Raw genomic sequence first — 1,153,433 nt, forward strand, 5'->3', positions numbered from 1 at the left:
GCCCTAGCTTAATTTACTGTGTCTAGTAACTTTGAGTAGAGCAACAACTACTGGCTAACAAATATTTTAGGCTGCTTTCCATTTCTGTGTAACCTGTTCCGCCTTTGAATTGTCATTATATAAGAGATACATATTACACTAATCTGAGTCAATAAAATGGGAAAAACCTGTAATAAAAATGTGATGAGGCCAGGTGCAGTGGCTCATGCCTGTAATCCCAACACTTTGGGAGGCTGAGCCGAGTGGATCACTTGAGGTCAGGAGTTCAAGACCAGGCTGACCAACATAGTAAAACCCCATCTCTACTAAAAATACAAAAATTAGCTGGGCATGGTGGTGCATACCTGTACTCCCAGCTACTTGGGAGGCTGAGTCAGGACAATCGGTTGAACCTGGGAGGTGGAGGTTACAGTGAGCCGAGATCATGCCACTGCATTCCAGACTGGGCGACAGAATGAGACTCCGTCTCAAAAAAAAAGAGAGAAAGAAAAGAAAAGAATGTGATGAGTTTGCAAAGTTTGTGCTATTTGGAAAGTTCTTTCATCCAGTGTTTTATAAAGCTGTTTAGTTTATTATTCTAATGTATTTTAAGTATAAATAATAGCTTACATTATTGAGTACCTGTGTTTGAATCATTGCTGTATCACTTACCAGCTGTATTTGAACTTGGGCAAATTTCTTAACATCTCTATGTCTTAATTCCAGGATCTGTAAAAGAGATAATTAGACCAATATTTTCACAGGTTTTGTGAAGATAATATGAATTCATGCATGTAAAAATATTTTAAACAATCATTGGCAGGTAATTAGCACTTCACATTTATTTGCTTTTGTTATTTTACATTGCAGTTAAATAACTAGGTTCCTCTATCTTGTAGGCGTTAGCACAGACACTTGAATCTGACTCTAAATTCATGTACATGTGTGTATTAGTCTGTTCTTACACTGCTGTTAAAAAATACCTGAGACTGGGTAATTTATAAAGAAAAGAGGTTTAATTGGCTTACAGTTCTGTGGACTGTACAGGAGGCATGACTGGTGAGGTCTCATGAAACTTACAATCATGAGGGAAGGTGAAGGGGGAGCGGCACATCTTATATGGCCAAAGCATGAAGAAGGGGTGGGGGAGGTGCTGCACACTTAAGAAAAAAAAACAACAGATCTCCTGAAAACTGTATCATGAGAGCAGCACTAGGGGAATGGTGCTAAACCATTAGAAATCACCCCATGAGCCAGTCACCTCCCACCAGGCCCCACTTCCAGCATTGGGGATTACAGTTCAACAAGAGATTTGGGTGGGGACACAGACCCAAACCATATCAGTGTGATAGATTTTTCTCCAACCTGTAATATTATCATCTTTTCCCTTTGCTTCACTAGTTTTGTATAGCCTACTGAACCTACAAGGATTAGCTCAATCTTTTGTCTTCTGCTAAAGTTTTGTCTGAACACATCAGCCCACAAAGCTGCTTCTTTGTTAATATCTTTTTGACAAATCTTTTTTACTAGATTATATTAAAATCAGAGACTTTTAGGTTACCCAGTCCCTTGCAAGGTATGTGCTTGGTTAATAATTCTCTCTCTCTCTCTTCATCATCATTCTATGAATGATAAATTAGATTACCTGGATAACAGAACCGTTGAGTGAATTATTATGCAACTTATCTAACTCATTCTATGGTGTCAACTTTGTCAGCCATAACTCACCCATCCTTCACTTGGCATATTCAGTCACTATTTTTATTCAGGTTTTTGTTGTTGTTTAGAATCTTTAGGTGCCTGTGCCTCTAAGGTTATATTGAAAGAGTTACTGAAATAACATAATTTCTTAAAGTGCTACAAATGATATGCACTGGCCTTTTCCTAAATCATCTACTTGTTCTAGAAAAATTCAAATTTGATTGGCACGATTTTCTTCTCTAGGAAAAAAGCAGCTTTTAACTATGGAAAGCAAAAGCTTCATTTACTGGGTATCATTACAGAACTATGGCCTAGAACAGAAGCTTCCTAAAATTCCAAGAAAGCTTAATTGGTTGTTATAACCTATAATGATTTATTTCATGATCAGATGAGATGAGAGAATTGGATCTTTTCTGATATTCAATCAAAGTTGTTTACTTTCTGTTTTTCTTTAATTTAGCCTTTTGATAAGGAAAGATTTATATATCCAGAGATCAAAATATTCAAACAAAATCCAACGTTTTAATATATTAGTGAAATTTTAGTAGAGGTTTAGTGTTTCAAAGAAACAATCTTGCTGAGTATAATCAGATGATTCTTTTATTTTCCATTTATGAGGTATAAAAAGTCAGATTACTTAGGAGAAATGAAAGAAAAGAATGAACTTTGTCTTTCACACAAACATGTAGAATCTACTTACTTCTATGAATAGTTTCTGACCTTCCAGACAGTGAATTATCAAAAGAACACAGACAGTTTGGAATGCTCTTTCCTCATAGAATGTACTAGCGGTCATGTGGAGGGAGGTCATCTGTCTTTGGTAAAAGAAACTCCATTGTCAACTTCATCATGGTAGGATTCACTCAGAAGGCCGGGATTCATAAAGGAGAAAGCAAGAATTCAAGAGTTTTGGTGTGTTTTATCTACTCTAATTAGAAGGGATTTTTTTTTACACAACTATGATGCATAAGAAAAAAAATCGATTATCTCCTGCTCCATCTTGTCTTATCTTTGTGCCCCTCATGGCAATTTCCCACTCTCTGTCTCAATTTCACACCTTTTCCTAAAAGCAGAGTGCCTTTTTATGATCGTTACTTATGTACTCATCTATCTTCCTAACTAGATTATGAGTTCCTGGAGGGCAGGACCAACATCTTACCACACTTTATATATATCACAGCTTTAGGCTCAGAGAACTGCACATAGGTTGTTAATGGATGTTTGCTGAATTGAAAACAAAATAAACCCAGAATTTTTTTCCTATACAGAAAGAGCTAAATAATTTTATTTTCTAGCATGTTTTTAAAAGTTCTTCCCACCACCTCTTCTTTAATCATTCTTCTAGATGTGTGTGTATAGAAGGCCCAAAAAGGTGTGTGTGGGTGGGGAAAATTTGGGGGCAGAAGTATTTCTGGTTCAACAGGCCTGTTTCAGATTTTCTCATTACCTCCGTGTTAAGTATCACTGAAATATTTTCCTGAGGATCAGGGTGTTTATGTTCTTTATGTAACCTAAATTCTGACTTGGAGTTTACAAATGAACTACCCATGGAAAAGTATTTTGATTTAATCAGGCTTCCATTTCCTAATCTATAAATTAGGCTGCTGGATGAGTTAACACCAGGCACTTTCAAGCTCCAAGATTCTATGAATCTATCATAGTTGATCAATTATTCAGCATTGTCTCTTTCTTTTTTCCCTTTCTCTCTTCTCTCCTTCCTTTTGATGCCAGAAACTTCTTGGAAGAAAACATACAACATCTCTGTCTTTTTAGAGCTTACATTATATTGATGGTACGTGGAGGCAAAATAAGCATAAGGTTACTTAATGGCAGGTGAGTAGGGTCAGTGCAATATGAACAGGGTGGAACATGGTCTGTTTCGATCAATAATTATGTGTTCAAAAGGAATAAAATGGACTGTTATTAAGCTCCTACTTGATTTGCAGAAAAAACTGCTAACAAATTTTTGATATGACTAAGAGGCCTGAGACACAGCCAGAGACTCCTATTTTTTTACCAATTTTCTGAACTGAGCAGCTCTCCTTTTTGAAAAAGGAAGCTTAAGAAAATGCAGTTATAATAACAGTAAAAGTATGTGTAGTACTGTGAAACTTGTTCCAGTCTGTCTTCAATAAGTTAATTTATTACATATCTAGGGAAACAAATATAAAAACTTTGGGAAGACTATTGAATCCTGACTCTATACTTGCACTAATTCCTGGTATCACAGAAGATCACTGAATTCTACCAGTAAGAAGGAGAGATTTTTGTAGGCAGGAGTGACATGAAAGTGAACTAAGTAAGCCTAAGGATAGAATCAACAGGACATGGAACTCCAGTTTCTAGAGTTCCTGATTAATACAACTACATAGGTGTGCAGGAGCCAGCTTATATCTACTCATGGAGCCGATTGCGGGCATCTTTTTCCAACTCCATGGTTTAGTGACTTTACGTTGGTAGTTTGAACTTGGACATATTGAAGTGCTTATAGAAATCAGCAAATGCTACAAATCATGACCTTCCGTTCCCAGAACGCTGTTATTAAATTTGCCAGCACAACACTGTGAATGAATATCATTGGCAAATAGCAAATCGCTACACTGTCTCCCTTTATTTTTTTAATATGAGCTATTATATTGGGAAGGTGAAGTGGATATTATTTGAATATTTCCAAAGGGCAAATAATTATGGTTAGTTGGGGGATATAAACTAGAAATTGTGTGTGCTTATGGAGAGGAAGAGTATGAGCCAAGGGATAATTAGATCTTATTAAGTAGTGGCATTTTTTAAGTAGAATAAGTTAATTAAGGAAATGCCATCATAATCACACTGAGAGTATATATAGTAACTGTGAAAATTGTTCCAGTCTGTCTTCAGTGCGCTGTGTGTATGTGTATGTGTGTGTTTGTGCACACATACGTGTATGTAAGTGTACATGTGTTGAGAAGCCAAGTAAAAAATAATATGAAATTGGCTCTTCTAGAATGGAAGGAAAAATAATATAATAGACAAAGTCGGGTGACCCTTCATGTTCAAAGTGATGCCTCAGTGGCTATGATATAGCTCTTGCTTCTTGCCATAGCTGATTAATTCTAGGGTACACACCAGAGCCATGTATGAATAATCAGATTTGCTGTCACTGGGATTTGAATTTGAACAGAGTCATCTGGAAGATGGAGGTCATAAGATCTGTGTAATGTTTCTGGAGGCTAATAGTCAATACAATCTTAGCCACACTGAATTTACTCCATCCCTAGCAAAAAGATGGATCACATTTTTAGCCTAGGCTTACTCATCTGAATCATCAGCCTAGAGATGCATCTTTCAAAGAAACTAGGACTTACATCATGTCTGCTCCTAACTGAAAAGTAGAGTGAAGAATTGTCTGAACCCTGGTAATAAAAATCGGGAGGAAATGGATGGATGAAAAGTATGGAATAAATCCAGTCTAGTATTATTTTCTCCTATAGTTTTCAAATTCTTTCTTTTATATCAGATTAATGACTTTCTGATTTTTTAATATTATATGTCTTGGGTCACCTTTTGATCTAGTTTTGCTTCAACTAACCCAACAAATTGCTACACTCATCATGGTTAGCTGTCTAAAAGCTGTTGAATTCCAAATCTCCGTGTATTCACCTGTAGCAAAGAATTAAGCCTGATCTCAAATCATACTCTGCTCTTTATGACTGGGTACTCTTAAAATACCCATCTAAAATTTTCAGTTTTAGAGATAAGAAAATTTAAATCCATGAAACTTCTTCAGAGCCTAGCACTTACTCTCTACTCTGATTTTGCATTTCACCAATTGGGGAAATTTTGGGGATATAAGTGGCAGGATTGGGCAAATTATTAGATTTGTACAGCAAGAAAGGCATAATGGGAACATTTCAGAGCAGTTTGAAGGGTTGGGATTCTCTAAATCATATGAATGCTCCTAAATATCTTTATTTCAATTACCAGAATTTTCCTAATTTCCTATTGGTATCATATCTTTCATATAAAATAATTAGTGAGTTGTGAATTTAATTGATATTGTAGTTAAGCCACTGATGGAATCAATATCGGCATTTGACTTTTAGCAGCTTTAGCTCTATGGCTAAAAGCGATAGGAGATTTGTTTGTTTGTTTCTAGCATGGTTAACATGCAGTACCCAAGTATCAATCTGAGCCTTGAGGTAAGATTTTTAAGACTTGCTTTTAGCATGCTTTCACTTTAAATTACTTGATGCCATTGGATGTAGCAAAGATACTACTGTGGCTGAGAAATTTTTCATCCCCTGTTTTTTCTCTTGTAACCACAGTTAATAAATTGATTGGCTAATTTGCTGCATTGTAGCATGGGCTGGTAGTTTCCCATCCTGGAAAAATGAGAGAGTATCTCAATGCTTTTTGCTTTACACCAACCTAAGAAAAATTTAAGGAAGTTAACTTTCTCTGAGGATCTGTGGCCCCTGCCCTGCTCCTAGTATCTACTTCTGTACGTGTTTAGGTGTTATGGTTGCAAACGATAGACACACTGTGGTAGTGCCTTCTGATCCTAAGTTCCTACAGATTGACCATCATTACATGGTTATGTTGCATATAATGTGGACCCAATAATATGTATTTTCATTCCTTTACAACCTGTTGACAATATAGCAACATGGCATTGGAGGCATAATGCAAAATTATACATAGAGCTTAGGCATTAGATCCAGGTGAAGTGGCTTGCTAAATAATTTTAGCATCATAATAGGTCATTTTTATGTAATTTCAGGGCCATAAATTGATGGTGTTAGAAGCCTGTAAGTTGCTTCTTGTGGCTTCCTGTGACCTTTCAGAATCTGAGGCCTAAGTAGAATATCTTCTCCACTATCCTGAGAATATTATCCTTGACAAACTGGAGAGTCTTGAAAAGTACCACTCATCCCAAATCTTCTACCTTTGTATCTCCTAGTATTCCCTCTTGATAATACATCTTCTGTATTTTTTATGATGAATTGTAACTTCGATAAGAATGCTATGCCAGAATTGTTTTTCTCCCAATCTCTATCTCGCCAACTCTTCTAAAGGACTAATTCAGAAACTTTGATTCACATGATTTAAAAAACAGAGTGTTTTTTGGAAGGAAAATGGTATAGTTTACAATCAAATAGCTGGACAACCAGGTCTCAGGAAGAGCAGAAAATACAACTTAGACAATGAGAAAATTTATTGGTTAATGTGGCTGCTATAGGAGCACATTAGCATTGGTTTTATCCAGCACTTCAAAACTTTCCCCTAGAAATTTGCTTCCTTCTATATCTCCTTCGTGTATCATGTCTCATTCTAAAGTTGACTTCCTTTGTTGTGTCATAGGATAACATTCATAAGCTCCTAAGGCTACATTCTTCCTTATTCGGAGAGAGAGAGAGAGAGAGAAAGAGAAATTTCTGCCTTAATCATTGAATAAAAGTCCTGAGATTTACTGTAACTGAACTAATTTAGCACTTGTTCATTCATAGAATGTCAAATACTAACTAGCTGACATAGGCATTAGTATGCTGGTAAGTGTTTAAAATAATACCTTAAAAAAGTAAACATGTATATATACACAAGTTTACTATAAATTTTACTGATGTATATAATCAATAGTAATGTATTTTATATTTTAACATTGCTAAAAGAGTAGATTTTAACCACATTTTTCACCACAAATAAATGGTAAGTATGTGAAGTAATATATACGTTAATTAAACTTGATTTAGTCATTCTAAAGTGTACACATACTGCAAAACATCATGTTATATACCATAAATATATACAATATTTGTCAATTAAAACAAATAATAAAAACAAAGTCTTCCAAAAGTACAAAAAATTTTTATTGATGTAAAATATATTTAGCTCTCAATTTACAAAATAATAGAATATACTATACTTTCACTGTAAATTCCATATGACCAATTAATTCCCACAGAATACATTTGCTAAACTCTTTTTTTTTTTCTTTTTTGAGATGGAGTCTTGCTCTGTTGCCCAGGCTGGAGTGCCATGGTGTGATCTCAGCTTGCTGCATTCTCCACCTCCACATTCAAGAGATTCTCCTGCCTCAGCCTCCTGAATAGCTGAGACTACAGGCACAGACCACCACACCCAGCTAATTTTTTATATTTTTTAGTAGAGACAGGGTTTCACCATGTTGGCATGCTGTTCTCAAAATCCTGGCCTCAGGTGATCCGCCCACCTTGGCCTCTCAAAGGTGGTTGTAATTAAACTATGATTTGAAAATATCCTAATTGTTTGGAAATCCCATTGATTCTTTCATTGGTAATGTGAGGGAATTATTTGCTCATTTGGACAATAATATTTAAATAACAGAAAGATATATTTTGTTTGCATACCAATACAATGTCACTTGTTAGGAAAAGATGTGCAGTAGCATACCTTTATACAGTATTTTCTTCTGTTTTCACTGTTAAAGTAAATATAAATAATTTCAAGATCATAAGTACTATAAAATTTAGTAAAATATTTTAAAGGTATGAATTATTATATTTTTGCTTTAATATATTTTAGTTATAAGTTCGTATAATTTTTAAAATAATGGCTGTGTTGAGTAACTGACTTGCAAATTTTCAAGAAATTTAGCAATTGGCTCTCATGAGCTGGTATGAGCTAGCTCTAGTACACTGTAGGCTGAGGTACAGGTTATGTCCTCACCCCAGACTCAGAAACTGTGGCGTGGGGGTGGATTATGCTGTTGACTTTAGCAAATTAAGACAAATCTTGAACTAGTGGTCAGATAATATCATCCAAACCACATGAATGGAACACTGAGATACTGCTAAGAAGGGGAAAACTGATGCTGGGGAGGCAAGCAAAAAAAGGGAACATCACACACCAGGGCCTGTTGTGGGGTGGGGAGAGCGGGGAGGGATAGCATTAGGAGATATACCTAATGTAAATGACCAGTTAATGGGTGCAGCACACCAACATGGCACATGTATACATATGTAACAAACCTGCACGTTGTGCACATGTACCCTAGAACTTAAAGTATAATATATATATATATATGAAACACACACACACACACACACACACAAAATGTTTGCCACCAACAGGAGCCCAGGCATCCCCAGGGACTGTTGCAGCAGGAACTTGGGAGCCTTTGCTAAAGTGCTGCATTGGCATAACTCAGCGTGTGTGTGTGTGTGTGTGTGTGTGTGTGTGTGTGTGTGTGTTTGTGTGTGTGTGTGCAGAGAGAGAGAGACAGAGATAGAGAAAGAGAGAAAGGGAGAGAGAGAGAGATTTATTCTAAGGAGTTGTCTCACGTTATTACAGAGACTGAGAAGTCCAGACTCATGAGAGTCAATGGTACTGTTCCAAATGAAGTCTGAGTCTGAAGGCAAGAGGAGACCAATGTCTCAGTTTGACGACAGTCAGGCAGCAGGAGATTATTTCTTACTCAGTCTTTTATTCTATTCTATTTAGGTCTTCAAAACATGGGATGAGGCCCACTACATTGGGGAGGGCGATCTGCTTTACTGTCTACCCATTTAAATGTTAATTTCATCCAGACATACCTAAAAATGATGTTTAAAAAATATTTTGGGCATCATGTGACCCAGTCAAGTTGACACATAAAATTAACTGTCACACGAAGGTTGTGTGACTCTGCTCAACTTTATAGTTCCTGGGAGAAAAATATGATTGACAACATCAGAGTTAATGGGCAAAAGCTGGAAGTATTCCCCTCAAGAACTGGAATAAGACAGGATGCCTTCTCTCACCACTTCTATTCAACATAGTACTAGAAGTCCTTGCCAGAGCAATCAGGCAAGAGGAAGAAATATAAAGCATCCAATAGGAAAGAAGAAGGCAAACTATCTCTCTTCACTGACAATATGATTCAATACCTAGAAAACCCTAAAGACTCCATCAAAAGGCTCCTGGAACTATAAACAAGTTCAGTAAAGTTTCAGGATACAAAATTAGTGTAAAACTATCAGTAGCATTTCTATACACCAATAACATTCAAGCTGAGAGCCAAATCAAGAATGCAATCCCATTTACAATAGCTACAGAAAAAATAAAATACCTAGGAGTACCTCTAACCAAGGAGATGAAAGATCTCTACAAGGAGAACTACAAATCACAGTTTAAAGAGATCATAGATGACACAAACAAATGGAAAAGCATTCCATGCTCATGGGTTGAAAGAATTAATATCATTAAAATGGCCATACTGCTCAAAGCAATCTACACACTCAATGCTATTCCTATCAAGCCCAGCAATGTTATCTTTCACAGAAATAGAAAAACTATTCTAAATTCATATGGAACCAAAAAAGAGCCTGAACAGCTAGAGCTTTCCTAACAAAAGGAACAAAGATGGGGGCATCACATTATCTGACTTCAAACTATGCTATAACACATAATCAAAACAGCATGGTACTGGTACAAAAACAAAGACACATAGACAAATGGAACAGAATAGAGAACCCAGAAATAAAGCCACACAGCTACAGTCATCTGATCTTTAACAAACTTGACAAAAACAAGCAATGGAGAAAGGACTACCTATTGAATAAATGATGTTAGGATAGCTGGCTAGCCATATGCAGAAGCATTAAACTGAACCACTATCTCTCACTGTATACAAAATTCAACTGAAGATGGATTAAATACTTAAATGTAAGATCTCAAATTATAAGAATCCTAGAAGAAAAGCTATGAAATACTATTCTGGACATCAGTCTTGGGAAAGAATTTATGATTAAGCCCTCAAAAGCAATTGCAACAAAAACAAAAAACTTGGCAAGTGGGACCTCATAAACTCAATAGCCTCTGCACAACAAAACAATCAACAGAGGAAAGAGACAACCTATATAATGGGAGAAAATATTTGCAAACTAGGCATGTGACAAAGGTCTACTATAGAGAATCTAAAAGGAACTTAATTCAAGAAGCAAAAAGCAAATAACTGCATTAAAAATTAGGCAAAAGACATGAACAGATACTTCTCAAAAGACAGACAAGTGGCCAAGAAGCATATGAAAAAATGTTCAGCATCACTAATCATTGGAGAAATGCAAGTCAAAACCACAGTGAGATACAGTCTAATACAAGTCAGAATGGCTATTACTAAAAAGTCAAAAAATAACAGATGCTCATGAGGCTGCAGAGAAAAGGGAACATGATACACTGTTGGTGGGAATGTTAATTAGTGCAGCCACTGTGGAAAACTGTTTGGAGATTATTCCAAGAATCTACAGCAGAACTATCATTTCACCCAGCAATCACATTACTGGGCACATACCCAATGGAAAATAAATTCTTCTACCAAAAAGACACATGTACTAAAATATTCATCACAGTACTATTCACAATAGTAAAGATGTAGAATCAACCTAGGCGCCCATCAGTGGCAAACTGAATAAAGAAAATGTGGTACATATATACCGTGGGATACCACACAGCCATAAAAAAGAATGAAATCATATCCTTTGCAGCAACATGGAGGCAGCTGGAAGCCATTATTCCAAGCAAATTAGTACAGGAAGAGAAAACCAAATACCTCGTGTTCTCACTTATTATAAGTGGGAGCTAAACATTGGATACTCGTGGACATAAAAATGGCAACAACAGACACTGGGGACTATCAGAGGTGGTAGAAAGGAAGTAAGGCAAGAGTTGAAAAACTATAACGGTTAGGTACTATGCTCATTACCTGGGTGATGAGAGCAATCATATCCCAAACCTTAGCAGCACTCAATATGCCCAGGTAACAAACCTGCAAATATATACCCTGAATCTAAAATAAAAGTTGAAATTACATTAACAACAAAATAATATGGTCGGTCCAGCTTAGAACACTAGGAGTCAACATTCTCTTAAAATTGCTAGATGAAACTGAAGTAGGCCAAAATAGTTCTAATCCATATTTGGTGTAATATAATTATCTCATTTTAATTCAAATAATTGATAATATATTTCCAAATTTAAACAAAATCTAAAAGAATTATATTTTTAGAAGTCAAATAATAACTGCATCATGGGTAGGAATTTAAGGGACTATTTATCACTTTTGCTCTTAGATTTACAAAGTTGTCCAAAAAAGAAAGAGGAAAAAAGTGGATAAAGCAATCTGATTTCTTGTGCATGTGTATTAATTGGATTAGGTTTGACTACAACTAACAAAACACCCATACAACAATGGTTTTAATAAGAATGATGTCTATTTTTTTAAAATTTAAATTTTTTTATTATTATACTTTAAGTTCTGAGATACATGTGCAGAACATGCAGGTTTGTTACATAGGTATACACATGCCATGGTGGTTTGCTGCACCCATCAACCTGTCATTTACATTAGGTATTTCTCCTAATGCTATCCCCCAACAGGCTCCAGTGTGTGATGTTCCCCTCCCTGTGTCCACGTGTTCTCATTGTTCAGCTGCCGCTTATGAATGAGAACATGCAGTGTTTGGTTTTCTGTTTTTGTGTTAGTGTGCTGAGAATGATAAATGGTGTTGGAAAAACTGGCTAGCCATATGCAGAAAACTGAAACTGGACCCCTTCCTTATACCTTATACAAAAATTAACTCAAGATGGATTAAAGACTTAAATGTAAGACCTAAAACCGTAAAAACCCTAGAAGAAAACCTAGGCAATACCATTCAGAACATAGACATGGGCAAAGACTTCATGACAATATTTTTATCAAGAGTATGGAATAAGTTAGTTGAAGGATGTTATGATGCTACACAGTGTCGGAAAACCACATTACTTTTCTCTTTTCCCTCTATAAAGACCAGGATTCCCAATATGAACACATGGCAGGAAATGAATGCTTCAGTTCTAACATTGTACCCTCATTCCAGCCAGTTGAAAGGGCATGTTCTAGAAATTTTATACTTTTTTTCTGTTTACACTCCATTGCCAGGACTCATAGGTCTACTTCCATATTGCTACAAGGTAGGCTGAGAACTGTGGCTTCTGTTCTGGGACACCATGGTCCAACTACATATTAGAGGGAAATCTATGAATTCGGAATAAGGGCAAATATTAAGAGAAAAGTATCCATTTCTGAAACGCCACAGAATTCCACTGGCTTCTTTTTAAAGAAAATCGATTTGCCTAGTATTACAAATAGTCTTACTGGCCGGGCACGGAGGCTCACGCCTGTAATCCCAGCACTTTGAAAGGCCGAGGCGGGCGGATCACTTGAGGTCAGGAGTCATCAGCCTGGCCAACATGGTGAAACTCCATCTCTACTAAAAATACAAAAATCCAAAAATTAGCCTGGCGTGGTGGCGCACGCCTGTATTACCAGCTACTTAGGCGGCTGAGGCATGAGAATCGCTTGAGCCTGGAAGGCAAGGTTGCAGCTAGCCGAGATTGGGCCACTCACTGCTCTCCAGCCTGGGTGACAGAGAGAGACTCCATCACAAATATTATATATATATACATATACATATATATACACACACACACACACACATATACATGCACACATACACATATATATGTATATATAATATATGTATAGTCTTACTGTCAAGAGTCTGTAAGAGTCTGGCTGCTGAAAATATTTGTTGATATAATGGTTCTTCACTTAAAAAAATGTTTAAGGTTCAAACTACTAGCAGTTTTAAAAAATACCTGGGGTTTAAAATGTTTAAGTAAGTGTACTTATTTTAAAAGAAAATTGTATTTTACACTAATGAATGGAAAACCCATAATCACTTCCCATAATAGAGAGTAATCACACACATGAATAAAATGTAAGCAATCCTGGGTTTCTGGCTTGTTCAGATGCCAATTTTATTCTATAGAGTTTGGAAAATTCCTTTTTTTGCTTTGTGTGGCTTTAATTCAATTCTTCTCTTATTTTTCTTTCTCATCATCTTTCTTTTCTTCACTTTTTCAGTGTTACTCAATTGTTTTCAATTTATCTATTAAATATTTAACATTGTGAGTAATAATACTCTTTTTTTGTGTGTATTAAAAATAGAAAATATTAAGCCATCTCTGAACCCATCACACAACTAAGAACTCAGTGTTACCAATAACTTTATTCTTGTCCTGTGTCCCTCACATCCCATTGCTCTGCCACTCCCCCAGAGCAATCTCTATACTGAATTTTCCGTTTATCCTCCCTTGAATGTTTCCCATACGTAAGTCCTCACTTAACTTTGTTGGGGTAGGTTCTTTGAAACTACAACTTTAAACAAAATGATGTATAATGAAACCAATTTTATCTGGGCTAATTTACCTAAACAAGTCAAGTTCCGTGACATATTTCTGGTCACAAAAACATCACCAAACTTCTTAATAAAGACCCCAAACACGTCTAATATTAAACATTGAAATAAATGAATGTGAGCTCTACATACATTTAAGAAAGATTAATAAGAAGTAAGAGAATCATTTATCCAATTTTTGGTGGATGAGTGAGTGATGATGGTCATAGTGATGGTGGGTTAAATCAAGAAATAAATGTTTGCAAAGAATGATTTTAAAGAGTACCTCCTACAACCGTGTAGTTCAAACAGATACAATAATGAATATCGGAGGCTCGCTGAGCACTTTTGTACCACATCATTTATTGTCATGCATTTGTATTTTTATTGTATATCTTGCAGATTTTTATTTTACAATAACTTGTATTAATTTATTCATTCATTTCCCAACCAGCTTATTTTAGTTCAGGGTCAAGGATGGCCAGAGCCTATCCCATAAGCTCAGGGCATAGGATGGAAATCAACCCTGGATGGGGACGCCAATCCATTGCAGGGTGCACAGGTACACAGACATACCCCTACTCATTTATATTGGGACAATGTGGACATGCCAAGTCACCTAACCGTGCACATCTTTAGGATGTGGGAAAAGACTGGTGTACACAAGAAAACCTACACAGACGTGGAAAAATTTGCAGACGTGGAAAAATTGAGGACATGGTGGCCCTGCCAGGAGTGGAATTTTTTTCTCATCAAGTTTAAAGGTAATCGACATTGAACAAAACAATGTTATTTGAGGAACTGCTACAATTTCATTACATACTCAAGTATCCCTAAACAATATATTATTTAATTTTTTTGTTTTTAGTTTTCTTATTATCTAGTGTAATATATTTACACCCAACTTAGTGTTTGTATTTCCTGGCCAACCGATTAAGTTTCCTCTGAAAACTTGAAAAAAATATCTAGTAATATGCTAGCACAATTGTATCATGGAAAAAAACATATAGGGACTATAGTCAAAAGAAGCACAATATTTTAAAGCTGAGATTCTACAGCAATTCTCAAGTTCTTAAAGATTCTTCAAAGATGTCTGATAATGTTATATATAAATATTTCAACATAAGCTGTCAATGTGAGCTAGATTTAGTGATTTTAATTCACTATTTATTCAATCATAAAATAAAGTAAATAAGCATTATGTCTTGTTTCACTATTATCTATTTTTATATAATTTAACAATTTGAAACCATATTTTAATCTAACATTATCTTCATATAATTTTGTAAACAAAATGGACATTATTAAAGATACTGAATACTGGAACACACTGGGGGAAAATCCACTAGTGAAAGAATCTGTAGTATATGTTAGATGGAAAGGAAACCTTTCTTTGAGAGTAGATACATGTTCATTCATTCATTTGTTAATTATGTAATTGTTATTTTGAATCAATGATATGCTAGACATTCTAATCTGTGTGTGGGGGGTGACCAAATACACACATGGATTTCTAGAATTTTAATAATAGACTCTAAATAGTTTAGCCACCAAAGACGTATTTGCTTATAAACTGTGATCAGGGCTGGGAAGAAAATGAGCAGATAGCCATATCAGGTGGAAAATGACCAGAAAAATGGAAGATAGAAATAAATTTCCGTAAGAGGCAAAAGGAAAAATTTATAGAGAAGATTTTAATAGGCTGATAGAATTTGTAAAGATTTTGGCTAAAGATAAGCTTAGAAAGGAAATTTAAGTGTAGGAGAAACATAAGAAAAATCACAGGCATCCAAAAATGTGGGACTTGTTCAGAGAGTATCATGCAATTCTGTTTGTTGAACACTTAAACAGTATTGACTCTGCACCAAATACTGGCCTAAATATTTATCTTAGCTCATTTACTCTTTACAGTCATTATTTCAGGGAGATTCTGTTATTTTTCCCATATTCAGATGAGGAAATTGAGGCATGGAGAGGACAAGAAACTTGCTTAAATTTACAGAACCCAAAGAGGATCACTATGAACCCTGACTGGATAGATAGTGAATAAAGCACTGAGGAAGTAATCTGAGATTCTAGTTTCCTCATCTACAGTGTATATTTAGGGTAAAATGAAATAGAAGGCCAAGTTTGCAATTCTTTGCATAAGAGTATGAGTATTAATTATTGATCCTTTCTGCAGTGGGAGATGGGCTCCAAAGGGAGTAATAAACATTAGTGTTTGGCAATGTTTGTTAATGTTTGTTAGACATATATTTTGGGACTGGCATAGACTTTGGTTCACATTGTTTTTAATCCTCACAATACAATGATATGAAACAGGGTTTCTTTGAATTCTATTCATTCTGAGAACAGTATGACTAATTGTGAGGATTCCATAATAAGCAAAATAGAGAACTGAAATGTAGAGTTCATTCTTCTCTTTCCTTTAACAATCTGCAGCCGTGGGGGCAGTGCCCAGCTCAGAAGGAAAGTTCACAGCCTTAAAATGGTTGATCACATACTTGTGTTGAGAAATGTTTTGAAATAAATATTTCTTTGAAATTCAATCTTCTCTAAGATTGCCTTGATCCGAATTCTAAAGTACAACAGATTGAAGCATAATTAGACAAATCTTCATTTATTTCTAGTTTGCTCACATGATTAACTTACATGTACAAGTTTCAGTAACTTTATTGCCGAGGAAAAGGAAGCTCAGTGTTTCCAGAGATTCCCAAGCTTTTCGTTTCACTGGGCCTTAGTCATGTTTTCACAATGTTATAAGACTGAAAGGAATACTTTAGAGTTTCATTTATTAAGCAATAAAGTCTAAACTTTATAAATGCTTGTGTCCTAGCAATGTCTTAGATGTTTAGGGAAAATAATACACATAAGTTACAAAAATAATATGACATTTAATTTTTAGATAAGCACAATTACTTACTAATTATATGTATGTATCTAGTGAATACTGCACAACTTCTCAGATATTAGATCCAGACTAGACACAGCCGGGACCCCCATTTTATCAGTTCTACATTGTGTTTTTTTACTGCTTACTTGCTTATCATTGTAGTAATCACTGAAAACAAAACTTTGCAAAGATATGCCATGGAAAGGAATGTAGTATAAACTACTGTTAAAACTGAACTACTTCAACCTACTAGTTTGCAGTATCTGACAGATGTTAAGTATCATTGTGTTTCCCTTAAAACTTTAAAATATTCCACGGTTCTGGGTGAATTTTGTGGTTTTAACCCAGGACACAATTGCACAGGTAGTGAAACATCAGTATACATGATTCAGCACATTTTAAGAATTTGACCTGAGCACATTTCAATTTGCATCCAAACATACTGGATTCAAAACACATATTCCAACCGTAATGTTTTTATTTCAGATAGATTATCCCATAGATGCATTATGTTGTTTGGGGGACTAAAAGTATGGATTCAAATCAAGTTTGAAATCCTTGTTTCACTATTCATTAGCTAGAAGTTTGTCTCTGAGCAAGTTATCTAAGACCTTTAAGCCTAGTTCCTTCATATATACTGTGGAAATAATAATAATAAGCACATCTCATAGTAGTTGTCAGAATTATAGTAAATATTATACTTCGAGTACCCAGTACAGTATTTGGCACCTTTGGGGCTACAGTGAATGTTATTTTCCTTCTTATTTTCTCTACAAAGAGAGATTTTCTCATGAAGTTAACCAAGTTTCTATTTCGAATAACACCATATTTAAAATGAGAAATCTTTCTATAAATACCATGAGGGCAATGATTCGTAAATTAGCAAAATGGAGACTAACACATAGGAGATCAGATGTTTAATTTTGGAGGATTTATGCCATTGCAACCATTAACAATGTCTTTCCTGATGGTAGTTTGTATTTCTGTGGGATCAGTGGTGATATCCCCTTTATCATTTTTTTATTGCATCTATTTGATTCTTCTCTCTTTTCTTCTTTATGAGTCTTGCTAGCAAGTCTACTAATTTGGTTGATCTTTTCAAAAAACTAGCTCCTGGATTCATTATTTTTTGACAGGTTTTTTGTGTCTCTATTTCCTTCAGTTCTGCTCTGATCTTAGTTATTTCTTGCCTTCTGCTAGCTTTTGAATGTGTTTGCTCTTGCTTCTCTAGTTATTTTAATTGTGATGTTAGGGTGTCAATTTTAGATCTTTCCTGCTTTCTCTTGTGGGCATTTAGGGCTATAAATTTCCCTCTACACACTGCTTTAAATGTGTCCCAGATATTCTGGTATTTTGTGTCTGTGTTCTCATCGGTTTCAAAGAACATCTTTAACACCTGTACGCAAATAAACTAGAAAATCTAGAATAAATGGATAAATTCCTGGACACATACACCCTCCTAAGACTAAACCAGGAAGAAGTTGAATCCCTGAATAGACCAATAACAGGCTCTGAAATTGAGGCAATAATAAATAGACTACCAACCAAAAATTCCAGGACCAGGCAGATTCACAGCCGAATTCTACCAGAGGTACAAGGAGGAGCTGGTACCATTCCTTCTGAAACTATTCCAATCAATAGAAGAAGAGGGAATCCTCCCTAACTCATTTTATGAGGCCAGCATCATCCTGATACCAAAGCCTGGCAGAGACACAACAAAAAAAGAGAATATTAGACCAATATCCCTGATGAACATTGATGCAAAAATCCTCAATAAAATACTGGCAAACCAAATCCAGCAGCACATCAAAAAGCTTATCCACCATGAACAAGTGGGCTTCATCCCTGGGATGCAAGGCTGGTTCAACATACACAAATCAATAAATGTAATCCATCATATAAACAGAACCAAAGACAAAAACCACATGATTATCTCAATAGATGCAGAAAAGGCCTTTGACAAAATTCAACAGCCCTTCATGCTAAAAATTCTCTATAAATTAGGTATTGATGGGATGTATCTTAAAATAAAAAGAGCTATTTATGACAAACCAACAGCCAATATCATACTGAATGGGCAAAAACTGGAAGCATTCCCTTTGAAAACTGGCAGAAGACAGGGATGCCCTCTGTCACCACTCCTATTCAACATACTGTTGGAAGTTTTGGCCAGGGCACTCAGGCAGGAGAAAGAAATAAAGGGCATTCAATTAGGAAAAGAGGAAGTCAAATTGTCCCTGTTTGCAGATGACATGATTGTATATCTAGAAAACCCCATTGTCTCAGCCCAAAATCTCCTTAAGCTGATAAGCAACTTCAGCAAAGTCTCAGCATACAAAGTCAATGTGCAAAAATCACAAGCATTCCTATACACCAATAACAGACAAACAGAGAGCCAAATCATGAGTGAACTCCCATTCACAATTGCTTCAAAGGGAATAAAATACCTAGGAATCCAACTTACAAGGGATGTGAAGGACCTCTTCAAGGAGAACTACAAACCACTGCTCAATGAAATAAAAGAGGACACAAACAAATGGAAGAACATTCCATGCTCATGGATAGGAAGAATCAATATCCTGAAAATGACCATACTGCCCCAGGTAATTTATAGATTCAATGCCATCCCCATCAAACTACCAATGACTTTCTTCACAGAATTGGAAAAACTACTTTAAAATTCATGTGGAACCAAAAAAGAGCCCTGATTGCCAAGACAATTCTAAACCAAAAGAACATCACGCTACCTGACTTCAAACTGTACCATAGGCTACAGTAATCAAAACAGCATGGTACTGGTACCAAAACAGATATATAGACCAATGGAACTGAACAGAGCCCTCAGAAATATTACCACACATCTACAACCATCTGACCTTTGACAAACCTGACAAAAATAAGAAATGGGGAAAGGATTACCTATTTAGTAAATGGTGCTGGGAAAACTGGCTAGCCATATGTAGAAAGCTGAAACTGAATCCTTCCTTACACCTTATACAAAAATTAATTCAAGATGGATTAAAGACTTAAATGTTAGACCTAAAACCATAAAAACCCTAGAAGAAAACCTAGGCAATACCATTCAGGACATAGGCATGGTCAAGGACTTCATGACTAAAACACCAAAAGCAATGGCAACAAAAGCCAAAATTGACAAATGCTATCTAATTAAACTAAAGAGCTTTTACACACAAAAGAAACTACCATCAGAGTGAAGAGGCAACCTACAGAATAGGAGAAAATTTTTGCAATCTACTCATCTGACAAAGGGCTAATATCCAGAATCTACAAAGAACTTAAACAAATTTACAAGAAAAAAACAAACAACCCCATCAAAAAGTGGGCAAAGGATATGAACAGACACTTCTCAAAAGAAGACATTTATGCAGCCAACAGACTCATGAAAAAATGCTTATCATCACTGGCCGTCAGAGAAATGCAAATCAAAACCACAGTGAGATACCATCTCACACCAGTTAGAATGGTGATCATTAAAAAGTCAGGAAACAACAGGTGCTGGAGAGGATGTGGAGAAATAGGAACACTTTTACGCTGTTGGTGGGACTGTAAACTAGTTCAACCATTGTGGAAGACAGTGTGGCGATTCCTCAGGGATCTAGAACTAGAAATACCATTTGACCCAGCCATCCCATTACTAGGTATATACCCAAAGGATTATAAATCATGCTGCTATAAAGACACATGCACATGTATGTTTATTGTGGCACTATTCACAATAGCAAAGACTTGGAACCAACCCAAATGTCCAACAATGATAGACTGGATTAAGAAAATGTGGCACATATACACCATGGAATACTATGCAGCCATAAAAAATGATGAGTTCATGTCCTTTGTAGGAACATGGATGAAGCTGGAAACCATCCTTCTCAGCAAACTATCGCAAGGACAAAAAACCAAACACCGCATGTTCTCACTCATAGGTGGGAACTGAACAATGAGAACACATGGACACAGGAAGGGGAACATCACACACCAGGGCCTGTTGTGGGGTGGGGGGAGTGGGGAGGGGGATAGCATTAGGAGATATACCTAATGCTAAATGACGAGTTAATGGGTGCAGCACACCAACGTGGCACATGTATACATACGTAACAAACCTGCATGTTAAGCACATGTACCCTAGAACTTAAAGTATAATAATAATAATTTTTTAAAAAATCTCTTCCCTAATAACAGGTATGTCAGTGGCAAGTAAGAAGCGAAAGGCTGAGAAGCAAGAAGTCAAGCAAAAGGCAGCTAGATTTAGAAAGTAGGAACAGACATACTCTATATCAAAAGATGTTCCATATGTTCCCCTCAAAAAAAAGTTATAGGAAAAATTATTTTTTAGTTTTTTTTCCAATTTTTGAGAGTACCATTGCTCAGAATTGTCATTAAGATCAAGAATTCCTAATGCATTTTTTTTAATGTGTATGTTATGTGTGATTGTGTGGCTGACGAAATCATTGAACCAGTGGATTTCACTACCCATTCTACTCATCTTTCCGCAGATCTGACATAGGTAGTTGGGAAAATTATTTCTGGAGAAGAATCTCATTCATTCAAAATTCCTTAGAGCTATATGAGATCATTAATAAAGATTTTCTCAATTAACTACTAAATCAGCAATTAAGGCAAAGAGATCTACCACAAATAAAAGGATTAAAAATTCAGTCACATCTAGTAATGATGGATATTCGTCACACACAGTCTTTAACTGTAAACTATGACTCTCCCTACCAATTAAACATAACAAAAAGAGGAAAAGTTAGATGGTTTTCAAGTGGTCAAACTGCCAAGCCAGTAATGAGATTGTATTGTATAGCATAACACTTTAAAAAAAAAGTATACATGTTTTAAAACACAATTTTAAAATAGCTTGAAATATATTTCAGCTAAGTTAAAACTGATCAGGCACATTTATTTGCAGGACCACATAAAATTACAGTAATGGAAAGGCAGCATGATATACTAATAGTTATAGCTACACCCTACACTTGCATAGAGCAGCATATATGCCAGACCATGTTTTAGTTATTAAATATAATGTAAAAATGCTAAAAGTAGAGTACAATAACCTAGAGAATTCCTTTATATTTGAATTTATTAAGATAAAAACATAGAATTTTAAAAACCTGGATATGTTCATTTTAGTTTAACAGGATATGTAAAGTCTCACAAAAATTGAAAAAGCCTATAACCCAACACCTTCCCCTCTTTTACTAGATGGCAACATTTTCTTTAACATTTTTTAATGTTGGCCAAAGCTGCTGTTATTAGCCCTGTGATGAGTGAGTTTTGGCAGTCTAGAGAAGATAGTACTAGTTCTACAGGGCAGTGTTACAATTTTTCTTAAATTTTTTCCTTGCCCATGACTAATTACGTGTAGACCTTTTGTAAATTAAGAATTTCAAGTTTCATGCTAATTTATATGACTGCTAGCAGCCTTTACTCAAAGAGTAGCTTCTGTTTATATCTTTATCAAATGCTGCTCTATCTAGTCGGCTTTTTCATGATTGCAAATCTGAAGGAGTATTTTTTTCTGTCTTAGAAAGCATGACTGCAAATCTGAAGTATTTTGTGTGTGTGTCAATGCAAAAATTGCACTGGACAAAGTTAAATAAGTAAGGAAGACTTTATTCAAGGCCGTTACAATAGGGGAGCAAGACCATAATACAATCTGAACTCACCTTTGCTGAAACAAGGGGTGAGAAAGTTTAAAGTGCTGGAGTAAGAGGGAAAACATAGGCCATTTGTATTGGCTCATTGGCTTTACCCAAAGGACAAGTAAACTTTCTTTTATCTTTGTGACATGAGGTAATTTTACAATTTGGAGCAAGCCACCCACTCAGGAAGTTAAGCTCCAATGTTCTTACAGAGACCTGGAGGTAACACTTTATCTTCCTTGATAATTACATATCAAAGGGATGGTTCCTGGATCCTTGAGAAAGACAATCCTGAGTTGTGAAACTGGTAAGAGGCTTTTAGAAAGATTTACATCTCAAAGGGGCAGATAAAGGATTTACAATTAAAGTTTTCTGAAGTAAATGCTCTAGGAAAAGGGAGGTCAAGGGGCCTAGCTAGATTCAAGAAAGAGCCTGTCTAAAGCTTAATCAAGCTGGAAAGAACTTTAAGCCCATCTTGATCGCAAGTATTAACAGAGATTCAGTTGTGAAAACTGATGAGAACCCTGTAATAATGGCAAATGGTTGGGATGCAGAAGCTATCCCAGTGTTTAATCTTACCAGAGTTTATTATGATTATGATAATGTACTCATTAGGTGCATTTAAGAAATCACCATGAACCCCATTCATAAGGTGAAAGTGTATTGTGTCCATGTACATGTGAGTCAGACCTCTCATTAATTCTCACCCCTCCCACAGAAATGTGTGAGAAAAACATGGAACATTTTTAAATTGCACATGTTTTCATAATCTTTGTTAATCTGACACAAAATGGACCATATTTATACTTCGAATCCTTGTAGCCCATCATTTTCATGGTGGACTGTTATGATGTACAATGGGCCTCTATAACCTCCAATATCAGGCTTTCAGTTAATTCTGTAAATTATCACTGGAGTATAATAGAATTAACCTAGAATTTAAGGTGGGAAAAATAAGGTGAAATTGTGGGTAGTTTTATACCTTTGTCAAAAAGACTTTTCTAATTTAGAATGTTCCAAAGGTAGAATTGATTGGGTTGGGAGGTAGAGAACTCTCTGTTAATCAGAGTATTCGAACTGAAACTTCATATAAGACATAATCAAAAGAATCTATAAATTGGTTGGAAAAAAAGTATTATTGACCTCTAAGGCCCTCTTTTTAACTTCACAGTATTTAGATTTGCCACCTGTCCAGCCAAAGTTATTACCACTTTCTTATTCAATTATTATTGCTTGAATGCTAGTTATAATTCTTTGAATTCCCATGTTTTTGTTTCATAGATTTAGTTAGAATATTAAATGAAGTATTATGCCTTGAATGTATTTGTTCTAAACATATGCAAAACAGAAACAAAAGTCTTCTAGCTCTCTATTTGCCCAAATTAACATGCAGTTGAAAAGTCATAATTAGTAGGTAATGTAAAGCAATAGAAACTTTGAAGGCCTTTAGCTTCCTGAAGAAAATTTTCATAACTGAAATTATCACTGGTTTGTATATGCAAAGTTTCTCCCAATAATTTGGCAGTAGTTAGTATTTTAAAATCCTATCTAAGGGGTTTGCGTTGAATTTTTAATACATTCTTTTTTATTGATAATTTGGCTGAATATAAATTATAGTAAAATATTCTGAAAAAGTTAAAAAATTCAGTCAGTTGTCTGGTACATTGTCTTTCTAATGAAAAGGACCCTGGGGTTTCCAAACATTCATTTTCCCATACAATTTTATTGCATAAAGACTCCTTCCAAAGATTGTAAACAAATGGGTCTTTTTTGTTCTTTTCATTTTTTCAAGAGTAGAATTTCCACTTCTTTACCATTTCCATTTTTGGCAGATAATAATCATTTGGCATATTTTTATGATGCTTTGTACCACTTACTCTAGACATAAACATTTCCCCTTGAGAAGCTTTCTAAAGAGAGCATTTGACAACTATTTAAAAAATGATTGGATGATATTCTCAGCATTTATCCATTACCCATTTTATATTTTGCTTAACAAAGAAATGCATTGAAGATAGACTTACAGTTCAAAAGAAACTCCAGGAGAAACAATTACTTTAGCACAAAAACTATATTTCACTTCTTGAATTAGTTGATTTGGGAATCAGCAAACTGGAACTATAATTTTAAGTCCTAAGACATAATGCACATGCATTACACAGAGAATCTTGCCCTGAAGCTTGTAGTTAATGAAATAAACTATTGAAAAAAATGTAGCTTTGGACAATGTTTTAAATGTAGTATTGTGCTCCAATTCTTTTTCGATAAACTTTTTAATCTGTCAGGTTGAGGAAAATGTGATTGATTTCAAAAGTGTCACTCTGATAGAATAAAGCCACCTCAGAAAAGAAGAGATTGTTAAGGGCAAACGGGTACCAAAGCACTAGCTGATTCTACATGCACAGTATTTGTATCATATATGAAGTTGTAAAGAATTCCCACATAACCTAACTAAATATATTTTGTGATTTGTAGTACTGAACAAATATTTGTTCCTGCTGCTTGTTTTTATTAAATATTGTAAACTCGTGAGCCATAGGCTGCATTTAATAAGTTTTGTTCAGTCTGCATATTTTTGTTTTTCTTTGTTCTTTTTCTGAATTTTAAAATGTGTTAACATTTAAAAATTATATTTATTTAAATATCCTGGTATTTCTTGAAAAATTGAAACTCCAACTGTGTCGGGCCCCCGCCCCACATGGCATTCATATACCCATTTATTTATGTATCCATCTTTTTAATTAGTGAATAAATGTTTATTGAAAATTAATTATATGCCAACACTGATGTAGGAATTGGAAATATAGAAGGTCCCTGCTCTCATGAAGCTCCTATATTAGATAGAGAGGGAATGCACTTTTCCAGTTCATTACAAATAGCATTTCTCTTTATGTGTTTTAAATTATTTATTTAAATAATAATAATAAATAATAATAATTTAAAATTTTTAAATTATTTAAATTTATTTATGTGTTTTAAATTAATTTTAAAAAAATTAAATTAAAATTTTAATTCCTAGTCTATATACTTGGAATGAAAGATGACATAAAGTTAACTCTAAAGCAATTTTTTAAATTAATGTTTTTATTTTGCCTTGAGGACTTTTTTAAAATTAAAATCTGATACCTTAAAATGTATGAGTAAAATTATAATTTAGAAACTGGCAAAGATTGTAAATACTTATCATGTTTAACTAAAATTTCGGTTAACTATAGTCAGCTCTGATTTTTTTCTCATTTTCTGTTTATCAAACATTTATAGAGCATTAATTATGCACTATAAAATATTTTAGGTATGAAATTACATACATGATAAGACATGACTCCTCCTCTTAATGTGAAATAAATTTAACACAATGTGATAGACTGTAATAGAGTTTACATACAAAGTGTAATTCAGAATATTTTAAAAAGAAAGCCAAATTTTCTTGGGAATTCAAGGAGGGTCTCACAGAAGAAGGGACATTTGGTTCTTTCTGAAAGAAGATGACAAAAATGAAAAGTAGTCATTTTCTAGGAATATAAGACCCAAGAAACAGAATGTACAAACCATGAAAACATAAGGTGTCATAATATAGAAAACTGATAGTCCTAAAATTTATTTAGTGAATGGTTCTGACTTACTTTTCAACAAATCTTTCTCTGAATCTGTTAATACTGTGTTACTGAATGGTTGGGCTGTCAATCTCCTCTGCCGACATCGGCTTAGCTTAAGTTTACTTGTCAAACAGAAAGGCTTTTCGTTTCATCTGAGACCTACTGAAACAGAGCGCATTTGCATTTTTTGAAAGAGTCCTCTTTGATATTTACAACAATAGGCTGGTATAATATATTTTCCCGTAGAATTAACAAGGAAACAAAAAGTGTTCTATAAAAATAGTAGAGCTTTTTTTCCCCCAGTGGGTTTGCCACCAGAAAACAAGTATTGTGAAAACTACCCCAAGAGCCAAAATGGGAAAGGAACACACTCATATCAGCATTGTTGTCATTGGACACGTAGATGGGGCAAGTCCACCACTACTGGCCATCTGATCCACAAATGAGGAAGCGTCGACAAAAGAACCATTGAAAAATTTGAGAAGGAGGCTGCTGAGATGGGAACAGGCTCGTTCAAGTATGCCTGGGTCTTGGATAAACTGAAAGCTGAATGTGAACATGGTATGACTATTGATATCTCCCTGCCAAAATTTGAGACCAGCAAGTACTACATGACTATCATTGATTCCCCAGGACACAGACACTTTATCAAAAACATGATTACAGGGACATCTCAGGCTGACCATGCTGTCCTGATTGTTGCTGCTGGTGCTGGTGAATCTGAAGCTGGTATCTCTAAGAATGGGCAGACCCATGAGCATGCCCTTCTGGCTTACACACTGGGTGGGAAACAACTAATTGTTGATGTTAACAAAATGGATCCCACTGAGACACCCTACAGCCAGAAAAAATACAAATCCTTAAAGAAGTCAGCAGTTTCATTAAGAAAATTAACTACAGCCCCTGACACAGTAGCATTTGTGCCAGTTTCTGGTTGGAATGGTGACACCATGCTGGAGCCAAGTGCTAACATGCCTTGGTTCAAGGGATGGAAAGTCACTCGTAAAGATGTCAATGCCAGTGGAACCAAGTTGCTTGAGGCACTGGACTGCATCCTAACACCAGCTTGTCCAACCGACAGGCCCTCGCCCCTGCCTCTCCAGGATGTCTACAAAATTGGTGGTGTTGCTACTTTGCCTATTGGCGGAGTGGAGACTGGTGTTCTCAAACCTGGTAGGGTGATCACCTTTGCTCCAGTCAGTGTTACACCTGAAGTAAAGTCTGTTGAAATGCACCATGAAGCTTTGAGTGACTCTCTTCCTCAGAACAATGTGGCCTTCAATGTCAAGAATGTGTCTGTCAAAAATGTTCATTGTGGCAATGTTGCTGGTGAAAACAAAAATGATCCACCAACGGAAACAACTGGCTTCGCTGCTCAGGTGATTATCCTGAAGCATCCAGTCCAAATCAGTGCTGGCTATTCCCCTCTACTGGATTGCCACACAGCTCACATTGCATGCAAATTTGCTGAGCTGAAGGAAAAGATTGATTGCCATTCTGGTAAGAAGCTGAAAGACGGCCCTAAATTCTTGAAGTCTGGTGATGTTGCCACCAAATTCTTGAACTCTGGTGATGTTGATATGGTTCTTGGCAAGCCCATGTGTGTTGAGGTCTTCTCAGACTATCCTCCTTTGGGTTGCTTTGCTGTTCATGATATGAGATGGAGAATTGCCATGGATGTCATCAAAGCAGTGGACAAGAAGGCTGCTGGAGCTGGAAAGATCACCAAGTCTGCCCAGAAAGTTCAGAAGGCTAAATGAGTATCATCCCTAATACCTGCCACCCCAGTCTTACTCAGTGGTAGAAGAATGGTCTCAGAACGGTTTGTTTCAATTGGCCATTTAAGTTTAATAGTAAAAGACTGGTTAACAAAACAATGCCTCATAAAACCTTCAGAGGGAAAGAAGGACCACTTTTTTTTTTTTTTTTTTTTTTGGCAAGTGGCAGTTTTGTTATTAGTTTTTAAAATCTGTACTACTTTTTTTTTTTTTTTGAGACAGAATCTCACTCTGTTGCCCAGGTTGGAGTGCAGTGGCGTGACCTCGGCTCACTCCAACCTCCGCCTCCTGGGTTCAAGTGAATCTCCTGCCTCAGCCTCCCTAGTAGCTGGTACTACAGGCGCTTGCCACCGTGCCCGGCTAATTTTTTTTTTTTTTGGTATTTTTAGTATAGTCGGGGTTTTCCCATGTTGGCCAGGCTGGTCTCCAAATCCTGACCTCAGGTGATCTACCAGCCTCAGCCTCCCAAAGTACTGGGATTACAGGTATGAGCTGCCTCGTCCAGCCTAAAATCAGTACTTTTTTTTTTTTTTTTTTTTTGAGATGGAGTCTCGCTCTGTCGCCCAGACTGGAGTGCAGTGGTGCGATCTTCGCTCACTGCAAGCTCGCCTTCTGGGTTCATGCCATTCTCCTGCCTCAGCCCCCCGAGTAGCTGGGACTACAGGCGCCCACCATCATGCCCGGCTAATTTTTTTGTATTTTTAGTAAAGACGGGGTTTCACTAAAATCAGTACTTTTTAATGGAAACAACTTGACCAAAAATCTGTCACAGGATTTTTAGACCCATTAAAACAAAGTTTAGTGAGAAAAAAATAGTAGAAACCTCAACTTATAAGTAATTGCTTATTGTAAACCATACACAATTGATTCCTAATTTATCAAAAAGTGTGTGGCCAGTTTTTTAAGTCAACTGTTTGGAACTCAGAATTTCCCACAGAAATTGCTTTATACATAGTGATCAATTCATAACCCATTAGAGAAATATCCATATCCTTCAATTAGGTACCAAAAGAATCCATTTGCCACACTCCTTTAAGGGCAGTGATTTAGAATTTTGACTTGGTCTTGCAAAAGGACCCTGAAGCAGGATCTTAGCTTGCCATTCTATTCTGCATTTCAGTAAAAACACAAAGTAAATGGGATAGGAAGGTGTCTGAAGATACATTGGAAAGAAATGAAAGAAATGGAATCAAAGGGGATAAGAAATGGCAGAAAAGGAAAATGTTTTTGGAGGAGTTAGATGAGCTGAATAAGGACACTTCAGGTTATAGCAGCCTCTGTCTTATCTATTGTTTTTGGTTTTTGATGGTTCAGAATTTTTGGGACAGGAGAGATGGTGCTCTAAAGCTGTGCTGTCCAATTTGGTAGCCACCAGACACATGTGGTTATTTAAATTTGAATTAATTAAAATTAAATACAACTAAAATTTATTTCCTCAGTTGCACTAGTCACATTTCAACTACTCAATGCTACGTTTGTTTTGTGACTACCATATTGGACAGCGGAGATACAGAACATTTTCATCACTATAGAAGATGTATTAGGTAAAGAAGCCAACAGTAAGTATTTTAGGCTTAGTGGGCCATGATCTGTGTCTCATATTCCCCTTTTTTCCACAACCTTTACAAATATTAGAAACATTATTAGCTCATGAATTGTACAATAAAAAATTAGAGGCTGGTCACCGTTGGTTAAACCCTGCTCTGGAACATCTCATCCTTTTCCTCTAATGAAGAGCAGTTTAGGAGGTCAGAGGTACGTTCATGATTACAGAGGTTTTCTTGATCCTAAAATGGGTACTTATGCCTCACGTTGAAATTTCAGCAAGAATAGGGGCATGATCCTTTCTACCTCTGCTAAGAACTGTGATTGGTCTATAGATTTCCTCTACCATGCCCTGGTGAGCAGGGCCGTATTTTTAATCTCAGTGCTCATGGATGGTGTTACCTGAGAAAATGTATTACAATGTGATTGCTTTGGAAGCATCAGTCTTTTTGTCCATGGCATTTTCAGATGAATAAATTACTAAAAATACATATTGATGAAAGATTCACATGCTCTGTTATCATTATAATTAATCTAAAAAGACATTCTCTATTTAATGTAATGAAGTGGAACATCTTATAGGGTATTTATGCTCATTTAAAAAAGATATTTTATATTTATAGTGAGAGTTTAAATTTACGTGTATATTTTGCATCATAAAAATGTGATCATTTGCTACTATTCTTCTATTACTAAAGTTCTAAATATTTTCTATTTCTCCTTTAGCTATCACCACTGGTAATAGTAAATATGAAGTTTCTAATCTTAATTTTGCTTTAAAAACAGAAAAGAAAAATTTAGAAAAATTATCTAAAATATTTATGCATTCAGTTCAACAAGATTTGTTAAATATTAGCTATGTGGCAAACACTATGCTAATAAGTAGTATAGTATTATATGTATATTAGTTTGGAGCATAAAATAATTCAACTGTGATTTGACTTATCTCAATAACACATGATGTGTTTGTAAAGTGTTTAAGCACTGTTGGGTGTTTGTCATTCACTACATAGTTTATTCCTCACAAAAATCTCATGTAGAAGACACTATTATTACACCCATTTTAGAAATGAGGCACATTTGCTTACTTCTGCCAGGATCATCTTTTCTACTACTATATGATCCAGAAAAATGCAATAATATATGTGAAAACATCAAGCAGTACCTAGTTCATGATAAAAACTCAAGTATTAAAACTCAAAGCAGTGTGACAGTAGAATATAGTAGTTAGGACTGTAGGCTTCGGAATCAGACTGTGGTTTCAAATGCACTCCAGTGCCAAAACCAGACAATGACATTATAAAAGAGGAAAACTACAGACCAGTATCCCATGAATACAGTGCAACTATCCTCAGCAAAATATTAGCGGATAAAATAAAAGTAATTATACACTATGACCAAGTGGGAATTATCCTAGGTATGCAAGACTGGTTCGACATTTGAAAATTAATTAATGTAATTCGTCACATTAACAGGTTAAAGTAGAAAAATCACATAATCATAACAATAGATGTAGAAAAAGTATTTGAAAAAATTGAACACTCATTTATGGTAAAAACTCTACAAGCTAGAAATATTGGTGGACTTCCTCAATTTGCTAAAGAACATTTACAAAAAAACCCATGGCTAGTATCACACTTAACAGTGACAAACTAGAAGCTTTCTCTCTAAGATTAGGAGTAAAGCAAGAACATATCCTCTCACTACTCATATTCCATATTGTACTGGAAGTTCCAGCTAATGCAATAAAACAACAAAAAGAAAGCAAAGAAAAAAGGAAGTAAAAAGCACACAAATTGGGAAGGAAAAAATAAAATTATCTCTATTCACAGATATCATTATTTATATAGAAAATCCCAAAGAATCAACAAACAAGCCTTGGAACTTATAAGTGATTATAGCAGATTTGCAGGATACAAGGTGATATGGTTTAGCTGTGTCCCACCAAATCTCAACTTGAATTGTATCTCCCAGAATGCCCATGTGTTGTGGGAGGGACCCAGGGGGAGGTAATTGAATCATGGGAGCCAGTCTTTCCCATGTTATTCCTGTGATAGTGAATAAGTCTCACAAGATCTCATGGGTTTATCAGGGGTTTCTGCTTTTGCTTATCTCTCATTTTCTCTTGCTGCCACCATGTAAGAAGTGCCTTTCACCTCTTGCCATGATTCTGAGGCCTCCCCAGCAAGGTGGAACTGTAAGTCCAATTAAATCTCCTTTTGTTAACATACAAAAGTCAGTTGCTTTCCTATATACAAGCAGTGAACGACTGCATTTGAAATACAAAACACAAAGTCATTTATATGAAAATTAAAAACCACACAAAATATGTTTTCCAAAAATGAAATAGGTATGAATTTATCAAAAACATAGAAAACTGTCTGAGAAAAATTATAAAACTCTGATAAAAAATCAGACAATTTAAATAAATGAAAATATTCCCTGTTAATGTGTAGAAAGATTCAATATTCTTAAGATGTCACTTCTTCCTACCTTAGTCTACAGAGTCAATGCATCCCAATCAAAATCTTAGAAAATTATTTTGTGGATATTGACAAACTGATTTGAAAGTTGAAACAGAAATGCAAAAGACAAGGAATAACCAAAACAATATCAAACAGAAATAGTTGGAGGATTGATTCTACCTGACTTCAAGACTTAATATAATGGTATAGTAAGTAATAGAGATAATGTGATATTGGCAAAATAGACAAATAGGTGAATAGCACAGAATAGAGAAACTAGATATAGACCCAGTTAATACAAATGAGGACAACTGATCTTTGACAAAGGAGCAAACACAATTTCTTGCAAAAATCATAGTCTTTAAAAAAAGGTAGTCTATTTCACACACACAAACTGAACATAGACTCAAACCTTATGTTTTTAGCAAAAATTAACTAAAAACAGATCATAGATCTAAGTGTAAAACGAACTATAAAGCTGCTAGAAGATAATATGGAAGAAAATCTAGGTGATCTTGTGTTTAGTGATGACTTTTTAGATACAAACCAAAAACATAATAAAAAAAATACAGAAATAATAAGTTGGGCTTCATTAAAATTAAAGGCTTCTGATCTGCAAAATGTACTATTAAGAAAATTAAAAGATACAAACTTGGAGAAAAACCTTTGCAAAACAAATATCTGCTAAAGGACTCATATCCAAAATAGACAAAGAATGCTTAAAACTCAACAATAAGAAAACAAGCTGTCCGATTAAAAAAAACAGGCAAATTATGAGAACAGACAACTCAACAAAGAAGATATACAGATGGCAAATAGGGTGACATGATGCTCAATATCATACTTAAGGGAATTGCGAATGAAAACAGCAATAAGATACTTCTACACACCTACTAGAATAACTACAATCCAGTACCCTGACAACACCAAATGCTGATGAGCATGTGGGGCAACAGGAACTCTCATTGTTTGTGGGAATTTAATTTGGTATAGCCACTTTGAAAGACAATCTGGCAAATTTTTTCCCCCCAAAATTCAGCTAAGCATTGTCTTACCACATGGTCTAGCTATTGCATGTGTTGCGGGTTAATTTGTGTCTCCCCAGAAAGGTATGTTGAAGTCCTAAGTACCTTAGAATATGACCTTGTTTAGAAATAAGATCTTTACTGAGGTTACCAAGTTAAAATGAGGTCATTTGGGTCAGCCCTAATTCAACATAACTAATGTCCTTATAAAAATGGAAAGTTTGTACACAGACACAGACATGCACAAGGGAAAGACTATGTGATGACACGGGGGAGAACTCCATGTAAAATGAAGGCAGAGATCAGCATCTGCAAGCCAAGGAACACTAAAGATTGCTGCTAATTCTCTAGACACTATTAGATAAGCATGATTATGGCCATAAGAAAAAACCTGTGCTGCTGACATCTTGATTTCAGACTCCTACCCTCCACAACTGTGACACAATACATTTCTATTGCTTTAAGCCTCTCAGTTTGTAATATTTTGTTAGGGCAGCCACAGAAAACTAATACAGAACTCCTGGATACATATCTTAGCAGCTTTATTCATAATTGCCACAACTTGAAAACAAGCAAAATGCCCTTCCATTGGTAATAGAACAATGCAATGGAATATCATTCAATGATTTTTAAAAATGGATATCCAGCCATGAAAAGACATGGAAGCACCTTAAATGCATATTACTTAGTGAGAGAAGCCAGTCTGAAAAGACTAAATATTGTATGATTCCAACTATATTATATTCTGAAAAAAGCAAAACTATAGAGACAGTAAAATGATCACTGGTTTCTAGGGATTTGGCAGGAGGGACGAACATGTGAAGCACAGGTAATTTTTAAGACAGTGAAACTATTCTGTGTAATACATTAATAGCAGATACATGATATTATGCATGCATTAAATCCCAGGCAACTGTACAACTCAAAAGTAAACCCTAATGTAAACTAAGTGTTTTAGTTAATAGTTATGTATCATCAACTGTAACAAATGTACCATACTATTGTAAGATTTTAATAACAGGCAAAGCTACGTGCAGGGGAGAAAGGAGATGTAACAAGAGGGTATAATGTCACTTTCTGTACTTTCTGTTCAATTTACTGTAAACCTTAAACCGCTCTAAAAACTGAAGTATTTTAGTTTTAAATTTTTATTTTGTTTTAAATTGATGCATAGTTGTACATATTTACGGGGTACAGTGTGAAGTTTCAATCATGTATGCATGGCGTAGTAATCAAATCAGGGTAGGTAAAAAAACTGAAGTCTACTAATTAAAGTAAAATGTAATCCAACATTTACTAGCTGTGTGTCCTTGAATGATTTGTCTTTCTGGTAACTTGGTTTTCTCCTCTGTAAAAAGGGACTAATAACAGAACAACAACCTTATAGAGTTGTGAGAATCAAATGCAATAATACAGGTAAAACACTTAGCACAATGCCTTGTACTTATAAGTACTCAAGCGTGTTTTAAAGAGAAAGAAGAATTTTATAGGTCACATACTAGCATCTATTTTTAAAGTGGAAGTTTTTGAAATAGCTAGACACTGGCCAATTAGTACTTTAATATATAGTATGAAGTGTAATTTCATTACATTTCACACTGGGCTTGTTTGTGACTGGTACATAGTGTTGAAACAGTCATCGAAAATTAGAGAATTTACTCTTGGTAATGTGCATTTTCTTAAACAAGGTTTAAATGATCTTATACAGCTTTTAACATTATGCAGCAGGTGTGAACAATGTACCAAGTGGAGTTACTATGAATGCAACTTAAATGCCTTATCTTCAGTGCTCTATTAAAATAATCCTGTTTGGACAAACAGAAGTTTAGAATCATATTAGGGTACATATAAGATCTTTAGGGACATTTAATAATGACTTACATATTCTTATTTTATTAGAAATCTTGTCTTTACTAGCAGGTGAGGTTGAAAATCAGCATTCTGTTGTCTAATTCAATTTTCAAAGCTGGCAACATAGAGCTCATAGGCTGGTAGTGGTATTTGTAAATTAAGGAACCCTTTAATCTTCACTGACAGAGATTTATGAAACATTGCTTTAAATTTGTGCTTCATGTGGTAAAGCAAATTGAGTCTGTTTTATAGACAAAAGCAAATTGAGGAAACCCATAGATGACTTTGGCCACAGAAGGGTATAAATGATCTTTAACTAAATTTTGTCAGTACTATGTGTTGAGCTATTTAGATAAAACATGTTTTTGACATTTATTGCAAAATAATACTTTTTTCTAGACTCCTGCATTCAGTGAAGTTGAGTATAAAATGAATCATTAAGGGAATTAGTAATCCTTCTCTTGACATGAATTGCATTATCTGAGGATGTGAAAATCTGAATGTTTTTTTCTAAGTAAATTATTGTGAAAAGGTATCCAAAACTATTATGATGAATTTAAGGTACGCCAAAACATTACACGACCCACATGCATAATTGCTAGGCAAATTTACTGCCATTATTTAGGATTTTTATGTATATTCATTCCCATGGGTGTAATCCCATGTAGATTCAAGGTAAGTAAATCATTCTGATGGTGGTGCCTGCTTATAGAAATAGAACAGGTCTCACAGAGCATGAGGCTTTCTGGTGGACACCCTGCCACCAGCACTGGCATTGTTATTATTATTCTCCTGTAGAAAAACAAGAAGGCCATCCATTATGAACAAAGCTCTGCAGTAGGAAGAAAAATATAGTGTTGTTAGACTCCAAGGAACATAACATTTAATGAGCAAAAGAGGCTAATGTGTATATGTGTATAAACATGAAAACACAGACAATCAGCCACAGGATTAAGTAGCAGGAGGTATGAAAGACGAAGCATGGGTAAAATATTTTTCTTTAAAACAAACAACACTGTAACTGTATCCAGAAAAATTATCTGATAATATTAGCAATACAATCAGTGTGACACTCACATTTTTATATATATGTATATATGTGTGTGTGTGTATATACATATATATAGCAAATGCCATTTATACAATTTCAATTGAATAATTTAAATATGAATTATTTTGGCTACTGCTAACTGGGGAGGGGATAATAGACCTTTGATATCAGTTCTTTCATTTCTGAAAAATGTTACTCTAGATAAACCTAAACTAAAACACTGTAATATGTATTTATGTTATTTACATTGAACTATAGTGACCCTGACATGCATCGTAGATAGCCTTCCCTCCTAGCTACATAATTTAAGTGACATGCCATGTCTCTATGTCAAGATACCACCAGCAGAGATGTTAGGAAAAAAAAGATGTAATTAATTCAATGACTAATTATTTTTTCTACTCTGATGAAATTTATCCTTCCATGGCTCATCTTAGTTCACTTATATTATCTTTATTACTTGTACGTGTGTACTTACTATTTCCTCCATTTTTTTCCTTTTTTTTTTTTTTTTTTTTTTGAGACAGAGTCTCGCTCAGTCACCCAGGCTGCAATGCAGTGGCTCTATCTCTGCTCACTGCAAGCTCTGCCTCCTGGGTTCATGCCATTCTCCTGCCTCAGCCTCCCGAGTAGCTGGGACTACAGGCGCCTGCCACCACGCCCAGCTAATTTTTTTGTATTTTTTTGGTAGAGACGGGGTTTCACCGTGTTAGCCAGGATGGTCGTGATCTCCTGACCTCGTGATCCACCCGCCTCAGCCTCCCAAAGTGCTGGGATTACAGACTTGAAACACCACGCCTGGCCTTTCCTTATTTTTTATGTTCTTTCTTAACATGCTTTGAACTTCTTTTCTAACTCGTGGTAGATTAGTGATCATTTCCTAATCTAACTTATAATTTCCTGCCCTGGTTTGATGAAATGGACTGAATTTTTTAGTAGTTACCTTTGCATTCCTTTAATCCTCAGTTTAAAAAATACATGGAGTGGACGAATGAATTAGGAAACAAAACCCAGTGATCTACTGCCTACAAGAAACATACTTCGGCCGGGCGCGATGGCTCACGCCTGTAATCCCAGCACTTTGGGAGGCCGAGGCGGGCGGATCACGAGGTCAGGAGATCGAGACCATCCTGGCTAACACGGTGAAACCCCGTCTCTACTAAAAATACAAAAAATTAGCCGGGCGTGGTAGCGGGCGCCTGTAGTCCCAGCTACTCGGGAGGCTGAGGCAGGAGAATGGCGTGAACCCGGGAGGCGGAGCTTGCAGTGAGCCGAGATCGCGCCACTGCACTCCAGCCTGGGCGACAGAGCGAGACTCCGTCTCAAAAAAAAAAAAAAAAAAAAAGAAACATACTTCACCTATAAAGACACACATAGACTGAAAATAAAGGCATGAGAAAAGATATTCCATGCAAACAAAACCCAAAAAACAGCAGGAGTAGTTACATTTTTATCAGAGAAAACACATTTCAGGAAAGAAACTATAAGAAGCAACAGAGAAGGTCATTATATAATGATAAAAGGGTCAACTCAGCAGCAGATATAATAATTTTAAATATATACATCTAACACTTGAGCACCTAGATATATAAAGCAAATATTATTAGAGCTAAAGAGAGAGAGAGATTCCAATACAAAAATAGCTGGTAACTTCAACATCCCACTTTCAGCATTTGACAGCTCTTCCAGGCAGAAAATCAAAAAAAGAAACATCAGACTTAATCTGCACTATAGAACAAGTGGACTTAGTAGATATTTATAGAGTGTTTCACCCAATGGCTGCAGAATACTCATTCTTTTCCTCAGTACATGGGTCATTACCAAGGATAGACCATATGTTTGGTCACAAAACAAATCTTAAAAAATTCAAAAAAGTTGAAATAATATCAAGCATCTTCTCTGACCATGATGGAAAAAAACTAGAAGCCAGTAACAAGAGGAATTTTGGAAATTATACAAACAAATGGAAATTAAACAATATGCTGCTGAATGACCAATGGGTCAATGAAGAAATTTAGAAGGAAATTTAAAAATTTCTTCAAGCAAATGATAATGAAAACACAATATAGTAAACCCTATGGGATATAGGAAAAGCAGTACTAAGTGGAAAGTTTATAGCTGTAAGTGCCTACATCAAAAAACAAGAACAACTTTAGATAAACAACATAATGACACATATTAAAGAACTAAAAAAGCAAGAGGGAACCAAACCCAAAATTAGTAGAAGAGAAATAATAATGATTAAAGCAGAAATAAATAAATTTGAAGTGAATAAAACAGTACAAAATATCAATGAAACAAAAAGTTGTTTTTTTTTTTTGGAAAGAGTAACAAAATTGATGAAACCTTAGGCAGACTAAGAGAAAAAGGGAAAAAACTCAAATAAATAAAATCAGAGATAAAAACTGAGACATTACAACCATTACCACAGAAATTTAGAGGATCCTTAGTGGCTACTATATGCCAATAAATTGAAAAATCTAGAAAAAAATGGATAATTTCTTGACACATACAATCTACCAAGATTGAATCATGAAGAAATCCAAAATCTGAACAGACCAATAACAAGTAATGCGATTGAAACTATAATATAAAAAGTCTCCCAGAGCAAGAGCAAGAAAAACCCAGCATCTGATGGCTTCACTGCTGAGTTCTACCAAACTTTAAAAGAGGAACTAGTATCAATCCTACTCAAACTCTTAAAAATAAATGAGCAGGGAATACTTCCAAACTAATTCTTCAAGGCCAGCATTATCCTGATACTAAAACCAGAGAAAGGTACATTTAAAAAATGAAAAACTACAGGCCAATATCACTGATGAATATTGATGTAAAAATCCTCAACAAAATATTAGCAAACCAAACTCAACAACACATTAAATAGATCAGTCATTACGACCAAGTGGAATTTATTATAGGGATGCAAAGATCATTCAACATATGCAAATCAAATCAAACAGTGTGATGCGTTATATCAACAGAATGAAGGAAAAAATCATATGATCATTTCAATTGATGCCAAAAAGCATTTCATAAAATTTAATATCCCTTCATAATAAAAAAACTCTTATAAAACTGTCTATAGAAGGAACATACCTCAACATAATAAAATCCATATACAACAGAGCCACAACTAGTATCATACTGAATGGGGAAAAACCGAAAGCCTTTCCTCTAAGATCAGGAACATGACATAGATGTACAATTTCAAACTGTTATTCAACATAGTACTGGAAGTCCTAGCTAGAGCAATCAGACAAGAGAAAAAAGGCATCCAAATTGGAAAGAAAGAAGTCAAATTGTCCTTGTTTGCAAATGTTATGGTCTTATATTTGAAAAAACTTAAAGACTCCACCAAAGAAACTATTTGAACTGATAAATAAATTCAGTAAATCAATAAATTTTCAGGATACAAAATCAGCTTACAAAAATCAGTAGCATTTCTATCACCAACAGTAAACAATCTGAAAAAGAAATCAAGAAAGTAATTCCATTTACAACAGCTACACATAAAAGAAAATATCTAGAATTAAATTTAACCAAAGAAGTGAAAGATCTCTACAATAAAAACTATAAAACATTGATTAAAGAAATGGAAATATATTTCAAGTTCATGGGTGGGAAGAATCAATATTGTTAAAGCGTCCATACTACCTAAATCAATCTACAGATTTAATACAATCCCCATCAAAATACCAATGACATTCTTCACAGAAATAGAAAAAAGAAGTCCTAAAATTTATATGGAACCACCAAAGACCCAGAATACCCAAAGCTATCCTGATCAAAAGGAACAAAACTGGAGGAATCACATTTCTGACTTTAAATTATACCACAGAGCTATAGTAACCAAAACAGCATGGTATTGGCATAAAAACAGATACAGATCTGTGGAGCAGAATGGAGAACACAGAGGTAAATCCATACATCTTCAGTGAACTCATTTTTGAGAAAGGTGCCAAGAACATACTTTGAGAGAAAGAACAGTCTCTTTAATAAATGGTGCTGTAAAACCTGGATATTCATATGGAAAAGAATGAATCTCTACAATATATCTCTTGCAATATACAAAAATCAAATCAAAATTGATTTAAGTCTTAAATCTAACACCTCAAACATTAAAGCTACTACAAGAAAACATTGGGGAAACTCTTCAGGACATTGGTCTGGGCAAAGATTTTTTGGTTAATACCCCATAAGCACAGGCAACCAAAGGAAAAATGGACAACTGGGGCCACATCAAGTTAAAGAGTTTCTGTATAGCAAGGAAACAAACAACAAAGTGAAGAGACAACCCAAAGAATGGGAGAAAATATTTGCAAATGACTTGTCTTACAAGGAATTAATAACCAGAATATATAAGTAGCTCAAAAAACTCTATAGGAGAAAATCTAATCATCCAGTTAAAGCATGAGCAAAATATCCGAATAGATATTTCTCAAAAGATGACATACAAATGGCAAACAGTCATAAGAAAAGGTGCTCAACATCACTGATCATCAGAGAAATACAAATCAAAACTACAATGAGATGTCATCTCACCCTAGTTAAAATGGCTTTCATCCAAATGTCAGGCAACAACAAATGCTGGTGAGGATGTCGAGGAAAGGGAACTCTTGTACACTGTTGATGAGAATGTAAATTAATACAACTATTATGGAGAACAGTTTGGAGGATCCTCCAAAAAACTAATAATAGAGCTACTATAGGATCCAGCAATCCCACTCCTAGATATGTGCCCAAAATAAAGGAAATCAGTATATCAAAGAGATGTATGCACTTTCATGTTTATTGCAGCATTATCCACCATAGCCATGCTTTGGAAGAAACCTGAGTGTTCATCAACAGATGAATAGATCAATAAAATTGTACATATTCATAATGGAGTACTAATATTCAGCGATTAAAAAGGAATGAGATCCAGTCATTTCAACAACATGAATGGAAGTGGAGATCACTGTGTTAATTGAAATAAGCCAGGCGAAGAAAGACAAAATTTGCATATTCTCACTTATTTGTGAGAGCGAAAAATTAAAACGATTGAACTCATGACGTTAGAGAGTAGAACAATGGTTACCAGTAGTGGGGGAGTCAGAGGCAAGTGGGGATGGTTAATGGGTGGCAAGTGGAGATGGTAAATGGTTACTAACAAATAGAAAGAATGAATAAGAACCAATATTTCTAGCACAACAGGGTGACTATAGTAAAAAATAATTGAATTGTACATTATAACAACAGCAAAAGGGTATAATTGAATTGTTTGTAACAGAAAATATAAATTCTTGAGGTGATGAATACCCCATTTACCCTGATGTGATTATTATGCATTCCATGCCTATATCAAAATATCTCAAGTAATCCATAAATATATATGCCTATGATGTACCCACAAAAATTAAAAATGAAATTAAAAAAATAAAAATAATATTTTCTCTCTAAGTCTACATAAGGTTTGTCTACAATATCATTATTCATCTCCCCAGAAAGATGAGAATTTAGGTATACTTAAACTTTTCACCAAGCCTTTCCATTTTCCTTATCATTTGTTTTAAAATATTAGTTCTAACTTTCCTTAGCATAACATAATCAGATGTTAATTAAATATTCCAACAAATAATATATTTATCTTTTTTGCATTTCATTCTTGGCTTCTAGGACCTCTTTTCTTCTGACTTAAGTTTTTCCTTTTATATCTCTTTGAGCAAACCTCTATAATTCCTGAACTCTTCTTAACATTTGAGCATCTAGAAATGTCTTCGTTTCACCATTTCTCTTTAAAGTAGCTTAGTTAGATATGGAACTCTAGGTTGACATCCTTTTCTCTCAGCACTTTGAAAATAACTCATTGTGTTCTCACATCTATTTTAGCTCATGTCATTCTAGTGATTGCTCCTTTGTAGTTAATCTGGCCCATCTTTTAGGTTATTTTAAAGGTATTTTTTTTGTCCCTGATATACTGAAATTTTAGCATGGCATATTTCTGTGTGTATTTATTATTGTTCATCCTTTTTAACACTCTGTTTTCACTTTCAGTCTGAGGAATCATTACTTCGTTAGTCCTGGAAATTTTCAGTCATCAACTTTTCAAATTTTGCTGCACCATCATTTTTCTTATTCTTTTCTTCTAAAACTTTTATTAGATGATCTTTCTATCCTTTAAGTTTTTAATAAACTGGTTCATATTTTTCATCATTTTATCTCCCTGACCTGAATTCAGGCTGAATTTAACAGTATTATTATTTAAGTATTTAATGGTTGATTTAATGGTTGATGACCATTAAACCAAATCCTTTTAACCAGCTATGGCCTCCATCCCCCACTTTCTGAATGCTTTACTGCTAACTGCTTCCTGAGTTATTTTCAGAGCCTGGATCAGGCTGAGTCTAGAATTTCATATAAAATGTTTCATTTGTTTAGCTTTCTTCGCTTGAGGATTCCGATAGACCGAACTTTTGGTTCAGGGTCTTCAGGGTGAACTCTAATTAAGGCAAGTACTATTTTCTGATTAATTCTCTTTATTATTATATCCACTTTAGATTATATTTCATCTTTTGGGTTGTTATTTTATGAACTCACACACACATACAGACACACATGCACACACACATGCATTTCAGAATTTCCAATTGGTTCTTCTTTCTTTGGCAATTAGCAGAATTTATCTAATAAATAAGAAGTCCCAGACTCCAAGTGGCTCCAGGATAGACTAATTCATTCACTTACAAATACAAAAGCATCAGTGATGTAAAGCAGAAATGTGAGCCAATTTCTAAAAATGGCATCAGTAGGGGAAAGGTATACTGGAAATTCACTTGTCCAGGAGACTACACTAGGCCAGATCATGGACTCTCTGGTTTCATTTTTAGAAATATTTTTTGTAAATTTTATTTTTAAAAATTATACTGTAAAATTTACCTTTTTGGTGTGAAGTTCTCTGAATTTTAACACATACATAGATTTCTGTAATGAACACTGCAACCAGGATTTAAAACCTTACCACCATGTCTTTTTACCCTCCTCCCTATATGTTAGAGTTGGCAAGCATTACATCTCCTTATGTTGAAAAGCCCAGTGGACAATGGTATAATTTTTGCACCCAATCATCAAATATACCATACAGGACCAATGGGAGAAGAATCTATTTATTTACTCAGATGGAAACCAACCTGTGAAAATGCTGAGATGGTGGTGGTAGATAGGGGCTGGAAGGCAGTGATTTGCTATGTCGTAGTGCTACAACTGTAAAACCTAGATCCCAGATATTGATCACATAAGGGAAATGGCTTTGTGTCCCTAACTATGAATGTTGAGATGGCAGAGCAGAGTTGGAGGCTCAGTTTGTAATACACAATATATTTGTGATTGCGCTGCTGATCATGTGGCAGGTGAGATTAGCGGTTCCCCATTTTACAGTTTATAAGCTACGCAACTTAGGGACTTGTTCCCTGTCTCTGAGGGCTCTGCTGGGTCTCTCTTCACTATCCCAGAAGGCAGTGGGCAATGCCAGCACTATGTAACTCCTATTGTCCCCATCTCTGTAAGCTTTATCAGTTACATGTTTCAGGTCAGGTGTATATACTTTTGTTTTTAAACCATCTTTTGTTTAGTATTACCTATTGATACTTACTGATATCCCTATACTCATCAAGCTGTTACAGAAATCTTTTTTCTTCAATAATATTTCCTCCTGTCATGTTATCAAAGCTTATATTAATAGTTGTTTTGAAAGGCTCATTTGAAAATTTTCTTTACCTTTTTTCATTTGTAAATATAGTTGAGAATTACCATAGAAACTGGTAAGACAAACAATTTTCACATATGTGAGAAATTGTGACTTTAGTTATTGTACTTTTTTTTTTCACTTTGTCCCCTCCATCCATTGTCTGATCTTCTCTGTGTCCTGGGAAACTGATCCCCAGAAACTCTTTGCCTTCTGCTTGATTTCAACCAGTCATAGGCACAGAAAGGACAATAGAAAGAGAGAGAGAGAGAGACAGAGACTATGGTATTCATCCCCTCTGCTCTTTCCTGCCTTGTGCAGTTCTGGAAGTGGCTACACAGCATGTATTGCGAAGCTTCCCTTCAATCTCCAGCTCTTGACAGGCTCCGTAATAATCTTCACACCTCCGCCTTGTCTTGCCCCATTGATTTTAAGGGTAGGCTGAGGAAACAGGTGCAGAAAATGGGATTCCTTCATTTAATGAAGGCAACTGGATTCCTCTTCACCATGGGAGATGGGAGACAGGTAGTCTGTGGCATGCCATGACACTCATTTTCATGGGTTGGAGAGTGAGATGACGGTGTGCTGATAGATTGCAGGCTGTTTCTTGTGTCCTGGGAATGCTACTTCTGATTTTCCTAGACAGCATACACAAAGAAAAACATAACGTAAAATCTTTCAACTCCCAACTCAAAACATTATAGATAATCATAACGTCTTTTGAGAGGCCTTAAAGGAATTCTCTAGACTCATGTAGCAACAGGGAAGATATGGTTAAGAATCGAGTGCAAAGCCTGATTGTCTGGGTTGATAAGTTGCAAAAACTGTTAAATATACAAACTCTCCAAGTCTATTGTACTAATAAAAAGGCAACACTGGGCAAAAAGAGGGATGAAAATATGAAGCTGATCATTTTGAACACCAAATCTCTGTGAACTTTCCTTGCTAGTAAAAGCAGCCTCTTTTAGATATGATGATAGTGGAAGATGCTACTGTGGATTGAGTTCCCTGATGTTAGGGAATAATGGGCTTAATACTTATAAGATACAGAGATGGTGATTTCTAAAACATGCATGTTTAGCTCTCCTGTTTGATTGGTAAAAAAGCCAGATAGGCCCTGTAGAATGCCTGTGTATTATTAATCCAGTGGTGAATACAATTATAACTGTAGTCTGTTACGGTATCTTTCTTGTATCAAATCAACTCAGCTTCTAACAGCTTTATGGAACTATTGTCCTAGCAAAAATTTCCTGTTATATACCAGTCAGCAGAGACAATCAGAGGTACTTTGCCTTTGACTAATAGGATTAAATTTATGCTTTCATTTTTTCGACTCCAGGATAAGAAAGCTCTTGATCTTGGCCATAATATAAACATAACATTCTATGGGAACTGTGACCATCCTATAGAACCTCACTATGGTCCATTGCATGTATAACATTATGCTAATTAGAGTTGGTGACCAGTAATGATCAAGTATCTAAATGTCTCATCAAGGAACATCTAAGCCAGAGGATGGAGGATACAATTTTAGAGACAGCTGCATGATGATATTTCCAAGGATTGAGTGGTCTCAGAAATGTCAGGGTAACTTCTCTTATGTGAGAAAGAGGTTGCTGTACTTTGTACTGCTCCACATAAAACAATTGCAATAATTAGTGGACTTCTTTGAGTACTAAAGTCAACATATTTCAAATTTAGAAATGCTATTTCAACCTATTTACTGACCAAACTGCAGATTTTAAAGGGGAATCAGAAGAGAAGGATCTGCAATAGGTCAAGATTTCAGGACAAACTTTCTTGACCCAGTAGATTGAATCGTACTTAAAGTATAGAAAGAGATGCTACATAGAATCTCTGCTTCTTGACAAAGAGAGAACAAGAATACAGACTCCTAGTATTTTGGAGGAAGTTTTTCCTGTGCATTGCATTCTGTGGCTAATGAGAAACATAACAATAGATCTCACACCAGAGCTAAAACACTATATTTCCTGGTCAAAAATAATGTCTTCTTGTTTGTTTGGATGATCTCTAGATATTCCAATGTTTGACAGAATAATATCTCCGATGCTTAAACTGTGTTGGGCTGTATCTACAGTTGGATAGGTAACTTTTCTGTGTATCAGAGGCTCTTGGCTAGAGACCCCTCAAGGGCTACCCTGTTGGATAAATCAATTTATGATCTAAATCTCACAAGGAGAAGCTACAGTTTTGACATCCTTTTTATCTCCTTTTCTGGAAAGTTCTGAGCTGGCTCCTTATATGCTCTGTATCATATGTATTAAGCAGTCTTTTGTCAATTGCAAGAAATCCCCATTCCCACCTCCCAGTATTAAAAAAATACCTTTTAACAGAAAATAAAGATGGAAACATCATCAATGTCATAATATTTGGCTTTTTGATCTAAAAGTCATAATTATACAGCCTTATAAGAGGGAGATTTCTTTAAAACTCTATCTAGAAACTTTGTCAAATTACTTTGTACCCTTAGGGGTTAAATTATTTTTAGGGGGTACGGTTGTCACACAGTCCATGAGATTTAGGTCTTTTCTCTTTTCCAAATACAGTTCTATTTACATGAGGCGTGTAGCACCCTAGCAACACTATCCTGCCTTGCACTAGCCTGCACAGTTTCAGAAGGTGGTTAAGGGTGGAATAAAAAAGGCATAATGTCTCCCATTAGGATTATTAAAGTATAACTCTAATCCCTCCAATGGAGTCTGTTCACTCCCAGTAAACTCCCTCCAAGACTATTAATAATAATAAAAGAATGTTATATTTGGTCTTTGGTTCATGGTAGAGTCATCACAAGAGGTATATATCAAATTAGTAAACTGTAATTTAAATGCTTAACATTGATTGACTACACTGCCCCCAGAAGATGACTTTTTAAACTCCCCTGGATATGCTATTGCTCTAGTGCCTTGGTTCTTTTCCTGAAGCTTAGGGTGGGTTTTGAGACCATATGTCTAGCTTTCTGTACCAAATTGCAAAATAAATGAGAAAAAATGAGCAAATAACATAGGCCAGGCACAGTGGCCCATGTCTGTAACCCCAGCATCTTGGGAGGCCTAGTTGGGAGGATTGCCTGAGGCCAGGAGTTCGGACTGGTTAACATAGTGAGACCCTGCCTCTAAAAACAAACAAACAAAAATAGCCGGGCATAGAGGCCTGTGCCTGTATTCCTAGCTATTCTGGAGGCAGAAGTGGTGGAAGGATTACTTGAGCTCAGGAATTTAAGGTTACCATGAGCTATGATTGGGTCACTGTACTCCTTCACTCCAGCCTGGGTGATAGAGTGAGACCCTGTCTCTACACAAAAGAAACAACCTCCCCCGCCGCAAATAAAAGCAAAAACCTAGCAGCACATACAGCAAACCTGTTGTATAAACACAGCAAATGTTTATAATGAGAAACTTACTGAAATAAGAGGACTAGTATATTTGTGGCACTCTGGAAAAGCCCACAGGAATCTAACAAGGCTAGATGTCATTTTCTGAGAGAGGGTCTCTGGCTGAAAAAGCACTATGGCATGACTTGAATTGAATTGTAGACCAAATAATGTAGTCATAGCTGTATAATGTAACATAACTTAGGCCAACAGTACTGATCTGTTTATTTTTTGGCTAGGAGAGCACAAGTCCCTCTTCTGTGATGAAGAATTGGGGCCCACGCCTTGCCCTTATAGACGTGTGACAAAAAAAGCCACTGCCTTCCAACCCTGATCCACCACTAGCACAGCATCCTCATAGAATTAAATATCTTTAGTATTTGGCTGTATCTATCTCTTTTCCGTGGAGCAATTTGAGTTTTCAGTTGGTTCTGCCCTGTAAGCAGTCCACGCCTTCTCAGAAAGACCACTTGCAGGGGATCAGCTATAGAAACAATTAACTCTTGTTATCTCTCATGCAGAATTGCTGAAGAGGCCAGGCACGGTGGCTTATGCCCATAATCCGAGCTATTTGGAAGGCTGAGGTGGGCGGATTGCTTGAGCCCAGGAGTTTGAGACCAGCCTGAGCAACATAGTGAGACCTCATCTCTTTTTAAAACATAAAATTAAAAAAAAGAAACTATAGAATTGCTGAAGAGATATAATGAGAAACGATTCTGTGATTTGAAAGAAACAATAAAACAACTTTTGGAGATGACATGTTTACATGGTAGATGATCCCTTTGTAAAAAAAAAAAGACAGTATTGAGAATGCATAAGTTTGTATATTGATGGTTCAGCAGCAATGATAGGAAGGTGTAAAAGCTTTACACAATAAGTTCAATTTGAAAACTCTAAAATTGAAGTAGTACATTTTTCTATTCACAGACACTCTTTTATATGTAAAGGTTTGCCTGGAGTTCTGGAATCCATAATAAAAATGTTGTCAAAATGATACATCTATTAAAATTCAAGCCTCTACACTCCAATTCTATTTTTAGTTTTATTTAAAGCAATGGGAGCAGAACACAACATTCCACTGTTTTATACTGAAGTATGCTGATTGTAAAAAGAAATTTATCAAGAGTTTGTAAATTAAAAGTATTATGTAAGGAAGTCGCTATATGCAGTCCATGCTTAAGAATTAGGGGGTTATGGTTGACCTCCATAAAGGCAGAGTATATACATAAATTATTTAAATTTATCTACATGGACTATTCTCTTTAATTATTCAATCATTTTCTTATTAGTATGGATTCAGGTTACTTACTTTACACTTTGAGTAAGTATCCATAATACTTTATGGGTAGCTCAAATGGGTCCATCTTGGCTATGGAGAGCTCTTTTACTTGGCTCTTATGTGTCATTGACATACTCTCACTATTGTATTTTCTCCTTTCTTCTCTCTCTCCTTACATCCCTTCCTCTTTCCTCCCCTCATTCATGCACCTTCTTACTTTCTGGCATTACAGTGTCTTCTAGGCTTATGTTTTATACTTCCTGCCCCAATTCTAGAATCAGCTTTGTTCTAAGAAGCCCTGGTTCATTTTATTGGAGAATGGCATTAGAAACCTAGGTCTGAGCACTAGGTGTGCTCACTGCTACTGGAATGTCCTTGTTTCTAAGACCTGTCAATTGACAGAGCAAATAAATATATATGCGTATACTAACCCATGTATTTATATATAACTATTTCTATCTGTACCTATATTAAGCAGAATACGAGTTTATCCTGAGGTCTCTAGCTCTGTTATATTACTCCGTGGATGATTTTAGTCTTCTCCCCTTGCTTCCATTCCAACGTTAAGAAACCTGGCTTCCCACCATCTGCCAGCCATGGACTTTACTGTTCAAGTGCAGTACAGATTTATAATGGTTGTAGAATGTTAAACTGTGCCCCTGTGGAGGGAAACAATGTTATCATCTGTAGTATAGTGTTTATGTACTGTCCCTTTTGATTTTAGTCTTACAATTTCTGCTCACTTCCAAAATTACTTAGGTGAGCCTCATTTTCACCAAGCTTCTTCTGAGATTACTTCATATACTTGTGATACAGTTATGTTATTTTGTCCCCATCTGTATTTTGGCTTAGGATCCTTCAACCTCCTAAATGATTTACTTTTATTTTTAATTTTTATTTTTTTAGAGACAAGGTTTGCTCTGTTGCCCAGGGTAGAGTGCAGTGGCACAATCATAGCCCATGTTATGTAGCCTTGAACTCCTGGGCTCCAGCAATTCTGCACCTCAGCCTCCCAAGTAGCTAGAACTACAGGCACATGTCACCACATCCAGATAATTTAATTTAATTTAATTTAATTTTTTTTTTTAAAGAAGAGGTCTTACTATATACCCAGGCTAGTGTCAAACCCTGGCATCTAGTGATCTTCCTGCCTTGGTCTCTCAAAGTGCTGGAAGTACAGGCACAAGCCATCATGTCCAGCCCCCTAAAAGATTTTTAAAATTTGCGTCTATTAGGGTCCACTCTGTGTGCTGTGAAGTTCTATGATTTTGACAAATATATAATGTCACGTATCTACTATTACAGCACCGCACAGAAGAGTTTCACCACCCTATAAAATTCCTTGATTTAGCCCTCCCCCTCCCTCCAAACTCTTGCAACCACTGATCTGTTTACTATCTCTATTGTTTTGCCTTTTTTTAAGGATATCATGTAAATATAATTATAGCGTATCTAGCCTTTTCAAACTGACTTCTTTCACTAGAAGTATAAATTTAAGATTCAGCTTTGTTATTCACATGGCTTGATAGATTATTTTTAATTATTAAATAATATTCCATTATATAGATATACTGTACTTTGTTTATCCATTCGCCTATTAAATAACATTTTGGCCGCTCATCATTTTTGGCAACTGTGAATGAAAGCTGCTATTAACCTGGAGTACAGATTTTTAAGTGGAAGTGTTTTCAGATCAGTTGGGTAAGTAATGAGGAACACGACTGCTGGATTGTATGGTGAATATGTTTGGTATTGTAAGAAACTACTAAATGGTCTTCCAATGTGGTCATATCATTTGCATTTCCACCAACAATGGCTGAGAGTTCTTGTTCTATATCTCCTCCAGCAATTGCTATTGTCAATTTTTAGACCGTAGTTATTCTGCTACTTGTGTAGTGATATCTCATTGTTTTATTTTACATTTCTCTAATAACAAATAAGGTTGAATATCATCCCATTTGCATATTTGCCATTTGTAGATTTTCTTTGATGAGGTGTCTATTTAAACTCTTGCCTACTTTTTGTTTTTTCTTATTGTTGAGTTTTAAATATTTATATATTTTGTATAAAAGTCCTTTATCAGATATATTTGGCAAATATTTTTGTGTAAAGTCTGTGTCTAAGGTTTTTTTTTCTTTTTCACATATGAATATCTAAAGGTTCTGTAGCAGGATGAGCCACAGACAAAACCTCTCAGACACCGAGATAGTGAAGGGAGTGGCTTTAATCAGCTGGGAGCATCGGCAGGCTAGCGTCTTAAAATCCGAGCTCGTCAGGTGCGTAATAGATGTAGTCTATCTAATCTACAGTTCCAACACCATTTCTTGAAAAGACTATCCTTTTCCCATTGAATTGCCTTCGCACCTTTGTCAAAATCAGTTTATATATGTATATGGTTTTATTTCTAGACCTTCTCTTCTGTCCCACTGATTTATGTGTCTGCTCTTTCTCCAGTAACATGCTGTCTTGATTACTGTAGCTTTGTAATAAGTATTGAAATTAGGTAGTATAAGTTTTTCAACTTTGTTCTTCAGTATTGTGTTGGCCATTTTAGATCCTTTGCTTTTTTGTATAAATTTTAAATAAGTTTGTCAATATCTACAGAATAGCCTACCAGAATTTTGATTAGGATTGAAGTCAAGTTAGGAAAAACTGGTATCTTAATAATTTTGAGTCTTCTAACCCATAAGCACAGAATATATGGTCTTTATACCAAAGTGCTTCAATTTTGGGATGCTATTGTAAATGATATTGCTTTTTAAATTTCAAATGCCAATTGTCCAATGCCGGTGTAAAGTAAAGCAATTGACTTCTGTATGTTGACCTTGTATCATGTGAATTTGATATTTCTTGCTTATTACTTAAAGGAGGCTGTTGTAGATTCTTTGGGAATTGTTACATTGAAAATCATGCCATCTTTAAATAAAGATGGTTTATGTTACTTCATTTCCAAACTGTGTAACTTTTACTTCATTTTGTTGCCATATTCCACAAACTAGGATTAGTCGCTTCCAGCAATTCCTCAAAATTATCAGTATATGGCTCCAGGGGCTTTGGTTCCAGGTAAGCAGGTCTATCCTGTGTGTCTTTAGGTACACATGTCTTTTCATATTTTGGGGTTTTGGTTTGTCTAGTGATGTATAGTTCTGTGATGAGTCCAAAAACAGTCACTGATTTTCAGTTTGTCCAGCTTTTTCTTGTTAAGGTTGGGGGTGATGACTCCTAATCTCTTTACATGTCAGAGCTGAAACTGGAAGTCTCTTAAAATATTTAATCTGAAAAACTTCTAAAGGAATATAAATACATTTGAATTATCACACAATTTTATAATATTTTATATGTCAGTGAAAGACAAGGAAGAACTATTAATATTGAAGAATAATCAAACTCTAAAGTACAATGATAAGAGATGGAACTAACCAAAATCATGTTAGTGCAGAAAAAGAAGTGTTCATTCACAGCTAAATAAAACAAAAAATATTCTGCAATTTTCTATCATGTGTGGAAAAAAGTTTCTTATCATGGTAACTACCAAGAATTTGAAGATGTGTTATTAAGATATCTTGATCAGAAATTGTGCGTAGACATTACAAATGTTAAAAAAATTATCATCATGAAAACAAACTCAAGTTTCTCATTAAATTTGTTTTAAGATTTCCTTTGGAAGTTTTATAAGTTATTTATAAGTTATATAACTTATAAAAGTTATTTATAAGTTATATAACTTATAAAAGTTATTTATAAGTTATATAACTTATAAAAGTTATTTATAAGTTATATAACTTATAAAAGTTATTTATAAGTTATATAACTTATAAAAGTTATTTATAAGTTATATAACTTATAAAAGTTATTTATAAGTTATATAACTTATAAAAGTTATTTATAAGTTATATAACTTATAAAAGTTATTTATAAGTTATATAACTTATAAAAGTTATTTATAAGTTATATAACTTATAAAAGTTATTTATAAGTTATATAACTTATAAAAGTTATTTATAAGTTATATAACTTATAAAAGTTATTTATAAGTTATATAACTTATAAAAGTTATTTATAAGTTATATAACTTATAAAAGTTATTTATAAGTTATATAACTTATAAAAGTTATTTATAAGTTATATAACTTATAAAAGTTATTTATAAGTTATATAACTTATAAAAGTTATTTATAAGTTATATAACTTATAAAAGTTATTTATAAGTTATATAACTTATAAAAGTTATTTATAAGTTATATAACTTATAAAAGTTATTTATAAGTTATATAACTTATAAAAGTTATTTATAAGTTATATAACTTATAAAAGTTATTTATAAGTTATATAACTTATAAAAGTTATTTATAAGTTATATAACTTATAAAAGTTATTTATAAGTTATATAACTTATAAAAGTTATTTATAAGTTATATAACTTATAAAAGTTATTTATAAGTTATATAACTTATAAAAGTTATTTATAAGTTATATAACTTATAAAAGTTATTTATAAGTTATATAACTTATAAAAGTTATTTATAAGTTATATAACTTATAAAAGTTATTTATAAGTTATATAACTTATAAAAGTTATTTATAAGTTATATAAATACACAAGTAAATGTGCCCATTATTAATAATTTGTTTTTGTTAGAACATGTAATTAATTTTTACACCATTTCCCTCTGACTATTTCAAAACTCATCCCAATTTGTCCATTATGTAGTATAGGTATCATGATTTTCTCAGTGTGCCATGAAGAAAAACTTTCTGTGAAAGACTGCTGTAGTATGAAGTATCAGGGGAAGAAAACAGTGGTCATTATTTATTATAGAATGTTGGACAGACACAAAAGTTCATAACCTCTTGGCATTCTGAAAAATGTCTTTCTGCCAGAGAGACCAACATCAAGAAATACCTTTTTTCAGGGGTCAGTGAAACAGCTCAAAAGTGTTAAAACAGAGAAGTCAGAGTATGGTGTGTTTTTTTAAAATTATTTATTAAATCTGGGGTAGGAAAAATATGGGTTTGTGTTCCTGAGGAAATACTCATCTTTAGTCTCAGAGCTCATATGTCTCCCTTCCCACATTTTAATTTTGGTGGATTGATAGTGAGGACTAGGAAGGAAAGCAAAGCTTCTGGCTGAAGTCAGCAGTGTTGACATCACAAGATACTGAGTAACACTGAAGCTATTTCCTGGAGCAGGAGATCCTTTGTAATGTAGAAAGCTGGGTGTCACCCTTTCACTCCTTAGCTAGCTCATGAACTTGTCAAATGGCATAGGACTGCATTCCCTCCACCAGCAGGTCAAGCTCTGCAGCAAAAGCACTTCTATTCATGGAGTAGCAATGAAGGACCAGAGAATCCTTGTGTTGTGGTCTTGCATTGCTAGTCAACCTTATGAGAGCTAACCCTGTGCACTGTTCATAGTGTGTGGCACTGTGTATCCTGTCCCTTTTCTTAACCACAGCTGCACTGATGAGGTTAACTGAGAAGGTTCTATTGGAAGGTCTGATTTCCTATTTCCCTCTTTCCACCTGGATTCCTGATGTAGTAAAGAACTCTGTGGATGATGCTTCCCACATTAAAAAAAAAAAGTTACTCTGATGATTAGCCTCTCATTGAAATAAGCAACCATATTTAGAATCCTAGAAAGCTTTGATGATACATTGGAAAATGTAAGAGATGACAAGGTACTCTGATGAGAGGTATTTAAATGTGGAATATTCCTTGGTCTGAGATAATTTAGTAGAAGGAGCCTTGATGACCAATTCTTTATAGGTTTGACATGATTAATAATTTAACTACATTTCTCCTGGGAAAATAAAATACTTGATTAATTTAGCCTTTGGAAATGTCTCTCTCATAAAGGCCTTATTTGAAGTTCACTCAAAGCCTTCACTATATTCTCATCCTGTATCTGGTGGACTGTACCCTGAAAGAGCATAGGTTCGGGAGTCTCGAAAATTACAACTTTGAAAGACTTAAATCTTTTTCTTCTAGCCATTAATGGATACATCTACCTATGGTCTAGTTTTCTGTTATAGCTTACTCTGGACTGTTTGAATATAATGTATACGTAAAGTCTCTGCATTTTGTAAGGAGCTTTGAGTAACTATCTCTCTTCAAGTTGACCTTTGAAACTGTGTATTCCTGATTTACAAGTTGTATATTAGCATGAGTTTACGCAGTATGTATTTACCTTCTAAAACAGGTTCTCCAGTTTCTTCCCTAATTAGAGTCTATTCTTGTTATCAGGTAATATTATGTTGAATTACACAAATGAACAAAGAGTAAGTAAGTTTTTAACTAAATAAGTCCATTATTGCTACAAAGTTCTTTGGAAAATCTACCACAGATATTTGCAGAAAAACAAGTAAAACCTGAAAAACAAGTAAAACCTGAAAAAGAACCAATAATGTCTACTGACATGCATAAATCTACTGAAAACACAGAACCTTTCACTACAAAATGAAAGCCAGAATTTTGTGGTTTAGGATTGGCTCTTACATGCCGTGAAAACTCATGTAGGAGGTTGGCTTATCTTACTACAGCAGCTTTGAGTAGGAAGAATTAGCCAAAAGTGAATCAAAAAGGGCGATGTGATGTGGATGAAAGGGCCCTTAACTTTTTTTGCTAAGTTCACCAAGGGCTCTATGATGTTCCAAAAGCAATCTTTGCCTCAGCCCTGGCGTTTCTCTTCTTGGCTGCCCAGAAGGAGGTTGTGCTTCTCCCTAGTGGAGGAACCTCTAACATACCTGCAGTCATCCAGTCCCAAAGCTCTAGGCAGCAATGGACCACCATTCCATGTAAGTATGTATGTATGTATGTGTTTATTTATCCATCTATATTTAATAACTGAAAGACTTGAAACAAGATTTCCATGCTCATTTTGAGCTGAGTTAAAGACATGGTACTTGAAATTTATTTAGTTTAAAAATGTCAAGTTCATTAAAATATGAGGGCCACTGGTGAGCAGCAGGTCTACATAACTATTGAAAACCTCTATCCTTTTCAGTGTTAATGAGAGTATGGGCTTTTAAAACAACAGCAGGTAAACTAGCTTAAATGGCTAGAAACAAAGATTAGAGTCTCACAAATGCTTTGTTTGACACTGTGATATTTCTAATTGTTCTATTTATTGTGCTATACATTAGCCAGATTATTTGAGTGGGCTTGTTAGTAACAGTCTCATGCACAAGCACACTGAGTGTATGAAGCTGTTAGCATTGCACAGATCATCCACATGCAGCAAACACTGCAGGAGGTACTCACACATTGCTTTCCAGCTTTAATTGGAATTTTATATTAAGAGTTCCCTGTACAGGGAATATTTAGTCTCAATTGGACAGACAACAGAAAACTACAGTAATGCAATTTTTATCCTTACTGTCAATTCAGCTCAAATGTATCTATTTATTTGTTTATTCCACAATATTGCTATAAAATTAAAAATAATCTTTAAGATATAGAATTTAATTTTATATGATGTATGTATTCATACATAAATATGTGTGTGTATATATACACATATCATAAATTAAAACTTAATGTAAGAGAAGTAATGTAAAAGTGGAAATGGATGAATTTTTAAATACATGATATTGAGAATATTGGTTCCAGGAAAATTCAAAGTAAAATCTCACATCATACCACATACTCGAATAATTTCCAGATAAAGAGCTAACTCTAAAATTTTAAATCATAACACGCTGGAAAATATTTAGAAGCAGAAAGTAATGGAAAAATTTTAGTCCTAAATTGATAGGTTTTACAATGTAAATTTAAGAATTTCTGTACAATACAAAAGTAATAAGTAGTATTAATTATGTAATAAGTTAGAGAAATAGTTTTAATAAATATGTAAACAGTTAATCTTAATATATTAATAGTATTCATAAATGAATAAGAAATAAGCAAAGGACTTAAGCAGACTAATTGCAAAAGAAGAAATTGAAATGATCAAGAAATGGAAAATTATTTAATTTCATTTATAATAAAATAAATAATTGAATATTATCACTTTTTTACTCATATTGGTAAATATTTGAAATGTTCTTACAAGATATTGAATTTTACTTTCTTCATGTTAACATCTAACATTTATATGTGCTCAATATTTGCTAGGAACTATTCTAAGCACTTTGTATATATTCAATTTAATTCTCTTAATAAACCTATGAGACTGGTATCATTATTATTACCTTTTTACAGATAGAAAAAGTGAGGCACTAAGAGATTAAATATTTTCCAGGATCACAAAGGTAACAAGTGGTGAAGCTGGTACCAGAACTTGGACAGTTTCTCTTTTGTTTTTGAGCTCTCAACCTCTCTACTACCTGCTCCTCAACTCTTAGCAAGAGTGAAGTGAGAGAGATATCACATGTGCTCATCAGAGCATATTTGGACACACCATGTCTGAAAAACAATTTATATACAAACACAGACATGCATACATCACAGTCCCATAGAACGTTAACTACATAACACAACGAAAGCCTAAATATTAAGTATTGAAAATCAGAGCACACAGTTTTACATACAATATGATATCTATATAAAGTAAGTCATGGATAACAGGGTAAAAATTTTTAAGTGATTTTTTAAAGCACACTTTTCTGTTTTAGAATTTTCCTAGCATGACTAACGTAACCTTTTTTGCTCAAAATCTCTGTGAAATCCTATTTAAATGTTAAAATACAAAGTAGTAATACATGGGCTTCTTAAACATTTAGAGGGATTACAGGCAAACAATTTACTGGGTGTAAAGGGGGGGCTATCTCTTTAATAGTTATCTTTTGCTTAAATGCCCATTTAGATAGGATGAAAATAACAAAAGCCTTAAGCTCATGTCAGTTACATTTGACCCACTAATTCAACAAATAGTGACTGTGGACATTCCATATGGACCAAACATTCTTCTAAGAATACTGCAGAGGACAAAAATATACTGAGTTTCTCTTCTTGTGGCATTTTTATTCCAGTATGGAGAGACAAACAATAAACAAATATAAGATAAATAAAGAAGAATAAAACAGGTGACTCGAAATTGATGGGTGATGCTATTTTCTGTAGGTTAGTTGGAAAAAGACATTCACATTAAGTGATGTCTATGCAGACAGAAAAAAGTAAGAGAAGAAATCTAGGGAAAAGCATTCCTCACGGAGGGAAGAGTAAGAATGGATCCCTGGGGTGAGCATATGCTTGATTTGCTGGGAAACAGCAAGGTGGCCATATGGCACAAGCAAAGTTACAAGGGGAATGGAAAGGAGATTGGAGACAAATGCAGTCTATGCAGGGCTCTATAGGTCATTATGAGTACTTTGCATTGCTCTCTAAAGGAGTGTAGGCTTTGACAAGAGAAGTGATGTGATCTGACTTAATTACAAAAATTCATTCTGGATGTTGGATGGAGAAGAGATTCTGGAAGGCAAGGATGGAAGCAAGGCAACCAGTGAGGAGACTATTGCAGTGATTTCACATGTGAGGTAATTGGAATTTGACCTAGGTTCACAGCAAGGGAGCGTGTGATTCGGGATAGATTGTGCAGGTAGACCTAGCAAAATTTGCTGATGGATTGAATATTGGATATGAGAGAAAAAAAGAAGTCAAAAATGACTCTAAGAGGAAAAAAGCAAAGTTAACATCACTTAAGTGATACAATACCTGTTCTTGCTCTCCCACATCAGAGTCCTATTCCTCTCCATGGTGTCTGAGGCAGCACCTCTGTGATTCCCTGATGTCCTGAGTGATTCTTTTGACCAATCTGTAAGTCTCTTTTTTTTTTTTTTTTTTTTTGAGACAGAGTCTCGCTCTGTCGCCCAGGCTGGAGAGCAGTGGCGGGATCTCGGCTCACTGCAAGCTCCACCTCCCAGGTTCCTGCCATTCTCCTGCCTCAGCCTCCCGAGTAGCTGGGACTACAGGCGCCTGCCACCACGCCTGGCTAATTTTTTGTATTTTTAGTAGAGACGAGGTTTCACCATGTTAGCAAGGATGGTCTCAATCTCCTGACCTTGTGATCCGCCCGCCTCAGCCTCCCAAAGTGCTGGGATTACAGGCGTGAGCCACTGCACCCAGCCTGTAAGTCTCTTAAGGAATGATATTGTCCTACTATTATTTCCACCTCTAGCAGCTGGTACAGTTCCTTACATGTAGTAGGTACTCAACATAATATTTTTTGAATGAATATGTTATTTACTTACCTGATTAATTAAATGAGTAGTTTTTGGGTTTTGTATATAATTCGTTACGACAGTTTACTCTCTTTTCCAGCGTAGACTCAAATTACCTAAATTAAATGTATTACTGTGATTAATAAGGTTTATTTCATTCTATATTGTTTAGTTTTTCAATTTATTTTCTTAAATTACATAGACTAACCAACATATACTTATTAAATTGGTCTCTAGATCTTTTGGCAAAAGTCCCAGAATCACAAGCTCAGTCAAAATCAAAATAATAAATCAATTCGGAGAGGCATGGAACCTGTTCAATGGTGATGACTAAGTGTTATATATTCTGAGTGCTGGGGACTTCATAAATATTTCCGGTGACTTTATTTTGAAACCTGAGGTATCTTTTTAACTTAAAAATACATCCAGGGGAACTTCCAAATCTTTCTTTTTAAATAAGTAGATCCCCCTATTCTCTATTCTTCCGTTCTTATATCCAGGTCATCCGAACCTCAAACACAGATTTCTGTGACTTTCTTCTGGTTGATATCTCATCAGCTGCCAGGCTCCTTTTCCTTCTTCCTAACACCTTACTTACTGATTAGTCTTCCTAACCCTCAGGATTCATTGTCATTCCTCCTAGAAAGAATATAAGATAGCTCCATTTAGCCAAAGGACACTGCTCGGTTTCTTCATCCTGTTTGTTGGGTGCCTTCCATTCTGACCAGTATTTATGGAATGTATCCCTGGGTAAGACATTTCGCTACATCACCTTGCCTCTCTTCTGTGACTACATTGCTCATACTCCTCTGCTCTAGCTAGAGAAGCTTCTTGCTGTTTCCCTTCCTCTCTGTTATTGCAATTATCTGCATGATTCTAATTTCTTATCTACTGATATCTTCACTTGATGAGCAAATTAGAAATTCCTTTTTGCCAATCTGAGAGCTGCATAGCCTTTCACACTGTATTAGAGAATCACCTGCTGCAAACCACCAGCTATCTCAAGCTATCCCCTATGAAGATCTCTCCTTTGAAGTAATGCTGTATTACATTCATTTCAAACCTTTTAAAAATAAATTGTAAAGTTCTTAGAATTTTCATATGTGTTTTATATTTCCAAATAAACAGTAAGTCCTGGGGAAAAATAAGACACATATCTTGTTTTCTTTTTATCCCTAATTTTTCACAGTTACTATGCATAGTTTAGTATGCCGAGACTTGTTAATAAGCACATATTAATTTGATTAGATTTAAGAAGTATCACAGAGGATGTTAAACATTTTATATCAAATTCCATGTTATGCCTGGGAGCAGGCTTGTGACTTACAAGATTGAGTTTTGGCAGCCACTACATATGCATTCATCCTTATGACCTCAGTGTCTTTTTTTATTGAACTTCCTGACACTGATTTAATCTTAGCCTGCAACCTAAATAATTAAGAACCAAACTTTATAAACTATATAAAAGTGAATTTATGATATACATTGTCCATTCATGACATCCACTGCAATATTTTGCAGAGTCAGTGTAGCATGGTAATGAGAAAACAGAGACTTTGGAGTCAGTTGAACTGGAAGTAAAATACCAGACTCATATTCTAGGAACAGGCAACATCATTCCTCTACTTCTCTCTTTTTTTTCTACACAATAGTACAAATAATTATTTTGACTATTTTATAGGGTTGTTATAACCCATGCATATAAGGCATGTAAAACAGTGCTTGACACTCAGTGGGTTCTCAATAAGTTTTAGAAATTACTATTGCTACCATTATCTTTATTTTTGTTATTAAGGTACATTAATTCAAATATTATATTTTAATAATATCAATAATGGTGAAAATAGTTCTCAATCCATAAGTAAGAGAGAAAAAATTGAGGGCTATGGGCCTCCAAAGAAATAGCTATCAAAAAGCTTTCATATTTTCTTACTTTCTAAAATAGAGCCACCTTAGTCTTCAAAATTATTTGTGAAATAAAGTAGAATAGAAGCCACTAATTCATCTGTCAACAATGAGATATAGAAGTTTATTAAAAATAAACCAAAGAATTATAGAATACAAGTATTAAATTTTAGAAAAGATAGAAATTGAGGGTTATTTAGAGATAACTAGCCTCACATTTTAAAAAATAAAATCTTGAGGATATCATCTACTGTACCAAAATACTATAATTAATAAATCAAATGACAAAAATGATAAAGTTATTTTACGATAAACACTGTCTAAGAAAATAAACAGAAGAGAATAAATGTTTCTGCCAAATAACAGAAGAATATTTTATTAACTTGGAAAACATACAATATATCCAGTGAAAACTTTGACATTGAGCACACAAATTTATATCACATCCTGCTGAAATACCACTAAAATGATAGAAATGGGATTTTTAAAAAAGGTGTAAGGCGCATGGACTAAGAATTGGGAGCAGAGAAGGGGGATGTAAAAGAATCCTGTTAGCTGGAAAACAGATGGACAAGTGCTTCAGCAGACTGAAGAAAGCTGGATTTTAAAGCAGCTCTTGAGAAGACACCTGACTTGCAAAAAAATTTTTCCCAAAGGCTCACCAGAGGTTTTGGTGGCACTTGTTACCTCTGATAATAGAGATGAAGGAGGGGCTAAAACCAAAATGATTGGTTGAAACACTCTTTAAGAAACAATTACATACCCAAGCTCCCTTCTCCCATTCCGCCTAACTTGGTCACTACTCTTCTCTCATACCAGCAAAAAAGAGTGATTTATTTTCTTAAATGGTAAAACAGAGGTACTGACAATTTCTGCATAATTCAAATGAGATCTCTAGTTTTTACTCCAGTCTCTAGCACTGGCAGCCAGGCTTATACCTCCCAGGCAGAGATGGCTGACTATTCTATGCAGACGTAACAGTCAGAGGGAAGGTGCCCCTGCAAACTGACCAAAATGGGTTACCATACAGAAAATTCCATGGTCAATAAAAAAAAGGCCCCAATCAGCTTTCTAGTGCTTCAAAGTTAAATCAACAATAACAACAGCTCTAAGGAAGTAAATTTATGGATGTAAAAAAATCTCTCCCCCAATTACTATTATGTGCATAATCGATGAATTATATGTAATTGTACATTATCTAGAAAGTCTGTGAAGAACGCCCTGATGTTTAAAAGAAGAATTATTCAAAGATCAGAAAGAGCTCTTGGAAATTTAAAATATGCAATAAAAAACTAAAAACCTCAATAAAAGAATTGCAAGATAAAAATGGAAGAAATCTCCCAGACAGTAAAACAGTTTCTAAAACAGAGAAGAGAAATAGAAGAGAAAATATAAAGAAATTAGAAGGCTATTCCAGGAAGTCCACCATCTAAAAAATAAGAGTTCTAGAAAGAAAGAAAAGTAAATGGTGGAAAAGAAATCACTAAAAAAATTGATTTGAGTAAATTTTCTAGAACAGGGATATGAGATTCCAGAATTTTCTATCAATTCCCTGAGTGGATGAAAATAACTGATCAAGCACATCACTGATATATTTCATAACATCAAAGAAAATGAGAAGATTCTGAAACAAAAATCAGTGTGATACAAAGTATCTCATATTAGAATGGCATGGTATGTCTTAGAAACATTGTTAGAAGCTAGAAATACTGGAGAATGGCCTCAAAATTCTAAGGAAAATAGTGACTCAGGACACTCCTGAGGGATGTGCTCCACAAAAAAAGAGAGTAAAACCAAGAAAGAGAAAGACAAGTGATTCATAAACCTGGGACTCAACCCAAGGGAAAAGGCAAGAAAATTTCCTGGTTGATGGTGGAGGGAAATCTCAGATTAGTTTCCCCCAAAGCAGAGCCTGCAACAAGGACTTGGGTATGGTTTATGTGGGAGATAATCCCAGCAGACAGGAATGAAGTAAAGGGTGAGTGAGAAAAAGAAAGAGGAAAAGTCAATATAAGAATACCTTTACTGGGGGAAGACGTTATTGAAAATGGCAGATAGGAGACAGCGCTAACTTGTAGTTCTCACTTGGAGCGACACAGCAGTGTGTGGAGACCCAGATTGTGAACTTATTCTCCAAGAACTACTGCAGGAACATACCAGGACAGCTGAGAGAATCCACAGACCCTTTGAAGGAGGTGGGTTGCTGCTGCAGGCTCCATGGGACAGCCAAGGAACTGTGAGTCTGTCTGCTTTCTCACCTGGGGGGCTTGTAGCCTGGGGTGAGTTTTCAGCTCTGCTCACCGGCTGCCTGGAAATAAACTCAGTGCTGTTGCAGGGACACAGTGAGAGTGAGACTGGCCTTTTGGACTGCAGGCTGCCTGGGAGCTGGCTGAGGCCTGTGGCTGCCACTTTCCCCCACTTCCCTGGCAATCTGTGTGACGCAGCAGGGATGGCCATAATCCTTCTGGGAATATAACTCCATTGGCCTGGGAACCACATGCTGGACCCCCACAGCAGCCACAGCCAGCCTCACCCAAGGAGAGTCTGAGCTGAGAAACAACTAACACTGCCTCCATCCGATGGTCTTTCTCTACCCACCCTGGTAGCTGAAGACAAAGGTCATAGTCTCTTAGTAGCACTATGGCCCTGCCCACCACCTGAGAAACCTGAATACTTATCCAAAGGCAATGTTGGGCAAGTTTGTATCCTCCCTGTACAATCACAGATGATGTGCTCTTGAAAGTGCCACCTCCTAGATGGAGGCCAACCAACACAAAACCAGAGCACTTAACAAAAACACAACCAAGGATCTTCACAGAGTCCACTTCACTCCCTTGCTGCCTCTACCAGAGCAGGTGCTGGTATCCATGGCTGAGAGACCTGAAGATGGATCACATCACAGAACTCTTTGTGGACACTCCCCAGTACCAGCCTGGAGCCTGGTAACTCCGCTGGGTGGCTAGATCCAGAAGAGAAATAACAATCACTGCAGTCTGGCTCTCAGGAAGCCCCATTCCTAGGGGAAAGGGAAGAGCATCATATCAAGGGAGAACCCCTGTGGGACAAAAGTATCTGGGCAGCAGCCTTGAGTCTCAGATCTTCCCTTTGACATAGTCTACCCAAATGAGAAGAAACCAGAAAAACAATTCTGGTAATATGACAAAACGAGGCTCTTTAACGCCCCCAGAGGATCACAATAGCCCACCAACAATGAATCCAACCAAGAAGAAATTTCTGAATTTCCAGAAAAAGAATTCAGAAGGTTGATTATTAACCAATTAAGGAGGCACCAGAGAGAGGTGAAGTCCAACTTAAAGAAATCAAAAACATGATACAGGATATGAATGGAAAAATCTCTAGTGAAATAGATAGCATCGATTAAAAAATAATAATTTCAGGAAATCAAGGACACACTTAGAGAAATTAAAAACGCCCTGGAAAGTCTCAGCAATAGAATCAAACAAGTAGAAGAAATCACTTCAGAGCTTGAAGATAAGGCTTTTGAATTAACCCAATCCATCAAAGACAAAGAGAAAATAATTTTAAAAACATGAACAAAGACTCCAAGAAGTTTGTGATTATGTTAAATGATCAAACCTAAGAATAATTGGTATTCCTGAGGAAGAAGAGAAATCTAAAAGTTTGGAAAATATACTTGAGGGAATAATCGAGGAAACTTCCTTGGCCTTGCTAGAGATCTAGACATTCAAATACAAGAAGCTCAAAGAACACCTAGGAAATACATCGCAAAAAGACAATTGCCTAGGCACATAGTCATCAGGTTATCTAAAGTCAAGAGGAAGGAAATAATCTTAAGAGCTGTGAGGCAAAAGCATCAGGCAAGCTATAAAGGAAAACCTATCTGATTAACAGCAGATTTATCAGCAGAAACCCTACAGGCTAGAAGGGATTGGGGTCTGATCTTCAGCCTCCTTAAAACAATTATCAGCCAAGAATTTTTATCCAGTGAAACTAAGCTTCATAAATGATGGAAAGATACAGTCTTTTTATGACAAACAAATGCTGATAGAATTTGCCACTACCAAGCCAGCACTACAAAAACTGCTAAAGGGAGCTCTAAATCTTGAAACAAATCCTCACAATACACCAAAATAGAATCTCTTTAAAGCATATATTTTATATGACCTATAAAATAAAAATACAATGAAAAAAAGGTATTCAGGCAACAAATAGCACAATGAATAGAATAGTACCTCACATATCAATACTGACATTGAATGTAAATGGACTAAATGCTCTACTTAAAAGATACAGAATGGCAGAATGATTCAGAACTGATCAACCAAGTATCTGCTGTCTTCAAAAGAGTCACCTGACACATAAGGACTCACATAAACTTAAGGTAAAGGGGTGAAAAAAGGTATCCCATGCAAATGGACAGTCAAAGTGAGCAGGAGTAGCTATTCTTATATCAGAACAAACAAACTTTAAAGCAACAGCAGTTAAAAAAGTCAAAGAGGGACATTATATAATGATAAAGGGACTAGTCCAACAGGAAAATGTCTTCATCCTAATTATATATGCATCTAACACTGGAGCTCCCAAATTTATACAACAATTACTACTAGACCTAAGAAATAAGATAGATGGCAACACAATAATAGTGGGGGACTTCAATACTCTATAGACAGCACTAGACAGTCATCAAGACAGAAAGTCAACAAAGAAACAAGACAGAAAGTCAACAAAGAAACAAACTATACCCTAGACTAAATGGACTTAACAGATATTTACAGAACATTCTACTCAACAACTGCAGAATATACATTTTATTCATCAGCATATGTAACATTCTCCAAGATAGACCATATGATAGACCACAAAACAAGTCTCAACAAATTTAAGAATATCGAAATTATATCAAGTACTCTCTCAGACCAGAGTGGAATAAAGTTGGAAATCAACTCCAAAAGGAACCCTCAAAATCATATAAATACATGGAAATTAAATAATCTGCTTCTGATTGATTGTTAGGTAAACAATGAAATCAAGATGGAAATTAAAAACTTCTTTGAACTGAAAAATAATAGTGACACAACCTATAAAAACCTCTGGGATACAGCAAAAGCGGTGCTAAGAAGAAATTTCATAGTCTTAAATACATCAAAAAGTCTGAAAGAGCACAAACAGACAATCTCAAGTCACACCTGAAGGAACTAGAGAAATAAGAACAAACCAAATCCAAACCCAGCAGAAGAGAAGAAATAACCAAGATCAGAGCAGACCTAAATGAAGTTGAAACAAAAAAAATTCAAAAGATAAATGAAACGATAAACCTGTTCTTTGAAAAGATAAAATTGTTAGACCATTAGCAAGATGGACCAAGAAGGCAGAAGATCCAAATAAGCTCCATTACAAATGAAATGGGAGATATTACAACCCATAACACAGAATTACAAAAGATAATTCAAGGCTACTATGAACACCTTTATGCACATAACCTAGAAAACCAAGAGGGGGTGGATAAATTTCTGGAAATATACAACCTTCCTAGATTGAGCCAGCAGGAAACAGAAACTCCAAACAGACCAATAACAAGCAGCAAGATTGAAATGGTAATTAGAAAGTTACCAAAAAAAAAAAGTTCAGGACCAGCAGGATTCACAGCTGACATCTATCAGACATTCAAAAAGAATTGGTACCAATGCTATTGATACTATTCCAAAAGATAGAGAAAGAGGGAATTCTCCCTAAATCATTCTGTGAAGCCAGTATCACCCTAATAGCAAAACCAGGAAAGGACGTAACAACAACAACAAAAAAACCACCACCAACAACAACAACGAAAAACAACTATACACCAATATCCCTGATGAACATAGATGCAAAAATCTTCAATAAAATACTAGCTGACTGAATCCGACAGCATGTCAAAAAGATAATCCACCATGATCAAGTGGGTTTCATACCAGGGATGCAGGGATGGTTTAACATCAGCAAGTCAATAAATGTGATACACCATATAAACAGCATTAAAAACAAAAATCACATGATCACCTCAATAGACACAGAAAAAAGCATTTGACAAAATCCAGCGTCCCTTTGTGATTAAAACCCTCAGCAAAATTGGCATAGAAGGGACATAACTTAAGGCAATAAAGACCATCTATGACAATCCCACAGCCAACATTATACTGAATGGGGAAAAATTGAAAGCATTTCCCCTGAAAACTGGAACAAGACAAGTATGCCCACTTTCACCACTTCTATTCAACATAGTATCGGAAGTCCTAGCCAGAGCAATCAGACAAGAGAAAGAAATAAAGGGCATTTGAATTGGTAATGAGGAAGTCAAAGTGTTGCCATTTGCTGATGACATGACTGTATATCTAGAAAACCCTAAAGACTCATCCAAAAAGCTCCTAGAGCTGGTAAATGAATTCAGCAAAGTTTCAGGATACAAAATTAATGTACACAAATCAGTAGCTCTGCTATAAGCCAACAGCGACCAAGCTGAGACTCAAATCAATAACTCAACCCTTTTTACAATAGCTGCAAAAAGTGAAAATAAAAATCAAATACTTAGAAATAAACTTAACCAAGGAGGTGAAAGGCATCTACAAGAAAAAACACAAAACACTGCTGAAAGAAATCATAGATGATACAAACAAATGGAAACACATCCTATGCTCATGGATGGGTAGAATCAATATTGTGAAAATGATCATACTGCCAAAAGCAATCTACAAATTCAATGCAATTCCCATCAAAATACCACTATCATTCTTCACAGAACTAGAAAAAACGATCCTAAAATTCACATGGAACCAAAAAAGAGCCTACGTTGCCAAAGCAAGACTAAGCAAAATTTAAAAAAAAAAAAAGCAAACAACAACAACAAATATGGAGGCATTACATCACCTGACTTCAAACTATACTATAAAGCATAGTCACCAAAACAGCATGATACTGGTATAAAAATAGGCATATAGACCAATGGAACAGAATAGAGAATCCAGAAATAAAGCCAAATACAGTTAACTGATCTTTGACAAAGCAAATAAACACATAAACTTGGGAGAAGACACCCTATTCAACAAATGGTTCTGGGATAATTGGCAAGTCACATGTAGAAGAATGAAACTGGATCTTCATCTTTCACCCTATACGAAAACCAACTTAAGGTGGATCAAAGACTTAAGTCTAAGTCCTGAAACCATAAAAATTCTAGAAGATAACATTGGAAAAACCCTTTTAGGCATTAGCTTAGGCAAAGACTTTATGATCAAGAACCCAAAAGCAAATGCAACAAATACCTAAAGATAAATAGGTGGGACTTAATTAAACTGAAATGCTTCTGCACAGCAAAATAAATAATTAGCAGAGTAAACAGACATTCCTCAGAGTGGGAGAAAATCTTCACAATCTATACATCCAACAAAGGACTAATACTCAGAATCTACAAGGAACTCAAACAAATCAAGAAGAAAAAAACAAACAATCTCATCAAAAAGTGGGCCGAGGACAAGACTACACCATCCTCAAAAAAAGATATACAAGTGGCCAACAAACATATGAAAAAATGCTCAACATCACTAATTATCAGGGAAATGCAAATCAAAACCACAATGCAATACCACCTTATTCCTGTGAGAATGGCCATAATTTAAAAATAAAAAAAAAAATAGATGTTGGCATGGATGTGATGAAAAGGGAACACTTTTTTTTTTCTTTGAGACAGAGTCTCGCTCTGTTACCAGGCTAGAGTGCAGTGGCACAATCTCAGCTCACTGCAACCTCTGCCTCCCTGGTTCAAGCAATTCTCCTGCCTCAGCCTCCTGAGTAGCTGGGATTACAGGCATGTGTCACCACACTCAGCTAATTTTTGTATTATTTGTAGAGACGGGGTTTCACCATGTTGGCCAGGATGGTCTCGATGCCCTGATCTCGTGATCCACCGGCCTTGGCCTCCCAAAGTGTTGGGATTACGGGTGTGAAAAGGGAACACTTTTACACTAATGGTGGGAATATAAACAATCACCATAGAAAACAGTGTGGAGATTCTTTAAAGAGCTAAAGACCATTTGATCCAGCAATCCCACTCCTGGGTATCTACCCAGAGGAAAAGAAATCATTATACGAAAAAACACTTGCTTATGCATGTTTATAGCAACACAATTTGCAATTGCAAAAATATGGAACCAGCCCAAATGTCCATCAATCAACAAGTGGATAAAGAAAATGTGGTGTATATATTTACCATGGAATACTGCTCAGCCATAAAAAGGAACAAAATAATGTCATTCACATCAACCTGGATGGAATTGGAGACCATTACTCCAAGTGAAGTAACTCAGGAATGGAAAACCAAATATTGTATGCTCTCACTCATAAGTGAGAACTATGCTATGAGGACACAAAAGCATAAGAATGATACAATGGACTTATAGGGACTCGGGGGAAAGGGTGGGAAGGGGTTGTGGGTTAAAAGACTACACATTGGGCACAGTGTTTACTGCTCAGGTGATGGGTGCACCAAAATCTCAGAAATCGCCACTAAATAACTTATTCAGGTAACCAAACACCACCTGTTCCCCAAAAACCTATTGAAATAAATAAAAAAATTTTAAAAAGAATACCTTTATTGGTCTCACATTGTAAGTAAACATGGTTCAATTACAGAGCACCTCTGTGAGAAGCATCTGTAATGACCCCAAGAATTGTTCCCTTGTAAGAGAGGAGGCTGAAATATTAATCCAGTGGCCACCTTCCCCATTGTTCAATATTAACACTGAATTGTTAACTCTTCCTTACTTCTGGGCCTCATTCTGGAGTAGGTGAGGCAGAGAGTAGAAAGCCCTACCAAGAAAACTTGAGGTGGGATGATGGCATTAGTCTGAGATCTCAGGGCACATTCTACCCCAGCAACAGCTGAAATCAGAGATGGAGAGAGTATGAGGTGAGACAGCAAGGGTGGCTGCTATAGGCCCATAGGTTCAGGCCCACCAAGCTGCCATCTGTGACAGAAGCAAGTCATAATTCTTCAAAATAGTACTTCAAATTGAAATGGTTGGACTATCTTGACTTTTTAACATAATAAGTGAAGTCACACACAACTGAGGGGAGAGTGTGGGCATGAGTTAGTGATTAGTAAATAGAATACTAAGTAACAAGGAAAAAAGAAAATTATTAACTCTGAGGAAAAAATTTATTAAGCAATAATGAGAAATTGTCATAGTTTCTTACATGCCTCATTAGTGAATATCACTTACAAGGCAATAATGATATACATTTTGAATACTGAGCTAAAAAATTATGATACATTGAGTATGCAATTAGGGGTGGAGGGTGAAAGAACGAGGTGTCAATAGACAATGACTAAAAATTTTAAAGTTAAGAAGTAACAACATAAATATATCATTTAGAAATGTTGAATACATCAGGAATATTTTCATGTTTCTGCATGGTCAAGGCTTTCTGAACAATGGAAATTGACGTGTGATAAAGATAATGTCTTTTTTTCCCCTGCCCTCTCCATTTGCTCTTTACACCCTAACTACTTGTCTGCTTCACTGTGAAGCCATCTGCTGCCACTCAAAGGGTAACAGGGTAACAAAACCTTTCTTGTCTCCCCCAGAGCCTAATGCTTATATTTGAGAGTAGAGATCTTTTCCTGCACCTGCCAAAAAGGCATGCTCTTGTGCTCTCTCTCTCTTTCTGGAGAAGAGGAGGAATGAACATGACAGCTCCTATATAATATCCCATTTTTATAATTTCAGGGGTCCTCTACTGTAACACAGATCTCCCGGATGTGCAAGTGACATTCTCCATCTTCTTTTCACCTAGTGTGTGAATAATGGGGTGTGAAGAAAGAAAGCAAAATATTCTGTAAGTAAATAATAGGTTTGCCTCTGATGCAGAAAACTAATATTTACTGTTATAATAAAATAAGTACATATAGATATATAAAAGGTTATCAGAATTATATATTGAAGTATCACCTAAAATGATTGAATTTTGTTGTTTCAAGATTGGGAAACAGAGATGAAGTAATTCAGAAAATGGTTTCTTATGATAAGCCTTACATATCTATTTGACTCTGGAGACTATGTACCTGTGTAACTTTGATAAAAATAAACACTAATTTAAATGTTTAAATGACTACCAATAAACTCCATTATCACAAAAGAAAAGTAGCTCTTTAGCATTATCTAGCTGACCTTGCAATTTGCAGTAGTGTAATATTTCTGTATTACAGTTTGATTTTACTTTTACTGCATTGTTTGCTATACTCTTACTAAAAAAGTGTTAGCCTACATTATGCACTTGTTGCTTCACAAATGAATTCAAGAGCTATATGGTTAAAGGAGCTGGGCTCACATTGTAATTATTTAAGTTTGGCCACAAATGGCCTTCAAAGAATGCCTTGGGATTTTTTCATTTTCTCTGGGTCAATACCTTTCCTCTCCAGGACCTTTTGCTATAAGTGTAATTGCAGTTTATCAAGGCAGTTAGTCATACACAAAAGTTTTCTGAGATGCCAGTTTGAGAAGGTCTGCACAGTAGTTTTCCAGCTGCTATCAGCCATATAACTTGGTGACACAAAGGTTTTATCCTTGTCCCACATTTTTTCTCCTTAACCTTGAACAGTATTTCTTTGTGTATTACAGTTATCTCAATAGCTTTTGTGGAAAAATAGATGAAAATGGTCTACGAAGCTGTTAATATATTTTGATATTCACATGAAATTTGCCATTTCAAAGATGGAGAATGCTAAACAATAATGAGTAATGTAAATTTCCAAAATTTGTTGCATTAGATCCGAACTTATTACCCATACAAAATCTATTGTTTCTTGCATAAATGCTATTTTTTTCTGTAATAAAGATATTTGATAGACTATCTTGGAGATTTTGAAGGCTAAAGTTTTGGAAAGTTCCCTTTAGTGATAGATTATTATCTTCCCATAATTTAATAATATTTTATTTTATTTTTCAACAAATTTAGTTGACTTTTATTTGAAATTCATGAATTGATGCAGGCTCCATTCTACAAAGTAGAATGAGAGTTCCCACTGGGCAATGGCAGAACAGTGGGTTCAGTAAGGTGGGAACAGGGAAGAACAACAGAAAGAAAAAGCTGTCCTGGTGCAGTGGCTCACGCCTGTAATCCTAGCACTTTGGGAGGCCGAAGCGGGTGGATTTCCTGAGTTCAGGAGTGAGACCAGCCCGGGCAACACGGTGAAACCCCGTCTCTATGAAAATACAAAAAATTAGCCGGATGTGGCGGCATGTGCCTGTAGTCCCAGCTACGTGGGAGGCTGAGGCAGAGAATTGCTTGAATCTGGGAGGCGGAGGTTGCAGTGAGCCCAGATGGTGCCACTGCACTCCAGCCTGGGCAACAGAGCAAGACGCCTTCTCCACAAAAAAAAAAATAAATAAATAAATACATTTTTAAAAACTGACTTGTTAACATCAAGTCAGGTTACTTCAGGTTAGTTTTTTGTAAGAACTAAAGCAGAGGAATCTTCCATATTATGCTGACTCATGTCGACCGGAATATCCTGTTTTCAAAGAAAAATTGGTATCTTGGGGGTCTATCTGCTTTTCCAGTTTGATTATTTGGCAATAAGCCTGAGTGACTCCATATCAGTTTAGTTTGGTCTGCTGCGGTCCAGTTCAGGAGCTCAGACTAAAACAATTGCTTCTCAGGATTTTTGTTTAACAATCATTATGTGAACTTACTAATTTATCTGCCATTGTAAATGTTCTAATTTTTTTTTTCCAGCTTGTCATTTGCCTTTCTAGTTCTGTTTTTCCTATCTTCCCTACATTAACAGCAGAGTTGGCTCTTTTCTATAGTTTTTATTTTTATGTTTTTCTCTTTTTATGTATTTCTTTATTTTATTGCTCCCTGACTGGCCTGGGCACTCATAGGCCACCTTGTAGTTAAGAAACCAGGATCCATGAGAGAAGAAAGGTTGCCCAGGTCCCTACCTCAAGAAAGTGTGGGAGCCAGAATGGAAACCCAGTCCCATGTAGGGAAGAGCCTGCAAGGGTCTTTCTCAGGTCAGGTGCCTAGGCCAGAGACAGTCCAGAAGAGGCCTGAGAAGTGAAGAGGAGGGTTCAAGGGGCTGTTAAAACTCACAAGGGCCATGGAAGAGCAAGCCAACAGAGGACTACTGCCCACTCCCGCTGCCGGGCAGCTCTGTTCTCATACCTTCTTCTGGCATTGGCAATGGGATGTCCAGAACCTCCCCTCACTCAATAGATCCCTCACAGTGACCACGGTACACTGTACTGTGGGACTTTGCCTTCCAGGAGCTCACAGGTTGTTGGAAAATCCTATAGCCCTCTTCAGTTTAGACTGTCATTTTAGGAAGGTAAGTGGCAATGGGTGTGCAGGAACTGCAGTTGTAGGCCCCAAAGAATTCTACTGATGAACGCTGGAGGCTTTTGGCATCAGAGCCTGAAGCACTGATGTAGTCTGGTGTTGGACTTCAGGCTGTGTGGCCAGGGCATGAGAACCAGGAGCCCATCTCCACCCCCACCCCACTACCAATCCTTGCATCAGACAAATGGGGAGAACAGATAGACTACATGCTCATTTCCATGTCAGTTACATGCTCAACAGTCACATGCTCAATTTCTAAATGTGTCGGCTCTTTCCTAACTTCCCAGATTGATAAGGTGATGCAGAGGATGAAACATGTGACAAACTATATTAGTCAGGGTTCTCTTAGAGGAACAGAACTATATATATATATATGTACAGGAGTTTGGCCGGGCATGGTGGTCACACCTATAATCCCAGCATTTTGGGAAGCCAAGGCGGGCAGATCACCTGATGTCAAGTGATCTGACCTCATGGAGAAACCCCGTCTCTACTAAAAATACAAAATTATCCAGGTGTGGTGGCTCATGCCTGTAATCCCAGCTACTCGGGAGGCTGAGACTCGCTTGAACCCAGGAGGCAGAGGTTGTGGTGAGCTGAGATCATGCCACTGCACTCCAGCCTGGGCAACAAGAGTGAAACTCAGTCTAAAAAACAAAACAAAACAAAACAAACAAACAAACGAACAAAGGCTGGGCGCAGTAATCCCAGCACTTTGGGAGGCTGAGGTGGGTAGATCACGAGGTCAGGAGTTCGAAACCAGCCTGGCAAACATGGTGAAACCCCGACTCTACTAAAGAAAAAAATACAAAAATTAGCTGGGCGTGATGGAGCGCACCTGTAATCCCAGCTACTTGGGAGGCTGAGGCAGGTGAATCACTTGAATCTGGGAGGCGGAGGTTGCAGTGAACTAACATTGCACCACTGCACTCCAGCCTGGGCGACAGAGCGAGACTCCCCCTCAAAAAAAAAAAAATGGTGGGGAGTTTATTAAGTATTAATTTGCACAATCACAAGGTCCCACAATAGGCTCTCTGCAACCTGAGGAGCAAAGAGAGCCAGTCCAAGTCCCCAAACTGAAAACTTGGAGTCCGATGTTTGAAGGCAGGAAGCATCCAGCACAGGAGAAAGATGTAGGCTGGATAGCTAGGCCCATCTCTCCTTTTCACATTTTCTGCCTGCTTTATATTTGCTGGCAGCTGATTAGATTGAGCCCACCAGATTAAGGGTGGATCTGCCTTCCCCAGCCCACTGACTCAAGTGTTAATCTCTTTTGGCAACACCCTCACAGACACACCTAGCATCAATTCTTTGTGTCCTTCAGTCGTTGTTGACACTCAGTATTAACCACCAGGCAAGCACTTCTGTGGACAAGCAGCACTGCACTTGGCTTCTGGTTTTAGACTGTGCTGAGCCATTTGTCTCCCTAATTTCATCTCTAACTTACACCACATACTTATTCAGTAACCCCAAAGGTGTAGTATCCCCCCAAAATGAGAGGGGTGTTTATTTCTGGGACCATGAGGGATCACTGTCCGCCTTTCCTCCTTGAGTGAATCACCTCTGTGCTGGCGTGCCCCCTTCCTCCGTCCTCCTTCTTTCTTTCTTTTAGCATGGCTGGGCAAATGTTGGAGTGGGGAGAAACACTATGTGCTAGACCCTGTGAACTCTTAGACAGAAGACATGAATTTCTTTCTTTCGAAGGCAGGAAGCATCCAGCATGGGAGAAAGATGTAGGCTGGGTAGGAATTTTACTCTGGAGTTTGCTGCTAGGCCCATACAAGGTGAGTTTCAAGGAGGGGATTGTTTCAGGAAAATGCCTAGGGACAGGTGCAGGTTCAGCTTCCATAAAGAACCCCATTTGGCTGGACACAGGGAAAAGAAGGCTGGATAAAGCTGGAGATGCAAGGTCGGATCAGGGAGCAGCACAAAAGCCAGGCTGGGGGAAGTCATCACTATGCGCAGAAAAGAGAAGAATCCGTTATGGGGACACAGAAATGGCTAGAATAGAACTGATTGTGGTTTACTGATTACAAAATAATACATTTCTACGAAACAGTCCTCATCCTGCCAAGCCCCTCTCTCTAGCAGCCTTTGTACATTGTAAACGCGCCATGTTTATTTGGTTAATAAACAGAAGGACACCCGAATCCTTTTTTCTCCCATCTAAGAAAAACCCCAAAGTCCTGTGCACCCTGAGGCCCTTCCATTCTGACAACTTCATTTCCCTGGAAAGTGTGTCTGGAGGCCCTTCCACTATAAAGTATACAAATCTTGATATTCCTCTTCAATTTTCATAATGTGAACACTACAGATGAGCGCAGGACACAGACTTAGGTGATTTCCACGGGTTTGCCTTGCAGCTCCCCCAGAGGTGCAGATCCTGCAGCAGGTGCTCCGGGGCCTCCCGAGCCGGTTGGGTTAGAGAGGAAGAGAAGGAAAATGCTCCTAGCGCTTAGCAGGGCCCTGCACAACGGCTGCTCAGCGGCCAGGAAAGCGGCCGAGAGGCGGGATGCGGCCAAAGCTGCTGGGGCGGTGGCGGAGAGGGCTGCTTTCAGGTCCCCGCGCACCCTACCCGGGCGCCTTCCCTGGCTGCCAGACCCACAATGGCTGCAGCTCTGCAGTGACAGGCCGCGGCCTAGGTCCCCACAGGGGCCTGCCCCATGCTGGGAGCAGGCCAGGTGCCCTGGGAGGAACTTGAGGCCCAGCACTGACAGCTTCTAGCTGTGGGGAGGGCTGGTGGCAAGTGGGACCTGGAAGCAGCGCTGAGCCGAAGGGCGGAAAGAGACGTTTGCGTAAGGCTGGCCTGGCACACTGGCTACCATCTCCAGGTCAAGGTGGTGGTGGCCGGGGCATTTGGGCCCGGGACACCAGCGTGCCCTCAGAGGAGAGCTTGGCCCCAAGCCTCCTCTGATTCCCAGGAGAAGTTGCCCACATTGCTCTGAATCCCTGGGAATCTGTGCTGGCAGGAGTAGTCAGGGGCCAGCAACCTAGGCTGACCGGGGAGTGGGATCGGGGCCTGCGCCCAGGCTGCCTCCACACTGGGGCTTCCCTGGCTTCTCTTTGGTATCCGAGCTCTCTGGTTCTGAAACCAAACCTGGATTCATGGCTTGGGAATGTTTTCTGGCCAGTTCTTCTGTGACAGTAATATCAGGATAAGCGTCCCTTTGGAAGGCCTCAATTAGAATGTGTTTAGATATTTGTCAAATTCAGTCCTCCTGCTCCTCTGGCCTTGCTCAGGTGTGTCAAGCCATGATCTGAGCTCACTGTCCACTGGAAGCCTCAGTGGAAATCAATATTTTAAATATTTGCCTGGCATGGTGGCTCACGCCTGTAATCCCAGCACTTTGGGAGGCCAAGGCAGGTGGATCACCTGAGGTCATGAGTTCGAGACCAGCCTGGTCGAACATGGTGAAACCCCATCTCTACTAAAAATACAAAAATTAGCTTGGCGTGGTGGTGGGCGGCTGTAATCCTAGCTACTGGGGAGGCTGAAGCAGGAGAATAGTTTGAACCTGGGAGGTGGAGGTTGCAGTGAGTCCAGATAGCACCACTGCACTCCAGCCTGAGCAACACGGTGAACCCATGTATATAACCAACCACTTTTAGAGGGGAGGCACTTCATAACTAACCATTCCACACTTATGTCACTTTTGAGATAGGAGAATGTAAGGTGAATAATTAGCATCCTGACTTTTTACTTACATAAGAAACAGTGGCCTGGATAAATGTATATTACAGAGTACCAAGACAGAACAGACCTTTACATGATACAACTTCACTCTTCCTTGACATGAAAATGCAATTTGGACATTTCTATGTACATTTTTCACCCATTATTTGGTGAAAACCCAGCTAATCCTATTGATTCTCAGGTCCCCTTTCCAGATACTTATAGGCAATGTAGAATATAATAAAAATTTCTCAATAATATTGATTTATAGTATGTATTATTTAACTAGTATTCATTCAAATAACAATTTATCAAAAGTTAATATTAATTCAATTTAATTCCATGTACTATGGTTTATTTGATATTTATGTTAAAGTAATATTTATATTACAATTAAACATTAGTTATATGTACTTAATACTTATTTTTAATTCAGGATGCCTGGTTGGGTGTTATGTATGTCTTTGATGAGAATATATTCTAGGTAAAGCTAAACCTTAAACCTTATCTCCGTATTTCCAAAATCATGAGTGCAAATCAACATATTATTATAAGGTTTATGAATCAAGTTGATCCCTTAATTTTAGAATTTAAATATTTTCAAACTAAAAAATAACAGAGTGTACTCCCAAGTTTAATTTCTCATTAATAAAGAACTAAAACTGCTGATGGATGTAAAAACAAATTTACATCCATCAGTTAGCAATCATCCTGCAAGTAATATATTTGGTAAAACTTCAACAAAACTGTTCTAAATGTGAAATGGAAATAGTTTTGTTATAGGTTCATGTATTTCAGCTCTAATCCCAATATCTCAGAATCTAAACTTATTTGGAAATAGGGTTTTTGAAGATGTAATTAGTTAAGTTTGGATGAGGGTATACTAGTAAGATGTGGTCCTAATTCAATACGACCACTATTCTTACAAAAAACAGGACGATTTGGATACAGAAAAGCACATAGGGAAAGTGCCATATGAAGATAGACAGAGATTGGGGATGCTAAAGATTGCCAGCCTACCACCAGAAGCCCTCAGAAGGAGCCAAGCCTTCTGACTTCTTGATCTCACATTTCTAGTCTTCAGAACTGTAAAATAATGCATATCTGTTGTGTAAACCACTCAGTTTGTAGTATTTGTGATACAATAGCTCTAGCAAATACATATAGCCTTTTATAAAATTGTATTTTAGAAGGCATATGGTTTTCCTCAGTTAAATGTAGAAAAACTTTATTTTCATACATAAAATTAGGTTTGAGGTTATCAGTGAAATAAATACATCTCTAATTTCCACAGTCTTTTTTAGTGATACCAAAAACTAAAACTGCCAAGCAAAATTCTTTGTAGTTCAGCTTTTCTGAGGGTCCTCCCTGTCTTCCTACTCATTACTCTTTTGTAACCTGTTCTGATCTTTATTTCGCTATCTTAATTTCAGGTGCCCAGTACTACATTGTATCCTTAATTTAAAAAGAAATCACAACATAAACCCTCAATTTGTCAACAAATTTTACAAGAGCATATATTAGAATGGGTGTTCAATTGTGTTTCCTCTCTTAAAATTTAGGACTTAAAAATTATTTTTACCTCTTTGTGGAAAGGAAAACTTTGTTCCCACTTAATGTAGATTCAGTTGTGCTAGAGAAGTTAATAAAAAAAAGAAAACTTGATATCAGGATATTGTAAGACCCTGAAATCACACCTACACTATCTGCAACTCTGAAATACGAGGTTAGAGATAATGATATAAGTATTGTTTTTCTAGCATGTTATAAATCATTCTACAAAGAGTAGTCATGTGGTAATAAAATGAATACTTTCTAGTGAAAATTTTATATTTTTTTGTTCTCAATATATGATTTAGTTCTTTTTAAATCTCTTTTGCATACATGCCCTTCTAGAATATCCAAAATCATTTCTTGTTATCAGAGTGTTTTAGTATAAGGTACAATCTGTTATTAGCTTGTATCTTTGAGCAGAGACAAATTAAAAAATATCCTAAACTCTAAAGGGATACTTCATTCTTAATATTGTTAAGTAAAATGCTACCATAGCTATGAAAATCTTCATATTATTTTTAAATTAAAGTAACCAATTTTATTCTCAGAGACTTAATATACTTACTAGAAATTAAGTTATTTCAAATACTTACATGTATTTTAGGGTAAATATTATGTAGAAACTTATCTGCAAAGAGTACTTTGTAATTTTTCACAATGCTTGATTTACAACAGCTGAAACAGCTGAAAAGCAAAGATAAAGCAGAATCACTAAAGGCAGCTAGGGAAAAAGAAACACTACACAGGAAGAATGAAAGATAAGAATTGTAGAAGAGTTATTGTCAAAAACTGCACAATTCAGAAAAGCAATGAAGTGACATCTTTAAAGTATCAAAAAAAGTAATCCTAGAAATTTATTCACAATGAAAATATCTTTCAAGAGTAAAGTCTAAATGAAGATTTGTTTTTCAGAAAAAAACCAACAGGTACGTGCATTTATTGCCAATGGACCAATGCTACAAGGTATGATCAAGGAAGTTTTCCAGGCAAAAGGATTATGAGACCAGATACAAACTTGAATTTACCACAAAAATAAAGAGCTCTAGAAATGGTAAAAATGAATATAAACATTTTCCCTAATTTTCAGTGTCTCTAAACTATAAATAAATATTTAAAACAAAAATAATAGTGTATTGTGATATTTATAGGCAAAATAAAATGCATAATAGTAGTACAATGAATTTGAGGCAAGAATTGAAAGGATACAGTTGTAAAGCTCTAACATTATTCATATTAAAAGATAGATTGTGATAAAACCAAGATATAAATTGTAAACCTTAATGCAACTGTTTTAACAATGAAGTATTATTAATAAGACAGTAGTAAAAATAAAATGGCATCATAACAAACATTCAATTAATACAAAAGCAGGCAGTAAAAAGAAAAAAGTGAATAAAGAATATACAATACAAGTATAGAAGAACAAACAATATAATAGATTTTAACCCTGCCATATTAATAATTATATTAAATGTAAATGATCAATAAAATATAAAAATCAATAAAAATATAGAGATTGTCATAATGTGTTAAAAAAGCAAGACCTAACTATAGTCTGTCTATAAAAACCACATTTTATTTTATTTTATTTTTTGTTTTTGAGATGAAGTCTCTCTCTGTCACCCAGGCTGGAGTGCAGTGATGCGATCTCAGTTCACTGCAACTTCTGCCTCCTGGTTCAAGTGATTCTCCTGCCTCAGCCTCTTGAATAGCTGGGATTACAGGCACCCACCACCATGCCCAGCTAATTTTTGTATTTTTAGTAGAGATGGGGTTTCACCATGTTGGCCAGGCTGGTCTAGAACTCCTGACCTCAAGTGATCTGCTGGCCTCGGCTTCCCAGAGTGCTGAGATTACAGGTGAGTGCCACTGCATGTGGCCTAAAAGCCACGTTTTAAATATAAATATATTGCTAAGTTAAAAATCATAAGTATGCACAAAGACAATGGTAGCTTTCCCCTATATTCTTGTCTTTCAGTATTTCATTCCAACATTTTCTATATATTAATAAGATAGAAAATAAGAGGAACAAATTAAGTTATGGAAAAAAACTACTTCTAAACCTAATTAGCATACAGAGAATGCCTACATTCTTAATAGCTGTAAGATGTTTTAGTGTGTGGTCTCTTACACAGTTGTCCCACTCCAACCCCACCGCAAGACATTTCTGGAAAGAAAACACAGACCTAGAAAACCTACAGAAAAGAGATAAAGAAATAAACAATGAGGCATAAGGTCTAAAATCTCTGCCAGAAAATCTAAGTCCACTCTTTTCTAAAAATACTAAAATAATGTCCAGGTAAGACAGAGCATGAGCCACAGAAACTCTTCTTTAAGAGTTTCACAACTTAAAGAAGCAGAATTTAAAACACATAGCTTCTTTGGAGGAGAAAGAAACCATAAAGAAGGCACCTCTGGCCAATGGGATAGTGAATTAAATGAAAGAGGACATTTTTGAATCCCACAAGACAAAAGGGGAACACAAAACTAGATAATTCACAATCCCATTGCCTATCATAAAAGCAAACAAACAAGACCATTGAAGTTTTCGAGTTTTGAAATACTGTGAGACAGGAGTATCATTAAATTAAAAATCTTGTAAAACACTGTAATACCACACATAAAAAAATAGACAAGAGAAGATTAACAGATTCAAAATGAGCTTTTGAAAGAAATCTGAAAACAAAATTCAACACATATTAACTGAGGAAATTTTCCCTCAGACTAATAACCATGAAGCAGAAGAAAACTCCAAGTCAAAACTATAAATGGAATGAGATAGTCTCACAAGTAAATGAAGATTTGAAAAAATAATCTAAATCAGAAATTCAAAATCTGAGGCTAGACATGGAAAAAACCAGTAAAAATTAAAAGAAAGTTGATTGAATTCAAAAATGAAATGGAATTAAAAGACAAAATTAACATAGAAATGAAGAATGGATTTTAAGACGCCCATGAGAGAATTGATTTTAAAAAATTAAATAAGGAGCATTGAAGAAAAACAGAAAAATAATTAAGAGAATAAAAATGAGTGAAAAAGTGAATATGATACAAAGATAGAAAGAGAAGGAATAATATGTGTATTATTGCAATCCCTGAACAAAACAAAGAGTGAAAAGCAAAACTTTAGGACATTAGACATTAGAAAATAACTATTAACAAAAACATTGGAAAATAATATTTGAAATTATAATCACAGAAAACTTCCCAGACATTTAATAAAAAGTTTGAACCTAAAAATGGGAAGACCCCACTGGGTACTTGGGAAAATACAGTTTATGAGAAAATTTAGTTTATCATTAACCCAGACTGATAAACTTTAAGACATATTCTAATAACCATTAGGTTTCAGAGTTAAAAGAAAAATTCTCATGACCTCATGGCCTAAATAAACAAACATATAACTTGCAATGACAGATATATTGGACTGACATTGGTCTTTTGATAACCCAATTTTAAAGCAGTACTTTAAAAAAATGCTCAATGAGAAAAAATAGTGTAAATTAAATATTTGATATTCAGCCAAACTGTCCCTCCAGAACCAAGCAAGACTACAGGAAAATAGATAATAACAAACAAGAACTTAGGTAAATTTGTATGCAGTAACCTTCTTGGGTAATCTATTAGAATATGAACTTTATATTTTTAATAACATCATTTAAAAGAAGCCTGGGACCATTTTTGGAAAATTCTTTTTAATTCAAACATTCCAAGCATATTGAACTAATGGAAAATTTAATTTCCTGAGAAATGTATGCACCAATATTGGTGGATGTACTTGAGAAAAATAATTAACACTATATTCCCAATAGGGTTTTTTCTTTATTTGGGAAACATTAATAAATTAATAAATTTATTCTGGGGATTAAAGAGACTTGAAACCTTCAAAGGGAAATTCACCAAGAATCTTGAAAATTATTCAAGTGTAAATGAGTATGGAGGGGAAAATTATGAGGTATAAAACACCTGTCCTCAACAGGTAAAACTAATCAGATAAGAAGTTTAAAAATTTACTATTTGGAAAACAATAACTTGGCATCAAATCAGTGTGGCTAAAGGATTAACCAAGGAGATCTCTATAAAACAAACAAAAACTCTTAAACAGAAACAGTACTTCTTGAAAAACAAAACTACAATATTCAGACCAAATTTGATTTGTACCTCCTCCAAGCTTGAAGGTTTGTAAAGAAAGCTGGTGCCTTATGTCATCCCAGATTTGCAACCAGGTAGCACCATGAAAACATGCTGACTTAGTAGTTAAAACTTCTTCTCCATCAAATGATGGCAGTAATCCCACACCCTGAAAATACAAAGACACAAGGAGTATTATCTTTATTAATTTGCAGATATTAATCTGCAAACCATTTGATTGTGAATCAGACTTCCCTGAGTTTCCAGAACGCTTTCAGGTTCAATTCTGTGTTCAACTAGGGGCATTTTTCACTTTTTAGTATCTGGTCAAGTTCTAATCTTTGTTCTTTCCCCCTGGGAAAAAAATGCAGTTTATTGAAAATTAGAGCCAATTATGTTATTGCATTTTTCAAAAATATATCTAAGAGACCTTGGAATTATTATAAATTTTTTTGTCCCTTAACCTGGAAACATTTTTGATTAGCCTATGAGGTGGTGATACTTTTCCTATAACTGAATACATTTCTGTTTGTTTACATATTTTAAAAATTCAATTATATCCCTGTCTATCACCACTTGTATATTTAGCATTGGTATTACTTCATTGAGGAGGAACAATTTATGTGTTCCCTGACTTGGTAGCTTGCCATACCTTAGGGAATCCTCTCAATATTTTTTTCCTATGTCTGTGTCTGAAGTTGAAAATCCCAAGCAATTTTATGTCCTTACATACTGCTAACTATCCACCTCTGCCCAATACAATGACATCTATATTGTCCCACATCTCTGGTTTTACTTCAAAGACACTTCTATAACCAGAGTATATGGGACAAGTGGCTTGAATAGGGCAGAGAACAATATTGAGTATCTAAGAGTCAGATGTTGTGATGGACATTTTAAACCTGCCATCTAATTTCATCTTATTATTTCACAGAAGAAAACATTGTGTCTCAAAGAGGTTAGGTAAGCTTTCCAAGACAAATTCAAGCTTATCTTAATCCAAAGCCAAGTAGTGCAAGAACATGATATGAGAAAAAGCAAGAAAATTCTGAATGCTCTTTTAAATGATTTTTAAATCTGGTTAACCCAGCCTTTCCTATTCTTGTGATCTTTGACGTTAGAGACTTTGAGAGAGTGTTGAGGGTGGTGGGTAACTAGGTATAGAATTATCAGTTCCATTTGGAAGATTGCAAAATAACAAAATTACTAATTACGAAGTGAGAAAGGAAAAGAGTCTTTGTGAACATTCATCTTTCCTTCAGAAATATAGTATCCTAACCACATTGAATTTTTTCTTCCTAACCATCTCTAAAAACTATTATCTGAACTAAAAATCTCAGCACTAATCTAGTTAAAATATGTATTTGTCTTGTTTTACCAGAAAAGTTCTTTGAAGGCAGCAGTCTTGATATATACAGTCAGGCACCATATAGCAACGTTTTAATCAATGACAAACTGCGTATCTGACAGTGGTCCCATAAGATTATATTATATTTTTACTATACATTCTCCATGTTTAGATATGTTTAGACACACAGATACTTACCATTGTGTTTTAATTGCCTACAGTATTCACTAGAATATGCTGTACAGTTTTGTAGCCTAGGGGCAATAGGCTATAGCATATATCCAAGGCGTGTAGTAGGCTATACCATCTAGGTTTTGGGAAGTACACTCTATGATACCTGTGTAATAATGAAATTGCCTAAGGATACATTTCTCAGAACCTATACATGTTGTTAAGTGACACATGACTGTATATTTCTTTAGTATGCTCCAATTCCCAAATGGAGGTTAATCTCATAGAATTGAGTTTTGTTGAACCAACCTGTCCCAGGTTTCAACCCTTGTTGTGATTTTCCTAACCTTCTACTTTCTCTGTTGTGAGCTGCAGCAACATTTTATAGAGTTGTTATTTTACTGAGCTGTTTCTCTGGAAGCAGTTGTAATGTCTGTGGGGATAATGTACCACTTTCCTTTTTAGAGGAGCACTGAGAAATCCAGAGAAGCTTTTGGAAGGTATTGACACCGCTCAAAAGGAAACATTTTAAAATGAAAACTAGACACTTGACAATTAAAATTTTTCATGATATGACTCTGTTTTGTCATGAACCTTGAGGTTTCTGAGATGTTACCCATCTCATTCATGTATGTCTGTACCTACTTATATGTCTATCTGAATACTGCAGAAACACAAGGCATTTGGGTAGAGAAAAGCATTCTATATTGATGCTCACAACCACATCAACAGTAACATTGTTGCATTGGTCCCTCACACCTAGACCTATAGGCAACATGATGAGTTCTAATGAAAACTTTCCAGGCAAGTGGTTAAGTTTCACTGGTAGAGGAGAGATGATAACAGAAACAGCAATGGATTTATCAGCTTTCACTCTTCCCTTCTGAAAGATGGGATAGATAGGATCCTGGATTGCACTCACTGTTTTTAATATGTAAATACACCTTTCCAAGGAACAAGTAAGCCCTAGTGTCTATGGCTTTTATGACCTAAACATATCCCCAGGGTTTGGGCTTCATCATTTTGAAATGTAAATTCCTAGGAAGACAGTCTTCTTGACATCTTGATTGCTTAACCTAAGGGCCTAATCTAGGCTGCAACCAATTGTTCCTGTAGGAGAGAGAAGAGAAGTTTTATCATACTCTTGGATCAGCATAATTAACTCAACAAATGACTGCAGATCTAATCCTCATAATATGTGGATAGTTAAATGTTTCTAGGGGAAGGGAAAGCAAACATTATTTTTATGTTGTATACATTTATGTGTCTCAGGTGGCTCAAAATTTTTACAGGAGAAATCTAGGGAAGTTTTATTTCCCCACATGATCTCACCATCCTCTCAATATTATCACTCAGGGCTGCCCTTCATATACAGCATGTTTGACCAATGGGACTATTCTCTGGACATTTTATATGTTTCAGGAATTTTCACTCCAACTTTGCTTATGATATTTCCTCTATCCAGAATATCCTTCTCAGTTCCATGGGTCCTAATCCTACCAGATACTTCAATACACAACTCAAATACTTTCTCTTCAATGGATTATGCCAGATTATTCAGCTGGATACCTTCTCTTCCTTCTTTGAAACATCATCTCATAGTCTGGTCCTCTTTTATGGTATTTAATTATATTCTATTTTGGATTATTACTATTTAGATATTAGGTACTTTCCCTGATAGATTTTATACTGACTTGAAGCCAGGTTTATGATTCTGATTTAAGGTAGTATTGAATATTATATATATGTTTTCCAGATGAAGATGTCTCATTTATTTATTCATTTTTTCCCATGGCCTAGCATGTCTGTCCTTAACATCATAGGAACCTGATCTTTCTACTGGAAGGTAAGTTGTTTCATTTGGGAAGACATGTTAATTTAGGTAACAAATTCTTACTTTATCACAGGCTAAGAGCTACACTTCATAGAAGTAAGTACACAGCATCTGCATTCATAGAATGGTGGCTATGACCACCATCATGCATGTACTTCTAATAATATTTCTTATGTCAAAATCTCCTTGAAGCCATTTTAGAAACTTATTTATGTCCCATACTTAATACAATGCAAGTATATTAATTGATATGATATTAATATACTTAATAAAATTACTGACATACTGAATTATATAGTTCCATGAATATTGCATGAATAAATAAAGTTTGGCTTATTGCTATTATTACCTTATGAATCACTTGTAACAACATTATCAATCATTTTTAGGGGAACTAAACATTTGGTGAATTCCAATTAAGTGTTAGGATTATAACAAGAGTAAGGGTCTGAAAATAATTATTTGTATTATTTTGATTCTTAGCTGTTAATTTTGAATATTGCTAAAGTTAGTAGGCTGATATTAATATCCAATATTCAATTTTATCATAGAATATAGGCTGAATTTCAACTTCAAACTTTCGTATCCTTAATAGAAACTTTTAATTTGGTGTGACTTTTGAGGGAGAATTAGTACTGTCTTGTTGGTATCTGCATTTGGCACTCCCCTCTAATTCTGTTCTAACCTTATTGCAATTACACTCTTCAAGTGCTGGATTATAGACTATCCAGAAAATACGAGACTGGATTTCTAATCATGAGGCAATGAAAGAGCAATACTTTTTAGCAAAACCATGAGGAGAATGAAAAAGTGAATGCAAGGCCTGATCATTTTGGGGTTGTGAACATCATTGCTTTATACCATCCAACTAAATGTGTGGCATTAGGCAAACTGTTTTCCTTTTACAACTTCCATAAAGAAAATTTCTAAGTTCAACTCCATGATTGTTTTGGAGATTTTTGTAAAAGACTTTGATCCCCTTTTAATTATAGGGCTAAACATGTGTTAATGAGATCAATAAGAGTTCAAAAATTTGAGCTAAGTTTAATTATACCATAAAACATGATTATATTTCTTTTGAAATAAATGAATTTGAAAATTATAGAACAATGCCTACAAAATTGTTTTATGATATGCCAAAACCATCAAATGTTTTAAAAAATAAATGGCTGCAATTACTTCATGAGTTCTAAAAGATCCAATTATATTAATGATAATACTTATTTTTAATAGAAATAAAAATTATTCCTACTGCAGATTATCCATGGTTATAAAGTTTAAGGAAAAGTTACACATATTTCTGACTAATTTGAAAAATTCAACACCTCTATGTACTTATGAGAGACATATTTTATTTATATAAATAAATCTTAGGACTTTATTTCATTTCTTTTTATTCCTTTGTTGGTTCATGCATCAGCAATTGCGATGGTAGAGCAACAGTACTAAGCACTACATGTGCACCTGTTGGAAGATAAGGTCTTTTGTGATTTCCTGCTTTGAATAGGCTGAATTATATTGTTATTTTGTATTATATTCAAGAGGAAAAGAGTGTTTGAAAGTGTTCTGTTGTGTGTAGAGCTCAAGATACTGCAATAATCTTAGATGAAACTTTTTTATATTGAGACTTTCAAATACTTGCATACATATCCTATCTTTTACTTTTAGAAATCCTCTTGGAGACAATGTGTCTCTTCATTGTCTAATAAATATTTACTTTAGATTATGAGTAAGCTATCTTCTTTTGTGCTTACAAAAAATAAATACAACAATAGCAGAAACTTTTCTTTTTACTCCTCCTCATCTTCCTCCTCCTCTTTCCTCTTTTGGTGTATTACAGTCTACCCAGATTCCTTGAAATGGAAAGCCTTGATGGATTCCCTTAAAGTATTTCCCTCCAGACTATGTTTTGTAGAAAGTCTGAAGAGACCAAAGCTAGCTATTTCTAGGGAGGAGTATTCACAGCTGACAGATGGTAATACTAGTTTGTGCACAGTCTTCCTATCCTATGACTTTTGTGTTGACATGCTTTTAGAATTTTCTCTCTCCTCTCCATTTCAACTTCATTTATTCTAGGTTGTTTCTCATTTCCTCTAACGGGATTACCACAAGCCATTCTTAATTTATTTCTCTGAACCTATGATTCTTTTCATTTACCCCATCCTTTATAATTTACCATTCTTAAATAGTTGATCCATTTACATATTTATTTGTTCATTGTTTATTCATTTGCCTAATCATTCACTATCTTTTCATACATCAAACTTTTGTCAAATACCTTCTATATGCCATAAATTCTGGTAGAGAGCCGAAATTATAACTCGGTTGCCATTTTCGTGAGGTTTGGTAATTCATTTTTCTACTCATATCTTAACTAGCTCCCATTTCTCCTAATTCCTCAAGTCAATTTGACTGCTTGTATTTCAATAAAGGCTGTCCACATTACAGCCCTTGGGTCTACCAACTCATTCAGTTATTATAGTTATTAGGTATGTGCTTATTAAACACTGATGACATTTAAAGTATTGCTTTCTGATATTCTCTTTCAATATCATTCAAAATGTGTTTTTTACAGTTGCCAAATAAAATACAGAATGCCCAGTTAGTTTGAATTTCAAGATAAACAACAAATAAATTTTTAGTATAAGAGTGTTTATAAAATGTTTGGGACATATTTATATTCAAAAATTGTTTGTTAATAAAATTTAACTCGGAAGTCTGTATTTTCACTTTTTAAATCTGGCAAGGAACATTTTGGAACTTTGCTTCTTTGTATGAAATTGTGTGATTCACTCAGAATTTCTTAGTAATAATACAATATTCTTAGCACTTTATATATCTTAACTCAAGTAATCCTCAAATATATCCAATGCTGTAAGAATAGTATTATCTCACTTTAAACATAAGTGTGTTGAGATGCAGATATCAAGGAACTTGCCCACTCACCAAGCTAATAAGTGTCAGTACTGGGTACGAGCCAATGACTTCGTATCCAGTGTTTTAACCATTACATATAATAGCTTCTGTGGAGCAACATACCTTTTACAGATGCCTAAGATTGCTCCAGAAAATAGTACTTGATAGTCACACTTCATATGGCACTTCCATAAATATGAACTCCTAGGAATGTAAGCACATTTTAAAAGTATTGACATATTCATTTTGCCCGGGTATTCATAGACCCTGAGTGCATGGACACCAGAAATATTATTAGGCCTCCTTTTCTCTGTTCCCTGACTGCTCTGGAAAGAAATCAGTATTCCACAAAGCTGGCCTGTAAGCTGCAGACTGGCTTGTTCCAATGACCACTCTCTAGACTTCGAGATATTAAAGCATGTACTCATTCTGTGTCCTGCAGTTACACCTTCTGAGACCTACTGAAAGGAATTCCATCCTTCTTTCCCATGTAAAATCAAACTAAGTCCGCAGATCAGTCCACCCCTCTGTATTTTTGACATGTGCCAGGTTATTCTGCAATGATCAGAGATTGTTCCCTTATCTCTCTCATTTGGCTAAGGATCCTTTCTCTTCTTTTCCACCGGAGTCCTTGAACTAAGCATTACTAAAGCTTATTGTACTTAACCAATCTCTGCGCATCTGTGTCTCCAGAAAAGGTGTTATTGGCTGACTTATGTCCCCACCAAATGTATATTGAAGTCCTTACCCCTAGAAATATAGAATATAGTCATATTTGGATATAAAGTCTTTTAGGAGGTGTTTAAGGTTAAAATGGGGTCTAGGGTGGATGGTCATTTAATATGATAGAGGTGCCCTTATCAGAAGAGAAAATTTGTACGTGCAGAGAAATAGCAGACATGCACTCACAGAGAGATGACCAAGTGAATACTTAGTGAGAAGGGAGTCATCTGCAAGGCAATGAGAGGGGCCTGAGAAGAAATCAAACCTGCTGAACGCTTGATCTCAAATTTTTAACCTCCAGAACTGTGAGAAAATAAATGTCTGTTGTTTGAACCACCCAGTCTGTGGTATTTTGTTTTGGCAACCCTAGCAAACTAATACATGAGGCTCATTTGTTTAGGAGAAAAAAAATCTGATTCTGACTCTACCTCTGAAAATAGACATGAAACTAATGCAAACTAATATTCCTATGAACATGCCGTTCTCCTTTGAACCCACAAAGTTCAAAGTATTCAAATTTTAGCTGTCCTCCACTACCACAGATATTGCTCTTACTGGCTGTTACCCATGCCACTAGTTTACCATTTTTTGAGCCCCTGTTATGCGCTAAGTGATGAGCTAGTGATTTTCATATGATATCTCAACTAATCCTCATGACAACTCAGGGAGTTAGATATTATGACAGATGATACTTGCAGTCAAGACACAAAAGCATAAGAACCATTATTTATTGTTGTTTCATAGGTAGAACATTGCCATTCAATTCCATTTCAGGTTACTTAGGTCAGGCTTAGTATCTTAATTTACCCACAACCTGAGAACATGATTGGTCCTTCATACATGCTGCTGAGTGATTACTTGATTGAATTGGGAGAGGAAGCTAGAAGGGGTAGAAATCCACTATCTTCTTGACAATGCATCTGCCCACATCATACTTCCTGTGGACTCTGTGCTATCTTGATAGAGAGGTTGATACCATCCATGCACTCAAATATATGATATCAGAATAATCATTTAGCTCATTTAAACTTGACTCAGGAGAGAACTTTTTTCCTCCATTTGTATAAATTTAAGGGCACAAGTGTAGTTTTGTTATGCTGATGTATTGCGTAGTGATGAAGTTTAGACTTTTAGTATAACCATCACCCAATAATATATATTGTACCCATTAAGTTATTTCTCATCCTTCACCCACCTCCCAACCCCTCACCATTCCAAGTCTTCAAAGTCTATTATTCCAAATCCTATGTCCATGTATACATATCATTTCGCTCCTACTTATAAATTATCACTTATAAGTGAGAACGTGTGATATTTGCCTTTCTGTTTCTGAGTTTTCACTTAAGATAATGGCCTCTAATTCCATCCATGTTTCTGCAAAATATATGATTTCATTTCATTCTTTTCCATGGCTGAATGGTATTCCATTGTGTATGTGTGTGTATTTATATATATACATATATATATATATACACACACCTGATATATATATATATACACCTATATATATACCTGATATATATATATATATATGCCTGATCATCTGTTGATCCAGTTAGGATACTAAGATCTGGAACAAGACAAGGATGCCCATGTGGATCTGGGTATTTACCCAAAGGAAAAGAAATCATTATATTAAAAACATAACTGCACTCACAGGAAAAAGGTTTTTGAAGTTTTGATCTAAAATTCCATATCCATAGGTGAGAAGTTTGGGTAGTAGAAAGAACATTTGGCAAGAGGCCATATAATCTGGTTTATAGTACTGTTCCTATTCTGTAATAAAAGGAGCAATGTAGTGTTTTCAATCGGAATATTCAGAGTTATAATAAGGGCAATCATTGGAAGCTTTACTTGCTTCATAGGACTGCTGAAAGAATCAGTAAAGCAATAGGGATCTGTTTTGAAACATTTGCTTCCTGAAACCTAGAACAATGTAGGCTCTCTTCCTTTGCTCCTTTCCAAATTTTACTATTTTTCCCATTCCTTCCACAACCTTGGAGTGACTGCTGGATTAGGTGGCAGACTAGACCGATTGACAATTCTCTGTTTTATTGCATATACTAGACAATATTTTATTTTTTATTATGGTAAGAACACAACATGAGATAAACAATCTTAACAAATTTCTAAGTGTACAATACCTTACTGTTGACTATAGGTACAATGTTGTACAACAGTTCTATAGAGTTATTAATCTTTTAAAAAATTTATAATGAATGAAATTGATTGGCTCCCAGTTCTGAAGGCTGGGAAGTCCCAGTACAAAGGTACCAGCATCTGGCAAAGGCCTTCTTCTGCATCATTCCAGGGCAGAAAACAACAGGACAATAGAGATAGCAAGAGGGTACTGAACTTGCCCTTTTATAATGCACAAATCCCACTCATAAAGGTGGAGTTCTTATGGCCTAATCACCTCCTAAAAGTCCTACCTCTTAATACTTTTACAAAGGAAATTAAATTTCAACATGAGTTTTGGAGGGGACAAATATGCAAACCATAGCAATGTATAATCAGCATGGAAATAAATTTCCAGTAAATTATAAGAAGCAGTCCATTGAGACCTGAAAATAATTCCTTCCTAGGAATAAAGGAAGACCAAGGAAAAAACATATTCCACATCTACTACATATAGAATAAACAGAAAATTACCCAAGATATCACTTTGGGGTAGGGGGGAATCTGTCCCCTCAATTATTTATCCTTTGAATTATGAACAATCCAATTACACTCTTTAAGTCGCTTTTAAATATACAATTAAGTTATTATTGACTATAGTCACCCTGCTGATAGGTGAGAGGATATCTCATTGTAGTTTTGATTTGCATTTTGCCAATGATCAATGATCTTGAGCACGTTTTCTTATCCCTGTTTGCCATTTTATGTCTTCTTTTGAGAAATGTCTATTATCCATTAAAAAATTGGATTATTAGCTTTTTCATGTAGAGTTGTTCCAGCTCTTTATATATTCTGGTTATTAATCCCTTGTCAGATTGGTGGTTTGCAAATATTTTCTTCTATTCTGTAGGTTGTCTCTTCACTTTGTTGTTTCCTTTGCTTTTCAAATTGATGTCATCCCATTTTCCCATTTGTCCTTTTTTTTTTTTTTTTTTTTTTTTTTTGAGACAGAGCCTCACTCTGTGGGCCAGGCTGGAGTGCAATGGCACCATCGCAGCTCACTGCAACCTCCGTCTCCCAGGTTCAAGTGATTCTCCTGTTTCAGCCTCCTAAGTAGCTGGGATTACAGGCACAGGCCACCACGTCCAGTCCAGCTAATTTTTTGTATTTTTAGTAGAGACTAGGTTTTGCCATGTTGGCCAGGCTGGTCTTGAACTTTTGACCTCAGGTAATACCCCCACCTCGGCCTCCCAAAGTGCTGGGATTACAGGCATGAGCCATCCCACCTGGCCGTATTTGTCCATTTTTGCTTTGGTTGTCTATGATGGTAGAATATTACTCAAGAAATTTTTGCTCAGATCAATGTCCTGGAGATTTTCCCCCATGTTTTCTTTTAGTAGTTACGTAGCTTGAGTCCTTAGATTTACTTCTTTAATTCATTTTGATTTGATTTTTGTGTATGGCAAGAGATAGGGGTCTAGATTTATTATTCTGCATATGAATATCCAATTTTCCCAGCCCCATTTATTGAAGAGATTGTCTTTTCCCCAGTGTATGTTCTTGGCACTTTTGTCAAAAATTAATTCAGTGTATGTGTGTGGATTTGTTTCTGGGTTCTCCATTCTGTTCCATTGGTTTGTGTGTCTCTTTTTATCCCTGTACCATGCTATAGAATAATTTGAAATCAGTTAATCTGATTCCTCCAGTTTTGATCTTTTTGCTTAGGATAGCTTTGTTTATTCTGGGACTTTTGTGGATACATATAAATTTTAGATTTTTTTTTTTCTATTTCTGTGAAGAATGTCATTGGTATTTTGATGGGAATTGCATTGAATCTGTAGATTTCTTTGTGTAGTATGGATGTTTTAACAATATTGATTCTTCTAATACATAAACATGGAATATCCATTTTTTGGTGTCATCTTCAATTTCCTGCATAAATATTTTATAGTTTTCATTGTAGAGATCTTTTACTTCTTTGTTTAATTTCTAAGTATTTAATTTTATATGTGAATATCTTAATGGGATTACTTTTTAAATTTGTTTTTCACATAGTTCACTGTTGGTATATAGAAATGCTATTGATTTTTGTATGTTGATTTTTTTTTATTATACTTTAAGTTTTAGGGTACATGTGCACATTGTGCAGGTTAGTTACATATGTATACATGTGCCATGCTGGTGCGCTGCACCCGCTAACTCGTCATCTAGCATTAGGTATATCTCCCGATGCTATCCCTCCCCCCTCCCCCTGTATGTTGATTTTGTATCCTGCAACTTTACAGAATTTATCAGTTCTAATAGTTTTTTGTTGGAGTCTTTAATTTTTTCCAAATATAAAATCATATCATCTGCAAACAAGAATAATTTGACATCTTCCTTTGCAATTTTGATGTCCTTTATATCTTTCTCTTGTCTGGTTGCTCTAGCTAGAGCTTCCAGTACCATGTTTAATAACAGTGGTGACAGTGGGCATTCTCATCTTGTTCCATGTCATAGAGGAATGGCTTTCAGTCCACCACCACTACGACTGCACTGGGTCAGACCTGAAGCCAGCATAGCACTGGGTCTCATGCAAGGCCTGCTGTAACCACTCCTGGCTACTGCCTATGTTCACTCAAGGTCCTTGGGCTCTACCATCAGCAGGTGGCAAAGCCAGCCAGGTCTGTGTGCTTCCTTTCAGGATGGTAAGGTGCCCCAGGCTCCAGCTGGGTCCAGAGGTGCCATCTAGGAATCAAGGACTAGAGTCAAGAATGTCAGAAGTCTACCTGGTGTTCTGTTGTATTGGGCTGAGCTGGCACTTAAACCACAAGATTCAGTCCTCACTCTTGCCTTCCATTTCTAAAGGCAGAGAGCCTCATCCTGTAGCTACCACCACCCCAGGCCATGAAGAATACTGCCAAACTACCAGTCAATGTTTCCTTAAGGCCCGTGGGCTCTTAAGTTAGCTTGTGGTTAATTCTTTCTGGCCTGGGACTCACCTTTTAGGGCAGTGGGCTCCCCTCTGGCCCAGGGCAGGTACAGAAATGCCATCCAAAAATCAAGTCCTAGAGTTGAGGACCCAAAGAGCCTGCTTGGTTCTCTGCCTCACTGTGGTCGTGCTGTTACCTATGGAACAAGACAAACTCTCCTTTACTTTTTCCTCTCCTTATCTCAAGCACAAGGAGTTTTGCCCCATAACCACCAGAGCTGGTAATGTGCTGAGTCTCACCTGAAGCCAGCAAGTCTCAGAGGCTCACCCCAGGCCCTTGATATAGCACCTGGGTATCAATGCTGATATTCAGGGCCCAATGGCACTTTAGTTAGCAGGTGATGAATGCTCTCAGGACTGGGTCCTTTCCTTCAAGACGGTGGGTTCCCTTCTGGCCAGGGTGTGTCTAGAAATGTCGAGCTAGGGCCTGGAATGGAGGCCTCACGACTCTAACCCTATGCTGCTGTGACTGAGCTGGTATCCAACATGCAAGGCCAAGTCCTCCCAACTCTTCCCTCTCCTCTCTTCATGCAGAAGGAAGGGATCTCTTTTGGAGCTGTGGGCTGTGCTGCCTGAGGTTAGAGGAGGGGTGATGCCAGCACTTCCTTGGCTGCTCAAGCTTGTGTCTCAGTATGTTGTCTTCCCGCTCTGTCTAATGTCATTGGGCCTAGTTCAACACCAGGACTTGCCTAAGAGTTGCAGTCCTTATGGCCTAGATTACCTTTCCAATTTACTTGGAGATTCAGAGTACTGTAGCCCATGGTGGCGAGGTTTGCAAGCACTCAAGTTTTGACCACTGGGGATCCTTGATTCCCCTCTGGCTAGGGCTGTCTTTTGCTCCCTCTGTGAGTGGACATTAGCTAATTTGGTTTGGTTTTTCTTTCTGCTTTAACAGGACAGCACTGAGTTCAATGCCTTACAATTGCTGTGCTGTCCCTCCCCGAGCACCCAGAGATGCCCTCTGCACCAAGCCACCACTGCCAGGGTAGGGGTGGGGTGGCAATGACTATTCAGGATTGTTTTTTCTATCTATCCCAGTGCCTCTTTCAGTGAATATAAAGTTAAAACCAGGCACTATGAATGCTCACCTGATTTTTGTTTCTTATGAAGGTGTTTTTTTCTATGTAGATATTTTCTGAGGGAATGATTGGTAGAGTCTTCTATTCTGCCATCTTGCTTCACTTCTTATTTATCTTTCTTGACTGAAATTTTATGCCCATTGATGAGTAACTCCTCATTTTCCCCTCCTTCCAGCCCCTAGTAACCAACATTCCACTCTAATTCTAAAGAGTAGAATTAGTCTTTCTGATTCTAAAGAGTGGAATTAGTCTTTCTAATTCTAAAGAGTGGAATACTTAAATTCTAACAACTTAAGTATTTTAGATACCTCATATAAGTGGGATCATGCAGTATTTGTCTTCCTGTGACTGGCTTACTAAACTTAGCATAATGTCCTTAAGGAAATAAACTAAATGTTTATTGATAGAAAAATATATAAAGAAAACATAATTTATACATACAATAGTATATTACTTAACCTTTAAAAAAGAAGGAAATTCTGCAATATGCATCAACATGGATGATATTTTATTTTTAATAGAACCTTTAAGTTTTCTATTAAAAATAGTGAATAAAAGGGCTTTTTTGATATTCTAAAGTCACTCTATTTTGGTGGCAGCTGTTATATCTTGGAATTTGTTGTCAGGATTTAACTGTTTTTCTAACAGCAAGGCATAGTGATGCTGGAATAATAGCTAACGATTATTGAACAAGTATGTACCAGGCACTAAGCTGAGACTTTTACATACATTTTAATTGCTTAATTCTGACATCAGTGGTATGAGGTAGATACCATTCTAAATATGTGAAAATGGAAAATTCACAGGCTAAGAAACTTGCCAAAAGTTATTTAACTACTAACTCTCGAGCCAGGATTTGAACACTAGCAGTCTGACTCTGTGCCCTTATGCATGGCTTTATTTTGGAGAAATAGAAGTTTGCCAGAAAATAAAAGTAATAAAGCATCCCAGGCAGAAAAGAGAATGTGAAAAACAATAAAATGCATTTAAAGCATCTCTTCTCCCATTTCATGTACATTATTATACCCTCAGCATCTGGCATGCTGCTTGGCACAAAGTAGGTATTTAATAAATACTTATGAATTTAATAAATGAAAAGTGGAAACTTCAATTATTAAATGCCCAGGAGGCCATAAGGAAACTGAAATATACAGAACTTAGAACATGACTGGAAAAATATAAAGAAGTCAGTATACAATATTAAATGAATAAAGATTTCTAGATAAAATATTATATAAAGCAAGCTCATTCATTCATTTATTCATACATTCTTTAAAAATTTATTGAACATTTGCCTTATACAAAATATTTAAGAATCATAGATATATAAATAATGGAGCTACACTCTGCATTAGAGGCATAGACTTTAAATATTTTAAGCAAGTCCTTTGAAGAATAAAGTCACAGAAATTATTGCATTTACTGACAGCATTTACAAAAATAAAAGCCATTAAGCTGTTACTTAGACAATAAAATAAAGCAATTATCTCTGTTGACATACATCAGCATTAAAAATTAAGGGAATTTTAGCATTTTTTACACCAATAAAATTACCATAATTTATTATGATATTTGCATGTCAGAAATCATTATCTTTTTAATAACATAGGTGAATAGAATTCAGTATCATTTGGTGAGAAAGTGACATACATGCATAGAAATCAATAGAAAAGTTGTTTTTTGGCTGGTCAGTGACACTTCCTTGCCATGATATGAGCATGGATGAGATTGAAGTGTATGTACATTAGAAAGGAAACACAGCAATAAACAAATAGCAATATTTTGTGTATGTGCAAAAGCAACATAAAATTTTATGTTAAGGGCTAGATATTGAGTAGAAAGCTATCCATCCTCGGCAAAAATACAAATTTAAGAAAGCAACAAAGTGGAATAAAATAAAGAGGAACTTATATTAATAAAAAGTGAAAGTGAATTTTATTGCCACATGAATTCTTTGTTTTACTAATTATTCCTGTGTTCTGCATAACATTGAATAAATCATTACTGGCACTTTTCTAGCATTTAAACTTATATTAATCAATGTAATACTTGCAAGCAGTATTTATTGTTAGTGAGAAAATTGTGGGATTACTGAGAAATTGTGGAATTAACAATTTAATGAGTGAGAAATTGTGGGATCAACCCTTTGAAAAGGAATAGAAGAAAGCAGAAATGGAGAAGAAGAAGTCAGGCTATGACACAGGTCCAATGACAGTGTCTGCTGACCCCAAGGAGTGCTCAGGATTTAGAATGGCCCTTAAGAGTCATCTGTTCCAAGTTTGGTTGAGATGGCCAAGCCCATCTTCAACATCAGTTATTCATTAAATGTGAGCTGCCTGGAAAGCTGCTTTACTTTGGGAGAAATGGCTTTCTGCATCTGAAACAATTCCTGAAGAGGCTGACAGCCAAAGGCAGTCTGACAAGAGCACTTCCAGCAGTGAGGGCAAGAAGTTTGTCACTGAAGGGGCCACACATCCATTCCTACCATAGTCACCTATCAAATAACATAAAGAACACTTCAGAAAAAGGAGTAGTCTCCTTCTCTACCTTTCTGTCTTACCAGTGCTGCTACCCATAGCTAATCGTATTCTATGGTTTCTGTTTTGATATTTTCTAGTGGTTAGTCCTTAAGCACAGGATTACATAGCTTTACCTATATTTCTTCAGTATTTCTTCAGTCATAATCAGGTTCCATGCTTGTAAACATGGGTTTATATTGGAGGAATGAAAGTTTACCAGAAAATCAAAATCATAAAACATTCTAGGAAAAAGAGAGAGGGTGAATGATAGAGTTTGGTTCTATGTCCCCACCCAAATCTCATCTTGTAGCTCCCATAATTCCAACGTATTGTGGGAGGGACCCGGTGGGAGATGAGTGAATCATGAGGGTCTTTCCCATGTTGGTCTCGTGATCTGATGGCTTTATAAGGCAGAGTGTCCCTGCACAAGCTCTCTCTTTGCCTGCCATCATCCATGTAAGATGTGACTTGCTCCTCCTTGCCTTCCACTATGATGTGAGGCTTCCCCAGCCATGTGGAACTGTGAGTTCTCCATTAAACCTGTTTCCTTTGTAAATTGCCCAGTTTCAGGTATGTCTTTATCAGCAGTGTGAAAATGGGCTAATACAGTAAACAACAATGAGATGCATTTTAAGCATCAGTTTTCCCCTTCTTTTATGTGCATTATTGCATCCTCAGTGCTTGAATACTGCCTGGCGCAGAGATGGTATTTAATAAACATTTATTGACTTCTTCTGTGAAAGATGAGGACTTGGCTTACTTTTCTTACCCCTGCTCTCAAATATTTATAGCTTAATTATTATGTTTAATTTGTCTATTGATCTCTTCTCTAATTCAAATGCTATGTTTACACCATTTTTAAAAAATTGTATGTGCCCTCAATTGCTAACAGCATCACTCACTTCCTGACTCATACAATAAGGACTCTCATGACTTTCCTTTACCTTTTCCTGCTTTCTGCTTCCCGGCATCTATCTTCTATAGCTTTACTTTTATATTGTTAAATTTATTGACATTTATATTCTGTTTCTGAAACCACAACCTTGCTTTTCCTCCCTTGCATCTCAGGATCAAATTTGATAATGGCTACAAACTGTTCAAATAAATGAAACTTTTGAAAACACTGGTTTAAGACTACCATCTCAGAGGTTCTAGTGGCTAAATATCATCTGCTGAGTTGTCAGCTGAGGATTGTGGCCTGGACTTACCCTGTAGTTTTGTTTTATTTGGCATAGGTAATATTTTATACATTTGAGTCAGTATTTAAAAGCTAGATGATTTTAGGTTTACTCTTAAAGAGCAAGTGAACAGTATTTATCCTGTTTCTTCATTGTCAAATAATGTGCTAGGATTAGATTTCTTTTCTATAGGAACAATGTCACCATACTTGGGTTGCTCCTAGGAAGAACGTTTCTAGCATCTTTGTACCCTTTGCGTCATAATGCTAGCATGTAAAGTTTCCCTTGTCCTAGAATTTTCTCCCCCTGGAGGTCTTCTATTTCCTGCTCCAGTCTGGATTAGGTACTCTCCAGGTCTGCTGCATTTGAGGATGCTCCTTTTTTATCTGGAACTCCTGCTATTCCAAGTCTGTATCTCCTGGAATGTTCTTTTATCTGCTTCTTTTCATTCACATTTTCTGTCCACACTTTTTTTCCTACACTTTAAAATATATTATTGCTTTTTCATTCTGGTAATATTATTATAAATCCCTAAGAATGCTTTGACATTCCCTAGCTGATACTTTTGTCAAGAATCCTAGCTTTATTTGATCTCTCTGATCATATCAGAGGTTTCTCTTCTGCTTCCTGAGTGATCTGTTTTTCTCTGATGTTAAATTTTCTATTTTCTTGTTTTGGTCATTATTCTCTTTCATGATTTGATGCTTCTTTTATACCCAATGATCCTTGGTTGTCCTTAAAGATGATTAGGTGATGGGGTGAGTAGGTGCTTTGGGGTGTTCTTTGCTATTATGTAAATAAGTGTGTTTTCTTTCAGGTCTCTGCCTTAATTGGTATTTTGACTAGGAACTCTCTATGGAATGATGCATGGGAGTGCCAGTGCATGATTTTTATTCCTTAGTGGGAGAGTTTGGTGGATGTAGTCTAATTGCTGTCAGCATCAGGATTCACATCTTTCTAGTAAGTCTTATTTATTTATTTATTTATTTATGTACTGGCTGAAAATCTAACGACTACGTATTCCCTAGACTCCACAGCAGACATGATTTTGGGAGTAAAGTAGGTTCTGTGCATTAGATACAATTGTATCAGATTTGTAAAGTAGGAGAGAGAAAAAACCATCTTCCTACTGTCTTATGGCTCTTTTCTGCTGGCAATAAAGGTGTTAGAGATGTATCTCTGCAGGAATGTTCCAATCTCCAATCTCCAGCTTTCTGTTTGTCAGAGTGTAGGTAGGCACTCTTTACTGAGTCCTGTCTTTTGACCTGTGAGTTCATGAGCTCAATAGTTTTCATAGTTCTGCTTGTTACGGAAGTAGCAATTGCTCTTGTGGATCAGTTCTGCACTGCTCTGGAAATCATTTCTGAAAGCCAATTGTAGATCCTGCTGCTCCATCACTTCCATTCATTTTACAATCACCTAATTCCCTTTACTTAATCTTGAGTTGCTTTTAAAAAAAAACCAGAGTTGTTTTTGTTTCAGTACTGACATCAGACAGACAGAATGAGCAGGTAGGGAACTGGAAATCAGGCTACAGATTCTTAAATGTCAGAATGGGGAGAATAAAGAAATTATCAGGAAAACATCTGCGGTAGTTTTCCTTATAATTTCTTTAGAGAGGAGCCATTTACAATTGGTATAAGGCTTGGATAAATGCCTGATGCCTATGTCTGAGTTGTGATGGGGGAAGAATAGAGGGACATCTGCTCCAGTTGTTCTGTACACGTCTTCGGTTGATTTTGCTGTTTTCAAACCTATATCTCACTCCTATCCTCCATTACACCTGCTGCTTTTAGGTGTCCATAAACAGATTGGGCAACTTTGGCCTTATAGTTCTTATACGGTGTATTCTCTCTCTCCTGTTTTTATTGAGAAATGCTCCAATTATCCTTCTGTCTTCCAAAAATTTGTTTAACTTCTTGACATACTAGTGACACTCCGCAAATATATCCTGATGGTTATATCTATTCTTTCATTTCATTAGAATGTACGGAGACAGATGCTTTTTTTCCAGTCTAGATCTTTAGCCAGGGTCTTACTTGAATTGCTTGGTCTTCAGAAGCAGAAGCTGAAGAAGAAACGCTGTCTGTCATAAAAGTGATATATCTGGCCATTTAATATGTTAAAGGCTTATCTAAATTTTAATAATTGTGAAGTTTTTAAAATAAATCTTTTTAAAGCTTATACCTTTTTTCTCCTTAGAGGAAAAGTATTTTAAACTCTTGAATGTTTTATTCCTGGCAGACAAGCAAACATCATCATTTTCTATTTAAACCTACACATCAAAATTGGAAAAATGTAAGGGTTTTTTAGTTAGAAGAAAACTTGTATGCAAATTTTGATGTTGCCACTTATAACTTTGGAAGGTGAAGCAAATTATTCCCTCTGAGCTTCAGTTTTTAAAACATTTTTAAATGTGGGTATGAATATTTACTATGCAATAGTCAAGTAAGAATTACATATTATGAGGTAGACACATGAAGATGACTACTGTAGTGCCTACTATACAGTACTTGTTCATTTTTTTTTTTTAAACACTCTCCTTTGGATAACTAGAAAATTTTCTAAAAGTGACTTCCTTAATGTTGCTTCATGCACATAAAGATGTCTGTGAAGCATAGGAAAATCAAATACCAAGAAAAATCTGCTAAAAACATGGAGAGCGAAGTTTACTGTTTTGCCCTAAGAAGGCATCATGGTAATATATACAGAAGATAAAATGGTTTAATATCTTCAAATTGTGATAGATAATAGAGACAATGGATTAAAAGTTCTAAGATGCATTGTAAACCTCATCTGAAATTTTTAAAAAGAAAATTGTAATCAAGCTAATAAAGTATACTGAATCTCAAAGAGATCTCTAGCTTATCTTCTAATTCATTATCCTGAGCATTGATTGAATTCTTATAGCTTCTGAAAGCTGTATAAAATCCATAATTTTGGAGATATAATTGAGGAAAGGATGGTATAAACAAATATCTAACATAAAAGATCTATGTGGCCTTCTTTTATAATATTACTCTGAGTTTTCTTTAAAAAGTATTTTAAAAATATTTCTCTTTGGGAAAAGTGGCACTGAAAGTCATCATCAGCATATGGTGATTATAATGACTAAAAGATAAGTTTTTATTCTTCACCATGACCTAGCCATCTAAATAAAATATTAGTTTCCCGTATTATTAAGCTTAATGTCTTTAGGCATAATGAAATGTTCAGCCACAAACAAATAGACCTCTACTCTCTGATTGAATCTTAAATGAGCCAATGAAAATGAAGTCCCTACTCCCAATGTAACAACCTAGTAAGAGGTGGGCCAAGAAAGAATATGACCTGGTTTTAATGGTTAGGAGAACTGGTACAAACACTTATTAGATCTCTGATCAGGAAATACTGCTTCTGAGATCACTGCTTTTCTTAAAATGTGATATTTAAGGTATGAATGAACTCCTTTGACTTCTCCCTTAAGTACACAAATAATGTGAGCAGGGCAATATGGGTAGATCATGAGCTAGAGACCACTGATAAAAGATAAGGCCAAAGCAGGAATACCTGAGCCCTAAGGAGATTGTACAAGTTTCCAGAGAGACAGAGAGAAAAAATTTCCCTTAAAAGATCAAGAATTTGCATAGACTTTTTAGCAGTACTGAAAGCTAGAAGGCTGTTCTGAAAATGCACAGTGAAAATGATTTCCAATCTAGAATTCTATACTATCAATCAAATGTAAACATAAAAATAAACATTTTCAGACACACAAGATGTGGAAAAAAAACTCACATGCATCCTTTTCTAGGAAACTACTGTAGCATATGCTCCCCCAACACAGAGTAAACCAATAAAAGAGAATACATGGGATCCAGGAAATGGAAGATCTAGTACAAGGGAAAGGTAAAGAGAATTCCTAGGATGACGGCAAAGCAGAATATGAGGAAGATAACTAGAGTGCAACTTGACCAGGCTTTGCAAGTAAGAGGTGTCTAGAAGAGATGTCTCTGTGAAGATGGAATTGTTAGGATTCCTGACATGTTGGGATATATTGAATAAAGATTTATATAACTGAGATTTTTTTAGGGATGAAGAATAATAATTACATAAAAATTAAGCCAATAAAATATTTTTTGTAGGAAAGGAAAAGTATATATAGTATACTACATGGATCAGTCATAAATATCATTTACTTAATTATAATAAATAAATATCTGCCCAAAGATCAACCTGTCATATTCTGATTTCTTAGTACATCAAAATTTTTACTACTAATGGTTTGTAAATGTTGAGCATATTTCTGTCAGCTATTTATAATATAATATGTGCATAAGTAATTACTCATCAATTATTATTATTTTTAAAGAAAGGATCTCACTCTGTTGCCCAAGTTGAAGTGCGGTGGCACAATTATAGCTCTTGAAACTCCTGGGCTCAAGGGATCTCCCCACCTCAGCTTCCTGAGTGGCTAGAACTATGGGCTTGCACTACCACACCCAGTTAATTTAAGATTTGTTTTTAGAGACTGGATCTCACTGTCTTGTCCAAGTTGGTCTAGAACTGCTGGCCTCCAGTGATTATCTCACCTTGGCCTCCTCAAATGCTGGCATTACCGGCCTGAGCCATTATAGCTGGCCAATTATTTCTTATTTTCTAAGCATTATTTTAGAGAGATCAAGTCAATGACCAAACTTTTGAGGATCTATGTTACATATTTAAGATGGAAATCATAAATATCTATATATAATGAATAATTGATGGTAATTAAAAATATGTTTTAAGTGGATACTCATAAATACAACAATGCATGTTTTTATTATATACTTTGATGAAAATGATTTTTCTTTGAAAAGAGTCAGTGCACTTCCATTTTGCCTGTCAATAAGATATTGTCATTCACTATAACAGAGAGGATAAAAAATTGCAAATAATTTTCATGAAGATACTAATTAAAAGAGAAAATGACATAATGGGATGCTGTATCAAATACTGCATTAAAGGATAGCAATCATAAATATTTGTGGTTTGTGGATGGAGGTAATGGGGATATACTCCTAAAGTAATACAATGCTGCTACTATCATATAACAAAGTTATTTTTCCTTTTTGTTTTGAAACGTAGTCTTGCTCTGTTGCCCAAGCTGGAGTGCCGTGGTGCAGTTGGCTCACTGCAACCTCCGCCTCCTGGGTTCAAGCAATTCTCCTCTCAGCCCCCTGAGTAGCTGGGACTACAGGTGCATGCCACCATGCCCAGCTAATTTTTTTTTGTATTTTTAGGAGAGATGGGGTTTCACCATGTTGGCCAGGCTGGTCTCGAACTCTTGACCTCTGCCTGCCTTGGCCTCCCAAAGTGCTGGGATTACAGGTGTGAGCCACTGCGCCCGGCCTTTTCCTTATGTTTTCCAATCAGATCTCTTTTGGTTACCTTATTTTAAAAATGTGGTGAATTAAAGCAACATTTAAAAAAAAAAGGTGAACTTAGAGGGTCAGAATGGTATAATCCAGTTATAAATCTGAGTGGTTTGACCATTTTCATTATAGGCGGAAGACTATTGGTTAACTTTCTAAAAACAAAACCATTTCTTTCATTTTTGAAATATAAAATGCTATATTAAGCCTATTCTCAAGCAACTATTAAGAGAGCACTTACTGGCGAATGTACAAAAACTCTATTTTTGAGTAATTATATACCTAATGCCACTTGAACTAAAGCATATAAGAAAAATGTGTGCATTTTTCTTCATTTAAGGACTCGTCTATGGTAAAAATGTATGACTTTTTTTCAAAACAAAAGCAGTGGGAACATGGGAGAAACATGCCTTCTTTATTGCTGAAATATATATTTTCAGTGGTTATAATCTTAAGGAAATCCTAAAGCTGTAATGCATTTGGTGTTTTTTTTTTTCCTGTAACACAATAAGAATAAAATGGCAGCTCAGCATGAGACAACTATTATACACAACATCAGATATATTTCAGGTATTTGAAAGCTGGAAATTTTCTCTACCATGGGTTATGGTTTTAGCTTTATAACTGCCTTGCTGTGTGAAATTGGACAAGTGATTTTACCCTTCTTAATTTTCTTCCACCAAATCGTAAATGGCAATTATTAAACTCCATACTATTTTATCTATGCATATACTTTGCTATTCTATACAGAAATATCCCTACTAATGGTACTTCCTGCAGGTCTGTCTAAAATGCTCAGTGAGTGACCTATAATCCAGCTCTCCACTTAGTGAATGTTACTCTTACCTGTGGAGTCCCTTATTAACAACACACTGACTCTGCCCTTCAAGCTACCTGATATTTACACTCAAACACAACTACCCTGTCTATGCTTTCCTCTTGTCAGTGTGGTCTGTAGGTGCCACATATAGGACACTTTTAGCAACTATGTCAATCAGATCAAGTGATTCTTTTGTGGACTTTTAACCTCAAGCAGAAATATAAGTTTTCTCACATTTACCACATTTAGGACAATCCTCTTTGATTTACCACTCGGCAGGTGAGTGGCAACACATTATGGTCCTTTTGCCTTCCATTAATATTTGTAAGACTTTTTTGTATTTTTTTAAGTTCCATATATAGGGGGTACATGTGTAGGTTTGTTACATGGGTGTATTGTGTGATGCTGAAGTTTGATGTATGGATTCTGTCACCCAGGTATTAAGCATAGTACCCAATAGGGAGATTTTCAATGCCTTCCCCACAACAAGCCCCCCTGCATAGTCTGCAGTGTCTATTGTTTCCATGTTATGTCCATGAGTGCTCAATGTTTAGCTCATACGTTAAGTGAGAACATGAGATATTTGGGTTTCTGTTTCTGAATTAATTCACTTAGGACAATAGCCTCCAGCTTCATCCATTTTGCTGCAAAGAATATGATATCCTTTTTTATGGCTGTGTAATATTCTATGATGTATATGTACAATCATGATGGCCTATATGTATATTAAGAATTAAATAGTAATATATATGCATAGTAAAATTATTTATGGTAGAATCATAATTTTCTAAATGAATAAGTAACTCTAATTCATGAAAAAGTTGTCATGGCTTGATTTCCTGCAAAGTCATAGGTAGATCCTGAGTTGTTACTGAAGCTAATATTATTTTACACTTATATAGCAGGTTGTAATATGCTCACCATTTTGCAAAACATTGGGAATGAAATTTGACCTATCAAGAAATCAAAGTATGACAGTTTGATACGTGTGTTTCTTTCTTGAGGTCTTTCAGAGGTTGTATGTATGTCAGGTAATTATCTTTTATATAGCAAAGTAAAGATAGCTTTATAAAAGCTTTTAAGTTTCTGGAAACATAAGGAAATTTTGGTTTATGTGTAAGCCTCAGTGTCTTGTCCTTAATGCTAAATTTTCATAATTTTACTCAAGTAGGAAATATCAGACATGGCTCTGGAATAGGAACATACAGACTTGTGTTAGCAATATCCATTTTAGAAAATGCAGTTGGCGTATGTAGCACCCCCAGAAAGAAAGAAACGTGAAGATGCTCTATTCTGTTCCTGACCACTCTGAGTATCAGACTGCTATCTACTGTTTTAAGGATTTAGATTTTTGCCAGAGCCAAATATCCAGATATAGCTATAGTAAGCTGGATTTTCTATCTTGGGGATTTAATAGCAGAATAAAAATAGTAATTGGGGGCCGGGTGCGATGGCTCACGCCTGTAATCCCAGGACTTTGGGAGGTTGAGGCAGGCGGATCACGAGGTCAGGAGATCTAGACCATCCTAGCTAACACAGTGAAACCCTGTCTCTACTAAAAATACAAAAAATTAACCCGGCATGGTGGCGGGCGCCTGTAGTCCCAGCTACTTGGGAGGCTGAGGCAGAAGAATGGTGTGAACCTGGGAGGCGGAGCTTGCACTGAGCCGAGATCGTGCCACTGCACTCCAGCCTGGGCGACAGAGTGAGACTCCATCTCAAAAAAAAAAAAAAAAAAGTAATTGGGAATGAGCATGTATTTAGGAATAAAACTATAAATTTTTTAGTATTCATTGATACATGTGTAAACATATATAAAATCTATGAATATAATGGAATAATTTCTGACATCAATACCTAATTATCTTCTTATCTTTCAAATATGGTACTTCCAGGGCAGTAAACTCACTTTGTATTTAGATGGCACATCTTGCATTATTCTGTTCTCTTCATTCCACTTATATGTATCCCATGTCATTTTTTGTACTACATTTTGATACTTGGATAGTCATTATTTGTATTATTAGTTGCCCCAAATTTTCAATCTTTACATCAACAAGTACTCAAAGTTGAGTCTAATACTGTAGCTTAGGTAAGTTCTGCAGTGATTTTGCTTCTTGCTAATATGCTCTACAAAATGCTGGCTCCCTGGTTTGTCTATTAATCCCAGCACTGACTTCTGTCTGTCAGGCTCTGCAACTTTCATTTGATCTTGAATGTATGTTCTTGTGTTGGCTTTTGATATATAGATGTGACCAGGAAGACCCTTTTCTTGGGAAGAATCCCTTTTGAGTTGGAATTTTAGCTGAGGAATAGATGCAAAGGGCCATATTGCTTCCTAAATAAGAATATTAAAAATGACCAATATTTTCTGCTTATCATACTACTTACTGTTTATCAAGTGTTCATTTCTCACCTGGGTTTAGGCACTGGTAAGAACAGTAAAAATTCTGGTCCAAAAAATGTAATAAACATTTCTTAAATTCCATTTGGCTACTAAACACTATTCTGGGTCTTCCAACTTTTATTATCTTCCAGTCCTCAAAACAAACCTGGCTGATAGATAGTACTGTTATCTGTAAGATTAATAAACTACTTCTCAGACAGACAATGTGAACTTCCCAAGTCATTCAGCTGGTAAATGGCTGCATTCAGGTGTCTTGACTGCCACTTCAATGATTCATAATCGATATGATTTGGCTGTGTCCCCACCCAAATCTCATCTTGAATTGTAGCTCCGGTAATTCTCAAATGTTGTGGGAGGGACCCAGTGGGAGGTAATTCAGTCATGGGGGTGGGTCTTTCCCATGCTGTTCTTGTGGTGGTGAATAAGTCTCACGAGATCTGACGGTTTTATAAAGGGAAGTTCCCTTGTACATGGTCTCTTGCCCGCTGCCATGTAAGATGTGACTCTGCTCCTCTTTTGCCTTCCACCACGATTGTGAGGCCTCCCCAGCAATGTGAACATGTGAGTCAGTTAAACCTCTTTCCTTTACAAATTATGCGGTCTTGGGTATGCCTTTATTAGCAGTGTCAGAACAGACAAATACAATCATTTTGCAAAATTTGAGACCTTTTAAAATGGCACAGAATAGGGCTCATCTCAGTGAATATTCTACGTGCACTTAAAAAGAATGTAAACTTTGCAGGGTAAGTTAGGTGTTGTAACCTATACATAAAAATTATGCTAAAGTGGTTGATAGTGTTTTTCAGACTATGAATTTAATTTTATTATAATATCAGTTGCTGAGAGAGGGGTGGTAAAATTACTATGATTGTGGAATTATATATTTCTCCCTTGAGTTTTGTCTCTTCTTTTGACTTCATGTATTTTGAAGCTCTGTTATTAGGCACATACGTATTTATGATCATTATGTCTTCCTGATGAATTGACCTGACCAGTGTTATGAAATGTGCCACTTTACTGCTGGTAATACTGTAGCTTGTAGTCTATTTTTTTCTGATATTTGTATAACCACACAAGCTTTCTTACCCTTCCTATTTGCTTATTTACCTTCAGCCTAGTTGTATTTTTATACTAAAATGTGTCTCTTCTAGCTAATATATACTTGGGTTTTGCTCTCTTTTTTAACCCATTTTTGATAATATCTGTCTTAAAGTTGGCATGTTTAGTTTGTTAACAATTAATTATTGCTGAAAGGATTGACTCTGGGCTTCCGTACCAGTTTTTTATTTGGTTCTGTTTGTCCCATCTGTTTTTGTTCCTTTGTTTTTTTCCTGCCATCTCTTGGATTACTCTAGTAATTTTTGCATATGATTTTAATGTAACTATTGACTTTTTAGCTATATCTCTTGCACTCTTTTTTTGTGCTTTTTCTACAAATTACCATAAGCACCTACTTAGAAACAGCATTTGTCACTTAATGTAATGGGCAATAAACTTGCAACTATATAGATCTGATTCTTCTTCCTGTAATCCTCTGTGCTAGGCTGTCATATTTATTACATTTACATACATTTTACAACCTCACAGGATGATGCTATAATATTTTCTTTAAAATGTCCTATGGATTTTAATGAAATTAAAAGGAAATGTAGCATTTTATATTTGGCTCCCCACTTTTTATAAAAACATTTTTAAGGCTTTTTATTTCTTCCTAAAGATCCAGGTTTTTATATGGTATATCTTAAGCCTGTGGAACCCCCTTTATCATTTATTTTTATTTTTGCCCACTCATATATTCTGTTTCTTATTTTTATTGTTTCTGGGCCATTGGCTTTAAGTGTATAGTTTTTCTGTAAACAACAGACATCTGCATTTACTTTTTAATCTAATTTGAGACTTTAAAAAATAATTTCAGCTTTTATTTTAGATTCAGGTGGTACATGTACAGGTTTGTTACATGGGTATAGTATGTGATTCTGAGATTTGGGATATGAATGATCCCTTCACCCAAGTAGTGAGCATAATATCCAATAGGTAGATTTCCAGCCCTTCCCCTCCTCTGGTAGTCTTCAGTGTCTATTGTTCTCATCTTTATGTTCACGTGTACCCAATGGCTAGCTACCACTTATAAGTGAGAACATGCAATATTTGTTTTTTTTTGTTTGTTTGTTTCTCCACCTAGCATAATAACCTCCAGCTGCATCCATGTTGCTGCAAAGGACATGATTTTATTCCTTGTTATGGGTGTATAGTATTGCTTAGTGTTCTATGTACCACATATTTAAAATCCAGTGGCCTGTTGATGCGCACCTAGGTTGCTTCCATGTCTTTGCTATTGCAAATGATGCTGCAATAAACATATGAGTACCTATTGTCTTTTGGTAGAATGATTTACTTTTTATATACCCAGTAATGGGATTGCTGGGTCAATTGGTAGTTCTGTTTTAAGTTCTTTGAGAAATTTCCAAACTGCTTTCCACATCATTTGTTATAGCAGTGAATTTCTGTTGACAATGAATTCTCTTAGTTTTACTTTTAGAATAAAATATTTTTACTTTTATTCTTAAAGAATATTTTCACCAAGTATAGAATTTTTGATTTTTTTTTTTTTAGTTTCAGTACTTCAAATAATACTTTTCCACTACTTTTTGGACTTAGCCATTTCTGATGAAGAGTTATTGGCCATTCAAGTTGTTGTTCCCTTATCATTTTTCTCTGACTGCTTTCATGATTTTATCACTCAGAAATCTGACTGTGATGTGTTTAGGAATTGTTCTTTTCATATTTACTCTGCTTGGGGTTCACTGAGCTTCTTGAATATGCACATTTATTTTTTGCCAAATATGGGAAAGTTTTAGTCACTATTTGTTCAAATATTTTTGTGCTTTAAAAAATTACTTCTTCTGGAACTGCAATTATGTACATCAGCACTTTTGCTTTTGTCCAAAAGTTTTCTGAGTTACTATTCACCTTTTATCTATCTTTTGTTGTTCTGTCTTCATATTAGGTAACTTGTATTGATCCATTTTAAGGCTCATTTATTTTTCTGTCATTTCCATTCTGTTTTTAAGTAAATTCAATTTAAGAAATCTCAGATATTGTCCTTTTCAGTTCTAAAATTTGCATTTAGGGTTTAAAAATCACTTTTTAATTCTTCTCCAAGATTTTTTTAAACAATTTCTCATTGTGATACTATTTTCATTGAGAATAATTATAATAATTCTTTTAAAATCCTTTTGTGATAATTTTACTACTTGGTTTTTCTTGTGATATGTCTCAGTTGATTGTATTTTCTCTTGATCTGGGCTAGACATTTCTGATTCTTCATGTGTCAAGTAATTTAGAATTGTGTCTGGGGCATTATGAATGTTATAGAGACTGAATTTGGCTGTATTTCTCTGAAGTATGTTGATAAAATTAATTGGTTGGAGTCAAATGGTAAACTCTGCCTCTTAACTGGCAGCTCAGATCTCGGTTCAGTTTTTTCATCTTTAACCTATACTGCTCTGAGTTTGCCTAGTGCATTTGTAGTTTTAGGGGTCAAATACATGGACAGGGTTTCGGAGGATAATTTGGGGCTCAAATCTGTGCCTTTTCATTTCCCTGATTCCTCCCCTATTTATGAATATCTATAATTTACCTGAACTTTTCTCTGATTTTCTAGGATAGAAAGACTGTGGATTTTTCTGTTGTAATTTTAGCAAATTTTATGTTTCCAACTTCAGTTTGCCCATAGGGGAAAAGCCATGAAAACTGAAAATGCACTCCATTCTAGTCCCTTTTTGCCCTGTAGAATCTTAGCCTTACTGGAAGCCTTATTTTGCATTATTGTCTAAATTGTTGTGGGCTTTAAAAAATATTTTAATATCATAACTTAGAGTTTCACAATATCATAATTTCATTTTATATTCAAATACAAACTATTTCATGATAATTAAGTCTTTCCAAAGATTCCTTTAGACACTTTCCCAAATTGAATTTTTGTAAATTATACTCAAATACTGATAGAGTGATTTCACAAGTACCAAAATAAAATATTTTTTCATTTTGGGCATTTAAATTAACTAAATGTATTATCAAACTCTATTAGAATGCTAAACATTATGAAGCAAGCTTAAAGTTTATAAAGCAGCTTTTTCAGTATTCAAAAGCTTCAATGGGAATTTTGTTTCTGTGAAGACCAAAGATTTGTGATCTATGTTGGTGGCGATCATAGAAGAAAAATCAAGGGAATAAATTGTTGTGTCAAAATTACCTGTATAGGCAGTGTTTTTGATGTCATAGAGCAATCTTGGCTTCCCTTTCTTATTATAATGGTATCAGATTCTCATTGTTAAAGAATTCCTCATCCCCAGCTACTCTATTACTTTGGAATTTGTAGAAAGGTCAGTGATTCTCAGGAGTTGTGATTACTTTTTCTAGCTGACATTTATTGATCTCATTACCTTCATGCTCATATTTCAAAAAAATTTTTTTCATTCTGTTACCATTTCAAAGATGACAGAAATGCTGCAGTGCTCACTGTATTAGAACTGTATGTAATTAAAATTTGTACTGTGTTTCATCACAATCTCACTGTCAGAACCATAGCATGTGTTGTTTATAAATTAGATTGTTATAATTAGAACACACAATGTGCATAAAAGAAGGCTGAATTTATATGCTAACATATATTTTATATCTTTTCATGAAAATGAATGTTGTAGAATCTTTGGGAATAAAACATTTTACTAGTACTGAGTGGCTCACTTGACTCTCGCCATTGCCAGTGCTTTGTCTTAAATGATTGCTTTTGCAAAATCATTTCTAAAAAGATTCTAGAGACAAGGAATATTAAAGAGATGTGTATAAAGATGATTAAGTAAACTATACATAACCATGTTTTAATTTTTCCTAAGACTGAGCCATAATTAGATAGGTTTATTATAAATATATAGATTTATAATATATATAATACTTTCAAATATTTAAACTCACAGTTCTAGCCCAATTTTACTTGTCTACATTTAAAAGAAAAACTTTAAAAGGATGGTGAAATAGTTTTTAAAAAGGTTTATTTGCATGAGGTAGATTTAGGAACAGTTTCTCTTTTGTCTGTTTAAGCCACAATTGTACATACTGAATTCCTTCTTCCTATTTGCCAAGAGACCATCCAACCAGAAAGATTTAAACATTCTCTCTATGAAAGTCAAGAATAGGCACAGGACATTCAGCTGTCATGATGAATCAGAAAACTAATCTATGAACCATTTGCTGGAAGTTATTTTAGATGGATTAATTTACAGAGCACCCTATTTTGCAGAGGCTAATAAATTATAGTTGATAGTTATGATCAAAAGCATTATTAGATAGGTATGCCATTGTTTATCTATACATCTTAGTCCTTTGGGCCATAGATTTGGCCCCTATTAATTCACTTCTGAGGATTATTAATTTCTTTATTCTCATTTCTAATTTGAGAGATAAAATTCAGAGAAGCATGGTTTGCCTCTCACTGGTGGTTCACCGGTTTTAAGGACCTACTGATACTCTGTAACCTAAAGTTTGTTCATATTTCTGACAAATTTTCAATCTCTCTCTTTACTTGTATTTATTTAAAGATTACTGACACATGACATTCATCAGTCTCAGGCAAACGCTAACCTCACTGCCAAACACAAAGACATAATCATTTTTGACTTCCGCATTAGGCTCAAAAAAATTCTGGATTGAAATATTCACTAACCATAATAGAATATACTAATTCCAAGAAATAAGTGTATTCATGTGCCATTTTATAAGGTCAGCCTAATATTCCTGAAGAAAACATCCCCATGTTCTTTCTTATAAAATGACTTCTTATTATTTTTAATGACAAGCATGTTTTATGATATGTGGATAATACATGTGAAGTTCAGAGATTCTCTGTGTAATTAATGAATTAATCTAGGTGGGAGATAAACTAGTTTTAAAAAGAAAATGAGTCTATTTTAATAACACGCATGTCTTCAGATATTGGTCAGAGACCAGAACTGTCTTGTCAACCCAAGACATGTTTTTTCAATAGGCATTATTATGGATAAAGCGGATTATTTGAAATCAAATCAACAAATTTACTGACTAGTACCATATGTTAGGTGCCATGCTGGCTGTAGTAGAAAATATGAAGATACTGGCACCAAGTACTGGGCTAGTCAGTTATAGATATTATTTTATTTATTCCCAACAATGTTGAACGGGGTATTAGTTCCATTTTTATAGCTGATGATATAGGCTGATGGTTAAGAAATAGTAGAGAAATTATTAGATACCAGCAATGCCAAAATGCAAAGCACTTTTGTTTATTGTAGCATCTTCACATATCTTTGCTCATATGTATACTCTGAATGAATTATGAAAACTATGCTCCCTCTCATGCATGTTTAAGTTGAAACCCAAATTTTTTTCATCACAAATAAGTTATTATAAATAATGTGCTTTTGACATATTGCAAATATTGGCATTTAAAAATTTATCTCCAGATCACTCACTTAAAAATGTCCAATTGCATCTAAATATCACAATGATTTGATGCTCTTCATCATTTATTTTTTAGAAAGTACACACACATATTGTTTATGTCATAGAAGTGAATGGCTGTTAAAATTTGTGTCAGTTGGGGTTCTCCAGAAAAACAGCACCAACGGGATATACAGAGAGATATATAAGAGCAGATTTATTACCGGGGTTGGCTCATATGGTTATAGAAGTCCCACAATCTTCTGTTTGCAAGCTGCAGAACCAGGAAAGCAGAGAAAGCAGAGGGAGTAATTTGGTCTGAGGAGAATGTGATTGAGGTTGGTGATGGTGTTAGAGCTGGTCTGAGTCCAAAACTCTGAGAACCAGGAGCACTGAAGTCCAAGGGCAAGAGAAAAATAGATGTCTCAGATCAGGCAGAGTGATCAAATTCGCACTCTTTTTGCCTTTTTGTTTGTATACAGGCCCTTAATAAACTGAACGATGCCTGCTCACATGGGCTAGTGTGATCTTCTTTACTCATCCTACTAGTTCAAATACTGATCCCCTGTGGGAACATCCTCACAGACACACCCAGAAATAATGTTTACCCAGAGCTATATGGGAATTCCTTACCCCAGTCAAGTTGACCCATGAAGTTAACCATCACATAGTTACATGGTCAATAGAAATAACCTTTGGTTATAACCCTTTGGTCAATAGAAACAATCCTTGCCTCTGCAATTTTTCTGTCCACTCAGTTAATATTAATACTTCTACCATTTATGCTGGTTTTTATTTGGCAAACTTTTATATATTCTTATATTTTTAACATTTGTGCAGAATTTTGTTTTACATATATCTCTTCTAGGCAGAATATATTTTTAAATTTCTTAAATTTTTAATTTTTGTTGGTATATAGTAGAGATATATATTTATGAGTGTATATATTTACAGAATACATGAGATATTTGATACAGGCATTCAATGTGCAATAATCATATCAGGGTAAATGGGGTATCCATCACCTCAGGCATTTAACCTTTCTTTATGTTACAAACAATCCAATTATACTCTTTTAGTTATTTGAAAATGTATGATAAATTATTGTTGACTGTAGCCACCCTGTTATGTTATCAAATACCAAATCTTATTCATTCTATCTAGCTATATTTTTGTGCCCATTAACCATCCCCATTTCCCTCTCCACCATTACCCTTCACAGCCTTAGGTAACTTCATTCTGTTCTCTGTTACCATGAATTCAATTGTTTTAATTTTTAGCTTCCACAAATAAGTGATAACATTCTATGTTTGTCTTTCTGTGCCTGGCTTATTACACTTAATATAATGACCTCCAATTCCATCCATGTTTTTGCAAATGATAGAATCTCATTCTTTTTTATGGCTTCATTGTAAATATGTACCACATTTTCTTTATTCATTCATCTGTTGATGGACGCTTAGGTTACTTTGAAATCTTCACTATTATGAATAATATTGCAGTAAACATGAGAGTGAAGATGTCTCTTCGATATACTGATTTCCTTTCTTTGGGGATATACCTAGCAGTGAGTTGTCTGGATTATATGGTAGCTCTATTTTAATTTTTTTGAGGATCCTCCAAACCGTTCTCCATAGTGGTTGTACTAATTTACATTACAACATTTGAACCAACAGTGTACAAGGGTTCACTTTTCTCCACATGCTCTCCAGCATTTTGTATTGCTTGCTTTTTGGATATAAGGCATTTTAATTGGGGTGAGATGGTATCTTATTGTAGTTTTAATTTGCATTTTTCTAGTGATCAGTGATGCAGAGCACATTTTCCTATGGCTGTTTGGCATTTTTATATCATTTTTAAAGAAATATCTATTCAAATATTTTGTCCCTTTTTAATCAGGTTTGCAGATCCTTTTCCTGTAAGGTTGTTTGTACTCATGTATTCTGGTTATTAATCTGTTGTCAGATGGATAGTTTGCAAATATTTTCTCCCACTCTGTGGGTTGTCACATCACTTTGCTGACTGTTTCCTTTGCAGTGCAGAAGCTTTTTAAATTGATGTGATCCTATTTGTCAATTTTTGCTTCGGTTGCCTGTACCCATGGGGTATTACTCAACAAATCTTTGCCCAGTCCCATATAATGGAGAGGTTCCTTAACGTTTTCTTTTAGTAGTTTCATAGCTTGAGGTCTTATATTTAGGTCTTTAATCCACTTTGATTTGATTTTTGTATATGTTGAGAGACAGGGGTCTAGTTTCATTCTTCTGCATATGGATATCCAGTTTTCCCAGCACCATTTATTGAAGAAACTGTCATTTCCGCAGTGTATGTTCTTGGCACCTTTGTCAAAAATGAGTTAACTGTAGATGATGGATTTGTTTCTGAGTTCTCTTTTCTGTTCTCTTTTCTGGAACAGAAAACTACTTCTAGATGAATATTGGCGGAAAAATCCTCAACAAAGTATTTGCAAACCAAATTCAAAAATAAAATAAAAGATCAGCGGAAGAGAAAAGGAAACCCAAAAACAAATCCATACATCTACAGTGAACATTAACCATTCTGTTGGATAATACCATGCTGTTTTCATGTTAATACCATGCTGTTTTTGTTACTATAGCTATATAGAATAATTTGAGGTCAGGTAATTTGATTCCTCCAGTTTGTTTTGTTTTGTTTTGTTTTGCTTTGCTTTTGTTCAAGATAGCTTTGACTATTCTGGGTCTTTTGTGGTTCCATGTAAATTTTAGGATTGTTTTTTGTATTTTGTGAAGAATGTAATTGGTATTTTAATAGGGATTGCATTGAATTTGTAGATTGCTTTGGATAGTATGGGCATTTTAACAATATTGATTATTTTAATCCGTGAACATGGTGTCCTGTTCAATTTCTTTTTTCAATGTTTTGTAGTTTTCATTGTAGAGATTTTTCACTTCTTTAGTTAATTCCCAGTTATTTTATTTTATTTGTAGCTACTGTAAACGGGATTACTTTCTTGATTTCTTTTTCAGATTGTTTGTTGTTGGCTACAGACATGCTACTGATTTGTGTATGTTGATTGTGTATCCTGCAACTTTACTGAATTAGTTTATTCTCATAGATTTTTGGTGGAGACTTTAGGTTTTTCCAAATATAAGACTATATCATCTGCAAACAAGGATAATTTTATGTCTTCCTTTTCATTTTGGATACCCTTTATTTCTTTCTCTTGTCTGATTGCTTTAGCTAGGACTTCGAGAAATATGTTGAATACCAGTGGTGAAAGTGGGCATCCTTGTCATGTTCCAGATCTTAGAGGAGAGGCTTTCAGTTTTTCCCTATTTAGTATGATACTAGCCGTGGGTCTGTTGTATATGGATTTTATTGTGTTAGGGTATGTTTCTTCTATAGCCAATTTTTTAAGAGTTTTTATTCTGAAGTGATGTTGGATTTTATCAAATGATTTTTCAGCATCAATTGAAATGATCATATGGTTTTTGTCCTTCTTTCTGTTGATATGATGTATCACATTGATTGATTTACATATGTTGAACCATCTTTGCATCCTACTATAAATCCCACTTGGTTATGGTGAATGATTTTTTTTTTTTTTTTTTTTTGAGACAGAGTCTTGCTCTGTCACCCAGGCTGGAGTGCAGTGGCACGATCTTGGCTCACTACAAGCTCCGCCTCCCAGGTTCACACCATCCTCCTGCTTCAGCCTCCTGAGTAGCGGGGAATACAGGAGCATGCCGCCACGCCCAGTTAATTTTTTGTATTTTTAGTAGAGACGGGTTTTCACCGTGTTAGCCAGGATGGTCTCCATCTCCTGACTTGGTGATCCACCTGCCTCAGCCTCCCAAAGTGCTGGGATTACAGGCGTGAGCCACTGCGCCTGGCCGCATGATCTTTTTAATGTATTTTTGAATTTGGTTTGCAAATATTTTGTTGAGGATTTTTGTGCCAATATTCATCTAGAAGTAGTTGTTTTGTTCAATGTTCTTCCTTTGGTTTTGATATCAGGGTAATACTGGACTCATTAAGTGAGTTTTGAAGTATTCCCTCCTCCTTTCTTTTATAAATGCTTGGTAAAATTTGTCAGTGAAGCCATCAGGTCCTGGGCTTTTCTTTCCTGTGAGACTTTTTATTGTGGGTTTGATCTTGTTATTGGTCCATTCAGTTTTTGGATTTCTTCGTGGTTCAATCTTTGTACGTTGTTTATGTCTAGGAAATTATCTGTTTCTTCTAGGTTTTCCAATTTATTGCAATATAGTTGCTCATAGAAGCCTCTAGTGATGCTTTGAATTTCTGCAGTATCAGTTGTATTATAATATCTCCTTTTTCATCTCTGATTTTATTTATTATAATCTTCTTTTTTTTAGTCTGCCTAAAAGTTTGTCAATTTTGTTTATTTTTTCAAAAAAACTTTGTTTCATCAATCTTTTGTATTGTTTTCTTCATTTCAAATTCATTTATTTCTACTCTGATTTTTATTATTTCTTCTACTAATTTTTGGTTTGGATTGCTTTTGTTTTTCTAGTTCTTTAAGGTGCATGGTTAGGTTATTAATTTGAAGTTATTTTTCTTTTCTCATGTAGGTATTTGTAGCTATAAACTTTCCTCTTACTACTGCTTTTACTGTATCTCATAGGTTTTAGTATGTTGTGTTTCCAATATCATTGGTTTTAAGAAAATTTACAATTTTTTTCTTAATTTCTTCATTGACCCACAGGTCATTCAGGAGCATATTGTTTAACTTCCATTTGTTTTTATAATTTCCAAAATCCTTTTGTTACTGTTTTCAGGTTTTATTCCATTGCAGTCAGCAAAGATATTGGATGTAATTTCATTTTTTTTTTTTTTGAATTTTTTAAGACTTACTTTGTGGCCTGACGTATGGTCTGCCCTTGAGAATGATCCATGTACTGAGGAAAGCATGTGTGCTCTGCACGCATTGATGAAATGTTCTGTAAATATCTATTAGGTCCATTTGGCCTATAGTGCAGACTAAGTCTGATGTTTCCTTGTTGATTCTCTGTCTGGATGATCTGCCTAATGCTGAAAATCAAGTGTTGAAGTTTCCAGCTATTATTGTATCAGGATCTATGTCCCTCTTTAGCTCTAACAATATTTGCTTTATATATCTGGGTGTTCTAGTGTTGGGTGCATATATATATTTACAATTGCTATATCCTCTTGCTGAATTGATTCCTTTATCATTGTATAATGACTTTGTCTCTTCTTAATAGTGTTTTTAATCTATTTTGTCTGATATAAGTACAGCTACTGCTGCTCTTTTTTTTTTTTTTTTGGTTTCCCTTGGCATGGAATATCTTTTTCCAGTCCATTATTTTCAGTCTGCGTGTGTCTTTATAGGTGAAGTGTATTTCTTTCAGGTAACGAATTGTTGGGTCTTGTGTTTGTGTCCATTCATTCATTCTATGACTTTTGATTGGAGTCCATTTACATTGAATATTGTTATTGATATGTAAGGACTTACTCTTGCCATTTTGTTATTTGTTTTTTGGTTGCTTTGTGGTCTGCTTTTCCTTCTTTCATTCCTTCCTGTCTTTCTTTCAGTAAAGGTGATCTTCTCTGGTTGTATGTTTTAATTTTTTCCTTTTTACTTTTTTTTTTTGCGTCTCTTGTTTGATTTTTTATTTGAAGTTACCATGAGGTTTGCAAATAATATAAGCCATTATTTTATACTGATGACAATGAATTATTGCATGAACAAATAAACAAACTAAAAAACAAGCAAAGATATAACTAATAAAAACTCTACACTTTAACTTGGTCCCGCTGCTTTTTTAAAAAACTCTTTATTGTTTGTATTTATATTTTACTGTACTGACTATGTGTTGAAGAATTGCTGTAGTTATTTTTTTGATAGGTTCATATTTCGGTATTTTTACTCAAGATATAAGTAGTTTGCACACTACAATTACTGTGTTATAATATTCTGTGTTTTACTGTGTACTTACTATTACCGGTGAGTTTTACGTGTTCAGATGGTTCCTTATTGTTCATTAACATCCTTTTCTTTCAGATTGAAGAACTCCCTTTTGCATTTCTTGTAGGACAGGTCTGGTGTTGATAATGGCCCTCAGCTTTTGTTTGGAAAAGACCTTATTTTTCTTTTACATTTCAAGGATATTTTTCCTGGATGTGCTATTCTAGGATAACAATTTTTATTCTTCAGTACTTTAAATATGTCATGCCTCTCTCCCTTCTGGCCTGTAAGGTTTCTACTGAAAAGTCTGCTGCCAGCCATATTAGAGCTCCATTGTATGTTATTTGTTTCTTTTTTCTTGCTGCTTTTAGAATCCTTTCTTTATCCTTGGGAGTTTGATTGTTAAGTGTCTTGACGTAGTCTTCTTTAGTTTAAATCTGCTTGTTGTTCTATAATCTTCTTGTACTTGAATGTTATATCTTTCTCTGGGTTTGGGAAGTGGTTTTTGTTGTCCCTTTGAATAAAATTTCTCTCTCTCTCTTTCTTTCTCTCTCTGTCTGCTCTTTAAGACTAATAACTCGCTGGGCACGGTGGCTCACGCCTGTAATCCCAGCACTTTGGGAGGCCGAGGTGGGCAGATCACGAGGTCAGGAGATCAAGGCCATCGTGGCTAACACAGTGAAACACCATCTCTACTAAAAATACAAAAAAAAATTAGCCGGGCGTGGCGGCATGCGTCTGTATTCCCAGCTATTCGGGAGATTGAGGCAGGAGGATGGCGTGAACCTGGGAGGCGGAGCTTGCAGTGAGCCGAGATCGCGCCACTGCACTCCAGCCTGGGCAACAGAGCGAGACTCTGTCTCAAAAAAAAAAAAAAAAAAAGAACAAAAACAAAAACGAATAACTCTTGTATTTACGCTTCATTCTTTTTATCCTTTTTTCTTTTGTGTCTTCTGGCTGTATATTTTCAAATAACCTGTCTTCAAGCTCACTGATTCTTTATTCTGCTTTATTAATTCTGCTGTTAAGAGATTCTGGTGCATTCCTCAATATGTAAATTGCACTTTTCAACTTCAGAATTTCTGCTTGATTCTTCTAAATTATTTCAATCTTGTCCTTCAATTTATCTAATACCAGTCTGAATTCCTTCTCTGTGTTGTCTTGAATTTCTTTGAGTTTCCTTAAAACAGCTATTTTGAATTCTCTGTCTGAAAAGTCACAAATCTCTGTTTCTCCAGGAGGTTACTGGTGCCTTATTTAGTTCATTTGGTAAGGCCATATTTTTCTTTTGGGTATTCATTAGTGTCTGGGCATCGAAGAGTTAAGCATTTATTGTAGTCTTTGCAGTCTGGGCTTGTTTGTAACTGTTCTTCGTGTCAAGACTTTACAGGTATTTCAAGAAACCTGGGTGTTTTGACCTAAGTTTTTTGTCATTGTAGCTATATTTGCATGAGGGAGCACCCTAAGCCCAGTAACGCTGTGGTTCTTATAGACTCATAGAGGTACCACCTTGGTTGTCTTGGATAAGATGTGGAAGAATTCTCTGGATCACCAGGCAGAGAGTATTGCTTTCTTTTCTTACTTTCTCCCAAACAAATGGAGTCTCTCTCTGTGCTGAGCTGCCGGAGCTGTGGGAGGGGTGACACAAGCACACCTGTGGCCACCACCACTGGGAGTGTGCTGGATCAGATCTGAAGCCAACACAGGACTGGGTCTTATCCAAGGCCTGTGGTAATCACTGCCTGGTGACCACTTACGTTCACTCAAGGTACTGGGTCTCTACAATCAACAGGTGGCTAAGCCCAGCCAGCCTTGTGTCCTTCCTTTCAGGGCAGAGAGTTCCCCCAGCCCTGGACAGGTCTAGCGGTGCCATCTTGGAGCTAGTGCCTGGGGTTGGAAACCTTAGGGATCCATCTGATGCTCTAATCTACTGTGGCTCAGCTGGCGTAAAAACCTCAAGATAAAGTTCTTATGACTCTTCCCTCCCATTTCCACAAGCAGAGGCATCTCTCCTCTTGGCCACCATCACCCAAGACCTGTGACAAGAACTGCCCAGCTATCACTGATGTTCACTCTTCAGTCAGCTTTTAGTGAATGATTCTCTTCCTGGGACTCTCCCTTCAGGGAAGTGGGCTCCCCTCTGACCCAGGGAAGGTCCAAAAATACCATGCAAGAGCCAAGACCTGGAAATGGGGACTCCAAGAACCTGTTTGATGCCTTACACCACTGTGGCTGCACTGGGTACCTAAGCTGCAAGGCAAAGTCCCCTTTACTCTTCCCCCTGTTTTTCTCAAGCAGAAGGAGTCTCTCCACATATCCACCACAGCTGGGATTGTGCTGGGTCATATCTGAAGCTAGCACACCTCTAAGTCTCATCCAAGGCCCACGGTGAATATTGCCCGACTACCACTGCTGATTATTTAAAGTCGAAGGGCTCTTCAGTCATCAGGTGATTAATCCTGCCAGGACTGGATCCTTCCCTTCAAGGCAGAGGGTTCCCTTCTGACCCAGGGTATGTCTAGAAATGTTTTCCAGGAGCAAGGGCCTGGAATGGGAGCCTCAGAACTCTGCCTGGCACCCTCTTCTACTGTGGCTGAGCTGGTGTCCAAGTTGCAAGACAAAGTCCACTTTACTGTCCCCCCCCCTTTCCTCAAGCAGAGGGAAGGAGTCTCTCTCAGAGCTGTGAGCTACTTCCCTGGGGTTAGGGGAAGGGTGATGCAAGCACTTTTTTGGCCACCCCAGTTGGTGTTTCACAGGGTCATGTACCCCCAAGTCCACTGGCTCCAAGTCCAGCACAGTACCAGGACTTTTCCAGGAATTGCAGTCTTTGTGGCCTAGACTACCTCTCCAGTTTATTTGGGACTCAAGAGCATTTTCCCTGTGGTGGCAAGGCTTGCTAGAAGTGAGGTTCCTATTGTTGAGATGGGTGATTCCCCTCTGGCTAGGCTGTTCTAAATGCTCCCTCTGTGGACAACAGCTGAGTTCTGTCTGGTGTTGCTTTCCACCCTGACAGGGCAGCACTAACTTCCAAGACAAAGTCCCACAATCACTACAGTCTTCCTCCCCTAAGTGCACAGATTCTGATTCTCTCTCTACACCACATGGCTGCTGCCAGGGGGTGGGGAAGGGGTAGCATCGGCAATTCAAGACGGTCTTTGCTATCTTCTTCAGTGCTTCTTTCAGTGATACGAAGCTAAAACCAGGTACTGTGATTAATCACCTGATTTTTGATTCTCATAAAGGTGCTTTTTTCTGTAGGTAGTTGTTCAATTTGGTGTTTCTGTGGGGAGAATGATTGGTGGAATCTTCAATCTAGACATCTTGCTCCCCTCCTCCTCCTATTCCTTTAATCTTTAAACCAAATCAGACAAATCAATTTTTAAATAAATTTAAATGAATCATATACATTGATATAACAGATTCCTGTTGTACTAGTTTTCAATCACTGAGTAACAAATTACTGCACACATAATGGCTTAAAACAATACCAATTTATGATCTCACTATTATGTAGTTATAAGGTCAGGAATGGAGTGACTGAATTCTCTGTTGAGCTGGTTATGTTTTCATTTGAAGATCAGGGTACTCCTCCAAACTCATTCACATTGTTGGCAGAGTTCAGTTCCTTAATGGGTATCTGCTAAGGTGTCACTTTCGTCTCTTTAAGGGTCCTCTAGGTCCCTTGCCACATGACCCTCTTCCTTTTCAAAGACAGCAATGGGGAACTTCCTGCATATCAAATACCCATTCTCAAATTTGAAACTCTTCTTTAAGAACAGAGCTCAACTACCTGGGTTAAGCCCACTGAGGATAATCTGCCCTTATTAAGGTCAGCTGTGCCAGTTATCATAACCCAATCATGGAAGAGACTATTCCATCACATTCACGAAGCCTGTCCACCATCAATGGAGGGGTTTATACAGAGGTGCACACTGAAAGGCGGGTATAATGGGAACATCTTAGAATTATGCCTAGCACAGTTGTCTTTACTTTTGTAATCTTACTTTACAATGTATTTGGGCCTCTTAATTTTTTTCTAAAGAAATTTTCCTTTATTAAAAACCTTTATACTATAAAGATAGTTTGAACAGTGGTCAAGAGTATGATGATCAAGGGCATAATTTTAGAGCCATTATTTAGACTTAAATCATAGCTCTTACTATTTATGTGAAATGGGGCAAGTTATTTAACCACTCTTGCCTCAGTGTCTCATCTATAAATGAGAATAGTATTACCTGCTCCATAGGGCTGTTTTGACAACTAAGTGAATTAATATGCACAAGACACACACAATACAGTCCAAAAGAATAACAGTTATTAAGTGTTAGCTATTAGTATTTATCTTTCACAGTTACCTGGAAGATATTAATTCTGTTTTGTAATCTACTAGATTTCAGTTATACACTGAAGCTATGTTTATCTAGCTACCCATACATGCATTTGCTATTATGGATGTCCTAGTCTTTATTAATATTCTATTGCATTAATATTAACATTTTTATTAATAGAATTAATATCAATGTTGATATTCTATTTTATATCATGGCTCTATGACAGAAAAATTGAAGAAAGTGGAGGTGCCTGCAAAGTTGTCTATGCAGAAAGGAGAAGCAAAGGGAATACAAACTCCTGAGATGAGAGATGGCTAGATGTGTCCTGAGCAATAGGAAATTTGTCCAGATTGTGGCTGAAAGTGAACAAGGAGGGAGTGGTAAGAGATGAGATCAGAGAGAGATCTTATTTGTCTAGATCATGTAGGGTCTTGTACTTTGGTTTTCACTCACAGGAAGCTAGAAAGCCATTGAAGGTTTTAAAGCAAACATGACATAATCTGTATTTTGTTTTAAAAAGAAAATGATCATTACTGTATCACATTACATTGAAACAAAGGTAAGAGAAGCAGCCCAGATAGTTGAAGTGGATCATGACAGTAGCTTAGACTAGAGTAGTAGATATGGGGGTAGTTAGAATTAGATTATCTTGAACTATTAGATTCTGGATATTTGAAGAAAAAGTTGAGAGTATTTATAGTTAGTTGTATATAGTTATGAGGAAAAGCAAGAATTAAGTTATACCTATAAATGTTTTGATCTCAGAAATCAGAAAAAAATAGAATTGCCATTTACTGACATATAGGACTATGAGAGGAAAAGTTATGGAAGAGATCAAGAGTCAGTTTTAAACATGTTGCCTCTTAGTTGCCTAGCTGAAGATGTTAAGAAAACAATTTGAACATATTCATTTAGAGTTCACAAGTCAGGTTTGGCTTGGGGATGCAAGTTAGCAATTTTTCAGGAGATTGACAGTATTTGTGGTTATGAATTTACATGAGATCTCTTAGGGAGTGAACGTAGATAAAGAGGACATGAGTACAGGAAAAGAGTCCTAAGGAGTATCAATGTTGCAGATAATGAAGGAAGAGAGAAAGAAAGGGGACAAATGCGGGAGTTATGCCTCTGAGTAGACAATAAGTGGATGGTATCGGTGAATAGTGCATGATATCCAGTAAACTCAGGAACATCTGAGTTTAGATAGGAGAATTAACAGTTCATTATACTGCTGGACAAAATTCCTACCCACTGGGGTAGGTTGTTCCCATAACACTTGGGAATAGAGTGGGGAAGAGAGAGAGAGAGAGAGATGAGATTGGAACAGAGGGTGGGAGAGAGAGATTGGGAGAGGAGGGAAAGGGAGGAGGGAGAGAGAATATGAACAAGTAGTAAATTAGGGATGGCCCCATGTGTTTCAAATGTGAAATTGTAATAGAAAATATTGTTATATTTTGAATTTTTATGTGTTATGATACAGGATTTGGCCAACAGTAACCCATGGTCCCATTCTAGACAGCTGCTTGTTTTTGTAAATAGTTTTATTAAAATGCAGTGGCACTCATTCTTTTATGCATTGTCTAGGGCTGCTTTCATCCTGCAGCAGAATTCAGTAGTTGCAATAAAGACCATATGCAAAGGAACAAAACTGGACCCTTGCTTTCACCACATACAAACGTTAACTTAAGAGGGGTTAAAGATGTAAATGTAAGACCTCAAACTACAAGAATCCTAGAAGAACACCTAGTGAACATCATTCTGGACATCGGCCTTGGGAAATAATTTATGACTAAGTCCTCAAAAGCAATTGTAATAAAAATTAAAACTGAAAAATGAAACCTAATTAAACTCAAGAGCTTCAGCACAGCAAAAGAAACTATTAAGAGAGTAAAAATATACCCTACAGACTGAGAGAAAATATTCACAAACTGTGCATCCAACAAAGGACCAATATCCAGAGTCTGTAAAGAATTTAAGCAATTGAACAAGCAAAAAAAAAATAATAATCCCATTAAAAATTGGGCAATAGACATGAACAAACACTCCTCAAAAGAAGACTGGCAAGTGGTCAATAAACATATAAAACATGCCCAACATCACTAATCATCAGAGAAATGTATTTCAAAATCACAGTGAGATACCATCTCACACCAGTCAGAATGACTTTATCAAAAAGTCAAAAAACAACAGGTGCTGGCCAGGCTAAGGAGAAAAGGGAATGCTTATACACTGTTGGTGGGAATGTAAATTAGTTCCACTACTGTGGAAAGCAGTTTGGAGACTTCTCAAAGAACTTACAACAGAATTACTCTCTGACCCAGCAATCCCGTTACTGGGTATATATACAAAAGAAAATAAATTATTCTACTAAAATGACACGTGCACTCATACATTCATCACGGCACTTTCACAATAGTAAAGACATGGAATCAACCTAGGTGCCCATTGTTGGTGGATTGAATGAAGAAAATCTGGTACATATACACCATGAATTACTAAGTAGCCATAAAAAAAGAATAAATTACGTCCTTTGCAGTAACATGGATGTAGCTGGAGGTCGTTATCCTAAGGAAATTAACACAGGAACAGAAAACCAAATACTGTGCCTTTTCACTTATAAGTGGGAGTTAAACATTGAGTACTTATATACATAAATATGGCAACAACAGACACTTCGGGCTTCTAGAATTGGGAGGGAGGGAGGGGTTGAGTACTATGCTCACTACCTGAGTGATGGATCATTTGTACCCCAACCCTCAGCATCACACAATATACCTACATAACAAGCCTGCACATGTATCCCTGAATCTAAAACAGAAGTTGAGAATACAATTATCCATTCATCTGTTTATGGACATTGGGGTTGTTTCTATATCTTGGCTGTTGTGAATATTGGTGCGGCTTCAGATGTCTCTTTAAGATCATGATTTCAATTCTTTTGGATGGATATTCAGAAGTGTGATGCTAGATCATATGGTAGTGGTAATTCTACTAATTTTTTTGAGAAAACTCCATATATTGTGTTTTCTTCTATTTTCACACTGAAATGTTTGTTGACTACTGTGATAGAAAACCAAGGCTGTCAGAGTATAAGGTAATAGAAGATTGTTGTTTGGTAGCATATTCTCAGAGAAGAGCAAGTCCCCATAATTTTGCCAAATGTGCTCTGGGGTTAGGCCTGTCCAATCCTGATGTGCTTCACCCATTGAACAATTCATTTCGTTATTCAATCATGTAAATGGAACATTAAAAAAACTGGTCACTTTTTTTCCTTTTAAAATTATTGTCCTCCTCTGATTCATTTATTTTACAATTAACTATTGAACACTTAGCATGCATGAGGACCGTTTTTCTAACCACAGAGGAATAGTAAACTAGACAAAAATCTTCATCCCCAGAGGAGCTTATGTTCTACACCTGTAGTGCTCATGTCTTGAAATTTTACAACTACTAACTTAAAACTTTTGCTAGGGGACTCTGAAGAGAATGACAGCCTGAGTGTTTATCAACTCTTCAACTCCCAATCATTTGTCTGTCTAAAGAGATAGCATGTATTCTCTGCCACTCTTAGAGGTGATTAGCCTTTGTGTACTTGTGATTTCCCTGCTGGAGAAAAGTCATGCTAACCTGCTTGTGCAGAGTCCTGGGAAGGTCGACTATGTCTTGCTAGACCTTGAGAACTTGCAGGAAAGTTGAAAGCTGAAAGACTACTGCCTCATAAGCTTGGTAAGTCCTAGGCAGATCCTCAGTAGTTGATTCCTGGTCAGCAGTTTTGTTTTATAAAAATTTTGAATATTGTTTCAAAACATGTACACCAGTAAAAGACGTATATAGAAACATGAGACAAGAATAGTAACATCAGAGATAAATTAGATGGTTTTTCTAATGCAGCAAGTACATATATGTAAAATATCACCTCAAAGAGCACGTGTAAAGAAAGAAACTGGAAGGCCCAGGCAGGAGGATCGCTTGAGGCCGCGAGTTTGAGACCAGCCTGAGAAACATAGCAAGACCTCCCCTTCACAAAAATTTTAAAAGTTAGCTGAGTCTGTTGGTGCACACCCATAGTCCCAGATACTCAGAAAGCTGGGTTGGGAGGATTGCTTGAGCCCAGGAGTTTGAGGCTGCAGTGAGCTAAGATCACGCCACTGTATGCCAGCGTGGGAGACAAAACAAGACTCTGTCCCCACCGCCCCCTCCAAAAAAAAAGAAAGAAAAGAAAAAGAAATCAACTAACAGATTCAAGGTGTCATTGAGAGGAACTATGTGTGGAGTAGTCAGGCATATTTATGACTTGAGAAGGTATATTGGAAAAGTAGTTAAATTTGAATGAGATTTAGGGAGAGCAGTTTAATAAAGAATTGTGTTTAGCTGAATAGAACCTTAAAATGAGAACAATTTAATAGAGTTAAATTAAATTTCAAGATAAAAGTTTACATATTTTATGCAAGTACCTCAAACCTGGACAAAGTTGTAATGTGAGGAATTAGCCACAAACATTTCTTCTTTGATTGAAATTTAAGGTACTTTCAACACACTTGCTTCACTCTTAATATTTGATTCAAATTATGTTTTTCATAATTTTATATAATGCCAAATCAACTAAAGCAGATTTTACTCTTACAAATCATGTACACATATGTATAATAATGAGACTGCATGGAGTCCAAATAAAAATTACATTTTCTTATGCGCTCACAAAATAAGGAGGTTTGATCCCTGTTTTGGAAATGTCCACCAAATAATACAATTTTCTCTGGGGACTTTAGAAATAGGCCAGTCTAATGAAAAAGAAAAGACACATTGAAATGCAGAACATGTTCTTCTTGAAATGATTGATGTATTAAATATTTATGCAAACATATTAAATTGGCAAGTGTATGAAAACATTATTACATATTCATCACCTTCACATTTCATCTTTTTGAGAACTTCTTTCCTATAAAACTAAAATGGAAGACTATAAGTTTTCCAAAGCCACATTTTTTGAATTAATAACATTAGATAGTTTTTCTTCAGAGTTTATATTAATTCACATAAATAACAAAATTAATGTTGGAACTGGAAAGGCTAATAATTTATTCAAAATAGAAGCACTAAAGTGCTGTTTCATCATTAGCCTTTCTTCCTAAAACCTGAACTGGAGCTTCCTTTTATGAAAGATGCTCCCTTAGAGTGAATATTCACTTTGAAAAATAAATGAGCTCTTTTAGGTCATGGAGTTATTTACCAAACAACTGGCTTTGTAACTACTCCAAATGTCATAAGAGAATTAATGCATTTCCAAATTTCTAACTTCTCCCAAAGTGTAATAAATCTTTGTTGACTCTAAAATTTTATGATCTTTGGAAAGTGTCATTTAAATTAAAATTTAAATTGATTATACTATCCTCTCATTAAAGTCAGAAAGTTGAAATGATTTTATATATGCTTTAAAAGCACTCATGTTTAATATAATCTGATTTGTTATGGTGATATTGTGTTCTGCATTCAAAGCTTTTTCTACTTCCCTTTCCTGCTAAATTCTTTCCCCATTTCTTTCATCTTCTTCTTACCTCATTATTTATTTGCTTGAAACATACTCATCACTATTTTATTCTTTTATCTTCCTATCTTTTCACCCCTCTGACCATTTTTCACCGGCTTGTCTTCCTTTCTCGCTTGCACCACTCTCCTTTTGTTCACCCTTGTTGATATTTTTTAATTTTATAATACTTTAGTTTTAATTTTTGTGGTTACATAGTACGTGTACATATTTATGAGGTACATGAGATGTTTTGATACAGGCATGCAATGAGTAATAATCACATCAGGGTAAATGGGGTATTCATCTCCTAAAGCATTTATCCTTTGTGTTAAAAACAATATAATTAGACTCTTTTATTTATTTTAAAATGCACAATTAAATTATTATCGACTGTAGTCATCCTGTTATGCTATCAAATACTAGGCCTTATTCATTCATTCTATTTTTTTATACCCATTAACCATCCCCACTTCCCCCTCAGCTCTCCACTACCCTTTCCTGCCTCTGATAACTATCCTTAAGTCATTTACAACAACATGGATGAAACTGGAGGTCATTATGTTAAGTGAAATTAGCCAGGCACAAAAAGACAAACCTCTCTGATGTTTTAAAGATTGTTGTGTTAATTGTTTTTTCTCACTTTGAGTCCTCATGATCTCTGTTTTAATAGTTTGTTCACATTAACAACCCTGGGGTGGGGTAGCAAGTTCTTGGTGTTTACTCTACTTAATTTAACCTGGCTATTCCTATCTTACAGCCTGGTAAGAAAAATCCACATCGTGACACGGAAGAGATGGAGGAAGAAGAGAAAACAAAAGGTCAGAGATATAGCCCTACATAGCTGATTTTAAAAGGAACTTAACATTTTACTTTGGCTAAAATTGACCTCTCCTGTAATTTAATCCAAACCTCTATTGCTTGTGTGTGGCCAAGTTCAGTAGTCTTTGGAGTCTCACTTCTCTAATTATCCAAATGCATTTGTTGAAGCCCCATCCCCTGCCTCCTCCAAATCCTTTAACAGGTTTGATTCTGCTCACTGCTCATTGCTATTTTCATGGTGCCGCTGAATTCCGCTCTCCTTCTCTGTTTCTAGCCTTTTCAACATTGCTTTCTCCTCTCATCCCTGGCATGAAACACAGATGCTGGTTATTCAATCTCTAAAGCACTATTCTTTTAAGAATAAACTTTTACTGAAGAATGGGGGATAAAAGATGGAGCGTAAGCTCAGAACAGCACAGGGAGAAAATGTACAAGTAAAACTAAGTTATTTAGTTTAGAGCTTCTTGGTCAGACCCTCCTTAGTCCTGCTTGCCAATTTGTGCTAGGTTATTTTTTTCCTGGTGACTGTTTCCCACACCTCTCCTCCCCATTCAGGGACCCCAAAGCATGTTCTTCAGTGACCAGGAAAATATTTTATATTCTTAATACTTCATTATGGAGAATAATTTATTTCATTTTGTATAACCATTGTGTGTTAGTTTCCCATGGCTTCCTTAACAACTTACTACAAACTGGGTGGCTTAAAGCAACAGAAATTTATTTTTCTCAGTTTTGGAGGCCAGAAATCTGAAATCAAGGTGTCAGGAAGACCATGCTCTTTTCAGAGGCTCTAGAGAAGATTCATTTTTCTGCCTCCCTCCAGCTTCTTGTGGCTCCAGGCGTTCTTTGATTCTCCCTGGCTTGTGGCTGCATCACTGATTTCCGCTTCCGTGTTCATGTGGCTCTTCTTCCACATGTCTTCTCCTTTCTCTTACAAGGACACTTCGTTGCATTCAGGGCCCACTCAGGTAATTCAGGATGATCTCATGCCAAGACCCCTAATCTAATTACATCTACAAAGATCCCTTATCCAAGTAAGGTCACCTTCACGGGTTCTGGGAATTAGGATTTAGGCATATCTTTTGGGGAGCCATCATTCAATGCACGACATAGTCTAAACAGACTCCAGTTTTCTCAGCTTTAACAGAGACAATCAATCAAATAATTTTTTGATTTAATTTAAAAATAAAAACAGTATGTCTGTCTCTCAGAATAATTCTGCAGCCCAGTTCTTAGAGCAAATTACAGTTAGATTTAAAAGAATGCTTTTCTTCTCATTTTAAAGATTTCTCTTTAAAAATTGTTAAAATGACCTAACATTTTAAAAGACGGAACAGTAATTGTAATATCAAAAACTTAACACAACTACATATTTATACAAATGCCTTTATAATCTTTGTGTATATGTGTGTATATATGCATGTGAATGTATAAATACATACTTGTAATCATGATGTACTTAACAACTGCAGATTGTGTTTAATCTTAGCATATTAAATAAGTTTTTTCAATGTTTTGATGTATGTTTTAATTTACCACTTTTTAATTTTTTAATCTTAATGATTTAAGAAAGTATTAGTCATTGTAGAAAATACAAATAAACTAAAAGAAAAATGAATCACCTGAAATTCTTTTAAAAAAGAAAACCAATCTGGAGACACATACATCTGTTTTTTTTGTTTTGTTTTGTTTTTTGAGACGGAGTCTCGCTCTGTGGCCAGCCTGGAGTGCAGTGGAGCGATCTCAGCTCACTGAAGGCTCCCTCTCCTGGGTTCAAGTGATTCTCTTGCTTCAGCCTCTTGAGTAGCTGGTATTACAGGCATGCGCCCCCACACCCAGCTAATTTTTGTATTTTTAGTAGAGACGGGGTTTCACCATGTTGGCCAGGATGGTCTCAATCTCCTGACCTTGTGATCCACCTGCCTTGGCCTCCCAAAGTACTGGGATTACAGGCGTGAGCCACTGTACCCAGCCTCTGTATTTTTGAATTTAATTATATCTTCATGTTTGTATGAATCTGTATCTGTAGCTGTATCTACATTTATTTAGTTTTGGCTATAACCCCATTTCAGGAACTAGTTGACTAAAAAATAAACTTCTATTGTTTTTGAATTATTACATATTTTGTGGTCTTTTAAAAAGTACTGCAACCTCTTCTATGAATGAATACACTTGTTTTTATAAGTTTTGAAACATATTGTTAAATGACATTTCTCAAAGCCTAAGCACAGATGATAATCCCTACTGCTTCTTAACCAAGATTATGATGACAGTCTTAGAATCAAATGTTATCAATTTTAATATTTATTAGAGAATGTCTGACAACACTTTCTAGAGATTCTCTTATTTTATCATGTTGCCAATTTTCCTAAAAAGTGTTAAGTGAGATTGTTAAGGCTACAATGGATGCAAATAATGTTAATGCTATAATGGATGCAAAATTATTAATTTAAGCATTCTTCCATCATTAAACCTTGTATATATTTCTAATTTTTTTATTGTTATGTTTATACATATTGATTTCTCTGCAGCTAAATTATTCGGTTACATAAATTTCCCAGAAATGTGGGTATTCAGAGAAATTGTGGAAATAAATCTAGTCTTCATACAGATTGCAGTTTGCCTTTTATAAGGGTTATATGAAGACAGTTTCATCAGAGTATAAGAGTAAACCGGTTTTACCCCAAGTTCATTATCATTGTTGTATTTTGATATTAACATCAGTATTTTTAATATAAAAGTAATAGAATTCCACCATAAGATTAGTTTAATTGCATTGCTTCTGTCTCAGAATTGAAGTTTATATAAGTTCCTACATAGCTTTAAACTCATTTAATGTAATTTATTTTTGTCTACTTATTTTTGGGAGGCTTAATTTGAATAAATTGTGTTTTTATTGCAGATAGATCATCCCTCTAGTGATCTTTATCTATTTGAATTTCCTATGATTTGTTTTTACTCAATTTAGTAGTCTATAAGGAATTTAGATTGATATAAGGTCAATTTCCACAGATTGCTAATTAATAATCTTTATTTATTAGTAGTTCTTCTCTGTTACTTTATGTTGCCTATGTCTAAAAAATTTTCTATAGTTTTGTTCAGGCATTTTCACTATGTTCTATTTATCATCCCACTTATTTTTGTTCTAATGCTGTTTTGATTATCACTGTTTTAAAATGTGACTTGATATCTGGCAGAGTTGGCAGCCCCACCTCACAGTTATGATATTAAACATTTAAAAAATAATATTTCTTTTTTTTTGCATTTTAAAAAGTTTTGTGAATTGGCAAGAAAATAATTAAGGACTATTTTAATGGGTAGTGTGCCAACCCCACAGAGCAACTTATGTGAGAGTACCTTTAAAATATATTAGTCAATAGTCAATATTTGCATTATAGAAGAATCAGAAAATATCCAAGGAGTATTTTCATACTAAAACAGGTGTTTTCAAATGGGAACTAAGAAATATGTGATTATTTATTGGTTAATATAAAATGAAAATTAATATTACTGTACTATATTAGGGGCTTTTTTTGTTTTTAAATTCGAATATACAGGTATTTTGTAGGAATTTTGGCTTACTTGAAATATTACCGGATGTCAGGCTATCATCCCTGAAAATTGTATGGGTTTTATATTCTGCCATTCTTTTAACATGGGAGTCTAGCAACCTACAACAATAGATAAAATATCTTACAAAGCTCAGGAGTTAAAGGGAAATGTTCTATATTGCAAGAAGTCAGGAAATACAGCTTTGTTTTGGAGGAATGGAACTACATTTATATCTGGAAGTTAATTAGATATTGTGACTTATAACCAATATGATCTAATTCATAATGAAAGAATTTTGCAAAAAAAAAAAGATTTAAATTTTCATGGGATATTTTTTGTGTTGGCGATTTGCCTGTGTAGTTGATTTGCATGAAGCATGATTAATGATAACTAAGGAAATAGTTTTACCAGGTAGAAGGAGATGAAAAATTATCCTCATAAAATAACACTTCACAGGGTAAGCATTTCAACATTAAAAAATGATTCAATGCGATTTTGTGACATTAAACAACTATGTGAACTCGTAATAAGATAAACTTATTAGCCAGTGTTTGTTAGTTTGATTTGTTTACCCCAGTCTTGAGTTTTCTAGGACAAAGGCTTAACGTTCCACTTCTTTCTAGAAACTGCACAAGGTCATGGGGCAAATTACCAGTTCAAGACAATTTGACAAGACAAATGCAAACATTACAAATCAGTTCATCTATGAGTAATTGAAGATGTAAAACTAAACGTAGTAAAAATTCATGTTATGTTGTTATTAAATTGCTAGATTACAATCTCAGTTTCTTTACTTTGAAAGGGTGAATGCTTTTGAGAAAATCAAATCCATTTTACAACTCACACATAAAGTTTTATGTGGCTGACAGCATAAATGTTTTTATAAGTCTCCCGTATAGTAAAAAATATAAAAGCCTTGGGTCATGTGATATGAATAGTTAATATATGAGTTTATATTTAGAATACAAAAGATAGTATAATAAATGCTATTAACTCAAAATAATATTGCTAAAATTATAGAACTTATATATTGAATGAATGTATTATAAAGCTCATTTATTTCAACTTTGGTTCTTGACACATGTACAGTGGTTTAATACAGCCTTTATTTTGGCTGAGTGGCTATGGATTTTTTATAATTATAAGAAGAGAACTGTGGCATATTCAGTATTTTTACTTGTAATAAGGGTGGGCTTTATGGGCATGCCACCAATGTGGTTGCCCAGGAATCCACACTCTGAAGGGACCCACACTTTAATGTTCTGCTATTACTTTCTTGAAATTCTTAATAATATTTTAATTAAAAAAACCTCCTTTTCATTTTGCATTGGGCTCCTAAAATTATATAGCTCATCCTGTCTGTAACCAAATACTATTTCCGAGACCCTCTTGTGTTACAATTCCCTTTAAGCAAAAGACTGCAGTCCTCTGATATTTGGGGGGTTTTCTTCTTGTTTTTTTTTTTATGTATACTTTCTTTTCCTTAAAGTTCAGAAAGAGAACTCATTTAGGGGCATACTGGCATGTGTGAATTGTTTTATTTTTCTGATCACATGACTTTTGGTTTTAGGCTACAACTCTTGCACTTTTCTTCCTCTTAGAAAATGTATTAATAAGATAATGTTGTAAATGCTGTTGCAACTGCAAGCTGCATTACGTGGCCTCATGTTTTCTTCCACTGACAAAAAAGTATGTATAACATAGTAAGTACTTTTATCCCCTTCACCTGGATTCAGTGATTATTAACATTTACACCATTTGCTTTGTCTCTCTCTCACACACATAGACACATTTTTCTTCGGATTCTTTTGAAAGTAAATTACAAGTATTTTGACATTTCACTCCAAAATATTTCAGCTTGCATCTCCTAAGAAAATTCTCCTGCATGACCTCAGTGCCATCCAAAATATTTAAAATTGATAAAATATACCTAATATTATTTCAATTCAAATTTCTCCAATTGTCCCCAAATATTTTTTATTGATTTAAAAAACCTCTAGGATCCAACCCAGAATTATGCATTACCTTTGGTTCACATGTCTCTAATTTAATAAAAAATATCTATACTTGTGATTTTTCCTGAAGAGGATGTTAAGCTTGATGAAGGTAGGTATATTTTCTTTTTCTCCAATGTGGTGTGTGGAATTGAGGGAAAGACAAAAAAGAAAATTTTCTGTCTGCTCGTCTTAAGAACCTATAAGCCTTGTATTATCTTCAAGGTAATAAGAACAGATTGTATAATAGCCCCAGTGTACTGAAATTTATTTTAAATGTGAGAAGTATATTCAATTAGGTTGTGTTTTAAAATAAGTGTGGCATCTGGAAATCAGAAATTGTAAATTTGGAATATACACTTTGTCTTTAAATGAATGGTTCCTTCCCTTGAGTATGACATGGGAAGGGTCCAGGAAAAGTAGAAGAGGGTCCAAGCCGCAGTGAATGATACCGCCATCCTTCCAGACTTCACTGGGATTCTCTGAGCCAGCAGACACGGTGGTGATCACATTGCTTGGCATTTGCTGGGAGCTGGGCCCTATTCTCTCTCCATGGTTTTGTCAAGCTGGCACCATAACTTTGCAAACGGTGAAATGAGAACACATAAGTGCTGTGTAAACAGCAGGGACTCCTGTTTTTCCTTCTTTATCATTCTGTCATCTGAAGTCTTTCTCTACCTCCTGTGCTTATGGAATTCTTCTTTGAGGAGAGGGAGGCATGTGGAATGGGATTGGGTGCTCTACTATTGGAGATTTATAGATAGGTCTTATTTGCTTGGTTGTGAATCCATGAATTATTTTGGAAAGGCAGTGTCTTTCTCTTGATGACTCAGAGAAACATCAGTCAGGATCAATGGCTTCTCGATGATGTAGGCTTAATGAATCCAAATCATTGAACTGAAACTTTTCTTTTTAAATTTCAAGGCATATAAACTCATGAAATCAGTTTTGTTTCTTATCATTTGCCATGTGTTCTCAGCTATCACTGTACAACTTTACTGTCTGACTTAACTGATATGCTTTTGCAAAATAAGTAATTGAAACTAAGTCTGAGAAAACCTCATCCTAAATTCTTTTCTTGACTTTGATTAAATCATCATCCCTGTCTTTGTTACTTGATTTGCTAGGGGGCAGTACTAAAAATATTGCATAGGGACCTCAGGACTCTACAGGTCCCTCTTTTGCTTAGGGACCTCAGGACTCTACAGGCACTCTCACTCCACTTTTTAATCCTGTTGGGTTCATTTCAGGAGTACACATCATTATCTTAAGGATTTTCAAATTGCTGCTAAAAATGCCTTCTCTTTTTCTCGGTCCCTCCCTCTCTCCCTTCTTTCTTTCTCTCCTTCCTTCCTTTCTTAGTTCTATTTGGAACCTAAACTGAGTTAGACATTAGGCAATTGCAAAACATTGTTTTTTCTTATTTCAAAGTTTTAAACCTCTGTTCAGTTAAATATTAGGGTAAAACAGAACAGATCTATCAAAAATGAAAAATGGTCGCTATGAAGAAAGAGTGCAATCAGTAAGCTAATAAGGCAGCCTAGAGTGAAAGAATTTAGAACTGTCAGGGAAAAACAAAAACTAGATTAAAATATGTAGTTTCTGAAGACTTTCTCAAAAAAGTATTTTGTTCAATTAAGTTATTTTAAAATTTTCATAGCTTTTCATATTGTAGTCTCTTTTATAGATACATCTGACAAAACTTTTAAAACACTGAACTATTTTGGTTTCCAGTGCTGTGTAGTCCAGGTCAAGAATGGCAGTGGCTGGGTCCTGAATTTCTGGCTTGCTGGCTTGGTCCCAGCTACAGCTGAGGAGATCTATGTCCAGTAGTACCCCGGGGAAGAGGGCTCAGCTTACATGTGGAAGGGCCTCACCTATTTGTTGCACTTTCCTAGGGGAAAGTGAGCATGCTTAATACTTTCCTGAAGCAGCCCTGTGAAGAACACTGAGATCCAGGAACATTACCTACCCTATCTCTGCATCAGATCTAGGCTCTTTCCCTGGTGAAACTGTAACCAAATTCTATTCCATAACCCTTATATGAATCTGCTTCTGATTGGCTGTAAAGGGGATAGCATTGATTTGGACCACGACTTTCTATATGGGCTAGAAAAGTGTATGGGACCTTGTGCCCATTTTCTTTACTTGTATCAAGTGGTGACCAGTATACAGATGGTCCCCCAGTTAGGATGGTTTGACTTAAAATCTTTTTACTTTCAAATGTATAATATTATGAAAGTGATACCATTAAGTAGAAACTGTGCTTTGAACATTCATACACTTATTCTGGTCTTTGTTTTCAGAACAGTATTCAATAAATTACATGATATAGCCAATACTTTATTATAAAATAGGCATCATATTAGATGATTTTGCTCAACTCTAGGCTAATGAAAGTGTTCCGAGCACATGTAAGGTAGGCCAGACTAGGCTATAATGTCTGGTAAGTCAGGTGTGTTGCATGCATTTTTGACTTACAATATTTTCAATTTAGGATGAGTTTCTCAGGCCATAACCCCATTGTAAGTTAAGTAGTATCTGTACTGATCTTCCATCTCTTTGCTTGTGGCAAGAGATGGCATAAATAAATACATAAACTTAGATTGGTCATGAGGAAATAAAACAAAACAAACACCAGAGAATCAGGTAGTGGGACATGAACTCTATTCTCAGCTTGAATGACTCTAAGCATATTGTTACTTCTTTGTGCCTTGTTTCTTTTGTTCAACTTGATGTCCATGAAATTCATTCATTTTCTTTTGTGTAGCAGTTACTTGCTTTTATTGTTATCTGATATTTTACTATATGAATATACCACAGTTTCTATCCATGCTATGGTTGAGGAACATTTGGATTGTTTCCATTTTGAGGTTTCTATGAATACTTCTTCAATAAACATTCTTATATGTGTATTTTGGTGATCACCTGCATGCACACATGGCATGGAATTGCTGGGTCATAGGGTATGTGAGTATTCAGCTCTAGGAGATGTTGTCAACAGTTTTCTGGAATACTTGCACTAATCTCAGTACATGCTATATGAAAGTTTAAATTATTTTTCATCCTTGCCAACACTTAGTACTCTTAGTCTCTTTAATTGTAGCCATTCTGTTGGATGGGTCTTGCTATCTCATTGACTCTTCAGTGTACCTCTCAAAGAGTTTTTATACAGACACACACACACACACCCAAGATAAACATACAGAGCGTTGACAGCATTCAAGAACACTCTCTTGTATCTTCCTAGTCAGTATAACCCTATCTCTTCCTAGTCAATATACCTCACCCAAGAAATAACAGCTATCCCAACATCCATCAACATAAATTATTTTTGTCTGTTCTTGAATTGTATGTAAATGAAATGACAGTTTGTAGCCATTTGTGTCTCAATTCTTTTGCTTATTTTTATGTCTATGATATTAATATGTGTTAAGATATGAACATTGCAAGCAAGTTTTATTTTATATTGCTGTGTAATATTCCCTTGATTGATATATTACATTTTATTTTTCCCCTCTTTTGATCATGGACACTTGCATTGTTCCAAATTTTGGCTATTGGGAATAAAGCAGCTATAAATATTCCTATGTGTGCCTTTAGTGGGTATAAACACTCATTTATGTTTACTGTTTTTCTAGGAAAAGGATTGCTGGTCATGGAATAGATAATATAAGTTTAGCTTTACTAGATATTGCCAAGCAGTTTCTCAAATGAGTTTTTCCAACTTAAGTATTTTTTCTATAACAGCAATTAATTTATTGAGAAAAGAGGACCAGGAAGATTTCAGTTTATTTTTAACATTTCATTCTTAATTTTATTTTATTTAAATTGACAAAATTGTATATACTTGTTGTGTACAACATAATATTTTCAAATAGAAATACATTATGGAATGCTAAAAGGAGCTAATTAATATATGCATTACCTCAGTTATCAGTTTTGTGGTAAGAATATTTAAAACCCATTCTCAGCATTTGTCAATACTAAAATTTGAAATTAGATCCTTATGTCATATTATATAGAAAAAATCAGATTAGTAAATGTAAGACCCAAAACTATAATATAAAACTACCAGAAGAAAACATAAGGGAAAAGCTCTGTGGCACTGATATGGGGAATGATTTTTGTGGCTATAACCCCCAAAGCACAGGCAACAAGTAAATGGGCAAATGAGATTACATTAAACTAAAATGCTTCTGAACAGCAAAGGAAATAATTAAAAAGTAAAGAGACAACCTATGGAATGAGAAAAATATTTGCAAACCGTATGTCTGATAAAAACTTAATATCCAAAATATATAAGGAATTCAACTTAATAGGAAAAAAACCCGAATAACTTGATTAAAAATTGGCAAAGTACTTGAATAGACATTTCTCAAAAGAAGACTTACAAATAATCAACAGGTAGATTAAAAAAAGGCTTTACCTTACTAATGATCAGGGAAATGCAAATTAAAACCACCGTGAGATATCACCTACACCTATTAGAATGACTATTAACAAAAAAGGCATAAGATAACAAATGTTGGGGAGGATGTGAAGAAAAGGTACACTGTTGGCGAGAATGGAAATTAGTACAGTCACTATAGAAAACAGCATGGAGATTCCTCAAAGAATTAAAAATAGAGCTACCATATGATGCAGCAATCCCAGTCCTGGGTATATACATCCAAAGGCAATAAAATCAGTATGTTAAAGAGATAACTGCACTCACATGTTTATTGCATTATTCACAATAACCAAGAAATTGAATCAACTTAAGTGTCTGTCAGTGGATGAATGGATAAAGAAAATGTGTTATACATACACAGTGGAATATTATTCAGCCATAATAAAGAAGGAAATTCTGTCATTTGTGACAACATGGATAAATCTGGAAGACATTATGTTAAGGGAAATAAACTAGGCACAGGACAAATAGCACGTGATGTCACTTACATGTGGAATCTAAAAATGTTGATCTCATAAAAGTAGAGAGTAGAATAGTGGTGACCAGAGGCTGGAGTGGTAGTGGTTGTGGGCAGTTGGTGAGATGTTGGTCAAAGGATACAGAGTTTTAGATAGGAGGACTAACTTCAAGAGATCTATCATACAGCATGTTTTTCCAATTTAAACTCCCACCAGAAATGTGAGATAATTCCAGATCCTGGTCATCATTTTGTAGTTTGGTCTTTTTAGTTTTAATCATTCTGAAGGGTGGGTTGAGATTTGTCATTGCTTTTTAAATTTGCATTTCTCTGATGAAAAAATATATTGAGCATCTTTTCTTATGCTTCATATTAAGAGTTTCAATATCCTCTTTTGTGAAGTGCCTTTGAAGTTCTTCTTTTCTTTTTTAATGTTTTTCTTTGTTATTGATTTGTAGGAGTTCTTTATATTCAAGATATAAGTTCTTTATATTCAAGGCATAAATTCTTTATTGTATCTCTATATTGTCTGTATGTTTTCCCAGTGCAGTTTGCTTTTTCATTTGTGATCAAAAGAAAAACCACAGTATAAAAAAAAAGATACTCTGTTAGTTACCAGTATTTAAATATTAGGAGGATTTATAGAAAAATCTGGATTTTTAATTTCTTTTAAAGTAGTAGGAGGATCCTGCAACATTTTGCTTGAGATCTCATATACCTTAGGCTGCATGGTAGCTACTCCCATGAGATGCCTACTATGGTCCCTGTTGCTTCCTACACCAACCTACTTCACAGGTTCATAATACCAGCCCAGTCCTGTTGGTGCCTAGTGTGAGAGCCTGATCTAAGGTCTCCCTTTTTTTAATTTATGAGCTGTACCTACCAGAGTTTTTTGCCTGACAGATTCAATAATTTAAGGGACAAAAAAGGTCCCTTTTGGATGATACATACTTAAGAATGCCAAATCTCTGACTTCCAAGTAATAAAAACTTTAATGTAATTGAATGCATAGTTTTTACAATAATTCATTTTTCAAGTGGCAGGATATAAAGTATCATATCTGGGAGGAGAAGTTGAGACTTTAAATAGAGAAAGTGAGAATTTAATAATAGTGGAATTAGCTTAAATAGAGTTTAAATAGTAGAATCAGTGGAATTTGATTAGATGTTTCATAGGATGCAGATGTAAAAAGACAAAAATATCATAACCTAAATTTCAGAATTTGTCCTATATATGTGTGTTCATATATATACATATATGTATATATACACACATATATATCCCCATATTGCTTTAGGTGTTGGAACCATAGAAGTGGACATAATAGAGAAATTCTCTGCTTTCATAGACTTGTAATTCAAAAATAATAAATCAATACATAAATGTACAAGCAAATATTAAAATATACAGTAGTTTAAGCTGCTAAACAAGTTTTTATAGTAATCAAGACAGTATGATATTTGTGAAAGAATAGACAAATAGATCAATTGAATTGAATACAGCCCAGAAATAGCTCACACAAATGCAGTCAATTGATCTTGGACAAAAGAGGAAAGGCAGTTTAATGGAGAAAGTATAGTCTTTTCAGCAAATGGTACTGGATCAACATGAAAAAAATTGAAAAAGAATCTAGACACAGACTTTCCATATTTATAAAATTTAACTCAAAAAGGGTAATAGACTTTGCCCTTTACTTTTAAGGGCAAAACCATAAGACCCTAGAAGAAAATACAGAGAAAAATCTAGTTGGCCTTGGGTCTGGTAATGACTTTTTAAATAGAGCACTGAAAACATGATTCAGGAAAGAGAAAATTGGTAAGTTGAACTCAAATTAAAAATATCTGCTCTGCAAAAGACACAGTTGAAAGAATGAAAACATCAACCATGGACGTGGAGAAAATAATTGCAAAACATATCTGATAAAGGATTCGTATCTAAAATATAAGAACTCTTAAAAGTTAACAACAGTGAAACAAACAACTTAATTAAAAATGGGCAAATGACATGAACAGATAATTCAGCAAAAAAGATACATAGATGGCAAATAAGCATATTGAGATGTTCAGCATCATAAGTCATTAGGAAATTGTGAATTAAAACAACAGTGCAATGCTATTACATATCCATTTAAATTGTCAAAATCCAAAACGTTGACAACAATAAATGTTGATGAGCACATGGAACAAAAGGAACTCTCATCCACTATTGGTGGGATTGAAATATGGCACAGTCACATTGGGAGACAATTTGGCAATATTTTACAAAACTAAACCTAAGATTCAGCAATTGTATTTCTTAGCATTTAGCCAAATAAGTTGAAAACTTATGTCCACACAAAAACTAGCATATGAATGTTTTATAGCAGCTCTATTTATAATTGCCATAACTTCAAAGTGACCAAAATATTAATCAGTAGGTCAATAGATAAACTGTGGTGCATTAGTTTCTTAGGGATGCGGTAACAAAGTATCACAAATTGGGTGCCTTAAACAACAGAAATTAATTGTAACACAATTCTGGAGGCTAGAAGTCTGAAATCAAGGTATTGGCAGGGTTGGTTCTTCTGAAGGATAATTTGTTCTTTGTCTCTTTCCTAACATCTGATGGTTTGCTAGCAATCTTCTGGCATTCTTTGGTTCATGGCATTGGCTCATGGCATAAGGACTACAATCTTCGCATGACATTCTCCTTGTGCCTCTGTCTCTGCATTCAAATCCTTCCCAAACCTTTTTTTTTTTTTTTTTTTTTTGGATAATGACAAGAGTCATTTTGGATTAGGGTCCATCCCAATGACATCACTTCAACTTGATCATCTGCAAAAACCATATTTCCAAATAAGGTAGCATTCACAGGTGATAAGGACTTTGCCATTTTAGGTGGGGGGTGCAGAATTCAACCCCTAACATAGTGGAATATTATTCATTAACAAAAATTAAGGAGATAATCAAGCCACTAAAAAGATACGGAAGAAACTTAAATGTCTGTTGCTGAATCAAAGAGGCCAGTGTGACAGAGCTAACTATTGTATGATTCCACCTACACAACATTCTTGAACAGGTAAAATTAAGGAAAGAGTAAAAAGATCAGTGGTTGCCAAGGATTCAGAGGGAGACAGGGAAGGATGAACAGATGGAGCACAGGGAATATTAGTGCTGTGAAACTATTCTGTATGATACTGTAATGGTTAATACATGTTGTTATACATTTGTCAAAACCTGTAGACAAAGAGTGAACTCTAATGTAAACCATGAACTTTTGTTCATAATATTATATCAACATTGGGTCTTCAATTGTAACAATGTACTACATAAATGCAAGATGTTAATAATAGAAAAACCTGTCTGCTGGGGCAGTAAGGGGATATAGGATCTCTCTGTACTTTCCGTTCAATTTTTCTGCAAACCTAAAACGGCTCTAAAAAGTAAAGTCTATTCATTTATTTAACAACAACAACAAAAAGTTCCAGGTTCTAAGTAACTCCATTAGCTTCATTGGTCAGAAGGAAGGGCCTCTCTGAAGAGACAACCTTTATATCTGACCTGAAGGACAAGAAGATGTTTCCCTTGTGACGTGCAGATAGGAGGATTTCTAGTAAAAAGAAGAGCTGGAAAAGAGACTCTGCAGTGAAAAGCTGCATGTGCCTGAGGAACACTGTGAGGAGCACAGGGATTTCCCAGGGGAAGGCAGAAGAAGGAGGCAGACAGGCACTTGATCAAACAGGACTTTTAAAACAGAGTATAGTTTGGATTTTATTCTGAGTGTGATATGAAATCATTGGATGGCTAAATAGCAATGTACTAGGATATAATATATTAAAATAAATATCACTATGGCCTTTGGATATAAAGAATAATTGTGTATGGGGGCAACACTGAAGGCAGGAAGACTGGTTAGGCAGATATTACAATGGCCCAAGCAGAAGATAATACTGGTTTGGACTAAGGTGGAGGCAGGGGATATAGAGGTGTGGGGTGTATTTAAGATATGTTGATAAAGGTAATAGAAGAGAGGACTTCTCACTGTGTCAGTCATCTATGACACAGCTATGAATCTGGAAATACATGGAAATATCAACTTCGTTACAGGCTGAAGTCCATGCACTTTGCCATTCACATCCTCTTCCATGGAATGAGGACTCAACAGATAAAATATTGTTTTAAATAAATGGACCTTGTGAAATTGCACATGATATTTGCTTTTCATAATGTTTGCTGTAATAGAATTTTACTCATATCTAAAACTCATTTAGCATAGACATATTTCCAATTTTCTTTCACTTTTCACTGAAAATTTTTAATTACTGGAGTTGGAAAGAAAGTATCTCTTTTAGTAGAGAGAAAAGTTAATACAACTGAGCAACTTGATATCTTTAGCAACTATGTAAATAAATATACACATCTTTCTTTTATTTACATTTGGTGAGCCACATTTAAAATATATGCTAGCAAAAATGGGGAGTTGTGAAATATGATGACACCACACTGATAGATATCAGTCACAATCTGGCAAGGAAAAGAAGGGAGTTGCCTTCATTTTCTGTTTGTTTTTAGAATTATTCTTAAAACTAGATAAATGTGACAATTGTGCCAATTTTTTGCCTCAATATTTTAAGATGAATGGCAAAAATTAGAAAAGGACAACCTAATGCTTAAAATATGGCAAATGAACAAATTCTGTATTATCCATTTCTAAAGGAAAAATATTTCAAAATTTAAAAATTTTTAAGAAATTCAGCAAAATTACAGTAGTCTTTGAAACATTACTATAAAAAGTAGATTATTTTGTTTCCTCTGGGAAAAACTCAAATAGACACAGAATAATGGTCTAATGAACAAGAATGTCAGGATAGCTAACAAGTACTTTGAATAAGGTATAAAACAGAATAGTGTGTTTGAATTTTATATTTTGATTACTCTTATCCATCCTTCCATTTTATAAAAATATGGCTGATTCATAAAAATAATTAAGCGGTATTAGGAAGTATATTTGCTCAATGAAGAAGACATAGTACCCTTGGGCTGTTATTTACAGAAATGACGTCATTCATCTTTCTAATCCATTCTAAGTTGCTTATGCCTTGGTCCTCAATGCTGTTTGCTACCTACATTTATTTATCCAGAGTAAAATAGTAGCTATCAACTGAGCCACACTATCTTCTTCAAAAATTCCACTTTATTCATTTTTTGGTCAATATTTCACCTATTTTTGAAGTTTTACTATTTGCAAATACATTGTTTTCCTTGTATAAAATATATCTAATGTCTATACATGAATTAATATTACTTGTTCTCAGCTTCAGGAAACACTTTACAGCTGTAAGTTGAACAAACACTACGTTGTTAAACATGCCATTGATGTGGTGTTAAATACATCAATAGAAAGGAGAAGATGGATCTGTTGCATCTGCTGCCACTGCTCTATAAATTTATTTTTATTTCAAAAGTTCTTACCAACAATTTATTTAAAATAAACAATTCCTAAGATTTACATTGCACTATCCCAGTTTCAGTAATTTTTATTCTGAAGATTTGCAAGGAATTGGCATTTTTACCTTATATACTCAGAAGCTTTGCAAACACTTTAAAAGACTATATAAAACCTTTAAAATGAGAAGTACATCTATGTATTTTTTAAATAAAATATTAAGGATATTAAGCCATTGTAATGATGTAAACAAAAAGTCAAGCTTTTATTGGGTAGTTACAAAAGTTATAATTAGATTCTTTTTTGTTCCTTTTTTGCTTAAGAATTTTATGAGTTGCCTGAATAGGAAAAATTAAATTAACAGTTTTTTTTTTTTTTCCTTTTAACCTGTTTCTGCTTTTGTGTCAATGTCAACCGGGATGCGAATGGGGCATTGTGGGAGACAGGAGAGGACAACACTGGGGAGAATTCTCAGCACATTGGCGGTAGCCTTTCAATTCCAGCGCTGAAGCAACAGACTGAGAGGAAGTGAACCTTTACCTTCTCCCAGGCACAGACAAGGCGAGGTGAGGCAGAGATGGATTGCAGAACCGCATTAAGCAACCGCGGGGTGGAGGAGAGTGCAGGGTGTCTCCAAACCCTGGGAGGGCTATCTTCTCCTTTCAGAGCACATTTCTGCCCAGGTCTTTTTATTCTCAGTGCAGCTCGCTCCCTGGTGGCTTAAATTACGGTAAACGAAATAACGTCCGTTAAAAACCACTTCTGAGAGGGGTGATTATTGGGGGTTTTGAAAGCACAGAGGTCTTATAGAGACCAAAAATATGTGCCTCGCTAAGATACAGAAAGGCTTGTAAGTGAATCTTCATAACTCTGGGTACGTGCATGTATATGCACATATACGTATGCATGTCTCGTTTCTATACCTTATATAAGTTTTCTGCCCAAAACTTTCCTCGTCCGTGCGTTCCCTACCACGGCGCATCTAATCTGTCTGCCCTGTTTGTGGCTGCACAGCTCATTCTTGCAACCGGCTGGGGAGCTGTTGCTTCTGCCAACGCCGCCGTCAGCCAGAGCGCTGAAGAAAAGCTGAAGGCCAGCAGGCAACGAAAGAGTAAAGAAAACGCTCTCCTCCTGCCCATCTCCTCCACCACGGCCTCCCCAGTCCTCCCAGGTGACTCCCAAACAGTGGAAAGTTGGCTCAGAGATAGGGCAGAAGAACCGGGGGGCTGGGCGGCTGAGGCCGGGAGGTGGGAGAGGCGGGTCCCGCAGCCCCGAGAGCCCCCCCGCGGCTGCCGCGGCAGCTGTCACCTCCTGGCCTCGCCCCACAGCACACCTGAGCCTCCTGGGCAGCCCCGAGACCACAGCTCCCAGCAGCGGCGCTAACTGCCCTCCTCAAGCACAGGTCGCCGCGTCCCCAACTCCCTGTCCTCACCCCGGCCCGCCCGTCTCCTCCTCCGCCCTCTCCCGACTGCAGCGGGGGCAGCGCTTTGGCGCTCCCAAGGACTCCCCGCCACTCTCCCCACAAAGGCAGCGGCGGCGGCGGCGGCTGCTGCTGGATCTTCACACTGCAGCCAGCAGCCCAGGACGCCCCCGGCCGGACGATGGGTACCCGCGCCTGAGCATCCCCCGGGCAGGCGCCAGGCGCGAAGGCACGGGGCGGGAGGAAAGGGGCGGGGGAATTCCTGATTCCCTGGTGGACCCTGGAAGTTGTCCTTAAATAAATATATCGCTGGCCCGCGGTTGAGCAGCCACCTCGTCAGAGCAGCATGTGGACTGGCTCGCCGGGTCCCCTCCGTGCTCTGTGCTGTCGCCGCCGCCGCCTCTGTCAGAGCAGCAGCTGTCGGCAGCAGGAGCCCCGCACGGGGCGCGGAGCAGGGACGCGCTGCCACCGCCTCCCCCTGCGTCCTGCTGGCCGCGTCTTCTCGGGAGGTGGTAGTCGCTGTTGCCGCTGAGAAACCCGCCCGCTTTCCACGGCTGGTCGCCTGGTGAGGAGTTGAGACTCTGCGCCTCCGCCCGGACCCACATGGCTTGTTACCTGGTCATCAGTTCGAGACATCTCAGCAATGGGCACTACCGGGGCATTAAAGGAGTCTTCAGGGGACCCCTCTGCAAGAACGGATCTCCCTCTCCGGTAATGTGCGCGCGCACACACATACATACACAAACGTTCCAACTCAACACAAACAAAAAGATATTGAGAGATAGTATCCTGATACAATGAGTAGGTGGTGGACATCTAAAACGTATACCTTATCCATAGGTATGGAGATACATCGTGTCCGTTTATACAATTTATTGACAGACTGTGACACAGAGAGGGGTGTGTATTTACATGTGTATTTTCAATTCAGTCAGTAGGATCTATAGTGCTACGGATGTAAATACTTACTGAATGCAGTTAACTGCAGGGCTCGGAAGGTAGCTCCTCTGTGCTATGTCAACTTATGAATCTGCTGATTTGAGCAGTGTAGAAAGTTTGAGTGGCACGTTATAATGTGCTTTTGTAAAGTCATCAGTTGAGATTAGTTTAATAATGCTACTGTTACTTTGTGAGAAAAACTCAAAGATTTTCCCTCAAATCATTGGCAAAAGGAAAGTTATAGGTAGTGAAAACTTGATTATATCTAATGCTCAACTATGCACATTCTTTAAGGGGAAGTAAAAGAATTCTTTATGGAAATCTGAATTGGATAATTTATTGTATAATATACAAATATATTAACATGCAATTAACGTGATTGCTTTTTAACTTAGTAAACTATGCAATTTAGTTACTATTCAATTTATTCACATTCTTTTTATAAAATAATTTCATCCAGATTATATGAGTTAAATACATTATTAATTCATTTATTGGTACATGCTATTATGTTTTAAGGCTCCAAATATGTTTCAAGAAAATGTGTGTGAATGTGTATGTGTGTGTAATTTATATATATATAATAAATATATATATAATTAAAAATATATATATATATATATTAGTTTTGGACTACTAGTGACTAAGTATCCAAACTTAAAGACCAACTTTTGAGGTTTCATATAAAAAACAGTATTTAAGTCTGTATGATATCAAGAGGGAAAACTGAAATTGCCCAACTTTAATTTTTTTATGTTTGATATTTTCCATCATGGTTTAATGCTTCTTTAGCATGAATTATTCAAAACTGCAACATATTATAAAAGCCTTTGATTATTAATAAATGCTATATGTAATTTACATGAGAAATCTAAGATCAGAAAGTACAGGTGCCCAGAGATATCACTAGGATTCCTCATGACAAACTATTCCTTCACATGCTTTTATGTACTATAAAAAGTGGGTTGTTGCAACTGCTCCCCCCAACAACTGTATACAGTACTGAGTCAGAACTGCTAGGTGGAAAATACTGTTTGTATAAGTACTTAACAATTAAACTCACAGGGTTAGCAGGCACTTGCAGAGTTCTAGTTTAATAAAGCCCACATTCAGTCCCTCTAAGTAGCAGGTCTGAATCTTTCCCATTTGTAAAGATTCTCAGAATTGGAGTTCCTGCAGTCTCAGCAAACCACTTTAATGTTTAACAACTCACAGTGCCAGGAGAATCTTTCTTACAGCCAACTTAAATCCTTTAAATTCTTCTTTAAGTCTATTTCATCTAGAAAACATACAATGTTCTGCCTTTTCTCATAGGTATTATTTTTCAGCGCTTTGGTAATCTCCGTGCCTGTCTCCCTTGCCCTCCTTTTGGTTATGGAAAACTAAATTGGGTAGTGCATTGTACTGTTTGTGCCTTAAGACTTCTCAGTATAAAGGGAGAATTGCTTCATAATCTTACACAGTTTAGTTCTATTCAAGTTGGTTAGACTATGGTGTTCATCTTCCCAAATCTGTAGGGCTTGCAGAAGAATTTCTGTTACATGGTCAAAAAGTGTCCTTTCTCTCCCACTTTGGTCAGTCATCTCCCAAGAGCCTGACTGACACTATAGAGACTGGATGTGTGAATGCGGATGGGAGAAGACAGCCCATTGACCACATGGCTGTGCTGGTTGACCAGGGTTCACCAGGTACTCCCCACCCTCAGGGCACTATTTTTATTCACTGCTGGGCTGGTTTTTACTAAAGTACAAATTAATTTACTTTGTTATCTAGGATCTACACTTTGACTCACTGGAAGTTTCTCTCCAATATTTATTTACACATTTGGATGTACTTAAATTACATATGCATCATTTAAAAAATCTAAATTAAATGATATATGTACTTTCTCAACACTATTTCATTTACTTGGTCTTCTTTTACATTTTATTATGGAATTTGCATGGCTTTTTCAATATTTGAATAGTTTCTTATGTGAGCTGGGCACTGTGTGAAAATTTGTGTTTATTCATTCTCTATCATTGGCAGGTGGTTGAGATGAGTCTTCCAAGGAGTTGAGGTCCTCTTCCCATTACATAACACTTAGCCTTTCTCCCTAAGGTGAAGTGGATCACTACCTTCCGTGCCTTAGACCCTTACACACTTGAAAACTTTCCTAATCTAGATAAATGTGTGTTTGCCTTCCTTATTAATTAATTGCAAAATATGAAACTGTAAACTGTGGTTATAGATCTTTTTTTAATTCAGCAATACACATTCCCCAGTTATTTTCAGGTTGACATAACTTTATTGATTTTTTTCCTTTAGTATAAATGTTAAACTCAGAGATCCATAAAATACATTCATCTATTTCTTTAAAAAAACATAGCTACTCTGACATTTTTTTTTTTTCAAATTTAGTGCCAGGAATGACCTAAAATTGACCTTTACATCAATGACTTTAATTATTTCCACTCACTGAAACTCAGTTTATTTAGTATAGAGATATTCTTAGTTGACTTAACTAACTTTCACTAAGATTTCCAATACTTCAACTTTGGTCTTTGCCCTTTTTATCCAAGTGTCTCTCCTATTACTTTTGCTCCACATTTTTCTGTTTTATTAGAACTGTTTGCATGTAGAACATGGTCTTAATATTCAATAAAACAATTATTGGTTAAGACTACTTTCTACCTCTGCTACAGAAAGGAGAAAGCTACAATCCCTTTTTGATATAATAAGGATTTCTTCTTTTGTAGTTCTGATATTATGGATATCTGATATCTGGATATTATGGATAAAACATTTCACTTTCCTATAGACATAATTCTTCAATTATATAGGTAAAGTAGTTGTGTACATTTATGTTCAAATCACATGTCTGTAAAATCCAAACATGCAATATTAAGCTAAAAGTAAAAAAGAATGATTATATTTATTTCAGAGGATTTAATTTAGAAAACATGTTGAATCATTATATGGAATTGTTGTAATAAATTCTTAATGAGTTATTTGAGAAATAAAGCATTTTACCCCCAAACAGTTTTTGCAGATCAGTAAACTGAAAATCCCAGAGCGAAGTTCAGCTTCTATCTTCAAAGTGAAAACATGGTAATGTCTTTTATCTATTGCATCTCTCTTCTTTTTAGAGACTGTGTGTGAAAAAATAGCATACTGCTTTTTAAACCTAATTAAAATGGGAATAATTGAGTGGAGATAGTTTATACTACTTTAAATCCAGGGATATATTAAAGAAAGTAAAAAAAAAAAAAGAAAAATGAGAGAGGATTTTATGGTGCTTAATGATAAAAGTCTCTATTTTTAGAAATTGTGCATTTTCTAAATTCTACCACAATTTATACCTATCCCTGACTCTATCTAAACTCTAAAATAATATGACTACATGATGACTTTAAAAATCATTATGAGATACACATATATACATTATAGATAGAAAAATAGATAGATACACATTGCTATCTGTGCTCAAGCCAAAGAAGTTTTTTATATATTATGTTATATAGTCTTCTACCATCAAATATATTAATGGTAAAACTTTGTTTTAATAATTGGGAGCACTTAGGGGACCCAGCAAACCAGTCCACATGGGCTGCTCTGAAAAAGTGGCTGCTCAATTTAATAATTAAATTTAATAACTTAATCAATAATTAAGCTATTCATTGAGAACATAGTCTATAGATTAATTCAGTGTTCATGAACTTCTAAGTTCTATCACCATGTTTGAATTCAATAAAACAAATATCTTCTATGTAATAAGAAAAATATATTTGACTTGACTTTTAGTTATGTAATCTAAAATAGCATCTCAAGTTTATATTCGAATGTAGTGCCGTTAATAGTGAGACTATCATTCGGGATACCTATTGATTTCATGTTAATAATAATGGTAGATATATATTTTATCTGTGGTACATATTTAGCTTATTATTACTCTTTTGAAGTTTAGATAAGGTTATATTTCTTAAGAAGTGCTTATTCCTGGGAGCACCATAGTTAGACATCCTTGAATATCTTTTTCTGGGAATGCCTATTGTCTTAATGCATTGGGTATAAAGGAAATTTTGGGGATTGTCATCAAAGTGAAAAATCAGGGTCGCTGAATATTTTATGTTATTTTTTCTTAAGTTATATAGCTGATTAAATTGGCTAATAGGAGGATGTGGAATATAAATAAACAAGCATTTTAAATGGACCAACAATCTTCTACAGAATTCCCCTGATAAATTACAAATGTATATCTATAAATGAAAGAAGTTCTAGAAGAGATGAACTACCTTGAAGATACATCCATCCATCCAGAGAACTTCCTAAATGAGGAAATGAGTGCAGTTAAACCCTTGTCCTTTTTTTCTAATGCCTATAATATCTGACTGTGTATATTTTCATTATGCCTAATAAATACACATTAAAGACATTCAAAATTGCTCTTAAAGTGATGCACTTTTCAAGTGCCAAATATAATTATGAAGACATGCCCTCCTGTAGAGAAGTCACCTGCATCCTCTTCTTGAATTCATGAATGCATAATACTGCCTTTCATGTTGGAATTTTCAGATGTTTTCAATAAAGACGACTTAGTTACAATTCTTATAATACATGTTCTCTTTTTTATGTCAAGTATCATATAAAGCAAGCTCCTTTCTTGTAATTGCCTTTACAGCCATTTCTTCTTTCCCCTAACTGATTTCAATAACTTTTTAGTTAGCACCTATGCTAGTTGGTACCTTCCAGAACCTAAACAAATTTGTGTTTATTTGACTTCAGAAAGTTTCCATAGTAAGAAGACTTAAATAGGTATTTGAGCGCTATAATTTTGGCTTTTATTAGATTACACTACATTTATTTCATAATTGAAATTAGAGGGCTCATATACCTTGATTAGTTTCTTTTAGATATATGACTAAAATGAACTCTCTGTTTTAGGTTTCTGCTCCATAATTTGGAACTAAAATAAAAATGAAACATTTTGGTATCATGGGTAGGCTAAATGTGCATGGCATTTAACATAGAACTTAACTATTTGTGACTTAAAAGAAAACATAATGTTAGTTGTAACTGTGAAATTTTTGCTGTATAAAGCGTATGCACTAAAATACATATTTTTATGTGTTAAGTAATAACAGAGCTTGAAATGCCAGTTGGTTTTAGGCTGTGTTGGAAGCAGACAGCAAGAACAATAATATATATCTCAAATAACTATCAAGTGCCTTTCAGTGTGAAGTTGATTTTTTCAAAATACACATTGTCATAATTCTTTGGTATATATGAACATATTTTGTATAAAATAATTTGAATAAAAATTGAAATAAAAATGCTACTTTGCTTGAAAATGCCTTTGGGTTATAACAAATGTAGTTTTTCATAAAAATTCAAGTAGCCCTTATAAAATGACAGCAGAAAAAGCCTTTTGTAGATTGATTTTACAAATCAGGTTTACTTAGAGAATAAGATCTGGAGAGAGAAATTAAATATTTGATATGTTTTCAAGAAAAAGTGTAGTTATAGTGATAATAGCGATATACCAATTCCCAAGTTACATAGTCTCTCTTGTTTTGGAAGTGCTTACTAAACTTGGAAGGAAATTCTGGAAAAATAAATTACTTTCTACCTTAGACAGCATTTTCAGTTGTAGCTAAGACACTCTAAACTTAATTGAAGATAAAAAATACGAAAGAGTATTATGGTGTTTAAATTGGAGAAGGACCTGTAATCCCAGCACTTTGGGAGGCTGAGATATGAGGATCCCTTGAAGCCAGAGCTTGAAGCCAGGTATTCTAGACCAGGTTGGGCAACAAAGCAAGACCCCATTTCTATAAAAGAAAAAAATCAGCTGGGCTCAGTGGCTCATGCCTATAGTCGTAGCCACTTAGAAGGCTGAGGAAGGAGGATAGCTTGAGCCCAGGAGCTGGAGGCTGCAGTGAACCATAATAAGGCCACTTCACTGCAGCCCCCAGGCAACAAAGGGAAACCTTGTCTCAAAAATAAATAAATAAAACAGAAAAGGGGGTTTTGATTTGCTTTTTAAAATATTCACTAATGATATTAATTTTCCTGAGATGACACTCAGATAACATGTATTCAACTAATCTCTTATTTCGTTCAAATTTGATATCTAAATTCTAAACATATACTTCTGAAGAACTGATAATATATTTTTCTCTTCACAGAAAAAGATAACCATATAGTTGAATCATTTTCTTTTCTTCTTTGGCTGGGAGGAAGAGACAAATCTGTGGGTTAGCAAAGGGATAGGAATTGATGTTGGCCTTAAAAGCAACATGATATACCCGTCTCTGCTCATCTCCTGTTCCTAGTCCAGCTCTGATTCTATTTCCAATGACTTTCATTATTTTTACATTTATATTTTGCTGTTTTAATGTACAAAGTTTCTTTCAGATGACTTAGATCTGTTGTGAAAACAAGTTGGGTTGTAAATCAATAATAAAATATTGAATGTCCAAATTAAGAATGCTACTCAGGATTTTGTACTGGACAGCAATGAGAATGATTCATAGAGATTATTCAGTTTGTTCATTTCTAGCAAGTATAATTAGGACTGCCAGTTTTCTTTTTTTCTTTGACAATTGGCAATTTCCTTTTGGCAAATTTTATTTCACTTTTGTGTGGGTGTAAGAGGCAGAATATAGCTTATTTTGAAATGGATATTGCCAGTTTTTTCTTTTCTTAAACAATCTTCTTCCTCTCTATTCTTCTTGCCATCAGTCCTTATTCATTTCATTCACATAATTATCAAGTTTTTCAATATCTTTTTTTGGTTCACACATAAATGTTGGCATATACTTCTAACTCCAGAGATACTAGCCCTCGCAAATGGTAAGAACTACTCTATTCTGTATGCTCTTTCACCCAACCTTACAAGTTTCTCCCCTGTTCACCATCCACACATAACTTTCATCTTTAGTTCAGAATTTACAGCTTTCCCCATATCTCCATTCAGAACCCACCTACCAGTGTTCTTCCCCTGCCCTTCTTCCCACAGCTATTACTCAGCACTTCACTTGTCCTGTGTACTTCTCAGCACCAGACAAATACAGTCAGCTTCCCCTCTTTCCACTCACATATGTCCCTTCCAGTTCTTTATTTTGCTGTGAATAATTATGTTCTCTAACGTCTTCCTTGGCAAGCAAAGGCTATATGCATTTTCTTTTTGTGAATGAAATAAATGCCATATTCTAAACAAAAATGGCCATGGGGCCTCTTTTTTTAAATGACAGGGAGGATAGAGGCATGCCTTAAATTAGACTTGTCCTATTCATTTGCTTCATCTGATATGAAAGGAAGAGGCATGGAGGTGGCCATATTAGTTGCATTCACATTCTCTAAAAACGTTCAAAATCCTTGAATAATATTTTACGTGTAGGTGCATGATCCAGCCTTCACCTACATTTTCAGCTTTCACTGTGTATCCGTCCACATGATTCTAATATTGTCCACTTATACTGAAGAGTTCTTGACTATAACATGTTCGCAGATCTTTCTGCCATTGCAGATGCTGTTCCCTCTGCCCAAAAAATTTTTTACCCTTCATTTGTTGGGCCATATCTTGTATATTCTTACAGACTTAACTAAGGAGTTCAGTCCTGCATTTCCTTTCACAGGTCAAGTGCATCTCTTATAGCCTGCCGTTACATCCATCAATTGCCATCACATCCATTGAAATCCTTGGGGTAAGTCTGCTGTCATCCTTATGTCTGCAAATATTCTGCTTTATTTTACTCAATAAATATCTGTAGAATGAATGAACAGATGTGTGAATAAAAATGAATGATGAACAATATATTATTAGATTCTTCATCATTCAGGACATTCCCACTGATACATTTGACAATAGTGTAGCTGGTATGAGGAATATTGGAAATTTCCACCTAGTCATTGACTTTAATGTTTATCTTATGATTTAAAAACCACTTAAACTTAATGAATTACTGTGAATACCTCTTATGCAATTTCACTGCAAGAAGCCTCCAGAAAATTGGGGCTAGCTCTACAGTTTAGCTATATATTTATATTGAAATTAGTGAAATTTAAGGAAATCTTAAGTATATATTTAGGCATTAAGAACATTAACTCACAAATATTTGGCTAGGCACAGTGGCTCACGCCTTTAATCCTAGCACTTTGCGAGGCCCAGGTGGGCAGATTGCCTGGGCTCAGGAGTTTGAGATCAACCTGGGCAAGATGGCGAAACCCATCTCTACTAAAAATACAAAAAGTTAGCTGGGCATGGTGGCACGAGCCTGTAATTCCAGCTACTCAGGAGGCTGAGGCCGGAGAATCGCTTGAAACTGGGAGGCAGAAGTTGCAGTGAGCCGAGATAGCACCACTGCACTCCAGCCTGGGTGGCAGAGTGAGACTCTGTCTCAGAAAACAAACAAACAAAACTTACAAATATCGATTTTTATGTGTTCAGTTTCTATGATATATTATACCTAAATATATTTCTCTCTCTGGGTATTACTTCTGGCCACTGATAGAGGGACAATATTACATGAGGATCAAAAATGAAGGCCCTGGAGTTAAACCGCCTATTTTCGAATTCTAGTTTTGCCATTGACTAGTAATTTTATAACTTCTCTTAACTTCAGTTTTAACTTCTTCACAGTGGGAAACAATGGTTCCTAATATGGTGTTTTGAGCCTAGTGCTTGACGTTCATTGAGTGTTCAGTAAACATTAACAGTGATTATTACTCAGATTGTGTGTGTTGATATGTGTGCATGCATATATACACCTGATGTTGTAGTGGGGGAAAACTTCCAACAAGTTTTATCAAACTCCAATTGGGATAATTATCCTTGTCTTAGTTAATTTAATGATTTCAATAGAAAATAAATAGATTTCAATGGAAATTTAATTAGTATAAATATGTTCCCTTTTGTCCTGGTGGTAGGTCCACAAAGAAGATTTTTCCATAGAGAATTTTTTCCCCAGTTAGAATTTTTTAGAATGCAGACTATTCTACTGATGGATTAAGTGGTCACTGTTTTCATGGCAATGTTTATCACTTTAAGATCTACCAAGATCATTTGGTCAATTGCTTTAGGTATAATTTAGTGTCTCCTATCAATCCAAATTGCAGAGTGCTTTATTCTATGCAGCATTTCAGAACATCTTTTGCTGAAGGCCACAAGAAACTGAAGACTGGTATATATAAATTGGTGTAATTCGTACATGAGTTAGTTAAGCCATATTTTTTCATTGGTGGCATATTTAACAGCTTCTGATAAATGAATTACAAGTTAGGAACTTGATCATTTCTTTCCTATTTAGGAGTTTATAGGAGGTACATAAGAAGAAGGAAAAATAGTGTTTTCTAATCTTTTCCTTTTTTTTGAAAGAGATACAATAATTCCCTGACCAACGACCACTGCAGCCTTTGAGATAGCAACATCCTGGAAAAGCCACAGGGTGGTTGTTTCATAATTGTTAAGAATCTCCAATTGCCTGAGTTTATCAGTCACATACTTTTCAGCAAGCTTTTGTTAGCAATTGTCCCTTCTCAGGCCCGTTAGGATGGGACCACAGTATGTAAGAGAAGCTTGGTCTTCTTCTAAATAATAAATTTTATCTAAAATATTTAGTCATCTAGGGTAGACATACAGAAAGAAAGTAATACTCTTAGGAGTGAAGAGAATCTGTTTATTTTTATGGTCAGTTTCTTAATCCAAATAAACTTTTTATCAGTTGTTAATAGATAGTTAAATTCTTTGCCTTATTTATAGAATATAAACATTGGAAAGACCCTTAGCAATCTAGGTTCATTTACCAATCTATATTTTAACTATATCGCTATGGTAGGCAGATTAATGATATCCCCAAAGATGTTTATATTTGAGTCCCCAAACCTACAAATCCAATATCTTACATGACAAAAGGGACTTTCAGGTTATGATTGAATTAAAGAGGATGAGATGATTATCCTGGATCACACAGTGGGGTCCAACTTAATCACAAGGGTCATAAGAGGGAGGCATGAATGTCAGAGAGAAAGCTTTGAGGATGCTATGCTTCTAGGTCTGAAGTTAGAGGAAGAAGTCACAAGCCAGGGAATGCAAGTGACTTCTTGAATCTGGAAAGGGCAAGTAAATGGATTCTCCCATAGAGGCTCAAGAAAAATCACAGCCTTACTAACATGTTGATTTGTGCCCAGTGGAGCTTCTGACCTAGAGGACTATAAGATAATAAATTGATGTTGCATTAAGCCAGTAAGACTGTTAATTCAACCTCACTCAACCTTAACATGGATGAATATTTCCAATGGTGTGGGAGCTCTCTGCTTATCAAGATGATTTCTTCTCCTGTGAGATGAGTGAATTAATGCCAGTCTCCTGTCTCTGCCCAAATGTCCCTTCCTCCTTCTTTCTTTTACTCACTGGACTTCAGTGTGCCTTTTTGAAGCAAGAGTGTAGGGAAACAAGAAGAGCTCTCTGTTCAACATAATATTCCTTTAAATATTCAGAGACAGCTGGTAAATTTCATTGTTAAGACACAAAAGGGACTGAAACATTTGTGAGAACAAAGAACATCCTATGCAATGTATATCACTTGCATTATTTCCTTATAAGTTGAAATTTATGCAATTCAAAATGCTTTACTACACATTTTAATGTAGTGCAGGTTTGAAATATAACATACTGATGGTTCTTATATTCTTGATAAGGTGGTAAACTCAGTACAACACTATCATATATTAAAAATACTGTTCACATTTTTAAATATTGCCTACTTTACCCAGATGTTCCCTGTCGTACCATCTACATCCTGTATCCAGAGGGTAAACAGAAAAATCATATCATTTTAAAGGGATATTTTAAGGCTTTCTCTTTTGGTTTTTTACTCTTCTGCTTACAGATTTGTGAATTCGTAGGGAAAAAAGTATTAGTTTTAAATAAAATGTGATGTATGAATTGAAGTAATAGCTATAATTTCATAAAATAAAAAAATTCTATTCTAGACATAGTGGCATATAAATGGAAACTTACTTTTAACTTTTGTATTAAAGAATAAAATAGTATATAAATTATCACTAATCATATGTGTACAGCTTTTTGATACCACGAATGTGAACAGAGAACAGTACAGGCCCTGGAAGTTTTATTTTAAAAATTAATATTAAAAGGAATTTTAGTAAAGAACACACCGATTTGCAGCTCAATTGACAGCAAACTATTGAAATAAAGCCCTCATTTCTGGGTGCAGATAGGTAACTGGACAACGTCTCTGTTGCTTCACTTTTCTGTTTCACTTTGACTGGCCAAAGCAAACTTACTAACCACTTGAAACAATTAAATAAGAGAATACTGATTAGGCACAAATGAATGGATTTATGCTAATAAAACATATATATTATATGAATAGTGACATCTGTGAAGGATTTCATTATCTTTTCCTCAATATTACATGCCAATTTTCAAAGATCTGATCATCATGTAGATTTAGAACTGTTTTGCAAGTGGTTAGGAATGGCCCTCTGTTGAGTTTTCATTACTTGAGAGGAGATGTGAATTATGTATTTAATGGCAAGACAGCAATAAATGATTAAAGGAAAGAAACCTGTAGCTTGGACTTCTCACAAAAATGAAATTTATGTGCAAATAATATGTAAACTTTATTACAAAAGTTGTTATACTTCCACAAGCATGCATGAAGATAAAATACAAATCTTTGTCACTATGGAAACAGGGTTATTGCCAAGAAGATTGTAGATAAAGCCCAAACAATGCTGATTTAAATGAATTTAAATAGATTTAAAGAATTGATCATGTATTTTAAACCACGTTTAATGTTCTTCTTTCAATATTCATGTGCTACATACTATATGTTTAGGAAGTGTGTATAATATCCCTGGAAGAATCCTTGGTGACCACCACTGATGATTTGCTTTCCTGTCATCATTGAAAGAAGATTCGTGAAATTGTGTTACAAAAAAACCATAAATCTTCTTTATGTGTTTCTTCCAATAGTAGGTCACTTTACTGTGGATTTGTTGTTGTTTTTGTATATCACACTCTGTTTAAATCTCTATGATCATCAGGTTGCATTCCACCCCTGAAGTGACAGGGCAAACCAGTCCTCCACAGGGAATAGAGAAGGTGAGAAAGCACAGTTAAAGAGAAATGATAATTGGCCTAAAATATTCATAAGGAGTGGACTTGGGTGGATTTATATAGTACATAAGCATCCCTAAGTCTGAAGGTCTTAGAAGTAGACCAAATCCATAGTAACTGGAATACAACATGTGATCTGATTGTATGACAAATTTGGGTACATGAAGTTCTAATTCTTCATTAAGTCATGAATATTAAGCTAGCCCTAGGATTTAATTTCTGATCTTGATGAGTGCTGTTTCATGAGGCAAGGAAAGAACTGCAAACTCAAAATTTCTTACTCCCGTGTTTGGAAACAACTCAGTAGTACTTGACCAGTGTATTTCAGGTGGTGGTTGCTTTATTTTTAAAGCTATGATATCCTTTGTTCAAAGGAAATTCTAGGAGCCAGGCAAAATAGTCATAAGCAGAACTACTTTATTTAAAGGTGGGGGGAAGGTCTTGAATGGTGAAAGCTTCTTCCTTTTCCTCTGTATCTGCGCAGGAAATGTGCTTTTGGCATAAGCCCAGAATACTTTGATCTGAATAACACTTAGATGGACCATGAAGGGGAAGCAGCTGCTGTTTCTAAAACATGGTTAAAATTCATACATCTTACCTGGAGTAATTAAATTAGCTATCTGATACACTGCCAATTGATTCCATCTCTAAGTGTTGATTATATATTAGTTTCATTCTGTTTGCAGTTTTTATGAAAAATGTTAAAGTGACTTTGGGAGCTCAGCCCTCAGGAACTCCTGAGTGGGTAAATTCAAGAAAGCACAAGAAATTTTCCCCTGAGCTAAGTGCTCAAGTAGGAGGGGAGGCCCACTTTAAAGAGTAAAGCAGGAATTAGCAGTATGTGTAGCAGAAACCTGGATATAGAACTAACATCTGGAAGAAGCCAAAGAGTTCTAGAATTAAAAACAAAAATATTTCAACTGGGGAGTCCAAGTCATTCATTCATTCATTCATTCATTCATTCTGTCAGTCAGTCAATCAATCATATATTCAACAAGTATTTTTAAGAGTATTTTGTCTGTCAGACACTTGCTGGCCATGTAGCAAAACTGAAAGATAAATCACATTGTGGGAAGAGCAGATATGTTTTCCATAAACCAAATAATCCTGGGAAGTAACACTACTTGGATAAATGACTGTATTAGGTCATTCTTGTATTGCTATAAAGAAATACCTGAGAATGGGTTATGTATAAAGAAAACAGATTTAATTGGCTCACGGTTCTGCAGGCTTTACAGGTAGCATGGTGCTGGCATCTGCTTTACTTCTGGGGAGGTTTTAGGAAGCTTACAATCATGGTGGAAGGTAAAGTGGGAGCCTGCATGTCATATGGCCAGAACAGGGGCAAGAAAGGGGGGTTAGGGAGATGCCACTCTCTTTTAAATGACCGGATCACCTGTGAACTCATATCATGAAGACAGCACAAAGCCATGAGGGATCCGCCCCCGTGATCTGAACATCTCTCACCAGGCCCCGCTTCCAGTACTGGAAATTACAATTCAACATGAGATTTGGGTGGGGACAAATATCCAAACTGTATCAGTGACCAAACTCCTTTGGATAAAACAGAAAAAAGAAAAAAGTGAGGTAAGGGGCATCTGAAATGGATGGACTGAGATAGTTATCTCTGTTGTCATGGGTCAGTTGACTCATGCACAAAGCACTTAGGTCAGAGTTTAAAATTAATTTAGATCTATACAATTCTAAATTTTTATCTAGAGACTTTTCAATTTTGCTCTTTTTTTTTTAAGTTTTTTTTTTTTTAATTTTGAAACTTTAGCCACCTCCAAGTGACCAAGGGGATTACAGCAATTGAAAGGCTCCTGTTAATCCTCTTAGTTTGGTTGTGGGGTGCAGCCTATGGGCCAGTACCAAAAGTGTGATCAGCTAGAGGCTGAGGGGATGTTCTAGATGTAAGACTGACAGGAAAGAAAGCATTAGAACACTAGATTGGACCTGGTCTAGTGTGAGGTCCAGAGTACCTCTTTTTCATTGGGTATCTGTGTGTAAGAGAAGCACAGTTGGCCCCTGTCCATAGTGAAGGTTCTGTTTCTACTCTATGGAGAATTCTCTGTTCCTAGTGGTCAATGCCAGACATTTCAATTTAGATGCTGCTAAATGAAAATATACATTAGAGGTATCTATTCATCCTACTAAGTATTTATTCTTCAATGTGAATAAAGGATCTGGAAACAATTCTGTTAATCTAATACCTCAGGTGTTGGATCTCTGAAAGAAAATGTGGGAAACCACTGAAGAGAATAATGAGAGCTGAAGATGAGTGTTATTGTAAGGTTCTGCTTTGATGGGGTAGGTTTAGGGGCCTCTAAATTGTAGAGACCACAAAAAGGAAGCTCCTAATAGAAAAATGAGGACTTAAAGGAAAGGGCACTGGATGGAAGAGCTCTGTGCTGTTCTTTGTGGAAGACCCTGTCACCAAAGTTCCCAGTGAAAAGCTCTCAGGGGGATTATGGCTATGCCTTGAGGCTGGGTGGAATTCAGATAGTAAGTTTTCACAAACATTTTGGGGTCCTTACTACATACTGGGTACTGTTACAGGTACTGGTGATAGTGAAGTCAACACAAGACATGCTGTCTGTGTTAGTGGAGACTAAGGAAGATAGGCAACAAACAGATTTTTATTTCTTAATACCTTATATAAAAATGTATAAGAATTTAAAATTCTTGTGAAGATAAGTAACTGATGCTAAAGAAGGATAAACAGGGTGACCCTACCTAGTCCTAGAATTGGGTAAGACTTCCCAGAGTAAATGATGCCTAATCTGAGATGTGAAGAATGAGGAGGAGCTATTTTGGCATAGAGCTCTGAGTCAGGACCCAAGGAACGGTTCTTTGGAGGTCGGCTCAGAGGCCGAGGGGCAACAAGAAAGCAAAGGCTGATAGGTGAGGAACAACCATGCAGGACCCTATAGGCCCTGTAACAAGGAAATAAGAAAATCATCTCAAGTAGATAGATATATGGCCTTTAATCCAACTACAGAACTAAACGTGATCATTCCATAGTCCCAACAGAAGCTTTTCTACTTCTCCTCAGTCATGCCAAATGAGACAGGTAACCATGACTTTTTTGTTGTTGTTTTTATTATTTGGAACAAAAATCAGAAATAATTTATAAACAAGAAAATAGGAGTTCCAAAGTTGAATCATCACTAATTTAATTACATGTGCAGTAAATTCAGGATCCATTCCTGTGTATAGCTCTATAAAGTTAATTTTCAGTTCTTCTCTTCTTATAAGAGTCAACAGACGAGGCAACTCTCCTCATTCCTGAAAAGCATGTATGACCACTGAAATATGAGCCCTTTCCAGTGTTGCTGGGTGACAAAGCTTGTCTCTTTCTATATTTATTTAAAATTTGAAAATAAAATTGTGATATGTGTAGGGCTTTGTGGTATAGTTTATATATGTAAGTTGCCTTGATTCATGCATTTCTGCATGTTGTCCCTCCAATTTTAAGGTGGGAACATGGAAATTTTCCCTTCTTGTACTAAGTACAGAGAGGTGCTTACAGGTATCGATTTTAGAGTTGGACTGAGCTGGTTTGACCTTCTATTCCAGCTCTGACCAGCTGTGTGACTACTTCACCATTATCAGGCTCAGGTTGTTCACTTGTGGTGTTACTTGTTTAATAGGGCCTTTGCAGGCAGTGAATGAGCTAATTAATGTTAAGGGCTTAACACAGGGTCTTGCACAATAGTAAGTGTACAATGAAAGGAGCTGATGATTACTTTGATCACAGTTGGCTTATTCTGTTAAAAACAGGTTTTCATGACTCCTTAAAATGTTCTCAGTAGTGACGGGGAACTTAAAATTGTTGTATCAAATTGTTGAAATTGTTGCTCTTCTGGATGGCCCTATCAGATCATATTATACTGTAGTTGGTTTTTATTGGGAAGAGAAGTTCAGGCATGAGGGCCAGTTAGCATTATGTTGAGCACAACTATTGCAAATAGCAGCCCTGTGTTTTCACAACTCTCATAATAAAAAAATGTTCAGTGTGTGCCCTACTTTCCTGGTACAGCTTTAATTCAAGATAATGATACATTTGTAGTGGCTTTTCTATTTCTCGTGGTGTTTTTTGTTTGTTTTTTTTTTCAGGGCAAATTGAGTTAAGTAGACCAGTTGTTTTCATGAACTTGCTGCCACGTGGAAGGATTTTTTTTTCTCTTTTCTATAAGGCTAGATATTTAATCTAAAACTACTGTCTCTGTGCTGGGAAGCATCCAACCTCATTACTGTTTAAATGTCTTACTGTCTTTGGAAATTCTGATGAACCCCAATTAGTAACCCATAAACCCCCACCCCCACCCTGTTCACTTCGTTATTTAAAATAAGGAAATATTAGTGCAAAAACATTTGTATCAGTGTCTAGTCAGGATAACAGAAATTATTCTCAGCTTTTCAAACAGAGGTAATCCAATACCAAGTAATTGTTTACCGATGTGTTAAAAAGCCTGAGGGAGAGAAAAGAGTTAGTTGCTATTACCCAGAATTAGTAATTGCAGGAAGTCACTATTGCCCCTAGAGCTGGAAGGGCAAAGGGGAAAGTGGCATAAGCAGTATTATGTGGACCTTACAAGCATGTACCTGGGAGTGCTGCAGCTGCTGCTGAAACCACCTGACCTTTGCTTTGCAGGCATCCATGAGCCCACAGTCCTGCTGGTGCTACTGGACTCACTGACAAGGTGAGTGACTGGTGCCTACAACCACTGGCTGCTGCCATAATGATGCTGGTATTGCAGAGAGGCAACCACTGGCCTGGTGCTGATTCTGCCACCGCCAAAACTCATGAGCGCTAAGATGCTAAGGCAGTTGGACATAGAAGCAGAAGAAAATTAATCATGGCTTCTTTTCTTCTCCTAACTTCCACTCTCCCACCAGTCCTTTCCTTTGGAAGACCCAACCAGAGACCAGCTAGCAAGGGGATCTGGAATAGGTACTTTACTGGCTTCAAGCCAGCAGTTTACAGGCATGCAGTCCCAGAGTAAAGTTGAAGGAGTGAGAATAGAGCTGAATGCTATCAGACAAATACCCAGCACTGTATTTAGACCATTTAATATAAGATTGCAGAAACTGGCCGGGCGCAGTGGCTCACACCTGTAATACCAGCACTTTGGGAGGCCAAGGTGGGTGGATCACTTAAGGTCAGGAATTCGAGATCAGCCTGGCCTGGCCAACATGGTGAAACCCCATCTCTACTAAAAATATAAAAATTAGCCAGGCGTGGTGGCATGTGTCTGTAATCCCAGCTACTCTGGAGGCTGAGGGACGAGAATAATTTGAGACCCAGAGGCAGAGGTTGCAGTGAGCCGAGATCACACCACTGCACTCCAGCATGGGTGACAGAGTGAGACTCCATCTAAAAAAAAAAAAAAAATTGCAGAAACTGAGAGGAAGTGGCATTAACTAATGAAGGAAATTATTTTCTGAATATATATGTATGTATCTGTTATACAGAAATCTAAAGAATGGGTACAAATATTTATATTCAACTCACACCTCATGTATTAGTTTCCCACTGCTACTGTAATGAACTACCACACATTTAGTGAAAAAAATAACATAAATTTATTATTTTGCCATTCTGTGGGTCAGTGTCACTAGGCTATAATCAAGTTATAGGTAAAGCTGCCCTGCTTTCTACAGGTATTCTCTCAAAAGAGAATTCATTTTAATGTTTTTTTTCCAGCTTCTAGATAGAAGTTCCCTACATTCTTAGGCTCATTGCAACCTATCTCCATTTTCAAGCTAGAAACTTCCTCTCATGCTGCCATCTTTATGATTCTCTGCATTGGGAAAAACTCTTTGCTTTAAATAACTCATGGTTAGATTGGGCCCACTTGGATAAGCCAGGATACTCTTCCCATTTCAAGGTCTTTAGTTTTAATCACATCTATAAAGTCTCTTTTGACATGCAAGACAGCACTCACAGGTCCTGATCGTGGACATCTATGAAGATCATTATTCTGCTTACTATATCTCAGAATTTTAGACTCCTATACATCTGTAGTTATTCACTGGCTATTGTTTTCCTTAGAAATCTCAAACATGTAATCTTTAAAACAAAATTACTCTTCCAACAAATATTCTTCCCCCTTGGTTGGGGACATCGTCTTCATCTAGCAGCCTAGGCTTGAAGCTTGAGAATATTTTTCTGTAGTCCCTCATTAGATTGGGAAATCTGCTAATTTTCATTCCTAAATATATCTCCAATCTACCCCTACCCTGCACTTCTCTTACCACTCCTATATCCTGCCAAGGAAGGCAGGCATTACCCTGAAAGTACTTCTTGATTAATGGTGCCTAGCATTGTACTAGCTGGTGGAGCCGCCGATGTGCATAAGGTATCCATGTTGTCTGCTCCAATGGAATGTGCAGTCTAGCATGGAAAGTGCACATTAAACAAATAAATCTGTGGTAAATGTCCATTTCTGATCTTTCTGCTCATGGCTTCCCAGTTCCATTTTCAAAAATTGGGGTTTTAAAATTTCTGAATATTCTAGAGAGAGGACAATTTGTGTTATTTAAAAGTAATCAAAGTAAGTACTTTTTGTGCATGTGTGTCACTTTTCCCTGATTCTGAGATATAAAGATGGCAAAAAAGACTACTAAATGACATGTCAAGTATGGCAATTTAATTTTAATAAAATCAAGCTAGAATGGCTTTAGGGCTCATCGCCATCAATTGTTGTTTAAATGGGATTAAGTTGAATATTTTAGGCCCCCACACTAGACTTAATGAATCAGAATGTCCGGAGTAGGGCCTGGGCTATGCATTTTAAACAAGTATTCCATGAATTTTTTGTGCCCATTGACATTATGGAATTATTGAACCAATGTCAACTCATGAATAATCCCTGGATTTATAACACTGAGGCCAGAGGATGAGGAAGGTTTTATGGCTGGCTCACTGTCTGTTCTCTCCTTTTTCCGCTAGTAACTCCTGTGAATATTGTCTGTGAAGCTTCCATGGTGACTAAATATCTCCCTAGTGCCCAGTTCACAATCAGAGTAAAATGCAGGAAGCACTCACTATATGCCAGACGTACGGTGCTAAAGTCAGCCTTTCACGTGTTGTCATATTTAATCCTTAACACAACCTTAAGCTGGAGACACTGTTATCTTTCATTTGCAGATTAGATAAAAGATCGAACTTTAACTTCACATTTTACCACATTGCATGGAAGAGTGCTGGGGCTTCATTCCAGGGCTTTCAAATTACAAAGCTCAAATGTGAAACTACTTCTCTGAGAATTGACTATTATTCCCTCTCTGTGCCACCATGAAAATTTTCACATTCTTTTATTACAGAATAATGGCATTTAAATTGTTGATTCACATATCTGTTCTCCTTTCTTCGATTCCCCCAGCAATAGGATCAGTGTCTTCTTTATCCAAGTAAATGATAGCCCTAAGGTGCTACAGGGTCTATGGGTTAGAAGATACTCAATAAACTGTCCAACTGGTCATTCATTCATTCAATCTCAGTTGATTTAGAGTGGGTCAAAATGTAAATATTAAGTAAAAGTAAAATTTGGGTATATACATAATCGACAAAATTAAAAGATAAAACTTATATGAAAAGGTGTGCAACATCATTGATCATCAGAGAAATGCAAATCAAAACTACAATAAGATGTCATCTCACTCCAATTAAAATGGCTTATATCCAAAAGACAGGGAATACAAAATACTGGTGAGGATGTGGAGAAAAGAGAACCCTTGTACACTGCTGGTGGGAATGTAAATTAGTACATTCACTAAAAAGAATAGTTTGGAGGTTCCTCAAAAAACTAAAAATTAGAGACATACTCATATCTTCAGCCGTTAATATGTATGTATAATTAACTGATATTCAGACTTTTTAAAATAAGAAATTAATGGTAAATACTTTTTTTCTTTTTTTTCTTTTTTTTTTTTTTTTTGAGAGAGGATCTCACTCTGTCACTCAGGAGGGAGTGCAGTGGCATGATCATGGCTCATTGCAGCCTTGACCTCCCAGGACTCAGGTGATCCTCCCACCTGAGCCTCCTGAGTAGCTGGGACTACAGGTGCACCACTATGCCTGGCTAATTTTTGACTTTTGTAGAGAAAGGGTTTCACCATATTGCCCAGACTGGTCTCAAACACCTGGGCTCAAACGATCCGCCCATTTCAGCCTCCCAAAATGCTAGGATTACAGGCATAAGCCACTGCATGTGGCCTAATGGTAAAGAATCTAATTGACAATTACAAAAAACTATAAAGACGCTTTCTGAGAACCCAAAGACATCAAAAGTGTGTAACAATTCAAAAGTGAAGCAAATACTTTTCAACAATTTTATCTCACGTAAACTGCAAATTATATAATTTGAAATCTCTTATCTTTCTTCACAGGAAGAAATAAAAATGTGTATTTTGCTTCCCTTATCATTATGCACTTTTACTTATTTTATAATGTACTAATTCTGTTCATAGGTGTGAATATTAAAATCTAATTTATACATCAGGCAACAAGGCACAGTAGTATTATCTCATTCTTTTAGGCACATGTAGTTAAGTAACACATTTCTTGTTAGAAACACATAATGGAAACAAAACCCCATAAACTGACACAAGTCTATTTTAATCTTAGAATTTGAGTTCTTTAAAAAACAATAAAAATTCCTTCATATGTATATTAAGCCATTTAATTGAAAGAGTGAAGTAATTTTCTGATATTCACATTATTATTGAAGAATATAAGTAGGGTTTCCATAATGCATACTAATAGAAGTTAATTAAATGATCAGGGTCTGGTTGTCTGAATTGGCATTCAAGCGTTCATTGAATTGTAGCTCATGTTCTTCCTGAGGATATTAAGAGCAGCAGCAGAAGCATGCTTAAGGACTTTCCCTGGGCTTTGACTTGCTAAGACATATTCTAGAGTATCTTCAGCCTACTGACTCCTTGTTGTAGAGACATTATATATCAGCAGCTTGACTAATTGGTCTAACATTCTTGAGGTCACCCAGGGCTACTGGTCAGAATTCAAAACTTTTTATGTCCTTGTCACAAAGTCGATCATCATAACTGCATTATGGAAAGTGTGGGCCAACAGACTATAAGCCAAACACAGCTTAATTCAATAAACATTTATGGAGTTGCTGATAATTTTCTTATATCATTTATTTTATTTAATATTTCTGTGCTCATTCAATTTACAAAATGCTGAGACCCAGAGGCTAAACAAACTACTCAAAGTCACAGTTAGTGAGTGGAAAATCTGAGATTCGAACACAGATCCTCAAATGTGAAACCTGGGATTCTTTCTGCTATGTGAGAGTAGGTTCCTTTGAAAATATCCTCAGGTTACTCAGGCTCTTATTAGCTTCAAGAGACAAAAAACCCCGCAACACTTTACCTGACTTAAGCATAGAAGAATTAATTGATTGAGAGGACTCAGGGGTAGAAAATGTCTCCAGGCCTTGGCCAAGATGGGAAAGGAAATTGGGAGCTGAGGTGACTCATTGTTTATAGTCTATTTCCAAATATCTCATCTCTGCTTCTTACTTTAGTTTCATAATTTGCTGCCTTACAAAAGGGCTTTCTACACCAATTTGTAAGTAGTGACTATTCCAGCTTTTGTGTGCGTGCATGTCTGTGTGTGTGTGTGTGTGTGTGTGTGTGTTGTGTAATAGGGCAAGAGAGGAGAGAAAAAGAGATTGGGTTGAGGGGAGAGGGTGACAGGGTCACACATCTGTATCTCACTCAGGGAACTATGGAAAGATACACTTTGAGAAAAGTCCATGGGCAGCTCTATCAGAAGGAGATCAGAGGAGGGACAGGGAGGACATAATTAATAGAAATAATCTGCATTATTTATGCAAAGCCTTTCTTGTACAGCACTGTTAAACACTGATAGTTAACCCCCTGGTTCTTCCACTTGATTAGGAGCCATTTTATGAATCTTAATTGGTTTCTTTATTTCAATATAGTTATATATATACATATATGTATATACGTGCACATGTATTTATATACACTAATATCTCCACCTCTATATAATTATATTTCAAATATGCAAATGTATGTAATTTTATTTACACAGGCATTTTATTTCCATTAATTAACTAGGAGTCTCCTTCATCAAAGAGATATTTTGATGCTTCTCGTAGAAACACACAGTGGGAAAACATTGCCTTATTGTCATTTGTAAAGTAATTACTTATGTTTATGCAACCATCACTTGGTTAATATTAGCAGGGAGAACAAGGTAGTGTGAGAAATAAGAAATGGTGCTTCTGTGAGTAGAACTTGCTTAGCTATGGTTTTCCAGCTCCTCTGATATGGTACAGTATTCTGTGTAAATATCTTTAGCAGCAAGCATGGGTGAGTGGTCTTCCGAAGAATCATCGCACAAATAAGCATTTGTGTGCAAGAGGACTCTTGGGGGAAGCATCATACTTATTTCAACTTAATATTATGTGAGATCTCTAAACATTTCTTCAGTTACAGAATCACGGCACTTTTGGAAAAAGGCCAAACGTGCAAATGTCAAACTGATAATTACCTTCCCTTTATGTGGTAAAAGGAATATAGAAACTGTGGAAGTCATATCATTAAAAGGTAATATTGAGTACCTTCATAAAAATCATCCTGGTTAAAAATAATTCAAAACTTTGTCTCTTACAGTTTATTATTCAGCTCCCTCACCCCAATAAGTCAACCCACTAGGCACGTGGCTAAAGTGCCAGACTTATAAATACTTGAAGTTTTTGCATGTCGTTTGTGCTTTGTGAGATTGTAGAAAGTAACAGTAATATGTGGATTTTGGGAAAAATTCTATACCCAAAATAAGGCAGTAGAAGTGTAGTCCTGATTTCAAGGGGAGAATGAGAAAGATGGGGACTACATCTAGCTTCCGCACTCCTATTGATTAGTGCTGTGACTTTGGGCGCATCTCTACATGCTTCATTTTCCTCACTGAGACACTGGGCTGGAATAGACAGTATTAGAAGTTCCCTTAGTGTGACGTCTTCATACATAATATCTTAGAAGTATGATAGTCATATTTCTTAAAAAATAGTACATTTTGAAAAGAGATGCTGATCATTGTCGAAGGTGAGTGATGGGTAAATAGGTTTGTTATACTACTGTCTTCACTTTTGTGAATAAAAATGTTCAGAGAAACAGGGAAAGAGAAACATAGCTGCAGAGAATCGTTACAATAATACGGGAATGGTAAAAGAGTAGATTGAACTTCCTTGCATCTTCCATCCTAAAAAACATGATATGTTAGTTTATTCTAAGAAGTTACTGCAACATAAAATGTGATATAAACAGTAGAACATAGTAGGAAATGGGAACAGAGAAGTCGGAAAAATTTCCAAGGCCCCTTGGGTCATTTTGGTTGAAATGCTTTATCATTTTGTTATGAATGTCATATAAGACATATTCATAGTCAAGTTTAATGAATATACATTTAATGAATATACATTACAAGTTTCATGAATATAATTAATGAATATACATTACAGAGATAAATGTTTCATGAATTCACCATCATTTTGGATCATGCATTATTGCTCTTTAAAGTCATTCGTTTGGAAAAGTGAGATTTGATTATAATTTGTGACTTGCTAGCATGCCCTAACTGGGCAAAAAAAGAAGTGACCTGGATAAGGGCCAAATTTCAGAGCAAAATTTATAAATACAATGTGGCTGATCCATAAAGTATATAGAACACAGGAGACAATCTGCAATTAACTGTAAAAGTTTGTCCATGGAAATGGCAGTGTATTAACCCAAGGCTTGAGCTGTAACATTAGAGCTTGCACATATTCTAAACTCACTTTCTGCACAGCTTGGTTTCTTCTAGAGATTAGTGCAATTATTTATCTAAACAAATGTTTATTAAGAAGACAACATGCTGTTCCTGAGCTGTGCACATAGTCACTCGGGGACCTTTAAAGTCCAGGATTATTATACACTGCCATTCAAAACTGGATAGAGCCCTTTTACCCTGGGGCCACAATTGGACATTGAATCTCACGTGAAAGGACAGAACCAACCTCACTGGAAACCAGAATAAAGAGGTGATCTTCCTTTTACCAAAAACTTTAGAATCCTAAAATGACCTTTATATTTTTAAATATACTCCGCACATTCACTGCCAACGGCCAAGCTTTTGGAAATACTGTCTATACTTGTTTCCTCACCAGACTCTCGCTCCTCAACCCACCAAATCCTGCTTCTGCCTCTGCCACTTTGCATAGGTCACCCTCTCCAAGTCACCAGTGACCTTCTTGTTATTAAACTTACTTTTACATTTCTTTGTTACTTGACTTTGAGGCAGAAATTGATGTTGTTGAGTATTCTCCTCTTTAGGGAATGTTCTTTTCTTTCTCTGCTTTTCTTTTTCTGCTTCTTGGCAATTTAAATTATGTTATCTTAGATTTCTTTGTAGATGGCTCTTTATAGTTTCCATAGGCATTTCTCAAGATTTAGAATGAAGCTTTCTTCTCTGCTTATTCTATATATTTGTGTGGGTAATAGATAGCACCATTCCTGAAGTCTCAGTCATTATCCAGAAATTGATTTACAAATCTTCATGTTCTTGTCAGATCTACCTATGAGCTTTGAGGAAATACATCAAACTCTGTATTGGATAGTATAACGTTGGTGATTCTCAGACATCTCAAATTCGGCATGTTCAAAACGACAAACCTCATCTCACTCCCTGTGAAACCCAAACTGTTGCTCCTCCAGTATTCTTGATCTTAGGGAATGGCATCTTCACCTGCCTGGTACTTCATCCTAGACTCTTTCCTCTTCTTAACATTCTATTTTCAGACAAATACCAAGATATTGGACACATCTCTTGATTCTTTCCACCTCTTTCTATTCAGTAAAGGACACTATAGGAGTCTGTTTTTGTACAGACTTCTATTATCTCTTTCCTAGATTGTTGTAATAGCCTCTTCTCTTAAGTTGTATCTATACAGTCTCGTTACCTAGTTCTCATCCGATCTGGTTCCCACAATTCAGAGTGGTCCTTCTATAATGCATAACTAACCATAGTATTTCTCTCATAAAAATAAAACTGCTTTCCATTTCTATTAAGATAAGGTCATGATACTTCTTTATTCTGCTTTAAATGTTTGCATAATGTGGCCCCATACCTTGCTATCCAGCCTCATCTCTTATGACTCCCCTTTGTACTTGAGGCCCTGCCTTGTAGAAATTCTTTCAGTTCTCCCAACACAGTATGCATCTTCTTGCCTTCAGATTTTAGAATATCCCTCTGCTAGAATACATACATATATAGATAAGTACATAAAATCTCCTCTGCCAGGAACATTCCCCTCCTACTCCTTGACTTTTAATTGGCTTACTTCTATTTAACTTTCAGAAATCCCTGTGTCTTTGTTCTCTTAGAGGCATTCCCGATCCTCTAAATTAGGTGAAGTTAGGAAACCATTGTAACTTGTATATCCAGGATGACAACACTTACTATAATTGTTTAATTTCCTTTTATATGTCTGGGGTGAAGGGAGAAAGATCCTGCATGCTCTCTAAGGTAGAAATTATGCTTATTTTGCTTATGATTGTACCCCTGCTGATGCTTGGCAAAGTGCCTGACACTGTTTTTCAGCTCATCCTTGCTGAGTAACTAAATGCAGAGAGAAAATAAAATGTAATATTTGTCATATACTCCCAGTACCATTTGAGAGAAATAGTGGGCAAGCTATTTCAATATAGTACCAAAGGACACCTTGGCACCTAAATTTTAATTGCAAATAGAGTAGATGCTATACCAGTGAATTTGGGGAGAGCTATAGACAGCCCTTTATGTGTTTGTGTCTTCCATAGTCCCTAGGATATGACTCTGCATATAATGGGCAATCAATAAATAATTCTTGGATTAATGTTTGAATGACTTTTATTTGACTAAAGGAAGAAATTAAGCTCAATAAGCACTGCTGATTTTTTTTCTCTTTACTGAATGCAGATATAAGATTAAGGGGAGATATAGGAGATTTCAGGCTAAGAATAATCTTTGGGCTAATTCCTCTTTTAGCTTAATTTATTTTAATTTATCAAACTGCTTTTATTCTGTTTTTCTTTCCTAGGAGTTCCTCACTTATATCAGAAAATACCGTTAGTACCTAGCTATTTCAACAAAGAATAAGATTTAATATAATTTATATGACCTACACCTCATCTAAAGATAGCAATACTGGAGATATCCAACCAGGAAGGAGCAATTTTTGCTTGATAGTTCCAACAAAAATTGTTTGATTTCCATTTCAATAATGAAAATATTGATAATGGCCTGTTTATGAGATTGCATAACACTTTTGATAAAAGTAAAATTAACCTTATGGAATAATTCTTACAGATATTTTAAATGATTCCTTTTTGTGATAAGACACTAAATATACAAATGAAAAAAGGCCATGGCAATTGTTTACAAGTTGCTGGCAGGAAGATGAGTGTGCACACAAACATGGCAGCAGAATTTCTAGAATGTGGTTGAGTACCATGTACAGTGAGGACAGAAAAAAGTTCCTTGAGTTTGCCAGTCTTCACAGAGGACATAATTTGATTGCTAAGCAGAATTTTGCTAAGAGAAGTGAGGAAGGGTGATAGAAGCAAAGAGCATGGAAAAATTAGGGAACTGTCAGAGAACAAAGTGTGAGAAAAGACTATGAGAAAGGAGAAAGAGACAAGAGAAAACCATAAGGTGAATCTGGGTAGCAAAGTAAGCACAGATCAGAGAATCAAGGCTTTGCAGATTATTTCTTATAGAATTTTGCTTTTTATCCTGAAGGTGAAATGGAATCCATTGAATAATTTTGATCAGGGGAATAATATTTATTGAGTGCTGACTATACTCAAATTACTGTGAATTTACCTGTTAACCAAATAGTGAACTCTGTGAGTAAGTGTTTATGCACACTTCTTTAAAGACGTTCCTTCTCATTGAGTTTAAAGGCCTTATTACTAGGAGTTTACATATATATGTGACAGATGAATCTGAGAATATTACTTAAAAGATGAGGTTTGCACAGTTTTGTTGCAGTGAATTTAACTGTTTCAAACTGTGAATTCTGTAATGAAGTGTTTAAACGTTCTTCAAAGATGTCACCATATGATGGGATCTTTACACCATTGTTTTATGGGTTAACACCAATAACTAATCGTAAAATACAGATCCTGTTATCACTCTCATTGTGCAGATGAGGAAACTGAGGTACAGAAAGGTAAAGAAACAAATTACACTTCTAAAAAGTTGTAGAACCCGGTTTCAGTTCAGTAATTTGACACCAGAGTGGCTCTCTTGATTAAACCTTCTGCTATACTGTCTTTATGTTTGATAGAAACATGACATAACTGAGAAGAGAGAGTAGGAAGAAGAAATTGGAGTGAGGAAAATGCCTAAGCAGGGCACAGAAACAAGATCAGACAATGGGAACACTGTGGAAAACAGATGAGGATTGGATTGATTGGCTGTCAATCATAAAAAGAAAGAAAGGAATCTAGGATAATTTTTGAATTTCTGACTTAGCAGCCATTTGGAGAGTGGTTCATTTTATAGCAACAAAGAGGGCATAGGGAGGGGTAGGTTGAAGGAATAGTGGCGGCAGGGAATGATGCATTCATCTAGTGCATGTGGAGGTGCAGATGCCTGTGGGGTTCCAGTGGGACTTCTTGAGAAGGCCCTGCATGAGGACTGGAGGCCAGGTGGAATTTGGTGTAGTAGTGAAGAAAACGTGTAGAATTAAATCCAGAACCCCTAATCATGGCAACAAGGCCCTACATAGTGTAACCCTGGCCACTCTCACCAACCTCACTCCCCTCTTGCTTCCAGTACTCTGGTCTCTCTGGTATTCCTTCTGCCCTTCAACACACCAAGCTTGCTCCTCCCCCAGAGCCTTTACACTTGTTGTTCTGTCACATAGAATGTTCTGACCGTTACCACCCTACCTCTTTTCATTCAGATCTCAGTTTGAGAAGGCTTCACTGACCACCGAATGTAAACCAGACCCCTTAGTTACTGTCAACATTATGACTTTTTTCATAGCACATGAAACCATCTTAAGTCATTTTCTCTATTTGTTTATTTGTTTTTTGTTTCCTCTTCCAGAGTATATGCTCACTGGAAACACTGGCCTTGTCTTTTTGACCATTGTATCTTCAGGGTGTAGGCAGGAATGCAAACAACATAGTTGTATAACACATATTTGTTAAATGAATTAATGAAGATACAAATATGTATTTGAAGTCATTATCTCTTAGATGGGAGTTGAGGTCATGGCATTAATTAGAATGAATTAGAGAAGTGTGCAACTAGAGTGATCAGGGAAAGAGAAGAATGCCTTGACAACACTATTATTCTCTTCATATCCTCTTTAAGAATAAATGGTAATCTTTTCAACTGAAATTACAGGTGAACTAATTCTATAAATATTCACATTCAGTTAAAAATGGTTTCTTTTTCATTTGAAATTTATATCTACTTATGCTTAAAGAAAATATATTTGGTCTAAATTGTATGGAAAATCTCTTTTACGTTTCTGCCTATATAGAAACATACTAGCAAAAGTATTTTAATAAATCCGAAGTCCAACCATTGTTAGAAATTAACAACTAAACAAATAACCAAAATAAAATGTATCAAACTTGGTCTTTCAAAAATATAAGAAAACACAGAAATGATAATAAGAACTAGTTTTTTTATACAGCAACTCAACATGAGGCCTGCTAATATAAAATTTTTCTCAGATATTATAAACTGTCCATACCAATAAAAAGTTCTAAACTAATGAGAGAAAGTGAGTAGACAGGCATAATTTGCTTAAAGTTACTTGCTTGTAGAGGAATAAAGGTCTGCATAATTAATGTGGTGAAGTTAATAATCACAAGACCCTAAATGGGAGAATACTGTTATCTTGCTTTTATTGTTACTGTTGTTACACTGTTATACCAGTATACTGTTACATTTCCTTTTACCATTGGCAAAACACCTTAATGTCTTTAGGTCTCAGAATCTTTATCTGTGGAATAAGAGGAGTCAAACAGATATTTGAAAGGTACTTTTTGGGTTCTCTCTGTATGCTCTTAAAATCTATGCACTGTTTTTACTACATACATCCTGTCCACAGGTAATCAGGAAATTTAAGTAACTGACCACAAGGGGGAGAACTTTAATTCTGCATTAAATTATTTAATACAATATGAAATGATTTGAAAGTACTTGGCTATGTGAGGTTGGTGATAGGCTGCTTCATTTCCACTTCCTTGTGGAAGTTGGGGCTTTCTACTGATAGCGATAGGTTTAACTTAATTGAAATGTGGTTTTGTGTTTGTAGAGTTATGATACAGTCACTGGATGTCAAATTCTATTTGTATTAAGCAATAATGCTCCATGAAGGGATCCAGATGCCTTTTTTATTAAATTTATGATAGTAGAATGTTAGAATTCACCCTGGAAGAGTTTTTCCTTTCAAGTAATATTATTTAAGTTATTCTGCAAGAAATCTATTACCTTCTTGAATGTCAACTCTGAAACAAGCATAGGATTATCAATGGGGCAGTCTGTACTCAAGTATTCATATAAAAAGAAAAGAATTAGAATGGTGCTGGCTACATCATTTGAATGTTATGTGATCATTGGCTTTATATATATGTTTGCTGTTATATGAATATTAAATATTATATGTTCACACTGTTAAATATTCATTTTTCTGTGGGTTAAGTTATGTAATCTTATTTAAAATTTTATTTTAAGGCAACTATAGCTTTCTTTATTTTTAAAATATTTTATTTGAAGTTCCGGGTACATGTGCAGGACGTGCAGATTTTTTACGTAGGTAAATGTATGCCATGGTGGTTTGCTGCACCTGTCTTCCCATCCCTTAGGTATCAAGCCCCACGTGCATTAGCTATTTACCCTGATGCTCTCCCTCCCCTTGCACCCCTGACAGGCCCCAGTGGGTGTTGTTTCCCTCCTTGTGACTATGTGTTCTCAATGTTCAGCTCCCATTTATAAGTGAGAACATGAGGTATTTGGTTTTCTGTTCCTGCATTAGTCTGCTAAGGATAATGCCCTCCCTTCTCCATCCATGTCCCTGCAAAGGACATGATCTTGTTCCTTTTTCTGTATAGTATATATTCATAGTATTCCATATCACATATCACATATACATATATCACATTTTCTTTATCCAGTCTATCACTGATGGGCATTTGAGTTGATTCCATGTCTTTGCTATTGTGAATAGGGCTGCAATGAACATATGCGTCCATGTATCTTCATTCTATTATAACTTTCATTGAGTTAAGAATTACCTTATCAGTCATACTAAGGCTTAAAAGTTCACATTTTTGGATTTCATTAAGCTAAATTTGTAAGGTATAAATGTAAGATTTCTGGATTTTATCAAATGTACCCAAACATACATAGCTAAATGAGTCCAATTTAAAGACATTATATCAGTGACCTATATAAGTATCTCAATAACTCATTTGTTACTGAAAACAATTTGTACTTCCCCTTAGAAGCATTGTCACGCTCTTTTTAATATGTTCAGTGACAGCAGATCTGTCTTTGAGAGTGAGTATAAATTAAAACAAATTCTATCAATGGAGATCAAATCTTAAAGTTACTAATTAAGTTGGAGTATAACAATAATTTGGAGATCAAAAATTAGATATAATTAAAATATTTAAGCTCCCTTTGATTTATAAACCTCCTTTATTCAACTGCCAAAGGGTCCCAAAATGTTTTCAGCAATGGTGTTGCTACCTGGACAAATATAAATCTTCCTGAAGTGACTCCTATACGGGGTAAATTTATTTGAATACATTCATTCTGATGTGTTCACAAAAATGAACAAATAACTAAATAACTGAAATTGTTTCTAGTCACACTGTGTTTATTTTCCAGTTATTTTCATAGTGAGCCTTCATGAATTCTTTAAAATTACGATATACTAAGTAAATCAGCAATTTCATCATTGAGAGATATTCTATAACTTCTTCCAAAAATGATTAAGATTGTTAACAATTCTCTTTTTGGCTTAGTGAATTAGGTTTCTATTGGTATTCTCACACCAAAAAGTATTATAGACCCATAAAAAATCTATGCCAGGCAGTGTGTTGAATATACCTCTTATTGCTACTTGTACATCCAGTGACTAGCACGGTGATTGGCCTACTAGTACATTTTTACCAGTAGCTATCCCATAAATTTTGGTACATAAATTAATGAATAATAAGTGATACAAAGAGCTTATATACATATATATCATTTTTCCCATTACATATGTATTATTTTTCCACAGTGCTGCATAATCATTCACCCAAACCTTAGTGGTTAAATAAACAATAATCACTAATGTTCACAGAACTCCGATTTGGGCAGGACTCAGTGGAAACAGCTCATTTCTTCTCCACACAATGTCAACTGAGCTGGCTTCCCAGGTTTACTGGAAGCCTGGGGTCTGGGGTCACCTGAAGTCTCACTCACTCACATGTCTAGTGGATGATAGGGGCTGTTGGCTGCGACCTTAGCTGGGGATGTTGTCTGAAATTGCTGGATTGCTCACAGCATAGTGTTTGAATTCCAGGAGCTAGCATTCAAGTGAGCAAGGCAAAGTGCACATTTTTATGACCTAGCCTTCGAGATCACACGGAATAACTTCTTTTGTATTTTATCGGTTAAGGCAGTCACAGAAGAGGTCTGCCTGCATTCAAGGGGAGAGAGTTAGAAGCCACTACACAATAGGAGGAATATCAAGCTCATGTTGTAAGAAAGGCATGTGGGATTGGATATATTGCAGTAACCATTTCTGGAAAATACAATATGCCATATTTTCTGATTTATAAATATATAATTTTTATCCAAAACTCAAACTTCTATTCACTAGATAACTTTAGAAAATAATATTCCCAAACAAAATTCACCCTGCTAAAGGAATTCTATCTGATCCAATAAACATTTATTATCCATTATTCTCTTACATATGCTCGTCTTCTCTCCCAAACCACTTTCACATTCATGCTAATTCTGGACCAAGGATTGTATCTTTGTTGAACGTTTTCTCTATTCCTTTTTTGCTGGGAAAATATTTACTTACGTTTCCAGTCAGTTTATCACTAATCATTTACTATTGACGTGCCCCTGAGTCTTTTTCACAGTTCAAAGAATAGACAGCATAATGCTGTTTAATATTAGGTGTTTTTTTCTAAATCGATATAAATTTTGAAAGTTATATACTCTTTCTTAGCTAGAAGAATTCTCATTTCATCTTAAACATTTTTTTCTGTTACTAACTTGAAAGAAACTTCAGTTAAAACTGAAAAATACCATTCTAATTAATGAAGTATTACAAAATTTGGAAAATAGAATAGTCTTTCCTAAAATCTGATTCTGTTATGTAACAATGATGCATATCATTTTTGTTTATTATATACATTTTGTTTGTTACATACAATTTGGTCAGTATTTTCATATGCAGAACAAAATTTTCCTCAAATGAAAAATTGAGGTGCATGCTGAGATTGGTTTGTCCTCAAAGAAGCTAAAAATGAAAAAAAAAAAAAAAAACTATAATGATAAGTATTTTCTCCATTAACTCCAAAGTTGGTTTCGTAAGATATTTTGGTGATTTGGGACAAATATCACTGCAGTTTTCAAAATATTGATGTCAATTAATTGTTTAAACAAGCTAAAAACTTTTAAACAATGCAAAAAATATTCATCTGGATAAAAGAGGGGATCAACTTGAAATTGGTCACATAGAAATTATATATAATTAGTTGCTTTCTAGAAAGTGAATTGAGAAAATAACCAGATTGTTTATTTTACATAAAATCATTTAGAAGTAAGTTTTAATAGTGGGCAGATAATGTTTTCTGTGTACCCTGCCATATTCCTCAGTGCCTGGCAAATGTTTGTAACATAGAGGGATGTTCAATAAATGAAGTTGCATGGAGTAGCACAATGCCACCTGATAATGTATTTTCATTTCATTCCAAATAGCTATTGTTTTCTGTAGCTTTATAATGGTCTCAATATTCTTGATTATATAGGCCAGAATATGTGGGCTTTGGAAATATTTTCAATAATTAGATTTTGTTTTCTGAATGCAGGAATTATACAGTGATTATTCCTTTACTTGTGCTCTCAAAGCCCTTCCTATATACTGCTACTATAATGATATATTATATTACATTATATGTCATATCATAACTACTTCTACATGTACTTGCCTCTAACCTGAGGTTGCAAGCAACTCAAGGGTGGGATTTTTCTTCTCGATTTTGTACCCTCAGAACACTGTACTTCTGCTATGTAGTAGTGACTGTTTATTAACTCTTGAGGGATTGGATGATAATCTGAATTCCGTTTGTCTTTTTTCAGCCATACTTTTTTTTGAAAAGTGTCAATTCATGAAAATGATGTTAATATTTGAGAGCTTATGATAAACTTATTAAACCCATCTACCTAGTAAAATAATGTATTGAACTTAATACCACAACGAATAGATACATTTTAAAGTTTAGCTCTACATACTCTGTAAAGATTAATATATTACCTCTGTGTATATTGCAATGTTCTGTTTCTTTTAAAAGAGACCAGTAACTTTAAAAATGTTTTCTTTTTTATTTAAGTAGCACAAACTCCTTAAGAGACATGGGCACATTATCCCTCTCAATCCTAGAAACGTGAAGGAGCAGGCCATACCACCTCAGAATCCAGAGTGATGTGTATGGGTCTATCATACATGTTTATAAATGTTGCCGGGTCCATGAATTCTTCAGATTTGCACAAGTACTTTATGATTTGTTCTGGGAGGAGTAGGTCAGGTGCAACTTGGTGTAAGTTATCGCCTGGTCCTTTAGTGCCTACTTTCATAGTCTTGCAAAGGTAGAGTGACAGTTTATGAGTTTGTGTGAGAAAATCTGTGATGACCTCTTTTAGGGACTGTGACTGTGTCACATCGTCGAGATACATAACTGGAACTTTTATCACTGAAACATGCCATTGCATAAAAAGCCTCATTGGAATGTTATGAGAAATGACTATAATTTTCATTTGTTGAATAAAAAATACTGTTTCATCTTTGTCATGGCCAATATAATCTAAAAGAACTTGGTAGAGAGTGTCGCTGGAGGACTCGAGGATATGCAGAATGGAAGTGGGATAGATGAGCAGCAATCCTGTCACTGCTTCTCCTAGGTGATGTTTCAAAACTGACTGAAACATTTGTTCATAGTAGTCAGCAACATCTTTTCTTTCTACATTTGCTTGTATCTTGGCCACTAGAAACATCCTATGAAGAAGGAATTTCTTTAGGTGTAGTCGTTGTTTCTCTTCTTGAAAGTGCAGGTAATTGCTACGTGGGACTTGGAGAAAAAGAAGAGGTTCCAGTGGCAAAGGCCTTTTGCTGCCCTTCTGGTTATGGACCGAAAAGGACATGAGGAGTCTTATTTATTTTTCCAGATGATTCCAGTTTTTAGCTTATCATAATATTTATGCTGCCAGGGTACCTCTTTACTGATGAACTCGTGTTTTTATTTCTTCTGACAAAAAAAAAGAGTAAATCACAGTTTGTCAAATGTTACTAAATAGTAAAATCCCAATCTTTTGCCAGTTTTATCAGGAAACAATGTATTTGAAATGAAAGACAATGTTAAAACAATACTCAAACTATAGACTTTTTAAAAAGTTTACAACGAAAGAGTTAAATCATATCCTAGGAAAAAACTTTGTAAATGTCGTGTAATGGTGATTACAGATTGTCCTTTATAAGCCAAATTTTTTAAAAATGGTATTTTATGGTAATTCTTCCAGTTTCTTTTACAAATCTAACTGATCTATAACTTTTAAAAAAAATCCAAGGCTTTTAAAGTCCTAATTAGCTTATGTAACCTTTAGTCATGTCACTAATAGTCAATAATGTTCCTTGAATAATAACAGTAAACATTTCAAGGGAAAAGTTTTGGTTCTTTGTTTTTTCTCCTATCGACGAATCTCAGAAATGATTCATTTCTCCCCCCTTTATTTGTTTTCTTGTTGTTTTTGTTGTTGTAAGGGCTACATGAAAGTATTCTGCTACTTTAACTTACTCTGCTTACAAATCTCCTCAATTTTTTTTTCCAGGTCAACTTACCATTTTTCTTTTTTTTCCTGTGCTTCTGTCACGTACCTGTCCTCGAGGCCCTACTTGTCCTCCATCAGGCTCCCAACTGCCAGTCCTCTGGTGTTCTCAGCTGTCCTGTGTTCTGCCTTCCCTCGGGCATACGTGAGTCAGAATGTCAGCACCATTAAAGGACCAGAGCGCCAAGTTTCTTAATACGGGTATCTCGACAAACACTTCAAAGTCACTGCAGAGGAAGTGTGAATGGCTTATTCCTGAATGGTTTATTTTTAGTCAGGTGCATTTGTAAGTCAGACAGATGGTGAGAATCTGGACATCTTTTTCCTTTCTTTTTTTCCTTTTGATAAATAAAAAGTATGGTTGTAGAACTCCTCTGTTCTACTTAGACACTAACTAAAGACTTCAGGAACACATATCTGAATCTATGTAATGGTGAATATATGATGAGAAAGTTCTATAGTAAGATTTGGCTTACTTAACTTAATGTGATTTTAAGAGATGCACCTCTTAAAATTGTGTCTTAAGAGATGCATCTCTTAAAATTGCATCCACATGAGTTCTAAACAGTAATTTTAAAACAAGTTTAAAAAACGTTTATTCAATTTTTAACAATTAAACCTAAGAATAATTTTTTCCCTGAGTTCTGTATTATCCAAACTAATGATCTAATTTTAATGATAATACAATGATAAATTATCCAAGTAAATGAAGGCAGAGAGGTGACTTAATAATTAATTAATTGTGTAATACATAAAAATGGACTATTCTTCCTCATTGTGATTCACTTTATCACTCCCTGAAGCAATACAATCTTTCCGAAGATGTAAACCATGGTGCCAAACCATGTCATTGCCCAGTCTAGTTATTATCTCACTCTCATTCTTCTTACAGCTTTGTTGGAAGAAAGTGTCCATGTTGACCAGAGCCTTCATTATGGCCTTCTCTCCTCTCCTGGTTTCTATGATACTGCACTTTCTTGGATTTCTTTCTAAATCTCTGTATGAGGCCTTGCCCGGCAATACCTTCTCACATCCAACTCTGGAAAATACTGAGGCTCTGCGCTCATGATGTGGTTGGCTCTGTCGCTCTACTTCTTTGCCCAGTTAGCTCAGCACCATCTATATGTCTCTTTTGTGAGGGCAGGTAAGTGGTCCTTAAAGCCACTTTTGCCACTAGATTGCACGTTTGAAATTGGAAATTGATCATGGGGCTTTCCTTCTGAGCTTACCTGTGGACTAAAAATATTTTTCAATCTGAGGCTCAAGGTAGACACAACTAGTTAATTGGGGTTGAGAAAGAAGAAAAAACTGAGCTCCCATTCTAGATTATTTTTGCACAGAAAATTCTCAAATTATTATCTCCAGTCACTTATTCACAACTCTTCTCTCCTTGGATGTAACTCTGTCTTTTCAAATTTAAAATGAAAACATTTAAACAATTATTTTCCTTATTAAACATGTTTCCCTTTACAAATACCCCACTTGTGTCTAAATTAACATGTTTTTTCCTCTCAGTTCCCAGGCCAAAATCCTTGGTATTATTTGTTCATGTTTCATCCAAGTTATATACTCCAACTCTATTCTTTTTACTAAGTCTTTTTACTCACTTTAATATGCCTTAAGGGTTCTTGATTTACACTACCTCTTTCATAGTCCTACTTCTTTATTTGGATTATAATAAGGGTCTCTACCCACAGTATTTCTAGATTTCTCCACCCCACAAATTCAGCTAAGAGTGTGAAACCATAAGCCCTTAGATACATCTACTTTATAAAGTTAAAAAGATTCTCATTTTACAAAGTCCTCCCTGCTTTCTTCCCCTCCATAGAATGCTGGGAGGCAAAGCCTCTGCCTTCACCACATCCAGAGTGACTTCTGGTATTTATTTCCAATTTCCAGTCATGGATTAAACCAGAGAGAACATGGGGACATGCAGTGGTGTGATTTCTTACCTAACACAGCTACTGATCAAAGTCAGCAGGAGAATTTATGCGGTACTGCTACCCAGGAGCCCCTTTTCAGTGCACAAACTCAAACTAGTCTTTTATACACAGGTGAGATTCTTCCTCTTCGTGAAACTGTTACTTACTGACAGCCCAATTTCTTCCCTAACATGGCCGAGAACTATCCCTCAAGATAAGGCTAACCCCAGGATGTACTGTTCCACCTCAACTTTCTGTTGACTTCATTTACATATTTTTATTATAATTATGTTCTCAAAATATAAAGAATTGCCACAGCAAATGAGAGTGATGTACTATCAAGTTTTGAACAAGATTGTTGTCAGATTCCCACTATCTTCTTGGATTCCCTGAATCTCAGAATAAATAATAAAAACGATTTCATAGTTCTGCTTGTTTTATCTTCTGGCTTTGCTCATTCTCCTCCAGGTCTAGTTTTTGTGCACTGCTTTTTCCAAATCTCTTTTTTAAGATTTCTATTTCCATGGGTATCAGAACCTTGATGGCTTCCCGCTTCTTCTAAATCATAGCTCCCCACTCTGATCAATACTTCCAACACAATATCTCTCTGATAATCACATGTGTCTTTCTACCTTTTACTCCTATCAAAAGAAGCTTAGTGGTCATCTTTTCTCACCATGTGTGCTTTTTGTTTTCCTTTTATTTCATATATCTAGATTCCTCCAATATAAACCTAATAGAAGAATGATATTTCATCATGATAAACATATAAACTCTTTAGAAAATCAACTAAGCTCTCCTTTCTTCAAAAGAGTGATAATATCTTAACAAAGCCTAATTGTTGTTATCTTGAAAAACATATGAACTATCATTTCTGTAAGTCAAAAAAGGCAAGTAGAGACAATGTTGCATGGTTCAAACTAATACATTCAGAAGCAATAGTTTTTAATCTCCATGGATGGTTTGACATCTTTATTCCATTTTCCCAATGTAATTTTTCCATTTTCAAATTATTTTTTTGCTATTGGGTTGCTTCCTAAAAATTTTAGCTTCATTGTCACATGGCTATCTGAAAGGTTTAAAGGCAACTTGTTTTCTTATCATTCATCAATCACACTCTGAACTGTCAAGAGTAAGTTCTGACTAGATAGAAATAGAAGCAACATGCAATTCAGACAGTTTTTGATTCATTGTCATGTGTAATTAGAATTGTACACTCTCTGCTCAATGGACATTCAGCTTTAAGTGCCCAGGTGCCACAATCCTTATGTGCCATCTATTAAGGGCAAGTTATTTACCTTCAGATGGTGACTCAAGATAACTCTTCTATCTGTCTGTCTATGTATCTGGATAAAGAAGCATTTGTGTTATTCTACCCAGAGTGATCTGTTTAGAATAGCTATCCAAGTTCAAGTTCAAACAACTGATAAGTCACAGAACCTTAATAGAAGCTTAGGATGCCAAGTCTTCTTTCTTTCTTTCTTTCTTTTTTTTTTTTTTTGAGATGGAGTCTTGCTCTTTCGCCCAGGCTGGAGTGCAGTGGCCCGATCTCAGCTCACTGCAAGCTCCGCCTCCTGGGTTCACGCCATTCTCCTGCCTCAACCTCCCGAGTAGCTGGGACTACAGGCGCCCACCACCACGCCCGGCTAATTTTTTCTATTTTTAGTAGAGACGGGGTTTCACCGTGTTAGCTAGGATGGTCTCGATCTCCTGACCTCGTGATCCGCCCGCCTCGGCCTCCCAAAGTGCTGGGATTACAGGTGTGAGCCACCGCGCCCGGCCAAGTCTTCTTTCAATTATTCTACTTATCTACCTTTTTAATTCAACTTATCTGATGTTAATACATAGCATATACTTGTAACTCGTGTCAAACAGTACACCTTACTATTACTGATATACTTATGCCCTGGTTTCCTTTTTCAGAACCAAATGCTCCTGAATAACAAATTTATCATGTCCTTTTTGTTTTTGTAAGCCAGACAGAAAGGATTAAAACAATTAAATACCATTTATTATTTACCATGTGCCATGCACTAGACACTTTTACATACAGTAACTAAGCTACTTTTAACAGTAACCCTATATGATAGATAGAATCTTTTCTACAGTTTATATGGGAGGAAACCAAAATTTAGAGTAGTTAAGTATTTTGCACACAATTAAAATCTTCTCTCAGCAGCCTCCATATTCTGTCTACCTGGGTAAAGAGGAGGTAAATTATCTCCTATTTCTATCCGTGACCACAGTGTCATTCTTCCCCCTGTCTGTGAGATGATTCCTCTGGAAGTGAAGGATAGCTTATGGTTTGGATAAAGTAAATTTAAAGAAAAACTTCTACATTATACCTAGGTTTCAGCAACATTTATCTACTGTTATTATCTACTCACTTGTCTCAGATTTATTGATGCCTTTGGTGTGCCAGGTGATATCATTAGGCACTATAAGAAATGTAAGTCTGAAAAATACCTACTCCCTAATTTCAGGAGCTTAGAGTCAGGTACAGGTGACGAAATGTACATGAATCTGAGATGTTCTTGAGACAGAGCAGGGAAAAACAATAAATATCATGCAAATGATGTTTAGTGCTTTAGAAACACCAATTTAGAAAGGGTAACTCTGGAGTTTTCTTAGAAACGTTAGTGAAAGAGTTCTCATTTGAGCATGGCCTTCAGAGAAACAGGATTGAAGGACAGCCTCATGAATTGGTCTCACATTCATTCCTTTAAAATGTGAGGTTGTGCACTTACTAAACTTGATTTCCATCTGGAATACCAGGCTTTAAACTCTCACCTGTGCTCAGGTCCTAGAGAAACAAAACACTCTAAATCATTTCCTTTCACTTTATGTCTTTTATCAAAATGATCAGCCAAAGAGAACTAATCATCTAAATAAATGGCTTACAACTTGGGTACAGCCTTTCACTAAGAGCACATATAATAAGCTATTGAGTAGACAAAAAATATATTTGATTTAGCATAGCAAATCTGAGTGAGCTTAGTTATCAAATCACTAGGTATTTGAACATTTATTGAAAAAGATACTCCCCCTCCAAGAAAAAAAAAAAAACAAACTAGATTACTTTCTCTCACATTGACTCTCTTCACCAGTAGTATTACGGAACAGGGTTTGGTAATTACTTATCAAGGAGAGCGCAGGCTAGGAACATTTAGTTAATTGATTACAACATTTCACATAGTTTTCATCTATCTACTATTTGTAGAAAAATGTGCCAGGCTCTATGGAAATATTCTTGTGAATCAGATATTTTATCTGCACATGAAAAATTTAATTCTGTTAGTGGATCTTAAGATCCCCATGACTATGTTTAGTACAGGGCTGGATGGGCGTATACAAGAGTGCAAAGATATAAACAATGAACAATGAAAGCACAAAATTTGGAAACATTTAAATTTGGCTGGAAGAATGAGCATTTAAGCTGGGAATTAAAAAATAGATATGATTTGTGTGTGTGTGTGTGTGTGTGTGTGTGCTTAAAGCATAAACAGCAGAGGGCATATGTTAAAGATAGGAAGTGTGGCACACCATTAAGAAAATGGAAACAATCTGTTCTGGCTAAAGCACTAGTCCTCAAACCACAGAATCTGCAAATTTGTTAAACTGAAGATTCCTGGTCTCTAGGCCAAAAATGTCTAAGTTAGTAGGCTTAAAGTGAGACCCAAGAATTTGCATTTTTGACAAGTAATCTCCCAGTCTCTCTACATACCTCACTTTAAGAAAGAAGAGGCTAACTCACAGTGATTCAAACCCTGACTGTCTATTAGAATAATCTAGTGGAGAATTTTTTATTTTATTTTATTTTATTTTATTTCCATAGGTTTTTGGGGAACAGGTGGTATTTGGTTACATGAGTAAGTTCTTTAGTGGTGATTTGCAAGATTCTGGTGCGCCCACCCAGCACCCCAAAAGCCAGTTCCCAGTCTTACTTAATTAGTCTGGAATGGAACCCTGGTGTGTAGTTTGTTAAAACCTCTCCAGGTGATTTTAAATGTAGCCTGGAGCAGAACTGCTAGAGGGTGAGTGGTGGGAGGAGAGGGAAAAAAAAAAAAAAAAGTAACTTGGAAGCAGTTTGTGGAGGACTTCTATGCCACGCTCAGAAGTTTGAATTTTACTCCGTGGATAATAGAGAATCATGAGAATTTCCTGAGTGCCTGTAATTATAACTGTTCAGGAAGTTGCCCTGAAGTGCAGAGGAATTGGAGATGGGAAATACTAGAGGCACCCAGAGCCCTTTTAAGAACTCTGCAGTTGGCAAGTGATCCCTCTTATCTTCTGCCAGCTTAACAGTAAATTGTTTCAACTTTGCTGAAAACCAATTTGCAAATGTAAATCATAAGCTTAAAAATCTACTCTTTGACTAAGTAATGCCTCTTCTAGATCCCATGGTAAGTAAATAAAATTTTGAGTTTCAAGTTGAAGCTAAGTGAAGAAAAAATTTTAAAAAAGAAAATTACTGACAAACATTTGAAATATAAAGACAGTTTTTATAGAAAAAAAGAACTTTGAAAAAATGAATATATGTATTAATGAACAACTACTATGATGCCCTTGAAATTAATTTTGAAGAATATTTCAAGGGAGGAAAAACAGTCATTCACTGAAACGAATAGCATAATATGAAAAATTATAGATATTTAAAAATAAAATTTGGATCTGATATAGTTTGGCTGTGTGGCCCCACCCAAATCTCATTTCGAATTGTAATCTCCATGTGTTGAGGGAGGGATCTGGTGGGAGGTGATTGGATCTTGGGGCAGTTTCCCTCATGCTGCTCTGGTGATAGCGAGGGAATTCTCAGGAAATCTGATGGCTTTAAAAATGGCGGTATCTCCTGTGCTCGCTCCCTCCCGCCTCAAGTGAAGAAGCTCCTTGTTCCGCTTCACCTACTGCCATGACTGCAAGTTTCCTGAGACCTCCTCAATCATGCGAAACTGTGAGTCAATTAAACCTCTTTTGTTTATAAATTGCCCAGTCTCAGGTAGTATCTTTGTAACAGTGCGAAAGTGAACTAGTAATATCTTTCTTCAGGCACAACTTTTTTCTGTTTTGTTTTTAAATCAGTAAAAGAAACTGGGTCCTAGAAGCTACAGTGGTCTAAGCAGCAGCAAGTTTATGCATTCATTTTTGTTTTTGTTAAAATACGTTAAAATTGTCACACTGCTGGCACACCTCATTTGCATGAAATTCTGTACCACACTTACTAATTGTAGTAAAGTTTCCCCCTATCTCAGGGAAAAGAAAAAAAACTACTCTGGAATGTAATTTTCTCTGAGATCTAACCAAACTTTGTTAAGTGGATTGGGACAAGATTATAAATGATATGAAAAATAACATTTTGACATTTGTCCATCAAATTTAAGAAAATAATTTGCCTATATAATTTTTCGTAATTTTTTTAAAGATAATATATTCTACCCTCATGTGGTTCTCAGATTTAAACCATAATGAACAGGGAAAAAAAAAAAAAAGGGAAAGAATGCAACTGAGTGCTAAGGCAGAACATTGTGGCAGAAGAAATTAATGAAGGTGGAGTATATACTGAATATCAAGTGCAGAATTTCATAGGGCAAACAAGATAACTGTCTATATTTTTCACATATGCAGGCAAAGTGGATTTTGCAATTGCCAGTTACGTTAAATGCACTAAATAAAACTCCTAACATTGATACTATAAGGCACCCCCTTAAGTTTTCCAGTCTGCAACTGTGCATAATTTTAAAATGGTTTTTTGAAAAACATTTTAAGTTTAAATTGGATTCCCAACCTTATTTTTTAAAAGTCACAGAAACAAGAATAGAGAGAAATCTAGCCATGTTTTAATTGGTAGAATTTCGGACGGATATTTGTTTTGTATTTTTCAAGTGTGTCTATGTTATTATGTTCAGAAAAAAATAACATTAAAAAATAAGGCTATTGCAGTGGTTTGGTGAATGATGATACATGTGTTGCTTTGTTTGTAAGTCTAGGATAGTCTAGCCTGAGAGCCTGCTATTGAGTAGAACTTGTAGAATGATGGATCATGAACCAAATTGAACAAAGAGAAGCTTCACTCTGGGAAATCTGTACCTACCAACTAAGAGTCAAGATAGGAAAATATAAGGGTATAAGATAGGGAAATTACTAAGAAACAGTCCAGGAATTTTAGTCCAGACACCTTGCATACTACTGAGTAAAAGGTGAGTCTTTAAAGAATTTGCGCCAGTTGGATACAGTCTGAACTAAAGCAGTTGCTAAGACTGAAAATGTGCAAGCCATCACCAAGGTAGACAAGACCTGATTCACTGGATATGGGAGGTTAGGAATGCAAGGATTTAGAGATGACACTGAAGGTTTGAATATCAGTCACTGGGAGGACTAACATTTTTTCTTTAAATAAATATGGAAGATACAGGAGGATGCCCAGATTTGGGAAGAAAAATAGTTTGTGTAGATTATCTTGAAGTGGAGTGGCCATGGAAATATCCAGGTATGTATGTAACTATGAATCTGAAGATCTGAGGAAGTCTGGACTTACGATGAAAATTGGATAGTTGTCTGCATTGAGGATAGAACTGAAACCATGGGAAACAATGAAGTCATGAGATAGTGAAAGGAAAGAAGAAGGTGGAGGAGCACATTATGGAACATCCAGTTTTAGGGAGTAGGCAAATAAGAGGCAGTGAAAGAGGCAACAACAAATCAGAAATAGGTAGAGAATTAAGAAAACACAGGCTTGTGAAGGTCACTGCAGGAGAAACGTTTAAAAGTTGGTGGTTGAGGTAAAATTCTAAACAAAAATAAAAAAGCCTAAGGACTGGGGTGACCATTTAATATTGGCAATTACGTTTCCTAGGGATTTAAAGAAAAATAGATCTGGTAAAATAGTTGAGCAAAGCCAGGTTGCAAGCATTGAGTGGATCAAAGGAGAATAAGTGGTCAGAGGGTCGACCACTCCTCCACATTTGTCAGTAAGAAGAATGAAAGCACTCTGATAGTAAACTATAGAGGAGGAAGATAGTAGATTAATAGTCGTATAGTAATCCTAGGTTTTTACCTATTAAAAACTAGCATGCTGGGTTTCTTTTTGTCTTTTCTATCATTGTGTCCAGCCAGGAAGGTGGAATCTGAAAATGGAATGCTGTATGGTATGCTTCGAAAATACCTTAAGATTGTCAGCTTCTATACAGAGATTTGGAGACTACATATAACACTAAACTCTCAGTTATGTTTCTTTTATCTTCTTTTAATCAGTTTTTTTTCAGCTTCTTTGCAGGACAGAACACTAAAGCTTTATGACTTAACTAACACACAGTGCACATTATGATGAGGTGACATAAACACAAATTTGAATTTATTTTTTTATGACTTAAAATCTTTGTGTAATAGCAAAGTTGCTTTACACATACAAATTTTATTATGATTGGAGTAATATCTTCACAATTTCATTACTCAGGCCCATATAACCTATTATGCTAAAATGTGTTATCGATAAGCTAATATCTATTTTAGTGCTTCCTTTTGGTTCAGCTTTGAACAATTGTCACATGGAATGGAGAAAATTTGACTAGTAGAAGTTTAGAGCTGGAGGGGAACTTGGTACCCCTGACATAACATACTCCGTTTGCAATTAAGAAAACCATGGCAAAAAGAGATAGATATTACTGATTTCAAGTTGCTTACTTGTAAAGTTGCCGAAAAATGTGTACTCATGAAATACTAAAACAGGGAGATAATATTTCACACTAGAGTATTTTTTAATATATTATAAAAGTTTCAGTGGATAAAGTGGTGTTAGAGCTATTCTGAAAGAAGTTGTAGGAATCTGAATTTTATGACACTTAATATTGAGAACCATTAAATGTTTTAAGCAGTAAAGTTATATGATGAGTTACACATTTAATGGTGACTAGTTTTGGGAAGACAGAAATTTTATAGTCAGGTATGCCCTACTAAAACATTATTGTATTCCAAATATGCAATGAGGGTCTAGGCTAGAATTTAGAACTTTAAAATGTATTTCTTTTTAAAGTAACAGTAATATTAATCCAAGTCTAAATAACATATTGTTTTTATTCCATGTAACTAGAGTAGCAGTATAGTAAAAACAACATAATAAAATATTTTTAAATATTAGCTATGTGCTAGATGCCTAAGCAGATTGCCTTTAATTTATCCAACAAGCCTTTATTATCCTGAAACCTTCCCAGCATCTATTAAATTTAAAGCCCTTTGTCCATTTTAACTCAAGATACCTCCACATTTCTTTGGAAACTGTACCTACTAACACTAGCAGTTGTGGACAATTAAGAGACTTATGTATCACTGTTTTAATATATGTGAACATAAGGTACGATCACTTTTTTTGTGAAGACTATTTTGTGAAAATATAAAAGGGTGATGAAGTAGAGCACAGTGTTGATGTTGCCTGCTTCATTAAGGACAGCACATTCCTGGGGGTCTAGAGTAAGAATGCAGTGGTATGGGAAGTATAGGCACCTGTCCTCCATCATCATCATGAATGCCTCTCTGGTCCATGTCTCACCTGTCATTATAGTTCTTTGTCTCAATGACAAGTACCTCTTAACTACATATGTGCCACTGTTGGCCTCATGGAAACCATTTCAATAGTGGTACGTGTTCCAAGAGTTCCCAGGCAAAGCTGTTCTGGGCTCTGTGTGCCTTGCGTGCTGAAATATAGATAATAGCTTTGTGCTTTTTTTTTTTTCCTAACTCAGGAAGTTTTAAGTGCCACATTTTGTAAGATAGTGGCTGATCTAACTATGAGGACCTTATTTCTAACCCATTGATTTAGCTAGTAGGAATCATTATTTCTATGTATTTTCTATTTAAATTTTTAAATTTTAAATTGGCTATATCCCTTCCACTGTTCAGTTGTGGTATACTCAGAAAAATCTAAACATTAATCATACAAGGTGAATAAAAGCATAACTATAAAGGCAAAGTTCTCAAAATCATATAATTAGTTTCAGAGTCAAATATTAAAATTATTTGGATTACCCAGTCCTTAAAATTGTCAACTCTTTTAGCTATACAACTTGAGTATAGATTGCAGTTGCTGTGATTATATTTGCTCCTAATTATAATTTTTATTAAGGATAGTTTGGATTTAAGAGAGGCCACACTTTTTTGGTTTGGTTTTCTGGGAAGAGTAACTTTGTTTTAATCATTAACAGAATTGCAAGTGTAAGTTAACTTTCGTATCTGGCATTTACTCTACCTTAATATAAGGTAGAGAAATAGCCTGGCCTAGTCATTGTTATATGGGTTAAATCTCTCATCTGCTTCTCAAAATAATGCATCTATCTACCATGGACCTACATTTAATGCCTATCTCATTTGAGGTGTGTGTGTGTGTGTGTGTGTGTGTGTGTGTGTGTGTGTGTATGTGTGTGTGTTGTTAGAAAAGTTCTTAAAACTTTTCAGTAATAAGCCATTATCATAGTAGAAAGAAAGCATACTTTTAAGCTTTGCCTCTTGAGCAAACTGAAGGCCCATTTTAGATCTCAGGCTCACAGGGTCCAGGGAGGTGATATTTAATAAGTTTCTAGAGGTTAAGGCCAATGGTGTGACCTGTGTTCAGTGACTCATTGTTGTTAGAAATTTGCCTCCAGTGATCTATTTGAGAACCAGGCTAGTTTTACATTTTTTATAAGGTCATTCTCCAAGACCTATGCCTCTTAAAAAGAGGAAAATTCTTCACGGTCATATTATTATATTGGAATTCAAGTGCAGGTCTCTGGCCTAGTGTATATCTTCTCTGCCTTCAAAAAACTGTTTTCTTTGTGACTTAAAAAATGAAAAATCCATATCTTTTTTGACTAAAGATAACTTTATACTTTTAACCTATATTTCAGAAAGCCAATCTTTAGAGAAAATGAAATATTTTAAGGGAAAATTAAAGCATAGCCATGCTCTGCAAACTTTTAAAACATTAGTTTCAGGCTGTGATTGCTGTTTTCTATTTGAGTTTCAAGTTAGTTTTAATTGGCATAATTTTACTATTTAATAGTTAAGCATTTTTTTATAATAAGATATAAAGGTGAACAATAAAAAGAACAAAAATAAGTTTATGTTATAAAAAATAAAATTAAAGAGGAAGAATTTTGTATGGGTAGGGTGATGGCAAATTCAAATAAAATTCAACCACACCATACAGAAGAGCTAGATTAAATCTTGAATGCTTTGTGTTATGTGAGTAGAAAAGAATGATCGCTCTGAATACTTTATAACCTCTAAGAGGAGAGAATGTTGCTGCAGCAATATCTGGGAAATACAATCAGTGTGTCTGAAGCCAGCATCTATTTATCTTAAATTAATCATTTTTTTTTCTGAGTAAGTGGATGATAATCCTGGTGCTGGGTGCCAGTGTCTTTTTATTCATGCCATAGATAAAACTAGAGCACTCCTATGTTGGTGAGAGCTATCCAATACAAAAGGTCTCAAGCTGTAACTCTTCTGTAAGATTATAGACAGCTTTATAGATTTGCAACATGATTTTGGGATTGAGAATCAGTAAATAATTGTATCTAAAGTAAAATCTTGTGCATAATCAAGTCTATTTTACCTTTCTGCCCTCAGGAAAGTATAAACAAGGTATTCTAAATATAAGGCAGTAATTTTTCTTCTTCATTATTAAATTCTCTGGTCAAAGAAGTTCCTACAACTGAAGTGGAAAAGCCTTCACTAAATTGTAAACTGTCTGGTTGCTGTTAGTGTGAGCCATAGGGTGAAGAGCAGCATGGTGCCTCTGATGCAGTGAACCTCAAATGACACCACATTGAAGGCCCAGCAATCAGGCTTACATTCAAATATGTACTCGCTTTATCTCTTCTGAAAAGAAAACCAGGCCAGGCACGGTGGCTCATGCCTGTAATCCCAGCACTTTAGGAAGCTGAGGCGGGCGGATCACCTGAGGTCAGGAGTTCGAGACCCGTCCGGCCAACATGGTGAAAACCCATGTCTACTAAAAATTAGCCAGGCATGGTGGCATGCGCCTGTAATCCCAGCTACTCAGGAGGCTGAGGCAGGAGAATCACTTGAACCCGGGAGACGGAGGTTGCAGTGAGCCGAGATTGCACCATTGCACTCCAGCCTGGGGGACAAGAGTGAGACATCATCTCAAAAAAAAAAAAAAAAAAAAAAAGTAAACCAGGAAAGTAGTCTGGATTTTTTTTTAAGTAGGTCTTCTTTCCTAGGCATTGTCAGTAAGTATTATATTATCATCTTGTCTAGGGTAGAGGGTAGAGTAGCAAGAAGGAAGTGAGATCTCCTCACCTCTAAATTGAAGAGTGTACTGGGATTTAACCATCTTCTAACTCTCGCATTATGTCTCAAGAATATATGTGGATATACAAATATTAGTCAGTAGACATTAGACATTGTGATTAAAAGCTGTGAAAAATATGTAAAATACAATGAAATTTTGGTCCTCCTGGAAAAGCATCTAAAAAGAATTCAGAAAGGAATGGAGCAATGACTCAACATATCAGATTTAGTTAAGTGGTACTGATAGCAGGATGAAAGTTAACCTAACTTAAAAATTCGGTAAGACTATGTGGCTTATAAGAGTTAAGAACTCAACCATTGGTAAGTTATGAAATCCCTTTTATAGACTATGCATAGGGCTCAAGGTGACCCTTAGTCGCACTGACAAAATAGTCAGCAACTGGGTTGAAATCCCAGATCAATATAGATCTTCAATTGGCTAAGAAGGTAACCTCAAAACTGTTTGTAGTGATACCATTTCCTTCTTAGATAAAATTCTTTTAACTCTGGAGGATTTATAATTTATAGTAGAAATATCTAAAATAACTAAATTTGGCAGCATATTTTTGTATTAAGAGGAGGTGTACACACTTGGTATTTTAAGGATTTCTAATGTGAAAGAATCTGCCTTACTAAGTAACAGGTTAGCTTTTTAATTCCATCTTAAAATGCATAACTGAGTAATTGATTTAGATCTGTTATTTTAAATAGAAATCTTACCAAGTTTTATATAACATTGAAACATTTAAGATTTTATGTATGTATACAGAATCTATTATTGCTTGTCATCTATCATCTATCTATCTATCTATCTATCTATCTATCTATCTATCTATCTATCTACCTACCTACTTACTTACCAATCTACCAACCTACCTACCTATCTACCAACCTACCTACCTATCTACCTTCCTTCTGAGCTATTTGATTTGTCAGCCAGGCAATTTTAAAGGAATTGTCTTTAAAGGAAGGATTTTAAAAAATTGGGCCAATGATCAATTGAAATCCTCTTATACTATTAAAATATGCTAGACTAATAATTTGTAAATTGATTTTAAAAACTTGAGGGTAAGTCAGGTTTTGAATTTGCTAATTTGACAAATTTATATTAAGCTTTAAAACCAAAGTAAACCGATGAATTTTTTTATGCATAAAAGCTTCTCTCAAGGACACAGAAACACTTTTTATTGACAGTATTGATTTGTCTTCTCCCTTATGAGAATGTGAGGAGATAGAAGTCAACACACATAGTTAGTTAAGAGTGAGTGCTTCCTGCCCCAAATGTTCCCAGTCTTTCAGCACAGTTGCTTCTCTTAGCAGTGGAAGGTGGCCATCTTCAATATCAGTAACCATCCTGACCTTTCTGAGACCAAAGGCCAAGTAGCTATGGACCAACCTGAGAAATTGCTCTCATGTATTCATGCCGAGTTTCCACTCCTTTATTGTTTTATATGACACAGGTAATATACATTTCTTATAGAACATTTAGAAAACAAACATAGCCAACAAGAAGATGATATTCACTTGTATCTCGTAACCCAGATAAATTAACCACTACCAATGTTCCCTGATGCTCCTCTGTAATTGCAATTGCGTACAGATGTGTTTAGTTTGAAATATAATGAGTTTTAGTTAACAGGTATCCCTGATAATGTTGCACACTCTCACTCACACAGTCATGCTTTTTTTTTTCTGCCTTGTATTATAATTATGGTTTTCTACCTTGCTTTTACCACTTAGTAACATGTTATGAATTCCTGTTATTAGTAAAATAAAAATAAGAACTAAAAGTACTTTAAAATATATTTAAAGACAATGTAAAAGTGTATAAAAATCATAAAAAAGAGCTGAGCCCAGGGCCTCATGCCTGTAATCCAGCACTTAAGGAGGCCAAGGCAGGTGGATTGCCTGAGCCCAGGAGTTCGAGACCAGCCTGGGCAATATGGCAAAACCTCATCTCTACAAAAGTCCAAAAAAAAAAAAAATTATCAAGGTGCGGTGCTGCACACCTGTAGTCCCAGCTACTCGAGAGGCTGAGGTGGAAGGATCACCTGAGTCCAGGGAGATTAAAGTTTCAGTAAGCTGTGATTGCTTCACTGCACTCTAGCCTGGGCAGTAGGGCGAGACCCTGTCTCACATTAAAAAAAAAAAAAGCATAAAAATGTATTAAAGTGTAAACAATAAAGCAATAGCTTTATGTTTAATGGTTGCATAAATTCCAATGTACAAACGCACTTTGTTAAATAACCTTCCAATCTTCAGCATTTTAAATTTCCTACTTTTTTGTTAAAATAAGCAACAGTCTATGAACATCTTTGAATCTTAGCTAATTCATTTTACAATTTAAGTAATTTCAGATGTAAAATATGTGGCAAAATGATTATGTATTTTGTAAGGGTTTGACAAATATTTTCAAGTTATCCTACAGAAAGATGAACCAGTTTATGCCCAGGAGTTGCTTCTTAGTTAAACCCTTGATAGGATAAACTGAGAAACCCACCAAAATTAGAATGCCCATCTCAGAATTAAAAAAAAAAACATTAAAAAACAGACTAAATAGATACTAGTTTTGTTATCAGAAACAGTTGAGTTTAAGGTGTGAGGTGCTCTTATGTTAATTCTGACCAAATCTAGCAAAGATCCTGCCATTACATCAAAGTGTTGCACTGGGGTTGTCAGAAATACCAACTGTATGGCTGTTGGTTTGCAGCCAACAAACATGCAAAAAAGCTCAACATCACTGATCTTTAGAGAAAATTAAAACCACAATGAGATACAATTTCACACCAGTCAGAATGACAATTATTAAAAAGTCAAGGAACAACAGATGGTGCGGAGAGATACGAACACTTTTACACTGTTGGCGGGCATGTAAATTAGTTCAACTATTGTGGAAGGCCAAGAACCATAAATACCATTTGACCTAGCAATCCCATTACTGTGTATATACCCAAAGGACTATAAACCATTCTATTATAAAGGTACATGCACATATATGTTTACTGCAGCACTATTTACAATATCAAAGATATGGAATCAACCCAGATGCCCATCAGTGATAGATTGGATAAAAAAAAGGTGGTACATATACACCTGGAGTACTATGCAGCTATAAAAAAGAATGAAATCATGTCATTTGCAGGGGCATAAATGGAATTGGAAGCCATTATCCTCAGCAAACTAACACAGGAACAGAAAACCAAATGCCGTATGCTCTCATTCATAAGTAGGAGCTGAACATATAGACATAGGAAGGGGAATAACACACACTGGGGCCTGTGAGACAGGGGAGGGAGAGCATCAGAAGAAAATAGCTAATATATGCTGGGCTTAATACTTAGGTGATGAGTTGATAGGTGCAGCAAACCACCATGGTACACATTTATCTCTGTAACAAACCTGTACACCCTGCACATGTACCCCAGAACTTTAAAAAAAATTGAGAACTTTTTGATGATCATATACCATGTAATATCTTTTGTCGATAAATTCTCATGTACACTGGAAATCTCCGCTTCTTGTTACAGTAGCCTCTACCAGAGTAATTAAAATCATGTAGGAGTGGTACAACCTTTCTTAACACAGCCAATATAGATTTCATGGTATAATAGTTGAGTACTTAGGCACCAGCCAATAATCCATCCCTATGAATCCAAGGAAGATTGTCCTTCATCCATTCCAAAGAAATTGACCTTTATCCAGTCCAAAAGGCATGTAATTTTGTCTTTAATATTTCTGGTAATATAGTGTCCATTACCCATGTAAAAAATTAGTGTGCACTTAACATCCATTACGATGGCTACTATCAAAAAAACAGAAAATAACAACTGTTGACAAGAATGTGGAAACATTGGAATGCTTGTACACTGTTGATGGGATTGTAAAATGGTGCAACCACCATGGAAAACTGTATGGAGGTTCCTCAAAGCACAAAAATAGATTTACCAGATGAGTCAACAATCCCACTTCTAGGTATGTAGCCAAAAGAATCAAAAGTAGGGTCTCCAAGAGATATTTGCCCACCCATGTTTATACCAGCACTATTCACAATAGCTAAGAAGTGGAAGCAACACAACTGGACATTGATGAATGAATTGATTTAAAAATGTGGTGTGTGTATGTATATATAGGTACATGTGTATGTATGTATATATACATATACACAATATTATTCAGCCTTAAAAAGGAAGGAAATCCTGTCACACACTACAACACGAATGAATCTGGAAGACATGCCAAGTGAAATAAGCCAGTCACACACACACACAACCAAATACTGTTTGAGTCCACATATATGAGGTATCTAAATTAGTCAAATTCCTAGAAACAGAAAGTAGAATGGTGGTTACTAGGGACCAAGGAGAGGGGAAAATGGGGAGTTGTTTAATGGATATAACATTTCTATTTTGCAAAAAAAAAAAAGTTCTGGAGATGTGAATATACCTCACACTATTGAACTGTAAACTTAAAAATAATTAAAATGGTAAATTTTATGTTAGGTGGTTTTTACCACAATTAAAAAATGGTGAATTACATGTAATGTCAATTATATTTTAATTTTAAAATTAAAAAATAGTTTCCCATAAATCTTATATAGAGTTTTAAAAACATGTTTAATTCTCTCACGCCTATAATACCAGCACTTTGGGATGCTGAGGCGGGTGGATCATGAGGTCATGAGATCGAGACCATCCTGGTTAACACGGTGAAACCCCGTCTCTACTAAAAATACAAAAAATTAGCCAGGCGTGGTGGCGGGCACAGGTAGTCCCAGCTACTCCGGAGGCTGAGGCAGGAGAATGGCGAACCTGGGAGGCGGAGCTTGCAGTGAGCCGAGATCACGCCACAGCACTCCAGCCTGGGCCAAAGAGCGAGAGTCCATCAAAAAAAAAAAAAAAAAAAGAAAAAAAGAAAAAAATGTTTAATTCTCTGTGTGCGGTTTGCTAAATATTTTTAAGTGTTATTATATTTTCTTATGTAGACTAAGGTTTCTTACTGTAGTTGTTTTTACATGGCATCAATTTCTTCATGTTTTTGATATAAACTCTTTTCTCGCTACTAATATATGAGATCTATATTATTCTGTTGAAATTCAACATAACAAAATGTATCTTGGATAAAGTCTAGACATAGGAAAGAAGTTTATTGTGTTAGATACTAGAAACTTAGGACAATTTTTCAAGTCATACCCGTCCTTTTTGAAATGTAATTTGGAAATATTCTTAAGATCCACATAAACTTATATATTTTCTTATCTACAGGGTATTTTATCTATTAAAGATGCTACATTAGTTCTATAGTTGTTATACACTTAACTACTCTAAGACCCTTAGCAACAGTCCATGCATAATTGCTTGGAGTTTTAAATGCTAAAGAAAAATGGTGAATTTGCACTCACTAGGTTTTGTAGTGAATTCTTGACATGCATAGCCAATGCACCATCAGGCTAAATAGTACTCATGAAGAAACAGAGATAAGACATTTCTGGAAGTGTGAAAATTCTGATTTGAGAGAAATGTATGCAGAATTGATATTTATAGTACTTATTTTCTGGCTCTAATATGTTATATATTCTGCTCTTGGATATTGGCTAATTATCATGTCAGTAAATGCTGTATCTGGAAAACATTTTGTCAAGTGAATAAGACTTTTCATATTTCTGGTAAAAGAACAGTATATATACTTTTATACATGTTTCCAAAGATCAAACAGCTTTAAAAAGGTGTACATCTGGCTATTATTTAACCAGACTGAATAATGCATGAAAGAATGTAGACTCTTTGGAATAATGTGTTATTTTAATTCTTACATGACTCTGTTGCAGAGCAAGTTTATTTCCATTCTGAGGTTTGATGTATAATCTTTCTAGTCATAGAACCATATGAACCAATCACTGTCTCTTACCTCCCTTCACACACACACACACACACAGAAAGTTTAATGATAATAGCACTTTTTCTACTCATATACTCATAGATTATGATGAGACTCAGTTGAGGCAACTTAGTTCATTGAAAAGACCATGGATTTCATGTAAAGACAATTTGGGGTTTAAATTTGGCCTCTATATTTTATTATAATTGGAACATTAAGCTATGAATGAAATCTGTTAGACAATTTTCTAATTTAAAAAATGGGAATAGATGTCAATGCCTACCTAAAGTTGTTGTGTAGAGCAAAATTTGATAATATTAAGTGTCTAATGTAAACTCTGACATCCAATAAAAGTTTCTTCCTTCTCCTTCATTTCCTACAGAAAGATTTGAATTTTTTACTTTTGTTTCCCCTTACTTTTCTTTCATCTTGAAAAAACACAAACAAACATGTCAAGTTTATAACTGAAGACAGATAAGAAAAATTTTGAATAGTACCCTGTTTATAATCCTGAGCTTTTAGTGGAATTATTTCTGAGGATTAATCTTGTCCTGCAAATTTCTTGGTTTAAAAATAATATATATATTCTTATATATACATATATGTGTGTTTGTGTGTATATATTCTTACATATAGGTATATATGTGTTCATACATATATGTATTATGTATATTCTCACATATATGTATGTATGGCCTAGATAAATTACAATAAAAGAATATTCTAAATGTTATATATAATAAAATATATAAAATATGTATTTTTATATATTCTCTATATATAACATTTAAAGAGTTATTTTATTATTTAATTGTAATCTCTTATCTATGCTATCCATATGATTCTGTAGAAACTCAGTATAACAAAATATAACTGGGACAAAAGCTAGGCATAGAATACAATTTATTGTGTTTAATACCAGAAACCCAGTACAGTTTTTCAAGTCAAGTTTTTTCCATATTAGAATACCAGTTAAAATTAGTGTGAGGCTATGTTATTATTAGGATATGTATATAACTATATGTTAGCTATGTTATTAGAATATATTATATATATTGTTATTATGATATATAATGTCCCTTGTATGTAACCAATCTCACATTGTTGCTGTTCCTTCCCCCTTGTGGGCACCTTTCCCCACTTGGTCATGCTCTGATATCCCATGCAAGGTAGCTCCTCCTTGCCAATGTCCTCCTTCACCTTCTCAGGCTCTGACACCTTTCTGACACTTTCACTGTGTAGTTCCACCCACTGGATAACACTTTCTCAGCCTGCTTATGTTCCCACACACCGCACTCGGCTTTCCTCTTTTGCATATGTGTACCTCCCTGCTCTTTTGGGGCTCTGTCTTCCCATGCCAAGCTGCCTTCCTCTCCCACTGCATGGTCACCATTTTTAACCTGCTCATGCTCTGTCAGCACACTCTAGGACACCCATTCACATAGCCCTCTTTACCTTTGTCAAGCTCCAGAATCCCATTTTGGTCATTCTTTCTCAAAATGTGGACACTTTCCACCCTTCTTGGTTTCTGTCACCCCGTACCAGGCCTCTTGCTGTTGAATGCTCTTGCTATCCTACTCCAACTCTAAATATTTCACACCAGGCAATTCCTCCCTCTTTTGGCAGGATATCCTCCGCAACCAACTTCAAATTTAACACCCCTCATTGAGCTTTCCTCTTGCATGAATGTCCTCATCACCCTGCTCAGACTCTGTTACCCCATGCCAAGCTGGACTCACATGCAGATTCCCTTCCTATTACACTGGGTTCCAAATCCCCTTTGCTGCGCCTTCTTCCTGTGTGGATGCTTCATTCACCTTGCTTAGACCTAAAACCATAAAAGCCGCAGAAGAAAACCTAGGCAATACCATTCAGGACATAGGCATGGGCAGGGACTTCGTGTCTAAAACACCAAAAGCAATGGCAACAAAAGTCAAAATTGACAAATGGTATCTAATTAAACTAAAGAGCTTCTGCACAGCAAAAGAAACTACCATCAGAGTGAACAGGCAACCTACAGAATGGGAGAACATTTTTGCAATCTACTCATCTGACAAAAGGCTAATATCCAGAATCTACGATGAACTCAAACAAATTTACAAGAAAAAAACAAACAACCCCATCAACAAGTGGGCAAAGGATATGAACAGACACTTCTCAAAAGAAGACATTTATGCAGCCAACAGACACATGAAAAAATGCTCATCATCACTGGCCATCAGAGAAATGCAAATCAAAACCACAATGAGATACCATCTCACACCAGTTAGAATGGTGATCATTAAAAAGTCAGGAAACAACAGGTGCTGGAGAGGATGTGGAGAAATAGGAACACTTTTACACTGTTGGTGGGACTGTAAACTAGTTCAACCATTGTGGAAGTCAGTGTGGTGATTTCTCAGGGATCTAGAACTAGGAATACCATTTGACCCAGCAATCCCATTACTGGGTATATACCCAAAGGATTATAAATCATGCTGCTATAAGACACATGCACAGGTATGTTTATTGTGGCACTATTCACAATAGCGAAGACTTGGAACCAACCCAAGTGCCCATCAGTGATAGACTGGATTAAGAAAATGTGGCACATATACACCATGGAATACTATGCAGCCATAAAAAATGATGAGTTCATCTCCTTTGTAGGGACATGGATGAAGCTAGAAACCATCATTCTCAGCAAACTATCACAAGGACAGAAAACCAAATACCGCATGTTCTCATTCATAGTGAGAACTGAACAATGAGAACACATGGACACAAGAAGGGGAACATCACACAGTGGGGCCTGTTGTGGGATGGGGAGATGGGGGAGGGATAGCATTGGGAGATATACTTAATGTAAATAATGAGTTAATGGGTGCAGCACACCAACATGGCACATGTATACATATGTAACAAACCTGCACCTTGTGCACATGTACGCTAGAACTTAAAGTATAATAAAAAAATTTAAAAAAAAATTCCACCATCCCTTAAAAGGCTGCTCTCTCCATAGGCAGTTAGCGCTACCCAACCTAATGGCTCTGTGGTAGAATTGTCCATGAAGGGAAAGGAAAGAAAGGGAGAGGATACAGAAAAGATTATTAGTGACTTGCTCTCTATTTTAAATATTTAATTGCATTTATAAAAATAAATATTTTATTCTAGAATAGCTTCAGGTTTGCAGAAGGCTTGCAAAGGTTGTTCAGGGAGTTCTGGTATACCCTGCACCCAGTATACGTAAGATCTTCCATTGGTGTGATATATTCATCACAACTAATAAACCAATATTATGGTACATTTTGTATCAACATTCATAATTGACTATGATTTCCAGTAACATTTTTAAAGAGGAGAAAAGGATTTCATCTGTTTTTTTGCATTTATCCTGTATCTTACAATTTCCCCCCCTGAACTGAACTGTTATTCCAATAGAGGAACACTGAAATTACTGGTGTGATAGGAATTCCCTAGGATATTGTCCTCCTCTTTATAGATTTTTGTGGGGAGTTGCTATTGTAACCTATAATCTGCAGCCCAGCATTCCTTTTTTACTGGACAGATAATTCTGTGAGATGAGGTCTGTAAAGTGCTTGGCATTGTGCCACTTTATTTCTCAGGCACTGGAGCAGAGTGCTAGGGGACTATAGGTTTTTCAGTGACTGTAAAAGAAAAAGTTTGAGATGAGGAAAAGAAATTGTCCCTGGAACCTATTTTTAAAATGGCAAAATCTGTAATAAATGAATAAATGTTTTATTAAATGTCCATGAAGCATAACAGTATATCAACTTCATGAGCTATTAAACTTATTAGTCACAAAAATGTCATTATACTTGAAAAAATATCTGTAGGTTAGATTTTCTTCACCAAAAATCTCGAGTTGGCATAAAATCATTGCTGATAAATTAGGGATTATCCTAATTAAATAAATAACATATAGCCAAAAATTTTAGAAGCAAAGGGGATAATAATTATGTCCATTTTTTTCTTAGAAAAATATATATATTAATGAAAGAGTCAATTTTAATATACCGTTATGATACATATGAAAGTAATAAAAATGTCCCGCCTACAATGTAGTGAGTGATCAGCAAATTTTACTTCTCTTTCTTTCTTCTATAAACAAATATTTTGTATCATGGGGAATTATAAGATAATAATGTAGAAAATGCATGCATTGGCAAATTCCAACAGGAGATTTGATTATTTGAGTTCATTTTGAGGGGATTCCATAGCATAGGATATAGGAAAAATAAACTTAGACTTGTAGTCAGAAGCCCTGGGTGACTTTCTCCTCTGCCACTTAGTTACTCATTAATGTTAGAAGGCTGTGTGTTGCCTCAGAGCTTTGATATCATTATCTGTATAGTGGGAATGCTAATCATATCTGTGTATCAACACTAAAGTACTGCTCATGAAATCACTCAATGAACTGTCAGGTCTATCACAATGTTAGATGAAATTGCTGGTCATTATTCTTGTTGTTGTACTACTATGTCCTTTCTTTAGAAGTATGTCAGAACCAGTGAGGTTGATATAATTAGAACATTTTAGGCTCCTCATACAGCTTTCAATGTCAATTTTCAGAAAAATACAGATTATTTAAATAAACAGCAGCAGGAGATAGTAGCGTGATTGACTGTATTTTCTTCACTGCCCATTGTGATACCCTGTGAAAGTATATCCACATTTTCTTTTTTTTGTTTTGTTTTGTTTTTTGAGACAAAGTCTCTTTCCGTCACCCAGGCTGGAATGCAGTGGCGCGATCGTGGCTCACTGTAACCTCCACCTCCCAGGTTCAAGCAATTCTCCTGCCTCAGCCTCTTGAGTAGCTAGGACCACTGATGCATGCCTCCACACCCGGCTATTATTTTTTTTTCTTGTATTTTTAGTAGAGACGAGGTTTCACCATGTTGGTGAGGCTGGCCTTGAACTCCTGACTTCAAGTGATCAGCCTGCCTCAGCCTCCCAAAGTGCTGGAATTACAGGTGTGAGCCACCGTGCCTGGCCAGTATGTCCACATTTTCTATGTCTCCTTGATTTATTGATGGTTCCAATGAAGAGGGGGTTACCTGAGGCATTTTGGGGCAGACACCTCATGATAGATCCCACCAACTTCTTTCTGCCTGCTCTCTTGGAAGATATATACCCATCTTGAACGTTTCCTGCTTACTGACTTGTCCTAGGGACACAAAAGTGCTAAGTCTATACACTTTTATCATAAGTTTCAAAAATCCACAAATAAAATTAAAAAACTATTAAAAAATTTCCCCTTCAATAATTATATGAAGAACATGAATTGCTAGGTAGAAAGTCATTATAAAAATACATATACGTTTAACAGTTTCATTGTTTTCCAAAAAATTTAGTGAAATTATTCTGAAAATTAAAAGAAATTATGATTCCACTGCTTGAAACCCTGGCATTTATTGAAGATTCCTCAAAAGAACTGACCCATATGTATTGGCAGGGTCATAAAACTGCTCAGAGTTTTGCTCAGGAAGCATAGTTTGTCCTGTGAAGCTTCTTAAGGGTAACTTTTGAACACATTATAAATATTTTAAATCAATTGGTTGAACTTAATGTCATTTAAGTTGTAATGAAAGCTCTACTCAAATGCTGTGCCCTGAAAGGACAAGATAATAAATAAAGATATATATTTTTGCCACTTATTTTTTAGCAAGTCCTGCTGAAATGGGAGAATGTTTTAAATTACAAAGCAATTTAAGAATTCTAAGGAGGGCATATAGATTCATAACTTGTTGCATCTTTTGTAGGATACAGCCAGCCTGTACTTCATGATACAAAACATTCTACAAAAATATGTTTGAGAAGTCAAATGTCTAAAAAAATACAATAGACTTTTTTATGGTATGGGTATAATATTTCACTTTTGGGAAGCTATCAATGAGTACCATTTCTTAAGCATCATCCCTGCTGGCAGTGCCTTTGCCTCCTAGGGTTCAGGTGTTCCAGTGAGTGGGTTCAGACCTTCACAGGCAGCAGGAGAAGCAATTGCCTGCCCATTATCTCCTGGGAAAAAGAGAAGTCAAGCCATGAGCCTCCCTTTCTCATAGGAACGTTGTCTCTGTCTGATCCTTTCCATGGGGACTTGATCTGAATTCTGGGTGGCTTGCAGTTGTTAAGTCACTTGAAGTAGATGCCTGTAATATTCTGGAGCATGGTGAAGGGAAAAGTGAGTGGGATATGCCAGGCTTATGTATGTGGCTGCCTGTGGGAAACTCTCTAGCTGTCTTCTAAAGCAGCACTGCAAGTTGCCTTTTCTTATTGCTGTTCTCACTGCCTGCAATTGAATGAGGACTAAGGAGGAGGGAAGGATTTGGAAAGAAAGAGAATAAGTTGGATAAGGGGGTGCTGGCAGTGACGGTGACAATGTGTGAACTGATAGGTGTCTGAGAGTCCTAGGAATCTGTTGGGACCCCTCAGCATTGAAGAGAGAAGGGAGGGGAGAAAAGACTGAATATGCTGTGGTGAGAATTGTCAGAAAGCAGTTTGTTTTTTGGCTTGGCTGGTGCTGCTACAATTAATAGCCTAAAAGTGTCACAGCTACCTCATGAGGGCTGACTTTTCTTCCCTTGCTCAAACCTCCATGGGTATCTCTAAATCATTGTCAGTCAATTCTGGCATAAAATTGTGAATTTGGCCTACAGAAGGTGGTTTAGGGCATGACTTACAATATACAAACATATCTATTATGTAAATGTCAAGAATCACCTTTTCCATGTGAGTGTATTGAAAAAACTGTTATACACCATAATTCCCTGGTCACAATAGCTCCTGAACAAGTCAAATCTATATCAAGTCCAAGTCTAGCGAGCATTGCTAAGTGCTCACATTAATTCCAAAGTACAGTTTATATTTACTTAAATCCTACTTTAAGTAAAAGAATTAAATGACCAGATAGATATGATGAATCTATATGTGACTTTACTCGATATTTTCAGTTGTTTTTCTGTGTGTTGCCAATAATTACAAATGGTGTTCATAAAATCCCAATATTTCCAATACGGATATACTTTAATTTTAAAATGTATTTCTTGTATATGCAGCACCATGGAAAGGAGGAGAATATAATATTGAATATAGTATATTTAAACAATATCCTTTGGCCACATGCAAGGTTATTGTAAACTTGCGGAAATTATAGAATTAAAACCTTATAACCATCTCTCACAGGTACTTCTGAAGGAGAAATACCAAAGTCAAACATTCTTTTAGAAAAATATTGGCTTCTTTTCTTTCAAAATACCATTTCTAACTAATTATAAAATCAAAGGAAACCACTATAGTTTTAAAAGTATCTGTTTTGGCTAGTTGAGGAAAGTCAGTTATTATTCAGCTCACGTAACATAGTTCATCTTATATATGTAGCATTTTTATTACTGTTCTAGTACTGATTTTAGTTCATTGCAATTTATGCTATTTGCGCTCTATTTGAAACACTTTTTTTACTTCATATAGAAGCAAAAAGTATGAGGAATGCTGGAGCACCATTGGCTTTTGGAACCATTCTATTCTGTTATTGTAATGAAATTATTAATTTAAGGTGGAAATCCAAAATGTTCTGTATGGTATGGTGCTAGTATAAACGGTCATTGACTCCTGTACAAATTAAGCTGCAACACTGTTTAGAAAGATTGTGGGACTGTAAGACCAACTAATTATATTTATCCATTTTCTTTTTATCACAGTGATTTTCTTATCAGAGTTCTTAAGGCAATGCAACTATATAGAAAAGATCTTTTACTAGTGCTAGTTGAAACTTCTGAAATAGCCTTGGTTGTATGAAGAATTTTTTTAAGTGAGAACCAAAGCCAGATTTATTTCTATGGGAACTAAAAACATGGATACTCAACCTCGATTAACCTCATGATAGTTTAAATACAACTAATCTTGGTTTCTTGTTTATCGAGTCATTTTCTCTACTTAAAGTTTATTAACATTATTGTCATTACTGTTTATAGTTATCGCTAAATACAGCCCACAGGCCAGTTGGTGCTGAAAGGGAAGACCTTTTATCCTATAATGTTTAATTACTTCTTTCAGCCTGGGAAAGTATGGGCAGAAAGATAGTGAACTTTAGCATAAGAACAATTGAACAAAGTTCTATTTAGTCTGATGGTTTTCCTCAATTGTAAAATTGATTCTCTTGATCAATAGTGTAGAGAGAAAAAAAGGTAATGCTGCAGAGAAGTGAGGTGGAAAATGGTACCATTCAATAGGACTTGACAGCAGCACCACAATCTTGTAGTGGCATAGATTCCAAGAATAGCTCTGTTCATGGCCACTAATAAATACAAATAAAATAATCAAACACAATTTAAATTATTTTCCACTTTGATTTAGTCACATCATTTGTTTTGTCCATTATTTTGAGTAATCAAGAGTCCTCTAATGAAGCATTTACTTGGTACAAAGAATTGTGTAAGGGATGGCAGATATATTGTTAGAATTTTCTATGTAAGTCTAGTTATAAAAATGCAATAAATAGGCCGGACACAGTTGCTCATGCCTGTAATGTTAGCACTTTGGGAGGCTGAGGCGGGTGTATCACAAGGTAAGGAGTTCAAGACCAGCCTGGCCAATATGGTGAAACCCTGTCTCTACAAAAAAATTCAAAAATTAGCCTGGCGTAGTGGCAGATGCCTGTAATCCCAGCTACTTGAGAGGCTGAGGCAGGAGAATTGCTTAAACCTGGGAGGCAGAGGTTGCAATGAGCCAAGATCGCATCACTGCACAGCCTAGGCGACAGGGTGAGTCTCTGTCTAAAAAACAAAACAAAACAAAACAAAAAACCAATACATATATAAATATACAAATACATTCAATGAAGTCATAGTGCATATATACAGTAGTGAGTGAAATAGTCAAAACACAAAATACTCAGTGATCTCCATGATGCCTCTTGCACAGGTGTAAACAGCCTGGACAGTAATTTTTCCTGAGAATGCAAGAATATGAACTTAGATGTACTTGAGATTCAGATGTATTATACTGACAAAGGTGTTTGACAAATTATCTCCTGACTGATGCCACAATTCAAGATGGGATAAAGGATTTTCTAATAGATAAAGGTCACCAGGAGAATTTTAGGGGTCTGACAGGGGGTGCCAGGCTCAGAATCAGGGCATAGATGGTGGGAAGGAAGGCGGCAGGTACGAAATTTCAGTGGGGAATGGCAGTGGTTTCCAGTGCAGTGAGCTGAGTACAATTGGGTACCACCCTTCTCAGTCCCCAGGTACCATGAGCATGTGGCAAATTGTAAATCACTAGTTGGACAAGGACAGCTTCTGCTATTGGGGTCTATGGATGTGCTCACTGATGGCTGGACACTAGAAAAGGAAGGTGTTTGCTTACTGGCTTGAGAGAACAATGAGAAGAAAAGGAAGAAAATGTCAGTAAAAAAGAAAAGCACTGATGGAAGCATAAGACCTGAAGAGGCTACAGAATGCAGGAGGTCCTATGGTGGCCACCCCAGAAAGAATGAGCAGCAGCCTGAATGCTCAGAGAGAAAGGAAAATGGGACAGCTGCAGATGGCAACTCACAGATTGCAGCCTAGATGCTCGCTGGCCTGCTACTCTATCCCTGACTTCACATGTACAATAGCCTGTGTCCTCTGGTCTCCATGGTGCAGAGAGGTCAAAGTACACTGGTCTGGTTTAGCCTTCTCTACAATCCCAATTTTTCTGAGAGCATTAGAAAAGACAAAAGAAATGGGAGTGCTAAGCATTTGGTATATGAGGGTGATATGGTTTGCCTTTGTTTCCCCACCCATATTTCATCTTGAATTGTAATCCCATAATCCCACATGTTGTGGGAGGGACCCAGAGGGAAGTAATTGCATCATGGGGGCGGTTAGCCTCATGCTGTTCTTGTGATATTTGATGGTTACATCAGAGGCATTTCCCCCACTTCCTCCACATTTCTCCTTGCTGCCTCCATGTGAGGAAGGACATGCTTCCTGTTCCTTCCACCATGATTGTAAGTTTCCTGAGACCTCCCCAGCCATGCAGAACTTTAAGTCAATTAAACCTCTTTCTTTTGTAAATTACCCAGTCTCAGGTATTTCTTCATAGCACTGTGAGAACAGACTGATACATGGGGCTACTAAATCAACATATGTACAAACTTTACCTTATCTAGCACCTTCAAATCAATGTTGTTTAAACACTACTTCTTGACCTGTTCCTGGCCCTTTCATCTATTTCTTCACAATCTCCCATAAACTTGATGGTGAATAAAGCTCATTTTGTGTTATCATTGACTTTCTGGCTCTGTCCTTGATTTCAACATTGCATCTGATGCATTCCAGATCGTGGAACCCTATCCCAGAATTAAAGTTAAGTTTGTCTTAGCCTTTAGAAGTGTGGAGTAGGCAGACAAAATAATACGATCAAAGACTTACAATCAGTAGTAATGATCAAACAGGTCTGTGAAGGAAGTTTAGAATAAATAGCTAATGGGTTATAAAAGTTCTGAATGGAGAAGGCAATCTTAATCATGTGTAGCTATATCACTGAGGGGAAATCCAAATGATCCTGGCTTTGAAAACGGCCTTAGAAACTTCTAAGCCTAAACAAAGTCAATGACATATTAGAGATTTTCTGGTACATTTATGTCCTCATCTGGTTCTGTATTCAAAGGCAGCACCATTTCAAAAAATTGGATGGAAGCGTGGATTGGGGAGTGCAGAAGGAGCTGAGTGGGATCCTGTGAGAGATGATAATAGTGCGTAAGTGCATATCTCATTTTCCAGAATCACATTGCTCAAAATATCAGCTACTTTATCAGCAAAGCTAGAGGTCCTGGCAGTGGTGGTGGTAACTCCACAGCTTATGTGCTATGGACTCTCTCTCAATAATCTCCAAAAATCGACTAACAATGAGAATTTTACTAGAAAAAGAAATGACTTTAATTTACAGAGTCCAAAGACCATAGGTCACTAGTCTCTGAGCATCTAGTATATGGAGAACCAGACATACCAATCAGACACTCTGAGACCCCAGCAGCACTCTCAGATTGCAGCCTGCATGCTCCCCGGCCTGCTACTCTGTCCCTGACTTCACATGTACAGTTTCCCACAGATACCTGTGTCCTCTGGTCTCCACAGTAGAGAGACGTCAAAGTAATCTAACAGAATCCAGAAGGCCTGGCCTTCAGCATCACTGTGTCCCTGGCTAATACAAAGGCCATGTCACTTTTCCTTGCTGGTCCTCATTTTTCTCACTTTTTATAAGAGATTGAGTCTGGATGACTCCTCACATCTTTCCCAACACTTTGAATTTTTAAATTCATAAATCATTTGAGAAAATTTTGCTCAGTTCCATCTGTACCTGTATGATGCTGCTGCTCACTTAAACTCTTCCTCTGTCTCATCCAATATCCACCAAGTGCCGTGTGACTCAGTTTCCTCTTTGTATCAGCGCTGGCTTGGGTGATTCCTGCCTCCTCTAAGATGGTGAAATATAGAACAAATAGTTCCTATTTTATTTGTACATTTCCTTTTTGTGAAGTCAGTTTTGACTGCAAAACCAGCAAATCTTCTGTGAATAACTCCTTTTGCTTTATAATAAAATAGGAAGATTTCTGATAACACAGATGATTCAAGATTACTGAAAGGTTTAATGATATATGCACTTGAAGTGATAAACGAATTATGTTGAAAAAGAAAATACTTAGAAGTGAATGATACAGAATTGTCTGAAAAACATTGTAATCTCAGCCATCATGAATAAATTCAATAATTTTACTACTTCTAAAAAATGTTCTACAACTGATGTTATGTATTTGATTAGAGAAAATATTCCACATTTCAAAAACCTTTTAACTCACATAATATATCCTACTCTTAACAAATTTTAGTTTTGAAAACTGCTTCTAAACAAGTCACTTAACCTCCCTGCAACTCCTTTTCCTCATCTGTAAACTGCAGAGTTTGAAATAGCTAATCTCTAAAGTGCCTTCCGGTTTGAAAATGTTATGATTCGGTTTTGCTTCTCATTTATTGTATACAGTGAGAACAAGTATTTTAGTGGCTAGGCACAATCGAAAACCTAATGATAATGACTTCAGCAGGGGTCTAATTGGAGCTTTTAGATATAAATTCAATTTATGCTAAGGTCTTTCTCATGGGCCTTAGTTGGATGGCGGCTTTACAGAATATTATTGGGGTTGGGTGAATTCCAAAGCATCTTTATTTTATAGCAGTATTTTTACTTTTCAATAGAGTCATACTAATTTATAAGTTCATAGTGTAGAAAGACTTTGGCAATGGGAATTATTTTTAAATGAAAAATGATGAATATATTTTGCATAGGTTACATAATTTCAGAGCCAGAAGTGATCCTGGAAAATTTACGCAGTATTACCAGGATAAGAACAATGCTAAAATAAGGAAATACATGTACCTGATTCATTAATCAGAAGATTTATATGGATAATTTTCTAACAGAAAGGAATATTTTGGGATTAAATAATAAAAGTGAATATGTTTCCAAGATAAAACAGTTGTCCCCATTATTCCTACCAGATGTCATGTGGAGAAATAAGCAGCAAAACAGAAAATAATTTTGAAAATTGTGTAGGTAAATATTTTTCAGATTATATTTTGTGACCATTATGTCTGCAAAAACCTATTGCTCAAAAATGGGCACTGTATTCAAATAAATTTGGGAAACACTATTTTAAACAAAGTTAAATCATATTTTAATTATAGAACTTTTAGAAGCCCTAATATTTTAGTGTGATATTTACTGTTAATTTCCAAGAGAATACAGTATACACAGTTTTAAAAATAAACTCATTAACTAGGGAACTTTAAAAATTTTTGATACAGATTAAAATATATATAATAATTATAAAGAAAGAGTACTATAAAATTTTAAATTCTGATCTATTATGCTATCTTGGAAAACATTCAGATTAAAATATTTGTAGTTGCAGTTGTGCAACTATATATGTGTCTTTGTATTTACATATATGTGTGTGTGTTTTTTTTTAACTAAAAGACAACTTGGGAACATATTCAGAAAAACTTTTATGTTAATGTTTGTTTTTATGCTGCTATTTATGGTGTTCCAGTCTGGGTTCCGGGGTTATGTCTTTAGTTTTTGCCACTCATTTGGGCTCTAGGTGCACTTTTAACAGTTTACTTTTATCTGTACTTTACTATCTTACTTCACTCTCATAACCTCAAACTGAATTTGGCTCAACCTAATTTATTTATCTATTGCCCACCTTCGTTTTCCCTCCACTCTGAAAACCACATAAAGGCGTTCTCTGTGCAGCATGCCGTATTTCCATCAGCAGTGCTGCAACACACCCTGCCAGAAGCGTAGGACCATTCTGAACTCCTTTCTTTCTCCACTGATTACTGCCAAAGAGTTAATAAGTCTTGTTGATTTCACCTGCTAATAGATAACTACCTGAAAAAGAATGAAACTGGAGCCTTTTCTTGTATCAGATACAAAAATCTTCTTTTTTTCTATCTCTGCTGCATGATTGTAATTGCCTCCTAATTATTCATCACATATACTTTTCCAAGCTCTTTTTTCTTTTTGTCACAATGAATATTTAAAACACAAATGTGATCATACCTTTTCTTCCCTTCATAGCCTCTCATAGCTTCTTCCTTTGTGGAAAATGCCAAAGTCCTTACTATGGCCTACAAGGGCGTCAGTGACATTTGCACTCTAATGCTTTCTGATGCCATATCCCCTTTCTATTTTTTAAAAATCAACTTTATAGAGGTGTAATTAATATGCAATAAATGCAACCATTTTAAGTGCACATTTTGCAATTTTGGCAAATTTATAACTTTATATATTTAGGGTATAGGACATTTCTATCACACCAGAAAGGTCCCTTGGGCTCCTTCTCAGTCAACTTCAAACTCTACCCCAGGCCTTTCTGGTTTCTATGATTCAGTGTATTTTTTTTTCCTTCAGTTTAAGTGGAAGAGTCCTTGACATGTTCATGCAATGCAGGGTCTTCCCTAGTGTTGTTTCCTCTTCCTGGGATCCTCCTCTCTGCCTCTAATGCCAAACACATACCCAATTGCCCACCAACTCTTATCCATCCATTTTCAATTTAAACATCATTTCCTGAGTCATTTGGAAGAGTGCCTGGCCACATATAAAGCACTCAAGAAATGTTAGTTATTATAATGAATTATAAATTGGTAGCTTGAAACCTATTGGGTTTTCCTGCAATAAAATTATAGAAAAATAGATAACAGTTTAAAATAAAAATACTAATTTGCATCTATTGAGATGATCATATGATTTACAAAGTGAGACAGTTTTGATGCGGGTATATTGTTCATTCTGACATTTGCTTTGAAACCAGAAGAGCTCTCTGTGTTTTTCTTTAGTCTGTTATTGGTCAATACATTTTCTTAGATGCCATCAAAGGTAGAATTTAGAGAAAAAACCAATTAGATCACCTTACAGATAATATCTTCTGTAGTTGTAGGGTGCCTTAACTCTGTGTTCTTAATGCACAAAAAAAACTCTATGTTTACCCAGCTACTGAACTGTTATGTGGAAGAGAAAGAGAAAGAAAAGGAAGTAATTACTTTGTTGGGGCTTATCCCATCCATTATCCTTTGTCTATTATTACATATCTATTGTTTTGATACTTTTTGCTATTTTTAAGACAAGATCTCTCTCTGTCACCCAGACTGGGGTGCACTGGTGCCATCATAGCTCACTGTAGCCTTGAACTCCTGTGCTCAAACTCCTGGGCTCCTCCCAAGTAGCTGGGACTACAGGTGTGTGTCCCTGCACCTGAACATTTTTAATTTTTTTAAATGATCTATTATGTCACTGTGAAGGCTACATTGACCAGGCCATAGTTCTGGATTAATTCTCCCAAAGCCACATAGATGTGAGCTTGCTCTCTAATTAAATATCAAGAATTATTTTAGGAAATCTTCTTGGTGGGATATCCCTTCTGGTGATTAATAAATCATAAAGCTCAAAGAAGACAGTTGAAGGAGCAGCTATTAAACCAATGTGATCCTATTAAAGGGAAACTGAGAAAAATCGTTTTAGCCAGAATTTGACATTAAACTTTGTAAATAAATTAAAAATTGTAAAATAATTTTTTTCTAAGGAAATTGAAGAAAGTCTCATATAATAAAGCTGGATACTCTTCCACAATTTAAGATAAAAAATTGAAGAGAAGAAGTTGGAAGTGTGTTACGTTAGTGACTGATGTGATTTGTATTTATGTGCTCTCCAAAGACCTTGTGTAGCCTGGAAACATTCATTTGTTAAAATGCTAAAAAGTAAAATATTTATTGTTTCATATAAAATCCTCTATGAGATGAAAATAAAGGAAGATTATTTGCTTTAATCATAAATTGTGCTATAATATTTTACTCTGAATATTTGTGATTGTACTGTTTGTAATAGTATCATCAGTTATGTTGATTATAGTCCTCTTTATTTACCTTGAATCAAAATTTTTCACATCTCAAATACATTTCTAAACCATTTATTTCAGTTGTTTGAAGAAAGCTAGTTAAGCTGCTATTTTATCCCTTGGTTTATGATTTTACAATTTCTTGTGTTTCTACTGACGTTTTGCCATGGTGTGGCCCTGGCAGGATTTGTTTAGGGAGTGTGCTCAAATGAGAATAAGAGGGAAAGAGAAAATACTGCAAATGCTGCTGAAGGCTTTCATACAAACCAAATCATACTCGATTACAAAAAAGAATTAGACTGGGGCTTGTGTTGCCAAAAGGCATTTAAGAACTCAAATTATGTAATTAAAATGTTTATGTTGATCAAATTAGCCAGAGTACAAAGCAATCCATAACAAAAATGAAGTTATTCAAGTTAATTCAAAAGTTATTAACATGTACAAGTTAGAAATTTAGCAAAAAAAAGAAATATCCACCTGCTACACATATATACACAAATACAAATCACTTTAAAACTCACCACATAAAGATAATTTTTCATTCTATTTCTTTTGAAACCCGTGTTTTTCAACATATTGGGCTCCTATATTCATGCATTTTTATAACCTTCTTTTTATACTCAAAATGTTAACACACCCTTACATCTTTTTTTAAACTTTTATTTTGAAATAATTTTAGACTCATATAAAATTTGTAAAAATAGTATGCTTTCAGTGTACCCAGCTTCTTCCAATGATAACATTTTACATAACCAGAATACAGTGATCAGAAATAGGAAACTGACATTGGTGAAACATTATTGGTCTACACTATAGCCCTTATTTAGATTTCACCAGTTTTTATGTATGCCCCTTTTGTGTGGGTGCATATGTGTGTGTATTTCTTTGAAATTTTATCTTCAATGTAGCTTTAATTTGCATTTCTTTTATGGTGAATGAGTTAAATATCTTTTCATAAGTTTAATTACAATTTTTATATCTTTTATGTGAATTATTTGTTCATGTATTTGCCCACTTTTGTATCTGGTTTTCATATTCTTTTTCTTAAATTTTAACAATTCTTTAAGCATTAGGAATATCAGCTCTTTATTTGTGATACATGTTGCAAATATTTTAGTTTGTCAGTTGTATTTAGATTAAAAAATTTTTTTGAAAAGAAAACAGTTGTGTTAAAATATAGTTCATATACCATATATTTCACACATCTAAAACAGACATTTGAATGTTTTCCAGTATATTCAGAGTTGTGCAACCATCACCACAATTAGTTTTAGAATATTATTGTCACTTCTTTCCTGGAAACAAACAAACCTTACAGTCATTAGCAGTCACTATTTCCTTCCCAAATTTTCCAACTTTAGGTAAAGACCAACCTACTTTCTATTGCTAAGGATTTGCCTATTCTTGAAATTTCTCCTTATATCCTAAGACTTAATAGGTCTAACAGACATGATATTTTGAAGAGCTATAATGTATTCTATGGTAAAATGTTGCCATATTTATTTAAGCCATCATGATTATTAAATATTTTGGTTGTTTCCAAATTTAACCTTATAAACAATGCATTTGATTAAGTTATGACTACTTTTCTGTTCATTTCCTAAAGATAAATTTTGAGAAATCAAATTGTTTGGTCAAGGACTGGGCACATTTTTAAAGCTTTTGTCACGTTTTGCCAAAAACAAACAAACAAACAAAAATTGAAAGATGTTTTCAATTTGAACTCCCTTTGAAAATGGATAATTCTTGAACCTTTACCAAAAACTATAATTAGAGATTATTTAAAAAATTATCTTATTTGAAAGATGCTTCTAACTCTCTGATTAACAGGAATTCAGATTTTTTATAATCACATTTATTAGATATTCTTATGACAGACTGACCATGCTCTTTGACCATTTATAATTGAAATGATAGTTTCTTACTGATTCCTAAGAGCTTATATATGAAATATATTCACAAGTTTTGTCAAATATATTGCCAATTTGTCTCCATGTTGCCTTTTAAAATTTTGTTTCTGCTCTTTTTGTTCTATAGATGTGAAAACATTTTTATAAATATATTAATCTCTTGTGTTTTAATCTTGAAAATTACACATATTATGTATACACCTGAAGGAAAGCCTTTTTCTAATTCCTTTATTTTTATTTTATCCATTAGTATATGTGGAACTTTTTGACTTGTATAAATATTAGGGGGAGCTCTGTGTTTCCCTAATTAAACAATTGTGGCATATGCATTCTGTAGAAGCCAATGGTGATGCATTTCCACAGGAACTATTCCTGCTCAAAAAGAAATCAGTGAAATTTGTCTAACGTACTCTTACGCCATAAATACAAACAATTATCATAATCATTTGCCTGTGCTTAAAGTTATTTCAGTCAGCACATTACTAATAATTTGCTAACTTAGAATATCAAACATTAATCATTATATTTTGTATACCTTAAAACACATACTGAATGTTTTTAAAAAAGCAGACGACCAGCACACCTTCCCACCCAAGCTAATTTCAGTGTAATTTAAAATTGATTTGAATCTGTATATGGAAGATGCGCATGGCTTGTTCTTAAGTTTTGTGGAGAAATCAGAGAATTTTAGACCTGCACAACACAGTCTCCTTCTGTACCTGAGATAAAAGCGGGAGCTATTTTTTGTTTGTTTGTTTTTCCTTTCTGCTCTGGGTTTATAATTAGAATACAAATAGTCTTGGTCCTGCAAAAAAAAAAAAAATATAGGGAAGAATTATTGCTATAAAATAGATTTGATTTTTTTATGGCATTTCCTGAATCAGAATCAAATTGTTTGGCCGAAGATGTGTTTGGTTCCATCTTAACTGTTGCTGACTTCAGTCATTGCTGTTTGAAACTTCCCTTAGGCCGAACCTAGTCTATAGCTCACTGCTTGCACTATCATCCTGTGGGGAAGCAAAACAAAACAATACTGGCACAGAAATCAACCTTCTCCCATAATAACGTCCTTAGGAACAGGCCTGATAGCCAAATTGAAAAAAGCATAGTTGCACCATATCTGATCTAGCCATTTCTTGCACTATGAACTCTGAGGAATTTAGGCTGGACCATCGATTTGAAAATACATCAGTGTCAGTGCAGTGAGGCCAGGGCAGTTTGAATGGTCGTCTTCGTGCTAAAATCTGATTGTTTTTATTGAATGCTTTTATTTTTTAACCTGTTGTAAATTTATATTTGCATAATAGAAATTTGCAATTTAATATTTTATATCCTCTTTCAATGTTTCCTTTCTGCTTTTTTTTTTGCTATCTATCTTCCGCTTAAAAAAAAAAGTAAGTATTGTTGACATTAATCAGTTTCAAGGATTATAGGAAAAAGAGGTTTGTTTTTTTAACTAGTTATCTCCCCTTTCTAACTTCAGAATATTTGAGGATGCAATCTCACCTCTGTTATTTACTGTGAGAATTTGAGGAAATTACTTAACTTTTCTGATTCTATTTTTCTAATCCATAAAATGGGTTGAAAACTGCTGTCTTGTAAGGCAGTAGAGAGGGTTAACAGGTTCTTCAGCTATTACAAAAAAGTCAAGTGATTACATGTATCTGGCATGTTGCTAGGGAGTTACAATATTAAGATGAATAAGGTAGAAAGTCAGGGACTTGGCCCTCAATAAATTTTAGGACCAGTAAAAGATAGGAAAATTTAGAGTCTGCGAGTTTGAAAGAGACTGGTTCTAGAAGAGCAATTCATTATTTCTGCTAATAATATAATGCAAAAAATCAGTTGCCATCATATTTGAATGTTTGTTTTATTATTAACTTAATGGAGAGCCTTAAGTCTATTGACCTCATGTGAGAAAGCCAAGCTTCTCAAATAATTTGATTGCATCTCTGTGAATTTATTTCACTAGGGTGAGGAAATTGAGAACCAGAGACTTGGGGTGATTTTCTTAAGGCTTTAGTGACAAGATCAAGGCTAGATCCAAATTTCCAGTAGATTTATGTAACTTAGTGCATTTTTATACTTATGCCAAAATTGCTTATTTTCTTTTTATCAGAAACACTATTCAGAAAATGAGATCAGATGTTTTTTCAGGTAGAGTACAATTAAAAAAAGAAAAAACAATTACGGAGAAAGCTCTTATCCAGAAATGGGGCTGGTTTTCAGCATCTATTTGGAATTTAAATGCATTCTAGTGAACTCCAAGCAGATTAGCCTGTATTTGAAATATAAGCTCAAGTGGGAGGTTATAATCAGAAAGAATTAGAACTCCAGAAATTAAAGTTACCTTGAGAGTAAATGGCTGTTCTATATGGGATTATTTTTTGTTAAAACAATTTTACACAAAATGCCTTTATAGGTAACTATTATTTTAACCAAATGTAATAATATACGAATGACACGAAGGAATGTAGGCTATATTGCGAATTATTTTTAAATTGTGACTATTACAGCTATTATAACCAGGAATGTAGCTAAAAACCTAGTATTATGTATTAAGACAATAAGCTGATCACACATATTAATTCGTGCTTTAGAATTCCAATATAGTCTATACAAGAAAAACAAGTCATCTCCAGTTGATTAAAAGACAAGTAATTCTAATAATCTTGTGAATGCAGAATTGAAAATGCACATGATAATGGATAATGGAGTTAAAGTAATAGAAAGTTCTTGAAGAAACTTATGAACCCCTTCTGAGATTTACTTTATAATGATTTATAGATTATCTTGATTGGCGTGATGGTATTATGGGTTTTTATATTTGTCAAAATTTATTGAACTATACACTCACTTTGTGTATATATTTTACTATATATAAATATTATATCCCAATAAAGTAGTTTGAACAAAACATCACCTTAAGTTGAACGATGCTATATTGATGTCAGACGCTCTGTTTGCCAAACTATTTTTCGTCATTCAATCTCCTTGTTCTTTATACTTTGATACTTTGGTTATTAGAAATGTAGCTCTTGGGAAAAAATAAAAATAATACATTCTTAATAAAAGTATGATGAAATACTCACTTGCAAAATGTCCAGAACAACATATGACAGAATTTTGACATCCATGAAAGGCACCAGCCCTCTTTGGATTTCTGCAGCATTTTCTTTTGTACGAGGAAATAATGCTCATATAGAAAAACACTATTGAACTTTCAGAGGTCTCCTATGAACGGAACTGTAGTACTCATTGTGTTTTAATCAATTGGAGTTTTATTCTATTTTTATATTACTTTAAAATTGGAGTTTACACATTGGTAATAGTAACATTTTTTAGTGGTAATAAAATAACATGCTGCAAGGAAATCAGGATACAGTAGCATACTGCTTTAATTTTTAGAAGTTAGTGTGAACCCAAGATCATGAAATCACTTTTCTATCTCTGTTGCTGAAAGCTTCTGAAGCTGACAATAGAAGTAGCTACATCTTCACATCACCAGTACTCCTGATTGCCCCCTTGTGTCGATATATTGAATTTCAATCCCCGTCAAAAAAGGGGAACCAGGCCTTCTTAGAGATCTCATTCTGTTGTTGGAGGAGAGATCATTCAGAATGAGCACAGAACTTTCTATTATTGCAAAAAGCAAAAAGTGTTTTTAAATATATCAAACCTATTCCTGAATGGACAAAGAACCCCACTGAAGAAGGCTATCACTGGCCAATGGATAAAAATGTAAGCTTAAGTAAGTTTGAATTCAAATGCAAATAATTTGAATCTGTAAAAAGCCATGAGTTCAAAATATAATTTAAAGGAAAAGTTACAATAAAATTTGAAATGGTGTAGTTATGATGCTAAGAAAGGGTAACTTCGATAGTAGATACTTGCTTTTTATTTATTTTATCAACTATGTAGAATGTGTGTGTACAGGTATTCTATATATGCATATACATATATCCTTTTTCAGTGTTTAAGATTGTTTCATGTATATATAGTTATTAATTATAAGCAAAATGAAAGCAAATACCTAAAAGAAAAAGAAAATATAAATATTTGAGCTCATATAAGCTCTGCATATGCAGATTGTGTGCATGTATATGTGTTTGTGCATCTTTGTGTAGCTAGTCTATAGGAAAGAGTAAAGAGGATTAAATTTGAGTGAGCCAAACATTCTCTGTAAAGGTAAAAACAATTTATAAATGACAGGATGTTGTAGCAGATATTTTCTTACTAAACAATCCTGGTATATGATAACCACTTAGAAAGATACTATATCAAAGGGACAGCCAAGGTATATACAAGGGATCAAGGTGATCCTTTGATCATCTCTGGCGGTCATACACATTAATTAGTTAACATCACGTTTTGAGATAATAGGTTAGCCAGGTTCCAAAAAGAAGAATTGTTGGGGCAGACTTGAACCTTCATTTTCTAGTAGATAAATTGCCTTGATTCTCATTCTGTTGAAGTTATAGATAAATTCAACAGAAGTTTTGAATCACAATAAGTGACTAGGTAACAACACAAGAATAATGAGGTAGTATTGATCATTTCAAAAGTAGAGATCACATGTTTTCTGGAAAAGACGTGAAAGGCTTGGACTTAGAAGTCCCATGGGGCAGCAAATCAAATCACTCTGGACTACACAAAGAATCACTTGGTAGTCAAGCAAGAACAACAATGACATTTACATTCAGATAGAGTTCTATTTTTAAATTAAGTAAAATTATTATCATTCTAGGAAGTTGCCAAACGAAGTATCTACTTCAAATACACACCCTTTAGAGGGCATAAGACTAGAAATAATAAATTATAAATACATAAAAATGTATAAATGCACAAATGAGTAAATGAATGTTGATCAACATTCTACTGAATACTTGAGGGTCTCTGTGCAGATTTCCGGAGCATGCTGTCTCTCTCTCTCTCTATGCAACTCGCTCTTTCCCAGTATTCTGTCCTGCAAACACTTGCCACCTGGATTCCAAGTCTCCTCACCTTTGGAAATCCATCAGCCTTATTCAGAGGAGTGAACAGGGGGCCGATGTAGGAATCACTTCATTTATTTCCTGTCTGACAAGGAACTCTGATCTTTATTGGCTGATGTCCAGTGTTTTGAAAAACCTTGATTAATAGTTTTTGGTTTTTCTTTTGTTTGTTTCAGGGAGGGCAAAACTATTTTCTGTTAGTTCTTCTTTGCCACAAGCAAGAAAGGACATATATGTTTACTATTATTGTAACAAAATAGGAAGTCCTCATAAAGTTTTTCTGCTGCATATCAAAATAAGATGGTTGCCCCCAAAAAAGCACTTGTCCAATTGATTGAGTTGAGAGCTAAACAATCCCCTTTCTTCATGGTACACAATATATTTTTTTTTTTTGTAAAGAGTAACTGACAAATTATGGTTATTCATGCTTGGCTATATGGCAAACATTTACTTTAAATTGAAGAAGTGATCCTGTAACTTCAAGACAAAATAAGTGATCAATATTTGTTGCCAGTGATAAAATTGAAGCTGTCAAATGAAATCAAAATTTTGGAAAACTTGTGTGACATCCACTGTGAGTTGAGAGCTTCCCAATACTTAGATTTTTCTGATAAGGATGTGGTGATATTAACAAATAAATTTTTTATTGTTTAATAAAATATGTTAGTATTGGAAGAACTGCATAACTCAGTGAAATCATATTTTTCAGTGATCAATGGTAGAAAATTATGCAAATGTGAAAGACCATTTAAAGAGTGGAATATACAATTTAATATAACAGTATAATGTAACAGGGCATAATAATATTTATTAAATGGATTTCAGATTGCACATTGTAATGAAGCTTTAATAAGTCACCAATTGTCAAGTTTTAGTGTAGTATCAAGGGAGAATGTTCACAGTTATCTGGAAATTATATTAAAATATTCCTCTTTTTCCAACTGCATATCTATGTGAGACTGAATTTTCTTCAAGTACTTCAAAATAACATATTGCAGCAGATTGTACTCACAAGTGTATATGAGAATTTAGCTGACTTTCGATGGCCATCTATTAAAGAGATGTGCAAAAATGTAAAATACCACCACTAATCTCCCCAAGTTTTTTAAGAAAATATATTTACTTTCTACTAAAATGTGTTATTTATTTTAAAATATAATACATGTACTATTGTTTTAAATTAAATTAATAAGTATTTTAATTTTTCAACTTTTTCTTTTATGAGAAATATTGATAAATATAACTGATTTTTTTAAGTTAAAATCTTTGGGATTTTCAATTAATTTCAGGGTATTAAGGGATTCACAGACAAAAACATTTTAAAATTGCTTCTTTAATCACTGTAATATCATATACAGATAAAGCCAGTATTATTCAAGTACGTATCACATGCCTGGTCCTATCAAAGCTCTGTTAAAATACGCTCAATTCTTTTGTTTGTAAGGAAAGTACAATAAGATAAATACTATTATAGCTTCCTTATAGATATGGAAAAATGAGACATAACTTTCCCAAATCATAAGCTAATGTGAAAAAAGTCAAAATTTAAACACAGGCAGACTGTCTCTCAAGTTTGTATTCTTAAACACCATTTTATATTATTCTGCTAAATGTTTTGTTACATGTTACAGTGGTTTCAATATTTTAGAGTAGAACACATGGGATATCCTTGTTGAAGTGTTTGGAAAATCATTTGAAGTATTTATTTGGAAGGGGCTTGAAAGTAGTTTTCTATAATTAAAAAGTGTTTGCTTATTTTTAAAGCTCAAAATAGATTTGTTACCTATACTATTAAGTAGATTTTAACATACTAAATATCTTTTATTACACATTTTTTAGTTTCTCCTAATTTAGAGAGTACATTATAGTGGTAAGAGCAGGGGCTCAGACTTTCTTGATTTGACATTGTAGGGCCATGGTCAAACCCTGTAAACTCTTTGTGCCTTTGTTTCTTAATCTTGAAAACTGAGAGAAATAGAATCTATCTTGTAAAGAACTTTTGTGAGTTCCTTGAACTGATAAATATAAAAGTCTCAGAAACCTGCCCTTAGCATAGTAAGGCTTCCAATAAATACTAACTATACTTGTTATAACAACTAGATAGTATTAGGCGGTCACGAATGTAACCTCCATAAATAAGGTCTTTTAAGTAGAATGATAACTTGCACCCTTTGATGTATAATTTCAGTTACTAATACACGTAACCAGACCTCATACAATTACAGTTAACTGTATTTTCCATCTTCAATGCCTGATAACTACATAGTTGGCATAATCACAACTCTCAATTTGTTAGCTTTATAAAAATAGTTGAGCCAAAAGGTTAACGTATGCTTAGCTTATCCTCACTCCTTTTCCAGTAGGATTGAGGCCAGTTTATTTTTACCTGCTATTTAGAGTTATAGAAAAACCTGGGTTCCTAGCATCTTATCTCTGATCAATTCTTGTGATGGAGTCCCTTATATTTGGCACCTTGAGAAGCTGCTAAGTTGTCCACATCTTAATATTAGGTACCAGGCTAAGTGCTTTATATACCTTTTTATATTTAGTCAGATAGCAAACCCATAAATTGGTTATGTTATCTGATTAAATATAACCTACCTTAGGTATAACATAAGGTATACGTCCTAGTTTCCTTAGGAGGAATACTGCTGTCCAGAAAGTAGAGTAATATGCTCAATGTTGCACAGCTATTAGGTGGCAAATCTGAGATTTAAGGCCAGGCGGATCATCTCATCCTTTGAAAGCTAACTACTTTGACTTTCTTAGCTTCAAGAAATTGAAATAATTAGATTGAAGTTGAAATAATTAGATCCATCTATAAGCTTATTTGCAATATTAGATCCTGTGATTCTGCAACAGTTGAGACAGGAGTATGGAGAATAACACAGTCTTTGGAATCATATAAAGTGAAGATTGAATCCTTAACCAGCCATGTTAGCAGTTTAACCGAGAGCAGGTTCTTCAACTCTTGTGCACATCATTTCTTCATCTAAAAACAAAAATAGGCATAATAATTTATACCTCACAGGATAGTCAGGAGGACTAAATCAAATAATCTATACATAGCACGTGGCATATAATAAGCATTCAACATATAATATCTCACCTCCTGTTAACTGGGACTATTTTTAGTTTGGCTCCTTGGGTGCTAGCCCTTTTCCATTAGAAGAGAGTTTGCAAAGAAGCTGTTTGTTCTCCAGATTTCTGAAAGCTCTGGTTCTTGTGATAGCCCCTTCATGGTAGATGCCAAAGAATTTTAGATAATACTATAGAAAAGTACAATACAAATTGATATCCACTGAGAAGGCACATTTTAGGAGAAAAATGTTACCACTGACCAGAACAAAGTTCTGGCACAGAGGCAGAGTTCTGCAGCCTTCCACAGACACAGGCATGTTTCTTTGTCCCTGTCCATGGCAAAGCTATGCTCTGACCTCATCATCCTTCAATGAGTTGTTCATCTAAAGCATTTCCTTTCTAATGATCATCATCATGAAGGTAATTTGCTTGATTGGCAGCTTATTATTTCCTATTACCGGGTCCTCTGCTAATGAGTATTTCCCATCTGGATAAGTATGTTTTAAATGGAACTTCTTTTGGAAGAGTAACAATATCTAGCCTTGTTTATGCAACAATTGTCTGTAAAATAAGAATGCCATGAATTTTATTTACTTCAGAATAGCAATAGATAACATTAAAAGTATTATTTTGAGTAATCTTAAAATTGGGGATATTAGTAGTTGTGTTGAAACCTATCAAACTCAGTAAACAAGATTCTCAAAATATGTAACTCAACTTCATTTGTAGGACATTAACCATTAAACCATTTTCTATCAGATTAACTTTTCCGGGATAGTTTTGAACTGAGATGATATTGAATTGAATACATTAACTAATAAGCCACTAGATTGGACATACAGAAAACCAATAATTAGTATTGTAGTATTTGTGTTTTGGGAGGCAGGATAAAGTGTTATGAGATGTGATGAACAAGCTTTCTTAATGAGTGAGAAAACAGCTCAAAGTACACATTGATCTATAAACAAAATTGACTGACTATAAAATAAAATGACTTGAGATTATAATGCTTTCATAAGTCCCAAATTTGGAAGGGTTATACATCCAAATACTTAAAATATACTCATTGACTGCTAGGGAATATAATATTTAATAGCAGATTATTATACTGTCCTAGTTAAAATAATCACATGGGTAAAACTAGAGATATTCTATTACACTCAACTCTTATCTATCTTCTTTAACTTCACACTTAGATAGGAAATGATTGTTAACATTCCTTGTGTAGCACAGAATTTGGCCTGTCCAAAGAAAGATCTGGCCTTTGCCCTAGGCTTTTGGGAGGTTATTTACATCATACATAATAGGAATGTCATTGTTTAAGATGAATTTGGATCTGGATTTACACTGGATCTTAGGGTGATGCCAGCCACACCCCATAGTCTTAGAGTGGGAGCTATTCATTCCAGAAAGACCAACAATGTGACTTAGGGTGAGGACTTTTGGTCACGTCCTATCAGTTGGTCTGGAGACTGAGTCCAAACAATGGGCAATCAATCTATTAAGTAAGCCCACATAATAAAGCCACAATAAAAACTATGGACATAGAAACTTGGGTGAGCTTTCTTAGTGGTAATCTGTGCATATTGTTACTCATCAATGCTGGGAAGGTAATATGTCTTGACTCCACTGGGAGAAGACAATGGAAATTTTTATTTGGAACCTTCCTAGACTCTTTGTAGCTCTTCCTTTGGCTGATTTCAGTTTGTGTCCTTTCTCTGTAATAAACAGTAACCATAAGTACAAAAGCTTTCAGAGAGTTGTGTAAATCCTTCTAGAAAATTATTCAACCTGAGGGTGATTTGGGGACCCCTCCCTCCTGAGCTTTTGGTTGGTGTCAGAAGTAAGGACAGTTGAGGGCTGTGCTCTCAAACCTCACAGTTTGGTTAACTCCAGGGATTCATAATAAACATTATAAGCGTCACTAAAACCTGTATTGACTTCTGAATTTTCTCAGCCTAAATTATATTCAGTAGAATTTTGCTGTTATTTTGGACATATTGTATTTCTCAGAAAGAGGTAATCAAACACTCATGTAATACAGAATTTATCAATTGCCTACTAGGCATGTCTAGCTAACATGTAAGATTATTTTATTAGTCCAGATATTTCATTGATTGAGATATGTCATAATCTCAGCTATGCTCTGCTTTCTGATTGGACTAAACAATATATACTTTTTCATTAAATGATTCAATACAAATATTTAAGTAAAATATTCATATTCTGGTCTAAATCCATCTCAGTTTTTATATGGGGCAGATCAAATAAAAGTTTGTATTTTTTTCTGTCTGATTTTCCCTAAGGTTGTCTTAATGACCTGTGAATAGCAAGACTAATTATTTTGTTATGTCCTCATCAATTGTACAAATAAATTGAACCAGCCAAATAAGCTGGTTCCATTTGATTAGCTCCCACTCATTCTGCTTCAGCCATTGTCATTTGTTGGGAAGTGAGATTACAGAAACCAGCTCTCCCATGAAGTGGAACACTGCCAACTCTGTTGGGAGAACATAAATCATATCACAGTTATATCTCAAATCCATTATTAATAAAACTTTGCACTGTGGGCTTCAGCCTGCAGCAGACATTTATGAACAGATCAGAAAATGAAGAGTGTAAATGGAAACACTGTGCCTTTAATTACAGCTGCACAAATGGCAGCACTAGAGCTACAGAATTGTTAAAAATCAATTAAGGAAGGTTGCCACCTGATCTGCCTGCACATAATCTGTTTAATTAGGTAGTGTGTTTCTGAAATAAAATGTTTCTGGAAACTAAGACTTTTCAACAGCATGCAATTTTCCTTAGAAGAAATAGTTCAGATATTTACTGGGCTCTGCTGCTTCAAACGAACTAAGAATTTAAGAAATAATTGCACTCCTTTGCACAAATGGTATAACCTGACCCAAGCTTGTTAAAGAAACTCACCTGGTACCCTCTTAAAATGTAATATAACTTTTTTAAGATTGATTCTCAAATCATTTGGGCATTTTATACTTTTTATTTTAGTTGTTCACTAATAGAAATAATATTCATGATTCTGCAATACAGAAAATACATCTCTAATTGAAATATGTTCATAATAATTTCTATAATCCTTAAATTATAGGAAAAAAATTAGAATTTTTTTTCTGCTTCTTAATAAATAATTTGACACATGCAATGAAGTTTGCTGTGATTCTTCAGTAGAAGGACTGTTAGAAACAAAAGCTGAGGAATGCTTTGTAGTAGAAAGTATCTTTTGGAAAATACTCTAGTAAGGGAACATTTGAAATTGTATTATTGGTGTTTGTGGTACCCCTATTTACAACAGTTCCATCATTCACTTAGTTATTGTTGAATTCTAGCACTATTTACTTATTAGCTCATTTATTCCTCATGTAATTATGAGGAATTTATTAATATTCTCATTTTATACATGAAGAAATTGAAACTCAAATGATTGTGGTAACTTAAGTAAGTAGATCTATCGGCATCAAAATAAAAAATTCATTAATTTCCTGAGAATGTTTTTTTATGATGTCACTATAAATAATTTTTAAATGAGTATAATAAATAATTAAATTAATAACAAAGGCTGGGCGCGGTAGCTCACGCCTGTAATCCCAGCACTTGGGGAGGCCGAGATGGGCAGATCACAAGGTCAGGAGATCGAGCCCATCCTGGCTAACATGGTCAAACCCCGTCTCTACTAAAAATACAAAAAATTAGCTGGGCGTGGTGGCAGGTGCCTGTAGTCCCAGCTGTTCGGGAGGTTGAGGCAGGAGAATCACTTGAACCCAGGAGGTGGAGGTTGCAGTAAGCCAAGATTGCACTACTGTACTCCAGCCTGGCTGACAGAGTGAGACTCTGTCTCAAAAGAAAAAAAATAATAAATAATAAAATAACAAATGAAGACAATGTCAAACTTATTGTATCTTACTTCTAAATCACAATGGCAATTGTAATATTTTAAGCTAATTTAAAAACATTTTATGCAAAAAGATCCCTATTGATGCCGTTCATCGATCTAGAAAAAAATAAACTCTTTTAACAATACCCGGTAAACTTCTAATTGTTTATAAAGATTAAAAAATTGTTTATAAAGATTAAAAAATCTTGTTTTTTAATATGAAAATGTTAAAACACATGGAAAATATATAGATCCTAACATGACTCCCATAAACCCATTATGTAGAATTAACAAATATTAATATTTTGCAAATTCGTTTCTATAACCTTTTTGCTAAATTATTTTAACGTAAATTGCAGATATGATACCTCAAACCTAAATACTTTTTATCAACTTAACATTTCTCCCATTATAATGCCAAAGAGTATCATTACTATACCCAAAAAAGTTAACTAAATTTCCTTAATATTTTCTAATATCTTTTGCATTTTTCAGTTTCACTAGTTAACCATGAATGTCTTTTAAAGTTAATTTGTTTAAACCAAGATCCAATTAATGAGGCATTATTTTTAGTTGGTATGTTTCTCTGGTCTCTTTAACTTCTGCATCACCCCCAACCTTCTTTTTTGTGACATTGACTAGTTGAAGAGAAAGTTCCACCTATTTGTCTAATTGCTTCTTTGGCCTCATAGTATCAAACCAATCTGTTTCTCTACTCCCTGTATTATTGATAAACAAGAAGTTAGATTTAGCAGCTTGATTAAATTCATATTATAGTATTTTGGAAATGATTCTTCATAAGTGATTCTGTAAAGCTACTGCATTTCATCTGATGCATACAATGTCCAATTGTCCCATTATTACTTTTACTAAGAGTGATCTGGGAATTCAGGTGGCTGCAGCATGATTCCTTCATGGTAGATTTGTGCTTTTCCCTTCCCCGTCTGAATCTTGCTGTGAAAAATGCAATTGGAGGCTGTATATTTTTAATTTTTAGTTTCATGCCAATCTCTGTAATACCAGTACCATATTCTTATATTTCCCCTGGTTTAACACATAATTTTGAGATTTATAATAGGATATATGGGGAGTTAAATAATCCTTAATTGTTGCAGACCATTTTGTCTCTTGAATAAACATCTTTAAAATGTGAAACTGCTCTTAATATTTGTGGATCTGTGAGCTGGAAGTTCTCTCATTAAAGCAAAACCATCATAGAAATCCTTTTCTGTAGGTTTATTTTTAAAAGAACTTAGTTTCCTCCTTCTTTCCAGTTCCATGAAGATCAGAATTTGCTTCTGGAAAACTTACAAAGGGAGATATTGATGCTTTAATAAGGCAAGGGGTGGTTCAATGGAAAAGCATGTAGCAATAGCTCTTGCCTTAGCCAGATCAGTTCTGTTTTCATCTATTATGTGTTGAACTTCTGATTCTGTGTAACATTTGGTTTAAAAGGTAGAAAGGTATAAACAGAATAATAAAAGCACACACATATGCGCGTGTGTGTGTGCACAAACACACACACACACACACACACACACAATAACAACACACACTATACAAAATATGCCACCTCTTGTCCACCTGGATCTTAGTACATGGTGCAGGAGCCTGAGAATCACATAGATGGTATTGCCACTGGAGAAGAATCTGGAAATCCTGACCCTAGCTCCTCTTCAGATGAGGGACAATGGGTAACCATGTATGCTTTGCTAGTGTAACCCACAGGCATGGTGCATAAAATGTTTCTGTTATTTTTCAAATGGAACTGGCTATTTCAAGCTGCTGACTTTTGCTCAGGGTTTTTTTTCTCTTGCTACTGTTCTTCCTTATTTTTCTGCCAAGAAAAATTTTCTTTTTCCTTTATGAGACAGGATCTCACTTCCTTTGAGAAAATCTTAATTATCCTTCAAAAGCAGAATACAAGTCACCTCATCTCTAAAATCTTCCCTGAGCCTCTCTTCTGTCTTATCACAAGAACTTTCCAGTTTGCAACTGATTGCTGGTACAATTGTTTTCCTCCCTAAAGTGAGAGGCCCTCAAAGTTGGGTGGCATGTCCTTTTCATCCCTGTTAGTCAGTTCTTAGGTTATAATAAGCAATAAATATTTGTTTAATGGATAAAAAATATTGTAAGCCTTCTGTAAAACTGGAAAAGAGAAAAAAAGGAAAGAAAAGGGGAGAAAGAGAGAAATCATCAACATAGAAGTCTGAGATCTTATTTAAATCTCTGACTTTGGAATATCACCAGCTTTCAGTGCAGAAAGGCACTGGTGGTCAAAGATATGCTGACACTGGCAGAACATTTTGCATTAAGTTGAAAATTTAATTTATTTACTTATGACATTAACTTAATAATGCCATAACTCTTGATGTCCAATAAATCTCTTATTGTTTTAAATTTTCAAATAAGCATTATTTGCAATATGATTTACTGGAACAGAGTCGAATACATTTTGCATCTGTAAAACCACCCGCAGAGTCACTGGTAGGTACTAGATATGCTTATTGAACTGAGTAGAAAAAAACTATCTGCCAAAGAAGAATATTCATGAAAAAACAATTCCAATGAGAAACCAGATAATCTGTAGCTTTCTGGAAGTTTATAGAGCCACTACAAAAAGGAGGAATGAAAAGTGGGGGATAAGAAACACCTCAGGACAAATGTTATATGTTATCTCCTCAGTGCCACCAGGGATGTGCTAGTCAGAGTGTGTAAGTAGACATTTATCCACACATAGACTTTAGACGCCTCAAGGCCTGGCACAGTCAGATATGACCTGGAGAAAAATAACCTGGAATTGGAGCTCAACTGCTCACACACAATGCTTATTTCCTAAGGCCCAGGAAGGAACAGGAAGAATGGAGGCCCATTTCCTTTTTGGTATAACATTCTTTTCAGAGGGAAGATGAAAAACAAAAAAAGGGTATATGTCTATATGTGAGACTACCATATATATGTGTGTATATATATGTCTATATGTGAGACTATCATATATATGTATATATGTGTGTATATATGTCTACATGTGAGACTACCATATGTGTGTGTATATATGTTGTTGTATATGTATATATTAGTGTATATATACATAAATATATATACACATATTTTATATGTAATTATATACACATACACATATATAAATGTGTATACACACACACACACACACAACTAACAATTACTTAAGGATATGCAGTAATTATTGTTCCAGAAACTAAGAAGAAAATAGAAAATGGCAGCAAAGAAATGGAAAACAATCCTTTCATTTTTGGCAAACTATTTTTAATTTGACATGGTATCTGGAATACTTGAAGATACTCTCAGTGTAAATTAGTTTACTAAATTTAGCAGAATTAACTATCTTTTAGAAAATATAAGAAAAAATATTAATATATATCAATGAAATGAAAAAGCAAAGCACAGAAAACTCTTTAGCAAAATTCTCTTCACTCTGATAGTATTCAGTCTTATTCTGTGAGCATAACATTTTTCTCAACTATGTTAATATTCCATCAAAAAAAATTTGTTCAAGAAAAACTGTGTTTCCAATGACTTGTTAAGAAATCAAAATATTTCTTCCTTGAATAAGAGGATCCTTTTTTAAAAAATATATTTAGCTTTAGGAGCTTAATTTTTAAACCATTTCTTTAGCTACTAATTTTTAAGCTTAATTTTAAAACTGAATTATTAAAATATAAAATAAAAGGAAATTTTTAGTAAACTTGGAATAATGTCTACACAGGTTTAATCAGGAGAATCAGTGGAATAGATAATATTAAATATTTTCTTCAATTAAAGTTATCTAAATGTGGGGGTACAGGGATGGTTGGGGCTCATATTATCTTCACAATGTTTGCATTCCATGAGGTGAGATGGATTTTAATAAAATAAATTATGATAAAGTATGATGAGTGCAGCAGTGGGGAAATATGCAAAATCTAAATGTACTTAGCATGGAGAAGAGAAAAAGAAATTCTAAGGACCTGGCCATGCTTCCTGAAGTAGTGACACCTAAACTATTGCGGTTGTTCTTGTTGTGGTTGTTTTTCAGTAGTTGCTTTGGTTCTTAGTTGGTTTGTTTTCTAATATGGATACAAGTTCTTTAAGCTTTCATATATAGGAATAGTATAAAAGGGAGGAGGAACCATGTTGAAAAACCATGATTCACAGACATGAATCAGCATATAGCATTTGGGGAATTATTACTAATTTGGTATGGCTAGAGCAATGGTTTCCAATAAGAAGTGATTTTGCCCCCACAGGGAAATTTGGCAATGGCTGGAAACATTTTTGGCTTTCACAAAGGGAGTGGGGAACAGTACTACAGCATCCAGTAGGGAGAGACCAGGGATGCTGCTATAACATCCTACGGTACAAACAGGACATCCTCCACAGCAAATAATTATCTAGGCCAAAATGTCAATAACATCAAGGTTGAGAAATGCTGGGTTAGAGCATGAAAGCTTAGGTGATAAAAAGAGATGAAGCTCAACAGGCAGAGTGTCCACATTATGGGGGCAGAAGGAGGAGCTGGGATGGCTTTGAATAACTGCTTCAGGAACAAATGAGTAGCATGAGTATTATCAGTGATGAAGAAATTAAAGGAAAGATGCAGGCCCAAACACAACTGCATAGGTGTGAATGGCACAGCTAAGGAGTGCACTCACAGAGGTTACAGTGCACTTAGTTTTTCCTGGAGTTGTGCAGTGAGCAAACTGCACCATCAGTCTCAGGGAAGAAACCTTTTTGCAGATGTAAAACCTGAAGAAACTGTGAAATCTGAAATGATTGTAAAGTATATTTAGATTGAGATGTTTCATATGAAAATGCATTTTCTTTTTTTTTTAGAAAAAAAACAAGTGTCTAATTTTAGAAATTACGGACTTGATTAGGAGAAAGGATGAAGAAGGGCATATAGATTGGTAAAAAATGGGAAAAAGTATCGGGGACAAGAAAGATCAAGAATTATGTCATAAAAATGGTGACACAAATAGAGGAACTAGTATGGGAGGTGCTGAGCCATGAGGCAGGAAAGTTTAACATTGCTTGACAAAGAGATTTGGATACTAGTTGTTGGAAGTTTAGATTTCATGCAGTAGGTTAGAAAAAGTCCTTGTAAGTTCCTGAACAGGAGAGAGATGGATGAAAATGGCCTTTGAGTAATATTGTTTTTCCAGCTGTGTATTAGATAGATCATAGCATGAAGAAAATGAGGCATGACAGGGTGATCAGCTAGGAGAATAGTAAAGTTCTGCCCTCAATTTACAAACAAAATAGATGCTCACTGCTCCCCATAAAATATTCCTTTATATACATGAAACGTGCTATTACGTTTCCTTTCAATTTTCTTGGGTATGTACACTTAGTCCTTTAGCCTTTTCTCATCAGGCACATTTCCCAACACTGCAGTGATTTATTTTGCTCTTGCCTTTGTACTCTCCAATTTTATTTTTCCATATCTCACTTCATTTACCATGATTCAAATTGAACAGAGTATTCTAATAAAGTTCAGATCAAAACTGAGTAGAAGGAAAGGGTCTTATCTATTTAAAATAAAATATTTATTTTTTATTTTTTAAGGAATTAAAGATTAAGAAAAATGAAAAGAGTGGGCTTAACCCAACATTTTATATTTTTAATTATAAATATTGAGTAACAAGATATGAATAACTGATTAGTAAATGTATAAGCTACTGTATTAAAAGTTATTTTTTTATTTTTATTTTTTTGAGACAGAGTCTCACTCTGTTGCCTAGACTGGAGTGCAGTGGCATGATTTTGGCTCACTGCAACCTCCACCTCCTGAGTTCAAGTAATTCTTGTGCCTCAGACTCCCAAGTAACTGGGATCACAGGTGCCCGCCACCACACCTAGCTAATTAAAAGTTACTTCTTAAAATTTAAATTTAAATTTTATTAATTTATTATTTAAATTTAAATTTTCTTAAAATTTAAGCTTGTCTTTAGTGTTTATAGATGGACATTTCCATTCAAGCCTCATTTAAATATATGAAAATTTAAAAAAATAATTGCAAGGTTATTTTTAAAAAAATTTGCCTTATTTTAAAATAAGGCAAAATTATTTTAAACTTATGGAGTTAAGTTCTCCTTGTATTCAGGCCTAGAGAAAAAAATTTGACCTCCTTCTGCCTTTCATTATAAATATAATAAAAATGTACCAGCAAAATACCTGAGTATAAATACATGAAAAGACTTTTTTCCACAAGCCCAGGATGGATTAAATGATTCAAACAATAGGAAGAAATTCTATATCAGATAATAGACTAGATTTATCTTCCTATATGAAATAAGTTTTTCAAGTTAAAATATAGGAAACAATAATTCTCAAGACATTTTACATTAGGCAAAGAGGGCAAAGATCCCTGTGAGGTAAAAACAAACAAGGTGAGCCTTCTGCCATGTGAGTGCTTCAGTTTACTTCCTGGATAAAGTTTCCAGGCACAACATGGGGAGAGGGAACCCAGGTAAAGCCTGGCTCTTTTTTGGAGTTAAGGAGATAAAACTGGTCATCCAGGGAATACAAGGTGGCTAAAGTTTGCAGAATAGAGTATCAGAGGTGAGAGAGACACAGACAGAAACCTGAAAATCTGTATACAGTCTCCCGTGATTATTCAGTAGAGTTCTGATCAGTGCGTGTATATGTGAAAATCATCTGAGACTCGTGGAAAAAACACCCAAAAGGATTAGCGGAAACATCTGGGAATAGTCCTATTTCCATCAATCAGAGTGAAAAATCTTGTAATTTACAGGGGACAGTTCTCAGAAATCTTTGCCCCAGTGGGGTAAAATTTACCCTAGACAAAATGCCTAAGAAACTTAATAGCAAGATCCAAAAAGACCAAACTGTTTCTAAGAAATTTAAACATACTATAGAGCAAAGATCAATAATATTTATAGAAAAAATATTTATTACCCAATAACTTAAACATTTACAATGAATGGCATTCAAACAAGAAGTACCAAGCATACAAAAAAGCAAAACAAACAGACAAAAACAACAAAAATCATTCAAAACTAATCCATAAATGACACAGATTATAGAATTAGTAAAACTGTATTAAAACATTTATTATAACTGTATTCCATATGTTTAGAAAGCCAGAGGAAAGGTTGAACATGCTAAACATAGTCATGAAAGATTTTTTAAAAGATTCAAATCAGGCTTCCAAAGATAAAAAGTTTCAGTGTCTGAGATGAAAAATACACTGGTTGAGATTAATAGAAGATTAAACATTGCAGAAGACAATATTAGAGAACTTGGAAACAGCAGTAGAAAATATCTAATGTGAAACATAAAGCAAAAAGCCTGGAAAAGAAAAATGAGTAGATTGTTGGTGAGTTGTGAAACAACTTCAGGTAGCCTAATATATGTATAAATGAAGTGCCTGAAGAAGGGGTAGGGCATAAAAATATCTCAAGAAATAATAGCTGAATATTTTCTCAATTTTATAAAAGCTATACATCTGCAGATATAATAACCTCAACAACAAACATAAGAAACATAAAAAAGCACACCAAAGCACATTACAATCAAATTGCATAAAAGAAGTGATAAAATCTTAAAAGCAGCCAAAGGAAAAAAGACACATTTTGGAAGAGAGGAACAAAGACACCACTGACAGCAGATTTCTTTGGAAACAATGCAAGCTAAAAGACAGTGGAGCAACATCTTTAAAATATTGAAACAAAGAAACCATAATCTAGAATTCTTCACCTACCAAAAATACCATTTAAAAACAGAGATGAAATAAAGATTTTTTTTTCCAGACAAAGACTAAATGAGTGTAACACTAGCAGACCTACATTATAAGAAATGTTGAAGGAATTCTTAAGTAGAAACAAAACATTACCACATGGAAATATGGTTCTACAGGAAGAAATGAACAGCATGGATCAGTAACTATATGAGTAAATATAAAGAGTTTTTTTTCTTATTATTTAATACCCTTTATAGTCAACTGTTTAAAGCAACAGCAGTGATAATGCATCATGGAATTTATAACATATGCAGAATTGAAATGTGTGAAAACAGTGATGCAAAATTTGGTAAGGGAGAAATGGATACATACTTGGTTCTTATATGTGAAGTGTTATAGCATTGAGTACCATGTGATATGAATTACTTCAGAGATGCAAATGTCTGCTCTGAAAAAGGAACATCTCTTGTTTTCCATTGATAGTTTCTTCAAGTCTAATTGGCATATAGTGGTGGTGAAAAGAGGGCAGGGAGTTTTGTCATGGTAGATACCATGGAAGAAATGAAGCCCAAGATGAAAAGATAAGTTTTCAAAACTGCCTCAAAGAGGGAATGCAAAAGTCAAAAACACATTTCAGCATCTGGTTGTACTTGCAGACAGGGCAAAGTTGAAGCCTGACACCCCAAGAGCATCCATCATGATGTATTATCAGAGGACCAGTCTAGTGGTATTTGATCCCTAGCTTCCAACTAGTATGTATTTCCTAGTTGCAATGTTAGATATATTTCTTACTATGAGTCATGGTCAGAATAGTTGGAAAGCCAGTGGTCTGAGATGAGTTAAAATCCTTGACTTTAGCTATAAAAATCAATGGATGTAAGCAAATTGTAGTAATAGCACTTTCAATTTAGGCAACTAAGCTATGGAAAAATAAGTATGTGATCAACTTTTAGCTATGTTTTAAAAATTTTTATTTTTATTTTCAATTTATTTTCTGGGTAGGCAGCAAATTCTCAAAGCAGAGAATACAATAAAAATGTTGCCTCCCACCTCTCTGTCTTAGACTTAGCTTCCCTTCCAAGAAGCAACCAATAGACAGTTTCTTATGTATTCGTTTGAGGATATTTTACTGATGTGTTTTAAGACAGCTTCAGGGATTTTTTTTACCTAGACTGATTAAGGCCCTAGAGGCTAAATACCTTTGTGTTGCTCAGACAGCCTGATTTATGAGTACCCAACAATCACATTGTAGTTCTGCTGCCCAACCCTTGTTACCTGGCCACTCCCAATAAGACTCAGATTAAAAATGACTGACCCCATGAGGAAAAGTACCCACTGGCTGACTCTCCAAGACACACAACTGACTTATGCCCTCTTCATGATGGAATCCAAGAAAACATCTGATAACAATGGCTAACATTTAATGAGTGTTTACTCTGTTCCATTATGATTTAAGCAGTGTACAAGACATCAATCTTCATATAAACATCAAATAATTACTTTGAGGACGGTGTTAACATTTTATTTTTGCAGATGAGAAACCTGAAGCACTGAAGTAACTGCAAATTCACACAGCTAGTAAATGATGGAGTTTCGAGTCAATCCAGGCAGCCTGACTCCAGGGTTATGCACTTTATCCCAATACCAAACTGCCTCTTCTCTAAACTGATAAAAACTGCTCTCTTTTCTTGCTGAAATAGAAAAGATATAGCTTTTTGAGACCCATGGCTAATCATCAAACAATGGTTTTCCTCTCCTCCAACCCATTTCTGTACCAGAGGAGTGACCGCACCCTGCTTGGAGTGAAAAGAAGCTTATACCCCTGCACTCTTCTCTAGCTCAAACTAAGGAGGAATGAAAGGCAACATTAGATAGGTATTTGCACATGTGTGTTTTTATCCATATTCTGTGAATTGGTGTCTCTGTTAAAATATCCAATCATCTGGAGAAAAGATAACCTGCTTTAGCTTCTTCTGGCATTAAAAAGTCAGTCTTTCATCAGTCAGACAAACGTATTCTGGGACAAGCTTAAGTAGTGGCCCTCAGGCACTGTTAGATTTTCTAACAGCTGAAGGGTGAATAAGGAGGAACACAATTGGAAGCAGAGTTAACAGAGTTGGCAGAAGAAATATGTAAAGGATTTATTTAGTTTTGTGTTGAGGGTTTTGTGATGTCAAGGCTCCATAAAATCTTAACTAAAATTGGCACTGCTCTCCAAGAGTTCTTGGTAAAGTTAGAATGTATTCTGGGAAATGTAGAGATGCCAGTTTCAAAGAAGTGGTCATTGAAAGATAGCTGGATTATGCTAACATTGATTTTTCACATTCTATTCCAAGATTTTTTTGTGCTCAGTAGTCAATATCTCTCTAAAATGCTTAACTTTAAATATATGACATTATATCACATTAAAATGCTATATATAACTCCCAAATATAGAAAGTTAGTCCCTAAATATTGTATAAATGTGTCTATATATTTTCACTGAACTATCAATGTACCAAGTTTCTCCAAATTTTAAATTTAAATTTTGGTTAAAATTTCACCAATGTATAATAACCTTCATAAAGCTGAGTATGCACAGAACCATAGATATTAAGATGGTATGACCTTCTTGAAAATAGATTATGCTTATTAAATTCTAACATTCAGAGCTTTAAGCATGCATAAGGACTTAATACATGTGTGTTTATTGGTGCTAATGATAAGATTAAAACGTTTCGAGGGCTGTTAAAATTAGATTTAGCACATTGTTTAAAAACCACAAATTCCATAAAGAAAATATTTCAAGTACATAGTTAATAATATTTTTAACGCATTTTTCAACTATTTTTAATTCTTTAACTAAATGTGAAAATTAACATTTTAATATCTTGGTAGTGGCTTCCGTATTTCTTGGGTCTATCAACATAATAATAATAGCTAACATTTGTTTATTTTTACTATAAGCCAGGAAAATGTGTTAGACACTTGACAAGTTATCTTATTTAAACCTTAAATAACTCGATGATGAATTCACCACTTTACCTTCATTTTATATGTGCAAAACAGAAGCTTAAGTCATCGTTTGGCTAATTTCACACACACAGAAAATAAGGGGGAGCAAATTCAAACCACGAAGTTTTATTCCAGAGGCTGTGCTCTTAAGTACTGCATTTTTCTTTCTGTACTGCATCTTTCTTTCTTTCTTTCTTTCTTTCTTTCTTTCTTTCCTTCCTTCCTTCCTTCCTTCCTTCCTTTCTTTCTTTGCTTTCCTTTCCTTTCCTTTCCTTTCCTTTCTTTCCTTCCTTCCTTCCCTCCTTCCTTCCTTTCCTTTATTCCTTCCCTTTCTTTGCTTTTTTTTTTTTTTATGCTTTCAGTTTTCGGGTACATGTGCACAACGTGCAGGTTAGTTACGTGTGTATACATGTGCCATGTTGGTGTGCTGCACCCATTAACTCATCATTTAACATTAGGTATATCTCCTAATACTATCCCTCCCCCCTCCCCCGACCCCACAACAGGCCCCAGTGTGTGGTGTTCCCCTTCCTGTGTCCATGTGTTCTCATTGTTCAATTCCCACCTATGAGTGAGAACATGTGGTGTTTGGTTTTTTGTCCTTGCAGTAGTTTGTTGAGAATGATGGTTTCCAGCTTCATCCATGTCCCTACAAAGGAGATGAACTCATCATTTTTTATGGCTGCATGGTATTCCATGGTGTATATGTGCCACATTTTCTTAATCCAGTCTATCATGGTTGGACATTTGGGTTGGTTCCAAGTCTTTGCTATTGTGAATAGTGCCACAATGAACATACCTGTGCATGTGTCTTATAGCAGCATGATTTATAATCCTTTGGGTATATACCCAGTAATGGGATTGCTGGGTCAAATGGAATTTCTAGTTCTAGATCCCTGAGAAATCACCACACTGACTTTCACAATGGTTGAACTAGTTTACAGTCCCACCAACAGTGTAAAAGTGTTCCTATTTCTCCACATCCTCTCCAGCACCTGTTATTTCCTGGCTTTTTAATGATCACCATTCTAACTGGTGTGAGATGGTATCTCACTGTGGTTTTGATTTGCATTTCTCTGATGGCCAGTGATGATGAGCATTTTTTCACGTGTCTGTTGGCTGCATAAATGTCTTCTTTTGAGAAGTGTCTGTTCACATCCTTTGCCCACTTGTTGATGGGGTTGTTTGTTTTTTTCTTGTACATTTGTTTGAGTTCATCGTAGATTCTGGATATTAGCCCTTTGTCAGATGAGTAGATTGCAAAAATGTTCTCCCATTCTGTAGGTTGCCTGTTCACTCTGATGGTAGTTTCTTTTGCTGTGCAGAAGTTCTTTAGTTTAATTAGATTGCATTTGTCAATTTTGGCTTTTGTTGCCATTGCTTTTGGTGTTTTAGACATGAAGTCCTTGCCCATGCCTATGTCCTGAATGGTATTGCCTAGGTTTTCTTCTAGGGTTTGTATGGCTTTAGGTCTAACATTTAAGTCTTTAATCCATCTTGAATTAATTTTTGTATAAGGTGCAAGGAATGGATCCAGTTTCAGCTTTCTACATATGGCTAGCCAGTTTTCCCAGCACCATTTATTAAATAGGGAATCCTTTCCCCATTTCTTGTTTTTCTCAGGTTTGTCGAAGATCAGATAGTTGTAGATATGCGGCATTACTTCTGAGGGCTCTATTCTGTTCCATTGGTCTATATCTCTGTTTTAGTACCAGTGCCATGCTGTTTTGGTTACTGTACCCTTGTAGTATAGCTTGAAGTCAGGTAGCATGATGCCTCCAGCTTTGTTCTTTAGGCTTAGAATTGACTTGGCGATGCGGGCTCTTTTTTCATTCCATATGAACTTTAAAGTAGTTTTTTCCAATTCTGTGAAGAAAGTCATTGGTAGCTTGATGGGGGATGGCATTGAATCTGTAAATTACCTTGGGCAGTATGGCCATTTTCACGATATTGATTCTTCCTACCCACGAGCATGGAATGTTCTTCCATTTGTTTGTATCCTCTTTTATTTCATTGAGCAGTGGTTTGTAGTTCTCCTTGAAGAGGTCCTTCACATCCCTTGTAAGTTGTATTCGTAGATATTTTATTCTCTTTGAAGCAACTGTGAATGGGAGTTCACTCATGATTTGGCTCTCTGTTTGTCTGTTTTTGATATATAAGAATGCTTGTGATTTTTGCACATTGATTTTGTATCCTGAGACTTTGCTGAAGTTGCCTATCAGCTTAAGGAGATTTTGGGCTGAGACAATGGGTTTTTCTAGATAAACAATCATGTCGTCTGCAAACAGGGACAATTTGACTTCCTCTTTTCCTAATTGAATACCCTTTATTTCCTTCATCCTGCCTGATTGCCCTGGCTAGAACTTCCAACACTATGTTGAATAGGTGTGGTGAGAGAGGGCATCCCTGTCTTGTGCCAGTTTTCAAAGGGAATGCTTCCAGTTTTTGCCCATTCTGTATGATATTAGCTGTGGGTTTGTCATAGATAGCTCTTATTATTTTGAAATACGTCCCATCAATACCTGGTTTATTGAGAGTTTTTAGTATGAAGGGTTGTTGAATTTTGTCAAAGGCCTTTTCTGCATCTATTGAGATAATCGTACGGTTTTTGTCATTGGTTCTGTTTATATGCTGGATTACGTTTATTGATTTGTGTATGTTGAACCAGCCTTGCATCCCAGGGATGAAGCCCACTTGATCATGGTGGATAAGCTTTTTGATGTGCTGCTGGATTCGGTTTGCCAGTATTTTATTGAGGATTTTTGCATCCATGTTCATCAGGGATTTTGAAACCAACGAGAACAAAGACCCAACATACCAGAATCTCTGGGACACATTCAAAGCAGTGCGTGGAGGGAAATTTATAGCACTAAATGCCCACAAGAGAAAGCAGGAAAGATCTAAAATTGACACCCTAACATCACAATTAAAAGAACTAGAGAAGCAAGAGCAAACACATTCAAAAGCTAGCAGAAGGCAAGAAATAACTAAAATCAGAGCAGAACTGACAGAAATAGAGACACAAAAAACCCTCCAAAAAATCAATGAATCCAGGAGCTGGTTTTTTGAAAAGCTCAACAAAATTGATAGACCACTAGGAAGACTAATAAAGAAGAAAAGAGAGAAGAATCAAATAGATGCAGTAAAAAATGATAAAGGGGATATCACCACCGATCCCACAGAAATACAAACTACCATCAGAGAATACTGTCAACAACTCTACACAAAAAAACTAGAAAATCTAGAAGAAATGGATAAATTCCTGGACACATACACCCTCCCAAGACTAAACCAGGAAGAAGTTGAATCTGTGAATAGACCAATAACAGGCTCTGAAATTGAGGCAATAATTAATAGCTTACCAACCAAAAAAAGTCCAGGACCATATGGATTCACAGCCTCATTCTACCAGAGGTACAAGGAGGAGCTGGTACCATAACTTCTCAAAGTATTCCAATTAATAGAAAAAGAGGGAATCCTCCTTCATTTTATGAGGCCAGCATAATCCTGATACCAAAGTCTTTCTTCCCTTTCTCCTTTCCTTTCCCTTCCTTTCCTTTATTTTTATTTATTTATTTTTTGTCACTCTGTTGCCCAGACTGGAGGGCAGTGGCACACAATCTCGGCTCACTGCAACCTCCACCTCCCAGGATCAAGCGATTTCATGCGTCAGCCTCCGGAATAGTTGGGATTACAGGCTTGTGCCATCATGCCCAGCTAATTTTGTAGTTTTAGTAGAGACAGGGTTTTGCCATGTTGGCCATGCTGGTCTCCAACTCCTGACCTCAGGTGATCCGCCCACCTCAGCCTCCCAAAGTGCTGGGATTACAGGTGAGAGCCACGGCACCTGGCCTGCATTTCTTTACCTATAATTATCTATCTCTCTTGACCTCTAATGTCACTAATTCATAAATAGCAAAAAAGTCTAAATACTTCTCCTCAAATTAGGCTAACTTCTGACTTTTTCTTGCTGGATATTACTTTCCTAGTTTCCTTTCTTCAAGGTACTTTCACCAACATAAAGCCTCTTGTAGCAATGAGTTAAATTTGATAGATTTTATCACTTATTGGAAGGATAGAAAGTAACTTTAGCAACAAAAATATGAAAATAAGCACGAATATTACTTGAAGTCAAAGGGTAGTTAGAGATGGGGTGATGATTCTTTGTTTAAAATTAAAGACATTACTTTTTATACAGTTGGTGATTATCAGAGAGGGACAGAGAGAATGGGACATGCAATAGAATTTGATGAATATTTTATAGTTGGTGAAAATAGAAAAGCAGTTACTAAACACTGCCAGATGATGTGCTGCTGTAGGATCCCTGAAGTGGTAGAGCACAATGAACATACTGTGGTACTTTGGGGCCAAGTACAGACATGATTAAAAAAACTCATTAACAGAAAGGCCATAATGAATTATATTTATACTAATATTGAGATAATAATAATATCATTTGAAAGACTTTTGGAGACATTTTAGCGTGGAGAAACATAGTTGTTTTCCAGAATAATGATTTTGAAAATAACTGTTAGCATTATGTATTTGAGAAAACACGGCGGCAACAACTGTGAACTTGATGCCAATATTTTCGGACTTTTTGTTTTTCTGGTTCTATAGCTATAAGGTAGACATATTTTCAACAGTAATTTTAGGAAATAAAACAGCTTGAGATGGAAGATTATTAATGAGGAGGCTTGTAAACATTCCCTGAATGTTTAGGAATGGATATATAAATGAACACCATTATGAATGCATTAAATATTAATATTGACATTTAAGTATATATTTTGCTTATCATTGGACCTCTGTCTAATGAGCAGATAGGTTTTATTGGGTTTATTTTCAGGCAACGCTCTTCACCAATCAGATGAATAAGAATGAGGAATTTTTGCTTAACTTTAGGAGCTATGGGTGTGCGGGCATGTATGTGTTTGTGTGTGTGTGCTGTTTCTGTATGGGTAATATTTAGGTGTAGTGTTTTGTCTATATTTATCTAAAAACTTATGACTTAATGACAACTCATCAGATAAAACTAATGAGTTTAGCAGAAAAATTGGATTAGGCCATTTTTTCATCTGTTTTACAAAAACTGATATAAGCCAGTTTAATAAAAGGGCACAAGCTTTTCTCTAAATGGTAATTTTATAAGACATTTAAAAATAATAATTAATTCCATCTACTTTTATGTGGGTCATGATTTATGTGAGTTATGTGAATCATGATTTAGCAAAATTTTATTTGGGGAATAAGAATATACTATTCTCTTTAATTCTCTCTTTCATTAGTTTGAATAACAACTTAGCACCATAATTTACAGACATAATGTTTTCTAGTTTTGAGCTGACAACTTAAATCTAACAATTAATAAGATAATTTATAAATAATCAGGCCCATTAGGACAGAAATGCTTTCCATAGCAATTATGTGCAGCTAAATGTTTTCTCAAGGAAACATTTGGCTCTACGTCCATGTGTATGCATATGGAAATATAGTGTTATTTAGATATAAACTAATATCTATTGTTTAAGCTAATATTATATAATAGATATCTGAGTATTCAGAAACAACTTAAAAATGTGCTTTTAGTCAAAAGGATAATTCCTGAAATTTATTACATTCATTTAAAAAATATAAATTTCCTAATGTACTTCAAAAAGAATAAAGTTATGGAGCTGTGTAAATTTCTCTATTGAGAAAAATCAATATTTTATAAATATTTTTAAATTATAGAAAAAGTAAGGTTAATATTTGATGTTTTATACCTAAACTTTCAAAAATATAATGTTCTCTTGCATCTGTTTTCTTTTAAAATCTGATTACACTGACTTCAGATATAATTAAGAACTCTGCTTTGTTATATTTGGAAAATCAAAACATACCAGATTTGAGCTGATAGAAAAAGAAAATGCTCTTGCTCAGAGTATTACAATATAAAATATTGTAGAGGGCAATAGTATATTCTAAACCTTTTTCTTTGAAGAAATAAAAAATGGCTAAAGACTTGTGGTTGCAGTTTGTATGTGTATCATTTAGCAGATTTAATATTTTAATTTTTCAGTTGTTTGCTTGACATTGGAGTATATTTTATCCTTCCTTTAAATTGTTATAGGTGACATATTTATTTTTGATACAATAAGTGAATTAAAATGGGATTTATTTGAATATTTTTATGTATACCCTGGTGGGTAGCAAAATTATGCTTGGAAATTTCTGGCTTCAGTAAGTTTTTTAGTCTTCATATTCACAAATAAATAATCTCTTTAATTGGATCAAAGCAACTTACCCAAGGTTCATGTGAATTCTTTATCAGAAGGATTATTGTATTATGAGAATCTGAGTTTCATATTTACTGTCCTGTGTCTGAGATAATTGGATTGTTTTGGTAAAGAATTGTGCTAACAAAAGGAAAATGAGGCAGAGGAAGAAAAGAAGGAACTTGATACATACAAATAGACACGAATACAAGAAAAAAGTTAGGCACTACGTTAACCAATGTGAGATATAAAGGAATATGAGTAATTAATTTGTTTAAAGCAGTGTACCTCCAGAAAAAATTTTGGTCTGTATTTGGCATCATCAAATGCCATTTAATAAAATAGCACCAGAACATTGATTAAGTAATGTTGCTTTGAATGGTACAGTTCTATGCTTTTTATTCCCTGGGCAAAGTAAGTTATTATTCCTGGAAGAAATAAAGTTGGGCAAAGTCTATTACAGAATCACACTAGTCAATTATGCTAAATTTCTGCCCAGGATACTGACTGCCTTGGTTTCAACTGTTAGTCTTTACCTCATCTACAGTTTCTTTTCCTTCAATAGATATATATTAATATACTAGAGTGTTCCAGATATATTTTTAAGTGCTAGAGAACATAAAGATGAATGAGACACGGTCCTTGTCGTTATGAGGATCCCAGTCTACTAAATGAGAAGTATTGTAATTTTTTAAAATGGGCTTATAACATTAATGGCTACCATTTTAAGCACTAGTCGTGTACTAGGCATTATTAAATGTTTTCACCAACTCCCTTAACATTTCCATGGAATTAAAGAAAAAGATGAAGCCAGGAGGCTTCTGAAACTAGCCAGCAACACACAGGAAGGAAACAACCTTGCCAGCAGAGCTGCTGAGGAAAGACCTTAAGACATGTTCTGGAAGGATCCAGTGGCTGGAACTGGAATAGTACAAATACCAGTTAATATCTAACTGATAAAGTAAGGCATTTAATATAGGGTGCTTAGGATTTCATACTTTATCCTCAGCAGAAATTGGAAACTACTACATATTTTTGTATGGATTTTATTGATCTCTCAGCGATATCTGTCACATTTTCTACTGTGGTTCCTAAAACCTTTGATACCCAGTGTCTCCAGTACAGTGTCACTGTAATAACATATCTTCTATCGTAGGTCTGCACTTACTCTTTACAGTTTCAGTGTACAGTTTACAGTTTCAGTGTACTTTCAAAATAAGTATCTTAAAGAATAAGATACCTTATTCTTACAGGAATCTGAGATATGTAGAACATACTTTAACTATTTTGGAGAAGGGAGAAATGCTGAGTGTTCCAGCAGCTATCATAATAACCCTTGCATATTTTTCAGTAGCATAAGATTAGAATTATGGGAACAAGAAGGAGATGCAGCCACGTGGGATGGAGGAGAAGCAAGAGAAGTGAATGCTGTGTTGGGGCTGGGGGGACCCAATGCTAAGGACAACTGACAATCACTTCAACATCTCCCATCTGCCAACCTCACTAGCAACATCACTTCTATAGTAAACTACCATCTGGCATGGCTAAGAAAGGAGATGTTTTACTAAATAACTTATTCAGTTTAATAGAACTTTTGGGTTGAATTATGTGCTTTCAAATAAGTAGACTAAAGGACATGTAGTATAAAATTATGCAGTCCATATTTTAAACTTTCTTTGAACATCTAAAACTACTTCAGGCCTACTCAGTCCCTTGGATCTTCATAAATTTGGGGGAAAAAAACCCTCATACTTTCAAGGCACCATGTCTGACACTGGGAATGCAAAGATGAAATCCTATAGCCCCTACCCTTAAGGAGCTCGCCATTTAGCCAATAGTGCAATAAGTACATTGATTATAGAGCATCTGAGTATTTATGTCAAGGTACATGACCAGCCTAGGAATAATGATGGAGGTCTACAGGAAGACAGAATGGAAAATTAAACCCAAGCAACATGGAAAACAATGTTATGAGCTGTAGTTAATACTATAGATACAACAAAATTGAAAGTAATAGAATGTTCTAGTTGAAAATTTATTCCACGGGTTCTAAAGTCACCCCTTTGTAGATTACTTGTAACATTACTTGTATTTTTATGAAATACGTGATCACTATGTAATTTTTGCACGGTATTGACTAAGACGAGAGTAATTTCCCAGTCAGAAAATGTTATTGTTGCATACGGTGCTAACCCAACCCTCTTGTAGTCTGTAGGTGCCAACTATGAACCCAGGTTTTGTTGTTTTGATTCATCGATGTTTACGCTGTCATTTTTTTTTCAGCTTTTCCTGCTTCACACTAATTATACTATTCACTATCCTGCACTCTGCTTTTCACTTTGCTTCCACTCCTGTCTCACGCTGAGAAACCACCATTTCACACCTGTATCAATGCAGTGCTGTCTATTCATCATCCCACATCTCACTGCAGTTAAAGTAAAATTTTTTAATGATAAGCCTAATCATGTCACTTCCCCTCATAATATCTATTAGTGGCCATGATGATAAAAGCCTATAAAATGTCTACAAGGCCCTGCAGTGGTCTAATCCATGCCTCTCCTTCTAGCTTCATCTTGTTCTACTGTCTCCGTGCTCACTATGCTACAGCAACACTTGCCTGTTTTCAAATCCTGGAATACATCCTATGGCATCTTGTCTCATAGCTTTTCACATGCTGTTCTCTCTCCCTACAGTGCTCTAATACCCCTGCCCCCGAACCCTACCTCGGCTTCCTTAATACTTATTTATCCTGATGTCAGTCCAAATGACCCTTCCTCTACATTTTCCTTGTCCTCCAGAAAAAGCTGGTTGTCTTTGTTGGTGTGCCATGCCCATTGATAGCTTGAATATCAATCTGTTTTTGCCATTTTAATATAATTATATTCACTCATTGAACAGGTATTTATTGAACATTTACTATGTTCCAGACACTGGAGTTACATGGTTTTATGTCCATGTCCATGTTACATGTAACTGGAGTTACAAAAGACAAAGAAGCCCTATTTTTTTTTAACGAAGTTTATAGTTTAATGGTTGAAAAAATGAAATGAATAATACTTTAAAAACTGAATTTCACACACAGTTTCTGTAGATGAAATAAAACAAAGTGATTTGGTAAAAAGCACAAAGCAGAGAGGGACAAGTGGGTTATTTAGAGTGGATGTCAAGTAAGGCTTTCTGAGGTAGTGACATTTGGACTGTGATTTTATTGCTAAGAGAATGCCAATCACAGGAGGGCCAGGTGGCAGAACTTTCAAGGAAAGGGAAAGGCCAGTGAAAATGTCTGTCTGGAGGCAGAAACAAGTGTGGTGGTTGGAAGAGGAAGACCAGTGTGGCAGATTTAATTAAAATTGGCCGTCACGTGCCTGTCTCCTCCACTAGACTGCAAGTGTCTGTAGGGTGGGGCTCTGTCTCCTTTATGTCTGAAGTTTATTGTACAAAATCACACTTTAAAACTCTGCTCAGCAGTTAATTCTTTTGGGAAGAATTTGATGTCTTCTCTCCTGCTCTCTGCCCATCCCCACCACAGAAACACACACCTGCATTCATCCTGGGTAGAAATGACTGCTTTCTTTTTGTAATTCAATGCTACTGCCTTCATATATTTTTTCTTAACATGTGGAACATTTTCTCGTATTTGTTTGTTTTTATACCTCTCACTTCTAACAATGTCTTGAGAGTAGGGACTATTTCTGATTCAGTTACATGTTTCAAATGCCTAGTGTAATAAGCTCTTAAGCATGCAATCAAATTTTGTTGCAATGAATGAGACAATGAATATATACTGCCTTATCTCTGCTATGGCTTCTATTTTTGTCTTGGTCAAGGTTTCCTGGAAAACAGAACCTGAGGTTAGGTACCTTAAATGGTAATGTGGTTATTGAGATGTACAATCTCAGGGCCAGGCAAATGGAAGTGATGCCAGGCAGGATGAGAATGAGATGATGTTACACAACTGGCTCTCAACTAGTTGCTTGGCCATATGAGATGTCTCCAGATAGGCTGTTTGGAAAATCCACCCCTAGAGGAGTATTCACCAGAGGCATGATGGAGAGGGAATTTATCTGCTGACTTCCTCTTGCCTCTAGTTTTCTATTATTTATCAATGTATTGATGTTAACTCCCCTGGGTCAACTGGCCCCACGGGTACTCTATGGAGAAGTAAGATCTCTTGCCTGTACTTCATCTGAGACCAAAAGCAATGGGAAGAACTGGAGATTCAGTGTTGGTCTCAGGCAGTTGGTCAACAGGGGCCCACAGGGTCAGTTGTGGCAGTGGCAGCTATGGTGGAACAAATGGCCAAGGACATGAGATTGCAGGCAAATTTGAGCTGCTCTGAGAAAGTGCGTAAGAAGTGACTAATAAAATCTGCAAACTTGATTTTCTTCTAAGCTCTTTCTTCTCCACCCATAAAAATATTTAACTTGGCCGGACACAGTGGCTCATGCCTGTAATCCCAGCACTTTGGGAGGCCAAGGCAGGTGGATCACCTGAGGTCAGGAGTTCGAGGCCACCCAGACCAACATAGAGAAACCCCGTCTCTACTAAAAATACAAAATTAGACAGGCGTGGTGACCCATGCTTGTAATCCCAGCTACTTGGGAGGCTGAGGCAGAAGAATCACTTGAACCCAGGAGGCGAAGGTTGTGGTGAGTCGAGATGGCACCATTGCACTCCAGCCTGAGCAACAAGAGCAAGACTTCGTATCAAAAAAAAAAAAAAAAAAATAGACCAGTTGCGGTGGCTTACACCCATTATCTCAGCACTTTGGGAGGCTGAGGCAGGAGGATCACTTGGGCCTAGGAGTTCTAGATCAGCCTGGGCAACATAGGGAAACCTTGTCTCTACAGAAAGTAAAAAAATTAGCTGGGCATGGCGGTATGCACCTGTGGTCCCAGCTACTCCTGAGGCTGAGGTGGGAGAAATGCTTGAGCCCAAGAGGTCAAAGCTGTAGTGAGCTATGATTGCACCACTGTACTCCATCCTGGGTGACAGAGCAAGACCCTGTTTCTTCAAAATATTAAATAAATACATACATAAATGCATATATAAAATGAAAACAAGAAACAAACTTCTGTGACCCCAAATTCCCTTTTAATTTCCTTAGTTCCCTCTCTCCTTTCTACCAAAACTTTTGTTCCATCTGTCTATGCCTCACCCTTGACACACCATGGAGGGCCAGCCCCCTTTAGGGTTTTACATCTGCTGTGCTCTTATATGGCTCCCATCTCTTTGGTCTTGCTGTCATCTGCGCCTAGAGTGATCTTTTCTACTTCTTTATGTCTTTGTAACTCGGACCAAATGTCATCTATGCCATTTGCTGACCCTTTTCCCAGCTTAGTCTGAATGTCATGCCCCTCCTTACTTAAAATGGCATCCTGCCCTTCCCTGAATCATAATACTTATCACATTGGTTTAATATAGTATGTTTTATACATCCTTCCAAAAATATTGTGAGACCGAATTCTCTCACTTTTAGATTCGTCTTTGTGTATCGATTTTTGGTTCAATGTCTTGTCCACAGTAAGTAGTAAATACATGTTAGCTAAGCAAAACTATACTAGTTAAGACTAATAGAATAGGCGACTGACCAGAAGATCTTATTTAATTTTAACCTGGAAAAAAAGGCCAGAAAATAATACATAAAATTTCACCTTATAATTAATAAACTCTTGATTTAATTGTGATTTAAAATTATATTATGAAAATATGTTAAAGTGATGATTATCTGTGATAGAGTCTTTCAAGATGGCCATGATCAATTATTTCCTTTCCTTTGTGACTTTGTTTCTTTTCCATCAAGAGGTTGTGTTTATTCCCTTCCCCTTAATTTCAGAATTCAGGCTGGGTTTATAACTTGTCTTGGTTAACAGAATGTGAAAGAAATACCTGAAAGGAGGTGAAAAGCTTTCACTTTCTCTTTTGAGGCATTCAGCTGCAATATGAGTAGTGTATCTTCCCAATATCACCATGTGGTATTGTGAGAATGACTAATCTAGTCGTGTGAAGAGAAAGAGGTCACATTAAAAAACAAAACAAAACAAAACAAACAAACAAAAACCCTGACTTGTGACCTGACATGAAACTTTTTGAACTTTTCCGCCCAGGTCTGCAGCCAAGTAAAATGCACCCAAATGAGTAATCCCAGCCAGTGCCACCTGGAACAGAACAACCTCTCAGCTCAGCTCATCTAACCTACAGAACCATGAAAAAATAATAGATCATTGTTCTAATCTACAAGGTTTAGGGTGATTTGTTGAATATTGATAGATAATGGAAATACCCATATTTAGCTTGGCATTTCCTTTAAAAATGAGTCTTAACTTTATGACTTAGTACCAAAATGGTTGGCTTCTGATAATGACCCTAGAATTCATTACAGTCAAGCCTGATCATTCAGTTTACAAGAGTCCACCAAGTGTTTCTGTGAAAGTAGAACATTATAGAATGCATTATAAGATGGGCACAACAGAATTGTGTGCATTGCTTTGTGGCCATATGCACACAGTAGACTCATTAGTGGAATGATGAGTACATAAGAAACATGAGAAAAATAATAGCTGGTGGGGAAGACTCTAAGTAAAGGAAAACCCTTGACATCATTAGGAGTAAACTTGCTGTATTAGGGTTCTCCAGAGAGACAGACCAATAGGAGATATATATATATATGAGAGAGGTGATTTTTTAAGGGAAATTGGCTTACAGTGTTATGGAGACTGAGAAGTCTCATGTTAGACAATAGGCTGTCTGCAGGCTGGAGAACCAGGGAAGCCAGTTGCCTTACTGCCCAAGGCTGAAAGCCTTAGAAACAGGGAAGCCTGTGGTGTAACTCCATTTGTGGATGAAAGCCACAGAGTCCAAAGACCAGAGAACCTGGAGTTTTAATATCCAGGGGCAGGAGAAAAAGGGTGTCCCAGATCCAAGAAAGAGTAAACAAATTTGCCTTTTCTCTGCTTCTTTGTTCATCTGCACGCTTCACTAATTGAATGGTGCACACCCACATTAAGGGGGGATTTTCCTCACTAATCTACAGACTCACATGCCTATCTCCTAGGGAAACACTCTCAAAGACACATCTAGAAATCATGTTGTACCAGTTTTCTTGGTATCCTCTAATCCAGTCAAGTTGACACCTTGCTTACTTGCAATCATGCAACTTTCTAACAATATGTTGAAAATAATGTTAGTAATAACAATAACAATAAAAAAGCACATTTTATTGAGTTCTTATATATGCCTAGAAAATAGTATCTCATTTAATACTCAGAATAACCATATGAGACAGTTGCTATAATTATAGCTACTTCACAGTTAATTAAACTGAAATATAGAGAAATTGAGTAACTTGTACCAAGCCACATGACAAGTGGTAGAGTCTGGCTGAAAGCAGATTGTCTGATACTAGACCCCTCAATTGTTAACTGCTGGTTATACTAATATATAATGTCTGTTAGCATAATCACCTATTATATATATGTATATAAATGTGCAATATTCATAATTCTACTGTGTGTATGTGTGTGTGTGAGTGTGTGTGTGTGTGTGTGTGTGTGTGTGTATGTATTATGCTTTTCTTTAAGCAACAAATGCTGCCATGACAAGATGTTTTGGAATACCAAGGTCCTCTATATTTCAATGTTGAAGGTAGTACATAGCTTTGGTAAATGACTTCCCTTTACTGATAGCCTGACTGTACCTACCTTCCCCTTCCTTCTATCCCTTATTTGGATGTTGTAACTGGAATTACCTTCTCCAGTCCTCCTTGCTGCTCATTGAACAGCTCATGAACCAACTGGGCTATGTATATCCATTATTAAAGAACAAGAACCTGATGTTAGGACAGAATAAAGGTATTTGAGTATAATATGTAATCTATTATTTTCTCATTACTTCTACCTCAACGGTTATTCCTTAGTTCTCCAAATAGGAGAAAATAATTTTTACCTCTTTTGAAATCACAAGTGGGGTTGTAGAAGTGATTTTAAACATTCAGGCACATACTCCCATACACACATAACAAACCCTATTCCACCCATCAGCTTAATGTTCTTGGCAATTTATTTAACTTACACTGTGGGCAACCACTGCCAGCTTCAATTGGCTTGCTGCCTTTATTGATGTTTTCAGGACCCAAGACCTTTTTATTCATGTTTCCCATTAATCTCAGATGCTTTACAACATTTCTAAAGACAGGAAAACATATTGGGTCAAATTTACAGCTATCTTTGAACTCAGTAGTTGAATCTGCTAAGTCAAACCCAGGTTTCAGCCAGCAAAGTAGCTTTGAAATGCTAGTTTGAAAAAGACTCAAAAAGCTTTCTTAGGTGTCAGTTCCTCCTGGGAGAAAAGAGACAGGAATCGCATTTTAATGATTCAAGTCTAGGTATATCACAAGTGTAGCCTGTTTATTTTATTTTTAGTGGAGTGAGAAGAATCACCTATTGAAGATGCTTTCTTATATCCACATATTTATTTTATTTTTAGTGGAGTGAGAAGAATCACCTATTGAAGATGCTTTCTTATATCCACATATTTATTTTATTTTTAGTGGAGTGAGAATAATCACCTATTGAAGATGCTTTCTTAAATTCACATATTTAGTCTGTTTTTTTAAAAAGTTTAAACCCATCACACACTACAGAGGCAAGATATTTTTATAAATCACATGCTTTCATCTCACATGATATCTTAGTAATACAGTAATTCTTTAATATAAGGCTTACAAATATTTTTAAAAACTTTTCAGCATAATTCTTTTGAGAATAGGGCTAGTATTGGTCACAACTATAAAACATGGCATTTATTTCTGGTTCCCTGTCATCTTTCTTCCAGTCCTTTGTATTACCCACCAGGTATACCTACCTTGGGGCCCATCTATCAGTGCTTCAGCTCTCAGCAATAACCTATTACTTTTAAAATAAAGGGTGTTTTCTCTGGGCAAAATTAAGAAGTTAGTCAGCCCTCCTTTGATCTTTACGACACTTTTCAACATTTCCCACCCCTGCTTACTTTCTCTTCCTTCAGGTGTTAGAAAATCTTTTTAAAATATCCCCTCTCACTCCATCAGATAGGGGAAGTAATAGCAATATTTATTATTTTATTACCTAATCATAAGCTAAAACAAATATCTTTTAACCAAATATATATCAAAATTTGTACTTTAAGTTCAATTTCTGAGTTTTAATGGTGGCAATGTTAGGTTTTAGCCTCCTTTAAATATACTTTTGAGTATAAGAATATGTGTGGGGGTATGTCTCAAAGATTAGGAACCCCTGGAGTTGCATGTTTAATCCAAAGGTAGACTTGCAAGTATTACTGACTTCAGAATGAAGCAGTGTAGTGGGGAAGGGAAAATCTCCTAATGCCTTCCCAAGGAGGACAAGCAAGTGCAGGGCCAGCCAAGGCTTCTTACCTAGGTTTCCCTTGCATTTGGAAGATGTATCAGCCAGAGGTCAGCTGCAGATAAATTAGTAAAACCAGCCTAGCAATTTTAAGAAGAAATGGCTTAAATATAGGGAAATATACAATTATAAAATAGTTGGAAGTACTGAAGGACAGGCTCTGGGATGGCCTCTGTAATTCTACCACAGACCAGGCCCTCCAGGGATGCTGCCAACTGTCACGATTAGAAAGGTGGGTGATTGGAAAACAACCACTTCCCGGTTGTCTTAGATGAAATTCCAAGATCAGGAAACTGCTGCACTATTTCGTTAGAACTGCATCAGCTGACATTGAATTCCTAGAAGCCATGGCTTCCCTCTCAATCTCAATTCACATTCAAATAAATGATTTTTCTTTAATGACAAATGACTGTCAGAACCTAAGTCACTTTCAGAGGTGTAGCTGCAAGGGAGTCTTGAAAATGCAGATTTTTAGCTGTCTGGGCCTTATAGTACAGAAAAAGGTGAGAAAAGATGCCAAAGGGAGTCAATCCTGACATATTTTTTAAAAATGCAAGTGCTTGAGTCATTTTTATGACCCCTGATCAAAACAGTTACACATTGCAAAAAAAGGCATTGCCTAGATAAACAAAATATTCTTGAATCATTTGCTCTAAACTAGGATATTATTTCTAGGCCTTTACTCTATTTACTTGGAACACTTTTTCTGTCTGTATTATTGATGATGGCAATTAGATATGAATATCTAATATGTTTGTCATAAGGAAAGATATTAATTGTGTTAATAAGATTCAGTAATGATATAATTTAATGCCATTTGTTTCTCATAGTAAGTTCTAGATTTCAAAAAATTTTTCTATTAAAAGATTGATAATTCTCAATTCTGCAAGGAAGGGAGAACAACATAAACTGATTTTTTATTAAACCTGAGAACCATTTAGGAATAAATGATTGATATGTTGAATTGTCTCCTGCAAATAGGTGAAGATACCTGAAAAATAAAACATGGTATCTTTCATTCTCACTGAGGTGATTAAATGAGATCAAGTATGGCTATCTGAATTATCCCTGTGAACTTTAATAAGCTGCTCTATCTATTAGGGAATCTGAACTGAAGACTATGCAGGCATACAAAGGCTCCTAAGTTCAGTACAATTAAGGGGGAAGAAGAGGGAACACATTATTATTATAATAAAAAGGTAAAAGTGCAATTTACCCTAGTAAAAAAAAGGCACTACAAAAACCTGAAAATAGTAGAGGAAAAGTGCTTTTTAAATTTTTCAATTATCAATAACAATTGAAAGATAATATAAAATTCATTCATTATATAGCTGAAAATATATACTAATAAGAGAATAATTACACTATACTTTAGTGGAACTGAGCAAAATGTAAATATTATAAAGAAACACAAACATAAAATATATATTTAAACTTCAGTACACAATATGATGCTATCGTAGCATTTTTCCAATTGTCGAAGACAATGATGAAAGTGAAAACTGGGCTGGGTGCTGTGGCTCACACCTGTAATCCCAGCACTTTGGAAGGCCAAGGCTGGCAGATCACCTGAGGTCAGGAGTTCGAGACCAGCCTGACCAACATGGAGAAACTCCATCTCTACTATAAAAAAATGCAAAAGTTAGCCGGGCGTGGTGGTGCATGCCTGTAATCCCAGCTACTACAGAGGCTGAGGCAGGAGAATTGCTTCAACCCAGGAAGTGGAGGTTGTGGTAAGCCAAGATTGTGCCATTACACTCCAGCCTGGGCAACAAGGGTGAAACTCTGTCTCAAAAAAAAAGTGAAAACTGAAGTGAAAGTAGTAATATGTAGGAAATTTTATGATTTTCCAAATGTGTATAATGGATTTTCATGGTGAACTGTGTTTTGTATTCAAACACAAGAATTTTTAAAACTTAGACAAAAATGGATTAATTCTTAAGTGTCTCAGGGGAACTTAACTGGAAATTTTGTGTATCTTATTTATTGAAATGCTATAAAATAGGCAAACACATTTAACTGGGATTCAGGCAGTTTAAGCACAGTTCAGTATTACACAGATAAATAATGGACCTGTACAAAATTGAACTGGTGCTTTAAAATCCATGATCATGCCTGTAATCTGAACACTTTGGGAGGCCAAGGCAGGAAAATGGCTTTAACCTAGCAGTTTGAGGCTGCAGTGAGCTATGATTGTGCCACTTCACTCCAGCCTGAGTGACAGAGCAAGACCCTCTCCCTAAAAGAAAAAAATAAAATAAAATCCATGATATTTCTTTTTTTTCTTTATTTTTTATTTTATTTATTATTATTATACTTTAAGTTTTAGGGTACGTGTGCACAATGTGCAGGTTAGTTATATATGTATACATGTGCCACGCTGCTGCACTGCACCCACTAACTCGTCATCTAGCATTAGGTATATCTCCCAATGCCATCCCTCCCCCCTCCCCCCACCCCACAACAGTACCCAGAGTGTGATGTTCCCCTTCCTGTGTCCATGTGTTCTCATTGTTCAGTTCCCACCTATGAGTGAGAATATGCGGTGTTTGGTTTTTTGTTCTTGCAATAGTTTACTGAGAATGATGATTTCCAATTTCATCCATGTCCCTACAAAGGACATTAACTCATCATTTTTTATGGCTGCATAGTATTCCATGGTGTATATGTGCCACATTTTCTTAATCCAGTCTATCATTGTTGGACATTTGGGTTGGTTCCAAGTCTTTGCTATTGTGAATAATGCCGCAATAAATATACGTGTGCATGTGTCTTTATAGCAGCATGATTTATAGTCCTTTGGGTATATACCCAGTAATGGGATGGCTGGGTCAAATGGCATTTCTAGTTCTAGATCCCTGAGATCTCGCCACACTGACTTCCACAATGGTTGAACTAGTTTACAGTCCCACCAACAGTGTAAAAGTGTTCCTATTTCTCCACATCCTCTCCAGCACCTGTTGTTTCCTGGCTTTTTAATGATTGCCATTCTAACTGGTATGAGATGGTATCTCATTGTGGTTTTGATTTGCATTTCTCTGATGGCCATTGATGGTGAGCATTTTTTCATGTGTTTTTTGGCTGGATAAATGTCTTATTTTGAGAAGTGTCTGTTCATGTCCTTTGCACACTTTTTGATGGGGTTGTTTGATTTTTCTTGTAAATTTGTTTGAGTTCATTGTAGATTCTTGATATTAGCCCTTTGTCAGATGAGTAGGTTGTGAAAATTTTCTCCCATTCTGTAGGTTGCCTGTTCACTCTGATGGTAGTTTCTTTTGCTGTGCAGAAGCTCTTTAGTTTAATTAGATCCCATTTGTCAATTTTGACTTTTGTTGCCATTCCTTTTGGTGTTTTAGACATGAAGTCCTTGCCCATGCCTATGTCCTGAATGGTAATGCCTAGGTTTTCTTCTAGGGTTTTTATGGTTTTAGGTCGAACGTTTAAGTCTTTAATCCATCTTGAATTGATTTTTATATAAGGTGTAAGGAAGGGATCCAGTTTCAGCTTTCTCCATATGGCTAGCCAGTTTTCCCAGCACCATTTATTAAATATGGAATCCCTTTTGCATTGCTTGTTTTTCTCAGGTTTGTCAAAGATCAGATAGTCGTAGATATGCGGCATTATTTCTGAGGGCTCTGTTCTGTTCCATTGATCTATATCTTTGTTTTGGTACCAGTACCATGCTGTTTTGTTTACTGTAGCCTTGTAGTATAGTTTGAAGTCAGGTAGCGTGATGCCTCCAGCTTTGTCCTTTTGGCTTAGGATTGACTTGGCAATGCGGGCTCTTTTTTGGTTCCATATGAACTTTAAAGTAGTTTTTTCCAGTTCTGTGAAGAAAGTAATTGGTAGCTTGATGGGGATGGCATTGAATCTGTAAATTACCTTGGGCAGTATGGCCATTTTCATGATGTTGATTCTTCCTACCCATGAGCATGGAATGTTCTTCCATTTGTTTGTATCCTCTTTTATTTCCTTGAGCAGTGGTTTGTAGTTCTCCTTAAAGAGGTCCTTCACATCCCTTGTAAGTTGGATTCCTAGGTATTTTATTCTCTTTGAAGCAATTGTGAATGGGACTTCACTCATGATTTGGCTCTCTGTTTGTCTGTTGTTGGTGTATAAGAATGCTTTTGATTTTTGTACATTGATTTTGTATCCTGAGACTTTGCTGAAGTTGCTTATCAGCTTAAGGAGATTTAGGGCTGAGACAATGGGGTTTTCTAGATATACAATCATGTCGTCTGCAAACAGGGACAATTTGACTTCCTCTTTTCCTAATTGAATACCCTTTGTTTTCTTCTCCTGCCTAATTGCCCTGGCTAGAACTTCCAACACTATGTTGAATAGGAGTGGTGAGAGAGAGCATCCCTGTCTTGTGCCAGTTTTCAAAGGGAATGCTTCCAGTTTTTGCCCATTCAGTATGATATTGGCTGTGGGTTTGTCATAGATAGTTCTTATTATTTTGAGATACGTCCCATCAATACCTAATTTATTGAGAGTTTTTAGCATGAAGGGCTGTTGAATTTTGTCAAAGGCCTTTTCTGCATCTATTGCGATAATAATGAATATTAGACAGATCAATGAGACAGAAAGTAAACAAGGATACCCAGGAATTGAACTCAGCTCTGCACCAAGCAGACCTAATAGACATCTACAGAACTCCCCACCCCAAATCAACAGAATATACATCTTTTTCAGCACCACACCACAACTATTCCAAAATTGAACACATACTTGGAAGTAAAGCTCTCCTCAGCAAATGTAAAAGAACAGAAATTATAACAAACTATCTCTCAGACCACAGTGCAATCAAACTAGAACTCAGGATTAAGAATCTCACTCAAAACCGCTCAACTACATGGAAACTGAACAACCTGCTCCTGAATGACTACTGGGTACATAACGAAATGAAGGCAGAAATAAAGATGTTCTTTGAAACCAACGAGAACAAAGACACCACATACCAGAATCTCTCGGACACATTCAAAGCAGTGTGTAGGGGGAAATTTATAGCACTAAATGCCCACAAGAGAAAGCAGGAAAGATCCAAAATTGACACCCTAATATCACAATTAAAAGAACTAGAAAAGCAAGAGCAAACACATTCAAAAGCTAGCTGAAGGCAAGAAATAACTAAAATCAGAGCAGAACTGAAGGAAATAGAGACACAAAAAACCCTTCAAAAAATTCATGAATCCAGGAGCTGGTTTTTTGAAAGGATCAACAAAATTGATAAACCGCTAGCAAGACTAATAAAGAAAAAAAGAGAGAAGAATCAAATAGACGCAATAAAAAATGATAAAGGAGATATCACCACCGATCCTACAGAAATACAAACTACCATCAGAGAATACTACAAACACCTCTACGCAAATAAACTAGAAAATCTAGAAGAAATGGATAAATTCCTCGACACATACACTCTCCCAAGACTAAACCAGGAAGAAGTTGAATCTCTGAATAGACCAATAACAGGAGCTGAAATTGTGGCAATAATCAATAGCTTACCAACCAAAAAGAGTCCAGGACCAGATGGATTCACAGCCGAATTCTACCAGAGGTACAAGGAGGAACTGGTACCATTCCATCTGAAACTATTCCAATCAATAGAAAAAGAGGGAATCCTCCCTAACTCATTTTATGAGGCCAGCATCATCCTGATACCAAAGCCGGGCAGAGACACAACCAAAAAAGAGAATTTTAGACCAATATCCTTGATGAACATTGATGCAAAAATCCTCAATAAAATACTGGCAAACCGAATCCAGCAGCACGTCAAAAAGCTTATCCACTGTGAGCAAGTGGGCTTCATCCCTGGGATGCAAGGCTGGTTCAATATATGCAAATCAATAAATGTAATCCAGCATATAAACAGAACCAAAGACAAATCCATGATATTTCTATCATGCTTCTTGTACTCTCTTCTCGGAGGAATTGCTTTGCATTTTGGCTAATAAAATCATGTCCCCTCTTTACTTTCTCTCAAGTCTATCTCTTTTACTGCTTTCCCAGACAGATCAGTTTTAGCTTACCATAGCAACCTCTGGGACTTGACCCAGTCTTTGCAGATCTGTCAGATCAGTGTTCTCTCTTGAGCAAATTCCTTAAGTGACTCTTTCCTATCACATTAGATCTAACTTGCTCTTTTTGAATTCTCTAATAGGGATATGTTTAAATTAGTTGAATTAATTTTTGCTGCTCTTTCTGAATGCACTTCTGTGAGTCTAATGAGTCTAGGCTTCTTTAATTTAAATAAAACTATAATGCTTATTCCAGCATCTATACCTTTATTTACAATTATCCCTTTGATCAAAATATCTGTCTGTCATTTATTCAGTGACCAAATCCTCAACACTTCTGGAGAGCCTAGGCCAAACTTTTCTTATCTATCAATGAGTTCTCTGACCACTAGGTCTATTTTAATCCACCTGCTCCCTCACTTCTTTACTCTCTTGTTGCATTTAGAATAATTCTGTCTTATATTGTTTGCTGTTAAGTTCATGTGTTTTAATCAATTGTCCTGCAAAAAGCTGTAAACTCCTTGAAAACATGGGCTGTGCTTTCATCTTCTTAATTAAAAGCAATATCTAGCTCATAGGTCAGTTTCCAGGAGTTTTCAATATTATGCTTTAGCTCTAATAAAATCTTTATAAGAGAATATAAGTGACCTAGAAATGTTAATAAAATATACACCACTTAAAAAGTATGTTGATTAAAGTGAAATTTTAGAAATATGAATTAAAAATAAGTAATAAAGACAAACATCACAGTGAGCTTTACCTTAAAAACATCATCTGAGGTAGTACAGGAAATTATACAGAGAATATTTGAAAAAATTTTTATATATATATATATATTTATTTATTTTATTTTATTTTTTTGAGGCAGAGTCTCCCTCTGTCACCCAGGCTGGAGTGCAGTGGCACGATCTCAGCTCACTGAAACCTCCACCTCCCAGGTTCAAGTGATTCTCATGCCTCAGCCTCCTGAGTAGCTGGGATTACAGGTGTGTGCCACTAGGGAAAATAGAATTTTAAAAAGCAAAATGACTAATCAAGTCTGTGTAGATACTGACTGATAAGTAGAAAGTAGAACATTTCTCACTCTCTCTCAGCATTAGAACCCTGAGATCAACATTAGCCAAGTCATGAATTTGTAGGTGTATGTAGAATTAGAAAGAAGCAATTTGGAAACAGCTGTTAAATAATTGATTGATTTATATTAAAAGAGATGAAATCTGTAATACATATCTATCTGAAGGTATTATAATTTGAATTCCAGTCCCTCTTATTTTAGGGGTTAAATGGATATTAAGGGAGTGTGAACCAGTGGTTAAAATCTCTTTGGGACTTAGAAGTATCTGAGATAAAATCCTGTCTCTTCTGTTAATTAAGGTGTGATTGTGGCCTAGTTACTTAGCTTCCCCACCCAGTTTCAGTCTTTATAAAATAAGCATAATAATAGTGTCTACCTCATAGAGTGAGTAGAAGATTAAATGTGATACAGAATTTATAGCGGGGAAAAATTCTTGGCATATGAAAGTATTAAATACATGTTTGCTGTTATTGCTATTATTATTTTCATAAAATATATTATCTTTTACATTCACTCAGAACCAGAGCCAATATTTCTATAAACTGTATTGTTTTGGAATTAAATGAAAAGTTGTGTGATAATATGTTACTCGTTTCAATACATAAGGAATTTATACTTCTTCCTTACAAAAATAAAGGTTTTGAGAATATTCCTCATTATTTCAGAGGTGAAACAACAGAATATGACAGAAAATACTGAAAAATACTATTGTAAAAAAGATGCGGTTAAATCATCATTGGCCATTGCAAGTAAAATTTTGGGATTAAGTATACTGTTAAATTAGTCAATATGTACATTTTAACTGAAATAAATAATTAGCTTAGATAATACTTCTAACTTAAGATAACTCATTATTCTCATTTGAACTTAAAATTCTTCCACTGGTGGTAATTTGAAATGGGCTATAATCCCATTGGTACCTTTTTTATGACAAGGGTTTTGGTTCCTCCTGTCAGAATTCAACTCAGGTTTAAAACCAGACTCTGGTCTCACTTTCTCCATTAGATAACACCAAAGATTGCCCTATTTCCCTTTAGAATTTATTATTTATATCCCTTTTTAAAAAATTTGGTAATTTGAGGCCTTGTCTTGCAACTTACTACCTCATGAATATATGTCTTAACAACTCAATTTTAATTTTATAGAGGATAGATTACTCAGTATTCTCATCTGTAAAATAGATATAATAAGGGTGTCTGCCTGATGAGAATGGTATAGGAATCAAGAGTAAATATAAGTAAAATGCTTAGAAGAGTGTCTGGCATATATTCAAACCTATTTGTTAAATAAAAACTAGATTTCTTTTGCATTTCTTTAATCACCTATACTATGCTATTTTTGACAATGAAAACAAAATAGTACTTGAAATAATCATGAAGAAATTGGCCATTTGGGATAATAATGTACTTTTATGCTGAAGGCTGCTTTTAACTAATACAAATGCATCCAATATAGATAAATTAGTAAAATCTTAATGAGATAAATAAATCAGTTTGCCTTTGTAAAACTTTAAATGTATCTAAATTTAGTGACTTAATTTAGTGACTTTTCCAATTAATTTGTTGTCTACACCATCTTCTAAATATGCTACTTAAATTCCTGTTCCCATGTCTTAACTTTTGCAGTTATGCCCAAATACCTTATCCTTCCGCTCCTCTAGTCCTCATTCTACTCATGCTTCAGTACATCAGGGTCACAGACCACTCTGCCAGGCAATATTAGGTTCACGATGAAAAGGGAGAAGAAGAAGTGTTGGCAGATTCCCGCGATACTCAGAAAACAGTATAAAAAGGACCAAGTGGTTTGAAACAGGATTTAAGATGCAAGAGATTACAAAGAAGCCTTCCTTGTAGATTGAATGTTAGCATCAATTACTGATATAAACATCTTTGGAGGAGACCTCGTTTGAGCAAAGTTAATGCCTTCTGTTCTGGATGTGTACAATTTAAAGGGCCTATAATATGTTTTACCCATGCATCCTCAACAAGGATGATATTGCCACCAAAGGGGGTAAAAATTGGTTGCTGGGGAGTAAAAAAAATCTTACTTTTTATGCACAAAGTATAGAAAGGCATATAGTACATAAACATTTATGCTACTGCATATTTATCAAAATTTCATGGAGGGCAATTAGGAAAATATTGTCTATAACACTTATGGGAAGCACAGATAATGTGAAGAAGTATGAAGTTATTCAAGAAGTATAGAATTTATGTGAGAATATGTATGGGAGATCATATGTGTGTATGTATGCACATACACATATACATCTAAAGGAAGTCAGTGTACACACAGGAATTGAAGCCCCATGCATAGAAGAGTTTACCAGGGTCAGTAAATTCCAACTCACATTAAGAACATTAGGAGAGGTTTAAAAATCTTTCTGGACCGCACCCTGTGGAAATTCAATTTTTAAAGCTTCCTGAGTTAAGTCTAAAGCGTAGGTAGAGTTAAAAGCCACTTGAAGGCAGGCATGGTGGCTCATGCCTGTCATGCCAGCACTTTGAGAGGCTGAGGCAGGCGGATTGCTTGAGCTCAGAAGTTAGAGACCAGCCTGGGAAACATGGTGAAACCCCGTTTCTCCAGAAAATACAAAAATTAGTCGGGTGTAGTGGCAGACACCTGTATTCCGAGCTATGCAGGAGACTGAGGCAGGAGAATTGCTTGAGCCCAGGAGGTGGAGATTGCAGTGAGCCAAGATCGTGCCACTGCACTCTAGCCTCTACCCTGGGCTACACAGCGAGACTGTCTTAAAAAAAAAAAAAAAAAACCACTTATCTGGGGAGAGGAGTAATTAACGAATAAAAGTTGTTCTGTGACAGTCTTATGGAATTAGCTCCCAGAGCAACTGATATGAAAGATAATTTGGAACTTCAGAAAATATGGTGTTTTGCTAGCAGAGTCAAGGGAAAATTTGCTATAAAGAGGCTGAGTTGTGCAGTTTGTAATCTGAATTGTACAGAATCTGCAGTTCATAATCAGTTTCAGCTTTTGCTGAGAATTTGAAGAATGCCATAAAAATATTTACTGGATTTAACAAAATGGAGATCATTGGTTTTGGCAAAGCAGATGACAAGTTGAAAACAGATTACCGTAGAAATAGTTTATTCTATATAGATTATCTAATTTCTATTTTTTCCCAAAAACACCGTGGTTATAATCTTTTGTCTAACATCTGTTGGATTGTCATTTTCTTATTGATACATAACAATGTCCTGTAATTTAAACATTACTGAATTTATTACATATTTTAAAGTCTTTATAAAAATTGCTTTGTTGTCTTAATTTTATTTTTAATTTAATGTTCTTTTGGTTTTGTCATTTCAAAGTTTAAAATATTATGCAGTAGAATTTACCAATCTGATACAGTAAACTAAGGGAAGACACTGGGCAGGAGCAATTTATACACAATGAGACAAACCAAGGAAGAAAATTTTAATTACATTTTTCTTATGTGTAATTGAGGATATTGATTAAAAATTGATGACTTTCCATTTTCAATATGGTGATTACTAATTTTGCTTCTTTTGTCTTCCTTTCATGTATGAATATTTGTACTGTTCTAACATCTATTACCTTAATTTAATGGCTAGTGAACATTATTTTAATGGAAAATTCTTTAAACATTAAGGCATTTAGTGAGGTAGATAATAGAAGCAAATAAACACTATTTAAGATTTATATTATTATCTAACCATTGCACAAAAGGCATCTCATAATTCTAACTCATAGTAAAATGAGTATATTGATCTCTCCATTTCCCAAATAGTGTTTTAAAGATAAAATGAATAATATATCTTCATCATTATTAAATTATTGTGGAGATATTTAAAATTATGATAGAAGGTTTAGGATTCTTAATGGACTATAGGTTATTTATAAAAATAAATGAATGGATTGCATTTAGAAAGAATATTTATAAAGCTAATTTTCATACAACTTTATTTTGCCATCCAAATAATATTTTTTGGACAATTGAAACCTAGATCTCTGAAAAAGAATTTCAGTCTGTACTCATAAAAATACTATGAGATTATATCGCTGAGTTAGCACCATGAGAACAGTGTTTCTGCAAATTTTTTCTTCTAGGTGCCCACCCCACAGCAGATTCTTCACCAATATTTGTTAGAATTTAAATTTAGCCCAATTCTTTAAATAAGAATGCAGAGATTTCATGGTCTAAGAATAGAATAATCAACACTCTTTGTGTTCTATTTTACTGCTTCATAAATAAAGTTCTTGAGTCCAAGACATCTGAACATGTATCAGAATATTCACTAATTATTGTGAACATATTTTAAAATGGCTTAGGCTACAGATTCTTTCCTTACAAATCCATCCCATTGTTTGGGGAATCCAATTGTAGGGTGCTTCATATCAGGACAAAAAAAATAAATTAGTAAACTTGTTTCTTTTTCTAAAAACATCATAATAGATTTGCAATTTTCCATTATATATTTATTCAGCTTATTTTTGGAAGATGTTGGTCTTGTTAAGATATCACTGAGAATACTACATTACTATGTACAACTTATATTCTGGGAACTGTAAGTAACATTTAGCTGCTTACCCCAAATGGCCAAGTAAATGAACAACTGTTATGTCTTATCTTAGAAATAAAGGTTCACATAATCATCTTTCAGTGCAGAGTATTAACATTTGTTTGAGAAGAGCTCTTCAGTAGAAAAAATAGCTAATATAGACACTATTATTCTCAATAAAACCAAAACAAAGCTGTAACTCTGAGTCTGTTCTTTTTCACCCCATTGCCTCTGTAGGAGAAAACATAACCAAAGCTCCAGTGCTCAGCACCAGCTCATGAGCACATTTGCCTCACTTAGTGTTTAAGACTGTATGCAGAAGGGCTTCATTTTTAGAATTAACAATGGTGCAATTCTTCATTAAAACATGTATGCCTAAAGAACATGAGCAGACACTTTTCAAAAGAAGACATACAAATGACCAATAATATATTAAAAATTGCTCAATGTCAGTAATCATCAGAGAAATGCAAATTAAAACCACAATGAAATACCATTTCACACCAGTTAGAATGGCTATTATTAAAAAGTAAAAACTTACAGTTATTGGTGAGGCTGCAGAGAAAAGGGGACGCTTATACACTGATGGTGGGAATGTAAATTAGTTTAGCCACTGTGGAAAGCAGTTTGGAGATTTCTCAAAGAACTTAAAACAGAGCTTCCATTTGACCCAGCAATCTCATTAGTGGGTGTATACCCAAAAGAAAATAAATTGTTCTACGAAGAAACAACATGCACTTGTATGTTCGTTGCAGTACTATTCACAATAACAAAGACAAGGAATCAACCCAGGTGCTCATCAGTTGTTGACTGGATAAAGAAACTGTGGCACATATGTGCCATGGAAAAGAATGAGATCATGTCATTTGTGGCAACACGAGTGCAGCTAGACCATAAGTCTAAGTGAATTAATGCAGGAATGGAAAAACAAATACTGAATTTTCTTGCTTACAAGTGGGAGCTAAACATTTAGCATTACACACGGACATAAAAGTGGGAACAGTAGATACTGGGGGGACTATTACAGCGGGGAAGGAGGAAGGGGACAAGGATTGAAAAATTACCTATTGAGTACTATGCACCTGGGTCACAGGATCATTCATATCTCAAACCTCAGTGTCATGTAATACCCCCATGTAACAAATCTGCACATGTACCCCCTGAATCTAAAATGAAAATTGAAATTAAAAAAGTCTTCCAAATAATTTTTTAAATGACTATGCTTTCTACAAAAATAGAAGAAAAAAATTTTTAAAAAATTCCCTCTGGGTTAAACATGGTAGAGAATTGTCACACAAAAGAAGCATTTGCCAGCCATCATTTGCAGAGTTCAAGATGTCTAGGAATCTCATAAGGAAATTGTTTAAAATGATTATTTACAGCCTCCACTGCCAGAGATTTTGATCTCATCAGGTTAGGATCCAGGGAACTCCAGAGACTGCATGCATCACATTTTGACAAACAGTGAAAAAGAATCTTTTTTTTCTTTGTCTTCCACGTGTTTAAAATTAGGCAGAGAGTTGCTGTTTCCTCTTTGTGCATACAACTAGACTAGATTTACCAGACATTGTTACATAAGGCATAGCCATATAACTGAGCTGTAGACAATGGAAAGTGAGTGGAAGGCAATTATCGGTCCTGACTCATAAAACCTTACTCAACACACTTGTCCAAGCTCTTTTCCCCTTTCAGCCTAGCTTAAGTGGAGGTGACCACTATGGTGGCATTGAAAGTCAACAAAATGTATAGGAGCAAACATCTTCTAAGTTAGCAGTTCTCCTCAACTTCAGCACATACACAAATCAAATCATATGCTTGTTAAACCCACAGATTATAAAATTCTGCCACCAAAGATTTTGATTTGATAGGTCTAGAATAAATGCACAGGAATCCGTATTTTAAAAATCATGAGGCAATTCCAATTTGTGTGATACTGGCTCTATAAGTTGAGAAGCACTGAATGTGTGTATGTGTGTATGTGTGTGTTTAAGTAATAGTCAGTGTAGTTAATGCTAGTGTTGGTTACCAATTATATGTCACTTATCAAACTACATCTATTTCTGCATCTTTTTATATATTTATTTTAGAAGACAATAGCATTATAGGTTACAGAAAAAACTGGATCTCCAGAAATCACATTATAGATTACAGAAAAAGAAAATTGGATCTCAAGAAATCATCTAGTTTAATGGAGATCCTAATGAAGGCAGATGTCTAATCTCACTTTTTCTCAAACTAAATAATACCAGCTACTTCAACTCTTCCCTTAGGGTATTATTTTATATCTCTATAATGATTTTATCTTTTTTTTTTTTCTGAGCACTCTCCATATTCTTTACCTCCTTAAAAAATAAGGAGAGCCAAGTAAATATATTGATAAATGTTATTAATGCAGAGTATTACACAAAAATAATTTATAGGCTTTACATAAGTAGCCATTATTTATATTATATGTATTTTAAATACAGAGGATATTATTTAATTTCCTTAATGTATTGGAGACTTTAAAATGAAAAGTACATGTATCTTGTTCATTTTTATATGTCTGACTTACATTGGTTATCTTTTGCTTCTCATATATTTATTTATTTTGCTTTATATCTATATATCTATTTATCATCTGTATCTATCTATCTTCTATCTATCTAATTTTGGCATTTTATCTTAAAGTTTAAAAAAATCTATGGCACTATATACACCTATATGACCTTGATTCTCCTCCAGTGGTTTCCTATTTGTATGTTGAGGAGCTATTATATTTTAGACAAGAAGCTTGGCATTTTATATAAATTTCATATTTCAAATAGCAATTTCTATTGCCTATTATATGACAGATGGAGAAATGAGATTGATATGTAATAACTTACTTGCCCAATATCATTTACCTAGTAAATTGCATTGTAATTTAACATGTTTTCATGCTCTTTTGTCTTAAAAAAATTAAAGCTTATGAGAAAAACTTTTATAATGAACATCCTTATATAGATAATTTTTATTTCATTATGAAATGAATTTTAACCAGAATTATGTTGTCTTTGAGTGGAAGTCACCATAATGGCAGTCTACAATTATGTTTATTAGTCTCGTCCATTGAATCAGGGTGCACATATTTCCCTTCTAGAAGGCTACTAATAATAATTTTCTCTCAATGCTTTTCCACTTTGAGCTTAAAGTGCTCCTGAATAAATTACTACACTAAATCCTGCCATCAACCAATGCAAAAGAGCAAGCATTTCAATGCATATATAATTTGTATCCCTACTTGAAATGAGCATTAGATTTCTAGTCACCTCATATTGGATTATTCTTATTTTTGAGTAAAATTCAGTTTATGTACTAAAGATTCCATCACCAAAGTGAAAATAGTTGGGCATTATATTACATTATCTGCTACCTTCCTCAGAGCAGGAATTTTTATTTTGGATAAAAATGTCCTTTGTTTTTCCCTGAGTATTGAAATGTTCATGGTTTAGAGTCCAAATCTCTAAATGAGATCACTAGCTTGTATTTACTATGCTAATTTATCTTTTCTCATAAAACAATACCGGGTTTTCTCTGTGACTGCTGCTTTTCAGTGATGTATTGATCTGATTTTGGCTCAACAATACAATATTGCTAAAATCTGGCTAAGAAGAGGACCATATCAGATAATTCAGTACAACTGTATATCATTTTCTATTAGAAAATTTATGTTTTCCCCTTGAATAGTCTATTTTTCCTAAGTTTGGACCATATTAAATATGCAGATGTACAAAGAACAACTATAAGCAATTACAATATACTAGATATGAAAAATGTTTTGATAAAAAGTCTATTAGGAATTATATCTCCTTCCTGCATCTTTCAGAAATTAGTTTTTTACTTTTCATAAGTTTTACTTTTCATAGTTTTCTTAAGATTACTTAAAGAGAATATCTTCTTGTCATTGTGAAATCGATAAAATATAAAAGCCATCTTATGTGCGTCTGTTTACACCTGCTGAAACATTATAATGAAATTGAAAATCACCATACATTGTGTGCAGTAAAATAATGCATTATTAGTTATATTAGCACTCAGATCATTAAGAAAATAAAATGTTCTTTATGAAATTTTCAAGTCAACCTTTTGCTCTGAAATTTATCACTGCAGAAAATATTTAAATGGGAAGTCTGAATTTAATGCTTTTGTATCTATCTGTTCTTTTCAGGAATTTGAGGCATTTTGTTAGTTTTCCATTAACCAAAAATATATATCTTACATTTCACCATAAGATATGAACAGAATTTAGGAGATGAATTAGTCCAAAACAATGGACCATATTTATAGGATCATTAATGCAAATAAAGGAGCAGTTGTACATTTATTCCAAAATTTTATCTGAAATTTGGGAGGTTTTGTGGTGATGGTAGATGGATTAGGGATGATACTCTTCCTACACAGATTTCTTGCTCTGCATGGATGTATATTTGTAGGTGCGGATAGGTGTTGATGTTACTCAGAGGCCCTGCCTGCTAACAGACACTTGGCACTCTAAGCCATTTGGCGTTATGATGGGTATTAGCTATTATCTTCCCTGTGAAAACTCAGGAGTTAACAGGAATTGTTTTTCATTGATAGTTGAACAAGTTTTGGCTTGAACTACTGATATGGTTTGACTCCGTGTCCCCACCCAAATCTCTCATCTTGTAGTTCCCATAATTCCTACATGTTGTGGGAGGGACCCAGTGGGAGATGATTGAATTCTGGGAATGGGTCTTTCTCATGCTGTTCTTGTGATGGTGAATGCATCTCCTGAGATCTGATGCTTTTAAAAACTGGACTTGCCCTGTACAAGCTCTTTTTGCCTGCTGCCATCCACGTAAGGTGTGACTTGCTCCTCCTTGCTTTCTGCCATGATTGTGAGGCCTCCCCAGCCATGTGGAACTGTAAGTCCAATAAACCTCTTTCTTTAGTAAAATGCCCAGTCTTAGTTATGTCTTTATCAGCAGCATGAAAACAGACTAATACAGCTATATTCAATGGGATCCCCACATTATCCTTCTAATGTTTCAGAAAGGTGTCAATAATCCCAAGTTCCTTCTGGTGTCTTCTGACTGGAACTTTCTCCTTGTTCTTATCTAACATATGAGATGGTTAATTTTTTGTGTCAACTTGACCAAGCTAAAAGATGTCCAGATAGCCAGTGAAACATTATCTCTGGGTATATCTGTGAGGATGTTTTTGGAACAGATTAGCATTTGAATTAGTAGACTGAGTTAAGAAGATTTGTCCTCACTAATGTTGGCAGGCATCATCTAATCCATTTATTGAGCATCTGAATAGAACTATTTAGACAAGAACAATAGGGCCAATTTTCTTTCTCTCCTCTTGAGCTGCACATCCATCTTCTCCTGCCCTTGGACATCAGAGTGCTAGGTTCTTAGGCTTTCATATTTAGAGATGCACACTGGTGCCATCCTCTCGTTCTCAGGACTTTGGACTTGGAACTGCATTACACCATTAGTTTTCCTGGTTCTCCAGCTTGCAGATGGTGTACCATGAGACTTCTAGGTCTCCACGATCTTGTGAGAGAAATCTCATAATAAATCATCTAATATATATCTTATATCTTATTGGTTCTATTTCTCAAAAGAATTCTGACTAATACACTCACCTTGCCTCTTTGGTGACTCTTTTCTTGTCTCTGCTCCATGTAAATTCAGACAAATAGTACAACTCCTTCGTTTGAATTACATCTAAACTACTCACATGACACGTTGTTTGTATGTCAGCCTTATTAAATATTTTTAGAGTTTTAGAGTGTGGTTTTCTCATTGACATTTTCCTTTACTGTCACTTGCTCGTACTTTCTCTCCTTCTTCCATGTCCCTGCTTGAAGTCACATTCTTCCTCTTTGTCTTAACTTGCTGCACTTTCCTCACTTTTAAATTCTCTCTGATTCTAATCAGAGAAGTTTAGCTCTTTTTTTACTATTTTCTTTGAAAGCACATACTAGGAGTTATAACTTTTGAACTCAGTGAAAGATCATTTGCCAAACAAGAGTCAATATGCTGCTCTGGAAAGAAATATTGCCTATCCCTTAGTGGAAGAAGTAGCTTTGATCAGTTGTGTCAAGTATCTAGTAGTCAAATTACTTGAATGTGAACCTCACTTCTACTTATCTGAAATTTAATCTGTAACATGGGAATTATATTTGCACTTGTGGGTGTGTAGTGCAGGTTTGAGACTATATTCAACCAACACCTAGCACAGTCCCTGGTATATAACCATTGCTCAATAAATGTTAGTCTCCTCCTCTTTTCCTTATGTAGGTAACTCCTTTTCCACTTTCCTCTTCTCAGTCTTCCATCTTCATGGCTCCCCACTTTGCTGCTAAGTAAAGAGCTCTTATGTGGTTCTCTGTGTGTGAGAGCTGAGATATTATACATGACCATGTTTTACCTCCTTGCCTATGATAACCTGTAAATACGGAGTCTACATTTCTTATCATGAAATTGAAAATCTCTCATACCAAGATTCCATTTTATTTACCTCTTTATCTCACCTCTTCATACAACTGATTGTGTAACCCCACTATACTACCAGTTATTCCCAGAATGTGTCACTCACTGTTATGTCTTTGGGCTGTTGTATATGCTATGCCTTTTCCCTCAATCACCTATTCACTACCTACTAATATCACCTCCCCACTTTAGCTTTTCCTGACACAGAAGTGTATTAAATGCTGCTGTATCTGAATTTCAGGAAAAACTCATAGCACTTACTATATTGGGTTATTATTTACTAAGTTGTCTGTCTCTTTCTATGCCATGCTCTTTCTATACTATCTACGTTAAAGCATGGCATATAATTTAGTCACTTCTGTAGCTTACCATTGAATCTCAGAATTATGTGCTACGATCACTATCATTATTACTGATATTACAACCTGGGGACAAATAAGCAATTAATTAATATTTTGACAAGTGTTCCCATGTGAGACCCATGATTCCCTTCACACCACAGGTTGGAGAGGAATTATGATTCTATTTCTGGTGACTCTGCTTCCTTCAAATACTGCTTTCCCATCTCAAGCAGTATTGGAAGCTCCTGCTTCTCTGGGCCCACTAGGGGAAGAAAGCATCTTTTAATTGTGTGTTACAAAATGGGAAGAACTCTCAAGTATGATGTAAGCACATGCCTTGTAATTTAGTAGCCAAACTATCCACAGAACCCATTCTGTGACTGTAGTTCCCTTTTCAACTTATCTCTTTATATCAAATTCATTTGACTGATTTATTATTATGCTCACAATATCCAAATATTATACCACCAGACAAAATACTAAACTCTGCCTACTATTTCTATTCCACTTCCCACCTAGACACTAAAATGAAGAAACCCCAGAAGGTCAGCATGTATACCAACTAATGAGTCCATCTCACCCCATTATCTGTTTGTCCACAAGTGAATATGGTCACCACCAGCTCTAGCCCCCATGTTGAGCTGCTCATTCATTGGAATTCCTAGTTGCTATTTCTTCCCTGTAATAGGCAGCACCATCATTAAACCACTTCTTTAGAAAACAAAAATATGTTTTTAAACAACAGGTGAAGGTTCGTTACATAGGTAAACTCATGTCACAGGGGTTTGTTGTAAAGATTACTTCATCACCCAGGTATTAAGCCCAATACACAATAGTTATCTTTTCTGCTCCTCTCCTCCCACCCTCCACTGTCAAGTAGACCCCAGTATCTGTTGTTTCTTTTTCTGTGTCCATAAGATCTCATCATTTAGCTCCCATGTGTAAGTGAGAACATGTGGTATTTGGTTTTCTGTTTTTGCATTAGTATGCTAAGGATGATAGCCTTCAGCTACATCCATGTTCCTGCAAAAGACATAATCTCATTCTTTTTCTATGGCTGTGTAGTATTCCATGGTGCATATATACCACATTTTCTTTATCCAGTTCATCATTGATGGGCATTTATAGGTTAATTCCATTTATGGGGGTTAATTCCATGTCTTTACTATTGTGAATAGTGCTGCAATGAACATTCGTGTGCATGTATCTTTCTGGTAGAATGATTTTTATTCCTTTGGGTTTATACCCAGTAGTGGGATTACTGGGTCAAATGGTAGTTTGGCTTTTAGCTCTTGAAGACTCGCCATGTTGCTTTCCACAATGTTTGAACTGAATTACACTCTCACCAACAGTGTGTAAGTGTTCCCTTGTCTCCGCAATCTTGTCAGCATCTGCTATTTTTTGACTTTTTATAGTAGCCATTCTGACAGGTGTGAGACAGTATCATTGTGGTTTTGATTTGCATTTCCTTAATGATCAGTGACATTGAGCTTTTTTCATATACTTCTTAGCTGCATGTATGTCTTCTTTTGAAAAGTGTCTGTTTAAGTCCTCTGCCCACTTTTTAATGGGGTTGTTTTTCTCTTGTAAATTTGTTTAAGTTCCATATAGATGCTGGATATTAGACCTTTGTCGGATGCATACTTTGCAAATATTTTCTCCAAGTCTGTAGGTTGTCTGTTTACTCTTTTGATAGTTTATTTTGCTGTGCAGAAACTCTTAAGTTTAGTTAGATCCCACTTGTCAATTTTTGCTCTTGCTGTGGTTGCTTTTGGTGTCTGTCATGAAATCTTTGCCTGTTCATATGTCCAGGATGGTATTGCCTAGGTTGTCTTCCAGAGTTTTTATAGTTTGGGGTTTTACATTTAAGTCTTTAATCCATCTTGAGTTCATTTTTATATATGGTGTAATGAAGGGATCCAGCTTTAATCTTCTGCATATGGCTAGCCAGTTACCCCAGCACCATTTATTGAACAGGGAGTCTTTTCCCTATTCCTTGTTCTTGCTAGCTTTGTCAAAGATCAGATGGTCATAGGTGTGCGGCCTTATTTCTGAGCTGTCTATTCTGTTCCACTGTAAACCACTTTTTAAAAAATAATGAGCCCTTTCCATATATTCTAATTGTGAATCTTGATCATAATTATATAATGCCCAGCTTATGTTTTACAAAGTGTTAAAATAAGCTCTGCATGAGTTCATTGTAAAAAAAAAAAGTGCAGATTTGTATTTACCCCATGCATATCTTTGTACACTTTCTGCTCATTACTACAATCCTACCCAGTCTCCACAAACACACACAGATGTGGCTTTGATATTAAGTTTTACATTTGCTTATATATGCATATTCTTTAAAAAACACAGGAATGTATATATATATATCTGAGAATTGCTATTTCAAAAATATATGTATGACTGAAAATTTCAGTGCTAGTAATACATATTGTCACTTTTTTACTGGCTCTATAGTTGCAGTTATATAAATCTATTATATTTTACTTTAATATGTTCCTATAGATGGACATCATTATACCCAAATGATAATTTTAAAAATTTAGTTTTATGGGCTGGGCATGGTGGCTCACGCCTGTAATCCCAGTGCTTTGGGTGGCTGAAGTGGGCAGATCACGAGGTCAGGACTTCGAGACCAGTCTGGCCAACATGGCGAAACCCCATCTCTACTAAAAGTATAAAAAATTAGCCAGGCGTGGTGGGGGGTGCCTGTAATTCTGGCTACTTGGGAGGTTGAGGCAAGAGAATCGCTTGAATCTGGGATGCAGAGGTTGCAGTGAGCCGAGACCATGGCACCGCACTCCAGCCTGGGCGACAGAGGGAGAGTCTGTCTCAAAAAAATATATATATTAGTTTTATGATCATCTATTAATAAAATTAGTTATCATCACCAATGATTTACGTATTTATGATACTTTTACAGTTGGTCTTCTGTGTTTACAGACACCGTATCTATAATTTAGCTCTGAAAGATGATTAATGCCAGAAACTGTAGAGCAATTAACACACCTGAAACATTTTATTACAAGTAGAAAAAAAAGACTGATTGCCTATCAGACAATATTGAAAAATTGATATTTTTATTACTATAACTGTTTGAATGTTTTACAATGAAAAAATTTCATTGTTTTGATCATGCTACTCTGTTTTACTTATGCATTTTAGTATTTTAAAGAGGTAGGATTGTAGTCCCTGACCCTGTTTTTTGTTTTTCGTTTTGTTTTGTTTTGTTTTTTTAACTTCAACTTTTGTTTTAAAGTCACAAGACACTTACCGGTTTGTTACATAGATATATTGCATAATGCTGAGGTTTGGGTTACAATTGATTGCATCACCCAGGTAGTGAGCATAATGCCTAATAGTTGTTCAGCCCTTGCCCTCTTCCTCTCTCCTGCCTCAAGTAGTCTCCAGTGTCTGTTGTTCCCATCTTTATGCTCATGTGTGCTCATTGTTTAACTCCCACTTATTAGTGAGAATGTGTAGTATTTGGTTTCCTGTTCCTGCATTTTGCTTAGGGTAATAGTCTCCAGTTGAATCCATGTTGCTGCAAAGGACATGGTTTCATTCTTTTTTATGACTGCATAGTATTTTTCCATCGTGTATATATACCATATTTTCTTTATCCAATCCACCACTGATGGGCACTGAGGTTGATTCCATGTTTTTGTTATTGTGAATTGTGCTGTAATGAACATAGGAGTACATGTGTCTTTCTGGTAGAATGACTTATTTTGGGGGAGGGGTATATATCCAGTAATGAGATTGCTGGGTCCAAGGAACTCTATTTTGAGTTACTTGAGAGATCTCCATAACAATGGCTAAACTAATTTACATTCCCACCAACAGTAGATAAGCATTCCCTTTTCTTTGCAGCCTTATCGATGTCTGTTATTTTTTGACTTTTTAATAATTGCCATTCTGACTAGCATGAGATAGTGTTTCATTGTGGTTTTAATTTACATTTTTCTGATGATTAGTGATGATGAGCATTTTTTTCATGTTTGTGATGTTTGTTGGCCATTTGTATGTCTTCTTTTGAGAAGTGTCTTTTCATGCCCTTTGCCCACTTTTTGATGGGTTCTTGTTTTGTTTAAGTTCCTTGTAGATTCTGGATATTAGACATATGCCACTTGCATAGTTGGGGAATATTTACTGCCATTCTGTAAGTTACCTGTTTACTCAGTTGATAGTTTCTTTTGCTGTGCAGAAGTTTTTGAATTTAATTAAGTCTCACTTGTCAATTTTTATTTTTGTTGCAATTCCATTTGAAGACAGTCATAAATTCTTTCCCAGGGCCAATGTTCAGAAAAGTGTTTCCTAGCTTTTCTTCTAGGATTTTTATAATTTGAGGTCTGACATTTACATCTTTCATCCTTCTTCAGTTAATTTTTGTATATTGTGAGAGATAGGGGTCTAGTTTCATTCTTCTACATGTGGCTAGCCAGGTAACTCAGAATCACTTATTGAACAAGGAGTCCTTTAACAAAATTGGAAAATAAAATTATATTGACAATAAGTTATTTCATAATACATTTTTGAATTAGGAGTAATTTTAGAAATTTACATGAAGACAGTAGATATCTATAATTTTTATAGAACACATCATAATAACACCTTCACATAAGTCCAAAGGTACTCTTCAGAAATAATGACTATATTTCTCTGAACTATTTTTAGTATTAGCTCTTCAATTTTAACTTTGAATTTTGAAATTATTTGTATGTATGATATTAAGTAAAGTGTTCAAACAATTTTTTAATGAATAAATCTCCTGTAAGTATTTGTTTGCAGGTTTTTACATAGACAGGAGTTTGCATATCAATTGAGTACATGCCTAGGAGCATGAGAGCTGGTATTGCATGGTAAGACCATGTTCAGCTTTGTAAATTGCCAAAATGTCTTCCAAAGTGGCTGTACCATTTGCCTTCTCGCTATCCATGAATGAGAGTTCTTGTTGCTCCACATTTTTACCAGTAATTGATATTGTCAGGTTGGATTTTAGTCATTCTAATAGGAGTTTGGTAGATTTCTGTGCAGTTTTACCACATAGGATGTTTAAGCATTTTATTGTTTAGTTGCTTTTTTCCCAAAATTTTATTAATGGAACCACGTTTTATGGTGACATTTTGCTTAAAAATGTTTTGCTGAGTTATTGGTGGATACATGTAACTGCGTGTTCTTAATTTTCAGTTCTGTATATTATCCCACTGTATAAAATGTAACACAATTTATTCATTTTATTATAAATAACATTTGAGTTGATTCCAATTTTTCACTTATTCATAACACATTTATAGTATTTATCGTACAAATCATGCATATGTTAGATTTATTCCTAGATAACAGTGATCTTCTGTGGTCACTGTAAATAGTGCCTTGTTTAACTTTTTTCAGTTCTCATCAACTGACATACGTATTTATCTGTTTTGTTTTGTTTTGTTTTGTTTTATCCTCCTCAATAGAATATAGGCTTTTTGAAAACAGCGTTAATTGTTTGTGTTGTTTACTGATATACCCCTACCACACACAACAGTGCATGACATGTAAGAGACCCTCAATAAATATTTAAGTGAATGAATGATATAGAAACATAATTGAGTTTTCCATGTTATCCTTATATATTATGACCTTGATAATGATCGTTAATTCTATCCTTATGCACTGATTGTAGATACATCTATTTTTGCTTTAAGTGTGTTGAGACTATATTTGTAGGGTATACACTTTTGGTATTGCTCTCTCTTTCTAGTGAATGGAAATTTTAATCACTATGTATTTATTTCTAACAAATATTTTAATTAAAGTCTATTTTGTCCAATAATAATAGCTATATCCATTTTTATTTTGTTTGCCTTTTATATAATTTTCTACCCTATTATTCAAACCTTACATGTCCTTATGCATCATATGTCTATTAGACTATCATGTAATTCATTGTAATCCAATCTGATAATCTCTTTAACTTGAAGTATTTATTGCCTTTACCTCGTTTGAATTATAAATTTGAGAACAATTCTATTATTTTATTTTTTACATTATATTTGTCCTGACTTCTCTAAGTAGATTTCTTTTTTAACTTTTAGCCTTTCTTTGGCTAGTTGAGGCTTTAATTCTCCTTTTTATTTTATTTCTTTCTCTCTACTAGTCTTTGTTTTGTTTTGTTTTGTTTTTGAATTTTGATGTTTCTTTTTTTTTATACTTTAAGTTCTAGGGTACATGTGCACAACGTGCAGGTTTGTTACATATGTATACATGTGCCATGTTGGTGTGCTTCACCCATTAACTCATCATTTACATTAGGTATATGCTATCCCTCCCCCACCCCACGACAGGCCCTGGTGTGTGATGTTCCCCTTCCTGTGTCCAAGTGTTCTCATTGTTCAATTCCCACAAATCATTTTCTGTTTTCAGTGTTTACCCCAAATATTTTCATGTGCAAATTTAACACATAAAAGCCTAAAGTTATACAATATTTTTGCCATCTTTCTTGTAAACCAAAGATCCTTAGCATGTGTTACTTACAGCCACCCTACTGTTAACATAAATGCCTTTACTGTCCAGAAATATATTTAAATATATTAATTTTGATGCTACAAATTAGATATTGTTGTTTAATACAGTAAGTGTTTATTTAGATCTACATATATTTTCTAATTTGTATGATCTCTATTATTTCCAGCATCATAGGCCTTCCTTCTCAGATATTTTTCTTTATTCTTGAAGTATAGAAGTTATGTGGTGCTTTAGGGAGTATTTGTTTTTTGGGTTTATTTATGAAGGGTTTGTGTCTGTCTGTAGATATCTTAATTTCCACTCTAACTTGTAGAAAATAGTTTTTTTGGGGAGTATCTTTCTAGCTTTATAAACAAGTTTTTTCCTTCTCTCCTATGTCTCTGGCTTCCATTATTCTTGAAAAGTCATTGTCATTTTAAGTGTCAGTTTTTTGTATAGAATATCTTTTCTCTTTGACTTCTTCTGTAAGTTCTATGGTTTCACTACCATTTGCCTCATTGCAGACTTCTAAAAAAATGTATCCTTGGTGTTCTTTGAGATTCCTAAAAAGGCAAATTCACATCATTAATCAATTCTGGAAAAGTCCTAGCCATTACTGTCTTTCAATATTAACTTCTCCCTCTCATCTCCCTCCAAAATGTTTTTTCTTTCTCCTGTTTTTGTTAAACTTTGTACCTTTCATCTCCTGGTCACTTCGTTCCTGGAAACACACATTAGTGGGAACACTAATTTGGGATCAATTAAAAGACAATTTCAGATTTGAAATTTCAGATTTCAGTTCAGGTATTTTGAATTATATTGGTATTGTTAGTTATAACTCTAAACTTGTTTAAATGTTGAATTATGGTCAGAAGTTCTTAGAGGAAACTTTTTGATTCTTCTCCCATTGTCTTCCTATCAGAGTAATTTTTTAAACTTAGTTTATTTGCAGAGTGTGTTGCCTTTTGTGGGGGCTTGTACGGGGTTTTAATGTGGGTTTTACATTTAACCTATTTGCTGAGGTTCCAGATTTTGCTTCGTATCCCTCAAGCACTTTGGTCATTATATCCTAAATCTAGGTCAACAGCTATCAAAAGATACCTCCAGGGTAAATGCCACTTTCAGCATTTGATATGGTAAGCACATATGGATTACTATTTTATTATAGTTTCTGACCTCCAAGGAATATAGTTGCTTTCTCACCACCTAAGCAAGTATTTAAAAAGGCATTTCAAAAATATGTCATCTACCATTTTTTGGGACATACTTATCTGAACATCTATCATCCATATTGCTTTATTACACAGATTTAAAATTTTATTTTTGAAATATGAACCCATTATTTATATAAACCCTTTAAAATTATTTTAAAAATATTGATGTATGTATTTAATAAATACATACCCTGCCTGTCTCCTTTAAGATTTCAAAAAAATACTGTATATAAACTATAGCATTATCAAAGTATGGATAAAATATCAAAAACCATACAGTAGAAAGTAAATTATACTAAAGCTTACGCAAATAATACTTATTAAAATAGAGTGTTGAACTTAATAGATTTGACTTAAAAGTGTGGCTGCCAAAGGTAATAGGCATAAGGAAACTTAATAAGGAAAAACACTCAGATACCAACACTTCCCAGCATTTAGCTTGAAAAGCTGTGTGTCACAATGTGAAGCGACATTTTGAAAGATATAATAGACAATAGCTTCCAATAACTTTATAAAACAGAGGAAACAGTAATTACATGGCTATTTTTAACTTTTATTCTCAATGTCCATCAGATAATTTGAAATTAACATTCATTGGGGACATTATTACAAGTTAACTTAATGTGGAAAAAGGATGAAGCATTCTGATGATTTTCTTTAAAATAAGGAAACATCATGGAAAATTAGATAAATTTATTATTAGCATGTATCTGAAATAAATAATACCACCCAATCTATTCTCCAAAATATTAAGATATATGTATTTCATAAATACATACCCTGCCTGTCTCCTTTAAGTTTTCAAAAATACTGTATATAAACTATAGCATTATCAAAGTATGGATAAAACACTCTTTATAAGTGTTGGAAAATAGTTAATTTTAGATTAAACATTACAGTGAATTTCTCAGTTGTGGGCTACAATGAGTTAAATTTAAAAACTATGCAATCCCTTTTTTTTTTTGAGATGGAGTTTCACTCTTGTTGCCCAGGCTGGAGTGCAATGGCGCAATCTCAGCTTATTGCAACCTCCGCCTCCTGGGTTGAAGTGATTCTCCTGCCTCAGCCTCCCATGTAGCTGGGATACAGATATGCACCACCATGCCCAACTAACTTTGTATTTTTAGTAGAGATGGGGTTTCACCATGTTGGTCAGGCTGGTCTTAAACTCCTGACCTTAAGTGATCCACCCACCTCAGCCTCCCAAAGTGCTGGGATTACAGATGTGAGCCACCGTCCCTGGCCCAATCATACGCTATTAATAGCATATTTTAGATTGAAAATCCTAAGAAAAACCATCAGATAACAATTTTATTTATCAAAGAATGGAGGCAACCAAGATATCCTTCATTAGGTAAATGGATAAACAAACTTTGGTAAATCCATATAATAAAATACTATTCAATGATAAAAAGAAATGAGCTGTGAAGCCTCAAAAAGACATGAAGGAAACTTAAATGCTATTGCTACAGGAAGGAAGCCAGTCTAAATAGGCTATATACTGCATTATTTTGATGATATAATATTCTAGAAAAGATGCAATTATGAAGATAAAAATAGATCAGAGGTTTGGGGAGGGGGGTGATTAAATATATGAAACACTGGGGATTTTTTAGGGTAGTTAAACTATCCTGTATAATATTGAGCTGGAGGATACTTGACCCTATGCATTTTTAAAAACTTCTAGAACTCTATAACACAAATGGTGAACATTAATGTATACACTTTAAATTAAGAAGTCAGGGTATACCTAATAAAGTGCAAAATGACAAAAACTATTAAAATGTATAAAACAATCTCACTGATGGGGGTATAGATTTTTTTATTTTGTTTTGCTTTTCTTTTTAAACTGACCTAAGTAATTTTGGAAATGAAGGGAGATTGTCAAGAGTAAAGCCAAAAGAAACTGTATATAACTACTAGGTTCTAGTTGACAATGTTGGTTCTCACATTAGAAATTTAACAATTATGAAATCATTATACTTGTACATGGAAGTGGAACAAATAAGTAAATGGGTGGCAGATGGTAGAAGCCAAGCTTCTCACTGTTGAAGTGGGAAGTTACATATAAGCAAGGAGGAAGGCTAGAATAAACCTTGCCATACTGGATTAGAGTTGGATGGATCAATATGACTTCATGTTTAGCTTAATTAGATACTGATAGATATACCTAGCAATATTTATAGGTATGTGCTAGTATGCATGTGAGTTAGTGTTCATGCATGTATTTCCTAACACTGTCCCTTCAGAGGGCCTAGAAGCGATGATACCCCATTAGCAATGAGCACATCCGGCACCAAGATCTTGGTTTCTAATACCATCCTCCAACGAAAGAAACCAGCACTCCTTAGTGAAATGCATGGTTATGGGACTAGGACAGGGTATACACAAGATGAGACTATCCTGTCTTGTCTTGTGGTACCAGAAAGTAAGGATGTGCTCAGTAAAGAAAACTATGAAGGTTTGTCCAAAGGACACGGAAGACAACTGAAAGAGCTCCGAATATTCAAAGCTGGAACAAGTTGTGCAACAGAATAAACTGTATTGGATTATAACTAAAAGTGTAAAATAAATATCTATGAGTTCGTACTTATATAAATACATTATTGAATAATTAAACAGGTGGGGGAAATAGACAAGTTTTCATGCAGAAGAACACCAAATAAATTATGTAGACACTGTTCCATCAAGATGTTGGATTATAACTCCTTACTGCTTATGTGCAGACTACACACTGTGATTTAATTTCAAAGAGTAGAGTAATGGACTGGGGGAGAGATAGTAATTGTACGTTGGAGAAATCTGACAAGCACTACCTTAGGCACGTGATTAGTGATAAGTCATGTTACCTTTAATATGATGTGCTGAGAATGATTATCTCTCTGGTTTTTGTCTCCAAAATCCACTACCCTAGTGTAACCATGTGAAAAACTTCTGAAGAAATCCAAATGAAGCATAGAGTTTAGTTCATGGTAATTTATCAAGATGGATTCATTAGCTGTGTCAAATATATCATACTAATATAAGATGCCAGTAATATGGAAAAACGGGTGAGAAGTACAAAGGAACTCACTGTACTGCCTCTGGAACTGTTTTGTGAATGTAAACTATTCTAAAATGGAAGGCTCATTTGCATAGAAAATAAAAGGAATAATGAAACTAAAATTTGGGATATTGATTACTTCTGGCAGGGGAGGGAAAGAAATAAGGCACATGGAGGCTTCAAAAAGATTATCAATAGTTCATAAAGTGGGTGATGTTTACATTTTTATTTTTTATTTTTACATTCATGTATACTTCATGTATGATTTTGTATGTTGATATGCCAATTATTTATAAAGTAACAGTCACCTAAAGAATACGTGATACAGAAATGGAAGAAATTCTAAGAGATAAGTTTATCAGAGAGGTTTCTCTGGGAGGTAATACTTAATCATTTGGCCAAATAAATAATTGGAATGCTAAAGCTATAATTGATTTGGAATTGAAGATGGAGTATGACATTGCAATTATGTGTTATGCCCAGTGCCTTTGTAAGAGGAAAGATAGAAAGGTTGTCTTTCAGAAGTGAGAAATTTATTTGGCAGGGCATTTGAAAGAGTATGCTTTGAGAATTATGCATGTTAATTTTTCTCATAAAAGTGAATAATAATGCTCATAGTGATAATAATAGCTATAATTCATGCCTCTTATGAGTTAATCACAAGTTGACTGCCTTCCAATTCTTCTCAAAGGCTGTGCATGGATAATTGATAATCAAGAGAGATGTTCAATAAACTTATTGCCTGTTGTTGATATTATTACTCTTACTGTACATAAACTGCGATAGACTGACTGATGCCACCACTAAAGATATCCATGCATTAACCCCCAGAACCTGTGCATGTGTTACCTTACGTAGCATAAGGAACTTTGCAGAGAGGCTTAAGTTAAGGATCTTAAAATGGGGAGATCATCCTGGATTATCTAAGTAGGCCCAAATAATCAAATGGGTTCTTGTAAGAGGGATGCAGAGGGAATGGGAAAAGATGTCACAGATGTCTTTGGCAAAAGATGTCACAGTGGAACCAGAGGTTGAAGTAATACGCCTTAAAGACCATGGGAGGGGCTCAAATGCAGGCATGTGGGTAGCTTCTACAGGCTGGAAAAGACAAGGTAACAAATTCTCTCCTAAAGTCTCCAGAAGGAATGCAGTCTTGCTGACACCTTAATTTTAGACTTCTGAATTCCAGAAATGTAGGGGATTAAATATGTGCTGTTTCATACCACTAACTGTGGTAATTTGTTACCCTACAATAGGAAACTAATACATTATGTCGTGAAACCTCACCAGAACTCCATAGATTGGAACTCGGATTCCTCAATTTACAGATAAAGAATCAGAGTCTCAGCTAAATTAAGGAATGTATTTGTATTCAGCTTCTCTTCTCTGTTGAGTGGCAAAGCTGAGATTTAAATCAAAGTCTCTCTTCCTCTGAAGCCTATACCCTTTCAGCTCTAATACTGCCAGATTAGTGCAGTGGTCCTGGAGTTAAGCTGTCTCTATTGGAATCCTACTTTACTACTTGCTGGGTGAAGTTAGTTAACAGCTTGGGGGAAGAATAGTACTTTTTTTTTTTTTTCCGCTTCAGATTCATGATAAAATGAATAACAGTACTTAACCTGCATTATTGTCAAAACAATCTAAGTATTTAGCAGCATACTTTCATATCTACTGAAATAGCCTGAAGGTCTTTTAAACCAGAAATGTCCAAAATTGAATTTATTATCCAAACTCTCAAGCTACCCCACCTCCTTCCTATATTACTTCTCCATCTTTTTTTTTTTTTTTTTTTTCTTTTTTGAGATAGAGTCTCACTCTGTAGCCCAGGCTCTAGTGCAATGGCGGGATCTCGGCTCACTGCAAGCTCCGCCTCCCGGGTTCACGCCATTCTCCTGCCTCAGCCTCCCGAGTAGCTGGAACTACAGGCGCCCGCCACCATGCCCGGCTAATTTTTTGTATTTTTAGTAGAGACGGGGTTTCACCCTGTTCTCAAGGATGGTCTCGATCTCCTGACCTTGTGATCCGCCCGCCTCGGCCTCCCAACGTGCTGGGATTACAGGTGTGAGCCACAGCGCCCGGCCAGTTCTCCATTCTTATGGCTTCATCATCTTACATCCTCTGCATCTCATCTTCTCTTCTAACCTCCTACTAGATACTTTGTTATCCATGACGCCCCCTTCTGCTGCACACACATGCTAGAAATCTAATTGTTCACATGTGAAATTCTTCACTTGGAATCCAAATATAGTTACCATGTCTCATTTATATGGTCACACCTCTCCCCCGCTTCTCTCTCCCCCGCTTCTCTCTCCCACAGTCTAGAGGACCCTCCCGCTGTTATTAACAGTATTTCCAACATCTCAGTCTTCAGGTCTTACCTTCCCCTTGATATTGTCGAAGATAATTTTCTTCAAGAGGATTCAATTTACTTTTGCTTTCAAATGCTAGATGCCTCACTGCCCTTAATGTTGGTGCTGAAGAGAGGCCTGGTGCTTGTTTGCTCTGCAGTGATGCTATTACTGGTTTAGTCCCAACACAGGTCACACGTGCCTCTGTGCTCCTGCTTCAGGGTGATAGCGTCACTGGTTCACATCATCATGCTCAGCCATTGTTTCCTAGAACTGCACACAAAGGACAGAGCGGTGGGTCCTGAATGGTCACAGTCTTAACCCTTGTCTCTTCTAGAGCCATCCAGAGCCAACCCTTAAGTTCCAGTTCTGAGTCTAAGAAACAATGCCGGTACACATCCCCATCCCCAATTTTTGGTGAGTTCCATTTTAGAGCCCTTTCCTTTCTTTAGATTCCATTCTGGTCCACAGTGCCAGAGCTTCTGATATTTGATCAGTGTAAAATAGATCAACACTTCATTCCTAAGATGTTCAAGGTTGTATTCAGAGAAATTCCGCATTCTTTATATATGATATCTTCAACAATTTTTTTTCTTACACTTCTTATGCACACCAAGAGACATTCAAGAAGAGCAGCTAAAATAAGCCAAATAAATGATCCTACCAAAACTTTCTGGGGACGGTGGTTACCTAGTCCCCTTTTGTATAGTTACCTTATACAAAATCCCATAAGAAAAATCTGCTCTAAGGTTACATACATTTCCAAATATGGACAGTAAATAGGTGACAAGGTTTCTAAAACTGAGCCTTATTAGGCATTCTGTTTCACCTTGTCACTGTGTCACCCAGCTCTGATCTCTTTCTTCACTGTCATATTCTTCATTCAAGTTTGCCTCACCTCTCACTTAAGAATTGCCTCAGCTCCTAGCCAATCATCTTGCCTCCAGACTCTCCCTTTTTTTGTCTACCCATTACTTTAACAGTTCTCAAAACAAACATAATGGATTATTTGCTTTTTTGTTTAAAAGCCCTTTTTTACTTCTCATTACTTCTGGAATCAATTCCAACTTAATTCAATCTATTCAAGACAAGGTCCTCTAGAAAGGGGCTACAACCTAACTTTCTACTGTTAGCTCCCAGTACCATCATCCTCAGATACCCATATCTCCTTCTATGTACTAAAATCCATTTTCTCCAAAGTATGTATATAGTAATAAAAATCTACTTTTAAGACGGAAAAGAAGGCAAGTCCTTTCTTTCTACATTGGTAGTTTACATATTTTATGAGATAATTAACATATGGATTTCATATCTAGGTTAAAATGCGTTCAGGATGAAACACTGAGTTTTACTTGACAAAAGGTATTGTGAATTGGTGTTTCTCAAAATTCAAATTTTATGAATAGTACAATGAAACAGTAAACATGTTCTAAGACTGTGTTTAACATTGAAGGTTGAGAGTTCCAATTTATTTTGAGATTACAAAAAAGATGTATATTTAAAATACTTATTTTAGAACAAGATTGGCTGGCATACTTTATGTATACAGATTTAGAATTTTGTAAATTCATATGATACAGCAATAAGATTGTGAATGAACAAAGATGTTAGTTCAGTGCACATTTTTCTTTAGATTGTTTTATTTGATTCTAGGATTTTAAAAAATTGGCAATCGTTACACATGATGAACTATTCAGACCCCTTAAAAACATATTTAAATGGAATGAATAAAACTATGGATATTGCATTCCTATTAGATTTTACTTGCTTTAAAAAAGCATGTAGAACAAAATATATTCAAAGATTTACATAAGCCAGAAACTTAAGAAATAGTTTGAGATTAAAGACTATTTCAAATAGACAGTATTTTTCCATTTGATCTATTAAATTTTCAACAATAAATTTCAATTAAATTTGGTCATTCCAAAAACATTGGTCAAGCATCTAGTATGTGTCAGGCACTGTGATCAATATTGGGGAAAAGAGAAAAAAAATCTCTTTATTGTTGAGGAGTATGCAGTATACTCCCATGTGGGTTTAGACAGATATTTGAACAAATATTCATAATATAAACTAATAATTCCTATAATAGAATGATATAAAAAGTATTTATGCAATCTCTTTTGTACTTTAGATGGCCATCATATTTTTGTTTCTTTCCTATTAAGTTAATGGAAATAAATTACAATGCAAAGAAGATTAGTTGTGTTATTGAATTGACCCACGGAAAAAAAAAACATTATACAGAATTGCTCTGCTTGTTGCTTATGTTCAAGGCAAACAAAGGTAAAATATTATATTTAAAATAGCCGTAGTACATACAGAATGCTCAAAAAGTAATTTAATGATAAATACTTCTAGAAGTGGTGACCTCCTATTTTCAATATAGCACTTATATACTCTATTTTAATTTGCTTTTTCAAGTTATTAGTGGCTTTTTCAGCCATTATCCAGACTAATTTTGGTACATACAAGGTATAATCACAGTGAAAATTGACTTTTTTATTCAACAGAAAAGAAGTGTTGTGAGCTATTTTCCGTATAATTCATTAGAATTATAACTTAACAGTTTTCCCTTTTCAACATTCGTTCAAAGTTAGCATTTCAATCTAAAATAAAAGTGAGCATGTAGGACATTAATTGTACTTGTCTGAAATGTAGTTATCTAAACTAAAGGCTTTAAAAGAATTATTTTCCATTCCGTATATTAAAAATTCATCTTCTCAACTCATTTAATTACTGAGAATTTTCAAGGACTTTTAAATTATGTTTCCATAAAATTCACCACATCTTAGGATGAGTGTTTATTTCTTATTCCATGAAATGTCCATTATCAGCATAAACCAAGCTTGCAAATTAGAAATAGTAAAAACAACTTTACTATTTGCATTCCATTATCCTTGTACATGGTTTTAGGCTTAACTAGAGAAGGTATCTGCAGTTCTCTTGATAATTTTTTTTCTCTGCCATCACTCATCTAGATATTTATGTGATCTTAAAGTGGTTATATTAGAGAGAGAAAGAGAGAGAGAGAGAAAGAGAGAAAAAAAAGAGTACTGGTTTTGGTTAGATTTGATCCAAAGACAAATTTTTAGAAAATGAAGCTAGAAGCTAGGGGTCATGAATAAACTGGCCTCACGATACATAGTTAAGCTGAAAAGATTTAGAATTTGAATTCACATATGATATTTACTATTGTTGGAATAATTATAATGAGCACCTAGAGATATGTTTTCTTTTGATAAGCTTTGTCCATGTATCCCAATTAATGCTGGCTTGGTATGATACTAAAACCTAAAGTAACTTATTTTGAGCCTATGTCCTTATTACAATTCTAGAGGAAGCCTCTTATAAAATGTGATTAGAACACAGTCATCAAAGCAGGGGATCATTTAAAAAATGATACATGCAAAACTTAGATATTCTAACTTTAGTCATAATTGCATAGATATTACAACATTCATCATTCTTTTGATTTAGCTCTAAACCCGATACACTTTCTCTTTAGTTTGGGGGACTCACAAAGACTTTCTTGACTAAGCCACATACCTCATACATTGTATATAAATTTTCATTTTGATTTTTTAGAGTGGGATACATGACTATTAGAATCAATTTTAAGATATAATCCTAAGTTTTTATTATTTCCCAAAACATTTCATAGTCGTCTTATGCATATCTGTTTTTTCAGCAGCGCATCTCTATAGAGACTTCCCAAAGCATTCAAATTAATACCCTAGAGCTATTACTTCCATTTCTCGTTCTAGTACATTTGCTCACTTTACAAATAAATTATTTAAGCACAATAAAATAAAAATTGGTAATTTATTTGGGGAAACAGAGGCTACTGATTCTGGATGCCCAAAACTCACTTTGGAGTAAGTGAGCATCAGTGAGTATATAACATTTTTTCTTTCCTGAATAAATACATTAAAAAGAGGCATTTTTATGTTAAGCAAAAGTTAATGTGTTGAGTCCATTAAAGAGAGAATGATTAATTTTTTTCAGGAGCTTAGATTTTAAAATCTATGTTTATAAGAGAAAATGTAATTTCCTAACTCTTTCTACTTTAAATATAATCAATTCTGAAAGTAAATATATTTAAATACACTATGTTATAAATGAAAGTTTATTTAAATGCATAAAACTGTGCCTACATTATTTTAAAATATAGATACGTATCTATTTTTGAGATTCAGTAAAAATAAGAAACAAATGCAGTAAATTCCAAGATGGCATTTGCTATTTTTCAGCACAAATAAAACTATGCAAATTTTCTGTTTCAAATGTAAAATGCCAGTTTTTGATTTTATTTATGTTATTATTTTTTTAAAATTTCAACTTTTATTTTACATATGGGAGTACGTGTGCAGGTTTGTTACATGGATATATTGCATGATGCTGAGGTTTAAGGTATGGATCCTGTCAAACAAGTAATAAGCATAGTACCCAATAGATAGTTTTTCAACCCATCACCCTTCCCCCTTCCTCCCCCCTCTAATAGTCTCCAGTGTTGATTGATTCCATCTTTATGTCCACATGTGCTCAATGTTGCTCCCACTTACAACTGAGAAAATGTGGTAGTTGCTTTTCTGTTCCTGCATTAATTGTCTTAGGGGATTATGGCCTCCAGTTCCAACCATATTGCTGCAAAGGACATATGGTTTCATTCTTTTTAATGGCTGTATAGTATTCTTCCATAGTGTATCTGTACCACGTTTTCTTTATCCAGTCCACCATTGATGGGCACCTAGCTTGATTCCATATCTTTGTGATTGTGAATAGAACTGTGATGAATATGCACATGCATGTGTCTTTTTGGTGTAACAATTTATTTTCCTTTGGGTATATACCCAGTACTGGGATTGCTGTGTTGAATCGTAGTTCTGTTGGAAGTTATTTGAGAAATCTCCAAAACTGCTTTTCACAGTGGCCGAACTGCTTTACATTCCCATCAACAGTGTAAAATCATTCCCTTTTCTCCATAGCCTCGCCAGCATCTGTTATTTTTTGACTTTTTATTAATAGCCATTCTGAGTAGTGTGAGATGGTATCTCATTGTTATTTTGATTTGCATTTCCCTGATGATTAGTGACGATGACAATTTTTTCATGTCTGTTGGCCACTTGCATGTCTTCTTTTGAGAAGTATCTGTCCATGCCCTTCGCCCTTTTTTAATGAGTTATTTGGTTTTTTGTTTGTTGATTTAAGCTCCTTATGGACTCTGGATATTAGACCTTGTTGATGCATAGTTTGTGAATATTTTCTGCCATTCTGTAGGTTTTCTGTTTACTCTGCTGATAGTTTCCATTGTTGTGCAGAAGCTCAGAAAAAAGAGCTTAACTAGGTCCCACTTGTCAATATTTGGTTTTGTTGCAATTGCTTTTGGGGCTTAGCCAAAAATTCTTTGCCATGGCTGATGTCAAGATGGGTATTTCTTAGCTTTTCTTCTAGGATTCTTATAGTTTGAGGTCTTATATTTAAATCTTTAATCCATCTTGACTTAATTTTTGTATGTGGTAAAAGATAGGGCTCCAGTTTCATTCTTCTGCATTTGGCTAGTCAGGTATCCGAACAACATTTATTCAACAGGGAGTCCTTTCCCCATTGCTAATTTTTGTCAGCCTTGTCAAAGATCAGATAGTTTTAAGTGTGTGGACTTATTTCTGAGTTTTATATTCTGTTCCACTGGTCTATGTGTTCATTTTTGTAACAGTGCCATGCTGTTTTGGTTCCTGTAGCTTTATAGCATAGTTTGAAGTTGGAGAGTGTGATGCTTCCAGCTTTTAATACTATTGCTTAGGATTGCTTTGGCTATTCAGGCCTTTTTTGGTTCCACATGAATTAAAAATTTTTTTTTCTAATTCTGTGAAAAATTACATTGATAGCTTGATAGAAATGGCATTGAATCTGTAAATTGCTCTGGGTAGTATGGCAATTTTAATTATATTGATTCTTCCAATCCATGAGCATGGAATATTTTTTATTTATTTGTGTCATCTCTGATTTCTTTCAGCAGTCTTTTGTAGTCCCTTTGTAGAGAATTTTCATCTCTTTGGTTAGCTGTATTTCAAGGTATTTTATTTTACTTTTTGCTATTGTAAATGGGATTGTGTTCTTAATTTAACTCTCAGCCTGGATATTATTGGTACGTAGAAATGCTACTGATTTTTATACGTTGATTTTGTATCCTGGAACATTACAAAAGATGTGTATCAGTTCTAGGAGTCTTTTGCGAGTTTTTAGGGTTTTCCATGTATAGAATTATTTTATCAGTGAAAAGAGATAGTTTGACGTCTTCTTTTCCTGTTTGGATGCCTTTTATTTCTTTCTCTTAACTTACTGCTCTGGCAAGGACTTGCAGTCCTATGTTGAATAGGAGTGGTGAGAGTGGGCATCCTTGTCTTGTTCCAGTTCTCAAGGGAAATGTTTCCAACTTTTGCCTGTTTAGTATAATGTTAGCTTTTGGTATGTTGTATATGGCTCTTGTTATTTTGAGTCATCTTCCTTTGACACCTAGCCTGTTAAGGGTTTTTATCATGAAGGGATGTTGGATTTTATCAAATGCTTTTCCTGTGTCTATTGAGATAATCATAAGGTTTTTGCTTTTAATCCTGTGTATGTGCTGAATCACAGTTATTTATTTGCATATGTAGAACCAACCTTGCATCCCAGAGGTAAAGCCTACTTGATTGTGGCGAATTAACTTTTTGATGTGCTGTTGAATACGGTATGGTAGTTTTTTGTTTTTTGTTTTTTGTTTTAGATGGAGTCTCACTCTGTCACCCAGGCTGGAGTGCAGTAACACAATCTCAGCTCCCTGTAACCTCGGCCTCCCTGGTTCAGGCAATTCTCCTGCCTCAACCTCCCAAATGTCTGAGATTACAGGCATCTGCCACCATCCCTGGCTAATTTTTTCTATTTTTAGTAGAGATGGGGTTTCACCATGTTGGCCAGGCTAGCCTTGAACTGCTGACCTCAGGTGATCTCTCCGCCTTGACCTCCCAAGTGCTGGGCTTACAGGCAGGAGCCACCACACCTGGCCATAGTTTGCTAGTTTTTTGATAAGTATTTTTGCATCTATGTTCATCAGGGATGTTGGCCTAAAGTTTTCATTTTTTGGTGTGTCTCTGCCAGATTTTGGTATTGGATGCTGGCTTCATAGAATGAGTTAGGGATAAGCTCCTTCTCCCTGACAATTTGAAATAGTTTCAGTGGGACTCGTAGCAGTTCCTCTTTGTAAATCTAGTAGAATTCGGCTGTTAATCCATTTGGGTTGAGGCTTTTTTTTTTTTTTTTTTTGGTTGATAGTTTTTTTTTAAATTACTGATTCAATTTCAGAATTCAGTATTGGTCTATTCAGGGTTTCAATTTCTTCCTGATTAAATCTGGAAGATTGTGTGTTTCCAGGAATTTATCCATTTTCTCTAGATTTTCTGATTTGTTGCATATAGAATTGTTTGTAGTAGTCTGAAGATCTTTTGTATTTCTGTAGAATGGGTTGTAATATTTGTCATTTCTGATTGTACTTATTTGGATCTTTTTTTTCTTTGTTTCTCTAGCTCACAGTCTATCAACCGTTTTTGTTCTTTTGAAGAACTGTTGATTTCACTGATGTTTTGTATGAATTTTTACATCTCAATTTTGTTCAGTTATTCTCCACTTTTAGTTATTTCTTATCCTGGGATTGGTTTGTTCTTTTCTTCTAGTTCCTTTAGGTGCAAAGTTCAGTTGTTAACTTGAGATCTTTCTAACTTCTTGATGAAGGCAGTTAGCACTAAAAATTCCCTGTTAGCACTGCCCAGAGATTTTGGTAAGTTGTGTCCCTATTTTCATTAATTTCAAAGAATTTTAAAATTTCTGCCTTAATTGTAATGTTCACCCAGGAGTTATTCAGGAGCAAGTTGTTTAATTTCCATGTGTTTATGTAGTTTTGGGAGATCTTCTTGATTTTGATTTCTATTTTTGTATTATGGTCTGAGGGTATGCTTGGTATGAATTATATTCTGTTGAATTTATTGAGATTTGGTTTATTACCAAGCATGTGGTCAATCTTAGGATATGTTCCATGTGCAGATGAAAATAATGTATATTCTGGTTGTTGGGTGGAGTGTTCTGTAGGTGTCTACTAGTTCTAATTGGTCCGGTGTTGAGTTTAAGTCTAGAGTTTCTTTGCTAGTTTTCTGCCTCAACAATGTATATAATGCTGTTAATGGTGTGTTAAAATTTCCCACTATTATTGTATGGCTGTTTAAGCCTTTTCATAGGTCAAGAAGAATTCATTTTATAAATCTGAGTGCTCTGATGTTGAGTTCATTTATATTTAGGATAATTAATTCTTCTTGTTGAATTGTACCCTTTGTCATTATATAATGGCTTTCTTTGTCCTTCTTAATTGTTATAGGCTTACAGTCTGTTTTATCTGATATAAGAATAGTGACTCTTGCTCTTTTTTGTTTTCCATTTGCATGATAGATATTTAACTTCATGTCCACTACAAATTTGGTTTTACCCATATATTTCATATTTTTACTATTAGCTGTCTTTTTATAAATAATTGCCTCCTTAATGTAGTTTTAAACATAATAATTGTTTAGAGAAGCCTGTGGGTGTTGTTATGTGTGAGACAGGTCCCTCGAAGATAGCACAAGGTTGAGTCTTGTCTGTTTATCCAGTTATTCACTCTATGTTTTTTAACTGGTGTGTTTTGCCCATTTAAATTCAGAGTTAATATTAATATGTGACTTGTTTATGTCATCATCTTGTTAGCTGATTGTTATGTAGACTTGATTTTGTAGACGTGTGATTTTAAAAGTCATTTAGTTTTTGTATAATTAAATACATGACTACTACTACTGCTACTAAGAAGAACAACAGAAGCTAACATTGCTATAGCATTTAAACTAATTTAAATCTAATTTAAACTAATTTAATCCCTTATGATAATTTTATGAGTGAGGTACTATTACTATGACCATTTTGTAGGTGATGAAACTGAAGCACGGACTAACTAAGTAGCCCAAAGTTTGGGGCCTTTAACTTTGTAAGTGGTAGAGGCAACATTTAAAATGAGGGAGCATGGCTTCATCATGTTCTAAGCCATTACCACATTTTTACAAAATATGGAACCAAATTCCATGTGTTTGAATTTTAACTTCCACTTGTCTTATACCAAACTTGTATTTACTAAAAAGATTAATTTTAATCACCTACTAAATAAATCCATGCTAGCCGACTTAATTCATTCAGTCAGAAAAATCAGGTTGTTAAGTAAGAGAGCTGGTTTAACTTTAATTTTTTAAAACTGTATTGACTATTTGACTAAATTGGCTGGGACTACATGCAAAAACAACTTTGTTATGAATTAGAAGCTTGGGAACAAGCATTCTTGCTGAGATTCCTTAGTTAGTCAGTTAATCAATAGCATTTACCAAATGCACTCTGAGGTGTTGGGAAGTTGAAAAAGATATATTAGACATGTAGTCTCAGACGATAAAGTAATTACAATCTAGTAGGAAACTTATATTCTTGATCTCTAAACATTTGAATTTGATGGTTGATTGGTGATATTATTCTGAGATCTTTAAGATACATTACACAGATCATATTTTTAAATAATTTTTTTATTTTACTTTAAGTTTTAGGGTATATGTGCATGCTGAAACGTAATGTGTATATGTGTTATACTCTGGTTGTTTTTCTACTTGTTTGGTCCTGTTTTTTTTAATGAATGATAGTTACTCCCAGAAAAATAATGAACACCTGTACATATAATTTGAAAAAGTAACACATATTGTACCTTTTCTTTCACAGATGACTAAAACAATAAAATTAAACTTAGATAAGCATATCTTTTATTATGAATAAATGTTGTTGAGAATGGGTTTCAAACTGATCAAAAATACTTCTACCTTCGTTTACATATTCATGCATCATTTTCAAAGAATATTTGCAAGAACTTGAGAGAATCTTCCCAGTGTTTTTTTAAAAAAATTGAACCACTTTTTCCTTTAATGCTGACTTAGTAATACTTTCAAACACCCACACCCACATTTGACTTTAGAGAAGACATTTTAGAAGAAGGGGAACATTTTTTGCTCACTGCAAGTGTCATCTGACTATTTTTAAAGATTTATTCATCATTCATTCAAGGTAGCATAATGTCATGAGAATGCCAGCTTTGAAATTAGTAATCTGTCATGTCTTCTACTGGCCACTCTTGCAGTTTGATTAGATGCAAGTTTGCTTCTCTTTGAACATTTCAGTTTATTTTTTCTAAGAAATGATTATATTGTTCAAGATAAAGTATAAAATTATGTAGCTATCTGGAGTATTTATTGAGATATATACCACTGCAGATGTGAGAAATTAAAACTTTTTTATGGCAAGTATCTTGACCTGAAAAACTTACTACTTACTGAAGATAGATGGAAAAAATCAATCTTTATTTTTAAGAAATTACTATTCAACCTAATTGACGAGTAAGCCTATGGCAGATATTGGTGCATATTAAATACAGGTATTCTCAGAAGAGTTACAGAACCCCAAACCAAATTGTTCCCTCCCTATATGGTCTTCAGTTGTAGTTTTTACTTTCAGTTAGGAAGATGATTATAATTTAAAACATGTTCATCTTATGAAAAACTGTTTTTCCTCATCTGCATGAGAAGATTAACAAAGGTGAAGAATACTGTTTCTATGACACTTGTAGGTGCCTATATTCCAATTGCTAATTATTTTTCAATCTGATGGAAATGCATAAGGATGAAAGAGCTGTGTTGCTAGAGTGTGTTTCATTTTGCTTCAGTAAGCACTGAAAAGGCAGAAGATGGCAGGGTAGGTCTTTAAATAGGTGATTTTTAAAAAATCTTCCTCTTTGTTTTTCTTCTCCTAAAATTACAGAGCAGACTTCATTTTATTTCCTAGTAAATATTCCACTGCCAGAGTTAGCTCATGTTTTGTTATTAACTCAAGTTGTTCACCAGTTTGCTTGTTCAACTTTCTCTAATTCAGGAGATTTTATGTCGCACAGGCTTGGAGTTTTCTTGATTGCCTTGTTAATGCTCTTATTCCCTAGCAATCAATTTAGTTTGATTGATATTTGTTATGCAGCCTAGTTAGTTCCTTCACTTGAATTTCATTTACAGGTTTTTTTTTAATTTACTTCCTTAGCAATCAATTTGTCTTGATTGCTATTTGCTTCCTGACTTGTTGATATTGCAAGACTGCATAAACGTCCTAATTACCTTTATGTCCACTGCAAATTTAGTTTTACCCACATATTTCATATTTCTGTTATTAGTTGTCTTTTGGTAAATAATAGCCTCTTTAATGCAGTTTTAATGCATTTGTTGTGAATATAGACAATGGTTTGAATGTATATTTGCTTATTTCTAACTTAGAACATAAAACATGTATATATTATCATGAGATATATTATAACTATTATAAAAACAATCACATTAGATTTAAAAACATAACCAGGGCAAAAAATGAATAGGTACATACAGGTAAACTGTGGAGACAGCCTTAGGCTCCCTTAGAACACAGCAAGCTTAACCTGAACATCAGGTTTATCTCTCACCATTGGGAATTAAAAAACAAAAAATACCAAACAAAAACTAGGTCACTAATAATGTTCTCTGTTTCTGAGAGTAATTTCAGACAGCACTGATAAACTGAATAATGTCTTCAGTATTTCCGAGAGCCTGAAGCAAACGTCTCCCAATTTAAATTGCTTCAAGGTGAAGCAGAAACTTCCTTGGAATGCCATATTTCTAATAGTTCCCTAAGAAAGGTAATTAAATGTCTATTAGATTAGAAAAAACTGCTTTGCTTAATTCTATGAACTGTTGTATTTATTTTAATAAATATTTGAACAATCAAATAATCCTACAATGTCTTAAAAACATGAAAAATTAATTCTCTAGAGGGCCCCATTCAGTGGCTGGTAAATAGTAGATGCTCATTCAATGTAGATAAACTGTTCTTGGATCTATTTTACAATTTAAGACACTCAAGCTGTGAATCTTTGCATGTTCCTTCTCCACATTTAGGTGAGAGAATGTTTCATCTGCTCTCTACCTTAAGCAGACTGTTGTATAATCCTGCCTTCTGCTCAATATTTATGGAGACTAGATCCAATGCAAGCGTGACTGAAGAATCGTAAGGGAAGATGTTCTGCAAAATGAGAGCCATGTCTCTACATCTAGTAATGTTATCAGTAGTTGTAAAACTCACAATATTCTTCCAGCAAGCCTTTCTGCATGCCAGAGTATGCAGGTGCCATAAGAGCTAAAAAGTTTCAAATTTAAGAGTAATAAATAATTGTATCATTGAAGTAACTTTGGAATAGAGGCAATAGGTTAACTGGCATTTGTATTAGGAAATAAGAGGGTGGTCAAATAATCAGAGAAAACTTAGAGAATGTGATTTGTTGTTTTCAATCAGGTCTTGAAGAAGCTTATGAATGATTTGGTATTAAAGAAAAGAACAGTGAAACAATGTTAGGATAACAGTTTATCTGAAGGCAGAGAGGTTAAAGTGGGCACAAGAGCCTAAAATACAGGAATTTATGTAAGTGCGAAAGGACATTTGCAGAAAGGTTCAGAATCATACCCTAAGTAGGATTTTACCTTAATCAACAATAAAATGATGCTTTTTAAAATGACATTTAAAGCTTTGTAGTGTATGAATGTTTCTTACATCTCTTGCCTCTTGAAAGAAATATTTTTGCCCACACTCTACCATTCAAATTCTAGTCATTCTCTAAGGCCCAGTACAAATGTAAATATCATTATATAAGTAGTTATAATATTATATCTTATTTATATGATTTATATATTTATATTATTCTTATGTATTTATATTTATACCAACATTATTTTTATATAATTTATATATTTCTTAAACTTCTTTTCACCTAATATATTGTAAGGCTACACCACCAGCACAGAGCGATATCTCTTTCTGGATCTCTCAGCAATTAATCATTTATTCTATTGATGCAAGCTTTTAGTTTTGTTGTTGTTTTTAATTGAGGAATACTTTACATACAAAATAAAATGAAGATCTTAAGTGTTCAGTTCTATGAGTTTTATAAATTATACACAGCCATATAACTACATCCACATCAAGATTAGAACATTTTCATAACTCAGAAAGTTCTGTTTTGCCCTTTTCTAGTTGATGTCCCTTTTCTGAATTTTGTTGTTATAAGATTAGTTTTTCTGGTTATTTATATTTATGGAATTGCATTATATATATGTTATATGTGTATATCTAGTATCTTTTAAGTGACATGTTTTTAAAGTTCATGCTTATATTTTTAACTTTTTTCCTGTGTTTTTCCAAGTAATATCTCATCCTATAAATATACAGTAATTTGCTTATCCATTTTCCTGTCACACATTTGTAATGCTTTGTAATGTTTCCAATGAGAAAATGGTTGGTGTGTGTTAATTGTATAAGCAACCACAAAAACAATCCTCCAAAGTAATTGTACTATTTTGCACTCTCATCAGAAATATATGAGAGTTCCTTTTGCTCCATATAGTCATCAACAATTGTTGTTGCTAGTCTTTCTTACTCATTGTAGTCTTTTGTAAAGTTTCTCTACAAGGCTTTAGGCTATTTTTAATTGGCTTGCTTGTCTTTTCATTATTGACTGTTAGGAGTTTATTATATAATCTGGATATAATTTTTCATTAGAGAGGTACAGGAAATATATTTTTTCTAATCTATGGCATGCCTATTCATTTTCTTAAATTCTTAGGTTTCTTAACATTGTTTGTTGGTGAGCAACATTTTTTAATTTAGATGAAGTATAAGTTATTAATTTCTTTCTTGTATAGTTATTGTCATTGCTGATGCTAAGTTCACAAATATTTTATGCATTCTTCTGAAAGCTATATGGTTTTGAATTTCACATTTTGTCTATGTTCGTCTTAGGTAAACTTTTGTGTATAGAGTGAGATAAAGGCCAAAGCTTATTTATCTCCAAAGTTTATGTTTTCCATGAAGCTTTGTGAGTTTTTAAAACAAATGTACTAATCCGGCTCTTCATTTTTCTTAGTCAAATTTTCACATAATAGCCCATCTTCTCAATATGTTTGTAAGTATATTGAGAACCAAAATTATTTTTTAATATTTTTCCATAACTTTACAGTGTGGATTTTTTTACTTTGTTTTTAAAAAGCAAATTGTATTTGAAACAATGATTCCAAATATTGTGTGCATTAATATTGATTTGTGATTGATTAAATAAATCAAAAATTCTAATAGGAGTGTTACATGGAACAACTAAAGAAAACTAGAAAAGGAAAGAGTAGTATTTACAAGATATTTTCTTTTAGAAGCAATCTTTTGCATTTAGATTGTTTTTGATGTTATCAAAACATTAGATAAGGTTTTTCAAAATGTCAACATAGGTAGCTTCCTGGTCAACAAAGCCAGCATTACTCCTTTATTTACACAAAAGAAGTGGGTTCACAGACTGGCAAAGAGTGATATCTAGTGGGATTACCTTAATGTCTTGATGGCCTATATTCTCATTTATTTAATTTTCACTTTGCTGTATGATTCCTACCAGTTAAGACTGGAATGTAATGTGCTAATTAAATTATTGAAATAGTTAAGCATATTATATATCTTTTTATGGAGAAATCAGATGTAGTGTATTTAGGAAACTTTATTACTTAAATTCAAATTCATTACTTCTGCAAGTTTCTCTGGAGATGGCACAACAAGCAGTATCTTTTATATTCTCAAGGAGGTTAGAGTCTGATGTTTTTTTTTCGAGATGGAGTTTTGCTTTTGTTGCCCAAGCTGGAGTGCAGTGGTGCAATCTTGGCTTACTGCAACCTCTGCCTCCTGGGTTCAAGCGATTCTTCTGCCTCAACCTCTGGAGGAGCTGGGATTACAGGTGCCTGTCGCCAGGCCCGGTTAATTTTTTTGTTTTTTAGTAGAGATGGGGTTTCACCATCTTGGCCAGGCTTATCTTGAACTCCTGACCTCAGGTGATCCACCCGCCTCGGCCTCCCAAAGTGCTGGGATTACAGGCATGAGCCACTGCGTCTGGCCAGAATCTGGTGTATTTTTAAGCATCTTAAACAGTGTGTTGTCCTCTACATGACACAAGTGTATTTGCGGATGAAATAATTTAGCTACCTGTCAAAACGGTAATTATTTCTAGCAAAAAATAGCAAAAGATAACCTGTTTTCCAAGAAGCCCAACTTTACTTTTGTGAATGCCTGAGGATTGCTAAGAGGCAATAACATTATAAGTATTGCTAAAGTGGCAGGCTGTAAATAGAGCTGACTGAGCAAAGTTGCCATGGGAAACTTGTAGACTTTTCCAAAAACGGAAACTGAACCAAAAGCATTGATTGTAGTTGAAGTCTGGGGTCTGAGAGAAAGTCCTTCTGCTTCCTATTGAATGTGCCTACCAGGCTGCTAGAGAATAGGTGGGTTTGTGGACATATGCTCTGCTTATCTATCCCTTTGCAAATTCCCTTGTATCAGTTCACCTTCAAACTCAGCACGTCAGGTAACGAACACTGAGAAATGAAAAAGAAGTTTGGAAATGGAAATGAATCTTCTCATGGAAAATTTGTCTTGAATTTAGCCCGTAAAGGGTAATCTAAAATGGCTTACAGAGAGGATTTTATAGGACTTTTTAAAGTTGCCGATAGGGACCATGTTTGGCATGCTCTCTCCTGCTCCCTCATTTATTTTTTCTTTCACGATTGCCCCTGCTAATGCTCTCCCTCTAGTTACAAAATGAAAAACATGTGACTTGAAGAGGGTTTCTTTCCTGAGGACAAATGAGCAACACTTGAAGTGGAATACCAATTTTTTGACCCTAGCCAGCAGTGCCTGATCATTCCCTCACGTATTTTAGCAACTCCCTTGCCTGCTGAACCACTAACATAGTAAATAGTAGAATCCTGCTCTCAAATAATGGCCAGAAAATGTTCAATTTTGGTTTCCTTGCACAATTCACTAATATAATATATGTTTCAATAATTATGTTTTACAATTAAGTTATATCAAAACTCCTGACAATAATCGATAAACAAAAAAAAATGGAAACAGTGCATTTTGGAAATTAAATGTAGGAGCTAATTACTTCAAAGGACATTGTTGACAGATTTCATTTTAATGTAGAAAGGATATTTATTATTTTGGTTTATAAGTCTTTGTTGAGTTTATTAAGCAATTTACGTTGAGAAAGAAAATGTGAATCTAAAGATTTAGTAGAACAAAGTATTACCTTGTTATAATAAAAATCCTTTAAGTTAAAATTTAAGGCGTTTCTAATTTGGAACCTCATTTCTGAGCTGTTCAGATTTAACTGAATCTATTTTTAAAAACTTAAGTAGAATATAGCACATTATCTCTTCCCACCCTTTTTTAATGAGTAGTTTTTATTGATTGATGAAACAGGAGTTGTGTTAGAAATATTATGTGTATACTTTTAGGTAACTGAGCACCATTTTGATATCAATCACATTTTAAGAGAAAATAATTGCTTATCTTTAATGAGAGTTTCTTCTATTACTGATTTTTATTTTAAAAGTACAATTTTCTGACAACAGAAACATTTTTCAGATAACATGTACTTACACTATACACTGCCTGCCAATAGATTTTGCCTTTCCTGATTAATAATGTTGGCTTGTGAATTCTAAATTCCAAAGGGACATATTTTCACAAACAGAATCAGTGACATATTAAAACTATACGGGGTTAACTCATAAAATGCTCTCACAAAATATTACCAATAGATTCTATTCCAACTTAAATAGAAACTTAAAAATAAGTTCACATTATGGACAAATTAAATAGATGAACTTAATGATTGAAATGGCCTTATACTTTTATAAATAGATGAAAATTAATGGAAAAATTATATTAGGTATGTATTAATGAATTACTTAATTTTCAAAAACAGATTTTTTGCTTCATAATGACTACATATGTAAAAGATTTTGTAGAAGTTGTACTCTAAGTGTAGGTTAATAGACACTAAATTATTTTCAATAGACAGAACTTAGCCACATGATCCTGAAAACATATTCTAGGAAAAATTTAAATGTTGTGTTATATTGGAAACAGGGAAGAATTGGAAGAATGGGAATAAAGTTATTTATTTAATGTTAAGATTCATTACTAAAAATTAAATAGATATTTGCGGACATTATAGTTTTATCATAAAAATAAGGATACTGTAACAATATCTATGATATAATATATTTAAAATCATGTATTTAAACATGTTATGAAAGAATTTGTTCCCCATACTACAAAAGGTTTAGTTAATTCATATTAATGAAAATAATTCAAATGGCTCCTATAATGTATATTTTGAGTGAATACATTTATGATTATAAATCACCTTAAATTTTTCCTGTAAAGAAAGCAAAATGTATCTGTGGGCTTAAAAAAAATATTGATCACTTAAAATGAAAACTGTTGTGAGAAATTCTTGAGCAATGTTGGTTTCAAAGGCTCTTTGACTTCAGGAGAAACAATATAGAAGGCTACTGAATTTACATTTTTCATTATTTATTTTCAAAATTAATTAATAGAACTAGATCCCACCTTCTTTGTATTTGGGTTGTATTGAATATTGGATGAACATATGGAGAGCTCAGATTTATGTAAACTCACCTAGGAAATATGAATGAATGATGACCATTAACTCTCACCAACACAAAATTATTTTTTAAATAAAATTATGATTATAAGGTATTTTCTGAGATTCTTGTATATTAAAATCTGGCATAATGGTATTGGCAATGAAAGCAATGTCTGAGGTTCTAACTGACCATAATTGCACACTCTATTGTATTGCTAGTGAACCGTTTAGCAGATTCCATTCATCTTAGAAGCCTTAGATTGATTAAAAAATTAATGATTGATGACAATTAAGACTTAGACTCTATAAAATAGGATGTAAACATCATGGGTTGCCGATTATTTCTTTTTTGCTATTTAGAAATGTAGAAGAATGCTTATTTAATATATACAAGTTAGATTATATCAAACTTTTCTGTGCCTTTTATTTCTGTCATATGGCATTGAAATATTGTAGAGTCCTATAGTAACACTTTAGGATGTTATATTATGAAATGGAATACTGCATATTTTCAAAGACATATTATAATATAAATCCCCAATATCTATCTGAAATTTAAGAAAATTGTTTTGAGAGGAATATCATTTGTCTTAAGGTTATATATGTACTTAAGAGTGTTAATAGTACTTTGTTTAGTGTTTTTAATGAAAGATGGTGTGTTGAAATATGCAGGTCTAGAAGCTTTAAAATTAGCTGTAATATAATGTGTTTCAAAAAAATTAATATTGGGCTGAGTGCGGTGGCTCACGCCTGTAATCCTAGCACTTTGGGAGGCCGAAGCAGGTAGATCACCTGAAGTCAGGAGTTTGAGACCAGCCTGACCAACATGGTGAAACTCTGTCTCTACTAAAAATACAAAAATTAGCCGGATGTGGTGGCAGGTGTGTGTAATCCCAGCTACTTGGAAGGCTGAGACAGGAGAATTGCTAGAACCCAGGAGGCGGAGGTTGCAGTGAGTCGAGATCGCACCATTGCACTCCAGCCTGGGGGACAGGGTGAGACTCTGTCTCAAAAAAAAACTAAAACTAAAACTAAAAATAATATTCAAATGGTCTGAACCATGTTGAATGTAATAGTGTCATTGTTTGGTTGGAACATGTTAAAATGTTAAGATTTTTGTCAAGGCTGCAGTTGTACATGTTGAAACTAATGAAGAATATGGTGATTCTACAGAAAATACAGTTAAACATTTCTGTCATGAACCTTCTATAGTCATGTACAATATTTTGGTCTGGTACACTATTGACTCAAGTGGAAGTAGTGATTCAACAGCTTACTCTTTTAAGTATGTCTTTGGAATCAGGGGGCTGAGATGCTATTCTTGGAATAGAGAGGCATCCATTATATGGCCCTCATAGCAATCAACTATTTTCTGAGTAAAATAGTGATTATAAGACATTTTTCTGGGAATTTTGCAAATTACATCAAGATTGCCAGGCTAAATGTAAGAGCTAGGGACTAAATTTTGATGTTATAATACACAAAAGAGGGATGGGTTGTTCATTGCCACAATATTCTAGTGACGGTAAACCCTGACACCTCTGTTTCCATTCTGTTTTAGTAGAAGAAAAACGTGAGCAAATTGAAGGAAATCCAGAAAAGTTTTAAAGATGAGAATTACTCAGAATACACAGATAGATCAGGAAATGAATAAGACAGTTCAAAATTAGTCAATATCTGAAAGAGAGGAAAGCACTAGTTAAGGAAAGAAATTAATGATTTGAAATTTATCCAGAAATAATAAAAATAATATGAGAAATATGTGGGCATTATTATCAGCAAAAACTACCTTGGTAATGAAGCTTGAGTAATAAAAGAGAATAATCTCTCATGGAAAAATAATGGAATTTCTCTTCATTTAGAGAATCTGAAACTCAGCAAGCTAAACCTTCAGCAGCAGTGCCAATGTGGTACCAAAAGGACTAGATAAACAGTGAGCCTTAGATCTAGTATTCATGGTTCAATAAATACTTTCAAATAAGTATAATCCGTTGGCATGTGCTGTTTAAGATGTGCAATGTGTTAGAATTATTGGCACTATTTGAATTATATACACTATCGTGTTTGTAATTTTTTGGCTCAGTTAAGTTATAATTAGGGAACTTTAGATCTCTTACTGTCAAGTCAAAATTCAGGAGCATTGCCGGCTGGTTCAAGGGACATCTGTTACATTAAATTTTATGATTTTTGCATGAGTTATTGCTCTATCTGTTGAGAGTGTCTTGTTTCCCTTGAATTTAACTTTAATGTTAAACATTTGTAGAAAATGTTTACATCACAATAAAGTTGTACATAAGGTTTAAACTCTCATAATGGAAAATGAATTGTGTGTTGTCACTCATGTCTCTACATAGCCAAAAGTAATGTAAATAATGGTACAATTTTTGACTGTTATATAGCAGTTTTCAGAATGCAACTTAGACTTGTTTTACACATATTGGAAAACCAAGATGAATTTTTATTTCAGTTAAATACTCCCTGGCATCGGTGTCCAAGGCCTAAGAGTGGGATTGGGGGGTGAGGGGGACGATAGATTCTTCCTGATTCTATAATAAAATGACTCAGCAGTTCCCTGTGAGCTTGGATGTATACACATATGTTTGTGATAAATCCTCTGACTATATTTCTTACATACAGAGTGAGGAGCAATTGAAACACATCAAAGGAATATGTGTCCTTCATCAGCAAAAGACAAGAAAAAGGGATGATGGACAATTTTCATTTTACTTGGGGCATGAAAATCAAGTTACTTAATTTTTTTTTTATGGAAGGAGTGTTTATACTGCTCAGTTTTCAAATCTCAATCATGTATTTTCTTATGTCTGGATATGTTACATTTCACATTAAAGCTATATGTTTAGATAAAACCAAGGAGGCATCATTATAAACCATATTTCTACATGCCTTTCTTCTCTACTTGGGGTGCCTTGGATAGAGCTGAAGCTTATTCATGTAAACCGTTGATGATGCCTTAAGCCATACTTACTCACAAAGAAGTGTAGTGAAAATAAAACATCTTAAAATATTTGTGATTGAATTGATGGGTAATATGAAACTGATTCATTCATTGGAATAAATAGGAAAAGAAGTTTTAATGATTCATGAGAAAATGGAAGTTAGGTTCAATTGTTAACCAGAAAAGGATGTTGTATTCTCAAATAAAGGCACGATGATAAAGGAGCCTATACATTGAGAGGGACAGTCTTTTTAAAGCAAGACATTTTAACATCGATTTGGTCTCTTCTAGAGGAAGCACTCTCTATTAAAACAAAGATTAGAATGATTTTAAGCCTATACATGTCAGGAGAATGAGATATTTTTTGACTTGTTATTTTGGCTAACAAGTATATTTTCATTTCTGTGATTCCTCATTTGCAAATTGATTAAAGTGGTTTTAGTACAGTGTTTCCTGTGGTCACGTAGGACTGTCTTAGGCTGACTCAGAATTTATGATCCAGGCACATTGCTATCATAGCATTTCTTAAACTGCAAAAGTAACAGATTTCCCTACTGTAATAATTCTGATTAACAGCGTAAGTTCTGAGACAGGCCTGATTCTAAATGTCAGTCATGACCTCTTATATCCTAATCATTACACAGTTCAGTAGAGAAGAAAAGTAGTTGAATTTGTACTCAGACATGTGTTAAGTACAGAAGCCACCAGAGGTGAAGGTCTATCCTTCAGAGCAGTTCAAAAGAGAAAACATCCAAGAGCTCTGAGCCTGCATATTATGAGGGAGGCTTGACAGATGTACAAAGAGGAACTTTGGCTAAATACAATTCAGGTATAGTAAAGGATAACATTACTTCTCATCACTAAAATACAACCACCCCACGTCCTGGAATTTGATGCACAAGGTTAAAAAAGCAAAACAAAACAAAACTTTAAAATGTAGAACTATTTTAAAGAATTATCATAAATCAGAACTCTCCTTCATAAAGGCCTGATAATTTAGAGATTATCATCTATGCAATTGTGTTGTTATTCAAAGTAAATTAACTCCTGGCTTATAGTACAGTATTAACTTTGCATGACTGGAATCACATTAGAGACCATGTTACTCCTAGCAACATTACTACTAACATTTACTTGGTGATTTTATACTAATTTACCTGGATATCCTTATGAGTAAAATGCATTGTACAAATACATGTAAAGTAGAATAAACTCCTATATTTGTGAATAATTTCTTCCATAACGTATTAGACAAATTTCAAATTTAGATTTAGAAAGCAGCTTATTGAACAATCTAATTCATTTTCTCTTAAACTTAGTTTATCATCACCATATCCTGGGTCATCATCCCGTATTATATTAAAAAAAGAGTTCCAGGCTTCATTACCAATCTACTGAATCTGAATCTACTTAGTGGAAGGGGCGTGGCATGGAATCGAAGAGGTTGGAATGGAAAATACTAGAAAATTGAAATTTGAAATAAATCACTAGATTTTGATGATTTAAATATATAGAACATTATCTAGTAAAAAACTCATTTTATAGATACAGATATTAATTCATCCATGCATATATTTACTCAGCATTTCAATGCAAATATGTAATTAAAAATAATTAAAACAAAAATTAGATATCATCCCTATCGGCAGAGACTTTATAACCTAAAGTCATGAGTTATGTAAGTATTTGCATGCAATCCATGTCAACAGAGAATAAATTATCAATTTATTGTTAGTGGTATGGATAGCAAGAGTTGTGATATCATGGAAAAGATCTGACTAGATATCATGATTATAGCTCATGTAATTTTTCTAAAAATCAATATCCTTGCTGATAAAATGAATGCACTAATTTAGATTATTTCCAAGATTCTTTTCAGCTCAATAATCTTAAAATTATGTTATTTCAGAGAAGAGTGAGTGTGAGGTGGAATTGTGAAAAAAATAGGACTTGAGACTGGTAGATGGATAAAGTAGGAGAGCGAGTTGGGAGAATGCAAAGTTGGTGGAAGGAGAGGAGTGAGTTAAGACAAAAAACTGGATGGTGAAGTATCAAGTTTTACTAATAATTTCAAAGATACAAGCACTTGAGAGACACAGGTGAATAGGAGGGACCTGGGACTCCAAAAGGAGCTCCCAAGGTCCGTCCTTTCATCAAATTCACATTTTTGGCCCAGAGTAGTAGAAGAGGTTCCTCTGAGAAGTGAGTTACCTCACCCAAAGGGAGTATTTTAAATTATAAAACACTTCTATTGTATGCACAAATAATTACATAGCTTATGTGACATTTATAGGGAACCATATTCCACAAATTTATAGACCCTAGATTTGTTTCCTAGAAGAAATCCAGAAATACTAAACCATGGACCACCTAATAAGACATTTATTTATATGCATTAGGATTCTTAATTCATTTGCTTCCCATGAGAATGATTACTAGCATGTTTACTAGAGGGTGAGACTAGGTTAACCTGCTTTCTTTCATTCTCATTAGTGTCCCCAATAATAGGTAGAAAAATAGATCATAGACTAGCTTCCAAAGTCTTTCTTTCCCAGGGAAAAATGTATATGTTTAGGAATATACATGGTATAGCAAGATGTCAGGTTGTAATTTGAAGATAAATCTCTATTTTAATTGTATCAACATTTAAAAAATTGATTGGGGTTAATTTCTACTGATATATAACTAGCTATGCCTCACTAAGTAAAGAAGAATTTAAAGTTTGAAAATGTAAAATATTGTAAAAGAAAAGAGATTTTATTTAAAATTGATTCTTCTAACTTTATTTCAGAATACATGCTTAGATGGCACTTTCTGGGAACAGTCGGTAGGGAGAAAGAAATGACTCAAGATTATGGCACAACTTCAGGATCAACAGAATTTGATTCTGTTCAGAATTTTCAGATTCAGAATTTTCTCAACCTATTAGTCCCATTCTGTTACTGTCTATATTTTGTTAAAGTTAATATGCAAAGTAAAGCATGAGATGTGCATTTGTTACTCATTTTATCGCTATTAGCTTTTACTGCTGGAAAAAGTTATCAGCAGTTTTGCTGGGAACTGTCATATTTCTGAATTTGATGTAATAATTTAAAAATATGCCTTTTTATGAGATTTCAACTAAAAGACATCCTCTGTCCCTTTAAATTTATTTTGTGGTCACCAGAACTCACATATCGAACTAAAGTTTACATTTGAATTTTTATTTTTCACGAATTAGATTAATTTTTACTAAACTGTTGCATTCTTAAAATTACTTTAATGAAAGTTGTCTCTATAATTAATATGTATAGACATTTATGTATTAAAGGATATTTATGTACTAAAGCTAATTCTTGTCAACCCTTATACAAAAGGGCACTTATTTTAATTGTAACTGAAAGCTAATTACAGATACATATATATATATATATATATATATACACACACACTTTTTCTAATTAGCCTCACAGAAAAATTTATCACATAGTCTGTAGGGAAGGTATAATGTGCTATTTACCAAAGTGACAGCAATCAATCTATTATGTAATTTTGATTTTCATAATAGTAATGATTAATTCAAAAGGCCAACATCAGATGCTGCATTTAGGCATTTTTTTCAATTATGACTTCATTTTTTGAGTGTAACGATTTCAATATATAGCCTTTCAATAAATCAGACAGATGCAAGTTATTCCTCTTACATCTCTAAAATTGGAAAAATATATTTGAGTATCAATGAAGGAAATAAAACTGTAATTTTAAACTACATCCAATTCTGCTAATTAAGTAATTATTGAAGACAAAATAACTCATAGAGAAGCCCTATATATTCCATATTTTTCCAGTCTCTCCTCATTTAATATTCTTATTTAATTATGAGGTATAGAATATTAGAATTTCATTACTGGCATCTGGAAGCAAAGATAAGATGGTCGCAGGCTTTCTGGTATGGCATTGTGTGTGACATGAGCTGACTCACAGCATAAAGGGAAATGAGAGAGAGTGAGTGTTCCTTACTGAACTTAATTGTACATAAGAGCTCCTCTGTAGCGTTGCTTCGGGGGTATCTGCCATAGAACTCTCTGATAATGATTTCTCATCAGTGGACCAAGATGCCATTAAGTCATTCTCCTTGTTAAAATCTGCTTATTGATGAGTTTCACTTAAAAATTAAATTCAGGTCACTTCTGGACAATTGTCTGCTAATTTTTTTGTTCTCTACATAAATGGAAAATAAGTCTATAATGTTTGTCATCCAATTAAAATTTTATATAATTAAGACTGTGTTTGTCAAAGACAAAGTAACTGATTCAACTTGTTCAAAATGGACCATTCACTGAAATGTTCACCCTAGTTATATGATGCTGTAGAGACAAAAATATGGTTGACAGTTTGCCTTCTGAAATCTCTAAAATGATATGATTTAGTGCAAATGTCTCTCAAATGTGTTTTTCTTTTAGTTAAAAGTAATAATGATTAATTCTGTCATCTTTCTTATTTTTCCTGAGGTAATAGATATTATCAACTTGATATACATCTTATTACACCTTATTCTATGCTAATAAACATAGAAATATGTATAGACATATAAAACAGAAGTGACTTTAAGTTTATTTTACAAAAATAAGGTCATAGTAGATAAGTTTGCTTTCTGTTTTTAAGATACCATGATATCCCTACAGGTCAATAGAAATAATTAAAATATTATTTTAAGCAGCCACATAGCATTTCATAAATTGAATGTAATATAATTTGTGTGATCATTCTAGTGATACCAATTTGTGTTGTTTTTAGATTTGTTTTGGCTTTGCTGCTATAAATATGCTTCAATAAACACATTTCCAACTGGCACATCTTTTTCTCCAGGGTAGAGTTCCAAGAATGGAGTTTCTGGGTCAGAGGATGTATGTATTTTTTAAAAATATTACTGTATTACCTTCATAAATGGCTGTAGTAATTTATATCCCCACCAGTCATATGTGAGATTTACAATTTATGTATGTTCCTGCCATTCTAAATGCTGTTAATGATTTTATTTTATTTTCATTTTTCTTTTTGACTAATCTGATTGGTTAAAAAATCTATCATATCTAATTATTATTTATATTTGCAATTCTTTGTCTGCATGATACCTTGAGCATGTGTTTTTGCTTTCTTTGACATATTAGGTTTCCTTGTGTCTGATTTTCCTGTTCTTATACTTTAGTTTGTACTTTTCTTATCAGTGTATAGATGTTCTTTTATGAGACATTAATCATGTATCTCAAGTGTGTGACAAATATTTTTCCTTATAAGCCTTTGTGGTAGGGGACTAGCTGCCTCTCCTACATCATACCTTTACCTCTATACCCCCTGCATTTACTTCCAGCTACTCTGATTTCCTGACTGAACTGTCAAACAAGACAAGCCTTTGTATTAAGTCCTCAACCTGGGAAAGCTCTTCCACAAGAAATTTACATGGCTCACTCATTTCATTCAAGACTAAAATAACACTGTTGTAACTCTCTCTCCTCATTTGGTGTTATTTTTACTCATAGAAGTAGTATTTCTCATTACTGTGTATTATGTATCTCCTGTGTGCTATCACTTATGTTATACAATCTCCATGACAACAGGAGTGTCTATTTTGTTCACTTTGTGCCCCCCAACACCCAACATTTAAAACACTGCCTAGTACACAGTAAATACATATTTAGATTTGATGAATAAGTAATTTGTTTTTTGTTTTTATTGATGATATCCCAATTTTTAAAAACCTAAAAATCACTGAAATCTCTCAAATAACTTGTATTAAAACTTCTGGCCTAGGACTGCATTATGTCTGTACTTTTAGTTAGGGCATTTCACTTTCCAAATCTTTGTTTGTAGTAATGTAGGCACTACTCAGTATTCTCAAATACCTATCAGTGGACTCTTCATTATTTACTAGTCCTTAGTCTCACATTGTAAAGTTTTTAGCAATAATTAGATCTTAGAGCTGAGCATAATTACCCCAGTCACTGTCCTCTGAGGCCATCACCATTTACACATCACTTACTCTTAACACTTACACATTCCAATCTCAGGCCCTGTGCCACTGCCGAGGCGACTGCTGCTTCCTACCTGTTGTAGGCAGAATCTTGTTCCCCCAAATTCATATGTCAAAGACCTAACCCCAGTACCTCAAAAAGTAACCATTTTGAAGATAAGATCTCTAAATAGGCGACTACATTAACATGAGGCCATTAGGGTGGATTCTAATTTAACCTGATTAGTGTGCTTATAAAAATAGAAAATTTGGGTTTACAGAAAGGGACACTAAAGATGCACGTGTGAGGTGGAAAGACCACGTGAGGACACAGAGAAAGTGGTCATCTGCAAGCCATGGAGAGAGGCCTTGGGAGAAGATAAACCTGTTGACAGCTTGAATATGAAGAATACTAGGATCTTAAAAAGTCGATGATAATAGAAAAGAGAAAAAAGTCATTGCTGATGCCCTTCTCCAAGAAGCTGAGGAATTCTATCTAGCTGCAGCAGCTGGCTTTGTAGGAGCAGGTGTGCCATTAAACACGGAGAGTAGAAAGGATGGTGCAGGTTAGCTAAAAACAGTCCAGTGTCAATGGCAAAGATTCTGATCTAGCAGGCAAAGGAGAGCATGGCAGAAGAGGAAGCTCTGAAAGTAGGAAAGTCTAAAATTAGAGACAGTGACAAAGTTATGATGCTAGGTGATCTTCAGAATTGTGACATGCTTCCTATGCAGGAGAATAAAGTAGAAGGCTTGGGGAAGAAAATCTAGCCAGGATGTTGGGAGACCTGCCCATAGACTGGAGTCAGGTACCAGAAAGAAATGGATTTTCTAGGTCAAAAATGTAAAACACAAATCTTGTTCTAGACCAAGTCATCAAGGAAGGCAGCAGGTTGGAAATACTGTGACTATGGAAATATGTGACAATTTAGAATTCATTACTGCATTCTGGATGTTAAGCTGAAGCATCTGATAAACCTTTTAATGCAGGCACAGCTTACGGAAAAAGGTAGAATTCATCTGTGATTTTAGTCACGAAGATCTGGGAAATCCTAGGCAGACATTTTTAATTCTGTTCTGTTCTTTTATTTAAAATCAAAGGAGGCCGGGTGTGGTGGCTCATGCCTGTAATCCTAGCACTTTGGGAGGCTGAGGCAGGCGGATCACTTGAGGTCAGGAGTTCAAGAGCAGCCTGGTCAACATGGTGAAACCCCATGTCTATTAAAAAAAAAAAAAATAGCCGGGCATAGTGGTGCATGCCTGTAGTCCCAGTTACTCAGGAGGCTGAGGTGGGCTGAGGTGGGAGAATTACTTGAACCTGGGAGGCGGAGGAGGTTACACTGAGCCGAGATCACGCCATAGCACTCCAGCCTGGGTGACAGAGTGAGACTCCATCTCAAAATAAGTAAGTAAATACATAAATTAATTAATTAAAAGGAACTGTCTACATGATATGCAAAGCCCCATATGGAAGTGGGAGGGGAGTAAAATCATATCCCAATTTTCTTAGCTAGTGTTTCCTAATCCATCTTTCCCCATACCCAACATTGAAACATACATGATGCCAGCTGCTAGGTGATTTTCCTAAGTCCAGCTTCCGAATTACCCTTACAGCCAATGTAAGATAACAGCAACTAGCAATTGTGTAGACTTTTTATTTTTTGCTAAATTTTTTTTTCTCATTTTAAAATAAATTATAGACCACACTTAGATGTCTGCCGGGTGGTGGGGAGAGGGGGAAAGCTGTTCTGTAGTTTGTTGCCCAAGTGCAGGTCTCCTCAAAAGAATTAAAAAGTGAGTGGCAGCGCATACATTTTGGGGGCTTAGTGAAAAAAGTGCCCTTCATGGTGTTGTTGGAAATGTTCCTGTATTCCCAAGTGTGCCTTGATTATGAAAGCAGTGCCAAAATTAACAGACATGTTTTTTAGCATCTATAAGCTGTATATGGTAAGTCACAGAGGAGACTTTCAAAGTGGCCCTATTGAAAGCAATCATTGGCGTTTTAGAATAAAATACTGTTAACTACTCTGATTAAATTAGACATATAAATGAAGATGTTTTTCAAAAGTGCTTCAGATAATCAGATACATTTCTGAGAAAAACAGTCTCATTCTAGTAAAAGCACAAATTACTAACACTTGAAATAGCAAACAATATTGTGGTTTGATCTGAGAGACATTTTTATCTAATACGTTCAAACACATGAAGAGAAACCTCACTTATTGAAGGCCTGAGACACCATGCTCAGTCTGAGTTGTAATTTGAGCATGTATAGAGAACTGCTTGGATCCTAGACCCTATACGTTACTCATCTTATAAGCAGCCTGAAAATTGCCTTATCCCTGTCCTTAAGACAAGTATTGTCATAGGACTCAAGTTCATTGACATTGATTCTGCAGAATATTTCTTTCTCTCTTGCTCTCTCTCTCTCTCTGTCTTGTTCTCTCTTTGATCTAGGTGTTACAGTTTCCAATAATTGGTTTCTAGCCCCTTCCCCAAGTGATCAAAACTTCTCTTTCAGCCACCCTTATTTCTCTAACTTTTGTACCCTTAATGATTTCACAGTTATATCCTCATTATCTTCTCACCTACCATTATATAAACTGTATTCCTACCTTGTCCTTAAATTAACATGCATTTATGGGTTTTTTTGGCCATGCATGTTTAATTCTTCTTATAACTGATTTAATATGTGGACCAGCTTTCTAGGAGCCTGCATTTTCTGTCCCTGAACCCCAGTTTATCCATGAGTCTATCCCCAATATCTCCTACCAAACCTCATCAGCATGAGTCATTGCCCATTTGTATATCTCTAAGTTTCTTGGTCTACTCTGGCTGCTACAGACAGCCTCCTTAACATTTTGTTGACCAGTCTTCCAGAAGCTGGTCAAATCAACCTCTTCTTTCTTGTAGAATACTGTTAGCCTTTGGTACGGTCCTTTAGATTTACAGAATCAGTTGTCTGTCCTAAAATAATCTACTCCTGACTTTATTTCTCTTTAGAGCAGGACCTCTTATCCTCCCCTTTTCCACTCTGAGCCATGTATAGAGAACTGCTTGTATCCTTGACCCTGTGTGTTTCTCTTGCTTCCACCTGAGCTCTAATTAGGAAAACTTATTCTGAATAAATGACACTTGGAAGAACAAACTCTGACTTACAAAGTAGCATTATACAGTTTTAAGTATTTTTAGCTACCAGCTGTGCAAGCAATAAGTAAGAGACTTTGAAGTGCTAAAAATATTTGGGAAGTGTCAAGTGGGAGTTGGCAAATACCCTGGGGTGAGAAAAGCCCTAGATATGATACATCTGGCACACATTTTTAGAATGTTCTATTTTTAGTCTGTGTTTTGATTTCTGAAGAGATCCAGGGGTGTTTCCCTTAAAAAGAAGCAAAAGTGACAGAAATGCCTTTAGAGAACAAGGTAATTTCTGAAGTATTCTTTCTCTCTTCCCTCTGCCCTTCAAATTAAAATTGGCATGATGTCTGGCATTATTCTTAAATCATAAATCACTCTGAAATCTTTAGAAGAAAAGTGTTCTGTAATGTGCAATTATGAATAAGAAAACACTGCTTGTAACAGTTAAGTATCTTGCTTTTTGGTTACAGCTCTGAGGTTATCACTGCCATTATTGTTTTCCTAGTTATTATTATTGACTAATCATTACAAAATCTTCTAGCTAATTCTTTTTAGTTGGCTCATATATGACACTTATTTTGGACAGTATATTCAATTGAGCCCTTGTCATTGTGGCTCAATAAATAAAGAATATAACCAAAGGAAAAATAAAATTTAGTGATGCAAGTTTGTCTTTTGGTTCAAGTTCTAATATTACCAATCCTCAGAATATTTCCTGATTTCTAGTCTCAGGAAATACAGTAACTTGAATACAGTATGGAGCTCCTAGATAAGCTCTCTTTATCATATACAGATCTCTTGCTGGAAGATCTCCTGTGGCCATCAATAGAAATTTAACTCCCAAGCCTCCTAATTAGTATTAAAAACGGGGAGAGAGACTGGGGATGGGTGTGAGTGTGCTCATGTATTGAATTGGGGTAAGAGGCAACAGAGAGTCCAGTCAAAAAATCTTAGTGAATCTTACTTTTCTACTATATCCCTAAGGTTCTGAAAAAAAAATTAGCTCATGGGTTAAGAAATGCCTGAAACTTATACACTTACCAGTACAATTTGTTAATTAATGGAGTTTTGAGTTAAAAGGTAAATATTGATTATCAGCAAGTCTTTATACAGTTATCACCTCTGATTTCCAATAATGCCATGGATTATTAAACCTTTTATTTCTTGTCAGCCCCATGTCACATCTTGTACAGTTTGTATAAAGACACTTGATATCCCAGACTTCCTCAAGGAATCTGTCACTTTCTCTGTATGTTCTTAAAATTTTCAGTCTCCTCTAGTGATAGTATTGGTTTGCTGTAAACATTTCCTGATTCTGTCTGACAAGAGACTGTTAGTCTTTGAACAACAACAACAAAAATCTCTGAAAAATAATCTGAGAAATCCTATCGCAATACTATCATTAGTGTCATGGTGATTTAAAAATACGTTTAAGGTATTACAATTTTGTGATGTCTTTTCACAGAGATTTAGTTTATAAAAAATCCAACTCATTTGTAAATATCATAAACTATTTGTTAATATATTTATGTCTTTACAACCATTTCAAGTTTTTAATGACTAAGCATTTTTTCTCGAACTTTCAAAAAAAATGTATCTTAAAAATTTAGATTGTTTTTAAAGAAAGGTGGTTCCAAAATGTATGTTTTGGTTCTATTCAGTGTAATTGTGGAGTGTCCACATAGTCTTAAATTTATATATTAAATTATTTTTTAGATAATTTGTTGAGATCATTAAACAAATGTTTAGTTTTCAGAATGCACTAGGAGGTGAATTATAGGTATGGGCACCTATAATATTACCTATATGCTTTTTAGTTTCTATTTTGATATTGTGTTACAAATGTCTCAGGTTTTAAATCTCCTTTAAAAACTCAGCAGAAAGAGAAATTTATTTGATTATGTGTTGGGATATAGTTGCAAAAATTAAAGATAATAGCAATGTTGACATTTGGCCAGTGATCTGCATTAACTGAGGAGAAATGAAAAGTGTTTCTGTGGCATCACAAACAGCCAGCTAAACCTCCAACAATTTAAAAGGCAACGTACTTCATCATCTTTAAAGCAGAGGGAAGGTTGGCAAGAAATATACATCAGCAATATTTTCTAGTTGAACAAATATCTGAATATAATTCTAGGCTTATGTTTCCAAAAAATGTCCCAGACCATATTTAAAAACTGCTTCAAATTATGTCTCTTAAATTATGTTTATGATTCATATATTGAACTTTCATTACCATTAAAGAGACTTATTGGATGTGTATGCATGAGTGAATTAAGACATCGTGTTTTGTGGTAGTTGATAAGAAAGAGAAGGAGAGTTAATGGCCTATAATGCTGACGTTTCATGGGTTCTTCAAGACAGCGTTCACCAGGGAAAGGAAAACTTTTGATGGCATTCATCAAATTTGTCAGAGAAATTAAGAATTATAAAATCTTCCTCTTACCAACATGCAGAATCATGCAGGCGTTCCTTTATTTTATAGATACACCTATGATAATACTGCAAGTACTAAAATAATAAAGAGAGCTATCAAATGATTTTTTTCCCCTGCAAGGAAATGTCCTTCCTGTAATCAGTAGCTATTATAGCCCAGCCATCGTTAGCCATTATATTAGCCTTCTCTTTTTGGTCAGTAGCTTAAGAATTGAACCATAACATTTATAATTCAGTAGTTTCTGCACACCTGTCTACTTTATCACTGGCTCAGGGGATTTTGATGTGCATGTTTTGCCTCAGTGAGTCAGTTTCATTGATGTTCTTGCAAAAGTTGCATACACAGTATAAACTTTCCTGAGAAAGATACTTCTTTGCCATAAGGCTTAAAACTATTCATAAAATAATTCTAATTTTAATCTAAGTGATCTAAATTTAAGAACAAATACCAAAGAATCAAATCCATAGTTAATTCATGCATGATAACTCAGATAAGTAAATAATTGGTATTTATATTTGAAGCAAGCTCAGTGTTTCAATGCAAAGGTTTTATGCATCTGTCTGTAAAATTGGGATTGCTGTTATTGTTCTCTGAATTCATGAAGGTCAATTTAACTAAAATGCAAAAGTTGCTTATAGCATTATTTACATAAGGTTACAGGTGGAATGCAAAGGAAGGCTGCATCTGCCATCATGGAAATAAGTTTTATGAATCTTTAAATACTACATTAGTTGTCTATGTATATTTATTTTCCTCATTAAGAAAAACTGATAAGGGATAATGGACATATCTCCTCAGTGTAATCTGGCATAAACATCTTAACGGCTCTGACTTCAGTTTTATATTTACTTGTGTTATCATCTGATTATCTGTCTTCTCCATTTGATTGTATGCTCCATAAAATGAGTCCAGTCAGATCTTGCTTATCATTGTATTCTCTGAATCTATCACCTTGCCTGGAATCTAGTAAATGATCAATAAATGTCTGTTGAATTAACGAGCAAATTATAAGAAAAGTGATTCAATGTTTTTTTAAAAAAACTTCAAAACACTTGTTCACACTTGATCAATTGAAACTTGTTAATAAAAATACAAAATTAGACTGTGTAATTTAATGCTAGTACTATTGGTGTTTCCCAGAAGCAAAAGTGTATATAGGAGAGGAAAAATGTGTTTTCTGTCTGCCCTTCTAAGTTCTTGGCAGAGGCCTCTGTAAAAAAAAAAGACATATTAACAAAAGAAAAGCGTATAAATGCATCTAATGTAGGTTAATATGACACAGGAGTCTTCATAAGGAAATGAAGAAATGATTAAACTTGAGTGCTTTTATGCTAGGCTTGATGAAGAGTGGAAAGTCACAGACAAAATGGGTATGAGCTAAGAGTATTAAGCTGAGGGAAACTTGGCAAGGTCTGTGCATTCAGATCCCTCTCAGCATCCCTCTGCCATTGTACATAAGAATACTCATTTCCTAGTTCATAGCATTAAATGACTACATCAAAAAGTCTGAAAGAGTACAGCTAGACAACCTAATGTCACACGTTAAGGAAACAGAGAAACAGAACAAACTAAATCCAAACCCAGCATAAGAAAAGAAATCACAAAGATCAGAGCAAAAATAAATGAAATTGAAACAAAAAAAATACAAAAGATAAATGAAACAAAAAGCTGATTCTTTGAAAAGATAAACAAAATTCATTGACCATTAGTGAGATTAACCAAGAAAAGAAGACAGATGATCCAAATGAGCTCAATTAAAAATGAAACTGGAGATTTTAAAACTAACACCATAGAAATTCCAAAGATCATTCAAGGCTACTGTGAACACCTTTATGCACACAAACTAAAAAATCTAGAGGAGATGGGTAAATTCCTGAAAATATACAGGCTCCTAGATTAAATCAGGAAGAACTAGAGACACTAAGCAGACCAATAACAAGCAGCGAGATTGAATCAGTAATAATAATAAAAAATGCCCACAAAAAGTCCAGAACTAGATGGATTCACAGATGAATTCTATCAGACATTCAAAGAAGAATTCTTTGAATTCCTCTTTTCAAATTCTCAAAGAAGAATTGGTAACATTCCTACTGAAATGATTCCAAAACATAAACGATTCCAAAAGATAAAGAGGGAATCCTCCCTAAATTTTTATATGAATCTAGTGTCACCCTAATACCAAAACCATGAAAGCACATAACAACAACAAAAATTACAGACCAATATCCCTGATGGACATAGATGCAAAAATTCCCAACAAAATATTAGCTAACCAAATCCAACAGAATATCAAAAATATAATATACCATGATCAAGTGGGTTTTATACCAGGGCTGCAGGGATGGCTTAATATATACATGACAATAAATGTGATATGTCACATAAAGAGAATTAAAAACAAAAACCACATGATTATCTCAATAGATGCAGAAAAAGCATTTGATAAAATTTAATATCCCTTTATAATAAAAAACCTCAACCAAATAGACATAGTAGAAACTTATCTCAAAGTAATAAAAGCCATATATGACAAACCAACATCATATTGAATCAGGAAAAGTTGAAAGCATTTCCCCTGAGAACTGGAACAAGACAAGGATGCACACTTTAACCACTTCTATTGAACCTAGTACTGGAAGTCATAGGCAGAGCAATCAAACAAGAGAAAGAAACAAAGGGCATCCAAATTTGAAAAGAGGAAATGAAACTGTCGCTAATCACCAATGATATGATTGTATACCTAGAAAACTCTAAAGTTTCATTCAAAAAGCACCTATATCTGATAAATTCAGTAAAGTCTCAAGATACAAAATCAACGTACGTGAATCAGTAGCACTGCTTTACACCAACAGTGACCAAGCTGAGTATCAAATCATGAACTCAATCCATTTTGCAACAGCTGCAAAAAACAAACAAGGAGGTGAAAGATCTTTACGATGAAAACTACAAACCACTGCTGAAAGAAATCATAGATGACACAAACAAACAAAAACACATCCCATTCTCATGGATGAGTAGAATCAATATTGTGAAAATGACCATACTGCCAAAATCAACCTACAAATAAAATGCAATTCCCATCAAAATACCATCATCATTCTTCACAGAACTGGAAAAACAATCGTAAAATTTGTATTAAGCCAAAAAAAAAAAAAAAAAAAAAAAGCCCACATAGCCAAAGCAATACTAAGGAGAAAGAACAAATTTGGAGGCATCACATTACCCAACTTCAAACTATACTACATGGCTATAGTTACCAAAACGACATGGTACTGGTATAAAAATAGACATGTAGACCAATAGAACAGAATAGAGAACCCAAAAATAAAGCCCAATAGAGCCAACTGATCTTCAACAAAGCATACAAAAACATAAATTGGGGAAAGGATAATCTATTCAATAAATGGGGCTGGAAAACTGACAAGCCACATGTAGAAAAATATAAATGGTTCCTCATCTCTCACTTTTTACAAAAATCAGCTCAATGTGGATCAAAGACCTGAAGCCAAAAATTCTAGAAGATAATTTCAGAGAAACTCTTCTACACATGGACTTAGGCAAAGGATTCATTCCTAAGACTCCAAAAGCAAATGCAACAAAAACAAAAATGAATAAATGGTACTTAATAAAATGAAAAACGTTCTGCACAGCAAAAGAAATAATCAGCAGGGTAAACAGACAACCCACAGAATGGGAGAAAACATTCACAAACTGTGAGTCCAACAAAGGAATAATATCCAGAATCTACAAGGAATTCAAATCGGCAAGAAAAAAATAATCCCATCAAACAGAAGGCAAATGATATGAATAGACAATTCTCAAGAAAGGATAAACAACCAACAAACATATGAAAAAACACGCTAAACATTACCAATTATTAGGGAGGTGCAAATTAAAACCACAATGAGATACCACCTTACTCCTGCAAAAGTGGTAATAATTAAAAAGTAAAAAACCAATAGATGTTGGTGTCGATGTGTTGAAAAGTGAACACCTTTACATTCCTGGTGGGAATGTAAACTATGAAAAACACTGTGACAATTCCTTAAAGACTAAACATAGAACTACCATTCAATCCAGCGATCCCACTACTGGGTATCTACCCAGAGGAAAATACATTGTTATACAAAAAGACACATGCACATGCATGTTTATAGCAGCACAATTCATAATTGCAAAGACATGGAACCAAGCTAAGTACCCATCAAACAGAGTGGGTAAAGAAAAGGTTATATATATAGATATATGTGTGTGTGTATATATATATATACACACACACATACACACATACACATACTATGGAATACTATTCAGACATAAAAAGGAACAAAAGAATGTCTTTTGCAGCAACTTGGATGGATTGGAGGCCATTATTCTAGGTGGAGTAACTCAGAAATGGGAAACCAAATATCATATGTTCTCACTTATAAGTGAGAGCTAAGCTATGAGGATATGAAGGCATAAGAATGATACAATGTATATAGCTCAGGTGACAGGTGCACCAGAATCTCAGAAATCACCACTAAAGAACTTACTCATGTAACCAAAAACTACCTCTACTCAAAAAACTATTGAAGTAAAAGTAATTAAAAAAAAAAAAAGAATATACCTTTTCTGGCCAGCCATAGTGGCTCACAGCTGTAATCTTAGCACTTTGGGAGGCTGAGGTGAGAGGATCACTTGAGGGTAGGAGTTTGAGAACAGCATGGGCAACATGGTGAGACCTCATCTCTATTTATTTTTTATTAATTTTTTTTTTAATAAAAAGAATGCTCCTTACTTTCAAGTGTAGGGTGGGCACCTTCCACATTAGGGTCAGAAAGTCCTTCTTGCACATGCTGTTTCTCAAATTCCTTCAGCTAAAAATACTCAATGTCCAAGATGCCATATTTTGAGTAGTCTCTCTAAAATCCTATCAAGGAGAAAATTAAATATATGTATTTATTCTAATTCCTCATTTGCTTAGTAGGTGCCATAAGTTTTCAGGAAAATTACTAAAAAAATTTGTTTATCCTATTTGGAAGTCCGTTCAACTACTAATGACAGTTACAGGACTGAACCTCCTTAGAATCTCTTCTTTTCTCTGCTTCTTTTCTTGTTTCCTTTTCTTTCTTTTTTCTTTTCTCTTCCTTTCCTTCTTTTCTCTTTCCTTCTCTTCATTCTTTCATCTTTCTGTTTTCCTATTTTTCTTTTTCTCTCTTTCTCCCTCCCTTCCTCCATTTCTTTTTTTCTTCCTCCTGCCCACCCTCCCTCTTCCCTCTCTTTCTTCCTTCCTTTCCTTTCCCCTTCTCTCTCCTTCCTTCCTTCGCCTTTCTTCCTTTTTTAAAAAAAAAAAAAACATATGCCTGTGGTCCTAGAATACTATTGCTGAAATGTCCTTGGAAAGCACTTTAAGAATAAAAAAGTTAAAAGCAATGATGTTCCCAGCATTACACTATCATTTTAATGTCAGAATAAAAACTTGGAAATAGCTAGTGATTCCTAATTTAAAGATATCTTTATTATGTAGGGAAGTTTATGTAGAGGAACTTTCCCTCTGAGGTTTCAATAACAGAGTCACCCTGCCAAATTAAACTGACAATAGACAGATCATCAGAGAAAAAGGCATAGCAATATATTAAGATGCATATAAACATGGGAGTCCTGCAAATCTAAGACTTGAAGGGCCAGATAGCTGAAGCTTAAATAACCTCTTCATAGCGAAGAGGGAAATGGGGGATGTAGGCAATTGAGAGGGGTAGTAAATGACCTTTAGGAGAAATCAATGGGCCCAGGAGACAGAAATTAGCTTGTAAATGATTCTCTTTGGAATATGAGTGACCCTGAAAGAGACAATGTCTTGTGACAAAGTGTGTCTAGGTGTTGGTTACATTCTTCAATCTTCCTTCTTGTGTTAGATAATGAAATTTCAAGGGGGGAATAGAAGGAAATTGCGTTCCTTCAGGAAGAGCTTCAGATAAGGGAACTTCATAAATAGAGTTCTACCTTATGCTTGGTGGGAAGAAACAGGAGAAGGTCAAAAAGTCCTTGGTGCTGAGGCTGCTTCTAAGGTCTTTTAATTTCCTTGAGTTCAAAAGTGCTCAGCATGCCGAAGCACCATACTGTGGAGCGTTGCTCTCTGAGCTTCAACAATTACATTTAAGCTAGACTGAAAAATATAGCCACAAAATATTAATAAATAAAATAGATGTAATGAGAACAATGTATTTAAAGACATGGATATAAAGATATATTGGATAATTCTAGCAAAATAGCAGATTAGGCTGTTGGAAATAGGCCTGCTTTCTGCCCCAAACACATAAATATTTGCTTTGAAAAAACTATGAGATTGGCAAAAAAAAAAAAAAAAAAGTATTATTGCTCTCCACATAACTGAATTTGACAGAAAGAAAGATTTCCCAGGGGTGAAAAACAAATAATTAAAAAAAAAAAAGACAGGGGAAGGCCAAATCTCTGATAGTCTGCTGGCATTCTGGTATTAGATACCAGCAACAGGATTGTAGGCTGCAGTCCCTAATGCCCATTTATAGATAAAGAAATACTTCATTTCAAACAATGGACTAGAATTTAGGCCTCTACATCAAATAAAGAGCCTAAGCTTATTCTTGCTCTGAATAGGAAAAATCTATCCATCGACCTGCAAAATATTAGGGAAGCTATTTAATCTAGGGATTTGAGTCAGTGTGAGGGAGAATCACTGACAAGCATCAAAACCCCAGCTTCCCTATAAATGAATGAAAGTTTTGAAGTTATGTTAACCATAGAACACAGTAATCTACAGGATGAGAAATGATATAAAAATAGAGTCGGGGTAACTGATGCTATTTGAGCTCTAGGCAAAAGCAAGTTTCATAAATAAATAATCTAATTTCTTGTAAGATATCCAAAAGAAAAAAAAAATGAATTAGAAGCAAAAGTCAATGACATAATGGCAAACAATGTTTTCAGAAAAGAAAAATCAATATGTGTGCACCTTTCATACTGAAGGGTCACAGTGAGTCCCAAAGAGGATAGTCCAAAGCCCTACCCAAGTTTAACTGCAGCATGTTAAAAACAAAGAAAAAACTTTACATTTTGAGAGAGAGAGATTGAGAGAGGTATGTAGACAAAAAGAATTGAACTGTGTAAAATATTGGAAGAGATTTATTCTGAGCCAAATATGAGTGACCGTGGGCTGTGACAGCCCTCAGGAGGTCCTGGGAACATGTGCCCAAGGTGGTAGGGGCGCAGATTGGTTTTATACATTTTAGAGAGCATGAGACATCAGTCAAATACACTTAAGAAATATATTGGTTTGGTCCAGAAAGGTGGGCCAACTCAAAGCAGGGTTGGAAGTGGGGAGGGGGAGGTTTCCAGGCTATAGGTGAATTTAAACATTTTCTGGTTGACAATTGGTTGAGTTTGTCTAAAGATCTAGGATTGATAGAAAGGGAATGTTCAGGTTAAGATAAAAGATTGTGGAGACCAAAGTTCTTTTGAAGTCTTATAATGGCTGCCCTTAGAGAAAATAGATGACAAGTGTTTCCTGTTCAGATCTTAGTTTATCTCTTTAGGATTGGGAGGGTCTGGAAGAAAAAGATCTAGCTATGTTAATAGAGATTCTTTATAGATGCATGGTCTTCCCCACAAAGAACAACTTTGCGGGGCTATTTCAAAATACGGCAAAGAAACGTGTTTTGGGGTAAAACATTTTTATTTTCTTCCTTGTCTGGTAATGTTATACCAGAGTCAGGTTGGAAAATCATGATATATCGGGTTAAATAAAAGCCATCTGATGAGAATGTATGATTTGTAGGGCATGACTCCCCAGTCTCTTTAGATAGGAATTTGGGCAAGATTAAAAAATCAGTTTAGTCCTCAGGTATATACTGGCTTTCTAAAAAATGAATGATGGTTAGAGCAAAAGTGGAAGTCTCATCAGCAAAACAGGAGGAAAAGTAGAAAGTACTGAGATAAAATAACCAACTCAGAACAATACCCAGCAAATTAACAAGAATAAAACTGAAGTGAATATATAGCAAGCCCAAGAAAGGAAAAAACAAGACTTAAGAATCTATCATTCAAAAATCCTCATTGACAGAAAAACTACCGGAATTATTTCAGAAAGAAGTTAATTAAACCTTAAGGAACAAGTTTGTTTCTAGAAAACAATAGACAAAAATTTTGATTAACCTAAGGAATTCTTGTCACTAATTTCAATATTACTGTTAAATATACTGACTAGTTTTGAGTGTCTAAAACAAGAGGAATTAAATAGTAGACAATAGTAAAGTAGAAAGATAGAATGAGAAAGATTGAAAATAAAAGTGTTCTATTTTCTGTCGTCTAAGAAATGTACAGTTGTTCCTTGGTATCCATTGGGGATTATTTTCAGGAACCCCCCTGGGATACCAAAATTTATAGATGTTCAAATTCTGTATATCAAATGCACTGTATTTGCATATGACCTGTGTACACCCTCCTTTACATTTTAAATCAACTCTAGATTACATATAATACCCAATCAAATATAAATGTTATGTAAATAGTTGTTGTGCTCTATGGCTTTTTACACTGTATTTTTGTTGTTGTAATGTTAATATTTATTTTTAATATTTTTAATCTGTGTTTGGTTGAATCCACAGACAGAAGCCACAAATACGGAGGGCCAACTGTATGAAAATATTGTTTTTATTTTTAGTTTAGTTTGTTAAATCAAGCTTACTTGTCAAAAGAGGAATAAAGAAACCAATTAAAAAGTAATGATAAATAAAAGCCACCAACCATTGTGTTGGAAATGAATCTATCATGTCATTCCAATGAATTACAATGAATATAAACAAATTCTCCCATTAAAAGCCACAGTCATGCACTAGATTAGAAATAATGAATCCACATATACACTATTTAAAACATGATGCAGAAAAGATAAAAATAAAAAGATTGAAAAAGATATAATAGGAAAACGATAATCCAAATAAAGTTGTTAAAGCTGTAGCGATCTAACAAAAAAAAAAGCTTGAAAGCAAAAGACATTGCTAAAGTGGGTCAGTATGAAATAATAGACAGCACATTTCATCAGGAACATACACCACTCCTGAATGTATTTTGCGTTATAATCCCAAAATACATGATAAAGATATATAAGAATTATAAGTTTAGATTGATAAGTCTACAGTCAGAGGGGAAGATATTATTGTACTTCTTTCAGAAACTATCTTATCAAACAGACAAAAGTAATAATATGGAAAATTAAAAACACAATTAAAAAATCTTAAATTAATTCATGTATTTGAAAGAACTCTTCTCTCTATTCTTTTTAAGTGTTCTCACAAATTAATTATGTGCTTATTCATAAATACCAAAGGATGAACTAAATATACTCAGATCTAAATGTAATAAAATTAGAAAAAAATTATAAAGAGAGCAATCAGATACATTCAAACACTGAGAAACATACTTCCAAGTAATCCAAGAATCAAATAAAAAAGTATAATGGCGATTATTAAATGTTTAAATCTTCAAAATAATAAAACCAAAACTTAAGGAAGACAAGCTAATTTTATGGAAAAAAATTATATGGTCTTAAATGAGATTTTTATAAAGGAGTAAGAATAAAAATTAGATAAGTATTCAACTAAAGAAATTCAAAAGGCCAAAGTTAACCTTAATAAATAATACATACATAAGCTAAAAACAGAAATTAATAGAAACAAATGATTAAAAATAGAATGGCCAGGTGTGGTGGCTCACGCCTATAACCCTAACAGTTTGAGGACGACGCAGGAGGATTGCTTGAGTCCAGGAGCTTGAGATCAGCCTGGACAACATAGCAAGACAGTGTCTCTACAAAACTTAAAAGATTAGCTGGGCATGGTGGTGTGCACTTGTGGTCCCAGCTACTCTGGAGGGTAAGGTGAGAGGATTGCTTGAGCCAGGGAGGTAGAGCTGCAGTGAGCCATGATCATGCAACTGCATGCCAGCCTGGGCAACAAAGTGGGACCCTATTTAAAATAATAATAATAATAATAATAATAATAATAATATAATGTATCTCAAGACAATGAGAAGAAAAGCTACATACTGGGAGAAAATATTTACAAAAGACAATCTGATAAAGAACTGTTATCTAAAATAATGTGATGAAGTCTTAAAATTCAACAATAAGAAAATAACCTGATTAAAAATTGGGTTTAAAAAAATGAACAGACATCTCACCAAATAAGATATTCAGAGGGCAAATAAGCTTATGAAAAGATGCTTAACATCATGTTATTAGGGAATTGCAAATTAAAATAACTAACAGCTATTTAATATTATTATAGCAAAAATGTAAATTACTGACAACATAAAAAGTGGCCAAAAATGTGGAGCAATAGAAACTCTCATTCTTTGCTAGTGGGACTCCAAAATGGTACAATGACTTTAGGAAACAATTTGACAGTTTCTTATAAAACTAAGTGTGTTCTTACCATACAGTCTATCAGTTGGACTCCTTGGTATTTACCCAGAGGAGTTGAAAACATATGTCTGCACAAAATCCTGCACACAGATATTTATAGCAGCTTTATTCATAATTGCTAAAACTTGGAAGCAACCAAGATGTCCTTCGTTGAGTGGATAAATAAACTAATGCATTTAGATAAGGGAATATTATTCAGTGCTAAAAGAAAATGAACTATCAAGCAATAAAAAGACATGGTGGAAATTTAACTGTATATTACTAAATAAAAGAAGCCAATTTGAAAAGACAACATGTTGTATAATTCCAACTATATGACCTTCTGGAAAAGGAAAAAATTATGGAGACAGTAAAAAAGATCAGTGGTTGTTAGGGATTAGGAGGAGAAAGAGATGAACAGACAGAGCACAGATGATTTTTAAGACAGTGGATCTATTTTGTATAATATATAATGGTAGGTACATGTCATTATACATTCGTCAAAATCCACAAAATATACAATACCAGGAATGAACCCTAATATAAATTGTGGACTTTAGAAGATAATGTTGTGTGGATGAAGGTTGTTCTTGGTCCTTTGGCTAGAGAGGACCAAGATCTTTGATGTGGCTTTTTGTGGTTGTGCCCATTGACATTTCTGGGTTGTCAACTTAAATTTAAGTATATATAAGGCAAAAGGAAATCCAAGGTAACTTATCCTCATGTCATTCCTTGGGCCCTGAAGTCCCTTAGAGTTTCCTTATGTTTATTTTATAGACAATATCTAAGGTTTTTAGTTGTGCCTAGATGAAGGAAGCTCTTCCATTTTCTCTGAAATAGAAATTCAGTTTCCCACTTTGCCAAGAAAATTAAAATAATCCTAAGAAAATCTACAAACTCCCATGAAATATGTATCTACTCATAGTTATCTGTATCAATATAGTCTTATCTCATATCCTAGACTCTCTATGGTCTTGTATTAAAAAATCCCCAAATTCATCAAGATTTTGAAAGGATCTATGTGCTTCTGCCTCCTCATTAGACTACATTCATCTTTTTCATTGTGCCATCGCAGGCAACATTCTGTCATACAATTGGTGCTTAGTAAATTGTGACAAAAATTAACAAATAGTGCTATGATAGTTTTCATAATATGTATAAGAACATTTAAGTTTCCTTTTAATTTTATGAGTTGACTTTATATGTATAAATGAGGAGAGTGAATGAAATAGAGATTGAAGTAGAGTGGAACAGAGTGAAGGGAGATTATGTTTTGGTATAAAAGATATTTGAGTGTGTGTGTGTGTGTATGTGTGTGTGTTTTGCATTGAATTATCGTAAGGTCTTTGTTCTGTTCACTGATATATCTTTTAAGCTTGAAAAAAAAAAGCCTGGCATATTCTAGGTGCTTGATTGATCATCTTGAATGAATGCATGAATAAACAGTGATGTATTACACTTAAAAAAAAACCAATGGTATTTAGGTTAGACCACGTGTTACCATCAAATGAAAATATAAAGTCTTTTCTAGTCTTGGGACCTTATATATTATGTGTGTTGGTTCTTCTTGGCATTTATTTCTTAAACATTTCCATTCTCCTTTAAGTGATTTTATCACTGCCTCTTTTATATTCACCACTGAGTATCTTATGGCACTGAATATAGCAGACCTCATTTATGGGAGCAATATTAACCTGTATTGATTTGCAGTCATGTAACATTTAAATGCAAAAAGGTTTATTAATGGCATTCTTTCCCAAAGAACAGAAAAACAGTTGCATGCTTAAATGTATGGGTGTGACTTGTCATGCATGCTGATGTATTCTACCATTGTTATGCTTGCCAGCTGCAAACCGCAATCAGAAAACCCCTAGTAATTATAATAGAACAAATTAAAAAGAGGAAAATCTTCTTTCTCTCTGCTTAGCTTTCGTGAATACGGGAAGTCAAAAATAAAAATCAGACTTAGTAAATTTTTGTTGTTACAGAAAAGGTATTTCTCTATTTTATGTATTAATAATTGAAGTTGGAAACAGTTTCCACTGGAGCTTGTTACATAGCAGCAGCCCTTTCACCCATCTCCAGGCCTTGAAAGTAGTGGTGTGTAAACTACAGGAGTATGATTACCAGCATAGGTATTGGGGGAAACGCACCACAATATCCTTTCCATATGATAGATTCTATTTGGACTTCTCTGTTAGCAAGCGCTTGCTTACATTGTAGTATTTTTCTTTGTAATTTCCAATTATGTAAAATCTCAAGCCATACAGCAGTAAATTAAATTTGTAATAAAAAGTTTTGAGTTTAACTTCCTCTGCCCTGGAGTCTTCACTTTTGTAGAGAAGCAAAAGTATAGCCTTTTGTTTTCTTGCTTAGTTTAGTTTATTGAGATAATACAAAGTAAAACTCATCCTTTATAGAGTACATTTCAATGAGTTCTGATAAATATAAACAATGTGACTACCACTACAATGAAGATATGCAACATTCTCATTACCCCAAAGAGTTGCCTTGTGGCTCTGTGTTTTCAATCTCCTCCCCAAAGTTAGCCTCTGGAAAACACAGATCTGATTTCTGCACGTATAACTTTGAATTTTCTAGAATGTTATATAAATGGGAGCCACATTTTCTTTTAAAAGAAAATTTAAAGGGCTGTGTACCTTTCTGTATTTGTCTTCTGTCACTTAGCATATGCTTTTCATATTCATTCATTTCATCGTATGTATCAGTTCCTTTTTATAACTGAATAGTATTGCAATGCATGGCTGTATAAAAATTTATCAATTTACAGTTTGTTAGACATTTAGGTTATTTTCAGTTTGTGATCATTATGCATAAAAGTGCTATAAATATTTACAAATAAATTTGTGTGTAGAAATATATTTTCCTTTATGTTGAATAAAAATCCAGGAGATATTTATGGGATTTTGGTGAGTAAATGTTTAACATTGTACTGGTATCTCAGAGTGTTTTCCAAGGTGGCTATATCATGTTGCATTCCCACCAGTAGTCTGTGAGAGTTTAGGTTATTCCGTATCATTGTTAGGACTTGGAATTGCCATTAAAAAATTAATTTTTGCCATTGTAAAAAGTATGTAAAGGTATCACAGTGCAATTTTTGTTTGCATTTTCTAATAACTAATGATACTGAATATAATTTATTTGTTTCACTTTTGTATTTTTGTTTATAAAGTGTTCAAATATTTTGCTTATTTTTATTGAATTTTAAAATTTTATAATTATTGAGTTGCAAGGTTAATATTTGCATTCTGGGTGCAAGTTTTATCATATACACATACATATGTAGCCATGGGTTCTGCATCTGGAGATTTAACCAACTGCAGATGGAAAATATTCAGAAAAAAACACTAAAAAATAATAATACAACAATAAAACAGATAAAAAAACAAAAATATTATAACAACTATTTACACAGTATTTACATAGTATTAGGTAATAAAAGTAACCAGAGTCATTTAAAATATACAAAAGGATGTGTATTAGTTATATGCAAATATAGGTTGAGCATCCCTAATTTTAATTCAAAAACTGGAAATCTGAAATACTCCAAAATCCAAAACTTTTTGAGTGCTGACAGACTCAAGTAGAAAATTCTATAATTAGTACTTAACACAAAATTTGTTTCATGCACGAAAGTATTAAATATATTGTATAAAATTACCTTTGGGCTATGTGTGTAATGTATATATAAAACATAAAAGATGGGGTTGTTTTTTTCTTGTAAATTTGTTTAAATTCCTTGTAGGTTCTGGATATTAGCCCTTTTTTAGATGGATAGATTGCAAACATTTTCTCCCATTCTGTAGGTTACATGTTCACTCTGATGATAGTTTCTTTTGCTTTGTGGAAGCTCTTTAGTTTAATTAGATCCCATTTCTCAATTTTGACTTCTGTTGCCATTGCTTTGGTGTTTTAGTCATGAAGTCTTTGCACATGCCTATGTCCTGAATGGTATTGCCTAGGTTTCCTTCTAGGGTTTTTATGGCTTTAGGTATTACGTTTAAGTCTTTAATCCATCTTGAGTATTTTTGTATAAGGTGTAAGGAAGGGGTCCAGTTTCAGTTTTCTGTAGATGGCTAGCCAGTTTTCCCAACACCATTTTTTAAATAAGGAATCCTTTCCCTATTGCTTGTTTTTGTCAGGTTTGTCAAAGATCAGTTGGTTGTAGATGTGTGGCGTTATTTCTCAGGACTCTGTTTTTGTTCCATTGGTCTATATATCTGTTTTGGTACCAGTACCATGCTGTTTTGTTTACTGTAGCCTTGCAATATACTTTGAAGTCAGGTAGCATGATTCCTCCAGCTTTGTTCTTTTTGCTGAGGATTGCCTTGGCTATATGGGCTCTGTTTTGGTTCCATATGAAATTTAAAGTAGTTTTTTCTAATTCTGTGAAGAAAGTCAATGGTAGCTTGATGGGGGTAGCATTAAATCTATAAATTACTTTGGGCTGTATGGCCATTTTCATGATATTGATTCTTCCTATACATCAGCATGGAATATTTTTCCATTTGTTTGTGTCCTCTCATTTCCTTGAGCAGTGGTTTGTAGTTCTCCTTGAAGAGATCCTTCACATCCATTGTAAGTTGTATTCCTAGGTTATTTTATTCTCTTCGTAGCAATTGTGAATGGGAGTTCACTCATGATTTGGCTCTCTGTTTGTCTATTATTGGTGTATAGGAATGCTTGTGATTTTTGCACATTGATTTTGTATCCTGAGACTTTGCTGAAGTTGCTTATCCACTTAAGGAGATTTTGGGCTGAGATGACAGGGTTTTCTAAATCTGCAATCATGACATCTGCAAACAGAGACTATTTGACTTCCTCTCTTCCTATGTGAATACACTTTATTTCTTTCTCTTGCCTTATTTCCCTGGCTAGAACTTCCAATGCCATGTTGAATAGGAGTGGTGAAAGAGGGCATCCTTGTCCTGTGCCGGTTTTCAAAGGGAATGTCCACTTTTGCCCATTCAGTATGATATTGGCTGTGGGTTTGTCATAAATAGCTCTTATTATTTTGAGATACATTCCATCGATACCTAGTTTATTGAGAATTTTTTTTAATATGAAAGGGTGTTGAATTTTATCGAAGGCCTTTTCTGCATCTATTTAGATAATTATGTGGTTTTTGTCATTGGTTCTGTTTATGTGATGCATTACGTTTATTGATTTGTGTATGTTGAACCAGCCTTGCATCCCAGGGATGAAGCTGACTTGATTGTGGTGGATAAGCTTTTTGATGTGCTGATGGATTCTGTTTGCCAGTATTTTATTGAGGTTTATTGCATCGATGTTCATCAGGGATATTGGGCTGAAATTTTTTTTTGTTTGTTTTATCTCTGCTAGGTTTTGGTATCAGGATGATGCTGGCCTCATAAAATGAGTTAGGAAGGAGTCCCTCTTTTTCTGTTCTTTGGAATAGTTTCAGAAGGAATGGTACCATTTCCTCTTTGTATCTCTGGTAGAATTAGGCTGTGAATCCATCTGTTCCTGTGCTTTTTTTGATTGGTAGGCTATTAATTACTGCCTCAATTTCAGAACTTGTTATTGGTCTCTTCAGGGATTTGATTCTTCCTGGTTTAGTCTTGGGATGGTGTCAAAAAGTGGGCAAGAGATATGAACGGACACTTCTCAAAAGAAGACATTTATGTGGCCAATAAACATATGAAAAAAAAGCTCATCATCACTTGTCATTAGAGAAATGCAAATCAAAACCATAATGAGATACCATCTCACGCCAGTTAGAAGGGTGGTAATTAAAAAGTCAGAAAGCAACAGATGCTGGAGAGGATATAGAGAATTAGGAATGCTTTTACACTTTTTTTGGGAGTGTAAATTAGTTAAACCATTGTGGAAGACAGTGTGCCAATTCCTCAAGGATCTAGAACCAGAAATACCATTTGACCCAGCAATCCCATTACTGGATATATACCCAAAACATTATAAATCATTCTACTATAAAGACACATGCACACATTTGTTTATTGCAGCACTGTTCACAATAGCAAAGACTTGGAACCAACCCAAATGCTCATCAGTGATAGACCGGATAGAGAAAATGTGGCATATATACAACATGGAATACCCTGCAGCCATTAAAAAGGATGAATTCATGTCTTTTGCAGGGACATGGATGAAGCTGGAAACCATGGTTCTCAGCAGACTAACACAGGAACAGAAAATGAAACACTGCATGTTCTCACTCATAAGTGGGAGTTGAACAATGAGAACACGTGGACACAGGGAGGGGAACATCAAACACCAGGGCCTGTCAGGTGGTGGGGGGCTAGGGGAAGGGAGGGGTAGCATTAGGAGACATACCTAATGTAGATGACAGGTTGATGGGTGCAGCAAACCACCACGGCACGTGTATACCTACCTAACAAACCTGCACGTTCTGTATATGTATCACAGAACTTAAAGTATATATAAAAAAGAAAAAAAAAACTTAAAAGAATTTTGTGTTTAGACTTGGGTTCCATCCCCAATAAATCTCACTATGTATATGAAAATATTCAAAAATCCAAAAGAAATCTAAAATCCCAAACAATTCTGGTCCCAAGCATTTCAGATAAGGAGTACCCAATCTATACTGTGCCATTTCACATAAGCAACTTAAGCATCTGTGGATTTTGGTATCCACAGGGGTCATGCAACCAATTCTCAAGGATACTGAGGAACAATTGTATATGTTTTCACACATTTTATCTCTTTGTAAATTGTTTTGTAATTTTCTTAATAATATCTGTAGTGTGCTACAAGTGATATTTCATGGTTATAAAATTAGTGACAGACAAAATATCTAATTAAGTGTCTTGCAAGGACAATACTACCTGCTACTTAATGGTAGATGGTACAAGGGCCCAGGAGACTTTCCAGATCTCCTTGATAACCGGAGATGGGGACTTCCCAGAGACCCCACCAGGAGGGAACTTTAAGACCCTCATAGCAAACATGCCTGGATATTACTGGGTCTCTATGATAATGAGTCCTAAAAAACCCTAGTTGTTCTAGAGACAAGGCCGCCTCAGCACAGAAACAACCTTTGTGTACTAGCCACTCATCCATTTTTTTTTTTTTTTTTTTTTTTTTGAGATGAGGGTCTCTCTTGTCAAGGCTGGAGTGCAGCGGCATGATCATGGGCCATCGCAGCCTCAACCTCCAAGGCCATGAACCTTAAAACAAAGCTTACCCTTCCAAGAATAGCTTAAAGTCCCTTTATGAAAGAAATACCTGGTAACTGACCTAGATTTAATGCCAGTATAAGAAGAGGAGAAGAATCCCCCAAACTCTGAGAATAGCCTCCAAACAGAGATCCTCCCTGACTGACCCCCTGCCTGTACCTGGCCCATGCCACCAGCCTGCTCCTGCTGTCCATCTGATAAGAGCCCTGCCTAAATAGACCTCTTGAGCATTAGATGGTGTCTAAGACTCATCTTTCATGTGTAATGGATGGAAGAAGAGAAGTCACCCCAGGGAAGCTGGTCAACTAGGACAACTAGGGACCACCGAAGTGACATTATCTTTACAAAAAGGAGAGGTGTTTTTTGTTGTCGTTGCTATTTCTAATGTTGATGGAGTCCTATTTACCAATTTATATTTTAGGTTTGTGCTTTTTGAGTCCTGTTTAGGAAATATTTTTCTAGTCTGCGATCACAGAAGTTTTATCTTAACTTCTCTAGAGTTTCAGATTTAGATTTTACATTTTGATCTCTGACCATTTTAAATTATTTTTTAAAATTAATTTTGTATGTGATTACTTTTGTATACTATGTGAAGTATGAGTTGAGAAAGCGTTGGTTTGTTTTTTTTTTTAAATTAATGTCATACAGATTTTGATTTTTTTTGGATTGTTCTATTCTGTTTTGTTAATCTTTGCAACTACTTTTCCACTAATACCAGAGATAAGGTAATATGATCATGGCGTGTAAGTCATCCAATCTTCTTCTTTTTCAAAATTGTTTTGGTGATTCTAGTCCAAGATTTCTCAACCCTTGGGACAATTGACCATTTGCACTTGATAATTATTTGCTATGGGAGGGCTGCCTGGGACACTTTAGAATGTTTAGCAGCATCCCTGGCCTCTACTCACTAGATACTAATAGCATCTTTCCCAATTGTGATCACCAAAAATGTCTCCAGACAATGCCAAAAATCCCCTGGGAGACAAAGCCGTCCTCTGATTGAGAACCATTATTCCAGTTTTTTGCTATTTCATTTACATTCTAGAATTGGCTTGAAAATGTGGCAAAGAACTGACATAACTTTAGTAACTTTTCTAATCCTTGTATGTGGCATATCTTCCATTTACTTAGGTTTTTAATTTCTTTTAGCAGGGTTTTATAGTTTTTATCATATAGAAATCGCAGCTCTATTGACCAATTTACTAAAAATACCTTATATATTTGATACTATTATAAACGGTGCTTTAAAATTTACTTTCTGATTGTTGTTTGTAATACAGTCATGTGCTGCGTAAAGATGTTTTCATCAACCACATATATGAAAATGGTCCTGTAAGGTTATAATATGGTATTTTTACTGTTCCTTATGTTTAGATACATAAATACTTACCATTATGCTACAATTGCCTGCAGTATTCAGTACAGTAACATGCTGTACAGGTTTGTAGCCTAGGAGCGGTAGGCTATATCATGTAAAGTATAGTAGGTTATATCATCTAGATTTGTGTCTGTACACACTATCATGTTCACACAATGGCAAGTTTGCCTAACAATGCGTTTCTCAGAAAGTATACCTGTTATTAAGCAATGCATGACTTATATAGACATGCAATTTATTTTTGTATATTAACCATATATCCTGCAACCTTGCTAAACTCTCCTGTTAGACCTGGTAAATCTCTGATAGATACCTTAGGATTTTCTACTTTGACAATCATGTCATAAGTGAATAAAGATATTTTTTCTCCAATGAAAAGATTTACGTTATCTGCAGCAGTAGAAATATTTTCATGTTGTTTGTTTAATTTTTATCTATTTATCTATCTAAATTGTTTATCAGTTTAATTGCATTGTAATTAATTTAATTAGATTGTCTATTTATGTAACTAAACTGTCTCTGCCATTAAGTAGTTTTCAGTAAGGCATTTCAAAAAATAGATGATTCAATAAGATAGCTAACTAGAGTCTGTTTTAAGTTAGAAGTTTAGCATATTTTCTAATTATTTACTATCTCATTCTTGCATTGAGAGATAACAGTCACATAAATTTTGAATTCATGAAAACAGACAGATTATTTATTTCCTCCCAGTGGCTGATATAGACTGTACCTCTGTAGAACATATAAGACTTAATGCCCATTTTCTTCTATTTTTAAGCCTCTGTGCTATTTTGTAAGTCTTTGTATACCAACAGAAGTTCAGTCAAAGAAGTAAGAGGATCATATTATATACGTATAGAAAATATGTTTTTTTTTCTCTTTATGCCTTTGCAGGTTTTAAGAAATTGCTACCCATATTTGAATTCTTACATTTGGTATGAGAATCAAATTAGATTGTGTATATAAAATCATATTTTAAGCCGTAAAATGAGAGGCAAATGCTAGATATGGCTTACGCATGCAGTAAATACTCCATATATAGTTTTTGAATTGCTAGTGCTTTTCAGATATACAGAAAATTTCCATTGAACCTTAAAAGCCTCAAGAAGAAAGAGAAGTGAGCTAATTTTTTTTTTTTTTTTGGCTCAGCTTTTACTCTAGTTACTGTTACATAACGTACCTCTGAAAATATTACTAAGCAATTAGGACAGAGTTGTTTTATGAGATTAACAGTGTTCTTTTAAATGCCAGCCATCCAGTGCACATAGTTGAATTTTTCTACTTTGCAGGAATTTGTGCAATTTCTCCAAATAAGAAATATTTGGAGGACTCTAGCATGGCAGAAAACCTCAGTGGGTCTGAATTGTCTAGGACCATACATCGGAAGGATGATGCTTCTTTTCTATGTTAGTGCTTAGTCTCTGCTATTCCACATTTAATGCTTTCTCTGTCTCCTTAAAAACATTTCCAAATAAAAAATTAAAGAAAATCTGATAGGTATGCACTTGCAGACATTGCTTCAACATTTTGTATTAATATAGAACCATTGGTCAGTAATTATGCTGAATATGATTTGGAATAGAAACTGAATTTGAATCTTACCTGTTACCTGTACATTTCTTCCTCAAAGGAAAATATATTTTGTGTACATACACACACACGCGCGCGCTCGCACGCACGTATATGTCTATTATTTCTGTAATTGATTCTGCAATGATAGCAATAATATATTTTATTTGATAATATCTCCAAAAAACCTTGAAAGTTTTAAGATGTACTTACTTTCTGCTGCAAAAATTACTTTTACATTCAAGAAGTTCAACATCTTTATTACAAAAGGTTTCTGGGAAAAATATAGATTTCTATAAACTATATGTACATGGACACAGGAGATTGGTTTATGGAGATGAGCAAAATGACCATCAGACACTCACCAATTGCACTGAACTCAAACTTTAAAACAAAACAAAACCCATTAATATGCAAATGTAGGCAACTCCTGCATTCTTTAACATATTTCTGAATAACTTCTAAAAGGATAAGTTTTTTTTCAATAAATGATGAAACTTCAAGTTTAAAATATATAAACACTAAAAAAATTGATTTCATATCCAAGGGTGAATTTCTCTTTATTTATATCTGTATCCAGCTGGTAGTGGGTGGTATCTCATTCCTGGAAATTCATATATTGGAAAGGAAATGCTTAAGAGAATATTCATTTAGCTACAAAGCAGTGGCATTTCAAGCTCTGAAATGTCATTTGGAGGAGTCCCTGATTCCATGGGGGAGAAATGTGGCTGTTCTTTGGCAGACTTGGTTAAAGCTCACTTCTCAGATTGATGGGTCTCGTAAAGTCCTATTGGCTTTGTTGACTGAGCTGTACATATCAGTATGATTTGACTGGGCTTGTGCCATATTCACATTGTGAGAATTATTGTCATTAGTATCATTAATATGCATGCATTCTCCTTGTTGTTCTTTGGATCTGTCTGAAATTTTTAGAGAAATAGAATACTGGCGAGGCCTCAAACTGATGACTGTGTGCATTTTTATTTTTAAAATAAAAGCAATTTATTAATAACCATGCATGGGACCAAGGTGGATAAGTAGGAAAACCATGTTACAATTATGTGGTTCATAACAAAATCATTTTTATGTGCAAATTTGATTTGTTATTTTTTGTCTTATCTGTTAAAATATCTTTTATGTTTTAGTACTTTGATATAGCTGATTATAATGACGTAGTCAGGCTTTTATAAATCTAATATTAATGCAGGTTACAGAAGGGGAAAGACCTTCCTTTTATTGATTGATTTTTAATAGCTTTTGTTCTTAATGATCAAAATAAAACAGTTCATGCCAGAAAACTTGGAAAGTACTAGAGCAAGAAACTCCAAACAAAAGACACCGTAATCTATAATTCCCATAGTTGCCTTTGATATTTTGATCTGTTTGTCTTTCCCAGCTTAGGGAACACTGTGGCAAAAAAGTTGGGCTTCTAAAGAATAAAAACACTCACACTCTTCCTTGATTTTTGTTGGGCTGAGTCCACCTCACACACTGAATGGATACATGGAAGAGTGGCAACTACAGTAAGAATACTGATCACATGGTACCTGATTGATTTGCAAGTGTTACTTCTGGGTACAGGCAACGGGAGGAATCCTGTTAACCTATTATATAAAAAGACTAGCATTGGTATAGGAAGTCGAAGTGTTTCCTACCGCCGTAGACCAACTCTTACCTGGTGTCAGGATTGAGTTATTTGTCTGGTCCACTAGACTCAGAGCTTCTCCTAATTTTTTATTTCCTTTATGTTTGTTCTTCTCTTGAACCTTATGGAGACCTAAAGGCCCTATGTGATTCGATTCCAGTATTCCACTCCAAATTTATGTACTTTCATTCTCCAGTTTTGCTCAATCAGATACAGTGATACATTCCTTCTTTCTGATTTGCTCTGAAACATGTCAAACTCATTCCTTGTTCAGAGATCTTAGGCTGTATTAACATAATCTGGAATGTCCATTTCCCTGACTTTTACAAGTCCCCAGCTCTAATGTCACTTTCTCAGATAGATCTCCCTTCACTACTCTCTCTAAATAACCCTCCAGTTAACACCTATCTTTTTGTTTGACCCCATTTAAAAAATAGAACACATTATTTAAAATTGCTTTGAGGTTTTTATTTATGTATTTATTGTCTGTCTTGATTTTCTGTCACATTCCCCCAACCTCCGAGCACTGTGGTATTAGAATTGAGGTTGTTTATTTTGTACATCTTTGTATCTTCATTGTTTAGATAATTTTAGCAAAGAGGCAATGCCTAATAAGTAAATACTGAATGAATGTTGGATAATAGAGCTTGGTTATCTGTTTGCATGAATGTGATTATTAGATAAGTTCCAGATCATAGAATCTTAAGATTCTTCTTTGTACTCACTCAAGACAAAGAGGACCTAGTCTCCCAAAAAAAAAGGTTGTCTACCTTCCCCATAGAAAATAAGGAAGATTTTCATTCCTTCATAATATAAATATATGTTTAATACTACACATAATTTTTATTGATTGCATTCTATTATATGGATATAAAATATTTTTAATCACTAACATTTTACTGTTGATCATTTTATTTTCTTCCAGTTGTTCTGTATTATGAATGTCACCTCTGTGGATATTTTTGTCCACATATTTGTGTAAAACTCTGATTATTTCCATAGACTACATTTGTTGAAATGAAATTGCTATATTAAAATATATGCCCCTCTTTCAGTATTTTCCATACTACCATTTGAAAGTTTGACTGATTAAATACTTATGGTTTAAACACTCATAAGGAAAAATAGATATTTTCAGAAAAGTTTGAAATTCTTGGATACAATTGTTTGAGTTTTCAGTTTTTTTAATTTAACTGCATTGTTAAAGTGAATAAAGATTGATTTTTTTTCCAAAGTGAGAATCAGAGAAAACTAATTTGTCTGTCTCACTCTATAGCCATTTTAGCCAAAATAGGAATGTGAATTGTTTCAAGTTGTCATTCTTTCTTACTTCTGTTTACTGTTACTCTTAAAATAATTGAGGGTAACCGAAAAATAAGGCTTGAAACACATCAGCAAGAGATTGTATTGATATTGCTCATTGTTTTAATGAATAGAATCCTTTAAGCTAACTTTGAGGGATGTGTATCTCTTTTCTTAAAAGTTAAATGTTACGTTTTATCTCACAAAGATGTCAATTAGCATGCTATAAGAGAAACTGTTTCTAAAACATGTTTCCCCCCCCCACCCAACACGGGTGGCATGAGCAGATATTTAATGCAGCTGCTGCCTTGCAAAAATATCAATCACATTGTACTCCAAAAATGTCCAAGTAAAAAAGGAGCAACATTTAAAATGTGTGGTTTTGGGGTCACCTGTTAAGGTATCTTTAGTTTTCTTTCCTAGAAAAATGATTTTCTTCACTGATAATATTTCAGCTTTGCTCTTAAGAAAAGTTAATGGGTGAAAAGATGGAGTTTAAATTCTTAACAGTGGGTAATTCACTTATTTTCACTATTTGGTTTTACAATTTGAAAAATGAGCATATTTTAGAAGACACTTCCCCAAGATAAGAATTACGTGAGTCTGACGGGAATTATTAAGTATAGCGAGAGAAGATTGGAGAACAAAGTCATTTTGAATACATCTTAGAAAAGGAGATTTTTGGGCAGTTGCGGCTCACGCTTATAATCCTAGCTCTTAGGGTGGCTGAGGCGGAAGGATCTCTTGAGCTCAGGAGTTTGAAACCAACATGGGCAACATAGTGAGCCCTTGTCTCTATTTAAAAAAAAAAAAAAAGGAAAAAAAAGTTTTTTTCTTTTTAAAATAACTATGTGGTAAATACTTTTTGAATGAGTTTACATAACTACCTGATGCAATATATTTTCCATGAGGAGCCTCATATTTCTGAGTCCTCAATAGCAAAAAATGAGTTTTTAAAGGATATTCCATATAAACAAGCATGTTGCTTTTTACTATAAAGAGTAGCTAAAATTTCTCCTTAAGAAAAGTATTATTTTATCTACATGAGAGGCTTTAATGTCTTTTTGGAGCTGAATATTATCCAGAAGCCCTCAAATTTATAGAACAAATGTGAAGAATATTAAGAATTCTATCTAGCTGGAAAAGCAAGCCTTTGTCTTAGGAACCTGGTGTGTATATTTCAATCTCAAATTCTTAACTTTTCTGTAATCCAAATCCCAACTGGTTATGATTTATATTCTAGATTTTAAATTTTTTTCTTTTTCATCATTTTACATTCTACCCAAATCTTTAGTAAAAAGCCTATTTTTGGATATTAAACTATTAACACTTATAATTGAATTCAGACTCATCTAGTTAAAATACTAGGGAAACAGTCCAGGACATTGGTCTAGGCCAAGATTTTGTGGCTAAGACCTGGGAAACACAGACAGCATAAACAAAAATAGACAAATGAGACTGTATTAAACTAAAAGGCCTTCTGCACAGCACAGGAAACAATCAACAGAGTGAAAAGACAACCTGCTGAATGGGAGAAAATATTCGCAAACTACTCATCCAGCTAGGGACTAATATCCAGAATATATGAGAAACTCAACTCAAAGGCAAAAAAAAATTAATTTAAAAGTAGGCAAAGGATCTGAATAGATATTTCTGAAAATAAGATATACACATGGCAAACAGGTGGATTAAAAGATGAGCAACATCATACATCATCAGGAAAATGCAAATAAACCACAACGAGCTATCATGTTACTCCAGTAAGAATGGCTATTATCAAAAAGACAAAAAATAACAAATGCTGGTGAGGATGTGGAGAAGAGAGAACTCCTATTCCCTGTTGGTGAGAATGCAAATTAGTACAGTCATCATGGAAAACAGTATGGAGGGTTCTCAAAAAACTAAAAATGGAACTACCATATGATCCAGCAATCCCAGCATTAGGTATTTATCCAAAGGAAAGAAAACCAGTGTATCGAAGGGATGCATGCACCCTTATGTTTATTGCACCACTATGAACAATTGCCAAGATATGGAATCAATCTAAGTGTCCTAAGTGTCTTTTACATCAACCAAATTATGTCATTGTTAATTGCACACATACATAAATAAAAGAAAATTTCAAAAACATGGTTTATGTCATTGGCTTTGCTATTAGCACCTTGCTTATCACTAAAATTAATAACAGCAATAATAATGTTTATGGCACTCTATTACCATATTTCAAAATTTTAGTTTTATATTTAAAAATAAAGAAAATTATAATATCGTAAGTGTTAGAGAAATGTCTGCCATCTAAACTTTTAATTTTCTAAGCTAAAGTAGTCTGAAAGCAGAAAAAATTACCCTCAACTGGACTACTTCTAACTGGGATAGTTTTTTAATATGATGGACCAAGGAACACAGAAAAAATATTAAATGTAGTGTATTTATTCTGGAATTAATTATGAACATGTTAATATAAAATGTTATCTCACACTGTGAAAATCATATTGGTAAGACTCCATGCCATTCTGTATTTCTGTAAAATTCTGTATAAATGCTAGCAACTCTATTTTACTTTTGTTGCATACACTTTTCTTGTGGCATGAAGCTTCAATTTCAGACAGAGCAAACTGTGCCTTGACTTATTCATGCTGCATTAATTAAAGCAACGTATTTTCTTCCTTATAGATGAATACTGCCTAAAAATAGGAGTTCTGACAATCTGTCTCTTATTGATGAAAAAAAATCTTTTGATACACTTTGAATTGCAAATGAATGAAAGCTCAATGATTAGACTTTGAACACGTCACTCTACCATTCTTCATTTTGTGACTCAGCATTAATATTTTCTGTTTATGAAAGGAGGCCCATTTAAAGTAGAAACTTCTGGCCTCTTTGGCGCTTTATGTTCCCCACATCTTAGAGTTTATCCAGAACACATTTTGTGGTATAATAAGAGAACAAACTCACAGCTTGTGTTTATTGAGATGTCTTAAACCTTGCTTTCTTTCTAATTTGATACTTAAGAAACCTTGGATTGACAACCATTGCATTATGATTTTCTATTTGAACAATACTTCTAGCATCAATGCATACTTACTTCAAGGCAGAATAAAGAGGCTAAAGTGAATTCATATTGGTAACCTCAAGCACAATTATACACTGATACAGTATCATTGTATAAATATTACCTGAAAAGTAATCTGTATATGTGTGTGTTTCTTTCATGCAGAGGTTATCAAACACATGAATTAAGCAAATATTCAAGGTCTATAAAGGTAGATAAAAATATTTTCTGGTATTCTTGCATTAATTATGAAAGAAAATTGTGACGTTTTGAAAAATTTTATATTATTCTCACAATTGAGGAATTTGACTTTTAGGTGGATGAGATTTTGAGAAAAAAAGTATTATTTTGAACTGAAATTTTCCTTAATAAGTATGATTAAATTCAGCTCTACACTGATATTTTATTGATTTATTTAATTGTTCTTCCTTCTCTGGGTCCCTAAACTTTCTTCTTAGTCTTAAAAAATTATTTAATAACAAAAATAAATGTAAAAGAAGATGATAATTGATCATTTACTTCTAAAATACTTAGCTAGTCTCTTCATTTATATAAATACATAAGTAAATGTGTGTGCATATGTGTGTGTGTGTATATATATATATATATACAGAGTACTATTATATCTGTAGTTATAGATTTGCTCAATATGAAATAGAAAAACAGAAGAACACATTTTGTTAATGGCAGATTGTATCTCACAGCAGTGAATCTGACATCAGGTGATTGCTTTCTAGATTTCTGAGCAGCAAAAGTAAGTGTTCAATACAAAGTATTCATTTCTGTGAATACTTATCATGGAAAACATGAGCTAAACAATTGGAGCCCACTTGGATCTAGAATTTTCCTTAGAAATTCAAATGATAATGACAGTAATTTCTTTGTATGTTTTTATTTCTCTCATAGGAAAATTTTATTTTATAAATTCAATGGATATAAACACATAAAATATATCCAAAAAGTTCATTACCTTGAAAATTATTCATAAAAATGGAGGCTCCTCATGCATATGACAAATACACAATTCAACAATAATTCCAATGCTCATGTTACATGTTTTACTAAAAGACCAAAATCTTTTCATGTATCTTATTTTATTTATGTAACTAATTTTGACTTGTGGCAAGTAATAATAGCTAGGGCTGAGTCACACAGAGCCATCCATAGATATCACCATGAAATATGGCTGTTGTCTTGGCATTTGCCTTATGCTGTTGTGTCTAGTCACTATGAACTATGTATAGTACTCTTAAAATGGCTGGCCACCTTGTGGCTCACCATATGTGTGATTATAATATTTCTGACTTTGAATCGAAGGAGATGTCACACAGTTTGGCCTTTAACCTACCTCTGGAGACTTTCAGATTTAATGTCACATTGAAGAGTAACTTGTTGCATTTTAGATACTGATTCTCATGATGTAGGATGCTTACATTATTCATTACCCTTCACTTGCTCAAGACAAATACAGACTAATGATAGTGTTGGGAGGAATTCTACGGCACTCATTTCAATCTGCATTAATCTAAAAACTGGAGAGGTCGACATATTATTTCTTTCATATTGTTTTCCCACTAAGGAATTATAATTCCAACTAAATCTCCGAAAGTGGAATCTTTGTTCCTGTATAGAGATGTAGTATTCTTTCAAGGTTTCACCTGTGATTGAAAAGAGTTCATTATCTTTGGTAGTGAGTATCATTCACTTGCCTGATGCATTCAGCTTTTTTGACTGCTTTGTGAGGTCTCTTACTCTAGAGGTTGTCTGACTTTTGACTTTTCATTTGTATACCAAGATCATCCTCTCTGAAGTGTTCCCCTTCAATTCGGTAAGATTCATGTTTCTTTCTTGTTATGTAGTACACATTTCTTATGTATTGTCATTGTCAGTGTTTATGGCAAGTTTACCCTTACAGGTGAACTTTGTGAAGAGGACTATTCAAGTGTGTTATGTTACCTTGTTACTACATTTTGAGAGGACTATTCAAGTGTGTTATGTTACCTTGTTACTACATTTTACACATAAGCTTAAGTATTAGTTAAATAAATATGTGGGTCCAGATTGTTTGAGGGAATGTTTTGCTGGTTATTAACTAGCTCCAAGACATTAAAACTTTCTTAGACTAGAAATGTTTATGTGTTTTTAATACACATAACTGCAGTCTTACTGTCCTGAAATCTTTTAGCCTCCTGGAAACTCTTATTTTTATTTTAATATTCAAATAATATGGCTGGAACCTTTATTCTACTTTCTTGAGAATATCTGAGAGCTGTCATTTCTCCTTCTAAGCTCTTCCTCTGATACCTGGTTTCTGCCAATTTGTTCATCCCCACACTGAATCTCATCTGCAAGTGCTTCCCTCATAGATTTATAACGTGTTTGCATACTGATAGCTGCTCTCATCTCCTCTCACCTCTATTGACACAAATTCATGATAGCTGTGTATAGTCAAAGTATTAATTATTTGGAGGGATGGAAGTGGTTTATAGCACTGTACACTATGGGCAGCAGCTTAAAATGTCATATTAGCTACCACGCAAAAATTCATCCATCCTGTGCCAGGGGAAACCTTTTACAGGTCATGCTCCTTCTATGGCCCCAGTTTATTGTTATCTTCTGAGCCTCTGTGAAATTTTCCTTTTTTTCTAAGTTTTGGCACAAATATTCTTGATAACTCCTTGTACAAAAAAATTAGCTTGCACTGTCCTCTGCAATGAAAATTTTGACCTTTAATAACTTGCCCTGAAGAAGACAAAAAAGTCTTTAAAATGTTTTTTTAAACAAAGACTGTTTCCCCTTTTTTAAATCAAATGTGTCTGTTGTACAAATTATTACATAAATTTTGTTATACATTCATTGTTACAGTTGTTTATTCAATTATTTTCAAAATATATTTCAAAATGTATTTTAAAAATAACTAGGTGAAGATTATGGGCTGTGATCTGTTCTGAAAGATAGCACCAGAAATAAGACCCCACCCCTACCATCAAAATGCTCAGTCTACTGGTTGGCAGATGGAGAAGTGGTAAACAGAGAACTATGATGTAGTTTGACTTGAGCTATACCAAAAATAATGTGGCAGCACCAGTGGTGTTATCTGGCCTGGAAAGGAAAATGTGTATGTGCGGGAGTGGGGGGTGGTGCTCACAGAAGGCTTCTAGGAGAAAAAGTTATTTGAGATATTCGGGCATGAGAGGGAGGAATAAGAGAAGGTACAAAGGAGAAATGTAGAAATAAGGAGGGATAAGAAATGTGGCAAAGTACTCTCTTAGGTGACTCTTAGGTGAGGGCTAAGTTAAAAATATGCATAGAGTATTGTTAGCTCTCTTAGAGATCTATTTATTTAACATATTATCTTTGTGATTCTTTTAAGTTAATAGTTTCTTCTATTTATTTCCATGATGTCAAGATACTTTTCTCCTTTCTGAAATATAGTACTGAATTCCACGAGCTTTGTGAAAATATGTTTTGTTGAAAAATTACTTACATGATATAATTAGTGTGCCTGAGTAGACTTTCCATCTCCATCAGACATGGTGTAGCTGTTTTTGGCACAAATATTTATTGAAAAAAAGAAAATATTCAATTGGCTGTCAGTTTTCTGTTTAAACAGAAGCAAACAAAAAGTTTGATACTTTTTCCTTCTGAATCCACCAATGATTTTGTCATTGACAAATAACCTTGGATAATTAAGATTTATTCAGGATAAAACTTCTGCAAGGTAGGAACTTCAGAGAGTTTTAGTGTATGAAATATATTTTAGACATTAAAGAGCTGAATGTGAATCAAAACCTCTGATTCTATCACATGTGCTCTTAGGCACAATAAAATAATGAAAAAACACCCAATTCTATTCCAAAAAGCTTTTAACTTGAAATTGAACACATCTATTGCAGTTTAAAGGAAAGTTTTCTAAATAAACAATAATTATGTTGTGTGTTGTATAAATAATTTATCCATGTATTTTTAAATTACTGTTACAATTTTTAGTGTCTTATTATTTTAAAGACAGCATATGTTTTCTTTGTTTGGGTGGAACCATCATTCACTAATCTTTAACGTGATTGTTTGCTGGTGTTCTCCAATTAAGCCTCATAGGTTGTGTAATTTATGAATGTTTAGATGCTAAATGAAGATTGATTGCTGTCCTGCACTTCAGTTTGAGGTATCCACAAAGGAAACATCTTTAGTATTTTTTCTGCATGACTATTTTTGAAGTTTTTATATCCCTAAATGCAGCAGTGACCTCTTTACAGCTTTTAAAATGAAAAGAAAAAATTCAAGCACTGGTTTGTAAAGTACCTAGCTGAAATGAAATTCCTCAAGAAGAGCTCATGAGATTGAGTTTTTCCATATCTCGTCACAGAATTTGCCCTCGTGGGCATGAGGTAAAAAAGAACTCAGTGGTTCATGATTAACGTCAGGAAACTATGATCCTGGCATGACAGAAACTATATCACCAAAAGCAAAAAGTAAAGAAAAATGATGATTGCTTAGCAATTTACACCAGAGGATGAAAGGGAAAGGCATTTTAAATTAATGGTCCCAAAGCCTTGACGCTGCCCTGCCACATTTCATCAATCTGGTCTGAGACATATCTCCTATGAAAAGGGGACTTCATAGTCACTTAACGAATACCAAACAGTAAAGTTTTTAAATAGAGGCCCCTTTTACATTTTACATTAGAATTTTCTCTGTAATACACAAGGTTTTAGTGTAGAATTTGATTAAAATATACTCTGCTGCCTGGAAAAGCTTTTCCTTGTAAAGCTGCCTAGTTTTATTGTCAAAATGGTATTTGACTGCAATATCTTCAATTGCATTGAAGAAACTTGTAATAACAATTCATTGTCCTGAGGTTTTTATAGACCTAAAATGGTTTATCTCTGCACTCACTTCCTTAAGGACCAGAAGTTGTTTTGTAGAATTTGTATAGAACGCTGTTTGTACTGGTAAATTATGGTTTCTCTTCACACAGCATCATTTGCTCTTCTCTCCAGTCAGGATACCATCTAATTCTACAGTTTATGTAGCAAGCATCCAGCCAGATGACGATATGTAGTTGTATCAGTGTAGCAGTCATGCATTGCTATTCAGGTTTCTGAAAAAGAGTAGTGTTATGGGCAGTGTTCTGATTTAAACTTGCTCCTCATTGAACTCAGTATTGCTCCATTTTAGGTCATTTTTGAAAAAGCACAGAAAGAAGAGTTCCTAACGGGGTGGCTGCGAATCGATAATTAGAAGGAACATTCTCCATGAATGTCTTGCTTAGGAAGTATACCTAAGAATTGGGGTCTAAGAATATATAAACCATGTTTTTGGAAATTTATTTCATTTATGAATGTGTGCAGTTAACAAAGTGACCTTGTGGGATGGATTGTCTGCTTTTCACAGAAAAGTTATAAATGTTGTTAAACTCACACAAACACACACACATATATATATATGAATACGTATTTATATAATTACATAATTATAAATTTATAGTCTTAAAAAGAGAGAAAGCATTTCATTCAAACATTAGCTTAGTAGTTTTTTTCTGTAACAGAAATGTGTACAGTGCTATTATGAAGGTATGCACTCAGTAGATACAGCCACTTTTATTTTTATAATGTATTTTCATAACATCACACAGAAAAAAACCCTAGACAATTAACATGTTTAGCTTCTGAGTTACATGAATGCAGCCTAATTAGAAAGGTGCCATCTAAGACGGTCTCAAAAGCAAGGAGGAGGGAAGGACATTCCCTTTTCATGGACTAGAAGACTTAATATTATGAAGATGTTAGCACTACCCAAAGTAATCTACACTTTCAGTATAATTCCTACCAAAATCCCAATGATGTATTTTCAGGAGTACAAAAATAATGCTAAAATTCATACGGACTCTGAAAGGGGCACTGAATAGCCAAAACAATCTATAAAAAACAAAGTTGAGAGACTCATACTTCCTGATTTAAAAACATGTACAAAGGTACAGTAATCCAAACAGTGTGGTGCTGGCACAAAGCCAGATATATACACCCATGGAATAGAACAGAGAGCACGAAAGTAAGTCCTCATGTATATGGTCAAATGATTTTCAATAAAAGTGCCAAAACTTTTCAGTGAGGAAAAGGCAGTGCTTTCAACAGATGGTGCTAGGAAACATGGCTATCCAAATGCAAAAAAATGAAGTTGAATCCTTTACCTTATACCTTATACACACATCATATACACAAATTGACTCGAATGAAAAATCTAAACATATGAGTAAAAACTATGAAAGCTGCAGAAGAAAACATGGGGCAAAATGTTTATAATTGCATTTGCCTGTTATTTCTTCGCTATGACTCCAAAGATAAAGGCAACAACAGAAAAAGAATGATAAGTTGTATATCATCAAAATTAAAAACTTTTTTTTACATCATAGAATCCTGTTAGGAGATTTAAAGGACAACCTATGGAATGAGAAAAGGTATTTGTAAATCATATACCTGACAAGAGAGTAACAATATATCAAGGACTTCTACAAATTATGAACAAACAAATAAACAAAAAAGTAAAATAATAAAATGACAAAGGATTTAATACACTTTTCTCTAAAAAAGATAAATGGCCAACAAATGCATGAAAAGATGATGAACATCATTAATCAGTAGGGAAATGCAAATTAAAACCACCTTACAACTATTAATATGGCTATTACTAAAAGAAAGCTAAACAATCCCCAAGAAAACTGAATATAACAAGTGTTGGCAAGGATGTGGAGAAATTGAAACACTTGTGCACTGTTGCTGGGAATGCAAAATGGTGCAGCTGCTGTGGATAAAAAGTGTGGCAGTTCCTCAGAAAACAGAATTGTCATATGATCCAACAATTCCATTTTACTAGATATACACCCAAAATAACTGAAAGCAAGAACTTGAACAGATATTTTTACACCAATTTTCATAGCTGTGTTATTCACAATTGCCAAAAAGGTGGAAATTACCCAAATGTCTATCAACAGATGAGTAAATAAACAAAATGTGGTATATACATACAATGAAATATTTTTGATCTTACAAAGAAATTCTGATCTATAATACAACATGGGTGAACCTGGAAAACATTATGCTAAGTGAAGTAAGCTGCACACAAAATGGGAAATATTATATAATTCCATTAAGTGAGATGCATTGAATAGTCAAATTCATAAAGACAGAAAGTAGGATAGTGGTTTACCAGGAGTCAGGAGGAAAGATGGTGAGGAGTTATTGTTTTATGCGTACAGAGTTTCAATTGGGAATGCTGAAAATTTCTAGAGATAAACAGTGGTGATGATTGTGCAACAATGTGAATGTACTCAGTGCCACTGAATTGTAAACTTAACAACAGTTAAATGGTGAAGTTGATGTTGCATATATTTTACAACAAAACAAAAAGAAGAAAACTCATGTGAAACTACATGCCTGGTATTCATATAACCAGTGTTGTGAGCATTCACCTTTGCTTTCTGTACTACTGTGGGAGCAAAACAGGCTCTTAGAAGCTCACATGAAATTTGAAGAGAGCAGAGCTCCACAGCTGCAAGGAAATCTTGCATACAGCAGAAACAATTATATAAAACTTCTTAAAGAATCTACCCCTATGATTTCCCTAAGTATATATTGTAGTTCAGAGAGAAATTTTGGGCAAAATTTTACTGTTGAAGAAAATTTATTTTATAGGGTATGAGGGTTTATAACATATAAGGTGCCAATACTTGAAAAGAATGTTGTTTTAATAACCCAGGAAATAAGTTAAACATTTGAACTCTTAATTATTAAAGGGTAGAAACAATAAAACTAATAAAGATAATTTTCTTGGTAAAACAATATCTTCATTCTACCTCTACCCCATCATGGTGTCTTCACAAATTTCACCTTGACTTAGTACCTTCTTTCCTTACAAAATAACTTTTTTCCTGCATTATAATGGAGTGAAATCATGTGTTCAGAGGACTTGCAGAGAGAATAGGTTAAAGAGATTCTCTCTTTTGTTTCTCTCTTTGTTTTGGAAGCTGGAATCAATGGAATTTCTCAACCCTGTTATTTTAAAATAGCCCTGCATGAATCTTTGTAAGTCCATGCGTAGAGTGGATATAGGGCTAGGAGCTATTTTTTTGCTGTTAGAAAGTTGAATCTTCATCCATAAGAAGTTTAACCTTGAAAGGGTGACAATCAGTGATGAGGAGCCTTATGTGAGGATTGCCATTTTTCCATTTACGTTTGGCTATCACAAATACGTCTGAGCTATAAAGAGATGAGAAACTTGAAAACAGATGGCCCATCTGTTTCTGTCTGTATGAATTGTGGAGCATTTGAAAGAAATGCCAATCATGTAAATTGAATTCTAAGAGCACTCTACAATTCCCTAAGTTTGTCCTTACAAGCCATTGTGAATCACTGCTGTATCTTTTTCTTATTGCAGTGAATTGAGAGTATTTGCTACTTGTAAAGATTATTTTGCTATCTAATAGTGTATCGTTTATCTTTAAGCAACACTAAGCAAACAAGGATTAAGATGACAATCAATCAGAATCATTTCACCTTTCTCAAATGTCTTTAAAAAGTGCATAATCCTGAATGACAAACAACTATGAAGTAGTAAATACGGGTGATTAAGAGGAAAAATTTTTGCAAGCAAAACGTCCTAAGTTTAAATCACCTCAATTAAGTAAAATTCTTTTAATATCTGTGTTATCTTAAGTGGGAATTGTCAAATTCTATTATATATCCAATTCATAAGTCAGTTCCAGAGAAAAGATAGAAGCTTTCATAATTTTTTTGCATTGACTAAACCATGCAGTAGCCCACATCTTTCCAGCATGTTTTGAAGGAATTCTTTATTAATATTATCATATAATAACTAGAATTATATGTGTGTACAGATATTATGATACTTTCCTAAACAATATAGTGTTATGTATAATTTTGTTGCATATACTTCTTAAGTAATATTAATGTATGTGCAATAAAACCAGCTTTTTGGTGAGGCGTGGAAAGAGCAGATGTAATAATGGACAAAATGATTGTAACATTAATCTATAACTATTGCAACTAATCATAACTGTACATCTGAACCGCAAGAGTAGCCTGGGCCTCACTTCTTGAAATTGGTTTGGTACGTTTGAACTGATGCCAAGTATGACCTGTAGTTTTAAAAGAACTCCTGAAAATTCTCAGTGCTCTTCCTCCAGTTAATATTTATTGATATAGAAGAGTGACGGCTCAGCCTTTATGTATTAGATAATTGCACTCTAACATATGTGTTATTGTTGTAACCTATTTGTAGAATAAATAAGAGAAGATGAGTTATTTATTTTCCTTGCTGTCCTTCTAAACTCATACTAAGGTGCTAGTCTTTTCCTGTCTGTATGTGAAGTTGAGGGTAGTCTCCATGACTTTTAGAGTCATTTACAAATAATAAAAGTCATCTAGACACACACACACATACACACACACACAAACACACACAATACATATACAGAGAGAGATTAAAAGAACATTCTCAGTTCAATTATTAATATTTCAAGACAAGTGTAATGTTGCAAGTAAGTCTGGGCCTCCCTTTGCTCCACCATAGGTGTACTGATTCCATTGCAGCTTGTTGCACTTCAGAGAAGCCTGACACTTACAGGATCTAGAATTCTGGACTTTTTTATTTTTTCAAGTGTAATACACCAGTCCACTGTGACCCCCAAACTCTGGGAAACACCAGGCTTTTAAATGGTCACTTTGGAGTCCCTTTAATTTTACTTACATATGCCTTACAGAGTTAAATAGAAACCTTTCAGTTTTTGATAGTATAAAAGGAAAGATGAAGGAGATGATGCACATTGCTATGAAGAACTATCTAAGACTGGGTAATTTATGGAGAAAAGAGGTTTAATTGACTCACAGTTCCACAGGCTGTACAGCTGTCATGGCTGGGGGACCCTCAGGAGACTTTCATTGCAGAAAGGTGAAGGGGAAGCAAGAACATCTTCACATGCTGGCAGGAGTGAGAGAGCAAAGGGGGAAGTGCTACACACTTGTAAACAACCAGATCTGGTGAGAACTCACTCACTATTACGAGGGGGAAATCCACCCCCATGATCCAATCATGTCCTACCAGGTCCTTCCCCCAACACTGGGAATTACACTTCAATGTGAGATTTGGGTGGGGACACAGAGCCAAACCACACCAATGGACAAGGGAAAGACCACTTCATGTTAATGTCTCAGGTTGATGAAATAAGCAGAAATTTAAGAAAATGATTTAAATTGCAAAGGTAACCAATAGTATTACTAATAAAACAATAGTAAAACACCGTGGGGAGGCAGCCTAGAGCAGCTGATGAATAACAAAGGAATACATTCTTATCTTTCAGGGTAGGAAGTCATGAATGATGACTAGAATTGAAAAAGCAAAAAAAAAAAAAAAAAAAATCATCTGTAAAGATGAGAGTATAATTAGGAACTTTAACACGAGAAAATTAACTGTTTTTCAACCATCCTCATCCAAAATTGTTCCTGGAGCCAGAGAAGGGTGTGAAAGAGTACTGTAGGCCTTTGCTACCAGTAACTTCATTAGAGTTAATGGAAATATTTAGTCTACAGCCTTACCACCCCAAATACACCTTCATCTGATCTTGGAAGCTAAGCAGGGTCTTTGGCTTGGTTGGTAATTTAACTGGACACTGCCTGGGAATACAGGACACTTTTTTATAAAAGGAAACATTTAAAAAATAATAGTGTGACTATATTCTAACCTTTCAAAAAAATTCATCAAGAGAGTCTTCTAGATATTCTTAAAATTTAATAACAAAAATTAAGTCAAAGTTAACCGAATTTTTCAAGAACTAATTACAAAAATGGTGTTAGAAATTTATCATGTTAATGATACTTAATAAGGCAATATTAAGTTGTTACGGACCTTATGTTGAAATTTACTAATACTATTGTCCTTTTTTAAGCGATAACTTTTGTCAAAGTGGCAAGGAGGTTTCGGATGGGCAGAAATTAGTGCACATGTTGTACCTTCCCTGATACAGAAAACCCTGATTCATCATCTTTTTCTGATTGTATCATTTTTGCTCTTGTCACTAATTTGTATTCTTTTTTCCTTCCTGTGAATGCTTTCCAAATAGCATTCTCAACACTTTGCTCTCTTACTATCCTGATGGATCCATCCACGTTCCTAGGCTTAAACATTTTAATTTGTTGTGGTTTCATGTCTTTCTTTGCCTACAAGATTGTGTTGAGACTGATATGGTGAGTGCCTTGAACACTGCCTGAAACTGATTGTCTAGAATGAATAAAATGAGCTAGACTATGAATGAATGAATAAATCAATGCAGTTATGGAAGAATAAGGTGCATACATTGCTTTCAAATTGTAAGGAGACTTTTCAAATAGGAAATGTCACACCAAAATATTTAATTACAGCATTAAGACTGGACTGATGAGAACTAAACTGCCTCCTTATCAAGAGTTATAAAAAGAAGTACTGTGCTACCTCAGGTAGTTCACAATATACTGTGTACATCCTTAATCCATATTACATAGGTTAGATTTATTTTTGAATATATATAATTTTTCTTGGACACATATCTTTTCTACATATATGTTTATTATTAAATGCATATTTTATATGTTTACAATTACAGTCTTACATACACTGTTTATATTAACTCTTTATCAGATCAAGTAATTACTTTCTCTCTGTCAACTGAAAATTGGGCTTTTGTTAAAGCAGCTAATGTTTCTCTAATTTCCTTTATCCAGGTTAGAAAGTGTCTTTCTCTTGGTTTTACAGATCAAAGAACCTATAACCTCATCAAAATAAAGCATATTCGCTACTAATTACATTTAGTATATAGTGATATTAAATTAATTTTCCATGAAGACTCTATTACTGAGGCTTCATTTAGTTAATAATAATAAAGATTCTGGGAGTCTTAGTCACTCTCTTGTTGTTATAGCAGTGCATAGCTTTTAAAGTGAATGACTTGATGTTCAATTGCGTTTTATAAAATATCAAGGTGCATTTACTTTGCCTTGTATAAGAAACTGATGAGTATGTGAGATGAGGTTAATGCAGTGGGTAAAATAAATCAATTCCATGTTACAACTAATAGCCTTAATAGTTTAGCAAACCACATAAAAGTTTGCTTTTAAATGGACACTTAGGCTAATTTGACAGCATGCTTGCCATTAGGCAACAATTACTGTCATTAGAATGATGACATTTTTTTCTTCCATCCCCACTCAATTCTAGAAAAACGAGGGAGGAAGAAAGGAGGACAAACTGTTTACTTCTAACATTAAGTTGTGGTGCCTGTGAGTCAAACTAATTATGCTTTTGTAGCTGAAACAACCAATAAATTTTCACAGCTGGCACTTTGCACCTGAAACACTTTGCATTTATTAGCTAAAATTATTTGCTATATACATGATTGCTTAGAGAGAGGAGATTTTTTTCTAAAGCTGTATTTTATATCACACTGGTAGTCATTTTCTTCCAATTTTTGAAACAAGATATAAACCTTCTATATAAATTGCATAAATATTAGGGGTTTAAAAATTGTTTAGCTTAGTATTGTAATATAACATATAATAGAATTATTTCCAAAAATGAGAATCTTGACTGGCAAATACATCTGAATACAGTTATAAAACCTGAAGAGCTAACACTCAACTGGTCTCTTCCTCCTTTGCTCCTTTTCTCTTTCCCTTCATTTCCCTTTTCTCCTTCCCTTCATTTCCCTTTTCTCCTTCCTTTCCTTCCTTTTTTACTTCTCCATCCACCTTTCTTCCCCAAAGCAGTAATGGTGCAAAGTCTATGCTGTTTTCAATGACAGTAGACATTTAAGTGACATTATTGTATAATAATTGTATTTTATTTTATTTTGTTTTAAGTTATGGGATACATGTGCAGGATGTGCAGGCTTGTTACATAGGTAAACATGTGCCATGGTGGTTTGCTGCACCCATCAACCCATCACCTAGGTATTAAAGCCCCACATGCATTAGCTATTTATTCTGATGCCCCCCCCCCACCCCCACAACCCTCTACACTGTTGTATAATAATTTTATCTATGCCTCTGGATCAAATGACACAGAAAAATAAAAACTTTATATTCCAAACATTTTATAATAAGTAAACCAGATATTCTAAGATTTCCTTTTGTAATTTTGCAGGTCTAATATTAATTTTTCTTTTGCAAAATCAAAGCAGATTTTACTGATATAAATTAAATATTTTATTTCTTACCTATGTCATTAAGAAAATTGTACAGAATGTACAGGGTTGGGAAACTGTAGCCCATGAAAGAAATCTTGCCCACTGCCTGTTTCTGTAAATAAAGTTCTATTGGAACACAGCTGGAAACCATCATTCTCAGCAAACTGTCGCAAGGACAAAAAAACCAAACACCGCATGTTCTCACTCTTAGGTGGGAATTGAACAGTGAGAACACAAGGACACAGGAAGGTGAACATCATACACCGGGGACTGTTGTGGGGTTGGGGGAGGGGGGAGGGATAGCATTAGGAGGTATACCTAACGCTAAATGACAAGTTAATGGGTGCAGCACACCAACATGGCACATGTATACATATGTAACAAACCTGCATGTTGTGCACATGTACCCTAAAACTTAAAGTATAATAATAATAAAATTTAAGAAAAGAATAAAAAATAAATAAAATAAAGAATAAAAAAATTAAAAAAAAAACAGCCTTGCCTATTATTTCTTTACTTATTGCTAGGCTGCTTTCACACTTCAAGCAATGGCAGAATTGAGTAGTTGCAACAGCTAGCAGATGGCCTTAAAAGCCTAACCTATTTACTCTATAGCTCTTTCAGCAAAGATTTGCCAAATGCTGCACTAGAGTGTTCACTTAGCTTGATATTTTGACCTTTTGGTCAATGACTGAAGTTTCATATAGCATTGGTTTGAAGGTCATTGCTGCATACTATATAAGTCATCATATGGACATTTATTCCTTCATCCAGCCATATCAAATGTTTCTTTTGCCAGGCGATAAGAAGACAAAACTCAATAAGACAGTTTTTGACAATAAAGGAATGTATAAATATATATTATCATGTACAAAACTCTGAGATATATTCTGTCATTCTTCTACAGTTTGTATATATATTCTGTCACTCTTCTACAGTTTGTAAGGAGTACTGTGGAAGTCATACTTGTTCCATTCACCCTTCCAATTCTCCAAAATAATTATCTGCAGAATAAAGCAGTAGCCTTTAACTTCTGAAATTACAGTTCTGCAAAATGTTAAGATATGGAGATAAATTTCATAGCTAATGGGACACATAACTGTAACCTAAGATAAAAATTGTATTCTTTTTAGTGGCATAATTTTTCTGATTTGTGCCTGCCTTATCCACCTATATTCTACTCACACATGAAGATACATAATTTTTACAATATTACCCTTTTATTATTATTTAAACAGAAAATGCATTGCACCAGAATTTCCTTCTAGCAGAATGTGCATTCACTCTGTGAGGACATTCTCAGTGTTCTTTGGGGGAAATAGATACTCTAGGGACCTGGAGTGGAAGAGATTAAGTAGGACTCCATTTACTGTCTCATTTGGTTTATCTTTTACCCCTTTTCCAGTTTACCAGAGCTGTAGATCTAGAGCTGCAGGTTTTTCTAAAGGAGATCAAATTTGACATAGTGATATATTGAGAAATAAAAACAAGATAAGGAAACAGTATTTCCTTATCCCAGTTCCTCCAGAAGTATTTAGTTGTAAAGTCTTTATTGAGAAGCCATTACATGTCCAGCACTTTGCTAAGAGATGACATTGAGCTCAAAGCTTCACTAAAAATGGAATTTGAATTGTGTATTTTTTCTCCATCTTTCAATTACTTATATATCACAAATGTGCTCCAATCTACTTATACTGTCTCATTTCTCACCAGCTTAAAATGTCTACTCTTTTAAACTGTTTCCAATTTCTCCAGGCAGTTTTTATTGTTCTAACCTGTCTTAAAGTAGCCTATTATTTATCTCTTGGTAGTAATACCCAATTTATTTTATTATAAATCATGTATTTATATGTCAGACTGTCTTCCTAAATGGCCAGCTTTCCAAGGTTAGGAAGCTGTATTTTATTCAGTCTTTTTCCCTGCCAGGTTCCAACATAATGTGTCCTAGGTGTACCTAGCATAGCCTGTGTACTTAATGAAGATTAGTGTAGGATTGTGATAGAAAAAAAGTCCCCTGTTAATTATCAGTTTTTCATAAACACACATTTAATCACAAAATACAACATTCTTTTGAAAAATGGAAGAAAGTGTTGATATAAGAGGTACTTTCAGATTGAAATTTTTATCATCTTTGAAACTGTCATTTAAAAAAATATAGTTAGGAGTGATAATCTCTACACTATTTGAAGATTGCTGAGTCTGACAAAAAAAACCAGAACTCCAAGGGTTCTATAATTCTTCTCACTAGTAGTATACCTGCCTTTAAGTCAAAAATAGAAGATGTGTTTGGAAAAAGAAGGAAAGGAGAAATACAGGAGTACATATAGCGTTATGAGTGACAGACTTGCAGATTGAATTTCTACAAACTTCTTTGTTAACAAGGCCTTAGTATGGGATTCTGCCCTCTGATACTATTCTTATTTCATGATTTCTAAGAGGTAAATATCCATATTTTCCAAAGACAGTGAATGACACATAGATATCCTGCAGTAAGAGATTGCTAATGCAAGTTATTGACTGAATATTGAATTAACTATTGGTATTTTAATGTTCTTCTTTTTAAGAAAATTCTGCCACTCTCTACTCCCACTCAAGGGTTTTTTTTTTTTTTTTGCATGATGCCAAGTTTTACATATTCATTAAAATAATGTGCAATCTTTTTTCTTACATATTGTAATCCATTATGTACCTTAAGTGATATAAAGCTATTGTCTCTGGGGAGAAAACTTGTATCCCTGTGAATAAGGTTTAGTTTATTATAGAAAACACAAAGCTGCTTACTTCAGAGCTTGTAAGATGTAGAATAATAGGTACCAAAAGCCACAAGAAGAATGTTCAGGGAAAACAGGCCAATCCTGGTATGTTTTCTGTAAGTCTCTCTCTCTCTTTTTAAATCTGAAGTGTGATGTGTTTTGATCAAAGATGAACATGTATCAATAAAACCTGGAAACATACTTAACTGTGCTTTTTAATTTTCTAGCTAGCAATGTTCTCTTCTAGAACACTTCCAAGTATAATCTTTTTTTTTAAGGCCGTTGACTCAAAGTTGCAAGACATAGATATGCCATTAGCAAGAGATTGAAAAGTGAATTATTTTTGTACACAATTTTATGCTACAGTGACCTATGCTTTTGATCTTGGGAGAAAAGGTGTATTTTATTGAGTATGTATGAGACCATGATAAAGCTCAGTGTTAAACTTAATAGTCAGTGGTTTCTTTTTGTGTCTAGCATTTTGCTTATTAGAGGAAAAGAAACAGGAATATAATGTGTATAGCTGTTTGTGTATTAAATGATCTTGTTGAACAAGAATTCGTAAGATGCCATCATCCCATTGACACAACTTTTTTTAAATTCCTTATGGCTCTTTTTCCTGTTCTTATGAGAAAATAGTGAGATGTTCATTACTTTTCTGGACTACCATAGAAAGTACAAAGCCCTGAGTTTATTTGAAGTCTCACACTTAGTACAATTCTGAAGTTTCAGTGTCTAATTTCTGACAATAATCCAAAGTCATACGATAAAGGTTGCATAGTCATTCCTCCTATAGGGGATATATAGGGATTCCCGAAGTGGCAGAAGTCACCTTCTCCCTGACTGCCAACTGCAGATAGTGAAGAAAAGTGTTCAAGACAGTTTCTTAGTGAAACTCTCTGGGCCTCATGAAAATATGAAAAATAGTAAACACAAATATGTAAATACATATATATGAAAATATATCAGATATAAATATAAAATCTTTAGAGATATTTAAAATACTCAAGTTGGACAACATGTTGACTACAGTTGACAATGTATTGTGTTATTGAAAGATGTTAAGAAAGTGGATGTAAAGCGTTTTTACAACATAAATGATAATTATGTGAGGTAAAGCACATATCAGTTAGATTTAGTCATTCCACTAATGTACATATACTTTAAAACATCATGTGGTACATGATAAATATATATAATTTTATCTGGCCCTTAGAAAAATAATTTTAAAAAATCAATATTGATAGTTTATCTCATGTTATAGTCTGTTTGAAATCTGAAGTTAAATCATATTTACTATGAACAAAAGGTTTAAAAATTAAAATTCAAGCTGATTCTTTAAATTTTAAAATTATTTTTAATTTTTATGGGTATGTAGTAGGTGTACATATTTATAGGGTACATGAGATATTTTCATACAGGCATACAGTATGTAATAATCACAGCAGGGTAAATTGGGTATCCATCACCTCAAATATTTACCATTTCTTTGTTATAAACATTCCACTTATACTTTGTTATTACAAAATGTATAATAAATTATTGTTGACTGCAGTCACCCTGTTGTGTAAGCAAGTACTGGATCTTTTTCTTTCTTTCTAACAATATTTCTGTACCCATTAACCATTTCCACCCCCTGACTTTTCCCAGCTTCTTGTAACCATCACTCTACTCTCTACCTCCAGCAGCTCTATTGTTTTAATTTTTAGCTCCCCAAAATAAGTGAGAATATGTGAAATTTGTCTTTCCATGCCTGGCTTATTTCACTTAAAATAATGTCTTCCAGTTCTATCCATTTCGTTGCAGATGACAGAATGGCATTTTTTTATAGCTGAATAGTACTCCATTGGGCATATGTACCACATTTTTCTTATCCATTCAGTCTGTGGATGGACACTTAAGATTGCCTGTAAACTTTAGCTGTTGTGAATAGTGCTGCAATAAACATGGGAGGGCAGATGTCTCTTCAATATACTGATTTCCTTTCTTTTGGGTATATTCCTAGCTATGGGATTGCTAGACCATATGACCATTCTATTTTTAGTTTCTTGAGGAACCTTCATTCCATTCTTCATAGTGATGTTACTAAGTTACATTTTCACCAACAGTGTACTAGGGTTCCCTTTTTCGCACATCCTCACCAATATTTGATATTGCTTGTCTTTTAGGAAAAAAAAGTGATTTTAACAAGGATGAGAAAGTGTCTCATTGTTGTTTTGATTTGCATATCTCTCATGATCCTTGACACTGAGATATACCTGTTTGCCATTTGTATGTCTGCTTTTGAGAAATCTGTATTCAGATCATTGCCCATTCTTAATCAGATTACGAAATTTTTTCTCATTGAGTTGTTTGAACTCCTTATATATTCTGGTTATTAAGCCTTTGTTGGATGGGTAGTTTGCAAGTTATTCTCCCAATCTGTGGGTTGTCTCTTCATTTTGTTGATTGTTTCCTTTGCTCTGCAGAAGCTTTTTAATTTGATGTGATTGCACTTGTCCATTTTTGCTTTGGTTGCATACAAAGTTGAGTAATACCCCCAAAGTGCATGCAACCAAATCCAATGTCCTGCAGAATTTTGCCCAATGTTTCCTTTTAGTAGTTTAATAGTTTTGGATCTCAGATTTAGGTTTTTAACCCATTTTGATTTGATTTTTGTATATGGTGAGAGATAGGGGTTCATTCTTCTGCATATGCATATCCAGTTTTCCCAGTGCCATTTATTGAAGAGACTGTCCTTTCTCCAGTGTATGTTCTTGGTACCTTTGTTGAAAATGAGTTCACTGTGGATGTATAGGTTTATTTTTGGATTCTCTATTCTGTTCCATTGGTCTGTAGCATAATTTGAAGTCAAGTATTAGTTCTGTAGTATATTTTGAAGTCAGGTAATGTAATTCTTCCGTTTTTGTTCTTATTGCTCAGAATGGCTTTGGATATTCTGTTTTTTATGGTCCTATAACAATTTTAGGATTATTTTTTCTATTTCTGTGAAGAATGTCCATTGGTATTTTGATAGGGATTGAATTGAATTTGTAGATTTCTTTGGTTAGTATTGATATTTTTAACAATATTGTTTCTTCCCATTTATAAAGATGGAATATTTTTCCATTTTTTGTGTCCTCTTCAATTTCTTGCATCAATGTTTTAAATTTTCAATGTAGAGTTTTTTTGGTTAATTCCCAGATACTTGATTTTATTTGTACTTATTGTCAATGAGATTATTTTTACATTTCTTTTTCAGACTGTTCATCGCTGGCATATGGAAATGCTACTGGTTTTTGTATGTTGATTTTGTATCCTGCAACTCTACTGAATTTATTAGTTTTAATTTTTTTGGTGAACTCTTTCAGTTTTTCCAAATATAAGATTATGTCATCTGCAAACAGGGATACATAATTTGAATTCTTCCTTTCCAGTATGGATGCTCTTGATTTCTTTCTCTTGTCTGATTGCTCTAGCTAGGGCTTCCAGTACTATATTAAATAACAGGGATAAAAATGGGCATCTGTTTCAGGTTTCATATATTAGAGGAAAAGCTTTCAGGTTTTTCCCATTCACTATGATACTACCAGTGGGTCTTTGGTACATGGCTTTCATTGTGTGTGGTATGTTCCTTCTATATGCAGGCTTTGATGGTTTTTATCATGAAGAGATGTTAAAGTTTATCAAATGGTTTTTCAGCATCAATTGAAATGATCATATGGTTTTTGTACTTCATTCTGTTGATACGATGTATCACATTGATTGATTTGTGTATGTTGAACCATTCTTACATCACTGAGATAGATCTCACTTGGTCCTGATGAAGGACCTTTTTAATGTGTTATTGAATTTGGTTTGCTAGTATTTTGTAGAGGATTTTTGCATCAATGTTGATCAGGGATATTGGCCCATAAATTCTTTTTTTTGATGAGTCTCTGTCTCTGCCTCGTTTTGGTATCAGGGTAATACTGGCCTTGTAGAATGAGTTTGGAAGTATTCCTTCATCCTCTATTTTTTTTTTTTGAATAGTTTGGGTAGCATTGGTATTAGTTCTTTTTTAAAAGTTGGATAAAATTTTACAATGAAGCCATCAGATCCTGAGTTTTTCTTTGATGGTAGACTTTTTATTATAGCCTCTATTTCACTACTTGTTATTAGTCTGCTCAAGTTTTGAATTTCTTCATGGTTCACTCTTTGTAGGTTGTAATGTCTAGGAATTTATCCATTTCTTCTAGCTTACTCAATTTATTATCATAGAGTTGCTCATGGTAGTCTCTAATGAGCCTTTGAATTTTTGCAATATCCATAGTAATGTCTCTATTTTATCTCTGATTTTCTTCGTTTGGGTCTCCTCTCCTTTTTATTAGTCTTGCTGGAGTTTTGGCAATTGTGTTTTTCTTTTCAATAAACTAACTTTTTATTCTGTTGTTTTCTTTTTTCATTTCAATTTCATTTATTTCTGATTTGATCTTTATTTTCTTTTCCTTCTACTAACTTTGGATTTGGTTTGCTCCTGCTTTTCTAGTTCTTTAAGATGCATCGTTAGGTTGTGTATTTAAAGTTTTTTCTTTTTTTTAATGTTTGCCCTTATTACTGCAAACTTTCCTCCTAATGCTGCTTTCTCTGTACTCCATAGATTTTGTGTGTTGTGTTTTGATTTTCGTTTGTTTCAAGACATTTTAAAACTTTCTTTTTAATTTCTTCGTTGACTCAGTTGTCATTCAGGAACATATTGTTTAATTTTCATGTGTTTGTATAATTTTCAAAGTTTCTCTTGTCATTGATTTCTAGTTTTATTCCATTGTGGCCAGAGAAGACACTTGATATAATCTTAATATTTTTAAATGTTAAAGCCTTTTTTTGTTGCTTAAAGTATGGCATATCTTTGAGGATGTTTCTTGTGCTGAAGAGACTAATGTGGATTCTGTAGCCATTGAGTTAAGTGTTCTGTAAATTAGGTCTATTTTTATATACTGAACATTAAGTCTGAGTTTTCTTTGTTGATTTTCTGCCTGGAAAATCTATCCAATGCTGAAAGTGAGGTGTTGGTCTTCGTCTATTATTGTACTGGGGTTTATCTCTCTCTTTAGCGCTAATAATATTTGCTTTATATATCTGAGTGCTCCAGTTTTGGGTGAATATACATTTTCAATTGTTATATCCCCTTGCTGAATTGACACCTTTATTATTTCTTTATCTCTTCTTACAGTTTCTGTCTTGAAATCTATTTTTTTCTAATATGTCTACTACTGCTCTCTTTTTGGTTTCCATTGACATGGAATATCTTTTTCCCTCCCTTTATTTTCAGTCTATGTGTGTCTTTCTAGGTGAAGTGTGTTTCTTCTAGGCAACAGACCATTTGCTCTTTTTTTTAATTTATTCGTCTACTCTGTGTCATTTAATTGGAAAACTTAGTCTATTTATATTCAATATTAAGTAAAGATTTACTACTGCCATTTTGTTGTCTGTTTTCTGGTTGTTTTGTGATTCATTCCCTCCCTCCCTCCCTCCCTCCCTCTCTCCCTCCCTGCCTCCATTCCTCCCTCCCTCCCTCCTTCCTTCCTTCTTTCCTTCTTTCCTTCCTTTCTTCCTTCCCATCTTTCTTTTTGTGAAGGTTATTTTCTATGGTGGTATTTTTAATTTCTTGATATATATGTTTGTGTATCCATTGTGGGTTTTAAATTTGAAGTTACCATGAGGCTTGCAAGTAACATCTTATATTCCATTATTTCATACTATTGACAACACTGATTGCAAAAACAAACAAAAAACCAAACATGCAAGAGAAAGCTAGTAAAACTTTACACTTTAATTTCATCCTCTGCTTTTAAACATTTATTGGTTCTATTTATATTATGTGTATGTCTTGAAAAGTTATTGTAGTTATTATTTTTGATCAGTTCATTTTTTAGTCTTTCTACTCAATATATGAGTAATTTATACACCACAAATACAATGTTGTACAAAACACCCATGTTTTTCTTTGTATTTAATATCATCGGTAAGTTTTGTAACTTCAGATGATTTCTTTTTGCTCACTAAGTCCCTTTTCCTTCTGATTGAAGTACTCTCTTTAGCATTTCTTGTAGGACATGTCTGTGATGATGAAATCCCTCAGCTTTTGTTTTTCTGGGAAAGTCTTTATTTCTCTTTCATGTTTGAAGGACAATTCACTGGATATACTATAGATAAAGGTTTTTTTCCCCTTTGGCACTTTAAACATGTTATGCTACTCTCTCCTGGCCTGTAAGACTTCCACAGAAAAGCCTGCTGACAGATGTATTGGAGCTCCTTTTTATGTTATTTGCTTTTTCCTGTCTTTCTTTTTTCTTTTTCTTTCTTTTTTTTTTTTTTTTTTTTTTTTTTGCTGTTTTTAGAATTCTTTCTTTATTCTTGAACTTTGAGAGTTGGATTATTAAGTATCTTGAGATAGTCTTCTTTAGTTGTATCTGCTTCGTGTTCTATAACCTTCTTGTACTTTTGAATATTGATATGTTTCTCTATGTTTGGAAAGTTCTCTGTCAATATCCTTTTGAATGAAAGCTTTCTATCCCAAACTCTCTCTCTACATCCTCTTTAAGGCCAATAACTCTTAAATTTGCCCTTTTGAGGGTATTTTATAGATTTTGTAGGTGTGCTTCATTCTTTTCTATTCTTTTATTTTCTTCTTTTTCCTCTTACTCTGTATTTTAAATACCCTGTCTTTCAGCTCACTAATTTTTTCATCTGCTTGATCACTTGTGTTGTTGAGAAACTCCTATGCATTCTTTAGTATATAAGTTGGATTTTTCAGCTGCAGAATTTCTGCTTGATTCTTTTTTTTTATTATTATACTTTAAGTTTTAGGGTACATGTGCACAATGTGCAGGTTAGTTACATATGTATACATGCTTGATTCTTTTAGGTTATTTTAATCTCTTTATTACAATTATCTGGTAGCATTTGAATTCCTTCTCTGCATTATGTTGAATTTTGTTGAGCTTCTTCAGAAAAGCTATTTTGAATTCTCTGTCTGAAAGATCACATATCTCTGTCAGTCATGGTTTAGTCACTGGTGCCTTATTTAGTTTGATTTTTGAGTTCATGTGTTCCTGGATGGTCTTGATACTTGTGGATTGTTGGTGTTTGGGCATTGAGGAGTTAGATATTCATCGTAGTCTTCACAGTCTTGGCTGGTTTGTATCTGTCCTTCTTAGGAAGGTTTTCCAAATACTCAAAGGGAATTAATTGTTGTGATCTAAGTCTTTGTTCACTGCAGCCATATCTGCAATAGGAGGCACTCCAAGACCAGTCATGTTGTGACTCTTGCAGACTCTTAGAGTTAACCATCTTTGTTTTCTTGGATAAGATCAGGAAGAATTGTCTGGATTTCCAGGCAGAGACTTTTGTTTATTTCCCTTACTTTCCTTCAAACAGAGTCTCTCTCTTCATGCTGACCTCCATGAAGCTGGGGAAGGGGTGACACAAGCACCGCCATGGCCATCACCATTGGGACTGTGATAGGTCATACCTGAAGACAGTTCAGCACTGGGTTTCACCTAAAGCCCACAGTGACCACTGCCTTGCTACTGCTGATGTTCATTCAAGGCCCAAGTGCTGTACAATTTACAGCTGCATATTCCAGCCAGCCTATTGTCCTTCCCTTCAGAGCAGTGAGCTTCTCCCAAGCCCAAGCAGGCCTATAAATGCCATCTGGAATCCAAGGCCTGGAATGTGGAAACTTAGGAATCTACTTGGCGCTCTGTTCTGCAAGTGAGCTGACACCCAAACTCTAAGACAAAGTGCTTGTCACTCTTCCCTCTTCTTTCCTCAAACAGGAGTCTCTTCTCATAGCCACCACAGTAGGAATATGCTGTGTCACACTTGAAGCCAGCATGGTGCTGGGTCTTACCCAAGGTTCACAGCGCATACTGCCTGCCTACCTCTGACGTTTATTCAAGACCCAGGGGCTCTTGGTCAGAAGATGATAAATCCTGCCAGGAGTGAGTACTTCCCTTCAAGGCAGTGTGCTCCATTCTGGCCCATGGTGTGTCCAGAAATGTCTGGGAGCTAGGCTCCAAAATGGGGGCTTAGGACTCTACCTGATGCTCTGTTCTACTGTGGTTGAGCTATTATCTAAGTTCCAAGACAAAGTCTTCTTGCTCTCCCCTCTCCTCTCCTCAGGTGGAAGGAAGGAATCTCTCTCCGAGCTGTGAGCTACACCGCCTGGGGTTGAGGAAAGAATAACACAGCACTCCCTTGACTGCCCTAGCTGGTCTCTCACTGGGTTGCATGTACTCCAAGTCCACTGGCTCTGAATCCAGCATAGCACCAGGACTGCAGTCCTAGTGGCCTAGACTACCTTCAGGTTTATTTAGAATGCCAGAGAACTTTAGCCCACAGTGGTGGGACTAGCCAAAATTTAGATTCTGACTGCTAGGGTGGATGATTCCCCTCTGGCTAGGCTGGTCTAAATGCTTCCTCCATGGACACCACCTGAATTCTGCCCTCTGTTGCTTTCCTTGTGATAGGGTTGCACTGAACTCTAATGCAAAGTCCCAAGATCACTGTGCTCTCCTCCCGCAAGCATATACAGATTATCTCTCTGGGCCAAGAGGCTCCTGCTGGGGGATCAGGGAGTGGTGGTGTAGATAATGCAAGACTGTCTTTCATACCCTCTTTAGTGCCTCTTTCCTTGATATGATGTTAAAACTAGGTACTCTGCTGACCTCATTTTTGATTCTTATAAAGGAGCTTTCTTATGTGGATAGTTATTCTATTTGTTTTTTATTCTCGGGAGGATGATCACTGGAGGGTTCTATTTGGCTGTCTTGCTCTGCCTTCTTTCAAGCTGATTCTTTCTCTCATGTCTGCTATCTGTGACTTGGGGGCTCCTTTGTGAGGCCTCTAGCTGCAACTCCCATACCAGGCTGGGTGTTTTCCCTGGCTGCCCATCCATACCAGCCAGCGGTCTTCTATACTCTATTGAATGCAGGCTCTGGCTGTAAAGTCGCCTAGCATCTTTAATAATATTCTCTTGGTCAGCACTTTAATAGTCTGAGGTTGAGTTTCTTTCTTGTAGAGTTTACCTTTGGACCACAAGAGACCCACAGGCATCCTTAGTTATAATATCTTTCACTGTATTTGTTTTCTCAGGCTGCCATAACAAACTACCATAAACTGAATGGCTTAACCAACAGAAATTTATTTTCTCAATGCTTCTTGAAACTAGAAATCCATGATTAGGGCATTGGAAGTTTTACTTTTAATGGGGCCTCTCTCTTTGGCATGCAGATGGCTGCCTTCTTACTGTGTCCTCACATAGTTGTCCCCAGGTCTGTATTGTCTGTGTCCTAATCTTTCCTTTTTATAAGGACACCAGTCAGATTAGATTAGAGCCCACCCATGAGACCTTATTTTACCTTAGTTACACCCCTCTAAAGGCTCTATGTTCAAATACAATTCTCATTCTGAGGTACTGAGGATTAAGACTTCAATTTATGAATTTAGGGGAACAGTATTCAACCTATATCACCCACATTATGACAGAATGTATTCCCAGAAACAGCACAACCCACCTTGGCTCCTCTGCTGGAGTGACTCACCTTCATCACTCTTACTACCTAGATGTCATGGGAAGGAATCTGACTCCAGATCACCAAGTCCTCCAAACTCCCAAGAGAGACAGCTGAAATGCTTCCAGTGATACCCATAAAGTCCTTCTTACTAAGCTTGATCTCCATTTGGCTCAGGGGTCCCTGAAGTGTGTCTAAAGCTGATTCTTGATCATTTACCTTGAAAATTTATTATTTGCTCTTGTATCTTACTTTAATATGCTATATCTGACAAATCTTGGCACCTCAGTGAAAATTCCAGTTTTAACATTCCAGGTTACATGTATAATATTTTGGATAATCTTCATCAAATTCATAAATAAGACATTATTATCTGCATTTTTCCAAATGAGAAACCTAAATGAAAATAACTTACCTAACTTTCTGTAACTAGCAAGTAAGATGCAAATATAGATTTGTCTGCCTTCCAAGTCCATGCTTTTCCAGTTAACCATGCAGCCTTCACTCTAGCACAGAGATATGTGGATGCTCGATCTTGTGAATTTTTTGAAAACTGTCTGCTTAAGTATGTATAACTGCACCTTTGTAGGAGGTTCATATAAAAGTAAATATATCTAGCAGCAGCTTAGTGTTTAACAGGACAATCATTTCTTCTTAATGGAGGAATTTAACTAGATTGCAAATGTTACCATCTTTAAGGATGGTGTAATCAAGTAATTGTGTTTTTGCATGTTTTTGTTTCTTTGTTTGTTGTTTACTTAGACTCTTGCCAACTCAGACTGTTCTCAGACCTGGGGCAGCACTGGCTATGTTATATTATTATTATATTTATAATAATTATTTAATGTAAGTATATTCATTCTGTGTAACTGGATGCTAACTTTGACTCTTTCCTCTTTGTTTGTGCCAGACTTCTGAATAGCCCTTTTTTCTCTGACTTTATGAGTGGTCCAGACACAAGTAATAGTGCAGTGCAATAGGGAGTATCAATGCAAAAATTCTTGAATTCTACATTCCAAGTTAGCTCTCCAGAGCAAATTGACTCAGGCCAAATATATTTTCTCTATGACACTATCTATAACAAGGTAGGCAGTATATTTCCTAAGATATTAGATTGTTTCTTTTTAAACTTCTAATTAAATCACTTAGAAAACCATATTGCAGTTGTCCATTGTATGTCAATATCCCTGATTCAATGGTGATCTTGAGGACACAGATTGTATATATTTTTTAATCTCCAGAGACATGTAGGCATGCAATAAATGGTCTGCCTTGGACTTACCTTACACTAAAACCCTTGACACTAGAAGTGGGTGATTTAAAAAGAAACAAATAAAAAGTAAAAAATAAATAACTCAGAGAAACTCTTTACCTTCATTCATAGTTTTCATTTGACTGTTCAAGAGGAATATCTAAGGTCTTATGATAGTAAAATTTTCTTATTCTTTAGAAAGTCTGACTGTATCTATTTTAGAAGCCCTATAGTCTATAGTAGTTTTTGATAACTATATGAATTAATGGATGAATGAATTTCCAAAAAATTATTGAAAACTGGATTTTTAAATTAACATGAGAGACCAGTAAACATTTGTGTTTGTTTAACCAAAAAAAAAAAAAAATTCTATTATCTTTGTCATTTTATGAAGAAGGACATTCTAAAAACTAAAGTATAGAAAAGATATAATCTCAGAATAAAAATCAAATTTTGAAAACATAAATTTATTTTTATTTTAAAATTCAAGGCACTACCCTATCACATTTCATGGACTCTAGTTGTTAGTTGTCTGTGGACTATTAGGACAGAACCGCTTGTTTGAGATGCAAGGTCAGAGTGTAAAGGGTGTGAAGGGCGATGGGAGAGTCTCATGATTCCCTCTCCTTTGTGCGGCCTCTGTTCACTACACACAGCAGGAGTGCTTTCGTAGTCAGCTCACCTATTTAAGCTAGTTACCCTTTTATCTTTGGCTTAGTAAAACTGCCATTATAGAAAGAGGAAAAAGCCACAAACATTTAAGCTGTAAAACGTTAGCTCCTCCTTTAATGGAAAGATGTGAACCAACATACTTTGTATATAGGGCAAGGATCAGAGATACTGGAAGATTTTAACAGGCAGGGTAACCATAGACTTTTTGAAAGGAGAAAAGTGTTCTATAACCAGCGTGGGTCACCTGTTGATCATTCCTCATTGGTAAAGTCATTATGTACTTGCCAAGATTAACTGAATGGAAGCAGAAGTAAATTCAGATGTAGATAATACCATTACAGGAGGATATACTTTCTTCTAATAGGAACCAATAAACTCTCATAGTCTTTCAAAATGATTCATCACATGCGTCAAATATTTGCACAAAACTGGAAACATAATTTGCAACTAATTATTTCTCTGGATGGACCCTCCATTTATAAAATTCTAGCAGGAGATCTGCAAATTCTGGCAAACATAAAGGCTTTGATGGCCATGAACTACATTAATATAATATTCAAAGCAACAAAGCCAAGACAGAATGACTAATTATCTAAATTTCTTCTGCTTTTCTCTAGTTCTATCCCAATAATTGTTTCCCAACATGATTTACTTCCTCTCATGCCTCACTGTATTTATTCTCATACTTCCAACCTCTTCAAAGCAAGATGGAGCTAGTGATGACCGATGATTTGTTACTTTTAACAATTATGAAATTTATTTCTTATCCCACAGCACAAAAAATACCTTGTCTATTTCCCTGCTTTTGCTGTTTAGTTTTTTATCCAGAGAAGCAAAACTGAATATCCTCCCAAAGTGCTTCATGCTCCTGCCAACACAGAAAAGTTAATACAGTTTTTAGGTCTAAAAATTAAAAACTAAAAATTAAAAATTAAAAACAGTCTTCTCTATCTAACACACTTGGATCTGGTAAAAATAAACTGCAGGAATCCTAGTGCACTGAGAAATGTCAGCACTCTTTCACTTTGCCTTCTCTTGTAATGGGCTTTGTTCTCTGTTCCTGACCTCGTGCGATGCTGTCCTTTGTTTGGCGTGGCACCTAGTTTACCTTTTACTTGATATAGCTTCTCTAGCAATCACCTTTGCTTCACCAGAGGTATAAATCTGCATTTGTCCTTATCATGGTCTATTTCTAGATCTTTGTGTATCTTCTTTCCTATTCCCAAACCTAGTCCTGGACCTTGGGACCTCATCCCAGGCCTCTTCCATCCTACAAAAGAAGAGTAAGCTCAGAGCTGAACAAAATTGAACAAAGCTAAACTATTTGCCAAATAAAGTTGTTTTGTTTTGTTTTGTTTTAACAGTACCTCATTTCCAAGTAAATCAATGTTTGAAGTAACAGTGATAATTTGAGATAACTTGAGTCATTTCTTTATTTGGAGCCTGTTATTCAAAATTCTCTATCAAATAGCTCTATGTAATATAGTCTGATTTTTTTCTGCCTTTCCCATAAGGATGGCTACTTACTTGTCCCTCAACTACTTGATTATTACAATTGCATGCAATTTTCTTCCTTACTAAGCTCTCTTCATCAAACAACCAAGCATACCCTCACCACAACATCCACATGACCTCAGCTATTTCTGAGTGAATACTGTAGAGCTTGATTTGTACAGTATTTATATTATTACACCATTGTGAGGAAAATTGTTAAAACCAAGATTTGTCTCCTGAACTGGACTCCAAGTACCAGAAAGAAAATAACTATGTCCCTTTGTCTCCAGATGGGTTAAAAACCCAGCACATTTCTGGATCCTTCCTGATAGGAACATAATAAACATTGAAGTCTGGCTTTGTAAAGAATCATTAGTCTTTCTTTGTAAAGAATCATTAGTCTCTCTTTTCATATTTACATTTTATTATGAGAACATATTTCTTTTTCCCCAGGAACTTAAATTTCCCCAGGAACTTTAATTTCTTTTGTAATTTCTTTAAGTATAGGCAGAGCAAGATAAAAACACTTTTTTTTAAACAACACTAGTTAAATAGGCATTCCTTTTTCAGTTTTTAATTTTTAGGAATAGATAATTATACATATATGTGAGGTACATTTGATATTTTGATACAAGCATACAATGTGTAACAAATAAGCCTGGGTAATTGGGATATCCATCACCTGAAGCATTTATCATTTATTTGGGTTGGGAACATTCCAAATCTTCTCTTCTAGCTACTTTGAAAGAGATAATAAATTATTCTTAACAATAGTTGTCTTATTGTGCTACTGAATGCTGGAACTTATTCGTTGTAACTGTATTTTTGGACCCATTAACCAAACCTTCTTAATCCCCTCCTCCTCCCTTTTCTTCCCAGCCTCTGGTAACCATTGTTCTACTCTCTACATCCATAAAATCGTCCCTCCTCCTTCCTTTTCTTCTCAGCCTCTAATAACCATTATTCTACTCTCTACATCCATAAAATAATTTTCTTTAGCTCCCATTTAAGAATGAGAACATGCGATATTTGTCCTTGTATGCCTGGCTTATGTCATTTAACATAATGTCCTCCAGTTCCATCCATGTTCTTATTAGTTTATTAAACAAAATTTGTTTGTAGCCTAATGAGTAAGAAAACACTAAAACACATTTTACCACCAAGAAAAATAAAAACGAAAAGGAGCTGTCTATATCATGAAAGTGTGGATTCACATACAAATAAATGAAGTATGTAGTAAAAAAAGTCACTAAGGGAAGATCAGAATTTTATTTTCTCTATTGAAAATGTGGAGACTTGGTTTCTGAGCATTATCATCTGACTTGTTTGTCAGCAAGAGAGAGATGTGCTGCTCTATTTTGCATATAATGACACTTGATCAGTTGATATATCATTGCGAAAAAGGCAAAGGGCATCATGCATTCACTGACGTATATACAGCATCAACAGGTGTTAATAACAACTATTGCAAATGCTTCATAGAATAACAAAAGGAGCATAGATCAGACAAGGAGTGTAGATGGTCTGCAACTGCTCTTTTGAGAAGGATTATGTCTAACACAAAAAATTATTTCATTACCACTTCCAGTACTCTTGAAAAACAACAACAAAAGAATGTGAGGTTTAGAGACTGATTGATTAAACCACTCTGAAAATGTGATTTTTAAAACTGCAGAAGAGGGGAATGACATAAGATGAAGAAGAGTATCTCTATAGGGAGAAGGAAGGTTAATATATGAGTAAGACTAAAGGAAACTTGGAGAAGTGAGAGAAGAACCTTTTAAAACGAATTCATGCAAGAAGGATTTATATAACTTGCTGTCTATGTAAACATGGCTAGACTTCCCATTAAATCAGTGGGTTCCAACCTTAAATGTATCTTAAAATATCCAGGGGAAGATTTGCAAAATACTGATGCCCAGATCACACCCTCAGATATTCTGATTCAATTAAAATTTCCCAGGGTTTTATTTATTATTATTATTATTATTTGAGACGGAGTCTCACTCTGTCACTATGCTGGAGTGCGGTGGCATGATCTCGGCTCACTGCAACCTCTGCCTCCCGGGTTCAAGGGATTCTCCTGCTTCAGCCTCCCAAGTAGCTAGGACTTAATTTTTTGTATTTTAGTAGAGACGGGGTTTCACCATGTTGGCCAGGATGGTCTTGATCTCCTGACCTCGTGATCTGCCCACCTTGGCTTCCCAAAGTGCTGGGATTATTACCAGAGTTTTAAATTATCTCCAGGGTTGGCAACCATTTCAATATGTAATTTCAAAGGAGATTTTGTTTGTTCGTATTAGGAGAGACTAGTCCTCAGTCTTTATTCCTATAAGATAACAAAACACTGAGCCGTGTTGGCATCTTTGCATCATAGTGCTTGTCCAACAGAGACACAAAACAACTATACCATTCTTCTAAAGCTAATCTCCTATTTCTCTCAAGGAATAGCCTGAGGTGTACTTCTGGTTGCTCTAACCAAAGGCCTCAGAATGCTCAGGCTTAGAGTTTCTACAAAAGAATGATAAGTAATGCAACTCCTCTTCTCCCCAGATGATTTTAGAATACAATCATCACCATAGTCAGATGCCTCCATTGGCCATTTTCCCAGTGATACCTAATGACATTCAGAGATAGCTTATAATTTTTCTCTTTTATGACAAGAAACCAAAGTAGCCCTGTCATGTACCATTATAAAAAACTACTAATTAATGACATGGCATCATGTATATTTTCAGTCTGAAGCCCAAATGAATCACTACGAAACCTAAAATTGACCTTCCCTCATTCTTTCTCATATTTTCCTCTCCCCTAATCTTCCCTCTGAGGAATGATAGTGTTATTTATATCATCTTTCTATCTATTTATCTACATACCTACCTACCTATTATTTATCCCTTCTATCTATAATTTTTTTCATAGGAAGACAACAAAGTTCATAATAGCAAATTTGGAAAATTCAGAAAAACAAAAAGAATATAAATCACCTATTGTGGTTCTAGCCAATGATAACTAATATTACTTAGTTGTCCATCTTGTTAGTAATTTAAAAATATTAGGATGATACTATATATATAATTTTATATCATATACTTTTCATGTAACAAATATATAAAAATATTTTTCAATATAATAAAAACTTGATGCTTATAAGACTACCTACTGTAGAAATATAGTATACTTCTTGGGCACATCATGGGAAGCATTAGATTTAATTTTAATTACATAATTATTATGAATTATTTTAGGTCTTTGGGTATTTTTTAAAATAAGTGGATTGTATCCTTTTCCAAATTTAGTTTTAGAAACACTTGTACAGATACACACACATACTTTCTCTCTCTCTGGATATACAGATAAATAGATATCCGTCACTGTTAAACTCTTTTTGCAGATTATCTCATTTAATCCTCCACCAATCCTTTGAGTTAAGCATTATTATTTTTACAGAGTAAAAAGTAAAGGTTCAGATCAAATAAATTTCTGAAGATCAGGTTCCTCTGACGTTAATGTTCAAAACATTTTCACCACTCTACCATATTGTATCCCAGATATTACAGCTAAGGATATTTATCTTAATTTTTTCCAACAGTTTCATATAAATATTTTGAAGCACAGAGTAAAGGTGAAGAATTTTCTAGTGAGAGTGAGCACTCCTATCCTTAATATCTATATTTTGCCATTAACACTTTTACTGTATGAGTTTTATCACATATCTTTGTTTCTACTCATCTTGATATCCATCCATTTATCTATATTATTTTTTATGTGTATGAGTCCTTAATTTTTGAGCCCTATTATACCACTGCCTAAACTAAGCAATGGCTATGATAAATATATTTTGGATGTTTTAGTTTTGTTTCTTTTTTAGCCTTTTGTTCTTTGGTCATAGGTAGGAATGATCAAACCCAAATAATATTAAAGATCTAGAAAATCACAAAGTTATTTTGCATCAGTATCACCAGTCATTGATCTTCTAGGAATAGAAAAATTAAGAAATACTATACTGGGTGAAGTCAAAAATCTGCTTAAAAACACTGGGGTTGAAAATGTAGTCATTCTACTACTTTTAGGTACAGAGGAAACAATTTTTTAAAGCTATTTAACACTGATTTGATTTTCCTCATGATTTTAGTCAGATCCCAGAAGGCAGTGCCACTGCTAGTCCTCATGATGCTTTTATGTATGTTTGAAAAAGTATCCCTGCCTCAAGATATTGATTTCCCTCTGTCAGAAAATTGTCATTATGAAGGTACAAGCCTACAATGTGAACATAGCCCGTCAGGATGTGGTTCCTGTGTAGTACACAACCACTGCTGCTGACTTCAGAGATCCTCCGGGAGGTTCCTGGAGTGGATTCAGTGGATGATGTGTATGCCCTGCTGGGCTTGACTCTGTGATGCTCTGGAGGGGATCCTTCCCATGAGCCTGCTGCTTAGGTACCTGGCTTTGCCCCAGCAGCTCCTCTGTGAGTTTCTGAGCTGTGTTCTTCAACCAGTTTCTCAGAAAATCCAGGAATCCAACCTACAACATGAGAATGAACAATGGCTCAAGGGGCTACTCTCTGCCTGTGGGGTAGCCCTCCTCTGCTGGAGCAGTCATAGAGCAGTAATAGAGCAGTAACACTGCCACTTCAGTAAAGCTGTTTTCTTCTACCCTACCACTAACTTGTCCTTCAGTTCTTTCCTGTGCAAAGCCAAGTGGGTCAATGAAGCTACATGCCAGAGCCTTGTACCTCAACATTTCACATTATGAGGCTTACATATGATATAGCTACTACCATGAGGTCTTTCATTCAATGGCCTGAAACATAGAGCTGAACACACAGAATCTCTTGAGATAATTTTCTAAAATGATGCAAAAAATTACAATATTGGCATTTATCTTTCTCTACGTTTATTTCCCTCCTTTGCTGTACTCTTCCACAATTCTCAGGTATCATAAAGCCTTGGCTATTCTTTTACTTCTTCTATATCAACTCCTTCTTCTTTCTGAGTCTGGTCGCAGATTAAACCTGAGGATGACAGTGATGAGGAAAAGTTTAATGTGAGAATTAGCCATTGACAGCTTAAATGGTGCTAAAGAATCTTAGAAAATCTTCAGTCTCTCTCTCTTCCAAAAGTGTGGTTTAAGGCAGATTATGTTGCTTTAAAGTCCTATTTTGCATACCAAAATTAAATATTAACTCTCCTTTTTCTCTTTACATTGCTTGTCAATTTCTCCTACCTTTCTTTATACCTTGGACTAAAGAGAAAGTCATGTGCTTGTTTAAATTTCCAAGCAGGTTTAAATAAGCTACCCATCTAGATTACATTATTATGGTTGCTTAACAAATCACTGTGCCACAAATTTAGTGGCATACAAGAACACCCAGTTATAATCTCATAGTTCTATAGACCAAAAATCAGTGTGGGTTCAACTGGGTTTTCTACTCAGGATGTCATAAGATATCATCTGGGCTGGCCTTACGTGGGGGCTCTGGTTAAAAAATCTACTTTCAAGCTCATTTTAGAGAAAATGACTTTTAAATGGCTGATGTGATTAGATTACACTCAATGGGATAATCTGCCTTTTCATTAACTCAAAGTCAACTGATTAGTAACTTTAAGTACATCTACAAAATCTTTTTGTTACATAAAGTAATATAATCAAGGTGTGGTATCTCATTATATTCACAGTCCCAGATATTAGGATACAGAATCTTGGTGGACCACTTTTAGAATTCTGCCTAAAATAATTTCTTATTTTAAATCAGAAAGCTAACTCTTGGGATTTCTGTAACTCTTTGTGTATAGTAATCAAAATAGTCCTTCTCAGAGTTTACAGTTACCTGTGAGGAGATTATTCTAGTGATAAAATTGAATTTATGCTTTTTTAACTTTTATTTTAAAAATAAGAATTTTTTATTTGTTGTATTTAATTATGAGTGATATTATAAAGATCACATATTTTATTAAAAGAAAAAAGCAGCACAACATAAGAAAATGCCCAAACTACTTATAAAATACTAGCTTTTAAATATTTACTTTTTTGGTATTCTTTATATATATGCTTTATCCATTATGAAATCTGGCATATAATTCTAATGCATTTAAAATATAGAAAACATACTGATTTTATTTCTTTGGAATATTGTTATATCCATTGGGAAGAAGGTATGAAAGAAATAACACTATATTTTGTGTGATTTGTTTATTCATTATTCCAAAGATCACTTGGACCACCTTCTTCTGAGAATGTTGAAGTCTAGAAAATTTGAGCCAGATTATGTTGACGTTTTACCAAATCCTTGAGGGGCAGAATAATGTTTTGCAAAGTGAGGATAAGACTACATTGACATTTGATGACAAAAAAACTTATGAGAAATAAAAAAGTAAATTTAGAACTAGTGAAATAAATACCTTGTTTATTCACTACTTGGCTTGCATAATTTAATGAACAGAAAAAAGGTCAATGACCCAAAAATAATAGTTCCTATCTGCACTAAACAAATGCTAGAATTATCCTCTTCCAATTACTTTCTACAAAGCTTACTATCCAATGTCCCAAGCAGTGCTAACGAACAAAGCAACCAGAATTAAGCATTCGTTTATTTAAAATATGTGAAAATTCATGTACATGCCAAAACATCTATGTATTGTATAGACATAACTACAGGATCTCACTAGAGGATTTTGAGAAAAGCAATGATATTATTGGATTAAGGCTCTGCTATATTTATTTAAAATATTTATTTGATTTATTCTTATTATAAAACTGGTCAGTGTGTATTCTGAACAATAGGAAAAAAGATAGAAAATTTGAAAGAAACAAGTGATTATACAGGCTCTCTCCCAAAATATTTTACTGTGACTATAATATTAGATGTGTTTATTCTAGACTTTCTAAGCAGGTTTTTCAGTTTTGATCATATATGTATAGGCTGATGTATTCACTTAATATTGTAACAAGTATTTTTCTATGTTATTACAATCTCTTCATAAAATCAGTTTTGCCTTATTGATTCTTCATCTTACATAAATTTTATAATAAATATTATCTTACACTTAATTTTCTCTGTGCTTGAGTGAATGTCTTTATATCTGAGTGATTTAATTCTTTCATCATATGCTAACTCTTCTTCATTAATTTTTTTTATTCAGCTGCCTCTTGCCTAATGCTTTCAGTTCTAGAAATCATTGAAATATACTATGGCACAGGTTGTTTATGTAAAATTGAGTGACAATGTTTTTATAAAATAGTTTTCCCATTTATTTTTGCAAAAGCTCTTTCGTACTCATTAAACATGCAAAGATGATGGATATGCATTTATTTATGTACCTTTGACAGATTGAAACATGCAAGTGACAGTGTTTTTCAACTATTTCATGACACAATCAATTTGATTCCAGAAAACAAATGCCAAAAACTGATGAATTCTTAGCGAAAATTTAGGTTAGTGATTTTTAACTTTTTCACTGTAGCCTTTGGCTAGTTAAGTCACTAATTGCTTCAACAAAGATAATACTATTATATATATTCAGGTTGTATCCAACTCAAGTTTACACTTCAGTAGTCTTTCATAAAAGCTATCCTATCTTTAATACCATCTTTTCGGAATAATGATTCTGTTTAGAGATTTTCCCTACTTTGTTGGTTCATCATAGATTTGATGCTACAGTTTCTCAACAACATACATTAAATTGGAGTTTGCCTTCTTTTAATCACATTTATTTATTTTTTATCTTATTCATTAATCTAATTGGGTCATGTATGAGAAGTTTATAAAAACAACTTATCCTCTTCATCAATTTCCTCTGGATTCATTTTGCATAGAGAGGAAATCAACCATAAAATTTAATTCCAGAGTATATACCAGCTTCCGGAATTGGAGTTGCATCAACACACACATAAGAAACATCAGATGGTCTGGGCTAGATTGTTTGATTTTTTTGTTATGTCATTGGCTTTGTTTTATTTCCTGGAAAAAAATGGATAAGGGATGACTACTCCTTTAAGAGCTTCAGATTTTCAGAGGTCCTTGCATATCGCCTGCCTATCTATTGCCATGGTTCTGTTCTCCCTGTGCACATCACTGATAAGCAGGAGCAGACTGGATGAGAGAGGGATAGAGGTGTTGTAGGAGGAAGGCTCTTTGATTTGCAAGTAGAAAAATAGATAGGTCAAGGATGAGAGTAAGTTGGTAGAAAGTTGAACCTATATCAGAAAACCAAAAACATATAAGTAGCTATGAAACTTAAGTCATAAACAATATATATGATATTTGCAGAGCATATAATAGATATACTTACTAATTGACAAGATTTTAATTTTATCAAATTATATTTCAAGGACATCTCTAGGAAACCGTTAGGTGTAGAAATTCCAACAAAAATGATGCATGGTATTATTTCACTATCATAAAATTATGCATCTGACTCAAGATTGGTTTTGTACAAATCAGGCACATTGTACATTTCTTCCCCTAGGCCATCCTTTCCCTAAATCCCAAGCATTCTCACCTCCAGTTGGACTGAAGGTGTCAATTCTTGGCTAGAGTCTGGTTTTATGCCTTATGTTATAGAACATAACTCCTCACCCTTTAAGGGGGAGATGTGCTTCATGACCTCCTTCCAAAGAGTGCTGTATGGAAATGTGAGAAAGAGTAACTTCACAGTAGAGAAACCTGAAAAACACCACCCGATCAAAGTGAGAAAGTTGAGCATTAGTAGTGATAAATTATGTCTATAATATATGCCTTTGTTATGTTGTTATGAGAATTTTTACCTCTGTTGTCCTCCTCCCCAAACTTTATAACCCTAGCTTAATCATGAGAAAAACATGAGACAATTCTCAGTTGAAGGACATTCTGCAAAATACCTGACCAATACTCAAAGCTGTGAAGGTCATCAAAAACAAGGCAAGTCTGAGAAATTGTCAGACCTTAGAGGATCTAAGAAGCCATGGCAGCTAAACATAGTGTGGCATTGTAGATGGGATCCTGGAACCAAAACAGAAATTAAATAAAATCTAAGGAAAGCTGCAAGAAGTATGGACTTCAGTAGATAATTTGTATATCAATATTGATTCATTAATTTCATTGCAAATATACTCTACTAATATAATATTTAAAATAGGAGATAAAGGAAAATTTCTCTAACTGTAGATTGTAGGCATTTTAAAAGACAATGCTTTGCACTTCCTTTCTCTATTTTCTGCATAGAAATAGTGACGCTATGTTATATATTTCTGCCTAAAATAGCTTGTACCATACAAAGTTAAATGTTTCATTCTTTCCGAAGAACGTTGCATTAATTTCTACCCAACTACTCCATTGTTCTTCTCTTATGTTCTTGTTTACCGGCTCTTGATTGCAGTTCTTCCTTATGTTCAGTGCTGTTGGAGTATCCCTCTGACACATCTTAATGAACAGATTTATGGTTGTCTATCTTTCTCAAGAGGTTATCAGCTGTTAACTTTGTCTTTACCATGTGTACTTGAATCTTGAATCATTGTGGTTTTGGATGATAACTCTGAATGCAAGATTCTGAAATAATACAGTTTAAACCGAACAATTTAAATTGGCAAGTGTTTAAACTCTGTACTAAAGAGTGACTATCACATGCTGTTTATTTTAAAGCTATATAGAGCTTTGTCTTATACATGAATTAAAACATTTATAAAACAGAATAAATTAGAAAACAGTGAATCAGAAGTACTTGACTAAAAGCAGCAAAGTATCCTCAGAAGGAATCTGAACAAACTTGACCTAGTGAGGTATAAAGTACAAAGATGGTTGAAATTGAGCCAGGAGTGAAGCCCTACCTACCAGGACATTTAGGTTGGAAGATATCCATATCTGGAGTTTCCTTCCATCAGACTCAACAGATGGACACAGTAAAAGTTATGTGCGCATGGTGTGTATGAGAGTATGTGTATGTCTGTGTGTATAAACTGGACATGCTGTAGCATGTAAAAATTGAATTACTTCTTAGAAATATTTGCATAATGCTTTTAAGGCAATATGTTTAACTGATACACACTTGGAATGGTGAAAGTGTGAATTAGGGACACTGTTCCAAACTATGAATAAAGTGGTGGTTTCACCCAGCACTAGATCCAGATTTGGGAGACACCTTGAGAATTATCTAATCAGTCATTAAGTTAACATCTTTTTTTTAGAGTTTGTTGTCATTTATTTAAAGTGGTCACCTCATTTTGTAGTTATCATTACATTCAGACAATAAGGGATGTGGCTGAATTTCAAAAGTATTCTAACTTAACAAGTCTTATTTTGTTAGATTATCCTCACTTAGGTCTTCATATAAATTTGTAACTATTTCTTCTGAAGACATGGAGTTTTATTTAAACTACTGTATTTTTGTTTTATCATAGAACAACAGAATTCTTATTACAGAAGTTGAAAATTTTTAATCACTATTGGATATTAACTGAAGTTCTGTTTCTAATCATAATGATACATTTAAGTGCCTACATGTGGCATATATTTCTAGATTCTTTGAGTAAAACATTTGTATGACATCAACATCTGTATTGCCATCAGGAGTGTCATTTCTACTGGGAGGGGCAGCCACCTGGAAACCTGAAGGAATCATCTACCCAGAAAAAGTGATAGGGCATATCTGTGGTACTACTTTTTGCTTTATTTCTATTGTTCACAGATTGGCTTATGCAGCCATTTATTCATTTAGAAGTTTTCTCTGCTAAGGCACCTTCCTCTCCTATCGCACCACTCAAAATTTGGCCCATCTTTCGGAACTCAGTTGAAATGCCATTTTGCCATTAAGTTGATTGAAATCCTCTCAAATATTTACGATCTATCCCTTTTCAGAATGCTAGTAACTTTTTTACTCTTTTGAGATTCTCTTATGTTGTGCCTTGAATGACAGTTGTTCCTGTACAGATCTTAGCACTCTTATTAGCCTACCATGCCTGGAAAGGGCTGTCTGCCCCTTTGTCATCCTTGGCCTCATCTGACACACGACACTATGCCCTCCATGTGATGTCACTGCCTGTCACCTTATGTTTCTATCCTGCGTTGTATACTCACGTTCTTCCGTCTCACTTCCCTGCTGTCTCCTGTCTTTCTTTAGAACTACATTTTCCTCTGGTCCTCCTTCTTTGAGCATGTATTATTTTTAATATGCTCCCCATCCATATAATCCTGGCTAGCCTCTCCTCACTTCCTAACCACAACGCTCATCACTTTAAGGGAAGATATCTTAAACTGAGAGGGTTTGGAATAAAGTGGGGAAGTGGGATTTGTCAAACAGAATGAAAGCATGCATGCAGGTGACAGTCCTGAATGTGCATAAATGACATTGGAAGAAAGCAGAAAGACACTGGATGGAAATGTGCAAATGAAAGAAGATTCCATGGATTGGGAGAGCAGAGAAGTGAGAAATCATCCTTAAGTGATGTTCAAGAAGAACAGAGGAGATGATATTATCTCCAAATTTACCTGATCATAAGAAGTATCTTACCAACGTGTTAAGATGTAGATTCCTGAGACCCGCCACAGTCTAGCAAATTATAATCCCTTGAGACAGCCTGCAAATCTGATTTTAAGAAGCTTCTCAGTGATCCTTATGATGTGAATTTTGAGAAAACCTGGAGAAATTGATGGTAATGTCACAGAAACATAAAATGTTAAGAGAACTGGGGACGGAGTAGGGATAGGAGGTGGGACAATTTCTTCCTCTTACAATATGGGATAATTGGGCCAAAAGCAGGGGTGCGGGGCAGAGTCCTAATGCACAAAGTGCTTTGGCCTCCTTAATGAGCCTGCATTAACTCTGCCAGCTGCAAATATTTCTCAGTAAAATAGGGCAAAAGGCTTTTACAATAAGATTACTAAGATTTTGTTAAGTGTGTTTGACCATTAAGGGAAAAATGTGAAAATTTGTGAGATATTTTCTACTCCTGAAACAATCATTTCCTATTAGCATTTTAGTCATAAGTTTACTTCACTAGCTCTTATGTTCTTAGTTTCTTCAACCTACTGCAGAAGAACTGAAACCATTATTAGAGTAACATGATATGATGAAATCATGAGATTTCGATCAGTTTTACAACAGAGCTGAAAGGTGATGTTTTAGAGACTGTCAAATTATTTTCAGAGACTCATACTAGACTATTTCTTACTGAAAATATTTAAATACAGCAGAATTTAACTCAAAGTTCTAAAAAAAAGTACATTTTATAATATTGGTATTAAAATGTCTTATATCAGTACTACATAAAATTGCTGTTTTTGTTTCAGTCTGAAGACTAGTATAGTTAGTGAGGATGTTAAAACTTGACAAGAATTACATAATTCTTACAGATTTAAATTGATTTCTTTCAACTGGACTTATGCACTGGACTTTTCAAAGAGAAAAGTATGAACAAGGGCAAATTCATATTTAAAGGGAACTTTTCATTAAACACTTTGTAGTCTGTCATTTTTCCTCCAATGAGGAATTCTATCTTTCATTCAGTGCACACAAAAATTAATTGTAATCAGCATTTTTGTTGCCTAATGTCTCATGTAGTTAAATTTTTTCTTAAATAAAAAATAAATAGTAATTTGAAATTTAAAATAGCATTTTATGGAGAACAGAGTATTAATGAGCCAGTATGTAAAAATATTTTTTCATTTTACAAGAAGCTTATTTAATTTTTAATATTCAATTCCAAAAAATGCAAAGGGATAAGCAGAAGCAAAGTCTGGCTGTGTGTATTTTATAAGTCACTTACTAAATAAAACATTTATTTCCAGATATTTTCTTTAACCACATATTAATATTCAACCTAACCCAGTCCCTTTGAAAATTGTTAACAACTAGATTCCTTATTTCATGTTCTAGTGATATGTAACAGTAAAATATGATTTTTACTCAATGCATAAGTGAGAGATCCTTTGTTTATTTAATATTTTCATCATTTCCTTGAGTAAAAATGATAAATATATTATTTACCAAGAAAAGATAAAAAGTTCTAGCTGACTCTTGGCATGACATAGACTGTGTGATACAATCCAGTTGTCTCATGAGGAATCAAAGAAGCCTAGGGATCTGTTACAGTTGTTACTAAATATCCTTTAACTGGTTCTGTCCTAATTCAAAGTATTTTCATGTACTGCATGACACAAACAAACAAGGTAGAGAATTTTTCTGAATGTAATACAAAAGTTAGGGTGTCTCATTTGAGGAAAGATACACTGTTAGCATTTATTTTATCTTTAAGCAAGATAATAATTTATAATTATGACTGTTTCACATATAATCTGCAGCAATAACAAATCATTAAGCAATGAATTGTGAAAGGTAATGTCCTAGTAATTTGGTTATTTCAGTACGTCAGTTGTTTACTTATTCATTTTAACTGTTTTCCAAATTTTGATATAGTTGTCAAAACCAAATGATTGTAAGATATACAAGGTGATGATTTGATATACATATATTTCGTGAATTAATCAAATTAGTTTACATGTTTTGCCTCACTGTGCTGTATATTAGATCCCCTGAACATATTTATCTTCCAACTGAAAGTTTGTACTCTTTGACCATCTCCCTTTTTTTCCTGCTCACTGCCTCTGATAGCCACCATTCTACTGTCTGTTTCAATGAGTGTAACGTGTTTAGATTCCACATTTAAGTGAGATCATGCAGTATTTGTCTTTCTCTGTATGACTTATTTCACTTAGGACAGTGCCTTCACATTTCACTCATGTTGTTGCAAATGGCAAGATTTCTTTCTTTTTTATGGCATCATATATATGACATTTATATATATATAGATATCATATATGATATATATTATATGCCACAATATATATTCATATATAGAATAATATATCTAATATAATATTATATATAGTGATCCAAAAGATAGGTCCAAATTTTATATAATCATATAATAAATATACAATCTATAATTATATATAATATAATGTATAGTATAATATAATATATAATATTATATATATTATTCAGGGGTGGGGATGGGGTTGGAATGATGTTGGTCAAAGATACACAATTTCAGATAGCAGGAGTAAGTTTAAGAACTCTATTGTACAACATGGTGACTACATTATATTATACAATATATATATTATATTCTAGAAAATGCCAAGAAAGTGGATGTAAAGTGTTCTCACCACAAAAGGAACCATGGGAGATAATGCATATGCTAATTAGCTATATTTATTCTTACTGAAAAAATAACTGTGAAGTAACATATATGTTAGTTAGCTATATTTAGTCATTTCACAATGAATATATTCTTTTTTTTTCCTTTCCTTTTCTTTTTTTTTTTAAAGCTAAATGAAAGATTTTATTAGTCTTGGGAAAAAATACAGAAACACAATAAAAACTTCTCTAGTATGAACATGTGCAAGTTTCACAATCATGCTATTACATTTTGCACTGGCAGATAGTTCAAGGTCAGCCTGTGTCAGATAGCTTGGTAGCCAGCAGCAGTCTTTTGAAAACACAACCAATAAAAATACGAGATCTAAGCCCAAGGCTAAACTGACACAGAGGTCTTCTGAAACCAAATTATGGTAGAAAATATGAAGATGAGGTTTTGATAATTCAAAGCAAGACTCACCATTATAAAACTGTATGATGATTAGGGCTAAATAGTTACTTTCATTTAAATAAAAATATTCATACACTGTTATGTCAGATAATCTTATAGTATTGAGAATTGAAATGCCTGTCATGTACACGATGAAGATATATGTAATGGAATAAATTTGTAGGGTTTTTTGGGCATTTTGAAAGTGTATTTTGTATTATTATTGTCCTTTTCTTATCACAATAAATATATTCTTAAAAGCATCATGTTATACATAATACATACAATTTTGTCAATTAAAAATTTTTAAATTAAATTAAATATTTAAAAACATAAAAATCAAATGACCCTTAGATGTTGAAACAATGAATCCTAAATGCCCAACTCATTTAATCAAAACCACCTTTTTGTAATGTATTATATATTTAGATATATAAAATGTGTGAGTAATCTTATAACACATATATTTTTAACATTGAGATCAGAAACTAAAACACTGTTAAACTAATAAAAAGTACAAATACAGTAATATATTTAAATTTAAAGAACTTTTTAGCAACTATTGGATGAAAGATTTGTGAGTACAATTTATAGATAGGCACTAATGTTTGCATTTAGTGCTTAATTTAGTTAAGCTAGAAATAAAATGTAGATTTATTGATATTCACATTGAAAAATAGTTTAAAATTTTTGAGAAATTCACATACAAAACCTAATCCTTTAAACCTCATATATTTTCCCACAATAACATGTTTGAATTTTTCTTGCTTTTCTTATTATTGAATATTGACTATGTTTAGGTCCTGTTTTAAGCAGTTTACATGCAGTGTGTGTTGTCTCATTTATTTATAACAAGCCAATTAAATAGATAGCAATTTTCATGGAAATACTTTCTAAATGACAAAAGTTATGTTATGAAAGGTGGCATTCTTTTTTATAACTACTAGAGAAGGGGGTGGAATGTAATCATTTTATCTACTATCATGTTATTTACCTCTAATTAACAATTTTCACAGATATAAAAGCCCTTATATGGTATTTAGGGACTTAAATCAGCTATAGTCTTCTTATCTCATGTTAAATAGTATCTTCAAGCTGGCTCTATAAATAATAAGTGAATGGATGAGAAAAAAAGGAAGTGAACCAAATATGTTAATGGAAAAAATATTAACAAAAAATAGAGGATTAATGAATTCAACAACTCTTAAAAATCAACTGTTCAAACTACTTTCTATGTAAGTACAATTTGAGTCTATTCTGATAGAGAAGTAAACTCAATTCTTGAATGTGATTTCAGTATAACTCTGAAGGAGTCTGTAATGGTGATTAAAGGCACAGTTATTGCACAAGGTTACCAATTACATTTGTTTTCACACGGCTATATACTTTTTTTTTTTTTTTCAAAATCCTTACCGATTTTCAGAGGCAAGGGTTACGGTACAACTAGATCCCTTTCAGTTTCATTTTCAGAGTGATAGTAATTGTTTCATACGTGGGAAGGTTTTCTGAGACTATAATAGTACATGTGTGATTTTGTGTGATTTATTCAGAGGCTCATCAGCTTCTTTAGGAGGCAGCAATGTAACAGTTCTCCAGAGGAGACAGTGCCATAGTGAAATATGGGACTAAGGCACTGCAGATTTAGCCCAGACCCTTGACTCTGAAAAGTCAGAATAATACATTTAGTTGTTTTGCTGGACATTGTGTAAATATTTTGGAAGAGTATGCTTTATTTTGCTAAGTTCAGAATGCACAGTGGGATAATGTGTGATCTGGAACTTGCCCAATGTATGTAAGAGCTGAGGCACATCAACAGAGAGGAGATATTGGCAAACCTTTTACTTGCAGTTCCTAGAAACTGAAGAGCTATGTAACCAGAATATAGAATTACTTTCAATCATAATATTTTAGTATGAGAATGAGTCATTTAGCATCAACTCTTTCAATTTATTGATGAAGAAACTAAGGCTCAAAGAAATTAAGTGACTTGCTGGAAATTATTACTAAATGGATGCCAGAATCAGAATGAAATCAAAATGTTCAGATTCAAAGCCAAGTGCTCTTCTGAGTGCCTCGTGCTGCCTCTTACATTAGACTACTTCTGACCCACAGATTAAATTCAATTTTTCGACTTATAAATAGTGTTCTCTTTTCATAGCCACAACATGAATCATACAGGTGAAAACCCATGCCTTTATGGTACCACTTCCTTTATGTCAATTATGTTTAAAAGTGGTAAAATCTAGCCTGTTTGTGAGTGCCATAGTTTCAGGAAGAGTAGTTTTGTATAGGCATTCTTAAAACAAACTTTCATGCATAATTGTTTATTTAAATTAAAAAGTATGTAACAAAAAGAGAGGAGTTTTGCAGTATAATGTGAAAATGTGATCCTGAATGAGCAAAAAAAAAAAAAAAAAAGGGAAATTACAGCAGGTCAGATTTTATTTTTTTTGTGGGCAAGGACTGGTGGACTTGGCACTGGTAATATCTGGTTAGAGATTTTAAAATGTATTCAAAAAAGCAAATCAATGAAAATTAAACAATCTATAAATAATACTTAGCCATCATAATTAAAACAGCTACTATTATAAGACAGACCTATTTAAGAAAGGGTGATTTTTTTTTGTTTCCCATCTGACTTTGGCTATATCTTTTCAGAAAATACTTTATAAACTTTGGAATCTCATGAATAATTTAGTTATTATTCATATAAAGTATGATCATAAAAATTAAGAGGATACATATAGAACAGTTGAATTACTTACACAGGGAATGTGACTTTATTTTATGAAGCTGTGGGTCTTGTTGATTTAAATAGTTTCTGGGGTTTTTTTTGTATCCTGGTTGAAAGATTATGTTGTATTATGTTAGGCTATAATTGTGTTATTCATAGGAATGAATTGTATAATCATAGTGTGGTGACGGCATGCAGGTAACCATGACTACTACTGTTGTTCCATCAATTTTTGCTTCTTTATGCAGTGGTGAATATTTTTAGTGGTTCTATTATTTGCTCTTTTAAAACTTAGAACCAAAATTATAAGTCATCTCTATTAAAAAAAAAGTCTTGCATAATTTTATAGGGTCCTCCTTTTAGATACTTAGGTATGGAATATCAAAAAGGAAGCTCATGGAAAGAGAATTCTAATTTAAACTAAAATGTGTATCAGTGGGGCCACCATCTTCATTTTTCTGACTGTAATATTTGCATTTCTGGACATTTTTTTCTAGCCTTCTTCTCTGTGTAATCATTAATTCTTGGCTATATTTTGTGTATCAGATTTCTGAAAACTTCCTCTTCTGTTTCATTCACACAAACACTATTATTGTTTAGGCCTTCACCACTCATACTTGGATTATTAAAGTACCATTCTGAGTGGCCTTCATTTTATTCTTAACAGTATCTATCCTGGGCTTCATCTTTTCTTACTAATCCTTTTGGCTTGACTGCATTCTAAAGTAATATAAAACTCACAAAAACTCATCACAAAACTGTTCCAAAGCTAAACATTTATTCTTTCGGAGGTTGTAGATCTCAAAGTGAATATAAAAATATTTATTCTTTAAGGAGCATTATTTTCTTTACAGACACTCCAACTGATGGGTTACAAAGCGCGGAGTGTCAGAAGCCTTGGAGGCTTTTTAGGCTACATAGCAGTGTATATCACAGAGAACATCACAGATTTTGTTGTTGTTGTTGTTCCTTTTATAGTTATGAAGTCTGCTGCAAGCAGAATCACAAGGTCAAGGTCAAAGGTTATAGAACATTTTTAATACTACTGTGTATGTAGATGGAAATACAAATAAGTTATAGCTGCTAATTTTGATGCACCAATTTTTTATTCTCTGGTAACATAAATTACTTAAGATAATAAAATTATTCATTATTGAAACTTCATATTGAGGTAAAATTATTCTGTTATTGCAGTTGTAGAATGTTCCCTTCATTACATGAAAACTACTCTTGCAAATCCTAGATCCACTTATTGAGTCTGATAGCAGAGTTATGACAAAATCTGATAATCAATAGTTATAGCAAATAGCTCAGTCTTTACTTGCATATCTCAAAAAGCAGAAGTGTTTCCAAACACAACACTAATAAAATTCTGTTTCCTTCTCACCTCTGTCATTACATTGCAGACCTTCCACACTCCTTAGAAACTTATTCTTTCACCAGCTCTAAGTGATTTTTCTCCTTTTCTACCCCAGATTCTTTATTATGTAAACGTAAGTGGCAGTTCTCTACAAGACATAATTAGTCTTTAATTTACAGAAGAAAGGAGAAAATGGGACTAGATACTCTGGCTGGATGGAAAAGGTGGATATCTATGAACAATCTCCAGTTAATTATTTTCAATCACAAAAATAATGGTTTTTGTAATTAGATTTTTGAAAATAATTTTTGTGGGAATATATATATCATGCAACAGTATAGCTGACTGTGCTGGAATCTGGTAACAAAACCTTTACATTTAAACAGGTCTCAAAGCAAGGGCTTTTTTTTCTAGGTAAAATAATGGCTTTTATTTTCACTACAAAATCCTTTTCTAATCTCTCAGATTATAATCCAAAGACATCTCAATTGTCTTCCTCCTTTAAAAAAATCTTTTAGACCAATATTTTCCCTCTGCTTAATTCCCTGTATTTGGAAGGTAATAACAATATCGTGCCTCTTAGCATAGATGGGAGAATTTATGAATCCATTTTTAAAACACCTCATATTTTATCTGTTCACAATTGTAAAGGCATTCAGAAGAATGTGCAGTGACATTATACAAACCAGTCTTGAAACCTCATTTATATCATGCATTGTGAAGAATGATTATGTTTTGTTTGTCCGATTTTCAATCTTGTATGGAGCAAAACTTTGAAAAATATAACAAAAATTAGATAAAATAATAGTTATTATATTTATCATATTAATAATTTAAAGTATAGCACAATTGATGTGGTTAGATGCTGTGGCCATATTAAAGTTTTTAAAGCTACTTTCAATGTCAGTACATATTCACTTAAGAGGTAAGACATAGTTCTAATAAATAGTTCTCTCACCAGCAAACACTGTTAACAGAGACTTCACAAGGAGGCATATTTTCAGGAGAGGCTTCTCCAAACTATTCAACTCACCTGAGCTCCTCTGCAAATGTAGATTAATTTTTTTTCTTAACTGATCACATTATTATTTTCTTAGGGTGCTAACAATGTCACCACAGTCCATTGAGCACTTCTTTGTGGACTGACAGAAGGTGTTCCTTCTTCATGACAGGGTCAATACTGCACTGGGCAGGTGGCTTGACCAGCAGATGAAGTGCGTGTTGGCCTCCATCGTCTTCCATCTGTGTGCTTCTGGGCTGGGACACGACCTTCAGCACTATATGCAGCAGCTGTCTTACCTGGTCCCTCTTTCTGATTTCAATGCCTAAGCTTCCTTTAATTCATTCTCAGCCTCCACTGCAGAGGAAAGCTTGGCAGTCTTTGGGCACAAGAAGTTGCATATAATGGATGAGGAATGATGTTTTAAAATTAGATTTCATAAAGAATCTAGAGGAGGCATCTCTTACTACCTACGCTAAATGAGATTCAATCTCTTAATTACATTTTACAAAACATAAGAGGCATTTTACAAAATGTTTACAAAGTGTATCTTCTCGTTAAGCTAGTTTATGTTTCTATTTAATCCAGCTCACAAGGTTAGGGTGAGTATAGGATTGGGTTTTCCGGGTTCAGGAAACACTTCAAAGGAAATCATACTTTGAACATGTTATCTAAAGTTATCCATGATTTTATATATATATATATATATATATATATATATATATATGTCAACCTAATATAATACATATAATTATATATAATATATATATTATAATTATATATAATACATATTTATATATTATAATTATATATGATTATATATATTTATAAATATATATATTTTTGTAAAAAGCTTTGAAGTATTTATAAAAAGCAGCTGTATAGAAGCAAATAATTATTCACTGTCTTATGTTGACAGCATGGAACAAAAGGCAAAATCATGACTCATGAAACTATAAGGTGAATATATGTCAAATCTTTTATTTAACTCATTAATTAATAAGAGATTCAGTAAAATCTTAGGACCAGCTCAAAGGAAAAATGTAAAGAACATAGGCTTCCATTAAGTGGAAATAAGTTTGGTAATATATGCAAAGTTAGTTACTAACCTATAAAGTAATAAAATGTCAGTTTTCTAGAAAAGGAAAACCAAGTATATCTCAGTTTATCAGATGTAATTTATTTGCATTTCTATGAACAATAATTATTTGCATGACAATCAGTCTTGTGCAAGTTAACTTCTACTTTTACATTAGTCTAGTTAATAGAAAATCAGTTAAAGTTATTCATCCCTATTGAATTACATAATCCCCAAATGGTCTATCAGACAGCTTCTACCACTTTGTTGAAATGATGCCCAGTAATTTCATTTGCTGATTTCCAAATCTTAGACATTTTTCTTGACACACCCAAATATATTGCATCAGACAACCAGTCTCTAAAGTTAAAAAAAAATCACAATTTCTATGTATTTTTTCATTACACAAAAAACCAAACAGATTCTTGAAGTCCTACTCTGAATCATATAAAGTTAATCTATGAGCACCCAAAAAAAACAGACTATCCCCAGTATGCTCGTCATTCACTGAGAATTTCACAGTTGAGCCTTGTTTTCTCCACAGATACTACATCTGCCCATGCTACTGAGTCTCAGATCAATTCTGAGAAAGACAAAGAGCTGTATTGATCTAACAAACACATATTATTGCCACACATTTCTTACCAGGTCTTTCCTGATGCTTATAACATTCCCCCAACACTGTCCCTCAATCACTCACTGATTCCAGCACAGTTCATGCAGCTGGTGGCAGACTTGATTCTCTCTCATTAGCTTCCAATATCTCCCACTCTCCACATTCTCACCATTATGAGAATACCTTACCCCTACTTAAGAAGAAATATTGAGACCATCTGGCATGATATCCCGCCTTTATTCCCATCTTTCACTCAGAGCACTGCTCACAGAATCCTACCAAAAAGGAAAAGCTTTCCTTTCACTTTCAAGTAGACCCTTACACTCTATCCACTCCCATCTCCTTGAATGTAGCCCATGTTTAGCCCCTCTGTCTTAAGTAACTTTCACTTTTCTTTTCCAGTGACATTTTCCTTGTTACCCTTGAACATGTTCAGGTTTCTCTCATTCTGGACATTTTTACCTAGATCAGCTACCCTTCTCACTGTGATACAGGGTCATATACCTGCCAGACTCCTGGATCATGAGTATCCTAATTTGCTGCTTCCACAAGGTACTTGCCCATTTTATTATTAAATTTCTGGATTTGAGGTCCACATTTGCTTGACATGTGACTAAAATTCTGTTTTCAAAGGTTATCCTTTGGTCTCAGAATTCTTCTGCAATTTTTGACATTTTGATTTTCACTTTTCTTCTTTTATCTATAACACAGCACTTTCTTGGTTCTCTGACTTCTTTATCACTTTCTTAATCTATTTACTAAAACATTTATCTGTTATCCTTTTTCTTGATTTCTAATCATTCTCAATATGTGATCCATAGTCATAATTTCATTGTTTCAATTATTGAATCAAATATATGTATCCACTTTCAATCTTCTCAATTTCAATCACATAATTCCATTTGCTCACAAGATAAATATTTTCTTAGGGAAATTTAATACCTGTCAAATTGAAAACACTATATATCTTGACAATGGAGCTTCTTTCGTGTCAACCTAATTTTAATTGATGTGCAATGGACTGAAGTTTATGTGTCCCCTCAAGTTCAAATTTGAAATCCTAACCCCAGAGTGATGGTATTAGGAGAAGGTGGGGCATTTGAAAAGTGATGAGGGCATGAAGGCAGAGCTTTTATGAGTTAGATCAGTGCCCTTATAAAAGAGGTCTCAAAGAGATCCCTACTCTCTTCCACCATGTGAGGACACAGGGAGAAGATGCTGTTTATGAACCAGAAAGTGGGACCTCATCAAACACCAAATCTACTGGCAACTTCCTCTTGGACTTCCCAGCCTCCAGAACTGTGAACTGTGAGAAATAAATGTCTGTTGTTAATAAGCCACAGTGTTATACTGTTCTATGGTGTTTTGTTATAGCAGCTGAAATGGACTAAGGCAGTGTTAACACATCTTTCCAAATCCCATGGGAGAGAAGAATGTCTTTTAATTCCCTATACACATTTTTACTGAATCTCATTTTCCATTATTTCCTCAGCTCTAAATCTATCACCAAATTCTTTTATTAAGTTTATATTTACTATTTTTATATCTATTATGTGTATATACATATGTTATTTCCCATCTAGATTATAAGCCACCTAAACAAAAGGACTGTTTCTCTTATCTTTTCTTGGACCTTTGGAGCAATTACTGAATAATAAAAGGTAATAATACTAATAATACATTGCGAAGCCTTACCTTTTTAGGTGACATTAACATTTATTTTTAAATTTAATTTCATAACTGACACTCAGAGAAGTCAAGAGGCATTGCTATAGGATTCACAGCCTATAAGGGACAGAAACGGAACCAGGAATTGTTTCTAGGATACTTCTTCATTACAGTATTGATTAAGTGGCTGGTCAACAAAATGATATAAAGTGGGGAAAAAAGTAACCCATATTTACCCGTTAAAGTTGATTGTTACTCATTCTTAGTAGAGAGGTTCTCTCTTTCTCTCTGTCTCTTTTACTTCTCATATTTAGGTAACATGAAATTTCCTTGGAGGGTTCCTAGAGCAAGTAAAAAATTAGAAACTTGAGAAGCTTCCATACTAACTGGGTAACAACAATTTGCTCACTGAAAATAGTTCCAATAAAAGCACTTAATGGTTTTTTTTGCATTACTCTGAAAGGCAAATTCTTTTTGCATTATTTACTTTGTTTTCCCACCCAAAACAATAAAAGTAGATATTTTTGATGTAAAGAGTTACATGTTGTAAAGCTCTCTCTTTTAAGGGCTGCATTTCTTTTCTACCATTATAAAGCAAACATTATTTTGTGTTTCAAACCAGAATCTAAGGCTGTGGAAAAGTCAGATAAAATTTAGTGTTTCAAATGTTATGTTGGAACATGTTTCTCCTATAAAATCCTAGAGTTTGACTGCTATGTTCCTACACAGGAAAAGTCCACAATGTTCTGTTGTAAAGAGATAATTTATTATTGGGCAAAAGTTTTTGATTGACTCCAAATAAAATTATGTATTAGTCCATTCTCCTGCTGCTATGAAGAAATACCAGAGACTGGGTAATTTGTAAAGAAAAGAGATTCAATTGACTCAGAGTTCCCCATGGCTGGGGAGGCCTCAGGAAACTTACAATCATGGCAGAAGGCACCTCTTCACATGGTGGCAGGAGGGAGAATGAGTGCAAGCAGGGGAAATGTCAGACACTTACAATCATGGCAGAAGGCACCTCTTCACATGGTGGCAGGAGGGAGAATGAGTGCAAGCAGTGGAAATGTCAGACACTTACAGAACTATCAGATCTTGTGAGACCCACCCATTATCAGGATAACAGCATGGGGAAAACCCTTGCCATGATCCAATTACCTCCACCTGGTCCTGCCCTTGACACATGGGAATCATTACAATTTAAGATGAGGTTTGGGTGGGGACACAGAGCCAAACCATATCATTCTGCCCCTGGCACCTTCCATATCTCATGTCCTCACATTTCAAAACACAATGGTGCCCTACAAACAGTCCCCGAAAGTCTTAACTTATTCCAGCATTAATCCAAAAGTCCAGGTTAAATGTCTCATCTGAGACAAGGAAGTCTTTTCCACCTATGAACCTGTAAAATCAAAAGCAAGTTAGTTGCTTCCTAGATACAATACAGATACAGGCATTGGGTAAATACAGCTGTTCCAAATGGGAGAAATTGGCTAAAATAAAGGGCTACAGGTTCCATGCAACTCCACAACCCAATAGGGCAGTCATTAAACCTTAAAGTTCCAAAATGATCTCCTTTGACTTCATGTCTCACATGCAGGTCACACTGATGAAATAAGTGGGCTCCTATGGCCTTGGGGAGCTCTGCCCCTATGTCTTTGAGAGTACAGCCCCCCTCGCAGCTTTTATGGGCTGGCTTTGAGTGTCTGTAGCTTTACTAGGTGCACAGTGCAAGCTGTTGGTGGATCTATTGTTTTGAGATCTGGATTATGGTGGCCCTCTTCGCACAGCTCCACTAAGTAGTGCTCCAGTGGGGACACTATGGGGGATCAAACCCTACGTTTTCCCTCTGCAGTGCCCTAGAAGAGGTTCTCCATGAGGGCTCTACCCCTGCAGCAAACTTCTGACTGAATATCCAAGCGTTTCCATACATCCTCTGAAAGCTAGGTAGTGGCTCCCAAACCTCAATTCTTGACTTCTGTGTACTCACACTTTCAATACCATGTTTAAGCCACCGAAGTTTGGGGCTTGCGCTCTCTGAAGCAATGGCCTGAGCTGTACCTTGACCCTTCTAGCCATGGCTGGGACACAGGACACCAAGTCCTAAGACTGCATAAAGCTGCAAGGCCCTGGGCCCTGGCCACAAAACCATTTTTTCCTCCTAATCCTCAGGGCCTGTGATAGGAGGGGCTGCCGTGAAGACTTCTGCCGTGCCACAGAGACATTTTCCCCATTGTCTTGGTGATCAACATTTGGCTTCTCGTCACTCATGCAAATTTCTGCAGACTGCTTGAATTTCTCCTCAGAAAATGGATTTTTCTTTTCTATTGCATCATTAGGCTACAAATTTTCCAAACTTTTATGCTCTGCTTTCCTTTTAAACATTCCAAGCCATCTCACTCAAGTTCAAAATTCCATAGATCTCTAGTACAGGGGCAAGATGCCATCAGTCTTTTTGCTAAAGCATAACAAGGGTGACCTTTGCTCCACTTCCCAAGAAGTTCCTCATTGTCTTCTTGAGACCACCTTATCCTGAACTTCATTGTCCATATCACTATCAGCATTTTGGTCAAAGCCATTCAACAAGTCTCTAGGGAGTTCCAAACTTTCCCATATTTTCTTGTCTTATTCTGAGCCCTCTAAACTGTTCAAACCTCTGCCTGTTACCCAGTTCTGAAGTCACTTCCACATTTGTGGGTATTTTTACAGCCAACGCCCCACTACTCCCAGTACCAATTTTCTGTATTAATCTATTCTCATGCTGCTATGAATAAATACGCAAGACTGGGTAATTTATAAAGAAAAGAGGTTTAATTGATTCACAGTTCCTTATGGCTGGGTAGCCCTCAGGAAACTTAACAATCATGGCAGAAGGCACATCTTCCCAGGATGGCAGGACAGAGAATGAATGCAAGCAGGGGAAATGCCAGACACTTATAAAACCATCAGATCTCATGAGACTCACTCATCATCATGATGACACCATGGGGGAACCGCCCCCAAGATCCAGTTACCTCCACCTGGTCCTGCCCTTGGCACATGGAAATTATTACAATTCAACGTGAGATTTGGGTAGGGACACAGAGCCAAATCATATCAAGTTATTTCAATATTTTGTCCTGAAAGTGGTAAGATTTTATCAGAGAAAGGTAATTTTAAATAAGCCATGCTCCTGCGAGCAATTAAGAGAGAAGAAACATATGAGAATTAGAAAGCTAGTACTCACTATAAAAAAAATCCAGTTAATGAATATACTTCACTTAAAAATGAGATATTGAATCTACCGGCATGATCTCTAATTTTGGCCTGATGGTGGAAAGGTAACTTCTATATACAATGAGAATCTATTTATGTAGAACATACCTTCCTTTCTGCAATTAAGTTGGGATATCTGAGATTCTTTATTTTTATTTTTTAATTGACACATAATAATTGTGCATATTTATGGGGCACATAGTGATGTTTTGATACATGCAATGTATAGTCATTAAAACAGGTTAATATTCACAGCATCTCAAACATTTATCATTTCTTTGTAGGGGGAACATTCAATATTCTCTCTTTAGCTATTTGAAATTATATATAATTGATAACTCTAGTCTAGACCATTAGAATGTATTTCTCCTATCTAGCTGTAATTTTGTGTCCTTTGACAAATCTCTCCCTTTCTCCTCCTTTCTCCTACCCTTTCCAGCCTTTAGTAATCTCTGTTGTACTCTTTACTTCTATACAATCAACTCTTTTAGGTTCCACATATGAATGAGAACATACACCGTTTAACTTTCTGTTACCAGCTTATTTTATTTAACAACTGCAGGGTCATTTATGTCACTGTGAATGACAGGTTTCATTCCTTTTTAAGAGTTAAGCACTTGAGTTGACTAAGTATCTTGGCATTATGAATACTGCTGCAATAAATATGGAGGTGCAGATATGTCTTTGATATTTTTGTTGCCTTCCTTTGGATAAATACTTAGTAGTGGAATTGTTGAATCATATGGTAGTTCTATTTGTAGTTTTTTAGGAGCCTCTATACTGTTCTTTATAGTGGCTATAATAGTTTACATTCCCACCCACAGTGTATAAGAGTTTTCTACTCTCTGCACCCTCACCAACATTAATTTTTTTTCTTTTTGATAATAGCCATTCTAACTGTGGTCAGATGATATCTCACTGTGATTTTGATTTACGTTTCCCTGATGATTAGTGATTGAACTTTGTTGTTGTTGTTTTTTGAGATGGAGTCTCACTCTCTTGCCCAGGCTGGAGTGCAGTGGTGTGGTGTGATGTTGGCTCACTGCAAGCTCCGCCTCCTGGGTTCATGCCATTCTCCTGCCTCAGCCTCCCGAGTTGCTGAGACTACAGGCGCCCGCCGCAACACCTGGCTAATTTTTTGTATTTTTAGTAGAGACGGGGTTTCACCATGTTAGCCAGGATGGTTTCGATCTCCTGACCTTGTGATCCACCTGCCTTGGCCTCCCAAAGTGCTGGGATAACAGGTGTGAGCCACCGCGCCCAGCTATTGAACTTTTGAAAAATATATTTCTTGGCCATTTGTATGTCTCTGAGAAATGTCTGTTCAGATCATTTGCCCATTTTAAAATCAAATTTTTTATTTGCTGTTGAGATGTTTGATATCCTTGTATATTCTAGATGTTAATGTTCATCAGAGGAATAGTTTGCAAACATTTTCTCCCATTTCATAGGTTGGCTTTCCACTCTGTTAATTGTTTCCTTTGTTGTGCAAAGTTTTGTTGCTTGATATAATCACACTTGTTTTTGTTTTAATCACCTGTTCTTCTGAGACCTTATTCATAAAACCTTTTCCGAGACCGATGTTCTGAAGCATTTCCCCTAGTAGTCTTACAGTATGGGGATTTACATTTAGATCTTTAACCATTTTGAGTTGATTTTTGCATAAAGTAAGAAATGGAGGTCTGCTTTCATTCTTCTGCATATAGATATCAAGTTTTCCCAGAACCACTTAAGAGGGTGTACTTTCCTTAGTGGATACACTTGACACCTTTGTCAAAAGTTAGTTGGCTGCAGCTATGTGAATTACTTCCTGGGTTCTTTATTTTGTTCCATTAATCTTTGTTTCTGTTTTTATGCCAGTATCATTCTGTTTTGGTTCACATAACTTGGTAGTATATTTTGAAATCTGGTAGTGTGATGACTCTAGCTTTGTTTCTTTTTTCTTTTTTTTAATTATTTTCTTTTTATTTTATTTTATTATTATTATACTTTAAGTTTTTAGGGTACATGTGCACAATGTGCAGGTTAGTTACATATGTATACATGTGCCATGCTGGTGTGCTGCACCCATTAACACGTCATTTAGCATTAGGTATATCTCTTAAAGCAATCCCTCCCCCCTCCCCCCACCCCACAACAATCCCCAGAGTGTGATGTTCCCCTTCCTGTGTCCATGTGTTCTCATTGTTCAATTCCCACCTATGAGTGAGAACATGCGGTGTTTGGTTTTTTGTCCTTGCGATAGTTTACTGAGAATGATGATTTCCAATTTCATCCATGTCCCTACGAAGGACATGAACTCATCATTTTTTATGGCTGCATAGTATTCCATGGTGTATATGTGCCACATTTTCTTAATCCAGTCTATCATTCTTGGACATTTGGGTTGGTTCCAAGTCTTTGCTATTGTGAATAGTGCCGCAATAAACATACGTGTGCATGTGTCTTTATAGCAGCATGATTTATAGTCCTTTGGGTATATACCCAGTAATGGGATTGCTGGGACAAATGGTATTTCCAGTTCTAGATCCCTGAGGAATCGCCACACTGACTTCCACAATGGTTGAACTAGTTTACAGTCCCACCAACAGTGTAAAAGTGTTCCTATTTCTCCACATCCTCTCCAGCACCTGTTGTTTCCTGGCTTTTTAATGATTGCCATTCTAACTGGTGTGAGATGGTATCTCATTGTGGTTTTGATTTGCATTTCTCTGATGGCCAGTGATGGTGAGCATTTTTTCATGTGTTTTTTGGCTGCATAAATGTCTTCTTTTGAGAAGTGTCTGTTCATGTCCTTTGCACACTTTTTGATGGGGTTTGTTTTTTTCTTGTAAATTTGTTTGAGTTCATTGTAGATTCTTGATATTAGCCCTTTGTGAGATGAGTAGGTTGTGAAAATTTTCTCCCATTTTGTAGGTTGCCTGTTCACTCTGATGGTAGTTTCTTTTGCTGTGCAGAAGCTCTTTAGTTTAATTAGATCCCATTTGTCAATTTTGTCTTTTGTTGCCATTGCTTTTGGTGTTTTAGACATGAAGTCCTTGCCCATGCCTATGTCCTGAATGGTAATGCCTAGGTTTTCTTCTAGGGTTTTTATGGTTTTAGGTCTAATGTTTAAGTCTTTAATCCATCTTGAATTAATTTTTGTATAAGGTGTAAGGAAGGGATCCAGTTTCAGCTTTCTACATATGGCTAGCCAGTTTTGCCAGCCCCATTTATTAAATAGGGAATCCTTTCCCCATCTTGTTTTTGTCAGGTTTGTCAAAGATCAGATAGTTGTAGATATGTGGCATTATTTCTGAGGGCTCTGTTCTGTTCCATTGATCTATATCTCTGTTTTGGTACCAGTACCATGCTGTTTTGGTTACTGTAGCCTTGTAGTATAGTTTGAAGTCAGGTAGTGTGATGCCTCCAGCTTTGTTCTTTTAGCTTAGGATTGACTTGGCGATGCGGGCTCCTTTTTGGTTCCATATGAACTTTAAAGTAGTATTTTCCAATTCTGTGAAGAAAGTCATTGGTAGCTTGATGGGGATGGCATTGAATCTATAAATTACCTTGGGCATTATGGCCATTTTCACGATATTGATTCTTCCTACCCATGAGCATGGAATGTTCTTTCATTTGTTTGTGTCCTCTTTTATTTCGTTGAGCAGTGGTTTGTAGTTCTCCTTGAAGAGGTCCTTCACATCCCTTGTAAGTTGGATTCCTAGGTATTTTATTCTCTTTGAAGCAATTGTGAATGGGAGTTCACTCATGATTTGGCTCTCTGTTTGTCTGTTATTGGTGTATAAGAATGCTTGTGCTTTTTGTACATTGATTTTGTATCCTGAGACTTTGCTGAAGTTGCTTATCAGCTTAAGGAGATTTTGGGCTGAGACAATGAGGTTTTCTAGATATACAATCATGTCATCTGCAAACAGGGACAATTTGCCTTCCTCTTTTCCTAATTGAATACCCTTTATTTCCTTCTCCTGCCTAATTGCCCTGGCCAGAACTTCCAACACTATGTTGAATAGGAGTGGTGAGAGAGGGCATCCCTGTCTTGTGCCAGTTTTCAAAGGGAATGCTTCCAGTTTTTGCCCATTCAGTATGATATTGGCTATGGGTTTGTCATCAGAATTGCTTTGGCTATTTGGGATTTTTATGATTCCACATGGAGTTGAGGATTATTTTTTTTCTTTTTCTGTGAAGAATATCATTGGTATTTTAATAGAGATTAGATTGAATCTGTAGATAGCTTTGGATAGTATGGCCATTTTATCATTAATAATTTTTCTAGTCCATAAACATTGGATGTCTTTCTGTTATTTTTGTGTGTTCATCAATTTCTTTCATCAGTGTTTTATCATTTTTCTTATAGAGATTGATCACCTTCTTGGTTAAATTTGTTCCTAGGTAGTTTTTGTAGCCTTTTTAAATGGGATTTCTTTTTTTCAGTTTTTATTTCAGCTAGTTCCTTGTTTGTGTATAGAAATTATGTTGATTTTTGTTGGTTGATTTTTTTCTTCTGCAATTTTGCTGACTCTGTTCATTAGTTTTAAAAGTTTTTGGGAAGAGCCTTTAGATTTTTCTATGCATAAGATTGTGTCATCAGCCAAGAGGAACAACCTGACTTCTTCCTTTTTAGTTGGGATGCCCTTTATTTTATTATCTAGCCTAATTGTTCGAGCTAGGATTTTCAGTATTGTGTTTAATAAAAGGGATGAAAGTGGGCATTCTTAGCATGTTCCATATATTAGAGGACAGGCTTTCTGTTTTTCCCTATACAGTATGATGCTAGCTGTGGGTTCATCATACATGACCTTTATTGTTTTGAGGTATGTTCCTTCTATATCCAGTTTGTTGAGAATTTTTGTTATAAACAGATTTTAATGTTATCAAATGTTTCTGCATCTATTGAGAAGATCATATGGTTTTACTCTTTTATTCTGTTGATGTGATGTATCATATTTATTGATTTGCATATCTTGTACCATTTTTGTGTTCCTTGAGTAAATCTCACTAGATCATGGTTTATGATCTCTTTGACATGTTTTTGAATTCAGTTTGCTAATATTTTGTTAAGGATTGCATCCATGTTCTTCAGGAATATTGGTCTGTAGTTTTTATGTAGTTTTTTTGTAGTTATTATGTCCTTATTGGATTTTGGTATCAGAGTTTTGCTGGCCTTGCACAATTAGTTTGGAAGAATTCCTTCCCCTTCAATTTTTGGAATCGTTTGAGAGAATTGGTATTAGTTTTTCAAAATTTTGATAGAATTCAGCAGTGAAGCTGGACTTTGCTGGAATGTTTTTTGTTGTTGATTCAATCTTCTTAGTATTGGTCTGTTCATATTTTCTATTTCTCCTTGGTTCAATCTTGGTAGGTTGTATATGTCCAGAAATTTACTTTTTCTCTAGGTTGTTCAATTTGTTGGATACAGTTGTTCATTAGAATCTCTGATAACCTCTTGCACTTCTGTTCTATCAGTTGTAATATCTCCTGTTTTATTCCTGACCTTATTTATTTGTGTCTTCTCTCTTTTTAGTCTAGCTAATGGTTTGTTGAATTTGTTTATCTTTCAAAAAAGCTAACTTTTTGTTTCATTGATCTTTTCTATTTTGTTAGTCTCAGTTTTGTTTAGTTCTTTTCTGAGCCTTCTCATTTCATTCACCAATTTTGGGTTTGCTTTATTCTTGCTTTTCTAGTTCTTTAAGGAGCATTGTTAGTTTATTTGAAGCTTTTCTACTTTATTGATGCAGGCATTTATTGCTATAAACTTGCCTCTTACTACTGCTTTTGCTGCATCCCGTAAGTTTTGGTGTGCTGGGTTTTTATTTTAATTTGTTTCAATAATTTTTAAAATTTCCTTTTCAGTTTCTTCCTTAATGCATTGGATGTTCAGGAACATGTTGCTTAATTTTTATGTATGCATATTTTCAGATATTCCTCTTGGTATAGATTTTTAATTTCATTCTATTGTGGTCTAAAACATACTTGATGTTATTTCAGTTTTTGAAAACTTTTTGAGATGTGTTTTGTGTTCTAACATATGGTCAAATGTGAAGAATGTTCCATACACTGATGAAAATAATGTTTTCTGCAGCTGTTGGTTGAAATGTTTTGTAAATATCTATTAAGACCATCTGGTCTATGGTGCACTGTAACTTTGATGTTTCTTTGTGGATTTTCTGTATAGATGAGCTATCCAATTCTGAAAGTTGTGGGTGGGTTGAAGTTCCTATTACTGTTTTGTGGCACAACCATCTCTTTAGATCCAGTAGTATTTACTTTATAAATCTGGACCCTCCAATGTTAGATACATATATAATTATTATATCCTCTTACTGAATTGATCCCTTATTTATTATACAATGTCCTTTTTGTTTCTTTTTATAATTTTTGACTTAGTCTGTTTTAGTATAGCTACTTTTGCTCCTGTTTGGTTTCTATTTGTGTGAAATATATTTTTCCATAACTTCACTTTATATGTTTCTATACAGGTAAGCTGAGTTTCATGTAGACAGTATATAATTGGGTCTTATTTATTCAGCCAGTGGATATTTTTAATTGTGGAAATATAATCAATTTATACCCAAGGATATTATCGATATGTGAACACTTACTACTGTTTTTTATTCTTTTCTCATTATTTCGCTTCATATTTTCTCTCTTATTGTTTATTTTTGAAGTTTGATGGTTTTTAGTAGTTATAAGTTGTGACAATGCAGCCACCCATGTGGGCTTGCTGTAATAAAGATAGAACCTTTCTCTTTCTTTTTTGTGCATAAGCAATATTAGTGAGTTTCATAATTTAGTGTGTTTTCATGATGATATTTACTGTCTTTTTGCTTCCAGATGCAGGACTGTCTTAAGCATTTCTTGTAAGGCCAATCTAGTGATGATAAATTCTTTTAGTTTTTCCTTGTCAGGAAAATAATTTATTTCTTATTCATTTCTAAAGTGTAGCTTTGCTGGGTGTAGTATTCTCCACTTTCAATTTTTTGTCTGTTTGTTTTAGTATTTTGAATATATCATTCCATTCTCTCCTGACCTTTAAGATTTCTGCTGAGAAATCTGTTAGTGTAATGGGGATTTTCTTATATGTGATTTGATGCTTTTCTCTTGCTGTTTTTAGAATTATTTCTTTATCTTTGACTTCTGTCAATTAGACTATAATCTGTCTCAGAGAGGGTCTGTTTGGCTTAAATCTGTTTCATAATCCTTGAGCTTTCTGGATGTGGATATACATCTTTCCCAAGACTTGGAAGTTTTCAGCTATTATTTCATTTAATAGGTTTTCTATACCTTTTCACTTATTTTCTTGTTTTGGAATTCCCATAATGTGCATATTTGTTTGCTTAATGGTGTCCCATAAATCCTGTAGGCTTTCTTTGTTTTTTATTCTGTTATGTTGTATATTTTAATTTTGCTCATTGAATTTTTCAGCTGTAAGTGTTTTGGGTTATTTTTATGACGTCTATTTCTTGGCTTAATTTCTCTTTCAAAACATGAATTGTTTCCCTGACTTCATTTAATTATCTATATTATATCACACTGAATTTCCTTAAGATTATTATTTTGACATTTTTTTCCTGGCATTTCATCTACATCCTGATGATTATTGTTACTAGAAAATTATTGTGTTCTTTTGGATACGTAATATTTTCCTGCTTTTTAATATCTGATGCATCCCTACATTGATATCTATACATGTGGTAGAATAGTCATCTTTTCCAGTTTTATGGAGTTGGGTTCGTAGAGAAAGACTTATTTCTATAGATGGTCTTAGAATATCAGTTGAATGAGGTGCACAGGCTTTGATTCTAGGTGGATGCAGTAGTGCAGTCTTTGTACATTTTCTTCAGCAGTAATCCATTTTAGTGATGTTTTCAAATGTCTCAGTGGCCTGGGCTGAATATATGGTGGCAATGCTATGGCTTTGCTGGAGGTGAACTCACAGGACTATGTCTCAGGCCAAGGATACAAACATGAACATGATGGATCAGCCAACTGAGGGTGTGATTCACTATGGTTGGGGGTGCAGGGTGGTTACTCTGGCTAGGGCCACTGTTGCTTGGTTGTCTCAAGGGTGTGTCCACTGGGCTGTTTCTCAAGCCCTAGATATGGGCACAAGGCCACTCTGCCAACCTGATTGTGTGTCTGCTGATGGTGGGCATGCCAGACTGTTTATCACACTCTGGGCACAGGTACACCACTGCTAGGCCAGTCTGGTGGCATGTTTGCTGGAGGTGGCCTGTCAGGTTGTTTCTCAGGCCCTGGGTGCAGTTGCAGTGGGTACTGGTTTCTCTGCTGTGTAGGACAGGAGTCAGCCAATCCTAAACCTCGGTTTTGAGTAGCCAGAGTTGCAACAACACAGCCACCCATGTGGGCTTGCTGGAATGAAGATACAGCCCCAGTGCTGGGGAGGTAAATTGGCTACTGGCTCCCAGAGCATAGTGCTCTCTAGAAGTAGGTGCAGTCTTAAGATTGTACCATGTTGCAGTGGCTTGGGACACAAAGGGTCAGTAGGGAATGGGGAATTCACACCGTGTTCTCCTAATCAGTAGTAATGCTGCTGTGTGAATTCCTGGCAGCTCTCTAAACTGGGCTCAGGGCTTTCAAGGACTGTGGGATTCTCCTGTAGTAAGGACTACAAGTGTTTATGGTGACAGTGGGGCTTGGTAGAGTTTCTCCACTTACTTTTTTTCCACGAGGGGAAGTCTCTCTCGACTTCAGGTTGATCTCATCATAGGAGACAGGATAGTAGAGGCAGGATGGCTCATTAGTCTCTCTACAGTGCCCTCCTAGACTTCTGAGCACCACAGGGACCTCTCATCTCCCCTGCTGCCTTCTAGTGCTCTGTCTTCAATACTCCAGTTAAATTCTATCTGTTTATTCTTTGCCTTGTTTCTTTTTTTGTGGGGAGGATGAGTGTCATGTGCCTCTAGTCAGCCATCTTGCTGACTTTACATTACGAACTTTTAAATAGGTATGTTTTAAATAGTTTATATGAAATCCCAGTAAAATCTGTAAACAAACAATTGGACCTTGATGAAGGTGGAGATGATCCTGATTTTCTTTATTATCCGGTTATGTCTTAGTTTTTATTGTTGTTTTGTTTTGCCTTCAATTACTATATATTTTTCCTAAAATTTCAAATTGTTTATGAAAATGTGATTTAAGTATGTCAGTGTGGTTTTGCTCTGAAGGATTACTAAAGGGCACATAGGACTGTAGGACAGTGTTTTCTGTAACTCCCTAGAAAGAAGGTTTCTTCATCAGGAGTGTCATTCTATGAAAGAAAGCTTAGTGTTGCTTTCCTAATTCTTAAATAAGAGCAAGATATCACAGAAATACTTAACTGTTGTTAACATCTACCTTTTGCTTATCGATGAAAGAGAACATGAGCTATCACATGTGAGTGAAGCAAGGCAGAAAGATAAGTAGGAGAAAGGAATGGTTAGATAGGAAATGCAACTAGAGGGGAAAACTAAATGGGAACTCGAATATTTTAAGGACTCCATCTTAACCCATGTTAATTCATAAGAAAAATCTTACACATTAGGAGAAAAAATAACTAGATGGATAAATACACATGCACATAAAAAATTAACTTTCACAGAATTTTGTCATAAAATACATTTAGAGAAGTTAGCCTGACCCATACTTCTGATTTCAAAATCCATAAATACCAACATATATAACAAAATGAGGTAGTATAGGAATTTGATAGGAATATTTGTTTCTTCATATATTTGTAATATTCCACCAGTTCTACCATCCCATTTCTAATATTTGAATAGATGGGTGGTGGCCACTTTAGATATTCATTTTATAAATGCAATTTCCAACAGTTAGCTGTATTATGTGAGTTTTCCTCTATAGTGCTGACTTTTTCCAGTGAACTCAATTGGCTGTTTGTTCAAATTCCCCACTGAAGAAACTAAAAACATGTATTTAAGTTCCTAGTGTAAAAATGTGTTGAGACAATAGATGAATTCATTTACTGAATATGCTGGCCAGTATGACTTGACACAGATTAACGTTCTCCTACTTCTGTGGAAAATACCACAAATACTTTGCTCTGTTGGTGGTATAGAAATAAAATAAGATGATACATGAAGTTTGTCTAAACTATAGATGGCATTTTGGTCCTTAAATTGGTTAATTCCTCTCTAATAACCATTTCAGAATATTTGAGCATTTTACTAGAGTTTATTTATTTTTTTACTGGGTATGTAGACTTGCGAAAGTCTTAAAAGTCTCTCCATATCACTAGATAAGAAAAAATTCATTTGTTCCTAACCACAAGGTTCAGCATTTGTATAGATTTGCATGAGAAACACAGAAAATCCAGGCAGAGGCAATGTTCTGTACAATGCTTTTTCATTAAATATCTTTCATCTCTGTTCTTGATTCCTATTTTAGCTGCTCTTTCCTGTCAGACCTGAGCTCATATGCCTAGGAGTTTTTGACTGAAGCACAACATCACTCTTGCCTCATTTTTCATGTCACAATTTTCCCACAGAATAGGAAGTTTTAAACTGATAATAAATTACAATGAAACCAAGCTGACATAGAAGTCCTAGTTTGCTAAATTGTGGGCAGCACCCTGCCAAGTGGAAGGTGTCTAGAGCTGCACTGTGACCATCACATATGTTCTCCTACACTCCATGACTATATTTCTTAATGCTTCACATTTTACATTAAAACAGTGAGGACCTCACTGCCAAACAGCTGTGATTTTGCAGAGCTCTCATGTCTAATAATATCCCACTGGCTAGATGAGATATAACGTAGACTTTGAATAACCACTTATTTGTGGTTAAGAAAAAGCATACATGGCTCCTGCTTCTGATAGAGTCCACTCTGTACTTTCCTTTGCAATATTAGATAGCTATTAATTTTTCAGGGTAATACTTAGGGTACAAAGAAGTGTATTTCATTGCTTAACTCATGTCAACTTATTATGGGGCTTTAGCTTCTCCCTACTCACTTGATAATTTTAGCTCACAAACTTAGTGTTTCCCTTCCTTTTATATGTCATGACACATGCAGATGATAATATTTGTTTGGCATATTGGCATTGGAGTAAAATGAGGCTGTCTCTAAGGTTCTGTTCACTACAAAGTCTGGACAATCATTATATTAGTATACATTTGGCTGTTTATTAGTGGCATATTCATTAGGAGGCTTTGTAACTACCTCTTTACTGACAGTTGCTAAGAAAGCTATTACTTTTTTTTTTTTTTTTTACAAAAAGTTTTCAAAGTCCTCTCAGAGAAGAGTATCATTCTTAAAAAAAAAAAAAAAAAAAAAAAAAGATGTGAAATTAAGAGAGTATCCAGTCCTTTAGGTTGTCTAGAAGCCCTGGCTGATACCACATTCCATGGACCTGTGTAGTCTATGGAGCCATCAACTCCCCATTCTTCTGGTTATACAAAATGATACTGAAGATTCTCGCATGTTAAAATTTATGGAGAGTAATCTCTGAGATTACTGTTCTACCTCAATCACAATTATCCCAGAATATAAGAAATGAAAAAAACAAACAAAAATGGTCCACATTTTTGTCCAGTAGGGAATGAGGACAGATGAAAGCTTTGAGCGACTAATTACACCCATACCTATAGATGCAGCCGTACAACCCACATGACCAGTGTGTGATTTGCTCACTTATACCACTCCATCCCTCTTCTAAAGTCTTTCCAATTTTCTTTTCAAAGCTTACTATACATTTAAATTTGTGATATAATGATGAGTCTTAAGCATTTTATTGATTCTCAAGTACTTGTAAACTGAGTTTGAGTTAGCAGAACTCAGAGTCAGAAATGTTTTAAATTAACTCAATTATGATAGTAGTCATAGACTTTTTGCTCTTATGTGGAATTTAAGTGGGTGGATACTGTAATTATTGAATGACATACGTTTTGTTATTTGTAATTAGTTAAAGTCTAAATGCAAACTTAAACATATTACAGTTTGAGTCATTAGCTTATTAATTTTTTATGAAGCTATTATCTATCTTAAGAACTTGGAGTCTACCAAGTAATTAAGGCAATGTCTCCAAAAATTATACTATTATAAAAAATGAAATTTCCATATTTTTAATCTTTCAAAAGCAATTATGCACGTTTGCCCAGTGTTATTTAGAACAAACTTCCTGATACTATAAACGTCCCAGAAAAACTTGTTTTTTAAAAAACAAACTTATTATATGTTATCTGACATTGCCCATTCATCTATATACTCACTCTTAGCTATTGGCATGTTGTCAATACAAAGTGCTAACAGTTCATAAATAATTTGACTTCTCTTCCTCTCCCATCTTGAGATCAAAATATTCCCTAAGTTCAGCTATTATGTCTCATGTGTTATTTGAATCCATCACACTATTTAAATCCTTTTGTTTCCACAGTGATTCAGTTTCTTGCCCTCTTGCTCTTGGATCATGGTAGTAATTAACTATGTGTCCAAACTATTTTTTACTCTACTGAAATTACGATTTTTAAAAGGCAAAGCTAATTATATTATTCACTGACTTAATTATAAATTCACTGCCAAAGTTTCCTATAATCTACAAGTTATGTTTCAAACTCCTTAGCAAATTTATTGATTAACTGGCCCGTATCTACCCCTTCACCCTGAAACCACAACTTCCTTCTCCTTATTACATGGTTTACTTTTAATTACATCAGCTGTATGCATGATGCATTCCTTCAACAAATGTGCATTAAATCCCCGTAATGTGCCAAGTGCTGTGCTAAGCATTGGTAATTTAATAGCAGGCAAGTGAAATATGTCCTCAGGAAGCTACAATGTTCTAGGCATGAATATAACACAATTGGCAATAGTAATATACCATAACAAGTGATATGATGTGCTTAGGAGTAATGCTCAATAATTAGATAGGTCAAGAGAATGGAACAGGGTTGCCCATGTAGGGGAGCTGGGACATGGTTTTGCTAAAGCACGGGGGTACACATAGGGGGAAGAGCACAGAGAAGTGGCATAATATGATTACATTTGTATTTTTATAAGGTTTATTTGATTTCTTTGTAGAGAATAAATTGAAGAAAGGGCACATTAGATGCAGGAAGACAAACTGGAAACTATTCCAAAAATTTGGTTATGAAATAATGGTGACTTGACCTGGGTATAACCCTGGGTGTGGTGAGAAAAGGATAAATTTGGTAAACATTTCAGAGGCACAAATGATAGAACCTAACGACTGAAATGGTCTTGGGAAAAAGGAGAATGAGATAGAGAGGATATTGTCCTGGTTTGTGGCTTAGCAAATGAGTTTCCTGATGGTATCACATACTAGCAGAGCAAACCCAGGAGAAGTGAGAAGCCTGTAATAAAAGATAGAAGTTCCGATTTAGACACGATGATTTTAAGATTTGGTTGGACACCCAAATGGAGCTTTTGGTGAAGAGATGAATATGGTGGTCTGGCTCTTAGGAAAAAAGTCTGAACCACTGATTCATATTCAGAAATCTTTAGCATAAAGATATTCTAAGAAAGTGGATAACAATATCCAAGGATAATTTAGAGTGAGAATAAAAGTTGGCCTTAGAATAAAATTCCTGAGAAATATCAATATTTGGAACATCAATAAGAAATAAAGAGTTGACAAATGAAATAAAGGTGAGGCAAGAAGAAAGTGATTATAAAAAACCCATGAGAGAGAGTTTAGAATAATAGATCAAAGAAAGTAAAACACTGACTGAAAAGTATCCACTGGATTGTATAAAAAGCAAATCATTTTTTACATGCAAGATAATGATAAAGTTGAACATGTTTAAATGCTGCAGAAAAAAAGCCAGAGAGAGAGAGAGAGAGAATCTTCTCTGGAAGATACAGGGAATAAAAATAAGAGTCCTTAAAGCTAGCTCTCTGAGGATGTTGGATAGGAAAAGGATTCTGCACAATGGTAGATGGACTAACCTTAAAATAAGAGAATTTCTTCCATTGTAATAAAACAAAGCAAAACAAAAAGATGCAGTTGAGGTTGTGAGTTTAGCATTTATAACAGAAAAACAATAACCTTAGATTTCTCAGCCCTTCTTTCCACCCTACAAGAAGCTAATTACATTTTATACTTTCAACATCTATTCAGTAAAACTACAGACACTTTTATGAGAGTTCAGTGGCCAAAATAGAGAATATTCTTATTCATATTCTCTCGCTCTCCCTCTCTCATTATGTATAGGAAGAGAGAACCTCTCCCAGGTGGGTCTGCGCTGTTATATGTGAGCCTTCAATGTGAAAACGAAGAAGGTCATGAAAGCTCTTCTCAGACAATACAATACTTTTTGAACGGCAAGGCCCTAAAATCTAGAGATCAATTCAGGGAAGATGCAAATTTTGGTCTCATCCCTGAACTGGTCAGATGACTGTCCAGCCCAAGAGCCCTTATATTACTTGGTGCAAGTGCTTATGCCCTCAATGTTCTGCTTTTTCTAGTGGGTAAAATTAGGCAGTTGGTCATCTCCTTGTTTGCCTTTTTTGCAGACAAAGAAGGCTGTACTGGAATGTCAGTTTGTGAATCCTTCAACCTTCTACCACTGGAATTTGTTTGTTCTTGCTTGTCTAATAAAGTGCTTTCTTTACATATTTACTCAACCCATGATTCCTGACCTCATCATGTTTATCCAGCATGTGACCTTTGAAACATTTGAGTGGTACATAATTATAGAGTGGTTTGTTATGATAGTGATATATTTTTAAAATGTCAATATATAACAAATAATAGAAATAGTAAGGAAGACCCTGAAGTGAGCATTTTATACAATAATCTTAACCCAATATTGGCAGGAACTTGAGTTAATTACAAACAGCAACTTGATTAGCTTGTGAAATAGAAAGCAGTCATATGAAAAGAGTGAGCAAGAAAGTTGTGCATTTGGAAATTTCAGGATGATAGAAAACATTAAAATGGCATTGAGGAGAAAGCTCTAGGAAGGTAAACAAGATTGCTGAGCAGCTTCAAACACCAGTTGAGGTTGGAAACTATGAAGATATAGTTAACTTACTTACTGTGCGCAATTATGAAATATACCGTGTGGGTGGTGCATTTGTGGGGCCATTTTGTGGTTTTTGAATGCCGTTTTCTACTTCATCTGTTCATTCATGTAGAGAAACTTAATCCTTTAAGAATCAACTCATGTGCCTCATTCTCTGTGATTTCTTCTCTAATCATCGAACAGGGCATGCCATACAGTAAGCGTGCCATAAATGTTTCTTGAAATGATTAAAATTATGCTTTGTTTGTGCTGACCCTTTTACAGTGATTTTAGTCAACTACTTATGTTCTTTGTTCTTCAGCTTCCTTACTTGTCAAACATGAATAATAACAATGCCTATTTCATAGGGTTGTTTTGTGGATTAAATGAGTTCACACATATAAAGAACCTGAAGTAGTACCTGGAACAATTTAAGTGCTCAATTAAAATTAATCATGATAATTATTATTATCAAGCAATTGTTATTATTATATTTAATTCTATGTCCATCACTTATTTACAGGAATTGATCTCCTACTAGCCTGCAAATTATTTAGCAAAGTGGTCCTTTTGTTTTCAAGAACTTACTATGAGCTTGACATAGAACCAGCACACATAAGTGCTTATTGAACAAATGAATGACAATGAATAATAGCTGAATGTTTTTTGGAAAAGCTAATATTTGTTTGTCTGTTTTGAGACAGAGTCTCGCTCTGTTGCCAAAGCTGGAGTGCAATGATGCGATCTCTGCTCACTGTAACCTCCGCCTCCCGGGCTCAAGCAATTCTCCTGCCTCAGCCTCCCGACTAGCTGGGATTACAGGCATGCACCATCACACCCAGCTAATATTTATATTTTTACTAGAAATGGGGTTTCACCATGTTGGCCAGGCTGGTTTCAAACTCCTGACCTCAAATGATCCACCCACCTTGGCCTCCCAAAATGCTGGGATTACAGGTGTGAGCCACCATGCCTGGCCTAGAAAAGCTAATATTAACAGAAGAAGAATATCCTGAGATGTAATATGGGATTAAGGGAAAACATACACACAGGCTTTGGAATCAGACTAAGTTTCTCGCTGGGAAATCCTAAGCAAGCTATTTAATTTTCTTGAGCCTCAAGTTGTTCATCTGTAAAATCAATATAACTGTACTCAACTCATAGAGTAATGATGATTGCATGTATTTTATACTAAAGATGTAGATGTTTGGTTATTACTCTCATCACCAACTTCATCAGCGGGGTCATTATTGTCATTCTTATGGTCATCAGATTGACCTTTTGATTACCAGACTTAACATAATGATACAAAACACCTCAGTAACAGCTTCCTAAAATGTAACTTTCATTTTAATTAGATTATCCTTTCAGTAATGTAATTGAGTGTTAGAAGCTGGAATGGGGGCTGCTGCTTAGGAATTTCAGGTGGTACTGTATTAGTAATATTCTGATATTTGTCTACTTAATGAGAGCAGCAATTCAGTACAAAAAGAAAAGGCTCTGTTTTGATGTAAAAATCTGATATATAAAGAGTCTTATTTTGGGAACAAAACAACTAAATATATCAGGGTTGTGGTTATGTTACCAGCTGCAAGCATTAGTCATGACTGTGTTATAAAAGAGTTAATTAAATTCTTTGGGTGAAGGAGGTGCAGAAGGAAGTCAACACAGTCTTCTGATGAGATGAGTCACTGTGATCATATCAGAAAAAAGCACAGGAGCTGAAGAAAGTCTGGGTCCCAGACTGATGCCATATTGCAGGATCAGCCTGTCTGAAAAGCCACTGACCAATAGGAAGCTCAGACAAAATAGTTTAGTGTCATCTGAAGTCTCATCAATACATAAGCAGTTTGAATTTGTGTATGCAATTTTATTTAGCATATTTTCAAGGACCATAGGAGAATAAATGTCCTTGGATTCATGACTATTGCTGTTGAAGAGTGGGTTTGGGTATAATGAGTAATTTCTTCCCATACTAAATAATATTGCTAGATCAGAGAGTATATTGATTTATTAATTCATATGTATGCTTGATCATGACAAAGAAAACAAGATGAAAACATGTAGATTTATCAAGACTTCTGTTAGCCTCATGACTTTCCATTCTGCTGTTATGTGTTGCCTACATCTGCCTCACTCATCGGTCTTGAGTTTTATGATTCTAATCTGTCAAATATCTTAACTTGTTTTGGTCCAGCCTCATCTCTCAAGTAAATTTTAGAAAACGGTGTTTTCCATTTCCCTTGTCTTTTTCCTAAGTTATTTTCCACATTATGTGAAAAATATTCTGAAACCCAAATCAGTCACATAATTTCTATTCAATTGCTCCCTTTTGTCTTATAGGTTCACTTAGCACATAATAAAGGGCCATTTGTGATCTGACCTTGACCCTCCAGTTTTAATGAAGTGTGGTTTCTCCCTGCAATATTATGCTCCAGCTATAGTGGTAGCTGCTAAAAGTATTATTCAGTTTCTTGGTGATGTTCCTTTGTAAATGTTGTGAGCTTTTCTTGTAATGCCCTTCCTTTGGCCTTCATCACTTAGCAAATGCTGGTTTTCCCTTAAAAACCCTGCATCACACACTGGGGCCTTTTAGGGGCCGGGGGGTTGGGGGAGGGATAGTGTAAGGAGAAATACCTAATGTAAATGATGAGTTGATGCGTGCAGCAAACCAACATGGCACATGTATACTTATGTAACAAACCTGCACATTATGCACATGTACCCTGCAACTTAAAGTATAATAATAAAAATATATATGTGTATATATATATGTGTGTGTGTGTGTGTGTGTGTGTGTGTATATATATATATATATATATATATATATATATATATATACATCAGAACTAGGAAAAAAAAAAACCCTGCTCAGACATTTCCTCTGCTGTAAAACTTTCCCTGACTATACCCACCTAGACTCAATTACCCTTTGCGCACGGCCCCTGTGTCACCATGCACAATATTTCATTATGGCAGTCTTCACACACTCTTATAATCATTTCTTTGTACAACTGCCTTCTTCAATAAACCCTGAGCTATTTAAGAACAGGGAACATTTTTCTCTCAGTCTCCAAAAAGCTCGTCACAAGGTAGAAGACAAATAAAATTTTGTTGAACTTAATTTCTAAGTGATATAATATGGATAATGAAAAACTTTTTCAGCGGAGTAGTGTAAATGGCAGCAAAAACATACATCCTAATTTTTTTTCCTTGTTCTGCCATTAAAATTTACAGGATGTGGAAAAGGCAAATATTTTCTTTGGGCTTCTGGTTTTTTTTTTTTTTTTTTTTTCCCAAATGTACAGCGAAAGATTTGAATAACTAATACCCAAGTCCCTTTTTTACAAACATGTATTATGACTTTGTCTATACTGAGACACTCTCTTAAAATAGTAGTATGACCTTATTTTATAATTTAATTTATATCATTTCATGTTGAAAGTGAATTTACATCTTTAGGTAATAGGCAACCTTTTCAAAAATCAATGTCGTTCTGAGGCTGAGATTCATAAAGCAAATGGAATTGTTTAGCGTAGCTAGATTTTATTTCATATTGGCAAATGCTTATAATATTTGTGCAATAGGTTTTTTTTTTCTTGATACAACCTGTTCAGTGGCTTAGAGGCAAATACTGTGTGATCTCATTTATTTGCAAGCTTTCCTTTTTGGAGAATAAATGATATATCAGCTCAAGATCACACAGCTATTTTATTTTGAGTTGAAATAAATCCTAAGATACTAAATATGATAGGATTAGTTAATCTTTTGCAACATTTTCAGAAGGTTGATTTTTTTCCCCCTCAAGTTTTATGTCATAGTGATAGGAGCATTTCAAAGAAGACCAGAAATGGTTTCAAATTTTTGTGGCTTTAGGTGTAGGAAATGTATGCCCCGAAAACTCTTTATAATACATTCTTGTGTTGGGGGGACAGGATGTGGGGTGGGGGAGAGAATGAGTTAAGGGGGATAAATTCAGACTCAATAAATATTTAAATGTTTCTGGAAAAGATTCAACTAGATTTTAAAGTAAATGTTACATGTCAGAAACTAATGAATGAGATATAAGATTAATGAGTCTTTAATTTTATATGAGATAGATAGTACAGGTTTACTTACTTTTCTTCATTTCAGAATATTTTCAAAATTACAAGGTTATCTTTATTTCAATAAGGGTGTTTACATTTAAAAGTCTGTCACATTGAGAAACATGAAAATATACATAAAGCTGGATTTTAAGAGCAATGTAAATACCTGCATCATTGGTGAAGGCACAGGGGCTTCACAAGTTGATCAGCCTTGAGGATGAAAGTCAGTTTGAAAATAAGAGAGACATCAGGGAGTAGGAGGTAGGCACATAGGGAAATTGTTAGGTTTGCAGACATAACCTACCTGGGAATGCAGAAACTTTTACTTTATTTTTAAAAATTTTAATTATAAATACACAAATATGGTTGCATATATTTATGGCATACAAGGTGATGTTATAATTTATGAATATAATGTGAAATAATTAAATGATTCTAATCAGCATATTCATTACCTCAAATAGTTATCATGTTTTGTGATAAAAACATTTGAAATTCTCCTGGTTATATTTAAATATACAATAAATTATTTATGACTATGGTCACTTCTTGTGCAATATATTTAAAAGGAAAAAAAAAACTGTATCCCTCCTGTCTAATTGAGGCTTTGTATCCTTTGACCTTCATCTTTCCATCACCCCCCACCACTTCCACTCCTACTCCCCAGCCTCTGGTAACCACCATTCTAACCTCTGCTACTTTGAGTTCTATTGTTTTAGAATCCATGTGTAAATGAGATCATGTGGTATTTGTCTTTCTGTACCTGGCTTATTTCACTTAGCATAATGTTCTCCAATTCACGTTGTCACAAATGAAGGAATTTCTTTATAAAGGCTGAATTAGTATTCAGTCATGTGTACATATTTCAAGTTGTTTAGCCATTCATCTGTTGATGTACACTTAGGTTGATTTCATGACTTGGTTATTATAAATAGTGCCACAACAAACATAGGGGTGCAGTCATCATTTGACCAACTGGTTTCAAATCTTTTGGATAAATACTGAAAAGTGGGAGTGCTGGATCATAGAGTAATTCTATTTTTAGTATTTTGTGGAACCTACACACAGTTTTCCATAATTAATGTACTGACTTAAATTCCCCCCAACAGTGTACAAGCAAAACCCTCTATGCTAATAAAAAATATAGTTCGTTTCCCATTGAATGTGAAACTTAAAACATGAATTTGTAAAAAAAAACAATTATGTAAATATATTTTCAACAAAGGAAAAGAATACCTTTCCTGATGAATGACATAATTAAATAAATATTAAAGGAAATATTGTTCTAAAAACTAATTAGGGTTAAATTTAAGAATTTAAAGAAGAAAATATTGAACATTTATTAATCAATAGGTGAAAGGTCTTTCTGCTTTGTATCTTCATTTTTTTCAGTTATGTTATTTAGAAGATTAATTATCTGATTAAAGAACTATGAATATTTATTGCATCATTTTTCATACCTTTTATTATTAGTGTAGCATCAACATTTACAATACAAGTTTCATTGTTCCTTTTTAAACACGAAGAAAACATAATAATGTGTTAAATAATTTTTTAGGTCTAATTGATCTCTTCCTACGTATTCATTTGCTGTAGTTGTATCTATTGTATTTATTTGTTATTGAATCCCAGCTGAAGAATTTCAAAGTTGTTTTATGTTTAATTCACTTAATAAGCATTTATTGAGTACTGCATATATTAGGTCCTGGAGGGTGGAGATTATAGGTTAATAAAGCAAAGTCACTGCCATATAATTAGAAAGAAGACTTTTTTTTGAAGTTTTACATTTATTTATTTATTTATTTATTTATTTATTTATTTATTTATTTTTATTCTACTTTAAGTTCTGGGATACATGTACAGAATGTGCAGGTTTGTTACATAGGTATACATGTGCCGTGGTGGTTTGCTGCAACCATCAACCCACAATTTCTCCTAATGCTATCCCTCCCCTAGCCCCCTACCCCCCGCCATGCCCTGGTGTGTGATGTTCCCCTCCCTCTGTCCATGTGTTCTCATTGTTTAACTCCCACTTATGAGTGAGAACATGCGGTGTTTGGTTTTCTGTATCTGTGTTAGTTTGGTGAGAATGATGGCTTCCAGCTTCATCCATGTCCCTGCAAAAGGCATGAACTCATCCTTTTTTATGGTTGCATAGTATTTCATGGTGTATGTGTGCCACATTTTCTTTATCCAGTCTATCTCTGATGGGCATTTGGGTTGGTTCCAAGTCTTTGCTATTGTGAATAGTGCTGCAATAAACATACATGTGCATATATCTTTATAGTGGAATGATTTATAATCCTTTGGGTGTATACCCAGTAATGGGATTGCTGGGTCAAATGGTATTTCTGGTTGTAGATCCTTGAGGAATTGCCAGACTGTCTTCCACAATGTTTGAACTGATTTACACTCCCACCAAAAGTGTAAAAGCATTCCTGTTTCTCCACATCCTCTCCAACATCTGTTGTTTCTTGACTTTTTAATGATCACCACTGAGATGTTAGTTTATTATACTCTAAGTTCTATTGAGGAAACTGCAGTGTGAATTTCTACAACTGCACATTGCACATTCACATATCACCATAGACAATTACATTTTGGGGGAAGAAATTACATGTGAATGAGCATTTTGGAGAAATATGATGGTGAAAGGAGTATTTTAGAAGATGAGATTTTACCTAAATTTTCAATAAGTGTTCTAAACTAGATATCACATTTTTTATTAGACAATATTTTGAAAAGACCCACCTGCCGAAAAGAAAGAACAAACATGGTTACTGTTATAATTATTGATTCAGAGGGGATGTTATGTATGTAGGAAAATCACAGGCAATTCATTAAAAAACTCTTTTGGTAGCTTCTATCACCAGCAAAGAAAATAGTTTAATTTCATTTTATTGTAGTTCAAAATCCTCCCCAGGGTGTAATTCTGATTTTTTGTCACAGGAGCCAATTGTGTTATTAGAATAAGAAAATGGTGTATTTTTAAAAAATCAGCTACGTTGGCTTTTTATTCTGATGATAGTGAGGAAATTATGTGTTTGTGTATGTTTCACGCGTGATGGAAAAAAATGAGTAAGACATAAATCTTCAGAATTAAAGCCCGGAAGCAAAGTGTATGTTCCAGTGAAGACTTTAAGTGACAGCGTGACGAACTTTTGATCAGTGTTTCTTATCATGGAGTAATTTCTTGATCAATTAACAATCAATTAGAATTTCAGACATGGCTTAGATGGCATGATCCTATTTCAAAAATGTAATGAGCCAAAAAAAATGGGTTGGCAGATTCCAAAATCTATGAATATACTGATTTAAGAACAGGAAAAACATTCAAATGTCATATTTTTGTTAGTACATTGGACCCCTAGGGTATGGGAAAAATAATATACTGGGATATTTGCAGTCATACCAAATATATATATTATATTATATATTAATATACATTATATTATTATGTATTAATATATTATGTATAATATATTAATATATTATATATTTATATTATATACAATACATATTATATATTGTAGTATAGTATATATTATATGATATATTAATATATATTATATATTAATATGTTATATATATATAATCCAAGTTAAAGCAATAGAACAAAACACAGTATGTGGTACCTGCAATGCTCACTGCAATTGAACATTCAGTATTAACTCTTAATTCCCTTGAAATAAAACCAAAATAGGTCATATATAGAGATATATAGTTCTTAAGCTGCCTGGGACAAAATTCCGAATTATCCACTTATTAGTTATTTGCAAATTATTGACTTTATTCTTGGCTAAACTTTATCCATAAAAAGAGAAAAGAATATTACCTTAATCATGAGGATATTGTAAGAATTGCAGGTATTACTACATGTAAGACCCTTAACACTGATGTGCACAGACAAAATGCTTAATATTAATGAATATTAGCAGTTAATAATGTTATTAATATTAGTATTATGGTAAATAAAATTATGGTAATTTATGTGAGGGGATTCCTTCTTCCTGCTTCTCCTACCCCAGCAACTAAATTTAAATAAAGCATTTATGATAAGGGTAAAACGGAAATTAGTTAATATGATTTTTATTTAAGTGTGGTTTTTGAAAAAGACGAATGTATTTTACAAAACTATGTTTCTTTTATCAACTCTATACAGAAACTGAGACCTTAGTCTTAATGTATAACTTAGAAAAGAGTTTTTCATGACAAAGTGCTGAAACAATATGGTGTGGACACCTGATTTCCTGGTAATTTAATTTAATACAGTGGTAAAACTTGGATGTTGGACACATTATGCTGTCCCTTCCAATCACTAGGAGTCTGAAGTAGCTGGTGTTGGGTTGGACTCACTTCCAAGCTGAATTCTTTTGAATAAAGGGCCAATATTGTTTGATGACTATGGTAAGGTCTGTATGCTTAAATTGTCAGACAATAAACAGTCAGAGTTGGCATTCTGTTGTGAAGATGTGGAAATCAAAATTGGTTCTTGCTATGATGTTTAATCTACTTTTTCACATCAGTGAGTCTCCAAAATGCTTCTGGGTATAGCTGACATTTTCCTGCAGAATGAACTTTAAATCTTTAAAATTACTTGCCACATTACACGAATGAGACAATTTTAAACTAAAGAAAATGTAAGGGCAGATGTTATCAGTTAATCATTCTAACCAAAAAGAAAAAAAAATTCCTCTGAGTCCTATGGGCAATGCTCACATTTCAGTAGAAATGTATTCAAGTTGACCTGCCAGAATGAGTTGGTTCCTTACAATACCAATAGAAAATCAAATATAGTAATCATTTAGAATGTACAGACCACCAACATGCTTAAGAATGTCCACTAAATAGCATAATTACTGCTTTTAGTTGTGTTTTACCAGTGTATATATCACACACTAGAAAAAGCTGTTGATTGTGGTATTTGTTGTAATCAAACCAAATCAATTTAACACATGTACCAATTATTTAAATATAAACTTAAAATTTGAGGATGCACATCGAGATTATAGTATTAGTTATATATGTATATATTTATTTTTACCTAGCCTTATTGACCTATAATTGACAAATGAAAATTGTATATGTTTATAGTGCACAATGTAATGCATGGATATATATATATATATATATATATACATTTTGAAATGATTACTACGATCAAGCTAATTATTGTATCCATTGCCTCACACAGTTATCAGTTTTTGTGTGTGATAAGATCATTTAAGTTCTACTCTCTTTGTAAATTTCAAGTATACAATACATTATTAAGTATAGTCACCATGCTATATATTAGATCTCCAGAATTTGTTCATCCTGCCTAACTGGAACTTTCTACCCTTTGACCAACTCTTCCCACTTCCCCTATGCCCCAGCCCCTGGCATCTGCCGTTCTAAGCGGCAAATGAACTTTTATAAGTTCAACTTGTTTAGATACCACGCATGAATAAGATTATGCAGCATTGTCTTACTATGCCTGGCTTATTTCACTTAGCGTAATGTCTTACAGGTTCATTCATGTTGTCTCAAATGGCTGAATTTTCTTCTTTTGTAAGGCTGAATAATACTAAATTCTGTACACATGCACATACACACACATGCATATCATATTTTCTTTATCCATTCATCTATTGATGTGCACTTACGTTGATTCCATATCTTGTCTAGTGTCAATAATGGTGCAATAAACACTGGGCTGCAGGTATCCCCTTGATATACTGATTTTACTTACTTACTTTAGATGTATCCTCAGAAGTGGGATTGCTGGATTGTTTTTAATTTGTGAGAAACCTCCATACTCTTTTCCATAATGTGTATAGTAATTTACATTTCTACCAACAGTGTACGAGAGTTCCCTTCTCTCCACATCCTTGCCAACACTTACTTTTTGTCTTTTTGATAAAAAACATCAAAACGAGTGTGAGGTGATATCTCATTGTGGTTTTAATGCATATTTCTCTAATGATTAGTAATGTTAAGCATCTTTTAACATATCTATTGACCATCTATATGTATTCTTTTGAGAAACATTTATTCAGGTCCTTTGCTCAGTTTTTAGTTGGGTTATTTGTTTTCTTGCTATTGGATTGTTTGAGTTCCATATGTATTTTGGTTATTAACTCCTTATCAGATATATGGTTTGCAAATATTTTTGCTCATTCTGTAGGATGTCTCTTTACTCTACTGATTTGTTACCTTTGCAGTGTGGAAGCTATTCAGTTTGATATAATCCCATTCACCTAGTTTTGCTTTTATTGCCTTTGTTTTGGGGTTATATTCAAATAATCAGACCAATATCAAGAAGCATTTCCCCTATGTTGTCTTCTAGAATATTTAAAGTTTTAAGTCTTCCTGTTAAGTTTTTAATCCTTTTTCAGTTGATTTTTGTATATGATGTGATACAAAGGTACAATTTAATTCTTCTGCAAGTGGATATCCAGTTTTCCCAGCACCATTTATTAATGAGACTGTCCTATCTCCACCATGTATTTGTGGCATTTTTACTGATGACCAATTGACCATAAAAGTGATGACTTATTTTTAGGCTCTTTATTCTGTTTTATTGGCCAGTATGGTGATTTTCTATTTTTTTTATTGCCAATATCACGACATTTTGATTACGGTACCTTTGTAGTGTATTTTAAAATAAGGTACTATGATGCCTATGGCTGTGTTCTTTTTTCTTAAGATTTGTTTGGCTGTTTGCTGCCATTTGTGGTTTTATACTACTTTTAGGAATTTTCTTCTTGTTTCTGTGAAAAATGCCATTACAATTTTAATAGGGATTTTATTGTATCTGTAGATTGCTTTGGGTAGTATAAACATTTTTTGTTGGTTTGGGTAGTATAAACTTTGGGTAGTATAAACAATATTAATTCTTCTAATCAATTAACATGGGTTATCTTTCCATTATTTTGTGTTCTTTAAATTTCTTTTATTATTGTGTTTTAGTTTTTAGTGTACAGATCTTTCACCTCCTTGATTAAATATATTTCTAAGCATTTTGTTTTATGCTATTATAAATGAAATTTTCATAATTTTTTTAGATAATTTACTATTACATGCTACTAATTCATATATGTTGATTTTGTCTTCTGCAAATTGAATTTATTTATTCTCACAGGTTTTTTTGGTGGAAATTTTAAGGTGTTCTGTATAATCATCTAAAAACAGAAAAATTTTATTTTTTTCTCTTCAAGTGTCTTTTTTTTTCTTGTAGGCACTATCTAGAACTTTCAGTAAAGCATTGCAATAGAAGGAAAGAGCATTCTTATCCTATGTCCTCCATCTTTTCTGGGTATAGTTTTTTTTGGTTGCCAGTTTTTTTATTGTAGCACACTGAATTTATCGTCTCATACTCTCCTGGAGTGCATGGTTACTGTTGAGAAATTCACTGATGGTTCTAAGAGAGTTTCTTTCATATGTGATAAGTTGCTTTTCTCATGCTGCTTTCAAAATTCTCTTTATCTTTGACTTTTGAGAATTTTGTTACTATGTGTCTTGATGATGATCTGTTTATGTTTAATCTATTTTGGGTTTTTTGATCATCATGGATCTGGATATTCATTTTCCTCTCCAGATCTGGAGATTTTTCTGTTATTATTTATTCAAATATACTTTTATACTTTTTCTCTTTCTCTGCTCATTCTAGGAGTTCTATAGTGCATGCATTGATGCATTTAATGATATCTCATAAATCCCATAGGCTTTCTTTACTCTTTTTTATGCTTTATTTCTTTTTCATCTCATAAATCTCTTATTTATTTATATCTCATAAATCCCATTGACTTTATTTACTCTTTTTTATCCTTTACTCTTTTTAACTTTTATTTCTTTACTCTTTTTTATCCTTTATTTCTTTTTATTCTTTTGGATAATTTCAAATGACCTGTCTTTGAACTCACTAGTTCTTTCTTCTACTTGATTGAGTCTTGCTTCTACTTGACTGAGCTATCTGTTGGATTTTTCAGTTTAATTATTGTGTTATTCAGCTCCAGAATTTTTGTTTGGTTCTTTTCTATGGATTCTATCCCTTTCTTAAAACTCTCATTTCATTGATACATTGTTTTCTTATTTTTGGTTAGTCATATGTCTATGTTCTCTTGTAGCTCACTGAACTTCTTTAAGACAATTTTGAATTATTTGCCAGACAGTTTGTAGATCTTCATTTCTTTAGGGCCAGTTAATGGTGATTTCTTTTATTCCTATTATGGTATTGTGTTTCTTTGATTATTTGTAATCCTGTGGACTTGCATTGGTGTCTGTGGTTTTAAAGAAGTGGACACCTCTTCTAGTCTTTATAAACTGGCTTCACCAGGGAATGTCCTTCATCAGTCAGCCTTTCCAGTTATTACGTGCAGTTTATCTGATGGGGTCTGTGTGTGCCAGCCTGGTGTTGGGACAGGGCCTAGAGCCTGAGACTGTGGAAGCTGGCCTGGTGCTAAAGTGGAACTGTTATCTGGGTCTATGGAGATGTCCTGAGTTTGTGGGAACCATCTTGTGCTGAGGTCAACTGGGGTAGGTCTGGTTATTGGGACCATAAAGGTGGGTCTGGAGTCTGGATCTGTGGGGCCAGTCTTGTGAAGATCTCCTGGGGTAGGCCTGAACCCTGGGTCCATGGAGCCTTGGTCCTTGGTAGCTGGCCTGGAACCTTGGTCTATAGGGACTGGCCTGAAGCATGGGTCCATGAAAACTAACCTCACACTGGGTCAGGCTTTAAGCCTGATTCGAAGGGGCTTGGCCTGACTCTGAGATGTACCTGGAAACTGGATCCAAGGAAACAGATCTGTTCCTGAGTCTGTGGGAGTCAGCCTGAAACTGCAGTTTACTAGAGTGGGCCTGGAGTCTGGGTCTGCCCTGGTAGGCCTGCTACCTGTATCTTTGTGGGCAGGCCTGGTGCCAGGGAACCACAAGGGCAATTCTAGATCCTGGGTCCACAGTGGCCAGCCTGATGCTGGGACAGGTCTTAAGCTTGAGTGTGTAGGAGTTGGCTTGGGGCTTCAGTCTGCAAGTGCCAGCCTGGAGCCTGAGGCCATGAGGGCTGACCTGGCACTGGAGTGTCCTTGGAACCTGGGCTCATGTGATTGAGTCTGGAGACTTGGTCTTTAAGGACTGGCCTGGCACCAAGCTAAGCCTAGATTCTGAGACCACGGGGCCTTGCCTAACACTGGGACACTGGGATTCGGTGGGATGGGGCTGGTGTCGAAGTTTGTGGTAACATCAGGTATTCACTTCCCTTTCCTTTCCTCGAGCAGAACACAACTCTTTTCACACTGTGCTGTTCAGGCTTGTGGGAAGGGTTTCATGAATAATGTGAACTGTCCTTGATACTTTTTACAATGTGTCTTTTCTCATATCTGTGCCCCACCACTTGCTATAATTTGTCAGCTAAATTTCTTAGCTTTTGTGAAGGTATTTTTGTCCATTGATAGTTGTTCAAATTAATGTTTCTGTAAGGGAATCAGCACTGCAAAGTCTTATTCTACCATCTTGCAGACATCACCAGTATCATCATATATGACTTAAAATAAGGATTCAAAGTCATTTTTAAAGTAAACTATTCCTACCAGAGGAGTCAAAGTGTTATAACAGATCAGTGAAGGCTGAGAAATGTGTTATACTTTTTCTAGTTCAGCTCAACTATAAATAGTAGCAAGTATTGGTAAAGAATACATTCTGGCTCTGGAACCAGACAGAGAAGGAGATGGACATGAGTCTCAGCTTTAATATTTACTTGCTGTGCACTTAGAACAAGTTATTCAATGTAGATAAACTTCAGTTTCCTCTAATAATAATATGAGGGATAATAATGTAACAGTGTTTCAAAATGCAATCAGAAATGTTATAATATTTCTGAAAGTTCTGTTTGAAGTCTTCTCACTTTGGGAGATGAAAGAAACCAGTTTGAGGTGTTTCATGAGGGTTTTTCATAGAGAATATGAAAAGTGGTTAAAGTTGTCTTACTTGAATAATATGTGGAACTCACACTTGGTATTAGTTCAGACACTGAAAATGATTTGCCCTAAAATATTTACCAAATCTGAGATTTTTTTTCACTACTGATACTGAGTCAAATTTAAAGGCTTGAATTTCTAATGATATGTAAACTTTGTTTTCCTATATAGTTAAGTTATAACCTTTCTGAATAGATCTTAGGGTAAAAAGCTTTCACTGTAAAAATAAGCCCTAATTTCAGCTATCATAATTTGGGACTAATGCAGAGCTAGCCCTGCTCTGAAGGATTGGATACGAATGTGTTTTACTCCTTGAATTCTTCATCTTATCCGAGATTCTACCAGTGAATCAGTGACAACTTTGAAATCTAGAGTTTCTGAATGAGTTTAATCCTCTCCTGTTTCTTAGGAAAAATAGTTCAAAACATTTTTTTCATAGATCTGAGTATCCTGTATTTATATTATGGATGTGAGATAGGAGCAGGTTTTTAAAATTTGGCCTACAGGTAATGAAATAATGCATATGTTATGTACGCAGGCCAATTTAAATAAGCTATTCTGTTTTAACATACAATCTCATATTCATTTCTATATGCCATTTCATAAAATATGCCTTTTTTATTGACTTCTTTGGGCAGGAATTGTATGTGTAAAACAAATATGGAAATCAAGGACAGCTGTACAATAAATCAAAGTCACAATGCTGAAAGCAGAAACTTGAGATGCTCCTTTAAAAAATGACTTGTAAATCAACTCATGGTTGCCTGACATTTCCACTGATTAATGCTGGTGTCCTTTGAGGCATACTAATAGGATGAACAAGGAAAAATGGAATTTCTTGCCATAAGATGAGGGTCAGTTTGAAGATATTCATGACTCAGTCACATCACTTAATCACAGATAGTTGTAACCTGTAGCAGAAATTAATTCAATGTGAATTTTTTACAATTAAACACAATAGTCTTTATATTGCTGCACATAATTAACCTTCATTGTCTCAAATTTTGCAAAATAAAACATTTCTACTTTTAATTACAAACATCTAATTTTTGTGAGTTATAACAAAATGGAATATTTTCTGAGTAGGCTATAGAGTAAATTTAGTTCTGAAAGTTCCTGGAATAATGTCATTGAGAAACATAATATAGCATCAGCCATAAAATGTCATGGTTGATGCTCACTGAAAGCCATTCAAAGGAATTCTGTATTAACTTTTGCAAATGCACACTTTGAATCCATAAATCTTTATGGGAACACATTTTAACAAATGTACTGTGGTTTATATTTAAAAGCACTATGTGGTTTATAGTTAAAAGCAATTATGATTCACTCTGTCTGCTGAACTGACTAAAGGGAAGGTCTTCACTGAACACAAGACTCTTAAGAACAGTAAAGATTGTTGTTAAAATTCAGAGTATCAGCCTCCTTCCAAACTGGGCCAGGGACCTCCTTTAATAAGACCAGCTTCAGTGAATATATATTAAGAGATATCAGGAGCTAAAGTAAGTTAATACAAAAGAAAACATCAAAAGAGTACATTCTAAAGAATTTATGGTATATATACACAATAGAATACTATTCACCCATAGAAAATGAAATCCTGCTATTTGTAACAGCATGGGTTATGATATTATGACAAGTGAAATAAGCCAGATACAGAAAGACAGACCCTGCATAATCCCCACATGTCCTGGGAGGCATTCAGTGGAAGGTAACTGAACCATAGAGATGGTTACCCCCATGCTGTTGTTTTCCTGGTAGTGAGTTCTCATGAGATCTGATGGTTTTATAAAGGGCTTTTCCCTCTTTGCTCAACACTTCTTCCTGCCATCGATGGTTTTATAAAGGGCTTTTCCCTCTTTGCTCAACACTTCTTCCTGCCATCATGTGAAGAAGGATGTGTTTGCTTCCCCTTTCGCCATGATTGTAAGTTTCCTGAGGCCTTCCCAGCCCTGTGGAACAGTGAGTCAATTAATCATCTTTCCTTTATAAATTACCCAGTCTTGGACATTTCTTTATAGCAGCATGAGAATGGACTAATACAGTAAATTGGTATCACAGAAAGTGGGGTGCTGCTGCAAAGATACCCAAAAATGTAGAAGAACTTTGGAACTGGGTAACAGGCAGAGGTTGGAACTGTTTGTGGTGGGGGCTGACAAGAAGATAAGAAAATATGGGAAAGTTTGGGACTTCCTAGAGACTTGCCAAATCACTTTGACCAAAATGCTGATAGCGACATGGACAATGAAGTCCAGGTTGAGGTGGTCTCAGATGGAGATGAGGAACTTTTTGGAAACTGGAGTAAAAATGACTCTTGCTATGCAAAGAGACTGGTGACATTTTGCCCCTTCCCTAGAGATCTGAGGAACTTTGAACTTCAGTTAGATGACTTAGGGTATCTGGCAGAAGAAATTTCTATGTGGCAAAATGTTCAAGAAGAAGCAGAGAATAAAAGTTTGGAAAATTTACAGCCTGACAGTGCGATAGAAAAGAAAACCCCATTTTCTGGAGAGAAATTCAAGCAGGCTGCAGAAATTTGCATAAATAACAAGGAGCTGAATGTTAATCAGCAAGACAATGGGGAAAATATTTCCAGGTCATGTCAGAGACCTTCACAGTAGCCCCATCCATCACAGGCCGGGTGGCCTATGAGGGAAAAATGGTTTCCTGTGCTGGACCTAGGGGCCCCCTGCTCTCTGCAGTTGGGACATGGTGTCCTGTGTCCCAGCTGATTCAGCTCCAGGCAGGGCTAAAAGGAACAAAGGTACATCTCAGGCCATTGCTTCAGAGGGTGCAAGCCCCAAGCCTTGGCAGCTTCCAGGAGGTGTTGGGCATCTGTGGGTGCACAGAAGACAAGAATTGATGTTTGGGAACCTCCACCTAGATTTCAGACGATGTATGGAAATGCCTGGATGTCCAGGCAGAAGTCTGCTGCAGGGGCGGAACCCTCATAGAAAACCTTTACTAGGGCAGTGTGGAGGGGAAATGTGGGGTTAGATCCCACACAGGGTCCCCACTGGGCACTGCCTAGTAGAGCTGTTAGAAGAGGACCACCATTCTCCAGAACCCAGAATGTTAGATCCACTGACAGCTTGCACCATGTACCTGGAAAATCCACAGACACTCAATGTCAGTCATGAAGGCAAGCCTGGAGGGGGACCATGTCCTGCAAAGCCACAGGGGTGGAGCTTCTCAAGGTGGTGGGAGCCCAACACTTGCATCAGCATGACTTGGATGTGAGACATGGAGTCCAAGGAGATCATTTTGGAACTTTTAGTTTTAATGATTGCTCTATTGGATTTCAGACTTGCATTGAGCCTATAGCTCCTTTATTTTGGCCATTTCGTCTCATTTGGAACTGGTGTATTTACCCAATCCCTGTACCCCCAATGTATCTAGGAAGTAACTCCTTTGCTTTTGATTTCATAGGCTCTTAGGTGGAAGGGACTTGCCTTGTCTCAGATGAGACTTTGGACTTGGACTTTTGGGTTAATGCTGGAATTAGCTAAGACATTGTGGGAATGTTGGAAAGGGCACAATTATCTTTTGAAATGTGAGGAGATGAGATTTCAGAGGGACCGGAGGTGGAATGATATGGTTTCGCTCTGTGTCCCCACCCAAATCTCATCTTGAATTGTAGCTCCCATAATCCCCAGGTTTCATGGGACGGACCCCATGGGAGGTAATTGAATCATGGAGACGTTACCCCCATGCTATTCCTGTGAAAAGTGAGTGAGTTCTCACGAGATCTGATTTTACAAGGGGCTTTTTCCTTTTTGCTTGGCACTTCTCCTTCCTGCCATCATGTGAAGAAGGGTGTTTTTTTTCCTCTTTTCACCATGATTGTAAGTTTACTGAGGCCTCCCCAGCCAAGCAGAAGTGTGGGTAAGTTAATCCTCTTTCCTTTATAAATTACGCAGTCTCAAGCAGTTCTTTATAGCAGCATGAGAATGGACTAATACACCTCTGAAAAAAGTTGTGTAAAATAGAATGCTGCTGTATTTATTACAGGAGAAATAGAATGTCAAAGACGTGGGACCATTTGTGTCTTTTGATAAGTTTATTCTTTCTATATTTCAAAATGTCACAAATAAACGAAATTATAAACAAAAAAGTTTGTAACTTAAAGTCTGAACAAAAGGGTTTTGATGGACTAAATAAAGGCCTCTCTTCTCTCATTGTCTGAAATGCTGTCTAGATAGCTGGACATTATTATGGTTAATTATCTAACCAAATATACCTCCTTAAAACATTCAGGCTTGTTAAAAACATAAATGTTATTGTTATTGCCAGTGATTTAGAAGATATGTTTCTGATCTTGAAAATTTTGATTTTGATTTTCCTTTTTTTTCCAATTCAAAAAAAGGAAGCGGAAAGTTTGAGATAGTTACTCATATAGTTTCTGGTCCCCTAAACATTGTTGGAGATACCCTATTACTTATCATTTTTTTTTAGAATCCCTAGAGAGTGATTCTGATGCAAGTATACCCATAAATAGAATATAATCAATTATATCACTGGTGCAGTCCAGTTATTATGATCAATTATTATTTATTTCTTGTAATCATTCCTCATTTATTTTAATAGCTTTCTATAACCTTACCTTCATAACTTAAATAACTTAAATTTTGACGTTTGCTTGCAATCATCTATTTTCTGGCTATTCCTTAGGGCAGATAATTTTCATAAATAGCTGAATTTATCCTTTGAGGGTTTAAAAATTATGTTAAATTTCCATGTTTATCTGCAAGTTATGGATTATGTCACTTTACCATATCACTCCTTTCTGCTGACAAGCATTAACATCTATGGGTGATTTTGTAACAACAGCAAACATCGTCATTGTAGTATTCTCTGCCTTGGACTTTGTAAAGTTAAGAAAGTGATGTAGTAATATTTACTAGTTGTGTGATTTTGAATGTTAATTATTATTAACATTGGATATTAATTTATCCAAACTCAAATTTCTTTCACCAGATTATAGGGAAACTTACAATTGCCTAGTTGATTTTCCATATGAATTAGGGATAATGTGTATTAAATTACCAAAAATAATGATTGGCATTTGTTACATATTATCAACTGAAGAGTGAAATTTGGAAAGGAGCGCTTTATTACTCATAAAATATTGCAGCCTTCAGGGTTGCCATTCTGACTGGCTGGGAAGCATAGCCTCCAGCCAGAAGTCAGAAACAGATACTTCAAGGGTGGGAAGAATAAGATAGTAATTTATGCTGAATGAGGTAGCCAAATATAAATGTTCAATAAGCTATGGGAGGAGTCGTAAATGTTCACAAATGGAGAAACATGCACATGTGCAATTGAGCTTCATGCCTCTCCACAGGACCCATGTTCAAAAAATGTTGACAACAGCATGAACTCAGGGCACTCTCTGATATTAAAAAGTGAAGCAGAAGGCATGAAAACCCTCACTGCACTGTGCATTCTCTCTAGACTGTCTAGAACCACTCCGTGATCAGTGGTCTCTTAGGCAAAAAAGGAGGGGCAGCATCAGGCAATTGGTTGATCTCAGTGGCTAAATCCTTTTTTTCCCCCCCTTTGGATATAGAGCCTTTTGGTTTGTTTTCTTTTTCTTTTCTTTTCTTTTTATTAATTTCCATAGGTTATTTGGGAACAGGTGGTGTTTTCTTACATGAGTAAGTTCTTTAGTGGTGATTTTGGTGCACACATCACCTGAGAAGTATACACTGCACACTATTCGTAGTCTTTTATCCCTTACCCCTTCCCATCCTTTCCCCCTGAGTTCCCAAAGTCCATTGTGTCATTCTTATGCCTTTGCATCCTCATAGCTTAGCCCCCACTTATTAGTGAGAACATATGATGTTCACAAACACACACACACACACACACACACACAATGGAATACTACTCAGCCGTAAAAAGGAATGAATTAATGGCATTTGCAGCAACCTGAATGAGATAAGAGATTATTATTCTAAGTGAAGTAACGAAGGAATGAAGTCTTTTTTAAAAGGACTGGTTTCTGTTTAACCTTCAGGGAAGAAAGCCTAATAGCTGTTAGCCACCTGGGAGGGGATATAATGAGGGGTCTGTAACCTCCTATCTAGTCCTGACAGGCAACTCAGCTTTCATGGTCTCTTTGTAGCCCTGTTGGCCAAGAGATGGTCTGTTCAGTTGGTTGGGATGCTTAGAATTTTATTTTTATTTATCAATATTATGATTGTTGCAATGAATGATAATATATTATCATTAAAAATAATAAAAAGCCCTTAATTCAGTTACCTTAATTAGGTAATTTAATTAGAAATACCCCTGCTACTATTTTGAAAGATGGTCTTGAAACACAGAAGAAATTATGTAAAGATTATAGAGACTGTTTATATAATTTTTTGATTTAAAAAACTCATTTCAATTAATTGCTTTTAGTACAGGTCTTGTCATTCCTTAAGTACTGCTCTTAATTATTTCCTTACTTGGATTGGCTAGTGGTTTTTCTCTTCTTATGAATTTTATGAAATAAACCAAGGTCAAGTTTAAGGTAGAAAAAGGATGCTTTTAGAGAAGGCAAAGTAGGGTCTTAAATATGGAATTTGTATGACAACTTATCTTGCCCTTTGCTTCTGTTTCAGGGGTATACTTCTTATAAAATATTTGCTGACAAGGAAGAAACACAATTTCAGGTTCTTGTAAATAGCCAAGAGTATTTGTAGTCAGTTTTCCCAAACGCATTTGCTTTGTATTGTACAAAGTCGCTATTGTCTATCATTAACATATCATTAACAATCATATTATGTAAACACTTAATAATTATGTACCTTCATGCTGAGACTCCTTGACTTACCATATGTACAATGAAAATGTTGAATCAGCTTTTTTAGTACAAGGTCATTGACAGGCCATGTGGGAGACACTGACTGATAAGAATGGAATCTTCTCACTCAGCCCAATGCTCCACCAAAGGGAGATTTTCAGTTTGCTTCTTATTAGCACGATTCACAACTGAGAAGTGTGAATGATCTTATGGTTCACTTCTCTGATGTGTTGGAGTTGGCCTGCATGGGTTTGCAAAAGCTGGCTCTTAAAATTTTAGAAAACTTGCCAGCTGGTTTTTGAATACTTGGTAGCTTGAAATTGGTTATAATGTGAATACTTACACCACAGAAATTGGAAAATGCCTCTGCCCTTCTATTCCCCAAAGATCTTATTGTTAAACATTTATTAGCACATCTGGTTTACTTCCACAACTTTAGTACTCAGCTATTACCAGAAAAGTCCCTGATGAATGTATTTGTTCTTTACTATGAAGTTTCAAGTGACAGAAATTAAAAAAAAAAATACTGCAGAAACTACACTGCTCTGGGTATAACTTCCTTTGAACAGTTAAAAATTTCCCACAGTCTGGCCAGGCACGGTGGCTCAGGCCTGTAATCCCAGCACTTTGGGAGGCCAAGGTGGGCATATAATGTGAAGTCAGAGGTTCAAGACAAGCCTGGCCAACATGGTGAAACTTCATCTCTACTAAAAATACAAAAATTAGCCATGCATGGTGGCATGTGCCTGTAGTCCCAGCTACTCGGGAGGTTGAGGCAGGAGAATCACTTGAACCCACGAGGTGGAGGTTGCAGTGAACTGAGATCATGCCACTGCACTCCAGACTGGACGGCAGAGTAAAACTCTGTCTCAAAACAAAAACGAAAACAAAAAATTTCTCACTAGTCTAAGTAGATGGAAAAAGAAATAGTTTTTTTCCAATTATGAGTTTACCACAATTTGGCTCTTCTAGGTCCAAAGTACTAACGCTTTCTATTTAAAATCATATTTCGGAAGATAAAGTTTTAAAAAAATTTTAAAGGCAATGACAAAAAAAAAGATTTTAGTATTATTACCAAGTGACCTAGATATAAAATTTTATCCATTAATGCAGCATCATGAACTTCCTATAATTTCCTTTCTGGTCTCAGATGAAGGGATTATGGGTTATTGCCACCTAAGAAAGCATGGGATCAGAGTCTTAAAATAAATCAATATTCATGTGGTCTAAAATGATTCCTCCTGTAATAAAGTCGTACCATTTTCAATCAAAAATATAATTCCAACGGGGAATTGGCAAAATTCCAATGCTTGCTGTATGGTTAGTGGTTTTACAACTAATTCCTTGTATCATAGTGCATGATCCTTGGATTAATGTCCCTGATGGTTAGTCATTTTGTTAATTCACCTGTCCATCAGGACTCAATTGTGATACCTTATTCTTCCTTCAGATGGTTTAAATTTTAAAAGAGAATACAATTCTCATCTTCTAAAGGTGCATTAGATATCGTCATCTACCAGGGTCTTATTTATTGAAAGACCTTCCAAGAAAATAGGAAATTTTCTTCCTCTTTCTGCTTTTTCAAAACAGTTCATTTTCATATATCAAAACCGGCTCATTATAACAAGTGAAATGATAGAGATGAACAGAGAAAAAGCTAATAATTCCCACCTAAGTACTTCTTAATGATTACCTTTCTGTCATAACAACTTTTTATATACATATATTATTTCATATCATTTTCCAAGTTATAGCCAAACGAATGGGTATAACTCATTATCATTTTGTTGAGGTTTTATTAAGGTAGAAGCACAAAATAAACCTCGTTTTATGACTTTGTTTCTTTTTTTTAACATAAAATGTATTATGGATATCACTCCTGGGCAATAGATACTGATCCTACTCATTCTTAATGGCTACACAATGTTCCATAATATAGATGTATCAATGTTTTCAACTATTCATTTATTTATAAACCTTCAGATTACTTTTGCATTTTATCTCTTCTACAAGAAATGCTGTGTTAAAGATCCTTGCCTGTGTGTAGGTGTGTGTGCATGTATACAGTTATTTCAGTAAAAAAAAAAATTCCAGAAGAGTTACTACTATAAATTTTTAAGTAGGTATTACCAAATTGTTTTTCAAATAATTGTATCAGTTGATAGTCTCACAAGTAAACTTTTAGGAACCATTTACTTTCAATGGCCAAAAGAAATTGATACTATTACCAAGTGATTTAAATGTAGAATTTCAACCATTAATACGGAATTATTAAAAGGATATGAGAATGAATTTCTCCACATATTATCAAGTGCTGGGTTTTATTGTTCCTGTTCATTTTTACTGGATTCAAAATCCCAAAGTTTGCTATTTTACCATTCAAGCTTCTGAGTCCAGCAAATACCAATTTTAATATATGCCAATCTGATAAGAAAAACATGGTCTTCATGTCCACTAGTGAGATTTAACATCTTTTCGTATACTAAGAGTCTATTTTGAATTTTATTTTGTCAATTATGTTTCAGTTAATTCCCTTTAATCTTTTAATTTTTGAGTTTTATTTCATCTTATAAATTTATGAGTTTCCTTTGTTTATCAAATATATTAACAATTTGCAGTATAGTGTCATGGTTACAAGCACAGACTGGTGTCAGACTACCTGCCTTCAAATCCTGTCTTCCACATCTCTTACCAGTGTGTCTTTGGAGAAGTGTCTTGTTTTCCCTGTTGTCCAGTTTCTTCATTTATAAAATGGAAAGAATACCAAGACCTCCCTCACTGGGCTGTTTTGAGGAAGAAGTGTTAGCTATTAATATGTACACATTTTCCCCTTGTGATTTTGTTTGTCTTTGAACTTTGGGATATCTTTCATTTTACCAACTTAAAGGTTTTTTTGTTGTTAAATATGTCTAATTTGTTTTATGGATTATGCATTTTCTTTCATTTAAAGATCTCTCCCACTCCTAACTCTTTTATTCTTCAGGTATTAACTTTATTTTTTATTTTTTATTTTTTTGAGACAAGGTCTCAGTCCGTCACCAAGGCTGGAATGCAGTGGTGTGATTATGACTCACTGCAGCCTCCAGCTCCTGGGCTCAAGTGATCCTGCCACATCAGCCTCCTGAGTAGCTGGGACTACAGGTGTGTGCCACCATTCCCAGCTAATATTTTTTAATTGTTTACAATCAGTTTTATAATTTTTCTGTGTATTTCCTAAGTTTCTAAATAACTAGTAAATTACAGGGTAACCAAAGCTATGCTCAGTGATTGCTGGTGCTAGATTGCATATATGAAATAGCTGTAAAACAAGAAGTAATTAAAATAGTAAATAATTTTCATTATTATAGATTTTGAAACTAAGGCAAAATTGCTACATTGAACATTACAATTTAAAAGTACACATCAAAGAAGCATTTATTATTTTATTTATTTGGGGTCATTTTCACCAAACTAGCAACTTCATGGGTACAAAAACATTGAATGGCATATAGTTTCTGATTTTGTGTCCCTGGTTAATGACAGGAAGCACAGAACTCAAACCTCGTACACAAGGAACCCATCTTAACTATGGCTTTCCTATCCAAGCATTGCCTCAACAAAACGTACTCACATTTAGCCCAATTCATTCTTTTTCAGGCATGTGGAATAATGATATTCAGATTTTCTAAGAAAACTGATATTTCCCACACTCACTTCTTTGCACTGCAGTTTAAGAGTGTATGAACACTACTTACCCTTTGGTCATCCATGTTTGAAAGACATATTTGGGCTTTCACATTTTTCTGTTACCTAGTTAGTGTAAAACTTGTCTATATTCTTCCAGCTTAATTAAGATCAACTGTGCTTAACAAAGTCATTGATTTCTTCTTTAACATTAAATCATATTCCAAAAGAATTGCCAACTTCTTTTGATACATACAATTTAATTTAGGTATAATTATAACAGTTTTATGGTATATTGTTTTTATAAAATTAAATAGAATGTTTCTTACAGAATTTTGTAAAAGACGTTCTGGTTGTGATTTCTATAGTAAAGCTGTCAGAAAGCTAGTCTGTCAAATGAATGAATAAGTGACATTACTGTAGTCAAAACTACACTTTTATTGCTTTTACCTCCTTGTTGTATTTATAGCACCTAGTCATAATTTCTAATTTGACAGACCCTTGAGTCTTGTTGCTGTACTCAGTGGTGTTTCTTGTCACTCTCTCTTTACCTCAGGTGCTTTCATTTCTGCATTTGACTCCAGTATCTAGAAAATCATACATAATGGCAATTTACACTGAACAATAAAGTAGATTTGTGTGAATTTTTTCTTGAGCTATTCATTTTGAACTTCAAGTCAATATTAAGAATAATATCAACATTAAAAGTAAACTAATTTGCAGCTGAACTTTGCAGCAGGGATCAAGGAAGAGTTTTGCATAAATGTTACTATATTATTTTTCAGTATCATAAATTTTTGATTGTTTTTGGCTATAGTCATAGTTTTTCCTGCTTCAGATGATCACTTTTCATTTCCTTCCTCTTCTCTTTTCTTCCTTCCTTCATTTTTTCCTTCAGTCGCTTTTCTTCTTTGCATTTCTTGCTCTCTCTTTCTCTCTCTCTCTCTGGTTTAATATAATTGATTGTATACTCTCATGCACTCTGAAAAAGTCTTAAAACCTCTTATCTGAACTGATACTTTGTATTGAAGACAGTAATATGAAAATTGAAGGCAGAAATTGAAGATCTTACCTAATTGGATGTTGAATGTTGGTCCTCCCTTGTCTTAGATGGGGAGAATATAGGTAATAGGTTTTGTCTATGTTGAAGTGTTATTTGTCACTCGCTATTCAATTACAGTACTCATATATGGCTTTAACCTCTTTTAACCTGCACAATTACATTTTCACAACTATAGCTATGGTGCCACTTAAAATGTGGTTATTTGTCTTAAAATTGTTCACCAAATTTCATGTGGAATTCTAAGCCTGATCTCCTTGGAGATTTGAGTCATTTGATAGGTAGAGGTTCATAAGTAGTTAGCCTGGTTCTCTCCTGCTGTGTTCTTCTCTTCTCTGGCATTTGCCCTGTATTTTAGGAAATTAATTGCTGTCTTATATGTGCCTATTATACAAGAATAAAATAATTCTCATATATTCATATATACTTATATATAATATAAATATATATTATTACTAATATATATTTATATATTATTTGAAACCTTATATATTCTTACTATATATGAATAAAACACTTTCTGGAGAGAAAAAAAGCAGACATCAGAGTAGTGCCTGGGATAGCCTATTTGATAAATATTTGTTGCATTATTTCCTACATGAATGATGGCACAATAAATTTTCTTTTAAAGGTTAGCATTTCAGAGAGATGCTCAGACCATACCACTTCTAAGGAAATGATTGTGGCGTAGAAAGGAAGGAAAGAGGAACAAGAAGTAGTAAAGGATGGTTAAGCACTGAGTAAGCTTTTTTTTCATTTTTGTTATCTGGCATAAAGCATTGGGAAAAAACAACTCTTTTTTTCCAGATGTCCCAGTCTTTCAACTGACATGTTTACAGCTAGAGCACTCTTATTCATTTATTTATTTATTTTTGGAGTGGAGGAAGAGGAGGTAGTCAGGTGGTTTACAAAAGGTGGATTTCTAAGTCTCTGTCAACATAGACCAACCCTGCTGGACCTCATACTTTTTTCCCCTTCCTCCCTGTCATCCTCATTTTCTTCCTTTCTTTAAAACTACGTTTTGAATGTCTACTTGAATACCTGTTCAAGGCATTGATACTTATCAGTAAATACAATGGCCAAGAACTTTGCTACCATGTAGTCATTACCTTCTACAACAGGGAGAAAACTAAAATAAAGCAAACACTCAAATACCAAAATTTAAGATAGTAATAATTACTATTATAAACAGAGTAATGAGTTAAAGAGTGATGGGGTGAAAGTGATGTTAAGTGTTGACTTAGATTGACTGGCTATGGAAGACCTACTTGAAAAGGTTAATTTTGAGGGATGACTTGACCAAGAAAGTTCGGTTATGGGGAAATCTGTGGCAGAGGGAAGAATCCTTCTGAGGAAAGGCTGAGTACAAAGAGGAGGCTTATGTGACTGGAACTTGGAAAGTGAAGACAAGAATGGTGGAAAGTGAAGACAAGAATGGTAGAAAGTGAAGGTTCAGGTTTTCTAAACCTTGAAGACTCCTTTAAGTTCAATGAGAAGCCAAAGGGCTGTTATAATAGCAAAACGCTAAGATCTGATTTGTAGTTTGGATGCTATATGGAAAAGGGGTTAGGTATAGGTTAAAAGAATGAGCACCGGGATTGGGATGATTAGGTCCATCAGCAATATTTGTGGGCCTAGCACAAGAGGAAAAATGGAGGGAAATAAATGGGATGGAAGGTTAATAACATGTCACAACAAAGTTGGATCTTACCAGTTTTGTCTAATTCCTGATATCAACTTCACCTCTAAGCAGATAGAAGTGGGGGAAAGACTGCCTACCCCCTTCCTTTGTCCAGTGAAAAGTCTCACACATGCGAGTGAACACTGTAGCTATTTAGGCAGGAAATTCCATGGTCCTTTGCATTTGGAAAGTATGGCAGCCGGGAAACCTTCCCCTTATTGCTCTGGAGGTTTGCTGCAAAAAATCAATCAGAAAAAGGTGAGGAGTAGAGCTGCACAGGAACAAGTGTATAATTATGCAGATTCATTTCCTCAAGTAATTTCTTGGCGCTGCTCTTAGAAGAATAGATGAAAGCTCTGTCTGGGTGTGGTGGTAACTCGAAGTCTCTTCTCAGGTGGTTGATTTTTCCCGGTTATTTGATGAGATCACTTAGGGTGAGGATTTAAGACAATTGTGTTTCTTTTGGAAAGAAGCCTTCTTGGTCAGATAAGGAAATTCCAAAGAGACTCTCTCCCTGTAATTGGAAGTGGAGATGCAAGACAAGGTTAGAGGAGCATTGATTCTGAGTCATCTTCAAAAGCCTCTCAGTATATCAGAGTGCCAGTCTTTGGGATATTGCTTTTTGAGTCCCAACAAAAGGGATGGATAAGTGGGGTTGTGAACTTTCAAGGATGTAAACACTTGGTCCCAAAGATTCCTTGTCCTGTAGCATAGGATAAATGTAGAGGTGGGCAAAATTGGGCCCAGTAAAGCCTGAAGCCCGGGGGCACATACCCTGGTTGCTGAGCTCTAAGGGAAGTGTCATTACTGATAACATGAAACCTAGAGAAAAGTAGAGAGGTGCTATGTATGTTTAGAAGTAAAATCAACCAAGTTGAAAACTGGGTTTGAGGAAAATAGACAGTATGTGTCTTCTTAGAGCTTATGATGTAGCAAGGAAAGGAGACGTAAGGTCAGGAGGAGACCTGTTAAAATTGAATACAGCAAAGAAAATCCCTCCTGCCTCCAGTCCTAGATGTCTTTTTCTTGCAGTATTTTTGATATGACACTGAAATAGGACTAAAGTTCTGTAGGAAAAGCATAATACCAACCAAATTTCAAATAGTCAACATAATACTTTTCCAGAAAATAAATGGGATCGAAGGTTAATAACCTGTCACAACAAGGTTGGATCTTACCAGGTTTGCCTAATTCCTGAAATCACCACATACCTCTAAGCAGATAGGAATGGGGGAAACACTATAACAAGAATAGATTCATTGCCTGATGCACACAGCAAGTCAATACACTAAGACTCTGGGTTGCAACAGAGGAAGAGGTTTAGTCATCGTGTCACTGAATGAAGAGATGGGAAGAAACCTCAAATCTATATTCCGGGGGATTTTGGGGTTAGGGTTTTAAAGGTTTTGGAGTGGGCTAAAGTGTGAAGATCGTTGATTGGTCAAAGAGTGCAGGGAGAAGTCATGGGACAGGGAGAGGAAGAAGCTGTATTTTCATGCTGGTCCCATTTCTCTGAGGGGGTCCTCCAACTTGTTGCTGGAATTTGGAGTCCAAAAAACATCTTAAGCGATAGATTCTTAAACAAAAGCCTTATGATTGTAAAGTCAGAGATCCTGTCTATAGGAACAATGGGGATGAAAGTCAATTCTTAAACAGTCTTATGACCCTAGTGTCAGGAATCCTGTCTGTAGGAACAGTGGGGATACAAATGGTCAGTAACCAATGCTAACATGACTTTCAGCGCCAAGAAAATAGGTCAAAATGCAGCTGGATTGATGCTTAACTATAACTATATTTCTGTCCAGAAAGTGGCATGCAATTCTTATCAACCCTGGGGAGGGGGCAGTTTCAAGACTAAAGAGATAGGGAGGCCAAAAACAGTTTGCTCAGACCATCCACTGACTGGAGCTCAGAGTGAGGGCTACAGTTCCTTGAAGGACTAGGAAAGCAAGGAAAAACCCTCTTCATTTATTTAAAAAAACTCATTAATTAATTAATTAAAACTATACCATTCCAAGTCACTGCTGGGCATAGAGAAGTGTTAGTGGAATTTACGTTGTTTCTGACTTTATCGATGTCCAGTGTAATAAAGGCATTCAGTGGGGGTGTGAGGGATGAAGAGAGGTGAGGCTGAGTAGAGGCAGAAAGGAGCCCAGTGGCAAATGGCCAGTGAAGGAAGCAGGCCATTGTGGAGGGGGGTTAGAGTAGAAGCAAGTGATGTGATGTGTTTTATTATTCTGTAATATTAAATTTTTGGTCTAAACCTCCTTGATTTCCTCCCCAGATCAAGAAGTTGATTTCCTGTCTTTGAGGAGCTTGGTCAAGGGATCCTAATTTCAAACATTATGAAATGCAGGGGTGGACAAAGAAGTACATCATTATTACAAAAACTAATCTAGAAAATGACACAGATTAAGTGTGCAAGTAAAGAGAACAACTGAGGCATTTATCAATATTCTATCCCAGAAAAAGAGAAACGTTCCAGAGTCTCTTGGGGGAGTTCAATTCTCAGGCCAGTGGTTTAATAATACAAAACAACATTAACATAGCAGCCCATTTCATCAACTTTGATTACACTCCTCTGGATGCTTACTTGCCCTTAGTGACTGTTAGTAAGATGTCTTCCCTATATTTATTAGGAAAGCAACCTTTATGTTAAAGATCTGCAAATAAAATAATGTGTTGAAATATGGGGATATTTTGAAACTGCTTAGGTATAGTGAAAGTTAATGATTTCAGTTACATCTTTATAATTACTGTCATCAGGTTTCTTCCTTTATGGCTTCTTAATTGTTTAAAGATCATAAAACAGAAAATTTAGCACAAGCTTGAGAAAGATATTTTATGGTATAACATAATTTTATATTGATATTATCACTATAAAAAGATTAACAATGGATTTTACTTTCTACACCTTTGATTATTATTTTAACTATAATATACTATGTAGTCTGTAGCATAACATTCCTACTAAACAAACACTTTGTTTTTATTTAGAAACAAGCATTTTTTAAGGTTTTAACTTTTACCAGGCTTACCCTGTTGATGCAAAATAAGGAATGGGGGGTCTGGTAGTACATGAAGGGAAAAAGACAGGGTGACACTTCCCACTGGGGAAAGTCAAATTTACCCCTCAGAAATGTGGCAGTGAAGGGTTTTGTTTGTTTGTTTGTATGTTTGTTTTTAGGTAGGGTTTCACTCTTGTCCATCTGGAGTGCAGTGGTACAATTTCAGCTCACCGCAACCTTGACCTCCCAGGCTCAGGTGATCCTCCCACCTCAGCCTCCAGAGTTGCTAGGACTACAGGCCTGTGCCACCACATCCAGCTAATCTTTGCATTTTTTTGTGGAGACAGGCTTCCGCCATGTTGCCCAGGCTGGTCTCTAACTCCTGCGTTCAAGTGATCTTCGAAGTTTGGCCTCCTAAAGTGCTAGGGTTACAGGTGTGAGCCATCATGCCCAGCTGGAATGGTTCCTTTCAGGCTAAATAATTCTCTTTTGGTCAAATTCATTTGCTTCATTCTAGTGTATTGAGACTGTACTCATGAAACTAGATGGCTATCATAATCCCAAAAAACAAAATCCTAAATATAAATATCGAAATCCTGAAACCCAAATTCTGGGGAAGGTATTATTGCATTTTCAGTTGTATGCAGGATGGTTGCTTCATGTTAGTTTCATCACATTAAGTGAAATTATTACTTTGTGCATTAGTCTGTTCTTTCATTGCAATAAAGAAATACCTGAGGCTGGGTAATATATAAAGAAAAGAGATTTAATTGGCTCACATTCTGCAGGCTGTACAGGAAGTGTGGCGTGGGCCTCTACTTCTGGTGAAGGCCTCAGGAAGCTTACAATCATGGTGGGAGGCAAAAGGATAGTAGGCGTGTCACATGGCAAGAGTAGAAGCCAGAGAGAGAAAAGGAGGAGATCTTAGACTCTTAAACAACCAGATCCCAAGTGAACTGAGCAAGAACTCACTCATCACCAAGGGGACTGCACTAAGCCATTCATGAGGGATTCACCATGATCCAGTACCTCCCACTAGGCCCCATCTCCAGGACCAAAGATCACATTTCAACATGAGATTTAGAAGGGGCACACATCCAGACCATATCACTTTGTTATTGTTTTTATTTGGAAATAAAATATAGTTTAAAGACATATGTATGCATACCAAGTTGACAAGGGCTATTCTAACTTATGGGACTTAATTTTGGATGTCAACTTGAGTGGATTAAGGAATACCTAAAAACCTGATAAAGCATTATTTTGAGTGTGTCTGTGAGGGTGTTTCTAGAGGATATTAGTGTGTGAGGTTGAGCAGACTAGATGGGACATGCTGTCAGTGTTGGAGAGCACCATCTAATTGGCTGGGGCCTGGAGAGAATGAATACAGAAGGTGAATTGTCTTTCTTTGAGACATTCTTCTGCTGCCTTGGAAATTAGAGCTCTGGACTGACTCACTAGGCTTTGGACTCCAGGACTTACACCAGTGGTAACCTGGGTCCTCAGGCTTTCAGAGCCCTCTGACTGAGAGTTACACCATTGGCTTCCCTGGTTCTGAGGCCTTGGGACTTGGACTGAGCCATACTATCGGCATCCCAGGGTCTCCAGCTTGCAGATAGCCTGTCATGGGACTTCTCAGCCACCATAATTGCATAAGTCAATTCTGCTAATAAGTCCACTATATCTATATACATGTCATATTGGTTCTGTCTCTCTGAAGAGCCCTAATTCAGATTTGGTATTGGGAAAGCTGAATATCATTTCTTCTTACTGTATTCCTTACAACATAATGGAAGAGAGCTGTGAAATTGTTCTCTTGCAAAAAGGCTGTGATAAGTGAAGGAGTCTACTTAATGGTAAAGATAAAAGCTTAAAAGTGAATTATTATTGGTGCTATGAAAGCAAAAAATCACTTAATTGAAATGGCAGAGCAATAACCAGACTGTCAAGTGGGCAGCATCTACTTACAAAATTTGTCGATCACAACCACTCTCCTAATCTATATGCCGTGGTTTAAAGATCACAGAAGAGGAGAAAATGCAGGTGAAAAAATACAAGAAATCTCCCCTGCCAAGTTATTTAATCATATATTAATCCTACTCCTCCACACATAATGCCAATTTGATGTGCTATGTATTTCATCTTTGCATCATTTCCAGTACTGAGATATATATTGTACAAAGATTTTTAGAGTTTTAATTTATCTTATACATTTTTGCGAAATTGACTCCACAAAAGTGAGTTAACACAATGTTGACTTCGTGTGTAAGCACTGTGCATGTACATAAAAAACACTGAAACTTAATAAATGAAAAGATGTCTTTTTTGTACATCGGCATTTGTGGAATACATTTCTTGATATCCTGGCTTTATTGGCAACTGCATATGGAGTGGTGACACAATAAAGTTTTTGGTCAATGTCGTCAAGATTTTGGTTGTCTGTCTTGGTATTTCAGATGAACACAGTTATAAAGCTGGGTGCACACAATTACCAACCGTAGTAATATGTATTTATACATTTCACTTTTAAACTTTTTTATCACTATGGTTTGTCTGCTCGTAACTGTTACACCCTTATGACTGTTGTTAGTATACCTGAATGTTTATGCTTGCAAAATATGTATGTTATTATTGCCTATTTTATGGTTAATGTAGCCTATAAAGTGTTCTGTTGTGTTTGCATATTATTCTCAAATATCTCCCTTTAAAATGTAAATATGTGTCTTTCAAATAATTTTTAAAAAATGTCCAGAATTATATTTTTGAAATTTTGATCTTTTGGGATTTCAGCATTTGGGATTATGGTGTTTGGAATTATATCTTTTGTGACTCTGGCCCAAACCCCATGAAAATTGTGTGTGTGTGTGTGTGTGTGTGTGTGTGTGTGGTGTATTCATATCAGGGAAACGACACACTAGAAAGTGTGAATTTAAGCTTATGTTCAAAATTTCAACTACCACCTATGCATTTTATAACTCTGAAATGTATATATTCAAAACAGTCCATGCCCTCTCCTGGGACCCACACATATTTCCTAGAGGCAGCACTATTGTGGATAAGAGCAGGGATTTTGAAGTAAGATAGTTCTAACCGTGTCATATCCCAGCTGTGTAACCTTGTGTGAGTTACTCACCTCTTTGTCCTTCACTCAGTTTCATTTCATAAGTTTTATAAAAATTAAGAGAGTTAATATATATAAAATGCTCACATCAGTGTCTGGTAATAGTGCTATATAAATGATCACATTTATCATTATTAATATCATATCTTACTGTCTATTGCACATCTCCATCATCAGGATGTCTCACAAACAACGAAACTTAGTGTGTTCTCAAATTAACTTTATCTTCTCGTCTCTACCTCTCTCCCAATCGCCTCCTCTTCTGTATACTATATGTATACTCTTGGCCAAGTCAGTTATCTTGGTTTCCTTCAAACATTCATCACTCCCAATTCCTAGGGGGTCAGTTATTCTTCATATACTCATCAAAAGCACCGCCCTTGTCTTCCCAGCTGCTAGTGCTCGAGGCAGACTGGATACCGTATCCAGGAGACATCACCATGATATCTTCCTGATGACCACTACTTCCAGAAAGAAGGCCCTTCTCATCTACCCTTTACTCTGTCAATAGGAAGTCTTTCTTAAATAGTAAACAGAAATATACAATCCTGCCACTCACATACTTAGAAATCATTCTGTGGATCTCCATTCTTTACAGAACATTTGAACTTCGTGACATGGAGTACAAGGCACTCATAGTCACCCCTGTAATTACTTCATCAGCAGCCTCTTGCTTTTGCTCCCATCTCCAGCTGGACCTTGTTAACTCCCTTCACACCCCATTTTTATCACTCCCAAAACCCTTGACCTAAACAATATTGACCTGACTTCTACCCAGCCTCCACCTCAAAAAGAGTTAGCACTCCTCTCTGCGTTTTCTTGGCAGTCTCTCCAAAATGACTTTTGTCATATTATTTTGTTATTTTTATTTATATATTGTTATTTTTTTCTCATTTTGACTATTAGCTCTTTGAAGGCAAGACTATACCGTATTATTTTTGTTTCCTGATACTTAAAGTAGAGCCTGCTATACAGTAGGTGTTCAGTTAATATCTTTTCAATTAGTGAAGAAAATAGTCTGAGGTAAGTCAGGGAATTGACTGCTGACGACTAACACATCATCACCTGCCCATTATTTCCTATTGAGTGGACCCAGTCAACTCATGCTTTTATTTTCCAGATTCATTGAGGCGAGTATAATCAATTCAAAGTGACAGGTAATTCCTACATACTTATTTATATTTGTATGCTTTTTTCCTACCTTCTGGTATTTTAAGGATCCACTTATGAAATAATAAATTTACATTATCAGAAGAAACTTGCTATGAATAGAAGCTTAATAGTGGATTAAAGGCAGAGTTGTTCTGAAATTTTACTTTGCCCTTACTAGCTTTTGACTTTAGGATAGGTGTACCTTCTAAGATACACCTGAAAATTTGACATAATAGTAATACTTTATTTCATGATTGTTGTAAGAAGTAGGATAATGTATTTGCAGTACTTAGTACAATGTTAGACATGAAAGTAAGTATATTGTAAGTATTAGCAATCGTTATTATTTGTTCAACTATAGTAGAAGTATCCCTCCCAATTAGAAAGAAATGATACAAAATTGCTGGTCAAACTAAGCTATATATTTTTTTCTTTATCATCATGAAAATGGTTAAATTTGGGGCATTTTGAGGACCTATTGCATGTCTGATGCTGTGCAAGACTTGGAAAACATATAGCTATTTACTTATGAGAATAAATTCTTTAGTCAATTAGCTCATAGTCTATGGTTTCAAAAATGTTCATCTTTAGAATACATATTAGAAGCAAAAGAAAATAGGAACCTAGCTCAAATGTAAATCAAACTGATGTATCAGTAGAACAAATCACCAATCAACAGATACCTGTTGGGTATCATGCTATGCAGAACTCACAGGAAGAAGTTTCATGCCATTCAGTTAATTATTAGAGAGAGAAACTGGTAGTAATCAAGGTGGGAAACTGGGGGAAGCAAATATAGACCACCTTGTGCTTTATGATGTATAGGAAATGAGAATGTAGAATAGCTTCATGTGAAGAAAGAGGAAGACCATCACAATGTTTAAAATATTTTCTTTGCTTTCAAATTATTTAACTAAAATTGTCTGCATCAGTGGAGGAAGTCCCCAATATTTAATTCAGTCACCCATTCATTTGTTCATTCATTCAGTAAACACGTACTAAGTATCTAGGCAAGTAGAATACACTGAATCACAATTGGGTGAATGAATGCGTCAATAGCTAGGACTGTCCTCGGTGTTGGTTACAGCCAGTGGAGAAATCAGACAAAGTGCCCTCAGAAAAAAATATATTTTCAAATTAGTAGTATTGTGTGTTACTCTCAATAAACTATCAACTAAGATTTATTGGGTAGTTTAGAGTTGGTGGTTGTGTCAGTGAAGCAGGTTGGGTTCTCTAGGAAGCAGACTCTGAGACAGAGTTTAGCGTTCAGAATATTTATTAGAGAAGGAGCTGAAGCAGGATTGGGCAGAGGGAGAGGTCAAGATGCACTGCAGCATTGGCAGACACTCCGTGGAGCTCTGGACCTTTAATGGTTACCCAGAGTTGTCCTACCTTGGGTCCAAATGACTGGGCTTTTATAAGAGTGCCTGATTCAGCCACTGGATATTGTCTGCTCCAGAAGAACATAACTTTGAGTGAAGCTGTTCTCTCTCCTGGAAACAATCCCTTAAGGGCAAATAGCTGACTATCCACTGACAGCCCTCCCTGAAGCTGGGGCAGCAAGTCCTTCCTTGACAAGGAAGCTGCTCGGTATAACCTGTGTCTACCATAGTCGCTTTAGGTTTCAGGAGCAATAACCTAAGAACAATTCAAATTGGCTTATATAATAATTAGCTCACATAACTGAAAAGTTGAGAACTTAGTAAACTTTAAATGTGGTTTAGATTAGAGCTCACATCTTGAGGTTTATTTCTTGGTTGATGGATTGATTGTTCCTTTATAAAAGTCTGGTCATACAACCATGGAACAAAAATCCTTATCCTTTCCCCCTTTTTAAGATTTCTAACCCCTAAGGTTCCCTTCCGGTGGGGCATGTCATGTGCACAGTAAGATATTTGACAGAATTCCTGTTCTCCACCCAGTAGGTGCCTATAGCAAACTGGAGGCTTCCTTGTAATTATCTCTCATCCTCCCTGAATGTTGGTGGTAAATATTCTTAACTTCAGTGGAAGGTGGTCACATCATAAGTGCCAGAAGCAGAATTCGATTGTCTGGTGGACACCCATGCTGATTACCTGTACTCTGCATCACACTAGCTTCACTTAAGAGTCATCCAGAAAGGCAAGAATCAGGCTGGGCACAGATTTTCGTGATTGTCTCCAGAACAGAATTAAGGAGAAGGCTAGAAGGGAAATTGCCTTGGTGCCAGACCACAAAAGCCACTAAAATATCACTGGAAACAGTTTGGAGGAAAAAAATCACTAGAATTCCTCTCAGGGAAGGGTACTGCTTGTGGTCAGAAGAAATACTTCCATGAGCCACCTGTCAAGAGAAAGAACCCTCCGATAGGAGCTTGCCAGAGCAGCCCCTCTAGGTCATGTGAGCAAGTAAACTACAGAGCATGTGTTTGAATGAATGAGGCCTGCACTGTGAGCTAGAACTAAATCATTCAGTGGTATTACCACTGGCTGCCTTTCTTCTCAGCCCTGAAGGCAGCATGTTGGTGCCAGCATTGAGCTTTCTTCTTAAACATATGTCAAACAAGTGTATTGATTGGAGTCCCATGTTACCAGCTGGGCCAAAGTAATTCTCACCCTATCTCTCAGCCCATAGGGCTTCTGCATGGATGCATCATATGTATTTTTTTTCTTTTTGTATTCTGATGATGCAATAAAGCTTAGGCTTCAGAACCCCTCACCAGTATGGGACCCCTTTAAAACCTTGAAAGGGGCCCAGCAATTTATACACATGTGTATTAATTAGTCTTTTCTTATTGCTGTAACAAATTCCTACAACACACAGTGGGTTAAAACACCAATTTATTCTCTTATAGATCTGGAGGTCAGAAGTCTAAAACCAAAGTGTTGGCAGGCCTGTGTTTCTTCTAAAGGCTTCTGGTGGGGTTGGGGAGGGGTTTTTGTTTCCTTGCTTTTTCCAGCTTCTAGAGGCTGGCTGCCTGCATTCCCTGGGTTGTAACTCCTTCTTCATATCATCTCAACCTTTTACTTCCATCTTCAGATCCTCTTTTGTCCCTCTGATCTCCTGCCTCCTTTTATAAAGACTCTTTCAACTTCCTTATGCCCATCTCCTGATAACCCAGGATAATCTTCCCATTTCTAAGTGCTTAATTTAATCACATCTGCAGTCTTCTGTTGTAGATAGTGACTTGTAAATTTTGAGGATTAGAAAGTAGACATCTTGAGGAGCCATTATTCTGCCCACCACAACACAATCATATGTTTAAGTAGAATTTGTAGAAGACATTGCATACACACTCAGTTAAAATGGCCATCCCTAAGAACTTCTGATGTTACACTTTACCTAAGGTTTGGTAGTGTTGGATAGTTTCAAGCATTCAGGGTTCTAAGGAGAATTTGGTTTGAGAACACATTTGGTTTGTTTTCATGGGACATATTGATCACAGTCACAGCATGTATTTTTAAGGTGTTGCTGGCTAGCTGGTGTAGTAATGGCTTCCCAGGAGTAGTCCTACTGCCTGTTACGCTAACTCACTCAACATTGTGCCCTGAAGCTACAGGGCGCAATGAAGTCTTGATCCTGGACCAAGGATCAAATTGCAATAAAATCATGTCCTATGGTGCCTGGAACTCTTAAGTATATAGGGAGTGGAGGGGAATCAGTGTTCAAAATACCTGGAGCCTGAAAACAAGTCTGTAGAAAATGATGGGAACCATTAGCAGGTTAAAAATATAAGTGATGAATTTGTTTTTCATTGATGCCTGGCCAAAATTATCCTTAATTAAAAACCAGTTTTAATCAAACATGCTAGAGGACAGACTGGACTTTTTTTTAAAAAATTGTCTTTATATAAAATGATATTACCAAATATTTGTCATCTGGCATAACAATTAATGAGTATGCAGCCAAAAATTGTATAGAAAAATTATTTTTAAGCTGTGCCAGGCAGTTCATAATAAAAATATTACATTCTTTTGCTTGTTTATTTGTTTTGTTTTGTTTTGATTTTTTGAGGCGGAGTTTTGCTCTTGTTGCCCAGGCTGGAGTGCAATGGCATGATCTCCGCTCACTGCAACCTCCGCCTCCTGGGTTCAAACAGTTCTCCTGCCTCAGCCTCCTGTGTGTTCTTATTCTGGTTTATGTGATGTTTGTGGTATTTGTCAATTTCTAATATATATATATGTATATATATATCTTGTGGTTATTTTATCATCCTAAATATTTAATACCTAAATATCTAACTCTTTTTTCTACACCAAATTGTATAAGCTTCACATCTCACAAAATTGGGATCCAACACTGGTTACACTTGTATCAGTCAGGGTTCAGTCAGAGAAGCTGATAAGCTACCGATCAATCTATCTATCTACCAACCTACCTACCTATAAAGAAACATGTATTATAAGGAATTGGCTTGTGTAATTGTGTGTAGCTGCTGACTAAGCAAGTCTGAAATCAACAGGGCAGGTGGTTAGGAAGGGAAGATCCAGGAAAGGGGAAGCAATTGTAGACCGAGTTGTTGATTGGAATCTCTATCACTGGGAGGAGCCCAGGCCTTCGTAGGGCTTACTTGATTGAGTTAGGCCCATCCAGGATAATCTCCTTCATTTAGTGGCAGATACTCCAGATACTCAGAGACTTTCATTATATATGTACAAACTCCTTAACAGCAGCACCTCAGTTTGTGTCTGATTGAGTCACTGGCAGAGGTGTATGCATGCTACCAAATGATTGCTCTTCCCTTTCATAAGCCTAGTCTAGCCCAGCGGACACAGCAAATACCCATGGCAACACTCAGTGTTATTGGCCAAAGTTGTCTCTTCCTGGAACAGTGAGAGTCGGAAGACTTCTGTTGTCTTGGGATTCATACTCATTACCTTATTAGCTGCATGTGTATTTTAGCTGGTAAAATTTTACAAAGGGAAGCAGGTCAATACCAGTAGTTAGCCACAGGGGCTGTGAAGTCAAACAGCCTGAGTTCAAAGCCAGGTTTCATCATATTCTATCTGTGTGACTTTAGGCACATTTCCAAACTATGCTATTTTTTTTTTCTTTTCTTTTTTTTGAGACAGAGTCTTACTCTGTCACCCAGGTTAATCTCGGCTCACTGCAAGCTCCACCTCCCAGGTTCACACCATTCTCCTGCCTCAGCCTCCCGAGTAGCTGGGACTACAGGTGCCTGCCACCATGCCCAAACTATGCTATCTTTTTTTGAGAGTGTTTATGTTAAAATATTTTTTAAAAGTTTAAACAAGATAATCCATGCAAAATGCTTAAACCAGTATGGATGACAGTGCACTCAAATGTTAGTAGTTAGGAGTTAAATATTAACTATTTTCAACCAGAGAGCATACTAGAAGCTTTTATTTATACTAGTTAATTTGGTCTTTATAATTAGTGTTGTGAAGTTATTAAGGCAGAATTGGGTAAATAAGAAAAATACTGTGAGCTTTTTCCTCTTAAAGTTGTAGCAATATATTCCCGTTTTGTTACTTTCCATAATAAGAGTACATGTCTAGAATATTTTATATATTACTGAAGCCTGATATCATTTTTAGTATATTCTTAATTAAGATGTTTTATTATATGAATGTTTTATGAAATAGAAACAATGTCTCATAAAACCAAATATCTGCATAAAGTTATTACCTATTTATAAATATTTTTATTCACTGATTTTTCTGTAAGGAGAGTAAATATGATCACAATGTTTAATGTATTACTAAAAAGAAACACATGATGTTTAAAAAAGTTACCCTGACATTTTTCAAACTGCTCTTTTATGCAAGGCATTGGCTGCATTCTATGTTGGGAATAGAGAGCAAACTACTGGAAGAGCAAGAAATAACATTATAAACGGGAGATGCTATAGTACTGGCGCATAATAGGTCTACCTGGAATGTTTTAACATTTTTAATTTGGCCTTTATAAATCTACATTGTGAATGAGACTCTGTTAAGCAGTATATGAATAGATTAATTTGAAAGTTATCAGAATGTGTAATTGAGAAAAGCGCCAGTGTTTTGTTAGACTAGTCTAGGAAATTTGGACTGTGAGGGACAAGACACTAGAGGCACTTAGAAGACTACAGATGGGTCTCCCTAAGCCTGTTTTAGAAACAGTCTTCAAGGCTAGAACTGAGATGAGTTTGTGCCCTAGGGGAGGGGGCCAGTGCCTCTGAAATATCTGACTTCAGTTCCTTGCTCAAGAATGGTGACTGGGAATCATTCAGCATGGCTTGTGATTGGGCAACAAAAAGCATGAGCAGGTACTCTTTTATGTCAATAAAATCAGTTGTGACCTTACCAGTACCCTGTAGGCAAAAGACACAAGAGGGTGATTCTCCAGGACTGGCTTACTTATTCTTAATGTGACTGTGCTTTATGAAAGAAGAAAACTTGTAAGGCCTACCTGTCATAATTACTGTGGCCAAGATGGCAAGAGAAATCTCTTATGTCTCTTTACCTAGAGAGCTTCAGTTAAATGGAGTTTGATGGGGCACAAAGTGTTAAAGGGCAAGGCCATCCCCACAGAAGGAAAACTCATGTACCATTAAAGTCTAAATGTCTCAAATGAGACTATGTATGTGAAATTAAAATCACACCATTACAGAACTAATATGAGCTTATTAAGTATAATTAGGGAATTTTTAAAACCAGAAAAAAGAAATATCATGCATACTTCAGTCATTCAAATACAATCACTATTTGATTCATTCCTTTAATTTTTTTTAATGTTTATTTCAATTTTGTAATTATATCACATAAAAATTTTGTACTTTTGAAAGTATGATATACGATAAGCATTTTGAGTGTTATGCTATGATATCTTATGAACATTATCTTAATGGCTGCACAATATTCCATTTTATGATTGCATTATGTTTGGAACTGTATACAGTATGGTCTATATTTACACTTTTGGAAATAGTCTGCTATATATCTTTTTAGTAGAATTTTTCCCCAGTATTTAGCACTGTACTTAAAAGCCTAGATGCTAGAATTGAATAAACTCAATTTTAAGCCACTTAATATTTGAATGACCTTGGAAGATTATTTCTTTTTAAAATGTTTCAATATTATCATCTGAAAATTAAGATAATAATACCTGCTGGCAGGATTAGAGTGAGGTTAAATGAGATATGCATGAAAGCAAGATGCCTGCTACAAACTTAGTGCTTGATAAATGGTACCTTATTATTAAGTGTATTTCCCTTGGGAAAAGCAAAATTATTGTGTCTAAAGGGTGTAAAGGTTTTATTTAATGTGTTTCTTGTTACCTACTGCCAAAGTGTGTTTTCAAACACCCAGACAATTAACAGCAAACAAATCAGTAGACAAGATTTTTTAGACTCTGTTCTGTGTTATGAAGTAAAGTGGCAAGGCACATTAGAAGGTAACCTTACTTGCAGGAGTAGATGGCAGATATAAATTATTTCAAGTACTATGGTCCCAAATATCAAGATTATTATGTTTTGTTTTTGAGAGAACAGCAAATGCAAAAAGCGCTGGCTTGAGAATAAGCTTAGCAAGTCTGAGAAACAGAAAATTGATCTAGGTGGCAGGGACACACTCAGAATGAGCTGGGGTGTGACAGGGGGATCCAGGCTAGACCTGGAGGTGCCCCCAGGTCATGATAACAGCTTCAGATCTGGCTCCCAGAATGATGTAATAACACTGGAGGGTTTATGCAGAGATGAGGTGAGTGTTAGAATCAGGCTGCTGTCTGCTAATACCATCTCAATTACTTCTTAGCTGTGTGAGCTGAGAGCAAGTTAACTAAGTTCTCTGAGGGATGGTTTCTTCATCTGTAAATTGATGGTAATAATAGGATCTGTGTCCTTGTTTTGTTGTGAAGACAGAATGAGATGCAGCATGTAACAATTCTAACCACTGTGCCTGGCCTACAGTAAGAATTTAGTAAGATTTAACCTCAGGCTCAATGGCAAATTTTATAAGGTCAAATTGATTTTGACCTTATAAATTGATTTTATAAGGACCATTGATTTTTTTTTCTCGAACTCAAGTAGCTCGCTGCCCCTTAATTGGCATTCAAGTCTTCATTTGTAGAGAAAGAGAAAAACTGTATACTGTCTTATAATGGCATTTCTCCATTCCTAGTTATCAAGATTTCAAAATATAGTCATCCCCCAGTATCAATGGAGGAGTGGGGGATTGATTCCAGGACCCCTGTGGATACCAAAATTCATAGATGCTCAAATCTCCCATATAAAATGGTGTAATATTTGCATATAACCTATGCACATCCTCTTGTATAGTTTAAATCATCCCTAAATTACTTATCATACTAATACTATGTACATAATATTATGTACATATCTGTTATACTGTGTTGTTTCAGGAGTATTGACAAGAAAAAACTATGTACATGTTCAATACAGACACAACTGTCCTTTTTCTGAGAGTTTTTGATCTGAGGTTGGTTCAACCCATGCATGTGGAACCCATTCAATTCAAGGGTTGTCTGTATTAAATTGTAAAGACCGACTCAATCAGGAAATTTCAGTACCTAAATAATGCTTTGACAAAAATGTTAATTTTAAAATGTATACATCTGACTTAAATGTGTTTTTATTTATTTTTATTTTTAAAAATTTCACTCAAGAAGTATAGAAAGTGTGTTTTTAATTAATTAAGAAAGTCTTTACAGGGTCATTTCACGTGATTGAGAGGTAAGGACACTCACCCAAAGGCATAGTTATAAAAAATATAAATGAAACTATGATATCAGGAAGCAGTAGTGCCCACAGAACAAACAATCACGGGGATAATCAGTAAATGTCCAATTCCATCACTAACTTATAGCCTATTTTCTGACTCATTCAATTACAATGTTCTTGTTCTCAAATTCAGGTCAATTTTGCTATCATTCCAATTTAAAATGCTAATTTTAACAAAAGGAAATATGCTTCTCTATGAGCAGAAATATTGGAAATTTTTTAAGTAGAGATTTTTCAAGTATGTAGTAGATATTTATGCACACACAAATGTACACACACACACACACACACATTTAATTTGTCTTCCAAAAACATAACATGGCATCCTACTAAGAAATACTTACTTTTCCTACCTAATTGTGAGATCCTTATTGTTACTTCTATAAGTTTTCTTACAAATCCTACTTGTTCTGGCCAATTTTTCAGGGTGGTGACCTATCTCAAGCTGGGTCAAAGACCATAATCCTTGCTGCAGGTGGTAAAAATGGGAAAGAGAAGCTAACCTAAGCTAGTCTGATAGAGGCCATTCTTCAGAGTTTTGACCTTGAAAGAGAGGGTCTGACTTTTAGCTCTTCTCTGTAGGTACAGATGTGAGGCTTTAGAGAAATGGTTTCCATGATCTTGCTTTTGGAAGAATTCAATCTCCAATAGGGAGAATGAGATCACTTGGCAAAGGAGAAAAGCCCACACAAATGATAGAAAGAGAACACATGCCTTTCACAGTCTCAATTCCAGTTTTCTCTGAGGCCTAGGTAACATTTCTTTCTCATGGTTAGAATGGTTTGGCTCACTGCCACTTGAAACTGTAGGAATCAAGACTAGTTGAAATTACTATGCCTTATTTTCCTCTTTTGGTTTCTACTTGCCAGAAGATTGCATAACTACTCAACAACTGCCTTTTAAATTAAAGAATGAGCTCTGTACTACATTTCAACTATTCTTTGAATAACTCTTAAACATTTGGATATCTGATGTAGTATGAACTTGCACTATCTCATCCAATCTGAGCTTTACCTGAAAGTTGGGGCTACTGCCTCAGAGGGACCAGATCATGTACTCCCTTTTGGAGTATATGAATAAGTTATATAAAAATAACAGTATGAATAAATATTCTATGCAAAATGAATAAAGGGCCTCCAAATAAAGGAAGAAATTCAGGAGAGTGACATGAGACTATGTAAATATAACCAGGAAGACAACAGAGAATAATATGTTGTTTAAGAAGAATTATAAAGGTTATTTTTGCCTTTTTCTTATTTCAACTCTATTTAGAGAATAAAAAAACACAATGAAGAAATAAGGCTACTGCTTGGGAATTGCAAATGTGAGCTCATTTTATTTTATCTTCTCTTAAACTATATATCATAAAGATATATGAGAGGTCAGAAATGCACCTGGGCAATAAACTATTAGGTTTCTGAAATGAGTTCAAGCCAGGGTATCAAAGAGCTTATTCAATTAGGACATAGTTACTAGCCCTCAATCAGAGATTATGGATAATCAAGTTTGAAATAAAGACTGTTGACCCATTATTAACAACTGATAAAATAATAAATTTCAGAAATATTTCTAGTAATTTCTGTCAAAACATGTCATGAGAATTTTTAAAAGATTAGTTATCACTACCTGAAATAAATTCGTGAGCACTGAAAGTCAGCATAGGCACCCCAAGAACCCATTCAATTGAGTTTCTAATCAGTTGGTAGAAACTGTTTCTTATACTCTCCACAATAGCCTTTTATTAATACAGATTGGAAAATAAATTTTCACCTTGTATTTTGGGGAGGTAGGAATTTAGAAAGTGAGTCCTGTCCTACCATGGGGAAGGGTTTTCAAGTGCACTGAGTGAACAAAAATATGCTCACTCTGATAGATTTTCAGTAGAAAGAAATTATTCTATTTTTATTCTACATAAAGTTTTTATTAGAAAAGGCTGCTTATTTTTATCTAATAGGTTTTCTGAATATATTACCATAATTATCTGATCATCCCATTTATTTTGCTAGATTTCCTGTATCAGATCATTCTTGAAATTTTGCATTTGGTATGTTGATAGATTCTTATTTTTTAAGAACTTTTTCTATATTCATAAGTAAAATTAGTCTATTATTTTGTTTTATACCACCTTCAATTTTGTGGTATTGGTGTCACTAGATTCATAATCAAATGTGATATTTGTAGCATCAGAATTATTTTTCTTATGAGTTACGTAGAACTCATCTGTGAAATAATCTGTGTACATCTTAAAATACTTTTGATCTGTGTTTAACTTCTGGTCATTTAATTGTAATTAAAAAATCCTCTTTTTGTTCTAAATTTTTAACTTTGTTAATAGGGATTCAGGTAATATTCAAAATGATGTCAATCTCAGAAGTTCCTCTGATTTTGAGATGATCACATAATACAAGTCAGGCATTTAGCATCAGCCCAGAGCTTGTCATAGTACTAAAAGGATTTTTCAATTTGTAGGACTGCCAAAGCCCACCACAAGGGAAGTACCAGTTTATAGAGGATGGGGTGGGAGGAATATTGAGGGAAGTAAAAATGAGAAATGGGGAAGGTAAAGTACTGATGATATTTGTTAAGTGTCTGGATACAGCCATTCCTGAAGCAAAAACAACCTCCTGGAGTGTTCATTTATGTGAGCCAATAAATTCTAATTGTTTTATGCCAACTTGAGTTGAATTTCTTGTAAAGTCAAAGGATTTGGATTAAAATATTCTTCCCTCTCTTTCTAGGAGAAAATAAATACATATTCCAGGCAAATGAAAAAATCAATAATATAGTTTGGCTGTGCCTCCACCCAAATCTAATCTTGAATTATAAGTCCCACAATTCCCATATGTCATGGGAGGAACCCAGTGGGAGGTGACTGAATTAAGGGGCAGGTCTTTCCTGTGCTGTTCTTGTGATAGTGAATGAGTCTCATGAGATCTGATGGTCTTAAAAAGGGGAGTTTCCTTGCACAAGCTCTCTCTTTGCCTGCCTTCATCCATGTAATATGTGAATTGCTCCTCCTTGTCTTCCACCACAGTTGTGAGGCCTCCCATGCCATGTGGAACTATAAGTCCATTAAACCTCTTTTTATTCCCAGTCTCTGGTATGTCTTTATCAGCAGCACAAAAATGAACTAATACAGTAAATTGGTACCAGTAGAGTGGGGTGCTGCTCAAAAGATACCTGAAAATATGGAAGTGACTTTGGAACTGGGTAACAGGCAGAGGTTGGAACAGTTTGGAGGGCACAGAAGAAGACAGGAAAATGTGGAAAAGTTTGGAATTTCCTAGAGACTTGTTGAATGGCTTTGACAAAAATAATGATAGTGATATGAACAATAACTTCCAGGCTGAGGTGGTCTCAGATGGAGATGAGGAACTTGTTGGGAACTGGAGCAAAGGTAACTCTTCTTATGTTTTTGCAAAGAGACTGACAGCATTTTGCCCATGCCCTAGAGATTCGTGAACTTTGAACTTGAGAAAGATGATTTAGGGTATCTGGCAGAAAAAATTTCTAAGCAGCAAAGCATTCAATAGGTGACTTGGGTACTGTTAAAGGCATTCAGTTTTATAAAGGAAGCAGAGCCTAAAAGTTCAGAAAATTTGCAGCCTGACAATGCAATAGAGAAGAAAATCCCATTTTCTAAGGACAAATTCAAGCCGGCTTCAGAAATTTGCATAAGTAATGAGGAGCCAAATGTTAATCCCCAAGACAGTGAGGAAAATGTCTCTAGGGCATGTCAGACGTCTTTACAGCAGCCCCTCCCATCACAGACCAGAGGCCTAGGAGGAAAAAATGGTTTCATAGGCCAGGCCCTGGGTCCCTGTGCTGTGTGCCATCTAGGGACTTGGTGCCCTGCATCCCAGCCACTCCAGCCATGACTAAAAGGGGCCCAGGTACAGCTCCAGCTGTGGCTTCAGAGGGTGCAAGCCTCAAGCCTTGGCAGCTTTCATGTGGTGTTGAGCCTGCAGGTGCACAGAAGTGAAGAATTGAGCTTCGGGAACCTCCACCTGGATTTCAGAGGATGTGTGGAAATGCCTGGATGTCCAGACAGAAGTTTGCTGCAGGGGTGGAGCTCTCATAGAGAACGTCTGCTAGCCCAGTGTAGAAGGGAAATGTGGAATCAAAGTCCTCACACAGAGTCCCTACTGGCGCATCGCCTAGTAGAGTATGAGAAGAAGGCCACAATCCTCCAGACCCCAGAATGGTAGATAACACTGACAGTTTGCACCGTGTGCCTGGAAAAGTCACAGATACTCAACACCAGCCCATGAAGGCAGCCAGGAGGGAGGCTGTACCCTTAACAGCCACAGGGGCAAAGGTGCCCGAGACCGTGGGAACCCATCTCTTGGATCAGCATGACCTGATGTCAAAGGAGATCATTTTGAAGCTTTAAGGTTTGATTGCCCTGCTAGACTTAAGATTTGCATGGGGCCTGTAGCCCCTTTGTTTTGGCCAATTTCATCCATTTGGAACAGCTGTATTTACCCAGTGCCTGTATCACCATTGTATCTAGGAAGAAACTAACTTGCTTTTGATTTTACAGGCTCCTAGGTGGAAGGGCCTTGCCTTGTCTTTGATGTGATGTTGGACTGTGGACTTTTGAGTTAATGCTGAAATGAGTTAAGACTTTGAGAAACCGTTGGGAAGGCATGATTGGTTTTGAAATGTGAAGACATGGGATTTGGAAGGGGCTGGGGTGGAATTATATGGTTTGGCTGTGTCCCCACCCAAATTTCATCTTGAATTGTAAATTCCACAATCCCCCTGTGTCATGGGAGGAACCCAGTGGGTGGGTCTTTCCTGTGCTGTTCTTGTGAGAGTGAATGAGTCTCGTAAGATCTGATGTTTTTAAAAAGGGTAGTTTCCCTACACAAGCTCTCTCTTTGCCTACCTCCATCCATGTAAGACGTGACTTGCTTCTCCTTGCCTTCTGCCATGATTCTGAATCCTCCCCAGCCACGTGGAATTGTAAATCCATTAAACCTCTTTTTCTTCCCAGTCTCAGGTATGTCTTTATCAGCAGCATGAAAAGGGACTAATACCATCAGTTATAAAGAACCTCTCTTATGTACATAACAAAAATATTGTCAAATAATACAACCAGTTAGATCCAAATAATTTCTGATAATATGACTGTGACATTTACAGAAATTTTTATTCAAAGATTCTTAAGAGAAATTTTTGTATAAATTAAAATATTGTAGCTAGTAGAGTGATGTTATACCAGAACTGTTGTTAAAAAATAATAGAGGCTTAATTAAGCATACATGCAAACTGAAAGGGTGGATAAAATTCAGTATTAGTGGGTGGACATACAGGAGAGAGAAGGACGCTGAGAGGGTCCCTGGGAATAGGAGGCATTTACAATTAAAGCACTGCTGGGGGAATGAACCTCAGGGCAATGGGGAGAAGAACACAGGGGTGGCCCACATAGGCAAGTATATAGTGTCATATGCCAGTGAGAATGGCCCTGTCTAATGGCTTCAATATTTGGTTACATAATCTGCAGGGTCAGAGCATATATGTGGAGACTGAAGTTGAGGGAGAATGGAGGATATCTGAAACAGTGATGATGAAGAGCTATCTACACAGCCAATGTAGAATGTTCCCTTGATGTTGCTTTCCCTGTCATAATGGTCAGTAATCAATCCTATTGTGTAATGTTCTTCAATAAACTTAACTGCTGTAGGGCAGGTACAGGAAAAGCAGGTTCTTGGGATCATCCAGAGCTGGAGAAATTCAGAAGTGGAGGGAAAGTATAAAAGCCTAGAGGTAAGGAATTCTAGATTTTTGGCAGAAGGGTAATTCGTTGAATAATGGGTCATGGTATGTCAGTAAATGAGGAAAGTGAAGAAAGAAGGTTGACATTTTTTTTTCAAATGTAGATGTTTCTGATAGCTGTAAGATATAAAATCACTTACAAAAATTACACATTTTTTAACAGCCTTAATTGCAATCTTATTTAGAGCAACCTGTGTTTTGATTAGGTATTGTTTAGAGAAAGATAATTTAACGAGATGGTTTATTCTTGAGTAAGATTTCTGAAATAATTGAAAGAAAGAGGAAGATAAAACCTTGTGGTGCCTGGTGATATAGCACTTTATGTTCTGCTCAAGTTCAAAAGATAACTTTTTTAAAGTTCTGAATTTGAAAATATGATTTCAAAATACTTAAAAAATTTCTGTCTTTGCAATTACATTTAAAATGTTGCTTCTTCCTAACTGTATATTTTTGAATAAAAGATGTTATATTAGCTTCCCCAAGGTTCTCTCTTTCTTAAGCTAATCAGTGGGATTCAAGTGAAATTAGGTGAATAAACAATTAAAACTACTTAACCGTATCAATATAAATAAAAATACCTAAAGTGCTATTCACCTTAAAAATATTTCCAGAAAAACCGCAAGGGTTTTTATCATATGACCTCTAATTGAATTATTGTGCTCACTCTTATTCAGGTTAACCAGTTGAAAATTTTCTTAGAACCACTTTGTATTAAAATATTTCTGTAATACATAAATAAGGCTAATAAGAGCAATACTGTAAAGGCATTACTCTAATTAAAAAATTCTATGGCTACTGAGAGTTAAGAAGACATAATTTTATCAATTAACGTTAAATGTTTACGAACTTAGTAATGGGATAGTGAGCTCCATTTGGAATTCCTTCCTGTCTAAATATTTACCATTATTAAGGTGAATCTCAGTGTGATGACTAACTTTTTCAGACTTGCTCAGTAATTTACAATGTATTATTGCATCAATGACTTGCGCACTGAGGGAAATCAAGTTTAATCAGTATATTTTGTGCTAGGAAAAACAAATGCTAAGCTTTATCTCCCTTTAGCATAGCATGTGCTTACTAGAAATGCTCAATTTAGAACTTTGAAAATTGTTGGTCATGCTTCTAATTTGATGCAGCCTCTAAAGACCACTATACAAGAATCTTTGAAATTAATATATTGCTGAGAAATTAAAATTCTTCTTCATTTGGGCTAGGAAAATGTGTTTTATTTTTTTCCTACCATTCTTTACCAGAGGAAGGTTTTCCTTTCCCTTCAATATTACCTAAATATTTTGCAATCAGATAAATAAAATGATAAAATGAGGTGTTAGGGCAATATAAAAAAAACACAATATTGCAATTTTTCTAACACAATTTTTTTTTTTTGCAGTTTGTTACCTCTCTTACATATTTTCTAACTAAGATTTTTCTATTGCCTCTAAAAGTATGTCCAGTATTATTTTCTTCTCTGTAAGGGATTAAAATAACAATTTAAGAAGAAGGAATTAGGGAGTCTGAGAAATACAATTGGTCTTTCTAACCTCCCTTCTTCTTTCTTCCACCATTTACTCAAAATATTTCAAACTTTCAAAAATTTTCATTGGATTCAAACCATGATATTATAAGATATATAAAGGCCTACTTTATTCATTCAGGTAGATTAAAGGAGTTGGAGTATGGGGCCAATTGTTTATTACGGAAATTCTGACGTAGTAGTTGTAGTTCTTGTTACTCTTTTTCCATGCTTTTATACTTCTAATTTTTAAAATCCATAGCTCTTTCACCTTTGAATGGCTCAAAATGTACCTGCCACTTTCGCTTTTAAGTATATCAAATTCCCAGTGATTTGTCAAGATATGTGTATCCATTTAGCAACAAATAAATTTCATAGAGGCCACAAAATATAGAGGCACCATTTGTGAATGAGGGATAAGATAAAATGAGGTTCTTGCAGTAGTTCCAGAACATGTCTATTAGATGTTCTAACCACAGCTGAAGCATTAAATATTACATGGTCATTTTTTTTTTCTACCCAGGGGCAGCCTCTAGGCTAAATGTTTTTTATTTTGACATTTCCTTTGCAGTTCTATGTTTAGCAAGTAAAAAGTAAAACATAAGATAGTTTGGCAAGTGTCACAAATTAATAAGTAAAATACCATTAAATAAAGACCTGATTTGAATACAGAGTCCTTCACTCTTAGGCAGGTAACCCTTTGGTAAATTTTTCAATATCTGGAAACTTGACTTATTTACTCAACACCTGTTAAACACTTACTCTCTGCAAAATTCTCTTATGGGTGATATAGATACTGCAGTGAATCTGCCTTTATGAAGCTCACATTCCAGTTGGGGCAGACAGGCATTAAAAAGGGTGAAAAATACATGAAATTTAGATAATAAGTGTAAGTCAAAAAACAAAAACAAAAACAACATAGGAGACAAGAACTAATATAGGAGGACTAATATTTTAGATAGTGTGTGCAAGAAAGGCCTTTCTCAGAGGTGACTTTTGTGTAAACATGACTTGCCGATATCCAGGGGAAAAGCTTTCCAAATAAAGGAAATAGATGTCCAACAACTCTGAGATGAGATCAATACTGGCATATTCAGGGAGCAGCAGGAGGCCCATGTGGCCAGTACACTATGAAGAGTATTAGGAGATAAAAAGATGAAAATAGAGAGTCATCAGGGAACTAGATTATGGAGCACCTTGGAGGTTATGAGAAACCATGAAGGCTTTGAGCATTGGCATGACAGGATAACTTACATTTTTTATTTTATTTTTTTTTTTACAATGACACAACCTACTAGAATGAAAATAGAGTGAAGGTAGGCTAGTCCTGAAATAAGGAAACTGATTAGAAGGCATTGCAATAATCAAGGATAAAGATGGTGGCTTGGACCAGGGCAGTGGTGGTGGTGACAGGTAATCAAAGATTGGGTCTATTTTGAAGAAACCTCAATCAAATCCTACTGAAGTTAATTAGATTTGCAAGACTATTGTGTTTTCGAGAGAATGAGAAAAATCACATAGCTTCAGTCTCTTCACCTTAAAAAAAAATAAGTATATCATTTGCTCATTTGCCTTGTGGGTTGTTGTAGAAACATATTATAAAAATTAAATAAATGGTAGTTATTATTTGAGCTATTTGCACTAGTTATATTTAGACTATGCCAAAGACTGAACATGCCATTTTATAACATAGCTTTTAGGAAGTAATACTTCCTTTCTGAGAGCAGGAGAACCTCTAATTAGCTCTTTATGCTCAAGAAACATTTCTTCTTCTATATTTATATGATTTTGATTAGTAAAGGAAGGTTATGATCTGTAGAGATCCAAGTGACTCTTCATAATTGAGCCTTTTATCCATGGAAGGCATCTCATCCAGTCACTTTCCATTTGGTTGAACATCTTGAGGAAGAGTCCCTTTCACTGGTGAACATAGTGAACTATTCAGTTCTGCCTCAGCATGCTCAATCTAGAAATCCCAAGGAATAGGAGGTGACATCGACCATGAAGAGCTGCCTTGTTCTTATAAATTTTAAGTGCATTTTGTAGCAAGTTAAAGCAGGGTGTTTTGATGCTTTTTGTCATAATAAGGAATTCCCCACACATCCCCTACATTTTTAGGAAAAAGTGTCTAAATCCTAAATATGTGCTAAAATCCATCTACAGAAATCTATCAACAACTAAATGAATAGATAATTTTCTCCACACTGAAATGTGAAAAGCTTGATGCATTCCAAATATTTTTGCTTGATATATACAATTTGATAAGGAGAATCTACAGTTGCTATTACAAAGCTAGGCTTTCAGAGATAAAGAAGAGTTAACCGAGGGATGTTGGAGCAATAGAGATGAATTGGGCTTTGCTATCCTGTATCTAATAGAGCCAAGATTGCTCCTTGTGATTGAGAAAAAAAGTCAGCCTTCTTCAGGGACACTAGACAGCTCAGGGCTAGAAATTTGAAACTTATTCAGTGCCAGGAATATAGAAAATAATAATTAGAATTGAAGGCAGAACTGAGTTTAATTAGATATTAGGCAGGGTAAGTACTGAACAGGGTCAGGTGTTCTTTAGAAATACCTCTGGATCTCTCCAATTAGATATACTACCCTGCCCCCCAACCGGGTGTTCTCATAACTTGATGTACTTGTCCTTTTTAGAGTAACAAATTTACATTTATTTTGTTATTTGATCAATATTGCTTACTTCCAATCCATTCTAGGTCTATAAGTTCCCCTAAGGCTGGTTTAGATCCCCATTATGAACTAAGAATAAGCACAATACATGGCATATATAACTCAAATCACTTGTGGAAGAAAGTGAGGAAGAGATAAAAAAGAAAAACAGGTCATCAACATTTAAGCAAATTAAATGAAGACCATTCTGAGATATAGCTGGGGATTCACATAATCTCTAACATAGACATCTTTGGAAAATGGACTTTTCTTACACCCCTTCACTATTTTAAAATCTAACTGCTCTCATTCTTTACTCTTTCCCATGTCTATTGACCAAATTGTTCATCTTGTTGTATTTGGGTGTTATAGATCATGTTGTCAATGACCTATGAAAAGCAAATGACCTTATTTTCAACTTTCTATACTTTAGTTTCTTCTCTGAAATATCTCTTCTTTCTGAAACTCTTCCTTTCTTCAAATCCAAGGGAACATCTTCACTTCCTTTCAATTTCATAAATTTACCTAAATTATTTCCAGGTTTCCTGGAAACTCTAATATTCACCCATTCTCATAATTATTTTTGATAGGATATGAAGTAAATGTCAGTTTACTTTTCTGCTTATAATTTTGCAACTTAAGTTATATCAGTAGTTTAAGAATTATACAACACTTATCTACCAAAATATTACCCAACTTTGTGTGAAGAACATTGGTAAAAGCTTCCTACAGATTATTAATAAATGCCAATTAATAATATTAAGCTGATGAAAGGGAACAAATGCCAAATGACAACTCAACAGTCAGCCTAAATTATATTAAAATTTGAATATAAATAGATGTTCAAATGCAAAATAGATAATTTTTATCCACATATATTTACTGGTTAGGCTTTTTTGAAATTACAATTATAAAGTAGGCAAACTTGGTTATAAGCATTTCTTATCTGATATATTAGTGTTTTTTTTGTTATTTTTCTTACAAGCACCTATTATAGTAATGTTCTCTATTTTCCATTTAAATTTAAATTGGATTTAAATTTTCCATTTAAATCCAAAATTCAAAGCAAAACAAAAGACTTTTAATATAAATTACACTAAGGAGTAGAAAATTATATTACACAGTTTGTTGCATCACCCACATATAGTAAAAATAATAAAACTAGTAACTCTTCTTCTTTGAAATGCCATCTATCACTAGGTTGCAGATGAGGTAGAGGTGGACTTATTCCTGATTTCAAAATCTTACCATTATTCTCCTTCTTATTAAACTAACTTTTATGACTGATATAAGTGGTTAAACACAAAATAAATCACCAGCTCATTTGTAGCTATGATTCGCATGGTACCCAGGGAATCCCACACTATTCAATGGAAGACATGTGTAGCGATCTAAATAAGTGTAAAAATGGTAAGTCTTCTGGGGTGCAAAGGAAATGAGTGACCTAAAGAGAATTTTTGTTTTTCTACTATATTACTTGTAGTTGACAATTCTTTTAATATTTGATATGTAGATAATTACATATTATTGGCACTTTGAAGATTGATTTTTACTATTAACAGAAAAAGTATTTTAATAATAATCTGTGTTTTGTTCATGTAATATTATTTTGAGTAAAGGATTTCCAAGGGCATTTTATTTTTGTAAATGTCCTTTGAAGTTTTGTAAATGCCTTTTGTAAATGCCTCTTGAAATAAAGATCCCCTTTACAGCAAAGAAGACTTTAAAGAAGAAACTATGTTTTGACTGCCACAAAATTTGAAATTCTGCTAATTAACCTAGAAACAGAAAATATAGCTTACTGTTATGGAATCTATTTTTACACACACATACCTACACAGTATAATATTACAAGGATTTTTGGAATGACTATGTGCAATTATTTGGACTTTCTGAAATATCATGAACTCTACGAGAAACAATACATGTTTATAATCATATCTGTTAATAATTTCTGTTGCTTTCTCCAAATGCACTCTCTTGGTTCTGGGTTTCTAATCATTTGGGGGAATGTCTATAATGTTAGTGGCTCAGCAGGATCATAAATAAATAAAAGACTAAGGCAAGAATAAATGGCATTGATTATTATTGTACATTCCTAATAATCTTATAATATATATTCAGAAACACATGTGTTTGAGGATGTACCTAACTTTATATGTCTGAATAATACTTACTCATACTCAAGCAATATTCCAAGTGTAGCAAAACTGTTACACTTTGGAAAGAACTGAAACCAATATAAAAACAAAATTTCATATAACTTAAGTACAATAATAAAAGTGAAACATACTGAGACAGTTAAACTTTGAAGATTTGTTTTTCAGAAATTAAAAAGCAATATTCCAAGTGTAGCAAAACTGTTACACTTTGGAAAGAACTGAAACCAATATAAAAACAAAATTTCATATAACTTAAGTACAATAATAAAAGTGAAACATACTGAGACAGTTAAACTTTGAAGATTTGTTTTTCAGAAATTAAAAGCTATAATCTATGGATTAAGTTTATACCTGAAAAATAGTGTATTTCTTCTATTTGTCTTTGTGTTGCATCCTAAAGGAGTGGACGATATAACCAAATGGCTCCAAATGTACTTCAGATATGAGTAGGACCCATTTAATGATGCCTGAGGCCTGGAGTCAATATAACACTGTGATTTTAGCCACATGATTGTTTCTTCATTGGGTTAATTTACAAAGCCTCATCAGAACAGTCAAAGAAATGGCAGAAGCTGGGGATAGATGGAATAGGACAAAGATATCTAGACAGGATGTAGGTCTGGCAAGTCTTGGTGAGCTGCCAGGCTATCTAAATCACTCTGATCAAAATCTGGGTGGACACACAAAGAAGCTTGATCTATAGGCAGAGCACAGCAGATGGATTTTCTCAACTGTAGCAATGCCCTGAGTTATGTGAGGAGTATGATTCTAGGAGATTTGCACAGCCAGTGAGAATCTGTTGCCAGTCTCAGGGAGTGGGAGTGGGAAGCAGAATCTTAGAATCCTTAGAATCTTAGAATCAGCAAGCTGATTGAATTTCAAGAGAAAGCTCAAATCCTAGGAGGACCAACCATAGTGAAGTCAAGATACTGAAAGAGAGGTTAAATGGTACAGTGTAAACCATACTATAGGTTTAAGCAGAAGTCTACAGAAAATAGCTCTCACCCCAGGCACATTGGATACCAGATTATATCAGATTTTTCAGGTATTGGCTGCTAATAATATTTCCCACTGTGGCAAGTGTTTACAGTGGTAAGCATGGAAAATTGGTTTCAATGACACCAGCAAATCAGCTTATTCCATTAGTATTAGAACTCTAAACAATTATATTTATACTTCCAGATCTGACTTAGATTTTTGTATCAACAAGATCAGGTATGAAGGATACATTGCTGACACTGATTTCTTAATGTCTATAAATGTCTTCAAATGTTTAGATAACAATAGTAATACACATACACACATATTTAACTACCTACATAGATATAAAACAAACCATCTTCTTTAAAACAAATGAGTTCTCTAAAATAATTACTATTTATATGATTTCTATTTTTCACATTTTTGTTCTATTCGGACTGGATTTTTACTTCTTCAATAAAATGTTATTTATTACTGGTTTCTAATAAGTAAAAATACTATGGTGAAAAACTGCAGCATGACAATTTCTATAAATAATCATTTATAAAATAATATTACTGAAAGAAAAAGACAAATATGGACTTTGAAAAATTGCCCTGTAGCTCTTTTTATTTCAAGGGGACAGACTGTTTCTGTACACGGTTTCATTTTCCTTGAACTTTCTTTAGGTTAATCTTTCCAAATCAAGTAACCCTGTTCAGCATTCATTCTGTAAGTTTAGAATATGCTCGTCAAAATCAAAGCTCTTTTGAAAAATCGAAGCTGCCTTTGTTGGGGAACATTCATAAATTGACATGTTTTCTATGTTTGAGAATTTCTACTTTGTTCCCTTTCACCTGCACACTTCAAGATTTATTACAGATTGTCAGAAGAAATGATTGCCTTCCTAGTTTTATAGAACTCCAAATAAGAAATCTAATTTGTTGTTTCTCTTGGATCCCTGGTTAAAGTTTCTGAATAGTTTGGGGCAGAACTCTTTTTCCTCCATAAGTAAGCCTGTTTTAGTAGTTGAAAATGTTCTTGGAGTTGATGAATTGAAGTACAATTTTTTTTTCTGCTTTTAATTGCTCCCCAAGTCTGCTATGTTCACTCTGCAAGAGTGAGTATTAATCCATGGAACCGTGTTTAATTGTGAGGTGGGTAAATTCAATGATGTTTGGATATTTCACTTGGATGCATGAACACTCTATATGCCACTCAAATGACCTCATTCCATATGCCTTACAAGTGTCTCTGTGACACTCTGCAGGATTTTTTGTCTATGTGCAAAGGAGGCACACAGCTGTTAATTGACAAGGTAAGTAATTGTCTTCTGATTACAGTAGTTAAAGGCTGTTCTCTAATGGATTTTACTTGTCACTTTTAATTCTTTTTAATCTTTGTCTGCATTTCATTAGAATGGCTTTATCATTTGGATTGCCCTCCTGTTGGTTATTCTGATAAGATTTAATGGGTTATCTTCCAACTATGACAATCCCTCAAAAATATAATAGAGTGATATTTAGATTCTTCCGGGATTTTTAAAACACGATTGCTTTTCCAACCCATTTTTTCTCTTTTACACTTCACATTTTTGCAAATCGAGTATTTTGCATTTTCTACATGCCCTGAGCAAGTTTCTGCTTTAATCTTCCATGACTTAATCTATTGACTAAATAGGAGATAGTTGGTGAGGCAGTTAGGAAAGAGCCGGTTATCATTTTCTATTCTGCTTACCTGCTGTGATTTTATTTATTTATTTATTTAATTTACAAGCAATAGGCTTTAACTGCAGTTTTCTAAGAGATGATTCAGGTACTGACAAAAATATTTGTAAACCTTTTAGGATCTAGGGATAACAGAAAAGTAAACTTGTAAAAATGGTTCATTATGCATTTCGTGATGCAGAAATGTAATGTTAAGTCATCATTTATTCTATAATAGAGCATTTTTAGGTTTTGCATATGTTCCCCTACCTATGAAAATGACAATTTACATACAAATGCATATCTTTAATCATATCTCACTCCTCTATAGCTAGTGCATTTACCAAACAGCTCTTTATAAGGTGTACTGTAATTACTGAATTATGCAGTCAAGGTGTCTGGTTAGTGGACATAATTTATTGATGTAATAACAACTATTAAAAATAAAAACTGCAAACATTTGTGGGAAAGAGACAAGATGGAATATCTGGCCTTTTTAATGTTTAATAAATTGGGATAAATTGTCCTACCTTGGTTTCAAATACAATTGAGTCATTTAACAATCATATTTGGCAAAGGTTGTATGATGCTGAACCATGCAGCAGATGGTGGAATTACAGAATGCAAAATTTTATGGGATGCTTTTTCAAAGTTTGCTAAAGTGAGATCTAGTGCATGGTTTTTATAATAAATTAATTCTTCCTAGAAGCTTGTGTGTAAGTAATTTGACAAAACAGTTATAATAAAAATTTGTCTTTGTTTAAAATTGAATCTATACCTACCTAATGCTAAATGATGAGTTGATGGGTGCAGCACACCAACATGGCACATGTATACATATGTAACAAACCTGCACGTTGTGCACATGTACCCTAAAACTTAAAGTATAATGATAATAAAAAAAAATTGTAGTGCCAAAAGGCAAAACATAAATAAATAAAATACATAATAACTTTTTTTAAATTCAAAAAAAAAAAAAGAAAGGAAGCACAATTTTCGAAGGACTCAGTGCACTCATTGGTTTTTAAGATGTACCAGTGAAGTGGTAAGTCAAAATTGGTGTATATTTGGAAGCTTAAATGAATTTCATTTTTGGTAACGTAACTAAGAGTTTTAAAGCATAAGTATGAAAATAAGTAAGACAAACAGTGATCATTTTCAATTCTTGATTTGCCCTTGTTTAAATTGTAGCTGCCCAAAATGGTTGTGTGACTCTAACCTCAACTATCATATATTTTCTGATTATAAAAAAAAGGGTCCAAATGTTAAGTACTAAATGTGCTTATGAGATATTATAATGCTTCAAAGTCCCAGAAGTGACCTCAAATCATTTGAGTAATTATGTAGAAAAGGAATACATAAATATTAACATTAATAACACAGAAATACAACATCAATATACACTAAGTAAATATTACAGTTATTTAAATATGCAAGTGCTTTGCAAATTTAACTAGTTTTGATATCTCTTTAAATGATTTTTATTCATAGATTCACCAGAAAATCATATATTTGATTCTATATGTTAGTGTCTGTTGAACTTTATATATTAAACTAAAATTTTGTTAAAATGTGGAACCCATTGGTAGAAGACATTGACTCTCAAGTATTTCATTTATGTTTATCTTCTATGTGACACATAAAACTAGTAATTCTACTTTCTACTTTCTTTCTTTTCCCAAATCTTTCATTGCTTTCTTCTACTTTCCTACCATAAGAAACATATGTACTATGTACTGGGCAGAGTCCTCTCTTCTTGGCCAAAGCTAAATTACAAGAGGTTATACAGGAAATGTCCATGTTCAATTAGAAAATCTCTGGAAATAAAGATCTCTCAACAAAATCATGGTAGTGATTATGTGCTTATATATATAAGCTTACACATATATGTATATAAATATATATATATTAATTTATTTCGTTTCCACCATAACTCTTCAAGAGAGTATATTTGATTTTACAGACAAGAAAATTAATTTGCCCAGGATCACACAGTTTCTAAGAGAAAGAACCACAAATCCAACCCAGTCTGGCTGAATCAAGAATTGTTCCTCTCAGTGTTCTGTTCTGATTCTCTATTAAGTTTATAGTTTCATGATTATTACTGTTAAACCTTGAGAAATAAGGCCAAACTGAAAGGTGGAAATATCTAGAAGCAAGAACAGACCCTCAGATAAACACTAAAAGGGAAATGACATGTAAATAAATTCCCATTTATGAAAACCTAGAAAACAAAGGCAAGGTGGATATAGGAGCTGAGAATGAGATCTGGAACCCTTAAAAAGTCTAGAATATGGTAGCCACTTGAAATCTATAACAAGTTATTGCTTATTTTTGACATGCTTTTTCTCACTTTTGAAAATGCTTTGTAATTAATTTTCAAAAAGAGCAAAGCAATGTATTGTGAGTCAGATCTATGAGTAAAGGCCCCATGTAATAAGGACTGGATTCAGTTTATTCATCGCCCTAGGTCCTTGCACTTGCCTTGCCTTGCTCTCTAGCCAGAATATCCCTGGTACTAACTTCTATCGCTCCTGCATCCTAGATAAGAGTCACAGCTGCTATCTCTGATGTTGCTCTTGTTTGGGAGCAAACCCCCTGTCATGCTCCATGTCCTCTACCTCTGGGCTTCCTTGTTGCCTCAGACCACCTCTGCACAGTATGGACATGCTGAGAGTTAACACCTTGTGGAGGCAAACATTGAACAATGTGAAATGGGAGGCAGTTGATGTTTTCTTCCTTCTTCTTCCCCTAGCTAGATTTTCAAAGGTGTAGTAGCTACATAAATCCTCTCTAAAGACTGAACAGTCGTCCTGCTACAGAACCATGGCCAGCCCAGCAAGGCTCTCCTTCTTTATATTTGCTATTCCACCTCCCTTGCCACATTCCCCTTTGCTCTCATTTCTCTCCATGTGCTCCTGGGTAAAGTGTTATCACATAAGCCTTTTTTTCCTTTTTTTTTCTTTTTTCTTTTTTTTTCCTAGGGAGTCTAAGGAAAGCTAAAGTATAGCATACTAGCTTAAATGTAGTTTAATTTCTATGAAGATTACATGCAGTTGCCTTCAAAAGTTTTCCTTAATAACTACTTTTTATTGATTTTTATATGATTAACTCTATTTCTCAGCTCATTGCTAATTCTTGAACAAGGAATTCTTCAGTGTTAAAATTACCATTCTCTTGATGTAACAAGACATAATACTTCATTATGTTGTATTTGTTACCTAAAAATGTGCTGTGCTCAGATACAGATGGCTATGTTTTGGGAAAAAATTTTTTTCCCATTTCTCTGAATAGGTATATATAGAATCACATGTGTAAGTATATAATGTTTATATGTATATATTAACCTTTGGCAGCAAATAATGTCTTAACAATTTCTTAATAGCCTCCTCTGTAAAATGGAAATGAGTGGTAATTTAACTCAACCACTTTAAAATGCTTCATAAGAGGTAGAGAAAAAAAATTTTTTTTTGCACCCACACATACCAATACAAATGCACACACATACCCAAACACACCAATCACAAAAGCAGAAATAACATCAAACAAAACATCTAAATATATTAAAATTTAAATATTCAAATATAATTAAAATGAAATTAAATTTATTTTTAAGTCAAAGTTATTTTAATTTGATACTTGCCTGAAATGTGCAGGTGGCAGACACATATTTAAAATGCAGGTGTTGTATTTTCTGCTAACTTTACTTTTGAAAGACTTTCAACATATCATTTCTTATGGAAAATTATACTCAATAATTCTCAGCTACACAGCATTGACTTAGAATGGATTGTAGGCTGTGCTAACTGATAAGGTGAAGAACCCAAAGATCTATGTGTTTGAATTGTTTAAAGAGAAAAAAATAGCCTAAGATTTTTTCTCAAATTTTAAAAGTAGTTGTTATATTTAGAGACAGTAAAATAAATAGATCTGGCCATTACAACTGTGAAACACAATAGGAAAATAAGCACAAAGGATATTCTTAGTTTCTAAAATCTAATTGCAATTGGGCTTTCTCTTCCCATCACCATTAATTAATAATAGATAACATTTATGTTGCATGTACTGAACATTTCTCATCACATCCTCAATATTTAAATACAAAGAATAAAAACTTCACTGGGATACCATTTTTGTCTGTTTTGTTTATTGGTACATCTTTACCTCATAGAAGGTTCCTGGAATGCAGTAGATGTTCAGCAAATTTTTGTGGCCTAAGTAAATATGAAAATTTTTTAAAATGCTAGAAAAAAATGTAAGAAGAAATGAAAAGTGTCAGGATAGAATAAGAGAGACTTGGGATGTATTTTCAGAATGTGATTAGTTAGTTCCTCTTTATCTCCTAAATAAATAGTACAATGTTTGGCACAAAGGAAAACAATCAACATGTATTTGATACAATAAATGTAACCCAAAATATTGTATATAGGTGTAGTTTTAGTTTGTTGACTCCTTCTAGGTATTTAGTAGCCTCATGATGATTATTAGTTATAAAGATGAAAAAATAGGAAATTAAGCATTACTAATTGTCTACTTTATTGAAAAAACAATTACCTAGCTAGTAATTTGAGGACTTTGGACTGCCTAGCCACCAGTAATACAAATACACAGTTTTTCAATGGCTTTCTTCCTTTTCCCCTTCAAAAAATACAAAAATACTATTCTGGTCTTTAAAGATTTTTAATTTGTTTTGGCAGGCTGCATACAGGCACATGTATGCAAGTAAAAATATACATATACCCACAGAGAGTATAAAGGAACTGAAAATATTTAAAAAGCTATTAATAAAGACTGATACAGACTATACCAAATGCAAAAATGCTGAGAACTGCACACATAATTAAAAATAAAGGGGTGATCAGAATCAGGCAATAAGTAACACATTTTGAGGAAAGTTTGGACGTAACTATTGAGTATGTGGATAAGCTTTCCATACATAATGCTTCGTCTAAATTTATCTTTCCTGTTTTCTTCTTCCAAAATTTACTTCATTTTTTATCAGTAAATTTAATGATAGCTTTTGTCATTGAATAATATGAAAGATTGGCTTTAGCAAACCACAGCATATCTAAAAATTCATGAGTTTAGGGATGCTAATTATCTCAGGATAATAATGCCAGCTAGGAAAAAAAAAAAAAGTAAAGTCTTTCAATTTAAGTGACTTAGATGTAAATTAGATGTAAATCACACATCATTTTAAAGAGAGAAAAACAATTTCCTTTCAAACATGGTGAGACCTAGCCAAGTCAGCAACAGAAACAAATATGTAGTAACAGGTGGCAAAAAGTTTATTATTTTACAATATTTCTCTATTAGATTTGCCTCAATTTCTTGGGTTGAGTATTTTCAGAGCTTCGAATGAATACTGGAATTTAAACAAGTTTTCTCGGTAAAAGTCGAAAGTAGATAACTAGCCTCAGTAAAGCTAAAAGTATGTGCAAAAGGGAATGAAAGCATGATATGGTGGTCTTGGTCATAATCAAAAGCAAATAAACAAGCATTTGATTCCTGAGGATTTAAAATTTTTCAAGGATAGACAATACATCCCACAAAGAGCACAAATAAAACATACTTTTATCTTTCCACTTTCCCTTGTGTGGCTCATTCTCCCTCTCACTGTAACCACCTACAAGGATTCAGTGCCTTTCTATGGCACTTCATACTGAGGGCTTCCCTCCTGGGGTTTTGGCGAATGAGTGATACTACGAGTTTCAGAGGTTTTCTTCTCTCCTTGTCTCCATCAACATGTGCCTATTCAGAGTCTTGTTTTACCTCCTTGAGAAGGCAGTAGCCATGTAAGTTAAGGGGAATTCTTATGCACAGGAGTTTTTTTTATTCTTTATATTTACTTATATATTCAATCATTTATTTACATCTGTTAATAAATGTATCTCATGTGTCTTAGTTTGTGTAGGCTATTATAACAAAACACTGTAGATTAAGTGCCATATAAACAACAAACATTTATTTCCCATTGTTCTGGAGGCTGAGAAATCCAAAATCAAGGGGCCAAAACATGTGGTGTCTGGTGAGGGCCCTTTTCCTGGTTATTAGATGGTGCCTTTTAGCTGTATCCTCACATGGTGAAATAAACAAAGGATTTCTCTGGGGTCTCTCTACAGGCAGTAATCCCATATGTACCTTCATTACTAATCACCTCCCAAAGTCCCTACCTTCTAAAAGCATTGCTTTAGGCTTAACATTTCAACATATGAATTTTGGGGGAACACACATTCAGACGATAGCATCATGGACACTTACATTATACTTTGGATTTTACTCTAACATTGATTTCTTTTCTGTTTTTTTTTGTTTTGTTTTGTTTTGTTTTGTTTTTTGAGATGGAGTCTCACTCTCTTGCCCAGGCTGGAGTACAGTAGTGCGATCTTGGCTCACTTCAAGCTCCGCCTCCCAAGTTCAAGTGATTCTCCTGCCTCAGCCTCCCGAGCAACTGGGACTACAGGCACGTGCCACCATGCCCAGCTAATTTGTGCATTTTTAGCAGAGACAGTGTTTCACCATATCGGCCAGGATGATCTCGAAATCCTGCCCTTGTGATCCACCCGCCTCGGCCTCCCAAAGTGCGTTGATTTATTTTCTTCCTCAAACTGTACCAGCTTTGGCTATTGGAAACTTTTGCAGTTGTCTCCTCAGCTCCTTTGACATATTCCCATTATTGTGATTATGATTATTTTTGAACACTTCTTTACTTGCTCACACCAAAAGATGGTACAGTTCATCTTATACATTTTTAAAGAGTCCTGGTTCCTTTTATTGGAGGGTAGTATTAGAAACCAAGATCTGGGTGCTAGATGTATTCATTGTTACTGAGGTATTGTTGCTTCTAGGCCCTTTTTCCTGAAAGAGCAAGGGAATATTTATGTATATACTAAATCATACATATACATATATTCATAAATCTGTATATATGTAACCATTTGTATTTGTATGAAAATAAAAATGAGTTCATATTGCTATTTCCATTGCTAATCCATTACTACATGGATTGTTCCAGCTATTTCCCTTCACTTATTTGTAGCCTCCCACTCTAACTCTGAGAAAACTGGTTCTAACCATCTTCCACTTATTTATCTAACTGTTAAATTCTAGTATACGTAAATGATGCTTTTAAAACTGCTACCTGTACCTCTGTGGGAAACACCTTATCAATTAGAGTATAGTGCTGTGTATACTACCTTGTGCCTTTTGTCTTGATGAAACTTCCATTTCCAAAGTTACTTAGGTAACTTTTCCCTTTTCCTCTACCCTTTTCAGTGAGGTTGTTTCATAATTCCTCATACAGTGAGATTCTTTTGTCAAATTCAGCATTCCATGCTGGGATCCCCCCAAAACTTCTAAAGGAGCTTTAAAAAATTTGTATACATCAAGGTTCACTCTTTGTGTTTTAAAGTTCTAGGTATATCAACAAATGTAAAGTTTCATGAATTGACCACTATGGTGTCAGACAGAATAGTTCTGTTACCCTAAAAATGTTCTATGTGTATGTGTGTGCACACACACATTGCCCTGTTTGTACGATTATCTTAAAGACTAACATTGGTAAACTCGACTCTGTCTTCGGTCAAGAAAATGTTCAATCTGCAGACTTCTATGCATTGAAGTCCATGTGTCTGAAGGAACTGCCAAATTATTTTTCAGGTTTCCTGGGGAGGACCCCCTTCAGCAGGTATATAAAGGTTCAATTATCCAAGGTTGGTCATTTACTAGTTCAGATACTGAAACATATTTTAGCTCAGGCATTCAAGCAAATGACCTCAATTTACCTGGAAGTGAGTTAGAACTTTGAGAAACCACTCAAATTGTTGTGGGATAGCTCCCTTCACTACTGATTGGCAGCTTACCCTGAGTTCACAGGGCTCAGAAGCCCACCAGGATAGGTGACCTACTGTTAGCTAGTTAAATGTCTTTAGGCAATAATTCCATATACAAATAGAAAGATTTTAGTCAAAGACCTTACAAACACTTTATACTATTGTCAAACATTTGGGAGGACAGAAAAATGAAGATGGGGCTAATATTTATTGCAAGCTATTGAATTGTAGATATAATTCTAGGCCATTTAGGTCACATGTTCATTCTAAAAGTTCTAAAAAATCTCAAGTAACAAAGATTTTACTTTGTTGAACCAATGTCACGATGCCTGTATAAATCATTATCTCCCTTCTTCTGAATCAGTACTGTGACTTTGTTTTCAAATGTTTACTTAACCTCTGTATGTGTGTGTGTGTATATATACATTTACTTTCTTTAAAATATGCCATATCAGGAACTCTTTCCAGTTGTCTTTTTGAAGTTTCCTAAATGCTGAGAAAGTCTACCTTTCTTATGCCTACTAAACATTGAATTGTCTGCTCTTTCCTGTTTGAGTCATATGAAATTGCCTCCACTGCTGTCCATAAAACAAATATTGGAGAAGATATGGGTACACTCACTTATTTAAAAAAAAAATCCTGGAATTTTAATACGTTAGTCACTGAGATGCAGTAGTTTTCCTACCCTGATTGATGGAAACTCTTCTCCTTTGCTACAGTGTGTTTCTGATGAAAACCAAAGAGTTGTTTATACATTTTTTTTTTCGGTTTGTAGACTTTTTCAAAACAAAAATGATGATTAATTTTCAGTTAAATTCTTTATTTTGCTTATGCAAGTATTGATAAACCTATTCACATTAAAAAGTCATTACATATGGAAATAGACCTAAAAAGAATAGTTGCCTTACCGTGTCAGGAGTTGATTCAATTAAAACTGATTGAGTAACTTTGGAGGGGAACAGCAGAAAATCATATTTGTTTTAAAGTTGAGTCCCTAGCAATATCTATCATGGTCTTCATTTATTTTCAATAAATACAAAAGTTAAAATGTAAGTATTACCCCCAAGAATATGAGCATGAAAACTCTTATAATGTGCTGTTCTTGTGATACAATGTCTTTGCTATGGTTTGAATGTTTTTGTTGCCTCCAAAATTCATGTTAAAACTTCATCCCCAATGAAATAGTAGTAGGAAGTGTGGCTTTTGGGAGGTGATAGAAGCATGAGCCCTCCACCTTCATTAATGAGATTAAATGCCCTTATAAAGGGATTTGATGGAGAGGCTTTGTCTTTTTTGCCCATTCCACTGTGTGAGGACACAGCATTACTTCCCTCTGGAGGATGCGGTCACAAAATGCCATCTTGGAAGCAGAGAGCAGCCCTTGCCAGACACACAACCTGCCAGTGACTTGACCTTAGACTTCCCAGCCTCTAGAACTGTGAGAAATAAACATTTTTTTTTTATAAATTACCCAGTCTGTGGTAATCAGTTGTAGTACACAAACTAAGACAGTGTTGTATTTTATATAACTGTGCAAGAGACAATTATAACAAAATGAGAGCATGCATTGATAAGATACATCTGAACCTTGTCTGGCATTTAGATTAGTGATTATGTAGTCATGCACAAGTCTAAAACATAACACAGGTCAATGTAAATCATCAGTATGTTTAATAATAAATTTGTGAAGGTATACATATATGCAATGGGAACACAGGAAAAACTCTGTTACTAGTTTAGCGTAAAACTAAATTATCAGATAATTGCAAAAATTAACAAATGAGAATCCCAACAAGTCAAAATTTGGTATAAAATATTTGCATTTACATTTGTTTCCTGTTAAGTTTTTAAACTCTTTAAAAATAGATACAAAAATATTTTTAGTTAAACCTTTGCCACTCCCCTAGAACTTCTCTATAGAACTCATCAACAGTGCATCTCTATAGAACTGAGTTTGAAAATCAGCTCACGCCTGTAATCCCAGCCCTTTGGCAGGCCAAGGCAGGCGGATCACGAGGTCAGGAGATCGAGACCATCTTGGCTAACATGGTGAAATCCCGTCTCTACTAAAAATATAAAAAAAAAAATTAGCCGGGCATGGTGGCGGGCGCCTGTAGTCCCAGCTACTCGGGAGGCTGAGGCAGGAGAATGGCGTGAACCCAGGAGGCGGAGCTTGCAGTGAGTGGAGATCGCGCCACTGCACTCCAGCCTGGGCGACAGAGCCAGACTCCATTTAAAAAAAAAAAAAGAAAATCAGTACCTCAGCAGATGAGAAATGGATCAATCTATGGTGTGACTAAACAAGTTAATGTTAAAACTGAACACTGTGATGATGCATGGCAGCTCTGACAATACAAGTAGGATCAGAATGTAAGTGTGGAAATTCAGTGTCACTAGGGAAGAATGGGCTGAGAGAAAGTTTAATAGGTAGAGAATAATCATAAAGGAAAGAGTTGCCCCAGGACTGGAGGGGAACCAGGTGGAAGAGTTGATCCCGAGACTGATGTGACTGATGATTCTTATCAAATGCTCCTCTTTGCTGGCCTTGCTTAGAGCCTTCTTTGGTTGTTTTTAGTGGTTGCTTTCGATTCAAAAGTGATCTGTTTATTGTACTGTGAGAGATCATATATTTGCAGTCATTGTTGTCCACGTTATTACTTGGATAGATGTTTTTCCCAGTTCCTGATTTTACGATAATCCAGTTCAAAATGATATGCATAATATTTCAAAAACAGATATCATAATCTTTTCTTTGTTTTTTAAATCATTAGATTGTCTAACTCATTGATATTTTTGAACATAGGCTTTCTGTTGCACTCCTCATCGAAGTAATTTTCATTATGTGTTGTTTTTTCTAAGTTTATTTATTTTTATTGCAAGTGGCCAAATGATAGGCCCTTTCTAGGGAACTATGTCTACACAAAATAAAATCAGGTTAAAATTATGCAATGAAACTGGCACTTCGGTGAGCTATAAACCTTCTCTGTAGACATTGTCCTTAGATCATCCTCACACCTGTAATGTTGAATTATTCCCTCCCTAGGTTTCATTCCTAGCATTTCTGATCCTTAATCTCTGCTTATCCAGAAAGTCATTTTCAGTTCCAGGGCTAACTTCCTGAAATCCTCACAGATTGATTCAGGCTAAATCCTGTATTCAGGTTCATGTTGAATCCCCAACTAAAATTAATGGGATACGTGCAGCTGCATCTCTGGACAGACCACACCTCCTCTTGCTTTCTGCAATCCCCGTCCCTCACTTGCCTAAAGTGCTTTGAGAACTGTTGTGACTACTTCAGAATGAACTATGTTTCTGTGACTCTTTCTTGCTGGCTCATTTCACAGGAAGCCTGAATTTACTTGTACATGGCTCACAGGTCAATTTCTGCAGTGTCGATGTTTGTAATATACATAAATGTGTTGGATGAAGGCATTGAAATAAAATTTTTGAGTCTGCAAATTAAGCTGGAATTGAAATCAGAGAAAATAATGAAAGGCAATGAAAACTGATTCAAGGAGAAGTTTTGAGTAAGAGTGCCAACAGGCACCAAATCATTTTAAATGAAGGCAAATATTAAATAATTTAAGAGCGAAGAACCAAGCTGGAGACTATCTGTTAAATAGAATAATGAATCAGCAGTTCAGTCATTATATGGTTTGAAAGTTATTATGGAAAAATCACAAAAGCTATCAACTCAAATAAAACCTAACAAGAAATTAATAGAAATATAATAATAGTGTATATTTTGAAAGTGATGAAATACCTATCAAAACATTAAAAAATTATAATGCAGGACTCAGATTATGTTACTGTAGAAATATTCTCATTTGCTTAAATTTGTGAGAGGGTTTCTTGAGTTGGAAAGCCCACAAAGATGCAAACTCTGATTTATTTTATAATGAATCTTCTTTCTGCAAATTCATTTCATTTTCCTACAAATGCATCACCTGCTTTTTTCTGTAAGCTGCTTGTCTTAGTACAATTATCTACTTTGATAAGGTTGTGCCTATTATGTCATATTGCTTAGCTGTCATTTACCTAGCAGGTAAAATACATATTCAGAAGCTATATAATAAAGTAATAATTTTTAGCACATTCTTATCATGCACTAGCTTGGATACAGACCTAAGCACTTTACATATAATTTATAAAATTTCTTTAAGGTAGGAACAATTAAAATTTTCTTTTATTGATGGGGAGACTAGGAAGTTAAGTAAGCTGTGTAAGGCTCTACACAATTAAAAAAAGAGCCTGGATTCAAACCCTGGCAGTTTTTGCTTCAGAATCCATGTTCTTAATCACCATGTTATCCTTACAAATTCATTGCAAGGCAAAAAGCATCATCATAATTTTTTTTTTTTTTTTGAGATAGAGTCTTGCTCTGTTGCCCAGGCTGGAGTGCAGTGGTATGATCTTGACTCACTGCAACCTCTGCCTCCCGGGGTTCAAGCAATTCTCCTGCCTCAGTCTCCTGAGTATCTTGGATTGCAGGTGCGTGCCAACACACCCAGCTAATTTTTGTATTTTTAGTAGAGATGGGGTTTCACCACGTTGGTCAGGCTGGTCTGAAACTCCTGACCTCGTGATCCTCCCACTTCAGCCTCCCAAAGTGCTGGGATTGCAGGTGTGAGCCATTGCGTCCGGCCCATAACAACTTTTTTTAATGAAGAAACTGAGATGAGGAGTAGCTAAAAACAAAGAAACAAAAAACAATGCTAAGGTTATAAAGTTCTTAAATAACTTTGGATTCAAATTTCATTCTAACTTTAAACTCTGTGCTGCTCCTACATGACATTTGCCTCATCTTATCTAAAACGTGTCATTCCGTATTTCTTTTTAAATGGGGATGAAGGAGATGAATTAATGACTCTGAACTGTAAACTGCCAAAATAAATAAGTTAATATGCATTTATTTGTTTATAAGCTCAAGTACCTGCCTAAACTTCACTAAATTTTGTATTTTTATACCTGGTCATAAGATGAAAATTTCTTACTGAAAAGTAGGTTGTGTTGTTTTAACAAGCAAACTGAAATGAAATCTTGAATGAAAACTATAATTCAACAGTGCAGTACAATTATATACGTTTGAATATTTATATTATATATATTATATATATTATATATGTACCTATTTGAATAACATATATTATCACACACATACACACACACACACACACACACCTTAAAGGTGGCATGGGAATGGAATGTTTAAGAAAAATAAAAACGGCTAATTTTGGCTGTGATGATTTCATCCTTGAGGACACCTCCAGAAGGTGAGATTACAGAGCTAAAACCTGTGGAACTTCCAACTCACTACTATATCATAACTTGAAATCTAGAGCTCTTTCTTTGAAAGGATGATCTAAGGACAGCTATATACAAATATATAATAAAAGGGGAAGAAAAAATAATGTAAAGCAAAAATTATTTTCCCAAAAATGTTACAATAGAAGTCCACATGTTTCACAGTTTGGGTACATGGTTTAAAATCCACCTGCTCACTGGGAAGCAGCAGCCACTAAGAAATAGATGCACCTCTAGGGGCTGGGAAAAGGTCCAGTTCAGTGAAAGGAATATGATGTTCTAATGTGACAAACAAGAGGAGTTTGCAGTTCAGGTAGACGGTGGGCTTCATGGATATCAAACCACCATAATGGAAATGTTGCAATTGATAGGCATGGTGATCAAGAGTTCAAAAGTCATGTCCACAATTTGGGGGTTTTTAGAGCTCTACATAGGGAAATTTCTCAGTAAGGGTTGTGTTGGGGTTTTGAGGTAAGCCATCATCTCATCTAGGTGAACTTGTTAGAATAAGGCAAACTTTAGTTTTGGAAGTATTAGGTAACTCATAAAGACAAAGGTCAGGCTTAGAGATGAGATGTAATACAGAAGCAGCTAAGGACAATACTGGGTGACAGTGAGGACTGGACTGAACTAACAACAAGAGTGACCTCATGTTGATACCCAGACTGGTACCATCCTTGATCTTGGAGAGGCTTCAATCTTTTAGGTATTGGGTCATATGGCTCATCTGAAAGAAGAGGTAAATCTCTAAGGCTAGAACCTAGGTAGAGGTTAACAAGGTGTATTTCAGAAACCTCAGATTAATTAAATGAGTGTTTCAAACACATGTATTTTATTGACAGTTTTTCCCTTGGGAAAAATGACAAGAAACCATATTTTTTAGACTAATGGAACAGAATAGAGAACCCAGAAGTAAATCCATACATCTACAGTGAACTCATTTTCTACAAAAGTGCCAAGAACAGACATTGGGGTAAAGGCAGTCTCTTCAATAAATAGTGCTGGGAAAACTGGATATCCATATGCAGAAGAATGAAACTAGACCCATATCACTTACCATTTATAAAAATCAAATCAAAATGTATTGAAGACTTAAATCGAAGCCATCCAACTATGAAACTACTACAATAAATCATTGGAGAACCTCTCCAGGACATTGATCTGGGCAAAGATTTCTTGAGTACTACCCCAAAAACACAGGCAGCCAAAGCAAAAATGAACAAATTGGATTACATCAAGTTAAAAGCTTTCTGTGCAGCAAAGGAAACGATCAACAAAGTGAACAGACAACCTATAGAATGGGAGAAAATATTTGCAAACTATCTCTCTGACAAAAGATTGATTACGATAATATATAAGGTGTTCAAACTACTCAATAGGAAAAAATCTAATAATCTGATTTAAAATGAGTAAAAGACCTAAATAGACATTTTTTAAAAGAAGACACACAAATGGCAAACACATTCACAATATAAATGTGGTTCATATTGTCACCCATAAAGAGATATGAATATGTTCTATTTTAATCATTTTTCTTCAAACTTAAATTCATTAATGGAATATTCCATTGTATGCCTGTAACAAAATATCTCACTTACTACATAAATACATATACCCACTATGTACTCAAAAATATTAAATAATTAAAAGAAACCATAATATAAAAATGAAGTTTCAAGGTTATATGTGTGTGTGTGTCTGTGTGTATGTATATATACACAGGTATGTATATATTTAACCTCTGTTCCATTGGAAAACCAAATGTAATTCATATCAAACCACCCACAAAAAGAAATCATACATTCTATTGTTATCATTTTTCTTCAAACTGAAATTCATTAATGTAATTCAAAAAGCAATGCAATTTCAAAAGAAATCATTTAATGTAGCAGTTTTAGTGCACACAGTCTGATTCAAGAGCATTTCATTTACTCACGGGCACTATGGCAAAACTCCATAATCTGTATTCATTATATAAAACAGTTCCTCCAGCAGCCATGTTTAGCTTTGAGCTATTTTCATGGTGTGCATATCACCAATTTGGCGAGGTTGGCATTCAAACAGAAGTATCAGAAGTGAATATTTTGTATACTTATCAGATATATTCATTTATGACAATATTGCTATTTTTATAAAACTCTCAAAGTGATATTCTCTATTTGATATACAGTGTAGTTTTAATGATGAACATAAATGGCTACTCCTGTTTAAAATATAAAATTGGATCTACTTATGGTAATAAAATATATTAATTATTTCTCACTTTTAAGACTATAAAGAAGTCTAACTCACATTTATAAAAGGTGTGAAAAATTCAATTTCTCATAACCTAAAAAACATACAAAATTTTACTGGTTTTATTATGTAAAATCAGGAATAATTGATTATAAGCAACTGATGTAAAGGTAATGTAAAAACTACCTTTCTTTTCACACTTAATTTATATATGATATTACAAATTTATTTATGTATTTATTCATTTATTTGTTTTAGATTCGGGGATACAAGTGCTTGTTTATACATGGATATTACATGCTTAATGGTAGGGATTGGGCTTTTAGTGTACACATTATTTAAGTGTTAGATATTATACCCAATAGGTAATTTTTTAATCCTCATCCCCCTTCCTATTTCCCTCCTTTTAGATTCTCCAGAGTCTATTCCTTCCATCTTTATCTACATGTGTGCCCTTTGTTTAGCTCCCACTTACAAGTGAGAACATGCAATATTTGATTTTCTGCTTCTGTGTTAGTTCACTTAGGATAATGGCCTCCAGCTCCATTCATTTATAGCTGCGTAGTATTCCATGGTATATATACACCATATTTTTTTTTTATCCAATCAACCATTGGGGACACAGGTTGATTCCATGACTTTGCTATTGTAAATGGTGCTGTGATAAACATGTGAATGCAGGTGTCGGTTTTACATGATTTCCTTTCCTTTGGGTAGATATTCAGTAGAAGGATGGCTGGATAGAATAGTAGTTCTATTGCTAGTTCTTTGAGATATTTCCAAACTCTTTTTTCCATAGAGGTTGAATTAATTTGCATTCCCACCAACAGTATGTGAGCATTCCTTTTTCTTCATATCTGTGCCAATGTTTGTTTTTCTGTTTTGTTTTGTTTACTTTTTAATAAAAACCATTATGAGTGGTATAAAATGATATCTCAGTATAGATGTTGCATTTCTCTGATTAGTAATGTTGAGCGTTTTTCCATGTGTTTGTTGGTCGCTTGTGTTTCTTCTTTTGAGAAATGTCTGTTCGTGTTTTTTGCTCAGTTTTGAATGGGGTTGTTTGTTGCATCTTGAGTTGTTTTGGGTTCTTTGTAGATTGTGCATATTAGTCCTTTGTCAGAGGCATAATTTGTAAACAGTTTCTCCCATTCTGTAGGTTGTCTGTTTATTCTGCTGGTTACTTCATTTGCTATGCAGAAGCTTTTTAGTTTAAGTTTTATTTGTCTATTTTTGGTTTAGTTAGATTTGCTTTTGGAGTCTTTGTCATAAATTATTTGCTTAGGCCAATGTCTAGACAATATTTTCCTAGGTTTTCTTCTAATATTTGTATAGTTTCAGGTCCTACATTTAGGTATTTAATCCATCTTGAATTAATTTTTGTATATGGTGGGTGAGAGATAGGTGTCCAGCTTCATTCTTCTGCATATGGCTAGCCAGTTTTCACAGACCCATTTATTGAATAGGATGTCCTTTCCCAATTGTTTATTTTTGTTGACATTATCAAAGATCAGTTGGTTATAGATAGTGGCTTTATTTCTGGGTTCTCTGTTCTATTCCATTGACCTATGTGTCTTTTTTTTTTTTTTTTTTACCAATACGGTGGTGTTTGGTTATAATAAACTTGTAGTATAATTTGAAATCAGGCAATGCAATGTCTCCAGATTTGTTCTTTTAACTTAGGGATGCTTTGGTTATTCAGGCTTTTTTGTTTTTCCTGGTTCTTTTTTTTCTGCTATGAACTTGAAAATTGTTTTTTCAAATTCTGAGAAAAATGATGTTGGTAATTTGTCAGAAATTATATTGAATCTAGAGGTTGCTTTGGGTAATGTGGTTATTTTAATGATATTGATTCTTCCAGTCAATGAACATTGGGTATTTTTCCATTTATTTGTGTCATTCATAATTTATTTCATCAGTGATTTGTAGTTCTTCTTGTAGAGATATTCCATTTCCTTGGTTAAATGTATTTCTAGGTATTTTGTGTGTGTGCATGTGTGTGTGTGTCTACTGTAAAAGGGATCAAGTTCTTGATTTGGTTTTCACCTTGAATGCTATTGGTGTACAGAAGTGCTACTGATTTTTGTATGCTGATTTTGTATCTTGAGACTTTCTGTATCTTGAGGTCTGTGAGTCTTCTAAAGAAGTCTTTAGGGTTTTCTAGGTATATGATTATGTTATTAGTGAATAGAGAACTTTGACTTCCTATTTACAATTTGGATTCCTTTTATTTCTTTCTCCTGCCTGATTGCTCTGGCTAGGACTTCCATTATTATGTTAAATAGGAGTGGTGAGAGCAAACATAATTGTCTTGTTCTAATTCTTAGAGGAAATGCTTTCAACTGTTCCTCATTCAGTATGACATTGGTTATGGGTTTGAAATATATGGCTGTTACTATTTTGAGGTGTTTTATGTCCAGCTAGTTTGTTGAGGGTTTTTAATCATGAAGGCATGTTTAATCTTATTAAATGCTTTTTCTGCATCTAATTGAGATAACCATATGGTTTTTGTTCTCAGCATTGTTTATATAGTGGACAATGTTAATTGATTTGCATTTGCTGAACCATCCTTGCATCCCTGGAATAAAGACCTCTTTATCATGCTGAATTGTCTTTTTGATGTACTGTTGGATTCAGCTTGCTAGTATTTTGTGGAAGATTTTTGCATGTATGTTCATCAGGGTTATTGGCCTGTAGTTGTCTTTTTTTGTTGTTGTGTCCTTGCCTGATTTTACTATTAGGGTTATACTGGATTCATAGAATGAGTTAGGAAAGGATCTCTCCTCTTCAATTTCTTGGAAATAGTTTGAGTAAAATTGGCACCAGCTCTTCTTCATACACCTGGTAAAATTCAGCTGTGAATCTATCTCGTCCTGGGCTTTTTTTGTTGGGAGATTTTTCTGCTACTGATTCAATGTTCTTCTTCATTATTGGTTTGTTCAGGGTTTCTATTAATATTTCCACCTGGTTCAATTTTGGGAGTTTGTGTGTTTCCAGAAATTTATCCATTTTCCCTAGGTTTTCTAGTTTGTGTGAATAGAGATGTTCATAGTAGTCTCTGATGATGTTTCATATTTCTTTGGTATCAGTTGTCATGTCACCTTATTTTTCTGTTGGGACAAGTCCCATGACTCTCTCCTTTTTTTCCCTCTTATTTTCACCTCTATCAATGTTTTCTTTATTTACCTTATTTTTAAATAACCTTTAAATTTTTTCCACCTTCTTGGGATGAGTCCTTTGATTCTCTGCTCTATCCTTCACTCTTCTCTTGTTAATTAGCCTAATGTTTTTATTAATATTTGTAAGATCTATGAGGTGACTCTGAGGCCACAAATTTGACAATGCTTCTGGAACTGTTACTTGATTCTGCAGGAATCAAATACTCATCTGTGATTGTTCAGTAGTGAGCTGTTTGTCCTGAGTCAACGCAAACATGTTCTTCTACTGTGCAGCATAAAAAACTAAAGACACTGCTGCCAAATTAGTTACTCACAACCCATTTTAGTAAAGGTTTCTCAGGAAGCTGATGATACCAATCTAAAGAATGGAACAATTCCCTTAAACTATACCTTCTGATTTCAATGGTTACTTGGTTTTGCCCTTCTCCTACATTTACTACCTTCTTAGTAACCACAGGTCTCAGAGGTAGTTTCTGTTGTCTCTGTATAATTCTGCCCTTCTGGGGTTGTCTCTGAGTCTAGCTCAGAAAGACTCATATCTGAGCATGGTCCAGTCTTAAGGCTTGACCCAGCACTCTCTTTTAATTTCACTGTAACTATTATAGATAACAATAACCAAGGAATTAAACATTTCCCTTTTTTTTAGTTTGCATTTCCTTATGCATCCAATGAACGGACTCCTTGGGAGTCAGATTTATCTCTAAATTCCATGGATAGCTTTTAACTTTAGTAACTGAACTAAAGCACAGTTGTTGTTTCATACCATGGGTGACCACATGGCCACCCAGGAATTTGAGGTTTTTTATTCCCTACCCTTATATGCATTCTTTCCCCAGCCCGTATGTTTCCTTGACCCTGGGCCAGTCCAGCAAATCCAACTTCACTGACACCAACTGGGTAGGGGAAAACTATCTCAACCCATGTTTGCCTCCACTCTCACACAACTATAACCATCAACACAGAAGACTTATGTAACCAAAGGTACGGGGCTTTTGTCTCACACAGCAAGCAGCACACACGTGTTGGGTGTTCCCCAATTCAGTTTTGTCAGTATTTACCTGGAAATAGTTTCTGATCTCACAGGTCCCCAAGGATACCTCTGACATTCCCAGATACCAGTAGCAAGCCCAGCCAGACCTCTGAAACTTCTAACCAACCAGCTTCATGTTGGGGTTCCCATGACCCCTTTGTTAGGTTCAATTAATTTGATGTAGTGGTTCACAGAACTCAGGGAAACACTTATATTTGCTGTTTCATTACAAAGGATATTACAAAAGATACAGATGAAGAGATGCATAGGGTGTGGTCTGCGAGAAGAGTCATGGAGCTTCCATGCTTCCCCAGGTACAACACCCTCTAGGGACACCCATGTGTTCAGCTCTCTGGAAGATCCATACATTTATTTAAAAGCACTTACAAATAAAATATAAGTTCCAAATGGCAGAGATGGTGTCAGTGCTATTCCCTGTTTTACACCTAGTGTGTGGCATGGAGCCCAGCATCTATGGGTACTCAAGAAAAACTTGTAAGATGTATGAATTCAAAGAAAATTTCAAAGATTTGTGATATATCACTTACTGTTACATGTTTTTGTTTTCTCAGTCAACATGTGCTAAAAGCATAGCCATTATCCTGAGCTGGTCTGTGAAACTTTACATATTTAAAGGAGGTTTTTATACTTTAAAAGATTGGGCACCAGTGTTTATACTACAGAATTAGTAATGACTTCTAGTATTATGTGCTAGATCCTCTGTGTTTTAAACTGGGTGATATAGTAATGAATGCTTTTGGAAACTAGCCCGAGATTGATGGCTTCTGTAGAGAGAAATTGGAGAGTTAGATGAGAAAAATGGATCCATATTGATCTATTACACTTCTGAATGAAGAATTGGTAATACTATTACAATCTAATGAAGAGAAATACAATTAGAAGAAGCCATTCTTTAAGAAAGTCCCTTACTTCCACCAAAAGGAACTAGAAGGTAGGAAGACAACATAGAAAAATCCTGTAGCAATGTAGGCCTAAGGTTTAAAACAGACTGGATTGGGAGGATGGCTAGAGAAATCTGTGAATAAAGAGATAGGTAAGTGATATGTTTTAGAATACGAAAACAAGACCAAGCTAATATGGAGGAAGAACTGGAGTGGGAGAACAGAGAATATCCCATGTTTTCAAGTAGGAGATACATTATATCTTTGAATAAACTGAGGACAGCATGTCGTTGGAGGGAGTAAGATGATGAATTTGGTTTTGGAGCTGTAAGGATATGACAGCTATGTGACTCACAGAAATATTTAACAGGAGTTGTAAATACAGTACTGGAACTCAGATAAAGAACATCTGTGGAGATGTTACTACAGTTGTTAAAGGCACAGTTATTAAAGGGAAAATGAAGTGAAGAAAATGAATGAATTCTTCAAGAACATATTCCAATTGGAAATTACCCTGGTAGTTTAACGTATTAGTAAATAAGTAAACCACTTTATATTTATAATGTATTCATAAAGTTTTAGATTATAATAGTGGAGTAGTTTATAATTCTTTTGATATTTAGAATAACTTTTTGATATCATGCATGATGATAGTTATTTTAATGTGTGTGATTTGAGAATATAGTGATGAATTATAAATTTAATGATCCTTTTACATGAATTTATGTAATCACTGCTGCTAGATACATTAGTAATAGTTTCCATATGTTTGAGATATCTATAATGGAGTGGATTGTAAAATATAAATTTATGAGTATTTTCCAGCTTTCCTATTTCAGCCACCAACACTCCTTTCTTAGCAAATCTATGGGGATACTCTTAGTGCCTTAGGAATTATCCGTAGCTGAGAATAATATCTTCACATCTTTTTAGGATTCTAAGTCTAAAAGACAGAAATTATAAACTCATTAGCGGATACATGTGAACAGGAAAAACCAGCATTTCTCTTCCTGTCAAACAAGATATTTGACCCTTCAACTGGAGAGAATCAGTGTATGTGCATTCTGTTCCTTTACCCGATGAATCTGGGTGGCTTGAAAAGAATGATAATTTCCTTGAAAGTGTTTCTAGAACAATGGAGTTGTATCCTATGTCTCAGACATAATCCATACAAAAAGAACAAGCTTAGAGAGCCACAGACAATTTCCACAACTTCACCGCTATTACTAAGCGGCATGGGGGGTATTCTCTGAATTTCCTTTGGGTTCTATGCGGGCTGGGGAATTGAGATAAACAGTGGGTCCTTCCCAGAAGGTCGCCTGACTACAAAGAAGAGATGAGCATTAAAAAGTTGTACTGTGGGCCACAAGCCTGAAGCTAAGGAAGGAAATGTCTCAATTTCCTAAGACTGTCACAGCCAGGAAGTCAAAGGGGGCTGAACCACAGAGGGAAGAGAAAGCAATCATGAAACATCTGAACCGATTGGTAATAGAATGCAGTTTTACTGTATGAAAAACAGGACATGTAGGCAAAAACAACTTAAGATTAGAACAGTTTGATGATTTTCCTCCTTTTAACCTATTTGTGGGCATTAGTTATGAAGTTATATAATTAGCTGCTTTTTTTTTTTTTTCCTTTTCTTCCACCTGCTAGGGAGTGATGATAGGTGGCTTTTATGTCGACAGAAAGTACGCAGAGGGAAGAACATAGGCTTGGAGGCTGATTCTTCTGGGTATTCTCTGCTACAGAGAGAGGAAGAAGTTGTGGAGTCAGTGGCTTCTAATGAAAGACAGATCATGACTGGCCATCTACATACATGAGGAGGGAAGGAAAAGTATCTTACTTTTAATATTATAGAATAGTTTTCAGACCTTAGCTCAGAAAAGCCTCACTTTTAGAAACTTTTTATTATTCTAGAATGATTTCACTCTCTTTAAACAATCTCACAGGTCATCTCTGGAAAAGTGATCTTATTTGGAAATACAGTAGCAATGCAACACGTTTAATGGTCTCTCTGACATGACAAAAGGCAAAGGAAACTGATCCTATTGGATGTGGCAAGATCTAGGTCAATGGTGACCTTTTAGAGAAACATTTCTGTAGAAGGCCTGGCAGGAGACAAATTGCAAGGGAACGAAGAAGAAATAAGTGTGAAAAGTAGAGAAGAAATGACTGAAGACAAAGAAGAGTGCCCACAAAAAAATAAGTGGTAAGCAAAAGGGCAAGAGTTAGAAAGGTTAACCTATATAAAATTCAGGCTAAAAAGGAGAAATACATTGCTTGAAAACACCAGAGGAAGAAAAGAAAATTAGTTCCTGAATTTCTGTTGCATTTAAACTGCATATATATTTAATAAGTTCAGGCTTTCATGCAGAGCTGTGTCATTAGTATTGGAGGGGAAAAAAGTCCAACTAATAGTTATAATCTATTAATAGGGATGAAGTAAATCATGTTTGGGTATAATTAGTGAGAGAACATCAATAAAGGAGAAAAATTTTTAAAATCTAGTAGACCTAGAATAAATCACGCATTAGGTGTAATTACCAGGAAAATACTTGGATCATGGCAAATGATTTGACAACATGGTTGTGTTTAATTTACCAACCTATTTTAAATGGAAACATAATGCTTGCAATGTATTTTACTGTCTATTTGTTACACAAGCACATTGAGATAATAATGAGAATACCATGAGATAGTAAAGAACTACTTGTTCTCTTGAAGAGTTATGAGAATAGCCAAAATGTTCAAACTTCACATTAAATTTTGTATCATGATGTTAATTTATTTTAAATTTACTCTGTCATTCCAATGAGAATGGCTTTCTCTGCAAAGGTTTCTGCAAGCTGTCAATTGTCCCAATGCTGGCTGTTGATCTCCTAGGCAGATTTGGGCCATAACACAGCCTTTTGCACCCAGTTACTAGGAATAATTGAAGTTCATCAGTTTTCCACATTTTGATTTCATTTTCTTGGTAACTTCTCTTTCACAGACTCTCATTCCCACATTTTTGCATTACTGCTGAAGTCTGGAAATTAGTCTTCATCACATTGTTCTTTCATTCCCTCTTTACTCATGCCTAATTAATCTTCTTTAAGCATAGCTTAAATCATTCTACTCCCTTTTTCAAAAATCAGTAGCACCTCTGAGCTTCTATTTTGTTAGCCTTTAGTTGAATTTTTGTTTTGCTCTTTTCTGGGAGATGAAATATTTTATTTTGTCACTCTACTCCTACAGTGAATTTATATGTCTTACTAGTGCATAATTCATCTCACCTGATACACTTTTAACTTATTTATGTGTTGAAAGTAAATGCATTATATAACTATTTGGGCCAAACTCTGTTTTAGGTCCTGGTAATATGAAGGTGGATATGCAGTTGAGGGGAAAAAAAAGACAAAAATACACAGCATTTGCCTTTGAAGAGGCCACCAGTTTGTTATGGCAGCAGATGAGAAAACCAGTGATTCCAAAATAGAATTGAGAAAAAAACGAGAGTACAGACAGGAAAGGATAATGTTTCAGAAAATTTTCAGTGGTAGGTGGGGTGCTAGGTAAAGGTGAGTCACCAGGAGGTGTACCAGGTGTGTTGTATAGCACAACAAAACTGCCATACAATATAGTATATTCAGAAAACTAATTACAGTAGTTCAATAATACGAATTCATGAGAAACCAGATAGGTTATCTAGTGAGCTGATGGGAGGTCCTCACAGAGTTTAAACAGGGAAGTACCATGGTAAAATTTGCAATTTAAAAACATCATTTTGGAAGCAATGTGGTAGATGGGTTTCAGTTGAATGAACCAAAGTCAAGTTGACTAGGTAGAGAGCTATCACAGCAATGTGGAAAAGGAATAATGTGGTTCTGGACAAAGGGAGTGTCCGCATAAACAGAGTTAAGGAGACAGATATAAGTGACAGCTCAAAGACTTTAAAAATAAATATACTTTATATTTCATAGTAATTTTAGGTTTACAGAAAAGTTGAACAGAAAGTATAGAGGGTTCTATATGCTTTCTTAAATGCTGCCTGAGTTTCTCCTATTATTAACATCTTGAATTAATGTGGTACATTTGTTACAATTAATGAACCAAAATTGATACATTATTAACTACAGTCAATAGTTTACATCAGGTTTCACTGTTTATATTATTCAATTTTATGGAATGTAGAGAAACAAAAATGCACAATATAATATGTGAACCATTACAGTTACAGTATTGTACAGAATAGTTTTCCTGCCCTAAATATCTACTTTTTTTTTCATTCATCTCTCCTCTCCTCCCACCACCACCCCAAATCTCAGGCAACCACTGATCTTTTTACTGTTTCTATAGTTTTTCTTTTTCAAGGTTGTCATATAGTGGGAATCATATAATATACAGCTTTTACAGATGGCCTTCTTTCACTTAGTAATATGATTCTAAGTTTCCTCCATGTCTTTTTATGGCTCGGTAGCTCATTTCTTGTCATTTTTAAATAATATTCTGTTGGCTGGATACACCACAGTTTATCTCCAACCATTGAAGAATATCTTGGTTGCTTCCAAGTTTTGACAATTATGAATAAAGCTGCTATAAACATTTGTGTGAAGGTTTTTGTATGGACATAAAAGTATTTTTAAACTCACCTGGACAAAGATCAAAGAATGAATGCTGAATCATTTGCTAAGGGTTTTATTTCACTTTGTAAGAAACTGTCAAACTGTCTTCCAAAGTGGCTGGTATGAATTTGCATTCCCTTCAGCAATGACTGAGAGTTCTTGTAGCTCCACAACCTCTCCAGCATTTCGTGTCAGTGTTCTGGATTCTAGCCATTCTAGTAGGTGTGTAGTATTGCCTTGTTGTTTTAATTTGTAGCTCTGTAATGACAGATAATGTTGAGTATCTTTTCATATGCTTATTTGCCACATGAATGTCTTTAGTGAGTTGTCTGTTGAGAGTTTTTCACACTTTTTAGTTGTATTTTTATTGTTGCATTTTAAGAATTGTTCGTATGGCTTAGATAAAAGTCTTATCACATATGTGTTTTGCAAATATTTTCTCTCAGTCTGTAGCTTATCTTTCCTTAATTTTAAGTTTCTTTCTCAGAGTAGAAGTTTTTCATTTTAATAAAAATCAACTTATTAATTTTTTCTTTCACGGATTGTCCTTTTAGTGTTGCATCTAAAAACTGATTGCCAACACAAAAATGTGAATATATTTAATGCTACAAAATCGTATTCTTAAAATAGTTAAAATAGGGCTAGGTGCACTTTGGGAGATCAAGGTGGGCAGATCACTTGAAGTCAGGAGTTTGAGACCAGTCTGGCCAATATGGTGAGACTCCATCTCTACCAAAAACTAGAGAAATTAGGCAGAGTGGGGGGGCGTGCCTGTAGTCCCAGCTGTTTGGGAGGCTGAGGCAGGAGAATCGCTTGAACCTGGGAGACCTAGGTTGCAGTGAGCTTAGATCATGCCACTGCGCTCCAGCCTAGGTGACAGAGTGGGACTCTATCTCAAAAAAAAAAAAAAAAAAAAGTTAAAATGGCAACTTTTATGTCATATACATTTTACAATGCACAGACTACACAAAAACTCATTGCCAAACTGAAGATCACATAGATTTTCTCCTAAGCTATCTTATAAAACTTTATAAGTCTTAGATATGACGTCTAGGTCTATGATTTATTTTGAGATAATTTTTGTGAAAGGCATAAAGGTCAGTGGCTAGGTTCATTTTCTTGCATGTGGATGCCCAATTATTCCTCTACCATTTGTTGAAAAGGCTGTCTTTTCCCCACTGAATATCCTTTGCTCCCTTGTCAAAAATAAGTGGACCTTATTTATTTGAGTCTATTTCTGGGCTCTCTATTTTGTTCAATTGATCTATTTGTCTGTTCTTTTGCCATTACCACATTGTCTTGATTACTGTACCTTTATAGTAAGTCTTGAAATTGGTTTTTGTCAGTCTTCCAACTTTCTTCTTTTTATGTAATTTTGTGTTTGCTATTTTGGGATTTTTGCCTTTTCATACAAGCTCTAGAATCAGTTTGTCGATAAACACAAAGTAATTTGCTGGGATTTTGATTGGAATTGTGTTAAATCTATAGATCAAGTTGGGAAGAATTGACAACTTAATAATATTGAGGCTGCATAGTGCTTATTTTAAGTAAAGAGTGAAGAGAGAGGAATTAGGGATTACTTCTATACCTCAAATTAGGACAACTAGGTGCGTCTTGACCCTCAGTTGGGTATAAACGGAGGTACAGATTTTGAAGTGATGATGATAAATTAGATGTTAGATATTTAGAATTTGAATTGCCAAAGGGCAACCAGATAGATATAATCACCATGCAATTGAATAATCAGATATGGAATACAGGGGCCTGGCCTGGATATAAAGATTTAAAAATCTTCAACATACATATAATTTATTGCTTATGGAGAAAATAGATGTGGGAGAGAATATGTGAGAAGATGTTAGGAAATATAAAAATGTTCAGTGTGAATATAGAAGAAGTTGCCCTGGAAGGAACTATAGTGAAAATGTCAGAGGTGAAATAAAATAAAACAATCCACAGCAGATGAGGTTGTTTTGGAAGCCACATGAGAAAATGATTCCAAAAGGAACTTGTCAGTATGCCAAATTAAAATAGCATGAAGATAGTTTGTTCACTATATCTGTGTGATGGGATCATCGTACAGCGGGCCTCAATGACATGCAATTTACCCATGTAATAAACCTGCACATGTAATAAACCTGAACCTAAAATAAAAATCATAAAAGAAGAAAAAAATAGCATAAAGAGTGAAAGTGCAAGGGGAAACCAAATTTCATGGACATGAAATAATGGAGACACAAGTATGAATAACTCTTATAAAACAAATGCTTAACTTGAGAGAAGGAGCAATATAATTAAAGGAGGATGATAAAAGGACTAGGGAGGGTATTTTGTAATCATCTCACTCTCATTTTCATCATTACCATCATTGCCATCAGTCTCATTATTTAGCTGGGACAAATTGGTGTATATTTATATATTGAGGGCAAATAACTAGTTCAAAATTGAAAGGTAAAAAATAGGCCAGGCGCTGTGGCTCACACCTGTAATCCCAGCACTTTGGGAGGCCAAGGCGGGCAGATCACGAGGTCAGGAGATTGAGACCATCCTGGCCAACATAGTGAAACCTCGTCTCTATTAAAAATACAAAAATTAGCCGGACATGGTGGCGTGCCTTTAATCCTAGCTATTCAGGAGGCTGAGGCACGAGAATCGCTTGAACCAAGGAGGCAGAGGTTGTAGTCAGCCGAGATCGTGCCACTGCACTCCAGCCAAAAAAAAAAAAAAAAAAAGGGAACACATTTTCCCAAAGTAATTAAAAGGAATTTCCTTCCAGGGATAGGTGCAAGAATTAAGCTTAAACTGGACAAGACACTTTTCTCTCAAGCAATTAATACATAAACAGAAGTGGTTGAAGAATGAGAACAAGCTTGATGTTTAAACCTTAGCCAAGAAAAAAGAATATAAAGTATTAGTATCTAATAATCACTTGGATACTAATCATTTGATTATTGGACACTAATAAAAGTTAATTAAAAGTAAATTAACTAATAAATGTTAATCAAAATATTTCTCCTCTCAACCTGAATAAATGTTCAAGAAAATATTTAACTTACTTCCAATATGTTTTACTTCAAAATTTAGCTTTGGCATATTGGATATAAGGTGTGGAAATTTTCAACTCCTTCTCCCTAAAGTCATGCAAAATATGCAAATGAAATTGAGCCATGATTCAATGAAGCAATTCACCAGGCTCTTTTTCATTACTGAGAATAATGACAATGCAGAGATGTCAGACATTGCAGCACATTTGAATCTCCCAGTAGACTTTGTACAAATCTCACATAGATGGATGAATAAGACATGAAGTTTAGATATGGGTTTGCTCCTTGAATGATATCTGGTGCCACTAGTTTCAATCTTTCTTATCGATGCTCTTTTTGCATTGCTCTTTGTCAGTCAGGATTCACTCATAGAGAATTTAATGCAGGTAATTGATTACACAGATGTGAAAAGGCCTGAAAAAACAGAATAGAGGAAAAAGAAACATTCCAGATTTTAACTGCATAATCATTTTTAAGGCTGAGGGAAGAATAGTAGGCTATGGGGTCACCAGTGCTTAGAATCATGGAGGGTTGAGCCAGTGCTGAAACCAGGAAAGGTAAATTCATGAAGGTGTTGGGAACTTCGAGAGGGTCTGAGCACTGATGGTAGGCTAAGATAAATGTTCTGTGTTGTAGCTACCAGAACTGCAAAAAACAACAAAAACTATTAAACATTTAGCTTTACACGTTTATAGAGACCATAACCAAGTATTTTTTTTTCTGTCTTCCTGCTTTCCTTTTTCCTGTGAGTTCCTCTAATGGAAGAAACTTAACTAGAAGTCAGCTGGCCAAGGAGTGTGGAAAACATAGTTAACAGGGCCCTAACTCCCTTAAAATGCATAATAGAACATAGAGGGATAGAAGAGGGAACCAAGGACAAGCACATTTATGATTGGCAAAATGAACTCTCCACCAGGAGCATTGTTTGACAAGATTCCCGAATGAAAGAGGGTTTTAAATGAAAATAACCATTACCTCTGTCGTCCACTCAACAGTATATTTGAATTCAAGACATTCCAAACATGGGCCAGAAGACCTAATTTTTAATGAGAGCTTTACTCTTAACAGGAAAATAAGGAAAACATCTACAACAAGTGTATACTCAGGAGGATTCACAGAGACTGTATTTTGAACTGGCTCATTGTTTGGTGTCCTGAAGGTTTTCCCACCCCAGGGAGATGCATCCTATTAAGATAACACATAGATGAGATTACAGCAGTATTGTGTACAGTAGGAGACAGGGTCATACAGTGGAGAAGAGTAAGACATCTTGAGCCCAGATGTATTTTTAGGCACATACATTTAGGAAAGATAATGGATGGAAGTTGAGGATCTAAAAATTGGTTTCTATAAAAATACCACAATCCTGTACCTCTTGGAAAGTCTTATGAACTTCTGTATGTATACTTCACCTTGAAAACTGCTCTTATAGATGATTAAGAAATTGTGTATATTTAAATAATAATAAAGCTCTAAAAGGTTGTGCAATGAACTTTAGTATGAAATGATAGTTCTTTGTAGTTTTTAGCCTATTGCAAACATATTCAATTTCTGAAGGGAGAATCAAGATTTTGCCTCTTTAAAGTCAAGTTAACATTATTACTGAGCATTAATTAATCACGTATTTAAAGGTCAACAGGTTTTTTTGTTTTTTTTTTTCATTTTTTTGACAAGAGTCTCACTCCAGTTGCCCAGACTGGAGCAGTGGCGTGATCTTGGCTTACTGCAGCTTCGACCTTCCGGGCTCAGGTGATTCTCCCACCTCAGCCTCCTGAGTAGCTGGGACTACAGGCACATGCCACCATGCCCAGTTAATTTTTTTTTTTTTTTGTATTTTTAGTAAAAACAGTGTTTCGCCATGTTCCCCAAGCTGGTCTTGAACTCCTGGATTCAGGCGATCCACCCACCTAGGCCTCCCAGAGTCCTGGGATTACAGGCATGAGCCACCGTGCCAAGCCACGGTTTTTGTTTTTTTAATTGAAACAGAAAGTAAAGACTGTGATTCTTGAATAAGGTATTTGTGATGTCTATGGTTCAAAATGTTTATGATTTATGACAGGTATGGCTATTAAAACACATATTACTCTTTAAAAACTTAGAAAATACAAGGTTGTTCAATTATAATAGTATTCTGCATTTCCTGCTCCAAATAAAAAGACTTTGAAAGAGTAGGTCTCCATTTCTATATTTGTCCCTTAGAAACTCAGACAGCATGTTTTGAGTCTTCATGAACCCTGTGAGAAAGTAACTAACCTACAACTATTTCTTGCATAGCTTTGAAATATAATAAATCAATTGGACCTAAAATCCATTTTAAAGTTTCAAATATTAAGCTTTAGTTATAAAATTATAAAGCCTTTCTCGACAAATAGTCTGGTTTGTAGTGTAGAGACTCCATTTTCATAAAGATTAGTGATATATACCCATAGTCTTTACTTCTAATTTATTTACCAGCGTATTTCCTTATCTGTCCTTCCTCTAGCAACTACATTTCGGCATAATTATTGAGAGATATTTTTTACAAGAATTTTAAATTACCTAGATTCCACTAGAGTGCTATATAGTAAGTTGAATAATGGCACCAGAGATATAAAGCCTGTTGTCCAGAACATGTAAATATTACTTTATATGGCAAATATATTGCAGACATGATTAAGAATTTTGAGACTGAGATGTTATCCTGATTATCTGAGTGGCCTTAAATGCAATCACATGTATATTTATAAGAGGGCGGAAGAGGCAGCTTTGACCACACAGAGAAGGCAACAGGAGAAAATAGAACTGAGAGAGGTTTGAAGATGCTAACCTTGAAAATTGGTTGATGTGCCAGATGATAAACCAAAGAATTCTAGCAGCCATCACAAGCTGGAAGAGGCAAGGGACACATTCTCCACTAGAGCTTCTAAAAGGAGTGTGGTCCCTTTGATAAGTCAATTTTGGCCAAGTGATACCGTTTTAGACTTCTGGCCTCCAGAAATATGACAGAATAAATTTTTGTTGTTTTAAGCCACCAAGTTTTGGTAATCTGTTATAGCAGTCATAGGAATCTAATATAGGTACCATGCATCATGTATACAGAAAACTATAGTAGCAACTGGGTTAAGCCAATATAATTCTCATACGTCTCTTCCAAATTCAGTATTACCCAATAAGAAAATTTTCCTTGTAAGTTTCTATTATTCTTATAAAAACCTGCATTCTGTGTTGCTGTGCTTACTTACCATAATTGATTAACTCTCTGGTTGTACTTTTGAAAGACTATATCCAATCACTAATCAAAAAACAGCCATTACTCAGTATGATACCCAGTTGGATGAGTTCAAGTAATTTGCTCAATGGGGAGAAATCTCAAATGGTTTAAATTGTGATGCCTTTTTAGCCATAATGTTGATGCTATATTGACTAAATTGTAATTATATTATACTTGTGCTATTTTTGGCAGTGAGAAAATTTTTTATTCAAATTATCATACTCATTACATATGTAACTATTGAAAAATAAGTTTTGAAGGCTTGTAATCATGTTGCTTTATTTCATAGCTGGCATATAAATGTAAAATCACACTTTGAAACTTTAAAACTATTCCAGAAAAGTTTTTACAGTTTGAGTTTGGTAACATTTTGTTAAGATTGATCAGAATACTTTGTCTTTTTTTCAACTACTGTTAAAAAATGATGGAAAATGTATCATATGTTAGCAGACTTTTGAAAGTCCTGTAGGCTTGACATACAATAGCATGAATTATTTTGTATCTGTAAGAAGGTTTCTACATTTTAGAGCAGCAAAGCACAATCAAGGAACAGCTAATCTTAGATCAGAAAGAAACTGGATGAACCTTCTTTCACATACTGAAAACTAACTGACTTTTTTTGAAGATCAAACTTTTTGAATACCAACTTACGCTAAACTCATAATCTTACAATTGTTTTATGACATAATTATTCATATTCCCATTTTAAAGTTAAAATAACTAAGTCTCAGAGTAGTTAAATATCTCCTCCTTGGAGTACTAAGTCGGAATTAGGTAAACAGGTCTGCCTATGTCTTTTCTGTCTCCATGCAGCACTATCTTAAGTAATATAGCCACTTTATCAATTAGTGAGATAATCTCCATAGTTCCTAGGCACTTTAACTTTATTTACACATAAGAAATTAAATTTTGAATACCAACACCTCTTTCAAAATCCATCTTCTTTTAGAAATGACAGGGAAAATGTCATTCAACAGACAGTAAAACAGTGCCCAGTGTAGATTAAATAAAAACAAAATGTTCTGTTCTGAGTTTCGCAATGTGGTATAATGAGTTTTTCACAAGAAAAAAAAAATGGCCATAATATGAAGTGCCCCCAGCTCTCATACTTTTAATGTTATTAAATTAAGTTCCTTTGACCTTACCTTGAAAATTCCATTCCAAAGCACACTAACAAGCTATTTGTTACTTTTTAATTATTTCAGTTGTTATCTGAAATGTGAGCAAGGTTAAAATTTTTTGTGGGAAAGTATTAAAACTTCGAGTTCTCATTAAGAACTTCAAAATTTGTCCCTTCAGTCTTCTGACCAACATTCTCCATTCATTACTGTAGAGTTTCCCTCTGAAAGAGGACTACAGAGATAAGATGAGGTCAGTGATAATGGCGATGATGATGGTGATGCTGATGACAAATCTGACATTAAAGAAAGTTCAACTGTGGAGAATTCTGTTGTGCATTTCCAGTCACCTCTAGGTCAAAGTCAGACTTTTTTCATCATATATACTTTTTTGATCTTATAAGCCAATTGTATCAGTTAATTCATCATCATTAGACTGAGTTTAATGAAAGAGTAAGGGTATAACATTTTGAGTGCTTGTTATGTTTTAAGCACTGGGCTAGCCCCTTGACCTACCTGACCTCAAATGGTCACTGTCATCTTTAGTATCATTAATGGTGGTTTTCTGCCCTTGCTGCATGTCAGGCTTATCAAGGGACATTAAAAATTATTGATGACTTAGGCTCTATGACAGAAAAATTACAACAGAACATTTCAAAAGGTCAGTTACAGCCATCAGTATTTTTTAAAAATTAAATTAAAATTTGAAGCCAAGGGAAAGGAAGTATCATCACCTTCAAGATAAAAATGTTATTCCCTCTTATCTCTATTTGGCCAGTTTAGAAAATTCAGGAAGACTTTCTTCACTAAACTACCTTTCCAGCAAAAAATAACCCTATGAAGTATGAGATATTGAAATATTAATTTGCTTTGCTTTTCTCCATTCTTCCTCATAGTCAAAATAAATCAAAAATTATAAAATTATTCACCCAAGGACTCTTGCCTCTGAGTCTGATATGCTTTTGTGTGTCTTTTCTGTACTAAATTTACTGTTTCCTTTTATAAGTCAAAAGCATGTGTCTGGTCTAGGGAATTCAAGTGAAGAGAATTCAAAATTAGAATGAGGAACATAAAACATAGCACCTGGCTGTGCCCAGTTACTTAAATCAAGCAAGCTAATAACTCAGGTAGAACCAACTAGCCTTGTTTGATAATCCTGGCATGGAAAGTTACTAAGACATAAAAATCAATTAAAAATACATAATTTTAAAAATACATGTTTTAAATGAGTTTCTATATTGTTTGTTTATCTAACATGCTCATATGGATAGCAAGGTTTATTCCCAAGTGGGTTGAGTTCCTTTGACTTGTGTAGCACCTTTTTTTATCCAAATTTTTTTTTTAATGGAGCAGACATAGAGTTACTAGAAAAATTCAGCTAATGCTCTTCACAGAAGAAGCACAGAAGAGATCTCACAAACAGAAAATCAGCCATCGTAAAATGATACTGTCAGGTGCACCTTTATCACCTTTATCTATCCATTTAAAAATGAAGACTTAAAAATGAAGTTTACACACTTACCTGTAATCCCAGCTACTTGGTAGGCCGAAGCAGGAGAATTGCTTGCTTGAACCTAGGAGGCAGAGGTTGCAGTGAGCGGAGATCGCACCACTGCACTCCAGCCTGGGCAACCGAGCAAGAACTCCGTCTAAAAAACAAAGAAAGAAAACCAAACCAAACCAAACCAAAACAAAGCAGAAAACACATTTACCAAAGATTTCTAAAAAATTAAAAATCTGGCCGGGTGCGGTGGCTCACGCGTGTAATCCCAACACTCTGAGAGGCCGAGGCGGGCAGATCACGAGGTCAGGACATCGAGACCATCCTGGCTAACATGGTGAAACCCCGTCTCTACTAAAAATACAAAAGTTAGCCGGGAGTGGTGGCGGGTGCCTGTAGTCCCAGCTCCTCAGGAGGCTGAGGCAGGAGAGTGGCGTGAACCCAGGAGGCGGAGCTTGCAGTGAGCCAAGATCGCGCCACTGCACTCCAGCCTGGGCGACAGAGCGAGACTCTGCCTCAAAAAAAAAAAAAAAAAAAAAAAAAAAAATTAAAAATCCAAAAATCTACTTTTAGTCGTCAGCACCTTATGTCCAATGAATTGGTTTTTAGTTTTATTGTTTTTAATTTCCATTTTGTTTGTGTGGCGGAAGATACTACTTTTTAATTACACTTCAAATAGTTTGCAAAAGAAAATAATAGTAGCAGTAATGATTATTATTTAAAAGTGGGCTTTTCAATAGAGGTAGACGTTCAAATATGTTAATGATCAACATGCTGAGACAGATACTTGAGAAGCTACATTGCTTTATCCAACAAAAATATAGCCACTATTTCTGTGACACCTACTGTCCAAGACATTTTGCATATATTAAATGACTTAGTCATCATAAAATGTGCTCCTTATTTCCATTTTGTAAGGATGATAAACGAAATCCAGAGAGGTTAACGAACTGCCTGAGAGGTAGAACAGGTGATTCCCCACCTGTGTCACACCCCACACCAGCAGGCTTTTTGCTCCTCAAGGCTTTATGGCACATTGGTAGAGAGCTCATTGCTGTCTGGCTAGGTCAACTATTTGCTTATTTGTTTAGGAGTCATGAAATCCTCTTTGAGTTTCTATTGGGTTGGAACTATATATAAGACTAATGTATTTCCTACAATTTTACCTGGGAATAAATATATTCTATAAAGACTGTATGTGAGTTGTTAAGATGTCTCTAGTATGGTGAAATACCTAGCATATTTGACAGCTCATTTTTAACATTTTTCTCTATAATACAAAATTATTTTCATTAATAGCCATGGAATAAAATAAATGATAATAATGGCCATAAAAATAATACAAACAGTTAAAAAATATTGAACTTTTATGTATAATCTGCCAGAAAAATACCTACAATAAATGATATAGTATGAAAAAGAAAGTAACATGTTAATACTTTTAAATTACATTAATGTATTGGACTAAACTAAGTATTAGTTATCATAGTAATGGATTAAAATATTTACATTTCTGTTTCTTGTTTTAGCTTCTGCAAATTTCTATACTTTTAATTAATAAAGAATCTAAAGATTTACCCAGAGCTATAGAATTAAAGTAAATCAAGCCCTTCCTTTATATGGATAATTGTTGTGTTATTAGTGTTTATTTCTAATTTATCATTTAAATGCAGAACCAGGTGGTACCACAGAGACACAAAATGCACAGAAAAAATCTGGAGAAAATATTATGAACTTACCCTAAAGACAATTTTTGTGTAGCTGGGTCTGTGAGTGTTGGATATCAGCTGTGTAGGTAATAGTTATTTGAATTAACTTCCACGTACTATACAGTGTTTATTAGAAGATTAGTAAAAATGTGCTAATTTAAAATTTTTGTACCTATATATTTATATATGTATATGTATATATTAATTATGCTATATGTTAAATTATGTGTAAAGTAATATATATTAAACTATTTATTTATTAAAATACAATAGTAACCACAGCAGTTTTTTAGAACTGTCCTGTCTGATATGACAGCCATTGGCCACATGTAGCTACTTATACTAAACTTAAATTTGTCAATATTTAAAGAAAATCAAGAATATTAAAACTTACTTAAAGAAAATAAAATTTCAATTCTTCAGTCACATTAGCCATGTTTCACATGCTGCATAGCTCATGTGGCTAGTAACTACTGTATAGGACCTCATAGATACAGAACATTTCCATTATTGCAGAAAGTTGGTTGGGCTGCATTGATTTAGAATTTATATCGTCCAAAGATTTTCTTGATTAGAAATACTTTATTACTAACGTTGTTTAGAATTACCAGTGGGAGAAGATGAAAAATCAAACTGACTTTTAGTAGGTATTATTATTACATAACATTTCTCTACAGGCAGTGCAACCCTTATTCCTTTCATTGGGGGCCATCCATTCCCACCACCTTGTCCTGAGGTTGCCATTGCTCCAGTGACCCATTAATGCTTCTATGGCTTTCACATTCTTGTAGACAACTGGTGCCTTGCCACTTAATCAGACCTTATGCAGAGTATTATTGGTATGGTTTTGATGCCAAGTTGTTCTACTTCCTCAGAGGACACACCCCATCGATCATTCTCCATCTTTTCTCTCTTTACTGTCAATTCACCATGAATCGAAGCAAGCTGTGTCTTACCTTCATACAAATTTACATTATTGTGCCTTGGTTTATTTTCTCTCTCTAGTCAACTTTGAACCATTTTCATATCCTACTTTTCTGAAATTGAATTTTATGATTCTGTTTGCCTCCCAGTCATTCCTAGTTTCATTATAATCTGCCTTCCGCCTAATCTGTCCTGGCTATTGCCATCCCAATCTCTACAAGAACTCATCCCTGACCGAACCCTATGGACTGAGCCCTGACACCATGATCTCATGGTGTCTATAAAACTTGTCACGGTATACTTGAAAGGTGGATTTGTTTGTCTCTTATGGGCAGGACAATGTAAACTCCTAGAATATGTAAGTAATTCTGAGCCCCAGGACCAAGTTCAGCTTTTTTTTTTTTTAATGTAGAGATCACTAATCAAATATTTGTAGAAGGAAGGGAAGAAGGGAGGGAATTTTGATATTATTTTGAATAACCTAGTTGTGAACTCAAGTAGGGGGCAAGAGGACAAGCAATTAAAATAAAGACCATGCATGTCTGCTATCCTCAAGACTATGGAGTCCTCAAGAAGATATACTATGTTGGCAAGCAAATTACTCTGCATTTGTGAAGATGCACCTCCTCCAATGATCAGATGTATTACAGATGCATCAGTGATACACTGTAAATCGATACCTTGAAATTGTCCATGGCTCTATTCATTTAATGTAAGAAGTATAATAAAGGGTTTGCTTTATGCTAAGCATTGTGCTAGAAACTGAGGATAGCAAGATGACTAAGACATTTCACCTGCCCTTAAGAGGTAAATTTATTTGTTAGGAACAAGACACAAATATTTAAAATAATTATGATGATAATGATAGTTAATGTTCATTTAGTTCTCCTAATTTTCCAGCACTAAATGCTTCTCATATATTTTACTATATAATTTACTTAACAGCATATGAGATAAGTATTAATGTTATTACCGTTTTATAGGTGAGGAAACTGAGACAGAGAGGATGAGTAAATTGCCAAAGATAATACAAGTAGTAATTGGTTTAGTTGGAATTGTATCCAGGTAGCCTGGAAACTTGGAATATTTGTAAGGATTTATAAGACTCCATGGAATATATTTATATAAGACTTTCATTTTAACCCAAATATACGATGTGACAAGAGAAGGAGTGTACAGGCAAGCATGGGAAGTCTGAAACACAACCAAGTGCAAACTCCTCCCAGGTTCTTAGTCACACATGGATGGACTTTGCCTCCAGAAGGAACCACGGTGAATTGTGCCATAACTCGTGGCTCCAAGTGAACTCAAGATAGAAGTTACCAGGAGGATATGTCGTGTCCCTCTGGCTTCTGGTCAAGCCGGACTGTCTAACAGGTTATGCTGGGTGCAAAGCATCAGTAAACAAACTTGTACCACAGTTAGCTAGGGAGTTCTGGACTTTAAACAGCACATCATAAATCCCACTATTCTTATATTGAAAAAGATTCAAAGCCAGTCATCCAGGCATCTCCAGAAATAAGAAACAATGATTCCCAGTCTAGCTTTGTATTTACTCTATCCTACGCAGAAGAGCTAATCATGGTGATGGGGATACAAGGGAGAAAAGTTTAGGAAAAAGCATACTGATGATCCATGAGTGAAAGCATATACAAAACTGCAGAAACAAAGGCTGTTTTCCTAGTGCTCTGCTGGGACAAGGGGTGGACTTGAAATGACATTAATTACTCTAAGCCAGTAAATGTGTTCAGCACTTCAGGTATGTAATATTTATCCACATAACAACCCCATGAAATCAGTTTCCCTTCATTTATAACTGAGAACATTGAGGCTTAGTGAGAAGAAGTAATTCGTCAAAACTTAGATGAAGAGAAAATAGAGAAGCACTATCACCCTGTCTCAAAAATAGGTGATTATGATTTTTACAATGTTGTCTGCAGGTGAATGTGGAAAGAATTGAAGGGTTGTAGGTAAAGGTCAGTAGAGACTTGTGGTTTTATTTATGACCAAATGCAGTAGAGGATCTTGTTGGTGAATAATAGAATTTTTTTTCAGTTCTTGATAACTTTAAAGACCTTAATGAAAATATTGGGAGTAGTCTCAGGTCAGAAAGACTTGTTCTCATTCAAGAGTCCATCCTCTTTTTGTCTATCAGGAAATGCCAGGACTGGCTGGATAGTGTTATGTTTTTTATTGCTCCCATACCAATGTTTAGCATGTGATTGACCGTCACTCTCCTGAAGAAAAGGACTTTGGAGACAATCATTGTTTTTTTTTTTTTTTAGTTTTATCAAGCTGTATTTAATTTTGGTGTGTCAATATGACAGATGTCAAGGAAACTTCTTGGCTTTTTTTCTTAATCTCTTCAGCTTAAGGGGGTGTCTGACAGCCTGATTTTGGTGATGAGCTGGCTGTCACAGCTGTAAGTAGCACCAAGGAGAATAGATAAAAAGATTTTTGAAACTTAAGGGTATATTGGTAGAATTATTGTGAACAGAAGCAGTCCATTTTCTGAAGTGGTTTCATGAATATACTCTATCATGTAGATATTGATATGAATGTATGTATATTATATATCTATGTGTATATGTGAATATATGTAAAATGATCAAAATAATTTATGCCTGGACTAACTTTCAAACTTCTTATTTTTATTATTTTTCTTAATCTCATATCTCAAAGAAACCAATTTCTACCAATTCTTGCTTTCATTAAAAAAATTCTAACAGTCTTAGCCATAATTGATTACTATTGTCCATTCATAAGCATTCCATTAAAAAAGAAAGAAACCAGGCCGTGGGTTTTAATTTAAATTTTCTTAGCTTAACAAATAAAATTTAAAAATTGAGTAAATTGTTCTTCGAATGCTTAAAAAGTAAGTTTTTATTATTTCCAATGTAATGGGTGCTACTTCTTCCTTCAGTATCTTAGCGTGTTTGGTACAGAACAGAATGAGTTAACAACAGTAGCCTGTCTATGCCTCCTTTGTTCAAGTGACTGCAACTAACTGCAAATTTTAGAGGGCCATGTTGAAACTCCAATAATCTAAAATAATTTAAAATGAATAATACATAGGATTTATGATAAAATAAAATGCATTTTATGCCAGATATATATTTTAATGCATGTCAGCTACATGCTCAAGACTGTGGAGCACTCAAGAAGATACACTATGATGGCAAGCACATTACTCTGCCTTTGTCAAGGTTCCCCCTAATGATCAGATATATTACAGATGCATCAGTGATGTATTGTAAATCAATATCTTCAGATTGTCCATGGCAATTCAATTGATTTGAGTTTCTGGCAAAAAATGACTTGACTAACATATTGGTATTCTGGTTTCATGAAATGTTAATGGATTTTTTTTTTAAGAAAATGAATTTCTTGGAGGGAATTGAATAACTTGACATTTCAGGTTTTTTAACATATTAGTCTACAATATGACAGTTTTCCTGATGAATATCAAAGAGAACAGTGCTGTATACTGGGTTTTCCCAATATATTTTTGGAATAAAGGTATTTCTCAAATCTCTCTTTAGGAGGAAATTCTTGATGGCTGAGTAAACCACAGCCATGGGAGAAATACTGAATTACACCGTCTTGAGACTACTGGGAAGTGAAGCTAATGATATTTTGGGTTAAAATCGATCTCCAATCAGTACACAAAGAAATCCCCACACACATTGTGGAGTTTCTGCTTTATTAATAATCTCTACTGTCTTACAAATAATATACTTCGGAACTTCTTCATGACAAAAACTTAGAATATCCATCAACAGAATATCATTAATTATTGAAAAAGAAGTACCAGAATTTTACATCTCATTATTAGAAATTTTTCTTCTGCTTTCTGCAGATTTTTGAATTATGGTATTTGTGTGTGTGTGTGTGTGTGTGTGTGGTGGCCCTTTTATTTTTGGAACACATAAGACTAATTCACGTCCTTTTATAGATTCGGTGTACAGAGATTCTTTATCAACCTTTTCTGAAACTAAGCTATTTCTCTTCCTTAAATTATACACTGTGTGATCCACATGAAGGTTTGTAGGCCATAAAAGCATCATTAGTATACTGAGATGGTAACATGATGAATAGATCTCACACAGATAGATTTAACTTTTGCAACTCAGATCTCTCACAGGAAAATGGTACCTGCTCTGCCTACCTCACAGGGATGCCAGAAAACAAACATGAAAATAATGCAATATGTGTGAAAATCTTTTGTAAATTGCAAAGCAGCCTACAAAGACAAATAACTTTAATAATGATAATGATCATGACTCCCAACTGTACCTGATCATTTCTGGAAAATAGAACAGCTTATAAGTTAGCCAAAGACAAAACATCTTCTGGCTCAAATAGAGATTGTGTCAAAGAATATGTTTCCTTTAAAACATAATTCATTTTAGGAAAACACTAGAGGAGAAAAATAAATATTGATATTGACGTTCAAGATATTTCTAAAAATTCAGAAATCAGCTCTTTAAGAATCTATGAATACAAAAAGAATTGAGATGAGTAATCTTTGTTTGTTTGTTTTTGGTCTGTTTTTCAACTATTTTTCTTCTTATAACATTGGAAGAGCACAAATCCCAAAACAGTATTTTTTTGAACGTTATTGTGTTGTCCAAGGTAGAGTTATCTTAAGTGAAAAATCTCTGAAGCAGTAAAGAAAATATACTGAAAGTGCCTCAATGATCAGAATGTTTTCTTCTTGAGAAAGTTATATAGTACTTTTAAAAGTACAGGTCAGAGTATGTCTTTGCACTCAATTTTGATTTTTATATAAAATCCTAGATGTTTCTACCACAGCTGGATCTCTAAGGAAGTAGTTAAGAAAAGAAAAATGTAAGCGCAGATAACATATAGTTCTTTTTAGTCCCATAGGAAGCCATAGTGTCATGTTACTGAATAAAATATTTTGAGGTTCACACAATTCACATATAAATCTGTCTTAAATATAATTAATATATTTAATATTTTTCAAAATAAACATGACGGTATTAGGTTTGCCATTAAGTAATGGCAAAACAGCAATTACTTTTGCACCAACCTAATACTTTCTGATGATAAATTCAGACAATAAAAAAGGTAAAAGATTATTTAAAATCCATTTGTGTCTGTAAGTATATATAATTATTATTTTCATATAAAAACTTCAGGATTTTTTTCTACCATTTTTGATCAGTCTTACTCTAGAAAAATGAAATAATACTGTGCATAATCTTTTATAACTTGTTTGGCACTGAAGTACTTTTGTAGGTATTTTTGTGAACATCATAATTATGCAGCATAGTATTTAGTATGTATATCCAATTCTATTGTAATTAATAGTGTAATTTTTAATAAATTCCTTTTGGGTGTTTGAATGTTTTGATTATTTTTAGTATAAAATCTAATTGGTGAACATTGTTAAACTAACATCTTTGTACTTTAGACAATTATTTATTTGGGTTAAAGTCCTAGACATGTAGTTGTTAAGCAATATTAAAATTGAACACATATAAAATTGTATACTTATTGCTGGATCTTCATTAATAAATTGTAGCAATTTCTCCCCAATGAAAGCTAGATTTAACCATTTCACAATGTATATATACTTTAAAACATAGTATTATACACAATTAGTTATATAGAATTTTATGTGCCAATTTAAAATAAATACATTAATTTGAAAAGTATGTGAGAATGGCCTTTAGCCCATCCTTTTATCATTATGAAAGTATTAACAAGAATGTTTTTTACTTTCCCAGTCAGATGCAGAAAATGTGAAACCTCATTAGCTCAGTCTGCATTTATTTTATTAATAATGAGGTTAAACATCTTTTTATGTTTATCAGCCATTCTTTTGCTGTGTGTGAAATATGTTAATTTCTATTTTTTCTCTTTTTCATGTTAATTTGCTCATATTTTTCTAATGGATATTAACACATAACTAGTTTAACATATTTTCTCATCTCTCTGTTTTTTCTACTTCTCTGTGTAACTAAATCACTATCTTTGCATTTGATTAAAAATCAAATACTCTTTTTATTCTGTAAATGACAGGAATCCCTAAGGGAGTGAGAACCAGCTCTGTAAAAGAGACCCTGATACACGTAAAATGAGACCCTAGTTGTATCATGTCTGTGGCTAAGTGCCTCATGCCAAGGTGAAAGCATTCACGTTCATGTTTGGTTGAGTGTTTCTGAGAGTGTGGTCTTAGCCCTCCTTGCAGCAGAATTCATTGTGCTGACTGCTCCACAATAGATTCCTGTTCCCTCTGTATCCTTGTTATTTCCAGGGACAGGCCTAGAACCTGCATTTAATAATTAGGTATTTCTTATACCTGCTAAAGTTTGATAACCTGTAGTTGAATAATTCTTGGGTATTAATCCCTAGATAAATTCAGGACATCATTTGAAGACTATTTTTTACCTTCAGTGCCCCCTCCTCCATGAATGGATCATTATGGAAAGAGATCCACCTTATATATTCAATACATTAAAACATTTAAGTAATTCAATAAAGTGATATTATTGTTTTGTTAGATGAGAATAATATATCATCATATTTCCCTTGTCAGTATGGCTTCCAGTAAGTCCAAAATTAAAATCAATGCTCAGTTTAAGAAATCTCATTGATTTACATTTCTTTAAACCACAAAGTACAACAAAACATTTGGGAAGCCAGGAAGAAATGAAAATAAATGTGCACTTCCCAAGCAACCTAACATAACAGGATATTAAAATGGGCTCCTCTCTTTCTAGCTGGACTAAGGCTTCCAAGATTGAGAACAATACAGTAGTTCTCAGGGTCTTAGATGAGTAATAGCTAACATTTTCAGTGCTCATTATGTGCCAGGCACTCTGCTAAGACCTCTAAATTTATTAACCCCTCAAATGATTTGATGAGGTAGAATACTATTATTTACTATTATTTCCATTCACAAATTAGAATATTAGGCATAGAGAGTTTCAGTAACTTCCTCATGGTTATTAAGCAGTCTGCTAGGAAAGCTGGGATTTAAACACAGGCCACTGGGCTCCAGAGCACGTGTTCTTAGCTACCAATCCATGCTGGATACTTTATATCCTGGGAGATTATAAAATTAGTGCCAGTGGCATTAGCCCATGAAGACAAAAATATATATTTGGGTGAGTAAGAAGATTCTTAAGGCTAATAATGAGGAATTCATTATTCAGAGAAGAATTATATTCCCTTTAATTTTTCATGGTAAAATTGTGTGTAGACTTCTCCTTCACCTTAAGTAAGGAAGAAGTTTAAAGTGAACCTCTTGGAAACTGTAATATATATTCCCAGCTGTTGGAGGGTTATACAGAGATTAGTGTCAGTTTTCACCAAGAGAAAATGAAACACAAAAGACTACTTGAGTGGTTTTCCTGGCCACAGAGTGAAGAGGGAGGATCTGCATCCCAATTGAAAGGTGGCTGCGGGTCCCTTTATCTTGGAGGCTGTATGAGAGAGTTATGTTTGGAAGCTGACTGTGGCCCATTTGCCATCCTAAAAGGGACTTGCTCCTGGAGAATGGCTGAAACAGAAGTTACCCAGGAAAGGAGTAGGAAGCCAACTTGGAAGAAAGCAGCTTTCTGAAGGAGACATTGACCATAGTAAGGGAATAGTTATATGGAAGATGACCTATAGGAAGTGTTCCTCAGAAACCCCAGATGAACCCCAAGAAGGAACTAGAGAGGGGGCATCTGTCACATCTGCCTATGATGTAACTGACAACCACTCCAGCTCCATGAAACTTTGCTCATCTTCGTGAATCTTCTATTTCTCCTTGTTCTGACCCCTGAAGGTTAGAAATAGCATCATGAAGGATAAAAGGGGTGAAATGAATACGAGAGAAGACACATCTCCAAATACAGCATTACGAGACTGGGACTGGCCCATGCTGAGGAGAGGGGACGCCTTTAAAGAATACATTGAACATTTTTAATAAGAATGAATTTGATTCCTTCTTTTCATTTTAACTAGAAGACAAAACGACTATTTACTTTTTCAGAATGACAGGAATAACTAAGAAACATGAGGTGATTTTTATACCAAGGTAGAGAAGATCATCCCTACAAAGCGTCTAGGGGGTGTCTTATTACTAAAGAAACAGTCATCTAAGCAGTCTTATCCCAATCTTCCTGTATTTTAGGAACTGAACGACCAAAGTTTATGAAATTCTTTTATTAGTTTTGTGTAAAACTGGGATATAGCTTATACTTTTGAAGAAGTATTACATCAACTACTTTTAAACTCACTCATTTCTATTTTCTGTATAGAAGCAGGGGAGCACATTTCATAAGTTGTCCCTTCTTCAGAATCTTGTCTGCCCTCCTTATAAAGGGAAGTTCATGTATCTGAGATCTTCGATTTGTGGGAACATAAAAATCAAATTGACTTTATGCAGCATTTTTATAGAGAATTATGTTTTTTGAAAGCCCAATATCAAAGTCTGCTTTGTTCTAATTTAAAAGATAATCAAAATATCTTCAACACTATGGGAAGTCTCCCAGTAAACATGGATTTATATTTAGCACAATTTATTTGAAAACCAGAAAGTCTGCCAAAGTGGTATAAATGTTAACTTATTTTGATTTTAGAAGACAGATATTAGTGAGAAGTAATAAAATATTGCCAGCCTTCATAGGCAACTCATCATCACTGTTAAAACTAAATAAGAAGAAAAGACCCAGTTATGCCTAACATGGACCGATGTTGGTTGAAAGGTAGATAGACCCCATAACTGGCTAGCCACATTTGAAGGCTATAATCATAGAAGATGGGTGAAGGAAATGCACAACACCAAATTTGCAACGTAGACTCATTTGATGAAGGGGAAAATATGGGACGTTTTAAGGAAAATGTCAGAGGAAATTGCTTGATAGTAAGAACTACTTATGTGTGATTCTTAAGAAAATTGTCTCCTTAGGAAATTGTGCTCTCAAAATGTCTTAAATAAAAACAGACGTAACTGAATATTCTATATTGTGGTCAGACATTAGAAAACTTGTTTTTACCTGTCATAACTCCTCATTCTCCTGAGGAAGACTTAGGATTTGTCTGAGTTTGAGGGTTCTGGAGACGTACTCAACCTGTTTCCCATTCAAGCCTGATAACACGAATCTTAGGCTAAGACCCCATTAAAACCTAATTGGATAATTTTGTACATGAATAACTAAATGCAAATTCAAATGCAGATAGCATATATAAACTGCATAAAGGCAAGGTGATATTACCTATATGATTATTACATGCATATAACAATCTCCACTTATTCACTGAGAGTTTATTGAAATAAACTCAATACTGTTCTCTTCATGGGAAGGATAAGGAAGTCCTAGCTTTCAATGTGCTGAAAGGCCTGTAGGGAAAAGAAAATAACAGGAATGAGAACACACGCACACATACACACACACACACACACACAGTTTGATGCAATGAGTAATTAAGTGCTACATTATAGAACACAAGACTATAGGTGTTCAGAAAAAAATAAATCAGTGAGAACTGGAATACTGCAGAGGAATTTTCTGAAAACAAAACAAAACAAAACAAAGACGCTATCTTGAAGTGTGCCTTGAAAAGTGAGTAAGTTATAGAAAACCAGACTGGAAGTGAGGAAATTTCAAGAAAGAGAAATAAAATCCCACAGGTCCAATGGAGAAAATGACAAGGAAACTGGACTAGGGAAGCAGCATAGCACAGTGGCTACAAACAGAGTCAGGAGCCAGATTTACCTCAGAGTCCCAGCTCCACTACCTACTGCTGTGACCTTAGGTATTATGTCATCATTCTGTACACACTTCCATTGTCAGTAAAATGGAGGTAAACTATCATATCAATTTTTTATGTGAGCAGTTTTGAGAATTAATGAGTTGATATATGTATAAACTTATGCTAGGACTCAGTACCTAGAAAGCATCCAACAATATTGTTATTATTGTTGTGCAATGGTAGAAGATGTAATTGTCATGGCTAGAATGAAGCCAAATTATGTAACAATAGCAAATGCCACTTGTTATAGACTAACTGAGCAATAGACCCTAGGCCCAATGCTTCGTGTACATTTTCTTCCTTATTCCCAACCACAGTGCTGAGAGGGAAACATCATTTCTCTCACTTTAGAGAGGAAGGGGCTGAGATTTCAAGAAGCAATTTTCTTAAGAATTCCACTGCTGGTAAAATACAGCCAAAGATTTGCAGTCAGATCTTTTGGCCTATGCACCAGTGTTTTTATCTGCTGCATTATAATGCCTTAACCTAAATCTAAGAGGGCCCTGAGATTTAGGCAGGGGGCGTGTATCTCAGACCGAAATTTACTGGATGGGTTTGAAGCAGAAAAGAGTTCATATTCTGGAAAACCAGCCAGGTGGCAGCTGGAGGCTGTTGGAATACTCTAGGAAGGGAGGTAAATGAGCTTCTTGTCTATTGGCAGTGCTGAGACCTGCAAAGGCAGAACCAGGATGCTAGATTTGTTCACCACAAATTTTTCACACTAATTTTCAAATAAAATTTACACTATTTTAGTCTGGGCCCTGAAGATGAGACTTCAGTTAAGTATGACTGTTGTTTGTAGAGCCCACCTGACTAAGGATATGGTTGCTTCTGGAAGGCCAACACTGAGAAAGCCTGCAAGAGGGACCTAGGTTCCTTTCACATAAGGCCAGGGTTAAGAGAGTCTGGTGTTAGCCCATATACTTTTCACAGTGCTGGCTGGGTGCATCTACCATTGCCTTCATGAGACTGGTAATTAGCTTTCCTGTTACCTTGTATTGCATTTCACTTGCCCCATGGGAGCTCATGTTCACGTTCTCTGAGCTGTGTTCCATACAAAAGTCACTTAAGAAATAACAAAGTTGTCCTGGAAGACAGTGATTGCTCCTAATACAGTTGAGAATTCTATGCTTTGTAGCCTTAGACCCTTTACAAGCAAATAGTAGAAATAAACGTTATGGCTAATGCACTTCGGTAATATAAAAGGTTTCTACAAGGAAAATACTGCTAACAGTAAACTGTTTATATATAGAAAAGATAAATCATAATGGAGTGGTAATTTCAGTTTATTTTGTATCTCATTGTGTCTCTCCTTGGGGAACTCCAAGTGCTCTAAAGACACTATCTCATTACTATTTTGAGTACCTCTGAAAAATATGCAGAAAGCATTTTCTCCAATTTTTGTTTAAGGATCTAAGTCACGGAATTTATGCAGCTTTTCAGTGGATGAAAGTGGATTACTCCTTTTCACAGAGAGGATTGTTTCAGTGAATGGCTGATTGTCTGGTAAGATTAGTCACCCAATTTAAGAAAAACAAAAAAAGAACACTGTCCCCAACAAAAACAAATAAGCAAACAAAAAATACCCTGTTAATCTATTTCAATACATGTTTTGGCAACATTTTGTAGACTTGTTTGAATGTCATAAATACAGCCAGGAACAGAATGTGTTTTTCTGACTTTATCTGCTAAGTAACCAACCACATTGTTAGGTGAAAGTTGTTGATAAGTAAGATGAAATTTTTAAGAAAAAAATTAGGAGACTTGAGGTTTCCAGATAAATGTGTAAAACAGTGGGAATGGAGCTGCTTTTTTCTGTTTCTGCTATCTCGGTGAGGCCAACCCTAATCAATGACATATCAACATCCCTAACAGAGCATAATCTCTGCATCCAGAAACAATGAATGAAGAATGGTAGATCACTTCCTTAGAGTTTTTAAGGAAATTGTAACGGAGCCTACTAACTCTTTCAGGCATGTGACTCCCTAAAGCACCTAACTCTTCATGCATAGCTGGAGGGTTTGATGTTGCTGCTTCTCTGCCCACCTTTCCCACAGCGTTCCTGCTTCCCCAATTTCCTGCCTTGACTCAGTTGAATAGATTCAGGAATTACTTAAGTTGCAGCATAGTTCTGGAAGATGCTAGTGCTTGTCTTCTTGGTTGATCCTTTTGGGTAAATTCTTTGTAGAACAACTTAACTCATCTTTATTACCAGATATAATAACCCATATTTTATTGCTCTTAATTTTATGTATAACCAAACATCTTGTTTTTTTTTTTTAACCATCTTTCAAAGAGAAAATGTTTTTGAGCTACTATGTACTGTGAATGCTGATCTCTGGCTAATAATTAGGAAAGGTAATGTGCCTGTTATTTTTAGTCAGTTTTATTGCATTGACCTTATTTCTTTCAATAAATATTTCAGTGGTGGAAAAAGAGATATTTGAACTGTAAATTCTACATTAGTGTTTTGTTAAATCGTTCTACATAGGCACTAGTTTTCAGCTACAAAGTGATTAGAAAATATTCGTTGTATTTGGTCATTAATGAACTGTTTCAAAGCGAATCAAGACCAAGCTCAAGCATCCATCACCATTTCTTTTCCATGACTGACTGACAATAGAAATCTACAGATGTTAATCACCAAGATACTTTTCCTGATTTGTAAAACCTGAGAAAGTTGGGCATTCTCTTATGGCTGCTTTAATTTGCATATTTCCATATAGTGTAAAGCCTAACAGAAGCCAAGAAATTGCTTAATTATTTGCTGATCTTGAATACAGCCCAAATGTTGCTTGAAATGTCTATGCAATTGTCTTCTCTGCATGATCACCTACTTAGTCTGCTCCATGACTCCTCCTTCACATCTACTGATAGTCAGATTTTCTTCTGTTTGTATCAAGATTTCATGTGATTTATCACATTTTTTACTTTAAAACATTATAATTGAGTAATATTTGTTTTAGCTTATGTAGCTATTTCCTATCACTTTACAAAGGTCTTTGTTAGGTTGTAAATTTTTTTAACTACACAAGCCATTAGATGTGTACATACTCTTACATCTTTCTTGTTCTTTCCATAAAACGTGTCCTATCTGATGCACAAGGATGATATTAAGGTGAAAGCTTTTTATCATCTAATTTTCATTTTACTTTCACAATCAGACTGGATTTTCAATATATTTTTGTTATAAAAAACGATTACATATCTCTTGTCTACTTTTGGCATCATTCCACCTATTCCTATATAACAGGAAATGCGAATAGGCCTCTCACTAGCTTAGATGAATGTTCTATAAGAGAGAAGACAAGATCAGTTATTTTTATATTTCTAAACACATTTGAGACTGGTTAAAAGAATATAAAGCTATCTTTTGGCTTAATATTCTTTATTGATAGATCAGATAAAGGAGAAAACTGAGAAATAGCAAAAATTTATGTTTTTGAATTTCTTAACCTTCAAAAATATTTCAAAATTTATAAACTTTGAATTTATTTGTAGCTTGCTAACATCATGTCCTGAAAACTAACAATATAGCTGTAGATATAATGTTGATTATTAGAATTTATAAGATTTTTAGTATAACTTCAAATATTTTAAATATTCTTCTTTGCTTCCTATTGAAGAGAAAACAAGCTCAGGCATGAGTATCTCTTTTAGTTGAAGATCTCTTGCCTGTTTGTGTTGTGTGCAGCCTAATTAATTCCATTGAAAAGAATACTTACCATATTCACTGTATTCAGGTAAGAATGCTATTTCTTTGTGTGTGTATTTTTTTTGGGGGGGTCTCAATTTCTTTACTGTGATAAAATATGAATAATATAACATTAGTTACTTTAATAATTGTTGAATGTACAATTCAATGGCATTAAGTTCATTCACATTTTTGTGCATTTATCACTACTCTCTATGTCAAGAAATTTTTCATCTTTCTAAACTGAAACTCTGGATTCATAATACAATAATTCCCCTGCCACCTTTCCCCCAGCTTTTAATAAGCACTATTCTACTTTATCTGTATAACTTGATGATTCTAGGTGCTTCACATCAGTGGAATTCTACAAATCATACAATCATTTTGTATCTGGCTTATTTCACTTAGCATAATGTTTTCAAGGGTCATTTTTGTTGTAGGATGTATCGGAATTTTTTCTTTTTAAGGCTGAATTATATTTGTGTGTGTGTGAGTGTGTGTGTGTGTGTGCGTGCACGTGTGTGATGATTTGGCTGTGTCCCCACCGATATCTCATCTTGAATTCCCACAAGTTGTAGGAGGCACTGGGTGGGAGGTAATTGAATAATTGGGGGAGGTCTTTCCTGTGCTGTTCTCATGATAGTGAGTAAATCTCATGAGACATGATGGCTTTGGGAGGCAGAGCTTCCCTGCAAAAGCTCTCTCTTTTTTTGCCTGGTACCAACCACGTAAGAAATGACTTGCCCTTCCTTCCCTTCTACCATGATTGTGAGGCTTTCCCAGGCACATGGAACTATAAGTCCAATTAAACCTCTTTCTTTCTCAGGTATGTCTTTATCAGCAGCATGAAAACAGACTAATACAATAAATTGGTACCAGTAGAGTGGGGTGTTGTTGAAAAGATACACAAAAATATGGAAGATATTATGGAACTGGGTAACATGCAGGGGCTGGAACGGTTTGGAGTGCTCAGATGATGTGAAGGTGAAAGCTTTTTATTACATAATTTTCATTTTACTTTCACAGTCAGACTTGATTTTCAATATATTTTTGTTATAAAAAAGTATTACATATCTCTGAAATTTGGAACTTCCTAGAGACTTGTGGAATGGCTTTGGTGAAAATTCTAATAGTTATATGAACAATAAGGTCCAGGCTGAGGTGGTCTCAGATGGAGATGAGGAATTTGTTGAGAACTGGAGTTAAAGGTGACTCTTGTTATGTTTTAGCAAAGAGACTGGCAGCATTTTGTCCCTGCCCTAGAGATCTGTGGAACTTTGAAATTTAGAGAGATGATTTAGGGTATCTGGTGGAAGAAATTTTTAAGCAGCAAAGCATTTAAGAGGTGACTTGGGTGCTGTTAAAGGCATTCAGTTTTAAAAGTTTTAAAAGGGTAACAGAGCATAAAAGTTTGGAAAATTTGCAGCCTGACAATGTGATAGAAAAGAAAATCCCATTTTCTGGTGAGAAATTTAAGCTGGCTGCAGAAATGAGCATAAATAATGAGAAGCCTAATGTTAATCACCAAGGCAATGGGGAAAATGTCTCCAGGGCATGTCAGAGGTCTTCAGACAGGGCAGCACCCCTCATCACACACCCAGAGGCCTAGTAGAAAAGCATGGTTTTATGGGTCAGACCATGAGTCCCCATGCTATATGCATTCTAGGGACTTGGTGCCCTGTGTGCAGGCTACTCTAGCCATGACTAAAAGGGCCAAGGTGCAGCTCAGGCCATGGCTTCAGAGGGTGCAAGCCCGAGCCTTGGCAGCTTCTATGTGGTGTTGAGCCTTCAGGTGCACAGAAGTAAAAAATTGAGGTTTGGGAACCTCTGCTTAGATTTCAGAGGATGTATGGAAACACCTGGACATCCAGGCAGAAGTTTGCTATAGGGGCAGGGCTTTCATAGAGAATCTCTGCTAGGGCAGTGCAGAAGGGAAATGTGGGATCAGAGCCCCCCCATACAGAGTCTTTACTGGGGCACTGCCTAGTGGAGCTGTGAGAAGAGGGCCATTGTCCTCCAGACCTCAGAATGGTAGATTCACCAACAGCTTGCACCGTGTGACCTCTTGCCTCAGCGTGACCTGGATGTGAGATACGGAGTCAAAGGAGATCATTTTGCAGCTTTATGATGTGACTGTTGTATCTAGGAAGTAACTTACTTGCTTTTTATTTACAGGCTCATAAGCAGAAGGGACTTGCCATGTCTCAGATGAGACTTTGTACTATAGACTTTTGAGTTAATGCTGAAATGAGTTAAGACTTCGGGGGACTTTGGAGTTAATGGTGAAATGAGTTAAGACTTTGGGGGACTGTTGGGAAGGCATGATTGGTTTTAAAATGTGAGGACATGAGATTTGGGAGGGGCTAGAGATGAAATAATATGGTTTGGCTGTGCCCCCACCCAAATCTCATCTCCAGTTCCCACATGTTGTGGGAGATACTGATGGGAGGTAATTGAATCATAGGGGGAGGTCTTTCCCGTGCTGTTCTTGTGATGGTGAATAAGTCTCATGAGATCTGATGGCTTTATAAGGCAGAGTTTCTCTGCACAAGCTCTCTTTTTTTGCCTGCTGCCATTCATGTGAGACATGACTTACTCTTCTTTATCTTCCACCATGATTGTGAGGCTTCCCCAGCCACATGGAACTATAAGTTTAATTAAATGTCTTTCTTTTGTAAATTGCCCAGTCTCTGGTATGTCTTTATTAGCAGCGTGAAAGTGGACTAATACTGTGTGTGTGTGTGTCTATATGTGTGCACGTGCACGCATGTGTGTCTATACAGGCATACCTCAGAGATATTGCAGGTTTTGCTCCAGACCACTACAATAAAGCAAATTTTGCAATACAGTGAGTCAAGGAAATTTTTTTTTGTTCTCTCATGCATATAAAAGTTATGTTTACACTATGCTGTAGTCTATTCAATGTGCAATAGCATCATATCTGAAAACAATGTAAATACCTTTTGAATACTTTATTGCTTAAAATTGCTAATAATTATATCAGCATTCAGTAAGTCATCATCTTTTTGCTGGTTGCGGCTCTTGCCTTGATATTGATAGCTGCTCATTCATCAGGGTGGTGGGTGTTAAAGGTTGTGGTGGCTGTGGAAATTTCTTAAAATAAAACAATGATGATCTTTGTCACATCAGCTGACTCCTCCTTTCACAAAAGATTTCTCTGTAACCTGCAATGCTGTTTGATAGCATTTCATCCACAGCAGAACACCTTTAAAAATGGAATCAACCCTTTCAAAACCTGCCACTGCCTTATTAATTAAATTGAGGTAATATTCCAAATCCTCTGCTGTCATTTCATCAATGTTCACAGCATCTTCACCAGGAATAGATTACATCTCAAAAAAAAAAAAAAAAACACTTTCTTTGCTCATCCATAAAAAAACACTCCTCATCCATTCAAGTTTTATCATGTGATTGCAGCAATTCAGTCATCTCTTCAGGCTCCACTTCTAGTTCTGATTCTCTTGCTATGTCCACCACATCTGCAGTTACTTCCTCTACTGAAATCTTGAACTGCTCAAAGTCATCCATGATGGTTAGAATCAACTTATTCTAAACTCCTATTAATGTAGATATTTTGATCTTCTCTTATGAATCACACACATTCTTGATAGCATCTAGAATGGTGAATCTTTTCTGGAAAGTATTCAATTTACCTTGCTCAAATCCATCAGAGGAATGACTATCTGTAGCAACTATAGCCTTACAAAATGTATTACTTCAATAATAAGACTTGAAAGTGCAAATTACTTTTTGATCCATGAGCTGCAGAATGAATGTTTGTGTTAGTGGGCATCAAATGGCATTAATCTTGTAGAGATCCACCAGAGAACCAGGACGACCAAATATGCTGTCAATGAGCAGAAATATTATGAAATAAATCTTTTTTCTGAGTAGAAAAAAAATCCTGGACTTAAAATATATAAAACCATGCTGTAAAAAGTTGTGCTGCATTCCAGGATTTGTTCTTCCATATATAGAGCACAAGCAAAGCAGATTTACCATAATTCTTAGTGGCTCTAGGATTTTCGGAATGGTAAAGGTGCATTGGCTTCAACTTAAGGTCACCAGGTGCTTTAGCCTATAACAGGAGAGGCGGCCTGTCATTGAAAGCTTTAGAGCCAGATTTTGACTTTTACTCTCTAACTATGAAAGTCCTAGCATTTCTTATCTTTATCCAATAAAAGGCAATAGAAGGTTCCTTATGCTACATTGAAAATGTGTTGTTTAATGTAGTCTATCAATGATCTTAACTAGATCTCCTGGATTACTTGCTGTGCTTCTACATTATCACTTGCTGCTTCACCTTGCAATTTTATGTTATGTAGATGGCTTCTAATGAACCAACCTCTGCTAGCTGCTGACTTTTCTTCTGCAGATTCCTTACCTCCCTCAGCCTTCATAGAATTGAAGTGAGTTACGGCCTTGCTCTAGATTGGGCTTTTGTTTAAGGGAATGTTGTGGCTGGTTGATCTTCAATGTAAAACTTTCTTGTTATCAGCAATAGGCTTTTTTGCTTTTTTGTCATTCATGTGTTCATTGTAGGAGAACTTTTAATTTTCCTCAATAATTTTTTTTTACACTAACAGCTTGGCTAAGTGTTTGATAAAGAGACCTGGCATTCAATCTATGTCAGCTTTCAATATGCCTTCTTCAATGAGCTTAATCATTTCTAGCTTTTGATTAAAAATGAGAGAAATGCAACTCTTCTTTTCATTTGAACCCTTAGAGGACATTGTAGGATTATTAATTGGCCTAATTTCAATATTGTTATAGCCCCAGGAATAGGAGGGCCAAAGGAGAGGAGGGGAGACGGGGAACAGCCTGTCAGTGGAGCAGAGAGAACACACAGCACTTATGGATTAAGTTGGCCATCTTAGATGAGTACGGTTCATGTCATCCCAAAACAATTACAATAGTAACATCAAAGATCACTGATTAAAGATCACCATAACAAATATAATAATAATTAAAACATTTAAATATTGCAAGAGTTACCAAAATGTGACAGAGAGAGAAGTGAGCGCATGCTTTTGGAGTAATTGGGCTAATACCCTTGGTCAACACAGGATTGCCACAGATCTTCCATTTGTTAAAAAAGACACCTTCTGTGAAGTATAATAAAGTGAAGCACAATAAAGTGTGGCATGCTTGTTCGTATATGTGTGTGTATTCCATTTTTTATTGATATATTCATCAATGGACATTTGGGTAATGCTCACCTTTTGGTTATTGTATATAATGCTGTTATGAACATTAGTGCTCAAGCATCTGTTCAAGTCCTTACTTTCAGTTCTTTTGGGAATATGCCTAGACATGGTATTGCTGGATTACATGGTAATTCTGTGTTTAATTTTTTTGAGGAATCACCATATTGTCTTTTGCAATAGCTTTATCACTTTATATTCCTACCAGCAGTGCCCAAGAGTTCCAATTTTTCCACATCTTGCCAACACTCATCTTCTGTTTTTCTCTTTTTAAGTAAAGAATTTTAATTGCCAAAACAATATATGGGAGATTTGTAAGTATATTTTTTTCTAGGAATTTTGACCACAGCAATATCTAGGAGGGGACTTCCAAAAGCTCCTGAAATAATAGAATTGAAAGATAAAAAAAGAAAATAATAATAATAATAATAATAATAACTGTATTTCTCAACATAAACTTCATCAAGTTCAAGATAGTTTTGTAAACAATGATACCAGACATTTATTCCATCCCTAAAGAATTGAGGGTCCTGAGAATGTAACCATGTCAATGCTATCTTTTTTACATTATTAATGGAAGAAAAACAAGTGCCCTTTAAAGATTTTTTTAAGATTAAGAAACAAAGCAGTAGCCAGAGGAGCCAAATCAGGACTGTAAAGTGTATGCCTAATGATTTCCCATCAAAACTCTTGCAAAATTGCCTTTATTGGATGATAGGACTGAGACGGAGCATGTCCTAAAAAAAAAAGAAGGATTCTCTGGTGAAGGTTTCTTCAGGGTTTCTTTTTTGTTTGTTTGTTTTTTCTTGTTTTTTGTTTTATTTTTCTTTTGTTGTTGTTGTTGTTTGTTTTTGCTAAAGATTTGGCTAAATTTCTCAAAGCACTCTTACAATAAGAACATATTATTGTTCTTTGACCATCCAGAAAGTCAACAAACAAAATGCCTTGAACTTTCCAAATACCATTGCCATGACCTTTGCTATTGGCAGATGTGGTTTTGCTTCAAGTGACTTCCTCCTCTTGGTATCCATTGCTTTGATTGTGCTTTGTCTTCAGGATTGTACCAGTAAAGCTATGTTTCATCTCCTATTATAATTCTTGGAGTAAATTCTCAGGATCTTGATCCCACTTGTTTAAAATTTCCATTAAAAGCTCTACTGTTGCCTGTAGCTTGCCTGGGCACAATGGTTCTGGCACCCATTCAGTGGAAAGTTAGTTCAACTTTTTCAGTCAGAATTGGGTTGAGATGTTTATGATGTTGGCTATTTTTTTGTGCTATTAATTCTTAGTTCTCTTCAGTTAGAATACTGATGTTACCAGGAATTCTGGGTTGAGATGTATTACTTAACTGAGGACATCCACAGAACTGGAGCATTGGACCAGCAATCTCAGTTTTTGTGATAGTGAACAAAGAATTGCAAACTAACACCAAAATGCAAGTTCAAAGCAGAGTTTATTGAAGCACTGTAATATACTCTCAGAGGGAGAGCAGACCTATTTCTGTGAAGTGAAATCAGCCCCTCTTTACAAAACTCAGAGGACTTTCATGGAGGTTTTGTGGGGAGGAGTTGAGGTTTGGGCTATGTGTGAGTGACAAGATGAAGTCATTTGATTGGCAGTTTACGGATACATAGCTAAAATTAAACTGTACATGTTTTTACCCATAATTTGTTAAGAAAAGCCAACTTGGAGGGTGGGGGGGGTTGGTAAAGCCACATGTAAATTTTATTATAACGATGGTATAATGAGCTTGGGATGAACTTGAGGACACAGTTCTGTGTTAGGGGATTTCCGCCTGTGCCCTAGTTTCTCCTTCTCCAGGACATGTTGGACACAGATTTTATTACAAACTCCATCCTTTGGGATGGATGGAGTTAGGGAAGTTCTGGGGCTGAATTTAGATGAGCTATGGGCTGTCTTAGTGATAACCTTTTTGTTCTCTTTTCTTACCCGCTCCCAGCTTCCAATATCTATCTAACTACCTAACACTAACAAAATTATATTTTTAAAGACATAGATGTGGATGATCTGCCACTTTGGGATTCATCTTCAACATCAACTTATCCTTTTTAAAATGAGTTATCTATTTGTAAAGTGCTTATTTCTTTAGAGCATTTTCCCCAAAAACTTTTTTAAGACATAAATGATTTCACATTCTTCCACTAATCTTCACCATAAATTTGATGTTTGTTCTTGCTTTAGTTTTAGCAGAATTCAATTTGTTCTGATAGGAACTCTCTTCAAATTGATGTCTTGTTCTTTTTAGTGTCTCAAACTAGATTCTGTTCAGAAATGCTATAACAAGTAAGTATGAGTTTATTTAGGTACAAAAATGTTTAAAATGTATGCATAGTTTTTTCATAATATGCATTTTTCATGAACTTTTTGAAAACCCCTTGTATCACATTCTCTTCCCATTATTCTAACATGAGCTGGTGGCAATAGCCTTAAATTAATGCTGGTATAAAAGTCAAACCAAGTAGCTATATTCTCTCCAATAATATTAGCTACATCTTATTACGCCCGTCTCCTTTTCTAAAAAGTGTCTAGTCATAATTACTCCTACTGAATGAAAAAAAGTAGATATTTATTTGTGTAAATTCTTATAATGCAGTATTTATGAAACCTCCACAATTCTCCAAAAGCAGAGAATATACATGTGAATTCATTTAAAGAAACAAAACAATTTCATTTTGATTCAGATAGATCAGATAAACTTAATCCCCTCTTTATAGTTTTCTTTATTTTCAATGGATCCTATAACATATATATGTCATTTCTATTTTGAGAAAAAAGTCATACAAATAGTCGTAAGCTTTAAGATCTGGATTAATATGCGTTATTTTATTTTAAAGTAATGAGTAGGTGAAAGTCAGTGTTATCTAGCATGGAATTTGATCTTATTCTGCTCTTTCAAAAAAGAAATTACAACTGTAAGTAACATATTTTAAGAAGACTATTAGCCAGGCATAGAAAGAAAAATATTGAATGATCTTAGCTATATAGAGAATTAGAAAAAGTGGAACTAATAGGAATGCAGACTAGAAAATGGTTATCAGAGGCGGGGAGGGGTGATGGACAAGGAAAAGGGAGATGTTGATCAAAAGGTATAAGGTTTCAGTTAGACAGGAGAAATAAGATTTAGTGATCTATTATGCAACATGGTGACTAGAAGAAATAATAAGGTAGATTTCAAAATTGCTAACATAATAGATTTTAAATGTTTTCACTAAAAATTAAGTATATGAGTTAATGAATTTGTTAATTAGCTTGATTTAATCATCCAATATTATAAACATATATCAAAATGTCACATTGTATCCTATGAATATATACAATTATTATTTGCCAATTAAAAATAAAATTTAGGCTGGGTGCCTATAATCCCAGCATGTTAGGAGGCCAGGAGTTGGAGCTCAGGAGTTATAGTCCACCTTGGGCCAAATGGAGAAACTCCATCTCTATAGAAAATATAAAAATTAGCTGGGTGTGATGGTGCATTCCTGTAGTCCCAGCTACTTGAGAGGTTGAGATGGGAGGATTGCTTAAGCTTGGGAAGTGGAGGTTGCAGTGAGCCATGTTTTTGTCATTGCACTCCAGCCTGGGTGACAGAGTGAGACTCTGTCTCAAATAAAATTTAATTTAATTTAAAAAACTAAAATAAATGATATAAACTACAACAAATAAGACTGACATCTAAAATGACAATATAATTTTAATAAATCAAATTACACATAATTATATATTTAATAGTTTAAAAAATATTGCCAATTAACTGACAACTGAAAAGCAGAGAAGGAGCCATTATTCATAGATAACAGATGGGCACATTTAAAGATTCAGGAGTAGAACCATAGCTATTTCTTGGTAAGACAATAATATAAACAGTAAGGGGCTTTTCCACAAATGAAGGCACTATCTTAAAATAGAGATATTTTAAACATGAGGTTTTGATTGCTTTAATGACCTAATGCATTCATACATTTAAAATTTACTTAATATCTACTATGTGTCCAGTACTGTGCTAGGCAAGAGCAGACTCAAACAATTCTTTGGTTTTCTAATTCAGGTATTATTCAATTCTTTACAGCCATCATATTTTTATTTAAGAAATGGCTTGTACTACCTAAACTAATTGTAACCTTAAATGAAGTAACAACTTATAATCAATTTAATACATTCATTGACTAATTCCACAAACATATACTTATTTCCCACTCTGGACCAGACCTTATGCTCCATGTTAGTGAGCAGGGATGATGCTTTTCCCTCCCTAAATAGTTCAGAGACATTTCATTATAATGGATTCTGGATCAGTGCACTAATCCAGAGGATAAATCCTCTTTTTTCATTTTTGGTTAGTTATATAAAGCTTAGGATAAGGAATTAAAAAAAAAGCTGTTTCTTAACCTTTAAAGACACAAGAGTTGGAGAGATTTTCTATTTATTTTCTCAATTCTGTGCTGCATTAGCTAATCTCAAAAACTTTCTGGCATGATACCAAAATGAACTGAGATCTTCAGCATGCTTTGAATCAGTCTCCAAATAAAGAGATCATTGAGCTTCCAAATGATGTTGAAACTCATTATCCTCCAACAGGGAAGCATTAAGCCATTATCCCCTGGAAACATTATTACTATGAAACATCTGCAAACATCAGTACATGGTCAGAGATTGATGAGATCCACTTTTTTGTAGATTTAAATATATTCAAAAGATGAAGAAAATCAATGAACATTTATAAGTAATGAGAGAAAAAAGATCTTATAGCTTAAGCCCATTTTGTAGGATGTAGTAATGTACCCATAAAACTACAGAATTACTTATAAGCCTATTAGGATGTGACATTAATCTAAATGTGGGGATAATGAACATAGCTATAGAAATTGACAATCAGGAATTTGTAAGAGTGAATGCATTGAAATTATGAGCCATCTAAATGAAATAAATTGGAAATCAACAATGGAAATTGACAAGCTGGAAGTAGCTTCCCTGTTAGAGGTCTCGTAGACTTATGGAAATAAAATAAAGTCATTCAAATATTAATAGTCAATTTTTCTTCCTAAAATCTTTCAGATAAATAGAAAACTCTCAAAATGATCAACCTTGAAATATTTCAGAAGTTCTTTCATCTTTCCTAAAACTAAGGAAATCAAAATATTCAGAATAACTGTAAATGAGATAGAACTGTATTCTGTGGCTCAGTTGAATTAGGATAAAAAGAACTTTATGTAAATTAAATTAAGATATTAAAAATAAATAAGATAATTGGCCAGGTGTGTTGGTTCATGCCTGTAATCTGAGTACTTTGGGAGGCTGAGACGGGGTAGATTGCTTGAGCTCAGAAGTTCAAGACCAGCCTGGGCAATATGGCAAAACCCTGTCTCTACAAAAATAACAGAAATTAGCTGGGCATGGTTGTTTGCACCTGTTAATCCCAACTACTTGGGAGTTCAAAATGGGAATGATCACTTAAGCCTGGGAAGTGCGGGTTGCATGAGCCAAGATTGCACCACTGCACCATAGTCTGTTGCAGTGAGACCCTGTCTCAAAAAACAAACAAAAAACCCCAGAGTGAGACCTTGTATCAAAAAATAGGATAATCAGGTATATATATATATATATATATATATATATATATATATATATATATATTTAATGTTTAAAATATTAACATTAATATACATTTAGTGTAATAATAAACATTAATATACATTTAATGTTTAAAAAGTACAGGACCACAAAGTGATTCTGTGAGCAGTCCTTAAAAACATCTGTCATATTATAGCTACGCTGTGAGTACGTTTCAAAATGTTGAACAATTATCACCTGAATCTTTAACCCAGGTATTGGAGAGCAATGACCAGATCCCTATTGGCTTTGTTGGCAATTAAAAGGATGGCAAAGATTTCTTTTCTCATCTTAAAATTGTGTTTGCTTTCCTATTAGCAAGTATTAACATAATATAAAAAGTGATCTAATATTACAGATCAAGGTGTCAAAATTGTTTTCATGTTGAATTAAATCATTGTTTTAAATTATTGAATGTAGAAACTAGCAATTATTACATTATTTCACATACACAGAACAAGAAAAAATGTAGAGTATAGAGCAGTGGTCCCCATGCCCTGGGCTGCTACCAGTCTGTTGCCTGTTAGGAACCAGGCCATACAGCAGGAGGTGAGCCATGAGCGAGAAATCTTCATCTTTATTTACAGCTACTCTGCATGGCTCACATTACCACCTGAGCTCTGCCACCTGTCAGATCAGCAGCAGAATTAGATTCTCATAGGAGAACGAACCCTATTGTGAACTGTGCATGCAAGGAACCTAGGTTATGCGTTCCTTATGAGAATCTAATGTCTGATGATCTGTCACTGTCTCTCATCACCCCCAGATGGGACCATCTAGTTGCAGGAAAACAAGCTCAGGGCTCCCACCAATTCTACAATATGCTGAGTTGTATAATTATTTCATTATATATTACAATGAAATATACAATAGAAATAAAGTGCACAATAAATATTATGCATTTGATTCATCCCGAAAGCATCCCTTGCCCTGTCTGTGGAAAAATTGTCTTTCATGAAACCAATCCCTGGTGCCAAAAAGGTTAGGGACCACCTACATAGGCTGTGCTTAGGAGTCATTTTGATATAGATGAATATGCCAGCTCTGCTATTTTTTATACCTGTAATCTGAGACAAATCTATTAAACTTTCTAAATTTAAATGTTCTCATCTGCACAAGGTATACAATATCTATATCTTAGGATTGTTATATATGGTTACTTCTTATAAAATACTTAGTAGACCACCTCACACATAGTACTCTTCCAAAATTATTAGCTATTATTAGTGATTATTATTTAATCATATTAGTTATTAGTGAAAGTGTTTGCAGTGTGTATGGTATAACTGTGGCTTCCAGATACTTGTAGCATACAGATAGCAAATAAGAGTATTTGAGCAGGAAAGGAAAGAGAAATGGGCAAGGCATTCATTCTCTTGGAAAATTCCATGTCATTCTATTTGCGTTTTACATTTAACTATCTCTGCTTGAAACACAGAAAAATGTGACTTATACTATTGGAAGTTATTCTAAAATAATGTTATGTATTTAAAAATATTAATATAAGTAGTTGAACAAAATAAAGCTAATTTGAAAATTAAATCAATATTATCTCTAAAGACATAAAAATCCCAGATTTACCCAGGAAAACTTCCGCTATTGAAATGTAGTCACTTAAGAGGTTTGTGAACAGAATTTTTAAAAATCCCAGTGCACAAACCATCATGTCAGAGAGATAATACCTAGAAAATCTAATAAATTATGTTGTATTGACTACATCTGCTGAATAGTCCTTTATGTGAATTCATTCAATCTTTTCCATTCTTTGATGAATATCCTTGTTCTAAAAAAAGTCTCAATTTTTATTTCTTTTCTTTCTATTATTGGCTGAAAGAAGCTAGCCATAAACAATCAGGTCCACAGCTGCCTATGAGAATTATGAGGCTCTTTCAGAGTTATTGGGAAACTCCCTGGGTTGCTGCCCTGCAGACTTAGGCTGATTTTTTGCTTTTGGCTCCTTATCTTGTCACTCAATAGAAGAAGGCATCAGAAGGTTACCACCAAGCTGAAATTGAAATAGTATCCACTGACCCCATGGCATGAACCTTTCATTTTGTTCTCTGGGATGGGTCACATCTTATTTGTCCATTGTAAATTTTTAGTGTCTATTCACTGAATTCCCTTTCAGTATTTTAAATCAATTTCTCAGGGGCTTCCTAGGAAAACAAGCACAAAAGAACAGAATTTGAGATGCCACTCATGAACTTATTTGTCTTGTCTTTGCAAGTAGGATCCAGTCCAAATAAAGGTACAAAGCCTTGGTCAAGAATTTCAGTTTTTTAAACCTTATATAAAGAAACTCACAATTCTGTCATTCCCTTAAGTTAATTATAGTTACCCTATGTTTGCCAGCCTTATAGTGTATATAAAATTGGTTATAAATTAATATTACTGATAAAGTTATTATTTTACTTCTTTGAAAGTAATTAATTGATACATAGTGAATTAATATGCACAGGCAGTTTTATTTCATCAACTATTCTATTGCAAAAATACCAAGTCACTTTTCAAATCTTAATGTTAGAATAGTCATTATCTAAAACTTGAGATAAGAGTTTCATTACTTAACATATAGTGAAAAAGAATTCTTAATTCTATTTTCATTGTAAGTACTTAATCTCTGAGATTTCACCCTTCCAAAATTTCCCACATTCCTGACCCAATGAAGCAAATGGTGATCCCCATTTTGGCATACAAGATTGGCAGGAGCAAGAGGCTTTTGCAGGGATTCCTAAAATTACATGAAGTCATTACTGATATTTGCCTAGTAGGTACTTATTTCACATATTCACTGTTGACAGTTGAACTCAGCTACTGGTCTCCTTTAGGACTAGACTTGATTCCACTCTCATTGGTCCATATCTGTGCCATGATAATTGTTAATTTTGAATGCAGTAGTCTACCCCCACTGTCCATGGTTTCAGTTACTTGCAGTCAACCTTGATCCAAAAATATTAAGCAGAAAATATCAGAAATAAACAATTCATGTTTTAAATTCCACACCATTTTCAGGAGTGTGATGAAATCCTGCATTGTCCCACTCCATCCCTTTCAGTCATGAATCATTCTGTTGCCTGGCCTATTCAGCTGTATTTACTATTTGCCCAGGAGTCAGTTAGGAGCCATCTAGGTTACTAGATTGAAAAAGCCTAGGAGATACAGAGTTCGGTACCATCCGAGATTTTAGGTATTCACTAGGAGTCTTGGAATATATGCCCCTAGGATAAGGGGAAGCTACTGTAATATGTATTGTTGCCCCACTAGAAAACCTGATGCTATGTTGAGGCCCCGGAAGCTACAAATGTATATGCACACACATTATTTCTCTTTCAGATTCTAGTGAGTGCACTTAGAGAGAAAAGCATTGTCTTGTTAGAAAAAGCATGGGGCTGGGCATTTGTCATCCTGGCCTCCAGACGCATTTTTGCATTAATTAAATTTCTGCCCTTAGGTAGATCATTTAACCCTGTCTGCATTCCATTTCATCTGGAAAGTGTGAAAGTTTTAAGTGTATATAAAAGATTTAAGATTTATAGAGAGGATATATGTCCATCTAATATGCTTTTCATTTAAAAATTATATTTCCATTTTGGGTCATTGCTAAGTAGAAGAGATGCAGTTGAGAAATGAAATGCTTACCTACCAGTGGACAAAATGAGAAATGTTGAAAAAAGTCCAAATGAAGAGTGAGAGGCGCTGGAGGGGAAGGAAGGACAGAGAGCTTGGCTGAGGCTTTCTAAGAGGCCAGTCCTTCCCAGAGAGCATGGTAGGCTCTTTGGATGGTATACAAATATTGTGAGGCCTTTAGTTATCATTTGATGAGTTTCTACTTCAGTAATTAGTGCACAGTTTAAGCACTTAAATAACTGAACTCTTGCGCTTAAGGTGTAATTAGTCTGAAGAGCAAAGGAAATATTATTAAAAATAAGATTGACTTTGTACATCAGAACTATTAATAGTACAGCTCCTATTGCATATGATGTAGTAGGTGCTTTAGAAAGGAAAGAAAGTTTAGATGTAAGAGATCTGGAAATCAAACGGTTAGATTATAAAATATAAATTTAAAGGCAGCATAATCAATTAAATATATCCAACCATCACTAAATCTGAAATTTGGAATACTACAATTGACTCCTCTTCTAGCAATTTAAGGAAACAAAATGTGATATATAATGACCATTGAACATTTATCATTATTAGTAAAGTCTGAACAGGAATTGTATTGCTTTTATTTTATTAGAAACTTGTTGATGCCATTTATTATTTATTCACTTAACAATAATCTGATCTAGCATTAACGTCATCATCCTCCCATCCCCATATGATTTTGAGACATATTGTACAATCTAGAAATAACACTGGGAAACATTGAAAACACCTGTAATCACTTCATGACTTAATCATCAACATAGAATTGAACTCACAGAAAATAATTTGTTTCACTGAGAAGAGAGACCATGGATGTTGTCCATGATTATTGCCATTAAATTTCATCATTCATTATGTGTTTCTGGCTACAGAATGATAAATGAATTTACTGTGAAATGTAAAACTGCTACATATTCAGGAATATAAAATAAAATGTGACTGAGAATAAGCATCTAAGTAAACTTCTTCAGATCTCCTGAAAAAAAAAATAATTTTCCTGAAAGTGAGTGGCACAGCCCCATAAGCCAAATTTAAAGAACCTTTTGTTAGGCTCTTTAACATGGCAATGGCATGATGTTGGGGGAAGAGGGGATACATGAAAATTCACACTCATAGGCTATGATCTACCTCCTAGGCAGGAACTACTGTCTGAGGGTCACATGATAAGATACCTAAGTGGGTTTGTTTATTGGTTTCCCTGTTTTAGTCTTGTATGGGTGTGGAATATTATTGAATGTTGGGCTTTTTTTGGCATCAATTTTTATAATCTTTTGTTCTTGTTTTTTCTCTGTCTCTATTTTGTATGTGTTAACATATGAATAGAACTAGCAGAACTATCAATGTTAAACTACCCTGGTGTTCCTGTGATTAACCCAACTGGGACATTATGCAGTACTATTTATATGGATTTGGCTTACCATCTTTTGCTTAGAATCTTTCCATCTATTTTAAGTGAGATAAGAGAGCTAAGTTTTATAAATATTTCATAGCAAATAGTCAAGTAATGTTTCAGACTACTGCATGGTTTTTTCTTTTTTTTTTTTGTATTTGTATACATTTATGGGGTACAGGTATGATTTAGTTTCCCTGAAACTACCTATTTGCTTTGCAAAAATTTTCTTCTTACTGTGGAGAGATATTTTAGTAACTAATAGGTCTTTTTAAGGAAACAGTTGTCTGAAGTTTAGAAAATTTTTCAGCTTCAGTTTTTTTCTATTAAATTCAATTAAAATTAAAACATTTTTATTAAAAAATGTGTTTGAATGTATCCCATTTTTCAATTCATTATGCATTCTATCTGAACATATGCAGAAAGAGGTGTCTAAATAATGTTTACACATTATTATGATCTTTATGTTTCAGTTTTAGGTGATTCAAAATTTTATTTAGTCATTTCTAGTGCATAAATTTATGTCATAATCATACATAGTTTTATCAGCAAAGAAAGCTGTAATTCTTTTTAAAATAAAATATATAGTTACCTGTTTTCTTGCCTTTAACATCAATATTGAGTCAATGTGCCTCAATATTTTCTTTTTCTACAATTAAGTCTAAATTATTATCACTGCAAATTGACATCTTTGTGCATAACCTGCGCATATGCTGGGCTGATGTTCCAACGACAAGCACCCTTAGGGTCTGAAGGCTAGGGTCTGCTTGAGATCCATGACCATCTGTTCTGATTGGCCTTTGCCCCTGCCACCTTTGTCTTTAAACATTTGGGCTGTCATCCACAGGTGTATGAAAGAAAATGTTAACTAAACTTAAATGTCATAAATCTTTGTAAATAAAGATTATAAAATATTTTAATATTATTATAAACTAAGACTCAAAAGCAAATACTGTATTTTATTTTTCACCATCAGCATGAAAATAATGTGTGAACTAAGAGTTCATTTATCATTTGCTTGTTTGAAACCTGAGGAAAACTCTGACCAGATGACCTGGCTCATAGTTCTAGCAGAATGAGGCAATGAGGAGGGGTAAAAAAAGAATCATGAGGAAAAATGACTTGAGTTCCAGATTTGAAACCAACAGAGGTCACCAAAAGGAAAGAAGCAGCAGCTATCAATTACCATAGCAAGATGTTGATACTGAGTTGGCTCTCAGATCTTCCTGTCTCCCTGCTCCTTTCTTGTGACAGTCAGGGACCGGTGAATCTGCTTGTTTTTCTGATGCTGGTACTTTAACACTACTACTAATGATGATGATGATGATAATAATAATAATAATAGTAATTTTTGCTCTGTTTTCTTTTTCTGAATAGAGGTTTACTTTTATACCTTACCCAAGAGCAAAAAAGAATTTCTGAAGCCTGGTTATTAGTCTCTAGAGATGTAATAAGGTTTTTCACTACTAGCAATAATAGCAAAGAAAAGTTTAACATTTCTAGGTATCATAAGACAAGAGGTCACGATGAAAACTGGAATCAGACCTAGGACCAGTTCTGTGGAAAAGTAGAATCACTTTCTCACATCAGGTTTTACTTTCTAGTTCTTTGCTTGCTTCTACTTGTATCTCTCCTCTGAGACTGTTCTATTGAAGGTCTTCAGTTATATCAATGCAAGAATTAAGTATATACACCTTTCAGCTTTTGACTGAAATTATTTCATTTCTCTAGGCACTTGAGACAGTAGCCTATTCTGTTATCTGTGAAAGGTTCTTCATAGATGCTGAGACAACTTCTCTCATTTTCTTCCATTTTGACCATTTACTCAGATGCTTCTTTGCTTATATGCTGTAGCCTTCCCCATCACCTTTTAAAAATTATTCTGTTCAGAATATGTAAGGAACACAAACAAATCCATAGGAAAAAATCTAATAATCCAATCAAAAAATGGGCAGAAGTTTTAAATGGATATTTCTCAAAAGAAGACATACAAATGGCAAACAGGCATATGAAAATGTGCTCAACATCATTGATTATAATAAAAATGCAAGTTAAAACTACAGTGAGATATCATCTCACCAGTTAAAATGGCTTATATCCAAAACACAGGCAATAACAAATGCTAGTAAAGATGTATAGAGAAGGGAACACTTATACACCACTGGTGAGAATGTCAATTAGTACATCCACTATAGAGGACAGTTTGGAGTTTCCTCAAAAAACTAAAATTAGAGCTACCATATGATCCAGCAATCCCTCTGCTGGGTATCAGTATATCAGAGAGATATCTGTATTTCCATGTTGGTTGCAGCACTGTTTACAATAGCCAACATTTGGAAGCAACCTGTCTCCATAAACAGATGAATGGATAAAGAAAATGTGGTACTTACACACAATGGAGTACTATTCAGCCATAAAAAACAATGAGATCCTGTCATTTGCAGCAACATGGATGGAACTGGAGATCATTATGTTAAGTGAAATAAGCTACCCACAGAAAGACAAACATCACATGTTCTCACTTATTTGTAGGATCTAAAAATCAAAACAATTGACCTCATGGACATAATGAGTAAAAGGATGGTTACCAGAGGCTAGGGAGAGTAATGGGGGGCTGGGAGGGAAGTCGGGATGTTAATGTGTACCAAACAAATAGTAAGAGAGAATGAATAAGACCTACTATTTGATAGCATATCAGAGTAAATATAGTCAATAATCAATATACATTTAAAAATAACTACAATAGTATAAATATACATTTAAAAAATCCTGTAATTGTGTTACAGGATTTTTTGTAACACAAAGGATAAATGCTTGAGAGAATGGATACCCATTTCCCATGATGTGATTATTACATATTACATGCCTATATGAAAAATGTGATATGCTCCATCAATGTATGTACCAACTATGTACACAAAAAATTAAAAATTAAAAAATATTCTATTTAAAAAATCCATATATCTTATTGTATGTTTCTTCTAGAGTCACCGGCTCTACCCTGATGCTTTCAAAAACTACCTATTTGTTGATAAATTGTTCCAGATTTCTCTCTTGGGGTTCATAACTGTTAATATCTACTCAGTTTTTGGTTTGATATCACTGGCTGGCTGCTGCATGTTACTTCACACTGGATAAATCCAACAGAGCCATTTGATCATCCAACAAGAAAAAAAGAGTTAGCTCAGATTTTTCCCTTTGCTGAATGTTCCACTTTCGAACAGCCTCTAATTTTGTAAATGATATGATTTCTCATCCATAATATCTCATCTTTCACCTAAAAACCCATGCTGTTCTCTTTGCTCAACATCTTACCATCTCTCTCACTTGGATAATTGCAATGGACTCCTACCTGGTCTCTCAGCTTCAAACCTTATATCCTCAGATCTGTCCTGTACTCTGCTGTCAGTAAGGCTTCTAAAACACGAAACTAATAATTTTGTTCTCTTTCATTGTTTTGGTCCATTTTCTCCTGAATCAGGTATGTATCATGGCAAATGGGGGCCCTTCATTATCTGGCTCTGTGCCTTCCTTTCACTCTGTCCCGCCTTGCAGTTTGAACTTCAAGCACCCTGAATTCTTACCAGTTTTCGGAAGATAACAAACTCTGTTGAGTTGTTGTGTCTTTATATCATTGCCCATTCTATTATCTTTCTCTAGAATGCTTTCCTCTCAATAGGAACATTTGCTTTTTTTCTTCCCAGCACTTTGTTTAAATATTGTCTTTTCTAAAAAATTCCTTGACCACCCCTTTCTTCCTTCCTTCCTTCTCTCTCTTTCTTCTTTCTTTTGTTCTCTTTCTTTCCCTTTCTCTCCCTTCCTTCCTTCCCTCCTCTGTCTCTCTCTCTTTCCTTCCTTCCTTTCTCTTTCTTTCTTTCTTTATTTCTTTCTTTCTTTCTTTCTTTCTTTCTTTCTTTCTCTCTTTCCTTTCTTTCTCTCTTTCCTTTCTTTCTCTCTTTCTCTCTTTCCTTCTTTCCTTCTTTCACAGAGTTTCACTCTTGTTGCCCAGGCTGGAGTGCAGTGGTACAATCTCGGCTCACCACAACCTCCACCTCCCGGGTTCAAGCAATTCTCCTGCCTCAGCCTCCCGAGTACCTGGGATTACAGCCATGAGCCATCACACCTGGCAAATTTTCTGTATTTTTAGTAGAGATGGGGTTTCTCCATGTTGGTCTGGCTGATCTCAAACTCCCGACCTCTGGTGATCCGCCTGCCTTGGGCTCCCAAAGTGCTGGGATTACAGGCCTGAGCCACTGCACCTGGCCGACCACCTCTTTCTCAGAAGGAATTTACTCAGCTTTATTTCAGTGTTACTTCCATTGTAACGTTTGTGTACATCAATACTGCAGTCCTAATAATTCACTTTACAACTACAACATGGAAATAATATAGAACTCTGAAAATTGCTGGGAGTGTAAAATGAGATAAGTATGTGAAAATGCCAGGAACATAGCAGGTGCTCAGAAAAGCATGAACTTTTTTTTTTCTATCTATATATTTACAGAAACTGACTATCTCTGGAGCAATTTTTGTTATTTTTATTAGTTTCTCTAATTAAATGGTTGCTTTTGCACCATTTCTCTAATATAAAAATGTAAAAATATATTTTATTTTGAAGTGTCTGTATGTTTGGAAGATAATGACAGAATTGTGAATGCTGGCGCCTAGATATACAAAGACCAACACCTATCAAGGTGTTTCTTACATTTCTTTTTCAAAGATGGCAATTACTGAATATTTAATTGCTGCATTAAGAAAGATTCGGAACTTGATAACCAGTGAGGGAGGAGGGAGGAGGGAGAAGGAGTTGTGGGGTCTACCCTTTTCGCTTATCTCTTCCTTTCCAACACACCTACCACTTGAAATCACCCTCATTTACTCGAGACTTCCACAGATGCAGGAGAAATAGTAAGAAAATCTTTTTTGGTACAGGCTCTCTATTGGTGATACTGTTTATATTTAAGTCAGCAGTAAAATAAGATTTGCTTAAAACAAATGCCTAGGGTAGCTTCCTGTGAATATGGGATACATTTAGGTTGGACATAGTTAGGTTCAATATTTCTCTTATTCTGTAAAGTCACTTTAAACCAAAATCATGTTATCTGAAATATAAATTAATTAACACCTCCTATTTAACAAAAGAAAATGTCAAGGTCTCCTAAGCTAATTAGTGATTCATCTTTCTCAACTATCATTTTTCATCCACAATTAGAGAGAAAGCTTTTGATTGTTGTAGCTGTCATTTTTCTTTTTATAAGTTGTAAAACATGTACTAGGACACATCTTTGGTGAACATATTGTCATCTACCAATATAATGGCACATTAATTTTTTTCATCAAAATGATAAAGTCTTTTGATGAACATATTCTTTGATTTTATAAGAGTGATCAGGTTTCCAGTCCAGTGACTGCAATTTTAAAGGGATTCATTAAACACAGTGGACTAATTATCTTGAGCAGTCATCTTTCTCTGAGTTTTGAAAAGCCAGTCCAAAAGTGAATTTTATTATAGAGTTATTACAGAGAAAGATCTGTAAGTACACATCCAAATCTTTTCTAGTGTCTAGTTCAAATGTTTTTCCATCTTTTTTTTGGTTTGTGCACACTTATTTAGAGAAGGTAAAAGACAGGTCAGGTGTGTGACTGTGACCTGTACTAGAATTCTCTGCCAGGAAAGCAGTTTTGATTTGAAAAATTGCTTTCAAAAAAGTCTGAAAATAAGTAATTGAAACTAAAGTGGAAAATGTACTGAAAGTTAATACCGTAAGTTGAGCAAATAATTTCTTGCTCAAATATACTTGGTTTAATGACTCACAGCATAAAATACAATTATTGTAATTAATAGCCTATTCTTCTAATGTTTTGGAATATGTATGTTAATTTCAGGAAGCCTCATAAGCGCTGTTTTTTTCATGGCAATGAAACCAACTTAACCCTAACCTTAAATTGGGGCTTAACAAAAGGATGCATCTCAACAATCTCATAACATGATTCTGGTTTGAATCACTTTCTTGGCTCTGGCCTCAAACTCTCTTCAGCTCCAGATTCTGGTTCAAACATCTACTAAATGTTCTAAAGTTCTTCAATGAAAAAGATTTGTCACTGACTTTCTTATCTTCTTAATGCAAATCATCAGACTGCATTCTCTTTAAATTAATGGCACTGCCCTCCGTATAATCTTCCCAGCTAAAATTCTCAGCGTGCTCTTTAGTCCTCTTCCTCCCTTAGCCCTCCACACCCATTCCCTGACCATATCCTGTTAGCTTCATCTCTGAAATACTTCTCAGATCATTTTCTCTTTTCCGGTCTCAGGACCATTGTGTCAATTTCCTGCTCCCACCTTCTCTGACCTTGATTATTGCTCTTGTTTTCTAACTGGTGTATCTGCTTCACCCTTACCTAATTTATTTTTATTTTAACTGCCACCAACTTAATGGAATAGAATACAAATCTTCTTCATCTTGCTTAAATACCTAGTTTTTCTCGATGAATTATAGTTTATACTCATTAAAGTATGTAAGTTAGTGTATGGCCCCAAACTATTTTCCTAAGGGCATCTCCTGCACTTCTTACTTCTCTTTCCAGCCCAACTTTTCATCCTCCATGTCTTTGCACAAACTTTCTTTCTATTAAAAATTCCCTTTTGTGACTTGACTTGTACCTTTCTTTACCTAACACATTGATAGTCATTTTAAGACAGTTAAAATGTTCCATTTATTAAGATCCCCCCAAAAATTGAACCTCTCTCTATTGTGAACCTCATCAATAGTTTGAGAAAATATTTCTCATATCATATAATACAGAGATTGTCCCCAAACTTGGTAATTCCCAGAATAACTTGAGGAATTTTAAACAATTGAATTTCACATGCCTAGATTCCACTATAAATTTCTGAGTTATTATTCTGAAGATGAGGTCCTACAGGCTCCCTAGTACCTTGAGAGGAATGAATTTACTAAGTCATCTCTCTATTCTCAATCTCCTGGATGATTCTTTGCACAAAAAAGTATCTTAATGAGTAGTTGCAAAATAAAAGATGAACTAATTAGTTATTTAGTTTTTCATTCAAATATACAAGCTCATTCTGCCCTACTCTCCATCCTAAATCTGGGGTAGGTTGGGCTAGTGTCTACTGAAACTTGACGAGGGTATTTGAAGATCCTTTGGCTCACAGACCTCTGTAGTGTTAAAGAGACCCTGTTAAAGTGAATTGAGCAAGGGCTTTAGAAATAGAACTGGATTCATGCTTGGCTTTACTTTTTTTAGTACTATGATCTTAGACACATTACCTAATCAGGCTGAGCCCCAGTTACTTCACATGTAAAATGGTGATTAGATTAAATGCTACAGAGAAGAGAGCAGGGAGAATTAAGTTAAAGGAGATGGTGAAGGTAAAGCATGGAACGGAGTGGGCATGTATCATATGGAGGTTCCTATTACAACAAATCTTTAGCCATTTTCACTAACTTCATGAGTTAACATCTGATAATAGTTCATCAATGAACACTTTCTTCCAATATTTAACACATTAAATCTGTAACTATATGCATAGAATTTTGCTCACCAATTTGAAATAAGATACACAGCTCTCACTCAATTATCATTCAAGAGGAAAACATCAAGGGTAAAATAACTCTGCATCTATGGTCTACAGTCCTGCTTTAGTCTAGGGAAGGTTAAAGAATGAAGACCAATTTAGGGAATATAAAATATTTGGGAAAGTCTTTGGACACCTATCCTTTGTACAAGGCCACTGGAACACTTTCTGAGCTCCCAAAGGAAAGAAGAGTCCACTCACACTAATATGTGGTGTAGAGATACATCTAGCTGAGCGATGATATAAGAACATTTGTGTATGATGGAATGATGTTGCAGCATTTATGTCTACTCATCACTCTCTCTTAATCTCGATACACTTGAACAATAGTAATTCCAAGGTAAGCCATATCATTTAGAATATTCCATTGTCAAACATACTTCAGAGGAAGTTATTAATTGATAATTAATTATTCTATTTTAATTTGGCCAAGAAAACCTATCATTTTGGCAACTGTACTTTGAGACCATGCTTCACATGATATTTTTGTTTACAATCTACATCTGTGCCTGTGTGCAATAAATCAGGCTCAATAGTGTCTTTCCTGTCACATTCCATCACGTCACACTAATAAAATTTGACATGCTCAGGGATATGGCGATGAATAACCATATGTGATGACACCTTGGGGAATGCTTAAAAATGATGCTCTGTGATGGTTTCAAAACCTTATGTATACTTCCAAGTTGTCTAAGTAACCTTAACTAAATACATTGTTCCAGCCATGAAAAGATCAATTTAGTTCTTTAGCACCAATGTCACTAAAAGAAATTAACATTTAAGCTGATTAGTAATCACTAAATAACACAGGATCGTAAAATAGAGTACACCTAATACTTCAAAAAAGCTCTACCGTATTTCATGTGAATGAGCAGACCAAAGCTGTAAGACACTGATAAGGAAAAACAAAGACATTTATCATAGGTTTAAAATAATAACCATTTGGGACTTTTGTGGTTGTTATTAGCTTATTTATTATTATATCTCCTAAAATAGTCATTATTTCTATAACTACTAATCTGGCTTCTGAACTAAATCCCCTCTTCATGCTAAGAACATCATATCATCTAGTCTTTGTCAACATTCTGCGTCATTATTCCCATTTACTAGTTGACTAAACAGAGACTGAAGAAGTGGAATTAACAAGCTGAAATTCACATAGCTAATAAGTAGCAGAATTAAAACTAGAATTCAGATATTTTGTGCTGTGTCCAAACACTGCAATTTCCAGATCCTACCAGTCTCTTGTGCCCCTTGGAGCTGAACATTTTCCCAGGACACCATATCCTTGTGGGACTCCAACCACCTTTCCTGGAGAGATTGCCTTGTGGTTAGGATTCTCTTCATCAAGAGAAGAAGGGCTAGAGACCTCTATCTGAGAACTGAGAGCTGACTCCTACAACTGTGCAGAGAAACCTCCGCAGCCTGTGAAAGCACACTGGGCAAGCCTACTCTGATTAGTAGCACATTATGATTTCTGAAGTAAAGCAGTCTCTAAAACCCAGCAGGATGCATCTAGAGGAAGTCCTCTTTACACTCTTCTTGAACCTATATATACTAGATTTGGTGCTAAGCTTTGAAAATGAAGCCAACAGAACATTACCTAGGTTACATGATCTCAATAGTCTACAGTTTTATATTAAAAACCACTTCCCCATTGGAATAAACTAATCCACATGAAATAATGGCTTATGTAATATAAACTATTCCTGATTTTACTACTATTTAACTTGGAAGTGGTGAAAGTGGAATATATACTGTAGACTATTGAGATCATGTCACCCAGGTAGTGTTCTGTTGGCTTCATTTTATATGTATCTTTTACAGACATGGTGTTTCATTATGTTACCCAGACTGGTCTCAAAGTCCTGGGCTCAAGCAATCCTCCCACCTTAGCCTCCCAAAGTGCTGGAATTACAAGGCATGAACCACCACACCTGGCCTTAATAGGAAAGTTTTTGTAAAGAATTTCTTGCTTTTTATGGAGAATTGGTAAAATATCCTAATATCTGGTTAAAGTTGACATTATATATTCCAGTTTGGATAAATATTATCAAAACATTCACTCATATGTTTGTTATTTGTAATACTTTTTCTGATCTAGAAAATGCAACATCATAGTGATTTTTAGGGGTAGTTTCTGTAGCAATATGAGATAGTAAATTTTATCCACATTTATTATATATGATTTGTCATAAACAGCATGTTGATAATGATCTACACAGATAATGAATGAATAATGTGATGAATAAGAGGAACATATTTAGGATTTGTCATATGATATGTCATCTTTGAAAAGCTAATAATATTCTTCACTCTCTAGTTTAAGATTAGTATCTGTATATTTCAGTCTGTAGCATGTGGACAACATCCCTTTTCAGGGGCGGGGGAAGTCTTATTGAATGGGAATATAATTTGCTACAGCTGGTCACCATTTTTTAACAAGTATAGATACACATCTCCCTAGCCCACTTTCTTTTACTTTTTTAAAAAACATTCCATTCCCCAATGAGTTCTGAAGATTTATCATGATTTCATCTCATAAACAAATACAAAACTTTAAATATTGGGATTGAAAATGACTATGAAGATACCATCTAACCGTGTAGTTTTTCCAAATGCATTTTATCTGTCTAACCAAAGTCAAATTCCTAAATAGCTTTTGACCCAAAAATAGAATCTAGAAAAATATAGTTCATTTGTTGATTCAATGCAATGTAAGGTAGATCTGAAATAAAATTCCCAATTGTTTGGGAAAATAATCCTAATACTTCTCATTTACTAATACCTTTAATTTTGTTCCTAAAGTGAAACCACAGCTACCAGCAAAAGCATTTGTTGGGTTGAACTTATTTTTTTTAATAGGTTGGGCATCTTTTTATATTTATGGGCTTTAAATATTCTTTTATTATTATTATTATACTTTAAGTTTTAGGGTACATGTGCACAATGTGCAGGTTAGTTACATATGTATACATGTGCCATGCTGGTGCGCTGCACCCACTAACTCGTCATCTAGCATTAGGTATATCTCCCAATGCTATCCCTCCCCCCTGCCCCCACCCCACAACAGTCCCCAGAGTGTGTCCATGTGTTCTCATTGTTCAATTCCCACCTATGAGTGAGAATATGTGGTGTTCGGTTTTTTGTTCTTGCGATAGTTTACTGAGAATGATGATTTCCATTTTTATCCATGTCCCTAGAAAGGACATGAACTCATCATTTTTTATGGCTGCATAGAATTCCATGGTGTATATGTGCCACATTTTCTTAATCCAGAACTTTTATAGTTAAAGCCACAGATTTTTTAGAAAGTTCTTAACCAAAATGGTAAAGATAAAGCTAAGTTTGGTATTGAGTAAACACATGGGAACATATTTTCCGTATTGTTTAAAGACATGGTGGAGAGTGTTACCAGTAAGTAACATTATCATCAAGAATAATAAAAACCACAGATTTTGTACCTATTGTGTCCCTATGCCAACCACAAAAATAAGAGCTTCATGTAAAAGCTTTATAGTTAAAGCTCAGTATTTTTTAAATTACAAGCTTTGTTTGTTGAATGTCACTTTTTGAATTGTGAATAAACACACTGTTATTCCTTTCTTCTTTTGATTTTTTGGTGGGGGGTGAGAAGTAAAGGGCTTAATTTATCAATTTTTTGCCTTCAGAACAGATAAATTATTAAAGAATCAGCCAAATGCAATGGCTTATTATGTGTTTTATGAAAAATAGGAAAGAGAGTTAACTCTAATGTTTCCATTTCATTTAGTGTTATCTTTTTTTCCTTTGCTTATCTGTTTGATTTCTATCACTTCTGGGTTATGCGTAATAAGTCTAGTCAAAAGCAGTTATAACAGAAACAGTATTGGTCACTTTTAGCAAAAAAATATATTTTTAATAATTTATGAATTTTCAATGACTAAAGTTGAAGTGGATAGTAGAGCAGTGTGTTGAACCTATACCTGCTTCATAAACATTTTCTGCATAGATCTTCAGTTGAAAAGAGACAATAATTCTAAATGCAGGTGTCGTCCTTTAAATGAATTAGATCTATTTTCCTCTTCTCTTCCTTTCTTCTTATTTCCTTCCCCTTTTCATTTTTCTTCCTTTGTTTCTTTCTTCTTCCTCTCCTCCCTCCATTCCTTCCCACTAGATAGGTTGGCAAATATAAGCTGATATTTTTACACAAGGGAATGACCATTTTTACATTTTGTTAGTTTGAAAGGATTTTTTTTTCTACACCTAAATTACTATCTCTCAAATAATGCTTCTTCAAGCATTCTTCAAGGGTTTTAAAATGTACCACCGAAAATACTCATTTTGTTCTAAAATGAGCTTTGATAACACTACATATTCTACTATAGAATAACCTTATTAGCATGTAAATGACTCCTAGAATTACTATAGTAAGAAAACCTGATCAAAAATACCCCTTTCTTGACTATTACCATCTTGTGAAGTGTCACAAGATGTCCTATGTGTCCAGGACAGTAATTTGAGAAACACTAAACTCAGCCAATTGTAGTTATACATCAGGACCCATATGTTCTCACAAGTGCCCTGTTTCTTTTTATTTTGAAAGAAACTATCATGGAAAACTGGGGGGAAAGTCAGTAAATAAACTTAGGTGGATTGGTATTTTGTAAAGCAAACAAAATGCTAGACAATTCTGTGTCGGTTGCCATAGAATGAATGGTCAGCTCACAGGGAGAAGAACTCAGGAGTTTACATGAAGCTCTTATTTTGATGCTTGGCACAGGGACACAATAGGTACAAAATCCGTGGTTTTTATTATTCTTGATGATAATGTTACTTACTGGTAACACTCTCCACCATGTCTTTAAACAATACTGAAAATATGTTCCCATGTGTTTACTCAATACCAAACTTAGCTTTATCTTTACCATTTTGATTAAGAACTTTCTAAAATTTCTTCTCTTTCATGTTGTAATCATATAATTTTGATGTATTAGATACACAGCATAACATTATGTTGCTGTCTGAAGCATTAAAATAATATCTGTAAACTTTTAGATATCAGTACCATTGTCTCTAGGCTAAATAATGAGATTAAGAATAATAATAGCACAAATGTATTTGGTGTTTTTTATTTGTCTTGCTCTATACCATATATTTTACATATGTTGTGTTATTTAATCCTCAGAACAGCCATATGAGGCACATGTCATTTCAAGGTATAAATTTCTGTGTTACTTCAAAATATGAAGAAAATGTGATTCATTAAGAGATAATAACTTACCCATTATCACAAGGCTGTTGGGTAGAACTTTCGGGATTCAAATCTTGGTCTATCATATTCAGAGCTGGTGTTCTAAACTGATTATTCTGCTTCATGCTACAACTGGATGGCTAAAAAAAGAAATCAATTTGACTTTTGTAGTGCTTTTCTGCCATTCTTACAGTCTGAAATTTTAAGCATAATTGGGGTATTACATTTACCACTCAGCTATCTCTGAATTTCAAGTGTTCTGCTGATGAGACATGAACTATACAGATGGTGAAATGTCTGGGGTTTATAGAAAAGATAGAGGATACACAAAGAATGACTTCAGAAGGTGATATATGCAAGCAGGTTAAATTGAATTGATGAATAAAATGATAAAATTGTATTTCACAAAAAAGAAAAACATAAGAAAATTGCAAAGCAGAATGGGAGAAACCAAGAACAAATAAGAAAGCTTTTTTTGGCACATTTGTCAAAAATGTATATATGAATAATTTTTTGGAAGGCAGAATCCCTTAAGATAGGAGTTTTATCATGTAACTTAAGGGAAGACATATGTGCAAACCCATGTCATGCTAAAATGAATAAACACACTGTACATAAAATTAAATGTCTTTATATACACAGTCTGTAAAGAACTCTTGCACTTCAAACGGAAGATTTGGTTTAAAGAGTGTGATTATGAAGTACTATATCTAGTTTAGACTCCGGGAACCAGAATTAAAAGGAAACTTCAACTTGGTTCAACTTTTCTTAGGAACTAGGAAGTAAAACAAGCCAAACATACAATTATGCTGTTAGATGCTTTCAGAAAAGAAATGAGAGAGTTTCTAAACAGAATCACTGCATCTCAGTGTTGACCTATTGTATATCATACCATGTGTTTGTTATAAGAATGTGTTTTGGGAAAGTTTTACAAAACATTTTAATTTATACCTTGAAAATGACATTTTATTTGTATATAAGTTTTATATTGCTGGTGGCTATTTTCTGTTAAAGAAATAATTTCAGAATGTCACTATATTTTTCACAATTGTGAAAAAGACTTTCTAGATTGGTGTCCTGTCCCCTGGCGTCCACAAATGCAATGTCTTCAAGTTAGACTGCTTAGTGTGCAATTATTTTATTGAATATTCATTTTTGTGCATTGGGATTCCAACATAAAGTGAATTCCTGTGCTTCAAGAAAATATAGAACTTAATCACCAAGTTGTACATTTAACCTTTGAACAATGTGGGAGTTAGGGGCACCAAACCCCTGCACAGTCGAAAATCCAGGTGTAATTTTAAAACATAACTACTAATAACCTGCTGTTGACAGGAAGTTTTACCAATAACAATATATTAACACATATTTTATATGTTATGTGTATCACATACTGTATTCTTACAATAAAGTGAGCTAGGAAAAATGTCAGTAAGAAGATCATAAGGAAATACTCTAGTATATTTATCAACACCTTAAGTTTGTGTTGTCTGTTTGCAAGACGAATTGTCTGTCTGTAATAGTAGGCAACCACAGCTGCAGACTTTAATCCATGGTACATATCAAGCAATTCAACTTTTTCTTGTAATATCATGACTTTTCTCTGATTTTTGAGAGTACTTTCAGCATCACTACTGGTGCTTTATGTAAGTCCCATAGCGTTATTTAAGGTTTATGGTATTGCACTAAACATGATGAAAAGTATGTGAAAAGTGGAAAGATCACTTTTTACTTCCATACACAATTTATTGGAGAGATGAACTTCCCAAGTGGAGATGATTAACAGATTCTTGTAATATTTGAGCTCACCACAATAGTAGTAGGAGAGGGTTATGAAATTATTACAGCAGTATGTATGTACCACAGTTATGTTTTATCCAGTTATGATTTAATACTGCATCTTTACATTTGGTTGTATTTCTCTGGACTGTGAATGGTACCAGGTAGGGTTGGTATTTGTGTGAATGAGTTTTCATAAATTTTAACTTTTTATAATAGATTGTGTATATTTTAAATGATAAAATAGACTAATTTTTTGCATTTTTTTATGCATTTATGACATACCTTTTTCCTTTTTATATATATTCTTAGACTATGTGGTTTGTCTGCTAGTTTTTTTGAATTGCCACAAATTTCCAAAGAACTTTCCAGTATATTTCTAGAAAATAATTCATGTATGGGAGGCTGAGGTGGGTGGATCACCTGAGGTCAAGAGTTCGAGACCAGCCTGGCCAACATGGTGAAATTCTGTCTCTGCTAAAAATTAAAAAAAAAAAATTTAGCCGGGCGTGGTGGCAGGTGTCTGTAATCTCAGCTACTTGGGAGGCTGAGGCAGGAGAATTGCTGGAACCCAGTAGGTGGAGGTTGCAGTGAGCCACGATCGTGCTATTGCATTCCACTCCGGGCCGAAAACAGCAAGACAGTGTCTTATAAATAAATAAATAAATAAATAAATAATCCCTGTATAAGTGAACTCTCGCAGTTCAAACTAGTGTTGTTCAGGAGTCAACTGTATTTTGAACAAAGCAACCAATTCTTGAAAAATGAAGTTGGAATATAAGCAGGGTGTACTTTCTATAACGCTTTTAAAGGATTGTGAACAATTGGGAAAATAGTTTCTAGAATTAATGACTTTTATAAGGAGAATAAAAGAAAAATACTGCAGTAAAAATGTCTCAGAGTTTGAACTCTGCGTATTCCAGCTCAGGTGAAACTGCAAATTATGGTAGCTATTATTAAACTAAGCTAAAATCTCAAACAGAAAAATGAGAGGTCCAAATGGTGATTGTTAAGTTATATAACTTGTCATAAAGTTCCTTATTATATAAGTAACCTCATCTTTTATTATATCTTAAATGCAAACTAAAGAAACCACAAAATAAGACCTTCTGTGGCAATAGCAGTAAAGCAAAATAATCATTAAAGCATAGATATGAAGATTTAATAATATCATACAATATCTATTTAAACAGAAATAGTACATTGTACTTGACTTTAAGTACCAATAATATATATTTAAGCTTGTTTCTATTCAATGAAATGATTAGGGACACTAACTGTCTTGTTAGCAAAGAAAGTGTTATCCACAGAGAAAAGAAAATAACTATCCCAGTACTCTTTCTCAGAACGGGCATTTTTCTTCTATATTTCTCGTTGTAGCCTTTATAGTATTTATAAACTGATTATCATAAGCTTTTTCAGTAGTAACTCCTGTTAAGAAAACACAAATCAATGGTACTAAAATAACTTAAAGCTACATGAAGTCTTTTTAGTGTGTTTGTGCATATGTGTGTGTACTGTGTCTGTGTGTGTGTATATATATATCTATATATGTAGATATATATACAAACTGTTCCACTGCATTATTTTAGCATATCTGTGAGCTAAACTGAAGGAGGGAAAAAGTAAAAGGATTCAGCTGTAGTTGTACTAAGATACTTAATTTTTATTTATTTTAGGTGTTTAAGAGCAAACTTTATATTCCTTGCTGTGTGCCTCAAAAGTCCTAATGGGCAATGAAAACCTTTCTAGCTAATGCTATTAGGACTTGTGGTCAGTTGGTTAGTAAAAAGTAACCCCTTAAAGCTGGAAATTTTAAGATGATACACACAGAGCTAACCATTTTAACTTAAGACTATCCCTGAATCCCTTGTAGTAGAGCTGAATACATTTTTTTTTTTTTTTTTTTTTTTTGCACGGGCCTGCTCATGCTCAAAGTGGAGTTGCACATTGTCTTTTCTTGCATAAAACATATCCTTGTTCATCAACAATAACTACTAATTTGGGTTCTTCAAAATACAGTGAGAACTTAATTGATACTTGTGAAGCTATATTGTTACAGGCCGGTCTTTGTTCTTGGAGCTCCCAAGATGGGGGTGGGCCACTCCCAAGATGGCAGGAAGCCTTTTGTTCTCTGTGGGGTTCTTGGCCTCACTAATTGAGCTGAACACAAGGCACTTAGGCTTGCAGGAACAATGGCGAGCCTTTAGCTGGATTGGGAGCAGCAATGAGAGCCTTGCTGGATCAGGAGCACAGTGGACACCCTGCCCCATCCGGAGGAGTGAAAGTCAATGGCGGGTCTGTGATGGTGGGGAACAGCAGTGGTGGACAGTGAATGAAACCTCAGCTCGAGCCGGAACAAACACGGACCTGAAGAGTGTACACTTGCAAGATTTAATAGAGTGAAAACAGAGCTCCCATAGGGGACCCAAGGGGGTTGCCCCTCAAAGGGGGTTGCCACTCACGGCTCGAATGCCTGAGATTTATATCCCAATCATTGTCCCTCCACCTGTGCTCTCAGGCAATATATGATTTGACTATTTCTTTACCTCCTGCTTTTAGCCTAATTTGTATTTTAGTGAGCCCTCTTTACTACCTGATTGGTCGGGTGTGAGCTGAGTTACAAGCCCTGTGTTTAAAGGTAGGTGTGGTCACCTTCCCCAGCTAGGCTTAGGAATTCTTAGTCGGCCTAGGAAATCCAGCTAGTCCTGTCTCTCAATATGAATGTAAAATCTTTCTAGATTTATACTATTTCCTCAATACTCTAAGGTCATTGTTCTCATACATAATTCGATAATATCTATTCCTGAGCCTTTCCAAAGCACTGAACCTAGTTTTCATAGAAATAGCGCTTTCATTTCAAAAATGTTTTATCAGTAAAAAAATATTCAATTAACTTATATAATTAGAAGTAACAAGTATAACTGCCACAAACAGGTTGGGGAAGAAATATATATTCTTATAAGCATACAGGTTTGGTTGGTGGGAAGTCAAGTGCTCAAGTGCCCAAGGATGGTATACCCGTCACCTCATCCGAGCTCTAGATACTATGGTTTACAGAGAAATAAGAAGCTATTGGTAAGCCTGCAAGTCAGTTCTTTAGTGATAAGTTAAGAGAGCTTTTACTGAAAAATTTCAAAGGCCTTGGATAAAATAAGAAACCAACTTTTAATACACTTCAAATATACTTCAACATTCCGTTTGGACGCTTAGACCCCAGACTGTGCAGATCTGTGGAATAGTTATTTAGAAGGCATGCATTTACTGATTTTAAAATGAAGTCACTAAACACTTTATTTTCTTTGATAAATTTTGTATGAAAACACATTTCAAGTTGAAATTGGGTATGACCAGAAATCCAAAATTTTACTCTTCATTTCAAAATAGGGAAAAATGGATATTTTATCTCGTTTAGGCCACAGTGATACTTTAAGTTTTATGTCATGGCCCAAATTGATTTACCTAACCAATGAAAGTGTCAATCCATTGCCTTTGTAGATGCAGAAACTACGGCTTTGTTCTTCGCAATAGTAAACACAGATGACAAACTACTTCTAGACCTCCCTGAGCATGGGTAAATCTTTTTTAATAAACCTATGAAATGTGAAAAAGTAAAGGTTTCTTTCTTTTAGTTTATATCTGGAGTGAGCTGGGAATATTGAAGTTGAGGGAGTTGTAGGGAGAAGTATTGGACAGTCTACCTCCTTCAGTAGAAGGATTCGTGAGTCTCCAGTAGAATCAAGCTTTGTAACACAATCTCTTACTGAGGCTGAATTTTTTCTTGTTTTCTTGTTGCTTTTTATGTGCTTGTTTATTTGGTTTTCCCTGAGGTCCTTGCTGTGGTGGTAGGTTTGTAAAGAAAAAGTCACATAATCCCCATTATATTGTTTGAAGCAAAAGAGAACACTCAGCTCTGCTTCAACACTTTCTCCCCTACAGGTGCCACCACCAGCAGCACACTGCCAATGGGCTTTCCCACGTTATCTCTGTTCTGCCTTCACACTTCGCAGATGGGTTTCCTCTGCTTCAACAATACTTTGCTCATTCAAAAACCCAACCGTTTTTTTACTCATCTTTCACCTCTCAGCCCCAAAACAAACATCTCCTGGCCTTGCATTATTTACCCAGAAAAATCTGGCATGATCAAATCTTGGGCTTATTCTTGGTAGGATTAACACTATGGAACAAAATGCACCAGGAAAAAAAGTGTTTATATGAATGACCAATAAGGCTGGTCTGCCTCTAGCCTTAACTGAACTGTGGTTTCCGGTCAATTTATAACATGTGGTTATGGTGTGAATTTCTATTTAAAAATGCAACAACAGCAGTAATAAATTATTTGGGGTTCAAAGTATTCATTAGGGCATTTATGTCTATTACCTTATTTGTTCCTTGTAGTAACTCAATGAAGTAGGCACAAATAATGCTCCTTCTTCTTTTTCTTCTTCTTCTTCTTATTATTTTGAGACAGAGTCTTCCTCTGTCACCCAGGCTGGAGTGCAGTGGCGCTATCTTAGCTCACTGCAAACTCTGCCTCCCGGGTTCAAGCATTTCTTCTGCCTCAGCCTCCGGAGTAGCTGAGACTACAACCTCGTGCCACCACACCTGGCTAATTTTTGTAGTTTTAGTAGAAAATGGGTTTCACCATGTTGGCCAGGCTGGTCTCGAACTCCTGACCTCAAGTGATCCTCCTGCCTTGGCCTCCCAAAGTGCTGGGATTACAGGTGTGATCCCCATGTGTGGGCAGCTCCATATTATTATAGATTAAGAGACTAGGGCTTTGGGGGATTAATTTGTTCAAATTCCAATAGCTAGTGTTGGCAAATGTGATCTGAGCCTGGATCATCTTATTTTGAAGTCTGAGATCTTAATCCTGAAAGACATTGCTGTCTCTAATTAATAATTGAGTTATTTTAGACTTGGGGGAACTCTGAGATGCCAAACAATAGGATTTTGAAATCACAAAAGGATCTATTTGAAAGATAGTCCCTGACACTAACAGAAATTGACTTGTCGTATAATTGACCTAAAGTAAGGGGTGACTGGCAAAAGATGTCATGGTCTCATCAAACCCTGTAGCTGAAAGGGCACTTTGAGTTCATGGCACTATATAATAAAATCAGACAAAGGAAGGAAGCATAATAAGTTGTGAACTAGTAACTATGACACTCAGAGACCAATTGAAGAAACAGAGAACATTCTAGAATATCTGGATGAAGATTTAGAATATGTCATTTGATTTGTAAAATATGACTTTTTGACAACATTCAAGAGAATAGTTCCAGCAAAAGATGGAAGAGGGCACCAGTTTGCAGTAATAAAAGAGTAAATGGGAAGTGAGAAAATGACAGCAGTTAGTATAATCTACCTTTCAAAATGTTTAACAAGATATCCAAGTTAAGCAATTCAGTTAAGCAAAAATCATGTTGAGAGTGATTGGGGCTATGTCAGTCAAGTTAATCTATACACAGGAGGTCGTTTACCATACTCCTTGTTGATTCTTCCCGCCTATGAAATTCTTTTCTTTTGCCTTGTCAAGTGTTTTACTAACTGTACAGCCACTTTTTCTCCTTCCTGAATACAGTAAACTAAAAATTTCTTTCTGACATGTTTTATAGCAACGTAACAAATTTAATGTTCTTAATATACCCTTGTAGAACTTGAAAATTGAAATATAGGTATTTATAAATAACCAGAGTTTATTATGGTTAAGCAAAACTCAGGGAACTGTATCTCACTTATAATTTGAAATTTAAATCATCTGAATCTTCGTTTTCTCCATCTCATTTTGAAGTAATAAAACATGATCTTAGCTTTGGAATTGGTCTTTGACTAGAATAAAAATGTAAGTAAACATTTTGATCCACTAGTAGTGTATATTTCATTCTCACCTCCCTCAAAAGGAACAAACTTTAATAAGTAGAGCTAATTATATCACAGTGCTTGGTGAAAACGCATTCAACAGAAGGTAAGGAGTATAGTATGTCTAGCGGTACCATAGAAAACCAGGGCTTTGAGAGACGATAATTCAAGGCAATGATTACAATTTGAGGCTGCTGCATGAGCCTTCCTGGGGTATGAATTAATCCTTTGAACCTTTCTGTTTCACATTATTTAACAAAGGACCTAAAATTAATGGTAATACCTCTTTGACTCAAAAAGTTAATCCCTGACTATGTGAAACATGTGTCTGGCTCTCCTTATAAAGTTAGATTCAACATTATGAGCTTTTATTTTATAATCCAGCCTACACCATTCCACAGTAAGTTCCTCTCTTCTCTGTATTTATTAATTGTTATAGAGGTAGCTGTTTTTTTATATTTACCTGAATTTTAATATTTGAGTAATTTAAATAAGTTAAATTATTTTAGATTTTAGAATATCACATAAGTATGAAAATAATTATGTTAAATCTATACATCAAATATTTAATAAAGCTGATCCTATGTGTACCCTATGACTCAGCAATCCCACTTTAGAAAACAAGTTAAAGAATATTTATTGCAGTTTTGTTCAATTTAGTTTCAAACTAGAATTAACCTGAATGTGCTTCAAGAATGAAATGGATAAATAAATAGTGCTATATTTCTAAAATAGAATACTGTATCAGAGTGAAATGAATAAAATATTGTCACAGGCAGTCATATGAATGGCTCTGAAAACCATAAATGTGAGCAAAAGAAACCAGACACATATGCTGATGAATCCACCTGTTATCTGTCTTCTGTCTATCCATCCATCTATCATCCATCCATTTATCCATCCATCCATCCATCCATCCATCCATCATCTAGCTGTATATCTAATCAACACAAGCAAAATTGGCCTATAGTGGGATGAAAAGTTAGAGTAGTGATTCTTATGATGAAAAGGGACTGTGACACAGCATGATGGATATTACAGAACTCTAACAATATTCTATTTATCTTTTTTAATGTTCAAATGATATTTTTATTTATATTTTTAATTTTTACAGGTACTTAGTAGGTATATATATTTATGGGGTATGTGAGATATTTTGTTACAGGCATTCAATGTGTAGTAATTACATCAGGGTAAGTAAGGATCCATCGCCTCAAGCATTTATCATTTCTTTGTGTTACAGACATTCCGATTATGCTGTTTTAGTTCTTTTAAAATGTATAAGAGATCAATGTTGAATGTACACAACTTTTTGTGCTATCAAGTACTAGGTCTTATTTATTCCATCTAACTATATACTTTTCTGCCCATTAACAATCTCTACTTCCTCTCATCCCACCACTCACTACCCTTCCCAGCCTCTGGTAACCATCCTTCTACTCTCCAGCTCCCTGAGTTTAATTGTTTTAATTTTTGGCTCCCACAAATGAGAGCATGCAAAGTTTGTTTTTGTGTGCCTTATTTATTTCACTTAATATATTCTACAGTTCCATCTATGTTGTTGCAAATGACAGGATCTCATCCCTTTCCTTTTTTATGGCTGAATAGTACTCCATTGTGCATATGTACCACATTTTCTTTATCTCTCTTTTGATGGACACACAAGTTAATTCCAAATTTTGCTTGCTCTGAATAGTGCTGCAATAAACATGGGAGTGTAGATATCTCTTCAATATATTCATTTACTTTCTTCTGGGTATATACTTAAAAGTTAGATTGCTGGATCTTATGGTAGTTCTATTTTTGCTTTTTTGAGGAACCTCCATAGTACTCTCCATAGTAGCTGTACTAATTTACATACCCACCAACAGGGTATGAAGGTTCCCTTTTCCATATCTTTGCCAACATTTGTTATTGCCTGTCTTTTGTATAAAAAACACATAACTAGGGTGACATTATAACTCATTTTAGTTTTGATTTGCATTCATATGATGTTCAAGGATGTAGAGTGCCTTTTTATATACCTGTATGCCATGTTTATGTCTACTTTTGAGAAATGTCTATTCAGACATTTTACCAATTTTTAAATTGAAACATTATTTTTCTATTGAGTTGTTTGAGCTCCTTATATATTCTACTTATTAAATTCTTGTCAGATGGATAGTTTGCAAATATTTTCCCTCATTTTGTGCATTGTTTCTTCACTTTGTTGATTGTTTCCTTTGCCATGCAGAAGCTTTTTAATTTGATGTGACCTTATTTATCCTTGTTTGCTTTGGTTGCCTGTGCTTGTGGGGTATTACTCAATAAATCTTTGCCCAGACTAATGACCTAGAGAGTTTCCCCAAAGTTTTCTTTTCATATTTTTATGGTTGGAAGTCTTAATTTAAGTCTTTAATTCATTTTGTTTTGATTTTTGCATATGATGAGCAATAGGGGCCTAGTTTTATTCTTCTGCATATGGATATCCAATTTTCTCAGCACCATTTATTGAAGACTGTCCTTTCCCTAATGTATGTTCTTGGCACCTTTGTCGAAAATGAGTTCATTGTAGATGTACGGATTTTTTTTCTGGGTGCTCCATTCTATTTCATTGGTCTATGTGTCTGTTTTTATGTCCGTACCATGCTCTTTTGGTTGCTATATCTCAGTAAGATAATTTGAAGCTAGGTAATGTGATTCTTCCAGTTTTGTTCTTTTTGCTCAGGATAGCTTTGGCTATTCTAGCTCTGTGATTCCGTATACATTTTAGGATTACTGTTTCTATTTCTGTGAAGAAGTTTGTTGGTATTTTGGTAGGGATGCATTCAATGTGTAGATTGCTTTTGGTAGTATGCACATTTTAACAATGTTAACTCTTCCAATCCATGAGCATAAAATATCTTTTCACTTTCTGTGTCCTTTTCAATATTTTTCATCAATATTTTATAATTTTTATTGTAGCAATCTTTCACTTATTTGGTTAAATGTATTCCTAGGTATTTTATTTTGTTTACAGCTTTTGTAAATTAGATTACTTTCTTGATTTCTTTTTCATATTGTTCATATTTAAATGCTACCAATTTTTCTATAATGACTTTGTATCCAGCATCTTTAATGAATTTGTTGATCAGTTCTAATAGTTTCTGGTAGATTACATAGATTTTTCCCAAATATAAGATCATATCATCTGAAAACAAGGATAATTTGACTTCCTATCAAGTTTGGAGGCTTTCAATTTCTTTCTCATGTCTAATTGCTCTAATAAGGACTTCCAGTATGATGTCGAATAACATTGCTGAAAGTGAGCCTCCTTGTGCTCTAGATCTTAGAGGAAAGGCTTTCAGTTTTTCCGCATTCATGATACCAGCCGTGGGTCTGTCATTGTGTAGAGGTATGTTCATTCCATACCCAGTTTTTTGAGGGATTTGTTTTTAATCATGAAGAGAGGTTGAATTTTATGAAATGTCTTGTCAGTATCAATTGAAATGATCATATGATTGTGTTTTTCATTCTGTTGATATGATGTAGCACATTGACTGACTTGCATATGTTAAGCCATCTTTGCGTGATTGGAATAAATCTCACTTGGTCATGATGAATGATCTTTTTAATGTGTTGTTGAATTTGTTTTAAAAAAATATTTTATTGAGGATTTTTGCATCAGTGTTTATCAGAAATATTGGCCTGTGGTTTTCTTTCTTTTCTTTTTTTTCTTTCTTTCTTTTTTTTTTTTTTTTTTTTTCATGTTTCCTTGCCTGGTTTTGGTATTAGGGTAATACTGGCCTCACTGAATGAGTTTGGAAGTATTTCATTTTTCTGTATTTTTTGGAATAATTTGAGTAGGATTGGTATTAGTTCTTTAAAAGTTTGGTGTAATTCACCTGTGAAGTTATATGATCCCAAGTTTTTCCTTGGTGGGAGACTTTTTATTACAGCCTTGATCTCATTATTTGTTATTTATCTTCTCAGGTTTTGAATATCTTCTTGGTTCAATCTTGGTAGGTTGTATGTATGCAGAATTTGGCCATTTCTTCTAGGTTTTCAAATTAACTGGCATATAGTTGCTCATAGTAGTCTGTAATGATTCTTTGAATTTCTGTGGCATTAGTTGTAATATCTCCTTTTTCCTCTCTGATTTTATTTACTTGAGTCTTCTCCTTTTTTTGTTAGTCTGCCTAAGCTTTTGTTTATTTTGCTTATCTTTTCAGGAAGAAACTTTATTTCATTGATATTTTGTATTTTTTGTTCGAATTTATTTCTGCTCTGATTTATATTTTCTCTACTAATTTTGGGAATAGTTTGCTTTTGCTTTTTTAGTTATTTAAGATGCATCATTAGGTTGTTTATTTGAAGTTTATCTTCTTTTTTGACATAAGCACTTATAGCTAAAACATAAACTTTCCTCTTAGTACTACTTTAGCTGTATCTCGTAGGTATTGGTGTGTTGTGTTTTCATTTTCATTTAAGACACTTTAAAAATTTTTCTTCTTAATTTCTTCATTGGCTCACTGGTCTTTTAGAAGCATATTGTTCAATTACCATGCGTTTGTATAGTTTCTGAAGTTCCTCTTGTTACTGATTTGTAGTTTTATTCCCTTGTGGTTAGACACTTGATGTGATTTCAGTTTTTTCGAATGTTTTAATGCTTGTTTTGTGGCCAAATATGTTATATCCTTAAGAATTTTACATGTGCTGAGGACAATGTGTATCCTGCAGCCATTGAATGACATGTTATATAGACATCTATTAGGTCCATTTGGTCAATACTGCAGAATAAGTCTTAGGTTTCTTTGTTGATTATCTGTCTAGGTGATCTGTTCAATGATGAAAATGGGGTGTTGAATTCTCCAGCTATTATTGTGTTGAGGTCTCTCTCTTTGGCTCTAATAATATTTGCTTTATATTGGCCAGGCGCGGTGCTCACGCCTGTAATCCCAGCACTTTTGGAGGCCGAGGCGGGTGGATCATGAGGTCAAGAGAATGGCGTGAACCTGGGAGGCAGAGTTTATAGTGAGCCGACACAGCGCCACTGCACTCCAGCCTGGGTGACAGAGCGAGACTCTGTCTCAAAAAAAAAAAGAACAAAAAACAAATATTTGCTTTATGTTTATAATTACTATATCCTCTTGATGAATTGACCCCTTTATCAATATTTAATGACATTTTTGTCTCCTTTTTTGTTTGTTGTCTTGAAGTTTATTTTATTTGCTATAAGTATAGCTGCTCCTGCTTTGTGGCTTCTATTTGCATGAAGTATCTTTTTCTATTCTTTCATTTTTAGTCTTTGTGTGTCTTTATAGGTGAAGTATGTTTCTTGTAGGCAGCAGATTGTTGGGATTGCATTTCATCCATTTACATCCTCTATGTCTTTTGATTGGGTAGTTTCATCCATTTACATTTGAGGTTATTATCGATAAGCAAGGACTTACTCCTGCCATTTTTTTTTTCTGGTGGTTTTGTGGTTTCTTTTCCTTCCTTTCTTCCTTCCTTCTTATAGAAGTTATTTTTTATGGTGCTATATTTTAATTTCTTGATTTTTATTTTTTGTGTATCTGTTGTAGTTTTTAAAATTTGAGAGGACTATGAAGCTTGCAAATTACTTCTTATAACCCATCATTTTAAACTGATGGCGACACTGATTGTAAAAACAAACAATAAAACATGCAAAGTGAAAACTAATAAAAACTCTACACTTTAACTTCATCTTTCCACTTTTTGACTTTTGTTTCTTTTTGTCTTATTATACTGTTTATATCTTGAAAAGTTGTCACAGTTATTATTTTTGATCATTTCATCTTTAAATCTTTCTACTCAAGATATGAGAAGTTTAGATACCACAATTACGGTGTTATAATATTCATATTTTTCTTTGTGCTTACTATTCCCAGTGAGATTTTTGCATTTAAAAGATTTCTTATTGCTTATTAACATCTGTTTCTTTCATATTGAATAGCTCTCTTTAGCATTTCCTGCAGAACAGGTCTCCTGTTTATAAAATCCTTCACCTTTTGTTTGTCTGGGAAAGTCTTTATCTCTCCTTCATGTTTGAAGGATATTTTTCTGGAACAATTGATTCTAAGAGAAAATATTTTTTCCTTCAGCATTTAAAATATGTCATGCCACTCTCCTAACCTGTAAGGTTTCTATTGATAAGTCTATTGTCAGATATTTTGGAACTTCTTTGTATGTATTTGTTTCTTTTGTCACTTTTAGGATTCTTTCTTTATCCTTAGCCTTTGGGAGCTTGATTACTAAATGTTTTGAGGTAGTTTTATTTGGGTTAAATCTGCATGGTATTTAATAACCTTCTGGTACTTGGATATTGATATCTTTCTTTAGGTTTGAGAAGTTCTCTGTTATTATCTCTTTGAATAAACTTTCTACTCCAATCTCTCTACTTCCACTGTAAGGCCAATAACTTAGATTTGCCCTTTTGAGGCTACTTCCTACATTCGTAGGCATGTTGAATTCTTTTATATTCTTTTTTTGTCTCCTCCGACTGTGTATTTTCACACTGTCTTTAAGCTCACTATTTCTTTCTTCTGTTAAAAAAAAAATCTGCTATTGAGAGACTCTGATGCATTCTTCAGTATAGCAATTAAATTTTTCAGCTCCAGAATTTGGTTGATTTTTTAAAAGTATTTAAATCTTTCTGTTAAATTTATCTCATATAATTAATTCCTAATCTGTGGTATCTTGAATTTTGTTTAACTTTCTTAAAACAGCTATTTTAACTTATCTGCCTGAAAGGTCACATATTTCTGACACTCCAGGATTAGTCACTGGTGCCTTACTTGGTTTGTTTTGTGAGGTCATGATTTTCTGGATGATCTTGATGCTTGTGGGTGTTCATCAATGTGTGGGCATTGACGACTTATGTATTTGTTGTCATCATCACAGTCTGGGCTTGTTTGTACACGTCTTTCTTTAGAAGACTTTCCAAATATTCAAAGGGAATTGTGTGTTGTGATCTAAGTTTGGTCTCTGCAGCCACATCTGCATTAGAGGGTGCCCCAAGCCCAGTAACACTGTGACTCTTATTGACTTGTAGAGATACTTCCCTGGTCATCTTGGCTACTATCCTGGAGAATTACCCAGATTATCATTCAGAGTCTCTTGTTCTCTTCCCTTACCTTCCCCTAAACTAACTGAGTCTCTTTCTGCATGCTATCCTGCCTGGAGTTTGGGGAGGAGTGAAACAGGAGTCCCTGTGTCCACCACACTGGGACCATGCTGGGCCAGACTTGACGTCAGCACAGTACTGAGTCTCACCCAAAGCCTGTGTTGACTATTGCTTAGCTACCATTGAGATTTATTCAAGGTCCAAGGGCTCTTTAGATAGCAGATGGTAAAGCCAGCCAGGGTTGTGTCTTTCTCTGCAGGGCAACAGGTTCCTTTCTGGCCCAGGGTTGGTCTAGAAATGCTGTCTGATAGCTAGGGCCTGAAGTCAGGAACATTAGGAATTTACTTGGTGCTTTAGTTTGCTGCAGCTGAACTTATACCCAAATTGAAAGACTAAGTCCTTTTTACTCTTCTGTTTCCTTTCATCAAGCAGAGTGAGTCTTGCCCCATGTTCACACCCACCCCAGGCCAATGGTGGGTACTGCCTGAATCCTGATAATGCATATTCAAGACCCAAGAAAGAACTGGGTCCTTTCTTTCAAGGCAATGGGCTCCCTCCTGGCTCAAGGTGTGTCTAGAAATGTTGTCCAAGAGCTAAGCCTACAATGGGGGTTTCAGGACTCTGCTTGGTGCTTTATTTTACTGTGGCTAAGCTGTTATCCAAGTTGTATGACAAAGACTTCTTTACTCTCCTCCTTCCTCTGCTCAAGCGGAAGAAAATAGTCTCTCCTGGAAATGTTAGCTGCACTGCCTGGGGTTAGGGAAAGGGTGATGCAAGCACTCTCCTGGCTGCCCTGGCTGGTGTCTCACTAGGTCATGTGCCCTGTGAACAGAGGACAGCACCAAGACTTGCCCAGGAATTGCATTCCTTGTGATCTAGAATGCCTTTTGTGTTTATTTAGGACACCAGAGTGCTTTAGCCTGTGATGATGAGGCTAACTGGAACTCAGGTTCTGACAACTGAGACGGGGAGTCACCCTCTGGCTAGTGCTGGCCTGAATGCTCTCTCTGTGGGTATTGGTCTGAAATGGGGGCCTTAAAACTCTGCCTGGTACCCTACTCTACTGTGGCTGAGCTAGTATCCAAGTTGAAAGGTAATGTCCTCCTTATTCTCCCCTATCTTTTCCTCAAGTGGAAGGAAAGAGTCTCTTCCTAAACTGTGAGCTGCACTATCTAGGGTTGGGGAAAGGGTAACATAAGCACTTCCTTGGCTGCCCCAGTTGGTGTCTCACTGGGTTGTGTGAACCCCAAGTCCACTGACTGCAAGCCCAGCATGGCACCAGGACTTGCCTAGGAATTGCATTCCTTGTGGCTTAGACTTTCTTTCAAATTTATGTAGGACCCCAGCGCACTTTAGCCCATGTTGACGGGGCTAGCCATAACTTATGTTCTGACTTCTGGGATGGACAATTCCTCTCTGGCTAGGGCTAGTCTAAATGCTCCCACCATGAGTGCAGGCCAAATTATGCCTTGTGTTGCTTGTGCTGTAATAGAGCAGCACTGAGTTCCAATGCAATGTCCCACGGTCCCTGCAGTCTCCCTTCCCCAAGCACACAGATTATTTCTTCGTGCCATGCAGACACTTCTGCGGAATGGGGGAGGGGTGGTCTCCACAATTCAAGACTATCTTTCTTCAGTGGCTCTTTCCTTGATATCATATTAAAACCAGGTACTGTGATTGCTCACCTGGTTTTCAATTCTTATGAAAGTATTTTTTTGTGAGGATAGTTGCTCAATTTGCTATTCCTGTAGGGGTTAAAAATCACTAAAGGATTCTATTTAGCCATCTTGTTTTGCCTACTCCCTTAAAGTTCTATTGATCAGGTTGCTGGCTATATGGATGTGTTTACTTCATGAAAACTCATTGATCTTATGATTTGTTCCCTTATTGTGTATAATTTATGTTGTAATAAAATATGCACTTTAAAAAATTTATGTGCTAAGAGCAACATCCTAAGAGACCCTTTATATACCAGTTTATTCTCTATTATGAACCAGACCAATAGAATGCTTTAATATTTCAACCTGTAATCTTTCTGAATTGACAACTAATTGAAATGGAAACTGCAACAAATTAACATTGAGCAGATGACATTTAATTCAAACAGTATCAAATAGGAAATTACCCTTTCTTTAAGGTACTATTACAAAGAGGTATGCTACCTAATCATAGATACTAAATCACTAACTTTTATTCATTCTGTTTTCAAGAAGCATAGTATTATGGATAGAATTTATGCGTCTAAAATTGAGATACCATGTAAAAGACACTTAGAGATATGTTAAAGCACTTATTCCGAAGACTAAGCTAATTTGAATTTGACCTTTTCAGCAATCAAAATTCTGCTAATACAGCATATTTTCCTGTTCATAAAAAGATATGTGACAATAGAAAAATTTAGTTCAATATATATCAAAACATGGAGAGGGAAGACTAACACAGTTGTAGCTACTGTCCTTGATAAGCCCATGATAATAAAAACCCCATTAATATTTCCCTCTTGCTGTTGACCAACACTCTTGAGGGAATGTGTTTTGTAATTAATTATCAGAAGCACAATTTTGAAATTACATAAAAGAAGAACAATTAAGTTCACTTTTTCTTGATGACCTTGTACAAAATAAACTTGCCCATTACTCCAGAGAACTCAAAAAGGAGCTGAGTTTCTTCTCTCCATTACTGTAACAGTAGGTAGTATAGAGTTGGGCAATGGTTATGGAAAATTATTATTCTCTGGAAATTATTAGAATTGAATGAAATGTTTTTATTGCTGATTCATATACTCTGATTTGAGCACCAATCATCTGCTTCTGCACAGGATTGTACTTTGGTTACATCTAGAGTTACTTTGCCCATTTCTTAGGGGAAGATATTTTTTCAAAAACATATATGAGTGCATTGCGTGTCTACTCTGCACCAGAAAATTTGTTAAATTCTAGCAAGATACTGGAATGAATGCATTATCTGTGTTTTCAATAAATTTATACTAAAGACAAGGCATAAATGCAAGGAAGAAATTAAGAAATTGATACAGGTTCTATGTAAAGAATAAAATACAATGGGGGCTCATGTCTGGTAAAAATTAGTTTTGGCAAAAGTGACCAGAGAAGGCTAATAAGTTGAGCCTTTCATGTTGGCTAAAATATAAACATGTGGCAATAGGAGGATAGCATTCCTGGAAGAAGAGTTAGAACAAGGTGCAGTGGAGAAAAAAAATGGGTATTAATAGTAATAATGAGTCATAAACCTTGACAGGAACATAAGCTATGTATGGGAGCACCCTGAGGAACAGACCAAAAAGTGTACCAAAGCCAGATCCTGGAGAAATTAAACATTTGTATGTTGTTCATTAGATAAGTGACCTAAATGGTATTCATTTTATGGTAATTATATATAAATTAAACTAGAGAGTAAAAAAGAAGATCCTAAAAACGCCAAAGGAGTAATCGAATTTGGTCTGTTCATCTATGCAGGAGAAAAGTAAGGATAAATACTGGTATTAAAAAGTCTGCAAAAACCATTTTCTTTTAAAAATTATTTGTTCTTTCTCTCAGGGAGAAATGCTGTAGATTTCTTTCCAATGTGCCTAAACATTTTTCCCCTTAGCTTCAAATACTGCATTCCTAAGTACATCCACAAGTTCAGGTAGAGCAAATCTTAGATGTGTATAAAAAGTTGAATGATTTTAATTTTCAAATAATACCTTCTTTTATGGCACAATGGCTGTGACAAGATTAGCCAGAATCACAGCACTCATTTTATGAAGAAAAATATGAAGTCAGTGACAGTCATTTTATTTATGCATCTGTCTGCACATTCACGTCTAAATCCTTCTGGCATTTGAATATACAGCTTCCAAATTCAGGATCTTGTCGGAAGGCATGAGTCATTCAGAATCCAGCAGAAATGACAAGTGCTGGAAAATCTTTTTGTGGGTCCTTAATTTCAGTCTTTTATAGAGTTAGCCTTTTTATAAGCTGATGTCACTGTGGAACCAAGCAAACACCAGTAAACAGGCAAACAGCTTCTTGGCTCTCTAACATGCAAAGGCTGGTCTGGTCTAAGATTAGACATATGGAGGCCGGCTCCAAATTAAATCAGAATAGAATGATGGAATCATTTAGTTTGTGATGTAAGGAGCCCTTAGAGATGGCCTACTTGAGCATTGACACTGTGCAGACATGTTGTGGAGTACTATGGACAAACTTATGGAGTGGTAGGACTGCAATCTTACACACACATATTTTAATCAAAGCAATGTCCTCTGATCTGATCTAATTTAAATACATTTCTAGATTTTCATCTGATGAATAATTCAGAAATCTGCAAACCAAGTCCAGCAGCTTATGGAATCCAGGTTCTAGATTCATCTTATAGATTATGCAACAGTTAGAAAAAGAATAAATGGCATGTGTAGGATCACAGCTTATTTCCCCTCAGCCTTCTCTTAGAGAAGAAAAAATGGTTAACAATGTAGTCTATAGTATTTATGATAGCGTAAGTTAACTTTAAATGTCAGTTCTTTCTCTTGTTAAGTTCTTTATCAGTTTGGTGTTCATGTAATTTCATGCTTTCTATTTATTAATAATAATTTAGTGCATATGTTTCTCTTTTATTTAAGGAATACTCATAATTCTCTCCCTTTACTACAGAAATGGATTTGATCACTGATTTCTGTTGTTTCTATCACTCTGTGTTATCTTTATGCAAGTTATTCTATCCACCCTTTATCATTTTTAGAAAGTGACTCAAGTTACTCTAGAGAACTATATTTGGAACAACCCACAAGTTATGTATGAACTTAGATACCAATTTAATATCCATATTATAATTAACATATTTGCCAAAACTAATTGAAATGTACATTTTGACAAAAACGTGTATATTCCTATGGGCAACTAGACAGAATATTTGACTGTTCCAGAAAATCTGGGAGAAAATTTTAATATATTTATGTGGATTTAACAGTGACTTGGCTTAGACAGGTCTTAAGTCAACAGTGACTTAGCTAATGACTTAGACTGACAAGTATTGATCAGTTATAAGTATCCATTATTGAATTATGGACTCTAAGGGATACAAAATAAGTAGCAGAAAGAATCTTCTCAATTTTACAAAATAATGAGCAAAATAAAGCATATTTAAAGATAGCAATTAGAGAATGATACACAAATGTAATTATGGTTTACCATATATGTGAACAGATCGATTTCAGAAAGTGAAAGAGGGTATGGGACAAAGAGTCCATTAAACATATGGCTGAAGCTATAAACTTGATTTGGACTTTGAAGGAAAAATGTAGTTTGGGTATAGTACCTAACACAGAAGTCTTACACATAGATGATACAAAATATTTCTTGAAGTAAACATTCTTTCAGAGAAGCAGGAAAAGCATGGAGTGACCATGAAGTTTCACTGTTCCTATTAAACAGTGGGAACAGAGAGAACACCCCTGTGCCATAGTAACTCTGAACCTTTTCTGTGTACCTTAGACTTACCCATTTATAAAACAGTTAGTCCAGTAAATAGTGAAAGTGAGAGAAAGTTCGTCTTCAAGTCTCAAAGTAAGCTACTAAAACGACGTATTGAAAAGACAGGATCTGGTCGGGCGCGGTGGCTCATGCTTGTAATCCCCGCACTTTGAAAGGACGAGGCAGGTGGATCACCTGAGGTTGGGAGTTAGAGACAAGCCTGGCCAACATGGTGAAAACCTGTCTTACTAAAAATACACAAATTAGCCAGATGTGGTGGCTTCTGCCTGTAATCCCAGCTACTTGGGAAGCTGAAGCATGAAAATCGCTTGAATCCTGGAGACGGAGGTTGCAGTGAGCCAAAATCACACCACTGCACTCCAGCCTCAGACTACTGACTGCATTCCAGCAGCAGACTGAGACCCTGTCTCAAAAAAAAAAAAAAGAAAAAAAAAAAGACGCAATTTTAAAAAGTTAGTCCTTATATAAGACTTAGTGCATCCAAAACTGTGGAAGTCATGTAGAATAATATGGTCTTATATTAAAATCTATTATGGCTGCACACAGATATTGACAGGAAAAACTGACCATTTGAAGTTGATACTTATATAGTGAAAAGTTAACTCTTAGAAAGAAAAATATGAAAAATTAACAATCAGAAAGAATATGTACATATTATCAATTTTATTAGTGATAAAATAATTTTGTAAATAGAAATTATAAGAACACCATTTATGCACAAATAAAAAGAAAGTATTTATAAAACAAATTATCCCTACCACAAATGAGACTATCTTAGAAATATTATACACAGTATAGCTAAAAGACTAATTCCTATTCTATCTAAAAAAATAAAATAAAATGGATGCATTTTTAAAAGCAAGTTTGCTCTGACCTACCTAAAAGTTAGGCTTTGGGTGAATAAGAAGATATAACACCTTTTTTATTTTGTATAGAAAAAGTCTTTGCTTGTTTGATATAGTAAGATTTATATGATAGTATTTTATAAGAACTAGCCCCATATTAGCAGAAAAAAAGGTGAAAACAGAAAGAAATAAAGCAATTTCTGTCATGTGGCCAAATGCATGTAGCCAAAACTAAACACTTAAGTATGAATACTTTCAGATTTTATTTTTCCCTGTATTTGCATTGCTTTTAAGTGTTACTTTTTTTTTTTTCCAATCTTCTTTTGTATATAAAAGGGCAAACAACTTTGTTCGTGTCTGAGGAATAGTTCCTGGTAAACCCTCTTTCAGCCACCTGGTTTTGAAATAAATGACTTTCACTCCCTCTGCAATAGTAATCTGTTCTTGATTTTAAAAAGATGTTTAGAAAAAGAAAACAAAATACTTGTTCACCTACATGAGCCTGGAGTAATATGATATAGCAGTTGTGTTGCATTTTTGGGGAACTGAGAAAATCATTTTTCTTCTGCTCACTTTGAAAATAATAAGAGCCCTTTGCAATGTAATCTCCCTGAGGAAACAACACGGGGACCTCCACAGGCAAACCACTTTTCTAGCCCCTGCCTTTCTAATCTAAATCTTTCCATCAATATCTGATATATTCTGTCAACCTTGATGACTGTCTTGGAATGTAATTCCAAATTTACTCTCAGCATTTTATTTGCAAGAGCACAAATATCAGAGTCCTTTGATTTTTTTAGAGATTGGCTTAATCTTTAACATTAGACTTGGAATGTTGCTATGTGGGGCTCTACATTTGAAAGCAAAACACTTGGCAGGGAATTAACTTTAGCCCTTAGTGGTTGGAATTGACCCCCTCAGTTTCCAAATCTTTTTCTTTTGTTTCTGACATAGAAACTCATTTAAATGAAAGAGAATATATTTTCTTTTGTACAAATTTTGATGGATCATATTCTTTCTCACCGGTCGATTGCAAATGGGAAAGTACATCAGTAAAATCATTACATTTTAGTCACTTATCTTGAATGAGTAGAAACTAAGGGAGCTCTAAACAAACAAACCATGCAGAAAACCAAAACAAAGTAAAAACACTCTAAACAAGTGGTTTTCACACATTCAAATTATAATTGTAAATCAGATGTCTTTTGGCACAAATTATTAGATTAAAGAAATTTGGGAGATATTAATGTGAGACATAAAATTTACTGTAAGCTCTTCTTGTGTCTTGGACTTTGTCTGCAGTGGCAAACGTTTGGAGAAGCAAGTGAGTATTCATTTTTTCTACTGAGTAAATCATTGTGGAAACTAGTGAGCCTGAATATTCAGATTCCTTTCCCTCGAATTCTTGTCTCACTTTCATATTTTATTGTCAGAAATATTATATTAACTGACTTCTTTTTCTCCTCAAACATAACTTTGACATGTAAGGATCCTTACTATCCAAAGTAACAAAAATTAATGACACTGTGTTAGAGTTCAAAAGAAACTTGTCAATTAACCAAACCCCTCTTTTAGAGGTAGGAAAATTGTGAATGAAGGAAGTCATCACTTCTAGCTGGTAGTAAGGCCAGATATAGACCAGAAGTCTCCTTGATCTCCTACCTGAAAACAGGACTTATACCACATTTGCTTGTGTGGGTTGGGAAAGTCATTTGATTGTGTTTCATTTTACTGTGTTTCTCAGATACTGCATTTTTTTTCTTTTTTTTTTACAAATTGACAAATTGAAGGTTTGTGGCAATGCTGCATCAAACAAGTCTACATGTGTCATTCTCCCGACAGCCTGTGCTCACTTCTTGTCTCTGTGTTACACTTTGGTAATTCTTACAATATTTCAAACCCTTTCATTATTATTCTATTTGTTATGCTGATCCATGATCAGTGATCTTTGATGTTTATATTGTAATTGTTTGGAGGCACCAAGAACCATGTTCATATAGAACTGTGAACTTAACCAATAAATGTTCTAAGTGTTCTGACTGCTTCACTGAGCAGCAGTTCCCCTATCTCTCTCCTTCTCCTTGGCCCTCCCTATTCCCTGAGACACAATAATATTGAAATTAGGTCAGTTTTTAATCCTGCAATGACCTCTAAGTGTTTAAGAAATAGGAAAGTCATAGTTCTCTCACTTTAAAGCAAAAGCTAGAAATTATTAAGCTTAGTGAGGAAGGCATGTCAAAAGCTGAGATATGCTGAAAGCGTGGCCACTTGAATCAAACAGTTAGCAAAGTTCTGAATGCAAAGGAAAAGTTTTTAAAGAAAATTAACAGTGCTACTCCAGTGAACACACGAATGATGAAAAAGCAAAACAGCCTTATTGCTAATATGGAGAAAGTTTGAGTGGACTAAAGAGAAGATCAAACCAGTCACAACATTCCCTTAAGCAAAAGCCTAATCCAGAGCAAGGCCTTAACTCTCTTTAATTCTGTGAAAGCTGGGGGAGGTGAGGAAGCTGTAGAAGAAAAGATTGAAGCTAGGAGAGGGTAGTTCATGGGGTTTAAGGAAAGAAGCCATCTCTATAACATTAAAGTTACAAGGTGATGATGTAGAAACTGCAGCAAGTGATCCAGAATATCTAGCTAAGATCACTGATGAAGGTGGCTATACCAGGCAACTGGCTTTCAATGGCAGATGAAAGAGGCTTCTATTGGAAGAAGATACCATGTACAACTTTCATAGCTAAAGAGAAGAATTCCTAACAGGGGATAATGTGGCTGGTGACTTTAAGTTGAAGTCAGCATTCATTTACCATTCAGAAAATCCCAGACTCTTGATAATTATGCTAAATCTATTCTGTCTGTGCTCTATAAATGCAACAACAAAGCATGGAAGACAGCACAACATTTTACATCATGGCTTACTGAATACTTTAAGCCCACTGTTGAGCCCTATTACTCAGAAAAAAAAGATTAATTTCAAAGTGTTTCTGCCCATTGACAATGCACCTATTCACCCAAGAGCTCTGATGAAGATGTATAAGGAGACTGTTGACCTAAAGGAAGAAGCCAAGGCACAAAATATAATTTTAGGTAGTTTACTTGAACCAAGATGAGGCAGCTGCTCGGAAGCCTCGACCCAAGTAACCTTGTGGTATGAGCCCCATTTGGCCTTTGTTACAAGCAGGTTTTTAGAGGCAAAAAAGACAAGGAGTGGGCTGATAGAAAGTTATTTTTTAGGAATCCTCATCGGTTTACAGAAATGACAATGATTAGTGATTATCTATACATTGTGAACTAGAGTGTATGGGCCACAGTGTCCAGCATGTGGCGTTCTTAGGTTAATTTACAGCTATTTGTGGTGACAGTCTAGAGTGCATACAGCAAGCAGCTTCAAGCGGGGAAGCAGATTGTGACTGCTGCCTCATTCCCATTTCTCTCTGGGAGTGATAATTCCAAATGGTTGGAATTCCTCAGATAAATTTTTTTCTTTCTTAAAATTAATGTTTTTATGCCTGCTAACGCAACATCCACTCTGTAGCCTATGAATCCAGGAGTAATTTCAACTATCAAGCCCTACTATTTAATGAAATACATTTCATAAATTTATAATGCCATAGATGGTGATTTCTTTGATGGATCCGGGAAAGGTAAATTGAACACCTTCTCCAAAGAATTAATTATTCTAGATGCCATTAAGAACATTCATGTTTCATAGAAAGAGGTTGAAATATCAATATTAACAGAAGTTTAAATAAGTTGTTTCCAGCCCTCATAAACGACTTTGAGGGGTTCAAAACTTCAGTGGAGGAAATCACTGCAGATATGGTTTTAATAGCAAGAAAACAGCCAGGCGCGGTGACGAAACCCTATCTTTACTAAAAATACAAAAATTAGCCGGGCATAGTGGCGCACACCTGTAATCCCAGCTACTCAGTAGGCTGAGGCAGGATAATCACTTGAACCTGGGAAGCAGAGGCTGCAGTGAGCCGACATCGTGCCATTTCACTCCAGCCTGGGCAACAAGAGCAAAACTCCGTCTTAAAAAAAAAAAAAAAAAAAAAAAAAAAGCAAGAAAACTAGAATTAAAATAGGGGCCTGAAGATATGACTGAATTATTGTGATTTCTTAATAAAATTTTAACAGACAAGGAGTTGCTTCTTATGAATGAGCAAAGAAAGTGGTTTCTTGACATGCCTGAAATGAATCTACTTCTGGTGAAGATGCTATGAACATTGTTCAAATGACAACAAATAATTTAGAATATTACATAAACTTAGTTGATAACGCAGCTGCAGGTTTTGAGAGGATTCACTCCAAATTCGAAAGAAGTTCTACTGTGGGCAAACTGCTATCAAACAGCACTGCATGCTCGAGAGGAACTTTTCATGAAAGGAAGAGTAAATCAAAATTGTCAACTGTATTATTATCTAATTTTAAGAAATTGCCACAGATACCCCAACCTTTGGCAATCACCACCCTGATCAGTCAGCAGAAATCAACATCAAGGCAAGAAGACCCTCCCTCAGCAAAAAGATTTTTATTCGCTGAAGGCTCAGATGATTGTTAGCATTTTTTAGCAATAAAATATTTTAAAATTATGCCAGGTACCTTGCTTTATGGAAGTAATGCTATTGCACACATAATAGACTATAGGATACTGTAAATAGAACTTTTATGTGCACAAGAAACCAACAAATACATGTGACTTGCTTCATTGCAATGTTTGCTTTATTTTCAGTGATCTGCAACTGAACCTATGATATCTCCGAGTTCTGCCTGTGTTGCATTTTCTTCATACGAATGAATTTTTAAAGTTATACATTCGATTTAGGAAATAAAAATGTTTGCTAAACAGAGAATCTAAAAAAAATACCCAAACTAAATAGAAACAAGTCTTCAAGAACAACATAAAATAAAAACTAGCTATGTAAAGTATTCATATAAAAGACAAAATTATCACATATATTTAAGAAAAGTAAAATTTGAAATTATAAAATAAATATTTGTCAATATATTTAATTTCCAGTATTCACTATGAATCTATGAAATATGCAAACAAGAACAAGTGATTAGTTTCAATATGATTGTTGATTAGCTCAGCAGCAACTGATAAGTGGCCATAAGGTACGAGAAATTATCTTTAATAACACAAAATTGCCATCTGAATGCTTTTAAGGCCTCATAAACCCTGATAGAGTGTAAGAAATAGCCCACAAATTATTGAGTTTGCTATCAACTAAATTCTGAATAACTCATCAACTTTTAAGGTTATGACTAGAGGGTATCGATTAACTGTCTTACCCACTGAAGCAGTTGTTATAACTTTAGCAATATTTTAATCTCTCTGTAATGAATCATGAAATCTATATTTTAAAAAAGTATTTGAATGACATTCAGTGGTATTTGCATCATGAAATTAAACATTCATTACCACCACCATAAAGCAAAAATAAAATTTACCACCAGGACAAACAGCCTGTATGAAAAAGGAGAAAATTAATTGCCTGAGGACATTATGTAGAAAGCAGAAATGTCAAATTGTGATAGGTGGCAGAGAGAGAAATGTAAACTGGATGTTTTAGCAGTTCATCCCGTAAGAATAGCTTACATGTTAAATTATACTTTGCTTACAGAAAGGTATAATTTACAAAAACTATGAATATAATTTTCATTTTTTGAATGAAATAAATAATTATAAACTCTAAAAAAAATTGATCCTGTTATGTATGAGATAATATCTGTCTAGAACTTTTCTAAAAATGGGAGCTTAAGGATTCTTATTAGGAGGATGAAAAATAAATTAGACTCCTCATTAACTGTTAACAGTTGGTTGAGATATAATACACTACACATATTTAAAGTGTACAGTTTAACCAGTTGTGACAAATGTATGCATCCATGCATCACTAAAATCAAGATAGTTTAATGTATCTATCACCCTTGAGAGTTATCTAATGCCTTTTTAAAATTCCTTCCTTCTCTCTTTTCACCCCCTTTACCCCTGTACCGCTTCTTTCCCTTCCACCCCTCCCTGAGCTCAAAGTACCACTGAAAACAAGCTAATTACCCATCCACAGGGGAATGGATAAAAAATGGTGGTATATCCATACAATAGAATGCCATCCAATAATGGAAATGAAGAACTGATATGCACAAAATGGATTAAACTAAAAAAAAGCTAAGTGAAGTCAGACAAATATAGTGCATGTTCTATGATTCCGTTTATATAAAATCTTATGAAATGCAAAGTAACCTATAGCGACTTACTGTTTTTGAAACTACCAGATGTATATTACCATTACCATTTATACTGAAACTATTCCAGAAAATTGGGAAGGAAGGACTCCTACCCAATTCATTCTATGAGGCCATCATCATTCTGACACCATACCTAGCAGGGACACAACAAAAAAAGAAAACTTCAAGCCAGTGTCCATGATGAACATCAATGCAAACATCCTCAACAAAATACTAGAAAACCAAATCCAGCAGCACATCAAAAATCCTATCCACCATGATCAAATAGTATTTATCCCAGGATGCAAGGTTAGTTCAACATTCATAAATAAATAAACATGATTAATCACATAAACAGAACTACAAACTAACCACATGATTATCTCAATAGATGCAGAAATGGCCTTCAAAAAAATTCAACATCCTTTCATGTTAAAGACTCAATAAACTAGGTATTGAAGGAACATGCCTTAAAATAATAAGAGCCATACATGGCAAACCCACAGCCAATATCATACTGAATGTGCTGGGAACACATTCACCTTGAAAAAAGGTGGGAACATTCACCTTGAAACCTGGCACAAGACAGGGATGCCCTCTTTCACCACTCCTATTCAGCATAGTATTGGAAGTCCTGGACAGGGAAATCAGGCAAGATAAAGAAATAAAGGGCTTCTAAACAGGAAGAGAGGAAGTCAAACCATCTTTGTTTGCAAATGACATGATCCTATATCTAGAAAACCCTATCATCTCAGCCCAAAACTTTCTTTTTTTTTATAGTCTACTTTCTATCTTTATTTTTTTTATTAGTATTATTATACTTTAAGTTTTAGGGTACATGTGCACAATGGGCAGGTTAGTTACATATATATACATGTGCCATGCTGGTGTGCTGCACCCATTAACTTGTCATTTAGCATTAGGTATATCTCCTAATGCTATCCCTCCCCCATACCCCCACCCCACAACAGTCCCCAGAGTGTGATGTTCCCCTTCCTGTGTCCATTTGTTCTCATTGTTCAATTCTCACCTATGAGTGAGAACATGCGGTGTTTGGTTTTTTGTCCTTGCGATAGTTTACTGAGAATGATGATTTCCAATTTCATCCGTGTCCCTACAAAGGACATGAACTCATCATTTTTTATGGCTGCATAGTATTCCGTGGTGTATATGTGCCACGTTTTCTTAATCAAGTCTATCACTGTTGGACATTTGGGTTGGTTCCAAGTCTTTGCTATTGTGAATAGTGCCGCAATAAACATACATGTGCATGTGTCTTTATAGCAGCATGATTTATAGTCCTTTGGGTGTATGCCCACTAATGGAATGGCTGGGTCAAATGGTATTTCTAGTTCTAGATCCCTGAGGAATCGCCACACTGACTTCCACAATGGTTGAACTAGTTTACAGTCCCACCAACAGTGTAAAAGTGTTCCTATTTCTCCACATCCTCTCCAGCACCTGTTGTTTCCTGACTTTTTAATGATTGCCATTCTAACTGGTGTGAGATGGTATCTCATTGTGGTTTTGATTTGCATTTCTCTGATGGCCAGTGATGGTGAGCATTTTTTCATGTGTTTTTTGGCTGCATAAATGTCTTCTTTTGAGAAGTGTCTGTTCATGTCCTTTGCCCACTTTTTGATGAGGTTGTTTGTTTTTTTCTTGTAAATTTGTTTGAGTTCATTGTAGATTCTGGATATTAGCCCTTTGTCAGATAAGTAGGTTGTGAAAATTTTCTCCCATTTTGTAGGTTGCCTGTTCACTCTGATGGTAGTTTCTTTTGCTGTGCAGAAGCTCTTTAGTTTAATTAGATCCCATTTGTCAATTTTGGCTTTTGTTGCCATTTCTTTTGGTGTTTTAGACATGAAGTCCTTGCCCATGCCTATGTCCTGAATGGTAATGCCTAGGTTTTCTTCTAGGATTTTTATGGTTTTAGATCTAACGTATAAGTCTTTAATCCATCTTGAATTAATTTTTGTATAAGGTGTAAGGAAGGGATCCAGTTTCAGCTTTCTATATATGGCTAGCTAGTTTTCCCAGCACCATTTATTAAATAGGGAATCCTTTCCCCGTTGCTTGTTTTTGTCAGGTTTGTCAAAGATCAGATAGTTCTAGATATGCGGTGTTATTTCTGAGGGCTCCGTTCTGTTCCATTGATCTATATCTCTGTTTTGGTACCAGTACCATGCTGTTTTGGTTACTGTAGCCTTGTAGTATAGTTTGAAGTCAGGTAGCGTGATGCCTCCAGCTTTGTTCTTTTGGCTTAGGATTGATTTGGCGATGCAGGCTCTTTTTTGGTTCCATATGAACTTTAAAGTAGTATTTTCCAATTCTGTGAAGAAAGTCATTGGTAGCTTGATGGGGATGGCATTGAATCTATAAATTACCTTGGGCAGTTTGGCCATTTTCATGATATTGATTCTTCCTACCCATGAGCATGGAATGTTCTTCCATTTGTTTGTATCCTCTTTTATTTCCACCAGGATCAAGTGGGCTTCATCCCTGGGATGCGAGGCTGGTTCAATATATGCAAATCAATAAATATAATCCAGCATATAAACAGAACCAAAGACAAAAACCACATGATTATCTCAATAGCTGCAGAAAAGGCCTTTGACAAAATTCAACAACCTTCATGCTAAAAACTCTCAATAAATTAGTTATTGATGGGATGTATCTCAAAATAATAAGAGCTATCTATGACAAACCCACAGCCAATATCATACTGAATAGGCAAAAACTGGAAGCATTCCCTTTGAAAACGGGCACAAGACAGGGATGCCCTCTCTCACCACTCCTATTCAACATAGTGTTGGAAGTTCTGGCCAGGGCAATTAGGCAGGAGAAGGAAATAAAGGGTATTCAATTAGGAAAAGAGGAAGTCAAATTGTCCCTGTTTGCAGACGACATGATTGTATATCTAGAAAACCCCATTGTCTCAGCCCAAAATCTCCTTAAGCTGATAAGCAACTTTAGCAAAGTCTCAGGATACAAAATCAATGTACAAAAATCACAAGCATTCTTATACACCAATAGCAGACAAACAGAGAGCCAAATCATGAGTGAACTCCCATTCACAATTGCTTCAAAGAGAATAAAATATCTAGGAATCCAACTTACAAGGGACGTGAAGGACCTCTTCAAGGAGAACTACAAACCAAAAGCTTCTTAAGCTGATAAGAAACTTCAGCAAATCTTAGGATGCAAAATCAATGTGCAAAAAATTCTAGCATTTCTATACACCTACAGTAGGCAAGCAGAGAGCCAAATCATGAAAGAACTCCCATTCACAATTGCTTAAAAAAGAAGAAATTACCTAGAAATGTAGTTTACAAGAGAAGTGAAGGACCTCTTGAAAGAGAACTATAAACCACTGCTGAAAGAAATCAGAGAGGACACAGGCAAATGGGAAAATATTCCATGCTCATGAATAAGAAGAATCAACATCATGAAAATGGCCATACTGCCCAAAGTAATTTATAGATTTGAAGCTATTCCCATTAAACTACCATCGACATTCTTCACAGAATTAGAAAAAACTATCTTAGAATTCATATGGAACCAAAAAAGAGCCTGAATAGCCAATACAATCCTAAGTGTAAAGAACAAAGCTGGAGGCACCACACTACCTGACTTCAAACTATACTTCAAGACTACAATAACCAAAAGAGCATGATACGAGTACTAAAACAGACCCATAGGCCAATGAAATAGAATAGAAACTTCGGAAATAAGGCCACACACTTACAACCATCTGATCTTTGACAACACGTAGACCAATGGAACAGAATAGATAATTCGGAAATAAGACCACACACCTACAACCATCAGATCTTTGACAAACCTGACAGACAAGCAATAGGGAAAGGACTCCTATTTAATAAATGGTGCTGGGAAAGCTGGCTAGCCATATGCAGAAAATTGTACCTGGACCCCCTCCTTACACCTTATACAAAAATTAACTCGAGATAGATTAAAGGCTTAAATGTAAAACCCAAAACTATAAAAACCCAGGAGAAAATCTAGGCAATACCATCTGACATAGGCAGAGGCAAAGATTTCATGAGAGAGATGCCAAAAGCAATTGCAACAAAAGCAAAAATTGACAAATGGGATCTAATTAAACTAAAGAGCTTCTGAATAGCAAAAGAAACTATCATCAGAGTGAACAGACAACCTACAGAATGGGAGAACATTTTTGCAATCTATCCATCCAAAAAAGGGTAATATCCAGCATCTACAAGGAACTTAAACAAAATAACAGGAAAAAAACCCTATTAAAAAATGGGCAAAGGACATGAACAGACACTTCTCAAAATAAGACATATGAACAAACATATGAAAAAAAGCTCAACATCACTGATCATTATAAAAATGCAGATCAAATCTACAACGAGAGAGCATCTCACGCCAATCAGAATGGCTATTAGTAAAAAGTCAAAAAACAACAGATGCTGGCAAGTTTGCAGAGAAATAGGAATGCTTTTACACTGTTGGTGGGAGTGTAAATTAGTTCAACCATTATGGGAGACTGTGGTGATTCCTCAAAGAGCTAGTGGCAGAAATACTATTTGACCCAGCAATCTTATTACCTAGGTGATGGGATGATTTGTGCAGCAAACCACTGTGTCACACATTTACCTATGTAACGATCCTGCACATCCTGCCGAGGTAGCCCTGAACTTAAAATAAAAGCTGAAGAAAAAAAAATTATCTTTATATCTTTCACCTACTAACACCTAAAACAAAACAAAACAGAAGAGAACAAAAAGGCCTCAGTGCCTGACTGCAGCAGTTTTAAAAGTTTTTCCAGGGACAATATGCATTGCCACAAAAATCTGACAAGAAGAAAGTAAAAAGCAGATGCAAAATATGTGAAAATAAAAGTGACACTACCAGCTCTGCCTTTGTTGATGGCTTCCTTTTGCAAATTGTCTTCCACTAAGTAATGTAGTCTGCATAAAAATCCTTTCATTTTTCTTCCTCTTTTCTTCCATTGGCTGTTTGATTATAATATTTTGTATATACTATAAGAGTTTTCATATTATCTACTTTTTTGTAACTGCTACATGAAAATGAAAAGAGAAGCGCTTTTGAAATTTTAATTATGAGAAAACCAGGAATCTTAGATCTTGATTCAATCTATGTCACTCGGTTACTCATTAGAATTTATATTTTTCTCTTAACAGCATGCTTAGATTCTTGATTTTTCCTTTTCTTGTTATAATAGTATATGCACAGGTTAGTGGATTTAGATTTAGTTTCATTATATAGAGTTAAAGATATCTTTAAAGATAGTTGACATTTTTGTACACTTTAGTTTTGAATACTGAAGAAATATCTCATTTCTATGTGAATAAATTATTCTTCAATTGAGTAGCAAATTGGATGCTTAGACATTACTAAAAGTTATTTAAATAATGACACCTTATTAGTATGTTTCCACATACAGATCTGGCCATTAAATATTGATGAGTAGAACACTGACCTTAGAATGTCCAAGTTTTCATGAAAATATTCACTAAATGAACAATAGGATTAGCAAACAAACGGATTATTAAACCTTTGCAAATAGATTATTAAATCCTTGCAAATACATATTTTTATTGCAATACTAGCTTGATCAACTAATGATATGATTTAAGGCATATAGGTTAAAATGGGGATAGTTTATGGAAATGCTACTCACACATATGGAGTCATATGTAATTTTTAAAGCTTTTAATTGTTAAACAGACAAAATAATTGGTGTAAATCTAGACATTCTTTTAATTAGAAATGTTATAAATTGATACCTTTCATTTTACTATTTATAGTAAATGCATAAAGCCCAAAGTAATTTCCAATCACCTTGCATGTTCATGCTCACTCTGAGTATTTATGTTTACAATAATATTAATAGCATTTGTAAGACTACATGTTTTCTTCTAATGAAAGCATTATAGAATCAATTAGATCACATTGCAATTAGTGAAAAACACTATAAGCTAGTGTGTTTTATACTAAATAAAAAATAATGCGACCTTGAGGTTACCTGTCACTACTCAAGGAATATTTTCACTGTAAATGCAATAAAAGTTAATGCATGTAATTACAGAGTGATTAAACATTATTTATTGTTCATATTTGAGTAGATTTATCTGTTATAAATTGATAAAATTTTAAATAACTGCTTTTTTATAAAGTAGTAAGAATACAACAGAAAATATATAAAGCTTTCTATCAATAACAAAAACAAGTACAAAAAAAAAAAAAACCTAGTCCATGTGTACTCCAGCCAAAGGCAGAAATCCAAAAGACATAGTAGCAAAAGTTCATGTCAGGATGCTAGCTCACCATCTGTAGCAGAAAGCAGAGCCTGTTTTCAGTAAGGAAAATGTATGTTTAATGCAAAGAACATTATTTCTAACAAGTAACTTATCGGGAATATGGAGCCATAAGGAGTTTAGAAGTACAAAAGTCAGCAATAAAGGGCACTGGTGTCCCCAGAAGGCCATGATTAAGTGTCTGGCTGAGGCTTCTGCTTGCACAGGATTTTTTCTTCCCTCTCTTAGTTTGCAGCACAAAGACTGGCCCCATTGGAAGAAAAACTTGTTATCCATATAGTGTATCACTCAGTTGGGTACAGATAACTACATCTCTTCCCTGTGGGAAGAAATCCTTTTTATTAGGCTTTGTGGACCCATTCTTTACTTACATTGTTTGGGTGCCAGTTATGGGAGGCCAGGATTTCCCTTTCCCACTGGAGTCAGCATTCTTCAGGGCAATCCTCAAAACTCCTGCAAGACTCCATTCCCAAACCAGACTCTTCTACTCTAACCTGCCATTTTTTTTTTAAATTATCACAGTACAGCACATTCAAATCTAATGTCATGTTTTTATATTGCTGTTAAAATCTGAAAAAGACAAAATAATCCAAAACAAAACTTAGAAAATATAAACAAATTAACAGCATAATAGAAATATAAGGCTTTTACTATACTAAGTATTTACTTGAATTGTTTCTATAATCAATATATTGGCCTGATGTGTTAGTTACACTTACACATTTATTTAACAGATGACAAAACAGATCAAATTGCTGAGTGTCCCACACCCATGAGAAACCGAAACTCTGATTTAAACTCAGGCTGACTCCAGAACAATACTCCTAACCACAAGGATGTACTGCCTTTTCATTTTTAATAACTAGTTTCAAAACTCAGATCTTCCTAGATATTATTCTTACTGGCATCTTTCTATTTTTGTCACTTCCTCAGAATTTATGATATTTTAGATACATATACACACATACATATACATATAAACATCCATATATGTGTGTGTATATATATAATGTATGTATACATTATATATGTAGTATATTATATATGTATAATATATAGGTATATGTGTATATTATAAAATATGTGTGTATATGTTATATATACACATATATAGATATAAATACATCTATAATATACATATATATATTTAAAAATGTATTTGTTCACCTTTGTGTGGTGCTCAGAACTGTGCCTTGTGCTTTTCGTGTTTGAACTTATTTAATCATTAGAACCATTCTGTGAGAGTGATATTGTTATCTTCATTTTATAGAGGTTAAGTGATGCACTGAAGATCATTGAGTTTGCATATGGTTGAGCTTGGATTAAAAGACTTTTGTCCCAATCTCTGTACAACCCAAATGCTCTTTACTCTTAATTAGATGTAACATGCTTCCTTCGTTTCTCAAGTTTTATCTCTATTAGTTAACTATACATTCTTTTAGTACAGGGACAATACCTTCGAAGTCATATACAATTCCTATAGCCCCTAACACAGTAAGAGTTTAATACATAGTTGGTGAATTTATTTCCAACCTTAGGATTCCTGTCCTGGTTTGTAGACTCTCCAACTGAGATCATAAATCTCCTCTTAAATTTACTACAAATACTTAGACTCCTGAAAAATGTCTCATGACAACAAACTTCTTACCAAGGAGCACTGATGATTTTGATCATACCCAGAGAATGTCAAGGTCAAGACTGATACAAGAAAATATTGATTCCCATAGATGTAAATATTGTTGACCTTCCTATACTTTCAAGTTTCTACCAATAAATTTCAAATCATGAACAATCTTAGAAGAACTATGTCCCCCACTCCCACACAAATAGCCTTTGGCTAAACAATTATCTAGGACTGAGGAAATCATTTATGGTTTCTTTCTTCTGTCCCCCCCAACATATTATTTTTAAATTGTACTTTACAGCACCACAACCGTGATTCTTTCCTCCATTCATTTTCTTTTTTACCCTTTGGTCACAAGGGAAATATGGATTATTTTGCCCACCTGAGGCATCTGTTTTCTCTTTCTATCTCCATGTTTTCATCATACTTCTCATGTATGTTTTACTTCTCCTTTTTTCTTTCACTTGGCATTCCTCCCTACATGGGCATTCCAGTGTGAAACCATAGTGATATTCAGGCATGCAACTAATGAAGAGGCAGACTCTTATCTGAGCTTTTGCTGACACTCTTAGGGAAAGCTTCATCGTATTTATTTAGATTTTTTAAGATATAGTTGTTTCTTATCAATGAAAGTTATTTTTTTCATTTTATATTACAGAAGAGACATTTTCTGCAATAAGAGTGTAAATGTTCCCTGCCATCACTGCAGTTTCACAGAATAGAGATTTGCTGATAAATATAACCACTAATGAGGACACAGATTCCAACCCAGAGTAGTAACAGAGCATGTAAGCTGACAAATTCCAGAATTAGGATTTTTTATAGCATAATGGACAGAAGCAAAAGATTCTATAGAAATCAATTTTTAAAATCACTTACTTGTGCTTTGATCAATTCGAAGTGAACTCAGGACATACAAAATGGAATAACAGACACTGGAGACTCCAAAAGTGTCACCATTGGAAGGAGAGTGAGGGATGAAATATTACCTATTAGATATATTGTACACTACTTGGTTGATTGGTCCACCAAAAGCCGAGACTTCCAAGAAGCAGAAAGTCCAAGAAAGAAGTGCTGGGAAAATAATCAAAAGGAGCACGTAGTGGAATAATATGAAAAGGATCATAACTACTACCTAAGCTACTGGTCAGAAATAGTGACTAGCTGTAATAGAAGAGAAAATGGGAGATAGTAATAATATACTCTCTAAAGTTTGTATGACTTCCTCTTTATTAATACATGGAGTAAAATCTGTATCATTCTCATTACCAAATGTAGGCTTATTATTTCTCAGGAATACTTTGGTCACCTTCTTAAGCCCCAGAATTAAAAAGCTCATCAATTGTCATTCATTTCTTATATATCTAAGAGTCAAATTCAAGCCTATTAATTTAGACCCATTATAAAATTGTAACTTAATGAGGCTTATTCTGCTTAGGTATGTACCTGTGTTCCAGAGCAGCATGACTATTTCCTTTCTTTAAATACACACAGTACTTTAAATCCCTAACATACGATTTTGTACCCTTTATGTTGTCGTTTGTATCTTATGAATTAATCCTATCCTTGCAGGTGGTCTGTGAGTTTCTTGAAAACAGGGATTGTGTATTATTATCATGTACAGTAAAATGGCACAGTAACTCATCCAAGCATTCATAACATAACTAAATCCCTACCCTAAACCAAGCTCTTTCAAGAGCACCATAGAAATGTGAAGACAATTTTAAAGATAATTTTAGGTGTGAATTCTTTTATCTTTTGATTTGATGTTTTCCTTTCATGTTAGACATCCCTCCTATATCAGAGAAAGGGGTAGCTTCCTCCTTTCTAAAACCAGTTTTTAGAACTGGCTAAGTTCAGTGCTGAATTTATTATAGCTACAACTAGTGATCTATGGACTAGCAAAACTCTAAATGCATTTTTTAAAGCTTAGGGGGATAAAGGAAAGAGGAGGTCTCTATTGGGGATGATTCTGTCTTCTCTAGGAGATGGCTTGAAACAGAAAACTTTTATCTATGGCATCCCAAGAATATGAATGTTATTTCTAAATATGTTGTTAAATAGACTTTGATTTTGATTACATGGTTTGAAAAAAGAAAAAAATTCTACATCTACATTTTAAAGATTCCAGAGATCCATGTATATGTCTTGAGTTTTAGAGACACAAAAATTCTATTCCTTAGACCAACTTCATTTTCCAGATGAGGAAATAGACCCTCCTGAATTAATTGCTCTGCCATTGGTCTCAAAGACAGGAGTCAGGACTTGAATTCTCATTCCAGATCTGCTATTTATCATCTTGCATAAACGTTTGACAAGCCAAAGAACTTTTCCTGGATTAATTTTCTTAAAAAATTGTGGAGATTGCTTCCAATTACCTACCTGTGTGATTATTCTAACTTTCTATTTTACTTTTTTACAATGGGCCCACAACTTCTCTTCTATTGTAGCTACAATACGTCTCTTTTTAGACTAGTTCTCTACACAGCACACACACACACATACACACACATGTACATACTCACACAAATGCACATACAGAATAGATTGGAGCCCAACTCAGTATGGCTTGTTGAGTTGACACCCGTGGTAACAGTAAGTATGGATTCTCCAAGAGCTGAAGCAGCTGTGACAATCTTGGACAAATGTAGGCTGTTTGCCACAGTATGGGTGGGCTACACCATCAGAGCTGCCATTACAATACATATAAACATTGGCCCCAGTTTCCAGCTAGTTAGGCTTTCTGACTCCAGCTCACAAGCATTTTTAGTTAGTTCTCATAAATGCAGGTATATGTGCATAAACTGATGTACAGAACTTCTTTTTGAGGTTTTCTGACGTCACTTATCCAAGTTTTGCAGTTGTATGCGAAGACTATTTAATAGACAAACATAAGTAGTTTATAGTGGCTCTTTTGGCCCTTGTAAATATCTTTCTCTCAAAGTAAACTAGCATTTTTTAATTTTTTTTCTCACTTTGGCACATTTTCTTAGCTTAAAGGTAGTATTTTAGATTTAAGACATAGAGCTTCTGTAAAGCATAATTTTTTCACAATTTCTAGTATTCTCTAAGTTTGAAATTAAATTACCCACTAGAATTTCAACAGATAGAAGCCTGGAGCAGCCACTTTGAAATAATGGTGTGCCTTTGTGAACACAATCACTTTTTAAACATCTCTGGTACAGAGCAAGTAAACCAAGCAGCAGACTTATTATTAGACATGATAGCAGACATTCAGGAGAATAGAGAGATGTCCTTGGTGTTTTGTAATTCATCTGACTTGCTTTTTCTTAAAAGCAAAGCCATTGGCTTTATACTATTTTAATATGTCATCTTAGGAGTTTGCAGGCCTGTGTTTAGCACATGTAGAACATAAATACAGCAGAGATTAATACCAGAACAATTTAAGAAGTTCAGAGGAGGAAAACTTCCTTGAAATTCACTGAATCTATTTGAAGGGAACGTATTTGCAATCAATTCCCATGGAAAGGTGATGCAGTGGCTAGATCAGCATTGTTTAATGGTCATTTCTCTCATAGATGACTCTCACAAATTTTAAATTAAAAGAAAAATGGTTTGTAACTGAGGAGGTATCACTAGCAACTTTCCAGAAAACTTAGTTGTCCAACGTTTTTCATTGACTTTTCTTATATTAGAAAATGAAATGTCAGATGCTATTAATTGCATTTTTACAATAAGTAGCTACATCAGGAGTAATGGCTAAACGAAAGTACTTCCTGTCTAATGCACAATAGATATATTCATTTAAATGTATTCAATTTAGATGAATGCAATATGTCTATATTCATTACAGTTATACCTACCTGTGGGCTGAATTGATGAGGTGGTAATTACTACCTTTATAAATGGAACAGCATTGTGAGTCTGGAGGAAGAAAACTCATTTTCTTATCATGTTTCACACACCCACACAGTAGAAACATTCCAAAATCTTTCTTCCAGTCATAAAGATTTTACCCTTGAATTTCCAGTGGACCTAATGATTGTAAACATGATCACTCAGTAGGTCCTGCTTTTCTGGAGGGTTGCAAAGGGTTGGTCTCATGGGATATGATGGAGGGGAACTGAGAGTCTCAAAATCTCTTCATGCAAAGTAAGTCTCATGTTTGTTATTCTGCATGCCTGCAGTGCAGCTGTAGGCATCATGTGGCATGGATTCGATTATTCCTATACCATACATTGTTTTCTGAGTTCAATGAAGGTAGGACTATTAAAATGTGACTTTGTTGAATACTTTTATTTTTAGAACACTGTTCTAAAAATATAGTCTGCTAATTAGAAAAAGCAAGTACACATAGTTCCTATACACTCTGCCCAATCCTAAATAGTTTCTCTTATTTTGCATTGTGAGGTGAGTTAGTGTATTAGACTATTCTTATGCTGCTAACAAAGACATACCCAAGACTGGATAATTTATAAAGGAAAGAGGCTTAATTGACTCACAGGTCCACATGCCTGGGGAGACCTCACAATCATGACGAAAGGCGAATGAGGAGCAAGGTCATGTCTTACATGGCAGCAGGCAAGAGCGCATGTGCAGGAGAACTCCCATTTATTAAAACCATCTGATCTCATAATGTATATTCACTATCACGAGAACAGCACAGGAAAAACCCACCCTCCATGATTCAATCACCTCCCACCAGGTCCCTCCAATGACACACGGGGATTATTATAATTCAAGGTGAGATTTGGGTGGGGACACAGAGCCAAACTATATCATTCTGCCCCTGGTTCCTCCCAAATCTTATGTCCTCACATTTCAAAACCAAGTATGCCTTCCACTGCCCTTCAAAGTCTTAACTCATTCCAGCATTAACCCAAAAGTTCAAATCCAAAGTCTCATCTGAGAAAAGGCAAATCCCTTTCACCTATGATCCTGTAAAATCAAAAGCAACTTAGTTACTTCCTAGATACAAAGGGGGTACAGGCAATGGTTAAATACATTCATTCCAAATGGGAGAAATTGGAGAAAACAAAGGGGGTTTAGGCCCCATGCAAGTCCAAAATCCAGTGGGGCAGTCAAATCTTAAAGCTCCAAAATGATCTCCTTTGACCTCATGTCTCACATCCAGGTCACAGTGATGCCAAAGGTGGGTTCCCATGATCTTGGGCAGCTCCTCCCCTGTGACTTTGCAGGGTACATTCCCCCTTCTGGCTGTTTTCATGGGCAGACATTGAGTGTCTGCAGCTTTTCCAGGCACACAGTGCAAGCTGTTGGTGGATCTACTATTCTGGGATCTGGAGGATGGTGGCCCTCTTCTCACAGCTCCACTAGGCAGTTTCCCAGTGGGGATTCTGTGTGGGGGGCTAAAATGCCACATTTCCCTTCTTCATTGCCCTAGCAGAGGTTCCCACAAGGCCCCACCCCTGCAGCAAACTTCTACCTGGACATACAGGCATTTCCATACATCCTCTGAAATCTAGGCGGAGCTTCCCAAATCTCAATTCTTGACTTCTGTGCATCTGCAGGCTTAATACCACGTGGAAGCTGCCAAGGCTTGGGGCTTACACCCTCTAAAGCCATGACCTGAGCTGTACTTTGTCCACTTTTAGCCATGGCTGGAGCAGCTGGGACACAAGACACCAAGTCCCAAGACTGCACACTGGAAGAGGGGCTTGGGCCTGGCCCATAAAACCATTTTTCCCTCCTAGGTCTTTGGGCCTATCATGAGAGGGGCTGCCATGAAGGTATCTGACATGCCCTGGAGAGGTTTTTCACATCGGCTTGGCGATTAACATTTTGCATCTCATTACTTATGCAAATTTCTGCAGCCAGCTTGAATTTCTTCCCAGAAAATGGGGTTTTCTTTTCTATTGAATTATCAGGCTGCAAATTTTCTGAACTTTTATGCTTTGCTTCCCTTGTAAACATAAGCTCCATTTCCAAACTATGTATTTGTGAATACATAAAACTGAATGCTGGCCAGGCACGGTGGCTCATGCCTGTAATCCCAACGCTTTGGGAGGCCGAGGAGAGTGGATCACCTGAGGTCAGGAGTTTGAGACCAGCCTGGCCAATGTGGTGAAACCCTGTCTTTACTAAAAATACAAAAATTAGTCAGGCATGGTGGCTGGTGCCTGTGATCCTAGCTACTCAGGAGGCTGAGGCAGGAGAATTGCTTGAACCCAGGAGGTGGAAGTTGCAGTGAGCTGAGATCACGCCATTGCACTCCAGCCTGGGTCACAAGAACAAAATTCCATCTCAAAAAACAAAACAAAAAACAAACAAACCCACAAAAATGAATACTTTTAACAGCACCCAAGTCAGCTTTTGAGTGGGTTGCTGCTTAGAAATTTCTTCTGCCAGATGCCCTAAATCATCTCTCTCAAGTTCAAAGTTTCACAAACCCCTATGGCAGGAGCAAAGTGCTGCCAGTCTCTTTGCTAAAACATAACAAGAGTCACCATTGCTCCAGTTCCCAACGAGTTCCTCATCTCCATCTGAGACCCTCAGCCTGGGCTTTATTGTCCATGTTGCTATCAGCATTTTGGTCAAAGCCATTCAACAAGTCTCTAGAAAGTTCCAAACTTTCCCACATTTTCCTGTTTTCTTCTGAGCCCTCCAAATTATTTGAACTTCTGCCTGTTACCCAGTTCCAAAGTGGCCTCCACATTTTTGGGTATCTTTACTGCAGCACCCCACTCTACTAGTACCAATTTACTGTATTAGTCTGCTATCATGCTGCTAATAAAGACATACCTAAGACTGGGTAATTTACAAAGGAAAGCGGTTTAATTGACTCACAGTTCCACATGGCTGGGGAGGCCTCACAAACATGACAGGAGGTTGATGAGGAGCAAGGTCACATCTTACATGCCTGCAGGCAAGAGGCCATGTTCAGGGGAACTCCCTTTTATAAAACCATCAGATCTCATGAGACTTATTCACTATCATGAGAACAGCACAGGAAAAACCCACCCCCAATGATTTGATTACTTCCCACTGAGTCCCTCCCATGATACATGGGGATTATTACAATTCAAGGTGAGATTTGGGTGGGGACATAGAGCCAAACAATATCAGTTAGTATATTGTAGTTGATGAACCCATATTTATACATTATTATTAGCAAAATCTACAGTTTACATTAAGACTCAGTCTTTGTGTTTTATAGTTATGTGAGTTTTTATATTACCATATGTATTTCAGGAATTCCAATTCTCTCCCCTTTAGCACATTAAATAACTGGATAAAAATCAATCAATCAGTCAAATGTATTCGTTCTTTCAGTCACTACATTTATTAATTCATGTATTCTTTAATAGACATTTGGTAAACATAAACTCTAGGTCAAGAATTCACTGTAATTTAATTGCTTCAAGCGTTTTCCGGACCCAGGCTTAATATGCATATTTTTTAGTCACTCTTTTTCCTTCCTCACTCAAGGATATTGTCTGATTTTACTGGTGAGCGCTGAAATGTTCTGTATTAGAGAAACTGATAGTCTTTCCATTTTGGTGGGCTAATACTGCGTTGTGTCAGCAAAAGTTCATTGGTTTATGTGTGTTATATTTACTGTTTTATTGGTTTTTTTTTTTTTTGAGACAGAGTCTCTCTCTGTCGTCCAGGCTGGAGTGCGGTGGCACAATCTCGGCTCACTGCAAGCTCTGCCTCCCAGGTTCATGCCATTCTCCTGCCTCAGCCTCCCGAGTAGCTGGGACTACAGGCGCCAGCCACCACGCCTGGCTAATTTTTTTGTATTTTTAATAGAGACGGTGTTTCACCATGTTAGCCAGGATGGTCTCAATCTCCTGACCTCGTGATCCACCCACCTTGGCCTCCCAGAGTGCTGGGATTACAGGCGTGAGCCACCACGCCTAGCCCTGTTTTATTGGTTGTTAAGCAACTCTGCAAAACAATCTACAGCCTTTATAAACTTGTGCAATGTAGCATCTGTATCTGATCATTAAGAAATCTGGAAATTATATCTTCCCTCTTTTTCCTTCCATTAGACAGATAAGCATGATTAAGCGATTCAGCAATAAAGCAGTAGCTGCTATTGTGATTATCTTTGGATTCACCTGCACTTCCTTATTTCCTTTCTAACGTGTTTTTCTGGTGGAGGAACTGTATATTAATTCATGCTGAGGAAGATGAAATTGGTGGTGGCCAACGTTGATAACTGTGGTCCTAACGGAAATGCATGTGTTCCTAAAAAATAATCCTTGTTTAGACAGGGCACGGTGGCTCACGCCTGTAATCCCAGCACTTTGAGAGGCCGAGGTGGGTGGATCACAAGGTCAGGAGATCGAGACCATCCTGGCTAACACGGTGAAACCCCGTCTCTACTGAAAATACAAAAAATTAGCCGGGCGAGCTGGCAGGCCTGTGTAGTACCAGCTATTTGGGAGGCTGAGGCAGGAGAATCACTTGAACCTGGGAGGCGGAGCTTGCAGTGAGCTGAGATCGCGCCACTGCACTCCAGCCTGGGCGACAGAGTGAGACTCTTTCTCAAAAAAATAAAATAATAATAATAATAATAATCCCTGTTCAATTGCAGTCAATTAAGAAACATCTCCAAAATAGGCAATTATTTAAGCAAACTTTAAATATTTAGTTGTTTCTTCATGTACAGAAATGTAGTCAACAGTCTGGCATCCTGCCTGTAAGTCAGAAATTTGTCATTCTTTCCAAATTAGAAACAATGCTGAGTTGTCCCTAGGGAACACCACCGAGAGACAATTTCACATGTTTAATGTGCTTTTATTTATCTTTTAATGTGGGCATCTTTGATGAATCATTAATAAGAGGAGAAAAAAATCCCTTTCAAAACTAGTTAGTGGCTGACATCACACCTTACCTGGGCATTGATGGAAAAGTCAAATTTTGTTCATGTCTCATTCCAAGTCTGGCTAATGGATAGTTGGTTCACACTGAACTATAAGAAAAACAATTGATTATGGTAAAATGGGAACAGCATTGGAAAACAAGAATCTGCAGTTCTGATTATGGCTTTGTGTGCAATTGCCACTCTCCATTACTTTAGGAAAACTCTTCAATATGCAACATAGATCTCAGAATCTACATAAAAAAGATTGTTCTAAAAGTCTAAAACTACCATGTGTTTGGAATTATACTTACCTACCTACTCTAACATTATTCCAACAGTCTAATTCTCCGTGATATGAATTGTGTTGCCAGGGTAGGCCATACTGTCTATGTGTTAAGAGAAAAGCATTCTCTGCCTTTTTATTATTATTATTAATTTCACTTTTCAATAAATAGTTACTGAGTTTTTCTAAGTAATAAGTACCATGTTAGATGTTGTGGAATGCAAAGACTATCCTTTTTACAAAAGAAGTCAATCAGCCCAGAACGGTGGCTCACACCTGTAATCTCAACACTTTGGGAGGCTGAGGCAGGTGGATCACCTGAGGTCAGGAGTTCTAGAACAGCCTGGTCAACATGGTGAAACCCCATCTCTACTAAAAATACAAAAATTAGCTGAGCATGGTGGCATGCACCTGTAGTCCCAGCTACTCAGGAGGCTGAGGCAGGAGAATCGCTTGAACCGGGAAGCAGAGGTTGCAGTGAGCTGAGATCACGCCACTGCACCCCAGCCTGGGTGAGAGTGAGACTTCATATCAAAAAAAAAAAAAAAAGAAAGAAAGAAAGAAATCAATCATAACTTTGGAGAAATCAACATTAGTAATATTAATGTTAATTAAGTACATATTATGCTCTCTTGACTATGTTTGGAATTCTTAAATAGGTAAAAGTAAAAAAAACAGAGATTAAAAACTCCTGAAAACCCTAATTATGCAAAGAATATTAAATTTGCTAGCTTTATTTTTATTTTTATTTTACGTTCCTGGGTACATGCGCAGGATGTGCAGGTTTGTTACATAGGTAAACGTGTGCCATGGTGGTTTGCTGCACCTATTAACCCATCACCTAGGTATTAAGCCCAGCATACATCAGCTGTTTATCCTAATGCACTCCCATCCCCCACCCAACCCCTGGAGAAGCCCCAGTATGTGTTGCTCTCCTCCCTGTGTCCATGTGTTCTCATAATTCAGCTCCCACTTATAAGTAAGAACATGTGACATTTGGTTTTCTGTTCCTGCATTAGTTTGCTGAGGATAATGGCTTCCACTCCATCCATGTCCCTGCAAAGGACATGATCTCATTCATTTTCATGGCTGCATAGTATTCCATGGTGTCTATGTACCACATTTTCTTTATCCAGTCTATCACTGATGGGCATTTGAGTTGATTCCACATCTTTGCGATTGTGAATAGTGCTGCAATGAACATAGTATGCATGTATTTCTGTAATAGAATGACTTATATTCCTTTGGGTATATATGCAGTAATGGGATTGCTGGATCAAATGGTATTTCTAGTTCTAGATCTTTGATGAATTACTACACCGTTTTCGACAATGGTTGCTAATTTACATTCCCACCAACAGTGTAAAAGTATTCCTATTTCTCTGCAACCTTGCCAGCAACTGTTGTTTCTTGACTTTTTAAGCATCTCCATTCTGACTGGTGAGAGATGGTATTTCATTGTGGTTTTGACTTGCATTTCTCTAATGATCAGTGATGTTGAGCTTTCATTCATATGTTTATTGGCCACATGAATGTCTTCTTTTGAGAAGTGTCTGTTCATGCCCTTTGCCCACTTTTTAATAGGGTTGTTTGTTTTTTTCTTGTTAATTCGTTTAAGTTATTTGTAGATTCTGGATATTAGACTTTTGTCAGATGGATAGATTGCAAAAATTTTCTCCCACTCTTTAGGCTGCCTGTTTGCTCTGATGATAGTGGGTTTTTTGTTGTTGTTGTTGTTGTTTGTTTGTTTGCTGTGAAGAAGCTCTCTGATTAGATCCCATTTGTCAATTTTTGCTTTTGTTGCAATTGTTTTTGGCAATTTCATCATGAAATCTTTGCCTGTGCCTGTGTCTTGAATGCTATTGCCTAGATTTTCTTCTAGGATTTTTGTTGTTTTGGGTTTTATATATAAGTCCTTAATCCATATTGAGTTAATTTTTGTATAAGGTGAAAGGAAGGGGTCCAGTTTCAATTTTCTGCATATGGCTGGCCAGTTCTCCCAGTCCTTTCCCGATTACTTGTTTTTGTCAGGTTCATTGAAGATCAGATGGTTGTAGATTTGTGGTCTTATTTCTGAGTTCTCCATTCTGTTCCATGGGTCTATGTGCCTATTTTTATACCAGTACCATACTGTTTTGGTTACTGTAGCCTTGTAGTATAATTTGAAGTCCAGTAGCATGATGACTCCAGCTTGGTTCTTTTAGCTTAGGATTGTCATTGCTACACAAGCTCTTTTTTGAATCTATATGAATTTTACAATAGTTTCTTCTAATTCTGTGAAGAATGTCCATGGTAGTTTAATGGGAACAGCACTGAATTTGTAAATTACTTTGAGCAGTATGGCCATTTTCATGATATTGATTTTTCCTATCCATGAGCATGGAATGTTTTTCCATTTGTTTGTGTCCTCTCTGAGTTACTTGACCAATGGTTTGTAGTCCTCCTTGAAGAGGTCTCTCACTTCCCTTGTTAGCTGTATTCCTAGGTATTTTATTCTCTTTGTAAATTTGCTAGCTTTGTATGAGATAGTGGACTAAAGGTGATAAAAATTCCTCTCACCTGCCCAAATTTCCATCAGGAATTTGCTTTGTAGACTCAGGGGAAAATAGTATTTTGTGAAAAATAATTTTATACTGTCACATGCATTCAGTGATACACACACACACACACACACACAAACAGACTGCAGAACGTCCAAACATTGAGTACCTATATAGGGGAAGAAAAATAATTTTCTTCTTCTCAAGCGTTTTGCTGTGACTTCCTGTAACAAAAGACAAATTAACAAGATAAGAAACAGAAGTTTGATAACATGTATACCTCTTGTGCACATGGGAGATAACCTGGAGAAATAAATAAACTTCTAGACTAAATTTCAAAGAATTGTATTAGACTTCAGGCTTAAATATCATCATTCTCCAAAACAAAGAAGTACGCAGTGAAAGGTAAGGTAAGTACGCAGTGAAAGGTCAGGTTAAGACCCATGAAAAGTGCTACTACAAAACAGGAAAGTGTTTGTTATGCAGATTTAAGTCTATGCCTTTTCCATTGATTAAGAGTCTCTAGTAATTTAGAGCTAGCCTTCTCTTAGGTTGTCTTAGGTGTCTTAGGAGACACCTTTACAAATAAAGATTTCCTTTATAGGTGTAAATTTATCTAGAAAAGGGTAGGTAACTTTTCAAAGCTTCTCCTGTGTCTATAATTTCTTAAAATAACTAGTTCACAATTATCCTTATGCTAAGGAGGCGTACTGGAGTGGCATAGTTAGGTTTCCTGCAGTCATATTTTGGGGTGGCATATTCTGAGCCCCATCACCTATATTTGCCATGTGGTATACTTAGTACTTCCCTAAAAATTAACCAATTTTTTCTTCACAACAATCTTGTAAGCTACTTATTATTATCTCCCTTAATCTATTCTGAGATAACTGAAACCTGTAGAGTTTGAACTTCTGTAAGACAGAGGCTGACATTCAAGCTAGTCAGGTCTCAAAGACAAAGATTTTTTTTTTCTATTATAAAAACAGAATAAATAAGTGAATGAAACCTCCAAAGCAAGTTTTCTGTTATCCAAGCTGTTACAGAGATGCAGAAAGATGATGGATGCCAAAAGAGTATTCTGACTCAGCAGCAGCCACTTGATTGGAAGAGGGGAAAATTCACTCTCTTTGAAGTAGGATTTCATTTGGGGCTAATATAATAGAACGAGTTAGAGAATATTAAAATTCTTAAAGCAATCTCTTACACATAACAGTGAAGGGTCAAATGTGGGCTTTCATGCAAAGAATATGAATTCAATTCTCACAGCTCTGTGCTGGTATTACCCATAAGGAGCTATGAAGAACAGCAATTGATTTCTTCCCTTTCTTTTTCATAATCAGAGCACATATTCACAACCAATGCAACAAGACTACTACCTTGCATTTTCCTAGTACCCATCTCTCAGCTTCAAGAGCATTATACATTTTTAAAATTATAATTAGTTCTCTCACTCTTCCTGGGAGTTAACTGCTCCATATCATCCCAAACCCACAAATGAGTTAGCGGAGACAGCCTGGACTTATATGGCATCTGGATAAATGCTTAGTAATTGGAACAGCCTTGAGTATGGTGAATCATGCCTCTGAAGTCAGGCAGATCTGAGCTTTAATCCAGTGAATGAATTTCTAAACATGTTTGTGCCTTATTTTCCATATCTTTAAATGAGATAATAATAGAACATACTTCATAGGGTTATTGTGAAGATTAAGTGAGTGAACAAGTGTGAAGTGCTTGGCACATTTCTAGTTTACAGTGTAGTTCATGAGGAGTTAATGTGTAATAATAATTACAATAATAATAACAATTTGATAGCAAACATTCATATTTCTAAGTGCATTACTCTAGTCAGAACACTAGCCACTTTAAAAAACATACCTGTTTTATGCATTAATGTAAAATTTTTGGTGTGAAAAAGTACATATTCTCTCCTTGCACCCAAAACATTAATTATAAAAAGTAATTAATTACTACAGAATTCATACTGAATGACAACAAAAAATGCCCATTGGCATTACCGAATGTTTTAAAAATGACTCTTGTTAAGATAACTGTCATATTCAATATTCAATTTGTAATTTATTTTCAACCTTTAATGAATCATTGAGAGTGATTAACAAGCTTTCTTTTATGTCATACATTTTTTTTCTGTCAGATAAGCTTTCAAAACCTCTTCCTCTAGGCAAACTGTAAGAAGGGAAATTTAAATAACTGGCAAATGAATGAATTAATTATATATCAAATCTTGTATCTATAATTCTTTCTTTATTTTAAAACTTTACTGATACTGAGAATAGGTCATCATTTTTTACTCCTTTCATATATGACACTTCATCTCTAAATATATTTAAAGATTGTGTAATTATTTCAGAGAGTAAATCATCTTATTTACCTTCAGGCCTATTTTTTCAGTAAAAGTATCCTGTCATTCAACAAAAAGCCAAGAAATAGTGTGTGCTAATAATGTGTATATAATGCTATGTGAGAGAGACATTAACTTCTAATTATTCTTAAGTAGTCTGATCTAGGTAACCCTTAATAGCAATTTGTGATTATCACTCTATCACAACTTATAGTTTTTACCTCTTTACATGTAATTCTTTCCCATTAAACTGTAAACTAATGAGTGTAAGACCCAGTAAGAAATTGACATTTAGAAGTTGCTAAATAAGAGATTCTTGAATATATGAATACTTAATAAACAGTTGAATGAATGGATGGTTACATGTGTGGATAGATCGTTGGATGGATGAGGTAGCATGGAGACAGTGAAAAGCATGCCCCCCTTTACCATTACCTAGCCATTAGATTTTATACAAAACATGAAATTACTAAATATCAGTTGCCTCTTTTGAAAAATAATAGAGATTTCTATCCTTATAATTCAGTCTATGTTTGTATGTTTTGTGGTGGAATTTATACTCCACCTGTTCACTCTTTCTCTCTTAATAAAGAGGCCAGAATATGCCCTGGAGATTGTCATTAGCACCTTAGAGGTAAGAAAGATAAGAATATCTGCATAATTTCCTGGCAAGAATAATGAAGCAAGAAATGTGATATGTAGTTTAGTCTAACGACCTTGTAAAATATAAGTGTTCAGAAAAAGATGGTATTAAACTTAAATTTTGGTGAAGCTGTCTTAAAATTGTAAAATTTTGAATTAAAAATCATCAATATGATACTTAAAGAACGTTTTAGAAATATAGAATGTTTAGATGAAGGTAAACATTCACTCTTGACCATTAAACTACTGTCATAAAATCTCCTACATAATCTGAAAGAATATAAAAATATATTTTTAGCCTCAAATCTATCCTGAATTTTCAGTTGTTCCCCTACTCCAGCTCATGAGGCTAAGGTATTTTTGAGCACTAAGGCAGTGTTGACCAATGTCTAAGAACATTGTCAGTTTTCTAAGGCTGCTGTCGTAAGGAAGAAAGAAGAACTATGATTAGGGCGGGAGCAGTGGCTCACGCCTGTAATCCTAGCACTTTGGGAAGCCGAGGCGGGCGCATCACGAGGTCGGGAGATCAAGACCATCCTGGCTAACACGGTGAAATCCCGCCTCTACTAAAAATACAAAAAATTAGCCGGGCGTGGCAGCGGGCTCCTGTAGTGCAAGCTACTGCGGAAGGCTGAGGCAGGAGAATGGCGTGAAAACGGGAGGTGGAGCTTACAGTCAGCCGAGATCACGCCACTGCACTCCAGCCTGGGCAACAGAGAGAGACTCCGTCTCAAAATAAATAAATAAATAAGAACTATGATTAAAACAAAGGAATCCCTAGTTTCAATCCAGTCCCTGTGATTATACTAAGAAAGGACATGAAAAATAAATAAATAAATACCGGCTAGGCGTAGTGGCTCACGCCTATAATCCCAGTGCTTTGGGAGGCCGCGGCAGGTGGATCATCTGAGGTGAGGAGTTTGAGACCAGCCTAGCTAACATGGTGAAACCCCGTCTCTACTAAAAATACAAAAAAATGTAGCTGGGCGCGGTGGCGCGCGCCTATAATCCCAGCTGCTGGAGGGGCTGAGACAGGAGAATAGCTTGAACTCCGGGAGAGGTGGGTCGCGGTGAGCCGAGATCGCGCCATTGCACTCCAGCCTGCACGACAGAGGAAACTCCATCTCAAAAAAAGAGAAATAACTTAGTGAGAAAGAGTGGAGAAATAATGGTTTCCCTTGATTCTAAGTCTACTAAATCAAGGGATTTAGCACCATCTCAATGCTGTATTCCCGTCTCACTTCTCAATAGTGATTGTATCAGCTGGCAATTATCCTAGTTCTTTCAACAACTGGGTTTTGACCTTGAAATCAGTCTCCATTCTCATTACTGGCTACAGCCTGTCCACTAATTTTTTATATCCGCCATTATTCTAGAATGTAACCAAATTCTTACTTTAACTCTCTTAGATAGGCAATCCATATACTTGGTCTAGTTGTGCTGTTAGTTAATGGTATCATTCCCTTCTTTCTTTTTGCCATGTGTTTTACCCTCTTATATTTGGGCTTAAATCATTATGTTACGCACGTCTAAATTAATTGTCCCATTACTTCACCCCATTCTGAAAATATGCGTAAATTATTTCTGCTTACTTTCTTTTCTGGTCAGCTATTTGCCTATGATGTACACTTATGACCCGATTTCTTTCTATTGAGGGTAGTCGTTTTGGAGAAACAAAGATAAAATCCATTCTTTAGTTTGTTCATTCATTCTTTATACATATTTACTTGGTATTCTCAAAGTGCCAGTCACTCTTTTATTTGGTATTGGGATAATAGAGCAGAAGTTGTAGAATGGTATGAGGCATAAATATATAAACCATGATTATCCATTAATTTACGCAGTGCATATTAAGTAGCACATATTCTGGGCTAGACAACATGTTGTTTAGTATTGTGTAACAAAAATGAATAAAATAGCTTCTTCCCTCAAAAAATTGGTGGAATAAATAGACATGAAAACAGATAATTTAATGCTATGTGACATATCTGGTAATAGAATTAAAGAGGAAAATATAGAAGCAGGGTTTGATAAAATATGATACAGGCAAGGTAAGAAGTTTTTCTGGTATATTGAGAAGGTTGGCTTTAAAGGAATATAGCAAATCACAGCTGTTTACTAACAAAGGAGCCAGGCATAGGTTGTTTGAATTCAAATTCCTTCTCCACTTGTTAACTTGGAGCCCATGAGTGTGTAATCTCTCTAAGCACTGGTTGATGCATCTATAATGCAGATGAAAATAGAACCTTACTCATAGGGTTGTTGTGAGGAATGATGAGATAATTCATACACCTTGCGCATAGTTTATACTCAGTAAACATTTGCCACTATTATTCTATAATCAAAGAGATTCTATAATCAAAAGAGGATTTTAAGCAGGAGAATTATGTAGCCAAAACTGTTTTAAGTGGAGCATACTACAAATTTTCAGGAGAATATTTTGAAGAACATGGACATAAACCCATTGGTAATGTGCAGCAGGAACTGATGCTTGTGGAGGAGGCTTTGGCAATGTTGAACATAATGGATACATCAGGCTCTATCTATAGTGTGAATGGGGACACCCATGGGAGAGCATATGAAATGGATAAATCATTTGGCTGAAGATAGAATTGCATAGGACACTAAAATTTAAGGGATAATATCAGAAAAACAGAGGGCTATGAAGGATATAAAGAAGAATGGCCAGTGATGTGCTTGGTAATAGGCACAATCACAACCTAGAAATGGGTGGCAAGAAGAAGGATGAGGAAAAACCAAGCTCCAGGCCAGGGCTACTTTAGAAATCATGATATGTCAGTTGATAAGTTAGGGATGATGCTAAACTAAAAGTTATTTTCACAGTGTCATGAATTCCCAGAAAAGAATGTGCTCCGTCATATTTCTTTAAGTTAAATACCACCTTGATTAATACGAGATCTGGTTATGCTATTAGAGAGAAGTCTAACCAACATTTTTGTATTTTTTCTTAAAGGATTTTGCAGAAAAGAAGTCCACAGCAAAGGCCCTGGAAGATGTAAAGGCAAACTTTTACTGTGAATTATGTGACAAGCAGTATCACAAACACCAGGAGTTTGACAATCATATTAATTCTTATGACCATGCTCATAAGCAGGTAAGCCAAAGTGGGAAAAGTCCTTCATATTCCTGTATTTATACCTTCAGAACAGAACTGTATGAATTTGACCTTATTTACTGCCATATAAGACTGTGAGGTGAGAACACTTTATGTCTTTTTTCCCCCCTGGAAAGGTTGTGTTTTGTGTTTAATTGTTATCCAAAGTCATTTTTTCCTAGAACTACTATAAAGCTGGAGGTAAACTTAGAGATAATCTGAGAGTAGACTGACATATTTATTTTAGAATTATATTCAGTTAACCCTTAAACAACACAGTGGTTAGGAATGTCAGTCAAAAATCCGCATATAACTTTTGCAGTTAAAAATCTGCATATGATTTTTAATTCCCTCAGAAATTTACTAATAGCCTACTGTTGACCAGGAAGAAGTTTACTGTAACATAAACAATCCATTAATGCATGTTTTATATATGTTACATGTATTATATACTATATTATTACAATAAAGTAAGCCAGAGAAAAGAAAATGTTATTAAGAAAATAAGGAATAGAAAATATTGTTACTATTCATTAAGTGGAAGTGGATCATCATAAAGGTCTTCATCTTCGTTGTCTTCATGATGAGTAGGCTGGGGAGGAAGAGAAAGAGGAGGAGTTGGTCTTGCTGTCTCAGGGGTGGCAGAGGTCGAAGAAAATCCACATGTAAGTGGACTCATTCAGTTCAAAGGACAACTGTATGTAGGGAAACCAGGACCCAGGAAAAATAATGTCTTATTCAAAGTTACTTAACTAGTTAGTGACAGATTTAGAATCCTGGACTAGTATTAGGACAGAATCTATTACAGAATCTATTATAGTCTACATCTTTCAAGGATTCTAAGTTATAGGAAATATTAGGTCTTTGGGAAAGCAATTCTCAATAAAGGATTACATTTTCCTAAGCATACTCTCTTAAGAAAGTCAAAGTTGTTATTTAATAAATGAAACATTGAAAACAGGCAAACAAAAAATCCAAAAGGGAAAAGCCTAGGGGTAATCACAGGTGAAAACATTTCAGTTTATTTACTTGAAAGATCATATGGGCATCTATATTATTAGTGTGGATATACTACATATGGCTGCCTATATTACCTACTCTCCAAATGTGAAGGAAGAGGCTATTGTTCTCATCTGGTTAGATATTATCCTTGCTGATTGAGGTATGGCGATACTGGCAATTTAGGAATGTTAAATACCACCGACTGAGAAAAAAAATTTCATGTGGCCAAAGATTATTGCTAACAGCTGTAACAAGGTACACATTCCTGATACCAAATGGACCTGGCATGTTGGAATGTGTGGGTAAGTCTTGTATACTCTATCTCAAATATTTATTCAGATTAAACAAAAATAAATATTTTGTCAGACATCACTAGCATTGTATTGAGTGTATACTAAATATATATGTATATATGTATATATGTGTGTATATATGTATATATTTGTGTGCATATATATGGATATACATATATGTGTGCATATATATGTATATACATATGTATATACATATATATGTATATACATATGTATACACACACATATATATAAGTGTATATATATATATATATCCTTGGGAAATGCCAGCCTGACGAAGACACAGCTTTTATCCCTAAACGTAAGATATATGTATATAGTTGGCTTCGTTTCTCTGACAAGGGCAAGATAATGAGATAAATTGTTTTATGATTGTAATTCCCAAATCCTAGTGTGCATAACAATGACCTCAGAATATGTTAATTGTTCAGATTCCCAGAATCTTCCTCAGATATTCTAGTTCAACAATTCTGAGATAAGATCTAGCAATCTATATTTTAAAATGAATTGAAAATGAAAAATTTCAAACGTATATAAATGTGAACTAATGGCTATCACCCAACTTCAATGATAATCAATCTTGCTTGATTTATACCACCACCACTCACCACACCTCCACCATTGTTACGTTATTTTGAAGCAAGTGCCAGATGGTAAATCATTTTATCTAAAAGTATTTCAAGATATATGGTCATGCTTTAAAATTGATGCTTTGATTATTATCTAACCTAAAAATCAACAGTAAATTTTTAAATACCAGTTAGTGCTCTTGTTACCTTAGTGGTCTTATAAATGATTTGTAAATTTGAATTCATTGAAATTAGGATCCCTAAATATCCACGCTTTTGGTTGGCATGTCTTGAAGTTTATTTTGGTATATTTTAATCTATAGGTTTTTCCATCTCTTTTAAAATTGTACATTTTGCAGTTCCTTTTCACATTTGGGATTATGCAAAATTCTACTCACTGTTATCTTTCAACATTTTCCTTGGTTTCCTTTTCACTGGTTTTTATGGATAGAGATTTGGCCAAATTCAGACATATTTTTTTCATGGCAAGAATATATTAGAGGGTATTTTGTGTCCTTCCATAAGGAGGCATATAATGTCTGATTGTCTCTCTTTTTATAATCTTAAGTTTGATGAGTGAGTTGAGGTACTATCAGATTATTGATCCATTTATCATTAAGTTTCCACTGGCTTTTTTCTCACTAATGATTTCGTAGACATCAATGATCATTTGCTCAAATATCTTTATTTGTATTTATAAAATGATTCAAATTCTTTTACCCCTGCTACATATATTAGATAGATTATGTCTGTAAAGAGAAACTTCTTATAAGCACCACCGCCTGTGGGATTTTATGCAGGTGGCTTTCAGGCTGAATATTAAGAAAAATTTATTCAGGGATTCGGAGAAATAAAAGACCAGGAAAGGTCTCATGCAACAGTGGAATTTGATTTGTGCCTTACACACGTATAAATGGATGTTAAAATAGAGGATCAAGGTGAGATGGCATTCTTGTCAGTGGGAATAGAAGCTAAGGTGAGAAAATCAAAGAGCATGAGGCATCTTTTGAGAACTGTAGGAAGTATTGAACTACCTGGGGTGAATCTTCCATATCAGGTCTGCATGCCACAGCATCCCGTGTACTCTGGAATCCTGCCTAATCAATTTGTTTTTTATCATTTTCTTCAATCTTATTTCTATTAGCTATCTAACATGTTGATAAACAACCTTCCTCAATTTTTCTATTCTATTCTATTCTATTGTATTCTATTCTATTGTATTGTATTCTATTCTATTCTATCTATATGCACACTTCCATCTTTCATTTATTTGCTTGTTTCATTTGTTTATTGACTTTCTGTCATTCTAACTTTCCTGGGTATTCTCCTTCATTAAACAATGATTCAGTTTCTACTGTGTGCTACTGTGTCCATTGTGAACAAGCGACACATTTGGCTTCCACCTTCAGGGAGCTGGTAATCTAACTGAGGAGAAGACAAGTCAGTAGATCTTGTGATACCTTAATTTAAGTGTTGTAAAAATTTTATACGTAGGACACTTAAAAGAGTGCACACAAAACTGATTCCAGAAAGAAGAGAAGATAAATGAGCTGGATTTCTTAAAGACTGAATAGAAGCTAACTGTGTACTCAAGAATAATAGGTCCTATATGGGAGAAACCCTATTATCAAGGCATGGGGGCAGTTAAAAAGCGTAATCTATGAAGGAGCAAATGATTCACTATGGCTGCTTAAGGCCATCATCACTCTCTTGGGGATCACTTTAGAAATCTTTGAAACGGCATCCTATTTACCTCTGCTTTTTGCAGTGCATCTTGTCCTCATTTTTCATTTTGCATTCTCATTTCCACCATCATAATTAATCTCACTTCTAAGTTATTGCTCAGGTCTTCAAACTGGACTCCCCACCTCCAGTATTTTTCCTGTTCCACACCAACCCATCCACTTATGACCAGATAAGTCTTTTCAAACTATCCCATTTATATGATCACTCTTTTCCTAGGAAATCTTTAGTGCTTGATGACTGATTTTTGAAAGGGTCTGAACTACTTATCATGCTATTCAAATCCACAATCTGGCTCTTGACTCCGTTTCCAGATTTATCTTCTGCAAATCCAGAATTTCCTTACAGTTTCTTCAAACATGTCTTATGTTTTCCCACATGCTCATCTTGGATCATTATCTTCCCTCTCCCTGAAGTGCCCTCTTGTGTCTCTTTTTCAACACATACTTCTGCATATTTAATGCAGAAATTGACAACTTATATGGGATATTAAAACAGCTGAGATTTCATGGTAAACTAATTTAACACAGAATTTTAAAAATACCTTTTGCTTGAAATCTATTAATATTATTGAGAATTTTTGTATACGCTTCCCACTTTAAAAAACATTGGAATAATTAAATTTGCTATAAACTTTGTTAGACTGCTTTCTTGGATAATATTGAAATATTTCCATTTAAAGATTTATTTTAGCCCAAAATATTTTGAAAATTACCTCAATTTTGGATTAAGCTGAGTTGCACTGAAGTAAATCATGCAAAAGTATATATTTTTTCAAATTTCAAAGCTAAATTTGTCCATTTGGTTCTTGTTTAAGAGCTCTTCTTGATTATGATGATGATTATAATGGTAGTGGTGGAAATTTGGCTATTTTTTGGCCTGAGTAACGTGAACAGTTGCCATAATTTTATTTTCCATGTAGATTCAGATGAACTAGCTGGCTTCTTCTGTTGACCTTCCAAAAATATGCTCTTTTTGGTACACTTAGAATTAAATCCAAACGCTCATGAAATCCATTCTATTACTCATCAATAGAACATCTTAGATCTGATAACGAAATAATCTTTGAATACTCTTCTCTGCTTTTCCTTCATTCATGTATAATTACTCAGGATCCCACCGCTTAATAAGTAATTTCTGAAGCATTTGTTATTATCTTCTGTCAGCATCATGTGTTTATTTTATCACAAAGATTATATTTTCATGGTTATATTGTAATTCTAGATGAGTAAGTCAACACACAACTTCAAGAAATAAAGTAAAAGAGTATGTGATACATATATTTAAATGAATTCCATTGGCGCTTTAAAAATATTTTTCTATAATTTGAATAAAAATTAAGATTATTTATTTATTTATTTATTTATTTTTGCCTCATGGCACTCCAGTATGGGCAACACAGTGAGACCTGTCTCCAAAAAAAAAATTAAGATATTTTCTTAAGTATTATTTGTAGACAAAGGCAGCTCATCAATAACAAACCTGATTTTTTAAATTTCTTCAGTGAGGAAAAATAATGAATTTCTAGCTTTGACAAGCCACTCTATATATAGCTCACGTCTTTGGAAACAACTCAATATCTTAGCTATTGCCTTGAACTTCTTAAAATTCTGTGTAAATGTTGAGTATTATTCCTAATGCAGTTTGAATGTGTATACAAATTATAATCACTTAGATAAAGACAGAACTGTAACTATTAATATAGGTAACATGTCAATAACAGCTAATTCCTTGTGAGACTACCTAGAAGTCATAATCCCTTTCTCAAGATTGTTAGCTGCAAATGTATTACTGGAATGAATAATACACATCCTCACATGCAGCAGAACTCTCTCCTGCCCAAGGGACATTCTGACTCATCTCAATTTTGAAAAAACAAATGAGCCAGATCCCTGTACAATTAACCCATAAAAAAAATCTTTAATAATAAAAAACAAATCCACTTTGAAACTCTCCACATGTGACGCTTCATCCTTCTAATCTCCATTTGCTTCACAATAGGATTTATTTTTACCCAGAAGGAGCTGTTCACTTGTCAAGCCCTGGATTTGAACTCCAACGGATTCATTGTTTAATATACTGTTTTGGATCCACCCCATCTCTACTTGCTCTGGATAACATATCAAAACAGAATTACCATTGTCATCTTGACCTTAAGAGGAAAATACCCCAAAATTGCTAAAAGAATTTAACCTAATTCCCTTTTTTTGTTTCTGCAATTTGATTTATATTTTCCCCAAATACTGCCCAAGTGATATATAGTATGTTTAAGTTATTAGTCCTCTAAAAGTGGTAACAAAATGTCAAAGTGTAGATGAGTGGTAGGGTCAGCAACATTGAAGAAATAAAGACTGGAGTGCCTGGAATGAATACCTTCAGTACCATAAAATAATACTCTCTCCTGTTCCATTTTGCATTCTGTAAACCAATATTTCTGGCAAAGTGTGTGTGTGTGTGTGTGTGTGTATATGTGTATGAGAGAGAGAGTGTGTGTGTGTGTGTGTGTGTGTGTATCCTGGAATCACCCAGCAGTAGTTGCAACCTTTATTAGCAGAGAAGTATAAGACAAAAGAACTAAAGGTGATCTTAGCTTCCTGCTCCTATTTAACTCTCCCAAATTATTGTCTGTATCTTAGCCAAGAGGCTTTTTGCTCTCAAGGTTCTCCTTACTGAAAAATATATTAAAAATTCTGCATTCTGGCTCCTTCTGACTTCCAGATATATCAAGTAGTTTCCTTCTACCTTATGACACTGGCTACAGCTGACTATTCCCTCTGTCTGGAAAATTCTTCTATCTGACCTTCATTGTTCTCGTTCTCTTCATTCGTGTCTCAGCTTAGATGTCACCTCTTCAGTAGGACATTTCTCTTTTACCTTAAGTAGTCAGTTACCAGTTTTCCAGTTCTAATGTCCTGTTGCCACTATCAGTGGGGGTGTACCTTGTAATGGCCAGAGCCAGCTGTTCAATATCCAATAACTTTGTGAGCTGGTTGTTTAACTATTGGTAGATTGAAATCAGCCATAATAGGATATCTACAAACACTACAAGTCAGGGCTTTCTGTGTTTTATTTGGTTTTTTGAAAGAGTTGATAGACCAGCAGAAAACTGCTTATTATTCTTTAAAAAGAAAAAAATTACTTTTTAAATTTTGTCCTCATACTCCACTCCCAGCTATTAACCTTATAAAGGGAAGGGCATGGTTCTATTAGCCACTGTGTCTCTAGAACTTAGAGCAATTTCTGGCACATAGTAACATTCAGTAGATTTTTTTAAAATTAATAAGTAGCTGAATAACTTGGTTTTTAGAGTAGACCATTTCACTCTGTCCTATGTCAATACATTGACCTATCATTGACTAATCATTTCTTAAGTGAACAGAGTAAATACTGTGGTAAACATATGGGGTGCCTAATCTCAAGTTATTTATGATTATTGAACAAAAGGTGTCATGAAATGACATTTTTATAATTTAAGAAAATATTTGATCCCATATTATTGTTGACAAGGTGTGCCACCCTAGTATGTTCAGACTTGACTTTGTGGAAAATTGCTAATCTTCAAGGACTTTTAAGCAAGCAAATGATATGACTAGATTTGTGATTTAGAAAAATAATCCTAAAAGCAGTTCATGTTGGTACACAAGAAGGAGAGCTTGGCTCTGTGATGAGATAGGCATTCAAGAGTTCAAGAGAGACAATAGGAGTCTTTATAACAATGACAATGAAGGGAAGAGAAAGGGATAGATTCTAAAAATTGTCAGTGGATTACAAAATGTGAACACATGTTTTGCATAACTAGTAATCAACTAATACAAATTTGAAGAGATTTTAAAAGGTAAATATGTCAAGCGTGAAAAAAAGAATCATACCACCCGGTGTTGACAAGGTGTGAGAAAACATTGCTTATGGAGTATAAATTGTCTTAATTCTTCAGCGTTCCACTTTTGATTATTATGAAAAGGCTTAAATTTAAATTTTTCTTACTAACAGTTCCATTTGGTAAGTATCCTAGGAAAATAATCAGATAAATTTCAAATATTTATGTATAAGGATATTTAAACTAGAAAAATACTAGAAACAATCTAAACATACAATGAAGAGAGAGTGGCTAAATTATGGTGGACTTAAACTGGAGTAATATGCTAGAATTAAACTTATGTTTTGGGTCTACTAAAAATAGATGATGTAAAATGTAATTCTTAAAAGTTATTATTAGATAATTTATGTTAAAAATCAAGAAATACAGAAGTGTAGAAAAATATTTAAAATTATTTAATAATAATTTGGTTCACATCTTTTCAGATAAGTCTCTAAATGTTTGCTATCCAATCACAAACTATGATGTAACAACATAAAATGTGGTTATGCTATACATAATAGTCTTCATATATTTTCACTTAGTGTTATATCTCATAAGTCCATAGAGATCTACATTTTATTGTGTTGTTAAATAAATACTCGGAATTTACATTATTGTGACTTGTAAATATTTTTCCAACTGAGCTTCATAACATACTATGATGACTTTATGAGTATATCTTCTTCCTGGAGTTAGAAATTTGTTAACTCTTATATTTCATCAATTTTGCATCATTGCCTATTACTCATTCTTTCCTGAATTATATACCATATATAAGAACAAGTTTCATTAAAAACATCACATAAGTCAGATAATCAATTAGTCCTTTCTCCCTCTTCCCTTACACATATATAGTAAAGGCCTCCGTCTTTCTGCTCCAATCCTGACAATTTGTTCATCAGGTCAGATGCATAGCTATTGTTCTAGGACTTATTTTCACCATTATTTTGTAAATGCTTTTGCTTCTATCCTGGATTATACTTCCTGTTTCCTTGATCCCATGGCTTTCTATGTTTTCTTTTTTTCCTTATTTTGGTGGAACCTATCCTCTAGGGCTTCCTAACAAAGGATACATATGAGATAAAATTTGGGGATCCTTGTCTATCAGTAAATGTGTTTATTCTACCCTCGCAGTTGATTTATTTTCAAACTGAGTTGTAACTTTCAGTTTTATTGTTGAGAAGCTATATGCCATCTTGTATCCTAATTGTTCCTTTCAGGAAAACTTTAAACTTTTAATCATCTCTTCCTACAACAAAAATTGGTCTAGTGCCTTCTGTATGCCCAGCACCATTCCAAATGCTGGAGATTCATTACGGAGTGAACCAGACAATCATCTCCATCCTCATGGAGCTAACATTATAGAGAGTGTATAAAAAAGAAAGTGAACATATAAAATAAGAAAAATATATAAGATATCAGATGTTCTACATGCTATGGAGAAAAATAAAGGAGTGAAGTGTACAGAGAATACAGTGGGGTAAATAGCATTTTAATTAGGGGTTTTAGTAAAGACCTTAATTAAACAGCAATTATGAACAAGGGCCTAAAGGATATGAAGGAGCAACCCATAGAGCCATCTCTCTGAGAGAGAGAGTGTTCCACACAGAGGGAATGCCAAATGGAAAGTTTGGGAAATAGGGCCATTTAGTGTTCCAAATACTCCTAACACATTAACAGTCTAGAACAACTTGCCTTTGGATGGCTTTCCAGTTATTGTGCAGGGCATTCCATGAGATCTCTCAATAGGGAAAAAATATGTCATTTGTTTTAGAAAAGTGATATTTTAATATTATTTCTTTGATAATATCTTCCTCTACAATCTATTTCTTTGTTTTCTTTCAAAATCTGAATACACAATTAAAAGACAAAGACTGTCATAGTGTGTCCAGAATTGGTGGGTTCTTGGTCTCACTGACTTCAAGAATGAAGCCGCAGACCCTCGCGGTGAGTGTTACAGCTCTTAAGGTGGCACGTCTGGAGTTTGTTCCTTCTGATGTTCGGATGTGTTTGGAGTTTCTTCCTTCTGGTGGGTTCGTGGTCTCTCTGGCTCAGGAGTGAAGCTGCAGACCTTCTCAGTGAGTGTTACAGCTCATAAAGGCAGTGTGTACCCAAAGAGTGAGCAGCAGCAGGATTTATTGCAAAGAGAGCAAGAACAAAGCTTCCACAGTGTGGAAGGGGACCCCAGCAGGTTGCCACTGCTGGCTCGGGCAGCCTGCTTTTATTCTCTTATCTGGCCCCACCCACATCCTGCTGATTGGTAGAGCCGAGTGGTCTGTTTTGGCAGGGTGCTGATTGGTGTGTTTACAATCCCTGAGCTAGACACATAGGTTCTCCACCTCCCCACCAGAGTAGCTAGATACAGAGTGTCCACACAAAGGTTCTCCAAGTCCCTACCAGAGTAGCTAGATACAGAGTGTCGATTGGTGCATTCACAAACCCTGAGCTAGACACAGGGTGCTGATTGGTGTGTTTACAAACCTTGAGCTAGTTACAGAGTGCTGATTGGTGTATTTACAATCCCTGAGCTAGACATAAAGGTTCTTCATGTCCCCACCAGACTCGAGCCCAGCTGGCTTCACCCAGTGGATCCTGCACCGCGGTGCAGGTGGAGCTGCCTGCCAGTCCTGCACCATGCGCCCACACTCCTCAGCCCTTGGGTGGTGGATGGGACTGGGCGCCATGGAGCAGGGGGTGGCACTCGTTGGGGAGGCTCCGGCGGCACAGGGGCGCACAGAGCAGGTAGGGGGAGGCTCAGGCATGGCAGACTGCAGGTCCGGAGCCCTGCCCCGCGGGAAGGCAGCTAAGGCCGGGGGAGAAACTGAGCACAGCAGCTGCTGGCCCAGGTGCTAGGCCCCTCACTGCCCAGCGCCAGCGGGGCCGGCCGGCTGCTCCGAGTGTGGGGCCCACGGAGCCCACGCCCACCTGGAACTCGCGCTGGCATGCAAGCACCACGCACCGACACAGTTCCCGCCCGCACCTCTCCCTCCACACCTCCCCACAAGCTGAGGGAGCCGGCTCCGGCCTTGGCCAGCCCAGAAAGGGGCTCCCACAGTGCAGCGGCGGGCTGAAGGGCTCCTCAAGTGCCGCCAAAGTGGGAGCCCAGGCAGAGGAGGCGCTGAGAGCGAGCGAGGGCTGTGAGGACTGCCAGCACGCTGTCACCTCTCAATAGTTCACAAAAAGACTCAACTCTGAGATGTCTACAAGAAACCCACTTCAAATATAAAGACCGATTAAAAGAAAACTAATAGAGAAACATGCACCATGAATACTAGCTGGAAGAGCAGCATTAATTTCAGGCAAAGCTGAGTTGAGAAGAAGCAAAATTTTCAGAGATAAAGAGGAACATTGCATAATGGTAAAGGAATTATGTCTCCAAGAAGACATAATCTTTCATGTGTATGTATTCAACTCAAAACAGAGCATGAAAATATGTGATGCAAAACCTGATAGAAATGCAAAGAGAAACAGATGAATCCACTATTTTACTTGGAGATACCAATACCTGTTTGTCAGTAACTGACACATCTAGCAGGCATAAAATCAATAAGAACATAGTTGAACTGAACAGTTCCATCAATCAATTGGATCTAACTGATATCTATAGAATACTTCATCCAACAGCATAAGAGTGTACATTCGTCTCCAACTCACATAAAACATTCACCAAGAAAGACTAAATTATGATTAAAAAATACACATTAAAAGTTTTTAAATAAAAAATCATACAAAATAAGCTCTCAAATCACACTGTGATTTGAAACTCACAAAACCCTTGGAGATTAAAAACACATGAATTAAATAAATATCAAAAAAGTACAAATATTTCAAGCCAAATGAAAATGAAAATATGTCTTAGTAAAATTTGTGGAATGTGGCAAAGAGTGCTTAGAAAAAATTATAGTGTTGTATGTTATATTGAAAAAAGAAATATCAAAAATAGATAATCTAAGATCTTACCAAAAATACTGCAAAAAGAACAGCAAATTAAATTCAAAGTAAACAGAAGAGATAAAAATTAGAGCAGAAATCAATAACACTAAAAATAAGAACCAATGGTGAAAATCAATGAAACTAAAAGCTGACTCTCTTAAAAAGATACAGTTAATGTATCTTTAATCAGGTTAACTAAGGAGAGAGATAGACATGAGGAGGGGGAGAGAGAGAGAGTGAGCGAGTTAGGATAATAAAGAAATAGTATAAGTGACTCTGTCCCCCCAAATTTGATAACTTTGATGAAATGTCAATTTCTTAAAAGACACAATCTATCCAAACTCATACAAGAAGAAAACAGATTATCTGAATATTAAAGGAGAAAACTAAAGTTGGTGCGCTAACACGATCCAGTTTCAAAAAGTACTATAAAACTAAGTATGTAAATAAGTAAATAAGACGGTATGGTATCGTCAAGAGAATAGATCAATAGATCAACAGAGCAGAGTAGAAATCCCAGAAATAGACATGCGCTAATATAGTCAACTCTTGCTCTTTGACAAAGAAGTAAAGGTAATTCCATGGAGAAGATATTCTGTTGAACAAATGGTGCTGAAACACCTGGACATCCACATACATCTGATTTTCTAAAAGAAGCTACAGGCCTTTTCCTAACTGTACATTATTCAATCATTATAGTATGTGTGTAGTGGTATCTCACTGTGATTTGTTTTGATTCCTCCAAAAGCTAATAATATGCAACATATTTTCATTTGCTTATTTAACATTTACATATCTTCTTTGGTGAAGTTTCTATTCACAAATTGTGCTAATTTTTCTAACTTGGTTGCTTGCCTTATTGTTTAAGAATTTTTAAAGTTCTTCATATATTTTGAATGCAAATCCTTTATGAGATACAAGATGTATAAATATTTTCTCCCAAAATTGCAAAGTATTTTTATATTTCTCTGAATATTTTATAATTTTAGTTTTCTAATATAGGTCTATGATCTAATTTTGAGTATTAATTTTTGTGCATTTTTTTTATATTTCTCTGAATATTTTATAATTTTAGTTTTCTAATATAGGTCTATGATCTAATTTTGAGTATTAATTTTTGTGCATGGTGTGAGGCAAGGGCCCAAGTTCAATTTTTTTCTTATAGATATCCAGTTGTTCCAACATAACTTGAGGAAAATGCTATTTGTGTCTCATGGATTTACTTTGGAAGCACTATTTGAAGATTATTATTCATAAATGTATATTTCTAGATTCTCTATTTCATTACTTTGACTTATATGTTTATGCTTATGCCAATACCACGCTATCTTATTTGCTGTAACTTTATAGCAAGTTTTGAAATTAGATAGTATGAGTTCTCCAAATTTGCTCTTGTTTTTAACAATTGTCATAGCGATTCTAAGTCATTTGAATTTTGATATAACTTTTGGATTCTGTTTGCAATTTCTAAAGCAAACTTATTTGGATTTTGATAGGAATTGCACTAAATTTAGATTAATTTGATGGAATTTTAATCCTTAACCATATTGAGTCTCCCAATTTATACATATATGTCTCTGTTTACTTAAATTGCCTTTAATTTATTGCAGAAATCTTGTGTAGTTTTTATTTTACACATTTTTTCTTGTTAAATATGACACATATTTTAGTGATTTTTATGCTATTTGAAAGGGAATTTTAATTTGACTTTCTGATTGTTTGTTGCCACTACATGAATATCCAATAGATTTTTTATATTAATATTACTATTTTATATTGATCCTGTAATTTTGTTCAACTTGGTTGTTCTAGCATCTTTTTTGTTAGACTTTTAGGATTTTATGTATATAAGAACATGTCATCTACAAATAAAGCCAGTCTTACTTCTTTCTTTTTGAGCTATATGCCTGCACTTATGTTGTTTCTTGCACAGAATTCCAATGTGGTGTTGAATAAAAGTTGCAGAAATGGCCACTTCTGTGTTCTGAATCTTAGGTAGAGATAATTCTTTTGACATTGAGTATGATGTTAGTTATAAGTTTTTAATAGAAATGCTTTATGAGAATGAAAGCATTTTTTTTACTCCTAGTTTATTGAGAGGGTGTTTTATTTATTTTGAAATTATAAACGGGATTCTGTTTAGCCAGATGCTTTTTTTTTGCATCTACTGAGATGAATGCGTGGTGCTTGCTCTTTATTCTGTTAACGTGGTATAAGATATTAATTGAATTTTTGGATATTAATTCAACCTTGCATTTCTGGAGTAAATCTCACTCATGGCATATAATATCTTTTTTATAATTTATAGGATTTAAAATTGATGATGATTTGTTAAGGATTTTTGTGTTTCTGTTCTTCAGAGAAATATAGTTCACTTTCTTGAGATATGTGTGTGGCTCTGGTATCGAATACTAGAATTAGAAATGAGTGGGAAACGTTTCTTGCTCTTCCAATTCCTGAGTTTCTGTAGAGTTATTATTCATTCTTTAAATGTTTAATAGAATTTACCAGTGAAGCTACTTTTAGGTACTCTTTTCTTTACTTACTGAAAATGTATTGAGTTCATTCTATTTCTTCTTGGCTCGATTTTGGCAATTTCTGTCTTTGTGTAGGTATTGTCCAGTTCATGTATGTTGTCAAAAACTTTTTGGCATAAAATTATATATAATATTTTATCATAATACTTTTAATATACCCTATATAATATCCCCTACATTATTTGCTTTGGTGACACCTGTCTTCTCTATTTTTCTCAGTAAGTCTAGCTAAAGGTTTATGAATATTAGTAATCTTTACAAACAAAATCTGTTTTCATTTATTTTCTTTTTAAAAATCTACTTGCCGTTGATTTCTGATTTCTTTTGATATGTATAATATACTTTCTCCTTATTTTGTGTGTAATTTATTTATTTTTATTTATTTGTTTGTTTATTTATTTATTTTTGAGATGGAGTCTCACTCTGTCGCCCAGGCTGGAGTGCAGTGGCGCTATCTCGGCTCACTGCAAGCTCCGCCTCCTGGGTTCACGCCATTTTCCTGCCTCAGCCTCCCGAGTAGCTGGGACTACAGGCGCCCGCCACCACGCCTGGCTAATTTTTTTTTTTGTATTTTTAGTAGAGACGGGGTTTCCCCGTGTTAGCCAGGATGGTCTCCATCTCCTCACCTCGTGATCCATCCGCCTCGGCCTCCCAGAGTGCTGGGATTACAGGCGTGAGCCACCGTGCCTGGCCAATTTATTCTTTTTTAAAGGTTTATTTGCTTTTAACCAAACCTGAACCCTTAGAGTAACTGTTAATATAATAATGAGTTTCTTAAAGTAATTCTATGGGGAACCAATAAAATTGTGCCAGAGCACACAGACATGTGGTTGTCTGACTTAGAAAGTAACTCTGAACAGAAAAATAAATATATAATATATTTTTTATGAAATCCTCTTTTGATAAATATTTTACAATCATGAATTTGATATTTTCTTGAGAAGTATTGATTATAGCCATTTTGTTTGCATTTTAAAGGTGTACTTACATGGTTTGGCCATATTATGAAATAAATGAAGGCCAAATAAGCCTACCACAATGTGGGGGTGGGCTTCAGTTTGAGGGGTAGGCTGGAGGAACACTGAAAAACAGAGCTAAGTTTTTTTCTTCTCTTTTTTTTTTGAGATGGGGTTTCACTCTTGTTGCCCAGGCCGGAGTGCAATGGTGTGATCTTGGCTCACTGCACCCTCTGCCTCCTGGGTTCGAGTGATTCTCCTGCCTCAGCCTCCTGAGTAGCTGGGATTACAGGCACATGCCACCATGCCCAGCTAATTTTGTATTTTTAGTAGAGACAGGGTTTCTCCATGTTGGTCAGCCTGGCTTCAGGTGATCCGCCTGCCTCGGCCTCCCAAAGTGCTGGGATTACATGTGTGGCCATTGCTCCCTGCCAGTTTTTTCTTAAGAAGTAGTTTTGTGTCTACTCCAGTGCATAGAGTAAAAGCCTTAGCATTTTCCACAATGGAGTGTGAATCTATTAATTTTAGACATAATGTCATACCTGTTTGCAAAAGGGAGCTAATTCTTCAACTTAGCCAAAAAGCCATGTTAGTGAGTAATCATTAGGAGTTTTAACTCAATATAATTTTTTGACTTATAGTCCAAGATAAGCCTAGCTAATATAATGAGCTTGTTTTTAAGTAGAGGTATTAAAGATATGGCAATTAATTGTTGAGGTGTATATATGTTAAATGATCTGTTTCTTTTGAATTATACTTCTGTGATATTCCCTTTTCTTTTTTTTTTATTGTGGTCAACCCCCTTTTCTTTCATAATAGCTAGCTAAATGGGAGGAAGTGTATTAAATTGACTACTACTCCATACCCAGAGTCTTTACCCACTCTTAATACCAAACTAGATTCTAACTTTAGGTATAATCTACTTAACCTCTTTGAGTAGTAAATGATACCTACTATATAAGATTTCCATGAAATTAAATACCACCTGTGATGGTTAATATTAAGTGTCAGTATGACTGGCTAGAGGGATGCCAAGATGGCTGGTGAAGCATTGTTTTTGGGTATGTCAGTGAGGGCATTTCCAGAGGAAATTGGTGTGTCATACAGGACCAATAGAAACAAGCAGATGAAAGCGAGGGGTTTCTGTCTGTTTCTCTTTCTGTTTCCTCATCTCTCCCTACTCCCATTTCTCTCTCCCCATTCCATAAGGAAACACCTTTCTCCTCCTTTCCTTGGACATCAGACTCCAGGTTCTTTGGCTCTTGAATTATGTGACTTGAATTAGCAGCCTCCTGGGGTCTCTTGGGTGTTCAGCCTCAGACTGGGAGATGCACTGTTGTCTTTCCTGATTCTAAAGCTTTCAGACTTGGACTGATCCATGCCACTGGCTTCTCTGGTTCTCCACCTTGCAGATGGCCTCTCATGAAATTTCCCTGACTCCGTGAGTTCTTTTCCCTAATAAACCCTCTCTCTTATTTCTTATTGGTTCTCTCTCTCTGGAGAATTTGGACTATTACACCATCATAAACTCTCTCAATGCAGTGCTTAATCCAATAAATACTTCTATAGTAAAAATAATATTTTTTAGTTTTATTTTTAATCTGCATGTAATTGTCTCCTTATCTTTTTATTCTCTATGAGAGCATCAGTTTTCCAGTTTATCCAATATCATAAAATGACAAAACAAAAAGTAAAAATATAATCAAACCTTTCCTCACTCAACTAGAAATTTCTGTTTATTTTTTCCAGAGAAATATAGAAATATCTGAATCTTAAAGAACCTTATAAAACCTTTAGGTATTAGCAGATGCAGGTGTATATTGCACTTTCACATATTAAATTATTGTCAAGTCTTCTCCATAAAGTCAAAAGCTAAATGGAAGTAAATGAAAAGAGACCTTCCCACGAAGTAATGGTGGGACACAATGGTCCGTGGTGGTACACATGGACTAAATCCATATCAAAAATCTGAGTTACCCTCCACTTAAAATAATTCCATATGTTTCAAACACAATTAAGGAAACTGGAATACATTTGGGATTCAATTTTGAATAACTAATGTGTGTGAAATTTGAGCAGTATAAAAGCTGCCCTTTGCAAAAACATCCTGGATCCAGATACATATTTGAAAAAAAGAACTTAATTGGCTATAATAATAGCAGTGATGATCACCTATTTTTAGGATAGTTTTTTAAAAAACTGTTTGAGGCTGAAATATATTTGCCTTCTGTGGGCAAAACCTGATGACCGTATTAATTTGGGCCCCAATTTTTTTTTTTTCTGAGGAATGTAACAATTGACTAAACTGAAATGAAATACTCTTATTTGAATGCTTCCCACAATGTCTTTGTACTCAGAACAAATATTTAGAAATAGGTAGTAAATAAATGTGTATCAAAAGAATAAAGTCTATTAACATTAAAATAAGAAGATAAAAAGAAAATTTTAAACAAATTTTGTATCAAAACCACCCATCAAAACCACATTCTTTATGTATGTTTTGTGGGGGAAACCATATATCTGTTTTCAAAGTTGACTCCCAAATTTTTGTAGCTTCTCAAATACACATCAAGTTATAATGCTTAGTAGGTGTAATAATATTTGTCAATAACCTCAGCAGGTAAATTTTTATCATTACTTGGCCTCCATATTTGATTAAATTCAATCAACATTTATTTAGCTCCTACCATTTGCAAAGATCTGCCTAATGTGATTTGAGGAGAAAACTGAAGTAAGACATGTCTCTAGTCTTCAGGAAGCTTCCATATGCACGGTAACTAGATATCCAGATTTCATTTGGAAACCAGTAGACTCTTGAGCATATGTAATGATTCGTAGAGCGGTGAGGTGAGAAGAGGAGAGCATGTAAGATAAGTATACATGTAAATCTAACATATTGAGCCAACTGTTATGAAAATTACAAAATTCCCCATGGTGATTAAAATAAGAGAAAATAAGATCAATATGAAAATCATTAATGGACAGCAAAGTTCCATTCATACATATATAGAGAAAAGAAATAATTCTCAAGGCAATTAAAATTAGAACTTTCCAATTTATCTGATGCACATGTGACATTCACCTGGTCATTTAGTGTAATTAGAAATTCACATTAGTCATATTAAATTCATGGTAAAACACAAAGAGTTCAGAATCCCAAACCATAGTGAGATTTAAAATTATATTTATGTTTGAGAGAATAAATTGAGATTAGCATACATAATTTAAGTTTTATAAAATCATTTTCTTAGATTTAATAGATGGTGCTTTTACATAAGGAAATGAACATGGCTCATCTCGCTGTATTCTTTTTGCAATTCCATAAGAATATTCTGACAAGTAATTTTAGAATCTGGAAGTCTTGTTTTTAGAGTTAGACTATTGTTTTCTAATTAATATAATTTTAAAGTTTAAATTTACTTTTCAGATTTTACATGTGAAACATTAGGAAAGATTAATACATTGCTAATGACATGAAGGTAGTATGGAAAAGTAGGCAGAATAGCAACCCAAAGTCTAAAGCTATGACTCCACCATTAATAAACACTTAGAATTTAGTAATGTCACATTGTGTTTCTTAGTTTTAAAATTCATGTGAAAATTACGATAATAACACATATCTCACCCAGAAGAAAAAAAAATTGTGAAGAAACTTAGAAGTTCTAAAAATATAAGGTATAATGTAAACATGAATAACAATAACATTTATAGCTTGATGTTTTTTCAGGCCTTGTAATTTTCAAAATATGTGTATATAGTTAGCTGATTAGAAGAAAATATGGTTGACTCATTACTGTGGAAATAGCCTGATACAGTGAAAAGGCCATGTTTTCAGTTAGAAGACTTAGATTTGAGCCCTAGTCCAATCACTTTTTAGTTTTCTGGTTTCTGTCACATCATTCATCCTTACTGAATACCTTCAGTTTCCTTAGGTGTGATCTATCTGAGGCTCATAGATCTGTCCCATCCACTTGAAAATGTTGATGTGATGATGATGATGAGTTCAGATGAAGCATGTTAAAGTACTTCATAAGTTCCTAAACAAATATAACTTTATTTTTCTTATCTTGATTTTCTAAACAAATTCATTTGTGTAGTATGTTAGCTCTAGGCAGAAGGTGCAGGAATAAGTACAGTTCAGAGAAGCTGTAGTGGGGTAGTCAATGGCTTCCAAGCCTGAGTCAGAACTGTCAATCTTAGGTTCACAGCTGGGTGTGCTCCAGAGAAACTGGACCATAGGAACTGCCTGTCATGAAGTTTTATAACTATTCCAACTATTCGGTGCAAGGTGATTGCTGCCAGCACTTCTCTATATGCTATGGGAAAATTACACACCAAAGATCTGTCATATACAATTGCTTTATTCCAGATACTCACAATCCAGACAGAGAGATAATAAACACAAAAGTACTCTAATAAGAATAAAGAGTTTAAAACCATTTACCAAGTTTCACAAAGAAGAAACTGTTAATTGACAAATGACAAGTTAAGAAAATAATTGCCCCTCTCACAAATACTAGAGATCTGAGCATGTCTGTCTGCAGATGGGAAGAATCAAGTAGGGGAAAAAAGATTCAAAATGCACGAATGAATGCAGGTAAGGAGAGGGAGGATAATAGAGCAAGAGGTTTTCAGTAGGCAAAGTGGAATTAGATCAAAGCACAAGTAAAGCAGACGTGGAAAGGAGGAGGGGCAGAACTCTGAGAACAAGGGCATTAATGAGGGAATGTTTATAGAAATGTGTATTTTGAAATGGAGAGAGGAAGATGAGAAAACTGATGTCTGATGTTGATTTTATGAATCATCTGATGAACATAATCCCTAAATTTATGAAACTACATCTGATGAACATCATCCCTAAATTCATGAAACTACTAGTTTTCTAAACTAAGGGTTGTGATCTGTGAGTGGGTCATGACTCATTATGGAGTCATTGAATCATTTTAGTGGGTTGCAACTAGTAATGTTCAAAAATAAAATAGGCTGAAACAGACAATATTACATCCCACTGCATTTTGTAAGAGCAAGTTTGTTTTGTGAAATTTTGTTGCAGTTAAATTTATATGTATGTGTATCCTGGGTCATGAAATAAAAAGGATATTTTCTGTGGGGTGCAGTTAAAAAATCCCAAAAACCACTCAACTAGAGAATCTCTATAAACTGAACAGAAATATTGCCAAGGGGCAAATAAAGCTTGTACGTATCATGCTGGTTTAGATTTGTGTTGAGTAGTTAATACAATGTCTGCCTTATTCCAGTGGTTCTCAGAAGGCCAGAAGCACACATTAAGGAACTAGTGATGTTGATCAAAGGTTAGAAATTAGACCCAGTGGAGTTAGGGCTGTTAGGGAAATGAAGATGCCCTGGTTGTTGTTGAGGCTAGGTCAAGGTGGCAGACCTGACTTTCCAGACTATTGCAGGAGGATCCTCAATTATTAAAGCTTCAGTTGTTGGAAAATATCTTTTCCATTGAGCTTCAAGTCTACCTTCTTGTAATATCTACTTTTAATATCTATGATTTTGTCTTCTGGTGCCACACACCATAAATCTAATCACTTCTCTACAACAAGGAGTTTTATGTTTTTAAAAATAGCTATTGTCATTTGGGTTCACTTGGGTCTAAATGTAATGCTAGTTCAGGGAGCCCTAGAGGCCTGGAAGCTTATAAGGGTGGGTACAAAAATTTAGTTGAAACTGTAGGCATGATAAGGGACTGGTTTGTGCAGGACAGAGTCTATCAAATCTGAGGATGCCCAAACTGAATGGGACAGGTGTGTGGGTCAGCAGAGGGCAGACACGTATGCAGAACTGCCAGTCAGGAAATGAGATGGCAACCACAACATAATTTCTGAACTCTTCTCCCTCTCTTTGAATTGGCAATATGCCTTGAGAGAGGGCCTGATACCCCAGAGTTCAAGTCGCTCTTAAATCTTCATTCCTGCTTTTTCTTCAGCTTTTTTCTCATGGGTTTTCAGCCCTTCATATGTCCTCAGAACAGCACAGCCCTTCAACTTTTCTAAATCCAGCTATTTAGAATACCTTAAATGTATATCACTGGCCAGTTTACTGTGCTTCTGAACATGTAAGGAACTTATCAATTGAATATATAATTAAGCTACTTAAAAATATTTGGATAAATCAACTGTTTTTGAATGACTGATTCTGTGTTTGGTCACATCGATAGACCCATTTATCTATGAGGGTTCCCATATGTAGATTAGTTTATTTATATCTACAGATACATTGAGTGGGGAATAGAAGTTTCGCCTATAATTTTACTCAATTTTAACAATGTGGACTTTCTGTCTATATTATGTCATTTTTCTTTATATATATATAAAATTTAATAGATTGACATTTTTATTACATTAGTTTTGAAACTTTCATTGAAAAATCTAGTGTTTCATTGAAATAACTGTATTATATATGGTCTCTTATAATTCAACTGAGTATTTAATATTGGGCAAATACATTCTTATGTCATTAATGGTATCTAACTTCTCAATTAAAATAAATTCTCTATTCTTGTGAGTTATGTATGGCACATTAAATTAGGATAAAATAATAATTAATTAATTGTAAATATTTTGAATAAAATGTCTTGATTTCTAGTTACTACTAGTATTTTTAAAAGAGAAGCATGATTTATTTTTCAGACAATGACTTACAAATAATCATATTCAAATTGTCATTTTATAAGTAGGAAACTGAGTTCTACAGATGTTTAATAATTTTCAAAGTCATTTTGCTAGTCAGTAGTAACAGAACCTAGCCTGTATTTCTAGCTTGAATACATACTTTAGCTTCCTCAAACTGTTGTGAGTTAGGTCTGATATTGCAATAGAAAGGCTATGTCTATCAAATTCCCTTTTGGTTATGTGAGCTTTGCGTGGGTTTGTTCATGTAAATCCCATGCTGAGGTGAAAGATTTTTTCTTCTCTCTTTCTCTTTTTTTTCTGTAAAATGAACATTTTGTACTGCTAACATAATTCTTATATATTCTAAGTGAAAAATCATTACATAGTTGTCAATGTATCTCACCTCTCCCTAAATAACCTCTACTATTTATGATTTAGAACTGAATTCCCTCCTTACTTGACCTCTTGCTTGATTTATAATCGACATAGTTCCTATATTTTCTGCTTATATTCTTCATTTTATATTTAGTGCATCTCAATTGATTTTTCTTCTTTACGTTGCATTTTTTTCCACTTTTATATTCATCTTCCTTGGCTCTCTACACTGAGTATAAATACTAGACCATAGTCTCAACCCATGGGAGCAGAGCATAATTTCTTGCTGAGTACTTAAAATTTTCCTATTTCATTCTATTTTATAATTGCTTCACCCACTGGTTTTCAGAAGATAGGCCTTCATTATTCCAAAGTATGCTTGGTTTATTGTTTAAAAGACACAATAGGCTCACCCCACTTTAGTCCATTTCTAGCCATGCTTTATTCTTTAACTTTTAATTGCTATTCCAAACTCTACAGTGTCTGTAGCAGATGCTGGCACTGCCGTGTCTGTATTACTCAAGCCTTTCAAGTGTCCTCTAACTTTTTCCCAACTGTCAGTACCTACATCTCTGTCTGTGTGTCTGAGGCATTCGTTTTTGTTTTTACTGTTGTTTTACTTCCTAAAACCACTGAAGGCCATTCTGCTCTTACGTAGAAGAGATATGAGGCTGGACTTAACACAACTTTACTCCCCCAGATCCCTAACAAATAACCCTACTGAATATAAACATTCCATTCCCTTTATAAACAGGAGAATTCTGAAGCATAGGTTTTATCCCAAGTTCCAGTACTTTTCCATGAGATGAAGCTTCAATTATTCACTCCAGGTAGCTGATTTCATAACAACCTTTGTTGGTGCTTTTTTCCTTCTCTGAACCACTACCCCTACTCCCTGCCAGTGTTTCCTGGCCCCCTGAAATACACTATTTACCCTCAAATCTTTGTTTCAGAGTCTGTCTCACTAATTTCCTTGAAGCTATAGCTCTCTGATTTATGAAGTAGTGACAACACTTGAGTTTTGGCAGAATTAAATAAATGTGCAGAACCTGATTCATAATAGGTACTCTAATACTATTGTACCTAGTTAAAATAAATGCTGTCTTTAACCTCTGAGTACTTTCTCCCAAATATAATTTTGCTCCCTCTATATCTCAATAGAATGAGCTATTTTTTACTGCATGGACAGAGCCATGCCAGTGGTCACCAATGTGATAAATCTGAGGGTTGCATATGAAGAGTTCACACATTTTTCTTTTATGCCTGCAACTCCATCGCTAGTCACACATTTTCATGCAGTGAGAATAGTCTTTTTTTTTTTTCTGCAGTCCTATTTTAATCACTACAAACACTACAGGGTAATGTTCAATGAATGGTTATTGGAAGAGTCTACCTTTTTCTTTTTTTTTTCCTCTCTTAAAGGAACAATGTGCTATGATCTTTCACACTTTCCACCAACTTCTCTTCTCCAGGCTTTTCCTACTTATCCTGTAAAACTTAATTTACAGGTCTTCTACAAAGCTTGACCTCATCCTCCAAAGCTTTTAGTTACTTTGACTCTAAGTTGCCATAGCTTTTAATATTTATTTCAATCAAAGTGCATAATCTACTGAGCTGTTAACTTATTTATCTCATTAGCAAGATCCTTAATTGATAAGACTGGGTTACTTATTATTGCAACTCAACACCTAGAACAATGTTTACGCATACTGACACTCAACTGTTAGATGAATGGATTAAATTTATAAATATTGTTGGAAAGAAGTAAGCTATTGTTAGGCCTTAAAGTGGCTTTAATTGAATCTAAATTTTAATTGAATAAATTGGTACATCTCAATTGATTTTGCTTTTTTACCTTGCTTTTTTCCCCTATATATTAAAATTACTTTTAATTGCAAAAATTGTAACTACTTTTGTACTAACCTAATATATAGTTATGGAATATGTATTATTCCACTGCCTCAAGTAGACACAGCTGACTATTTCTCATTTACCACCCCTACTTTTATGTTATCATGTAATTAACCATATTCTCCTGTTTCTAATGTGTGGACAACATTTAACTTGCTAATGGTTGATCTGTGAATATTTTTTACTTTAGACACAAAGAAGCCTTTAGGTCATATTATACATTGAAAAAAAAAGATAACTTAAAATAATACAGTATTAGGATTTGACTCCATTTCTGCTTAAGTAAAAGCAAAGAAACTAGATATCAAAATGCATACTTTTTCCAAAGCATATGTAATATAAAATTACATTTATTTCATTTTGTTATATTTGTCATAATTTATCACCTAATTTATAATGTATTGATCTTCTAAATGTTGGAATACAAAGTATATTAGTTTAATAAAAGGTTGAATAATGTGTTTTACTTACCAATTAAATCACTATATAGTATAGCAGTGCTGTAGGAGGAAAACTTAAATTATCAAACACCACTGAACACAAGCCGGTGATTGCTTTTGTCTTACGACAACAAATTCTAGTCTTAAATGTCAGCTTACATAATTCTTTATTTTAAACACACACATTTATGAAGACCCTTGGGCTTTATTAAGAAATGCTATACCTGCCACACTAGGGAAAGTGTTTTCTTATTAATGACACGGAAAGTGAATAAATTAGTAGTTTTAGTATTGTAAAACATTATGTTTAGAATGACTTTACTTGTGGTACCAGTATCTAAAAAATATCTTAATAAAGCAATGATCCCTTTACATTTAATGGTTAGATAAAATAAGTTTGTCATTAAATGTTGGATTTCAGAGAAATTACATATGCCACTTTTTAAAGTGAATGCCAATCAACATGTAAATGAGCAATTCAACCCCCTTTAAATTGGAAGAAGAAATCCTTGGGATAGTTAATTTATAGTTGTTAGTGATGGTCAGATTATTGTAAAATGATTCTTTGTATTTCATTATAAAAGAAATTATAGAAACACAGAATCAGACATTCATAGTTAAAACAGAATAAATGATAATCCTGCCTGGCAGAGAATATTGTTCCATTTTGTTTGTGTACTGATGTTTTAATTCTCCTCAAGGAGTAGAAATAAAAACATTAATAGCTGAAATCTGCTTATGTATTAGATGGGGAGTGGTACTAGAAGAAATGTTGTAATACTGTTTTGCATTACAGTGAACCACAAGATTGGGGTTAATTCAGGTATCAGAGTTATCCTAAGCACTGAGGTTTTCACTCAGATATAAAAAGCAGGCCCCCCCCCGCCCCCCGCTCCTTGGCCTTTCAGGTTCTTGCATATGTAGCTCTCACTGACAAAGCCTCATAAGATTCAGATGCCAGCATCATATCTTTCAGACTAAAAGGAGCTAGAATATCTGATATGCCAGTGAGATCCACTATGTCAATCTCTCTCTCAGGTCTTGATCTCTACTTTTATGCTGGTTTGAGAACTGTGACCTAGTCAGTTGTTCATTTGATAAATATTTCTTTCAACATATACTCAGTATGCACTTAACGGTATTGCAGATATTTTGGTCCCTGTAAGTCCCAGATGAGAAAAGCTAACTTAAATTGATAACTAATGGAATTAACCTAAATGCCCATCATGGGTAGACTGGATAATGAAAGTGTGGTACAAATACACCATGGAATGCTATGCAGCTATAAAAAAGAATGAGATTATCTCCTTTTCAGGGACATGGATGGAGCTGGAGGCCATTATTCTTAGCAAACTAACACAGGAACAGAAAACCAAATACCACGTTCTCACTTATAAGCGAGAGCTAAATGATGAGAACACATAGACACATAGAGGGAAACAACACCCACTGTGGCCTTTCAGTGGATGGAGGGTGGGAGGAGGGAGAGGATAAGGAAAAATAACTAATGGATACTAGACTTAATACCTGGATGTATTAGTCATGGTTCTCTTAGAGGGACAGAACTAATAGGAGATATATATATATATATAATTCTTCTCAGCATCCATTAAAAAGAAAACAAGAATCTTCTCCCATATAACGCTGTGACAGACAACTCTTCTAATATATATGAAAATTTTGATTTTTGGAAGAACTAATGAGAACTAATAGGAGATATATATTAGTTCTGTCCCTCTAAGAGAACCCTGACTAATACATCCAGTGAGTTTATTAAGTATTAACTTATATGAGCACAAGGTCCGACAACAGCTTGTCTGCAAGCTGAGGAGCAAGGAGAGCCAGTCCGAGTCCCAAAACTGAAGAATTTGGAGTCTGATGTTTGATGGCAGGAAGCATCCACCACAAGAGAAAGATGTAGGCTGGGAGGCTAGGCATGTCTCATCTTTTCACATTTTTCTGCCTGCTTTATATTCAATGGAAGCTGATTAGATTTTGCCCACCAGATTAAGGGTGAATCTGCTTTCCCCAGTCCACCGACTCAAATGTTAACCTCTTTTTGGGCAACACCTACACAGACACACCCAGGACTAATACTTTGTATCCTTCCATCCAGTCAAGTTGACACTCAGTATTAACCATCACACTGGGTGATGAAATAATCTGTACAACAAACCCTCATGAAAGGAATTCACCTATATAACAACCCTGCACATGTACCCCTGAACTTAAAATTTAAAAAACAAACATATGCTGTAGCTTTGAATCAGGCACTCAGGGATGCCATATGATTGGCTAACATATGTCTGAGGCTTTCTAGGCAGCCTCTGAAATGTTATACTACGTTTTTAGCAGCCCAGGAGGCTGAGGCAGGCGAATTGCTTGAACCCAGAAGGCGGTGGTTGCAGTGAACCGAGATCATGCCACTGCACTCCAGCCTGGGTGACAGAGCCAGGCTCCATCTCAAAACAAAAACAAAAACAAAAACAAAAACCCCTATTTTGTTCTCAAGTGAAAGCAACAGACAAAAAGTGGAAACCAAAAGACAAACTATTTTTATACAAATGAAATAATTTGAAAGATATGTTATCTTTCTTTACAAACCTTTCTATGTTTCTATGTTTAAATAAATCATTTGGAAGATGTTGAGAAGAAAGCTTTATAAGAGGAAGAAAATCCTTAAATGACACTCAATAGACCAGACTCTGCTGTGGAAAAGCTCTGAGCCCACGGAGACATTATGAACATCACAGGACTTCAGATCCTCATCAGGAAAGTGAGGCGATTGCACTAGACTTCTAAATCTCCATCTAATTCCAACTATTATTTTTCATAACCGGCACTTAGATTTTGTGTTCCATAAATATATGTATAATTGTGAACTAAGGCCAAATTAGACTGTGTTTTCCTAATCCTTGAAAAACTAGTTGATTTTGCCAAAAAAAAAAAAAAAGTAATAGGGTTGTCATTGTGCACATACACATATACATCCATAAAATGTTTCTGGACTTTTCAACAGTTCTATTAATGTGATTTTGATATTTAGGTATGACCTGAATGTTGAGAAAAGGTAAAGATTATAAAATTCAAATTATCCATGTTTGTAATGGGTATTTCTGCTCTACTTCCTTGTATTTCTTAGATGATATGAAAAGTTTCCATTATCCTTGATCTTTATGGCACTTATGTAGCAATAATAAAGATCATAGGTAAGATCTGTCTCATATATATGCATATATTTATATACATAGTTACATACATATTTGCTATTAAGAATATGACAATAGTCTTCCAAAAATCAAAATTTTCATATATGTTGGAAGAGTTGGCTATCACAGTGTTACATAGGAGTAGGTTCTTGTTTTCTTTTTAATGGATGCTGACAAGAATGCCTGAGAATCCTATCTGCTGGCATTGGAAGATTTTACAAAATACAATCTGATAGTATTTTCCCTACTTAACATTAATCTTCTTATATAATCACCTGGTCTTCTATAAAATTATTTGTTAATTAAAAGAAGTCCTATCATTACTCTTGATACTGCAAAAAAATGGCCTTTATGAGTAAACATAAATATGTAACTAAAACATAAATGAAATCAGGCAGTTACAAATAAGAAAATTAGTCATTTGGGGCAAGCTAAAGAGTTAAGCAAACACGGGGATATAATTTACTGGCACTTCAGAGAAAATAGAAAGAAATAATGGGGCTTCTCTCTAGGTATACATATTATAAAATTATAGTATTTTGGCATATTTGTAGTGTTGCTATTTTTATCAGACCAGAATGCACCATTCTCAGCTGTATTTGAGTTGAGAATAACCAAATAGTTTTTAATATTGAGTGTTCAAAATATTGCATGGGATATACTTATACTCAAAAATAATCATTATTCATCTGAAATTCATATGTGACTGGGCCTCCTTTATCTGGCAACCCTACCTAGTAGGAAAGAATGTTGTGTACATTTTTTAAATACTGATTAACCTAGTAATATGATTATTTGGCATTTAAGGAAACATAAACAAAGGACTATTTCTGAAATATTTTCCAGCGAAGTTTGGAAAGCGGTCTTATCCATTGTGTTAAGATAAAGAAGGGGGAAAGTCATATTTTGTTTTGTTTTGTTTATTAACTTCAATTTCTTATCACTTTTGAACATACAATATGTATTTACTTAGGAGTCAAAAGTTCATGTTGTAAATAAACACTATAAATGTAAACCAAGGATCAATGCTTCAAAAGCAAATTTATTCAGTATAAAATGTCAGAGCAGCTTTTATATTTCCAAATACATAAGATGTAAATTGGAAAGTGTTTGCATTTTAACTAGCTTTAACACATCCATTATATAATAACATGAGAGGAAAAAGGATTACAGCTTCTATTTTATTACCCGTTTAAAATTCCTTCATTTTCATTTTTGTATAATGTGGTTTAGAGGAGAAAAATCAGAACTGACAATATTATTTAATGAAACTGTTTTAATTGTGTAGATAATGTAAATCTAACACCAAGTCTGCACATTTATAATGCTGTTCTCAACATTGTAAAATTGTGGTATTCAACAGTTGGGAAATCTGGAGTAATGTTTGTTATCTCTCATAATTTGCTATACAGCTTATGACAAAGAATTCAATGTGAACCACTTCTGAATTATGATGATTATATATAGATGAAATGTTTCAAAACTTACTACATGTGAAGCACTTTGCCTCATGCTTTGCAAACATTGTATACTTTAATATTACGAGTTTTAAAATATTAGTATATTTGAAAAATCACATAAACACTTCCTTTTCAGATATGTTTTGCTAGATAACCCTCTAAAGATAACACTGAATAAAGTAAAAATCCATTGCTGAAATTGCACAAAAATAAAAGGTAGGCAAAATCGAAAATAATAAAAAAGCTGTTACTCTGAGTGAAAAGTGAGGATTGAAGATGGTTATCACTTAAAGAATTTCGTATTATCCTAGAAAACTTCACCTTTTAAAAAACAGCTTCATAGCACCTGGAGACAAAAGATAAATACTGGGGAATGCCCAAGCTATAGAGTCTAAGAAGATAAACCCCGGACATAAGGTTTACATCCTCAGCTTCAAAGGAGATGGTGCAAAACTAAGGTGTGACAAAGTATGGATCAAAACATTACAAAGAACCTTGTCCATCATCCATAGTGCTAAGGGAATGTGAAAAAACAATCAATCTGAGAATTAAGTTATCAGCAGAGTTTTAGTATAATTCACAATCTTTATGATATGAACAATCTCAAATTTACTTATTTTAAAATTGTGTCAGGCAACTTACACTGGCAAGAGGCAAATGTTTCCTAGAGGAATGACAAATTAAACTATGACATCACATAATACTCAAGTTAAAGTTCTAAGAAAAATAAAAATCTCATGGACAAAATTCACAAAGTGCAACAGGAATAAGGTGTGATTAATAAGAGATTAATACAAACATCAAAATCATACCCACAAAGATGTTAACATACTGAAAATATTACACCAAAAATTACAAACATAACTATGACTAGGAGATTTTAATAAATGAGAAGCTTGAAAATATAAGCAAGTAAATAGAATCTCAGAAATATTTAGAAAACAACAAATAAACTTCTAGGATTGAAAAATATAAATTAAAATTAGAAAGAAACGCCAATGAATAATAAGCTGTGGCCTAAAAAATAGACTTGAAGAAATTTCACAGAATTTCTCACAGAGACTTTGGTTGGAAAAATATGAAAAAGGAATAATAGACATACTGCTCTTAACTAGCTAAGGGAAAATAATAAAATGTAAAAATTATAACCATTTAAATAGCAGAAGAGTTTCAAGTGGCCAGTATTTGAGCACAATGAAATTAAATCAGAAACCAATAAGTTTTAAGTAGGAAATTTTACATACTTGGAAATTGTAAAAATTACGCCTAAAATTTCATGAATCAAAGAAAATATCAAAAATAATGATGGAAATTAAGATATTTTATTTTTCCAAGACGGTGGATTAGAGGCTTTTAGCATGCTTCAGCTGCTTTGAAATAGCAACAGTGCATAAGTATTAACTCTGTGAGGTTTAATTCAAGAAAGACAATGGGAATCCACCAGAATAATGAAGGACACCCTAAATCCTGGGAAGGAGAACATGAGCAAAAAGCCCCTGTGACAGCATCCAGCTGTTAAAAGTGAGTGAAACCCTAGCACACGAGAAAGGCAGACAGCCTCCTTCTGTGACTCAACTTTCCACTGAGGATCTAAGTAACCCAGGGAGAGGGAGAGCGCTTTGTTTCACTCAAGCCATGGAGCTAACTTGGGAAGAGGCTTGGAGGTGCTGTGAGGAATAAACACTGGGAAAAGCTGCAAACATTTTCCCAGACCTGAGACCGAGAGCAGGATGTCATTATAACCTGGGTGCACACAAAGTCAGCCATTTTGTGGTGACTCAGCAATGTGGCCACATGGGCATTTTAGTCTTGGGGCAGAGATAGAAGTACCTGCTGTGGACCAGGGTAGAGACCTCCACAACTAGAACAATAGAAAACGTCTCAGCAGCAGGTGCTGGAATTGTGCTCCCCACTGTGGGACAAGAGGAGATATATGACAGCTGCAGTTTCTCCTGAACAATAAGGCTTGCAGCCAGGAGCAGTTTGTCCACCTGGAACTGTCATTATTCAGTGCCCCAGCCACTACCCTGAGATCATGGTGCAGCAGGCCTCTTTCTGCTCCATCACAAGGCAGAAGTCTAGGCATTTGGAACACCTACTTGCCTGGACCAGCAGCTTAAGCCTCCTCACACTTCATGGACATAGACTGTGGTGCAGCAGGGCCCTCTCAGATTTCCAGGCATTTGAAGCAGCTACTCATCTGGATTAGCAGCCTGACCTGCCCCACATTTCCTGTGCAGAGATCCTGGTGTAAGGAGCTCCTCTGTGTTTTATACCCAGTGAGATCTCCAGGCATTTGAGCACCTGCTCACTTGGTTCAGCAGCCTGAGCCATTTCATTCTTCCTGGGAATAGATCATGATGCAGTAGGGTCCTCTCTGCTGCCCACCCAGGCAGATCTCCAGACATTCTGAGCAACCACTCACCTGGATAAACAGCCTGAACTGTCCCACCCTTTATGGGCATAGATTGTGGTGCAATAGGACCCTCTCTACTCCATACTTAGGCATATCTCCAGATATTAAAAGCATATACTTGACCAGATTGGCAACCTGAGCTGCCCCACCCTTCCTGTGCAGAGATCTGTATGCATGGGTGCCGTCTCTGCTTCATGTCCAGGCAAATCTCCAGGAATTCAGACCACCTGCTTGCCTGGTTCAGCAGCCTGAGTTGCCCCACCACTCCTGTGAGGAGATCTTGGTGCAGGGGGCTCCTCTCCACTACATGCCTGCACAGATCTCCAGACATCTGGAGCACCCACTCTCCTGGATTAGGAGTTTAGGCTTCCCTCCTACCTGTGCAGAGAACTCAGGGCTAGGAGATTTCCTAGTTCCACACACCTAGGCACACCTCTGGGCACTTGGTGGCTGCCCAGTGGATTCTCCTTTGACACTGATGCCTGTGCCTGACATCAGGAGAACAGAAACTGGACCTGCCTGGTCTAGCCTTGTTTATCAGGGTCCCCACCCCTCCAGGGATGAGTAGCGTGTTCTGGCCATTGTTCACTCCACAAATCAGGCCATTGCCTGAGGCAACAGAGAGCTTCTGCCATTAAACAAGGATCAGGTGTATACCGAGCTGTGTTAGTCACAGCTAGCTCTTAACTATAAGCACCATCTACTGGCTGGTAGGTCCAACCACAGAGCCCAATATTCAACTGCTGACAGAAGCTCATAAGGCTATAGAAGTAAAACCAAAACAACCTACCCAACATTGTCTACAATCACATAACCAGGGATGGGTAAAGGGAAAGGGAAATAAAAAAATAATAATAATATTACAGAGAAATAAAGAAAAAGAAAAAAAATCTACCCACAGGAATATAATTACAAAAATTAGAAGTCCTAGTCTCCAGATAACAAGGAACCAGTGCAAAAATTAAGGCACCTTGAAATATCTGAATGTAGCAACACCAAAGGATCACAATAGCTCTTCAGCCACATCCCTAACCAAAATGAAAACTCAGAAATGACACAAGGAATTCAAAGCATGGATTACAAGGAAGCTCAACAAGATCCAAGACAAGGTTGAAAAGCAACACAGAGGAATTTCGAATGCAACCCGGAAATGAAAGAAGAGATAAGCATGTTAAAGAAAAATTAATCAGATCTTCTGGAATTGAAAAACTCACTTAAAGGAATTTCAAAATACAATGGAAAGCTTTATCAATAGACTGAACCAAGCCAAAGTAAGAATTTCAGAGCTTGCAGACTGGTCTTTTGGAGTAAGCCAGTTAAACAAAAATAAAGAAAAAAAAAGTTTTAAAAACAATGAACAAAGTCTTCAAGAAATATGGGATGATGTAAAGCAACCAAATCTATGAATTCCTGGCATTCCTGAAAGAGGTAGAGAAAAGATGAACAACCTAGAAAACATACATAAGGGAATACTTGAAGAGAATTTTTCCTAATCTTGCTACACAGTAGACAGCAAGATACAAGAAATCCAGAGAACATCTGTGAGATACTATACAAAACGAACAACACCAAGGCATGTAGTCACCAGTCTGTTCACGGTGAATGCTAAAGAAAAAATCTTAAAGGTAGTTAGAGAAAAAGGTCAAATTATGTACAAAGGGAACACTATCAGGCTAACAGTGGGAGTTCTCAGCAGAAGTCTTACAAACCAGGAGAGTTTGGAAGCCTATTTTCAGCATTCTTTAAAAAAAAAAAAGAAAAAGAAAAAAGAAAGAAAGAAAGAAGGAATGAATGAAATTCCAGCCAAGAATTTCATATCCTCCCAAACTAAGCTTCTTAAGCAAAGGAGAAATAAAATCTTTTTCAGAAAAGCAAGAAGTAAGGCAATTTATAATCACTAGATTATTCTTACAAGTAATACATAAGGGAGTTCTAAATAGAGAAACAAAAGTACAATACCTGCTACCACAAAAATACACTTAAGTACCTAGCCCACAGCCCCTATAAAGCAAACACACAATTGAAACTACAAAGCAACCAACTAAAAACTCATGACAGGATCAACCTCACGTATCAATATTAATCTTGAATGTAGGCTAAATGCCCCACTTGAAAGTCATAGAGTGGTAAGCTGAATTAAAAAAAAGCACACAGAAGATCCATGTATCTGCTGTCTTCAAGACACCCACCTCACAGTAGCAGCACCTATACTGTCAAAGTAAAGGATTGGAAAAAGAAGTATCATAAAAACAACACACAAAAAAAGGCAGGGTAGCTATTCTTATATGAAACAAATCAGATTTTAAACCAATAACAGTAAAAAAAAAAAAAGGACAAAGAAGGGCATTACATAATAAAGTGTTTGACACAACAAGAAGACTTAACTATCCTAAATATATACACATCTAACATTGGAACACCCAGATTCATAAAACAAGTACTTCTAGACCTATGAAAAGGTGTAGATAGCCACACAATAACAGTGGGGAACTTGAACACTCCACTGACAGCATTAGGCAAGGAACTAACAAATTCTCAGTTTAAATTTAACAATTGGCCAGTTGGACCTAATATATATGTACAGAACACTCTACACATCAACCACAGAATATACATTATTCTCACCTGCACATAGATCATACACCAAGGTTGACCACATGTTCAGCCATATAGCAGTTTCAACAAATTGTTCAAAAAATCAAAATCATACCAAACATACTCTTGAACCAAAGGGGAATAAAAACAGAAATCAATAACAGGAAGATCTCTCAAAACTACAAAATTACATGGAAATTAAACACCTTGCTACTCAATGACTTTTGGGTAAATAACAAAACTAAGGCAGAAATTTAAAAAAAATTATTTGAAATAAATGAAAACACAGATACAATATACTAAAAATCTCTGGGATGCAGCAAAAGCAGTATTAAGAGGGAAATTTACAGTGCTAAATGCCTACCACAAAAAAGTTAGAAATACCTCAAATTAACAATCAAACATCGCACCTAGAGGAAATAAAAAACAAGAACAAACTAACTCATAAGGTAGCTGAAGAAAAAAAATAACTAAAATCACGCCAGAAATGAATGAAATTGAGACCCCAAAATCTACCCAAATAATTTATGAAACCAAAAGTTGGGTCTCTGAAGAATAAGTAGGATTGATAGACTGCTAACTAGACTAACATAGGTAGGCCAGCTGTGGTGGTTCACACCAGTAATCCCAGCACTTTGGGAGGCCGAGGCTGGTGAATCACAAGGTGAGGAGTTCAAGACCAGCCTGGCCAAGATGGTGAAACCCTATCTCTACTGAAAATACAAAAAAATTAGCCAGGTATGGTGGCGGGTGCCTGTAATCCCAGCTACTCAGGAGGCTGAGGGAGAGAACTGCTTGAACCCAGGAGGCAGAGGTTGCATTGAGCTGAGATCATGCCGCTGCACTCCAGCCTGGGCGACAGGGCAATATTTTGTTTCATTAAAAAAAAAAAATAGATAAAAAGAGAGAAGATCCAAATAAGCACAATCGGAAATGACAAACGTGATGTTACAATTGATTCCACAGATACCAAAGACCCTCAGATATTGTTATGAACACCCTCATACACACAAATTAGGAAATCTAGAGAAAATGAATAAATTCTTGGAATCACACAATCTCCCTAGGTTGAATCAGGAAGAAATTGAAACCCTTAACAAACCAATATCATGTTCTGAAATGGAATCAGAAATAAAAAGAAAAAATCTACCAACTAAAATAAACCCTGGACCAGATGGATTCACAGCAGAATTCTACCAGACATACAAATAAGAGCTAGTACTAATCTTCCTGAAACTATTCCAGAAAATCAAGGAGGAGGGACTCCTCCCTAACTCATTCTACAAAACCAGCATCCCCCGATACCAAAACTTGGCAAAGACACAGCAAGAAAACAAAACTACAGACCAATATCCCTGATGAACACAGACACAAAAATTTCTCAACAAAATACTAGCACAGTGAATCCAGCAGCACATCAAAATGTTAATTCAGCATGATCAAATAGGCTTCATTCCTAAGATTCACTGCTGGTTCAACATATGCAAATCAATAAATGTGATTCACCACATAAACAGAATGAAAAACAAAAAATATGATCATCTCAATAGATGTGAGAAAAAGCTTTTGACAAAATCTAACATGTCTTCATGTTAAAAACATTCAAGGAACTAGGCATCAAAAGATTGTACCTCAAAATAATAAGAGCCATCTATGACAAACCCATAGCCAACATCATAGTGAATGGGCAAAAACTAGAGGCATTCCCCCTTGAGAACTGGAACAAGGCAAGAATGCCCACTCTCACCACTCTTATTCAACATAGTACTGGAAGTCCTTCCCAGAATAATCAGGCAAGATAAAGAAATAAAAGGCATCCAAAGAGGTAAAGAAGAAGTCAAACCATCTCTTTTTGCTGATAATATGATTCTATAGCTACAAAACTCTAAAGACTCTACAAAAAGGTTCTTGGAACACATAAATGACAGCAGCAAAGTTTCAGGATACAAAATGAATGTACATAAATTAACAGCACTTCTATACACCAATAATATTCAAGGTGAGACCCAAATCAAAAACACAATTTCATTTACAATAGCCACAAAACAAAAAACAAATTAAAAAACAACTAGGAATACATCTAACCCAGGAAGTGAAAGAAACAAGACATCTACAAAATACTGCTGAAAGAAATCATAGGTAATACAAACAAATAGAAAATCATTCCGTGCTCATAGACTGGAAGTACCAATATCATTAAAAATCCATACTGCCCAAAGCAATGTACAGATTCAATGCTATTTCTATCAAGCTACCAATGTTATTTTTCACAGAGCTAGAAAAAAACTATTCTAAAATTCATATGGAACCATAAAAAGCCGAAATAGCTCTTCAAACCATACCATAAGGCTACAGTAACCAAAACGGTATGGTATTGGTTACTGTACTTTCTATTACAAAAATAGAAAGACCAATGGAACACAATGGAGAACCCAGAAATGAAGCTGCACACCTATAACCACCTGATCTTTGACAAAGTCAACAAAAACAAGCAATGGGGAAAGGACTCTCTAGTCAATAAATGGTGGTGGGATACATGGCCAGCCATATGTAGAGGAATGAAACTGGACCCCTACCTTTTACCATACAAAAATTAAGTCAAGATGTATTAAAGATTTAAATGTAAGACCTCAAACTATAAAAATCCTAGAAGAGAACCTAAGAAATGGCATTCTGGATGCCGGCCTTCAGAAATAATCTATGACTAAGTCCTAAAATCAATTGCAACAAAAACAACATTTGACAAATGGGATCTATTTAACTCAAGAGCTTCTGCACAGCAAAAGAACCTATCAATAGAGTACACAGATAACATACAGAATGAGAGAAAGTATTCGCAAACTGTGCATCCAACAAAGGTCTAATGTCGAGAATCTATAAAAAACTTAAATAACTGAAAAAGCATAAGCAAATAACCCCCTTAAAAAGTGTGCAAAAGACATGAATAGACAATTCCCAAAAGAAGATTTATAAGCAGCCAGCAAACATATGAAAAAATATCAAAACCACAATGAGATACCATCTCACATCAGTCAGAATGGCTATTATTAAAAGTAAAAAACAAACAAACAGAAAACAGTAGATGCTTGAGAGGCTGTGGAAAAAAGGGAATGCATATACAGTGTTGGAACATAAATTAGTTCAACTACAGTGGAAAGAAGTTTGGAGATTTCCCTAGAACTTAAAACAGGACTACCATTTGATCCAGCAATCCCATTAGTGGGTGGATGTCCCAAAGAAAAGAAATCATTCTACCAAATAGACACATGCACCCATTTGTTCATCACAGCACTATTCACAATAGAGAAGACATGGAATCAATCTAGATGTTCATCAATGGTAGATTGGGTAAAGATAATGTAGTACATATACACCATAGAATACTATGCAGCCATATAAAAGAATGAAATCTTGTTCTTTGCAGCAACATGAATGCAGCTGGAGACCATTATCCTAAACGAATTAGCACAGAAGCAGAAAATCAGATGCCTCGTGTTTGCACTTACAATTGGGAGCTAAATACTAGTTACACATGGACATAAAGATGGCAGCCATAGACACTGGAAATACTGGGGAAGGAGGGGGACAATTTTTCAAAAACTATTGGTTACTATGCTCAGTAACTGGGTGACAGGATCTATCGATCCCAAACCTCAGGTGTCAGATATTCCCAGGTAACAAACCTGCATGTGTACCCACTATATCTAAGATGAAAGTTGACATTATTAAAAAGAAAAAGTTAACATAAATAAGGACAGAAAAAAATCTATAATTAAATAAATATGAAAATGCTGCTTTTCAAAACTTCTGGGATATAGCTAAGGTAATACTTATAGGTATTCTAGTTTTAAGAGCTTGCTTTAGAACAGAAATAATGCTAAAAGTTAAAGCTAAGTATCCAACTTAAAATTTAAGTATTTTTATAAACAAGAGAGTAATTTAAGCATAAAAACTAAAATGTAAAAACTAATAAAAATTGAAACAGAAGATCAATGGAGTCAAAAGAAGGCAATTTTTATAAACTAAAAACATGCCTTGTTAAATTAATAAAGAGGCATCAGCCAAAAGTACATTAATATGAAAGACAATATAGGTATAAGTAGAGATGCTATTGATGTTATGCAGCTAATAAAAGAGCATTAGGAAAAACTTTATTCATGTAAACATATATACGAAATGAATGCATTCTCATAAAAATTGATTTCACCGAAACTGATTCCAGAATAAATAGTAAACCTTAATGGTTCAGTCAGAATCAAAATAACTGAAATTTCTTTTAAAATCCTCTCATTGTGTAAACACCAGTTCCAGATGGTTTCAAGGTAAGATTTTCAGGTAATTCTAATATTACACAAAATTCTGCAGACCATTTAAAAAAGAAAGACAACAAAAACAGAAGATTATAAAAAATAAAAAATGTATATTACAGGCCCATCTAGTCATTAACAGATACAAAAATAGTAAATACATTATTTGCATCTAAATCCATCAATTTAAAAAATAAAAATATATAGGTATAATCTAAGCTGAATTTCTCCAAAGAATGCAAACCCCGTTTATACTAGAAAATGGATGAATGTAGTTCACCTCATTATTCCTACTTTAGATGGAGGGGAAAAATTAACATTCAATATCCATTCAGAATGAAAACCTTAGGAAACTAAAAAAGAAGGGAACTCCCCTAGCATAGTAAATGATTTCTACTAAAATACAATGAATATGTTATTAATGGCACATGTTGAAACCTTCTTTTAAAATTGTGAACAAGAAACAAGTCAGTGGAAAGTTTCTGTTATCACAATTTCTATTTAACATTGCATTGATGGTTCCAGCTAATGCGGTGAGATAGGATTAAAATGTTTAATAATCAGAAGGGAAGAAACAACGCTGTCACTATATCTACAAAACATAAATAAACTTACTGATTATCAGAATTAATAATTTAGTCATGTTACTGGATAAATATTAATATTCAGAAGAAAACTGCATTTCTAGATAACAGTAAAAATCACTTGCAGAATATAATTGTATTAAAAGAAAATTACAATAACATCAAAAATATGAAATACCTAATAATTAAACTACCGTAAGATGAGTAAATCCTTTAGGAAGAAGACTACATACAATTTTATGGAAGGATATTAAAGAATACCTAAATTAAAAAAAAACCCACAACACATTCTTAGAAAATTTCAGTAATATAAATGCATGGATAGTCCCTTAACTTAAAATACTCCTTCAAATAAAAATCCCACCAGGATTTCCTGTGGAATGTGGGAAATTTACTCCATATAAAGGATGAGAACAGCCAGGACACTATTTATTTTAATTTTAATTTTTATTTATTTATTTTTTTGAGTCAGAATCTCACTCTGTGGCCCAGGCTGGAGTGTGGTGGCACATTCTTGGCTCATTGCAGCCTCCGCCTCCCAGGTTCAAGCAATTCTCCTGCCTCAGCCTCCCCAGTAGCTGGGATTACAGGTGCCCGCCACCACACCCAACTAATTTTTGTATTTTTAGTAGAGACGGGGTTTCACCATGTTGGCCAAGCTGGTTGGGAACTCCTGACCTCAGGCAATCCACCCACCTTGGCCTCCCAAAGTGCTGGGATTACAGGCATGAGCCACCACGCTCAGCCAGGACTGTTAAAGAAGAAAAATAAAGAGGGGACTTTTTGTTTGAAGTATTATAATATATTAATCTGTCCTCACACTGCTATGAAGAAATAACTGAGACTGGCTACTTTATAAAGGAGACAGATTTAATTGACTCACAGTTCCACATTGCTGGGAGGCCTCAGGAAACTTACAGTCATAGAGGAAGGAAGAGGAGAAGCAGGCGCCTTCTTCACAGGGGTGGCAGAACAGAGTGAGTGCAAGCAGGGGAAATGCCAGACGCTTACAAAACCCTCAGATTTCATAAGACTCACTCGCTATTATGAGAACAGCATGGGAGAAACTGCCCCCATGATCCAGTCACCTCCCCTGGTCCTGCCCTTGACACATGGGGATTATGGGGATTACAATTCCAGGTGAGATTTTGTTGGGCACACACAGCAAAACCATATTATAGTGATTAAAACAGAACAGTGGTGAGGAAGAGATAGACAAGTAAAAAAATGGGACAAAATAGCAAGCCTTGAAACTATTCCATTCATGGATGCAAATTGGATTTACAGCCCAGTGGGCGTTGCTGGTTAGCGTGGGAAAAGAGAGCCCATTTCATTAATAATACTGGAAAACATGGTCATCTATTTGAACAATAAAATAAAATTGGACTCCTACATCATACTCTACACAAATAAATATCATGTAGATTAAAGACTTATCTGCAAGGGTATAGGAAAATATCTTTATAATTGTAGTGGAGGAAATAATTTTTTAATAAAATCATAAAAAGCAGATAGCCTAAAGAAAAAGATAATTTAAATGATACGAAAAACCAAAAACTTTACAGAGAGGGATATATAAGTAATAATCTGTAAAAAAGTGTTTCTAATATTTACAACTGTCAGAGAACTAGTATTCAGACCATAAATCAGTAAAAAAAGATTCATAAAAATGAGTAAAAGATAAAAATAGGCATTTTGCAGAGGGGGTAATATAAATTGCTCATAATTTTTTTAATGCTTAAGCTTAATAGTAATTAGCAAACTTCAAATTAAAACCACAACCCAATTCCAAAACATAACGACCTGATTGCAAAAAGTATTAAAAGTACATTAGTATTTGTTCAATACTAGTGTGCTGGGATGATTTTAATGATAAAAAACACTTTATTTTTCTGAAAATAATTTAGCATGGGTCTGCTTTGTGACCAAGCAAATTCATAATCATGTACGTAGACTATAGTAACACTTTCACATTTGTACCAAGAGACATTTACAATATTCTATTCTTATCAAAACTGTTTATAATAGTAAAAAATTGGAAACAACTCAAATAAGCCATTAAAAGGGTCTGGCTGCTGGGCACAGTGGCTCAAGCCTGTAATCCCAGCACTTTGGAAGGCTGAGGCGAAGGATTGCTTAAGCCCAGGAATTGAAGACCAGCCTGGGAAAAATAGCAAGGTGCTAAATATATATATGCAAGCTGGGCATGCTGGTATGTGCCTATGGTCCCAGCTACATGGGAGACTGGGGTAGAAGGATTGCTTCAGCCCAGAAGATTGAGGCTGCAGTGAGCTGTGTTTGGGCCGCTGTATGCCAGCCTAGGCAACAGAGCAAGACTTTGTCAAAAAAAAAAAAAAAAGAAAAGAAAAAGTGGACTAGTTATACATTCAAATACTATAAAGCACTTAAAATAAACATTCTATCACTACCACATCCAAATAGATGAAGTTTAAAAACATAATACTCAGCAAACAAGCCAACTCAAGGATGCATAGGATATTATTTCATTTGCATAAATATCCAAAACATATGAAACAACACATCTAGGCTTGCTCATAGGTGGAAAAATTAAATGAAAGTTAAGTGAGTGATTTCCATACTCTTCAGAATTATAATTTCCTCTGGAGGAGGAGGATGGTGCAGCTGGCTACAACAGAGGCCTTTATGGCACTAGCAGCTAGTGACATTCACTTTCATAACATCTGGTGGCGATTATTCAGGTGTGTTTACAATTATTCTCTAAACTACATATGTTTAATACTTTTCATTTATGATAGATATAAGAATTAAAACTTTTTTAAAGAAAGAGAACATGTATATGAAACTTAAAATGCCTTTGTGAGCCAGGTGATTGAGTTAGACAAGTTACTGCTGCTCCTAGTGTGTTACTACCCTGTAAAATGGCTCATTAAAGAACAAATTTTGGGATTTTTTTTTCTCATCATCTGTGCTGAGTTTAATTAAAAACACACTTATTATACTGAACTATAGGATGGAGTTTCTCCTGTAGCTGGAGAAATGTCCCTCAGTTTCGTAGTGACTAAATACTGGAGTCAATTTCTGAAGGAAATTAGAGATTATCCTTCCATGAATTTTTTAAAATATGCTTTGAATATAGCATATTATATGTAAAGTTCTGCATGGTTGTTCCTTCATAAAATACTATATTTTATAATGCACTAGAAAGAATACTGTGATAGAAATCACTAAATTTCAGTTCTTGTTTTGCTTTTATTTCTTATAAGCTTAATCTCTGAGTCCTAATTTAATGCATTATCTATCCAATGCCCAGATCATGTTGTATTACATAATGTTTACATGAAATTATACTAATAGTAATGTCCTTTACATATAAAAGGAGTCACTACTCTTTGTATTTAATCACTCTTAAATGAATAATTGGCATATATTTATAATTGCATATATATTTTTAACTTTTATTTTAGGTTAAGGGATACATGTGCAGGTTTGTTATAGAAGTAAATTGCATGTTGTAGGGCTTTGGTTTGCAGATTATTTCATTACTCAGGTAATGAGCATAGTACCTAATAGGTAGTTGTTTTATTCTCACCTTCCTCCAACTCTCCACCATCAAGTTGGCTCTGGTTTCTGTTATTCCCTTCTTGTGTTCCTATGTACTCTATGTTTAGCTCCCACTTATATGTGAGAACATGTGACATTTGGTTTTCTGTTCCTGTAATCACTCTTTTTTTTCCAGTGAGAAGTTTTACATGTTTTCAGGTGCATTATACAGATATTGATATCTCATAAAGTCACCCCATCCAAATTTGCCAACCTTGTATAATATGTCATCAAAATATGATTGGCCCTTCATATTCATTGGTTCCACATCTGTGGATTCAACAAACTGAAGACTGAACATATTTGGGAAAAAATACAATAAAAATAATACAACAATAAAAATAATATAAATAAAATATAGTATAACAACTATTTATATAAACTTTACATTTTATTAGGCATTATAAATATCTGGAGATGATTTAAAGTATACTAGAGGATGTGTATAGGCTATCTGAAAATACTACACCAATTTAAGTAAGGAACTTGAGCATCTGCAGATTTTGGTAACCATAGGGATCCTGGAACTAATCCTCTGAAGATACCAGGAGCAACTGTGTATATTTTTCACCCCCTTAATTGCTCAGAATCCTGCTCTGCTAGTCTAATGAATAATGAAAATTTAACTGTGTCAGTGTGGCTATGTGTAATAATAGCATGGCAGCTTAATTTTGGTTACATAGTTGAATTATAACAAAATAATTTAGGAAAAGCCATATAGTTGAATAAATGGTTATTCCATAAGCTGCAATGCTCTGTAATTGTAGAATCAAAAACAGGTGAAGTTGGTAGCAATAGATATACAATTGACCCTTGAACAAATGGAGGTTAGGGAAACCAACCTCTCTTCCAGTCAGACATCCATGTATAACTTTTAACTCCTCAAAAACTTAGCCATTAAAAGTCTACTGTTGACCATAAGCCTTAACAATAACATAAACAGTTAACACATATTTTGTAAATGTATTATGTACTGTATTCTTACAATAAAGTAAGCTAGAGAGACAATATTGTATTAAAATCATAGGAAAGAAAAAATATATTGACTATTGATTAAGTCAAATTGGATCATTATGAAGGTTTTCAACTTCCTCATCTTCACATTGAGTAGGCTGAGAAGGAAATAGGAGGAAATAGTGAAGGAGGTGGAAGAGGAGGCAGGAGAGGCAAACATACTCACTGTAATTTTACAAAAATACATCATAATTTCTGTCTGATTCTTTTTTTGCTTTTTCATTTCTAAAAAAATGTTTCTACAGTTACCAATCCTTTCTCCAAAATTTGCCTATATCATAGAAGGGTTCATGTCATAAGATAAGTCAAAAGTAGTCTTAAATAATCAGAACCCTTCTACCAGATTGTCTAACGTCAGTTTTGTTTTCTGGCACTGCTTATTTGATGTCTTCTTCCTCATCATCTAGCTGTGGTTCAGAAGCCTTAATTTCCATCATTATCTTTTGTTAATTCCTTTAGTGTGGTGTCTATTGGCTCTACTTTTTCTAAGATCCATATCTTGTAACCTTGCACCCCAACTGTTTTATTGTTGTGGTTGATTTAGTTTTGTTTTTGGTTTTTGCCACATCCACAATCTCTTTTATGATTTCCTTGATTGACTCTGTTGTAAATCCTGTGATGTCACGCATAATACCTGGGTACAGTTTTCTCCATCAGTAATTTATTGTTTCAGACTTGATGACTTTCACAGCTTTTTCTATAACAATGATGGCATCTTCAATGGTATAATCCTTCCAGACTTTCATGATGTATTCTCTATCAGGGTTCTCTTCTATTGCATTGACAATCCTTTCCATAGAATGCCATGTGTAATGAGCCTTAAGCGTCCTAATGACCCCCTGATTTAGCAAGTAGACTAAGTCATTGCCTTCAGTGTTGAGCTCATGAAGTTTTGGGTGCTAGGGGCATTGTCCAATAGCAAAAGAATGTTAGAAAGGCAGTCCTGTATTGGATCCCAGCACTTTGGGAGGTCTAGGCAGGCAGATCACCTGAAGTCAGGAATTCAAGACCACGGTCAACATGGTGAAACCCTGTCTCTAATAAAAATACAAAAATTAGCCAGGCATGGTGGCAGATGCCTGTAATCACAGCTACTCGGGAGCCTGAGACAGGAGAATTGCTTGAATGCAACCCAGGAGGTGGAGATTGTAGTGACCTGAGATCACACCACTGCATTCCAACCTGGGCGACAAAGTGAAACTCCGTCAAAAGAATAAAAAGAGAGAGAGAGAGATGGAGAGAGGGAGAGAGGGAGAGAAAGAAAGAAAGGAAGGAAAGGGAGAAAAGCAAGAAAGGCAGCCCCTTACTGGGGCTTATGTCTTCATGGACAAAGCATCAGTGAAATTGATCCAGAATTCTCATTGTCCAGGCTTTCTTGTGGTACAGTGAAGACTGGCAGCTGGTCCTTATTTTTTTCCTTTCATGATTCTGGGGTTAGCAGCTTTATAGATAAGGGCAGTCCTAATAATAAACCCAAGTGCATTTACAGTAAACAGTAAAGTTAGCCTATCCCTTCTTGTCTTAAATACTAATGCTCACTTCTCTTCCTTACTAATAAGTGTCCTTTGTGGCACTTTGTTTTTTTGGAATAAGGTACTTTTTTCCTTATTAAAAACCTATTTAGATAGATATACTTTCCCCTCAATGATTTTCTTAATGGGATCTGGGAATTTTGCTGCTGCTTGGTCTGCAGAAGTTGTTTCCCCTGCTGTCTTGACATTTTGTAAAGCCTAAAGCTATTTCTATAATCATCAAACCATCCTTTGCTTTATATCCTTCACTGTCCTTTTAAGTTTTCACATAATGACTTCATTTTTTCTCAAATCACATTAGAATTTATAGGCATGCTTTTCTTATACCAATCCTGAAGCCACATAAAAGCTATGTTTTCAGGAAACGGTAAAACAAGTATTTCACAAAAAGAGTAAGATTTTGTGTCTGTTGGTATAACTGCAATGACAACTTCATGAATTTCTTATTCTGTCTTTACCATGGTTCTTATGTTGGATTCATTTATCTTGTAAAAGTAGGCAGCTACAGCTGTATCGTATCAAGCAATTCAACTTTTTCTTGCAATGTCATGAGTTTTCTCTGCTTCTTGGGAACACTTCCAGCATCACTAGTGGCACTTCATATGGGTTCGATGTTGTTATTCAAGGTTTATGGCATTTGCACTAAGCACAATAAAAATATGAGAAAACCATGATAGTTTACCTTTTACTGCTATATGCAATTTACTGTAGACAGGAACTGCTCAATTGAAATGAGTACTGTTACAAGGGCATTTTAAGCAGATAAAACACTTCAGCTCAAGGCAATAGCAACAGGAGGTGACTATAAAATTATTACAGCAATGGAGTAAGTACTATAGTTAATTTTATGCAGTTATGCTTTACTATTGCATCTGTACATTCATTTGCATTTCTCTGAACTGAATAGAGCCATGAATAATCCATTTGTATGTATAAGTTTTGATAAATTTTAACTTTTTGTAATAGATTTGTGATATTTTTAGTGGTAAATGATAAAGCAGACTAGTATATACATATATTTTATGCAACATGACATACCTTTTTCTTAATTTTTGATATTTTTGACCTATATTTTATATATATTTGTCTTCAAGTTTTTTCAAATTGTCCAAAGTCTCCCCAAATTTTTCTTATATAGTTATTGAAAAAATGCTGTGTATAAGTGACCTGTGTAGTCCAAATCTGTGTTGTTCAAGGGTCAATAGTACACATACAGTCATGCATCTTTTTAAAGACATGCATATGTTCTGAGAAATGTGTCGTTAGGCAATTTCATCATTGTGGGAACACCAAAAACTGCACTTAAAAAACCTAGATGGTATAGCCTACTACACACCTAATCTATATGGTATAGCCTGTTATCCCTAGGCTAAACACCTGTACCACATGTCATTGCACTGAATATTGCAGGCAATTGTAACACAATGGTAAGTATTTGTGTATCTAAACATACCTAAATGTTGATTATCTAAACATAGAGAAGGTATAGTAAAGTACAGTATTATGGGACCACTGTTGTACATGCAGTGTGCATCAACTGAAACATTGTTATGCAGTGCCTGACTTTATTTTCCATGAGGTGTGTTATTATATAGCTTAGTCATTTGAATCCGCTTTTCATCAGAATCCTTCTCACTTTCTGGGTTTATTATAATGCTTGTATTTGTTTTTATGTTGATTAATTAGAAATATTTTTGGAAAGTACAACTCTAGAACTTACATACTCTACCTTAACGAACTCTAATTTTAAAGAGGGAGCTTTAGAAAGTCTTTTAAGGAAATGAAAATGCCTTGTGAACTTCCAAAACACTCATATTTCCCCCTTTTTCAACTTCGTTGATTGACCTGGAACCCTTAAAGGAGAAAAAAAATCTATCAAGTAGAGCTGGATCAAGTGTAATTTTGGTTTGTTTTATTTTTTAATAGTTTTTTCTCTCAGGGAAGTTTCATGTCTTTCGTCACTCATGGGAGTTTCTCTACTATCATTTATTCAATTATGCCTCTGGCCCATGCTCATTATTTTCATGCTCTGGCAGTTTAGCATAATGGTTAAGAGCATGCCCTCTTGAGCCTCAGGTCCAATTCCTGGCTTCTCTATTTATTAGCTGTGTGACCATGGGTAAGTTAATTACTTTCTCTTCCTCAAAGGCTTGCTGCGATGAGTAAGTAAATGAATATATGTAAAGTGCTTAGACAGTGCTCAGTATATTTTAAGTATTATGTAAGTGCTTGCTCTTATTATAATGATTACTTTTATATAGAGGTGTAAATCTTTTTATCTTTTTTTCCATTCCTCTTTCATACTTTCTATCTGTATAACATTTGGAATTGCATTATGAGCTACTAGGCTTGGTGCTCCAGAATATTTGTATGCCCAATAGCTGTGCCCACCTTTCTTTTTTAGTCTATATAATTAGAGTTTGCTTAGTTTTTTGTTACAATTTCAATCATTATATTTTTATATTTCAAAAATCTCTAATAATTTCTTATTGTACAATTGCTTAGTCTTATGTAGGTATAATATCTTCCTAATCTCTCTCCATATATTTGGACATATTTTGGACATTTTATGAAACACCCTTTTTGCTAACTCTTTCAACACCTGTAAGTGTCTCTGTCATGGTTCTGATATTTGCTGCTTTCTTGTGCACTTTGTAGCTTAGTTGTCCTGTACGACTATCTCCTCTTTTCATTCAGGGAGATGGGTGTGAGCTGAAATGTGGCTTGAAGTGACTGTGAGAAAGTGGCATCCCTTGGCAGCTGTTTTTCTGAGTATGGGCACTTGCAACCAAATATTGTGAGCCATTCAGGACACATTATGCCTCCGTCTTCCTGACCTCCTTCAGTTAATATTCCTACCTCGGGACTTTTCCATTGCTGTTTGCCAAGGTTAACTTACCTGACTACTCCAGCTGTGAGACCATGCTAATAATTCTGGTCGTTGCTCCTTAGCATCTTATTCACTGGTTCCACGCCCTACCAGCACAGACCAGTTAATGTTTTATTTTAAAGTTGTGCTTTGATATGGCTTTTTTTCCCCTGCTTGTTGTTTCTTAGGATTCTCTAGACTCTGTAGCGCATCTAGAGTGACTTTTTGTTTTTAGTGGAGCTATGACTTATTTTTATATATGACAAAATAATGTCTATGAATTTGATGCAGAAGGAGAAAATTGCATAATGTATTCAAGTCTGCTATGTTGAAATAGAATTCAATAGTGACCTTCAAAAAGATATGTTCTAACCACACGAACCTGTGAATGTGACCTTTTTTTTTTTTTTAAGGTGACTTATGCAGGTGTCGTTAAGTTTAGAATCTGGAAATCAGGTCATCCTCAATTATCTGGGTGGACCCTAAAGTTAGTGATAAATGTCCTCACCTGAAACACACAGGGAGAAGGAACAGAAGATCATGTAAAGATAGAGGCAAAGATGGGAGTTATGTGGTCACAAGCCAAGGAACTCCATTAACCACTGGAGCTGGAAGAGGCAGGGAGGGATTCAATTTGAAGCTTTTAGAGGAAGTGTAGCCCTGCTGACATTTTGATTTTGGACTTCTGGCTGCCGGGCTGTGAAATAATAAATTTCTCTTGTTTCAATTAACCAAGTTTGTGGTAATTTTTAATGGAAGTCCTAGAAAATTAATAAAGGTATCTTCTTCTATTAATACACAATTTTAGCAGAAAATATTGTCTCTCATTTCACAGAAAATATTAAGACAGTACATGAAACCTTCCTTAATTTCCTCCTTGTCAGTTACAAACATGTTTATATCCACATCTATACCTACCTTCCACATCCCACCTACTGTTCAAAGTTACATTTGTGTTAGGGATCCTCTGCCATTTCTGCCTCTGCTTTACCAACAAACATCTTTGTAATCTGGTAGACATTTTCCTTTTACATATGAACAGAGCCAAGCCTCTTTGAAATAAAAAATCCTGCAGGTTTAACAAATCACCCTTCAACTTCTGCTCTGGATTCTGTCTTCATTTTACAGCCAATCATTGAGGGAGAGTAGCCAGCACACACCGTCCTGTCTGTATCACATATCTCAAACTAATACAGTCTTTCTCTTGAGGCTAATATGCCACTGAAAGCTAACAGTACCAAGGTCCTTCACATTGCCAAAGCCTGTACACATTTCCTTTGCCTATATCAATTGCCCTCACTTTGATATTTGACTCCCGCCATTGCACACCACCCTTCAATCTCTGTTTACCCTCTTCTTCTGTTTCTTCTGATTGACTCTTTCTTCCCAATCTCACACATAGGTTTCTTTCTCTCCCCAGTGCCTTTTAAATATCAGGAGTATAATCCAAGGTTCTACCTTTGTCCCTCACTTCTTGCTACATTGTGTGATCTCAAGGTGACCACATTCATACTCATGATTTTATCTTTATTTGATATACTGGAGACTCTCAAATATATTCTCATAATTTAGAACTCACTTTGGGCTTCAATATTGAACATCCAACTGTCACTGACACATCTCCATTAGGATGTCCCAAGGACACTTTAATCTTTATTTTTGACATCTTCTCATCCTGACTTCAGACTTGTTACTCTGTATTACCTTTTTTAGTCAACAGATTCTTCATTCAAACAACTGAAACAGAATATTGTTATTATCTAGAAGTCCTTTTTGTGTTCTCTTATATCATATCTTTGTAACTGATTTAAGCAATCATTTTATTCTGCTGTATGTCATGTAAAATTGGATCTAGAATGATAAATAGTTTTTATCTCAATCACCATGTGCCATTGATTTGTAGGGGCTGCCAAGAGTACAAAGTTGAGAAAGATAGTGTGATCACCTCTAGAGTGAGAGGAAAGACTTCCACAATTGATGATAGATGAAATGGCAAGGGTGAAGAAAAGTGAAGCATCTAGCTCTGAATGTATTATCCATGATCTTAGATTATAAAGTTCACAGGTTAAGTCAGTGTGTGTGTGTGTATGTGCGCGCGCGCGTGCGTGCGCACTTGCACGTGCACAGGCACACACTTGATTTGGGATATTTTAGTAAATAAACAGATAAGCACAAAAATGATGCTTTAGGCAGGAAGAACAAAGTCAGAGAGGAGTCAAGTGGAATTTAGGGGATACTAATGGAACTCCATAATTTAATTTGCATAGAGGGAAGTTTGTAGTTGATGAGAGAAATTTAGATTGGACTCAAATTAGTTAAAGGCATTTGTGCCAAGTTAAATAATTTTTATTTAAGGTAATACAAAAGGATAGTAAAATCTCATTCTTTCTGGCATTGTGGAACTTTAAAAATTCCATTTAAATTTATTTTTAAACACTTCCCTTACAGGGTAATCTCAAAATAAAATGACACAGTTTAAAACAATAACAATTATTCAAACAAATAGAAACATGTTGTGAAAATACAGATTATTTCTCTATTTTAATTAAGAATGGTAGTAACAGCAGTAATATATCTTCTGCCTGCAGTGTCACCCACCATCTGTGTGTTTCTTGACCCCTGACAATAGTCCCAGGCAGGGATAGAAATCATCCCTGCAGTGGGTGCAGCCACATTAATTTTCACTAGGGCTTCATAGTAAGTTTCCATATTGCAGTTCTTTCAGGGAGAGACCTCTGGTCACTCGACTTCATGGCAGACAGCTCAGCTAATTGAAGAAGTGATAGTATTCTCTACAACCATGAGTACAATTAATGAAAGTATTCTGCTATTGCCTAGGCTTAGATTTTTTTTCTTCACATAATTTATCAGAGAATTTGAGGTTTGCAACTAGATTTTTAAGATGTCATTTGGGACTTTCACTGACCTCCAGAACAGGGCCATTTCCATTCTTCTTCTGAGCAGCTTGCCTATTAGACTTTAACAAGCCACCAGAATAGCTGCCCTAACACCCCTGCTGTTGCTATTTCTGATATTACTAGTCTAGCACCAAGGTTTACTTATTTTTTCTCTTTTCTCATCATCAGCCAGCTGTGAAAAAAGAACTGTTCTTCATGATAAAGGTCATATTTGCATTTCAAAATTTTGAGTGACTGTACTGCCTGATATTAATATATATTATAAATAATACGGACTCAAATTTCCAAGTAGCAGCACTGACTATAAATAAATATATCTAGGTAGGAACTATAGGAGGCTCACCTATCAATGATTGTTTCCAGTTTTAAAGATATACTTTTAATAAACTATAATATGATTTCCTGTAAGATACAGTTTTTCATATAAAAACCAAAGTGGCAAGTACAGTTCAAGTAATTCCAAAGTTCCTCTTGCATGAATCGCCTTCTCACATATGTTATCCTAACATTGATCTTTCATTTAACTTCAAAGTATGCTCTATTTCCCTCTGTGAAATCGGACTTTGTACTTCATTGGTCATTTTATCCACATATGCTTTCTCTTTATGTTTCTTTATTTGGTTCCAAAAATATTGGCATTGTAATAAGTAGAGTTTTTATCAGGTATATCATAAAAATAATTATTTATCCTTTTCAGGAAATCAAAAAAGTGAGGAAGTGGCTCCAAAAACTTAGTACTAATGTGTGTGTCTCTGTGTGTGTGTGTGTGTGTCTTTGGGAGTGTTGGCAATGGAAAGAAGTTAAACTAAAATTGCATACACTAAGTTGTACCAATATTTTGTGAATCAATTTAAATAATTCTGTGCTACTAAATTGGGAACATTATTTATTACAAAAAGGACTTCCCTGAGAATTGAGGAGTTCACTGTTTGGAGTGATTTGACCAACTGGTTATTTTATCATTCTGCAGACCTTGATTTAAACCACATTTTATGTCCTTATATTCCCTCCTTTTCATTTGTTGATATTGATCCTTTGTTTCACCTTTTTATCCTAGTCCCTCAAAATATGAAATGCTTCTTTCTTCTTTCCAAGGCTATATTTCCCACCTGCTAGTGACTGGATTCCCTCTCTCCTTTGTGAACTTGCTCTATCCATTGTAATTTCTCTGTTTTGTATATTCTACACCTTTTATAGTAGCTATTTGATATCAGCCTATGTTATCAGGATTCTGGTGGTTGCAAGTGACAAATCAAATTTGTAAGTGTGGAAATTTATTGGTTCACAAATTTGAAAAGACCAAAGCAATAATTAGTTTTAAACATGACTGCATCCATGGGCTCAGATGATAACATTTTTTTCTTTCATCTCTTCACTCTACTTCCCTCTATGTGTTGATCAAACTTATTTCCACCAAATATGGTCTAGTTATATATGGGACCTGGAGTGACCATAGATATCTTCAGACCTTATCCTACAAGCCAGGCATTGCAGAAGACAGGACTTCTGGTTGTCCACAGTCAGTTAATGGTTCTTAAGTTATTGAACTACTGCTGAAATCGGTAGCAAGGAAGGAGTCATTTTCCAATAGAAGGATGTTTTTGCTTTTTCATTTGAATAAGAGAAGAAATGCTGAATAGTCAAGCAATAGGTGTCCTCTAAATATATTTGTTTCTTAACATAGAAAGTACCTTGGGTAGGATAGAAACATAAAAGAGGAAAAGAATTTGGAGTGATTAAAAATCTGATTTGTGACATATTGTGGGGTTTCTGTATGTCTGGTGATAGGTAGCTGAAAATACAGATTGCACTTTAGGATAGTGAAATTCACCGTCTTCAACATATTACTCTCTATTTAATTATATCTTTTCTGGAAATAATCTGTCTTTGGTAATCTAAAGGCTGCCCACATTTCACTTTGCTCTTCCTACACATGTTGCTGTGATGAACCTTTTGGACCAAAAGTTTAATGAGTATCTTTCTCCTATGTTTATTAAAAACAGCATTCTTACTAAAAGTAATGACTACTTTTCTTTCTTCATAGTACTTGATTACATTGTCTTTGACATTATTCAATGCTGTATTTCCAACTCCCTATCAACAAACACACACAAATCACAATATATCACAAATCCAATTTTTAATAATCACTTCCGAATTCCTCCTCTTTCTATGTTTTTATCATATTCAACGATTTTAACAATTCTTTATTAAAGCATCCAGGGAAGTCAGTCAGTATTGACTTTCCTCTTTCTCATGTGTACATTCAGCATCCCAACAAATCCCACCTATGTTAGACTTCTTTAGATTCTATTCTCTGCTTTCCAGCAACATTGCAAACATTTCATGACGAGATCTTTCTTAAACTATTCCAACAGCTTTTTAACAGTCTGCAGTCTTCATTCTTTTCTATTCCAGGCAGCAAGGCACAAGGCTATTTGATTTATTTTTCTTTTTTTTTCAAGTAGACATTTTCTTTTTAATAAAACAGAGCGCAAATTTAACAGTCTTATAATGGGATTCAACATTTTTCCTTCACGCAGCTCGGGTGTGAGTACCTGGCTTTAAAGCAAATCCAGTATGTGAAAATGGGGATGTGTACCCATCAGATCTGGGGCAAGAGATTCACTTCACAGAATGAATGCTTCTTTTCTTTACCAGAGGAATTTTCATAGTATTCTCTGGAAGGGATAAGCTTTCCTCATACATATAAACACTTAGTAAATTTTTAATTTAAGTACACTCTTTAGACAAGTGCTGTATAAAGAGAAGACTCAGATCAGGCAGATGGTGCCTGTTATTTTTCAAGCAATTACCTTATTTCAAATGAAATCCAAATGTTTTGTCAACATCTGGTTGGCATTCAGTGCCTTGCCTAGATTGTTCTTTTTTATTTTTTATTTTTTGGTAATAGAAAAATTTATTTTTTCAAATTAACATGTTTTCTTCTTTTTTTATTATACTCTAAGTTCTAGGGTACATGTGCACAATGTGCAGGTTTGTTATATATGTATACATGTGCCATGTTGGTGTACTGCACCCATTAACTCGTCATTTACATTAGGTATATCTCCTAATACTATCCCTCCCCCTTCCCCCTACCCCACAACAGGCTCTGGTGTGTGATGTTCCCCTTCCTGTGTCCAAGTGTTCTCATTGTTCAATTCCCACCTATGAGTGAGAACATGTTGTGTTTGGTTTTTTGTCCTTGTGATAGTTTGCTGAGAATGATGGTTTCCAGCTTCATCCATGTCCCTACAAAGGACATGAACTCATCCTTTTTTATGGCTGCATAGTATTCCATGGTGTATATGTGCCACATTTTCTTAATCCAGTCTATCATTGGTGGACATTTGGGTTGGTTCCAAGACTTTGCTGTTGTGAATAGTGCCACAGTAAACATATATGTGCATGTGTCTTTATAGCAGCATGATTTATAATCCTTTGGGTATATACCCAGTAATGGGATGGCTGGGTCAAATGGTATTTCTAGTTCTAGGTCCATGAGGAATCGCCACACTGACTTCCACAATGGTTGAACTAGTTTACAGTCCCACCAACAGTGTAAAAGTGTTTCTATTTCTCCACATCCTCTCCAGCACCTGTTGTTTCCTGACTTTGTAATGATCACCATTCTAACTGGTGTGAGATGGTATCTCATTGTGGTTTTGATTTGCATTTCTCTGATGGCCGGTGATGATGAGTAATTTTTCATGTGTCTGTTGGCTGCCTAAATGTCTTCTTTTGAGAAGTGTCTGTTCATATCCTTTGCCCACTTTTTGATGGGGTTGTTTGTTTTTTTCTTGTAAATTTGCTTGAGTTCTTTGTAGATTCTGGATATTAGCCCTTTGTCAGATGAGTAGATTGCAAAAATTTTCTTCCATTTTGTGGGTTGCCTGTTCACTCTGATGGTAGTTTCTTTTGCTGTGCAGAAACTCCTTAGATTAATTAGATCCCATTCATCAATTTTGGCTTTTGTTACCATTGCTTTTGGTGTTTTAGACATGAAGTCCTTGCCCATGCCTATGTCCTGAATGGTATTGCCTAGGTTTTCTTCTAGGGTTTGTATGGTTTTAGGTCTAAACATTTAAGTCTTTAATCCATCTTGAATTAATTTTTGTATAAGGTGTAAGGAAGGGATCCACTTTCAGCTTCCTACATATGGCTAGCCAGTTTTCCCAGCACCATTTATTAAATAGGGAATCCTTTCCTCATTTCTTGTTTTTGTCAGGTTTGTCAAAGAGCAGATGGTTGTAGATGGGTGTTATTATTTTTGAGGGCTCTGTTCTGTCCCATTGGTCTATATCTCTGTTTTGGTACCAGTATCATGCTGTTTTGGTTACTGTAGCCTTGTAGTATAGTTTGAAGTCAGGTAGTATGATGCCTCCAGCTTTGCCCTTTTGGCTTAGGATTGACTTGGCAATGTGGGCTCCTTTTTGGTTCCCTATGAACTTTAAAGTAGTATTTTCCAATTATGTGAAGAAAGTCATTGGTAGCTTGATGGGGATGGCATTGAATCTATAAATTACCTTGGGCAATATGGCCATTTTCATGATATTGATTCTTCCTATCCATGAGCATGGACTATTTTTCCATTTGTTTGTGTCCTCTTTTATTTCGTTGAGCAGTGGTTTGTAGTTCTTCTTGAAGAGGTCCTTCACCTCCATTGTAAGTTGGATTCCTAGATATTTTATTCTCTTTGAAGAAATTGTGAATGGGAGTTCAGTCATGATTTGGCTCTCTGTTTGTCTGTTATTGGTATATAAGAATGCTTGTGATTTTTGTACATTGATTTTGTATCCTGAGACTTTGCTGAAGTTGCTTGTCAGCTTAAGGAGATTTTGGGCTGAGACAATGGGGTTTTCTAGATATACAATCATGTCATCTGCAAACAGGGAAAATTTGACTTCCTCTTTTCCTAATTGAATACCCTTTATTTCTTTCTCCTGCCTGATTTTCCTGGCTAGAACTTCCAACACTATGTTGAACAGGTGTGGTGAGAGAGAGCATCCCTGTCTTGTGCCAGTTTTCAAAGGGAATGCTTCTGGTTTTTGTCCATTCAGTATGATATTGGCTGTGGGTCTGTTATAGATAGCTCCTATTATTTTGAGATACATCCCATCAGTACCTAATTTATTGAGAGTTTTTAGCATGAAGGGCTGTTGAATTTTGTCAAAGGCCTTTTCTGCATCTATTGAGATAATCATGTGGTTTTTGTCTTTGGTTCTGTTTATATGCTGGATTACGTTTATTGATTTGCGTATGTTCAACCAGCCTTGCATCCCAGGGATGAAGCCCACTTGATCATGGTGGATAAGCTTTTTGATATGTTGCTGGATTCAGTTTGCCAGTATTTTATTGAGGATTTTTGCATCGATGTTCATCAGGGATATTGGTCTAAAATTCTCTTTTTTGTTGTTGTGTCTCTGCCAGGCTTTGGTATCAGGATGATGCTGGCCTCATAAAATGAGTTAGGGAGGATTCCCTCTGTTCCTATTGATTGGAATAGTTTCAGAAGGAATGGTACCAGCTCCTCTTTGTACCTCTGGTAGAATTCGGCTGTGAATCCGTCTGGTCCTGGACTTTTTTTGGTTGATAAGCTACTAATTATTGCCTCCATTTCAGAGCCTGTTACTGGTCTATTCAGGGATTCAACTTCTTCCTGGTTTAGTCTTGGGAGGCTGTATGTGTCCAGAGATTTATCCATTTCTTCTAGATTTTCTAGTTTATTTGCGTAGAGGTGTTTTTAGTATTCTCTGATGGTAGTTTGTATTTCTGTGGGATCGGTGGTGATATCCCCTGTATCATATTTGATTTATTTTTCTACATGAAAAAATTTGTCTTTTAGGAAGTTAAGGATTTTTTTGAAAACCTTCATTGTGTCTTTTTAGCTTACAACATACGGTTCAAAATTCTTAGTATGAAATTTTTAAATTATTCTCATTTTTTCTCAATAGTCTTGCAATTCCACATTCCATATTTCAACCACATTGAGAAATTTGCCATTCTCCCAACATATCATTCTCCTTAATGCTTCAGTATCTGCGCTCATACTGTTCTTTCTACTAGCAGCACCCTTTTTTATTGAATTTGATCTCAGTCTTCTAAGCCATAGGACCAAGAAAACACCTAGCACATAGCAAATGGTCAATAAATATGTGTTGCATGTATGAATAAATTTGATCATACTTAATTTATTTTTGTTTTACATTTTCTAAATTGGAATCATAATTTATGCCTTGAGTACTTCACAGGCAAATTCAAGAAGGTTTTGTTAAAATTGATTAATTAAAATTTATGTCTTAATTAGCCTAACGTAGTGAACTTGTTCCATAAAACACAGATAGAACAGGAGCCAAAAATACTATGGGAAAATCATTAGAAAGTTGTTCTTAATAAATCAAAACAAAGGTAATTGAAGTGAAATGCAGGGTTCTAAACAACAGATACATTCTCAAAATATGACTTTCAGTACATTTCACAAAATAACTAAGTTTTCCAGCTACCCCTTTATGTTCCTGTCACTTTTAAAAATGATCTTTTGAGCTTTATTTGTAGCACAGCAAGTCTCAGAGAGTTGGAGAAGGGAAAAAATGCTTTAATCTTCATCTTTTTCCCTTTTATAGATTTATAGGTGGAAAGTTTTCTTAAAAGAAACAATGTATACACCACCTACCATCAGATCAGGAAAACAAAACAAGCATTTAATTAACTGTCTTAGACAGAACATTGGAAAGGCTAACTCCAATTCTGTTTACCTATTCCCCAGCTTTGGGACAAATGTTGCCTTTATACTGCCCTCTTGTTTTCTCGCAGTGTTTGTAATGCACGGAAAAAAAAATACTATTACATTGATTTTCAAATGCTATGTAGCTGCAGTTTTAAAAATAAACAGTTGTTTTTTGTAATCTTCAAAAATGCTTTAAATGATTAAAAGACTACTTTTCACATATAGATAATTATAAAAACATGTAATCAATTTTTATAACAAACCTAAGCACTATGTCATCATAAAAATGCACAACCCTTCAAAAGTAGTTTTGAGGATATTTTACTAAAACCAGATTCTGAAACAAAAAATTAACTTCAAAAGACAGACTAAAGCAGTGACCTCATGCTACTCACTACAAAGAGGCAACAGTAGACAATAGGGTCATCAAAATGAAAACCATGCCAAGCTAAATGAAAGGAAGACAATAAGCTTTCTTTCTTTCAAAAAAATGGTTTCATCAGCATTTCTAATGACATCTCAAGGGTTATAGATGAAAGGTAGACCAAATGGCTAGGTGGAGTTGTTGGTTAAATGTTTTATTTTGTTACAATTAATTTTCAAGTTAAAATTATTTAAAGTGGTCAAGTTCTAATTAAATATTAAAATTTTATTCAGTTTTAGCCAACTTATAAATATTTACTGCTAGAAGCTTGCAAACAACATGCTCAGTTTAATATTTTCCATTTGCAAAGTATGACACAATTGAAGAAACAAATGGGACCCAATTCATTATTTCTGGAGTATTATTTTATATTTCTGAAGCTTGTTTTATAACTATCACCTTGATGTCTAGCACATATTAAGAGCTCAAATACTTAATGTTTTATTGATGTGCCATTGCATGGCAGATCTCCTGAGTGGTAGATTTAAATTTGCTCCCAAACTTCAATTTAATTCTCATTTCCTAGGCCATCAGCATTTCCAATAAACAAAACAAGGCTTTGGCATTTCTCTAAATAATGATAAAATGACTTTACATGTTTGGAAAAGTTATTTTTCTGCATCAATAATGTTACACATTAATCTCAATAAGAGATTTTTTCTTTTTCTCAAGTCAGTAGCTACATTCTGCTTTTTCTGTTTCGGATTACAGTCTTTCAAATTCTCGTCTTGGCCACAAAGAGTAGACATACTAAAAATCCATTCTTAATGCACTCTTCCCCTGTGACTGATGACTATTCCACAACCTCTCATCTCTACCAAAATTGGCAGCACTATCTCCCTGCTTCATTCTTAACTGGTGACATTTTTCCTATTTAAGTGAGAAAATACACATAATGATCCTTAGAAGACATGTTCCCCAAACTCCCAACACCATGTAACTGACCTGCTTACTTTTGTACTTATCTCTTTTAACTGCACTCTAATATTATGAAAAAGTTTGAGTATCCATCTAGAGTCTTATATCAACTCTTCCACTTGCAGTTCTTCCCTTCTCATTTACTTATTCAGGTTTCCCTTGCAGGACATCACTCTACCCTGACTTTCCTCCATTGTTGCTAACCACTCTTTTTCAATCTCACTGTGGATTCCTTCACATCTCCCATCCTCCAAATATTGGAAGTGTTCTTGGGCTCAAGCCATGGTGTCCTCTCACTTCTATCCTTATTTATCCTTAGTAATCTCTTCTGTTCTCAGTGAGACAGAGAATAGAAAACTCTCAAATGTGTAGCTCTGAAATAAATTTGTCTCCTGATTCCAGATTTTATGTAAGTCAAAGACTTGCATCTGTATTTGGACGTCTAATAGGCATCTGAAAATTATCTAGACCTTACTCTTGATCTTTCTTCTCAAAACCCTGTTTTTCTTCAAGTCTTTCCATTCCAAGGAAGTGGAAAGTTCAGCCTTCCAGCTTCTCTGGCCAAAAACTCCATCTTCTCTTTTTCTTTCTCATTACACATCAAATCAGGAAAACGTGTTTCTCTACTTTAAAAATTTAGCAATTTCCAATCACCTTGTTAACACCCAGAAATACTGTAATAGCTTTATAACCAATCTACCTGCTTCTGCCCTTGTACATCCCACTTTTAGTCTATTCCCAAAAGAGTAGTCAACTTATTCTTATGATTGGGTCAAAACCCTCCAGCTCTTTTCCATATCACTCAGAGTAGAAGTCAAAATGGATAATGATCTGGTGCTTCCTGCTGCTTTCTTTGAATCCAGTGCTGTCCAGACACATCAACCTTCTCGCTACTCTGTCCTCCAGGCTCTTGCACTTGTAGTTCTCTTTGGCTTGAACATTCTGGCCACAGATATCTACACAGTTTATTCCCCTCTCTATTTCAGATCTCTGATCCAATTCCATCTTTCTTAATATAGTCTTTTATACCTATTAAATTTGCAATCTCTTTCTTTGCCATTTCACATTTCTCATTTCCAACCATTTTAAGTAGATTTTATTGTGTTATGCTAGATATTTTACTTATGAACTTTTTATTTTCTCCCTGTAAGAAAGTGAGCTATAGGAGGATAAAGACTTTTCTTTATCCCACTTATGAATATATCCCCATCGCCTAGAAATGTTACCTGCACCTACTAGGCATTCTAAAGTGCAAAACCTCTTGGATTTGCAAAGACATGGAATCAACCCAAACGCCCATCAGTGACAGACTAGATAAGAAAATGTGGTACATAAACACCATGGAATACTATGCAGCTATAAAAAGGAATGAGAGCATGGCATGTTCTTCGCAGGGACACGAATGGATCTGGAAGCCGTTATCCTTAGCAAACTAACACAGGAACAGAAAACCAAACACCATATATTTTCATGTATAAGTGGGAGATGAAAAATGAGAACACATAGACACAGGGAGAGAAAATAACACACACTGTGGCCTGTGGCAAGGGTGTGAGGGTAGGGACAGCATCAGGAAAAATAGGTAGTGCATGCTGGGCTTAATACTTAGGTGATGGGTTGATAGGTGCAACGAAACACCATGGCACGTGGTTACCTATGGAACAAACCTGCACATCCTGCACATGTACCCTGGAACTTAAAATAAAAATTACTCCATGTGCAGTTATATAGGTAAAAGACCCCTTGGATATACACACATGTAGTATATATAAGTTTAGTGTTACACTGGTTCAGAATAAAAAGTCTCAGAGACTATACTTTGTTTTATAAGGGGTTCACTAAAATATAAACAAAAATAATTTCAAATTTACAATATAATATGTGTTTATTTGGGAGACTACAGTGGACTTCTGAGATAAATTATGAGATAAATTGAAAATATATTTTAAAATGCTATTTTATGCATGTTTCAAAGGGAACATTTAACTATGTCTGTGACAATCAAAATAAAATCATAAAAAATTCAGTAAATGTAATTGAGTTTTACTTTCTTTGAAAGTACATTTGTTAATAATCACAATACCTCTTTAATGGATATTTGACTACATTTTAAATAACATTAAAATTAATTTCCTAGCATTAAAATGTTTGTCAACTATATCATTTTAAACTTAATCATATATTTGTACTTAGTATGACTCTAGAGGTATTCTGGAGTCTTTTTATCACTTTAATCTACTAAACAATGTAGACAGTATAGTGTATATCACCAAGAAGTGTTCACAAGTTGTTTTTTCCCTCCTTCTGAAAAATATTATGTCTGTGTTTTAGTGTATATGTTTGTGTCTTTTGGGCTATAGGTGTACATCTGGAATTTGCTAGCATTAGCACACAGAAATGTACACTCAAGTGATTTGAAGCAACTTTGGTCTGTTGTCAAATTTAATAGACATTTTCAGTTTATTATGTATACAAATATTTATTATATATAAATATATAATATACAAAAATATAAAATATATAAACACATAAATATAAAATGTTATATATAGATACAAAATTTTACATACACACAGAAGAGAAATTCCTCAAATGCAGAGCTAATGCACCAATAAACAAACATTTGTGAGTATATTTAGCTCATTAGTCATATCTGATGCTAAGATCTACCATCAAAAACATCTAAAGGAGTTTTTTTCTCTTTTTTTTCTTTTTTTTATTATTATACTTTAAGTTTTAGGGTACATGTGCACAATGTGCAGGTTAGTTACATATGTATACATGTGACATGCTGGTGCGCGGCACCCACTAACTCGTCATCTAGCATTAGGTATATCTCCCAATGCTATCCCTCCCCCCTCCCCCCACCCCACAACAGTCCCCAGAGTGTGATGTTCCCCTTCCTGTGTCCATGTGTTCTCATTGTTCAATTCCCACCTGTGAGTGAGAATATGCAGTGTTTGGTTTTTTGTTCTTGCGATAGTTTACTGAGAATGATGATTTCCAGTTTCATCCGTGTCCCTACAAAGGACATGAACTCATCACTTTTTATGGCTGCATAGTATTCCATGGTGTATATGTGCCACATTTTCTTAATCCCATCTATCATTTTTGGACATTTGGGTTGGTTCCAAGTCTTTGCTATTGTGAATAGTGCCGAAATAAACATACATGTGCATGTGTCTTTACAGCAGCATGATTTATAATCCTTTGGGTATATACCCAGTAATGGGATGGCTGGGTCAAATGGTATTTCTAGTTCTAGGTCCATGAGGAATCGCCACACTGACTTCCACAATGGTTGAACTAGTTTACAGTCCCACCAACAGTGTAAAAGTATTCCTAATTCTCCACATCCTCTCCAACACCTGTTGTTTCCTGACTTTGTAATGATTGCCATTCTAACTGGTGTGAGATGATATCTCATTGTGGTTTTGATTTGCATTTCTCTGATGGCCAGTGATGGTGAGCATTTTTTCATGTGTTCCTTGGCTGCATAAATGTCTTATTTTGAGAAGTGTCTGTTCATGTCCTTTGCCCACTTTTTGATGGGGTTGTTTGTTTTTTTCTTGTAAATTTGTTTGAGTTCATTGTAGATTCTAGATATTAGCCCTTTGTCAGATGAGTAGGTTGTGAAAATTTTCTCCCATTTTGTAGGTTGCCTGTTCACTCTGATGGTAGTTTCTTTTGCTGTGCAGAAGCTCTTTAGTTTAATTAGATCCCATTTGTCAATTTTGGCTTTTGTTGCCATTGCTTTTGGTGTTTTAGACATGAAGTCCTTGCCCGTGCCTATGTCCTGAATGGTAATGCCTAGGTTTTCTTCTAGGGTTTTTATGTTTTAGGTCTAACGTTCAAGTCTTTAATCCATCTTGAATTGATTTTTATATAAGGTGTAAGGAAGGGGTCCAGTTTCAGCTTTCTACATATGGCTAGCTAGTTTTCCCAGCACCATTTATTAAATAGGGAATCCTTTCCCCATTGCTTGTTTTTCTCAGGTTTGTCAAAGATCTGATAGTTGTAGATATGCGGTGTTATTTCTGAGGGCTCTGTTCTGTTCCATTGATCTATATTTCTGTTTTGGTACCAGTACCATGCTGTTTTGGTTACTGTAGCCTTGTAGTATAGTTTGAAGTCAGGTAGCATGATGCCTCCAGCTTTGTTCTTTTGGCTTAGGATTGACTTGGCGATGCAGGCTCTTTTTTGGTTCCATATGAACTTTAAAGTAGTATTTTCCAATTCTGTGAAGAAAGTCATTGGTAGCTTGATGGGGATGGCATTGAATCTATAAATTACCTTGGGCAGTATGGCCATTTTCACAATATTGATTCTTCCTACCCATGAGCATGGAATGTTCTTCCATTTGTTTGTATCCTCTTTAATTTCATTGAGCAGTGGTTTGCAGTTCTCCTTGAAGAGGTCCTTCACATCCCTTGTAAGGTGGATTCCTAGGTATTTTATTCTCTTTGAAGCAATTGTGAATGGGAGTTCCCTCATGATTTGGCTCTCTGTTTGTCTGTTATTGGTGTATAAGAATGCTTGTGAATTTTGCACATTGATTTTGTATCCTGAGACTTTGCTGAAGTTGCTTATCAGCTTAAGGAGATTTAGGGCTGAGACAATGGGGTTTTCTAGATATACAATCATGTCGTCTGCAAACAGGGACAATTTGACTTCCTCTTTTCCTAATTGAATACCCTTTATTTACTTCTCCTACCTAATTGCCCTGGCCAGAACTTCCAACACTATGTTGAATAGGAGTGGTGAGAGAGAGCATCCCTGTCTTATGCCAGTTTTCAAAGGGAATGCTTCCAGTTTTTGCCCATTCAGTATGATATTGGCTGTGGGTTTGTCATAGATAGCTGTTATTATTTTGAGATACGTCCCAACAATACCTAATTTATTGAGAGTTTTTAGCATGAAGCATTGTTGAATTTTGTCAAAGGCCTTTTCTGCATCTATTGAGATAATCATGTGGTTTTTGTCTTTGGTTCTGTTTATATGCTGAATTTCTTTTATTGATTTGTGTATATTGAACCAGCCTTGCATCCCAGGGATGAAGCCCACTTGATCATGGTGGGTAAGCTTTTTAATGTGCTGCTGTATTCGGTTTGCCAGTATTTTATTGAGGATTTTTGCATCAATGTTCATCAAGGATATTGGTCTAAAATTCTCTTTTTTGGTTGTGTCTCTGCCTGGCTTTGGTATCAGGGTGATGCGGGCCTCATAGGATATGCAGGAATTGAACTCAGCTCTGCACCAAGCGGACCTAATAGACATCTACAGAACTCTCCACCCTAAATCAACAGAATATACATTTTTTTCAGCACCACACCACACCTATTCCAAAATTGACCACATACTTGGAAGTAAAGCTCTCCTCAGCAAATGTAAAAGAACAGAAATTATAACAAACTATCTCTCAGACCACTATGCAATCAAACTAGAACTCGGGATTAAGAAACTCACTCAAAACCACTTAACTACATGGAAACTGAACAACCTGCTCCTGAATGACTACTGGGTACATAACGAAATGAAGGCAGAAATAAAGATGTTCTTTGTAACCAACGAGAACAAAGACACACCATACCAGAATCTCTGGGACACATTCAAAGCAGTGTGTAGAGGGAAATTTATAGCACTAAATGCCCACAAGAGAAAGCAGGAAAGATCCAAAATTGACACTGTAACATCACAATTAAAAGAACTAGAAAAGCAAGAGCAAACACATTCAAAAGCTAGCAGAAGGCAAGAAATAGCTAAAATCAGAGCAGAACTGAAGGAAATAGAGACACAAAAAACCTTTCAAAAAATTAATGAATCCAGGAGCTGCTTTTTTGAAAGGATCAGCAAAATTGATAGACCGCTAGCAAGACTAATAAAGAAAAAAAGAGAGAAGAATGAAATAGACGCAATAAAAAATGATAAAGGGGCTATCACCACCGATCCCACAGAAATACAAACTACCATCAGAGAATTCTACAAACACCTCTATGCAAATAAACTAGAAAATCTAGAAGAAATGGATAAATTCCTCGACACATACACTCTCCCAAGACTAAACCAGGAAGAAGTTGAATCTCTGAATAGACCAATAACAGGATCTGAAATTGTGGCAATAATCAATAGCTTACCAATCAAAAAGAGTCCAGGACCAGATGGATTCACAGCCGAATTCTACCAGAGGTACAAGGAGGAACTGGTACCATTCCTTCTGAAACTATTCCAATCAATAGAAAAAGAGGGAATCCTCCCTAACTCATTTTATAAAGGAGTTTTTTTCAAGATGTTTATATTTTAATGTCTGTAACATGAAGTTTAATCTTTGTTCTACCATCAGTGTTTTGTAGTAAATTTCAAAAATATCATGACCATCTGCACCATTCTTTCACTTCATGATTGATGTTGAAAATTTAACAGCATAATTGTATTCTGAAAAGCTAGTCATATCATATATCCTATTGTTCATGGATTTATATTGTGGAATGCATTTCTTTAAGGTATTCTTCTTTAAGACCTGTATATAATTATGATCGCTATAGATGATAAGTTGGCATGGTTATAAATTTATTATCAAAGTTGGGTTTAAAATATTAATTAATAATCTTTTATTTTGGCTCCCAGGGGAGAAAAAACCAATAGCTCTGTATTAATTATTTTATGAGAGAGTCTTACAAATTTTGAAGTACTGCATTTTCATCAGCATTTTCTCAAATGATGTGAAAACATTTAAAGGTTACTAACTAGTGCTACATTGCAGTAGAACCCATAAGAAATTATATGTCTGATATTAACATGAATTTATTTCAACCAGAATAATTTAGGATGATTTGTAAAAATTCATAATATTAGGAGTTTTTTAGATAATACAATTAAAAATGTAAAATAATTAAAACAACTATAGTTTCTGCTCTATATGATGTTTATAAGTCTAGATTACTACACAACTCTGCTTGAAGCATATGGCAAAGTTAAGTATAATATGAATATGGTTAACAACAAAAAGTGCCATAGCAAGAATCAAAATGAAATAAATATCTCTGTAGACTTTATAAACAAGATCTTTCTGTGTTGCCCAGACTGAAGTGTAGTGGTTGGATCATTGTCTATAGACTATAAACAGGTAAGAAACCCAAAGTAAGATATAGTATTAGTGGGCTCTGGATCTAAAAGCAAGCAAAAGTACTTCCAGAATTGTAAAGTAAAGGATAATAAATATAATCCACTCAGACAGAGTCCAAAAGTCTCTGCTTAACATGTGGCCCTGGGGTAGGCTTTCCCACAGTAGAAAGAAGAGAGCCTAAAACAATGTAACTTAAACAGTGGCAAAGCACAAATCTGGTTACTGCTTTTAACCAGATCCCAGCCTATGGAAGCTACCAAATTCATGACTATGAAATGGCACATGTGCCTGTGGTATTGCAAATATCATCAACACAGAGAGGCTAATTACTACCTAAGACATGATTTGGATGGAGGCCCCAAGGACAGGTAATTTAAAAACTTATTTAAAAAAAAGTTGACAAAAATAACAAAACAACAACAGCAAAAAAAGACTTTCCACTCAACGTGAACCTCAAAATAAAATGCCAAAACAAGTAAGAAATCAAATAATAAATGTGATGGGCTGAATAATACCCCCTCTCCTCTTAAACAGGAGGTCCTAATCTCTGCAATCTGTATACGCTGTCTTATTTGGAAAAATGGTCTTTGCTGCTGTGATCAAAATGTGTGTCTTGAGGGGGTATGATTAACCTGGATTCAAGGGGGTTGTAAATAAAGTAAAATATGTCCTTATAATAAGAGGCAGAGGGATATTTGATGATACACAGAAGAGCCTCTTTTCTGGTGTGATCATGGAGGCAGACACTGGAGTGATGCAGTCACAAGCCAGGGAATGCCAGCAGCCACCAGAACCTCTAAGAGGCAAGACCCAGAGTTTCCCCTAGACCCTCTGAAGGAAGCGTGGCCCTGCCAATATCTTGATTTGAGCCCAGTGAAACTAATTTTATACTCCTGGCTGCCAGAACTTTGAAAGAATAAATTTCTGTTGTTTTAAGCTACCAAGTTTGTAGTGATATGTTATATCAGCCATAGGAAATTAATACAATAAGAGATACAGCTAAGAAAACCAATCAGAACATGAAATTAAATAAAATTAATTGTCTCCATAATGAATTCATACTCTGAAAAGACAAAAATTTGAAATATGTTCAGGATACTTTAAAAATTCGATAAATTAACAACAGAAGGTCCTGAAAGTAATCCAAATGTTGTCATAAAAAATTAATTAATTTTATAAAAAAAGAAAATTAAAATATTCAAGACGAATCTCTAAAACTGACACTACTGAAGGAAATATTAATAAATTAAAATGTGGTATTGAGAAGCATTAAAAAAAGAGATGAAAGTTTTGTAAAAAACAGTTAAGAATCAAGTGGTTCCAATGATCACATAATACTTGGTATCACACGTATGCTTGCAGTAAAGAAACTATAAATGTGTATGTGTATTAGAGCCCATTAACACTATATCTTGCTTTGTGTTTCTGATGTATTTATAGCGTGTGGACTACAAATGAGCCACTGCACTCCAGCCTGGGTGACACAGCAAGGACCTGTCTATATAATCTGCAGGGCTACTTATTTCATTTGATCCCTGCTGTGTCACTTTTTGTTGTTACTATTTATATTCACATTGTACTCGGCTTTGCCATGTGTTTAAATCAGAGTGTTGTGTCATGATTTCAGCTTTTAATATATCATCTAGACCAGAAATTATAATTGTTTTTATTTTATATTTTTAATTTTGTTAACTAAAAATTCCCTAATATTATGAATTTATACAAATTATCCTATATACACATACGTATACAGTTGACCCTAAGTAGCATAGATTAGCATTGCATGGGGCCACTTATATGTAGATTTTTTTCAGTAAATTTATTGAAACATTTTTGGAGACTTTTGACAGTTTAAAAAACTTCAAGTCTCAGACATACTATGTAACTTAGAAATATCAAAAAGGTTAAGAAAAAGTTAGATATGTCATAAATGCATAAAATACAAGGAGATACTAGTCTATTTTATCATTTACTGCCATAAAATATACACAAATCTGTTATAAAATGTAAAAATTTATCAAAATATACACACACAGACCATACATAGCCCCATTCACAGTTGAGGTAAATGTAAACAAACACAAAGATGCATTATTAAATCATAACTGAATAAAAGTGAGTGTAGTACATACTATATTGCTGTAATAATTTTATAGCAACTTCCTGTTGCTATTGCAGTGAGCACAAATATTGTGAGTATCCACTTAAAAATGCCTTGTGATGCTGATCATCTTCATGTGGGAAGTTCGTCTCTCCAATTGCCTATTGCAGTAAAAAACGATATCTCTCAGTTCTCACATATTTTTATTGTGTTCAGTGCCGTACCTTGAGTAACTCCATGGGACCCATATGAAGTAGCACTAGTGAAGCCAAAAGTGCTCTGCAAGGGAAAAATCATGACATTATAGGAAAAATTTGAATTGCTTGACATGTACCATAGATTGAGGTCTGCAGCGTGGTTGCCCACTATTTGATGATAAATGAACACAGCATAAGGACCGCTGTAAAAAAAGAAAGAAAGAAAAGGAAATTCACAAAGCCATCATTGCAGCTACCTCATCAGCTGGAGAAACCTTGCAGTTTTTGTGAACTACCATTTTTATCTCCTCTGGAAAGTGCAACTTTTATGTGGGGGCAGGATTGCTATAAGAAAGGCACATCTGTAGACTCTAACAGGATTTGGAAAAAAAAGTTATTATATGACGACTTCAAGCAAAAGTAAGGTGAAAGATCTAAAGCTAGCTAATTTAATGCTAACAAAGGATGGTGTGATAATTTTAGAAACATTTTTGGTTAAAAAAAATCAAGATATCAGGACAAATGGCTTCTGGCAACCAAGTGGCAGCAGATGAGTTCTGAGGGGCCATTAAGAAAATAATTGGAGGGCGGGGCATGGCAGCTCATACCTGTAATCTCAGCACTTTCAGAGGCGGAGGCAGGAGGATTACTTGAGCCCAGGAGAGCAAGGTTAGTCTGAGTAACGTAGTGAGACCCTGTCTCCACTAAATAAAGAAATTTAAATTTAAATTAAAAAAAATAACCAGGCATGGTGGTGCACTCCTATAGTCCCAACTATTTGGAAGGCGAGGCAGGAGGATAGCTTGAGTTCTGGAGGTTGAGGCTGCAGTGAGCTGTGATCATGTGACTGTACTCAAGCTTGGGCAACAGAGCAAGACCCTGTCACAAAAAAATAAAAGAAGAAAATAGGCTGGGCACGGTGGCTCACGCCTGTAATCCCAGCACTTTGGGAGCCCTAGGCGGGTGGATCACGAGGTCAGGAGATCGAGACCATCCTGGCTAACACGATGAAACCCCGTCTCTACTAAAAATACAAAAAAATTAGCCAGGCGTGGTGGCGGGTGCCTGTAGTCCTAGCTACTTGGGAGGCTGAGGCAGGAGAATGGCATGAACGTGGGAAGCAGAGCTTGCGGTGAGCCGAGATCACGCCACTGCACTCCAGCCTGGGCGAGAGAGCAAGACTCTGTCTCAAAAAAAAAAAGAAGAAGAAGAAGAAAATAAAATGATTATTGAAGAGAAGGGATATCTGCCTGAACAGATTTTTAATTCAGACAAAAGTGCCCTATTGTAGAAAAAAAAAAAAAAAGCCACAAAGGACGATTATTAGTAAGAAAGAGAAATGAGCACCAGAATTTAAGATAAGAAGGAATAAGTTTACTTTTCTGTGCAAATGCAGTTGGGTTTGTAATCAGGACTTCCCTTAACTACAATGCTTTTAACCCTCAAGTCTTGAAAGAAAAGATAGACACCAGCTGCCAGTTTTTGTCTGTACAAGAAAACCTGGACAAAGCCTCCACCTCTTTTGCCTCTGTCACCCTGAGACAGCAATACCAATCCCTCTTCTTCTTCCTTCTCCTCAGCCTACTCAATATGGACACAATGAGGATGAAGATTTTTATGATGATCCAATTCCACTTAATGAACACTTTTTCTGGATTGGTTCAATCACTGTTTTCTCCCTGAAGTCAGGAAGGTGTTTCCACTAAGAGACTACATTTCTAAAGTTCTTTTGATGTTGAAAAATGCCCCTGGCTTCCCAGAATCCCATGAATTCAGCAACTAAGGTGTTGAGGTGGTCTGCTTGTCCTCAAATACAGTGTCTCTTCTGTAGCCTCTAAATCAGGACTTTAGGACTTTATCATTAGGACTTTAAAGCTCATTACACACAATCCTCTATGGAAAGGACAAAGTGCAACTCTGTCTCAAAAGAAAAGAAGAAGAAGAAGAAAAGAAAAAAGCTGTCAATAGTATGAAAGATAAACCTGAAAGTGAGAACAACATGAAAGTCTGAAAGAATTATATCATTGAAGATGCCATCATTGTTATAGAAAAAGCTGTGAAAGCTACCAATCCTGAAACAATTAATTACTACTGGAGAAAACTGCTGAAATATTGTGCATGACTTCATAGGATTTACAACAGAGCCAGTTAAGAAATGACAAAATAGACTGTGAATATGGCAAAATACGGAGTCGGTGAGGTTTTCAAGATATCGATCCTGGGGAAATTCAATAGCTAACAGATACCAATGAGAGGAGTTAACAGAAGACAACTTGCTGAAGATAAATGCTTCCAAGCTAATGCTGGACAGTGAGGAAGAAGACATAGAAGAAGCAGTGCCAGAAAAAAAATGACCTTAGACAATCTGTCTGAAGGGTTCTGATTACTCAAGACCACTTTTGTGACATGGGCCCTTCTATCATATGAGCATTGAAACTAAAGAAAATGGCAGAAATATTGATACTAAATAAAAATACTTTTTAGAGCAAATGAGAAAGCAAAATATAGACAGAAATACAATGTATTTCCATAAATTTACACTGGGTGTTCCGGTATCTCCTGCCTTCCCTTCCACCTTCTCCACTTCTTTTGCCTCTGTCACATTGAGATAGCAATGCCAACCCCTCCTTTTCCTCCTTCTCAGCCTACTCAATATGGACACAATGAGGATGAAGATTTTTATGGTGATCCACTTCCACTTAATGAATAGTAAATATATTTTATTTTTCTTATAATTTTCTTAATAATTTATTTTTCCAGCTTTAAGAATATAATACATACTATATATGACATACAAAATATGTGTTAATGAATGTTTATATTATTTGTAAGGCTTCTGGTAAAGAGTAGGCTATTAGTTATGTTTTTGGGGAATCAGAAGTTATACTCAGCATGGGGTTCGTACCCCTAACCCCTGCATTTTTCCATGGCCAACTATATATATACATATGTATACATACACGTGCACACACACGTATATGTGTATTCAGACATTAGAGAGCTCAAGGCTATTGTCTCTGTGAGAAAGGAGATAAGCGACATGAATCTCAAATTTTCTCAGATTTTCTCCCCGAAGTCATTTTCTGAAGGTTGTGGTGCCAAAAAATAAAGCTAACTCTAGCAGCAACAATCTTGCAGGGTGTCAGAGACTAATAGTAAATTTCTGGACTATTAAATAAACTAGTGGTTAACGGATAAACTATTTGTTGGGAGCACCTAAAGAAAACTCTAGAAGACTGGATAGGATAGATATTTCCCTCAGGCCTTGGCTAACTTTTGAGTTGCTCACAAATGTAGTGAGATTCCATAGTACTAGATAAAACAGTCAGGCTAGGAGGCTGAGAAATGAGTAAAAGTTACACAATGCTGAGGAGACACTAAAATTTGGATCCAGCCAAAGGGAGAAACCTCAGTGAACACTGGGCATTTATGTGCAAACTCAGAAAAAAATCTTGAAATAAGATCAAATATCTAGGAGTAAGAGCAATGCTAAAATAAGCTTTCCCTAACAAAGCCTAAAACAAAGTCTCAACAGCATCCAAGTATTTCAGATAATTTAATAGAGTTTCAGGAAAAAAAAAAAAACCACATACCACTTTGTAGCAAAAGATAAATATCCAGAGCCTGTACAGTATATCATTACAATGTTCAGCATACCATCAAAATTACTAGATATGCAAAGAATACAACCAAAGATGATCTAGATATTACATTTAACAGATAAGGGCTTCAAAATAATTATGCTTAATGAGTTGAAAAAAGAAAAATATGAGTAAAATCTATGTATGAAAGTGTAGTAATTTACACAGCAGAAGGTAAGAATACCGTATTTAAATAGAAAATGTTTATTGTGACGCATAAAGAGAAAAAAATGGAAAGAACCGATAAGAATATGAAAATGTGGGTAGAACACAGTCAGAAGATCTAACAGATACATAAGGAGTTCCAGAAAGAAAGAAGAGAGAGAAAGGGACAGAATTAATATCTGAAGAAATAGTAGCTGAGAATTTTTCAAATCTGATAAAATATATTATCTCATGGATTCAAGCAACTAAGCAAACCATCAAAACAATAAATACAGCAAAAACTACAACTAACCACAAAAGAACACAGCTGACAAGATCTAAGAAAAAGAGAAAACCTTATAAGACAGGTTACTTTTAAAGATGCAATAATCAACAATAAAGCTTTTGGCTTACTTTCTAGCAGTAAACATAAAACAATGGAAACACATCTTTAAAATGTTGAAAGAACAAATAATTGTCAACCATAATTTGACACTCAGATGAATCCTTCAAAAATATTGTAAAAATAATTACATTTCAAGAAAACAAAAAAATAAGACTGAAGGGATTTTGGCCAGCCCAAATGTGCATAAAAATACTAAGGGGAATGATTCAGGATAAAGGTTAATTATGGCATGTAGATGCATGAACATGTAGAAAAAAGTGAAGAACATCAGAAAGGGTAAATATATTGGTAAATATAAAAGATGATTGACTTTTGAAGAAGGAACAATAAAATGTATTTTTGTATCTCTAAAGTATGATAATAATAGGTCAATGAGAAGAAATAGAGTTTCATTATGGAAAAGCAAAATATTATTAAAAGTTTCTTGCATTGTTTTTAGAAGTGATAAAAATGCTAATATATGGTAGACCATAATAAGTTAAGAGTGCATACTTTAATCTCTAGTGTGATTACTAAAAGAATAATGAAAGAAGACACAAATTAAAAGAAAATAGAGGAGGTAAAATGTAATGATAAAATGATTTGGTTAATCTATTACAATGTAAGAAATGAAGAATGAAGAAACAAAACAGGTAGTAGAAATTTTAAATATTAGCAAAGTAGTAGCCATAAACTCAACTGCAATTGTCATTACATTAAATATAAATGGAGGAGGAGTGCAGCAAGATGGCCAAATAGAAGGCTCCGTTGATCGTCTGCCCCATAGGAACACCAAATTTAACAACTGTCTATGCAAAAAAAAACCAACAAACAACAACAACAAAAACCTTCATAAGAATAAAAATCAGGTGAGCACTCACAGTATCTGGCTTTAAATTAATATCCCTGAAAGAGGTACTGAAGAGGATAGAAAAGGTAGTATTAAATTGCTAATGCCACCCCTTTCCCACCCCTAGCAGCAGCCATGTGGTACAGAGAGAATCTGTGTACTTGAGAGAGGGAGAGTGCAGTCATTGAGAGACATTGCATTAAGCTCAGTGCTGCCCTGTCATAGCAAAAAGCAAAACCCGGCTGAACTCAGCTGGCACCCATTCATGGAGGGAGCATTTAGACCAGCCCTACACGAAGGGGAATCACTCATCTCAATGGTGGGAACTTGAGTTGCTGCAAGCCTTGTCACCATGGGCTAAAGTACTCTGTGGCACAAAATAAACTTAAAAAGTAGTCTAGGCCACAAAGACTCCAACTCTTAGGCAAGGCCTAGTGCTGAGCTGAGCTCAGAGCCAGTGGACTTGGGGGACATATGACCTACTAAGATACCAGACAGGTGGCTAAGAAAGTACTTGCACCATCCCTTTCCCAATCCCAGGCAGCACAGCTTGTGGATCCAAGAGAGATTTCTTCCTTTCACTTGAGGAAGGGAGAAAGAAGAGTAAAGAGGACTTTGTCTTGCATCTTGGATACCAATTCAGCCACAGTAGGATTGGACACCGGTCAGGATTGTGAGGCTGCCCTTCCAGTCCCTAACTGGATGATGACATTTCTAGACATACCCTAGGCCAGAAGGAAATCTGCTGCCTTGAAAGGGAGGAACCAGTTTCAGGAGGATCCATCACTTCCTAACTAAAGAGCACATGGGCACGGAATAACAGGCAGCAATACCCAGTTAGTATCATAGACCTTTGGTGAGACTCTTGAGATGTGCTGGCTTCAGGTGAGACCCAGCACATTCCAAGATCTGATGGCTACAGTGAGAGAGAACTTCTGCTTGAGAAAAGCAGAGGGAAAAGCAAAGGGAACACTGTCTTGCACCTTAGGCACCATCCCAGCCACAAGGGAGTATAGCAAAAGTGGGCTCTTGGGGTCCCCGATTTCAAGCTTTGACTCTTTGATGGCATTTTCTGGGCCTTCCTGGAGCCAGAGAGCAGCCCAATTCACTGAATGGTGGGTCGCAGGCCTGGCAGTATTCACCACAAGCTGACTAAAGAGCCCTTTGGTCTTAACTGAACATCATCAGTAGCCTGGCAGTACTCCCCGGGGGTCTGTAGTGGTGGTAGCCATTACACCTTTGGTAGTAGAGACTCCTTTGCCTGTAGAAAGGAGAGGTAAAAGGGGGAAGGACTGTGTCTTGTGGTTTGAGTGCCAGCTCAGCCACGGTACAACAGAACACTAGATAATTTTCTAAAGTTTCTGACCAGTCCCTGGCTCCTGGATGGCATCACTTCTGAGAGCCTTGAATGAATATAGGTGATAGTTGTGTAGTAGTTACAGTGAGCCTTGGGTAAGACCCAGTGCTGTGCTGGCTTCAAGTAAGACCTAGTAGAGTCCCAGTGGCCACAGGGGTACTACAGTCACTCCAACCCAGCTACAAGTGACTCACCACAGAGAGACTCTGTTTTTTTGGAAGAACATAATGGAAGAAATCAAGAGTCTCTAACTGGTAATCCAGAGAATTTTTCTAGATTTTATCCAAGACTACTGTGGTAGTACCTCTATAGGTCTGCAAGAACCACAGTGTTACTGGGCTTGGAGTCCCACCTAATACAGATACAGCTTGGATCACAACACCCAAGTCCTATCAAATACCTGAAAAATCTTCCCAAGAAGGGCAGGTATGAAGAAGTCCAGACTGTGAAGAATACAATGAGTACCCAACCCTTCAATGCCCAGACACTGACAAATATCCACAAGCATTGACACCATCTAGAAAATGTGACCTCACCAAACAAACTAAATAAGACACCAGAAACCAATCATATTGAAACAGTGATATGTGACTTTTCAGACAGAGAATTTAAAATAGTTGTTTTTAGTAAACTCATAGACATTCATAACACAGAGAAGGAATTCAGAATTCTATAAGGAAAATTTAACAAAGAGATTGAAATAATTAAAAAGAATTAAGCAGAAATTCTTTAGTTGAAAAATGCAACTAATGTACTGAAGAATGGATCAGTCTTTTAATATCAGAATTGATCAAACAGAAGAAAGAATTAGTGAACTTGAAGACAGGTTATTTAAAAATACACAGAGGACACAAAAGAAAAAAGAATAAAAAAGGACGAAGCACACTTACAAAATCTATAAAATAGCCTCAGAGGGGCAAGTCTAAAAGTGATTGGACTTAAAGAGGAAAGAGAGAGAGGGATTAGGGTAGAAAGTTTATTCAAATGGGTAATAATAGAGAACTTCCTAAACCTAGAGAAAGATATTAATATCAAAGTACAAGAAAGTTATACAATACCAAACAGGTTTTACCCAAAGAAGACTATCTCAAGGCATTTAACAATCAAACTCCCAAAGGTCAAGGGTAAGGAAAGAACCCTAAAAGCAGCAAGAGAAAAGAAACAAATAACATACAATGGAGTTCTAATATGACTGGCAGAAGACTTTTTAGGGAAACCTTACATGACGAGAAAGACAGGCATAAGATATTTAAAGTGCTGAAAGAAAAACAAAATACTTTCATCCTAAAAGAGTAAAAAATTCCTAGTAAAAAAAATTCTTCAAAAATGAAAGAGAAATAAGGACTTTCCCAGACAAACAAAAGCTGAGGGATATTACCAACACCATACCTGTCTGTCCTACAAGAAATGATAGAGGAATTTTTTCAAACTGAAAGAAATGGATGTTAATGAGCAATAAGAAATCATGTGAAGGTATAAAACTCACTGGTAATAGTAAGTACACAGAGAAACACAGACTATTTTAACACTGCAACTGTGGTGTATAAACTACTCTCATCTTAAGTAGAAAGACAAAAAGTTGAATGAATCAAAAATAATAGCTACAACAACTTTTCAAGACATAGTACAATAAGATATAAATAGAAACAAAAAAGTTACAAAGCAGGGGACAAAGTTAAGGTGTAGAATTTTTATTAGTTTTCTTTTTGCTTGTTCATTTGTTTGTTTATGCAGTGTTAAATTTTTATCAGCTTAAAATAATATTTTATAATACAGTATTTGCAAGCCTCATGGTAACTTCAAATCTACAAACATACAACAAATACACAAAAAATAGAAAGCAAGAAATTAAATCATACCATGAGAAAAAATCACCTTCACTGAAAATAGACAAAAAAAGAAGTAAAGAACGAAGACCACAAAACAACCAGAAGACAAATTAAAAAATGGCAATAGTGAATCCTTACTTACCAATAATAACATCGAATGTAAATGTTATTTACATTCTACAAATTGTTAAAATTATCTTAATGTAATGAAATAATTGGATGAAAGGTCAACATAATAAAAATTAATTGTATTTTTATATATTAGTAATAAACAACTGGACTTTTTTTTGTAACATCTGAAATAGCATCAAAAAACCTCAAAACTCAGGAACAAATTTAACCAAAGGTATGTAGGACCCCACACTTAAAACTATAAAACAGTGGTGAGAAAAATTTAGAGACTTAAATAAATGGAAGGATATTTCATAGTTATAATTAAAAGCATGAGTCCTGTGATTATATATATCTGTAGTTATTTCTACTCTATTGTTTCATGCTTTACATTTGTTACATTTTTCTGGAGGTCATTTTTTATCTTCTGAACTTTTTTTGAATTTTTTAATTTTTTTAATGATTTGGAAGTTATATATCATTTTTCCTATTCATTCTACAGTTACCCACAGTATTTAGCCAACATGTTTAATTATACACTTTTCTTTTAGCTTTTTTGAAATGTATAATACCTTATTAATAACTATGGTCAAATGTTCTCACCACAAAAAAGATGAGTATTTGAGGTGATGGATACGTTAATTAGATTGATTTGATAATTCCACCATATATACATGTATGAAAATATGACATTTACTCCAAAAGTTATACAATTGTTATTTCTCCCAATTAAAAATAAAATAAAAGTAAATTTTTAAATAAATAAACTGTTTTCTTTCAATGTCTGGAATTACTAGATATTTATATCCTCCATCAGTAATAATGCAGAAATGGGCCAGGCGTGGTGTCTCACACCTGTAATCCCAGCACTTTGGGAGGTGTAGGCAGGCAGATCACGAGGTCAGGAGATCGAGACCATCCTGGCTAATATGGTGAAACCCCCATCTCTACTAAAAATACAAAAAAATTAACCAGGCCTGGTGGTGGGCACCTGTAGTCCCAGCTACTTGGGAGGGAGGCTGAGGCAGGAGAATGGAGTGAACCCAGGAGGCGGAGCTTGCAGTGAGCCGAGATTGTGCCACTGCACTCCAGCCTGGGCGACAGAGTGAGACTCCGTCTCAAAAAAAAAAGAAAAAAAAAAAAGAATGCAGAAATGGAAACATGAGAAGCTCAATTGCATTTTGCAATCTCCACCTCTTATTTTGAGATCACATGCAATATTTTTCCATTTGTTTTAATTTACACACTATTAGTTAATTTTAATTAAAATTGTTTTCCGGTTTTGTTAAAAGTTTGTACCAACATTGTTTTAGCTGAAATTGTCCTACCCATTTCTATGGCAACTCATTTGGTAGTCTGCCTTAAGTGAGTCAAGGCTCACATTCTTTCTCTTCTTGGAGGTTCTTCTCTCTCCTTAGATTTTGGGTTAATTGGTTTTCCTGACACTGCAACTCTTTGATGCATTCAAGAAAAGTAGTTACAATTCAGTAGATTTTCTAGCCTTTTCTTATGGTTGGTGAGCACAGTGACCTTATCAGATTTCTGCATTTTAAGTAAAAACCATAAGTTTGCTTTAAACTCTGTAATGCCAAATGTCTTTGTAAATAGTTATATTTTACCCTCACATGTAAATGCTAATTTAGCCAAGTACAAAATTTGAGATTCAAAATGATTTTCCCTCAGAATGATACTGCTTCATTGTAGCCCAGTAACCAGTTTCGATAATGAGAAATATAATGACACTAATTCTTGCTCTATAAGAGATCAGTTGGGTTTGTTTGTTCAGTGTTTTTTTCAGAGAGTTTAGAATTTTTCTCACCTATGTTCTGAAATCTCACTTGAAATATGTCTAATTGCTTTTATCTCTTTTTACTTTTTTTTTTAAAAAAATACTTCTCTATACCTGCTGGGTCTCCTCAATGCTTCCCTTCTGTTCTGATCAATTTTCTCCTGTTAATTCTTTGATAATTATTTTCCTGTCTCTGTTATTTCCTTTTATCACTCTTAATTCACTGATATTAAAACTTTAGGGCCTTAGTTTCATGTCTTAATTCTTTATACTATTTTTCATATATATTAATGTATATGTTAATTTTTTAAGTTCTGGGAGAATTCCTAGTTTTACTCTTTAGCTCCATTCATTCTGACATTCGGTTCTATCTACATTTTTTCCTTTCACACAATTTTCATTACTTATTTTGGTTTTTCCGATTAATGGGGATTCACTTTCATATATCTAAGGACATTAATTATAATATTTATGTGTTTACTTACTCTGTTTCCTCATGTTCTTTGTGTGAGGACTTTCATGATACTAGTTTTCCTCAACTGCTTGCCAATTCTTGGCAGTATATAATTTTTGTATTTGAGAATTCCTGCTGCCTATTCTTTGGGTGGTAGTTCAATATACCTTTCCTGCCTCTGCAATTATATGAGCACCCTGAATGTATTAATGTATTATTATCTGGGGATTCTGATAGTTTTTATTTTGACAGTGAGGGTTTCTTGCTTCTTCTGAGAGTAATTATCTGGGCCCATTTTTACATTTCTCTGGTCTCAGTGCGTGCACCCTATATTTGTTGTAGGAGAAAATATCACTGCTGCCCACTGCTCAGTACAAGATGCTATGTAGTACAGTTGCTCAAAATGCAATTCTGCAGTGACTCACCTTTCAGGTTGCCTCAAAGCTTTCTTGTTGACTCTGACTTTGCATATTCCCTGGGAATTTTTCTCACCATGAAGACCATCTTTTCGTGCAAATGCTTTATACTCCTATTTTATGCTGAATGGTTTTTCTCCAAATCTCTTTTTGTTTCCTTCAGTTTCTCTTATTCCTGAAATGATCAAAACAATCAATCTGCTAATGGTACTCTTTTGTGTTTGTTTTTCACAGTTATCAATAATTTATATTTTATAAATTATACTTTGTTCTCATTTTATTTGATTTGGGGCATATTGAAAAATACAGATTATGTACACAGTCTGCAAATTTGAATCAGTCTCAAGGTCCTAAAAATATATTTGACTTATTTAGATTAAAATAGACCCTTTTAATGTGAAGTCAATCTAAGTACCCATCAACTAATGAGTAGATAAAGAAAATGTGGTATATATACACTTTGGAATACTGTTGAGCCATTAAAAGGAACAAAACAATGTATTTTGCAGCAACTTGGATGGAGCTGGAGGACACTATTCTAAGTAAAGTAACACAGGAGTGGAAAACCACAAACTACGTTCTCACTTATAAGTAGGAGCTAAGCTTTGAATACGCAAAGGCATACAGAGTGGTATAATGGACTTTAGAGACTCAGAAGGAGTAGGGTGGAAGAGGGAACAGATAAAAAACTACACATTAGATACAATGTGCACTACTTGGGTGATAGGTACACTAAAATGTCAGAATTCATCACTATATAATTCATCCATGTAACCAAAACCACTTGTACCTAAAAGCTATTGAAACAAAAATAAATACATATGTACATACATAAATACATAAATAAAATAGGCTCTTTTAAAACACTAAACTTCCTTGTTAAATAAATCAGTTAATATTGCAAAATTTGATTATACAGGAAAAAAATCTCTATTGATGATTCTTAATTTATCTAGATTTATAGATATGTAATTTTAAAATAAAATGTTTGACCTCTTTATTTTCATATAATTTTTGGTGTTATGAAGCTTTCTGCTTGGCTATTAGTTCTAAAAACTAGGATATATGATGGATATCCTTACTGAAGTTATGTCTTGTTAGAGAGTCTTTGGGAGGACAGAACTCCCTCTACTTTTGAGAGCCACATTTTCCCTGGCTCTAAAGAATAAGATGACTATCTTTTTCTCATAAATTGTAGGTTTTTCTACAAGGCTCATTAATGATTCCTTTCAGAGCTCATTTTCCTACAAAATACATAGGAGATCTCAGCGTCCTAAACCAGACTAAACTTTTGAATTGTTGTGTGTAGTAGACCCCAATACTTGACAAACTATCCACTCCAATTAACTATTAACGTAAGTTCTTTAATGTAGAGTCTCAGCATGTAGCCTGCTAAATTTTTAAAAAGAGCCAGCCACCTTTCCTCTCCCTAAACTGTAAAACAGAGAACTTAATAGGTAATTCTGTAACACTTTCTGATAGCTTTCTCCTTAATGAGCTGCTGGCCTGAGTCTCAGAGTCCACTTCCTTAAATGAGAAGAGCATGGTTTTCATGTCAACTATTTTAATATTGACTTCTTTTATACTCATGTTGTTAAGAAATCAACTGAGTCAAATATGACTACTTATAGGTTTTATTGCTTTGCATTAACCAATAATTATGTGTACAAAATTGAGCGGTCAAGAAATATAAGCTTAACATAGCCCCTCAGCTGTAAATGCTTTCATGAATACTAAATCATATAAAACTATCTTAATTAGTATAGGTAGATGTGTTCTGCCTGACCAGGTCACAATTTCAAGTAGCATGTACTAAAACTATGTTTTAATTCTCCTTTTCTAGCTCCTTTTTAATGGCTTCCTACTAAGTTCAATTAATTGGACACATGCTGTCCCGGAGTAGCAAACTTAAAAATATGTGTGTTTTTATGTTGATGAAATGTTTTCTCTTTAGGGTCTAAAAGTTATTACCAGAGGCAACTGGTCTTGCTGTCTAAATAGATAAGAATTGCTTACTATTAACTATGCTAAATAATAACCATCATTCTTAAAAGTTATTCTCCAAAAATGAAGCATTCATTTTAGTCATACATCAGTTCTGGAGACAAATGTACTGGAGACAAATGTACATAGTCCACAGAAGCCTATGTTGCTATATCTATGATAGGTAAATCGTAATATATTTTTTGAAAGAGTTGAGGCCCAAATTAAATATGCTGCAGAACTTTGACATTTCTGAGCATTTATCACTTTATTTGGGGATAGGGTACCTTTCCTTTTGATGTAGTTTCAGATTTACAGAAATAGTACAAAGAACTCTCATATATCCCTAGATTCACCAGTTATTTATATTTTCTCTATATTCTGTATTACTCTCTATGAAGATATGGATGTAATATTTTTTCTAACCATTTGAGAGGATATTGGAGACCTTTAAGCCTAAATATTCACGTGCACTTTTGAAGAGTAAGGACATTATTTTACATAAACACAGAGCAATTCCAAAGTTGGGAAATTTAGATAGCACTATTTTTAATCCCCATATTCAAATTCCATAAACTGTATCAATAATATTCTTTAGAGATATTGTTTCCTGGGTCTAGGATCTAATCTAGGATCAGGCATTACATTTACTTAATTTTTTTTTTTAGTTCCTCTAATCTAGAATACTGTTAACCTATGCCCATATGTCTGCAGTTTCTTTTTCTTCAGGTAAAATTTCCATACAGTGAACTACACATATTTAGAGAGTTGACAAAGGCCTCTATTTCATATAAATATATATATATCATATATATAGTATATATATATATTTCATATATATATGTTGTGTGTGTATATATATATATACTTTAAGTTCTAGGGTACATGTGCAGAACGTGCAGGTTTATTACATAGGTATACACGTGCCATGGTGGTTTGCTGCACCCATCAACCCATCATCTACATTAGGTATTTTTCCTAATGCTCTCCCTCCCCTAGCCCCCACCCCACAACAGGCCCTGGTGTGTGATGTTCCCTCTATTTCTGTAATCAGCACTACTATTAATATACAGGACATCTCTGTTCTCCTCAAAAGTGGGATTACGTAGTATATGTTATTTTATGTTTGGCTTTTTTAGTTCAGCATAATGACTATGTGATAATACATCTGTGTTTTTGCATGTATCTGTTGTTCATACCTTGTATTACAAAGCAATAATTAATTATCTATATATGGCAAAAATAACTTATTCCTGTGTTGACAGCTGTTTAGACTGTTACGAAAAAGCTTCTTTGAAACTTTTTGTACAAATTTTATTATATTTGGTGCATATGTATTTTCATATATATATTTTCAGTAAATAGAAACAGAATCACTATATCATAAGGTAAATATATGTTCAATTTTACTAAAACCTGGCAAAACCTTTTTCAAAGTGGTTGGTCCATATTACATCCCTACCAGCTATGTGTGAAAGTTGCCAGTTCTAAAGAACAGGCAAAATGGATCGATGTGAAAAAAAAAATTAGAAAATGGATTGTCTCAGGGTTGGGATAATTTCAGAGTGACTAATAAAGTGAATTTTGGACTTAACTTGGAGACCGTTATGGCCCATTTTTCTCAGATACCACACCTACTTCTTATTAAGAATTCCAGTCAGACTTCTCAACTTTCATAATAGATATTCCATCCTTCTTTCCACCTCTTTGTTTTCCAAAGCTTAAGAACTACCAGATATATAGATTGCTAGCATTTTAAACTCATGTGCAAGATTTTATGAGCAAACTGTCTGCTTTTCAGTTTTTAATCACAAACTTAACTAAGAGAATTGATATTCAAGGAAGATGGTCTATTTGACCAACTATTCATGTATTACTCTAGGAATTCTATGTTATGTCCTATTATCAGGTCACACAGCCCAAATGTCAGTTATCTGTAACATGTTATTTTGCATATAAAAAATCTATGTTGCTAGATTGCAATTCAAAATAAAAGTTCCTATTTTTTATTTGCTTGTTTGACAGTTGAAATTCTATTGATGTTTATAATGAAAATATTTGCTTTTTTCTCCTCTCTAGGATTCTGATTACTATTTCAGTTTTATTCATATATGCCAACTAAAGGCATTTCTGAAGTGAAATATCACAGTTTTAAACCTTCAAATACAAGTTAAAAGAAAAATATCCACAGCAACAACAACAAAACTCAGCTGACTTATTCAGAGTGCTTTTCAGCAATTTACTCACTTTGGGAATATCTAGTTTTCTTTGTGGATTAAACACGTCTGACCTGACTCACTGCTCTAAAATTCCCAGTTTTGAAGTAATATTTTGTTTTTTTGTCCTAAGAGACTGAGGGTTAACTGCTTTCTCCCATTTAGCTCTTAAAATGTATCAGTTTATTTACAGTATTTAACATACATATATTAGGACCTTCTTATTCTATAAAAATAGAACTACTTGTTTAATTAAACCACTAATTGCCTTAACCAAAGGAAAACATCTTACTGAAATAAATGATTTGTCTTGGTAATAGAAGTGTCAAAAGTGCAAATAGATCCCTAATTGATAGATAATTTCCCAACAATTAATTCTGCTGCCTAAGTATTCCCCAGCTAGCTCCATGTTGCCTCTCATTTTAGATCAGCACATCACCATCTCCTGCTTGATTATTTCTTTGCCTCCAGTCTTGCCCACTTTATCTACGCTACTACCTTTCATCTTTGTAAAGTACAGTTATGGCCATGTCACTCTGCTGTATGAGACATTCCATTGTCTTCCTTCTCGCACCACTATATAGTTCAAAATAAAGCCTAACCTCTTTATGTTGGCTTAAAAGCCCTTCATAATTCAAGTTATTTCTGTCTCATCTCTTACCTTCCCCTATTTTGCACCCCTACTCCATTTATAACCATTTTCTAGCCTTATAAGTGTCCTTCTCTTCCATGTGAATCTTTGTATATGCCCTCTTTTTTTTTAACCTGGAACACTCTACAGCAGCTTTTATACTTCATACACTTAATGACTACTCTTCCTGTGATGTACTACTGAGTAGAGGAAAAAGTTAGAGCTATTTTTAATTAGTGGTGAAGGTAAGCCTCTGACAGCATGATATTGGATTCTGAAGATGAGAAAACAGCCTTCTAAGGAGAAATATGAGTGGTCTAGAAAGGGCAGAAGTCCTGAACTGGGGAAGATTATGGCATATTTGAGTCATAGAAAAAAGTCAGCATAGCTGGAGAGCATTGGAATGGAGAGAGAGGCAGAGTAGAGAGAATGACAGAAGATGAAACTGGAGAGGTATATACTGAGTGCTTAAATCATGTGTGATATCACAGACCATTCCAAAGACCTTGGATTTTAGTCTAACATCATTTCTAAGCCACTAATAAGCTTTAATCAGGAAAAAGCCTTAATCTGAAAAAAGTTTTGAAGTGATTGCTCTGTTTGTATTGTAAACAGTGGATAGAAGTGGAGGAGGGTGAAATTGGCAGCTGAGAAATCTGCTAGATCTCTCTAGCAGCAGGTGGCATCCACGAAGAAAATAATGATGGCTTGGGTAGGTGTAAGCATTGCACAGGGATAAAAGCTACTAATATATAACTTAGGGGATGAGCTAAACAGAACTTGCTGAGAAATAGGGAGTTGATAAAGATCCTCTTATATTTATGTAGAGAATTTCAGAGATTGGAATTTTTCACGCGTGGGTTGTTTTTTTTTTTTTTTTTTTTTTTTTTTTTGGTGGTGGTTCTCTTTTTTTTCTGCAACAGTAACAATGCATCAACCAAAAATTCTGATAGATATCTTAAACTTACCACACACTTATTTTGACAGCTTTTCATCTTATTTTTTAGAGTTTAGCTGATCTCCTTGATAAACAAGTTTATTCATGGATGGCTGAAACATGCTTATTATTTATATCAACTAAATAAAGTGGCCTGCAGTAGTTGATCTTGACAGGACAATGCAATAGCTTTCTTGCTGATGTGACTCATTATTTTCTCTTCCAAACTCACCCTGTGAACCCTATGCACCACCATCACAATTTCCTCAAGAACCATTTCAATTAATTTTCTTTTCTGCTTAATATAGTTTTTATAGCCCACTATACTCAGGACTAGGTTTATCTTTCAGGCTTCATTTCTCTTTTCTTTTCCTCATGAATGCAATGTTTCAGCTAAAAATAGCTAGTTGGTATTCCTTGAATCCTCCAGAATTTTATCATTATTTTGTCTTTACTCTTGCAGTCTTTCACAGGACATATTAATATCGTATCTCTAAAACAAAATTCTACCACCCTTAAAGCTTGGAATGAGAGTAATGCATAGTAGTTAAGAGAATTAGCTTTGCAGTTAAAGAATCATAGGTGAGAATTCTGCCTCTGTCACTTAATAGGTGTGTGACCCCAGCAAGTTCTTAGCCTAAGGACCAGTTTCCCTTTCTCTGAGATGGGGAAGATGAGAGTATCTACTTTATGATGTTGCACTAAAAATTAAATAAGATCTTACCTGCAACACATTTTATAACATTGTTTGACATAAATTAAGCACCAAACAAACGATAGGTATCAATATCTTTATTAAGGTTCACTTTAAATGCTATGACTTTATATGAAAAACCCATGGCATCAGCTTGAACTATCAACTTGAATGTGATGTTATATATTCCTATTGCTGTTATATATATTATGAGACATATATACGTAAGCACAAACAATGTCTTACATGTTCATTATCATAACCAATTGTCTACATCTGTTGCATCATTCTTACCACATTCTGCTGTGCAATAAGATTGTGTGTATACCAAATATATGATAATTTTTTTGTCCCATATCCAATTCTTAGATAAAGATTTATACCCTCCTTTCACATTGCTTGTACCTGTATTAGAGTTAAGCCTCAGCTCTCTGAACTCTACATGAGAGTTAAGCCTCAGCTCTCTCCAACCCTGTCACAGCTATCGGGGACATGGATGGACCCTTGGTGTTAGTTGTTTCAGGTACATTCTTTTCCTCCATTACTTAGAAATCAGAGCCTGAGAATATGTCATCTTGGGCAATGTTAAGCTAGAGCTTGGAATGGCCATGTTCAGATCTAATGCATTATAAAATAGAGAAAGTTATGCTAGAGAGAGAGAGGGAGAGAGAGAAGAATGATATAGTTGATCACAGAGAAGGAGAGATGGGAGACCATGCAGTCCTTTATTGACAGATAAAATAATTTCAATTCATAGCTTCCTTGTTCCTGGTGTCAGTCCATTTTGCAATCTGGCTACACTTCCTGCCAGGTCTTTTGGTGAAATAGCCTATAGTCTTCCATGAAATTATCTTCAGTTTTAGTAGATTTTGTTACTAACACATAAACCATCTTTGTAAGAGGCCACATGCCTATCTCCATTCCCTTCAAGCACTGTAGCTGCATGAATATCTTTTCCATCTTCATCTAGGTCAGTGCCTAACACAGAGCAGCAGTAACAACCTGATGGCAATAAATTGGTTTTACCATTGCTCACAGTCTAGAATTTAACACAATACTATTCAGGCACAAAATCAAGCTGATTTAAAAGTAAATTTAAATTAATTTTCTTTGAAAACATTGGTAGTGTTTTATAAAAATCCTTGAGATTTTCTCTGAGATCCTGGGCTGGGAATTACTATATTAAACCAAAGTGTAGTAAGTATCAAAATTGGCTTTACATATGAGTGTGTCTCATGCATTTGGAAAAAGCAAAGATGTTTCTGGATTGAGATCTTCTTCTAGTAAATAATAGCTTCTTTGAAGCTGTGTTGTATTCCAGACATTTCACTTGTAAACCAAGGAGAAGGCAGATATTTGTATATTGCTGGCATGAAGACATTCTAAATTTCACATTCTAAATCTCAAATGGATATTTCAAAGCTTTCATAGTTGTATTTTTTGAAACTTCAATTTATGTAGACTAGAAAATATAACTATTTTGAAATATAATTTAAAATTATTGGTCCTGTGAAGATGGCAATGTCGTGATTCCAAGGGAGAGTAATGATGTGTTAAAAGGTACACAAAAAGTTAATCAGAGAAAATAGATTGCAGAGGTTACCAGCTAGGGCTCAGGAGTCAAGCAGCTTGGACCTCAAATAAATTCTGTAAAATTAATTGCTACTTGTATAATTCTGAGCAAGTTATCCAACATCTCTTAGCCTCAATTTTCTTATCTTAAACATCAGGATGTAGATGCAAATAGTACTCACAGAGTTTGGGAAAAATTAAATCAAGCTATTTAAGCAAAAGTTTTGGCATTATATCTGACATGTGAAAATCTTACAATTCATGTGGGCTATTGGTGGTATTTCGTTGTAGTAGTCATTATGGACAGATTTTCATCTGATTTTACTTTTTTCCTGGCTTCAATAAGAATTAGATGAAAAAGACTATAAAACTGCATCTATGACAAAAATTATATTTATAAATTAATTATGCATAAACATTGAAAGGGCAAACTCCAATATTTTAACAGGGATCTTTGCTAATAAAGATAAGAAACATTTTCAATTATTTCCGCTGGTACACATATATTTTCCAAGGCTCTACTAACCAAGACAGACTTAATTTGCCCTCAGCTTAAGTGAACTTTAGACAGGTTTATTCCGGACTATAGGACCTTGACTTGACCTCCCTTTTTAGAGCACTTTTTAATGAAAACTTTTAATTATAAATTATTTATCTGCCTCTTTGAAATGTAAACATTCTATAATCCATAAATGTCTTTCCCAAAGTCCTGGGAGTCATCCCTTTGAAATATAATCATGGAAGGACATAGGATCATTTTCTCCCAGTCTCTGTGGGACCATAGGAACCTAACTTTAATAAGCAACAATTGACAAGCACAGGTGACCTAATCTCACTGATGGACTTCTCCCAAAACATCCTCCAGTATTTTTCCATTAGTTCACTCCTGCCTTTAAAAATTACCTGCCTTAGTTCAATGGGGTTGAGTTCAATTTCTCTCCCCTATTTCAATAGTCTCTCTCCTTTATTGTAATAGTCTTGAATGAAGCCTTCCTTGCTTGTTTAACTTATCTGGTGCAGTTTTGTCTTTTACATTACAAGGATTATATCTATGGTAAAATAGAAGTGCAGAGGATGTGTGGGTATGTGTGTGTGTGTGTGTGTGTGTGTGTGTGTCTATCTGTCTAGACATAAGAAAATTTTTGTTAGCTAAAAAAGCTAAAGAGGAACTGAAGTTCAATGTTGTTAAAGTGTTTGTCTTCAAACTTATCTCTTAATAGATTACAATGATTGTATTTTAGGAGAACCTGCTAAATTCAAACACTCAGCTATGTCATGGCAGTATAGTGTCAGTCCCAGAGACTTAGCAGCTAATAGATTTCTTTCTAAAGCACAGACCTCCCATCTAAGTCCAAGTCCCCACTGGCTACTGATTTATAGAGTAGCATTTGGCAAAAGACGGTCTTAATCTTACCTGGGTCTCATTTTCCTGTTTATAAAAGAGAAAAAAGAGGTTCTGAGAAGAAGTACAAAATTCGAAATTAAAAAAAGAATAAAATATTTTCACCTAGAAAGATTTTCTCTCCTTTGGTATGCAAGACGGACTTGCATTAGAGACAGAATAGCATGGCTGGTTAGAGCCACTCTCTAAAGTGGGCTGGCTGCCTGGTTATGCCTTTAACTGTCTGTGCCTCCACTGTGTAATGAGAATGATTCTAACAGCATTTGTGTCATAGTTTTCTTGTGGAGATTAAAGGGATTAATACTAATAGAGAACTTGCACTTTTAATGTGCCTGGTACATAGTACTTTGAAGTCATCCTAGCTTTATATGTTTGCTCTTATATCATTATTATTATTAAATATTTTGATACACGTTAAGGAGGAACACAGTGGCCACCAGTCAATTTGATTTTGAACATGAAAGCAGAGTCTGTTATGATTTTCTTTTGGCAAAATTGTAGGATTTTATTATAACCATGACAAGATGAGGGTCACATGCACTTCTGAGATCAAGAAATTACTACATCATATAATTTGAAAGAAAAATTGTGTTAACAAAGTAGAAAAGAGGCTGGTGTAATTTTGAGTAAGTAGTGTCTCTGTCATAGTGTCCATTTCCAAGGTAATTAGGTGTTCTTCCTCAACATAGTTTGTTGTTGTTGTTGTTTGTAGCATGTCTTTTATTAAATGACTGCATTATAATTTGAATAACAAATTTCCTATAGTTGAAATATTCTGGATAGTTTCCAATTTTTTATCATTATAATAAATGTGATAAACATAAATGTTATACATCCACAAGGGAAATAAAAATGTATGATGATAAAATATCAATCTTCAGCAGATTATTTTATAAATTCTTTTTTTCCTTATACTTCTGGTATTAATTTTTGAAAGAGGATATTTTTTGATACACATATTTATTTGAAGATCCAATGACATTTATTCATCCATAGATTTACATCTATGTACATTGAATAAAGATGTGTACTTTTTATGGTAGCCATTTTTATTCTGATACTTTGTAAAGATACTAAAGGTTAGATTGCTTTGTTTAGGAAAATTAAAATGTATGGCTTTCTGAAATTATCATTTTTAATAGATGTAATAATTGTCCCAATTTTGAATTAGTGTAGTTAATACAATTTAGGAATTTTGTTTTAAAATAGACTAAACAAAATAAGGGATATATAAAGAGCACCATTAAGTATCGCCAAACAGCTGACTTACCCAAACAGATTTCATCTCCAAGCACAATTTGTATCCAATCAGCAAACAATTCAGAGGTCAAAGAAGATGATTTTTACCTGAATTACAAATTACAGTTAATTGCATAATCATATTAACGAAATATCTTATCCCATTATCGTTGTGTATTCATAATAGTTTTCTGAGATTTGAATGTGAAAGCAGGTCAAATACTTCATAAGGAAGGAAATAGAAAGAGGCCCATGATATTTTCACAAAGTCAAGGATTCCATGCATGACCGTGCCTGTGTCTCACTCTGCTCTTATTAAAACTCAACACCTGCAATCATTATTTTTGCTTTGACACATAATATTGAATTTTCAATTTTAGTTGCTTAAAACATTGTCATCTCAACTGATCGTGTCTTTTATTTTATTTTTTCTAGAAGTATTGAAAGCTGTGAAATTATGTGAGTCTGGCCTTGAGAAGTAAAATTTTGGGGGCCACTGATACTTTAGCACTGAGTTTGATGAATTCTGCTCTATACTCAAATATTTCTGAAGGCAACAAAAACAGCAAAAGTTATGTAGTTGACTTTCTTTGTTAACTTAAGCTAATTTTAGGACTGGGTGTAGGGAAGAGACATAAAAATGAATGAAGAAAATACAGTTTATAGAAATGGTTATAACTTGTATATCATTCCCCAAAAGAAGCAATCACAGGCAACTTCAGTAGCGGTTTAGAACACAGATTTAGGAATTATACAGACATTTTGCCCCCAAACTTAGTTCCATCACTATTACAAGGAACAGCCATTATTCAGATGTGTAATGATATGTGAGAGATGCATTTTTAGATGTGGAACTGCAGAATCAGGATGATGATACATATAGAAATGTAATTGCTATTGCCAAATTACCCTCTAAAAGGACTGCATGCATCCGTTTACACTCCCAAGAGTAAATGAATGTGCTTGTTTCTTCATACACTCAATGATACTAGGTTGTATAAAAACATTATGACTTAGTTTAATGCGAGAAAAACATGAAGCCTCTAATGTTTACATTAAATTTCTTTATAAGTAACATTATTTTATTTTTAAAAGTGAGAATAAATCTAAGGAAACTTTCTTAGTGCTTCTGCATTTCAAACTAAAAGTTTTACATAATAAATATTTGAAGATATAAAGCACACAATGAACCATGCATAGAATATTAGAAAAAGTATAGACATAATCCAAAATATCCTTTTAAAATAATATTTTAAAGTGGTTAATTGCATTCATGAAATTATTAAGTCAGTTAAACACTATCCAAGTTTTATTCTAATTTTCTAAACATTCTAAATTTGCATAAATGCACACATGTTTATATTCTCCTTGAATGTCATACTTTACTGGAAAATCTGAGAATGGCCAATATTGGAACAATGCAGCTCTTCCATATTATGAAATATATTGCCACTTAATTTATGGCAATTATGAAATATATTGCCACTTAAATTATAAATTTGATTCTAGTGGCAATTCATTCATTTAGAGTATCTTTTCAAGAGATTTTGCATTAACTAAAAGAAACAGTATATAAAATCTTATTTTTGAGCAGTAATAGCTATATATGTAAAGTTTTATTCAAATAATTTTAATTTAAAAAACAATACATTTCCAGTCACGTTATTTGCCTTTACATGAGGCACTAATTATTGAGAAAATAACTAATATAAACTTATAGAAACATTTGTTTTTATAGTTCAGAAAATGAGAAATTTAAAAAGAAATTCCACTCTGAAAATACAACCCAGTTTATTTAGGAACACAGATAACTCAAGAGTTGATTTAAAGGAAAAGATGCTTGCACAGCCTTGCCTAATAACCTTTTTTCCTCAAGTATATACTCAGCTAAAACCTTAGATTCCCAGGTTCTTGCAATTAGTAGGGAGGCATATGACAATAGTTTCCCAAATGTGCTTAATAAATAGAGTTGTACTTTTGAAAAACAAACACAGAATAAAAGTATTTTTAAAAGACTTCTGATCAGTTTCACCTGCAAGAAAAAAAGTGAGTCTTCTGAGTATTTTTCAAATACAATGCTCCTTACTCTTGGAATATTTGAACGCTCTTGACAGAACTATATTTTCCTTATTTGTTTGTTCTGCAGTTCCTTCATGCAAAAATAGGTAAGGCATTAGAAAAGACCATGAATCTCTCAACTGCCTCATGCTGTTTTCTGTGAGCAATACTAGTGAAATGCATGAAATAAGAGATGGTTCATTATTTTGAGTTCTGAAAATTAGTTGTGCATTTAATAGTTCTGTGAGATCCTATTCAGTGAGAATATTCAGGGCTTGTTTTGATAACAAAGTCAAATTTGATTCAGTTAGACTCCTGAAGGAAGTTGGGAATATAAAGGCTAAGTCAACATCCTAATAGGAATTCCCAGTTATTCCCTATATGCACTGGTATTTTTGCATTCTAGAGACTCAAATATATTACTAACAGTTAAATAATACTGATATTTTTCTGCAAATATAATTACCTCTTTCTTTTACCACCATCTGCTCTTCTACTTTTCCATTCACATGGATATCACTCAGGAAAATTCTCCCATAAGGTATACAAATGTGGAACTAACAACCTCCCTCATCCTGAACTAACAAGAACAGGGTGTTTCTCTACCCAGTGTTGGCAAACATCTTGGAAAGGCTTAGATAGTAAATATTTTCGGTTTTGCAGCTCATACAGTTCCTGTGGCAAGGATTCAACTCTGCCAATACAGTCTGAAAGTAGCCTTATGTAAAAAAGTAGAAGTGGCTGTTTTTATATTTATTTACAAAAGGTGGCTGAAGGCCAGATTTGGCCCATGGGTCTTAGTTTGCTGACTCCTACCTGTAACACAACATGCCTAAGAAGAAACTAATCCTAAAACTTCTTTTGAGAGAATTAGTAATTTTATTTATTTATTTAACTTTTATTTTAGAATCAGGGGGTACATGTGCAGGTTTGCTACATAAGTATATTGCCTGATACTGAGGTTTAGGTTTCTAATGATCCCATCATCCAAGTAGTGAACATAGTACCTGATAGGTAGTTATTTAACCCTTGCCCGTCTCCCTTCCTTCCCCACTTTGAAATCCCCGGTGTCTATTGTTCCCATCTCTGTGTCCATGTGTACCCAATGTTTAGCTCCTGCTTATAAGTGAGAACAGAACATGTGGTATTTGGCTTTCTGTTTCTGCGTTAATTCGCTTAGGATGAGGGCCTCCAGCTGCATCCATGTTGCTGCAAAGGGCGTGATTTCATTCATTTTTATGGCTGTGTAGTGAGAATTAGTAATTTTTAACTAAGGATGTAGAGTAAAATGATCTAGAAACTTATCTGTATTTTATTTGGCAGTTCAGTGACTTAAACTATGTGGAGAGGAGTTTTAGATTTTAAAGAAGCAATATGCAGAGGCCAGGCATGGTGGCTCATGCCTGTAATCCCAGCACTTTGGGAGGCCAAAGCAGGCAGATAACAATGTCAGGAGTTGGAGACTAGCCTGGCCAATATGGTGAAACCCCATCTCTACTAAAAATACAAAAATTAGTCGGGTGTGGTGGCACACACCTGTAGTCCCAGCTACTTGGAAGGCTGAGGCAGAAGAATCGCTTGAACCATGCAGGCGGAGGTTGCAATGAGCCGAGACTGTGCCACTGCACTCCAGCCTGGGCGACAGAGTGAGACCCTGTCTCAAAAAAAAAAAAAAAAAAAAAGAAGCAGTATGCTTGGTTGAACACTAACAACCGTAACCCTTCCTTTTAGCATCATTTAATAATTTTAGTAGGGCAGAAAATGCTGGTCACTTAATCAATGTCCATTCCACTCTCTCTCCTCACGGACAAAACACAGATTTATTTTGAGGGATAGCCATATAGCTAGCTAAAAAGCTGGATGTCTCACATTTCTTACTTAAATGTCAATAGCATGTGAAGTTCTTCTAACAAGTCGTGTGAGAGTGGAAGTCTACTCAGGTTGACTTCTAAAGCTGTTGTTTTTAAGGCAAAAAAAAAAAACGAGTCAGCTTTTGCTCTGAGCCCTTCTTCCTGCCTTCCTGGAATGCAGTTCTGATGCTTGACATTTCTCAGGCATATTGTGACCTTGAGGATAAAGCCACATGTTTAAGTTGGAGGAAACTGAAAACTGGGAGAAGACTGAGCTGTGGACTCCCTTGAGGAGGTGTAAGTATCATGGTGTGATTGAATATAGATTCTTGGTTAGGAGTAAAAGAAACCTTATTTGATTAAGCCACTGAAGCCAAGATTCTGATATATATAGCTCAACTCAATACTATCTTTAGATTTAAAATAGTGTCTCTATTTTATATAAGAGGAACATGATCCAAAATTCAATTTTACACCAGAGTCTAATTTCATTAATTTCATGTTTGTCTTCCTGCTTCTATTTTAATAGTTATTTTTTCAAAGAGAGTTCTATTTCAGAAGATTTAGGTAGGAAATTAAGGAAATTTCAAAAACCCTTTCACTGTGCTAAGGTGCTCTTACTTTGCAGGTATGTTCAAACTAAATACTTCTGTCTGCAATATTCTCAGCAGTAGGCATCGCTGACCCTAAACTAGAGTATAAAAGAGTGGGAGGATGAAACAGAAATTGAAAAAGCTCTTAGAAATCAATAAAATGTTAGGTTGTACAAGATATTGAAATACAAGACATTGCTCTTAAGAAAACAGCTAGATAGCTAGGTCAGAGTGCAGTAGGTCAAGTCCTTTTTATGAACTGAGCAGGGAGGTTGTGACCATGAAGGAGCTGCACAGCAGGGAAAGATTGCTGCAGAGCAGGTAACAGCCTGCCAAATAAAGATGGCTTCATGTCAGGAACCACACAATCTTCTGGGAGAGCAGAGGTTTGCTAAAGGATTCTCTTAAGATTTTTTTTTTTTTAATTTTTGGGGCCTAGTGCAAATGCATTTCTTTCCCACAAGAAGCATGACTAATTCTCCTGATCTTTACAAATAGATAAATAAAGATTCCCTTAAGACCTTGGTCTTGTCCACACGTGACTTGAAGCAATAGAGGTAGAAATGAACCTCACACACAAAAAAATCCTTACTGATTCTCTTAACTCTACATTATAATGCTTGGAAGTATTTCTGACAGTCAGAGATTTGAGAAATTTATTTGAGTACTTTGTTTTAAAATAACGAATACTTTTCAAATATTAACTGTAAGGAATTTAAAAGGTAGATTATATACTAGACTATAGAGAATATACGTAACATTCAAACACTCTCCACTTCGTCTCAAAGAAATGGTGATAATTTTGAAATGCTGCTGCACGAGAAAGTGTCTGAATTTTTCTGTTCTGGAATCTTTCCTTTTTTTTTCTCACATTGAATTTATTCTCCATGGTATAGACTGTGATGGAATGCCAAATTATTTCTTCTGAAGCCTTATTAGTAAATATTAGTCTAATCAAATATTTAGTCAAGACATAATCTCCCATTACTGAATTTTTATTTGTTCATTACAGAAGTGCTGGATATTTCCAAACCTGAACACACTCTCTGTAGATACTTCATGGGAATTAATATTATTGCACTATCACATGTATGTTCTTATCATGCTATGAACATGGCAATTGAAAGCCCTGTGACTACTACTACTAACTCAGTTGGAAAAGCAATTATCCACTTACTCATCACCAAGGCACTTCTTAGGAATGCATTTCAGAACAATAATCAATAGAGATATTTATGTTGATATAGTATGGGTTATATTCATGTCTGATATAATATGGGTTACAATGACACTACAAAGTTTAACTTTGGATATGCCATGGGTAGAAATTAAATAAACCTTGTAATTAAAACCAGATAAAAGTTCATGCTTTGTACCACAGCTGACTTGGATCTTGGCCACAATAGCTAAAAGATGAAAGGACCTCGGTAATGCCTCAGAGGTAGTGGGAAACTAGAGCTACCCATTGGCCATTTAAGAATTTCTCAGATGATCCTGAGCCTTGAAAAGGAATGGTGTGGCTTGCCTGGGGCACATACCTTCAACACCTTACCATATGCCACTCCCTCAGCCAGGGAGGTGACTCTAGTCCACTCCGAGTTATAAAGAATTTTTTCTCTTTCACGCACCACATTTTCAGCTTCTCCTAAAATCTAGAAATATCCTCAGACTAACATGTAAACCAACAGTGGTGTCTGTAGGCCTGGCTGTATCGCTCCAGAACATTGGGCTCAGCCAGTTAAACTCTGACAAGCAATCTTTATGTCCTGATTGTCCAAGCACAAATGGCTGACCATCAGCAATTAAACATAGCATCCAGCAATTCACATTCTAGCACAAGTCGAACGAATCCTCCAGGAATTATCATAACCAATTTAACTCAACACTTCCAAGGAAGAGGATTAAGATGTGCACACCAGAGTAATTTCTTCTCACTCATTCTTTTAGCTTGCTTGTGGCACAATTGGTCCTTAGAGCAAGAGTCACATCAGAGAAAGTATGCTTGGATGCATTTATTCCAGCAGTGTCAGGAAACTCATCCTGGTTAGTAGCCCAAACTGTAGCTTCTAACATGGGAGATCTTTTAAAAATACTTTAGCCCATTTCACTATGTGTTTGTATTGCAACCAGAACACATAAAAAATAATGGCATGCAGCTGGGTGCTGTGATGCATGCCTGTAGTCCCAGCTACTAGGAAGGCTGAAGAAGGAAGATTGCCTGAGGCCAGCCTGGGTAACATAGCAACACCTTATCAAGAAAAGAAAAAAGAAAAAAAGATAATGACATGCAAAGAGGCAGAAAATAAAGAAAGTCCCATTTTAATCATGAGAATTCATCTGGGAAATAGTAGACTTTTTAATAGAATTTAATTATTTTATTTCGATTGTAGTGTTATTCAAATTACAACTTATCCTGTTCTAGATTATTGTTAGTGATCTGTAAATGTCTTCCAAATCATTTGATAAAAACACTTTCAAAACAGTGAGCAGTATTTCAGAACAGGCTGGACTTTTGAATCCACAAAATGACACTGTTATAAATGTCCAAGATTCTGCATAAACTCTGCTTATTTTTCCTTACTCTTAGGAAGATTAGATAGTCTGTTTTCAAGTCACAGTCCTTTTTCTGGTCTCTCATTTGGTGTGGATCAAGTCACTTAACCTTCTATGTATTTGTTTCTTCATCTTTAAAATTAGGTTAATAATTTTGACCTTTTGCCTTGGCGTTTTACTCTGAAGTAAAGAAAAACATTAACACATGGAAATTATCCTGGGATCTGTAGATGAAAAGTGCAGAGATGGAAGGAGTTATTCTATTTAAAAGAAAAAAAAGTAGACACACTTCAGTGGATTCACTTCACATGTGTGTTCTGCTTCAGTGAAGTTGAAAGAAAGTGGTTACTGGAATAGACAGATGTTTACATGCATATTTGGACTGGTAAGCAATGATATTGAAAATATTACTATTCCTAACACATAGAGACTTACTGGCCTGATAAATTTGATTCTTCACTTATTTATTCACAGCTGCATTCTGCTTGCAATACACATGCAAAGCATTCTTGCTGGCAGGTAGGGGAATAAAGATTTTTTAGTCTGCGTTTTTAAAATGAACTCAAGAAGAAAATTAAATTCCAAATACTTCATAAATATATTTTTACAAATATGTTTCTATAAATTTTAGTTTACCTCTTGCTGAGAGAAAATCAAATGCATTGTGAAAAGTGGAGAGGATATGTGAAGACCACCTTCCCTTTCTTTTCCTTGACCTCTGCAACTGTCCTTTATTGCATTGTTTTTGATCTGGGTAGAGGTTATGGAAGGTAACTACTCTCCAGAACTATGAAGCCTATCTGCTTTGTCGTTTCTCTTTAAGTCCCTTTAAAAAATCCAAGGACATGAATTAGATGCTTGGACGTGTCTTTTACTTTACATACCTCTATTTCCCTATTTCCCTCTAGGAAATATAAAAATCCAGTTTTTTCCCCCTTCTGTGATTAATATAAATTTTGTGTAGTATTAATACCCAACAGCACAATTCAAAAAAAATTTATCAAAGAAAACCCTGATAACAAATCACATTTTAATTCACATTTTATAATTTTACTCTATAGTGACATGAAATCTTGGATTTATGGAAATTATAGAAGTTTGGATTAAACACATAAATTATTTAAGACAAGAAGACCATTTCTTACATAAAATTGACCATAGACAACTGACAACCTTAAATTCTTAGGCTCAAATCTAAAGTGTGGCAAGGTAGAAGTATGCCCAACATACTTCCTTTTTTTTGACTTCTCCTTTGCAAAAAAACTACACCTACCAGTCATACTGTCCAGATGAAAGCCACTCAGTCTGCTTTCAATAAGAACATGAATTAAATACTCTCAATGGAATCCCACTGCTGGTTGAGTCAAGCATTCTTTGCACATCCTGCTTCACAAAGTTCCACAAAATCTGACCATTCCTTATATTTTAACATGATTATAATTCATACATACTGAGCATTTGCTATATATCAGGTGCTATGCAAACGATTTACTTTTCCAAACTTAAATAATAATCCCAAGAATTCCACAAGGTAGACACTGATAGTTAGCTAAGTTACAAATGTGTAACTAAATCTAGAGAAAATTGAGTAACTTTGCAAGAGGCTCAAGGTTAGTAAGTGACAGAAACAAAATATAAACTCGGATCTGCCTGATTTGGGATGGTTTTCTTAATACTTACACAGTCTTGTCTCCTGTCCAAATAACTCTGGAAATTGTTTTATTCTCCCTGTTGTTAGTTGCTACTCTCCGTCTTCCTCACTTCCACTTCCAGAAAACTTCAAGTTCTTAACTGCTCTAACCTGTTCACCAAGTTCCTACTGGTGAACAGGTGTGTATTAGTCCATCTTGCATTGCTATAAAGAAATACCTGAGACTGGATAATTTATAAAGAAAAGAGGTTTAATTGGCTTACAGTTCTGCAGACTGCACAGGAAGTATGATGCTGGCATCTGCTTGGCTTCTGGGGCAGCCTCAGGAAACTTACAATCATTGTGGAAGACGAATGGGGAGCAGGCATGTCACATGGTGAGAGCGAGAGCAAGGCGGGGCGGAGGTGCTACACGCTTTTATACAATCATGTCTCATGAGAACTCACTCACTATGATGAAGACAGCACCAAGTTGATGGTTCTAAGCCATTCATGAGGAACTGCCCCCATGATGCAGTCACTTCACACCAGGCCGCAGCTCCACCACTGGGGATTATAATTCAACATAAGATTTGGGTTGACATAGATCCAAACCATATCAAGGTAAGCAAGTGATTATTGTTCTAGTAGTTTTTGAAAACGTTTATAAATGATTATCTATAAATTATACCTCTGCATTTGATTACAGATGCTAAGCAGTTTAGGAATCTGAAGTTAGTAAGCTTTTCTTTTTAAAATATTGATACATCCAAGAAGAGAAGATAATAATTAAATATAGCATTGTTTTAGTTTTGTGCTTATTATATATTGTTGATTTTTATATTATATACATTGATTTTATTGATTTTAGCAGAAAATTTAGCTCTGATGGAGTTTTGTCATCTTGATGGTGAAAACAGTCTCATCATCCTTTTAAATGAGTCATGCTAAAAAAGTATCTGAATAGACACATGGCTCTAAATACACACACACACAAACACACACACACACACAAGCTGATCATGTCAAGTTATTTAAAGTCAGAAGACTTACCAATTGATCCTGCGCTGGCAGAATTTTATCAGTTTGGGGAACTAACTGGGGCCCGATCATCACTGGTAAAAATATGTGCTATATAATGATAATTTCTTTGTCTTGTGAAAACACTAAAATTCCTAGGAGAACTGGCTAACTCATATTTATTGTCTGCATTGTAGGAATTATGTAGAACCAGAAAATAAGAAATACCTCTGTACAATTGTGTGTGTGTGTCTGTGTATGCATGTGGGTATCCCCAAAAAATATTAAAATATTTTCCAAACAAAACTAAGCATGTGACTCAATATTAATTCTGTTGGTCTTCATGCCCATTAAGATGTTCGTAATCAGTGGATCTCTGTGTTACAAAGGTGGTTCTGGATAGGGGTTAGCAAGATTAATATGTTGAAGGGAAATATAAAAATGAAGCTGTGTTCTTCCTAACATTATGAGGAAGCATACTTGAACCCTAATAAAATTCTAAAAGAATTTTCCTCTTTTCAGTTTCCCTAAATGTACTGCTATCTCTGACCCTCATCATCCTGGCATTTAAGTCACAATGTTGACAGAATCTAATCAGAAAATGGCAACCTATAAATTTTGTGGACCAATGTAAAAGGGCTCCCTTTATCATAATATATACCCGGGGTCCCCAACCCTTGGGCCACAGGCAAGTACACACTTTTTTGGGGAGATTGCAAAAATAAAGGGAAAAGCCACAAACGCAGAAAAAGGAAGGGAAATTAAGATATGTAAGCTGAGTCTTCCACTTAGGTTATGGAAAATCACAACAAAAGATCACCTCCCATCACAGCAAGAACATGCTAGATGTTCTACAAAACCTAAATTTCGTAAAGACCATCAGAAAGCTGAGGTTGCAATGTAAACTAATGAAATGAAAGGCTAATGATGGACTAGTTGAGAAGAAATCCTTCCACAGGCAAGTCTGCACTCATCCACACAACCCACTCTTTTATGTGGTCTTTACTTAAAAGAGAGCTCATGAAGATTCTGAGCAGCACGGAGGCATGAAAAAGACCCTTTGTACTGCAAACAGGAGAAGTTTGCCCAAGTTTGAGGGTGAAACAGGAAAAACAAGGAAAACCCTCCCACATTCTGGATTCTGCATGAGTTTAAAGGCAAAGATCTTTTGTCACTTAAAGAGGGGCCAGCAAACACTCCCTTTACTTTCAGCCTAGCAGCAAGTACAGAGAAATGTTATCTACAATGGAGGGAGGTCAGGACTATTGAGAAAGCCCAACCCCAGGGCATAGGTACACAGAGACTAAGACTAAGGCTGAAACAAGAGAGCCAAAAGAAGTCTTCTTATGATTTAGATTCTGCCTGAGAGTGAGGTAGGAGGTCATTAGCCACTGTGGGAGGGACAAGAATTCTATTTGTATTCCAGAACTCGTACAGAGAAGAAGACAAAGGTTTTCTCCTGCCTATACTCTTGATTATAGGTTGAACCATGAGGCAGAAGTCATCTGTTACTAAGTGAAGGGGTGGAAAACATGCACATGGTGTAAAGTCTGCAATGACTAGGAAGAAGTGTATGCTTCTGGGAAAAGAGCAGAAAAGTTGAGAGTGATTTCCTCTGGGGTGTAAATGTATATGAGCCTGCACCCAATATGACTAAATGCGAAGCAAAGAACTGGACTAAGTGAGGGCTACTGCCAATGAGCAGTTAACTAGAGCTTTTCTATGAGCGAGAATATCAAGGAAGGAGGAATATTCTAAGACAAAGCACCTGGCTAAGAAGCTGGAAAAGACAGATGGAGTGATAAAGAAATGGATACATTTTGCAAAGAGCAGCTGGCTAGAGTAGAGGAAAGGAACTCAGAGTTCTGCAAGGTCCCCACTCAACATAATTAGAAAGCTGCTGAAGAAGTGGCAGGAAAGTTCAAGTGCATAAGTCTCATCCAGTCTTTACTGATCCATATGCCACAATTCTCCAGTATTATCGCCAGAACACCCCAAAACTCTCAGCTGCTCTGCTCTGGCCAACCAGTATAGCCAGAGCATGCTTGTGAAGGGAAGATAAAATGAACTTTTAGAGCATGCAAAATTTCTTCAACATTAATTCAAGGGATGCAACATATTTTTTTTCCTAGTAAGAAAATAACCTATTTGAAGAGAAGAGCATCAAAAAGTATTATGTAGCAGATTCAACAGAATTATATCACATCTTAATCAGCAACAGTTTAAAAAGCCAAGGCCTAGATCAGGGATCAGTCATCAAAGAACACTCTTCAATATTAGTAAACCTCATTTATGGTGATTAAAAGAGAAGGACAGCTCTCTCCACATTTTTGTATTTTTAACTTAACTTCTACTGATTATAAATTATTTCTCTTGTAATTCAGCTCCATCATTCGGTGAACCTACATTCCAGCAAATTTGGAGTTTGGGTGGCAGGGGCTAATAGGAATGGAAAGAGGAGGAGGCAAACAATCTTGGGGCAACAGTGCTATGTGGAATTGTCTAGACTGTGGCATGTTGATTTTCTCTCTTTTGCTTTTTTCCTTTGATTACGTAAGAGCTATCTCATTTTGACTTCTAATAGTGATCATGCAAGCAAAAAGACAAAAAGGAGAAAAGATGTACCTTTTTAATGGAATAGTATTTATGGTTACAAGTCAAACACGGCATTTTTGTCAATATAAAGGCAATTTTAGCCAGGCACAATGGCTTACACCTGTAATCCCAGCACTTTGAGAGGTCAAGGTGGGCAGATCACCTGAGGTCAGGAGTTTGAGACCAGACTGGCCAACATGGCGAAACCCTGTGTCTACTGAAAATACAAAAATTAACTGCGTGTGGTGGCGAGCACCTGTAATTCCAGCTACCTGGGAGACTGAGGCAGGAGAATTGCTTGAACTCGGAGGCAGAGGTTGAAGTGACCTGAGATGGTGCCACTGCATTCCAGCCTGGGTGACAGAGCAAGACTCCATTGCTGAGACCAGCTCGTTCGGAGAGACCCTAACCCAGTGGCACTAGAGGAATTAAAGACACACACACAGAAATATAGAGGTGTGAAGTGGGAAATCAGGGGTCTCACAGCCTTCAGAGCTGACAGCCCCGAACAGAGATTTACCCACATATTTATTAACAGCAAACCAGTCATTAGCATTGTTTCTATAGATATTAAATTAACTAAAAGTATCCCTTAAGGGAAACGAAGGGATGGGCCGACTTAATTGAAGCAGAAACACGCCCTTAACACACAGATCGCTCATGCTAATTGTTTGTGGCTTAAGAATGCCTTTAAGTGTTCTTCTGCCCTGGGCAGGCCAGGTGTTCCTTGCCCTCATTCCTGTAAACCCACAACCTTCCAGCTTGGGCATTAGGGCCATTATGGACAGGCTATAGTGCTGCAGAGATTTTATTTATGGCCAGTCTTGGGGCCAGTTTATGGCCAGATTTGGGGGGGCTTGCTCCCAACACTCCATCTCAAAAATAAATAATTAATTAATTGATTTTAAAAAATTAAGGGAATTTTGGCTTACACAACTTCTCCTTTACCATAAATACTGTTATATTCACACCATTCACTATCAATAATAAATGTTTTGTGATGAATATTGGCATTGTAAAACCAAAAACTCAAAAACCCTCATCCAAAAACTTTATGGGCAACTGAAAACCCCTCCCATACAGGAAACTGCACAGAGTACCAAGAGGCAGCTGTCTGCCGCTGGTAGACAAGAGCACTGAGAAAGATATAGCTCTACTCCTGTGTCCAAGTCACAGGTGCACAGAGCCTGTTTACGCGTGAAAACATACACATTGAAACAAAACTTCTCACAAACACATACTCTAGGACTTTTAGCAAGTACTACACAATAGCAATGTACTTCTGAGATAGAAGAAGAATATTGATAGAAAGTACTTCTGTGATGCATGCACACAGGGCCAGCTGAAGTATTAGTGTACAGAACTAATGATAAGGTAGTGTCTCTATGCAAATCAGGTACTTGAAGGCTGTGGACACTGATCTTAAATAAAGCAACAAAGACCAAATGCAGCTCAACTAGAGATTGAGTTTGCCCGACACTCGTACTTGAGGGCTCACAGAAAAAGAAGCATGTCTGTTTCTGGGTATAAATATTATATGCATTAATCTATACGGTTCATCTACAAACAATGTTCAGTATTTAATTTAAAAATTATTTGGCACATATAAGTCAAGAACATATTGCTCATCATCAAGAGGTATAATAGTCAATACAACTAGATTCAGAAATGGGGTGGGGGGCTAGGGGAGGGATAGCATTAGGGGAAATACCTAATGTAGGTGATGGGTTGATGGGTGCAGCAAACCACCATGGCATGTGTATATCTGTGTAACAAAACTACACATTCTGCACATGTACCCCAGAACTTAAAGTATAAATAAATGAATAAATAAAAACAAATAGCCTACATGCCAGAATTATCGGAAACTTTAACAAATAATAATATGTTAAAGGATTTAGTGGAAAAAGTAATGACATACAATAAAAATGAAAAATTTTTAAAGTACTATAAAAAAGAATAAATAAAAATGCTAGAAACTAAAAACATGGTATTGAAGATAAAGAATTTTTCTGATAGTCTTATCTGCTGATTAGATATAGGAGAGGAAATAATCAATGAACTTGAATCCATGCTTATAACCTAACTAAATAAAAACACACACAAAAAAACAGTGTCAAATAACTGTAATGGAGCACTTGTGATATTTAGCACAGTATAAAATCATTTAGCATATACACTATTGGAGTGCAAGAAGGATAAGAGAGCATGAGGTAGAAAAAAATGGAAAAGATACTATTTGAGGATTTACCAAAATTAATAAAAGACACAAAACTACAGATTCCAGAAGCTCAGAGTATCCCTAAAAGGACAGATATAATGAAAAACATGCCAAGGTACACCATAGTCAAACTTATAAAAAATAAAGAGAACATCTTTAATCCAACCAAGGGGATAAAAAAGAAACTTTACATACAAGAAAGCAATAATAAGAAGATAGCAGACATTTTAGAAAAAGCATGCAACTAAATGATGTTTTTAAAGTGCTTCAATTAAAAAAGAAACTAGAAATACATATCCAAAAAATATGTTTCCTAAAAAGTAGGTAAGATGAAGAAGTCATACAAAAATGTATAAACATAACAAGACAGAGTAAATATGTTAGGAAATACAAAAGTTCCTTTAAAAGTATTCTTAACATATGATTTTTGAATGCATCAAGTAAAATAATAAGAAATAAAGAGTTTACCATGTATACTGAAATGAAGTATATGACACCAAAACATGACATATTGAAGAGTGTTAGTTGAAACTATACATTAATATTATTTTAAATGGATCATATTATAGAATTTTAACATAAACTGTAATAAATTTATGATGCGGCCGGGCACGGTGGCTCACGCCTGTAATCCCAGCATTTTGGGAGGCTGAGGCGGGCGGATCACGAGGTCAGGAGATCGAGACCATCCTGGCTAACAAGATGAAACCCCGTCTCTACTAAAAATACAAAAATTAGCCAGGCGTGGTGGCAGGTGCCTGTAGTCCCAGCTACTCGGGAGGCTGAGACAGGAGAATGGCATGAACCCGAGAGGTGGAGCTTGCAGTGAGCCGAGATTGCACCACTCTACTCCAGCTTGGGCAACAGAGCGAGACCCCATCTCAAAAAAAAATAATAATAATAATTTTATGTTGCATATTTTAATGTCTAGTGCAACTATGAAAGTGACACAGGTAGATGTAACTAAATAATCAATAGAAAAGATAAAACAGAATTCTACAAATGTTAGATCTACTAAAAAGCATATAGAAAAAAAGAGAAAAGAGCAGATTCACCAAGTATACAGATGGTATTTTACGTAAGTATACAGATGGTATACACAAATACAAACATTGAAATAATTACGTTAAAGGTAAATAAATACCTAAATTAAAAGGAAAAAAATCCTGAATGAATAAAAACACAAGATCCAAATAAATGGCTTTTAAAATAAATACATTTTAAAGACACAATCTGTTTTAAATTAAATGAATAAAAAATGATACACCATACCAACACTAAGTAATAGAAAAGAGATATGACAGTACTAATATCAAAGTAGACTTCAAAGGAAAGAGTATTTTGAGATGAAAAGTGGGATATTTCATAGTTATAAAAAGTTAACTAAATGACAAGATATAGCAATTCTAAATCCCTGAATATGTATGCATCTGATAAGAAAGTTCTCAAAAACACGTAGTAAAGATTGACGGAAACAAAGGGAACTATGGACCAATCACAAAATGTAAGTGCAGAATTTTATATCTTTTCACTAGTAATTGATAAAACAAGTAGGCAAAAATTTCCATAAGGTAATACATGATTTAAGCAAAACTGTTAACCGCTTGACATAATGATATTTCTAGAACTTGAAATACAGCAAATAGAATAAATATTTTCTGCTTTCAAGTGCACATGGTGTATTTGCCAAGATAGACCATAGGCTGAGTCATTATAAACGTTTCTACAACTATCTTAAAAACATTTATGAAACTGTCCAAGACCTGACATCATGCAGAATATGTTCTCTGACCAAAATTGTATTAAAATAGAAATTAGTAACAATAAGATATCCAGAAAATGTGTGAATATTTAGATGTTATTGAAAGCATACTACTAAATAATATCTGGTTCCTTTAAAATATTAATAAAATTAATAATCACTAGGAAGACTGGTGAATAATATAGAATACACAAATTGCCAATATCAGGTTTAAATGAGGTAACATTGCATTAGATACTTCAAATATCAAAAGAATAAAAAGAAGATTTTTGGAACCATGTTTCGACAATTAAAAAGCTAATTTAAATAAAATGTAAACCAACCTTGAAAGAAACAAATTACCAAAACTCACTCAGAAAAGAATAAAAAATCTATTTTGTCTTATATATCTTGCATAAACTGAATTCATGATTTAACAAGTTCCGACAACAACCAGAAAAAATACTCCAGGAAAACATGGCTTCAGTGGTGACTCTAGTATTTTAGGAATATGTAATATTAATTATATGCACAGTCTTTTAGAAAATAGAGGATAAAACATTCTCTAACTCATTTTATGAGGCCATTATTACCATGGTATTTGTTATAGACCATAAGTTTATGTTCCCTCAAACCCCAATATAATAGTATTAGGAAGTAAGTAGACTCTTTGGGAGGTGATTGGACATGAGGGCGTAGCCTTCGTGAGTGGGATTAGTGCCCTTACAAATAAGACAAGAGAGCTTGCCTCTTCTCTCTGGCCTAGGCCATGTGAGGATATAACAAAAAGATGTCCATCTGCAAACCAGGAAGAATTTCATAACTAGACACTGGATCTGTCTGCAGGCAACTTGATCTTGAACTTCCCAGCTTTCAGAACTGTTAGAAATAAATGTTTGTTAGCTAAGCCACCCAGTCTATGGTATTTTATTATAGCAAACTGAATTGACTAAAACCACACTAGAATGACACAAGAACTTTGAAAGATAATACAGACCAATATCACACATGAACATAGATGCAAAGTTCATAATGAATGTTAGCAAATCAAATTCATCAATATTTCAAAATGTTAATATAAAAACCAAGCAATATTTATCCTATGAATGTGAAGTTTAACACAATAAAATACATAGAAGTTATTCACTACATAAAGGGAAATTAATAATGTGATCCTTTTAATAGATGCAAAAATGTATTTAATAATATAACACACTTATAATTATGTTGCTTAGTTTTCTTTACTATATGGCCATCTACCTTTATCATTAAAGGATAAGAATGCAAGGTATTGTTCTAATCTTACCTATGTACCTCTTTGTTTATTACCTAGACTGTAAGGTAATAAAGCAGATTCACTCTTTACCACCCGCTTTGCACAATACCATATTTGTTTTCCCATTATTATGTGTAAATGTGTAAAGTAGCATTTTTTTCTGAAATATGTATGCCATGTGCTGTCTGTTCTCAATAAGAGCTGATTCATTACACACCCTCAAAGAACATTTTTCTTCCAAATGGATTATGTTCTCTTTAAATGGAGGAAGGTTACTGACAATCATTGTATGTGCCATGGCTGAAGTAAATGAGTTCTTGTCAGAACAAGGGGAGAAAAATAGAAATTTGGGCTAAGCCAAAACATGAGGCTGGCAAAATTTGGCCTCTGGATTCTTAGAAGTCCTCCCCATCTGTCCAGTGATTGATAGTCCTCTTTTCATCATACAAAGACACTTTTGGAAGGGTCTTTTATAAGAGATACAATCACTTTGGTGTAACGTTTTCCGTAAGTATTGGATTTGCAATTAGTATTTTGTTGATGTTTAATAGCAAGACATTGAAATATTCTATAATCATTGTCCATTTTTTCCTCCATGCAGTGGGTATCCATTTTCACTTTGTGTGTTTTAATGCTCCATCATCATTATGAAGAAACCTTTCTTATTCCTGGTAAAATATCTTTGCTCTGAGATCTAATCTGTCTTACATTGATATGGCCCCCCCTACCTTTCTTTTGACAAGTGTTGACATAATATATGTTCTTACATTCTTTTCTTTTAACTCATTTTGTCCTCATTTTTAAAAAAGCTTGTTTGTGTAGTCAACAGAGTTGACCTCACAGTTTTATCCAAATGAATACTCTCTGTCTTTTAATTTTGGTGTTTAGACCATTTACATTTAATATATTATTATTATTATGTTTAGATTTTATTTATTATCTTGTTATTTATTTTATAATTGTCCAGTCTACCTTACCTTCTTACTTTTTTTTTTTTGCATTTTCTTGCACTGAGTACATTTAATAATTTTCTTTTATCTACTTTGTTGTCCTCCTGGCTAAAACACTTTATCATTTTAATGGCTGCTGTAGAGTTATAGTATATTTTTCTTTAACTTACAGACCAGTTTCAACTGCTATTACATCCTGATAATATTTGATTGGATACAAGATATTAATTTTTCTCATTTCTGTTGGCTATTTTTTTTTGTATTGCAGTACATATCCCAGTGTTTGGTACTATGATTGAGCTAGTTATGTGGAGTCAGTTTTATACTTTTATTTCCTGCTTTTATGATTTTTTAAAGCAACTCCAAAGTAGTGCTGAATCTATGACTAATTATCCTCTACTGATGCATGACTTTTCTGAATTATCTATTCAATATCCTGTCATTTTTTCCAGTTTTGTTAGTGAAAACAGCCACTATTCCTGGCTTTATATGAATGCTAGACACTGTTTTTCTTAAACTTTTTCAGATGATTTTTTTTTTCCTGAACTGGAACAGTTTCCTCACAGAGATGCATTATTCAGTACACTGAAAACTTGCGGCAGATCTCTGGGTTTTTTTTTCTCTACTTAAACTTGAGCACTCAGCACTGACTAAACCAAATTTGTGGCTAGATGTCTTTAAACAAAATCTCTTCTTCCAGTTTTCTGTGTTCCTTAAAAACATTTTAACTTTGCAAACTTCCTAAACACAGTTAATCTTTTAACCATTCCTGTGTATTTCCAAAGCACACTGTGTGCACCCTTATTAAGAAACTCAACACTATCTTACAGAAGTGTAAGCACTTGTCTGTCTTCCTTGAAGGGAAAAAAAAATTGATTTGTTGATTTGTACATTTTTACACTTCATAGTAAGAATAATAAGGATTAACATAGTAGCAATTAACAATATTTGTTGTTAGATAAACAATACAGAATTCTCAATCATTTCTGTAACTCAAAAATAAAAGTATAGTCCTGGAATCTAGAAGGCTAATAAAAGAAACAGAGGTACCCCAAATTTTCAAACAGGATTCCAAAAATGAGTCAAGTGTCAATTGTTGTGAGTAAATGAATCAATTTCCTTCTCTTTATTATACAAGTTTTGTGTGCTGGTAATACCTAATATTAAATAAATATAATATGGAGTATTTATATTCAGTACTAACAGAGTGTAAAAAAAACCCTCTCCTTTTTTTCCAAAATAGCAATTTTCTCTCTCTGACACAGTTGAACTATAGTTTATGTGTGTTCTTAAATCATTTAGGACAATTTCCAAAAGGTCTTTGCTTGTAAGACAAGGCTTCACTCTAAGAAATAGGCTTTCAAGTACATAGGGTCCGAGGAAGTGAGTTGCAGGGTACGTAGCAATAAGGATTTTATAAGCCTTTCTTCCTGTCTTCTGACCCAGGCTATCCGCTCTTTAATGCTCAGATCATCTGTTGTTTATAATTTCCAGAGAACTATTGATCTTTTTTTTCTGATAACATATAGAGCATAATTATATTTCTTGAAATTTTCTATTTTTAGAAGGATTTGAAGTATTTGTCAAAAATTGAATTCAGGTTGAGTCCACTGTTCTCCCTGTAGCTGTTTCTAATTCCGTGAGGTTCTTGTTCTTTGTGCTGAGAATATTCTCTCTTTGAAAGACCAATCTGCCTTCTTCTTCAAATCCTTAGCTTAGATGTAGTTATCTCACCACTGTCTACCATGAGCATGTTTCATTTAAAGAATGAAGCTAATGAAAGGTTTTGGCCCTTGCTCTGCAAGTGAGTAACAGTCGGCTACAGTATTATTATGTCACATGATAACTATGTAGTTTTCTCCATACCTGGGAAACATCTCTTATACTTGATATGGGAAGTGAAAATAATTTCAACAGATACAGATTTTAGACTGTTTAAAATCACTTTGTATGAGTTAAGAGGATAATCTTTAAATACACTTCCAATTCAGGATTAAGCCCCAAACTTCAAGAGGTTCATTTGATTTTGGCTGTTTCTCAGTTCATTCAATATCATTATCTGTACTTAGTGGCAGATTCTTAAGAAGAGGTCTTACTTGCATGTAAGTCAATTGTTTTAGAGAAAATATTAATTAAAATAAGTGGTGAGTGAATTTAAATCAAGCAGGGCCATGCCTCTATTCTGAGTTTAAATCCCTGACTCATTTTTTTCTGTCTTCCTGGATACAATATAGAAATATGTATTTGATAAATATCTCCATCCAGAAAAATGAATTCAAAATCACATTTAGAGCTTTGAACCAAATCTTTCACAGTAACAGATGCTCTTTCCTGAAACAAGCTTATTCCACCCAGTGTATTTAATAGCATCACTTTTACAAGTGAGGGGCAGGTGGGTGGAAGAACATGCATCTCATAACCTGCCTCCCTTCATACTCATTCATATATTGCATGTTTTTCCCATTTGTGTTTTTATAAGCACACAGATTATTATAGTTGCATAGCCAAGGTGATACCAGCAAGGCCTGGGGCCCAGCTTTGCAGTGACTGTAACAAGCTTGGAAAAATAACCTGGTTGACAACACATTTATCTGCTAAATGTGTCTTGGGGCAGAGAATAGCAACAATGGAGAAGATACTTTTACTCTTTCTGTCCAGAAAGTCACCTCTGCACTTAGGATAAAGAATAATAAGGAGCCTTGTGGATGGAAAAGAATATATTATTTATTTATAGTACCTTTTTGGTTTTTCTTCTTTTTCAAGAGACTGAAAGAATTAAAGCAACGGGAATTTGCTCGAAATGTAGCTTCTAAGTCATGGAAAGATGAGAAAAAACAAGAAAAAGCACTTAAACGACTTCATCAGCTGGCTGAGTTAAGGCAGCAATCTGAATGGTAAGAATTAAAGGTGTCTGGGATGCTTCAAAACTCTCGTCAACCTATGGGGAAATTTTAAAGGCAAATCTACTGTAACAATGTGAACAAATAATAACTAACTAATAGATATGTCTGAAGGGCAAATATAGTTAAACATACATAAATTAATTACTTTTGGCCTTTGATATTTTTCTTTCCTAATATTGTTAATTTAATGTACTCTATAATGAAATGATCCCAGAATGATTCAAATACATTAGCATTTATTCTATCCAGTTGACTAAATGGATTAATATCACTTCTTAATATATTTTTTAAATTTTGTAATAATAATTTTAAAAACCATAATTAACAATATATCTTAGGGGGTGGGGAATAAGTCTTCTGAACATTTCTGTGTACACACCTGTGTCTAGTACAAATAACACGATAATTGTCTGGCTAACAAACAAGATGTAATTAATGCAGTTAAATTTACCACACAGTGCCATTTAAATTGATAATTATAATATAACAAGTTTTATACTAATACATTCTTGTAGCTGAAAAATAGCAGTTTTACCAAAGCTTGGAACCACTGGATGTTTCAAAGTTGTTACCTGGAATGCAATTAAATTTGTGGATTGTGATTTGTGTTCATATGAATCATAATGTAAAACACTAATGTAGCTAATTAATGTGTTTGACAGCAACCTAGAGAATTGTGAAACTTATGCCTCTGTGCCAGAATTTAAACGCCTATTGCTTAAATGGAAAGTAATATATAATAAACAGGAGTGAGTGGCTCAATTAGTTACCACAAAATATTAGACTTAAAAGGTAATTTTAAGGAAACATTTATTTTTGTAGGACCAATTATAAGTAAAAATACAATTAATATTCAGCTTGCATGTATTTATTTATTTATAACTTTTAGAATAATCTAATTAATTTATGAAAATACATAAAAGATAATCATATTAAAAAGAAATGAGAAATTTCATATGAAGACAAAATAAAGGTACAACATGTAGCCAGAAGTAAGGTTAATACAAAAATGCATGCTCTGGGGTCTTATACAACTCTAGAAACAACACATACATTTGGTACTGAGCTTTCTACAGCCAATACAATGAGGGACTTACAATATGTTGTTCAAACATACTGTTAATGAGAACTCAGTCCTTGCCAAAATAGGGCTTAGAAGGAAAAGTTCTATTGTTGTTAGGGTAGCATGCAGGAAAAAATCTAGGGAAAGTGTCAATTCCTGTGATTAATAAGGAGATGCAGTAAGTCAGATCATAACAAATGGTACAAGTTCTAACATAGATATACATCTTTAGACAGGTCCCTTAAGGCCACAACAGTAAATCTAAATAGTCTTAACAAATATAATTTTGGTTGGTTGTTATTATGAAAGTTGTCACACTTCTACGTTTCTACTTACCCATTCTATATTTTCCTCTGGAGTAAATAACAAAGAATCAGAGGTGCCTTGCTGATGGCAGCGGTCATGGTGATGGTGATGATGATAATGATGGTGACGATGATAATGATGTTGATGATGATAATGATGGTGATGATGATGGTTTGTTTAGAAGTTCTAAGTTTGCTAGAGCTACCCATTAAGTTTCTTCCAAATAAAAAGGTCTACTCTATTAAGTTTCAGCTGTCCCTCTGGAAGCCTTATTCACTAAACAAACACAAACCTAACCACTCCTTTTGGTGATTTGATAAAATAGGCAAACTCTCTAGGTCACAATGTGCCCATATTATTATGGAAAAGACAAGTGTTCAGCTTTCTAGATATAGAGCCTGAAACTAGGAAAATAATTTTTTTTTTATCGTCTACTGCCCATCACCTGCCTCTTAGCCAATTGCTCTCTCTGTTTAAACAGCCTCATGGCTGAAGGAAAGACACTTAACAGAATTATTAAATACTTTATTTTGGTAGGTGAATTGACAAGTGAAAGTTAAAAATAAAATAAAAAGAAAAAATCACTGGCATTACCCTTCTCCTGGACAATCTTTTCTTTGTCCTTTTTCCTCATAATGAGGGCTTCTGAATAGGATGATCCAGGTAACACAATTCTTCTGTGACCCTTTGGGAGAAGAGAGGTGAATTTACTGGTAGTGCGTAAAATGATGGCAAAAAAAATGGTAACAGATCTTATAAAGGGTCATCAAATTTGACCGTCTCTTAACTAGTTCCAGCCAACCTGTTTCCTCAGCAATAGCAGTTATTATATGGGGCTGAGGGTTTAGTCCCTCTCTGTATGTGAACTTCTTATGTATGTAAGTTTTAGTACATCTTAATATGGAAATTTTTCCAAAATTTAAAAATTTTAGGGCCACTGATTCTGAGACTATGAATTCTTTAAATGGTGTCATTTCTTAATGTTCCACATTATCTAGCTTTTATATGAAGTTTTTCATATAAGAGCTGGAAAATGGAACATGAAAAAATGACACCATTTTAAAAAATCATGTTGTTTTGATATGTTTTTCTTTCTGTTTGGTAAGGATGCTTTTTGAACAGGAGAGAATCAAAATGTGCATTTGTTAAGCTGCAGAGTATTAGAATTTTTGGAGAACAATTTGAATGGAAAATCCATCAATAAGAATTAAAAACCAAACTCTACCGACACTTTATTAACCATTATTTTAATATAAGTAAGAATATATTTTAAAAACTAAAGAAAGTTCCAAAGAAGTGAGGGAAATATTAAATGTGGAGAAAACTATAAAAATTGAAGTTTCATTGAGAATGCAACTGTGGTTTCAAGGGGCGGGCTGGTGGGAGAAATGTGAAGGTCTTGTTCAAAGTTTATAAACTTTCCGATGTAAGATGAATAAGTTTTGAGGATCTAATGTAGAGCATGATTATCTTAGCTAATAATACCGTATTGTTTACTTGAAATTTGCCAAGACAGTAAATCTAGTGTCCTTATCTTGCACAAAATGGTAACTACGTGTATGATAGATGCACAAATTAATTTGTTTGTATACATCAAATGATCACATTGTATACCTTGAATATATACAATTTTTATTTTCCAGTTATATCTCAATAAACCTAGAAAAAGTTAAAGCTTTAATAATGTTATAATACACAAACTTGTATTAAAATAGTAGAATTTAAAACCCCACAAAGATAAAAACAGGATTTTCCAAAATAATAAGAATAACTTTGATTTAAGAAAAAGCAAATTAAAATTTATAAAGCAACAAGATAAAAAGTTTACAGAATAAAAGTAAGAAGTGTCAAAGATTAACAATAAGGACAAAATGTTAAAACTTGTGAAAAATCTGTAATTATAAATGCAATTTAAATTGGACATGAGAACTAGAATTAAGGACAAGAAGCTAGAGAACATTATATTAGAAAAACAATAAGAGCAAAGAAATTTTAAAATATTTAAAAGAATGTAAAAAGAGGAAGCTTGCATATTAGAGAGCTACATGGTAAAATAAAACAGCAGTACAGAAAAGAACATTTAGATTAACATAAAGCAAGAAAATGAATAAAACAGTGTCAGGATAATCAGCAAAATTATTATTAAGAAAAGTATATATATAATATATTTAACATGATATAATAAATACTAAAATAACTGCATAATAATGGAATTGGGAAAGGAAGAACAATAGTATCCATACACTAGACTTGTGGAGTAATTACAACTGTGTTTCATACAGGTGATAATGTCAGATTGATTGAAGCTTCTGGAGAAGATTAACTTAATCCAGAAGTATAGTTCTTACTTAATCCAAATTGTGGCTACAAATATGGAAAATAATCTCTTTGGTACCAAGGCAAAGTTGAATGCTGCAGCTGTTTCTGGATCACTTCCTTCTATCTGCAGGCTGGAGGCACTTTCAAAGGCCAATAATGTTGTAATAAAGTCTCTACGCTCCTTATTTACTTTTATGCTTGAAAGAAACATTCAGTAACTCATATACTATCTTAGAATGCTCCTCACTATTCATTTTATTAAATATGCGTAATGAACATAAAAAATTGGCCCAATAAAAGGAGATTAATGTGATGAATAAGAACTTTCCGTTATGAAAGAGTTACTGTAAGGAAGATAATACAGCTTTTAAAAACTTCTAAATTTAGTTTTTTACAAGATTTAAAGGAACTCTGTAATTCTAAAATTACAGCCATTCATGAAGAGGAGACGTTCTAAAATCATTAAAAACTAAATGGTGGCTAAAATTAGTGTTTGCAAGTTAAAATCCATATGGTCATAATTTGTAAACAGATTGAATATTGTAAAAAAAATTGAGTCAGTAAAATAGAAATAAAATCAAAGAAATTCTCCCTGAACTATAGAAAAAGACTGAAGACAGAATAAAGTACTGAGATAAATATCAATACCTAAAGGATATATTCAGGAGAGCCAATGATTTTAAAACATAAATTCCAAAGGAAGCAATAATCAGATAAATCAAGGAAAAAAAAATGTATCTGAACTGAAGAAAGTTAAATTGAAAGTGCCCAAGAATAAAAATTCACCCAAATTAATCAACCTTAACTATGTTCTATTAAAATGTTATACATACATATATGTATATATAAATATACATGTATATATACTCTTTATGTAACAAATCTAATGAATTATATACATTTATATTTTTACACTTTATAAGAAGGGAAAAGCATACAAGCACACAAGCAGATTCATCTCAAAGATAAATAAAGGGAAGCTAATTCAATATGTCTGTAATATTATTCATCTAGAGACAATGAAGCAAAGTACATGAAATTTGGTGGACAAAAGGAATGTGATGACTCTAGAGTTCGATGCTGATTTGCCAAAGAATGGTAAAAGAAACCAACAAGAATGTGTTAGACAAGGACTCAGACAGCAGTACTCTATATTAGAACTTGAGCAACATATGGAAGAGATACCAGTTGGCTTAGTATTTTATATTCAAGCAACAAATGACTAGATGAAAGTAAAATAAAAATCAAAATTAGAAATAAGCAAACACATCCAAGTATATGGAACAAGAAAAAGGAAAAGAATGCCAGTTCAAAGCAAACAATAAGAAAAATGATGTGATTTGTATTGTCTTCTTTCCAGTGAAGCCTTCTTTTATAGTAGAGGTTATATAGACTGTTAAAGGGCATATAATTTTAATCTAAAGAATTTTATCTCTTATATATGTTGATATTTTCAATCTTCTGTATGAATTGCTAATGAAGCTCAGTAGAACAAATAACCTTTTGAGACCTTTAAAAGATAAAACATATAATGCAGAAATGGTAGAAAAAATATTTTGGTGAGTAAGAAGCAGAAGAAAAGATTTCAAAATCATTGAAGATATTTAGATAGATTGTACATATGTCTTATTTTATTATGCATTTATTATAATTAGTCAAATTACTGACAAGTCATAAAGAAAGAACTTACCACTGTGTTTCAAAAGTAAGTGAATATGAGGGAATTTTAAACCCAAGGAGCTAAACATTATAAAATGTTAGAAATAATACATAAAAGCAAATTTAAAAAAATTTTTATATTTTTAAAGTGACTTTTAATTCTATTTAATTTCTTATTTAATGTGAATGCACTGATTGGAAAACTATTAGTGAAATAATGTTAAATCTGTATTCCAAAGATTGATAGATTCTGTAGGACATATATTGTGATGTAAATGCTTTAGAAGCAGTAGCATAAGATAATTCACTTGCTATTGCTTTTTGGTAATTGCAAAATACTACATGTAAACAATTCATTTTAGAAATAGCCACTATACAATTTATGCTAAGCTATATAAGGACAACAAAAGGTTATGTTTTAGAAGATGTAGCTCATAAAATGTAAAATAACTCATCTTAGAAACACTATGAAATGTTCATATGTAGATATGATTCCAAAGCTAATCTCTTAATCATTTAAATATTTATTGTATTTACAGTGTTTCTGGAAATGGACCAGCATACAAAGCCCCCAGGGTAGCCATAGAAAAGCAACTCCAGCAAGGAATTTTCCCCGTTAAGAATGGCAGAAAGGTATCATGCATGAAGAGTGCTCTTCTCCTTAAAGGAAAAAATCTCCCCAGAATCATATCCGATAAACAGCGGTCCACCATGCCAAATCGACACCAATTACAATCAGACAGGCGTTGTTTGTTTGGAAATCAGATACTGCAAACATCTTCAAATCTCAGCAATGCAAATCACAGAACAGGAGTATCATTTTCTTTTTCCAAAAAAGTGCACCTAAAATTAGAATCTTCAGCATCAGTTTTCAGTGAGAACACAGAAGAAGCCCACGATTGTAACAAGTCACCCATTTATAAAACAAAACAAACTGCAGATAAGTGCAAGTGCTGCAGGTTTGCAAATAAAGATACACACCTTACCAAGGAAAAAGAGGTAAATATCTCACCAAGCCATCTGGAAAGTGTTTTACACAATACCATCTCCATAAACTCTAAAATTTTGCAAGACAAAAACAACTCTATTGATGAGACACTAGAAGATTCAATTGGCATTTGTGCTTCATTCTCTAAATCTAACATTCATCTTTCAGATGTAGATTTTACTCCTACCAGCAGAGAAAAAGAAACTAGAAATACATTGAAGAACACTTTAGAAAATTATGTTAATCACCCATGCCAAGCAAATGCTTCCTTCAGCCCACCAAACATTTACAACCATAGTGATGCCAGGATATCTGAATGCCTGGATGAGTTTTCATCACTGGAGCCAAGCGAACAAAAGAGTACAGTGCATCTGAATCCAAATTCCGGAATAGAGAACAGAGAAAAATCTTTAGATAAAACAGAAAGAGTTAGCAAAAATGTTCAAAGACTTGTAAAAGAAGCATGTACTCATAATGTGGCATCTAAACCACTACCTTTTCTCCACGTTCAAAGCAAGGATGGCCACACCACTCTTCAATGGCCTACAGAACTTCTGCTCTTTACAAAAACAGAACCCTGTATCTCTTATGGCTGCAACCCACTATATTTTGATTTTAAGCTTTCTCGGAACACAAAGGAAGACCGCAATCCAGAGGACTTAAAAACAGAATTGGGTAAGAAGCCCTTGGAATTGAAGACTAAAAGAGAGAGCCAAGTCTCAGGTTTAACTGAAGACCAACAAAAATTGATCCAAGAAGATTATCAATATCCGAAACCAAAGACAATGATAGCTAATCCGGATTGGGAAAAATTCCAGAGGAGATATAATTTGGACTACAGTGATTCTGAGCCAAATAAGAGTGAATATACTTTTAGTGCAAATGATTTGGAAATGAAAAATCCTAAAGTGCCTCTTTACCTCAACACATCTCTAAAGGATTGTGCTGGAAAGAATAATAGTAGTGAGAACGAACTTAAGGAGGCTTCAAGGGCCCATTGGCAAGGCTGTAGAAAGGCAGTTCTAAATGATATAGATGAGGACCTATCTTTTCCTTCCTACATCTCTAGGACTAAAAAGCATAAATTGATTCCCTGCAGTCCTCATTTGGAATTTGAAGATGAAAGACAATTCAACTGCAAGTCCAGTCCTTGTACAGTAGGGGGTCACAGTGACCATGGGAAAGACTTCAGTGTAATTTTGAAGAGTAACCACATCAGCATGACCAGCAAGGTTTCCGGATGTGGAAACCAAAGATACAAGAGATACTCTCCACAGTCATGTTTGAATAGATATTCTTGCTCTTTGGACACATCCCCTAGCAGTATGTCTAGCTTGAGAAGTACTTGTTCAAGTCATAGATTCAATGGTAATAGCAGAGGTAATTTGCTCTGCTTCCATAAAAGAGAACACCGCTCAGTTGAAAGGCACAAACGGAAATGTCTAAAGCACAACTGCTTCTACTTGTCTGATGATATAACAAAGAGCAGCCAAATGCAGTCTGAACCACAGAAAGAGAGGAACTGCAAATTGTGGGAATCATTTAAAAATGAAAAATACTCAAAACGTAGATATTGTCACTGCAAAGAAAGACAAAAACTGGGCAAAAATCAACAACAATTTTCAGGGCTAAAATCTACGAGAATCATCTATTGTGATTCTAACTCACAGATTTCCTGTACTGGAAGCAGTAAAACACCACCTAATTGCCAGGGAACTCAGCACGACAGATTGGACTCTTACTCAAGAGAGAAAATTTATTACTTGAATAAAAGCAAGAGAAATCAAGAGTCTTTGGGCAGCCCTCACATTTGTGATCTGGGAAAAGTCAGGCCCATGAAGTGTAACTCCGGGAATATCAGCTGCCTTCTAAAGAACTGTTCCAGTGGCCCTTCAGAAACCACAGAATCAAACATTACAGAAGGAGAGAGGACCCCTCTAACAGCAAAAAGCCTTTTAGAAAGAGTACAAGCCAAGAAATGTCAAGAACAATCAAGTAATGTTGAGATCTCTTCAAACAGTTGTAAAAATGAATTAGAGGCTCCTTCGCAAGTCCCATGCACAATTCAACCTGCACTGTCAGGCTGTAACAGACAAGCATTGCCTTTGTCTGAAAAAATACAGTATGCAAATGAGAGCAGAAATGATCAAGACAGTGCAGTTCCAAGGACTACGGAGAAAGACAAAAGCAAAAGTTCACACACAAATAATTTTACAATTTTAGCAGACACTGATTGTGATAACCATCTTTCTAAAGGTATAATTCACCTAGTAACAGAGTCTCAGTCACTAAACATAAAAAGGAATGCAACAACAAAAGAACAATCAAAACCTTTAATTAGTGAAATCCAACCTTTTATTCAAAGCTGTGACCCAGTACCAAATGAATTCCCTGGTGCTTTTCCGTCTAATAAATATACTGGTGTGACTGATTCAACAGAGACCAAAGAAGACCAAATAAATCTAGACTTACAGGATGTAAGCATGCATATAAATCATGTAGAGGGAAATATAAACTCTTACTATGACAGAACTATGCAGAAACCTGACAAAGTTGAAGACGGATTAGAAATGTGTCATAAATCTATCTCTCCTCCTTTAATTCAACAGCCCATAACATTTTCTCCTGACGAAATAGATAAATATAAGATCCTACAGCTACAAGCCCAGCAGCATATGCAGAAGCAACTCCTATCAAAGCATCTTCGAGTTTTGCCTGCTGCAGGGCCTACTGCCTTCTCTCCGGCCTCAACCGTACAGACAGTTCCGGTTCACCAGCACACTTCTATCACCACCATCCACCACACGTTCCTGCAGCATTTTGCTGTTTCTGCTTCCTTAAGTTCTCATAGCAGTCACCTCCCTATTGCTCATCTACATCCTCTTTCACAGGCACATTTCAGTCCTATTTCATTTTCGACTCTGACTCCAACCATTATCCCTGCACACCCCACTTTCTTAGCAGGTCATCCCCTGCATTTAGTAGCTGCTACCCCCTTCCACCCATCTCACATAACACTTCAGCCTCTGCCCCCTACAGCATTTATTCCTACATTGTTTGGTCCTCACTTAAATCCAGCCACAACTTCTATCATCCACTTGAATCCTTTAATCCAACCAGTATTCCAAGGTCAAGATTTTTGCCATCATTCTTGCTCTAGCCAGATGCAACAGTTAAATGAAGTGAAAGAGGCCTTAAATGTGTCCACACACTTGAACTAATAAGTGTTAAAGCCCCTCTTGTGGATAATTTTTTAAATTGTCACTACCTATAAAATCATACATTTAAAGAAGTCTATCAATTATAAGATTTAAAATATTGCTGCCAATTCAAAATGTGACAAATATATAAATATGAACTGAATTGCTAATATTAAAATGAGCATTTTAATAATTTTTTAGCTTGCCAAAATAATAGGCAAATTTGAATAATTTTATGAAAGTGTAGAGGGAAGAGGGAAAGAGTTAAAGATTTGTTTTGGATGGGTTCTCGCATAATGTTATAAAATAGCAACAGAAAACATTCAAGCAGAGCATTAAAATTAAAAAGAAAAATCAAATGAAATATGGTACCCTGCGTTCTAAGTATTTGTTGTGTGAATGAATGAGTGTTGATTTGGCTTATTTGTTAGATAATAAAAGGTCAGTGAAATGAAGCAATTATTTAAAGTAATTTATGTCGTTAACTATTGACTAAGTTTTCAATTAATGTAGTCTGTTAACTGTATTTTCATAGGAAATAAGAACAAGACATTTTCTGATTTAGGTTGAAAATTACATTTTAATGAAAAACAATCTTTATAGATTATACTTTTGAGTTTCTGTGAAAAATAAATTCTCTTCATTTCACACAAATCTATGTCAAGATAATTTTGTAATTGTAAGAATCAGCAAAATCTAAAACTAAGAATGTTTAACTTTTGTATAAAAACATATACAAACTATCATTAGTATTTGATAATGCAAACTCAAAAATAAAACGTGCTCAGAATAACCTTTTAAATATATTGGTCAATCTGTCAAATATAACAGGAGCTAAAATATTGTTTATTATTCTTCTACTCAAAAATTTTACTACGTTCAGCCAATACATGTATAAGGATGGAGGTAAAGGTTTGAAAATGTCAGTGTTTTTACATGTTTATTGAGGATATCTTATTAAATATCTGGTGTGTTTTATTCAATTGTACTAGATATTTATGAAACAGTGAATAATGATGAATAAAATCACCATCCATGTAATTTTGCAAATAATTTCAAACATTCATTCAAAATGGTTTTTGGCCCCCAAAATTTGCATTTCATACATCTATATTGGTGCATAATCCTACAGTTAGGTTTATTATTTTATGTTCTTAAGCATGAGTTTCAGAGAAAATCAAACTTCACAGAAATGGAGGTAATCATTTATCTAATGCTGTCTATACGAAGATGCAAACTCCTCTACCACTAGAAGATTAGAGGAAGTCTTCTTCAGCCTTGGCTGCAAAAGGAAGATAGCTATATTTAAGGCTTGCTGTGATTCAGGTACAGTTACCCTATCCACTTGTTTGCATTATCTTCTTTAATTTTCACAACTGTATTTTGAAATCAGTATTATCATTCCTCATTACAGATAAGGAAAATGAAATAGAAAGGTTAAATACTAAATACTTGGTAAACAGTAGGAAAGGACATCGTTGATTCAGGAGAGACAGGTGAGAGAGAAAGAGAAAGAAAGGGTGGAGGGAAGAAAAAGAATAAAAGGAGATAAAGTAAATTTGAAATTTTAACAGAAAGAAAAACTGCAGTTCCCAAGATATCACTAGAAACTTGTGAGATGAGAGTTCTGACTGGTACATAACAGTGACAGAATCTAAATTTAAAATGAATGGAGAAATGAAGAAAAACCATCAAATAGCAAGGAGCTATACTTGCATGGAATTCCATAAAAATGATTATAAAAGATCATTGATGAACATTGAGTAAATCCAAAAAGAAGCAAGACAAATGAAATATTTCTTATAAAATGGGTGACAAATGGTCTAGCAGATTTTTTAAGTCCTGTGGATAATTATTTCCTAAAGCAAATTACAAAGCTGATGCAGAGCCAAGATAGAGTAATCATGGGAACTCACTAGATGTCCTAGTATAAAAAACACTGACCACTTGATTCATTTTTATAATTGCCTTGGTGACAATTTAAACTCTCAGAAGGTTAGACCCGAGCACCTCTACTGAGCACTTAATTTTGACTAACAAAGACAGATTGATATGAACGGATGACATGGAAGTGACTATTCCATCTTGTATTAACAGTGATGAGGTGTTCACTGGACAAACTAATTTGGACTATGTGGAAAGCAAACATCTCCCTTTAAATAAAAGATAATTTGTACTCCAGGGTGAGAAATTGGAAAAGTTGTGGCATCACGTGAGGAAAGATGCAATTATGCAACTTACTTCCCCCCAAATCAGTAACTGTAGGCTGAAACACTGTTTTATTTTCCATTTTACCTTGAGATAAACACACTCCGGGAAAAAAAAAAATTTAATATATATTTAACCCTAAAATAGTTCGATTTAAAAAAAATTGTCACTGTGATGGATTGTATTTTTAGCAGTGTTTCCTTCCATTTACATAATTATTTGACAGGTGACTTTTAGCATTAAATTTATTTTATGACTATTGCCTGATATTTACAGGTTAATTTTCTTTATGGGATTACTGTTTCACAAGTGGCTCATGGAGGCAGTTTTTAAAAAATCTGTCTTACGTTCTAAATGCTTAAGAAAGGCTGTGAAATCTTTCCACACAAGTACACACTTATGCATGCACAAACACACACATTTATCTATCTATATGTCTTTCTTACAGATTATGAACCAGTCTAGCATCAGATAGCATCATTGGATTTGAGGTAAACAAAATAAATGCTTTGTATGAAGAACTGAAAATTTGGGAAAGTTCATCTTCTTAATAATTCCCTGCCAAATTCAGCAAGAAAAAAATACAATGGGCCTATAAAAATGCAAAGGTAAACTTAAGGTTCATCTTTAAGACGTTATAAATAAAATATTGGAAGTGATTAGAATATAGAGAATGATTTAGAAAGTCTCCAATTCCCAGAGTTTTTGCTTAGGTAGACATTTTATAAAATGATCCCTTGAAATTTGTTTCACTTCCCAAAAATGGATTTTACAGTGACTCCTTTTCTTTAGTTTCTGCCAGGACTTAATGGAATCTCTCTGTTATCTCTAAATGGAAATATACTTAAAGAAACTAATTCTGTAAAACGTTTCTGTTAAATGAAACACTTAACCAGTGCAATTACTCAAGATTATATTGCTGAATCTGACTATCTCCTTAGTGCATGAAGTTATTACTTACACAGCTCAAAATGCTGGCAGCAACACAGCTTTCTGAATTTTACCACCATACTTTTAAGCTGATCCTAAAACATTATACATTTCAAATCATTTGATACAATAATTGGCGATATGGAGATGGCTCTACCCATTAGGATACCGATTGGTATTCAAGTGTTCTAGATGTATGTGAATGAAACGTCCAGATCCCCTCCCCAGGATGTGTGGATATTTAACTCTTTAGTGGTGAAATAGTACTGCTGATCATCTCAAATCAGTAGCACATTTCTTAATCATTCCTAAAAAGTTCTCCACGTTTTCAGAGTTTCTGAGTTTTCAGAAACATAGTTAACATTCTGAAAAAAACATGTAAATGTCATATCCAGTTTTGTAAAAACACAATTTAAAGGATCTAAATCTTACATATCAATGTATGCAGTTAAGATACTCAGGGGCAAAATGGACCTAATGCTCATCTCTGGCTTAGCAAAGCTCATGAAAAGGTTTAGTTTTGATTCTTTAAATTAGATGAAATTCTGAAGGAAAATGTGCTCTCATTGGCAAATAGAAACATTATTAAAAAGCATGTGAGTGGCTAGTTCCACACAATAGTCAGGAAAACAGATGGTTGCCTTTTGTGTTTCAGACTGAAACCACTTCAATAAGATGAGCATTTCCTACTAAAATACTAGTTCTCATGCCAATAAGCCTGGGTCTAGAGGATTTTCAAAGGTTATCATTTCATTCCAGCAAAAATATTATCCACTTCTTCTATTAGGTAGACATTGAAAGTGATTGTTGTATCTTTGGATTAAGCTATATTAAAATGGAAGCAGCAGCTGAATGGGTTAGGTTTAGAATAAGCCAATATTAGAAAGATAAGCCAAAGGGTCATTTTCATTCTATGGAGCTATATATAGGGGGGAGAGCTCCCAATCCACTTTTTAAATTCTTTTCTCAAAGTCACTTCCTCTTTTTGCAACCCCCCATTTTTCTTAAATAGCAAGACTAGGAATATCTTGTGAGAAGCATTAAAATAAAATCAGGCAAATTGGAAAACTTAAAATATGTATGAGTGCACATGTGAGTGTGAATCTGTGTGTGTTTTTAATAAATATACTCTTTAGTCTTTAATTGTACATCTTGATCTTTGTTGAAAATAGTGTTTTTTAAAACATATTCACATATTGAAACAACAACTTCAAGAAGAGGTTTCTTATCCCCAAGCAAAATTGTTAGTTCCTTCCATATGTGAGATAAAATAGTCGACAATGTAAATTAGTCGTATAGCTGTTGAAAGCAAATTCCCATCTTACTCAATTCTATTTAAAGTACTTAATTTGTAATTAAACTTGGTGATCCTCTGGCAATATGACACATAAACCAATAATTTTATGTTGCATTTTCTGTATAAATTGTCTTTTTAAACTATACTGTGGCTAAGTAAATTGCACTATTGTACATGCAAAGCAGCTTTTTTAGGTTATTCAATAAATTACTTGGACTGTAGTTCAATGCAATAATATTTTTTTCGATAAAAAGCTTAATGATATAGGAGTGTTAGTCATGTATTTCTAACAAAAAGCATACCAAAATATAAGAACAAACTCAAATGCCAAATGGTGTGGAAATATTCTGTGTTTTACACTGCTGAATTAAAATGCATTTATCATTTTATTTATTACTGTCTATTTATATTATATATTTAAAGGCTGGGATTTCTTAGACTATTTCTTAAAATTTTAGTGTTATTAAAATAAGCTGTTTCCTCAAACTGAAAATAAATATAACTTTAAAAATTCTATAGATGCATTCTTTGTTGAAACCTATCATATATATACATATACTGTAAAATCTGTTTCTTTTTATTGCTTTTAAAAATGTGAACTAATGCTTTGCAATGTTCTAACAAAGCTTCATAAATAGTCTCAGGAATGTATTCTCTAGCTGGTAATATCATACAATATGGTAGCATTCTACACATTTATTATAACTTTCATATGAACTCTAGAGATACTATAATTAAAAGAAACCCCTATTGTTAGTCTCAATAGGACTCAACTCACTAGGAAATCTCTTTAATCAAGCATGGCCAATGTTGTGGGAAAATGACATTTCATACAACTCCCATTTATCTTTACTTTCTTAATCTTTGCACCCCAGAGTAGCTGGATGCTACTCTGATATTTGTGCAAAATATCAGAACAGGTGTTGTTAGAAATAACCACTAGATACTCCCTTGTTCTTGAATTACATCTATCCTTATCCTTCCCTTTACCCTTCAATAAGCTTTATCCAAATCCTAAATCTCCTTACTTTAGTGTTTTAATTGAATGGGCTGTCACTACCTGTGCATTTCAATGGAGCAGAACTTTGCAATGCACTCTAAACTAGTGGTAGAGTTTGAGTTTTCAGTAGATAAATGTTTCAGAGGCCAGTCACCTGCTGCCCTACACTTCCAGCCTAGATTCCCTACTTTTATGCTAGATCATTTATTAGAATTCTGCTATGTAATAAAAAAGTATCTTTTCACACAATACATACACATCCACACACAACTACATGCACACATGTGCATACCTACATTGTTGGTGGATTCATGACAGAAACTCTCCTTTCTTAATAAAATTGTCACCATTTATTGAGTACCTAATATGAGCCAAATACTGTTTATGTCCTCCCCACTAGCTATATTCCTGGATTCCCCCTGAGGAGAAAAATAAGTTTCTCCTGAAAATGAAAGTAGATTATATTAATAATTACACTAAGACAAAGGAGCAAATGGTAATCTATGGTCTCTATACTCAGAGCCTGCTCTTCATAATGTGTGAGCCTTCTGCCTTTGTTCACTCTCTGTGTCATTTTTTGGTTCATCATAAAAATTTTTGCACCAATAGAAAATGACTGTCGCATACTCTTTCTTAAAATTTTTTAAAGAGACAGGACCTCACTCTGTCACCTAGGCTGGAGTGCAGTGGCACCATCATAGCTCACTGCAGCCTCAAATTCCTGGGCTCAAGCAATATTCCTGCCTCATCAGACTACAGGCACATGCCACCACACTCTGGCTAATTTTTTTAATTTTTTTGTTGAGACAGGGGTCTCACTAGGTTGCTAGGCTGGCTGCAAACCCCTGCCTAAATTATCCTCTGAGCTCTTCATCCCAAAGTGCTGGAATTACAGGTGTGAGCCACTGTGCCCAACCCAACACATACTCCTGAGGTTGTTTTATTTTACTACATTTACTGGTAGACTTGAGTCATTTCCCAAATGTCAGTTTATTAATACTTTGAATTCTAGAGAGAAAACGTAGCAGAACTTTCTGAAGGTGCTTAGCAATAAATAAATAAATAAAACCACTCAGCAGACTGGCACACTCAAGAGAATACTATATTTTATAAAGAATCATCAGTCAAACACCTTACAAGTTAAACGTTTTCTTTATATTCTGTTTATCAGAAAGAGATTTCAAAGACACAGGATTTCAATTATTTGTCTGGGATACAGCATGACATCTTCAGAAGAGGAAGCAAACTCTGATATCTATTCATGGAATTGCTTCATTCATTATCAGGACATTTTAACAGATGCTTTTGTCTTTTGTTATATTTTATTCATAGTTTGTGGACAAAAATATTTCTTCCATATTTCCAGGACTTAAAGAGAGTAAAGAAAATATATTCTAAAAATAGACAATTAGGAAATAACTGGGATGTAACTCTCTGTTCTTTAAACCCCTAACTCCCCAAATAGTTGCTTGGGAAATTGTATTATTCTGTTTCATACTGCTATAAAGAACTACCTGAGACTGGGTCATTTACAAAGAAAAGATGTTTACAGATATACACAGTTCCAAGGCTGTACAGAAAGCATGGCTTGGGAAGCCTCAGGAAACTTAAAATCATGGCGGAAGGGTGAAGGGGAAGCAAGCATGTCTGCCACATGGTGGAAGGAGAGAGCAAAACTAATATACATTACGTAGCTACTACATGCAAGGCACAAATATAGCAGTAAATAAACTATCTAAAATTTCTGCTCTTACCGAGCTTCCATTTTAGTGGAGGAGTAAGAAAAAGAACAAAATAAATAAGCAAAAGATGTGATCAAAATTAGTAAGTGCTGAAGAAGCCAATGGCCATCTACACATAATGGAAGAGCCTATATTTGTTCCAAAATCTGTTTTATTATGAAATCTATGCTTATTCTTCTACATGAAATGGTATAAGATAGTGATGATTATCTGGGCAATGATGCATGTTTGTTTGGTTGCTCCACTAAAGAAGAATGATGAGTTTAAAGAAATTCATCTATTTTGAATGGCCTGTAGAGAATAGTTATAAAATTTACCCTAATGTTGGCCATGTTAAGCCTATTTTGACTTTGAGCCTGGAATTCCGTAATTGCACTGCTTCAAAATGTGTTGCTATTGAATAATTTAAAATGCAATATATGGTTATAGGAGAGACGATGGCATATTTACAAAGATATGAATGCAACATTGTAGTCATCAGTAATTAATGCATGTTCAAAAAGGAAAAAAATGATTTCAGAGAATGACAAGTGCAGTAGTCATCTGAGTTCTCTGTTTTAGGAAAGCAGTTAGGTGTGAGGAAAACCTCTAGCTTTTGGCAAAATCTACAGGGAAATTCCATTTCATCAAAAGGATAGGCTCCTCAGGGTTTGCTGCCATTGTCTAACTAGTTGCTGTGTTTATTAAAGTGTGACTGTTTCATGTCTCTTTGATGTGAAGCCATTTTCCTAAATCCCACAATCAATAATTGTTTACTGGGCTTTTTGTTTTCTGTTATCCTAGTTATTTCTTTTTTTCCCCCACTGACTTAAACAATAGCACAATTCCTTTTTTCTCTGTCTAGGAGCAGAATGAAAACTGTAAAATCATCCCATATGAAAATCTAAACTATATGAGAAATGTTACTTCTTGATTTCTAATTGATTATCTTTGCAAATGATAAATTAATTATCAATAAATGAGGCTGTCTAATAAATGAAGCTTTTTGGATTGTTGTTACACAGAAAAATGTATCTTTGGGGATGATATCAAGTGTTTCTCCTTGGAAAGCCAGACTCTGAATTGCAGCACTGCCTGGCCTTGGTTTCTTATTTCAAATTGAGCTGTCCCATTCTTGATGGCAGCATGGGGTTGGTTGTCACCACTTATATAGATGTTTCAGTGCTTCAGGCTGATTTCTGGCATGTCCTTGAAGGATTACACTGGCCCTCTTGGGCATGCCTGTTCTCCTTCTGCTCTTTAGATATTCCGCCCTCAACAATTTTTCTCACATGCCAATCCTGTTGGAATTGAGTTTTCACAATCATTGTGACAAATATGAAGAAACAAATGCATCCTGAACCCTGACTAGTGTGAATTTTATTCTGCCTACTGAGGTTGCATGGGTGGTAGTTGCACTAGAATTTAGTAACCAGCTGTGACAAGGAGACAAATTCTTATAAATTGAGTGTTTGTGACCACACAGTTACTTTGTCAACTTGAGATCTGATGTATGATAGTGTTCTATTAAGAGAAAATGAGTTAATGTGCCAATTTGAGAGGCGTGTCATTAATGAAGATTTCAGAGAAATAAGAGCTTAAATATTTTCATAGAGGAGTGAGCTTATCCAAAAGTTTTCAATGTTATTCATGTTTCCTCACTCAAGATGTACAGACATATCATAGGAAAAACATAGCAATCATAGTTGACTAGCAGGTTAAAGAGAAATGGTCACAATCTATTTGTCTCATCTACTTTCCCCCACAAAAATGATAAACATTTAATTGGCTATGCCAGGATTGTCAAGATCTAGAACAATGGTGTACTTGTCATTTTGCATCCTCCTTTTTTTTTTTAACTTACCATTATAACATTTTCCTTCTTGCTACATTGTTTCTTAATTAGCATTTTGAATTAGGAAGAAAAGTGCATGGAGTGTATATACTATAATTTACATAACCATTCCCCATGTTATTGTTATTTAGACTTTCCCTCAACTTTTTGCAAATATAAAGAATGCTTCAATGAACATTTTTATAGATGTGGTATTTTTTCTTCTTATCATTACTGATATATGATTGGTTCTTGGAAATGGAGATCAAAACACACATATTAATGTTTTGTAGATATTACCAAATTGCTTTCCAATGAGTTTTATCAAGGTCATAAATATAAATATATCAAAAACCATGACAGTAATGTGCTATAATTCATTCAACTCTTCCTTCTCCTATCATTATCATTATCATCATCATCCTATTATTATTATTCTAGCTATACTATAATTATACCATAATTATATAATGATTGAAGATTTGAAAAGACTTTGGTATGTTATTTTGTCCTTTGTAAGTTAAAAAATAGTTATAGTTTCTACTTTTTGAATTATCTGTCAATATCTTTGGGAATCTACGTAAAATAAGAATGTGTGTGGGAGTTTATAGCTCTTGTTCTTTAATGGACTACAAATAAGCCTTAATCATTATGTTTCACAATTTTATTCCTAAACTTGCATACCTACACTTTATACCCCATCTAAATGTCTAATTGCCTGTCTAGGAATCAAATATCTTCCTGTAGGATCTTGTCTCTTATCATTGTATTACACATATTTCCTTTAGAAAGAAAAAATTATACTAACAATAAATGCTAACTAGTTCTTTCAAAGATATCAATAATGGTAAAAATGCTGTTCCCATATAGTAGAAAGTCATAGAATCTTATAATTAGGAGAGAATTTAGAGATCATCTGGGGCCGAGAACAGCAACTACAATCTTGTAGACACCCTGTTTGACTTACTGAATGAATGACTGAATCTAATATTGTGCTTTCATTTTTATAAACCATGAATTTTCTAAAGTGTGTCCCAGGAATACAAATGCATTTGCCAGTGTAAGCTGGTATTGAATAAAGAAATTTAACTCTTAACTATAATACTGTGCCATCCAGATTTAGATTGATGGCAAAAGTTAAGAGCGTTAGTGATAACTTAGATGATGGACCTTAGAACTGAACTACTCAGTTTCAAACCCCCTTTCATTTTCTAGGTGTGTGACCTGAGGCAAATCAGTTAACCTCTCACAGCCTCAGTTTCTTTATTTAAAGATGTATATAATGATAGTACAATCTGTATAATAAGGAATTTGACTGGAATGTAGCCTCTAAACCCTTGGAATAAGAAATTTGGCTGGCCTATGGCCTGGGTTTCTAGAAGGTAGTCTCTAAATTCTAGGACTTCCCTGAGTGATATGTGTGTCTTTGATATTTGTGGTTAGCCTTGATAGTTTATCCCTATGAGGTGACCCATGGTCTGCTCCTAGACAGTTTAAAGTAATGAGATTACTCAGGATGGAAGCCGGCCGTGCCAAAAAGACAACATGTGGTTAGTGAGTTGTGGCTTTGAGCCAGATGATATCAGCCCAACCTCCAGAGAGGGGAGAGGAGAAATGGAGGTTGAGTGACATGGGCAAGAATTTAATCAATTGTGCCTATGTAATGAAGCCCTGACATAACCTATGCATACAATGTTCTGGTGTGCTTCCTTGGTTGTTAACACTCTGTGTCATGACTCCAGGAAGAGAACAATGGAAGCTTTGCATTTCGAATCCTCTTAGAGGTGGTTCTATGCAACTCTTCTTTTAGCTGGTTCCGATTTGTATCCTTTTTGCTGTACTAATATTGTCATCAAATGTATAGTACTTTAGTGAGTTCTGTGAGTTGTTTGTCGTGAATTGAGCCTGAAGGGGTAGTAGGAATCCCCAGATTTGTTGCCAATTGGTCAGAAATAAAGATGGCCTTTGGACCCTTGAACTTTCAGCTGGTGTCTGAAGTGAAGGTAGTCTTGTGAAGGATTGTGGCTTTAACCTGTGAAGCTTATCACAACCTCTGGGTAACTGGTGTAAAAAATTTCAACATCTCATAGAGTTATGAGAATTAAATAATGCTTAGAATAGTAACCATATGTAATAAACACTGTGTAAGTGTTAGATATTGTAATTATCATTAAAAGTTCAGGTTTTCTCATGACTGATAAATATAATGTCCATATAATAAGCATTGGTCATTTTTTACTTAGTACTTTTTATTTAACCATTAAAACAGTTCTATAAAATGTTTCCATATGGCCATTTTCCCAACTGTCTGTTTTAAGGAAACATCTAGTGAGTGGTAGTTCTGACATTAAAAAAAAATAAAAGGTCTGTGTTCTTCATTACAATGTAATATATAGCCTTTCCCACTTATTCCAACCAAAGGCTAAAATCTCATTTTCTAGAAACAACTATTACATTTATAATCACTTAAAAATTTTTTGGCTGATCTTTTGCTGACAAAAGAATGGAAAGTTTACTTCTAGATTTCTGTACAATCTAAGCTAACTGACTCACTGTACTGAATGTTCAGCTATCTGTCATAGCCAATAGATTCCAGAAATTATAATAGTGCAAACTCAATAAGTGACTATTTTAAAATAAAATTTATTAAAATGTATTTGTAATAGAAGCACTGAATGAGTAAATAAATCCACAAGTCTCTTGAAGCCAGCAGGCTGATAGGTGTTCTTCGTCTTCAAATTCTGGCTCCCAATGCTTTCTTGAGTGTCATCTTTAATTCAACTGAACAGAGGTGGGGAAGGAAGTGGGGAGCAAGAGGACATGCAGGAGAGGAATGGGAAAAAATATAAAACATGTAATATGGTTTAAGCCTAGAAGTAATTTCAGCGCACATTCCATTGACTAGATCTCAGTCAGGTGGACCCATCTAAGCGCAAGGGAGGCTGGGAAATACAGCATGTCTGTGGAAGAAGAGGAGAAAATGCAATACTAATAGTTTAATATTTCATTCTTAATTTTTCATATGCTTTGCTGCCCTATCAAGTCCTTGCAGGAAGTAGTCCATAACAATTCAATGCTGATTATTTTATTAAAATCCTTTCCTTCAGTGAAATACCCTACTGGCCTATCACGACTAAAAGTCTCTCTTTTTCACAGGTGAAATTGTAGTTCTGATTCTGGCAAATTTAAATATTTGTTTCTTCTTCTGAGTGAATGAAAACCAAAATGTTTAAGATTGTGCTTGCTCTTTTTCTTATTGTTTCTGGCTTCTTATCCCAAGCCTTAACACTTGCTTTTCTTTCTCCTTCTCTTGACCCATATCATGTGATTTAAAAAGGGGGGTGGGGAAATGATGTTTGCTGGTCCTGAGAAAATGGAAATGTGTAATTTCAGAATCCCAGGGTTTTCTAAGGAAATGTTGTGCTAAGAGCATGATCCAGGCCTCTATTTTATAGCAGGTCAGTTATTCATCCTCTGACCCTCACCCCTCTTTCTTCTGACACTTCTTGTCCTTTGGTTTCAAAATATTACCTTAGAAAACTATAAAATAATAAATACCTAGCACTGTCCTGTTGCAGAGCAGTTTCTTAAACATTGCACTCATGACTGAATTTTCCATACCGCACCTGCCAGTTCAATGAGAGATAGTCTATTTCATTGTATAATTCCTCATCTTGCAGATTTGCTTCAAAAGTCTACAAAATAGACAAGCACAGGCTTTATGAAAGTCCTTACATTTAGGTGCTTGGTGATGTTCAATTGACCTATGAAATTACATATTTATAATTGATCAACTGTTTATGGTTATAATGCTTTTTTTAGTTTACATTCCCAACAAATTAGCATATATAATCAGCTGAATTCCCTTTCAACAGAAGCTTTATCATTATTGAAATAAGAAAAGAAAAAAAATCACCAAAATGATCACTTAGAATGTCACAACTACACTTTGTACACTTTGCAGTATGTGACCTATCCTGGGAAAAGGCATATTCTCGGCAGAATGTTGCCCTGAATCATCATTTCAGAACTGTTATGCCTGGGAACCAATACTCTAAGTGTGGAATACAACTGAAGACCAGGAGAGGATGGAGAAGCATTAAGAATTAGGTTTCACCTCTGATTTCTAGGAAAGTGGTGCATTCTTATAATGAAATGTAGATATTCCCACAGTTTGATCAATAAAACAAAAATTGGTAGGAGTATGAAATACATTAAAAATCAAGGCAAAAATGTATAAATCATCCAAGACATTCATTATTATTTAAAGCTTTTGGATACTTGGAAAACTATTTGACCTTTGTTAACTTCCATTAAAAAATTAAGGCAATGAACTTTCATACTAAAATTTTTCCCCAAAGAAAGTGTGCACATTTTAAGTGTCTGAATACGTTTTAGCTAATGCCAAAATGTTTCTATCATTTCTTTTGCATATATTTTACTTTTTTATTTAGAATTCTGTAAACACACACACACACACACACACACACAGTGTAGTTTTTATTTCATTTTTTTTTCATACAGGCTTGTTTTCAACCAGGCATAAAGATAGGAGAAAAATAGAGATTCTTTTTTAAAAAAATAGTTTGAACTAAACAAAGTTTTAGATTAGTTAAGAGACTTCTGGCTTTTTAGTCCAGTATTTTTACAAACATGTAGTTTTGCTTTCTCTTCATTCTGGTTCATTTGGGTATTATTTTTAAAAGAATGACTTTGGAGAAAATAAAAACCTGCTTAAGGTCACATAAGTTAGCATAATATGCTAATAGCTTATATTCACGTTAAAAGATACATATTCAGGTCAAGTCCTTACTGATTTTAAGACTGAGTGACCTATGCCAAGTGGACATTTGCTGTCAGAAAAGTGTCCCTTCAGTATCTCTAGGGAGCAACGAGACTACAGGTGCTATAAGAACCTATAAATAATAATGAGTGTCTTGGATGATTTATACACAATGTGACTAAAATAAAATAAGAGGTGATAGTTGAAAATTCTAATTTGTTTTGACCTCCAAATTTGTATCTTAGAAAGTATGCCTCCTAACAGGCAGTGCTATCGAGTAAAGAACAAAACCTCTGGACTGATACTATCTAATTTCAGATTCCAGCTCCATCCTTTACCAGCTATGGATACTTGGGAAACTACTTGACCTTTGTTAACTTCCATTTCCTCATCTAAATGAGAGTAATAAACGTAGGTTCTACCTTAGGAGGTTATAGTTAGCATTTTCTAAAAGTGTTTGGTACATATAGAGGTGTAGTCATATTGGCTAATGGTTTGATTAAGCAGCATACCAATTTAAAAGCATATTTTAAAGCATATCTTTCATTTGAAAGCAATATACTATGACAAGATAATAAAAATGGGAAGGAAAAACCCACAGTTTGGATTTTTCAAAAAGGAAAAAGCCATGCCCCTCACTGCCACCTTAGATAGATTCACTCACTCATTTTTTTCCTGTCTTTGGGCTTAGTCTATGGACTTTAGTGTAAGATAAGAACAGAACTCCTGCTTTCCTGAACTGTCCCAAGTAACCAGGCCCTAAACACACCTGCTTCTTCATACTGCACACTTCTATGAATATATAAAATAGCATCCTGATATGTCCTGGAGATTCAGCCTTTATTATTTTGCAGAAAATCTCTAATTGGGCAACTTACTATCCAAATTATTAATATCCACAAGGATCATACAATCTTATTAAAAATTATTTTATTGATTTCTATCTTTCCACCTGTGCTTGTCACCTGAGAAGCAGATGCCAGATTGGTAATTACATGTATAAAGGATTTCTTGGAGAAAACATCTGTGAGGAAAAATCACCAGGAGGGAGTTAGAAGGGATCAGGAGAATTGTCAGACAAAGATGTAGGTATAATTCCCGTAAAAGAAAGAAAAAAGCAAGGAAAGTTGAGTAGGAGAAGTTGTGCAACTCTAAGACTATTTCCACAAAGCTAATGGGGAGCACTTGAGCCAAAGTCATTCATTATTGGAATCTTATATTTCCTTAAATAAGGCCTCGCCTAGACTCCCTGTTGTATTTAATCATTGGCTATGAGTACCTGGTGGGAGGCATGGCCTCTAATCAATCATATCCCTGGATTTCCTAGTATATCAGCTGGGCCCATCTTTCAATTATGCTCCCTTCAATGGGAGACAGAGAATAGTTAATGGCCACCAAATGACCTAATGCTTGAGTCTCTTCTACACTATCTCCTCTCTGCAATGCTGGAGTTCCATCACCCCCTCTGCTGAGGTACCAGTTGAGCATTTACCCTTTGTTCCCTCCCTCTGCCTTTTAATCTATCTCAAATAATACCCAGATCATCCCTTATGCTGTTGAATGTATCACAATAAATTCCAAAGACAACAGCAATGTTTAAATTATTTTTTGTTTAGAATTAACTATTAATCAAGAGATATAGAACATAAATAATAATTCCCAGAGCAAGTACAGTCTCCAGTTGTTATTAATCTTTGCCAAGACTGATAAATGATTGACTAATTACATGAAATATTATAGACTCAGGAAAGCAGAGCAGAATGTTAAAACAGGGCGTAAGCAACGGTCTGCATTAATATTGTGTTTTGTTCACTGATGCTGCTTGTGATCTGATTGTAAAAACAAATCAGCATTTAGATATTCCAAAGTTTCTCCAAACCTATAAAAATACTGTTTAGTTGTATTTTTTATTCTTAGTGTTTATAATGTAAACAATTATTTAAAATGATAATCAATGATGATAATAAAGTCATTTTCAAAACAGATTTACAGCAAAGGGCATTAGACATTATAAATCAGTGACAATAATCAATTTACCATGCTTCCAAATGTACATAGGCTAAACTTTTCTCATGAACATTTCAAAACATTCAAATTTGGTATAATTTTGTAACAAGTTATAATAATTTATGAAAATGACAATTGGTAGTCAGCCACTTTCTAGGGAAACAAAGAGAGAAACTCAGAGCTAAGCTTAGAGTGCTTTGCAGTTAGTTTTATTAATTCCATTTGCCTAAATAAGGTAAAGATTTGCCTTTTTTTTTCTAGAGTGATTTAATCAGTTCAAGCTGCTATAACAAAATACTATACATTGGGTGGCTTAAACAACATAAATTTATTTCTTACAGTGCTAGAGGCTGAGAAGTCCAAGATCAAAGTTCCCAAAAAGTAGGTTTTATTCTGATATCTCTTCTCTTGGCTTGTAGGCAGGCACTGGTATCTCACTGCTCAAATGACCTCTTTGTACATACCCACAGAAAGACAGAGAGAGAACAAACTCTCTGGTGTCTCTCCTTTACAGATGCTACATGAGGACCCCACCCTCATGACATCATTTAACTCTAATCATCTCCCAAAGGCCCCTCTCCAAATACTATCACATGTGTGATTAGGGCTTCAACATGTGAATGTGGGGGTGGGGGCACACAAACATTCAGTCTATACCATAGAGGAACTGCCATAGCCTCGGATCTCAATCTGTAACACAGCACAAATTCACAACATGATCAAATGACAATATTTCCCAGGTCAGTGGGAGGTACACTCTTTTCCCTCTGCAGTTGCTCTTTGCAAATTCTCCCATGGTTCCCCAGGGTTCTTTACAAAGATCAGCGTTTCATTCCTCCTTTGTACTGCAAACTATCTGCTAAGAGATTGGGATTTCAAGGATATTCTTTAAAGCCAGTTGATGCAATAGTGACCTCCTGTCTGTTGGTCTTGATTACTTCCAGGGCCACCATGACCAAATTGGAATCCTGGGTTACTGATTAAACCATTATAGCAAGAAGCAATGCCCCATATTTAGTACAGCATCACTGCAGTCCCGGTGTTATCTTGCTGTCGTCACGGTGCTGATGTGAAGCTCTGCTGATTCTCCCAGGACTCTGTGAGTAACTCTAGTGTCAAACTCAGTCAGTAACATCCTACAGCAAAAATTACCTGAACCCCAGCTATCACAGCTTTCATCCACACATGGGCAGGTGTACACATGCATGTGCGTGCGTGCACACACACACACACAGCTGTTTTCTCAACAAGATGCCTAGGATGACATCACCAGGTACTTGCAAGGCAGAGCCCAAACTACTTCTTCCCTAATACATGGCTGGTATAGAGTGTTAAGCACAAGTCCAGACTCTTCCTCCCTTATAGTGAAGCTTACCTCTGAGGTTTTATTTTGCTTCTGTATGTCTTAGGTTCCTCCTGTTTAATCCTATAGATTTCAGTACACTTAAAATTTCAGAGGGAGGCTGGGCACAGTGGGATTAACTCACTGGGCACAGTGAGACTGTAATCCCAGCACTTTGGGAGGATGAGGGAATGGATCACCTGAGGTCAGGAGTTCAAGACCAGCCTGGCCAACATGGCGAAACCCCATCTCTACTAAAAATACAAAAATTAGCCTGGTGTGGTGGCTTGCGCTGTAATCCCAGCTACTCGGGAGGCTGAGGAAGGAGATGTGCTTGCACCCAGGAGGTGAAGTTTGCAGTGAGCCGAGATTTGTGCCACTGCATTCCAGCCTGGGTGACAGAGCGAGACTGTTTAAAAAAAAAAAAATTTCAGAATCTTTTGACAAAGTTTGTCTGATTCCACGTTCAGCCAGAAGTTTCTATTATATTCTTCATAACGAAATGAATACATTACTTATATCAACTTGATGTAAGACATATCAACATAGAGATAGATAGATGATAGATTAGATAGATAGATAGATGATAGATAGATAGATATAGATAGAGCTAGATGATAGATGTGGGTTCTTAATTTGAAAATTTAATATGATAAAAAACACTGCATTATATGAACCAAAAAGTAATAATGACACAGCCTTACTGTAGTCCTTGATGCCCTAGAGAAGTAGCTTTGATACCCTGGACCTCTTTGCCTCTGACTCCCACATTATTGCTACATTACAAATTTGAAATACAAATAAATAGAAATCACGACGCTTCTATTTTAAGATATGTTTTCCACCAATTTGCTTTGAATTCTTCATTCGCAGGGGAAAATTCTAAACTCACTGAGTCTTAGAATCAGTAGGTCTGACTTTTTGAGAAAGCTTTCTAAGTTAAAGATACCCACAGGCAAGTATCTGAGCTCCAAAGGAATGTACTCTTCTGGCTCAAATATTGCCTTGCAATGCTTCTGCCTGGTATCTAAGGGAATACTTCCCCTACTCAATACCAGGCACTGAAATTCCTTCATGGCCCAAAGCCCAAAAAGAAGCTGAGAGGTATGGGGTCAAAAGCAAGCGGAGATCTGGAGATGAGGCTGATGAAGCAATGCTCTGCAGGAGACCCATGCGTCTTTGCCTTTGCCCTATGGAGCATGGTCGTCAGGAAGAAGGTTCTAGGTGAAAAACTGTCCTTCAGTACTTGTCACTTAAAATTAAATGTGGCAAGTCCCACCAGGCTCTTGTTAAAAAACCTAATGATGCATTTCCATTTTCCGTTTTATTTCTTCCTCCTGAACCATTGGCATTTCTTTAACATCAATCAGGTGGAGGTTGAACTTTCCCTGTCTGAACTCAGTCAATTCTGAATTTGTTTTCTAGGTAGTCTAATTTTATCATTAAAAAAAACCTCAGCTCTGAAATTAAAGCTAGGTTATATCAGGTTTCTTGGGAATCTGAAATGTATGCCATATTGGCCTCCTTAAGTTTTATTTCTTAATATGAAAATAAAATCTCACATTTTAAACTTTAAGAAGAGAGGGTACACAGGCTTTGGGAATTCAACAGCATCTAGTCACAGCAGCAATACTTGTAACAGCAAATTTGTAGATACAATGGCATGAAAGTTCAACTGCTTATTACTCTCATTAATCTTTACTCTTACTTTTGTTGTCTTTGTGCCTCTGACTGTCTTGTTGTCCTCACTGGAGTAATGCCAAGCTAGTATCCAGTTTCAAAGTTCACATGTTGGCCTCATTTCCTAAACTGTAGGCCCTTCCAGGATAGAGGCCACATCCTCTTATCTATAGCTCTGTAGCACCTAGCATAATTCCTGGGACATTGTAGGTGATCCAAAAGTATTTAATTTTTAAAAATGAATTTTAAAAGACTTGCCACACCTGCATTTAAACTGCTTCCTGGAGGCAACAATGCAGAATTCCTGGTCCAGGTGTCAGCATTTACCTGTGACTAATCTGATAACGGTGTGCTGACCATGCCTTGGCCTTCTGCCTGGGTTGGGTACAGTGGGAGTAGGGGGACCCATGAAATCTTAGACTCCTCATGACATGCTGCAACTGGGTATTTGAGGGGTGTAGGCATAGATGTCCCCCTTTTGATCTCCCAGTTGAGAAGTATATAGCTTGTTATATTGTCATTAGGGATCTGACGTGGTCTGCCCACATTAGGGTGAAGGTATAGCACATGTAAATGGTGAGAATTCAGTGTCATTTTGAGTAATTTTAAGTAATTATGTTACTTGAACACTTAAAATTTCTGAACCTTAGCTTCTTATCTGCAAAATGAATAAAATAATATCTTCTTTTCTCTGGATTTTTATGTATCTGATGTAAAATAATACAGAAACGCTTTGCAGATCATAAAATCCTATTCAAACATAAGATACCAGTATTACTATCTTATCTATAGTAAGTCTGTGAGTGGTAAGGCTTCTGAAATTTTCCATCAGAGACTTCAGCAAAGCGGGTAACTAGGTATAAATTATGCAAGAATTTGGATAATTTTGTAGTGAATTTGGAAATAAATGCAAACTCCACCAGTTGCAGCATAGGAGCACATGTCAGCATTTGGGTTACATATTGAAATGCAAGTGAAGTAAGTACTCCCAGAAAATGAGGCAGTGATGGAGACCAAAATCTGAACTACCTGACTCCAGTTAAAATACCAATAACTTTTTTCAAAGAAAAACTTCTACCTTCAAAACCACAACTGCTTACCACAGGATGATATGACTTAGAAGACCATAAAATAAGAGCTGATATTTTGTCTTTATATGCAATGAAAAATGACAGAATTGCAATGGGGGCAGCCCTAGGAATCACACCCCTCAGAAATATTCAGGAGCCCCAAATAATCATGGATGCCACTAAAAACAGGAAATGTCCTCATATAAAAGATGCAACAGCCCCTGTGGCATCCTCAGACTCACTGATGCCCAGACGAATCCTTCCCTCATCCAGAGTCAGGCTTGCAGCAACTGCAATCAAGCCTTCTCACAACTATCCCCCACTTCCCTCTACTTCTTGCCTTTAACAAGTGTTCAACTTGTCCCCCTACCATATGAATTGTTTTCCATGAGGATTTCTTATACTTAGATCTCTATACATAAAGATCAAGAAATTATAATTTGTAACAAAGCATACTCTGCATTCTCAAGCTGAGTTAGTTAACAGAAAACAGTATTGAAATATACATGCCATATGAAGTACTTCATTTGTGTTGACAAAGGGTAATATCATAAACTGTTTAATCATAAAGAGACTTCGCTTTTCAGGTCAAGTGCTGTGTAGTTTTTTTTTTTTTTTTTTTTGATATTTCTCTACTTAAAATGACAGTGGAATTACACTAACTCAGCAAGACTAGAAACCTAGAAATAAAGCAAAAAGTTCCATAACTTTGTTGGAAGTTATCTTTCTGCACACTAAACAAATTACCCAAATGTTTCATTCTTTGATTACAAAATCATTTTTCCTAAGTAAATTTTCTCTGAGTGTTAAGATGTACATCCAACAGGAGTATCAATAAAGTGCCTAAGAATCTAGGGTTTTTATGTGTGATTAGATTTCTCTTCTTCTATGGCCTTCCTGAGCTAAAATATAGTTCAGGAGACCTGTCCTTGTTTCTGACCCAAAATTTTCTTGCATTGTGAAAGAATAGCTCAGCTTTTCTGTTAGCCAACAATCTGCAGCTCTTTCAAGACTGCAACTCTCCCTAGGATTTTTTTCACAGGATCTGAATGCAGGTATACATTCACTCTGGCTCTTCCTTTTTCATTATTCAGACATTCTCAAACTATATATTTTATTTTATTTTTTTTGCCAAAGGAATGAATGAACAGGTAATATAGAGAATTATAATGAGACATGAGATCACATTCTTAAATATCTTTGTCATCTAAAATAAAGACAGCAGTCTACCGCTTGTTTTGCTCACCATTGTATCTCTGGAAAATATTATAGACTTTGGCACATAGGGAGCCCTCATTATTTATCAAATGAATGAATGAATGAATGGTATAAGAAAATGGCACATGCTTAGGAAAAGAAAACACTCCACCTCTTGTGATCATTTACTGCCCTTATCAGGGAACCATGAGTCACACTTTGGGTGAACTCTCCTCAATTAAGACCCCCAAGCACATCTGGGAAAAATTAAAATCTAACATTACCTTATTTTATTTATTCCAAAATGAAGTGACAGAAATAGGTTACACGTACGGAAATACACAAGAAGCAACACATTATATACAGCATGTGAATATAAAGAATCTTGATATACCACCTTTCCTTAAATGCAATCCCCATTCATAGGCTCTGGAAAATCATAGCAATGAGAAGATTTTTTACTTTGAGCATACTCACTGATTAGCTCTGCTGCATCCCCTACTTCCAGAATGCAGGCTTGACATGCCTTCACCTGCGTGCTCTACTTAGTGGACTCCCTCAAGTGAGCCATGGGCACAATCTTAACATTGGAAGAACCATGGAAGTGTCCACATTTCTATTACTTCTTCAGTGCTACACTATTTTCTTTTGGAGGGGGAGGGACTTTCATTCAAGCTCACTAATATGAGGATCCTGACACATAATTCAGTCCAAACACTTGCTAGAGGCACTGTATGTTTTTTTCTGATTGATGTCAGGTTCCATTGAATTGTAAAAACAGAGAGAGCTTCCCAGTGCAGGGACAGGCATCATTGTACGATAATGGAAGATGCTCATGAGTAAACTCCTGAGAGAAAAAACACACAACACACTTAGAGAAAGGCGAGAAACATCTTTCAGTTGGAGGTTGGGGCATTCTGTGAAAGAAGAATTGATGTGTGAACAGATAGGTTTGTGTGAGACCAACCTGCTTTTTTTTTTTTTTCCTTGATGTAGTGAAGTCATCCCATATCAGTGTCTTTGCTGTTTCTTCTTTTTGGAATGATATTTATCTACATTATTGCATGACTGATTTTTTATTTTACAATTTCAGATTCAACTCAAATGTTCTCTCCTCAGAGATCCTTCCTTGACTATCTATTTAAATTACCTCCTATGTCATTATGAAACATTAGCCTATTCTATAGTCTTCATAGAACTAACGGTATTTTTTTCTTTTTTTAAATTATACTTTAAGTTTTAGGGTACATGTGCACAACGTGCAGGTTTGTTGCATATGTATACATGTGCCATGTTGGTATGCTGCACCCATTAACTTGTCATTTAACATTAGGTATATCTCCTAATGCTATCCCTCCTCCCTCCCCCCTCCCCCCACCCCACAACAGGCCCCAGTGTGTGATGTTTCCCTTCCTGTGTCCAAGTGTTCTCATTGTTCAATTCCCACCTATGAGTGAGAACATGCGGCATTTGGTTTTTTATCCTTGTGACAGTTTGCTGAGAATGATGGTTTCCAGCTTCATCCATGTCCCTACAAAGGACATGAACTCATCATTTTTTATGGCTGCATAGTATGCCATGGTGTATATGTGCCACATTTTCTTAATCCAGTCTATCATTGTTGGACATTTGGGTTGGTTCCAAGTCTTTGCTATTGTGAATAGTGCTGCAATAAACATAATGTGTGCAAGTGTCTTTATAGCAGCATGATTTATAATCCTTTGGGTATATACCCAGTAATGAGATGGCTGGGTCAAATGGTATTTCCAGTTCTAGATCCCTGAGGAATCACCACACTGACTTCCACAATAGTTGAACTAGTTTACAGTCCCATCAACAGTGTGAAAGTGTTCCTATTTCTCCACATCCTCTCCAGCACCTGTTGTTGCCTGACTTTTTAATGATCGCCATTCTAACTGGTGTGAGATGGTATCTTACTGTGGTTTTGATTTGCATTTCTCTGATGGCCAGTGATGATGAGCATTTTTTCATGTGTCTTTTGGCTGCATAAATGTCTTCTTTTGAGAAGTGTCTGTTCATATCCTTTGCCCACTTGTTGAAGGGGTTGTTTGTTTTTTTCTTGTAAATCTGTGGGAGTTCATTATAGATTCTGGATATTAGCCCTTTGTCAGGTGAGTAGATTGCAAAAATTTTCTCCCATTTTGTAGGCTGCCTATTCACTCTGATGGTAGTTTCTTTTGCTATGCAGAAGCTCTTTAGTTTAATTAGATCTCATGTGTCAATTTTGGCTTTTGTTGCCATTGCTTTTGGTGTTTTAGACATGAAGTCCTTGCCCATGCCTATGTCCTGAATGGTATTGCCTAGGTTTTCTTCTAGGGTTTTTATGGTTTTAGGTCTAACATTTAAGTCTTGAAACCATCTTGAATTAATTTTTGTATAAGTGTAAGGAAGGGATCCAGTTTCAGCTTTCTACATATGGCTAGCCAGTTTTCCCAGCACCATTTATTAAATAGGGAATCCTTTCCCCATTTCTTGTTTTTGTCAGGTTTGTCAAAGATCTGATAGTTGTAGATGTGTGGTATTATTTCTGAGGGCTCTGTTCTGTTCCATTGTTCTATATCTCTGTTTTGGTACCAGTACCATGCTGTTTTGGTTACTGTAGGCTTGTAGTATAGTTTGAAGTCAGGTAGCGTGATGCCTCCATCTTTGTTGTTTTGGCTTAGGATTGACTTGGCAATGTGGGCTCTCTTTTGTTTCCATATGAACTTTAAAGTATTTTTTCCAATTCTGTGAAGAAAGTCATTGGTAGCTTGATGGGGATGGCATTGAATCTATAAATTACCTTGGGCAGTATGGCCATTTTCACAATATCATACTGAATGGGCAAAAACTGGAAGTATTCCCTTTGAAAACTGGCACAAGACAGGGATGCCCTCTCTCACCACTCCTATTCAACATAGTGTTGGAAGTTCTGGCCAGGGCAATCAGGCAGGAGAAGGAAATAAAGGGTGTGCAATTAGGAAAAGAGGACATCAAATTGTCCCTGTTTGCAGATGACATGATTGTATATCTGGAAAACCCCATCATCTCAGCCCAAAATCTCCTTAAGCTGATAAGGAATTTCAGCAAAGTTTCAGGATACAAAATCAATGTGCAAAAATCACAAGCATTCTTATACACCAATAACAGACAAACAGAGAGCCAAATCATGAGTGAACTCCCATTCACAATTGCTTCAAAGAGAATAAAATACCTAGGAATCCAGCTTACAAGGGATGTGAAGGACCAGGACAACTACAAACCACTGCTCAACGAAATAAAAGAGGATACAAACAAATAGAAGAACATTCCCTGCTCATGTGTAGGAAGAATCAATATTGGTATTTTTTTCTTAATTGTTGCCATCTCTCTACGCCATAATGTATACACTCTTTCCATTCACCTCCTTTTTTTTCACTGCTAGATCAACAGCACCTAGAATAGTTCTTGGCCAAGAGTAACTGTGTGGCCACCTTACTGATACAAGTAAAGGGCTTGTAATACCAAGGCATTTCTGGTGGACAAAATGGATCTACTGGAATTTTTTCAGCTATGGGAGAACAAAGGTCCAGAATTGGGCCTCAGAGAAATTATGTTTGTGGCAACATGCAGTCTGGAACTGAAAAGAGAGATCCTGGGTCAGAAAGACTAAAAATAAGATATTTTAAATGTATGTGTGGGTGTGTGGGTGTGTGTATATATATATATACACACATACATGTAATTTCTATATGGTTTTGCTGATATTGCTTTAATTTTTATTTATTTGTACAATATATTAGCTGTTTAAACTATAAACATGTTTTAAGCTAAAGTAAATCTATCCTTTAAGACCTGTTAAACTTGATAGATTATACATATTTCCGAACTCGGCTATTAGTATTGTTCGTTGTTGCTTTTTGGTGGCTTAAGGTTATCAGCACATCTCTGTATCAATGAAGACAACTACTAACCAAAGCACCTAAGCATTTTAACCCAGACAATATAAAAAGCCTCATAATTCAGAATTTACTGTAATTATTGCAGTTAATAAATAGTAAAGGCTATTTAAAAACTTCCTGTCTTGAGATGGTATGCCCTTGTATTCCAAAAACTTAATAAGGGATAATAATAATGATTAGGATAATGATAATCACATTAAGATCATGAAAGTATGTTTTAAAAGCTTAAAATGAGATTCCTGCAGAGATGATAGAAAGGGTTCTCTAAGACTAAGTTGAGAATTGAATTTCCACATAGTCCAATTAATTTCACACAGAGGAAAGGCAAAAAAATAACGATTACATGGATCCATGCCATACTCTCAATCCTGTGTAGCAACCACAACAAATCAACAATATAATTATTCAGTACCTGATGTGTTAGATGCTGATGGTCACATACAATTTGCAAATACATGCCACTGGACAAATAGAAAACCAGATATATCAGTGCCAACTGCAACCTCTGGCAAATGTCAGAAAAAAAAGTCACTCTGAGCAAGATCATCTTTTTTTTAATTCAAGAGTTGGGTGCTGTTTTTATCTCTTATGACTTCTCTATATTACTTGCAGTAAAACTTAAGGAAAAAATGTAATAATGTGTCCCCACATCTTATTTTTATCAGATGGCCCTCATCTGACCTCCCCTTCAATTCTGCAGAGTATATTTAAAAGGCAGATCTGATGGTAACTCTCCACTACTAATAAATGGTTAGTAGCTCTCAAGAATCAACTGAAAAAGACCAACCTTCTAAACCTTGCTTTTAACATTCTCTATTGCTAGTGCCTTGCTTAATTCTTGCTTAATAATGTATCAATACTAACTGTTTATAGTAGAGACAATTGCTTGCCTCTACTCATGCTGCCCGAAATGCCCACCTTGCTTATTCTACCTTCTTACTTCCTCTGTTTGCTAAATCTTACTTTATCTTCAAGATAAAGTTACACATCATCTCCTTAAGGATACCTTCCCCATATCTTGAGCCTTAGTTAACTGTCTTTAGTTGATAATTCCATGCACTCTGTGGATGCTTCTATTCCATTTACGATTGACTTCATTCATATCCAGTTACATCACTTTACCTAATTTCAGAATCACATCTGTCGTCACTTTATTCCAAAAGTGTATCCATTCTCACTACTTCTTTCAAATGGCTGAATGACAACAAAAATTGATGCTAAATGTAAATCACCATTTAAATGTTGCTATGTTGCTTGACTAGATGCAATATATAGTTGAAACTTCTGTAATTTTTATTAAAATACTTAATAAATTATAAAATATAAAGCTGCAGAAAACTCCATGTTGTAAATATGTACAGATCAACGTAAATTTTTACAAATTGAACATACCCATGTAATTATCACATAGATCAAGATATTGAGGTATAAAATATTTTCAGCACCACAGAAACCTAATCCTGGACCTCCCTCTCATAATCACTAATTCCTGCTGAAATTTTGCATGATGTTTAACTTTATATAAATGAAATAACACAACTCTGTTGTATTTGGATTAATTCCCTCAAGTTTGGGTTTATGAGATTTGCCCGTGGCCCCCATGTAGAAATAGTTTATTATTTTACAGAGCTGTTTAGTATTCCCTTATATGAATATAATACAGTTTGCATATTCTTTGGTTGATGATTATTTGGTTTCTTTACAGTTTGTGGCTAGTGAGAAGAATTAATCTCTGCACATTTTTGTACTTGTCTTTTGGTACAAATATGTATGCATTTCTGCTGGGTGTATGCCTAGGAGTAGAAAGTCAGGTCACGTGATATGCATATGTCAATCTTTATTAGATACTGCCAAACAGTTTTTCAGACCGGTTATGTCAATTTACAGTTTTCTTTTTTTGTTTGTTTTTTTTTTGAGACGGAGTTTCACTCTTGTTGCCCAGGCTGGAGTGCAATGGTGCGATCTTGGCTCACTGCAGCCTCTACCTCCCAGGTTCAAGCAATTCTTCTGCCTCAGCCTCCTGGGTAGCTGGGATTACAGGCATGCACCACCATGTCCGGCTAATTTTGTATTTTTAGTAGAGACAGGGTTTCTCCATGTTGAGGCTGGTCTCCAACTCCTGACCTCAGGTGATCTGCCTGCCTCGGCCTCCCAAAGTGCTGGGATTACAGGCATGAGCCACCGTGCCTGGCCTGTCAATTTACAATTTTCACAGGTAGTGTATGAGAGTTCCGCTTGATCTACATCTTTACCACCAGTTGCTGTTTTCAGTCACTGATTGATTGATTTATGCATTTTACTGTAGTTTAAATTTGCGATTCCCTGATGACAAATTATGTTTTGTACTTTTTAAAAACTATTAATGTTCACTTACATGTCCTCTGTTTTAAAGTCCCTAACAGGTCTTTTGTCCACTTTTAATCATGTGACTAGGTTTTTCTTATAGACTCCAGGAATTATATATTCTGCATATGAATCCTTTACGAAATAAGTGAATTGCAATTATTTTCTCTTACTCAGTGGTTCCCATTTTCATTCCCTTAATGCTGTCTTTTAATGAATACTTTTGTTTTAATGTAAACCAACTTATCAATCTTTTCCTTTGTGGTTAGTAGGGGATGTGTGGTGTGTTTGTGTATGTGTGTGTGTTTGTGTGTGTGTGTGTTTCTTCTGAATACTTCTAAGATTTTCTCTGTTTTCTGCTTTAGCGGTTTTCCTAAAGTGTGCCTAGATCTTTTACTTTGAATTTATTCTGCTTGGGTTTCATAAGACTTCTTGAATATGTGCCTCAATGCCTTTTAATTATTTTTGAAAATGATTGGTCAGTACTACATAAAATCTTGCTTCTGCTGATTCTGCTCTTCTCTTTTGGAATTTATATATATATATATAATATATTATATATATATAAATATTATATATTTATAATATATTTATATTTAATATATTATATATATATTATATATATATATAATGTATGAATTTCTATTCTTATCTGTATTTTCCATACTTTTATTCTTTAAGCTACAGCCCGAATGTTTTCTGCTGGCCCATCTTCTAGTTCATTAATTCTAACACTCTTGTCTTGCCATGGTAAACACTTACATTAAGTTGTTGATATCTTACTATCCATTGTTGGATTTTTCTGTTCCAGAATTGGAATTGGAATTTTAAAATAGATTCTATCTCTGTGGTAAAATTATTCATATGTCATATATTTTCTTGAATATCTTATCATATTAACTTTAAAACCCAAGACAGATTATCACCAAAAACTGGGTTATTTATATGTTTGTTACTATTGTCTGCTTTCCTTTCAGATATATTTCTTAGACTTAGTAATTTTTTTCAATTTCTTAAAACTATTAAAAAGTGTAGATACTTTGCATGATTTATCTTTCCATAGTAATTTTTAATAAAGTAAAATTTATCTTTATCCTGTCTTCTCTTTGGATGCCTGAGTTAGGGACAAACATTTTTAACATCCAACCATACTGAATTGTCTTGAATGTGAGTTGGCATTTGTGTAAGCCTGGATATTCTCTTGTTTACTCACTAAGAATCCCAACTGAAAACTGGAATGTATATGGGATCCTCTTCCTTGTCAGGGCCTCAACAAAATTTATACATCTTCAACACCATGACCTAATTTACAGAAACAAAAAGGATTATAAAAGAATACTGTAAGTCAACAAATTTGACAACTTAGATAAAATGGTTAAATTCCTAGGAGGACACAAACTACCAAAACTGATACAAGAAGAAATACAAAATCTGAAAAGACCTATAACTAGTAATTAGAGTAAATCAGTAATTTATTTTAAAATTTATTTTTTTAAATTGAAAAATAACATTGTTTTTTAATTATTTACAACATTTTTGAAAGTATATATAAATTGTGGAGTGGTTAAACCTAGCTAATTAACAAGTACATTACCTCACATAGTAATCATTTTTGTGATAATAGCACACAACATTCTTTTTAGATTTTTCAAGAATACAATGCACTATCATGAATTATAGTATTCTTGCTGTACAAGAGTTCTCTTGGGATTTAAAAACTTCACACGCACACACACACACACACACATCAAAATTCAGGCTTTACTATAATCTACAAATACTTAAAAAGTAATACCTACACTTCACAAACTCTTCCAAAAAACAAGAGAGAAGGAAAACTTTCTCTTTATTCTAGAAGGCTAGTGTTAGCCTGATTGTCAAGTCAGGCAAAGGTACCACTAGAAAGGAAAACTATAGACCAATATGACTTATGAACATAGATACAAAAATTTTCGATAAAATATAGCAACTTGACTCCAGAAATATACAAAAAGAGATTATACACCATGACTAAGTGAGATATAGCCCAGAAATGTAAGACTGGTTTAACATCTGAAAATCAGTGAAAGTGATGTACCATGTTAATAAAATAAAGGACAAAAAATCACATTATCATCATAGTAGATATAGGAGAAGCATTCACAAAATCTAATATACTTTCATGATAATACTCAACAACTTAAGAATAGAAGGAAACTTCCTGAAGCTGATAAAGGGCACATGAAAAAAAGCCCACAGATAACATCATACTTAATGGGGAAAAATTGAATATATTCTTCTAAAATCGAGAAGAAAACAAGGATGTCCATACTGACTGCTTCTATTCAACACTACACTAAGTGATTCTAGCCAGAGATATTAAGCAAGAAAATAAATAAAAACCATACACATTGGAAAAGAAGAAGTAAAACTATGTCTTCATTTGTTCTGTGTTTCTACAACATCTGAGACTGAGAAATTTATAAAGAAAAGAAATGTATCTGGCTCACAATTTTGGAGGCTGGAAAGTCCAGAGGCATGGAACCAGCATCTGCTTGTCATCTGGTGAGGGCCATATTGCTGTGTCATTCCAATGACAGAAGATGGAAGAGCAACTGAATGCATGAGACAGAAAGAGAAAGAGGGCCAAAGTCATCCTTTTTCTTATGAACTCACTTTTATGATAACTAACCCCCTCCCTGATAGCAGTAATGACATTAATTCATTCATAAGGGCTGCCCTTATGATCTAATCCCCTTCTTAAAGGACTCACCTCTTAATATCACAATGGCAATGAAATTTCAACATTAATCTTGGAGGGGACATTCAAACCACAGCACTATTTTTATTGACAGATGGTATCATTTGGTATAAAGAAACTTCTAAGAAATCACGCAGACACACACACACACACACACACACACACACACACACACTACTACCCCTAATAAAGGAGGATAGTAAGATTATATGATACAAGATGAACAAAATCAATTGTATTTCTACATGCTAGCAGTGAAAAATCTGAGAATAAAATTAAAGAAACACCTCATTTATAATAATATTAAAATAAAAACTTAGAAATAAAATCAACATAAGAAGTGAAAGAATTGTATGCCAAAATTATACATTATTTAAAGAAACTTAATAAGATCAAAAAAGGAAAAACATCCCATGCTTATAGATAAGAAAGATAAGATTTTTTTTTTTTTTTTTTTTTTTTGAGACAAAGTTTTGCTCTTGTTGCCCAGGCTGGAGTGCAATGGCATGATCTCAGCAGCTCACTGCAACCTTCACCTCCCAGCTTCATGCAATTGTTCTGCCTCAGCCTCCCGAGTAGCTGGGATTACAGGTGCCCACGAACGCGCACAGCTAATTTTTGTATTTTTAGTAGAAACAAGGTTTCACCAAGTTGATTAAGCTGTTCTCGAACTCCTGACCTCAGGTGATCCACTCCCCTCAGCCACCCAAAGTTCTTGGATTACAGGCATGAGCTACTGCGCCCAGCCAAGAAATCTTAATAGAAGATGGTAATACTCCTCAAATTGATCTGCAGAGTCAATGCAATGCCTATCAAAATCTCAACTTGCTTTTTTGCAAAAATTGACAAGATTATTTTAAATTTTAACACTATGAGCTTGCCAAAATCTTTATTCTGTTTTTCAATATCTTTCTGCTTTTAGCATGTTAGTCACCTCTTCTGCAAAGTTTCAGAATGTCTTAAATGTCCTGATGGGGGATATACAAGAATAATGTTCAATTTGTTGTTCATCTCTACTCACCAATATATTCACCCTCAAACTTCTAGCAAACTGGGAATTCCAAACTCCATTTTTTTTATCTCACCAGTTTCAAGAGATTTTCACATGCTCTACTGGCTTTTTTCCCTCTTAGCCTTGTCCCTCTGACTCATGACCCATTCCAAAATCAACAAATTCCCTGAAGGGTAAGGTAACACACAGAATGCTAGCTTACCTCTCTGCAGCTTTTTCTCTCCATTACTTTAACTCATGAGATCTCGTGTCTCAAGAGCTCTCCAATGCCTTATTTGTTTTTGGTTTTATATGCCTTTCCTAGTTTCCTCAGCAAAAGTGATGGTTCAGTACTAGTTTCTCTGTTCTGAAGTGAAATAGAGTTCTCAATTTTCTTTCTTAAAAATGTATTTCTTTTCAGTTATAATTCTCCTACTTATCATCACTGGCTATATTTCAGTTTCCTTTCCTAGTCCCTCTTATTAACCTGCACAATTTTACTGTTTCAAGAATCTTCCCTGAATTTTTTTTTCTTTTTTATGTGCATTTCTAAGCAGCTTTACCCAGTCTCATGGCTTGAAATCCTATTTATGAGCAAATGTCTCCCAAATTCTTATTTCCCGTCCTGATCACCCTCTCAAAGCCTAGACAACTATATCAACCTTCTACTTGTTATGTTCACTGAGAGAGTTTACTTGGCATCTTAGTCTTATTAAGATGGAAATGAGAAATCTCAAATTCATAAATCTCAAAGCTGTTACTTCTACCATTTTACTCATCTCAGTAAAAGGCACCAAAATCCACTCAATTGTGTAAGCCAAAATTCCAAGTTTTCTTGACTGACTTTTCTCACCTTCTACATTGATGGCATCAGGTTCAGTAAGCTCTCCCATTAAAATGTGACCCAGTCTATTCAATGTATCCATCTCCACTATTACTACCTAGTCTAATCCACTCATATGTTGCCTGCATTATTAGGGTCACCAGTCTCATTGCTTCTGTTCTTGCATAAACCCGTCACCACCATTATCATTTTCTCATGGCAAGCAGAGTGATTTTTTTTATATATTAGGTGGTTATATCACTCTTGTATTTGAAACCCTCCAAATGCTTGAAAACAGGTAAAATCATAACCCTAGTTAATACACTTTTAAAAGGTTCTGGCTATGACTTCCTTTTTTCAGTTTTTACCAGCCTTGTACTTGTCCTTCCCTCCAGCCAAACTCACCTTCTTTTTTTTTTTGAAAGATAATTCAGTAGTTACTGCCTGGTACTTTTAAACAATTTGTTCTTTTTGATAAACTCAACACTCCTCCTTCATTAACAAACACGTGAAATATAAACAGTGTATACTTCCTTTACTAGTATGTATGTTTGTGTTTTTACATTTATTCCTAAAGCCAGCATTATTTTTTTAATAGTCAAACACTGGAATATTTCCATCAATTCAGGAATAAGAAAAAAATATCTATTTTCTTTACGATATTTAACATTGTTATAGAAGTACTGGCCAAATAAATTTCAACATAGAATTAAATAAAAGGCACAAATATTGGAAAATAAGATTTAAACAGTTTTATTTGCCAGAAATATGATTTTATACACATTGAATCCAAGAGCATCAAATAGCCATCAGAACTAAATGAGAATTAGTTATTTAACTGGTTAAAGATTAACAAGTTTAAATCCATAGGTTTCCTTTCTGAAAATTATAATAATTTAGAAAATATTATGAATAGTTACAACATTTGCATTGCTAAACATATACCTCAGGATAAAGTGAACAAAAATTTCAATACCCATATCAGGAAAAATTTAAAACTCTACTGAAGTGTACCAAAGACATCTTGAGGAAATTGAGAGGCATGCTTTTCTTAGGCAGAAAGAGCAATATGATTACGTCAATTATTTATAAAGCAGTCACAGCTGGGCGCGTTGGCTCATGCCTGTAATCCCAGCACTTTGGGAGGCCGAGGCGGGTGGATGATCTGAGGTTGAGACCAGCCTGGCCAACATGGCGAAACCCCGTCTCTACCGAAAATCCAAAAATTTAGCCGGGCTTGGTGGCAGGCGCCTGTAATCCCAGCTACTTGGGAAACTGAGGCAGGAGAATCGCTTGAACCTGAGAGGCGGAGGCTGTAGTGAGCTGAGATCTGCCACTGCACTCCAGCCTGGGCGACAAAAGCAAAACTCCAGATCAAAAAAATCAATCAATCAATCAATAAAATTTAAAAAAAGCAGTCACACACACACACAAATGTAAAATGTACTTTGAAAGAAATCTGGTAATCAACGTGGGAATGAAGAGGATATTGTAGCCCTATCTGTTATTAAAATATATGAAATGAAACTTCACAATATTAATGTTTGGTACTAGAAAACAAGTCAGGTTTATGGTATAACCCAAAATTATAAGACTGTTTAGCACATAAGTGTGATAGAGTTTCATAGCAGTGGAAAAAGTAGACACTGTTTAACAAACTTTTGTTAGGAACTACTTTGCTGCTTAATATAAGGACGTATTCCTAATACCCTTCTTGTAGATATTTTAAACAAAACATATGAGTGAACCTAACATTAAAATAGAGTTTTCTTATCATAATTTAATAGCCAGAAGCCAAAAAGTAAAAAAAACAACAAAAAAAGACTGATGATAAATAGATACTATTATAAATATTGCTAGTAGGATTGTAAATAACCTTCTGTAAAGAAAATGTAACACTCTCTGTCATAACTTAAATGTGCATATACTTTGACCCAGAAGTTCCGCTTCAGGGAATTTTTCTCATTCATATCCTAATGTGAATGAAAAGGTTGTGAATAAGGTTTTACACTGAAATAACATAACTGAACATAAGTAATGAAATTATTTATTATAAAGTTGTATAATGAGATTAAATATTACACTGTCATCAAAAATAATGAAATAGAACTCTGGGTACAGAAAAACAGAGAGTATTTTTTAATAAGTGAAACAAGGCAAGTTGTCAGAGTATATGATAGAGATGCTATATATATTAATATGAATACAGATTACAAATATGCCTATGAGTGATTGTTTATGAATATTCATGAAATATACACTCCATATTGATAGCAAATGCCATCTTGGCAGCATTTTATTCATTTAGTTATTCTCTAACACTCTATGGCTTTAAAGCTTCATATCTTCATTTTTATACTTCATTTTTATATGATGTATGATTTTATGTCAACCCAAACTCATGCTTTAAAATAATTGCCTTGATTGTATGTACATAATTATTCTTCCAATTAACTTTATAATTAGCTTGTGAAGTATCACAGAAATTATGTTGGGATAGCCGGGAGCGGTGGCTCATGTCTGTAATCTCAGTACTTTCAGAGGCTGAGGCTGGCGGATCACCTGAGGTCAGGAGTTCAAGACTAGGCTGGCCAACATGGTGAAACCCTGTCTCTACTAAAAATAAAAAAAATTAGCCAGGCGTATTGGCATGGGCCTGTGATCCCAGCTACTTGGGAAGCTGAGGCGGGAGAATCGCTTGAACCTGGGAGGCGGAGGTTGCAGTGAGCCGAGATCGAGCCACTGCACTGCACTCCAGCCTGGGTGACAGAGGGAGACTCTGTCTCAAAAAAAAAAAAAAAAGAAAAGAAATTATGTTGGGAATTTGAAAGGTATTATTTTGGAGATATAGCGTGACTTAAAAGAAATTGATATCTGTATAGAGCTGAATCTTTCATCCTCACAATAGCGTAGCTGTAGAGTTCAAAGTTTTTCTGTGTTTTTATAAATCTTTGTAGATTGTCTTCAGAATATTCTTGCACCACTTTTTGTCATGATATTCCTAAACACATTAGTTTCTTTTGTTATTGTGACATGTAACAATTTTCTGCTGCAAGTTTTAATTGGTTGCTGCTCTTCTATATAAACATAATGGAATTTTATTGCTGATCATGTATCTAGTAATCTTGTTGAATTTTATTACTTTATTTCTTGAATTTGTTTATTTTCTTTATTTAGAGTTGAAGAAATAAATCATACATTTTCTTTTGTTCAATTTTTGTCTCTTTTGATCTTAGGGCTTTGGTTAAAAAAAAAATACCCTGTAAATTCAATTGGTTAGTCATCTATCTAATTTTTTGCTCTAACATTCATATAGGACAATAGTTACCTTTATCTTGAAAATGTTTATAAAGATATTTGAATTTTTGATCATTTGTATGTGTGTGTGTGAATGTTGAGTAGTATATAACTTTGAATGATATTTTAAATGTTTTTGATGATTTTTAGTATTAAGTCCCTAGAAGTTTGTCCACTTTATCTAGGTTTTCAATTTAACTGGTACAAATACACTGGTATTGCACTCCTATAATTTTTGTTCTTTAATCTACCAATGTTTAATTACTTTTTTCTTTTTAATCACTCCTGGTGTCTTTTTATTTCTCTCTTTGATTAAATTACAAATTTTCTAAGTTGCTATTCTTTTCAAATAACCACTTATAATTTTCTCCATAATTTTCTGCTCTTTCAAAAAATTATTTCTAACTTTGTTTTCCCTTGATTAAGGAAACATTTCTTAGTTTGAGCTTTTAGTTCTCTAATTTTTTTTAACTCTATATAATCTGCTCTTCATCTAGTTGTTTTGTTTTCAATTCAACAATTAAATTCTTAATTTATTATATCTCTAATTTGTTTTATTTTATTGTCCTCAGTTTTTGTTTCATAGCATCTTGTTTTTACTTAACAGTGCTGATTCCTTTCATTGCTTCATATAATCAATTTAAAGTGCTTTTCTGTTTTACTAGTAACTACCTTTTTTCTATGTAAGATCTCCTTATTGTTGTGGTTCTGTCATATTGGTCTTTCTCAGATGCTCTTTCTCTCAATTTCTACGAACCCTATCTGGCCTGTCTTTGGGAAGCTGCATCTGTTTCTTCTGTGGCTATAGTGGAGTGACCTGCAGTGGTTGGACTATTCAGTGTTCCCCTGTGGAACTGTGCAGCCTTTTGAAATAGCCTTGTCTATGGCAAGCACTTGGCTTACCCATGCAATATCACTTGTCAGGCATGCCTTACAGCTTCAGTCCACTGTGAATTCCTCTTCCTCTTCAGGAGCTTGCCTGTATATCACTTAGCTTAATGTTTATCTGGGCTTTTTCAGGTTACATGCAGGTGAGGGAGATTTCAGCATGAGTTCACTATCTGGTAAGATGAATTTACCATATCACTTTTGTAACAAAAATTTTTAAGCTTAAAATATCTACACAGTGCCTGGAATATATTAATTTCCTTGTAAATGTCTGTTGAACTGAAATAAATATTATAGTTTCAAATAATTAAATTTGATAAGCATAGAATTTGATGCTTGATCCAATTTATCTTTTTCAAAATCAAACAATCTTTTACTACTGTCAATTTCCAGACAATACACACTCTTATAATAATATAATGCCATTTAGTTTACTGAATGACAGAGTATGCCAGAGTACAGCTTCCTAGCCATAAAATCTGGATCTATCACATGCCCTTTTCATAGAAATTCTAATATTTTTCTATTATCAGTTTCACAATTCATCTATTTTTTACACGAAAAAACATATAACATTTTAGTGTGTTTTTTCATTGACTATCCTCAAATCATAATCATATATTGCAAATTAAAAATTGGCCTTTACTTGACAGAGGGGAGAAATATTTTCTTTGCTCATACCTTTTATGGTATGACCTAAAAAGTTATAGATGTCTGTGCTCGGAAACTCACTCTTACTTGACAACTTTTTCTAATGATTACTTTACTTCCCTCTTGCTCCATAAGTTCCACAATAACCTTTGCTCGAAAGTAATGGAATGTAACCTGAAGATATAAAGAAGTTTGCTTTTGAGATAAACTCTGAAGTTAGCTTTCTACAAAAGTAAGCACACCTTAAAGCATCTGAACAATTCAGTATTATCATATATTGGGCTATCTCAAAGAAAGGGAGATTTTCATATTCTGCTCATATATAGAATGTTATCTCCCAAAGTTTGAACCATAGAGAGACCATATGCTAAGAAAAATGTCAATCCCTTTTAAGAACCTTGTAGAAATGCTTTATAGACCTGGCAAAGTACTTTGAACTCTCAAGCTAGTTGTATTATTTTTCTTATATTTATACATATTTATTTATTTATTTATTTATTGAGATGCAGTTTTGCTCTGTTGCCTAGGTTGGAGTGCAATGGTGCGATCTTGGCCCACTGCAACCTCTGCCTTCTGGGTTCAAGCGATTCTCCTGCCTCAGCCTCCCAAATAGCTGGGATTACAAACATGTGCCACCACGCAGGCTAATTTTTGTATTTTTAGTAGAAACAGGGTTTCACTATGTTACCCAGGCTGGTTTCGAACTCCTGACCTCAGATGATCCACCCGCCTCGGACTCCCAAAGTGGTGAGATTACATCCCTGAGCCACCACACCCAGCCAGTTGTATTCTTCATACTTCAGGGCTCAGGCTTCCTCTAAATGCTCTGTGTTCCCTAAAATACTTGCAACAACCTCATGGCCAATGTGTCCATAGAATGATTTTGTATGATACAATACCTTCCTAAAAGTACACATTACTTGAAAACAACATAGAGCAGCTCAGGGCAATAGAGTAATAATGCAATTAAATGTTAACATTATCTGTTATTTTGATTCATTTTTATGCCAGATAAACCACATCAGAGAGATGTTGCTTCAATTTTAGATTTGCATATGTTTTCCTTTCCTCTGTTCCCATAGTTTATGTGGAAAATTTATTGATTTCAGATTACTTTCCCTACCACTGACAAGCTTAATTCTTTAAATTTAATTTAATTTTTCATTTCCATAGTTTTTAGGGTACAGGTGGTTTTTTGGTTGCATAGATAAGTTCTTTAGTGGTGATTTCTGGGATTTTGGTGCAACATATCATCTGAGCATTGTACACTGTACCCAATGTGTAGTCTTTTATTCCTCATCCCCCTCCCACCCTTCCCCTCCAAGTCTCCAAAGTCCATTATATCATTCTTATGGCTTTGTATCCTCACAGATTATCTTCCTCTTATAAGTGAGAACATATATGATATTTGGTTTTCCATTCCTCAGTTACTTCACTTAGAATAATGTCCTCCAGCTCCATCCAGGTTGCTGCAAAAAACATTATTTTGTTCCTTTCTATGGCTAAGTAGTACTCCATGGGCTATATATATATACATACATACATATACACACACACACACACACACACACATACACACACATATATCTATCTCACATTTTATTCCACTCGTTAGTTAATGGGCACTTAGGTTGGTTCCATATTTTTCCAACTGTGAATCATGCTGCCATAAACATGTGTGTGTGTGTGTATCTTTTTCATATAATGATTTTTTTAATCCTTAGGCAGATACCCAGCAGTGGGATTGCTGGATTGAATGGTAGTACTACTGTTAGTTATAGAAGGTACTCCATACTGTTTTCCACAGTGGTTGTAGTAGTTTACATTCTCACCAGTAGTATAAAAGTGTTCCCTTTTCACCACATCCACACCAACATCTATTATTTTTTGACTTTTTAATTGTGGCTATTCTTGCAGGAGTAAGGTAGTATCTCATTGTGGTTTTAATTTGTATTTCTCTGATAATTAGTGATACTGAGCATTTTTTCACGTGTTTGTTGGCTATTGTATATCCTCTTTTGAGAATTGTCTATTCATGTCCTTTGCCCACTCTTTCATGGGATTACTTGTCTTTTTCTTGCTGATCTGTTTGAGTTCCTGTGGATTCTGGATATTAATCCTTTGTTAGATGCAGTTTGCGAATATTTTCTCCCACTCTGTAGGTTTTCTGTTTACCCTGCTGATTATTTCTTTTGCTGCACTGAAGCTTTCCAGTTTAATTAGTTCCCATTTATTTATTTTTATTTTTATTGCATTTGCTTTTGGGTTATTGTTCATGAATTCTTTGCCTAAGCCAATGTCTAGAAGAGTTTTTCTGATGTTATCGTCTAGAATATTTATGGTTTTGGGTCTTAGATTTGAGTCTTTGATCCAGCTTTAGCTGATTTTTATATTAGTTAAGAGATGAGAATCCAGTTTCATTCTTCTACATGTGGCTTGCCTGTTTCCCAGCCCCATTTGTTGAATAGGATATCCTTTTCCTGACTTATGTTTTTGTAGGCTTTGTCAAAGATCAGTGGGCTGTAAGTATTTGGATTTTTTTAATTGATTCTCTGTTCTGTTCCATTGGCCTTCATGCCTATTTCTATACCAGTACCATGCTGTTTTGGTAACTATAGCCTTGTAGTGTGAAGTCAGTTAATTTGATGCCTCCAAATTTGTTCTTTTTGCTTAGAATTGCTTTAGTTATGCAGGCTGTCAATATCCCTGATGAACATGGATGCAAAAATCCTCAACAAAATACTAGCTAACTGAATCCAACAGCATATCAAAAGGATAATACATCATTATTAAGTGGGTTTCATACCAGGAATGCAGGGATGGTTTAGCATATACAAGTAAATAATTGTGTTTATGTGACATATCACATAAACAAAATTATAAACAAAAATCATTATCATCTCAATAGAAGCAGAAAAATAACTTGATAAAATCCAGCATCTTTTTATGATAAAGACCCTCAACAAAATAGGAATAGAAGGGACATTCCTGAAAGTAATAAAAGCCATCTGTGACAAACCCACAGCCAAGATAATACTGAATGGGGGAAAGTTGAAAGCATTTCCCTTAGAACTGGAATAAGACAAGGATGCCCACTTTCACCACTTCTATTCAACATAGTACTGGAAGTCCTGGCGAGAGCAATCAGACAAGAGAGAGAAATAAAGGGCATCCACATTGGAAAAGAGGAAATGAAACTGTCACTGTTCACCAATGATATGATTGTATACCTAGAAAACTCAAAAGATTCATCTGAAAAGCTGCTAGATCTGATAAACAAATTCAGTAAAGTCTCAGTGTACAAAACCAGTGTACACAAACAAGTAGCACTGCTTTATACCAACAGTGACAAAGCTGAGTATCAAATCGAGAAATCTATCCATTTTACAAAGGCTGCAAAAACAAACAAACAAACTTAGTATCATACTTAGCCAAGGACGTAAAAAATCTGTACAAGAAAACCTATGAAACATGGCTGAAAGAAATCACAGATGCCACAAATATAGAGGGGTAGAATCAATATTGTGAAAATGACCAGAAAATAACTTCCTTTAGCATTTCTTACAGGACAAGTCTAGTACTGATGAACATCCTTAGCTTTTGTTTTGTGGTAAGTTTTTTATATCTCCTATTTTTTTTTTAAGAATGATTTTGTCAGGTATAATATTCTTGGTTGGAGGTTTTTTCTTTTAGCACTTTGAATATACCATCACACTCCTTTCTGGCCTGCAAGGTTTCTGCTTAGAAATCCACTGACTTTACACCCTGCTTTTCCAGGAAACATTAGTATAAATCTGTCTAGTTATTCACATTAAATTTTCTAAAAATATAAAATGATATTTTTTCTCAACATTTATAATTTTAGCATTAACTAACATTCACCACTAAGTACTGTATTTGGCCTTGAGAGTTGAGTTAAATATTTTGTTGGGCAAGAATCAGAAGTGAGGTATAAAACACATTGTTGTGCTAAAAGGACCATGCAGATTATCCAACAAAGTTTTTCATTGCTAAAATATTACATCATATCCTGTATAAATGATCCATGATAATAATACTAATATTTTACATTTATTACACATTTGCCAGGTTCTATGCCAAATGTTTATGTTATTATTTTACTAATACTTGGGGCAATCCTATAAAGTAAGTACTATTGTTATCCCATTTTATAGATGATAAAACTGTGGCTTATAGAGGCTATCAGGATCTGTCTGAAAACAAATAAGAAGTTGCTGAAGAGAGGTGAAGGAAGGTGTTAAAGGAACCAACAAGGTACAAGACTAGGAACAGTAAAAAGTTGTCATACCTCTAGGCTTGAGTGACAAGGAGAAACAAGATTATCTGAAATCAGTTAAGAGCCGAAATGGTGTAAAAAGCAATATGTTTCTGAAAGTACAGTTACCATCAAACAAGAACCCTAGGTTTCAGATTCCCAGGCAACTTATCTTTTCACTACAGCCCAAGGGCAGAGCTTCAAGAAGTATCCAGTTTAGTTATGGTCATTTTCTTTGGGTTTAGCACCTTGCTTTTCCTGCAGAAAAGTAGGGTCTGAAGCACTAACTGCAATAGGAGTATAGCAGTTAAGCACTGGGTTCCGGTGAGCGTCACTTGCTTATGAAAATCAGATACGCCATCTCAATGGCTGTTCATTCTTAGAGGCCCTTGGAGAGGAGCAGGAATGCAAATCAAAGAAAAGCATGATAGCTTGAAATGAGAAGCAGAAAAAGCCTGGTAAACATTCCACAGTAATCTTATAAGAACCATCAATACGTGTCTTCTAACAAATTGACTTGATACACTTTATTGCGCTCTACACAATGCTGAACACTTCTGAAACATTTTCTAGAGCCTGTATTTCTAGAGGCTATGTTTTCTAGAGTTGTGGGCCAACATGCCTATGTCAAGAGGAAGGCAAGTAAAAAATGTGAGGTTCTGAAAAGCCTGTTTATTAGTTAAAGAAATAGAGATCTTTATCCAAGAAGAGAAAAAAAAATCAGTGGAGTCAAGTAGTATAAAAAAAATCCATAATTGCCATGGGAAAAACTGGGGCTTAAATGAGAAAAAATAAATAAATTAAAAAACAACTTAGTTTTATGTTAAAAAACATGGTTCTAATTATAATTCAAAATGCTAAATTCTGTCTAAAAACAAAATGGATTGTCTTGCAAGGTGATGAATTCCTCATCCCAGAAAGTATTTCAGCAGGATATCATGAAAGGGCTTCCTATATTCAAATATCTTACAAGATTATCTCAAAAATACTTTTGAAGTACATGTAAGATTCTGGGCAATGTCACAAAAGTATAATCTTTAGAACATTGCAGGCCTCTATATGATCTCTTATCTTGCAAGGAAACATTTGCCTAAACAGTTCAGCTGGCTGAAAATGAGTTTCTAAAAGTTTCCAGAAAAGAAATTTTAAAAATATGCTTTCTTCTAAATTACATTGTTATGAATTCTAAGTAAATACCAAAAAACTTCAATAGGACTTTGCCAAAATTTATATTGCTTTTATTGTTCTATTTTCATTTGATTAGCTCTCTGCAGCGTACATCAACCCTTTAGCCAGAATGCAGAGATAATGAGAAACTTAACATTTTTCTCCCATTAACATTCTATCATTAGGGCTGAGCAAGTTAAATTTCCACTGGTGCAGTGTGCTCTGCATAAGATAGCAGAAATCTTCCGCATTGAGGGAGTTCTTCAGGGTACAGGATATCATATCACTAATGTATTATCTGCTGAATGTAGTCTTCATCTTGGAGTATAATGAGAGAATAAACAATTGTCTGGGCTTGGAGTAGATGACACATATGGGATTTTGCTTGAACAAAAGGAGTTACAATCACGTAATGGTTGGAAGGAGTTCTAAATATCTACAGATCAGATATTTCTTCTAAGATGAAATTGCTACTTACAGATAACCAGAGAATTTCTCAGTTTGAATTGTGGGTCATTGAGGGTCAAGGGCAGCAGCCCTACAGCCACAGATAATAGCTAAGTCTTGCTAAATATCAGCACCCTCTGAAATCCTACTAAAACGTGTCCAATGGGAACAAAGTTATTTTCTGCCATTCTGATTAGCAGTCATCTCTTTTTCCCATGTGTTCTTTAAGTGTCCAGAAACTCTAGGGTCTCTTTCCCCTTCTCCTGTTAAAATCTTTCTAAAGAAGAAAGCTGAGAGACTCATACAACTCATAGTGATCTCAGGTACATTTGTATTTTAAAAGCACTTAATTTTATTTTGTTGCTCTTAAAACTTGTATTTACCTTATCTTAGCTACTGTATCACCATAGGAATAGTTCAATAAGACAAATGATGCTATTTATTTTAGTGATGTATACACTACAATAAGATAAATACAAATTTGAGTTGTACATGCTATAACCTAGCAAATCTGCAAACATATATACACGCATATGTACATTCAGTCAAAAAGAGAATCCAGAAAGCACTCATTTAACTTTATTTTAACCCACAGAATACAAACCTAAATTACTAAGACTACAAAAGGCCATTTAAGGCGCTGGTCAGAAGGCCCCACAGGACAGTAGCTATGTAACTAGAATATTCCTAACCCCACTTGTGCCTTTGCGTCAGCCGAAGTATTTCCCAGGTTAACAAAATACAGAATATTATTGTTTGAGGCAATCATAGCAAATTTGTTCAAGTCTCTCAACCTGGAGATAAAAATGCAAAACAAAATAAAACAGAACAACAACAACAAAACCCTGAGACTCAAAAAGATGTAGGAATTGATTGTCACAAAACAACTGTCCAGTGTCAAAATCAAAATGAAAACTCAGATTTTTCCTACTTGTAGTCTTCAAAATATTTATATACCCCTTCACTCATTCTTTGATATTCTACCTTTTTAATAATATCTTGAAGTTATATGGATATTCTTTTTATGTGAGAAATTTAAGTGAAGATGTAATTTTTAAAGTAGAATTATGGTAATGTTATATATAAAAATGTATTTTTTAAGGAAAATATTTTGATGAGTGCATATGTGTGTGTGTGTGTGTGTGTGTGTGTGTTGGCAGGAGCAAGAAATTAATGTTTCAGAGTGAAGATGTGTTTTTATGCTATTAAGTACAACTCAAGTGTGTATTTATCATATCATAATGTATAAATCACTAAAATAAGTGACTACCTTTGTTCTATTGCCTTTTGTCTTATTGAGCTATGCCTATGGTAATACAATAACTAAGATAAGGTAAACACAAGTTTTAATAGGACTTGCTATAATCTAGCATACTTGCATATGTATAGCCACACATATATATATTTTTTCAATCAAAGAGAGAATCCAAAAAGCAACTATGTAAACATAATTTAACCAGAATATGAAATCATTCTCAAAAATTAGATATTTTTCCAATATTTCAACCACATTTAACAACTTTGTAAAATATTGAAAATACTGACTTAGTAGAAAAACTTTCTTCCATCAATTCTATATATTCATCAAAATACAACACTGTCATTCTCCAAAATTTTATCAGTACTTCTATAATTCATGTCAGTGACAACTTGTCATTAAAAGCTATTTTTAATAAACTATCAAAAGCACTACAAGGGGAGAGGGGGTTGTAAAGAAATAAAAATAAAAAAGCTTAGAATTGAGTTGATGCAAAATTAGATTATCCCCCTAAAAAATATAATGCAAATCATCATTGATAACTTGATTATAGGCAGGAAGTACATTATAGTCTTTGCATCTCAAAATCAGAAGCTGTCAAATGATGCTTGTGGGTTGATATTATTTTGAAGTTATATTGTGATTATTAGACACATTCTCAAATATTTGTTTGTAATTTATCTTTATTTGCAAAATAATAACCAGTCATGAAAGTTGAAATTTAAAAAGTGTCCAGAAAATGAAAATAGAGGAAAGCATTAAAGCTGCTGCCTATGATTAATTTCTTTCTCATTTCTCTGGGAAAGAAAAAAAAAAAGCAGATGACTCAGATTAATTTCCTTATAAATTTGATGGTAATTGGACTTCCTGATATATAGACTATTTGTGTTTGCTAAGAGAAGAGCCTTTATCTATAGAAAGGTTTTATTAAGAGAATCCTGGATTAAGATTGCTTATAGTAAACAAATATAGAACCTGTGGATTCAGCAGGCATGACTCCATGGAAAATGTCTGATATGGTTTGGCTCTGTATTCCCACCCAAATCTCATCTTGTAGCTCATCTTGTAATCCCCATGTGTTGTGGAGGGACCCAGTGGCAGATGATTGAATCATGAGGGCGGGTCTTTCCTGTGTTGTTCTGGTGATAGTGAATGGGTCTCACGAGATCTGATGGTTTTAAAAACAGGAGCTTCTCTGTACAAGCTCTCTCTTTGCCTGCTGCCATCCATGTAAGATGTAACTTGCTCCTCCTTGCCTTCTGCTATAATTGTGAGGCCTCCCAAGCCATGTGAAACTGTAAATCCAATAAACCTCCTTCTTTTGTAAATTGGCCAGTCTCAGGTTTGTCTTTATCAGTGGTGAGAAAACAAACTAATACAATCAATTGGTACTAGAAGTGGAGTGCCTTTGATAAGATACCTGAAAATATAGAAACGACTTTGGAACTGAGTAACAAGCAGAGGTTGGAAGAGTTTGGAGGTCTCAGAAGAAGACAAGAAAATGTGGGACTGTTTGGAACGTCCTAGAGACTTGTTGAATGGCTTTGCCCAAAATGGGGATTAGCAAAATGGACAATAAAGTCCAGGCTGAGTTGGTCTCAGATGGAAATGAGAAACTTGATGGGAACTGAAGCAAAGGTGACTTTTGTTATGTTTTAGCAAAGAGACTGGTGACATTTTGCCCCTGCCCTAGAGATTTGTGGAACTTTGAACTTGAGAGAGATGATTTAGGGTATCTGGTGGAAGAAATTTCTAAGCAGCAAAGCATTCAAGAGATGACGTGGGTGCTATTAAAGGCATTCAGTTTCAAAAGAAAAACAGAACATAAAAGTTTGGAAAATTTGCAGCCTGACAATGCAATAGAAAAGCAAATCCCATTTTCTGAGGCAAAAATCCAAGCCTGCTTCAGAAATTTGCATAAGTAACAAGAAGTGGAATGTTAATCCCCAAGACAATGGGGAATATGTCTCCAGGGCATTTCAGGGACCTTTGAGGCAGGCCCAGAGGCCTAGGAGGAAAAAGTGGTTTTGTGGGCCATGCCCAGGGTCCCTGTGATGTGTGCAGCCTAGGGACTTGGTGCTCTGTGTCCCAGCCTCTCCAGCCAGTAGCGGAAAGGGGCCAATGTAGAGCTCAGGTCATGGCTTCAAAGGGTGCAAGCCTCAAGCCTTGGAGGCTTCCACATGGTCTTGAGCCTGCAAGTGCACAGAAGTTGAGAATTAAGGTTTGGGAACCTCTGACGAGATTTCAGAGGATGTATGGAAACACCTGGATGCCTGGGCAGCAGTTTGCTGTAGGAGCAGGCTCCTCATGGAGACTCTCTGCTAGGTCAGTGCAGAAGGGAAATGTGAAGTGGGAGCCACCACAGAGTCCCTACTGGTGCACCGCCTAGTGAAGCTGTGAGAAGAGGGCCACCATTCTCCAGATCCCAGAATGGTAGATCTACTGACAGCTTACACCATGCACCTGGAAAAGCCTCAGACACTCAATGCCAGCCCAAGAAAGTAGCTGGGAGGGAGGCTGTACACTGCAAAGCCACAGGGGTAGAGCTGCCCAAGACTATGGGAACCCACTTCGTGCATCAGTGTGACCTGGATATGAGACCTGGAGTCAAAGGAGATCATTTTGGACCTTTAAGATTTGACAGCCCCACTGGATTATGGACTTGCATAGGGCTTGTAGCCCCTTTGTTTTGCCCAATTTCTCCCACTTGGAATGGCTGTATTTACCCAATGCCTGTACCCTCATTGTATCTAGGAAGTAACTAACTTGCTTTTAATTTTATAGGCTCATATGTGGAAGGGAATTGCCTTGTCTCTAATGAGACTTTGGACTGTGGACTTTTGAGTTAATGCTGAAATGAGTTGATACTTTGGGGGACTGTGGGGAAGACATGATTGGTTTTGAAATGTGAGGATATGAGATTTGGGAGAGGCTGGGCAGAATTATTTGGTTTGACTCTATGTCCTCACCCAAATCTCATCTTGTAGCTCCCATAATCCCCATGTGTTGTGGGATGGACCCAGTGGGAGATGATTGAATCATGAGTGCAGGTGTTTCTCATGCTGTTCTTGTGATAGTGAATGGGTCTCACAAGATCTGATGGTTTTTAAATTGGGAGTTTCTCTGTACAGTCTCTCTCTTTGCCTGCTACCATCCATGTAAGATGTGACTTGCTCCTCCTTGCCTTCCGCCATGACTGTGAGGCCTTCCAAGCTATGTGGAACTATAAGTCCAATAAACCTCTTTCTTTTGTAAATTGGCCAGTCTTGGGTATGTTTTTATCAGCAGCATGAAAATGGATTAATACAATGTCATATAAGCTGTGTAGCTATCTAACTATAAAATGAATATGTCTTATAACTTAAACACTCCTTACTCCATGAGTTAGCTCACATAGTTCAATAGAGACTAAATGTAATATTCTGGCCCAGAGTATAGGCCTTATATGACAAAGATTTGGGAGGCTATCCTTGATGTCTCAAACCTCCCTTTGATTTGCTTGTGTGTCTTGATAGAATGTATCCTTCAATTATGTAGCAAATCAAAATTCTGACTATTACCTTACCTTATTCGTGTGAATCTGATTTGATAATATGATCTTTGTGATTGCTTGATCATCTGTTTATATCCTGCCTCTTAGAACATTATCAGTATCAAATGTTCTCCCAAACTCAGTCTTATCACCACAATTTTCTTGACAAATATCATGGCACCACAAGACGTCCCAAATTCCCACATCATTCCCTTCCAGATTCTCATCCCAATAGGGCTCCAGTATTACCTTATCTGCTTTTATTCCATACCCCTCCTGAGATTTCTAATGCTTCTACTGTGCCCTTAGTACTCGGAGGATATAATCAGCATAATGCTATGTTTCTCTGACATTTTTTTTTTTCTGAATGATTTTCACAGTAACTTTTTTTAACTGTAACCTGATTTTCTTCTGAGGCACTACCCACAGAAAAAAAAATTTTCACATGGAAGCTGTTTTATCTTTCACATATTCTGTCTCACTGAGCCCAAAGATAGATGTCTATCTTGCTTCTCATTTCTTTTCATCTCATTTTATCTCTATCATCCCGTAACTCTCACACTGACTACCCACTTTGGCACAATTTCCTACAAAACTTTGACAATTCATTCCTTGGTGACTTTAGCTGTCACTCATTATAATGTGATGATTTGTCACATTTAGCTGTTCCTAGCAGACATACATTGCTATGAATAGTTTTATTTATTCATCTGGAAAAATTGTAAGTATCATGAGATCCAAAGAATAACCACTTCTTTAGAATCCAAACCCTCTAACATCAAAGATACTTGCACCCTTTTCTCCAAATCTTTTCCACATTTTTAGAAAATATTTCCAATAACTTGGTCTTCCAGTTCCTTGTCCTCCTGTTCTCCAATGGCCTTGACTTCTGGTCTATCTCAGCCACTCATTCCTATCTTTATACCATAACATTTAATGCCTAATTTTTTTAGAACTCTGAAGTGTCTATTATTATTTATAAATCTTTTATATAGATATAGACACAGAAAAAAACACAAATCTATAGATACAGACATAAATAGAATTTGAGGAAACTTCTTAAGGACCTCCTCTCTCATTGGCCACCAACAAAATTAGGCATTTCTAACAGAGATTGGCAATGTTTATATAGCCTTTTGTAGATAACAAAGTGATTCTTCAGACATTCCCATACAATTGATACAAAATGATTTCTCCTCTGCTGATTTTTATTTCCATATGCAATGGCATTCATTTTAAGAAATGTTTTTTGAAGATTCAATACTAACCCTTGATTTTTTAGCATAACTTTGGTACCTGATAATAACTTTTAAATTATCCACTTATTATTTTTTGTACCTGCCACGTACTAAATGTGTATCTGAAGGAGACAGAGACCAGTGATGTGTTTAAAATAGCAGAGACACTGAAGAAGTGATTATGTGATCTAAATAGACAGGGATTGAGAAGCAGAAGGATGATCGGGGAAATAACGAATATTTATTGTTTATTAAAGTAGAATTTACCTTCATCAGAATGTACAGGTATTAACTGTTTATCTCAAGGAGTTTTACAATCATATACACCCATGTGGCCACTACCCAAAACAAGATATAGAACATTTTCATGATTTAAGAGAGGGTTCTCATTCTTATTTTTAGTTCATCCTTCACAGAAAATTCCCTTCCTGACTTGTATTGTCACTGCTCCTTTTGCCTTTGTTTGGACTACATAGGGATGGAGTTCATATCTTTTCACACAAAAGATATTGAGAGAAATTCTAATCTTATAAGGGGAAATATGAATACTTATTATTTAAAAAATAAGCAGGAAGATAAATTCTCAACCAGTAAGAATTACGTTTAAAATAGAAAGAAGCTGTGTGTTTACAAGTAAAGCATGTATAATAGATGACAATTTCTCTTTCTCACACACACAAACACACACACACATACTCACGTAAATACACAATATTATAAAGACAATGGAAATGAATAGAGCCTTAAACTATAGTAGAAGTTGGATGGGCTATGGCTGAAGAAAGGAAGCTCAGACAGCAATCAGAGAATTTCAGGGAAACATAATCATCAGTGATTTGTAAAGATTAGGCTGTAGAGAAAGCCTGAGAAGCTATTTTTAAAATAAGCCTTATAACATCACTAATAAGCAGTAGTGACTGGCCAAAATATCAGCATCGCACTGTAGTTTCTCACCTAAATGTTGATTTCACATTTATTCAAAAGGTTTTGTTTTTAAAGAGAAAATATTACTGCACTCCATTCTGATGTGGTTTGCTAGTATATGGATCAGGAAAAGAATGCATACATTAAGAACAGTAAAATACCCTCTATTGAATCACATTATTATATTTATCCTTGATTGTAACTATTTTATCCCCTGCAGTATACCCATTAGAAACAAAATGGGTGTCCTAAACACATACTGTCCTCTTCACTGTGGGTTCATGCCCTATATTAGTCTTAAGGTTTTTGCATAATATGATAGCACAACAACCAATCGAATGTGTACTTTTCTAGAATATGTGCAGTTTATTTCCTAATTATATCCGTTGCTATTCCCGGTCTCACCTGCAGTCCCTGGACCTTTTTGAAACAAGTGAAGGACATTATTGTTGGTTATAGCACCTGAAATAAGTGATTCCCGCAGATTGGTCTTCCTCTTTCAGTAAGAGAGATCTCTTTTAAAAAGAGATATCAAAGCAAAGCCTAATGGGACATTTTTCGTTGTCCTAACTCTGCTTGGCATATCCAGTGTTAGACATTTCCCAAGAAATTGAACTGATGCCACTCTGACTCTCCTGGAATCAGCGCTCAAAAAAGCAACCAACCAGCATGTTCTTGTAAAGCACGCTTCAGTCCGCATCACTCCTCAGTTCATAACCTTTTAGTGGGTAAAAACAAGGTCCTTTTCTTATTAAATTGCTTCTTATTAATGTTGATTTCTTATTAATTTGTATGTTATTTTTATGTATTTTGAATACTAATTCTCCTTCAATAAAAAACATTTTAAAATATATTCTCCAAGTTTGTGGCTTATAGTATTTTCAAATCATTTTAATGTAGTCAAATTGGTGAATGATCTGTTTTAGAGTTTGATATTTTGTAGGTCTAATTTTTTAGTTCTTTCTCTATTCTAATATTCAAGTATATATTCTATATTTGTTTCCTTACACTTTGGAGTTTTGTCATTCATATTTAAGTCTTTAATTCAATTGGATTTTTAAAAGTGTTATATAAAATCAGAAATGAATGCCACCTTTTATATTGTTAACTAATTGTCTCAGAACCATTTATTAAATAGCCAGTCATTTCCCCACTGATGCCCATTGTTAATACATCAGAGTCTCTTGTCATTTATCATTTCTATTAGCTTTTGACTCCACTGCCACCTTCCCAATGAGGACTTTACTTATTTTCCTATAATTATATTCTACCCTTCACACAATCACAGATAAGCTTTCTATGTACCTTTCTTGGATAATTTTTCTCTGTAGCAATTATCACTACTGATGTATTACATGTTTTAGTTATTCATCTCATTGATTTATTTTCCCTCAGCTATACCACATCTCCATAAGAATAGAGTTTTATTTGCTCTATTGTTGCTGTATCACTAAACTTTCAAACAAAATTAGAATACAATAAGTGCTAAAAACATATTAACTCATGAAATTTATAGTCTGTATGTTTTTTGCCATTCCTATACAAAATGTCTTAATTATTATTTTACAATGTGTCAATATTTTGTATCTCAATCTATTCACCTGGTCTTCTTCACTGAGAGTATCTTGGAACTGGGTTAAATTTACTTGCACAGCTATAAAAAATACCCTATTTAGGGGGATGCTAAATCAGCATACCAATTTGGGAGAAACTGAAAATTTTTTACATTAAGACTTCTTTTCCACAAATATTGTTTATCTCTTTAGTTGTGTAGGTCTTATTTAATTGCCTTTAAGAATATTTGTAATTGTGTATATACAATTCTTGCATACATTTTGCTAGTGTGTTTCTTAAGTTCATTTTGTATTTGTTGCTCTTGTAAATGATAATTTTTATTTATTTATTTATTTTTGAGATGGAGTTTCACTCTTGTTGCCCAGGCTGGAGTGAAATGGCGCGATCTCTGCTCACAGCAACCTCTGCCTCCCCGGTTCAAGCGATTCTCTTGCCTCAGCCTCCCAAGTAGCTGGGATTACAGGCATGTGCCACCACGTCCAGCTAGTTTTGTGTTTTTAGTAGAGACGGGGTTTCTCCATGTTGGTCAAGCTGGTCTCAAACTCCCAACCTCAGGTGATCCGCCTGCCTCTGCCCCCCAAAATGCTGGGGCCTAAATTTCTTTATAGAGGTTAAATTAGGTTTTTAAAATACTGACTGAAAAATGACAGTTTTATTTTCTATTTCAAACATAGATGTACTTTGTCTCTTCTTGTGTATTCTTTTGTCTTAATATGATGGTGAATACCTCTAATAAGTTGTTGAATGAAAACCATAAGTCAGTTTTATCTTTCTCCTTATTTTAACAATAGCATTTACAAATTCACCACTGAAGTTATATTTGTTGTAGGAGTTTTCCTGGGGGTATTCTTTTTCAGATTAAAATTTTTTATTTGAATTATTTACTTCATATTTTTATTAAAAAAGAATATTTTAAAACTCTATTAATGTGTTATTTAGACTGTTATTGTGACTTCCATTTTTATGTTCTGTAGACAGCATTATAATGCTAGAATAAGACTTAAGTCATAATATTGTAGTATACTTTTGTATATTACTTGTTAATTTTTAAATAATTTTTATGTATATTCTTACATATATATTATGTATGTATAATAAAAACAGTCTTTATTAGTCTTTTCTCATTTGGCTTTGAGTTTGGTGTTAAAGATAAAAATATCCCATAAAATAAATTAGGAGGGGTTTTTGTTTATTTTTTCCTGGAATAGCTTATGTATATTTTGACATATGTATTACATTATGTTACTATATATTGAACTCACTCTAAAAACCATCTCAGTCTGAAATTTTCCCCTACAGAAGAATTACCAATTGCTGTTTCAATTTTGTTAATAATTTTAGGACTATTTAGTTTTTTTGTTTCTCCTGATTCAATTTTGGTTAATGTGGTTTCAGGAATTGTTCATTATTTCTAATTTTTAAAAGGATATATGTTTTTTCTTTTAATCATCTATTGGAACATTGTATATATTGCATTTTACTTTTAGCTTTTTATTATGTAAAAATAAGACATCCACAAACGTAGATAAAATACTGTCACAAACTCCCATGTATACACATCTATCAGTTTATGTGCATTGCATCAATAAATAAATAATTCTACAGAAATTAAAGTTAATTAACTAGAACAACTTATATGAATAGCTATGATTCTCGAAAGAGTTGTATAACAGATGCAGATTCCCAGATGTGTATGATAGAACATCATTTAAGTTTAGATGTAATAATTTATAGCTAGTATTTAAGAAAATATATCACAAAAATATTGCTATAGGCTAGTTTTAATACTATTGCTCAATTCTGCGATAATTTCACTGTTATCCCTTCCAAAACTGTTCTTGCCATGCACAATACTTTCAGAAACAATAATCTGCCTTCAATAGGCAGAGAAAAATCAGCTGAGATAAGGCTATCCATCCATTATGTCCTCACAGCCTGCAGCAACTTGTATGGCATTTTAGTTCTGAGGTCTTCCTTTTCAAATTGCTGGCAGAAGGCACCTGGTTTCTGGTTTTAGGGTTCACACAGGGCATTATCTCCCAAAAAGTTCAATCCAATGTCTTTTCAGTACTAGGAGGGATTTAAACCTTAGAGTTTAAATTCCCTCTAGAAATAAAAAGAAGGGATTTAACATTTAGAGTTTGATATGAGATGGAATGACAAGGCATGGCGTTGCGAATAATTTGGGCGGAGCTATAATTCTACTTCACTGTTTATGAATAGAAAACACTATTTTAGATGACTGACCAATTTTTTTAAAAACCATACCTATTATTTTCTTCTCCTCGCAACATCATGTTAGGCTAAGAGTGGTGCTGGGTTTTTTTTGTTTTTTTGTTTTTTTTGTCTTTTTTTTCTCTCCTTTCTAAGATTTGTTCTTTGTTAAAAGAGACAGAAATGCCATGCTTCAGTATTATTCAGAGGCAATATATATTATATATTCCATAGTTTGGAATTTATCAATATTTAGTTGCATCTAATATTTCCTTGAAGCAAGTTGGAATTTTCCACTTAGCAATTTTTATGTAAGATTCAGATCATAAGTGCACATACTGGAACATGAGTTAAAGATGGGATGAGGAAGGATGAGATTGTTTTATTATCCTAGAAACTAGTTGATAGCGTTTGCCTGTGTCCACACCCAAATCTCATCTTGAATTATAACCCCTACAATTTCCATGTGTTGTCAGAGGGCCAGGTGGGAGGTGATTGAATTATGGGGGCAGGTCTTTCCTGCACTGTTCTCTGAATAGTGACTGAGTCTCACGAGATCTGACGACTTTAGAATGGGAGTTTCCCTACACAAGCTCTCATTTATTGCCTGCCGCCATCCACATAAGATGCGACTTGCTCCTCCTTGCCTTCTGCCATGATTGTGAGGCTTCCCCAGCCATGTGGATCCGTAAGTTCAATTAAACATCTCTCTTTTGTAAATTGCCTCGTCTTGGGTATGTCTTTATCAGCAGCATGAAAATGGAATATTACACTAATAATAGTTAAGTAAAGAATTTAGAATTTGAAAGTTAAGTAAATAATTTAGACGTTACCACATTGGGAAGTAAAATGGAAACATTAACTTCACTTTACAATTGTTTTTTTCAACTATATGGCATGTTAGATACAAGACAAAAAAAAAGAAAAAAAAGAAAACGAGGAAGCAAACACTAGGACCCATCTAACACTAACTAATTCAGAATCACTGAGGGTTGGGCTCAGGTGTTGGTAATTTTAAAATTATCTCCTAAGTTACAAGGAGTGAGTGTTGAAATACTCACCAGAAAAGTATTTAAAATCACATGTTAATAAGCAACACTATTAGATGGTAATTAACATATTAAATGTGCAGGCTTTAATTATATGTGTGTGTGTATATAATATATATTTGGATTTAGACCCTCTATATTTCATAGCTAATTAAAATAATTATTATGTTCCAATATTTACTTCCTATAATGGGTCTTTAAATGTATTCAGAAATAACCAAACTATCATTTTAGTTTTTAATTGTTTAAAATTGGGGGAAAAAATCTTTAAGACTAAAGGATATGCAATTAAACTCACTAGCCAGTGTACAATTTCCATGGAAAATAAAACTAAATGTTCTGAACATCACAATATTCATCAAGGAAAAAAAAAACCCTTTGCTATGGGCTTTTGTATGGTTAAATTTTTAGAAGATTTATAAAAATAATCCATATAAAAAAGACATATTATTTAAAATATAGCAAGAAAGGAAGATGCTCTGGAAAATAGGATCTGTATCATTTCAGTTAATAAAACAAAATATGATGACTCAAGAGACATAAAGGAAAACAATATGAAGACTGCTTTTTAGCATCAGGTTTAGAGAATATGTTTATGTAAGAACTCCATTTCAAAAGACAACTCTTTTTCTTTAGGAAAATTTATAGACGGTCTTTTTGGATGTCAAATGTGACAGATGCCCATCCTCATAGCCAGAATGAAGGATAAAGAGATAGTTGAGTTACAATGATTAAAGTTGGGGAATTTTTAGCTTCTTGGGACAACCCGGTAGACTCATGGGGGAAAAAAAAAGCCTCAACAACGTGGTAGATTGCCAGCAACAGTCTGAGAAGGGAAGAAGGACTCTTGCAGGATTTGATTTGCCTTTGAAGAGAGGCAAGGGAATAACTACGTAGGAGTGGGAAGAGGGTATCAGGCCAAGAAGGAGCCAGGGTTTTATAAACCCACAGTTTGGAGTCTTGATCCATTTCATTTTATTTTAAATTTTAAAAAGAGTGTGACCCCATGTGTATGAATTACACACACCTAACAAGCCCTTCTAGATAGTCCAAAAATAAACTTCATGAATACCAATAAATCCAGGATTCTCAAATTAGGGCACTTAAGAATAGACTCCAGTGTGGTGTGAGAAGAGATGGAGTTAGAAGAAGGATAAATAGTCTTAAAATAGGGTACACAGACTATGGGTTACACTAAAACTTTTCAAAGAACAACATAGCCATAAATATTAAGATAATTAATCAGTGGATTCTAATTTTCATTTTTACTCCTTCCTAAAAGATACAGCTACAGTCCAGGTCTCTTGTTCATTTTCCATTTCCCTTTCTCTTTTCAAAATTACTCTTCTCTCACTTTACAAAAGAAAGGCACATTTGTCCAGCCTGCCAGAACGTTTTAGCACTCTTCAAGTTTTCAGTGTTGCTCAGCAGTGGAGTGCACAAAATTCTCGGGAACAAAGGGACAATTCTAATTATTAGTGTTGAGGGGCCTCCTTTAATCAAGACAACAAAAACCTTTGGTGTGTTTTGTATTTTTCTATGCTTTTTACATATTTTTGTTCAGGACAATGGATGGTATTAGAGATAGGACATTTTGGCCTGTGTAAGTGCGATACCATGGAGTTTGTCCCCGCAAACTTCATGTTAAACTTTGGTCCTCAGTGTTGAAGGTGGGACCTAATGGGAGGTGTTTTGGCTCATGGGGACAGCCATTCCCTCATGAACGGCTTGGTGCCATCCTTGCAGTAATGAGTTCTCTTTTTATTAGTTCCCAAGAAAGTTGATTTTTAAAAAGAATCTGCCACCTCCCCCCGCTTCTTACATCCTCTCTCATGTGAACTCTGCACATCCCAGCTCTCCCTTTCCTGCTACCACAAGTGGAAGCAGCCTGCAGCCTTCATCAGAAGCAGATGCTGGTGCCGTGCTTCTTGTACAGCCCGCAAAGCTGTAGGCCTAGTAAATCCCTTCTCTTTATAAATTACTCAACCTCAGTTATTCTTTATAGAAACGCTAAATAGACTAAGACAGTTGGATAATCTGAATTCATGAATATTGTAGAGCATGGTGGTAGAATTAAGGAAAAATTCCCTTTAATGTCTTTCCCTCTACTCTTCAATAACTATTGTCAAATAGTACATTATTCCTGAAGAATAGTTATTTGAGAATTTTGGCAAAAGTTTTTTTTTAATGCTATGAATCCATCTCCTTCTAAAAATATTGCTTACAAAATTTCTGAAATCTATGAAAAAGCTATTAATTTTTAATTATAAAACATTAATATTAGTAAAAGCTTAAGTAAAGCTAGAAATCTCATTTAGCCACCAACATTGTCTTGGGAGCCTAATTTAAATTAGCTTTTCCCCGTGTGAAAGCTAGGACTTAGTGTAGGAAAAATTATAATATCTGTTGCACTACTGATAGTTTAAAAATATTAGATGCAAAGTCTATCATGGAAATTAAATTGGTATCCTGTGAATACAGAACTATACAGATATCAGAAAACAGGAGAGAACATTGTTCAATACATTTTGTCAAAACTTGCTGTAAATAAAGAGTACAATTTGAGTGATGAGGTCCAGGGATGTTTCCAATCTCTATCTATTAAAATTGGATATTCATATGTATTTTAAAGAAAATCTTCATTAATGACTATGTGTGATGTGCAATTCTTGTCAAATAATATTATCCTAGTAAACATATGTCCAGAACACTATCACTGTTGTTTGAGTAGATTCTGGCTGGATGGGCAGTGATCAGGCACAAGAATGGTTTACTGTTCATCCTTCCACTTTAAAAATCACTTTATTTGAGGAATGCTGTTTTTAAAATAATCTCTTTAAATTATGTGTCAACTGTATACATTGGTCAGTATTGAAAAAACAGAAATTCAAATATCTTAAAATAGTAGATTATAGCAATATAAGAATCTGAGTAGATATGAAGAAATGTATGTGCTGATGTTTTAAATTAGGCATTCATAAGGAGCTAGTAAAGTAAAACAGAAATAGTCAATCTGGAAATTGTGGAATGTAGTTGGAAGCTTTAGTAAGACATGAGTTTTACATTTATGAAGAGTAAAGTAAATATAGGCTGGGTGTGGTGGCTCATGCCTTTAATCCCAGCACTTTGGGAGGCCGAGGTGGGTGGATCACTTGAGGTCAGGGGTTTGAGACCAGCCTCGCCAACATGGTGAAATGCTTTCTCTACTGATAACACAAAAATATGCCGGGCATGGTGGTGCACACCTGTAATCCCAGCTACTGAGGACGCTGAGGCAGGAGAATCACTTGAACCTCAGAGGTGGAGGTTGCAGTGAACTGAGATCACACCACTGCACTCCAGCCCAGGACAGAACAAGACTCTCTTATAAAAAAAAAAAAAAAAAAAAAAAAAAAAAAAAAGTAAGTAAGTATAGAAAATACATACAAATTTATTGACTTATTTTTCTGGGCTGAACATTCCCAATCAAAAGGCAAAACAAAGTAAATATGTGTAATGTCCATGTCAAAATTAGAGCCTTAAAAATACATTGAAAGTTGAATGAGGAAATTTGATCACAGCAACAATGAACAAGTGTCTTCAGCCATTGATATTTGATAAGATTATAGGTCTATAATCTCATTATTAATTCCAGAGTCCAAAAACTTCTGAAAACCAAAACAGTTTTATAACTTATTTGGAAACAAGACCTGATATAAACAGATGTGTGGCTATTTACAGTTTTTATCTTACTTTATCAAACTTAGTATGATATATTGTTATATGTTTCCTTACAGAGATAGTTATTAGTTTGAGTACAGGACACTTCCCTAGACCCTGCTGAGAATTTATATAATTTATGGTGTATGTACTCTATTAACATTGTAATGTCTGAAAATTATGAATATCAAAACATATGTGTCAGCAAAGAATTTATAAAAGAAACTGTTGACCTGCTCAGAATATTGATGTAAAATAAACTACAGGAATCAGTAGTCATTTTTCTACACTGAAAAGACCTTTGACTCAGGTTTCCCTGAGTTGGTAAAAGAACCCAACTGGCAGATGAAGGCACACTTCAGCCATCATAGGGAGTAGTTCATCTGAACTCACCAAAAGAGTGTACCTAAATAAGCATTTAACAACAGAAATCTGGAAAATATTGCTTTTCCATTCTCGATGGCACTTTGGAGCTCCAAAATACTGGAAAATACTATTGCTGTATGAAACCAGAAATATATGTAAATTCAGCCCTCAAAATATTGTGACAACAAAGTGAAGAAAATACATTACCTGAAACATGAATATGATATATTCATTCACTCAATTAGCAACTCTTACAAAATGCTTAAAGTGTGTCTGGCACTGCTTCAGGTGCTGAAAATGCAGTGGTGACACGGACATTTGCCTTAATTTTTTTACTATGCAGCATGTGCTGAAGAGCTTCCTTATATTTAGGAGATGGATTTCCTAGGTCAGAGCTGCTCTTCTCAAATTAGAAGGCTGCAACTTGCTCTTCTAGATGCTCTTCATCTAGGGCTCATGTATGTCACTTACAATTTGCTAAACAGATGAACTCACCCAAGACTTTTGTCCAGAAGGAACAACTAGAGGAAGAAAACACTGAAAGGGACATTTTTCTAAATGTTTTAGCTGTGGAGTCATTGCCAGTAGCTGAGAAGTTGGAGTTCCCGAAACAGCAAGTGATCAGTATATAAACTGTGGTTATCTGACTCCCCTGGCAACAGAGGTGGGATCTTTATTAGAGCATCCCTACTGTGAGGTTCCTGGTGGCTTAGCCTCCAAGTCTAATGACCTTGCCCTTTGGAGAGTCCACAAGCAAAGTTTCAGCTTTTAATAAATTTATTACTTTCTGTGATAGCTGTTTCTGCAATTAACAACTCTGAATCATATAAAAAGTGAAAAAAAGTTTCTGACCTCATTGGCTGGCATTCTAGGAGGGCAAACTGATGAATTCTTAAACTGATCAGTACCAGACATTTTTTCAAAAAGAGGATGGATAGTGAATGAGGGGATACCATTTTAAAAGGCAAGGGCAGACCTCCCAGAGAAGATAGCATTTAAAACTAAGTGAGATGTGACAGAGAAGAGGGAGTTAGCCATGGAGATAGGGAGTTAGCTATCTAGCAGAGAACACGGTAAATACAAAGTTGCTGAGGTGGGACTTTGCTTAGAATATTTGAAGAACAGCAAGAAAGTTAATGTGGCTGGACTAAGTCCAGATAAATTTAGATAAAATTAGGTCTGAGGGATAGGTAGGGGTCAGAATTATGTAGATCATTGTAGACCATAGCATAGATGGGTGATTGGTTGATTGTTAGATAGATAGGTAGGTAGGTAGGTAGGTAGATAGATAGATAGATAGATAGATAGATATGGTGAGTATTCAGCCTGTTTTACAAAATCCTTAGAATCAACCTAATAATATAATGCTCATTAATCAAAGTGACAAGTTAGAACATTTAGTTTTGTGGCTTTTTATTAACATAATTTAAAAATAGTTTTATATTAAAATAAAGAGAAACATAGTAGAATGCTGATTTTGCAGGAATTTGGAAGTTATTACGGGAGTCCCTAAGGATAGTTTAAATTTGTGGACAATTTAGATTAAGTTTCCCAACCTCTTATTTGTACGGTATCTTTTGCAATTAGGTAAACTAAGTTAAAAAGTTTAAGAACTATATTGTTAAGCAACATACATTCAGAAAAATGAGTCAGTTTTTTTTAGATAAACATTTCCTCTTTTTTAGTTTTATACATTTAGTGAATAGAAGTGCAGATTTATTACATGTGTACATTGTGTAGCAGTGAAGTCTGGGCTTTTCGTGTACTCATCACCTGAATAGTGAACATTGTCCCCAACAGGTGATTTTTCAACCTTCCCCCACATCCTCCCTTCCCACCTTTTGTAGTCTCCAATGTCTCTTATTCCACTCTGTGTGTCCATGTGTACCCATTGTTAGCTCCCATTTATAAGTAACAGCATGAAGTATTTGACTTTCTATTTCTGAGTTATTTTACTTAAGAAACTGGCCTCCAGTTCCATCCATCTTACTGCACAAGACATGATTTCATTCTTTTCTTTGGCTGACTAGAATAAAAATTTAAATTAATTTATAAAGATGCACTTGCCTATTTAAAATAAGTGTGGTCTAGTGAAAGAGTACAGACCTTCAAGTCACTCAGTCCTGGATTCAAATTTTGTTCTGCCCCTTATTGCTCATGTGATCATGGTGAAAGTTACTTAAATATTCCTCACTCTAGTTTCCTATTTGTAAAATTAGAAAAAATAAAACTTACCACACAAAATTGTTATATATATCAAATTAAATAAGGCAACTTTTTTTTTTTTTTTTTTTTTTTGAGATGGAGTCTCTCTCTGTATCCCAGGCTGGAGTGCAATGGCACGATCTCGGCTCACTGCAACCTCTGCCTCCCAAGTTCAAGCAATTCTCCTGCCTCAGCCTCCCAAGTAGCTAGGATTACAGGCACCCGCCATCATGCCCGGCTAATTTTTGTATTTTTGTAGAGATGGAGTTTCACCATGTTGGCCAGGCTGGTCTCGAACTCCTGACCTCAGGTGATCCACCGGATAATGCAGCATTTCTAAGGCATTAACTAAGAAGCTTTCCATAAGTCATGCAACAAATATGTTAATTTTCTTTCTTTATTACATTTAATTTTTTATCTTTCAATATCCAGTTTGTTTCACAGCATAGCTAAAGAGCCAGAAGGGAAAGGAGAAAAAGATGCTTGGAATAACATTTATGCTAACTAACTACAATGACAAAAATAAAAGACTGGTTTACCAAGAAACCTCTCTGAGAGTCTCTATATCATATCTTGAAAGCTTCATGTCTCTTGATAAATTCACAGGTTTTGAGTTTGTTGAATTTAGCATCTCACCTTCTTTAGTGCTTCCTATCTCTCCAAAGCACCTGGAGATATAAAAGCCAACAAGAATAAAACAACCTGCCTCCTTTACCTGACAGTAGGATGGAAATAAACTCAAGATAATTGGCTTTTAAGATAGCTAGTAGGTACGTTTATGTAAACATCATAGAGTTTTAGAAAGTACCAGTGACCGGAAAAGCTCAGAAGCTAACATCAAGGTCACACCACTCCAGAACAAACTAGGAAATACATATTTGGAGATGTGTTGGCCATCTAGAACTACAGCCAGCTAGAAACTGATAAATAAAGGTACCAAAAATAGGGATCAGAAGGGTTACACAATGATGTGTGTAGAAAGGTCACAATCAGAAATGTAAGAAATTTAAATTTAATGCCAAAAGACAAATTTGTTGAATATTTCAGTGCAGTAGGAAATATGTGAGAGAGGACAAATGAAAAGAATCTTCAGTGAAATAGTGTGATTAGTAGATTTTTTTCACAGTTAATAGGCAGCAAATGGAGAACATTACTAGTGCAAGGAGGACTTAGTGAAGGTTATGTACTACTTTAATAGACAAAAAAAAGCTCAGAATACAAACACAATTCCTCAGCAAAAGAACAGTAGGGAAGTATTGGTGTTGAACCTAGGGGCCTGTGTATATGAGTATCCACCAGGAATGGCTGATTTGTGTTTCATTTTGTTAACAAAGCATAAATCAGTGAGCTTATTTTGCAATGCAGGATTTTCAGTGTACTGGAATCATTACATGTACTGGTTCAAATTCTGCCTCCTCTGCTTAACTACCAGTATGGCCTTGGGCCACAGATTCAGTTTCTTCAACTTCCTTTGTAGAATGGAAATAATAATCCCTATCATATAGCATATAAGAGGCAACTGATATATTATTTACTTCAGTAATTATGTTATTTTAGTACTGATAAAAGTCAATATATGAATATCTTTTTTCTCACAAACCTACATGTCAACCACATTTAGATATCCCTGTATATTATTAGCTCTTTTATATCTAACTAAAACATGAACAGCAAGAACATCAAACTAGAAGGCCTAAGGAAAGGATATGGTCTTTACTCAAGACATTTATTGCTAGTGCTTCTGCATGAAATGATTAAGACCTTGCTTTACATATAGGTCTAAATGTATTATCAGTTCAAATAAATCCCACTTAAATTTAAAGTGTTATTTATTTTCTTTTGTATAAGAAATATATAAGTTATTTGATCCTCCAATTGCCTACCAGTGCCAGACATTTCAGTAGCTATTCTGGGCATTAAAAATCCTCCTAGGTTTAACTGCTCTCAGTTAAAGGAATTATTTCAAAGGTGTTGAGTTCAGAAAAGAGGCTCCCTCTGAAGTATTCAAAGGATAGTGGTGCTAAAATATGCAGTGTTTATAAGGTTTCAGGCCAGCGAATTTTTCATCGGCCTTCTGAGAACACAGTAGGATTTTATCATTTCATATCTCTATTTTGAGATCTCTCAGCAATCAGTATTGTGGGTCCTATTTTTGATCAATCAACCTCCCTATTGGTTTGTGCCAGGAATTGAGGATAGTTGCTAGGCTGACAAATGTTCTTGGGGTTTAAATTTGGTGAATATTTACTCTCTAACAAAAAGAACACAGATACTACATTCAGTTCCCACTTTTTGCTCTTGATCAGGAAATAATTATAGCTTCTGAATTTATACAGTGATTTAAACATTTTCCCACCCAGGGTGCTGGCATTCTGGGAAAAAAGAACATATAATGTTTGATTTCAGGCTATCCTGTGAGTCTGGATTTTAAAAGTAGAGTCACCCTCTGCACCAGTTTATTGAGTATACAGTAACTAACAACAGCAGCTGTGTGTGAAAACTGAAGGACAAGCATGCAGTTGGTCAGCTTGATACCACCACCCATGGTCGTTTAAATAAATGAGAGGAACAAAATTAGTTTTGCCACGACTTAGGCAACAGTGGATACTGTCTAATGCTCTATGTGAAAATAGAGTCAGTAATCTGCTATTTGAAATTTTACTGACATTTAGACATTTATTGAAGACACTTTTACTTTATCATCAACAGAAAAATTTGTGTAGAGCTGCAAATGGCCTGACTAGACAAAGTCTTTTCTCCTAAAGGGTTAGTGCCAAAAAGTGAATAAATAACTGTCATTTCAAGGATTGGTGCCATATTAGAGTTCTCTCGCTGGGGAGGAAATTGAGAACAGTCTCAGGTGAAAAGAGAGGAACAACCATGGCAATATTATATGGCTTTGTTGACCCACCTAGCACAAAGCAATCGTTTTAAATGTGTTTTCTAAACAAATTCAACTAATCATTTCGATTCATCCATTTTGTAGGATGGATAGATTTCAAAACAAATTGCCACTTGGATAGCTTAGCTCACAGGAAGAGTATGCTCTGGACCCTGAGGAATGAGTGAGGAGCCAATTGTTAAGATTATTCCTTTGCCTACATTTTTCAGGATGTGTGTCACTATCCACTCTGCATTTAGATAGCTCTCAAACTGGGCAATAGTCACAGTGTATACTGCATGGGTTTTAAATTAGGATAAAATGTTAGAAGCTTCCTCAGCTTCATGGCCAGGAGAAAATAAATTTGCCCATGCCAGACAGAGATGGCCACAGTTTGATTAAGGGACTTTAAAAAGTTAAGAGAAGTATCCGAAATTTGCAAAGCACCCACTCAAGGGAATTACACTGCAGTGCTCATGAAAATAATATGAAACACCTTGCAAAGCTTTTCACTAAGCTTTGACCTTATCACTTGCTCTTTAACTTACTTCTGGAAACTAATGCTGTGGAAAAAAATAGGAGAAGGTACTTGAACAAACAGCTTAAATTATATTGTCCAAAAGTTCCTTACACAGTCCAAACACCTTGAAAACCTAGAGTTTCTTGGCTTTAGCATTGAGCAATAATCTTGCCTGATAAACGGATACATACTGATATTACCTAATAGCTGAAAATGTTTTTACTCAGTTACCAAATAATCATTAGTGCAGAATAGATGTGAGGCCTATTTTCGGTGTCAGCCAGAAGCACTGTTTACTCCTCCACACTTCCAAAAATTCCTCTGTGCTATCTTCCCGCTTGAGCTTGCGTTTTATTTAAATGTTTGTAATACATGCTGACACACAAAAAAATGTTGTTTACTTCAACTTACTCTAATTGTGGCTGTCCACCAAGAACAAATCAAATTTCTCAGTTTCTGTGAAATAAGCCTCTTGCTCTTTCTCATCTTATTTTTAACTTTTGACAATAAAAATGCATGCATATGAACTTGATCAAAGCAATAACTAGGAAAAATGAACTAGCAACCCTGGATCTAAACCTGACTCCTACTCACATTTCTAGCCCTCAATATCTTTTATATAAAATAAAATGATCTATATTAGAATGGTATCTAAAGTCCTTTTCAGCTATGAAATTTCACAAGTCTTTCATTAGACTTTCATCATCTGTGTATACACAGAAAACAATAATATCTTGCCTTTTGCAAGTTCTATAGTTTTTTTATTTTAATAATCCTCCAATTCATCTTTCTTAAAAACCAGCCTCCTTGAAATTAAACTGACATGGATTAATATCTCACTTATACTCTAATGACAGAAAAAACTTTAAAATTTTTGGAAAGAAATCATTAAGAAAAATTTACATGTAAGAGAACATATATATTCTATATCAGTAAATATATAGGTGTGATACAGATCTGTGTCTATAATTATATAGACAACTATATCAGGATATATACCTTATCAGAAAACAGACTGAAAATACATCAATATAATAAAACTTAAAATGTACTAACTAGATAAAGCCAAGAACTGATGACTACTGAGAAATAAATAAAATGGTATTATGAATGAATTTGCATTGTTCTAACTACATCACATATTTCCAATGACAGCTTCACATTGATTTAATATTGGCCAGGCCAAGACTGGAAGAAGAATGTGTTGTCCTGGACCCTAGAAAACCGCATCTGATTGTTATTGTGAATTGTATTTCATATGGCTGTAATTATTCTGAATTGTGTTCACTAATTTCTTGTCACAAAAAAATGCTTAAAATACAGTAAGAAATGGGCTTAAGCAGATTTTAAATGGATTAGTAAAAGCACTAGAGTATTACTTCTATTTTTAAAGAAATACCATGTATTTTGGAATCGTGAAGAACTGTGTCAGCACATTTTTAAACCACTAGGCTTTTGTTGTTGTTGTTGCTTTTCTTTCCAATTCCAGCTTTTTATTATTTTTTTAAATTTTATTTTAAGTTCAGGGTTGCAAGTGTGGGTTTGTTACATAGGTAAATTTGTGTCATAGGGCTTTGTTGTACAAATTATTTAATCACCCAGGTATTAAGCCTAGTATCCATTGGTTATGTTTCCTGATCTCTCCCTCCTCCCACCCTCCACCCTCCGAAAGGCCACAGTATGTGTTGTTCCCCTCTACGTGTCCATGTGTTCTCATGATTTAGTTCTCACTTGTAAGTGAGAATATGCAGTATTTTGTTTTCTGTTCTTGTGTTCGTTTGCACTTGTAAGTAAGAACATGCAGTATTTGGTTTTCTGTTCCTGTGTTAGTTTGCTAAGGGTAATGGCCTGCAAAGGATGTGATCCCACTCTTTTTTATGGCTGCATATTATTCCATGATGTGTATGGACCACATTTTCTTTATCCAGTCTTTATTTTCTTTATCCAGTCTATCATTTAGTTTGATTCCATGTCTTTGCTATCGTGAATAGTGATGCAGTAAACGTACATGTGCATGTGACTTTATGATAGTATGATTTATATTCCTTTGGGCATATACCCAGTAATAGGATTGCTAGGTCAAATGGTATTTCTATCTTTAGGTCTTTGAGGAATCACCACACTGTCTTCCACAATGACTGAACTAATTTACACTCCCACCAACAGTGAATAAGTGGTCTTTTTTTCTCCACAACCTTGCCAGCATCTGTTATTTTTTGACTTTTATATGATAGTCTTTCTGACTGGTGTTAGATGGTACCTCACTGGGGTTTGGATTTGTATTTCTCTACAGATCAGTGATGTTGAGTTTTTTTCATACGTTTTTGTTTAAAAATAAAATTAGAAATCGAAGACAAAAATAAATGTGAACGGTGTAAGTCAGTTTATTCTGTAATTATAGGGGGATGTTTCAGTATGCTGTAATTCCTATCCTATAGAACAGCAGTCCATGGTCCCCAAACTTTTTGGCTCATAAGGAGCACACATCCTAGATCCCAGGCATGCACAGTTCATAATAGGGTTTGTGCTTCTATGAGAATCTAATGCCACAGCGGATCTGACAGGAAGTAGAGCTCAGGCAGTAATGCTCCCTTGCCCACCCCTCATCTCTTGCTGTGTGACCCGGTTTCTAACAAGCCACGGACCATTTTCAGTCTTGCAGCCTAAGGGTTGGGGACCCTTGCTATAGAAGGCAATTAGTATGGGGTTAATACCAGATGAACAAGAAAGATAACATCAGGCAAATAAAACACACAGTAAAACAATGTATATAACAGCACAATGGTTTTATTGACAGCAGAAGAAAAAAATTTCCTTTGACTTGTAAAAAGAATTTGTTTTATTTAACTCAGTATTTTTCCCATTCTTCGTGTGAGTTGAATCTTCTTTTTTCACTCTAAAATATGTTTTTTCTTTCTACAACTAATACTATCCACCATAGCTGCTACTTATTCTGAAGAGAAAGTAGAGAGGTCTATCAACAGGTTTTGACCAGAATGTTTTAGTCAATGACTCCTTTCTTCACATAAACTCTATTTTAACTAGAAAGGAAGAAAATGAAGTTGAACCCTCAAATTAACTTTTTCATACTGTGTCAAGATACATTTCTGCTGAAACTTATCTGTAAATGTGAAGTGTTTGCATGTTTGCATAAATATAGATAAATCTCTGATAGAATAAATTTTGGACCCTACTGTCAAAAGCAAGCAAGAAGGAACGAAGGAAGGGAGGGAGGGAGGGACGGAGGGAAGGTAGGGTGGGGGAAAGGGGAGAGAGGGAGGGAGGGGGAAGGGGAGAGAGCGAAGGGGGAGGGGAGGGACGGAGGGAAGGAAAGAAGGAAAAGTTTCTGAGGCAAAAACTTATAACCTGAAGGTTTAATGGAGTAGATGAGAAAACAATCCCTGGAAGTAAAAGTCAATGATAAAAGAAAGAGAGACTATAATGGAAGGAGAGAAAATACCCATTGGTTTGCTACCATTCAGACCACAGCTTCAAGAGGCAGTACAGTTGATAGCTTTAAGTTGTGAGTTGTTTCCAGAGAAACTGTGAAAGTCCCTGTGCATTGATCTATTGGATGCTGAAGTATGTAGGGAAGGAAGGCTAGTGAATTACTGGTTCTTTTTTGTCCATTTTTCCTACTGGTAAAAGGCAAGCTCATAGGTTAACTGTCCTGTAGCTGCAGGTTGTGTTTCCTGGGTTCCCTAGGCAGCTGTGGAAGAAATGAGGGTTCCAGTGGTCCAGTGAAGTCAGTATTTGGTTCTGTGGACTCCTCCAAGTATGTGTGTAAATGTGTGTGTATGCTGGTTGGGGGATATTTCGTCTGTTTTGATGGTGGTGGTGATGACAGCAGTGGCAATAACCTAAGCTTTATGGTTGAAGTAATTTCATCAGTCATTCCTAATGCCATTCGGGCCAGGAAGAAAAGCAATCAGCCAAGTGCTGAGGGTCAGGGGAAGTCAGGTAGAATCAGAGGGCAGAAACTCATTTTCACTCTCACTCTTTAGTGATCTTCAGATCTCACATAAGAACACTTTGCATTCAATTCTTGCCTAGGAGGGGAGGTGCAAATCTAATTCTTCAAGGTGATAATTAGTTGCAATCTCCTAAACAAATTTAAAGAGGACTAGAAACCAAGCCATGTTCAAACTATTGCAGGTGGTACAGAATAGATGTTTCTCATCATTCTTCTTCACTCAAACTCCCTAGATTCCCCTCAATCCCTCTCAGCCCTTCAGCAGGTCAGGAGATGACGTATCGTTCTTTTTTTTTTTTTTATTATACTTTAAGTTCTAGGGTACATGGGCACAACGTGCAGGTTTGTTACATATGTATACATGTGCCATGTTGGTGTGCTGCACCCATTAACTCGTCATTTACATTAGGTATATCTCCTAATGCTATCCCTCCCCCTGCCCCCCACTCCCTGACAGGCCCTGGTGTGTGATGTTCCCCTTCCTGTGTCCAAGTGTTCTCATCGTTCAATTCCCACCTATGAGTGAGAACATGCAGTGTTTGGTTTTCTGTCCTTGCGATAGTTTGCTGAGAATGCTGGTTTCCAGCTTCATCCATGTCCGTACAAAGGACATGAACTCATCCTTTTTTATGGCTGCACAGTATTCCATGGTGTATATGTGCCACATTTTCTTAATCCAGTCTATCATTGTTGGACATTTGGGTTGGTTCCAAGTCTTTGCTATTGTGAAGAGTGCCACAATAAACATATGTGTGCATATGTCTTTATAGCAGCATGATTTATAATCCTTTGGGTATATACCCAGTAATGGGATGGCTGGGTCAAATGGTATTTCTAGTTCTAGATCCCTGAGGAATCGCCACACTGACTTCCACAATGGTTGAACTAGTTTACAGTCCCACCAACAGTGTAAAAGTGTTCCTATTTCTCCACATCCTCTCCAGCACCTGTTGTTTCCTGACTTTGTAATGATCGCCATTCTAACTGGTGTGAGATGGTATCTCATTGTGGTTTTGATTTGCATTTCTCTGATGGCGAGTGATGGTGAGCATTTTTTCATGTGTCTTTTGGCTGCATAAATGTCTTCTTTTGAGAAGTGTCTGTTCATATCCTTTGCCCACTTGTTGATGGGGTTGTTTCTTTCTTGTAAATTTGTTTGAGTTCTTTGTAGATTCTGGATATTAGCTCTTTGTCAGATGAGTAGATTGCAAAAATTTTCTCCCATTCTGTAGGTTGCCTGTTCACTCTGATGGTAGTTTCTTTTGCTGTGCAGAAGCTCTTTAGTTTAATTAGATCTCATTTGTCAATTTTGGCTTTTGTTGTCATTGCTTTTGGTGTTTTAGACATGAAGTCTTTGCCCATGCCTATGTCTTCAATAGTATTGCCTAGGTTTTCTTCTAGGGTTTGTATGGTTTTAGGTCTAACGTTTAAGTCTTTAATCCATCTTGAATCAATTTTTGTATAAGGTGTAAGGAAGGGATCCAGTTTCAGCTTTCTACATATGGCTAGCCAGTTTTCCCAGCACCATTTGTTAGGTAGGGAATCCTTTCCCCATTTCTTGTTTCTATCAGGTTTGTCAAAGATCAGATAGTTGTAGATGTGTGGCATTATTTCTGAGGGCTCTGTTCTGTTCCATTGGTCTATATGTCTGTTTTGGTACCAGTACCATGCTGTTTTGGTACCAGTACCATGCTGTTTTGGTTACTGTAGCCTTGTAGTATAGTTTGAAGTCAGGTAGCGTGATGCCTCCAGCTTTGTTCTTTTGGCTTAGGATTGACTTGGCAATGCGGGCTCTCTTTTGGTTCCACATGAACTTTAAAGTAGTTTTTTCCAATTCTCTGAAGAAAGTCATTGGTAACTTGATGGGGATGGCATTGAATCTATAAATTACCTTGGGCAGTATGGCCATTTTCACGGTATTGATTCTTCCTATCCATGAGCATGGAATGTGCTTCCATTTGTTTGTATCCTCTTTTATTTCGTTGAGCAGTGGTTTGTAGTTCTCCTTGAAGAGGTCCTTCACCTCCCTTGCAAGTTGGATTCCTAGGTATTTTATTCTCTCTGAAGCAATTGTGAATGGGAATTCACTCATGATTTGGCTCTCTGTTTGTCTGTTATTGGTGTATAAGAATGCTTGTGATTTTTGCACATTGATTTTGTATCCTGAGACTTTGGTGAAGTTGCTTATCAGCTTAAGGAGATTTTGGGCTGAGACAATGGGGTTTTCTAGATATACAATCATGTCATCTGCAAACAGGGACAATTTGACTTCCTCTTTTCCTAATGAATACCCTTTATTTCTTTCTCCTGCCTGATTGCCCTGGCCAGAACTTCCAACATTCTGTTGAATAGGAGTGGTGAGAGAGGGCTTCCCTGTCTTGTGCCAGTTTTCAGAGGGAATGCTTCCAGTTTTTGCCCATTCAGTATGATATTGGCTGTGGGTTTGTCATAGATAGCTCTTATTACTTTGAGATACATCCCATCAATCCCTAATTTATTGAGAGTTTTTAGCATGAAGGGCTGTTGAATTTTGTGAAAGGCCTTTTCTGCATCTTTTGAGATAATCATGTGGTTTTTGTCTTTGGTTCTCTTTATATGCTGGATTACATTTATTGATTGGCATATGTTGAACCAGCCCTGCATCCCAGGGATGAAGCCCACTTGATCATGTGGACAAGCTTTTTTATGTGTTGCTGGATTCAGTTTGCCAGTATTTTATTGAAGATTTTTGCATTGATGTTCATCAGGGATATTGGTCTAAAATTCTCTTTTTTTGTTGTGTCTCTGCCAGGCTTTGGTATCAGGATGATGCTGGCCTCATATAATAAGTTAGGGAGGATTCCTTCTTTTTCTATTGATTGGAATAGTTTCAGAAGGAATGGTACCATCTCCTCCTTGTACCTCTGGTAGAATTCAGCTGTGAATCCGTCTGGTCCTGGACTTTTTTTGGTTGGTAAGCTATCAATTATTGCCTGAATTTCAGAGCCTGTTATTGGTCTATTCAGAGATTCAACTTCTTTTTTCTTAATGTATTTGAGGCCTTCCTTGCCTTGCCTTTGTTGGGCTGTGGCTGCTGAAATATTTCACTCACAATTATCAATGGTCATAGAAGAACCAAAAGACACATCAGTGAATACCCTAGGATAAGAACATACTCTACTATCCCTCCATTGTGTAATAACAAACTTATCCAGTCTTACATTCCTGCTTCATAACCTTCAGTTATATCCATTTCCTCACATGTTTCCCTGGTTACTGCTGACATATACTAATCAGGCCTTTCATTTCTTTGCTGTTTAAGTTTTTTCTTCCCAAAGCAAAGTCTATTCTTCTCTTTTTGGATTGTGAGGAGATTTGATCATTGGCCCCTCATTTGGTCCTGGGGCCAATGAGGGATATTGGGGACTGATTATTTTGAGAACAAACATTATCTTTTTACACTCCTACTTAGGTCAAGTCGGTAGACAGTCCCTAGAAAACGGCAAGCTGTTCTCCTATGACAAGTTGTTTTAGGGCTGTCTCTACTGACCAAGAAGATTAAAGAAAATTTAGTAAGTTGATATTCCCAGGTTCATTTATCTAAACACAACTACCCCAGGTTTTAGGGTCTCACTCTTTCTCTATCAAGGCCCTAGTTTGATGTAGGAAACTTACTAAGAGGACACCTTTCATCTCCTCTACAATTTTCCCACTCTATGTTCAGATCTGAGACTTGATCTTCAGCACAATCCACCAGAGGAACAATATATAAACAAACAACTCCTTGAAAGCTCCCATAAAGACTCTTTGGTTTTCATAGAAAACAGCTGTTGTTAGACTGTCATTTTTATCTTTCTCAAAGTTTCCAACATTACTAAAAGCTCAGTTATTATTGTCCCCATAATGATCAATGCAGCAGCTGCTTGTATTCCAGCACTTTACTTACCTGTACTCCATTCCAATTAACCCCAGCTCAAGGTGTGAGTAATTATGATATCTCTGAACACCAAAAATTATTATCCTCCCCTTCTTACCATGAGCTTTGTGATTGCTTTTGCCTTCAAACAGGCAGGGAATCCAACTCCAAAATACCCTCCTGAAGGATGTGTGCTGTCTAGAACTAGTCTAGGATTTCCTCAAACACAGAGCCTGAGGAAAAGAATAAGATCAAAGAGGGAAGTGAAACAAAGAGGAAGAGTAAATACAAAAGGTGTCTAATGGAGCTGACAGCATCACCAGAAAAACAGCTGGTTGGTTCAGATGTGAACAGCTGATATGTTCACAGGGAACGTATCCAGAGACACAGCATGAAACCCCCATGTAGTAGTCTGCTTAGGCTGTCAAAAGAAAATACCACTGACTAGATGGCTTCAACAACAGAAGTTTATTTTGTCACAGCTCTGAAGGCTGGAAGTCCAAGATCAAGATGTCAGCAGGTTTGATTTCTCCCGAGGCTCTCTCCTTGGCTTGCAGATGGCCACCTTCTCACTGTGTTCCCACATGGCCTTTCCTCTGAGTGTGTGCGTCCCTAGTGTCTTTTTCTTTCTATGAGGACACCAATCATATGGGACTAAAGCCCCACCTTTGTGACCTCATTTAGCCTTCATTGCCTCCTTAAAGTCCCTGCCTCCAAATACAGTCATATTGGAGGTTAGAGCTTCATAATATGAATTTGTGGGGGAGGGATTCAATTCAGTCTAGAATCTCCACTTCTCAAAACAGTCTGTTTTGTATATGTGAGGGAGTAGTGGCGAGGTTGAGAGGACACATCAAGAGAAAGTTCAAGCAATTCAACTATTGTATATTCCTTATTTCCTGTGTCTCACTGAGCAATGTCGGCCACATAAGCATTAACTCCCCACACTTTGAGGCCTATCTGGGCAGACTTTGAAGAGGACAGAAACTTTATGGGTCTATTCATCAAGTCCTCATTTGTAACAATAATTGTTTTCAATTAATGCTGTTTATCAAGCTCTATGGTCTCTAGCAGTGCTAAGGCTGTAATTAGGAAGAAAGCCAAGAAGGCCTGGAGGAGGAAACTGGTAGAAGGGAACTGGAAGGGTGAAAATATATAGTATTGGAGATCTAATAGTATATTTTTTCTGGATTGATAAGTTTTATCATTACATCAGATAATATGTTTGACTTTTAATGATTTGAGATATTAGACATTTCATTCTAAATGAAGCCAAACTAGCAATTTGTAATGGAGAACTCATATGACATAGTCTATGCTGATGATACAAATCTCTGAAATAATGTTTCTGTGGGATATGGGAAAATTAGCTGCCAATTTGTGCAACTTGGGAATATTTGCTACAGGAGAGCTTGTAAAGCGGTAGTCCTTGGTATTGTCCTTCAAAGCTAGGGGTGAATGGGTATGAGGAAAGCTCTTATTTTACAAAGTATTATGTACTTTTCTTGTCCCTTTTTGAAAATTATCTGAACTTACAATTTTAGAGATAAAACAAATGATTACTGGGTTAAAGACTGGATATCCTTAGAAGCATGAATAATGACATATAATAAAGTGAATATAGATCTTTTTTGTTTTCATTGCAGGTTTTTGGCCCTGGACTGTTATACTTTCAAGGATAGTCATAAGGGTTTTAGTCATTTTTAACCGGGATCAGCTGAGACAGTGATAGCAGAGCATTACACCAAGTGCAAGGCCTTCTAAGCTCAGGGACTTGTGCAATTGCAAAGGACATGCAATCATGAAGCTGGCCTTGTTTACAACATCATTTATTGCAAAATAAAGAACAAGAAACAAGTATTTTTACTATTTCACACAGAAAATATGTATTTGTACAAAGAAAGTAGAAAATATATTATTTTGAACAAAGTAAAAATTATCTTAATATAAACAATCTTTCCCCACATATCAAAATTTAAAGTCAATATTTAAACTTTAATTCAGAAAATGACAACATAATTTATTAATATTTTAATACTATATCATATGTAGTTGTTTTCTTCATACACGATTGCAGTTTAGGAACATTTATACAGTGTATCATAAAGTAAAACTGGAATATCTAACATGTTCTGATAAAATTTTTATGATAGATGTAATATAGTACTTCTCATATATCCCACACCCAGCTTTCCCTATTATGAATATCTTACAATATTATGCTACATTGGTTAAAATTAGTTAACTGAAAGATGGAATGAAGGAAAATTAGCTTACATTGATACATAAATATTAACTAAAGCCCATACTCTATTCAGATAGCCTTAGTTTTTACCCAATGTCCTTTTTCTGTTCCAGGATTCTATCTAGGATACCCTATGACACATAGTTGCCAAGTCTCTTTATGTTCATCCTAACTGTGACAGTTTTTCAGACTTTTTTTTTTTTTGGTTTTGATAACCTTGACGATTTTGAGGAGTACTCATCAGATATTTTGAAGGATGCCCCTCTACTGCAATTTTTCTGATGTTTTTACTCATGATTAGACTGGAGTTAGGGTTTGGGGAAGAATATCACAGACAAAGTGCCACCATCATCATATCATATCTAAGATAGATGCTAAAGAGATGATTTACAACTGTTAATGTTGACCTTAATCACTGATGTGCCATAATGTTTTTTAGGTTTCTCCACTGTAAGGTCATTTTTCCTCCCCTTTCCGTGTAGTACTCTTTGAAAGGAAGTCACTATGCATAACCCACGCTTGAGAGGAGAGGAGTCACGTTCCACCACCTTAAGGCAGAATAATACCTAGGTAGATTTATTCTGTCGCTTTCCCCTATTTATCTATTTATGTATTAGTAATCTATGCTTCTATTAATCCATTTTTTATTTCTGTCAGTATGGCTTCATTCCAGCAGAGAGAAATCTGACTCCCAGTATCCACCATCCATTTACTGTCCTCAATTCCAGTGTGCACAGGAACAATACAAAAATCATTAACCCATACCCCCATAGGAACAGCTTTATCAACAAAATTATAACGTCTATGTACAGTTACTTCTGCCTTCAGTTTCACAGCCTCTACTCATTTACAAAATTACTTAGGTTGCCACGTTTTCTTCCAATCCCCTTAAGTAAGGCTGCATTATACTTTTGTACTAGGCATATTATTTTATCACATTTTACATCTCATCCTGGGATTCCCCCATACCTCCTGAAAATAGTGTTTTTTTTAATTGTCATATATTAAAGCTCACTCTTTGCATTTTAAATTCTATGGGTTTTTATAAATTCATAGTTTCATGTATTTGCCGTAAGAACATAACACAGAATAAATTCAGTTTCCATAAAATTTAGTTTTTTATCTTTTCAACCATCTTAACTCCCATCTGAACCTCTGGCAACAACTGACTGGATATAATTTATTTAGTTTTGCCTTCTCTACAGTGCCATATAATTGGTCCCATCTAGTATGCAGCTTTTTCAGACTAGCTCTTTCACTTAGCAACATGTACTTAACATGCATCCATGTCTTTTCATAACTTGAGAACTCATTTACTTTTGTCTCTAAATAATATTTCATTTTATGGCCAACCATATTTTATTAATTAGTTGATGATTATTTGGATTATATCCACTTTTTGCCTGTTATAAATAATGTTGCTATGGACATTCATGTAAAAGTATTTGTGAGGACATACATTTATATTTCTTATGGATATGTAACTAGGAGTAGAATATATAACTGGATCATATGGTAACTCTATGTTGAGCCATTTGAGGAACTGCCAGATTGTTTCCCAAAGTGGCCACATCATTTTATATTCTACCTATCTACAAATATGAAATATATCTCAAATATTTAGGTCTTCTTGGATTTATTTTGTCAGTGTTTTATAGCTTTCTGCATATAGATCCTATATATATTTTAATTTTATACGACAAGATTTCAAAGTTTTGGCGCTATTTAAATTTTCTTCCTTTTAGTTTCAAGTTCTCATATTTTGCTGCTGGTGTATAGGCAAGCAATTGGATCTTATATGTTGACCTTTCACTAGGTCAGTTTACCACATGCACTCATTAGTTCCAGAAGTTTTTGTAGATGCACAGACAATTATGTCATATGCCAACAAAGATAATTTTATATTTTCCTTTCTAAATTTTATGTCTTTTATTTCTTTTTTCTTGTCTTACTTCAGTAGATAGGACTTCCACTATGACATTGGGTAGGAGTCGTAAGGGAATGCATCCTTGCCTTATTACTGATCTTAGGTGAAAAGAGAATATTTTCTCACCATTAAGCCTGTTGATATGGAAAATTACATTGAGTTTTTTTCAGTATTAAACCTGGAATAAACTCCATTTAGTTGTGGAGTAAAATTATTTTTGTATCTTTTTGGATGTGATTTGTTGATAATATTTTGTATATGTTCATAAGACATACTGTTCTATAATTTTCCTTTCTTGTAATGTCTTTATTAGCTTTTATTAGGATAATGTTGCCCTTATAACAAGGAGTTAGAAAGTGTTCCCTTTGCTTCCATTTACTGCAAAAAATTGTGAAGAATTGGTAGCATTTCTTATTCAAGTATTTGGTAGAATTAACCACCAAAGCCATATGAGTATGGTGATTTTGTTTTTAACTGTTATTTTAAGTTCAGGGGTACAAGTGCAGATTTGTTACATAGGTAAAGTTGTGTCACGACAGTTTGTTGTACAGAATATTTCATCACCCAGGTATTAAGCCTAGTACCATTAGTTATTTTTCCTGATCCTCCCCCTCCTCCCACCTTCCACCTCCCCATCAAAAGGCCCCAGTGTGTGTTGTTCTTTCTACTCTATGTGTCCATGTGTTCTCACCATTTAGCTCCCACTTATAGGTGAGAACTTGTGGTATTTGGTTTTCTGTTCCTATGTTAGTTTGCTAAGGATAATGGCCTCCAGCTCCACCCATGTCCTTGCAAAGGACGTGATCCTGTTCTTTTTTAATGGCTGCATAGTATTCCATTGTGTAAACGTACCGTACTTTAAAAACTGAATAAATAATTAACAACTTCCCAAAAGAAAAATCACCATAAAGCCCACAAAAATGAGACAGTATGGTGATTTTTCTTTTAGAAAGTTATTAATTATTGATTCAGTTTTCTAAGTAGATATAAGCCCATTTATATTTTCTCATTCTCTTTCTATAAACCTTGGTGGTTTGTATCTTCCAAAGAATAAGTCCATTTCATCTAATATAAAAATTGTGAGTTTTCAAGATATGAAATCAACCTAAGTGTCCATCAGTGGATGAATGGAGAAAGAAAAAGTGGTACATTAAGACAATGTAATACTACTTAGACATAAAAAATAATGAAACCCTGTAATTTGCTGGCACATGGATGGAACTGGAGGACATTGTGTTAAATGAAATAAACCAAGCACAGAAAGACAAATATTACATGTTCTCACTCATATGTGAGAGCCAAAAAAAAACTGAACTCATGGAGATAGAGAGTAGAATGATGGTTACCAGCAGCTGGGAAGGGTAGTAGGGCATGGGGAATATAGAGGGGAAGGTTGATGAGCACAAAGATACAGTTAGGTAGAAGCAACTAAATCTAATGTTTGATAGCACAACAGGACAACTAAAGTTAACAATAGCATATTGTATATTTCAAAATAACTAAAAAAGTAGAATTGGAAATTTCTAACACAAAGAAGTTATAAACGCTTGAGGTGATAGATATTCCAATTACCCTGGTTACCTTAGCTAGACATTTATTGATTTTTAAAAATATTTTCATAGAGGCACCTTTTGGTTAACTTGATTGTCCCTAGTGTTTTACTGTTTAAAATGTTATGGATTTCTGCTCTAACTTTTATTTCTTCTCTTTGTTTTGGACTTAAATTGACCTTCTTTCTATAGTTTTCTATGTGAAATATGGATTAAAATTACTGATTTAGATATTTCTTACTTTCTTATATATGCATTTAGTATTAAAAATTTCTGTCATACCCCTGCTTTAACTATATCCCATACATTTTGGTAAGTTATATTTGTATTTTACTCAGTTCAAAATATTTCTAAATTTTTGTTGAATCTACTTTTTTGACTTACAGGTTACTTGGATATATGATGTTAAACTTGTAAACATTTGCAGTGTTACTATTTTTTTTATTTCTAGTTCAACTCTACTGTAGTTTGAGATACTTCCTATTATTTCTATTCTTTTTCAGTTTTAATATGTATTTTATGGCCCAGAACATGGTATATCCTGGTAAATTATTCATATAATCTTTCAAACTATGTGTATTTTGCTATTGTTACATGGAATATTCTAAAATTGTTGATTAGATTAAATTAATTGATGGGGCTATTCAATTCATCTATATTCTCAATGATTTTCTATCTGCTGGATCTATTGTCTACTGAAAGAAGAGTATTGAATCTCCAACTCTAATAGGAGACATGCCTAATTCTCTTTGCAGTTTTCGCCTTATATATTTTGCTGCTCTGTTATTAGGTGCCTACACATTTGGGACTATTATATTGTCCTAGAGAATTCACCCCTTTAACATATATCATATCTATGTTATTGCGGATGATTTTCTTGTTCTGAAATCTGCTTTGTTTGAAATTAATATTACTACTTCAGATACTTTTGATTAGTGTTATGATATAAATTTCTTCCTCAGTTTACCTTTAAGCTATTGGAATCCTTATATTAAACTGTTTCTTGTAGACAACATATTTTTTGTCTGTTTTTCTTTAAATCCATACTGAAAATCTTTATTTAAAACTGGCATATTTAGATCATCGACATTTAAAGTGACTCTTGATATAGTTGGCTCAATATTCTCCATATATGTAGCTGTTTTCTCTTTTTTGGCAGTTGTTCTTTCCCCTCCACCATTTTTCTGCTTTCTCTAGCTTTAATTCAGCATTTTATATAATTCCACTTTATCTCCTCTATTAGCATGTCAATGATACTTCCTTTTAAATTTTACATTGATTGTTCTAGAGTTTCAATATACATTTTTTAACCAGTAAAGTGTATTTTCAAATGACACTATATGACTTAATGTGTAATGCCTATGTTTATTTATATATGTATATGTGTGTATATATGTGTATATCTATATAAAATTCTTTCTACATATACATATACAAATATGTATACATATACAAATTATCTACATATACACATATATGTATGTATAGATTATTTTGTCATATATACATATGCCACATATACATCATACAGACATATATGTATGCATATATGTATTTATGCATGTCTTATATGTATGCTTATATATACATAGGTATGTATACATATGTCTTACATAGGTATGTTTATGTATACATATGTATACATATATATGACATATATATGACATATGTATATATGACAGAAAATTCTAATTCCTCCCATTGCTGATGATATTTCTGTTACTCATTCACTGATTTGTATACTATAATCACCCAACACATTATTACTGTTACTTTTAAAAAGGTTATCTTTTAGATTAAGAATAAGAAAAATAAATGATTTTATTTAATCATTATTTATTCCTTTTCTGATATTCTTTTCTTTTTAATGGAGATCCAAGTTCCTGATGGATATAATTTTCCTTTTCCCTGAAGAACCTCTTTTAAAATTTTTTTGCTGACAGGTCTTTTGATGGTGTATTTTCTCAGTTTTTGTTTGTCTGAAAGTCTTTATTTCTGCTTCACTGTTGAAGGAGAAGGTTAAGTTTGCTGGATACAGAATTTCTGTTTGGGAGGTTTTTTTAAATTTTAAATATTCACTATTCTCTCTTCCTGCTTGAATGGAATCACCATGCTGTGTTTCTCACTGTAACTCCTTGTTCTTTGCTAGGTACAGTGGTTATTTTCCCTGTCTAATTTATTTCAAGATTTTCTTATTATCTTAGTTTTCTGAAGTGAGAATATGTTATCCTTAGGTGTAATATTTTTGGAATTTATCCTGCTTTGTTTTCCTTGAGCTTCCTGGATCTATGGTTTTGTGTATGTCATTAATTTTGAATGCTCTTGACCATTATTACTTCAACTATTTTGTCTGCTTTTGCCTCTCTTTCTTCTCCCCCCTGGCATTCCAATTACATTTACATTTACATTTACCTTTTGTAATTATCCCCACAGTTCTTGGGTGTTCAGTTTTATTCTCTTCTTTGCATTCAGAAGTTTCTATTGATATATCTTCAAGTTCACTGTTTCTTCCCTTGGTTGTATCCAGTGGACTGATTCACTGAGATGGAGTTTTACTCTTGTTGCCCAGGTTGGAGTGCAATGGTGTGATCTCGGCTCACTGCAACCTCCACCTCCTAGGTTCAAGTGATTCTCCTGCCTCAGTCTCCCAAGTAGCTGGGATTACCAGTGCGTGCCACCACGCCTGGCTAATTTTGTATTTTTTTTTTTTTTAGTAGAGACAGGGTTTCACCATGTTGATCAGGCTGGTCTCGAACTTCTGACCTCAAGTGATCCACCTGCCTCGGCCTCCCAAAGTGCTGGGATTATAGGCCATGAGCCACCACACCCAGCCCAAAGTCATTCTTAAATCACTGTAATGTTTTTGATTTTTAAAATTTATTTTGAACCCTTTGTATTAAGAATTCTGACTCCATTTTTTTTTTTTTTTAGTGTTTGACTTCTGATAACTTCTAAGTCTTACTCCTCTGTATGTCTTTTGTTCCACATCTGAGCAAGCTAATAAGAAAGCCTGGGTGCTTTCTGCTTTGGTGCTTACAGGAGATCCAAACCATACAACCCTCTGCTTGCACACAGGAACTCTCACCTCAATCTCACTTTCTAACCACAAGCAAAACCCAAAGGCAGTCTCCTTTCCTTTCTCCCATAAACCATTGCAGACCTACTTGGGAGGCCTGCACCCCATTGTCCACAAAAACTTGAATTCTGTAAGTAATAATTTTTTAAGCTCTTTTGGAGTGGGTTTCACATCCTCAGTCTCAACATCTGAATTAAATATTGACTGAGAGTGAATCCTGCACCTTCAGAATGGCTACAAAATGCTCTCTTAGAGTTTGTGTGGTCTCTGCTTACATTAACTATCTGTTATTGAATGTTGACTACTTTTTTCCATGAGTTCTTAACATCTTAATTATTTTTTAAAAATCCTCTGATGATTCCAACATCTGTCTCTTTCCTCAGACGACTGTTTCTGCTGCTTACTTTGGCTTTAAATACTTTTTTTGGCCCTTTAAAATGTCTTATAATTTTTGGTTTAAAGTCCAACTTGTATCAGTTAACAGAACTGAGGTATATCAGCCTTTAATGTCAGGATTTATATTAATCTGGGTAGGAGTTGGGCTGTGTTCAATGTTTGTTATAGTTTTAGATGCCATAGTCCTTTATATTCCTGCAGTACTCTTATTTGTGTTTATTTTTTTGACTTTGGGATTCCCTAAGTCTTCTTCAGACAGATTCTGCATGTTGTAGTAATTTCAGATGTAATCCCCTGTTATTAACTGAAGCCCTGACCTAATAATGGTCAGGTATGGGGTAGGAAAAGCACATTATAATCTCACATGAAATCTCATTCTTTTAGTGGGCCTGTGTCTCTGAGCTGTGACCTTCACAAGTATTTTTCTCATGATATATCTTTCCCTCCTCTGTGCCATTTATGTAAGACAAGACGCTAGAAGGTGCTAGCATGAAAAGAATGTCATTTCCAAGTTTAGACAAGGCTCTGGTAAAGTCTTTCTCCCGGAGGATAGACCTTTGTTACAGATAATGCACTGGGCATATTTTACAATGATTGCTATTCCTCTGTTCTTGCCAGAGATAGGAGGAAACCTTTTTTTTTTTTCTTCATCATGGGAACAAGGTGAGGTTCTCTGAGGTAACATTCCCTAAGACAGGAACCCCAGGACTTTCCACTCTAAGGATTTCCCACATTCAGGATCCAGAAGTTTTCAAAATTACCTCTTAAGTTTTCCTACTAGTTTATGGCCCCAGAGGCTTCTACTCCAGGTAAGCAGTTCTCTGCAACTCTGAATTTGCTTGCATTTCTAGATTTTAAGGTGACAGTTTGCCCTGTAATATCAGTTCTCTGATGGGTCCAAGACAAGCCATCAATTTTAAGTTTCTTTAACTATTTCTTATTGTAAGGATGGGAATTGCAAATGCTAAGCTCTTTAAAGATTTGGGCTAAAACTGGAGGTAATGCTCATATTCTGTTTTTATCAAATTCACTGTTAAATATATATCATCTATCCTTCACACTCAGACAAAATCAAAACAATATTCAGTGATCAGTCACTCATTTTTAGATATTCGGGTTAACTGACGAAGGCTTTCATTTCCTTCTCCTATATAATCCTTGTGCAATGGAACAAGGAGATAAGCAGTGAAAGGCCAAGGGAATGTCTGGAGTTAGGACTTCAGGTGATTCACAACTTGGCTGCCACTCACCCGAGACTGCCCAAGCCCAGATTTCTTCCTTCTATAAGAACATTGATTCTTGCAAATAAGATGAACCTAAATGTGGTCCAGGAGTCAGCATCTTCTACATGGTACTCAGATCTTCAAAAAGAAAAAAAAGGAAAAAAATACAACCCCATTAAATAAGACAGTTATAGCTGCTGCTTTTTCTTTTTCATCATCCTTGTCTCTGTTTTCCTTTTCTTACCCCTCTTCTTCATGTGAGGCTTTCCTTATAACCCAATATAATTAGACAGAAACATAATAGTAACATATTACCAAGAGTGCAATTATTTCTACTTTAAAGTATAAAACTGTTCAAACAAAATTGATAATGTTAATCTCAGTTAAGTTAGTTATTTTAATACAGATAGATGAAAAAAGGACTCATTATTCATCACTTCAGTAAGTTTCACATACCACCTCTTCTAACCAGAAAGGAGTATTCTCTCAAGTAAAATAGTTCCTCATTCTTTCAAAAATTTAAAGTGCTTTATCTATAATGCTTTGGTATCCTAATTTCCCTTTATCTGGATTACATAGCCCATTGACATTCAAGCATAGTAAAAGAAAATGCTAAAATTTTATCTTGAATGTTAAAGCACAAGGACTTCCTTCTGTGAATGATGAGAGATTTCTCGAGTGTCACTGGTCAACACTCATTCCAACATATTGACAGAACGAAAATACTAACACCTAACTCCCTAGTAAAATATATACTTTCAGTACAGAAAATAAAATAACCCTGTCTTCTACTTGTTGAGAAAAAGTAGGTAAAATATTAAAGTGGAAAAATATGGCATTAGAGAGAGAAGTACCTGAATTTGAATCCTGAACTTGCTATGCAGCTTCAATGAGTTATACAACCTCTCTAATCCTTGGTTTCCTTAACCTTAAAATGGATACACTAATATTTAACTGGAAGAATTGTTGAAATGTTTAATTTGGTTCATCAAAATAACTAATGCAGAATGATAGATATTCAGTAAGTGATAACTATAATTATTGTTAATGTGTAAAAGTTTTCTTGCAAAGATATATTTCATTAAAAACCATCACAACTTGCATTTGAAATGAATAGAGAAAGATCTGCTACTCTATTTCTACTCATACCTCCAGATAGCATGATGCTTTTTCCTGAAATAAAAATAAGAGGAGGGGCTGGGCGTGGTGGCTCACGCCTGTAATCCCAGCACTTTGGGAGGCTGAGGCGGGCGGATCACGAGGTCAGGAGATGGAGACCATCCTGGCTAACACGGTGAAACCCCATCTCTACTAAAACTACAAAAAAATTAGCGGGGGTTGGTGGCGGGCACCTGTAGTCCCAGCTACTCAGGAGGCTGGGACAGGAGGATGGCATGAAGCCAGGAGGCGGAGCTTGCAGTGAGCCAAGATGGCGCCACTGCACTCCAGCCTGGGCGACAGAGCGAGACTCTGTCTCAAAAAAATAAAATAGAGGAGGAGGAAGGGGAGGAGGAGGAGGAGAAAGAAAGGAGGAGGCAGAGATGGCTCCACTCCTGAATACGTTTTAGGTAGTGTGGTATTTAAGCACTTCATCTTGGCCAAATTTGATAACAATTAAAGTTTGTTTCCAGGTTCCTTGGGACTCTATTTTAGTGTTGGTTTCCACTCCAGATTAGACCTTTCCAAATACTCTCAGAAACTTTAGATGTCCTCCAATCAAACTCTGCTCTCTTGAAAAGACTGCCAGCAGTCTTTTATACCTCTCTATATTGCCATTCCAGAAATACTGGTATTTGGGGTCATGTTTCTAACTAGGGAATTGAGAGTTACAGATAGCATAAGGAGTAGTATAAGGATATTGCAACAAGGATTTTGTAAAGGATCCCTGAGTAAGGGATCTCAAGCCTTAGACGGAAGAAATATATCATGTTTGCATGTGTGTTAGTGTGTTAGTGTGTGTGTGTGTGTGTGTGTGTGTCTCATCCAGCTTGTGGCCCTATGAGCCCTGTACAGAAAATGGTAGAGGCTGAGAACATAGACATTGCCACATTTAATAATGCAAGAGGGTATTCTTTTAGTTGAATACTTCTTTTCAGAAATCCACACAAAATCAGATACAAAGAAATTCAACAGAAAAGAAAAATCAGGCTAGGCACGATGGCTCACTCCTGTAATCTAAGCATTTTGGGAGACTGAGGCAGGAGGATGGCTTGAGCTCAGGAGTTCAAGACCAGCCTGGCCAACATGGCAAAACTCTGTATCTACAAAATATACAAAAATTAGGTGGGCGTGGTTGTGCATGCCTATAGTTAAGCTGCTTGGAGACTGAGACAGAAGGATCACTTGAACCCAGGAAGCTGAGGTTACAGTGAGCTGCCATCACACTACTGCACTCCAGCCTGGGTGACAAAGTGAAACTGTCTCAAAAAAAAAAAACAATTACCTAAGCATGGTGGTGCATGCCTGTGGTCCCAGCTATCTGGGAGGCTGAGGTGGGAGGATGGCTTCAGCCTGAGAGGTGAAGGTTGCAGTGAGCTGAGATGGTGCCATTGCACTCCAGCCTGGGTGACAGAACGAGACTTTGTCTCCAAGTAAAAAAGAAAAAAGAAAAAAGATCACTTTTCTAGTTTGTTTATTTCATAAATTGGCAACAATTTGTTAATTTTTTCAAAAGAGTTTTAAAATGTGTTATTTATTCCGAAGAAACCCATAAAACATTGAGAAAGGAAGAAAAACAATAGTTTTTCTTCATACTAACACATAGCAAATATTGAATGAACAATTCAATTCCATCAGCTTTCAAAACCCAAGGTATTTGGTTCTTGTTTGTGATGGTGCTGGTAGTGGCAATATATATGTAAGTGTGTATATTTTAAATTATAAAGCATTTTGAAATCCTTGTACCTTAATTATTGAAATTGCAGTCATTTAATATGGAGTTTCACCGGTCTATGTGTGAAAGACTAATGAAAGGGTTAAAAGAATTCACAATTTCCCAAAAGAAAAAAGAAATCATGAAATAAATCCACTATTAGACTCTAAATGGTAATGCAGCCTCATTTAAATAACAAGGAAATTATAACTTTCCAAATAATAGAAAGCTTAAAGCAGCTTAAAAATAGCTCTGGGTGAACACACGACAACTAAAAACAAAATGGAAGAATGGAAGCTCAGTTCCTACCTTACCACTGAGGAATTTTAAGTCATCATTCCTGTAAACATTTCTCCAGTGGCTCCACGGAATTTAAAAATGCCTTCCAAATTGCCTTCAGTTTTCACAGGCCATCTAAAAGAAACATCATTTTCCTTTCTTAGCAAACATGATAAAGACCTTGAGGAGATATAAGCAATCTATTGATGAGGACAAGAATGGCTTTTAATTTGCCATGGGGGATTTGAGCCAGAAGTTACTGGAACACCAAATCTGTGAAGCTGACATCTGTAGGTCAAAAATAAAAACAAAAGAGCAAAGAAAACACAATCCATGAACAAGCACATTTTTTAAAAATTAGATTAAATTGTATAGTTCCAGTTGAAAGAAATTTTCAAAGGAAATAGTATCATCTTTTGGTTCATTGTAAGATGCAAAAAAAAAAAGCATTTGAAAAGATTATTCTATATCAGAGAAGCGGAGAAAATGCATAACATCTAGTTTATGGTACAATTTTTTCTCTCTGCTATGAATGTTAGGAAGAGTTGGTTATACCTCTTTGTGTGGACATTTGTTTTCATTTATTTGGGATTGTTTCTGTGGTGACTTACTTATTTTGTGACCTTGCCAAACATTCGGGGATTTTCCAGTTGTCCTTCTATTTTTTGATGTATAGTTCAATTCCATTACATTCGTATAACATACTTTGTATTATTTCCATTTGTAACGTTTTGGGGGCTTCTTTTTTGGTACAGGAGATGGCCTATCCCTTTGCTCCATGTACACTTGGAAAGACTATCTTTTCTGCTTATTTGATAGAGTTCTTTATAAATATCAATTTGAATAATTTGGTTGATATTGATGTTCAAGGCTTCTATATCGTTAGAGATTTTCTATTTACTTTTTCTATCTTATCAATTACTGCAAATGGAGTACAATATATATTTGGTTTGTCCATTTTTTCCTTTTAGTTCTATCAGTCTTTAAAGTTCTATAAGTACTTCAATGTTTTGTTATTGGTTCCATGCATATTTGATATTTTTATGTCTTCTCCAGATAGACCCTTTATCACTATAAAATTAAAATTTTTCTTTATCCCCCCTTTTTTTTTTTGAAAGAGTCTTGCTCTTTCTCTGTCACCCAGGCTGAAGTGCAATGGCAAGATCTTGCCTCATTGCAACCTCTACCTCTGGGACTCAAGTGATTCTGTGCCTCAGCCTCCCAAGTGGCTGGGACTACAGACATGGGCCACCATACCCAGCTAATTTTTGTATTTTTAGTAGAGATAGAGTTTCACTGTGTTGGTCAGGCTCGTCTTGAACCCCTGAGCTCAGGCGATCTGCCCGCCTCAGCCTCCCAACGTGCTGGGATTACAGGCATGAGCCACTGTGCCTGGCCATCTCTTTATCCCTTATAAAAGTCATTTTGAAATATGCTTTGTGTGATATTAATATAGTCTTCCAGCTCTCTTTTCAATAGTATTTGCATATGTTATTTTTAATTTTTAAACTTTCTATATTTTTATGCTTAAAGGGGATTGTTCTATAGACAGAATACTTTTGGTCTTGCTTTTTTTTTAAAGCCAATATGACAATCTCTGCATTTTAATTGGAATATTTAGACCATATAAATGTAAGGTAAAGTGATAATATTTGTGGTTGGCCAAATAATGCCATACCCAAAGATATCCACAGCCTAATCCACAGGATCTGAGAACGTACATGATAAAGGGGATTACATTATGTTGCAGATGAAGTTGAGGTTAATAATGAGTTGACCTGAAAATAGGGAGATTATCTTATTTAATTAATTACAGGGTCCTTAATACTGGAATAGGGAAGTGGAAGGGAGAGACTGTGGCATAAAAAGGGCTTGGCCCAATTTTGATATACAAAAGTGATCGATAGGCAAGGAATATGGGCAACCTCTATAAACTGAAAAAGAAAAAGCTATCTGGATTCTTTCACAGAAGAAAAGCAGTCCTACTGATAACTTCATTTTAGTTAATTGAGACCCATTTCAGAAATCCAATGCTGGGAAGTAATATAGAATAGTGAAGGTAAAGTTACAAAGATGAAATTTTTCATCTCATCAATTGGCATTCGTGTGTATGTATACATACATAAACTCATAGTATATATATACATATACACACAAACACAAAACCCACATATATCTACTTAATTAAATCAATTAAAATTCAGTCAAATTTTTAGTACCTTCAATATGTAATTTAGCAGTTACAGTGGCATCTATCCCTAAATAGTTTTTATTTATGGGGTATGATATGTAATAACTGAAGTGGTGATAATACAAAGTACTATGATATTTGACAAAAGTAAAATGCATATTGAATCCAAATGCTAAATAAGGAATAAAACTAGTAATCGAGTGTAACAAATCATGATTGCAGAAGTGTTTAATGAAAAGTTTACATATGAAATGGATATTGCAAAGAGCTCTTAAATGCCTTTACTAAGATGTTTAGACTTTAGTCAAGAGTTAGTGAGGAAGATGAAAATGTTTTCTCTTTTCTTTTCTTTCCTTTTTTTTTTTAAGTAGTGAAATCATCTAAACCAGAATCCTCTTTTAGAAAGATCATATTGATGGTAGTAAAGAAATGGAAATGGCAAGAACATACGAGAAGGGTGTCTAGGTTAAAAACTAATGAAATAATTCATCCATGAGAAATAAAAGAATAAACTCTGTACTGGAAGGATATAAAAAGGAAACATATGAATACTACAGAAGTAGAATGAACAGAATTTGAAGACAGAAAGACTATAAAATGGTTTTTATATAAATTATTTAAATTATATATAATTTATAAGTTGGATCTCCTGGGTTTTGTACTCAGTGGTTAAACTCCTTGTAATTCCATGTATGAACTATTATTTACTTTGCTAGTATTTATATCTTACGGCCAGCCTCTTAATAATTTGAATATTATTATGTCCATCAGATAGAAAGAGAAAGGGTAGTAAAATGGAATCCAATTAGTTGTCTTTCCTACTTGCCAGTAATATTCTGGGAAAAAAAAAAACAGTTAATATGGTATAAGCTTATACATTTTTACTTTATATACTGCCTTAATATATAATTAGAAGATGAATGTAAGAAAAAGGCCTACTGTATTTGATCTTTGGATGACTTCACAACCAATAATTGTTTTTTTCACCTGAACTTCACATTTAAAACTTTCAAGCAAGAGAACTTAGAGAATGCACAATTGCTCACTCCAAATACTTGTAACAGTAGAATATTTATATATGTAAAAATGTGAAATTATTATTTATAATCTATCCCTTTTGTATATATAAGTCTCATCTGGTAATTATGCCACAAACTCAGAAGAAAGTGTAACACAGGCATATAAATATATTATATATATATTTTTTATGTCATATTCATTATCACAATGTAATTTTATTTGATAAATCAATTAAGCCTAGTTAATACTATAGAAAAGGACTATAACTTTATTTCTCTTAATGGATTATTTGTAGCAAAAATAATATAATTTTGTTTGAAAAACAGTTATTTACAGGTATAATATATAGAGGAAATTGGTTGGAAATAAAGCAATTATTTGCTATGAAACTTTTTAGATGTCACCCCTACCTAACTTGTAGAATTCTTGGTCTTTTGGAATGTATGGCATAGAGACCTTTATGAAAGATAATTCCATTACCTCTCTGTTTCAGATGTATTGTTTCAGGACAGGCAAGCCCCAAAATTGGGGTTTAGCCCAAAAGAGTTCTTGGCTTCACCCAGGAAGGAATTCAAGGGCAAGCTGCTGGCGGAGTTAGACAGCAATCTTTTATTGAATGGTACTGCTCTTTGCAGAGCAGGGCTAACTCATAAGCAATGCACCCAGATTTGCTAATGTATGGGCTCTTGGCAACTGTACTTAACTCCTGTAAATCCACCTTCAATTATGTGCAAATTAATGGGTGGGTCAATGCAAATTGGGGAACAGGTTACTTAAAACTTTCTAAGAAAGGGGCAGTCATTTCTGGGTTGTTGCCTTAGAAAATGGTAGTAACTTTTGGGCCATTGCCATGGCATTTGTAAACTGTCATGGCACTGGTGGGTGTGTCTTATGCCATTGAGCAATGAGGGCAGCTAAAGGTAGATTTCATTGCCATCTGCTTGTTACTGTCAGTTTCTTCATTTTATCCTGGCTGGACAAGATTTTGTTTTGGTCATCGGGGTTGTGAACAGAATAAAAAGTTCTGCCAGTCTCTCACCTTGTATAGCTGAGTTCATAAGTTGTTCCTTCATGGGATTTTTTTTTTTTTTTTTTTTTTTGAGGCAGAGTTTCGCTTTTGTTGCCCAGGCTAAAGTGCAATGGCGCGATCTCAGCTCACCGCAACCTCCGCCTCCCTGGTTCAAGGGATTCTCCTGCCTCAGCCTCCCAAGTAGCTGGGATTATAGGCATGTGCCACCACGCCCAGCTAATTTTGTATTTTTAGTAGAGACAGGGTTTCTCCGTGTTGGCCAAGGTGGTCTTGAACTCCTGTCCTCAGGTGATCTACCCACCTCAGCCTCCCAAAGTGCTGGGATTACAGGCATGAGCCACCATGCCCGGCCCCTTCATGGATTTTAATCATTGCCTCACAAACCACCACTTATTAAATTAAAGGTCTTTACTACTTCAGTAAGTACATATTTGCACTTAGCAAAGGGAGATATAAAATAGTCCAGTGAAAACAAGAAATTCAGCTGAGGATCTTAATGTATTTCTTATTACACATAGCAAGATCTAATTCTTAAAATCTTTAAAATTTTTTAAATCATATATATCTGGGGCAGGGAGGAAGGAGTTCACTGTGTTCGTAAGCTTGGCTTCAAATATCAATAGATGTAGGCAAGTAGGTAATTCTTAGATGACAAAATAAGAATGTGTATTGTTATGAAAGCGGGCTTTTCTGCTCCAAGAACAATAAAGTTGGCTGGTTGGCAAGATAAGAGACAGCTGGAAGCTGAAGATTAAGTGTGTAAGAGTATTATATTTTGAAATTTGAGAAATGACCTCAGCACTACTTGCTCCTACCACTCTATCTGCAGCAAAACTCTTTATAACATTATGTTCCAGGAAAGTATAGGAAACAGATCTACCGACATTGCACATGATGAAAACTCATAAATTCAAAAAAAAAATGCTTTCTAATAACATACAGAAACAAGGCTAAAAGTTAGAACTACAGTTCAGGCATCTATGCTGGTAAAGTCCCTAAGCCTTATTAATCAAATTATTAGTAAATTTGCAAAATAAAGAAATGACTTACAATTGACAACTTCATGGGCAAAAGAACTGAAATTGTGGGAGAAAACTGAAAATCACTTCTCAACTATTTCTGTAATGTATGTCAATAGCAAAACCCAGAATTTTCAAACCTTATTTTCCAAAGGGAAAACTAGAAAAAGAGCTACATGCTGCACATTTGTTATTAAGGGGACTGATTCGAAATCAGTCGAAATGTAAAGATGAAGTTTTTCACCATTGAAAATTACTTCTAGATATGTGGATTTTTTGGCTACAGCAAGATAATAAACAGTTTAGGAACAAAAACAGAGCTGTAAATCACCACCACTCATGATGCAGGACTTCAAGTAATGGTGAAAAATAGAACAATAATTATTGCCCCCCGACCCTCCTAAAAACACGCAGTCTTCTGCTTGGGGAAGAAAGGAGAGAGAAGAGAAAGAAATCACAGAAATAGCCAAAGGGAAAAACGAAAGAGGAAAAGGTGCAAAGCAAGAAAGCAGGAGAGTGAAGCTGAGTTTTATGGCTCCTTCTGTTCCCTGGTTGCATGCACCCATATCTTCCCTGGTCTAAAGAGTTCTAAAGATGATGTATAAGGGAGCAATGCAAAAATAGCAGAGAATAATTTGGGTAATTTATTAGGTCTGTAACAACTCTCATTTTCATTATCATCACATTACCTTTTACGTTCACTCTTCCCAACTTGAAGTGCAAAATGCAGATGGCAAGTTCCTTTGAGAAAGCACATTGTTTTGTTGCTTAATGTTTCAAAAGGAAGATGTATAATGAATTGAGCATAACACATAATTACAGCTTGTTCACTGTATTTAGCATCGAAAAGTTCATAGCCAGATGGAAACATCTGACGAAAAGTAGGAGTGTCTCTTACTAAGCATGTGCCAAAATATGTCTAGGACCTAAATTTATGAATCCTGGGCATAAGCACTTTTAAATAGAAATGCTAATAGATATTTGACTATAGTGTCAAGAAAATCCCTGCTCTAATGAAAATGTTCAGATGTTTCAATAGGCTAAAGCTTGACAAGAATAAGGGATACAGAATTTTGCAGCCCCTGCTGGGTTTTTTTTTTTTTTTTTTTTCCATTAGAAAAAGAAGGAGAAACCGTGGTATCTAGGCACAGGGAATACATTTCTGGAAGCTGTTTAAGAAGAACACACCAGCAAAAGAACCAATACATTCTAGTTACATTGTAAAATATTAGAGGCTTTTATTTTATTCAACTATTACTCAATATAAAATATTGTTCACAGTCAAAAGAAAAGTCATCCTTAAGCCTTTTATTAGAATTTTTCATAATGTTATTTAGATAGACTCCCAGCATGCCTGTTTAAGATTGCCTTACAAAGCAGAGGCAAAAGTCTAGGCTGTCTTGGAAAAAGGGTTAAAAGTAATTTAGGTTTTATTCCAATAATATATACTTCATAGAAATGGCCTTCCAAGCCCGACTATATGTTTATAAAACCTGAACATAAGAATAATTCCATCCCTTTCATCCACCTCACATTTATAAGAAAAATAGCAAATATTTCCAATTACTTGGTGTTTGGGATGAGTGTACAATGGACCCTTTCATTTTATGAATGTGACATTTGAGTAAGTTTGTAGATAAGGCATTTCAGCAAGTTTGTTGTACGTAAAGACATTATTTAAATGAGGTTCAGAACATTTGCATTGCAATGTATCTACTTAAAAATACCTTTGTATCCTCATTAAAATCTTAGACTCCATCCCTCCAAAACATACGCACACACACAGACACACACACACACACACACACAACTAACTTTTGATAGTGTTAGCAATGGGAAAAAAAAAAAAGGACAGATAATACCTCATCATTTATTTCATTTTATGGTAGGAACAATACAGAGATACAAAACTATTCATGAAAACTTCCTTGTTGTCAGGTGTCAACTGAACAAGTTAAATTGCATTTACTGTGGCCTTTAATCACATTCTCCTGAGTTCCAACTATATGTAATTCCTACTCAGGATGCCTACTGGGATGTGTAATGGGCATATCAAACTGGAACATGCCTCAGACAGAATTTTTGATACATTCTACCTGTCCAGAGCTACTTTTCTTTGATTCCCTACCAAATTTTCAGTTCATGAGACCTTTATCAACACTTTTGCAGCCCAAAAATGTAGTGGATGGCTTTGACTCTTTTCTTCTCTACTACCTTCATGCTGCCAGCACTCCCTCTCCCCTACAGTTAGTTTATTGGATTGTATTATTCTACCTCCCTTATCATTGTTTGTATGATTTACTACATTTGTCTCCTAAACAAACTCCTTGTTTTCATTCTTGACCTGTTAAAGCATATTCCCCAAAGGCCAGCTAAAGGGATCTGTTTGGAACATATATGTTTATGTTCTAGGCCACTGCCACTTTCTTGATGTAATTTGTCTCACATTTTTCTTTGTTCACTGACTTTCAAACAAACTAGTATTCTTTCTAGTCCATCAGAAGCCAAGCTCCTTCTTCCCTCAGAGTATTTGTACATTTCTTCTTTGCATAAATGCTCTAAATTTACATTTTTCATTCAGGTATTGTATTAGTCTGTTCCCACACTGCTAATAAAGACATATCCAAGGCTGGGTAATTTATAAAGGAAAGAAGTTTAATTGACTCAAAGTTCCACATGGCTGGGGAGGCCCCACAATTATGGCTGAAGGCGAATGAGGAGCAAAATCACCTCTTACACAGCAGCAGGCAAGAGAGCTTGTGCAGGCAAACTCCCAATTATAAAACCATCAGATCTCATGAGATTTATTCACTACCACGAGAACAGTGTGGAGAAGCCACCCCCATGATTCAGTTATCTCCACATGGCCTCACCCTTGACTTGTGGGGATTATTACAATTCAAGGTGAAATTTGGGTGGGGACACAGCCAAACCATATCAGGTATCAAGTCAAACTTTATTTTCTCTTGAAGGATCCCCCTACTGACTCTAAGCTTTGTCAGTAACCAGTATATCACTATTTCTTCTCAGTAATTGAATATAACTGTCTGATACTAGAATGCCATATTTATCTGTTCTGATATTAATAGAATGTTATATTTATTTGATTTACTTATGGCCCATCTTTCTCTCTATTTGAATGTTAGTTCTCTGAGAGCAAGGAACTCATTTGTTCGGTTCACTGTATATCCAACATCAGGCACTGAGTAAATATTCAAAATTTATTATTCCAAAAAGTCAGCAAATTTCTGAGGTCACCCCAGTCATGACCTGTGATAAACTTTAATGGCAGATATCCATAAGATTAAACTGCAGGTTCATTGTTTCCAGTCAAATACATGCAGCATTTACTTTTGTCTAAAGTATTCTATTGTTTTTTGCTGTGCCTGTCCAAAATTTTATTTTTTAGGAAATAAGCGACTCTTTGTTGAAGCATGACCAGGACAAACTTAATGTCTTCAGCTGGACCATGCTTTAGACAGGCTTCTTCCTTCTCTAGCTAGGCCCACCCAGCCTCTCTTTCCTTATAGCATTTACTTTAGAAAACTTTCAATGGAAAATCCTTTCTCTGCCCTTTGAGATGTAAATTTAAGAGGCTTTTTAGCCTCTTATCCAGGACTGTCTTTTTCGAAGAACTGGGAGCCATCCCTTTGAAATGTGATTATCAAGAATGATAGTGCCCCTATCTTCCAGTGTCTATGAAAGCTAACTAGAGGGAGCCGTGTTCCAATTTGTAAAACTACTTCCTGTCTGAAGATACAAGTTTACACAAATGGTCTGAAATATCCTCCTTCACCTCGGCTACTAATAATCCTGCTGTTGGTTTCAGCTGAATTGAGTTCAGACTCAGTTCTGGTTTCACTCCCCTTCAACAATAGTGTTCAATAAACTCTTCTTTGCCTCTTTACCTTTCTCCAGAGCCATTTTTGCTTCAGCAGGTTGAATTAACTAACAGTAAAATGCAGGGATCTTAAGTGGCATTTCAAGAAGTTTCAACAAATGTGTGAGTCCATGCAATCCCTATCCCTCTCTAGTTGTAGAATATTCTCATCATCCTAGGAAGTTCCTTCTCATGTGCTTTCTCCCAAACTCCAGCTTCATAGAAACAACTGCTGATTTATTTCCACCATTATGACTAATTCCATTTATTCCAGAAATGCATATGCATAGATTTATACAGGATGTGTGTACTCTACTCTTTTCTTTCTGGGTTAATTTACACAGCTTGATGTTTTTGAGATTTATTCGTGATGCTATTTATACCAGTAGCTGATGCCTTTGTATTAGTGAGTAGTATGCCACAGTGTGACTATATCTGTTGGTTGATAGATAGCTGTGGTTTCTCCAGTTGGGGGTTATTATGCATGAGGCTGCTAGGAACATTCGTGTAGAACACTTTTGTTTTATAAACTTACATTTTTATTTTTGGGAGATGAATCCTCAGGAACAGAATTGGGTCATAAGAGAAAATGTAAGTTTAAACTGTTAAGAAACTGCCTAAGAGTTTCCCAAATTGCATTGCTTTACATTTTCTTCAACAAATATGAGTTCTGGCTGTTTCACATCCTCTCCAACATCTAATGTCAGGCTTTTTAACTGGAATCATTTTAGTAAGTGTGCTTAGTGGCTCAGTATAGTTTTAATTTGCCTTTCTCTGATTACTAATGATGTTAAGCACTCTTCTGTGTGGTTATTGACCATTTACATAACTTCTTTTGTAAAATATCTACTTAAATTTTTCCCATTTATTTAGTGGCTTCTTGGTCTATATATTACCTCTTTTATAGTAGTTTTTAGTACTCTGAATAAAAATTATTTGTCACATATTTTCATAAAATATGCTTCTAGAACCTTCCTCCAATACATCGATAACCCCCTTCTCTGTAGCTCCTCCCTTAACCTATCTATCCAACACCCATTCAACTTCTAAACTTTCAACATACTCATGGATATTAGGTCTCACCTACAAAAGCTCAGGTGGCCTAAACCCAGGTCACCTACATTGGACTCATCCTAACCCCTGTAGATCCAGAAAATCTGAGACAGGTCTCAGTTAATTTAGGAAGTTTATTTTGCCAAGGTTGAGGACACATGCCACTGACACAGTCTCAGGAAGTCCTGACGACATGTGCCCAAGGTGGTTGGGGTGTAGCTTGGTTTTATGCATTTTAGGGAGACATGAGACATCAATCAAGTACATTTAAGAAATACATTGATTTGGTACAGAAAGGCGGGACAACTCAAAGCAAGGGCTTCCAGGCTATAGGTATATTTAAACATTTTCTGGTTGACAATTGGTTGAGTTTGTCTAAAGACCTGGGATCAGTAGAAAGGAATGTTTGGGTTGCAATAAGAGGTTGTGGAGACCAAAGTCTTATCTTGCAGATGAAGCTTTTAGCTAGCAGGCTTCAGAGAGAACAGGCTGTAAGATGTTTCTTATCAGACTTAAAGTCTGTGTTGATGTTAATGCCAGAGAAGTATAATGAGGCATGTCTGAACCCCACTTCCCTTCATGGCTTGAACCAGTCTTTCAGGTTGAAGTTTAAGAGTCTTGGCTGAAGAGGAAGTCCATTTAGATGGTTGGGGGGCCTTAGAATTTTATTTTTGGTTTATACCCCTCAATCTCAGGCCATACCAACCTGACAAAAAGCTAATTTGGGATATGTCCCTTCCTCATACAAAGAAAAACCTCTTCTCCTTCTTAGACCTTGTGGGATCCGTCCAGCTGTGAATTCCCATCTTCAGCTTACTGACCAAGCCACTCTACATGGCATCATGTGGGTCCATCCTAAAATCCCTGGACCCAGCTTGCCCCATTAACTCCCATTTCAAAAAAACTGAAAAAATGCTCTTTTAATGGCCCCAGCACTGGGACTACTCAACCCCACCAAGCCCTTTACTCTGTATGCTTATTCCAACCAAGGCCTTGCTCTTGGGCTACTCTGTCAGACATATGGCAATGTCCCACAAGCCACTACATACCTCTCAACATAACCGGACTCTGTCATCCAAGGTTGGCCATCCTGTTTAAGGATTTTGGATGTGGCCATGCTACTGGCCTCAGAAGCACAAAAACTAAACATCTACTAACACCTTACTGTTGCATCCTCTCATAACCTACAGGAACTCATGAGCCATCACTCCCTCCTTTCCCTACTGCCATCCTGCCTACAGCAAATACATGCCTTACTCATAAGCCTTACTCATAATCAATCTTTAGTCGCCTTCCAAAGATGCAAATCTCTCAACCTGGCCACCCTCCTTCCTATGAGTACCTCCAACTCTGAACTGTCTCACTCTTGCTTGGACCTTTTAGATTCCCTTTCTTTCCCTTTCCAACACGTAGAAGAAACCCCTAACCTGGGACACCTACATGGTTTATTAATGGAAGTGCTTTTAAGGAACCACATCCTGAGTGGACTACACCATCACTGACAAAAAAAAAATGGACTCTTGGAGTCCAATCTCCTCCCATCCCATACCACCTCCCAACAAGTAGAACTAGTTGCCCTAACCAGGGCCCTCACCCTAGCAAAAGGAAAGAGGGTTAATAAGTACACCGACTCTAAGTATGCATACTACATGCTACATTCCCATGTCCTAATCTGGCAGGAAAGAGGTTTTCTGACCACCAAAGGAACCCCAATAGTAAATGGCAGGCTAATAGGTAAGCTGCTGGAGGCAGCTAAACTACCACTAGAGATTGCCATTATCCATTACAAAGAACATCAACGGGCTACAAACACCATTGCTAAGAGGAACACCTTGGTGGATTCGTAGCCTAGCAGGCAGCTCTTAAAATCCCCTGACTACTATCCATTTTTTTCCCAGCATACACCCTGTATGTACCCAGGAGGAACTAACCTCACTCTCCCAGGCTGGCGCCATTCAGGAAGGAGAATGGTTCTGTCTCAATAACAAAATTCTCCTGCCCAAGTCCCAGGAACCCTCTGTTCTTTCATATGTACACAAGCATTCCATGCCACTTACTGCCCCCTACTCCAGCTCTTAAAAACTTACATACATTGTCCCACCATGGCTGCCAATCTCAAAGGTACTACTAAGGTCTGTTCCATTTGCACTCAAACTTCCCCCTCAGGGAACCATGAGGCCCCTCCTTTCCCCACACACCAGGCCCAAGTACACCTGCCAGAACAGGACTGGCAAATCAACTTCACCCCCATGCCCCCTGTAAAACTGGTCCAGTATCTTCTGACAATAGTAAATACATCCACTGGATAAAATCTTTCCTACTACCAACAAAAAGGCACACACTGTCAGTTCTATTCTCTTCACTCATATTATTCCCCAGTTTGAACTCCCCTCTTGCACCCAGCCAGACAACAGGTCAGCATTTGTTTCATAGGTTAACCAACAGCTTGTAGAGGCTCTAAACATCAAATGAGTCTTCCATATCCCCTACCACCTCCAATCTTCAGGTAAAGTTGCACCGGCCAATGCCCTTTTAAAGCAGCAACTGACCAAACTCTCCCTAGAGGTTAAGATGGCCTGGACTTCACTTCTCCCATTGGTCCTCATATATTTACAAGCCATTCCCTGCAAGCCCCTCAGCCTAAGCCCATTTGAACTCATGTACAGACACCCCTTTATCCTCCAGAATCTCTTTCTATTCCCCTTCTGTCTATATGGGATACTTGGCCAGCATTACACTTCATTAAACATCTAATAAAACACTACGCTAACACTTACTTGCCCAAGCCTGAAGGCTGATCCTCTGAATACTCCTCCCCCTCCCTGCAACCAGGGGACTGAGTCTGGATTGCAGACTCCTCCTCCCTTCTCCAAACTAAGTAAATGGGTCCTCACCAAGTTATCCTAGATATTTCCATGGTGGCAAATCTAGCATCTTTTCCACAATGGATACACCATTCCAAACTAAAAAGAGCACCAGACCCACATCCAAAAATTTCTTTACCCCAAAGATATTCTTCCTCCCTCAAATCACTGCGCTTAACAAGAATTCCAGAGGTTGTCAGCCCTAAAGGCCCTGGCCCATAACACTTTCCATCTCCAATTTTAAATCTTTCATTTGATAACTTGTTTCAGATCTTTCCTGGTACCCCTTTCCCATGTCCTGAAACAGTCCACTTCAATTTCTCACACTAATCCAGAAGCTATGGTTGCAAATCACCTTCCAAAATTTCACTCCTACTCAAATCTCCCTTTTCTCCCTTTGTCTTCTTTGTTTGTGAGATGCTCTAAGTCCCCACCCACAACCTTTGACAGTTGGGCACCCTTTGCCAACCTAATGCACTACCTCCTCAGCCAAGCCCAGTCTCCCCTCTCCTCTAGTTGCTGAATATGCTTATCCACACAAACCCAACAGTTTTCCTGCCATCCCCAGAGACTTACACACCTGGACTCAGTCTAGCATGACCCTGCACCTCATATATAAGGCTGTTCCATTTTCTGAAACTTTTTATACCCTCGGCCATCTAAACACCTTCCCCCCACAGACATTTTTTTCTTTTCAAAACTCTAAACTCAGGGCTGTTACCCTCCTATGACTCCTTACTCCTGGTCTATCCCTAATACAGGCAAATTCCCTCAGACCACCCACTGGAAGTTTCATTTCCACCCAGACATCACTCACAGTTCAGGTCCCCCTCTGCTTTTGCAGATCTTTCTCCAACCCCAACCATGGGACTCTGGTGGGCAGTCTACCTCCATCCCTGTACAACTTTACCCTCACTTTCAACCCATGTCAGGATCATCAAAATCACCAAATAAATCACTGAACAGGATCTTCCTCAGCCTTCAAAAATCCACTGCGATTTTCTGCAACCCCCCCTTCCATCTTGGCACCCACTTCTTCCATCTCCTCCCCACCTCTCTCTGTAAGCGAGACTCACATGTACTCAGGTTGGGGAAATCCACTGGAGGGAATGCAATAACTCCTCTCTCTCATGCTTCCTCCTGCCTAGCCCTTCTTCCAACTCACAATGGCTGTTAATGGACAAAACCCATTATTTCCTTTTTACAAAATCACACTTCCTTCATTCCTTCCCCCACTAACATACTTTATCAGTCACTCACCAGAGCTGTCCTTGAAGGTAACTTTTCAATATGGGAGAATAAGAAAAAATGTCCAAGAGGGTATAAGGAAAATGGTTGTGCTTCAGTCAGGAGTAGGCTGAGGCAGATATCTGGTACAGCATGACACAGCAGGTTTCGAGTGCAGGTGCATAAACCCCTGCTCTATGTAATCAGATTTATGTAGCCATTTAATGTAACCTGTTTGTGTGAGCTCATATCTGGCTTTCAGCCTCTTTTGTCTGTGAGAAATATAACTGCACTGCTGACTCTGTAGGAGAGAGACAGAATAAAGCCATGTCCCAACTGCCTACAGTCCCTCGAGTGTACTTTCAGCTACCTGCCACCTGTCCACCAGCTCCTCTCAGGCCCCAGCTCAGATTGGAACCTGACAATTGATGTAGTCATCAGGATACAGAGCCATGCTGCTAGGATGGGCTCTGGTGAAAACATGGGTGGTGGTGGATGGGTCCCCTGTGAGTATAGAGAAGGCACTGAAGCACCTGGAAGCATAGAGCACTGAGAAGGAGCACGCCTTTGCCAGCAGAGTTGGATGGGCATTTTTGACTGTGATACAGGAAGTGCATGCTCAGTCCCTGTGGGATGCAGTACAGGTAAGGGATTTCCAGACACAAGCAGAACACCTGGAGGCCCGGATACACAGCTTGGAATGTGAATTAGGGGCTGCTGTCCTCACTCCATATGTGGGGCGTCACATACATGAGGTGACTACTGCCATGGCAGCCCTCAGGGAAGCAGAGGGCCATTGGCAGGACTGGGGGTATGTGCCATAAAAAAGGGGAAAGCACCACTTCTGCAGGGGACCACCTCATGGAAGAAGAAGGGGCTCCAGCAGGTTACCCACATGCAGATATGGGTTGATTTAATTTTGGCTGGGGTTGCCAGAGAGAAAATTGATAGGCAACCCAATGAAGTGCTGTTAACTTTGTGGAGGCAATTGTCCCCAAAGCAGCAATTCCAGAAAATGGGGGCAGGATGATGCTGCTTGACCCAGTCTCACCCAGCTGTTCCAGCTCAAGGACTACTTGCAGACAGGTGGTGGTATAGAGCTTTTTGGTTTGATTAGGGAGCTGGCCAAGGTGCCTGCCTTGAGGGGGACACCAGATGACTGAAGGCCACATGTGGAATTGGCAATCCACTGGTGAGCCCTAGACCTACTAGCCGCTGAGAAAGGGGACACATGTATATATCTCCAAGAAGAATGCTGCTTTTATGTTAATGAATCTGCCATTGTTCATGACGCAGCCCGCAGGCTCCTTGATAGGGCCACAGAAATCCAACGTCAAGTCAGAGACTTCTAGTGGCAAGGGTAATCCCTTCTAAAATGGATGATGTGGGTTGCCCTTTTCTTTGGGCCCCTAATCTTTTTCCTTCTGTGACTAACAATTGGCCAATGCATACTTAATGTTATATCTCACTTCATCTCCCAAAGACTGAACTCTCTTATCCAGGCAATCACCCAGAAATGTATTGATACTGTCCTCCTCCTCCACCAAGTCCATTGTCAGAGCCTCCAGGAAAGCGACTCTGAAATCAAACACCTACCACTTTGAAACCTGAACCCTGATTACAATGCCCCTATTCAGCAGGAAGCAGCCATGTCCCCTTCCTTTTATACTAAAGTAAAGGACAGGAATGTTAGCCCAACCTGTGCCATCTTGTAGACCCCGCCATTTTACACACCCTGGACAGAGTGAAAAATTCCACTGGGTCTGGGCCATGAGAAACATCCTGTTGGGCAGGTCCCAGGACTAATTGCCTGACCATGGGAAATTTCTCTCTTAGCAGCAGCTACCCACACCACCCCGTCCCATTTTGCAACACTCCCCTACCCACCCAGACCTATAACTGCCCTCGTCTATAAGTGGGGCTTGGGCTTTGGCACTCGCTGTTGTCCCCCTCTGCAAGTATCTTCCTCCAATAAACCTGTGTTGCTGTGGAGCCATGCCTCCCACCCCCTTGTCTCTGTCTCTTTTTCATCCCAACAATTATGAGCCTATATCCTGTCTTCATTCCTGTGGCTTTATTGTAATAATAAAATTCAGATATAGTAAGTACTCGAACTCAGTTCCTCCATTTCAAGACTGTTTTGGCTATTCTAGTCTTTTTACATTTCTGTATGTTTTACAGACCATCTTGTCCATTTTTACAAAAAACAAGCAAGCTAGGATTTTGATATGGATTGTACTAAATCTCTACCCCAACTTGAGGAGTTGGATTTAATAATATTGTGTCTTCCAATATATGAGTGTGATATGTATCTGTATTTATTTAGGTCTTCTGTAATTTCTCTCAACAATGTTTCCCACTTTTCAGTATAAAAGTAGAGAGACATTTGGTAGACAAGTAGACATTTGGTAAATGTCTAATTACATTATGGTTTTAGAAAGTATTTTCATATTGTAATTTTATTACATTTCCCAATTATTCATTGTTACTATATAGAAAAACAATATATTTTTATATTTATTTGGTATTTTAAGACTGCTAAATTCACCTAGTAATTATGATTATTTTTTGGTAAATTATTTAGGATATTCTATACAGACAATTATATCATCTACATTTTCTTGTTATCTATTGCAACTTAATTCTCTTTGAGGTAACCAGCCAAGCATGAAAGCCATCCTGTGTCCATTCTTTTATAGAGTAGAGATAGTCATTTTTGATATTTAGTTCATTCTTTTTTTTTTTGGCAAACTCTGCTCTCTGATGACCTTAGAAGAAAAAACAAGTTTTTTTTTTTTTAGTTGGCTTATTCTCATTAGTAGGGGAGGAGAAATTCTCATTTGAAAACTTCTCCAGCCTAAGAGGAAGCAGAAATCCTCTTTTTATTGTGGTTCTTTGTAATTATAAAATCAATATTATGTTTATTATTTTAAAAGTTTGTACAAATACAAAGAATAATTAATGTTATACTAATGGTCCCACCACCAATAATAAAAAAAATCCATATAATGCCATTAATTTTTGTAAGATTAAAGCATTGTAAATAAAATCAAAGAACCACAAACCTGTCCTCACTCCACCCTCCCCTTGTCCTCTTATTCCCAGAGATTTCACTGCTATAAATTTACTGTGTATTCACCTCACACTTTAACCACAGGCATAAAGCAATAAAGCTAATATTACTTCTAAAAAATTCTGCTAAACAGTATCACAGTGTGCAAATAACTCTATGTTTTCAAAAATGATACTTTTCAAGATTTATTTATGTTCATATACAGATCTAATTAATTGATTTTAACATATACGCTATTATAAATACATCTTAATTTATCTATTATATATGATAAACATTTAGATAATTTCCTTTCTTTCCTTTCTTGTTTTTTGTTTTGTGTTATTTATTTGTTTGTTTGTTTTCGTAATCACAACCAGAGCCACAATATGCAACATTTTATTAATTTTCTGAAACACATGTATTAGAGTTTCTTCAAGGTCCATACCAGTCTAATAGGAATTTTCTGTGATAATGGGACTGTTCTATGATCTGTGCTGTTCAATATGGTTTCCATTAGGCACAGGTGGCTTCTGAGCTCTTGAAATATGGGTAGTGAGACTGAATAACTACATTTTTAATTTTATTATTATTATTTTTCATTATACTCTAAGTTCTAGGTTACATGTGCACAACATGCAGGTTTGTTACATATGTATGCATGTGCCATGTTGGTGTGCTGCACCCATTAACTCATCATTTAACATTAGGTATATCTCCTAATGTTATCCCTCCCCCCTCCCCCCACCCCACGACAGGCCCGGGTGTGTGATGTTCCCCTCCTGTGTCCAGGTGTTCTCATTGTTCAATTCCCACCTATGAGTGAGAACATGCAGTGTTTGGTTTTTTGTCCTTGCGATAGTTTGCTGAGAATGATGGTTTCCAGCTTCATCCATGTTCCTACAAAGGACATGAACTCATCATTTTTTATGGCTGTATAGTATTCCATGGTGTATATGTGCCACATTTTCTTGATCTCGTCTATCATTGTTGGACATTTGGGTTGGTTCCAAGTCTTTGCTATTGTGAATAGTGCTGCAATAAACATAATGTGTGCAAGTGTCTTTATAGCAGCATGATTTATAATCCTTTGGGTATATACCCAGTAATGGGATGGCTGGATCAAATGGTATTTCTAGTTCTAGATCCTTGAGGAATTGCCACACTGTCTTCCACAATGGTTAAACCAGTTTACAGTCCCACCAACACTGTAAAAGTGTTCCTATTTCTCCACATCCTCTCCAGCACCTGTTGTTTCCTGACTTTTTAATGATCGCCATTCTAACTGGTGTGTGATGGTATCTCATTGTGGTTTTGATTTGCATTTCTCTGATGGCCAGTGATGATGAGCATTTTTTCATGTGTCTTTTGGCTGCATAAATGTCTTCTTTTGAGAAGTGTCTGTTCATATCCTTCGCCCACTTTTTGATGGGGTTGTTTGTTTTTTTCTCGTAAATTTGTTTGAGTTCTTTATAGTTTCTGGATATTAGCCCTTTGTCAGATGAGTAGATTGCAAAAATTTTCTCCCATTCTGTAGGTTGCCTGTTCACTCTGATGAAGCAGGTTTATTTTGCTGTGCAGAAGCTCTTTAGTTTAATTAGATCCCATTTGTCAATTTTGGCTTCTATTCAATTAGGAAAAGAGGAAGTCAAATTGTCCCTGTTTGCAGATGACATGATTGTATATCTAGAAAACCCCATTGTCTCAGCCCAAAATCTCCTTAAGCTGATAAGCAACTTCAGCAAAGTCTCAGGATACAAAATCAATGTGCAAAAATCACAAGCATTCTTATACACTAATAACAGAGAAACAGCCAAATCATGAGTGAACTCCCACTCACAACTGCTTCAAAGAGAATAAAATACCTACGAATACAACTTACAAGGGATGTGAAGGACCTCTTCAGGGAGAACTATAAACCACTGCTCAATGAAATAAAAGAGGACACAAACAAATGGAAGAACATTCCATGCTTGTGGGTAGGAAGAATCAATATTGTGAAAATGGCCATATTGCCAAAGGTAATTTGTAGATTCAATGCCATCCCCATCAATCTACCAAAGTCTTTCTTCACAGAATTGGAAAAAAACTACTTTAAAGTTCATATGGAACCAAAAAAGAGCCCACATTGCCAAGACAATCCTAAGCCAAAAGAACAAAGCTGGAGGCATCATGCTACCTGACTTCCAACTATACTACAAGGCTACAGTAACCAAAACAGCATGGTACTGGTACCAAAACAGAGATATAGACCAATGGAACAGAACAGAGTCCTCAGAAATAATACCACACATCTACAACCATCTGATCTTTGACAAACCTGACAAAAACAAGAATGGGGAAAGGAATCCCTATTTAATAAATGGTACTGGGAAAACTGGCTAGCCATGTGTAGAAAGCTGAAACTGGATCCCTTCCTTACACCTTATACAAAAATTAATTCAAGATGGATTAAAGACTTAAATGTTAGACCTAAAACCATAAAAGCCCTAGAAGAAAACCTAGGCAATACCATTCAGGACATAGGCATGGGCAAGGACTTCATGTCTAAAACACCAAATTTTATAAATTTTAAATAAACATAATTTAAATAGCTACATGTGGCTGGTGTCTACCATATTTAGAGAGTACAGGTCTATTCCAAGGAACAGAATTATTAGATAATCAGGTATGCATATTTAAGCATTACTAGCTAATGTAGAATTGCTCTCCAGAATAGACTCCAATGTTTGTTTTCAACTGCCTATAATATGCAATGATCTATTTCCCCATCTCCTTGGCTATATACTTAGTTTTATTAGTTTATACATTTTTTAGATAATTTGATGAGTATAAAATTGTATCTCATTAACGGTTGATTTGTAATTCCCTTTGTGGTGCTGTAATACTCAGACATCTATCAAGGACTCTTTTTTCCTCCCTTTAAAATTATCTACTTATTTTTTCTTTGTAAGCGTCACCTTTTTTTCATTGTGGGAATTCTTCATAAACTTGTCATTTTACTTGATAAAAGGTCATACTTAAAAGTCTGAGGCTTCTCATTCACTTGAATCTGTAGTCTTTTGTTAAATAGTTGTTTAAATTTTTGATACATATCTATATTTTCCCTCATTGTTTCAAGTATTAGTGCCTTTCCTAAGGAACCATTTCTTATTATGATGTCACAAATGTATTCTGCTATGTCTACTGGGAGGATACACTAGTGGGGATAGTTCTGTGTATACAGTGATTAAGCACATAGGTTCTGGAGCCAGTCTGTTTCTTTCAAAATCACCTCATTGCTTTTGAAGAATCAGGTAAGTTAGTCAACTCGGTGTTTCAGTGCCTTTGTCTGTAATGACAAAAAAGAAATGACGATATTAATAATAATACTTACCTCACAGAATTGTTCTGAGGTTTACATGTGTTAACAAAATGAAAGAGTTAGTACAACATTCAGCATGCTATGTTAGCTATTATCATTCTAAATGTTTCGCCGTGTTTTCTTTTTTTGGTTGGTTACTGTACATATATTATATGATGAATCTGTTCTATCATCTTTCACATGCATATCCAAATAACTAAACATTCTTCATTGAATAATGTATATTATTTTCATCTTGAAGTTTTTGTCTATATAATTTTAGATATTCTTTTCTGTTCCATTGCTTTCTCTATTTTTGTGCCAATACTGTTATTTTATTTAGCATAAACTTTATAGCAAGCCTTGAAGTTCTGTTCAGCAAATTTTTCTGTGCTCTTATTTTTTTTTTTGTCTTAAAATTTTTTTTGGCTACTTAATCCTTACAATTCTGCCTATTAGCATTGCATCAGTTTGAGTTTTGTAATGACATTAATTTGTAAAAAGATATTTATGATATCAGTATTCCTCACCATAGGATATTTATTCATCTTTAGTTCATTTTTATGACCTTCAAAAAGTTGTTTAATTTTTCCCATAAAAGCTTTGTGTATATATATATATATATATATATATATATATATATATATATATATACTTAAAAATACTCTCTTTGGTGGTTTTTTGCTATTTAAAGTAGGTTTATACTGAAATTATAATTTTAATTGTCTGCAATATATGTAGAAAATTATTACTTATAGTTGTATGTTAACCTTTTCTACAGGCATTAATGGTTATAGCTAGGATGAACATCCCATTGGGTTGCAGCAGCATCTGGTTGTACTTAAGCTTTATTACTGGCACCTGAAAATTTTCATTTTTTTTTCTTTCTAGCTCAGCAATGTATTTAATTTTTTAAAGATATGGTTTATACTATGTTCTTCCCAGAAAAGAAGAGAAGTCTGTTGGTTTGGGTCCATTCTTTCATAATGTTTGAACTTAAATTCTCTATATAAATTTTAAAATTATTGATTCATGTTCCATAAATAACTGAAGATTTCCTTCTTCTTTCATAAATATGTAAATAATTTGTAGCTAATTATCTTTTCAATATTGAATGTTCTTCTCATTAAAAATAATATGTCCCAAATCATACAGATATTCATGTTCATAAATAACATTTTGTTCTAGTTATTTCCCAGTTAATATTTTTAAATTATTGTATATTTTCCATCTACTATAGTATAACTTGGTTATTTCTGATGGATAAGAATGAGTTTTTTTAGATGTAAATCTTCAATCCAATGTATTTGGTCATAGAACTGTGAGTTAATAAATACTGTTTTAAGCTATTAAGTTTGTAATAATTTGTTATGCAGCAATAGAAAACTAATACAATAGATTTGCTTCTAACTTTAATAAGTTAAAAGCTCTACAATTATGTCAGACGTTTTCTTTAGGATCCTAGTAAATATATTTTATCAAATTAAGAAACTTTGTTTCTGTTTCTCATTTATGATTGTTTAAATTAAAAATCAATGTAAAATTATGTTTAATGCTTTTCTGCATCTGTAATATAATCATATCATATTTCTCTTTTGATATATTACTCTGGATATTAGTAGTGTTTCATTTTCTAATACTGAATCTGCCCTGCATTTCTGGATCATGATTACATTTCTATTATTCTATATTAAGCTAATAATATGAACTTGTCACTTATCTCTAGAATCTACCTATGATGAGTGTTTTCTCTTAGTTTTATATCTTACTGGACATTATTTGAATCATCTTAAGGCACTGGGTAGAAGTACTTAGACAGGTATGCTCAGGTTGATATCCCATCCAGAAGTTGTAATAATTTTCTTGTCAAAGTTCGTCTTTGCCCAGAGGCCTTGAAGTGAATAAAAACTATGGCAAGATACTGCCATAGGTTGGGTGTTTTTTGAGCAAGCAGATTTGAAGACAGTTGAGCACACAGTTGAGCATCCACTAACACTTGTGGAAGGGAAGGGAAGAAAGCAGGATTGGGCAGAGTAGGAAGTGAAGCTACCTGCAGTCCCAATATCAGTGTCAGCCTGGGCAGTTCTTGAGTTAGAATGGCCATCCAGAGTTGTCTAGACTGCACGTGAGCCATCCCAGGAAGGACATAACCTTGCGGAAAGTGGCTTTCTGCAGCTGAGACAATTCCCTGAAGTGCTGACATCTGAAAGCTGTCTACTGTCAGCACTCCCAGCAGCTGGGACACCAAGTCTTTCCTTGAAATGAGAGTTGGGTTATACCCAGAGTATCCACTACAGATATGTATGAAGAGACAATAAAACAAAACTTCTGCAGACTTGAATGATCCATTCAGGCAAGGACAATGCTGATGTTGGCTGTCCTAAATGGGATGGCCTGGCACTCTTGAAAAATCTCAAATACATTAAAAGGAACCTTGTGTATTACCATAGATATAAACATATTATGCATTGCTTTGTATAATGCACCTCTTGCAGAATGACTATCAGATATTTTCAGTGTTTAGAGTTTCTTCCTTCTCTGAAATGTGGAAGGCTTATCATGGCCTAAGTAACCTTCCAGCCAATGAGAGGTAGGAAATTACTACATATCCTGAGCCATAATTATTCCAACTGCAAATTTTATAAAACAAAAGTAAATATCTTCTGGTATGTGAGGTTTTAGCTGAAACAAGGCTCTCCTCCAGTGCCGTGCCACCTGGATGGTATAGCTTAGGATCTGTGCAGACAAGAGAATGTCAAGTTTAGCCCCTCACTTCCCTTCTAATCTTTTCTCTCCAGCCCAGCTCAAATGGACAAAGAGGTCATTTTATATTTTATCACCTAAGAATTTGATTTGAAAAGAGGATCAGAAACCACAGGAAATTTGATTTATGCCAGCCCTGCATCCAAGGTACCCACAGAATAATAATATACTTGTTTTTATGAGATAGTACTGATCCAAATGGGGGCACAATATAAAAATGGCTTATGGTTTGGCCACAGGGTCAGTCCAAAGGTCAAAGCCTCAAGTACAGTTCATTTGTTAGCAGATTTCAGAACAACTAATGTCACCTGTATTGGATTTATTTTTCCAGCCTCTTCAAAACCATTTTGTTTAGATTTATATCACAACTTCCCTCTCTTTTTTTCCATTTATTAAATTTGAAAAGCTTTCCAAATACTGTTTCACCAACTTGTACCTCTATACAAGTGACAAAACTTTTATTAAAACCACTTTTTTAAGAGTAAATCTGGAAAATAAGGAAGTAAAACAATTACTTTGGGTTTGAGTTTTGATGGGTAATATAGTCTAGTTTGAAAACCTAACTACACACATTTGCCACACTAATATTTTTGTATATTTTGGCAAATGGTTAATATCTTTAATAAATGGTTAAATTCCAAGAAAAATTTTGGCTCACAAGCTTTTTTTCATTTCTTATGTTGGACCTTTACAGTTATCAGTCCAAACTGTTGATGATTCAGTGTCTGATATATTCTTCCTTCCAGAAAACTTTAATCCTTCTTGTTTACCTCAAAGTTCAATATAAACACATTCAGTGCAAAGTCTTATCTAAAATTCACGTTGTTGAAAAAGACATTTTCCTTATTCACGTAAAGTTACTCATGTAAAAATATGAAACATCAAGAGTAGTGTCTCATAAATTTTGTGTTTCAAATGGAAAGACTTTACATGACTTAGACTTAATATGGCTTAGATTGTGTGGCTAAAAACATAAATAGGTAATAAGTCAAAACAGGCTAAGTGGTTATTGATATCCATTGCTTAATTTAGAATATGACAACAATGATTTCTCTTATATTTCTTTTTGAGGAGAAATAATAGGATACAGAAGAGATTCAGTATTTTTAGAGGTAACCAGAATGCCCTTGGAAAGTTTTCTTTTCTTTCTTATTTTTTTTTTTTTTCAGAGATGGGGTTTTGACATATTGCCCAGGCTGGTCTCAAACTTCTGAGCTCAAGTGATTTGCCTGCCTCGGCCTCCCCAGTTGCTGGGTTTACAGGCATGAGCCAGCATGCCTGGCCCCTTGGATAAGATTTTTTTTAAAAAATACTTTAAGTTTTAGGGTACATGTGCACAACGTGCAGGTTTGTTACATATGTATACATGTGCCATGTTGGTGTGCTGCACCAATTAACTCGTCATTTAGCATTAGGTATATCTCCTAATGCTATCCCTCCCCCTCCCCCCACCCCACAACAGTCCCCGGTGTGTGATGTTTCCCTTCCTGTGTCCATGTGTTCTCATTGTTCAATTCCCGCCTATGAGTGAGAACATGTGGTGTTTGGCTTTTTGTCCTTGCAATAGTTTGCTGAGGATGATGGTTTCCAGCTTCATCCATGTCCCTACAAAGGACATGAACTCATCCTTTTTTATGGCTGCATAGTATTCCATGGTGTATATGTGCCACATTTTCTTAATCCAGTCTGTCATTGTTGGACAATTGGGTTGGTTCCAAGTCTTGGCCATCGCGAATAGTGCCGCAATAAACATACATGTGCATGTGTCTTTATAGCAGCATGATTTATAATCCTTTGGGTATATACCCAGTAATGGGATGGCTGGGTCAAATGGTATTTCTAGTTCAAGATCCCTGAGGAATCACCACACTGACTTCCACAATGGTGGAACCAGTTTACAGTCCCACCAACAGTGTAAAAGTGTTCCTATTTCTCCAAATCCTCTCCAGCACCTGTTGTTTCCTGACTTTTTAATGATCGCCATTCTAACTGGTGTGAGATGGTATCTCATTGTGGTTTTGATTTGCATTTCTCTGATGGCCAGTGATGATGAGCATTTTTTCATGTGTTTTTTGGCTGCATAAATGTCTTCTTTGGAGAAGTGTCTGTTCATATCCTTCACCCACTTTTTGATGGGGTTGTTTTTTTCTTGTAAATTTGTTTGAGTTCATTGTAGATTCTGAATATTAGCCCTTTGTCAGATGAGTAGGTTGCAAAAATTTTCTCCCATTCTGTAGGTTGCCTGTTCACTCTGATGGTGGTTTATTTTGCTGTGCAGAAGCTCTTTAGTTTAATTAGATCCCATTTGTCAATTTTGGCTTTTGTTGCCATTGCTTTTGGTGTTTTAGACATGAAGTCCTTGCCCATGCCTATGTCCTGAATGGTATTGCCTAGGTTTTCTTCTAGGGTTTGTATGGTTTTAGGTCTAACATGTAAGTCTTGAAACCATCTTGAATCAATTTTTGTATAAGGTGTAAGGAAGGGATCCAGTTTCAGCTTTCCACATAAGGCTAGCCAGTTTTCCCAGCACCATTTATTAAATGGAGAGTCCTTTCCCCATTGCTTGTTTTTGTCAGATTTGTCAAAGATCAGATAGTTGTGATATGCAGCATGACTTCTGAGGGCTCTGTTCTGTTCCATTGATCTATATCTCTGTTTTGGTACCAGTACCATGCTGTTTTGGTTACTGTACCCTTGTAGTATAGTTTGAAGTCAGGTAGTGTGATGCCTCCAGCTTTGTTCTTTTGGCTTAGGATTGACTTGGCGATGCGGGCTCTTTTTTGGTTCCATATGAACTTTAAAGTAGTTTTTGCCAATTCTGTGAAGAAAGTCATTGGTAGCTTGATAGGGATGGCATTAAATCTATAAATTACCTTGGGCAGTATGGCCATTTTCACGATATTGATTCTTCCTACCCATGAGTATGGAATGTTCTTCCATTTGTTTGTATCCTCTTTTATTTCCTTGAGCAGTGGTTTGTAGTTCTCCTTGAAGAGGTCCTTCACATCCCTTGTAAGTTGGATTCCTAGGTGTTTTATTCTCTTTGAAGCAATTGTGAATGGGAGTTCACTCATGATTTGGCTCTCTGTCTGTTATTGGTGTATAAGAATGCTTGTGATTTTTGCACATTCATTTTGTATCCTGAGACTTTGCTGAAGTTGCTTATCAGTTTAAGGAGATTTTGGGCTGAGACAATGGGGTTTTCTAGATATACAATCATGTCATCTACAAACAGGGACAATTTGACTTCCTCTTTTCCTAATTGAATGCCCTTCAAGATTTTTTTAAAGATAAAAATAAGACTGTAGTGGGAGATGAACGATGAGAATACATGGACACATGGGGCAGAACAACACACACTGGGGCCTGTTGGGGGGAGCAGGGGGAGGGAGAATACCGGGAAGAACAGCTAATGGGTGTGGGGCTTAATACCTGGGTGATGGGTTGGTCTGTGCAGTAAATAACTGTGGCACACGTTTACCTATGTAATAAACGTGCACATCCTGCACATGTACCCTGGAACTTAAAAGTTGATGTGAAAAAAGAAAACATACACACACCCATACACACACACACACATACACACACACACACACACACACACATACACACACTAAGGATTTCCAGAATTAATTCAATGGATAATTAGCTGGTTATGAAGCCAAAAACATGGCCCTGCCCCCGGTTTATAGAGATATAAATGGTATAGATATAGATACAGATATAGATATAGATATCCATAATGTGAATAAAAATAGGGCTGTAAGACCACCGATCTAGAAAACTCTCAGAATAAGCAGAAATTAAGTCATGTTATTTACCTTCAGTTTAGTGCACTGACCATATATTGAGATAGGCTGTGACATAATGTGTACTGGAGTTGAAATACTCTCAGTTGCCGGGCGCGGTGGCTCATGCCTGTAATTCCAGAACTTTGGGAGGCCGAGGCGGGTGGATCACGAGGTCAGGAGATCGAGACCATCCTGGCTAACATGGTGAAACCCTGTCTCTACTAAAAATACAAACAATTAGCTGGGTGTGGTGGCGGGTGCCTGTAGTCCCAGCTACTCGGGAGGCTGAGGCAGGAGAATGGCGTGAACCCAGGAGGCGGGGCTTGCAGTGAGCGGAGATCACGCCACTGCACTCCAGCCTGGGCGACAAAGGGAGACTCTGTCTCAAAAGAAAAAAAAGGAAAAAAGAAATACTCCCAGTCCCCATTATTTAGAAGAGATTAGATTCTTAGATTTTTTAAACTAAAATTAAAGAACTATATCTGAACTCCACAGAGTGGAAAACATGTCTTAATGAGTACTCAGTGGGTGTTAAAGTAAGGGCAATGACTAGAACAAAAACTAAGAGGAAAACACGCCAATCCATCTTGCTAGAATTTTAAGACAATATGCCACCTTCATTCTCTCTTTCTCTCTCTTTTCCTCTCTCCCCTAAACTGTATGCTGCTCATTACCTGTCTTGCCTCCCTCCCTTCATCTCCCCAGCTTGACACACTTTCCCTTATTTTATTATATGATTTATTCCCATTTGTGGAATTTTCCAAGTGACATGGAGAAAAGGTTATCCTGGGGCTTCATCAAAATTCTTCTCTAAGACTATAAATTAAAGCAGGCGTGTGACATCTCTGCTGGTGGGGAATGGCTACCCATGTTTAACAGTGTAATTTAATATTAACAAAATTAATTGCTAGGCTTGAGTACTCTCCAGCTCACATCAAAAGTCTTCAGCCTACTGTTCCAAGTATATATTTTCAGCATGGTTTTCTAGTCTATATTATGTAGATACTAATTAAGTCCTGTGGTCATTTTTTCCCAATAATAGCTTGTTTCCAATAGTAGGAATTGTTTTTATTGGTTTCATTTATATTTTTCTATGTTTATCATCACATCTCTTATGTCTGATTCCAATTTATCAATTATGATGGTTTAACAGCCAAGTTTTAAATATTAATTATATTTATGTTTTAAATATATTTGTTATATATACTATATATAACATGATATATAGTATATATAACATTATATATATAACATGATATATAGTATATATAACATGATATATAGTATATATAACATTATATATATATATATCCCAGAAATTTGACAACATTTTTTATTCCAAAAATAAAAGCATCCAGCAAAGAAGCCAAAAACATGGCCCTGCTCCGGTTTAAACCATCTGACTTCAGGGGACATAATTACAGGCAGAAACTGACTTAGGTCCAATTATGTGCAGGGATCTAGCTGGGTGCCTCCTGTTTCTTCAAAGATGAGTAGCCAGAATTAGAATTTAAATTGTCAGCTCAAAGAAACACAGGATGTATTTAGTTTCTGCTAGTTAAAGAGTCATCTGAGAACCCAGAAGGGAAGACTCATGTCATTGATATATTTCTCTGAGCTTGATCCTAGTTTTTTAGGTTAGAAAGGGGTCCTAGGTTCCTGAGAAACTGTAAACTTAACACTCTTTTCAATTACTTTGTACTTTATGAAATACCTTATGGCCAGAGCCTGCTATTCAATGCAAATGAATGTAACTCTATTCTCCCACATTGCATATAAGGGATGGAGTGTGGAGGGGGGAGGGAAATGGAGGGGAAAATGAAAATCTCTTGAAATAATAATAGTAATTAGTTTCTGTATTTGAAAACTCAAAGTTTCATTAAACAGCAATAATAACCAGCAGTAAGTAAACTGCCACCCCCAGGAGAGGGAAAAATGTCAAATTTCATCCTAAAAAGAGTTGTGAAAACACAGGCACAGTCAATTCCATTTTATTCTGAAGATTTATTTCATACCAGTCAAAATTAATTCAAACCTGTCTCCCAGATGCAATGAGTGTGAAGAACTAAACTTACTGTCATTGGATTTTGCTGCATCTCACCATCTCTAAATATTGAATATGGATAGCAGAAAAAAGCTATTATTTGAAATTTGTGTTAAGGAAGCTTTAGTTCAAAAAAACATGCTGATACAATAGTGTGTGAGCATGTGTATGTGTGTCTTTGTGTGTGTGTGTGAGAGAGAGAGAGAGAGAGAGAGAGAAAGAGAGAGCGAGAGAGAACCAGAGAGAAAGAACCAGGGAAAGAGAGAAAAAGAGAGAGATTTTCCTTTTGGGGGTTCTATTTCTGTATATACACCTCTCCTTTGTATCATATAAATGTAATAAAACCAGGGAAGGGGGGAGGGGCTCATTTTAGCCTTCCTGAAAGAAAGGCTTTACTGCTAAATGTTATGTAAAATGATTTCACTCACCACTAAAGAAGTGACATATTTGAAAAATGATACGGCAGTTCTTTGAAATTCACTAAGGAGTTCCAGAATTAATTCAATGGATAATTAGCTGGTTATGGAGCCAAATCACAACTTGCATGTTGCAATTAAAATAGTAAACAATCATTTCACTTACTGTATGACTGTTTTCCTTGTGAACTGAAAAAATTTATTACAAAATATGAAATCAGGGAACCTAGAATGTACATATTTACAGGTATTTATGGAATCTCAAATTCTATTCCAGATGAATTTGGAAAAAAATAGTTTAAACAAAAGTCAATATTCTTTCTTTGACAAGGCAGGTACCCTAATTCCGCTACCTGAAGTTGGCATAATATCTATTAACAGCTAATGCCAAAATCAAAAAAATTCTATAATTCACATAATATAATAGACAATAATGTTAATGATAGGTAAAATGTATGCCTAATTCATTTAAACAGATTCCCTTCTCTTATCACCCATCAATCCAATTACAGCAAAACCCAAATTAGTAAGCTTTTACCAGTATCATGCATTGCATACATTATACTAAATGAGTACATAGTATATACGCATAAAGAAATGCTTTCAAGTGAGTTTGAACTACCCTTCTTTTGGGGCTCCAGAACAAATCAGCACCCATTTGGCCTTTTAAAATCCATTAAAAGGTTGGTCAGTATCTTCTTAGTGATTAGTAAGGCAGCCAACACTATCTCCCATGCTTTATCAAAGGTCAGACATATTGCATGTCTTGTCTCTACTTAGAGGGGTTTGTCCATCTTTGGAATCTTTAAACATGATTCAGGTTTACTAGCCTCAGCTCTGTGATGGGCTCAAAAAAAGTTATGATTCCACCAATTATCTAGATTTTTCTTGTTGCAAGTGAAGAAGACACTATTTTAATAGTTTCCTACATACTATGCAGAACTAGAGGTGACCTAATAAACATTTGTGTGTGTGTGTGGGCGTGTATATATATATATGTATATATACAAATGTATATATACGTATATATATATGTATATATACAAATGTATATATACATATATACGTATATATACAAATGTATATATACGTATATATGTATATATACAAATGTATATATACATATATACATGTATATACACACATATATGTATATATGTAAAAAATACATATATACATATATACACGTGTATATATGTAAAAAATACATATATACGTATATATGTATATATACATATATACGTGTATATATACACATATATACGTGTATATATACACACACACATATATATATAATTTTTTTTTTTTTTGAGATGAAGTCTCGCTCTGTAGCCCAGGCTGGAGTGCAGTGGCGCTATCTCGGCTCACTGCAAGCTCCGCCTCCCAGGTCCACGCCATTCTCCTGCCTCTGCCTCCCCAGTAGCTGGGACTACAGGCGCCGGCCACCACATCTGGCTTATATTTTGTATTTTTAGTAGAGACGGGGTTTCACTGTGTTAGTCAGGATGGTCTCAATCTCCTGACCCCGTGATCCGTCCGCCTCGGCCTCCCAAAGTGCTGGGATTACAGGTGTGAGTCACCATGCCTGGCCACATTTGTTTATATTTTTAATTGTTGTAAACATTGTTCACAATAGGTACATAATATTCCACAGCAATTATCTACCATAATTTACTTGACTATTGCACTGTTGTTAAATGTTTTTTTCCACTTTTTTACCATTAAGAAAGAAATTGCAGTAAGTATGTTTATGCACATAGCTTATTTTTTATTCAGTATTACTTCCTTAGGACAGGTCCATAAATACACAATACTTCGTTAAAAAAGAATAGGGTCAGACTCCAACTGATGGGTTTGAATCAAGTTCTACCATTGATTGTCTGTATTCTTCAGGTAGTTGAGTAACCCTCCAAGCATTTTTTGTAAAATATTTTCATTTTGCAAAATAATAATTGTAGCATCTGTCTCTTAAAGTTGCTGTGACAAGTAAATGAAATAGCACAAATGCAGTGCCTGGGAGTGGATCATCATAAGGTAAGCATGCAATTATTGTTATTATAAGATAATCTTTTTATAGATTTTTACAAATGACTTTCCATAATTATTGAGCATTTCACACCATCCTAAAATGTTTAACAAAGGCCTGCCTTTAGAAATCTTTTATATTTATTTTTATCCAGAAAACATAAGTTCTCTTATGTACATTGTTTTATTATCACACATGTTGTATGATATAGTCAAAACGCCAGGGCTATGTATGAAGGCAAATATACTTGGGATCAAATCCTGGTTTCGTATTTAACCATTTACAAACCTGGAATTTATTTTTAACTTCTCGATTTTCAAGTCCCTCATGATGTTAATAATTACTCCTAGTCATTAAAAGGATTATAAATAATATAGGTAAATTACTTAGACATATTGCATACTCAAAATAGGCTTCTCATCCTAAATGCATATTAGAATTACCTAGAGATCTGATGTCCAGCTGCATCCCAAGCCATTCCCATCTAAATTTGGAGGCTGGCCCCAAGTCAGTATGTTGTTACCCCTCCCTAGGTGAGACAAATAGTCAGCTGGTCAAACCACTGCCTCCTTATCATATTATAGGCTTAATAACAACCAAAATGTATAAATGACTTTATAATTTACAAATCACTTCCATAAACATAATTGGATTTGATTACTACAAAATATTTGAAGCATTATTTTTATTGAAAATTCTTATATTTTTACAAATGTAAGTGGATTATGAGCTACGATAATGAGTAATGTTGGCACAATTCCCTTTGCTCTATCTCAAATTCATGGTATTTCATTTTAGCTCATAAAATTGTCACCAGATCTGTTTACAAATCTCTTGTCACATTTATATCATATATCATAACACCTCAAGCACAAAGTTTTTATTAAAAAAAGCCAGTCAAATCCTTCACAAAATCTCTGATTTTCTTCTGCCTCTTAGTCAGTGACCTGATCATAGATACATAGACAGATGGATAAATAGATAGAATACCAAAAGTTGCAAATAACTTCATCTTATCTGTAACCTGCCACCCCCCGCCCTTTCTTTGCTATGAACACCAAGAACCTAGGTCTATAGGCATTAAAAACACTGTAGAAACTTGAAAAGAGTAAAATAATTGGTTGGGATTTCAGAAACACTGATCTTCATACAGAATCCAAGAGAAAGGCCCTACTGATGAATGAAGAAGTGGCTTTCTAGATTATTGTAAAACAATGATTTTGTAAAACAGCATCATGTGTTACTCCCTTCCACTACTAAAAAAGGTACAACATGCTTTTTGTGGCCCCTCTGTACATGACTACTTGACTTAGATGACTCATATTGTCCTGTAAGTTTTTACAGCTCAGTTCTTACTGGATTTTGTATTAGAACCTTATAATTTAAGAAAATAAAAAAGGTATTTTCTTGGACTATTGAAAAAGTACCTGTTGGGGGCTATTTCAAAGATACATGGAGTCCCAACATATTAATACTTGTTAAAATAAGAGTATCGGTGACATAATGGTATAGCTTGAAAAGCAAACAATATATCTTTAAAATAAATTATACAGGTTTAATAGAAAATGATACCTCAATATCACTGGCCAATGTGATATAAAAAGTCTAGCTGCATTTAGCCAATAGATGCGACTATTTTGGCCTCTAAAATTTCTACTCCTGCTTCTAAGTGTCCTTGTTGCCTATTTTTAGATATCACAATATTATGAAACATCCAAAAGATGCATACAAAATAAAACTCTTCTGCTGACTCAGCTTCTGTTGTATCTCAACCCAATAATGATACGTTGAGAATTAAGACTCTGTCTACTATAGCATATATTTTAATTATACTTTTATAAACCTGAATAAAATATAATTAAAATGTACTTACTATAGAGCTACAATATGAGAAGTCTATTATTTTAATGCACACATTATAGAAAATGTAATTGACTTCTTAACAAAACCAGAAACTCTTCCTCATAACCAGGAAAATTAATCTCTATGCTGGGTAGATTTATTAGGAGTTATTATTATCCTAAGCTAAAAAGTTAAAACAAGTAAATATTTTATCAGGGGTCATTATTAACAAATGTACATTGATTCCCTCCTCTTCCCAGATTTTTTCCACCCTATTGTTCACTTAAGGGAAAAGCAGGTTGATTTACTTATTTCAATATTTTCTTCTCAATTTGTGTCTGGAAAGTACCTTGTGAGTATGATCTCTAATGTTTCTTGCTGACATGTAGCAGGATTATTGCTGTAGACTTAGGAAAACAGAATCCCAACACAGTGTACAAGATGGTGCTCCATGACATGCCACTTCCAAAGACATAAATTTTTCCTTAGCAGGAGCACAATGCTTCTTGTTATTGTAACCAAATTCTCATTGATTAAAACAAAAACTCAGCCTGCGTAAGTAACCAGCTGCAATTAGTTATTTAAGCTGTATCTACTACACAAGGCAATTTTTATACAGTAGTGCAAGCAAAAAAAGATCACTTTATCTTTCTTTTTCTATCTATCATTATAAATCCAGAGAAAAATTAATGGTTCTTCAGAAAAAGTATTTTGTAATAAGTCAGACATTCTTGGTTAAAACAAAAATGTTGATGAAATGTTTAGTATGGTTTAATAAAAACAAAAGCTAAAGTATATATGGAGTTGGGGGGGTTTATTCAAAAAATTTATGACAATCATTTGATGAAGAATATCTTATTAACTATTTTCAATTTGGGAATAAAGAGGTAGCTAATTAACTCCTCAAAATAGGTTAAAACATGGGATTAGGTTGCTCAAGAGAGATAATAGTTGTTTACAAGAAATACAATTTCTATGTCTGTAAATATTTTAGCTGCATAAGTGTAGTAATCCAATAGACAAGCTGTCTGTATTTTTAAAATATAAACAGGATAATTTACATTTGACACTGTCTAGTCAGTATAAAGCCAAAATGTTGCTAGTCAGAAGTTGTCAGGGGTAATTGACTTCAACCTTATATTTTTCTTTTTAATACCTGACAATTTACAATATGAGCTTTCCCTTGGAAACCTCCTCATTTTCTCTGGACTGTCTGCCCGGAGGAACACGGAGTGGCTAATTCACAGTTTGCCTTCAGTAAATTCCGTGATCTGGTTGTTACTAGAAAAGCAATGTAATGCTTGTGTGATTTAGTCAGGTAAAATAACAACGTGTGATAATTGGTCACTTGTGGTTGGAATACTAGCACAGACTTCCACATGGATATCATAATCCCAGTGACTACTTGCCATATTAGGAGAGTCTGGTCATCTATGAAAGCTAACAGCCAGCAAGGGAATGGCTAAGATCCCAGCGGTGAGTGTATAATTAATTCCCAAGTACTCCACAGGACACTTTCTCTTCTCTCCAGAGCTTTATAGATGAAGGCAGAGTATTATTTGTAAAAGCTCTCTGCTTGTCCTCAGTCAAGGTCATGAGAATTTCAGAAATAAATTCACAAAATGGATGCACTGCACTCAACATCTTCATGTGTTAAAGATACAAATAAAGTTTACCTGGAAAAAATAGCCACTGATCATAGATAGAGCAGAAGTACTTTCAAGAAGATTGAATCCATGCTTTGCACAATTAAGCAGTGCTACCCACCCAGTGAGGATGCCTTATAGTAGCTCATATTTTAATAACAAACTGACTGGTAAATTTAAATGAAAAGTTTAGTGGGTACAACAGTGAGTGACCTGCTAATGAGTTGTTAAATCAAAGAAATAAGGAAAGTAAGATAAAAAGAATAGCTTATTTAAGCAAAAATCACAAGTCTAATAAGACACAGCGGCTACATAGCAGTTTATTCTAATCCAAAGCTATCATTCGATTTATAAAAAGGGGGAAAACCTACATAATATCCTCAATAAATGTCTTCCATGTCTGTTGGGATAGAATGTTGCAGTAGTTTTGCTATAGCTTCAAATTCAAAATGCACAATATTAAGTTTGTTTTTTTAAAAATTTAATTTAATTTTATTTTATTATTATACTTTAAGTTTTAGGGTACATGTGCACAATGTGCAGGATTGTTACATATGTATACATGTGCCATGTTGGTGTGCTGCACCCATTAACACGTCATTTAGCATTAGGTATATCTCCTAATGCTATCCCTCCCCCCTCCCCCCACCCCACAACAGTCCCTGGTGTGTGATGTTCCCCTTCCTGTGTACATGTGTTCTCATTGTTCAATTCCCACCTATGAGTGAGAACATGTGGTGTTTGGTTTTTTGTCTTTGTGATAGTTTGCTGAGAATGATGATTTCCAGTTTCATCCATGTCCCTACAAAGGACATAAACTCATCATTTTTTATGGCTGCATAGTATTCCATGGTGTATATATGCCACATTTTCTTAATCCAGTCTATCGTTGCTGGACATTTGGGTTGATTCCAAGTCTTTGCTATTGTGAATAGTGCCGCAAGAAACATACATGTGCATGTGTCTTTATAGCAGCATGATTTATAGTCCTTTGGTATATACCCAGTAATGGGATGGCTGGGTCAAATGGCATTTCTAGTTCTAGATCCCTGAGGAATCACTACACTGACTTCCACAATGATTCAACTAGTTTACAGTCCCACCAACAGTGTAAGAGTGTTCCTATTTCTCCACATCTTCTGCAGCACCTGTTGTTTCCTGACTTTAATGATCGCCATTCTAACTGGTGTGAGATGGTATCTCATTGTGGTTTTGATTTGCATTTCTCTGATGGCCAGTGATGATGAGCATTTTTTCATGTGTTTTTTGGCTGCATAAATGTCTTCTTTTGAGAAGTGTCTGTTCATATCCTTTGCCCACTTCTTGATGGGGTTGTTTGTTTTTTTCTTGTAAATTTGTCAGAGTTCATTGTAGATTCTGGATATTAGCCCTTTGTCAGATGAGTAGGTTGCAAAAATTTTCTCCCATTTTATAGGTTGCCTGTTCACTCTGATGGTAGTTTCTTTTGCTGTGCAGAAGCTCTTTAGTTTAATTAGATCACATTTGTCAATTTTGGCTTTTGTTGCCATTGCTTTTGGTGTTTTAGAGATGAAGTTCTTGCCCGTGCCTATGTCCTGAATGGTATTGCCTAGGTTTTCTTCTAGGGTTTGTATGGTTTTAGGTCTAATATGTAAGTCTTTAATCCATCTTGAATTGATTTTTATATAAGGTGTAAGGAAGGGATCCAGCTTCAGCTTTCTACATATGGCTAGCCAGTTCTCCCAGCACCATTTATTAAATAGGGATTCCTTTCCCCATTGCTTGTTTTGGTCAGATTTGTCAAAGATCAGATAGTTGTAGATATGGGGCATTATTTCTGAGGGCTGTGTTCTGTTCCATTGATCTATATCTCTGTTTTGGTACCAGTACCATGCTGTTTTGGTTACCGTAGCCTTGTAGTATAGTTTGAAGTCAGGTAGTGCGATGCCTCCAGCTTTGTTCTTTTGGCTTAGGATTGACTTGGCAATGTGGGCTCTTTTTTGGTTCCATATGAACTTTAAAGTACTTTTTCCAATTCTGTGAAGAAAGTCATTGGTAGCTTGATGGGGATGGCATTGAATCTATAAATTACCTTGGGCAGCATGGCCATTTTCATGATATTGATTCTTCCAACCCATGAGCATGGAATGTTCTTCCATTTGTTTGTATCCTCTTTTATTCCATTGAGCAGTGGTTTGTAGTTCTCCTTGAAGAGGTCCTTCACATCCCTTGTAAGTTGGATTCCTAGGTATTTTATTCTCTTTGAAGCAATTGTGAATGGGAGTTCACTCATGATTTGGCTTTCTGTTTGTCTGTTATTGGTGTAGAAGAATGCTTGTGATTTTTGCACATTGACTTTGTATCCTGAGACTTTGCTGAAGTTGCTTATCAGTTTAAGGAGATTTTGGGCTGAGACAATGGGGTTTTCTAGATATACAATCATGTCATCTACAAACAGGGACAATTTGACTTCCTCTATTCCTAATTGAATACCCTTTATTTCCGTCTCCTGCCTAATTGCCCTGGCCAGAACTTCCAACATTATGTTGAATAGGAGTGGTGAGAGAGGGCATCCCTGTCTTATGCCAGTTTTCAAAGGGAATGCTTCCAGTTTTTGCCCATTCAGTATGATATTGGCTGGGGGTTTGTCATAGATAGCTCATATTATTTTGAGATACGTCCCATCAATACCTAATTTATTGAGAGTTTTTAGCATGAAGCGCTGTTGAATTTTGTCAAAGGCCTTTTCTGCATCTATTGAGATAATCATGTGGTTTTTGTCTTTGGTTCTGTTTATATGCTGGATTACATTTATTGATTTGCGTATGTTGAACCAGCCTTGCATCCCAGGGATGAAGCCCACTTGAGCATGGTGGATAAGCTTTTTGATGTGCTGCTGGATTCGGTTTGCCATTATTTTATTGAGGATTTTTGCATCAATGTTCATCAAGGATATTGGTCTAAAATTCTCTTTTTTGGTTGTGTCTCTGCCAGGCTTTGGTATCAGGATGATGCTGGCCTCATAAAAGGAGGTTTTTTCTATTGATTGGAATCGTTTCAGAAGGAATGGTACCAGCTCCTCCTTGTACCTCTGGTAGACTGTGGCTGTGAATCCATCTGGTCCTGGACTCTTTTTGGTTGGTAAGCTATTGATTATTGCCACAATTTCAGAGCCTGTTATTGGTCTATTCAGAGATTCAACTTCTTCTTGGTTTAGTCTTGGGAGGGTGTATGTGTCAAGGAATTTATCCATTTCTTCTAGATTTTCTTTTTTTTTTATACTTTAAGTTTTAGGTTACATGTGCACATTGTGCAGGTTAGTTGTTACATATGTATACATGTGCCATGCTGGTGCGCTGATCCCACTAACTGGTCATCTAGCATTAGGTATATCTCCTGATGCTATCCCTCCCCCCTCCCCCCACCCCACCACAGTCCCCAGAGTGTGATATTCCCCTTCCTGTGTCCATGTGATCTCATTGTTCAATTCCCACCTATGAGTGAGAATATGCGGTGTTTGGTTTTTTGTTCTTGAGATAGTTTACTGACAATGATGATTTCCAATTTCATCCATGTCCCTACAAAGGACATGAACTCATCATTTTTTATGGCTGCATAGTATTCCATGGTGTATATGTGCCACATTTTCTTAATCCAGTCTATCGTTGTTGGACATTTGGGTTGGTTCCAAGTCTTTGCTATTGTGAATAATGCTGCAATAAACAAAAGTGTGCATGTGTCTTTATAGCAGCATGATTTATAGTCCTTTGGGTATATACCCAGTAATGGGATGGCTGGGTCAAATGGTATTTCTAGTTCTAGATCCCTGAGGAATCACCACACTGACTTCCACAATGGTTGAACTAGTTTACAGTCCCACCAACAGTGTAAAAGTGTTCCTATTTCTCCACATCCTCTCCAGCACCTGTTGTTTCCTGACTTTGTAATGATCGCCATTCTAACTGGTGTGAGATGGTATCTCATTGTGGTTTTGATTTGCATTTCTCTGATGGCCAGTGATGATGAGCATTTTTTCATGTGTTTTTTGGCTGCATAAATGTCTTGTTTGGAGAAGTGTCTGTTCATGTCCTTCGCCCACTTTTTGATGGGGTTGTTTTTTTTTTGTAAATTTGTTTGAGTTCATTGTAGATACTGGATATTAGCCCTTTGTCAGATAAGTAGGTTGCGAAAATTTTCTCCCATTTTGTAGGTTGCCTGTTCACTCTGATGGTAGTTTCTTTTGCTGTGCAGAAGCTCTTTAGTTTAATTAGATCCCATTTGTCAATCTTGTCTTTTGTTGCCATTGCTTTTGGTGTTTTAGACATGAAGTCCTTGCCCATGCCTATGTCCTGAATGGTAATGCCTAGGTTTTCTTCCAAGGTTTCTATGGTTTTAGGTCTAACGTTTAAGTCTTTAATCCATCTTGAATTGATTTTTATATAAGGTGTAAGGAAGGGATCCAGTTTCAGCTTTCTACATATGGCTAGCCAGTTTTCCCAGCACCGTTTATTAAATAGGGAATCCTTTCCCTATTGCTTGTTTTTCTCAGGTTTGTCAAAGATCAGATAGTTGTAGATATGCGGCATTATTTCTGAGGGCTTTAGATTTTCTAGTTTATTTGCATAGAGATGTTTGTAGTATTCTCTGATGGTAGTTTGTATTTCTGTGGGATCAGTGCTGATATCCCGTTTATCACTTTTTATTGTGTCTATCTGATTCTTCTCTCTTTTCTTCATTAGTCTTGCTAGCGGTCTATCAATTTTGTTGATCTTTTCAAAAAACCAGCTCCTGGATTCATTAAATTTTTGAAGGGTTTTTTGTGTCTCTATTTCCTTCAGTTCTGCTCTGATTTTAGTTATTTCTTGCCTTCTGCTAGCTTTTGAATGTGTTTGCTCTTGCTTTTCTAGTTCTTTTAATTGTGATGTTAGGGTGTCAATTTTGGATCTTTCCTGCTTTCTCTTGTGGGCATTTAGTGCTATAAATTTCCCTCTACACACTGCTTTGAATGTGTCCCAGAAATTCTGGTATGTTGTATCTTTGTTCTCATTGGTTTCAAAGAACATCTTTATTTCTGCCTTCATTTCGTTGTGTACCCAGTAGTCATTCAGGAGCAGGTTGTTCAGTTTCCATGTAGTTGAGCTGTTTTGAGTGAGTTTCTGAATCCTGAGTTCTAGTTTGATTGCACTGTGGTCTGAGAGATAGTTTGTTATAATTTCTGTTCTTTTACATTTGCTGAGGAGTGCTTTGCTTTACTTCCAAGTATGTGGTCAATTTTGGAATAGGTGTGGTGTGGTGCTGAAAAAATGTATATTCTGTTGATTTGGGGTGGAGAGTTCTGTAGTTGTCTATTAGGTCCGCTTGGTGCAGAGCTGAGTTCAATTCCTGGGTATCTTTGTTAACTTTCTGTCTCGTTGATCTGTCTAATGTTGACAATGGGGTGTTAAAGTCTCCCATTATTATTGTGTGGGAGTCTAAGTCTCTTTGTAGGTCACTGAGGACTTGCTTTATGAATCTGCTTGCTCCTGTATTGGGTGCATATATATTTAGGATAGTTAGCTCTTCTTGTTGAATTGATCCCTTTACCATTATGTAATGGCCTTCTTTGTCTCTTTTGATCTTTGTTGGTTTAAAGTCTGTTTTATCAGAGACTAGGATTGCAACCCCTGCCTTTTTTTGTTTTCCATTTGCTTGGTAGATCTTCCTCCATCCCTTTATTTTGAGCTTATATGTGTCTCTGCACGTGAGATGGGTTTCCTGAATACAGCACACTGATGGGTCTTGACTCTATCCAATTTGCCAGTCTTTGTCTTTTAATTGGAGCATTTAGCCCATTTACATTTAAAGTTAATATTGTTATGTGTGAATTTGATCCTGTCATTATGACGTTAGCTGGTTATTTTGCTGGTTAGTTGATGCAGTTTCTTCCTAGCCTTGATGGTCTTTACAATTTGGCATGTTTTTGCAGTGGCTGGTACCATTTGTTCCTTTCCACATTTAGTGCTTCCTTCAGGAGCTCTTGTAGGGCAGGCCTGGTGGTGACAAATCTCTCAGCATTTGCTTGTCTGTAAAGTATTTTGTTTCTCCTTCACTTATGAAGCTTAGTTTGGCTGGATATGAAATTCTGGGGTGAAAATTCGTTTCTTTAAGAATGTTGAATATTGGCCCCCACTCTCTTCTGGCTTGTAGGGTTTCTGCCGAGAGATCAGCTGTTAGTCTGATGAGCTTCCCTTTGTGGGTAACCCGACCTTTCTCTCTGGCTGCCCTTAACGTTTTTTCCTTCATTTCAACTTTGGTGAATCTGACAATTCTGTGTCTTGGAGTTGCTCTTCTTGAGGAGTATCTTTGTGGCGTTCTCTGTATTTCCTGAATCTGAATGTTGGCCTGCCTTGCTAGATTGGGGAAGTTCTCCTGGATAATATCCTGCAGAGTGTTTTCCATCTTGGTTCCATTCTCCCCATCACTTTCAGGTACACCAATCAGATGTAGATTTGGTCTTTTCACATAGTTCCATATTTCTTTGAGAGTTTGTTCGTTTCTTTTTATTCTTTTTTCTCTAAACTTCCCTTCTCGCTTCGTTTCATTCATTTCATCTTCCATCACTGATACCCTTTCTTCCAGTTGATCGCATCGGCTCCTGAGGCTTCTGCATTTTTCACGTAGTTCTCGAGCCTTGGCTTTCAGCTCCATCAGCTCCTTTAAGTACTTCTCTGCATTGGTTATTCTAGTTATACATTCGTCTAATTTTTTTTCAAAGGTTTTAAATTCTTTGCCATTGGTTTGAATTTCCTCCTGTAGCTCGGAGTAGTTTGATCGTCTGAAGCCTTCTTCTCTCAACTCGTGAAAGTCATTCTCCATCCAGCTTTGTTCCAGTGCTGGTGAGGAACTGCATTCCTTTGGAGGAGAGGCACTCTGCTTTTTAGAGTTTCCAGTTTTTCTGCTCTGTTTTTTCCCCATCTTTGTGGTTTTATCTACTTTTGGTCTTTGATGATGGTGACGTACAGATGGGTTTTTGGTGTGGATGTCCTTTCTGTTTGTTAGTTTTCCTTCTAACAGACAGGACCCTCAGCTGCAGGTCTGTTGGAGTTTGCTAGAGGTCCACTCCAGACACTGTTTGCCTGGGTATCTGCAGCGGTGGCTGTAGAACAGTGGTGGCTGTAGAACAGCAGTGGCTGTGGAACAGTGGATTTTCGTGAACCACAATTGCTGCTGCCTGATTGGTCCTTTGGAAGTTTTGTCTCAGAGGATTACCGGGCCCTGTGAGGTGTCAGTCTGCCCCTATTGGGGGGTGCCTCCCAGTTAGGCTGCTCTGGGGTCAGAGACCCACTTGAGGAGGCAGTCTTCTGGTTCTCAGATCTCCACCTGCATGCTGGGAGAGCCACTACTCTCTTCAAAGCTGTCAGACAGGGACATTTAAGTCTGCAGAGGTTACTGCTGTCTTTTTGTTTGTCTGTCTGTGCCCTGCCCCCAGAGGTGGAGCCTACAGAGGCAGGCAGGCCTCCTTGAGCTGTGGTGGGTTCCACCCATTTCGAGCTTCCCGGCTGCTTTGTTTACCTAAGCAAGCCTGGGCAATGGCAGGCGCCCCTCCACCAGCCTCACTGCTGCCTTGCAGTTTGATCTCAGACTGCTGTGCTAGCAATCATCGAGACTCTGTGGGCATAGGACCCTCCGAGCTAGGTGCAGGATATAATCTCCTGGTGCGCCATTTTTTAAGGCTGTTGGAAAATTGCAGTATTTGGGTGGGAGTGACCCGATTTTCCAGGTGCCGTCTGTCACCCCTTTCTTTGACTAGGAAAGGGAACTCCCTGACCCCTTGCACTTCCCGAGTGAGGCAATGCCTCGCCCACGGTGCCCTGCACCCACTGTCCTGCACTCACTGTCTGGCACTCCCTAGTAAGATGAACCTGGTATGTCAGATGGAAATGCAGAAATCACCGGTCTTCTGCGTAGCTCACTCTGGGAGCTGTAGACCAGAGCTGTTCCTATTTGGCCATCTTGGCTCCCTCCCTGATATTAAGTTTTTAACTTATTGCTTTAATAGAATTTTAGCAAAAAACAAATTGAAAATATTCAGTCGCAATGACTGGAATTGCCATCATGAACCCAAATTTGAACACCTTAGGCCAATAAGAGCATAGCCTCACATTATAATATTTATTATGATTATAGTACCTTTATTTTACAAAAAAAGAGGGGGCTTTCTGTTGTGAATGCATTTTTCAAATCAAAAAGTAGAAGAGTATCCACTGTGTGCATTTGTCCTATAAACTTGTTTTTCCTAAATTTACTGAATTACTATGAATGGTACTGTTATCTTGCTGATCAGTAAACATAAATCAAACATAAATATATGGGTTCATGAAAAGTGCTTAATGCAATACCTACAAAAAGTTGGCTTTGTATAATTTTTTATGATGATAATCATCATCATATTTGGATTCTCTTTTGCATCCAAGTAGTGCTACACTTCCCTCCATAATTTCTACCTGCTATCTCTCTTAGCAGTTCCTTTCTACAGCTCTTGCTATGCCTTAACTCAAGCTTCTGTTGCCTCCTGACTTGATTGTCATAATAAAGTACAAAGTGATTTCTCACCTCTAGTTTTGCCTGTTTTGTTTTTTTCCAAAACCATTTATATCCTTAATATTAGTGACACCATGATTTTTCTAAAATGAAATATATGTTACATTACTGTTTCAGGTCCCTCGATGATTCCTAACAGGAAAGTACAGACCCTTTCATGGTATAAATGGTCCTATGCAATGTGCCCTCCCTTTTCCTATTAAATGTTATATCTTACCCCTCCCATTTCTCAACAGGAGAACTAAAACTTTTACATGCTATGAATGGTTCTGTGCAGTCTATCAATCTGCCTTATGTTTACCTACTAAACATCATCACTCACCACTCATATTCAGTCATATTCTAGACCCCAAAGGTCCAACTTTGAGTTGCTCAAATCTTCCATAAGGTTTCATGGTTGCATGATAGTTACACTTTTTTTTAAGTTTCCATATGCACTATACTTAAATGGTTTTTTTTTCCCTGCTGTTCTGTTGTAGAAGTAACTAATTTATTCTCTGTGCGCCCTCTAAATTCCCAGTTTACCTGTGTTAGAAACTATGCTATTCTATCTTATACACACACACAAACACACGTTTGTTTATAGACGTTTTGGATGGCAAGCTTTGTTTCGTCAGAACATAGCATGTACTACAGCACCTGGCATACTACCTGGATTATTTTCCAATCTCCATGACAATAATTGGAAACATTTCAGGATTACTTAGTAGTACTAGGACCTCATAAATATTAACACATTGATTAAGACAAGGTATTTTCTGTCATTTAAGAAGTCCAGAATTGTCCAAAGTGTTGTCACTTCGCAGAGTAATTTAATTCTGATCATTCTCTTTGTTACTAGACTTGTGAATTATTCAAGAATTGTGTTTCCTTCTTTATGCTGGCTTCCAGAATATACACCTCCAATATTTATATGGAAAATACATATGTATTTTGTTTCATAAATTCAATATCCTTATTTTACATTTCCTATTTTACTTCATACGAATTTTGTTACTATATTTTACTTTTTGCCCAGTGTTAGCTTGGAAAATAGAACATGAGGAAAAGCTTATATGCAAAGGGTTTATTGAGAGGTAAAATTCCAGGCCAGAGGAGTTAGTTAGGAAGGAAAAGGAAGTGAGGTGAGAAGACAGGAAAGTAAAAGTATTTGGGAGTGTGATACAAACCTGGCCATGGAGTTAGAAAACACAGCTGGCTGTTTGCCAAAAGCAGTGTCTTCCAGAAAAGACACGTAGAATCACGTTGCTTCAGTATAGTCCATCAGGAGGAGGATGGAAAAGACATTCACTTTCCAGATTCTTAAAGTCTCCGGTCCCTCGTTTTTATTCTCCCCATGGGCGTTAAAGTTCTTGCTTTCCTGGATTGTCTTCCTTTCCCTGTCCAGGCAATTGCTGGAAAAGCTGTATGTCACTCCCTAAGGCTGGATGTCTTCCTCTAGGTCAGAAAGCTTTGGACAGGAACAGAACTTGTGTGTGTTCCTCTGGGTGAGACTTCGGTGTTAGAGTTGCGGTGGCCCACTATGGTGATACCAAGAGGGACTCTGGTTGGTACATTCCACTTCTTACCTCCAAACAAGCTTTAGCAGTAAATAGTGTCAGAAGGGAAAATAAAGGCAGTGGCATGCTATATTCTCCAATAAGCAAAAGGCAGAGGCTTAAAGAGGCAGATAAACTGAGGCTGGTACAGTTCATCCCTTGTGCCTTTCTGCTTGCATCCTCTTATGATATCTGGATCTTATATAAGAACAGGATGGTATCATATCTTCCACAAAAGGGAACATGCAGGTTCAACCTCTTTAAAAATCTTAACAAACTTTAGCAAACTGAAACTATAGTCTGCAATGCAGCAGCTAGCCATGGTGTCAAGATTTCCTTCATCCTTAGCTATCATCTTCTCTCATATGGTTTGCTTGCTTTCTGGAGTGACCTAGATATTAAATTCAAACTCAGAGAAGTATGATTTGTTGTTGTGCCAATATCTATTCACAATTTTCATTGGTCATGGAAATACCATAAGACAGTCTAGATAATCACTTAGGCTCCAGGTCTATTCTTGTCTTCCCCCATGGTGCAGTTGTAACTGTAGGTATCCCTGGTCAAAGTCACTTTCCCAACTCAGTAAAATAAGTTTGCTCTTGGGCTGCTAGTCTCCTGGCCTACTTTCCTTTAATGTATCAGATTTTTTTTCAGATGCCTGATTAAATATCCAAGATATTATTTCCTAGGAATAAGTGCATATCTTTATCTATGACTGTTTCTCTTTTCATATAAAGTGGATGTTGAAGTGCACCCCTCATAGATCTAGTCATTGGAAGGATTTTTCTTTACCCTTATTTTTAAAAATCACCCTTTAGTGGAACTATAATGAATAACAGATTAACTCCAGTTAGTATCATCATATCACGCTTACATTTCTGTAAACCAGGCCTGAGCATTTTTCTTCACTTTAATTATGTTGTAGGGAAACCCCCATGAGACTACAGGTGTGAAGCAAGATAGAAGCATCAGTGCAAAAGAGGTAAGTGTCAAAGGAATGTAGAACACCTGTTCATAACTTACAAGTTAGCAAGTCTGTTACCCACAGGATGACAACTTTAGTTGCGTAATTACTTGATGTTCCATAGTCAGGTACATAGTTTCATCTAAGGCATAGTAGCTGCAGATTAATATATTCATTTAATAAACATCATTTTAGCTAAACAACACACTTCTAAGTAACTCATAAAGACTATGTTTCAGGTCAGATATAAAAATGCATTGTACTGCATATAAAAGAAAATATATCAATATTTGTGGAACACATCTCAAGCAGTGTTGAGTGAAAAATCTACAGCATTAAATGCATGAATTAGAAAAAGGAAATATTCTAAGTTCCTACTTCAAGTATCTAGAAAAAGAAAAGCAAAATAAATCCAAACCAAGTAGAATTGGAGAAATAATAAAGATACGAGCAGAAATAAATGAAATAGAAAACAGAAAAACAATAGAGAAAACCAATACAACAAAGATCTGGTTCTTTGCAAAACATCAATAAAACTGACAAATATGTAGCACAACAACAGAGAGAGAAAAAGAGAAACAGAGAAAACAAAGTACCAATATCATGAATGAAACAGGAATATCACTATAATTCCTGCAAACATCAAGAAGATATGAAAAACTCTATGCACATAAATTGGACAAAATAGATGAAATGGGGCCTTTTTTGAAATACACAAAGTACTAAAACTATTAGCACATACAATTTAACAATATAAAAATGTTATACACCATAGCCAAGTGAAGTTCATTCCAGGGATGCAAAACAAGGTGATAATCAATATAGTCCACCACATTAATGAGCTAATTTTAAAAAACATATCAATTGATGTAGAAAAATCCTCAGTTTGATAAGCAGCACCTACAGAAATCCTACATCTAACATTCTCCTTCAATGGTGAAAGTTTGAAACATTTCCTCCTAAGAGCTGTAACAAGGCAAGTATATATGCTCTCAGAATTTTTATTCAATAAGCACTAGAAATTGTAGCTAGTGGATTAAGGCAAGAAAATAAAAATTAAGGGCATGCAGATCAGAAAGTGAAAGTGTTTTATTTGCAGATGACATGATTGTCAATGTAAAAATTTAAATTCAATCTAAAAATTCTAGAATTAATCAGTTTAGCAAGGTCACATGACACGAGATAAAATTCAAAAATCAATTATATTCCTATCTACTAGCAACAAACATGGATACCAAAATTGAAAATACAATATCTTTTATAACTTCTAAAAAACAAAATGACTTACAAGTATATTTAACAATCATTTATAGTAACTGTATCCTGAAAACTAAAAATACTTTATTAAAAAAAATCAAAAAAGAGCCAAGTAAATGAAGAGGAGACATAACATATTTATGGGCTAGAAGGCTCAACATAGCAAGCATGAATTTTTGCCGAGTTAATATACAGGTATAAAAAACTTCTTACCAAAATTCTATATTTTTTGTAGATATAGACAAGATATATAGAATAGCTAAAACAATTTTGAAAAATAATAATAAAATGGAAGGAATCTGTTTCTCTGGTTTCAAGATTTAACATATAGGTATAGTAATCAGTACTATGTGACTGTGGTAGAAGAATAGTTATATAGATCAAGGAACAGAATAGAGAACCAAGAAACAGACACACACAAATATACCCAACTGATTTTTGACAAAGGTGCAAAAGCAATTCAATGAGGAAGGATAACTGTTTCAACAAATAATAGTGAAGCAATTGGACACACAACTCCATAGACCAAAATAATCAAATCTTACACTGTACACAAAAATTAACACATAATAGATCACAAACTTAAATGTAAAAAGCAAAATTAAGACTCTTAGAAGAATTGGATAAAGAACATCTTCAGAATGTAGAGTTAGGCAAAGAACTCTTAGATTTTAAACCAAAAGCATGATAGTAACAGGAAAAACTGATACGTTGGAATTCATTGAAATGAAAAATTTTGGTCTGCAAAAAGCTGCCAAGAGGATGAAAAGACAAGCTACCGACCAGGAGAAAGTATTTGAAAACAATATATCTAACAACAAGTATCTAGAATTTATAAAAACTCTCAAACTGAACAATAAAGAAATAAACAATCTGATTAGAAAATGAGCAATCACAGGCAGAGGCATTTCACCAAAAGTCATTTACAAATGGAAAATAAGCACATGAAAAGCTATTCAACATCGTTAGCCTTCAGGGAAATGCAAATGTAAATCACAGTAGATATCACTATACATCTATCAGAATGGCTAAGAGAAAAAAGTGACAACACCAAATGCTGGTGAGGACACAGAGAAACTAGGTCACTCCTAAATTACTTGTAAGAATATAAATGGTTCAATTACTCTAAGAAGCATTTTGAAATTTTTTTAAAAACCTCACATAGAACTACCATATAACCCAGCAATTGTACTCTTGAGCAATTTTCCATAGAAAAAAAAAACTTACATTCATACAAAAACATGTACATGAATGTTTATTAGTTTTATTCAAAATAGTTAAAAACTAGAAAGGACCCAGATGATCTTCAAAGAGTGAATTGTTAAGGAAACTTGGATATCTTTATCATGAAATACTGCTTAGCACCAAAAAGAACAAACTATTGATACACACAATGAGCTCAATGAACCTCCAGAGAATTATGGTGAGTGAAAAACAGTTAATCCCCAAAGGTTTCATACTAAATGATTCCATTTAAAAACTGTTACGGACTGAATATGTTTCTACAAATTTTGTATGCTTAAATCTTAATTCTAGTACCTCAGAATGTGATTATATTTGGACACAAGGTCTTTAAAGAGATAAGTAAGGTAACAGGTCATTAAGGTGGGTCCTAATCTAATATGCCTGGTGTCTTTAAAATAAGAGGTGATTAGGACACACACACACACACACACACACACAGTGGCAAGACTATGTGAAGACACCAGGAGAAGATAGGCATCTAACAGTCAAAGAGAAGCCTTCAGGGAAAAAAAAATCCTGCCAACACCTTGAACTTGGACTTCTAGGCTCTAGAACTATGAGGGCATAAATTTCTCTTGTTTAAGCCACCAAGTCTGTGGTACTTTGTTATGGAAGCCCTAGCCAATGAATACAATAACCATCCTGCAATGAAAAAATTATAGAAATATGGAACATATTAGTGATTGTCAGGGGTTAAGAAACAGAGTGAAAGGGGATTGGGTGTAATTATAAAAAAGCAAAATGAGGGATCTTTGTGATGATGTAAATGTCGTGTATCTTGACTGTTTCAATATTAATATCCCAGTTGAGATATTGTACTATAATTTGCAAGATATTACCATGGTTGGGGGGACTGTTTAAAGGGTACAAAGGCTTGCTTTGTATTATTTCTTACCATTCCATGTGTCTACAATTATCCCAACATAGGAAGAAGTTAAACTAAATATGAGATATTATGTCAATATTCAGGCAGAAGGGATTTAATAGAGACTGTACAGAATAATTGGGAAAGCAAAATTGTAGAATCTTAAATAACTGATTTGACTATTGATTTCTAGGCTATGTCCAATAGAGCTACAAATCTGAGGTCAGAAAATTGCCACCCCCAATTACTCATCAGGCCCTGGATCAAACCAGTCACTATAGTTATCCCCAAATTTCCAGATCCCTACATTTGTGCTAGCCAGCAACCATATCACCAAGAGAATGGGCTCCGTCACATTTGTGACCTTTTAATCTCACACCAGTATAACTAATTTGTGAAAGTTAATTTATATACAATGGTCCAGATTAAGGAAATCTTGAAAGTTAGTTTTTAAATTTCCAAATTCTCCACCTAGAAGGCAGTTGGAATGGAAATTTTTAGAGGAAATACATATTACCAACTACACTAATACTTGTCTTTTAGGGCTGTAGTAAGAATTAAATAAAATGTTTGTGGAAGTGTTTCCTTAACTGCTAGTCAAATGTTAGTTTCACTTCTAATCTTCAGGTCTATGTAGCTTGAAAAATTGCTTCTTCTCCTTTACTCTTAGGTTTCATTAATGGGAAAACTGATGATGAAGGTTGGATGAGAAGCCCTTTGTCAAATCCATACATCTGTATTCAGTAAAATATAGGCTTTCAGCCCTTGGCAGTTTTCCCTTCTCTTTCTATGCTATCAGTTGCATACCCACATTACAACTTGTAACTCTTAAATTCATACTTTTCACTCCAACCTTAAGCTTTGAAATTTCATCTTATATATCAGGTATCTTCAACTAAGATGTTCTAAATTTACTTCATAATTAATTTTCTCCAAATTCAAGACATCTTGGGGATGGGAATTAGGGAGATATTGGTCAAAGGACACAAAATTTAAGTTAGACAGGAGGAATAAATTAATGAAATCTATTGTACAATATGGTGACTATGGTTAATATCAATGTATTGTAGACTTGAAAATTGCTAAGAGAGTAGGTTTTAAGTGTTCTCAGCATAAAAAAATAAGTTGTGAATAGTTCATATGTTAATTAGCTCAAAAAACTCCTACAAATGCAAGACACTTTGAATTCGGGTTATATGTCCAGTTTCATTAAAAAATGATTCAATGATTTGCAGAAATATAGACAGTAAAAGAGGTTAAAAATGAAAGTAAGGAGATTTCAAAAATAGATAATGAACTGAAGCAAGTTTATATTCCTCTCAAGACATCTCAGTTTTGCCTGTCTCCAAAATCTTGGACCAACCAAGTGACCTTGTTACTACTTTCTTCACTTTTTCTCCTAACATCTCTTTCTCAGTCTCTTCCAGGGTGAAGGATGGACTTTGGTGTGGTGTGTTCTCTTTTGTACATGCCTCAGTGAGATGCACAAAGCACAACTTGGTCAGATTCACAGAGGCTCTTGTCTCCTCTAACTCTTCCTGACGCAGGTGAAAATCACCTCATGCAATCTGGTTTACCCAAGTAAAGGCCTGGGTAACAGAACCTAGAAGCCTGGGAAAGATAATATACACTGTAGTGAACCAGAGGTAGACAAAAGAATGAACAATTAATCCCTTTCATTTTCGCTGCCTGTGAAACTGTTCAAGATGGGGTGGGCTTATACATCCTGTCTGAAAAATGAGCCTTATGACCTTGAAACTGGCTGTGTTATATTTTTGAAGCTGTGGCCAGTTGGATAATATATCAATTTGTATTTTCTCTTCTGCTCTGCCATGCCTCACTTTTTCCTTTCCTTTCATTTCCTTTCCTTTTTCCCAGTACTGCATTTCCAAATAAATCCACTCACAATCTTTAATCAGGCTATAAATTTTAAGAAATCTGGACCAAGACAGTTTGCTCCTAGAGCATCCCACAAATGCAGATCTTCAGAGTGAGATTTTATAAATGCAGCTCTTCAGAGTGAGATTTTATTATTGGATTGCTCACCTGTCTGTTGGTAAGTGAGATGACAATAACAAAGTGAAGATGATAATAACTTGACATGCAGTGGTACCACAATTATTAAACACTGGCCTATGGTTAATTGTGAACAAGGCTTGGGGAAATCAAATGGGTACATCATTTGATCACTGTGGAGACAATGATACTTATGAAGATTGTAATTTCAGATGCCTATTTTAATGACATCAGAGATCTTGCAAAATAAAATAATAGGATCGATGCAGCTGCATAAAAGATGCTGTGAAAGCCAGAGATCTTCTGCAGTTTAAACGAGATTCTAATATGCTGCAGCTGCATAGCAGAAAATGCTTAAACTTTACTCCAGATTATAATCATAAGGGTGTCATATCCTCAGTAGATATGAAATCGGAAGCATCTCTGATGTCAATGCCAGGATCATAATAGGAAAATTGATTAGAATGGAAATATTTGAGTAGAAGAGCCAAAGACTATGGAATCTCCAAGTTCCTCTTACCCCTCCTGGCTGGCAGAGGCAGTTCCTTACCACTTATCAGAGCCTCCTTTTTGCCAGTAGACCACACAAAGACCTCATTTGAGGTAGATATCAAATAAAATGTTGCTCTTCTTCTCACTCCACCAACACTTATTGTCTCCAGGCTAACCAGAATCAGGTTTCAGCACATCCCATGTAGGCTGAAAAACAATTCTCTAAATGTCAAAGAAAGAGGAAGCCTGGAAAATATGAACTAGCACACACAGATTGAAATGAATGCTCATGGATCCTGAAGGTGTTATAACAAGAGATGAAAATGTGGAAATTAAATAGAAAAAAATTCATCGACAAGAAGGTATTCACCTATGACTTAGGATTGAAATGTTGGCAAAAATATCTGTAACTGGACATAATTTTCTGGAATCGCTTCTTGAAGCCTGGGTATAACAATCTAGAGCAAATGACATAGAGATGATATAAATTCTTTGACATTGTATTGAAGAAAGTCTCAGATTTTAGTAGATGAGTAAATTCAGAATGAATCTACTCTGTAATAACTAAGAAGAATCAATCTTTCTATCTGTAGGTCCAGTAGGTCCAGAAGATACTTAAAAAAAAAAATTAAGGTGGTAGGGAATGCCTTGACGAGGGAAGCATCTGAACTTTGAGAATTTCAGTGATGACTGACCTCTGCAGTCCAGAGGCAGGAGGAGGGACTGCCACGGAATTAGGGTATTTAATATCAATAGGGATAATGGGATTCCAGGAAGGCATAGCCCGAAGAGCAGAACATAGCTGTGAGAAGCAAGGAAGGTGTAATTACTTCAGGCAATAATGTTTTTTCCTACAGGAGATAAGATGATGGTTAATCAATCATGATGTTCCTAGGAGTTTGACAGATAGGCATCTGGCAAGGATATCCTTCCATTTGTGTAACAAAATGGTCAAGGTCTGGCAAGAAGAAAGTTGACAGTCCTGCAGTGAAAAATTATAGGCTCCCACTCTTTTGAATACTTAAGTCAGTTTAGAGACCAAGGCCCACTGATTGAAAGGAAGCCTACAACACTTGAGGGAGGACCCTACTGTGCCACCACAAGTATTTATGAAAGAAATAGTCCTCCAGTTTCCCCCAAAGTGAGTACAGGCATTTCCCAGGGTAACCACCAAGTGGGAAGAATGGATTACTGAAGTTTTTAAGGATTGCTAGAGACTGTCATGAGCCAAGAAAGATAGAATGGAACCAAACAAATCTTCAAACAAAAGCCAATCAATCAATCCAACAGCAAACAAAAATCCCTCTCAGTTCTGTTGCTAGAATGGAGTTTATGAATAACAGGTGACAAATGGAGTTTTTCAAGTCATTCTGACAGTTGGTCCAGCAGGTCCATGGAAAACCATGGTGTTACTCCGCTTGTCCTTGAATGCATAATTGGAATATATATACCACCATCTGGAAGGATTCTCATATCTTGTATTGGTTAGCTGACTTGAATATGGTAGGAATAGTCAAATAAAAGATCCTAAAATTACTTCCTATATATTCACTGGTCACAGAGAGTAAATTAGGAGCAATATTGCATACTTTGAGTAGTTGCAGAAATTAGCATCACTATTAAAAGAATTGAAGGCAGCTTTGCACAATATCTCATACTTGTAATCCCAACAATTTGGGAGGCCAAGAGGGAAGGATTGCTTGAGGGGAGGAGTTCGAGACCAGCCTGGGCAACACAGTGAGACCCCATCTCTACAAAAATTTTTTTTAAATGCCTGGCATGGTGTCATGTGCCTCTAGTCCCAGCTACCTGGGAGGCTGAGGTGGAAGGATCACTTGAACCTGTAAGTTGAGGCTGCAGTGAGCCATGATCTTGTCACTTCACTCCAGCCTGGGTGATAGAATGAGACCCTGTCTCAAAACGTAAAAAGCATTAAAAGAAAGATGCAAGGTAGTTGGTCTCTACCATGTCTCTATTCAAATTACCGATTTAATATTTGCAAAATTCAGATGGCAGTAATCTACTATATATTATGACCTAGGTCATGCCCCAATCGTAGCTACTGTACTAGATGTGGTAACTTTACTACAGCACATCAACACATATCCTAGTACTTGATATTGTGTTGGCAATTTTGTCCTTCTCTGTCCCTATCAATAGGGAGGATCAAACTATTTATTTTTATATGACATGGGCATTATGTATTCAATTAGCCTCATAATTATATTAACTCCATAGGTCTCCTAACTGTCAGATCAGGATAGAAGTCCAGGTTCCCTACTTGGGAAATATTTTTAGCACTCATTTTAATATCAAAATAAATATTTGTCTTATCTGACTATTACCATTGAATTTGGGTCTTGGTGTTGAATTATCAGTTTATTAATTCTCCAAATCACATTAAACTATAGAAATATGTTGTGAACAATTGGTTATTATCTAATTGGTTATTACAAATACACAGAATAAAGATTAACTTCATAATTGATATTTCATAAATTTGGATGACCTTAGTAATGCCCACGAATATATCCCAAAACAAATAAGAAAATACTTGTACATTTCTCGCTTGTTTTGTGTTTGTATGTTGCCTATGTTGTTCTTTTTCTGAAAGCTGGATTGTCAGTTGTAAACGTGGCACCTCCATAAACCCCTTCTAAGGCTGGGAACTACATTTCCCAGAATCACCTCCCCTGTATGGTTTTGGGTTGGTTTGCCAATCAGAGAAATTCACAACATTTAGAAGCTAGCAGTGAAAAAAAAAGGCCCTTGTTCCTGTGGCAGTCAAATACATGGCTTAACAGACTTCTCTATGAGCTCTCACCGTATGGTCATGGCAGGCAGGCATAATGCCTTCTTGGGCTTCATCACCAAATCTGGCTTCTGGTTGACATCAGTGATTGATTGATTGCTTCTCCAATTCTGTGGTGCTGGCTTACAGACCTTTGTTTTCCCACCTTTTCCCATTTCATAAGTTCTGGTTCCTACATTAAATAACCTATTATCATAATTCTGGTAGTGGCTATATTTTCCTTAGTAAATGATGAGTGATAATAGGGAAGAAAAATAAACATTAAAATTTTGGGATCCATAGAGAAAGTTTAAAGAATAGAAAAATTACTAAAATAAAAGAAAAATCATTTAAAAATTTACAAAATGGAGTGGTTTAATGAAAAATAATGTTTTACCTGGACTGCGAAACCCAGAATAAAGACTGTCTTAAACTTAAGTAATAATGTAGATACAAATATTATTAATAAATACCACCAGGTGGATGTATACCAATGATTTCAATAAAAGATATCATTAAACCAGAGAGAAATTGTTTGTGAAAATGAATAAAGTTTAGAACATACCCTGAGAATATAACATGATAATCATGAAAAAAGAATAACCCTAAAAGACTGAGAGTCTAAAGGTAACTAGAAGAACCCAAGTGTATAACCCCTTGTATTTTTGTATATAAATTACATGGGAGAAATTCCACTATTTACCATAGTCCTAGATACTTTTTTTGCCCTGGCCCTTATCAATTCTTTTTAAAGTTATTTTCTCAAAGAGGAAAAGTTGAAGGCAGCCCTTAAAGAGGGAATCAAGAAAATAACAATTGATTCTGAAGTCAAGGAACTGAAGATGTATAGGTTCACAGATTGGTTGGTCACATATCAATTAATTAATTATACTTTTTATTTAAAATAAGTTTTATACCAAATGTAGGACTAAAGACAAACTATATATGCAGATTATAAAACTCTGAGAGTACATGAAATGTTAAAAGTGCTGTAAATTTGCTAAGCATTACTAGTATCATCTTTGGAACAACTCTTTAGAAGAAAAAAGTGGCATTATTATAAGCAAAAAGTGGATTTTTTATGGCTATTATATATATTAAAATTTTTCTCAAATTGTTTCTTTTTATAATGGTCTATGTTAAGGCCTCATAATTTATTGAAAAGTTCAACTGAGATAACCTCAAAAGTGCTTTAAAATAAATTAAGAAAAATGAAATTAATGCACATTATTTGCATGTAATGGATTTAGAAAAGCCACACTCATATAGTTTTTTATCCATTATAAGTAAATACAGGCCATCAATATTTTGACCAGTGAGCTACACCATACAGCAGTTCCAGGCTCATTTACCCCGGCACCCAACATAGTTCAAATTCCACTTTCCATGGAAACATATTTCAAGTTTTACTCTCCAAGGGAAAACCAACACATTTGAATGTTAACTTCAACCAAGCCAAACCAGAAAATAAATTTGCTTTAGAAAATGCAGTGTTCTTCAAGTCAAACCTATATGACACAGGAATATCCCTGATGTTATAGATTATCTCTGTCATCACTCTACTTACTTAACTAGGAACAGGAAGAGAGGGTTCACTGAAATCACATTTTTACCCATAGAACAGTACAGCATTTTAAATCATATTTCTCAAGGGCCTTTGCAAAGTTATCTTTAGAAGTTGGCAGTCAAGTTAACTTGAACTCACTCAAATGTGAAATGTATTGAATAATTAAGTATCTATTCATTGCTGACAAGAACATTGAGTTTGTATGTACAAAATAAGTGAAAAAATAGACCAGTAGTAGAAAAATAGCCAACTGTAGCAGAGTTCACTTAATGTGTCTCTACTCTTGCTGCGCTAGTTATATTTGTATGTTAACCTCTTGGGGATTACATCTTAATAGAGATGTTAACCTCTACTAAAGAATGTTAAATGTATTGACTCTTTTATTCATTATTTTGTCTCCCCTCAGATACAATTTATAAAAAGTTGATCATTTCAAGACGGTGAAGTTGGTATTGAAATAGGAAATAGAAATCCGGTATTCACTGGATGCATGAAATCACCATACAAATATGCTCAGAATACTATAAAATATTCTGGTCAGAAAGACTGTAGCCAAAGAGACATCAAAAGCAACAGCATCTAGTGCAATTAGTATAAAACAGTACTGAAAATCTATCAATAAAAATTAATGTATCAGCTGTGTAATAAGCAAAGAGGTAGACATTATCCACCTACTGCTCTTATAAATTAATTTTGCAAATTGAAGCAAAACCAACAATTTGTACTGGGAAATTTATTTGTTACTAACAACATGCCACTAGTTCAAGAGTTGCTATATCATGCAAAAAATCCCTATAACTAATCCATCTCTTGTTCAACTCTAGCCTGAAAATGGATGAATGTGTCATGAGCTTCAAAACCCTTCTCTAAGAACTAGGAGCATCCCAAGAAATTATACAGTCTTATTTGGAACAAAATGAAAACTCAGTCCACCTAAGAGTTTCTCAGACATTTGACCTTTGTGTCTGCAGGAAATAAAAAAATTGAAACAGCATTTGTACTCCGTAATTGGTCCAACCTTAATGGAAGGTATTCACTAACTGAGCAGAACACTAAGACAAGCTTTTGGTAAATGGCACATTACTTTATAAAGAGCTCTGCTCAAGGCAATTTATTTGAAACAGGGAGGCTTATTTAAAGCTACCACTTGGAATTGTGTAAAATCAAATCAATTTCATAGTTTCTTTAATTTTATTGACTTTCTTCAGCTTTTATATTTTGTACATTTGAAATAACGAAAACATTTGTGAGACATATCAATTTTAACTCCACTTTAAACTTAACTTTATCCTTTGAGTTTCTTTGTAAATGACGAGTTAATGGGTGCAGCACACCAACATGGCACATGTATACAGATGTAACAAAATTGCACGTTGTGCACATGTACCCTAGAACTTAATTATATATATATATATATATATATGAAAAGGTTTCTTTTCACTCTGAATATAGCAATAGAAATCATTGTACCAGAGAGTACTCTGACAAATTTTCAGCATTTAATGAGAATGTGGGCAGGAAGTCAAATAACTTGTTCTTCCTGTAGGAAGGTAAAGATTGTTATATTATTGGGCACTTGTGTTTACAATGGAAAGGCCAGAATAAAGGAGGCCTCAATATGCTGTGTGGAACAAACTGTGCTAGAAAGAATGGCAGCAAATTTTATGGCAGATTTTGCCACAAGACCTCAATGTGTATTATGTCTTGGAACTAGATCAGCTTTGGAATTCAAACACTTCCTCATTTCCATCTCTAAACATTGGATTATCATTGCCCTGCAACGAATATTCCATTTGCCTTCATTTGTAGTTGCAGGATATTTCCTGGTAATCATTACATTTCTTGTAGCCATAAAATAAGTACCAAATAATATCTGATAAGAACTTTGCTTCATTTTTTTCCTGCTAGAATCAAAATTTAGAGAAGCAAAGCATCAGAATCCATTTCCAAAATTTGATTGGTACCACTCAGTACAAAGACCCATATTCCATTGTAATGTTGATATTTTCATCTGTTTTTGTATCATGTGTATCTGCTTTATCATTTCCCTGCATTCTCAAGTATTAATTTTTAAATGATTTTTAACTTATTACTTCTGAATTAAAACACAATTGTTTTCATTTTGTCTACATGGATTTATGGCTTCATATAGTTGCAATCACAAAATTTTATACTTTTAGTAAGATTATATTCATCCAACAAGGGACTATATCTGGAATATACAAGGAACTCAATGCAACACCAAAAAAAGCAAATAATCCCATTAAAAAGCGGGCAAAGGGTTTCAATAAGCATTGTTCAAAAGAAGACATACAAATGGCCAACAAGTACGTGAAAAAATGATCAGCATCACTAGTCATCAGGGAAATGCAAATCAAAACCACAGTGAGATAGAATTACACCGCAGTTAGAATGGCTATTATCAGAAAAAAAAAATAACAGATTCCGGCAAGAATACAGAGAAAAGGGAACTCTTATGCACTGTTGATGGGAATGTAAATTAACACAACTATTATGGAAAACAGTACATAGATTTCTCAAAAAACTACAAATAAAACTACCATATGATTCAACAATCCCACTACTGGATGTTTATCCAAAGGAAATGAAGTCAGTGCATCAAAGAGCTACAGGCACTCCCATGTTTCTTGCAGCACTATTCATAAAAGCAAAGATATGGAATCTACTTAAGTGTCCATCATCGGATGAATGAATAAAGAAAATGTGGCATATATTTACAAAGGAATACTATTTGGCCATAAAAAGAATGAAATCCAGTGATTTGCAGTAATAGGAATAGAACTGGAGGTCATTGTGTTTAGTGAAATATGCCAGGCACAGAAGACAAATATTGCTTGTTCTCACTCATATGTGAGATCTAAACAAGTTTGTTCCCATGGAGGTAGAGTGTAGAATGACATTTACCTGTGGATAGAAAGGGTGTGGTGATGGGGGGATGAAAAAAGGTAGGAAAATGGATGCAGACATACAGTTAAATAGAAGGAATAAGTTCTAATGTTCAATAGTACAACAGGATAACTATAATTACAACATATTACACATTTCAAAATAGCTAGAAGAGATTTTAAATGTTCCCAACACATAAAAGTGATAAGTGCTCAGGGTGACTGATATCCTAAATACCCTGACTTGATCATTATACATTATATGCATGTAACAAAATATCACATGTACCCCATAAACATGTACAAGTATCATGTATCCATAGAAAAAAGTAAAATTCAAGCTAAAAGGATTATGTGTTAAATATTTTCTATTTTCACATTGCTTTAACAAAAAAGAGTGCACAATGATCCATTGTATTTATATACCTGTATCATAATTTAGTTAACTGTTTCTCTTCTGTGGGACAAACAGGTGGCTTAAAATTTATGCTGCTACATTTAGACTTTCAAGAAATACATATATATTCTCTTCATGCTTTGCTTCTTTTTTCTGATAAATATTTTTAGAATATAGGTCACCAAGAATGAGACTGATTAGTAGTATGAAAATTTTGATAATTTAGATACGTATTTTATCATTAATTCTGATTTTTTGTCATAATTAAACTAATATTTAATATTTTAAACTATAAAATATATACAATATGAAAATAACAAAACATCTAATAAATACCACTGAGAGTTAATTGAATAAATTATAACACTGCCATATTTGATTCATATCTCTGTTTTTCTTTTAAAATAAAATCTTAGAAATGCTAGGGTCAGCTTTCCAACACTTCATATTAAGTTCCACTCTGAAAATGGTACTATCATTCCCAGGCATGCTTTTGTGTTTTACCAGATTTGTATGTATCCATAAATAATATAAAGTACTGTTTAAAGAGTTTAAATATGCATATATTTTAACATATTAGTATCATGTTCTTTCTTCTTTTTTATTTTTAAATAAATTTTTTTGAGTTCTATTCATGTTTTTTTCAGTAGTTATAATTCATCTATTTTAACTATTATGTAGTAGTTTATTGCATGTTTATTTGTCCGTTTTCATAGAGTATTTCATAGCATGTTTACCCATTTTCATGCATATGTCTTTTTGATTTTTACTCTATTACAAACTAATTTGGTAATGATCTTGTTTCTGTTTGTAAGCTTGTGCATTTGTACAAGAGGTTCTTCATGATTCATACTTAATGTAATTGCTTGGTTCCTTTTTACCCATGATCTCCCTTGGTGTTATTGGATCTAGTACACCTTGCCAATTGAGATAATATGAAATTGTATTCCATTTTAGTTTTAATTACATTTCCATGATTACTGCTGAGGTTTAGCATCTTTTTGAGTATTACGGAATTTAGTTTACTCCTACGTGCATTACATTTTCATAATTTTGCCCAGTTTTCCTTGGGTTGTTTTTATTTTCTTACTGATTCCAAAGGTATCTGTAAATTATTGAAATGAATTATTTTAGTATTGTGCTTTTCAGCTTTTCTTTTCACTTTAATTGTGCATTACATCATATAAAAGTTTTCATTTTAATGTAATCTTAGTTGTAAATCTTTTTAAATTTGGTTTGTTTTTCCTGTTATTTTTTTAAAAATTATTTCTCTCCCCTAACATCTAACAAATATTTTTCACTTCTGTTTTTTCTATAAATTTTCAATTTTGCTTTTCACACTTATGAAATTACTTGGTAATTATTCAGTTACTAATTAACCTTGTTACTTGGTCAATTTTGCCAACATTTTGAGTTATTTTAAAATAAAATAAAATATTTTGGGGTCTTTAATCTCTATTTTAAAGTTTCTATTTAATTACCTCTTGCTCTTTAACTTTGTTTTATTTGTTTATCTTCTTTACCTTCTCTATTTTCTTCTAATTTCTTGAGTTGGAAAACTTCAAGAAATATTCAATATTTATTTTTTTCTGATGTAAGCATTTCATGCCAGTTTTGTGAAACTATTGCTTTATACACATTTAACAAGTTTGGACACATTGTATTTTCATTGTTATTAGTTCAAAATGTATTTTAATCTTTATTATTAATATAACTCCTTATTTGGTCTGTGAATTTTTTGGAAGATTATACCTGATTATATTTTAACCCAAATACATTGGGAAGTGTGTGTTAACTTTCTATTAATTTCTAACTTTTAAATATAACTAAACTTTGATTACTTCTTTGTGACCCAAGAGAGTGATGTCACCAAAATGGTGGAGTTGGGTCTTGTGTGGTGGCTCACACCTGTAATGCCAGCACTTTGGGAGGCTGAGGCTGGCAGATCACTTGAGGCCAGGAGTTCGAGACCACCCTGGCCAACATGGCAAAACTCTGTCTCTACTAAAAATTAAAAAAAAAAAATTAGCTGGCCCATCGTGGTGCACGCCTGTAATCCCATCTACTTGAGAAGCTGAGGCACGAGAATCGCTTGATCACGGGAAGCAGAGGTTAAAGTGAGCTAAGATCGCACCACTGCACTCCAGCCAGAGTGACAGAGCGAGACTGTGTCTCAAACCAACAATGACAACAACAACAACAACAACAACAACAAAATGGTGAAGTAGAAGTAATCTGCTTTCACCCTCCCCACAGAAAACAAAACAAAACAAAATCCTGTCCAGTGCCAAAATTATCACCACCAGTACTCCAGAACTCAAAACTGAGGCTGTGATAATCCTTGAGCCACAGGGAAGTAAACTGCATGGGGAGGGTAGAAGAAATGGACTTTTCCATGTGCTACATGCTTCCTCCAAACTATCAGGCACTTCACAGAAAAGTTCTCCTGCAGTCACTGTCTCTGGAAAATGTGATGGGTTTCCCCATCATCTTGGGTTCCTACACAGAAAAGCTGTTTTTTCTTCAACCCACTTAAAGCAACTTGAGTGCCTTTAGGGAGAGGAACCCCTAAAAGGCTGCTGGAAATAGACAGTGGAGGTGGGGTTAGCAGTCCCAGTGCACAAAACATGGGCACTGCTCTCCAGCTCAGACAAAGGAGATGCCAAATCAAAGAGGTAGTGCAACACTTGGCATGAACCCCTAACCAGCCTCTCTACACAGCCAGGGAATCCCCTTTGGGTTCCTCCCCCCGACCCCAATTCAGGACAAATGGCACATCAAACTTTTGTAAAAGCTGAGGCAAACTTGAAATTAGGGCACCATGTAGTGCCAAGAAGGAGGCAGCAAATTAGGAATAAGGGAAATCAACAGTCAAACTGCATAGATACTCTAAACATACATAGACTAGAAAGGCCAAACTAACCCAGACAGGAAAGCTGGGAATACATAACTAATCCTTCAGTGCAAAGACATAAACAACATGTGTCCATTAGAAACAGGTGTCCATTAGAAACAACAGCAAGCAAGGAATTATGACCTTCCCAAATGGACAAAGCCAGGAGCCAGTGACCAACCCAATGAGACAGCAATATAAGAACTCTTAGATCAATAATTCAAAATAACAGTTTTGAGGAAACTCAGCAAACTCCAAGATAAAGCACAAAAGCAATTTATCAGAAAAATTTAACAAAGAGGTTGAAATAATTAAAACAAACAAACAGAATCTTGGAAATGAGGAAAACATTGGCTGAAATGAAAAACTCATCAAAAGGTCTCAAAACAGCAGAATTGATCAAAAATAATCAGTGAGATTGAAGATAGGCTATTTGACAACATACAGAGGAGAAAAAAAAAGAAAGAAAAGGAAGGAAGAATGCCTATGAGATATAGAAAATAATCCCAGAAGAGCAAATCTGAGTCATTGTCTTTCAAGAGTGAGGTGAGAAAGAACAAGGAGTAGAAAGCTTATTCAAAGAAATAGTAACAAAAATCTTTCTAAACCTACAGAATGATATACATATCCAGGTACAGGCAGGTCAGAGATCACCAAACAGATGCAACCCAAACAAAGCCACCCCTAGGCATATAATTCTATGTGATCCAGTTTCTTGAATATTTCTTATGATATGTCATGTAACCTATCACTTGGGAAAGTTTTCCAAGTGTTACACATACATAGTAGTCAGCAATGCTATTTAACAAGTGTTTCTAGATCTTCTCAGTTGTGATGAAGCTTATATTGCCTGTATCCCCTGTCTCTATAATGACTGTGACACAATGCTTAATTGCACTGGCATGTAGCAGTAGCATGAAATATATTTTCACTAACCCAGTGAGAGTTTGGGTGTTTTTGTAACTGCAGGATTATCAGCCAATGCTAATGTGGTGGATGTGGGGTGATATTAGAGTCCTAGTGGTGAGAAAGGTGACAATCCATGTTACACATGAGCAACACTTATGAAGCTGTTATGTGCTATAACTTGCTTAAACATGTATCTAATAAACTTGTAGCACTACAAGAAGTATTTGAAAATACAAACAATATTGGCACATATTGATTGGTATTGGCTGTGCTTACCTAGCTATTATGAAAGAGACCCAAAGAATACCTGCTTTTAAAAAGTATGTTTTATCTCATCATTTGGTATAGGGTTCTATACTACTGAGTCAGATGAACTTATTACTTGTTTTTGAAATTTTCTGTATCCTTACTAACTTCTGTCTAGTGGATCATTTAAAACTCCATCACTATGGAGTAAATATTTCTTGAAAAGTATGTAAAAAGTATCCAGCATAAACATGGAACAAATGAAATGTAATTAAAATTACAAACTTCGGTCAATCAAAAGAAAGACACCATTAAAAGAGTGAAAAGGCAAGTCAGAGAGTGAGAGAAGATATTTGCAGTACAAAGAAAAAACACACAAATATTGTCGCAAATCAATCAGAAACAAAAGTCAAACCAAAGAAAAAAATGTAAACGATCTTTTACATCCCCAATGATATCCAAATAATCAATGCACATTTAAAAAGGTCCTTAAAGATATTAGTCATTAGGGAAATGCTAATCAAAACCATGGTAGCATACCTACTATACCCTAAAAATGTTAAAATGAAAGAGATGAAAAATAGTCTCACATACTGCTGCTTGCAGTGTGAATTTGTACTTCTTTGCAAGACTGTTTTTGCTGGATCAACTAAAGCTCAAAATATGTGTAATCCTATGAACTTTGTGCTAAACTAGGGAATTATTAAACAGCCATGGAAATTTATAGTGACTCACATAGAAACTCATTTAAAAATTCACTTTTTTTTTTTCAAATTTTACCCCTTTATTTTTTGCTGTGATTGGCAAAATGATTGATTTAGTAGTAGAAGTTAATTTTTGGTCCACTCTTATTGATTTCAACTCTTCCTCCTCACTTTTACCTTTGAGATGGCTAGTGCTGCATGTGCCTCTCTTTAATGTGTTCCATTAAAGCTTTATGTACAAAAATAGGCAATGGGTTATGTTTGGCTTGTGGGCCATAATTTTCTGAACATTAGTTTAAAAGGTTATCCTTCCCAAAGCTGTATGCTGGGATTTTAACACATGACTCAGGGAAACACTATAACTCAATGTCAAAGGTGCACTTTAATGGCGACAATTTCAGGTTCATTGGAAGAACTGTTGTTAGTAATATATTTTTAAGCCATTCAGCATCCAGCAAATTGGATTATTAAACAGATACAGATGCCAATGAAAATACGGCATGAAAAAACAGTTTATATTTACTATAAGCACCATATAAAAGTCTAACACTGACTGAAGTTCAAAAAAAGCAACTCAAAAAGAATAATAATTTATATTAATCTTTCCAAATATTGTCAGCTGATGATTGTGGTAGTTGGGAAACTTTAACAATAACAGAAAGTATGTAGTGATCAGATATTAGAGTTTGCTAAATTATTTGGATTCCCATTTTTAAAAAGTCTCATTAATTTTGCAAAATGATTGTCCAAGTTGTATGAGTGGAGAAATTATCTTCCCTAAAATATCCACATGGAAATCAATATATAAGCCATATGTCTCAGTTAGATAGAGGAACACAAAAATAAGTTTCTGTTAACTAACTTTAATGAATAATTGCAATTTTCTTTCCAACAAAGGAGCAATTCTTTCTCAGTTAATGTTTTTGTATCTGTGGCTATATGTAGACTGTAAAATTACATTTATTTTTGCAATTCTCGCTTGAATAGATGTTTTATCTTTGGAACTTGTCAGAAAACCATGGGTTTTCAAATAAGACTAAAGCTATTTTATTAAAAAGTTGTATGATAAATTTGAAGACTCTTCTGCAAAGGACAGATCCATGGTTTCAGATCATTTTTGGAAAAAAAAAATCAGTTAACCAGTATTTTCTGCTATACTGTCATTTGTAATTCTTTAAGTTTCTTTGTGCATGTAGCATTGTAGCTGAGATATATTTGGCCATTGTAGCAACATTCTTCTCTTCACTAAACCCAGGTAACTTAATAAGTTTCTTGAAACTACATAGAAGAATTGAAAGTATTATTACAACAACATTTAGAACATCTAAAAAAAGGCATATTCAAAGATTTCAGTGGTCACTTAGCAGGAAATTTTCATTTATTTTGCCAGTATGATTCTATGAGCTTTTATAATACCAGGCAGGTCAGGATATCAGGTAATGTTTCAAGTCATTTCACAATGCTTTTAAAACTGTACGTTTAGTCTTGAAATTACTATAATCCTGACTTTTATTTTTCCTTAATAATTCATACCTTCATTTATTCAACAAACACATTCTCAACCTACTACATGTTAATATTTGGGAAATCAGGGATGAACAAGTTAGATGAATTTTCTGCTCTTATAAAATGAGCATTCTGGTTGTCAGAAACAAACATTAAACAAGCATAGAAATAAACCTGATAAGTTTAGAATATGATAAATACCATAAGAAAAATGGGCACATGACATTAAAGAATGTGACAGTTACTGAACCCAGTAGTACCTAACAAATGAGGGACCCAAAGATTCATTTGCAAAGGAAAAGTGCAAACATGAAGTAGTATGTCAAAATTTCCTAAAAAATAAGAATTTTCTAAGGAATTATGGCTATTTTATGACAACAATAATCTGATGGAGAATATAAAATATTTCAAGAATTTAAACTCACAATAAAATAATTTACATGCGGCATTATTCACAATAGCAAAGACTTGGAACCAACCCAAATGTCCAACAATGATAGACTGGATTAAGAAAATGTGGCACATATACACCATGGAATACTATGCAGCCATAAAAAATGATGAGTTCATATCCTTTGTAGGGACATGGATGAAATTGGAAACCATCATTCTCAGTAAACTATCGCAAGAACAAAAAACCAAACACCGCATATTCTCACTCATAGGTGGGAATTGAACAATGAGATCACATGGACACAGGAAGGGGAATATCATACTCTGGGGACTGTGGTGGGGAGGGGGGAGGGGGGAGGGATAGCATTGGGAGATATACCTAATGCTAGATGACGAGTTAGTGGGTGCAGCGCACCAGCATGGCACATGTATACATATGTAACTAACCTGCACAATGTGCACATGTACCCTAAAACTTAAAGTATAATAAAAAAATAAAAAATAAAAAAATAATTTACACTTTTCCTTTATTTTTTAAGGTTCCTCTAATCTGATGGGACACTCCTGCAATGATGCTTCAGCTGTATTTTAACCTCAAGAAACCCTAAGATCCCTCACTCCTATGCTGCTGTCAACGGGAGGCTAAGAAGCACAGAGAAATAGGCCATACAAAGTCTACCTCTCTGAACACTCTGGTTTGTTGAGATGACAGATGGTTAAGTCTCTCTCTGACATCAAGAGATAGAGCCAAAGTTATCATGGAATTGTTTCTTTTGGAATGTCAAGTTTATGTGCACCGTATCACTCTTCTGAAATGGACTCAAGATTCAGGGTCTCATCTCACTTTTGATTTAACTACACTCATATTCATCCATGTGTGAAAAATGGTGATCACACTAGAAAGCTTGTTCTTACTGTTTCCTTGCATATCTGAATACCTGCATCACATTCAAATCTAACTCACTGCCTTAATTTAATAGCTGAAAGAAACACTGAACAAGTCACACTCCTGCAAGGGCATGGAACACAGAATGGCAAGTATATCCACTAGGATTGTATTTTTCTACAAGAAATAGCCTGGCAAATGGTGGCCTAAATTACTAATCAGTTTATTTTATTTTTCTACATAAGTTAGCAAACCATGATTGGTCTTAAGGAGCCATCAAAATCCAATTTCCTTCAAGCTTTCTGCCTAGCCTTCCTTCACATATAGCTTCCATTCTCCAGTTTCCCCCTGTGAACCTGGTAAAAAGAGATTTCAAAGTTCAAGCCCGAAATATAAATAATTATTCAGGAATATCTTAACCAATTTATTGCATGTATAGTTTGTAGTTTTATAAATGCACAGCTTTGGGAGGCCGAGGCGGGTGGATCACGAGGTCAGGAGATCGAGACCATCCTGGCTAACACGGTGAAACCCCATCTCTACTAAAAATACAAAAAATTAATTAGCCATGCGTGGTGGCGGGTGCCTGTAGTCCCAGCTACTCAGGAGGCTGAGGCAGGAGAATGGCATGAACCCGGGAGGCGGAGCTTGCAGCGAGTCGAGATCGCGCCACTGCACTCCAGCCTGGGCGACAGAGCGAGACTCTGTCTCAAAAAAAAAATAAAATAAAAGCACAGAAGTATTATGCGATGAAATTCCATGAAAATGTATCTTTCAGTAATTATAAAGTAAAATACCTGTGATAAGAAAGCATGTACCATGGATGAATTGGCAGTGTATCTTTTATTCATACTTCTTAATAACGGGCATTTTCTTTGGTGTGTGTATGTGTATGTATATATCTCCTATCTTGTGCTTATGTAGTCTTGATTAATTATTCAAGGCATCACAGAAAACAGTAGATACTTTTGTTTGGAATTGAAGAATTGCTTTGCAATTCATATAAAGCATGTAGGTACCAGGAGTTTAAGTAACAAATATAAAAAGATTATCTGGAGCAATTCTCAAAGCCTTTACTATGTGAATGCACATGCAGAATTTCCAAGACGATATTACAGTATTCAGCATTTTCCATGATCCATATTTCACCATGAACATTTTTTCTGACAGATTCTCTTACTGAGATACCTTGGAACATGGTTTGAATAATATTGCTGTAACTTCTTTCATGTCAGGAAGCTCTGATGTATTTTTTAATATTTTATACACTGTACTATTTAACAAAGGAAAATATATTATTTGTTTTACCAATGTCATTTTCCTCGACAACTGCTACAAATTGGAACTTAAGTTAGAAAGCTACTTTATAATATATTTGTATTAATCTAGAAGGCTTAACTATACCTAGATTATACAGTAGTTGCTCAATAAATGCCCATTGAATAGAATCATAAACTAACTTCATTTCCAGACTGCACAAAAGAGTCAATCTAGTAATGATTGGTGGAGGTGGGGCAGGATAGGGTCATTGCTAGGGCTCTTACACACACATCATACTATGTATCACTTTTCTATATTTATCACTCCATTAAGTCTGTTCAAAATCAACCTTCCTATCTAAAATTACCAAGAATTCAAATTGAATTCCTTAGATGCATAGTGATCCAATTGCTTGCTCTATTTGATTCACACACAGGCAACAATCTGTTTTCTTTCCAAATTGTATTTGTTGTCATTATTTTAATCTAGCATTTTGCTTCATGTTATTGGAATACTCTGAATTACATAGGAGGTTTATACAATAACAAACAGTTAAAGAAACAAGTCAAAGTATCACTCTCCCCAGGTGAACATCCATTTTAGCCATGTGTCTATTTCTTTTGAACCCAAATTTTAGACAGTGAAATCTGTGGTTTATTCTTTTAACAGTTGCCATAGACTTGCGGAAATGCCTGCTACATACATGCGTGTTGAACAATGAACTTCATAACTGACATATTTATCAGAGAATCAGGATGAGAGAAGGTGATCACTTAAAAAGAAAAGCCTAGTTTGTATAAGATGGATGTTGATCACGTGCTCTCCAGCATCATAATTACATTTGTTCTGTTCAATTAGGGTTGGGGACTAGACAGAAAATATTTTGTAAAAGGAAATACCCACCTTCTTTGAAGCACTATTAAACATAAATTCTTTCCAAAAGTATTTTTAAAAATTACAGAGAAAATACAAAATTGTAAGTGATTCATTTTTTATTATTATAAAAAGACACACTTAGGCCAGTAGTAAAATTGTTGAGTTTCTTTCTCCTAATAGTTAATTCACCATATAAAATATTTAGTTTATTCACAGCAGCTTGTTATGGGATTCTAATTGCCTATTTTTCCAGAAATGGTGAACAATCTTTCATTTAAAACAGGGAGCAGAATAGATTAAACATGAAGGGAAAATATACAGGCAGTGAGGCCCTCAACTTCTTCAGCACTGTTTTGTTCTGTCCTCTTTCTCTCTCCCTCTCCCTCCTTCTGTGTATTTCTATTCCTTCTATCCCACACTTTTCGTTCAGAACTGCTCATTTTTCATTTTATAAATGACAAGGGCCATTCCAGCCTTATTAAGTGGAAACTTGACCGATAGCATTGAAAAGGTCACCTGTAATTCAGGCTACAAGTGATAAAAATTTAGGGGTTAAGATCAACATAGACTGGGAGGAAAATTAAAAAAATAGAGATAAAGATTTATAGGCATGAGGCTATTCAAGAAGACCTAGTGCTGCCAGTCGGTCAGAAATCAAATTGATGACCAGAAAATAAGATCAGATTAAGAAATATGAGGTTGGTAGGGCCTCCTGAGGCACAGTCAGGGGACACTGAAATGTATTTTTAGTGGATTATGAAGGGTCTGGGAATGGATAACTCTGAAATCCTTTTACAGTACATCACAATGTGTCACATGTTCCTTGAGAAACTCAATTACCAAACATCCCAGACAACATGAGTGGCTCTAGTTGAAGTGAGAAAAGCTTTAAAAGTGACATGAAATGTTAAATTGGCTTTAGGGTTCAGAAAAGTATTTTATGTAGGTATACACCCTGATTTTCTCCAGCATAGAAAGCTTATATTTATAGAAAAGTACATATTACCTGTGGAAAAAAATTAAGTAGACTTTAAAGAAATATTTAAGGATTATTCTGAGCCTTTAACATGACCAGACATACATTTTTATTTAGAATTATTTAAAGTCTGTCTATTTTATTCTTCCTCAGCTTTAATTCACCTGGGAGAGGGGCTTAGGAGCTAATTGAAAGTAAACAATTACAAAAAGTGTATGTTTTGAAGAATTGTTTTATGAAGTGGGGGGCGGGGAGAGTTTTTCTTAAGGGAAAGAACAAGATAGAATTATTGAAATAAATATTAGAAGAAAGACATGAATTCATTGTATGAGCAATAATGTACTGGAATAAATGCATCAAACACTTTTTCTTCAAGCATAATTGCCTGGGAATAATAGTAGATAACATTTAAATTCAAATTTTATTTTGTGAAGGATAACATTTAAATTAAAAATTTTTTTGTGAAAGCAACTATCTTAACTCTCTGTGCTAACGACAGCTCTATGATAGAAGGAACTTTGTTTATTATGCTTACTATGCAGATGCAGAAACACAGAAAGGAAGAGGATTAGCAATTTTCCCAGATCTGAGTTGAGCTGAGATTTGAGTCAAGGCAATGTTGCTTCTGGGGCTGTAACAACTAGATTTTATTGTCTCCTGAACAGATACTACCTTTTCTTACTTAATAAGAATAGACCTTGGAGGTCTGGACCTGGACATGAACGTACACTTTTCTAAAGAAGATATACACATGGCCAACAAGCATGTGAAAAAAAGCTCAATATCACTGATCATTAGAGAAATGCAAATGAAAATCACAATGAGAGACCATCTCACACCAGTCAGAATGGCTATTATTAAAAACTCAAAAAATAACAGATGCTGGCGAGGTTGCAGAGAAAAGGGAACACTTATACACTGTTGGTGGGAGTATAAATTAGTTCAACTATTGTGTAAAGCAATATGTCAATTCCTCAAAGAGCTAAAAAAGAACTACCATTGGACCCAGCAATCCCATTACTGGGTATATACTCAGAGGAATATAAATCACTCTACTATAAACACACACGCATGCAAGTTTTCATTGTAGCACTATTTACAATAGCAAAGACATGGAATCAACCTAAATGCTCATCAATGACAGATCGGATAAAGAAAATATGGTACGTATACACCATGCAATACTGTGCAGCCATAAAAAAGAATGAGATATTTTGTGGGAACATGGATGGAGCTGGAGACCATCATCCTTTGCAAACTAACAAAGGAACAGAAAAGCAAATAGTGCATGTTTTCACTTATAAGTGGGAACTAAATGATGAGAATTTATGAACACAAAGTAACAACAGACACTGCGGCCTACTTGAGGGTGGAAGGTAGGAGGAGGGAGAGGATCAGAAAAAATAACTGTTGGGTAATTGGCTTATGTATTAGTCCCTTCTCATACTGCTATAAAGACATGCCTCAGACTGGGTAATTTACAGAGAAAAGAGGTTTAATTGACTCACACTTCTGCAGGCTGTACGTGTACAGGAGGCATGGCTGGGGAGACCTCAGGAATCTTACAATCATGGCAGAAGGGCTAGGGGAAGCAAGCAAGTCTTCACGTGGCAGCAGGAGAAAGAGAGAGCGAAACAAAGGGGAAAGTGCTACACACTTTCAAACAACCAGATCTCATGAGAACTCACTATCACAAGAACAACAAGGGGAAACTGTCCGCATGATCCAATCACCTCCCACCAGGTCCCTCCCCCAACACTGAGGATTACAATTCAACATGAAATTTATGGGGGGGACAAAGAGTCAAACGGTATCAGCTTAGTACCTGGGTGAGGAAATAATCTGTACAACAAAACCTCATGACAAACATTTACCTATATAACAAACCTGCACACGTACCTAAAATCTAAAGTAAGAGTTAAAAAAAATTATACAGGAGTATACTTAGAAGGCATAGTTTCTGAATTCTAAATCATTATTCATAAAAATTTTACCCAATATTTTTCGTTGCATATTTCCTATAAAAAATAATAGATCAAAGACTACTAATTGTAAAAAGAAAAAAAAAGCAAGCTGCTAATATTTATTGTGCCTTTACTCTTTGTCAGGCCTTATTAAACGCTTTACCTTTGTTACACTGTTTAACTCTCCAAATAACTCTAAAATGTAGTTACAGTTATTGTTTCTGAGAAAGGATGGAACTGAGGCTCTATAAGGTCAAATCACTATAGACTACTGGTCTAGGCCAGTAGTTCTATTTTTAACACGTTTATGAAACACTTTGAAAAGTTATTAAAAGAGTTCCCTGGTTTCAGCACCAGAAGATCTAATTCAGCCCAAGAATTTGCTGATGCTTCTGGTCAGAGGACCACACTTTGAAAACTACTGCTCTCCTAATGGTGTTAGCAATTGTCTGAATCCTGAGACTTTATCCAACATATGAACACACAAAACATGATGTTCATTCAGTAGATATTGATTGATGCTGAATCCAAACCTCATCAAACTAAATTATTCATGTACCATGATAGACAGGAATCCTAAAGGCATTTTTATAAAAGACATTTGCCTCTAATCCTTAAGGACAGACACTTAAGTAGCACATTTTGGTACATAGAAATTAGATTTCAGTACTAAACTCTACTCACTTTTCTCAAAGCTATTAAATCAGCAAATAGTTGGTATCAAGCATCATTGTAAATGAATTAAAATTGTTGTTTTAAATAATAAACTTTAAAAGTGAGAGATTTAATAGATTCCCAAATTGATAAAACCAATTAGTGCCAGATTCTACCACACCCTATTTTCAGTTTCCTTGAATGAGTAGTATGTCAACAACTCCCCTTGGTCCTCCAATATAATTTCTCCCCAGATTTCATTTAGGTACATGACTACTGATAATTAGCAATGGAATTTAAATTCCTCAGGAGCTCTTGCATCTAGGCATGGGACGAAGGCTAAGTTCTAGTCAATGGGATGTAAGCAGAAATGATGTGCGTAACATCAAGAATCAGTTTTTCAGAGAGATAATTTGCGTTTCTTTTCTCCTTCTTGTCTTTGATAGCATCTTCAACCTTTCTGGACTACAGCACCTGCCAACTGACCCCCACATCATGGCTCCAACGCTGGCTTCATCACATATCTTCTCTCTCAGTCCCTTTGGCTCTCAGGGTGCAATTGCTTAACAAAATTGCTGATCTAGGTGCCTCAGCATTGTTTCTTTGTCACAGTCTCTGTATTATCTTATTCTGAGCCATTCTTTTCCTGCAAAGATCCTAACTGAATGAGATAACTACTTCATAAGCTATTTGTAAGGTTTAAATAAATTAATGCATATTTAATACATGAAGCTGTGCCTAGTTTATAGTAATTACTCAAAAATGTTACTTATTTCTCCATCCAAAACATACAAACAATAGTATATCCTTCATGAGGACTTCTTGTGGACTAAAAAGGCAGTATCTTTAAAGTGTTTTGCAGTCTCTGACAAAACCACACTATTACCCTTACTCAAGGTTTTAATTGATTGTATGTACACAAGGTTAGTCTATATGAGCTTTGGAAAGATGGGAAATTCAAAGTAGAACAGTGAAGGAAGGAAAGTGTATGTTCCACTAATAAAATATATATTAGTTCCTGTAATCAGATCGTGAGTGACAATGGAATCCAGTGGACCTATTTTGCCCTCAGACAGATGGCTGAGAAATTGCTGGTGTGGCAAGCAAGCAACTCTGACTGCAAAATGGCAGACTCATTTGCTTGGGGGGCAGGAATGAGGGATGGTTCACATGGGAAGCACAAAGTTACCCTTGATGAAAGTTCAGAGAAGAAAGAAATCATCAAACTTACTCTAATTACCAAAAGGTGATGACATTAGCAGAAGAATTCAAGTTTGAAATAGTACTTTTGGTAGAGAGGACTGATTTCTAAGAAAGCCCATACTCATGATACAAAGGCAGTTGGTGGGCCCCAAAGCAGAATAGCTGCCTCAGGTGGGCAAGTGGCTAAAGTTCACCAAGCACTGTGTCCCAAAACTCACATACACGCTATACCTACCTGCATCCCATGATGCCAGGAGAGCCACATTTCTGTGGCAAGGGACAGTGAACAGAGAAGAGCCAACATGGGAACGAGAAACAGAGTTATAAACAAAAAGCAAGAGAGGAACTCTCAGGGTAACAGAATCAGTCACTCTTGAATATGTGACAGAGTAGAAGGTAATTACCTCTTATATCTGGATATTGAAATTCCAATTCTAGCCTCTGGACCATACTTCTTTGAAGGTTAGAAATATCAGTAGCTCAGTTGGATCTCAGATTGGAGCTGCTATGTGTTGAATTGCACCCCTCCAAAATTCACATGTTGAAGCCCTAACTCCCAGTATCTCAAAATGTGACCTTATTCAGAGGCAGGGTATTTACAGAGATAAGCAAGTTAAAATGAGACCATTGGGGTGGGCTTTAAACCAATAAAAAGGGGAAATTTGGAGACAGATTCACACAAAGAGACAATGCATGTGAAGAGAGAGGCAGAGATTGAAGTGATGCTTCTACTAGCCCAGGAACACAAAGATTGCCAGGAAACCTCCAGAAGCTAGATGAGAGGCAGGGAACAGATTCTTCCAAAGGACCCAATCCTGCTGACACCTTGATTGCTTAATTCTAGCCTCCAGAACTGTGAGACAATAAATTTATGTTGTATGCCACCCAGTTTGTGGCACATTGTTTCAGCAACCCTAGAAAACTAATACAGAAGTTGACAAGATCCCTGTATTAGTTAAGATTTTTTTAAAAATAAATGATGAAAACAAAACAAAATCCCTTTTATGAACTTAACTCTAAATGTGAAATGTGTAGGATCAGTAAATGAAACTCTCAGGAGTGTACATGTTCTGAGCATATGTTGATTCAGGTAGTTAAATGATACTATCAGGAGTTTAACTCTAACTCTGGCTCTCGTTGCTACTTCTTGCTTCTGGGTTGGTTTTTTACCCTGGCGAGCTCTCTTCAAATGAAAATAAGATGGGACTTAACAATTCCAGCTTTAAGAAAGCTGCAACCAGCAATTAAAGAAAGTTAAACTACCTCTTCTTTCTCAGGTTCATAGCAACATAGGTTTTACTTCCCGTATTACCAGCGTTACTTAATTATTGCCAGTTATTTCAAACAGCTGGAAACAACTTGGAAAGCTGCTTAACTAGAGAGGTAAGTGGGTAAGAATAGTTGAAGAATTGATAATTTATTCAGTGCGATTTCTCTCTTTTCTATATTGTTCTCTGTTATGGTGGAGACAAATATGGATATTTTTATTTGAGCATGAAAATCAAGAAGAAAAAGAAATAAAGAAATAACAGGTAAGATATAAATTATGAATTTTTTTCTTAACCTTTTTTAAGGTGTAATGGTATTTCCAAAAGTATCTCTTCCTGAAAAGAGGAAGATTTTATTGTTTAAAACATTTTGTAGAGAGGTTAGAAATCCTAGATTTCACCACTAAAACAACAGAAAAATAATTTAACATTTTGGGAACCCAACTATTCGTGTGTTAAAAAAAAAATAGTTGCATTGTCTGAGCAGGGACATGGATGGAGCTAGAGGGCATTATCCTTAGCAAACTAACAAAGGAACAGAAAACCAAATACCGCATGTTCTGTCTTATAAAAAGGAGCTAAATGATGAGAACTCATGGACACATAGAGGGGAACAACACACACTGGGAGCCTATCTGAGCATGGAGGGTGCAGAAGGGAGGGGATCAGGAAAAATAATTGATGGGTACTAGGCTTAATCCCTGGTTGATGAAACAATCTGTATAAAAAACCACCATGACAGAAGTTTATCCATGTAACAAACCTGCACTTGTACCCCTGAACTTAAAATGAAAGTAAAACAAAATTAAAAAATAGATACGCTATGATTTCTGTGATTTATGTAGTTGGAGGCACCAGGGATTTTATGCAGCCATGTTTTTTTGGTTGCATTTATGTAAGCTTTTGTTTTCAAATAATTTTTTATTGAAAATTTAAATTTAAGAAAGCATTAATTTTTAAAACTATTATCTTGATCATAAAAGTCTTCAGTACTTGTTGCTGAGTATTTTTAATGTAGAATTTATGGAGAAGAAAATTAGAATTATCAACATAACTATGGTACAGAAATAACTATTGTTAATGTTATCAAGTATTCTCTTTAAGCTATTTTTCTATAATATACCTATGCACCTTAGGAAGAGGACATGATATTGGCTTATTATTTAATGCTTGTTTTAATGTCTCTTTGATTTTGTGTCCTTTGTTTTAACTTGCAACGGATATACTTGTGAGGAAGTAGGGAATTAATCATAGAGAAATAAATTAATTTGGCAAATGTATTTTGCAACTTCTTTATCAGATTCAATTAAATGTACAAGTCACTTTCCCTTAGTGAGTTGCTTATCTAATGTATTCCAATAAGAAATTCATTGATGTGAATTAAATCATTTATTTCTAATGGTATTAGGGATAAAAATGTAACAGACCTTATCAGTCACACAAAGATAATAGGAAACAGGTAAGGAGAGTAGACTTACAAAGGAAATGTATAACCTTCAAACAAAATTGACCACCAGAGAGGCACAACTATATGCATGAGCTCTGCATGCAGACAAGCAAATGGAACTGATAGGCATTTTAAAGACATCTGATAAAATAAATGGCTGACAACATTGCACAATAACTTCCCCTTGTGACCACTGCTTCCTTTCTTGGATGTATAATAACTGAGACTTTTGAATGTGACACATTTATCCATTTGTGAAAATAATATAACTCTAATATAAATTATTTTAGCTGAAAATAATACCACATTCCTGTTCCTGTATTTGATGGCAGAGACTAAACAATAATATTTCAAAGGGCGCCTACATAAACATACACACACCCATACCCCACCTTAGTAATGCTGAAACATAAGAAACAATTGAAAAATAACATAAGTTAATTTGGAAAATTATATAGTGCAATTAAAGAGTCTTATCAAAAATCATTTATATGCAAATATATTTATAAATGTGGACAATCTATAACAGGAAAACCTTATTCTGATTAGTCTTAAATATATGAGTTTATTTATATATTCTATTCAGTCTTCTACTGAATTCTGCATTACATTTGTATAGTAGATATCCAAGGAAAAATGTTCAGTTGCCCCTCATTACTACTATAATGAAATTAGGTTCTGATGACAGAGTAATATATTGAATAAAAAAGAATCTATCTGAAACTTTCATCAACTCATAATCAAAAAGCCATAGGAATGTATGTTGAAACACACATAGTGTTTGTTCCCTGAAGTGAATAAAAATAGAAAATGTGGAGAAAAGAGCAGTTTATAGGATAATACTTAGAGGAACTGGGTTAACATTTTCAATGAAAGGAATACAAGCATCATTGGGTCCTTAGAGACTAGAAACTATAAAAAGAGAAATTGACCATCAGGCTTGAGTAAGGAAGGCTGAGGAACTAGGATATTTCAAGCTTTTAAAACAAGGAAAAGCATTTCACTATTCACTAAACAACTTAACCTGGATCACTTTCTGAATCCAGTATGTGCTCTAAATTGCCCCCGGAATAATTTAGAAAGATGCTTCATAGAAAAAGAGAGCACTCAAGTTATCTTAGCGCCTGGAATTATTCCAGTACTCAAGAATTAGATCTCTACTCACTCAATTTACGAAATCCATTGCAAAGAGACTGGGGACTACCGACGTAAAAGTAAGCTGATAACAGTGGAAGTTAACCATTTTCACTTAAATTGTTATACAAAAATCAAACTTTTTTACTAGTACAGAATATAGATAATTAACACCATTTCAAAACACTTTCCTTTCCCTCCTAAGTACCATAGCTCCCAGTCTATCTTAGAGGCATCAGAAGACCTAACATCTAAAAATCAAAATTTCAAAAGAAATGTTACACCCCAATATACTGATAAAATATTGAAACTTATTTTTATATAGTGCTTAGCATTATAAAAAGCATTTGCAGCCAGGCGCAGTGGCTCACGCCTGTAATCCCAGCACTTTGGGAGGCCGAGGCGGGCGGATCACAAGGTCAGGAGATCGAGACCATCCTGGCTAACAGTGAAACACCGTCTCTACTAAAAATACAAAAAATTAGCCGGGCGCGGTGGCGGGCGCCTGTAGTCCCAGCTACTCGGGAGGCTGAGGCAGGAGAATGGCATGAACCTGGGAGGCGGAGCTTGCAGTGAGCCGAGATAGCACCACTGAACTCGGGCCCGGGCGAAAGAGCGAGACTCCGTCTCGGAAAAAAAAAAAAAAAAAAGCATTTGCAAACAAATTAAGTCATCCTCATAACTACATTTTGAGCTGGTAGAACAGGCATTATCACCATTTTAAAGACAAGGGGATTAAGACCATGAAGTTAAATAAAATAATCAAGACTAATTTTTATTTATTTTATTTATTTATTTTTTATTCAAGCACCAACGTGAACCAGATAATTTTTTTAAAATGATAATACTGTTACAACCAAGACTCAGTACTCTCTTTAGTGTTTATATTGTGTATTTTATATAAAATTACACAAAATAGCCATAAAATAATCAAATCCAGATACACTGTTTTGAATTCTGCTACAACTACACGTGTCTCCATAAAACAGAAAAGGCAGTTAAGAAAAATGGGATGCTCCTTCCTCAGACTGGGTTTCGGGAGCAAACAAACAAACAAAAAAACATAAAATATAAGCACCCCACCCATGCTTCTGATCCTGTCTTCCCTTTCTGGTATGGTAGTACCGGAAGAAAGGAAATCAGGAACTGGCTTGTTTCTGCAGCACTGGAGAGGACTGTGGTTTGTTGGGGAATTAGGCACCTTAGCGCACTCTAAGAAAAGTAAGTAGGAAGCTTGGCTCTGAAGGCACAGCTTGCCCCATTAAGTTGGTTCATGGAGACCCATCCCTGTCCCTTACAACTTCTCACTCAAGAAGAAGCTACTCAGTCAAAACAGTGGCCAGAATCTGACTAACCATAGTCCAGGAGGAATGACTATTAATTTTATTTCCCAAAGCATTCATACTGAGATAAAAATTCTCAAGAAAAGCTCTTACCTTGAGAGTAAGGATGAAGATTCAATGTGACATTTGGGGCATTTTATTTTTATCTTTATGTTCAAAACACCAAAATAAATAAGACTTGTTTCAATTTTAAATCATTTGTGCAAAGATGGCTTAACTTGGTTTTTTGAAAAAGCAGAAGAGGTAGGAAAGGATTGAGATAAACTGTCGCTGATTTCTCAAGCCAACCCAGAAACCAATAATCAATTTCCTTTGAAGGCTGTGTACATACCAACAATATGTCAAATTATATTCTCCTTCATTCAAATACCACGACTGTTTTTTTGTCCCCTGTGTGATCGAATTATCTTTTTTCTATGAAAGAAGAAGCATTTATCTTCTAATCACATCACCAAAATTTTTCGGGTTGAATAGATTTTATCTCAATCTTGTTAAAGGCTTTCTTTTTTTTTTCAGAACCACTGACTGCCTACAGACACAGAAACCAAATTGTCTGGGCTTGAATTCAGTGCCACGACTTGGGAAAGTCATTGAATTATGCGTGTGTCTTGATTTCCCCATTGTACAATGGTAATAATAGTAATCCTACTGTTGGGACTGATGAGAGGGATTCAGTTTATATGAGTATACTTAGAACAGTGACTTCTAATGTACTTAGATCAGTGACTTCCACAAAATATGCTGTAATTAGTGTTATATATTATTTTTACTTGTTGTTGTTATTCATGTCTCTTTCATTCTAGGCCCATTCCAGAGCCATCATTCTTGAATACTTTTCTTGGCATTCCTAGAACAACTGCACTATTGCACATGTTCCTCTTAGTTTCTCCCATCATGTTTGCTGGAGTACAGCCACAAATAAATTTCTTAGAAAGAATGACTCAGATAACATTTCTATTTTCTTGTCTGAAAAATGACTTTATTGTGCTGTGAAACTTTAATGCTGAGTGGCTGGAAATACTGGTATACAATTATTTTCTATTAAAACTTAGAAGACACTGCTTCTTTGTCCTCACTCATACTACATTAGTGATCAAAGTCTAGTGCTACTTGAATAGTTGTACATTTATTAGTGACATGTCATTTTTCTCTGGAAACATTTTTACAATCTCTTGGAATTTTTTAAAACTTTTTCCACTGAAAGTTTAGAAGGTTTATCAATATATGGGCCTTTCTTCATTTTTTTTCTATAGGCCCTTGGAGGGCTATGCAATCTAATGATTTTTTACTTTCTTCAACAATGAGAAATTAATTCAAATATTTATTATGAAATATTTTTATCCATTTTTCTGATATTTTTATTAATGTATTTTCTTCTTTTAAAAATTTATTTATAAAGGAAAGAGGTTTAATTGGTTCATAGTTCCACATGGCTGGGGAGTCCTCACAATCATGGCAGAAGGCAAAGAAGGAGAAAAGTCATGTCTTACATGGTGTACAGAAGAAGTGCAGGGGAGCTCCCCTTTATAAAACCATCAGATATTGTGAGACTTATTCACTATCATGAGAACAGCATGGGAAAAACCAACCCCCATGATTAAATTACCTTCCACCAGGTCTCTCCCACACATGTGGGAATTATTGGAGCTACAACTCAGGATGAGATTTGGGTAGGGACACAGCCAAACCATATCATTCTGCCCCTGGCCCCTCCCAAATCTCACGTCCTCACATTTCAAAAGATGGCTTCCTAACAGTCCCCTAAAGTCATAACTCATTTCAGCATTAATGCAAAAACCCACAGTCTAAAGTCTCATCTAAGACAAGGCAATTCCCTTCCACCTATGAGTCTGTAAAATCAAAAACAACCTCCTGGATTAATTTTCTATAAATTTTTATCTCTTTTCTCTCAGTTTTTGAATTTTGCATTCTGCCAGACTTATATTTGGGTATATGTGTTATGTGTGTGTATTTCTTTTATTTCAAAGGGCTTTTTCCTGGTCTCTAAATGTTGCCTGTTTATAGCATTTGATTCTTACTTTATAAATTTGTCTTTATATATCAATTATAATTTTTAAATTCTTTTCTAATTCCTGAGTTACCTTTGTAATTTTTGGTCTTTTGAATTAGCTATTCTGTTAGTTTTTCCCCTTATTGCTGTTAATTTCCTTCATTTGCTGAATTATCCTTAACCATTTATTTCTATTTTAACAATTAGAAATTGGGTTAATCTAAATATTATGTATGAATTTCCTCCACCGTTGTACATGTAAGTTCTTTTCCCTAATCAGTTGCCTCTTTTTTTAAAATTTTATTATTATTATACTTTAAGTTTTAGGGTACATGTGCACAATGTGCAGGTTTGTTACATATGTATACATGTGCCATGTTGGTATGCTGCACCCATTAACTCGTCATTTAGCATTAGGTATATCTCCTAATGCTATCCCTCCCCGCTCCACCCACCCCACAACAGTCCCCGGAGTGTGATGTTCCCCTTCCTGTGTCCATGTGTTATCATTGTTCAATTCCCACCTATGAGTGAGAACATGCAGTGTCTGGTTTTTTGTCCTTGCGATAGTTTGCTGAGAATGATGGTTTCCGGTTTCATCCATGTCCCTACAAACGACATGAACTCATCATATTTATGGCTGCATAGTATTCCATGGTGTATATGTGCCACATTTTCTTAATCCAGTCTATCGTTGTTGGACATTTGGGTTGGTTCCAAGTCTTTGCTATTGTACACGGATGCAAAAATCCTCAATGAAATATTGGCAAACCGAATCCAGCAGCATATCAAAAAGCTTATCCACCATGATCAAGTGGGCTTCATCCCTGGGATGCAAGGCTGGTTCAACATATGCAAATCAATAAATGTAATCCAGCATATAAACAGAACCAAAGACAAAAACCATATGATTATCTCAATAGATGCAGAAAAGGCCTTTGACAAAATTCAACAATGCTTCATGCTAAAAACTCTCAATAAATTAGGTATTGATGGGATGTATCTCAAAATAATAAGAGCTATCTATGACAAACCCACAGCCAATATCATACTGAATAGGCAAAACTGGAAGCATTCCCTTTGAAAACTGGCACAAGACAGGGATGCCCTCTCTCACCACTCCTATTCAACACAGTGCTGGAAGTTCTGGCCAGGGCAATTAGGCAGGAGAAGGAAATAAAGGGTATTCAATTAGGAAAAGAGGAAGTCAAATTGTCCCTGTTTGCAGATGACATGATTGTATATCTCGAAAACCCTAATGTCTCAGCCCAAAATATCCTTAAACTGATAAGCAACTTCAGCAGTCTCAGGATATAAAATCAATGTACAAAAATCACAAGCATTCTTATACAACAATAACAGACAAACAGAGAGCCAAATCATGAGTGAACTACCATTCACAATTGCTTCAAAGAGAATAAAATACCTAGGAATCGAACTTAAAAGGGATGTGAAGGACCTCTTCAAGGAGAACTACAAACTACTGCTCAATGAAATAAAAGAGGATACAAACAAATAGAAGAACATTCCATGCTCATGGGTAGGAAGAATCAATATCGTGAAAATGGCCATACTGCCCAAGGTAATTTATAGATTCAATGCCATCCCCATCAAGCTACCAATGACTTTCTTCACAGAATCGGAAAAAACTATTTTAAAGTTCATATGGAACCAAAAAAGAGCCCGCATCACCAAGTCAATCCTAAGCCAAAAGAACAAAGCTGGAGGCATCGCACTACCTGACTTCAAACTATACTACAAGGGTACAGTAACCAAAACAGCATGGTACTGGTACCGAAACAGAGATATAGATCAATGGAACAGAACAGAGCCCTCAGAAATAATGCCGCATATCTACAACTATCTGATCTTTGACAAACCTGACAAAAACAAGCAATGGGGAAAGGATTCCCTATTTAATAAATGGTGCTGCCTAGCCATATGTAGAAAGCTGAAACTGGATCCCTTCCTTACACCTTATACAAAAATTATTTCAAGATGGATTAAAGACTTCCATGTTAGACCTAAAACCATACAAACCCTAGAAGAAAACCTAAGCAATACCATTCAGGACATAGGCATGGGCAAGGACTTCATGTCTAAAACACCAAAAGCAATGACAACAAAAGCTAAAATTGACAAATGGGATCTAATTAAACTAAAGAGCTTCTGCACAGCAAAATAAACTACCATCAGAGTGAACAGGCAACCTACAGAATGGGAGAAAATTTTCGCAACCTACTCATCTGACAAAGGGCTAATATTCAGAATCTACAATGAACTCCAACAAATTTACAAGAAAAAAACAACCCCATCAAAAAGTGGGTGAAGGATATGAATGGACACTTCTCAAAAGAAGACATTTATGCAGCCAAAAAACACATGAAAAAATGCTCATGATCATTGGCCATCAGAGAAATGCAAATCAAAATCACAATGAGACACCATCTCACACCAGTTAGAATGGCGATCATTAAAAAGTCAGGAAACAACAGGTGCTGCAGAGGATGTGGAGAAATAGGAACACTTACACTATTGGTGGGACTATAAACTGGTTCAACCATTGTGGAAGTCAGTGTGGCAATTCCTCAGGCATCTAGAACTAGAAATGCCATTTGACCCAGCCATCCCATTACTGGGTATATACCCAAAGGATTATAAATCATGCTGCTATAAAGACACATGCACACGTATGTTTATTGTGGCACTATTCACAGTAGCAAAGATTAAGTTGCCTCTTAAAATGGAAGTTTGGCTAGATGCTTTATGAAAAGGGATGGTACTTCTCAACTAGTAGGCTTTGCTTCAGGTCTTATGGGCTGTTAGTTGTCAACTCACAGAGGTCAGAATATGAAGGGTATTAATTAAGGTTGGCAGCAGCCACATCTCCAGTCCTATTTATCTTTTAAATATGAGTCAAAACTTCAGTTATCATTTCAAACAATTTTTGAAAGATAAATAAGTGGCTACAGCTATAATATTTAGACTTCCCATGGCTATAACTTTATATTCAGATAGTAATTTGTAAAATACCTTAGCAATCAGTAATCCCTTCAAAATCTTTTCTCTACTCCTCTATAGTTCTGTGTGCAATAATTATATTCCCAATCACAAAATGAAAAAACTTCAGAAAAGTGTCAGTGTTCAGGTGGCATTTTCTCGATTTCATATATGGTTTCATATTGAATTTTGCATACTTGCATGAAGATGATTACAGAAACCTCAAGTTACTGAGAATAACCACAGAGTGGCTAATATCATGACCATAATTGCTTAACCACAATAGATTAATACAGCACAGTGATATTTAGGAGAGAAGACTGTTCTATAGCCAATGACAAAACTGAGAGCTAGGAGCAGGCAGACTGTGTAACGAATGAGTAGTTAATGGCACATGCACTTGAAGGAGGACCAAAGTACCTGTTGTGAAGGGATTCCAAGGGTATGCACTTATCTGACTGTGTACAATTGAGAAGGATGCTGTATAATGGGAATCATTAGAGAAGAGGTGAAGGAAGGTGAAGGCGGTAGTGAATCATGCAGAATGAAGTAGATTGAGTTGCCCACAAAGTGCCTCCACTGGTGACTGAATGAGCATTGACTGGGGAAGTGCAGTATGGGTAACTTCCTTAGTCAAACCTGCAATAGATTAGAAGAAACATTTTTCTAAAAAGCAGCGTCAGTATTTTTGATACTGACATAAACCTCTTCATGAGAGAGCACGTTAACCATGGAACATGGTTGGGAGTGTTGTGGTGGTGCTAGGGAGGTAGATGGGGTGGATGGGAGAGGCAATAGTCTTTTCAATGACTTCAAATATAAATATGTCTAGTAACTACATGATACTAGTTGCTTTATGAAGGTAAACTAAATAAATTTTTAAACAAAACAAATGTGAGGATCTATTATTGATAAAACAAAGAGCTTTCTCCAAATCGTATTGTAATAAGAGAGGATGTGAAGTTCATTATACATGAAATTTCCTAGTCATAAGTGTGTAAAAAGCTATGTTTTTAGTTTTAGCTCTCATTTTGTGGAAAAGAGAGAGCTTAGTCCATTCATAGCACAGAGAAAACACATGCTGAAGTCAAAGCAGAATTGTAAATAAATAAAAATGACAGCTTAAAAGAACCTTATTTAGAAGTGAAATCACAAGATAGGCTTTCATCATCAATCAAGACAACCGTCATCACAGTCCAAATAGCCTGGTAATGGTCTGTGCACATGATCGCCAGAGATAAAGCACGAAATCCCGGCAGCCCTTTCTGAATGGCAATCACAGGACCCAGATGCCAGCCTTTGAAAGACCTTTTGTTAGCAGCAGGATCTGACTCACTGGCAGGCTTTTCAGTTTCCCTGGCAGCTTTGAAAGTTGCCTCTAATTCAGTTATGTGATTAGGCTCTTCAGGGAGCCTGGGTTTGCTTATCTTTGTCTATGTTGTATCTTTGAAGAATGCAGCTTCTCACAAAGGCAGGTAACTGTGCAGATCCCATAAGTTTGGACTGCTATTTTTCCAGGAGTGAACTTCTATTTTGTTAAACTAAAACATAATCAGTGTTCCAGAGTATGCTTATCTAAGCAAAAATTCTGGATGCCAGAGAAAACAGGTTTCTTACATTTTTGATTCTGGATACCTGGTCTTTCTTCCTTCCTGGATTCTACTCCCATTTTAAAATTTCCAAAGATTCTTCTTTATCTTGTCATACCAATCACTTTCTCTAGAATCCATCTAAAACTATGTTTTATGGAAAAAATGGGAAAGAAATAGAAGTTCAAAAGTGACGAAGATAAAGGAATATTAAGAATGGTCATAGGAAATGTCTTTCTAATTTATATCATCATAGGTGTTTTGCAACTGCATGAATCCTAAAGATAGATGTGGTTAAAAAAATGTTTAAATCACATAGAATTGAGGAAACTAAAAATAACCTTTCTCATTAAGCCTGACGCCCATCAAAATAAGGACCCACAGCCTGTATTTCTTTGTACTCATACCTGTACACACAGGGAATAAAGGCAGTAATGTTTAGAAAGGCAGTATTGTATGCATCAGACCGAAATTTGATATCTTTTCTATTTTGCTATAAGTGACAAACTGTGCTCTGGTAACGTGGAAGAAAGATGTCAAAGTAACTTGCAAAAGAAGATCCAAGAGTTTGACAAAGTAATGAGATCCTAACAGTGCCTGACTCTGAATATTTAACACCACATGTGTGTTATATTTTGTCTTTACAGTGTCCCCTAGTCAATTTTATATAATCCATAGATAGTTTTCTTCCTTGCTAATATATAATTTTGGAGTAGATTTAATAGAATTAATTTTATCATTTACTCAGGGCCCTGAGAGAACCAAACTTATGCATGTATTATTATAATTGCCTTCAGTTGAATTATGTTGTATCTTATTTAAAGAACTTAAAAGCAATGGAAAATAATATATCATTTTGCATAATTTACTTTTTATTGCTACAAATTCAAAATAATATACCAAGGATACATATGATAAAATAGCAGCTTACATTAAAATTTCACATATATAACAATTAAATTATTACTGCTTTTATTAGTAAAAATGTTCTCCCTTATCTCCAAAGAGCCGTCAACATTTGAACAATAGTGCATTTTGATTTATTAAAGTATGGGTTGTCACGAAGTTAAAAATGAAATAATAATACCATGCCATATCTCTTCACCCTCAATACTGTGGCATTGCGATATATATATATTTCTCCTTTATCATCTGGCAAATAGGGTCTGCCTAGTTAGAGCAGAGGTTGTTCTCACTGGCTCCAAGGGTGGAAGCAGATGTGTTCAGCCTTAGGACCCTTCATCCTTAGCCAAGGGTACTGAGAAAATTACAAATGAGACAGACTTGATCTTCAACTAGGGGAGTCAGTGCTCATCAATCTTAACCATCAGACCATCCCCTGCTAGATTTTTCAGCCAGACTGGCTTGGGAGAAGTTTAAATAGAATTTTTATCCCTTATTTTTCTCTTATATTATTTTTGCTGGTATTGTAAGAAAAGATAGGGAGAAAATTGAAATAGTAAGTCTTCATTCAGAAAATCTACTTTATGATTCCCAAAGTAAAGCCTTCAGCACTACAATTGACTGGGAATATTAACAGAGGACTAGGTAAATGTGTGAGCTATAAAGTCACTTTAACGTGGTTTCTTTAGAAAGCCTTAATTTAACATTTGGCTGAAGAAGAGAGTAGGCAAATGTCCCCTCGGAAGGGCACAGGGTACAGGTACTAATGCAGCATTTCAATATAGTATATTCTGGATTGACTTCCAGAGACCTAGACATTTAAAGATAATAGGGCTAAGAAAGAGCAGAAATTTTATGTTTCCATATGTGGGAAAACATTTTTCTTTTGTTTTGAAAAGCAAAATTTCATCTCACTTGAATGATGGTAATTGCAACAACAAACATATTAATAAAATTATGCTCATTTTCTTTAATTTTCATCCTGTCCAATATGATTTTACCACTTTCCATTATACAACTTGTTTATTTTTAAGTACAGTTACTACTCCAAGTTGCTCAATTGCATCTAAACTTTAAAAAATAAGCAAAACCCCATATTATTTTGGTATTAATATCAAATATTTATATAATATTTTACTTTATTATAATCTTTCACAGGTACCATGTTATTTGAACCTCATATAGATGATATAGGGTACCTAAAGGAAAAGATTATTATCCTAATCTTACACACATGGGAATAAATGTTCAGAGAGATTCAGTCACTTTCCCAAGCTAGTAAGTGAAATTGCACAATCTGATGGTTTCCAGACCTAAAGCTAGAGATCTCTGAACAGTGTGTTCCAATAATTTTATCTCCTCAGGTTTTATGCTGCCAGGCAGAGTTTATGTGCCATTAATCATCTAGCCAGTTGTCTTTATCTGTGAGAAACCTCATTCTTTAGACCTGTGGGCCATATACATATCGTCATTTTTACATGTATCCCTTAATAGAAACATAGTTGGAAAGTATTGCTACAGGCCACCAGTGTCTCCTAGAGACATTTACCTAAATAAGTGTTCTCTATTCTAAACACATCCTGATATTAAGTTATTAAATCTTATCATGTGGCCTTACCTAAAGTGCATTTCTCTCTTTAGATCATATACCAATTCTTGACCACATATCTCTTACTATATTTCAACAAGAAACAGCTAAAGAAATATCTCTGTATATACTTCAGGAAGATAGAGAAATAAATGGATTAATGGATGAATAGATATATGATAGATAGATAGATAGATAGACAGATGATAGATAGATGTAGATACAGACTATGCTTGATGCTCTAAATCCAAATAAGTGTCCAATTAATTAGCTATTTTCTTCTCAAGTTGAAGTTCAACATGCCTTTGGATGCTATGGCAATAATTAAGGTTCTAATACGCTCAATAAAAGTAACAAAAATGTAACTTTTGAATGTAGCTTTACTATTCACAATTTGCTGGGTACTTTTATATGTGTTTTCTCTTTTAAGTTTTCACAATAATTTTGTGAATTATCCATTATTTCATGATTATCCCTAAGTTTCAAATGAGAAAGTGTTTATTTGTTAGATATAGTTCCTTTTACAATTACTTTAAGTTCATTATCAGCCTAGAACTTCCTAAATGTTCTGAGGAATGATCCTGACTAGCCATCTCATTTCTGCTAAACAAATCCTTCCACTAATATTTATTATTTGGTCTCCTTGTAATAACTCACAAAATTCTTAGAATGTAATGTTTTCTCTTTCTTGACTAACATATCCTGAGACTAAATGAGTTATTCAGCTATCCCGAGCTAGGGTTATTAGTTCCACCTACATCCTCAAACTTTCAGAATCCTCATCTCCACCTAAAGTAAAGGATTTAAAAATAGACCACAGTTTTCAATATAAAATTTGCTTAAAAACACAGAACTATTAAAAGACATAATTCCTACCAAGGAGAAAAGATGGTCATTTCATCACACAAATCCTTTATAATTGGTATCTCTCCATTGGCAGTGCATTTGCTAGTAATCCCCTTAAGATTAGAGGGTGACAAGCTCACAGCAGTGCAGAAGGAGCACACAGTATCAAATGGGAATCGTGAGGACAGAAAATCACATGACTAGAACAGATTCAGAATCCTGGGCTGCTTTATCTACCACTCGACATTCTGCCTTTCAGCAAAAATAGTGCCATAATGTGCTCCACAGGCCCAAAGTCAAACTCAATCCCCATTCTCACATAAATATTTCATATTAAAGAAACTGCTTCAGAGCCTCAGAGCCCACACAAGCTTGTTTCAAAATGACAGATGACCCTCTGCCCTACGGAGACCGATTTCACTGGCTACCTCAGTGTAAGTTTTGGAAAGAGTATCCTGTGATGAATTTCAGCAACAACAGTTATTCTGCTGTTCACAAGCCTAACAGCCAGGCAGCAATGAAGAGCCTTGACATCAAATTCCTAGCCTTAGGTTCAGCAGTCAGGACACCAATCTCCTTGAATGTCTGGTAGACACTTCCCCGCCTTAGTGCTTGATATGTGGCAGATTATTAACTTCAGAATTGTCAGAATGACAAACAAGGGGAAAGCACACTCTGAAGAGTGCTTGATATTAGGAATGCCTTGTTTTTAATGTTAGTCAGGGACTTTAAAAAGCTTATATTCTAACTGACCATTATATTAAAGTTAACAATGCTGACCTAAAAACACCAATAGTCTCGTCAGTTCTTTACCAAAATGTCTGTATTCTTGGACAGACACCAAAAGCCCTTCATCTTTATAAACTTCCAGCATTCCTAGATCCAACAGCAGACACATTTCCACTCTTTATTCTACCAGGTCCACAATAACAGAAAAGTAGTGGAAAGAGAGATGGCAATGGGTTGGTATTTACAAAGCATTTTCTTGTTTTATCCATCCATTCATTTATTCAGTTAATCATCAGTATTTATTGGGCATCCATTATGTTAGTCAGTAGTATGGCTATGGAGTGGTAAGATAAAATCAAGTTCAATGAGCAGACCCAAGTCTAGTGGGGTTATAGGGAGAGGGAGAGGGAGAGGGAGAGAGAGAGAGAGAGAGAGAGAGAGAGAGAGAGAGGGAGTGTAAAATAGTATTAATAGGTAACCATGAGCCAGATATAATGTAGAACTTCATGGCCATAAAATAAAAAAAATATATTCATATACTTTTCTAAGTTTGATTAGAAGCTAAAGAAAACATCTGAGCAGGAAAAGAACATGATCAGATTTACTTTGTAGACATATCCTTTTGGCTTCACTGTGAAGAATGTGAGAAAGTACAGAAGTAGAGCAACCAGTTGGGAGTTCAAGACAAGTGTTGGAACGAACTGAAGCTATTTAAGACTAGGGTAAGATTGTCAAGGGGGTTAAAAATATACCAATTTTGAACAATTTTGAAGTTAGATCTAAGAAAAGTGAACGTGGGGCTTGAGAAAACAATCCAGAAAAGCTCTTAAATTTCTCTAAACAGCTGGATGGCTGGTGCTACATGCTGAAATCAGGAGAACTTAAGGGATGGCAGCAACTAAGAGTTCTATATTGGGTCTAGAATTATGAATGCCTTGTAGACATGCAGTAGAATTATTACATTGGCAGTTGGATATACAGATCCGAGGGAGGTTCAGGATGAAGCTGCAAATTGAAGATTCATCCATCTACCATATAGGTGATATTTAAATCTATGAGATTAAGTAAAATCAGTTATGGGGTGAGAGTAGACAGAGAAGTGAAGTCTAAGGGTTTAACTTTGGAGCAGTTAGTCAGAAATGCTAAGTGAAGAGGCTGATTCATGAAAGGAGACTAAGTCATGAGTAAAATAAGAGGAAAATCAGGATAGTGTTTTTTTGTTCGTATTCATTTTGGCTGCAGGAATCATTTTGGGGAGTGTGCGGTAGTGTTACCTCCAATAAGAAGTTACCACAGTTCATCTAGTCTAAGATGGCCTTTGTTTTCCACATTTACATCACTGATATCAGCATGCATCTTGTAATACTGGTGTCTTCAGATTATGTCAAAATTTAATTGGCAGAGTTTTTAATGCTGGTACATAAAATAATAGTGCATTTTGTAATTTGTATACAAATTTTATTGGATCTAATTCTTTTAGATCTAATTCTTTTAGATCCAATGAAATTTAATAAGATGACTATACAACACAGCACAAACACAAGTTAGAGATATTTCTCTCTTTCTCTGTTTCTCACTGTCTCTTGTTGTCTCTTTCTCCATTACCATTACCATATTTAATTATTTGAATACTTAAGGATTCTTTAGAATTTCTTAAGAGAAAATTTATTTTCCTAATCGAAAATAATAAGTAGGCAACAAATTAATGAGTTCCTACATATGATATTTGAGAATAAGGATAAATTCCCATGGTATATTATCTGTATGTTTATCATCACATATAATACTTTATAAAAGGAGGATAAATATACAGATGTTCCTTGAATTACAGTGGGTTTACATCCCAATAAACCCATTATAAGTTGAAATATTGTAAATAAAAATGTATTTAATACACCTAAACCACCAAACACAATAGCTTAGCCTCACCTACTGTAAATGTGCCCAGAACACTTAGTAGCCTACAGTCGGGCAAAATCATCTCATGACACAGTACATTGTACAGTGTCAGTTGTTTACGCTCATGACTGTAGCTGACTGGGAGCTGAGGCTCACAACTGCTGCCTAGCATCTTAAGAATATCGTACCACATATCCCTAGCCTGGGGAAAGATCAAATTCAAAATTTGAAATACAGTTTCTACTGAATAAATACCACTTTTGCACCATCATAAAATAGAACAATTCAAAGTCAATCCATTATAAACTGGGGATTATCTGTGTTATGCTGCGATTATAAATCCATCAAATGAAAACTTACTCTGTTATTTATCAAGCAATACATTTAAACTATTCTTATAAATTTCACAACTAAAACATATCTTGATAGAATGTTAATGATTACTTTCAATTTACTAGAAATAAAGAAAATTATGGCACATGCTAGAAAAAAACTTTTGTTCATGGTAATTTTGCAACAAAATTGTATCTTCAAATATTTAATAATTGCTCTTATAATGAAAATTGGCCTTGGAAGTGAATGTAAACTATACAGCTATCCAAAATTGTTATGTAACTGGAAGTAGAAAACAACTCATTATTTTATCAAAAAGTAGTTAGCAGTATATAGTCATTGTACATTTGTCATATACAGGAGTTGTTTTTGCATTGTAACAAGCTGATATTCCTGCCTAAATTAAATATTGAAAAATTATCAGCAAAATATGTGAAGTATATGGATATGGAGAATACCAATATTTGCAACTCATTCCTGCTACCAATAATTTTTAAATGGAGATAAATAAATAGGATACTGCTGGATTGGGGACTGTTTTATAATTTTCTTGCAGTTTGTTTTCATTAGGTTATTAAGTTGTTACTCTGTTTCAAAGTTGAGGATGAACAATTACCCTGGTTTACCATTTTGTAAACAAGTATTCATGTCAGTGACACTAAATTGTTCAGCTGCAGTAATGAGTCAAAGATCAATTAAGCACAAGACCCATAACGGATCAAGGCACAAAGATTTTTTTTCCCCCCAATCCATTTGAATTTAGAAAGAGACAGCCTGGTTTAATCTGTCTTCTGAAACGCAAGGTCAGCAGACTGGAGGATATCAGCTGCCACTCTTTTTGACATCTCCAATCAATCAACCTTGATGAGCCATGGAATTGGACTTCAGAGTTAAGAAAATGATGTTTCTCGCCTCCTCTACTAACGCTTGAGATGAAAGCAAAATGCATCTTGATTTTAAATTTTAAACAAATTGTGAAGTCCAATTTTTATGTATTACTCAAGCCTTGTCTGTAAGACCCATAAATTCACAAAGTTAAAATGTATTTCAATAAAGAGCTAGACAGCTTTTTTATTTAAAAATGGAATTACATTTCTAAATTATAACATAAATATAACTTTAAGTTACATATCTCACAGAATTATTTTTATCCAAACATCACATTTATAGCTACAGAGAAAGTGATTTCTAATTAGATGAAATAAAAAAAATAGTCTGCAGGGTATGTTTCCCCAATGACCATGAAAAAATTTGCATTTCAGGGATTAGAGTATATATTTTTATTAGAAGAATGACAAGGCCAAATGAAACCCAGACAATCTGACTACAAAGCCAAAGCTAAGCAGACCAATGGAAGCAAAACCATCTGGAATATTTGGCATCATGCTCATAGAATACCCAAAACTGGAAATGGGTCACTTTGTTGAAGTTGGTGTGTGTGTGTGTGTGTGTGTGTGTCTAACAGGGACTCTTTGTTTTCTTTTCTTTGGTGATGTTTTCCTGGTATGCCCAGATTTGTTCTATGCAAAGGCTATGTAATTTATCTCTGAGTATGACTGCATCATCTCCTTCTTCTCTCTGCCCTCTCATCCCATTTCAGAGATTTTTTTCTACAACCTTGGCCTTGTTCTTTGTTTTGCCTAGGCCATGTTAACGTAATCCACTAACATATTTTATTTGAGTAAATCCATTTTGTTTTGCTTAAAATATTGGGTTATATGATTCAACTCTCCATTTAACACTTGTGAACAACTTGTTTTTACCATATTCTCCAGCAATAAAATGTGTGGTCTTTTGGAGTCAGTATCTGTATTGAGAAATTTAATACGCTTCATATTACTAAAGAAAAGACACACTTTCTTTCATATTTCTGCCAAGAGGTGAGATCTGTTACCTGTCCACACATGTTTCCCATTTGCTACTTAGTACTATTAGAGGAGTTCCTGCTTCAAGTTTTGGGAACCTTGCTTGCCATTTCCTATGACTTCTCAATAGGTGATTTATGAAACACAACCATAGTTTGCATGTTTACAAAATGTTTATGCAGGCGTTTCTTCATGGCTTCTACATGGCAAATGAAGATTCAAATTTTCCTTGTGAATTGGTTTCTAGATTTATTGCCTATGAAGACCTGGGGAAACCCTAGACAATCTTACAGTTCCTGCTCCCTAGGATGTCTATTGAAAAGTGTACTCCTCATCTCCAATGTTGCAGACACAATAAATAAAATAAAGTGGTAAAATGATGACAAAGACACAAGTAACCTAGTATAAGTCTTGTTGTGGCTGGGAAAAGAAAAGATAAATCTTTCACATCCATATTTTTACAGGGTAATTTTCATTAAAAAATTACTTCTGGCTATAATGCTCAGATGAATTGACTAGTCAGGCTAGTGTATTATAAGTACTAAAAAAGATGAATGGAAAACAATATGGCATTGGTTATCAATGAGGGTCAAAATACAATAATCTCACTCTGGAGTGAAAAAGTAATCCAAAGATCCAAATGAGGATGACAAGTCATAGTGAGAAGCACAGGGAAGTACAGTCAAATCTACTAAGCAAAAGTCAGCAAGGGAAGCTACAGAGGTTGAATAAGTTCAAGAGAAAGGTAAAAGTGTTACAAGTTAAGATCAAGGTGCCTGGGAACACTAACTTCAATAACTTGATGGGTGCTTCTAACTCCACCTGACTGTAGCTTATAAGTTACCTTTTGGGGATTTAATAACCTATGGCCTCATAAACTACATGTATGACTATCTCACAGAGAAGATAGAGAATAATAAGAGCTGTCCAATCATTGCTTGAAGATATGTTATCAAATGTCCCTTTTTCAGATTACAGTCACTAATGTTAATTATTAAATCATTAAACATATGAAAATTTCTTTGATTGGCAGAATAAACCATAGGCTTGGACATATAAGTGATCTTCAACATGTTTGTGGAAAATGTGTATTATGAAAAAAGTATGTATGGATTTCCATTTTTTGCACCAAAATAAACTCCTGCTAACTTATTATGACATGTCTGAATAGAATATAGTTTGAGGTACTAAGAAGAATAACACATCAATTTGAAAAGAGCCCCTATAAGAGCAACCTTAATATGCTAAAATTGAAGCAAGAACAAACATCAAATGTATGGTGAAGCTTGAGTGGATGAATGGTGAATTCATGGATTCTTTACAAAAAGTTTATGGGAACAATGCCCCATATAAATCAGCAGTTTATAGAAACTTATTTTAAGATGGGTTGAGATGATGTTGAAGATGAAGGCTACAGTGGCAAACCATCCACATCTATTTGCAAGAAAAAAATATTTGTCTGTTCTCAAATTGAATAGGACTGGCAATTCATGGCAGAAGCAATAGCCAATATCATAGACATCTCCATTGTTTTAGCTTACACAATTGTGACTGAAAAATTAAAGCTGAGCAAAATTTCCACTGAATGTGTACCAAAACCATTGCACCCAGATCAACTGTAGACAAGAGCAGAGTTTTCAATGGAAATTTTAAACAAGTAGGATAAAGATCCTAAAGTGTTTCTTTCAAGAATTGTAACAGGAGATAAAATATGGCTTTACCAGTATGATCCTGAAGACAAAACACAATCAAAGCAATGGCTACCAAGAGGTGGACATGGTCCAGTCACAGCAAAAGTAGGCTGGTCAGGAACAAATGTCACAGCACTGTTTATTTTGTGTGATACTCAAGGCATTTTCTTGTTGACTTCCTGAAGGACAAAAGAATGGTAACATCTGCTTATTATGAGGGTGTTTTGAGAAAGTTAGCCAAAGCTTTAGCAGAAAAATGTCCGGGACAGTCTCACCAGAGAGTCTTTGTCCACCACAGCAATGCTTCTGCTAATTCCTCTCATCAAACAAGGGTAATTTTGCAAGAGTTCCTATGGGAAATCATTAGGCAACCACGTCACCATTCTGATTTGGCTCCTTCTGATTTCTTTTTGGTTCCTGATGTTAAGCAATCTTTAAAGGGCATCTGTCTTTCTTTAGTTAATAATGTCAAAAAGACAGCATTGACATGGTTAACTTCCCAGGATCCTCAGTTCTTTAGAGATGGACTAAATGGCTGGTATCATCACTTATAAAAGTGTATTACTCTGATGGAGTTTATATTTAAAAATAAAGTTTATTTTTTATGCTTATCTTTTATTTTGGAGTTTATATTGAAAAATAAAGTTTATTTTTTATACTTATCTTTTACTTTTATTTTGTCATGAGCTTTGTGAAGCCCTCTTGTATATGCCTGTAAAATAGAAAATTCTATATACTGTTGTAAAAATTTATTGCATAACTCTTATATATGAACAGGAATATACCATCAAAGTGGGGCTCAGAAATAGAAAGATAAAATGCATAGTACTTTTCAAGAGCTTATAATATATGGTGGGAGGCAGAAAAAGCAATAACCACTCAAATAGTTACTATGTTATTTGTCGTGATAACTTTGGGGATGCATGTGATAAGCACCTACTGTAGGCAGAATAAAACATCACACTAGATAATATCAAAGAAATAATGTGTGTACAAGAATAATGCATGGCAAAACATGTTCAATGTCATGAGAGTTGTGTCTTTGGACAGACATAGGAGGAAGAAATCTCACTTCATTAGAGAATAAGGAAATCTGGTTTATAAAGGCTGGATGAAATAGAGAGAAAACCAAATAAGATGAACAGTAGGAGGTATAAAGAAGCAGATAAGCTGAATAATACCAGATGTGTTTAGAGGTGGTAGTATCTTAGTTTAACTGGAGCACAGAATATGTGTTCAGAAAGAGAAGGAGGTGGGTATAGAATTAAAAGTGGAGAAAATCAATATTTTTGTGAGCCTTCAATATTCTGGGCATGCTGTATACAAATTTACATAAATTACTTCATTTATCTTCCCAACCATACTATCAAGATAGGCATAATCATCACCAACTTAAAGATGAGGATTTTGAGAGACCCAGAGCTACTATAACTTAATTTAGATCAAACAGACGTTTAGTGGGAAAACTAGAATTTGAAATCATGTGTATTTCATTCTTTTCATGACAACATATTGCCTCACGCAAAAGTCAGATGAGACTAAAACACAAAACTATCTGTTTTTAATCAGGTTCCTGGGTTTGTGACAATTTATGTAATAAATTTTCTTTAATAGTGATTTAAGAAACTCTAATCAAATCTTTTTCACACTATTCGTCTCATTCGTCATATGTTCTCATTTCTAATAAGAAAGTGCAAATAAAAAATACTTGTCTTTTTCCTACCAGAATCAGAATTAAAATGTGGTAAGTTCTGTTTCAAAGCTTGGAATAGTGTGAGGTAGAGATAGACCTATAATCTGCAGTGTTTTGTCAAAATCAGTGGCAGGCATGACGTTAATCATTTTTCAATAATATGTTAATTCATGGAAATTGCCTAACAATATTATATTATTGAGAGGAAAATAGCAATTCTACATGAATTTGAGCTATTTACCAAGTTTCTTTACCCTAGTTTTAAAAATTTGCAGAATTTCTTTTGTTTTCAGGAAACTCGTTTGGAGCCCTTCCTCATGAAGATTAAATAATTAAAGTATGAGAAAGTGGAGAGCCCAATGTGCAACATATGTATATTATTAAATGTATACTAATTTATTTATTCATTCATGCATATGATTTAATTACATTTCATTAATGGAAACAAATCAGCTATGGGAGCTAATTTAGATGCCAAAATATTGCCCATGATACTCACTGAATGAATTTGTCACATTCTCACAAAATGTAAATTTGTTTTCAGATAACACATTATAATCTAAAGTGGTGAAAGGCGAGATAATTTCTTTTTAACTTGCCTTATAAGAACAACACCAACAGTGAATAGACACTAAATATTCTTGGCAAAGAAAACTAATTAAGCCCCCTTTTCCCATTCAATTCTCCAAACATATAGCCCATTGCCTTAATTTTTTATTTTATATATATATATTTTTTTTTTTTTTTTGCTATACATAATTTTCATTTGGTGCATTTTATTTACTACTGACCACTCTCAAAACCATTGCTGTGTCTGAGAATCAATAGGAATATTGAGACTAAACAAAACTCTAAAATAGTAAAGTAATTCTTGGAGTAGTTTCAGTAATAAAAACATAATTTTGGTAAAAATATGTTACGTAGCCTGAGTTTTCTAAAATCAGAAACAGAAGGGTGTATGTTGCACAGGTAATTTACTAAGGAGAAACCCAATAGGCAGTAGGGAAGCAGTCCTGGATAGGGAAAGCAACTTGGTGAAGTTGGAAGCAGTACTGGATAGAGGAAGCAACTTGGTGAGGAGTCAGTGGCAGTCTAGCCACACCCTGGTCCCAGGGGATCTCTGGAGAATGAACAGCTCCACAGAGTGCCCTGATTTAAGGCAAGGTGGCAAGACTTGTACAGTCATTGACCCAGGAGGGTGTAACCCCTCAAGAATCTCCGGGGAAGGTGATTTCTGTCAATCTAGACCAGTTGTTATCAATGTGTGGTCCCAAGACCAGCAGGGTCAGCATCACCTGAGAATTTGTAAGACATGACACATACTACATCAGAAACTCTGGAAGTGGGGCCAACCGATTTGTGATTGCATAGGCTCTCCAGGTGACTCTGATGTATCTTGAAGTTTGAGAACCACTGGCCTAGGGCAATCTTGCAGAGAACGACAAAGCTGTGAGCTCCTAGCATCCAGTCCTCACAGCATTAAATGCTGACTCAACAACTCTGTGAAGGAAGTCCAGATCAGCCACCAACAGCATCCACTACATGTTAAATGCTTTAGTTGTATTATAGTAAATCATCCCTCTCTTGTATTAACTATTTGTAGCTTCTGTAAACTTGATAATTTAACATCTGCCCTACGCTAGTGTCCAGAAGACTCTTTGTTCTGGACAATCCAATAGTATGTCTAAATCACCTTGCTTTGGATTCCTACCTCACTCCTCACCCCTCCCTTCCCCCTTCTGGGAGGGCACTTTTCAAATACAAACCAGCTACTCCAGTGTTCACTCTCGATCACCTCATTTATTGTACTCTCACATCTGCTCTAATCACCCCCACAGCAAAGGAACTGGACAACTAGAAATACCTCCTTTGTTCTAGAGCCCACTGAAATTATTTTAACCAGCCAATCCTAAATCTATTTATCTGTCTCACCTATTCTTTCCCACCAAAACAATAATAAAGTCCTCTGCCTTAAAGCTCCTTCCCATCCCTCTGCTGCATGACCAACTTCTGATGTATTCCCCCCATGACGTAACACACCTCCTGCTTTAAGAAACTGTGAGTAATAAACTATCTTTTCAATGGCAATTGTTTTCTGATCTGTTGGACTTACCGTATCTCAAATTTTCTATTAATTCACTATATTTTCAAATCTATCTCTACCACAATCCACTCCCTTGTGGTGCACACAAGATTCATACCCAGGAGGTACGAAGAGTTATACCAGTGTGTATGATTCCATTACCTCCACTGGTTTGGAGTTAAAATTTCAATTTCGGGCAGTTAGAGGAAGAGAGATTCCAAAGAGAATATAAAATTATACCTCATACGACTTCTTATAATGTGAATCCCCCTTTTATTTTAAACAAGCATAATCAAAGTTCACACAAAGATAGGGAAAGTATTTGCATTTACCACGTAAGAGTTGGCCTAGAGAAGAAATTCAACTGTCCTCTGTGCCAGAATTTACATAGATTTTCCTTTGAAGCATCACACTTCAGTTGCAAACTCCCTTTGTGCTCACATGCAGAACACAGTTATAATTTTATTATAAAGACTGTAATATGTATACTTTTTGTCAAAACAAACAATTATGTGCACTTTGTTTTCACGGTGTGAATGGTTATGCCAAGGCTGACACTTTGGGTGACAAATAATAATAAATATTAAACACAAGTACCAATGTAAAAGGAGTGTAATTATGTAATGAAGCTATTTTCCCACAATAACTAACGTGACATGCATCCTTTGGCATTGATTTGCATTGGATATTTCTACAAATTGCCCAGAGTCAGCAACATTGCTTTATTATGTGCTAATACTTGTTCATGAATATATGTTTCAATTTTGAGTAAAGATTTTTTTTATCAAAGACTTTAAATTCAAAAGTGTGAACACAGTCCCAGCTCTAGTGACCTTGTCTTTCAGGTATTCTCTGGTGTGCCAACTGAGAAAATTGCAGGAGATACATTCATCTTCATCATGTGTGTTTGATAGCAGTTATTGAATTTTTAAAATTAAATAGTTTGCAGCCTATTTTAGAGTCCAAAATTTTCTGTTAAATTTTCTATCTTATGAGTGATTTATCTGTAGGTCCAAAACAGTAGAGGCTATAAAGCTGTGGCCCAAAAGATTCTTGCTCTGTAAATAGATTTAAAGGTTTTTATCTCACTAGAAGAAAAGCTAATGCTTTACACAGATGCCAAAATCCAATGGTGTGCAATATGCACAAGTTATATCATCTTCAGTGGTCAAAGCTGGGCTAGAGACTGGTGTCAGCCTCCTTTGTGAAATATTCCTTGAAAAACAGAGGTTTTAGCTACTTGAGGATTACAAGTCACTACTAGCATAATTCAAAATTTAATTCTACTCCTGATTTTATCAGGACAAGGAAGAATAAGGTTTAAAGTTTACAGGGCCAATATCTTAGCTTTTAACATAGACGAATATTTGATGAGCTTATCATCACCTAGCAAGCCTATCCCATGCTGTGATGATATAAAGGAAGCTGATATTCTATGTCACATAGTTTCATTTATAAGACTTAGTTTATACTAGGAGAAAAAAGATTAAGAAATACAATTCAAAACCCACAGCATTTTAAATGTATTATTTTCCCCCAATTGTAAACTTTTTAGCATAGAAAATTGCTTTTTATACTAGGAGCTCATGATTTATTGTGTCATAACCCCCCTAACCTATTCAATCGGATATAATAACAATTGTGGTAAAAACAAGGATAATGGTAATTACAATATTAATAATATAGCTGCAATTTCATAAGTGTTCATAGGTGTCAAAATTGTTCTAAATGCTTTGGATATACGCATTATCATTAGAAGAATCTCATTAGGTTCATTTTCCAGATGAATCTGAGATGAGCGCCTAAACCTATATATGGGACTCTGGAATAGGCAGATTGGGTTCAAATCCAGGCTCTGCCACTGACAAGGTGGGTAACCATGGGAACATTACTTGATCTCTGACACACATTAATTGAACTGTAAATAGCTGACCATTTAAAAGACCCTTAAAGTGAAGCCTCTTTATAATATGAATAGTATTTCTAACATGAACTGTCAGCTTTACTTCTGAAATGTGTTTTGATTTGGTTTCCTCCTACCCACATTCACAGTTGTTTCATGAGTCTGTAACTTCATCTATCTCACCTAGACAAAACTTATTCTCTTCCTCTACTACCAGTGGTGTTTTAGAACAAGCTGTACCGGCTCATAAAATTACAATTGTTAAAATTCAGGAATTCTGAAATCTGGTTATTAAACAATTGGCAATTTCAAATCAGCCACAGTGGGAGTGTTTACACCAGAGAAATCTGTAAATTCTACAAATCTGTGCTTTTCCTTCTCCCCATCACCTGCTGGAGATCCAGTTTACCAGCAAATTAATCCTACTCTGCTAGCCTAGTAATATTCAAAAACACACATCTGGTCACTTTTTTACATACTGTACTTCTATTGACTTCCCAGTTCCTGGAACCCAAATTACTTAAAATTACTTGTAATCATTTTCATAACTTAATAATAGGCAATCTTCCCAGCTACTCCAACTCTCATTTCTTTCATCAAACAACAAATGTATACTATGTTACAATAACTCTTGACTTCTTAACATTCCCCAAATGTATTATGAACTCTGCACATATTGTCATTCATAGTTTCATTTGCCTAGAATTGTCTTCATATGATATATACTAGGATATTTTTTCCTTCTTCTTCATGATTCAATTTTGTTTTCTAATCTGTATAACTTCCCTAAATCCTTTCTCACTTCAGGAAAAAAGAAATTCCTCCCTCTGCTCTTTTTAATAGCACATTTGTAAATGTGAACCTTAAACTTATCACCTTAATTTATATTTGCCTAGGTGTCTAGCTAAACAGATCCAGGATGTGAGACTGTGGCTTATTACCTAGAGTATAGTAGGTGCTTATCAGAGAAAAAGTTCTCTTTAGGTAGTTAGCAGGTAAGGAAAACTCTACTCAAGACTATTGCAATAGGAGTCAAGACTACTGCAATAGGGTAGACAGACTGAACTGAACCCTTCTGAAACAAAAGGTAGGAGAGCCTTTAAGCATGGAGGTGATCTAGGGTAAAAGTGCTGGAGGACCTTGCGGAAGCAGTGTTGGTCATTGTGATTAGGCCACCGATGTTTGCTAATTGTATTATCAAAGTTAGGCTTCTACCCTTTCACAGAAACAGGTATGGAGGCTCTATGTTTCTTAATGATTATATTTGAAAGAAATGGCTCCCAGATCCTTGAGAAAGAAATTCCTGATTTGTAAAACACACAAGAGCCCAGCAAAGATTTGCTTCTCAAAGGGACAGAGAAAGAATTTACAATTTCAGATTTTCTAAAGTAAATACTCTAAAAAAGGGAGATCAGGGACCTAAAGTCAGAAAGAAACCAGTTTATGCCAGGCTTTGGTATCAGGATGATGCTGGCCTCATAAAATGAGTTAGGGAGGATTCCCTCTTTTTCTATTGATTGGAATAGTTTCAGAAGGAATGGTACCAGCTCCTCTTGTACCTCTGGTAGAATTCGTCTGTGAATCCGTCTGGTCCCGGACTTTTTTTGGTTTGTAAGCTATTAATTATTGCCTCAATTTCAGAGTTTGTTATTGGTCTATTCAGACATTCAACTTCTTCCTGGTTTAGTCTTGGGAGGGTGTATGTGTCCAGGAATTTATCCATTTCTTCTAGATTTTCTAGTTTATTTGCGTAGAGGTGTTTATAGTATTCTCTGATGGTAGTCAGTATTTTTGTGGGATCGGTGGTGATATCCCCTTTATCATTTTTTATTGCGTCTATTTGATTCTTCTCTCTTTTCTTCTTTATTAGTCTTGCTAGCGGTCTATCAATTTTGTTGATCTTTTCAAAAAACGAGCTCCTGGATTCATTAATTTTTTGAAGGGTTTTTTGTGTCTCTGTCTCCTTCAGGGCTTGTCTGATCTTAGTATTTCTTGCCTTCTGGTAGCTTTTGAATGTATTTGCCCTTGCTTCTCTAGTTATTTTAATTGTGATGTTAGGGTGTCAATTTTAGATCTTTCCTGCTTTCTCTTGTGGGCATTTAGTGCTATAAATTTCCCTCTACACACTGCTTTAAATGTGTCCCAGAGATTCTGGTATGTTGTATCTTTGTTCTCATTGGTTTCAAAGAACATCTTTATTTCTGCCTTCATTTCATTATGTACCCAGTAGTCATTCAGGAGCAGGTTGTTCAGTTTCCATGTAGTTGAATGGTTTTGAGTGAGTTTCTTAATCCTGAGTTCTAGTTTGATTGCACCGTGGTCTGAGAGACAGTTTGTTGTAATTTCTGTTCTTTTACATTTGCTGAGGAGTGCTTTACTTCCAACTATGTGGTCAATTTTGGAATAAGTGCGATGTGGTGCTGAGAAGAATGTATATTCTGTTGATTTGGGATGGAGAGTTCTGTAGATATCTATTAGGTTTGCTTGGTGCAGATATCCTGGATATCCTTGTTAACTTTCTGTCTCGTGGATCTGTCTAATGTTGACAGTGGGGTGTTAAAGTCTCCCGTTATTATTGTGTGGGAGTCTAAGTCTCTTTGTAGGTCTCTAAGGATGTGCTTTATAAATCTGGATGCTCCTGTATTGGGTGCATATATATTTAGAATAGTTAGTTCTTCTTGTTGAATTGATCCCTTTACCATTATGAAATGCTCTTCTTTGTCTCTTTTGATCTTTATTGGTTTAAAGTCTGTTTTGTCAGAGACTAGGATTGCAACCCCTGCCTTTTTTTGTTTTCCATTTGCTTGGTAGATCTTCTTCGATCCCTTTATTTTGAGCCTATGTGTGTCACTGCATGTGAGATGGGTTTCCTGAATACGGCACACTGATGGGTCTTGACTCTTTATCCAATTTGCCAGTCTGTGTCTTTTAATTGGAGAATTTAGCCCATTTACATTTAAGGTTCACATTGTTATGTGTGAATTTGCTCCTGTCATTATGATGTTAGCTGGTTATTTTGCTCATTACTTGATGCAGTTTCTTCCTAGTCTCGATGGTTTTTACAATTTGGCATATTTTTGCAGTGGCTGGTACCGGTTGTTCCTTTCCATATTTGATGCTTCCTTCAGGAGCTCTTGTAGGGCAGGCCTGATGGTGACAAAATCTCTCAGCATTTGCTTGTCTGTAAAGGATTTTTTTTCTCCTTCACTTATGAAGCTCAGTTTGGCTGGATCCACATTAAAAAAAGAGAATTTTAGATCAATATCCCTGATGAACATCGATGCAAAAATCCTCAATAAAATACTGGCATACCGAATCCAGCAACACATCAAAAAGCTTATCCACCATGATTAAGTGGGCTTCATCCCTGGGATGCAAGGCTGGTTCAACATACGAAAATCAATAAACGTAATCCAGCATATAAACAGAACCAATGACAAAAACCACATGATTATCTCAATAGATGCAGAGAAGGCCTTTGACAAAATTCAACAACCCTTCATGCTAAAAACTCTCAATAAATTAGGGATTGATGGGACATATCTCAAAATAATAAGAGCTATCTATGACAAACCCACAGCCAATATCATACTGAATGGGCAAAAACTGGAAGCATTCCCTTTGAAAATTGGCACAAGACAGGGATGCCCTCTCTCATCACTCCTATTCAACATAGTTTTGGAACTTCTGGCCAGGGCAATCAGGCAGGAGAAGGAAATAAAGGGTATTCAATTAGGAAAAGAAGAAGTCAAATTGTCCCTGTTTGCAGATGGCATGATTGTATATCTAGCGAACCCCACCGTCTCAGCCCAAAGTCTCCTTAAGCTGACAGGCAACTTCAGCAAAGTCTCAGGATACAAAATCACTGTGCAAAAATCACAAGCATCCTTATACGCCAATAACAGACAAACAGAGAGCCAAATCATGAGTGAACTCCCATTCACAATTGCTTCAAAGAGAATAAAATACCTAGGAATCCAACTTATAAGGGATGTGAAGGACCTCTTCAAGGAGAACTACAAACCACTGCTCAATGAAATAAAAGAGGATACAAACAAATGGAAGAACATTCCATGCTCATGGAAGGGAAGAATCAATATTGTGACAATGGCCATACTGCCCAAGGTAATTTATAGATTCAATGCCATCCCCATCAAGCTACCAATGACTTTCTTCACAGAATTGGAAAAAACTACTTTAAAGTTCACTTGGAACCAACAAACAGCCTGCATTGCCAAGACAATCCTAAGCCAAAAGAACCAAGCTGGAGACATCATGCTACCTGACTTCAAACTATGCTACAAGGGTACAGTAACCAAAACAGCATGGTACTGGTACCAAGACACAGATATAGACCAATGGAACAGAACAGAGGTCTAAGAAATAATGTCACACATCTGCAACTATCTGATCTTTGACAAACCTGACAAAAACAAGAAATGGGGAAAGGATTCCCTACCTAACAAATGGTGCTGGCAAAACTGGCTAGCCATATATAGAAAGCTGAAACTGGACCCCTTCCTTACACCTTATATAAAAATTAATTCAAGATGGATTAAAGACTTAAACATTAGACCTAAAACCATAAAAACCCTAGAAGAAAACCTAGGCAATACCATCGAAGACATAGGCATGGGCAAGGACTTCATGTCTAAAACACCAAAAGCAATGGCAACAAAAGACAAAATTGACAAATGGGATCTAATTAAACTAAAGAACTTCTGCACAGCAAAAGAAACTACCATCAGAGTGAACAGGCAACCTACAAAATGGGAGAAAATTTTTGCAATCTACTCATCTGACAAAGAGCTCAGATGTCTTTGTCAGATGAGTCTGACATAGACATATTCAGAGTCTACAAAGAACTCAAACAAATTTACAAGAAATAAACAAACAACCCCATCAACAAGTGGGCAAAGGATATGAACAGACACTTCTCAAAAGAAGACATTTATGCAGCCAAAAGACACATGAAAAAATGCTCATCATCACTGGCCATCAGAGAAATGCAAATCAAAACCACAATGAGATACCATCTCACACCGGTCAGAATGGCGATCATTAAAAAGTCAGGAAACAACAGGTGCTGGAGAGGATGTGGAGAAATAGGAAGACTTTTACACTGTTGGTGGGACTGTAAACTAGTTCAACCATTGTGGATTTCAGTGTGGCGATTCCTCAGGGATCTAGAACTAGAAATGCCATTTGACCCAGCCATCCCATTACTGGGTATATACCCAAAGGATTATAAATCATGCTGCTATAAAGACACATGCACATGTATGTTTACTGCGGCACTATTCACAATAGCAAAGACTTGGAACCAACCCAAATGTCCAACAATGATAGATTGTATTATGAAAATGTGGCACATATACACCATGGAATACTATGCAGCCATAAAAAAGGATGAGTTCACGTCCTTTGTAGGGACATGGATGAAACTGGAAACCATCATTCTCAGCAAATTATCGCAAGAACAAAAAACCAAACACCGCATGTTCTTACTCGTAGGTGGGAATTGAACAATGAGAACACATGGACACAGGAAGGGGAACACCACACCCTGGGGCCTGTTGTGGGGTGGGGGGAGGGGGGAGGGATAGCATTAGGAGATATACCTAATGCTAAATGACGAGTTAATGGGTGCAGCATACCAACATGGCACATGTATACATATGTAACAAACCTGCACATTGTGCACATGTACCCTAAAACTTAAAGTATTAAAAAAAAAAAGAAACCAGTTTACAGTTAAGCTAAGGGGAACTTTAAGGCCATCTTGGTCATGTTTGACAAATGTCTTAAGAATTGTTTGTGATTGTCACCAGTGATGTGAATCCCATTTGTTATATGCATTCTAAAATCATTTATGGCTAAAAGCAATTAATACTTTGACCTTTCTATATAGACATACTAAGCATATAAATGGTGACTACCAATTGTTGTTATCTTGGGAATATTTTTATATTAGTCTACCTAAATCTATGTTCCTACAAAGCTGTGTGCATAAAAACATTGTATAAACAAAACCATATTTTAAATGTTGTAAAATAGTTGAGTATTTAAAGAACCCTTAAAGAGAAGACTGCACGTATTTTGTATAATACCACAAAATTAAATGTTTTATAAAAATTTATTTTCTAATCTGGTTCCCCTTTTAAAAGTAAGTTATTTTTGGTGTTTTGGGGATAATCTCTTCCTTGATCGCAGTTCTAGTTATACAGGTGTTTAGTAATTCACTGAGATGCACCTTTATATGTCACTTTTCTCATATATATTATATTTCAAGATAATCATTTTTCTATATATCTATTATCCTTTGGTAAAAGAAGATATACAACCAATGATATGAGATTTGAAATTACAGTTTCTGCATTAGACGCCTAAGGCAAATTGCTTAATTGCTCTGTGTCTTAGTTCCTGCATCTATAATGTAATGTCATTTACCTAAACTACTAGTTAACATAAATCAAAAGGGATCATATATGGAAAGTATACTACATAAAACTCTAAGTTAAACAAATGTGAGTTTTATGAATATATTAATATTTATAACATTATTGTTATTGTTATAGTGTATTGACATGTTTGTATTTATAATATAATATTTTATTTAGAGTTCCTTAATTGCTCACATGACCCTGAGTGGAAAATGATTAATACACTGTGCAATTTGTTTATGCTAAATTTATTTATTTTTGCCTTTGTTAATACGTTTTTACACCTGGTCTTAACATAGAGATTTTTGTTTTTGAAAAATAAATTGTTTTTTCCAAATTTTCAATGTTTTAGATAAAAACTTTCAAATATAGAACAAAGTGGAAAAAAATCTGCAGTAATCCTCTGTATCTACCACCTACATTCTCCCATTTTCTATTGCTTTTTTCATATAGGTAATTTCTTTACATGGAGTACAATTCACCTATGTAAGTGTACAGCCTTAAGAGTTTTGACACACAAATACATTTGCATAACTACCACCATAATGAAGATATGTATTTTCATTTTCATTTTCCCAAACGGTTATCAAATGCCAGTTGGTAATCATTTCCTTCCTCTACTTCCAGCTCCTAGCAACCTCAGATATGATTTCTTTTCCCTTGAAAGTTTTTGTTTCTTTGAAAGTATTTGTTTTCCTAAATTGACAAATGAAAATAGCATATATTTATGGTGATATTGTATGTGTGTGTGTGTGTGTGTGTATATATATATATATATATATATATATACACACACACACACATTGTGGAATGGCTAAATCAAGGAAATTAACATATCCAGTACCCCACGTGGTTTTTTGGTTTGTTTGTTATGTTTTTGTGGTGAGATGCTATAGTTTTATGTTTTCCAGAATGTTATATAAATGGAATCTGTATTAGTCCATTTTCATGCTGCTAATAAAGACATACCCAAGTCTGAGGAATTTACAAAAGAAAGTGGTTTATTGGACTTACAGTTTTACATGCTGGGGAGGCCTCACAATCATGACAGAAGGCAAGGAGGAGCAAGTCACCTCTTACATGGATGGCAGCAGGCAGAAGGAGAGCTTTTTCATGGAGACTCTCATTTTTAAAATCATTAGATCTCCTGAGACTTACAGCATGGGAAAGACCCGACCTCATGATTCAATTATCTCCCACAGGGTCCCTCCCATAACAGGTAGGAATTATGGGATCTACAAGATGAGATTTGAGTGGTGACACAGAGCCAAACCATATCAGAATCTTACAGTATATAGCTTTCTGGATTTGACTTTTTTTTTTAATTTAATGACATTCAAATTCATCAATGTCATGTCATACATGTCAACTATTTAACTAACATGTCATACATGTATTTGCAGTTATTTCTTATTTGCTGAATATTATTCCATTATTCAACTGTACCCCAATTTGATTATCCATTCAACAGTTGATGGACCTTTGGTTTCTCTCCAGATTCTGGCAATTATGAATGAAGCTGCTATAAATGTTTACAAACAGTTTTCGAATGGAAATCGATTTCATTTTTCTTAGAGAAATTTTCTCTTGGAGGAACATTATATTCCTAGATGTAAGATTGCTAAATCATATGATAGGAGTGTGTTTAATTTCTTATAATATTGCAAAAACTGTTTTCCAAAGTGGTTATGTTGTTTTGCATTTCTCCCAATCCATATGAGGATGCTCACTGCACCTCATCATTCCCAGAAGTTGGAATTGTTGAATTTATTTTCATTTTATAGCCATTCTATTAGATATGAAGTGATATCTCAGTATAGTTTCAATTTTAATTTCCATAATAAGTAATGATATTGAGTAATTTTACATGTTTATTAGCTGTCTATGTCTTCGCTAGTGTGTCTGTTCAAATCTTTTTCCATTTTTTCTTATTGGGTGTTTATGTTCTCCTTGGTAAATTGTAATAGTTCTTTATATTTTCTGTACACATCTTTTATTAATATTTCTTTACAAATTTTTTTATTTTAATATTTATATTCATGTTTGCTCTAATTTTTATTTTCTTCCTCCTGCTTCCATTGAGCTTACTTTTCTGTTCAATTACTAATTCCTTGAGATGCAGGGTTAGATTCACTTTGAGATTTTCCTATTATCCTAATATAAGGATGTAATGTATAAATTCTCTTTCAAATCCTATACCTCCACTTTACATATTTTTATATATTTTTAAAATTTTATTCAATCCAATGTATTTGCCAATTTCCCTTGTGACTTTCTCTTTGACCCAAAGTTATTGAGAAGTGTATTTTTATTTTCTAAGTGTTTGGGAAATATTTCCAACATCTTTTCATTATGTACTCTAGTTTACTCATTTGGTTTTCAATTCTTTATATCTGTTAGTTTATGTTAAGGTAGAAAATATAGTCTCCTGGTGAATGTTTCATGTGTGGTTGAAGAGAATGTGTCTTCTGCTGTTTGGTGGACTGTTCAAGTATGTCAAGTTGATTGATTATGTTGTTCAAGTCTCATATATTCTTAATGTCTTTGTGTCTTTAGGAGAGAGGTCATGAAGTCTCTACATGTAATTGCAAACTTGTCTGATTTTTCTCTTTGTTCTGTCAGTTTCTTCATATAGTTTTGAAGGAAATGTACATGTATGCATAAAATTATTATATCTTTTTAAGGAATTGCTTTCATTATCATTGTAATTTTTCATTTACCTCTGCTAATATTGTTTGTTCAGAGTTTGTTTTGACAGTAATATAGCCTATCTTTCTTCCGATAACTGTTTGTATTATATGGCATTTTTAATCATTATAATTTTAACATATCTATGTTTATATATTAAAAGCAGATTTCTTTTAAAAGTATCGAATTTCTGGCTTTTGAATCTAATCTTCCAAACTTTTTTCTATTGGCAATTTAGAATATTTCACATAGTTTCACATAACATAAACCTATATAGTTTTTTAATAGTTATTAATATGATTGAATTTAAATCTGTCATCTTTCTAGATGTTCTTGCTTTTCCCATCTTTTTTGTTTTATTTTACTCCTTGTTTTGAAACACACAAAAATGATTATTTTTATGATTACACATTTTTCCCTACTAGCTTATTAGGTTTACTTGTTTAGAATGTTTTAGTTTCATTAACACTTAAAGTATACAACTTTAATATAACAGTCTACTTTCAAACAATATATTATTTCACACATATTATTAAAATCTTGCAACAATATACTCTAACTCCTCCAAGTTATCCTTTATACTGTTTGTAATATATTTGAATTTTATATGTTATAAGCATCACAAGATAGTACTTTTTGCTTGATGATTGTCTTTTAAAATAAGTAATGAAAGAAAAAAGTATTTTATAATTACTCTCATTTTACCATTACTAGGCACACTTCTTCTATTTGTGCAGATCCAAATTTTTATCTTTTGCCTGAAGAATAATATTTCTTGTAGCTCAATTTTGCTGGTAATTTTTTTAAACTTTTTTCTAACAGCCTTTATTTTGCCTTCATTTTATTTTGCCTTCATTTTATTTTTCATGATTTTATTTTCATGATTTTTTTGATGGAAAAATAGAATTTGAAGTTGACTGGTTGTTTCTTCTTTCAGCAGTTTAGGCCTGGTTTGCATAATTTCTGATAAAAAGTCTGATGTCATGACTCTTGGATGCTCTGGTCTTTTCATTATTTTTTCTCTTTTGTTTCATTTTGGGGATTTTTATTGATCAAAATTAAAGTTTCCTGATTCTTTAGCTTTGTTCATTCTTCTAATAATCCCACTGCATGAATTCTCTATCAATGATATTGATATTTTATTTCTCGCATTTTCTAAAAGTGTTTCTAGCTTTTATTTCTAGCATTTTCATTTGACTTTATTCTACAGTTTTAGTCTCTCTGCCAAAACTCCTTGTTTATCTGTTAACAAATGCTGTCCTCTTTTTCCAATAAATTCTTTAACATGTTAATCATAGTTATTCTAAAGTCTTTGACTGCTCACCCTTTTTTTGGTCTTGGTGATTACTTATTGGTTGAAAATAAATCACATTTTATTTGCTTGCTTTACATGTTTCATAATTTTTTATGGAATGCTGGATATTATGTAGTGAAGAATAGAAGCTGGTAAAGATAGATTTTCTGCTCATTGATAGGCACAACTCTTGTATCATCAGGCATCTAGTATAAGCTTTGGATTAACGTAGCCAGTTGAGTTTGGTTTGAGTTTTATTTTTTATATCATGATTCAAATTGCTTCAGTGGTGGTCTGCCTGTTACTTTGTTCTTAGTGTGTGTTTGGCAAGCTAGAGAATCCTCTCAACATTTATGCTTACTCTGAGCTTTCAACAGTTCCTTCAGTCCTGTGCTACAGCTAAGAGTCTCCACATCCTCCCTCAGTGTTAGACTGATGCTGTTTCTTTCTCAATGCTAGGCTTTTGTTTTAGGCAAGATAGATTTTCTCTGTTGTCTTTGTCCAGCTTCTGTCTTAGGCAGGTCCTAAGAACCTATACCTCAAAAGTTAGGCATGTTTAGCATTTCTGGCCTTTCTCCTACTGGCATCCAAACTGAGTTTGTATCTGTGGTTGATCTTGAACAGGAGCTTTATATCTCGATTTCAGTGGATTATAAATGTAGCTTCCAGGGAAAAAAACTGGTCCCACACCTCTCCTGTAGATGCATTTTGCTTATATGTCTCTCTTGGACAAATGGATTTTTTGCCTGTGTCCTGATAGTAAAAAGTTTTGTTCCTCCTCTTCCAGCTGGGTAAGAATTTTCTTTGTATAAATGGTAAATCCAGGAAAGAGTACAGGTTTTTGATCTGTCACTTTCAAAACTGCCAAGCACCTCAGCATTTCTATGACCTTTTTAGATCTTCTGCCTTGTCCCAATCTGAGGACACTGAGGAAGAGCTTGCAAGTGAGTGAAAACTCTTTTTTTTCCCCTAGGTTCCCCAGCTGTTCTAAACATGGCCTTTAAGAACGTGTTAAAATTTTAGCTGATTTCTTCTTAACTGGTGAATGGCAGCTAAATCTTTCTCCAATTTCCTGTCATAGTTAGAAGAGTGGGTTTCCCTTGTATCTCCTTGGAGGACATGGACCTTATTTAATATTTAGTTGGCTTGAATAAACTCAAAGTGAGTCCATGACTGGCTAAAAATATGACAAATAACTTAGCCTCCAACAATATAGTTGATATGTGCTCTGTTGATATTTATATTTTTTATTATGTAGACTGACATGACCAGACTTCATTTCTGATTACAAAAATCAGCACAGTGACGTAGTTTCATTAAGTATTTAAATTTTAAGATGAACATTTTCAGCCGGGCGTGGTGGCTCACACCTGTAATTCCAGCACTTTGGGAGGCCAAGGTGGGTGGATCACCTGAGGTCAGGAGTTCGAGACCAACCTGGCCAACATAGTAAAACCCCATCTCTACTAAAAATACAAAAATTAGCCAGGCGTGATGGTGGTACCTGTAATCCCAGCTACTCAGGAGGCTGAGGCAGGAGAATCGCTTGAACTCAGGAGGCAAAGTTTGCAGTGAGCCGAGATCAGGCCACTGCACTCCAGCCTGGGTGACAGAGTGAGACTCTGTCTCAAAACAATAAAATAAAAAATAAATAAAAAATAAAAACATTTTAAAGGCATCCAGGTATAACAAACAAATCACTTACAAGGAAGAGAAATCAAATTGGCCTCGAGATTCTCTATACAAGCATAAAATGTCCTAAGACAATTGAAAAATGTCCAATAAAATTATACCCATCCAAGGGCTCATAAGCTTCAACATGATAATTAGGCACTTACAAACAAGAAGTCAAAATGTGATAAAATTTGGTATGTATATTAGAGGTAGACCTGGCATGATGTAGCACTGGATTAAGTGTGTGCGTGTGTGTGTGTGTGTGTGTGTGTAGTGGTAGTAAGGGAAAGAAAGGTATTAAGAATGATGACAGGGTCCTTGTTCTTTTGTCTTGAGAAACTGAGTGAATAATAGTACTTTTTACCGAAATAGGAAAGATTGATGGAAAATCACATTATGAGGTGAGAGGCACAAATCAAAAAGTTCTATTTTAGACATGTTTAACTTGAGATGCCTATTAATCATTCAAGTGACAGCTGGGTTTATGAATTTGGAACTCAGCAGAAAAGTTAGACAAGAGGACATATGTTTGGAACTCATCACCCAATTTATAGTATTTTAAGCAATACAACTAAGATTAAATAGAAAGACATTTTAGAGAAGTAATAAAATAGAGCTTACAACCAAGAAATAAAAGGTTCAAAAAGTTAAGAAAAAAAAAAACAAGAAATGTACTATCACAGAAAAAGCAAGAAAAAGTCAGGAATCAGGTAGTTGTCAACTGTGTGAAATTCAACAAAGAAGCAGGGAGAACACTAGGGAATTTAATGCAACTTCAGCAAAGCATAGAGGACAAAAGCCTGATCAAAGAGAATTTGAAAGAAAATGGGAGATGAGGACAAAGAGATGGCAAGATAGATTACTTTTAAATTATTCTGTGAAAAGGTGAGAAAAAAAGGCAAATGCTGGAATAAAATGTAGCATAAACAGTGGAGATTTTTAGATTAAAATGCATTGTTTTTTTCTTGCAAGATTCGAGATACCAAAGCACATTGGTTTAATTATTCAGTATAGCAGAAAAATTGTTGGTGTGAGAGAGAAAGGACGGGTCAAGAAAGACTGAAATATTTAGGAAGGAAGGAGGGTGAAAATCTGGGTCACAAGTACAGGATTGGCCTTTAGTAGGACCACAGACACTTCTTTGTAGTGTCAGGAAGAGAAACAGAGCATGTGCGTTACAAATTCAGTAGGTTATAGGTTTGTTTACAGGAAGATTAAATCATTCCTGTCTATATCTTGATAAGCAAATATGAGGTGAAGATCTCATCTGAGAGTAGCTAGGGGATTGGAGAGGTTGGAAGAGAGAAGAAAAATACAATTGTTGTCCCTGGGAATGGGAATTCTCACTTATTGGGGAAATGTAAAAAACTGTCTGAATATGTTGATTACCCATTTCAGCTGTGTGGGTATAAATGGAAAGATAATTCGTGTAACCTGATTGAATAATTTTCTACAGCAAAATTCAACTTTTCAGATATAATTGCAGTATAGAAGAAGTGTTGGATTAAATAGATTTGCAGTTCAGCCAGGTGAATAAGAAGGGGAAATGTCAAGAAATAAGGATTTTCCTAATAATTTTGATGAAACACCAGATCTTGAACTGGAATTTTAATTGGAAGATGAAACTAATGATTGATAACAGAAAAGAAAATAGTAAATTTGTCCAGCTGAATTAATAGAAAAAGGAGGAGGAGGCAGGAGTACAGGGAAATGCTTAAAAGTGGAATTTTGGAAGTATTCCGTTACAAATTAGCATGGTTGTGTTCCAATAACGTTTTACTTAAAAATAAAACAGGTGGCAGACCAGATTTAGAACATGGGCCATAGCTTGCAGACTCCTATATTAATGGGTGACATGGAACTCTACTAGTCTAAAGTAGTGTTCAGAAGATACTGCTTTATAGTTCCAAGTTCAGGCCACAGGTCTAGACTAGGGTAACAGTTTCTCTATCACTAAGGCAATATGACCAAGTGGATGTCATGATACTAGCCTTAGCCGTCATGCATAAGATGCTGGAGGGAGCTTCTGGAGAACCCCTCAAAAAGATGTATTTTACAAAGTGATAAGCAGATCCTTGCCTCAGAACACAATGGGCACCTCTTGGTTTCTGCTATGAAACTTCTCTGACACTCTTGTAAATGAAACCCTGTAGCATCCTGATCAGCACTCATATATAAACATGCAGAAAGTCCAGAGTAATTAACACTTTCAGTGCCAGCTTTGATCCACAGAGTACAGGAAATAATGGTCAGATGTTTTTGTCTTTTATCACCTGAGTAGATAGTTTTAATAGATATTTTATAAGACTTCTCAGAATTTTCTGCTTGACAGTACTAGTTGCTCATAGTCACGGGCAACTCAGTTACATAGGCTTGTATTTGTTTCCCCTTCTGCATTTTGCTTTCTTCATCTCTCTACTCATCATTCTGAGATTACCTTCCCCAAAACACCACCTGTATCAAATGCTCATCTCAGAAACTTATTTCAAGGGAACTCAGTGCAAGATATCCTATTAAAACTGTTTTAAAATGCAAAAGGGAAAATTGCATTATATTCCAATCTTCCAAGATAAGAACAAAGAAGTTTTTATTTCTGCATGCATTTATTTATGAGGAAACATAATATGCCCCCCAAAACCTAATTTTAGATACAACAAAGAATGTGGAACAATGAATCTCCTTTTCTTTCTCATAGAAATGAAAACGATGTATTTGAATACAGATTTAGGAGTCAAATATAATCAAACGAGTCTGTAAGCTGAACTGGTCAGCAGTATTTGATATAATTCCAAGTAACTTAAATGATGCCTCTGAACCTCTGTATAAAGAAATTAAACTAAAAGGCAATTTGTTTTTCACAGATGAAAACACAAATCAGATTTTTAAATGAGACTATTTCTATTTTCTCTACTATTTTGTGTGGCTTCTTCATTTCTCTTTGTTTTTCATAGAGGGTGTTCAGAAGAGCAGTTTAGTAAGTTGAGGTAGAGTATTCAGGAAAAGAAAACTAACCCTGTTAATTTATTTATTTTGAATCATATTCGGAGTCATAGCATGTAGCTTTACCTTTATTTTAACTTGGTTATGGGGGAAAATGAAGATAAATGATAGTCTTCCCTCCTCTGTTTGCATATTTTGTTCTTTATTTCTCTAAACTAGAGATGTGCTGAGTGTAACACAATATGTCACTCTTAAATGGGTTACTACTTCTATCTGTCACATTTGATCATAAGACACACCGGTTTGGGGCATGAAACATGCAAATAAAAATCAGGGAAATAAAAATAATTTCCATTTTCACTTAAAAATTCACAAACTGTGGTGCTCTGAGCAGCATATGGTAGTTAAGAAAATATGTCTTTCATTTGTCTTGCTTTCATAGAAAACGCAATTTGGAGAAAGAGTGAATGCTGAAGATGTTATCGTTTAGCTGCCCAAGCATTTGGGAGTGCTATGAAGATATCACTTAATTAAAACAGAGGCTATGAAGTCTTGTTCCCCTCTTGTCTTGAGCCTAATGTGACCAAAGAGGTTAGATGTGATATTTTAACTCATCAGTTGACGGAAACATTTTGTATAACGTACCCAAATAATCAAAATTTCCAAAACAAAACATGGCGCTACGGTTGCCCTTTGGTTCTTCATTAAACTGAGTGCCTTATAAAAGCTGTAACCAGTGTTTGACACAAGAGAAGCCTAAGCAACACTAGAATAAATGATTAATTATCAACATCTGAATTTCACCATTAGTCAAATCTCAGCCTGCCCTCTCTGCCTGTAGAATCTTGTCTGCCATGATGACTCCTGTTAGAAATCATCTTACTTTTAGTTTTTAGTTTTCTCTCTCTGATTTGTAGACTTCACCTCTCTTTTGCTAGTAAAAAGTTCCACAAAGCACAATTTTTCACTTTTTACGATTAGCAAGCCCCATGAAATACAACATAATTTATTGTGTATGAGACAATTCTGTGCCTATTGATTCTACCTGTTTTGAGAAAAAAAGAAAAAAACTTTAATTACCAAAAAAAAAAGCCATTAATGCAATCTTCTTAATATCATAAGGTTACTTTGTTCAGTTTCAGATGATTCACATGTCACATCTGGTAAACTAAACCCAGGGATTTTTAAAAAAGTAGTTGAGAACCGTCAAAGGAAAAAGTAGAAGAAAGGGTGTGAAGAGGTAAGAAAAAGAGAAGAGGTAACTTGGAATTAGAAGTTGCTGCTCTGCCAATTAGTACCTTAGACTAATCGCTTTAACTCTCTGAGATTCCATTTACACTGATATGAGACTAATAATACTTGTATCACCAGGCTGTTCAAGGAGAATATGAAATGATATATATGAATACCTTCTTTAGCTACAAAACACTTAACATGTTATCTACCATTTCTCAGTAAAACTGCAGAATTTTAAGGTAGAGTATATCTAGTTGGAGGATAGTTTATAAAATAATAATAATATCTTAAAGATTTATTATGCATTAACATCAACTGAGATAACACCCAAGACTTCTTTTTGGTATTTCATAACTCTTCTATTTTTAGAAAGCCAATCGATGACTATTTTCTGTATTCATATTTCCGGTTGAAATATACTTTCTTGATCTGATAATTTTTACCCAATAACATTTATTGATTTTGTAGCAAGTCACAATAAAGAACAATAAACACTACTTTTCAACCTGGGCAATTCTGCCTTGAGGTCATATTTAAAATTATCAGTAGAAAGAAAAGTTATTTTGTTTGGATCAAAGACTAAGACAGTGACAAAATCTGCATATCCTTCATCCTCTCACTCTTGAGAATCTTTACTTTTGTTGTGTATTTGTCTACAGTTGTTAGCTCAACAATGTCACCCAAGGTCTTGAGATCTGGAACGGCTGCAACTACAGATCAATAGTCCTCAGAAAGCAAAATTTCTTGGTGATGGCAAAAGAGAAGAAAAGTACTTTTCCAAAAAAAGTATTTGAGAAGCACTTTGGAATATATCTAAACTGCACTGCAAACAGTCTTGTTTAGACTTGTCTTTGATAGACTATACCTTACTTAGATCATCATTTTAATTTTGACTTCCATCCAGAAGTTGATGCCTGAATTTTTACAGGAAAAAATCTCATGTTTCTCAACTCTAAGGAATGAACACATCTAGTGCTACTTCTCTGAGACAGAAACAGGGATAAGGCGGGGAAAAAAAAGGGTAAACCCAGAATATTTTGGACTATAAAGTTAGAAAATTGTCAAAGAAAGAGGGAGCATGTTAAAAGGATATAGGAGCCAACCAAATGGACAATTTAAACTTCAAAATAAATAATAATATTAATAGGGGATAACCCATCAACTAAAATAAGAATCATGAGTCTATGCTGTTATACATAAATAAATGGAAAATTTGAAAGCTTAATGAGAAATGGGATATGTATATAGTTTCAAAGTACATCCTCATAAAATACTGATTAATTACAAGGAGAAAATGAGCAACTTTGCAGTGAAGAAGCCTGGCAGACACCACCTTAATGAAGTGATCAAAGTCAACAGTATAAATAATTAAATAAACTAAAATACTTTGCCACTTGATAGAGTGCAATGAGAAAAACATAGCATCCCGTGCACTTAATGAGGAACATGAGCCAACTCCAAGTAGAAGGCCATACCACAAGATAAATGTACAGGAATCTTTAAAAACTTCAAGCTCATGAAAGCTAAGGAAAAACTGAGGAACTGCTTCAGATTGAAAGAAACTAAAGAGGAATATTTAAATGCAATGCATGATTCTGAACTCCATCATTCTGCTCTAAAGGTCACTATTGGTGTGACTGATGAAACCTGAATGATGTCTGAGGTTTAGATGGCAGTAATGTCCCAATGTTTATTTCCTCGTATTGATGGCTATTGTAATTATGTAGAAGAATATATTGTTTGTAGAAAATACACACTAAAATATTCAAGGGTTATAGAACATCAAGTGAGCAAGCAACATATCCTCAAATATCATCATGGAAAATAAGGCTTTACAATGCACTTGCAACTTTTCTGTAGATTTGAGATTGTAATATATTCATAAGTATCAGAAACAAATTATTACAGTGCATAGGCATTGATCCACAGGAAAAAACCTTGATTATTTTAATAGTATTTCTTAATTTCATTTAATTAAAGAAAAAATCAATGAAAATAGAATTATATTTAGCGAAACGTAAAATCCCATTCACACCTTTCCTACTTCTCAATCCACTTTCCAAGTGTAAACACTAGTATTGGCCTTTTCCTGTGAATTTATATGTATGAGAATAGCAATGTAACGAAGGGTTAATACTATACCACTAGGCAGCTAGTCTGCCTGAGTTCAAATCCTCTGAGTTCAGATCTAGTCTTAGCAGTTCTGCAAATCTGAGAAAGTTACTTAACTTCTCCTCACAGCAATGCCTTCATTTTGGCAACTGGGTTGGTAATCACATCTAATGAATAAGGCAGTTATAAAGATTAAATGGTATAATACATATAGAGGTCCTAGAATTATGTTTGCCCATAATAATCATGCTCTTATAGACAGGTGTGTCTAGTTTTCCACTAAAAATGAGATCAAAATATAAATATAGTTGTGCAATTTTACTTTTCTATATGTATAATATACATATAGTTGGGGAATTTTACAATCAATATTCCACATTGCTTTTTTGTCTTGTTTTAGTAAAAATTATTATTGTAATTTTTCTTAATAAAACTATATCATGAACATGTCTTTTCATCTATGATTATAGAGGAGAGCTGATTAGATCATCATGCTCAGTTCAAAAATTCTACAACTCTGCTGGTTATCCATTTTTTTCCGAGGACCCAAAGTGCTTTTCTCTATATGGTAGCTCCATTCAGAATTACCTTTGAGGCAATCCCAATAGCACCAGGATGTCTGACTGACAACCTGAGATCCCAAGTTGCCCTCTAAATGCCAGGAGATGGACAGCAGCTGATGTGCTCAGCATTCAGAACAAGGAAAGCCAGCACAGGTGGAAAGGACCAGAAAGATGAGATAAGACCAGTCCCAATGAGATGAGCTGGGTACCTCAGTTGGAAATGCAGAAATCACCCACCTTCTGCATTGATCTCACTGGGAACTGCAGACCGGAGCTGTTCCTATTCTGCCATCCTGCCAGCCAGAATGGGTGCAGCCCACAGAGGATAAGCCAAAGCAGAGTGGGTTGTCACCTCACCCAGGAAGCACAAGGGGTTGAGGAACTCCCTCCCCTAGCCAAGGGAAGGCATGAGGGACTGTGCCCTGAAGAAGGGTACACTCTGGCCCAGATTTTACACCTTTCCCACCATCTTCGCAACTTGCAGACTAGGAGATTTCCTCGGGTGCCTACGCCATCAGAGCCTTGGTTTCAAGCAGAAAACTGGGCAGCCATTTGGCAGACACCAGGCTAGCTGCAGGAGTTTGTTTTCATACCCTAGTGGCACCTGGAATGCCAGCAAGACAGAACAATTCACTCTCCTGGAAAGGGGGCTGAAGCCAGGGAGCCAAGTGGTCTAGCTCAGCTGATCCCATGCCCACAGAGCCCAGCAAGCTAAGATCCACTGGCTTGAAATTCTTGCTGCCAGCACAACAGTCTGAAGTGGACCTGGGATGCTCGAGCTTGGTCAGGGGAGGGGCGTCCACCATTACTGAGGCTTGGGTAGGTGGTTTCCCATCACAGTGTAAACAAAGCCACCTGGAAGTTTGAACTGGGTGGAGACCACCGCAGCTTTGCCAAGCCACTGTAGCCAGACTGCTTCTCTGGATTCCTCCTCTCTGGGCAGGGAATCTCTGAAAAAAAGGCAGCAGACCCAGTAAGGAGCTTATAGATAAAACTCCCATCTCCTTGGGACAGAGCACTTAGAGGAAGGGGCAGCTGTGGGCACAGCTTCAGCAGACTTAAATATTCTTGCCTGCTGGCTCTGAAGAGAGCAGCGGATCTCCCAGCACAGCACTGGAGCTCTGCTAAGGGACAGACTGCCTCCTCAAATGGGTTTCTGACCCCTATGCCTCCTGACTGGATGATACGTCCCAATAGGGGTCAACAGGCACCTCATATAGGAGAGCTCTGGCTGGCATCAGGTGGATGCCCCTCTGGGATGAAGCTTTCAGAGGAAGGAACAGGCAGTAATTTTTGCTGTTCTGCAGCTTCTGCTGGTGATACCCAGGAAAAGACGGTCTGGAGTGGACCTCCAAGCAAACTTCAGCAGACCTGCAGCAGAGGGGCTTAACTGTTAGAAGAAAAACTAACAAACAGAAAGGAATAGCATCAACATCAACAAAAAGGATGTCCATGCAAAAACCCCATCCAAACGTCCCTAACATCAAAGACCAAAGGTAGATAAATCCACAAAGATGAGGAAAAAACAATGCAAATGCTGGAAAATTCCAAAAACCAGAATGCCTCTTCTCTTCCAAAGGATCACAACTCCCTGCCAGCAAGGGAACAAAACTAAATGGAGAATGAGTTTGACAAATTGACAGAAGTATGCTTCAAAAGGTGGGTAATAACAAACTCGTCTAAGCTAAAGGAGCATGTTCTAACCCAATGCAATGAAGCTAAGAACCTTGAAAAAACGTTAGAAGAATTGCTAACTAGAATAACCAGTTTATAGAAGAGCATAAATGACCTCATGGAGCTGAAAAACACAGCATGAGAACTTTGTGAAGCATACACAAGTATCAATAGCCAAATCAATCAAGCGAAAGAAAGGATACCAGAGATTGAAGATCAACTTAATGAAATAAAGCATGAAGACAAGATTAGAGAAAAAAGAATGAAAAGGAATGAACAAAGCCTCCAAGAAATATGGGACTATGTGAAAAGGCCAAACCTACATTTGATTGGTGTACCTGAAAGTGACAGGGAGAATGGAACCAAGTTGGAAAACACTCTTCAGAATATTATCCAGGAGAATTTCCCCAACCTAGCAAGACAGGCCAACATTCAAATTCAAGAAATACAGAGAATACCACAAAGATATTCCTCAAGTAGAGCAACCCCAAGACACATACATAATCATCAGATTCACCAAGATTGAAATGGAGGAAAAAATGTTAAGGGCAGCCAAAGAGAAAGGTTGGGTTACCCACAAAGGGAAGCCCATCAGTGTAACAGCGGATCTCTCTGCAGAAATCCTACAAGCCAGAAGACAGTGGGGACCAATATTCAACATTCATAAAGAAATAATTTTCAACCCAGAATTTCATATCCAGCCAAACTAAGCTTCATAAGCGAAGGAGAAATAAAATCCTTTACAGACAAGCAAATGCTAAGAGATTTTGTTACCACTAGGCCTGCCTTTCAAGAGCTCCTGAAGGAAGCACTAAATATGGAAAGGAAAAACCAGTACCAGCCACTGCAAAAACATACCAAATTGTAAAGACCATCAACATTATGAAGAAACTGCATCAACTAAAGGGCAAAATAACCAGCTAGCATCATAATAAAAGGATCAAATTTACACGTAACAATATTAACCTTAAGTGTAAATGGGCTAAATGCCACAATTAAAAGACAAAGATTGGCAAATTGGATAAAGTCAAGACTCACTGGTGTGCTGTATTCAGGAGACTCATCTCACATGCAAAGACACACATGGTTTAAAACAAAGGGATGGAAGAAGATTTACCAAGCAAATGGAAAGCAAAAAAAGCAGGGGTTGCAATCTTAGTCTCAGATAAAACAGACTTTAAACCAGCAAAGATCGAGAAAGACCAAGAAGGGCATTACATAATGATAAAGGGATCAATGCAACAAGAAGAGCTAACTATCCTAAATATATATGCACCCAAAACAGGAGCACCCAGATTCATAAAGAAAGTTCTTAGAGACCTACAAAGGGACTTAGACTCCCACACAATAATAGTCAGAGACTTTAACACCCCACTGTCAATAATAGAGGGATCAACAAGGCAGAAAATTAACAAGGACATTCAGGACTTCAACTCAGCTCTAGTCCAAGCAGACCTAATAGACATCTACAGAACTCCCCACCCCAAATCAACAGAATATACATTCTTCTCAGCACCACATAGCACTTATTCTAAAATTGACCACATATTTGGAAGTAAAACATTTCTCAGCAAATGCAAAAGAACAGAAATCATAACAGTCTCTCAGACCACAGAGCCATCAAATTAGAACTCAGGATTAAGAAAATCACTCAAAACTGCACAACTACATGGAAACTGAACAACCTGCTCCTGAATGACTACTGGGTAAATAACGAAATTAAGGCAGAAATAAATAAGTTCTTTGAAACCAATGGGAACAAAGACACAATGTACCAGAATCTCTGGGACACAGCTAAAACAGTATTTAGAGGGAAATGTATAGTACTAAATGCCCACAGGAGAAAGTGGGCAAGATCTAAAATTGACTCCCTAACATCACAATTAAAAGAACTAGAGAAGCAAAAGCAAACAAATTCAAAAGCTAGCAGAAGACAAGAAATAACTAAGATCAGAGCAGAACTAAAGGAGATAGAGACACGACAAACCCTTCAAAAAAATCAATGAATCAAGGAGCTGCTTTTTGAAGATTAACAAAATAGACTGCTAGCCAGACTAATAAAGAAGAAAGGAGAGAAGAATCAAATAGACAGCATAAAAAATATAAAAGGGGATATCATCAGTGATCCTACAGAAGTGCAAACTACCATCATAGAATACTATAAACATCTCTATGCAAATAAACTAGAAAATCTAGAAGAAATGGATAAATTCCTGGACACATACACCCTCCTAAGACTAAAGTCGAATCCCTGAATAGACCAATAACAAGTTCTGAAATTGAGGTAGTAATTAATAGCCTACCATCCAAAAGAAGCCCAGGCACAGATGGATTCACAGACGAATTCTAATCCTCTGTACAAAGAGAAACTGGTACCTTTCCTTCTGAAACCATTCCAAATAATAGAAACAGAGGGACTCCTCCCTAACTCATTTTATGAGGCTAGCATCATTCTGATACCAAAACCTGGCCAGAGACACAACACAAAAAGAAAATTCAGGCCAATATCCCTGATGCAATTTAATGTGAAAATCCTGAAGAAAATACTGGCAAACTGAATCCAGCAGCACATCAAAAAGCTTATCCAGTCAAGTCGGCTTCATCTCTGGGATGCAAGGCGGGTTCAACATATGCAAATAAATCAACATAATCAATCACATAAATAGAAACAATGACAAAAAACATGATTATCTCAATAGATGCAGAAAAGGCCTTCTATAAAATTCAACACTCCTTCATGCTAAAAATTTTCAATACACTAGGCATTGATGGAACATATCGCAAAATATAAGAGGTATTTATGACAAATCCACAGCCAATATCATACTGAATGAGCAAACACTAGAAGCATTCCCTTTGAAAACCAGCACAAGACAAGGATGCCCTCTCTCACCACTCTATTCAACATAGTATTGGAAGTCTGGCCAGGGATATCAGGAAAGAGGAAGAAATAAAGGGTATTCAAATAGGAAGAGAGGAAGTCAAATTGTGTCTGTTTGCAGATGACATGATTGTATGTTTAGAAAACCCCATCGTCTCAGCCCAAAATCTCTTTAAGCTGATAAACAACTTCAGCAAAGTCTCAGGATACAAAATCAATGGGCAAAAATCACAAGCATTCCTATACACCATTAATAGAAAGCCAAATCATGAGTGAACTTCCATTCACAATTGCTACAAAAAGAATAAAATACCTAGGAATCCAACTTACAAGGGATGTGAAGGACCTCTTCCAGGAGAACTACAAACCACTGCTCAAGGAAATAAGAGAGAACATAAACAAATGGAAAAAATATTCCATGCTCATGGATTGAACGAATCAATATAGTGAAAATGGCCATAGTGACCAAAGTAATTTATAGATTCAATGCTATCCCCATCAAGCTACCATTGACTTTATTCACAGAATTAGGAAAAACTACTTCAAATTTCATATGGAACCAAAAAAAGCCCATATAGCCAAGACAATCCTAAGCAAAAAGAACAAAGCTGGAGGCATCAAGCTACCTGATTTCCAACTATACTACAAGGCTACAGTAATCAAAACAGCATGGTACTGGTACCAAACCAGATACATAGACCAATGGAACAGAACAAAGGCCTCAGAAATAACACCACACATCTACAACCATCTGATCTTTGACAACTCTTACAAAAACAAGCAATGGGAAAAAGACTTCCTATTTAATAAATGCTGTTGGGAAAACTGGCTAGCCATGTGCAGAAAACTGAAACTGGACCCCTTCTTTACACCTTACACAAAAATTAACTCAAGATGGAATAAAGACTTAAAGCTAAGACCTAAAACCATAAAAACCGTAGAAGAAAACCTATGCAATACCATTCAGGACATAGGCATGGGCAAGGACTTCATGACTAAAGCACCAAAAGCAATGGCAACAAAAGCCAAAATTGACAAATGGGTTCTAATTAAACTGAAGATCTTCTGCACAGCAAAAGAAACTATTGCGGGATCTGGCCAGCAGCCTGCAATGCACTGGGGCTCTCTCTTTGTTCCCAGGTGGATTGGCAGGTGGAGAAATAATAGACACACACAAGATAGTGAAAGCTGGGTCCAGGGGGGGTCACCGCCTTCTGGTCACATGGTGCCGCCAATGCACTGGATATACCAGCATTTATTACTAAGTTTAGTGAGGGCGGGGGCAGGTTGGTAAGGGATTTAGGGTCATTTGATTATGAGGTGAGATGGTCACATGGGGATGAAGTAATTCTTTAACATAACATCTGTATGCAGAAGTACAGTATACAGAGATAAGAATTTACAATATAGTGTGTGTATCAGTAATCTCTAACAGAGCCTTAAAACAGAAACACAGTCTTTCCTTTACCTATGATTAGCAAGATTTTAATCAGCAGTAACAGTTGCAGCAAAAGCTGGTTACAAACAATCCATAGAAACAGGACTTGAAGCTAGACAACCGGTTAGACCAGCAATTCTCAGAAGGGAGTATGCCTTAACCCTAAAGAGGCCTAGAAGAGCCGTGGCAAGATGAGGGCGTTTATAGCCCTATCTCATCCATATGGACAGGCGCCCCCCATGCGTCAGTTTATAGGCTCTCCACAAGGGCCACATTCCATTCCCAGAGCTATGAACATCTGCTTTTCTGGGATAGGAATTTTGGTGATGTGAAACCTCCCTGACTGCACGTCCATTCACAGGCTCTCTACAGGGGGAAGCACATCACGCACTGTTGGCTCATTCTGGCAGTCCAACCTGGCATTGTCTTTACACAATCCTGCATGCAATTTTGTATTTACAATAATCAGGAGCATTTCATCTTTTATTCCATAGCAATAGTTTCAGGGGGGTCTCCCTACAGAAACTATCATCAGAGTGAACAGGCAACCTACAGAATGGAAGGAAATTTTTGCAATCTATGCATCTGACAAAGGGCTAATATCCAGAAACTACAAAGAACTTAAACAAATTTACAAAAAACAAACAAACAAACAACCCCATCGAAAAGTGGGCAAAGGATATAAACAGACTCTTCTCAAAAGAAGACACTTGTGTGGCCAACAAACATATGAAAAAAAGCTCATCAGCACTGGTCATTAGAGAAATGCAAATCAAAACCCCAATGAGATACCATCTCACACCAGTTAGAATGGCGATCATTAAAAACTCAGGAAACAACAGATGCTGGAGAGGATATGGAGAAATAGGAACGCTTTTACACTGTTGGTGGGAGTGTAAATTAGTTCAACCATTGTGGAAGACAGTGTGGTGATTCCTCATAGATCTAGAACCAGAATTACCATTTGACCCAGCAATCCCATTACTGGGTATATACCCAAAGGATTATAAATCATTCTACTATAAAGACACATACACATGTATGTTTAATGCAGCACTATTTACAATAGCAAAGACTTGGAACCAATCCAAATGTCTATCACTGATAGACTGGATAAAGAAAATGTTGCAAATATACACCATGGAATACTATGCAGTCATAAAGAAGGAAAGGTTCATGTCCTTTTCAGGGACATGGACGAAGCTGGAAACCATCATTCTCAGCAAACTAACACAGGAACAGAAAACCAAACACCACATGTTCTCACTCATAAGTGGGAGTTGAACAATGAGAACACATGGACACAGGGAGGGGAATATCACACACCAGGGCCTGTCGGGGCTTGGGGGACTAGGGGAGAGATAGCATTAGAGAAATACCTAATGTAGATGACGGGTTATTGGGTGCAGCAAACCACCATGGCGCATGTATACCTATGTAACAAACCTGCATGTTTTGCACCACATGTATCCCAGAACTTACAGTATATAGAAAAAAAAAAAAAAAAAGATGAGGTAAGACTGTCCTTACTTCTGGAGGTTGATGGTAGCAGTTGAGTTGAGAATCAAGTACCCAAGGTGAATCAGAATTGAAGTTTAAGAGTGCGTGCTTAAGACACCAGAAGTCACTGCTGCCCATGGTAGCTTGGCAGAGCTTGTAGGAACATGTGAATCTCAAAGGTCTAGGAAGAAAGCCAGCAGAAATCAGCACCCAGCAATGAAAGGAGCAGAAATAGACTGAGAGAGTGGGCCACAGAAACAAGTAAACATGAACAACAACAGGAAAGTTTACCCTGCTGGCACCGCTCCAAATCTATGCTTCATTTTAGGACATTTTCTATGAAGGCAAGAATCAATTTCCAGCTTGTCTGACTTGAGTGTGGTAAAAGGGCCATGTTTGGTTGAACCTGAGATAAGAGGCGCAAGCAGGTCCTGATAATGGCAAGCCTAGAGTGTATCATCAAAGATGGCACACAAGCTGATTTTAGGGGCCACAAGCCACCTAGAACTGTTACGAAACCCAGTGATTTCCAAATATTCTTGAATGCCTATAATATGCAGCACGAAAGACAGAAAGAAACTTTGTTGAAATGGGATTCTGTCAGGAATTTATTTTTAACTTTGTTTTAACTACTATGGCATCAAAATCTTTTGCGTAGTAAAAAATTGTTCTTTCTATTCAAGAAGCAATTGATTATATTATAGGGAATCTTTAATGTAATGTTTAGTAAAAATGTAAAAATTGTGGATATTTTTATTAAGCACACTGAGAAAAGAATTTTGCACTTTAAGATGTATCTATTTGAATGAAGAATAATATTCTAATACCAGTTACAAATTGTACTGAAAAATGAAAGAGAGGAAACATTTAGCCTGGGTAACAAAGGAACCAGTCACTTTCTACTCTGGATTCTGAGGCTTTGGGTTTTGTTGGAGAAAGGGAATTAGTAGCTTAGTAGCTGTCAGCTTGCACACCTCCAGAATGCACCATTTGCATAGTGGTGCATGTAGTGATGTCTCCTGGTGTTGTGCAGCAAGCACAGCCCGCATTGTTAAAAGTAGCAGCCTTGCTACAGGTCTTTCTCTTTAAAGCTTGTTCTACAATGATCTGCATTGGATTTGGCCCTTTCTGTAATCACATTCATATTCTTGGTCTTCACTTTTGCAGTTGTTTAAAGCTGACTTTAAGAACAGCATTTTCAATTTATTTCCATAGCAGCTTTGATAGCCTCAGCATGCTCTTCAGAATGCTTCCTGCACACTAGGCCTTAAGAGCTAACTGTCTTATACATGATCTCTGTCATGCCAGAATTAAATTTCTTCAGCGTAGTATTGCTTCTTTGCTACAAAGAGAGAATGTTATCTTATTTCCTTAAGCAGGAAAAACCACTTTTCAATTAGAGTCATAGCTAAAATTATATCCTGATGTGCAACTCCTTGACACTACTAAATGAATGTTGGCATTACTCTTTATTAATATTACACACAATATTTATAGGCTATATGCCATTTTGCAACACATAGGACATGCTACACTTATGTAGTAATATCAACATGAATAAGACCTAGTCTCTCTCCTCAGGTTACTTTTTGATAAGGAGCACAGAAAATTAAAATTCAGGCTGTTCCTTGAGGGAAGTGTATGTAATTTCACTGGCTTCTGGAAGGCAAGTACTCCTATTTGTGTCCTCAACCACAAGCACATACTTTAATAATTATTTGGCAATTAAACAAGTGCTATTCTAGCATATGAACAAAAGGTTCTATTAGCCTGGAATGTGACAAAAGATCTTACTGATTCTTTGAAATGGAAATGGTCCAAAGGGGAAAGAATATTCAATCTTGACTTTCGAAGATAAATAAGATACTGGTAGGCAGAGAAAATAGACAAACCCTCCTGGCATAGACAATAGTGTGAGCAAAAGTATCCATACAAGTTCATTCTCTCTCCCTGGAGCTCTCTTTCCCAGATGTCTCTCACCCCTCACTTCACTCGGGCCTCTCCTCAGATGTCATCCCACCAGAGACTCCTGCCTCATGACCTTTGTTAAAGTAACACTTTATCCATCACTCTCTTTCCCTTTGCCTGTTATTAAATGTTACTTCTTATTACTAACTTAAATATGTACCTAATTTTTCTCCTAATTTTTAGTATCTGTCTCCCTGACTTAAATATAAGCTCCATAAGACAAAGAAAATATTATTTTGTCCACTGTCGAAGCCTCAGATCCAAGAACAATATTTCACGCAGAGAAGATATTTACTAGGAATAATTTTTTTAAATTTGGAGACAATGAAGTAAGTAGAAACAGGAAAGTATAATTAATTGGGAGCCTTGATTATTAAGGATAGCTTTAACTAAGGAGCATTCCCTTCTCTGGTTCAGCTCAATGAAAAAGTGAATACTTGATCACCATACACTCCAGTTGGGAGAAACCCAGGGTTACCACCATCACTCCACCATAGAAGCTCTCTCTGCCCTAACCAAAAAGAGGCACTTCGCTTCTTGTAAGTTGCCAATCTCTTCACATTGGTAAATTCAGTTATCTCCAAGCATACTTTTTTACTTGCAAATGGATAGGCCTTATGTTACCCGAAGAAGGTACCTTGGTATCTCAGGCAATGAACAGCACCAGGGAGCCGCCAAAAGTCCCTGTCCTTTGTGTTAAACTACCAGGGCAGGTGGGAGAGCAAAGCCAGGTGGGGGCTTAGGCAAATCTGCACTCTTGCTCCTTACATGCAGGCACAAGCATCAGACCCAATGGAGACTGGAGAGCAGTTCTCTGGGCACTAGGGAGACTTTCTAGAAAGGAGCACAGCTGCCTTTGTTGCACAGAAGAATCCACATGGGAAGTGGTGGGTAGCAGGTGGTAGTAAGCCCTACCCAGCTCCCGTGCATTTGTCAAGGTAGGTCTCACATTTGTAGAGTTCCACTAGCAGCAGCTTGCTGGGTTTTAAGCAGCCTGCACTGAGAACTCAAAACTGCCCCAGGCCACAAGCCTTCCCTGCTGAGATTGAAACCATAGCTTTGAAAGCACACCCCTCCCCTTTGCCCATGATGCAGGGGCATCCAGCTCCTGCACCCATGGCTACAGCACACTTCCCACTCACCTCTCAGTTCTGGCCAAGGGAGTTTGTCTCCACTCAATATTATATCACATATCCTAATTGGAAGCTTCCCTCACCCTGTGACCACCACCCGAGTTAACTGGTGGATTTCTGCAAGGTCCTCTGTGAGATAGGACCAGTAATGGCTTTCCTCCATCCCCACTGGAGTCTGGGAGTGTACACAAAGCACATCTCCATGCCACTCCTTCTCATCTGCTCCCCACCACTCACTAAATCAGCTCGAGTGATGGCAAGGATTAAGACATTCCCCTGTGGTCTGGATTACCAGGTCTCCCAGAGGGAGCGTGTGTCACAGAGGCAGTCTCTCTCCCCTCACACTCTGGAGACTCACAGTTTTCTGCCTGGCTCATAGTGTAGGCTACAGCCCACCTCTTCTTTCAAAGGGTCTGTGGTTTATTTCAGTGTGTTCCTGTTAAGTTCCTATGTTGCCTCTTGGAAAATAGTTCGCAGCATGAATTTCTACACACTATTTTGTCTTTTCAGGTGGGTGAGGCATGCTAGCGATGCCTCCAATCCAGCATTGAAATCATCATTCCTGATGCAAGTCAGTGTCTAGCTGTTTCAAAATGCTGAGAAGTTGGCTGGAATTCTACCAAAACTATATGTCAATGAGGTTAAAATTTTTATATATAATATATAACATATATATTTATAATTATATTTAATTCCTTCTTTCTAAGAATGTGGCAAACCGCTCTATTTTAGCTGTTTTAAAATATTTTTCAATATGTTTTTTGAATTAAAAAACAATACCAACAATCAGATATTGTCTAAAAATATGGCAAGATTTAGGAGCTGATAAGCAGAAATCTAGGGATCAAAGCTCTTCATAGAATTCTTGTGATGAATCAAGTACTTTTGCCTATATATCTGATTGGACTGCAATGGAAACACGGCCTTGTCTCACTCTTAAACGCTCAATGGACATGAGCCATACATAGGCTCATAAGTTTTCAGACTATACTAACTGAAGACAGCACTGATAGGTTAAAAGATTTGTCTAAGTTTAGACATCTAATTAGACATAATGTTAGAAACCAGAACTCTTGTGGCTTCAGTAAAGCAATTCCAGCACTCAAGTCACTCATATCTAATAAATATGTATGTATGTGTCAGTGAGTGAATGGATTAATGAGTCTAAATTTTTCCAACAAGTCAGTTAATTCTTAACATGGGTTTTTGCAGATTTCTCACCCATACATATGCAAAAACTTCTTTGGACACAAGAAATTTAATCTCAAAAATATGACATAGATTTAGTGGCTTATAAATAAGCCTAGACCATACTAGTAACATTTTGACATATTGTTGCTTGGATACAAGGCCCTTAAGTCCGTCAACTAGTCCCAGTTTCTTGGTCAATAAATAAAAAGAAAGCTTTTTTTATCTGATTATATACAGGAAAGCCCACTTTAATCATTTTAACCAAATATAACCCATTATTGCTTATTATCCAAGTAGAATTCTCCCAACTATTCTTTAAAACTTTAAGCAGGAAATAGAGTAAGGATTAGGACTGCCAGAAAACAGTACTTCACCTTTGAATACACTTTTACACTTCTTTTAAGATGTAAGAAAATATAAAGAATATAAACTTGACTAACCAGCATTGTAAAGAGAAGCATCATAGCATCATATATATGTGTATATATATGTGTGTGTATGTACATATATATATGTGTGTATATATATGTACATATATATGTGTGTATACACACACACACACACACACACATATATGTAAATGTAGCTGAGCAGCCGCACGTGTAGTCCCAGCTACTCTAGAAGCTGAGGTGGGAGGTTGAAGCCAGAAGTTCCATGCTGCAGTGCACTATGACCATGCCTGTGAATAGCCTCTGCACTCCAGCCTAGGCAACATACTGAGATCCTATCTCTTACAAAGGGAGAGAGAGAGAGAGAGAGAGAGAGAGAGAAAATTACATTCCTGTCGTTAGCCTTTATTCACATCAGTAAGAGCACTTTGCTTCAACTTTCGGACCCAGTGATGCTTGAGCACATCATTTTTGATTATATGACTTAAAATGATGATTAGGAGAAGTCAGGAGTTAATAGGAGATAGGAATCAAGGAAACTAGATACTATACATATAGCAAGAGTCATGAAAATGACACAGAATACGTTTGGTTCCCATCACCTCTCTTTTACTTATTTGCTGAAACATCGTGGATCAGTTACTTAAATTTCTCTGACATGAAGTTTATCCAATGTAATAAAGACACATTCCTGAGAGGACTAAATTGGCAATTTTTGTATATTTCAAGAATACTGTGAGTTTTAATACAGTTGCATCAGCCATATGTGAGTACTGAGTACTTGAAAAGTGACCAGTCTGAATTAAGATATGCTATAATTGTCAAATGAATCCTGGATATTTGAAGACTTAGTAACTAAGCAGCAAAATACATCATTTATAATTTTACATTGACTGCATGTTGAAATGATATTTTAGATATATATATATAGTTAAATCAAATATATTAAAATTCATTTTACTTTTTTTACTTAACATCGCTACTAGAATATTTGAAAATACAAATATTTATATTGCACAGCATTATATGAATATTTTGCCATTTCCCCTCCTAGACCAAAATCACCTTGACAGTAAGGGTTCTCTGTCTTATTTATCTTGTGGTCCCAGGATCTAGTAAAAATCCTGACACAAAGAAGACCTCCAATAAATATGTGTAAAATTTACAATGAGTAAAAATAGTAATTTTAATCAGGAGTTCTTAATGCAGTTTCCTAAAGAAGGATTACCGCCCTTATAAATATACAAACTCAGACCACATTTCCTTGGTTTCCTATCCCATTACTCAGGTTTTCAAATAATACTTGTTCTGGTCTCACTGTTTCCCATAACTTATGAGTCAAAGGAGAAATTACAAGTAAAATTAGAAAACATATTGAACTAAATGAAAATTAAAATGCAACATATTCAATTTTAAGCAGTGTCTAGAAGAATATTTATGGCTTTACAAGGGGAAGAAATCCTAAAATTAATTATTTAAACTTCCATCTTAAAATACGGTTTGAAAAAATTGGAGCAAATTAAGCTAAAAATAAGCAGAAGGAATGGAATAATAATTTTAGAAAGAACAGATTCTACTGAAATAAAAATAGGAAAATGAATGTGCCCCAAAGCTTATTTTGAAAGAGCAGAAAAATTGATAAACTCCTAGACAGACAGTTCAGAAAAAAAAGATTCTACAATGAATATTAACACCAAAACAAGAGCCCATTACAAACAATTTACTGTGAATAAATTCAACATAAATACAACGAACAAATCCAAAACTAATACAACACATTAGAATAGAAGATATCTTAAATAATTCATGTTATTTAAGTTAACTGAGTCTGTAGTTTAATACTTTCCACAAAGAAAAGTCTAGACCAATGTGGCTCTAATGGTTAATTGTATAAAAAAAAAGAAAATGAAATAATATAAATTCCATGCATATTGTTGCAACAACTAGAAGGGGAGGGAGTATTTTCCAATGAATTTTATGAAGCTAGCATTACTATGATAAAACATTGAGACAAAGACATTAAAATTAAAGTACAGATCAATATCTCTCATGAATCTAGAAACAAAAATCCTTACGAAAATTTTAACAAATGGAATCCAAAGACAAAAAAAAAATTAATACCACCTGACCAAGTGTACAGTTCAAAGATATTTGACAAATGAACAATTCTAGTAGTGCAAGTGTAGTTTAACATTAAAAACAATTAGTGTAATTCACAGTACTAATAGATGAAAAAAACAAAACCGTACAGTTATTTCAACAGATGCAGAATATGCTTTGTCAAAATGTAACACTTACTGATGATAAACAACAAGCACAAAACAGTAACTCATGGCAAACAACTTAACATTAAACTTAATGATGACAAACTAAATGCTTTCACCCAGGATCAAAGGAAATCTAAATATATGCATTTTCAACACACCTATTCAACATTTTCAACACACCTACTCAACATACAGAAGGACCTAGTCAGTGGAATAATACTAGAGAATCAATATATAGCCTGTGGATAGAAAATGAAGCAAAAAAAAACTATTTTTACTGATAGATGAAATGATTCTTACAAATCCATAAAAAGAAACTGAAATTTAAAATGGGAAAACAAATGACCCTGAAAAAAATGCACAAATGATTCGTACAGACACAATACATAAATTGTTTTAAAAAAATCCTGAAATACGGCTCAGCACTATTAGTCATCAGGAAAATACGTATAAAATCCACAATGATATGCCATTATGCATCCATTACAACAGTTAAATCAGAAAGACATACAATATCATGTGCTGGCGAATATGTGTAGCAATCTTATAAATTTCTGGTGGGATTTTAAGTGGTACAACCTCTTGGGGAAACAGCTTATTTCAGTTTCTCAAAAAAACTAAACATATACTTATCACATGACTCATCAATCCTCTATCTATGCATTTACCGAAGAGAAATAAAAGGCACATATTCACACAGCTTCAACATGCATGCTCATAGAAGCTGTATTCATATAATCAAAAACTGGAAACAAATATCTCACAATATGTGGGCAGATAAATACATTTTTGGTAATATCTAGATAATGGTTTATTATTTACCAATAAATATGAATGAAGTACTGACAAATGCAGCTACATGATAAATCTCAAAAAACCATTATGCTGAGGAACAGAAACCACATATAGAAGAGTAAATTTTTTTTTTGGCTCAAACAATGGAAGTTTATTTGCTCGTGGATCTGTTTATGTGGAATTCTAGAAAGGGCAAAACTAATCTATAATGTCAGAAAGCAGATTGGTTTTTGCCTTGTGTTCAGGGTGTTTGTAAATGTGCATGGGAATGAAGGCAGATTTCATTGTAAGGATCATGAATAAATTTTTGTGTATATATTTTATATTTCAAATATAATGATAATTTGTCAAAAGTCATTGAAACTTTCACTTAAGTATATTTTCTAATTTATAAATCATGCCTCAATAAACTCATCTGAAAAAAAATAGGAATTGGTTGCTAGGGAGAGGGAATAGATATGAAAAAGTTACACTCATGAGAAAAGGCACCTAGGGAGGAACGCATAGGACATCTGTGGGAGTAGTGGCAAGTTCCATTCAATTGGAACAGAAGACAAATGAACAGAAATTGTTGCAACACAAATTAGAACACTAAATAGAGTTAGAACAGTGAAGGTCATAAACATCAGAATAAACATCTCAAACATTATTTGTAAACTGATAAGAATGCATCAATTTTTATTTGCCTTTCTCTGTTTTTCCTCACCTTTCCTCTCTTCTCTCTCCTCCTTTCTTATCTTTTTTTTTTTTTTCTTTTTTAACATTTGGAGTAACATCCTCAGACAAGTAGATAGACGAGCCTCCAGCAAACAATGGGAGGAAGAATGCCATGATTCCTCCTTAAATTGTAGAAGCTCTTTGGCCTCTGCTGTGCATAATCTGCCTACCCATCAAATCACAAAATTTGTTTGTTTATATAATATCATCCTTTCTCACAGCTTTTATCAGCAGAGTTCTTAAGTTCTCAAGGGAACTGTCTATTTGAGGAACTATAAGGATTGGTCAAATATGCTGGAATACTGCAAAGGCTAAAAAAATGAGATTCTTTATAAGACTATGAATCCAGTGAACTAAATATTAGGCAAGACAACGTTGTTTTATCCAGATGGCTAATTAGCATGACTCCGTTTAACACTTGATTTTTTTCCACACACATCTCCTTATTATAAAGACTGTTATAAGAAATACATTACCTCGTTTGGAGAGAAAAATACCTTGCAGAAATCTGGCAGCCAGATTTGAGTCTTGCTATTCATGTTTCTAAAATGAAGGCGAAAAGAGGTTTAAAGGATTTGGGACTTTGAAAAGGCAGTAGCTACTTTGGTAGCCTCCTGTGAATGGTCTTTTCTTAGATTAACAAGCTAGTGAAGTTTTAAATACGAGCTTTTTAAAATAAAGTCTTGCTTGAAAAGTTCAAGATCAAAATTCAGATAGTGTTCTCAGTATCACTATTATTTCAAAGTTCAATTACTGTGTGTAATTAAGCATGTTTCAAAGGTTTTATAGAAAATAAAACATTTAGGTGATATGAAATTATAAAAATGTGTTAATATATGATATAAAAATATGATATCAATATAGCAATATAACTGTTGTTACTTTTAATTTCCCATCAAGCAGGGATCCCCAATGTTTGCCTTCAGTCTAAACACTACCAAAATTGTTTTCTATTTGTACATGGCACTCCTGATAATTATTATCTCTACTTAATAACTGTTTTAGCACATTCTTGTAATCTCATTGTATCGCACTTGTAAGTGTAGAATAAGATGTCTAAAAAGTAGCACAGTAGCATTATCTGGAGTAGAGGTGAAGCAGCATCAACATTTGGTCATATCTCACACCCTCTCTGAAATACTCGCTTCTGTGAACTTGAGCATTCCATGCCCATCATGGTTGCTCTCTCCTAGACAACTAAAGAAAAAAGAAAGTTAGTAAGGAACAGAATAGAAAATCTAATATTTGGGAATTATAGAGATCCACAAACCAAAGGAATTTGTTATTTATATTCTGTCAATATTCAGGCTGAAGCCAAAGAAATTGAGACAGATTTGAATTCTACTTCACTGAGTGTTGCTTAGGAAAGTCACAAACTCTCTTAACCTCAGTAGTATCACCTATGTAAATGATGTGTCAGATAAATCTGTGAGAGAACTTTGTAGTATTAAACCATATTACAGACAGCTACATGGTAACATCAACTTTAACGAAAGCCATGAATATGTGGAGACCTGAATTTGAGCCCTGACAGCAGAATGTGTTAATTTTATGAGTTTGGTCGGTTTTCTAAATTTCTCTAAGTCTCAGTTTTCTAATCACTAAATTAATGATAATAATATTTACTTCATAGAATGGTTGTGAAGATTAAGTGATGATCAATTTAAAATAGCATGCAAAGTAGCTGTTTTTTCCTCTGAAGCAATTCTAAGTGTTGGACACCAGCACAAATAAAATGACTCCCTCTTCTATAGATTCAAAACAAATGTGAACTCTACAAATAAAAGGCAGAACAAAACAAAACAAAATTTAAAATATATAGTTGCAGGTAGTTTAGCTTCTCTAGTAACCCTAATAACTCTAATAATTACTTCTTCCACATGTTTTTGTTGTTGTTGTTTTAGGTCAGAATGAATACTCTCTCACTAATCAACCTGATGTTTTTCTTCAAAATATTCCAAAATAAATGCTACCAGAGTATGCAAAGGGACCAGTATGCAAATTCAATTCTGTATTCTCCGCAACTACTGTTTTTTTTAAGAAATAGTTTTCAGAAATTTATCTATGTCCCCGAGTTAATCATTTCTTTACCCATTTCCTTCTGTTTCATATGCTCAGGAACCTAATGCTTTTTTCAATAGTTTAAAAATAATTATTTTCTACACAAAATAAACAACAATTACATGACCACCAAAAGAAGCTTTTAAAAATTCTCTTTTAATTAACAAATTGAGATCTGAAAAGTTTATAAATGATTGAAAAGTAAAAATAAGATATTATCTTGCTTAAAAAAATGAAGCAACAGGCTGGGCACAGTGGCTCACACCTGTAATCCCAGAACTTTGGGAGGCTGAGGCAGGTGGATCATCTGAGGTCAGGTGTTCAAGACCAGCCTGGAAAAGATGGTGAAACCCCATCTCTACTAAAAATACAAAAATTAGCCGGGCATGGTGGCGGGCACCTGGAATCCCAGCTACTCAAGAGGCTGATGCAGGAGAATCACTGGAACCTGGGAGGCGGAGGTTGCAGTAAGCCAAGATCATAGCACTGCACTCCAACCTGGGCGAAGGAGCAAGACTCTGTCTTAAAAAAAAAAAAAAAGAAAAGAAAAGAAAAGAAAAGAAACAAAAACAAACAAACAAAAAATGAAGCAGCCTAGAAGAAAAAATAACTTAATAAAAGAAAGAAGTGAAATAGAGAAATATGAGCCAAATAGGTATTATAACCCTAACATTTTCAATTCTATTTATATAATCCAAATATCAACAATATGCTCTTGTGATAAATCAGATTGAATTATCAGTGACAAGTGGAAGCTTTCTCTGCTGCTAAGTCAAGACAGAACTGAAGCAATTTGTTAACTACACATTTTGATGAATTTCTAAAAACCATTCTATTAATGTATTAACCATTTATAAAAGAGATTTTAAGGAAATATAGAATTTGGGTAAAGCGATCATAAACTTTTGAAAAAGAAACTTTTATTATATTAATATGCTTAAGAATGCAACAAAATAACTGGGTCGTAGGAGATCATCCTGGGAATATTATTATTATTATTTGACACAGATTCTCACCCTGTTGCCCAGGCTGGGGTGCAATAGCACGATCTCAGCTCACTGCAACCTCTGCCTTCCGGGTTCGAGAGATTCTCCTGCCTCAGCCTCCTGCATAGCTGAGATTAGAGGTATGCCACCATGCCCAGCTAATTTTTTGTGTCTTTAGTAGAGATGGGGTTTCACCATGTTGGCCAAGCTGGTCTCGAACTCCTGACCTTGTGATCCACCCGCCTTGGCCTCCCAAAGTGCTGGGATTACAGGCATGCCACCACGTCCAGCTAATTTTTTGTATCTTTAGTAGAGATGGGGTTTCACCATGTTGGCCAGGCTGGTCTCGAACTCCTGACCTCGTGATCCACCTGCCTTGGCCTCCCAAAGTGCTAGGATTACAGGTGTGAGCCCCGCGCCTGGCCAGGAATATTATTTTACCCAAGAGAAGTTTTAATCTGTCCTAATATCCACAGATTAACAGAATATGGGTATCAATTACTTAAATGAAGAGCTTGATAAGAATTTCCAAAAGGCATGATAGAAAGATAATTGTAAAGGGGGAAACAAAGAAAGATTGGGCTTAAGAATGATTAGTGGAGATCCAAGAGGAGAGCACCTTGTTTGGGGAATGCTATTCATGTCTACAGTAAAAATTAGGGAATTTCATTTGTAAACAGGATGGAATCTACAGTGTTAATGGTAGTTGTCATGGATACAGTTAAGCTTTTCAAATCATCTGAAAATAATCAGCCTATACCTGTCAATGGAACATTAAGTATAGAGGACCAGAGAAGTGAAGAAAAAAAATAAACCATTGGATATTTAGACACTATTCATTCCTAGATTATCAATGAAAGGTTATCTTAATTGTATGATAATTCAAAATTCTTAGTCTTTTAATGTAAATGTTTTTCAGCATTTGTCAAAAAAGTAAGCAAAATATAAATTAATATATCTCTTTTATCATATATCTATTGACCCTATTCTAAAATAGCAAAATATACCCAAGTTATGGTTCTTCTTTCAAAAACCATGTTGTTGTTGTTTTAACTGGATTTTATATTAAAAGATTCTACACTATTTTTAAATCGGTTAGTTATCCAGTTGGGGGAAAAGAGGCACATCAACTCTTTACTGCTCCCTACTTTCTGCTCTTTACCACACAGAGCATGGCTAAGCTGCCATAATGAAAAAGACATAAAAGAACAAAAAAAGAGAAGTATATGAAAAAAGAAAGAGAAGGAAGGAAGGAAGGAAGGAAGGAGAGGGGAAGGAGGGGACACGAGGGAAGGGGAGGGAAGGGAGGGGAGGGAAAGGGAGGGGAAGATTAGACAGAAGAAATAAATTTATTTCTCCCTTGAAAGCGACATATAATCCAGAGTAGGTAGGCGGCTCTGCTTAGTGAGATCATTCAGGAACTCAAATTCCTTCTGTCTTCAGGTTTCATTGCTCCCCAAAGTTCTTTTGCGCATTTTTAACAAACTCCCAGATGACATCGATGCTGTTGGTTGGTGCATGGATACACTTTCTGTACAGGAATGTGACTCTGGACTAATAGAGTGGCAACTAGCTAATTAAAATCTAAAATTAAAATATCTTTAATGTCGCTGGCCACAATTCAAATACTCAATTCTTACAGATGACTGGTGGCTATCATTCCAGACCTTGGAGACCAAGAACATTTTCATCAGCACAGAAAGTTATAGTAAGAAGGCTGATCTTGAGTATAGTGTACTTGTATAATTTATTATCTTTAGTGACCAATTATTACTATATTTTACACTACTGATACTTTCTAGATTTGGCTAGAGTTATATTTCTTATGTCTTGCTAACAGAAACAAACAATGTTATTCTCATAACTACTTTCTAACTCTCAAGTATCATTATATCAAAAGATCTTCCTGAATTTTATGTGGACAGATAGTCTTAACTCTTTGTTTGTATTCCTGAGACCAAGATTTCCCTTGAATTGTTTTTCTACTCTAATGATTTCTTATTTTGTTTCAGTTATTTATTTAACAAACATTTTAAATGCTTACCATAATCATAGTTAATATCTACAAAGACTTTAATATACGCCAAGTATTATAAGCCTTTCACTTTATTTCTGTCTTAAAATTCTTACAACAAAATTAATTATATTATTTTCCTCATTTGACAGATAAGAAATCTAAGAGATCTAAAGAGGGTAGATATGATTTGCCCCCCACCCCACCAAAAAATAAAAAACAGTTAGTGTTTGAAATGTGATTCAATGACAAAACTTCATAATCCACCTACTTAACTACTGTGATATTTCCTTTATGCCTGCTATCTTGGTATTTTTACCCTGACTATGAGAAGAAGGGAAGAGGAAGAGAAAACAAAGCATCTGCAAGCTTAATAAGACATGATACATTATCAGGGGATAACAAACAAGCTCATCAAGGCTACAGAAATAGGAGTGAAAACTAGTAAATATCTCTACATGTATTGTATAGAAACTCAGAAAAGGTAGTTTAATGATGCACAAACTAAAGCACTTGGGTAACTGACCCAGAGGAATCAAGGGACTAATTATCAACTTGCACATGGGACAGTGATTGCTGCAAACAGAAACCATATTGTCCTGTAGTAACTAAGGCCAAAAAGGAATCAGACACACCAATATCCTCTCAACTGGAGAAGAGGCAGGCAAGTAATATAAAAGAGAAAGCTGGGGAAACAGATCTATTTGTAGAATTAGCCCTTTAGAAAAGTAGATTAGAAGAGAGAATCAAGCCATGCAAAGCTCACAAAGTCTTCTCTGATTTGGTCAAGTCAGAATTTGAGATCTGAACTAAAATCTGCTCCAAAATCACGGAGTGTAGGAAGCCAATGACAGATAAAATTGGGCTTAAGGTAACAAACTTACCACCGTAAAATCCTAACCAGTATTGAGAAAGTATAGAAAAGGATTCAGCACCCAAATGACAGAGCTTCAGACATTGTTAGAGTATCACATCTGCAAAAAATAAAGCCAAAGTTCTAGATGAGGCTTCAACTACGACGACAAGCAACTGCAGTGCCAGGCAGAGCTGCTGAGGCAGAGCCTCAGTCCTCAGCTCCAAGGTATGGGGCAGAGGGCCATGCAAGTTTGGGACTCTCAAGGCCAAGCGAATGTTCAAGGGTCACATCATAGATACTGGACAACTCAGATATTTGGCAATAAAATGTATCCTATACCTAGCTGGTAAGGTTGCAACTCCTTATATATACTCCTTGACTAAGGCAGGGACTAATTAGTCTGACTCTGTGTAGAGCCCAAGACGGTCTGGGGAAAAGCAACAGTTGGCATTCTACATTACACAAAAGTTGTCCTGACCTCTAATTCTGTCATCTACAAAATTCCTCTGACTTACGGATTACTTGTCAGTCACTGATAAACTGCCTTAACTGTCTTTCTTGCATAAGCTCTTTAAAGGAAAATTAGTATTCATCCGTATATTTTCTGGTAGTTTTTTTTCTCCTTCATACCCATAGAAAAAATATTCCTTATATATAGATCACTCATACCCTGAAGTATATCTACACAGAATTTTAAAATACTTATTGTGTCTTCTTAGTAAAAGTCTTTGTGACTTAGGTCATATGACTTTGTTTCAAAATATAGACAATCTCCATTTACAACAGTTAATGCTATTCCAAAGATTTACTTAGGTAGTTACATTTAGTGTATATTAAATTTTGTTTTCTGATTCCTGGATTTGTTATATTTCTTTACAGGATATTCTCTTAATTTTTGAAAGCTATTTCCAAGCTCTTCTCTAAAAATTAAGAATGCACACACAGTGGTTTTATTTCTATGGGCTTTTTTAAAAAAATAAATAAATGTTGTTGTGTATATGCGACACTTATGATATTATGGGATTCACATAGGTAGTAAAATGGTTGCTATAATAAAGTAGATTAGCATATCTATCAGCTCACATAGTTACTTTTTTTGTGACAAGAACAGCTACAATCTACTTATTTCACCACAATCCCTAATAAATATAATTTTATTAACATTAGTCATTTTGTTGTACATTATACCTCTAAATTCATTCACCCTACATATTATTTTGTATCCATTAACCTGTATCTCCCCATTTCCTTACCTCCTTACCCCAAGCCCATAGTAACAACTGTTTCATTCTCTATATCTGTGTGTTTGAACTCTCTTATACACACTCACACACACACACTTCACATATAATGATCACACAATATTTTTCATTCTGTATTGTTTTTGTCTTCATATCAAACATTTATAAACAGGTCTCAGGACTATTAAAATTCAGTCTCACTAATATGTAATTTGTATACACCCACTGGAGAAACAGAAAAGGTAAGAGACTGTAACTACTATAAAGAATCTCAGTTTAACCTGGATGAAGGGAAAAAGACACATGCACAAACAACTGCAATGCAAGTACACAGTGATAAATGCTGTAGGAAAACTATAAACATTTCTTGTGGCAGCAAAAAGGAAAAAGTGATTGATTAATTAGGATTATGGTATTAAGAAAGAGAAGCTTTGCAAAGGATATGACATTTGAGTTATGCCTTAAAGGATAGTTACTTCAAAAAGGCAGAGAGGGAAAATGAGGGAAGGGTGAGGGAGAGAAGGATATTTTTGGCAGAGGGAGGAAAGAATCCAAGACCTAAAATTGCATGTTTTATTCAAGGGGCAGGAAATAGCATTCTGTATCTGAAGTCTGGTGGGGTAAAGGGAAGAGCAAAGCTGTTGGAAGATAGTAGATTCATACAAAAAAAGGCATTGAACACCCAATTGAAATTCCCTTTTAATCCCTAGGAAATGGGGAGCCATACAAACCTGACTCATAATGGGGAATCAGTCAAGAGTATGTTAATATCATATTTGTAGATTTTGATCTCTCCTTTCTAAGACTGCAAAGAGTGTTTTCAATAAAGCAGTATTGTATGGCAGTAAAATGAGTTATTTGACTTTCAAAATAGATTATGTAAGAGATAGGTATGATCTAGTCCAAAGCAGTGGTTTAAAACAAAAACAATAAAAACAATAAAAAGCAAAACAAGCCAGTTAGTGGGGAGAGGGAACATTTGCAGATTGCAGAGAGAGTACTAACAAAGAGCTAAGTCATCTTCCTTAGACTCCATTTGCATATGGAAGACTACGTTTTATAGTTTTAGAGAATGAATCAAGGAGGACATAATAAAAGAAACTGGGACTACAGGTAAAGGAAGAGGTGTGAGAAAACACAATTAAATTTGTTTGAACATATGGTAGAGGCTTAGATTTCGGCCACACAGCTAGCCTACAATTCCCAACCTCCTTTGTAGTTAATTGGGACATGCGACTGAGTTCTATCTAAGCATATATAGCCTGAGTGATGTGTGCCATTTCCAGGCCTGGCCAAAAAATCCTCCCATGCATATTCCTTGTTCTTTCTCCTTCTGCCACAGAATGCAAGTGACAATGCAGCCCTATAGGGAATAGAAGATGCCTTAGTTCAAGGATAAGATGCATGAGAATGAGATGTACTTTCCTTGTAATGTTCCTTGAATGATCAATAAACCTCTATTATTTTTGAGAAATTGTATTGTTTTTGAGACAATGAGGTCTATTTGTTTCTGCAGTTTAGCCAAACGGATGAATTGAGTTTAAAATTCCTGTAATACAGAGATTACAATATAATGTGCCAAGGTGATAAATAAATAGGATCATAAAGTTCACAGATGAGAAAAACTCAATTCAGAATGAGAAGGCTGAGAGAGCTTCTCAGCGATTGATCTTAAATTGAGGTTGGAAGTTTAATGAAATAGGAAATAACGGGATAGGCATTCCTGAGAATAGGAAAAAGCCACCCAGATATAAATAAAAGATCGAAGGCCAGGATTTTTGTGGGTTTTATATATTACCAGTTGGATTCTTAGAAATAGAGACAACTTAGTAAGTTTTACTGAGATACAAGAGTTTAAATTCAATTAATAATTATTTTGTTCAAAGGTAGAACTATGAGAGGTTCTTTTGTCCATAGGATCAGGTAGGTCTTTGCTTAAAGAATAGACACTAAAATCATAGGTAATCCTCACAGAAGCTTCAATGCAGCTACCCACCCTCCCTAGACAAAATGGTGAAGCAAGTAAAGAGTCTCCAGAAAAAAAAGTAGTTTCTCATCACACAAATCAGGATGGGGACTGTCAGCAGACAAACAAAAGTAAACGTGTTTTGACAAACTGTGGGTGCCAATGGAAATTGGATCTTTCCTCATTTTGTCAGAGGAGTAAGATAACAGACCAAATTCTTCTGTTTTCTGAATTACTCTCCTTTGCAAATCATATAAATTTTAAAACCAACCTATTAAACTCCCACAGAGGAAGACAGGTGGAAATTTTATTGAGATTACATTAAAGTTATAAATAATTTGTGGAGAACTGGCAACTTTATAGTGTTAAACCTTTCAACCAATATATATCATAAATCTCTATGTTTATTTAGTCCTATTTTAATTGTTCTTGTTGATGTGTTACATCATTTTTTAATAGAGTGGTGTTTCTCACCTAGGGACAGTTTTGTACTGATGTTATTGAAAAATCCTGTTGTAGAGGTGGGGCAAATATTTTATTAGTTTTATTTCCTAATATTTTGCTTAGTTTTAGGCAATTGTAAATAGTAACATTCTCTCTATAACCTTTCAGTTTATCACATTTAAAAATATCGTTTTCTAGCTGTTAGTGAATCATAGACATACAATTGATTTCTATGTACTGATCTTGTATCCAGTGACCTTCCAAACTTCACATAGCAGTTATAACTTCTTAATATTTTCTCTGTTCACAGTTGTGGCAGATTTGTATCCTTCTCTCCAAGTATTAAATATTTTCTTTTTTCATGTCTTATAATACTGATTAAGAACTCCAATGTGTATGTAATCTAGGAAAGTCAATCTCATAGGAACAGAGTAGTGAGGTGGTTGCCAGAGGCTGAAGGGGAGAGAAAGGGATAAAGAAAAGGGAAATGCTAATTAATAGGTACAAACTTTTAGTTAGACTTGAGGAATAAGCTTTAGTGATCTAGATCTATTGCACTGATATTTAATCAAGCTAATAACATATCCAACACCTCACCAACTTTTTTTTTGTGGTGAGAATGTTGAAAATATATACTTTTAGCAATTTTGAAATACACAATACATTATTCACTGTGGTCAAATTCAAAAAACTCAGATAAACCCTGGGAGATACTATGGGAGATGACCTTCCCCAAGACACATAGTCATCAGATTCTCCAAGGTCAATTCAAAAGAAAAAATCTTAAAGGCAGCTAGAGGAGCAGGTCCCTAACTAAGGGAACCCCATCAGGCTAACAGCAGATCTTTCAGAAAGAAATCTTATGAGCTGGAAGAGATTGGGGGACTATTTTCAATACCCTTTAAAAAAGCCAATTTCAACCAAAAGTTGCATATCCCATCAAACTAAATTTCATAAGTGAAGGAGAAATGAAATCCTTTTCAGACAAGCAAATGCTAAGGGAATTCATTACCGTTAGACCTGCCTTACAAGAGTTCCTCAAGGCAGTGCTAAACTTGGAAATGAAAGAACAATAACTGCACCAGAAAACACACTTAAGCACATACCCCATTGACACCATAGAGCAACTATACAATTGAGTCTACATAACAACCAGCTAACAGCATGATGACAGGATCACATCCTCACATATCAATATTGACCCTGAATGTGAGGAGGCTAAATACCCCACTTAAAAGGCATGAAGTGGCAAGTTGAATAAAAAAGAAAGAATCAACTGTCTACTGTCTTCAAAAGACCTATCTCACAGTTAATGATACCCATAGGCTCAAAGTAAAGTGATGAACAAAGATCTATCAGGCAAATGGAAAACAACAAAGAGCAGGGGGTAGCTATTCTTGTATATGATATTCAAACAGATTTTAAGCAATGATGAAAAAGGACAAAGAAGGGCATTACATAATAATAAAGTGCTTAATCCAACAAGAAGACTTAACTCCCCTAAATATATACCTACCCAACATTGGAGCACTGAGATTCATAAAACTGGTTCTTAGAGACCCATTAAGAGACTTAGACAACCATACAATAATACTGGAGAATGTCAACACTGCACTGACAGCATCAGACAGATCACTGCAGCAGCAAATGAATTAAGATGCTCTGGGCTTAAACTTGACACTTGACCAATTAGACATAATAAATATCTACACAACACTCCATCTACAAACAACAGAATATACATTTTTATCACCTATGCAAGGCATATAAGATGCCTTATAAGGCATATACGATGAACCACATGCTTGGCCATAAAGCAAGTCTCAACAAATTCAAAAAAATTAAAATTATAACAACCATACTCTTGGACTACATTGTGATATAAATAGAAATCAATACCACTAAGATATATTAAAACTGAAAAATTACATGGAAGTTAGACAATCTGCTTCTGAATGACTTTTGAGTAAAAAAAAAAATTAAGGCAGAAATTAGAAAATTATTTAAAGCTAATGAAAATGAAGACAACACACCAGAATCTTTGGGACACAGCTAAAGTAGTGTTAAGAGAAAAGTTTTTTGTTCCAGGCATGGTGGCTCACACCTGTAATTCTAGCACTTTGGGAGGCCAAGGTGGGTACAGATTGCCTGAGCTCAGGAGTTTGAGACCAGCCTGGGCAACACAGTGAAACCCCATCTCCACTGAAATACAAAAAATTAGCAGAGTTTGGTGGCATGTGCCTGTAGTCCCAGCTACTCAGGAGGCTGAGGCAGGAGAAGTGCTTAAACCAGAGAGGTGGAGGTTGCAGTGAGCTGAGATTGTGCCACTACACTCCAATCTGGGTGACAGAGTAAGACTCCATCTCCAAAAAAAAAAAAAACAAAAAAAAAAAAGAGAAAAGTTTTGAGTACTAAATGCCTACATCAAGAATGTATACAGATCTCAAATTAACAATCTAATGGCATACCTAGAGGAACTAGAAAAACAAAAGCAAACCAATCCAAAGTTAGCAGAAGAACAGAAATAACCAAAATCAGAGTTGAATGGAATAAAATTCAGATGCAAAAATCCATACAAAACATCAAAAAAGTTGGTTATTCTAAAGATTAAAGAAGATTGATAGATCACTAGCTAGATTAATAAAGGATAAAAGAGAAGATCCAAATAAACATAATCAGAAACAACAAAGGTGACATTACAACCAACCCCACAGAAAAACAGAAATTCCTGAGAAACTATTATGAACACCTCTTTGCATACAAACTAGACAACCTAGAAGAAATGGACAAATTCATGGAAACACACAGCCTCCTAATAGTGAACCAGGAAGAAATTAAAATCTTGAGCAGACTAACAGTGAGTTCTTAAACTGAATCAGTAATAAAAACCTATCAGCTAAAAAAAAAGCTGTGGACCAAATGGATTCAAAGCCAAATTCTACCAGATGTAAAATGAAGAGCTAATACCAATCCTACTGAAATTATTCAAAAATATCAAGGACAAGGGATTCCCTCCTAACTCGTTCTACAAAGCCAGCATCATTCTGATTCCAAAACTTGGTGGAGACACAACAAAAAAAAGAAAAATTCAGTCCAATATCTCTGATGAACACAGACATAAAAATCCTCAACAAAATACAAGAATACAAACCAAATACAAATGAAATCCCACAGCACATCAAAAAGTTAATTCATCATGATCAGAAAACCCAATTTCTTTCAACAGTATTTTAAAATTCTCATTGTGGAGATCTTTCACCTCTGTGGTAAGCTGTATTCCTAGGTATTTTATTCTTTTGTGACTTTATTCCTGGGATGCAAGGTTGGTTTAACATATGCAAATCAAGAAATGTAATTTACCACATAAAGAGAATTAACAACAAAAGCGACATGATCATCTCAATACACACAGAAAAGGCTTTGATAAAATTCAGTATCCCTTCATATTAAAAACCCTCAGCAAATTACACATTGATATATTGACATATTGAAGGAAGATAACTCAAAATAATAAGAGCCATCTATGACAAACCCACAGCCAGCATCTTAATGAAGGGGCAAAAGCTGGAAACATTCCCCTTGAGAACTGAAGCAAGATAAGGATGCCCACTCTTACCACTCCTATTCATCATAGTATTGGAAGTCCTAGCCAGAGCAATCAGGCAAGAGAAATAAACAAAGGTGATCAAAATAGGAAGAGAAGAAGTCAAACTGTCTCTCTTCCTGGAAAAATATGATTCTATACATAAAAACCCATAGATTCCACCAGAAGGCTTCTAGAACTGACAAACACCTTCAGTCGAATTTCAGAAAACAAAATCATTGTTCAAAAATCAGCATTATTTATCTACACCAATAACATATAAGCTCAGAGCCAAGTAAAAAACATAATCCCATTTACAATAGCCACAAAATAATAAAATACCTAAGAATACACCTTATCAAGGAAGTGAAAGATCTCTACAATGATCATTTTAAAATACTGCTCAAAGAAATCAGAGACAACACAAACAAGTAGAAAACATTCCATGCTCATGAATAGGAAGAATCCACATTGTGGAAATGGCCATACTTCCCAAAGCAATTTAAAGATTTGTTGCTATTCGTATCAAACTAGCAAAGTCATTTTTCACAGAATTAGAAAAAACTATTCTGAAATTCATATAGATCCAAAAAAATATTCAAATACCAAAAAGCAATAATACTTAAGCAAAAAGGACAAAGCTGGGGTATCACATTTCTCAACTTCAAACTATACTACAAGGCTACAGTAACCAAAACAGCATGGTACTGGTACAAAAACAGACACTTAGATCAATGGAACAGGATACAGAACCTAGAAATAAAGCCACACACCTACAGCCATCTGATGTTTGACAAAGTTGACATTAACACACAATGGGGGAAATAATTTCCTATTCAATATTTAGTGCTGGGATAATTGGCTAGCCATATGCAGAAGACTGAAACTGGACCCCTTTCTTATACCATATACAAAAAGTAACTCAATGTGAATTAAAGACTTAAATGAAAAACCCAAAACTATAAAAACCTTGGAAGATAACTTAGGCAATACCATTCAGGACACAGGCATAAGCAAGGATTTCATCATGAAGACACCAAAAGAAATGGCAACAAAAGCAAAAACTGACAAGTGAGACCTAATTAAACTCAAGAGCTTCTGCACAGAAAAAGAAACTAACAGAGTAAACAGACAACCTACAGAATGGAAGAAAATATTCAGAAACTATGCATCCAACAAAACTCTAATAACCAGAATCTATAAGGAACTTAAATCAGCAAGCAAAATCCAAGTAACCCTAATTTTTTAAATGGGCAAAGGACATAAACAGACACCTCTCAAAAGAACACATACATGTGGCCAACAAATATATGAAAAATGCTCATTCTCATTAATCATTAGAAAAATGCAAATGAAAACCACAATGAGATATCACCTCACACCAATCAGAACAATGGTTATTAAAAAGTCAAAAAACAAGAGATGCTGCCCAGGTTGTGGCAAAAAGGGAATGCTTATACACTGTTGGTGAAAATTTAAGTGAGTTCAGCAATTGTGGAAAGCAGTTTGGAGATTCTAGAAGAACTTTAAACAGAGCTACCATTCAACCCAGAAATCCTGCCACTGGGTATACGCAAATGAAAACAAATTGTTACCAAAAAGACAGATGCACTTGCATGTCCATTACAGAGCTATTCACAATAACAAAGACATGCAATCAACCATGATACCCATCAACAATGGACTAAATAAAGAAAATGTGGCACTTATACACTATGGAATACTACACAGACATAAAAAAGAACAAAATCATAGCAACATGGAGGAAGCTGGTTGCCATTATCCTAAGCAAATGAAGGCAGGAACAGAAAACCAGACACCATACATTCTCACTTTTAAGTAGAAACCAAACACTGAATACACATGGACTCAAAGATGGGAACAACAGACACTGGGGAATGCTTGACGGAGTAGGGTGGGCATGGCCCACCCTGTAACCTGATAGGCTACCTATCAGGTACTATGCTCACTACATTGGTGATCGGATCATTCACACACCAAGCCTCAGTGACATGCAATTTACCCATGTCAGAAACTTGCACATGTACCCCCAAACATAAATGAAAGTGGAAAAAATAAATTAAAAAATTAAATAGTAAATAATAAGGTCTCAGTGTTTAAGACAAATATCAGTAGCTGATGTCTTCATCTTATTCACAGTCTCAACTGGAAAGTTGTCAATAGTTTACCATTAAGCATGTCTATAAATTGCCTGTGTGTGTGTAATTTATTAAATTAAGCAAATTACCTTATATTTCTAGTTTATTAAGATTTTTTCCATCAGTAAATGCTGAACTTTATTAAATACTATTTATGTATCTAGTAATAGGATTACATAATGTTTTGCCTTTTATACTTTAATTTTATTAATAAATGAGTACCTTTCCTGACATAAATTAGCAGTTTTGCCAAACAATTAAAATGTTACACTTCTATTTTTAAAAATTTGATTCAAAACCTATTGAAATGCTTTACATGGAAAATTGTAAACTATATTAGAAAAAGTGTGTTTCTAAATGTCTACATTGTATAATTCTATCAAGCTAAGAAAGTTTTTGAGGATCCATATCTGTATTGGCTTCAAAATCACATTAAAAATAAAAACATTTAAAAACATGTTTTCAGAATGCTTTCTCCATAGGATGAGCTTCTCTTACAAACATGTATATTTTTTGCTCATTTTCAAATTGTTAGCTTTAACTCCAAGATATTCATTTTCTAGACTGACCATCCAAAATGTTGGTAATATACTACTTGAGAAATCTGTGGGTAATAAGCATCTCATAAACTTCAAGAGAAAAATATAAATTGATATTGATATCAATGTAATGGAGGGAAGCTTAGCCATATCTATCAAAATTACCTTGTTTACATCCTTTGACTCATAAATTCCACTTCTCTGAGAATTTAAACTTAAATTCACTTAGACATTTTCAAATGGCATGTGTAAGTCATCGCAGCTTTATTTGTTATAGCAAAACTTTGGAGATAGCTTTGTATCAGTCAGGATAGTCTAGGTTATGGTGAAGTAACAAACACCACCAAAATCTTAGTGCTTTAAAACAGCAAAGTTTTATTTATTACTCATGCTGCATGTTTAGCAATGGGCTTTACAAGGGTAGTGCTCACAGAATCTAAACAGCCACTAGAACCAAAAAGAAACTGCCTGGAATAATGCAGGCTTCAATGACAGAAGAGAAAAGAAAACATAAAATCATTATATAAAGATTAAATAAAGATTATGACTACATCAACTATATTTACACATCTTTAGCAAAGTAAAATATATGGCTAATTTGGGCCCTAATAAGAGTACAAATTATGGCATAATTCTCTTTCAAGGTAGAGATTTGAATATTGGTAAACTGTGAGATCTACTGTAGTCTTCCATTCAGACAACCAAATATTTGCTTCCATCCTTCTCTCACATACGCATTCACTTCCTCCAAAGGGAAAATATCCAAACATCTCACCCATTTACTGCTTTAAGCTCAAAGTTCTAGGTCTCAGTCATTTCAGAAGTTCAACAAGTCCAACACCATCTGCCAGATGTACCAAATATAAAGTAGAACAGCCCACCTGCTATGAACATTCCATTCAGATGGACAAATTTACAGCAATTACTTGTATTTAGCAATGCTGATTCACACTGGCCATATACAGAAATGGGCTTCTATACTGGGAGTGGAGCATGTTCCTTGATTGGCTTCTGATTTGTCTTCCTAAGACTAATTCCCAGTCCATCATTCTCCCCAGTCCTTGAGTCCAACCCCCGGGTGGTAATTCTTTTTTCATTTTTCTCCTAGGCTACAACTGAATAAGTCACGTAACAATATAACTTTTTTTTTTTTTTTTTTTTTTTTGAGATGGAGTCTCGCTCTGTCACCCAGGCTGGAGTGCAGTGGCGCTATCTCGGCTCACTGCAAGCTCCGCCTCCCTGGTTCACACCATTCTCCTGCCCCAGCCTCCCTAGTAGCTGGGACTACAGGTGCCCACCACCACGCCCCGCTAATTTTTTGTATTTTTAGTAGAGACGGGGTTTCACCATGTTAGCCAGGATGGTCTCGATATCCTGACCTCGTGATCCACCCGCCTCAGCCTCCCAGATTGCTGGGATTACAGGCGTGAGCCGCCGCACCCAGCCGACAATATGACTTTTTAATCAATGAGAAGCTTTCTCAGCTCATTTGCTGCCCACAGAGCACTGAAGCAAAATAGTGATTTTAAGTATCAAACAGTGACTGTCCTTTTTAGTTCAAGAAGGTGTTTCTCTTTGTAGTATAACTCAAATAATTTATTGAACTCTTTCCTATTTAATTTCAATCAGCATTATGTACAAATAACCACACTTACAAATTCTTCTCCAGACATGCTTCTCCGCATATTCTTAATTGCAGATACCTTGAACTGCCAAGATTTTTGAAGGAAGCTGTATCCTTAGCCTTTTCTTTCACTAAGTCTTCTTTCCAACTAAACAAATGTATTGCTTGCCACTTAATCTGTTCAGATGTGATAGAAATTGTTATTTGGGCCATAAGTTTTATGTGGTCTTTGCCAAACACTGACATCAAACAATTTTTCTCTTAATTTTACCTTTTACTGTCATAAATCAAGACAATTTCCCCTTGCAAACCTCATATCCTAACTTTTATGACTGTTTTGCTTCTTTTCCTTCTCTCCATAAAACCAGCAATTCTGCCCTGGGCTTATCGCTCTTTGTAATTCATTTTCAAGTACAGTCAACAGTAAACAACCTATACTACTAGTATTCTTTTACCACACTTTTCACCAACCAAAAAGGACATTATTGACTTCCTAAGTTGTTGCAGGTGATGGTTTTAATACTGGTTCTTCAAAGCATAATATAAACGTCCGTCTTTACAGATTTAACAACACTTTTCTTGCCACTCATTGCCCAAACAAAATGCCAATAACATATTGTTAGGTTCTATGTTTTTGTAGCACAAAAATTCTGGTACCATTTTTTATATCAGTCATGATTGCCTAGATAATGCTATAGTAACAAACAAAAACAAACTCTTTGTAGATTTTAGTAATAAAAGTTAATTTCTCATTCACACCAGATGTCTAGTGCATGGGTCTTAAATATTGTGCTTTATATAGATTCCAGGTCAAAAAAGAATAAAACATCTGGAATTTTACTAGTTTTATTGTCTGGTGAATTAAAAAATGAGGAGGAGGAGAGGACAAATAAGAAAAATGAAAAAGGAGGAGGAGGGGAACAGAAGTAAGGAAGAATATGGCAAAACATTTACTCTCTCTTAAAATTTCTACCATAAGTGAATTTTAGCACTATCATTCATAGTTCATTGGTCAAAATTAGATATGTGGCCAGGTCTTTTTCACAAGGACAGAGTAGAATGATGCTCAGGAATTGGAAATGAATATAGTGAACATAACAAAGTCTACCTACCACAAATAAATGTTCATCCATAGGCAACTTTAATTAATTATGCTAAATCTGTATAAAGCAGTATCAAAAATCTATTTAAGAAAAAGAATGAAGATAGACTGGGATATTAATAAAGATCTACAAGTCTAATGTCATTTGAAATAAATTAAGAGCAGTATGTATAATATGGTTCATTTTGTGAAATAAAAGGTTGGGGGGAGAAAAATGCACATTCTTATACTCTTATACCGTCATAAAAAACGTGTGTAAGCATAAATCAGAAACTAAAAAGACTAGTAATGTATGTGCACAGGGAATTGATTAAATGAAGGATAAGAAGACAATGCAGACTGTTCATGAGATGATAGTTTTGATTTTTGCATTTTGAGCCACATAAATGTATTTGCTACTCAAAAGTTCTATTTAAAATAGTAAACTACATTATGAAGAAAAAGAATGTTTGCTTTGCATTTATAACTATAACTATCTACTAGTGAGTGTATTCCTGACAGCCACATCACAGAGAATGTCAATTCATTTAGAACACCAGGTGTTGGTGAAAAGAAATTGTTGAATTTATTTCTCACTCTACCGTTTTGTTTGTTTGTTTGTTTCTTCATTATGATATTCAGGTAACTCTTTAAGGTAACAAGAGTTTCAGAGCATTCTCTATATCACTGCATAGTATTTTAAGTATTTTAATATTCAAGGTCTTGTTCCTGTAACACTAATCACAATTAATGATATTAATGTAGTATTTTGTGTACTTTGTTTTTGTTTTAAAAATGTTCCTCTGAATTATGTAGGGAATAAACTTCAGATATATAGCTATAACTAAAAACTTACACTAGAATTCTTTTAAAATTCCAGACAAAATAGCTCCAATGTTGATTATAAAATTTGTAAATTTTTACCTTAAAATATTTTATATAAAGGAAACATTTATGGTCAGTAACGTATCTTTTCTAGTACATCTTTAACATACCATGAAAAACATAATTTATTATAAAATTCACTAATAATACAAAGTACGTGTCACACAATAATATGAGACTGAATTTGAAAATCTGCTGTATTTTTCAGCCATGGTCTAGCAACACTCCCAAACTGAGTATATTGCTTTACTATATTGTTTTAAATTAATTTCATGTGTTTGTTTCTTTAAATTTCGGAATGTTTTGTTTGTTTGTTTTCCAGCACTGATCTTTGTTTATATCCATATTCCGAATTCTATTTCTGTCATTTCAGCCATCTCAGGCCAGTAAACAACCCTTGCTGGAGAAGAGTGGTCATTTGAAGAAAAGAAGACTCTGTTTTTTTGAGTTGTCAGAGTTCTTGTGCTGGTTCTTTCTCATCTTTTTGGGCTGATGTTTCTTCAATCTTTGAAGTTGTCGTTTGGATGGTTTTCCAAGAGAACACTGAAACCAAATCTAAGGAAGCTAAGAATCACAATAAAAAGATATAGCAGTTGAAAGACAAAATAGCCAGTATAGAAAAAGTGTAACTGACCTGAAAGAGTTGAAAAACACACTATAAGAATTTCATAATGCAATCACAAGCATTAACTGCATAATAGACCAAGCAGAAGAAAGAATCTCAGAGCTTGAAGGCTGGCTTTCTGAAATAAGACACTGTTGGTGGGACTGTACACTAGTTCAGCCATTGTGGAAGTCAGTGTGGCAATTCCTCAGGGATCTAGAACAAGAAATACCATTTGGCCCAGCCATCCCATTACTGGGTATATACCCAAAGGATTATAAATCATGCTGCTATAAAGACACATGCACACTTACGTTTATTGCAGCACTATTCACAATAGCAAAGACTTGGAACCAATCCAAATGTCCAACAATGATAGACAGGATTAAGAAAATGTGTCACATATACACCATGGAATACTATGCAGCCATAAAAAAGGATGAGTTCATGTCCTTTGTAGGGACATGGATGAAGCTGGAAACCATCATTCTCAGCAAACTATCGCAAAGAAAAAACCAAACACCGCATGTTCTTACTCATAGGTGGGAGTTGAACAATGAGAACACTTGGACACAGGAAGGGGAACATCACACACTGGGGCCCGTCATGAGGTAGGGGGGACAGGGGAGGGATAGCATTAGGAGATATACCTAATGTAAATGAAGAGTTAATGGGTGCAGCACACCAACATGGCACATGTATACATATGTAACAAAACTGCACATTGTGCACATGCACCCTAAAACTTAAAGTATAATAAAAAAAATTAAAAAAAGAATAAAGAATAAAAAATGAAAAGGAAAGAAACAAAACCCTTGTGAAATATGGGGTTATGTAAAGAGACCAAATGCGTAACTCATTGTTGTCCCTAAAGGAGTTGGGGAGAGTGTAAACAACTTGGAAAACATATTTCAGGATATTATACATGAGACTTCCCCCAACCTAGCTAGAGAGGAAAACAGTCAAATTCAGGAAATGCTGAGAACCCCAGCAAAATACTTCACAAGAAGAGCAACCATGAGGCATAATCATCAGATTCTCCAAGGTCGAAATGAAAGAAAAAATATTAAAGGCAGCCAGAGAGAAAGGACAGCCCAACTACAAAGGGAAGCCCATCAGACAAACAGAAGATTTCTCAACAGAAATTCTATAAACCAGAAGATATTGGGGGTCCATATTCAACATTCTTAAAGAAATGAAATTCCAGCCAAGAGTTTCATGTCAAGCTGAACTAAGCTTCATAAGAGAAGGACAAATAGATCCTTTTCAGTTACCAACATCCAGAGGGAATTCATGACCACCAGACCTGCCTTACAAGAGCTCCTGAAAGAGACACTAAATATAGAGAGGAAAGACCATTACCAGACACTACAAAAACATTCTTAAGTACATAAACCAGTGACACTATAAAGCAACCACACAAACAAGCCTGCAAAATAACCAGCTAACAACATGATGACAGGATCATATCCACACATATCAATACCAACCTTGAATGTAAATGGGCTAAATGTCTCCAAATAAAAGGCACAGAATGGCCAGCTGGATAAAGAAGCAAAATCCAATAGTATGCTGTTTTCAAGAGACCCATCTCACATGCAGTGACAATGATAGGCTCAAAATAAAGGATGGAGAAAATCTGCCAAGCAAATGAAAAACAGAAAAAAAGCAGGAATTGTAAAAATAATTTCAGACAAAACAGACTTTAAACAAAGTTCAAAATATACAAAGAAGGGCATTACATAATGATAAATGGTTCAGTTCAACAAGAAGAACTAACTATCCTAAATATATATGCACCCAACACAGGAGCACCTAGATAAATAAAGCAAGTTTTTAGAAACCTTCAAAGAGACTTAGACTTCCACACAATAATGGGAGGCCTGAACATGACTTAAATCCAAGAGCTGTGTTGTTGAAAAAATTAATAACAGAGGCTGCTAGCTAGCCTTAATAAAGAAGAGGAAGAGAGCAGATCCAAATAAACACAATTAGAAACAACAAAGAACATATTACCACTGACCCCATAGAAATGCAAACAACCATCACAGACTACTATGAACACCTCTATACACACAAACTAGAAGACCTAGAAGAAAAACGTTAAGTTCCTGGATGCATACACCCTCCCAAGACTGAACCAAGAAGAAATTGAATCCCTGAATAGATCATTAATGAGCTCCAAAATTGAATCAATAATAAATAGCTTGCCAGCCAATAAAAGCCCAGGACAAGATGCATTCACAGCAAATTTCTACCAGATGTTTGAAGAAGGGCTGTTACCATTCCTACTGAAACTATTCCCAAAAATTCAGGAGGAGGGACTCTTTCCCAACACATTCCATGAGACCAGCATTATCCTTATAGCCAAACCTGGCAGAGACACAACAAAAAAAGGACACATAAAGCCAATATCCTTGATGAACATTTATGCAAAAATCCTCAACTGAATACTAGCAAACTGAATGCATGAACATATCAAAGAGCTAATCCACCATGATCAAATAGGCTTCATCCCTGGGATGCAAGTTTGGTTCAACATACACAAATCAATAAATGTGATTCATCACAAAAACAGAACTAAAGACAAAACCCACATGATTATCTTAATAGATGCAAAACAGGCTTTTGATAAAATAAAATATCCCTTCATGTTAAAAAATTTAAACAAACTAGGTATTGAAGGAACATACTTCAAAATAATAAGAGCCATCTATGACAAACCTACAGCCAAGATCATAATGAATGGGCAAAAGTTGGAAGCATTCCCTTTGAAAACTGGCACAAGACAAGGATGCTCTCTCTCACCAATCCTATTCGACAGAGTATTAGAAGCCCTGGCCAGAGAAATCAGGCAAGAAAAGAGATAAAGGACATTCAAATAGTAAAAGAGGAAGTCAAACTATCCCTGTTTGCAGATGATATGATTCTGTCTCTAGAAAATCTCACAGTCTCTGCTAAAAAGCTCCTTCTGCTTATAAACAACTTCAGCAAAGATTCAAGATACAACACCAATGTACAAAAATCAACAGGAAGACTGAGAGCCAAATCAGGAATGCAGTCCCATTCACAATTGCCACAAAAAGCATAAAATACCTAGGCATACACCTAACCAGGGAGGCAAAGGATCTCTACAGTAAGAATTACAAAATACTTCTCAAGAAACCAGATATGACACAAACAAATGGAAAAACATTTCATGCTCATGAATAGCAAGAAATAGAAATTGTAAAAATGGCCATGCTGACCAAAGTAATCTACAGATTCAATGCTGTTACTATCAAACTACCAATACCATTCTTCACAGAACCAGAAAAAGTTCTTTCAAGTTTATATAGAACCAAAAAAGAACCTGAATATCCCAGGCAATCCTAAGTAAAAAGAACAAAGCAGGAGGCATCATGCTACCCAACTTCAAACTATACTACCAAAACAGCTACCAAAACAGCGTAGTACTGTTACAAAAACAGAAACATAGACCAATGGAACAGAATACAGAGCCTAGAAATAAGGCCATACATCTACAACTATCTGATCTTTGACAAGCTTGACAAAAACAAGCAATAGGGAAAGGACTCCCTATTCAATAAATGGTGCTGGGATAACACACTAGCCCTATGTGAAAGATTGAAACTGCACCCCTTCATTACACCATACACAAAAATTAACTCAAGATGGATTAAAGACTTAAGTGTAAAACCTAAAACTATAAAAACCCTGGAAGAAAATCTAAGCAATACCATTCAGGACATAGGAACGGGCAAAGATTTCATGACGAAGATGCCAAAAGCAATTGCAACAAATGCAAAAATTGGCAAATGGGATCAAATTAAACAAAAGAAGATCTTCTGCATGGCAAAATAAACTATCAACGATTGAACAGAAAACTTACAGAGTGGGAAAAACTTTTTGCAAACTATGCATCTAAGAAAGGTCAAATATCCAGCATCTATAAGGAACTTAAACAAATTTACAAGAAAAAAACAAACAACTCCATTAAAAAGTGGGCAAAGTGATGAACAGACACTCTTCAAAAGAAGACATACATGTGGCCAACAGGCATATAAAAAAGCTCAACATCACTGATCATTAGAGAAATGCAAATCAAAACCACAATGAGATACCATGTCATACCAGCCAGAATAGTATTATTAAAAAGTTAAAAAATAACAGATGCTGGTGAGGTTATGGGGAAAAGGAAACACTTATACACTGTTGGTGGGAGTGTAAATTGGCTCAACCATCGTGGAAAGCAGTATGGCTATTTCTCAAAGAGCTGAAAACAGAATTCCCATTCAACCCAGTAATTCCATTACTGGGTATATACCCTAAGGCAGCAGTCCCCAAAATTTTTGGCACCAGGGACCTGTTTCATGGAAGACAATTACTCCACAGGCAGGGCGGGGGGTGGCAGGAGTGGATGGTTTTGGGATGACACTTTTCCACCTCAAATCATCAGACATTAGATTCTCATAAGGAGGAGCTCACAACCTAGATCCCTTGCATGCACACAATAGGGTTCACAGTCATGAGAATCTAATGCTGCTGCTGATCTGACAGGAGGCAGGGCTCAGATAGTAATGCTCCTTCTCTGCCACTTACCTCCTGCTGTGCAGCTTGGTTTCTACCAGGCCATGGACTGGTACCGGTTCATGGCCTAGGGTTTGGGGACTCCTGGCCTAATGACTATAAATATTTCTATCATAAAGATGTATGCACATACACTTCTCCTTATGAGTACTATTTACAATAGGCAAGATATTGAATCAACCTAATACCTATCAATGGTAGATTAGATAAAGAAAATGTGGCATATATACACGATGGAATACTATGTAGTCATAAAAAAAGAATGAGGTCATGTCCTTTGCAGGAACATGGATGAAGTCAGAGACCATTATTCTTAGCAAACTAACACAGGAATATAAAACCAAATACCACATGTTCTCATTTCTAAGTGAGAGCTAAATGATAAAAGCACATGGACACGAAGAAGGGTACAACAGACTTTGGGCCTAAAAATTGAGAATGGAGGATGGGAGGATGGAGAGGAGCAGAAAAAAATAACTATTGAGTACTAGGCTTAGTACCTGGGTCATGAAATAATCTGTACCACAAACCCCTGTGACATGAGGTTACCTATATAACAAACCTGCTTTGTACCTCTGAACCTAAAAGTTTAAAAAGAAAAAAATAATAATAACCAACATTTTAATGTAAACATTTTCAGTCTCACACTGAAAGTGTTTGAGTGAAACAAAACATTTTCCTTTAAAACAAAAACATTGAGAACATTTCATTTCATTTAAAATATTTTTGTATAAAAACAAAAAATAATCAGATTTAATTTTGAGTTATTTATTTATTTTTATTTATTTATTTATTTTTTTGAGATGGAACCATGTTGGCTAGGCTGGTCTTGAATGGCCTCAAGAAATTCTCAGCCTCCTGATTAGCTGGGGCTTCAGGCACGTGCTACCACACCCAGGCTCATAAGTAAACTTTCTCAATAGTGAAATTAGGCCACTTCTCAGAGAATATGTATCAACTATTTATATTGCCACAAACTCAGTATTAGAGTTAAAAGGGCAGAATTTAGTGCTAGAAAAATCTGTAGGTGTTATCAGAGTAATGTATTTTAAAAGTTAATTTTCTAAATAAATAGTGTTTGCATCTTTCTTGATAGAAATTCACACAATTTCAGTGATGGTCTTAAAGGTACTTAGGGCTTATTATATTATTTATCCTTATACTACATGTTCTCAGGTTATCTTAAACATTTTTTAGCTCCTCTGCTGATAGCATTTGGTCAAGTTTCTCACTCCCCTTGTATCATTACATTGGATCCTGGTGGTGTTAACCCGCTATTACTTATGGTTTCCAATTACCAGAGACCTGGGAAACAAAGTAACCAATCTTGTTCCTCTAAATACATATATCTGTGAGTGGATATGTGGGCTCTGAGTTATTAGGCCTCCTCCTTTCTAGTAAAATTTTTGGCCTTTTGTTCATGGGCTTGTGTCACTTATTTCATGCTGGTTTTATCAGACAAGGATTGTAATGGGTATTTTAACCACTAGAGAATATTTTCTCATCTCATTTCAGAGCCTAAAGCTGTTTCCTAGGGATTTGAAATTGTTACTGATTCAACTCTGGGTAACTGCTAAAAAAATTAATGCATTTAAAAAATATTTTCATACTGTCTGATAAAATGAATTATAATTATATTTGTTTTTTTCTACAAAAAGCAACAAATGTTATTTTCTTTCAAGGTCTTGCTAAGACTTTGAAAGATTTTGCTTTTTGTGTTTATAATATGACTATTCTTATTATTCCAAATAGCAAGGCAAGTACTTACACAGAAAATAATTATGTTTTACCTATCCCACCTATGAAGAGAAATATTTAAAAGTAAAACAGTGAAGTCTTAGTAATAGGACAGCAAAGCATTGACTGAGGCTCGAGATGGGGACTTTCATTCTCATCTCACAGATCCTTGCAACACAAGCAAAGTTCTATTGACTGTAGTAACAAAAGAAGTGAATATTTACTTAGCCATTTCTCTCATAGCCAGGTATGTTAGTACTTGATTCTCCCCTGCCTAAATTCATCATTAAATGTGTATATATGAACATACTTTGGAATCTTCAGGTAACTTAACTCAGGGAATAGATTATGTATAAAATAAGTTGATTTATTCAACAACATATCAACTTCCAAATATCCAAAAGTAGTTATCTATCTTACTGTGAGTTTTCTCTAAGAAATTTCTACCTTTACACAGATTTAGAAAATTTTAATTTCCAGCCCTCCTTTTATAAATATTTGAAGCAACAAGTTTTAGTTTTGCACTAAGAAACATGTATCATTTTCATTTGCAAAGGTATGCTTTGTAAAACAATATGTTAAACAAATTCCTCACTTGGATATAGTAATCCCCATTTTTGTTGATCAATATCTAAATGTTTTGATTTCCTTCATGAATGTGAGTGAAAACTTTATAGGGAATATAAACATGGAAACTAAATAAAGATTTTCTGGTTCAGTTGTTTTTTGTATGCATGATAATGAATAAAAATGACTATCATACAATGCATTTGAAATTAAAGAAATGTTAATACATATAAAAGCAACAATTTCCCCCAATATCATATAAACATGTTTTTGGGAAATGAAAATTCATTGTATGTTTAACAAGTGGTAAATGATGAGAGGATTTTCAATATGGATGAGTCTAATATTTATAGAAAATTGTTATTTTATATAAGCATTTATTTCTCTGCTTCTAGAATAATGTAACATTTCCTGAAGTATATGGCATTTAGAATTTGAAAATAAGCTCTTAAGAACAAAGTGATTATTTTACTTATATTTTGGGTTTAAAGGGGAAAAGCTCTGTTTCAGCCCACAAAAATTATTGATTTCTATATGCTTCTTGGGTATATTATTGTAATTCAAAAAAAGACTGAAAATAGAGGCGTAAAATAGTTTCTGCTTACATGCTGTGAAATTCTCACCACAAGATTTTAAATTGAACTTGCTCAACAGGCAGAGAGAACCGTCTTCTTTCTTCAAAGACATAAGGACTTGTTCAGTAAGAGGAAAAGGTCTAGCAGCATTTTCAGAAAGGGGCACGTTGAGTGCCTCTGTGATTCTTGCTCATATTGGCTCTACTCCTAACATCAGAACATGCCAAAGAAGAACATGTGCATGTGACAAGCAAAAGTAAGTTAAAGAACAAGCTAACCTAATGGCCTGGAACAAGTATCTTAAAATGATAACATAATTTGATTTGCACATTTTGTGGTCTGAAAGTCCAAGACAACCAGTGCTTACAATATTAAGTATATTTCTTAGTCTGCTATATGTAAAACTAGATATAAACTTGCTTTCACCCTGAAACAAGGTTTGGGCCTTGTTTAAAATTTCTGAGTAGCAAAGTACTACTCCAGTAGCAAAGTGCTTTCATCTAAAGGATAGGGAAATATTCGCCTCTATTATTTAAGTTTTCTATAATAAAAATGTATTCTATTTAGCCTTTGAATACAGCAAAAGTGTTTTAATAAGAAATATGCATTTTAACTCTAATCAGACATTCAAATCATAATAAGCCTTTTCTATATTTGGTAGCTACTCTGGCTAAAGTACTGTTTCAAATTTGTGCACTTTCAGATGTGGTAACTACAAGAAAAAGATCAATTAGCTCAAACTGATAATGCTTCCATGTATCAATTTGAAACTTTAGGAACTACTTGCTTAGATTCTACAATGTGAAGGGATAGTTGTTAATTCATGACAGGAGAAAAGTATGTTGAAGAATTTAGACAAATAGAATTATTAGACAGGACAATCTGAATGTGAGGTACTATCAGGGGAACCAGCCCCCAGTATTTCAATGTAGGTTCTATTTTCCCTAAGTGTTGGCTGGTCTGAGAAATAAAGAGAAAGAGTACAAAGAGAGAAATTTTACAGCTGGGCCTGCGGGGGTGACATCACATATTGGCAGGTTCCATGATGCCCATCTAAGCTGCAAAACCAGCAAGTTTTTATTAGGGATTTCAAAAGGGGAGGGGTGTATGAATAGGGAATAGGTCACAGGGATCACATGCTTCAGAGGGCAATAGAAGATCACAAGGCAGAGGGCGAAATTAGAATTACTGATGAGGTTCCATGTCCTGCTGGGCACGCATTGTCTTGATAAACATCTTAAAAGGAAACAGGGTTCAAGAGCAGACAACCGGTCTGACTAGAATTCACCAGGCTGGAATTTCCCAATCCTGGTAAGCCTGAGGGCACTGCAGGAGACCAGGGTGTATTTCATCCCTTATCTTCAACCGCATAAGACAGACACTCCCAGAGCAGTCATCGATAGGCCTACCCCTGGGAATGCATTCCTTCCCCAGGGTTATTCCTTGCTAGGAAAAGAATTCAGTGATATTTCTCCTATTTGCTTTCTGCCAGAAGAAAAATGTGACGCTATTCTGCCCAACCCCGCGGGCAGTCAGACCTTAAGGTTATCTTCCCTTGTTCCCTGAAGATCGCTGTTGTTCTGTTCTTTTTCAGGGTGCCCTGATTTAATATTGTTCAAACACACGTTTTACAAACAATTCGTATGGTTAATGCAATCATCACAGAGTCCTGAGGTGACATACATCCTCAGCTTACAAAGATGACAGGATTAAGAGATTAAAGACAGGCATAGGAAATTATAAGAGTGTTGATTGGGGAACTGATAAATGTCCATGAAATCTTCACAATTTATGTTCAGAGATTGCAGTACAGACAGACATAAGAAATTATAAAAGTATTAATTTTGGGAACTGATAAATGTCCATGAAAACTTCACAATTTATGTTTTTCTGCCATGGCTTCAGCCGGTCCCTCCGTTTGGGGTCCCTGACTTCCTGCAACAAGGTACCTCTAGAAAGAGATGAAAAGTGCCATCATAATGCAATGCTTTGAGCTACTCCAAGATACAAAACATAAAATTAACCCATAGAAAAGTATTTCAAGTAGATTAAATCATCATGAAAACAGAAGACAATCTTGGACCTTACATAGAAGAAATTTGGTTTATTATTCATTGGAGAAAGCTCATAGAACTCTGACTCAGCCTTCACAAGTGATGATGTAAGACCATTCTGCCAATGCAGCCTACTTCTCCCTGCCCCCCAGTGCCTCTCAGATCATAAGATGAGAATGCTTTGCCTCACTGCTTACAAGGTACACTGCTCACTTCCCACACTGGAGCTTTGCTGTGGCCTCTGATGAATGAAACCTATAGGACTCCTCTGACACCCAGCCTACAGGCAGACAGAAAGCTGCTAGCTAATATTTGCTTGCTAGCTGGCTGTGGGTGCTATAATGTTATGGGTCTGGTTGCCCTAGAGTCTATAATAAAATCGCAGTTTAGAGGAGCCAGATAACCTCACAAGAAAATGTTAATGCCCTTTGGAGGTAACTTTAACCAATAATAGATGGGAGACAGGAAGAAGCCAGAACAAATTATTTTCTCTTCTCCCCCAGAAGTTACAATATTTTCATTGTAACCAGCTGTGATTTCTTGCAAAGCTGTGGCAGCTCCACAATGCAGCACTTTGCTTCTCTGCCTTGCTCTCCTTTTATCCTCACTTTTGTTTCCATAAGATTGCACTGACCCACTCACATACATATTTAATAAAATTAGCATCTATGTCTTACCTCAGGAAACATGTCTTACATGTCTTTCCTTCTAGGAAACCTAAATAATCAAGAAAGGGATTTTCAGGAAAAATACCAAAGAGCCCTTTCCTTTTGCAAATATTTCTCTCAACTATGTATAAATGAGAGAGATAAAATTGTAAAATAGAGCAAGTAAGAATTATGCAAACAGTAAAATAAAACAAAACGTAAGAACACTACATCAGCCATGAAACTCAACAGTTGTTGCAAGAATTAAAATATTAGCTAAGTTGCTTTACTTTGGATCAGAGCTTGACAGTGTAAGTTGACTTATAATCTGTGGTTCATTTACAGCCTAGGATAGTTTGATAGAGGGAGCTAAAAGTCACTACTGGTAGAATAAAGGAATAGAGAAAATTAGACATACACAACATTTTGAAGGATCTATTTATTCTTCTTTGATTTCAGTGTTTCTAGTTAGCTTTCAGTTTTCTAACATTTCTCCAATGTGGTTTTCTACATTGGCATACTCTTTCCTCTTTCCTTTCTTAGATATAACTAAATTTCCTATATCTTTAACATAAATTCAGTTGGCAATAGGGAAAGCATTCAATCAAAACATTTACATGAATTTTTAGTGATGATCATACATTTAATCCTTTGGGGGCAGTTGAATTGTAGAGACAGAATTGCTTAATCAAGAGTAACAAATATTAAATAGTGCATGATAGTTGGGTAATGTTAACGTTTCTAATCATCATAAGTAATCTCACTGACATATTCTTTTAGAAAAAGAAGATACAATATTTATTCCTCTTGCACTCTTATAAAGAGTGTTCTCAAAATATTTTTTTAAAATCATTCTTAGTTTTTATTTTCTTATATTCACAATGCTTAATAAGGTTTTGTAGACTCTCATGCTGAATGCATGTAATGTGTAGACTCAACTGTGCCTAGTTTAAAACACAAGCTATGGTCATCTCTTTGTGAAGCTTAAATATGTGTCTGTCTTTTATTCCAATTGAGTCCCTGGTAACTCACTTGTGTAACAATTATCACAGTTTCCACACCATTAATTACATTTAACTAAATTAACTACATTTTCCATTAAGAGATTTTAAATTATTTGAGGAGTTTTTATGAAATTCCTAGAACTCTACATGCTGTTGGTAAATCCTAACCAGGATTGACCTGAGACACAGCCTTCCAGAGGGACCACCATCACCAAGATGCAAAACATAACATCCTTCTGTTCATCTACTCATCAACACCATTTCTCACCTGCCATGATTTCCCAATAACTCATCCCTCTTGTAACTTATTATCTGAAATTAGTAAAATCAAGTTATCTCCCACTTCTTCTATAAAGCTCCATTTGCACATTTTATGCTGATTGAATTCTTGCTGTAACCCAGAAACAATGTTTCTCTTGAAATTCTCTCAAACAAAGGTATTCTTCCTCATTCTTGACAGAACTCAGAGACTGAGTTATTCCACATTTCCTAAAAAAATATGATTTTGCTGAAATTCTTTTTTTAGACTATGCTATCATTTGCCTTTATTTGTTGAAGATTTTAGCCTTCTTCACAATTGGACCCAAAATTCTTGAAAATATCAACCTCCACCTATATCATTCATCCAGAATTTCTGCCTCTCATTTCCTTGACCTCCTCACTTTCTACAACGGGTTATTTTACCTCAACTCAGTCATGTCCTCTCATGAGCAAATTTAGACTTTGTCATCAGAATTATCATGCAACCTCCATAATTTCAGAATACCACTTTCTATATCTCCAGTTAATGTGCACTAGAAATAATACCTTGCTCTATCAGGTCTAAGGAAGGAAACATGACTCTCATTTCTGCCAGCCAATGATTAGGTAGGACTTACTGCCTCTGCGTTATCAGTGAGTACCACTCAAGAGAGCCAAAACTCTCATTTCCACCAAGCAGTAATGAGAACAACCCCCTTAAGCTTTAATAAAGGTAAAGTAGAGAAAACACACTCTATATATACCTAAGAGTAATAAGAAAACTACCCTTTTCCCTAGCCGAGACAGTGGCCATAGACAGCCAACTAAATGGAAAGACTGACTAAGATCCAGATTCTCATAAGAAAGTACCCCAAAATGTCCATATTTAAACGAAAAATCAATCATCATCTCAAGGACAAGAAAAATATCAAACAGAATTTAGAAAGATAATCAGTAGATGCTGGCTGAGTGCAATGGTTCATGTCTGTAATCCCAGGAATTTGGGAGGCCAAGGCATGCAGACCACTTGTGGCAAAGAGTTCAAGAAGAGGTTGAGCAGCATAGCAAGACCACACCTGTTTAAAATCAATAAAAACATAGCTAGATGGATAGATAAATTAAAAAACAGCTTCCAATACTAAGTTTACAGAGATGTTAGAGTTATCAGACAAAGGTTTTAAAGCAGCCGTTATACAAATACAAATGCTTCAACATGCTTGAATTGTAAAATAAAAAGTCTCAGCAAAAAAAAAAGTCAAGGCACAAAATAGAAAGCATAAAGAAAAAACAAATAAAGATTCTAGAAATGAAATGAACTTAGAAATTTAGGTGAGGAGATTTCCAAGCAAAGTGTTGAAGTTATAGACTGGTTTATTCTTGCTGCTTTTAATGAAATTCAAGAAGAAATAAACAAATTAAAGAAATATTTATAAACATAAAGGAAATGGCCTACAAACATTACAAAAGATACTAAAATTAAGACATTTACTGTATTAAGTATTTTCTAGAGAAAAATATGAGTGTGTGGCATTATAACCTTTGGATAATACCTTAGATCAGAAATTCACAGTGTTCAGTCACACAAAAACTCTTAAGTAAATTAAAGGCTCATGCATTGACCGCTTTTGCCATATTAGCAGAACCAAAAAGTAAGAGAGATTATTTCAGAAAGATCTGTTGACAAATTTCCTGTTTAGTGGAGTGAATTCCCATGCCGTTTATGGAGAGACCCACAAGGTACGTGAGAATGTTATATGAGTAGAAACACTGCCAGTTTTGTCCAGAAGGCACAGAAAGCACAAGTAAAAGAAAGCTATTGAACTGCAACATTCCATAGTCAAGATATAAGCTGGTAAGACTACTCAACTACAAATACATTCTACTTTTTATGAAAAGGAATGAGTGACTTAGAGTCAAAAGCCCATAGGACTGAGCTATGAACCCAAAGGATCAATTCATGTGCTTCAGAATATTATTCCCAGGCACTGACAAGTGAAGTTTGCCCATCTAGATTTTGAAATTGCTTGGACCAGTTGATTCTGGTTTTCCTTCAATTGTTTCACTCTTGGAGTGGAAATATCTGTAGCTACTAAATATATATGTCTCACCATTATATTTTTGATCAGATAACTTAATTCTTGTGCTTTAAAAACTTTACAGATGAAGAGAAATTGTGCTTCAGGATTGATTATAACCAGAGCCTCACCCATGCCTAATTTGTATTACTTAGATGACGATACACGAAACTTTTGAGCTTCTAAGATTTAGATGAGATTTTGGGTTTTAGTTGATGCTACAATGGGTTAAGATTTGGGGGTGGTTTGAATACGGTGACTGTACTTTGTAGATTGTAGTCAGGTAAATCTGAGGTCCAGATTTTGGACTGTGATAGGCAGAATATGTCCCCTCCCAAGATGTCCACATTCAGAACCTATTAATGTTATGTTATTTAAAAATAAATACATAAATATTGCAGAAAGAATTTTGCTAATCAGCTGACTTTTTTTTTTTTTTGAGATGGAGTCTTGCTCTGTCCCCCAAGCTGGAGTGCAATGGAGTGATCTCAGCTTACTGCAACCTCCATCTCCCAGGTTCAAGCAATTCTCCTGCCTCAGCCTCTCAAGTAGCTAAGATTACAGGCACCTACCACCACACGCAGCTAATTTTTGTATTTTTGGTAGAGACGTGGTTTCACCATGTTGGTCAGGCTGGTCTCGAACTCCTGACCTCAGGTGATTCACCTGCCTCGGCCTCCCAAAGTGCTGGGATTACAGGCATGAGCCACCACACCCAGCCTCAGCTGACTTTTTAAGATACGGAAGATAGAAGGTTACTATGCAAAAATCAATTGTTTTCATACCTACAAGCAATGAACAACTGGAATTTCACATTTAAAAACCAATGTTATAATGGCACCAATAGAACAGAATACTTAGCATGGATCTAACAAAGTATGTCCAATATCTGCTGCAGAAGATTACAAAACACTGAGGAAAGAAATTACAGATCTAAATAAATGATGGCATGCCCCATGTTTATGTATTGAAATATTCAACATTGTTACAATTTTAGTACTTCTCTATTTGATCTGTAGATTCTTCAGTACAACCCCAGTCAAAATTCTAGCAAGCTATTTTGTAGCTATAAACATACTGAATCTAAAGTTTGTATGGGAAGACAGAAGACCTAGAATAGAAAACACAGCTCATAAGAAGGATTGAATTTAGAGGCCTTACACCATCCAATATTTGGAGACTTACTCTAACAGCTGTAGTAATCACAACATTCAGTATTTGGGTGATGGGTACACTAGTAACCCAAACTCCAACATTATGCAATATACCCATGTAACAAACATCTATCTGCATGTACCCCCTGAATCTTAAAACATAAAAAACAAAACAGCAAAAGCTGTAAGAATCAAACTGCTGTGGAACTGACCTAAGAAAAACATATATAGTCCAATGGAACAGAATAGAGATACCACTAGCAGACCAACACAAATATTGACAACTTATTTTGATGGAGGAGCAAAGGCAATTAAATAAAGGACAGGCTATCCAAAAAACTGAGCACCTGTATACAAAATGTGAACTTAGACATAGATCTTACACATCACACAAAATTAACTCAAAATAAATCAAAATTTCAATATCTTTATATAAAAATGAACATTAAAATATATTACATATATGTATATAAATATAAAATGCAAATATAGATATAAAATTCAAAACTATCAAACTTTTGGGAGAAAATCTATGTGACCTTGGTGAAGAGTTTTTAGAAAATTACGTAAAGCATGATCTGTGAAAGAAAGCATTGGTAAGTTGAATTTGTATAAGTTAAAAATCCTGTCTGTAAAAATCACTTATAGGGGACAACCAGGGCCAGACGCAGTGGCTCACGCCTGTAATCCCAGCACTTTGGGAGGCCGAGGCGGGCGGATCACGAGGCCAGGAGTTGAAGTCAATACTCGCCAACATGGTGAAACCCCATCTCTACTAAAAAAATATATATATATAAATTAGCTGGGCATGGTGGTGGATGCCGGTAATCCCAGCTACTCGGGAGGGTGAGGCAGGAGAATTGCTTGAACCAGGACCTGGGAGGCGGAGGTTGCAGTGAGCCGAGATCGCGCCACTGCACTCCAGCCTGGATTATGGAGTGAGATTGCATCTCAAAAAACAAAAAAAACAAAAAAACAAACAAACAAACAAAAAGAAAGAGACAAGCCTCACGCTAGGAGAAAATATTTGCAAAATACGTAGTTAATAATGAATTTATATCCAAAATACATATTTAAAAAAACACAAAAAGCTCAAAATTAATAAAACATTCCAATTAAAAAAAGATAGGCAAAAGACATATGACCAAAGAGGACATAGAAAAGGGAAATAAGCATGTGAAAAGGTATTCAACATTATTTGTCATTAGAAGAATGTTAATTAAAAATACTATGAGATGGCATTTCTTACCTATTAGAATGACCAAAATCCAAAAACCTAACAATAACAATTGCTGGTGAGGATTCAGAGCAATAGCAACTCTCATTCATTGCTGGTAGAAATGCAAAATGTTTCAGCCACATTGGATGACAATTTGGCTATGTCTTAGAAAACTAAACCTACTTACCATATGATCCAGCAATCACACTCCATGGTATTTCACAAATGACTGGAAAACTTACATCCACACAAAAACATGCACATGAATGTTTACAGCAGCTTATTCATCACCACCAAATCAAGAAACAAGCAAGATGACCTTCAACTGGTAAATGAGTAAATAAAATGTAGTATATTTATACAATAGAATACTATCCAATGATAAAAATACATGTGCTATCAAGCCATGTAAAGACATGGATAAATCTTAATTGCATATTGCAAAATGAAATAAGGAAATCTAACTAAGCTACATAGTATGATTTCATTTATATGGTATTTTGGAAAAGCAAAATTATAAAGACAGTAAACAGATAAGTAGTTGATAAAGGTCCAGGAGTCAGGTGATCTGGGGAGTTAAATTAGTAAAACAGGGAATTGTTAAGGGTGATTAAACCATTTTATATGATAATTTAATGGCAGACACACTATATATTTGTCAAAACTATTAAAACTTTGCAGCACAAAGAATGAACATTAAATATGAAAATGTTTTAACATTTAGGAAGCAGAGGACCCCAGGATGAAATACAGACTGTAACCCCAAAATAATATAACTATGGTAAAAATATATAAAGCAATCCAACTGAATGAGGGATGCTGATCTAAGTTACCTTGCAAATGAGTGGCTTCTATAAGACTAAAGGCAAAAAGCACTGTACATAAACACTGTACTTTAGTTGATAAAGTTGTTAACCATGAAGGTATGAGTTAACAATTCTGAAACATCTACATATTTGTACTGGGATTAAACAATATAACAAACGGACAATGCATAATGGGAGCCAGATTTCTCATGTTTGAAGCTCAAGTTCACAGAAAAGCAAGAGGAGAAAGCTGGAATGATCCATGTGGTGATGCATTAGAATAGGAGACATCAATACGGAATCATGTTCAGCTTAATACAGATACAGATACAGATGCTTATGTGTAGACATGTACATATGCATTGGTTAGTATACACAAATATCCTTTTTGCTCTACCAGTTGAGAGGGGATAGAAACAATGGCACCCCAAGAGCAAGAAACTCACCTATCACTCAGACATTTTTTTTTTCCTAATACCATACTCCAACAAAAGGAACTGGGTCTCAGAGAGATAACTGATTCTCAGGCTTCAGCAGGGAACATGTAAATTGAATGAGGAACATTTTGTAATATCAGAAAGTTAAAAAGTGCTTTCAAAAAACTCCCACAATAATGCGGGTATATAAGAAATACCCAGGAACCAATTTAAAGCCAATTGCCAAAGCTGGAACAATTCAAGAACCCAAATAAAGCAACATTGGATTATAAGTCAAAGTATGAAATATACATTGATGAGTCCATATTGATATAAAAAATTGAATAAATTCATAAGTGGAGATAGTTAAATATCCCTTGCAGAAGATTCCTACACAAATATTTATGTAGATATTCTACTCTCAAGGAGGTAGAGCATAGCTTTTCAGACCTTAAGTTTGTGCTGCTCATAGTGAATTCCTTCCAAAGAGAAAAAGGGGAAAAAGAGTAAGTTTACAGTGGAGAAACCTGACAAATACTACCTCAGCCTGATGAGAAAGGGCAATGTCAACAGTCATAAATCACGGTGATAATATCTATCTTTGATGTGATATGATGGGAATGAGACTTAACCTCCATTATCTTCCTCCCTAAAACCCATAACCCAAGGCTAATCATGAGAAAAACATTAGACAAATCCCAATTGAGAGAGAGTCTAGAAAATACCTAACCAGTACTCATCAAAACTGTTAAGGTGACCCAAACAGAAAAGCTCTGATAAACTGAAGCCAGTACAGCCTAGGAGACATGAAAATTAAATGTAACGTGATCTTCGGGTTGACATCATATGGTAACATAATAAGGACGTTAGGTAAAGACTAAGGAACTCTGAATGAAGTATGGACTTTGGTTTACGATAATATACAAATATCGATTGGGACAAATGTACCATACTGATGTCAGATACTAATAATAGGGATAATTGAGTATGGAACTCCATTATTCTCTTTTTTATTATAAATCCAAACTATTCAGAAATTAAGTTCATTTTTTAAAAGTTATGGGCCATAGGAGCACATATTTCTCAAATCTGTGCAATGGTTCACATTTAACAAAAAATGTTACTCCTCAGAGCCAGACAATCTAATATAATGCCCACAATTGTATTCAATTCCAAACCCAGGATTTTGGAGCACACGTCTTTGTGTGGGGCAACCTGTAGATGAGTAAGGGCTTTCCAACCTGGATTGCATGGCACAATATGCAGAGTAGTTAAAAACACAATCTCTGAAAACAAATCACCCAGTGTAAAATCCTAGCTCTATTGCTTACGAATCTTTTGACTTTGATATTGGTTAAGGAAGGGAGATTGCTTTGCAGGGACTGCCATAAGAGATAAAAAATCACAGTTGGTTTTTTATGTATTATTTTCCTGTCACTAAAAATTTATACAAGGTTTAGTAGCTTTGAGGCAATTTACATTTAGTCCACTCCAGGGGACTTGTTGACTCAATTCTTATTTCTATAGCTCAGTCTGAAGATTATTTTTGTTAACAACAGGCTTTGGTGATCTTGCCAATCCACCACTGTACCCAACTCCTCAGTCAAGCAATAAGCTTAACATTCTCAGTCTTGGCTTCTAGGAAAATGCAAAGAGGAGTAACCTGGGGTGAGTAGTTACAGTCCCGCCCTTGCCTCAGAGCTACATTACTTTAGATTACTCTTCCAACTGGAAATTTTTAGGGATGTTAAGTGGGGAATATGCCACAGAAGATTGAGAGGGATATAGTACACAGAAAAGTAAATAGATTGATTACTTATAAATTGTTGAATCAATAACTGCTTCCAACAGGAAGTTAGGTTCTGAAGGTCCAGGAGTACAGCAATGCACCATCTCTGAAACTGGGGATTCAGATACCCCCATCTGAAATTTTTATTATTCAAAACAATAATAAAAATGCATGTATTCTGACCAGAAGATATCAGAACTAAAGCTAAGCAGGCAAAAGGAGGAGATGCTCACTACCATTCCTTTGTGTTATTATCTCAAATTTTATTCAATAAAATATTGTGAAATCCAAGCCTTAGATACTTCCTTCCCATTCTTTTGGGAAGTAGGAACTGAAAAGCCACCTGCTTCTATTTACTCTGCTCAAGTTTATACTACTACCATATATCTGAAAATAATCCGTTTTTCACACCACTCCACTGACTCTCAGGAACAATATAAGAACTCATTAGGTTACAGCTGTGAATCGCATAAAGTATTTATGAGCATAGTGTCATTTAAATGTAATTTACAGTGTTATTCTCATTCAATAATTTTTTGTGTGACCTGTGTTCTGAAAATTTCCGCTTGTTCCACTTTATAGTTAATGATAAAATGTCATTCAAGCTGCAATTAAAAAAAGATTTAAAGCAAACGTTAAACTAAATAAACTATAGGACTTATTTTCTGAAGTGACACAGAAAAAAAGAGCAATGAAAATAACTCTAGCATGGAACAAAAAAGATATAAATTTGTAAAAGAAATAATTTTTCAATAAAAATTGTAGAGCAGAAATATGTGTATTTTCACACATAGCTCAGAGATCACATAAATGTCAAGAGAAGTGACAGTTGCTGAAATAAATGTGTTTTTTTAATGAAAAGCAAGTAGTAAAACAAGAAAAATAGATGCATAAAATGGGTAAATTTTCAGTGTATTAGTTATTGCTGCCTCAGGGCAGCTGTAAATTACAAACTTGTTTTTAAACTTTTTTTAGTATTCATGAATGTATTCTGAGTCTGTTCTTCCTTCTTTCGCTCTTGTGATTTGACCCTTTGCTTATTTATAATCTTCTTTGAAGTACATAAATTAAAGGATACCAGATATTTGGATGGAGAAGATTCATATAAAAAATAAAATGTAATTGTGGATAATATACTAACTTTGGAAGTATCATCGTTATAAGAAAATCCTAGTAAAACATAAGATTTTACTTCATCTCCTCTTATCCAAACATTTATTTTAAGAAATATAAAACTTATTCTTTTGCTTTTCTCTTTCAAAAATGGACAATGCCACACACCATGACTATGAAAATATTAAATGACAGTCTTAGTTCATCTGACCATACCTTCTTCATAGGTTTATAATGCTGCAGTGAAAATGTGTAATGAGATACAGAAAATAGAAAACAGCTGTAGATTAAAATGTTTTTTAGTATGGCAACGAATCTTTCAGTAGAAAAGTCATTTTTTTGTACAAATCTGGAGACCTAAACAGCATATTCTCTAGAGCTACAGAGAACAGAGCAAAGTACCTCTTAATGGAGTTACCCCAAAGTTTATGCCCCCTAAAGTTCCTATCTGGCATCCATTCCTGCAATTGCAATTAGGAATTAAAGCAAATATCTCAAGAACTGTAAGAAATGTTTAATTTGGATTTTAAGTAGAAAATCAATACCTAAAAATGAACTTTAAATAACTGCCCAAAGTGCAGATTGTAAGAAAGTAGTAAGTTAAAGTTAACTCCACAGTTAATGCATTTTTCATAAGACCTACAGGAATTCCCCTTCTTAAGGATGCTGAAACTTAAAATGAACTCAAAACCAGGAAAATAACAGAACAAAAGATCAAGAACAAAATTAAGAATAATAAACATAGCCACTTTAACAATATCAAGTAAGGAGGTTTAAAGTGATAACAATATACTCAGACCACAGTGTGGTTATAAACCTATGTTACCTATAATTTGCTATGCAATATGCTTAAGAAAAGTGTAACATGTATATCAGTAATTTTATCTTCACTTTTGAGTTCAAAAATAATCATAGTCATGCACAGTTAATTTTTCTGCATATATTACCTACTGCATATAGGTATCGCTATAATGGATCTATTATACTCATTACATCAATCAAAAATTGGCATAAAATATAGAAATGTATGAGTTAATATCTGATAGAAACTGTAAAAGAAAATCGATTTTTAAAATCCAGTAGCCTTACCACTTCTCCCTCTCACTCACAAATATGCATGACCAATAGCCATGTTGGAAAAGCAACTTTTAAAATTAGATTTTAAATACATGGAAATAGAAATTTTTACAACAATTCTCTCTCATCGCTAACAACAATATTAAATCAATGACCATTCTTCTATGTTGATTTTCCCCTACTCCACTATAAGTTCTGGAAGGAACCAAGTCTTATGTGACTCTGACTCAAAATCATTTAGTACAGCACCCTAGTTGTTTGTTACCTAGGTATAAAATAAATGTTTACTGAGATGACAAATACAAAGAGCATATACATACGGTTAAGAGATCAACCTCACAATTATTTTTTCACCTAAAAGCTGCATTTAACAATAACTATTAAAACAGTTCTATTGTGAAATATGACACATTCAGGAATGCAAATAAAACAATTGCAACACTTAACAAATTATTATAAAGCTAACACTATTGTAATCAAACCCAGGCTGAAAAAAAACCTGTATATCAATTATCTCCTATCCTCAAAATGTAACTTTACTAATAGCTATTTTTTTATTTATACTTTTATCACCTGAGTGCAACTGTAAACACTAGTGTGTAGTTTTATCTCTTTATTCACTTGATACAAATGCCATTGTACAGTATTCACTCATCTGTATCAGACTTTCTTTATTTAGTGTCAACTATTGTAAGGTTATCCATGTTATTCTGTTAAAGTAGGCCATTATTTTGTTTCTGAGTGTTCCAATTCCTGAATGTTGAATAATATTTATTTCATTTACTTATCTATTTTATTGTTGATGGCCATTCATGCTATCTCCAGTGTTTGGCTTTTACACATTATGCTGTCATGAATGTTCTTGTGTACACCTATATATCTATATCCAGAAACAGAACACTGGGGCATGTAGAATACATAGGTTTACTTTGTTTACTTTATTAAACACTGCTAAAGTTATACAAAGTATCTTGTGATAATTTTGAAAAAAAATATTTACTTCCACCAGCAGCCCCTTTTGCTCTAAGTTCTCACCAATTCTTTACATTGTATGGAGTTTTTTGTTTCATTGATTGATTGATTAATGATAGCTATTTTTGTAGATGACAGTTGAGGTTTTCATTAGTAATTTCCTTATTAGGAGGGTGAACACTTTTCCAAATGATTATTGGCCATTTGGATATCCTGTTTTGTGAAATACCAGTTTGAGCATTTTGTCCATGATTCTCCTGAATCATCTGACTTCTTCTTTTTGATTTCTAGGAGCTCTTTATAAATTCAGCATATGAGCCCTTACTCTGTTCTGCATGTTACCTTTTCACTCTCTTAATGATATATTCTGATGAACAAAATTTTTGTTTTTAATACAGACCATTTTGGCAATCTTTGTTTTATGATTAGTGCTTTTTTCTGTATTGTTAAAAATTTTTTCTACCCCTGAGGTCATATTATCTTCAAAAGATTTATGCTTTGTTTGGTCTTACCTTCAGTTGTTCTTTTGAAGAGTGAAAGGTAGAAGTCATGCTTTTTAAATTATTATTGTTTCTTATATTGATGTGTCATCATATACTGGGAAGACCATCTTTTCCTTCCTGCTCTGCTGAACAATCTTTATCATGAATTAAGTGTTCGTAGATGTGTAGGGTTTATTTATGGACTCTCTTCTTTGTTCCAGTAGCCTGTTTGTCTCTATCTTTGTGTCATACCATTATACACCAAAAGCTGAATATTTATAAATCTTCATATTTTCTATAGTAACTTCTCTCATCTTATGCTTCTGTATTATTGCTTTGCCTATTCTTATTCGTTTACACTTGCATACAATATTAGATTGATTCTGCCAATTTCCACAAAAATGTTTGTTGGAATTTTTATTTTTTCATTGCACCTATAGATCAGTTTGAAAATCAGAGACATATGTAAGTTATTGAATCTTTCAGTCCATGAACTCGGTATATTTCTCTATTTACTTAGGTCTTCTATAACTTTAGCAATAATGTTTTATAATATTCTTTGTAGAAATTAAAATTTTTATTAGCATTATTCCTATGTATTTGATGTTTTAAAACCATCAAAATGCTATATTTTTGTTTTATTTTAAATTATTTGCTTATTGTACAGAGATAATTGAGTTTTGCATATTAGCCCTATAAACAACTATTATAATAACTTTACATTAATTTTAACAATTTATCTTATATTATTCTTGATTTTTCTATATATACAATAAATATAAGCAAGTTTATGTTATCTTTTAAATAATATTTTTTCTCTTCATGTAGTTGTTACAACTTCTAATAGATTATTGCATGGAAATGGTGAGAATAGACGTATTTGTCTTGTTCCAAATCTCAGAGAGAAAGGTATCAACAATTCATTATTAAGTATGATAGTTACTGTAGAGCTTATGTATACATCTTTTATCACATTTAGTAATCCTCTATTCATTTTTTGCTATTTCTTTTCTTTTTGCTTAGAGCTTCTGTTATGAATACATGTTAAATTTTTATCAAATGCTTTTTCTGAATTTATTTAATTCATATTTTTAAAATTTACTTGATTTTTGTAGTGATTAACATCAATTAATTTTTAAACGTGAAATTATAATTGTTTCCTGGAATAAATAGTTGCGTATTAGTGTGGAGGGGCACAGAGTTAATCAACTTTGTTTTTGAATTTGAGCCTTTCGTTTATTTATAGTTAATGTAGTCTTAATGATTAAGGGCTTAAATCTTCTATTTTACTATGTGCTTTTTATTTATTAGTGTTTTATAATTTGTTTAAAGATTTTTATCATTTTTTCCCTTTAGTTAGTTTGGAAGTTATTCACTCTTAATATTCCTTTGTAGGTTTTTTTTTGTTGGAAATTACAACAAGGATTCTTAATAAAATCTAATTATACCCGAAACTTTTGCATTATCTGGATAACCAAAGGGCTTTAAGTAATTGTATTTCCATTTACTTCCCTCAAAATATATATGCTATATTTCTCTATATATACTGTTTCGTGATGAACTATGAAATCAAGACCATAGATGTTCATAACCAGAATTTGTTTAGATTTACCACATAGCAACCTTTATGTTGATTTTCATTTTTTTTTCTGCCTTCCCATTTTTCATCTGGTTAACATTTCCTTCTACATGAAGAATATTCTCTAGTATTTTCATTAGGGCAGCACTTCTGTTGACAGATATTGTTAGTCTGTCTTCTGAAAATTCTCATGTGTTATTTTTTAAAGGTATTTTGCAAGCTTTAAGTAGCTGGAATACTAGGTTAGTAGTTAATTTTATTTATTACACCATCTTCCAGATTCGTTTGTGTCTAATACGAAGTCAGATGTTTGTTAATCTTTTGAAACTAACCCATCTTTAATATGTATTTACCTTAAAATTCTCTCTCAATTTGATTTCCTGTAGTTTTACTATGAGGTAGAAATTTATTTAATTATATTGCTTGATATTTATTACATCTGTGAAACTATTAATATTTATTATGGTCTAAATATGTTCTCCAAAATTCATATGTTAAAACTTATACACCAATATTATAGTATTTACAGGTAGGATTTTTAGGAGGTAAGTAAGAAGGGCTCCACTCTGGTGAATGGGAATAATGATATTAAAGAGGTTTCACATTGCATTCACCCATTCTTCCCCTTCCATCCTCCTGCCATGTGAGGACACAGCTTTCAAAGTGCCATCTTAGTGGCCAAAAGCAGCCCTCATAAGACACAAAACATGCCAATGCCTTGATCTTTGCCAATCTAGCCCACAGAACAGTGAGAAATCAATTTATGTTATGAATTACCCAGTCGTGGGTAATTTTATAGTAGCAAGTTTTCAGCTAGTATATAAATTTGTATTGTGACCCATTTGCCTTCATTTGTCCTTCCATGACTCTGATAAAAATACATCCTAGATCATTCTACCATATCATCTAGATCTTTAATCCATTAATCTTCCCTTCCAGGATTATTTCATGTCTATGTGTTTCCTTCTGTTTTTTTTTTCTGATTTATTTCTAGTTTGTCAAATATCTCTTTACATATTTTGATCTCGTGTTAAACCCATCCACTGAGTTGAGTTATTAATCTTAGATATTGTTGTTTTTCAGTACTAAAATTTATACTTGGTTCTTTTATAAATCAGCCTTGTAAATTTGTGTTGTTGCTAGTTCTCTTTTTTAATCTCATCTTAATATCCTTGAGTATAGAAGGCATATTTATTTTCTTTTTTTTCCAATAATTTCAATATCTGAAGATCTTGTGGGCATTTTTTCTATTTAACATGGTATTTCTGCCAGTTTACCTTCAGATTGCCTTGTATCCTCATGTGTCTAGCTATCAGGGGAACCAGCCCCCAATATTTCAATGTAGGTTCTTTCTATTTTCCATAAGTGTCGGACAGCTGAGAAATAAAGAGAAAGAGTACAAAGAGAGGAATTTTACAGCTAGGCCTCTGGGGGTGACATCACATATTGGTAGGACTGTGATGCCCACCTGAGCTGCAAAACCAGCAGGTTTTTATTGAGGATTTTAAAAGGGGAGGGGTGCAAGAACAGGGAGTAGGTCACAAGATCACATGCTTCAAAGGGTAAAAAGGAGAACAAAGATCACATGCTTCTGAGGCCAGTAAAGATCACAAGGCAAAGGGCAAAGCAAAGATAACAAGGCAAAATCAAAAACTCCTGATAAGGGTCTATGGTCAGCTGTGCATGTATTGTCTTGATAAACATCTTAAACAACAGAAAACAGGGTTCAAGAGCAGAGAACTGGTCTGACCTCAAATTTACCAGAGTGGGGTTTCTTCCCCAAACTAATAAGCCTGAGGGTACTGCAGGAGACCAGGGCGTATTTCAGTCCTTATCTCAACTGCATAAGACAGACACTCCCAGGGCGGCCGTTTATAGACCTCCCCCCAGGAATGCATTCCTTTCCCAGGGTCTTAATTATTAATATTCAGTGATATCTTCCCTACTTGCACATCTGTTTATAGGCTCTCTGCAAGAAGAAAAATATGGCTGCATTCTGCCCAACCCCTCAGGCAGTCAGACCTTATGGTTGTCTTCCCTTGTTCCCTGAAAATTGCTGTTATTCTGTTCTTTTTCAAGGTGCACTGATTTCATATTGTTCAAACACACATGTTTTACAATCAATTTGTACAGTTAACACAATAGTGGTCCTGAGGTGACATACATTCTCAGCTTATGAAGATAACAGGATTAAGAGATTAAAGATTTTTATAAGAAATTACAAAAGTATTAATTTTGGGAACTGATAAATGTCCATATTAAAATGAAATCTTCACAATTTATGTTCCTCTGCCGTGGCTCCAGCCAACCCCTCCATTCAAGGTCCCTGACTTCCTGTAACATCTAGCTATCTTTGCTTGTGGGACAGAAATTTTGTTATATTCTTCCAGATAATATTTTTCTTTTGTTTCTTCCAGATGCCTGGGGACACTAGTTATCTAAGACCCTCTTCATACAATTTCTGAGACAGTTTTTTTCTGAGCTTCAAATATAACTCTAAACTGGGCTATAAGCTGTATAAAAGCTGGTAGACTTCTAGTTCATTTGTTCAATCGTTTTTTTCCCATTTTAAAATGCCAGTGGTTTTATAGCACCACTTTAACAGGCTCTGACTATAACCTTTCCACCATGCCCTAAGGTGCTAAAAAATACTGATCAGCTTTTCAGCCATCTCTTCCAATTTAACACATGACCTCAGAACATAAGCAGCTCTGAAAATGGAAGACCTACTTTTCTAATCTTTCCATATTTCTGACATTCTTTAGAACTTTAAAATTGAATAGTTCTGGTGTTCAATTCATAATTACATCTCCAATGCCTTCAACCTGATTTTATCTACTTTTGCCAGTTTTCTTAGTTAGAGGGTTGCTATAAATTCACACATCTATTACTACAGAAGTTCATACTTTAATATTTATTTCTTATTATGTAATACCTGTTGGTTCTTGAACATTCAGAAAGTGTTAAAAAGCACAAAGAAACAAAAACACTTTTTTCATAAAATCCAGAATTATCTACTGCTAGCATTTCACATACAAATTTCCTTTTTTTCCTATGTATGTGTATTTGAGTATCCATATAATCTTTTGTAACACTGGTTCATATAATACATAGTAAATTATAGTCTGTTTGTTGGTTTATTCAATATTTTACAAATATTTTTTCATGTTGCTAAGTCATCTTCTAAAATGTTTGTGAGAGTCATGAATGTTTTATTAAAAACATATGTGATTATAAGAATTAAAGTTATAGAAAAATTGTAAGGAAAAGAAAAATCAACTGAGCACTATTAACACCAGATAAGTATGACTGTAAATATTTCTCAAGAGACAGATAAATATAGAAATGGACATGTAGGTCGATAGGCAGAAATAAAGTTTTTAAGAATGAGATCTCATTTCACATATTATTTTCAGAGGAATTATTAAATTTTATCTGAATTTCAAGTCAAACAAACTCTGAAGAAGTACATTCAAAACTGACAAACTTTAAGTATTTCTTAACAAGAATATATACATATATACATTATACAATTATATACACAGAGAAAGATATAAATGAATTTTGATATGTTATTGAAGGATTAATTTGACACTTATGATTGCTCCTCTCCCCTTAGGTATATGCTAGATTTCCAGTTAAGTGGAAATAATTCTGGCACAGAGGTACTTAAGAAGGAAGACCAGACCATAGGTCTTCAAACGAAAACTGCAATGTCAGCAATAAATGTCAAATTGTTTCCCCAACTTATTGTCTGGCCCTAAAAATAGCAAGCCCAGGTGAGATTCTTCAGGAATAGGTAGGCTCTCAAATATATTTTATATCTATTTTCCATGCTGGATCAACAAAGTAAGACTTTACTGGATGTTCTGAATCACTGTCTTTCACAGAAGCACGACTGAGCTCTGAGCATGGAGTTCAGCACCTTCCAATGCTACATAGAATCACGATGAAATGTTTTGTCTCTCCTTGGCCTTTACTTGTCAGTGCTTATGTCATAAAGTATTCATTTTCTGTTTCCTTGTTGCTAATGAATTTTTCCTCTGGATTTTACTGCTATTTGTTTATTTTCCTAGTCATGAGATAATGCTGATCCAAGCCACAGTCCCCAAAGCCTGCTTTGGTTGGTCCTCTTCTAGTTGGTGTCCCTGCCTTACTCTAATAATACATCTGTTCTGTCTTCCTTAGAACGGTCAGAATGAGCATCGCAAAACATTAATCAGATCATCTCTCTTCTACTTAAACTCCTCCATTGGCTCCCCTGGACTTGGCCCTGCTGCTTCCTTCACACTTTTCACTCCTGTATTTCCCTCATTCCTATTGTTTCTCTCCAGTATCTCCCTCAGTCCTACTAAAACACAGTGTCCTCTGCCTGTCTTTCAAACAGCACAAGCCTGAAGCCATCTCAGGGGCTTTGCATTTTTCCTTCCTGTTACATAATTCTTTTCTTTGAAATTTTACTAGGACATTTTTCTTCTCGTTATTCATATTTTAACTTTAAGTTGGCACTGCAAAGCAGTCTTCCTTACCCACCTCACTAAAGTAGTAGTTCTGGACATTTTGTGCTATTTTTCCATTTTATCTTTTCCATAACACTTCTCGATTCAGGAAAATATTTGCTTATTTCCTTACTTATTTACTCACTTCTTTTATGTGAGTCCAGAACAAAGGAGGAAGAGTCTGAAATTTTACCTTACTTGAAACTTAACAGGTGAGCCTGCCATATCTTTCTCATTGCTCTAAGGGGATGAGATACTCCTGGGCCACAGACAGTGTACATTATTATTCACAGCAATAGTGTCTGTGTCAGTTTCTGGAGCCCCAATTCCCACACAATGAGTCAAAGAGGATCAGGAAACACCTGAACACAAGTGACTTATATTACAGGAGAGAAATTCTGAGCTTAGGGAAGTCAAAACTTATAGACTAGACTTTAAGAAAACCTCCTCTTTGCTCCAGAGAAATACTCTAAATACACACTACATATTCTAAGGATGTATGTGTTGGGGCTCAGAAACAGATGTCTTAAACTATGGTGCTTTGTACGTGCTAAGTTGAAAAAGGAGCCTCAGGTTTCTGTGACCTACCTCATACCCTGTGCTTTCTCTCCCCAGGATTTTCTGAAGTTCCTTGTCTGCCTGAAGTCCAGACCTGCCAAAGAAGAAAACTACCTTCAGTGCTTCCCCTGAGTTTTTCTTAACTGAACCTATATTGTAGGAAGGAAGACTAAAATCTGTCAACAAACCAGGACAGACTTTTGTCACAAATCATTTTCCATTCTGTGGGCCCAAGAGGCTTTGCCCTAGACCATTATATGTTCTTCAAGACCACTGAATTCTCCCTAGTAATTATTTCTTGTCCCTCGACAGAATTCCTCTTCTCCCTCCTTCCTACAAACTGTTTTGCCAGGATTCCAGCCTCCCCTTTTTCTGCAATCTTAAGATGGTATATAAGCTCCTGCCCTTCATTGGGGAGTTGGATCTTCATTCTGAAGGCTTTCATATACACAAGTTAAATAAAATTATATGTCTTTTATCCAATTAATATGCCTCTTGCAAGTTCCCTTTAGCCCTTACATGTATTTTACATAATGTCATCTTATATTCTACCATCATGTGTGTGTTAGTAATTAATGTATTGCCTTTCACCTCCAAATTTACCTTTCAATATATGTTCTGTAATAATAGATGGAATTCCTTCAAGTATTTCCCTTTTAAAGAGAGTACGATATTAAGCTGTCTCAGCTGAGAGTGCTCGGCTGGCAGGAAGTTCCCAGAGGAAGGAGCTCCCCTTGGTTTTCCAGCTGCAGCACAGAGTGGGGTGTCAGCAACCATGGGTGTGAGGACATCTGGTAGAGCTCTGATTTAGCTGGGGGCCCAGAATGTAAGAAACTTCAGCAACTTTACAACCTTAGCCTGGAGATAAACTTTCCATAACTCTCTTGACCAAGAAAACTGTTGCCCTGAAGGCCTTTCATCCAAATCAGCATTCCCCTTTTGCCATCCTCTCTGAAGGTCTCTGGGCAGACTGCCGGCAGCCTGGAGGGATCCCACAGAGTGGCTGTTCTCACTGCAGTCCCTTATGCAGCCTGCCTATGCCTACGGAATTCTCACTAAGCCTCTGTTGAGCACAGTACAGCTGCCTGCAACCCAGTGTTCCCACCTCTCTGGACACTTCTGCCCCTAACTGCTGATTGCCTGCTCCCAGCCTGCATTCTGGAGAGTTGCCTCCTGCTTGCCAAGTGCAGCAAACCAAACCAGCTCCGGCCTAACCAAACCTATGAACTTCTCTGCTATACAATGAGCTGAACTATTAGGTTGGTGCAAAAATAATTGTCATTTTTGCCATTAAAAGCAATGGCAAAAAAACCCACAATTATTTTGCACCTTCCTAATACTAAATGACAAGTTACTCAAGAAGGTCGAAAATCCTTCAAAATTTGTTTTTCTTTCAGTACTTTCCCTCTGATCAATCGATCTATCTATCTGTCATCTGTCATCTATCTATATTTCTATCAATCATGTATCCATCTATATAATGTAGTTACTTTTTATCAGAGTTTAATTATTTTTATATTAAATTTGCCCATTTAACCTACAGTATGATTTTCCCCTTGTTTAACCTACTGTATAATTTTTATGTCCTAATTGGATCTACAAAGGTTCAATGCATTTAATCAATTCATGTTGTAAATATATATGTTGTTTGTAATCTTTCATCACTATTAAGAATACGAAAAAGAACATCTCTGATCATGAATATTTCCATGTGTCTGTGATTATTTCCTCAGAGAAAATACCTAAAAGAGAAAATGCTGCTTCAAAAGTTATGTACATTTTTGGCTTTTTATATACTTTGCAGAAATACCCTCCAGAAAGGATGTGATAAAACATACTTTTTGTAGTGAAGTATGGAATGACAAATTCCCATCACATTATAATAAGCATGGTATATTTTTAAAAAAAGGAAAAGAAAAAAATGCACTAAGATTACACAACAGCATTTCCCTAGCCTACAAAAAATTTACCAAAGGTGAGGAAAACCCATATTACAGCACATGTTGGACTCTTAGAGGTTATTACTTAGAGAAACAGAAGTAGTATTGGATGAAAAATGATTTCTAAGTCCCTCTTGACTTGTAAACACTCCATATCCCAGAACCCTCTCCACTTTTGCTTCCACCAGAACCTCTTCACACCTCATTTCTTTATTCATCGAAAACTTCAAAGGAACTCAGAAGGCTTACAGCTGAGCCAAAGTATGAGTTTTAAAAGCTTATCAGTCAACTTCATCACTACTTACTGTGTTCTTGGGGGGAAAAAGTATTCTGAATTTCGAACATATTGCAGAAAGCTAAAACTAAAAAGAATATTTGTTCTAATGAAGCATTAGACTTTTTTATTTCCATGAAGAGGAACATGCTTAAATTCTGAGAATGAGGTACATTTGGTTTGCCACAGGAACTGAAAATCTGAAATTCTAGGATTCTTAATCTGGAAGACATGGGTTTTGGCAGGTACCAGGTTTAAATCAACAGATGTGTCTTTAAAGTCACAGTAATAGCACACTGAATTGCATTTGTAGAGACAATGAATCAAATTATTACAAGCTGGTAGTAAAATATAAAATGAAACTAACTAGAAAAAGGCAATGAGTCAAGATGACTATAGACTTGGAAATCAATCAATTTACAAACATCCCAATAAACCCTAGAGATAATTAAAGCTTCTTCTCAATCATTAACTAGTAAGGCCAGAGCCACCTTTATTAAACAGGGAATTGAAAAGAGGCAAATGTCTATGTTCCAGGACACTTCACAGTTCCTACATATTTGCTACTTATTCAAACACTTGTATTCTGGACCTTAACTTTCCTTCCACACTCAGCATCATCTCTCAATTTTGGCAAACTCTATTTATTCCAATATATTGATTGCTTTGCATAGGTAAATGGTGCCCATAAGTCATGCCACAATTACATGTCAATTAGGCTTAAACCTGCTCAGTGACTCCTTGGCTGCAAATGTTTACAGACATGATACTAAACGATCACTTATATGAACATTAAAAAATAATAAATCTTCAGGCTGGTTGATTTGGCCATTTGTACAGCTGTTGCCTTCATTTTTTGAAATCAGATAATAGTTTTCCCACATTCTTGCCAATTAAAGTATCAAGATTACTGGCTTAATTATTTTAAAAGATTTCTGGTATCTTCAAGAGTAAGATCCTCCTAAAGTGCATGGGGTCATTATGCCTCCATTGTGTTACTTCAAAATTGCACAAATGAGATGGAAAATTTGGTAACCTAATTCCATTCTCATTAGTATCATGAATCTACTATAAACTCCTGGTCAAAGCCTTGGCACTGACCTATTAATAGATGTTTGAAACACCAAGGAAACAGACTATTCTTTTGAACTTGAACTCCTTGTCGACAGGAAATGGAAAGAGTAGTGGGAGTTTTGTTTGAGGGTGTGTGTGTGTGTGGTTTTGAGAGGTTCCTGCACTCAGCAGCCCCAAAGCTGCAGCTGCTTCAGAGAGACTTCCTGCAGAGTGACAGGCTCCCTTCTGAGGAAAACAGGAGTGAAAGCTGTTTTGGATCTCAGCACCACAGGGTGCTGCACATGGCACCAGCTTTCAAAGTCCCTCTTATGCTCTTCAATGGGACAATGTCAGTTTAGTGAAATGTGACTAGGTAGAAAAGCACAGAAATATCATTTGCTTTTTGTCTACTACTCAGCACTTCAAGGGTTCTGTCATACTGCCTTTTTGAGAAAAAAAAATAAAATTGTTTAATCATATATTGTGAGCCCAAAGTGTTCAGAATTCACAAGTAGACAAACATATCTGCAGAACTGGGTGAACAATGCCCCCAAAGATCTCCGCAACCTAATCCCTGGAATTTGTTAATATGCTTCCTTGCATGACAAAAAGGGTGTTGCAGACTTGATGAAATTATGGGCTTTGAGATGGGGAGATTATCCTGTATTATCCAGGTAGGCCAAAGTAATCAAAAGTGATCAAAATCAGAAAAAGAAGATGTGACTATCGAACCAGAGGTTGAAGTGATGAACTTTGAAGATGAAGGAAGAGGCTATAAGCAAACATATGCAGGTGGCCTCTCAAAGCTGATAAAAGCTTTCATGCAGCCTCCAGATGAAAATGCAGGCCTGCCAACTCCCTGATATCAGCCTCTGAACATCAGAACTAAAGGAATATAATTTTTGTTGTTTAATGCTACTGTTTCTCGTAACTTGTTAGAGTAGCAATAGGAAACTGACACAAGAACTAATCAGCATATATGGAGCTCCTAGGATGAATTTAGTTTTGTGACTGTTTAGGGATTTCATGATGGTAAAACTCAGGATAAAGTCAAAGTACTTCTAAAATCTCCAAAGACTCAAGAAGTCCCACAGCATTCTGACTGCCACGAGTGAAAGGATACCTGGAATAGAGGCCAAAGCAGTCATCCTTAAAAATTAAAAAGTCTTCAGCATATGGCTAGCCAGTTTTCCCAACACCATTTATTAAACAGGGAATCCTTTCCCCATTGCTTGTTTTTGTCTGGTTTGTCGAAGATCAGATGGTTTTAGATGTGTGGTGTTATTTCTGAGGCCTCTGTTATGTTCCATTGTTCTATGTATCTGTTTTTGTACCAGTACTATGCTGTTTTTGTTACTGTAGCCTTGTAGTATAGTTTGAAGTCAGGTAGTGTGATGCCTCCAGCTTTGTTATTTTTGCTTAGGATTGTCTTTGCTATACGGACTCTTTTTTAGTTCCATATGAAATTTAAAGTAGCTTTTTCCAATTCTATGAAGAAAGCCAATGGTAGCTTGATGGGGATACATTGAATCTGTAAATTACTTTGGGCACTATGGCCATTTTCACGATACTGATTCTTCCTATCCATGAGCATGGGGTTGTTTTTCCATTTGTTTCTGTCCTCTTCTAGTTCCTTGAGCAGTGGTTTGCAGCTCTTCTTGAAAAGGTCCTTCACATCCCTTGTAAGTTGGATTCCTAGGTATTTTATTCTCTCTGTAGCAATTGTGAATGGGAGTTCACTCATGATTTGGCTCTCTGTTTGTCTGTTATTGGTGTATAGGAATGCTTGTGATTTTTGTACATTGATTTTGTATCCTGAGACTTTGCTGAAGTTGCTTATCAGCTTAAGGAGATTTTGGGCTGAGATGATGGGGTTTTCTAAATATACAATCATGTCATCTGCAAACTGAGACAATTTGACTTCCTGTCTTCCTAATTGTATACCTGTTTTCTTTCTCTTGCCTGACTGCCATGGCCAGAACTTCTAATACTATGTTGAATAGGAGTGGTGAGAGAGGGCATCCTGGTCTTGTGCCGGTTTTCAAAGGGAATGCTTCCAGCTTTTGCCCATTCGGTATGATATTGGCAGTGGGTTTATCATAAATAGCTCTTATTATTTTGAGATACGTTGCACCAATGCCTAGTTTATTAAGAGTTTTTAGCATGAAGGGCTGTCGAATTTTGTTGAAGGCCTTTTCTACATCTATTGAGATAATCATGTGGATTTTGTCATTGGTTCTGTTTATGTGATGGATTACGTTTATTGATTTGTGTATGCTAAACCAGGCTTGTATCCCAGGGATGAAGCTGACTTGATCATGGTGAATAAGCTTTCTGATGTGCTGTTGGATTTTGGTTTGCCAGTATATTATTGAGGATTTTCGCATTGATGTTCATCAGGGATATTGGCCTGAAATTTTCTTTTTTTGTTGTGTCTCTGCTAAGTTTTGGTATCAGGATGATGCTGGCCTCGTAAAATGAGTTAGGGAGGATTCCCTGTTTTTCTATTGTTTGGTATAGTTTCAGAAGGAATGATACCAGCTTCTCTTTGTACCTGTGGTAGAATTCAGCTGTGAACCCGTCTGGACCTGGACTTTTTTTGGTTGGTAGGCTATTAATTACTGCCTCAATTTCACAACTTGTTATTGGTCTATTCTGGGATGAGACTTCTGCCTGGTTTAGTCTTGGGAGGGTGTATGTGTCGAGGAATTTATCCATTTCTTCTAGATTTTCTAGTTTGTTTGCATAGAGGTCTTTATAGTATTCTCTGATGGTAGTTTATATTTCTGTGGGATTGGTGGTGATATCCACTTTATTATTTTTATTGCATCTATTGTATCCCTTCCTTACACCTTATACAAAATTAACTCAAGATGAATTAAAGACTTAAATGTAAGACCTAAAACCATAAAAACCCTAGAAGAAAACCTAGGCAATACCATTCAGGACACAGGCATGGGCAAAGACTTCATGACTAAAACACCAAAAGCAATGGCAACAAAAGCCAAAATTGATAAATGGGATCTAATTAAACTAAGAAGCTTCTGCACAGCAAACGAAACTATCATCAGAGTGAAGAGGCAACCTACAGAATGGGAGAAAATATTTGCAGTCTATCCATCTGACAAAGGTTAATATCCAGAATCTACAAAGAACTTTAATTTATAAGAAAAAACAAACAACCCCATCAAAAAGTGGGCAAATGATATGAACAGATACTTCTCAAAAGAAGACATTTATGTGGCCAACAAACAATTGAAAAAAAGCTCATCATCACTGGTCATTAGAGAAATGCAAATCAAAACCACAATGAGATACCATCTTGTGCCAGTTAGAATGGTGATCATTAAAAAGTCAAGAAGCAACAGATGCTGGAGAGGATGTGGAGAAATAGGAGTGCTTTTACACAGTTGGTGGGAGTGTAAATTAGTTCAACCACTGTGGAAGACAGTGTGGCGATTCCTCAAGGATCTAGAACTAGAAATACCATTTGACCCAGCAATCCCATTGCTGGGTATATACCCAAAGGATTGTAAATAATTCTACTATAAAGACACAGGCATACATATGTTTATTGCATCACTGTTCACAATAGCAAAGACTTGGAACCAACCCAAATGTCCATCAATGATAGACTGCATTAAGAAAATGTGGCACATATACACCATGGAATACTATGCAGCCATAAAAAAGGATGAGTTCATGTCCTTTGCAGGCACATGGATGAAGCTGGAAACCATCATTCTCAGCAAGCTAACACAAGAACAGAAAACCAAACACCGCATGTTCTCACTCATAAGTGGGAGTGGAACAATGAGAACACATGGACATGGTGGTGGGGAACATCACACACCATGGCCTCTCACTGGGGGTGGGGCTGGGGGAGAGATAGCATTAGGAGAAATACCTAATGTAGATGATGGGTTGATGGGTGCAGCAAACCACAATGGCACGTGTATACCTATGTAACAAACCTGCATGTTCTGCACCATGTGCCCTAGAACTTAAAGTTAAAAAAAAATTTTTTTTTAAGTCATTCTAGAATCCATCCCTTCTTTAGGTCATGTTACTATTTGAAAAGTCTTTGGCCCAGTAGATTAGTCTTTAAAACATTGATATCAAAACATGTTAATAATTTGTTTCCAACCTATTTCTTCAGCCCCATGTCCTCCTCTAGCATCCTGCATGACAGATGCATCCCTGGAAAAAAAATACCAATGCTGGAGCCACTGATTAGAATGACTTACCTGGCAAATGTCTTCTCTTCCTTCCAGAAGTCCAGAGTAAGCATTACCTTTGTAAACAGCCTTTCCTAACTTTCCACGTCCCTTCCTTAACAGCCTAAATACTTTGCTGAATAAAATATTATTACACTATCTTACACTATCAATGTTGTAGTGTAATTTCTATTATGACATAATCTATCTTTTTAAAAATCTTCCTATCCCTGCTTGATTATGGTTTTATAAAGAATGAAAAGAGCAATCTTATTAACTGCCTGATCCTTAATACTTAAGTTTTGGCACTTAAAAAATGAATGAATGAATGAACAAATCCAAGAGTATAGGTTTTAATGAGTTCAATTTGTGTGCATGCCAACAGATTTTCTATGGCAAAAATACCTGACCCCTGACATGACTCTCATAGCTCTGTGACAGGTTTTCCATGGCAAAAATACCTGATCCCTGACATGGCTCTCAGAGCTCTATGTAACCTGTCTCCAACTTCTTCTGCCTTTCCTCTACTCAATTGCCTTGCTTCCCAGCTCTGCTAACCATCTTTCAATTACTCAAAATAAAATTCTTTTTTGTTGTTTTAGGAATTCTGCAAATGCCTCTGTTCATTATTCAAATCACATCAACTAAATCCACTTCTACTTCTCATCACACACTTTGCTTTGATAGCTTCTTCCTATCCAATAAGTCTCACATTAAATTACAATTTCCTTAAAGGCCTATTGTGACCAACCAATCTAAAGTAGATAGCTATTATTACACTCTCTCACAGCTCATATTCTTTTCCTATGTATAACAACTTGTAATTATAAGCACACGTGTTTAGTTGTTAAATTTAGGTCTCTCCCTCAGAAATGAAGTTCAATGAAGACAGACATGTCAGTTTTCTTCCCCATTATTGTACTATCTACATGGCAAAATTTGCACACAATGTCAGGGCTCAAAAATATTTGTTCAATTATTGACTAGATGAAGGATACATGCATGAAAGAAAATATAAATGACTTAATAGCAAAAGTTTCCCAAGCAGAGATGGATACTTTGCCATACTTTGTTGACATGAAGAGAATCAGCTATATGTAGACAAATTGATGAATACAAATCTATCAATTTGTTTGTAAAAAAAAAAAAAAAAGTGTATAAATCAGCCCATTTTAATCCCAGGTTACAATAATACTTGCTAGATATTATGGTATATAGGTACCAATTTAAGTAGTAATTATAGCTGAGCAGATTAGGTTAGTGTGTACACATTCCATACAAACATCAAAGTCTTTGTTCAAGAAAATAAAATGAAGTACATTTGACACTAGATTGCCCTCATGTCTCAACAGTAAATATTGTTTCTGATCTTAAAAGTTGTTTTATGGCCACAGATTCAGAATTATTGTTGTTTCCTACTTTGCACTTAAATGCGTTTTCAAGTGATAATAGAATTTGTACAAATTTCTTCATTCACAATTTGCTTTTTTGCTTCATTCACAATTGTGTTATTTCTTTCATATTATAAACAACTATATAGTACCGTATCAACATGTTAAGTTTCAACTTTCTGAAAGCTGTGAATTCCATAGTCTCGAGAACAATGGCTCTGTCTATTGCAATCACCAGGAAAAACAGCATAATTTTATCAGGCACAACTAATTATTTTAGAGTGTTTTTAGACAGTGATAATGTTAATTGTGACTCGTACTAAGATCATCTCCAAGTTCTTAAAATAATTGATTAATCTCTTATTTTCAAGACTCCTTAAATTTCTGTTGTTTTCTGGGGCTGAGAGACTAAGAAGCATATATATATATATGAGAAATATATATATATGAGAAATATATATATATGAGAAATATATATGAGAAATATATATATAAGAAATATATATATGAGATACATATATAAGAAACATATATATGAGAAACATATATATGAGAAACATATATATATGAGAAGCATATATATATGCTTCTCTTACACAGTGTTTAATAGTAGTAGTGATAAGACATATATATATATGTCAAGAGAGAGAAAATCATAACATTTTACTTGTTTTTTATAGTTTTGTTCTCAATGCACATTAGTATTCATTCTTACTTGAGGTTCAGAAAAACATTAAGGTTTTTGTCTCTTCTTATCCTTGTTCCAATATAAACATCCTTACCATGTTGTATTATAATAAAACTTTATCAATATTGTTCATAGTTATCTGTATCCATATGTTTTTTCCCACACTAGCAAGGATTCTAATTTATTCATCTTGGTATAAAAAAATCTCTACAGTGCATGTTATACAAAAGGCCTTAATAATATTTGCTAAATTGAGCAGACTGGAGTAGGAATTGTAGTTATTAACAAACTTTAGAAATTAGAATCCTAGGCTAAGTTTATAATCCATTTACAAGATTCAAAATGATGGCTAACAAAATCAGGACTAGAAGTTACCTAGCTGATACTTTGAGCAAAGCTTTTTCCACTAAATAGTATATCCGAATGTCTTGTGACATAAATTCATATGTTTATATATCTCTAGGAATTAGAATTATCCCTAAAAATTAGAAAACGAAGGAAGCAAATGACTTCAATTCAAAATAATATAATATGTAGGTGCATAAAATATTAATTATCACTTTAAATAGTAGTTAGCTTTGAGTTACTACAGTTGTTAAACCATGGGCTAGACAGCTTTTCAATAATGATATTAGAGGGAAGACTCAAACATGAGACGGTTGGGCTAGATAATATTTGAATTTCATTCCAATAGGTAAAGCCCATGACTATTTTTTCAGACTTGTACTTCTAATGAAAAAAAGTAGCCCTTTATATTTTACCTACATATCTTTTATGATCAATTAAAAATTAATTAATAGAAATATATATATTCTAATCAAGTAGATTGGGTTCTAATTCTGTTATTGTTTGACTTGGGGAATTTAATGACAGCACAGCAAAATAGTTAAGAGTGTGAGATCTGGAGTTATCCCTGCTGAATTTGAGTCCTGATCTTCATTTTTGTATCCTAGGCACATAACCTCTATAGGAATCAATTGCCTCATCTGTAAGTTTGATATGATGCCACATGAGGATGCTCTCAGGAGTAAATAAAATAATAGCTATAACATGCTTAGCAGAGTGTTTGGCCTGGCATATAATAAAGTCTCAATATATGCCATTTATCCTTCCCATCCTGGTTCTCCAGAAGTAAAATTGAAATTGTACTAGATCAGAAATATCACATAAGAGTAAGGGTACCACCCCTCTCACACTTATACAAAACATTTCCAAGCAACTGCAGCACAGAATCCTGAAGAGTCAGCCTTGTTTTCAGGATCCTTCTTAACACACCCTTCTAAACAATCACCATCAGTTAATCAAAATTGGCAGAGAAATTAAAGCCTACTTGTGCTGTCTGGACTTGATGGCACTAAGATTACTTGTGATGTTCTAGAACATGGTAGAAACTATAATAATAAAACAGGGTCATAGTATTGTAGATACGATGCTGTCATTTAGCTTACAAAATTTAAAATATAGTAAATACACACCCATGCACTCATCCACAGTACGTTATAAAGAATAGAATCCTATCCATTGTCCATGTTAAAAAAAAGAAACACTTGCCCCTCTTCACTATTCTCGTCTTACTGAAGTCATGGTGAGAGTATTTCTGGAAAGAGTGGCTGTTGGTAGAATGAGAAAGAAAAACTGTAAGCATATAGTACCAATTCCATCACATTCACAGTATGTATATCTTACTATCATGTAGCATCAGATGCATAGTGTGAATAGCTATTTTGGGTCACAACAATATAGCCTGAGAATTGAATACATTTTTTAAGTTAGGCATGATTTGATTGTATTTGGCATAGAAGATTTAGAATGTGACAAAAAGTAAATTAATCTTAATGTAATATATCTCGCTTTTATCATCAACTATATTATGCTAATTATGGAAATCTGTTGGTGAACAATGGGCACAAACTGAATAAAAAGATTGGATGGTTTTTATTTAAGTTGCAATTGCTAACAACTCATACACAGTTAACATTTCAAATGAAAGGGCAAACAGTGTTCATGACTAAAATCAATGGAAACAGATGAGAATAATCTGTTCTCTTAATTTCTCTTATTGAAACTCAGCTACACCTTATTGTCCTCCTGATGGTTGGCTATCAATCATTTGAGTCATGCATCTCTTTCATACAGATGACAGTCAAGCACCAGATACACTGGATGTGGGAATGTAGAAAATCTGATATTTCAAGTTGACCATCCAGATAGATTATCAAAGTTTTGTAATTGTATTTTGTAATTGTCTTCTGTGGGTTTAATCTGCTATTTTGAATAGAGAAAATTATGAGAGATTAAATTTTCCATTTTCCTACTCTAGCACTTTTAATGCTACAAAAACATTTTAGAGACTGTAATGATTGTTCAGTTTTCTGTCTTTAGGTACAACTTGTTAAGTACTTGAATCATCTGCCCAAAATTTATAAATAACATATAAGAAGCACTTTAACAAAGACATTTGATGAACAAATTGTTTTGGATTGGTTTACTTTTAATCACTTCATAGGAAATCCTAATGTTTCCCAGGGGAGTATTAGCAGGATTCTAAGAAATCATAAAAAGTTTTTCACAAAATAATAATTCATTCGGATTTATATTTGCAAACGTGATAGGTTTGCCTACCTATACAAGCACTACTGATGTAAGGGAAGGTATATAACAAAAACCTGAAATGAACATACATTTCACAAGTTTTAATTATATGATCTTGAAGTGTTTAAATTGCTGAATGTGTCAAAAATTATGTTAAGAAATAGGGGCCAGGCATGGTGGCTCACACCTGTAATCCCGTAACTTTGGGAGCCCAAGGTGGGTGGATCATTTGAGGTAGGGAGTTCGAGACCAGCCTGGCCAATATGGTGAAACCCCATCTCTAAAAAAAAAAAAAAAAAAAAAAAAATTGCCAGGCATGGTAGCGGGCACCTGTAATCCCAGCTACTTGGGAGGCAGGAGAATCACTTGAACCCTGGAGGCAGAGGTTGCAGTGAGCCTAGACTGCACCACTACACTCCAGCCTAGGCAACTGAGTGACACAACATCTTAAAAAAAAAAAAGAAAGAAAAAATAAATAGGAACAGTGGGAAGGAAAAATATCAAGAATCAAATACTTATTCTGAAATACAAAACAAAATTTATTTGCCTTTCTCCAAATTTTAAATGCTATCCTTTAAGAATGTTCCAAAATCAATCAGTTCTCAACTGTACAGTAGTTGTTAATATATCATTAGTTAAATGGGATATAAAATAAACAACAAACATAAAAATATTGTTCTGCAAAAATATGTTGTAATTTGTTTTTGTTGTATTTATTTAGGAATAAATATTTTCTTCTAGAATAGCTGAATGTGGCCTAAAATATAATTTTATAGACATTCAAACTGTATTAAATTGCCAATTTTGAACCTTCTGTTCTTTAGAAATGGCAAATTCGTATTATTACATATAATATTTTTTAACAGAAAATACTTTTAAATAAAAACCTTTAAATTATACTAAATAGTTGCCATATTGGACTTAAACTACCTAAAAATACCAGTTTTATCTAGTTTTCATAGGGATATTTATATCGAAAGGATATTTAAAGGAAAAGAATACCTTTAAGATTTTCAAAAAACAGTTGACAGGTGGAGTAAATTAGCCTGGAAGAGTGCCTGGTCTAGAGTCAACACCGCAATATAACTATGAAATCTATTAAATACAAACAAGGCATTTTCTAAAAATATAATTTTTAATTAAGAAAAATTCAGACAGTACGTATGCGAACTATAAACATTTCATACTTGCCCACAAATGTTACAGTCCCTCTAAATATTGATTAACTTATTTCTAATTATAACTTAATATGTAGTATTTACATAAGAAAGAGTAGAGAGCATTTCACAAGCTTAAAACATAATATAATACCTGCTTTTTCATAGGCATAACTTTCTTACTCAGATGTATTTCCCGAAAAAAAGTGGTTTTAAATAAGACATATAATCAAATCTATAAAAGATAAAATGTTTTTATTACACTTGAAACATACTGGATAATAGAACACTGAATGTTTCTCTGTCACACTCCATATTGTTCCTTTTATACGTGAATCCTTTTATAATGCAAAAGAGAAGAAAAAAGCTAAATTTCAGCAAATGAAAAAGAAACATGCAAAATAAGAGTAGGTACAGAAGTTTCTAGTCTGGAGATCAGATCCAGGCATCATTATGTTGAAATTGATGTGGTCACACCCCCAGTGGTGATAGAAAAACATTTCACCTCAGGAACTATTTGAGATAAAGAGCAAATGAAGTTTACACAGTGTTTAATCAGAGTAGTGATAAGAGGTAGGAAGTAATGACACCCTGAAGTTGCAGCCTCAGGGAAATGGTTGACAAGAGTAATTTACCTAACACTTTGGAACCTCTAAAGTCTCTATCTAATAATTATCTCCCTGCCTCCCTAACCTTCATTTATCCGCTCTCTTTTCATTCATTCTCTTCAATTCTTGGAGTGTGCTTCCACAGTTTTGTTCCCTGACTTCTTAATTTGTCTGAGTCTGTCTCACAGAGTTTGTCCCCACTCCATACCCACACACGAATGAATGCCAAATTTATATTTTCTTTCCTTTTCTTTCTTATTGTGTCTATAGACTTCTTCTTAAGAAACTATATTATGAAACTCAAGTAAAATATTTAATATTTATTGGGCTTTTAGAATAAGACTTTATTTTTATTATAAAATTCAGATGAATAAAATATCACCTGTTTTTTAAAAATCTCTAACTAAATTAACTTACCTTTGACTTTTATTCAGCTACCATTATAAATGTAGTGACAAGAAATAGGAAAAAATTCTCTATTTTAATTTATACTTAGCAAAATACATGTTGGCACAATTAAACCTCATGGCAAGAATGAGGACCTGGAACCTTTGTCAGTTTTAAATCCCTTTCTATGTAATTTACTCACAAAATTTTGATTTAATCTTTGGACTCACAGAAATAAATTAGGTACAAAAAATAGGTGTAGCTGGTGTTGTGTTAAATCAGTCAAATTCATTTTTTTCTTTTTCCACTAATGATACTTCCCATTGTTCTTAGTACAAACGTATGACTTCAAACAGCATGTATCAAAAGTCAATCAAGCATTTTACACATTTATATTAGCAGCAAATCATTAAGAACACCCAGCATCTAAAATTAGAAAAGTATTCTGGAGCACGGCATTTCCTCCCTTGGCACTATCAAAAGCTCTTCTCAGAGGTAAATATTTTGTTCACACAACAGACATCAGCTGATTGCATAACCCCAGTAGGCCATAAAATGACCTTATTAATTGAAATGCATTGTAAATAATAGCAGGGATTTCACACAGCAAAGGCTGGACTCGAAACAAATTAAGAAAAACACACCAAATCTGGAGAAACTGGTTATGTGTGATGGCCAATAATACATTTATTTATTAATATATATTATAGTCTATTAATATACATAATGCAATATAATTACAGTATATATTGTTACAATATATCTTATTGTTCTGATATGCATGCACATTTGATGGGTGAATGTGATCAATTATTGAACTCAGAAATTAATTACGACTGCAAGTAAAAATACTTCTAAAAGATGGAATTTTCCTCCAGTCTCAGAACACTTGGGAAAAGTCACTTTGTCATCATGACATGAACAAAACATGTCAAAATAAAAAGCTCTATTTTGTTTCTCTATCTAAAAAAAAATCACCCTCTTGCATGTACAGCTGTTTACCCATATATGCATGTCTGCATGTTCTTTGGGGGAAGAGGGCCTGTACCTTGTTTTTGTCCCTTAACCATTTATATCTGGATGTCTGGGAACTCCTCCTAATTTGTTCACATAAATCTATTTTGTTTTTTGTAAGGGCTCTATATTAGTCCATGCCTACTGTGGATGTAACATAATTATTTAGCCTGCCAAATATTGTAGTCATTATGTTATTTCCGTAATTATGTGATTACAACCAACACCGCAAGAAATGTTCTTGTATATAAGTCAACTCAGACATATGTTAGTTTATTAGTAACAGTCCTACATGAAAAGAAAGATATAGCTCTTTTCATAGATTTTATCAAAATGTCCCTCAACAAAAAATATATAAAAAGGCATGTTCTGAAACCTCACTGACAATTTTTGTCAAACATTTTTGATGTCTACTAAGTATTTAGGTAAATATATTATGCCTCATTATTTTAATTTAAATTTTTCCAAGTAAATTGAACATCTTTTCACATGTTGTCTTTTTATGTCTATTCTTTGCCTACTTCTCTATGGGTTATTAAATTTTTTTGAATTTTCTAATTAGTCCTCTTCATACTTTAAACAATTGAGCATTTGGTCTTGTACACATATTGAAAATACTTTTCTATAATGTGATTTGTCTTTTAACTCTGTTAAGTATTTTTTCAACTGTATGGAAGCATAATTTAAATACAATAAAATGAACCAGTTTTAAGTGCAAAATTTGAGGTTTTATAACACATGACATAAAATTATTTCTGTCACTCAGACTGTCCTCATTCCCACTTCAAATCATTTCTTCCCTATTCACCTTCCCAAGCAATTATAGATCAAATTTTCGTAACTATAAATTAGGTTTTTCTTTAATTGTATTTATTTATATTATTTTTATTTTATTTTTATATACTTATTTCTGTAACAATAGATTAGTTTTGTGTTCTAAAATGTTACACAGATCTGTCCCTAACCTTTACCTCCGGACTCTTATGGTGGGAAAAAAGGAGGCTTTGAGACTTCACTGCCTAACAACAGTGTTCTGGAACTCGATGCTGTCAATAAGGTAGTAGACAAATTAATTTGTGAGGGACTGGCTTCTTCACCTTATACTTTAGCATAAAAATTGATAAAGCAAGTTTTTAAAAATTTTCTCCAAGATGGCAGATAAGAGGTTTTTAGTGTGCCTCAGCCACTTGAAAACAGCAAAACGGTACATAAAGATCAACTCTGGGAGCTTTAATTCAAAAAGGAAAACAGGAATCCACTGGAATCTTGAAGGACAACCAAGATTCTGGGGAGGAAAACATTGGCAAACAGCCTCTGTGATGGAATCCAGCTGATAAAAGTGAGTACAGTACAGGAGGGAGGCAGAGAGCCTTCCTCCGTGACTTACCTTTCCAGTGGGGATCGGAGAAACCCAGGCCAAGAGAGAGCACTTTGTTTCTCCCAAGCCTTGGAGCTAACATAGGGAGAGGCTTGGAGGACTGAGAGGAAAAGACATGGGGAAAAGCTACAGATATTTTCCCAGACCTTGGACCAAGAGCAGGGTGTCATTTTTAATCTGGGTGCACATAAAGTCAACCATTCTTTGGCAAAAAGGCAGTGTGGTCATGCAGGTGTTTTTGTCTCAGGCCAGAGATTGGGGCACTTGCTCTGGATTGTGGTAGCGGCCCCCACAGCCAGAATTGTGAAAAGCACCTCTACATTAGGCATAAGAATTGTGCTTTCCCCTATCACAGGCTTAGGGTGGGAGGAGTGCTGCCACAGCTACAGTTTCTACTGGGAAACAGAATTGAAGCCAAGGCCAGTTTGGCAATCTGGAACCAGTCTGTGTGTGTTATTGCTGGGTGCCCCAGCTTGCTCCCCTGAGATCACAGTGCAGTGGGGCTCTCTCCACTCCACCCCCAGGTAGGATTTCACCCATTCAGAACACACGCTTATCTGGACCACCAGCCTGAGCCACCCCACTCTTCCTGGGCATAGATCCTGGTGCAATGAGGTCTTCTTTGCTCCATGCCCAGGCAGATCTCCAAGAATTTGGATCATACACTCACATGGACTAGTAATCTGAGGCACCACACCCCTCCTGTGCAGAGATCCTGGTGAAGGGGGCCCTCTTCACTTCACAACCAGTCAGATCTTCAGGCATTCAGGGCAACCACTGGCCTGGTTCAGCAGCCTGAGCTATGCCACCTTTCCTGAGCATAAACCATGGTACAATGCAATGCTCTCTTCTCCACACTCAGGCATATCTGTAGACATTCAGAGCACCTACTCACCTGGACCAGCAACCTGACCCACCCTGCCTTTCCTGTGCAAAGATTGTGGTATGTGGGGGATGGGACACTCTCTGCTTCACATCCAGGCACATCTCCAGGCATTTTGAGTAACTGCTTGCTTGGTTAGGCAGCCTGAGCCACCATACCCCTCCTCAACATAGATCACGGTGCAGCAATGCCCCGTCTGCTCCACACCCAGGCACATCTCCAGGCCTTTGGAGCACCTGCTCACCCAGATTGGTAGCCTGAGCCACTTCACCCTGCCTGTGCAGAGATCCTAGAGCAGCAGGCCTCTCTGCTTCATACACCCAGGTTGCTCTCCAGTCATTCAGAGCTCCCACTTGCCTTGTTCAGCAGCCTAAGTCACACCACCTGTCCTGTAAAAAGATCCTTGTGCAGGGTCCCTTTCCACTCCACACCCAGTCAAATTTTCAGGCATTCAGAGCATCTGCTCACCTGAATCAACAGCCTACGCTGCCAAACCATTCCTTGCAGAGACTGTGAGGAAGCAGGGCCCTATCCAACCCAAGCCCAGGCAGATCTCCAGGCAGCTGGAGCACCAGTTCATCCGTATTACCAGCCTGAGATGCCCCACCCTTCCAGTACAGAGGCTGTGGTGCAGCAGGGTTCTATCAACTCCATGCCCAGGCAGATCTCCAAGTACCTGTAGCATCCACTCTCCTTGATTAGGAGTTTAGGCCACCCCTATCCCCAGCTTGTTCAGAGAACTTTGGTTTGAGGAGGTTTCCCAGCTCCATTCCTAGGCACACATCTGGGAACTTGCTGGTCACCCACTGGATTCTTCCTCAGCACTGGTGCTTATGCCTGCCATCAGGGGACTGGTGGTCAGTGCTTCCCAATCTAGCCTCGTCCATCTCTCACCCATCTAGGGCTTGGCATTGAGCTCAGAACACTGTGCACTCCATGTAGAGAGCTTCTTTTGGTCAGCAAGGATCAAGTATATATCCAGCCATGTTAACTGCAGCCAGCTCTTACCCATAAGTGCCATCTACTGGCTGTAGGTCAAACTGCACAACTCAATATAAAACCTGTCAAAAGAAGCATGTAGGGATGTAGAAGCAAAGCCAAAACACCCTACTCAATATTCTCTAAAGTCACACACCCTAAGGAAAGGGGGAAAGGAAAGAAAAAAAATCAGTAATATTATTGAACAAGAAAGAAAAATTTAAAATCCTACATGCACGAAAATAATTATAAACTAGAAGTGCTAGCATTTCCAGATGAGAAGAAACCAGCATAAGAATTCTGACAAACATGAAAAATCTGAACACACTGACACCACCAAACTATCACACTGTCTCTACAGAAATGGTCCCTAAACAAAATGGAAACTGAGAAATGATAGGCAAAGAATTCAAATCATAGATTGCAAGGAAGCTCAATGAGATCCAAGACAAGGTGGAAATCAACAACAATAAAAAAAAACCTTCTAAACAATACAGGAAATGAATGAATAAATAAATATATTAAATTGAAAATTTCCCTTAAGGAATTTAAAAATATAACTGAAACCTTTATCAATTAATTGGACCAAACAGAAGAAAGAATTTCAGAACTTGACCAGTCATTCATGCTTACCTAGTCAGACAAAAATAAAGAAAAAAGAATTTAGAAAATGAACCATCTTCAAGAAATACGGAATTATGTAAGATGACAAAACTTGTGAATTATTGGCATTCCTGAGAGAGGAGAAAAAGCAAAACTGGAAAATATATTTGAGGTAATAATTCAATTTTTTAAAATTTTGCTAGAGGTAGACATTTAGATACAAGACATCCAGAGAACATTCTTGGGATCATATAAAAAATGGACACTACCAAGGCATATAGTCACCAGAGTGCTGAAGGGCAATGTTAAACAAAAAATCTAAAAGGCAACTATAGGAAAAGATCACATTACACACAAAGTTTTAGCTATGACTTCTAAATTTCTTTTCAAATAATCAATATGTCAGTATGTTCAATTCTTTACCTTCTACTTTTAAACTTAACTTCCTCATAAAGCAACCTTTTTCGATTACCTGCTCCACCCTGACTCATTTCAATCACCTGCTCCTCCCTGACTCATTCCGATTACCTACTCCACCCTGACTCATTCCGATTACCCTGCTCTGTCATAACCATTTTTCCCCACCAAACCACTCACCGAGTCACTCTCTTTAAATTAACCAATCAGAATTAGTTTAGCCTGCGTAGTCTAGCCCTAGCCAATAGGGGAATGACACAGCAGCAGGGGCCACATATGTCAGGGATAAGAACCCCTTCCCCTCCCTTGTCCAAGTGTGCGCTCACCATTGCTCCATCTGTAAGGGTGCACCATTCTATAGAAGTACCTTGCCTTGCTGAGAATTAAAAAGAAAAATTTATATTCAAGTGATGTTTATTTTGTGGCACCGAAACTTTATATATAACAATTTGGGGGCTCGCCCACAATTACATTTCCCTCTGGGGATGGTCTCTGGTTCTCTCTCATGAGGAAGTACACACCCCGCTCCTTGTGGCAGCCTCAGGGGTGAGAATCAGAACCCACCTAGTGCGAGGAATAACCTGAGCACTGAACAACGCAGAAAAAAGAAAAAAAATTGGCCAGCAACCTAGCTTAAAGGATCCTCAGATACTGCTGCGATGACTCTGCGCACAGACCAAGGAAGGAGAAGCCACGGGAGCCGGTATAGTATTTCCTTGGTGGTCAGGACCCCCTCAGAGGGGGGTGTGGTGGTGAAGTACTCCTTGGTTGGGGTGGCTTAGAGGTTAAAAAGCGGCGAGACGCCTCCACTGGGGGGGTTTCAACCTCACGTGAACCTCCAGTAGTAGAAAAGGCAAGAAATTTCCAGTGGGGAAATTGAGCCTCACCTCAAAAAGGCAAGAAATTTCCAGCAGGGAAATTGAGCCTCACCCCAAAAGGTGAGAAATTTCCAGTAAGGGAAATTGAACCTTGAACCTTATCCCAAACCATCAAGATGGGAAATACCCCAAGCAAGACAGGGAGCAAGGGGGATAAAGATGGTAACAAAGATATCCCCCCAGGTAGCCCCCTAGTCTCATGCTAAAACACTGGAAGGATAATGAAAGGACTAAACAGAGGAAAAAGCAACAAATGATAAAATATTACTGTTTTATTTGGACTCAGACCCATCCTCAAACCCTCAATATTCTGGCCAAAGTTTGGGTCGAATGAGTATGTGATGTGTAAGCTTCTAATCCGATATGTTAATGATAAAAGTCCAGTGTCTCAAGAGGAACTAGGCTATGCCCTTTGTTGGAGGCAAGGACCTGCTCTCCTTTTCCCCCTTAAAAACAAATAGGGAAGAACCCAATCTGGCACCTCAAAATGAAAAGTCAGAGGAGCCAGCTCTCATGCCTAAAGACTCCAGTGCATGGCATCCCCTAGACTATCTTCCCCCACTCAGTGTCCCCAATCTTTCCCCTCAGACAGCCACTGCCGCCTCAGATCCCATTCCAAATTCCCCCTCTACTCACGTTATCCCTCCTCGTTATAACCCTGACTCTTAGGAATTACTGTCCCACCACCTGTTCCCTACCAACCTAAAGACCCTTCTCTAAAAGGATCCCAGCCTCCATCTGGAGAACCAAGGTTCTTGTCTACCCGGCCCCCTAAAGAGTATGGGGGAGCAGGGTTAAAGAATTCCAGAACTAAGAAGGAGGAAGGACAAGATAGGTGCTATAGACGTGGAAGAACAGGCCACTTCAAGAAAGGATGTCCTGAACTAAGAAAGGAGAAAGAAGCCCTTCCACTCATGACTTTCGAGGAAGAATGGGGGGTCAGGGGCTCTATCTCTTTTATCCTGAGTCCCACCAGGAGCCCTTGATAAATTTGGAGGTGGGACCTAAACATGAGCTTATCACCTTTTTAGTCGATTCAGAGTTTGCTCGCTCCTGTGTTTGTTTCCCCCCATCTAATGTTGTCTCCTCCTCAGAGGAACTTAGTCTCTGGGGTAAAAGGGGAAGGAGAGGGGAGAACAGCAGCATAAGCAGCTGGCAGAGGCAGGGAAAGACCAGCAGAGAGGAAAGAGAGAGAGAGAGAGAAAGGAAGCAGAGAGAAAGAGAGGAAAAACAGAAAGAGAGAGAAAATGAGAGGCAGAGAGAGAGGAAGACAGAGACAAAGAGGGAGTCAGAGAGAAAGAGAGAGACAGAGTCAAAGAGAGAAAGAAAGAGAGAGAGACATAGAAGTAGTAAAGAGAAAACAATGTACCCTATTCCTGTAAAAGCCAGGGTAAATTTAAAACCTATAATTGATAATTAAAGGTCTTCTCCGTGACACTATAACACTCCAATACCACCTTGTTGTCAGTATAAACGAGGGCATAGCCCGAAAGCACTGAGGCCACTGACAACCCCTAGCCTTCCTAATCAAAAATCCTTAACCCGGTAACCCAGGATGGCCCAGATGCATTTAATCTGTAGTGGCAACTACTTTGCTAGCAGAAGAAAGTAGAAAAATAGCTTTTAGAGGAAACCTCATTGTGAGCACACCTCACCAGTTCAGGACTATCCTAAGTCAAAAAAAAAAAAAAAAAAAAAAAAGGAAAAAGGTAGCTTACCAACTCAAAAATCTTAAAAATCTTAAAGTATCGGGCTATTCTGTTAGAAAAAGATGATTTAACATTAACCACTGAAAATTCCCTTAACCCAGCAGGTTTCCTAACAGGGGATCTAAATCTTAATTACCATACAAAGTTCCGACCAGACCTAGGAGGAACTCCCTTCAGTACAGTACGATAGATGGTTCCTCCCAGGTGATTGAGGGAAAAAGACACGATGGGTATTCAGTAATTGATCGGAAAACTCTTGTAAGAGCAGAGTTAGGAAAATTGCCTAATAATTGGTCTGCTCAAATGTTTGAGCTGTTTGCACCCAGTCAAGCCTTAAAGTATTTACAGAACCAGGAAGGAACCATCTATACCAATTCTAAGTTAATTTGGACTAAACAAGGTCTTATTAATAGCGAAAGATAATTGAAATCCCAAACTTACAAGGTTTTCAACAAAAGTAAAATTTGCTACAAGTTAACAGTGTAACATGTATTACCCTAACTTCTAATCTTGTGGCCTTAGGCAGTCTAGTCCACAGACATGAAGGAAGTTCACCTTGGAAAAGAATGGTTATCATCTTGGAAAAAAAAAAAAGAGGGAGAATTTATGTGAAAAGAATGTTATATGGTAAATTATTGTCCTAAAAAAATTAACTGATTGTTTAAAGAAAGGGATGTTTGCAACAAGTCAGAAAGTTGAAGCATGTTGAAGAATTGTCTGTGAAAGTCGTGGAAAAATAAAACTGTGTTGTAAAAGGGAATTTATGCAAGAAATGTATAATTTAAAAGTAATTAGGCCTCCTGAATGTAAAACTATTAAAGAAACAGTTTATGTGCAAGGTGTATAAGGAAAGTAAAATACACTTTTGGTAAAAGGATTATATGGAGGCAAAATAATGTGGATTTTTACCTACATTAAAAGGTTAAAAATATTTTCTGTTTTGAAGGTTTAAGCAAGTTTTAAAATGTTAATTTTAAAGGAAATTCTGTGTGTAAACATATTGGCTAAAGTTAAAAATGTATCATCCAGTTTTTCTGTGAATTGGACATTAAAATAAAAGCACAACAGATTTTTTTTTAAAGCACTAACCTGCTCTTTAACAAAAATTATAAAAGGTTAAAAACAGTCTATAAAAAATCTTACCTTATGGTTAGATGTTAAAATTAAATAAATATGTCTACAAAGTTTTTTAAAAATTGAGTTTAACATTAAAAACACACTAATACAAAGGTGAAATTTAGCTTATCTGGTATAAAAATCATACAGGAAGCATTGTTAAATATAAAATGGTGTTTGGCTTTCTTTGGTCTAAAAACTAATAAAAATAGGTGCTAAAGGAAATTTCTCAGTAAGAAGGCACCAAAGACTATAAAGTCCACTGCTGATGTCCCCACATTTAAAACAAAAGATCAATTTCTTAGAAATTATATACTTGGTTTATCTTCCCCTTTCCTTTCCCTCAAAACTAAAAGTCTTTCAGCACAGGTACCACCCCTAGAATTTCCAGTAAGCCAGCATCAGCTTGAAAATCATTCTCATCAAAGGGTGGAAAGAAGGAAAAGTTGAGCCAGCCTGGGAAGGACCCTACCTTTTGCTGCTAACCACTGAGACTGCTGTTCATACAGCATAAAGGGGATGGACTCATCACATCCAAGTCAAGAAAGCGCCGCCCCCTCCAGAGTCGTGGGCCATGGTGCCAGGGGAAAAACCCTACCAAACTAAAGCGAAAAAAAAATTTAACTCTCTTTCTTCTATGCTATTACTCTTTCTTCTTTCCTCACTCTATTGCTGACCATCTAGTTATTAACATAACCAAGTCAATTTTGCCTCAAACTATTGCATTTAATGCTTGCCTTGTTATACCCTGTGGGGACCTGCCAAGTCAAAGACCGCTCTCTACTTCAGAAAAGCACCTCTGTCCCTCCTGACTCTCCTCAGACTGGGCACTAGTGAATTGGGACCATTTAATCCAGGGAGATTTCAATAAAGACCCCAGTGTCAACCAGGAGTCTTGCTCCCCAATCTAGAGCTTTTATGCCATAGTTAGTCCAATGTTCTGTGGACCACTAAAGAACAACAATGGACTGCCCCAACCAGTTTTTGTAGTTTCCTAAAACCATACATTCATTTTACTAGAGGGACAGCCCTCCCCGCTAACTGTCGGCTAAACCAGTGTAATTCCATATGGGTTATTATCTCAAACCTTCAAAGTTCTTCCCCTTTTTAAGCTGGTTTTATGGTATGGGGGCTGAGGTTTCAGGGACAAACCCTATTAGATTCTTTGAAGTGCATTTCTTTGATCCCCCACCGCCTGCACCTTCAGCTAAGCCTTCTTCCAAAACCTCTCACAATGGAACAATTGCTCCTCCTCCATCTAACAACAAGACCAAGATAGCTATTGTAAAAGTTAAAGACTTAAAACATACTTTGGCAATTAAGACAGGATACCAAGATGCAAATGCCTGGTTGGAATGGTTCAAATATTCTGTCTGCATGTTAAACAAAAGCAATTGTTATGCTTGTGCACATAGCAGGCCAGAGGCCCAGATTGTCCCCTTTCCACTAAGGTGGTCCTCCAGTTGACCGGGCATGAGCTGCATGGTAGCTCTTTTCCAGGATTCTACAGCCTGGAGTAATAAGTCATGCCAAGATCTCTCTCTGCTAATATCCTGAAGTCCGGCACCCTGAGGGCCATCCAGCTTCCATCTCCCAACACTAAGTTCACTTCGTGTCTCTCACGACAGGGAGGAAAGTTAGTGTTCCTTGGAGACCTGAAGGGATGCAGTGAACTTAAGGATTTTCAAGAGCTTATCACTCAGCCCTTGTTCATCCCCGAGCAGATGTGTGGTGGTATTGTGGTGGACCTTTACTGGACACTCTGCTGAATAACTGGAGTGATACTTGTGCTTTAGTCCAGTTGGCTATCCCATTCACCCTGGAATTTTATCAACCAGAGGAAGGAAAAAAAAGACATCGTAAAGTGAGAGAAGCCCCTTATGGGTCTTTTGACTCTCACGTCTATTTAGACACAATTGGAGTCCCACAGGGAATACCAGATCAATTTAAAACCCGAAATCAAATAGCTGCAGAATTTAAGTAAATATTTTGGTAGGTGACAATAAAAATGTAGATTGGATAAGCTACATCTACTAAGCCAAGACATGTTAAAAAGTTTGAAAAGAAAACTGTAAGGAAATACAAGGGGAGGGGTTGTTCGATATGAGTCCTCCTGCAACATACCATCTCACACCTTCAGAATGGCCATTATTAGTACATGTGCTGTTGAAGAAAGCAATAACAGATGCTGGTGAGGCTGTGGAGAAAAGTGAACGCTTATACACTGTTGATGGGAAGTAGTTCAGCCACTGTTGAAAGCAGTTTGGAGATTTCTCAAATAACTTAAAACAGAATTATCATTTGACCGAGCAATCTTATTACTAAGTATGCATCCAAAAGAAAGTAAATTGTTCTACCAAAAAGACACATGTGCTTGTATGTTCACTACTGCAATAATAGCAAAGACATGGAATCAGACTAGGTGCCCATCAATGGTGGATTGGATAAAGAAAATATGGCACATATACACCATGGAACACTATGCAGCCACAAAAAGGAAATTATGTCATTTAGAACAATATGGAGGCAGCTATAAGACATTATCCTAAGTGAGTTAATGCAGAAAGAGAAAGTCAAATACTGCAGGTTGTCACTTACAAGTGGGAGCTAAACATGGTGTACTGATGGACATAAACATGGCAACAATAGGCAGTGGGGAATACTAGAGTGGGGAGGGAGGCAAGGTTTGAAAAACTAACTGTTGGGTACTATGCTCACTATATAGGGAATCATTCACATCCCAAACCTCAGCATCACATAATATACCCAGGTATGAAGCCTGCACACATACTGCCTGAATCTAAAATAAAATTTGAAATTATAAAAAAAAATTAAAAGGAAAAGAAAACTTTAAATAAATGCATAGTATGTACTCTTTTCTATTTCTGGCTTATTTCACTTGGCCCTATGTTTTAGTGCATATCTATCTTGTATCTGTAGTGTATTCTTTTTTACTCCTGTGGAGTGTTATATATGAGTATACAAATGTTTTAATCCATTCATCAGTTAATAGACATTAAGGTTGTTTCCTATTTTGATAATATAAATAAATGTATGTGCAAGACTTTGTGTGAGTATAGTTTCAATCCTTTTGCATAAATACCTAAGAATAGGATTGCTAGCTCTATTTTAAGTGTGTATTTAACCTTATCAGAAATTGTCTGATATGGCTTGGATGTGTGTCCCTTCATATTGACATGTAATACCCAATGTTGCAGGTGGAGCCTAGTGGGAGGTATTTGGGTCACGGGGGCTGATCCCTTTTGAATGGCTTCATGCCATCCTTGCAGTAATGAGTGAGTTCTCACTGTATGAGCTCACATGATACCTGGTCCCTTAACAGAGCCTGGAATCTCCTCCTGTCTCTTCCCCCTGCTCTTGCCATGGGACACACTTGCTTCCCCTTTGCCTTATGCCATGAGTGGAATTTTCCTGATGCCCACACCAGAAGGCGAGCAGATGCTAGTGCCATTCTTCTTGTAAAGCCTCTATAACTGTGAGCCAAAATAAACCTCTTTTCTTTATAAATTACCCAGCCTCAAGTATTTATTTATAGCAATGCGAATGGACTAACACAGCATCAAACTGATTTTCAAAGTAGCTGGAAACTTTACTTTTCTGTCAGCAATATATGAGAATTCCATTTGTCTGACATCCAGACAGTCTTTTAAATGTTCAAGTTGATGTGTTGTGGTATTTTATAATGGTTTTATTTAAAATGGCTGATGAATAATGATGTTGAGTATGATTTTAATGCTTCTTTGCCAGTAACATACTATGTTTTATGAAGAATTTGTTCAAAACTTTCACTATTTGTTTTTATTGGGTTATCTTTACTTTATTGAACTTTAAGAACTATTTATACATTATCAATGCTAGCTTTCATCTGATATACATGCAAGCACATATGGACACACACACTTTTCACCCAGTCGGGTTTGCCTTGTTATTTTTCCTAACATTTTTTTTTTACTGACCCAAAGTTAAGTTCTCAATGTTAATAACATCTGATTGATCAATATTTTTCTTTTATAATCTGTGCTTTTTCTATCAAATCTAAAAATCCTTTGCATCTCCAAATTCTCAAAATTATTTTCATATGTTTTATTTTATATTTCTATAGTTTTAGATTTTATATTTAGGTTCATAAGATCTTTTTAGATGATGTTCATGTCATGGTGAGTTATTGCAAGACATTTACTTTTGTCCATAAGGTATCTAATTATTTCAGAGTCATTTTTTGAAAACACTATTTTGCTTCTTTGGATTACCTTCACATTTTTATTAAAATGAAACTTACCATATAAATATGGGTCTACTTCTGGACCCTATTCAGTTTCATTGATCTATATGTCTATCCTTCAAAAATAATAAGCTATCTAGATTATTGTAACTTTATAACAAGCCTTGAAGTCAGATAGTTTTTAAATTGATACATAATAATTTACATATCTATAAGGTACGTGTAATATTTTGTTACATGTGTAGAATGTGTAATGATCAAATCAGGGTATTTGGCATATCCATCACCTTGAGTATATATCATTTCTATGGGTTGGGAGCAATTCAAGTCTGCACTTCTAGCTACTCTGAAATTTATAATACATTGTTGTTAACATAGGGAAAACACTCCAGGACATTGGTCTAGGCAACAATTTTATGGCTAAGACCTAATCTGCTGTTGAACATTGGAACTTATGTCGTCCATCAGACTATATATTTGTACTCATCAACCAGCCTCTCTTCATCCCTTACATCCACCCACACGCTTCCCAGCCGCTAGCATCTTTCTACTGTCTATGTCATGAGATCAACTATTTTAGCCCCCACATATGAGTGAGAACACATGATATTTGTCTCTGGGCCTGGCTTATTTTACTTAATATAATAACTTCCAGTTCCATTTATGTTACTGCAAATGACATAATTTTATTCTTTTATCTCGCTGAATTGAATTTCACTGTGTATATATACCATATTTCCTTTATTATCTTTCCATTGATGGACACTAAGGTTGATTACATGGCTTTGCTATTGTGAATAGTGCTGCAATAAAGATGTGAGTCCAGGTATCCTTTTGACATGCTGATTTCTTTTCCTTTGGATAAACACCAAATAGTGTGATTGCTGCATCGTATAGTAGTTATATTTTTAGTTTCTTGAGAAATCGCCACAATATTTTCCACAGCATCTGTTCTAACTTACCTTTCCACCAAGTGTACAAAACATTCCTTTTCTTCACATTCTCACCAGCATCTGTTATTTTCTGTCTTTTTGAAAACAGCCATTTTAACTGAGTTAAGAAGAAATTTCATTGTGGTTTTGATTTCCATTTCCCTAATGATTAGGGATGTTGAGCATTTTTTATATACCCATTGGCCATTTGTATACTTTGTTTTGAAAAATGTCTTTTCATGTCCTTTGCTCACTTTTTAATGGGACTATTTGTTTTTTTGCTGTTGTTCAGTTCCTTATATATTCTAGATATTAGTCCCTTGTCTGCTGAATAGTATACAAATATTTTATCTCATTCAACAGATTGTCTCTTCACTCTGTTGATTATTTCCTTTGCTGCACAGAAGACTTTTGTTTAACATTCTCCCATGTGTCTAATTTTGTTGTTGATGATGCCTGTGCTTTTGAGGTCTTAGCCATAAAATTATTGCCTAGACCAATGTCCTGGAGTGTTTTCCCTATGTTTTCTTCTAGTAGTTTTATTTTGGGGTCTTGCATTTAAGTCTTTCCTCCAACCTGTGTTGATTTTTGTATATAGTGAGAGACTGGGTCCAGTTTCATTCTTCTGTATAGAGATATCCAGTCCTTCCAGCACCATTTATTGAAGAGTTTGTTCTTTCCCTCATTATGTTCTTGGTAACTTTGTCAAAAATCACTTGGCTGTAAGTACATGTATTTATTTCTGGTTTTTCTATGCAGTTCCATTAGTCTATGTGTCTGCTTTTATGCCAATATCATTCTGTTTTAGCCCATATAACCTTGTAATATATTTTGATGTCAGATAGTGTGATGTCTCCAGCTTTGTGCTTTTTGCCCAGAATTGCTTTGGCTCTTCAGGCTCCCGTTTGGTTCTATATAAAATTTTGCATTATTTTTTCAATTCTGTAATAAACGATGATCATATATTCATAAAGATTGCATGAAATCCATATCAAACAAAATATTATATGTTATTTCATAGTCGATTTCTTTGGGCAGTATGGTCACTTAAACAATATTAATTTTTCTGATCCATGAGAATGTGATGTTGTTCCATTTGTCTGTATACTCTTCAATTTCTTTCAACAGTGTTTTGTAGTTTTCCTTCTAGGAGTCTTTCACCACCCTGATTACATTTATTACTAGATATTTTATTTTTTGATGCTATTAGAAATGGAATTGCCTTCTTATTAGAAATCTTGGAGGAAAAGAGTTCAGCTTTTCCCAATTCAGTATGATGTTAACTGCTGATTTGACATACATGGTGTTTATTATGTTGAGGGATGTTCTTTCTATGCCTAGTTTGTTGAGAGTTTTTATTATGAAGTGATGTTGAATTTTACCAAATGCTTCTTCTGCATATTTTGAGATGATTGTATGGGTTTTGTCCTTTGTTCTTTTGATGTGATGTATCAAATTTATTGATTTGCATATGTTGAATCATTGTTGCATCTTTGGAATAAATTCCACTTTATCATGGTGTATTATCTTTTTGATGTGATGTTGGACTTGATTTGCTAGTATCTTGTTGAGAATTTTTGCATCTATTTTTGTTAGGGATACTGGCCTGTAGATTTCTGGGTTTTGTTGCTGTTGTTGCACCTTTGGTTTTAGGATCAGGGTAATGCTGGCCTCATAGAATTAGGGAGAATTCCCTCCTCCTCAATTTTTTGGAATAGTTTGAGAATAATTGATATTAGTTCTTTGAAAATTTGGTAGAATTTGGCAGTGAAGCCAAATGGACCTGAAATTTTCTCTATTGAGAGAGTTTTTATTACTGATTCAACCTCAATATTCATTATTGGTCTGTACATATTTTCTATTTTCTCCTTTCAATCTTGGTAGTTTGTATTTGTCCAGGAATGTATCCATTTCCTCTAGGTTTTCATTTTGTTACTGTATAGTTTTTTCATAATAGTCTTGGAAGATCTTTTGTATTTTTGTAGTGTCAGTTGTACTGTTTCCTTTTTCCTTTCTGATTTTACTTATTTGGGTCTTCTCTCTTTTTGCCTGATTAGTCTAGCAAGCATTTTTGTTTATCTTTAAAAAAAACCCCACTTTTCATTTTGTTGATCTTTTGTATCTTGTTTTTAGTTTCTATTTCATTTTGTCCTGCTCTGATGTTTATTATTTCTTTCCTTCTACTAATTTTGAATTTAGTTTGTTATTGCTTTTCTTGTTCACTGAGGTACATAATTAAATTGTTTATTTAAAAATTTCTACTTTCTAAATGTAGGCATTCATTTTTGTAAGCTTCTTTTTTGCAATGCTTTTGCCGTATCCTGAAAGTTTTGATACGTTGTGTTTGATTCTTATTTGTTTCAAAAAATTCTTTGAATTCCTCATGAGTTTCTTGTATGCAGGATGTAATTAGGTCATTTTTAAAATCTATTCAGCCAGTCTCTATCTTCTAAGTGGAAACTTTAATCCATTTACATTGAAGGTTATTATTGATATGTGAAGGCTTATTCCTGTCATTTTATTTATTGATTTCTGGTTGTGTTGAATATCCTTTGTTCCTTTCTTTCTTTCTTTTTGTTTTTCACTGTGGTAGGGTGGAGCTTAATTGGGCAGACCTGCCCTCAGGGACCCTGGTGGTGCATGTCAAGCAAGGCTGGCTGTGGTAGTCAATGGGCCAGGTGATAACCAGGTCTCTGGTGGTATGTCAGATGAGGGGCCACAGTGGCTGTACTGTGACCATGTTACTGGAGGAGGTGAAGTAGCTTTCAGTGGAAGCCTCCATAGGCAGGCAGCTAGGGACACAAACTTTGCTAATGCTTTAGCCCCAGAGGCTACAACGCAGCACAGCAGCAGCTATGAGCAGTGAAATTTACCCTTGAGGTTCACAAAAAAATGCCCCATTATCCCTTTGCTGTGGGAGCAGTGCTGATGCTAGTGGCTCGCTCTTTGGTCCTGGCTCTGACTCCACCAGCAGTAACAACCAGCAGTAGTGGAGGATGTGGGTGCAATAGACTTTTATCATGGCCACTCTTCTGGAAGATGTCACTGCCAGCAACTCCTGACTCAGCTTTGGCAGCAGCTGCCTGCATCGAAGACTGTTGTGAGTGGGGAAAGGTAATGGGGCTGCAGGAATGTGAGGATGTAGGGACTTTGGGACCTCCAAGGCAGGATGCAGTCTAGATCTCCAAGTCTTGGCTTTCAAAATGGCACCTTTTTGTAGCTGCTTAGGACTCTGGGAGTGTGTAGAATCCAGAATAAGCTCACTCTCTAAAGCAATACCTTCTCACAGTCTCCAGGCGGTTTCCAGTGATGGTCTTAGGTCCTGTAAGGGTCAAAGGACCCTCCCATGGCTAGGACTGAAGGAGTCCCTAATGGGAATGTGTACTACTGGGGATCTCTCACTTATTCTTTTTCCAAACTGGATAGTCTCTCCAGGCTCCCAGGTGACCCTAGCTGAGCAGGCTGCCTCACTTCCCTCCCCTTCCTTGATTTTAGGTGTTTCTTGTCACTTCTCTGTTGAATTCCAGTATTCCATCTTAGAAGATCTATTCAAAGTGTGGTTATCTACCTGCTATTTTGTTTCTTCTTTGTGGAAGAGGCAAGTACCTGATGTGTCCAGTCAGCTATCTGGAAGTCAGATAGTTTAAGTCTTCCTATTATTTTTCTTTTTTAAAATTGTTCTGGTAATCTATTATATTTTAAAATATACATTTCAGATTTAGTCAGTTTCCACAAAAAAAGACCTTATACAGATTCAATGAAATTACATTGAATCTATAAATCAATCTGAGAAAAGTAGATATCTTAACAATATTGAGGTCATTAATCTATAAGCATGATGTGTTTATTGATTTATTTAGACATTCTTTAATTTATCTCATCTGTATTTTGTAGTTTTCCTCAAACAGATCCTGTGTTTACTTTCTTATATTTATCTTTAAGAGTTTCATGTATTTTGAGGCTATTACATTTGGTATTTTAAATTTTGCATTTTCTAGTTGTATATTGATAGCATATAGAAACAGCTGGTAAACAAACTTAGTTCTTACAGATATCTGTGGATTCTTTCAGGTTAACTGTGTACATGCTCATGTAGTCTATAAATAAATATTGTTTACTTTCTACTTTCTTATATATATATTATTTCCTTTCACGTCATATTGCATTGGCCATGACCACAAATACAAAGTTGAATAAAGAAGTAACAACCATATATTTTTCCTGATTTTGAGAGAAATGTATTTAGTCTTTGTTAAGTGTGATTTAACTCTAGGTTTTCTGTTTTGTTTTGTTTTCTTTTCTTTTTTTGAGACAGAGTCTCCCTCTGTTGCTCAGGCTGGAGCGCAGTGGTATAATCTCAGGTCCCTACAGCCTTGGCCTACCAAGTTCAAGTGATCCTCCTGCCTCAGCCCCACGAGTAGCTGGGACTACAAGCATGCACCACCACTCTGGCTAGTATTTTTGTACTTTTTGTAGAGATGAGTTTTGCCATGTTTCCCAGGCTGATCTCTAACTCCTGGTCTCAATTGATCCACCCACCTCAGCCACCCAAAGTGCTAGGATTACAGATGTGAGTCACTGTGCCTGGTCAATGATTTAATTCTAGGTTTTTGGTAAATTTATTTAATTAATTTGAATAGACCTACATCACTCCACTAAAATCCAACATCTCCATCATTTACTAAATTTCTGTAAGTATATGAACTTATTTCTGTGTCATTACAAACTTTTGTTAATTATTACTTTCTATTTGTGTACTATTAACATGTTTTCATTACTCTGCCCTTACTTCATTTATTTATTTATTATTTATTTATTTATTTTTACACAGAGTCTTGCTGTGTTGCCCATGCTGGAGTGCAATGGTGCAGTCTCAGCTCATTGTAAGTTCCGCCTGCTGGGTTCCTGCCATTCTCCTGCCTCAGACTCCCAAGTAGCTGGGACTACAGGCACATGCTACCACACCCGGCTAATTTTTCATATTTTTAGTAGAGATGGGGTTTCACTGTGTTAGCCAGGATGGTCTTGATCTCCTGACCTCGTGATCTCCCCACCTCGGCCTCCTAAAGTGCTGGGATTGCAGGCGTGAGCCATCGCGCCCGGCCTACTTTACATTTTAATGACTGTTTTGAATAGATATTAATTATATCCCCTACCACTCCCCTCAATATTCTGGCTATTCTTATTATAAGCTTTGTAATTAGCTTCTCTGGTTCTTCAGAGAGTGTATAGTTAATTTTATTGACATGTTGGGATTTTGAAAATTTATATATTAATCTACAGACTATTCCTTATTATAATAATGAGTTTAAAAGTATTTGTTTTATTTGTTCTAGTCATTTTTTGTGTCTTTTAAGAATATTTCAAAGAGTTTTTCATAGGAAGCTTGTCAATTTGCTGTTAGACTTATTCTTAATGTCTTTTATCTTTTTAAATAATTTTCAGTATTAATAGGAGTCCTTCTGTGACACCTTCCTGAAGTTTCTGCTTCTTAATTGCCCTGCCTTTACTCAATTGTTGATGTTCATCATCAAACCATTCAGCATGTAAGCACTGAGAGGAACTCCACTGAATTTCTTGAGGTTCAAAACATAGTTCAGATGGCATTTTCAATGTCCAAATCCAATGAAACCATTGATATGTTCCTTACTGTAAGCATTCTCCTTTGAAAATCAAGATTCTTAAAGCAGCAATGAGCAGAGTTATCAGGACAAAAGAGAAAAATGATTCAGATAATTAAGTAACCCTAAAGGAGATTATTTCTACTTCCACCCCTATATTCCTGTATATGTGAATTGTGGCCAGGGTAGTGGCTTTATATTGGTCAATATCTCAAAGTTTATATAATTCTTGCAGGGCACCACCCAACTCCACAGGATGTTGTCCTAGCCCACACTGTAACTCTGGTTTCAGTAAAATAGTCTGAATTTTGATAAGACAGATACTTCTAGATGTGAGATCTGTAATAACACCAATGATTTACATAACAGGAGGATATGGGATACTGACAGCTTCTAATGCATTCTGTAAGTCCAGTAGAGTAGTGATGGCAGCATTGCAGGATGGAAAGACCTGTAAAATACCTGCAGAGAATAGGTGTATATTCAACCCATGAGGGAAAATCCCTCACCTCAAAGGAGAAAGAAGTATAAAGTAACCAATCTTCCACAGGGTAGCTGGTTGCCTTTCCCCTCTCTTTGAACAAAGACATATTGTGGGCTCAGTTTTGGAATCTGGTATTGGCAAGTTGAGCTCTTGGTAATGGAAGTAGCCAGAGGATATTTGGTAATGGAAGTAGCCAGAGGTAATGGAAGTAGCCAGAGGAAAACAATGTTTGAAGGGGTCAATTTCTGTGATAGAGAGGAGGGCAGGACAAGCATAAAAAGCAGATATAAAAGCAACCGGGCAAATCACTGGCATAGGAGCTTTCTTGTGATAACTTTCATATGTACTTCCACTTTCTCCCCTCCAATCTTACCGTGTTATTTTAGTACTTCTAGTATCTCCCCTTACACATTTAAATACACATATCCTGTTCTGATTTCATCAAGTTTATATTAATATGATGTAATCCATAATTTTAAAGGGTAAAGCAATCTGCATACTAACATCATCTCTAAATAGGAAATCTAGAGTTTTTTTGGCCAGTTCTCTTCACAAAGGGTGATGGTGTTATTGTTTTTACTTTTTAAAAATTTTTTTTTCATTTTCTGTTCTGAAACCATAATTGCTTGGCCCTTCAGTTGAATAGGTTGAATGTTCATCTATACCACGCCCTTTTCCCACTGTTTCTCCATTAATCTCTCACTTGTCTTTAATTGGCACAGGAGTTTTCCCCTGAAAATTCTTTGAACTCTGATTCTAAGGATGAGATTTTTTTTTTGCGAATCCATAGAAAAATGGTCACTATTTCTATTTGATTTATGAAAACTGTTTTTTTAATGAATGTTCTTCATTTGTTGTTTCTATTATCCCTTTTCTCCTTCGTAGGTTCCTTTTTTTGTAATTCATCTTGTTAATAAAGTTCTTCCTCACCTAGTTAATTTCAGAAAATTCATGTCAAGTAGGATAAGGCATTAATTCAGGCTAGCAAGGATTCTTTCTGGTTAACATAAATTCCTTATGAGATGGTTTATGAAATGACTATATTTAATTCAAATTTTAGATTCCTTTTTCAGAATAAAACAGGCTACTCACTGTTCACAAGGTTATTTCTGAGGTGCAAAATTATCTTCTTCTCTCTGTCTATGTTTTTATACATCCTGAATTCCCCCATGCAACCTTGGCTGACACACTCAGACAGAAAAAACGTGCAAGGGCACTTTTTTCTTGCATTTGTAGTGGAAACCTAAATGGGTTTAGTTTTTTGTTGTTGCTGTTGTTTTGCTTTGTTTTTTCAATGTTTATTTCTTCTTCAGTGTCAAAATTCAGCAAATATATTCTGGCTCCTTCAGAATCTTCTCTTCCTCATCAAAATGGTGTCACTGTGTGTTTCCTTTTCAGTCTCAGAAACTTGATTTTCAATGGGCCAAAGATGGTACTAGCCAAGAGCCCATGCAACCATTTCTACTTCATAACACAAAAATCAGTTTTGGGTTTGGACCTATATGGTACCACTCTATCAACTTTGGGCAGCTCCGTGCTGCTACCTTTTTCTAAGATTTATAGTAATTATGTTTTCTGTGGACACCTTCTCTTTCCCTTTTTGATATTCACTGCATTAAGAGGCCCTTTCTCCTAGCTACAATAAAGTACAAAAGAACAGGTATCAATTTTACTTTGAAATTCTAATACTGTAACAATACAATAATTAATATGCAATAAAATCCAATTCCATTTAGCTTACAAAACTTTCGTAGATTAATGTTTCTGTAAACTATACCAACTTTTTTTTTTTACTATTTCATCTGGCATGAGAAAATAATCATATAGTTTTAATCCAACATTCTCTATTAACATGAGTTTCTATGATACAAAAAGACAGAGAAAAGAAAGAAAAATTACATTGATCCTACCATTGTTTCTTCACTAGTATAATTACATTTATTCATTTATTATTTTTCCATTTATTTTAAAATGATTAAAAACCTAGTAAACTATGTAACTACATGAGGCTTATGGCTCAATAACCTGATCATTTCCCAGAGTGGGGAAAAAAACATGAAAGTAAATGCAGTTTAATATGTGTTAAATAGGTATCTATATAAAGATGCAATGGGCATACCAAGAAGGGGAGAACTAAATAAGAGCTTTTATTCCTTTCTCAACTAGTAGATAACTTATTTTTAAAATAGCATTAAAAATCAAAATTAAAATGTATTTGCTGACAGTCTAAAGCTCATTGTCAAAGAAGAAAAAAATGGTAGAGACTAAGCTAATGCTACTATAAGAATATCTAAACTCTCTCTGTCACTCTGTAAGAATCTGATGAATGGAAGATTGCAGGTAACATGGTATAAACTAGGGTATCAGAGATTCAGGGGAAAAAAATGAGGCTGTTTAGATGCTCCTGAAGAATGCTGAGTGGGAGTGCAAGAGATTTAAAAATTCAGTAACTTTTTGTAAATGCCATCACATGTTGCTCTTTCCAGCATAAGGAATGGTCCCAAATGCCTTGACATTTAACCATGTGCACATATAATTATTTTCAAGCCTCATCCTTTTAAATCTCATATGAGATAGAAAATTTTTCCTTCTTTCTCCTTTTTCATGCATTTTCCTGCTTATCTTGATGGTTTTCCTTCCCACCACATACAGCAGAAATTTTTGTAAATGATTCTACATTTTAAAGTCACTAACATCACATGTGTAATTCAAAGGAATGAAAATCCTCAAAATTCATAGGAATGAAAGTCATCAAATTTGGCCCATTCAATCAAATTTTCATTCCTTGAAATAAATATGAAAAACTAGTATTTGGAGTAAATCACGTGATATATGTAAATATATTTGAAGAATTTCTCGGGTGAATTGATAGACAAACACAAGTTTTGTGAGCATAACTCTAAATACATGAGTTCTTCATCTGGGAATTTCCTTGAATTTGGAAACTAGATTATATAATTAGTTGCACACCTACATCCCAAAAATGCTTTGCATACAGGAACAATAATTTTGTTGAGTAAATTTTACAATTATAGCAATAAATTAGTCTGATTCTATATAACTGACTATTTTAAATGCACTTCAAGGTATAAACATAAGAGTACAGGGTTTTATTATAATTTTCAAGTAAGAAATTATTTTTAAGCTGGTCTGATTTCATAAGAGTTTTTTTGAGAAATATCACTTTGTCAAACATAGGTAGTCTACCAACTTCAGACTTCCATACGTCTTTTCCTTCACTGACAAGTTTTTCAAAGGGGTAGTTTATAACATTCATCCACTTCTCAACTTATTATAGTTTGTCTTTGCCTCCCACATTATTCAGAAGCTGGTCTTAATGACTTTAAAATTGGCAAGCAAAAGACACATTGAATCATGATTTGAGTTCTGTATATGATAGGATACTGTTTTCCTCATCCCACTCATTATAGCTTCCCTACTTTGACTTCAGGGACTCTCTCCTTTCCTGATTTAATTCCATTCTTTCTTTACTTCCATCCCTGGGGTTAATATTTTAACAGTAGTGTTTCTGAGGGTGCCATCATCACCTTCTTTTACTTTACCCACTCTCACTAAGAGATGCCATCCAACCCTATTATTCCAAGCACTACATACGGGAGATTGCATTGTTTTAGTCAGAATCCTCCTTTTTCTCCATATTTATTCCATAGCTGCTTCTGGGAAAAGTACATTTTTCAGTCCCTTTGATGGTAAGTTTGGCCATATCATTTGTTTTGGTTAATGGAATATGAGCATAAAGACAATTTGCTAAGCTTCAAGAGACATCCTGTACTTTTGCTCACCCGTCTTGCATCTTAGCCATCCACCATGAGAACATCTCTTGGGAAGCATCTAGTCACAGGATAAGACGGCACATGAAATGTCACTGAGATCAACTATAGCCTGATGAGAAGCTCAACCTAGTCCAGTAGAGCCACATCAAATCCACAGACCTGGGAGCAAGAAATCAGTGTCTGTTGTTGCAAACCACTGAGCTTTGGGATAGTTTTTATGTAGCAGTTTTTGAGGAAAATACTTGATACTATACCATTGTTAATGTATTTCCAAACATTCTTCAGAATTTTAAACAAAAATATCTAACTGTCATTTGAATTTCCCCAACTAGATGATTCATAGGTACCTCAAATTCAGTGTGTACAAAAATTAACTTACTTTCTCTCCAAGTAAGGTAATTTTTCCATGTTATTTCCTATTTCAGTGAAGAAGAATTGCATCTGTCTATTTTCCAAGCAGAAAAAAATCAAGGTGCTATCTTTTTTTCTTTCTGCCTCTTCCTTTGACTAATTGCTGACTGATTAATCATTAATTCCTTTGACAGTAACATAATTTTATGAACTAATGAATATATTTTCATAGCATTTTATATATCCCTATAAGCTGCCTTACTTTTTCATAAAACAGGGCAGAATATGAACAAATAATCAAAAAGAATTCTGTTGATTTTTTCTCTTCAGTAGCTCTAAATTATTTACCCACTTCTCCAACCACACTGCTACTACACTTGTTTAGGCATTTATCTTTTCTTGCAAAGAATGACACATGCCTTCTAACTTCCTGCAGGTTGCTTACTCTCCAGTGTATTCTCCACTCTTCTTCCAGTGTCCTTTTTAACATAAACATTTGATCTACTTGTTCTCACTCATAGGTGGGAATTGAACAATGAGATCACATGGACACAGGAAGGGGAATATCACACTCTGGGGACTGTGGTGGGGTGGGGGGAGGGGGAGGGATAGCATTGGGAGATATACCTAATGCTAGATGACGAGTTAGTGGGTGCAGCGCACCAGCGTGGCACATGTATACATATGTAACTAACCTGCACAATGTGCACATGTACCCTAAAACTTAAAGTATAATAAAAAAAAGAGAGAGAAAAAAAAAGTCCTCACTGTTTAGCTACTTTCAGAATAAATGCAACCAAAGAAGAAAATATAAAGTCAACTTGCTATTCAAATATATTAACACATTACAGCTCTATGAAAACAGAAAACTCTGGTTTTTCTCATGTTTTTTAAAAAGTAGTTTCCTTCTCATGAAAATGTCTTGTGCCCTCTACCTCTAATCCAGCTACATAGTCCAGCTGATCCCTGCTCATCTTTCTCAACCCAATTCAGGTGTTATCTCATCTGAGGACCCTTTTGAAATTGTTGTATGCCACTTCATTCACAGTTAATCTAAGTTAACTGCCCCTTGGGAATTTGTGCATAAGTCTATAGTGACATATATCACAGTTTCTTACAATATTAACTTATGCATCTGCCTTCTGCTTTAGATGTTTCATAGAAAATAAGGAAAGCATATTTCTTTATGTAGATTCTCCTCGGCTTACAATGAGGTTACATCCCAATAAACTCATTATAGGTTGAAAATACTGTAAGATAATAACACCCAACCTACCAAATATCACAGCTTAGCTTAGCCTACCTTAAACATGCTGAGAACACTTACATTAGCTTACAGTTGGGCAAAATCATCTAACACAAAGCTATTTTATGATACAGTGTTGATTATCTCATGTAATTTATCGAATACTGTCCTGAAAATGAAAAACAGAATGGTTATATGCGTACTTGGAGTACAGTTTCTACTGAATGCATACCAGTGTCACACCACTGTAAATTCAAAACATTTTTAGGTGGAAATATGGTAAAGTGGGAACTGCCTGTATCTAGCTTCCAGGGCAGTAGTCTTATCTGTCATTGTATCTCAAGCGCCTATGCATATATAGTCAAAAATATTTGAAACATGAAAAAATAAACGAAATTTTGGATAAATAGGTAATGATCAGGCTTAATTTAGTACTCTAAGTTCTCAAATAAAACACAAATTCATCATAAACTGAAACTCTTTTTCATTTGAAATACATAAATTCAAAAATAGCCACCCTAGGAAGTCTTCTTCAACCTACCAAGACAAAAGTTGGGCATTCCACACTGGCTTAGAACTTTGTACAAACTTTAATCATCACACCATATTGCTATTATTTTGTGGTCATGTCTGACTTTTCCAGTACACTGTGAAATCCCTGAACCCTGAGTGCCAGTTTTATAAAGCTGTGACATTCTAAAATTGAATGCAGTTAAATCTCAAAGCCAATTGCTATTACTGTATACAACAATGATCAATGCTTGTTGAATCAGCTAATTCATTCTTTGAATAGTAATAGAGCTTTATTATGTGTCGTACACAAATTCCCAGAGCTGAGAATAAGGCAGAGGTACAACAGAACAATCACCTATACACATTTACTATAAAAACTTAGAGTATGAAATTCAAAATAAGAAAGGATGGTTTACTGTACTCTATAGTTAGAGGATGTTTGAAAATTATCTATAGAATTGCAACTTTAACAACGGCTTCAAGAAACTGAGAATAAATTGTCCTAAAATAAACCAACAGCCCTTGATCTTCTATTATCATTTGAAGTTGTGTATAATTGCACTTAAGTTTTATATTGGTCTCAATTCAATATGGTCTATAACATTAGGATATCAGCAATTTTCATTTGAAAAGACCATTACTAATCCAACTGAGTTTGATTATTGTATTTTATCAGGTTAGCAGGTCTTTTCCTGAGCTCTGCAGCATTGCTGTTTTTAATATGTGTCTACATTTTGTGTATTGGTCTTCAAACCCCTCCTATGAAAACTATTTCCCTTGGTGGAGGACCTGATTTTATGAATTGTGCTTTCATTTTTTCACATTGTATAGCATTGTAATAGTAAGTAAACTTAATGACTGCTTAAAATGTATAAAGTACTCCTGGATTACATTCTCATTACATACTTTATATTATAAATTGTAAGTATTTTATTATTTTTTGAAGGGCACTGAAAATCAATAAACAATTTACATTAGTGTCTTAATTATTTATGGATTTCTCATTAAAATTTCATTTCGTATGCATAAATATTATTACTAATATTTAATATGAAAACTCTTATTTGGATATATAGGGGTATAAATAAATAACATTCTTCTACAACCTGATAAAACTTTATTATATCTAACACATATATAATGTCATACATTTCACTTTTTTCTATAATTAAAATGGCGAAAGTATCATGACTGCCACTCAGAATGAAAATTATGACTTTGTTGCTAACAATTTGATGCATAAAGAATTCTCTGAGCACCAGTTGTGGCTTTTGATACAGTTAGGCTACCTATTATGTATTCTTGTTTTTACATTTGTGAATCCAAAACCACTTGAGGGAAAATTCACATTCTTGGTCTGTTTTAGAAATGAAATTATTCTTACCTTGTGTCTTCCTTGAAATTATAGTCAAAAGTGCTTAAGGAATTGGAAAAAATGAACTCTTAGGTCATTTTAAGGACTCAAAAACAATGTTTCTAAAAGAATCCTTCTCCATACCATCTTCATAGCATCAGAGTGAGGCACGCTGCAATGACTGAATTGCCTTTTATGTTATTGTCTCCTAATCCAAGTGGCATATATGTCATGTATACTGCACAAGCTGAAATATTATTATCATACTTAACCACAAGTTCTTCAATTGCATATGTCTGGAGTGCACTAAACTTTAATGAGCTTCATTCTGCTTGGCCCTGACCATCTCTTCAATTAATCATCACTATGTAATTGGCTCCTACTTTCTAAAGTATTTACCCTACCTACTTTGAAATAATCTGTGAATTTAATGATCATAGCCTTTAATTTACCATTTTTTCACTGAGGAAAGATTGTTACATTCCAAACTTGATTGTTATATGTCACTAGGGTTGACACTGATACATTGTTAAATATACTTGTCTTGAAGAAAGGCATCATACTCTGTAATATATCAAGATAGATTAGAAATGTTTTTAAAGGCTGTTATTTTTCAAGAGAGATGAAAGTTATTGAAAGGAAGTTGTTCTTTTAAAGACACTGGTTGATATGAAATTCCTTATTTCCTAAGTGGTACTGAATCCTGTACCAAAACTTCATGATAGGCAGACTTCAAATATCTTCTTGAAATACATAAAAATATCTTTGCTTAAAATATTATTTATTGCTCAGCTTTCCTTTTAAAGTATTCTTTATTCTTCTGTTGACTGACTTAGAAAATTACTAATCAGAAAATTGCTAATTAATTGGTCTAGCAGTCATGAGTCTTAAAATTGGAGGTGGTAATTACTTCAAACAATTCTATTCAAGTTAAAATTATGCCAATAATACCAAAACTCTGGGTAAGCATGGTAAGTGCTTCCATTCCTTCTAGCCAGTCTGGAATGAATTAGAAAGTTACAGGGATGGACTTTTGTATAAAATTGCCACTAACATTAAAAATTAAAAAAAAAACTCACATGTCTGTGGCATTCTGGTCCTGGCTTCCAAAATACAAAATTACTTCTGAAACTCTGTAAGGATTTTAAAACATATTTTGGACCAACTCATTATCAAAGAGTACTACAGCTAGAAACCATCATTATGTATCAATTAATTTAAATCAGTTAACGTATAAAAAGTCTCATGTCCCAAATGATGGAATTCCCTGCTTGAAGTTGGGGAAGTATGGTTGGTACAGAGCAGGAACCAGAATCCAAATCTAACTCCCAGAATTTATTGGCAAAAATGGTGGGGCTGAAGAACAATTGGTTGAGACAAAGCAAGGATCAGAACAAAATCTTCCAATTCTCATTCCAGTCATTCCAGTGTTCTTTTCAGTCATATGATGAGACATCATGTAGGGAAACGGAGAGAATGAAATTTAGCATGAGTGAAAAAGATCCTATGGGAAGATTTTGGCAAGGTTCAATTACAAAGTCATACTCTGTAATGTCTTCCAGCATTGGCAAAAGGAAAGGAGAGGAGATAAAATCTCTGATGAAAATCTGATTCCTGCCTTTTTTGTGTGTTTCATTTTCTCTTTGGATACTTATGTGATTTTTCTTAATCACTGAAATTTTTTAAATTTGCCAAAACATATCCAAATGTGAGTCTTTTTGTCTTTTATATTTTCTACTTCAAAGAGTCTGAGAGTTTGAAATGTCTGGCTTTTTTCAAATAGAAAAATTTTAATACTTTTTTTATCATTGCTTCTCCTCACTCTCCTGTTTTGAATATTGCTGACACTTCCAAAACTTCTTTCTCATTTTCAGAAAAATCTATGATGTCATCAACTGTGAGATTCAACTCAATTTAAGAGATATTCAAATGTAAAATGAATAAAGCAGAGTAATTATCATATGGTATAGATTGTTAGGCACATGTCACTTTCAGCATTGTTAATACGTAAAAATATTGCTTCTGGAAATAAGTCAATTCTGGGTTCACATAAATCAATTTTATAGTCTTCTTTTATAATCCCAAACCCTTTATAATTCTAAATTCCATGAACATATTTCAAGGTCATCTTTTAAAATTTATTTTTAAATTGACAAGTAAAAATCAAATATACTTAAAGTATACAACATCATGTCATGACATATGTATACACTGTGGAATGGCTAAATCAAGCTATTTAACATATTCATTAACTCACATATATGTCATTTTTTTGGTCAGGGAAACCCTCTAAATCTATTCTCTTAGGAATTTTTAACTTATTGTTATTAACTATAGGCACTGTGAGATACAATAGATCTCTTGATTTTATTCCTTCCATCTAACTGAAATTTTGTGTTCTTTGACTGACATCTCCCTGATCCTCCCATTCCCCAGCATCTGGTAACCACCATTTTGCTCTCTGTTTCTATTAATTAGATTGTTTTAGATTCCACACATAACTAAGACGATGCTGTCTTTCTGTGTTGGGGTTATTTCACGTAATATAATGTTCTTCAGATTCATCAATGTTCTTGTAACTGGCAGGATTTTCTTTCCTTTTTTTAAAAGGCTGAATAGTATTCCGTTGTGGATATACACCACATTTCCTTTTTCCATTTGTCTGTCAATGGACACCCAGGTTAATTCCATAGCATGGCTATTATGAAAAATGCTGCAACAAACAAGGGAGTGCAGTTACCTCTTTAACATACTCTTGTCATGTCCTTTAGATATATACTCAGTAGTTGGATTACTGGACCATACAGTCCTTCATTTTTAATTATTTGAGGAACCTCCAAATTGTTTTTCATAAGAGCTGTGCTGATTTACATTTCCACCAATAGTATAAGAGTTTCCTTTTCTTCATATCCTTTCCAACATTTACATTTTCTCTTTTTGGTAATAGCTATCCTGACTGGTATGAGGTAATATCTCATTGGGATTTTAATTTGCATTTCTCTGATGATTAATGATTATAAGCATTTTTTCATATACCTGTTGTCCATTTGTATATCTTCTTTAGAGAAATGTCCACTCAAGTCCTTTGCCCATTTTTAATTGAGTTGTTTTCTTACGATTGAGTTGTTTGAGTTCTTTGTATATTTTAGACTTAACCCATTATTAGATGTGTGGTTTGCAAATTTATTCTCCTGTACATAGATTGTCTCTTTATTCTGTTGTTTCCTTTGCTGTGCAGAAGCTTTTTATATTGATGTAATCCCATTTGTCTATCATTGCTTTTGTTGCCTGTGCTTTTGGGTTTAAATCCAAAAAATTATTGCCCAAACCAATGTCATGGAGCTTTTCCTCTATGTTTTCTTACAGTAGTCTCACAGGTTCAGGTCTTAATATCTAAGCTTTACATTTTGAGTTTATTTTTGTATATAGTTATGAGATGGAAGTCTAATTTTATTCTTTTCACGTACAGTTTTCCCAGCACCGTTTATTGAAGAGACTGTCCTTTCCCCATTGTGTGTTTGCAGCATCTTTGTCAGAAATCAACTGACTATGAATGAATGAATTACTTTTTGGGCCTTCTATTCTAGTCCATTGGCCTCTACTTCTGTTTTATGCCAACACCATGCTGTTTTGATTTCAAAGTTATCTTCTAAATAATCAAATTTAATAAAATAGTTAATCTACTATCACTATAGACTAGATTTTATATGATATGTATTTTTAAATTTAGTAATCATTGTTTTAATTTCCCAAAAATCTGGTTTTCTTAGTACTTGGAACATTCTGATCTTATTTTACATTATTTAAATACTACTCTTATTATTTAATAGAATATTTGTAAGCCTTCTTGTTTAAAGTTATTTGATTTGAGTCCTCTAATGACCACACTATTGAGTTTCAGGGTAAATTCCAATCCATTGTAACTCATTTAATAGTGGTAATCTCTGGGTCTGTCAGTAGTTGTTTTCACATGTCAATTTTGTCAGTCTCAAAAAAAATAGAGAATAAAATATGAAAGCAACACAAAAAGTAAAAACAAAATATAAATATAAAAAGATTCAAACTTATTTTCTTTTGATGTTTTGAGATTTCAAGATCTAGTGTGAATGCCATAGTAGATAGATAGGGGTTTAGGCAAAGAAATACAGGTGCAATTTCAGAGAAATTTATTTTTGTGAGTCAAAAGCCAATGTTGCAATGTGTCTTCGTTATTTTCAGCAATTTTCACAGTCTCCTGGATACCTCTGTGCAAAGTCTATATGACCTCTATGGGATTCTTTACTTTGAAGGTTCTAGCACTTAGCTAAAATCCTGCCATTCATCTCCGCAAACCCCTGCCACTGCTCCAAAGTCCATCCTTTTATTCACAGTTCACTCTGAATTAGGAGATGTTATAGGGATTCTAGAGAAATTGAGATGGGAAAAATTGAGGAATTTGTTTACCCATTCTGCTAGGGCTCCCTTTCATAGTATGTATTCTCTCATCTGTAACATTTATTGACAATAAGCTTGGAAGTGTCATGTAAAGGAATGGAATACCTCTCTATTTATTGGTGTTATAGAACGGCTTCACCCTTAGTAAATGCATTAATACTTTTAGTGGGAAATAAAGAGACTTTTAAAATATTTATGGCTTCAGGATATCATCTCATTCTGTGTATTCAAATTCCAGGCTATATTTTCTAAACTGAAAACGTACCATACAATTTTTGGTATACAATTCTTCCATGCCACCCAACATGAAGAGAAAACTCCTTGATAACATGGTTTCTATCTTTTCAAAGTCATCTCTCAGAATACAACAAATGCTCACTAAACTCTATTTTTGTATTTTTTAATTTTTATTTTATTTTATATTTTCAAGACCGAGTCTCACTCTGTCACCCAGGCTGGAGTGCAGTGGCACAATCTTGGCTCACTGCAACTTCCATCTCCTGGGCTCAAGCAATTCTCCTGCCTCAGCCTCCCAAGTAGCTGGGACTACAGTCGTGCACCACCACACCTGGCTAATTTTTGTATTTTTAGTAGAGAGGAGGTTTCACGATGTTGGCCAGGCTGGTCTCGAACTCCTGACCTCAAGTGATCCAGCTTCCTCGGCCTCCCAAAGTGCTGAGATTAAAGGCATGAGCCACTGCTCCAGGCTTAAACTCTACTTTTAACAGTTCATCATAGTTGAACCTACTGTGATGAACTAGATCTACTATGATCTTTCATACTCCTGTATTTGGCTTATTCAGCCTGAAATATATTTCTCCATTTTTTTGCCTAAGAAGTATATTTCTGTTCATCTTTCTAGACTCAGCTCAAATATAATTTACTCTGTGACGTCTCTTCTGGCCCTTCTACCAGATTTGGACTCCCATATGCCTTTTTTTATAAAACTCCTTTAATAGTCCTCTAATATTTTTGTATGTGTATTTGTTCCATATGTTTCAATTTTCACCCTGCATAAAATGTCATATGGTGGTCAAACAGGGGGGTCAGAAATCCTAATATTTCCTCTATCCTAGTGTTTCCAGCCTATTTTATGAACTACATAGAACCCTAGAAGTATTCTATGAGTTCTGCTTATGGCACTCCTCAGAGCTCTATTTTTATCATTATACAATTAACTAATACAAATACTGGACGCTAAAAACAAAAGGTGCACATTTTAAATAACAATAAACAAATAAATAAAACATTTTGAATGCAGGTCTTATCCAAAACAGTGTTTTCCAACTTGAGAGTTATCATCAAAATATTTATTTGACAACCTCATTTCACCTCTTCTAGAGTCTTCTTCTCATTTCTGTGTACATCCTTTTCCCAAATTCCAAATCAATTACTTGGAGCTCTTAGTTCATTATTTAGTTACTTTATTACTGTTATTCCTAACTCTACTATGTGCCTCACACCTTCTAAGTATTTTATGTACATTAATCTATTTAATTGGATCTGAAAACAATATTTAAATGTTGGTGCTACTATTATTCACACTATAAAAATAAGGAAACAGAGGACAAAAGGGGAGATATTTTGTCCTTATAAGTCTTTCCAGATTCCCTCAAATCATATTATTATAATATTACTCTAGTATTTACCATTATTAATTACAGTAAAATATTGTCAATGTTTTATTATTATATAATTCTAGAATTTGTTCTAATGTTGCCTTATATTACATAGTGCTTTATCACTTAGAAAACACTTTTACACACTTGCTTATCTAATTCTCACAATGACATGGTAATACAAGGAACATCATACCCACGTGAAGGATGAAGGATGAATAAACTGAGGCCTGGAGAGGTTAAGACAGAGCAAATTTGCAAATTTGTATCAAAGCCCTTTTTTTTTTTTTTTTTTTGAGGTGGAGTCTCGCTCTGTCACTCAAGCTGGAGTGCAGTGGCCTGATCTCGGCTCACTGCAATCTCTGCCTCTTGGGTTCAAGTGATTCTCCTCAGCCTCCCCAGTAGCTGGGACTACAGGTGCCTGCGAAAATACCTGGCTAATTTTTGTATTTTTAGTAGAGATGGAGTTTCACTATGTTGGCCAGGCTGGTCCCAAACTCCTGATCTCAGGTAATCCACCCGCCTCGGCCTCCCAAAGTGCTGGAATTACAGGCGTGAGCCACCTTGCCTAACCCAAAGTCTTTATTTTATGCCAGAACACCATCTTATGTTTAAATTTGGCACTACAGTAAGCTAGATAATGGCTCCCAATTATTACTACTCTCTTGTACCTGGAAAAGTAAATGTTACCTTATTTGGAAAAGGGGACTTTGCAGTTATGATTAAATTAAAGATCCTGAGATAAGGAGATTATCCTTGATTTACCTGGTATGTTCTAACAACTATTGCATATATCCTTATAAGAGGGAGACAGAGATTTTTATATACACAAATGAAAAGGTGATGTGAAGATAAAGAGGCAGACATTTAAATATTGTGGCTTTGAGGATTGGAGTTATACACACCCAGGAACCAAAAACTGCTGGCAGCCCCAGAAGCGGAAAGAAGCAAGGAACAAATTATCCTATAGGGCCTTCAGAGGGAGTGTGGTCCAACCAACATTTTGATTTCAACCAATGAAATAGATTCAAACGTCAGACCTCCAGAAGTATAATAAAATAAATTTATGTTATTTACAGCCTCTAAATGTGTGATAATTTTTTACAGTGCCATAAGAAACTAATACAGGCATTTACTGAAATTAATACAGATCTAAACTGATTAGCCTCATGATGCTAATTTAATCAGCAGAGTTTTATCTTAGTTTAGGCTAAAGTCAAAAGAGTTAAAATAAATATAACAAACTAAAATTTCTATGAATTTAAAATAAATCTCTTATTTTTTGATTTCACAAGAAACAACATTAACAACAGGCAACTTGATGCTATTATTCTGACCCAATTTCCGGCTGCACCAATATTCACCCAGTCATAATGTACATGAGATGCATATATAATTGGCACCTCTCTTTTACAGTGTCTTGCTGGCCTTTTTTTTTTTTTAGCTTTCTCCTTCTCTATATGATTTCTATGTCATTCCACCATTCACCTCGCTTGTAATTTAGTCCTCAAGCTTCCTAAGACAATTACCTATACTTCCAAACTTGCATACTATGTGATTCCCATCTTTTCCATACTTTTATATCACATGATACTTTAAATACTTCCATTCCCATTGCTTTATTTCTTGTTTGCTGGAATTTGTATGGGGTCTTAGATTTTACAGTTTACTTTCTTTGCTGAGTTTTACTTATCAAGGTTTCATAGCTATTGCTATGAACTCTTTCAAATAGCTTATCATTATAAAAAATTCCTACATCATATTTCCAACAGAGTTGTACAGCATAATTTTTCTAATACAGTTTACATTTCTGAAAATGTGAGAGAGATGCAGTGCTTTTATTTGTAACAATCATCACTCTGCTGATGGACCACATTCTGTGAGTTTGTACCAGCATACTTTTATCTAAATTGAGCTGACACAGCTTCTGAAGTAATTTTTGAAGGACCTTAATTTCTCACAACTCTCTTTTTACATCCTTTGCATTCAATTACTTCCTAAGTTAAAGCAAGGAGACATCAGAGTGGAATCTGTATTAGTAGGACCAAATCATACTCTTTATAATGCAATGTCTGGGCCTGGCCATTGGGATCTGTTGGCAGTAGTATAACAGTCAAGCTAATGATTTAGTGTTCCAGTTCACTTCAGTTTAGGGGATTGATAGCTAAGCAGCAGGAAATCATATTTCAGAGCTCTCTGCCTATCTGCAAATTCAGGAGTGGTTCCTGTAAAGCACCTGCCTACATTTTAGTCATATATTTGTTTATTTATATCCTGACTAGTTTTAAAAAGAATTTAAGACAGCTTGTAGATATAAAATACATCAAAAGAGGATGAAACCTAAAAAAAAAAAAAAGAAAAAACAGATTGATCATTAAGTCAGGCACATTATGGGTACACCACAAGTTTGGCACTAAGATGTCTAAGCAGGTCAAATGGAAGATAATCGTAGCTCAGTTCAGTGAGCTCAGGTGTTTTTCATCTGAAAACTAGAAAGAAATCTCTCCCAAAGGTCTTCAAGAAAAAATATTCTGTATAAGAAATGGACAAGTGCCTCACATGAGACACCAAAAACTTCTAGAGGGCCATTTACTGAGTTTGTAAATATGTCCTTGATATCAAAATAAAGTATCAACCAATAAAATGCTATTCCAAGAGAAGTTGAAAATTTGGTTGGTATAATTCAGCTATACCACCAAGAATATTACAGTTCAAACAACATATCTGACTCTTCACCAACCCTTTGCCTATGTTTTTCCTGCTGTTTTTGTTAGTTGCAGGTAATTTTTTATTATATAACTACCTATAGATATTATATATGAAGGGTGTGTGTTGATATCTACACACCCTTCAAAGCCTAGTCCAAGTATTCCCTTTAGGCATGTTACATTGTGTATAAGAGCATAGAATATGTAGTCAGAAAGAGCTTGGTTGACTCTTTCATGTGAAAGCTATGTAAGCAAGTTACTTTACCAAGCCTTGGCTTCCATACTTGTAAAATAAGACTAAAACTCTATATCATAAAATTGTCAATAGCTTTAAATTTGATAATGCAACATAATAAATATTCAATAATGATACCTTTAACTTTTGTTAGAGCCTTTTGTTAGAGAAATTCTGCCACCAGCTATGAAGAAGTAAACTACCACGCTTGTTGTAAGAGAGTCACTTGACTAGGACTTGGGGTTGATCTTTAGGAACTGAGGGCAACCAGTAGCCAGCAAGAAAATTGAAACCTTAGTGCTACAACTACAAAGAATTCTGCCAGCAAACAGGAAGATTAGAAGAGGACCTCAAGTCTCAGATAAGATTTTAGTCATGCACAACACCTTATTTTCAGTCTGGTGAGGAGAGAACCCTCCTAATCAGTGCCCAGGTTTCTGACACATGGAAACTATGACATAATAAATTTGTTTTAAGCTGCTAAATTTGTAGTAATTTATTGTTATACAGCAGTAGAAAACTAATACAGACATATTAGTTAACCTTTATGACCTTAAGTTATCTCATTGTATAATAGAGATAATGGCATTCATCATACAGAAGTGTTGTGAGTGTCGATTATAATTATTAATTCATACATATTTGTAAATAGTACATACTATAAAATCTGAGATGGCATTGTCACTTTTACAACTCTATGATGCTTAGAAATTTCCTTTGTACTCTGGTAATTTCTTCATGGCTCTTATCTCCCCTACAATATATTGTGAGCTAGTGAAAGGGAGAGCTTCTACCTTGGGTCTCTTTGGAGCCGAATAAAGAATTCTTATAAAATTAGTGATAATGATAGAAATCAGAATATCGGTTACCTCTATAGGTGAAGGAAGATACAGACTGGGAAGGGGTACCAAAAAAACTTATAAAGTTTGGAAACACTCTGAGTAATATAAAAATTTTCAAGCTGTGTACTTAGTATATTTTATAGATTTTCTGTATTTAACTTATACTTTAATTTTTGTAAATGCTGTTCAGGTAACAGATTGATGGTAATCACAGTATTATTTTAATGGAAAATACAATTTCTATTACGCTTGATTTGCAATAAACTCAAGCACATTTGACAGAAAATGAAATGGGTATGTACCAAGTTTTCCAGAGTGAAAGTGACAGTAGCAGTTGCAGTATACTTTCAAAAACAGCAAGATAACTCATTTTAAAATGACATGACAACATGAGACTCCTGGGAGAGGGTGTCAGGACTTAAGCTTTTCAGGTGACACTTTTCAGTTAAATGGCTTCAGAATAGACCTTTCTAAAACAAAGAAAAATTTTCTAAAAAAGTAAAACCAAAATTATAAAAGTAATTCATTTGGTCCTATTTCATGACCTACATATTCCTATATTTAAAGCATTCAAATTTTACCAGCATTAAAAAAAAATGAAACCACATATTTAAATTGTCTTCATGAATTGTTTAATTCTGATAAGAAAAATGAAAGACATGATATTCTTGGAACATCAGAGCAAATGGTAAAAATAGCAAACGGGCATGTGCTTACAAGACTCTCTCTTGAAACCACATTGAACTCTCATTGGCAGTGTCAGCAGGTTAATTAAGAAATCTCTTAGGCATGGCACATGTTCAATACAGATTGACATTACTTGGGACATGGCAAATGCTTGTTCATCAATACTCACCCAACTGATTGACCTGAGTTAAAATTAGAAAAGTGCCACTTGCTTCAAGGATTAAATGCCTGCAAAATCATCGCATGGAAGAATGAGAGGCAACCATTTGAGGAATACAGGAAGATAAATAGCTTTCAGTGTCAGACTATTGAAATGGTCTGTTCACTTCAGTAAGTCTAAAGGATGTTTTAGAAAGCAGCAGAGTAGATATTTTCATGACTTCAGTCTCAGGAAATAAGGAAAGCCCTTCTTTTATCCCTAACTTTCAGACTTATTCTCAGAGCTTCAAGAGATTTAAGACATCACCAAATCCAAACTCCTCTATTTGTAGGGGGAAAAAAAAAACAGCACAGAGATATTAAACTGCAGGAAGAAGAGAGGATTAATAAGAGACTTGTATTATAGTGTATTATATTAAAATGAAAATAATGGTTGTATTAAGGAAAATATACCAGCATGATAATTAATTTTCAGAATTATAAAATAATACTGTTTTATGGAAAATCTTATTAAAATTTTTGAAAAACTATTTTCAGTTCCCCTTTGAGGTAATAAAATATGTCTGGTCACTGAGAAATCTCTGGTTTAATAAAATACAGAAGACAAAGAGTAAATGCATTGTCACTGCATAATTTGTGACCAAAAGAGAGACAGCAGCAAAGAACATAAGTAGAGTCTGAGCAGGTTTATCCATACATTTAACTGCTCTTGTCCTATTCTCTGGCTCCCTGAAAACAGACATTACTTCTTGTGTCAATAAGAAAGTCACTGTACATAAATGAAGTTAGTGATAGCAGCAGACTGAGAACCTGCAATTAAGAAGTCACCTTTGGAAAGGCCTGGAGAGAAATTCAAGTGTTCATGCTGCAAAGTACTAGATCATGAAAGGAAAAAAATCACATATAATATAAAAGGCATTAAACTGATCCTAAGTGATTGGTCACTCCTTACTGCTGCATATATCTATTGTTTCTTCCTCTAGGTTGGACATAGTCAATGTCAACATCTTGATTGTTCACAAATCTACGAGGCCTGCATAAATCCACCTGTTGGCATGGTTACCAGAAGGTAATTTAATCTGCAGTGCCACTGATTTTAATAAGCAAGTTAACTAAATAGATTGGCTGAAAATTGGAACAATTTAGCCACTTACTACTTAGATTGCTCTCTCTATTGCTTGGATAGGCCAAGAAGTGTCAAGTTTTCCCAGAGGGTAGTTGGCACAGAAGCAGATGTCACCATAAGTGACTTTACTGACACCATGGCACAAGCTAGTAGAAAAGCTAGGATCCAAGCAAGGTCTTGGGATCCCTTACCCAGGGCTCTTTCTACCCTGTCAGTTATTTACTCACTCTGTCAAATTCACTGCCACAGTGTATAATTTCAGAATATATGTATCTAACAGTATAAATATATGCCAGAGGCAGATCAAGTATAACCATTTCTTTTTTCCAGAGCCCAGGTCCTGCTCTATTTCATAACAGCTCAGTCTAAGCAACGTTGTCTTTTATTTTCCATCACACCACCAATTCCCAGTTAGAGACTAATTTACATGAGGATGCAATTCCCTTATTTTTAATATTACCCCAAATCTCAGAATCCTGAAGAAAAGTCTCTAGTTGCTACCATCCAGTCTGATACAAGCATCTGCATTCGATATCCCAAACCTTATTGCCCTTGACTTGTCAGCAATTTGCCTGCCGTGTGTCATGTTACCACCCGAGACATGCTCCTTGATAAACAGTAGCTAATAAATAATCTCAAGCAATGGCATTCTCATGATTTTGCCTTACTGAGAGCCAGAAAAACCAAGGCAGTCTAGCTCAAGCTTTTTATTATATAAATAAGGAAATTTTAGCCCAAGAATTTTACTCTTCATCTAACATCCTAAAAACAGTAGAATTAAGAACTACAACTTAAGATTCTGGATACCTAACAGAATGGGTATTTTTTCTACCTCAAATCATGTCAATTAAGCTGTCATTATGAAGAACTGGCCTAAAAACACACAAATCATTCTGACATGATGTCAGCTAATATGATTCTTTGAATCTTCAAGTGGAAATAAAATTAATCCACAGGAGTATAGCACATTAATGTGTAAATTATGCACTGTTGTGAAGTGTGTAACGTAATAAAGAACTAAAACAATGTTTTACTTTCTAAGCACTGCATATATTTCAAAAAAAGAATATTTGATTTCACACAAAACTGAAAACCATTTCAATTTGCCACAAAATTGAACTATAATGTTGACAGTGTACTTGGGAAAACTAGAATGTTCACATAATAAGTTAAATCTGGGTTATTTCTTTGAAAACCCTTTTTCAGAAAAATTATTTTCTAGCTAAAGAGGAAATAATTGTTTTGACAAGTTCCACCAGATTCATTGACAGATAAAATTTCTTTGGTCTTTGTTTTGATCTTTGATAAATATTTAATAATTATTGGGAAAGTGTTTAATTTCTTCATTAAAAGTGGTTATCTAAGAAATTAGTAGACAGTGAAATAACAAGATAAAACTGTGTTATAAAAATAGTGAAGAAAATTTCTGGATGAATGTAAAAGTTATTGACTTAATACAACGTTATGGCAAACTCATCATCTTTTTTTTCTTAATCTGATAAGCTACTGCTATTCTTATTTGTCACTTGTAATGGTATTAACTTTGTCCCAGTCATTCACTAAAAAATTTAGTCTTATTCAAGTTTTCTGTTTGCTGACCATCTCCTATCCAAAGAGCAACCAGTTCCTATTGCATCTACATTTTCAATGTTTTATAAATGCACATTGTACTTTCCCTTCCCTTTATCACAGTCTCAGTGCAAGTATAACTTGTATTTGCTTCCCTCTAGACTAAGTCAGTAGGAATCATCTGGTACCTGGCTGGAAGAGTGATGTTCTGTGAACGAAGTCTAGTCTTTGCCATTGTTCTTTCCTTAAAAAATATTTATCACTCCCCCGTAATACTAGGGTATGGCTCAAGTTCCTTACTATTGCATTTAAGAGTTTCTATGATCTGAGCTAAAGCTTTATTTCTGTCCTTGATGGTATCTCATTGAGGTCTCCATGCTCTAAAGTAATGATATCTAATGATGGAAATGTTTGTATCTACTCTAGCCAATATGGCGGCTACTAGCTCCCTATGTCTCCTGAGCACTCAGTAGACATACTGAGCATATGTGGCTAATGTAACTGAGGAACTGAAATCTTGATTTAATATAAATTGTATAGAAATATGTAGCTAGTGGCTACTATATTGGACAGTTCAGCTCTGAAGTAGTGGTTCTCAAACGTTAGAGTGCATTAGAATGACATAAAGGGCTTGTGAAAACACGGATTGCTAGACTCCATTCCAGATTCTTTGAGCTTACAGATAAAACCCATGAATTTGACTTTCTAAAAAAGTTCTCAAATTGTGCTGCTGGATGGTCTGGAATGCAAATTGAAGAATCACTTTCCTAGACAAGTTTAAATCCTTGTTGTCTCTTGAACAAATCCAATACATGGATTTATATCTGCATAGGTTTCTGTCTGTAAAGCTACATTATTCCTTGCTTTAAATTTACTTACATGCCTGCTTCATAAAATAATAAATTACTTGAAAACAAAGATTATGTCCTTGTCATATTTGCAAGACCTAAAATGTCTTGCACAGTCATATTAACATAAACATAGAAAGGGGATTTTTTGATTGAAATATAAACCAGTTGGTTTTCAAAATACTAAACAGTAAAACTGATTTTTTTCATTCTAAATTTAAATTGTGATTAAGTAAAGAAATTAGTTATAAAACCATATAAAACACTCTAAAGTTAACTTTAAAATTTGGATTACATAAATTTGAGGAGACATTTATTTCCATTAAGACACCCATATAATAATACTTCAATTGCATAAGTAATTATACTTCTGAAGTAAAAATGTCAAATATCACAGAGATATTAGAAAAAGGAGTTAATTTCAAAAAGTATGAAAAGCTGTTAAAAAATAAGGCAAATCTACCTCTCTCAATGGATATTTCAAACATATGAGAAATACTTTTTAGCAATTTTCAACTTTGTCTACATAACTCAGTTCTTTAAAAAAGTAAAACTAGCTCACATTTTCTGTTGAAATGAGACTCAATACCAAAGAGAGCGAGGTATCATTAAAATGAAGCTCAAGGTGATACAAACATCAGGAGAAGAAATGTTTCCAAGATCTTGCAGCAGTGTGCCTAGTTAAGACCAGACAATTAGTTCCTTGCTGTGATAAGCCACCTTCAAACCTGCAATTCGAAAGAAGCCACCTATAGAGAAGTAACTTCTACTTCTTTTTAAATTATAGTAAGTCACCAACAAATTATTTTTCTTTAAGCCATCAAAGAAGTTTGCTCAGCACATTTTTCAAACAAATTCACTCTACAGTATTAGAAACTCAAAAATGAGTGACTGTTTCATTAACCGAATCACAGTTTTCCCATTTTCACACTAATAGAGGCCATTACATAGACACTAAGGAATGTGGTTAATGAATAAACACTCAAAATCATAGCACAGGGAAGAGCCTTGATGGCATCATCTGGCCTAAACTGAACATTATCTGTTGCTAGGTAACCAAAGATAATAAAAAGGTGTCTGAAGCAGGCCAGCAAATGAAAACCAGCCTCAGCCAATCTTTAATGTCAGTCCTGCTGCTACCAGTACCATTAAGTTTGTAGGAGGTCCAAAATCAAAATGCAGCAGCAAACTTGAAGAGGCAAAGTTTCTCTTACCCCATGATCTAATGTCCACCTTTCTATACCAATAAAAGGTGAGGCTGACAATAAATTCTCTAAGAAAAAAAAAATCCATGCTCCTTGAACTCTGAGAAAGTAATTTCTAATATTTTATGACAGCCATTCTAATGTTCATTCAGCAAATATCTAAAAGCTTTAAATAAATTCGGTAAGTGTTCTAGGCAGATGGCTTGTTTTGATTGATAGTATTTTTGCTTTGTTTTGCTTTCTGTTGTTTTTGTTACTTTGATTTTTGTTAATGTAATTTATTTTCCCTTTTTTCACACCATAATCCCAGCACTTTGGGAGGCCAATACAGGATGATTGTTTGGACCCAGGAGTTCAGGACCAGCCTGGGTGACCAGCCCATCTCTACAAATAATAATATCAAATTAGCTGGGTATGGTGCTGTGCAGGTATGGTACCAGCTACTCAGAAGTCTGAGGTGAAAGGATGGCTTGACCCCAGGAGGTGGAGGCTGCAGTGAGCCATGATCATGCCACTGCACTCCAGCCTGGGTGACAGAGCGAGACCCTGTCTTAAAATAAAATAAAATAAAATAAAATAAAATAAAATCTCTTTAGGAATAAAATATCTACCTGGGCAAATCAACAACCTAAACGGGTTGCTAATTTTAATGTTGAAGTTTCTGGGATCTTAAATATGTGTGACATGGAAGCCTTATGAGCCACTTCTTCCACTTGTTCACTCCTTTAATCAATTGGTACTTCATTAGAGGCTATATAGGAATTCAAATGGTAGAAAATGTTAAGTACCTTGCTTTACTATCTCAGAGCTATTTCCAGTCCTCCATGCCTCCCTGGGTAAAAACCAGGAGTTCTGTTAATTCTAGTTTTTACTTCCTTTCTACTTATGTTCTACTGCCTGTAGCTTCCACAGCATAAGCCTCTTGCAGAATTGCTAATAGAAAGACCCACACATACTTCCGATTGCCAGTTCAATTTGCTCAGGCAGAGTCTTCTCATCACCAAGAAACATCAGGTTTTATAGTGGGCAGCATTGGTGGGAGGCAATTCAGTATTTCAGGAATAGGGATGTATAACATTTTTCATGCTCATCAAAGAAGTAATAAGTTAAAAATTCAGAAACAGTTCTATCAATATTAAACATTTGTGAGTCTACCTTAGCTGGTTTGGCAATTACTTTTCTTTCTGTTTGCAATCTCCTTCCCTATCTTCTCATGATTAATGTCTGTATGTCTTTTAAGACCAAACTTAGGTAACGTTTTCTGCAAAAGCCTACCTATGAACATTAGACTGGATTTATGTGACCAGTCTCTCACTTAGATTGTAAAGTCCTTCAATAGAGATTGCTCATTATTCCTCTTGGGATCACAGGTATCTAGGAATATTCTCATCACATAAGAGATGTTCAAATAATGTCAGATGAACTGCAATGAACTGGACTTTCAATCTAAGTAGGTGATCCTACCTTTTATCTTACTGAGAAGCATGAAAAAGAAAAATGTCCCCCCCGCTTCAATGATACATATCTGTTGCATCACACTCTTTTGCAAAGCCTTGTTCTACAGCCTATACTTATTCTATCCTTTTCTTCTCTCAGAGAGAAACAAGTCTGTCCTCTTTTCCAAAAATAATACCTATGCTCCTTGTGAACTCGTTCTATAAATGAATTGCATAGCTTTTTTCTAAAAAAGCCTCACTCTTCTCCTGACCCATTTCATTGGCCTACAAACACATTCAGTTTACTTAGCCTAAAATCTTCTTGAGAGACCTTATTATGCCCTTAAATTATAATTCTCTTTTTTCATTTCACTCACACATTTTCCCAAATAAATCTCCTGATCAGTAAACAATCAAAATTATTTGTCAGTAAATGAGGATAGAAAGACGGGAGATACAGAGAAGCTGATTTGTAACTATAAAAGAATAGGTGTGCTGGTAGAAGGCAATAAAATATACTATTTATATAAAGACTAGCATGGCACTAAAGCTCTACTTTCTCATCAAACCATCACTCATTGAATATTTGATTTGTTGCAGCTCAGTAGGCACTAACTCTATATGAGAATTTACCAAAAATACTTAAATTCTGACTTTTTGTGGGAATCTTAATTTCATGTTAGAAATCTTAATTTTGAACACATATGGTATATGTAAACTTCCTCTGAAAATACTTTTCTGCTATGTTTAAAAGTTTTGATAATTTTAATTTGTTGTTGTTATTGTTTGGTTTGGTTTGGTTTGATTTGCTTTAGTTTGGTTTGTTGTGTGGAGTTCACTTTATGTTAAAATAGGCATGATTTAATTGAAGGGTTAGTGAAGATGGATGGTGAATGGTAGGGATGGAGAAGGGGAAGAAGATTCAAACTTTCTCTATACAAACAATATTGAGACATATCTGTCACTAGGAAATGCTTATAGCTACAGGAGCAGTTACCAAACAAATCTTGTGTCATCAAGCAATTAAATTCAAGTTGAAAGAAATTACATTTATATTTGACATTTTAACTCTCTCTTTGTGAAGTGAGAGATTACTTAAATTACCTCCTAAGACCTCACTGTGTTAGATTATTCAATCCAAACTTATGTATGGCAACCTGTGTCCTCACCTTTGGTTAACATCTTACCACACGGACTAATAGGCTTGGTCATGTGACTTGCTTTGGCTAACAGAATATAACAAACAAATATAATGCAGAGATTTTTTTAAATGCTCTACCTTGGTTGTTGTGTTCTTGCTGTTCTTGGAATGAATTTCCATGTGAACAAGACTTGGCTAGCCTAAAGGAGTGAGCAGTTGAGTTAAAGCTTTAGATCAACCAGCTCCCACATGATTATAAATATATGAAGGCACCCAGGCAAAACCAGAACGCTTCAGCTAAGTGCAGCCCAAATCACTAGCCAATAACTGAGTACTTTCGTCTGAAATTTTTATCTTATAATAATTGTCACTTTGGGGTAATCACAGCATTTTGTCTGAGACAAATTAATTGTGCTAATGCACTGGTAGTAAACACAACGTTTAGTAGTAATATATTAGCTGTGCATACTTAAAGCAATGAAGGATTAAATTTCATAAAGTGCAAGTACTTATAATATATTGATTTATCCTGGAAGTTCTTCAATAACATTGAATTTATAAATAAGACAAATTCTAGAATATAAATACGATCCTCTATAGTAACCATTCTTTATTTTTAAGTGTGGATATCATATATTCCATTACCTCTATCCTGTTGCATAAATATTTAATATATAAAAATACAGCATTATTTAATTTGCCATATTTTTCTCATTGTCAGATTTTAAATGCATACTGTTTAAATGCCCAATATTCTTGACTATTTGAGGCTGCATGCAATATTTGTAGTAAGTAAATGCAAACTAATGGTTGACAAAAATCACAATTTCTTAATCCAGATAATCTTTGGATATGCATAAAACAATGAAAACCTAGAATTATTTATGGGCTATAAAGTACTGTAAGCTACAACATACTGTAAAGATTCTTACAGTACTTTATAAATCCCATCTGCCTTAAAGAACATCTATTTAATATTCAGGTTTCTTCATCTGGTAGTTTACTGTATATATTACATATTTATTCATTTATAAAATATAATATTTATCTAAAATAGAGTTCATGTCTAAAGATTTTAGTTTACACAATGAGTACAAAGCTGCATGAACTAGGACATGTATTTGCGCTAAATTTAAAGTTCTACATACTGTCAAGCTCTACCTGGCTAAGTCATTATTGTTCTTCTGCCAAAAACAAAGGTAAGATATGCCAACATAAACACGAAGATACTGCAACATATTCAGTTAGTATCATCTCTTGAACAGCAAATAATTTTTGCAAAAAAAAAAAAAACCCAGAAACTTTTACGAAGCTGGCAGAAGGGTTGTTAAAATACTATTTATATATACAGAAGGCAGATTTCATCAGATCTTCAAGTTGTTAAAACATCTTCATGCAGAATAATTTGATCTTGTTTGTTTTGATTATGTTTGTGTTAATGTTTTTTATGTTTCCTCTGCTCTTCAGACGGTTGTGTGAGATGAAGTTGTGACAATTGGATAGCCATGGAGCTGAGTGCCAAAAGACAAAATAAAACAAATAGAGCCAAGATAAGAAGCGCAGATGAATTCCAGGAGTTGGAATATGGTCAAGAATCAAAATGTATGTTAGTATTAGGGTATATATAATCAGTAATTAGGGTTTATATAATCAGCAATATCATGGGAAACAATGAGCCACAGTCAAATAACATCCTAGAATCAATTACAAAGAAAAAAAAGAACTTTGAGGGTTTTTGAATTTTTTGCTGAGTGACTAATAGGTTCTGAATAGTATGTTCATACTTAGCCTAGATTATGTCATTTAATCCTTACCACACTCTTGTGAGGTAGGTATTCTTGTTTTCACTTTATCAATGAGGAAAGAGGCACAGATAAATTATGTGACTTGCCTAAAGATTACTAACTTTAAATGGTTGAAACATAATAAAATCCCAGTCATGTAAGAGTTGAAAGCCTGTCCTTTAAATTTGGTGTTGTGGTGAGACAAGAGGAGCCTAATTGCTGAGCTAAACTTTTGCCTCTGCCCCAGAATTATTTTATTAGCATTCCCAATATGTTAATGTGTTTTTGCATTTTTATAAATGAATGCCTGAGACTGGGTAATTTGAAAAGAAAGATATTTTATTGGCTAATGATTCCGCAGGTACAAGCATGGCATTGACATTTGCTCAGCTTCTGGTGAGGCCTCAGGGAGCTTATACTCATGGCAAAAAGTGAAGCAGGAGCAGGCATATCATATGGCAAAACAAAAAGCAAGAGAGCAAGAAAGAGAGGAGGGAGGTTCTAAACTCTTTAACAATAAGAACTTGCTGCAACTCCCATGGGGAGGGCACCAAACCATTCATGAGAAATCCGTCCCCATGACCCAAACATCTCCCGTTAGGCCCACCTCAAATATTGAGTGTCACATTTCACAATGAGATTTGAAGGGGACAAACATCGAAACCATATCACCCAGTCTCACTAGCATTTTATTAATGACTCAGTCTTTAAAATGGCCACTGCCACTATCCCTGGCACTGGTTTGTAAATTACAAATAGAGTGGTGGCTTCTCTGTCTAATGTAACTCTCTAGTAAGCTTGAATTATTTTAATCTATCTATCTATCTATCTATCTATCTATCTATCTATCTATCTATCATCTATCTATCTATCCATCTATCTATCTATCCATCTATCTATCATCCATCTATCTGCCAACACAAAAAGAACAAATCGTGTAATAAATGTTTATTTATTTGCAATGCTTTGGCTAACACCACCCATCAGAGTGTAGTGACCAGCAGTCCAGGAATACCTTGGTCCTCCCAGCGCAGTGGACTCCAAACCTTGTGGAGCCAGAGAAAAAGTTGGGGCTGGATACAAGTTTCCCATTGCTAAAGCTTTCAGTCCAGGAGTTGGGAACTGAGCACTGGCCCCCTAAAATCCAGAAATGAAGCCAGTCTACTGAATCTACCTTAGACCACAATCAAACCCTCAAGGTCATCAAATAGGATAAAAGAAAAAAAATCCAAAGTATGGAAACCTCAAAGATTGAAGAAACATCAGCCCACATAGCTGGGAAAGAACCAGCATAAGAACTCTGAAAACTCAAAAGCCAGAGTGTCTTCTTTTCTCCAAACAACCACACCACCTCTCCAGCAAGGGTTCAAAAATGGGCTGAGATAGCTAAAGTGCCAGAAATAGAATTTAGAATATGAATAGAAATAAAGACCACTGAGATGAAGGAGTACATTGAAACTAAATGCAAGAAAGCTAAGAATCACAATAAAACAATACAGAAGCGTATAGACAAAATAGCCAGTATAGAAAAAAAATTGTAACTTACCTGATATAGGTGAAAAAACACACTACAAGAATTTCATAAGGAAATCACAAGTAGTAATAGCAGAATAGACAAAGCAGAGGAATGAATCTCAAAGCTGGAACACTGGGTTTCGGAAATAAGACAGACAAGAATAACAAAAAAAGAATGAAAAGGAATGAACAAAACCTCGAAGAAATAGGAGATTATATAAAGTGACCAAATCTATGACTCATTGGTGTCCTTGAAAAACACAAAGAGGGTATAAGCAACTTGGAAAACATATTTCACAATATTATCCATGAGACCTTCCCCAACCTAGCTAGAGAGGCCAACATTCAAATTCAGAAAATGCGGAGAACCCCAGTAAGTTACTTCACAAAAAGAACATCCACAAGAGAAATAATTTTCAGATTCTCCAAGGTCTAAACGAAAGAAAAATGTTAAATGAAGCTGGAAGAAGAATCAAGTCACCTACAAAGTCACCCATCAGACTAACAGCCAACTTCTAGGCAGAAATCCTACAAGCTAGAAGAGATTCAGAGCCAATATTCAACATCTTAAAGAAAAGAAATTCCAACCCAGAATTTCATATCTGGCCAAACTAAACTTCAAAAATGAAGGAGAAATAAGACTCTTTTAAGCCAAGCAAATGCTGAGGGAATTTGTTACCACCAGACCTGCCTTACAAGCACTTATAAAGAAAGCACCAATACGGAAAGAAAAGACCATTAACAGCACTACAAAAACACTCTTCTTGTTGTTGATGTTGTTGTTGTTTTTGTTTTATTACACTTTAGGTTCTAGGATACATGTGCAGAACATGCAGTTTTGTTACATAGGTATACACGTGCCATGGTGGTTTGCTGCACCCATCAACTCGTCATCTACATTAGGTATTTCTCCTAATGCTATCCCTTTCCTAGCCCCCCAGCCTCCGACAGACCCTGGTGTGTGATGTTCCCCTCCCTGTGTCCACGTGTTCTCATTGTTCAACTCCCGTTTATGAGTGAGAACAAGCAGTGTTTGGATTTCTGTTCCTGTGTTAGTTTGCTGAGAATTATGGTTTCCAGCTTCACTGATGTACCTGCAAAGCATATGAACTCATTTTTTCTTATGGCTGCATAGTATTCCATGTTGTATACGTGCCACATTTTCTTTATCCAGTCTATCACTGATGGGCATTTGAGTTGGTTCCAAGTCTTTGCTATTGTGCTGCAATAAACATACATGTACATGAGTCTTTATAGTAGCATGATTTATAATCCTTTAGGTATATACCCAGTAAATGGGATTGCTGGGTCAAATGATAATTCTAGTTCCAGATCCTTGAGGAATTGCCACACTGTCTTCTACAATGGTTGAACTAATTTACATTCCCACCAACAGTGTAAAAGTGTTCCTAATTCTCCACATCCTCTCCAGTATCTGTTGTTTCCTGACTTTTTAATAATCACCATTCTAACTGGCTTGAGATGGTATCTCACTGTAGTTTTGATTTGTGTTTCTCTAATGACCCGTGACAATGAGCTTTTTTTCATGTTTGTTGGTCGCATCGATGTCTTCTTTGGAAAAGTATCTGTTCATATCCTTCACCCACTTTCTGATGGGGACGTTTATTTTTTTCTTGTAAATGTGTTTAAGTTCCTTGTAGATTCTGGATATTAGCCCTTTGTCAGATGGACAGATTGCAAAAATTTTCTCCCATTCTGTAGGTTGCCTATTCACTCTGATGACAGTTTATATTGCTGTGCAGAAGTTCCTTAGTTTAAATAGATCCCATTTATCAATTTTGGCTTTTGTTGCCATTGCTTTTGGTGTTTTAGTCATGAAGTCTTTGCCATGCCTCTGTCCTGAATGGTATTGCCCAGGTTTTCTTTTAGGGTTTTTATGGTTTTAGGTTTTACATTTAAGTCTTTGATCCATCTTGAGTTTATTTTTGTATAAGATGTAAGGAAGGGGTCCAGTTTCAGTTTTCTGTATATGGCTAGCCAGTTTTCTCAACACCATTTATTAAATAGGGAATCCTTTCCCCATTGCTTGTTTTTGTCAGGTTTGTCAAAAATCAGATGGTTGTAGATGTGTGGTGTTATTTCTGAGGCCTCTGTTCTGTTCCATTGGTCTATATGTCTGTTTTGGTACCAGTACAATGCTGTTTTGGTTACTGCAGCCTTATAGTATAGTTTGAAGTCAGGTAGCATGATGCCTCCAGCTTTATTCCTTTTGCTTAGGATTGTCTTGGCTGTACAGGCTCTTTTTTGGTTCCATATGAAATTTAAAGTAGCTTTTTCCAATTCCATGAAGAAAGTCAATGGTAGCTTGATGGGGATAGCATTGAATCTATACATTATTTTGGGCAATATGGCCATTTTCACAATACTCTTTCTTCCTATCCATGAGCATGGAATATTTTTCTATTTTTTTGTGTCCTCTATTATTTCCTTGAGCAGTGGTTTGTAATTCTCCTTGAAGAGGTCCTTCACATCCCTTGTAAGTTGGATTCCTAGGCATTTTATTCTCTTTGTAGTAATTGTGAATGGGAGTTCACTAATGATTTGGCTCTCTGTTTGTTGATTATTGGTGTATAGGAATGCTTGTGATTTTTTGCACATTGATTTTGTATCCTGAGACTTTGCTGAAGTTGCTTATCAGCTTAATGAGATTTTGGGCTCAGACGATGGGGTTTTCTAAATATACAATCATGTCATCTGCAAACAGACACAATTTGACTTCCTCTTTGAATACCCTTTATTTCTTTCTCTTGCCTGATTGCCCTGGCCAGAACTTGCAATACTATGTTGAATAGGAGTGGTGAGAGAGGGCAACCTTGTCTTGGGCTGGTTTTCAAAGGGAATGCTTCCAGCTTTTGCCCATTCAGTATGATATTGGCTGTTGGTTTGTCATAAATAGCTCTTATTATTTTGAGATATGTTCCATCAATGCCTAGTTTATTGAGTTTTTAGCAGGAAGAGTTGTTGAATTTTGTTGAAGGCCTTTTCTGCATCTATTGAGATAATCATGTGTTTTTTGTCATTGGTTCTGTTTATGTGATGGATTACGTTTATTGATGTGTATGTGTTGAAACAGGCTTGCATCCCAGGGGTGAAGCTGACTTGATAGTGGTGGATAAGCTTTTTGATGTGCTGCTGAATTCAGTTTGCCAGTATTTTATTGAGGATTTTGCACTGATGTTCATCAGGGATATTAGCCGGAAATTTTCTTTTTTGTTGTGTCTCTGCCAGGTTTTGGTATCAGGATGATGCTGGCCTCATAAAATGAGTTAGGGAGGAGACCCTCTTTTTCTACTGTTTGGAATACTTTTAGAAGGAATGGTACCAGCTCCTCTTTGTACCTCTGGTAGAATTCAGCTGTGACTCTGCCTGGTCCCGGACTTTTTTTGGTTGGTAGGCTATTCATTACTGCCTCAATTTTAGAACTTGTTATTGGTCATTCAGGGATTTGACTTCTTCTTGGTTTAGTCTTGGGAGGGTGTATGTGTCCAGGAATTTATCAGTTTCTTCTAGGTTTTCTAGTTTATTTGCATAGAGGTGTTTATAGTATTTTCTGATAGTTGTTCGTATTTCTGTGGGATGAGGGGTGACACCCCCTTTATCATTTTTTATTGTGTCTATTTGATTCTTCTCTCTCTTCGTCTTTATTAGTCTGGCTAGCGGTCTATTTTGTTAATATTTTCAAAAACCAGCTCCTGGATTCATTGAATTTTTTGAAGGGTTTTTCGTGTCTCTGTCTCTTTCAGTTCTCCTCTGATCTTAGTTATTTCTTGTCTTTTGCTAGCTTTTGAATTTGTTTATTCTTGCTTCTCTAGTTCTTTTAATTGTGATGTTAGGGTCTCAATTTTAGATCTTTCCCACTTTCTCCTGTGGGTATTTAGTGCTATAAATATCCCTCTAAACACTGCTTAAGCTATGTCCCATAGATTCTGGTATGTTGTATCTTTGTTCTCATCGGTTTCAAAGAACTTATTTATTTGTGCCTTAATTTCATTATTTACCCAGTAGTCATTCAGGAGCAGGTTGTTCAGTTTCCATGTAGTTGTGCAGTTTTGAGTGAAATTCTTAATCCTGAATTCTAATTTGATTGCACTGTGGTACAACAGACTGTTTTTTATGATTCCCATTCTTTTGCATTTGCTGAGGAGTGTTTTACTTCCAATTATGTGGTCAACTTTATAATAAGTGTGATATGATGCTGAGAAGAATGTATATTCTGTTGATTTGGGGTGGGGAGTTCTGTAGATGTCTATTAGGTCTACTTGATCCAGAGCTGAGTTCAAGTCCTGAATACCCTTGTTAATTTTCTTTCTTGTTGATTTGTCTAATATTGACAGTGGGGTGTTACAGTCTCCCACTCTTATTGTGTGGGAGTCCAAGTCTGTTTGTAGGTCCCTAAGAACTTGCTTTATGAATCTGGGTGCTCCTGTATTGGGTGCATATATATTTAGGATAGTTAGCTCTTCTTGCTGCACTGATCCCTTTACTATTATGTAATGCCCTTCTTTGTCTCTTTTGATCTTTGTTGGTTTAAACTCTGTTTTATTAGAGACTAGGATTGCAACCCCTGCTTTTTTGGCTTTCCTTTTGCTTGGTAAATATTCCTCCATCCCTTTATTGTGAGCCTATGTGCGTCTTTGTACATGAGATGGGTCTCCTGAATATAGCCCACTGATGGGTCTTGACTCTTTATCCAATTTGCCAGTTTGTATCTTTTAATTGGGAATATTTAGCCCATTTACATTTAAGGTTAATATTGTTATGTATGAATTTGATCCTGTCATTACGATGCTAGCTGGTTATTTTGCCCATTAGTTGATGCAGTTTCTTCAGAGTTTTGAAGGTCTTTACAATTTGGTATGTTTTTGCAGTGGCTGGTACCAGTTTTTTCTTTCCATATTTAGTGCTTCCTTCAGGAGCTCTTGTAGGACAGGCCTGGTGGTGACAAAGTCTCTCAGCATTTGCTTGTCTGTAAAGGATTTTATTTCTCCCTCACTTATGAAGCTTAGTTTGGCTGGATATGAAATTCTGGGTTGAAAATTCTTTCCCTTAAGAATGTTGATAGGAGCCCCTCTGCCCAGCCAGCCGCCCCGTCCGGGAGGGAGGTGGGGGGGTCAGCCCCCCCCCGGCCAGCCGCTCCGTCTGGGAGGGAGGTGGGGGGGGGTCAGCCCCCCCACCCGGCCAGCCGCCCCGTCCGGGAGGGAGGTGGGGGGCTCAGCCCCCCGCCCGGCCAGCCGCCCCGTCCGGGAGGGAGGTGGGGGGCTCAGCCTTCCGCCCGGCCAGCCGCCCCGTCCGGGAGGGAGGTGGGGGACTCAGCCCCACGCCCGGCCAGCCGCCCCGTCCGGGAGGGAGGTGGGGGCGTCAGCCCCACACCCGGCCAGCCGCCCCGTCCGGGAGGGAGATGGGGGGGTCAGCCCCCTGCCTGGCCAGCCACCCGGTCCGGGAGCTGAGGGGTGCCTCTGCCCGGCCGCCCCTACTGGGAAGTGAGGAGCCCCTCTGCCCGGCCACCACCCCGTCTGGGAGGTGTACCCAACAGCTCATTGAGAATGGGCCATGATGACGATGGCGGTTTTCTGGAGTAGAAAGGGGGGCAAGGTGGGGAAAAGATTGAGAAATCGGATGGTTGCCGTGTCTGTGTAGAAATAAGTAGACATGGGAGACTTTTCATTTTGTTCTGTACTAAGAAAAATTCTTCTGCCTTGGGATCCTGTTGATCTATGACCTTACCCCCAACCCTGTGCTCCCTGAAACATGTGCTGTGTCCACTCAGGGTTAAATGGATTAAGGGCGGTGCAAGATGTGCTTTGTTAAACAGATGCTTGAAGGCAGCATGCTCATTAAGAGTCATCACCACTCCCTAATCTCAAGTACCCAGGGACACAAACACTCTGCCTAGGAAAACCAGAGACCTTTGTTCACTTGTTTGTCTGCTGACCTTCCCTCCACTAGTGTCCTATGACCCTGCCAAATCCCCCTCTGTGAGAAACACCCAAGAATGATCAATAAAAATAAAATAAAATTAAAAAAAAAAAAAAAAGAAGTTAAATAACTTGTCCAAGGTAAATGGCAGAGCTAGGATGTGAACCCAGGTTCCAAAGCCATTTCCTTACACATTACACACTTCTAGCAGGGCCCAGAGGCACGTGCCTGTAGTCTCAGCTACTCAGGAGGCTGAGGCAGGAAGATTGCTTGAGCCCAGAAGTTCCAGGATATGGTGTGCCATGATCATGCCTATAAATACTCGTTGCACTCCAGCCTGGGCTACATAGTGAGACCCACACCTCTTAAAAACAACAACAAAATCACACACTTCCGCCCCTCAGGAACCCTCAAAGGCACAGGATTCAGGACATGAGTTTTCCATTGTACATGGGGATAGGGGGCAGTGCGTGTCCATCTAGCTTAACACAGAGGGAAGGATGACCCCAGGAAGCAGGGAGACTCGAGTCGACCCAAGTGTCTCATAGTTGGGCTACATTTAAATTTGGAAGAGGGGGCCAGGTGATGCCTAAAGTTTTTTCCTGCATTAAGGGGGTCCGTGAGTCCAAGACAGGCATCCCATCCTGGAAGAGGTTGTGATGTCATTGTGGAGGGGACACATATCTCCAAGTAGAATAGCTCTCTGTGGAACAGTCAGAGAACCTGCAAGGCAACAAGGCAGTAAAGGATCCAGTGTGAGGTCTTTGGGTGAAAACGATGTATGCCAGATAAAGTGCCTTATGGGAAGAAAGAGGCAGGGAGACTTCATGGAGGAGGTGGCGGCATGCTGTAGCAGTAAGGCCTCCTGCAGAGCCCTCAGCCAGCATCACAAAGCTCTGAAGTCTGTTTCAAGCATTTCCCAGTCCTGGCTCCTTTTCTTCAGGCTACTCCTGGCTCTCTTTGTTCCATTTCCCAGACTTCCTCTTCTCAAGTCAGCAAAACACAGGGGAGCAGGGTGGTCAGAGGCTGGGCTCTGACTGGGCTCTGACTACTACTAACTCATGAGTCAGTAGAAAAGCCTTCTGTTCCTGAAAATGGTCTGCAAACTGAATTTGAAGGGAAATTTCGACTTCCCATCCCAAATTATCTTTGCTTAACGTTTGTTTCTTAATTGAGATATAATTCACATGCCATAATATTCACCATTTTAAAATGTACAATTCAGTGGTTTTTAACATATTCACAAATTGTGCAACCATCATCACTATCTAATTCCAGAACGTTTTCATCACCCCAGAAAGAAACCCTGTACCCATTACCAGTCACCCGCCAGCTCTGACAACCAGTAATCTACTGTCTTTATGGATTTGCCTATTCCGGACGTTTCCTATGGATAAAATCATGCACTATGTAATCTTTTATTTGGCTTCCTTCACTCACTGTGATGTTTTTAAGTGTCCTCCATGTTGCAGCACTTCATTCCCACTGGCTCCTGGCTGAAACAGCTTCTGTTTCAGATAAACTGATCCGTATTCATCTGTCTCATTTTCAGGGAGGCATTTTGTTCTGTGACTTCAGCTCTCTGATGGATCTAAGAAAAGTTGTTGATTTTCCAAAAAAAAAAAAAAAAAAAAAAAGAATGTTGAGGCTGGGCATAGTGGCTCACGCCTGTAATCCTACCACTTTGGGAGTTCGAGGCAGGCAGATCACAAGGTCAGGAGATTGAGACCATCCCAGCTAACACGGTGAAAACCCATCTCTACTGAAAATACAAAAATTAGTTGGGCATGGTGGCATGTGCCTGTAGTCCCAGCTACTCAAGAGGTGGAGGCAGAAGAATCACTTGAACCAGGGAGGTAGAGGTTGCAGCAAGTCGAGATCACGCCACTGCACTCCAGCCTCGGCGACAGAATGAGATTCCATCTCAATAATTAAAAAAAAAAAGGTTGAATAATCGCCCCCACTCTCTTCTGGCTTGTAGGGTTCCATCAGAGAGATCCACTGTTAGTCTGACAGACTTCCCTTTGTGGGTAACCTGACCTTTCTTTCTGGCTGCCCTTAACATTTTTTCCTTCATTTTATCCTTGGTGAACCTGAAGATTATATGTCTTGGGGTTGCTCTTCTTGAGGAGTATCTTTGTGATGTTCTCTTTATTTCCCAAATTTGAACGTTGGCCTGTCTTGCTAGGTTGGGGAAGTTCTCCTGGACAATATCCTGAAAACACTTCAAACTTGGTTCCATTCTCCCCATCACTTCCAGGCAAACCAATCAAAGGTAGGTTTGGTCATTTCACATAGTCCCATATTTCTTGGAGGCTTTGTTTGTTCCTTTTCACTCTTTTTTCTCCAATCTTGACTTCACGCTTTATTTCATTAAGTTTGTCTTCAATCTCTGATATCCTTTCTTTAGCTTGATTGATTCAGCAGGGGCTCATAGATAAAACTCCCATCTCCCTGGGACAGAGCACCTGGGGGAAGGGGTGGCTGTGGGCACAGCTGCAGCAGACTTAAACATTTCTGACTCCTGGCTCTGAAAAAAGCAGGGAATCTCCTAGCACAACACTTGAGCTCTGGTAAGGGACAGACTGCCTCCTCAAGTGGGTCCCTGACCCCTGTGCCTCCTGACTGGGAGACACCTCCCAGCAGGGGTTGACACATACAGGAGAGCTCTGGCTGGCATCTGGTGAGTGCCCCTGTGGGATGAAGCTTCCAGAGGAAGGAACAGGCAGCAATTTTTGCTGTTCTGCAGCCTCCACTGGTGATACCCAGGCAAACAGGATCTGGATGGACCTCCAGCAAACTCCAGCAGACCTGCAGCAGAGAGGCCTGTTAGAAGGAAAACTAACAAACAGAAAGGAATAGCATCAACATCAACAAAAAGGATGTCCACACAGAAACCCCATCCGGAGGTCACCAGCATCAAAGACCAAAGGTAGATAAATCCACAAAGATGAGGAAAACCCAGCACAATGCAGCTGAAAACTCCACAACCAGAATGCTTCTCCTTCAAAGGATCACAGCTCCTCACCAGCAAGGAAACAAAACTGGACGGAGAATTAACTTGACAAATTGACAGAAGTAGGCTTCAGAAGGTGGGTAATAACGAACTCCTCCAAGCTAAAGGAGCATGTTCTAACACAATGCAATGAGGCTAAGAACCTTGAGAAAAGGTTAGAGGAATTGCTAACTAGAATAACCAGTTCAGAGAAGAACATAAATACCTGATGGAGCTGAAAAACGCAGCACGAGAACTTTGTGAAGCATACACAAGTATCAAAAACACTCTTAAGTACAGAGCAGTGATACTATGAAGCAACCACATTAACAATTTTGCATAATAACCAGCTAACATCATGATGACGGCATCAAATACATACATATAAACACTAACCTTGAATGTAAATGGGCTAAATGCCCCAAGTAAAAGGAACAGAATGGCAAGCTGGATAAAGAACCAAAGCCATGGGTATGCTATCTTCAAGAGGCCTGTCTCTCATGCAATGACACCCACAGGTTCAAAATAAAGGGATGGAGAAAAATCTACCACACAAACAAACAAACAAAAAATAACCAAAAACAAACAAAAAACAGAAAAATGCCGGGATTGCCATCCTAAGTTCAGATAAAACAGACTTTAAACAAAGATTTTAAAAAGACAAAGAAGAACATTATATAATGGTAAAGAGTGCAATTGCACAAAAAGACCTAATCATTCTAAATACATATGCACCCAATGTAGGATCACCCAGATTCATAAAGCAGGTTCCTAGAGATCTTCAAAGAGACTTAGACTCACACACAATAATGGTGGGAGACAGCAACACCTCACTGACAGTATTAGATAGACCATTGAGGCACAAAATTAACAAAGATATTTAGGACCTGAATTCAACACTAGATCAAATGGACCTGATAGACCTCTAAAGAACTCTCCACTCAAAAACAACAGAATATACATCCTTCTCATCACCACATGGCACTTAGTCTAAAACTGATCATATAATCGGAAGTAAAACACTTCTCAGCAAATGCAAAAGAACTGAAATGAAAACAACTGCTCTCTCAGACCACAGTACAATCAAATTAGAAATCAAGACTAAAAAATTCACTTCAAACCATACAATTATATGGAAATGGGATAACGTGCTCCTGAATAATATTTGGGAAAATAATGAAATTAAGGCAGAAATCAAGAAGTTCTTTGAAACCATAGAGAATAAAGGCATAATGTATCAGAATATCTGGGACACAGCTAAGGCAATGTTAAGAGGGAAATTTATAGCACTAAATGCCCATATCAAAAAGTTAGAAAGATCTCAATTTAACAACCTAACATCACAACTAAAAGAACTAGAGAAACAAGAGCAAAACAACCTGAAGATGATAAATAACCAAATAACCAAAATCGGAGCTGAGCTGAAGGAGACTGAGACATGAAAAACCAATGAAAAGATCAACAAGCTCAGGAACTTCTTTTGAAAAAAATTAATAAAATAGACTGCTAGCTAGACTACTAAAGAAGAAAAGAGAGAAGATCCAAATAAACACAATTAGAAATGACAAAGGGGATACACCACTGACCCCACAGAAATACAAATAACCAGCCAAGAATATTATGAACATCTCTAAGCACATAAACTAGAAAATCTAGAAGAAATGTATAAATTCCTGGACACATACACCCTCGCAAGGCTGAGCCAAGAAGAAATTCAATGCCTGAACAGACCAATAATGAGCTTTGAAGTTGAATCAATAATAAATAGCCTACCAACAAGAAAAGCCCAGGACCAGAGAGATTTACAGCCAAATTCTACCAGATGTACAAAGAAGAGCTAGTCCCATTCCTATTAGAACTATTCAGAAAAATTGAGGAGGAAGGGTCCTGCCCTAATGTATTCCATGAGGCCAACATTATCCTGATACCAAAATCTGGCAGAGACACAACAATACAAGAAAACTTCAGGCCAATATCCCTGATGAACAGTGATGGAAAAATCCTCAGCAAAATACTGACAAACTGAATCCAGTAGCACATCAAAAACTTATACACCATGATTAGCTAGGCTTCATCTCTGGGAGGCAAGGTTAGTTCAGTGTATGCAAATCAACAAATGTGATTCACTGCATGTAAAGAACTAAAGACAAAAACCACATTATGATCTCAATACATTCAGAAAATGCTGTTGATAAAATTCAAACCCCTTCATGCTAAAAACTGTCAATAAACTAGGTAATGAAGGAATATACCTCAAAATAACAAGAGCCATGTATGACAAACCCACAGACAACATCATATTTAATGCGCAAAAGCTGGAAGCACTTCCCTTAAAAATTGGCACAAAGACAAGAATGCCCTTTTTCAACATTCTTATTCAACATAGTATTGGAAGTCCTGGACAGAGCAATCAGGTAAGAGAATGAAATAAGCGCATTCAAATAGGAAGAGAGAAAGTCAAACTATCCCTGTTTGCAGATGACATCATCCTGTATCTAGAAAATCTCACAGTCTTGACAAAAAAGCTCCTTAGGCTGATGAATAACTTCCACAAAGTCTCAGGATGGAGAATCAATATACAAAAATCACTAGCATTCCTATACACCAACAAGAGACAAGCTGAGAGCCAAATCAGAAAGGCAATCCCATTCATAATTGCCACACAAAGAAAAACATACCTAGGATACAGCTAACCAGGGAGGTGAAAGATCTCTACAAGGAGAACAACAGAGCACTGCTCAAAAAGAATCAGAGATGATACAAACAAATGAAAAAACATGCCATGCTTATGAATAGGAAAAATCAATGTCATTAAAATGGCCCTACTGCCCAAAGCAATTTATAGATTCAGTGATATTTCTATTAAACTACTAATGACATTCTTCATAGAACTAGAAAAAAAACTATTTTAAAATTCATGTGGAACCAAAAAGAGCCTGAATAGCCAAAGCAATCCTAAGCAAAAAGAACAAAGCAGGAGGTATCATACTACTAAACTTTAAACTATACTATGGGACTACAGAAACCAAAAGAGCAGGGTACTTGTACAAAAACAACACACAGACCAATGGAACAGAATAAAGCAGAAACAAGACCACACACCTACAACCATCTGATCCTCAACAAACCTGACAAAAATAAGCAATGGGGGAACAATTCCCTATTCAATAAATGGTGCTGGGATAATTGGCTAGCCATAGGCAGAAGATTAAAACTGGACCTCTTCCTTACACCATATATAAAAATTAACTCAAGATGGATGAAAGACTTAAATGTGAAACCCAAATCTATAAAAAGCCTGGAAGACAACCTAGTCAGTACCATCTGGACATAGGAACAGGCAAAGATTTCATGACAAAGATGCCTAAAGCAATTGCAACAAATGCAAAAAATTCAACAAATTGGATCTAGTTAAACAAAAGAGCTTCTTTATGGCAAAAGAAATTGTCAACAAAGTGGACAACCTACAGAATGGAAAACAATTTGCAAACTATTCATCTAACAAAGGTCTAATATTTAGCATTATAAGGAATTTAAATTCACAAGAAAAAAACCATTAAAAATTAAACAAAGGACATGAACAGACTTTTTTCAGTAGAAGACATACATGTGGCCAACAAGCATATCAAAAAACCTCAAGAGCACTGATCATTAGAAAAATGCAAATCAAAACCACAATGAGATACCATCTCACACCAGTCAGAATGACTACTACAAAAATATCAAAAAAATAACAGATGTTGGCAAGGTTGCAAAGAAAAGACAATGCTTATACACTGTTGGGGGGTTGTGTAAATTTGTTCATCCATTGTAGAAAACAGTGTAGTGATTCCTCAAAGACCTAAAAACAGAAATACCATTCAACCCAGCAACCTCATTACTGGGATATACCCACAGAAATATAAATTTTTCTATCATAAAGCTACACGCACATGTAGGTTCACTGTAACACTATTCACAATAGAAAAGACATGGAATCAACCTAAATGCCCATCAGTGGTAGACGGGACAAAGAAAATGTAGTACATATATACCATGGAATACTACGCAACTGTAAAAAAAATGAGATCATCTCCTTTGCTGGAACATGGTTGGAGCTGGAGGCAATTATCCTAAACTAATATACAAACAGAAAGCCAAATACCGCAGGTTCTCAATTATAAGTGGTAGCTAAATGACAAGAACACATGGACACATAAAGGGGAACAACACATACTGGGGTCTATTAGAGGGTGAAGGATGGGAGGAGGGAGAGGATCAGGAAAAACAACTGATGGGTACTAGGCTTAATACCTGGGTGACAAAATACTCTGTTAAACAAACCCCCATGACATAAGTTTACCAATATAACTACCTGCATATGTACCCTTGAACTTAAAGTTAAAAAAAAGATATGACACAATCTATTCCTTGTAAGAAGTTAATGATATATACAAATGGCTTAAGAATATGTAGTTCTCTAAGAGGAATCAAATATTCTAAAATCTATATCCCAGTATATATGAACAAAATATATTTTCATATTAGTAATAGCAGGACCACTTAATAACCAGGTTTACACATGTTAGAAGCAGAGCTAAGCCATGACTGAGGAAATACGGTGAAATACAATTTTGGGGCTTAGCATAAAGCCTCAATACAGCAATGGTTCAATAAACATTCACTATTTTAGTGTTTTATTTGGCCGCTAATTAGTAAAGATCCCAAGGAAAGAAGTATTTCCCAATGGAGGGTGTATTAGTCTGTTCTCATGCTGCTAATAAAAACATACCCAAGGCTGGGTAATTTATAAAGAAAAGAAGTTTAATGGACTCACAGTTCCACGTGGCTGGGGAAGCCTCACAATCATGGCAGAACGCAAAGGAGAAGCAAAGGCATGTCTTACATGGCAGCAGTCAAGAGCGCTTCAGCAGGGGAGCTCCCATTTATAAAACCATCAGATCTCATAAGACTTATTCACTACCATGAGAGCAGTATGAGGGAAACTGCCCCCATGATTCAATTATCTCCACTTGGTCCCACTCATGACACATGGGGATTATTACAATTCAAGGTGAGATTTGGGTGGGGACACAGCCAAACCATATCAGAGGGGAACTTTACACCTCTTATATGAAAGAAAAATATTAGGCATGCCTTTTTTGTTTTCAGGAGAGATCAAGAAAAGAGCAATCTAACTAAGCCATGGCAAGTATTTATTATAAAAGAGTGATGAATATAATGTGATGCAGAAAATAAAGATAAAGTGTTTCTATGAGAATCCAAAAAAGAAGCAGTTATTTCAGGATGGAAATATTAATTTATTTTATCTTAGTTATATCTATGACTGCCAAATTCACTGTTCATTTCTGAGTATATTTTAAGATCAGCCCTATAAGACTGATCCATTTAATTAGAAAGGTCCTTAAGTTACATGGACTGCAGTACTGTTGGTTTCAGATCCTACTGAATGGAAGCAACTCCCCAAGACTCCTGACATTAGTTCCAAAGAAGGCTATCACCTACAAAGTACTATATGATTTAGTGCCCTATAGGTTATCTTTGTCTGCTTGAATACTTGGAACCTTACATTCCAGTTATTCCTTTGCAGGATACTACTACACAGAACCCAGATGCTGTACTGTGAGAAGCCCAAGCCATACAGAAAGCCTGTGTGTGGGCACTCCAGTAGGTAGTCTTAGCTTAACCCATCCTTTGAGTCATCACAGGGCAGCTGCCAGACATGAGTGAAGAAGACTACAGATTACGATAGCCCAGAACTATTTTAATCTTCCCAACAGAAGCCCCAAATATTACTCTATATTCACAGTGTCCTGTCTAAATTCCCAGCCATCAAATTCATAAGCATAATAAATTGCTGTGGCTTTATGCCACAAAGTGTGGGTGGTTTGCAACACAGCAATAGACAGATAGCCAGAATACCAAGGATGTCAAAGTGGCTTGTAAAGGGACATCCTATTACTATATGAAAACTAAAATACTGCAAAAGCCCTAGGCAGGCATACATTTTCATTGTGGCATTATCGATAACAAGGAATAGATACATTTGTAAGATTAAATGAGGCAGAAATGATGTATACATTAATAAAACAGAAAACTATGCAGCCATTAAAATAGCATAAAATGAAGATAGCAATCAGGAACGTGTATGTTCTTAGGTTAAGCTAAAATAGAAACATCAAATAATGTACAATTAGGTGTGCATTTGTTAAAACATATATAATATTTATGAAGAGTACTAAAAGTCTGTGCAAAAGAAAACTTCTGCTAACATTAAGTATTAAAAATTTGAATGATGTTTTACCAGATTTTTAAAATATTTTATAGAGTTATGTTGTCTATAAAAGTGTATATAATATACAGGTAGTTCCACATTTCATAAAGAGTTTGGTAATTAATTCTTCCAAACTGGGTGGGGCCACAGTAGAAAAAAAATGAAGAAATGTTTGCTCTTTTGGATTCTGAAGGGCAGTATTGCCTCTACTAGATATGAAAGAGAGAGAGGGTTATTTCAGCATAGTTCTGCAACATACACACAGATTCCTTCAGTGGTTGGATTTCGGTCACTGACAGAATCTTGAGTCAAGGTCAGAAACTGACTGTCATATCATGCAAACACAGAACATCTATGTATTCTTCCATTTTAAATCCCTCCAGTGTCTCGCATTTTCTATGATAATAGGCACATCCTCTATTGAAGGAAGTCTACATTCTGTGGAAAAATTTATGAGTTCTGTGATTTAATGAGTTTGTCTTTTCTAGTAATGTTTACAAAGCTGAAGTTCCTGCTTTGTTTCCTGCTGGGAGACAACAGCTTTTCATTTTTACCATTGTCTGCAAGTTCTGCTTGTATCTGTCAGTTTAAAAATATTTAATAATCTTTTTCAGAATTTATATTGAACTAAATTTAAATATCAGAGTTTATGAGGCTGAGACCATATAGTCCATTTCTCAGAGGCTAGAAGCTGCTGACACTAACAGAGTTTTGCAAGTAAATACCAGCAGTCTGATTCAACTTCAAATTTGCCAGGAAAACATTTCAGTTAGAGTCTTCTGTTAGCTCTTTGAATATCATCTTCTGGCAAGACCTGGAGATAAACCCTTGAGACACAAACATGGGATAGAATAGTCCCTGAAGTAGGTCCAGATTATGTCTGATCCTAATCTGTGCCAAAACCAAACAACTGCTCCTGCCTTCTTAACTCCTTAAGGTCTGACCTAATGATGCCAGATGGAAAAGAATGCCAGTTTTGAGAGAGGGTAGCAGGTTCAAACAGGGACATTGTACACATGTATAACAGAGCAGCCATGAGAAACTGCACATGACTGGTTGTTCCTTTCCCATGGTGCCCTGAGAGTTTATGAGCTAAAACAGGCAATTAGAATTGAATTATTAGGTAATAAACTCTATCTAAGATTTCATAGTGTCATGTGCCATACTTAACTTTATAAAAATTAGGGATTTTATTTTCATTACCACCTCTTTGTTCATATTCAAGAGTTAATTTCCTCATTTTGTTATAGTACCAAAGCCTTGAAGGTCATCAAAAAGAAGTTAAGATCAAAAGTGAAAACAAATTAAGGAACAGAAATATTAAAAATAATTGTTATAAACCAAAAACGATATTATTTTACGCCAATTGCATTGCCAATCAAATAACATCTCTAGGGTGACATCATATTCTCTTCATTTTGTCTATTAAATTTCATATATAAAGTCCACTTTCATAAAAACCCTAGAAGAAAACCTAGACATCACCATTCAGGACATAGGCATGGGCAAGGACTTCATGTCTAAAACACCAAAAGCAATGGCAACAAAAGCCAAAATTGACAAATGGGATCTAATTAAACTAAAGAGCTTCTGCACAGCAAAAGAAACTACCATCAGAGTGAACAGGCAGCCTACAAAATGGGAGAAAATTTTTGCAACCTACTTATCTGACAAAGGGCTAATATCCAGAATCTACAATGAACTCAAACAAATTTACAAGAAAAAAACAAACAACCCCATCAAAAAGTGGGCAAAGGATATGAACAGACATATCCTTCTTCTCAAAAGAAGACATTTATGCAGCCAAAAGACACATGAAAAAACGCTCATCATCACTGGCCATCAGAGAAATTCAAATCAAAACCACAATGAGATACCATCTCACACCAGTTAGAATGGCAATCATTAAAAAGTCAGGAAACAACAGGTGCTGGAGAGGATGTGGAGAAATAGGAACACTTTTACACTGTTGGTGGGACTGTAAACTAGTTCAACCATTGCAGAAGTCAGTGTGGCGATTCCTCAGGGATCTAGAACTAGAAATACCATTTGGCCCAGCCATCCCATTACTGGGTATATACCCAAAGGACTATAAATCATGCTGCTATAAAGACACATGCACACGTATGTTTATTGCGGCACTATTCACAATAGCAAAGACTTGGAACCAACCCAAATGTCCAACAATGATAGACTGGATTAAGAAAATGTGGCACATATACACCATGGAATACTATGCAGCCATAAAAAATGATGAGTTCATGTCCTTTGTAGGGACACGGATGAAATTGGAAATCATCATTCTCAGGAAACTATCACAAGGACAAAAAACCAAACACCACATGTTCTCACTCATAGATGGGAATTGAACAATGAGAACACATGGACACAGGAAGGGGAACATCACACTCTGGGGACTGTCGTGGGGTGGGGGGGGGAGGAATAGCATTAGGAGATATACCTAATGCTAAATGACGAGTTAATGGGTGCAGCACACCAGCATGGCACATGTATACATATGTAACAAACCTGCATATTGTGCACATGTACCATAAAACTTAAAGTATAATAATAAAAAATAAATAAATAGAAACAAGTTGAAAATGAAAAAAAAAGTCCACTTAATTTGCAGCATCTTATCCAAAATATTTAATGTATAAACACAAGTATGTAAATCTCATATATGTGGATTAAGTGTAAGTAGTTGTGATTAAGCTTTACAATTAAACTTTACACACTTGAATAATATTCACCTTTTTCTTTCAATTCCAGAATTTCTGTATGAAATTCAAAGAGTCTTAAAGGAAAAAAGGAGAAATACATGATTTTTTTTCTTATTTCCCCCTTAAAGCATTTACAAGCAATGCTGTTTCCTTATCATTATCTATAATCAGTAAATTTTAAAAATTAAACTGTTTCTATGATAACTTCGATAACCTAATTAGTTATAAAACCAATAGTAATGTAAAGGATTTGTTATATAAAAGGCTCATAATTCTATGGGTGCAAATTATATTGAAAAAACGTAATCATTTGGCACTTTTTCCTCATCACTTTTTGGCAGTTGGGAGGGAAAATCATGTAACATACTGTTAGCCTGCTCTGACTGATCTGAGCAGTAATGACCTATTATGGTGCTAATCTTTCCCTTTATTTCTCAATCTGATAGTTTAGGAACACAACTCGAACTGAGTCCTGCTCTAGCTATGTCAAAGAAATAAAAACACCAGATTCAAGTTAAATTAGCTTGTAATTGCTTCTGGTTTGGAAATGACAATAGCCTGTGGCCTTTGATTAGCTTTAGATAATTTATAAAACTCTTTTATATGAATTACTCTATTTTCTCCTTATATCCTTTGAGTGATAGGTTTTCCATAATAGCCAAAAGCTCAGGAGAGTTAACTTCTCAGAATCAAATAATTTAAAAGCAGTTGAGCCGATGGAATAGATTTTATAGAATGCAATTGCCCTTTGTATGTTAAACACCATGGTTATTATGGTGACCTCTGCCTCTAACGCTGAAACAATGAATCCTAAAAACAAGGTTTTCCAATTCCACGGATGACATAATTCTCATCTTGCCCTAAAAGCTGACACTTAAGTTAAAAAACAGTAACAAAGTATTTAAAAGGGATTAAAATTAGTGACTGTCAAGAAATCTAACAACATTATAATACAAATTTCACCAAAGTTAAAAAAAATCTAAAACTCAGACTAAGAGTTAATATATCTTTATTTTCTTTATTTTCATGGACAGAGGAAAATCCATAAGAAGTTATGATAAAATGCTGACTTCGGCTTACTTGTAAAAATCAATAAAAACATTTAATTTTCAAGAGTAGGGGATATTTTGATGATATAAGCTTCCTTACTTCCACAGATTTAAATGTGCAAGACTTTTAGGACAAAATGACATTTCATTATGACATAGTTCCCTTACACTCCAACAGTATGCTGAATGCCATGCTATATAAACATTGAATGCTAATGAAGGTTACAAACAACGCCTTTAAAGGAAAATCTCATTTCCAGAAAAGGGAGATATTTCTTATTTAAATAAAGGCTTTCTATATGAGGCTTGTTAGCCCTGATTTAAATAGTAATTAGCTGTTTGCAATTAGTCCACTGATGAGTTTACCAACCTGAGTATTTTCCTTATTTTCATTTAGTAATAATGTCATAATAGCACATGCATGCAAAAGGAGTAAAAGAAGATATTGCTTACATTATTAAACAATTCAGATGAAGAGTAGTGGTTTAGTCTTGACGAGTTGAGAACTGCTCTGGGTCAGAAAAAAGATATAGGTGCAAGTTATATTGAAAAAACATAATCATTTGGCACCTTTTCCTCAATCATTTTTTGGCAGTTGGGAGGGAAAATCATGTACCATACTGTTTGCCTGCTCTGACTGATCTGAGCAGTGATGACCTATTACAGTGCTAATCTTTCTCTTTATTTCTCAATCTGATACCACCAATAGTTGACGATTAAAGTTATTCCTTTGTTTCATGAACTACCAGATGTTTTACAAGTTTTCCTGTATTTGAGATATGGCATGTTCCAGACATGTGGTATGAAAAACTGGAAGTACTGGAGCAAGAATCAATAACAGAGTCAGACTCAAATTTTCTATCAGTGGCCTTGGCTTGAGAAAACATCCACAGGGAGTTTCTGTGATAATAGCAAGAGCAAAAGAGCTCCTTGAAGCTGCATAAAGTTAGGTTTCTCTCTTACCCCAGCTGGTTTCTATGGCCAGAGGCAGAGATAACTATCTGATATTTAGATTCAAACCTTTTCTGATACCCCCATTTCTGTGATAGGCCAGAAGGAAGTTAAACAACTGCATTAATTATTTAAAGACGGGCCCCAGATATTCTCACTTGTATCAATGCCACTGCTTCCAAGGAGTTCTGCAGCCATTATTGAGAAACTTAGCTGGGCTATTTTTTTTTTCTTAATAACACATCTGGAAGATGTTGAAGGCATAGTTAAATAGCTTAGATAAATCTCAAGTTCGTTCCTGATATTAATTGCTCAATGAGCAGCAGATTCTGAATAGGTATGCACATCCTATATAACATAATCAAGTGCTGTGTGGAGTACAAAACTTTTTCTCTTATCACAATGACTGCTTATTTCCTCAACTGGGAGCTACATGAGTTTAAAACCCTTAAAGGTTTTGTAGTGTGCTCATCACTACCTAATAATTAGTGTTTTATTAGGTCTGTGCAGGTTGCAATTTGCAAAAATCCACTAAATTAGCTTGTAGAAAAAGAAAGAAAATATTTTTAGAATGCAAAATTGTCTTATAAATCCAAAGAATCCAGAAGCCGAAGAATCCAGATTTAGTCAGACCTCAAAAAGAAACTGTAACCAGGAACACAAATCCCAACAGCACCTTCCTGTCTCTCATGTCTGCCTTTCCTTAAGACTGCGCCAAAATTCTAGCTCATAGAATACCACTTTTCCTTATTACACGTCCATGTGATAGACAGAACAAAGCTGACTATATCTTTGGGGTTTATAGCTCCTCTGTTGAAAAGACCAGCTATACTTCATTATGATTGCATGTGCCTGCAAGGAAATTCTGACTGCCCATACTTAGTTTAGTTACTCAACCCTAAGTAAACCAAGAATGGAGTGAGGTTACTTAATTATAACTATTTGTGGGGTATGGTTCCTAACATGGTAGTAGAGCAACTGGGAAAATAATAATAATAATGATAATATCAAATGTTACTTGACAAATGCTCTTAGCCTTTAAAAGAAAAAATATAGACCATGATTTCTAACTACAAATTCATCAGTTGGGTCATATAGTACAGCACTGAAGAAGTGGTTGAAGCTCTGTGTTACATGACTTTTAATACCTTCTTTAGAAATGGTTGAGTTACCTTATTTTTAAAAATTACACAGTTAATAAAATCAAAATGATAAGGAGACTGTGCTTCACTGTTCATTTATTCAAACATTGATATTTCCTGGAGGTCACAAAATAACTAAGCATTATTACAAAGAATAAGAGGAAAACCTGAATTTAGCTAGAGCTGGAGACTGTAGTTACCAGGAAAGGCCTTTTTGAGAAAATAACATTCAAGCTAAGATCTGAGAATTAATTGAATGAAGAGTAGAGGCAAGAGAAACACAAACAAAGGGAATATTAAATGTAAAACTCCACAAACTAGAACAAACAATAGTAAAAGCTGTTAACATTAAATCTAAGTTAAAACAGTCAACCAGAGAGCACACTGAAGTACATAACTGAGGAGGAAATATGACATATTACCCTGTGACAAATGGTTGTTTAATTTTTAATTACATTAAATTACCACAAATATTTAATTAGACACAGGTGGTAACATAGCATCCCTTTTTTGTTCTCACTTCTGAAATAGTATACTGTGAGTTTTTTGTCTGCAATCTACATGGATATATACATATTCATGGAGCGCTAGTGAGTGTAGATGGAACAGCCTGAAAGAAAGCTTTCCAAGAATAAAAACATTCCGATATTGATAAACAACTGCCAGATTCACAGTTTCCAGTCCTGTGCACAGACCAGCTGTGCTGTTAGTTATAACTTCTGGCATGAGTATAAATCTTAGCTTCATTTCATCCCCAGAGATTCACTACTTGTCCAGGCAAGTTCAACAATACATGTTTTGAATTACAGGAAGATGGCAATGGTGGCAGAGTTTTTGAATCTCCCTGAATCCCCTCCAAAAGAGAGAAAGGGACTAGAATTTTAAAACCAAAGCCCACAGACAATATTAACAAGAGAAAAGGGTGAAAGTGTAGCCATAACCCCACAACCCCAAATATGAGCAGGTGTAGACAAACCGTGATGATTAAAGGACCTGTGTGATATCTGTAGCAATGCGGGAAAAACCAGAGGCCAAAGACCCCAACTAACAGGTAGTGCTCAGTAAAGAATACAGTGAGTCAGGCTGAGAACCTCAGTGGATATTCCAGCTCAAGAGTAATTGTAAAGTGAAGACGCTTAAGATTTACTCTATTAGCAAATTTCAAGTATATATACAGGATTGTTAACTATAGTCAGCTCGTGGTAATCACTTCACTGTGTGTATGTATATCAAATGGTCATGCTGTATAAATATATACAACTTTTATTTGTCAATTATACTTCAATAAAACTGGAGTAAAACTTAAATGTTTTCAGAAGTAAAAGAACAATTACAAGGGGTCCCTTTGAATATCTAAAGGGGCTGGAGCCATCACAATGCCTTGAGTATTCAAAACTGACCACCTGAAAATTCCCTTTGGATTGTACCCTCACATTAAAGAGAGACACCTTGAAACAGAATTCAAATTAAACATGACTTTAAAAGTGTGCATGAAGAGAAGAGAAAGTTCAGAAAAAGTAGCGAAGGGACATAGAGTCTGGAGATCTTACAAACAGGTTGTATTTCTAAATATATATTTTCTGAACAGGTGGCTCCAACACCTAGCATAATTCCCAGCAGATATTGAAATTGCCATAAAAACAAAAATCCTTTATAAGAATGACAATTATGATGCCCTTTTTTTCATATTGAATGCATTTTAGGTCAGTCCCTTAATTTCTGCCCATAAAAGAAATTATCTATTCAAATAGCTGAACATTTTTAAACTTATAAAATATCTCTTTTATAAGATAGAATTTTGATGCTAAAATAATTGAGTATAGCATAGAAAACATCACATCACAGCTTTCTTATTTCCTTTGTATTCAGAACTGAACCTGTGTTTGTGGGAAGTTTTAACTAATTAATTAGCTGAACATAATAAAAATATTACTCTAAAACTGATAAAGAACACAGTCTACCAAAAAATATGCATTAAATACCCCATGTCTGTGCATGCAACCTAAAGGATATTCCAAACAAAGTATTCTAAAATGATATTTCATACAAAATTCATACTGGAAATGGCTCATTTAACTCATTCTAAAAACAGCCTAATTTGGAGAGGCCCAGTATCCTCTAGATCTTCAGGCAGGTTTCAACAATCCCTCATACATGGTTTAAACTAATAAGTGCAAAGTTGCAGACACCCATCTGACATACAATTATTTTATCCTACACTTAGTATTTAAAGAAGTAGTGGCTGAACGGGGAGCAGAAAATTTAATTTCTTGAGTTGCTGTGGCTTTATTGGACTAAAGGTAGCAGTGATTGTACTAAATAGATTTTTTAAAAAGCTCTTTTCTGAGTACCATTCTCATAGCGGCCATGCTATTACATTCATACAATTTTAGTGCAATGCTTGGATTGTAATAGCCTTTGGACACCTGTGCATTGTAGTGCAAGATGTAACACATTATTATTTGTGACACCCTCTCAAATGCCAATTTACTAAACTACAGATTGCTTTCTAGGCCCAATAAATCTTTACAAACCTATCTAAAGTGGATGTACTATACTCTTTTCTCCCTTCCTCCATTCGTTTTGTGCAGTAAATTATATGAAGTGGTTATTATATCATGGTTTTTATTAATCTGAAATTATTGTTCATATTTAATGACATTTGAGGAAAAAGTAAGGATATATTCATTAATCCAGTTGTCATAGTAATTATATTCTCAGAAATGTATTATTATTGTAATCATTATCACTTCTTATTTGGACAGCAGTTCACACATTTCACATATAACAGTGTGGTTTTGTATTTGTTTAATCCTCTCAAAATCTCTGTGAGACACAGAGAGCAAACAGTATCTATATTTCATAAAAGAACAGTGACTAAAAATTTTCATGATTTGCCCACAGTCATGCTGACAGTAAATAGCAGAATCTGAATTTGAATTTATTCTTGCTGATTGCAAGATCGGTGCTTTTTTCACTGTTCCTAACTGCCTCAAAAAAAAAGAGCCATATAGATTATTAGATAAGTTCTTCAGTGTGCATATTTCAATTTAGCTGTGGTTTACTTTGCCTCTGTGGAAAGCATAAAATGGAAGAATGGTTAAGAGGTTATTTGCAATAATCCAGGAGAGAAACAATGGTGAGTTGAATGAGAGTAATAGAGTTGGAGGCCATGTCTACAAATGTTTTCAAAATAAAACTAACAAGATTTGCTGATATGGGAATAAAAAACAGAATGATATCAAGATTTTGCATCTAAGCAATTAGAAGAATGCGATTACTGTTTGTTTAGATGGGGGACCGTGGGAGATATGTGTTTTAGATATCAAGTTTCAGGAGCTTAGGTTTTGAGCTTGTTAAATTTGAGAGATCTTTTAGACATCCGAGTGGGTACACTGAGTAGATGGAGAAGTGGGTAAGTTTAAAGTTTGAATTATATGTTGGGCTGGAGATATGCCTAGCGATTCATAAATGTACAGATATTGTTTATATTTATACATAAATGTACAGATATTGTTTTTAAAAAACTGGATGAAGATTGTGAAGACAACATGGTTTCTTAAAATCCAAATGAAGAGAATATTTCAAAAACATAAAAGTTTTTAAATTTTTTTTAATTTTAAAATGAAAGCATTAATTTTTTTAAGTTGTAGGGATCATCTGTGTTAAAGAATGCTTACACACGGAGTAAAATTAAGGCCAAGAATTGATTATTGTCTCTTGCAGTAGAGTTCTTTATGTGTTTAACAAGAGCTATTGTTGTGTGTCTCTGTTTGTATGTGTGTGTGTGTGTGAGAGAGACAGAGTTTCGCTCTTTCGCCTAGGCTGGAGTGCAAAGGTGCGATCTCAGCTCACTGCAACCTCCACTTTCCAGTTTCAAGCGATTTTCCTGCCTCAGCCTCCCAAGTAGCTGGGCCTTCCACCACACCTGGCTATTTTTTTATTATTATTATTTTTAGTAGAGATGGGGTTTCACCATGTTAGCCAGGCTGGTCTTGAACTCCTGATCTTGTGATCCTCCTGCCTCGGCCTCCCAAAGAACAATAGCTATTTTGATTGAGTGGTAGGTGCCAAAAACTGGAGTGATTTCCAGAGAGAAAAAGAAATGGAATCAGTGATTACAGAATTTTTTAAGAGAATTATTTAAAGTATTTCTTTAAAATTTTCTGTAATTCTTTTTTGTTTTGCTGTAAAGAGGAAGGAGAAACAGGGTAGAAACTGGAGGAGAATAAGGGTCAAGAAAGTTTTTATTTGCTTCTTTTTTAAGGCAAAATGACAGCACGATTGTATACTGATGGATAATCCAGTGGAGCAGGAAAAACTGATGCTACAAGGGAGAAAAAAGAATTGTTAAAGCAAAGTCTTTGAAGAGGCAAAAAGGGATGGGATTCACTGTAAAGTAGAGGTTCGTATGATATAAAAACATGAACTGTTTCTCAACAGTAATGGAAGAGGAGACAAAGAATCTGGTCTGATATAGGCAGGCTGACATGCTTAGTGGTAAGATCATATGGAAATTTCCTTTTAATGACTTCTATTTTATAAATGAACTAGAAAGCAAAAATGTTATCTAAGAGAGGGCATGCCAGAACTATACTATTTCATTTACAATAGTTTCACAGTGTGTTTCTCCAATATTTTTATATTTTCCACAGTGTTTTTGTTCTATTTGCTAGCCACAGTTCTTAGCCCTTTTTTTTTTTTTTTTTTTTTTTTTTTTTTGAGACGGAGTCTCGTTCTGTCGCCAGGCAGGAGTGCAATGGTGTGATCTCGGATCACTGCAACCTCCGCCTCCCAGGTTCAAGCTATTCTCCTGCCTCAGCCTCCTGAGCAGCTGGGACCTTAGGCACCTGCCACTGCACCCAGCTAATTTTTGTATTCTTAGTAGAGACGGGGTTTCACTATGTTGGCCAGGATGGTCTCAGTCTCTTTACCTCATGATCTGCCCTCCCTGGCCTCCCAAAGTGCTGGGATTACAGGTGTGAGCCATAGTGCCCAGCCCATATATTATTCTTTTAAATGGTCTACAGTATCAGCCTTTCAGGTTCAAACAAAGGAAAAATAGAATTTTGACTGAAATTAAATGTATGAATTTGAACATAATCAGCAGCTTAACAATATCATGTCTTTCTAGAAAACTGACCTGTCTCTCCACTTATTCCAGGCTTCTTTTATGTCCTCTAATGAAGTTTTATATTTTTCTATTTTCAGTTTTGTTCGCATGTTGTCAAATTCAATTCTCAATATTTTATATTTTTGCTTTTATTTTGGAATGTGAGCTATCCTTCTCTTATCTCATCCTATAGCATTTAAGACTAGACTGGATATTACTTATACAAAGGAAGGTAATTCAATTTCTGCCAACTGGTATTCTTGTGACTTTATCCCCACAAATTTCTCTCTCTGCAGCTGAAAAACACAAACTCAATAACCTCTGTAATTAAAAAAAAATTAAATATAAAAATATTTACATTATTCCTATTGTACTGACTAGACAATTGAGTCTCAAAGACGATAATTTATCCAACATAATTGTGTGAATAATGACAAAAAAACACCCAGTTTTGGGAAAATTACAAATGCAATTTCTAGCAGACACTGCTTGGTTATCTAGTGTTTTGAAATAAACAACTCCAAAACTTCGTGGCTTGAAATAAGCATTATTTATCTTATTACAGTTGTTTGGGTTGATAATTTAGGCAGAGCTTAGCTGGGATGGTTTGTCTTTGCTCCATGTTATGCTGACTTGACTCACTCATCTAGTTGCAGTTAACTGGCAGGGCAGCTGGAGCCTGGCTGGTCCCAGATGGCCACACACTTTGTGGCTGGTAGTTGCCTGGCACTCATAAGGTGCCTTCATTTTCCTCCACCTAGCCTATCCAGCAGACTATCTTGGGCATCCTGGGCTTCAAGAGGAAAACTGCGATGTACCAGCACAAGCCTCTGCTTGTGTTCATATGTGCAGATGACCCATTAGACAAATCAAGTCACATGACCAAACCCATAGTGATTATAGAAAGAACCTATAATGAGAAACATGATTCATTTGGAGTTACTAATATAATTTGTTCTAGCCCTTAGCAGAATATTTCTACATTTTCTAGAACCACAGTATAAAATTTCAACTGGTCAGAGTTTAGGAAGCATGCATAGTAAGCCTAGTGAGGTAATTTGTGGGGATTCTTACTTTCAGTTTTGAGGTATAATTAGTACACAAAAAACTTAAAAAGCAAGAAAAAAGAATGCAACTTTTATAGGTGATTAAATATGTTTATTACCTGGGTTATATTTAGTTGTTTTAGTTTAAAATCTTTACTCTCATGTCCCTAATTTTCCTCCTATCAATCTGCTACAGATGTCTGACATTTCAGCATTAGATAGCAAATCATTTGTGTTAAGAATTTATTCCTTATAAAACAACATACATATTTAGGAAATAGACTCAACATAAATTTATCAGAAAATTTCCCATGGGACTGCTAGCCCTCAGTACCTACATTTGGAATAAATAAGGATTTGTGCTCTATTTAAGGGAAAGAATGGGAGATCATAATTTTCGGGGTAAGAATGCTGCTCTGAGATAATTCTTGACTGAATATCACCTTTAGAAGTCCCTGAAAAGTCAACAGGATACAAGGGAAGGGAGCAAACTTTGAAGACTTACTTTATGTTTCAGTGAGTCTCAGAGTTTAAGTTTCAAAGTAGACAATCCTTCAGCAACTTTACCTTTGATTCACGCAATTCCTATGAACTTGTCTCCTATGCATTTGCTATCAAAAATAGCTTAATAAAATTTTTCTCGCCAAAAGTGTTTCTCCTTGCCACATTTGGATTTTCAAGTCATGGCAGCTTTTAATGGTGAGAAATACATTCTAAAGAACGGACATTTCTAACATTGGTATTTAGATTTTGTGGACTCACAGAAAATTTCTGTTTTCATTTCCTCATTTCTACAAAAAGAAAATAAGATTATTTCTATCCAATTTCAGGTAAAAGGTATAATGATGAAGCTTATATTATTCTAAAACTGCCTCAAGCTTCTTGAAATAGTGACATTGCATAACCATACTATTCTACCTTTAGTCCTACATGGTAATATGAAATAATGACCCAACAGCAAGAACCAAATAGCAGATTATAAATTAGGGTCAGTCTAACCCTCTAACATTAAGACTTATCATTTCTTTCAATTACCATTAGTTTAACACCCATTATATATATATATATATATATATATATATGTTTCAGTCTCTATGATTATATTTTATTTTCTTAGTATTGATGCAGATATAGTCAATACTTCCAGAGGCAAACACTTATAGTCAATATATTAGGTCTAAAATGAGAGGAGCAAGATGGTGGAACAGAAAGCTTCGCTGATCGTCTACCCTGCAAGGACACCAAGTTAACAACTATCTACACAGAAAATAATACCTTCATAAGAACCAAAAATCAGTTTACCACTCACAGGACCTGGTTTTACCTTCAAATTATTGAAAGAAGCACAGGATATTTAAGAAAAAAAAAAAAAAGTCCTGAATAACCGATACCACCCCTCTTTGACCCCCTACCTGCCTCCTCCACATCTGTGGCTTGGTGCGGAGAGCATCTCTGGGCACTGTGGGAGAGAGAACACAGCAATTATGAGTCATTGAATTCAGTGCTGTCCTGTTAGAACAGAAAGGAAAACTGGATCAAACTCAGCTGACCCCTGCCCATGGAGACAACATTTAATCGAGAGAGCACTAGCCACAGAGTCCAAACTTGAGTGCCTACAAACCTTACCATCAAGGGCTACAGCATTCTGTGTCTCTGAGTAAACTTGAAAGGCAATCTTTGGCCATAAGGACTGAAAATTTTAGGTGAGTCCTAGTGCTACACTAGGCCCAGAGACAGTGGACTTTGGGTCCATGGGGGGACATGACATATTTAGACACCAGCTGTAGCAGCCAAGGGAGTGCTTGCATCACCATGCTGATAACCCCAGACTGCACAGCTTAAGGCTTCAAAAGATACCCCTTCCTTTTGCTTAGGGAGAGGAGAGGAGGGGGAAGAGTGGGGAGGACTTTGTCTTGCATTTAGGATACCAGCTCAGCCACAGCATGATAAGGAATGGTCAAAGTAATGAGGCTCCCGTTCCAGGCCCTAGTTTTCAGATGACATTTCTAGACACATCTTGGGCCAGAAGGGAACCCACTGCCTTGGAAGAACAGACCCAGTCCTGGCAGCATACATCACCTGCTAACCAAAGAACCCTTGGGTCATGAATAGCCAGCAGTGATACCCAGATACTACACTGAGAGCCTTAGGTGAGCCTCTGAGACTAGCTGACTTAAGGTGAGACTCAGCACATAAACAGCTATGGTAGCTATGGGGCAAAACTGCTTCTGCTTGAGAAAAGCAGAGAGAAAAGTGAAGACGACTTTGTGTTAACACCTTAGGTACTAGCATGGTCACAGGGAATAGAGCACCAAGTGGGTTCTTGGGTTCCCTGATTCCAGGACTTGACACTTAGATGGCATTGCTGAACCAGCCCTAGGTCAGAGGGGTGCCCAATGCCCTGAAGAGTAAGTCTCAGGCCAGGCAGCAGAATTCATGAGAAGCTTACTTAAGAGACCTTGGGCCTTATGTGAGCATTGGTGGTAGTACTCCTCATGGCCTGGGGTGGCAGTGGCTATGCGGTGAGGCTTTTTTCCAAAAACCTCTTTGCTTTTGGAAGGAGGAGGCAAGAGTGGTAAGGATTGCATCTTGTGGTTTGAGTGACAGCTCAGCTGCAGTAAAACAGAACACCAAGTGGACTTCTAAGGTTTTTTATATCTAGTTCCTGACTCCCATATGGCACTTCTGACCCCACCCAGGGCCTTCGGAACCACACTGCTCTAAAAAAAAGGACACAGGCCTGGCTGGCTTTGACACCTGCTGATTGTAGAGCCCCAGGACCTTGAGTGAATGTAGGCAGTAGCCAGGGAGTAGTTACGGCAGGCCTTGGGCAAGACCTAGCACTGTGCTGGCTTAAGATCTGACCAGCGCAGCCATAGTGGTAGTGGCCACAGGGGTGCTTATGTCACTTCATCCCTAGGTTTAGGTGATTCAGAACAGAAGAGAGAGAGAGAGAGAGAGAGAGAGAGAGAGAGACTGACTCTGTATGTTTAGGAAAAAGTATGGAAAGAGAATAAGAGTCTCTACCTGGTAATCCAGAGAATTCTCCCAGATCTTGCCCAAAACCATGAAGGCAGTACCTCTACTAGTCTGCAAGAATCACCGAGATATTGGGTTTGGGGTGCTCCTAAAGCAGATACAGCTAAGATCACAACACCCAAGTCCTTTCAAACATCTGGAAAGCTTTCCCAAGAAGGATGGCTACGAACAAGCACAGCCAGTGAAGACTACAATAAATACCTAACTCTTCAATGCCCAGATACTGATGAACATCTACTAGCATCAACACCACCCAGGAAAACATGACCTCAGAAAATGAACTAAATAAGGCCCCAGAAACGAATCCTGAAGAAACAGAGACATGTGACCTTTCAGACAGAGAACCCAAAATGTCTGTGTTGAGAAAACTCAAAGAAATTCAGGAGAAGGAATTCAGAATTATGTCAGATAAATTTAACAGAGATTGAAATAATAAAAGAATCAGGCAGAAATTCTTGAGCTGAAAAATGCAATGAGCATACTGAAGAATGCATCAGAGTCCTTTAATAAAAGAATGAATCAAGCAGAAGAATGAATTAGTGAACTTGAAGGCAGGCTATTTAAAAAGACACATTCAGAGGAGACAAAACAAAAAAGAATAAAAAACAATGAAGCATGCCTATGAGATCTAGAAAACGGCCTCAAAAGGGCCAATCCAAGAGTTATTGGCCTTAAAGAGAAGGTAGAGAAAGAGATAGGAGTAGAAACTTTATTCAAAGGGATAATAACAGATAACTTCCTAAACCTAGAGAAAGATATCAGTAACCAAGTACAACAAGGTTATAGAACACCAAGCAGATTTAATACAAAGAAGACATTCTCAAGACATTTAATAATCAAACTCCCGCAGTGCAAGGATAAAGAAAGGATTCTAAAAGCAGTAAGATAAAAGAAATAAATAGCATACAATGGAGCACCAATGCATCTAGCAGCAGATTTTTCAGTGGAAACCTTACAGACCAGGAGAGAGTGGCATGACATATTTAAAATGCTGAAGGAAAAAAAGCCTGCCCTAGAATAGTATATCTAGCAAAACTATCCTTCAAACATAGAGAAATAAAAAAAAAGCTGAGGGATTTTATCAATACCAGACTTGTCCTATAAGAAATGCTAAAGACAGTACTTCAACCAGAAAGAAAGGAACATAAATGAGCAATAAATAATCACCTAAGATACAAAATTTACTGGTAATAGTAAGTACAGAGAAAAACACAGAATATTATAACACTGTAACTGTGGTATATAAACTACCTTTATCCTAAGTAGAAAGATGAAATGATGAACCAATAAAAAATAAGTATAACAACTTTTCAAGACATAGTACAATAAAATATAAACTGCAGAAGGTTTAAAAGGGAGGGACAAAGTTAATGCATGGAGTTTTTTTAGTTTTCTTTTTGTTTGTTTTTTTATGCAAATAGTGTTAAGCTGCCATCAGGTTAAAATAACAGATTATAAGACACTATTTGCAAGCCTTATGGTAACCTCAAACTAAGAAACATACCATGGATACACAAAAAATAAAAATCAAAAGCTAAATCATATCACCAGATAAAATCACCTTCACTAGAGGAAGACAGGAAGGAAAAAAGGAAGAAAGACAAGACCGTTAAACTACCAGAAAACAAATAACAAAATGGCGGGCGTTAAGTTCTTACTTATTCCTAGAATAACATTCAATAATAATATTCAATAATAACATTGAATGAAAATTAAATTCTTCAACCAAATTACATAGACTGGATGAATGGATGGAAAAACAAGACCCATTGATCTGTTGCCTACAAGAAACACACTTTGCCTCTAAAGACACACACAGACTGAAAATAAAGGGATGGAAAAAAGATATTCCCTGCCAATGGAAGCTAATAAAGATCAGGAGTCATTATACTTATATGAGACAAAATAGATTTCAAGACAAAAACTATAAGAAGAGACAAAAGGTCACTATATAATAAACGGGATCAATTCAGTAAGAGGATGTAATATTTTAAATATACATTTATCCAACACTAGAGCACCCAGATATATAAAGGAAGTATCATAAGAACTAAACAGTTAGGCCCCAATACAATAATAGCTAGAAACTTCAACACTCTACTTTTAGCATCTGACAAATCTTCTAGACAGAAAATCAAAAAAGAAAGATCAGATTTAATCTGCACTATAGACTAAATGGATCTAATACATATTTACAGGACATTTCATCCAAGAACTTAAGAATACATATTCTTTTTTTCAGCACTTGGATCATTCTCAAGGATAGATCATATTTTAGTTCATAAAATAAGTCTTAAAACATTCAAAAATAAAATAATATCAAGCATCTTTTCTGACCACAGTAAAATAAAATTAGCAATTAATAAAAAGAGAAATTCTGGAATCTATACAAATGCATGAAAATTAAACAGTATGTTCCTGAATGACCAATGTGTCAATGAAGAAATCAAGAAGGAAATTGAAAAAATTATCAAAACAGATAATAATGGAAACACAACATACAAAAACCTACAGAATAGAGTGAAAGCAGCACTAAGAGGGATATTTATGGCTGTAAATGCCTGCATCAAAAAAGAGAAAAAAATTTCAAACAAATAACTTAATGACACATCTTAAAAATTAGAAAAGCAATAGAAAACTACTCAAAATTAGTAGAAGGAAAAATAAGAATCAGAATAGAAATAAAATAATTTGAAATGAGGAAGACAATACAAAAGTCAACAAAACAAAAGGTTGGCTTTTTGTAAAGAAAAAATTGACAAATCTTTAGCCAGACTGATGAAGAAAAAAAAGGGAGAGGACCCAAATAAATAAAACCAGAGTTGAAAAAGGAAACATTACCACCGATACTGCAGAAATTCAAAAAATCATTAGTGGCTAATATGAGCAACTATATGCCAATAAATTGGGAAATCTAGAAGAAATGGACAAAGTCCTAGATATATACAACCTATCAAGATTGAACCAGGTAGAAATCCAAAACCTGAACAGACCACTAACAAGTAATGAGATTGAAGTCATAATAAAAAGTCTCCCAGTAAAGAAAAGCCTGGGACCTGATGGCTTTGTTGCTGAATTCTACCAAACATTTAAAGACAAATTAACACTAATCCTAATCCAATGTTCTGAAAAACCGAGGAGGAGAGCGTACTTCCAGACTCATCCTATGAGGTCAGTATTACCCTGATGCCAAAAACCAGACAAAGGCACATCAAAAAAAGAAAACTACAGGCCAACATTTCTCATGAGGAAACATGCTCAACAAAATACTAGCAAACCAAATTCAAAAATACATTAAAAAGATGATTCATCATTACCAAGTAGGATTTATCCCAGGTATGTAAGGACAGTTCAACGTATGTAAATCAATCTATTTGCTACATCGTATCAACAGAATGAAGGACAACAATGATATGATCATTTCAATTGATGCTGAAAAAGCGTTTGATAAAATTCAACATCTCTTCCTGAAAAAAGCCCCCAAAAAAACTGGCTATGAAAGGAACATACCTCAACATAATAAAAGCCATATATGACACACCTACAGCAAGTATCATATTAAGTGTGGAAAAATAGAAGCCCTTTCCTCTTAGATCAGAAACATTGCAGGGATGCCTACCATCACCACTGTTATTCAACATAGTACTAGAAGTCCTAGTTAGAGCAATCAGACAAGAGAAAGAAATAAAGGGCATGTGAGTTGGAAAGGAAGAAGTCAAATTATCCTTATTTGCAGATGATATGATCTTATATTTGGAAAAACCTAAAGACTCCACAGGAAAACTATTCAAACTGATAAATAAATTTAGTAAAGTTGCAGGATACAAAATCAACGTGCAAAAATCAGTAGTATTTCTATATACCAACAGTGAACAATGTGAAAAACAAACAATTAAGTAATCCAACTTACAATAGCCATACATAAAATTAAAAACCTAGGAATTAACTTAAACAAAGAAGTGAAATATATCTATAATAAAAACCATAAGCACCAATGAAAGAAATCGAAGAGAACAAAAAAAAGTGGAAAAAGTATTTTATGTTCCTGGATTGAAAGAATCCATATTTTTAAAATGTTCGTATTACCCAAAACAATGTACAGATTCAATGCAATCCCTACCAAAATGTCAATGACATTCTTCACATTTTTCACATAGAAAAACAATCCCAAGAAGACCCAGAATAGCCAAAACTATTCTAAGCAAAAATAGCAAAACTGGAGGAATCACATCACCTGACTTCAAATTATACTACAGAGACATAGTAACCAAAACAGAATGGTACTGGCATAAAAACAGACACATAGACAAATGGAACAGAATAGAGAACCCAGAAACAAATCCACACACATACAGTGAATTCATTTTGACAAAGGAGCCAAAAATATATACTGGGGAAAAGATGGTCTTTTCAATAAATGATGCTGCTAAAGGTAGATCTCCATATGCAAAAGAATGAAACTAGACCTCTATCTACCACCACATACAAAAATCAAATAAAAATGGATTAAAGACTTATATATAAGACCTCAAACTATGAATCTACTACAGAAAAGTATTGAGAAAAATCTCCAGGATATTGGTCTGGGCAAAGCTTTCTTGAGCAGTACCCCACAAACACAAGCAAACAAAGCAAAAATGGACAAGTGGGATCACATCAAGTTAAAAAGTTCTGCACAGCAAAGGATACAACCAACAAAGTGAAGAGACAACCCACAGAATGAGAGATAATATTTGCAAACTATTCATCTGACAAGGATTAATAACCATAATATATAAAGAGCTCAAATGACTCCATAAGAAAAAGTCAAAAAATGGGCCAAAGGTTTGAATACATATTTCTCAAAAGACATACAAATGGAAAGGGTGCTCAACATCATTGGTTATCAGAGAAATGCAAATCAAGACTACAGCAAGGTGTCATCTCACCCCAATTAAAAGGCTCTTATCCAAAAGACAAGCAATAACAAATTCTGGCAAGGATATGGAGGAAAGGGAATCCTTGTACACTCTTGGTGGGAATGTAAATTAGTGTAAACACTAGGGAGAACAGTTTGGAGGTAGGTTCCACAAAAAAGCTAAAAACTGAGCTACCATATGATCTAGCAATCCCACTACTGGGTATATATTCAAAACAAAGGAAATCAGTATATCTGCCCTCTTATGTTGGTTTCAGCACTGTTTACAATAGCTAATATTTGGAAGCAACCTAAGTGTCCATCAACAGATGTACGGATAAATAAAATACGGTATATATACACATTGTACCATATGTACCATATGCATATATGTACCATATGGTACAATAATAGTACTCCATATGGAATACTACTCCACTAAAGAAGACTCTAGATTGGGAGAAATGTGGGGGTGATGCCTTCAAAGTGAAACTTGGTCTCACCCTTCTTATGCTATTTTTATTTAGTTTTTTGGTCCACAGTTCCACTATTATGGTAGTATTAGTACTACCATAATAGTACTCCATATGGAGTACCATTCAGCCATAAAAAAGGGTAAGATTCAGTTATTTGCAACAACATGAAAGAACAGAGGATCTTTATGTTAAGTGAAATAAGCCAGGCACAGACAGACAAACATTGAGTGTTCTCACTTATTTGTGGGATCTAAAAATCAAAACAATTGAAATCATGGACATAGAGAGTAGAAGGATGGTTACCAGAAGCTGGGAAGTGTAGTAGGAGGCTGGGATCAGGGGAAGATGGGGATAGTTAATGGGTAAAAAAATACTAGAAAAATGTATGAAACCTACTATCTAGTAGCACAATTGGATGACTATAGTCAATAATAACTAATTGCATATCATAAAATAAAGAGTGTAATTGGATTGTTTGTAACTCAAAGGATAAATGCTTGAGGGTATAGATACCCCATTCTCTATTATGTGCTTATTTCACATTGCATGCCTATAGAAACACTTCTCATTTATCACATAAACATATACACCTACTATGTACCCACAATTTTTTTTTAAATTTCTAAAAAAAAAAATTATATTCGGTCTTACAATTACCCATTAGTAAAAATAAAGGCTAGAAAACTAAACAAATATTTATTTATTTGTATTTCCTTTGATAAGCATTAGTAAATGGATTTAGCTATATTCTGTAGGGAAGGGAGAGAAATAAATATTTGGAAAGCAGCCAAATTATTGATACAGTATCAATTTTTTTATGTGTCTTTCTTCCTTCTTTCCTTCTTCCTTCCTTCCATTCTTCTGTTCTTTTTAAATTGTGATGCATTTACTAAGTTGGGTAAAGGAAGGCAGTGGGAAATTAATTATTTCATTAAGTCAGAAAAGCAGTCATTTCAATGCCCAAAAGCAATTAGTGAAAGTTGCCAGAACTGGAAGACCATCTTCCTTGGTCTGATTGACTTTAAAAGCCAGTATGGGATGGCAAAGGTCAATTACCAGAGTAGTGAGGAAAGAAATAATTAAAGATAGGTAGGCAAGAGAAAGTACCAAGGAAAGCTGGCTGAACTGAGCTATGCCCAAGATGGAAACTTTTTAGGTAAGCATGTGAAATGGGAAACAGTTGGAAAGCTAGATGGGTACATGGTATTGCAGGGTTTGGGGGAAGACTAGTGAGGATTTAGGCTTGATTGTCTGGCTTTAGTTGTTTTAATGGATGTGCCTGCTGATGAGCCCAAGCCTCCAGATAATCATTCCAGCCAGAAGGAAGCTGAAGAGCTGTAAGAAAACATTGCACGACCCATGATCTTGGGTTCACCTGAGACAGATTTTGGAGAAAGAAGGGAGCACAGAAAGAGTATGTTACTTTCAAAACTACAACAATTCGAAAGCTATTTTTTTAATTGCCAAGAAGAAAATAGGCTACCAGCTGTTTCTTCCCGTAGGAATTGACACAAGCCAACTCTCAGGAGTGATTTTCCAAAGAAAAGAACTGGCCCAGCATAATCAGAAGTTTATCAAATATTCAACTTTACTTTTTAAAATATGTTTTAGTGCTACAGATGGGCCAAATAAAACAAAACAAAAACCCTGCAATTATTCCTTACAGTATTACCCTATTAACAGCTTGATTATTTTAAGATCTAATCTTGAGTTCTTAGAGACAGCAGTTAATACTGTTTGGAGCAAAAGTTAGAATTAACAAAAAATGAGTTTACATAGAAAAAGATAGTATATTCGAGTCTCTGAAAACCCCCAAATAATCTATAGAAAACACATTTATAGGATATATTTGCATCATCTTTTCTAATGAAGTGTCTCATAATAGAGGTTGAATGGTTGGCAGGACTGTCTTAATGGTGCTTTCATACAGGAGGGACTTGTAAGTAGTCCTTGTTAAAGTCCCTTCAGTACAAGTCTAAAGTGCAGGCATTCTTAGTAACCCAGACAGATCTGTCTCTGTGATGTAGTCCTTTGAACTTACTTTGCACAAGACCAATCTATGCACTTCAGACCCTAATACCTTATTGAGCATTCATTAACTCAGAACAGCAGACATCACATTATTCCAATGATTAAGTACTAACACTCCCTTGCATTGCTTCCCTTGTCTCATATCCATACCCATTTCAAAGTAATTAAGAATTCAGACTTGGAATTGTGACTCTCCCAGTGTGACTCCCAGCTCTGTTACTAACAGTTTGGTCATAAGCAAGTTTCTTAGTCTCTCTGTGATCAAGCTCCTTCATTTGTACAATGGGACTAATAATGGCTTCCACTTCAGCATATTGTAAGAATTAAATGAGCTAATGCACATAAAGCATCCAAACAGTGTCTGGCAGAGAGTAATGATAGAGAACTTTGAGCTCTCATTAGAAAAATAGTAGGAACCCATGTTGTTTTTTCAACAGAAGGTTGTTTAGTAAGTATAAAATAGAAGATCCAGGGCAGAAGGTGGTGGGGGTGATGGTGGTCAGTGGTGGTGTTAGTGATGGCACTACACTTAATTTTGGAAAGTTAAATTAATAAGTTTGCTTTTATTTTCAAAATATAGGGTCTTCCTTAGTGAAGCAGTACTCACTAAATAATCTGGCAAATCTTCACCTTCTGAATCGAAATTTTCTAGGCTATCCACTTTTCTCTCTGAATCATTCTTTCTTTAGATGTGTTAATATCACTGATTACATGTAACTCAAGTGTGATTTCCTTAGGTCTTAGAGACATTATGTATAGATCAAATTAATCCAACTTTTAGTTTTAGAAGTACTTTTATAGCCTGCATCATATCCTGTAAAAGACATCAGATGGGATGCTACAGAAAACCCTGGTGATGTCCTGCTCCCTTTCATCTCTTCTCGTGTGTAGGCAACTCCTGGTACTTTGGATGAATTCCACCTTAAGGGCTCTTATTGCTCTTACCCTTATGCCTAAACGCTTAAAATATTTATGTATTAAAGTTACTGTTGGAACTCTGCCATTAAGTATGTCGTTGTGTCCAATCAGAGTAATCATAGGCAAAACCCTATTTGTCACCTGCAACCTTCTAAATCTCCCTTTTAGCCATGTCTTTCTCACTCTCCTAAATACCTATCCAAACCACAAGACATCAGCCCATTTTTGTGGGCTGAAAGGATTTGTATGGGCAGAAAGGATTTTAGATGCTAATGATTTAAAACATTTCTCTCCAAACATTAACAGGATGTATCCGGCCACTAAAAAAATCAACCACACATCCTCAATCTATGTGTTTTTACATACTAATGATATACATATACTATTGTGTATGTATATACATCATTTACTTTAAAAATGAACAGTAGACCCTAGACAATTAAAAGAATGAAATAACCAAATGTTAACAGAAGTCTTAACATTTTAATTATACATGCCAATGAATCACATTGCACATCCCCCAAGGTGAACATGCCCCAATTTAGAGAGCATTGCTTAAAGAATATGGTACACACCATACTGAAACTCCTAATTTTAAAAGCTAAAAAGAATTGAAGATGGAATTTGATATAAATCATGGTAGGGGATGATGAGGCACTGCCTCATTACTGTCCAAAGGAGTAGAAGTCTAGTTTCTCCCATTTGACCTCTGTTGACACTCCTCATTACTGCTAGGTGAGTGTAGGAGTCCATCTCCCCACAAAGCCTCCAATGACTCCTTGCTGGATGGAAAAGATAGCAATGTCTTGTTATTGCTCCCTGTATGGCTTCCATTGACACCACCTGGGTGGGGGTTGGTCTCATTATTGCTGTGTGGTGGTAAAAGACCTGACTCTTCACTGGGCCTTCTCTTCTACAACCCCAGTGGCAAGACAGTGGGATGCCTCATTATTATCAGATGGGATAAAAGTCTGTTTCACTACTCAGCATTATCTGACACCAGCCTGGGGGAAGACAGGAGCACCTCATTACAGCAGGGTAACAGTTGAAGTCTAGGATTCTCACTTAGCCTTTGCAGACATGGGTGGGGATGAAATTATGTTTTATTTTTTTTCCTGTGGTGCTTGTTATTATCTAAAATTGTTCTGTCTTGCTTGTCTACCCCTTTCTTGGTCCTTTGACTTGAAAGCAAAAATTTTTGTTCAGGCTATTTGTGTCTGCACGTGGTGGCATTTACCAATTGCCTGCATCTTCAACTCCAAGTCTGAGATATCTGGACCAACAGAAAATCCCTGGGAATTTACCACCATGCTGGTTCTTGAGTTCCAAAGTTGAGAGTGGTTTGCCTTCTTCCTGTCACCTTTCAGAGCCTTCTTAGATTATTTCATTATATAATGGGGAGCGTTTTATTTGTACTTGAGGAAAAAAAGTACAGCTCTTCATATTTCCAAAATTAGTAATAGAATTTGTTTTATGTAAGATATTTAACTTCCTTGAGTATCAGTAGCCTCATTAACACAATGACAATATTACATCTATCTTGCAGAGTGGTTGAAATAATTGCAGAAAACTTTTAAAAATATTATCCTGCCATGTTATATAATTGCAAAGGAAAAATGTGTAAAAGATGTCCCTAACAATACTAGTTTTGTGAATCAATATAGTGTTATTTCTGTGAAATACTGTGTTTGCCTTTCTGGACTGCCACTCTAGCACCAAAAAAAAAAAAAAAAAAGTGTTAATTGCTTGAATGAATCAGGTAGTATTAAAGAAAAAAGGTGGCAGCCTGGAGCATGGTATATTCTAGCTATGACGGAAAGAAAGGAAGAAAAACAAAGAAAGGAGGTATTCTTCAAAGGAAACAGTGTGCAGATCTTTGTGGTATTTCTGTATTACTGCCAGCAATGGTGCCCAGAGGTACAAGCAGCATAGCTCATATGCAAAGCTGAGCTGGCCACTCCCAGAAGCACGGTGGAAAGTTCAGACTAGCTTGAGTCCCTAGAAGGCCAACCTCCATGCCCAGACTTAGACCCCACCCTAAGGCTCTGTCCAGATAGCGAGATACACATCACAGTGCCTTTCAGCAAATGCAAAGGTGAGAGTTACATCACCCAGATGTTCAAAAAGCATCCTGGCTCTGCCTCAAAGCCCATTCCAACTCTCTACCCAAGCAGGGAGGCAAACCTCAATCATGCATTTCTACCAAGCCTAGCAGCTGGGTTTGGCCATTCCAAGCAGCAATTCCATCTAATCTTGCAACCCAACCTGCAGCCCTGCCAAAATTACAGAACTCAAATAGTGGTGCTGGCCAGCTAGGGAATATATCCTGTGTCCCAGCTCACCAGAGGTAATTACAACACCCAGTCAGTGGGTCCAGTGAACAGCAGAGCCCAGCCAGCAGCCCCATCCAATCCCAGAGCAAAGGCAGCCTTCCAGAGAGCTAGAGAACCTAACAGCAAGCACTACCTGCCTAGTGTTATTACCAGCTGACCCATCCAGAATAACTGTCTCAACTTAATAGTAAAGGTCTTTCCCTGCAAAAGAACACCTGTGAAGGATGGAGGACGTGGCTATCTCCCCAAATGTGCAGTTACAAATGTAAGGTGTCATGGATTACAAATAATCAAAATTATGAGACCTCCAAAATATGCTAATGAAGTTCCAACAATGTAGACTTACGAAATGCCTAATAAAGAATTCAGAATAGTTCTCTTTAGGAAGTTCAATGAACTACAAAAACATACAGATAGAAAAGTAAATAAAATTTGCAAAACAAGAAGTTTGGCAAAGTAATATAAATGGTATTCTAAAAGCCAAATAAAAATCCTAGACATGAAGAACATAATGACTGAATAAAATAATTAAAAAGACAGTGTTGACAGCAAGCTCAATCAAGTAGAACAAAGAATCAGTGAGATGAAAGAGGATATTTGAAATTATCCAGTCAGAGGAGAAAAAAAGAAAAAAAATGAAGAAAATCTGAAGAAATTATGGGATACCATCAAGGCACCTAACATTTATATAAGAAAAACAGCCAGAAAGTATGTTTATAAAGAGATAATAGCTGAAAATTTCCCAAATCTGGGAAAAGGTGCCAACATCCAGATACATGAAGTACAGAGATATTCAATCAAATTCAACCAAAAAGGAGTTCACCAAGACACATAATAATCAAACTGTAAAAAACTCAAAGACAAACAAAAATATCTGCAATCAGCAAGAGATAAGAAACATATGACATGCAAGCGTGTCCCAATACAGTTAGCAGATTTCTCAGCAGAAACCCTGCAGGCCAGGAGTCAGTGGAAATCTAAAACAATTAAACAAAGTAGCAAAAAGCAGAATAGTGGTCATCAGAGGCTGGGAGATGGAGAGAATAGGGAGGTGTTGGTCAAAGGATACACAGTTACAGTTAGAAGGAATAAATGATAACTATTTCAGGTGATGAATATGTTAATTAACTTGATTCAGTCATTCCATGCTCTCTCTATATATCATATCATCACTGTTTACCACATAATTATATACAATTATAATTTTTCAACAAATAATTATTTTAAAAAATAAATTTTATTTATTTAAAAAATTTTATTGGCTGGGTGTGGTGGCTCACGCCTGTAATCCCAGCACTTTGGGAGGCCAAGGTGGGAGGATCATGAGGTCAGAAGATCAAACCATCTTGGCTAACACGGTGAAACCCTGTCTCTACTAAAAATACAAAAAATTAGCCGGGCGTGGTGGCAGGTGCCTGTAATCCCAGCTACTCAGGAGGCTGAGGCAGGAGAATGGCATGAACCCAGGAGGCAGAGCTTGCAGTGAGCTGAGATAGCACCACTGCAGTCCGGCCTGGGCGAAAGAGTGAGACTCCATCTCAAAAAAAAAAAAAAAAAAAAAAAAAAAAAAAAAAAAAAATTATTTTAAAACTCTATTTATTTAAAAAATAAATAAATAAAAGAGATAACTACTAAAAGAGCAAAAGAGCATTGGTGAAATGGGATAATATTAACAATACAGGGTTTCTGTAAAGACTAAATAAATTAAGAAATGTTAACATATGAGTTAAACTAAATTTTAGATAAATGCTGTGTGATTATATTTAATACTAGCAGTAGTAATATTTTAAAATATTTGTAAAACACATTATTAGGCCTTCCTTTTATAACTTTAGAGCTGGTTACACCCCAAAACAAAAGAGTTTCTCAGTTTTGTTTCTCAGTTACCTCAGTCTGGTTTCTAAAAGTAATTTAGAAATCATTTAAATCTTTAATGTAATCTCAAGAAAATGTTAAAAAATAGAATCACATTCATAACGTGAAAAACAAAAAAAAACTTTAAAATTCTCCTTCCCCTCTTTCACATACTTCAGCAGTCTCTGGAATCTCCTGTTCATTCCCCAACACTTGTTATATATGTATTTATTTTTCTACACAAATAATACTATAGTTTAATTGTATTCTTCTCCAATTCCCTTCAGGAGAGACTTTATAAGGTAAAGGAGAGGCAGTATGTTCTCTTCTGCTCATTTAGTATTGCCTCTTGCATCATGCACCTCATCCAAATCCCACAGTTTTTTTCATTGCTGGCATTATGAAGCAAGATATAGTGCAAATTTCATCTCACAATGAGGCAAAAATCTTACTGCAGTTGAACAGACTTTTAGAGACGGAAAAGGTAGATGTTGGTGTAGTGTAATGTATATAAGCACAAACTTTAGAACATGATAAGCTGAGTACAAATTTTGGCTTTACTACTTTTTAGCTTTGTGCCTTGGGCAATTTACATAAATGTATTTTTTCTAAGCAACGTCTTCTGTAAAATAAGGGGAATAATAGAGTCGTTAAAAGATTAAATGAATTAGTATAAATAAATACCTCAATACCTGTCAGAGAAAGTGCTAATATATATATTATAATGTTTATTAAATCGTTGATTCCTTTAAATCACATTGACCTAGTTGTGCACTTTTTCTTCATTTACCCTGACCAAGTAAATCAAACACATCAATGACTGTGTATGAAAAACTTGTTTTTTTTCCTATGAACTTATGCATATATTGTATTGAAGGCAATACAGTATATAGTAGTAATTGTGTGCAATATCTTATGTGATAGAATAGCCACTGAAAAACAAACAAACAAAAAAAGGCCGTCACAGGATAACTGGCCAAGAAGAAGTTGGGCTATCAGTAAGGGAAGATGAGAGCTTGTCCTGATGCCTCCCCTACTCCTCCGCATTGGAAAAGGGTAAACACTGCTATTGCCCATAGTACTGGTGATCAAGGTTACCAGATATGATTTAAGGGCATTTCTGTACAACAAAAAATAAAATTGTATTTTCTTATCAATGTGATAGTGTGAGATAATAATTTAATTTCAATCCATTTATTAATTGTCTATAGAGTCAGAAATAACCTCCATCACAAAAAGCCATTCTCAACAAAGGCAGCAGGCAGAAAATTGCTCACAGTTGTTCTCAGTGATGCTCAGATTACTCAAGTGAATTACTGGAAACAATGGATACTGACAAGAAAAGGAAAATGACTGGAGAGAATAGAAGTTGATAGCATTGAAATAAAAACCTTCCAATGGGGCAGACGTATGTGGAAGTGCATGTCTTTGCATATTTCCCCAAGGAGAGGAGTAAAGAATGGCTTTGGCTGTGAGATGCATTTTAAAACTGTAAAATAAGAGGATCATGTATCAAATCAAATTGTGTTGGCCTGGAAACATATTACATTTTTGCATGATTTTGCTTTCCCTACCATTATTTTCATACATATTAATTTACTTTAATATTCCTCCTATAACATTTATCCCCTTAATAGATATATGATGATGAAGATAGATGCTAGGCAGAGAGAGAGGAGAGAGAAACTAGTTTTCAAATTGTTTGTTGGTGCTGACTCAAAAGCACATACATCCAAACTCCTTATCACTTAAAATCTGCAACAAATCCTGGAAATAACTGTGAATATTTTCTCTCATAATCATAATTTCTGAAATCTTTTGTAATTTACATTGTGTCACATTATTCTAGGACCATTCATTCATGACATCTATTGTCTAACCACTCAACATTTCCATAAGTCCATTTGTTATTGTCAGGGCACAAATGAAAGCCTTGTATTGGCACAAGAAACACCCATGCCAAGAGAATGTTGTTGCCTCTGTTCCCAGCGCATGGCTACTAGATAGGACTACTTAAGCATAGAACATTGAAATAGCAAATATAAAATGCCATTGTAAAATGAGCTCTATTTATGTGTGCATATAGAAGGGAGAGAATAACATATTGTTAGAAAGATGAATGAGATGAAAGAATAAAATTAAAGAATTAGTAAATAAGGAAGCAAGACATTTAAAAAATAATTTTAAATTAAATCCTTGGCTTACAAGAAAATATAAGTTGTTTTTAATCACAGGAAAATACCTGTATCTAAGAATACTTTTTGACCCAGATTTTTATTACATTCTGACAAGGCAAGCTCAAATGTTTAAAACCTACTGTTACTTCTCATAGCTGACTGATGCATGAACCACATCAGGTTACAGAAAACGAGTTTCACTATTTGGAGCAGATGTATCTCTCTCACCCTAGTTTCCAGGTTGCTGTCATTTTCTAAATTACCACATTATGCCCTAGATTTAAATGCGTTATGAAAAATCTGCATAAGTATAAAATGTAAGCTAATTTTTGCAATTATAAATGTTATTTCATTAGTTGAGATACATTATTGGACAGGAAAATTATTGCACTGTCTTTTTGTTTTCTAGAGCACAATTCACTTAGCAATTTAGGAAATAATCTCCTTTAGAATAGAATCCATTATGGTAAATAGTTGACATCATTTCAATAAGAGAAAGTAATGCTACCAAAGATGTATAGATTTTCTATATTGACTAAGAAAAAGTACTCTAACCAATGTCTTGTTATGTAACAACTACATTACTTCTGCTCAATTGTTTGAAATAAAAATGTCACTCTGGGATCCCAGCATACTTTAAGAATAAGCAGCTCTGCATCTCAGATCAGCTGCACACTTAAAAATGCGCTCTCCAAGAATAGCCTGCAGTCTATGCCAATTGCAACTAAACAGACCTAGACATGTCACTGTTACTGATGTGACACCTGCCTCACTGCCCCTGTTTCTGCATTCCTTCACAGCACTTGCATCCAGGAAGATTCAAGTCCTTCTCTCATTCTGATTTATTTTGCTGCAGGATTAATAACAACAAACACATATGGAATACTTATTTTTATGACAGGCACTATCTAAATGCTTTGTATATGTGAACTCACATAATCCTCACTTAATCCCTTTGAGGTAAAAACTATTATTATTATTATATTACAATTACAGATGAGAAAACCAAGGCACAGAAAACTAAATGCATTGCTGAAAGTCACTCAGCCAAGGAGAAATGGAGCCAATATTTGAAGTTAGGCAGCCGCTGTTCAGAGGCCACTCTCCTAAGCATTACTCTCTGCTGCTTTAGACATAGCATGGCCAGAGAAAACATGGGACATTCAGTTAACTATCAGTAAAATATAAACCACCAGGGATAGGCTACTTTTAGCATAAATATGTTCCAAATATTACATAGTGAATACCTATACCAAAAAAATTTTATTTGAAATTCAAATGTAACTGAGTGCCCTGTATTTTATTTGCTGAATCTGGCAACCCTAGGAAGACTGTCACTTACCCTGACTTTTCTGAATAATGTTCCTTATTCCACATGGTCTATACAACCTTCACTAGTGGCTTGGCAATTACCAAGGCTATCTCCTAATCCATCACCCTAGGTTGCTTTAGCTGCCTGCAAAAATAGCAATACTTTAGAGTAAGTTCTCAATATTGTAGATCAGTGGTTGGCAAACTTTCTCTGAAAAGAGCCAGATAGCAAATATTTTAGGCTTTGTGGGTCATACAATCTCTGTTGCAACTATTAAACTCTGCCAATGTAGCAGGAAATTCATAGACAATATATGACCAAATGAGTGTGGCTTTCTTCCAATAAAACTTTATTTACAAAAATAGGCAGCAGGCTAGATTTGGCCCATGAGCACTAATTTGCTGATTCCTGCTATAGACTCTTCTGGCAGATTCTGTGGGGTGAGTTCCCTGTCTGAGAACAATCAACCCAACCTAAAGACACCACAGGAACCTAAGATCTCTCTGCAAGTCATCTTCTGTTTAGTGAAAGAAGTCTTCAGTGAGAAATTGCTCTTCAGTATCTTCCAAAACAGGGCCTCTTCTTTTCACCATCTATGGTAGTTTATCCTCAATGATGGCCACCAAGAATTTTTTTCTTGTATCTGCATACTATTCCTCCTTTCAAGAAATGGAGCCTATTTCCCTTCCCCTAGATTGTGTGCTGACCCTGTAATTTTCATCAACCAATGAAATAAAGCAGAAGTGGCACTGTATCAGTTCAAGGCATAGCCATTCAGAGGCTTAACAGCCTCTACTTTCACTCCGTGAGAGCCCTGAGCTACCATGACTTCTGCAAGAGATGCTAAGATGCCATATTGTCTTAAAAAGTACAGCAAACTCAACATTTCCTGTATGGGCTGAAATGTGTTCCCCTGACTTCAAACTTATATGTTGAAGCCCTAACCCTCAGTACCCCAGAACTTGACTGTGTTTGGAGGTAAGGGCTTTAAATATGTGATGAAGTTAAAATGAGGCTATTAGGGTGAGCACTAATCCAATCTAACTGGTGTCCCAATGAGAAGAGAAAATGTCAACACGCAAAGAAACACCAGGGGCTCTCATGCAAAGAGAAAAGGCTATGTGAGGACACAGTGAAAAGATGGCTATCTGTATGCCAAGGAGAGAGGCAAGAAACTAAACTTGCTGGTATTTTGATCTTGGACTTTCAGCCTCCAGAACTGTGAGAAAATACATTTATGTTGTTTAGGCCATCTAGTCTGTGCTATTTTGTTATGGCATTCCAGCAAACTAACACATATGCCAAACCTTCCCAACTACAACAGTACAACTTAATTTGGAATCTGCTTCTCCTTTAATACTATTTAGAACAGTAGTACATAGGACTCTGGCCTTATATTTTGCTTCTATCTGTTGTCCATTTAAAATCCAGCCACTATAATATACTTGTAGCATACACAAATAAAAATTCCATATAGATTAATAATCTAAATGTGAAAATCTAAAGTTTTAAGCTTTTAGAAGAGATAGTAACACATACATTTTATCATCTCAGCAGAGGGAAGAATTCCTAAAATAACTCACTAATAACACAAGCAATAATGAAAATAATACATACAATTGACTATATCAAAATAAAATATTTGTGTGAAAAAATTTACCATAAACAAAATGAAAAAAAAGTCATATACTTGAAGAAAATATCAGTAACACATATAATTGATAAAGGAACAATATGTGGATAATATTAAAAACTCATACAAATAAGAAATAAGATTTAAAATCCAATTGAAAAATAAGCAAATCTAATAAATTAGAAATTTAGAATAGTGGAAATTTAAATGTATAATAAAATAAAACTCATCCCACTAGTAATTCAGGTATTACACTATTAAAAACCACGTGGTATACTATTTCAACTAATTAATGAATAAACAAACAAAAATAAAGTGAGATAAATCCAGGTACTGGTAAGGATATAGTTTAGCAGAAATACACAATACACTGTTAAGGAGAAAATAAGATGTTAATAAATACAGTGAATTTTAAAATATGCATATTCTATGACCCAGCAACTATATTCTTGACTTAACAATAGATTATCAATTTAATTATAAATTGAAATGCCTAAGGAGTTTCCTATTTATTTCATCTTTAATACGAGTACTTAAACCCTACCCCAAAAACAAATGAATAAGAATCTCTGAGGGTGAGGCTCAAGCAATAATGGAGGTATTGCAATCTGCAGCCAGTGTAGAGAAACACGTCCTAGAAAAAATTCCACATGAATACACAAAGTGACACCTATAATGATACTCATTGCATTATGGTCTGTCATAGGCAAGAATTGAAAACAGACCAAATGTACTTTGCCAGGAAGATGGATTAATAACTTGGCATAGTCACATATGGAATATAAGAGAGTAGTTAGAATTAACAAGTTAGATTTTCATAATACAACAACTAAATAAACCTAAAAACACAGTTTTAAATAAAAGTACATTATTCAGAACTATATATCTAAGAGTATTAGAAATTTAAAATATGTAATTAGTACAATCTATTACTTGCAGCTACCTAACATACAGGGAAATTTTCAAAACTTTTTGGGAGTGATAAATACTAAAAAGTCATATAGTATAACACTAATTAATTCTGAAGAAAGAGAGGAGGGAAACATTGGGGAGAATGAATATCAAGGGAGCTTTTTGTTTTACTATGTATTTAAGATGTCACTTAAAGTCAATACTAAAAAGAAGCACATGTGTCAAATTGTTGAGATTTGATTAAACTGGGTAGTGGTACATTTGAAATATTTCAAAAGACTGAAGGAGGAGGTGAAGAATGGAAGATGGAATAAGACACTTTGAAAGATGCTAATCTTTGGAAATTGGGCCAAGGATAAATGGTACTTGAATCACAAAAATTGAACATAAAGTCATTTAATTTTATTTTTTCATCATCTATATTGTTTAAAAATTTTGTATTTTATCTGGAGCTCATCCTGCATGGAGAATCACAGTAGAACTTCAAACTACATACCCTAAGAATGAACTTTTTGGGATCTTCCATACTTTAACACCAAGCTCCCTAACACCAGTGCCTATGATAACTATAAACTACCTATACTGAGCTCAGTAGATTTGCATGTCTGTGTGTGTGTGTGTGTTTGAAATAATAGTTTGCAATTAACATGTCTAGTAAAATCAAAATTGTTTGTTCATAGGTGCTTTAGCCTATGCCTTCTACCTTTAGGTCACATTTTTGGTGAAAAGTCATTCATTGTTTTTTAACATCATAATAAACTTCCCCATTCGTGGTCTTTGTTACTCTTGTTATTTTGCATCTTATGGTCTTTATGTTCCATCCGCCTTCCCATCAGAAATGTTGATGCCTCAATAAAACCTATTTGCTTCCTAGTTGGCTGGTGCTTCTTCGTTTGCAACCTAGTTGGCTGGTGCCTCTTGTTTTGTAATATTTTAGGTTGATCATATTTTTGTTACTGAACTTTTTTTTTAGAGTCAAGGTCTCTCTTTGTGCCCAGGCTGGAGTGCAGTGGTGCCATCTTAGCTCACTGCAGCCTCAAACCCCTGAGCTCAAGTAATCTTCCCACCTCGGCCTCCCAGATAGCTGAGACTATAACCATGCACCACCACGACAGCTATTTTTAAAAATTTTGTAGAGACAAGGTCTCACTATGTTGCCCTGGCTGGTCTTGAATTCCTGGGTTCACACAATCGTCCCACCTCAGCCTTCCAAAGTACTGAGATTACAGGTGTGAGCCACAGCACCTGGCCTGTGACTGATCTCTTGACATTGTATTGTAATCACTGTTTGCATCGTTGGCTCCCAGACTAAATTGTGAATCTCCTGAGAGCAAGAACCATGGTTGCTTCTTGCGCAGGATGCCTTCATCTGCTGCTCGCAGATACCCAGGAGCCAAGATGAATTTTCTTCTTTGGCCAACCTGAATATTCAGAAGTGTCTTGTGAATGCCCCCTCAAGTCAGCTCCCACATACTTTTCATTAGTTTATTCACTTTTTTAGGGCAACTTATATTTTGTCCACTTCTCCTTGCTTTTTCTTTCATAGGCATTTTTGTGACCTTTCCTTTGTCTTATTCCAAAATGTTAACTCTAGTTCCTACGATAAGCTCTCTGAGTTCTGAAACTCCATAGAACTTGCTTATAATCTCAGATCATGCATTCATTATAGCAGTTATGTCTTTATATACTCATGTTTGATCTCTCTTTCTAGAGGACAGAATCCTCTCCTTCCCCCCGCATATCCTCAATGATCCAGCATTTCTCAAAGTGCCACCCTGACCACATGCATCGAAATAACCTGAGGGTATTTTTCATAAAACATATTTATAGCATCCTTTCCAGAATCTCCAGGTCCAGAATCTCAACTTTGCATATTAACAAGTAATCTAGGAGATCGCTATAAAACACAATTAGCATACAGGATAGAAGGAAATAACTAACCTTTTAAAAGTATTTATTTTTGTTCCAAGGGTTTTCTACATTTTAGCAGATTTAATGAAAAAGGTATTACTGAATTTATAGATGAGAAATTGAGAATTAGAAAGTGTGAAACATAGTCTTTGGAGGATGGCCAGGGTTTAAATCCCTAATTAATTACTCAACAGCTATGTGAATTAGGGTCAAGTTACCAACATTTCTGTGCTTCAGTTTCTTCTTTCAAAGTAGGAATAAAAATGGCAGCTATCTTGTGCAAGTGTTAGGAGGGCTAAATGAGATGAGAAAGCTGTGAGAAAAATGCCGAACACATGATAGTCCTCAGCAAATCTTAGCTTGTGAGACTACTGAATCCCACAATAAGCGATAGTGGAATTGGGGTTTATCTTGGACCAGGACTCGGAAACTTATTTTAAAGGACTAGAGAGTAAATATGTTAGGCTTTGCAGGTTACATAGTCTGTCTTAAGTACTCAACTTCAATCCTGTATCAGGAAAGCAGCCATTGACAAAATGTAAAAAAAAGGAAAAAAAAAAGAAAGAAAGAAAATCCGTGTGGATATATCCCCATAAACTTCATTTATGGTGAGAAATTTATGCATTGATGTACTCTTCTTAGGAGTTACTAGCCCCTTAAAGCCATGAGTTTGTAATTATCCTTCTTTTTATAATCATGCAATTTATTACCTATTTCCTGCTAGGTATTACAAAATTCTGAGCTAGCCACAGGCACTTTGCTTAATCAAATATTCATAAACTAAAAAAAACTTTATTTATGGACACTAAAATTTGAATTTCATATAATATTCACATCATTAAATGTTGCCATGATTTTTTAAATCATTAAATAATACAAAAAAAGTATTCTTAGCTCCCAGGCCATTCAAAAACAAGTAGTTGGCCATATTTGGACAGAAGACTATAGTCTGCAGAACCCCTACCTTCACATATCATATTTGAAAGCTTTTGATACCTCATAGTTGCCTACTAAACCTTGAATGCAATGGCTATTCAGTTATTTAATTGGTTAATACAAGATGATTTCCAAGGTTTCTGCTCAGTATCTGAATGCCAGAAAGAAATTATTAAAGTGGAATCCCTTATCACTTCTTGGTTTTGTATCCTTTGAAACTACTTAAATTCTATCTCAACTTTTAATTTGTTAATCCCCTCGTCTTCCTACCTGCATCAGCCCCTTTTCCTGTTATGCTCAAATCCACATCCAAAAATCAAGATGATGATGCATTATAATTACCTTTATAACATTGTCAATCACTTTTTCTCGCCTTCAATTAATCCACAAAAGAGAACTTTTAGAGACTAAGTCTGGCATTGTCTAATCGGACTGGAGATTTGCTTCTTTTAGGCATATTGATTGTACAGCTTGCCCCACTTTTTGAGATATCCTTCCATTAAATTCTAGTCAAGACATTAAAAGCAGGATCTGCTGGCAACAATTACTGGTGAAACCAGCATAATATAATAAAAAGCTTATATATAGGATGAATAAGTATAAAGATCCAATGTATAACTTAAAGACTAAAGTTGATAAAGTTGTATTTTATTAGGGATTGTTGTTAATCAAGTAGATTTTAGCTGCTCTTGTCACCTTAAAAAGTAACTGTGAAATAATAGATATGATAGTCTGCTTCATTACTATAACCATTTTGCCATCTATATGTATCCTATAACATCATGTTGTAAGCCTCAAACACATACAATAAAATTTATGTTTTCAAAAAAGTCTTATGAATTAATTTAGTACTATGTAACCCATACTGGGGAATGGACAGACAGAGGGAGAGAACATTAACAAGACATATGGTTGCCAGAACATCATTTGGCTATTGTTAGTCCATTTAAATAATATTTGGATAATTCTAGGTTAATTATTAAATACAGATGTGATTGAGACACTTAAATGTAACAGTACACAAAAGATTACAATTAGTTCTGAGGCAGAAAAAAAAATGCAGCAACACCTTAACAAGTCAGATATGACACACATTTTAAAAATAAACTTCAGAACTAGACCTTGGGGCACTCTTGACGTCCCCACAGCCCTGTGCCCCTCGTCCCTTTTCATGTCTCCTGGAGGTCGGCAAGCCGCAGTTGCAGCAATCTCATTTAAATTTAGGTAGTTGAATTTTTTAGAATTAAGTTTTATATGTTTTGAGCAATAAATTGTCTTAAGATATATATTTTAGGTTACTCCCAAGATGGCCAAATAGGAACAGCTCCAGTCTACAGCTCCCAGTAAGATTGACGCAGAAGATGGGTGATTTCTGCATTTCCAACTGAGGTACTTGGTTCATCTCATTGGGACTGGTTGGACAGTGGGTGCAGCCCACGGAGGGTGAGCCAAAGCAGGGAGGGGTGTTGCCTCACTCGGGAAGTGCAAGGGGTAGGGGGATTTCCCTTTCCTAGCCAAGGGAAGCCGTGAGTGACTTACCTGGAGGAACGGTACACTCCTGCCCAAATACTGCACTTTTCCCATGGTCTTCGCAACCAGCAGACCAGATTTCCTCCCATGCCTGGCTTGGCAGTTCCCATGCCCACAGAGCCTTGCTCACTGCTATGTCAGCAGTCTGAGATCAACCTGGGAAGCTGGAGCTTGGCAGGGGGAGGGGCATCCGCCATTGCTGAGGTTGAGTAGGCAGTTCTATGCTCACAGTGTAAACAAAGCCACAGGGAAGCCCAAACTGGGTAGAGCCCACTGCAGCTCAGCAAGGCCTACTGCCTCTCTAGATTCCACCTCTGGGGGCAGGGCATATCTGAACAAAAGGCAGCAGACAGCTTCTGCAGACTTAAACATCCCTGCCTGACAGCTCTGAAGAGAACAGTGGTTCTCCCAGCATGGCGTTCGAGCTCCAATAATGGACAGACTGCCTCCTCCAGTGGGTCCCTGAACCCTGTGTAGCCTGACTGGGAGACACTTCCCAGTAGGGGCCAACAGACACCTCATACAGGCAGGTGCCCCTGTTGGACAAAGCTTCCAGAGGAAGGGTCAGGCAACATTATTTGCCATTCTGCAGCCTCCGCTGGTGATACCCAGGCAAACAGGGTCTGGAGTGGACCTCCAGCAAACTCCAACAGACCTGCAGCTGAGGGGCCTCTGTGTTAGAAGGAAAACTAACAAACAGAAAGGAACAGCATCAACATCAACAAAAAGGACATCCACACCAAGACCCCATCCGTACGTCACCAACATCGAAGACCAAAGGTAGATAAAACCACAAAGATGGGGAGAAACCAGAGCAGAAAGACTGAAAATTCCAAAAACCAGAATACCTCTTCTCCTCCAAAGGAACACAACTCCTCACCAGCAAGGGAAAAAACTGGAGAATGAGTTTGATGAGTTGACAGAAGTAGGCTTCAAAAGGTCAGTAATAACAAACTTCTCCGAGCTAAAGGAGCATGTTCTAACCCATGGCAAGCAAGCTAAAAACCTGGAAAAAAGGTTAGATGAATGGCTAACTAGAATAACCAGTGTGGAGAAGTGTCTAAATGACCTGATGGAGCTGAAAACCAGTTCGAGAACTTTGTGAAGCATACACAAGCTTCAATAGCTGACTCAATCAAGTGGAAGAAAGGATATCAGTGATTGAAGATCAAATTAATGAAATAAAGTGAGAAGACAAGATTAGAGAAAAAAGAGTGAAAACAACTATACATTTTTTAAGTTGAATGTCAGCTTTTCCTCTTATCTTAGAGAGAAGATGAGGGTACACTTTTCCATGAACAATCTGAATCTCTGCTTCTCTGGGAGTATTGTGCTGTCATTTCAGCAGTGCCATTACCAACCCATTAATAGGTCTTTTGATTAAACTTCTGTCCCTGAAAATTTCCAGTGCATCATCCAAAAATCAAAAACCAGGATGATTTTATACCTCTGAAATATCTGGATTTTGTTAGCACAGAATATTTAAAAATGGCCTCTGCCTGTCTCATTAGACATAGCCTTAAATGAGTAGTTTTTATATGATAATCATAATGAATACTAAAACCTCAGCAAGGAATTATAAATACACCTATGTCTTTTTCTTCACATTTTCATCCAATGTAATAGAAGGATTACCAAGAAAAACACTGAAATCAACATTTAAAAATTTCCTTTTCACAGCATTCCTTCTGTAGTCTAAAAATCACTGGGCTAGGACTCAAGGTCTAAATTCAAATCATTGTTCCATCTCCTGTTGGGCCCTCATTTACTATGTTTTTATGGGGTGACCAACTTTAAGTGTTATTATTGATATCCTAGAATATTTTGTGATACCTTCATTAAGCACCTCATCTTAACATATGGAGTAATAATTCCTCTACTCATTTTCCCTAGTCATGTTACTTACCTATGAATAATCTTCTGTACTCCCCTGACTTTCTGTCCTTCTGTCTAATTAAAGAGCAGGTAAAGGAAGAGTTCCTGAATGATACTAGGCAGAAAGGATGCCGGACTCAACATTTAGGCTGATAGATGTAAAAAAAAAAAAAAATTAGAGGTGAAGTTTGTTATTCTCAGTCCTGACTGAATGCCATCTGGGTCAAGATGGAAGAATAGAAACAATAAATAGGCCAATAAATATTCCAAATCCTAACGTCCTCTGCAGAACTTTTTCCTGAATTAACTTTATTTTGACCAGAAGTGTCTTATCCTCTAGACACATGGCCGCGGCTCCTCAATTCATCCTGCTCAATTAACCAAGCATCTGCCTACAATAAGCACAATACAGATGACATTTACTTCAATACCTTGAATTATAGTTGAATCAACCATAATCTCTGAATCTTCAGGGGCAAAAATTATGTTTGTTTCATCTTTGCATTCATGTCATATTGATTGACATATCATTGATCATCAAAAACATTTTGTTGGCTGAATGAATAAACATATCAGCTCACCCATTCAGACCAATAAGAACTATTTGACTGACTAATTCATGATTTGACTGAACTGCCTTGCTGGCTTGATTATTTTTCCCTAAACAAGTCAGACAGAGTGTTTTGGTCTGGTGTGCGTATTTAGACAAAGACTCAGAAGATCTGAGCTAGTCTCTGGCCCATTCTAAGGAGTACTGGATCATGCCTAACACTGTGTTTGCTTCTCTCAAATTCATATTCCTTACCATTATTACAAAGTTAATAACGGGAATACAAAACAGATCATTACATTTCCTGCAGGCATAATAAAGGTGCCTATTTTCATGCCTGTAGGCAGGTATCTAATTACTATTTCATTTTTCTTCTGAGTTCTTCAAAATATACCATAGGCTTTACTTTATTGGTTTTTGGTTTCCTTGTTACAGACAAAATGTTTCAATAGCATGGATGGAATGAAATTTGCCCAAGGACAGGCATTAGAAAGAACTCAGGTGTCCTGGTTTTCAATTCAATGTTTCTTCCTACTTAAAAAAAAAAAATAGGAAAAATCTGCTTTTTCTACAACCAGAGATGCCTGAAATAAAACAGTGGATTTTTTAAAATTTTATTTAAACAATTGTGCTAAGCTGAGAAATTATTATACGTGGAGACTCATGATTCCTTTAAATTTCAAAATGATTTCAGGTTTCTCAATATTTATAAAACTGGTATTATTATTCTCCTCTTGCTTTTTAAATAACAGGCCAAACAAAACATAAGATTATCTCTCTCCATCGACAGATTATATGACCCTTTCTAGGAAACATAAATCCATAATAATCAATTAATGCTAATATTGTAACTTTGCATAGAGCTTTGTTTGTTATAAGTAATACAAAAGTATTAAACATAAGGGTATAGTCACCATGGTTTATTTATACATACGGCAAAAGAGAACCATATACATATAAATAAACCCCTGTGACCAAGACATAGCTGACATATCGTAGCTAAACCAAACTGCTATTTTGAGCCTTGTCTTTTTCTGACATAATCCAGGTTTGACAAAGGCCCAGATTTATTCACAGGACTTAGTTTTGTTTCAGAAGAGCAAAACATCTTCAAAATGATATATTGGCATGTTTTCAGAAACTACAGACTAAAATTGAAATTTATAAATTAATAAATTACTGTTTTATAAATGTTACATTTTCCAAGAAATGATTTACCAGGATGTTGAGGATCTGGAATCCCTCATACAATGACACTTTCATTGTCATATTTTAACCTCTAAAAACATATCCTATTTCAGCTATGCAGATTTGAAGATGGTCTCTTAGTATTCTGCCTTATTTTTAGAATAAGTTTCAGTAAGTTTCTTCAGGGATGCTAGCCATAAATATATACTTCAAAGTCACTGGTATTGATTAAGAAACATAACGTCTTATCAGAAAGAATAGTATGAGGCTGTCATCCAAGAAGAACTTTTCACAAGCTAACATTCCACAAAAATTGGAGCCAAACTGTGAACCAACCACCTGAATCGAGGTGGATCCAGCTTACAAAGTCACTGTTTGGCTCTTGCTGCCTTCTCAGCACTGTATGCTTTCTGTTTCCTCCATATGGAGTTAATAAGTGCTAGTTAGTAAATTCTGGATGCAAATCAGAGTAAGAGGAGATTATTTTTCACCTTGAGCAGAAGCATATTCAGTAGGAAGCCAGTAAGTATTCTGACACACCAAGATATTATAACTTGTCCAACCTTTATTAGGGCACCCAGAGCATCCAGCTCTGACTGGAATTAGCTGTGTGACCTTGGATTGATCACATAATTTATCTGAACAGTTTATCCATCTTTTTCTATGCATAATAATGCCTACTTCCTCACAGAATTGTGTTATTAATGCAGTGAGCTAATGCAGATGTGATCTGAGATATCCCCTTATCAACTAAGACAGATCCGAAAGTTAGGGAAACAAAACTTACTTACAGGTGGAGAGTTCAGGGCTCAGCTGGTATGGTAAATTCCTAAATTCCTAAGGCTATAAGAAAAGTCACACTCTTGCTAAACTCCCCACAAATAGGAGCTATCAGACCCCTCCTAGTTCTTATATACAACTCAGATTGCTACAATTATGATGCTTGGACAGAGAATTGGCCTTACAAACAGTCCTTTCTGATAAGCAACTAAAGATCTTAAGACAGTTTCAGCCAACTTATTGAGGCTCTCCACGAACTGCATATTTTAGTGCTAAAATCCTGCCCCAAAGTGAACATAGGACATACATTACATATATGTTTACCCATTGCACGTGCACTTGGCTGCCCTCATGAATATGTATAGCTTTTCCCCCAAATCTACTGAATGTATATGATTCTATTGTGTGATACAGGCCCTGTGAGGCATGAAAACCCAAACTGCCCCTTCCCTCCTTGAAGAGAAATCACCTTCCAGCACCTGCTGGAGATTGTCTCTTCCCAGTTTGCAAACAGATATTGCCAAATAAAGCTCTCTTTTCTACTGTTTAGCCATCCTGGTGGTCTTTTGGACAACACAGGTAAAACTGCTGTACAAGGATAAAGGTGTTATGCAAACATCTAGGTGATAGTTTCCTACAGAATACTGGGTTCAGTTTCCACATATATCCCTCAAGAGAAAGTGAAAGAATACAGAAATTAAAAGCTCTGTGATAACTTTGACATTTTCTAATGTAATATATTTCTTTCATAAACAAAGAAACAGAGACCCAGAGTGATTAAATTCTTTATCTAAAAATCACAGAACTCTACAGTGGTATAACTGACAGTAAAATGCAAATCCTTTGATGCCCACATCAATGCTTGGTTAAGATAGCTCATCCTAGCCTTATAGTCCAGCATACTTTGTTTCCAAAATATTGACATATTTTTGTAACAATAAACTATCCTTCATATAGCTTCTCTGACATTTGATAGGAATAAAGTCAACTTCATAAGCAAATTAAAATCAAGAAATGTGTTGTACATAATAAATAAATACAATTTTATTTGTCAATTAAAAATTAATTTTAAAAGAGAAATGATGGAATTCGGGCACCAAAAGAAAAGGGAGAGGTTAAAAAAGGGTAGTTAAAAGTTTATCAGAATACAAGTACTACTGCATCACTTTTCAGAAACACAACAAAATACAAGATCAGTACAAAGAAATGCTCTTCTCTAAGTTGTAGCCAACAGATGACTTACAGAATTTGTTTTTCTTATACCTTTGCGGAGCATGATAAAAATTTATTTATTCAGGCTGTAAAAAGAGAGATACCTAAAGTATATGAGGAAGGCAGTCATTATCTTTTTAATTCTGTGAGTTTCTGCCTAGAGGTACTTCCCACTCCTACATATACACATAGGAGTATAGTGAGGGGACTAAATATATGGGGAGATTTTCAGTACAGCTATCCTGTTAGTCTCCCTTCTGTCTCTCCCACAGTAAATAAAACACAAATGCTATTATGTTTCTTTATCAACACAAATATATCTAGAGCAACTAACAAAAATAGTCTATAATACTGGAGATATTTTTTCCTTTGGTGGCATGAGATCGTTTTTAAATGTTTTCTTTTCCTCACTTTTTCTTTTCCCTAGATAATACCTTCTGTTCAGGTATGTGATTCCATGTCTTAAAATACAGAGATTATACCATGTGATTCTTTAATTATTAATTTGTTTGTTATAGTGTTAATAATACCCAGGCCAGAGATGTTCAAACAATTCCATGCTGCCAGTATAAGCATAGGAAGTGATACATTCTCTAAATTGATTTATACCCAGAAACATAATGTGAGCAATTCAGTAAATCCCACTGGGAATTCTGAAGCTAAGCTTTTGATTGTCAATATGTCTTAGAAACAAGAGTTTTCATACCATCTATTAAAATATCATGTGAACGTCAATGAAAGTAAATATTATACAGTCTAAATTTGTCCAAACAATAGAATGAGAGAATATTTTTGTAGACCTTTAAGTCATACTTCAATATTTTAGATAAGATTAAAATAGTCTATTTTAGCCAGAAATTTAAGCCACATAATTACAAATTTAGCACTCGCATATTAAACAAAGGAAGTGGTTAATATATTTGCTGTTTTACATTAAACATGCAACTTAATTCAAGTAAATTGAAAAATGTACATTTTAATGTCATCAGTCAATTTTCCAGGTCATTTCATTTCTAACATCTTTCTTAGTGACATTTGTGTTACTCTGTCTTGTTTGTCATCTACATATTTATCTCAAAGGTGATATTCTGGCATAGGAGAGAGTGTGCAGACTGTGGGAGGAAACATATTTGAGTTTAAATCACAGACCTAACACTTAGTAATGGTGTTACCTTGAAATACAATGTTTCATAGGTGTTACCTAAGAAATACAATGTTACTGTATTTCATTGAGCTTCAGTTCCACATCTTGAAATGGGGATAAACTACCAATTTCCCAGATTTGTTGTGAGAATTACATGACATGAAACACTGACCACAGCATCTGACAAAACCTACATAAAGGTGCTCAGTAGGGGGAACCATAATTGTTACCTCCTTCACTGTGTCATGTCATGGGCGTTAAAGGATGATACCTTGTTCCTTGTTGCACCAGCTAAACTCATAGCATGTCACCTTTCTAAATAATGGTTAAATTGAATACAATTAAGCTTCTCAGCTGACAGAGTTAAAGTACTCTAGAGTTATATTGGTTAAGAAGAAAAATGTTAGAACAAAATAGAGAAACACAAAAACATGAAAGAGAAAACACTACTTACCAATAATACCAAAAGTAAAAGTACAAACTTGCTAAAAGCAAAAGAAAGTAACATATATAAACTCAGGTATATCATTTTTGCCTATACATTTAACAGACATTTTCTAAAATTATAAAACACAAAATAAATGAAACTATGACAAAGTAGACACACACACAGTGCTATGGACATATGGTCAAGCCTTCTAAAAAACAAGTTGAAGGTTATATATATATATATATATATACATAGAGAGAGAGAATGTGTATATATGTGTATATATAGAGAATGTGTGTGTATATATGTGTATATATATAGAGAGAATGTGTGTGTATATATGTGTATATATAGAGGATGTGTTGTATATATGCATATATACATAGAGAGAGAATGTGTGTATATATGTGTCTATATAGAGGATGTGTGTGTATATATGTATATATATATAGAGAGAGAGAATGTGTGTGTGTGTACATATATAGAGAGAGAATGTGTGTATATATGTGTATATATAGAGGATGTGTGTGTATATATATAGAATGTGTGTGTACATATGTATACATATATACACACATATATATACATATATCACACACACAATATGACATAAATGCTGTGCTAGCAAATTTTATGTGTACTGTTTGAATCATGGGATGCCCAGATATCTGGTTAAACATTAATTCTGGGTGTGTCTGTGAGGATGTTTCTGGGGGATTAGCATTGAATTGGCAGACTAAATAAAGAGAATTGTCCTCCCCAATGTGGGCAGGCACTATCCAGTCCACTGCAGATCTGAATGGAACAAAAAGATAGAGGAAGGGAAGATTCTCTAGTTTTCTGCCTGACTGCTTGAGCTTCAGGTGCTGCCAGTGCTTCTAGTTTGCAGGCCCTCAGATTCAGACTGGAATTTACACCACTGACTCTCGGGCTCTCATGCTTTCAAAGTACAACACTGGCTTTTCTGCGTTTCCAGCTAGCAGATGGCAGATTGTGGCACTTCTCAGCTTCCATAAATCATGTGAACCAATACCTTATAATAAATCTGTGTGTGTGTGTGTGTGTGTGTGTGTGTGATTTGTGTGTGTGTCCCACTGGTTGCGCTTCTCTGGAGAACCCTGACTGATACAAATATCTTTTGACCTATTATCTAACATTTTGAATTATTCTCTAAGCTTTTCTAACATTTTATTTCTAAAATTTGAAAACTGTTATATTAATGGAAAATCTCCCTCAATGCATAAATTATCACACAAAGGTGATAATAACTTATGCCCAACAATGGAAGAATGGTACAGTAAATTTTTCATTATTCATTCATTATATATTTATTGAAACTTACATTTTTCAGAAGCCATTTTAAGGGCTACGAATACAATAGTAAATAAGGCAGAGAAGTCCCTGCTGTCATGGAATTATATTTTCAAAGAGAAAAGATAGAAATTATATAAGTAAAATTATTTACTATAGGACTAATTACTGTGAATGTAATTATTTTGTGAAGGATAATATGATAGAAAGTTGGGGACAAGGAGGAAGACTAATATAGATTAAATGATTTAGGAAGGTTATGTTTGATTTGAGACTTGAATAACAGTCAACTAGGCTGCTCTGTGAAGTTCTCTAGAATACAACACAATCATAGAAAATCATAGAAAATATACAGAAAATGGCATAAGCACTTTTTAGAACTATAAAAAATTCATTTTTATGTAGAAAAATGCATTAAAATGGCAAAAGTAGTGATATCAATATGATGAAGGTATGGGTATTTTTTCCTTTATTTACATTTTTAGTCTAAAATTACATTATTTTATGTTAAAAATGGAAAAAATGAAAATATAATTAAACATACCAAAAAAAAGTCACAAATCTCATCAACAACACTTTTCATATCAGAGTACCTTGTATATAGCATTTTAGGCAAATACATATTTATTACACATTGTTTTTAATTATAGTATAGTAATTATAAATACATAAACAAATAATAAATAGAATCATCAAATATCTTATTAGTCATTATTAATCCTTTTAAGATGTTGTTAGCTGATTTTCCTTCTCTTGCTATTCTACTCCAAATTCCCACAATTATCCTCTAAAACACTAACAACAAATACATCATAATTTGCATCCTGTACTTGTGAATATTTCATCAACATCACCTTCTGGAAAGGCATCTTGCAAGAAAGCAATAAGTGCACTTTCAAGATGATCTCTCCCACACATGTGTCATTTCACATCTACTCTCTATTCCTCTCTTGCTGCTACACCAAAAATATTGGAAATAAAAATATCAGATTCTTACGAACATGCATAAACCTACAGGGCATGTCTGTCAGAATATCCTCACGTATAGGTTACAGCCTGTCTAACGTCTGTTCAAAAAAAAAATGCAATTAGTTTCTGAAGGTCCAAAGTCAAATACATTGTCTTAGAAAGTAGTTTTAGAGCAAGCCACAAAGCTCTCTACTTGGTAATTTAAATGACTGACCGCTCAATTTATGAGCATTCCCAGCAATAAAATTCAGCCTGAACTTACTAATAGCACATTTTATATGACAACGATGACAATTACAATCTATAGTTACTGCAGTCGCCCTTTGGTCTAGGGAAAAATGACAGTATTAATTATACACACTTGCCATTTATCAGACTTAACTTGGCAGGTGATTGAGCTCAGCACCATCTCTAACTTGACTTCTACATTTACCATTTTCTAATCCACTGAAACGAAGATAATTAGGATAGAGAAAAATGAGTGGCTCCTTCTTTCACTGCCTTTATCTCTGATTTCTTATACAGTATAGTTCTTGAATCATATTAAATTTATGCCACTTGGTTTAAAATCTTGCCATTGTTTACTTGCTAAACTCCATAACAAAAGGTATAATATTTCATACTGTAGCAAGGTGTCCTGTAGCACACAAAATTTTGGCTGTATGCAACTTTCACATTTTTATTTTATAACTTATTTTTATGTTTGGTCTATTTGGGGATCTTGGGTCCTTGTTACTTGATTTTCACTTCTACTTTATGTTACCAGTATATTGAGAACTAAAATTATTTTAAAACACGGAAAGCTATCTAAAAGGCTTGCTGTCTATTTTAGGACATAAAAATGTCTCTCGAACAGTTGTATTTTTATTCAAGCACGTCTTTATAATTTTTATTTAATCAGGTATCTGTCTTATTCAAGCTTCCTTTTTTTGGCCTCTATGGGCTTTTCAGATACACAGTATGCCATTTAAGATTTATGACGATTATAAAATCATGCTTATCTGCTTCCGTGTTCAGGGCTCTACAACCTCTTCTCAGAAGGCTTAAAGAATTCCTACTTACTGAACTCTTTTAGATGCATTCCTTCTGAATCTTCACAAAACTCTAAGAAATATTATCCCTGTTTTTGAATAAGAAAAAATTGGGGCTTAGAAAGTTTAAGCAACAGTGACACCTGAAATTAGTCCAGAATACGCAACCAAAAGGTGTGGTTAGAGGTGTCATAAAGGTATAGATAAGCAGGGACCCTCAACCACTGCTATTTCTTTCTGACCCTGTAATTACCAGTCCAAAGCACCTGACAGGATAATACCAATCTAGAGAAAACCAAATAGGTAGATCTTACAGATTTCCCATTTATAAAGGCAGTATGTTATACTGAAAAATTAATTATAAGTATAGTGGAGAGTATGGTCTGACTTATATCTGGAATCTAAAAAAGTTGAATGCAGAAACAGAGAATAGAATGCTGGTTTCCATGGGCTAGGCGGTTGGAAGAAATGAGGAGATGTTTGTCAAAGGACACTAACTTTCAGTTATGAGATGAATAAGCTCTAGGGATCTAATGTACAGCATGGTGACTACAGTTAATAACACTGTATTGCGTACTCGAAATTTGCTAAAAAAGTTTAAATATTCTTACCACAAAAAAAGGGTAACCATGTGAGGTGATTGATGTGTTAACTTACCTGATTGTGGTAATAATTTATATATATATATATATATATATATATATATATATATATACACACACACCAAGTCATCACATTGTACACCTGACATACCATATTATTTGTCAATTATGCCTCAATAAAGCTGGAAGTTTTTTTAAAAATACATATATTCAAGAAAACTGGGACCAGAACTAATTCTATAGTTGCTTCCCACAAAATCTTTGGGAAGATTAACTTAATATCCTTGTACCTCAGTTTCTTCATTCACAAAAGTGATAGGATTGAATTATACATCCTATAAAGTCTATTTCTTCAGTTCTTAATGCGACTGTGAAATCCTATAGTGAAGTATGCAGAAAGGGGATATTTTCTAAAAACTTTAATCAGTAGGAGCCCTACTCCTATGTTAAAGTTGCCAGTGGCAGAGTTTTCACAATGTAAGCAGCAAGACTCTATCTTAAATTTTTAATAGTGTGAAAACTGGCACGGGAGACAGAGGTGTGCCCTAAACCACTCCTGCATTGTTGAGGTAGGTTGAATCTGTTTGGGGGACTGGTCTTGTCCTTTTTCTGAGAAGGACTAATTCGTTGAGCATTTTGGTTAGGCATATGTAAGAAATTCCTTATACAATTTTTTGAGGAAAATTTAAACCAGTGAATATGGCAGACTGCCACAGTTACTACTTGAGACTGTCACTATGACAGATACTACTGTTACTACTTGAGACCATCATTACAAGACTGAACGAAGGGGGACTAACGCAGAAATGAAAACTTAACACAAAAGAAATTGTTTTAAAAAGGGGGCCAGGGGAAGAAGAAGAGAGCTCCCTTCTTCTAGTGAGCAAAGGCAGCCGCCTGAGCCTCTACAGCCCCTTGTATTTATTGGATAGAAAGAGCAGGGAGGAGGAGGTAACTATTGGTCAGCTGCTTGATTGATCACAGGTTCACATGATTGCTAACAGGCTTCAGATTTGCCTAATCACAAGAAACACTTGTGCCTGGGTCGTGACTACCCTCAGCATTCCTTCTGGGCAGGAGATGCAGTTTGTCAGTTTGCCAGCGCCCTGCTTTCATGAGAACAGTTTTCTGTTTATTCATATAGCCTCCAGTGGTATACTGAGTTGATCACGACCCTCACTCTTTTGGCCTGCAGCAAGTGAAGTAGCTAACTGTAGATGCTTCAGATTAAGATTTTAGATATGTTCTGTTTAAACTCTGTACAGGCAAATCTTCTCTTTTGTATGACTGTGACTTTAGATAAAATTGTCCCTGAAAATATCGTTTGTTCTGGGAACAGACATGTATGCACAGAAGGCATGCATGTTGGTTCCCACATTCTGTGCATACATAAACAAGACACACATGCACAGAAGGCATGCATGTTGGTTCCCACATTCTGTGCATACATAAACAAGACACACATGCACAGAAGGCATCTTTACAGAAGAACATACCTTCCTTGAACATATGGGCTTTCAAGGAGTTGTGAGACCAGAGTCAGAAGCGACTTCAAGGCTTTTTTTTCTCTTCACTTCACATCAAAGGTAGAATAAAAGGCCAAGTTAGTGTACTCTGTTTAGTAGATTTTGAGTGAAGAGCACAACCTTTTAGACGGTCCTATTGATTTTGCCTAGAACTTGGAGAACAGAGTCTAATATCTCTATAATTCCCTATGATAGGCAGAATAATGCCCCCCACAAAGATGTCTACTTCATAACTCCTGAAAGCTGTGACTGTTACATGGCAAAAGGGACTTAGCAGATATGATTAAGCTAAAAATCTTGAGTAGGAGAGATTATCCTTGCTCTGAGATCAAAAATAGCAGAGCATAGGTACCAAAGTGAGAAACTTCAAAATTAAGGGTTCCCCATCCTGGGAAAGATTCCTACCACATGGCATCCAGCCAGAGGTTAAGTCCTTTTTTTCTGTTCCACCAAGACTACAGTAAAGTTTTGGGAAACACCAGAGGGAATTGAGAGAGCAACAAATGCTGTAAATACATCGTGAGGTATACGAGAGTTGTCCAGGGAAACAAAGACAATGGGATATATAGACATTGATATTGATACAGATAAAATGAGAAATTGGTTGGCATAATTATGAAGGTTGAGGAGTCCCACAATCTGGTTGTCTGAAAGCTGGAGACCCAGGAAAGTTTGGTGGTGTAGTTCAGTCCCAGTCCAAAGGCATGAGAATGAGGAGAGTTGATGGCATAAATCTGAGTTCAAGGAAGGAGAAGACCAATATCCCAACTCAAAAAGTCAGTCATAAAAGGGAAAATTGTCCCTTCCTCTGTCTCTTGGCTCTTGGCAAACTTTTATTAGATCGGATGATGCCCACCCATGCTGGAGCAGATTCAATTCAATAGTTATTGTGTCACCTGGTGGAAGCATTCCTCCCTATGGAACCAAAACCTCTAGGCCAACAGAGCATATAACAAAGTCATGAGAAAACAGAAAGCAAAAACTTTGCTAGTGGGTAACTAGGAATAATAGTGGTGCCACTCTCATTTCTACCCCTTGATTCCCAGTTCAGTGAATTCTAGTTAGGGGAGAAATTGTACCATACATTGGATCTTGATTCAGAGCATATACAGCCTACTGGAGAAGCTTGCCCCAGTCCTGCAAAATAACGTCACCCAGTGGGTGCTGTGAGTCTTCAAAAGGCTTTCTACTGCTCTGTCAAATCAGCTGCTTTAGGATGGTGGGGAACATGTAAAGACCAGTGAATTCCAATAACAAATATATGGACTCAACATAGAAGTCCATCAACAGTGAACTGGATAAAGAAAATGTGCTAATATGTTAGGGGCAGAAGGTATCCAAGTCACATGGCACCAAATGTTAGACGTGGTGAATATCAGAATGACTGATGGGTCTGAAGCAACCTCAATTCTTGCCTCCTCTGAAGAAACAATTCAATAAGAGGCATAAGGCAGAAAAAGAGACTGAGGCAAGTTTCAGAGCAGGAGTGGAACTTTATTAAGAAGCTTTAGAGAAGGAAAGTACACTTGGAAGAGACCCAAGTGGGTGACTTGAAGGACAAGTGCCCCATTTAACCTTGATCCTAGGACTTTATATGCTGGCCCACTTCTGGCATCTCACGCCCCTTTCCCTTCATTCTTCTCTAAGAGTGAGCCACCCACAATGAGCTTGGGAGGTGAGCATGTGCAGTGTATTTAGGAAGCTGTACACATACCCACCTGAGGCTTTCTTCCCTTTTCTGGTGGAATGCCTCCTGTAGGTCATACTCTACCATTTTATCTCTTAATGTGCAAGCCTGAGCTCACTTGTCAAATTACTGAGATTTTTATTGAAAGTTGATTACCAATTTCAAGTGTTTTTATCTGTTTCAGAAATTGCTTCTCCCTGGTGCCTGCAATTAATTATCACTTTAGTGTGACAACTGTGGACCATCAGGAAATTGCATCTGCCTGGTGCTGGCTGCCTATTATCATTTTTAGAGAGGCAGTGTGATAATTGTCAAACCATCATTGGTCGCCTAACATTGATGGTCAACTGACATTCCTGTTGGGTGTGCAGGGTGCCCTCTGCTCATGCCTAACTACCTGTAACACATATACACCATGGAATACTACCCAGTCATAAAAAAAGTGAGATCATATCCTTTGCAGCAACAATGGAGTTAGAGGCCATTATTGTAAGTAAGAAAATGCAAGAACAGAAAACCAAATACCAAATGTTATTACTTATAAGTGGGAGCTAAACACTGAAGACACAAAACACAATGAAGGGAACAATAAACACTAGTGCCTATTTGAGGGTAGAGAGTTGGAGGAAGGTAGGGATGGAAAAACTACCTTTCAGGTACTATGCTCACTACCTGGGTAATGAAATAATCTCTACACCAAATCCCCATAACACACGATTTACCCATGTTACAAACCTGCACATGTGCCCCCTGAACCTAAAATAAAAGGTGAAAAGAAAAAAAAAAAGACCAGTGAATTCCATAAGTATGGGTCCATTACCATACTTCTTTTGCTGTGAAGTTCCTTGATCAGAAGTAATGCGATGTGAAATAACCATGGAGGTAGATAAGGAATCTTTTTAAGTTCACAGATGGTGGTTCTGTTAGAAACATTGCATGCAAAAAAGGCAAGTCCATACCCAGAGTAAGTGTCTATTCCAGTAAGAACAAAAGTCTGCCCCTTCCATGGATAGAAGCAGTCCAATATAAACAATTCGTCATGAGATAGCTGGCTGATCACTGTGGAAATTGATGCCATACTGGAGACTCATTGTTGGTCTCCGCTGCTGGCAGATTCAGCACTCAGCCATGGTCATAGCCAAGTCAACCTTGGTTAGTGGAAGTCCAGGTTGCTGAGGCCGTACATAACCTCTGTCTCTGCCATCATGACCACTTTCTTCATAAGCTCATTGGGTAATGACACGGTGGCTTGGGAAACAGAGCAAAACCAATTGTCCTACACAAATAGGCATTCCATAAGTGAAAGAAAAGGAAAATTATTATTACTTCTTTTTTGCATAAAAGGGAAAGAGACAGTTGTCTCCTTCTTCTCCATAATGGCTTCCTTAAAAATATAATGAGCCTAAGTCTTTACCTCCACCCTTTGGTATCTAAATAAAATCTCTCTAGGAGCCAGATACTCCCATTTGTCTCAGGTTTTGTGACCTGACAATGTCTCCAAGGTCTGAAAGTTCATTTTTTTCTGAAATACAAATACCCATAAAGATAGCTTTTTAGTCCCTCAGGCACCCTAAGGATTAACCTAGGGACCAGTCCCAGCTGTAACTATTTAGCCTGCATAGAAGATATAAAAGGTATTATAATTTTTTGAGATCAGAGCAGTTAACTAGACAAATGGCTACAATCTAATTATTATGGTATATGAAAAGTAAAATACTTCTGAGGGACATGAACACAAATACTCCCTACTTATTTTATACACATTTCCATGTCTCAGGTAGCTAGGGTTTTTTGCAGAAGCACTGAGAAATCCAAGCAATTTTTATTTTTCCACCATTTTCTACCCCTAGCCTGCATCTGTTTGTTTTTAATTTTAGGTTTGGGGGTATGTGTGAAGATTTGTCACATACATAAACACATGTCGGCGGTGGGGAGTTGTTGTACATATCATTACGTCACCCAGGTACCCAGGTATTAAGCTCGGTACCCAATAGTTATTTTTTCTGCTAGTCTAATTCCTCCCATCCCCCTGCCCCAAGTAGACCCCAGTGTCTGTTATTTTCTTCTTGGTGTTCATAAGTTCTTATCATTTAGCTCTCACTTATAAGTGAGAACATGCAGTATTTGGTTTTCTGTTCCTGTGTTAGTTTGCCAAGGATGATAGCTTCCAGCTCCATCCCTGTTTCCACAAAAGACATGATCTCATTCTTTTTTATGGCTGCATAATATTCCATGATGTATATGCACCACATTTTCTTTATCCAATCCGTCATTGATGGGCATTTAGGTTGATTCCATGTCTTTGCTATTGTGAACAGTGCTGAAATGAACATTCACATGCATATCTTTATGGCAGAATCCTAGACTGCATCTGAATCACCTGAAGGGCCTGTGAAAATTCAGACTGCTATTCCCTCCTGACCCCCAAGCACAAATTTCTAATTCAGCAATTCAGAGGTGGTGTCTGAGAACCTGTATTTCCGCCAAGCTCTCAGGTCATGCTGATGCTGCTTGTCAAGGACCACACTTTGAAAACTACTTATTTATACCAGTCATAAGTGGCTTCAGGTTTCATGGAGACTGAAATTTATAAAACCTGAAGAGCCACATTTTGTTTATAAATGCAAGGCTAGATTTAGGAACCGAAATGGGCCTTTGCAAATCAGGTACCATAAAGCTTTGACTCCATTACTCCACAGTAAATGTTCTGACAATGATGAAATATAATAGAGGCTTTAAAAATTACCTAATTTACATAAATTTTGTAGATATACCTGAGATTCATTTTGACAACATAAATAGGAAATAATAACATTCATGAAATAACCACTCGTTTACTTGAAGAATTTTAAAGAAATTATGAATGAGAATCATCTTGCTCTTTAGTAAACAAATGAGAGACAGATCTTTATCTTTGGTCAATGGAATTTTCCTGATTGTACAGTGTCTAAAAATATTTACACATCATTGGCTGGAAAACTATTACACCGGCATAGAAGAAATATCAGCAGCTAGTGGCTCAATTGAGGGCACTTGAGTCTTATTCACAGTATGACCATGCCCAGGATATTGACCTTTTATGAAGCTATATTTCTTTTCACTATAACCAGGCTCAAATACTATTTTAGAATAATAACATTCAACAAGCGGTTTTGAGCTTTCAGTTTACCAGTGTGAGCTTCTAACATACCCCCATTTTCTAAAAATGAAAGATGAAAAAAAGCTGTATGTCATTTTCCCCAAAATGGTCTCTCTTACATAAGAAGAAAAGATCATAGAAATCATTCTTTAAATCATTTATGTTTTTAATTTTAGAGGCCAGTTAAAACAGAAAGAAAAATGTATCGAAATATGTACTGGTATTTATATTATTTTTAAAAGCATATTTAACATGTCTTCTAATAAATCCCAACCATTCTACAGAAGGTCTCAAAATGTCTTTATACTTGTAAAAATATCAGCTGAAAAATCAGCTTTTTTTTTTCCTGCCCAGGTCTCAGAAAAATGTCTTGCAAAAAACAAGCTAACCTCACCTCTTCAAATGTTTCCTGCCAACCCCATTGATTTCATGGAGGGCCCCTGGGTTCGGAGAATAAAAAGCAACCCAGATGGTTTTAAAAAGTATGGGATCTGACTTTAAAGTGTCTAAGTTAGATGAGTGAGATGCATCCTACCCTCTACACTGAACAAAGAACAAATCAACACAACCGTTTCATGAAACTTCAAAAGCCTGCAGCTTTCACTCAAGCTACAGGTTTTCCCACTACAGAATGAAAGCTACATGTGTCCAGTTATGGCAGAGTTCTAGAATAAGAAATGGACAGAAAAATCAATTTATTGAACACTCTGACCCAACTTTGAAGTGCAATGCAGCAAAAGCATTTTAGTACAAACCTATAACAAAGGTCTCTGATCAGCCTACAGAATGTCTTTGGGTGTAATAAGGAGCAAAACGGAAGGGGATCAGGAATTAGTGATTATCTGACTGGTTTGACCTATACAGATGTCCCAGATTTTAATCCAAGCCAGAGTTAAGCTGTTTGGGTTTTTGTTTTTTATCTGAAAAATTCTCCCCCATGAAAACAGAGGCAGATATATTCTTGTGATTATTTTCTGCCCACTAAGATTACGTGGTTTTAAAGTCCTTTCAAACAGTGATTGAACTGGTTGTCCCGGTAAACACACTCAGACTGTGAGCATTCCCAACAGACCTGAACTTCCTCAGAGGTTAAGATTATATTTTATTAATTTATCTAAAGGACTTCATATTTCCTGGCACACAAATGGGGGAGAGTAATTATTTAAAACATGAATAAGTAAATACATAAAATATTGACTAAATTAGAATGAGAAGAGTAACATGCATATAAAATTTTAAAATTCCAGAATAGGTTTTTTTCAGAATGGTTGATAAATAAATGTTGTATCTATACACAGTGGAATATTATTCAGCCACTTAAAGAATGAAATCCTGTCATTTGCAACTACACAGATAGAACTGGAAGATATTATGTTAAATGAGCCAGGCACAGAGAAACAAATTTTGCATTTTCCCACTCATATGTAGGAGATAAGCTTTTTTATAAAATTTGAACTCAAGGAGGTGGAGAGTAGAATGATGGTTACCAGGAGCTGGGAAGGAGGGCAGGGAGAAAGGGATAAAGTGGGGATACTTAATAAGTACAAAAATATAGTTAGATAGAATGAAAAAAATCTAGCATTCGATTGCACAATAGGGTGGCTATAGTTGATAACAATTTATTTTATATTTTAAAGTAACTAAAAGAGTGGAATTGGAATGTTCCTAACATGAAGAAATAATAAATGCTTGAGGCTTGAGGTGATGAATACCTCAATTACCCTTATTTGATCATTAAACATTATATGGCTGTGTCAAAACATCACATGTAGCCCATATATATATATGTGTGTGTGTGTGTATATATATATATATAACTATTACATGCCAGAATAATTAAAAAGTAAAATTAAAAAAAATGAAACATAAGTTCCAGAACAGTGGAGGATGATCAGGATAAGTTCTCTAGTCTCTGATTTTTATTATTCTAATAATCAATCTGAGGCCCCTTCAATTGCAGTCATAGGCCCGGGAAAATGAAAAAGGGAGTAAGAGTTGATATGCAATTGGGATGTAACAAAACAAGTTCATTTGTTTGCATGTTGGTTAAAATCCTTGTAAGCATTTCTCAACCCCAGACATTTCTACGGATTTATCTTAAAGTGAGTTTGCTGTATACTTTTTACCTCAGTATCTTGAACCAAAAAATATTCTTAAAATGTCCCGGTTGGGACTGACAAACTCATTTTCCATTCAAAAGGTATGAAGTTTTTATGTATGCACAGACGTATTTGCACATACATACACACACATACATACATACATGCATAGTTGAGGTTAAGGAACAAACATGAGAGAGAAAAGGGAATAGAAATAAACAAACAAATAGAATTTTAAAACAAGGGAATTTTGAAAGACTCACTGAGAAAAGTTTCCTTTATTATGCCTTAGATTAATAATAATAATAAGGTAGTTTATTCCAGGGTTTATAATATTATAAATTTCAAAAAAACCTGGGGCTCTATAGTTGGATCCGAAAAAGCATCCTTACTATAAAAAGCATAATCAGTGTTCACTGGAGTAGTCTGTTATTAAAAACAATTTGAGACTTGCATTTCTATGATCATTATGAAAAACAGACTAAAAACAAATATTAAGAAATACTTTATTGGTCTGACCTCAACTGATTTTCTTAATTGGTGCTTCTGAGAAGTATTTATTTATTTATTTAGCTATTTATTGCTATGTATATTTGAACAAGGTGTCTCCAAATATTTACGAAGAAAAGCAATTTAGATTTGTTTTATTCTTTGGTAAATATAGATGTATCTTCATAATGAAGTATTAGAATATTAGTTGGCATAAAGAAATGTAATCAGCATTAACTAAGGATTTGATATTCTCATTGCTACCTAACCAAATGTTTACTGTCTGACTTTGAACGTCTTGGTGTGTGTTGATTCAGTAAGATTCTAGTGCCTTGGAAAGTAGAGAACTGTTGGAAACCATACAGTCTGTATGTCAGTCTTTTACAATTGATACAAATAGGGCCTTCCTTACCCAAGAGAAAATTTAAGTATCATTTGTGATACTTTATGATGTTCTCATAATATGCATGCAGTACTTTAATGGGATTAATTTAAGGGATTTGTTTTTAGTTTTACACTTATCTTAAGTTGTGTTATAAAGTATGCATTTTCAGAGAGATAATCATAATTAAAAGTTTAAGGCATAATCATGATCAAAAACACTTTTGGTATAAGAAGAATACTGGATAAAAATTAAGAGAAAAAATATGCAACAGAAAAACTCTTTGTTTTCATAAACCCATACAGCTTTCTAAGGACAGTTGACCTTAGTAATGAAAAGATTATTTTTTTGTTGAACACGGAACTGGATAAGAATTTCGTAGGTGGGATAAATTGTTCTCTATAATAAGAAAGCAGAATTTCCAATGCCCTGGAGAAATCCAGGAGGCAAAGATGCTGAAGCCCAGGGAGCCAAGATACCCTTCTCCCACATACTCTATCCCATCTCCTCCCCTAACACACCTCCCATATGATGTGTGGGAGTTAAAAGAGATTTTGAAGAGCAAAAGGATTTTAAGCCATTTTCTATGTGATACATGATATAAACCTCCTTGTCTGTATCATCATCAGAAAATAACACATTTCGCAATTAATGTTCCCATTTTATTGGTTTCTCTGGGGGTATCCCAGAGTGGAATGAGGTGGCCTTTGACCTCTAAGTTTTATGTGTATTACAGAAACTCTTACTTGATTTTTTATTAAAAGAAACTGGTTATAAATTACTAATAGCCATGTAACAGATGTAAACATGCTTGAGCCTTACCTGACATTTAATTGAATATTGTGAACATGTATAAACATACTCAAGTGTACACATACCAAATTTTTTAAAAGACCAATGCAAAGTGACAAACTTAATAATTCATATCACCATGCACAAGTTCAATTATATGCATAGGAAGGGCAGGAGAAATTTCATTCCAAGGTCTGGGCAATGTCAAAGTAACCTGTCAGAACTTCTTAATGCACTGATAGTTTCCAATGTGTAAAACTGTGATATATCAATTTTAGGTCTCTCTATTTTAAAATGATTTTTGAGACAATTCAACTATATTTGAAAATGAAACCAAGACTTTTGTGGAGTCCCTCAAACATGGACTTGCTAAGACCAGAATTTGAAACAACTTTGCTCAGCGATGCAGGCAATGAAGGGTATTGCAAGGCATGCTACCTTCTCAGAGGGTATAATCCACTGTGCTGTGGAAATCAGAGTCTTGCTTAAAAGCACAAACTCTGAAGCCAAACTGCCTGTATTTAAGTCTCAGTTCTGTCCCTTGCTAAACATGTGATCTTAGGCAAGTTTCTCAACTTCTTAGTGCTTCAATTTCCCCCTCTTTAAAATAAGGATAAAAATAGTACTTACAGCATAGGGTTGAAAGGATTCAATGAATTAACATGTGTAACGCATTTGGAGAAGAGCCTGGCACATTTTAAACACTAGATATACATTCTTACTTGATTAGTAAGTCATAGTCACTAGCTTCAAGCTCTACAGGGACACTTACTCCCTTTCCTCTCTCCTTGGCCTAGGACTAAGGTCTCCAGGGTAAACTCTTAATGTTTTTCAGTGCCATGGAGAGAAAGCAGTTATAGGGACTGCTACCACAAAAAGCAGAGGGCAAAAGACACTTTCAGAGAACTCATCAACCTTAATCTTACGTAATTTACATTTAAGCTATCATTTAGAGATAAAACTATTTTAAAAGACAAGCAAATGAAATTACAGTTTAGTTCACAAAGCTACTCCAGAGTCAATTCATCCTACTAGAGAATTACTAAGTGCAGAACATCTTATTAGTATATCTCTCTAGTTTAATATGCATACAAAATTACATATTTTCTGCCTCTTTGGAAATAAGCTATCTTCCACCCAGAATTTATATGGGGTGAGCATGGGACCCAGACCTGACTAGTCAATAGTACAATCCCCCAGCCACAAAGGTAAGTTCAGAGTTGGGCACGACACAAGGCCTTTCAGAATCCTTTCTGGGGCCTTTGCAACCAGGGCTATCAAGAAATCTCATCTATCTGCTAATTGTCTACCTCTGTCCTAACCGTAGACTGGAAGGACTTGAAGCAACCAATCACCATCTTTTCCAGAAACCTTGAAAATGTTTCTTCCAAAGCTGAAATTATTTTTTTAAAGTTCACTGATATATAAACAAGATGAAAATTATGATTGAGAATATGTGAAAATTTTATAGCATTTATGCAGAGGAATTGTGATACATGTTAGCAGTTTTCTCCACTCACAATGCAGTTTTAAAACTACTAATACAATATTCGGTCCAAAGCAAGCATCAAGAAATAGAAAATCACCATATGCAGATTTTTGATGAACATATAACACATTTAATATCCATTATATTGTGATGTGATGAGTTCATTATGTATTGGTGGGAAAGAAACTATAGCTAGAGACAAAAAATGGATCTCTTCAGTGAGTTGGAAATCTTACAAAAATGTACACTGAAACGTTGTTCTACCCTCCTGAAATTCATAGAAATTAGCCATTCAGAAAGGAAAGTACTGTGTAAATTTGTACCAATTCAAATAAAAGAGTATACTTCATAAAACAATCAGGACAATTGACCTAGACTTTATAAAATAGCAACACTAAGGTCACTAAATATAAGAAACTTTATCTACATCTTTTTACTAGAAGCATTCTAGAGTTCTCTATTTCATCACTTTGTGCTTTTTAAAAAGATATTCTTCATCTGAAACTATTCCAATGTATATAATATTTTAAATATTCAAAGTAAAAATGATAATGCATATATATCAAAAATAATGGACTCAAGATGTATAAATGAATATACATAATATTAGAGAATGTATTTTACTCTCTCATTAAAAAAAGCTTTCAAAAAGTATCATAGATTATTACAGATTGAGCCCTATTTTCTACAGTTTTTATAATATAATTTTCTCTCATAATCTAAAGTTACTATATGATAACAGTATATTTAATTAGTCGGGCAAAGACTGTTGGTACATCTTAGTCTGATAATTGATACTCTGTATTCAATGCCATATTCTTCCATTAAACTAGAACTTGCATCTCAAATCAAGAGATATGTACTGTAATTGCTAACACAGTCATCAACATTCCAGGATTTTGGAATTTTAGTACATTAGCTTTCACAGTGAATCTTCTTTATATTATGGTATAATCACTACAATAACTAAATGAACTTTTACTTTTGAGATTTTAAAAATCAAACATTTTCCAAACAAGTAGTAAGATGTGATGAATAAAACTAGCATAAAACTTAGTAACTTGGTTACCAGTTATATCTTTTCCACTTATGAGCTTTATGAGCTCTGTGACTTTGGAGAACTACTTTAAATTCTCAGAACTTCCATTTGCTTCTGTGTAAAATGGGGCACCAATAATTACCCAGACAAACTCACAAAGTGGCTGAGGAAATCGCAGTGAGAAATTATATATATAAAAATACTTAGTACATCCAGTATTTCACATATGTGAGGCACCCACACAGTACTTGACACATAAGGAAGTTTCCACAAATGGGAGTACTATTGTGTCATTACACAGATGTAAGAGAGAAGCAGGCAGTGGAGGATGAGAGTTCCCAAAATTGCTATGGTCTTATACACTCTGTTTCACAAGTTGTGGTCTGTCCTGCCTCACAAAATTGGTCAAGGTTTCCCATATCATTACTACTAATCCTGTATGGGAAAAGGTAGGAATATACCAGATGAAAAATACAATGTGTACCTATCTTTGTTGTTTCCCATATGCTTCATTTGAGTTTGAGTATTGTAGCTCTTAAAAGCTTATAAAAATGCTTTTTATTCCCCTTTTGCAGTGATAACATGAATAGTTTTAAGAGCTATAAAAAGTTTTAAATAAAACATGTAGGCAAAAATAAAAGGCATATTAGTTGAAAATTATTTTGTCACATATATTAAATATCATTACAAAACATTTCCATAATAGAAAAACAAGGTTATGTGGAACAGTGTTTTGTCCATCTAATTGTTACGTTTTCATAGTCTCTTTTTTATCCCTACGATATATTAAATCTCAATCCATGAGCCATCAGAAATTCCTTCAAATCCAAAGAACCTGAAGAGTAAAGGGAAATAACATGGTTAAATATTCGCAGCCTCATATCATTTTCTCTTGGTTGAATGTTCTCGTCTAACAAACAGAAGCTCACTGAGGGCAACCTTGGTATCTAAGCCTAGCACAACACCTTGCAAATAGAAAGTGTTACTATTTGTTGATAAATAGAGTAAAAGTTTAGGTTGTTATTTGTTTTTGTTTTCATGGAGGTTTTATTGTTTTATTTTTAATTTATACAGCTGAGAATACAACTCATTATTGACCAGATGAACAGGAAAATCATGTTTCTTCTGGAAAACCACACCAGTGCTACAGTGAGGCAAATGTGTGTGAAGTAATGGAAAGAACACTAACTAGTGTCCAAAAATCTGGGGTTTTGTGCTCATTCTCAATTGATGTGTCTCCTCAGGCAAGTCACTTAGCTTCTGCATAGATCTCTATTTTATCACCTATAAAGTGAGGTTAAAGCCTTCCTTATCTACCCCACAGGGCTGTTGCATGTAGGACATAATTGAGATCATGTATGTTAAAGGACTTTATAAACTACAAAGTGCAGTGACAAATGGAAATGGGTCTAAATCTTCATCTGCTCCCTGATTTAGAACAAACATGATTTGTCACAAGCAAAGGTCTATTATCAGGCAAAATACATTGTATAGATTGGGACACACCTCCCTGTTTTAAGTCAGTGGAGTAGAGGTTATACAGACTTTCTTACCATATCCTAAGACACTGTAGCACCCAGAAACTTGATTTATAGTTCTATGTAGTAATGGAGTTACATGATCTCATATTACTCAGAACTGCAATAAGAGTTTAGGGTGCATCATTTCCTGGTATCCTCTCAATTTATATTTATGTACTCTTCTTTGTAAACAGAGAAATGCCAGCCAAGTTAAAGTAAATTGGGGCCCGGCACGGTGGCTCATGCCTGTAATCCCAGCACTTTGGGAGGCTGAGTCGGCCGGATCACCAGAGGTCAGGAGTTCAAGACCAGCGTGGCCAACATGGCAAAAACCCAGCTCTACTAAAAGTATAAAAATAAGCCATGCATGGTGGCAGGCGCCTGTAATCCCAGCTACTCAGGAGGCTGAGGCAGGAGAATTGCTTGAACCCGGGAGGTGGAGGTTGCAGTGAGCTGAGATTGCACCACTGCACTCCAGCCTGGGGGACAGAGTGAGACTCTGTCTCTAAATAAATAAATAAATAAATAAATAAATAAATAAATAAAAATAAAGTAAATTGGAACCGTAAGCAAATGTTGGTCTGAATATGCTGCTACAATGTTGAGGGAGAAGAGTTCCAGGGAGCTGATTTTGTTGGCTTTGTAATGCAGCACCCATCATCCTGCTTCTCTGTACTCTCTCATTCTTATGGCTTTCCCCTCAAACATCTGGGAAGCAGCAAGTAACAATGCCCCCGACAGTCAGTTTGAGTTGATGGAGCTCTCTCAAGGACCTGCTTGCTCATATAAGAGTTCTCAGGCAGTTCCTCTGGAAATTTCCCAAGAAGATATGCATTTCACATCTACTTATTGTCTGTCTGCTAGATGTCAAGCACTGTACTAAATGTGAGAAGACAGATATAGAATGTGACACGGCATATGCTCAGCTGACCAGTTTACTATAACATGAAATAATAATCAGGGTTAATACTTACTAAGCACCTATTAAGCCAGTCATTTTGTTAAAGGTAGTTAGTTAGGCATGAGCAGGGCAGAAGAGGGCTCTCCCCAAACCAATAAAAATGTGGGGCGATGGTTTGGCAATTTTCGCATTGCCTCTCTAAAAACAATAATTCGGCGGCCGGGCACGGTGGCTCATGCCTGTAATCCCAGCACTTTGGGAGGCCGAGGCGGGCGGATCACAAGGTCAGGGGATCGAGACCACGGTGAAACCCCGTCTCTACTAAAAATACAAAAAAAAATTAGCCGGGCGTGGTGGCGGGCGCCTGTAATCCCAGCTACTCAGGAGGCTGAGGCAGGAGAATGGCGTGAACCCAGGAGGCTGAGCTTGCAGTGAGCCGAGACCCTGCCACTGCACTCCAGCCTGGGCGACAGAGTGAGACTCCGTCTCAAAAAATAATAATATTCCCCTTCCTGTGTCCATGTGATCTCATTGTTCAATTCCCACCTATGAGTGAGAATATGCGGTGTTTGGTTTTTTGTTCTTGCGATAGTTTACTGAGAATGATGGTTTCCAATTTCATCCATGTCCCGACAAAGGATATGAACTCATCATTTTTTATGGCTGCATAGTATTCCATGGTGTAATGTGCCACATTTTCTTAATCCAGTCTATCATTGTTGGACATTTGGGTTGGTTCCAAGTCTTTGCTATTGTGAATAATGCCGCAATAAAGGGATAGCATTGGGAGATATACCTAATGCTAGATGACGAGTTAGTGGGTGCAGCGCACCAGCATGGCACATGTATACATATGTAACTAACCTGCACAATGTGCACATGTACCCTAAAACTTAAAGTATAAAATAAATAAATAAATAAATAAAAGTTACCAAAATAATAATAATAATAATAATAATAATTCGGCACCCAGGGAGAGACAAGCTCCTGACGGTCCACACCTGTTAACATTAGAAGTGTTCATTGAATACAGGCCCCCCAGGGAAGAAGCTGCTTCTTGGGCATGCGTGTTAAGAGACATAATGACCAAGTATGACGTTCCAGGGGCACGCGCCACTGGAAAAAGGAAAAAAAGCCTCAGATGGGCATACCTGTAACTCCCTAAATACACACGTGCTGAATTCCAAAGGGTAAAGAAAGCACTGCCCATGCGGGAAGCCCACCCTAAGGGAAGAATCATGGGAAAGAGGCGGCCTATAAAGTCTTAGGATCAAGGTTAAAGGCTCTCTTTTTCTTTGCCCTTTTTTGCTATCTTTTTTCTCTCTTTGATCTTCAGGGCGCCCACTTGGACCTCTTATAAGAGCTCTTTTCTTTCTTTCCTGTTCTGAAGTATTTTTTAATAAACTTCCACTCCTGCTCTGAAACTTGCCTCTGTCTGAAACTTGCCTCAGTCTCTTTTTCTGCAGAATGTTCCTCAGTTGAATTATTTCTTCTTGAGGAGGCAAGAACTGAAGTTGCTACAGACTCATACAAATAGGCCACCAGTAACTCTGGGTAACTTGGATCTCTTCCACCAGCAATAATTTTACCAAGATCTTTACATGCATTAAATTTTTCAATCCTTGCAATAATCTGATGAAGTAGATACTGTTATGATTCCCATCTTACAAATGAGAGAAACAAGGAGCAGAGGTGTAACTACAAAGTTTTCCATGTTTAGAAGGGGTTGGAGCTGTAATTTAAACCAGAGTATATACATTCTTAAACTCAGAAGCCTATGGAGTGCAACTATCTCTCCCTTCAGGCAATGTCCAACTTTGGTCCTCAAGGGAATCTGGCCACAGAATACAATTCATCTACATGACCTCCATGGAACACAAGGGGATATACGCCAATCAAAAGAAAGGGAAGTAACATTTTGAGTACCTATTGAGAGCTGTAGGTAAAACAACGGTCCAGGTTTGATATCATTTTCTCTATTTTACAAATCAATGAGCAGGGGCTCAGACAAATTGGCCAATCTAATTCTAACAATCAGGTCTCTTACATCACAATGTGATGACAACTTCTTTCAAAACCCCACATCAGTCATAAACAATGATGTAAATAAAACTCTAATGAGAAAACTCCAGTTACCCATTGAAAAGAATTAATTATATTCCTCAAATTGCTGCTTTTACAGCAGAGCTAAAAGTATGTTTTAGAAATGAATTGAGTAGACATGCACTTGCTCCTTGGCACTTGAGGAACAAAATATGTCACAAATGAGGGGCAAGTGAAAACTTTGATTTTGGTCATTTCTATAGCTTTTCTATTTTCTGAGTGTAAAGCTTCCTGAGGACTCTGGATATGCTTAAATAAGTCTACTAGTCTCTAGTACTGCCACTTGCTCATTCTCTGTGTATTCTCGGGAGTGTGCCAAGCTTCAGCAAAGAAGCAGTCAAGCTTCCAAGACAAACTACTGCATACCAAAGACACTAATGCCCAATCTCTACAGGCTCTATACCACTCAGGGTAACAGAAAGAGGCAGAATCCTACCCAAATTGTTCTATTAAAAAGGTTTTAACGAAGGATATTTACAAAAGTGTGGCCAAGATTAAAGAAACCCACAAGAGAAACCCAAAAACTTGTAGCAGAAGAAAGAAAGCAATACCATCCATTCCCGAGCCTAAAGGAGCAAGAATAAGAAATCGTTTTACATTAATAGGATCCCAGTGAGAGCTGGATCATGGAGGAAGGGACCCAGTCAGACTGATAGAAGGACACAACCACAGTCAGAGACATAGAACCAAAGAGAAAGAGAGCAAGGAAAAATACATTTCTTCTCTCCCTTCCAGTCCTCTCACCTGCCATTGCCTTCCATTGGCTGAACAATAGCCAGCTGGCAATAGAACCTGAGGAGAACATAAAATGTATAGGGTGGGAGAGCTGATGGGGGTAAACAGCATGGCTCCCTAAAAAGAGCCTGGTTATTAGAACACTCATAACCCAAATCCTGTTCCTTTAGTCTCAGGGAAATTAATCTCATCCTCTGTAGTCTTCAGCTCCACACTGAAAATTCCATCTTTCTGACCTACAGGGCGAAGCTAGCCTCTACCTTTAAGATCAATGTCTCTCTTCACCAAGAAGACTACCTCCTTGGTGGCTCTTAAAGCAAAAATAAGTTGTAAATTCCCTGTGGTACAAGGAATCCCAGAACAGAAATACCTATTCTTTTATCTTAGTGAGTAAGTATACAAGTGTGAGTGTGTTTAGATTGAGATGTGAATTAAAATTTTTTTAAAGTTTTCCTAGAGAAGTGAGAATAAGACAAATTGATATCTCTCAATATGTTAAAATTGTCCTGCAGAAGAAATTTCACAGAGGACCCTATTTACATAAGGATAAACAGTTAAACCTATACATGAAGTTAGAAACCCATATGGTAGAATATAAAGAAACACACAAGGGAATGACTACACAGTTCATATGCTCCATTAACTTCCTGAAGTTGTTAAAACATGAAAAGCCGATTCCTAGCACTCTCAGGCAAATGTCTTACATAGAGAGTTTTGTTGATTGACTTTTTTGAAATACTTACATTGTCCTGCAGAGTTGGTAACAACTTATCATTTTATGTGTTTTATTGTTTGATCAATTGGCTTTTACCAGTATTTTGAAAACTATCAAACTCTGATCCAAGGAATTTTAAAATGTTTTTTCCTTCTTATTCTCTATTCTCTGTAAAAATACACACAGAGCTGAGATACTATGGTCAAAGCATAACTGGCATTTGTGACTAAAGTACTGAATCCAAATCAGGAGTGAGTGCAGGAGAAAAAAACAAAGTTTCCATGGGCTGTCACCAATATCAGGGCTGAATTCTCCAGAATTTTAAGAATTAATGACCTTGAACCATTGCAAGAGTTTTATTTTCAAATAGATACTTAAGACTTAAAATTATAGATCATGTTTCTATGAATAAAAAGTGACCTTTTATGGCTTCTTTTCCAAAACTTCACTACTTTATTATTCCAGTGGTCTCTCACCCCATGAGTAAAAAGTCTTTAACTGTGTGCTGGCATTATATTTATAAATGATTTATGAGTGATTAACATGCATAATCATTTGCTAATAATATACAAAGGAAAAATATTAATTTAGGGTGGGAGCTATCATACACACATTCTAGTGATTTTTAAATCTATATATAAAATAATGTTTTTTACTAATTTTAATTAGGAGGGAGGCAAGTATGTCAAATCCTATGAGATTGCTATTTATTTATTTCTTAATAAGAAGCTGCCCAATAGCTTATACCACAATTGAATTTGTGAGCTCTGCCTTTTTTTCACGTTTTTGTTTACTTATGTTTCATTGCATTCTTTTTTTTTTCTGTATAGGAATATTTTCAAGTCATTTGCCCATACCTGTGAAGGTTAATTTAGTTAGTGATATACAATGATGTGTAAGTCCACTCAATCAGGCACATATGAGTTTTAATAGATCACCAAATATTCACTGACTGATATGAATATCACTACCTACCACAAACTCCCAAGCACACAAACCAAAAAAAAAAAAGAGAGAGAGAGCTTTTGTCATATTTCAAATATTAACATATTTTTAAGTGTATATATATAGTTGATTCTTATTATTTATGGTAATTATGTCTTGTAAAGTCTGAATACTACTTCAGCAATACTGAACCATTGCTCTTACGGGAAATGAAAGGTTAGGTTCCTGTAAGTCTCTGTTTACAGTTTCACCAACTAATCAATACATAACCTTGTTTTATGTGTGTTTCATTTAAAGACCCCTTATTTACTATATATTGTTGATTCATTAACAATTGAATTCATGGCCAACTCATTGAATCCATGACAACACACCTGAAAGAAGCTTATCTAACAAACAACAAATATTTTCTCTGTAAGGCACACCACAGCCTACTTACACTTAGGAACAACACACAGAACTTCAGCTTTTACATTCAGGGGCCATTTTAAACAGCAATAACCAAGAAAAAGCACAAAAGTACAAAAACATGGCATGAAAAAGACTGCATAAAGTACATTTGCTGATAGTATGAGAGCTGAAATGAGAAGGCTGAGCATTGCATTGTTTGACTTTAGCTGGGAATGGACAAGTCAGGCAACTCAAAATTTTTGTGACTCTGTACATGTCTGCAAATAACCACAAAGGCACTTCAAGTGTTGATTATGGGGTTACAAATAAGAAGATATGATTCTATACCTAGAAAATCCTATAGTCTCTGCCCGAAAGCTCCTAGACCTTATAGATGAATTCAGCTAAGTCTCAGGATACAAAATCAATGTAAAAAATCAGTAGCATTTCTATACACCAACAACATCCAAACTGACAGCTAAATCAGGAACACAATCCCATTCACAATAACCACAAAAAGAATAAACTACCTAGGAATACACTTAACCAGGGAGGTGAAATAGCTCTACAATGAGAATTACAAAACACTGCTCAAAGAAATCAGAGATGACACAAACAAATGAAAAAACATTCCATGCTCATGGAAAGGAAAAATTAATATTCCTAAAATGGCCATATCACCCAAAGCAACTTATAGATTCAATGCTATTCCTATCAAGCTACCAGTGACATTCTTCACAGAATTAGGAAAAAAACTATTTCAAATTCATATAGAACCAAAAAAGAGCTTGAACAGACAAGGCAGCAATCCTTAGCAAAAACAAACAAAGCTGGAGGCATCACATTACCTGACTTCAAACTATACTACAATGCTACAGTATCCAAAACAGCATGGCATTGGTACAAAAACAGAGACATGTAGGCCAATGGAACAGAATAGAGAGCCCAGAAATAAAGCTACACACCTACAACCATCTGACCTTGACAAAGTAAAAAAAAAAAAAAAAAATGAGCAATGGGGAAAAGGACTCCCTATTTGATAAATGGTGCTGGAATAACTGGCTAGCCATAAGCAGAAGGTTGAAACTGGATCCCTTCCCTACACATATGCAAACTCAATGCAAGATGAATTAAAGACTTAAATACAAAACCTAAAACTATATAAACCCTAGAAGATAACCTAGGAAATGTCATTCTGACATAGGACCTGACAATGATTTAATGACAAACACACCAAAAACAATTGAAACATAATTTGACAAATGGGACCTAATTAAACTAATGAAAGAACTACTACACAGCAAAAGAAACTAACAACAGAGTAAACACACAACTTACAGAATGGGAGAACATATTTGTAAACTATGCATATGACAAAGGTCTAATATCCAGAATCTATAAGGAATTTAGTCAATTCAACAAGCGAGAAACAAACAACTTCATTAAAAAGTGGACAAAGGACATGAATAGACGCTTTCAAAAGAAGACATACATGTAGCCAACAAGCATTAAAAAATGCTCAATATCACTAATCATTACAGAAACACAAATCAAAACCACAATGAGAAACCATCTCATACAAGTCAGAATGGCCATCATTAAAAAGTCAAAAAATAACAGATGCTGGTTAGGTTGCAGAGAAAAGGGAATGCTTATATACTGCTGATTGGAATGTAAATTAGTTCAGCCATTGTAGGAAGCAGTTTGGTGATTTCTCAAAGAACTCCCAGAAGAATTACCATTCGACCCATCAATCCTATTCTTGGGTACATAGCCAAAGGAATATAAATCATTCTACCCTAAAGACACACACGTGTATGTTTATTGCAGCACTATTCACAAGAGTAAAAATATGGAATCAACCTAAATGCCATCACTGATATACTGAATAAAGAAAATGTGGTACATATACACCACAGAATACTATGCATCCATAAAAAAAAAAAAAGAATGAGATCTTGTCCTTTGCAACAACATGGATAGAGCTGGAGATCATTATCCTAAGTGAACTAACATGAACAGAAACCAAATACTGCATGTCCTTACTTGTAAGTGGGAACTAAACTTTGAGTACATATTAAAACAAAGAAGGGAATAATAGACCCAGGTCCTATTTGAAGGTGGAGGGAGGGAAGAGGGAAAGGATGGAAATACTACCAATCAGGTACTATGCTTATTACCTGGGTGGTGAAATAATCTGTACACCAAACCTCTGTGACACGCAATTTCACACATATGTAGCCAACAAGCAACAAGTTCCATTGGTCTGTGTCTCCGTTTTTGTACCAGTGCCTTCACATGTACTCCTGAACCTAATGTAAAAGTTTTTTTTATATTTTTTTAATTTAGCTGGTAGGTAAATTCCCAAATACAGAATCCATAAATGATGACAATTGAATATATATATTGAACTTTTATCAAGGCTAATATAATTGCAGTTCACTTTGAAAACCCCTATACTACTCTCTTAGTCTCCAACAGGTGTGAATGAAAAAAAAAAATCTGGATAGTTGCCGCAAAACATACCTCCCTCTCTCTTTCCCCTTCATATATCATCTGATTACTCACATTACTGTGCATAGTAGGGTTTGTTATTTCACGTAGAAAAAAAAAAGAAAATTTGGTTAATTGGGGACTGCAGAAGGGATAGTGGATAGAGGTTCAATGGATTATATAAAATTGTTTTCACATAGTTTTCCCACGTTTAGAAGAGAGTGATTTCTGAGAGTGATGGCAAAAGTATTTGCTAGGACGGACTGTGCAATGAGACATGCTGGGCAAAGAATGAAGGCTGGAAGCAGAGAGAGCTTTCCAGAGAGATTTTGTCAACTCTGCGTACAGAGCCAAGTGATAAAAATGGTGTAACATGGCCAGGCGCAGTGGCTCACACCTGTAATCCCAACACTTTGGGAGGCAGAGGCAGGCAGATCATGAGATCAGGAGATAGAGACCACGCTGGCTAATGTGGTGAAACCCCGTCTCCACTGAAAATACAAAAAATTAGCCGGGCACGGTGGCACATACCTGTAATCCCAGCTACTTGGGAGCCTGAGGCAAGGAGAATCGCTTGAACCTGGGAGGCGGAGGTTGCAGTGAGTAGAGATCAAGATGGTGCCACCGCACTCCAGCCTGGGCGACAGAGTGAGACTCCGTCTCAAAAATAAAAGAAAAAAAGAAAAAGTGTAACATTGGAGAAAAGGTCGTTTTTGCCTGTTCCATCTATTTCTGCTGAAACTCAGCAGAACTTCCACACTCTGAGGACTGGATGTTTGGGAGCATCTGGAATAAGCACCTTGGAATGAACATTGGCTTTGTCAATGCAGACAGGGAGAGCAGGGAAGCTACCCCGAGTCTTCAGTGAGATGAGTGGGAGATAGAACAAGAGCAGAAAAGCAGGTAGGAGGCAAAGTGGTAAATCTTGGTTTTCCAAATTCATACCTAGACAGGTAATCCTTTGAGGACACCCATAAATAATTGTAAACACATTGAAGTTGATGATTTTGTGACAACCAGGGTAGTGGGAGTTTGTGCTATCATTATTTGGTCTTTCAAGTAAATATAGGGTTTGTTGTATTCAGAATACACAGAGAAGATTGTCTCTGATTTGTGATAGAGTTGGATCAGGACTGAGAACAGGTCTTTAGAGTTGCCAAAGAGAATCTCATGTTAAATATTGAAAAAGTTCTTTTGATGGATGTTAGATCAGGCAGTAAAAGTCACACTGCTGTGAAAAATGAAGCTTGCAAATGACATCATTTGAAGAAATTTGGTAAAGCCAAGAAAGACATATCTATTGACTAACGAGAATTCATACTCAGAAGGAAAATTGTACAAATTAAAATTAGGACATTCTAACCATGTCTCTGAATGACAAACAGCAAGTTGTTGATAGATAAGCTGAGGTTAAAAATGTTAGGAAAAGGAAATAAAGGAAATAATTAACAGATTGCCTTATATTTTAAGTATAAGTGTGTGTGTATTATATATATTTATATTTTTGCCATGTTATTTGTTTTTTCCTTCCCCTCCCCCACAGCTTTACAGAGTTATAATTGACAAATAAAGATTATATATATTTACATATACAAAGTGATATTTTGATTTACATGTATACATTGTGAAATGATTAAAATAAGTGAATTAACATATTCATTTTCTCTCATACTTATCAATTTTTTTGCAGTGAGACCACTTAAGATCTACTCTTTTACCAATTTTCAAGTATATAATTAATACATTAACGCTAATTATAGTTACCATGCTATACAATAGATCTCCAGAATTTATTTAAAAAATGGAATGCTTCACGAATTTGAATGTCATCCTTGTTCAGGGGCCATGCTAAACTTCTCTGTATCATTCCAGCTTTAGTATATGCGCTACCAAGGCAAGCACAAGTATATATATTTTAAACTTGGTAAAATTTCACAAGGATGGATCATTTATGTATTCACTCATTCAAACAACATTCACAGGGCACTAATCTGTGCCAGACATAGTGATACCAAAGTGAATGAAAGAGACAGAATCCCCACCCCATTAGAGTTAACAGGTCACAGAGCAATAAAGAGCTATGTGCAATGCAGTATAAAAAGTGTTGGGATGTGGAAAATACCAGGCCTTAAAGCAAATAGGAAACATGCCTATCTCATCCTGGAGAATCAAGGAAAGCATCATGTAGGAAGAAACATGTGACTGGACAAAGGTAGGGCTGATCCAGGCATGAAGAAGGGAAAAGAGGACTCTGCATAGCAAACATACAGTAGCTTGGAGGGGTGAGGCCAATGTGTACAAGAAGAGCAGGACAGTTGTTGTTTCTGAGAGGAAGAGTTCTAGGATTGAATGATAAGAGATGAGTTGGAAAAGAAGCAGAGGGCATGCAAGGCCTTATAAACTATCTTAAG

General features: G+C 35.3%; 2 protein-coding genes, 3 long non-coding RNA genes, 1 other non-coding gene and 1 pseudogene across 9 annotated transcripts; 4 read left to right on the top strand and 3 right to left on the bottom strand.

Annotated features, from left to right (window-relative positions):
• Nucleotides 1-26,142: 26,142 nt before the first annotated feature.
• LOC107976090 (elongation factor 1-alpha 1-like) lies at nt 26,143-27,858 on the top strand (annotated as a pseudogene).
• A 42,117-nt stretch (nt 27,859-69,975) lies between these two features.
• On the top strand, nt 69,976-146,896 carry LOC134810463 (uncharacterized). The gene is made up of 4 exons (XR_010158574.1): nt 69,976-70,066; nt 85,249-85,294; nt 130,422-130,482; nt 146,810-146,896. It is a non-coding gene; the product is annotated as an uncharacterized LOC134810463 (long non-coding RNA).
• Nucleotides 146,897-148,286: 1,390 nt separating this feature from the next.
• ZNF804B (zinc finger protein 804B) lies at nt 148,287-730,277 on the top strand. 2 transcript variants are annotated; one of them, XM_527811.8, is made up of 4 exons: nt 148,287-148,494; nt 608,970-609,110; nt 720,266-720,396; nt 726,292-730,271. In XM_527811.8, the coding sequence occupies exons 1-4, from the start codon at nt 148,387-148,389 to the stop codon at nt 729,959-729,961; spliced, it is 4,050 nt and encodes a 1,349-aa protein (XP_527811.4). In that variant the 5' UTR covers nt 148,287-148,386; the 3' UTR covers nt 729,962-730,271. The 2 variants fall into 2 exon arrangements, with proteins under 2 accessions (XP_527811.4, XP_054511902.2); XM_054655927.2 differs by lacking the exon at nt 148,287-148,494 and adding an exon at nt 190,739-190,874 and having other exon boundaries at nt 726,292-730,277.
• On the bottom strand, nt 182,485-184,112 carry TEX47 (testis expressed 47). Its single transcript, XM_001164722.8, has 2 exons — nt 184,015-184,112; nt 182,485-183,424 (listed from the first exon to the last, which is right to left on the bottom strand). The coding sequence occupies exon 2, from the start codon at nt 183,318-183,320 to the stop codon at nt 182,559-182,561; it is 762 nt and encodes a 253-aa protein (XP_001164722.2). The 5' UTR covers nt 183,321-183,424; nt 184,015-184,112; the 3' UTR covers nt 182,485-182,558.
• Nucleotides 228,226-290,578, bottom strand: LOC134810550 (uncharacterized). The gene is made up of 2 exons (XR_010158895.1): nt 290,361-290,578; nt 228,226-228,409 (listed from the first exon to the last, which is right to left on the bottom strand). It is a non-coding gene; the product is annotated as an uncharacterized LOC134810550 (long non-coding RNA).
• Nucleotides 730,278-835,985: 105,708 nt separating the features above from the next.
• On the top strand, nt 835,986-889,269 carry LOC107971555 (uncharacterized). Of its 3 annotated transcripts, none has more exons than XR_010158575.1 (6): nt 835,986-836,102; nt 838,948-839,059; nt 847,138-847,197; nt 861,700-861,756; nt 882,465-882,959; nt 888,988-889,269. It is a non-coding gene; the product is annotated as an uncharacterized LOC107971555 (long non-coding RNA). The 3 variants fall into 3 exon arrangements; XR_010158576.1 differs by lacking the exon at nt 888,988-889,269 and adding an exon at nt 866,523-866,652 and having other exon boundaries at nt 882,465-883,230; XR_001714488.3 differs by lacking the exon at nt 888,988-889,269 and having other exon boundaries at nt 882,465-883,230.
• A 263,548-nt stretch (nt 889,270-1,152,817) lies between these two features.
• LOC112209983 (U6 spliceosomal RNA) lies at nt 1,152,818-1,152,924 on the bottom strand. Its single transcript, XR_002944953.1, has one exon. It is a non-coding gene; the product is annotated as a U6 spliceosomal RNA (small nuclear RNA).
• Nucleotides 1,152,925-1,153,433: the final 509 nt, after the last annotated feature.

Source organism: Pan troglodytes, chromosome 6 (genome assembly GCF_028858775.2).
Source record: "Pan troglodytes isolate AG18354 chromosome 6, NHGRI_mPanTro3-v2.0_pri, whole genome shotgun sequence".
Lineage (NCBI taxonomy): Eukaryota > Metazoa > Chordata > Mammalia > Primates > Hominidae > Pan > Pan troglodytes.

Coding starts and splice junctions, on each gene's coding strand:
- ZNF804B (XM_527811.8), top strand. CDS start 148,387: ATGGCTTGTTACCTGGTCATCAGTTCGAGACATCTCAGCAATGGGCAC. Junction 148,495..608,969: donor AGAACGGATCTCCCTCTCCG/GTAATGTGCGCG, acceptor TTTTTCTTAAAG/GATTTTGCAGAAAAGAAGTC. Junction 720,397..726,291: donor TTAAGGCAGCAATCTGAATG/GTAAGAATTAAA, acceptor TTGTATTTACAG/TGTTTCTGGAAATGGACCAG.
- TEX47 (XM_001164722.8), bottom strand. CDS start 183,320: ATGTCCTTTTCGGTCCATAACCAGAAGGGCAGCAAAAGGCCTTTGCCA.